This window comes from Mauremys mutica, chromosome 2, assembly GCF_020497125.1.
Source record: "Mauremys mutica isolate MM-2020 ecotype Southern chromosome 2, ASM2049712v1, whole genome shotgun sequence".
NCBI lineage: Eukaryota > Metazoa > Chordata > Testudines > Geoemydidae > Mauremys > Mauremys mutica.
This window is the reverse complement of record NC_059073.1, coordinates 122629328-123693780: the sequence shown is the minus strand read 5'-3', so window position 1 is coordinate 123693780 and position 1064453 is coordinate 122629328. Positions and strand designations below refer to the sequence as shown.

General features: G+C 41.6%; 5 protein-coding genes, 3 long non-coding RNA genes and 1 other non-coding gene across 9 annotated transcripts; 3 read left to right on the top strand and 6 right to left on the bottom strand.

Annotated features, from left to right (window-relative positions):
• The first annotated feature begins 65718 nt into the window (after window positions 1-65718).
• On the top strand, window positions 65719-96997 carry MYLK4 (myosin light chain kinase family member 4). Its single transcript, XM_045007528.1, has 12 exons — window positions 65719-66381; window positions 81696-81786; window positions 82310-82790; window positions 83624-83925; window positions 86149-86254; window positions 87556-87649; window positions 88454-88563; window positions 90323-90464; window positions 92819-92889; window positions 93947-94075; window positions 96263-96415; window positions 96784-96997. The coding sequence occupies exons 1-12, from the start codon at window positions 65719-65721 to the stop codon at window positions 96995-96997; spliced, it is 2556 nt and encodes an 851-aa protein (XP_044863463.1).
• Window positions 96998-130709: 33712 nt separating this feature from the next.
• LOC123365506 lies at window positions 130710-130872 on the top strand. The gene has a single exon (XR_006577637.1). It is a non-coding gene; the product is annotated as a U1 spliceosomal RNA (small nuclear RNA).
• Window positions 130873-201488: 70616 nt separating this feature from the next.
• LOC123363831 lies at window positions 201489-203467 on the bottom strand. Its single transcript, XR_006576912.1, has 4 exons — window positions 203403-203467; window positions 203162-203307; window positions 201850-201969; window positions 201489-201649 (listed from the first exon to the last, which is right to left on the bottom strand). It is a non-coding gene; the product is annotated as an uncharacterized LOC123363831 (long non-coding RNA).
• Window positions 203468-246372: 42905 nt separating this feature from the next.
• LOC123363832 lies at window positions 246373-249765 on the bottom strand. The gene is made up of 3 exons (XR_006576913.1): window positions 249534-249765; window positions 246713-246902; window positions 246373-246493 (listed from the first exon to the last, which is right to left on the bottom strand). It is a non-coding gene; the product is annotated as an uncharacterized LOC123363832 (long non-coding RNA).
• Window positions 249766-313198: 63433 nt separating this feature from the next.
• On the top strand, window positions 313199-862007 carry GMDS (GDP-mannose 4,6-dehydratase). The gene is made up of 11 exons (XM_045005274.1): window positions 313199-313860; window positions 406174-406218; window positions 414845-414932; window positions 427007-427116; window positions 541715-541907; window positions 542698-542802; window positions 581381-581508; window positions 751758-751876; window positions 760869-760965; window positions 860795-860863; window positions 861560-862007. The coding sequence occupies exons 1-11, from the start codon at window positions 313762-313764 to the stop codon at window positions 861620-861622; spliced, it is 1116 nt and encodes a 371-aa protein (XP_044861209.1). The 5' UTR covers window positions 313199-313761; the 3' UTR covers window positions 861623-862007.
• LOC123363830 lies at window positions 389501-409469 on the bottom strand. Its single transcript, XR_006576911.1, has 4 exons — window positions 409217-409469; window positions 407267-407952; window positions 403847-403915; window positions 389501-389677 (listed from the first exon to the last, which is right to left on the bottom strand). It is a non-coding gene; the product is annotated as an uncharacterized LOC123363830 (long non-coding RNA).
• Window positions 862008-875373: 13366 nt separating the features above from the next.
• Window positions 875374-878326, bottom strand: FOXC1 (forkhead box C1). Its single transcript, XM_045005273.1, has one exon. The coding sequence runs from the start codon at window positions 877807-877809 to the stop codon at window positions 876211-876213; it is 1599 nt and encodes a 532-aa protein (XP_044861208.1). The 5' UTR covers window positions 877810-878326; the 3' UTR covers window positions 875374-876210.
• A 110758-nt stretch (window positions 878327-989084) lies between these two features.
• FOXF2 (forkhead box F2) lies at window positions 989085-994275 on the bottom strand. Its single transcript, XM_045006253.1, has 2 exons — window positions 993294-994275; window positions 989085-989353 (listed from the first exon to the last, which is right to left on the bottom strand). Exons 1-2 carry the CDS (start codon window positions 994273-994275, stop codon window positions 989187-989189), a joined length of 1149 nt encoding a protein of 382 aa, XP_044862188.1. The 3' UTR covers window positions 989085-989186.
• Window positions 994276-1036194: 41919 nt separating this feature from the next.
• On the bottom strand, window positions 1036195-1039666 carry FOXQ1 (forkhead box Q1). The gene is made up of 2 exons (XM_045004081.1): window positions 1039115-1039666; window positions 1036195-1036206 (listed from the first exon to the last, which is right to left on the bottom strand). The coding sequence occupies exons 1-2, from the start codon at window positions 1039664-1039666 to the stop codon at window positions 1036195-1036197; spliced, it is 564 nt and encodes a 187-aa protein (XP_044860016.1).
• Between the last annotated feature and the right edge of the window lie 24787 nt (window positions 1039667-1064453).

The window sequence follows — 1064453 nt, the reverse complement described above, 5'->3', positions numbered from 1 at the left end:
GGAGGGTTAGCTTCGCGTCGCTTCTTTCTTGCTCTAAAGGAGACGCCGAAAGTTGTAACCAACGTTTTCCTCTCTCCCCCGATTTATTTAGACCTGCTCCCTAGCAAACTTACTGTATGGAGGGCCTCGTCTCTGCAGGGGCGTGGTAACAATTTGTATAATGGGGGTGCTGAGAGCCATTGAACCAAACTGTAAACCCTGGATCTGATGGAAATAGGGTGATGACCAGCTGTCCCGATTTTTGAGTCTTTTTCTTATATAGGCTCCTATTACCCCCCCCCCCCCCCAGTCCCTGTCCCGATTTTTCACACTTGCTGTCTGGTCACCCTAGATCAGGGGTCGGCAACCGGTGGCTCGCGGCTCACCAGGGTAAGCACCCTGGCGGGCCGGCCCGGTTTGTTTATCTGCCGCGTCGGCAAGTTCGGCCGATCATGGCTCCCACTGGCCGCGGTTCGCGGTCCCAGGCCAATGCGGGAGGCAGGAAGCGGCGCGAGCCGAGGGATGTTCTGGCCCCGGCTTCCTGCCTCCCGCATTGGCCTGGGACCGCGAACCGCGGCCAGTGGGAGCCGCGATCGGCCGAACTTGCCGACGCGGCAGATAAACAAACCGGGCCGGCCCGCCAGGGTGCTTACCCTGGCGAGCCGCGAGCCACCGGTTGCCAACCCCTGCCCTAGATGGAAACCACTTCAAGCTAATGGGGGTGCGGCAGCATCCCTAGTTCCAGCACCTATGGTTCTCTATGTGTCCTGTCACATATCTGCTGGTGAAAGAGACTGGCTTTCTAGCTGCACAGAGCTCTTAGTCTTTAGGGCTGGGCAATGGGTCAGCGGTGTCCCGGGTACAACACAGGTGGCTTCCCCCAAGGGAATATGTCCCAGAGTGTTATAATGAGGATAGGGGGTTTTGCTGGGTCTTAAGAATTGTTGGGTTGCATCTGAAAATGCATATTATTTGAATGTATTCAAACATATTTTTATTCCGGATTATTTTGTTTGGGGTTACTTCTGGTGCCCGTCCCTAATGTTACTCTATAGTATTTTGAAAAATTAGTAAGCAGACTCCTTAAAAAATTCTTTTGTTCCTTTTTTAAAGAGCTCAGTCTTTTAAACTGTCACATTGAAATATTTCTAGTAATAATGTGTCTCAGATTTAGGCCCTGATCTGTATAAGTGCACATGCTTAACTTTGCACATGCAAGTGGTCTCACTTTTCTTTTTTTATCTCCACTCTTTCTTTTATTATGCTCTGCACTTCTGAGCAATAACCATTGTTACCACTAATACCTGTACCAATAAAACTCACTATCACACCTCAACTTCAAACAGTGAAAAATCATGAACTTTATTAAACATCCCTGAGATGTATAATATCATCACTGAAATTTACCAAAAGCTTGAGTTCCGGCTGCACACTTCAGACATTTTAAAAATAAATCCTGACTCCTGCAGGCAAATCCTGAAGTGTAACTTCATAGAGTTTCTCTGATTTCACACTGGTGTAAGTGAAATCAGAACTGGGCCCTGTGTGTTTGCTTTTTTTAGATTCCCAGGCCATTTATCAAAATACCTGGACGTTTGTTTTTTTCCCCACCCCCGAGAAGAGTCAGATATGTTGTTAGTTTTTTTAAAAAGTCTTCCCATTATCCTAAATTGTACAAAACATAGCATGGGTTTTACTAGATAGGAAAGTATAATAACTAGTACAGTTAGCATCATAGTTCATCACCTAAAGTTGACCTAATGGTAAACCTTTCCAGGTTATATTGTTTTTTCCTCCTATTATACATTTAGTTTTAATTATTCATTATTATATAACTGTTCCTGTCCTGTAAATTTCCAGGTCAGTCTAATATTAAAGATGTACTGTGCTGGGGTACTGAAATGTAAACAAGTGTGGCTACTATGTAATAGTACCTGTCTTCTGAGTTAAATCTTGAAAGTGTCTGGCAAAATACTAGTATGTAGAAAAGGTAACAGATGAAGTTTTGGTTTGAACACATGATGAAGGCTTATAGGTTATTATTAATACAGTGCCCAAAAGTTTCCAAGGCACATTACAGAATATGGAGTAAAGCAAGTCCTAGTTTAAGAGCTTACAATCTAAAGAAACAGACTGAGAAAGAAAAAGGATATACATTTTCTTAGCGGTGCCTGTATATTATATTCATGCCCAGCTCTAAACTACCTTATTTCACTTGGGTTATGGATATGTTGCTATTATTGCAAATGATAGAGATAACATTATACATGCCCCTTTCTCACATAATCATGTGAGTTTCTGTGGCTCTGTGCAGGTGAAAATATCTGTAGCCTTTAGGCCTCTGTATGCCCAAGAAGACAGCAAAAGATATCCTGGCCAAAGAGGAATGCTGGCCTACTGAAGAAGACTGAAAGGAAAAGCCCCTCAGGAATGAGTTGGAGAGCCATGCTCCACAACACTTAATTCTAGGTCCATCTTCTCCCTTCTCACCAGCACAGCCACAGAGTTACAAGGTAGATTTAGGGCAGATTAATCCTGTTTCTGTGGTAACAGATGGCTCTAGGCCCAGTCTCACAGGTTTCTGCTTCGTCAGATTACCAAAGAGTGCTGGGAGTGCTATGCTGTCTATTTTATCAGTGTTGTAATGGTGGTCACTCACTGCTGTTGAATTCCATAATTGTTTGAACCCTGGAAGCCTTCCCTTGTTTACCATGTTGTTTTAGGAAGGCGTTAAGATAATAATGGAGAGGAGTGAAGTAAGATGTGGGCAGTAGCCCCCCCCCCTTCTTTTATTTCCTTGCTACCTGCCTCTCTGTACCAGGAAATATAGTGGAGCAAATGAAGCTATCAATTTGCAAACATCTAGAAGAAAATGAGGTGATATATAACAGTCCTGATAGCTTTCTTTGAGGGGGTAATAAGCCTTGTGGATAGGGGGAAGCAGTATATTTTTAAGAACAGGTTAGACAAATACCTGTCAGGAATGATCTAGATAATACTTAGTCCTGGCATGCATGGAGGGGACTGGACTAGATGACCTCTCAAGGTCCCGTCTAGTCCTATGATTCTAAAACACAGCCATGAGCCAGGAGGATCACAGCATCTTTAGGCTTGTCACCCCTTTAACATTTTCCTCAGCTAATTGAACATCAGTCAGCTAGGGATAAATGTGCCCTTTTCATTAGGACATGTCACTCTCATTAGACAAAAAGAACAGTAGTACTTATGGCACCTTAGAGACTAACAAATTTATTTGAGCATAAGCTTTCGTGGGCTACAGCCCACTTCTTCGGATGCATGGAGTGGAACATATAGTGAGGAGATCTATATACACATACAGAGAGCATGAAAAGGTGGGAGTTGCCCTACCAACTCATTAGACAGATTGCCACACTTGGTGATCATGAGCTGGGGAAGGACTGGTCTTTAAGTGATTACAGAGAGCCTACTTAGGCTTTCTATTGCCATTGGGGGTACTTCTCTCTCACAGTAGGAAGCACTCTTTGCAGCTGTATAGTCCAAAAGCATTTCAGAATCTCTGAGTAATGGGAACCATAGGATTATTTTTACCTGGATTATAGCCTGTTGTTTGTCTAACAGCTTTTAAATATTTTCCTCCACACACTTGCTTAAAGCAATCTTCAAAATATATCGTGGGCTAAATTCAGTCCTGGAATCCCTCTGTTCGCCTTTTTATAACAATCAAGGCCCACCTGGAACAAAGCACTCCCAATTCACACTTCTCAAACAATCAAGCACACGGTCAAACTGACAACCTTCCTGCAACAGACACTCAAATACTCACCAACACAGCCCCCTTAATGCAGCACTTAACGTACCTCCTCTCCAGGGCCGTTCTTACCCATACACGAAGTACAGAGCTGCGTAGGGCACCAGGAAACTTGAGGCACCAAATTTCCTGGTGCCCTGCGCAGCTGCGTGCTGCTCCAGCTCCTGCTCTGGCTCTTCCACATGGCCCTCACCTCTGCTCCGCCCCAGTCCCGCCTCTTCCCACCCCAGCCATGCCCCCACTGCACCCCTTCACCAAAGCCCCTGCTCCAGCCCTGCCTCTTCCCACCCCAGCTCCACCCCAGCCCCAGCCCCACTCCCCTGAGGGGTGCAGCAGGGCCGGGCCTGCACTCACTGGTGGCAGGAAGTGCAGGGACCCAGCCCCAGCTGTGCCACTGGTGAGTGCTGGGGGGTGGTTCCCTCCTGCCCCCCAAGCCAGCCCCCCCACAGCAGAGGCCTGGGGCCAGCCCCCTTCACCCCTCACAGAGACCTGGGGCCCCACACACACATCCCAAAGGGGAGCTGTGTAGGACCCCAGCATAGCTAGGGGTCCTGATCCTCTTGGATGGATCCCAGTCAAACTCCATCTGTTAGCCTCGCTGCTGTTTGCGGAGGAAAAAGGCTCCAAGAATCTCTTTCCTGCACTGGGGAGTCACAACACAGCAACCAGGTACTGTTCCAGGAATAGGTGGGGCAAGGTCAACTGGAAGATATGCTGACCTAACACAGCCTAGTTTAAGTGATGACAAATAATTTTTCTATTTAAAGGGAAAGTGTCCAGATGAAAATCACATATTTAATTACTTAGTAATCCTATATTATACAAAATCACTTATCTATGTTACTAATAACAGTGAAAGAATAATTAAATTCTAATTTACGTTGTATAATTTATGGTGTTTGTCCTGGTGGAGCAAAATGTGAGCAATAAACAATGCGACTGGATTGGTCTGTTTCAGCTTTCCTGTGCTCGTGAGCTAGCACGATGCTGTTGTATTTGGATTTACATCACTGCTAGACAAGGCTTACAAAAATAATTCAAACATTTTATTCACTTTAGATTTTAGGTCTAAAGTAAATTGAGAGTCCCTTTCCTTTACTACTGAAGTGTTAGATTCCATTGCTCCCCATCAAAATCTGTGGTATGAGGAGACATTTTTTCAATGTGTGAGTGCAACACATTTTTATATAGATGTGAAAATGGAATTTACGGCTTGTCTACACAGGGAAGTTGACCGACATAGCTCCCTGTGTGGACATTATTCTAGAATAAAAGTCACTTTATTCCAGAATAATTAGTGTGCTTTGGAATAGCTATTGCAGAATAGTTTAATCTGCAAAGCTATTCTAGTCAATTTCCCTGTGAAATCAAGCCTTTAGGTTCCTAAAGTCACTAAAAAACTGGTAATGATATCTAAGGCCTGGGCTACACTAGCGGGGGGTGGAGGGGTTCGAACTAAGATAAGTGACTTCAGCTATGCAAATAGGGTAGCTGAAGTTGCTTAAGTAACTAAGGCCTGGTCTACACTAAGGGGGGGGGGTCGAACTAAGGTACGCGACTTCAGCTACGCGAATAGCGTAGCTGAAGTCGAAGTACCTTAGTTCGGGCTACTCACCCGTCCAGACACCGCGGGAATGAAGTCCGCGGCTCCCCCGTCGACTCCGCCACCGCCACTCACTCCGGTGGAGTTCCGGAGTCGACGGGAGCGCGTCCGGAGTTCGAACTATCGCGTCTAGATTAGATGTGATAGTTCGAACTCCGAGAAGTCGAACGCCGCCCGTCGACCCGGCAGGTAAGTGTAGACCTACCCTTAGTTCGACTTACCTGGCTGTCCTCATGGCGGCGAGTCGACCACCGCGGCTCCCCAGTTGACTCCACTTACTCCTCCTGCCGAGGTGGAGTATGGGCGTCGATTCCGGGATCGATTTATTGCGTCTAGACAAGACGCAATAAATCGATCCCCGTTACATCGGACATTCCGGCAGGTAGTATAGACGTACCCTAAGACAGGCAAAAGTTACTAATGTTAGCAATATGTTTCTTTTTTGAGCCTAGCTAGTTATAGCTACAAAAAATACCCCCACAGATTTTAAGAGGAAAAAAGTATAACATTTGTATTGCACAGTTGACTTGTTTCTAAACTAAAAATGCATGTTAATGGTTCATTTGTTTCTCCTCATTACAGACAAGAAAAGGAAGATGTCAAACATCGTGAGTATTCACTGATTTATGAAACCAAGCTGGAGAGAGATCAAGATGGTAACCTTATTGGGTACAACACAAAGCTATTTAAGATTAACAGGATGGAAGAAATCAATACACAGTACAGCAGTACCAAACTGGGCAAAGTGGCTTTTTTTCAGAGTTTGGAAAAGATGGAGAGGGTGAGAAGCTTTTGGGAAGAAAGAATCAGTGAACCAGAGCCTGGCACAGAAGATAAAGAGGTAACTAACTACAGAGATATTACACTCCCTCCTGTGCTTCCCACATATGTATAGCTTAGTACAGTGAAATTTCACTTTCCATGCTATTTTTCATATTTTCTATTAAAATACAATGCCGTTACTGTAGTTTTGAAAGATTTTTGAACTTGGGTGCCTAAAGTTAGGTAATTAAATCTGTATTTTGGCACATTGCCTGATTTTCAGAAGACTCATGGGAGTTGTGAGAATTCAGCACCTCTGAAAAAGCAGGCTGCTTATTTAAATGTGGATTTAGTTGCCCCTCAAGTTTAGCAGGTTCCCAAGTTAGAAAATTCTGGAATAATTTTTTGAAAAATATGTACATCTTTCCATGCCACCTAGTTAAAAACTCAACAAATGTATTAACATCATAGGTGGTGATCCTGCATGATTGAAGTTGGTGGGAGCTTATTGACTTCCACAGGAGCAGAAGCAGGCCCATAGCATACAGGTTTGGTGCAGAAAGATGGTTCCATGTTCAGCTAAATTCTCCTTTTAGGTGGTTTGAAAGAATAAAACATTTCCTGACATCAATACATTTTACTAAAGGGAAAAGCCAGAGAAGCTACTGACTCTACTGATCTGTAATTCAGACAATGGTTAGGGAGCAGTACTTAGAACCAGTGCAGTGAGAAATTATTTGTTTGCACACCAGTTTGTGAAAAATTACATACATTTTAGTTTTTAATCTGTGGGAGTAGAGTTCAGGGAAATGTAAATATTCAAAAGTTATAGACATTTGGATAATTTTAAAGTTTTTCTGAGATATTTTGCTTTTATGTTCAAAACCCAAGAAATTTAAAGTTTTTTTTCATCATGATATATTTGGGGGAAATAATTATTTTACTACACCTCTACCTTGATATAACGCTGTCCTTGGGAGCCAAAAAATCTTACCGTGTTATATCAAACTTGATTTAATCTGCTGGAGTGTGCAGCCCTGCCCCTCTAAACACTGCTTTACCGCGTTATATCCGAATTCGTGTTATATTGGGTGATGTTATAACGGGGTAGAGGTGTATTAAGTGTGCTGCTACTGTTGTTAGTCATTTAAAAAAAGAAAGTAATCTATGTATTACCAAAAAAAACCCTGTCATATGTGTAAAATGCATTTCCAGTCAATTTCAAGGTAAAATCAAGACTCTTCTGACACATTTCTGGGTCTCTACATAGGATTCAAACGTTATATTAAAACAGCATTGTCAAAGCTACTAGTCCCCATGACTAAAAGGTTATTTTCTGGGTGGTGGGTTGTTGTTTTTTTCTTTAGTTTTTTTTTGGGGGGGGGGGAGAGAAGGGGAATCTACTAACTCCCCAAAATTAGGGTTGTGTCAGTATTAAAGTCACAATTATTGGGCTGGAGTGCGGAAACAGAAACCAGTATTGTTGACATGCACCCCACCCCGTCCGTTCTTTCTGCCTGCTGCAACATTCTTATCTGCAGGGATTTGGAATGAAGAGATTTCCTGTTGTTATGATGATTTTCATTCATTTCAATCCACAGCCATGTAACAAAAAGTGTAGCGGGCAGGATGAACTGCTAGCCAGTACTACAGTAAACCCAACATGTCTAGTATCCTCAGTTTATTGCAAGCAGGTTATCCATTCTAAATTGGCATTTTAAGTTTGTTGCTGGTGATATACATATTTTACAAATTGCCCAGGCAATACAAGTGAAATATTGCTCGAGGGTAAAACTAGTTGCCAAGATTGTTATAATAACTTGAAACTAAAGAACTTGCTTTATTTAACTGGATGGCCACTGTCACTGCTAAGCACTCTTTCCTTCCTAGTGGCCTGTGAGTGTGAGTGTCAAAAAAGGAATCAAAACCAAATCTTCTCCTTAGCAATGCAGAGCTTTAGAGTTTCTGTGCCTTCTTGCATATAGCAGGTAGTAGTCTGGGTGATTGCAAGCTTGTTTCCCATTTCTTGGGCGGGGGTTGGGGGGGAACCTCCATTAATCATTGATTCCAACTTCATCACCTTTGATATGTTTCAAGAGTTAGTGCTTTGTTAGAAGTGTTGCTGGAACCTGTGCAAAAAACTTTTGAGGTTCATACGAAGAGGTGTGACTGAGGAAAAGGAGTAAGTGCAGAAGCAAGGTTGTGTCCTCCTACTCTAGCCCAACAGTCTAGTTAAAAGAACAATCTTGCTCAAGCTAAAAGGTAGTATAATTCAGTTCTAATGACATTCTACCATCTTTCTTGAGCCAAGAATTCCAAATACATAAACTTGAATGATGTTTTTCCTAATACTAGTCCCAAATTAACTCACATAAAAGTCATTGGCAACACGCCCAGATTCTAGTTCAGCACCTCATGTAGGCATGTGGTTAAATTTAATGCCTGAAAGTTTTGCTGAACTGATTGGGCCTAAGCCAGGGTATAGGTATAGAAAAAAAGTAAGCCCTGTATATAAAAGCCTTTAGCTTTATCCCCTAGCCTGTTGAAGACTAACATAGTTTTATTATATTATACAATGAGAGGAGGAAGGAATAATTTTCTCTGCAGGAATGGGTGGGTGTGCAGGGAAAAGCAAGGAGTGGGAGTGTAGACTTAATTTCAGTAAGTGGGATCTCACTCAGGTTGGATTCAATGGCAAACCTCCTATTCATTTCAGTGGGAGTAGTACCAAGCCCAGAAAATATACCAGTGAGGTTATGGGGAAAATGTACAATATTCAGAATATTTATAAAAGAAGTGTTCATTTGAAAGATAAATGTTATCAGAGGCTAATTGGATATAATTATAGAAGAAAATACACTCTCTCCCCTTCCCCTTTCCCTTCTCCCCCAAGAAATAGCTGTCTTTCTAGAGATGTTACCTTTCTAAAAGAAATAAACACAAGGAGCTTATCTTATTTTCAATATTACTTATATTTTATAAAAACAAAACGCCTAATCTGAAGACAAACACCCAAGGAACCATTAGAACAATGGAAAACAAACAACTGTGCTGCAAGTTCAGTTATGTGTAATAACTCCAAGAAAATCACTGGGAGAGAGCTTTGGTGGATGGCACTCTTCTTCAGATCATGGGAGAGATGAAAAGTTACTAACTGAATACAAAAAGGGTTGTTATGGCAAATTAGATTTTCTTTCTCTGTTCTTTGTATATATTTTTTGTTCCCTCTGATCCAGTGTTCAGAACAGGCCCTTCCTATTATTTTTGGAACTATATGGGTTTAAATTAAAGACCATCGAGCTACCAAAGAAGGAAAGACCGAAAGCATGAGAGTTAACAAGAAGAAAAAAAGAGTAGTTTTGTGATCAGGGTTTTATATGCAGAATGTTCTGTTGCCCTCCATTTCTACCTATGGCTCAAATTCTGCCCTTGGATGTGTGCACAATAGCTCCCATTGACTTCAGTTAAAGCTGCGCAACTGCAGTCCGGCAGAATTTGGCCCTCCAAACTATTTCTCTATCTGAAGACCATCTAGAGCCTGGCAATTATTTATGCCACCAGAGTTCAAGAATTTTGGAGTTAACCGATAGCCTGATTACGTTAGTCAGTCACAGTCAAGTTCAACCCTGCCTGATTAACTTGGTTGACTTCAGACTGCTCCAATTACAAGATGACATGCTGGCCCATTGAATTTCACCCTCAGTCTCTGCCCCTGGCCCTCAGCTGGTAAAGTGTGGTTTGAGAGCAAATGGAGCTGAAATCCACATGTTTAAATTGGTTGCAGAGATTCAAAATGAGGGGAACCAAGCATAAAAACAGTGCACACTGTTTTAAATGATATGGGATTATTTTCTTTAGTTGTAAACATGTTCTTTAATCTCATTTCCATGATTCTGGTGCAAGTAATTTATTTATGATTTATTTGTTAATTTTATTGATCTTTGCAGTGCCCTCTGCTCTAGCTGCTAGGCACTTGTTTATAGAATTCATAAAACAATAAAACCACCCATGATGGGTGGTAGTAAAAGACCATTTCTTTAGGACTACAAAACCAAACAGCTAAACCCAATCTTAAACTCAAACTCTCTAAACTCTGCCAGACTACCCAGGGGAATACATTTTAAAGGCAGGGCCCCTCAACTTTAAGAGAGTGATGTAATTCACCCCCAGATCCTGAAAGCAGGTATCAATGCGGCAGCACTCTAGATGTTATGGTCTGGAGTGGTGGCCACTACTAATCCAGGCTTCAATGCAGGATTTCTGGGTTTTATGATCTTGGGCCTGGCCAACCACCTAATTTCCTTTTCCTACCAGCTTATTTAGGGTCAGTGCAGAGTTCATCTTTGCAGTACACTGACAGTGCAGAGACCCCTCTATGCAGGCACTCTGTCAGCAGTCCCCCACAGTCTCACTGTGGCATATCAGTGATGTGGAAGGCCTTGGGGTAGTCCTCCATCCTATGAGTCATGTTCACCCAGCTTGACTAATGCAGTCATGGGTCCTAGCGTTTGATAAACAATGCAACTATGTCATTTGCAACGGATTACTACATAAGCAATACCATAACTCATAACACCACTACTCTGGCCTTCTTTCCTCCAAAAACAGTGACAACAGGACCATGGTTGTTATATTCTGATTGTTATAACCCAGTACCTCTTAGCATTGCATTGGTAAAGGGACTAGGACAATAAAGGTCACAAGAGATCTTTCTGATGGCATTTAATGGATGGAGGCAACAGTTTCATGATAAACTCATTTTTATTCTTGAAAGATGATGTCAGAGTCCCCCTCTAAATGCCAAAGCAGCAGGTATATTTTTGTAGTCATGCAACATCCATCAACAAGGTTTGTTTGAATAGACAGTTGCCAGGGCAGTCCATCATGGAGTTAGTTGGAAAACGTATATTTTTTTTCCCCTGACAAGCAATCAAAATAAGTTTTCATTGATATTTTTTGTAGAGGATTTTGACTTTTCCATAAAAAAAACTGAACTTTGTAAAGTTTTTGGGGGGGTTGATCTGTTTTCCAACAAAAAAAATCAACATTTTTTTACAGAAAGCTAGCAGTCATCTAGTCCAGTCCCCTGCACTCAAGGCAGGAATAAGTATTAACTAGACCATCCCTGATGGGTGTTTGTCTAACCTGTTCTTAAAAACCTCCAATGATGGAGATTCCACAACCTCCCTGGGCAATTTGTTGCAGTGCTTAACTACCCTGACAGTTAGGACGTTTTCCTAATGCCTACCCTAAGCCTCCCTTGCTGCAGTTTAAACCCATTGAACCTATCCCCAGATGTTAACAAGAACAATTTTTCACCTTCCTCTTGTAACAATCTTTTATGTACTTGCAAACTGTAGGTAGAGAAGATAATTAAGCCCTTTGCCTGCCAACCTTTGGAGAAGTGTATATACCTAAGCACAGGGAGAATTACAGTATTCCACATTCACACTGCTCCACCCTGCCCAATTAATCCTCTTTCATGTTCTTTGTCCATTTTATTTATATGCACCTGCTATGCAGTTAAGGCTTTAGCTCCAGCCAACTGCACTGCAACTATTATCTAACTCTACATGACATCCTTTGTCCTCCAATTTTGGCTTCCCATCCCTGGAATCCAAACAGTTTCTGTGCTTTAATTAGAGGTAGATCTGTAGCATCATCTGTTGTTAAGGTTGCCTAACATTTCCCTTTATAAGGCCCTGTTTTTGGTTGCTTATAACTTTGCCAAACTTTAACTGCTTATGCCAAAAAAAATTCATCCCAGGTGTCTATCTCAAGCTGATTTTTGTTGTTGTTGAAAATTTCAGCTAAAATAGTTAGCTGTTTCTGAGAATGATATTACAAAATATGTTGTTTTGCTCATGTTAAAAAGAAAAATATACTACTGCTTTGCTGAGAAGCTCCAGCACCTCTGTGCTTTGGAGCAGGGACTTTAAACTGATCTGAATGGCGGATATTGGATAGCGGTAGAGAGCCAGGAGTCAGTGTGGGCAGGTGGATAGAAGGAAAGTAGGGACACATTGGGAGTACATGGGCAGAAGGGTCTATAACCACAAGAGAATACTCCTCTACATAGCCTGGAATGGAACCCAGGAATCATTGTTCTCTCTAGTCCTCTTCTGTCAGCAAATAGCGTTGAAAATCACAGGCAAAATATGTGTCTCCTTCCCCCTGGTGACTAGTCCACGTAGAAGATGATTACCACTTGAGCTACTGGTATCAATAGTAGGCTGAGATCTGTGCTGTGGCTCTAAAGATCTGAACCCTGCTGCTGGGGACTGGTACAGTGCAACAAAATATCATTTCTGTTTTTTCAGGTTTTTGAGGGCAGTTGTTGGTTTGGTTTTTAGTAGTAAATTACATCGAAAAAGTTATATTAGAAGAATGTTGAGTTTGCAAAGTCAAGCACTCAAAAATGAGGAAATGTCAGAAATAAGGTGGCTATATAGCCTTAATTCAGGCTTCTTCTACGTATGCATTACCATAGTCTTTAATTACACATACTATTTTTTCCCACAGTTTTACCATCGAAATGTTGCTCTTTGTGTATATTTTGTATCCCTTGCAAATTAAAAAGCAAATGACTGACAGCATAAACTGTTAACTATTATGGTTGGTGCTAATAGTTTTGGTTCATTTGAGAAGTGCTGGGATGTCAGAGTAAATTACCTTGCAAGCAATCTTGTCTGTAGGCCCCTCACACCTGTTTCTCTCTTGTCAGTAGGCCGTCACTCTTTTTTCCCTTATAGGTCCAGGGAATGTGTTGAATTGTGTGACAGGATCCAACCTACCCAGCAGCGTGCCCATCCCTTCCAGCTAGGTAGTGCTTACCGAGTTGGGGGCGATATTTGATTGTCCAGCAAATTACTTCTAATAAACCAAGAGACCAAAGTAAATCAGCTTTAAAAAATGGATCTACCCTTGAAGGGAAAAGATGTCTGGATTGCAGGTGGTTTCTGCGTCTTAGCTTCATTCCTTGGGCACATGTTATGGGCTGTGCTAACCCGTGGAAGAAACAGAGAGACCTCTGCAACTGAAGATACACAGGTAGTAGAAATACTTTTAAATTAGGTGGATTGATTTCACATATTAGCCTTGATAGTTTTAACCAGGCAAATGCTGCTTGTAAAGAGAGTTAGAATATATATTCTATTAATCTCCTTAATGTATGTTCCTTAAGGAAAAAAGACAGAGAGAAATAGAAGAGCATCTTTCCCTTGGACCACATTAATTTCTTTCACAATATGCAGTAAATCTTAGTAGTATTACTGTAATTTTTAAAAAAGCTACATCTCCCTTTTCATGCTACTTGTTAGTTCCTGTTGAAACATTGTTCTAATGACATCTGCTGGGTGAGACAAATAGGACCCCTTGTCTTCTTTGGCCACTGCCTGAATAAGCATGTCAGGCCTTCTACTAGCTGCAGTATTATTGTCACATGACCAATGCAGGAACCCACACAAGATCCTGAAAGAGGCTTGTGAGAGTTTCAACCCTTTGGGTTGACATCTATTATTTTCCCATTAGTAGGTGAAGATATCATCATCTTCTCAAAGATCCAGGAGCTGATTGATTGATTGTAGTAGATTACAGTATAATTATATTATTGGGGTTGTTGCAACCTAACCACTAAGTTAAACGTGATTTCACAATGAGGAAATGAGTACAGCACGTACCAGCTGGGATTTAGCTTGAGAATTTTTAAAAAGAACTTACAATAAAAAAATGTGGCTTAAATAAAAACAGGTGAATTTAGGTTTAGAAAGGCAAATATAAGGCTCTTCTCGAGTAGCTTCTATCATCCAGATTGTCAGGATGATTAGACTTTATTACATCACTACAAATTGCTGAATTCTATTCATGAATGCATCTGTGCAGTCTCAGAATTAATTTCCTGTGTATAGTTTCTGAATTCTGAAATATCACCAAACTCCAGTTTGGCATATTCTTCTTTCTTATTGTTATGAGCTGCAAGAGGCAATTATCTCATGCTTAATACCACAGAGTTTTACATTTTGGGCAAGAAGCTCAGAGGACAAGGATAAATAAAGGATAAGCAAAATTGTATATCGTCAAATCTCTTTATGTTGTATTTTTAATTTAAAAAACAGTAAAAAAATTGTTATAAACAGAAAGTAAAGCCAAAAAGTCAACTGAAATTGTTCCTAAAAGACTTTCAATTCTTTTGGTATTGCTATAATTATATAATTTCTGTGATAAGCTGAAATGACAACTCTGAGTTAGTGTCTTATTCATCCCACTTTCATAATATTGTATTAGTGACTCAGTGAATTTCATTAAAAAGAGAAAAGTAGTTCTTATGCTATGAAAGCTTTTGATACAATACATTAAAATAAGTTAAATAAGCATGATGCTTCCATTTACGCTACTTCTACTTCAAAGACAATTAGCAGGAGAAAAATGTATAAAGTTATACTTTCAGGGTAAAAATATTTAAAAATACTTCTTTATGCAGTGATTAATAGATCTGATTAAATACTATTTGTTGAATAATATATACTGTTTTTAATCAACTACCTTGTTTTATTATTTTGTGTGTGTGCATTATTTGACCAGCTTAATAGCTGATTGAAAAATAGCCTTTGAAAGACATATGAGGCAAATAAGATATTATTCATCACATATACCATCAGTTAATCCAGTGTTTGATTAGTTTTAATTACTACTTAAAATGTATTTACTTTTCAGGTTGTATTCTGTTTATCTCGTATTCAGTTTACACAATGAAAACAGATGATTTCACTTTGTTTATAGTTACATTCTAAACAGTTTGATTTTGCATTTCTCATGCACTAGCACAATGCTACAGTTTTTGAATGAAAATGCTACAGGAATATGTTAGAATCAAGAAAACATTTCAATTATTTATAGGTTTTGTATAATCATCTTTTTCCAAAATTGAAATTTTGGAAGAAATTTGATTTAATAATGTCTCTTAAAGAACGTCCCAATAATATGGTTTTAAAACATTTTGTATATTGTACTGTAGCATTTTCATCTATCTATGTTTACATTATACAGACTTACTTGGTGTAAAGATAAAATTGGAAATCTTTGTCCTGGAAATTTCAGAACAGTATGAAGAAATGTAAATTTTTTTTGGACTTTGAATTTATGTACTTGAGCAAATTTGGCACATATTGAGCAACAACTGACTGATGAACTTTGTATTGTGCATTCCATCAGTGTTGGGTATTATATCTGCAAATTATATGTGATACAATAACCACATTTGCTCACATACAGCTATTTTGAGAACTGTGAGTTAAGATTTCTAGCCCACACATTGGAGGACATGCAGAAACCTTCTGAGAACTTCTGCTTGTTTTCAAATAAGACTGCCTCAGTGAGACTTCTGTGTTTCTGCTTTCTGCCATATTTTCAATGGTCCTGCTCTGCTCTTTGTCACCTTCCCACTATCCACCCACACGTCAAACCTTTGATCATCTCAAAACCTGGCTTCTGCAGGATCATTGTCAAAAATAAATAAATAAATAAAACAGTCATGCCTGTGGGCATGATATACTCATGTCACTTCTGAGCGACACATCGGTTACTTTAGAGAGAGTTGAATTTGGAGGAAGGTCCAATTCTTTCCTCAAATACATTCATATAACTCTCATTGAAGTCAATGAAAATAGTACTAATGTATCTAAGGGCAGAATTAGGCCTTGGGTTTACAGAGAGAGAGAAGCCAAGAAACAACAGGGTTGTTTTATTGTGCTTGTCTGTGACTTTCATGCTTTTATTTGTTCACTGACTTTGGTTTAGTTTTCTTCAGACAAGCAAGACCTTTCCTCTCAGTTGGCATTTACCTCCAGATTACTGCTCCACTGTTATCAATGCTTGCCTGTCAGTGACAGCACTTGAGTACAGCCCTTAGCACTCATTGTGTTGCAAAGGAAATGAACCAGAAATGGAAGATTTAAGACTTTGTAGTACTACATTTTGGCATCTCCAAATGTGAGCTGGAGAAAAAACAAAAATGTATTTGGTTTTAAGATAGCCTGTTTTGTCCTTTAGTGTATATGGAAGTATATACACAATGACAAGTGGGCTGAAAGGAGTTTTCCGTTACATTGCAATTTAGCAAAGCTCCCACAAAAAGTGCTGTTAGCTGGATCCTGTGAGAGACAACTGTCCATCAAGACATCCCCTTGTGGCACAGTGTGGCCCTACAGATGCGCTGCTCTCTACTCCACCTACCTGGATTTTTGTAAAAAAAAAATCACTCCCAGGCCAGACTATGTTAAACTGAGATTCCCTGTGGGAGATGGGGTCTCATTTATTAAGTAATTTACAGCATATCAATTAGTCTGTAGCCCCTTAAGTTCAGCCCTTGTTCTCCCTGGATTCAGTGTTCCCACCACCTTCCGTCTGGGCTTGTGTGCTACTTTGGGTTGGTCCCCTCTGAGAGCTAGGAGTCACACAGCTCTCCTTCTGGGACCTGTGTATGATGGTTCCTACACACTTCCCCTGCTTAGGTCAGGAATCTCACAGCCCTCCTTTTTGGGCCTGTGTCAGTAACTCAGGCTAGCTGTAGCCCTGGCTCAGCTTTGCTGAGTTGGTCCCTTTTTAATTCTTCTTTTTCTCCCTAGGCAGGCCTCTTCCGAGCTATCTGCTCATACTCACTCCTCCTTTGGCTCTCTAGAACAGTGGTTCTTAAACTAGGGCCGCCGCTTGTTCAGGGAAAGCCCCTGGCGGGCCAGGCCGGTTTGTTTACTTGCCCCGTCTGCGGGTTCAGCCGATCACGGCTCTCGCTGGCCGTGGTTCGCCGTCCCAGGCCAATGGGGGCTACGGGAAGCAGCGCGGACTGGGACTGGGACTGGGACTGATTTAGCTACATGACCTACTTGTCGTGGCTATGAGAGAGGAAGCACAGGTGGGCTGGACCTATAGCCTCAGTGGATAAATACTTAAAGAGCCACTGGGCTGGAGACAGAGTAACAGAATTCTAACACCTGGTGGTCAGGACACCACCTGGGCAATCCACTGTGTAGTCCTCCTGCTCCAATGACTATTAATTATTTATATACAGTATAGCAGCTTCAGCAGGAGACATTGAGAGCTCTTAGTCTGATGTGGAGGGTTGGAGGGTGGACAATCTCCTAGCTCAGTGGCTAGACCACTCTCTGAGAGGTGTGAGAGATTCCTGTTCAAATCATTCCTTTTTCCTCAGGCAAAGGGGGAATTGAACCCAGGTCTCCTGTATCCTGGTGAGTGCTCTAATCACTGGATTAAAAGCTATAAGGTGGCCACCTCCTCCTGTGGCCTAATTTTTGAATGGGGTCTTATGCCATAGGCATGCTCAGAGCACACCAGTGGGATCAGGCCCCACAGGGAAGATAGGCAGATGAACACCTGTCTTCCTCCGGTTCTTGGATTGCACTGGCGCTTAGGTGGGAGACAGGTATCTGGATAACTAGAGGGAGACAGTAATGTGCATGCTCGGAGACAGAAACTTAGGCCTGGTCTACACTGGGGGGGGGGGTCGAAATAAGGTACGCGACTTCAGCTACGCGAATAGCGTAGCTGAAGTCGAACTACCTTAGTTCGAACTGCCTACCTGTCCAGATGCTGCGGGATTGAAGTCCGCAGCTCCCCCATCGACTCCGCCACCGCCGTTCGCGGTGGTGGAGTTCCAGAGTCGACGGGAGCGCGTTCGGAGTTCGAACGATCGCGTCTAGATTAGACGCGATCGTTCGAACTCCGAGAAGTCGAACTCTACGCGTCGACCCGGCTGGTAAGTATAGACCTACCCTTAGGCACCTAAGGATCTTTAGGTCCCAAGCAAGCTGAGGCACCAAAGGATTAGGCAAAAAGGGATTTTGTGGGTCACAGTGGAGCCTAAATTTGGAATGTAGGTGCCTATGTCTGGGGTTTAGGTGCCTAAGTACCTTTGTGAACCTGGGCCCCTGTGACAGATTGTATATTTTGCTGAAGATTTTGTGGAACTTGTAGCTAGGGGATGTTGTGAAGGCCAAAACTGTAATAGGGTTTTAAAAAGAACGAGATATGTTCATGGAGGATAGGTCCATCAATGGCTATTAGCCAAGATGGTCAGGGAGGCAGCCTTATGCTCTGGGTGTCCTAGCCTCTGATTATCAGAGTGGACAACAGGGGTGAATCACTTGATGGTTGCCTGTTCTGTTCATTGCCTCCTGACGTTGGCTACTGCTGGAAGACAGGGTATTGGGATAAGTGGATCATTGGTCTGACCCAGTATGGTCGTTCTTATGATATTTGGTTGGACTGCAGTAATTTTAAAGCTATTTGTTGACTGAATTGCACATAGTGAAAATTCATCACAGTACCATCGTTCAAACTACCGTGTGTTATGTGCTTTGAATCTCACCCTTACTGAATAAAAGTTTACCTTTTCTAGTCCAAAAATCCTATATGAAGTGCAAAGCACATCTAGAAATGCCAAGGTACCCAAACTCTCATAACAATCCAAGTTACGCTTAAAAAGTGTGTCTATACTCTCAACATGAGTAGGGGTGGGATGTAAACAGCTCTGAATGGTTTGCTTTACTTTTCTGTGCTCTGTAGAAAAAATTACTCTAGCCTTCTGAATGGGGGCTTGGCACAGCAATATCCTTTACTCATTATGGTCTTCCCCAAAGCAACATCAAACAAAGGAGCAACAGGAGAGCAAGTTAGACCTGTGCAAAGCAACTGTTAATTATCTCTCTTCTTTTTTTGCACATGGAACCACAGAAGATATTGGTAACAGTGTCTGATCATTCTCTTTGGGAGGACTCAGATTACTAGTGCAGAGGACCAATGACAAATGTAATATTTCACTCATTTGTGACGTGGATGTAATACTGACCTTGTGGTGACAATGCAACATACTGGTACTTGTGTGTATTGGTATGTATGCAATGCAACATACTGGTACTTGTGTGCATTGATATGTATGCAATGCAACATACTGGTACTTGTGTGCATTGGTATATATGCTTTGTGATGTGCAGCTAATTGAGTATACAGGCACTGTGTTCATGAAAGATTTCTCTGAATGGTTCAGATGTATGTTGTGGATATGACTCCTCCATTCATTTTACCATATAGATGATTTTTGTAACTGAATACAACCATGCACTGCATTTCCAATCCCATGTTGCTCAATGAGAGCACCTTTCCTGAGATGACAGGCACACACAGACTTGATATTGCATGTGCAGCACTGTTTGACATGATACAAAGCAGTGTAACATTGACTTTGAAGACATTACATTCCTTTCATTGGCTTTGAATTTGCCCATCTGTTCAGTGGGTATAGTTACCGGTATAATGAAGAGACTTTATTTTTTTATTGTTATTTGTATTACTGCAGTGTCTAGAGACCCCAATTGAAATTGTGCTAGGCACTGTACCAACTCATATTAGGAGACAATCCCTGTTCCCAAAGGCTTATAATATTAATAGACAACCTAGAAAGTGGAAGGGGAAACAGACACACAGATGGGTGAAGTGATTTCCCCAAGGCCATATAGCAGGTCAGTGGCAGAGACATATATACAATGAAATTGAGGTTGTTGACTCCCTGTCCAGTGTCTTGTCCCCTGGAGTATAATTAGGCCTGGGGAGGGACAGTTATGTGTTATCAGATTTCTCAGCCTATCAGATCTAAGCTTTTATCCAAGCCATTTTATAAATGTAAATGTATTTTGTGCGGGTCCTTCACATCAATTGTGCTAGATTATGTTGCATTTTCTTGGTTAGTGATATTAGATACAGCAAAAAGTGGAGAAAAAATATAGTTTCACAGATGCTTACCAACTTGATAGATCAAGAATGTTGATATGAATGTAAAGAAAGGTGAAATGCAGAGGATCATCCTTAGATGTATAGCCTAGTCAAGATTCCCCACCCCCCATAAAGAGGCTCACCAGCCAAACTGTAATATACACTGGGAGATATATGCAGACTGCCAACCATGACCTTTCCTTCTGGCATCTGTTATAGCTTTGTGATGTCTAACTGAACACGTTTAATGAGGACCATGGTGCAGTGAAAATTACATTCTAATGCTGAGTGAATGGTCAAGGATTCTGACGAAGGTCTTTTCACATTGGAGAGGTCACATTCTAGTCACATGAGACGGGATGAATCTTCCTCTTGCGTGATGAACAACATAAGAAGCTGATTCTCATTTTCCCCTTAAATAGTCAGTCCAATATACTTCTCCATGTTTTTTCCTACAGTTGCTTAAATTCCAACTTCCCCACTAGATCTCTCTCTTTCCAGTGCTTAATTTGTAATGAAAGAGGTGTCGCGGCTCAAGCAATTTTTTTACTTTCATAACTGACACGGCAAGCCCAGAGGTGCCGGGGCTATGAACTGCCAAGGCTAGAGGTGCTGGGGCTCAGCCCTGGCAAAAATTAAGCACTGTCTCTTTCACCCTCCAGTGGGCCAAATTCTGGTTTCAGATACTCATGCATGGTACCCAGCTGACTTGAGTGACAATTGTCCATATGTGTCTGTATATAAAGGATGAGTTTTTTCTTCATATATATGGAAGGATCAGGATCTCTGCTTTTCCAGAACAGATGGCGGAATATTGTGGGTAAGTCTCTGGCCATAGTGTGATCCTTGGTGGGAGTGTAGAAAACTGAAGTGGATAATTAAGCAATAAACCCCTCCTCTTTAAGTGCATGTCTACACTACAGTGCTACACTGGTGCAGCCGTGCCGCTGTAGCACCGCTGGTGAAGATGCGCTATGCCGACAAGAGAGTGCTCTTCCGTCAGCATAATTACTCCACCTCTTATGCCAACATAGTGCTGGTGTGGACAGCATGAAACTTGTGTCGCTCGGAGGTGGAGGGGTGTGCAGGCTTTTTCACACCTCATAGTGATGTAAGTTAAATGGACTTAAGCGATAGTGTAGACCTAATCCATCCTAGATATTCCCCATTAGCACAGTATGAATACCGCAGATACCTAAAATACTTAGTATTTCTCTAGCTCATCTTTAATCCAATGGAAAGCATGGACATATCTGATGAAGTGACGTTAATATAGCTCAGACTTTCAACTATTTTGTATTATTGGAGTTTACAAATGAAACCATTGGTATGGGGGACATGAATATAGAGTTGCATAGGACAGTGTTGTTCATGGTAGAGAAAGGCCAGGACTAGATTGTAATTCACATAAAGGGATTCTTTACTGAAGCTTTAGAACACAGAGCGAACCCAGTAGTTCTCCCTAGCTCTTTAGCTCCCCGGCTAACTAACCACAGCCCGTGTTGCCTAATGTCACCACACAAGGCCTCCCTACATCCAAACCAGAACTAAGCAGTCATTGAAAAGGCATGTGGATAGATTTAATTTCAACTGTCACCCCCATCTAATTATGAGCATATTTATTTGAGCTCGTATAGTAAATACTGACTGGAGTTGAGGATTATAGAAGAAAATTATGGCCTATTCATTTAATTAATGGCAGGGAGACCATAGAAGATACAGGCTGGTTTTCTATTGGCTTGTGATGGCGCTACGGCCTCTAACACCCTCATTATGCTTTTAGGGGGAATGCAAACCTAAAGATATTTTGGTTTTGCCAAAGCAAACTCTTCTCTTACCTGCCAAAATCTATGTGAGGCCCATGCTTGATATGTCTGAGCCTGGAGAAATTCGCTAAAACACATACAGATCCTGTCTATCCTAGGTGCACCATAAGGTCTCTCTGTTCTTTTACAGATTCCTTCCAGCAGTAGGTTCAGGTATTAACATAAGCTTATTACGATTTCCAGATATGCAGAGTCTTACTGTATGGGCAGTGTAGCATGCTTCTGAGTGTATCTGAAGTGATCTGGAAAGTGAAAACATGAAATTAATGGGTCCCCCTGATCAATCAAGGATGGCCCTCTATTTCATCTCATGTCTTGAAGGCAGTATCTATTGTATCTATTACAGAGCAGGATCTTTCTCCCATTCTGGACATCTTAGCACTAAGTCGTGAAAATTCATGCTCTGATGTACACCAGTTGCATTTTTGTAATTTTAAAAGTAATTTCCCTCATTTTAAAATGGGGGAAATATGCATGAAACCAATAGTTCACTGCAGAAGTGTGGATTTAGCTAAATACTCTCATTTCCCAAGTGGTTGTCTTCATTGTCATGCTTCCCAGCATGTTTGAGATGAGATGTGAGGATAATTAGTATATAACCATCTAGCTTGTAATCTTTTATTGGTTAACTACAGCATACACACAGTACTATCTCCCTATAAGTATAGTGACAATATACACACAGTATATCATTTGTACATAAAAACAAATCTGTACCACGAAGATGTCATAAATGCAAATCTGTCTTCAGAAGGTTTTAACTGGTCATCTAGCGCTTGATTCTCATTTACAGTAAGGCCTCTTTACAGTGTTCTACCAGGGCCTTTCGCGTGAATGAGAATCAGGTACAGGTCTGGTGGGTGGAAAAATCTCAAGGTAGAAAAGCAGAATAGACTGCAGTGACCTAAAACTTTGTATCCTGAAACTGAGTTGGATCAGTTTCCCCTCCTATTACTGATTTTCCCCCCACCCCATCATTAGTGAGAAGCTATTTTTTTTCTGGCCCAGAAGGCAGTCTTCTTCATTGTTTCCCACTTATGAATTGACTGTCAGGGTTTCTGAACAGCACTACCGTTAGCTCTCTTTCCTTAAAGAATTGCAGCATGGTTGCTGCTCTTTGTTTATCCTTAGTGCAGCTGCATGAGACTTGACCTTATCCAAAGCAGGACACATCCCAAGTTCTCTTCCAGACTTAGCTCTACTGCGCAGAGAGATGGCTAATTCACACATCATTGTTTATTAAAGGATATAGTGGTTTGGATTTATCAGGAGATTACGTGGGAGAGCAAATATCAAAATCTGCAGCTTGGAATTCACAGCCTTAGATCACAAGTCAAAATGCATTTAATCAGTGATCTTCTTACCCAAGTCCCTAGTGAAATATCTGCTTCACAAAAACAGTTTGGTTCAAATGGCAGTCTCTTCTTGAGGCCGCAGCTGGAATCAGGGGCGGCTCTACGTTTTTGGCCGCCCCAAGCAGTCATGCGCGGGAGGCGCCCCGGAGCCGCGGGAGCAGCGGACCTCCCGTGGGCATGACTGCAGAGGGACCGCTGGTCCCGCGTGGCTCGGCTGGACCTCCCGCGGCTGCGGACGGTTCGCGGGTCCGGCGGCTCCGCTTGAGCTGCCGCAGTCATGCCTGCGGGTGGTCCAGCCGAGCCGCGGGACGAGCGCCCCCTCCGCAGTCATGCCTGTGGCAGGTCCAGTCGTCCCGGGGCTCCGGTGGACCTCCCGCAGGCATGACTGCGGCAGGTCCGCCGGCCCAGCCTGCCGCCCCCCCCGGCCGCAGGGGACGCCCCCTAGATTTTGCCGCCCTAGGCACCAGCTTGTTTTGCTGGTGCCTAGAGCTGCCCCTGGCTGGAATAGTATGAAGAAGCTTGTATCGTGCCTCCCTCACTGTGATACTGGCAGACCAGGTGCCAGCTCCTGCCAAAGCCCATAAGCCTCACTGAACACTGATAAATGCATAGCTGGAAACCAGTCTGGCTCACCTGTGTGTTAGTATTGTTAAAATAGGTATTGAAGAGATGAGAATGTGTTTATACTTATGAAACGCTTGTAGGATGCTGCATGTATTAATCTTACTTATAGCATCTGTATCCCATGTTATAAGGTTATATTAAGTATTTGCATTGTAATCCTCTGTAATTGTGTAAGTGATCAAACAGGAAAGGAGCATTAATTAATACAGAAATGCCAGCTTCCTTCAGAAGTGTTATGTCCTTTCCACCAAGAAGGCACATTGAAACCAAATGAGCTATTGTGAAACATCAAAGGACAAAGACTTTGTTGATTGCTTCCCTCCCTGCACGCACTCTGTCCCAGAATCACGAAGAGGAGACATGCAAGTGGACTAGTCTCATCATCTTGAACTCAGGCAGGGGGAAAAGGGAATAAAAATCCATGACAAAAAGGAACTGTATCTCTATTGCTTGAACTCTCAGGGGGTCAAGATTTCTAAGCATAAGCAAGAGATCCTCAGGGCTTGGTTTGGGTTAGCCCTAAAGGACATATAGAGCTTCCATATTACAGCAGCTTCTATTTTCTTTCAGAACATAAGACTGTAACTTGTTTGTGTATGTATGGTTACCTGCTTTAACCTTGTAAATACACCTCCAGCTCGATATAACACAACCCAATATAACACGAATTCGGATATAACGTGGTAAAGCAGCGTTCGGGGAGGGGGGCTGCACACTCCGGTGGATCAAAGCAAGTTCAATATAACGCGGTTTCACTTATAACGCGGTAAGATTTTTTGGCTCCCGAGGACAGCGTTATATCGAGGTAGAGGTGTAACTCTTATTTCTTTTCTTAATTACTAAGCTGACTAAAGATTTATCATAGGATTGGCCACAAGTATTGTCTTTGGTGTGAGATCTAAGGTGCAGTTGACCTGGGATAATGACTGGTCCTTTGGGACTGAGAGTAACCTGAATATTGTTGTTGTCAGGGACCATCTTTCACAAAAACAAGCTTGCCTGAGTGGTAAGAGAGACTGGAGTAACTAAGGAGACTGACTGTGACCCTGTGTTAAGACTGTTACAATGCTTGAGGAGTTAACACTTGTTACTCGGTTGATGAAATCTAAGTATCAAGCTCACAACCAGTTTGGGTTTGTGCCCTGCTTCTTCACAGTCTGCTCTGAGGTTGGAACTCACGCTCCCGAGCCACTCTAGACAGCTTGACACTCACCTTCATGAACTGTAATTTCACACAAGTTAAGATAATAAATTTAGTGAGTTTGCTTCAAGAAGATGAATGAACTTCTAAAGATGGGCTAAATTCATCCCTGGTGAAATCTCACTAAATTTGTGTGTAAGTTTTCCTGTTCCTTTTACCCTCAGATTTAATAGCTCAGATTCTTCTGCAGCACAGAAGGTGCAGTCCAGGAGGAGAAAAACCAATGATGCCTTTACACTTCCCCTATTTTGGGCCAGTACAGCCCCTGGAATAGGCGAGTAGCCTTAAGGGCCTTACCAAGCTGCCTGTGGGCTGGTCTGCAGCTCAGAATTGCTGGAATGCAGAGCACTCCAGCCACTTCCCTTCTAATTCCTGAAATAATCCCTCCCACCTTTGGCACATCCTTACCCCAGGGGCTGTGGAGGGGCGGGGCAGGGAGCAGCATAAGGCCATGTACACCCTTACTCTGCTCCCCTTGCACTGGGGGGCCACTCTGCTCACTTTATGCTTCGGCAGCCCCATAAAAGGGCTGTAGCATGGGATGGAATGTGGCTGAATGTGTTGGGTTTTTTTTTTTTACAATTGAAATAATCTCAGAGAGAAGCACAAGAAAGTGGAGATAAACTATGTATTTATAACTTCAATAGTGCTAAGGCTGTAGGAGAGTTGTAATTCAGGCCTTTCCAAATGTCTTTGTCAATCAAAAAAAACAGTGAATCAGTTATCTTGGGTAGCTCCAAGATTGGCATCAGTCCCTGCTATGGGTTATCAACTTTTCTGCTGAAAAGATGTCATGATGTATGAGTTTCCTAATTAGTCCCATTAGACCTGAATTCTCATTTAGTATCACTTGATACTTTTATTACTTTTTTATCACTATGCAAGTTTGATTCTTATATAGTTACAGTCACATGCCCCTGAAACAGAGCTGACTGCAGATTGTGTGAAAAACAAGATCTCACACATAATTGGCAAATACTAGTTAATAATATCAAGGCTTTTATGTAATATGAGTCAGAGAATACAGTTGCAGATGAAAGAAACAGGTGTGATGTGTGAAACCTTTCATTGCAAAGGGGACACACTGTGGTGAGATAGACTGAAGCCAGGGGTGGCGCTAGACTAGCTGCCAGCAACTGGCGCCCTAGGCGAACCATCCAGTCGGTGCCCCCAAACCCTAAGGGAAGATCTAGGCTGAGTTTTTGGTAAAGTGGGAAACATTTTCCCCCTTTTTTCCTTTTAAGGTTTTTTAATCTTTTTTTTTTTAAACAGAGGCTTAATTGTTTGGTTTGTCCATCCATCCATCTGTCCAACTAATGTTTCTGAGATCAGATAAAATAAAGACACGAAATTTTCAGAATAGATTTGTACACGACAGCTAGATGATATTTCAGTCCGATTATCCTATTGATAACATATTAGAACCCCCTATACGTAAGTTGTGGTGTTGCTTGATGTAGTAAACTTTTTTTCCAGTTACAGCACCAATATTAAACAAATCATGAGCCTAAATATAAGATGTAGAAATTGTTACTTTGAATTATATATTTAAATTAAATAAATACATTATGAAATGAAATTGGAGAGAGTCCAGCGGAGGGCAACAAAAATGATTAGGGGGCTGAGGTCCATGACTTAGGAGGAGAGGCTGAGGGAACTGTTCTTAGTCTGCAGAAGAGAAGAATGAGGGGGAATTTGATAGCAGCTTTTAACTACTGGGGGGGGGGGGGGTTCCAAAGAGGATGGAGCTAGGCTGTTCTCAGTGGTGGCAGATGACAGAACAAGGAGCAATGGTCTCAAGTTGCAGTGGTGGTTGTCTAGTTTGGATATTAGGAAAAACTTTTTCACCAGGAGCGTACTGAAGCACTGGAATGGGTTACTTAGGGAGGTGGGGGAATCTCCATTCCTAGAGGTTTTTAAAGCCCATCTTGACAAAGCCCTGGCAGGGATGATTTAGTTGGGGTTGGTCCTGCTTTGAGCAAGGGGTTGGACTAGATGACCTCCTGAGGTCTTTTCCAACCCTAATTTTCTATGATTCTATGAAATTTAATAATAGTATATAATACATCTAAAGAAGCATAAAGTAAGAAAACACCTAAAGTATCAAGTATCACACATGAATCATGATTAGGTGATTAATCTGTTTTTAAAGTGTTTAATCTAAAGACAAGGAAAAAACTGATATACAAGATGTAACTAAATATGAACAACAAAGTTAAAATATACAAGAATAAAACAAGTATTTTAAAAGATTAAAAAAAACCCATAATATCTGAATGTGGAAGAGGTCCTAAAATGCAACTCTTTGGGATTTTTTTGCAGCAAAATCATCGGTTATATCTTCAAAGTTCAATGACCTGAGAAAATCTTGCTCAATAGCAAGAAGAGCAGGACCATTAAGTCTTTCTTGTCCGATTGTTGATTTTTGTATACTTTTGATTGGTTTCATTTTGCTAAAAGATCTTTCGGCTTCAGAAACAGTGACAAGCATGGTGTAGAATATCCGCAGAGCTACAGTGACATTAGGAAAAAGACATTCCAACTTAAGCTCATGAATTTTATTTAACAGCTCTAATGGTTTGGGAAGGTACACTTCCAAAGTTTGCCTTATATATTGCATTCAAGTGTTTCACCTTATCAATGATGTCCATGGATACATTGTTGTCATATTGCAAAAAGCAGAACATGCGTTTTCAATCTGAGTATCAATGAATTCCAAATATAACCACAGAAAGCTGAAATAATTATTATCTCTGGCCTTGACAAATCACTGTGTCAACCCCTGATTACACAGTCAACAAGCTTGTAAAAACATTCACTTTGAAAACTCTCTCTTTACCCTCCTCTCACAGTTGGACTTCTGGTGTTTCATTGTGAAACAGCTTTCTCTTTTTTGTGCATTTCTCAGGGATTTTAGTTTCGGTTGGCAGGTCTGTTGACACGGCTTCAGCTGCATGTTGACATGGCTTCAGCTGCATGTTTAGCGTCTGATAGAAGATTTTTCTGCTTACCACATAACTCTTTAAGCTCCTCAGTCAAGTTGTCAATGTTTTGTACTTCCACATCAAGAGTTGCCTTTCTTGATTGAAGAGCCTTATTGCATTGATCTATGGCAACCAATAGTTTGAGCCATATTGTTGCCATCAAAGAACATTTAAATGACTGTATGTAGTGTTGAATTCCCTTAGCTCTCTTTTACACTCAGAAGATAGATTTAGTTCCTCGCACTCAATAAATGCATGTTTTATTAGTGGCAAATGTTTTGCAATTGATTTAAAACTTTCCATGTGAGCTGATCATCTAGTCTGAGACAGATTAGGCAATGAACATCCAATCTTTGTTTGCAATATCTTCCACCATTTAGGGCTGTGAGCAAAAAAATTGTAGATTTTTTGGTACAATCCCCCAAAATGTGATTACATCATCACAGCACTCCGCTGCATTTAAGCCACAAAAATGTAAGCTATTAGCTTCACAATTAGAAAATTGGGCAAGAGGATTAATTTAAGTAAAAATGGCATGAGCACCATTATATTTGCCAGCCATATTCAAACCATTGTCATACTCCTGACCCCTGCAATCTTGCAATGGGATATTGTGTTTTTCCAGTGCAGATATAATGAGGTTAGCAATGTCTTGTCCAGTTTTTTTGTTGCAGTCAACAAACTCCAAAAATCGTTCTTTGATAGCAAAACCTGTATTGTTGTGAAAAACGTATTTTAGGATGATTGTAGTTTGCTCTGTGTGAGAAGGATCTGGGGTAGCATCAAAAAGCACAGCAAAATATTTAGATTGTCGTCTTTCCGATAATATTACTTGAACTTCTTTTGCGCTGCATACCTGGATAAACTCATTCTGACTGTCTGCAGAAAGATAATGAGCTTAAAGTCGTTCTCCGTTGTCTTGAGATTGCCTCACTTTACTTACATGATCCTGAAGAACAACAATTCCAAGAACATTACTGTTATGGCAGTCTCCAATTGTGTTTGAAGTTCCCTTGAAAGCAAGTCTTCTCTCACCCAGGAACAAAGTAATTGACAGAATTCGGTTAAGCAAATCCCTCCAGTACTTCGCTTTAACTTCTATTTCTTTGTCTAGCTGTGAATTTATATCAGTTCCTTGGGCAAGTCTTCTCTCTATATCTCGCCATTTCAGATAACTTTGCTTGTGATGATCACTGACTTCATGAGCAGGTAATTTATCATACAATTTGCACCATGATAATTCCTTTTCCCATCCATTGTCACTTGCCAAAACCAATTTGCAAGAAACGGTGTTTGAACTGAATAATCTACCAGGGAAACAAAAGAGCGATTCTGCACTTTCACTCCACACAAGTAAATCCCTGTCAGAAACCAATCTGGGTTTTTTTTGTTGCTTGATTTTAATATAGAATTCAGAAACTTTCTTTTTCTGTCTGTGTTTGGATGCCTAGGTGGCCCTTTTCAAACAACAGTTTTGATCAGAGTTGCAGATAGTGCACTATTTGCTAACAGTCCAGTATCAAATCCACACCTTTCAATATTACTTTCAGCAGTGCTTGTTTTTTCAGTCTCATTTGTATTGAGTGTTTCCTCCCATGCAAGAACACTAGTTTGGACTGTTTCTTTACTTATCACACATTTTAACAGGATCACCGGCTTGCTCTGAACTATTAGGCCCACTACTAGCTGTAGTGACTAGCGGTTCTGCCTGATCTTCTTTAGGTCTTACCCCACAATCAAATGACTACCCTTCCTACCTTTTTCAAGTTGGGCTTCATTTTCTTGTTTTTCTCTCCGTTTCTGAGCTCTGGACTTATGTTTGAACTCCATAATGACACTTTGCCAGTCACGCCAGCAGGGTGCAGCAGCGCTCTGGGAAACTATTGCTGTCCAAATGGGCTATTTTTAACCAACAGTTTAAGGATTTTTTTAGCAGTTGTGAGTGATTTGTGCTCTTCTGGGCTTGGCCCTTGCTGACCCTCCACTCCAAAATATATTGTCTGCCTGAGAAGTGCTGCACTTCCACCTTTCACCGACCAGAGGGCGCTGTGGCTTAGCAACAAATACAGCAGAGGGCAGTGTGTGTGGTGGATATGTGCACAGCAGGGGACAGGTCATTGGGGCGAGGAGCCACTGCCGCTGTGCATAGTACAGGGTGGGCTGGAGCCAGGTCCCACGCTGCTGCTGGCCCAGTGTAGTGTCACCACATGGGCGCGGAGCTGGACCACGTGCCTTCGCCACCACTGGTACCACCCTGTGCGTCTAGGAGCCCTGTGGCCTGCCCGGGTGATTTAAAAGGGCCCAGGACTCCTGGCTGCTACCCTTTTAAATCATCTGGGCCCTGGGAAATTACCCTCTGGCCTCGCCCCCTCCCCACCGTCAGTGGGCCTGGGGTTAGACAATAATTGTTTCACAATGGTACACATTGAGATTCAAAAAGATAAAGCTTTATAACTGTTAAAACACAAGTTGTCAACATAACATTTCAAAATATGCCAAGTAAATACAGTAGAACCTCAGAGTTTATGCTCAAATAAATGTGTTAGTCTCTAAGGTGCCACAAGTACTCCTCGTTCTTTTTTCTGAACAAAACGTTACGGTTGTTCTTTCAAAAGTAATCCCAGCTCTGAAGAATTTACAATTTAGATTATGACAAGATAGAACAGGTAGATGAAACAAATGGGAAATGTGGTGAGGTAACAATTAAGCAAATGAGTTATCATACAATATGTATCAGTCTCAACTCATCGGTGCCTACCCCTAGGAAGGTAGTTGTGCTTTACAGGCATCACATCAGAGGAAATCTTTGATTCACTCTATCGCGTTCGGCTGTGTTTAACATTTTGCTACAGTGACAAAAGCATTGACTGTGCAAACACCACTCTGCGCTGATCACAGATGATTCCTTGAAATAGGCTGCAATGAAAAGGAATAAAGAAGAAGCCACAATATAAAGCAGAGAATAGAAGGGATGTCTGCCACTTATTTTTCATGTTGACAGGGTTTCTGATTGCATCTCTCTACTAAAATGTTCAGATGAAAGAGTCCAAATCACGCTGGTCGTTTTGAATGCCCTGCAACAATTCAACTCCATAACAGGTGTCCCTGCATCTCAAGGATAGAATTGAAACCAAAATTGCACTGTCAGATGAATGAATCGATGATGTATGTTCTCCTATACAGAATGCTGGAGGCCATGACATTCTCACAATATTTTAAAATTCTGCATATTTTATTTGACAATAAATAAACGTGGAGGCTCCACCATGGCAGTGGGAAGCACAGGCCACTGGCTGCATAGAGGTGGGAGATCACCCTGCAGCCTCTCTCTCTCCTCCCCTTCCCCCGGGACGCAGACTTGGCAGTGAGGCTGCACCCAGCCCTGACGCAGTGCAAGGGCCAGGCCTGCCCCATAAATACCCTAGAGACCTGCCTCTCCATGCCACGTGCACCAAGACAGTAAGCGAGAGAGACAGAGTTTCACATGCCCACCCAGCCGTGGCCACTGATTCTAGATGCACAAGGGCTCGATGGGGGTGTTCCAGGTGCAGGGCGAATGAGACTCTGAAGGGGCATCCAGGTGAAGGTGGTTGGAGCTCAGCGGGGAGGGTCTGGGTCAGGGGGGCTCAGTGGGAGGGTTCAGGTGCTGGGGGAGTGGGGCTTGGTGGAAGGGAGATCCGGATGTAGGTGGTTGGGACTCAGTTGGGTGAGACCCCTCCCCCCGGCTGAGGAGCATTGGGGGCAGGAAGCAGTTAGGGGGGAGCTTCCTGCAGCTGGGGAGGTTTCTGGGGTGGGTCTGACCCAGCCCTGGCTTCTCCTTTCAGGGGAAGAGGAAGTCCCATCATCCCCACCCCCAGCCCAGCCTAGCCAGGACTAGCAACTGAGTCTGGCACAGGGTAGGAGCCACCAGCCATGGCATCTCCAGCCCTGCCCCATGCCTACAGTGATTCACCTCTCTTCTAGGCACCCAAAATGATGGACCTGCGCTGCCGGGGAGGGGTGCGTGACCACTCTTGTGGTTTTCCTTTGCTTCCCAATCATTTTCTGCAAGGAAGCAAAGAAATGTGTGGTGCAGAATTCCCACAGTAGTAAAGCCAGGATAGTGAAACAGTAACAGGAATACTGACACCGGCACTTACAATGGGATTCGCAAAATTCTTAAGTTCACTTGTGCTTCTCTGACTGCAGATTGAGTATAGTTTGGAGCTTGTTTGCCTCACTGGAAAATGGGGTGGCACTTTCTAGACAAATGCAGACTACATCTGCAGTGGAGATGTTTGGGAAACACTGGGCCAGTTCCTCAGCTAGTGTAAATCTGCAGTTTTGACTCCAGTAGAGATATGCCAATTTAGATCAGATCTGGTCCATTATGTTATATGCTGCAGAATATTAAGGAATAGGTATTATGATGCATTGTTTCCCACAAAGAGGAATTTCAGGGAAAAATGCACTTTTCAGCTGAAGTTATGAATACTCTGATGTTAACATCTGCCCTGAAAATTACAGAGCAGTCTTGATTTCAGCTTTTCCTTCTGCTCTGCACATCTGCAGGGCTCATATAATAAGCAAACAGAGAGCTGTTGGAAATCTAAAAAGCTGTTTCTCTATTTCTCAGAGTTTATAATCATTGATGTACATAGCAGTACATGTATTTTGCTATCTAATATAGTAGGATGAAAGTGGGTTAAAAGGCTGCCTCCCAAAAATGATTGCTGATGTAGAAAAAAGGAAAAGGAAATCGCTCATATTGTATCACACAGGATTTAGAACTTGAAGTTTATCTATCTTTTGAATCCTCTAATTCTTCTGCATTCAGTTTTTGAAAAGATGGGAAATCTTATGAGATGTCAAGGAAAACCTCTTCTCAGTTATGTGACCATCAGCTGCTAACTAGCTGGTGGTTAGATGCTTTTCTGGAAGGTCTGTTATGCATACAATAGGTATATAGGCAAATGCAGAATCATGGTTAACTTTGTGTCACCTGTTTACAGTAACCTGCCAGTTGCTTTGCTTAGAATGAGTTGGATCCAATGAAGATCCATCTCCTTAGCTATGGATATTTGAAAGATGACTGCAATAAGTGGTACTTCAGGTCCATTTTGTCCCTAGTTGTAGGCTTTTGGCTTTTATTGCACATCTGATTTCCTTATTACTGAGGAACAGCTAAGGAATAAGCAAAGTTTACAGAGACCTCCAGTGGTGAAAAACTTCTTTGGAAAAATGATGTAAGTAATATCACAGTAATATCTAAAAGCATGGAGCCGAGGGGTTGACATGGACACAAGTTTCATTCTCAGAAAGCAGTTTATATTCAGAGTTAAATTTTTTCTTCAGTATTTTGGGTTCTTTTAAATCTTGGATTTTCCTTCTTTTTCTCCCCTTCCCCTGCCAGCATCCTTTGGATCCTCTGTGCATACATTCCAAATAGTGACAGTAATATCATAGCACTGCTGCATATTTTCCTGCAGCACATACTTACCATTTGCTGATTGTATTGTGCTGGGTTAATGGTGCGGGATCATTTTTTTAAAATGTCTGTTTCCCTACTACATCTTTCATCTCCATCTACATTTCTGCTCTCATTTTTTATATTATTTTACTCTCCTCTAATCCTTTGTCCTTACCACTTCCTTCAGCTCCTCCCACTTTTCTGCACCTTCATTCAAGCTATGCCCTGTGTTTGAAAATGTTTCCCACTTTTTATCCACCGAGGACTGTCTCCTCTCTTCTTAAAACCTACTCTTCCAGGATTCTTCATAAGCTGGCCTGTAGTTCCCTCTACTCTCCTCTTTTCTATATATCCTGTATTAAGAGCTGCTCCTGCAAAGTCTTATTCATCTAAGTAATCCGTACCCACATGAGTATGCTCACTGCATTCATGAGTACATCCGAAGGATTTGGGCAGTAGAATATAAGCTTCTTTAGGCAGAGATTTTTATATGGTATGTAATGTGGCATGTACATTTACAGCACTTTATAAATGTTTATTAATAAGTATCTTGTTTATGCCACCTCTAACTTCTGTGGATAGGTAGCAACTAACCTGATTATTGTCAAAATAACTCTAGTGTTTATTTGACCCTCATTGTCTTCATTGTCCTTTCCCAATGCAAAGCTATCTGCAATCAATCATTAAAACAAATGAAAATGAAGCTGAACTATACAAGAAGCTGTATACAGTGTACTTTATTTGGAGCTCTTGATCTTTCATACTCTGGTTTCTTGGAGGATTTTATTCCAGATGGAGTTTTGCATGGCTATATGATACAGGAATCATTTGCCTTTCCCACATGATTTTCATTCTCTAACACTGCATGAACTAAATAAGTATGCATGTAGGATCTAAAATCATCAGACTTCAGCCAGCTGTCCTGAATATAAAACTGTGACTGCATAACACAGAAGGTTTATTTGTTCTCTGTAGCAAATGTACTATAATAGCGGACTCTCTTTTTGTTAGGAAATGAAGGCAGAGGAGCAAACAGCACAGAAACAATGAATTAGAGTTAGAATTTGTAGAAGAGGGGCTGCTGCTGAGTTTCTAAGATGAATATTGCTGATTGTTACAGGTTATAATTCTTGTGGAACCAAAAAGATGTTTTCATTGAGATCTGATTGGACGTTTTATTGTGCCTGAAACTGACATGGATTGAGTTCTGCAAGAAAAATAAATAACTAAATAAAACATCACAGTAGTCCCTGCCTGAAAGATGAATTAATAGTTTAAACATCAACCTTGAAATACCTGGACTTCTTGAAACAGAGGGTTCAAATCCTGGTAGAGATGACTGAGGCTACATCTTGCAAGATAGATACATTCAGTGCTGTGCATTTTATTGTGTAAGTCTTTATAAACCAATATCCTGACTGCTTTATGTGGGTATTAAAGATGCCATGGTCCTCTTTGTAAAAGTAGGGGGTTAGCAGTTTTCTTGACCAAACTTTCACTTCCCTCACTTTTGTCTTCAGTGGGATTTTTATTCTTGTGAGTGAGCCTTGAAAGGTCAAACTCCAAATGATATGAAGCTTTCAGTGTCAGATACGCATCTTATACCTGCTTAGTTTCCCAGTAGTCTCTCTTAAGGTTGCTCGTGGAAAACAGTACTGTCTCTTGGAAGTAAGGACATATTTTTGGTGTCTAATTAAATATATCTAAGAATAATTTGTTCTGTCAAATTTCAAGACAGACAAAAAGCAGGCCTTGTACTGGAGCCGCGATGTTAAGCTGGTAATAGACCTAGCTTTGGTCGCTTCTGAAGTGACAAACATGTGCTGCTCTCCCTGTAAGGTTTACACCAGTAATCTTTGTGTAGTGTAACACAGACATCAGGTTTCATGCCCATGTAAGAGATAATGGACAGTGTCAGGGTATCATGGAAATTTAGAAGTCTATAGTTGTCAGCAGAGCAGCAGGTGCTGATATAATGAAGGTTCAAACCAGCGATGTGACATATAGTGGTGTCATGCCCGTGTCTGGCTCCTCTGCTATGGCTCATAAGTCTCTTTACAAATAAACCAGTTGGAAAATGGCAGTATCTGCAGTAAATGATGCCAGTTCCTGCGTTAGGCAGATTTATAAACATGACGTACGGTGGCATGACTATCAACTGTAACAACTTCACTTGGCGCCTATTGTTTCATGTCCTTATATGGCTTAAGGTATGCTCTTCCATCTGTGCTAATAATAGATGGGATTTATAGATGGCCTATAGATGCCACCCTAAATACCAAGCACTATCAAAATATATTATAGCCTCACAACAGAAGTCTGGGTGCACTTTTCTTGAATGTAATGGTCTCTCACACCTATCCTGTACAGTGCTTAACAAAGTGCTTCCACGGGACTGTTTTGTGGCTCAAAAGCCTCAGACACTGATAGAGGGCATTGAGGATGGACTGTTCCTGAGGCATGTACAGTGGGCCTGATTCTGACATCACTTACACTGTCATAAATCTGGGTAACTCTATTGAAGTTGATGGGGTTAATTGAAATGTAAATGTGATTTGAATCAGAGCCTCTGACTTCAGGAGCACTGGAGAACAAATACAGTACTAGTCAGTGTTAGACTTGTTAGTGGGTGCTTTCCCCTGAGCCAGCCCAGTTAGGGTTCTGTCCAAGTCCTCTTTGGAGTTTCTAAAGCTTTCCTTCCTCTTGCTCATTCACTCAAGCTTTAACACAATTTAACCTAGAAAATCACTAACAGAAAGAAACACAGTATTCTATGGCTGCAGATCCCCTTACAGCCTAAGGAAGCCCCTGATCTGATCGAGACTATTGATGGCTCACCCCTATCCTCAGGACCCGTAACTCAAAAGTCAGTCCCTGTGGAAGTCTTTGTCCAGGAGCACAGGGAAGTATTGCAATTTGGGATGATACACTCTCTGCACTTTCCGCTGATCCTTGGGATCTCTTGGCTGGCCCTCCATGATCCCCTCATCTACTGGCGAAAACAGGAAATTAGCTTCCCTTCAGAAGAAGTTTGCCATTGACACTGCTGGGGACAAGATGACATTGATTCAAACTCCAACCCAAGAAAATCTCAGGAAAGGGCACACTCTCAAAACCCATGGCAGAACTCCTCCCCACCCCATAAATATCAAGAGTTCCCTGATGTGTTTGAAAAGAAACTTGCAGATATCCTGCGCCACACACCGAGCCTATGATTGCCCAATACATTTGCAACCAGGAGCACAGTTTCCACTTGGGCAAATCTATGGTATGACTATCTCCAAGAAAATCTAACTAAAGGCTTCATTTGTAAATCAACATTGTCAGCTGGAGGACCAGTTCTCTTTGTTATGAAGAAAGATGGCAGCTTCTGGCTCTGTGTCGATTACTGAGCTTCAAATCAAATTACAATCAGGAATTGATAGCCTCAGCCTCTGATTCCTGATATGTTGGATCATGTGGGGACTGCCTGAATATTTACCAAGCTAGACCTTCGCAGGGGGCTTACAATCTTGTGCATATTAGAACTAGTGATGAATAGAAAATCGCATTTAGGACCTGTTATGGCCTCTTTGAGGTACAGTAATGCCTTTTAGCCTAACGAACGCCCCAGCCACTGTCCAACATTTCCTCAATGATGTGTTACAGGATATATTAGACCAATATGTTGTAGTCTATCTTGATGATATACTTGTTTTTTCCAACAACTCAGAGTAGCACAGTTTCCACATCAGGACAGTCCTAGAGAAACTATGGCAACATTGCCTTTAGGCAAAATTAGAAAAATGTGCCTTTGATCAAACCACTATAGAGTTCCTGGGTTTTATCCTGTCTTCTGAAGTAATTAAGATGGATTCACACAAGTTATTCGCAATTGGGCTGCACCCCAAAATGTCCATGACCTGTAATGCTTCTTAGGCTTTGGCTACACTTACATTTCAAAGCGCTGCCGCGGCAGCGCTGCCGTGGCAGCGCTTTGAAGCGCTAAGTGTAGTCAAAGCGCCAGCGCTGGGAGAGAGCTCTCAGCGCTCCCAGCGCTGGGGCTTTGACCACACTGGCGCTTTGCAGCGCCGCAATTTGCAGCGCTGGAGAGGGTGTGTTTTCACACCCTGCTGCAGCACTGCAAATTTGTAAGTGTAGCCAAGCCCTTAGGCTTTTTCAACTTTCATTGTCTGTTTATCCTGAACTCAAAGCAGATCACACCTCTCACAACTCTTCTTGGAAAGAATGTTCAGTTCCATTGGTGACCTAAGGTCCAAACCACTTTCAAACAGTTAAAGTTTGAAAGTGCTCCTATATTGGCTCATCTAGGGTATGGCTACACTGGCAAGTTGCAGCGCTGGTAGTTTGCAGCGCTGGTCGTCCAGCTGTGCAGGGCCAGCGCTGCAGTGTGGCCACACTGACAGCTACCAGCGCTGCAGTGTGGCCACATTGGCAGCATTTCCAGCGCTGTACTGAGAGGTGCATTGTGGGCAGCTATCCCACAGAGCACCTCGTCCCGTTTTGGCGCCATTTTGGCGCTGAGTATTGTGGGAAGGGGAAGGAAGTGTGTGGGTCATTCCGCTTCCTGTTCCAACGCCCCGTGGTGCATCGCTTCACTTCCCAGCAGTCACAGTTTCGCCGTCCACGTTTCTTGCCATTGTGAGTGCAGCACGCTTTCAGTGTGTGAAATGGAGCCTGAGCTACTGAGGAATTTGCTGCTGACTGTCGCCAGCACATCACGTTTGGCAGTTGAGCTATTCCTTCAGCTCCAAAGTGACAGTGAGGAGTCCGATGATGATATGGATTTGCCTAAAGCGGGTGACATGAAATTGCTTGTGGCGGTAACGGAAATGCTCAGCACCGTGGAACGCTGCTTTTGGGCTCGTGAGACAAGCAGTGAGTGGTGGGATCACATTGTCATGGAAGTCTGGGATGACGAGCAGTGGCTCCAGAACTTTCGTATGAGAAAAGCCACTTTCATGGGACTGTGTGCTGAGCTCGCCCCCACCCTGTGGCGCAAGAACACAAGATTGAGAGCTGCCCTGACGGTGGAAAAGCGGGTGGCTATTGCAATCTGGAAGCTGGCAACTCCAGACAGCTACCGGTCGGTTGGGAACCAGTTTGGAGTGGGAAAGTCGACCGTTGGAATCGTGTTGATGCAAGTTTGCAGGGCCATTAATCGCATCCTGCTAAGGAGAACCGTGACTGTGGGGAACGTGCAGGACATTGTGGATGGCTTTGCAGAAATGGGTTTCCCTAACTGTGGAGGGGCAATAGATGGGACGCATATTCCTATTCTGGCACCACCCCACCTAGCCTACGAGTACATTAATCACAAGGGGTATTTCTCTATGGTTCTCCAGGTGCTTGTGGATCACCGTGGGCGTTTCATTGATATTTACACAGGCTGGCCTGGAAAAGTGCATGATGCACGCATCTTTCGGAACAGTGGCCTGTTCAGGAAGATGCAGGAAGGAAAATTTTTCCCAGACCGAAAGATCACAGTAGGGGACGTTGAAATGCCCATTGTGATCCTTGGGGACCCCGCTTACCCATTAATGCCTTGGCTCATGAAACCCTATACAGGGAAGCTGGACAGGAGCCAGGACCGTTTCAACTACAGGCTGAGCCGATGCCGAATGACTGTGGAGTGTGCTTTTGGCCGTTTAAAGGGGCGCTGGTGGACGCTTTATGGGAAGCTAGACTTGGGGGAAAGCAGCATCCCTGCGGTTGTATCCGCGTGCTGTACCCTCCATAATATTTGTGAAGGGAAGGGTGAAACATTCAGCCAGGCATGGAACAACGAGGTGCAAGTCCTGGAGGCTGAATTTGCACAGCCAGACAGCAGGGCTACTAGAGACGCCCACCACAGGGCAACAAGGATTAGGGATGCCGTGAGGGAGGAATTTGAGGCTGAAAGCCAACAGTAATGTTTTTTTGCCTTGACCAGGAGTGACGTGCACTGATTACAGTGCTTTTAAGTGCCTGTGTTTTCCTTGAAGTTTGTTACCTGTGTTTTCATTGGGGTTTGTTATCTTTCACTTTATGCAATAATAAAAACTGTTTCATAATCAAAGAAATCATTTATTTAAAAAAAAAGAAGTAAACGGGAAGGGTTGGTTGTTGAACTGTACATTCATAGTTTTTCATATGTACTGCCAGGAGTGCTGTGCACCTCAGGATTGTACTGTTGCATGGTGATGGGGGTTGAGTGCAGAGGGTAAGGGTCGTAGTTCTCTGGGCTCATAGGTGACCGTACAGGTGTCGGGGGCAGCTGGTGATGGTGTAGGTAAGAACCTGGATGCTCGGGAACGGGATTTGGAGCTGACATTGGTGCATAGGGGAAAGAGGTTTGGGAGGGTGGGGGTTTGGCACGGTAGTGCTCTGCCTGTATTGCTACCAGTGACTGCATACAGTCTGTTTGGCGCGCCATGAGGTTTATAAGCTGCCTCGTGGTTTTCTTCAGCATCAACGCCTTTCTCCTGCTTTCTGTTTCCCTCCAGTGCTGCATCTTTTCTCTCCATTCCTGCGCAGTTTTATTCTCTGTTGCACACTGGTTCATAACTGCCTTCACCAGATCTTCTTTGCTTTTGTTAGGTTTCCTTCTCAGGTTTTGAAGCTTTCTTTCAGTCACTGATAAGACTGGCCCAGGACTACTCAAGGACACTATAAAAATACAGCAAATGATACATTTTAAGAGAGCTTCCATTGTGTATAATCTGAAGTTAGTTTCAAGTCTCACACAGTAGCATTCCTCAGACATTTCAGCAACTGCTAGAGAATTCACAGCCTCCCAGAAATGGTAATGGTAATTAACCCTGGGGTTCCTGCCGCGGTATGCTTGGGCAGGGTGCTTCTTGCTTCATGGCTACACTGCCTGTTTTTGGGCTTTGTTAAAGGCAGCACTGCCATGTCCCTCAGGAATTAACCCTGGGGTTCCTGCCGCGGTATGCTTGGGCAGGATGCTTCTTGCTGCATGGCTACACTGCCTGTTTTTGGGCTTTGTTAAAGGCAGCACTGCCATGTCCCTCAGGAATTAACCCTGGGGTTCCTGCCGCGGTATGCTTGGGCAGGGTGCTTCTTGCTGCATGGCTACACTGCCTGTTTTTGGGCTTTGTTAAAGGCAGCACTGCCATGTCCCTCAGGAATTAACCCTGGGGTTCCTGCCGCGGTATGCTTGGGCAGGGTGCTTCTTGCTGCATGGCTACACTGCCTGTTTTTGGGCTTTGTTAAAGGCAGCACTGCCATGTCCCTCAGGAATTAACCCTGGGGTTCCTGCCGCGGTATGCTTGGGCAGGATGCTTCTTGCTGCATGGCTACACTGCCTGTTTTGGGGCTTTGTTAAAGGCAGCACTGCCATGTCCCTCAGGCATTAACCCTGGGGTTCCTGCCGCGGTATGCTTGGGCAGGGTGCTTCTTGCTGCATGGCTACACTGCCTGTTTTTGGGTTTTGTTAAAGGCAGCACTGCCATGTCCCTCAGGAATTAACCCTGGGGTTCCTGCCGCGGTATGCTTGGGCAGGATGCTTCTTGCTGCATGGCTACACTGCCTGTTTTGGGGCTTTGTTAAAGGCAGCACTGCCATGTCCCTCAGGCATTAACCCTGGGGTTCCTGCCGCGGTATGCAGTTGGGGAAACCAGCACTGAAACACTCCCTCCATTTCCCACAGGAGTTAATACTTGAAGATATCTGCCTGCTGCGGGTTACCAAAGAAGAAAGGGAGGGTCTCCTACAACAATGCGGATTCCGCCCTGGCCCTTATGCAGCTTGCCTCTGTGCAGGCATGGTTCCCCCATCCCTCCTGGAACAGTGGCGCGGACGCGTTAGCCTGACTGGGACAGGGACCACAATGGCTCTCCCTTTAAACTTGGTCACGCGAATTGCCTATGCTCTTGCAGAAACTTTTGAAGAGATTACAGAGGCAGATTACTGCAACGTGATAGGCCACATCAATGGGATATTCCATGTCTAGGCATGCAGGCATGCAGCCATACCATCCCCCCTCCTCTCCCAAAACCTTTGCATTGCAATAAAAGCTGCTTACCTGGGACCTGCTCCTGTGATTCTTCTGCACCAAGTTCCAGGGGCTGCGACTGGCTAGCTTCCTCCTGGCTTGAGAAGAGCTCCTGACTGCATGCCTCCTGGGACTCCGGGGTGTCTTCCCCCACCACAGTAGCCTCACTGTCTGCCTCCTCCTCCCCCTCCTCTACCGGCTCTGAACTGTCCATCGTGGTCCTTGGATTTACAGAGGGGTCACCCCCATAAATCGCATCCAGCTCCTTGTAAAACCGGCAGGTCGTGGGGGCACTGCCGGATCTGCGGTTCCCCTCACGTGCTTTGCAATAGGCACTCCGCAGCTCCTTTACTTTTACCCTGCACTGCAGCGCGTCACGCTCATGGCCCCTTTCCAGCATGGCTCTCGATACCTTGGCAAAGGTGGTATAATTCTTACGGCTAGAGCGCAGCTGTGCCTGCACAGATTCCTCCCCCCAAACACTGATGAGGTCCATCAGCTCGCCATTGCTCCATGCTGGGGCTCGTTTGCCACGTGGAGGCATGGTCACCTGTAAAGATTCACTGATTGCATTCCATACCTGGCTGAGCAAACAGGAAGGGGATTTTTAAAATTCCCGGGGCATTTAAAGGGCGGGTCACCTGAGGCCAGGGAAGTAGAGTCTGACCTGATGAGCAGAGTGGCTGAACAGGCATTCTGGGATACATCCTTATACCCTGGAGGCCAATCACAGCGCTGGTGTGTGGCCACACTTGATGACCAGCGCTGCAGCACCAGCGCTGGAATCCTTATTCCCCATGCCGAGTGAGGTGTACGGCCAGCGCTGCAGCCAGGGAGTTGCAGCGCTGGAAGTGCCTTGCAGGTGTGGCCACTTACTAATTGCAGCGCTGGTGGAGGCTTTCCAGCGCTGCAAATCGCCAGTGTAGCCATACCCCTAGACACCATACAGGCTTTTGTCATAGAAGCAGATGCCTCTTGTTGGAGCAGTACTCTCGCAAAGACATGGAACTGAACAGATTTTACATCCCCGTGCCTGTTTCTCCCAGAATCTCACGCCTGCTGAGCAGAAGTATGAAATCCTGGAGAAAGAACTTCTAGCCATCAAAACAGCCTTCAAGGAATGATCATTACTACGAGGGAGACCAGCATCTAGTCCAGATTTTTACTGACCATAAAAATTGAGAGTACCTGTGTAAGGCTAGAGCACTGAATCAGCGACAGCTTCAGTAGACCTTGTTCTTTTCGCAGTTCAAATTTGTCATTTTTTACTATCCTGGAATTAGAAATGGCAAAGTCAAAGGCAAAGCCCAGAACATAGACTATTATACCAATCAAAAGGGTCTGAGCCAGTAACCATCTCATATAGTTAAACCCCGTAATTTCCTGAATGCTGCTGTCTGACAGAATTCATTTTCTTTAATCCGTTCTTCTTCAGGAATACTTCCCAATGAGTTAGCTGCACTAAACAAAGAGCCACATGACACTCAGGAGAGAATCACATTTGTGAAGGGCTGTATCTATGTTCTCCTTGGACCCCCATGCACTATGCCATGATTTCCTGCTAGTCGGACATCTGGGGTGCTTCAAAACCCAATGTTTGGTATCCCATTTCGTCTACAACACAGTTGCTTGTTATTTCTTGTAATGTGTGTGCTTGGGCCAAGACATCACATAGTACACCCTTCAGCCTCCTTTAACCCCTGGAAATCCCACTTAGGCTTGGGCAACTTCACATGTAATTTTATTGTAGAACTGACAGAGTCCAATGGGTTTACAATGATCTGATAGTTGTAAACCACTCTCTGAAAATGGCCCATTTTATTCCCTGTGCCCACCTACCTACATCTGAAGAAGTACCCCAGTTGTGGATAACACATGTTGTCCTTCTCCAGGGTCTCCCAGATCACATTATCTCTGATCATGGCCTACAGTTCATCTCCTGTTTCTGGCAGGATGCACTGTGAATTCTGGGGGTCACCACACACCTCTCCTCTGTATACCATTCTCAGACCAGCAGACCAACAGAGAGAGTAAACCACATCTTGGCTCATCTATGCTGCTACACCAGCTACCATCAGGATGATTGGTCCTCATTATTACCCTATGCGGAATTCGCATACTACAGTGTAGATTATGCTTCCACAGGTCAAAGCCCTTTCTATGCAAAATATGGTTCCACCCACAGTTCCACTCAGTGCACTTCACCCACAGTTCCACTGCAGCCTCTTCCACCCAGCAGCATTGGATTGGGTTCAACACATCCATCAGACTTAGAGAGATGGAAGAGCCATTTTGAAAAATGCAAAACTGGATTATAAAATGCATGTAGACCAGCATTGTCAACCAGGTCCCCCTTGTTCAGTGGATGATAAGGTGTAGCTCTCAGCAGAACATCATCATATAGATAGACCTTCCTGCTACCTGGATCCCCAGTTCCTGGGTCCCTACTGAATCAGATGACAGATCATCCCGGTCACATTTGAGCTCCACCTCACTCAATCCCTCAGGATCCAGTCTGGGTTCCATATTTCCTTGCTAAAACCGTACACAGAAAACCATTTCCTTCATCTGGATCAGCTACCTCTTCTGCTGATGCATGTGCAAGGTCATGAGGAGTATGTTGTCCTAGATTCCAAGATGAAGCAGGGCAAACCAAATCAACTGTGAAGGGTGTGGCCAAGAGGTGCATACTTGGGAACTGTGAGAAAACGTTCACGCCCCTGCTGTACTCAAGGCATTCCACTAAAAGTACCCTCACAAACCAGGTCCAGCACTGCCCCGAGAACACCCCTCAGGGAGAAGGTGCTATCATGATGCCTCAGGATTGAGCCTGGGTCTGCAACATTCTCAGTCGACAGTCACCTCCCTGCTCCCATCCAGTAGCTCGCTACTAAACACATGAGTAGGAGAGACCATGAAACCTGAAGTTGCATCAGGGAAGGCTTCCCTGGGCCTATTGAAGGAAACACCATGACCTCTTATTGGTCAGAGATTCTTATTTAAACCCAAAGAGAGGCACAGGAACTTGTCCATACAAGTGGGCTCTACCTGCTGCTACACTGGACCCTTCCTTCTTGCCTGGATCCTGGTTCCTGCCTTCCTGACCTGTTCCTGGTTCCTACCTTGTTCCTGATCCTTGCCCCTGGACTCCAGATCTGGCTTGGACCCTTGTCTTGACTCCCAACTCCGACTCCTGCTCTAACCAGTAGACCAGCCACCTATGTCTTGTCCGTGACATTCTATTTCAATGAATTGACATTTTCCAATGGAAAAATGTGATGCTAATAATTTTTTTACCAGTTCTAGAAACAACCTTTTGTAATCTTGATGTCATGTGATTGAAGCAGCACATAAAGACCAGTCTCTTGCCATCACTCTGATACATCACACCTTTATTACATGGTTTCAGAAGAAAATCAAATCTTAGATAAAAATGCAGCAACTGAAGCCCCCTGAATCCATCTGTCTGCAAGGGAACCTGGCAGAGAAGAGGATGAAATGGCTGCAGGGCTTCTAAATTTTTTCAGATGCAAGTAGTATTGAAGGGAAACCAAAGAGTGTGAAATCTTCCATGCTGCTAACCTGGCAGGCCCAGAGGCACTGAATATCTCCAGACATTCCAGTGGGAGCATAAAGAAGACTGCAAGCTGTTAAAGAAAGACTTTCAAGAGTACTGATATTCATACAAGAGTGGTATTTAGAAAAGGCACATTTTCTTTACAAGAAATGAGCAGCCTCTTGAGACCACTGAACATCGTTACTCTGACTTCCATATTAACACTAAATCATCTATATTAAAGCTAATAATTAACAGACTAATCAGAAAAGAATTAGGTGTTATAGCTGATGACCATTTCAAAGCAAGAGTATTGTGCGAAATGGACTTGACTTTGCAAAAGAGTGGATTCTCGCAGGCTAGTGAAATGAAAATGAAAATTGTAACATTAGTTACAAGATTCATTTGATAGGGTAAAACCATTAATTACTCTGACTCCTCTCATGTGGCTGCTCCTTAGAATAACAGCCAATCTCTTATTAATCTGTCATACTCTTATACAAAATCTATTTCAACATGATTGTTGCTAGCACCATTTCCCTGTCCTGCATCAATGGGATTTTTTTTAAACATGTGCTAACAGAAATTGTGCCAAATACTATCCTTACTCCCATCCCTCAACAAATCTGTAGTCACACTGATTCAAGATTTAGAACCAAAATAAGTCTTGTTAAACCTGCCAGAATAGAAGAGCTAAATGGTGTTACAAAGTCCTGGCTCTCTCCCAAGTTTTACACTAGAGCCTGGTTTCAAAACCTACTAGCCTGGAAATGTGTTTTGGTATATAGTCCATATAGGGAAACAATTATGGGAAGATTAGGACAAATCTTAACACCAAAGTAAGTGATTTCCTGCATAATTGAAATGGAAAGTGCTGAAACTGAGAAGGATTAGGTCTTGTGGGTACATCCATTGCTTGCCATTTATTTCAGGTAATGTGAAAACCAAAGATCTCTCAAAAAATGTCAACTACACTCAATAATGATGGAATCGATGGAGATGGATTCTTTAATAGTACAACAATGTCATAAGCATATACACTGATTTTGTAGTCTTCTCTGTTTATTGTCACATCACAATGGTTGAGAGTTTGTGTATGTGCATTGCCCATGATTCAAGAGACAGATTAAAAAGGAGGGGTGACAGGGGATACCCCTCTCATGTCTTCTTTCTAGTTGAAATGCAGGAGAAAATATCCATTTGTTAATAGTGAAGCAAGGGGACAGTTGTATGATATATTGATCCAATTCAGGAATATTGGTTAAAATCCAATTTTTTTTAGGCTAGCCATCAGATAAGGGCATTCAACCCTATCAAAGGTCTTCTCTGCATCTAGATATAAGGCTGTGGAGGAAATATCTGACTTCTGAGGTTGCAGAATCAAGTGAGAGATTTTTCTTCTATTATCAGAAACCAATCCATCCTTTCATGAAACCAAACTGATCTGCATGCATTATTGATGGGATGATGCTGTTCAGTTGTGTCGCTAACATTTTTGCAATTATTTTACAATCTGTGCTCACTAGAGATATAAGGCAGAAGTTGCCAAAGTTGCAACCATCTTTGTTTTTCTTTAATATTAAAGTAATTAAAGCAGTTGTCATGTCATGAGACACAGTTCCTTTTTGGAATGTTTCAGTGAAGATCCTTGAAAGAATAGAAGATAACTGATTACAAAATATTTTGTAGCCATCTACTGGAAAGCTATCCATCCCAGGTGCTTTTCTACAATTCTTATTTATTATAATGGGCTCAATGTCTTGTGTTGAGAAATTGTTGTCCATGAATAACACTTGTTAGGCTAGGTAGGACTTCAGTGAAATTTGTTAAGGTCATATTGGTTGTCTGATTTATATAAAGCTGGATAGAATTGCTTAAATTGATTATTTATATCTATTGGTTCAAAGATACCACTCCCGTCTTCTTGTAAGGAAGAAATATGATTGCTGGCTAATTCCATCTTAAGCATCCTGGCAAGTTGTTTACCTGCTTTATATCCCCATTCATAATATCTTTGTTTGACCCTGTTGAGTGTAAATTAGATTTGGCTGGTTAAGCATTCAGTACATCTATATTTGGAGTTGATTAGAGAATGTAGGAAGTTTTCATCATTTGGGTCAGTCTTGTGTGTTCTCCCCAAATCATCTGTTTCCTTAGCCGGAGAGTGTTTAGTAACTTGTCTTTCTCTCTTCTTTTGGGGGGCACACTTTATGTATTCATCCCTTACAGTAGCTTTAAGGGCTTCCCAAAAGATGTATATTTTTTCTCCTATGAAGTTAGAGATGACTGAATCAAATGTGCAACAAAATTTTGCATCTTTTGGTAGCACAGTGTTCTGCGTCCACCTATATATTAAAACAAATTTCCAATGAAATACCCACACCCTTAAGAAAAAATCTAATATTTGCATCTACACGGGGCATACTGCAATGTATTAAGATTATTACAGCATCCAATTTTACTAATTCTCCTGATACCATCATGGGATAACCCATTCTCAGGCTCAAGGCCAACTCCATGCTTAAGACAATTTGGATAGAAAAAAGAATTAACAAAATTTAAAGAGATAATACAAAATGATAGACTGGCCTCCTTCAATTACATGTGTAATGAATACCAGCTACCGCCATTTCACAATTCCTTCTTTCAGTGACTACGCTCAAGGCTTCATGCCTGGATGGGGGACAACTGGTCTGTGTCAACTCTCTCTCCTCTAGAATAACACGTTAAGAAACATGGAAACAAAAGTCACTTTGTAGGAATTATTAATAGGGGCTTAGTGCTTTGCAGTACCCTCTCCATCTCACTCTGAAAGAAAAATGGGAGAAAAGAATTTAGCCTTACTGTCACAACAGAAGTCTGGGACGGTATCTGGCTTCACGTGAAAGATACTTCAAGTTCTTAATCCTTGCAGTTATTTCAGAGCAAGACATTAAACAGGTACTACTGGACTCCAGAGCATTTGTTTAAGGCTAGATTGGCAACATACTGAGTGTTGGAGAGGCAAACAGCCACATGCCAACCTTTCCCACATCCTCTGTACCTGTCAAAAATGTGTATGTTCTGGAACACGACATTCAGTGCTCTCTCCAAAACTGTAATGTCACTGTTTTCCCTTCTCTAAACTTGTGTATTTTAGGGGTGCTGGAATTACCAGTTAACATTAAGAAATGGATTGCAGTAACTATTCTAGTGGCCAAAAGAGAGATTTCTGAGAAAATGGAAATCTGCAATTCTTCCCTCATATGCAAACTGACTGATTGAGCTTTCTGCTACTGCATTAATGGAAAAAAATGACTCAGAGAAACGTGGAAAAAATAGGGGGATGTCTGGTCACACATTAAAACCTTTGCAATTTAGTATATGTTAATCCCCATTACTCACAGACTACGTGCTCATTTATTTATTTAGTCACTTTAATAATTAATGCCTTTTATTACCTTTACAGATTCAGTCCTGCCGCCCAAGTTTTGCAAATAATGACTGCTGAACTTTATTATTTATATACTCTTTCCACTTTGTGGAATATATATTATGTAATTATGTAAAATGCATAAATATATGTATTTATATAGGGTTGGTTTTGTTATATGCTTATATTTGATATAAAATAAAATAAAATAATCCTTCCGGTTTACCAAATTATGCTGGAACCCAATTTAATCATATCTGAATTTTAACCATGTTGAAGTCTTCAGTTAAAAACCCTGTGTAGCAGAGACTATAGCATGGGTCTGAACACATGACTTCTATAATCATTTTAGATACGGACACAAAATATTTTACAAACCTAATGGCTGATTCTCTTCCTGCTTACACCAGTTTTACACCCATGTAACTCTGCTCATTGTGGATAATTCTGTGAAAAGAACTGCTCAATGTGCTGCAGCAGTTAAAAAAAGCAAACAGTGTCAGGAACCATTAGGAAAGTGATAGAATATAAAACAGAAAATATCATAATGCCGCTATATAAATTCATGATACACCCACACCTTGAATACTGTGTGCAGTTCTGGTTGCCCCATCCCAAAAAAGATATATTAGAATTGGAAAAGGCACAGAGACGGGCAACAAGAATGATCAGAGGTACAGAACAGCCTCCATACAAACAGAGATTAAAAAGACTGAGACTGTTCAGTTTAGCAAAGAGATGACTAAGGGGTGGGGACATGAGTTCTATAAAATCATGAATGATGTAGAGAAAGTGAATAGGGAAGAGTTATTTACCCATTCACATAACATAAAGACTTGGGGGGGTCACCTGTCGAAATTTAATAGGCAGCAGATTTAAAACAAACATAAGGAAGTACTTCTTTACGCAGCACACAGTTAACCTGTGAAACTCATTACCATGGGATACTGGGAAGGCCAAAAAAGAGAACTAGGCAGTAGTGTCAGTGGGGCCTATCTCTCTGCTTCTTTTCCTCCCAAACAAGGACTTGTATCTGTGAACCCAAAGAGCTGTTACATTTTGCAAAGTGAAAAGACGTTACGACTCTTTCTCCAGAAGGGACTGTTATGGTCATCTATTCTGACCTTCTTTATTACACAGGCTATAGAATTTCACCCAGTGATTCCTGCACTGAGTCCAACAACTTGTGGTCGAATTAGACCAAGTAATATTATTTTAGTTCTACAAATAGAAGAAGAGAGCAGATGGGGATAGGTCAGGGAAGGGAGAAGAGGGCCTCTGAGGTAAGACGAGAGTCTGTTTCATAACAAAATGTTGCTCTTCTCATGTTTCCCAATCTCAAGAGTAGAGTCACTGGACACTCAGGCATCTAAAATTGGTCTTTCATTAACATCTATACAACAAACATTTAAAGCAACTTTAAGTTTACTCTTTTTGCTTCCTAAAAAAAATTAATAATTTAACACTGAGAAACATAAGGAAATGCAAAGAATCTGGATCCTGCAGTGATGTTAACCAGCCTACCCTGCACATTCAGAGTCTCTCTTATTCCTGCTAAAAGAACAGGAGTACTTGTGGCACCTTAGAGACTAACAAATTTATTTCAGCATAAGCTTTCGTGGGCTACAGCTTATTCCTGCTGTTTTTGAAATTGTAGCTTCATATTTTTGGGAAGGGTTAGGTGTATTCTACAAAAGAAACAGAACGTTCAGTTTTGTCAGATGTACGATGCTGCAGAAGCCTTAATCTTTTCTATTTCTTGTCTTAACTGTGCAAATATACGGATAGATTGTGGCTAGCCTTGTGCTGACGCACAGGGAGGGAGCAGGTGCAAGAAACCTACATGGGCTAATCATAATCACAGTCTTAACACTTCCCAAGTCAGAGGATTGATTGATGCAGGTGCCAGTAGCAGCACTAGTCCTCTTAGATGGGGCAAGGAGGAAAGGGGAGACAAGAGGATGAGGCCATAGACCCAGATCCCATCTGACTGGCCACAGAAGAGTGTGGGGCAGACCTCAGGCACACAAACTCCCCCCTTTCCAAGGGTGTGACGGGTGCCATTCTGCTCAAAGTCATGCAGCACTGCTAAATGCATTATGCCAGAGGTGTTAATGTATGCATTTGGATTCTGATCCAATGAACATAAGAACATATTATTTTTTCCCACAGTCTCTTATCAGTGCACAAGATGGGTGATGAATGAGACAGTCATGAAATTAATGAAGCTGTTGATTGTAGGACTCGTCTCCTCTATTGCTGAAGCTGGCAGATGTGTAGTGTGTGAGGTAGAGGCTTGCAGGAACAGAAAGAATGGTCTTGTAATTAAGGGATGTAATTGGAAATTGGGAGAGATGGTTCTCCTCCTGCTCAGCCACAGACTTCCTATATGATGCTAGGCAAATCAGTTGGGCCAACATGTCCAGAGGTGTCCACTAATGGTGTGTTCTTTATTTGCTGCATGTGTTTCAAGTTGGTCAGCCAGCTGTTGAGACACCCAGACTTAGAGGACACTCTTGAAAATTTCAGCCTTAATCTCTGTGCCTCAGTTTCCTATCAATAATAACACTTCCCTGCTCACAAAGAGACTACAGTGCTGAATACAAGAACTCCCATGGGGGGAGGGATAGCTCAGTGGTTTGAGCATTGGCCTGCTAAACCCAGGGTTGTGAGTTCAATCCTTGAGGGGGCCACTTAGGGATCTGGGGCAAAAATCAGTACTTAGTCCTGCTAGAGAAGGCAGGGGGCTGGACTTGATGACCTTTCAAGGTCCCTTCCAGTTCTAGGAGATAGGTATATCTCCAATTATTATTATTAAATTATTAAAAGTTAGGCCCATAGGCACGTTAGGCATTTATCTGCATTTTAAGTGTCCAAATACCTTTACAAAGCTGGTCCTAAATGACATAGGAGCCTAAATCTCATTGACTAGTCCCTTTTGAAAATGGGACTTAGACATTTAAGTCACTTTTGAAAACTTTATCCTATATCATAATTCAGATGCACTAGAGAGCAGAATTAAGCAACTTTTAATCTGAATTTTCCTGACTTGAATACTTGGCTTTGCAAACTTAACATTCTTTCCACGAAGATTTTTTTTGGTATGGAATACAAAATACAGCACCTTTTTCAGAGCATCTCAATCCACTTTACAAAGATGGGCAAGCATTCTTACTCCCCACTTTTTTTTACATAAATCAGGAACCAGAGGCACAGCCAGTTTAAGTAATTTGCCAAGGTAACTCATGTAGTCAGTGGCAGAGGTAGGGTAGTACCTGCCTCTCCTGAATGCCGGTGCCTGCTTTAAACACGAGACCACACTGTCTTCCTAATAGACTTGTCCTATTTGCTAGAGCATGTGGCTTTGGTCCTATATTATTGTATTGTATTATATTATATTATCTTTTATATTCATTTGGTCCTATTGTATGTGCCATTTTGAATTTCTATGGAAGAATGATGACCTCACATTATCTGAAAGAGAAAATTAAGTAGGCTCTTCCTTAGTTCCCTGGGATCAATAGCTGTTGGGTATAGGCAGCAATGTGGGACTAATAGGTAGTATTGTTTATAAGCAGTACCGTGGGATGGATAGGCAGTGTTCCTATGTAGGCAGTAGCATATCTCTAATAAGACAGTTCCTCTTATTAAATATTTCCACAATTAAAAAAAGGGGGAAGGAGAATATATGCAGATTTCCTCACTGCAACATGAAGGAATAAGCAAGCTCTGTTTTCCTTTTGCTTTGGATGAGTTGGATTCATTTAGCTTTGTTTGAGCCACAAATGTATCCAGGCTTATACTTCTATGAATTCTTTAAAAAGTAACTTCCAGCTGGGACAAACTTTCAGTTTCAGCTTGGCCAAAGGAAGGACCCTTTTTGCTGCTGCAAAAGGCTGTGTAGGTTACATCTTGGTATGTTTATGTGCATCCTGTATAGTAATGTATCAGAGAAACAATACCTCTGTTCTTGGGACTGTAATGAAGCGTTGTGTCCTTCAGGTCATTGGGCTCACTCTGTTCTCACATGCCAGCAACTGCCTCAGAGCACTATTAGGAAGTGGAATCACAACCCATTTTGCTCTTGACTGGGTACCTACATTGCTGCTTCACTCCTAACTCAGCATCCCTTCAGTTTAGATAGCGTTCAGGTTCATTAGTCTGCACAGTAAATTTCAGTTATCTTAAACAAATGCAAAAGACAGGACACAATAAAAAATAAAGAGTAAATAAAAAATACAAATAATTGTAAATAAATACATCTATTTGAACATGACTAAAAGCTCTGCTGGAGGAGGGGGTCCAAGACCTGCATTACAAAATACAGCAGATATTACCTACTGTATGGCACAGTTATCTCTCTCCAAAAGGCTATTTCCTAATGCCTTCTGATTCTGCCAGTGAAGGGTTTCATCATACTTCAAGGAAGGCCTATGTGGTGTCCCAGGTTTTTCTTCGATGTTAACCAGGGGCCACCACTCATACACTCCTATTTCTTTTTATGTACATATAACCGTTGCCATAGCTCAGTAAACTACTGTGCAGTGACATCATTGTTCTTGAGTAAAAATAATATTAATATAGTTAATTTCTTCCTGTTACTCTCCTAACTTCATTACGTTAAATTTCATATATACTGTTGCCCCCTCATACAAGTTTATCTTAACTGCTCTTCCGGTTGCAATGAATATCAATGCATGCTTTAATAAAAAGGGTTTATGTTGACTAGGTTTGATCTAAATAGGAAGTCGTAGATGCTTCATTTGAAAACTTATCTGGTTGATTGCCCTAAACACCATCTTGAGAAATTGTTTCAATACTACACAAATAGTAAAAGCTGCCTTCTTTCCATGCAGAACACAAATATAGAAATTAAATAATAAATGACACACAAAAAACTACATAAAAATGAACGATGCAAAGTCAAGCTCCCAAAAGTTAGGAAATGCCAGACCAAAGGTTGCCTATGCCAGAATTAAAATTGTCTGTGCAAACTTAATACACCTGTATATGCTTAGGAATTATGATACAATCTTTAATTTCATGATCACATACTATTTTGCCACAGGATCCTGCCTCATTCAGTGCACAGGATTGATGGTGCCCCCTGAATAAGCAGCTATTAAATCTATTGTTTATTTCCTCACTATTCACTGTGTGGCCCAATGCCTTGTTTACTGTACAGCACTCAAACCAATTCTTCAACCCTCTGCGTTCTAGGCAGGCTGCTTCCTCCTTTTCTTCCAGGCTGCCTCGGCACCATCAGAGAGCGCACAGAAGAAAAATTGTCTTCTGCTCTTAGTTTTTGTGCCTGGTGCCACAGCAGTCCCTGGCAGTTGGAAGGAGCAAATTGTGGGGAAAGTCCAGCCCAGCCCCTGTTGTCCTGTGATGGAACATGCTCTGCACAAATGAAATATTCAGAGAATGTAGTTGCCAAACTCTAACAAGTGTACTGAGCACATGGAAACAGATTTTCAGAGGCTCATAAATTGCCCAAACTTAGGTGATTTTTCTTATGGAAATGGCATAATGGTGACCCCGCCTCCCTTGCCAAATTTTAAGTTCTTGCTCCAAACCACAGAGATGCTAGAGCATCTCAGTGAAATCGTGGTAAGAATTTTTTTAACAATGTAGTTTTATCCAGGCTTTTTATCAGAAATGGTGGAGACTTTTTAGCTGAAACTTCAATCAGAGGCAGATAGCCAGTATGGGGACTTTCAGCCTGAACATTTAAAGTTCTGGTGACTGAAAAGAGGGTCACTATCTAAGATTTATACAGCAAGTACAATTCATATTGGACAGATTGGACACTGTTTCGCAGGCACAACATTGAATCTGTGGGATTTTCTGACTGAAAAATCTTGCTGCTCTATGGCTCTGAACCAGGAAAATAGGTATTTTACTATTAATTAAAATAAGGTGTATAGAATGTGGATGGTTATATTTTTCTTTCCATGCCTGAAAAAATGCTGCCATTGTAGTAAATAAGAGCTGAGTGCTCAACACCAATGAAAATCAGATTATTTTTATTTAGGAGTCTAAATATGAATTGAGTTGCCTAACTTGATGCACCGAAGTTTGAACATTGTGGCCTAAGATCTTTTAAAGGAAACAATGAAATTGCTACTCTGAAACTTGATTTAGCTTGGTGGGAAATTAGGCTTACGCTATACTTTACTCTAGGATGTGAGGAACGGAGTCCACTATTAGTTCCAAAGTACAAATTATTTGGTGAGAATAATCATGATATAATTTGGGAATTATGAATGTGTGATTATTTGGACACCAGCCCCTACTAGAGTACTTGAAGTTGAAAGTAATGTTGAAAGTTATTAGAAAGGTAGATTCCTTAAGATTTGCTATTGAGCCTTGCATTTCATGTATAACCTAGCAATCTCAGTAATTTGAGCATTGATCACCTGTTCCTCAAACTGGTTGTTATAAATAATTAGGCAGGCATAATGATTGTAAACCACGTGGGATTTTCAAAAACAACTTGCTCTCCTTAATCAGTTAGGTGCTTTTGAACATCTCACCAAACGTTTTTTGCTGTAACTCTTTTAACTAATGACTGCCAATTTTTTCCCTGTCTCTTCCCTGATTCCTCATTTCCTAGACATGTAGGCCACCCAGAATGAAACAGCAGGGGTGGTTCTACTAGGAATCTAATTAACGATGACCTACGGTGTACTAGCCACTTTCAATTGCATGGAGTAGCAACAGAACATGTTCCTCCCTTATGGAAGCCTCAGGTGAATTTAAGAATTAGAGTATCTTTCAAAGTTCTGGAACATAGCAGGTCTCCTCCTGGACCTCACAAGTTAGCTCAGAGTCTCCATTAGGAATTCAAGATACCGGTATGCCACTAGTTTTGGTTATTCTAAAGGAGGCTGTTGACATTGATAATTTCCCAAGTGTTTTTGAAGTGGGGTTCTTTGGTGTAGATACCATTTGCAGTCTTGTGGCCTGCCATCTTTAGCCATCATTTAGTTGGACCATGCAGTGGTTAAAGTAGATAAAAACAGGAGATGGGGGTTATGATGCGCCTCAAAGTCGTTAAGTAGCATCCGCTTGTGTTGATGGGATGCACCATGCGAAAGATAACAGGGGACCAAAGGAGAAATATATCTGAATGGAATTTCTGACCCCAAACACCAAGCCCAGAGCCAGCCAAGTAAGAATATATATGTGCATCTGTTGTGCATAGAGTTGAGGAGAAGGCTTTCTGGTGAGCCCTTACCTCACTCCCATAAATGCCATCATTTGGAATTGACCAGGACCAAGGGAACACGTTGAAATATTTAATGCAATTTCCTGCATTTGAGGACATTTTTATATAGCTCACACCCCTCCTCCTCCTGCTGAATAAATCTACTCCTCCAGAGGCAACTTATGTTTTATTAAAATGACAAATATAAATCAACCAAAAGCTTGTCTCTCCCCAGACTTGAAGAAGAGCTCTGTGGCTCGAAAGCATGTCTTTCTCACCAACAGAAGTTAGTCCAATAAAAGATATTACTTCACCCACTTGGTCTCTCTAATATTCTGGGGCTGACATAGCTACCACTACATTGCATACAAATATATACCAAAGCCACCAAAATTAGGCTACCCTTTTCCTATCTCTAAAAATAATGGACTCCTCTTCATCCACCACCTACACAATCATGTTCTCTGACATCTGTATTAAATATGAATGTGCCATTTATTGCAGTACTTTGGCACTAGACTTTCTACACAAAGAAGTGGTGAGTTATGGCAGTTAGAGCTTGCCTACACACAGTTTTTGCACTGATTTAACTAAATTGGTAGAAAAACTGATTTGCTTAAGTTGGTGCAACCCCCTACTATGGCTGCACTCACAATGGTATAAAGGTATTTGTATTGGAATAGGTTCTTTCAGTAAATTAACAATCCCGCAGTGCAGTTGCAGGATTAATGCATTCCCACTTTTGGTCCAACACACAAATTTTTAAATGCGGGTATATCGCTACAGTGCAGCTGGGGGCAATTCATCTCTTAAAAATATGTTATGAATACATAGGCAAACAGTCACTGTGGAGAACTAGTTTAATTAACACCTGATCACTGCTTTTTTTTAACTTCACCCTGCTTCCATATTCCCATAACCATGAGTTTTGCAACAAGCAGAGAAGGTTCTACCCAAAATGAAAAGAACTAATACAGCATTTACTAGAAGAGCACTAGTCCCCTCTAGTTGCATGACATCGTATTGCCACACAGATACCTCTGCTAGTCTAGGTATTCTATGTCTATAGTATTTTCACAGTTATAGAAGATACTGGAGAAGTTCTCAGTGAATGCAAAATTAACTGTTTGTTTTATAAAGCCAGCTGGACACACATTGATAGCCTGAAACAAATTGCGGTTCTGCCTAGCTCTGTATCTCCCTCACTTGTTAAGACTGCCTGTGGTGTAAAAGGTCATCACACAGTGTCCATAAATTCTGACCCGGGCTGCACAGTTATGGACTGTAGCGTGGAGTCATTCTGAAAATGAATTAAAAACTCAGTGTTGATATTCATCAATATATTTCTGTTGGAAGAGCTGTTTATGTTACTTTGTAAAAGTGCTACATTCCAAAAGGCGATGTGGCAGTTTTGGAACTCTTCTCCATGGCTGTTTTAAAGAAATTTTCATCGGTACAGTTTCCCTTCCCACTGAAATCACAATCACTGTGTTTTTAGGGCGTTTGGAGGGAGTGAATGAAGTTACTTACATCCCATTTTCCATATAACCACTTCTGATGACAGTCCCTTTTAAGTTTTTCAGGCTATCCATCCTGCATTAACTTTTTTTTTTTGGTAAGAAAAGGCCTTTCGTGGTTTATAAATTTTTAATACAGGATGCTAACTGCCAGAAAAGTTTTGGAAGGCAACCAAAGATTTTAACCAGTCTCCCTAGCAGATGAAATGAGGTACAACACGGGTGCACCTGGAGACAGTGCTGCTTTCATTCCTCCATTTCAGAACTATGACACCTCTGGCTTTAGCTTCAGAAAGTCAGGAATTTTCCTTTAAACTGGCTTCCTGGAAATAGAGTTCTGCTCTATTAATGGGTAATTTATCACAGTATATTCCTCAGCCTTGAGAAAATCTTTATTTTTTTAAATGGGTGAAAAAACAGGGACTAGTAAGCAGAGGTAAGAATCTTTAGATGGGGTCTGACATCTAAGGCGGCTGGGGACATCATTAGTGGAGGCTAACCAGCAATAAAGAAGTCACCGACTTTGACATTTATGCTTTAGTATCAGACATTAGATTATTTCTGTGCATAAGACTGCTGATTAAGGGCGTGATGTTACAATCCTTACTCAACCTTCGCAGCATTTCCTCACACAAAGAGTTCCATTTACTAGTCGCCTAGTGTGAGTGAATTCTACTTGAACTGAGTAAATATCACTTGGTGTGACTGCTGTGAAACTCACCTGAGTAAATGCTACTCAGTATGAGTTAGGTTTGTGGGATCAGGCCATACAAGATTACATTCTTAGGACATCTTCTTAGTCAGTGTCTTACATTATAGTCTTCTGGGAGCCAAGTATTTTCCAGAGTGAGGTATGCATTATGGCAAGCATCTTTTTGTAAAAAGTTATATTTTAAAAGCCTTTGGAGGGTTTCAGAAGCTACTTCATAACAAGTGCAGCCTTAAAGGAAGGTCCTATACGTGTCTTATAATGATGTGTCTTTGTATTTGCCTTTTCAGGGTAATTTGAGTTAATAAAGACACACAAGTTTGGAGAGGTTGAGGCAGTTGTGCTGAGAATGGTTACCAGACACTATTTCTTATTTATTGAGGCTGTATGACATGTAGGGACTTTTCAATAAAAAAAACCTCCTCCAGTCATTACGTGGTTTCTACAGATGATCACCTTTTAGTTTGTTTCAGGCACTTACTGTTGTGATTTATCACTAGGGGCATCTATAGGATACTTTGTTGCCAGAGAGATTGTGGAAAGAGAGGTCAGAATTCATAATTAACAGGTAATAAAGAAGTTGTATGCAGAGAGCCCTATGGGGCTGTAAATTCCCTAGTCATACCTCATGAAGCTCAGTGCCAAAATGTTCTTGCTATATGCTCCTAACTCGTGTGAAGCAGTTTCCTTTTCTAACCCTAAGTGGAGTTCCAGATGAGGTTTTTGGGTGGATCCCATGGGATCCATAAACATATGTCACTTATGATACAGTATGTCACTTACTTTTAGGCATATGATTATTTCAACCCCTTACACTGAGATACTCGATTTAACTATTGGCCTTTGAAATGAGTTGATGCAGATAAACCCCTTGATCCATGTTGATCTGTTTTTGTTGTTGTTTGATTTTTGGGGGGTGAGAGCATTGCTGAAATCTGTGAACTTTCAGTAAACAACATGACTTTCGGAATCTGCTTCACAGCTTTCATGCTTTCTTTCTAGTCTTTCAGTTTCTGTAAGTTTCTATTGTTCAGGGAGTCATTGCCATATATTAGAGCAGGAGCAGACATGCTTTAACCAAATCTATCTTTATGACACTACTGTATATAGTAGTCTCTCAGCTCCTGCTCCAGCATATACAAATTTATATTTTTGGATAGTGGATCTCTTGTGCCTAAAAGCTTGAATGCATTTTTCATTTGAGACCCTAGAGTTCTCTATAACAAATTCAGTAAAGCATATGAGGGGCTTTCTTTTGCATGAGGATAAAAGAAAACAGTTTTCTTTGTAAATTACCTATAAAATCTGTGACTGAGGAAAAAATGCCTGGGACATAAATGATACAAGTTACACTGATAAGGCCTTTAATGTTATAGATGTTAATATAATTTCTCTGCAAAAAACAACCACCACCACCCACCCAAAACCTGCAAAATGTATAGTACTCTCTCTATTAGAAGGTGATAAAGGTTAAAAAAAAAAAGACTACCTACTTCTATAAGGCTTTCTAATTACAATTTTTTAAATTATTTATAAAAGTTACTTATGTAGCCTGGTGAATTTGTACAGCACTTTATAAAGGTACATTAAGATATGTTCCCTGTCCTGAATAGTTTGTAACTGAGGCTTCACAAAATGGACAAACACAAGCCAAGACACAGGGTAAAAACCAGAGGGAAAGAGGTAGAAGGGATTGCTGAAATTATTGGATTTTAAAAAGAGAAGAGGAATACTCTTCCAGGTATATAGGGCAGCATGATAAAAGGCACAGAACTGACACTGGGACAATGAGACTAAAAGAGCAGTAAGATGGAAGATTTGGGAAGAGTATGAGGGCAGGATTATGAAGAGCGTAGTATGAATCCTTAAAAATATAAATCACATTTTCATTTTTGTCATTAAAAATTAATATTTGGAAAATTTTGACCTGCTCTAGCAAATAGTAATATGCGTATGTGCATATGTATCTAAATGCACACTCTATGTACTACAACCAACCAAAGCTATTATATGCGTTATACTAGTTCAGAAACTTTAGCTGCTGTGCTGTGTCTTTTTGCTCCTTAAAAGGTACATATTTTCCACTGGGGTTCTCCCTACTAATCTTGGTAGTAACTGTGAACTCTAAACCTGATCTCCTGCTACGGAAGTCAATGGGAGTAGGATCAGGCCCTATCTACCTACAGTGTGAGTTTCACAAAATAATGCCTGTCTACACACGTGAGGTTTTCTGCTGCTGCTACTTTCTGAGGTGTGGAAGGTGGAGGTCACAGTGGCCTGTGGCTGGTAAGCCAGAGCTACTTGATCTTGCGTTATTTTTCTTAATATACACCCCTCCAAAACTGATCCATGCCAGAACTTAGAAACAGAAATGTCATAAGGATTTGTGTTGCTTGCACAGATGACTAAGCAATGACTGGAATGTGCGGTGTGCACCATACACGTGCTACAAACTCATGAGTGGCAGTTGTTGGTGTTTTGTTTGGGGAGGGTGGGAAAAAATAAATCCTCTTTTAAAAAAAAAAAGGAAAGAGAACAGTAAGATATTGTGCTACATATGGAAACTTTGGAGACACATTGTGTAAAACAATTTGGTATTGATGACAAGGCATTTTGTTCTATATATGATAAAATATAGAGACACTAGTCTTTCATGAATTATAGTATAACCCAAAACTTGGCTTACAGCCAGAGAAAATTGGACTCAGATTCTATTACTCAAACATTTCCACTTGAGCTCTTGTTTATGATGTTTGGTGCCAGAAGCCATAAATTTATGTGCTGCTCTGTCTAGGCTTGTAATGAATAGGAAATATGAAATAACAAAACTGAAAGGACGTGGAGAGGGGGGAAAGAAGGAGGGGAACCCCCTTACGAATAGTTCCTTCAGAAGAAAATAAGATAATGCCAGGAAGTTGGCATCTTAGGGCTAGTCTACACTTACCGTCCGGGTCGACGCGGTGAGTTCGACTTCTCGGAGTTCGAACTATCGCGTCTGATCTAGACGCGATAGTTTGAACTCCGGAAGCGCCGCGGTCGACTCTGGTACTCCACCTCTGCAAAAGGCGGTGGCGGAGTCAACCTTGGAGCCGCGGACTTCGATCCCGCGGCGTCTGGACGGGTAAGTAGTTCGAACTAGGGTACTTCGAGTTCAGCTACGCTATTCACGTAGCTGAACTTGCGTACCCTAGTTCGACCCCCGCCCTTAGTGTAGACCTGCCCTTAGTAGCACCACCAAGGGGCTAGGCAATCACTGAAGATGAAGTGAATGGCTTGTTAAGAAAAAACTGTTCTCTAGCTTTCTACTTGCTGATAGATCTTCATACTAGAAATACAAAGAGTAGATATTTTTCCATTTTACTGACTGGTAACTCTTGTAGATTCTCAGGATTTACTGGGATAACAGTATTTTTCTAACTACTTTGAGCCTGATCAAAATCCCATTGAACTCAATAAAAAAGACTCCCATTGTGTTCAACTGGCTTTGGATCAGACCCCATCAGAGTTGGGATGAAGCATCTCTGAACCTGAGATTGAATGTTTAGAAGCAGATGGATACATCGATAACCAGACCTGTTGTGGCATATTGAATCATGTTGACTAATTTTTCCAAAATAATAGCCACAAAATTTCCATAGGAATGAACTGAGAACATAACTTTGACAGGAGTTTGAGTGAGTTCAAGGGCGCGAACAAAATCATAACTCTAGCTTTCTAACCAGAAAGTTACAAGTACTTTTGTACTGTAAAAAAAAGGAGGAGGGAAAACCCCCTTTACATTCCCAACTCCATATGAGTTTTTTATATTTCTTCTAAAATTTGTATGTGACTTTTCTACTCACCTGCAAAATTATATATGCAAGTTTAAAGCCAGTTTTGACCCCTTCGTAAAAGGTCCTTTGTGTCAGTGCAGAAACAAAGATGGGAGGAAATGCAGGGGTATCTTGGAGGTAAACTTCTAATACATAAAAGTCCTTGGAAAGAATGCAGCATCAGTAGACCACCAAATACAGATAAGAAATAAAAATATTTTCAGAGGACTGTTAAATAGTGTGAATGTTCACAGTTAATTAACACTAAGTTATTTAGCATAGGTGTTTCTATTATTCTGTGGAAAATCTCCCAATGTTCACTAGCCTTCATGCCAACACTGTCACCTGTATGGTGTGGTGGCTGAGTGTTAATATTCTGAGCTATAATATAAAACATATGGGAAATGGTGGCTTGCTCAAAACCTGCAGAAGGGTTTCTCTTTACATGATGTTCATATGGGTGAGTTTCTTTGTTTCAACATCCATAAAACACAACCACTGCCAAAGTTACCTATCTCATAGAGCTGGAAGGGACCCTGAAGGGTCATTGAGTCCAGCCCTGTACCTTCACTAGCAGGACCAAGTACTGATTTTGCCCCAGATCCCTAAGTGGCCCCTTCAAGGATTGAACATAGAACCCTGGGTTGAGTAGGCCAATGCTCAAACCACTGAGCTATCTCGCCCCTGAAGTTGAAACAGTTAATCTCTTATAGGCTGGTTAGAAACTTGTCTACTGAGCAAATGTATATGCTTTTTTTCACTGGATCACAGTATCACCTAGAGCTGATGAAAAGATGGCAAAAAGATTTGGTTTTGCCATTTTTTTCATCAACATGCAACATTTTATTGAAAATGTTTATTGAAATTTCACAATGCAGAAAATTTAAACATGTCATATCATTAAACCCGAGTTTATGAAATCGGAGAAAAAAAGGTGATCATGAGTCAAATTCTGCTCTTTGCTTGCAGTCTGGAAGACAACAGTTATTGGGGTTATTTTGGATGAAAACAGGTGTAAATAAGAGGAAAAAAATTGTCTCTTTTTTTAAAGCTAGTTTTTTTAACCAATATTTAATGGGAAGGAGAAATCCAAAAAGCAGCAATGCTGAAAGAGACTTAGGACTTATAGTGCAATGTGTTAGGGTAGCAACAAGGGCCTGGTCTACACTACGGGGTTAGGTCTAATTTAGCCACGTTAGGTTGATTTAAAAAAGATCACTACAATTTTGGGCTGCATCCATTGGTGCATTACTTCTCAGGACAGGGAGGCCCTTCTCTATATGACTCTGAAACATTGCATTCAGTTCTGGGCATCTCATTACCAGAAGGATATTGACAATTGGTTGCAGGTTAGGTAAGAGTGACCAAAATACCGGAGGATGGCGATGTGTTGATTGTAAGGATTGGTTTATGAGAACAGAATGAAAGAATTAAATGTGCATTGAATGGCTAAGCAAGACTCAGGGTGCAGGGTGAAACAAATACTGAAGGATGTAAACACCCAGGATGGAAATTCATTATGTATCGTAATAAAGTGAGGCATAGCTAGGAGTAATAGGATTATATTAAGAAAGAGCTTGTAAAGCACTTTGAGAGCTGCTGATGAAAAGTGCTATATAAGAGCTAGGTATTATTATTATTCTATTAATAGAATGCATTGATGGGAAAACCTTTCTAATTTTTGGTGATAGAATTACAATAATAATCCATATAATAGTGCTGTAAAGGAAAATAGTGTCCCTGTCCCCAGGAGCTTAAAATTTATAAAAGTTCATCATATAGGCTTATTAGTGTGTTTGTGCTGCTAAACTTTGAAACATACATACTAAGCTGATTTTATTACAGTACTCAGTAAATGACCGTTTTGATGTATTTCTCATGACATTTCCCTGGGTAAGTGTTATGAGAGATTTAAATGTTTAGTACGTGTGGCTTAGTGTATAGGTTAGACTTTAGAATTACTATCAGTGTAGCTGACCCCTCTTTTTATCATTTCCCTGCTCCCGCAAAAGAACATCCATTTTAAAGAAGAACCTCATGACTGACATGCTTTGACTGAGACATCCACCACAGTCGTCCTGGCTGGATGGGTGATGACATATAATGAACCATTGGTCTTTTGTGTGCAGAAGGAAAAAGCTCCAAAGTTAGAATTGTGAACCTCTGCACAGACATTTCAGCTGTGATGAATGGCTCTGCAAATCTGGCCATTTTGCAGATGGTGCAAACACCTCTGCTGGAATTTTGTAACTAGCAGGGGCTTCTGCAGATGTGTAACTGTCAAGAGAATTTAGTTTATGTTTCTAGCAGAGATGAATGGAAGAACACTAGGGGCCTTAAACATAACTGTTCTTTACTGGAATCTCCATGATGCTCTTTGTTTCAGTATTCTTTTTAGCGATGCCTGGTGTATTATTCTTTCCATGAAATAGGGATCCCTAAACACTCTCTTTTTCCATCCACTTGCCTGCTTTTAAATCAATGCAGAGGAGGTACTGTTAACCATAACATATGATTGCAATCTCTCAATATCATCTGCTGTGTAAAGAGGAGATCTTAATACAAGTTTCAGGGTCATGCCTGCTCACTTCAGGTTTCAGTCAGGGTGACAAGCTGCTGTCACGAGGGGGCTAATATAAAAACCCATGATAACCGGAAAACAAGTAAAAGCTCCTAAATCAGTTTTCAGTGCATTATCAACACTAAGTGTACATTCATTCTTAAATTAAAATAGGTTTCAGTGGAAAGCTTTTAAAAATCCATTTGTGAGTGGTTATGAGAGCGAGCTCATGCAATTAAAATGGAGAACATTTTAAACACTACAGGAAGAAAACAAAGTAAGTTTAAAATACTTAGCACTTTATATGTATAAAACTCTCTGCGCATGCTAACTAATTATTCCCCACCATCCCCATTTAACATATGTGGAAACTGAGGCAGGGAAAGGAAATGATTTACCCACATCACAAAATAAGGCTTAGATCCTGCAAGTTGATTGATGTGGACAGACCCCTTGCTGCCTCCAAAGTCCCTCTGACTTCACATTAGTAGTGTAGCTAAACTGGGAGTGGAACCCCAGTTCTGGGTTAATTCCTCTAGCCAATATGCATAGCTGAATTCCAGACTCCCAGTTATGGGATTCTTCCTCTAGAATCTAGACCCTACACTGACTTTAAGAAAAGTGAAAGCCCTCAGGAAAACATTTGTGATAGTAATATAATGACTGGTTTTAAGGGAGCCGTTTACAGGTAGGCAATAAAAAGAATGGAACTAGCAATCATTGCTAGTGAACGTCATTTTCTGAATTTTGTAGTCAGATCATTGTAAATAATAAGAGGCTTCATTAGTGTTAAATTTAACTACATTGGATAACACACAGGATTAAACTAAAGCTCTGGTTATGGGGAAAAAGACTCTTTAGACTTTGGATTGCCTGTGTCTGATTGGTTGTGATCATTGCCCAGTTTAAAGAAAAAGGCTGTGGCTTTCTATAGTGTATGCATACCAGTGTCTCTCTCACTTTCTCTTACGTATTATTTGTATATCACATCTCTCTCTCTCTCTCTTGCTCTTTAATGCTGCCTTTGATAAGAGGTTTCTCAGGCAACTGCAGGTTTGAATCCGAACAATTTACATTAAGCTGTAAAAATTTCAAGAGCCCAAATTTAGCTTCCCCTTAAAGGCCCCTATTCTCTTCAGGACAGAGATCACATTGCATACTAGATGCATGTTTCTGACAAGCAATAACATTACTGCTACAGTGTCTTTACCCATAGTGGCTTCTCAGATATCTTGTAGCCTTTACACTGTCAAATTCCATTTAAGTGCAAATAGTTCTCTCTCTCCTCCCCACAGGTTTACGTCACTGAGCAGAGTGCATTTAGGTTGCTCAGCAAATGTCTGTCTCTATATCCATTTCACTTTAAAACAAGTAAAAAAAAATGAATAGGAGTGTTTTCCTTTCTAAGTAAGTCAGCTGTCTCATTGCTTTGTGATAGTCAAATGTATTTGGATGGTTTTCAAATAGCTCGAGCCTGATTTGCCAAACCCAGGTTTTGTGTTTGAGAAGACTGGATGTGGAGCTTTCTGAGCAGATAATTGGCCTTAAATAGCTGACCATCAGAGTATTTTCTTCTCCTAACTAAACCAGCAAAATGACCACCTCCAGTAGGACGAATTCTGCTACATCCAGGGTAAACTCCTTGGTCAAAATATTTGATCCGAGTGCTTTACAAAACCAGGGGCTTGCTAATGAAGTGGAAACCACCCAAATTCTTTTTGCTGCAAGCAAACATGTCAGCTCCTCTGAAAGTTTTAACACCTTGGATGTGAAGTTTGCCTCCCTTGATCAGAAAATAGATAAGTTGTTGACTGTGCAGGAAAATGTCCTTCAGACACTAAACAGTGTTTCCCAGGAAATGTGTTGCATTGAAAAAGATATAGAGATGTTAAAGGCAAAAGCAACTGAACCTGGACCCACCACAGAAACAAGTGAAAAGCTAAATAAGTCTGAAATGAAGGGGCTGTGCATAGAAATGACCAATACCCTTTCTGACATGAACAAGAGTGCAGAGCAGCAAGCTAAAAGATTTGATGGAATGGAACAAATAGTGCTGGGGTTACAGGAGCTTATAGGGTATGTGGCTAAGAAGTTTAAAATGTGTAAAATCACTGATTTAATTCTCAAAAACAAAGCTCCTCCTAAGCTTGTCAAGGTTGGCAGTTACTTAAAGAAATATAAGGTTGGAAACAATTCCAGAGTGCAGACTTTCTCAGACAAAAGGGATACCGGCACGTCCAGCAACAGAAACGAAAAGGTGAGCCCAGGTTTGCTTTTCATTTTGCTGAGGACCATTAAATTGTATGGTTGTATTTTGCTTTGTGCTCAGTATTTTAATTCGTTTAACCTTAACACAACCAAACCTGTATGCTTTAATATTGAACTGTATTAGACCAAACTGAGCAACTTTTAATGAAAATGAGTCAGAAAATCTAGTCGATGGTAACTGCGGTCATTTTCTGTAATGCTCTATTTACAGCAGGGGTTCTCAAACTGGGGGTCGGGACCCCTCCGGGGGTCGGGAGGTTATTACATGGGGGGAGCCGTGAGCTGTCAGCCTTCACCCCAAATCCCACTTTGCATCCAGCATTTATAATGGTGTTAAATATATAAACAAGTTGTTTTTAATTTATAAGGCGGGGGGGGGGGGTCGCACTCAGAGGTTTGCTTTGTGAAAGGGATCATCAGTACAGAAGTTTGAGTACTACTGATTTACAGTTTCCTTGTGTTAGAAAACATACACCGCCACCTCAATATAACGCCACCTGATATAACACGAATTTGGATATAACGTGGTAAAGCAGTACTCGGGGGGGGGGCAAGGCAGGGCTGCGCTCTCTGGCGGATCAAAGCAAGTTCGATATAACGCGGTTTCACATATAACACGGTAAGATTTTTTGGCTCCCAAGGACAGCGTTATAGCGAGGTAGAGGTGTAGTTAGGGGCCCAATTCTGTTCCCGTTGAAGTCAGTACAAACTTGATATTGACTTCAGTGGGAGCAGGATCTGGCCATGGATTTTGCTATGATATTCTCAAATATAAGTATTTGGGAAAAGAAGTTCAGTGAAGATCTTATGTGGCCTGATTCAAAGTTCATTGAAGTTGATGGAAAAATTCTCACTTGCTTCAGTGGGCTTGGGATCAGTCCTATACAAGTCACTTCATTACATGTATTTTGGTGCAATACTTATACACTCCTGCTGACTTCTGGGGAGTTTTACCTGAGTAAGAATTCCAGGTCTTGGCCCTAAGAAGGTTAGGTTCACTGTAACTGGAACTTCAGTTTGCAAAAAATCCCCTGAAATAAAACTTTTTACTCCTCTTCACTAGAAAAGGAGCTTTGCTAGGTTTTCCATTAACCTGATCTAAAACCCGTTGGAATCTATGAAACAACTTCCATTAACAATAATGGGCTTTGGTTCACTCCTGTAAGCTTGTTTCATTGTGCTTAGATCTGGTAACACTGATATTTGCCTCTTAAGTTTAGATGATTTATAAAATTGTTTTGACAAGTTATTTTCAACATTAACATTAATTACAATGAATTAAAATGGGTGTTCCCAAATCCTTTGCTGCTTTATTTTTCATTTTGTTTAAAGGTGTAAACTTTTTAGGGTTTCATACATTAGAAGACCCATTCTTCAATATCACAAGCTTTTTAACAAAGGGAAAAAATGCGTGAAGTTATTAACAGGATGTGGTGCTACTTGTATTGAGAAGTACCCCATATTACTTCAGAATGTTCCCTGAGTAGCTAACCAGATGCCTAGCTATCTTTCAACAGCTCTACTTCCTAGTTAAATAAGTAGTGCTGGAGCCAATGTATGTAATTTAGTAGAGGCTAATGGAGTCTGAAGGGCAACAGAAACAGCTCATAAAGCTCTTTCTTCCAGTCAATTAGTCCAATTCTCCCCGGTGTCATTGTGCAAACTTGTTTTCAGAGAACATCCATAACTGGATGGAAAAACTACTGCTGTATAAAATAATGAAACGACAAATGATATTTTTACAGGCAGGATCTTTTTGACTGTCAGATTGGACTGGCCTCATTAAATAAATTCTAATAAACAAAAAAGGCTTTCACCTTGGTACTGTTACCTTCATTAATGAGATGTACACTGGTTGGGTGGAAAAAATGTTACTTATTTATAGTATCCAAGTTTTTATTTGTACTTTTTTTTAATGTGTAAAACACTGTGATACAAAGCTAGACACATGGGACCTGATTGTCCTCATACTGGTGTAAACCAAAAGTAAAACTGCATAGATGCCAATGGAATTACACACTTGTGTAACATTGTTGTAAGTAAGAACAGAATCAGCCCCATGATGCTAATGAAGTGTGGTAACACCCCTAGGGCCCAGTCAGAATCAGGGCCCCATGGTGCTGTAGAAATATAGAGTAAGACAAACGTTGAGAAAGTAGTAGCCTTTATTGATGAATTCAGGGAAGCATGCCAGGCATAAGGGAGAGTGTGGAAGATGACCCAGAAATGGGTGTGAGAGAAGATGACAAATGGGCAAGTGAGACTGGCATCCTTGGCAGGTTGAGCAAAATGAGACAGAAAGACACAAAGAGAGGAGGGAGGACACGTAGAGAGAGGAAGCGTTGCTAAAGGCCTGGAAGGGGTGGAAAAGAAGCTTGAATTGGATGCAGTAAGATGGGGGAGCCAGTAAAGGGATCGAATGAGCAGAGTAATGTGGTCAGAATGAGGACTAGGAAGATGTGCCAACAGCAGGGTTTCAGTGGAGTGGATGGGGCAAGGAGTGTGTTAGGGACAACAGAAAGGAGGAGGTTATGAGGGCCTGAATAAGAGCATTAGCTGTGTGGAGAGAGAGAGGAAAAAAGCTTGGGCTCTTAAAATGTTTTGGCAGAGGACTGGAGGTATTTGGACGCTGTCTGGGTGTGTGGGGCAAGAGAGAGGGAGGAGTCAAAGATAACCTCCCCGGCTAGAGGCCTGAGGAACAGGGCGGATGCGCAAGAAGCTTGGAAGGAAAGATAAGAGTTCTGTTTTGGCCATGCTAAGTTGAAGTTGCTGGTGAGACACTCAGAAGATGTCACAAGGACAGGCTGAAATTTGGAAATAAGTGGATGGATATTTTAGGAACATTGAAAATTCACAATAAACTAAGTCCTGGAGCCTTTACTCAGACTTTTGTCACACTCTCTCAGGCAGAGGTTTCTGTTTCACTTGCCCCACCATAACCAGAGGAAAGAGACTAGGGGGAGGCAGAGGGGTAAGACCACCCCACCATCACTATTTCACTTCCAAATATTTAAGAGAAGCCCCTGCTTGGAAGACATTCTAATCCTGCTCCAACAAAGCGTTCTCAATGAGCGTCATCCCCAGCTCACAGCTGCATTGTTTCCCCAATATCAGTCAGCAGCACTCCCCCTTGCCAGAAGGGGAAGGAGCAAAAAGTCAAATAACTTTTTGTCCCATCAGGCTCTCCCTGTTCACCAAGCACCACCTCCTTCCCTCGCTCCCACACTTAGTCTTCAGACTGACTCACTGACATTAATTGGCATCCATAAGGGTTTGTCTAGAGCAGGGGTCGGCAACCTCTGGCACGCAGCTCGCCAGGGTAAGCACCCTGATGGGCCGGGCCAGTTTGTTTACCTGCCGCATCGGCAGTTCGGCCGATCACGGCTCCCACTGGCCGCAGTTCGCCGCTCCAGGTCAATGGGGACAGCACATCCCTCAGCCTGCGTCACTTCCCGCTGCTCCCATTGGCCTGGAGCAGCGAACCACGGCCAGTGGGAGCCATAATTGGCCGAACCTGCTGACGTGGCAGGTAAACAAACTGGCCTGGCCCGCCAGGGTGCTTACCCTGACGAGCTGCGTGCCAGAGGTTGCCGACCCCTGGACTAGAGTAAGGACTGAGTAAGCACTTCTGGATTTGCCCTGATGATATTATTACATTTAATATTTTGGTTGTTTTATATATATATATATTGGCTTGTTGTTACCTTATTCTGTGCATGTGCATGATTTATTATAAAAGGACCATCATGTGAAATTATCAAACAACCCAGTGAACAGTAGCAGAATTTAATACACATATGTTCATCCCAGACTTTTAATTTAGCTCTCTGCTAAGTATAGTGGGACTTAGTAAAAGATCCTTCAGCTGGGTTTGTACATTTCTTCTGCTGAGCCTGTTGCTTTAGGGCTGCCAATTATTGATTTTGGGGGCAAATAGAATCTCCTCTTCCCTAGGGAGGGCAACAGTGTGTTTGCTGCAGGATGGATGCACAAGTTAGGTCTTAAAATGTTCTTGCAAAAACAAAGAGAAGATTTTCCAAAAAAGCGGGGTGGTGGGATGGGGGATTAGATAACTCCTTACACTCACACATGCCCACTGTTATGCCTTATAAAGATATCTGTGGTATAGCAGCAGAGATATTATATGCATTCCAAATGAAATTCAGCCCTTGGCAGATGGCTTGTGTACTGTAGAGACCCTGCAGTTTCCCCTAAATGAAGGACTAGTCAGAGCAGCCAGGTGAGTGGCAGTAATGAGGTGTCTCTTTAGCCTGGTCTTCATCAGCTCTGAATAGTCCAGATTAGGCAGGCTGTACTGGGAATTGGACCAAGAAAGGCAAATCTTATATGAACTAACAGGCCAGAAGCCACTCATTCTCAAACAGGCTGAACATTGTTTTACAAGGGCAATATATCATTTTTTCATGGTCCTCAGACCTTTTTCCTCTTCCAAAATGGCTGCTAAATTTACTTCTGCTCCCACTGAACCACCATGAACCGGAATGAACATTTAGAAACCCCTGGGAACCCAAACCACACTGGGGGCTGCAGTGACGTCCAAGTATTGAGACAACCAGGTTCATTTTGAATCCAGACTTTTATAACCTTCTACATGTGTGAGCCCAGTCTGATAGATGAAAGCAGAGAACTCACTGCAAAGTGAACTTTGGGCAGGGAACCCAAGGTTCTAGTTACCATGAATTTGTTAGGAAACATATTGGCTTGTGAAAAAATGAATGTAATGGTGAAAGTGAATTAATGGCTTTATAGTGGGGCTGCTGAGCTGTGCCACTGTGTTTGTCAATAGGGATAAGGCTGAAGCATATAAGAGGAGAAAAAAGTCAGCAGAACTCAGACATAATTAGATACATATTGTAGGACTGTAACAGGGTGCTGGCCTAAGATGCACTGAACCAGCCCCTGTTAGCTCAGAACCTGCTAGCGCAGCTCCCATCAAGGGGAAATGATTGGAGCTGGCCGGGTGTGGCTCATTGAAGGAGCCTGAGAGCAATCACCTGTGAGCCTGCTGGGGAGAAGGCCTATAAAGCTAGCAGGCAGGAAGGAAGTGGAAAGGAGGGGGACAGGAGGAGTAAGGAGTTACTGCTCCTAGCTAGCAACAGGAACTAGCTGTCCCCCGGGTGGCTACCTAACTCCTATTGAATTGTACAGAGTTGTATATTGATGGTGGCAGGAACGAACACAGGGAAATAAAAGGACACTGGGTTTTGCAAAGTAAGAGGTCTCCGGCTGATTTGTACCGTGAGCGACAAAGGGCTCGTCTACAAGAACTATTTCTAGTCTAGGTCTATGATTGTAAATGAAATGGAAAAGAAAAGAACTTGGATGTTGCACTGATGGGGCCATGTAGGAACCTAAAGAAACAGAGTGATAAAAATTATAGGAGAAAAATGAGCAAAGAAATATCACCAATGCTATGGGTTATGCTTTATTTTTCACAACATATCTAGATAAAAACACTTCTCTTGTCATTCATCATCTAATTTAAGTCATGTCCTGACTGGCTGAAATTATTTGTAGAAAAAATAGATATATCTCTCTACTCTTTGAGCAGAGGGGATGAATTATCTTGAACAGAACAAATGACTGACTCGAAGATCCTTGGACAGGAAAATAGACAACTTAGTTATAGACACAAGCAAGTTATTCCTTTGCATGGAAGCAGACTAGGGGAATGAAAACTCCATAAGGGGAACTTCTTGGAGTTTCCTCAAAACTCTTCCTTCAGGGTCGGAGACGACCCCTTTTTTCCACCACAAAAGTAAGAGGATACAAGCCACAAGTTTCAGATCTGGCTGTATCTCCACACCAGCTTCAAGGCCCCCGGTGACATTGCTGGACTCCATGTCCTGAGGCCATCCTCAGAATCCCCCCTTAAAGTCTTCTCAGCATAGAAAATGGCTCTGTGGGAAATTTAATACAGACCCAGGCTGTATTAATTTTTCTGCTGAATCTCTGCAGGTTGGTGGGAGGATAATGTGTGGCTCCTAACAGTTTCTCCATGCAACACACTGAGAATGAGTAAGCTGGTCTTTCATGTGAGAAGAAATAGATCATGAGCTAATTTCCCTAGGTTTTTGTGATGCATTGCTATGCAATAATTTACAGCATATTAAGAAAATGGACACCATTTTGGGGGTCCATTATGACTCTTCCTCAAGCCTAGAATGACCTTCTGAGATAAGAAGCAGCTGGGAACTGGTGATGAAAGGAGACAGGTTATGTCAGGAGTGTGGGCAGGTGGGAAAGAGAGGGGTCCTGGAAGTGAGGAGGTAGGGGCAGGATGGACTTGGGCTAGGCAAGAGTCCTGATCTGTTCCCCCCTCACAGGTGTGGGAAATCCTCCTTTAGCAGGCCACCAGCTTTTAGAAATTAACCAGTTCTCAGGTGACAGCCCACCTGGGAGAGAGCTAGTTATGTAAGTGTAACGTATAATACATTTGAATGTTTTGTTCAATATGCCCATCTTCCTTTGGATTGTCAATGCAATTTCACTTCATTGCCGGGTCTCTACCATGCTGGCTTTCAGTGACAAGAGTAGTTTCTTTGAGTTAAATTAATTTGCTGTCATTCTGGCAACATCCTTCGTCCTGCACAAACACACTACTGAGGAGCAAAGACTGGCTGTGCAGCAGCCCTAGTGGACCCTGGGGCCATTCCAAGCACATTCCATTCAGAGTTCTGTTGCCCCCATGGTGAAGTGCTGCCGGAAAAAGTGTGCCTACATAGGGAAAATAAAGAAATCCCAGATCTTTAAAAAGAAACAAACAAACAAAAAACCCTTTGCTTATAAAATAAAGTGTGTTATTAGGAAGCCAGCCTGTGTGTGGAAATCCAATTAAAAGGGAATCATCAAAGATGTAGGGGATGGTTTTGAAGTCTGTAACCATTTGGAAAAGTCCCTACAGCAAGCTTTCTCCTAAAACAGCCCATGAAGAAATCTGGACATACCTGCCATGCATGACAATGCATGCTTGATTCAGATGAATCAGTAAAGCTGAGGAATGTCTTCTAACAAGGCCAGCTGCTTAATTGCTCTTGTAGCAAAAGATTGCCTGAAGTGGTCTGACAGAGGAAACTCAGTGTTTTTTATACTATAGTAAGAAAATGGCCACTATTGCTTGGCTTTCAAGATGGATCTCTTCTCCTCCATCCTCTCCAACATAAGCTGTGACAAAGTTGCAGTCCACAGGGGGAAATAAGCCCTTTTGTAGAGAATTCTGGAGTACTGTACAGAGCAAGTATCAGAGGGGTAGCCGTGTTAGTCTGGATCTGTAAAAGCAGCAAAGAGTCTTGTGGCACCTTATAGACTAACAGACATTTTGGAGCATGAGCTTTCGTGGGTGAATACCCACTTTGTCGGATACATGTAGTGGAAATTTCCAGGGGCAGGTATATATAAGCAAGCAAGAAGCAGGCTAGAGATAACGAGGTTAGTTCAATCAGGGAGGATGAGGCCCTCTTCTAGCAGCTGAGGTGTGAAAACCAAGAGAGGAGAAACTGGTTTTGTAGTTGGTACAGAAACTGGTTTTGTAGTTGGTTTTGTAGTTGTACAGAGCAAGTTCTTCATGATGTGATTTAGGTGCACATGCAGCTGGTAGGCCCATGTAAATAGCGATATAGCAAGGTGTTTGTAATAAAGGTCTGACATGTAGAAATGATGGTAATAGATTGATTTTATTTCCTAGTCCCAGTCACCTGACATAGGCAAGGGTTACACATGGTTAATACTCTGGTCATAGCAAAGGTCAGTGGCTGGTTCCAGTGGCTGGTGTTTCTGTACTATTGCGTGCACTCCAGAGCCATTGGAAGTATCTTCATCAACTACTTTTAAAATCCACCTACAGATGACTGCTCTCTGAAATGATAGTGACTAGTGTTCTTGGTGAATATCACAATGTTTAAAAGCAGTTCCTCCTCATTATTATTATTACTACAAACAAGTTGTGTTGTGCTTCTTTTAATATATCAGAGTGCATGTTACAGACTACAGACTCAGACTGTGAGCCCGGATGCCTAAGAGGGCATAAAGAACCCCCTTACTCCCATATGCAGGCTACTCACTTTGCTAGAGATCCTCCCTAGTGGAGGAGGGAAGGGAAGCTAGAAGAGCAGTTGCCACTGGATCGCTCCTACCTCTCCCATACAGGTGGATGGGAAGTGGGCAGGCAGGAGCAGGAAGTGGACAGAGCCTTGGCTTCACTCATCACCCAATACAGCTGAGCCTGTGCATTGGCAGAGGTAAGCTGTGGAAGAAAAAGGCTGGTTCCGCTTTTTTCCAGTTGGAGCAAAGGGAAAGTCATGACTGAACCGTGACTCTCAGTCATAATTTGGCCCCAACCCTGCCCCTGGGGCAGTGTAGCTATCCACTGCCCTTTATGAGAGCTGTCTTGCAAAGTGCCAATTCCACCCTGCATGTTTCTAAATTAGATTTTCACAGTAAAATAGACATTACATACAGTATTTTAGAGCCAACTGTTAGCTTTGCATGTTGAAAAATTTACTAAGAGCCCTCATTTTCCTTTAGGCTGTCTTTGATCTCCCATCCTGAATGCTACCCTCCTTCTTGAGTTATTGGGGCTATATTTAGGCATGGTTCCAACTGTGGTTTTACTGTAACAGTATTAGAAGTGCACTGAACTGCTGAACTAATATCTTTAATAACAAGTGAGGATCATCATTTTAGTCTTGATGGACAGCAATATATTTGTTTACTCATATATATTTGATGTTTCTGTCCTCTTGATTTTTTGTTCTTTAAGCTTGAATACAGTGAAGTGCATTCAAAGATTTCCTGGTATGTGATGGGTGGCTTGATGCAAATTTCCTTGCAGCAATATCTGCCTAGTAAATTCTGTTAGTTATTGCCAAGTTATTTCAGGGCTGTTGGCCACATATGCATTCTCATGTATATCCTAGTATGGAATCATACTTTACATTCTTCGATGTGACTGAATAGATGTTATGACTTGAAATTAGCATATACAGAATAATTATTTATTTTAGAGTGCTGTCAGCACTGTAAAGAACGTGGAAGAGAGAAGATTTCTGCATCTAGGTGCTTACTGCCTCGGTAGACAAGTTATAAATAATTATTCAGTTACACTGAGTGCTATCAGACATGGAAGCAGATTCACCATATGACAGTGGAGTGTGGGTGTGTGTGTTTTGTTTCATGTATATAATAAGCATCAGAATTTCATTCACTGGTCATTTAACACTGCCTGTCTTTGCAGACAAAAAGTGCTTTGAGGAGGGAAATGGAAGTGGAGACAGTGGATTCCAGCTGTTCCAGGATAGGTAGAGAGTTATGGAGCCAAATATTTTCTCAGGAAAAGAAGGCATCACATATGTTCTGATTCCAAAAGTTAGTATATTGAGGATTCAGTCACATACAACAAGTTGTTACATATAGAATTATGTACATGTAGAGAGCCTACATACTGATGCTTATGTAGCAAAGTCCATGACATAACACTGGGTGATAACAACTTGCTCAAGTACTCAATGTCATCACGCAGATCAAGTAACTCAGTCATGTCTATTCATGGATAATGTTCAGCTCTTACATAAAAGCTGGATATCCAATCCTAATAAATCTATGTAAACTATCTTGGACGTCCCTAATACAGACACTAATGACGTCTATCCATTACTGTTATTAGGAAGTATCTCCAAAAGTTGGAGATGGGACACTATATGGGTAGAACTCTGAGTCACTATAGAGAATTCTTTCCATGGTGTCTGGCTGAGGTGTCTGGCTGATGGGTCTTGCCTGCATACTCAGGGTCTAACTGTTTGATCACCATATTTGGGGTTGAGAAGGAATTTTTCCCCAGATCAGATTGGCAGAGACCCTGAGGGGTTTCTCCTTCCTCTGCAGCATGGGACATGGGTCACTCGCTGCTCAGGCAGTACCCAGGGCCAGCCCCACCAGCTGCTGCTCAGATGGTCCCCAGCTAAGTTCCCTGTAAGCTGTGCAGCAGCCTATTTAGTGCCACACAGGTGCTCAGGGAACCTGCCTGGCCGGGACCTGCCATGACCAGGGGAGGGGCGCCCCTCCCCCGGCCCCAACTCAGCCCCAGGGGGAGTCCTCTCTCCCTGCTGTAGTCCCAGGGCAGCCTGCATCCGAAACCCCTCATCCCCGGCCCCTCTCCAGAGCCTGTACTCAGCAAGAGCCCTCCCCCCAGCCCCATCCCACATCCTAACCCACTGCCCCAGCCATGAGCTCGTCATCCCCCCAACCCCAGAGCCCGCATCTCCAGCTGGAGCCCTCACCCAACCCTCTGGCCCAGCCCTGAGCCCCTATCCCCAGAGCCCGCACCCCCAGCCAGAGCCGTCACACCCCTGCCAACCCTCTGCCCCAGCTCTGAGCCCCCTTCCACATTCTGAACCCCTCAGCCCCATCACCTCCATATTGTTGCACATAACAAAATTCATTCTGCACATGAGTGGGAAAAATTAGTGGGAACATTGGACCTTGGGCAGCTGGCCCTGGAACTGCCTGAGCAGCAGCCGGTGGGGTTGGCCCCGGGGACCAACGGAGAAGCAGTCCCTGGGGTGGCTGGAGCAGCCGCTGTCGCAGCCCCCAGCAGCGGTCCCCAGGCGGCTGGAGCAGCTGCTGCTTGGTGGCCCCCCGGCAGCTAGTGCTGCTGGCCCTGCCCCCGCCCCAGCCTCCCCTCCCCGCAGCAGCAGCCCCCCGGCTCCCCTCCAGCAACGGCTCCCAAAGATTTAGTCAGGGGGGTTTATAATATAAGTCATGGACAGGTCACGGCCATGAGTTTTTGTTTATTGCCTGTGACCTGTCTATAATTTTCACTAAAAATACCTGTGACTAAATCGTAGCCTGAGTAATGAGCCTACTACAGAAGTGAGTGGGTGAGGTTCTGTGGCCTGCAATATGCAAGAGGTCAGACTGGATGATCATGATCATCCCTTCTGACCTCAAAGTCTATAGGCCTATGAGTCAATGAATAGAAAATGTACTTTTGCTTATGCAAATTTCTATATATTGCAACCTGTTGAATGGGATCAAACTGAAGCAATGAAATAGTACCTTTTGGCATCAGAAAAAATGTGATGGAGTCACAAAGGAGATCTAACTAAAACCTTAGGGCTGCTTCATGAAGTCATTCATTATAAGGTTGCCTGCAGTGGGAAGAAAATCAAAGGGTTTTATTAGGTGAATAAAAAAAGTTGAAAGTTAGATAGAAAAACATTCCAAAGTTAGCCCTGGTGCAGTATAAAGAAAGAATTTAAGTACAGCACAGCTCATTAAAAAGGAGTCAGATGTTCATAAAAAGCATTACATTAATTTCTGACTGAATCTGAAATTGCTTTAAAATACATGATATTTATATATTTTATGATTGCTTAACGGCTAATTACTATGATTTTTTTCATCACAGAGTTTCTAAAGCAACTCTGAATAGTTTCTGAAAATAGTCTTATGCATCATTCCATACTGTAGGTTCATAAAGAGTCTTTATTCTGCTCCCATGTTATTCTGCTGCTGCTGCCATCACCTATGCTCTTACTCTGTCTTTGTTACATGGAGCCTGAACATGGTGGATGTTGGAAGCAAAAGTTTATGCCTGGAATTTTGTTTTTTGACTGCATAACCCCAACTTGTGTTCCTGCACACACCTTTTTGCTTGTGCATATTTTTAGGCACACAAAATATAACCTTTAATATTTCCCTTTGGGGCAATTCTGGATGAAGAATGAAAACAGCATTGGAAGCTTTGGCCTCCTGTAGATGGGGGGGAACAGGATATGCTGTAAACCTCGTTGTGCATCTGAAATACTTTTTTTTTTAATTGTGTGCATAATTTCCATGCCAGTCTGAGACGCTTTAGATTGTAGAAACCCAAGACTAAGAAAATTGTTTCCTATAATTTTAGAAATTGTGAGAGAAGAAATCACCCAAATGAAAGGCTAAAACCTCCCTATACAGGTTTGGATTAAAGGGATCCCTAGAAGCACCCTTAACAGCTCAGGAAACAGTATTTCATGGGGCAAATAGGATCCGTAGGTATCCACAGTACAGTAGCAATTACATTTTGGGTATTGCAGAGGAATTAGTTGTACCTTTAGGGTGACATTTTCAAAGGACACTAACAGAGTTAGATGTTCAGATCCTATTGCAATTCCCTCTCCTTTGAAAATCCGAGTGTTAAGGCATTGCTTTGCCTTGGGATGCAGAGGAGTTACACTCCCAATAGGAACTTGTGCCTCAGAAAAGTGCAGGGCCTCCTGCAGATCCCACAGAATACAGCCACTAGTCCTAGGGCTGCCAACTTTGTAATATTTAAAAACTGAGCACACCTGCTGGAGTCTCCCCTGCCCCGCCTCTTACCCCTGAGGCCCCACCCCACCCCACCTCTTTCCCCAAGGCCCTGTCTCTGCCCTGCCCCTTACCCCTGAGGTCCTGCCCCCCATTTGCTCCTCTTTCCCCCTCCCTCCATCACTCATTGCTTTTCGCCTCTCCCCCCGTTGCCTGCAAAGCCAGGATTGGGAGCTGCAGCCGTCTGATGCAGGTAGGAGCTGGCCCTGGCTGAGTAGTGGCTGGCACGGGGGATGACTTGGCGCCTCCCTGCCTCCTCTAGCTGCAGTAACCGGACTTTGGGTGTCCAGTCAGTAGATCTGACTGGACACTGTCAGGTCCCCTTTTCAACCAGACTTTCCAGTCAAAAACTGGACACCTGGACACCCTAACTGGTCCTCCCTTTTTGAAGGACACTCTGTCTAATCCCTCTGGTCCCAGCCAGCTCTACAGGAGCCAGGCACAATCTGGCCCTTTGAGAAAAAGCGATGACTGAAAGTTCATATTTTTACCCCTAAGCTAAGATTTGACAAGTCAAACAAGAGGCACAATTTACCTGTAATGGCAAAAACTGCAAGTGGACAGCCCAAGTTCCCATATATACTATGGGTACTCTCTGTCATCCTTCCAGTCTTGGCATTAATTGTACTTCATCTAGTGGCCTTACCATGTGCCACTTATTGGTCATAAACAACCGATACTTACTGAGTCTGAAGGATGCAAGTAAATGCTTCAACCCATTTCATTTTGTACCAGCTGGATTAGCTTTTTCATTTAAATGAGCATGAGCACCTCAACCCCTGCTAAAATATAGGCGTTCAAAAACTATGTTTGAATAAATACTGTAGTGATTTATGGAGCTGTCAAGCAGTTGCAGATACTCGGCATCATCCAAATCTCTACCAGGCAGATTTTATGGAGCTGTCAAGCAGTTGCAGATACTCGGCATCATCCAAATCTCTACCAGGCAGATTTTCAAAAGCTGTCTTCCATTTTTCACACCTGCAGACTGCAAAAATATTTAGTGAGAAAGCACTGTATACCTGCAATTATTTTTGGATGCAGAAATGAATTTTGGCTCCATGTATAAAAAGTCCTTGGAGTCCACTTGCATGGTTATTTGCTCAGCTGACTATTTTATTATAGTCAGTGTCCTCATTAACATTGCCAGGAGGGCATACTTAGGAATGGAATCAGAGTGCATTAGTAATTGCATTAACTTCTTGATATAAGGTTTTGCCCTGCCTCTTTTAGCTCTTTTCACTGCAGAGCGGAAAACCAAAGCAAGCAATGACCAATTCTTTATGATCAGTTCAGAATTTAGATTCATGGAGCATTCTTAGATTTAGGTTCATTTTGCATCTTAGCTGACGAGGCTCCAGCTTGTTTTTTGAGGGTAGTTATGTGCTCATATTTAAGCCCTCTTCATGTTATAGCTTGAATCCTGCTAGGAACAACTGTATTCACAGTTGTCAGTCACAGTTCTTACATCACAGATTCCCTGTCTGTTATGGATAGGAATTTTTTGTAATAGCCAGGCTAGCTGTAGATGCAAACTGCGTATCTCACATTTCCAACTCCTTTCATACAATTTCTTTTTTTTTAATTTCTCTTTATTTCCTGTCGAATTCAGTATGCTTTGGATACAGTAGCTTTAGAGAGTACATATAGTTTTCATTTGGTTCCTGTTATCTGCATAGTTCTATTTAGTTTTGTATATAAAAAAAAATCCTATAAAGAGGCTGCCAGGGAGTGTATATAGTTCTGGTATCAAGTCATGCTCATTTTACTCCCATGAGCAAACAGTAGGATTACTTGCATGAATAAGGCAAGCAAGTTTAGGTGCCTGTTCCAGTATACTCAGCAGAAATAGGTATCAAGCTATTTTAGTGGGTGATTCAAAGAGAGAGTCAGAGTAACACCTAATCTGGAAGAAATCCTTCTGAAAGTATCTAATTGTTTACACCCTTTTGGACCCATTTCTATGATTAACAATATATATGTTTCATTTTTACTATGAAGAGGTTAGGAGGGAGCTAGAGGAAAATGAAATATTGATGAATCATTTATGTCACAGATTGTGATGTTACCATTTTACTAGTACATTAAGAATGTTTAAAGAAAAAGACAATGAACAAATTCCATAAATATATTATTAAATAGCTATAAATGTAACAATAATAGTTACGTTTTATGGGAAGACTATTCAGTACAAAAGTCCTCTAGATGTCAGTATAGCATTGTAGAATATAGACATAGTAGGCTACAAAGCTAAGATTATGGTTTTATATCCTTTGATTCCTGGTAACTGTTTTATCAGCTTGCAATAAATTATTAAAAATGCTGTTACCAGATGTTGTATGCAGTGTAGTTATAGCCATGTTAGTCCGAGGATACTAGCGAGACAAGGTGGGTGTGGTAATATCTTTTATTGGGCCAACTTCTGTTGGTGAGAGACAAGCTTTCGAGCCACACAGAGCTCTTCTTCGGATGTGCTGAAGAAGAGTTCTGTGTGGCTTGGAAGCTTGTGTCTCTCATCTACAGAAGTTACCAGATATTGTAAGACTATTACTGAATATTTTACCAGAACAATAAATATTAACTTTGTTTTAGACTAACCAACCTAATTTTTAAAAGCTGGTAAATTATTTTTCTTGTGGATTATTTGTCAGCTCATGGGGCTTGATTCTGATTTTTTCTATGCTAGTTTTACATTAGTGTAACTCCATTGATTTCAATCCAGGGAGTTACTCCTTATTTACATTGGTACAAACAGAATCAGGTCGATGGCACCTAAAACTGAATACATCATGAGTACTGTCAATAACATTTAAAGATGGATTTTGAATCAAATCATGCAAAATGTTTGGTTTTGTTCAAAAGAGAGAATGCAGTTTTGCAAATAACAGTGCAATGTGAATGCTGTGCACCGTGACTAATGTATTGCTTGCATTCCTACAGGCCATCAGGGATCATAAAGAAAAGGAGAAGTCATGTTTAAGTGCGAAGGGAACAAAGTCTATAAAAAAGAAGAAACCACCCGATTCCACAGGTTAGAGCTTTCACTCTGCATAGTGTCTAAGGGCCCAGTTGTGGAACCCTTACTTACTCATATGAGTAGTCGGGCTGAAATCATCGAGGCTAATCTTGTGAACAAGTGCTCACCAACATGAGTAAGGGTTGCCCAATCGGCACCTAGATATTGACGGTTCTATTACCTTTAGTGCATTATGTGTTGCCTTGTCTTTGTACATGGTCATAAACTTTCCAAGAAAGTGCTTTTGCTTGAATATTTTATTAAACTAGACTTAGTTCACCATGAGTTTAAGTAAGAAAAATATCTGAAAGGGCTACATCTGAAGGCCAAGAATCTGTAGGTGCTTTATATAATGGGCTTTTTTAAAAAAACTATACTTTGCTTGAAAGCTCATGACCATTACTATTGCTTAGAAAACATTTCCATTGACCTTGGAAAGTGGAGGAGAAAAGCAGGTGCCTACTCAGTAAGTAATGGAAATCATGGTAATTACACAAGTCCTTAGTTAATATGCTTGGTATTCTCTGATTGTTTCCAGAGGGAGCCAACCAAGAAAACCAGTCCTGCCCTTACAAAGAAACGGTCCATATGCTCAATAAGGAAAATACTAAAAAGGCAAGTGCTTTTTTGGTTCAAAGGAGTTCTCCCAAATCTCAAGGGCCAAAGGACAAGGGAGAGGATTTAGCTTTGAAAAGCCAGAAGGAACACACAAAGAGCTCTGTTCAAACATCCTTTAGTGCAAGAAAGAGCCAAGGAGCAGAGGTTGCTGTTGATGACAATAGCCAAAGGATAACAGAGCAAGATGAAAAGAAGGAAAGTGAGTCCCTGGAAGGTGTGAAGAGGGCTGGTGGACAGCAAGTGCCTGAAGAAGAAAGGCAAGAGGAGGAAGAAGAAGAGGATGATGCTGGTCACTGTGGAGAAGAGGAGGAAGAATCAGCAACTGCATCCCAAAATGAACATGAGGCAGAGGATGATGAGCGTCCAGCAGAAAGCCAGGGACAAGATGCACGGCTTCAAAGGTAAGATTTAAAACCCAAAGCGTACATTAGCCTATTCTTAAAGACCCATATTCCAGAAAGCCATTTATTTCAAGCATTAAATAAAGTAAGTATATTATCAATATTTATTTGGGAGCTATGCCATAAATCCAGCCCAATATCCAAATGAAAGTGGGTTTAACAGACTGGCTCTGTCTCCAAATTGATAACCTGCCACACGTGGCAAAACCAGTACTGTCTTACATGTTTGCCATTTGCTCAGAGAGAAGGTCTAGAACAAAGAAAGGGCAGCTGGATATTCAACAGTTCTTCATCTCTAAGAAGCATCCTCCCCTTCTGTGTCATGTTTATGTTCCATACCATGTAACTTGTGAGCAAAGTAAAGTTAAAATAGAGAGTGTACTGGTTTGGAATTGCACTGCAATATCTAATAATACAAGTGGTAACATAAAACTGTGACACCTGCCCAGGGAACTAAATTGTTAAGCTTGTTTACTGTAATTCTTCTGTGCTGCATTATTTATAGACCTTCAGAGATAAGTGGTTCAAGATTTCAAGGACCTTTATAAGCAGAGAGTTCTCCCACTACTTTAAAGATGTGGTTGATAGTCAAATATGAAATCAGCAGAATTCAGGCCATTGTTTCAGAAATAGGAAATTTGCCGCTGTCAGGTTTATTTTATTCTACAAAAGGAAGCTTACCCTAGTTAGTTACCATTATTACTTTACACAATAAAGCAAAAAATAAATAAATGTTATTTAAATGCAGCCTGCCCCTGGAATTTCTCACCTTTAGTTCTAAGTTCATTCTGCTTTAAGTTTATACCAATGTAATGCAATGCTTTGTCTTGCAGGTGTAAAGGCAGTGAAAAAGGCACAGGAAGCAAACCATCAGGGACGTTCTCCCAGAATGCTGAGCAGACCTGCCAGCTTGAGCATAGAGGCAGCAGTAAGCGTCGAGTGAATGATGAAGGTCTAATCAAAGCTGACAACAAAAAGAGCAGGGTAGACGCAGAGAGTGCTGGTGACAAATGTAAACGTAAAGAGGCCATTAAACCAAATACTCCACAAGACAAACCAAAGGCAGCTGATTCCACTGGTACAGAGAGTGATAATCAAGCAGAGGCATCTATAGAAGATTTGGTGACTGTAATTGGTAGGAAATAGCTTTTGCTTAAAAAAAAAAGGCATTTGTATCGTAACTATGAGCAAAACCATTTGTTCATGGGGACCAGAGCTCTAGTTGATGAAAATCAGTGTCATTCCATTTACTTCAGTAGAGTTATGTTAATTTTTTTTATCTGCTGAGGATCTGATCTGACCTTTGTTTTTAGAATATTCTGTTCTGAGAGTTGGAAAGTATAAAGTATCTTGGGAAAATCTGGCTGAAAGCAGTTGATATCGCAAGTCAGACTAGAGGCTCGTACTGGTCCTTTCAGGCCTTAACACTTACGAAGTTAACAGTTTTTAGCCCAGAAATGGTCATGTTTTGGGAATCTTTCAATCTCTCTTGGAAACCTGTTTTCTTATGTTGTTCTAAATTATACACTGGGAGTTTGCAGCTCTTCAGGGTCAAATCCTTGCTCAAGAGGAAGAGAACTTCTTTGCATGTTATAGGCCCCAGTAACATGCAAAGGCCCCTGTTTAAAGTCTGCAATTCAGCTCCTGCAGAATCCAAAGTACGTGGCAAAATTCCAGGAGCCCTAGCTTTCTGCAGTTCCTTGACCATGAACTAACTCACTGGCCATGTAAGTTATTAACACATTAAAAAAATCTGGGTACATAGTTGGTGTCCTGGAAAAATGGACATGCCCTGTGAATAAGGACAATCCAGTCTTACATTAATGACCAGAGGATTCCTGCCAACTATATGCTGTCATGGGATTTCTTTTTTATCATTTTCACTGAAGTAATGAATGGTTTTAAAATTGCTCAAAAAGTTCCACACGCAAGACAGCTAGCATTCCAATCCAAAGAGATCATATAGAAACATTACCATTCTAGCCCTTCTTTCCCTTGGTAGAAATGTTTGTCACCTTGGTCAGCCAAAGGTCATTCCGAGGAATATAAATCAATTGACAAACAATGTGGGTATAAAACGAAAAACTTATCACCCCACAAAAATCTAAACACAAATTTAGGGGTTTAAGGGCTTGTCTACAATAGGGATTTTTGCATCTGTCAGGCTGCATGGTGCAGTAGATAGAGCACTAGAATGCAACTCAGGTGACCTGGTTTTATGACCTACAGCAAGTGATTTCACCTTTTGCCTCTCTTTCACCTTTCAGCCTTCTGTCTGCCTTCTCTATTTAGACTGTAAGCTCTTCAGGGCAGGAACTTATGATGTGTATGTACAGTGCCTACCACTGAACTGTTGGAACCTCTAGATGCCACAGGGTAGCTTTGCATCTACGTAGCTATGCCAGTGCAAACTCCCTAATGTAGATAAGCCCTAAACCTGGCCTTTAGGAACAATAGCCATGCAAGGGAGAATGAAAAGCTGTATTGTTGAAGTGATAGAGGCTAGAGGCATTCTGCATTGGGTATGGCAGAGGTAGACAAATCGCCTAGGTGGGGCTAGAAGAGAGCACACTGAACAATGGCTCTTACTACCCCTTTAAAAAGTTGCAGCAGGTACTATATTGGTAACCTCTAGGCACTAGTAAGTGTGTGAGAGAAAACATGGTGATGTCCCCAGTCTACTTGTTCATGCCCCATTGTGGGTATGAAGTAATTCTGGACAGCTATATGCCCTCACCTGGCTTCCGCACCCAGTGTGCTTACACATGAATTCTTGGTGTCTCCTGGATGGGGTGTCTTCAGTGGGGTGGCACAAATATAGTTGGTGCAGAATTTGGCAGTACATTAGCAGAATGAATGATGCCTTGCTAAAGAGGAAATTCTCCTAGGCAGAAACGGGTGTAGGACAGAGGCCGCAAAGGCCACAGAACCACTGTAGGAAGGTGCAACCTGTGGACTGCATGTCTCCACAGTGGCCTTTTCAGTAGGCTCATAGAAGAATGACTTTGGGGTGGAACGCCATCAGGATAGCCACCAGGTCCAATTCTACGAGGATCCACTGGCCAAAACCTAGGTACTGCAGTCTCACTGATGAATACTCTGTGCCATAGCGGTAAGGGTGGACTCATTTTCTTCTTGTCCCTTGGATAATTCCCTTACAAACATCACATTTACTCAGGCTATGCTCAGGGAATAAGATTTGTCCCTAAGTCCTAAAGAGACGCCCCCATGAGTAAAACTTGCCGCCTGGTCATTAAATCCATAGATCATTTTATTTATTAAGAAACAGGATTTAATGTAAGTAATAAATGGTGCATGTTGGTACTAACATGGCAGCTCTCTGGTTTGTCTTTTGTAGACGATTGCCCTGTTCCTCCAGCGCCATTTGATCACCGGATTGTCTCAGCCAAAAAGGGAGTGGTCAACAGTTATTATGAAGTCAACCGGAACGAAGTTCTGGGAGGGTAAGTGGAGCTAATGCTGTCAACACAAAAATGAGTGTTCTTCAGCCACCAGGAAAATATAGCAAATAGCCTTGTAATGAAGGGTTATGTTACAGTTGAATGGAAGCAGCATGCCTTGCTAAAGCCTAGCTCACAAAAGTGCTGTCTAATTGTAAATTGGAGATGGACTAAAATCAGCAGGCTGCTATTTTTGTGGGTTTTTGCGGAGGTTTTGGTGGCTTCATGCTTCGGTTTATATTTGGTATGTAAACAATTTCCTGAGGCTGCCGCATCAGTGCCAGATGGGAATTATAGTGCATTCCAACACAGAGTTTTATCCTAGGCATTCCCAGGCAGGCCACCACTTGCAAGAACACTGTGGAAGACCATGATACCAGTGGCAGTTCAGGTAGGGCTCTTGAGCCCTCTCCTTCCTTGTTTGTAAGAAGCTTTAAAAATTACTGTTATTTCCTTTAGTCCCAGAACTACAAGACCCAAGCCTCATTCCATTTTTCTTGGAAGAAGGTGGCAGGGGAGGCAGGGAAGGGACACAGTTGTGAAATTTTGCAAAATATTTTGGTTTTATGACATTTTGTGGAAACAAAATTATAGCTTTGATAGTGCCCAAATGACAGCTTAGTAGGCTCCGTACTCTGGACTGCTGTTTTGTAGTTACACTGAAAAAATGCTCTCGTATCCTTTAGCAGTGGTTCAGATCGCTACAGCCTACCATAATGACAATGTGGTGTTTGTGACTATTCACCATATTCTTTTAGAAAAGCAGGTGCTGGACTTGAACAGTAGTTTATTCTGCCCATCTAGGTTGCCTTCCAATAAGAGGAAGTATCTGAAGATGATGTAACAGGAACATGTTTCACATTTTGTTAAGAGAATTTTCAAAAGGAAAAAACTAAGAATGTATTAAACGGATTGGTTATAGTGTAGTTAGGGCAAGATTGTGACCCTCTTACTCACACCACAAATAGTCCCATTGGCTTCACTGGGAGTACTCATGTGACTAAGCAGGTCATAAACTGGCTTTCATTAATCAGTGAATATTAGTGAATTAAATAATGGATAGAGTAATAGCAATCAAAACTGAGTGTGATTTTGATGTACCTAAATGTATGGTAATAGGTGTTATTTGTGGGATAGAATAGCATTCCAAAGACTCAAATGCAGCATGATATGTACATCAGGATTTGCCAATGCTGGACGGAGAATAATCTGAAGTGTCTAAAATCCAGACTCCATGCTAGATTCCTATCTCATTTTTAACACCATATGGTGACTGGGGGGTTCTTTTTTTCTTTCACCCTTAGAGGGCGATTTGGTCAGGTGCACAAATGTGAAGAAAAAGCAACAGGTCTCAAGTTAGCAGCAAAAATTATAAAAGCCAGAGGTGCTAAAGAAAAGGTAAGCATTGGCTGCATGGCCCCCACGCCATCAATACTGCATGACCAGTTGGATAATAGCTGGTTTGTAGATTCTTTTCCCTTCTCCTCCAGGACTGCAACCAGCTCATCAACCTCCTTTCAGTTTTTTCATCTTTTTATTGTTTAATTTTCACTTTTCCAGCTTTTTCTCACGTCTTTTCATTTCTTCCCTTTTTTCTCCTTTGTTAATTTTCTTTACATTTTCTTAGTGAAAATGTTTGTCAACTTTTGACTTTGCATGTGTTCTCTGGCATGCACTGCACACTCTGCTGCAATTAATTGCTTTCATCTTGTTGGACTTGGTAGCAAGGATGTTCTGGACTTCAGTCACCAATGCATAAGAGTGGAGAGGGATTTGTCTGGCCATTCTGCAAACCTCAGGGCACTTCCCCCACTTTCATTTAATGAGGAAAATCAAATAGGCATTATTGTGTGGTAGATGTGTCATTACTAGTGCCTGCCTTTCTTAATTTTCCTCATCAGTCCGACCTCGCTGCCACCAAGGCCAAGAGCTCTCTCTCCTCACTGCTTCTCATTATCACTGAATGTCACATCACCGTATATAGCCTGTGCTATTCAGGAGGTCAGACCAAATGATCTAATGGTCCCTTCTGACCTTAAACATGTCTGAATATTCCTGTCGCCACAACAGCCATCAAAGAAGAATCCTGGGGTTGGTGGGCACAGGTGAGCATGTGGGAATGATGTATTTGCCCATGCCCCCCAATTTGTTAGGTGTCGGCTATAAAAGCCTCAAGTATAATATTCCTTACTCTTTTCACAGGAAGAAGTAAAGAATGAAATCAATGTCATGAACCAGTTGAACCACACAAACCTTATCCAGCTGTATGATGCCTTTGAATCCAAAAATGACATTGTTCTGGTCATGGAATAGTACGTATATCTCTCGCCTTCCCTTGTTTGCTCTTCCCTCTTTTCCTGAGGTTGCAGCATTCCATGTCCATTTCTCCTGAAACTAGAGGTGGAGCTTCTCAGGGGTGAAAAAAGCATATGAAAAAGTTTGAGTCACAGGAACCATATTGAAAGAAAGAGTTTTCCTGAGTAGTCATTCATAAACCTTGTTCAACACTGTCATGATGATTTAAGGCACCGTAGTTGTTACACCATCACTCAAACTCCACAGAGAGAGAGAGAGAGAGAGAGAGAGAGCTTTAGATGAGAGAGCCACAGGATGTAGTTCTCTGTAATTTCCATTAGTTGGTATTGTTTGTCATCCATGAAAACAGGCCTGGTAAATTTCCATTTATGTGAGGGGAATGCACGGCCTTACCAGAGGAGAAGAAATACATGCTGGCTCTATGCCACTGAGGATTACCCTTACATTGAGCTGATCCTCCTGGGGCTGGTTAAATTATCTTGAGGTCCAGATTAAATTGGTGGTGAAGCACAAAACAGTTGCACAGCACTGTAGAATCAGGTAGAGGTTGTCTAGGCTCTAGAGGAAGTAAAAACTGGTGTATCATGCACATGGAGAGGGGTGGTAAAAGGTGCAAGTTATATTGACTTGGACTCTTCAGAACTTTCTTAGACTTAGGGCTTGTCTACACTATAGACATGGGCAGCTCATGCACCCCCCCATTCAGGGAGGATAGCCCCCTGCTCTGCCTTTTCTGCCCAAGGCCCCGCCCTGCTCCGCCCCTTCTGACTCCCCCCCACATGCTGCCTGACCTACCGGTGCAGCCCTGAACCCCTGCCGGCGCCTGGAGCAGCCCTGAACCCCAGCCGGCCTGCTGGTTCCCAGAGCAGTCTGGAGGCCTCCGGGACTGGGGCTGCAAAAGGGAGCATTAGCGGAGGTTTGGGGAGGCAACTATGCTGACTGGCAAAAAGACTTTTCCTACCTGCATAGCTACACCAGCTCCCACAACAACAGTAGCTAGGCTGACAAAAGCACTCTTCTGTCAGCATAGTTGCATCTGTACTGGGGGATTTGCTGGGGGTGGGGAGGGGTTGATTTTTTTCACACTGCTAACCATCATATCTATGGCGGCAAAACTTTGTAGTGTAGACTAAGCCTTTGATTTGCTTCTCAGTTTGGCATGCATACTTCAGAAATGGCAAAAGCTATAATTCTGTAAAAAATATAGTGTTAAACTGAGGGTGTTCTAGAATTCTGGAAGAAATTTTAAAAATCTCCATTGTTAGTTCATATGGGCTCACACTGAAATCTTGAATCCCAAATCCATCAAAGTCTGGGGTGGTTTGGATCTAGATCCAGGAGCCTGATTCTCAACTGCATTGCCTCAGCTTTATCCTGATATGACTTGGCTGATTTCACTGGCACAAAAAACATGTTAACACAGCAGAGAATTGAGCTCAGGTCCAAACTTTTAGATTTGGATTCATCTCAGATAGTTGGATCCAGACTGGTAGACTGAATCCAGGCATCCTCAAACATGGGGAAATTCAGGTCAGGATGGATCTGAACCAGTTTGTATGAGCCAACCCTGCTGGAAACTTTAGGGAAATTCAGATCAGCATACAAACTTCATATTTTGGGTCCGTCTCACTGTGCTCAGCTGTGAAAGCATCTCAGGAAAATGGTATTTTGGACCAGTCTCCAGTATATCTTCTGCATTAATTTCAAGGCATGAATTTGAACTCAATGACTATTCTACCATTTTTCTCTCTGCAGTGTGGATGGAGGAGAATTATTTGACCGAATTATTGATGATAACTACAGTTTAACAGAGATGGATACCATCTTGTTCACAAAACAGATCTGTCAAGGGATTCAATACATGCATCAGATGTACATTCTTCATTTAGACCTGAAGGTACAGAACAAGATGCATGCTTTATGCAATAGCAACTTGGCCTCTACCATAGAAATTAATTTCCCTAAGCAAAGGTGCCTAAGGTTCTGTAGATTCCCATGGTATATCATGGTCTCTGTTAAATCAGTGTAATTCAGTGTAAATTTACTTTAACCACATTGACTTCCATTAAATCACTCTGGATTTTTACCACTGTAAATGAGATCAGAATCTTGAGAAGATCTCATCAAGCCCCATGGCTTGAGCTTTCTGAGGATGATTTTCCAGCAAGTCAGCTGCTGACTACAATATTTTGCACTTCTGTGTCATCTTTCATCCATGCATCTCAAGGCACCATGCAAACATTAATTAATTCAACCTGAGAGTGTCTCTGTGACAAAGGTAAACATGATTATTGCCATTTTATCAGTGAGGAAAATGAAACACAAAGGGATTAAGTGGCTTGCCCAAAGTCATAAGATATGTCAGAGACAATGAAAACCCAGTATCATATTCTAATGTCTAGACTGCACTGCCACTCATGAGCGTGAACAGCATCAAAGGAAGCTGTGGTTAGTGACAATTTTTTTTAAAAAATGAGGTAAAAATTAAATGAAATTAAAAAGTATTGGTGATATATTGCCTTTGACCAATTTAAAACAAGCTCCTACTAGTGTGTGTGTGTTTTAAAAAAAAAAAGCAGATGCTGCAAATTTTGGTGTAGCAGTATATATGCAGAGACCAGTTAATTTTTAATGGGTTAATTGGCAAGTATAAAACATCAGTACTTGTATAGGTGTCTAGTGAGGACACACATTTGCAGCAGATCTTTATCCCTCTCCATGGTGAAGTTTTTTGCTGAATAATAAACTTGTCAGTTATCTCTGTTGAGAGCAGGAATAAGAGAGAGATGCTTAAATGCCCTTAGTTTTATGAATAGCTATAAAACTTCCTAATGATCTGCCAGGTTTACAACAAAGAAGAAGGAAACATGTTTGGAAGTTTGTTTTTCTTGGTTTGTAATTTGCTTAAATAACTGGAAGTTAATATACTGTACCTTCAATAAAAGCGGCAAAGAGTTCTGTGGCACCTTATAGACTAACAAACATATTGGAGCATGAGCTTTTGTGGGTGAATACCCACTTCGTCAGATGCATGACCCCTCTGATACTTGTATCTTCAATGTTTTTAAAGCACAATATTGCATATTTGGATCTCACAGACACTTGTGTAAGTCAGTTGCAATTCCAGAGCAAGTCCCTTTTTCTTTGTAAATATTCATAGCCTGGAAACCTATAAGCAATAAATCTGCTCTCTTAATTGAGATTAATTTCTTGGAGTTGGCACAGTTTTGGTGTGAACTCAAAATGCAGAAAAGGAGGCATGCTTACATCCAGGGAGTTCTCAACAGAAACTCTTCCAGGCACATAATGACCATCAATGGTGATTCTATCCAGTTCTCCTTGCTCACAGATTACTTTGTGATATGAAGGTGTTAAAATGGAAGAATTAATGAGACTTATCAGGGCCAGTGTCTGGGACACAGAAATTCCATTATGAGAAATATGCTTTAAAAAATGTTAAATGCAAAGTGAATTAGTAATGGTGACAATGGATAACTAATGTCTTAAGTGTTTAGAGCTGTTTTATTTCAAAGAGGACATCATCAGCAACAAGACCAGGGTAGCTATAAAACTGCTGGCAGTGAACATAAGACTGCATTGTAGACATTTGTACTTCAAAGACAATGGGCCAGATTCTGCTCTCATTTCATCTGGTATAAATCTGGAGTAATTCCGTTGATGCTAATGGATTTATGCCAGTAAAACAGAGAGCAGAATTTGGCCCTATGAAAATCCAGAAGGATTTTACCCTATGAATCCCACCTCTAAATATCTGAGAAGAGTGTAAAGCTGATTTGATTAGTATAATGTATTATCAGGCAATTGCTGCCAGAACAGCAGTGAACTCAGAAATCTGGGGCACAAAGATAAACTTCAAAGCACTGCAAAATCATTTTTTAAATGTTCTGATGTCAGCTCATTAAGGGCTGTAAAATCACAATGCCAAGATCCTGAAGCCTGTTTGGAAGCTCCCTCCCCCTCCCACTAATGAGTCCTTTCTCTGAACTGCTGCATTATATCAAACTGAGACGCCATGGAGAAGAAAAAGCAGTACTGGCACAGAGTCCAAAACCTCAAATGCCACATGATTGCTGGAGGAAATACCCACAAAGTGAAACCTGCCCAAAGATTAAAGCACTGAGATGCTTATTTTATGCTTTGCAGTGTTTTTAGTTTTGATTCCACTACAATTCACTACAAATCCAGTTTGTCATTTCTCTTAAAAGTGTGTTTTCTCTTTCCTCCTGGCAGCCCGAGAATATCCTGTGTGTGAATCGAACTGCTTATCAAATAAAAATTATTGATTTTGGATTGGCAAGAAGGTATGTACGTGTAATCATGCTAATCATAACACATGAATTAGGAGACAATCTCAAAAGTGCTATGCCTTTGGAAGGATAAAGCTGATGCATAATAGCTTCCTACCACCTTTGGAACAAGCTTAAGGTGGCTCTTTTAGTGAGGAGCATCCTTAAATTAAGCAATGGATAGCAGTAAGGTATATTCACACAAGAACGTAGAGTAAAAAATGTTAGTTTAAAACCTATTTTCAGCTGGTATGTCTAAAGGGGCTTGGCCATAACAGACCAGACCAATGGTCCATCTAGTCCAGTATACTGTCTCCAAAGTTGTCTCCAGTACAAGCTGCTTCAAAGAAAGGTGCAGGAAACCTGCAGTACACAGTTATGGAATAATTGGACTGAAGTCCTTATACTAAGACTGGATGTCTTTCTAAGAGACAAGCTGAAGCTGAAGCTCTAGACAAGCTCATCCTCACCATGGGCTTGATGCAGGAATTACGGTAGAAATTCTCTGGCCTGTCATGTGCAGAAGATCACATTATATTATCATACTGGCCCTTATGCCTACATCTACTTTAGACACCACTGGTGGTGTGTGTAGTGTAGGTGTAACTACACACCTCAGTAAAAAGCGCACTGTGTCCACACTGTGGTGTGTAGCTACGTGTGTCAGTGAAAGGCTCTGGCAGCTCCCTGCTGCTGGAGTCATGCACTGCAGTGAGGAAAGGCTCTGGCAGGGGCTTTCCTGCAGCAGGGGAAGGCTCCAGTAGCAGGACATTACTCTGCTAAAAAATAGGAGGGAGACGGGGAGGCACGACTTGGCATGTCTGTACTCTACTCGCCTACCCCGGGCCTCTCTGGCTACACTGCTGTTTTTATCTGCACTAGCTATGAAGCATGAAGATTTATCTCTCTTACAAAAACTTATTTTCATCCTTACTGTTGTACCTCTGATTGTTCTGGTTTTCCATATAAGAACTCTGGTCCTTTTCTGAATCCTACAACATTCTAAGCACCAATGTTAGAAGTTGTATTAGACGTGAAATGGGTATTGACTGTCCTTGTTTCCATCATCCAGATATAAACCCAGAGAAAAACTTAAAGTGAACTTTGGCACTCCGGAATTCCTCGCTCCTGAAGTTGTGAACTATGACTTTGTCTCCTTTCCCACGGACATGTGGAGTGTAGGAGTCATTGCCTACATGCTGTAAGTAGGACTTGTATCTGTACTGTGCACACTCTAATTTATACTGACTTTCTGAAGCTTGCTATTAAAATGGAATATTGACAAAAGCTGTATCTGGGTTGCAAATTCATTTGCCCTTCTGCAGTCTTTATTCGGGGAAAGCTCCTGTTGATTTCAATTCTCTCCTGTCACATTGTAAACATTTTTCACTCATTCTGTACATGCACTTTCCATTGACGTCAGTAGGAATTACACATGTGAAATGAGTGCAGAATATGCATAGGGATCCACAATTAGAGAAGAGAACTGCTGTGCAGATCATAGAGTAACATTTTGCCCTTCAAATGTGCATGGTAATTTTTACTTGTTTTATTCAACCCCAACAAAGTTATAATGAGCCTAATCCTGCAAAGTGCTGAGTGCCCTACATTGCCATTGACTTCTGAATGTGCTCAGCACTCAGTAACTCTCAAGACCAGGTCTTAATGGTCAACAACTTACTGCGAGGGGTTAGGAGCACAACCGTGAACAATGAAACAATCCCAGAAAGAATATGACAAATCAAGAGTAGGAAGGAGGAACCACAGAAGAATTAACATAAGTAGACACTGGTAGTGAAGATGTGGGTTATGCTATGGTGATAGTTAAGCACTGGAAAAGGTTAGACCAGGGGTCGGCAACCGGTGGCTCCCGGCTCGCCAGGGTAAGCACCCTGGCGGGCCGGCCCGGTTTGTTTATCTGCCGCGTCGGCAAGTTCGGCCGATCGCGGCTCCCACTGGCCGCAGTTCGCGGTCCCAGGCCAATGCGGGAGGCAGGAAGCCGCGGCCAGAACATCCCTCGGCTCGCGCCGCTTCCTGCCTCCCGCATTGGCCTGGGACCGCGAACCGCGGCCAGTGGGAGCCGCGATCGGCCGAACTTGCCGACGCGGCAGATAAACAAACCGGGCCGGCCCGCCAGGGTGCTTACCCTGGCGAGCCGGGAGCCACCGGTTGCCGACCCCTGGGTTAGACAAAGAGATTATGGAATCCCCATCATTGGTGGTTTTGAAGAACAGGTTACACGAACGTCTGTTAGGCCTGGTCTTGGTTTACAGTAACTCCTCACTTAAAGTCGTCCCGGTTAACATTGTTTCGTTGTTATGTTGCTAATCAATTAGGGAACATGCTCGTTTAAAGTTGTGCAATGATCCCTTCTAACGTTGTTTGGCAGCCACCTGCTTCATCCACTGCTTGCAGGAAGAGCAGCCCATTGCAGCTAGCTGGTGGGGGCTTGGAACCAGGGTGGACCGGCAGCCCCCCTATCAGCTCCCCACTCCCCTAAATTCCCTGTGCTGCAGCCACCCAGCAGGCTATCAAGGCAGTTCAGCTGTCCCTCCCCCCACTGCCATGTGCTGCTCCTGCCCCCTGCCTTGGAGCTGTTCCCAGAGACTCCTGTTTACTGTGGGGGGGTGGGATGGCTAATGTCAGGGTGTCCTCCTCCCCCTGCTCCTGCACCCCACTTACCCCTTCTCCATATAGAACAGATGGATGGAGAGAGACAGAGAACTTGGGGAAGCAGCTGCTGTCTCAACTTCCTGATCCACTTAAGAAGACAATGCACTTAAGAGTGGGTCAGCTTACTTAAAGGGGCAGTGTGCATCTCTCTCTCTCTCCCACACACAAGGTGTGTGTCTGTCTCTGTCTGCTATGCTGTCTCCCCTCCCTCATGTTCCTGCTGCCTTGTGTGAGAGGCTACATTAACAATGTGTTAACACTTGAGGGCTCAGCCAAGTGCTAGTTCATCATTTAGCAGCAAGGCATTCCCTGGGAAATATCCCTCCCTCTTCCACCCTCTAACTTCACCACCTCAACCAAGCTTCACAATCATCGTAGCTGTGAACAGTATTAAATTGTTTGTTTAAAACGTATGCTGTGTGTACATCTGTATAATACATAGTTTTTTGTCTGGTGAAAAAAATTTCCCTGGAACCTAACCCCCCCTATTTACATTATTCTTATGGGGAAATTGGATTCACTTAACATCATTTCGCTTAAAGTCGCATTTTTCAGGAACAGAACTACAATGTTAAGCGAGGAGTTACTGTATATAATCCCACCACAGTGTGTGTGTGGGGGGGGGAAGGGATGGACTCAATGACCTCTTTAGCTCCCTTCCAACCATATATTATTATGATTCTGTGTTTTTCATATGCTATATAATACTCTTTAGGCTCAGTGGATTGTCTCCTTTTCTGGGTGATGATGACAATGAGACTCTCAACAATATCCTGGCTTGTAGCTGGGATTTCGAAAATGAGGAATTTCAAGATGTTTCTGAAGAAGCCAAAGATTTCCTCTCAAAGCTTCTAATCAAGGAAAAAAGGTATTCAGATTCCCACCATTCCATACCTTTGAAATGTACATTTGCTGTTATCACATTACAGAACACCAAAAATGCTCTGTCACTTGTACTGCTACACTTGATGATTACAGTAGCCATTGTGATTTTGTTATGCCTATGTAAGGTATTGTTAAATTCCACACAGTGTCCTGAGATTACATGAATGCATCTTCACAGGAGTTAACACTTCCAGTTGCCATTGTTCAGCTGCCATCTGGCACAAAGCATCTTGCAAACTGAGCATCATGCAATACCAAAAGGATGGACAGCACACATCACTAGCTAGGGCATAACTGTTGAATCCCAAGATCCCGTATGTATCACTTACTAGTGTTCTGTTTTCCCTTTAGCTGGAGAATGAGTGCAACTTCAGCCTTAAAACATCCTTGGTTATCAGACCACAAACTCCATTGCGGACTACACAAGCAGGTCTCCAAGTTTAAATATTCTTGTTCTTTGCAGATCTGCCAGTGCATTTTTGTTCTCGTTACCTCAATATTTGTTCTGAGATTCTCTTATTCTGTACTTGAGTCTGTCCTGCTGCTGAATTGTGTGTCATTGTGATATATATACATTTGTTTGCTTTTGTTTATTTTTTAAGGCTGGCATGTTTCTGTGTGTGTTCCCTGGCTCTTGCATGTCTGTGGGAAGAAGTACTCATGATGTTGGTTATTGTACATTGTTGAATGAATTGATTTGTTAGCAAAATAACAGACAGTTTATAGCAAAGCATTAAACATTGCAAACTTTCTTTCAGTTTCCAAACAAACATGGGCAGGTTTGGCTTTTAAAATCCCTTCTGGTTCACTTGGGGTCCTGCATGAAATCTTTTTAAAGGTCAATCCTGTCCTTTCCCACCTGACACCTTCCCACCTCCTAACAGAACCTGGAATTCCTGCCAGGACACATCATTTACCTTAAACAGCCTTCTGGGGACCATCATACCCAGAGGCGGCTCCAGGCACCAGCACGCCAAGCGCGTGCCTGGGGCGGCAAGCCACGGGGGTGCGCTCTGCCGGTCGCCGCAAGGGCGGCAGGCAGGCTGCCTTCGGCGGCATGCCTGCGGAGGGTCCGCTGGTCCCGCGGCTTCGGCGGACCTCCCGCAGGCGTGCCACTGAATCCGCGGGACCCGGGACCTTCCGCAGGCAAGCTGCCAAAGGCCGCCTTCTTGCCGTGCTTGGGGTGGCAAAATACCTAGCGCCGCCCCTGATCAGACCATCTCCAACTTCAGTGTGTTTGGGGCTGGCCAGCTCAGTGCTAATCTCAATAGGAGCATCCCTTACTTTGCTCTAAACACTCCATTTGGCTGAAACAGGGTCATGTGGTTTAAAGTAGTTTTTGATTATTACTCACTTAACTAGTCAGTAGGTTTTGGAGGTTGAAAGCTGTTGACAGTCTCATCACTGGGTGAGGCCGATCCATGTGGTTTCATAACCCAAAAGAGAAAAGCCTCTGAAGAGGATACCTGAGGCTGCCATACATTCAGAATTCAAAAGTTTGAGCCTTTAAAATGGATTCCTACATTTATGCAGCATTTGGAGCACAATACATCTTTGTTCTGCCTTTCTTTCGGCTTGTTATCTGCATGTAAGCAACAAAAGTCATTAAAAGGCGAAGAAAACAAAGCAGAAAAATGAAGTAAATAAAATTACTGTAATGTACTGAGTCTAGCGTATAGGTGTCAGTGGTTCCTTCTATTGAACAGAATCAGACCTGTTCAAAATCAGAACTGTCATTAGTAGGTCAGGGTCTCTTCCTTGAGCTCAACTGGTAGAGCCCTGTGCTTTTAAAGCAGGAGGATCCGAGTTCTTTTCCTGCTGCTGACGTTCCCATTGTGACAACTAGAGCTGGTCAGAAAAAGGAAAAAATTCACAAACATTTTCTTTGTCATTTTTTCATTTGCATGGACATTTTCTGAGCTGCTCTAGAGACAAATGTGCAGTCTCAGGTGTTCATGAGCTTATTCCAATACTTAGAAATATCCACAGATGCACTGGAAGGTGTCAAACACATTCTGATGGAAAACAAAATTTTAATGTAAATACGAAGGGATAGAGGGAAAGTCAAAATTAAGCACATTACACTTTTAGGTACACCTCTAGAGGTATATCAGGGTCAGTTGTGCCCCTATTGATATGGCTGCAGTGAAGCCATGGATATGGAGAGGAAGCGGTCATAGTGTAGAGCTTCATGAAGCCTGGACCTCTTCATGAATGGCTGGATCCTATTGCCCCTTCTATGTTGGGTAAAGCCCTTTCCCCAGTGGAGAACTTATAGAGATTTCCTCCATTCTGACCTCCCTCCTATAGTTTCTCTGTGCATACTTGTACTTGTTTAAAAAGTAGCTGTATTAAATAGGCAGGTGTTGCAGTGTTTTGCTATTATATTCAGCACAGGTAAGAAGTGATGGAGCTCAACTAACTCTTCCAATAATGTTTGTCTCCTTTTTTCTAGAGGAAGGCTAAGTGCCACTCAAAGTCTCAAGCACCCATGGCTCAATGACCTTTCCAAGAAAGCTGCCAAATGGAAGGTTTGTCTCAAGTCCCCTTGTTTCTCTTCAGAAATAAATGGTGCAACATCTATGGAAGGTATCAGTGGAATACCAGAAACAGCCACAGTTAATATTGCTGGAGGATTTACTCACCAGCACCATCTGCACAACTGTTTGACAAGCAGTGTGTCACCAAAGCACCAAAACTATAGGCTTGCTCCATTGATTATGACCATCACAACAGTGTGAAAGGGAGGAACAGTGAGAAAAAAATCATAGTTTATATATGAAACTGCACATAGAGCAAACTCAGTGGGTGAAATCCTAGCTCCATTGAAGTCAATGGTAAAACTCCCATTGACTGTAATAGAGCTAGGTTTTCACCCAATAAATGTTCAGTGCTGGAAGCTTTTGGTTTCTTACATAATGGTTGTAAGTCTGGCTTTAAAAGGGATAGAGATATGCTTGTATAGTAATTTCTTAACAAAAGGCTATGGGCCATCTCCTCAACTGGTGTAATCGGTGTAGCGCCATTGACTTCAATAGGATCCAGCCTTAAATGAAGTTGTCCTGTGCTGTTGAGGAATCTGTATCAAACAGCAAAGTTGAGACAAGACATTTCTGTCTCTGTCCTTTTTCCTGGATCACTGTCTTTGCCCTTCCATTGACAAACACTTCATTACTAGTTCTTAGACTGGGGAGGTTGCTCCCCTAAGGGGGCCAGGACGACACAAGTCTGCTCTAATTTTCTGTCTCTGGTCTTTGGCTGAAGCATATTCACTCAACCACTTTCTCAGATGGCAGAACACTCCATACACCACTGCACCGATTCCCACAGCATCTCTTATGAACTACCACAGGACTGGTGCTTCCTCTGAAGCACGGTGGGAACCCAGTGCAAATGATTTGGGGACATATCTGAGGATGACTGGTTGTGGGTCATGGTACGAAGAAAGCTGATATAACCCATGCATCGTAATAACCACGTCCTTTTAGCATTGCACCATGAATAATGACTGAGACACCAAAATAAAAATGGTACCACTTTTCATTGTGTGTGCTAATTGTTAAGGGTATTACCATCCATTTGTTAAGAGACAGTCTGTAACTGATGTTTGCTTTTGTTTCCAATGTGTTTTGTAAAAAAAAATAAAAAAAAATCACTGTTCAGAGGGGCGGAAAAATTCTTAGTCTATTATGATTCACTGTCACTTGCTTTTGATATCTCCTTTCCTGAGCTGCCAAAGCCACATGGTTTCTTAGCATGCTAATGCAGTCACACCAAATATTGGGGAGGGACATGTTGGACCCTCTTTGTACTGATCCTCACGTCACTGGAACAATGCCAATTTACATCAGCTGAGGTTCTGCAACAGCCACACATTGAAAAATATTTTTATTTTTTTATATTACAAGAAAGCAATTATCTGTCTGAAGAAAAAATCAAGTTTGAGATAACTTTGATTATTGACGGCCAGTCCAGTGAAAAAGAAAATAAAATGTTCAAATACACTTTTTAAAGCTTTGTAAATAGTAGCTAACTTATAGTCTACCTTACAGGAGGAGATAGTTTTAAAAAAATGAGTTTTTCAATTTACTCCAGAAGTGGACTCAGTCATTACTGTGTTTTGTTTTTAGAACAAAACCATTGGGATTGCCCTATTTAATCCATGATAATATATTCATGTGACATAAGAACATAAGAAAGGCCGTACCGGGTCAGACCAAAGGTCCATCTAGCCCAGTATCTGTCTACCGACAGTGGCCAATGCCAGGTGCCCCAGAGGGAGTGAACCTAACAGGCAATGATCAATTGATCTCTCTCCTGCCATCCATCTCCATCCTCTGCCGAACAGAGGCTAGGGACACCATTCTTTACCCATCCTGGCTAATAGCCATTTATGGACTTAGCCACCATGAATTTATTCAGTTCCCTTTTAAACATTGTTATAGTCCTATGTTTAAGTGACAATTGATTTAAACATGGTATGGTAAATGTTTGATGTGATTGTACAAGCAAATGGAGAAAATCATATACTCCCATCCCATATGACAGTAGTGACAAAATGACAGCATTGTTGCATTTGATGAGATACCTCCTGAATTTTTTTCAATAAATAAAGAGACCTAGTCCTTTTTATGTTGTAAATAGCATTAAATGATCTTTCACAATCTGAGATGGGGGGTGCGGGAGGGACTCTTTGTAAGCAGTCAGATTCTGCATTGCTTTCTCTCTCACACACAAAGAAACCACCCTGTGATTTTTCTAGGAAATTAAACCAAATAATTATATTAAAAATATATTGCTGAATTAACTAGATTCTTGGTTTGTTTATTTGCAGAAAAGCTGCTGTGTTGTTACTGCTGGTAAGAGATTTGGAGATATCAGCAGTTCTGGTGCTTTGACCTTGTGATGACTTGAGGCTTTTACTAAGTGGACCAACACCACTTTAGCTGCAGGAAAAGTCCCAGCATTATTGAGCTACTTTTTCTTGCTTCAGCTTTCAAAAGAGGAAAACAACTGCTGCAGTTCACAGGAAGGTGTCTCTGCCAGAACACCATGTAATTTTTGTCTGAGATTGCTATGCTAGTTTGAGTTCAGAATATTATCTGTCTTGTCTTTGCTTTCTTGATTTAGCAAGTGAGAGATCTTTGGGGTTTAAATAGCATTGGCTCTTTCTCATCTCAGCCCAGCAAGCAGAAGATCTCTGCATTACAACAGTACTTGGAGTTCTAGTTGAGATTGAAACCTCAAATTGCTTTTAAAAAACAGCTGGCTGCACATTTAAAACTGATTATTCTCTGACAGTGGCATCAACAAGGACTAACCCCACTAAAGTTAAAGAAGCTACACCAGTGTGTTAACAGTCTCACAGACAAGCTCTCAGTGTACATAGGATGCCTTTAGACTAGAGTATGCTGCATACAGGACTGCCTTTGGTGTTTCCTAGCATATCACATTGGTACTGTTTTAAATTCAGTTGGGTTAATAACATACAAGAGGATATTTTGTTATTAGGATACCCAGATTCTCATCTCTAGTGTAAATGCAGAATTAAGCCCTTGACTTCAGTAGAGAACAACTTCAAATCGGTTACTTTGGATTTATGCCAATGTAACTGGCTAACTCCATTGTTGGCACTGAAATTATGCTTATGCAAAACTAGTTTGTGAAAGTAGAATCGGCCCCCTAATCCTCACAATCCAGAGTGTCCTGTTTGCTTCTAGGAAATAGCTTATTTAAAAGCTCGCAAAAAAAAAAAATATATATATTCTATTGCTTCTCCAGATTCCAAGCTGTTCTGATACATGGCTATAAGAGGGGACTGGGAGTCAGGCTACCTGTACTCTATTCCCAACACTGTATGACCATGGGCTAGTCACCTAAACAGTCTGAGCCTCAGTTGTCCCATCTGTAAAATGGAGATAATGACACTTACTTTTGTATAGTGCTTTTTGTATTAAAGACTAGATAAATCCAAAGTGTCATTATTATTTTACTTTACTATGCTGACATATTGTTGTGGCTTTGGATTTTTTTTTATTTTGACTAATCAGTTTCTAATTAAGCAACATGTCAACACAGCCCAGTATATTTTTCTTGAAATAATGGCATATCTTGTTACAAGGCAGAAGGGTAAAGGCCAACTCAATTTAACATTAGAATGGCAATAATTCCCACATCATGACTGTCATATCTTTGCCCTTATGAAGTGATGTTTGTATATCAAATTTCAAGGAAAGAGTCAGATGAATACATTTATTGGACAGCATGCATGTGACATCCTTGACAGACAATTACAGAAATCCAATTTTGTCCAGAGTTCAAAAGGTGTTTAATAGATAGATAAATAGATGCTCTTAATGAAAGCTAGTGTATACATGCATACATATAGCAACATTACTACCACAGTACACTAAAGGAAGAACCAAGAAAGCATAGAAAGCACTGTCCCATTTTGACTGCTCCTACCTCCTGTTTAAAGTTTTAGGGCCAAATCTTTAGGCCCAATTAAAGGATTAGAAAGCATACCTTATACTTACAGTGATAGTGTCTAGAGCTCAATCTGTTTAGCTTAAAAAGGTTAGTGGGTCACTTGATTACAGTCTGTAAGTATCTATATAGGGAACAAATATTTAACAATGGGCTCTTCAGACTAGCAGAAAAGGTATAACACAACCCAGTGGCTGGAAGTTGAAGCTAGAAAAATTCAGACGGGAAATAAGGCATAATTTTTTAACAATTTCCCAAGGGACATGCAATCCATCGCTGACCATCTTAAAATCACAATTGGATGCTTTTCTAAATGATCTGCTCTAGGAATTATTTTGGGGATATTCTGTGGCCTATGCTATATAGGAGGTCAGACTAGATGATCAGAACTGCTCCTTCTGGACTTGGAATCTGTGAATCAATCATCATACCTAGTCCTAACTCAAATAAACTCCCACTGGCATCAATGGGAGTTTGTCTGTGAAAGTACTGAATAAAATCTAAGCAAGAGAAATCAGGATTTGGCCTGTCAGCTGCTTATTGTCAGTCACTGTTCTCCTTTGTCTATGCAAAATAAGTGTGAACGCTACTAGAAAACCTTTTGATAAAGCTAGAATTCATATGATGTGTTGCTGTTCCGACTACACACGAGATCCTCGATACTGCTAGCACTTTGTATGAGAAACAATTCAGTGACCAGACTAAAAGCAGCAGGCTAAAACTGCAATGATGAGATTTCACTTACACAGTTCAGGGCCAGTATTTTGTTGTTTTTTCCTTAGTGGTTTTTATGTAACTTGCATGTAATTTTGAATCTTGATAATTATACTAAAATAACTGTGTGACTATAGTCTTATAACCACTACCTGCTTTAATATGAAATTCAGCTGATGGCATTTGGTGTTTCTGGGGAATAAAGATGCATACACTTCAGTAATAATTAAGAGCTAGATAGTTCCTTAAAGAAATAGACCCGTATTAGCAGGGTGTAGAGGGATTGCACTGAGTTGGAGTCAGCCACGATTCCTCCAGTGATGGTAGGGAACTGTGGTCTCTGCTGTGCTCTTTTACAGGGAACAGAGTTCACTACCACCACCTCCTCTTTTGGGCATGCACACATAGACACATGAAAGCTATGGGACCCCAACATTCTTCACCCTCTTTGGGAGGCTAGTACCACTGTCAACATCAGTCTAAAACATTTTTGGAGCTGCATGGTTGGCTTGGCTCTAAACCAGGGGTTCTTAAACTTCAGTGCACCACAACCCTGTCCTGACAACAAAATTATTACATGATCCTGAGTGGGGGGAGAGCAGGTGGAGCCTGAGGGTCCCAGCCGTGGGTCCCAGCCAGTCTAATGCTGGCCCCGGAGATCCCATTAAACTGTCCCGACCCACAGTTTGAGAACTGCTGCTCTAAACCATTTAAGGGTGCAGGGTAGGGGAGAGGAGCACTTTTTGTTCTCTCCTTCATTTGTGCACGTATGCAGGGCCAGATCCAGCATGGCCCCTAATATTGTAAATATACTCCAGGGACTTGACTTTCACTCAGATGCTAAAATACAAGGTGAAGGCCAGATTCTAAAGTCTTGGCTACGATAGTGTTTATTTTTAAATTTCCGACTGTCGCACTGTCAGCAGTGCACCTCCGTCAGTTGTGGCAGTGGTGCAAGCTGTGATGTAATCAGGCTGTTAACATCTGATGGGGTTTTAACCAAAGATCATCTAGATCTGCTGTCAGTGCAATTAGATGATATGTATTTTATTTGATTTACATTAGTACTCCTAGTGCTGATGAAGCTGCACCAGCAACAGAGCACCAATGTGAAATATGAAGGAAAATGGTAGTGTAGCCTAAATCACTGATCTGCTGTTATGTTCATGTGTGCAAATGGAGTAATGGATTTATTTATTTATACTTAGTGTATCTTGCAATGAGCACCATATATTGCAGGTTAGGATCCAACCCAAAGCATGATTGCAGATTCACCTTCAAAGACCATAACTTCTACTGTCATGAATTCAACAAGAAATTCAAGAGATCAAGTTATCCTTTATTCATAAAACTGTTAGGGGGCACTCTTCAGACAAATTAGGACATATTTGCTCTGCCCCTAGTTGTTTATAGTCTCATTTGCACATGACAGTTTGTACTGATTTAATTATCAGCCCATAGGCATTGAACAAAAATGTATTTTGTAACAGCTCTGCTTTTTGCAGACTGTTAAATTTACATCAACAAGTTATGTACAGCTGTGGGGGAGCAGGACCCAAACAGCTGTATTTTTTTAAAAAAACCTACTCTCAGGGTATGTCTACTCTACCCGCCAGACCAGCAGAGAGTGATCGATCAAGCGGGGGTCAATTTATCACGTCTAGTCTAGACGCGATAAATCGACCCGAGCACTCTCCCGTCGACTCCTGTACTCCACCGCCGTGAGAGGCACAGGCAGAGTCAACGGGGGAGCGGCAGCAGTTGACTCACCACAGTGAAGACACGGTGAGTATGTCTAAGTACATCATCTTCAGCTACGTTATTCACATAGCTGAAGTTGCGTAACTTAGATCAACCACCACCACCACCACTGTAGACCAGGCCTCAGATGTGAGTGTTTAGCTCCCTTTAATGCCATGTATGTGCAGCTAAAGGTACAATTTGGTCCTCAAAATCACAAGCATGGTATAGCGTGGGGAAAGTAACAGCACTGTTGTCAATGTTGTAACATTGATAAAATAGATTTTATTTCTGCAGTTGAATATGAGGCAATGAGGAAAAATGCCCCCTGTACATAGCTTTCACTATGCTTAACAACAAATGGCTTAAATAGCTATTAATAATCATTAGTGCTAATAGAAGTGTGTCTTATAAAATGTTGTTTGAGATATTCAGTTGTTTTCTGGCTGTTGAAATTTTAGTAAAATAATACTGACACAAGTTCTTTAATAGAGTTTTCGAAAGGATAATTCTGTCTCATTGCACTTTGAACAGCATGCCGTCTTGTTTTCTTTTTAATTCTGGTTTGTTGGTTTCTTTTCTACATAATAAATACACCTATTGATTGCCATATTAAATTATTCTTTTGTTTAAACACAATTTTTTATTTTATACTAGCTTAAGAAAATGGATTTAAAATAACTATGTGAGTGTCTGTGTGTTTGCTTATTGATGTTTTTGTTGTATATTGCTTTTTGAGATTTCATTTGGAAACTGTGAATTCCTGTCATTTGCACAAGTTTGGGTGCAAAGGGTACTTTACTAGCTGGGGTTATTACATTCAGCTGTATATTCACAGATGGGCAGAGATGGCTGTAGCTACTGCAGTTGTAACCAGGGAACAGAGTGGAGTAGAAGCAATGGTATGAAGGAAAAAGGTGTCAAGATGCAGTATCCAGTTATGTATGCTCCCACATTGTCCCAAAACAGCAACACCTTTTCTAGGTGAATAAATTTAAGGGCCAGATTATGGGAACTACATTGATTTAAATCATCTGAGGATCTGGCCCTAAACTTGATTGTAGAGAGGAAAACAACATCCATCAGTGGCTCTTCAGAATGCTCAGTAATAGTATCTGAAAGGGTTGGGACAATACGGTTCTTTACATGTTCAAGTACTGTATGACAAATGTTCTCTAGTTAAGCCAGTGCCAATATGAGTTAGAAATTATTATTTCCATTTGACAGATGAGGCAGATAAATAAAGTGACTTGCCCAAGGTGGAAGGCAACTAGTGGTAGAGTTGGGATTAGAATTAAATGCATCCTGGTTATCAACCCCAGACTCAGTTCTTTTAGGCAAGATACTGGTAGCTTCTCAACTTGTTACCCGTGGTGAATACCATGGAAGTTATGAGTGAGGAAAATCTATATTGATTCATGAGTTTTAGTAAAAAAAACAAAACAAAAAAGACTGAACATAATATTATATTTAAAAAGAACCTGTGGCCATTTGTTTACCACAGCATCTTAACAGTGCTCGGTAACCATGTGATAATCTGAATATTGCAAACAGAAGGTGAAGTTTTTTATTAAAATTAGCACTTTTCAGATGCTTTTTGGTAGCAGCTTCTGTATGTTACTGAGCTAAGACCCTGAGTTAAATTCTGCTTTCGGTTGGACCCATACAATAATATCAATGCAGTTTCACAGATCTAAATGAGATCAGTATTTGGTCCACCTTTTATAACACTACCAGTATAGAAGCAGTCTCACAAATAGTAAAACCAGTTGCTGCCAGGCTTGAGTACAGGTTTAATGGTCAGAAAAAAAGCAGCTTTATAGTTTAATATTGCAAAAAACTCATTTGAATGATTAACTAGAACATATATTTTTGCAGTAGTTAAGCCAGTAAGAGAACTGGCTAGAAACTCCCTCTCTCGTTTGCAGCTCTTGTTGCTTGCATCCAGGGGTGAAAGTAACTTAAGGGTCTTACCACTACACAGGGCTGGGGTTTTGAGCAAGGGCCGGGGGCACTCAGGCAGAAGTGGCAGGGCTTTAGGTGAAAGCTGCAGGGCCTTTAAATCCCTGGGCCCTTTAAATCACCGCCACTACCCCAGGGCTCTACTCCATACCAGACCGTACTGGCTTACTTTCACCCCTGCTTGCATCACAAATTAATGATGGGCTTCCTCAGCAAAATGATGCATGCAACCTCCCACCCCAAGCGCTTTTCAACTGCTAGTGATCTGATAACATTATGGGGTGATGTAAATGCTTCTCACACTGTAAACTTGCAGTACAGGATAGTGAGCAAAATGAGTGCAGTTTTCCTTTAACATCAAAAGCCACAGCAGTGATAAACTCATACTAATGTTCCAAACTCTGTTAAAAACTATTGTTTCCCCCTGAAAGGATGCTGCATCTTTTACACATCATTTTGCATCATCATCATCAATATATAGCTGTGATTATGTCTAGTGTAAATGAGACTTACATTGCATGAATCCATTTAGCAACATTAGACTGTCAATATCACCTTCCATGAAGGCTTATAGTTCAACAACTACCTACCTATTTAAAATACTAGATGAAAACTGCATCAAGGTATCTCTTTGTAAATATGTTGGTTTAGCTACATTGTTAAAGTCACTAAACTCCCGTGTGATCACACTTAGATGCAGTAGCGCACATGTTTGTGTCCCATAAAGCAACATTTTCTTAAAGCTCGACAGTGGGTGTAATAGAGCTAGGACTAGAAAATGTGTGGATGCTTATGTAACACAATTTTATTTTTGGAATATGGTTTTGGAGATTAGCACTTGTATCTGGGGGATGTGTTCCCTTGTGAATAATATATAGCAACAATGTACACAAATTATACATTTTAGAATAAATACTGATTTTGTTTACTCTGACGTTCTTTGGTTGGCTGTATTAAATTTAATGTGTCTGTTCATTTTTAAGCATCAGAAAAAAAATATGTGCTCTTTTTCATATGCAAGCTACAAGGTAAATAAAGAGTAACCTGCAGCTGAGGCAAGCTTAGCTAACTGCCTAAACAGAAGATCAATTTTTGGCTTTTCTGATAGTCTCACCTCCTTCAGCAAGTACAGCTGGGGCTTAATTTAAAGTTTATTCATTGGGCTTCAGAGCTGGTTTCCGCTGATGGGGGAGGGGAATCCCTTTATTGTTTAAATACTCTAGTTACTTGAGCTGAACTAATAACTGGGTTTTTTTGGTTCAGTGGCTGAACCAAAACATCCAGGGGAAAAAATGTTTCATTTCACAAACTGCACCTGTTTTTTTTGTTTTTTCTCACCAAAATAAAAATCCTAAAAAACATTCATTCGATAGAATGAAACCTTTCAAATGTCATTTTGAAACAACATTTTGAAATGAAGGTTTGTTTAACGGATCGTTTATAAAGTGCCAAACTATATCACCTTTTCTTTAAAAAACAATCCTCATTTTTTTTTATTCCTCTGAAAGTAGCTGCTGAATTCAACTCAAATTAGCAGTGTCACAGGGTAGCTGCTCTCTGTGGATAGACTGAGCCCAGTGCCCATAGACTGGAGCAGGTGAGCCCAATCCAGTGCTTTACAGAGGGCTCAGCTACACCTGGGTCTATAAAGAGCTACTAATAGAGAGATGTAAGGATGGTGATAGGCTGAGCCCTGGGGAAGATGATATCACAGTGAAGGGAAGGTAGCTTCTGTGGTGGGTCCCAAGAGCTAGGGGACAGGAGCTCAGGAAAGCAGCCCTGTGGCATCTGCTCCAATGTGGGGGAGCAGAGCTGATGGAGGGTGGGAGGCTGACAGGCTAGAGTGCCAGAGATCCCTGAGTGAGGTGGCCTGAAGCCTGTAGCTAAAGATTGAGTTAAGACTGTATTTGTTAACCCCTGTTATGAAAATAGTCTTTCTTGACTAAGAGTGGGTGTGGCAGCACATGTTTTGGAGCTGGGAGAGAAGCGACAACTCCGGTGAGTCACCTCCTCCTCCCTGCCCCCCCAACTGCATTTTTTTTCAGTGAAGTAACTATTTGACTAAAAAATGTTCCACTCTGCTAGTGCCTGGGCACCATACATGTCAGTCTGTTACACTCTTCTCCATAAATTCTACTTTATAGTAACCAAAAAGTCTAGTTATTATTTGAGCATCAGATTTTTAACCTTAATTAGGCAGGGAGCTTACCTCATGTAAATCAGAAGAAAGACATCCATTAAGAGTTGGATCAACCCTAAACTTGGGTGACTGGACCAATAACAGAAATAAAAGAGAAAAACCAAACATGGACACTGAGGGGGGAGGGGAGAAGCCACAAGTATAGAAATGATTGGGGTTGGCCTCTCCACACAGGGTATCCCAGAGTGCTCTAGCCTATGAAGGTCTAACTATTACTTTTTATGCACAGCTCATTCATAATACTGATCACAACTGTTGACATTTACTAAGCAAAGGACTCAGTGCTGCTTTCCTCACACTAGAAACCTCCTATTTGAAGTCAGTGGGAGTTTTGGCAGAGCACTGCAGGACCAGCCCAACTGAACAATATGAGCCCCTCAAATTAATTTGTAAACCAAATAATATCACAATTTTTAACTTGTGATCTCAGCACTTTTTAAAAACAGTTAATGAAGCTAGAGTCACCAGGCACTATGGCAGTAGAGTTTGGAAGTTGAAGGCAGTGTGGAGGTGAAATCTTCTAACTCAGGATCAAGGTGTAGGATACATGGGCTGGAATAGCAGCTACTGCCCCTCTGTATCAGTTACACAGGCTGCTGAAACCAGCATTCAGATCAACAAAGCTACCCTGATATACACAAGTATGGATCTGGCCAAAGTGGTTTGTCGAACTCCACAGAGAAAGTCACCAGGAGAACTTGAAGCAGAAATCTGGAGACCTTTCTCAAAGTTCCATGAATAATCACCAGATGCATGCCCTCCCACATAGGCTTTAAAAGCCTAGGAAACAAGTATTTCTTCCTCCACCATGAAAATTACTACTAGACTATTCTTTAGTAATGGTCCCAAACACAAGTGATTATAATGACATGAGCATTTGGGGGTATTAGAGTCCTAAACCCTGATTATGCACTGGAACAAACAAGTGTGGTGGATCTGTGTGTCCATGTGGAGTCTCACTGAAGTCAATAGGACCCTGCATAGGTGCAGGTGTCCATGCTAGTGTTATTCAGGGTCTTATATTTTTGCCATTTTTTTACATAAAGACTGTTGCTATGTCTCAGCTTTGGTTGCCTTCAACCTGCCCCAATGGGTTTCTTTTTGAAATATTAGTACCTTTGCACTGCCTAGGTGGTGGTGATGGTTGACAAGGAAGACATTTTCTGTAAGAACATAACAGCCATACTGGGTCAGACAAAAGGTCCATCTATCCCAGTATCCTGTTGTCAGACAATGCCAGGTGCCTCAGAGGGAATGAACAGAACAGGTAATCATCAAGTGATCCATCCCCTGTCCCCCATTCCCAGTTTCTGACAAACAGAGATTAGGGACACCATCCTGGCTAACTGTAGTACTCAGTCAGCAGGCCCTTCACATACTCTCGGGGTGTGTGTGTGTGTATATATATATATATATATATATATGCATGCCTCTGGCAAAAATAAAATACACATATAAAATAACAGCTCCCTGCATGTGTCTGCAAAGCAATCACAAATTTTTTAAAATGTGTTCACTTAGATGCATGTGATTAAAAATGTTGTTGGGGAGGGGGGAGTTCAACAGGGGACATTCATAATTCTTCATTAATTGATTTGATAGCCAAACCTTTCTCTTCCCCAATTATTTCAAAGAGCCTGTTCACATTAAATTTCCTTTGAAATTGTTTAATGCTACTTCAATATTACCCAGAGCTTGGAAACACACTGGGCTTCACTTTACTTTTAATTATTTACAAATTAATTATTTTCTGAATCTTTTCAACCTGTCCATTTGTTCAATAAAAGAGAATTTAAATTTTTAAAGGCCTCCCAAAACTTCCAGAGACTGCTTTATGGGCTGCTTTTAATGAAAGGCTTTGGAAGGGGACTAGAGATTTCCACAGTCCTCTTTAGCCAAAATAAGAAAAAGAAATCACTTCATCAGCTGTGACTCACTCCCTTCTCCTACGTATAACAGGTATTAACTTGGGAGCTAAGCCACCTTGTTCTTGGACTGCAGAACAGAACTGTATACAGACACTATGAGCCAGCTCATGTTAGGTGCTCAGCACCCTCAATTCTATTGATTTAATTGGGAGTTAAGTGTGCTCATCACCTGGCAGGATTGGGGCACAAGGGGCTCTATCCTTGCACCATTTAAGGACTTCAGTGGGCTTTGGGTCAGGCCCTAAGTCAATGAAAGTTTTGGCACTGACTTCAGAGAGTGCAGTAGGTGGCCCAAAGTGATAGAATTATAAAATAAGGAGGGTTTATTCGGTGGCTCACAACTTCTAGGTGTTATTGTTACATCTAGTAACTTCTTTCTCAGCACAGATTTTGTTGTACCAAACTGGGAATGTTACTACTTGCCCTGAGCGTGTGGCAATGCTGGAGTGGTGGGAAGGAAAGCTTCAGATTTGTTAAGGTTACAAGCATATTTTGTTATTCCTTAAAGCTTTGTAGCCTGTTGCATAAGGAAATAAAAATGAGAGACTAATAACACTGGGATGATGCAGGTAAGGTATAGATAGACGTTATGCAGTTCTTCCCCAACCAATGCTTCTATGCACCTCCACTATCCTAATACTGCCATATCGTCATTTATACACAACACACACAGCTTGCTAGTACATTTATATGGGATTTGAGGCCTTGGATATCTAGCAGAGGAAGCAAAACATCTGTAATAAGAAAGCAACAAACAAATTCACTACCTTTGATAGATCAAAGAAGAAACTGGATGCAGAATATCTGGAAGGTTATAGAGCAATTGCATCCACCCTTGCCTGCAAAGAGACAATGCCACATTTTACCATGCACTGCCATAAATGTAGAGGCTTTGACCTAATTAGATGTGATGCCTGACAACTGAAGACAGGTGATGGTGAAATCTTCAGGGTGTTCTTGCTCCTTTAATACTTCCACAGAGGAATGATACAAAGATTCCTCTATGTGAGCTAGACAAAATTGCTTGAAAACTAATCACCCCCATTTTAATGACATTCCAGTTGTCTGGCTAAGGGATAGATGATGAGGCATAGGATGAGGAAAGTTCTCAACCCAGACAAAGCTACATCTGTTTTATATGGTATCTCTGTGTTATACTGTGCAAAATGTTACCTACCAAAGCATTATGTCAGCAGTTTCTCTGGTTACTTTGTAACCAGTTTGATTGTTCATCTATCTAGCTCTCTTCATGGGGAGCATCTCAAAACCACCAGACTGCTGAAAGGAGCTTATTTAAATGGCACCAAAACTTTGCTGGGTTTTTATTTTTGTTATATTTCAGCTGTGAGACCTTAAAAAAAACTGATGTGAGAAGCAGTTTAGAGATGCTCAGCCACTTCATTCTTATGCCAGATTTCTGTGAAAGAAACATTTCTGTGGCAGGGGGTATTTTTTTGGATGGCAGCTGTCTAGAAGTTTAGGAGCTTGGAATGTTAGAAATAGTCCCGGGGGGGGATGGGTTAGCAGACAGAGTGCAGGTGAGAGATCAAAGGTGCCTGATAAATGTCACTTGTCACATGAAGCTGCAGTTTATCCCATAGATAGCACTACCACATACAAATGCACCAGAGATAGTTTCAATTAGTCTCCAGTACATTTATGTACTCCCTTCACTGTCTCTCTGAAATTTTACAAAGTGTTGTCATTATTTGTGTGTGATGTTTGCCCATTGCAAGCATGTTCAGCTGCACAGTTCTTAGTTCTCTCATACTTGCTGTCAATCAAGTAGCTTATGAGATCTCTACATAATATGAGAGAGAAAGAGGTAGGGAATATAAAACATGGCTTCTTCAGTCACTTTTCAAAGGTCCATATTATCCCAACACTAGAATGCTCCTTTGCAGATCATTCTAAAAACTCCTCCCTCTACCACACCCTCTGCTCTCACCCAGTACTTCAGATAGTACCCGGTTCTCATTGCAAGCAGGGGATGGATTTCCTAAACCATTAAAGAGACAGCAACAGAATTAGTTTATCCATTTTATCCAATTTATAATGGTGTAGAGGCCAAAGCAGGCAACCTCTTTTGAGCTATCTCATCAGCTGTCAACTACAGTAACTCCTCACTTAACATTGTAGTTATGTTCCTGAAAAATGTGACTTTAAGCAAAATGGTGTTAAACAAATCCAATTTCCTCATAAGAATTCATATAAATGAGAGATTTAGGTTCCAGTGAATTTTTTTTCACCAGACAAAATATATCACACACAATATAAGTTTTAAACAAACAATTTAATACTGGTACATAGTGATGATGATTGTGGAGCTTGGTTGAGGTGGAGGAGTCAGAGGGTGGGATATTTCTCAAGGAATGCCTTACTGCTAAATGATGAACTAGGAATTAGCTGAGCCCTCAAAGGTTAACACTCACACTCTACAAGACAGCAGGAATGGAGGGACGGGAGACAGCATCACAGACATAGACAGAGACACACACCATGTGCATGAGAGAGACATGCACATTTCCCCTTTAAGTACACTGCCTTGTTAATTAGATCAGCTTGCTGAGACTGCAGCAGCTGCTGCCAGCAAGCTCCCTCCGTCCTGAGCCATGTCGTGTGTCCCCCCTGCTCTATGGAAGGTGGGGTAAGCAGGGGGCAGGGGCAGGGGAGAGGGGGACACCCTGACAGCCCCCCTCTTCTGCCCCTCCCCCCCACAGCAAGCAGGAGTCTCGGGGAGCAGCTCCAAGCAGGGCCGGCTCCAGGTGCCAGCGAAGGAAGCAGGTGCCTGAGGCAGCCAACAGAAAGGGGAGGCAGTCCGTCCATTGTTGGGGCGGCACGTCCGGGTCTGCAGCAGCACTTTGGTGGCCGCTTAGTCGCCCCACTTCAGTCCTCGGCGGCACTTTGGCAGCGGGTCCTTCAATCTGGTTTTTCTTTTTTCTTTTGTTGCCGCTTGGGGCAGCAAAAAAGCTGGAGCCAGCCCTGGCTCTGAGTCAGAGGGCAGGAGCAGCACATGGCAGTGGGGGGAGGGACAGCTCCAATTGCTAGCCTATTGCAGGGCCGCCCAGAGGGGGGGCAAGAGGGGCAATTTGCCCCGGGTCCCACCGGGGCCCCCATGAGAGTTTTTCAGGGCCACTGGAGTAGGGCCCTTCACCCGCTCTGGGGGGCCCCGGAAAACTCTCGCGGGGCTGGGCCCCTGGAGCATCTTCCGCTCTTGGTCTTCGCCGGTGGGGGGTCCTTCCGCTCTGGGGCGGAAGGACCCCCCGCCGGCGAATTACCGCTGAAGTGGGACCCGCCACTGAAATGCAGCCAGGTCTTCGGCGGTAATTCGGCAGTGGGGGGCCCTTCCGTTCCGGGACCCTCCGCCAAAGTGCCCCGAAGACCCGTGGCGGGGGCCCCCCGCCGCCGAATTACCACCGAAGACCCAGCTGCACTTCGGCGGCGGGTCCTGCTTCGGCGGCGGGGGGCCCCCGCCGCGGGTCTTCAAGGTACTTCGGCGGCAGGTCCCGGAATGGAAGGCCCCCCCACCACTGAATTGCCGCCGAAGACCCCAGGCCCCCGGAATCCTCTGGGCGGCCCTGGCCTATTGGGTAGCTGCTGCACAGGGAACTTAGAGGAGTGGGGAGCTGGTAGGGGGAGCTGATGGGGGGCTGCTGGTCCATCCCGGTTCCAAGCCCCCACCAGCTAGCTGCAACGGGCTGCTCTTCCTGCAAGCAGTGGACAAAGCAGGCGGCTGCCAAACAACATTAGAAGGGAGCATTGCACAACTTAAACAAGCATGTTCCCTAATTAATCAGCAACGTTAACAATGAAACAAGATTAATCGGGATGACTTTAAGTGAGGAGTTACTGTATTAACTTCTCTCAGATGTTCATTAAACATTACTGTCATTCAACAGGTAGGGATAAAACACCTTATTTGAGAGTATAACCAGGCTTGTAGCACCATTACTGTGTCAAGGCTGCAGATGGACAAGCTACCAAATATATTTGCAACAAGCTATATTGCTTTGCTGAAAACAGAATACCAACTCACCTGGACAATGTTTCACAACCAAAGGTATCTAAGTGAATTCATCTCTATCAAGCATGCAAACATAACTGTATTTTGTGCTTTTTAACCATTTCCTCTTTCTCCAGCTTTTGATGGTTTGTTACCTTGACTAAGCCTGCTTGCCACAACTCCTGTACAAACGGGTGGAGATCACTTGAGCCTTGTGTGATTGTGATTTAAAAGTTCCAAAAGATGAAATAAACAAGAAGCTCATGACTGTCAGGAGCACATAACCCTCATCTGTTTTCAAAGATTGCTCTTCCATTGATCTCTAGTTCTTAGGTTACATTGTTTACCCCTCTTGTCATTGACTGCGACAGAAAACTTCATAGGTCACATTATTTCCCTTGCCTATCTTAGTTACAATTTAAGTAACACTAGCCAAGATTGCCCAGTGAGATTCTTTCTTTTCACCATCCTTAGTAATGGACCTCTTCATGGCATGTCTATAATTTCTTATATACAAAGGTAAGTTATGTGAATTTCCATAGTTACACAGTATATCAATGGCAGAGTTGGGACTACAACCCAAGAATCCTGTTCTATTTACTAAATACAGTATTAGTGATAAAAGTGTATCAGAGCCATTTACACTTCCTGGAGGCCTACAGTACTATCAATATAAAGTAATTATAATACTTGCATTATGGGATATCTTTAAGATACAAAGATCACTAATAGAGCAAGTTTTCTTCCTCTTTACTGAATACAGATTTCAGGTGAGGGCTTTTTAAAAAGCCAGATAGCATAGATAGGTCAAACTAGATGATCACAATAGTTCCGTCTGGCCTTGGAATCTATGAATAGTTCATTCCTATTAACAGTTCACTTCCTGCAGCTGTGAAGGGATGTACAGTTTATGTATTTCTAGGATAGATCACCTTTCATCATGGTGCAAGGCATACCATACAATATCCTTTCGCTCTTTGCCCTTTCATGCTGGGAATTAATCAGTCTCCCACCAGTGTACGGTTTTGATTCAGGAGATCACTTCACTTCATTCTATGCAGGATGGCACTTAAGCTGGTGCTTCACTTTCAGAAGAGGTTTAAATCCCATTGAAGTAAATGGGATTTAAGTAACATCCTGAATATGTATGCTCTCCTGGGCCCCAGTAGCAGTAATTCTGTTGAAATCAATGAAATTACATTGTTGTAAAACTGGTGCAAGAGGATTCAGGCCCTATTATGTATATCTCAAGATTAGTGATGCAGATTGAGTTAATAATTTGACTCCTTCCCAAGACTTTCTCCCCAGTCGGGGGGGGGGGGAATGCAATGATAAAGAGAGTGAGTCTTAGCTTTGCTGTTAAATGACAGACTCCTACATTTTATTAAGCAGAGACTAGGTGTTGAAGCAGACTGTTGTATTTTCTTGTATGTGGCTACAATGGTCACTAGAGGGCAGTGTTGTTGTTTTCTCATTTAATGGAATGTTCTTCAATTTGTTTATCAAGTAACTGGAAAGTCAAATTCTTTGCAGAATTATCGTAAGCATTTATTTGTATTTCTGTTTGCGCAGATTGAGGGTCAGATTTGGGAAAAGGAGAATAATGGAGGTTCTATGCTCAAGCTACACACACTGTCTCAGGCTCTACCGGTAAGCCCGTAATAGATGGATATTATGATTAGTGATGTGGTTATAGATTCATAAAGTATGAAGCCAGAAGGGACCACTTCGGTCATGTAGTCTAACCTCTATAACACAGGGCATAGTCCCTACCTGAATTAATTCCTGTTTCAATTAGAGCATTCGTTTGTTTGTTTGTTTGTTTTGTTAGGAAAAAAAAATCCAGTCTTGATTTCTACAAATTGCCAGTGATGAATAATCCATCATGCCCCTCAAAAAATTGTTCTAATGGTTAATGATCCTCGCTTTAAAAAATTTTCACCTTATTTCTAGTCTGAATTTGTCTAGTTTCAACTTCCAGCCATTGGAAGTTGTTATACCTTTCTCTGTTAGATTGAAAATCCCCCTATTATCAAATTTCTGTTTCCCCAAGTGGATACTTATAGACAATGATCCAAGTCTTCTTTTAAAGTAAAGGAATTGAGGTCCTTGAGCCTTTCACTATGGCATGTTTTGCAATCCCTTTATCATTCTTCTGGCTCTTCTCTGAACCCTCTCCAATTTGAGTTAGGAACACCAGAACTGATTACATTATTCCAGCAGTGGTCACATCAGTGCCAAGTGTAGAGATAATAGAACCTCTGAATTCCTGTGCAAGATTCCTCTCGTTATGCATCCAAGGATTGCAATAGTCCTTTTGGCCACAGCATCATACTGGGAGTTCATGGTCACCTGATGATCCCACATCTTTTTCAGAGTCATTTCTTCCCAGGGTAATATCCTCCATCCTGTATTTATGGCCTGCATTCTGTAACATTCCATTAACGATGGTGGAATTGAAATTGTAATTATTAGACTCCAGACATTGAGGTGAGGGCCGAGTTTACACTTATGAATTATTGTTTTAGTCCATCTGAAGATTCACTGAAGACAGTGATGCATTAGGCCAGCCAGAAGGTTCTAATCCAGCCACTAAGGGCTAGAAATGTGTGTTTTTCAATCAAAGCTTAAATGCTGGAGGAACTGATAAGGCCAGCAGGGAACTGTTGGTTTGGAAATGCAATGGCCCAATCTGATCTCTGTAAACCAAGAAGAATTCTGTATGCAGTTCAAGAAGAGGAACATAAACAGCCAGCGTGCGGGCAAAACAGGCAGTAACCCTGTCTTATAAAACTGCCATGAAACTGCCTTTACTATAAAGATGGTGACAATGAAAAAAAACCCTAATAATACTCGATTTTCCTGTGAAACACATGACTTCCCTTAGGTTAGTGGAATGAATTAAAATGAGAATGAAGAACTGAGAAAAATGAATCTGTTACTCCTACTTGTATTACAATAAGTGCCTAGAGGCTCCAACCAGAACTGGAGTCCCATTGTGCTAGGCACTGTACAAACACACATTAAAAGACAATTCCTTCCCCGAAGAGCTTACTGTGTAAACAGAAGAGAGAGAGAGAGAAGGGAAATAGTGGTGTGGCGTGAAAGTCACACAGTAGGTCAGTGGCAAAGCTGGGACTAAAACCCAAATCTATCGACTCCCAGTCAATTGGCCTAGCCACTAGACCCCACTGCCTGCCCAATGATGGCACTCTAGTACTGCATAGATCAGAAGATGTGTCGAACATTTTAAAAAGTTAGTTGATGAGAACATGAATCTGAGAACAATTCCCTCATGTATGTAGTCAAGCAACAACACATTTCTGGGATGACAGGAGGATAAAACTGTCATCAGCAAAAATTACAGAAGGACATAGTAAAAGCAAAGCAGGTGACACAAAGGTTGTAATTAAAGATTCATTGGAGCAGGGGGACTGGGCCATAGGTGTCCTATCTCAGTGCCCTAACCACCGGGCTATAGAGTCAATCTTACTCTTCTTCTTTGTCCCAGTGGCTCTTTAATTATACCCAATTAAACAGCTTCAACAGGATAGATTGGAAGACCACACCCCCTATCGGAATATCTCATAGCTCAGTGTTTTAGTGTTCTTAGGAGATCTTCAAAACCATTCTTCCCTGTCAGCCACAGTGAGGAATTGAACATGGGCCTCAGATATCCCTCTCACCTCTGGGATAAAAGGTATAAAGTGGACACCAAACCCACTCCCATTTTATGTAAAGTGAGGTGGGCACCTAACTTATTCTCTCAAGAAATGGCTTGGGTGCCTAAGCCTCCTGATTGCACAAACAGGAACCTCTCTCTTTGATTGCTAGCAGTGATAGGCACTTCTATAGCCCTTGTTGGCCTGCTTAGGAGGCTCCCTGTCTAGCATGCTGGCTTCTGTGAATTGCATTCTTTGGTGCCTCTCTCTCCCCATTTATCCTATATGGAGCCTTGTTGCCTAACTCAGGCTTTGTGGATCACATTGTTGTTCCTGTGATTTTTCTAGGTATCTAAGTTCCTTTGTGGATCCTGGCCTAATGGACCGTTGGCTTGATTAGCCTGTTGACTGCATTCACACAGCTCCCACTGAATAATTGCCCCCATGGTGTGCAGTGGATAGTATACCCTGCTTCCACACAGGTAAGTGAGATTTCATGGATGTCAGGCTAGCAAGGCCCTGTGGAACTGGTACTCAGTCTCAGTAGACAAGGGAGAGGTATTATGAGGCACTCCTCTAGTAGTCAGGCTATAGTAACTTTTTTGGGAGGGGTTTACCTAAGCAGAGACAGTAAGGAATGGAATGAAATAGGAAACAAAGAAGATAGATGTTATTCATTTGTTAAGCACAACAGTGTGCTTGGTGCTGTACAGAACACACAGTGTTGCCGTTCCTAAGCAGGCCCTCAAATGCTGAGTGGCTTAAAAATCATGAGATGTTTAAAATAATAATAAATGTTGGGTTCCTTTTCTTTGCCTTCTGGTTTCTGCTGCACTTGCTTTTCTCTGAAGCCATAAGGGCTGGAAACTTGCTTTTTGTTCTGAATAAATGCCAAGTGTCTCATGCAAGCTCCTGATTCCTGCTTCTGGGGATTAAAGAGAAGCCCCAAGCATCACAAGACTCGCAACTAAATGATGACAAGTGGCAACACTGCAAATACAAAAGCAATCTGTGCTCCCCAAGAACAAACGTCCAAACGTTCTACTCAGACCAATTCTGATTCCTGCTCTCTTTTCATGAGTATCAGGGAGAGCTTTCTTGGCATGTACCATATCCTGGTTAGTCAGAAAAGCCCATGCTCAGATGCCTGAGTCTGCAGAAAGTGAGGTTTGGGCAAATAGCAATGGTGTTAGCAGGGCAAAATGGACATTATGGGATTAAAAATCATAGGGGCAAACATAGGAGAGAGGTTGAAATGGTTCCATTTCTTATTGGAAGTAATAGACAAAAGAAGATAGGTGGGAGGGAAGCAGTTGTGGGCTATACACTGGAAAGCATTTGCCACTGAAAGATATTAATGATCTGAGAGTGGATTACAAATCCACAAGGGAAATTAGAACTGAAAATGGAAAAGACAGAAAGCTAGTCCAGGGGATTTGTGTCAGGTTAAGTTGTCAACATTTAGAGATGGATGGACACTGTGGCTCAAGTTAGGAGGAATAAAAAAACAACAAAGAAACATGAAAAGCTATATGGTACAATAGTGCAGTGACTCCCGCTGTGCAGTAGTTAACATTGTGTCAGTATTTCTATTGTAGCCCCTATTTTTATTGTTATGCAACTTGGCCTTGAATATGCGCCAGGATGTGGTGGGGCAGATTGTTTTGTTTTACAAGCTTTCAGAGAATGTTTTCAGCTATTTTGAAGTTATCAGAAGACAACTCTTGTGATTTACATGACTTAATTTTTACTGAGATGAACCTGGCCCTAAAAGGCAGTACTTTCTGAAGGTAGCTCAAAGGCTTTTCTAAAACGAATTGGCGGCTGAGCAAGTTAAGCAGTGGGGTAAGGAGGGGGTCATACTGTAAAACTTGGGGGGTGGGGGAGTTTAGAGCACCAAGTCTGGATCAGATTGATCTGGTTTGGTCCTGCCTCCACTTCCCATCGGGGATGTATTATGAAATGTAATTGGTGGAAAAGAGCACCTATTTTTTCCATAAAGCAGAAAGTCCATCCTTAAGCAGAAGAAAACCAAATAGGCATGTTCCATGTGAACTCTGCAACTCACAGGCTGGTTCTCTCTCTATTATGTTTAAAAAAAAAAAATTAAAACCTCCACCTCTTCTTATCAATATACCTCCTTATTCTGTCTTCTAGCTGTATTTGCTTATTTTACAGGCCAAAACAAGTTAGTTGCTAGCAATGCAGAGCCAATACTGCCCTTAACTTCTGACAATAACTTGGGCAAGTAAAAAGGCCACTAATTTTGGGATCTTCTGTTTTTGAATGCTCAGTATGTGACAACTAAATGAGGACCCAAAAGCTGAAGCATTCAGAATTTGGAGCCAAATCCCTGCTCCTACTGAATCAGTGGAAGATTTTTCCATTGACTTCAGTAGAAATATGTGAATTTTTGGATGCTCACTAATAATCATCCAGAAATTAACGTTTATCCAGATTTACCCAAACAGATTTGGAAATTGGTCCAGAAACTCATGAGAATGAGATTTCCTGTGAGTTCTTCAGCATTTTTTATTTCAGCTGTATGGGAAGCACAGATCCACTAGGACTGTCTTTTTGTCTGGTTCAGAATTTCTTCCAGTTCTGAAAGCATGATATGCTGAAGTGTATGAAAAAGGCTTAAAATAAATGTGCCAAACAAATACAGCATAGGTCAGGAGTAATCAAATCATTACAAGCTAAAGGCTGTTTGATATTGTACATGAAATAAGTGGAGGGTTTATACCATTTTCCCACAGGCAGGTGTCTACATCACTAGAACTAACTTTATATATAGCACTACAGGTGGTCTCAGCAGAGAGACAGCCATGGATGGAATGGGAATGAATGGCAAATGAATTCCTTCTAGAACAAGGTGGGGTAATGTGTGGCAAGTGTCTTGTTGCTGTGTCTCAAAATGCCACCTTTCATGGGCCAAAAAAGTCACTTAAAAAAATAAGCTACCAAAGAGGATAATTTGAGTTCACTTACCTCCATCTTCCCAGTCAGCTGATCACAGTTAGCCTGACAGCCTGTGAGAGAATGAGATGGGAACCAGAGAACTGAGTGGGGGAAGGATAATTGGAGAGAGCCTTCAAAATACATTTTGAGCAAGAGATCCAAATACAGATGACCTACCCAGGTAAGCGGGGGAGAAGTTCACAAGGCAGGCTGTCAGCCCCACTTGCATGGTGATGAGTAGTTACTCAGCCATGTAGTTAATAGACTGCCTCATGTGAGTAGCTCTTTCCCAGTGTGAGTGAGGGCTTCGCAGTCAAGTACTGCATTAATTCTTAGGAACGCTCTTTCAAGAAAGAGAACCCGACCCAACCAACAACCCACGCTGAAATGTTTCTAGCACATCTAAACTCTTTTTTACAGAATATCTGGAACCTATTTTCAGCAAAAATTGCAAAGGTTTCACAAAACTCAGCTTTGTCTAGACTCTCCCATCCTCAGTGCAGGGAAACAGGGTAAATGGCTGGGGTCTGATATAGCTGCTTTTTTTTGTTTGTTTGTTTGTTTTGGATTTCAGGAAATGAACAAGATAAGCTGTGAATGGCCCTTTCCTGCTCTTGCCTATATATTTTTTTAATTAGCCCCAATAAGAAATGCTTGGAAAAAAGCAAAATCCAGCAGATCTAAAAATGAGAGATGGCACCAAAGCAAACCCTAGAATCCAAGCACCTGGAATGTATGGTAAATCTGAAGCAAGATCTGAATTTTGCAAAAGGGGCCTATCTTTTTTTTTTTCCCAATTCTAGTTAGAGGGTTAGGGTGCAACACAAATATTGAGTATCTGATGGAATTAGAATATTAGTGATTTACAAACAAATCAAGCACTAATCATTATAATTAGGTTAGGAAAAAGACCCTAGGAGATCACTGCATTCATCCCCCTGAAAGTGCACACCAGTCTGAAACATCAGAACATAGGACCTTCTAGACCACATCAGATCAGTCATCCCCCTTGTCTCTGAGGCCAGCACAAACTGCATCTGAGGAAGGTGCAAGAAACACCAGGCTGGACAATTATGAAATAATGTGCCCCTGGGGGAATCTTCCTTCCAAAGTGCTGTCAGCTAATTGGTTTATGGCCTGAAACATGATGTCTTATTCCCCTTATAAAGGTAATTGTGGGTATTGTCTTTATCCACATCAATATCTGATCCTAATATACAAAATGGCTTGAAGGTTCATAATTTCAAGTGCTGATTTTTTAGCATCCAAATAACAGTGTTAGTGTCATATTAAGATGCCTATATCCAAAATTGGTTTCTGTAAGTTTCCTCTGTATTGTCACATTTTACGGTGGCTTATTCAAATGGAGGAGAGAGGCAGAACAGGTTTCTGGACAACGTGGATAGTCTATCTTTTTCTCCCTCTCCTCCCTCCAGCTTCCTGGACCCTGCACCAAAAATAAATATTTGCTAATACTGCTCTGCAGGAAGCAATAGTTTTAATCCTTGATAAGACAAATCTCTGGGCACCTGTATGTGCATGTTGGAAGCTGAGGAGATAAATTCTGACCCTCTGCTGGAACAAGCTGGCCTTTCTCTCCTCTTGTTTGTTTGTATGAGCTGAACTAATTTCACAGTTGAAATCTATACCACCTAAAAATTTCCTAGAATTTGTTTTTAAAGGAGCTTTCTGTGCTAACTTCATCAGAAGTGCTGGGTGTGTGAGGGTCAATTTGGTGTGACAGTGATACATTCATAGGGAGAAGTTGTCACTTCACTATCTCTCCAGGCACCTCTGTGCCTCAGTTTCTCTGTCTGTAAAAAGGAAATAATCTATTTCACAGGGATGTTGTGAGGTTTAATTGATGTTTTTAAAGTGTTCAGAGATCTTCAGATGAGAGGGACTGTTAAGTAAATAGTATCAGTATCCCATTAGTACCAATTAATGTCAACCGTGGTGGGTTTGTGTGTGTGTGTATGATGTTGTCACCTAGCCACGAGAATGTGAATTGAGATCATCAATACATTCACATAGGACTATGGAATAGTCATCAGATATTACTACTCTCTACCAGTCTGGCCCATCACCAAATTAGTGACTTAGGGTCAAAAGGTTGCATAGCCTGCGATCAATTCCTCTCTCCATGTGTTTTAAATGGAAATAATTTTCTTTTGCCATTCATTTTGTTACTACTTTTCCTATTGTCTTCTCACTGTTTTTGTTTCAGTCATTTATTTGTCTTTCTAATGAGATGAGAGGACGGGCTATTACAAGGGGTCCTCAAGCAATCTAGTTTTAGGATAGACAAATGAGTGATCTGTTATTTTTTTTGCTGCTATTTATTTGTATTATGGTAGCTCCTAGGAGCCCCAATCATAGACCAGGATGTCACTGTGCCAGGTGATGTATAAACCCAGAACAAAGAAGATGGTCCCTGTATCAAAGCGCTTACAAGTGAAGAGTCAAATGAAGGCAATGCCAGTCCAGTTATTCACCCAGATGCACATTTTTGTATATTTTGTCCTGCTTAATCGTTGATAGTATATTTAGGGCAAATTTTCTTAAGCTCGGAGCCCAGAGTTGACATTAATGAGAACTGTGAGCATTCAGCACCTCTGAAAAGCAGGTTTATTATAGATTTAGGTGCCCACCTGCACGTCCACCAATGTAATATACGCCATCATATGCCAGCAATGCCCCTCTGCTATGTACATCGGCCAAACTGGACAGTCTCTACGGAAAAGGATAAATAGACACAAATCAGATATTAGGAATGGCAATATACAAAAACCTGTAGGAGAACACTTCAACCTCCCTGGCCACACCATAGCAGATCTTAAGGTGGTCATCCTGCAGCAAAAAAACTTCAGGACCAGACTTCAAAGAGAAACTGCTGAGCTTCAGTTCATCTGCAAATTTGACACCATCAGCTCAGGATTAAACAAAGACTGTGAATGGCTTGCCAACTACAGATACAGTTTTTCCTCCCTTGGTTTTCACACCTCAGCTGCTAGAAGAGGGCCTCATCCTCCCTGATTGAACTAACCTCGTTATCTCTAGCCTGCTTCTTGCTTGCTTATATATACCTGCCCCTGGAGATTTCCACTGCTTGCATCCGACGAAGTTGGTATTCACCCACGAAAGCTCATGCTCCAAAATGTCTGTTAGTCTATAAGGTGCCACAGGACTCTTTGCTGCTTTTACAGATCCAGACTAACACGGCTACCCCTCTGATACTTAGGTGCCCAAGTTTCAGTACCTACGCTCAAAGAATTTGGCTATGGTATCCATTGCACAGTGTCTTGTACCTGGTCCTACATGCCTAGAGTGACTACTTCATGCATATCTAAAGTACTGTTGATAACAGAATGCTTTTCAATTTGTGGAAGGCATTTAGACAGAAAACTTCCATCCATCACCCATATTCCACTACTTATGAACATAATACTTCAATGCATGGAGAGGAGATATCAGCAATGTACTGTGTGTGAATCCAAAGGTTGAGTTCCTTGACAGATTAAACAGCTTTCGTCTATGACAACTGATTACATTTCTGCTGCATGAAGGGTGCACAATGATGTTAATAGCTGGGAAAGAACACTGCCTGAGAAAGTCCCTTCCCAGCCTCACTTCCTCAGGATGTCATTTGGATTTAGAAATGTCTGTGGGCTGTAAAGCATCCACCCACGTTTCTAACTCCAATCTTTCCTGGTTGCTCAAGTTCCCTTAGGACCAACCTACCATTATTTTTTTTTAAGTTTGCCCTTTGGATCAGCAATGCCCTCTGGAAGAACCCTTTCTTTTGCTGGCAGCAATCAGAACACACATGCTGTTCAGAACTGCAGGATCAGCAGAACAAGGAGCATTGCTCTTTAATGGCAGTTGTGGTTGTCTAATCTTAAAATGCCTCTCAGTATAATGACAATCAATGGCTCTACCTCCCTCTTCCTCCTGCAGAAAGCTTGCCCAGACCTGGCACTACACAAGTGCTCATTTTACCAATCTGTCAGATGAGAGATCATTAAAAGTTTCTTCATCCTCTGTAATTTCCGGCGGGACAATACTTCACCTAGCTCTGTAACAAAAGGTTTGTCCTAGGGAAAGAAAAAAAGTATAAAATGTATTAAGGGAATAGAACAAATCCTATTTCTATATGGCAGAGGAGTTTAGAGGGAAGCCCATAACCTAGGGCCTGAGTCACTGCTGCTTTGAGATCTGAGACAGTCCTACCAATCACCATGGTGTAAATAGCCAAAGCGAATGCTGTGCTTTCTGGCTAACGCTCTACTGGAAATGTGTCGCTTGATGGGACGGAGTAACAATAAGAGGGGATGCATGATTTTGAGCATTTTGGCAGTGCATTTCTACCTTGAAAAGTGACTCTAAGCGTATATCTGCACTGAACTGGAGGTGTGATTGCAGGACAGGTTGGCATACCTAAGTTTGTTTGTTTTTTGGCGAAATTGCAGTGAAGACATGGTGGTATAGGCTTCAGCAGAGGCTGTGAAAGCACACCCGGGACCCTGGGTATGTACTCAGGTTGCTAGCCCATGCTGAAGCCCCCACCACTGTGTCTTCACTTCTATTTTCAGCCATGCTAGCTAGATTAAAGCTAACAGCTACACCAGTCCACGCTGCAATCACAGTGTAGACATACCAATTAAATGGGTTTGTGGGATTCCATGTCAATTGTGTCTCAGTTAAACACTATCAAATCTGCTCCATTTATGATTTGCAAGATGTTTTGTTCTAACTTCCAGCCTTAGGCACTCAATCCAGGAGCTGAAAATCAGCTTCCCCCCCCACCCCACCCCCCCACACACACTTTGTGAATCATTGCAAGTAATAAAGGTTCTGCAGGCCAAATTCGATGCTCAGTTCCACATGCTTTAACCCTGGTGAAGACAATGGGGGATACATGGGTGTAACTGAGGACACAATTTGGCCCTGCTGTTGGAATTTATTTGGCAGTTCTGTTGATGGTGATGACCCAGAATAGAATCCAGCCCATTCTTTCAGGGCTGTGTTGTCTTTGCAGTGCTAACAGGAGTAAAAAGTAGTAACAACTTTTATTTTTTTGGTTTCTCTAATGCAATGTGCCCATTTTACTCTGTGTCAAAGCAGAATCACTTTAAATCAAGTTAGAAAAAGACCATTACTATCCCTACAGAGTCTAACTTGACAGAAAATCAGCGGAACTGCCCTGGCAACACTAAGAAGTGGGATGATATTTTGTATACGATGGGCACCAGCTTTCACCTTAAGAATCACAGCGAAGGGCTGTTGGCCTCCTTTGCCCTTTTTCTTCCTTTCAAACAGGTCAGTTTTCACCATTATCCACTGGCCAGCTCTCCTCCCATTCTAAACTCACCCCCTTGATAGAAAGCAACTAGACCTTAACTTTCAAAGGCACGTGGGTCAGGTGCTTTTCAACCAAAAAACAGGGTCAATTGTTCCTTTAAGAATCAGGTGTGTGTGTGTGTGTGTGTGTGTGAGAGAGAGAGAGAGAGAGAGAGAGAGAAGGGTTGGGGGAGAGCTCCTTCCTAGAGCTCTCTGGGAGGAAGTGTACATCCCAAACTCCAGCTACTTGAGGGAAGCATGCCCATACTGCACCCCTTAAAAGGGTGGAGTGTATGCTACCCTCTGTGACTGGCAGCTTCTTCTTGTTCATATGGAGGCTAGGAGGAGGATATAACCATGCCTCCTTTCAGCTCTGCCCCCATAAGAGGGCTAGGTTCCTTGTGCTTTGCCCTTCTCTCGTGCACCTGTGCAAAGCCCTATGGAAGAGGTAATAACATCTGGAGAAAATTTCCTAGTAGATAAAACTATTTCTTGCTACTCAAGGGTCAAATCCAGAGGCCGTTCTTCAGTGTGTGCCCAATCCTTGGTCACTGAGGTCAGCCTCTGGAGCTGTGCTCCAGTGAGACATGGGGAAAAGTCAATCCCCTTGAAGTTTGCCTAGCAGGGACTGAATAATGGCTGAGTAAAAACTGAGGTCCTGACTCTCCTCTCATTTATAATCTGTAACTACATTGAAGCCACCAAAGCTACTAGGATGGAATGAAGAGGCACATTAGGCCCCGAGTGAGATGATCAGACTATGGCCCCCAAAGGATCATTAGCCTAGGGGCACCATAAAGCCCTCCTGTATGTGTAAAGATACCATATGGAGTGAATGTGCAGAATGGCTCGTTAGGAGCAGTATTTGTTGTGAAAAGATGAGTGCGTGGCTTGCAGTTTTGAGAAATTCACACTTTATGCCCTTTTCCCCGAATTGGGATGCAGCTGTCATGCTGCATTAAGCTGTGAAATATGGTATTTTAAAAAAATACCCTAAAATTTAAATTCTAGGGAGATTGAAATCCATCCTCCAGCCACCCTCCGAAAATGAAAAGTGACGTGGCCCCTACTATAGTCCCTTCAGTGCTGAGATGTCTCATGGCACATACTGCACAGTGGGGAAACCTCCATTTGCAGGGAGACAAACATATTTGAGGAATTTACACACATACACACAGGCAGAAAGACAAAAATCAAAATAATCCTCATTGCTGGACACTAGGCTTGATTATGGGGTTCTTGCCACACCTCTCAGCTGGATGACTCTATAACTGTACTTTTGCCAGGCTCTCATACTAGTCAACAGTATGTTTGGAGCTAAATCGTAGCTACATGGGTGGCAATACAGGAGGTCAAGTATCAGAGGGGTAGTTGTGTTAGTCTGGATCTGTAAAAAGTGACAAAGAGTCCTGTGGCACCTTATAGACTAACAGATGTATTGGAGCATGCTCCAGTATAGGAGGGGTGAGTGAAGGATCCTCCCTGCCCCCCTCCACACACACCCTGCTGGTGATGTGCTACCTTGAGTTCCTGGTAGTCAAGAACCAGGGAAGTCTAATGATGACTGGGACACCAGACTCAAAAGAAGAGGACATGGGTGGGAGAGATGAAATGGGGCATAGCTCGGCCCTTCCTCTGCACCATACAGCAGAACTGGGGTGCCTTAGGGCCCAAGCATACCCAAAGGCATTGGGCCTACCTCACACATCATCCCTGTCAGGGCTGATGCCGATGTGCAGCCTCCGTTCCCCATATCTCATCAGCTCCCATGCTTGTATTGGCTGAAAACCAAAATTTTTCTCTCAGGATTCCTTCAGAAATGAAACCTTTGGAGAAGTTAACTCCATGCCTGCTGCAAAAGCTGCAGCATTTGGAATTTCGATGGGGATCTATGTCAGTTATGTGATGCAGCACAGCACTTTACCTGGCAGGTTATACATCAGGGCAGCAGTGGATTAGTTCGCTCCTCTGCTATATAAACAGATGTGCATAGTGAGTCAGACTGAATGAAGAAAGAGGAAACAGAGAGATTCTTTGTGCTTCTGGGCTTTTGTGTAGCACTTGGTTAGGATTGCATTAAGGTGCTATAGGCCCCCAATTATCCAAGTCATATGACGATGCAGAATATGAGCTTTTGTTTAAAAATGTTGAGCCACAATAATGGTGATGAAAACACTGAAAATGGGGCTCAGCTTGTACCCGATGCAATGATGTCTATTTGAGTTTGCAGAGAGCCTGAAACAATAACTCTGAGTGGTGTGCACTGTGCCATTCATCTTAGCAGTGTGTTAACCCCAAAGTCTGCTGCACTGGCAAGCCCCAATAACATTATCCCAGAAGTAGGCTCTGTGTTGTGGGCTGAGGAGAAAAGTACAATGGGACAAACCCATTTACTTACCTGAGCAGATACACCCTGAGCCCTGGTTAAGTATGGGAGATGGGTCCCTGTTGCCACTGGTGACTCTCTGATAGAGAAGCGGAGCCCCCCTGTTGCTGCTCTTGCTACTCCCAAGGGGAAGAAAGCCCTCTGTCATTTCTTGGGAGAGGACATCTTATGCCACTGCCCCTGCCTTCATGGAAGGGGAAAGGGCTGCCCTGCCTCCATCACTCCAAATGAGGGGTGGGGCTGCAGGGAGGCACATATCACAGTATGCCTAGGCCCCTGAATTGCCTTACTTTGGCCCTGACTCCAGTAAAAGTCATTATATAAAATGATAGATAACTATCTAACGTGTCGATGAGATGGTGAGCGCATGAGAGTACGTGGTAGGGAACAGCTCTAAAACTTGAAGGGATGTTTTTTCACCGAGCTGGAGAAAAGGAGCCTCCCATTGCTGGAGGCCTGTCAGGAACAAAACCTAAATACTGAGCATGTTGCTTTCCAGGGGAGTTTGGTGACTGCGCTGCATCGCCTGTTTTGTGTCTGACAGGCTGTGGTGCATGTGAGGAGCTGAAAAGGAATATTTATTTAACATCTACTGGTTTGCGAATCTCCAAAGAACAGGGTTAATGTGTGAAAAACAGCAGAGTCGAATCGATGAGTCGTATGATAATGCTGCCAACGTCACTGTGGCGTAGTGACTTTCGGAGCCACAGCAGTGATTCAAGCAAAGTTATAAATGGAGCTTTGCCCTTACTGTCTATAGAGGACTGAACTGGATGGGGACAACTTAACTGTACCAAGTATGGAAATGTTATTCTTTCTGAGTCAAATCCTGAGAGCCTTTGTCAGCTTTTATTTAGAGTTGGATTGGGACTCAGTCTCTGCCAGGCTAATCATGTGAGTAACCGCTCAGGAGATACCATTATCACCATGGTGGTTTTCCCAGGGTGAGGTTCATCCATTGCACTCCGGGTGTGCTGACCCCTGCATTTTCCCTCAAATGCAGGAAACTCGACTGCATAATTTGTGGTAGTGGGGGATTGTGTTTGTGCTTTCCCTTGGGGGAAAAATATGTGAGTAAGGGTTACAAAAATTAGCCCTTAGTGTTTACCCAGTTCTTATTACAGTAAGTTCCCATTGAAATCAATGGAAGGCTGTGCCTAAGTAAGGATTGAATAAGGACTGAGTAAACACTGAGTAAATTCCTCAGCCTTTTTGAGCCTGTTTCTTCTTTACATTAAGGTCCCCTCACAGTTCTATGGTATTGTAACAGAGCTTTAAAGTGGAACTAAATGAAATTTACATCCACCTTATGTGTAAAGGAAACTTAGTGTAAATAAGAATCAGGTTCTTTGTGTTTTCCACAGATGTTTAGTTTACCTGGAGTTAAGGGTGGGAAAAATCTATTACTTTCTTCAGAAAAATTCCCTAAAGAGAACATTGCAGCTTTCTCAAAAAACCTCACAAATGTTTGTTAGTTTGGAAATTCAAAATTAAAACAGAGAGAAAAATGAAACACTGAAATGTGTAGAAAGCCAATTTAGACAAAGATGCCATGTAAGGCTACAATGGCATAAATTTTTTATGTTTGAAAATCTGTGGTGGTGTGAATGGACACAAACATTGCTCAGTCAGCCAGGCATCAGAAGGTTTTTATTTAGGCCTTGAAGGGGCCGAAGGGAGGGGAACAGAGTGTGGGTGTAGAGACAGAAATTGGGCTGAGCTGCCAAGTCCTCAACCTCACTGTTACCAGGGGACAGGATTAGCAACTGGCAAAGTCTCTGAAATTAGCTCACCCATCTCTCCTCCTGTTAGTCCCCCAACCCAGCTCTTACACGAACTCCAGAAGCAGATGTCTTATGGGCCAGCCTGCAAGAAAGCAGCCACCTGCCCAAGGGAGTAGCAGACAGTGGCTGTGGCCTCTTCTGCCAGTCATCATGGCATGAGTGGGCATGTACACAGGACAAAAGGGTAAGTAGAGGAGATGAGCCACTAGTGAGGAGGAAGGAGGCAGAGCATATGGGTTGGGAGGGGGTGGTGAGGAAAGGAACAAATCCACTATCAGGGTTTTAGGAGTGGATAGAGTAAGGGCCAAGATGATACATCAGAGACTAGGATGGGTAAAGGAACAGTGACATGGATTAGAAATTATATTTTGGGTGGTAGAAAAAAGGGTAAATTGTGTGGGTGGGATTCTATGTTGAGTTTGTGCTTGGGCGGGAGGGGCCAGCCTACCCAGCCACTGTTCCTGGAACTGCCTTATCTTGCATTTTTTGTAATGCAGAACACCAACTTCTTTTGTGTCTCTTGCAGCATTTTATACATATTTTTAATAACTCTTCCCTGCTCAGGATTTAGGCTGACAGACCATTTTAAATGGCTTCTCTTGACGATGATCTATTAGTTGGAGTAATGGCTTCATATGCAAAATAGGCACTTCTCTTGTTCAAATCCCTTCTCAGGAGTCATTTCTGCTGTGAAACCTATAAGAAATTAGCCAGCAAATAATTAAATAGGAGGACAGTTAAGGATAGTTTATGCAACCTCCCCCCACCATCAAGCTGTGGAACTACCTATATATGCGCCAACAACTCACCTGACCACTCTGCTTGTAGGTTGCATTCCCTTTCCACACCTCTCATCAATTTTGGTTTTTACTGTAAGCTTTTGGGGGCACAGACTGTGTCATATTTTACCTGGCAAGCACCTACCACTTTGTGGGTGCTCCCACACACCAAGGAATAACACTAATAGCAACAACACTGGGCCAAATTCTCCTCTCTGTTACTGCAGTGTGGCTCCGTTCAAGTCATGGTGGTGGCATCCATGTCACTGAGAGGAGATTTATCCTGCGATACCTAAGGAAGGAAAAAATCTACAGTAGAAAAAAGGTAGCCATTTCAATGGACAAGTTAAACAAGATGCAGCTAGCATGAATTTGGTTCTCTTCTCCTATGGGTTTATGAACCTTGAAGGAAAGAAAACTGCCCACACTTGTATCTTATTTGATTTGATCATTTAAAGACTTTTCTAACCTGAAATGGACGCTGGCTGTGCTCTGTCAAGAAACCCATCACATGGCTGTAGAGTCTTGCTAATGCCACTAATGGTTCTAGTACCATGCACTACAGTAACTCCTCATTTAATGTCGTCACGCTTAACGTTGTTTCAATGTTACGTCCCTGCTCAATTAGGGAACATGCTCATTTAAAGTTGTGCAATGCTCCCTTATAATGTCATTTGGCTGCCTGCTTGTAAGATTCTGTGGAAGAGTAGCAACTTTACAAGGGAGCATTGCACAAGTTCCACTTCTCCGCCTCCTCCCTCTCCCTCCCAGTGCTTCCTCCACCGCAGTGTGAGGAGCAGGGAAGTGCCACAGCTGTTTGGCAGCGCTTAGGACTGTCTGGGAGAGAGAGGCAGGAGCGGGGAAGCCCTGTATCCCTGCTCCTCCCCATCCCTCCTAGAAAGTCTTAAGCACCGCCAAACAGCTGTTTAGCAGCACTTAGGATTTTCTGGGAGAGAGGGGGACAAGTGGAGACGCGGGGCTTCTCCACTCCACCTCTTCCCTCCCAGCACTTTGTGCTTAGGACTTTCTGGGAGAGAGAGGGGGCAGGAACGGGGAAGCGCTGCGTCTCTGCTCCTCCCCCTCTCTCCCAGAAAGTCCTAAGAGCCACCCAACAGCTGTTTGGCGGCGCTTAGGACTTTGGGGGGGGGATGTGGCATGCTCCAGAGAGGAAGTGGAGTGGAGGTGGGAAGAGGTGGGCCTGAAGTGGAGCGGGGACAGGAAGAGGTGGGCCTGGAGCATTCCCGGCAAAGTCTGAGCCTGTTCTTCTCCAGGGAAACTGCTGCTGCTGCTGCTGCAAAGGTGCTTCCTAGTGTCCTTGCCTGCAGTGGGGTGATGCCTGTGTGGGGTAAGCCAGGAGCACTTCCCAACCACAGTACAGTATTGTACAGTATATAATGCCTTTTGTCTGCCCCCAAAAAATTTCCTTGGAACCTAACCCCCCGCATTTACATTAAATCTTATGGGAAAATTGGATTCATTTAACATTGTTTAACATAAAGTTGCATTTTTCAGGAACATAACTACGTTAAGTGAGGAGTTACTGTACCTCAGTGGGACTCGCTACTTGCTTAGGAATCTTTCTGTGCACAATACACAGGTTAACTTGTATGTGGTAAGGTGAGAAAGAGTGAGAGACTATATCCAATACTGAATCAAATTGTCCAACATTTCTAAAGGCAAATGCCATAAAGGGCTCATGGAACTGGGCAAAAAAGATGGCAAAAGATGATAGTAGGTATTTATTTTTCCATATATATATTTTAAATTGACACACAGTTATTCCTACTGATTATTAGCCTCAAACTTGAACGAAATGATTCCAGTTAGAAATTCCAGATTCTGTTACCCTTGCTTGAACTGAATAGTACCTTACTCTGCAAAATAATCCAACTTATTTCAGTGGTACTATTCATGAAATAAAGTACACCACCATAGGGTGGTAGAATCTGATCTTAAATGGTTGTATTTATGAGAAATCGCTTCAAACAGATCAAATTGTGAATTCAGCTAAATTAATCCCTGGTATAAATTGGTGCCCACTATGCCCACTTCAGTGGAATTGTACCTACTTTAGCCAAACTCTTTCCATATAGTGTGTCTATTTTCTATGAATATGGAAATTCCATAAATATTGCTAGAATACTTCATTTAAATATTCAAAAATATATACAGAACAATTAAGAAATTGGGTTAATAATTACCATTTAGGCCTAACTGCTTGTAGCACTTTTGAAGCAGAAAAGTCTGAAAGTCCTTGAAGAGAGAGAGAGTGTGTGTGTGTGTGTGTGTGTGTGTGTGTGTGTGTGTGTAAAATGTTACACATACATACCCACCAAAATGTAGCCACCTCTCTTGCTCTGCAAAGCAATATTACACAATGATTTGGGTAGGAAATGAAGAAGAAAACTGTATGCAGGGTATTTATTAAAACTAAAAACTCAAAAGTATCTTGGAGTGGCATCTCTTTGATAGAGCTGGTAGAATGTCTCTCATCCTTTCATTTTCATACCCAAAATTGTGAGATGCCCATTGATGTTAATGGGAGTCACATGGCTGTGGTGCTTTGAAAATGTGCTCTATAAGTTGCTGAGTGCACCTATCGTCCTCCTTAGCCTACTATAGACGGGATGTGGAGGAGGTGACCAAATAGAAGTTATGAAAAATGAATCTATTTTGTCATATCAGGTCTACATCACCTGCTTTATCTTCCCTGCAGGGATTATAAGACCCCTAAGAAGATTATGTGTCATTACAGCTGGTTTCTCCCTCATGCCCTCTTTCCCCTCAAGGAAGCGGTTGTGAAGTTAAAATTTAGAAAGTGGTTCTAAAAAATGTGTGGTTTTATCCTAACCGTAAAATATCTCAAATCATTGGGATTAGCCCTTTTCTCCTTTCCTGTGTGCCTTCAATTAGCTGCATAAAAGCAAACCCATGGCTTTAGAACCAAAAATAGCTGGAGCGAAGTGACGCAGATTTCACCCAAGATGAAAGAGTGGATTCCAGAAGCCTAATTAAAAGCAACTGAGAAACCAGTATTTGATACAGAGTTTTCTCACCTGAAAAAATAAACCAAGAACTGTAGCGAGGCTTTAGTGCAGCGTTGTGGGAAAGAGGCTGGAGGGTTTCACGCAGGTCACAGGAAGGCCCAGCTCTGCTAGAACACAAAATCTTTCTGTTTCTTCATGCTCAGAGTCAGGGGGAGGTCAGCCAGTGAGGTGAGGCCACCACCATTCCAAGCACTATTTCACACTATATTCAGTAAAAAGATAACAGAATCTACCATAGTGGTAACCCCCTTTTTATTTTCCTTTTAATTTCTCTCTCACCACAAGACAGGTTACCCGATTAGTTACACTGAAGATGAATGTTATGGTTTCAGATCACAGAGCCTGCTTTATTCTTCTTCATACCTCCCATTCTCCATTTCTCTATTTCTCCTTCCCCCACCCTGCATGGAAATATCCTACAGAGTTTAACAGAGAATGGAAACCTTTCTCTGGGTTTTCTGTATCCTCCTATAGAATTGAGTTAATAGAAAATTATATCCCTGCTATAGGAGTCTATTTAATCATACCCCTCATTTTTAAAAAGCCCATAGAAAGGATCTCATGCTCTATTACATTCTACTGGGTTTTAGATAAATTTATGTAGAACTTCCCATATTTCTATAGAACTCCCCATATTTCTATTCATCCCAGTCAGATTTAAATTCTACTGGCCTTTCCGTCAGACCCTACTCCCTTAAATCACATAAATTCAGAATTAGAGCTGAGTGAATACTATAAAACATTTTCTTTAAATGTTCACTCTTTTTTTTAAATGACTTTTCTTCAGCCATGTTCGTAGTCTGTGGAGTTTCATACAACTATGATTTTCTGGCACAAATATTTGCAAAAAGAGAATTTCAAGGATGTATATGTACAGTATTTACCAAAAAAATAAGTTTTAAATGCATTCTCCTGGTTTGTATGCTGACTCAATCAGGGAACAAAATCTGTATGCATGGCTTATCTGACCAATTATAGGTAACAATGCAACCTGCATAACAGATATGAAATACTCACAGAGAACAGTTCATGATCAGTATACATAGAATTAAAATATTTTCAAAAAAATTCATAGTATACTTTCAAACAAGTAATACATCGGAACAAACTACATCCATATTCAGTGAGCAGAAAATAAGGTTAAATTCATCAGATAACTTACTGCAAATTATTCAGTCAGTTCTATTTACAATAGTGATTGGTTCAATAAAAAATTCATAGTATACTTTCAAACAAGTAATACATCGGAACAAACTACATCCATATTCAGTGAGCAGAAAATAAGGTTAAATTCATCAGATAACTTACTGCAAATTATTCAGTCAGTTCTATTTACAATAGTGATTGGTTCAATAAAAAATTCATAGTATACTTTCAAACAAGTAATACATCGGAACAAACTACATCCATATTCAGTGAGCAGAAAATAAAGTTAAATTCATCAGATAACTTACTGCAAATTATTCAGTCAGTTCTATTTACAATAGAGATTGGTTCAATAACAAAAGTTACCCAGGCTTCTTTCTACAAGGATAAGTTGACACCAGGATGGGGTATTTGAGCTAAATCTCAGTCAAGAGGAGGAAGCAAGGAAACCTTTTCTTTCAATTTTCATGTGAATCTCTTTCCATGACTTTCAGTCCAGTCACAGATGAATTGCTTGTATCAAAACACATGAATTACTTGATGAAAACAGATAAATTGCTTGTATCTAATACATAGAATTAAGTCTCATTTCAAATAACAAATTCAGATTCAATCTAAATTTAGCAATTTCACATTCAGAAAAGTATTCACAAATTCAAAAATGTTTTTCAATCATCAAGTTATAGAACTGGCATGGGTGTGTTCATTAAAGATTTAGTGCTAAATTCCTCTCAAATTTTCACCACTTCAATTCTTGCTGAAATCAATAGGGACCGCATCCTGCAAACATTTATGCATGGCTTGAACTTCATGCACTTAATTTGATTCAGTCTCATGTGTATAAAGTTACAGAAGCATGCAAGTGTTCACAGAATAAAGGTGTAGAATAGCAACAGGTGTAACGGGGTGTAGAATTTGAATTTGGTTTTGGTTTAGATTTTGAATTTGGCATGATGATGGTTGAATCAGAGGCAAAATGAAAACACTTAAAATTTTATCTGAAATGAAATTTTCTTTGCTCACCCTTCGAAATAGCAGTTGGACTTGGTCTGATGTGTTCATATTTGTTAATAAATTTCTCTGGGCTTGGGAGATAGGTAAAAATGTGGAAGGCTCATTCTTCCTGCAGTGCACATATGTATGCAATACAGGTAAGACAGCTTGGGATACAGGAAGTTGGCAAGAAACTCCATTTAAATGTGGTAGCGTTCACAGAGAACAGTCAGAATACTTGTGCCATACATGATATGGGTCTGATCCAAACCCGCTGAAGTTAATGGAAAGAATTCAGGGGTCTGTGGCTGCTTAGGCCCTTATATCAGGGTTTGCTAATCTGTTCAAACGGGATGTCATATTCAGTGCTGAGATTTCTTATATAGCTGGGTGAAAATACAAATTTGTTATGTTGCAAAGATAGACTGAATAACTTTGACAAGCACTGATATAAAAAGGACAATAGGAAACAGGAAATTGTACAATAGGCACCAACTATATTGTTCCCTGTTAACAGTTGAGATATCTTATAAATTAAAAATTCCTTATTGGAATCCTACTATAGATATTCATGTCTTCTGTGGGCATAGTCTGATATATGGCTGGAGTGTATATTCTGCTGGCGCTGTGACTACAAAGTATAAGAGAAACAGGAAATCTTTTTTTTAAAAATCCAAAAACTAAACAGAAAAGATGTGGTTAGGTTCAGGCAAGAAATTGCAGAAAAAAACCAAGAACTCAGCAATAATAGTCATAATCAAACATTTGACTGAGAAGCTAAAAGAAACAAGTAATTAATTCACACTGAAGAAAACATAGGCATATGGAAGCAAAGCGTAACAAAAAAAATTGCTATATTTTGCAAGTTTGTATGAGGAATGCTTTCTCTTAGAAATCTTTAGAGTAACATATTCCATTTCCTAAAGTGAAACTTTATCCTAAAAGCTGTTTACTTATGTTCAAGCACATGGAATTCTCAAGGACAAACCTTCCAACTTCTTTTAAAAACATTTAAAAAGTGTTTCAGAGGCCCTCCTACATCTAGTACAGATCCCAACACATTCAAGTGCTAGACCTATTAGGGCAAAAATCTCCCCTGATGTTATTCCGAAGAATTAAAACAGGGGTGAATTTGACCTATTATCTTTAAATGGTAACATGCAACAAGAAGCAAGCTCAAGCTAGAACTATGAAATCTGAAGTTCAGCACACAGTACTAGCCTTTCAAATCTGAAATTTTTACTTGTACGTTTATGGCAATTGATTTGAGAAGTACAGCCCAGACATACTTTACAGCCAAAGTTCAATAGGATCAATAATATTGTCAAACCGAATTATAAAAGAACCTCATGCAGATTTTCTGGAGAGAATTATTTTTGCTCTCAGCCAAAAATCAAAAACAAAACATTTGATCTAACCATTGAAATGTTTCACTGTGAATTAACCAGCTTCTCAAAAAACATATTCTAGAAAATAATAGTAGTATCAGTTAAAATATGGAATTGGAGGGGAACATGGAGGGCTTTATTTTTAAAACTGCTAAAAGACTTCCTTACATTATCCCTTCTTCCCTGTTAGGCCAGGGATAATAAAACTGGAAAAGCTGCCTTTAGACTGCACATTGGGGTCTCAGGATTAATCAGGGATTTTCTCTAGCCTACTCCTAATACTCTCACGCCAGGGCAGCTCAGCCACATTTGAGAGGTGTAGCTATAATCCCAGCAGAGGCCAGACTTTGTGGCCTGTGAATCCTTTAGCTATGCCGCTGCTGCTCATACAAACCTTAATTTTGGGATCTTAAAATTGTCAAGGCTAGTATCAGTATTAAAGGAAAAGTAAATCTCTAGCCCTTTTACCAGAGAGATGGCCTTGAACATGTAAATGAGGGGTGGAAAGTTTGCTGTGGTGATTTTTGCTGAAAATCAAAGATTATTCACAGCTCACCTACAGTTGCCCAGGGCTTGGCCGTAGGAGCCAGTGAAACCCACAGCAGTGGGTCCCTAGGCCAATTTGAGATTGGGGGTTGCTACTCAGGCTTCTGCCAATGGATTGCTACAGGCTTCCTCTTGACCAATGCCTGAAATTGAATCAGCTCTCTGTTGAGCAGCTGCTGTGCCCAGCATCCATAAGGAAGGGTCTGCTCAATTGTGAGAGAAGCTACTGTACTGAACATCAGACTGAAAACTAGGAACACCTGCATTCTAGTCCTAGGCTAACTCCAATTGTCTCCGAGGCTTTGGTCAAGTCACTTAACCATCCTACCTTGGTTTCCCTATTTGTTTTATTCTCTTTTCCATCTGGCAAACATTAATCCCCCCCAACCCTTTGTTTGTAAAATTGACCTGGCTTTTCTTTTTCTTTTTTTTAAATCTACTTCCTTGTTTGTTTCCTTCCAGCAGCATAAAAATGTCAAAGGTCAGCACAGGTCTGGTGGAACAGCATTTATTAGTTTACTCATATTCCCTCTACTAGCTATGAAACTGCAGCAGGCCTGCTGTTTTTGCATCATTTTTACCTGTGGCTCTGCAGCACTGAACAATTCGTCTGTCTTTTTACTTTCAGTGGGCCTCAAACACAATTTTTGTCTTTCAATACTACTAATTTTGGGGGGAAGAGGAATTTTAGATTGAAATAATTGAATGACAGCAGCAAAAAGTGAAATAATTACTCTTAAAATCATAACCAAGAATCAACAAACTGTACCATAATCTCAGTGTATGTGTGTGTGTGTGAGAGAGAGAGAGAGAGAGAGCGATCCTGACATTCCTGTAGCCACAAGATGCAACAAGCAACTTTTACTTTTTATTCACAGACAAGATCTTTGGGAAGTGTAAGTCACTTAACTTTCAGTGTAATGGTAAAAGTTATCTACCCACTTGCAATGGACATTATAAAATGAGTGTATGTGTGAGAGCATTTTTGTTAAATCTTTGTGTTCCCCAGTTAGGAAACTCTTTCTGTTCTTGCACTGAGGAAACTGGTCTGTAGGGAATAAAAGGCATCTCTTTCAAACTATGCAAAGTTTAGTGCACACTGCAAGGAAGAGCAGTTCTTCCAAAAACCACTTCATACATTCCCATTACTGTCTGCTGGAATGACTACAGCATATGCCAATTGGCAACTATTAACATGCATTTTTGATTCAGTCAGGAGTGAAACAAAGAAAACATTTTTGTAAGGCTGTTTCAAAATTATATGCAAGGGAAACAATTTTTAAAAATGTGCAGCCATTTTCTTGATGGTGCAGAAATGTCACATCCAATTCAAATGGGCCAATTTTCTCCAACTAGATTTATGTAGCAAGAGCTGCCAGTCAGGCAGACAACTAAATAGCAAAGTGTTTCATTTTAATATAACTTTAATTTAATAATCATGCCAAAAATATCCAGACAGGTTTATAAAGCACAAGTTATACTATTCCACTTTCTCTTCCATTCCCAAGTAGATAAGTACATTCTTGTACACCACCTTAAACGAGCTGATAACTAGGTATCGGGTTGGATCTGGTTTGGATTTAAAGTCTTCCAGACTTCATTAGGATTCAACTTTTCAACCATAACCCTTGTACATCACCCCTCTGTGTACAGTTGTGCTCTCTTGTCACAAATTTTATATTTAATTAATGTATGTATTTAAACAAATCTGCCCCACAGCACTGTTTTGGTGCAGTTTTGTTTCTTCTGGGTTTTTGTAAGACTTCACTGCTATTTCACTGCATATTGCATTATGGAATATTGGCTTCTCCAAAAAGCAAAAGCACTTTGCTGTCATAAAGAGGATCAGAAAACATTTTCATTTTCAGCATGGATCAATGGAGAGGAGAGGTATCAGCCCTGGAACTCTGATTGCTATCCTGTGCGCTGGGGCCCTGATCCCGCCAGAACTTAAAGCATGTGCTTAACTTTACCTATTGAAGTCAAATGGGACTGTTCACTTGATTAAAGTTAAGCATGTATTTATGTGCATTGTGGGGTCAGTGGCTAAATATGCCTCAGGTTACATCCCAGGGAAGAGAAGAGCCTGTATCACTAGATTTTCACATTCTTTGATTCTTTCACTCAATCTTACTACCGCAATATGCATTTTCAAAACACGGTTCAAAAGATTTGCTGTTTCCTCTGGCTTTATAAGGTATTTTATAACATGGAGCAAAGCACTGGTACAGATGAGTACAACACAACATGTTTTCCAAAAGTTGCTTGATAGCCACTAGTCCAGTGGTTCAACCAGGGGTACGCATATCCTTGGGGGTACACAGAGGTCTTCCGGGGGTACATCAACTCATCTAGACATTTGCTTCATTTTACAACAGGCTACATAAAAAGCACTAGTGAAGGCAGTACAAACTAACATTTCATATAGACAACAACTCGTTTATACAACTCTATGTACTATACACTGAAATGTAAGTACAATATTTATATTCCAAATGTTTCAGTAATAGTGTGCTGTGACACATTTGTATTTTTCTGTCTGATTTTGTAAGCAAGTAGTTTTTAAGTGAGGTGAAACTTGAGGGTACACAAAACAAATCAGGCTCCTGAAAGGGGGACAGTAGTCTGGAAAGATTAAGAAACACTGCACTAGTCGGTTATGGCCTCACTAAGCTTCAAGTTACAGGCCCGTGCAGTCCCTGACTGCCCTGCAGTGAGAGAGGAAGCTCAGAAGAGTCTTTAACCTGGTGGGCTGATCCAACCTGGCTAATAACTACTTTTCAGGGCCTTCAGCTGATGCTGATGATAGGCCAAGTCAATCCAGAAAGTAGCACTGAATTCAGACTCTTTTCGACAATTTTGAATGCTTTATAAAGTAGCAGCATTTACTTCTGACAAAAATTAGGAGTAGATGAAGCTCCAGGGCTTTGTTACTTTTTTGACCTTATCGAGACAGGAATTTTTTCCCAATTATAAGCTGAGATAAGAAATTTAACTAATATCGTTATCCCAGTGTTACCCTCCATGTCCATAATCTTCTTCTGATATGTCCCTGGGGAAGGGGGTTAAACTAAACCAAAAAAGTCACTCTCATACCAAAATAAGAATCTCCATATGAGGAGTCCTATGGTCTATGATATGCAGGAGGTCAGAGAAGATGGTCCCAATGATCCCTTGAAGCCTTAAAATCTATTAATCTATATTGGTTTAATTGTGCAGTGTAGACAAGGCCATTGTCTGGATAGGCATGTAAATGTCTGGATGTTCCTTCAGAGTGTTTCTGAAATAGCCAACTCCCTTGGGTATGTGAAGAAAAGCTTTCTCACTAGTTATCCCGTACCATGTGATTCAAAGCAGTCCACAAGGAAAACTTTGTGTGTGGTGCTTATGCTTATAGCCCCAGAGACAGCCTGGAAGCTGAAAGTGAAGAGATGAACAGAAAGGAGTAGTTATTTATTTTTAGGTCAATCATACACTTTCAAGCCACAAAGAAGGCTGGGTTCAAGTTTGGGGTGAAGGTTCAAGGACTGATTCTTATTTTAGTCAACCCAATTCACCCATCCCTTGAGCATATTCCATGTTGAGAGTTTCTCTTGACACAGGTCCACCTTGAAGTGAAAGACTGGCTTTGTGGACAAAACACACATGTGGGGTCAGGACATCTGGGCTCTATTCCAACTTGGGCAAGAGACTTTTTATGTTACTCTAGGCAAATCACTTAACCTCTCAAATGGGAATAATTAACTCACAGAAGTCTAATTTATTAGGCTTAATTTATTGCTGTCTAAAGCACTTTGAGATTGGGGAAGAAGGGGGATGCAACAGCGTAAAGTACTGTGAACAGTATATGGATATTTTTTGTGTGGTCCCACCTATGGACAGAGAAAAACAGCTCCTGTTAGGCCTGATCCACAGCTCAATAACTTAATGGAGAGACTCTCATTGACTTTAATGGGATTTGAATCAGGCCCATAATGCATAGCTAGACTTGTAAAGAAGAGAAAAGCCAGAACAATTTAGCATACAGAAAAAGTAAGCTGTTCTTCTGACTTTCTACCTTCTCTTTTTCTTTCCTTTCTGGTGTCTTCAGATGGTTGACCTTGCAATGGAATTTTTCCCGTGGAGATATTTTCATTTGAAGTTGTTTTTTTTCATTTGGAAATATTAAATTACCCTTTTACCCCTTAGCTACAGAGACAGAGTTAGGGTGAATAAAAAAAGACAGATTTCATGTTCAGGATATGAATTTCCAGCATTTTGCCCCTAGGTACTTTGTTCCTGAAATACACTAGTGTTTTCTGAAATTCACATTTCACCTCTATATATGGCACGGGTCCGTAGTCAAGAAAGCACTTAAGCATTTGCTTAACATTAAAGATACATTTAAAACATAAAGATGAGTAAAACACAAGTCAATTTATGGAAAAATAATCCATTGACATTAAAGCTAGGCACATGCCTAAGTGCTTTCCTGAATAGGGATGATTTCCAGAATCAGGGCCATACATATGATTTAATATTATACTACTACCTGTATGGATCTTGTTGGAGTGTATTTGATGGATAATAATAAACACGTTTGCCCCACTCTGATCTTCTTTCCTGCTGCCTGCCATTTTCATTTCCTTTCTGTGGTTTGAAAAGTAGATACTTGTTGTTTATTTATTAATTTTTATTTAGTTTGGTAAGTCCATTATATTAGTAATTATTAATTAGAATGTCAGATAGTTATCCTTTGAAATGACAAATGATAGGAGTCTAATAATACCAGATTCTGTACAGAACAAAAAAAGCTGGGTTAACAGACAAACATCTCTAATTATCTTTTTACAATTACAAGACTTTATCAATCACCAGCTATTTTGTTTGACTCATTCACTTTTTGAAATGTTTCTTTTAAAGCTTTTACAAACTTGCGGCTTCTCTAGGTTTTCTGTGGCTGTGACCCCTTACAATTCCAATTTTTTAATCTGATTTTTTTCTTGATACCTTGAATATTTTGATTATATTGTTAGACTGTGGCTGGGCTAAACATATATGAGGAAAAGAAAGCTAAGGAAGAGGTATTACGAAAATTATTCAGCATGGGAAGATATGTTACTGAAGGAGCAAAGATTTATTATGGCAGTGGTTCCCAAACTTTAACAGCCCGTGAACCCCTTTCACTAAATTGTGAAATCTTATGAACCTCCTCCTAAATATGAATATTTCCATGGATTTAAGTTTAAATTTCCTCAGTGTGATGGATGCACTTGCTTTGCTCTGTATAGCTCTTGGAAGTCTGGAACCACTGCTGATGGGGGCAGGGCTTGGGCTGCCAGCCCAAACTGCCTGTCCCTGCCCTCTCTGGGGCTCGGGCTGCCAGCCCCGTGTGGAGTGCTGGGGTTTGGGCTGCCGACTCCCCCTCTGACGGGCAGGGCTCAGGCTGCCAGCCCCAACTGCCCGGCCCCACTCTTCCTGGGCCTCGGGCTGTCTGCCCTGCAACCAGGTCCTACTTGCTGCCTCCAGTGCCCGGGGTCTTCTGGCCGCCATTAGTGAATTTTTTCTGGTGAACCCACTGTAACGTTCTGTGAACCCCCAGGGGTTCGCAAACCCCACTTTGGGAACCACTCTGTGAGGAACCTTTAAAATGGGTTCTGATTTTTAGTATTAAGCAGAGACAATAGAAAGAACATAGCATTAAAGTAATAATATCTAGCTTTTATACCCCACTTTACAAAGGAGAGGTATATATCGTTATCCTCATTTTACATATGAGGAAACTGAGGCACAGATAGGTGATGTAACTTGCCAAAGGTCACCTAGTAGACCAGTGAATGAACTGGAAATAGAGACCTATTCTACTGCACTCTATTATCTACTAATCAACACTGCCTCCCTATTTTGTTTTCTTTGAATTTTGTGTGTGTTTGTGTGAATTTTAGTGCTTTTGAGAAGCACCCGACAGCCATGCTGAAGTTGTATCTTTAGCTGCAAATCAGGTACAGAAGCAGGGACACACCTTGTTCTGCCGATATGCCTATTGCCCAATATACTGCACAGGGTGAGAGGGTAGTTTAGCTTCCATGGCTTATTCTTTCGTTGTCCCCTCAGCAAAGAGTGCTGAGAAGTGTGGGGATTAGCATCAGATATACTTACAGCTGTTGTGTTGTGAACTCCTGCCACTGGGAGCTTGACTGTGACCTCCACCCCAATTGACATAAATTTACTGATTGCTATTCAAAGGGTAACTTTTTGTCTCTATTAACCTTGGCTGTATTTGAGACAGTGACCTACAGGGAGAAGTCTCTAAATCTCTTTAGCAATCCCTTATTCCATCCATTTTGTAAAGATCATCTGGAAAAAAGAAAAAAAAAGAGACAGCAGCAATGTTGAGAGTAATTTTATGGTGAACTTGTGGTGAGCTGCTTGTCTCCTTGATGTACTGCTCTTGAAACCACTTTGTCAACTTTGTAGCTGTTCCTGTCATTTTGCAAAGGGGAAATGTTATGTGCGGGGCAGAGGGCAGACCCAATACAGAGCCACAGCTGGATTGGCTGAGAAAGGCCAGCAGGGGGCAGCATCCCCATGGTAGAAATTAAATAGATTCTGTTTTTCAGCTCTTGCTATTCTTTTCTACAAGGCACAGCCTAGAGCTGGAACCAGAAGGATGTGAGAGTGCACCTGCAAAGTGAGCATAGAGGGTCAAAATTGGCTAAGGCCGGGAAGGGACATCATGGATTCAGGATTTGAGAAGGCAGCAGTACAGGTTTGGTAATCAGGTTGGGCATGAGTGCTCAGGAAGACAACAGCAGCAGAAATCTGTGATAGGATCAGCTACCTGATCAGATTTCTGCAACCCAATCATGAAGGGTGTGATTCTGACACCTTTACTCATGGTGAGCAGAGCCTTACTCCAAATGGACTACTAACATGAATAAAGGTGCCTGAATCAGGCCCTGAGTATTCCACACATTCATGTGGATTTGGTCTGTATTTCAGAGAGGGAGACTCGTTGTTCCTGCTAATTAAGCTTCTAAATTAAAATGAGTGGGAGGAAATTCACACCCTTTGTAGTGCTCTGGGTTCGATCCCTCTGGCTGCAGATGCATGACAACAGCCTTGATGAGGTAAATGAATGCACAGTTAACGTCCGTTTTTGTTCATTTTTGAATGAACGGTACATCCAGCAGAAATTAACAAAACTCCATCTGAAAGCCCTTATTCTACGATTCTAAATGAACAGGGTCAGCAGCCCTGTCAATGGCACTGGAATAGTCAAAATATTAGCCTCCATACATGCCAAAACATTTAAACAAGACATCTTGCAATATTACATTTCCCTAGTTGAGGATTTCCCCAGTGTGAGCGACTCCCCAGAAGGCATAAAGCTGGCACAGCCAGCTACTGCATACCCTTTTCCATGTAGGTCCTGGTAGAGGAGACATGTTATGGCCATGGAGGAATGGAGAAGGCACAATCAGAGCACACTGTGCTCTGGCAATTCCCAGAAGGCCCCTCAAGAGTCACTACCAGATACTCTAAAGTAGTAAAGTGGCCTAGAATCAGGAACCTGCGACTGGCTCTTTTGTGGGCTCCCCTGGGTGCAGCTGCAAATGTTGAGATCAGCTGGGATAGTCATGGAGCAGTCCTTAGATTTAAACAGGGTAGGGCATGTTCAGTGGAGAATCCTCGATGGTGGAATTCATTTCTCCTCTTGGGTCAACCTCTCCAGACATACTCACAGCCTCTCTGTTGATACAAAGCTCAGTCATGCATTTAGGCACTGGCCCACACTGTGTGGGGCAAAGAGCCATACACCCTGTAGGAATTCAGGAGGAACTTACCAGGACAGGGAACATGCCTTCATTTGTGGTTGTACAGCACCTAGCAAAAGGTGGGCAATAATAAATAGTAGTAATCTTGCTAAAAGGAAGCAGAATCTCCCCTCAGAACTCTGGTACCTTGGTGGAATGTGCTCACGATACACTTCTTTAGAGATGCACCTACCTCCAAAAAGCACAGGGATTGCATTTGTTTACCTGCTGCCCAGGGGCAGAGTGGCCACTTGTGCCCTCTTCTCTGTGTGTACCAGCCAGCAAAGCACCCAGACGCTATCTATTTCTTATGCTTTTGCTGGGAGAGTGAATTAAGGAGAGGAAATTAGTACAGCTGATCAATTTTTTTTTCAATTTTTTAAATTTAATCAGAAATATTTCAAATTATGCAAAAAAAATCCAGGGGAAATATCAGTGAAACTTTCCCCTTGTTTTTCAAATCAACTGTACAACTGCTTCAAATTTTTCAAACTTTTTAATTTTGAAAAGAAGGCAGGGCAATTCAAAGCATTTTTCAAAAAAAGATTTTCCCCTTTATTTTTTCAACCAGTTCTAGGTTAGAGACTGCTTTTAATGTAATTTTTAAAGTATTATATTAACTTGGATGATTATTCTGCTCTATGTGTTAATTTTTGTATCGTATGTGCACCGAGAGTAGAGTATGGTAACTGGCACAAAATATACATCAAATACAGTTAATCCATTAATTTAACACATTGATTTAGCTACTCGCAATGGGAAGCATAAGCCAAGCCACTGCAAGTAGAAATACAAAATAAATCAACATAAAAAGAAACAAAAAAGAAAGAAAAAAAACAACCAAATGCTAAATCAAATTAAAATATCTTGCATTCCCCCCTGAAAGTTGCCGAACCTGAGAGTAAATAAATGATAGAAAAATAATCATATAGTACATTTTTATGCTGCCTTCTGTCTGAAAGAATCCAAAAGCACTTTACATGTTTCATATGCACAGAAATCACCACTGAAATACTGGCATTTTATGGGAAATAAAAAGTATGGTCAGAATGAAGTTGATTAGAGATGTTGCCAAACTTCATTCGGTGTCCGAAGCCTATTAAATCCTTCCTCTTCTAAGCTTCAGCCCAAGCTAGATTTACATATAAGTTGCAAAGGAAAACAGTTGTACGCAGGTGACAATATATTACAACAGGAAATAGTATCTGAAATTGTTTATAACAATGTGATATTTCAGACTTTATGGTATCTAAAGAGTTACCCACCAAAGCCCCAATCCTATAAATGGATCCCCACAAACAGACTCTTGTGGCTAAACCAACCTCTGCTGAAATCAACGGTGCTTGGCGTGGGCAGAGCCATGTGCAAATCTGATTGCAGGATGAGGACCCCAGTCTCTATAACCCAGTTATGGCTATGATGAGAGATGGGGGCATTTTTATTATTGGTGTACACAGATCTGGAAATGATGGCATGCCCTTGCACAACAAAATCCCTCACTTTCCCTGCTCTTTTCACCTTATATAGTATCTCACATTGTCCTTTCCTAAACTGCCTTATGGATACTAACACATATCACCCACACCCACAGCGTCCCCTTGCCTGCTTATGATGCCCATGAATAAGGGAGCTTAGAACCGGCAGCCCCTCTGTAACTAATTTACAGGGGCACAGGAAGATATGCGACAGGAGGGGTCGATAAGAGTTCACCCCTCGTTTACATCAGAACACATGCAGAGAAATATCTGATTGCACTAATAGCTTTTATTATTTTTAACATGTACTCACTTAGCCAAACAGGTGAAAGTGATTTGTGCCAGGTTTTTACGAGCCCAAGGGCCAAGCGAGCAAAACGGGTTTTGTGTGACAGGGCCTGGCTTCTCCTGGTTCTCCTCCCAGTTTGAAATTTGTGAGAAAATTCAATTTGAGCAAAGCACCCTTTTCAACTCTGAGACAAGCTCGCGGCCACCTGAATCAAAACCAGATGTACTTATCAGGCCTAAAGATAACAAATAGCGGCTTGAGATCCTGTCAGCAGAGGACCACCAGAGCAAGGGCTACAAAACTCGCTTGGCTCATGAAATTCTAGCATGATGCATATTAATGCTCACCAGATCTGGAGTCAGGCCTCTTCAATTTTTTTCTTTAATAAATTCTTCAGAACATCACTGCATTGTAAACTGGTTATTTGAGACTGTTTAAGTAAACCAAAAGCCCCCCCCACATCCCGCTAATTCCCCCCACCTCTCTGATCCCACTTTCCCCAGGCTTACAAAGACAGGTCTTTTAAAGTATGCCCATAGCAGGAGATGGTTTGTTTTGGCAAGAGAGCAGGTGCCTTCCCAAGTTCTGAGATCTGGCGTGTCAGCAATGACCCGAGGCCTTGGGTGGCCGGCTTCACGCTTACACTTCCCTGTGTCAGCTGATATACCTACCACCCACACTCTGAAAGATTCCAGCAAATTCAGAAACTCTTAAAAAAGGGAGCTGACCTTTCTCTTTCCTCCTCCCTTTCTCACCAGCCCTTTCCCTCCTGTCCCTTGGAACAGCCAGGGCATATTATGAATTTCAGGCTTTATTTCTTATAAACAGCAAGGTAGGGGATCATTTGAAAACTGGGGCCGTGTAACATTAGCTTCTTGCGGATGATTACAATATGACCGTATAAACAAATGATGCCTTAAATCTCTAAAATATGCTTCTCTGCCCTTGTCTAAAGAGGAAAAAAAAGATGGGGGGAGGAGGTTTATTTGGTTATTTTTCAGGCTAATTTTATTTGGTGCCCCCAAACAGAGGGTGTCCATTTCAACACTATAGTCGGCTATTCTCCCATTACCTTTTAATTATTCTCTTCTTTCTGCATCAGCCAAACAAAACCATTAGGCTACATAGTGTCTAATAAACTTCAAATGTAATCTCTATCCAAAAAAAACCTTAAAAATCTACTCCTCAGAGCTTTGTGTTTTTCAAAACTGGTATAAACACAGCACACCCAGCAAATTGCCCAGTTTCTAAACTCTTCTTTTTATTTCATCTTTGCTTAAAAAAGAAGAAGAGCGAGCCCATACTGAAGTTTTATAGGGCACTAGTGATGCAGTGTTAGAGTGGGAAATCCCGTATCTTTCATGTGGCCCAGTTCTGACTTGAGATCCATTTGGTCCGATTCTCAGCTAAGGTCCCTGTAAGCCACTCTGGCAGCATAAAAGAGGTTGAAAGGGAGTGGAAATGGCCTTCCTGCACTCAGGGCCTCCCTGGTGAGCACAGAGTTAGCGCGAAGGCTCTTTCCTGGCTCTCTACCAGCCATTGGTACATGGGGCACGTTGGGGCAGAGTGGGGGTGTCTAAAGTGCTCTGCATTACAGAAATTCTGTGCTTCCCAAGGCCCAACAGGAACCATGGGAAATAGAGTGAGAGTTACAGTGGCCCTGAAGCTGCTCTGACTTACACTGGGAACCAAAGAGGGCCCTGGAAAGCCCCAGCCCTCCCTCCCCCCACCACGTTCCTACCCCAAGCAAAGGAAGGGATTAACTGAGAAGCACATTGATTTCAACTGCTAATTAGGAATAGCTAATTCAAGCATTTGATAGTACCAGTCATTGCACTAGAAATAGAAAATGTCATTTGATAAGGTTACATAATTATCACTCCTGGCATGTGTGATTCTGAATTGGAATTAACACATTTTCATTTTGTTTCATAACCCTATTTTCTCATCATTTTATATAGACAAAATAAGTCCCCTGACAATAAATCCCAAGAAATGATAAACGTGTCCCTCACATTTCACCACTAACGATGGCCTCTGGCAGTCTTTAGATAGTGCATGCCAGTTACTATGCCAACCTCTCACACTCCATATGGTTGTAGGGGTACAACTGAGAAGCAGATTATGGCCCAGTCAGCTTTGCTATAAATGCCTTGGGTAGTGGGTCACTAGGAGAAACACATAAATATGCCAGTCTGTCAAGAAAGGTTGCTATATGCCTGTGTAAGGGAAATTAAGCAAGCAGTATGAGACTGGTGTGATTCAGCAATTTCTTTAACCAGCTACTTGGCTTCCAACTTGACACTATTTCTGTGGTTACCGGAGACAGGGAGTGAAGTTCTCATGATTAGAATCATGGTAAATAAGCCACTTCCTCTTCTAAGCTCTAGTCAACGTTTTTCTTTTGCCTTCCTAAGTTATTCTTTGGAGTTAACCTGCACTGAGATCTGCCTGTCTATTGCTCACTGTAGCTGCTGAAATCAGTTTCTTCTACTCTTGCTGAAATGGCGACTCTGTTATCATTGAGCATTAACTAATCTGTAATCTTTCAGAAGTTTCATTAGCAGTAAGATAGAGTTATAACTGCTTAGACCACCATGGGATTTATGGAGACGCGATGTGGTAACAATAGGTTTTTTAAGGCTGTGGTTTCTACTAGAGGAAGAAGGGCCTGATACAAAGTTCATTGAAGCCAATTGAAATATTCCCACAGACTTTAAAGGGCTTTAGAATAGGTTCTAGAATAACTAGGGAGGATTATGGAGATCCTATGTGTCCAGTTGGCTGAATAAAGATTAAACGTTGGCATTATTCTGACTGGGAGAGAAGTAGACTTGTATCTTGAGCCTGACATTTTCCCCAAAGTTGGAGGGCTGAGCATTCAAATAACAAATCTCAGCCTGCCAGCACAGTAATTTTATTTAAAACACTTTAAGTATCACTAAAATAAACATAAAATGAGTACTTTTCCATTTTTTAAAATTGTAATAACTAACGTGGCTCTCCTCTGTATGTCCCCTGCAGAATAAGATTAAGTCATTTTCTATGAACTTTTTCCAGTTTTTTTAGGCATCAGAATTAGTTGATGGTTGATTGCAACTCCTATTTATATGAGCAATTTATATTTTTTGCCTGATGTGACATTTGATATATTTTGCTTGGTGATAACAATGTAGAAATTAGAGGTGTGGTGGGAACTTCAAACGCTCCACAATTTTCTGGCCTTCTGTTCTTTTTCCAACAAGATCTGGTCTAAAGAATTTAACAGAAAATTGCTTTGGTGGGGGTGGGGACCATATTGAGCAGTACAATCCAGCTGCTTTGCGTTGCCACCCAGTGCAAAAAAACTGGACGGTGTTGATTACAATGGCCCTTTGTACCTTACTAACTGATGCCATCTATAAAGTTATCCTATAATAATAATAAAAAGTATATTCTGCAACATAATCTTAGAGTGTGTTGTAACAGTTTGCTAATTTGTCCAAATCACAGAGCTGACTCCTGAAGTCCTCCCTCAGTTTTCTCTGACAAGACCACATTGAAGTTGGTGGCAATTTTGTGCTAGGTCATGTTCTCTGTGGGTAAAACTTGCTGGAGGGAGCCCATGGGAGGAACACACCATTAGATTTTCCCCACAGTGTTTCCTCAGGAAGGAGCAGAGTTTCTACCTCAAAAAAGGAGAGAAAGCAATGGGTCTGCCCATCAAACCCTAGGATCTCTTGAGATCTGTCAATGGCCAAAGCCATCTGCATGTGGCTCTTCTGCACTCCCTGACAAATCTTCTGCCAGGGCTTTTTTAGCCAATAACTGCTACTGAAGGGGAGGGAGCAAGGGGCACTGAAGAGGTGACTTAGCCTCCGGTTGATGGAACGCATAATGGAAAGGAATGTTAGAATTGTTAGTATGGGAACAGATTTTATAAAGAGTTAATGGTTATGGGGAAAACTATACCTGTATTGGGGCAAAGGTTTTCAAACTGTGGAGTGTGCCCCTCTAGAGGGGCATGGAAGAACGTTTGCAGGGGAGGGTAAGCAAAGCCAGGCAACTTGTGCCAGCCCCACATGGCGGGGTCCAGGTCAGCTCCCCACTGGGGGCGGGTGGGGAGGGCGTGCTATCTCCACCCCCTGACTCACCTCAGTGGGCCACCCAGCTCGTGGGTCAGTGTCAATATCCGCTGCAGCTGCAGCAATTTCTACTTCCAGCAACCTCCATGCCCAGCGCTGGCTCTGCTCCCCATGACTGTCACAAGCACCTTCCCCCACCCTGAAAAGCCGATGCAGGAGGGGAAGGTATTGGCCCTGCCCTAGCAGTGCAGCCGGGCTGCAAGGTAGAAGCAGCCTGCTGCTGAGGAAGCCTTGGCTGTGCCACTGGTAAGTATCTGTGTATTTGATACTTACAGGTGCAGGTCATTTCGTTAAGGTCTCTGTTAGGTTTATGAGTAGGCTATCACGCATACCTTTGCATGTGTCTATTTTTGGCTTGGTTGGGGGGTGCAATCAAAAATTGTAATTCAAAGGGGGGTGCTCGGCTCAGAAAGTTTAAAAAAACCACTGTATTAGGGTGAGTACCAGTGTTGCTTATTAATCCAGGTCCGGTCAGGGGTGTGCATTTGAAACAATAGGTTTTTTGCCCTGATTGTTCTTTAGAGGTGGCTAAAGCTTTGCCTCCGAAGGAAAATAATTGCCTGAGCTCAGAACACAGCTAATCGCAAGGAAAAAATGAAGATGATGTCATCCTTAAATAAATCTTTCCCACAAGTCCAAGAAATGGAAAGAGAAGGAATTAAGGTGACAGTCACTTACATAAGTTGTGGGAAGAAATGAGTGAAATAATAAGCAGCCCAAATTCATTAACCATTATAAAAACCAGACCTACTCATTCCTAATTTCAGCTTTACATTACCTTTTAATTGTAGTGGGACATTAAAATCTTGGGCTGTGACACTGTGATCGGTTGACCTGGCAATATGCCCAGAGAAATCTTTTTGTCCTTGGATGAATACCAAGGAGCCAAATTCTGCATTCTGATCCATAAGTTGCAAAAAAAGGGGGAGTTTGATAATGAATGCCACTCTCATCCAGTAAGATCTTGTTCCTAGCGGCCAACTTGTCTGACTCAGGACTGAATAATATTGATATGGAAAGGTCTGATGGTCCTGCTCTTCCAAATAAGAGCTGGATAGCCAAACAAGCAGCAGTTCATTCTAAGAATATAAGGCAGTGACTCAAAGACAAATGGCCTGATGAAAGAGCCCTGAGACAGATTGTTGAATTACCTAATTGTGAATAAGTAGAAGTAGACGTCATCCGCATGCCAGTTTTTACTAAATTTAGGATGACTGGCCAAGGAAAGGAAAATAGCTTTCAAGAAAATATAGGATACTGGCCAACAGGTTAGGAGATGGGGGGTAAAAATCAAGCATCATCAAGAGATCTTACATTTTACAGTATAAGTTGTAAGGTCGATTTGTTACCTTCCTGATTTGCAACACAATAATCAAACACAATCTTTATATGTGCTTCCAAAATTTAGGGATTTATGAGATTGGACCAAAAAGTTTTTGAAAACTCAAATAAGATCTATTCACATGTGCATATACTCTGAGAAAATTAGGTGAGATAAAATAAAGAAAATCAGGTATAATTTGGGGAAACCAATCAATTACTAACTGCTAGAGAAAGTAATTGGGATGCTGGGAGATTCATAATGCTTCCTTTAGAACTATAGGAATATCCTTGATCAAAGTGAAGACAAACAGAGATTAACAATACCGTTGGTCTGAACCAACCACCTCTCCTGCACATCAAACACCCCAAAGAATGTTTTTGGGGCGATATGGAGGACTCAGAACAGATCCACATTTTGTAGTTTGCTGCATTTTTCTTTCCTTTGAACTGAATCAAAAAGCCAGATTTGAACACCTTTAAATTTAGGGGGTTCAAAATCTATATCTAAATTTTGCTGATCAGGCCCATCCTTAATCATGACCATGTTGACTAAACAGAGGTGAGTCAAAAACCAAGAAACTTTGATACCCAAAAAGAATAAGTTTAAAAAAAAATCTCAGTATTGAGAATAAATAACACCAAAGCCTCTCTGAGCTGTGAACTTTTTGCATCTTCTCATTTCTCTCTTAACAAGTAAATAATTTAATTATAGTTAGAAGGCAGGATAGTTCTATAATCTCTGTGTTCCTCTATATCCAGAAATAGGGGAAACTTTTTACAAACTGTGGTCATTGTCCTGTGCTGAGAAAAACCATTCAGGTAGATTCCTGAATCTGCACAGTTGTCTGCACAAAACCAAGGCCTATGATTATTTTCAAATGGATAGAAGAAGAGAAAATGGAGAGTAAAGGCTTTCTGGTCACGATATGGCATTGATATTCTTAACTTTAGCAGTGGGTGTTATGTGCACCAGTGCAAAGAGTGGGGGAGGAGGGGAGTGCTGGAAAATAAAAGGCGGGAAGAGAAATCAAATTAAAGAACAGCATAAAAAAGAAACTGAGAATTAAACTGCCAAGCAAATTTAAGTTGCATTTAGCCACTAGCTTATTGCTGAAATATTAAACTGCAATTTAAATAGCAACATACATATATTCCACAGTCTGCTTTTCACCAAACTGCCCTATTTAAAAAAAAATAAAATAAAAAAAAGTGAGACAGTGGTGACTATGATTACTGCAATAAATTATAATGGGCTAAAAAATTACATTGGATTCTGAATGCTGTAAAATTTATAGTAACTCTGCGGTTTCAATTCCAGTAATTAATTCTTATTATACTACAGAATAACTATTCTTTGTTCAGAGACTGAAAGCAGAAATTAAAAAATATGGCTTGTATATATTAAAAATGTTTTACATCTAATAAGGGCATATTATGCTATGAAACTGTTTAATCCAAAATATTCAACTAAGTCCTTATTTCAGAGTATAATATGAGGCACGATGAAGCAAGCAAGGTGCCCATATGTTGCACCAAAAGAAATAAAATACTGTCCCTTTTGTTTCAAACATGTTGCTAACCATTTTCCAGTCTGTATCATTACAATAATCACAGGCCCTTACATTTGCCAGCTAAGTCAAATACACAGTGTCAATTTTGTGAGCACATCAGACCCATGAGCACCTGCATTGCTCAGAGCTCCAATATGAAACTGGAGAAAAGTCTGTTGAGAGTCTTTGGGTTAAGTTTAGAGGCAACAGCAACAAGGGTGATGTCGTGGTGGGCATCTGCTATAAACCACCAGACCAGGAGGATGAGGTAGATGAGGCTTTCTTCAGACAACTAACAGAAATTTCCAGATCAAAGGCCCTGGTTTTCATGGGGGACTTCAATCACTCTGACATCTCCTGAGAGAGCAATACAGCAGTGCACAGACAACCCAGGAAGTTTTTGGGGAGTGTTGGGGACAATTTCTTGGTGCCAAGTGCAGGAGGAACCAACAAGGGGCCGTGCTCCTCTTGACCTGCTGCTCACAAACAGGGAAAAATTAGTAGGGAAGCAGAAGTAGGTGGCAACCTGGGCAGCAGTGACCATGAGATGGTCAAGTTCAGGATCCTGACTAAAGGAAGAAAGGAGAGTAGCAGAATACGGACCGTGGACTTCAGAAAAGCAGACGTTGACTCCCTCAGGGAAGTGATGGGCAGGATCCCCTGGGAGGCTAATATGAGGGGGGAAAGAAGTCCAGGAGAGCTGGCTGAAGAAGCCTTATTGACAGTGCAGGAACAAACCATCCCAACGTGCAGAAAGAATAGCAAACATGGCAGGGGACCAGTTAGGATTAACAGAGAACTCTTCCAGTGATCTTAAACGCAAAAAGGAAGCTTACAAGAAGTGGAATCTTGGACAGATGACTAAGGAGGAGTATAAAAATATTTCTTGAGCATGCTGGGGTGTAATCAGGAAGGCCAACGCACAATTGGAGTTGCAGCTAGCAAGGGATGTGAAGGGTAATAAGAAAGGTTTCTACAGGTATGTTAGCAACAAGAAGGTGGTCAGGGAAAGTGTGGGACCCTTACTGAATAGGGGAGGCAACCTAGTGACAGATGATGTGGAAAAAGCTGAAGTACTCAATGTGTTTTTTGCCTCGGTCTTCTCAGACAAAGCCCTGGCTGAGATGATTTCATTTGGGTTGGACTAGATGACCTCCTGAGGTCTCTTCCAACTCTAATCTTCTATGATTCTATGATTTATTTCTGAGAACTCTCTATTGCAACATATTCATTTGACTTACCTTACATTGCAATGATAATATACCATCCAGTCCAAGCTTCTGCACCTGGGTTGTGCTCCACTGCACTTCCTCAGTGAGTAGTCCCATTGACTTGAATGTGACCTTGATGTTCAAGTGGATCCTTACTTCAAGTGGTCGCCATGCCATCTGTGCTCAAATACTATGGTGATGGGCAACCCTATATTCATTTAGGTAGAACCTTACAGAAACTGACTTGGCTATAATTATCTCCATGATTCTGTGCCTTTTAAATTGGATTAGTGTACAGGGTACAAAGTGAGACCACTTGGAAACTGAAGTTAGCATAGAATGTGGCTGGGTGCTTCCTAAGCAGTACACCATACTGGGAGCCTGTAACACCTGTGTTCTCTGGTCTTCATTGACTGCCAGTGGTTTCTGGGTGGAGTTCAGATGGTTGGCAACCTAGTTATCTGAAAAATTACTTCTAACTTCCAGCAACACTGCTGCAATTGAGAGCAGCAGAACACTTTAGCTGGAGCTCCCTCATTAAATGGGAGACAGCTGATAGCACTATATTATCGGTTCTCAAATTTGCTTCCCCTGATTAGCGAGGCCCTGGATTGTTAATCTTTTGGGCCTGCTGAAAATGCATTCTTTCCCAGGAATCCGGGGAGGCAGTGTGTTGATGAGCTGGAGAAAAGGGGCAATTTTACAATTATTCATGGGGTTATGATACTATTGAAATGCCATTTTAATAGTGTAAGAGGGTGGCTTTATCTTAGTGTCATTACAATTTGTGATGTGTCTAGCATTCTAGAGGTTTAGTTCACATTTAATTAAAGTAAATAGAGCAGAATAGGATATGGCTTCTTCTTTCTCAGCTGTAGCAATTCTGGAGGACTAACGGCTAAAAACTTGTCAATCAGTGAACTATGCTGGTATGAGATCGAAAAAACACAAATACTACCTAGTCTATGCACATTCATTGGGTCTCTGCTGAGATCCGAGGATCTGTGATCCACTGGACCTTGGATCTAGTGGATCTAGTTGATAGATCTAAGCCTAAATCAGATCATGGTAGAGCACAATCCTCTTACTTAGTCTGTCCACTGGGGTGTACCATCATCCCAATTAAGAGAAAAGGCCAGGGGTTACGAAAAACAACCACCATGTTCAATGAAATACTAGGAAGATCTGGGGATAAGTTTTTAGATATGGGTCCATATCAAATCCACAGACCCAAACACCCTAAAACTATATCATATCTCTACTATTCTTCCTTACTCTCCTGGACAAGGAAAGTAAGTAGTAGTAACAATGGCTGCCTTCTCCCTGTTTAAAGTCTGAATTCCCACTCATCTGACTCCCATTCAAATAGAAAAAGCCAAGCAAAAGTATTCTTGTGATAACCAGATTTATAGAACGAGTGCCCTGCTATGAATATGATGGTTGAGCTCTTTCTGCTTTGGACTAACGGTCTCAAACAACCTCCTTGAAAACTGTTCAAGTAGTTAAAGAATGTTTTAGTTTCCACAATGGACATGAGGTGGTGGTTCTTGCAATGTTCAGCATGTTAGTTTATTTTAAAATGCTTCATTAGAAGAAAAACATACAAACAACTACAGAAGCCTATAAAGGGCTCAGTCCTGTAAGAATCAGCATTGATAGTATAAGGATATCTTGTTTGAAGGTTTGTAGAATGGGTCCCATAGTTAATATTAGTTCTATAAACAACATGCTAATTAAATTATTCATTGTTATTTCCAATGCCTATTATGACTACTCTGGGAGTTTGCTTCCAAACTTTCCTTAGCTAAGGAAAGGCTAGGTTTGTAATGATAGCCAGCTAAGACAATTATAACTACCCAGTTCCCATAGACTGAGGAGGACCCTATGCAGAAAAATGGAAAACATGAATCGTACTACAGACTGGGAGCCAACAGATATGGGAATTGGACAAGATGTGAAAAATAGTTTTTTTTTTTAATTGTTTGTTTTCTGTCAAGAATTTGCAACTGCAAAGATCAAACTTATGTCAAGGAAAATTGATAAGCAAAGGAACATCAGAAACTTCAAATATTAACCCTTAGTAAAATACCCAGAGTCAGTTGGTAAATCAACACAATTCTGACTTGAGCGGAACTATATTCCTTTACACCTCCTGAGGATCTGGCCCTGTCTGTCACTTGTGGTAAATGGTAATCTTTTACCACATAGGATGCCATCTTCTACTACTTCCACAATGAAAAAACCCAGTGAAGTCAAAGCATAGAGGACTACGCCCAGAAGTAAATCAGCTTCATTCTTTGATGTTGATGTTCTGAGCAACTGCACTCTGAGACAGTTTACTACCTTTGCTGTCCCTTGGTGTGAGGAACACGAGATTAGCACTTTTATTTCTAATCTTGGCTCCTATGGGCTCATTTACACAGCGAGCAGCAGCCCACGCAGGGACTCTGGAGCCAGGTCAACAGGCTTGGGTGTGCAGAGCTTGCACTACAAAGCCAAAAATAACTGTGTAGATGCTGTAGTTCAGGCAGAGACAGAGTAAGAGTTTGTGGGGCCCTGGGCCAGAGAAAGTGGGGGCCTCTCCCCACCCCTTCTGCCTGCAGTCCCCCTCTCTGCCCAGTGCTCCTGCTGGCGAGTGGGGTCAGTGCTTCGGGGCTTCCCCTGCCTCCCAGCAGGAGCGCCGGGCAGGCAGAGCAGGTCGGGATGCAGGGGCGCTCATTCTTCTGGGGCACCCCAATTGGCTGGGTCCCCTGGGCACAGGTCCCATTGGCCCAGTGGCTAATCTGTCACTGAGCTCAGGCTGGAACTTGGGCTCTGAAGCCTACCCCGCTCTCTAGGCTTCACGCCCCAAGCTCCAGCCTGAGCCGCAACATCTACACAGCTATTTTTAACATCATAGCATGATCCTCATGAGCCAAGCCTGTTGACCTGGCCTCTGAGACTTGCCGTCATTCTGCATAGATGTACCCTTACAGAGAAAGTGTGAAATCACGGCTCCATGGAAGTCAAGGGCAAAACTCCCATTGATTTCAATGAAGCCAGGATTTCACTCCAAGGATATGGGGCGATATTTCCCATCAGTCACAGCAAGTGGGTTTTCACTTCTATATAAATATTTTAAAAGGCACTTTATACATCCTATAAAAAGATAGACCTTTCAAAAGTGTTCAGAGCTGCTTAGTAGTTGAATTACCAAAATCAACCAACTAATGAAGGGTAAGATGGGGGCAGTTAAGCAGCTAATAGTTTTATGCATAGATTATCTAATGGGACTTAAAGTTAAACAGGTGCTCAAATGCTTTCCTAAATCAGGGCCTCAGAGCCTCCCAAATTGTTACAAACCAAAGTATACCCCTATCAACTTTGGGCAACACTTAGTATGGAAAATAAATACAGGTGTTTCCATTTACAGGTTGGCAGTTTTATAAGTATTTTAAAAAGAGAGTTCAATGGTGGCTGTCTGGTTTTGTTTTCTCATCCAATCCCTTGAGAAGGGAACACCAGCACATGGAAGGAGGAGATATTGCTATGAAAAACTTGGATAGTTGAGATATATGGTAAATGCAGACTAGCAGTAATATTCTCCCATGATAATTTTCATCTACCATATTTTTTCCCAATGCAGTATCTTTAGAGAGTTAAAGTAGAAAGTACTCAGAGAAGCCTAGGTTCCTGTTCTGTAACCAAATATTACTCACACTTGACAGACCTAGCAACATCACTTTATGTAATTTAGATTTTAAAAAAGTTTCCCCCCAAAGTAAGGAACATAAGTTATATATTTGGCAACCCCCAACAACTGCTACCCTGACTGGATGGCAGAAGGGGGAATAACAGCCAGGTGACTATTGTCACGGGGATGACTAATTGTCAGGACAACTGGACAGTGAGATGTATGAGGATTGGTCAAATGATACTGAAAAAGTAATAGACAGAGGCCCAGGACCCAACAGCTACTTTATTTCAAGTAAGAACTTTATTAAGGTGGGCTTTTATTGGAGACATGAGGAGAATAACCCACTTGCTCCTATTAAGATAATACAGGGTAGAAGAGGAGGAGTGAAGAGAAGAATTCCCCATATTAAATATTTAGTGTTAAATCCCAGTGTGACAGCACATCCCATAAGGCTCTATGGAAATATGCTTAGGATGTGCTTTATGCTACATATGCCATGTAACATATATCCGTAAAGGTTATGATCTACTGAATGTATTAATCCCATTTGTATGCATGTATCATTTTTGTATTCGAAGTTATGAATGTTGGCTGCGTACTGGCTTGATTTCTAAATAACCTTAGTAGAGCATTTGGTGAGTTCCTGGAGAAAGGAATCTTGAAATTAAGTACCTAATCAAGAAACATTTAAAGGACAACGGATCTTGGAATGCTCCAATCCACATAAGAAGTCTACTTGAGGATGTTCAAGGTAGCATGTAAACAATGGATGCTACCTGTAAAAACTGTGAATCATGCATGGACATGTGACTTGCCCAGGTGACTCCAAAACTCCATCTTGGAGCTGGACTTTGCATAGGAGTGAGGAGGGGGTCTCCACCCACAAGAGAGAGTCTATTTAAGCCCCTGGGAGATCCCTCCATTTTGTCTTCAGCTGGCTAAAGAGAGAGCCTCTCCACCCCCCAGGATACTTGGAAGAAACTGGAACAAAGGGCAGTGACTGCAAGGGGTGTGAGTGATTGCTGGACCCAGGTTAAAGGAGATTAGTCTGTAAAAAGAAGCATTCTGGAACTGGTGAGGATCTTATCTGTATTCAGTTTGATTAGACATAGATTTGTGCATTTTATTTTGCTTGGTGATTTACTTTGTTCTGTCTGTTACTACTTGGAACCACTTAGATCCTACTTTATGTATTTAATAAAATCGCTTTTTACTTATTAATTAACTCAGAGTATGTATTAATACCTGGGGGAGCAAACAACTGTGATTATCGCTCTATCAGTGTTACAAAGGGCGAACAATTTGAGTTTACCCTGTATAAACTTTATACAGGTTAAAACGGATTTATTGGGGGTTAGACCCCATTGGGAGTTGGGCATCTGAGTGTTAAACACAAGAACACTTCTGTTAGCTGCTTTCAGGTAAACCTGCTGCTCTGGGGCAAGTAATTCAGACTCTGAGTCTTTGTTGGAGCAGACAGGAGTGTCTGGCCCAGCAAGACAGGGTGCTGAAGTCCTGAGCTAGCAGGAAAGCAGGGGTAAAAGTAGTCTTGGCACATAAGGTGGCAGCTCCCAGGGGGTTTCTGTGATCCAACCAGTCACACCCAGTTTATATCAAATGAGTTGCAAAGGTGCTTTTCATTGAAGAAGTTTCCCATATAGTGTGTCTATATGCAAAGAGGTGTGTGTTTTCATTTATTTAATTTCTTTAAACTTCAAGTAATGTTGATTTTAAAAAAATGCACTCACGTCTTAAAAGGAGTGTTTGGGAGGTAAAAGGCAGTCAACATAGTTGCAAATAAACACACAATAAAATTGCCCTAGGTTAAATCCCAAATAAGCTTTAAGACAAATAGAGCTTTAATTTGAAACACTGAAAAGACTAATTTCCACACACACCCCCCACACACTTATTTAGATCTGAGACACTAAACTCAAGATCCGTCTGTGAATTGTTCTGGAAACCAGGCTGCCCGCCTCCAATAAATACATATTTTCATCCTTATTTTCTAGTATGTTTAAAATCTTAAGGCCCAACTCTTTCAATTAGGCATGGGCCACACAGGATTGGCTCCATGTAGGTATCTGTAAATGCAGATACGTTCAGAGACCAGCCTGTAAATCAAGTAGTCACTATGGGTGGGTGTGAACTAAGAGGGGTTCACATTCAGGTTCTGAACGCTAATTTATCTTTCAAACTACAAACTCTTTGGGGACAGGGATTGTCATTGGGCTTTGCCATGTTTGAGACCTCTAGATACTACTGCATTATAAAGGTTTCATAATGAACAATTATGGAGAACATGTGTCCTGGGGGCACGTTCCTAGAGTATAATGAACTACCCCATTTGCCCTGAGTCATCTCCCATTGACTTGAAGGGGGTCAGGATTTTACCCTTATTTTTTAAATTTACATGAAAGCTGGGATTCTCCTTTACAGCACTCAAAGGATATTTCTGTTAGCGTGGGGTTGTGATATTCCTCAAACTCATCAGTGTTGCTTCCTTAAAAATCAGCTTCTGAGGAATCAAGCTGTTTGTAAAACACACGGAATTCTTTACTAATGTCCTTGGATTTAGTGGCTATTTTACCTTTGCTATCTTGGGCTATATATATGGATATTATTCCTGCTCTCCATTTTTTAATGTATGTGTTAAAAGCTTGCCATCCTTTTATGCTGAGTTATTTCATCCAAAAGAGAACATGTTCTGATGTAATTAAATTCAAATTTACTTTTGATTAATTCCTGCTCAGTGGTTCTTCATTTTAACATTTCTCTTGCAAAATAGTTCCTGGGTTCTTTCAAATGGTGGTTCCAGTTTTTACTTATAGATACACTGAAGGCAAGGAGGATGTCAAAGCCAACAAGACCTTTATTTGTACAGCAACCAGTATAATGGGGTCCCAATCCTGACAGGATTGTCAGGTCAATAGTAAGGACTAGATATTAAATAATAATCTGTGTGATTCAGTACAACAGTAGTATAATATCACAATAATGGTCAGTAGAGTCACAAGACAGGAATAGCTAAAATAAAAATGATATATCTATATCGCTAATAAACCAGTCATATAAAGGCTACAAGACCTGATGTTTGAGCAGTTTGGGAAGTGAATGTGATACCACTATAGATAGGATATACATTACCTTTTAACTTCTGACATATCTGGAAAATAACGTATAGACATGGGTTTGTTTGGATACAGCTATTTTAGAATGAGAATCAAATCCAGAATCAAGCTAATTTTATAACAAGACCTGGGAGGGAACTTTGAGTTAATTACCATCTTCTTGGTGGCATTGCTTGTTAACTCCTCACTATAGTGCATGTATGATTTATAGTTGTGTAATAAACCGACGAGCTTATCTGATGTCAAAATATACCTGACTAGCCAAGTTCTACTCTGACTTATACCAGCAAAATCCTGTGTATCAGGTTGGTCTATAGCTGTATGTGTCTTTATATTTCTACAGGTTCTGAAATAATTTTTCTTAATTGACTATTAAGTTCCAAAAAATTAGCAGTGGAAGTATGGGGGCTTCATATTTCTCTGTTTCCTCTGTCTGTGATCTACTTGGAGAAGGGATGAATATATACTTTGACCTAAAGTATTTACTCTCGTATGTCTGTCTTTGTGTTTGATCTTTTCAGGTAATAGCTATTTGTTTCTTTTCTGCTAACTTGGATATGTCATAGATGGGTCATAATCGGATAAATCTTGCCCAATATAGCAATGTTAATAATAGAATACTGATATTTTTTTCAAGCTATTGATTATGCTTGTCTCTTTCACACCAGCTGTAAGCCACTATTTTCTTTTAGTTTGTTCTTGTTACTCCTGAGTGACACTGCTGTCAGTGAGATTCTAGCTTTTATGTGGCCTTAGGCAATTCTCTTGGGTATAGATTTTCAAAGGTGCCACTAATTTTGGTGCCTCAATTTTTTAATGTCCATTTTGAGACACCTACAGCTTCTTTCTCCATGACTTTGCACTTTGTGCAGTCACCTCCACTTGTACAAAATGAACAGGAATAGAGTATAAAATGCTATCAATCAGACTTCTCCATTCCTAGGCACGGCAGCATTCTACAGCTGCTTTGCACTCCCTATGCACAAATGTAAAATGAGTGCGTAAGAAACAAGGTGCCAGGGCTTTGATTTTCAGAAATATTCAGTGTTCAGAACTCCTGTTGATGTCAATGGGTGTAGAATCAGACCCTAAATGAGAAACAAATTAATGTTGAGATGTTCAGAACAGCCCTTTGAAAATCGCAGTCTTAAAGTCTCCATAAGAGACAGTGCAGTGTGATTCCTGTAACATTCTCCCTCCTGAACTAACAACTCTCCACAGGAAGCTGCCTTACATGCACGGCCCATTCAGGCAGAGTCCTGCCTACATTTTAAAGGTGCAGAAAATAGAATCATAACTGGTGTATTGAGGATTGCGTTGGAATTGCAAGCTATCACTTTAAGAACCTACCTCTACAGTGTGGCAGTGCACATTAGAAGGGGATGATTTCTAAAATGCACCAACAGGTTGTGCACTAACTGGCATATGTCGAAACCTGCTGGTACAAACTAAAAGTTCCCTGATGTGCTTTAACGTAGCACACAACACTATGTTAATGCAAACTAGAGAACTTTTAGTTCACACCAGCAGGATCTACCCAGGTTAGGTGGTGTTCATTAGGAATCACCCCCTCTAGTGTGCATTGCTGCACTGTGCACCCAAGCCCAAACTGTGTGTATGGAGGGGGTGGGAAGGGGTTACTGGTCCTCCTTGTGGGCTAGGGAGCTGTACAAAGATGGATGTGATCACAAGCAGTCAGCAAATAGCCATCCTAGACTAAGGTGGGGTGAGCTGTCTCTCTGTTTTAGAGAGCAGCTTGCTTTGTGTGTCTGTTTTTGGGATCTCTTGTCTTATCGTTCTGAATTCTAAGAAATAAAGTTGTGTATGTTGCAACCTTCCAGCAAGAGTATTAAAGATGAAATGAACTCTTAAGTGTTAGATATAACAAGTTGATAACATAGCTGAGTATTGCAGTTAATCTTGTATGCCACTCCCAGACCGGCACTGTTATCTACATTCTTTGTACATGTATTTGAAAACACAGTGGCCTTGATTCTGAGTCTCACTACAGCATCTTTGTGCCACTTTGGCATTGCAAAGGGGCCCTAAAATGAGTATATCTGTAACGTGATTTGCAGTGCAAAGTGGCATTGGTGTAAATGAGAATCACACCCACCATGTCTTATAATGGCATGAATTCACATGCACCCATTTTGCATTAATTTTCTTTTATTAACTATTCCATTATCAGAGAAGACAGCGAAACATATGTTAATATAGTATCATATTTTTCAGTATTCCGGAGCCTGACATTTCCCATACAATCAAGAAATGCCAGAGTGGGAAGTGGTGGGTATTTGATATCAAAATCAATGTCCTATTAAAAATTTGCCAGGGATCAACTGCACTTAGATTCCACAACATTTTTGTCCCATTATACACTGTTGTTCAGACAGCCAATCTGGGTGTTTCTAATCTTGCTGTCACTAGTGATTGGGCTTCAGTCTGGCAGCTTTTTGGCTGGAAACTCAAAACTTCTGACAATCTTCATAAAGACAAGAATTTGGCCAAGAAACTCTATTCTGCAATTGCCATCAGGGACCTTCTTGGGCTGACCAACTTCAATTTTCTGTCTGATTTTTGTAGCATTTGGAGTACAAATTCCAATTATTCCAATTAAAGCCCCCTAAATACTGAAATGAACTCTGGGTCAGAGCCCCAGCTTGGGCAGATTGTCACAGCTCAATGGACCCTGGGAGAGGATCTGCCTCTCTGGGTCAAGTTTCTATTCTGAGAGAAATAAAATATTTGAAAGAGGATTTCTCCTCATTTTTACTACTACTGAGGGCATTTGTGTTGTCACCAACTTAGATAGTAAGGTCTTTTGGGTAGGGTGTGTGTGTGCGCACGCGCGCGCACATGCGTGTTCAGCACCTAGCACAATGGGATCCTGGCTTATTACTGGGGTTCCGAAGTGCTACCATATTACAAATAATTAAATGTGAAAGGTAGAGCAGTTTTGTCTTAAGTACACTGCAGTCTGCATTCTTCCTGTTCCATGACAATTCCTCTTGGCCAGTACTTAACATGGTGGCTGGGACAGCAGAGAATGTTCTGAAACTTTGTTCACATGTATTTGTTCTGTAGAAAATGTTGGACTCCCCTCTTTCACTAATAATAAAAGTACCAGGTAATAGAATCAATCATATTTTCAGACATGATTTAAGTGCTGCCATCCGAAAGTGAGGACTTGCTTTATTTTCATTCATCCAGAGAGGGTGCATTATAATGCCATACAGAATAACTGAGAGGCAATTTGGAATGACAGCTACAAATTCACTTAGGAGGTCAGGTGATTTATGATGTCAGGAGAACCCAAGATATAATTATAGATTTCTTCAAAATTCTCCAATTTTTTATTTCATTTCATGATACATGAATTTCACTATAAACACAAATCTACAAGGACTGGCAAAGACCCAGACATCTGAAGTTTAAAAAAGAAAAAAACACTTTGTTTAATAAAATGATCTGTGTAAAGATTAATGTTCTTGTTCGGTATTTAGTATTGTGCCTTAAAACGGGAATGAAACCATAAGGCCTCATTTGAAATAAGATAGTTTGCTTGCATTGCAGCTTTTGCCCTATCTCTGTATCTTCTTGCAATATTCTGCTTTGAACCTTCAACCAGCAAAACTTTTCTTACTGAAAAGTAATTACAAATACATTCCAGCAACTCCCATAGCTACAGCACAGACCGGGGGCTGCTTTATGGTGGAAGTACCCTCTTGTCAAAAGGATATGCTATATTAGGGCCTAAAGTCTTGAATCTCTTTTCAAGGGTAGCAATACTGGGAGAGTTCTTAAAGTGAAGATATGCCATAAAGATAGTACCACAGCAAATGCATTAAAATATTTGGGGTGCACTCATCTGTCCTCAAGATGGAGTTCATCTGTCGGGCAGATTGCCTAAGATCAGAGTTCAGACAAGAAACCCCATACAATTTTCTTTCTTGGTAGCAGGGAAGTGGAGGCCGTCTGTCCTCCTGGACCTGTTGTGATCCCAGGGATCCAGGCATGGGAAGTGGATGGACTAGCAGTGGAATCAGATGACACTCATCGTCCTCCACCAACCATATAGGGAATTTTAAAAGTTAAGCAGTCTCCACGTTATGTAACTGGCTCTAGAAATCTTCCGGAGTTTTGTCTGAGCACACACTGTAGGCTCAGGCAAGTAGTGAGTGAGACTTTGGGCCTGATTCTTCATTGTCCTCTACGTGGTTTTGTCATTTACCCTGTGCAAAGAGAGTGCATCTTGGGTGTAAAATGCTACCAAATCTGAATCAAGCCCCTAAGGTTCAAGCCACAAGACTCACCACACTTTCAGGTAAACATACTTACAGTTTATTTAAATAGACGTAATTACTGAAGTAATTACAGCTATTTGTGGTTGTGTATGTGTGGAGATGTATGCAGACCTACATCGGTATGAATTCCAGGTAAGTGCAGGCTTCTATATCTGGAGCCCCACTAGTATGTTTAAAATGTCCTGTACATGCGCAACATCTGACTTTTTTTCAAATGTGTGTAACTTTAATTTTCAAACCCTTTTCTTTTCAAATGCCAGACCATTGTCAGGACTGAAAGTTGGGGGTCGTTCTCTAAGACCCCAGTTCAGCAAAGCCCTTCCGCAGATGCTTGACTTTAAGCAACTTCCATTGATTTCAGTTGAACTACAGCTTGTGCTTCAGTGCTTTTCTGAATAACAGTCTAAGTGCCTGGAAGTTAGAAGTTTTAGAACTAGACTCGCTTGGAATGAAAAGCTAAAAATAAAAATTTCATGATCAGATAATTCATAAATGGCCAAATGGAGTTCTATTAAACCATCTCCCAAAACTTCCCTTTGTGTTTCAAAACTAAGTAAAAGAAACTTCAACACAAAGATTAAAGTATTAGAATTGTCCTAAGCTCACAGTTGCTTGCTCAATTGTAACTTACCACTAGCACAACATATTAGTTCGTGGGCTTCCAGGACTATTTTAAATCACCTGAGTTGTCACTGGCAAGAAGAAGAGACACTATCGACACAGCATCACTGGCAAAAGCATCCTGCAGGGCACAACTATCCATTGCTTCCATTCTCTTTCCTTCTCTCCTAGGCACTATTCCGTTTGCTAAAAGCATTCTTTTTAGACAATGCAAAGATAGACATTGCCATTAGTGGCAATGCTCCCTCACTCTACATGCTCACTAGAATACTTAGAATACCTTTTGTTCCACTGTACTAACATTACTAAGTAGCAGGACCGGCTCTACAGTTTTCGCTTCCCCAAGCAGCGCACTGAATTGCTGCCGTGGACGGCGGGGGCAGTCCATGTGCCCTTCGGGTGGCAGGCACGTTTCCACGGCGGCAGCAATTCGGTGGCAGCTTCTATGTTTAGCTGAAGCCGCCACGGACAGCTAAACATAGAAGCTGCTGCCGAATTGCCGCCACAGCGGAAACGCACGTGCCGCCCCTAAGGGCACACAGACTGCCCCCGCCATCCGCGGCGGCAATTCGGTGCACTGCTGGGGGCAAAACAACAGGAACTGCCGCCCCTTGCAGATTGCCGCCCCAAGCACCAGCTTGGAATGCTGGTGCCTGGAGCCGGCCCTGCTTAGTAGGGACCCTAGTAGATGAAATGGCTATCTTCAGAAGAGCGGTGGTATTTACTTTGGAGTGCATGTACCGTCTCAGAAAGTGATAAACACTTTCAGTTCTCTTTAAAGACTTCTTAGGGTAATTTGGCAATGATCATAACTTGTAAAATTATATATTTTTTTACTTTCATTAGGTAAACCATGGATGAAAAGGATGCTGACATAATCTCGTAGTCCCCTGGAATATATTAATCAGCATGATGGGAGGGAAGGAGCACAGGAGCCACTGTATCATTTGGGTTATATATGCTAAGAGGAATCCATGGTAAAACACAAAACTGACATGCTGGTATAGGCAGTGTGTGTGTTTGGTTTTTTTAGAAAGGGTTCATTAGTGTTTCCTGCTTTTGGATCAAAACACATGGGGGTGAAATCCTGCCCCTATTCTAGTCAATAGGAATCTTGCCATTGATTTCAGAGGGACTAAGATTTCACCCCATGCCAAATTCTGTTCTCAATTTAAACCCCGTTGGAATCAAATATGAGTATAACTGAAAACAGAACTTGACCACTTCAGATGCGTGGCCTGTGTTTAAAGGATGGGAATCACTGTTATCAGAAAAAAGAACAGGAGTACTTGTGGCTTCTTAGAGATTAACAAATGTATTTGTGCATAACTTTCATGGGCTACAGCAGGGGTAGGCAACCTATGGCACACATGCCGAAGGCGGCATGCAAGCTGATTTTCAGTGGCAATCACACTGCCCGGGTCCTGGCCGCCAGTCTGGGGGGCTCTGCATTTTAATTTAATTTTAAATGGAGCTTCTTAAACATTTTGAAAACCTTATTTACTTTACATACAACAATAGTTTAGTTATATATTATAGACTTATAGAAAGAGACCTTCTAAAAACATTAAAATGTATTACTGGCACGTGGAACCTTAAATTAGAGTGAATAAATGAAAACTCGGCACACCACTTCTGAAAGGTTGCCAACCCCTGGGCTACAGCCTACTTCATCAGATGCATAGAAGGGAACATATAGTAAGAATTATACTCAATTATACCACTATTACAAGACAAACCAGAAACCAAATAAGAAGCTCCATACCCAACAGACTTCTCTACACAAGTGCACAGTACCACTAAACAACCTACCGGAGCTGTATGATGCACTACTTTGTTGAGAGTTACCTGAGAAATGCCAGCTATGCCCAGTTTGGTATAGACCCATTGAAAAGCATTTGGACTTCTTCCTCTTTTTGTGTTAAATTGGTTCACATACAGAGAACACGAAAAGATGGAAGTTGCCATACCAACTCCAAGAGATTAATTAATTTAGATGAGCAATTATCAGCAGGAGGAAAAAAAAACTTTTGTAGTGATAATCAAGATGGCCCATTTCAGGCAGTTGACAAGAAGGTGTGAGGATACTTAACATGGGGAAATAGATTCAATTTGTGTAATGACCCAGCCACTCCCAGTCTCTATTGAAACCCAAGTTAATGGTATCTAGTTTGCAAATTAATTCCAGTTCAGCAGTTTCTCGTTGGAGTCTGTTTTTGAAGCTTTTCTGTTGCAAAATTGCCACCTTTAAAGTTCACTGCAAGGAGACATTGTCTAAATATTTAGTGGCATAGGGTGAAATCCTGGCCCCATTGAAGTCAAGGGCAACATTCACATTGACTTCAATGGGCTCAGGATTTCACCCATAGAGCATATTGACTTTCATCTACATGTGACTCCCATAAATTCAATGAAAGTTATATGCACAGATGCAGAGCAGTATGTTATCTTTCTATCTTAGCATACTAAAACACAGTCTGCAATAAAACTATGGGAACAGGGTGCTTCCATTAATGCCAAAGAATAGCAATAGAATTTTCTTGTGACCTAAGAGACTATGGCCTCAGATTCTCAGCTGGTGTAAATTGCTGATGCATAGAGTTACACTGATTCATACTATCTGAAGATATGAGGCCAAATTCCTTCTACAGAGATCTCTGTTCACCATGCTAGCCATAGGGCTGCTTAAGTATCTACCAAAGAGATGCTACTTTAAAGAATGCTGCAGTCCATAGCTGTCTTTCACAAATGCCCCTTTTACATCTACAAAGAATGCCCACTATATTCCTTTACCATTTCTAGATCTCTGAAGAGGTCTCACATGCAGGATTTCTGTAAGTTAGGGCTCGAGGGCAGTGTTGGAGGTAGTATTGGAAAACTTGTTTCTATATACATATAAGGAACTGGTTCAGACGAGTGTGGCTTACATTAAAATAAGTAATAAATGCTTTAAATTTAGTTGTAAAAGACGTACTGTCTGAGGTGCTTTGGAGGTTGTACTTCATTTAGACTTCTCCTGAGTCTGTTTAAACTTATTTGCTGCTCCAAAATCCTTTGAAACTATTACCTTATATTAAATGTAAAGCCAATAAATTCTTTCCTAATGACAGAATCATTCAAAATAGATAGTTTAAAAGACTATAGCTAGCCTTACGCCAGGGATATTTTATAGTGAAACTAGACCTGAGCAATACCTTCCTTAAGTGTACCTTTCAATCACCATAACTAGAGTTGTCTTAGAGCCCAATGAGAGAGAAAATTACACAGGAGAAAGGTAATGATTTTCTTCTCTCCCACTGCCCAGGAATATTTATAATATCCTCAAGCTGAGTGTCTTGCCTTTGAATAGAAGAGGTTTAAGACCAGACTTTGCTGAAAACAGCAAACCGTGTTCAAACAGTTGTTTGCGTTCTGAGGGGTTGTTCCATCCAGCCACATTTGTGCCCATTTTATTTGCTAATCACAAAAGTTTGTGTGAAAGGGTTTTATTTGTGCAAATATTTGAGGAATGGCAATGGGTCTCATGAATATCTGTATTCACATGCAAACAGTGTTAGTGTGCAAAGAAGACTATTTAGTCTTCATTATTTGCTATCTGTTCATTGTTTTTCATTATTCTCCTGTTTAAAAATGTTCAGTCATCCAGTCACGGAAGAGAAACAATATCATGTGACCCAAGTGACAAATCACACATCATGAACACTGAATAGCAAATAATCAAAGTAATCCCTTTGTGACCAACCCAGAGGGCAGAAAATTATTGGTCCAAACTGTTTGGTGGATACCTACCAATGACAAATGTATTTGCAAAAAATCAGGATTGTTTCATTAATCTAATAATTTATATTTGCAATGAATAATACAGACAAACCTGTTTGACCATTTACAGATGGGGAAACTAAAGTACAGAGAAGTTAAATGACTTGCCCAAGGTCATTTAATTAGTCAATAGCAGGGTCTCGGAGTAAAATTTGGGTCAACTGAATGCACCCTAATACCTTATCTTCCACATGAGAAGTTTTTAACATGGGGCCATGAACAGGTGTCAGGGCATTGTGTAGCCTTTCCTATGTTGTTAATTAAAGGGGAATGATAACTAGATAGGAAGGGATCCAGGGATAGTCCTGCCATGGAAAAGGGCTCATGGTATGGAAAAATTGAAAACCACTGCTCTCCATCATATTGCCCCCTCAACGATAGAGAAAATGCTACAGTAATGAGCAGCCTTGGAGCCCTCAAACAAAACTGGTAAATTAAACCCAACTGTGGGCAAGACTCTCTGTGCACACCAACTGAAACTCCATTGAAGTTAATATACACCAACTAAGGATCTGCCCTTCCATTTTGTATTTGGGAATATCCACTCCAAATGCACACTCCTCTCCCTCCTGCATGAGACTAAGCCCTGAAAGGGTTACTTGGTTGGCCATCCAAGATTTTGTCAAATGTCTCTATTGATGGAAGTTGTTGGAGTTACTTCATTTGCATAAAAAGAAATATAAAGTTGTCCAGAAGCCAAATAAAATATACTTTGGCTAACAAAAGCACCTTGAACATAAATGCCATAATAGTTCAAAGTTTATTAGTGTACATTTACTGAGCAAGGTTTGGCACTCAGATTTGTTTTCCATTGGCATTAGGAGAGTTAAAGCAAGTAGCTGCCAGACACAATTTTAACAAACCTGAATATAATCAGAATGTTTAGCAAATAATCGCTATATCTGGGGAGATCTTTCTCTAACACTCAGCAGCTTCAGATGCTGGCATAGAAGCAGATATGAGAACAGACATGTGGAAGGGAAGACTAGGGACACAATTTTATACATTATAAAGCTCAGATGCCAATTTCCAGGCTCTGGAAGGAGGGTGAGCCTTTTAAGCTGTGAGAAGCATGACATTGTGCCTCATGTTGCGTTTTATATGACACCCTTTAATATTCAAAGCAATTCAAGATACAGAATTAGTTACAAGTAATGCAGTAACTACATGGGCAAATGCTGCAGGCATCATGCACTCAGCCAGATCTCTCACATAACCTCAGACATGCAAATGTATTTTTACTGAAAGAGGGAATTCTGGCCAGGACATTGAGATTAATATTCTATACTGTTTTCAGAAATTGCCATACAATCTTTGACTTCCACTTGAACAGCCACTACAGATGAGGGAAAAGATGCGTGTTCCGTCTCACCCAACAAATATCTAAATGTAGAATCATATAAGCCGAAATTTTCAAACTTGGTGCATCTCAATTTATAATTAGGTACTTTAATAAGAGGCCTGATTGCCAGAGATGCTGAGCACCCAAAACTCCCACTTATGTCCATGCAGGTGCTCTGCCCCAAAGAATATCAGGCTTCTTATCGAAGTGCCGAACTATTGATATAGACTCCTAACTTTGGGCATGTAACAAGGCTGTAGACTGTGTATAGTCCAATCTCTAAGCGTGATGGCTATTTATGGGGCAAATCCTAGGTCCTTTCTAAGTGGCAGTCAGGCACATGGAAACCCTTTCAGAGGCCAGCTTCAGGCTGGCTCATTTGATCCTGAGGTTGGCTGATTTAAGTATAGAGGTAGGCACACACATGCTTTGATGCCTAATCTCCTGTCTAGACACACACAGTTTTCTTTTAGTTCTTTTTATTATGGGAAGAAGGCACAGGGAGATCATGCAGATGAAATTCCCACTTCTCTGATGGACCATCCTGGTCTTCTTGGCCCAAGAACAGCTGTCAGATTACTCTAGCCCTGGAGCATCCATAACCTCTGAAAATGCCATGTAGGCAGAAAATTGGAATCTAGAGCAATGTGTCCTATGCTGTAAGTAACCCAGCAAAATACACCTTTTAGTAGAAAGTGGGAGGTCGTGCGTGTGCAGAAAGGGAAAGGCTCTTTGACCAACCTCTTCCCCCTGCAAACGGCTTCAGACCTGCCATTCCAGACTGTGTTCATGCCTTTTCTACTTTAAGTTCCCCCTGTATCAGCCAGAGTGAATTCCGTGCACCCCAGCCAAGGTGTAGTTTTGGCAGGGATTACTTGATGCAATCTACAACAGAAGATAGCTCCGTCTGTGTCTAGGGGGGGAAGTGGGTGACCCTGGAAGCTTTATGCGACACTTACTGTCCATGCATGTGAGAGGATGCTCTGGATGCATTGGCCTGGGCACAGGTAGTCACAGTACAGCGTCTCAGAGGACAGTACAGCTCTGGGTGGGCTCAGAACAGTGGGTACTACAGGGGCAGGATTTGACCCTATGTTATCAAACTCTTCACTTTCAAGTCATCTTGAACTCTGAAGCAGTTCCAAGGTTTGTTTTCTTTTCATTATTCATTTTGCTATAAACTGCATAACCTGATGGGATGACTTGGCAGTAAAGCCTGACAGTCACAGTCAACAAGGTCTTTCCTTTAATAACTAGCATTTATAACAAGAAACTGAAGCAAAAGGGAGTAAACCTAAAACTACCCATCTTGGGCCCTGATTCTGCACTACTTCTGAGCTGCCCTTGAATGTAGTTTCAGCTCCCTGAAACTTGTCTACCTGGCCCTCGTTGAAGTTAGAGCAGTAGGAGGATCGTTCTAACATCTACCACTGTCACCAACTCTTTCTCAGTGCTAAAGCCAGCATAGCTTCATGTGTAATGGAACTCTGCTCCACTGTGCCTCCTCTCTCCCCTGGGATGCCCGCTCCTCCCCCTCACATGAGCTGGGGACATCTGTCATAGGTGCAAAGCAAACATGAGGGACCAAAGAATCCAGCCTTTGAAGTTCAATATGGTCTTATGACTCTGGGCATAAAACTTTGCCTTCCCAAAGACATGTTGCCTGCTTGTCTCCACATAACCACTGTATAGTCTATCTTGTGAGGACCTCTACAGGGGGGAAAACAGAAAAGCTGGAGTTACCCCTTTTTACCACTGCAACCTATTAGTCATTCGATCAGCATTGTTATTTTTCCCAAGGAATTTGTTTTTTCTGTCAGAAGAGAACAGACAGCCGTGCATGCTTCTCTCTGCAAAAGATAGATAGATCACTCTGATTAAGTAGTGTTGTTTCTCTTGCTCATAATAATGAATCATGCTGTTCTTTCCCTCCTTCCATGCCTTCTATCCACTGCATTTGAATGATGGAACAATTTTAATTGGCGCATTTCTGCTATATCTCATGACGAGAATTCCCAAAGCTCCGGCATTTAAACAACTGGAGTCAAGAAAGATGAGTTCTGTCTTCTGTATCATTGGTTTAAATGTATAGCATATTGGTTCTCTTTGCTTGGTTTCATGCTTTGGTAATCTTACACAATGATACTTGATAGTTTACAATTGCACTAGGTTCTTTACTTACTTTCTTATGAGTTATGTAAAAGGCAGTGTTTTAAAGAATGCTAAGTGCCCGCATGTGTGTGACACAAACCAACAAAAGCTAGATTCCAAGTTAAAATGACACTCCATCGTGTTGTCAAATGAGTTAAGTTGCATGAATTAATGGGAAAGGATTTCTCTCACAGGCTTTCCATATCCTTGTGGTTCACTTTATTAATTCTTACAAAATCATGTTTTCTCTCCCTCTCTCAGTGAACTTAGGATCCAACTTGTGAAGAAATATTGCTAGTTAGACCCAAGTATAGTTAAGCAGACTGCATGCAACTTTTCCCCATCAGCCTTGACCATCCATCCTGATTCACAGCATCCTTTGCTCTTCCAGTCTTGGGCCTCTGCTAAACAGATTGCAATTTTTTTATAATGAAGGGCCAATGCTCATTAGCCACCAGATTCAGAGGCCACCATGCTCATTTATAGGTCTAGAGAAATAGCCAAACCTCTTATTATCCCAGTCAAATTATGTACTGGTCTTGAAATAACTTGTCTATTCTGCCAAAAAAAAACAAAAACCCACAGCAGCAAGTCTCAGAGACCAGGTCAACTGACTCAGGCTTGTGCTACAGCACTAAAAATAATAGTGTAGGTGTTCCCACTTGGACTCAGACTCTGAGACCCCTCCCCGTCACTGGGTTCCAAAGCACCCTCCAGCCTGAATGGGGAATGTCTACACGGCTATCTTGAGCCCTGTAGCGTGAGCCCCACAAGCCTGAATCTGTTGACTCGGGCTCTGAGACTCACTGCTGTGGGTTTTTTTGTTGTTTGTTTTGCAATGCACATATACCCATAGTGATCACTAGTAAGACAATCACAAGCAGCAAAGTATGCCAGTGCCAAGCACTGGTTTTGCGTGTCATGGTAATTTAATTTATTGGCTCAGTGGGTTCAGAATTGCTCTAATTCTCTTCCCAACACAGACAATTATGAGAGGGAGGATGGTCTGTTGGTTAAAGACTTGAACAGAGATTCTGGAGATAATGGGTTCTGTTTCCGGCTCTGCCAGATACTTCCAGTATGGCTTTCAACAAGTCACGAATCCTTCTGTGCCTGAAGTCACAGTCAGTAAAATGGAGCTAATATGGCTTGCTGACCTCCACAGGAGATTTGTGAGTGTTAATTCATTAATTAAGGCATTCAGAGAGCATGGAAATGAACAGAATAGAAAACCTTTAAATAAACAATATGTTTAATCTTCAGAGAGCCCTGTCTGCTAGATTTATCTAACAAAGGAGAGACCTCATCTTCCCACGGAAGTTAAAGGGATTTTTACTGTTCAGTTCAACAGAAATAGGCCCTGGGCTCCTACTGCTAATTGTCAGTATGGTTAACCGAAGCTTATGCTCGTTACTTCCTGGAGGAACACATTGGTGGTGGCACAACAGATGTTCAAGTGGGGAAGAAATATAGCCTCCCACACAGTCATTCCTCGTATTGTGAACCATTTGAAAAGCTTTTCCATAAGATGGGACAGCAGAACTGAGGGGGCTAGAGTTTCTTCAGATCCAGCTAATGTCTCCTCACTCTCCTCTCCACCAACACACACTGTTGACTGAATGCCTGTTAACTTCATTGAGATCCTAGGCTTCCAAGATGATCTCAGGGACTGTTTAAAGCTGCCTGAGTCTCCTCTGGAGATCAGAGAGGAGATGGGCTTTTTAGTCTTTTCACACAGCGTGGTGCCATCAGCCGGGTCTTCCTGCTGGCGACGGCATGATAGATGGTGACGCGTCTCATGTTTGCAGCAAAGACTGCCTTGGCCTGTGTCTGTCCAACTAGCAAAATAGAAGAAGCTGCCAAGAAAAACAGTCCGAGGTATGAAGTTAACAGTTAGTAATAACTGCGGTGTGAAACATTCCCATGAAGTCCAGACATCAAGGATGCTGCTTGGAATAGCTTGAATGTCGTGCATTCTTTTCCAGTGAAAACAGGGGAGTACAACAGCAGTGTGGGAGACAGCAGCCGAGGAGGAATACATGAGCCCTGGAGAACAGGCCATCAATTTTCTTTCTGTGGCTGGCTGAGGGGAAACTGGAATGTATATTACAGTGACTTCTGACGCCAGCCGCTGTTATGCATTCGGCACTTGAAGCTCAAAATAAGTTACCCTAAAAAAAATTTTTTTTAAATCCCAACTATTAATAGACCTGTATAAAAAGGTCCTTTGTAGTTTTTAATCATCTTCATCTGTGATGGGGAAACCAACCATAAAACATCAGCATGACTATTACATGGGTCACTGAAATGGGTTTATATTAGCTAATATGCTGAAATAGTAGATGAGGGAGAAGATAGTTTATAGCCTTTAGTTCATTTGTTGACATGAAGAATCAGGAGAAGATTTGTTTTATGCTTGATCCACCACTGAACAAATAGCCAGGGAGTAATGATTAAGAACTGGGTAGCAGCTAGTTTGAGATAATAAGTTGATTGGATATTGGAACATTCTGTGGGTGCATATGATCCTCATGGAAGTGAGGAGCTAACGGGAACTCAGAGGATATCATACCAGATCAGACAAGTCCATCTATAATGCTATACCCAGCTTCTGGAAGTGGACAATTACCTGACTTCGTGGGAGGACAAAATACAGATTTTAAAAAAATACCATGCCAGTTGTGCAGCCCTGTATACAAGAAGGAAAGACACTTTTCTAGACCCACAGGAGACTAGCTTGCTTCTTGAGGAATGAAGTTTTACCACATCTATCATCATCTCAGCATGCATACTGGTATTCCAAATGGTCATAAAAGTGGCTAGTCCTTTCCTAAATGCAGCCATTATATTTCATAGGATGACTTACTGTGTCACTGACTTGCATATGTTGTCTATTCATCATGATCCCTGACTCAGTGCTGGCCTGCTGCTCCTGTTCCAGTGTCTCTCCCTGGGCAATCCGGGGCTTTATGGGCCTGGGACAGGAACTTTTTGAACACTTAAGTTAATTATTTCTACCAGGTCTCCTTAACCCAATGTTTAATTACCAATTTGTGAGAGTCAAGCCTATTAAGGAAACCCCAGTGATTTGATGTTGTAAAGATATTCTTGTCATACTGCACTTTCAGTAAATGCTGTCAATGATGATAACTTTGTTCAACTTCTCTGGACCCAAATCAAAGCTCACAGGGCAGACTGAAAGTCTCCCTTCATAGTGGGCTAGGCTATGTCACTTACAATCTGGCCCACATTGGAATGGTGCAGAGAGAGTGAGCACGTATACTGTCCCTTCGGATGATACAGCCTATTCGCCATGTCTTTGAGACAGGAGTTATGTACTACATTTTTGTACAATGCCTTCAAACAATGAGAGCCAACCTGGTTGCGTTCTCTAAGTGCTACTGCAATGAACATGTTCAACGACAATAATCTCAATAAATTCTACAGAATTAGCCACTTTAATAGAGGGCATTGAGACTTTTCTAATTCTTGTAGAACATCCTGATGTGTCTTAATATTCTGTATTTATTGTGGCAGGTTGTTTTAGCGGCATTGTTTTCTTGTGAAATGCCTGGAATACTGCTGCAGAAACACCAACTGAAGTGGGGTTTACTGATCCAGTTCAGAGGTTGGCAGGGAAGGAGTTAATACAATCCTTCTAGCTAGAGTCAACGGTCCTGAGAATGGGGATTTGCCCAAGATTGAGACAGCTGTGGGGAATTGCTTTCCACCAGCATACTATAAAAGGGACGTACTGTGGAGAACTGAAGACTGAGTTGGGCAGTAAATCAGGGAAGAAGGGTGTCTCTAGGGAAATGAAATGAGTGGTGATGAGAAGCAAGCCATGGGGTGGGGCAATTATGTTACTGTTCATATCTTAGCTACATTTTTAAGTGTTGATGCAGCTGTTCTGATGGAAGAATGCTTGTTTCTGTCGACATAGCTACGGTTCTTGGGGAAGTGGTGTTCCTACAGCAATGGAGAAACCCCTTCCATGAGCTGCTTTATCTGCACTAAGGGGTTATGCCAACCTCACTATGTTGACATAGGTATGTTGGTATAGTCTCAGGCTTTGTCTACACTGCACTTTTGTCGGTAAAACTTTTGCCATTCAGGGATGGTGTGGAAAAAAACACACACACAGCCCGAATGACAAAAGTTTTACTGACAGAAATTGCCAATGTGGACAGTGCTTTGTAGGCGGGATGCCGACAAAGCTATTACCTCTCTTTGGGGGTGGATTTATTTTGTCAGCGGGAGAGCTCTCTCCTGCCGACGGACTGGCTACACTGCACACCTTTTAGCGGCACAGCTGTGTTGCTAAAAGATGCGCGGTGCAGACATAGCCTGTGTAATGTAAACATACAACAGGGGTTGCCAGAGAGCATTTGTTTTTGACCATTAGAGGCATGCCTTTCTTTACTTACTCTTGTGTTTTACAATAAAACACACATAAAAGTGTTTAAACTCCACCTATCTGGGCAGGATCCTTTTCTGGTCCGGCCAGCCTGTCTCAGCACCATTTAAGAAATAAAATGCAGTGTGGTTAGAATAGTGTCTAAGGTGTGGAGGTTGGATCTAGATTTGAATCCCAAACTTTTTCACAAACTGGGAGTTGGTAGGATGTGGGGTCCTCCTGGTCCGTTATAAAGGAACTCTTAGAAAAGCTTGAGCTATGACGTTCAAACTAGGATCCAAACTTCTCCAAAGTTGGTGTGGGAGGTGGGTTCAGAACTAATGTTCCTGGCATTATTTCAAAAAACAAAACCCCCACCCCTAAACACATGAAAGTCAAATTGTTTGTAGAAACTTTGCCTCTAGTCCACCCTGTGCTATTTCGCAAACGTCCTTTCATGTATGCCCCAGAGACCTTATATTTACCTCTTCTTCTAAATTTCCCATATGAGCCTCATATCTCACTATACCATTCAATGCTACATATTAATGAACCATCCATCCATTACATAAGATTCATCTGCACAGTCAGATCTTACTTAAACTCCAGTTTGACCTAAGCAAGTATTGACTGCATTCACAAGGCAGCTAAAATGGCATATTCCTAAAGATTTTTTGCCAGGGGACAAATCATACCAGCTGTTGTTTTGGCAATAAAGACCCAGGAAAGGAGAGAGTATATAATGGCCCACATTAAAAAAAGTCTCTATTTCACACATCAGAAAATGCACCAGAAAATGATCAATTTGGGAGAAGTAGTCTTAATGATCTTCAGACTTAAATTCTCTGTCCTCGCTGTTGTCTAATACAACATGCATATCAGTGATCTGAGAACCCAAAGAAAACCTGGAATGTTATGGCATGTACCTTGCTGTCATCATAAATATAGACATAAAGCTCCAGGCTGACATCCTGGGCACTTTTCTACACTTGAATTTGTTGCAGGCCATCACTGTGTGAATCATGTCATATGCTTCTTAAGCGTTATGGAATATGTGTGTACAGACTCTCTGGGCTTGGTGGTCTCTTTGCGTATATCGTAAACAGTGTTGGTTTTTTTGATAATGTTGAGTGGCTTAGAAAATCGGTCCTAGGCCAATACAATACCAAATGAAAATGAAATGAGAGAGAAAATTCCCTATTTACAAAAGCGATTGTTCTTGGTGAACAAACAGGTTTTGGTTGAAGAAAGAGAGAACCACCCAATAGAACTGCACCTTTCTTTGCTTCTGTTCATGTTGGCAGTAGAATCTCTGTCCAAAAAGAACTTACCCTACCACCTTGAAGGAATAATACTACTTGAGAAGTTAGCATTGTAGGTGGATGCAGATGGAGGATGGTAGCATGGTAGGTGGTCTTTTCTTTCGGTTTCTAGGAGGTCAATGCCACTTTTAATTGTATTAATTAAAGTCTTTGGTTAATTCTCAGATTTAGCATTACTTTTAACAAACCAGAAGCAATGGTAATCCCAGGGCATTGGTAAAGCTCACACATACCTGATGACTTTCCATTCAAATTGGTCAATCTCTTAATCCCTTCCTGTCTGAGCAAACATTTTCAGTGCGATGTACTTGTCCTAATCACTAAAAGATTGGTTTAAATGGTTTCCCCTTCCAGTCCCTTTTCTAGTAGGATCATTCTAATTAAAATGATTATTTTAACTCGCAGCCTGTATTGGAGGTGTTACTTTTAGTTCTGCATTAAGAATTAGTATGATCTGTTCTTTTTTTATGTAGAAAGAGGAAAAGTCATGTGTAATCCTTGACATGCTACAGAGTCCAGGAAGGTTGCTGCTCATTCTCATGCTTTAAACCTATAATAGAGTACTATATGTCAGCTGAGATTTTTGAGGCAGGGGGATGGGGTGGGATAAATGCAGTCTGATAAACTCTGTATGTCTGTATATTGAAAAGAGAATGGCTTTCCACGGGGCAAAGAATTTCCCTTTATAATCTGTATATTTCATGGAAACATAAGTTACATTCTCTGTGTGATGTGGTGGTCCAGGCCTGAAAATTAAGTGTGATGTCCTGGTTCCATTGAAATCAATGGCAAAACTCTCATTGACTTCAGGGGGGCAAGATTTCACCCCATATTTGGAAGTGGAAGGGAAACAATGACGATATCCCTGTGCACTCAGTCCAAGAGTACATCAACCTCTTAGCCAGATGATCCCAACTCAACATTCCAAGACTGGAAAATGAGAGACTAGAAGCTGATGACATTGGAAAGTGGGTAAGCAGAGCTAAACTATAAATTTAAACTCAAAAGCCAGATAAAAGGGTAAATATAACATCTGATTCAAACAGTGTAGGTAATGCATGTACCACATGGACCCTTTGCAGACAGAAATGGAACTGAGCTGCAACATTTGAATATGAGTTAGGCCTAATTAAAACCCAGTCTCTAGTTACAAAATAGTACAACCCTACACACACACATTACAAATGTGCACAGCACAAGAGCAAGTGGAAAAGGGGATTGTGAGAGGGATGTTGTTAGGTTCACAGATGTTTTTCTCAAGGTATACTGGTGCATTTGTTTTATAGTTGGGTGGTTTTACTAGCTGCTTTCTGTTTATCCAGGTAGAGCGTCTGTGCCTAAGAGTCTATGAAAAAGAAAAAGAGAACCAAGTCTGTAAGGTACATTCTTACAATGGGTAAGCATTGTAGTAGGTGTATAAGTGGAGTAAGAACCTGTCTGGGCGTTAGAATATCAGGGTTGGAAGGGACCTCAGGAGATCATCTAGTCCAACCCTCTGCTCAAAGCAGGACAAATCCCCGGATAGTTGTTTTTTTTACCCCAGTTCCCTAAATGGCCTCCTCAAGGATTTGAACTCACAACCATGGATTTAGCAGGCCAATGCTCAAACCAATGAGCTATCCCACCTTGTTAGATGGATAGCTCATCCGCCTAATCAATGTTTCCTTTTTTATTGAGGAATCCTAGGGTTGGAGGTACTTCAAGTTTTCTTAACTAGTTCTACTTCTCTGGTTCTTCCCCGTCCCCCGGCATTCCCTCTAGGGTTAGACAACAGTACAAATTTTACATGCTATGAGCTTTGCCTTCTGACCCACTCTGTGGAGACATTTGTGATCAAGTCAAAGTTGCTGAATAGGAATTTTTTCTTAAGTCTATAGTGCTGGAGTATGCTAAGTCTGAGTCCCCATAGTTCATGACAGCTAACAGGTCTTTTATGATAGAAAGACAGACTGAAGAAAGCCATTCTTTTTAAGAAAAAGAGCCAGTACCTGATATGGTGGGAAGTCACACAATGAAAACACCTCCACTCCTTATTCCTCCCTGTTATTTAGCTGGGTTCTCACAATCTCAATAGTACAGCATGTGCCTCTGCAGGAACTATGTCTGAGGCTTTTATTAGTCTACTACTGTTGGCCTTTCAAATCAGCGGTGTTCTATTATCTTTAATAGACAAGGAATTGTTAAGTGTGTTTCCCTGGAAAAGATCACTTGGAAATAAATGTGATTTCTCACAACTATTTATTAATGTAGGTTTTCACTGTCCAATAGCTACTATCCACCTCACTTTATAACAGAGGAGGAACCCCATGCTCATGGTTCCCTCTCCATCTTAAAAAGATCTTGAACATTTTGTAGCGTGTTGCCAAGACACCATCTTTATATTGGAATCTTTTGCTTGAAAGTAATACTAATGAAAATGAAGGAATCTGCACTGACTGAAGCCAGACAGCATCAGCAGGGACTGTGCCAGCCTCCCACACACAGCTCTGCTAATGCAACTCAGTCCTGGCCTGCAACAACCCTGTTATTCCAGCTCTGGGACTTTGCTAAGCACTAACTTCCAAATATGCCAAACTGTGTGGTAATTTTTTGTGATGCAGACAGATTCCCACTAGGGACTAGGTCTAGACCACCCCTCTCATTTTTCCTCTTGACCAAAGCCAGGATTTGAACTCAGGTCTCCAGAGGTGAAAAATCTCTGCCAAGACTTTGACTATCATAATATGTGTACTGCACCACATTGCAGACTGTAGGCACTAGAAATGGGTTCAGATAAAATAAAAATCAACAAGAACCTTAACTCATAAATTGACTTGAATCCAAACTGAAACTCTTTTGAGGTTCAGAAAAGTCTGTTTGACTTTTGTTTCATTTTCTTGTGCCTCTCCACTGCCTAGTTCCATGAAGGGTCAGAGGCAGCAGTACCAACATGCCATGAGAGCAACTATTCTTTTTACTTCCGAATATTGATTTATAAGGCAGTATAAAAAAAAGCCTATCCCAGGCTCTAGTTGCCTTTTAACACTTTTTTTAAAACACAAATCATGTCATCTGATAAGACTGGCAAAATCTTCCTATATTTCTCACCTAATTGGTGTCAGAAATCTTGCCTGAAAGCCTACTTTGACTTGATGTAGAGCCTGGTTTCTGGATCAAAAAGAGCTTTGGCTAGGTATTCTAGCCTTTTAATATTTATCCAACACTGAATTAATGAATTTTTGAGGTTCATCACTAGTAGCTGCAACACTTTGTTGCTTTCCTGAATGTGTTGTATGCATTTTATAGATGTTGTTGTTTTTGTTTTGTCATAAGTTATTTATTTCTAGTTGACATTGTCAGAGGAAAGCATCAGTTCTGTGTCTGTACAGCACAGTAGGGTCCTAGTCCATGACTCCAGCTCATAGGCGCTATTGCAATACAAATAACACATCTGATCACAGAAAATGATGTTATACTATTGGACATAAACTGAAATATCAATATAGCATCGCTGCCTTCCCATTCTTGAATGCTTTCCTGCAAACTGAGTGTGAGAGCTCTAAACAAAATGTCTGTAAAAGCCACAAAAAAGAACATACTTTGGATAAGCAAGAGCCAATGATCAAATATAACTAATTTGTATGCATAATATTTGTAGTTACACAGTCGGTTTCAATTTGAAGGATATCTTGCAGACCTCACTACTACTTACCATTGAGACTAACTTTTGTTTTTAATTATTGAACCTTAAGAATCCTTGCTGTAATTTGAGGTTAACGTTTAACTCTTGGGAGGGTGGGAGGGAATAAGCACAGTTTATAAATCCTTCTCTATTCTAGCACATCCAACAATAGCCTCTTGGGGTCCAATCTACCAGCAATTAACTCTCTAATTTTTTCTGCTTTAAAAAGCTAAGCCTATGGCAAATATGGCACTGGGCAACTATGGAGTAAATGGAAACTACTTGGCATGGAGCCTTAACTAAATCAAGTGTATATGCAAAATGTATTAAAAGTTAATGGGCAGTGAGTGAAAAACTGCATCTCTGTTTAGCAGAGCTTCTGCTTTAGATGTCAATACATTTGATACAGCTCAGCGGTGGGGGAGGCATCCAGAATTTTTGTCAATTTATTTTCTAACTTGACTCTTCCTTAAATAGCTGTATTTTATTATTTATTATTATTTGGAAGGCTGAGGGCCAATTTTATCAGTTTACAATTCTAACAAGTGGGGCTGCTCATTTTCTTCTGAGATTTCACATATCCAGCTAACGTTCATGGCAGCGGTGGTCTCCTGTTTAAGGTTCTCTCCTGTGGAATCAGCTGTCTTCATTTGTACTGAAACTAACAGACACCCATAGTTTGCAAAAGAGTTTCCACACTGCTGAGTAGACTGTGCCTGGATCTATCACGGTTTCTGTGCTTCTGTGATTCCATTATGTCACCATGATTTTATTGTTTACAAAGCAGAAGAAAAAGTCACTATGTCTGTTCTTTGAGGCCCTCCAGTCATTCACAGTGTCTGGTTATACCTGTAACAATAAAAATACAATATCCACGTTAGGGGCTTGCTCAGGAAACTTTCTAATGATTGACATTGAGAATCTCTGCAATTATTGTCCTATCTGTAATCTCTCTCTCTTCCCTTATATCCCACCAGCAAAGGGGAAGACTATTGAGCAGGTGGACGTGAAGCAGCTTTGGCGATATCTAGGGTCTTTAGATGCTCTTGACTCTTAAGTCTGTATGTGGTATGGAGATTACATTGGTCCTGTTAGTCCAATGTTCTACTCCTGACTATGGCAAATCAAGTGTCTGGTGATTCTTTTACTATTCAGTACCCCTTTGAGAAAATATATTCATTTTTTTCTTTTTAATGACTGTTTGTAGTTATAGAAACTTGAAACTTCAGTAGATACTTTGGTGCAGGGCAAAATAGGTGCAACACAAAAGGCATTAAAGTAAATGCAAACTATGACATTAAAGCTGAGGTGTTAAAATGTTGTGCATTTTGGTTGTTTATCTCAGGATTGCTTTCTACCTGTCTGACTGCAAACATTACAGTAAGTCTCTCTCGTTAAAATTCACTACCACAGTATTGAGTTTCTGTATGCCAGGCACTAGTCACCCCTTCGGTAATGTCCTAAATACCTTGATTGTGAAACATTACCCTCTTTGGAGCTCTGGAAGGAAGGATGGGATTTGCAGAAGAGTCTAGGGGATTTTAAAAGAACAAACCAAAACCAAGTGCTATCAGAAATGTCATAGTAATTAGATTTTTTTTTCCTACTTGAAATGAGGAGCCTGAAATGAGGAGTTCTTTTTGGTCTGGTTTTAAACCTGAGCCTGGCTTTTCCCTTAAATTAAAGAGTCTTAACCACCCAGAGGTATTCATAGGCAGTGATATAGCTACTTCTGCTTCTGACTGGTTGGTACAAATAAGTGGTGATATTTGTAGTCACAGGGTAAAGAGACAGCTTTTCGTATCCTAGCTGAAGGATCATGCCTCTTTCATTGAGATGATATATTTACCAAGGAGACCCATTTACACAAAGCTCATCACAACATTCTCCTGTCTGAACTCCATGCCTGAAGTGATGTGTCTATCCATGAGGCACAGTGTTGAGAATACCAGGAAATTTAGGGGAGCCATGGAGGACACTTTGCTCAAAATACATGTGGGAGGCTAGAATTCCCTGTAAGGGGAAGACATACATCCCTCTCCAATGTGCATATGGGAGCAAGAACTCAAGCAGGGGATATGAGGGGCTGATTGATTCCTACGGCGTACATGGACATCCCCAGACAAAAGGAAAACAGAGCCTGTATGACAGTAGTTTTAAGAATATGCCTTATTCAATGGAAGCTCAGTAAGTCCTACTGCTCTGTTGGTGAATACGTTATCTGATCGGATGGACAATAACCACACAGGTCACTTGTTCTTCCTCCCCTTTGGGTTTTCAATTCTTTATGGTTATTTTGAAGTGATCCATAAATGTTTGTCTTTTTCCTGGGGGTGAGGGAGAGGGCAGAAATGGGGGGTGTCTCTAAGCAAGGTTGTTTTGTTTTAAGTGTTGAGCTTTCTCATTCCTATATTGCCTATCTCTGGCATCTCTGCATCAACAGCTGTGGGCAGGCAGGGCTAGTTTTACAACATGCAAAAGTGGGACATTAATTGCCAAAGTGAGGAGCAGAAAGTCAAACAGTGGATTTCTCTCACCTCTCATTTTTGCCCCAGAGGGAGATCTGATCCAGCTATAGGTTTCCTTTTCTGGAGAGGAAGATTGGGCTAGCCCAGGTCTTGTTCAGACAGCTATAGACCACAGGATCTCCAATAGTCTGGGTCCCCAGGTGGTCATTTGTGCTTTCTTCTCTGTGTAAATGGATTAAAAGTGACCTAATTTTAGCTGCTATTAAGAGACAGATCATTTAGGCTTTTCGCATTTAGACTTTAAAAATGGGCTAAAATAGATAAACAACATTTACATTCTCTTGGAAATATCAAAAGCCGGTGAGGAAAAAGCCCTGTCTGCATTTAATTGTTGTTTTGTTTTTCTTCTTGGTGAGTGGTAATTGGACAGTGCAGAGGAAGAACCCCAGCTCTTTCTCAGGACGTGTGCATAGAAATATTGTTTCCAGGCTTGCCTGTCATTTTTTTTTTTTTTTTGCACTGGTCATATTTGCAGTCTCTCCAACTGGCACTCAATATCCAGTGGTCAGGAGGGGGTCCTCCTTTGAAGAATTGACATCAGATGTGGGGAACTTCCCACTCTCTGGCCCAGGGCAGCAAACACCAACTTAATCTGACAGGACCCCAGGATCATTAATTAGAAACTGGTAAAACTAGAACATCTGGACACCTTATCAGAGGCTTATCAAGATTACTGGTATGATCCATACAAAGCTTTAATGGAAATCAGCTGTCAAACAAGTGAAGTAATTTAGACAAAGATTATTTTTATCACTACAATATGATACAAGCTTTGTTTTGAGATACCGTTGTACCTGAACAGGTTCATAACCAACATTATGCTCTGTGTTAAAGATCCTAAATCAAAAAGAATCTGAGCCAAGATCATAAGGTGGGTGAAATTCTAAAACAGTAGTGCAGTTTCACTCACCTATACAAGTTCTGAATCTGGCCCTCTGTTAGTCCTACTTCTTTTTCCTTATGGTAAAATGTGCTCCATTTTAGTTCCAATTTTAAGGCAATTTTGAAGCTGCTTCCCACCTCATCACACAGCCAGCCAATACATATTTTAGCAGTCCACCAGGGAGAAAAGTAAGCAGAAAGAACTGGCCTAAACATGTGGAGCCAATTCTTCAGGGGGTGTAAATCAGTATAGCACTGATAGTTTCACCAGTTCTCATCAGCTGAGCCTCTGGTCTGTGGAATTAAATTATCTTTTTAGAGCAATTGAAGGTGGCCCATTACATTTGGATATGCCGACTTAATTGTGCACTCAAGCATTATTGGGTTTGTAGGTGCTTATTTACTGTGCAGTTCTCGTCTATTCTCATGCCTGGATTAGAGCAGTGTTTCTCAATGACTGGTCTGTGGCCAGTACCTGAGATCTCCCTAGCACAGTTTAGGAAGGGAGTAAACAGTAAAAAGCTTGAGAGACACTAGATTAGAGCACATGTCATAGGCTAGCACCTGAGGCTCTTGAAGTCACAGGATGAGATCAGAATATTATCTTTCATTTCAAAGAAAATGATATTTCCAGCCTTCATGGATGCAAAGATGTAGGAAAACATGAGCCAAGTACACCTATCTGACCCTAGTCTGCATACAGCCTGAAACTACACCTCAAGGATGTATGAGCTGTCCCTTTATGTTAGCTCTAAAACCTGCTGGCAAGACCATGGCATGGCAGCAGAAATTACAGTATGGGGACAGGGCTATGAGGCCCCATGTGGGACATGGATTGCCTTGATTTGTCCTTGCTGGGCCTGCATTTTGATTAAGCCACAAATATCCACACAAAACAAACTAGATCAGTGCTTCTCAAAGCCGGTCCACCGCTTGTTCAGGGAAAGCCCCTGGTGGTCCGGGTCAGTTTGTTTACCTGCTGTGTCCACAGGTTCGGCCGATCGCGGCTCTGACTGGCCGCAGTTCACCGCTCCAGGCCAATGAGGGTGGTGGGAAGCGGCAGCCAGCACATCCCACGGCCCACGGCACTTCCCACAGCCCCCATTGGCCCGGGACAGCGAACTGCGGCCAGTCGGAGCTGCGATCGGCCGAACCTGCGGACACAGCAGGTAAACAAACCGACCCGGCATGCCAGGGGCTTTCCCTGAACAAGCGGCGGACCTGCTTTGAGAAGCCCTGAACTAGATTATTTCAGAGATACAGGGCAAATTCTTTCTTTTGATAGGCACACTAATTTGCAAGATGATATAATGAATTTTCATGATCATTAAATATGTATATCTGAGGGCAAAAATGAGCCCTTAGCTTATAAAATGTTAGTGTTACTTTGTTATGGGATGAATCCAGTATTGTCCCTGTGGGCTAATTTTACTTTTCTTAGATTACATTTTTCCCCAAGTGAATGTATGGAACATAGCAGTAAGTTTTGTTGTTTCCAAGAAACCGATTCAAATTAGGATTTATTGCAGTTCCCTTGTGGGTGGGAGGTAAAACAAAAAAAGGACCCAAGTCATTTACTGAATTTAGCTATGGGCACAAGAGAGGCTTTTGGAAAGATAGGAATCATCATTCTACTTTAGAAATGCAACATTCCAGACAAACCCTTGGGGGGTTTTAGTGCTCAGAATGTTCTGTTTTGGCAGCTCACCTCTTCCAAGAATTGTAATCCATATAGAATCGGTGTTTTAAAATGGGGACATAGGGAGGGAGGCATTGGGAACATTTTGATGGGAGGATGGCTAGCTTCCACACAATCACATGGGTTTTTTTCATATTGCCAATGTACTTTATGTTGGTATTTTGTGTTACATTTTTCTATACACAGACAACACCATATGCTTCCACTCTGAATCACCTCTATTTTATATTAAGACATGAATAGAATAAAAGAGAGAATAAATGTATGGTCTCCACAAAAGGGCACACGTTGTATTGTGGGCCTTGAAGGTCAGTTATGCTATAAGGCCCTCCTATGCCTTCTCTGGCAGTGTAAAGAGGCCTTAGGATGTCTACACTGCAGCTGGGAGCAAGTTTCCCAGCCTGGGTAGACTGACTCATGCTAGCAGAGCTCAAGTTAGTGCTCTTAAAATAGCAACGTGGTTATTCCAGCTCAGGCTCTGAAGTCTAGGAGTTAAATGGCTTGAGACCATGAACTCCAGCCTAAGCCATGACGTCTACAGCGCTATTTTCAGTGTGCCAGTTTGAGCCCCACTAGCATTGGTGGGTCTGTGTATGGGGGCTGGGAGACTCACTCCCAAGTTCATTGCAGACATAGATAAGGTGGATGGACTATGAGCATACCCCCTGTGTACAGGGTTCCCTGGTTGGTATAGTGCTGGCAGAAGAGCTCCACTCTAGCTCTCAGCCCCCGGAGTAGGGTCATGTGCGGGATGCCAGACTGTACATAACTGGTAATTCTCTGCTTCCTGGAGCCAAAAGGGGCCATAGGAAACAAGTGTAAATTAGAGCAGCACTGAGGCTGAATGAAGTTCCTGGCTGCCTCAGAATACCAGGAGTACCTAGTCCCCTTCTCTCCTGCTCCAAGCAGACTGAAAATCAGGCTCGGTCTGTATTTCCTCAGAAGCAAGCTGCATTCTGAACCCCATGTGGCAACTGCTTCTGCAGTGGGAAGAGGGACTTCTCCCCACTTAAAGATGCAGTGCACAGAAAACAAGTCATAACGGAGAGAAGCTATATAAACAACATTTTGTGGCTATTCACTTTTATTGCGTAAACTAAATTTACAAAGTACTACAGATAAACAGGACATACTAATATTTCCCTACTCATCCCTTGGTCCCTCGTCCAATTTTAGAATGGGTCACAATCCAAATTCAAAACAGACAATATCAAAGGAAGCCTAAAATGTGATGTGTCCCAGGACCCATCTGGAAACTTTTACTTTTTGGAATTCATCCTTTTTGCTTTATTCCAAACTGGTCATTTGCTGCTGCAAAATGATATTTGAAAATGAACATGTGTGACTTTGGGTGAGTTCTTATTCAACAAACATGGGCTATAACAGGATAAAAATGTGGCTTGTTTAACAGTATAATGCAGGGCCTTGTGATTCATCAAAAGTCTGTGGTGCCTCATAGTTACCATATTGTTACATTCTGTTAGTTGATATTCCATAGCTACTTTACTGAATTAATGCTGTGACCAGATTAGAGTTGAATGCTCACATTGGGTGAACTTTCTCCTTGGATTTGAAGAGCTCTCTATCTAATATAATAAGGTGACTAATGTCACCGAAATTGACACAACACTGGGCGCCAGCTGGAATGTTCAATCAATCAAAGATTCCGGACTTTGTAAATGTTTCATTATTGGACTCTCTGGGGGGAAATAGGTTTTGCTGTCCCTGTGGTTTCTTGGTTCTTGTGATGAATATAATATTTTGCACTTAGGATGTTCAGTAGGGTTTATTCTAGCAAGAAAAACATCTGCCCTAGCAATCGTAATCAGGACTCTCAAGTGTTTAAATTTTGTTTGCTGCTCTGTTTTTACTAAAAAAATCCATTAATCTAACACATGGTAGATGCCGATTTCAAAGCCCATACCCTCTGTCTAAGTTAGAACTCAGCTTCAGCTACCAAGACATTCACTGAATTTCAGTTTCTGTATTAAAGGGGTCAATTTGGTAGGAAGCACAAGGTCCTGGAATACTAGATTACTGACTCCTCTAAACTGCTTCTTCCACAGCACTGATATTTATCAAAGTGCCTATCTACCCATTTCACATATGGGCTTGGGTATCAGGATTAGGGAATACCAGCAAATAAAAACACTAATAAATGTTTTAAAAGGGTGCTGATGATGCTGATTAAGAGCAGACATGAACCTGTTCTGATTGTGAGCCAGTGAACATTACCCTTGAGATCACTCAGGCAAGTCCCTCTCCCCACATGGTTGAGAGCTTCAGCGGAGACTGGAAATGACTGTGAGAGACATGCACTTTCTGTTGACTCTTGGGAGTTGTCAGGTAACTTCAGAAAATCCAGAAGCACACAGATTTCCTGAGGGCTGGTGAAGGTAGGGACTCAGAGTGCAAGTTTTCATGATCAGGAGAGAGATGTTACAAGAATGCTGTATGTCTGTGCATATGTAAATACCAGCAAATGATGCTCAGGAATATGAAGCATAGTTCTTGGATTTTGTAGGGCCAAAAAAAATTGTTATTGTGCATGTCAAATGGCTTCCCTGACAGCTCTTAATACCTTCTGGGCTTTTTTTGTAGGTGAAGCAGCTCCTTCCTACCTCTATACTTTTTTCACAATTTTTGTTTCTCTTACTTTTTACCTGCCTTTTACTTAGCAATTTCTGGTTTTACCTTAACTTTCTTCCACTCATATCTAAAACTGGTGTAACTACTGTATTTCTGAATGTAGCATTCTGATCCACCTCACTGCTTTGGAAGTACTTTAGGAGTGCCAACGCCTGACAAGCAGTCTGAAAGAAGGCTCCTCTGACTTCACAGTGCACCTTATCATTGTTTTGTTTTTTTATTGGTTTGTGCAATTGTTCCTAAACTTTGAATTGGGCACAAATTGAGAAGACTTTCAATTTAAAATGTATAGCATGCGTCTTATTGTAGCACATAGTCCCTGATGCTGGGATTAGAATTACGATCAACTGATGTATTAATGCCTTCTTTTTAGCAAGCTAATATATGTTGCTTTGATTTTATTCTGTAAACTGTATATTGTGAACTCAGTGGAGACTTCTTGTATTTCCCTTCTCTCGTTTCGTTGGCTTTCATCCCAGACTTCAACTGGGTTATCAAATAGAGGAAGTGATGGTGGCCGCATATTATGTCTCCAATATGTCTATCAATTTAGGCACTTATGGCATCACCATAATATACAAGTGTCACATACAGCCTGTGTATTCTGCTGCATGTTTTTTAACCACTCAAGATGGTTTGGTTCTGACATGGATTTTGCATCTTCAAAATATGTCTCATGGTTTATCATCCTCCCACTCTGTCTAGTTGTTGCTGATCCCATTTAAAGCTCCCAAGTATGGCCAGAAGCAGCTGAGTCAAGAATCTTATCAGTTTGAACATTGAGATTTGTTCAGGGGAAGACCCATAAAATGATGTACAATAAGAAACTTGTTGGGGGCAGAAAGCTGTGCCAAAATTAGGAGACCAGATAAGTGAACCATGCTGACTATAGTCCATATTAATGGTAGAGTAATCAAATGTCTTAACTGTAATATCTCTTGTTGCCTGCACTAGCTGAATGACCCCATCAGTTTCCTCAAATAAGCCTGCAATATACGGTACACAGTAGACAGCATTACATTATTCACAGTTTGGGCCTGATTGCACCACTGTTTATGAGCATCTGGGTCTGAGCTAAACTGCTCAAGGGGCTTGGGGGGGAAGAGCTTCAGGACTAACTGCATCAAAGATCTCGCTTCCTCCCAGAACTCCATGAATGCAGAGGGAATATACCCACTGCTACACCCCTTTGGAAGGTGCACCATATGCCTTTTGACCATGGTCCCATCCTCCTCCTGTTGGCCTTCTCATGGATTGAGCATCAATACTGCTGGAGTTTCCCATAGGAAGCTCAATTTTCCTGCTCTGGGGACCCTTTTTTATACTGTGATTCTGTCTATACCTACATTCTTCACATGTATATGAAAGTGTCAGTCCTCTCTTTCTTATTGGTGTGTGTCCTGTAGAACCACAAGGGACCCTGAATTCTATAGGCTTTGTAGGTTCCCATTAACATTGACGTACCACCTTTATCTTGTGATTAAAGCTCATGTTGGAGACAATATTTGTTGTTACAGCACTTATAATCTAAATTGAATCTTCCCAGCTATACTTTCGCAATATTACCAGTTGGTATCTCTTTTCCCATAACCCCTCTTTCGGGTTATTTCTCAGTCATTGACTTACGCCATCATTTCTTGTCTCTCAGGCCTAAAATAGCTAAGCTAAAGTCTTGCAGACCTCAGCCCACAGTTTCTTGCGTTTCACCTTGTCTCATTTATATCTACTACATAGTTCCTCTGAATACTGATCAATCTTATACTTTTATACACATTACCTCTGATTAACATACAATGAATATATATGGTATAACCTATTGATTAATCATAACATCACATAATCAATGGATACTAAACTAAAATAACTGGCTACACAGGAGATAGAAACAGTCATGTATAACATTCTACCACTCAGATCTGAAAGGGGCTGCAATTCCCAAATATATATAGTCCTATCGCAACAAACAAGTCCAGCTACTGTTAAGACCTCTGAGATTCATATGGTCTGAGAAAGTGCATGATTTTTATTTTCTTGGCTCTGTCAGAAGCTATTCAGATAGCAGTTTGGGGGGGAAATCTTGATCATAAAGAGTTTTACATTCTTTGGAATGACATCATAATAAAACACACACAGTAGACTAATTACAATTTCATCTTTAATTATACTCCAAGTCAGCTGAAACTTATGCCATTATCATTATTTTTTCAAATAAATGGCCACATTCCAATCTCTTACTTATGTTCATCTATATTAATGCGTTTTCTTCAAACAGCTGGGTAATCTGTTATAATTAGTATGATCTCTGGTGGCTGGACTTCGTCATCCTGTTGGAAGAAATTATCAAAGTAAATGTCTTTTCCCTTTAATGGACAGTGGAGGGTGCTGTTGCATTTGATGTTTACAAAAACCAGGCATCCTTCTGAGCTAACACTTCTGTTCTCTCCATGCATCTCATAAATTATGAGCAAACAGATTGCAGCTATGGAAATAATGATCAAATCAAGATGCTCCATCGTTAAATCAGCTAGTTGTAAGACTGGGTGAGTCAATGATATGTTGATGTGAATGTCTGGATTGTGGGGGGAGCAGGGGAATTGATTTTTAATTCCTACCCTAAAATTTGTCAATATACTGAGCATTTACTCCTTTCACAGAATATGGTCTGTCATGTAGGGTGCTGAGCATCTCCTTCGAGGTGCTGAGCAGATGAGTTAAGTACTCATCTTCATGTACCATAGGCCCAATTTTCAAACTACAAGTTCGTAACACAGTTAAGCTTGACTGAATTCATTTTTTAAAATAACGTTGATAGGAAAAAAATTATCTTTAAATTTTCTGTTGTGTGAAATTATAGGTGCCTCAAACAATGGGGGTTGGTATCAGGCTATAATTATTTAATGACTGTAGATGTTGAGATTCAAAATGTTAAAGCTTTATAACCTTTAAAGCACAAATTGTCAACATCACATGTTAAAATACATAGAGAACGTAAGGGTATTTACTCTAATACATTCTCAAGCAGCATTTCTTACTTTGCCTATCTGTAAATTTTGGTGGTTATCATTGGAAATATTTGTCGCATGTTTGTATGTGCTTGGTGAAATCGAAGTTTATTGACATTTACTGATAAAATCTAATCCTGCCAAGCAAACCGTAGTCTATATGAATTTGGAATATATCTGATAGTAAATTGATGATTTTAAACATTAGCTTTAATAAAAGTTTTTAAATCAAGTTTACACAAGTTAAGAAGGAAGATACTGTACATGTGAGGTCAGGCTTGAGTTATGAGAGATTACAAGTATCAGTTACAAGGTTCACAAGATACATACCTAGTACCATAGGCGCTGACTTCCTCTCTGCCTGGTGGGCAATCGACCCCCGCCCCTCCACCTCTGGCCCTGCCCCTGCACCGCCCTCACCCCACCCCCATTCCACCCCTTCCCCAAAGGCCCCACCCCATTCCGCCCCCAAGTCCCTGCCCTGCCCTGCCTCTTCTCCACCTCCTCCCCTGAGCATGCCATGTACCCACTCCTCCCCCTCCCTCCTGGAAAGTCTTAAGCGCTGCCAATAAGCTGTTAGGCAGCGGGCAGGAAGCGCTGGGAGGGATGGAGAGGAGCAGGGATGCAGCGCACTTGCGGGGAAGAAGAAGGAGGGAGCTTGGCTGCCATTGGGTGCAGCCCCGGAACACCCATGGAGTCGGCACCTATGCATAGCGCTTAACCAGCGCTAGTGTTGATTGGAGTGTGGGAGTGTGGGAGTTTTTAAAGCGTCAGTGAATAAGTGATCTTGGGTATGACACCCATATAAAATTTTTATTAAAGTTAATGTTTAAAATTAAATATACACAAGTTAAGATGGAAGGTACTGTACATCTGGGGTCAGGCTTGAGTTATGAGGGATTACAGATATTGCTTACAAGGATCACGAGATACATATGTATCACATAACAAGCATAGACCCAGATTGGGGTGCGGGAGTTTTTAAAGCGTCAGTGGATAAGTGGGCTTGGGTACGTCACCCAGGAAATGTATTAAGAGTCCAAGTCAGTATCAGTGTAGCAAATAGATACATGGGTAGGGTACGGAACTACACTTGACCCTAACCAAAAGGCCAAGAACTAAAGGAATACATACCTAATACTCTGTGTGGTGAGATTATACACACTTCTAAAAAGTAAGCAGTGAAATACAGCTAACAAAAACAACTTTACTTGAAGCCTCTTTGGAGCTGCAGTGCAACTAGCCTGAATAATGGCAGTAACTTTTTGTCCTTCTGTAGTGCCTTTCAGACAAGGATCTCATGTAAAAAGGTTAATTCAGTGTCACTGCTAGAGGTGTAGGAGTATTACTCAGCTGTTTCACAGATGAAGAAATTGAAGAACAAAGAGGTTAAAAGATTTGCCCACGATCACACAGTGAGACAGTGGCTGAGCAAGGAACAAAACTCAGAACTTAACCTTTCCAAAAGGGAAGAACGGAGGCAAAGCTATGAAGCCAATCCTTCCTCACATATCCTCCAGAGCTGGATAGCCAAGGAGGGGTATTTCTGCATCCTACAGTGACAGCAGTGCCCAGGAGCACTGGGAGACAAAGCCACTTGGGTAATGTCTGTGTGCCAGCCCCTATCTCTTCCTTAATGGCACAACCTGGCCCTTAACATTGCTTTAAAGGTGCAAAGCACTGTATTATCAATGTTAGATATTGGTGTCAGGTGTAGTTTTCATCCCCAGCCTCTAAATGAGCATATTTAGTGTTAGAAATGTATTTTGTTGCTTTCTTGGTCACTGATCAGCAAAGAAAAAAAGTTTTCTCCCCTAAAAGCAAATCTTCTAATGTGGTATTTTTTTTCACGCAGTCCTGAATGAACTGAGAATTTGAACAGTCTTTTTTTTTTAAGCTTGTCCCTTCCTTTAATGCCCATGACCTGAATTTAGTGGATGAATCACAGATCAGATATGAGAACACCTGTGGATCAACAAGGCAGTTCTATAAACAAAGTTCCTCCGGTCTAGTTTGCTGAGCACTAATTCTGCTTATGGGAAATGTTCCTACCTGTCCTGTACTCAGTTTAATTTCATTTACTCTTAACTAGAATTAGTAAAGGAGACTGTTTATATCTGTCTATAGATTATAAACATAGGTATATTCATTCCTGACAGATGTACATATACTTTATCTTAGAAGTTTGTTTCCCCTTCTCCACCCTTGTTACAGTGTCACTGTATTAGACCTCTGGTTTTCATTATGCAAAAAGTAAAAAATGGACCATTGTAAATCTCTCTTCCCTTCCTTACTTGCTGTTCTGTAGCCAGTCTTCCATTCCTTGCCTAACAGCGTCAACTACCCCAGTGCACTATTCCTGAGGCTTTGGGGGAATAAGAGGGAGAACTGGGGAGTGGGGGGAAAAGAGGTTTGCTTGCCCAAGGCTTGTTAACCTGAGCACACGCTCTTTCTCAAATTTGTTTTCTCAGCTGGTGGCACAGTGCATTGCCCCAGCACCATCAGTCCAGCAGAGAACAGCTTCATATAAGATCTGAAGGTAGATGTTAAAGAAGTGGTTGGGACAGGAGGGGAGGGGAGTTTAATAACCGCTTAAAGCCTGAAACTCTGTTTTCTTAGTATATTGAAATATGAACTGTGTAAACACACTGCATTCCACCTGCTCAGGCATCTGCCAAAGAGCTAACAAATGTTCTTTGCTCTTTTTACATCCTCCCAGTTTGCTAGCCCCTCTGCTGGCTTCCTACACCAACCTGCTGTCCCTGTCCCCGTCCAACCTCAACAAACAAACACACACACTTTCCACTGGAAATACGCTTTTCCCAGATCTCCGTACATCTGCAGTTGTGTACTTTCTGATTCTCCTCTTTCCTAAACTGTGGGCTTTTTGTGGTGTTGGAAAACTGTTCTGTTGGTCTGTATTATTACACATATTAATGAGGTAACTATCACCGTAGCATCTGGGCACCTATAATACAACTTAGAACAAGAGAATACTTAACTTTCCCCAAAGAGGAAGTATAAACTTTGCACCCCCATGCACTGCAGCTTGAACTACTTGGCACATTTCTCAAGGGAATTTCCGCCTGAGAGGCAAACTAGCAAGGGGCTTTACACTCCTACACTTAGTAAAAAGTCTGAACAAAAGTGCATTTTTCCACATGCTTTAGAAGAGGCCAAGCTCTGCAGGGTTTCCTGTGAGAGCAAATTCTAAAGCTGGGGCCCACCACTTGGAATGCCCTGCCACTAACATCCATGAGAGGGGAACTGATGGTATTTCTTGTTTGCTATGACACCCGCATTCTCTGGGAGGAGAGGTGACTCTAGATGATAGATAATTAGTTAGTTAATCTCCATGAATGTTCTTCCAGCACTTAGAACATTTTAAATGTTACAAAAGTATTTGATCATTAAGAACTTTGCAGAGTAAATTAATGGTAGCTTAGGTACAAGTGGTCATGACTTGATCAATTAATAATGTGCAAGCAGAGTAAAGTCCATACCAATAATATATATACTTGGTGCTTTAATAGGACCAATTCCACAAAGCTGAAGACAATTATTAACCATATCAGTTGGGAGGAATAATTTAATCAGAAAAATGTGAATGATAATTAAGAATCATTTAAGAACACCTTACTAGAAGTCCCAGAAAGCCACAGTTGAGGAAGAGGGCCATACTGGTTAGAAACTGACTTGGTTTAGAGGGCAAGCTGTACAAAATTATAATATGTATAAAACAAATGGAAGAAAGGGGAAGTTGATAGTAATGGATATAAATCAGAAGGTAGGAATTGTAGAAAATGAATAAGGGAAGCAAAGGGACACAAGGAGAAATCTATAGCCAGAAGAGTTAAGGGCAATGTGGAGGAGTTTTTAAGTATATTGGGAACAAAAAAGAATCCAGACAATGGACCATTGGTCCATTATAGATGGAAATGGTAGAACTAACGATAATAATGGAGAAAAGACCGACGTGTTCAATAAATGTTCTGTATTTGGAGGAAAAACAAATGATATAGTCTCGTATGGTGATAACCAATGCTCCCTCTAATTTTTCCCATGCATGTACGGAATGAATTTTATGCACACCAATATGGAGGTGGTGTGTCACATGTCGCCTCCATATTGGTGCACATAACAAAATTATGTGGCGGGGATGGGGCTGAGGGGTTTGGCATGTGGGAGGGGTTGAGGGGGCTGAGGGCTCCGGATGGGGTTCAGGCTCTGGGATGGGGCTAGGGATGAGAAGTTTGGGGTGAAGGCTGTTCCAGGGCTATGGTGGGGGGAGAGGACTCCTGCAGCTCTCTCTCCCTGCAGCAGCACCTGGGCTGGGGAGGGAGAGGTGCCTCTCCCCCGGCCGCAGCAACTCCGGGGCTGGGACCGCGGGATGGGTGCCTCTTCTCAAACTGCGGCAGGTTTGGGGCTGCAGGGGAGAGATCTCTCCCCGCTGAAGCCCTGAGAGCCTGCATGGCGCTTAATAGGCTGCTGCACGGCCACACAGCTTAGAGGGAACTTAGGTGATAACACTCTTTCCATTCTACTAATATCTCTGGAGGACCTTAAACAAAAACTACTTAAGTCAGACTTTTTTTTTAAATCAGCAGATCCAAATAACTTACATCCAAGAATTCTAAAAACTGTCTGAGGGGCTTGCAGGACCATCAGTTCTAACTTTCAATAAATCCTGGAGCACTGGGGAAGTTCCAGGAGGCTGAAAGAAAGCTAATGTGCCAATATTTTAAAAGGGTAAATGAAAGGACCTGGGTAATTGCCTGACTGCCTGACATTGATCCTAAGAGAGATTATAGAGGGGCAGGACTCAATTAATAAAGAATTAAAGGAGTGTAATATAATTAATGCAAATCAAATGAGTTTATGGAAAATAGATTCTGTCAAACTAACTTGATATCTTTATGAACCAGACTTGTGGTCTCAGCAAAAAAAGGTAATAGAATTGACATAATATACTTAGACTCGGTACCCAATGACATTTTGATTAAAAAAAAGTACAATGATATAAAATTAATATGGCGTGCATTATATGGATTAAAAGATGGCTGACTGATGGGTCTCAAAGCGTAACTGTAAAGGGAGAATTATCATTGAACAGCTGGTGTTTCCAGTGGGGTCCCACAGGAATTGGTTCTTGGTCCAATGTTATTTAACGTTTTTTCTTTTTTTTTTAAATCAGTGACCTGGAAGAAAACATAAAATCATCACTGATTAAATTTGCAAATGACACAAAATGTGGTAAATGGAGTGGTAAATAATGAAGAGTACAGTTACTGACTCAATTATATGGATTGCTGGTAAAGTAGATGCAAGTAAACACTTATGCATTTTTAATACAGGTAAGTGTATACATCTAGGAACAAAGAATATAGGCCATACTTACCGGATGGAGGACTACATTCTGGGAAGCAGGGACTCTGAAAAAGATTTGGGGGTTGAGGTGGATAGTCAGCTGAATGTGAACTCCTAGGGTGCCTCTGTGATCAAAAGAGCTAATGAGATCCTGGAATGCATAAACAGATGAATCTTGGGTAGGAGTAGAGAGGTTATTTAACACTGGTGTGACTGCTGCTGTGTCCATTTCTGGTGCCCACACTTCAAGAAGGATGTTGATAAATTGGAGAGGGTCCAGAGAAGATCCAGGAGAATGATTAAAGGATTAGAAAACACTTTATAGTGATCGACTCAAGGAGCTCAATCTATTTAGCTTAAAAAGGGTAAAAGGGTAATTTGATTAGTCTTTAAGTACTGATATGGGGAACAAATATTTAATATATCTCTGCTCTTCTATGTAGCAGAGAAAGCCAATGAACTAGAGTGATTAGGGCTGGTTTATCCTAGGGCATATGATTATTACTGCTAATGTAATGCAGGTGGGTGGGCCTCAGGGTGGAAATTTTGTGATCTCTTTTCTGCTTGGTGGGTCAAAGTGGGACAGCACTGTCCTAAAATTGGGTGGGGAGGGCTAGTCAGGTCAGTACAACCATTACACTCAAGAGATGTGCTTTATTCAGCATATTTCCCAGACAGCTGAGATCCACTAATTTTACACTGCCTCCCCCAGAGATTAATTCTCTCACAATGAAGCATGGCTGCAAACTGCAATCCTTGCACTAGCAGGGGGGAACCAAGCCCTTTGCATGTATACATGCTAAAATCTGCCAAGATGGCTAGTCTTGGCCACTCCCAAACCAAGCCCCATAGAAGCTCAGTTAAGATTTCTGTGGAGCTGCAGGGTGGCCTGTACATCAGTAAGACTCCCACCGTAACTTTATTTTGTGTTTTTTTTAATTGTGATAGCAGCAGGAGTGCTATGCAGACCCTTTCCAGAATAGATTATTTAAATAATTAGTCACAAGCTCCTGTCCTTGAAATAAGGGGGGGCGGGAAGGGAATAAAAATGTGACAAAATTATGTCAAGAGTGGTTGGGGGCAGGGATAGGCAATTTTTCACTAACTGTCCTGAAGAAAGTTTCCAGAAATACTCCATATAATTTTAATGGACAATTTCCAGTTGTCTCAATAGCAAGGATCCACAGTGTATTACTACTAGAACATAAAAGTGGTGCCAGGGACAACTTGATGGCAGAGTGGCAGTGCTTCAAAGTGTACAGGGGCTGCCATGCAGAAGACCCAAAGTTAGGGGTAACCCTCCCCAGGTTCCCAGTTCTCAACAGCAGATGGTAGAGACTCACCATTTCTTGGGAGAGGAAGGATGCTCCAGTGGTTAGAGTGCCAGCCTAGGATTTGGGAGACTTTGGTTCAATTTCTTCCTTACCCATAGACTTCCCGTGTGACCATTCACAAGTCACTTAGTTTCTCTCTGCCTCGGTTTCCCCATCTGTAAAATAGGGATAATAGCACTTCTCAATCTCACAAAGGTGTTGTGAAGATAAATACATTAAAGATTGTGAGGCACCACCTTACCACTCCTACCATTTCAAAATGAACATCTTAACACAAGGTCATGTGACATCTTGGTGTAGAATCGCTGCACTTCCATTGAATCTAGGGTTACCAGAGTAACTCGTGTTCCAGAAGTCTGCTGTACACACACACACACACACACACTCTGTCTTAGAGCCATTCCATTTGTTCTTTCATATTTTGTTGCTTTTTCCTTACTCTAAAAGTAAATTCAGGCTGAAAGTATGATTGTTCTATGTGGGTAGAAACAAATGACAGTTTTCATTATAAAACAATAACATTTGCTTCTACATCTGTGCCTCAAACTTCCATTGAAAGCTTTTAGCCCATCTTGCAATTTGTTTCTGTACATCCACCTGACACCTGAATCATGCAAAATATTTGAGTTTCTTTTCAAACCCTGACTTTTGAAACAACTCTTTCCCTCTTCTCACAGCAGAGTGATCCATACAGCCGTACTAACAACAGAGGGGAAGAAGAGGAAATCACCTGCCCTACCCTTTCAGACAGAAGTAGGGATGTCTAGCTAAAGCAAACAGTCTGATGGAAGGAGGGCAGGTTTAAAAAAATCATGGATAAAATGACCCCCTAAAATAAGGATGAAGTGGTGGGTGTAACCCACACACAGACACCAGAGGCATTTGACATCAGAAAACAAGAAGGAAAAAAAAACATGATTAAACTCATGTCATTATGAGATGAGTTCTAATCCCTTAAGGAGGTTATTTGTTCTTGGAAGGTGTTTTAATCAATTTTTTGTTCTGTTCTACAGTTGTCAGAATTCATCTCAATGAAGAATAAAAACTTTAACAGAACATAAAACAGACACTGCACTAACTATATTATATCTCCTGATGATTTTTGGAAAATGTGGACTGGTGGGAGCAAATTGTGCAGATATGCGTGTGTTTGTGTGCGCACATTCCATGAAAGTAGGCAGGGTCACTAAACTGGAACATCTAGTGTGCTTTTGAAAGTATTGTATTTCATCAGAAGGAGCCAGAAATAAGAGATCATTTGTTAACATTGTTAATCCATTAAATATACATTGGGCAACTGAAGTATTTGTAACTCCCTGCAATATCTCTTATACCAAGGAAACAATGTTCCACTGAGTTTAGGTGTGGTGTGTTCTAAAACCACATAAAACTTTCAGCAGCTTTGTATAAAGCTGATTTTTATTTTAGGTAACAACACATATTGAATCATTTGGGGAAAGAAAACCCCCTACCAGAAATACATTAGTAGTAAATTGTCTGGAATTTCAAATGATCCATGGATATTTTTATCATATTATCCTGGTATTTATGGGGTTTTATGTGGGTTTTTTCCCTCCAAAATTGTAATTTGTCATTCCATGTTCAGTCTTTCTAACTGATATGAGTCATTCTTGCTTTTTCTTATAAATTGGATATAGTTAGAAAGGCATTCTGAATGGCTGACATAAACAATTTCACCTTGTATATTTTATGGACACTACTTCCACACAGCTTTGAGCAAATTAGTTGCTGCATTCTTCCTCATTTTAATAAATTAATGAGCAGATACAAAACAGCATGTGAAAAAATTATCCTCTTTTGTTGTTAATTGAAAACAAGAACTTTATGGTCCTGTTGAATCTTACTAGCAAAAGTATAGTGTGATGAACCTTTTAATCTAAGGTATTGCTGGGTCCCTGATATAGCTCTGAAATTAATGTAGTCTTCACAATGGTATTGACCTTTGAAGAGGAAAATTGCATTTTAAGGAAACTAGCTTTTCTTTTCCTTTTCAATTTTAAAAGGTGGTATTATTACAGCATTTTGTCTTCCTTTTTCCTCTATGCATAAAGGCGGCAAGTTGACACTGATTTAGTGCTTTTATATTAGAGGTGATATGTTAGTGCATAAAATATAAGGTTGGCATGTTAATGACTAAAGAGAAATATCCTGAAAAGCCAAAAACTACAATATGAGCTAATAGCAAGCGTGTCTCCTTCAGTACATTCTCCCTTCTAAGAAAATGTTGCCAGAGGGATAATATCATTGCATGGCCAACATTTTCAATCTTGATTGCCTCAAGTTAAGTTCCTAAATCTATGGTTAGACACTTAAATTAGTGGTCAGCTGATTAGAGGACTGATAACTTCCATTGAAGTCAATAGGAGCTGTAGGTACTCAGCACCTTTCAAAATCAGGCAACTTATTTAAGTTCTTAGCTTTAGGCATCCGTGTTTGAATATTTTGGCAATATCCTATCTGCCTCAATTTCCACATCTGAGAAATGGGGATATTAATAGTTATCCACCCCTCTGGGGTGTCGTGTGGATGAGACAGAGGACTCAGTTAACCTCTTCTGGAACAGGGGCCTGCACATTGCAGCCTCCTACCCCAGTGGAGAATTTGCCTTTAAGGACAGCAGGCATTATTTATATCCCTGAGCTCTCTCAGAGGTTCAGTCGGAGGGAGGTAGCCTTAACCTGTGAGGTTGCTCAAGGGATGCATTGAATGCCCCAGTCAGCACTGTTCACTTTTAAGCCTATCCTGGTTGGCTTCATTTGGCATTAGGGGTGCTCTCTAACAACCCAGAGTACATCAGCAGAAGATTATTCAACTGCAATGTGTACCAAGTGTTTGGAGTGTGAAAAGAGAAATGATGTGTATGGTTTAAAATGATTTTTAACACCCCTTTGCCTCATCAAGAGAGAAGAGAGATCATGAGTCAGACCCCAAAAGATCATGCGATGGGTCCAAAAAGGAGACTTATAAAAAAATTATATTTTGAGCTGTCTTTTTTGATTTGTGAAATCTCCCTCTCCACTCCCAGTACGTGTGAGGCAATCAGTGTTGCCCGCTCTCCCAAATGTTTTGGGTAAAGTGATTTTTGGCTCCCATGGCAGGAGCTCACTCCTACATCTGCCTGCCTCTTGCACCAAAATTAATTTTGCATCCCAGTCCTCACATCAGTTCAGCATCACCTCTGCTCCTCCTGGGGCTCTTCATTCTCACTTTCCTAGGCCTGGGAGCAGGGGCTGCAGTGGGGTCCTTCTCCCCCTGATAGAAGGGGGGGAGTAGCAGCTTCAGGGTCTCTTCACCACCACCACCACCCCCGCCCCTCAGGTTGGGCGCTGCAGGAAGCATAGCAGGGAGGGGCAGAGGTGCTGTCCCATCTCCATTGCTCACAGTGGGAGGGAGCAAAACCATCCTGGGCTCTTTCTGCTCCCTACTCCCCACCTGTGAGAATGGGAGGGGAAGCAGAGGAGAGAGCTCTTCCCACAGCAGGCAGGCACATGTGGCAGTGTGCCAGTCAGAGGGCATTCCTCCCCACCTCACCCTCAGGATAGGGCTTAAATTCACTGAAGCTCTGGAGCTTCTTGTAACACCCTGAGTCTGACACCAGCCAATCCCCCTCCCCCTGTCATCACTTGTGGAAAAAATTATGAGAGTTGGCAATACTGCCTTCCATCTGTGAAATGTGGGCCACAGTCCTTCATTGAAATCAGCTACAAAGGACCGCTGCACCTGCCCAGAGTCCAGTGCAAATCAACACAGGTTAGCAGCTCCCTTTGCAGGACTGGGCACTGTGCCTCTGGTGCCATGTATTTAGAGTGTTCATGAGAAATGTACCCACATTTGCACGTAGGAAAAAAGGCTGCCTGACTTAAACTGAGATATTACTTAGGCCTTGTGAGGCAGCACTTATGGCTGGTGATATGTCTCTCAGAATAAGAACTCATTTTGAAGCCAAGAGCAGATTCTGTGGGAGGGTTTTGGACAGAACATAATTCTGTCTGTTTTAGAACATCAATAAAAGCAACTGAATAAGCTGGTGGATAAGAATTTGAGGAAAGGATGAAAAAGAAGGGTGAAAAGGATGAAAAAGAAAAGAACACATAGGGTATAGCTACACAGCCACAAAAACAAAAAAGAAACCCACAACAGAGTCTCAGAGCCCAGGCCAACTGACTTGGGCTTGCACTATGGGGTAAAAAATAACTGTCAACATTCCCATTTGGGCTGGAGCCCGGGCTCCAAGACCCTCCACCCTGACTGGGCTTCGGAGCTCAGGCTTCAATCCAAATGGGAATGTCTACACTGCTGTGTTTAACCCTGTAGTGCAAGCCCAAGTCAGTTGAGCTGGGCTCTGAGATTCGCTGCCGGTATGGTATTCTGTTTTTTCGCAATGTATATAAACCCAAAGAAAGGATGGGCATTCGCCGCTGTGTCTGCCCTGAAGTGAATTAACTAATCTTTTTCACTATGAACTTCTGACACATTTTAAGTATTATTGTTGTGATCTTGTAACGGATCACAAGCTACTCAATGTTGCTCATTGCAAGTATCATGGTGGTAGGATAGTTCCTTAGCATCAGTTTTCAGAACATAAGCTGCAAGTCCTAGTCAAAGAAAAAAACACAACTTCAGAAACCTAAATAAACTAGATTTGATTCTGATTTCTAAATTGTGTTTTAGTAAAATAAGTGAATTAGATATGTGTATTATACCTTTGCCTATTAAACAGAATGACTTCCATTGTTTAACTTCTCAACTGTATGACCTTTAGTTCTGAATCAAAATCTGATTGCAGAAAGACAAGAGAGGAGCGTGCCACCAGCTAAGATAAGAAGTTTGTTTTTCATTGCAAAATAGTTTTGCCTTCAGGAAAAAAGAAAGCACTTAAACACACATTTATCTTGAATTCAATGGGACTTAAGCACATGCTTAAAATTAAGCAAGCATTTAGATGCTTTCCTGAGTGAGGGCTTATATGAATCAGTGTTACTGAATGAGCAGGAGAGAGCTAGGCCTACAAGAGCATTATTTTTAACAATTAGCAGTGACTGTTCTGTGGGGACTTTGTGCACAGGTGCCCACAATTATTGGTTAGAGCCAAGATCTTGGGGGAAAGGAGGAAGAGGGGAATACAAAAGCAACAGCATTTGAAATATGATCTCGGCTATATGGCCTTTTTGTGTGTAGAAACAAAGTGTTGTCTGGCATTTTTATGTACAAAGCCATGTACAGCACATTAAAAGATTATTTTAAAGGTTGTATACAAATTAACAATGTTAACGTTCCAGCTTAGCAGTTATTCTTATTAGGTGACTGGACAATCTATCATCATAATAAAAAAGGGTTTTTTTTATGCTAACATACTTCTGAGTATTCAACCAAAATGGAGAAAGGTGGGGGGAAACACATAACATATCTCAGAAGCAGTAATGTCCTGTTATTGTTAAAAACTGCTGGGACCTCATTAGTGACTATGAAAACATCATCTGTGAGTACTGTGAGGCAATAAATCTGCAGCGTCCAAGGAAGAGAGAGAGGGGGTGGGGGAATAGAGCAAGATCAATGTTTGTACTTGCCATTTTTCTTACCCAGCTGTGAGTTAGTAATTTCCATATCGGCTTGCCAAACAGCTTCCAGAAACTATTACTGATTCAGTGAATTCAATAGTCTGCTAATGAACGATAAGATAATGGGGCTGTGTTCACGAATGCAGGAAACAAATAGCTATTTACATGTAGGACTGCCCTTTTCAATTTTTTTTAATTTTCTATGCCAGACTCTCAGCTGCTGTAAATCAGCGTAGCTCCAGTGATGCTCACAGAGCTGTGCTGATTTACAGCAGCTGACGCTCTGTCCCAAATGTCACAAAACTGCTACCAGATGACTGTATCTATACTTATTTCTCCAGTATGTATTCCACAGACCTTAGATGAACTTTTTCTGTAGCTTTGGATGAAACAATGCTTTTCTGAACAAACAAAAATAAAAAAAATTAAAACAGTAATTGGGATGAAAGAAAGGTAGATCGTTTCTTTAAAAATATTCAAATAACTCCATAAATGTATGTAGTACTTTACAAGACTTAGTCTAAGACCTTTGAATAGTTTTTATCTCACACCCATCAACTGTAGTTACATTAATGATATTTATAGTCCTTTTCATCCCATAGGTATATGGGACTACTGCAGCAATGGTGCAAGCAGGCATAAATCCATCAGCGGCAGAATGAATGCCCTATGCCAGGGGTCGGCAGCCTTTCAGAAGTGGTGTACCGAGTCTTCATTTATTAACTCTAATTTAAGGTTTCACGTGCCAGTAATACATTTTAACATTTTTAGAAGGTCTCTTTCTATAAGTCTATAATATATACCTAAACTATTGTTGTATGTAAAGTAAATAAGGTTTTCAAAGTGTTTAAGAAGCTTCATTTAAAATTAAATTAAAATGCAGAGCCCCCGGGAGTGGTGGCCAGGACCCGGGCAGTGTGAGTGCCACTGAAAATCAGCTCACGTACTGCCTTCGGCACACGTGCCATAGGTTGCCTACCCCTGCCCTATGCTATCGCTGAATTTGACTCTGGATATGCACCTGCCATTATAATGTGGACCGTTCTTGGGTGGAAAATCAGTTGTCAGTAACTCTATTTTGAGCAGGGGAAGTGAAGAATAATTCAGCCAAGGAATTTAGGTAGAAAGAGTGCATAGTAATTACTTAAGAGGACTACCCACTCAACCGTTTGTGAGAAGTGCCATGGAGCCTGTAATGACCACAAGTGGAAAGCAGACTGAACAAGTGGGGACAATTTGCTGATGTGAAAATTATAGATTGGCTTTACATGTAACTCCAGGTTTTTTTGCACTAACAGATCCATTTGCTCTAGGCCCTTTCCCTCCTTTTGGCATTGTGGCACCTTCATGGCTGAGTGAGGCTACTGGCTTTGTGTTTATTTGCACTATCTACTCCACACCATAGAAAACAGTAGGTCTTCACTGAAATCTGTGTCACTTCTTGAATTGTGCAGACAGTGTGCAGTTGTCCCAATGACTGTAAAAGAAAAATGCACATTTCTTCCTAGAGACAGAAGGAACCTCACGAAGAGGGCAGCTGCAGAAGCATCAGGTTCACCGTAGGAGCATCCTCCTTACAACACAGTTGTGGCTCATGCAGATCACAGTATGCATCTTGACAACTCATACCTACATGGACTTCAGGGAAATGAATACCTAGTTCTTTGCACCTTTCATCAGTAGCTCTCAAAGCTGTGGTACAGAGAGGTGAAGTGACTCACCTAAGGTCAGCACAGCCAGGAATAGAATGTAGGTCTCTTGAGTCCCAGTCCTGTGCTCTAGCCATTAGGCAACACTGCTTTGCTCAGAAGGAAAGAAATGAATTGGGAATGATTCGCCTCCCAGGATATTAGTTGGCCTCTATATGATAAAATAACCTCACAGATACACTGTAAGGATTCAGTCAGATAGTCACTAAACATGCTCACAGTCCCTATGCACAATATTAAAATTAAGGCTATACATTTTATTTACACTTTTGATATTTGCTTTTGTAAATTTCAGCTTGTATGGAACATCCCAACATTGTCAGACTCTTCAGTATGAAATAACATGGGAACCAATGGCTGCCAAACACTCATGCTAACTTCACGCTCTGAGGTGTGTGTCACTGGGAAATGTGTTGCCACAGGTTAAAAAAATAATCAAAGGATGGCTTGTGATTAAGCACAAATCATCTTTCTCCTGTTAAATTAGACACACTAAAGACATGGACATTTTGTTTTTAAGAGTCCTGTGTTTAATGTGACTAAGGTCACATTACTCATTAATAAGGGAAACTTAGGCCTTACTATCAGTTACAACAATCTCAGTCAACCAATATGACACCAGAAATATCTATCCAAGTCTTATCATAACCCATAATTTGCCCAACCTGAACTCCTTGAACATACTGATATTACTTATTACATTCATATACAAAAGCATTTCTAGAGTCAGTGGCTCTGACCTGTCAACCCAGTCCCAGGTAGGGTTGCTAACACCTAATGCAACCTCCAGGAATATGTCCACCTAGAGTTGGCAACCTCCCTGATACTGAATCTCATAACTCATCAAACCCTGTTTTACAAGACTTTGCTTTGAAATTGTGTCTAATGGTCAGCCAGTAACGCTGAATCTGATTAAACATCTTCAGTCCAATCACAAACTCTGCTGTCAATTCCATTGGGGGTAATTCCGTTGTCTTCAAAGAGTTATTCTGGATTTAAACAATTTTACTGAGATCAGAATCTAGTCCCAGGTGAGAACAGCAAATTCCAGGTCCTACAGTAGAACTTCATTTTAGGAGGTGCTGAGCACCTCAATTCTAAATGAAATCAATTAAAGTTGGGGGGTGCTCAGCACCTTGCAATTTAGGGCCTCAAACTGGGCACCCAAAAGAATGGCTGTTTGAACATGTTGATCTAGCTTTCTTTTTTTCTTTGGGACGTCCCAGCTCCTGTTCCACCTGCACCACTTCAGACAAAAACACCTTTACTGTATCCTTTCTCTCTTCCTTGCCCAGTGGCTGTAATCCAAAACCTGTTAGTTCCCTGCTGAAAGAGCAGAGAGGATAGCCTTCTTCAGAAGCTAGTAGCAGTTCTGGTCCATAATGCAGGCAGAGCTGACAATAGCAAAAATGAAATATGACCATATCCAATCAAAGGTCATCTCCAGCTGCATATCCCATTAGTCAGGAGGCAAAGATGGTCAATTATGATTTACAGTAATCTGAAATAAAGCTCTAGTGCTTGCCTTGGAAGGGATGCCAAGTTTAGTAATGGATCTAACAGAATTACATGCTAACTTGGTCTATATTTGTTTCATAAATGCAAAAAAAGTCAACAGGAAAGCAATGAGCCCCTGATGAGCTGTACCTTTCAGAAGAAAAATGACATTTTATTGGACTGGGCCTTTGTTCTTTTCTCTATTAACTGAGATCACACAGTTTGACATTCATTCCCAAGGGTCGGTAGCATCTTCCTTCTACTGGATTGTGTGCGCCCACACATACAACCACAAATAGTTAATTAACCTATACAGTGTATACATAAAGGAGTGTTTAACAAGCAGATATAACAGTTACCCATCTGGACAAAGGGTTGGAGCAGTAGGACAAGTGTACACATGAGCAATCTTACTGCTTTGCAGGAATGAGGAGTATTCATGCCAAAAACTCCTGCTCTCTGCATCATGTATTTTATTAGAAAGAGGAAAGTTAGGTGCATGCCTTTTTGAAACCAGTGACACAAAACACCTTGCTTTTTTTACACTCTGTCCAGAAGTCTAAAGTATCCTGTTTAGCTTTTAACTTCAGATCAAAACAAGTACAGTAAAGTGGTGTTTTGATAGAGATGTCAGTCCATCTGATAAATAGCAAGAAGAGAAACAATTGGAGAAAAAATAGTAATATATGCCATATTTCCACATATGCATTTGATTAGCACAGCTCTAGTATGGCTTTAACTATATCACTGGACTGCCTAGTATTGGTGTTTTCTGAGGTGGGGACAGAAATGGTTTTATGTTTACGTGCTGTTTTGGCTTTTGGGCTTTTTTTTAATCTAGTATCTTAAATAACAGTCCATCAAATGTGGCAAGAAAAATAAATTACTGTTTATGACTGTGTGATACTGTGATTACTTACTGTCTGGGTATATGCAGTATGCCAAAAGATTAACCACTGTGACTGGCTAAGAAGGTCAATACTGAAGCTGAGATTTGCAAAGCCACTTAATAAATTAATGGGAATTGGGCATTCATATTTCTTAGACAGTTTGGAAAATCTCAGCATAGATGTTTATTATCCCCCAGATTAACCACTAGCAGGCACAACTATTAAGAGACCTTTATTCTCATTCCTCCATGCTAAATTAGATCACCAGACTGAAACTTGCTTTTTTTTTTCTTAATCTCTTTTCTGTACAGCCAGATATTTCCAGCCTTAACATTTTCCTGCTACTCTATTGGTTTAATCTCCTCCTTGTTCAGAGAAGATGACTAACCCAAGGGCTAGTGTTCACATCTTCTAGCTGTGAATTGCCATTTCAGCTAATTCATTCATTCAAGAATTAAGTAATTAATAGAAACACACATCTCGATTTTGGAGGAAATTAATCTACAACGATGAAAAGTTTCCCGAAATCTGTATAAAAAGCCATCTGACTAGAGCTGGAAAATCAGCCCAAATATGAAAGCTATTAATTGGACCCTTATTCCAGTTAGTAACACTCTTGTCAATTAAAGTTATTGAAGCAAATGAACACTCAGGAACTGCCGGGGTTTTTAGTCCACCCCCTTGGTCATGTGTGAGTGCTGATAAATTACCAGACCCATGATTCTGCCATTTTGGCCTCTGATTCAATTACTTTAAAATGTTTCTGGCAGGTCAGTTGTTGGTGTTTTAGGCTGTTGGCAATACCAGTAATATGTGCCTGATTCTGACTTCACACCTGTGCAAATCAAGAATAGTTCCATTGAAGTCAATGGAGTTAGACCAGTGTAAAACCAGTGTAGGTAAGTTTAGAATCAGGCCTGCTCTCATTAGTGGCAGCCCAAAATTCTACTGCTTATCAAAACAAGGGTGGCATGGATGACATCAAAAGCTGTCCATGTTCCCAGGCAGACTGTCACCGTGGGAACAAAAGAGATGCCCCATAAGGACTATGTAATCTTTAGGTGAACTTTTCCAATACTGCACAATATCTCATGAAAGAACAGATTAGACATAAGCCATTACTTCTATAGGATGGAAACAATACTTCATGGTCCCAGTCATTTGAATTGGCATTAGTATCACATTTGTATTTTGGGTTATAGATATGTATCTACGTCTGTATTACAAAACTTGTGCTATGCTTCTGGGTGACACCCCGGACAGTTTGGACATCAGCTCTGCCTAGCCTGCTTGATGGCCCATTAAGGATCATCAGCTATGCAACTGACCCATTGAAAGAAGTTAGAGGATACACCATATGACTCAGCAATGCATGCAAGGGCATGCCTATGGATAGAAAAGGCTTTCAAGCCATGTGCTGGGCAGTTTGTGTCTGAAACAAAGGAAGCACAAGACTATAAAAGGCAGCTGCATCTTCTCCATTTTGTTTTCAATCCTGCTTCTTACATCTGGAGGAACTTTGCTACAAACTGACATAGGTGCCAACTTTTCCCAGCGCCGGTGGGTGCCCGACACCCCCCCTCCCCGGGCCAGACTCACCCCTGCCCTGCCCCTGCCCTGCCCCCATTCCATCCCCTTCCCTAAATCCCCACCCCAGCCCCGCCTCTTCCCCAAGCTCGCTGTGTTCCCACTCCTTCCCCCTCCCTTCCAGTGCTTGCTGTGCAAAACAGCTGTTTTGCGGCAGAAAGTGCTTGGAGTGAGGGGAAGAAGCAGGGACGCGGCGCGCTCGGGGGAGGAGGCAGAGCAGAGGCGGAGGTGAGCTGGGACAGGGCGAGGAGCTGCCAGTGGGTGCAGACCCACCAATTTTTCCCTGTGGGAGTCCAGCCCTGGAGCACCCACAGAGTCAGCGCCTATGCAAACTGAAGCTCTGAACAAAGGACTGAATGACCCATCCAAGCTGTGGATGTATTCCAGAGGGACTTTCAAGCCAGCAAACTCACCAGTACTGCTAGGAACCCGATATATGGACTTTGAAGTCTTTGTATGTATGTGACTGCTTTGCCATTTAACATCTGTCTTCTTGTTCTTTCTTTTCTCTTTATAATAAACCTTCCATTTCAGACACGAAAGGATTGGCTGGCAGCGTGGTATTTTGGGTAAGATCCAAATCTATTCTGACCTGGTAATGTGGCTGACCCTTCTGTGTCAGAAGAACATTTTGTATTTGTGAGCAGAGTTTAAAATAACTTCTCACTGTACTGGACCTAGGTGCTGATTGGGAGCCAGAGATTGGAATGCAATAAAGGGGGTTGTGTGAATTTTTGCTTCTTGATAACCAGCGTGGGGGATCAGAAGCACAGTTTGTGACTGGTTGGGAGGTTTAACTTCAGTGTTACCCACCAGTCTTGGGGGTATCTGCTCTCCCTTTGCATCCTACCCTGACCTTGGCATTACCAGCGAGGCCTGCACTGGGCACCCCAGGTCACAACTACTATTACTTTAAAATGTACTTCCCTGGAATTATATGAGGATTCCATGTTGCGGGTACTTGGAGCATAACTGCAAGTAGACAGTGTTTATTGATGACTAAGGCCCCATGCTGCAAGCTGCTCTGTGCAGGCAAACCCCTAAACCTTCAATGAATCCTAATGAAGTCAATGGTGTCATATGGACACAGGGGTCTGCCCACACAGAATTGTTTGCAGGATTGGGGATCCAGTTTCCACAAGCTTTTAATGCCATTTGTGTTTGGGAGTGGGAATGTCCACATGGTTATTTTTAGTGATATATCATGAGTCTGAGTCTGTAGACCTGGGTTCTGAGACTCACCGACACAGGCTCTGAGGCTCTTTTTGCAGGGTAGATGGTACCCTGTGGGGCAAGACAGGAAAGGGCTATCCCATTCCAAACATGGCACGGGGGGAGGGGGAATCACTCAACAAAATGAAAATCACATAAATCCATTATTAGGGAAAAATGTTATAGTGTGTAAATGACACCATTTTTTTGCTTCAGTAATTTTTAGGCATTATTATAATTTCAGCATAATTAAATAGCATAATTATACCATATCCTTCAGCTTCAAAATATATTTTAAAACAAAAGTTTTTATTTTAGTTTCATTCTTTTATTTCTGTTTTTATATAAACTTAAAAACGGAGGGTGATGTAAATGAGATAATGAGACTCAGAGATGAGCTCTTCTTTCCTCTATCCTGGTTTTAGAAAGAGAGAGAGAAGTGGTCAGAGCACAACAAATATGTGTAACACTTCACCTTCCGGTTACACTTTATTGTATATGCAGGAACTAATATAGCTAGAGCAGAACCCAAAGCTCAGTCACTTCTCTCCATTATGAGTCCCAAAGTCTCTTCATTTTGAAAGGATTATTCATATTGAAGTTTGGAATGTTAAGCAGCACTGGGCAGATACTGCAAATAATCTTCATGAACATCCATACAAATAAAAACTAGGCATTTGATGTAATGATCAGTGTTGACCCCCCTTTTCACTTGCCTTTCACAAACATTTGTGGGATATGTGTCTCTTTCAGAAGAAAGTCAGCAGAAAGAAAGTCTCTCCAATATCTATGTGAATATGTATTTACAAGACTATACACACCAGAGGTGTTCATGTGCACATCTTGCAAAATCTGTATAAATTTAGGAGTAGAGCTGGACAGTTTTCATCCAAAACTTTTTTCAGCCAAAAAAATGCATTCTTGGCAACAAAGAAATGATTTGCAAATTTGCATCAGTTTTACCAAATTGTTCATGTCCCCTCCCCACCTCCGAAAATTCTAAATAATTTTTTACATTGTTTTGATTTTTTTAGTTCATTTTGTTCTGAAATTTCCTTTTTTTTTGTTTTTAAAAATTCAAAACCATTAAATACTCAGCATAGAAATTAAATATTTTGTTTTGAGTCAAATGAAATGTTCTGTTCCACTCAAAATTAAAGTGTTAACTTTCTGATTCCTCCAAAACTTGTTTTTGGTGTGACCCAAAGCAATTTTGTGTTAGTATTATCTTTGAAATTAGCACTGTACTGCAAAATCTGTTATTCACACAGCTTTCTGTAGGAGTCAGTCAATCAATGGGGACAGAAATAATACCGTGTGACTTAGGTAGCCAGTCACACAATACAAATAGCAATCAGTGCTTTGTAATTCATCGTGAATAATTTGATAGCAATAAGGCTGAAATAAATGGCCTATATAAATATGTCAAATAATTTCTAACAAACAACAAATGTTGAGTGAATGTTGTATATAATAAAATAGGGTAATGAGAAAAGCAGTAAATGTAAGTAAGGTGTAAATTAGATAGTGTGCACTGAATGGGACCGCAATCCACTCACTGAACAGATAGGACACCAACAAGTTAATGCTGAAAGTACCATGTGCCGATTTCCTCTTCTGTTCTAATACGTTGTTGCAAATAAATATTTCACACCTGTCTCATTCACTTAATAGTATCCAGACTGAACACTGCAGAAGGCAGGGATCCTGCATGTGTAATAGTATATGGTCACATAATTAAACACTGCATCTTAGGCCCCAATCCAGCAAGGTTGGGACTTTCAAAGGGAGTTACAGGAGTTAGGTGCTCAATTTCCATTGGGGTTTTTTTTTATGGGATTTAGGAACCTAGCTCCCTTAGGCCCCTTTGAAAATCCCACCCAAAGCATTTAAGCACGTTTAAATTTAAGCAGGTATGTGGTTCCACTGAAATCAATAGAACTACTCACATGCTTAAAATAAAGCACATGCTTAAGTGCACTGCTGGATTGGGGCTTCTGGAGGTGTATGTGTGGCTACATTGATAGACAATTTCAAGGTATTTTTTTAAAGCATCTGTCCATTGCTTTAGGCAACTTTCCAAACTCTACTGTGTTTATCCACCATGATAATGATCCCACCTGTGACCAACCTCTAGCTCTCAACCTATCCCAAATGCTTGAGAAAAATGATGTGCGTTGCAGAGTTCCTGGACACTAGTCTGCCAGAGCTTGGGTGTGTTAAAACAAGGTGGGAGTGAAAGTGCCCAAGCAGCAGGCCCATTCTCTTTTAAACCAGGGGACTTCTTGCTCTGGTGTCAATGCTAATCGCAACAGTAGCAGTAGCACACCCAGAGAGACTATATTTAAGGTAAACAGAGTGAAAGAGAATAGATGAGGTAATATCTTTTATTGGACCAACTTTTGCTGATAAAAGGTACAAGCTTTCAAGCTACACAGAGCTCTTTGGGTCTGGAGAAAGAAATCAGAGTGTCTCTTATCCTGGGACCAACACAGCTACAACACTGCAAATGATAGAGAGACCATCTAAGATAAAAAGGTGCCAAACCATTTAGGGCTGCTTAAATAAACTCTATCTTATCTCTTATCTCTCAGAATTTTATTCTGGTGCCCATCCTCCTAGTATCAGTGTCCTCAATGTGAAATCAATAGCAACAGTGAAATCCCTAGTGGACAGAGGTGAAAGTAAGCGGGTACAGGCCGGTACGGAGGACCGGTAAGAAAAGGAGACTGACTGAGGGAGAGAGAGAGAAGCCTGCTCCCTGCATAAGAATAGTTTAAACTCAGCTGTTCCCTGATGGTTCAGCCCCCAGGGCTAGGTTTCTGGCATCCTTGTTAATTTCATTCACAGTAGCTGGGGGGAGGGGGTCGAGGGAAGGGTGTGTTTGACCATGGCAGGGGCAGTCCTTTTCTGCCCCTGGGGATGAGGGGATCTCTCCAATACTAATATACACAACAAATACAAGCATTTGGCTGCACAGCTTAAATCCAGAGCTAATAAAAGCAGGTGGAAGGGGAAAACTCACTGTCACATTGGTTTCTCATCTCCTCCCTCCCCCTCCTCCAGCCAGGCTGCAGACAAGGCTCTGCATTCCTCCCCATTCCCCCCCCCCCACACACCTTGCAGCAGAGGTTTTCCTCTAGGCTCTAGCTTGCAGTAGGGAGACTGGCTGAGATGCCTGCTGCTGCTGCCTGCAAAAGAACAGTTTAAACTCAGCTGTTCCCTGTGCAGTTCAGTGCCCCGAGTTAGGAGCCGTTTCTGGCATCCTTGGTAATTTCACTCCCAGTTGTTGTTGGGTGTGTGTGACTATGGCATGGGCAGTTCTTTTCTGCCCCTGGGATGAGGGGATCTCCTAAACACAATCAAAATCAGGAACCTGTTGTGTATTTGGTTGTCATGGTTTTGTTGCTATGGCAACTGAGTTAGATTATTATGGGTTAGCTCAACCGGTTTCAACCGGCTGTGGAGCTCTCTGTATATATGTAAATAAAATGGAGGTTTTGGTTAGCTGCCTGCTCTCTGGCCTCAAGTGATTGCTTCCTACACCGGCTGCCCCAAGGATATAACAGAACCATTTCCAAGTTCAAATCTATCCCATTCCCTCCGCAGCAGAGGATCATGGTTGTGATGTCCAAACTGCTTGCAGATCCTCTTTGAAATGTTACTGTTTAAAAAAAAACACAAAAAACATGGAGAACATGGTGGAAAGATGTGTCATGATGATTGGGGTTTATTTTGGGCAAAGCAATTTTGCTAGAGCAGCTAAAGATTCACAGGGAAAGCAAATAGCCTCCATAGACAAAACCACAAAGGGATTGGAGGGGAAAACTGAATATTCAGGGAAATTATTGTGCCTCCTTTGAAAGAAACAGTAGTTTTCATTCCAATCCACCCTCTTTATATATTGATTTAAACACCTGAAATGTCCTTAGGACATTGGGTGCAATCTCAGATCTCTTTTTGTTTTGTCCTGCCTGCACAGTGCAGAGGCTGAAATTGACAAAACTTTCTCTAAATATCTTGTATATTTCATGAAGGCTATTCCAGTTGTCCTTCATTCACCCTTGACTTCCCCTCCTCCCCCCCCCCAGCTGGCTGTGGTTTTTGCCTTGGTTACTTACTCCTTGGCAGACCCAGCCCAGCGGCACCTACTGGCTCTCTGCAGGCAGCAGCCCACAGGGGCCGGTTGCTGGTCGGTGGCAGGCTGCAGCTGCATTGTTTGTGACAGATTCACATACATACAGTCAGAGGTGAAAGTAAGCCGATCCGGTACGGCGTACCGGCAAGAGCCAGTACGCTGTGTTGGACCGCATCGACTTCCACGGTGGGGATTGAAAGGGCTCTGGGCTGCCCGTGGCTGCGGGCAGCCCTGAGCCCTTTAAATCCCAGCCGTGGCTAAGATTTAAAGGGCTCAGAGCTCCCTGCTGCTGCAGGCAGCCCAGAGCCCTTTAAATCCTGGCCGCAGCTGAGATTTAAAGGGCTCAGAGCTCCTGCCGCTGCGGGCAGCCCAGAGCCCTTTGAATCCTGGCCACGGCTCTGGCGGCCGGGCTGGGGCCAAGATTTAAAGGGCTCCAGGCTTCCCTCAGTGGCAGGAGCTCTGGGCCCTTTAAATCCCTGCCCCAGCCCCGCAAAGCATGGGGTTCACCCTGGCGGCCAGAGCCCCGGGCCCTTTAATTTGCCCCTGAGCTCTGGGGGCCTCCCAGCTACCTCTTCAGCTGGGAGACCCTGGTTGATTTAAAGGCTCTGGGTCTCCCAGCCACAGCTGGTTCCCCAGGGCCTTTAAATCTTGAGAGGCCCCGCCTCTTCCAGATGAGGCCACGCCCCCTCGGGACTCCGGCAGTACCGGTAAGTCCTGTAAGTTACTTTCACCCCTGCTAGTGGACTTCCTGGAGTCTCTGACTTTGCTCCCTTTTCACTACTCTGCTTGGAGTAGTGGCTTGATTAATGTTTTAGATTATTATTATTTTCCCTTTTTTTCTTTTTAGTTGGTAGGTGTTTCTTGGGTAGAAGGAGGGGTGTCAGAGTTGGGAGTGTCATTCTTATTGTGGAAAGGCCACTAACCCTGCAAACCCCACCTTAAGTCTAATGGGCAGCCAGTGCAGATGACAGAGCCCTTGAATAATGTGCTGTCTGTGTTAAGCACCACTTCAGAAGGCAGGCAGCTGTGTTCTAGTTTCAACTTTCAAACAGTTACAGGGTGTAGTCTGCATGATAATGGTGTTACTCCTTTTCACCCAAGCAGTTAATCAAATTCTGTTGTGAGTTGTTCCAGTAAGGAGGAGAAATTGTTGACAGAGGCAGGTATTTTATGCAGTTTTGTTTTATTTACAAAGATTATACATCAAGTCCAGTTTCCCAGAACACAGTAGTAATCAAGCAATAGGAATCAATTCCTCTGCTCATTGTTCTAAGCCTACCTTGCCAGCCAGAGCTCTATGCTAAAAATCTTTCTCTCAGGACCACATTACCAGCACAACTGTTACTGTCTGCTTGGCTTTCTGGCTGCTTCTACCTGTGTCCTGCTACTCTCTTTCCCCCCACCCACGGAGTCCCTGCTAACATACTTTGAATTCCTGAGCAGACTCATATATCCCTGTTTTGGGTGGTGACATGCTTAACTCTCTCTCTAACTTATCTATCTAGGTACTTATGTGGTCCTCACCACAGTATCCAAGGGCTTCTCATCTCTAGGTTGGGTCCCTTCAGGGTAGGGTTTAGGCACACTGATGGGGAGAATGGCACTGTCCATGCTCTCCACCTGGTCAGTGGAGAGAGGACTTTATTCTCCAAGGCTATCAATCTAGCAGCTCGGAAGAGCAACAAGTTCTCTTTCACTCTCACATTCACAAATATGTTTCAGCCAAAAGAATCTGTAAAGTGGATATGTAAACTGATCGCCCCAATTCTTTTTATTTTTAATCTCCTTTCCAAGGCTATTGCTAGTCAGCATTACCATGAACCCATCAGAATATTTTCAGTAATAAGCTCTGTCTTGAAAAGCTGAATTTAAAATAAGGGGAGAAAAAAGTATCTTCAAACCAGATGCCACAACTGCTCACAAGGCAGCCTATAATTCAAACCTGGACACCCTCAAGCATGCTATGCATACATTTATATTTTAAGGATAATGGTCCCACAATAAAAATAGTGTGAGTGGTTTTGCCTGAAGGATCCTGTACAATTTATACACAACACACAAGGTTCTGTCACTTGTAAGTAGGGGTCAGGAACCTGCCTGGGTGGAGGAGGCAGAGCCAGTGCTTTCCTGAAATCCTTCCTTGTGCCAGGAAATGTCACCACACCCACAGCTTCCAGATTTGAGCCAAGGTGTTCCAGGGGCACAGTCTGTCATACAAGGCATGCCTGTGGAAAATAGTTTTATAAAGTATATCCCGTTTCTTTCATCTTTCATTCCTTATTGCTGAAAAAAAAATCAAGGTAGTTCGTTATGAGGGGAAAAATAGAGTTTTTGTTCAGTGTCCAAAACTGAAAAAGCCAAAAGCAAACTTTTGATTTTTCACATATTGCAGACTGGTCAAGGCAGGGTTTATTTCCACTGGGTTAACCAGCAGATAATTAAAATTTGACCCTGTTGGCATAAATCAATCCTCTTGATACAGTGACATGAAAGAGAAAGAAAGAGGAAAAAAATAGGCAGAGGATTCCAGCTCAAGTATTACCTGCAAAAATATTCAACCGCTGTTTGTTTCTGGTACATATGTTAATTTGTGTTTGATTAAGTAATCACCCCCACCATACTTGCTTATAAACTCTGGTATTTTGTAAGTAGAAATTAAATCTGTTTGAACCTACCAGTGTACTGTAAAATAACTAATCACATTTTATTACCTCATTTCAAGTATAATTGTATCTCCGGCCAAAAAAATCAGGCTCAGAAAAATGAAAACTTTATTTTAAAAGAATTAAAATGAAAACATTGTAGGATTGTTTTGGTTTGCGATCATGTTACTGATTATTGTATTGGGGATGAAGATCCAAGCTAGTTGTTCCTTTTCAATAAGCAATCATATCATCTGTCTCATATCGGCTCCCCCCAGAAAGTGTCCAGATTCATTTGATTTTACAGTCTATAAATTCTGTAAAGCTCTTGAATATCTTCTTGTTTTCCTCAGACGTATTTTGAAACTGTACGTTCAATGGCTTTCTCATACAGGCTGGGGCACCATATTTCTCGTTTTCAGTGGAGGTTGGAGACATCTGAGAAGTTAGTATGCATAACTGATACATACAGGTACCCTCGGAGATAATGTGCAGCAGTGGGTAAAAAATTATATCTCTAGTATATGACTGACTAGAAATGCACAGGAAAATCTATGTGCTGCGGACAGAAGCCATGATTATTTTATTAATCAAACGCAGGCGCGGGCACATATGCAAAATGGAGCTGGGATTAGAACTCCTGTCCTTGAGCACTAAAACACACAAGACTTCCTTTAATTCAAATGATATAAATCCAGGTAGTCATTAATAGTAGCAGCAGATCTCTTATCCTTTGCGTCCTAGCCATAGAGGTAGGGCTACCACCTTTGAAATGCAAAAAACCCAGCAACTCCCTGTCCCCCCAACAAGGCAAACTTGCTGCAACCTTACCGAACCCCCAACACAAAGCAACTCCACAACAACCCCTTTCCCCCCCGCTTCCCCGCTTAACAGCTACTTATAGTATCTCTAGAGAGATGTAGTCAGTTTCGTTTAGCCAGCTGTCATTACATGTGCAGCTTCTGACACAAGCTTTCCCCCCCACCCCCAGAGGTAGTAGGATCACTTGCACCATCACCCATATTTTCCATTATTTAATACGCCTTGCACATCTCCTTACTCTCACATGACTCAAATCCTCTCTTGCATACAAACGTGGCACACTTGCATGTTGGTGGGCAGACAGCTGCTGTATTTTCAACAGTTTTGATCTGTTATCGCTTTAACTGTGGAAGTGGGAAGGCTGCTTCTGCATCTTTAGCTGGACACAGAAACTTTTAACATTAGATATCGCAGTGTATTGTGATGACGATGATGCAAATCTTTCGACCCACGTAAAAAAAAAAAAAACAACATATTATTTTTCTGGCAACTGGCAAATCCATAAAAAACTCTGGCCAGGCTGGTCAAATACTGGCCAGGTGGTAACCATACATAGCGGGAGACATCACTGAATCTCTCATACATACAAAGTTAGTAAACTGGATACTTCCCCTAGTTAGACAAAGCTCAGCTAGCATATCCTAGCTTCACAAGACTACACATCCTATGTTTAGATGCCACCAGTAAAAATCTATGGACTGAAAACTATGTTCTATAGACCATGGATCTGTGGTCATCAACACTAGATTTGAACTCCCGTGAATATTTCACAGAAAGATACACAAGGAGCTGAGACTAGAAGCCTGGTGAACTTCAGAAGCTCAGGATTAGCTTTGTCTAACTTGGTGGGGAGGTAAGTATGTATTTAGGGTGAGGTCTTCACTGCTGCTCTGGCCCCTTTATGGCTGAGCAAAAGGGATGGAATGGCTAAAGAGGGCTATAAAAGTCCTGGTTCCAGCTAGGAGAAAATTCCCCTGGTGTAGGCACTGTGGAAGATAATTGTAAAAGCCCCCTGGGCATGCAGCAGGAGATGGATGGGAAGAGGCAATGCTGCATCCCTTGGGGTGGGGGGGGGGATGCTGTTACTTAGGCCCCCATGGCTCTCCAAGTTACACTGCTTCAGTCCATGAATCTGGCATGTGTAAATTCCTCCTTCCTGAACTTCAAGTTATTTGTTGTGCCTCTTAGAGTAAGATTCTGTCCTATACCTCTTAGTGCACTAGTTTTTCCATTTATTAGTAAGTGATGTTGCTCTCTAGTGGCTTTCCCACAGAGAGGATATGAGATCTAACAATTGCAAGAGGTCTCCTTTAGTTCAAGTGGTAGAAGTCTGGTTTTGGAGCTGATAAGCTCAGAAGAGTTCCATTTCACATTTGTGTCTGTAAACTTTGTAATTTCATGTCTGCTGTTTTGCAGTACATTGATTCATTGCAGTTTCTCATGCTTGGCTTCAGACTTTGGATTGCTGCACATAAATAGTTGCTTCTTCTAATTGTTTTAATTTCGAGTGTTATACACATACAGCTGTTTTTAACTATAATGGAGACAAACATAGTATGAATTATTGTCTAGAAGCCTGACCTATGCAACATACCAAGCAGCTCTACTGACTTTGATTGGAAGTTAGGCCTGGTCTACACTAGGACTTTAATTCGAATTTAGCAGCGTTAATTCGAACTAACCGCTCAACCGTCCACACCAGGAAGCCATTTAATTCGAACTAGAGGGCTCTTTAGTTCGAATTTGGTACTCCACCCCGGCAGGTGGAGTAACGCTAAATTCGACATGGCTAGTTCGAATTAGGCTAGGTGTGGATGGAAATCGAACTTAGTAGCTCCGGGAGCTATCCCACACTGCACCACTCTGTTGACGCTCTGGACAGCAGCCCGAGCTTGGATTCTCTGCCCAGCCACACAGGAAATGACCCGCGAAAATTTGAATTCATTTTCCTGTCTGGGCGGTTTGAATCTGACGTTCTGGTTGCACATCGGGGCGAGCTCCGCAGCACCGGCAGCAATGCAGAGCTCTCCAGCAGAGGAGTTCATGTAATCTCTGAATAGAAAGAGGGACCCGGCATAGACTGACCGGGAACTCTTCGATCTGATTGGTGTGTGGGGCGAGGAGTCTGTGCTTTCGGAGCTGCGCTCCAACGAACGGAATGCAAAGACCTACGAGAAGGTCTCCAAAGCCATGATACAGACAGAGGATACAGCCGTCATGCAACGCAGCGCCGCGTGAAAATCAAGGACCCCAGACAAGGCTACCAAAAAATCAAAGCGGCCAACGGACGCTACGGAGCCTGCCACCACTGCCCCACCAGTGACCATGGACAGTGTCGACGGACAGTTCCTCGACGATGTTCACGGACGGGGAAGATGAGGAAGGGTTTGTGGAGGACGAGGCAGGCGATAGCGCTTACAACGCTGGTTTCCCCGACAGCCAGGATCTCTTCATCACCGTCACGGAGATCCCCTACCAACCCTCCCCGGCCAGGAACCCGGATCCTGAATCAGGGGTAGGAGCAGTCGGTAAGTGCTTTAACCATGTTAACTTTTATTCTTAATATAACAGGAATCTGAAGTGTGTGAAAAGGAGGTCTCTGTATATATGGTGATAGAACAGAAATCCTCCTGGGAGAACGCCACGAAGCTCTCCTGCCGTTAATCGATAAGCATCAGCAGGAGGTTCCTGGGGAGAGCTGCCTTATTGGGTGCTCCGTGATAGCACACTTTTCCGCGCGAGGCTTTCATGCGGTATTCAGGGAGCACTGCCTCCCAGAGCACAGCTGCATAGGTCCGTGGTTCGTGCTAGATTTCACGCAGCATGCGCTCTCTATCTCCTTCAGTGCCTGTCCTCACAGTGATCTCGCTCGGAGACTCCTGCATCTAAGTAGGGGAAGAAATGTTACGTTACGCCTGGTCCAAAGTATTTTTAATAAATAAATGGACAGACGGCATAGCACAGACTCAGCACGCAGCTGCGTGACGAGCGTAACGGAAAGCCAAAGAATCAAATGGACGCTCATGGAGGGAGTGGGGAACGAGGACGCAAGGTATCCCACAGTTCCTGCTGTCTCCGAAAAGCATTTGCATTCTTGGCTGATCTCCAAATGCTTCTAGGGTCAAACACAGTGTCCGCGGTGGGTCGGGGCATAGCTCGGCAATTTACGCACCCCCCCGACCCCCAGAAGTTAAAGGGAAAACAATCCTCTGTTGACTCTTTTACATGTCACCGTATCTGTACTGAATGCTGCAGATAGACGCGATGGTGCAGCACTCAACACCAACATCCTTGCTCCCCCCACGCTATGGATGGCTGATGGTACAAAACGATGGAAATCCATCCTCATCATCAGCCTATTGGCACATGGGGCAGTGCAAAAGGGCTGGTAACCATGACAACCGTACCAACTTGCTTGGGACCGGTCGGTCAAGGCCGCCTGTTGCTAATTTTTCATGGTAGATGGTGCAGTATGGCTGGTAACCGTCCTCATCATTGCAACAGGGGGCTGAGATCCATCAGCCCCCACCCTTCATTGTAAAGAAAAGATTCAATTGCCCCTGGACTAGCAGAGGGATGAGTGGCTCCCTCCTCCACACCCCTTAATGTCATCTCTGGACTATCATTGCAGCTGGAGGCTTCCTTCCACTCATTTCTCACAAACGACTACCTGTGTCTTATTCATGCATTCTATATTACTTCATCACACAAGTGGGGGGACAATGGTATTGGAACCCAGGAAGGCTGGGGGAAGAACGGAATGAACAGCTGGGGTTGTTTCAGGAGCACACCCTGTGAATAGCGTTCAGCTCAAAATTTATGCAGGATTGGACAGAGAGCAGCTGTGGTCTCTGGTTGTATGATACAGTGGTTCTCTAGTACACTTGCACATAATCTAGGCAGGACTGATTCTATTTTTAGATACCCAAAAAGGAGGGATTGACTCGGGGAGTCATTCCCAAATTTTGCTTTTGCGCCCCTGGCTGATCGACCAGGGGCACTTATGACAGCACCAAATGGCGCAGTGCAAAAGGACAGGTAACCATGACCATCTTATTACCGTCTTCTTACCAGTTCATGGTATGGTAGACGGTGCAGTATGCCTGGTAACCATCGCTGCTGTCATGCAAAAGCATAAGCATGCTGCTGTGTAGCGCTGCTGGTCCGCCTCTGTCAGCGGCATACAGTACACATACGGTGACATACACAAAAGGCAAAATAGGGTCCATTGTTGCCACGCTATGGCGTGTGCCAGGGCATTTCATGGAAAATGTGATCGAAATGATTGTCTGCCCTTGCTTTCCCGGAGGAAGGAATGACTGGCGACATTTACCCAGAATCCACCGCGCAAATGATTTGTGCAACAGCAGGCACAGGGGTCTCAACAAAAAATTCACAGAGACAGCCTAGACTCAGTTAATTGTTCGCAAAAAAGTATCATTGCAAGGAATTAACTAACTGTTTCCCATCTCACAGCTTCCACTGTCTCCAGACCTTCCACAGCATCCCCCTCGCAGAGGCTGGCGAAGATTAGGCGGCGAAAGAAAAAGACAAGGGACACGATTTTCGATGAATGTGTGGGCTGCTACCTAGCCGAGGCGGACCAGCAGAGGCAGTGGAGGGAGAAAGTCTCTCTGTACCAGCGCTCACACAGCGAATGGGAGGAGAGGTGGCGTGAGGAACACAAGCAGGCGAGTCAAGCAATGCTTGTACTACTGAGGGAGCAAAAGGACACGCTCCGGCGACTTGTGTATGTTCTGCAGGACCGCTGCAGGACAGAGCCCCCGGCAGTATCTCTGCAACCGCCCTCCCCCGCCACAAAGTCACATACCCCCCTCACCCTAAATAACCAGGAGGATGCCCGCCCTGGGCCGAGAATACTGTCACTGCACCCCAGCAGAGTGCTCAAGTAACCAAAAGCTCTCATACCCTACGTTTGCATAAGTCCTTCCCTTCTGGACTCAAACAAGTCCCAATCCCAGTCCCATCCCATAACTGTGTACTTAAGTAATAAAAATACTTTGCTGTTAAGTACTGTTTCCGTCATGTTTCCTCACTGAAGACTGTGTTTGAATGGGGTGCGTGGGGAAGTGCGTTGCTAATTGCATAGGACAGGCACCTTTCGCAGGGTACAGACACGGGGGCCGGATCAGCTGCGGGTAACACACACAGTGCAGTCAGCAGGCACCGTGGTCGGTATGGGAGGTGGTTTCCAGGTTCTGTGTGGGCGGTGGGGATGTGACTTTTTAGCGGGGGAGGGCGGGTACAGATCTTATACAGCGGTCCTTGTTGTGGACCGCTGAGTCACGCAGCAGAGGAATCTGTATCCGTCCTCCTCCGCCACAAGGCCACATAGCCCCCCGCACACAGAATCCCAAAAAGGAGGGATGGCAGGCTCCGTTGAAACAAGCAGTCCGGCAATGCGGACCGCTGTAGGAGCAGGAGCCTGTCATTCCTTGAGTTTAGAGGCGGTCTTTACATCAGCGCACACCCTACCCACCGCAGTCTGCGTTCCAGTTTCGACCCTTTAACGAAAAGTCATGAATAAAGAAACCTCTCCTCAGTAACAGTGTGACATGTATTTTATTTTTACACGTGTCTTGGAAGTGGAGGAAACGGGGAGAACGGGGTATTTAACCGAAGAGGAGAGTCAACAGTAACTGGGTAAAGAAACAGGGGCAGGTTCAGCTTCTCTGTAAAGAAACTGAACAGTCACAGGTCACGCTGCTCGCTGCTCGCTGGTATTTAAAGAGTTCCTTGTCGCTGTCCCAGGCGCCTGTATAGGGCTTCATGAGCAAGTGCATTAGCGGGCAGGCTGGGTCACCGAGGATCACTATAGGCAAATGCACATCCACAACAGTTATTTCGTGGTACGGGAAGAAACTACCTTCCAGCAGGCGTCTGAGCAGCCCACAGTTCCTGAGAACACACGCATCAGGAACCTTGCCCGGCCATACGACGTTCATGTTGGTAAAAAGGCCCCTATGGTCCCCCAGTGCTTGCAGAACCATTGAAAAGTAGCCCAATTTCTCAGCAGCTGAATGTGGAAGAGGTGAACGATAAAGTGCGAGGAGGAGAAAACGGCGAGGATCGCAGCGGGCTCCATGCTTGCAGTGCTGTGGCGTCCACGCTGTCACTGACCAGAAAAGTGCATGAACAGATTGCCCGCAGGCGCTTTCAGGGAGGGAGGGAGTGAGGGCGTGATTGACGGTTCAATGACGACAGTTACCCAAAACCACCCTCGACACATTTTTTCCCCCAGCATGCATTGGGGGGAAATCCCAGAATTCAAATGGGCAGCGGGGACTGCGGGAACTGTGGGATAGCTTCCCACAGTGCACCGCTTCGAACGTCGACGCCGGCCCCGTGAATGTGGACTCAGAAGTTCGAATTAGTGTATTTAGTATGGATACACAAATTCGACTTCATAAGGTCGAATCCACAAATTCGAATTAAGTAGATTCGAAATAGTCCTGTAGTGTAGACAAGGCCTTAGTTAGCATCATGCAGGATAAAGTCATTACAGATTTGATTCCTGACTGTATGGCAGTCTTGCTTGGAAAGCCACCTAAATTTTATATGTACCTCAGTTTTCCTTTGTAAAATGGGGGCATAAATGAGATATTTTGAGGATATATTAACTCATGTTTTTAAAACACATCAAGATCCCTAAATGATAGGTGCTATAAAAGTGCCAAGTGTCATTATTTATTTTATATTCATGATATTTCTGTATTTTATTCTCAATTCTGATTGGTTGAAACAACATCTTGTAACTAACTTGGGTTTGTTTGGGTTTTTTTTTTTTTTTGTTCTTTTGGCTGGAAAATCACTCTAGTGTATTTAAAAGAAAAAAAGCTGGCAATATACCCAGAATTCATATATTCTTACCACTATTCTCACTATATATATATATATAAGAATAATAAGATAAATAGTTTTAAACAGCTGGAAATTGTTGTCCTTTGGAGAGAGAAAACCTTAATCGTGAAATAATTCCCAAAGCTGGATATTATCATTTTAAGTAATACATCTGTCCCTTGGGCAATATATAGTATTATTGAATTATATAGTTATTATTGAATAATTGCAGTTATATCAGTTGTTTACAGCAATACTATCAATTGTCAAACACATATACAGAGTCTGATCTGAAACCCATTGAAATCAATAGGAACATATTCATTGACTTCAGTGGGCACTGAATCAGGCTCAAGAAATCTGCAGTTTAACACATACAATAGGCAGGACACTTTGAACGTTGTCTGTGTTATATAATGGAGGGCAATAGCTTTAAACAACTGTTCTGAAAGCATTTTCCAGTCATTGTTTGACAATAGCTATCACCATTTCTTCATTAGGCTTTTTGTGTGTGTGAATAAAAGTGCTGGGGACATGTTACATTGCCAGCATATTGTCAACAGAAAGATCATGTGGCTTTATTTTAGTCAGTACTAAAATTAGTGGGTGAGGTAGTGTTTATGTCCTTGGTTGGAAGACACAGTCCACTTCACATGTCATGTGAAGTAACTAATTTGACACTCTTGCTCCCTTGGATGATCAATAGTTTTTTTAAAACTAATAATTGGCAACCAGCTGGCTGGGGAAAACCCATAAAGAAGCCTTATGACAGGATAACTCTGACAGCATAGTACGTTTAGGGCCACACTTTCAAAGGAGCTCAGCTCTTATTCAGGCACCTAAATAAGCGATCAGATTTTCAAAAAGCATTCAGCATGGTGGGTATTGAGCTCATTTGAAAATCTAGCCACAAGTGGCCCAATGAGTGCTGCAGAGTGCTGAATTTTTTTGAAAATCTGGTGCCTATTCTGGATACTAAGAACTTGAAAAACCAGGCCATGAGCTCTTTTTAAAACGTGGCTCTCCTTGACCCTGATTCTGCCAGATCCTAAGTGTGGATTCTATGACGTGCTGAGCACATCAGCTCCCACTGAATCTAATGGGAGTCACTCAGCACTTCACAGAAGAGACACATCGCCCTGCAAGCTGGGGCCCTGAGAGTTAAAAAGAAACTGAAAAAATGCTGGCTTTGAAACACTGGATTAAATTCTCCTCTGAGTTGCACCTGTTCAACCCTGTTGACTCTACTGGTGTCCCTGAGAGCAAAACTTGACCTACTTAAACTTGTTCCACATTTTGGGCTAAATCCTTGCAACAGTTCTACAGGGTGGATCTCATCTCAGTGGCAGAAATGAAGGCTTATTTTGGCAGCAGTGCAAAAGGACTGGATGTTTCCATACTTCAAATAATGTTTTGCATCAGCTGCATATTACGTCCCCATTGGGGCAAACTGATCTCCAAAAGGGCAGTGTTTTGGCCATTACAAGGGTGTTTCTAGCCAAATCACCCCTACAGTACTTTAGATTCTATTGTCCTAACACTGGCTGAAATTAAAGCCATATGAGATGCAAAAGTTACTCCACCCCTTAGGTGGAAAAATTATCCTCAACACCCTCTTGAACTCTGGAGCGACTAGGGAGAGGAATGGACATACAGTTTGTGCTGTGTATCCCCCACATGCTCCAGCTTTGCCAGTGTAAAGTTCTGAATGAAAACATTTGCGTTCCAGCTCACAGCATGGATTTCGGACAATCCCATATCAATTAAAAATTGTTTGGCAGTTATCACTTTGCTCCCACATTTCATGAAATGTGAAGGAAATTCATGTTTTCTTTGCCCAGGTCAGCACTCTGAAATCAAAAGATTAGAGATGCTTCTTGTCAGGAATAGAATCAAAACCATAGATAAATAATATATGGGATGACCAGGTTTCTTTTCCCTTCTTTTGAATACCCTGTGGGAACACATCATGCAGGAAACTGTTCGCCACAACATAAGAAGGTCATCAGCCCTTTGTGATCTGTTGGAGTTATGACAATTACATGATGGACATATCAGACAACTGCTTTTTTACTGCTGAGCACCACTATCTGCCAGATCAGAATTGTCTTACCACAGCCAGAAAGTAGGTGTGTGATATGCAAGTAATTTTGCTGAACATATGCAAAGTGCTCAAGAATTATACAGACTCTGTTGCCTTTCTTGATTTTGAAACCAACTTCTTCACCCAAATCCTTAGCCAAAGTAGTTGGCGTGGGCAGTGAGTGCTATGGCAGGTGGATACTGCAACAAGGAATCTTGCCGCCAGGCCATGGAGTTGCTGAGGTAGTGGCTGTGGCCCTAAATCACAATTCAACAAAGTGCTTAAGCACATGATTAACTTTAAACATGTACTTAAGTCCATCCCTGTTCAGCAAGGCACTTAAGCATCTGCTGAAGCATAAGTGTGTGAGCTAGTCCCATTGAAATTGATGGGATTTAGGCAAGTGATTACAGTTCAGCATGTGCTTAAGTGCTTTGTGAATTGGGACCCTAATGTGTCCTCTCCACAGGGGGTAGGTGAATGGGAAGATTCAAGTAGCAACGTGTCATTAAAGAGTGAGATTCCTATTGTCATGTTACAATGCAATGCCATCTTATCTTCTGCTTTAAAAAGGCTATGTCATTGCAGCCCTGTAATGTAACCGCTTGACATCACAGCTGTAAAAGTCATTTTTGCACATTGTAGGTGCTACTAAAAACTGGATGTTTCTTACGTATGTGGTTTAGTATACTGGACTATCTGCATTGTTTTCTGTATAAAGTAGATAGAATATGCAAATTTCCCAGTAAGAGTAAAAAGGGGAAGACTTTCTAAAGTACAAATGGCAGTTACATGCCAAATTCCCGTGGGCTTTAGAAAATCTCCTGCAGTGGCACAGGAGGCAGGAAACAGAGCTGGAACCGTGAGTTTGAGTGGAGGTCTGTTGGAGGAGAAGGGAGGGGACAAGCCACTGTTCCTAGGGACAGTGCATAAGTTCTTGAGTGTTTCCTTGCTTGCTTTCTGGGTCTGATGTTTTGGGCTTTTTTAGTTGGCAGGGCTGGTTGGAGGCAGTGTGCTGTAAGAGAGGCAGAGCCTTACAGCAGAACCCTGATTAGGGATGGGCTTCCCCAGTTAGGGGGCCTATAAAGGCAGCCAGGCAGCGGCACAGGAGCCAGCAAACAGAGCTGGAAATGGGGGAGTCTGAGTGGGAGCTTGTGGAAGGAGGAGGTGTGGTGTTCTGGTTTTGGGGTGTGGGTGGGGTGTGTTCTAATTTTTTCTCCTTAACAGGAGTTTAGGTGGAAAAGCTATGACAGCTACAGAGACAGCTGTGGTAGTGACCCAAGGAATGGAAGAGAGAATGAAGATGACCAGCAGCGGAAGCTCTGGCTTGTGTGTTATCCTGGAACAAGTATTGGAAAAGTGCTTCATTTGTATGAAGTGCTGCCTGTTAAAGCTGATGAAAGAGAAGATCGGAGGCTTGGAGATGCGGGTAGAAACTATGGTTGAGTTTTGAAGGGGATTTGAGCAGATGATGGAGGGAAGGTTGGAAGAGATTGAAGAGAAAACTCAAGGCTCACAGATGCAAGCTATACTGGAGAACTGTAAGGGTAGATGGCTGGATGAGGAAAGTGGCCAGTGGAAGCATGTGACTAGGAGAACCAGGCAGAGGAAAAGACGGGCTAGTGAAGGAGAAACAGAGCTCAGGAACAGAAGGTGGGAGGGCAAGGAAGAAGTGGAAAGTGCAAAGGTAAAACAAAGTTATGATGACCAACAGGTGACTTAGGCAGTGGTGCTATAAGGAGAGGCTTGGGATGTTCGACCAATAGGTGGTCTTCATGGACAGAGAATTATTCTCATGCGATGGACTCCACTAAATAAGGAGGGAAATATACTTCTGGGATGGAAGTTGGCACAATTGATTAAAAGAGCTTTAAACTAGGAATCTAGGGGAGATAATTGGGAGATGCTCATGTAATCTCCATGCCTGATTCAAGTATTGATTGGGAGGAAAATCAAGTAAGAGAGAATACAGCAATGGGGAAAGGAACAACAGAGAGTATGCAAATAGACATTAAGAGGAAAGATAGTGCCAATACCTATTAAACTAACAGTCAGGTAGGTGATACAGGCAGTAGAATGACTGTACCTAATTGGGGAAGGAATCTGGATGAAGCCAAACAGAAACAGCCAAGAAGTTTGTACACCAATGCAAGAAGCCTGGATAGCAAAATGAAGGAACTAGAACTACTGGCATAGGAAGTGAAACCAGATATCATAGGGATAACAAACGTGGTAGATTAGTAGTCATGACTGGAGTACAAGTATTGAAGGGTATGTGCTGTTCAGAAAAGACAGAAAAAAGGTAAAGGTGGTGGGAGTAACACTGTATATTAATGATGAGGTACACTGGTCTGTTTGGGTGAAAATCACCTTGGGGAAGAAAGATAATAGAGGCCCTACTGGGACAGTGTTTGGGGTCTGCTACAGACTCCCAAGATCTGATTTGGATATGGATAGAGACCTCTTTAATGTTTTTAATTAAATAAATACTACTCCGAATTGTGTGATTATGGAGGACTTTTTCATTTACCAGATACAAATCAGAGAGCAAATGGTACTAATGATAGGGCCCAGGTATTCCTGGGATTTGATAGCTGACAGATTTCTTCGCTAAATAGTCAAACAAACAAGAGGTGATGCCATTTTAGATTTAGTACTGATAAGTAGCAAGTACTTCATAGAAGAAATGGTTGTAGAGGACAGCCTTGGTTCGAGTGATCACGAGCTAATACAATTTAAAGTAAATGGAAGGATAAACAAAAATAGATCTGCAACTAAGGTCCTTGATTTCAAAGGGGTTAACTTAAAAAAATTAAGGAAATTAGTTAGGGAAGTGGACAGGACTGAAGAACTCAAGGATCTGAATGTGGAGGTGGTTTGGAATTACTTTCAGTCAAAGTTGCAGAAGCTATCTGAAGCCTGCATCCAAGGCAAGGGGAAAAAAATCATAGGGAAGGGTTGCAGACCAAACTACATGAGAAAGCATCTCAGGCAGGCTTTGAAGAGAGAGTAGAAAACCTACAAGGAATGGAAGATGGGATGGAAGATGGGATGCAAGGAAAGGTGCATCTTGGAGATCAGAAGGTGTAGGGATAAAGTGAGAACTGCCAAAAGCCAAGTAGCGTTGGACCTTCAAAAGGAAATTAAAACCAAAAGAAAAAGGTTCTATAGCCCTATAAATGAAAAGAAAACAAGGAAAGAAGTGGTACCACTAAGCACTAGGATGGGGTGGATATTAAAGATAATCTAGGAATGGCCCAATACCTAAACAAATGTTGTGACTCAGTTTTTAATAAGGGTAATGAGGATCTTAGGAGTAACAGCGGGCTGGCTAATGGAAATCAGGATATAGAAGTAGACATCCAATGTGAAAATCAAACTCAAACAACTTAATGGGACCAAATTGGGCAGTCTGGATAATCTCCATCCAAGAATATTAAAGGAACTGGCACATGAAATTGCAAGCCCAATAACAAAGATTTGTAATGAATCTGTAAACTCGGGAGTCATAATGTGACTGGAGATTTGCTAATACAGTTTTTTTAAGAAAGGGAGGGAAAAAGTGATCTGGGAAACTACAGGCCTGTTAGTCTGAGCTCAATTGTATACAAGGTCTGGGACATATTTTGAAAGAAAAAGTAGTTAAGGCTACAGAGGTGAATGGTAATTGGGATAAAATACAACATGGTTTTACAAAAGGTATATCATGGCAGATTAATCTCTTTGAGAAGTCTGACAAAGAAAATTCTCTAGCTCTAATCTACCTGGATTTCAATAAGGCATTTGACACGGTTCCACATGGGAAATAATTATTTAAATTGGAGAAGATGGGGATTAATATGAAAATTAAAAGTTGGATAAGGAACTGGTTAAATGGGAGACTACAATGGGACATACTGAAAGGTGAACTGTCAGGCTGGAGGGAGGTTACTAGAGGAGTTCCTCAAGGATCGATTCTGGGATCGATCTTATTTAACATTTTCATCCATGACCTTGGCACAAACAGTGAGAGTGTGCTAATAAAATTTGTGGATGACACAAAGTTGGGAGGTATTGCCAATACAGAGGAGGACCAGAGTATCATACAAGAAGATCTAGAGGACCTTGAAAACTGGAGTAATAGAAATGGGATGAAATTTAATAGTGTAAAGTGCTATGTCATGCATTTAGGAACTAACAATGATCATTTTTGCTAAAAGCTGGGGACATATCAGTTGGAAGCAACAGAGAAGGAGAAAAACCTGGATGTATGGTTGATTACGGGATGACTATGAACCACCAATGTGAAGCATCTGTGAAAAGGGCTAATGCAATGCTAGGATGCATCAGGCCAGGTATTTCTATTAGATATAGTGAAGTGTTATGGCCATTATACAAGGCACTAGCATGACCTCATCTGGAATACTGTGTGCAGTTCTGGTCTCCCATGTTTAAGAAAAATGAATTCAAACTGGAACAGGTGCAGAAAAGGGCTAGTAGAATGATCCAAGGAATGGAAAACCTACATTATGAGAGGAGACTCAAGGAGCTTGGTTTGTTTAGCCCTAACCAAAAGCGGCTGAGGGGAGATATGATTGCTCTCTCTAAATACATCAAAGGGATAAATACCAGGGAGGGAGAGGAGTTATTTAAATTAAGCACCAATGCTGACACAAGAATAAATGGATATAAACTGGCCATCAACAAGTTAAGGCTTGAAATTAGGCAAAGGTTTCTAACCATCAGAGGAGTGAAGTTCTAGAACAGTCTTCGAAGGGGAGCAGTGAGGGCAAAAAATTTAACTGGTTTCAAGACTGAGCTTGATAAGTTTATGGAGGGGGTGTTATGATGAGATTGTCTACAATGGCATGTGGTCCATCTGCAACTGCTAGTAGCAAATATCCCACACAGCCAGAGATGGGACACTAGATGGGGGAGGGCTCTGAGTTACTACAGAGGATTCTTTCCCAGGTGTCTGGCTGGTATGTCTTGCCAACATGCTCAGGGTTCAACTTGTTGCCATATTTGGGGTCAGGAAGGAATTTTCCCTCAAGTCAGATTTGTTAGAAACCCTGGGTTTTTTTGCCTTCCTCTGCAGCATGGGTCATGTGTCTCTTGCTGGTTTGAACTAGAGTAAATGGTGGATTCTCTGTAACTTGAAGTCTTTAAATCATGATTTGAGACTTCAGTAACTCAGCCACAGGTTATGGGTCTATTCGAGAAGGGTGTGGGTGAGATTCTGTGGCTTGCAATGTAGAGGAGGTCAGACTGGATGATCATGATGATCCCATCTGGCCTTAAAGTTTATGAGTCTATAAATACTGCAGTATTGTAGATGTTCATTTTTAAATAAATGGAGATATACCTATCTCATAGAACTGGAAGGGACCCCAAAATGTCACAGAGTCCAGTCCCCTGCCTTCACTAGCAGGTCCAAGTACTGATTTTGCCCCAGATCCCTAAGTGGTCCCCTCAAGGATTGAACTCACAATCTTTAGCAGGCTAATGCTCAAACCACTGAGCTATCCCTCTTTTTAAAAGAACACATTCTATATCCTTTCAGATAAGAGCATAATTTGGATAACTGAGAATGATCTTTATAAAATACACTGGATGTAATGGAATATTATACAGTTTCATTGTCATAAGTCTGGAATGTCAAAATTTCTCCTAATTTAGTGACTCGTGCTAGCCTTCCCAAACAAGTGATGCATGATAAAAGGAAATGATTTACAGAAAATGTACTATTTAGCCACTGGTACTCATCTTAAGCTAGATTTAGGCACACCACCCCACCCCACGGGAAACGCTGAATCAGTTCTCTGGAACATGCACACTACTATACCTATTTAAGGGGTGCAGCATACATCCTCCTGAGAAACAAGACAGCTCAGAAGAGCAGTGGGCATGGCAGGGAGGCAAAAATAAAGAATCTCAAGGTAATGGAGTTCATGTACCAGGTTGCACCTGGAGGAAGAGCCAGGCTTAAATGAGGATGAAGCCCAGCTGGGGAGGGACCAGGGGAGGACTATAAAACAGGAAGTTGAGAGCAAAAGGGGGATGCAAGGAGACAGTCTGTTGTCACTTTCTGGGACTACAGAAAGGAGCAACAGGAGGGTCAAGCAGAAGGCCCAGGGAGGAGAGTTGTCCCTGGGATCCTCTCCTATGTGGAGAAAGGTGGCAGGAAGCCAGGGGAGAGGCTAAGCAACCACAGGGAGTAGAGCTGACTGCACTGGCAAATGCGGTGTGGTGGCATGTGGGTGGAGAAGGGGACAAAAGTGACAGAAAGCCCTGAGAAGAGGACTCCCACAGCTGGTGCCGAAGACCTGATACAAGGTCTTGGACTTTGTTTTGTTGGCCTTTCTGTTACCCCAGAATGGGTGGACTTAGCGACCTGGACAGAGGACTGAGTCACAGGAAGGGGCAGATCTTTGCAGGACTAGAGCAGCTCTCCACATGGGGTGCCAGATGAGGAGAGAACCACTATGCCAGGGGTAGGCAACCTATGGCACGCGAGCTGACACTGCCCAGGTCCTGGCCACCAGTCCAGGGAGCTCTGCATTTTAATTTAATTTTACATGAAGCTTCTTACACATTTTAAAAACCTCATTTACTTTACATACAACAATAGTTTAGTTATATATTATAGACTTATAGAAAGAGACCTTCTAAAAATGTTAAAATGTATTACTGGCATGTGAAACCTTAAATTAGAGTGAATAAATGAAGACTCGGCACAGCACTTCTGAAAGGTTGCCGACCCCTGCGCTATGCTATGTCTCACTGTGAGGAGGTGCTCCAGTGTTGAGACCACCACTTTACACATAAAAATTTAAGGCTGCCCCATGCTGAAGTATGACCAAGTATACCTAGACCATCCCTGGCAGCTATTTGTCTCACCTATTCTTAAAATCGTCCAGTGATGGGAATTCCACTGGCTTCCCTCAATAACCTGTTCTGGTGCTTAACTATCCTTACAGTTAGAAAGTTTTTCCTAATATCTAACCTACATGTCCTATGCCACAAATTAAGCCAATTACTTTTTCTTCTAGCCTCTACAGACATAAAGAACAATGGATCATTATCCTCTTTATAGTAACCTTTTAGATATATGAAAATTGTTATGTTCCCCCTGGAAGGCAGCTAACAGGAGAGTTCTGGAGGGTGTAGCTATGAACTCTATGCTTGGAGGTAGCGGGATTTGGAGAGTGATGTATTTGACCCATATGTGGGTTGTTTGACTCTTTGTTAGTTCTTTGTGCACAGACAGTGTGGCTGGGCTGTGTCCCCCTGAGTAAGCAGCTGTGACAGGTCTGTTTGTAGGTGTCTTGGTAAGGACCACAAGGCTCTGCTTCCTGGAGCTTTGATCATCCCTGCTGTTTGAAGTCTATGAATAATTAATCACTCCCTGGTGGTGAGAGGTGATGCTGAGCTGAGCTAAGCAGGGAAACCTGGTATAAAAAGTCACATGGTAGGCAAAAACTAGAGAACCATGAACAGAGGCAGAGGAGAGTTTGGAGAGGGTGTGTGAATGTTATTGCTGATTGTTGTAGCAGCTGCTGCTGCTGCATGGCTAGTTGCTGTTGGCTCTGTCAGCCATTTCAGCAGCCTGTCTAAATCCATCTTTCTTAGACACTCCATGAGAATAAATGATTCCTTCTCCCCTGCACCTCACCCCAGTTCCCTTTATGTCAGGGGTGATCTAATGCCTGTGTTCTCCACCATCTGTCACAGCTCTCAGACTGCTGATGGATGCCTTCTACTGGACAGGACAGGCACTGAAAAATCCTTAGGGTGCCCCCATCTGCCTAAGTAGGAGTCCCCCTGACACACATTGTGATTGGCATCTTTGGATTGATGGGGATGGGGATCTTGGCTCCCACTCCCCAAGTCCCTTTTGTCCATTCTCAGATTCTCTAACCCTGAAAGGGGTAGAGGCACCAACTGCCTAATTTGTTTGCCTTAGGACTTGCCAAACTGTCTTATCTGGCCAATAACCCAAAGTTGCTGTCTCCTTGTAAGCATGGAAGAGGGGGATGGTAAATGGCCTCCCTTGAAGGATTCCAGGAGTCTCCTTTGGGAGTTGTAAAGCCACTATCTGGTCTCTCCCTGCAACTGGTGGGAAATTCCTCTTTTTAAGCCCTTATTCCACTCTTAACATGATTCACAGAACAGGGTAGGGCCAGCTTTGCCCACAGCAGTTCTTTAACCCCTTCAACACCCATCACAGTCCTGTATTATACACCCCATCATAGTCCTGTATTGTATAGGAGGTCAGATTAGATGATCACAATGGACCATTCTGGCCTTGGAATATATGACTGTCTGCCTTCTTGTCTCTAGACTAAATATGCCCAGTTCTTTTAACATTTCCTCACAGGTCATGTTTTCTAAACATCCTATCATTTTTGCTGCTCTCCTCAGCATTCTCTTCAATCTGTCCATATCTTAGTGTGGTCCCCAAAACTGGACACAGTAGTCCAGCTGAAGCCTCATCATTGCTGTGCAGAGCAGAACAGTTACCTCTTGTGTCTTTCTTATGACTCTCCTATTAATACATCCCAGAATGACACTTGCCTTTTCTGCCACAACATCATATTGTTGACTCATACTTAATTTGTGATCCACTATAACTCCCCAGATCCTTTTCTACAATAGTGCTGCCTAGCCAGTTATTTCCTATTTTGTATTTGTGCATTTGATTTTTCCTTCCCAAGTATAGTACTTTGCACTTGTCTTTACTGAATTTCATCTTATTGATTTCAGACCCATCCTCTAATTTATCAAAAGTCCTCCTGAATTCTAATCCTGTCCTCCAAAGTGTTTGCAAGCCCTTCTACCTTAGTGTTATCCACATATTTTATAGATATACTCTCTAGTCCATCATCCAAATTGTTAATGAAAATATTGAATAGTATTGGACCCAAGACAGACCCCGGGGACCCCACTTGATACGTCCTCCCAGTCTGATAGCGAACCATTGATAACTACTCTTTGAGTATTATTTTTCAACCAGTTGTGCACCTACCTTATAGTAATTCCTCTATGCCTCTCTCTGCTCTGCGCCACCTTTGAGGTCTCATGCAGCTATGGGGAAGTAATAAGGATGCAACCCATATACTCTTGTGCACAGAAACTGCAGATCTCTCCAGGCTTAACATGGCCTGCATATGATGTTGTCTCCTTAGTGCTTTCCCCAACTGTGTATTGGAACAAGGGCCTGATGAATTCGAACCCTGCATCACAATGAACAAAAGAAAGTAAAACATTTTACTTCAGACCCTTTCTACTTAAAACACTCCTATTCTGGCATGAATTTTGTTATGTTCCAAACATTCTGAATGATGGTCTTATACTAATTCTTTCTGAATAAAACAATTTCTTTCTATTGCCCTAGTGTGGTTTAAACCTACAAGTAAAAAGCAATGATTTATGCAGCTATATTTCTGAATTACATCTTTTCTGATGAAAATGTCATCTCATTTACTTCTGAGGGTCAGTGTAAACTAGTGTTAAGGATAGGAGACAGAGTTTGGCTACACGCTGCATCCTTGGATAACTCTATCATAGGTATTTTTAAAGAGAGGTTCTGTTGTGAAGAGTGAGTTCACTTTCGTATTCAGCAACCTGCTCCCCAAGTGTATTTAGGGGCTGCCCTGCATAGCTAACACAATTGAGAGTGAGCTGGATTCTATTACTTCCACTGTATCATCAGCTGAGTGGCTTACTAAGTTGCACACCTGTGTCTGGCTCAGTGAGACTTGCTTAATTAAATTTACTAGTGCACTTTCAGATTCGTGGATTAAGATGTCATTTATGTGCAATATGTAATTATAATACTATTTTATTTATTTGTATTGTGTTAGTACCTAAGAGTCCCAGTAATGGGCCCCACTGTGCTAGACAATGTACAAACAGAGAACAAAAAGTTGATCTAAATATATTTTTACCATCTACATTTGCAATCTAAATAAATTTATTGGGCCAGAACCTGGTGTAAAGGAAATTAAATGGACTTACTCTGATGTACACCACCTGAGGATCTGGTCCATTAGTTCATTAATGGAAGTTCTGGAACCAGTTACCAGGGGCGGCTCCAAGCACCAGTACTCCAAGCATGTGCCTGGGGCGGCAAGCCACAGGGGGTGCCCTGCTGTTCCCTGCAAGGGCAGCAGTCAGGCAGCCTTTGGCAGCATGCCTGCGGGACGTCCGCCGGTCCCGCAGATTTGGCGGCAATTTGGTGGCAGGTAAGCCAAAGCTGCGGGACTGGCAGACCTCCCACAGGCAAACCGCCAAAGGCAGCCTGCCTGCCATGCTTGGGGTGGCAAAAAAGCTAGAGCCGTCCCTGCCAGTTACCATCATTTTATTGTTCTTGTACCTAAAATGCGTATGAGATATTTTTCTTATCTGTACAGATCTGACCTTACATACTTCTAATAGCCCCTGTTACCAAAGTATCTTTGCACCTCACATTGAGTGCAACACCCCTAGGAGGCGCAGACTGTGCTGTGTTCCCCATTTTATAGATAGGGAACTGATGCACAGTGACCAGCCCAAGGTCATACAGGTTGTCTTTGGGGAAGCAGGGAATTGAAGCCAGGTCTCCTGGGTCCTATGCTAGCACCCTGGCCACTGGCTCATCCTTCCTCTCCAGAGGAAATGCTTTCCCACAGTCTATTTATTTCTATTTTACAATGCTGCATGGCAGCGCTTACTATGTATTAAAGTATTTTTAAGTTAAAATTGAGTGTTGAAGATAAAACATGTGCTACTCAACCACTACGAGTTACTTAACCAGCTACAAAATTTTGCAAGCCCAATTATTTTCTTTGTCAGAGAATCTGCAGTTTGGTTTCCAAAGGATGAGAGTTGGCAGAGATCCTCTGAGTTCAGCAAATAGTTTGATCTTAGAGTTTAAAATTAATTACTACAGATTCAGTTCTATCTGTCCCTCACCCAAATGATTGCTTATTTATGACTGACATCTTAATATGAGCCAATCATTTTACTGCTTCTTTAACTGTGGGTGTTGGGGATAGCTAAACCAGTTCAAAGGGGAGTCGGAGAGGAGGAGGGGAAGAGAATCAGAACCAGCCACATCAGTGGCCTAGCCTACATACTGAACTTGATCTCTTTTTTAGGCTCCCGCCTACCCATCACTCTAGTAACACCACCACTGTTTTCCAGTTTCCAAGCTGCTATAGTAGTATAACAGTTTACCTGCTAGAACAGGGGTGGGCAAACTTTTTGGCCTGAGGGCCGCATTGGGTTTTGTAAATTGTATGGAGGGCCTGTTAGGGGAGGGGGTCGTGGCCCGGCCCCCACCTCCTATCTGCCCCCACCTGGCACTCCTGCCCCATCCAACCCCGCCCCGTTCCCTGGTGGCTGCCCTGGAACCCCTGCCCCATCCACACAGCCCTACTCTCTGTCCCCTGACCACCCCCAGGCCCCCGCCGCCCCATCCAACTCCTCCTCTCATTCCTGACGGCCCCCCCAGAACCCCTGCCCCATACATACACACCCTTCTTCCTGTCCCCTGACGGCCCCCCCTGGAACTCCTGCCCCATCCACACACCCCCACTCCCTGTCCCCTGACTGCCCCCAGAATCCCTGCCTGCCTCTGGAACCCCTGCCCCCTGCCACCCCATCCAGCCACCCCTCCTTCCTGACTGCCCCTCCCCGGGACCCCTACCCCCATTCAACCCCCTGTCCCCCCGACCCCTATCCACACCCACACCCCCTGACTATCCCCCTGAACGCCCCTGCCCTCTATCCAACCCCCCCACACCCTACTCCGTGCCCCCTTACTGCGCTGCCTGGAGCTACCACCACCACCATGCAGCACAGAGCACTGGGTCAGGCCGGGCTCTGCAGCTGCGCTGCCCCAGGAGCTCACAGCCCTGCCGTCCAGAGCATTGCACCGGCGGTGGGGCGAGCGGAGGCTGCGGGGGAGGGGGAACAGTAGGGGAGGGGCCAGGGTGAGCCTCCTGGGCCAGGAGCTCGGGAGCTGGGAAGGGCGGTCCCACAGGCTGGATGTGGCCCATGGGCCGTAGTTTGCCCACCTCTGTGCTAGAAGGTGAGACTGCTCATTTTTTCCAAGCCATTTTATAACCATATTCATAGAATATTAGAAGTGCATATTCTCTTTCCCCAAAAGAAGGGGGGAAAACATTCACAAGGATCACCAGTGTTAAAATGATCAGTGATCATTTATATCAGGCTTCAATACTCTTTTTTACTAGTTTTACACCTCTGTGCATGATAGCGTAATACTGATGCATGAATCTAGATTTAAATCCTATTGCATTTGTCTAGAAATTAAAATTTCAGTCAGACTAATGGACCTTAGCACTGCTATAGTGTTATGTGTCAAGAAATAGAAGGAAAAAGCTTTAAGAACTAGACAGGGATTGCAAACCTTCAACTGACACCTTGTTCTCATTATACTGTATTTGTGCAATATATGATAGGAGACAGCATTCTGGCATTGGGACATTGCAGGAGGAAAAGAGAGAATTCATACTACAAAATAAATACTTGTAGGAGCTGATTTTCCAGCTCTCCTTTTAACATAATGCAGGTTTTATACGTTCTGCTCCCTATAGCCCATACAGCAAATAACGACATCAGAGTATCATTATCAGTTGTAAATAACTGAGAGGCACATCCAAGTATTGAATGAAGTACATGCAAAATATTCAGCCCTTGAACCATTCTGAGCTTATCAGATGAGACGAGTACTAGACCACATCCTCAATTTAATTTTTGTTCGTTCTGTGGATCAGTATTCTGCTTCTTGTAACAGACTGATAGATCTGTTTTCATCTGCATGGGGTTTGGCGAGCCTTAAGACACAGCAGTGAAAGCCATGTACTCAACCTCTTCTTTACCTTTGGTGAACTTTTTTGGCAGGTATCTCCTTCCAATAGAACTTAGGGTCCAATGACAGGAAGTGTTTTAGTTAACCTGTAGAGAGAAATACTGGGCTAAATCCTCAGTTGTGCCAAGTCTACACCTGGTGCAACTAAGAAGAGTAGGGCAGGGACACCACCTTTCTGTTCCCACAATAGCAGGCTGACCAAGGACTATTTCACCCCAGGAGTTACTAGCAGCATTAAAACCCCAAGACTTGGAGCATCCTCAAGTGCTGCTCTAAACTACCCCAACTGCAGCCAGATGCTGCCCCAATATCTGGCAGACTGCTGGGAACTCCACCCTCTACATGCTCCTGCCTGAGTATGCCTCCACCTCAGAATTCTCCAAGCCAAAAATGTCCCTTGAGATAGGGGTGAGGATGGAGGCAAGACTAGTTTTGCCCACTCTGCTCAAGCTGTGGATTCCCTGGATTGGGAGAATCCTCAGTTGCCCCTTTAGGGCAACCAGAGGAAGGGGCAGGGAGCCCAGTGGGAATAGACTCCCACTGCAAATTTCACCTCCAGATGTGAATTGTGAATATCCCAATGCTTTTTGTGGGGGGGTTGGACTGGCATTTGGGTTCAGCTCATTATCGGGATGCTGTAAAATCCATTTTCAGAATGAGACCTGGATTTGGATTGCAAACACCACCTCCGTGGTGGACAACTCTCCCCCTGCAGAATCTGATAACTCCCACTGGCCTCAATGGGGGATAATCTGGATCCTGCAGAGAGAGAATCAATGGCCCAGAGAGATGGTTCAAGCCCCTCTTTCTCAAATTAAGATTAACCGAGAATGTTACTGAGTCTACACCATTAATTGGGAGGGCCGGGGAGAGAAGGAATCTGCCCTCTCAGATTAGACCAATAAGTTAATATCATTGGTTCATGAAATCTAAGATGAAAATCTTTTTCATATAACAAATTCATGTACGTTCCCCAAAACATCTATTTTGATGACACCTCCCCGCCTCAACAGAGAGAGAAAGAGAAAGAAATATAAATTTCTTGGCTAATAAAATAGTCCTTTCAGATATTTCCATTGTTTGCCAATTTATATTTACCTTGTTTTGCTGCAGCACATGATTGCATGGTTTTGTGAATACCTATTGTTGGGTTTTTTGTCAGTGCCCTCTTGTGAAAGTTGCTGAGTTATTTGTCTCTGACGTTTAGTTGGTAAGATATTGTGAATAAACAAACATACAAATGGACAGTCCTGTAGTTACTTGCTTCCAAGTTTACTATTTTAACTTTTTTTTAATGACTTCTTAACTGTTATATGGGTGGGTGGACAGATGTTTGCAATTATGTCCATATATGTGGTCCACAGGTATGCCAGAGCTGAGGAATTTGCCTTTTTCTTAAATATTTTCAAGTAACCAGTTGCCACGTTGCTCCATGCAGCCAAACCACACAAATGGAAACATACTAAAAGAGATGGGTAAAGTGAAATACTTCTTTAAAAACAGAAAAATGAGTCATGCTCATAAAATATAATTACTGTAGTAATTCTTTAAATATACTGACCAATGATGGGTAGGAAAATCTCAATTGACTATTCATTAGAGTGATTTTTTTCCCCTCTGTCCATAATTGCTATGGCCTACAAACAAGCAAGGATTGGAAGGAAAGACTGAAAGGACCTACCCAACTCTGACTGACAAGAATACTTCCTGTAACTGTGTGCTAAAAATACTGCAACATCACCCAGTCCACAAGTCTGCAGTCATCTGTGAAGATTGGATAGTTTTGGGTTTTCTTTTCTTTTTTTTTCTGTCTTCTGAAACCAAATCCATTCTAATAACTTGTGATGTTTAATACTGAAGTCATGTGACATCTGAAAAACAAACATTTTATGAAAGAAGGAAGAAGGAAAGAGAAATTTCCAAATTTTAAAAATATCCACCAGGTGTACACTGGTGGCATAATGACATAGCTTCTGTTTTTCTGGCATTTCAGAGGGCCATGCAATTTTTTCCTCTCAGCATCTTGCAATGGGAGATATTTCCATGAGCCACTGTTTCTGTGGAAAACAATCCTGAGAGGATATGGGACCATACAACTAGACACTTTACTGTAGTTCTGTTGTTTCACCCAATTAATGCAACTTTCACACACACACCCACTCTCTGGGCATGATTCCTCATTGCACTTGTACCTTGTCTCGTCATGTATTATTCGAGTGCAAAGTGAGTGGAAAAAGTGACCGATCAGAATGGGTAGCATTATACACTCACTCTGCACTGGTGTAAAAGTGAACAAAGGTGCATATAGGGATTCAGACATTTTCATGTAATCTTTGCTCTGTGTGGGTAGGCGGAGGATATATGTCTATACTGCACACCACTGGCATAAGCATGTCGGGTGTGCACAGCTACATGCCTCTGTGGAAATCTGGCTGCTTCCACACTGTACCATGTAGCTACACACAACAGTGAAAGGCTCCGGCAGGGAAGAAAGGCTCCAGTGGCACAGAGTAGCTGGATCCTTTCCCCACTGCAGGGAAAGATTCAGCCAGTGAGGAAAGGCTCCAGCAGTGAGGAGCAGCTGGAACCTTTCCCTGTTGTCTTCCCCATTGCCAGAGCTTTTCTCTGCTGACAGAATCTTTCCCTGTAGCAGGGAAATGCTAAAACAGCAGGGAGGCAGCAAGTTATTATGCTGCTAAAAATAGCAGCATCGATGGGGGAGGTACTGCTTGAGCATGTAGACAGCTATATAGAGTATATAGCCTAAGGTTCTGGCATGTTTACTCACCTAAGCAGTGCCTCGTCATCTACTCTGCTCTTTATACCCGTGCTAGGTGGGCATGCAGTGTATGTACTCTATATGCTCCTGCAGGGAGTGTGCAGTGTTAACCTTACTCTACACACAGGCTATGGCTTTCACAAAAGCACAGCACCCAGATCATCACATTCTGCCCCAGAGGGTTGTGTGCATGTATATGGTTGTGCTGGAGAAAGAGACAGACAGAGTGGGAGGGTGTCTTCTATTTCTTGTTATGAGAAGTTGTATTTTTAGAGCATTGTCCCTTTATTAAATAGCTCAGCAGCCAAAAGGGAACTTGACAGTCTCTGGATGAAATGTCTCCTTTTTTACTTTTCAAAATACCTGGGAACAGGGTTGGTGGGAAAAGTATGTTCTTCCTGTTCCGTCACAGCAATATAAAGAATTTTATATCAAGGTAAGACAACTGAGAAAATATTAGTGATTGATGGTCACAGAAGAGAGAGACCAGAGCTTTGTTTTTTGGTTCCCTCTGCCAGGCCTACTGAAGACCAAAAAGGGGAATGATAGACCAAATGGCTCAGTCTGGAGGTTCATTGGAGGTGCACAACTAGTTGAAGCAGGAGCCAGTGATATTTCCGCCCTCTCCCCCATCCCATCCCTGATCTTCTTTATAGGTGTTCAAATGCTCAGAGCTGAGAGGAATTTCTCTAGTGGAACTGGATTTACACTCGACTCCCATTCTCCAGTCTAGCTGTCAGGTTTTGGGTAGGAGCCTTGTAATTTTTTGTTACAAACAGTGTCATTCTTATCAGTTCAAGTGAGTTCTGGGGCTTGGCCCTACACCACTGCAGTCAATAAGCATTTTTCACATTGACTTCCATGGCAAGAGGATCAAGTCCATTCTGAGCAAGTAAATGTCACATTTTGGCTTTTTTTTTTTTAAATATGAATTTTCTTTATGCTAATGGTACAGAGGCCTATTTTTTACTCCCTTAGTAGAACACCTATCTCTACATAAATATGAAAAGGAGCCTAAAGAAGAACACTGATAATCTCAAGGCTTACTTTAATTTCTTCAGGTAAATTCTGTAATAACCACTGCAGTCTGTTGGGGGGAGTGGCTTCTCCTCCTCCAAGTCTGTGGGTGGCCAGTCTGCCCCACTAAGTCTCCGGGGGGGGGGTCACCTGACGTGGGGAATCAGCGGGGTGACAGGAGATGTGGGCTCCTGTGATCAGGGCCAAACAACAAACACAATTACGGAGCCCCAGCCCCTGGTCAGGACAGGGCAGCAAAGAGTCTCACAATCAGGCCTGCGCTCAGGCCGAGTAGCAAACAGCCAGTTAGCCCAGTCTCTGGTTCAGAGCGGGGTGGTAAACAGTCACTCAGCTCCAACCTGCACTCAGGTGGGGCAGCACGCAGTTAATGAGCCCAGGCCATGGTTCAGAGCGGGGCGGGGAACAGTCACTCAGCCGCCTGCAACCAAAGTCAGTTAACTCAGGCTTTCCTTCAGCTAGCCTGAGTGAGAGGGGAGACTGGCACCCACTGCTTGGGTGGCAGGGGGGATGCAGGCCCTCCCACTCCACTGCGTCCCGGCCCAGGGCCCTTAGGGTGTCGGAGAGGTCTGCCTCCACATCAGCGGGGATCCACACCACAACACGCTGACTCACCCTCTGCCAGCATTGCAGCCAGACAGGGATCTACTATCCCTGGGTCACTTCCACACTCCCCCTCCCAGGGTACCTGCTGGTCCGGTGAGGTAAGGTGATCGGCAGGGGCCTCAGTTGTCAGCAGAAGCTCTGTTGGGGTTGGGGCAGCTGGCAGTCCGGGCCAGTCGTCTGTCTGTCGTTCAAGGGTCCAGGTGGTCCAGACTAGTTGTCTGCATCCCCCAGGGTCAGGTCCATCCAGGGGGTCCGGGCCAGTCGTCTACACTCTGCGGCCCTGCTGCCGTGTCCCAGAATGAGAGCTCAGAGGATGCATCTGTCCCCTCCAGTGGCTGGGCCCCAACAGAGCTTTCCATGTCCTGCCTTTATACTTCTGGCCCTGCCCCTTGGCTTCCAGGGTGAAGCTAGGGGTAGTGGAGCCACCCTCTCCCTCTGTGTCTGGGGAGGGCCAGTCCACCTCACTACAGCCATATACTCTGTAGAGATATATGGTTTAAAGTGACTAATGAGCTTGGGTCCCCACTTTGACACACCTAAATGAGTATTTAGGATTTTCAAAGAATGGTTTTTCTAAAAACCAAGCCCCTTTAGAGGGGTCAGGTTTGACACTCAGTCACTACTTACTTTTGAACATTTAAACCAAATACATTTTAAATAGAAACAAACTCACAGAATGAAATAGTCTTAAAGAAAAAGCTGTAGGGGAACTTTTGGAAGCAAACTGTAATAATTAATGGATTCATATCATTACATGATGCAGTCGAAAGATGAATGCATGTGGTGGTATAATAACATAGCTTGAATAAATCCTGCTTACTTTCATTTAGACTTCAGGAAAATCCAAACTCTTCTTTGGAATACGCCAGAATTCAAAGAAACTATACATGGTGTAAACAGGGCTTGAGAGGAAATGAAACAATAATAAAGTGATAAACAGCACACCCATACTATTATACGATAATAAAGTGATTTGACACTGTATGCAGATGGAGTTGACATTTTGTGGCCAAAAGGAACAACCTTATCTGGCACCTTGTTTGTTTGTTTGTTTGAAAGTGTAGCTGTGTGGGAAGTTCCTTTTAGTTCCAACTTTTTAACCAAAGTAACTTTAATAAATAGAGCAGAACTGGGTAAATACCATAATCCTTCAAACTTGCCTGGAGACATGAGCATCAAGGCCCTCCCCTAAGTTTTGTTGCAGAAATTTTGTGGAGCATATTGCCTGAGTATTTATAAAATTACAGACACTCCATTGCCCTGCTTGCAGGAACAGAAAGTTCTCGGCAGTTTTGTGCCATGCAGAGTTCTGTCCCCCGGCCCCAACCTGCTGCCCAAGTGCACCTCCCCTGGAGCATCCTTACCTGGGCAGCAGGCGGCTGCCCTACCGCTCCATGCTGCGCTCCCTCACCCACCGTTGCTGCAGCCAGCTACAAAAGGGAGCAGCGCCAGCGGCAGGCTGAGGGGGTGGCTCAGCTGCTGCCTGTGGAGGGAGGAGGTGCACACCTGTTGGCAGCCCTTGCACCCACCACAGAGGAGGCAAGGGGGCTTCCTGGACCTGAGAGGGGCCCAACCCCTAGGAGCACGTGCAGTGATGGTGCCAGGTGAGTGTGCTGCTGGGGAGAAGAGGGGGGTCTTCTCCCCCGGAGCTCTCTGCTGCCTGTGCGGAGAGGACTGGGGGGAGTGTGGAGTCCTCCTTTAGGGCTCCAGCCCTGGGGCAGCCTGCCTGCACCCCAAACTCTTCATCCCCAGCCCTGCCCTATCCCAGAGCCCACACCCCCATCCAAAGCCCACACTCCCCCACACCTCAATCCTCTGCCCCAGCCCTGAGCCCCCTCCTGCACCGTGAACCGCTCATCCCTGGCCACACCCCACAGCCCTTCACCCCCATACCCCAACCCTCTGCCTGAGCCCTGCCCACATCCCAACCCTCTCATCCCCAGCCCCAGCCAGAGCCCTCATCCCCCCCACACCCCAACCCTCTGCCGCAGCCCTGGGCCCCCTCCCACTCTCCCAACCCCTCAGCCCCACCCCATTAACTTTATTTGCACCAACATGGAGGTGATTTGTCACACGTCACCTCCACATTGGTGCATATAACAAGATTTATTACGCACATGAGTGGAGAAAAATTAGAGGGAACACTGCTGTATACTGTATGAGTGTCTGAGGGAAAAAACATGCAACTTAAATTCGGCGGTCAGTTTGGGGTACGATCGTGTTTAGCACAATACTTGATTATTTTATTCTCTTTAAAGTATATAATTGGTTGAAGAACATCACAAAAGAAGGGGCTACATTTTATTTTAATTTTGGAAAGTATTTGCTTTTGAGGGTTATTGATCCAGGAGTGCTTGGTTGTTTCTGTATTCAAAAGAGTATTAATAAAGTTGATATTCTTAGTTAAATACTTTTTTCTTACAATAGTGATATTGTGCAATATAGGGAAACTGTTAAACGCCTACTCTTTCCAGTCCATTTTTACATTATTTTAAAATATATATATCAGCTTACAAGGCAGTTGTGGCGGGGGCGGCACTTGGACCTGTTCTGGGCACCACCAAAAATTATACAAATCTGCCGCCCCTGTTTCATCTATGCACTATGCCAGAAGGTGAGAGATCCTGATTCAAGTTGTTGTTTTTTTATCCTGGTTACTCTACAAAGGACTTTTGCTTCACAGTTTAGTTGGGGCAGTGTTCATAATGGTGCCACTTACTGCCCCTTTCTCAAATAGCTGGGTGTTTCTAAAGCAGCAGTCTCAGAAGATGCTACTTTGCCACAATTACCATGCTGCTGGCAATGCAATCACAGCTGCTGCTATGACAAAGAGACAAAGGAGGCTGGAAGAGAGATTTAGATAGGAAAAATTAGAAGCATAAAAGAAAGGAGTGAACAAAAGCCCAAGGACTCCATGTTGGACCAGCTAGCTTTGCACTCCAGTCACTGCCTTTGGGAACTGCAGGCCCTTTTGGCATACATGTCCTTGGCCTGGGTCAACTGGGTGAGGAAAAACATAGGCTGAGATCTCTCTGCAGAAAGAACGAGGGAGGGGAGAAAAAACTTTGGACGGCTTTTTGGAAAACTATAAAATCAAATGCAGTTCATAACACATGCTGTTTGATCAAGCAGAGCTTCCCCTCGCCTGCCAGAACTCTGCCCGGGGACTGAAAGATCTTTTAAAAACTGCCTGTAATATTCTGTTTGCTTTCATGTACCATAGAATAAATTATTCCATTCTGTGTGGAAACAGAACCCAAAATATGCATGGATGTTAATGGATCACATCCCTGATTTTTATTTACAGTAAAGATGTATATTTTGTAAGACAACCTCTTTCATCAGATCCTTTAATTCCTCTGCTTATCAATAACCTGTTTCCTCAACACAAACATGATGCTTGAAAATCTCAGATGATTACATTTTCCTGGCCTCCTACAATAAAGCTGTCTGCCAATGTAGTAATTAATTAACCTTCAATGACCAGCCGTGTCCTTTTAAAGTTTTTTGCCATTTGAAAACAATATATATCATTATTCTGTGCCAACTGGAAATATGCATTGTTGCCTGTCTCAGTAAGAGGACTATAAAGCAATGCAATAAAACAAATCTATGGTCAGATCTAAACAAATCAGTCTCATGTCTGCCAGGTAGTTAGTATCTGGAGGGTCAGTTGGATAACTAATTGAGGCCTTTTCCACAAGAAGCACTTCCCCTGGTAGAACATCCTGTCCAGACAGCAAATACAATGGGAAAACAAGACCACTGTAAAGGATGCAGTGAGACTCAGGAAAACCAGAGTCTAATATGTCCATGAACAAACACAGATGACCTGTACTGCCCTGTCAAAAAAGTGTTGTGAGTTATATATATAGCGGGCTGTGCTCCAGAGGTCCACCAGGTTTTATCATTCAGTCTGATCTATGACTGTTTACAATACAAGTGAACCTGCTTATTTGGGTGACTGGCCTTGGAAGGCAGCCCACCGTGACAGTCAGGATTTAGGATTTCAAGATTTAGGAGATTATTAAAGCCTTTTACACCTTGGCCAGTTTGACAAATGAGGCCTGGCCAGCACCTGTGAGCATGAAACTTAACACATCCTGTCTAAAAATAATTCCTCTGTGTTTGTTTGTTTGTTTGTTTGTTTGTTTTTTTGTTTGTTTGAAAACTGATGGATATCCTTGTTGGATTCAAAGACTAAACAATTTCATATTCCTGAGTTGCAGTGACTAACGGCTAATCCCTTTTATTTCATTTAGACTCTGTAAAATACTGTAAGAAATCCAAGCTGCTCTCCTTTACCTTTGGACTAATTAAAAAGAAATAATTTTAAACTTGATTTTTTTTTCTTTTTCAAATTGTCTTCACCCTTCACACTTCCAGGGAAAGTTATTCCCAAAAGTTTTATTTCTAGAATCCATATGTAGCAAGACAGTGAGTCAGAGTCAGTGACACCATGAAGAATATGAAAAAAAATTGAATGTTTTTAAAAATTCTGGTCATCTAACCAGAGACCACAAGTACAATCAATGAATCAATCATAACTGTATGGTTATTGCATAGAGTCATTGACGGGTACTTTACTGTGTATTTCCAGACCTTAATGTTTGGATTTCTTTTTACTCTCATTGGCCTGGGTTTATAAAGCTGTTCTGAGGGATAATAATACCTCTGTAATCTTTAAAGTAATTTTTGTCTGGAAATATATTTAATTTACAGTAATTGCCTTTTTTCAAAGTACTGAGTTAAAAGCTTGTGACTGGGTAGGAAAACACAACAATCTCTCAGCATGCAGCAATACTTCACACAAAGTGTTGACCAGTTTTCTTGAATATGAGAATATTGGCCAGGAAGTTTCTGCCCCCTTCTCCTTCCCTCCCTTTCACCTGACCCATCACAAAAGACGAGCCAAAGGTATCAGACCTTAACGAAGCACCCAAGGTTAGATTGACAAAATAAGCCATACTGTAGTGTCTGTACAAGAAATGAAGGCAAGTTCTGGTTAAGACATTCAAATCCATGGGGACTTTCTGGTTCAGAAGTGAAAGTGCTAGCAAATGAATTATATTGACAACATGGCTGATTCTTCATCATTTGCCTGGAAAATAAATCTAAGTTTGGAATCAATCTTGCTCTGATAAATCTTGTATGTATAAACATTTCCAAACAGTATTTTATTAATACAGCTGGACAACTGGCTAATAAAATAACATCTTACCTTTAAGACAAGGTACCTTTCATCCTGAAGCATTGCAAACAATATGCTGATTCTGCAACCTCTCTGCTCCTGGAACTATCATTGGAGTCAATAGAAAGTGCTTTGTGGGGCTTCAGGATCAAAGCCAAAATATATACAGCCACCAACCTCTGAAATGCAGTTACCCACCAGAACAGTATGGGTAAGGGAAATTTTGGCCAAGAAGATGGCTAAAAACTCCCAATAAAACGGAATGAGATCTTTAATGTTCACATGGATCAGATGAGGCTACGGTTTGCGGTGGTGGCAATCGTTTTAATGAGTACTCTCACTGGGTCTTGAACATAATTCCATCCAAATAATAATTCAAAGGCAGTAAGCAAAGATAATAAAGATCACATATGGTACCATATTAAACAAGAAATACTTGCTTTAGAAGGAATATGCCATAAGATCACTATAGGAAGAGGGAACCTGAGTCTCCTCACCTGAATCAGTGGAAATCAGGAATAAAATCATTATAACTGAGAAAGAAAATATATTTAGGATTTTGGCATGTTGGACTTAATCCTCTGAGGTGCTAAGCATTCCCTGCAAGAAGGCAGTGGCCTCAGGTCCCATTTCAGTCAGTGGGAGATACAGGGCCAGCCTTACGGAAAATGGCACCCTAGGTGAACTTTATTTGGTGCCCTTTAAGTACTGCTCTCCGTGCAGCAGGTGGAGCAGCAGCAGCAGCATTGCAGCAGTCATGCTGCCAGCAGGGTGGAAAGGGGATGCACCCGCCCCGCAGCCCCCTTTGTGCCCTCTCCCTGCCTCGTGGGTGGGCACAGCCCTTATGTGGTTTCTTGACCACAGTACCCTAGCAGTCTCCCGCCCATAAGGCTGGCCCTGGGGAGGTACAGTTACTAAATACCAAGGAGATGGAATTCAACACCTTGTAGGATTCAGCCCATAAAAATAAACCCTGGGACATGTTTGCTGCCTATCAGTTCAATCAGAAAGGGAAAAGAATCAACAAATATTATTGATACATAAAAAACAAAGTGATCATCAGTGTGGACAACACAGTGTTTAAGATCTCATCAGCAGAAGGATAGAGAGCATGTGAGAATGCTGACCAGGCATTCCAAAAGAGCTAGATCAACATCTATGCCTGCACTGTGCTGCAGTGCACTCTATGGGGGTGTGAATTGCACCACATGACTAAAACATGGTTGGTTTCAACCACCTGATATTAAAGCCTATGTTAAACACAAAGGTTTGCTTCTTCACTGTAAGGTCTAATGGTTAGGGCACCAGTCTGGGCAAAAAAGATTTGGGTTCTGTCCCTAGTTTCGTTGCTGATTGCTGTGTGATCTTGGGCAACTCATTTCAGTGCTGCTGTAATGTGAAAACTAATAGAGAATCATTTAAAGTTACTATTAAATTAAATAGTTGAGAGGTTGTTAAAATAGAATGTCTTATTTTAATTTCTGAAAATAATTAATCTCTCAAGAGCTACAACCATGAACATAGATAAAGTAGTTTGAGTTAAAATGTTACTGTTACCTTATGAAAGAAGTAGCTCAATATTTTTCTTGGCTTTCATACCACAAGGGAAGTGATTCCAAACATAAGCATTACTGTATGCAAAAACAAGAACAGTGCATAAGAAGAAACGTGGGCGGTATTATGCGTACATGGTGATTACATGACAAGATTTCTGCTAAACTGAACTTCTCTGTAAGGGTTACACACTCTCTTACAATTGGTGCTATTAGTGCTACTATAAATGTACAAGTGCACTTAATGAGCTACCCTGATGTAATATGAGCAAATCTTTCCTTACTTAGTGCTGGGGTGTTGAGCAAAAATGAAGTCAGTGGGACTACTCATCTGAGTGAACTGAAGTAAATGAGATTACATGAGGACCAGAGAAAGTCTATCACCTTTACTCAGGCTGTGTAGTGCTTCACTTTGCCTTTGGAATGAATGGGCCTGCTTCTGAAATAAGGTACTACACAGAATGGCAGAATCTTGCCCTCAGAATGTTCTTTTCTACCCCGCAGCAAGAATACTGCACTGTAAGTTTTACATGATTTTTGTAATATGTTTACTGCAGGTTACACTGGGATACCTCTTGCTTGGGAGTGTGAGAAACAGCTTCCCACTACAATTTATAAGTCTCCCAACAACGTAGCAACAATGCAAAATCAAATTAATGTTTATCTCATATGAATACATATCTCATCTGGTCAAAGGCTAATACTAAACCCTTTATTCCAAATCACAAAGAAGAAGAAGAACAGAAAAGGAATGTCTTTCATGCTGATCACAACAATGAGATCTCTTACCTTGTTTGCAGTGGATGTTAAAATGGGATTGTCTTTATTACAGTTTAATTTTGACAAAAAGAGCCAGAAATTACTGCATTATTTTGAGTAGGTTAGTAGTCTTGTGACATCAATGGTTTTGAAGTAGGTATTGGATTTGTAAAATTCACCTTCCCCCACCCCATAGCCCAATTAAATGGGCAATGTGCAGAGAATGAAGGGGTGGCTGAAGTGGAAATGGAATCAACACCCCAGCACTAGGCTAGGTCTCAGGACTACAGTGCATCCTCTCTGCAGTGGCTACTCAGCATCCACTAGTCCTCCACATCCTCTGCTTGGAGAGGTCTCAGGCACTGGTTCCTGGGCGCCTGACTATAAGGGCTCCTTTCCATGTGGATCAGTTCTCCCCCCTCGCCTCCCCACTCCCAGCACCCTATGCAGCCAGCATAAAGCCCAACTCCCTGGTGTGGGGGAGGTGCACAGCTCTACTCATGGCCTCTATTGTGCAGTTACCTCAGTAGTTCAATAGCAAAGAGGGCCTTCAACAAGTCAGTGCTGAACAGTGAAATTCACCTGTGTGTATACTTTTTACAGTATCCCATGGGAACTCTTCCTAAGCCTCGCACACTAATAAAGAAAGGAGTAATAAGTCTTTTATAATGGAGGATGTCTGTCATTTACAGTGATATTGGTAAACTCTGGAAGGTTTGTGACTTACCATACTGAACATACTGTGAATTAATGAGAAAGCAGGAGAAGATTTGGACATACTATTAATGGATTAATAGTATGTTGAACCTATCATGCAAGGCAGATATGTGCCAAAGAAAAAGTAATACCAGTCAGTGAAAAAAGTAGCACATGTCCGTGAACTTATATTCCTTTTAGTATATTTCAAGTGTAATATATTTCATTAGTGTCTGCAAATTATGTACTTATTTTGAAACTGTGCATTTTCAAATGTTATGTTTATTGGTGGGGGAGGAGTTGTTTGTGATGCAGAATTTTATGGAACCTATCCTGGAAAATAGAAAATGCAATTAAAAAAAAAGCTTTTCTAAATGAGACCAGTAGGTGGGAGTGTTGACTTTATCCCAGAACCTTCACAAACCCTAACATGAACTTTTCATTGCTATAAAAGGGTAATTCCCAAGAAATGAGCAAATTAATCTTATCTGTGCTTTGAGACTTTCAAAGATATCCTTCATATCAAATACCAACATGAACTCTTTCTCAGAAGTACGGCATTGTCTATCTATTGCTTTTGGCGCCATATCTTATTCAAGAGATAAAGGAGAATTCTCTGATTTGTCAGGTTTAAGTTAAACAAGTATCTGAGTTGGGTTATCAGTCTCATAGGTAGGAGGGGATTACTGTTCATCCCGTTGAATACGTGATTTTTAGAGGAAATCTGAGGGGCTGCAAGAAAAAACATGAAAACACCCATGTTTATGCAGAGAGAACAGGAAAAAGCATCCGAGCAACTTTAAACTAACACTCCCATACTTACTTTCAGAACAAAGAGAGAGAGATTTTAGAAAACCTTGTCTACATTTAAAATGAGGTAATTAAATGGAGGGATGAGGAGGAATGAAAGGCGTGTTATTCAGAAGCAGGGCTTCGGAGCTGTGCTCCAGCTCTGCTCCAGCTCCAGGCAAAAACCTGCAGCTCCACTGCTCTGGGGCTGCTCCACGCTCCAGCTCCAGGCTCTGCTCCAAAGTCCTGTTCAGAGAGAGAGCAGGACTGAGGGAGTCAGTAGCCTTCTCTGGATTCTGTTCCCAGCTCTGCAACTGAGTCACAGTATGATTATGGGCAAGTCACTTAGCGCCAGATTTTCAAAAGTGACCATTAATGTTGAATATCTCAGTTTTCAGGTGCCCAACTTCAGACACCTGTGACCTTGTTTTCAGAGATGATGAGCACCTGCTGCTCTCTTGACTTTAATGGTGCTATGTGAAAGTTGAATCTGGCCTATTGTAATTATATGTGCTGGAATATGGCCATTATACTCCTGCCACAAAAAATGTCATGCCCACAAGAACCTCAGTTTTATATCTCAGGAAGAAGATAGCACCTCCAGAAGCACAGGTTTCCCCTTACTCTATGCTGGGGCTATGGTTCAGCAACTCAGCTGAAACCATACCTGCCAGTGGACCACCAACACAGCCTTGCTTTGTTTTGCCTATGGCAGCTCCATTGTGTCCATGTCAGGCATAATGCCAGCCAAAGCACAGGAGCAGTGTACATACCAGCAGCTGGTGTTATGGCCTTTAACCCTGTGGGCCAGGTCAGCTTGGCTGGCACCAAAAAGAGATTGTAGCCCAACTTTCACCTGTTTGCTTCCTGCTTTTCTGGTGTAATCAGCACTAAAATGCCCAGTCATTGTGCCACCAAAGCCAGATTCTCTCTCAGTTACATGGATATATAAAAGCCAAATTTGTCCGTGGGAGCAAAACACAAAGCCCAAGATTGTATCTAGTCTCTTCAAAAGGGGAAAACTTGGAGGACTAGGAATAGTCTAGCCCAAACAGCCCAAATGGGAAAATATATCTGGTAAAAACAAATCGTTACAACAGTATATGGGTTGAACAACGCATCATTTAAAAATAATTTTTAAACTGTCAAAAGTATCAGCCCTACATACCTGCACTTATGGAGTAACTTCATGACCAAATTTAGGTGTTTTTAATTTGTGTTTATTATTCATTTTAATGTATACTATAATAAAAGGGGCACCTGTCCAAGGCTCTCAGAGTCTCTACCACAAGTTAAAAGAACAAAAATAAAATAAAACAGCAGCTTACCCTCTGCCAGCCAGCAGAACTCAGCCCCCAACAAAACCACACTCTTTCCCACATGCAGGTCTAACACCCATCGAACCCAACCCTTCGCAGCAGCCTGCACAAAGAGATGCACCTGGTAGTAAGCCCTGAAGTTCAACATGGGATGTTTCAGACTGGGAAGCTTGTTGCAGAGTTGAGGGTCCCACAAGGAGGGTCCCACACTGCCAGCCCCTTATTTTTATATCAACAAGCTGTGGCAGTGCAGTACAAGGAGTGATGCAGTCTTTTCAGTAGGAAGGTGCCAAGCTATATAGGTGTACCCCATTCTAGTGGCTGGGCCAGGTAAAGGTGTTTACGAGTCTAACTTCCTCCAAATGAAGGACCTAGCCTTTAGCTTGGAGGCAGTCACAGACTCATAAACCTCTTTATGTGGTTCAGCACTTGAGTGGGACAAAGACACACTTGCCCAGTGTCTTACATGGGGCTTTACTATCATTTTGGCTGCTTGATACAATATCCACAAAGATGTAGACAAGAGTAGCAATATGGCGAGCTTTGAAAGTGAAGATGAAGAATTTGAAAGGGGCCAGAGCCAGGGGACAGATTCAAACAAGGGAATAACATGATCAAAATGGTGGAAGGAAGATTAATTTGGCTGAAGCATGTTGTATGGATTGTAGAGGGGAAAGATTGGAGGAATGTGAGGTTCAAGAGGAGAAAGGTGAATGTCCTGCCTTTTCTGCAACTAAAATCTCGTCCTTGACATTGTACTAATGTCAATTTACTGCATGAAATTTCCTTTTTTTTAAAAAGTAAAGGTATGAAAAATAAATAGAAAGATAAATAAATATGAAAATTCATAGGTGGAAAGTGGGGGAGTACAAGGAGAACTGTCTGAGTCAGTTCCAGAAACAATGGACTAATGGTTACAGCCATGTATGCAAAAGATAGGAATCTTCAGTGGACTCTTTTTCTCCCTGGAAGTCTCCCATCCAAGTGCTAACTAGGGACAATCCAGTTTATTTTAGGAGCTCTAACACCACGTGAACATGCAGGGTATGGCCATTAGGTTAACAATTCCTTACTGTTATAGACTGTGATTTACAAAGGAGTCTAAGAGTTAGCTGCGCAATTCCTATTGAAATTCAAAGGGAGTTGAGTGCCTAACAGCTTCAAACCTCTTCGAAGATCTCAGCCGTACTCACTAAAACCCTGGGAAGTGAGGTAACAGGGTCAGAATTCAAACTCAAGTCTTTTGCAGAATACTGTAGCACAAAAACAACAAACCAGATTTTCTGAGGTGCCACTCTTCCCACTCTAATACCAGGCCCAAATCTGCTTAGTTCTTAAAATAAGACATGGGGTACATTTTCAAAAGCACCTAAAAGACTTAGAAGCATAAGTCTTATTTTCAAAAGTGACTTACATACTGTAGAATCATAGACATGTAGGGCTGGAAGGAACCCTAGGCCCATCAAGTCTAGCCTCTTGACTGAGTAAACCTAAGTAAACCTAAACCATCCCTCATGTTTGTTCAACAAATGATAGAAATGTAGGGCTTGAAGGGACCTAGGGAAGTCAGCAAGTCAAATCCAGGGCTTGGGTGGAAACCTTCAAGGTCAGAATGCCTGTCTGGCAGGGGTCCCAACAGATGCAGGCAAAGAAAGAGCTAGTAGCGCTGTTGTGAACACACCATTTTCTTCCCATTGTGGATCTTCCTTGTAGAGTACCTGCAAATTAAGGGGCAAAAACCCTACCTCCCTGCCTTCCTCCACTGGTGAACTCCCTTATCTCCCATCTGCCTTAATTTCACCAGCCACATGTCCTAAATCCTGTTGACTTTCAATGAGTCTTAGGCTGCTAAGAGACTAAGGCCTTGTCTACACTACAAGACTATTTCGAATCTACTTAAGTCGAATTTGTGGATTCGACCTTATGAAGTCGAATTTGTGTATCCACAGTAAATACACTAATTCGAATTTCCGAGTCCACATTAACAGGGCCGGCATCGACTTTCGAAGCGGTGCACTGTGGGAAGCTATCCCACAGTTCCCGCAGTCCCCGCTGCCCATTGGAATGCTGGGTAGAGCTCCCAATGCCTGCTGGGGGAAAAAATGTGTCGAGGGTGGTTTTGGGTAACTGTCGTCATCGAACCGTCAATCACGCCCTCCCTCCATGAAAGCGCCGGCGGGAAATCTGTTCGCGCACTTTTCTGGTCGGTTACAGCGCGGACGCCACAGCACTGCGAGCATGGAGCCCGCTGCGATCATCGCTGCACTTATGGCCGTTGTCAACTCCTCGCACCTTATCGTCCACCTCTTCCACAGTCAGCTGCTGAGAAATCGGGCGAGGAGGCTCCGGCAGCGCGGTGAGGACAGGAATTCACAGAGTGGTGCAGACCTCTCAGAAAGCAGGGTACGCCGCGCAGTGGAGATCATGGTGGCAATGGGTCAAGTTCATGGTGTGGAACGGCGATTCTGGGCCCGGGAAACAAGCACGGACTGGTGGGACCACATAGTGCTGCAGGTCTGGGATGAATCACAGTGGCTGCGAAACTTCAGGATGCGTAAGGGCACTTTCCTTGAACTCTGTGACTTGCTGGCCCCTGCCCTGAAGCGCCAGGACACACGGATGCGAGCAGCCCTGAGTGTGCAGAAGCGAGTGGCCATAGCCCTCTGGAAACTTGCAACGCCAGACAGCTACCGGTCAGTAGCGAACCACTTTGGCGTGGGCAAATCTACCGTGGGGGTTGCTGTGATTCAAGTAGCCCACGCAATCGTTGAGCAACTGCTCTCAAAGGTAGTGACTCTGGGAAACGTCCAGGTCGTCATAGATGGCTTCGCCGCGATGGGATTCCCAAACTGCGGTGGGGCTATAGATGGGACTCACATCCCTATCCTGGCACCAGCCCACCAGGCCAGCCAGTATATTAACCGAAAGGGCTACTTTTCAATGGTGCTGCAAGCACTGGTGGACCATAGGGGACGTTTTACCAACATCTTCGTCGGGTGGGCAGGCAAGGTTCATGACGTGCGTGTGTTCAGGAACTCTGGTCTGTTAAGACGCCTCCAGGCAGAAACTTTCTTCCCGGACCACAAAATAATGGTTGGGGATGTGCAGATGCCTACAGTGATCCTCGGGGACCCAGCCTACCCGCTAATGCCCTGGCTCATGAAGCCCTATACAGGCGCCTTGGACAGTGAGAAGGAACTCTTCAACTACCGGCTGAGCAAGTGCAGAATGGTGGTGGAGTGTGCTTTCGGACGTCTTAAGGGGAGGTGGCGGAGCTTACTGACTCGCTCGGACATCAGCGAAAGAATATCCCCGTAGTTATTGGTGCTTGCTGTGTGCTCCACAATGTCTGTGAGAGCAAGGGCGAGACCTTTTTGGCTGGATGGGAGGTTGAGGCAAATCGCCTGGCTGCTGTTTACGCTCAGCCAGACACCCGTGCCGAAAGAATATCCCAGTGGGAAGCGCTGTGTATCCGGGAGGCTTTGAAAGCAAGTTTCCTCAGAGAGCAGGGTAACCTATGACTCTCCACTTGATTTTAAGAGAAGCTGATCCTGGGCCTGTGTCTCTATGTGTTGAGTGAGATCTGCGGTTACATACCCCCCCTTCTCCAAGTTTCCCCCACTTCCAAAACACGTTTTAAAACAAATTAAACGGAACAGTTATTGCTAATAAATCTTTCTTTTACTTTGCATTTCTGTTCAGGGTTTGAAACATGGACGCATACTGTGCTGGGTACGGTGTGCACTGATGTACAGACCGCTTGTACAATACAGGACGGACAGCCTCCTGCTCCTACATAGGTCTCTGGGGTGGGGGACGGTTTCAAGTGGTTGTGCATGTAGTGGTGGTTTTGCAGGAAGGGGCGAGTGGTGCCGTCTTTTGATAGGGATTTGGATGCAGGCTCTGGGCTGTGGGTTTGGGCGTAGGAAGGGGTGAGGGGTGTGGGGGAAGGGTGAGTATCTGTCCGTGGATGAGGGCTCTTGTTGGGGCTCAGGGCAGCGGAGAGGATCGCGCCTACGGTGGAAGTGCATGGTAAGGGCAGCATGCCTTAACATTAGGGGGTGGCAGGCGCTAGGACCGTGGACAAGCGTACACATCACAGAATGACCCGGGGCAGCATACACCACACAGAGTGACCCTGGTGACTACTGACTGCAGTCTGTGTGTGCCCTGCAGTTGATCCTGCCCCCGATAGTCTGTACCCTGCTAATGTAGGCTATCCCGTGCAATTATAAATCCCCTGCCCGCCCCCCCACATACACAGTCTTCTGACATGAAAGACGTGACGGAAAGAGTGAACAACAGCAAACAGCTTTTATTAATCTACTACATAGTGGGGTGATGAAACTTGGATTTGGGACTGGGTGATCCTGTAAGGGAAGCGCTTCTACACAGTTATAGCGTCAGAGGTGTGTGGTACATTAGCGCTCAGCTGTGGTGCAGTGACAGTTCTCACGGCCCCTACCGCCCCTCCGTCTTGTAATTTTCGGTGAGGGGGGGACAGGACTTCTTGGCGTTGGAGGGTGGTTGCAGATACAGTGCAGGGGGGCTCTCTCCTCCTGCCTGCGGTCCTGCAGAACATCAACAAGGCGCCGGAGCGTGTCCGTTTGCTCCCTCATTAGCCCAAGCAGCGTTTGAGTCGCCTGCTGGTCTTCCTGCCGCCACCTGTCCTCCCGTTCGCTGTGTGAGCGCTGCTGCTGAGAGAGGGTCTCCCTCCACTGGCTCTGCTGGGCTCTGGAGCAGGCCATCAGTTCCGCGAACATCTCGTCCCGAGTCTTTTTCTTTCGCCGCCTAATCTGAGCCAGCCTCTGCGAGGGGGATGCCGGGGCAGTCCGGGAAAGAGCAGAAGCTGTGTGATGGGAAACAGTAAGTGATTTCCTTGAACAGATACATGTTTGCGAACAGTGAACACAGTCTAGTCAGTTTCTCTGAACAAGACCATACAGGGCACCAAGTTCCACGAGATCTCAGGACAAGTTCGAGATTTCGGAATACGCTCTCATTGGCGGCGCCATTGCACAGGAGAGCGGACAAGCGGGGAGAGACAGCTGAATCCGTCTTGCAGACAGTCCTGGTAAGCCTTAAAGTAGATAATGCTTATCAGTTAGTGGATAGCTGTGCTCTCCTGCTAAAGGCAATCTGGAAAGCAGAAAGGCTGAGCCTTTTCCAGCCCCTCCCGCCAGTGCACGGGAAAGATCAATGTATGCTTGTTCTCTGTGGCCTCCAGCACGAGGCTGTTAAGCGAGGGTCGTTGTTATGCAACCTAATTTTAAACCATTAACAATAGTAACAATACACTAATTGCCCTACTTAGATGCAGCCTGTCCAGAATGACATCACCCTGAGGCGGGTCACTCGGAGTCAGAGAGAGCGGATGCTAAGGGAAGCCCTGCACAGACCAGGACCATATGCAGCAATGCTGGTGGAGGTGATGATTCCTCTCTACATTAGGATGTCCTGGCGCAGAAGAGTGTGCTTCCACGGAGCACCCAATAAGGCACCTCTCCCCAGGAACCTCCTGCGGAGGCTTTTTGAGCAGCTCTCTGAGAGCTTTGTTGAACTGTCCCAAGAGGATTATTGTTCAATCCCTATATGTGTGGACCTACTATTTATATAGTTTGACATTTAAAATTTTTATATAGTATTTCTATTTTTTCTATACCTGTTTTTTAAAAAATAAATGTTTCCATGTTTATAGCACTTACCGCCTGATCCTTCCCCTGATTCTGAGTCCGGGTTAACGGGCGGGGAGGGTTGGTAGGGGATCTCTGTGAGGGTGATAAAGAGATCCTGGCTGTCAGGGCAAGCGGTATTGTGTTCGCTGTCGCCTGCGCCGTCCTCCACAAACCCTTCCTCATCTTCCCCATCGGCGAACATCACCGAGGAACTGTCCAGGTACACTATGCCATCCTCAGAGTCCACGGTCACTGGTGGGGCAGTGGTGGCAGACCCACCGAGAATGGCATGCAGTGCCTCGTAGAAGCGGCATGTCTGGGGCTGTGCTCCGGAGCATCCGTTTGCCGCTCTGACTTTTTGGTAACCTTGTCTCAGGTCCTTGACTTTCACGCGGCACTGCATCGCATCCCGGCTGTATCCTTTGTCTATCATGGCTTTGGAGACCTTCTCGAAGGTCTTTGCATTCCGCTTGTTGGAGCGCAGCTCCGAGAGCACAGACTCCTCGCCCCACACAGTGATCAGATCCATGACTTCCCGGTCAGTCCATGCTGGGGACCTCTTTCTATTCTTGGATTGCCCGGACTCCTCTGCTGGAGAGCTCTGCATCGTTGCAGGTGCTGCGGAGCTCGCCCCGATGTCCAACCAGGACGTCAGATTCAAAGTGCCCAGACAGGAAAAGGAATTCAAATTTTCCCGGGTCGTTTCCTGTGTGGCTGGTCAGAGCATCCAAGCTCGGACTGCTGTCCAGAGCATCAACAGAGTGGTGCAGTGTGGGATAGCTCCCGGAGCTACTAAGTTCGATTAGCATCCACACCTAGCCTAATTCGAGCTAGCCATGTCGAATTTAGCGCTACTCCACCTGTCGGGGTGGAGTACCAAATTCAAACTAAAGAGCCCTCTAGTTCGAATTAAATGGCTTCCTGGTGTGGACGGTTGAGCCGTTAGTTCGAATTAACGCTGCTAAATTCGACTTAAAGTCCTAGTGTAGACCAGGCCTAAGGGCTTGTGTAAATGAACAGTTAATGTGCAGCAAGCTGGGGTGGAAATCTACGTCACAATAGTATGCTGCACATTATCTATATGGACCCTCCTGCTCTTCTCTAGGGCACATTGACCTACTCCTTTTTAGTTTGTGGTAGCAGAGTGCATATGGACAGTTAGGGTGCAGCAGACTAGAGAGTGGTAGATTTACACCCCAGCTTGCCATGTATTAACTGTTCATCTATAAAAGCCCTAAGTCACTTTTGAAAATGGGATTTAGACTGCTAAGTCACTTGCATACTTTTGAAAATTTTACCAAGATCTTTCTTCCCTCTGTGGGGATTTGTAGTAGTGTCCATCACCCTAGTGTTTGAGTACCTCCTACTTAATTAGATTAGCAAAGTGAGGTCCCTAGATTCTCCAGATGAGGGTCACCTATTCATAGCAGATGAGCCATCTGTTTTATGCATCTATCAACTGCTCCTTCCTCCATGACTTTCTGTGACTCCTAAAAAATGATTAATCCCAAGATTCACTACTACATCTGTAATATCATTATATGAGTTTGCTGTACCATTCACCTCCATGCTTTTACAAACTGTTTGTAAATGACAAATGGGAAAAATTATGGAGGGTTAATGTTGCTGTTACTGAGCTATCCACATCCAAAGGAAAAGGATCAGCACACACAGAGTTTCTTAAAGCTTGGCACATGATGCTTATAAAAATTGCCTCATCAACTTCTGATTGAGCTGGAATCTTTCCTCTTGGATATATTCACAAGTGTGAGCAATTGGTGCATTGAGCACTGGCATATGTTTTTGAACTTAAGAATATAACACTGTGTATGCATCAGTGGCTATTTTAGCAGTCTCTAACAGCATTTTAAATCCAAATTTCTTTCAACATGCCCAGAGCACTATGGAGGGATTCACAAAGGTATTTAGGCACCTAGCTCCTAGTACCCTTCTGAAGCCCACCCCTAGTCTTTATTAAGGATTGAGTTTATGGCAAGAGTGAGTTTTTAAAACAAGCCCATTTACAATACTTTCAATTTATGAAAGTTGTTGCCCTATTTAGCAGGTGTCTATCCTGTGCTCAGAGTGCCCATATAACTAACATCAACAATTGTTATCCTACCATTATCCAATGTGACAAGTGATAGACTGCTCATTCCAGACATAGATCAGTAGCCAACATACCTCAGTGCTCCTAACAGTAAGTAAACTACCCTCTCAAACTCCCCAAGGCCTTGACCCAAACCCACTGAAATTAATGGAAAGTCTCTAATTTATTACACTGGGCTTTGGATAAGCCCTTCCCCCCCATGTGCCTCAGAGAAAAGATAAACCTTACAACATGTCTGGAAGACTAACAGATCCAGGTTCTTGTAGATAAATGAGACATGCAAGCTCCAGAGGAGAAGATCCTTCACAAAGGATGCTAGTGTCATTCTCCTGTTTATGACCAGGGAGCTCCAGCTTCTGTACCTCCACTTCTGTACACTCCACTAAGGCCTGGTCTACACTGGGGGGGGGGTCGAACTAAGGTACGCGACTTCAGCTACGTGAATAGCGTAGCTGAAGTCGAACTACCTTAGTTCGACTGACTTACCCGTCCAGACACCGCGGGGTCGAAGTCCGCGGCTCCCCCGTCGACTCCGCCACCGCCGTTCACGGTGGTGGAGTTCCGGAGTCGACAGGAGCACGTCCGGAGTTCGAACTATCGCGTCTAGATTAGACACGATAGTTCGAACTCCGAGAAGTCAAACTCTCCGCGTCAACCTGGCCGGTAAGTATGGACCTACCCTTAGGCAGCATGGCATGACCAGAAAGGTGATCTTGCAGGTAATCAGGTAACAAGCCTTTCAGGACTATGAAAATTAAAACCAACACCTTGAATTCCACATGTCGCTCAAAATGCAGGGAGACATTTTGGGGTTATCTAAGCATCAGGGCCGGCTTCAGGGTTTTTGCCGCCCCAAGCAGCAAAAAAAAAAAAAAAAAAAAAGCAGCAATTGTGATCTGCAGCTCTACCGCCGCCGCTTCATTCTTCAGCGGCAATTCGGCGGCTGGTCCTTCACTCTGAGAGGGACTGAGGGACCCGCCGCCAAATTGCCACCGGAGACCTGGACAAACCACCCCTCACCGTTGGTCTCCCCAAGCAGCTGCTTGCTGGGCTGGTGCCTGGAGCCGGCCCGGCTAAGCATGCACACAGAAAAAAAATCTGAAACTGTTCTTGCCAAGAAAATGTATGCAGTGGTGTTGTAGCTATGTGAGTCCCAGGATATTGGAGAGATGAGGTGGGTCACCCACCTTGTCTCTCTAACCACGAATAGTCCAGATTCTCCTCTCTGATTCTGTGAGCAGAAGGGAGCCAAACCTGGTGGAACCTACAGGGGAGAAAAGGTCAATAGAAGGGTAATCACTGGCTCCTTTGCATACTCCTGCATCCTCTCCCACTGGGGAGTCCCTTAGCTGGATGCCCAAGACTATGGAAATCTGATAATGACGATGAGTCCAGGAGTGGGCAGAGCAGGGAGAAGCTACAGGCTGCAGCATGCTCACCTGCAGTCTCCACTGAAAACTGATTAGGAGTCAATGCTGCTCCAAGCAGCATCACCACCCAGTGAGCCCACCCTATGGTTTGCATAATTACAGAGGAGTCTGCAATCAGGAGGCGGGGGGCTGCACTTGTCCTGAGATTTAGATGGATCCTTGATCATTACTGGTTTCTGGGAAGGAACCTAACCAACTGTCCATTCCATAATGGAGAATGCCCTACTTCAATCATTAATGGCATAATGAGGGAAATCTGCAAATTGAAATTTACAGAATTTTTTGCCAACTCTGGGCCTAGTTCAAAGCCTGTGTGAAGTAATGGAAGGATTCTCACTGACTTCAAAGGGCTTTGGATCAGGGTCTTAGTGGATTAGAAAATGCCTAGTAATAGAATTTGCTTTACAGTGTAGCACCTTTGAAAATCATGTGCCTTCTTATCCATTTTCCATTTTCAGTTTCTATCATCATACTGGACTTTTTGCTGGAATTTACCAATTAAATAACTGCCCTCAATTAGAGACACCAGCTTGACTCAGAGAGATACTGTAACAAGACCAGGTATGGCTACACACTCTTTTTGAACATTCATATTTTAATATTCATGCTGCCATATGTAACATCTGCTATATTTGCTTAGGTATCCAACATATTCCCATTATTCTTTGCAACTCTTTTTTGAAGGTTGCCATATCTTGACAGTTTCCCCAGTTTAGGAACAGGCACCTCTTCTTCAATAACAGTACAGGAAAGCCTGTTTTAACCACCAATGTGACCACCAAATATCAGTATCTTCATGCAGGTGAAGTACTACTGAAGGTGGAGCAGAATGGTACTCAGATATGGAGATGTTTTCTGTGATTGCCTCAAAATTGTCTAATAAGGTTGTGTCATAAGTAGGCCTCTGTTACAGGTTTTGTATGTTTTTCCCTAATTCATGCATCCAAGAGAAAAGAAGCAAACAGTAGATATGGGGTTTACTGTTTGATTCACAGGACCCACTCTTGTAAGTTCTAGTAAGTAAGTTCTATTGATTGCATTTTTCCTGAGTATGTACTTGAGAATAGATTTCACCATGTAGCCCACAGCAAATGAACTGTTCTGAGTGTGATTTCTAGTAATATGGTACAGCTATCAATATTGTACTGATAGGAGTATTGTATAGGGGAAAATATAGCAAGTTGAGTGACTCATTTGGTTACTTATGTATTGGCTAATTATGTGGAATTGAAATAAATTAACTGCTGTACCACATTTGCTATTGGTTGGAGCCTACTCCAAAGTCCACAGAAGTCAATGAGAAGACGCTCATGGATTTCCACTGGATTTTGCATCAAGCCCATTTTAAACAATTTTGCTTTGACTCAGGCTAAGCATGTATAGCAAGTGTTGAATATAAAAGATATGTTATAGCATTGAACAATGTACCGGTGTTTGGAAATAAAACACTAAGAACTTGTCTACACTACAAGACTATTTCGAATCAACTTAGTTCGAATTTGTGGATTCGACCTTATGAAGTCGAATTTGTGTATCCATACTAAATACACTAATTCGAATTTCTGAGTCCACATTCACGGGGCCAGCGTCGACTTTGGAAGCGGTGCACTGTGGGAAGCTATCCCACAGTTCCCGCAGTCCCCGCTGCCCATTGGAATGCTGGGTAGAGCCCCCAATGCCTGCTGGGGGGAGAAATGTGTCGAGGGTGGTTTTGGGTAAGTGTCGTCATTGAACCGTCAATCACAACCTCCCTCCCTCCCTCCTTGAAAGCGCCTGCGGGCAATCTGTTCGTGCACTTTTCTGGTCAGTGACAGCGCGGACGCCACAGCACTGCAAGCATGGAGCCCGCTGCGATCATCGCCGTTTTCTCCTCCTCGCACTTTATCGTCCACCTCTTCCACAGTCAGCTGATGAGAAATTGGGCTACTTTTCAATGGTGCTGCAAGCACTGGGGGACCATAGGGGACGTTTTGCAAACATCAACGTTGGGTGGCCGGGCAAGGTTCATGATGCGTGTGTTTTCAGGAACTGTGGGCTGCTCAGACGCCTGCAGGAAGGTAGTTTCTTCCCGGACCACGAAATAACTGTTGTGGATGAGCAGATTCCTAAAGTCATCCTCGGGGACTCAGCCTGCCCGCTAATGCACTTGCTCATGAAGCCCTATACAGGCGCCTGGGACAGCGACAAGGAACTCTTCAAATACCAGCGAGCAGCGTGACCTGTGACTGTTCATTTTCTTTACAGAGAAGCTGAACCTGCCCCTGTTTCTTTAACCACTGACTGTTGACTCTCCTCTTCGGTTACATACCCCGTTCACCCCGTTTCCCCCACTTCCAACACACGTGTAAAAATAAAATACATGTCCCATTGTTACTGAAGAAAGGTTTCTTTATTCATGACTTTGCGTTAAAGGGTTGAAACTGGGAGGCAGACTGTGCTGGGTAGGGTGTGCGGTGATGTAAAGACCGCCTCTAAACTCAACGAATGACAGGCTCCTGCTCCTAGAGCGGTCCGCAGTGCCGGAATGCTTCTTTCAACGGAGCCTGCCATCCCTCTTTTTCGAATTCTGTGTGCGGGGGGATATGTGACCTTGTGGCGGAGGAGTACGGATACAGATTCCTCTGCTGCGTGACTCAGCGGTCCAGGACAAGGACCGCTGTATAAGATCTGTAACCGCCCTCCCCCGCTACAAAGTCACATCCCCCCCACCCACACAGAACCTGGAAACCACCTCCCATACTGACCATGGTGCCTACTGACTGCACTGTGTGTGTGACCCGCTGCTGATCCTGCCCCCGTGTCTGTACCCTGGGAAAGGTGACTGTCCTATGCAATTAACAACCCCCTTCCCCACGCCCCCCATTCAAACACAGTCTTCTTTGAAAAAACATGACGGAAACAGTAATTAACAGCAAAGTATTTTTATTACTTAAGTAGACACTTAGGGGATGGAACTGGGATTGGGACTTGTGTGAGTCTGGAAGGGAACGACTTCTGCAAATGTAGGCTATGAGAGCTTTTGGGTACTTGAGCACTCTGCTGGGGTGCAGTGACAGTTTACACGGCCTCTGGCGCCCCTCCTTCTGGTTATTTTGGGTGAGGGGGGTATGGGACTTTGTGGCGGGGGAGGGCGGTTGCAGATACACTGCAGGGGGGCTCTGTCCTCCTGCGGTCCTGCAGAACATCCACAAGGCGCCTGAGCGTGTCCGTTTGCTCCCTCACTAGTCCAAACATTGTTTGAGTCGCCTGCTTGTCTTCCTCACGCCACCTCTCCTCCCGTTCGCTGTGTGAGCGCTGGTACAGAGAGACGGTCTCCCTCCACTGGCTCTGCTGGTCCGCCTCGGCTAGGTAGCAGCCCATACGTTCATCGAACATCTTGTCCCTTGTCTTTTTCTTTCTCTGCCTAATCTTTGCCAGCCTCTGCGAGGGGGATGCTGTGGCAGGTCTGGAGACAGTGGAAGCTGTGAGATGGGAAACAGGGAGTGAATTCCTTGCAAAGATACATTTTTGCGAACAATTAACTGAGTCTAGGCTGTCTCTGTGAATTCTGGGTTGAGACCCCTGTGCCTGCTGGGGCACAAATAATTTTCGCGGTGGATTCTGGGTAAATGTTGCCAGTCATTCCTTCCTCCGGGAAAGCAACGGCAGACAATCATTTCAAGCCTGTTTTCCCAGAATTGCCCTGGCATACGCCATAGTGTGGCAACCATGGACACTGTTTTGCCTTTTGTGTATGTCACCGTATGTGTACTAGATGCCGCTGACAGAGGCGGTCCAGCAGCGCTACACAGCAGCATGCTTTTGCTTTTGCATGACAGCAGAGATGGTTACCAGCCATATTGTACCATCTACCATACCATAAATTGGTAATAAGATGGTAATAAGATGGGCATGGTTATCTGTCCTTTTGCACTGCACCATTTGGTGCTGTCATAAGTGCCCCTGGCCGAGCAGCCAGGGGCGCAAAAGCAAAAATTGGGAATGACTCCCTGAGTCAATCCCTCCTTTTTGGTATCTAAAAATAGAATCAGTCCTGCCTAGATTATGGGCAAGTGTACTAGAGAACCACTGTATCATAGAATCAGATAGCACAGCTGCTCTGTGTCCGATCCTGCATAAATTTGGAGCTGTATGCTATTCACAGGGGGTGCTCCTGCAACAACACCACCTGTTCATTCCGGCCTTCCCACAGTCTTCCTGGGCTACCATACCATTGTCCCCCCACTTGTGTGATGAAGTAATAAAGAATGCAGGAATAAGACACAGTGACTTGTTTGTGAGAAATGAGTGGAAGGAAGCCTCCAGCTGCAATGATAGTCCAGGCAGGACATTAATTACTGTGGATGAAGGAGCCCAGCATCCCTCTGCTAGTCCAGGGGCAATTCAATCTTTTCTTTACACAGGAAGGGTGGGGGCTGATGGAGCTCAGCCCCCTGTTGCAATGATGAGGACGGTTACCAGCCATACTGCACCATCTACCATGAAAAATTAGGGCCAGGCGCCCTTGATCGACCTCACAGATGCTAGTACGCATGGTTACCAGTCCTTTTGCACTGCCCCATGTGCCAATAGGCTGATGATGAGGACGGATACCAGCCATATTGCACCATCAGCCATCCATAGCGTGGGGGGAGCAAGGATGTTGGTGTTGAGTGCTGCACCATCGCGTCTATCTGCAGCATTCAGTAAAGATAGGGTGACATGTAAAAGAGTCAAGAGAGGATTGTTTTCCCTTTCACTTCTGGTGGTGGGTGGGGTGTGTGCGCAAATTGCCGAACTATGCCCTGACCCACCGCAGACACTGTGTTTGACCCTAGAAGCATTTGGAGATCAGCCAAGAATGCAAATACTTTTCGGAGACAGCAGGAACTGTGGGATACCTTGCGTCCTCATTCCCCCCTCCCTCCATGAGCGTCCATTATAGTCTTTGGCTTTCCGTTACGCTCGTCACGCAGCTGCGTGCTGAGTATGTGCTATGCCGTCTGTCCGTGGATTTATTAAAAATACTTTGGACCAGGCGCACCATAACAGTAATTCCACTACTTAGATGCATGAGTCTCGTAGCGAGATCACCGTGAGGACGGGCACTGAAGGAGATAGAGAGCGCATGCTGCGTGAAATCTATCACGAACCACGGACCGATGCAGCCGTGCTCGGGGAGGCAATGCTCCCTGAATACCGCATGAAAGCCTCGCGCGGAAAAGGGTGCTATCACGGAGCACCCAATAAGGCAGCTCTCCCCAGGAACCTCCTGCTGATGCTTATCGATTAATGGAAGGAGAGCTTCGTGGAGATCTCCCAGGAGGATTTCTGTTCTATCACCATATATAGAGAGACCTCCTTCTCACACACTTCAGATTCCTGTTATATTAAGAATAAAAGTTAACATGGTTAAAGCACTTACCGACTGCTCCTTCCCCTGATTCAGGATCCGGGTTCATGGCCGGGGAGGGTTGGTAGGGGATCTCCGTGACGGTGATGAATAGATCCTGGCTGTCGGGGAAACCAGCGTTGTAAGCGCTCTCGCCTGCCTCGTCCTCCACAAACACTTCCTCATCTTCCCCGTCCGTGAACATCGCCGAGGAACTGTCCGTCGACACTGTCCCATCATCAGAGTCCATGGTCACTGGTGGGGCAGTGGTGGCAGGCTCCGTAGCGTCCGTTTGCCGCTTTGATTTTTTGGTAGCCTTGTCTGGGGTCCTTGGTTTTCACGCGGCGATGCGTTGCATGACGGCTGTATCCTCTGTCTGGATCATGGCTTTGGAGACCTTCTCGTAGGTCTTTGCATTCCGTTTGTTGGCGCGCAGCTCTGAAAGCACAGACTCCTCGCCCCACACACCGATCAGATCCAAGAGTTCCCGGTCAGTCTATGCCGGGACCCTCTTTCTATTCAGAGATTACATGAACTCCTCTGCTGGAGAGCTCTGCATCGCTGCCGGTGCTGCTGAGCTCGCCCCGCTGTCCAACCACGAAATGAGATTCTAACTGTCCAGAAAGGAAAAGGAATTCAAATTTTCCCGGGTCGTTTCCTGTGTGGCTGCTCAGAGCATCGAAGCTCGGACTGCTGTCCAGAGCGTCAACAGAGTGGTGCACTGTGGGATAGCTCCCGGAGCTACTAAGTTCGATTTGCATCCACACCTAGCCTAATTCAAGCTAGCCATGTCGAATTTAGCGTTACTCCACCTGTCGGGGTGGAGTACCAAATTCGAACTAAAGAGCCCTCTAGTTCGAATTAAATGGCTTCCTGGTGTGGACGGTTGAGCGGTTAGTTAACGCTGCTAAATTCGATTTAAAGTCCTAGTGTAGACCAGGCCTAAGAGGTGAGTAAACTTCAGTAAGAAGCTGAGTTTTGATGCAAAAGATGGCTAATTAAGAAGCCAAGGTCAATACCGTCGGAATTTCTCCAGGGTCAGCCTGGGATCTATGTTCTGAAGACTGACCTAACAGTGTGTGTATTTCAATATGCACTTTGATCAGGTGTCATGCTCCACTCTATGGCAGTCTTCTTTGAAATGTTTCTCAGATCTTACTGCTGAGTCAGAGAGTGAATTTTACAAGCTGCAAATAAGCAATGAAGCAAAATCAGAGCAAACTGGAGACAAGCAGTTACTTGAAAATAACTATTAACTATCCTGACTGGAGTTACTGGGTCAGAGTAACATTCAAAAGAATTTTTGGATGCAACCCTAAGTCTTCTTAAATACTGTGCACGTTCTTTGGCAAATGGCATAACAGCAGAGCCAGGAGTTCTATAAATTGACTACCGGGTGTGGGGGTTTTTTCTGCAGTGCTGCAGTACTAAAAGTAGAACCTAATTCTGGGCCCAGTTTGTATTTGGACTAGGATTGTTGATTAATCGCAGTTAACTCACGCGATTAACTCAAAAAAATTAATCATGATTAATCACAGTTTTAATCGCACTGTTAAACAATAGAATACCAATTGAAATGTATTAACTATTTTTGGATGTTTTTCTTTATTTTCAAGTATATTGATTTCCATTACAGCACAAAATACAAATGTGTACAGTGTTCACTTTATATTATTATTTTATTAAGAATATTTGCACTGTAAAATGATAACAAATAGTATTTTTCAATTCACCTCATACAAGTACCATAATGCAATCTTTTTATCATGAAAGTGCAACTTACAAATGTAGATTTTCTGTTGTTACAAAGGGAACTCAAAAACAAAACAATGTAAAACTTTAGAGCCTACAAGTCCATTCAGTCCTACTTCTTAGTCTGCCAATTGCTAAGACAAACAAGTTTGTTTACATTTACGGGACTGTAGCGAGGCGGCCTGGCTCCCAGCCGCACCTGAGAGGGTTGAGCCAGAACGGATGCCGAAGTGGGCGGAGCCACCGCCACCTGTTTCCCCCCCCTGCCCCCAGAAGTCAAGGGGTGGGACAGGAAGTATAAAAGCCCAGCCCCAGCGCTCAGTTGACCGCTGGCCACCGGAGAAGCCAGACGCTGGTGCCCGAGCTCCCGCTGGTCCAAGCCTGCCCCATGCTCACTACCCTGGGGAGGGCTGGCCGAGCCTGCCCTGTGCTCGCTACCCTGAGGAGGACTGGCCAGGCCTTCCCCGTGCCCGGTACCCAGAGGAGCTGCCTGAGCTTCCCCTCGCCCAGTATCCTGAGGAGCAGCCCGGCTTACCCAGCGCTCAGTACCCTGAGGAGCCCATGGTGTGGGACACTGCGGAAGACGCTGGGGATGCACCGGTACCAATGGAGGGGGAGATTGGAAGTGGCCCGGGGGTAGCCGACCCTAGTCTGGCTGCAGCAGACCCCGAGCCAATGTCAGTGTGTTGCGGCCAGGATCCCCACTGACACAGCAGCAGACTGACTGCCGTTGTTAGGGCCCCGGGCTGGGACGCAGTGGAGTGGGTGGGCCTGTGTCTCCCCTGCCACCCCCACTCACGGGTGGCAGTCTCCCCCTCACCACCAACACTCAGGCATAGGAGCCTGGACTTACTTCAGTGTCTGCTCAGCCCCTGCCTAAGGGCCTGAGCCCTGAACTGCTTGCTGCCCACCCTGCCCAAGGGCCTGGGCTTATATACTAACTGTTTGTTTGCTCAGCCCCTGCCTGAGAACTGGAACTCTGCCTGAAAGTAGTTTGCTGCCCTGCCCGGACTGAGGGCCTGGGGTTAGATACTGGACTGATTATTTGCTCAGCCCCTACCTGAGGGTCTGAGCCTGGAACTGTAAGGCTGTCGCCCGCCCTGAGTTAGGGCCCGGGCTAATTAGATTGTTTGTTCGCTCAGCCCCGGCCTGCGGGCCTGAGCCCTACCTTACCATTGGTGCCCTGCCCGGAGCTAGGGCCCGGGCTAAAGAGACTGATTTCCGGCTCAGCCCGCCTGAGGGCCTGAGCCCCCCCTGACTGTTCTTTGCCCTCTCAGACTACACCGCCGATAGCAGACACGTGTAGCGAGACGGCCTGGCTCCCAGCCGCTCCTGAGAGGGTCGAGCCCCAACACCGTACGCTTACCGGGACATAATGCTGTCAGCTTCTTCTTTACAATGTCACCTAAAAGTGAGAACAGGCATTCGCATGGCACTTCTGTAGACGGCATTGCAAGGTATTTACATGCCACATATGCTAAACATTTGTATGCCCCTTCATTTGTATGCCCCTTCTGCCACCATTCCAGAGGACATGCTTCCATGCTGATGATGCTCATTAAAAAAATAATGTGTTAATTAAATTTTGACTGAACTCATTGGGGGAGAATAGTATGTCTCTTGCTCTGTTTTACCTGCATTCTGCCATATATTTCATATTATAGCAGTCTTGGATGATGACCCAGCACCTGCTGTTCATTTTAAGAACACTTTCACTGCAGATTTGACAAAACTTAAAGAAGTTACCAATGTGAGATTTCTAAAGATAGCTACAGCACTCGAGCCCAGGTTTAAGAATCAGAAGTGCCTTCCAGAATTTGAAAGGGATGAGATGTGGAGCATGCTTTCAGAAGTCTTAAAAGAGCAACACCCCGATGCGGAAACCACAGAACCCGAACCATCAAAAAAGAAAATCCACCTTCTGCTGCTGGCATCTGACTCAGATGATAAAAGTGAACATGCGTCAGTCTGCACTGCTTTGGATAGTTATTGAGCAACCTGTCATCAGCATGGACACATGCCCTCTGGAATGGTGTTTGAAAATGAAGGGACATATGAATCTTTAATACATCTGGCACATAAATACCTTGCAACTCAGTCTACAACAGTGCCATGCAAAGTCTGTTATCACTTTCAGGTGACATTGTAAACAAGAAGTGGACAGCATTATCTCCTCGAATGTAAACAAGCTTGCTTGTATGAAAGAATGGCTGAAGAAGAAGTAGGACTGAGTGGACTTGTGGGCTCTAAAGTTTTAAATTGTTTTATTTTTGAATGCAGTTATTTTTTGTACATAATTCTACATTTGTAAGTTCAACTTTCATGATAAAGAGATTGCACTACAGTACTTGTATGAGATGACTTGAAAAATACTATTTCTTTTGTTTTTTACAGTGCAAATATTTGTAATAAAAATATAGTGAGCACTGTACACTTTGTATTCTCTGTTGTAATTTAAATCAATATATTTGAAAATGTAGAAAACATCCAAAAATATTTAAATAAATGGTATTCTATTAACAGTGCGATTAATCGCGATTAATTTTTTTAATTGCTTGACAGCCCTAATTTGGACCAAATATACAACCACTCTGAAATCAAAGCCAAAAGCAATGCTGGAGGGCAATCTTATGCCTAACCAAAACCAAAAAGCAAGGCTTAAGCCAAATAGGTCTCTCCAGTCTTACCAGTCTTCTAATGAAGAAAAATATAGAGGACTTAGATTCTATGATAAAAAAGCAAAAACTGCATTATTTTTGCTTCTATAGTTTCATGCATGTGTTTTATACATGTATGTTATTTTAAAGTATCCAAAGGCTAGACTGTGACTTGCACTATGTGCCTGCACAAGATAATAAGGGAGAGAAGGAGCTTTATTCTGACACATCCCATTTTTGTCCATCCTGCAACTGCAATAACAGAGGTGGCTGGCTGGGGATGGGAGGAAGAGTGGTGATTTGCTGGGAGAAGGGATGGAAGGGACTACACTGTATGCACCAATTCTGATTCATCATTGACACACACATTCAGTGTTCAAGTTTTTCATTGAAAAAATCTGCCCTCATTATTAATTCCCCAATTTACACAAATGCTTCGGCTGTGTAATGTTTTCCGAACCATAGTTGAAAGGCCCATGTAATTTACATAGCTATATAAATCACTGCCCTCTCAGCAAGTAAAGATGTGACTAGTGTTAATGTAAGGTATAAAATTAACAAATTGAAAGCCTGAATCATTTACATACATTATGTAATCTGATTTAAAATCTTGGTTTGCCATAAAACCAAGCATGCATTGATTCATGATTGAGTTTCAAATAAATAGTAATTGTGCATATATGTATACTATGTACTTTTCACTTTCATGCAGTGCAGTTGATCATTTCATTCAGAGCCTGGTGCTTACCTCCTTAAGGCTCCTTTGAAATTTCCAGCTGTAATTATTTGTAATATCACCTTGCCACTGGCATGTGAGGAGAATGCTGGATTTTATTTTGTTTTTAAAATGTTACTAATATACAATATAGCATATCTACATGCAAGATGTGGAAAAGTATTGCAGAATAATCACCATGGAGCAGTCTTAGGGCTGCAGTTAAGAGTAATGATCATACTTACACTCTATATAACATAGTTTTACTTTATACTGTCTTTAAAACTCCACTTTTACCTTGAAATTAATGGAAGTCTTTCCATTGACTTCAAAAGGCTTTGCCTCAGACTCTCTATTAATATAACTATTGGTGGGTTCATTGTTTAAGTGAGGGTAGGTTTACACTTACCTTCCGGGTCGACGTGGTGAGTTCGACTTCTCGGAGTTCGAACTATCGCGTCTGATCTAGACGCAATAGTTCGAACTCCGAAAGCGCTGCGGTCGACTCCGGTACTCCACCACTGCAAACGGCGGTGGCGGAGTTGACGGGGGAGCCGCGGAGTTCGACCCCGCCGCGTCTGGACGGGTGAGTAGGTTGAACTAGGGTACTTCGAATTCAGCTACGCTATTCACGTAGCTGAATTTGCGTACCCTAGTTCGACCCCCCTTCTTAGTGTAGACCAGGCCTGAGTGTCTTGAAAATCTGGTTGATGAAGTTAGCTGAACATGTTATTTATTCTTCCCCTTTCCGCTTGGCAGATTATTCATTTTGCTTAGTGTAGTTTTTGACAGAGAGCCAATCAATGCCCGCTGACATTAATGGACTTCAATTCAGCATTAGATCAGGCCCATCAGGCTTGTTATATCAGATGATACAGGATCCAACCCTGTAACCCTTTCTCACATGAGTAGTCTGTACACATGCTAGTAACCCAATGTAAAGACTGATCATGTGAATAAGGCTTGCAGGATTGGGCTTTTTTGTGTCTAGAGATTAAACTTTAAGAACTTTAAATTTTAAACATTAAGAAAAGATGTGAGTATTAACCCCCTACATAAAAGAACACAGAATACACACTCTGTATGTAGCTTGCAATCTAGTGCCTGATTTTCAAACTGGTTTTCAAACTCCATTTCTGTGGACAGAATTTTGCACCTGCCAGGAAAAAGCATGAACGACTTGTGAGTGCAAATTCTGCTCACAAAAGTGGAGACCCATGAAACCTAGATATCTGTTTATATACAGGGCCATTCCTGCATACTTTCCACCCCCAGAAATCCCAGTGAAGTTGGTCTGCTGTTCTGGCTGTGTATAGAGTTCAGGATCAGGGCCTTACTAGAAGAATAATGTGGATTGATAATATACCTCAGACAACTCAGAAGAATAACAATCTTTCCTACGTTGTTTAAAAATTCCATGAGTCTCCTGCAGACTTTTCAAACCTTTGCGGTTTCTGTTTAAAATTACAGCAGATTTTTTCCAGTGGAGCATAGCAGCCCAATACGCTAGCTCCCTGTTGCAGAGTGGGAGGTTTCTCACATTTCCACCTTACAGTTAAACAGTTTCTTGGCAGCAATAAGTGCTAATTTAACAAATTTCTTTCCAGCATTTTTTTGCCAGCAGGGATCCAGAAACACTCCCAGGTATTCAGAAGAGGTGATGTTGGGAATGGAAAATGGCAAACTTAATCCCAAGAAGCCAAGTCAGTTCCACAGACTCTGTACTGGGACCCCCTCCTGCTTGATTTTATACAAAGCCAGCATCTGATCTTACACAGCTAAATACTTAAGTGGACTGATGTTCAGCTGCCATTAAGAAGAATGAAGCCTATGTACCAGTACCATTTTAAATGGGATCCCCTTGTGTGTGACATATAAATGGCAGGTTTGAACAGCAAATGTCTGTTTGATCTGTTTCGCCTCCTCTTTTTAATTTTTGTTTTCCCAGTGACCACAAGAGTGATCATTCCAAAACCGGGGTAGGAATTTGTGCGTGTGTGTGTGTGTGTGTGTGTTGGAGGGGGGGGGGGGGAATTTACAGGAAATCTTTCAGAGTTTGACTCAATGAGACCAGTATTCTAGTTTAAAAGGCAGGCTATAATTAAAAAGCATAAACTCAACTTAATTCTCAAGGATTCGTGTGCAAAATGATGCTTGCTACTAACGTGGTCAGGGGAGAGAGCACTTTGAAGCAATTACCAAAGTAAAGGAGAACAGACTTTAACATGGATTGGGTGGAATTCCAAAAGGGATTAACCACCAGAACTAAAAGGATGCTTCTGTTAGCAATCTGGCTTGGACTGGGGGATAATCTGTTCCAGAAGTGGTAGAAACTACCTGATTATTACAGCCATTTAGCCAGTGACAGTATCTTACAAAGAGCATCAGTAATTATAGTCTCTGGAATTGTCACACTCTTCTGTAAAATCAGCGGATTTAGCTAATGCTATCACTTCCTGTGATGTAGAAAAATTGGAGGAAGTCCAGAGTCCAGCAACAAAAATCATTAAAGGTTTAGAAAATATGACCTGTCAGGAAAGATTGAAAAAAAATGGGTTTGTTTAGTCTGGAGAAGTGTGACAGAGTGCAGGGAGTGAGTAGGTGAGCCTGCACTCTGATCACTTGGAGGCTAATTGGTTCCCCAGGAGAAGCTGACTGGTGTAATGATCCAATCAGGCTACTGGCCTAGATGGGGTAAACATTCAATAGGCCCCATCAGCCAAGGGCTGATAAAAAGAGGCACAAGAAGGGAGGAAGTGTAGGGAGAGGGAGAACAGGGCTAGCAAAGTCTAGTCAACAGAGGCCTCAAAGTAGGGAGATCTCACTTTCCCCTCAGGTCCTGCTGAGAGGGCGTAAAGCTTGGCAAAGATTGTAAATAGGTGTGAGCACAGGGGACTGTGGTGATATTGGTGAAGGAAAATAGAAATAAAGTGTCACTGAGAGCAAACCTGATGGAGTCTGTGCAGTTTCTGCAGGGAAGACGATGGGGGGGGGGGGGCAGTTACAAGGAGAGATGACTAAGGAGGGACATGATAACAGTTTTCAAGTACATAAAAGGTTGTTACAAGGAGGGGGAAGACGAATTGTTGTTAACCTCTGAGGATAGGACAAGAAGCAATGGGTTTAAATTGCAGCAAGGAAGGTTTAGGTTGGACGTTAGGAAAAACTTCCTCTCAGGGTAGTTAAGCACCAGAACAAATTGCCAAGGAAGGTTGTGGAATCCCCATCATAGGTTTTTAAGAACAGGTTAGACAGGCACTTGTCAGGAATGGTCTAGTTATTACTTAGTCCTGCGTGAGTGCGAGACTGGACTAGATGACCTCTCGAGGTCCCTTCCAGTCCTACACGTCTATTATTCTATTCCTAACACATATGGGCCAAGTGTGCCACCAAGATTCTGGCCAAACGCTTCAGCATAATGGCAGGAAAGATGCCAAAGAGACCTTCCCCTTGCAATAAACTGAGAAAAAAGTAGTTTATGGGGAGGTGGGTAGGGATGAATGGTAGATCAACAGAGACAACAAAACACCAGATTCATTGTGAGCCTAGTCTTTCAGGACAGGAGACTGCAGCAGTGCAAAGTGGAAACAATCTCAATACAGCAGGAGAGGATATAGCCAGGCAGAGCAACCCAAAATATAGGAGATTCTGGCCAGGAAGGGAGATGTGGCCAGCAGAGCTGGCCTTAAGAGCCCGCAGAGACATTTACTCAGCCCTGCTGAATTTTAGACAACAAGAAAAAGCAACACTAATCTGAGCTCTTATATTAAGCAATCTTTTAAACCATTTCCTTATGGGGATGGATCTGAAAATGTGAATTGATAAGATCAATCACTACAGTTGAAAGTGTGTCACAGTTGATTTTTCCTGAAGAATATGAATTATTCATGCTTCCTCTTACAGTTGAGCAGGGTGATCCTTTGGGAAACATGAAACCCACATTACAGATCTCTTGAGTTAGGGGAATGCAGATGAATTTGCTTCTTGGAGGCTATGACATTTAGGCTGCAGCTGCTTGCCATATGACTGTCACATGTATCCTCCCAGCTGTCAGTCAGCTGCCTATAAATTAACTGGTTCCTTTGCTGAAAAGCCAAAGCAGCCTATGGCCACAAGGAAGAGGTAGATGAATACAATGAGAGGCAGCATCAGCTAAGGGGTTTAGCATAGAAATGAGAGCATGAGTCTCCTATATTCTAATTCTGGCTTTACTTCTGCTGCCCTTTGTGGCTTTAGAGAAACCCTGGGAAGGGAAATAGTGGTACCACCACTTGTCATTGGAATACAGATTCCACCTCAGGCGGCAGGAGGTTTTACTTATGTGAGGAGGTGTAATTTATAACTCCCTGACCTTTGGCACGTGGCCGGTCAGGGAAATCAGTTCGTAGGCCAGGATGGTTTGTTTACCTGCAGTGTCCACAGGTTCAGCCAATCGCAGCTCACACTGGCTGCGGTTCGCCGTTCCAGGCCAATGGGGGCTGTGGGAAGCAGCACGGGCCACGAGATGTGCTGGCGGCAGCTTCCTACAGCCCCCATTGGCCTGGAACGGCGAACTGCGGCCAGTGGGAGCTGTGATTGGCCAAACCTGCGGACGCTGCAGGTAAACAAACTGTCCCAGCCTGCCAGCGGATTTCCCTGTTGGGCCACGTGCCAAAGTTTGCTGATCCCTGATCGAGGGTGAAATTGTGGCCTTATTGAAGCCAAAGGGAGTTTTGCCATTGATTTTAATGGGGCCAGGATTTCAGCCCTACTGTTTTATATCCAAACCAAAAGATGGGCTATTTAGGGCAGTGGCTTGTCTTCCTGTGTGAGTTAATAGCATCTGGCAGCCTGTAGTGTTATTGTAATACAAATAATGAGGAATACAAATTATTATTTCTTATTTATTGACTCATCCATTTTGTTTTGACCACTGTTAGTCATGGATTGTTTTGTCCCAGACACATAAGATTGTGAGAGACCCCTTACAAAAAATATGTGTAAAAGCTATACAAAATGAATTCATACTATATAGCTACATATAATCTTAAAACAATATATAAATAGCATGCTGAGACTAGTATGCAACCCTTCTTACACTGAATACTGCAATTTCAGCAATATTCAAAGTTGGTTAGCCTTCCTCCATTGAAATTATTAGAACTACCTTAATTCCCTCCTCTTTGCATTCATAAACCTACACAAGTGAGCTCTGAATTGGGTCATGAGGAACATATTAGCCCTAATTATGTTTTGTTTAATTTGCTCGTTTGAACAGATGAGCTAACCCTTTCTTAATGTGGATTTTTTTAATTTGTTTATTTATTTTTTCCCCGACATCACACCTTCATATGGCTGAATTGTTCTTTTTGCTAGCTGGCCTTTTTTCAATGTGTGAAGTTTTCCTGATGTCCAGCATATGGTACAATATTTTTGTAAGGTTAAATTTGGCAGAAGAGAAAAGGATAAAGCAACTTACGTGCTATATTTCAATAGCTAACTAGAGAAGCATCCTCTGATATTCTCATTCTCATTAGTAAATGGACTAGATATGTCTCTGATGTAAGCTCAACTGAAATCGGTGGCGTTGCATTAAGGATGAATATGTACAACTACATTTTAGACGATTTGAGAGGCAATTTTAATTTTAGAAAAACAACACAATTACTTACCAGAACATTAAAACTGTAGGAATGAAACATGGTACATAGAGTTTTCAAAGTCTAAACACCTACTCGGTTCATACTTAGGAGCATGATTGTTTATTTTTGAGGAGCAGAAATATACCTCAGGCATTGTACTATTGCTTTTATATCTTTTGCTCCTATATATTTCTTATTTCTTTCTTCCTAAGAACTTCAGAGAAAGAGAAACTTTCTTGCACAATCAACTTGTTCATAAAGAAAATTTCAACAAAATGGGTTGTCTTGACATACAAGATTACTGTGCTATATTTCAGGGCCATATACAGAATTATACAAGTATATTTGTTTACACATAAGGGAGTGTAAATCATACTTTTTGTGAAAAAATTGACTTTCCAATAGTAACTCTGCCTTTTCCTTCTTTAAACTGAGTGGCAAGTCTTGTCACATAGTACTTTTATGCTGACTCTCTAGTATCCTTTCCTGTAACTCTCTAGTATCCTTTCCTTTAGCCATACACTTTTTCATATCTGCATTACTAGGTTCCAGACAAGTCCTGTTAGATTTTATTCATTGAATTTTGAAAGCCTTTGTCTAGTGACATATATCTTTGTAGCATCATATTTATGCTAGAACTGGGCCCAACCCAAATTTTAGATCCAAGCACCGTGAACTCCAAGGATGTTTGGGTCCAGATTCTAATTTTACAGGTTGGTCCCTTTTATAATCTGCATCAATTCTACTTAAAAATTTCAATATTATGTGTAGTTTTCTAAACTCTCACATTTGGGTTTCCTTTTAATAAGCCGCCTAGATGTCCTGAAGAAGCACAGTGATTCTGTACACATATTGTAATGAGTATGGAAACGTTAACTGACAGTCAGTTCTGTACAGAGAAATCACCCAAAATTCCCCTGTTTTCAAAAATCATTCTCTTAGAAACTAAGGACCTTCCTTCTATCACGTGAACCATTTTTACACCAGTGTAACTCCTTTGACTCCAGTGGAATTACTCCTGATTTATAATGGTATTAAGAAGAATCAAGCTGCATGTGTCCTAACACATTAGAGGGCCTGTTTCTCATTTACACCATTTTTGGAGTGAAAGAGCATTTTTTTCTGTTCGTACAGCACCTAGCATAATGTTCAAGACTGGTATGCTTAGGTGCTACTACAATACTAATAAATAACAACAATAATGAATTAATGTCTATTCACTTTAAGCAGCATGAAGAGGCCTTGGTGCAAATGAGAATCAGGTGCCAATATATTTCTGACATTGTTTCACCTGGAGAGTGCCAAAAAAAGGTATTAGAATGTCAAAATAACAGGACCACTCCTGTTAATGAAAAAAATACTTTTCTAATGAGCTGGGTCAGAGCTTGGCATTGAGATGTTGGTTGCTTTTCTTCAGCTTTCTAAGTGCATTTGATGTTTTAAAAGTAGTTTTGCAATTTTAAGGTGTTGTAATGTATATTCTGTATGAAGATATACAAAGGATTCCAGCAGTTCTAGGCTAACTAGAAACAACTGCAGGAGCACAGCTAGAGCATTTAAAAGAAAAACTTCTGTAGTTTTCGCTTGTGCAGTGGATTACAATATATCACTAAACCACATATATTCCATATGTAGCCCTATATTGTATTCATTATAGATATTTTGGGTTTGATTCTGTACTGCCTTGCACTTTGTGTGTATTTTACCCAGTGCAAAGTGTAAGTAAAAACTCCACTCCTCTGAGTTGGTAGCAATTTACCATCACTTTGCACCATTATGAGTGCTACATTAGCTGCCAGGCAGGGAAGAGTCAAGCCCTGTATTTTTTAAAATATGACAACACCCTTTCTTTACATCCAATAAAACAACAAAAATCCCCTATGCTGGCTGCAATGCATCTTCTCTTTTAACTAGGACCTGACACAAAGTCCACTGAAGTCAATAGGAGTTCCATTGATTTTAGTAGGCATGGTATCAGGCCCTGTGACAGAGTGTGAGTAGCCTTAGGCTGATTCACCACTCTGAGCACTTGGTAAAATGTCCCCACATGGGGCAAATTAGGGAGATAATCTGTTAAGGACTGAATGATTAACCAATTAACAGGGTGGCTCAGCTCATCAGCTGAAGCCAGCAAAAAGAGAGGCAGGAAGAGGAGAAAAGGATAGGCTGGAAGGAAGGGTGGGCTAGAGATGCCTGGGATCTCAGATAGGTAAGTGCTTTTCCCCTCTGCCTAGGGAGAATTTAAAATGTTCAGTAGTGCAAAATGTGCTCTGTTATAATCATGCTGTAAATAAAGCACTGAGTGTTGAACTTGTCACAAGTGTGTGAGGATTGTATGTTGTAGGGAATCCAGGGGAACCCCGCCCTCAGAGGGACCCTTATATTGCCTTGTGTTTGTATTAATTATGTAGTATAACTATAGCACAGATCAATATTTATTTTGTTTTCAACAGATGTGGTCCCTATTCTTTTGACAAATGTTGTTTCACATGCATGTAACCATTATCATACATGGCATAAATAGGCTTTGCAGAATTTGTCATTTTGATGGATAATCATTATTTAAAGCATTTTTTTTACTTTCACAGTTATGGGAAACTTAATGGGGGTGAAAAGAACAGGAGTACTTGTGGCACCTTAAAGACTAACAAATTTATTTTAGCATGAGCTAAGGGGGTGGTAAACAAGAGGGGAGGTCAGACAATTATTTAATGAAGGAGATGCTGAGATTCAAAGAGCTAAAGCTTTATCGCCATTAATACACAAATTGTTGACATCCTGTGTCAAAATATGCAAAGAAAATATCCTTAAATCAAACGAATAAGTTCCCTTAACACTTTCCCTATTTTGCTGATTAGCGGAAAATATTTTTCCATGTGTACAGTGAAATTTGATGATTTCTGATCATTCCAAGTCTAGGTATATGTGACATCAAAATGTCTTTTGCAAAAAGAAACTCTTAGACATGCTCTGAGCTACAGAATTCAGTATTTTCTGTCTTTTATTCTCAATTGTTTCTTATATTGATCAGGTTTTTTAAGAGAAAAATATATCTTGGTGGTTGGTTCTTCCTCTATATTTTGTCCTTTGACTTACTACTATTAATGTCAACTGTATCTTATCTCGATGATCCAGGAAAAGGAGGCGTTTAGACAAATCTCCTTGTGCTGTTTTTTTACAATCTGTAAAAATATTGACTGCATTGTTATCGCTTTCACGCATCTCTTGTAAAATGTTTCGTAATCCGTTGATCATTTTACAAGCCTGAGAAACAGTGATGCCTTTTGCTTGTAGGGATTTATTCACTCTGTCAATATGAGTTAGGATATTGTGCCATATGGATAACATGTACAAAAATTCATTTTTTTTTTTAAGAAGGCTGTTAGCTGTTGATACTGCTTCTGGACATTTTGATGCAACAGTGACTTTTTTTGTTTTTAGAGCCTTGGTCACTTCTGTAATCTGCAAATTTAAGGCTTCAATTGCATTAGCTCTTGATGGCCATCTAGTATCAGCATGACCTTTTAGTGATACTTTTAACATACCCATTAAAATATCCCAGCGACTGGTTGAATGAGGAAAAAATGTGTAACTTTTGTACAGTGGCAAAGAATGAAACTATAATAGAATTTATGGAAGCCGCATGTACTCCAACTAAATTTAGACAGTGGGCTGAACATGGTACAAAATTGCTAATCTGTTTTTTTTATGCAAAATGCCAGCTTTGATGCCTTTGTACACACTTGACATATTTGTGCCTTATCATAGCCTTGGCCTCTCACGTTTTGAAGATCAGGCCCATCATTTTCGAGCTTCTTTATTATTTCTTTCACTAATCCACTTCCGATTTTTTTTTTTCCTTTGGTTTCAATGAAGTCTATACAACTTTTTTCTATAGATATAGGTCTGTTATCGATTCTCGCGTATCTCACAGTCTTGGACATTTAAAAGCCCCTGTGTTCTGGGTGACCCGGGGGGGGCTCCCAGAATTGTGGCCATGGGGGCAGTGATGTGCTGTGCAGAGCCACCTGCACGCCCCCTGCACCAAACTGCCCCAGGTAAGTGCTCTGCCCCAGGTAAGTGCTCTGCCCCAGGTAAGTGCTCTGCACCTCCTGCCTGTCCCAGCCCTGAGTCTCCTCCTGCACCCCCACCCTGACAGCCTTCCCACACCTTAACTCCCTCCCAGACCTGCACTCCACCCTGAGCCCCCTCCCGCACCCTAACCCAGACCTTCGAATCGCTGTATCACAGAGTTAAATCAAGATTTTCAGAAATAATGAAGCATATTCAATCACATTGCTCTCTAAAAAATAATACATTTTTTGTGAGAACAAAAAGGTTTTTTGTACCATTAATAAATAAAATACAATACAAATCTTTTAAAAATATTTTTCATCTTTATCTCAACCTTTTTTATAATGTATATAATATGTTAGTATAGAAGTACATGTATATAATTTTTTACTGATAGGGGTACGCAATCAAAAATTTGGAGACCACTGCTCTAAGTGGTAAATTGGTTTTTGGCACAAAACATCACGGCATCAAGAATTATTTTTAGGATTTGTCTCCATTTTTGTTTATCACTTTCAATAGCTTTTTGTAGTGCATTGACACATTCTCTGCTTAGTAATCTCTTTTGTAAGGATTTCCATTTACAGAAATTTTCACCGATGGTTGGTCGAATTTTCATGTTCATGGTTTTTTAATTTTTCCAATCATTAAATCCTACTTTCTGATTTGCAATATCAGGTTTGGTAGAGCGCTGATTGAATAATGTGCATTGGGGGTGGGGGGGGGGATGGACTTACTGGTTTCTGAGTAAATAAGCCAATTACGCTCTACGGTTTCACCATTAAAAAGCTTTCTAAAAAACCAGTCTCCTGAAAATTTTCTTCCATCTTCCGATGTTGATTCATGGAAATCTGCAGATTTTCCCTGGTCAGGTCCATGTTCAATAAGGTGACATCTTAATTTATCGTTTATACAGGGCTAAGATGGTGGATCATTAAAATTGATTTCAATGATTTGCCTTGAGGCGGAATTATGTTGCTGATTGCGGCCGTTCACATTAGTTTTAGTCATGATATTGAAGGTGTCCAGTGTCTCATCATTGTCAGTAATCGATACCGAAGGTGAAGTTGTAATCTCACGATCCAGTTGCTGGTTGATAGCAACAATAATTTCTGAAGTTGTATAATTCTCATTGTTACTATTAGATAGCAGTGCCAAACATATGATGTCAGATGTCAGCTATTGGCGTATTCCCATCATTTGATGTATTTTTCACTAGTCTTTTCCCCATTGTCATTTTTTCATTTTCTACTGTAGCGTGTTTTCATCGTTTACGGTACTCGGATGTTTAGAATTCCTACTATTCATAATGCAGGGTCTTATTCAATAGACTGGAATACATTTATATATTTTTAATTTTTATTACATTTGTCTAAACATTAAACAAAATTAATGTTATAGAGATTGCAGATTCCCGATCTTTGATCTCCATAAGAAATAAGGAATGATAAACAAAGGCACTTACCATTTGGTGGGTCTTAAGCGGATCCAAGAAGTCCTAATATATAATAATCATGTGCTCACTGGGAATATTAGAACTGGATTACTCGAATGATGGTTGTTGTGTCTGCAGACAAACACACTGATGTCGTCTTTTTTTTTTTCTGCGCTCCTCAGATTTGCATGCCCGAGGCAAGTGCCTCACTTGCCTCGCCCTTGTTACGGTCCTGCATGTTGGTAGAGGGCTTTCTTGACTAAGCTAGGGTTCTCATATATACAAAATTCTTTCTCTACTCTTTTTGTTTCATGGCTTCCATTCTGTTCACAGCTATCTGACTCAGGAAGCCCTTTTGAAACTTTTTTTTTATTTTTCACATACTGTGGAGTTAATATTGTTGCTCTCTTCTTTACCGCCCTACCCTCCTGCCTGCGTCCGGGGCCGGACTCACTCACCCCACGCTCCCCTGCATCCCCCAGGCCTCCCTCCAGTGCTTGATCCCCATACAGCTGATCGGCGGTGCAAGCCTGGGAGGGAGGAGGAATGCAGGGATTTGGGGAGAGATCCAATGGGGGAAGGAGAGGGCGCAAGCCCTTCCGGGCTCCACCTGTGCACGAGAGTGGAGGGCAAAATTGCTTGTTTGTCCAGTGTCCCAACTGATGTTCGGTTGGGACATGGGACAAACAAGCAAATATCGGGACAGTCCTGATAAAATGGGGACGTCTGGTCACCCTAGTGGGAGATGCTGATGAGAGGGGTGTATCCTAAGCCCTCTCAGAGAGAGAGAGGTTCCTAAATCTAGGCTGTAGGGAGGCACCTGTCTCTGCTAGTGTCTCACAAACAGAAACTGCTCTCCTGGAGTCAGTTGACTAGATTCCCAAGCTGCTGCTCGTGAGAATGAGTTAGGCAGGCACCTAGCTCCACACACACTGGCTGTGGGACCCACCTTATAACTTTTAGCCCACTGATTAGAACATTCCCCTGGGATGTAAGGGACCAAGGTTAAGGTCCCCCCTCTGCCTGAGAGAGAATTTGCATAGGGGGGTCTCCCACCTCTCAGAGTGCTGTAACCACTGAGTAATGGGATATTCTGATGTGGGGGTTCCTCAATCTCTCTTCTGTTGACATTGTTGCCCTGTATATAAATAAGGAGTCATGGGGCAGAGGGACAGGACCCTCGGTCTCCCACCTCCCAAGTAGGTGCCCTAACCACTAGGCTACCAAATTGTTCTCTCTCTGGCCCAGTGAAGCGGTTCTGCTGTAGCACAATGAGGGCCTGGGATGTAGGTGCCAAAGTCCCTTTGTGAATCTGGGCCAATATCCCCACACATGCAGCTGGGCTCCAGGTCTGCCACAGAAGATGTGGGGGGCAGAGACCTTCGTACATCCCATACTTTGCTGCATATTGGGCTACCCGCATTTGTCATCCTTGCCTGTCAACTGCCCTTCTCTCCAAATCTTCCCATTTCATGTTGAGGTGCTTGATGTAATTCAGAACTGTTCATTTCCATGTCGTTCGTGGTCTTCCGCTCTTTCTTCTTGCATTTTCTGGCTTCCGTTCAAGGGTGGTATTTGGTAAGCATTCTTTTTCCATTCTCAGCACATGTCCCAGCCACTGATCTCCTCTTTTGTGGATAATTTGTGAGAGGGTGCTTTGACTAGTAATTTTTCTGACTTCTTCATTTATCTTCCTATCTCTCTGTTATTCACAATAGTCTTCTCAGATGAAATGCATCCAGATTTTGTGTATCTTTCTTGGTAAGTTGCTCTGCTATATGTCTCACTGCTATATGTTGTGATGGTGATAACAATTGCTACCCCTTCTCCCCAAAAAGGGCGGCAGGGAGGGGCAGAGAAGATACCTAAAAATCTCCTAATTTTAACCCTTCATATGCATCCACTCACTTATATAAAAGTAGTCTTAAATTTGAGGTATATCCCAATGAATCATTGTATTAATCCTCGGGCTGGCCCTGTGTATAGTGGTGTGTTTATGATGGACAGGAATTAGCTATATTGGGAAAGGGGCAATAAAAACCACAGGTGTGCCCCAAAATGCTACAGATATACCTGCCACAACCTTTTGCTAGAGGTGCAATTGATTGACTGTGTACTCAGTATCAAATGGAGAGCCATTAAACTCTCTTCAAAGATGCAGTTCTGGTGAATTTAATATAGATTGTGATTTCAGCTGGCCAAAACGTAGACGTTGATGTATTCTGTGTGGTTTAAAAAAAAAAAAAAATCACTGGTGCTGCACAAATCTGATTAGAGGAGGAAAGAATAGCTAATTTGAGTGTAACTTTGTGTGCTAATTCTCAGAATTATAAAAAATAACCATTGAACTGATTACTAATGGAAGGATGCACTGGAATTGGGGAAGTATATTCAATTTATATATAATTTCATCCCCTAATGCTTTACAAGCCAGATACAACAGTGCACACAATTCCTGTATTAATTTAGATGGAATATATGGGCCCAATGAGTCAAAGGAGTTAACATGACCCTTTCACTAGCCAACATTAAACAGTGTTAAACAAGGATCAGGGTTCGGTATACAGAGACCTCAGCCTGCTTTACACCATGGCAAATGCACCATTAAAAATCTTTTTAACCTTTTATTAAAAATGCAGAAAAGAGAAAAAGTTAGAACATTTGAAACGTAACATATTAAATAAGGCTTTCATTTTATCAACATCCCTTCTTCCCTTTAGCTGTAGAGAGCTAAGTTCCCTCTAAGCTGCGTGGCTGCCTGTTAAGCCCAGTGCAGGAGCTCAGGGCCATGGCAGGGAGAGGTGCCCCTCCCTGACAGCCCCAGTGTGGACCTGCTGTGGCAGGGAGAAGCGCCCCTCCCCTAGCACCAAACTGCTGCAGCCCTGGGGCAGCCTGTACCCCAAACTCCTCATCCCTGGCCCACCCCACCTTCTGCCACAGCCCCAAACCCCTCATCCACATACCCAGCCAGAGCCCACGCCCAACCCTCTGCCCCAGCCCTGAGCCCCCTCCAACCCACCAAAATCATCGGCCCCACCCCCGTTACATGAATTTTGTTGTGTGCACCAATATGAAGGTGCACATTAAAAAAATCATTCCGCACATAGATGTAAAAAAATTAGAGGGAACACTGGTAGAGAGTTGGGGGGGGGTTCCCTTAAAGACTGAAAAGCCCTTTTATTTGACACTATTTTAGATGGTAATAACCTTCCTTTTTGGGTTAAAATGTATGAATCTATGAAAGTTTGTTGAGATGGGCTGGATCTGTTGAAGTCTGATCCCATTTTTCTAAAAGACAAGACAAAGAGGGGAGAGAAAAGAACAGTAAAGATAGCAAATGCAGCTTCTGTTTCTGGTATTGACTTTCTCTAGATATCTCACTTCTGGAAAAAACACAGGCACAGTACACTGTCATATCAGACACTGTGAGAACTGGCAAACTTTTCACCATTGTTGGGTGGTTTAGGGCATTGCTTTTAGTTGCTTCTCTGGTCACAGGCTTAGAGCAGTGCTGCAAAATACATAGTCTTGATTGGCTAAGCCCAGGGGCAGCTCCAGGCACCAGCGCAGCAAGCGCGTGCCTGGAGTGGCAAGCCGCAGGGGGCTGCATGCCGGTCACCGTAAAGGGCGGCAGTCAGGCAGCCTTCAGTGGCATGCCTGCGGGAGGCGGCTTCGGCAGCAATTTGGCGGCGGGTATGCCAAAGGCGTGGGACCGGCAGATCACCTGCAGAAATGCCGCCGAATCCGTGTGACCAGCTGTGCTTGGGGTGGCAAAAAACATAGAGCCGCCCCTGGCTAATCCAGACTCTTATTAGATAGCAGGCAAAAGGAGCGGCATAGGAAATAGAAGAAATAAGGTGGGGAAGGAAATGGACACATGGGGTGAATGTGAGACAGTTTCACATACCTGGTGGTGTTGGGGATTCAGCCAGAGCTGATGGAGACATCATCTGGATTCTTCTCTTGGCCTGGTTTGGTCAGAACATCTCCCAGGACCAGGACACTGAAGGCCCAACAGTATTAAGGTAGATCCCGCAGTCCCAGGAAATCGTGAAGGTGACAGCCATGATGGTAAAACTCAATGCAGCAGTGGTTGGAAGATAGCTGCTTGTGGTGCGGCTTTGCCACGGTTCGTCCCTCAGCGGGGCTGTGGGGTATCCCACCGCCTCGCTACGGTTCACCAGCCGTTGACTCTGCAGCTGTGGGGGATAACGCACACTCGGTTAGGGGCTCAGGCCCTTGGAGCAGGGGCTGAGTCAGTAGTTCAATATCAGGCAGTCCTAGCCTCTCCAGGCCAGGGAAAAGGGTACCTGAGTCATGGTAGTGTCGCCGGCAGTCTCAAACACCATCGGTTCCTCTGGGTAAGTAGCGGATGGCAGGCCCGGCTCTTCCTCAGGGTAGCGGGCAAGAGGCAGGCCCGGCTCCTCCTCGGGGTAGCTGGAGCGGGCTAGGCTCGGCCAGTCCTCCTCAGGGTAACGAGCGAGGGGTAGGCTCGGCCAGCCCGGTGCGACCGCAGGCCAGCTGCGGCCTTCTGCTGTCTCCCCCGAGGGAGCTCGGCCACAGACGTCTGGTCTCGGCGGCGGCTCGGGCTCAACTGAGCTCTGCCGGTGAGCTTTTATACTTCTAGGTCTGCGCCATGACCTCTGAGGGGCGTCAGCGGAGGTTCGTCCCTCAGCGGGGCTGTGGGGTATCCCACCACCTCGCTACACTGCTTCTTCTGCTAGTTTGCCTCTAAATGTATTTTACCTTTAAGAACCCCAAAAGGGAGTGAAAGGTGAAATAGACCTAATTGGTGAACAAAATAATGAGGGGATAGGCTAATTTCCAACACACCAACTTTGGTTCATTGATTTCCAGTCCTACATTTTTCTTGTTTACGAGGCATGATCGTAACATAGTCCTTGAGTTATAGCTACCATAAGCCGTTTTGTTTTGTTTGGACTAACTCAGTCTGTCTTCCTTTTGCACCTTTTTCCATCAACATTGTTATAGGTTATTGTGACACTTTATGAACTTTCACTCACTCCTGACAGTTGAGGTCATAATTAGGGTAAATTCATAGGCCCAATTGTCACAACAGTTCCTAGTATTGCGATGGTGTGTGGCAACTGAGTAAGAGTGTAAAGCAATGGTACACAGTAGCCCACAATGGAAAGGAAAGAAGAACATTGTATCCAATGGAAAACTACAGGGGGAGAGAGGATGACTTTAAGCACTTTTGCAAATCTTCCCCCTAAAACATGAGCCAATCTATAGAATTTTAGAGCACAAGTCCTACTGAAAGGGAGTGGGCTCTTAAATCCATTAAGTACTCTTGCAGATCTGCCCTGTCATAGGTCTCACCCCCACTTAGAGCTGTTGGGTTCCAAAATGGGGACCTGCATTGGTTTCCCTCTAAACTAAAATCCTAGTTTAGATCTGGTAAAAGCTGCAACCACCCAATAAGGTACGTGTATTGGGACACAGTCCTTCCCCAAAATCCTTGGGGATCCCAAGAGCCCCAAATCCATGGAGTTCTTACACCCAGGAGAAATAAACCATTCCCCCTGCTTCCTCCCCCCTCCCTTTTCCTAGGAGAGATACCGGGATCCACTACAGAGGGATGCTTCCCTCCTCCCCTTTCCCTGAGAATCCACCCAAGGAAAGATCAACCAAGTCCTTTACAGAAAAGATTTATTAAAGAATAAAAAGAAAGTCACTGTCTCTGTAACCAAGATGGAACAATACACAGGGTCTAAACTTATCAATCTCTGGAGAGAATTCCCCCTCCCCTTCTTTCTCAGTAAAAGCAATAAAAGAAAAAAAAGCAATTAAAGAAATTCTATAGCAAAACACAGAATTGCAAATACAGAAATAAAAGTATAAGAATACTAGTTCCTTGCTAATACTCACTAGCTTGAATAGAAGAATTTATTGCAGAAACCTGGGAGGACTTGATTAAGATGTCTGGACTCTCTCAATTCCCAAGAGAGACTCTCTAAAAACACAAAGAACAGAAAAAAAAAAAAAACTTCCCTCCACAGGGATTTGAAATTATCTTGTCCCTGATTGGTCCTCTGGTCAGGTGTCCGCAGGTACTGCTTGTTAACCCTTTACAGGTCGAAAACAAAACCTTAACCCTTAACTAACTGTTTGACGTGCCCCTTAACATATTATGGGATTCTAACCACCATCTGTGAGTATACTGCATATTCAGCATAACACTGAACAGTAATAATAGCTCTTCCCCTGTCAACTATCCCATTGTCTGGGTGAATGGGAGACCCACATTCTTAACAACAAGCACTGTCATAAGTATTGCAAATTCTAATTCAGGCAACACCTTACAGTGGTAAAGAATCACTATCGACCAGAAGTAGGCAAGATCGTGCGGTGTTTTTTGTTTGTTTTTTTTTTTTTGCTGGGGGTGCCACCTAAATGCCCCAATGCCATGCTGGGGAAATGGTTTATTACAGTACCCATTCTTTCATGGATGCCTCTAAACCAGTGGTTCTCAATCAGGGGTTTGTGTACTCCTGGAGATACGCAGAGGTCTTCCAGGGTGTGTCTCAACTCATCTAGATCAGTGTTTCTCAAACTGGGGGTTGCAACCCCCCCCCCCAGGGGGCATGGTATGGATTTAGGGGGGTTGTAAGTGCAGGGCTGATATTAGGAGGTGGCAAGCAGAGCAAATGCCTGGAGCTCCCTGCAACAGGGGCTCCCATGAAGCTAAGTTACATGCTTCAGCCCTGGGTGGTGGGGCTCGGGCTTCAGGGGTGCAGTAGTCTGGAAAAGTTGAGAACCACTGCTCTAAACCATTTGTAAAAACATGTGCATAACTTGCACAGTGTATTGATCTTGGACTACACCTAGATGTCTGTCAATGGCTGTGGCAAAGAACCCCCCCCTTTTTTTTTCTTCCCTCCCCCCACTCCCTATTTGCACCTGGAGAAAAGAGTGACTTCTTTTCAATGAGGACCTTGCCAAAATTACCCAATAAGATTTATATTTTTTGTGTAATGTGCTATGCGTGGGGTTACACTTCAGGACCATATAGAAATTGAAACTAATAAGTGAATTGCATGTTTGGATCACATTATGCCACTGCCCTGGGGTTTGAACTAGCTCCAGTAAGTTTCTGGGTGGTATTCAAGAGGCTGGAGTTTTAACCTGTAAACCCCTAATACATTTCTGCTAACTGGACAAAGGCTAAAGATCTAAGTATAGACTGGGTGTGTTTTTTGTTTGGTTTTTTCTTTTGGCTGTGTCACAGACTGGTTGTGTGGCCAAGTCACTTAATCTCTGGTTCACATTTCAATAATTATAATCAGTGTTGCCAACCACCAGCATTCAAAAATTACAAGTCTGGATTAAAAATCATAATTTTTATTTGGGGTTATTTTTTATTTGCCTTTTGGTTTCTGGACCATTAGGTTGTGAGTTAAAACTTTTTTTCCACAACTATGAGGGCTAGAAATTTAAACAAAACCAACTGCAATTCTCATGCAATTTCTTGATTCCAGCAACTGGGGCTTAAAAAAAACCCCACAGCTCGTTATGAGACTCATAACGAAATTGTATGTTTAAGGCTAACAGCTGATGGTCTGACCCACAGTCTGCACTCAGTCTTTGTCCATAAAATTAAAACGTAAAAAGATGTTTGACAGATCCACTGCATTTGGACTTGTTCAGAATCAACAAAAATTTAAATACATTTTGTCCAGAATGGGTTTGAGGCATTGGCACAGGTGAAAGAATAACCCCAACGAATTCTGGAATAACAGAAAAACTATTATGCTTAAAACTGCCAAAGCACACATTCCAAAAAGTAAGTGGTGGACCACATCATGGTTAACTGAGAAGGTGTTTGAGCTGGCACAAAAATGACACTGAGTGAAAGAGATTAGCTTGGAGATGGAAGAATGTAGGGAACTGAACAGACCGATTCAAAAGCAGACTAGACCAGATGAGTGACTATATAAAGGCAAAATGTATGGAACTTGAGAATTGTGAAGACAATAATAATACAAAAGGTCTGCTCACAGTGGTCAGACTTACCAAAAGGCTTTCCCTGTGATCAAACATAATAAAAGATCACTGAGGGTGATTAATTTTAAACATGGGTGGAGAGATTACTGTGCCAATCTGTATTGTCTCATCAAAGCCACTTGTAATACAGGATCACAGGAAAGAAAGTACAGAGCTAGAGCCATCAATCCTGTGAGAGGAAGTGGTGTATACTTTTATGAAAATGAAGCCTGGAAAAGCACAGGAATAGATAACTTGTCTGCAATTGTTAAAAGCAAATGGCAAATATGGTACTGATCTTGCGTCAAATTTGTACTGATGACTAGAAATTAACCAGAAGACTGGATGAAGGGAATTTTTCTTTCCTTACCAAAGAATGGAGACTTATCACAGTGTAGTTACTATTGTACCATCTCCCTTATACCACATGTGAGCAAAATTCTGCTCTACGGAACCTAGGATAGCAGCAATTACCACTGTAGCAAGCTGGTTTCAGAGAAGTCCAAGGCATGTGTGACCAAAGTGTGACCATCCATTACATCACTGAAAAACCCAGAGAGTACAGTTACCCATTGATCATTGTGATGCTATCAGACCAGATGCCTGCTCATGTCAATGTCCGTAGGCCTCACTGAACACTGGCAAATGCAAAACTGGAAACCACTTTGGCTTCCCTGTGTGTTAACATTGTTAAAATAGATGTTAAGTTGATAAATATACATTTAGCATTTAGACTTGATGAAATGCTTGTAGGATGCTGCATGTATTGATCTCACTTATAACATTTGTAGCCCATGGTACAAAGTTATATTGAGCCTTTGTATTGCAAATCTCTGTAAATATGTAACTCACAAACAGGAAAGAAGCATTAATTACTATAAAGTGCTGGTCCTACACAGAAGAAGACCTTTAAAAAAATCAAATGAGCCATTGTGAAACATCAAAGAACAAAGACTTTGTTTGCCTTCCCCATACCCACGAACAGGAGATAAGCACCAATACTTGTTCCATCACTTTGAACTCGGGGGGGAAGGGAATACAAATCCCTGACCAGAAGGAACTGCATCACTATGTTGTTTGGAATTTGGAGAGGGTAATCGTTCTAAGCATAAGCAAGGGATCCCTAAACTGCTGAGCTTGGGTTAACTATAAAGGACATAGAAACTGCTGTGATGTGCAAGCTTTCTATTACTTTTTGAAACCTAAGACTGTAACTCATGTGTGTGCATATGTTTACCTGCTTTAATGTTGTAAAGAACTCTCATTTCCTTTACTTAATTCATAAATTTTAGTTTATTATAATATTGGCTACAAGTGTTGTCTGGTGAGAGATCTAAGGTACAATTGACCTGGGGTAAGAGACTGGTCCTTTAGGACTGGGAGTAACCAGAATAATGATGATTACTTTGGTGTAGGGAACCATCTATCACCAAGGCAAGTTTGCCTAGGTGGCAAGATAGACTGAGTACCCCAGGGGACTGTCTGTGACTCCATGTTAAACCTGTCATAGTGCTTAAGGGGTTAGATTTCATCAACAAAGTATAGAACATACCACCAGTCTGCGGTTTGTGTCCTGTTTAAGCCTGCTTTGAGGTTGGCATTCTCCATCATGAGCCACTCTAGATCGCTTGACAATTATAAGCTTAATTGATTACTCAAAAGCGTTTGATACTATCTGACATGACTGTCTTTGGAGGATACTGGTAAACATGGGAATTCCAAAGCATCTCATTGAATTCCTCACAAATCTCTGACCAACAGATCATGGTGTTGATGATAAAACAAACATAATAGCCACTTTTACACCCTAATGATCCAGTGTGGCTAACTCATGCCATTTTATTGGAAGTTGTGTGAGTATCTGGTGTCTTTTTAAAGCTCCTAGACTAGGTGAAGATTATGACCAAGGTCCTGGGATGGGCCACACTGAGAATGCCACACTCAGGGCAGACAATTCTCCTCCTCCCTCTCTCTCCCCCTCCCCCATGGTGCTTTATTCTATAATTTAGATTCACCAAAGCCAAACATGTCCCTTTTAGGCATTACAGCCTTTGACTCCCAGCCAGGCATCCTAATCTAATATAGTGAGAGAATATTGAAAACCCATTTAATCATATGTTAGGTTCTTTCTAATCCCAAAGGATCAGATACATACTTCCAGGTCAATCTGAATCTTGGATCTTACCCAAATATCACAGTCAGCCAATCCTTAATAAACTAACTAAAAGTTTACTGATAAAGTTATAAATGGCTAATAGATCGTATAAGGACTTGGTAATCATTTGTATGTATGTCAGGTTTGTAGCAGTGATGGACTAGACTACTGTCTTGTAAAGTCTCTCTGGTAGCTTTCAAAAGATTGGACGGTCCTCAGTCCATAGTTCAAGATGCTTTTTTTTATTGTAAGCCGACAGTCCAGGGAATTAGAGCAGGAAAGAGGCAAAATGGAGGTGTCTCAGAGGTCATTTATACCCTCTATGTGCCTTGGAAATGTACTGTCCCTAAATGAACCCCACAGCCCCCGTATGTGTAAAGTTACTGGCCCAAAATGGGGTCCAGGGTCACATGAGCATATCACATGCCCCCAGTGATGAGCTGCCAAATTTTTAACAACGGGTTCCCTCCTTCCCCCCCCCCCTCTGGGGGGGGGGTGTCGTGCCCCATCCAACCCCTCATGTTCCTTGACACACACACTCCGAGACCCCTGACCCATCCCCCCCCTTCCCTGTCCCCTGACTGCCCCTTGCCGCCCCACCCAACCCCTCCTCTCATTCTCAATGGCCCCCCAGAACCCCTACCCCATACAACTACCCCTTCTCTCTGTCCCTGAGTGCCCCCACCACCTCATCCAACCCTGCTCTTTCCTGACTGCTCCCCCGGACCTTTGCCCCCATTCAATCCCCCTGTTCCCTGCCCTCTGACCCCCCCCACCCCCAAACTCCCCTACCCTCTCTCCAACACCCCCTCCCTGCCCCCTTACCGCGCTGCCTGGATGTGGCTGGGCCGGGACAGGAGTCGCGCGGCTGGAGGATGCGGCGGGAGACCAGCGGCCCGAGCCAGGTGGCTGGCCGGGTGGAGCCAGGGAGGGCTGCGGCCAGAGCTGGAGCCGGGCAGCCGGGGCCGCCGCCACGCCCAGACCCCGCGCTGCCGGAGCCCGGCCCCCTGGCAAAACAGCAGGGGCGACTGGAGCCAGGGGGCCAGGCCGGGCTGGAGGTGGGGGGCCGTGTCCAGAGCCGAGCATCCCGGTAGGTGGGGGCACGGCAGGGCCGGGGGGGGGGTGCGGCCGGAGCCGGGCGGCCGGGGAGGGGTTCGGGGGGGGGGTCGGGGACGCGGGGCCGTGCCGCAGCCGGTGAGGGTCGGGCGGGGACCCGGGGACGGGGGGGGGGGGCCGCGAACGCAGGGCCGGGAACGCGGGGCCGGGAACGCGGCCAGGGAGGGACGGGGGGGGGCCGGGTGGCCGGGCAGGGTCCCGGCTGGGAACGCGGGGGGGGGAACGGACGTGGCCAGAGAGGGTCGGGCGGGGACCCGGGGACGGGGGGGGGGGCCGGGCAGGGCCGCGGGGGGGGGGGGATGCAGCCAGGGAGGGTCGGGCGGGGACCCGGGGGGGGCTGGGCAGGGCCGTGGGGGGGGGGGATGCGGCCAGGGAGGGTCGGGCGGGGACCCGGGGACGTGGGGGGGGCCGGGTGGCCGGGCAGGGTCCCGGCCGGGAACGCGGGGGGGGGGGGGACGCGGCCAGGGAGGGTCGGGCGGGGACCCGGGGACGGGCAGGGCCGCGAACGTGGGCGGGGGACGCGGCCAGGGAGGGTCGGGCGGGGACCTGGGGGCGGGTAGCCAGGCAGGGTCGCGGCCGGGAACGCGGGGGGGGGGACGCGGCCCGGGAGGCCGGTGAGGGTCGGGCGGGGACCCGGGGCGGGCGGGGGCCGGGAACGCGGGGCCAGGAACGCGGGGCCAGGAACGCGGGGGGGGGGGGGGACGCCGCCAGGGAGGGTCGGGCGGGGACCCGGGGACGGTAGGTGGGGGCACGGCAGGGCCGGGGGGGGGGGGGCGGCCGGAGCCGGGCGGCCGGGGAGGGGTTCGGGGGGAGTCGGGGACGCGGGGCAGGGTCGCGGCCGGGGAGGCGGGGACGGGCCGCGGCCAGGGACCGGCCGGGGCACACGCCCCCCCGCCCCCAGTTTCCTACCTCAGCGTTGTCTTCCTGGGCCGGGGAAGCCTGCTTGCTTCTCAGCCCTCCCAGGCTTCCCGCGCGAACAGCTGATTCGCAGGAAGCCGTGGGGGAGGAGAAGCAAGGAGGAGCTTCATGGCAGGAGGTGGAGGTAGAATTCGCAACGGTTCGCGCCAACCGTTTGCTAAAATTAGACACCGGACAGAGAACTTTAGCATCGGGTTCTCTGTCCGGCGTCTAATTTTAGCAAACGGTTCGCGTGAACCGTTGCGAACCGTCTGCAGCTCACCCCTGCATGCCCCTATATGTTTTGCCAAATCACAGGGGTTTGCCATTAGCTCTTCCTGAGGATGCCTCAGACAGCAAGGAGCCATCTGGAGGGGATGAATTTCTTCAAAGGCCCATTGTTAGAGTGGAGTGTCCTTGATTGGGCCATCAACATGTAGCTGTCTAGCCCTGATGCAAATCTATCTGAGGGGGTATTACCGAGGAATATGACCCATGTTTTAGATACAAGTGTATAACTGATATTCATACTTTGGATACAAAGATGATGCACAGAATTAATCAGGGTAATCCTACTTAGCAAATCATAACTTTTCCATTGATACCTTACATAACACATAGCTTCCATAAGTCTTGTTCAGAATACAAGAGTGATATAAAAGGTCTTTAATCATACAGTAAGATAAGGGATTTATCTTTTTTAAATAATAACACAAGGAAATTTCTAACTCCTGTGGTTGTAGTGAAAAACCTGAAAATTGAGCCAAGGGTACCTTAAAGGCAAATAAAAAAACCCTCTCTCCTCAGGGCCTCCAACACCTCTAAGCCCCTGTATTACCCCTCAGTCTTAGCAAGAGTGAGCTTTGCAAATTAGGCTGTGCGTCTGCTCCCTGCCACACCAATCTGTCAATTTCAACTCCAAACTCCTCAAAACTCTGCCAGTCTTAATCGTGATTTGCAGGTAAACATCAGTGTAGTGTCCAGTCCCTCTCACTGTATGCTCACAGAAATTAAGTTTGCTGTTTCCAAAGAGACCGATAACACATCAGCCTGTTTAGCTGAAGACTCACACTTTACTTCAATCTAACAGCACTGAGGTGGTTTGCCATAAAAATAACTTTATTGTTAACAAAGAGTGGATATTTAAGTGATATTAATCAAGAGAAAGAGACAAGTGTGGTTATAACCAAACAAAGCACACTTTCTAGTGCCGAAAATTTAATTTTAGCAAGGTATAATCATTGCCTAAGCAGTTTTCTCACTTACATCGAGTGATCAGCAGCTCTAACCCTCTGCCCTGGAATCCAACTTTCACAGGAATCAGAAATCCCTGTCCCCTTTTGTTTAAGTGACAGATAACTAGAAAAATGTTTTTGCTCCCCCTTATATTTTCCAAAGGCCATTGTATTTAATCTTCCTGGCTCCTAAGATAGACTCATAGACTTTACGACCAAAAGGGACCATTGTGATAATCTAGTCTGACCTCATGCACATTGCAGGCCACTAATCTTGCCTACTGGCATAGACCCATGACCTCTGGTTGACTTACTGAAGTCCTCAGATCATGATTTAAAGACTTCAGGAGAATCCACCATTTATTTTACTTTAAACCAGTAAGTGCCCCATCAGTGGTTTCCCCAGGAATTGAAATTAGGGAGGGTGTTCGAATTTACAGGGGGGATGTCAGGACCAAAGAGATATATAAAAGAGATGAATAAAGTAAATGTTTTGTTAGGATTATGCAAATTTAACATAAGAATAATGCAAGTTACACCAAAACACATAACAGGTCTAGATTTCTAAAAAAATATACATTTTAAAAAAATATTTAATTTGACTTTTGAAAAGTAAGCCATCATGGGGTAAGAGGAAAGTCCTCTCATGGAGCCCGTGCTGCCCAGACCGGCAGGAGCCCCCGCCGCGCGCCGCCCGGACCCCGGACCGGCGGCAGGAGCGCGGAGCGGCAGGAGCTGAGCTGAGCCAGGCCGCGCCGCGGAGCCGCACTTCCCCTCCCCAGCTTGCCTGCCTGCCTGCTGCTTGTTCAGGCTTCCCACGAACAGCTGATTCGCGGGAAGTAGGGCAGGGGGAGGAGAAAGGGGGCGGAGCAGGAGAGCTTGGGCCGGAGCTTTTGTGAAATTTAGCAGCCCTTATAGAACTGGTTGTCCTGAAACAACCGGTTCTAAAATGGCTGCTAAATTTAACAACCGGATTGCGCGAACCGGCTCAAGCTCACCACTGGTCTGACCCAGTATGACCATTCTTATGTAAAAATTAATTATAATAAAAATGTTTAGTACAGAAACTCCCCAACATAATGACCTCCCAAGATAGCAACAATGTGGGATAACAACCTTGGCAAATACTGCATTTTAAAAATCTTGGCCTACTGGGAAACATATTTATATAAGTTTCCATTCCCAGTCACAAATCTAGCATTCTGGAGCAAAGTGACTAAAATATAGTCCAACAAACAAATGTTTATTTAACATGCCCCTCACTTTTCCCTCCACCGCACTCCACTCACCAGTGTTGTCCTTGGTCAGTGGAGACTCAGAGTTCAGAGGTGCTTTCACGTGAGTATACCTTCCAGGTGGGGGACAAAAAGGCACAGTTCGCTCTGGCCACGGCTGTTCGTTGTGCCACCGTTCACTCCACTGCTCTGTTGCCAATGGCCCTGCACAGTCACCTTCTGCTGTCACCTACCACTGTGACCTCCTGTGAGTTGGTCTCTTGAAGTTCCACCAGCTCTCAGTGATTTCAGCTAAGCTCTCAGTGCGGGAACCTCGCTGCTAGTGCAGTCTGGGCTGTCTCTTACACAAAAACACTGTACCCACAGGAACACTGTCCCCACAACAGGACTAAGCACTTGGACCTGATTGTCAGTGATTTCAGCTGCAGTGGTCACTTAACAGAACAAAAGACTATCTATGGAGCCTAATCAGCTCTGTCTTTAAACAGTGGAGAGGGACAGGTCCCCACCTTCTCTCTTGATGCCTTCAAATCATCACAGACTAAGTACAGTTCTACTGCCCTTTACTCATACAATAAGAACATTTCATCCCCCCCTTCCCCCCACATTCAAGTGGTTTGTAACCCAACCCCAGCCAAAATCTATCACTTGGACAACACAGCTCTGTTTGCTGGATACCTAGGTAGATTAGGTGTGAATGTAAATATAATCTGGCCCTGAAGCCTTAGCCACCAGCTCATCACTAGCTGTCAGGGAGAACTCGTTTAGACTTTGCTTACAAATCATCATTTGAAATTATTAGGTTGGCCAACATCACCAAAATGAATGCACTGACATCATAAAAAACAGCTGTATAAGGAAGCAAGGAAGCTAGTCTATGTTCATACTTTTCAAATCTATTATACTTTTTCAGATACACATACTTTATCATACACTGTATAAGCTTTTAAAGTGTGTATTAATGTTTCAGTTTAAATTCAGATTTCCAAACAGTCACTAAATTGGTATGTAACTAGCTCACAAAACTGGGGGGGTGTAGGGAAATCACTGTGCCCTATGCTCACAGGTGAAAGTAACTTAAAGGACTTACCGGTACTCCAGAGTCCTGAGCAGGGGGCGTGGCCTCAACCAGAAGAGGCAGGGCCCTGGGCTCTGGCTGCAGTAGTGGCAGCTGGGAGCCCCGGGCTATTTAAATCACTATCAGAGCTACCAGCTGTAGAGGCAACTGGGAGCCCTGGGGCCATTTATAGGGCCTAGTGCTCCGGCTGCCACTACCACAGCAGAGTCCCAGGCCCTTTAAACTGCTGACAGAGCTCCGGGGGTCCCTGCTGCCGCCACTGCAGCAGGGCTTTAGCATCAATTAAAAGGGCACAGGGCTCCGGCCACTGTTACTGCCCCGGGTCCTTTAAGTCTCTGCCAGCTCCAGCAGTGGGGCTCTGGCGGCAATCTAAAGGGCCCAAGGTGGTAGTGGTGGCCGGAGCTGTGTGAGCCCTGCTGCTGGAGCTGGCAGAGATTTAAAGGGCCTGGGGTGGTAGCGGTGACTGAAGCCCCGTTGCCACTACTCCAGGGCTCTGGCAGCGGGGCTTGGGCGGCAATTTAAAGGGCCCGGGGCTCCGCCGCTGCTATCACCCTGGGCCCTTTAAATCACCGCCTGAGACCCGGTGCTGGAGCCCTGGGATAGTGGCAGCGGGGCTCTTGTGGTGATTTGAAGGGCCAGGGGCTCCCAGCCGCTGCTACTGCAGCAGAGCCCCAGGCCCTTAATTGCCACTGGATCCCCAGGGATCCCGGCCACCTCTGCTACCAGGCACCTGCACAGCAAGCAGGTGCTTGGGGTGGCCAAGGGGAAGGGGCGGCACGTCGGGCTCTTCGGCGGCAATTCGGCAGAGGGTCCTTCAAAGGGCCTGCCACCGAAGAAGAAAGCGGCGCCATGGAGCTGCTGTCAAAGTGCTGCCGACCACAATCGTGGTGCTTTCCCCCCTCTCTTCCCCCCCCCCGCCGCTTGGGGCGGCAAAAACCCTGGAGGCAGTCCTGTACCCAGGGGCGCCAGTACCGGGGTTCTGGCAGCAATTTAAAGGACCCTTTAAATTGCTGCCTGAGGAAGCCGGTCCAGTATGGCGTACTAGCTCTTGCCAGTACACCAAACCGGCTTGCTTTCACCTCTGTCTGTGCTGCAGAAGAAGGTGAAATACCCCCAGGCCTTCTGCCAATCTGACCTGAGGGAAATTTCCTTCCTAACTCCAAATAGGACAATCACTCTGAACATGTTGGCAAGCCAGCCAGACACCTGCAGAAGAGTGTACTGTAGTAACTGGGAACACTCCCCAGTTAGTGCCCCATCTCCAACCATGCAGGATATTTGCTGCTAGCAGTTGCAGGTGGGCCATATGTCACTGTAGGCAGTCTCATTAGAGCATCCTCCCCATAAATTTATCAAGTTCAGTCTTGAAGCCAGTTAGGTTTTTTCCCTCTTATTGCTCCCCTTGGAAGGCTGTTCCAGAATTTCACTTCTCTCTCCCCCCCCCGCACCCCCTTTCCCCCAGGATGCACAGCCCCACTCCAGATCTGGCCACAGCTGCAGGATGGGTGCATAGCCCCTGCCAAGCCCTGGCTGCGGGTGGAGGAGCGCACAGTCCTGGGAATGAGGAGTGTGCACAGTTCCCGCCAAGCTCAGGACTGGGGTGCACAGGCCCTGTTACAGCCCTGCACCCCCAAGCTTGGGACGCTGCAGGTCTGGGTTGCATAGCCCAGCTGTAGCCCCTGGCAGAATGTGGCTCTCCCTGCAGACCCTGCCAAGCCCTGGATGCCGCGGGGCTAAGGCGCACACAGCCCCGGCAGCTGCCTCCACTCCTCTAAACCTGGGAGCCTAAGTTGCACTGCCCCGGCTGCAGTCCCTGATGGAAGGTGGCCCTGGCTGCAACCCCCATCAAACCCAGGCCCCCAGGACTGGGGCGCACGGCCCCTGCTGCAGCCCTACACCCAGCCACACTCGGGATGCTGCGCAGCTGGGGCTGCAGAAGCCGCCGGGCAGGGGCTGCAGCATCCTCCTGGTTCCAGCTCCAGCAAGGGTGCACAGTCCCCCTCCACCTCCTTAAGTCTTAGACGTCACAGAATCCGTGACTCTAGTGACTAAATCGTAGCCTTCCTTAATTGTGACACTGGGTGTGTGAGCTAGCAGTGAGTGTGTCAGGCAGGCCTGCTATGACTTAGGGCTTGGCTACACTTACAAGTTGCAGCGCTGGTGGAGGCTTTCCAGCGCTGCAACAACACCCCGTCCACACTTGCAGGGCACAACCAGCGCTGCAACTCCCTGGTTGCAGCGCTGGCTGAAAACCCATCCCGGCAGGGGTATAAGGAGTGCAGCGCTGGTGATCCAGCGCTGCCCAGCAGGTGTGGACACTCACCAGCGCTTTACCTGTCCTCCAGGGAATAAGGAGGTATCCCAGAATTCCTGTTCAGCCACTCTGCACATCAGTTTGCACTCTACTGCTCTTGGCTCAGGTGACCCGCCCTGTAAATGCCCCGGGAAATTTAAAAATCTCCTTCCTGTTTGCTGCAGCCAGGTGTGGAGTGCAATCAGTTTTAATCAGTTACAGGTGACCATGCCTCCACGCGGCAAACGAGCCCCAGCATGGAGCACTGGTGAATTGCAGGACCTCATCAGTGTTTGGGGTGAGGCATCTGTTCAGGCACAGCTGCGCTCCGGCCGTAGGAATTACGATATCTTTGAGCAGATATCAAGGGCCATGCTGGATCGGGGCCATGATCGGGACGCAGTACAATGCAGGGTGAAAATTAAAGAGCTGCGGAGTGCCTATTACAAAGCCCGAGAGGGGAATCGACGATCCGGAGCTGCTCCCACGACCTGCCGTTTTTACAGGGAGATGGATGAGATACTTGGGGGTGACCCCACTGCCAATCCCAGGATAACGATGGACACTTCTGAGCAGGCTGGGGGACAGGAGGAGGAGGCGGAGGCGGAGGCGTGTGGGGGGGAGGAAACCGCGAGTGAAGCTCCTGGCATGGGGGAAGAAACCGCAGATTCCCTGGAGGCATGCAGCCAGGAGCTCTTCTCAAGCCAGGAGGAAAGCACCCAATCGCAGCAGCCAGCAGTTGCAGAAGGACAAGCAGAGGAGCGTGTTACCGGTAAGCGGCTTTTATTTTCTGGGTGAAATGTTTCTGGAGAGGAAGGGGGGTTAAGGCTGCATGCATGCCAGCCTCTAGATGTGGAATAGCCCGTTGATGTGGTCTATCACGTCGCGGTAATCTGCCTCAGTTATCTCAGCAAAAGCTTCATCCAGAGCGTGGGCAATATGCCTGCGCAGGTTTATAGGCAGAGCCACTGTGTCCCTTGTCCCAGTGACGGTGACGCGTCCGCGCCACTCTTCTGCCAGTGGTGGGGGGACCATTTCTGAACACAGGCAAGCCGCATAGGGTCCCGGGCGGAATCCACATTGCTCTAAAAGAGCCCCCCGCTGTTCCCTAGTGACTCGCAGTAGGGAAACATCTTCCAGGATTAAGTCCTGTGAAAAATGTTGGGAGACTCTTTAGTGAAGAGATAGGGAGATAAGATCACCCCTGCATCTGCATTTCACTCAACCCCTCTAGCACTCCAGATTACCCGAAGCAACCAGCTCCCCTCTTACACCCAAGCCCCACTTCTCCCCATATAAGCACTGCTCACTCACCATGTCGTGGCTTCTGTAGTGTTATGCGTGTGGGTAAAAGAATGCTTAAATAAGAACTCACTCCCTCAGTGTAACAATTCATGTCTGGAGATAGTGGATACAATGCTGCCCGTGTTAAATGTTGTCATTTCTGTTTCTACAGTGACCTTGACTACTGGACTGCCCAGATGTTCAACATCACAGAGGCTTCAAAATTTGAGAAAAAATCCCCGAAAGAGCAAAGAAGACATGCTGAAAACTGTTCTTAATCAGTCTGCTCGAGAGAGTAAGGACTTGAAGGATTGGCGAGAGAAAGAAAGCAGGACACGCAAGAGAAATGCAGTGGCCAAGAGGAAAACCACGGAGCGGCTGCTAAGCATCCTGGAGCGCCAAGCGGAGTCTATAGAGTCACTCGTTGCCATGCAAGCAGAGCACTACCGTGCTACTCCCCCACCCGCCCCGTCCTTTGTGCCTTGTGCCCCAATGTCAGCTCAAACCACCTTTCCCCAGCATCCAGGTTCTTACCACCACCAGCTGCCTCCAACACCTGTATGTTCCCCAACCAGCCCTGATACCTACCACCACCCTTACCCTCTGCATTCAACCCCCATCACCATGCAGTATATGAACCCTGAAGTGCAGGATTCATTAAACAGCAATCCAGACAGGGCATATGCAAACTTGTGACTGTACAGTTCACCAACCCACACCCCTGCCCTCTTGTGTTCATGAAATGTTGTGTGTCTGTCTGTCTGTCAAGGAAGTTTTTTTCTTTTCAATAAAACAATTCTTGGCTTTGAAAACAGTCTTTATTATAGCAGATAGTGAAAGATACCTTAGCCCAGTAAAGAAAGAGGCACTACAAATCATATTATTATTATGGATAATAGAATAACAGTGTAAGCAGTGCAATTCACTCCCATGCAAGGCAGCAAACATTATTGTTGGCTTTCAGCCTCAAATTCTTCCCTCAAGGCATCCCTAATCCTTGTAGCCCTGTGCTGGGCCTCTCTATTAGCCCTGCTCTCTGGCTGTGCATATTCAGCCTCCAGGACTTGAACCTCGGTGGTCCATGCCTCACTGAATGTTTCACCCTTCCCTTCACAAATATTATGGAGGGTACAGCAAGCGCATATAACCGCGGGGATGCTGCTTTCCCCCAAGTCTAGCTTCCCATACAAGCAACGCCAGCGGGCTTTTAAACGCCCAAAAGCACACTCCACAGTCATTCTGCACCGGCTCAGCCTGTAGTTGAACCGGTCCTTGCTCCTGTCAAGCTTCCCTGTATAGGGTTTCATGAGCCAAGGCAGTAACGGGTACGCGGGGTCTCCAAGGATCACAGTGGGCATTTCGACATCCCCTACTGTGATCTTCCTGTCTGGGAAAAAAGTCCCTGCCTGCATCTTCCTGAACAGGCCACTGTTCCGAAAGATGCGTGCATCATGCACCTTTCCAGGCCAGCCTGTGTAAATGTCAATGAAACGCCCGCGGTGATCCACAAGCGCCTGGAGAACCATAGAGAAATACCCCTTCCGATTAACGTACTCTGATGCCAGGTGGGGGGGGGCCAGAATAGGAATATGCGTCCCATCTATCGCCCCTCCACAGTTAGGGAAACCCATGTGTGCAAAGCCATCCACAATGTCCTGCACGCTCCCCAGAGTCACGGTCTTTCTTAGCAGGATGCGATTAATTGCCTTGCAAACTTGCATCAAAACGATTCCCACGGTCGACTTTCCCACACCAAACTGGTTCCCGACCGACCGGTAGCTGTCTGGAGTTGCCAGCTTCCAGATTGCAATAGCCACTCGCTTTTCCACCGTCAGGGCAGCTCTCAATCTTGTGTCCTTGCGCCGCAGAGTGGGGGCGAGCTCAGCACACAGTCCCATGAAAGTGGCTTTTCTCATACGAAAGTTCTGCAGCCACTGCTCGTCATCCCAGACTTCCATGACGATGTGATCCCACCACTCAGTGCTTGTTTCCCGAGCCCAAAAGCGGCGTTCAACGGTGCTGAGCATTTCCGTAAATGCCGCAAGCACTTTAGTGTCACACGCGGCAGGCAAATCCATATTGATATCATCGTCGGAATCCTCACTGTCACTTTGGAGCTGAAGGAATAGCTGGACTGCCAAACGTGTTGTGCTGGTGACACTCATCAGCAGAGTCCTCAGCAGATCGGGCTCCATTTGCCACAGAAATCGCGATTCACACAGAGAGTAACAGAAAGACACTCACAATGGCGCCAAACGCTGCTGGAAAGAGTGAATGCTGGGATGTGAAGCGATGCACCACGGGGCGCTGGCAAACAGGAAGCGGAATGACCCGCACACTTCCTTCCCCTTCCCACAATACTCAGCGCCAAAACGGCGCCAAAACGGGACGAGGTGCTCTGTGGGATAGCTGCCCACAATGCACCTCTCAATACAGCGCTGGAAAGTGCTGCAAGTGTGGCCACACTGCAGCGCTGGTAGCTGTCAGTGTGGCCACACTCCAGCGCTGGCCCTTCCACAGCTGCATGACCAGCGCTGTAACTCCCAGCGCTGCAACTTGTAAGTGTAGCCAAGCCCTTAGACTAGAGGGGGCCCTTTGTCAGTGAGCAGGGAGGGGCTCTTAGGGTCACACTTCCTGTGGCTGTAGCGAAAAGCTTGAAAATGCAAACTCAGGGCACTTTAAAGGTAAATAAAGAGGGTCTGATCATCTTTGTCGTAAAACAAGCAGTGTTGCTAGATGGACTCCTGAGTTTTGAATCTGTAGCAGGCACAGCGCAGCCCTCTTTTCTCCAGCAGCCTCCGGGGCGGGGGGGGGGGGGGGTCCCAGCGCACCACAGGCACCAGGGGCTTTGCCCTGGGCCAGGGTCCCCACGTCCCTCTCCTGGGCAGTGGCGCTGCCCGCTCAGAGCTGACTGGAAGGGCCGCTCCGCAATACTCCCGCCTTCCCCTGCCCTTGCTCCGCCCCTTGCCTCCGCTAGTTCCCCCCGCGGCGCGGCGCGGCGCGGCCCCGCACGGGGGCGGGCTCGGGAACAGGGGCTCTGCCCCCGCAGGCTGATCAGAGCGGGGAGCGGTGCCGCCCCGGGCGGGGGCGGCTACGGGCGGCTCGCTCCTCCACGCTGCAGGGGGCGCGGTGGGCTCCAGGCGCAGCCGTTCGGCTGGGCCGAGGTCGCTCTTTGCATTTGCCGCCTCGGTGCTGCATCAGGAAGTCGGGTCTCGCTTTTGGCGGCGGCGCCGGCGGCTGCTGCTGCTGCCGGAGCCGGCTTGAGACCTGAGGCAGCCCCGCCCCCACCGTACCCCATTATCCAATCAGCGGCCCCACCACCCGACACTGCCGGGTTCTGTGCCCGGGCTCTTGTCTCATTAAGGAAGCAACGCTGCTCCTGATTGGGTGGCGGAGGCCGCCGCGGCTGCTTTTCAAGCCGGGGAGCGAGGGAGCGCGCGCCTGAAATCCCAGCGCGAGCGAGCGAGCCTGGGGCTGCTGCTGCTGCCGGGAGCGGCGCGCGGGGCTGCACCTCAAGGGAGGAGCCGCCGCCGCTCAGGGGACGCGGAAATGCACCAGCGTCCGGCAGTAGCAGGAGCCTGGGCAGGCCCCGCCCCCTTGCAGTAGCTCAGTTGCCAACTCTTCATCTTTGGTCCAGGCAGCGCCCCCCCCCCCCCCCGCAGCCCATGCCCTTGCCAGCCCCAGCAGCCCACGTCACCGCATCCAACACCTTGACCGCCCCGCTCCTCCCACAAGCGGCTGCAGCGCAGCTCCTTCCCTTATCATCTTTACTCCCTGCTCCACCACTTGCACTTTGGTCACGGTCTCCTCCCAACTCCTGCTAAACCGCAGTGCCAGGAACTGGGCCCCTCCCCTCCAGGCTTATGGCACAGGACGCCTGCCCCAGCTCTGCACTCACTGTAGGGGACTGTGCAGACATGAATCCCAAGAAGGTGGCTCTCATCACGGGCATCACTGGCCAAGTAAGTGTTTTGGGGGGGCGGAGTGGAGCAGAGTACAAATGTAATTCCTTCTTTCTTCTAGCCCAGTCGTTAGGCAGGGCCAAGGGTTAGTGACACGTGGGTTGCCTCTATCTACATGTGTCTCTGCTTGATTTGTGAGCTAAGTACAACAGTAAGCTGTCTATTGCCACACTGATCAGCATGTATCAGCTCCCTGCTGTGCATCAGTATGTATTGCATTGATACCCTGCTAAAAATAAGAATACATCGGTATGTATTGCATTGATACCCTACTAGAAATAAGGACTGCTATTACTTACCAAACCATATTTGGCCCAACTTCATCCTTAACTGTTATTGACCGAAGAGAGGAAAGAAACATTTGCAACTGGTATGTTAAGTATAGTGTCTCATCTCCTGTTTTCTACAGTTTTACAACTTTTAGTGTAGCCCATCCTGTGCTGTTTACATGCAAAAATGAGGTCACTTGGATCTTAATATACAGTTTATCTGTGAGCACTTGATTTACAAGACACAATTCTTGGGAGATGAATGAAGAGAAACATTAAAGGCTGCTCCAATAGGAATACGTTTTTTGGCTTGACAGGCAGAGGATTGCTTTTCCATACAAGAATGAGGAAACATTGTTTTCTTAACTTGGTGGCCAGGTGTAGCTTTGCAGGTATAATGTAATCACTTCCCCATTGAAACAAACTTCCTTGCAGTTGAAATTTGACACAGTGCTTCTTTATGGCCGCTAATTATTGGATCTAAATTGAGGTGCCTAGAGCTAGATTTCTCTCTCTCTCTCTCTTCCCTCCCCACCCCAGATGTTGAATGCCTATGACTCCAGTTGAAATAGTGAGAGCTGTGAGTGCTCAGCATTTTGGAATGTCCGTCTCAAGTTGAACACCAAAACTAGCAGGAGCTTTTGCAAAAATTGGCTTAGGTGGTTTGTCCAAACCCATATAATAGTCTAATGATAGAGTTGGCAATATAACCCTAATCCATAGTCCCTTGTTCTGTGCACTAGATATTGCTGCCTTGTAGAAGGAAGAGACTATTGCAGAGTTGCAGCAAAAACTATAATCCTTAGAAATCTTTTAATACAAATATGTGTGTCTGAGTCTTTGTTTACAGAAGCCCTTATACCAGAAAGTGTGAGCCCTATTCTGAGACTAGAGCTGGACAGAACAAAAATGTTGCAGAATTCCTTTCACTGTGCCTTGGCCTCCTTTTTGGAATTGTTGCAGAATAGGTATATTCACCTGGTAGCATGATAACTTCCTGGCAGGCTCTTTTGGTGGGAGACATTCTTCCAAACTACCCTTAATGTAGTATGTAGTAGTGTAAGAAACGCACATTGAGAGAGTCAGGGGGCTTGCAGCTTCTCTGAGAGCTCAAAAATAAGAACAAATGCTGGTCTTGATACTTAGTCTAAATAGCATGACCTTGCCCATATCATCTCACTTTCATAAGCTTGCATCTGACAACATTGTTGCCATAAAGGTGGGCTAATAAATGTACATGTTAGGTAGCAGGGCTCAGATAATCCAACCTGGTATTGTTATTTACAAGAAACGCTTTCCTTTATCCAGTGTTTCCCAAACTTGGGACGCCACTTGTGTAGGGAAAGCCCCTGGCAGGCCGGGCCAGTTTGTTTACCTGCCGCGTCTGCAGGTCCGGCCGATCGTGGCTCCCACTGGCCACGGTTCGCCACTCCAGGCCAATGGTAGCTGCTGGAAGCGGCGGCCAGTACGTCCCTCGGCCCGCGCTGCTTCCAGCAGCTCCCATTGGCCCGGAGCAGTGAACCACGGCCAGTGGGAGCCGCGATCGGCCGGACCTGCAGACGCGGCAGGTAAACAAACCGGCCCGGCCTGCCAGGGGCTTTCCCTACACAAGCGGCATCCCAAGTTTGGGAAACACTGCTTTACCCTAAATGCGTTTACTCAGTTTAAATAATTGCCCCCAAACCAACAAACTGTTAATTTCCAGTAGGGGACAATCAGTGACACATGGTACAGGTAACATTTCCACTTCTTTGTGAATACATTCTTGTCATCTTTGTAAACAGGATGTGTAGAGGACACAAATTGGAAACGGCAGTGGATTGCCAGTGATTTATAAGGTGTCAGTTAACCTTGTGAAGAGCAAAGAGAATAAAGGACTTGCCCAGGACTTGAAAGCAAGCCTCGGCCTTGTCATGTTTAACACTAGTGGGGGATGATTTGGGAGGGTGAATGACTGCCAAAGCACGCAACCACAAAACATACCTAGATATTTCTAGTATTTCTGAAACTGCATGGAGGAGCAGCAGCAGCCTCTTCCCTTTCTTCTCACATCCAACCCCCAAAAGAGGGAAAAATCCTGCCTATTTCCTTTGGCTGGTTGCACTGTTCCTTTGTATTTGATCTTCCTCTTTGGTTGTCTCTCCCAAGCCTCTCTAGTCCTTTTTACTTGTGGAATTTAGAAACTGGGTAGCTTCCCTATCCTTCTGCATAATTAGGTGGCTCAAACCAATTGATGCCAAGCAGATTTTGGCACTAAATGCTAATCAGCCAGACTGATTAAGGGAAACTTCTAACTAGCTACAGCGACTCCTCAAAAGAGGTGTTTGGAGCAGTCGCAGCACTGAAATTATCCTGTGTGCCCCTCCTGTTGCCCAGGCCCTTCTTCCTCCAAGGAGCAGCGTTCCATTGGCCTCAACTACCCCAGCGTGGGCATAGTGGGAATTCCATACCTCTGTGAGAGACTCAGTAACACAAGAATCACAGTAATGGAGCTAGGAGCCCTCTTCCACTCTTTCCCCTCCCTCGTGCCCCACCCCCAAACCAAACAAAAAGCTGTAGCATCTTCAGGCACCTTTTGAGCCCAGGATAGATGAAATGTTCTTCCTCTAAGTCAAACTCAGGTTTACTTCAGAAGGTTGCGGTTCCCCGGGCCTGAAGGGCAACGGCAACATGAAAGCAAATCAGCAGTCCACTTTCCAGATTGTTCCCCTTCCACGAATGCAACTTAGTGGTAAGACCAAACTTCCTTGGACTCTGCAACAGACATGGGTGTCTCCCTCTGCAAAACTGTTAGGTAGGCTTCCTTTTGTGCTGTGTGCTGCAAGGTCACATTTGAGTTTTATATATTTCACATCAGCTCTTTTGCTCACTTGTTCTGTCTCTGCAGAACAGAGTGAAGTGGCTGTGGAGATAGTAGTAGGGTGTTGGCGATGGGAGGATGGGGGGAAAAAGAGGATGTTTTTTCAAATAAAATGGGTTAGAGCAGGTAGGATTTAGAGCCCCTCTTTGTAAAGGTACTCAAACATCCCAGCTATTGTAGCTCTAAATTTTCAGATAGTATAGCATAAATCTGAGTTGGGAGCATAGCATAAGTATATTGCCCTGTGTCTCTCAGAATCTGGGTTTCTTTTTCTCATTGCTCCTTAGACAAATAAATAAAAAATTGAAGATTTTTCTTCATTAATCCAGTTGCCCCCACTTCTTCACACAGCCTATTACTTTTTCCAGCAACTTTCTGACTCCTCCTCTATACTGGACTCCTATATACTGGTTGCGATGCTCTTATTTCTGCCTGTCTAGGCCTTCAAACAATTAGGCAAAGATGTTGGAGGTAGAGGAGAAAGTAGTGGTATCAAAGCCTGCCTCCTTTTGGTCCTATTTCTGAAAAGCAACCACAGGCTGTAGTGACGTGAGGTTGGGGGAGGTGGAACAGGAGACATAAGCATAGTCCTTACAAAAGCTTTGTTTATTATATGTTAAAATCCTTTGCTAAAATTACTAGGCGCAGATTGCTGCAACTCTATTAAATGCTGTTCGATTTCTTTTGCCATTCCTGCTTGCTACATGCATTGTTGAGCAGGCACATTTTGTCCCACACAGATTGATTATTGCAGCAATTTTTACGTGCATGCTAGAACTTGTATTTGCTGCACCTGCTCTGTAGATGGAGGACTTCCTTCTCTGGGAGTGCCCACCTGGCGTCTTTTGCTGGTGCTAAAGTCTTAAATGAAAACAAAGAAAAATGAAAATATACAGTCTGTCATAAACAAAAAAAACCCCATAAAATCATAAATCAAAAATAGTAAACACAATAAGTTTTAAAGACAAGTTGGTTTTTCTGAGATTGGGGTCTAGTTTAGTTGTAGGTTGATTTGAACATTAGTTAGCCTTTTATTCTTAACTAGATTTAAGGTTGTTGTAGAATAATGGTATAACTTGTAGGTCTGGATTAGTTGCATAATTGAATTGGAACATCCGTATTAAAGAGACTGACACAGTATATGGACAACGAATATAACAGGTACATAAGCAAATTCTCTGATCCAGCTGATTTGTCAGCTACAGGAATGTACTTCCTTTGGGCAAAGGATGGTGCAGGTCTTGGCTTTTTTCCTAGTGAGGTTACTAAAGTAGTTGAGAGTAGATAAACTTGTTTGTCATGTAGAAGTGTGGTGGTTGTAGTATATTTGAACAGTGGGCTGGGAGGGGGAAAAAGACCTTTGTAGTTTTACTGTATACAGTAGGTAATGGAAAATATTTCAGAATTTTTTTTGCAAGTTTTGCACTTAAATGAGTAGGCCAGATCGTAACTGTTTCCCTTGAAATGCCATGTAGCAAAGAGTTTTCACTGGCTGCAGTGAAATCTAGTGTAGAGGAAAGAGCTCTTTCTCAGAAGCTCCTCTGTCCCTAAAAGTGCCCAGATACAAGCTTATGCTATGGAGAAAGTCAATGGGAAAAAATTGTGGTTCTAACTACTTCACACACTTCATCTCCCTCCATTACGGATAATAAGTATCCAGCTTTATGTTGTCTTCTGGCATTTCCTCTCTATCTTGAAGAGATGGCATGTCTTCACACATTCAGCTGTCCTGGGTGGGCATGCACTACTTTCTCATGCTAACAAGTTGGTCCTGCCAGAATAGGGTTGAGGCACATGATTAACAGATGTTGTGCTGTCGGTTTCAGTTCTCTACCTGTTCTGGCACTTCTCATGAGTGTTAGTCACTTCTTTTTTGAAGCACTGCATCCACCTATGACACTATAAATAATAATAAATTAAAAGTTGAAGGAGATCCTGTGCATCAATCCATAACTTGCAATGACTGAGTCTGTTATTCCTCGTAACGCTTCCCAACTTTTTTCATGTTCTGCTTCATGAAATGAGTGAACCTCTCTAGGGGCATGAAAATGTAAGATTGGTATGCATAGAAGCAAATACATGCCCCCTGGACTTCCTACCACCTGTCCTTTCCTCCTTGTCTCACATTCACATGCTCTTGCCAGTACGGAAACCAGAACTGCAAGACTCCTGCAACGCTAGTCTTGGGCCTCCACGTCTGAAGGTTAAACTATCAGTGGTCATACTGCAGTGGTTCTGTGTTGCTACCGAATTAAACTTTCATTTGACTTGCATATGATTCTGAATCTTTTTTTTTTTTTTTGGTATTTGTATTAGATTGCCAAGGGATATTTGTTAGTGATGCGGGTGCCGGAATGCGCGATTTTCTTCCTGCTGTTACTTCCCTCTGTGCTTCCTATCAGAAGAAGTGATGCAGAATTGCCTTCTTGCATTTGGTGTATTACAGGAAAGCCTAACAATTCTTTTCCTTCATGCCCCACTAATACAAAAGCTGTATTTGTAATGTTTTTGCATTTCAGGTAGAAATGTATAGTACTAGTGGGGCTGGCACAGTCTTTCCCTTAGTGTCTTATACAGCACTGAGCACATTGTCAGCACTAAACAGACTCTTTTCTCCAAAAGCTGTATTAAACTTGCATTATTTACTTAAAGTTATATCAAATGCAGCAAGCATTTGTTAATACAATATTAGGCCTGTGATTTTAATTATATCAAAGTCAGGATACTTGTATATGCAGTACAGTTGTCTTTCAGTATGTTCATACCTAACCTTTGTGTGCAAAAATACAGAATCCCATGCTGTCTCACCTCTGTGAATGAATTAGGTCTAGCTCCCTGTGCCTGAACAGGGGCTCCTACTTTGGCCAGTGAAGAGAACAGTCCAGCACCTGGGGACTATAAAGGACCAGGAATCTGAGGGGGTGTGGGGGAAGCCTTGGTGAGAGTCAGTTGGGAAAAGTCTGGAGGAGGTGTCTGGGGAAAGCTGCAGAGAGCAGAAAGCTTTGCAGGTTCTCCCTGGGAAGAGAGAGGAATGAACAGGAAGCAGTGGAAGGGATAGCTAGCTGTTCTTTCTGAGCCAGAGAGAGCCAACACCAGAGAAGAGTGGACAGGGCTGACATCTAAGACCAGCGGAGGGTGATGGCTCTCAGAACCAGAGAGCTTAAGCCAGGGGGCCAAAGAGGGCAGTGCTGGAGAGTCTGGTTGCGGTGAAGGACGCTAGGGCTGTATTTGGTGGATTGCAGTGTTTGGAATCATTATATGCACCGGGCTTTATTTTGCAATAAATTAAGCCAACAAGGGCTGTTTGCACATAGAAAGACTCTTTGGACTATTTCTGGGGACTTAGGAGGAGGGAAACTGAGGCAGGGGTGCATATCTTGCTGGGGCCTGCAGGTAGAGGGTGCTGTAGGTGGGGATGCTATGTGTCACATGCGTATAGAAAAGATACATTTTACTTCAGAAGTATTTACAAAATATTATGCCCTATTACACTTTTCTCATATGGGATTGTCTGTACTAACAATTTTTGGATGTGTCCTGCTATTTGTGTGACCACTGGTTGAAACACTTACTTACTAGACAGAGTTTGGGTGTCTTTACTATGCTTGTCTAGATCTGCTCTGATTAAGGAAGGTCAACTTTTTTTTTTTTTAATTGCCTGGTCTCTAGAGGTTGAGAGTTTCATTGCTGCCTGTAGGATTCTTCAGTATGTGCAGTGAAACTGAACAGAGTATTGTAAATTTTGGACTACTGTTTGGGTAACTTCTTAGTAGCAGGAAAGGCACAGGAGCTGTGGCTATGCAGACTCATGAGAATGTTGCTTCCATTTGTTTGCACTTGGTTCATAGTTCTAAGGTTCTATTTCACAGCTGCAAATACTAAAATCCCTTATATAAATGTGAGCTTAATTCTCTAGAAATTTATGGCATGGGCCCCCCACAAACTGAATAAGCTGCTGAGACTGTTCTGTTTGTTGGTGCCTTGGTAAAGGCCATGAGGCTAGAACCAACTCTTGGAGCCTTGATAAGCTCCTGTTATTTCAGCTCTCTTAGTGAGTAATTGCTCCCTGGTGGTGAGGGGCTGAGCTGGGAGCAATCAGGGAGATTTGGTGTAAAAAGTAATTTGCTAGGTGAACTCTAGAGCTGTGAACAAAGGCAGCTAACCAAAATGTTTCAGAGAGTTAAGAGGGACTGGGTCGTTCAGATCTACATGCAATTTCGAGATGGCCAAGGATGGAACAATAGTAGTGACTTGCAACAGATGTGCCATGTTTTTCCTGCCTGAAGCCAGAAGGGATGTCCTGTTCATAAATTTTGTGGTCTTGGTATTACTGATACCTGGTGTCAGTTCCCTGACTGGAATGTTAAAATCAATGGTTATAACTTATTTCAGAAAAATTGAGTGGGCAAAAAGGGAGGGCGAATGGCACACAATCTAAAATGGCATTTCCTGTTTCCAAGTTACTGACGACTGAGAAAATGCTCTGATCCATAAGCATTCAGATGTCCTAACAGGTAAAGCACAAAATGGGGTATTAGTTGGTGTCTGCTACAGACCACCAAATCACACTAGCAAACTGGATGACTGCCTCATTATGCACCTGTCTGCAATGTGTAGGGGAGAAAAAAGCTGTGAGATCATGATGGACTTCAATTTGAGTGACATATGCTGGAGGTCTTATGCTGCTGGCACATCAGGGTAATAAGGGTTTATGGAATTTAGATCCTGTCAAACTAACTTAATATCTTTTAATTTTTTTTTACAAGTTTGAGAAAGGTAATATTTTTGATGTAATAACTTTAGACTTCTGTAAGGCATTTGAGTTGGTACCACATAACATTTTTCTTGAACTAGAATGATATGAAATTAACACTGCACACATTAAATGGATTGAAAACAGGATAACTGATAGGTCTCAATATGTAATTGTAAATGGGAAATTCTCATTGAGTGGATGTGTTGTGGTGTTTTTTTGTTTAAATGAGATTCTGGAGGGATAGATTCTTGGCCCTATGCTATTTAACCTTTTTGTCAATGACCTGGAAGAAGACATAAACTCATCTCTGATAAAGTTTGCAAATGACACAGTGTGGTAAATAATGAAGAGTACAGGCCACTGATATAGAGCTATCTGGATCACTTGGTAAGCTGGGCAAAAGCAAACAGTATGCGTTTTAACATGGCTAAATGTATGCACCTAGGAGCAAAGGATGTAGGCCATACTTGCAGGATGAGGGACCATATCCTGGTAAGCAGTGACTCTGAAAAAGATTCGGGTACCATAGTGGATAATCAGCTGAACATGAGCTCCCAGTGTGACTCTGGCCAAAAGAGCTAATGAGATCCTTGGATGCATAAACGGGAATCTTGAGGAGGAGAAGCGATGTGATTTAACCTCTGTTTTTAGCACTAGTGTGACCGCTGCTGGAATACTGTGTCCAGTTCTGGTACCCACAATTCAAGAATGATGGTGATAAATTACAGTGGGTTCAGAGAAGAGCCATGAGAATAATTAAAGGATTTGAAAACTTGCCTTAGATTGAGCTCCTTGAGTCTATCACAATATCTAGCTTAACAAAGAATATTAAGGGGTGGCTTGATTAGTCTTAAAAATACCTGTATGGGAAACAAATATTTAATAATGGGCTCCTCATTCTAGCAGAGAACATGATTCAATATCTGGAAGTTGAAGTTTAACAAATTCAGACTGGGAAATAAGGCATACCCTTTTAACAGTGAGAATAATTAATCACTGGAATAATTTACTGGGGTTGTGGTGTATTTTTTGTCACTGACAATTTTTAGCAAATTTAAATGTGAATTTTTTTCCAAAAGAAATGCTCTAGGAATTAGGGAAGTTTTATTGCCTCTGTTATATAGGAAGTCTGAATAATGAGTGGTCTTTTCTGGTCTTGGAATCTGACACTATGAATTTTTAAGAAAAGCTTCATACTTACCCATGGGAGTTTTCAATGTCTTTATGATCACAGTGTGGTATCTGCTCATAAATGCTTACTCTTTGTAATCACTAACATACAGTGATTGCCATTAACCTGCAGTTTCCATGCTATTTTTATATTATTGCAACCACTATACAATGCAACTACTTCCTTCAAATTTTGCAGAGCTAAAATATTTTGAATTTAGAACAAGAATGAGAAGTTAAAGGTAAACTTTGAAGAAATTCACAAGGTACTGATAAGAGTTTAAGAATGGAATAACCATTTTAAGATTAACTGTGTCTCTAATACACCCATGTCTATAATACTATGTGTGCAAGTAAAATTTTTGTACTCTAGCATTAATAGTGCATCATGTTCTGAAGAAGAGCTCTGTGTAAGCTTGAAAGCTTGTCTCTCTCTCCAACAGAAGTTGGTGCAATAAAAAGGTACACCTCTACCCCCATATAACACCACCCGATATAACATTAATTCGGATATAACACGGTAAAGCAGGGCTCCGGGGGGGGGGGGAGCGGGATGCGCACTCCAGCGGATCAAATCAAGTTTGATCTAATGTGGTTTCACCTATAACACGGTAAGATTTTTTGGCTCCCGAGGACAGCATTATATCGAGGTAGAGGTATATTACATTACCCCAGGACAAGCATGGTGTTATAAATATATATTTTTTTAAAAATTGTGAAATGCAGGTGGAATTCCAAATAACTTGTTTGATTCTTTTCCAAATTAGTTTGGAGGGATATTTTTGAAACCCAGCTTTTCAAACCAGAAATTAACATTTCAGTCACTTAAGGAGTTAGCAGAGACTTTTTAAAATAACAAAATCCAGATGTGCCACACAAAATCATGTGTGTGTTAGTATTACTTACCTTTATCACATCTAGTTGGCTTTTTAATCAATTAAATTACAGTGAAATGTAACACAGGTTCTGCAAATTGAAAACAACCAGTATCTATAGACATTAAAATTCCCTAAACAATAATGCTGTACTTGCATAATTGAATTAGCTATAGTTCAGAAGGAATGGTTTAAATTATTACCAATTTATAAACATTTTAGTTAATATTTAAATGTTTAAACTGGAAAATCTGATAGGGAAGCTGTATATTTGGAATGCCTGTGTGCTCAATCACTTGCTATCATGTTGGCACTTGGTGTCATGTACACACACCACTTTCATTTAAAACTGATTATCCAGACAAAGCGTACAGATTCTGTATTTACAATAGGAATACTTCAAGGAATTTCAGAATCTGCTAGCAAAATGCTCAGGGCATCATTCTTGGGATTGATTTTGTCACCTTTGCTTAGGTTGAGTAGTACTTTACAAATAGTCCCTATAAAATCAATCAAGCTACTCATGGAGAACCATGAAAAGTGACTGAATCTGACTGGTACTTGTATTACATGAAATTCTTGATTCCTTTATATTATATAGCCTATTGGAATTATTACATTTCCCATTTCTTTCTTCATTATCAGTATAATAGTGGTGGTTATACCTGGCAAAGTACATATGCCTGCAGTTAAATTTAATTTTGTCGAGGGTACGGATCATATTTTTATAGGGCTTATTTTAAAGTTAGTAATAAAATTTGCATACATATCAACAAAATAGTGATTCAGGAAACATTACTATGTGGTATAGTAATAATTCTTCTCTATTCTACGTTTATATTAAAATATAAACAAACAGTTGCTAACTTTTTATAAAGATTATTTTTCTGAGATTACTATATTTATTGTGGCATACTGTACTATATTAAATAGGCCCATACAGCAGCAACTGGAATTCTCCCCCCCACCATCTTGTACCATTGAAGTCTGTGGCAAGCTGTTGACTTAGATGGAACTATGATTGGGGTTCGCATCCTTTACTGCTGTACCAGATAGTAACATTAAATATTTATTATCTTCATTAGTATTGGTCTTATATTGTAAACAACAAGGGATAGTAAATTACAGATAATCATGTATAAAGCCGTATATACATAGAGCCTGGATTACCCTCTACTTTGCCTAATTTAGGCCTGGAAATTCTGTAGAGGCAGTGAACAAACAAAATCAGAATGTCTTAAAATCCATAATTCCTAAATACAATTGAGATAATGCTTTCTTACATTAGTAGTGCTTAATCCTCTTATTTAAAAGGACACTATCAAAGTATTAACTGTTTGAATTGCCTTTAACTTAAGTGTAATAGGAAATGCCTTATGAGTTTTAAATATCTAGTTTTTGGTTGTGACTGCCAGTTGGATTGTGAAAATAAGCACCCCTTTCCCCACCTTCTTGCCATAGAGCCTCCCATTATTGTATGTTGGCAAAGAGGAAAAACAACCTACTACTCCTTTTTTTCCTGTGGGATGCTGATATGTTAAATATCAGCGGAAGAATATTAACTTTTGCTTGACAAGTAGTGGAAGAGGACTAAATCTAGTCCCTCTCATAATAGTAGGAACAAAAAATTGTCCCTTACTTTATTCCTGACTCAAAACCCAAATGTTTCCTTCTTTTTCACTAAGTTCTTGCGTTAAAGGAATGAGAAGTTCAGGTCCACCCTCCTTGACTGTCTGTGTTGGGCTTCCATCTCACCTAGCCCCACTACAATGTGCATCACGATGCTCTGACACTTGCGGACGCTATACCTTGGACGTTAAACATTCTCATTTCTCTACTTAGTTTTCCAAGACTTTGTTGGTTCTCTTTCTCCCACTTGGGTGTGCCCTTTAGTTTACCATTTCCATGCTGATGCCTGGCGTGCTCTACTTTCATGTTCTTCGTGAACCATTTCTTTCATCCCACTGTACTTGGCTCCACATGAACTTTCAGAAGTAACTTCTAGATGAACAGTTAAGTGGCCCTTGTTTTCCCCTTTTATAGAAATATGTTCATGAAGGGTTTTCATGGATACTGCTCAGGAAAATAAGGGGTCTGAATCTTGCATTTCTGACTGGCTAATTCCATTTAAAAGTGCCATGTTGTGAGAAGAAAAATAGCCCAGTACTTTTACAGCAAGAACTTAAACATTTTCAGTCCCATGAAAATCTCTCTTGAAAGCTCACACTCTCTGTTTCCTCTGTTGGCTCAGGGAGGCTACGGCATTTCAGTGGGAGTTGAAGACTGTCCATATTTCTCTCATAAAAAGTCCTTATAATTACTTTCAAATGTTGACTTCATTGTATATGGCCTGTTTGTGTGTGAAGGGCAGGATGGAGGCCAGATTGTAGCCGCAGATGACTGGAAAAGGGAATGGGTGGCCAAAAAAAAAAGTAACGAGAATGTTCTGGTGACACAAATGGAAACCCACACTTTTAATGAAGGTTTGAAGTCTTGAGAGGTGCAATGCGCTAGCAAACTACAGTGTATCAAATTCAGTTCTGACCACAATTTTAAAGAATCGCAGTCTTGGGGTTTTTAATTGTTTCTATCTGATTCATGCTAAGAAGCAGTTTGTGTTTAAAGGAACACCAACTGCTCTAGTCTGAATTTACCTATTTTTACAAGAAGCAGTAAAGATTACTGTACTTGAGGGAGTGTTTTCCAGCTCTATTTGTGCATTTAACAGTATATAACACTTTTTTAAAGATAGGAATGTTATTTATTGACAATTTGTCAGGCATGCTAGAGATGAGGAGCCATGCCTGAAAATACTTGACTTAAAGGAACACATTCAACCTGAAATCTCATCAAATATCTTAATGCATTTATTTTTACTTTCATTGTGGATCCAGGGATGGGAGCGGTAGGGGGCAGTAGAGTGTCGAACTGTTCTAAAACATACAAGTGTGCTGTAGTGCCTTGCATCCATGTCATGACTTTACTCATGTGGAGGAAAAAAAAATCCAGAATTGACACAACTCCCAAACATATACACATTTTAAAAAAACCCAAAACACCCACATTTAAATTACACCAGCACGTTGCCAAACTCTACAGAAATTATCCTCGGATGTATGCTTTCAGAGGTAATCTATTCACAATCCAAATTCATTGAGATACATGTCTTTAAACTTAAGCTTGTTTTTCATTTTAATGACTAGCCTACTGTAATTTTTTTGATGTGATCTGTTCACCATTGTCTCTAGTGTATGATGTTTTATGATGACCTCTGTCAGTATTAAGATCACTATTGTTAAAAAGGGTGATATTTTAAATTGGTGCAGTGTCCTAATATACTATACACATTAGGAGAAAGCTATTCTGCATTCCAGTTACATGCCCTTGGTAGTTTGGCTTTATCCTTTTTAAAAAAAAATTACTTTATATTGCAGGATCTCCCAACCTAAGTTCCCTGTAAGATGCACGTCCATGCAGCAGCCTATTAAGTGCCATGCAGGCGCTCAGGACTGCGGTGGGGAGAGATGCTTCTCCCCCAGCCCCGGACATGTCGTGGGCTGCGGAGTGGTACCCCTCCCCCAGTCCCAGCCCAGCCCCAGGCCGGACCTTTTGCAGCCGAGGAAGAGGTGCCTCTCCTGCCCAGCCTGGGTGCTGCTGCAGAGAGAGCAAGCTGGTGGGAGTCCCCTCTCTCTCTCTCCCTGCCGTAGCACTGGGGCAGCCTGCACCCCAAACCCCTCATCCTCAGCCCCACAGAGCCCTCAGCCTCCGCACCCCAGCCCTCTGCTCCAGTCCTCCTGAGCCCCTCATCTCTGACCCCACCCCAGAGCCTGCACCCCCAGCCGAGCCCTCACCCCTCTGCACCCCAGCCCCGAACCCCCTCCCATACTCTGAACCCCTCGTCTCCACGCCTGCAACATGAATTTTGTTATATGCAGCAATACGGAGGTGATGTGTCAATATAACAAAATTCATTCGCACGGGCATGGGAAAAATTAGAGGGAACACTGCTCCCAACAGTATATTCCTGATGTGTGTTTGATTCAAGTGTTGAATTTCTCCCCTTTTTCTGGGATCATTGCTGTCCCAAGATCAGTTTAAAGAGTGCTGCGTCTATTTTCATATATACTTGTGGCTAGTTATTCATTGACGTTTGATTGCATTGTATAAAAGTGTACATCTGCTTAATTGAAGAACTACAGGTGACTTAATATCAAATATTCACTAGGGAAAATGTCTTCAAATCTGCTGATGATGTTTGGTGTTTGAGCACACAGTAGCCAAGTTTAGAATATCTAAAGCGTTTGACTGCATATAAACAGCATTTTCAACTCCTAAAGCTAACATGGTCTTTACGTACGGATCTATTTACTTAAACAATACATTTTAGAATAAAATAATGGTATGTAATTTGTTCTCAGAATACCTGTAGCCTGTTAAGCCCCATTTCTGCAGTAATTACCTAATCTTTTTTTAAAAGCAAAGTCCTGTTTGAGGTATTGAGTCATATCCGAAGAATGGATTTTATTTTCCATTCATAAATTATATCAAATATAGTTGACTTTTTTATTTATATTGGGTAAAACAACAAAAGTGCTCCCTATGGTTATAGGCCTAATATACCTGGTTCTAACTGAAAGCAGTTTTTACAGATGAGTGTTACTTTTCTGAAAGTAGAACAGAACTGCAGATATAGCCTTAATCATAGTGCTAAAACCAGCACTTCTGTATTATTGAATGACTGTTTTACTTGTACTATTAAGAAATGGTGTCTTACAGGTATTTGCAGTAAATCTGTGAGACAACCCTTGTAAGTTTCTAAACCATCATATAAATTCTCATAATAACCTTCAGATAGGCCAGTGGTTTTCAATCGTTTTTTCATTTGTGGACCCCTAAAAATTTCAAATGGAGGTGCAGACCCCGTTAGAAACCTTAGACATACTCTGTTGAGCCCCAGGGGTCTGCGGACGATAGGTTGTAAACCACTGAAAACTCTTTTCTTGTAGGTCTTTAGACATTAACCAAATTCCATATTTCTGAAATTATCATTTCTTTTAATTATCAAGGCAAACAACGGGCTGTGATGAGGAAAGGTAGAAGAAGAAACTAGCTTCCTGTTATGACCAGGACTGATATGGTTTGTTTTTAAATTTAGTCTCCTTGAAAATAGGTATTTCTCTCCTTGTTGCAGTTTTTCACCATGTGTGCTCAGCTGCCAGGATTTCCGAGGTGGCAGCAGCAGTGATCCTATCTTAAGTAAATGCTTGAAGTGGTATTTGAAGTAGAGACTTAACTAACTTTTCCTGTTTCTCACCCCCAACATCAACATGAACTTTGAACATGCCCAGCTATAGGAACTTCTTGGAATACATGTAAGTTCATGTTGATATTGTATAGCTACACCTATCATCTGTTCTGTTAAAGCATATAAAACCAGCATTTGATTGAAATATGCTGCCCTTTGCTTCCGCAGAGTCCCAGTTTAGGCACCAGCATTAGGAAATCAATGAAATAATTTGGTGCATAGTGTCAGGTCTGGAGTAATTTAGTTAATGTTTCTCTAAGCTCTCTGAGGTGTGACCCACCCTCTTCTGTTATAATGAGAACCAAAAACTCAGTATTCGCTTCTGTGATTACTATTTCTAACCCTATTAAAGTAGTTGGAGGTTGATACATTGCCTCTCTTGTGTACAGTAGGATTAACGCTCCAGTGCGTAGAGCTATCCTGCCTATTAGAGAAGTTAATTTGAGAGCAACTGGAGTTTGGGGTTGACAGATTCCATAGCCCTACTTCTAGGAATGGCTTTTTAAATTGAAAACAGGAAGGAAAAGAAACAAACTTTTTATCTTGGCTCAGATTGAAAACTCTCTTTTGGACTGTTGTTGAAATATGAATTGTGCAAACAGAGGTAGTCAAGAATTGTTACATAAAGTATTTGGTTTTTACAGCTGATACTTGCTGATGTTCAGAAAATGTGTGCGTATGAGGGAGACTCATTATAGTATTATTACTTATATAGATTTTTAGGGTATATCAAATGTAGTATGCACATGTGTGTAGCTATATATCTGTCCATTACAATTTATTATACAATAAAGTACTTTATTTGGATATGGTTAATATATTTTGAAACAGTTGATCCCTTTTTTATTTATTTATATGTATTTAGAAACACTTAATCCCCTTGAAAATGATACAGGAGACGGAAAAACAGGAATTGGGTGAAGCTGAAGCTTCTGGTCCTAATGTTGTTGCTGTTATCTAGCCCAACTAATTCCAATGGGCCTCCATCCTTGCTACAGCAAAAGCTATATTGTAAAGACTGGCTAAAACACAGCGTCCCCCTACCCTGTTTTGAATGCTGTTGGCTGGCTGGTGACTGGGGGATTAATGTTCAAAGCTAGTTTAATATTTGACTTCCAGAAGAATGCCTGTTAAAAAACCCTGTCCTCTAATTTATTTAACACTAGATGATTAGATTTAACTTACTTTGCAGGATAACTGTTACCAGTCTGTAAAGCGATAATCTATTCTGATATCTCACTTCCGCTGCTTTTAATTCATGTGTTTTTAATTAATAAATTAATAGTGTCAAACTTCTGATATGAAGTAGTAGATTGTCTGCTTCACCGCAAGGCCTCTAAGCCTGCCTACCCTTTACCTGCAATTGTGACCCCCATGGATTAAATTATTAAAGTAGTTTTTTCTTTTGGCAAAATATGGAGTGGTTTGAAATGCCAGCATGTTGCATACTGTAGCAGACAGGATTAAAGATAGATAAAATTCAGTTCTGTATAGGGGACACATGAAAGACACTTGTTAAGAGTTTAAGTTGGGTATAGTGCCTTACGTGGGCCTTCTACACAGAAACGAATTTCACCCAGATATGGTATAATTCTTCTGGAGAAAGCTTACTACACAATTTAAGCTCTGTTCTATATAGATGTGGTAGTAATTGTTGACAAGTTTGGTGTTAGTGTTTAGTCTTTTGAGGAATTGGGTGCATGCCATTAATTAGCCATCAGTTTGATTTAATTTTTTAGGGCTATTTCATTATTCCTTGACTGTAGCATCAAGTTCTTGATTTTTATCTATAAATATGTAATTTTTTCACCTTATTGCTTATTCACAAATTATAATTCTGTGATTGTGTAAAGACAACACAATTCAGTAAATCCTGTTTTCCCCTTAATATTAGGGTTTTCCTTCATCTTTTTAGAACTTTTTTCATTTCTGAAATTTAAAAAAATTGCAATTTGCTCCTGAAACTGTTCATTATCCTGAGGCGCAATTCATTCAATGTAGGGGTCCTACCTGGTTTTCCTGGTTGTGCTGCTTAATAGTAGCATTCTGCTATAGTAAAGCTGTCCACCTAGAGGTAAAAGTCAAATGGTGCCATGTACAGGATAGAATTACAGGCAAGTCTTATCTTACGCTGGGGTTATGTTCCGCTGTCAGCGCGTAAAGTGAAAATTGCATATAGTCAAAATTACATTGAATGTAATGACGGGCGGAATCACCCGCACTACAGGTACAGTATTAAAATTGTTATTTTTCTCTTTTTTTGTTTTGTTTTTGTTTTTGCCGACCGCGCAAAGCTGAATTTGCACATGTTAAACGTGCGTAAGATGAGACTCTCCTGTAATATAAAAGGCAAACTCAATTCATACCAAGGAAAATGGTAGTAAATGAAGTCTGTTTTTCTTATGGAAGAAAATATTTGTAGCCAGAGGCTTTCATTACATAGCATTGATGTACCAAATAAAAGCATAATACATCAGTTTTGGGGTCTCTTTGCTCACAATAATATGTATATGTGAAAATTCTCCATCTTCCTGTAGGCTTAAAAATAAAAAGTGAATTAGCCTGTATAATATCACTTCCAGGTGTGTGTGCACACTGATTTGAAAATAGAAGACTTTAAATGAATAAACTTTCTAAAATAGCAATTGCCCACATTACTTTGGCTTACAACAATATATTATGAAGCACTTTTTTCCTCGGTGCATTTGAACACCCACAGCTTATACTCTGAGAAGGAAATGAATCAGACATAAACCTTGATTACCAATTTATTATTACTGGTGGTAAGTGCTATATGTGTACAAGGTAACGCAGCCATAAAAGGCTTTGTGTGCCCAGTATATTTAATTAGCAGATCTTACGCCATCTCTTTCTTAGTCCTATTCTTTTACCAAGTGTTCTATACTCTTGTTTAGTCACAGTATAGCAGTTCAGCTCTGTGCCATCCACTTCCCCTGGATACCTGGCGAGAATCCCAGCCACTGATTTTTGTCAGGAAAAATCTTGTCAGTAGAGTCATTGTCGTCAGCTGCTGCTCGTTACCAACTTTGAGGCTAGGCTGATGGCTAACTTTAGCGCTGACATCATTTTTTTAGTTTCTCAATTTGAGTGGGAAGGGAAAAAACTCTTCAGTGAGCAGTTGTCCAGACGCCCATATGGAATTATGAAGTATGTGTCTTTCTAAACACTATCTCACTGTGTCACAGCTGGACTGCTCCACTGTGATGCAGCTAGATCATAAAACAGTACTTCAGGATATATCTATCTATCTTACCCTGGGAGTTGGAAGAGTTGCCAGTTTATTCCCAAAGTCAAGCTTTTCTCATGCTTGAAAAAAGCCACTGAGTTGGCCAACATATTTTTTTTTTTACTATTTAAAGATTGTCTTGTCTAGATGTGCAGAAATGTACATACTTAATTCCTTTTTATATTGAGGAATTATGGAATTATTGCATTAAAGAATAATTTTAGGAGGTGCTGGAATTGACCAGAAAGTAATACTTTTCTTTTGATTTCCTCTGGGGAATTTTTAGAAATTACTCACTCTAAGTGTTTTCAGTGTAGTAATTTTTGCATTGGACACTTGAGTAAGAAAATATTTTTATATTGCAAAAATACCTTCAGGAGTTTGTTGCTCTGCTTTAATGTCAACCTTTCACACATCCCACCCCCTGAATCTGCAGTCCTTCCTCACATCCATGTTACTTATGGTTGCACAATTGAGTTCTTCGTTTTAAAAATGGATGGATTTGATGCTTGTGGAGAATGGACGCGACCAGGGGTCGGCAACCTTTCAGAAGTGGTGTGCCGAGTCTTCATTTATTCACTCTAATTTAAGGTTTCGCGTGCCATTAATACATTTTAACATTTTTAGAAGGTCTCTTTCTATAAGTCTATAATATAGAACTAAATTATTGTTGTTTAAAAAGCTTCATTTAAAATTAAATTAAAATGCCGAGCCCCCTGGACTGGTGGCCAGGACCCGGGCAGCGTGAGTGCCACTGAAAATCAGCTTGCGTGCCGCCATCGGCATGTGTGCCATAGGTTGCCTACCCCTGGACCAGACAGAACCCAGGCATATTTGTGTAAACTTCCCTCCCCCTGACTGTATTCCTGCCAATGCACCTTAGTCTATACCTGCAATAATCCTAAATTGCCGTTCTTCTATGATGGGTCTCTGAGTAGAGCCTTCCAATTGTGCTGAATGGGCCAGATTGCATGATGGTTTCTGATGTGGACCAAAGTTCCTGGCCCAAAGTGACAGAAAACGTATAATATGAAGGAATCTTTTCTACCTAATTCAAAATGTCAGTTCACTTTTAATAGGAGTAGAAAGAAGCCTATATATTTTGAATATATTGCATCCTGGGATATATTTGAGGGTGGTTAAGAGACAGGATTTGTCCAGGGATGTATCAGGCATGGGCACAAGGGCTTGTGGTCTGTAGAGAGCACTCCTCTCCAGATCTTTGAATGCAACCCTACATTCCTGTACTGTCAGCAAATATATGTGAAACCCACTGGGAAAGTTTGTATGTCATTCTCCTCTAGTGCTAGAGGATGGCAACCTAATGTTTTATCAGTTAGTCCATTATCTTAAGTGGCAGAAATCTGGGACATAATTAAGGTTATCCAGGCAACCTTAATTTTTGCAGTTTCTAACTTTTGAGTACTTGACTTTGCAAGCTTAATATTTTTCTTTTAATGTAGTTTGTGTGTAATTTCTTAAGTTTTTTTTGTCATTTTGCTTTTTCAAAAATCTAAGAAATTACACAATGTTCTTTAAATGCAGTTTAAGCTTGCAAAGTCAAGCACTCAAAAGTTAGGAACTGAAAGAATTAAGATTAACCTCAATTAGGCCCCGATGCATTATGATGCTCTTCAATTTCATGATCCCATACTGTCTTTCTTAATATGTTACCTCATTAATTCTCATAATAGAAAGTGCTCACTGAATTTTTCTCATTGTTCAGTCTTTGGCCCCATGTCACTTGTTACTCAAACCCTGATCTGAAGACAGAATTGATTTCCTCATGTGCTTTTGTGTGCTGTGTTGCTCGTCACTATAGTATCAGGGTACTTCATGAATATTAATGCATTTGTTGTGTCAGCATCCCATGAGAAGTGTATTTATCTCTACTTTCCAAATGGGGAGTTGAGACAGACATTAAGGTCAAAAGTTACCTGTAATTTTGCGTGCCCAATGTGGGAAACCTAGGACCTGACTATTTTAGATGTATGTAGCTTTAGATAGCACTTCATATGTTCAAAGCACAGCTCCTGTTGGCATCAGTTGCAGCTGTGCGTGCTCAGTACTTCTACAATTCAGACTCATCTACTAGAGTCTATTAGGTTAACCTAGCTCTCGGAGATTTGTTGATTGCCTGATGATAGCTTGTGGAAAGTTTTATGGATAATCTGTTTTAAAAATAAAAGAAATGAGTTAAGGACATTGTTTCAGTTTCATAAATTGCCACTGAAAAATGAAACAGATGTTGTTTGTCACATAATTAAAGTAAATTAACCCTGATTTGTATTCCAAAATCACTGCTTCCTGCAATGTACAGTGCTTAAATCATAGCATATTCAGTCAAATACAATGCTGCTACTTCAGTATAATGATAGCTAGGCTTGGAAGAATTAGGTTTTTATTAGTAAATGTTGGTAAAAGTCAACTTCACCAAGAACGCCCACAAATCATGAGAAAATATTTCCATCAATTAAAATTGGCATTTACAGATAAGCAAAGAAAGAAGAACATTGCTTGAGAACTTAGTTTGATTTAAGGATATATACTTTGTACTGTATAGTTATAGCTGTAAGAAGAGACCTCAAAATTAATCTTAATAATTTAAAATTTAAAATTAAGGGTTAGCTCACAGAAGAGTTCTAGTGTAATACAGAAGAGTTAAAGGCCTATTTATATTACAGGTTTCTCTTTTGATCACAATGCAAGATTGACTTTTAAGCAAAGCCAAGATTCTGTTTGTTCATCATTACACATCATCTTAATAGACAGAAACAGTGATTCAAACAGTTGCACCACTAGTAAGATTTTCACGTAATTTCATCTAGAAGTATTCTTAAAGCAAGTCTTTTATATATTGTAAGCCCGTTTTCCCCCCCCCATACATACACTCTGCTAGATACACAGCTATATATTTATGTAGACATTGGTAACAGTATTTTTAATACATTTTTTATGCTTTTCCTTTCCAAAGAGTAAGGAACTGATGTAAGTGCAGTTGAGAGTGTAGAAACTGACTTTCAGGGATTGGGCAGTTGGGGGCTTGAAGTATTGAAGAGATCAGTTGTTTAAGGATTTATGAAAAGTCTCTGTTCTGGTGCATTTAGTATTACTGTTTTATTAAAAATGTCTAATCTATCAAAAACAGCCAAACTGTTTTAAGTCAGTACAGTAATTTACACCAGACTGTTCATGCACTAAACACTAGAAAGACTGAATACTAGGAAGACTGGCTAAAGAACTGTATTTAATATAACTGAATACTGGAAGGCATGTGTAGGAACAATTAAACAGTTCTGCTTAAGAAAAAAAAAAGTTACTGCCCTTCCCTGGTGGACTTGTCTGCCAGCTATTATTTAAACTCATGTGCCACTTCCTTATGAGGTTGAGCAGTTGAGACTACTGTACTAGCCAGAAACCAGGGCATTTATGATTGAGTTCCTGTTATTGGCTTACTCTAAAGAAAAATGCCAAGTTGTACTAGACATAGTACAGTAGGCCCTCTGTGTGACTCTTGTGTGATGCTGTTTTGGTATTTTAGACTGTGATTTTTGTTTTCTATTTCAAGGCTGGCTGACTTTGGGTTTTTCCCCCCCCAAAACTCTTAAGTTTGTTCTGTAGATAATTAGAAAAATGGTTGAGCTTAACAAAATGCATGTAACTTTTAGCAGTATCCTAGTAACATGGATAGAGGAAGACATTTGTGAATATGTTGTGGACGCAAATTCATTTCCTTATAAACTTGGGTCTTTTTTTGTATGCCAGTTGAATGTCAATTGGTTTTTGTCTCGATGTACAATATGCCAGTATTTCACAATAAGATTTTAAAAAGATAATCTATAATCCAAAGCATTTTAAAAGTGCTCAGTTCGGCTGCTGACATTTGTGAAAAGAAATGAAATGCCACAGATAGCTTTATAGGCACTTTTAAAAATTATGCATTAATGAGGTAAAACGTATTTCTAAGATTAAGCTGGAAATATTTTACTTAAATTTTCCTCGCTTACCTCATCTTCCATAGAGCAGGGGGGACACACCAGGGTTCAGGACAGAGAGAGCTTGCAGCTAGCTGGTCTAATTAACAAGGCAGTGTACTTAAAAGGGAAATGCACATATCTCCCACCATTCCTGCTGCCTTGTAGTGTGAGAGAGTTTAACCCTTGAGGGCTCAGCCAATTGCTAGTTCATCATTTAGCAGTAAGGGAAATATCCCACCCTCTGACTCCTCCACCTCAAACAAGCTTCACAATCATCATCACTGTGTACCAGTATTAAATTGTTTAAAACTTCTACTCTGTGTATGTTTGTGTTTGTGTTTTATCTTTTATCTGGTGGAAAAAAAATTCCCTGGAACCTAACCTCCTCATTTACATTAATTCTTATGGGGAAATTGGATTCGCTTATCATTGTTTTGCTTAAAGTTGCATTTTTCAGGAACATAACTACAACGTTAAGTGAGGAGTTACTGTACATTACTTACAGATTAAAAATGGACCACTCTGTCTTTACCTTAAAGAGATCCCAGATCATTAGCAGGCCCATGTGTAGACTTGAAAATTACAACTATATTTATGAGGCGTACATGTGTCACCTGAGAGACTAACAAATTTACTTGGGCATAAGCTTTTGTGGGCTAAAACCCACTTCATCGGATGCATGCAGTGGAAAATACAGTAGGAAGATATAGCTATAGATACACACACACCATGAAAAAATGGGTGTTGCCATCTGATTAGTCTCGTTATAGTTGGTATGGCAACACCCATTTTTTCATGGTGTGTGTGTGTGTGATCTATAGCTATATCTTCCTACTGTATTTTCTACTGCATGCATCCGATGAAGTGGGTTTTAGCGCACGAAAGCTTATGCCCAAATAAATTTTAGTCTCTAAGGTGCTGTATCTTTTTGCTGATGCAGACTAAGGGTAGGTCTACACTTACCTGCCGGGGCGGCGTTCGACTTCTCGGAGTTCGAACTATCGCGTCTAATCTAGACGCGATAGTTCGAACTCCGGACGCGCTCCCGTCGACTCCGGAACTCCACCGGAGCGAGTGGCGATGGCGGAGTCGACGGGGGAGCCGCAGACTTCGATCCCGCGGCGTCTGGACGGGTGAGTAGCCCGAACTAAGGTACTTCGACTAAGTCGCATACCTTAGTTCGACCCCCCCCTCCTTAGTGTAGACCAGGCCTAACACAGCTACCACTCTGATCGATTTCTCTTTGTGTGTGTGTACACATTATATATGAGGATCATTGACTCAGTTTTTAATAACTTGATTTCAGTCTTGGAGCACTGGATCAAATTACTTACTGATTACTCTTTGCTTGTATTACAGTAGTGCCTAGGATTGTTTCTTTCATTGTGCCATATAGTAAGGTACAGACCCCTTCCTTTAAGTGCTTACAATCCAAGGCTCTGGTCCTGAAATCCAGCCGATGTAGATGGGCCATTGAGCTCAGGCAGAACCCTATTTTCTTCTGATTGCCAAACAGAGGCCTTAGTTAAGATGTAACACAACTGAGTGTAGTATTGGGAAATTGAGAGGGTAAGAGTAATGCCTGGTTACATAGACTAGCTTGGTGTTGCAAACTCATGATATTTGTCCCTGCTGCTGAAATCAGTTGATTACATGAGCAGCTCAGATTTTATTTAAAAAGAAAAAGTTTGCTAGCAATCATGAAAGAAAACTACCGGTAGCTTGAAAACATGAAGCATGTGTACCCTAAAGGTCCAACTAGAATCCAAGTGTATTTTTATAACAATTTTAAGCTTAAATTCAAGATTTAAAAAAAGTTTTGGCTTGGAAATACTACTAGCTATGGACACATGTGATGGTCTCCATCTTTGCTGATACCGTGGGGACTAAACTTTGAACCTCTAGATTTAGAAGCGTGAGTGACTCTTATCTCAAGTTGAGGGGAGAGACTGTGGACAGGTACTATTGCATACTTCCATCCTTTGTGGATTGGACATGGGGGAGATTGGGCACAGGGGGGAGAGATGTTACACAAAGTTAGCATCTTTCAAATCAAAATAAATGTAGCAAATGTCCACTGTGGCAAACTACTTGCCTCATTTGATAGTGTTTGGAAATACATGCCTGCCAGCCTGAGCCACAGTGTCCATCCACACTGCTGTTAGTGGGCTAGCTCAAGCCCCCTTAGCAAGTCTGTCTTCCTGGCTCCAGTCTGGGGGTATGCCCTAACAACAGCCTCATTCATTTCACAACCCTGATTTATACATGAACATGGTCCGTGAAGGTGCTAGAGCTTCTCAACAAAACTGCTGTAAAGGATTTTTTTTTTTAACATGGTAAAAAACAAAACACATATTTTCTCCTAACTTAATTCTTGGAAACAGCTGAACCACTTTTACTGAAATCTCCATCTCCTTCTTACCTCCCCCATCCCTCCAAATCCGTCCCAAAGTCAAACGTTGTGTAGAAAATCTCAGCCTTAATGGTTAAGGTTTGTCAAAGTTCTAAGCAACTGAAAACGGAGTCTTTATAATGGAAGATGGCAGGAAACCTTAACTACTGGTGGAACTACCTTCCCCACCTATACTGAAAGAAAATCCAAATTTATATTTGGAAGCTAATTACAGAGATTCAAGCTCCTGTACATTGCTTTGGGAGGCAATGAAATGAGTTCTGAGGGATACACAATTTTGTATCCAATACATATGAAAAAGAAAAGATCATCGCAACAAAATGACTTAGGCCTGGTCTACACTACGAGTTTAGGTTGAATTTAGTAGCATTAAATCGAATTAACCCTGTACCCATCCATACAACGAAGCCATTTACTTCGACATCAAGGGCTCTTAAAATCGATTTCTGTACTCCTGCCCGATGAGGGGAGTAGCACTGAAATTGACATTGCCGGTTCGAATTAGGGTTAGTGTGGATGCAATTCGATGGATCTGGTCTCCAGGAGCTATCCCACAGTGCACCATTGTGACCACTTTGGACAGCAATCTGAACTTGGATGCACTGGCCAGGTAGACAGGAAAACCCCCGCGAACTTTTGAATTTCATTTCCTGTTTGCCCAGCGTGGAGCGCTTATCAGCATAGGTGACCATGCAGAGCTCATGCAGTCCGAGAATCAAAAAAGAGCTCCATCATGGACCGTACGGGAGGTACTGGATCTGATCGCTGTATGGGGAGAAGATTCTGTGCTAGCAGATCTACGTTCCAAAAGACGAAATGCCAAAACATTTGAAAAAAAAATCTCCAAGGGCATGGTGGAAAGAGACTACAACAGGGACTCACTACAGCGCTGCGTGAAAGTTAAGGAGCTCAGACGAGCGTACCAGAAAGCCAAAGCAGCAAACGGACGCTCCGGGGCAGAGCCGCAGACATGCCGCTTCTACGCTGAGCTGCATGCAATTCTAGGGGGGGTCCGCCACCACTACCCTACCTCTGACCGTGGATTCCGAGGAGGGGGTACTCTCAGCCATGCCTGAGGATTTTGTGGACTGGGAAGATGAGAAGGACGACGAGCTTGCAGAGAGCACACAGCACACTGTTCTCCCCAACAGCCAAGATCTGTTCCTCAGCCTGACTGAAATAGCCTCCCAACTCTCCCAAGGTGGATCCTGGACCATGAAGCTGGAGAAGGGACCTCTGGTGAGTGTACCTTTGTAAATATAAAACATGGTTAAAAGCAAGCGTTTTTTTAATGATTAATTTGCCCTGAGGACTTGGTATGCATTCGCGGCCAGTACAGCTACTGGAAAAGTCTGTTACTGTGTCTCGAGATGGAGTGGAAATCCTCCAGGGACATCTCCATGAAGCTCTCCTGGAGGTACTCCAAAAGCCTTTGCAGAAGGTTTCTGGGGAGGGCAGCCTTATTCCGTCCTCCCATGGTAGGACACTTTACCACGCCGTGCTAGTAGCAAGTAATTTGGTATCATTGCATGACAAACGCCTGGCAGTATATGGTCCCGGTGTTTGCTGGCATTCAAGCAACATCCATTCTTTATCTCGCTGTGTTATCCTCAGGAGAGTGATATCGTTCATGGTAACCTGGTTGAAATATGGGAATTTAATTAAAGAGACATTCAGAGGTGGCCGTTCCTACTAGTCTGTTTGCCTGTGGCTGAAAAGAAATCCTCCCCACAGTTAGCCAAGCGGTGGTGGTGGTGGGGGCATTGGCGCTGAGCTGTTCGCGTTTGGCTAGCAGGGATCTTCCCTGATACCAGTCACATGGGTGAGGGGAGGGGTAAAGCGATCATCCCAGAGAATTGGATCGGGGGTGGGGGCGGTTAGCTTGGTTTCTGCTGCTGCATGTTAACATGAAAACCGCAGCACTCAACAGGCTTTGCTTGGTATGGGAAAGGAGGGCACTGCTTTTATGAAGGTTGCAGAAGCCGAAAGACAATGGCTTACCATGGCCGCATGCAAGCCGAAGTCTGTTGCCCGGACCTGTGTCTGTGATCTCTAACACCAAAGCCCCAGACACTCAATATTAAGATGCAAAATGCGGCCTTGTCCCGAAATCACATGTGCTATGTAATGTGAATAGTGTTGTTCACCGTGAAAGAGTATACATTTTACAGAACAATGGGTATCTTCTCTCCCTTTTTTCCCTCCCGCAGCTGCAAATTTTTCAAGCCTCCCTCCTCCGTCCCGAAGGCTATCTCAGATAAGGCGGCGAAAAAAATGCACGCGAGATGAAATGTTCACTGAGATCATGCAGTCGACCCGCAATGAAAGAGCTCATCTGAGTGAGTGGAATGACACAGTATCACAGTACAGGAAAGCGGCCAACAAACATGAGGACAGGAGGGATGAGTGTGAGGACAGGAGGGATACTCGAGATGAGAGATGGCAGCAGGAAGATCAGAGGAGGCAGGATGCAACACTGGGGCTACTGCGGTATCAAACAGACATGCTCCAGCATCTGGTGGAGCTTCAGGAAGCAGCAGGATCACAGAGTGCTGCTGCAGCCCCTGTTTAACTGCCCTCCCCAAGTTCCATGGCCTCCTCACCCAGACGCCCAAGAACGGGGGGGGAGGGAGGGGAAGGGAGGCTCCGTGCACCCTGCCACTCCACCCCGGTGGACAGCCCAAGCAACAGAAGGCTGTCATTCAACAAGTTTTGAAGTGGCCTTTTCCTTCCCTCCTCCCACACCCCACCCGGGCTTCCTTGTCAGTTCTCTTCCTATTTTTATAATCAATTAATAAAGAATACATGGTTTTTAAACAATAGTGACTTTATTTCAAGCAAGCTGTGATCGAAGGGGAAGGGTGGGTTGCTTACAGGGAATGAGTCAACCAAAGGGGCGGGTTTTCATCAAGGAGAAACAAACAGAACTGTCACACCATAGCCTGGCCAGTCATGAAACTGGTTTTCAAAGCTTCTCTGATTTGCAGTATTTCCTGGTGTGCTCTTCTGAACTCCTTGGTGTCTGGCTGTGCGTAATCAGCGGCCAGGCGTTTTGCCTCAACCTCCCACCCCGCCATAAATGTCCCCCCCTTACTATCTCAGAGATTGTGGAGCACACAGCAAGCAGCAATAACAATGGGAATATTGGTTTGGCTCAGGTCTGAGCGAGTCAGTAAAGTGCGCCAGTGACCCTTTAAATGTCCAAATGCACATTCTACCACCATTCTGCACTTGCTCAGCCTATAGTTGAACAGCTCCTGACTACTGTCCAGGCTGCCTGTGTATGGCTTCATGAGCCATGGCATAAAGGGATAGGCTGGGTCCCCAAGGGTAACTACAGGCATGTCAACATCCCCAACAGTTATTTTCTGGTCTGAGAAGTAAATCCCTTGCTGCAGCCGTTTAAACAGAACCCTTCCCGGCCATCCCACGTTGATGTTGGTGAAACATCCCTTGTGATCCACCAGTGCTTGAAGCACCATTGAAAAGTACCCCTTGTGGTTTATGTACTAGCTGCCCTGGTGGTCTAGTGCCAAGATAGGCATATGGGTTCCATCTATCGCCCCACCACAGTTAGTGAATCCCATTGCAGCAAAGCCATCCACTATGACCTGCACATTTCTCAGAGTCACTACCTTTGGTAGCAGCAGCTCAGTGATTGCTTTGGCTACTTGCATCACAGCAGCCCCCACAGTAGGTTTGCCCACTCCAAATTGATTCCCACTGACCGGTAGCTGTCTGGCGTTGCAAGCTTCCAGAGGGCTATCGCCACTCGCTTCTCAATTGTGAGGGCTGCTCTCATCTTGGTATTCTGGCGCATCAGGGCAGGGGAAAGCAAGTCACAAAGTTCCATTAAAGTGCCCTTACGCATGCGAAAGTTTCGCAGCCACTGGGAATCGTCCCACACCTGCAACACTATGCGGTCCCACCAGTCTGTGCTTGTTTCCTGGGCCCAGAATCGGCATTCCACGGCATGAACCTGCCCCATTAACACCATGATCTCCGGCCCGCGGTTTGAGAGAATTCTGTGTCCTCATCACTCTCACCGCTGCATTGCCATCGCCACCTCCTCTCCTGGTTTTGCAGGTTCTGGTTCAGCATAAACCGCATGATAATTCGCGAGGTGTTTACAGTGTTCATGACTGCTGCGTTGAGCTGAGCGGGCTCCATGTTTGCCATGGTATGGCGTCTGCACTGAAAAAAGGTGCGAAATGATTGTCTGCCGTTGCTCTGCTGGAGAGAGGGGCGGCTGACGACATGGCTTACAGGGAATTAAAATCCACAAAGGCAGCGGCGGCGGCTTTGCATCAAGGAGAAACACAAACAACTGTCACACAGAATGGCCCCCTCAAGGATTGTACTCAAAAGCCTGGATTTAGCAGGCTGTTGATTTCACGGAGGGAGGAGGGAGCAAATGAATACAAAACAAATCTGGTCTATTTCTTGTTTTGATCCACTCCATCTATCTTTTACATTTTAGGCTTGTAGCAGACAATGCAGTATGACTGCTAGCCATCGTCATCTCCTGGGTGCTTGGCAGAAGATGAGAAATGACCTGGCTGAGCCACTCCCATCTCTGTATGATGACGATGGCTTTCAGTCCTAATGCACCGTCTGCTGACGAAAGGCAATGAACTGCTGCTGTATGCAATGCAGTCCCAGGTGCGCCAGCACACAGGAGACTTACGGTGACGGTCAGCTGTGCGGGCTCCATGCCTGCCGTGGTATGGCATCTGCACAGTTCACCCAGGAAAAAAGGTGCAAAACGGTTGTCTGTTGTTGCTTTCAGGGAGGGAGGGAGGGAGGAGCCTGACGACAGGTACCCAGAACCACCCATGACAATGTTTTTTGCCATCAGGCATTGGGATCTCAACCCAGAATTCCAATGGGCGGGGGAGACTGCAGGAACTATGGGATAGCTGTGGGGATAGCTACCCACAGTGCAACACTCGGGAAGTCAACGCTAGCCTCGGTACTATAGACACACACTGCCGAATTAATGTGCTTAGTGTGGCCGCATGCACTTGACTTTATACAATCTGTTGCCAAAAATCAAATTCTGTGAAATCGGAGTAATCCTGTAGTGTAGATATACCCAAAGTGAGTTTTTTGCTTTTGTCTTAATGCAGCCTTCATAATGCATGTGGATAAGTATTTTGCTTCTGAAAAGGATTATTGCTTTAACATGTTTTACAGAATGCCAAATAGCCCTACCTGTATATTTAGGAGTTGCATGTGTATATGGGTGGGCAAAACCAGCTCTGGCGTTTGAAACCTGACTGCTAAAGTAAAGTTTTGGGAATTGGCCAGTGTTTCAGGGTTATTTTGGTATTTTGTGTGTTTGTTTTTTTTAAGTACACCCTTTTTCCTTCTTGTGTTCCCTGCCTCTTCTTACCTCACTCCATTAAGTGATTTCATATTAATGTTCCATAAATTAGCTGAAGGGCACAAGCATTTTCTGAGGCTAGGAAGTGACCAAAAGTTTTATGTTCCAGAGTTCTAGTGCTACATTTCTTAGTACACCTAAAATTTCAATCAGTACCCATTGAGTTTTGGGTTTGGAACAAGTGCAGGATCTACCCCTTTCTATTACATTGTAATATTGCAAGTATTTTTAATAGATTATCTATCACATCTTCAAAAGTACACTTCACATTTGGTTCCTTGGATTTCGTTTTATATGGTAGGTTGTTGCCCAGTTGTATCATAAATGCAAGCATCTTACATATCTTTTAAAAATAACTTAGATTTAGAATCCTTGAAAACTGGTGAGGTAGGCAGTGAACTGCAATATCATAAGGATGTATATGGGCACATTGCAACTTTGCAAAACATGGAAGTTGAAACAATTTAGAAACTTAAAAAATAAATATGTAATTAGTTTGCATAAAGTATGCTTTGATCTAGGATCATTGACATGCAGATTATCTTATTTAATTTTTTAATTAAACTTGAAATGACTGCAATAAAATTAACTACAGCCTTTACCCAGAAGCCCTATAAGTTCTTAGTGACAGTGCAATAGAATGCAGCAGACAGCAATCCGAGATTGTTACAATTTATTATTCATATTATTTTTCATGTTTTACATCTCCGTAGTGCCTTTCATTTTGAGCAGTCTCAAAAGAAGTCATATACTTAACTTCAGTTGTTTTGCTCCCCACCTCATCTGTCCCCAACGTGACTACTTTGATAAATTTGTTCTTAAGGTGCAAATCAGTCATTCACAAGCAAGTTCATACAGGACATTTTTCTCACTTTACTATTGTAACATGCTTCTGATTTTCAAGATCTTTCTGCTTAGTTTACATACAGTATGACTGCTTATGCTTGATATAGTAAAGATAATGAAGTTTCTGTTTAAATAAAATTATTAATCAAAACTGCATAGATTTGATGGCTCTTATTGAAAGGAAGGATGAATACATAGTGGTATGTAAGCCAAGAGGGACTGCATCAGTCACTGAATGTGTGAATGACAAAGATCATAGTAATGTAGTGTCTATACCCTTACATAACTCCATGCTGGGTACTTTTAAAAAAAAATTTCTTTAGTCTTGAAACTCTCAGCATTCCCATCAGCCTGGTTCGTTTCTTCAGTCAAAATTTTTCATTCACTGGCTTTCCTTATACTCCAGCGTTCTGACTCGTACAGCAAAACATGAAAGTTGAAGCAATTTAGAAACTTAAAAAATAAGTTTTTTTTTAATGCAGCAATATCAGCATGACAGTTAAAAGCAACAAAGAGTCCTGTGGCACCTTATAGACTAACAAATGTATTGGAGCATAAGCTTTCGTGGGTGAATACCCACTTCGTGTCTGACGAAGTGGGTATTCACTCACGAAAGCTTATGCTTCAATACATCCTTTAGTCTATAAGGTGCCACAGGACTCTTAGTCTAGATCTGTAAAAAGCAACAAACACAGCTACCCCTCTGAAGCATGACAGTTGTCTCACATGTGCTGATTTTGTAGTAATGTCCTTAGCCTTGCAGAGTTTTCTAAATGCAGTCGCAGTTAGTCTGTTTCTTGCTTTTATGTCATCTTTACGATTCCCATTCTTTTGTACTAGTCCTCCAAAGGTACACAAATGTTTCCACTTGTTCTAATTCATTGTCTCTAAGTTTGATGTTTGCCTCTTTCTTCTGTCTTCCAATTGCCGTAATTTTTGTCTTCTCTGTGCTGATCTTCAATCTGAATTTTCTGCTTTCCTGGTCTATCTTTTCAATTATTCTCTGTAAATCTTCCTTGGTCAATGCTATAATGTCAATATAGTCTGCAAATGTAAGGTTATGCAGTATTCTACCAGATAACATGACTCCTCCTGTTTCATCACTCAGTGCTACGGCCGTTACTGCTTCCAGTAGCAAATTGAGCAAATCTGGTGATAGTATGCAATCCTTGTCGCACTCCTATGATCATCCTGACCCATACTGTTAGCTTCTGGTCTACTCTCCACACTCAATGACTTTCTGTAGAAGTTTTCTTTCAGACCAATCAATTTTTCAGGGATGCTATACTTTCCCATCACTTTCTGTAATCCTTTCTGCCAAATGCTATCAAAAGTTTGTTTGAAGTCTATAAAGCTGTTGTAACAACTTCAGTTATATTGGAGAAGCACACAAAACACTTGTCCCAATCTTAATCTGACCTGTTTCTCTGCAAGTGCCACTTCTTCTTCTTTATATTGCTCACTTATCCAGCTGTTTCTCTTTTCACTTTGTCTAAGAGCTGAATACTATACACTGAACGGAGAGAAATCAGAAAGCAGAGTGTGTGCATTGTGACAAAGTTCCTCTTCTACCTTGGTGGGTCCTGCACTTATTTGGCAGATTTGCTCACCTCAGTGATCTTCCCCACAGTCTGGGTCAACTTCTCCTGTGTCTGATCAGGAGTTGGGAGGTTTGGGGGGAACCCGGGCCCACCCTCTACTCCGGGTTCCAGCCCAGGACCCAGTGGATTGCAGCTGTCTATAGTGCCTCCTGTAACAGCTGCATGACAGCTACAACTCCCTGGGCTACTTCCCCAGGGCCTCCACCAAACACCTTTTTTATCCTCACCACAGGACCTTCCTCCTGGTGTCTGATAATGCTTGTACTCCTTAGTCCTCCAGCAGCACACCCTCTCACTCTCAGCTCCTTGTGCCTCTTGCTCCCAGCTCCTCACACACACTTCCTCTCCTCTGGCTCCCCCTCCCTGACTGGAGTGAGCTCCTTTTTAAACCCAGGTGCCCTGATTCGCCTGCCTTGATTGGCTGCAGGTGTTCTAATCAGCCTGTCTGCCTTAATTGGCTCTATCAGGTTCCTGATTACTCTAGTGCAGCTCCTGCTCTGGTCACTCAGGGAACAGAAAACTACTCATCCAGTGACCAGTATATTTGCCCTCTACCAGACTCCTGTATCCCACTGTCCTGGGTCTGTCACAGCATATATACCCACACATACATAATGTGGGATACATCACGTGTAATGCTATGCAAATATCTAGAAAACCTCTAAGTAAGCTTGTAGTAGCCTTCATAACTGCCAGCTTTCCTGGCAAGAGCGGCCCAACTATTGGAGGGGCAAGGAGAGAAAACTACACTTGTACCAGAGGTGATCTATTTAGGTCATGATTGAGATGCACTGGTGAGGGGAAGTTTATGATGTTACTGTCCACACTGCACCCACTTTGTGGGGAAACAGACGTCAGGCTCCAGTACAGTCTACCTCTTCACAAGTAATAAAACAATTTTTTTTAAAGGGGGAACTTAAATCTCTGCAATAAACCATTCCAGAACAATCTTTAGGACCAAGATGTATGGTTTTTAAAGATGCCTGAAAGTCCATGACTTTTTTTTATTACATATTCAGTAATTACCAGAGAAATTAAGAATTACTTTTTTGCATGGGTTGTAATTTTAGGGAAGAATTTATCTGAATTTATTTTTCTGTTTAGGTGACATTTCTAGGGTGAGTCAACATAAATGTTATTGACCTAAAGAGACCCTATCTGTACAAACTGGAGAATGTAGCAGGGAGAAAAAAATGATGTTCATGTTCTATTAGTTGTCCTAGAACTGTCACACACATAGTGAATGGAGTCAAATGCTTAATACAAAGGAGTCTTAGGTTGACCCTGTAGCTTTCGATAGTATCTTTCTGTGCTGCAACCCATATTCAACAGCAGTAGGTTTTTCTTACTAAGTTAAATGTTGCTTTATGACCACATTATTGCTAAATATTACTATGTGTGAATTCTGTTGGGTTTTGGCACCTAGAAGTGCATGGAACAGGTAAAGCAGAGTACTATGTGGGGTCAGTTCAAAGATGTAGACATAATACTGGTGTTTAGCACTGCAATAAAGCAAACATGCCACCAGGTGGCTCAAGAAACTAGCTCCTAAGACATTTTTAAAGCTATCTATGACTTGCATTACATCACAGCAATGCATTACACTTTAGCACTAATATTGTATTAGAGTACTTGTTCGGTATAAAATGCTGTCTCTCTTACTATGCTAAGTTTGGAGAAAAATATTTTCTTGAATGCATTATGTGCATTTTACATTAATTGTATGGTGGGGATAACAATGTGTTCTCCCAACTAATTTACAGTGTGGTATTTCTTTCAGATTTATCTTTCTTTATTATAGTTTTTGAAGGAGATGGTGTGAAAATAACATTTAACCGACCAGTGGCAACACTTTCAGAAGTGCTTAAGAAGCCTATGCCAATTTTAACCTAGGTCTTTTAAACCAAGGGTTTCTTGCCCCATCTGGTTGGGGGAGGACAAAAGATGGGAGTACTATAATTTTTAGGATATTGGGCATCTTAGAAAATATTTCCAAAAAAATAAAAAATAAAACTGAAATTTGTGCAGCTGACTAAAAACATGGTTTGGGTTTTCATGCAAATATGTCTGGGATAAAAAAAGTGACTGAAAAGCAATCACTCTGTTCTTCATCAGACTTTTTCAGTTAAAAACAAGATTCTCCCTCTCCAAATTAGCCTGATATCAGAACACACATTTTAATTTTCATTCTGTCTTGGATGTGCTCAATAAGTGTCTTAAAAGCGGAATTCAGTTGGCAAGTCTACTAATGGTGACTGAGCCAAAGTAGGTTGTAGTGCTGCTAGTAGTAAAAGATTTGGTTTTCTCACTATGGAAGACACAAGGGAAGTAGACGTGTACAATAACAAGATGCACATCTTACAGATCCTGTCTTGATCACAGTGTCCCCATAAGCAGATAACTACATGATGGCCAAAAAGTGTCACAAACTGTCAATCTCTTTGAAGCTGAAACACCGACCAGAACAAGCTGTGCTAAAAATGATTGAGGTCACACTATTACCCCCTAAAGCTTGAAGCATTTTGGCTTGCAGCTGTCTGCTTACTCTTTGTGATTAGTAAGATAGAATAATCAGAACTGCCGCTCTGCTTTCTGCAGCAAGGCAAAATTATCAGATTGTGTAGTATTATTACTGTTACCTTATTAACTTAAACACAGATCATGAAGGGAGAAACAAGATAGATAAAACAAATGCATCTTGCAGTGGGCCCTGGAAAATGCTAGATTTGTGCTTTGATAGACAGCCAAATTTCAGTTAAAGCCCCGCTACCAGAGGTGGCATGTTCAAACATAGGGTGCAACACCAAGTGCTTCCTAGTTAGTTTTAACTGCTGGTACTGGGTATGCATCTAATACTTTTTGCTAGTCACAGACTGTGAAAAGTACTCTGTCATCAATGATATCCAGAAGCCAAGAAGCAACGATGGGTCCAATAGGATCCTAAAACTGGAAACCACTTCCTATAACTGGAAATTCATGATAGCCTAATAATTGGTGAGGTTCTTTAATATACAGCGTTTCTTGAGGAAGAAACCACTGCTTGTTTATGCATAGCCCTTAACAGTGCAGACATTAACAGTGCTCATCAATATGTGCCTAAATAGCCTCCAGTGTAGGACCTAGATCTCTCTCTAGTGTCTAGTTGCAACTTTTTAAGCCCAACCAGAATTTCAGAAAGTTGTTTTCAGCAAGTTTCAATTCTGCACAGATTCCATGCTCTATGGTTACTGTCCCTTTCTAGCTACACCCCTGTACTGTAGCATCTCCTCTCCCTGTCAGACTTACACCTGGTGCTAAACATTTCTGCTGCAATCAGCACCAACTACTAGGGAAGAGGGAATGTCATGTCCAGACTAAACCACAGCTCTTCCTCCTCCAGTTTGGATAGTTCTTAACTGCTTCTTCACTGTGTACATGCATACATCCCAAGGCCAGAAGGGACTATTGTGACTTCCTGTATAACACAGGCCATAGAACTTTCCCAAAACATACCCTAGTGCATGTCTTTTAGTATAACATGCAATCTTCATTTAAAAATTCTCAGTGATGGAGAATCAATTAGTAAAAAATTAGTTAACCTCACTGTTAAAAATTTATGCCTTATTTCCAGTCGGAATTTGACTAGCTCCAGCTTCCAGCCATTGGAGGGAATGGTGGAACTAACTTAGTGGAAGATATCTCAAAGTGATCACTCCAAAGACGGGCGAAGGGAAGCTGAGTTCCACGCCCTCATATTCACACATCTGTCCCAGAGATAATGGGGCCCTGCATTACATGCTCAACTAGAAGCAGAATATAAATTGTGCCCCCCCCCCACCATTTACTTCTTCAACATAAATGTATTTAAGAATTTGGCAAGAAAATGCGAGTAGAACATGTGAAAGGTAAATGGATTTAAGTGTGTCTGATACACTTAGAAGTTTTTCCCAGAGTGAAAGTCCCTCTTCAGTTTAGTATTACTTGGCAATGTCTATCGTTAAGCATCTAAGGAAGCCACAAATTGCTGGGTTTTTTTCTCCATAATAATAAAACACATAAGAGAGCAATTTAAAATGTGCCTTTATTCCATGCAAATTGAAATAAAATGTCAAAACAAACAAACAAAACCTTTTTAACTTGGCTAAAAGCTGCTGTGGCCTTAGTATGCATGACCTTTGAATAGACTACAGCTATGATTACTTGAAACTGAGTGCAATATTAAATGAAAACATTGTTGGCAGCATATCACCCATTTTTCTGTTCATTCAGTTTTAAAATACTTCAGTATACCTCCTTCATCATCATTGGGAGACTTTGGATTCAGAAAGGACTGTCCTTTTTTGCATTGCTTTCTGAGAAAAGGTGAAACAGTCAAAACTGAAGAGTCAGAACAATGAATAGTTCTTACTAAGATGCCTACATTTTAGATAAACCGAAATATTATGCTACAGGGCATCAACACTCTTAAGGCAAAGGGCAATGCTGTTTTTTCCTTTCAGGGTGTATACAAGAACCTACTTCTCGTATTGCAGATAAATGTCCTAGAATTGCAGTTTGACAGAAGCACTCTTTTTAATTTGCGTTTTTGAACAGAAAACAAATAATATTCTATAGAACAGATTTAAGAAGTGTGAGTGGAGGGTGGGGTGGGGAGGTTTGCAGGAGAGTAAAGGGGTTTTCATACGAATTATGGAGAAAAAAAAATCCTGTACTCACTGATCCAGGACCTCTCCTTTTGGTGCCTATTATTTATTAACGTTTGTATTTAGTGTATTGTGTTTTAATGCAAGTAAACACATGGTATTGAAACCTAATTTTAAAACAAGATATCTACTTTTTATAGATACATTATTGTATCTAGTTTTGTGTGTGTCTGTGGATATATACACCCCTCTCTCTGTTCTATTGATTTAGTTTTAATTGTTTAAAACCAAAAATAAAAATCCTCTTATGGGCCAAAGTGGTGGTCTTGTTTATAAATTTTGCTCAGCTCATATGCAAGCTCCTGAAACTAGAGAGGAAATGTTTGAAGTCTTCTGGCAAAGTTATTTTAAAATGATTCCAGCTTTTTCTTAACCACAGAGCCTCATACATCTATTCCATGTTACAATGGAGTAACTTGCTTTTTGCTTTAAAGTTTTTTAAAGGAGAGGACACTCCCCCACATGTACATAGCAGGATAATAATGTTTTCTTACCTTGTCATGAACACCAAAATCTCTTGCCACAAATCGTGGCATTTCTTTGACTTCCATAGTTTGGGAATTTCGTGCCATGTTTCTTAGATTTACGACTGAGAAAAGAAGGGGTTGGGGGGGAGATCTACAAAGCCTACCTTTCTGTCGATTTTCCCCCACTATTTATCACCTAAACTTACAGGATCTAAACTGAACTGCTTTTTGCATCTGTTTACCATAATTTTAGTTTACTCTGCTTTATGTTTACTTCATAAATATTTATTTTTCCATGGTCACAAAACAGATTTGACATGTTCAGAGCTGAAATAATTGTGGCATGGTGCAGTCTGTGAGATTTAGTGGGTAGAGTTGGAAAGAATATATATTATCGTGTTTACTCTGCGTCAACCGCCAAAGGATCAAAGTTAGGAACTGTTGTGGCTTAGAGAACAAAATGAAAACCAACATCTAGGAGTATGTCTACACTGCATGCTTTTTTTCTGTGGTGGTTAGAGTACATCTCCGCATAGCCCCCCTAGCACAGGTATAAATAGCGCTGGTGAGGCATGGCTTAGGCAAGTAGAGTACAGACGTGAGTACACACCCTCCATGCTATGTACTTACCCTCACCATGCCTTCTGATCTATGTAGTGTCTCACTGTCTCTCTGCTTCTGGAGCCTTTCCCCACCGCAGGAAAAGACTTCCCCATCAGGGAAAGGCTGAGGTAGGGGGGAAAGGCTTTGCCAGCTCCCTGCTGCTGGAGCCCTTCGTGCCACAAGGAAGGCTCTAGCTGTGGAGAAAAGCTTTCCCAGCTCCCTGCTGCTTTCTGGTGTGTGGGGGAGGCAGCGGAGAAGGCTTCAGTAAGGAAGAAGCTTTCTCCTCTGTCAGAGCCTTTTGTTGACAGGTGTAGTTACAGGCAGCAGTGTAGATGCAGTCTGCTTTTCTACTGCGGGCTGTGGCTATATGTACCTGACACGACCCCGCCACCAGTGATGTGTAGCTGGAGCCTAAAAGTAAGACAATATTAAGGTTATGGGAATAGAAAGGGAGTTGTAAGAATACGAGGGATGGGAGGATTTTTGAAGGAAAACCTTTACTGCTTACTACTAAAAATGTGGGGGTTTTTTTGGCCATGCTACATGCTGGAGGAGCAGGTACACTAAAAATAGAATGGTATAATTTTAAAAGAAAAACACAAACACCTCAGAAGTAAATTCCATCTATTGTGTGGTACTACTTTGCATAATCAGTTGTGATTCATAGAAGGCCAGAAGAGACCACTGTGAACATATAGTCTGATCTCTTGTATAACACAGGCCATAGAACTTCTTCACCAAAATAATTTCTACAGCAGATCTCTTAGAAAAACATCCAGTCTTTATTTGAAATTAGTATGTGGTGGAGAATCCACCACAGCCTTTGTAAATTGTTCCAGTGGTTAATTACTCTTGTTAAAAATTTACACCTTATTTCCAATCTGAATTTGTCTAGCTTCAACTTCCAGCCACGAGATCATGTTATACCTTTCTCTGCTAAATTGAAGAGCCAGTTATTAAATATTCCCAATGTGTTGGTACTTTACTTGCCCTTAACCTTCTCTTTTTTTAAGCTAACTAGATTAAATTATTTGGGTCTGTCACTACATTTTCTGATTCTTTAATCATTCTTGTGGCTCTTCTCTGAATCCTCTCCAATTTATCAGCATCCTTCTGAACTGTGAGCAGCAGAGCTGGATACGATAATCCAGCATCGGTTGCACCAGTGCCAAGTACAGAGATGAAATAACCTCTCTACTCAAGGTTGCCCTGTTTATGCATCCCAGGATCTTATTTGCTTTTTTGGCCAGCATTGCACTGGGAGCTCATCATGTTCAGCTGATTATCCACCAAGACCTCAATCTTATTCAGAGTCCCTGCTTCCCCCACCTTCTGTTAGTAAGACTTTCTTTGATCCAGATTTACATTTAGCTGTATTAAAACACATAGTTTGCTTGCACTGAATTTACCAAGTGATCTAGATCACTCTGAATCAGTGACCTCTTTATTATTTACCACTCACCCAACTTTTGTCATCTGTAAAGTTTATTGGTCATGATGTTATGTTTTCTTCCAGGTCACCGATAGAGATGTTAAATAGCATAGGGCCAAGAATCTGTCCCTGCGGAACCCTACTGGAAACAGACCTGCTTGAAGACATTTTCCTATTTTCAGTTACATTCTGAGATCTATGGATTAGCTATTTTTTAATGCCTATAATGTGCCATGTTAATTTTATATCATTTTAGTTTTTTAATCAAAATGTGTAATATTAAGTCAAATATAATATACTTAGCCTGACAGAAGTATAAGTATATTACATGAAGACTATTACCTTTAACAACCAATCTTGTAATCTGATTTAAAAAAAATGTTAATTTGACAGGGTCTATCTTCCATAAACCCGCATTGATTTGTATTAATTACATTATCTTTCTTTAGTTCTTTGAGTCCCATATCAGCCACAATGTTATCTTGCTTGGGAATGATGTCAGGCGACAGGTTTATAATTACCTGGGTCATCCCGTTTTTACCGTTTTTAAAAATAGGCACAACATTGGCTTTCTTCCAGTCTTCTGAAACTTCCTCAGTAATCCAAGACTTACTTAAAATCAACATTAACAATCCAGTGAGCTCCTTAGCAAGCTCTTTAAAAAAAATCCCAGATGCAAATTATCTAGACCTGCTGATTTTAAAATGCCTAATTTTAGGCTAGTATAGACTAATATGTAACACGGTAGGTTACCTTTTTTTCTTTAAAGAGGGGTGAGGAGAAGAGGGTTCCCAAAAAGCAAAAATAAGTCTCAGTGTAATATCACATGCAGTGTGAACTCAGTGCCTAGAGAACTTTTTGTTTCTGATATTGGGATTAAAATATTCTTAATTCCAATGATTTATGAATTATTTCTTTGTATAACTGAGATTGATAATTAGTCTATTTATGTACAGTTCATAGCTAAACCTCTAGTTGAATTCCTAATTAGGCCCCAGTATTGCAAACAGTTTTAGGAACATACTTGGCTTCACTCATGTGAGTAGTCCCATTGTAGCCAATGGACATGCAAAAGGTAAGCATGTACTTACCTGTTTGCAGGATCAAGGCCTACATTAACAAGAAAGTTCGTAGGTTTTTAATACCTTTCCATTTTGCTTTTGTCTTTACAGGTTACATGTCTTTACATGTCTCTTTCCGGCTCATGGTGGCAATAGATATTTATTAACTTGCTGTCAGAGGGGTTTCATTGCTCCTAGGTATTAGGGAAAGATTGTATTTTAAAGGTGTATGGTAAATTATATTTAAGTACAGTTTTCTGCGCCAAATAATGTGAGTAACCAGACTGTGTGGAACAGTATACATAGAGAGACATTTCAATGAAGTCTTCAAAATAAACAACCTCTCTTATTTCCTTGTAAAGGGCATGATCCAAAGCTCACTGAAGTTAGTGGATTTTCAATCAGGCCAAAAAACTAGATATCCTTGAAAGTGACATTTTTTGACCTTGCATACCATTTGATCAAGTTTCCTAATAAGTTGCTATGGTTGGTTTTACACATCTTTTTACTTTAAAAATTTTCATCTAGCTTTTATATTGGGATGGCCTTTTGCCAACATGAAAACGTTTCAGATATCAGATGTTCATTCTGATATTTCTACTCAAAATGTTCTGGGTATTGTGGGAAATTACCTTACGCATTTCAGAAAAATACACCGTTTTCATAATGGTGTAGTATGTATGGTGGTGGCCCTTAAAGGCTTAAGTAAAATAGCTTGTTCAAAGTGCTAGTTTAATATGACAACACATTGTGAGCATTAATAAGTACTCTTTGTGGTTTAATTTAAATCCTACTCTCTGATTAGTCAGATCTTGATAAGTGAAACTTTATAGATGGTTGTGAGGCTTTTGGTGGCTCTTTGACAGAATGGCTTTTTTTTTTTTTTTTTCAAGGCTCTCAGTGTTCTTCATTAAAAATGCTTACAGGCAACTGGAAGGAAGAACAAATAACTACCTACATTGTTTACTACTTTAAAAAAGTACTTCTCCTATGCTTTTTATTTATTATACAGCAAGAGTTTTTATTTATTACGCACAATTTGTTATGCAACACTGAATATTTCTATTGAAGTGACAGTTCATGCTAGTCACATAAGTGGCAAATTTAAAAAGTGATGTTCTTGTTAGTGTTAATAGGAATTTAAAAAGTAGATAGAGGATGCAACTTCAGAAGTCTTTTGCAAATAAGTTAAACATGGAAAATATGGGAACTTTAATGCCTAACCTGCTGTTCAAGGAAGCTTCTGATTGAGAAACAGATGTATCCTAGTTGTGTGTGGTGTTTATGTATTGGCTAAAAATCTTTTGAAAATCTAAGTTTAGGATGTATTGTTGACACCAATAATAATAAATTCACTTATGTGGACTGCCCTTTAGCAAAATTTTTCAGTGAGAGAAATATATCAGAATTATCAAAATCATCTGCCCCAAAGCCAATGGGAACAAGGCTAGCCTGATAATATCCACACTCCTTAACTGTGACATAGCTATAGACCGCTTACACTTTTGCTACTGCATATTAATTAAATCAGCATAATGTTTTAATAAGTTAGTGGTCATGTAAATATCAGACCTATACTCCTATATACTTAAATGCCTTATCAGGAGAACAGTATAGCACAGCCAGCAGCACTACAAGCTTCCTACTGCACAGGGAAGGAGAAATCATGCTCTAAGTAGCGGCACAGTTCCAGGAGTTTGTTTTACTTAGGGCAGTTTTTTATTAACTTTAAAACCAAGATTCAAAACAGAGCAAACACTTTTCATCCTTCAGGGTGTTTTAGACCTTCATTCTAGGGCCTCACAATCCTTTATAAACCTTTTTTCAGGGCATTACAGTTAAGGCCTCCCCAGCTGAGGTTTTCCCCCTACTAGCTTCTACTTTCAGGTCTCCCTTTGAGTCCGTGTATTTGAGCGAGTGGCAAGTACCCTCGAAGGTCGTTCCCTGATCCTGGGTTTCTTTCTGCTGAGAGTAGGCTGCATGTGTTTATATCAGGTACTGCTTGCAGCCTGCGGTCATGTGACCCTTCTCTTGTGTTCCATTAATTTAGCGCACTGTGAAATTAGGTCGATTTTAATAGAAGTCGATTTTTTAGAAATCGATTTGATACAGTCGAGTGTGTGTGTCCCCACTAAGCGCATTAAGTCGGCGGTGTGCATCCACAGTACCGAGGCTAGCATCAACTTTCGGAGCATTGCACTGTGGTAGCTATCCCACAGTTCCCGCAGTCTCCTCCGCCCATTGGAATTCTGGGTTGAGCTCCCAATGCCTGATGGGGCAAAAACATTGTTGTGGGTGGTTCTGGGTACATGTCATCAAGCCCCCCTCCCTCCCTGAAAGCAATGGCAAAAAAATCTCGCCTTTTTTCCTGGGTTACCCATGCAGACGACATACCATGGCAAGCATGGAGCCTGCTCAGCTCACTGTCACCGTATGTCTCCTGGGTGCTGCTGGCAGATGCGGTACTCTAGTGCTACACAGCAGCATCCCCTTGCCTTGCCTTCGGACAGCAGATGGTACAATACAACTGCTAGCCATCGTCATCGTCCCGTGGGTGCTCCTGACCAACCTTGGTTAGGTTGGTTGGGGGTGCCTAGGCAGACATGGATGCTCCTGGCCGGCCTCGGTGAAGTCAGTCAGCGGTTCCTGAACAAAAATGGGAATGACTCCAGGTCATTCTCTTCTTTAAGTTTTGTCTAATGGAGATTTAGTCCTGCCTGGAATATCATGCCAGCTTGAGGCTTCTGCCTCAGGCTGCTCTACCAGTCGGCAGCACCGTGCGGTCGCACCTACCCCAGCCTACCCCTTGCTCCCATGGCTAATGAAGCCTGGACAGTAGTAAGGAGAAGTTCAACTATAGGCTGAGCAAGTGCATAGCGGTGGTAGAATGTGCCTTTGGACGTTTAAAAGCTCGCTGGTGCAGTTTACTGACTCAGTTAGACCTCAGCGAAACCAATATTCCCATTGTTATTACTGCTTGCTGTGTGCTCCGCAATATCTATGAGAGTAAGGGGGAGACGTTTATGGCGAGGTGGGAGGTTGAGGCAGATCGCCTGGCCACTGATTATGCACAGCCAGACACCAGGGCAGTGAGAAGAGCACAGCAGGGCACGATGTGCAGCAGAGAAGCTTTGAAAACCAGTTTCATGACTGGCCAGGCTATGGTGTGAAAGTTCTGTTTGTTTCTCCTTGATGAAAACCCACCCCCTTGGTTGACTCTACTTCCCTGTAAGCCAACCGCCCTGCCCTACCCCCCCCCTTTGATCTCCGCTTGCAGAGGCAATAAAGTCATTGTTGTTTCAAATTCATGCATTCTTTATTAATTCGTCACACAAATGGGATAACTGCCAAGGTAGCCCGGGAGGGGTGGGGAAGGAGGGAAACACAGGGGAGGGGTAGTTGTAAGGGCACCCCCTAGAATGGCATGCAGCTCATCATAGAAGTGGCATGTCTGGGGCTATGACCCGGAGCGGCTGTTTGCCTCTGTGGTTCTTTGGTAGGCTTCATGCGGCACTGCTGCAGGTCCCTGTTACAACCTCTGTCCTTCATGCCCTTGGAGATTTTTTTTCAAATATTCTGGCATTTCATCTTTTAGAACCGAGTTCGGATAGCATGGATTCATTTCCCCATACAGTGATCAGATGCAGTACCTCCTGTTCGGTCCATGCTGGAGCTCTTTTGTGATTCTGGGACCCCATGGTCACCTGCGCTGATGAGCTCTGCATGGTCACCTGTACCGATCAGCTCGCTATGCTGGCCAAACAGGAAATGAAATTCAAAACTTCGCAGGGCTTTTCCTGTCTACCTGAGTTGAGAGCGCTGTCCAGAGCGGTCACAATGGAGCACACTGGGATAGCTCCCGGAGGCCAGTACCATCGATTTGCGTCCACACTATCCCAAATTTGACTCAGCAGGGTCGATTTCAGCGCTAATCCCCTTGTCAGGGAGGAATACAGAAATCAGTTTTAAGAGCCTTTTAAGTCGACAAAAATGGCTTCGTTGTGTGGATGGGTGCAGGGTTAAATCAATCTAATGCTGCTAAATTGGACCTAAACTCGTAGTGTAGACCAGGGCTAAGTCTTACAGAGCTTGGATCAGGGTATTGGGGGTGGGTGATGTGTGTCCTCAAGGAACAGCACTCTGTTACAATTGTGGTGCTGTTTTAACTTGCCCTTGATATGGAAGGAACAGCTACATGAGTAAAGTATTTAGCCAAAGGCTATTGTGAGTATTACAAAAAATTATCGGTGACCAGCCCATCAGTCCACTGGGTATCTTAACCATTTTTTGTGATGTGGACATTGTTACGCTACATACTGGACAGAGACTGACAGCTTATTTCACAGAGGTCATGGAATTGTTTTTATATGGTAATAACTTTGTTACTATCAATCTAGATTAGACATATAGCTAATATTCCATTACACAATCTCCTGAGCTATCAAGTTTCCTATAAATATTTTGTATATTACTATTTCTTAGAATCTGTGAGAAGATATACAACTTAATAGTGTTGTGGCTACTAACCACTGAAAATCAGGCTCGCTCTCTGTTTTGGTACTTAACTTTTGTTTTCATTGCCCTTCGCTGGACTCTCTCCAATTTGTCCACATCCTTTCTGTAGTGGGGGCCCAAAACTGGACGCAGTACTCCAGGTGTGGCCTCACCAGTGCCGAATAGAGGGGAATAATCACTTCCCTTGATCTGCTGGCAATGCTTCTACTAATGCAGATCACGGGATGATTACCTGTTCTTTCCCTCTGGGGCACCTGGCATTGCCCACTGTCGGAAGACAGGTTACTGGGCTAGATGGACTTTTGGTGACCCAGTATGGCTGTTCTTATATCTGTTAAGAATTACTGACAGTGTTTCATCTTGGCTGCTACATATGGTATAGCCAACTTTTGTAGCCCCAAAAGTGCTATTAGAGAGAATACTGATGTAATGTAAAGTGTTAGAACAATAGCTCAGATAATATTGTCCCCTGAAGATTATGCTATTAAACTTGAACCTTTTTTATTTTGCTTGATTAGATGAGTGTGCCTACTTATCTGTAGTATCTCCAATTAAGTGAGAATTTAATGGGTGGCGTTTATCTTGGGCATTCATCAAGCTTTGTAATCAGTGGTCTCAAATTTTTTTTTCCTTCCAAAACTTGCCTTTTTGTACTATGTGTAAATCGCAAAAGTTACATGTTTAAGTGGTAATTTTCAGTTTACTTATTATAGTGACTTAATATCTCTTTTCTACTGCTTGTGTGGATGGAATTCCCTGCATGCCTGTATATGACTTATCCTCTGTTGCTGTGTTTGTATCAAGGACTTGTACTCAATCTGCTGGAAGACACGTACATGTGTGTGTGTCTGTTCTGTGCGGACTATGATTTGTATATTCCCAATGCACATCTTTAAAGCATTGTGAGAGTTCTGTTAAGCTGTAACAAGATAAACCAGTGGCTCAAGAGGTTAAAAATTATGCAAGTGTCAAGTTTCCTCTATACAAACAATGGTTACTGTCTTCATTTTTCCCCTTTTACTACTGGTTCCAGTGGGAATTTTGGCTTCGTAATATGAATGGAACATTTTGCTGTGATGTCTTGCTTTCTTATAAATAGCAACTTGGAAGTAATTTGTAAGCTTATGTTCTGAAAGAATGCAATAGCAAACTTCTTGGAACAAAAAATTTCTTCCCTTCCCTTCACCCCCATTTCGTGAGTGCCTGGCCTGCTTCAGTTAGAGGGGAGTAATATTTCAAAGTTTTTATAGAGGATTTATTAAATGGCAACATCTCTTTGCTTTGTTAATTAAGTTTTGAAAGTGATTACAAAGTTAAAAAAAAATTATATTAAAATTAGGGGTAAGAAATCAATCGCAGCTCCTGGCACCTGGGGGGCCTATCTTAAAATTTTATTGCCAGTAAATTGTGCGTTATGATAAGAAATCAAACTGCTTCGATCTCATTACTTTCCAGGACCAAGGAAAATCTTCTTTTTAGATGCCGCCTCTCCCTCCCCTCCCCGGACAAAACCAACCAGAAAATCATGCAGTTTTCCATAAAGCAATCTTCTGCCTCACCAGCCATGTAGTGGTGAGTCATTCAGCGTGAGTAGCTGCATAGTTGACCCAAAGGCTGCCCTCTCCCCCACCAAAAAAAAATACCCTCTCTATAGCATACTTGAAGAGACAGTTACAAAAATAGATGCCTTTCAAAATTTATGCTGCCTACTTAGTGGCTAGACTTGGTTCAGCAGAGAACAAATGCATTTTCTTTTCTTATCCAGATCTGGATGCTGGGCCAATAAAATGTATCTTTCTAGTGAAAAATAGAACTATGCCTCAGGAAAGAAGCAGCACATGACCTGTAATCCTACCAAGGGAATGGTCCCTTGTGCATCCACTCAGGGCCAGCCACAATCTGGCACAGAGATTCTACCACAAAACTCCTGAGAGGATACAAGAGGGAACAAGTCTGAGAAAATTCAGAATGTGGTGACCTAGGCAGACTTCGGATCTGTAATTAGGCCAGCACAACTTACACAAGGTGAGGCAAATAAACATGTTTTTGCCCTAGAAAAATAGAGATTTCCCCCCTACTGCTCTGTCAACAGTTTGAAGCAGCAGAAAGCTGTCTCTTAGAATATTAGCTCTTCAATTATCTTTTAGATTATTACTCAAAACAAATTTTCAGCTACTTTTGATTCACTACTTTTTTGTCTGATCTTTTTTCTTGCTGGTTAATTACATTTTGTTCACTTGTTTAACTTAATGACAGAAGGAATTATAAATGAAGTTAAGATTAGTGAGGTCATTTAAATTTTCTGCCCTTGAACTTTGATACACTGAAAATATAAATAAATATAATATTGCCTTTTTCTCTAGGGGTCTTAAGTGCTGGGGCATAGTATAGTTAATTCCAAGTGTACCAGTTTGATGTTAATTTTACCTATCAGGTATGGTAAACAACTTTTAATATATTTGGAGGTGACATTGCTTGAACAACCACAACCTATTAAGGTTAAAAAACAACAACAACAAAAAAACCACTGGGTGGGATTGAAGGATTTTTCGAAGTTAACTGGGAGCCAGGAGATTTATAGATTACTCCATACAATTATTTTGCTTTCCATTGGACAATCACTTTATTGAAAAGCTGCAGTTTGGTTTTCCTTGTAGTTTTTCATAAGACATTCCAGGATTTAAACTCTGTCTCATCAGAAGTGACTTCCAGTTATAGAATGGTAGTATTCATGGTTGTAAGTATTATGTCAGGGCATAACCCGGTGAAACACTACCAAACAGGACAATTTACTAAATGTTACAATTTTCCTTTACGTTGTAACTGAATAATAGAATCATAAGACTGGACCATGAGAGGTCATCTAGTCCAGTCCTTTGCACTCAGGAAGGACTAAATACACCTCCACCTCGATATAACGCGACCTGATATAACACGAATTTGGATATAATGCAGTAAAGCAGTGCTCCAGGGGAGGGGACGGGACTGCGCACTCCGGTGGATCAAAGCAAGTTCGATATAACGCGGTTTCACCTATAACACGGTAAGATTTTTTGGCTCCCAAGGACAGCATTATATCGAGGTAGAGGTGTATTATTATCCCTGACAAGTGTTTGTCTAACTTGCTCTTAAAAATCTGCAATAATGGAGATTTCACAACCTACCTAGGCAATTTATTCCAGTGCTTAACCACCCTGACAGGAAGGTTTTCCTAATGTCCAACCTAAATTCCCCTTGCTGCAATTTAACTGTATTGCTTCTTGTCCTATCCCCAGAGGTTAACCAGAACAATTTTTCTCCCTTCTCCTTGTAACAACCTTTTATGTATTTGAAAATTGTTATGTCCCTCTGTCTTCTCTTCTCCAGACTAAACAAACCCCAGTTTTTTCATTTTTCTCGCATAGGTCATGTTTTGTAGACCTTTAATCACTTTTGTTGCTCTTTTCTGGATTTTCTCCAGTTTTTCCACATCTTTCCTGAAATGTGGCTCCCAGAACTGGACACAATACTCCAGTTGAGGCCTGATCAGCACGGAGTAGAGCAGAAGAATTACTTTGTGTTTTGGTTACAGCACTCACGCTAATACAGACCAGAATGATGTTTGCTTTTTTTGCAACTGTGTTAAGCTGTTCTCTCATGTTTAACTTTTGATCCACTATGACCCCCAGATCCCTTTCTGCAGTACTCCTTCCTAGACAGTCATTTCCTATTTTTGTATGTGTGCAACTGATTGTTCCTTTCTAAGTGGAGTACTTTGCATTAGTCCTTATTGAATTTCATCCTATTTACTTCAGACCGTTTCTCCAGTTGGTTCAGGTCATTTTGAATTTTAATCCTATCCTACAAAGTACTTGCAACCCTTCCCAGCTTGGTATCGTCCACAAACTTTATAAGTGTACTCTCTATGCCATTATCTAAATCATTAATGAAGATATTGAACAGAACCGGACCCAGAGCTGATCCCTGTGGGACCCCACTCGATATGCCCTTCCAGTTTGACTGTGAACCATTGATAACTACTGTCTGAAGATAATATTCATTAGATTTAAGTTATTGTTTGTTTATCTGCAGCTGTTGAGTTAGAAGAGGGAGAAAAACCATTGTGGTAGTGTATCCAGAATGGTGGTTAAATATGACTTACTTAGTTTTGTGTTTTTTCCTCAGACTTCCTCTATGACACTGAAGAGCAGATTTTACTTTACTTTATTTTTGTTGTTCAATTTTAATAGAGCTCTAAATACCAGTCTCAGGCTTCAGAATATGGTATTAAAAGAAAATCAAATACTGAAATATTTAATTTAGAACAAGTAGCACACTCACAAGGTTTGAAGATTTGTGTGTTGTGTTTGAATAGTCTCTTGAATTATTTATATATTTATTTATTTTTAGAGAAGATGAATTTGTTCAGGCAAAAGTAAAGACTCATAATTGAGTAAGAATTTCAAGTAAAGAACACTTAATCACGCCTCCACATGTTCATCAAGAATCTTCTTTTTATGTGGTTTAATATGGGATAGAACTGTCTGCCACTCTTACTACTGTAAACATTAAAAGTTTGCTTTATGCTCTTAAGAACATAAGAATGGCCATCCTGGGTCTGACCAATGGTCCATCTAACTCAGTATCCTGTCTTCTGACAGTGGTCAATGCCAGATGCTTCAAAGAGCAATTTTATGGAGTGATCTATGCCTTGTTGGTCCATTCCCACCTTCTGGTAGTCAGGGGTTTAGGGACACCTGGCACATGGGATTGCATCCCTGACCATCTTGACCATCTTGATGGACCTATTCTCTGGGAACTTATGAAATTCTTTCTGAACCCAGTAATACTTTTGGTCTTCACAACATCCCCTGGCAATAAATTCCACAAGTTTACTGTGTGGTGTGTGAAGAAGTGCTTCCTTATGTTTGTTTGACCCCTTGTTCTTGTATTATGTGAATGGGGTAACCAGATTACAAGTATGAAAAATCAGGACACGTTTTTTCCCCCCAGTGGGTGGGTGGGTGTGATATAGCTGCGTATATAAGACAAAGCTCCTAATATTGGGATAGTCCCAATAATATCGGGACATCTGGTCACCCTGTATGTAAAGCAGTAAATGACTCTTCCATATTTACTTTCTCCACATGATTCATGATTTTATAGACCTCTATCATATCCCCCCTTAGCAGTCTCTCTTCAAAGCTGAATAGTCCCAATCTTTTAAATCTTTCCTCATTTGGAAGATGTTCCATTCCCCTAATCATTTTTGTTGCCTTTTTCTGTACTTTTTCCAAATCTAGTATTTTGCTGACCAGAATTGCAGCCAGTCTTCAAGGTGTGGGCGTGCCATAGATTTATACAGTGACATTATGATATTTTCTGTCTTATTACCTATCCCTTTCCTAATGATTCCTAACCTTCTGCTAGCTTTTTTTGTTTGCCTCTGCACACTGAGCAGATGTTTTCAGAGAATTATCCACAATGATTCCAAGATCTTTCTTTTAGATGCTGTCATTTTGTATATGTAGTTGGGATTGTTTCCCAGTGTGCATTACTTTGCATTTATAAACATTGAATTTCATCAGCCTTTTTTCCCCCTCAGTCACCCAGTTTAGTGAGATCACTTTGTAGCTCTTTGCAGTCAGCTTTGGACTTAACTATCTTGAGTAATTTTGTATCATCTGCAAACTTTGCCATCTCACTGTTTTTACCCAGATCATTTATGAATATGTTGAACTGCACTGGCCCTTCTACAGATCCTTGGCCCTACTACAGATCCTTACTGTTCTCCATTGTGACAACTGGGCATTTATTCTGACCCTTGGTTTTCTGTGTTTTAACTCCGGTAGTTATTGATCCATGAGAGGACCTTCTCTCTTATCCCATAACTTGTTACTTCGCTTAAGAACATTAGATGAGGGACCTCGTCAAAGGCTTTCTGAATGTCCAAGTACACTACAACCACTGGATCAGCCTTCTCTACATGTTTGACCTCCTCAAAGAATTTTAATAGTTTGGTGAAGCATGATTTCTTTTTACAAAAACTGTGTTGACTCTTCCCCAATGTATCGTGTTCATCTACATGTTTGATAATTCTGTTCTTTACTATAGTTTCAACCAATTTGCCCAGTACTGAAGTTAGGCACACTGGCCTTTAATAGCCAGGAACTTCTCTGGAGTCTTTTTTTTTCAGAATTGGGGTTAGGTTAATTGTCCTCCAGTCAGCTGCTACGGAGGCTGATTTTAAGTGATGGCTTTCATACCATTTAGTAGTTTTGCAATTTCATATTTTAGTTCCTTCATATCTCTTGGGCGAATACCCTGGTGACTTATTACTGTTTAATTTATCAGTTTATTCCAAAACTTTGTCTGACACTACAATCTGGAACAGTTCCTCAGATTTGTCATCTAAAAGAATGGCTCAGTGTATGAATCTCCCTCACATCCTCTGCAGTGTAGACCGATGCAAGGAATTAATTTAGCTTCTCTGCAATGCCCTTGTCTTCATTGTTTTGTGTTTCATGAAGTAATGCATGTCGCACTAAATGCAGCCCAAACAACTTTTGTACTAGGACAAATTCTTTCCTGTCGGCCTTGGAAACTAAGTTCAGCTCAGAGAATAAAAACTTGTATCTCTGAAATAACAATTTATGCTACTCTCTGGCTAGTTTCAAAGTCTGTCCAGATTTTTCACCTCGTGATCCATGATTATTAAGGTGCCACCCTTTTTCACTGTCCTCTCATTGGGGATTTTCTAGCATCTCTTGACAAAAAAATGTGTTTGCGAGCCGATGCAACAATGTTAGTCATAAAGGTAACTGTGTCCTCACTTTCTAGTCTGGCAGGAAAGATGAGAAGTTATGTTCTTGGCTTTCAACTTAGCCTCTACAATTTCCAGTCTTCTTTCAATGCACTAAATATTTTTAACCATAGCCTTTTGTAAAGCTTTTAGTTCTTGCACTGCCTTATCTCCTCTTGGCAAATGTCTCATGCTTTTTCACCCTCTGCTCAAAATCTTTTTGTTCAGGCTGTCTTACCTAATGGAGTCTGATTTCTCAACAAGTGCAGTAAGAGAGGTCTGAAGTTATAAATTTCCAGACACAAAGGGTCTAAGTGTGCTCTTGGGGTAAGTCTATACGGTCAGCAGCTGGAAGTTGTGATTTCCTGTTTGTGTAGACATACACGCGCTAGCTGAGCTTTGAGCTAGCATGCTAAAAAGGGCAGTTTGGCCACAGCAGCATGGATGGTGGCTTGGGATAGCTGCCTGAGTACAGTATCGCCTGAACCTCTGTGTACATACGTGGGTGGTGCCTCTTGTGGTTCTGCAGCCAAGCTGCTATTTTTAGCATACTAGCTTGAGCAGAGCTAGCATGTGCATGTCTGTGCGAATTGGGAATTGCACCTTCCAACTGCTGTGTAGACATATGTCCTTGGTGCTGGTTCATGCTGGTTTGCACCGGATAGGGGGCAAAGGAGAAAAGAGGCTAATAGTGGAGTAAGCATTCTCTTGTGGCCTCTTTAATTTATAAAAGTTGCTTTTCTGATCTTTATTTGAGATTTTGATACCAAAGATTACAGACGTCACTGACCCCTCTGGAAATAGATTCTGTCATTTAAATTTTTTTAAAAAAAAAAAAGCAGGTTAGAAACTGCCCTCAAACTGTGCAGGAGCACTTGCTTCTCAGAAGTGAATGTCTACCTCTTATCTCTGCATCAGATTCCTTCTCCTAAATATTCTAATTACTTACAATCTCTGACTTACCCTTTTTGTTACATTATGTATTTAAATATTGTTAAATATATTTAAGAACAATATTTAAGTACATAAAGTTATGAACTCTAAAAATCTTGATGATCCTTTAATTGTATTGCCGATTTAAATTTTCTCTGGTATAGTTAGGATATTTCTGAACTATGTTTTTTATTATTAATGTGTCATGATATAGCATAAAGCTGAACATAAAGGTAAACAGGATCATTTTCTTACAATATGCTGCAGAAACTGGAAGTGCTGTGAAAATGCAGGATCTTTGAGTATTAAGAGAAAGTCTTGACAACACTGTAGTTCAAGTACAACTATGTACTGGGTCAGTTTCATCCCAGGCACCACTCCATTGACTCCAGCAGTGTGAAACCAGAGTTGAATTTGACCCAGTTGCTGGTTTTAAATAAATAAATCTGCTTTTGTTTCCATAAATTTAAATCAGCCAAGCAGATGAGATCGCCAAAGCACATTGTGCCTGGTTCTGCCCTATTTAAGTAAATAGGAGCTTTACCATTGACTTCAGCGGGAGCAGGATCAAGCCTGTTAAATTAAAACATAATTCTCCTAAATAATTTAACTTGCTTTAGTCCTGGAAGCATTAGAGTGTGTTGGGAAAAACTGCATACCTAGGAACAGAAAGAAAAAGGAGATGTCCAGTTTCAGAGTAGAGATAGCTGTAGCCAAAACCACTTTGGGGCAGTTATGATTAAATCTGAATGTTTCTTCTGTTGACATTAATACATTTTTAGTTGGTTATTTTAATGGCTTCTTAACCTGTTCAAGCAGATCATAAGCAATTGGCAATGTTTTTAGAATTTTTAAAGCATCTCTTACAATCAGCTTCTTACATAGCTGAATAGTTTGTTGTTCGTTTGCAGTTTGCTAAATCTTGTTTTTCAACGTAATATTAAAGCTGGCCAAGGGCAGATTTGTAAATGATATTACTGGTTTAATCTTCAGGAGGATTTGTGTAGTGAGTTAGGAATAATTGCTACACCAGAACCTTATGTGTACTATGTCACTGTTTGGATTACATAGTGCAATAAATGGTTTTGTTCATAATTTTTAGAAATCACACAAACAAAATTGCCCAACTGTTGAAAACTTGAGTATAGATTTTTAACTCGAGGTTCTCAAACTGGGATTCGGAACCCCTCAGGGAGTCGTGAGCTGTCAGCCTCCACCCCAAACCCCACTTTGCTTCCAGCATTTATATAAATATATAAAAAGGGTTTTTAATGTATAAGTTGCACTCAGAGGCTTGCTATGTGAAAGGGGTCACCAGTACAAAAGTTTGAGAACTGTTTTAACCGAATCTTTAGTTTGCCTTTTTATAACAAAACACCGTGCTTTTACAAGCAGTCCTACAATAGTCTTTTGTTTGTTAATAATATGCTAATATCTAGGATTAAATAAATTCACAGCTTGTTGGCATGAACTCTAGAATGTTTGCATTAAACTTTATTCATAATGTAGTTTTCTCCATGAGCTCCATTCATTCTTCTTTTCCTCCAGTGATTGCTGCTATTCATGCAACTTGACACTAAATCAGTGTGCTTTTTTCCTTTCCTTTGCTAACATATTTTTGTTGCAACATGTATTTGTAGGATTCTGGTACACCATAGTAATTCTAATTTACCTCCCTGCCCCTCCCCCTTTGAGAACTTCTTCGTCTTTGAAGAAAGAAATGCTCACTTATGAAATATTAAGTATAAATTATGGCATGTCTAGGGCAGAGTCTGCTGCTAAAGATAATACAGGAAGGGCCAAGGTCCAATAATGGCTGTTTCATGCAATTGCAGGAAACTTGCATTGCGTTACAACCACGTGAGCCTAATCAATAATCCCTGTTAAATGCGTCATAGAGACAATCTGGCATCCTCCAAATCCCTCCGCCCCAATGTCAACGTGCTTTAGGGAAATATTCTTTTCTGACACTATTTTGGCAATCAGTTGAACCCTTTGCACGTTAACACCTAACTAAATTTCTACCTTAAGATACTACTGGTGTCCCAACAATTTAAATTTTATCAGTTATCCTGGGATAATTGCCAGAGAATTCCAAATGATTACCTCTTGGATGAAAAAACATACTTCACAATGCATGTAAGGTGCTACAGTATTTCAAATCCATAAAGGGGGTTTGAAAAATCCATTTGCCTAGTCACCATTGGTGAGTAGGAAACTTCCACTGATGAGCCTGGGAGCCTAAACCATCAATTTACTATTTTTATAAATTAAAGTTTAAAATTAAATGGTTTCTTATTCTAATGGATGTGATGGCAACCTTCCAAAATGTAAATGTTTTCTTCCTAGGGCTACAAACCAAGAGCTTTAGTGCCTCTGCTACTTTCATTTAACTTTCCAAAGCTACCTGAAACTGACAAAGCCAGTAAGTTTCATGGCAGGCATTTAGAACCCTCAGTGTAGTGCTGACACTGACAAGAATCATATTAATTTTGCTGTTGTGGAGCTATTCATCTGGGGAGGAGGATCCCAAAAAGAGGGGGACACATGGAGTTTGGGAACCCTGTCACTTTCTTTGCAGCAGCCTGGGGATAGTTAGAGTATCAAAAATCCCTTCTTCCCTCTGGGTGCAGGGGAAAAGAGGAATAAAGTTTTGTTTTTCTAGAGCTTGTGAGATGTATCAAGCTGGCCTTCAGATTTATCAGACACCTAACACCTGCAGACTATTGATTAAAGAGGGACTCCAGTGAGCAGGGTTCATGGATATCACCTTAGCAGAAATACCAGTTGCTGGGTCTGTCATGGGAAGAGGCCAGTAAACTTCTCACTAGGATTTTGCTCCTAGGCCTTGCTGCTTGGGCCCTGTTCAACTTCACTATAGTTTATGGGCTAGGAGCAATGTAGTTCTTGTTTGATAATGTTTACAACTTTCTTAAAACTTTTCAAGTTGAAAGGGATTCAGATGCTATCTATCAAAGTCAGCAAGCCTTTTTTCAAACTCTGTCCCTACATGAGTTTAATGCCCTCCTATCCTTCCATCTCCCCGCAGAGCTGGAGCTTCTGTTCCTCAGAGTTCTCTCCCCCCGAGCCCCAGGAGAGAGCCCCGTGTCATTTGTATAGAGTTGTAGGTTTGTGTATTTGTAAGTCACCATATAGATACTTATTATTTGTGTGTTCCCCTCTTGATGACAAAATGGTGTGTGGGGGTTAGACATAGTTTTCATGACTACATATCTGTTAGGTGAAATGTTTTGTGTTTTTTGGTACTATGAAAAAAACAGTCAAGAGAGTCTGTGCAAGGAAAGCAATGGAAAAGCTACTGTGGGAGTAGAACATAAAAGGCTTCATGAGTAAAGAGGGTAATAATGTGGTTTTGGGGCCATGGTTTGATTTGCTGTAGTTAACATCTTCGATACAATAGTGAAAAACAGCTGAATTGAGGCGGGCAGGTTTTAACATGGGCACACAGAAATGTTTCTTTTAGACAGGGGCAGGTCCAGGCACCAGCATGCCAAGCACGTGCCTGGGGCGGCAAGCCACGGGGGGGCGCTCTGCCGGTCGCCGCGAGGGTGGCAGGCAGGTTGCCTTCGGCGGCATGCCTGCGGCGGATCCGCTGGTCCCGCGGCTTCGGCGGACCTCCCACAGGCGTGCTGCCGAATCCGTGGGACCGGGGACCTTCCGCAGGCAAGCCGCCGAAGAAAGCCTGCCTGCCGTGCTTGGGGTGGCAAAATACCTAGAGCCGCCCCTGCTTTTAGATACATTGGTGTAGGAGGCTAGGGAACCACGGAAGATTTTGTTACGGCCTAGCTTATTTAGTTCCGCTTTCTCAGCCTCCGGTTATTGTAGGACACAGCACGCTAGTTTTAACCTGCCGTAACCGGCTGGAATTGCTGCGTGGCAAGCCCCTAGGCTGTTGGCCAAGGGGGCGGCCCCGGAGGGTGGAGAGTTCCTATTGCATTATGTATGAGCTGGTTCGCTGCTGTTTGTATAAATATGAGCATGCTTTGTGTTTGCTTTTGGACTCCGAACCAGGCCGCTGGGTTCCCCGCCTCAGTGACAGCAACGCTTGGAGTCCCCGTTGCGGACTCCATTTTACCTTCATTAAAGCCAATAACTCACAGTGTGTGTGGGCCTTGTTCTTACAGAGCACCCTGGGAGGGCCGGGGCCTCCCTGGAACGTAACAATTGGGAAAGTCTCTGAAATAGGCTGTGTTTGTTATGCTTCTTAATTTACTATTGTAGGATGGGAAGGCCCTGCAGAACTGTCCCAGCTGTCACTCAAGAGTTGAAGAATATAAGTGTATTTGGCAACAGATGTGAAATTGGATTTTTCTCCTGTGGTCTGCACTTTCTTAAAACATTATCTACATAAAAAAATAGTGAAACAGTATTGCAAGTGTCCCATATTCTGTTCTTTACACATGCCCATATGATGTAAGAGCCTGATCCAAAGTCACTTGAAATCAAAGGGACTATCTCCATTGATTTCAGTGGTCTTTTGTAAACTCTAATAGCGATCTTAGCAGTGTTAAAACAAAATTACGTTACAGATTACATCTGTTAATGTAATCGATAAGCACATGAAATCACTGTAAAAGTTTTGTGTAAGGGCGTGAGTTGGAGCTACGTGACAGATACCCAAAAGTAATAGAGACAGAAGAGAGAAACTTCTGGAGTGTTGGAGTAGCGTGTTGTAGGCAATATGAAGGTAAAAAGGAATGCACAAGTCTTTTGTCTGCATGTCAGGTTTTGGGTGGATGGGGTATACTCTGCTGCAACACTGTCAGTAATTTAGCTTTTGTTTGCTAATAGGTACACGTTTCTCTTAAAAACAAAACAAAAAAACCCCACCACTCTCAAACTGGAAGTGATTCAGATACTATCCACCAAAGTCAACAAGCTAGCTTCCATTTTACTGTTATGTCCCCTGTTAATCAACACAAAATAACACAACACTAGTATTGTGTTCGCTGAGAAAATATCCAGTGTCGTCTTCATCCTTTCCCTATATTCTTTGCTGACTGCTTTTTTAATAAAAAGCAAACAAATCACACTAAAAATGAATATATCTTGGTGAGTATAAAGAAGAGCAAAACCATATTAGTTGTAAATATTTAGGTTTTGTTCTATATATATTGTTTCCATTTGAGCAAATATAATATTGGCATATCAGAAACAGGCTTTTATTGCATGTTAGCCTGATGAGACAGGGTTTTAAAGATTGGTATTCCCAAATTCTAAATCTTTCTTTGCCTCTCTTCTTTCAGAGAAGAGTTGTAAGTACAGTTGGTAGGCACGCAGAGTTGATAAATGAAAGATAAAGCTTGGGGAAAACATGCATCAAGTTTTTGGTATCCATTGAGTTCATGTCTTTTGCCCACCACAATGGTGATATGCCACTAGGATTCTAGTAGTTAGAGATGGAAAAGACTTTTTAGATCAAGTCTGTATAGCCCTTCTGAAAGTGCAGGATATGGTCTCATCATAGGCTACATCAGATGTTAAACTGACCTCTTGAACTTCGCCTAAGCTTTGTTTCTTCAAGTTATCTTTGTATAATAATTTTTAAATACTGTGCAGAATTCCTGCAATTTGCATTCAGGGCCGGCTCCAGACCCCAGCGCGCCAAGTGAGCGCTTGGGGCAGCATGCCTTGGGGGGCGCTCTGCCGGTCGCAGGGAGGGCGGCAGACGGCTCCAGTGGACCTCCCGCAGGGGTGCCTGCAGAGGGTCCGCTGGTCCCGCAGCGCCGGTTGACCTCCCGCAGGCATGCCTGCGGATGCTCCACCGGAGCCGCGGGACCAGCGGACCCTCCGCAGGCACGTCTGCAGGAGGTCCGCGAGACCGGCGACCGCCAGAGCGCCCCTCCGCGGCGTGCCGCCATGCTTGGGGCGGCGAAATTCCTAGAGCCGCCCCTGTTTGCATTAATACTTTTTGTGCATTTTACTCAGTGGCAAGTTGGCTGAGGTTTTCCTAGCTCCTGGCAGTGTGAAATCTGAAAAGGTAGTAGCTGGTAATAGGCTTACTATCTGCCTATCTTATAGTTTGGTATAGGCACCCATCATCGATGTGTTAGCTTCCATGTAAGACTGGAAAAGTGAAGTTCCTAGTGGAGTTCATGAAATCTTTGGCTCTGTTCCCTTCTCTGTGAATGGGAGCCCACTCTCAAAGGGCTGGAAGGGAAGAGCTGTTTGCTGTAAGTGTCACTCTGGGTATGGTGAGAGAGCTTTATAAAAGAGAGATCTTATGGGATGATTTGGGATTTGTCTGATTTTCTTCTGGAAGTTTGCCTCATATCTGGCTCTCATACCCTTTGTTGTGGTATTTTGATGTACATTGTAAAACCCTTGGATTGTTTTATGCAGCAGTGTATTTTTTTTTAAGTTGTATATTTTGAATATTTCAAAAAAATTTAGATTGTTTACCTGGCAGAGTTTAAAAAGAAAAGGTAGATGTGACATAAATTTGTTGTATACTCTTAAACTATAGATATTTAGTCATAAATATTCCTATGGGTCTAACCCGATCAACCATAACTCTAAAGTGGACTACAGCTTCTCTTTACATTGTAATTGAGTCAAAAATATGTTCAGTTTGGTCAGTGGAGCCTTTTCAGGATGTTTCCTCCTACTACTGGTGTAATCTGCAAGATGGATGTACTGTACTCCATTTCATGGTCCCTTAGTTCATATATGCAAAACATCCCCCTTCCCCTCGACTTGGCTTTGAAGATTTTGTCAGGGCCAGTACATGTATATTACTTAGGTGTTTCAGGAATTATTATTTAAACATAACACAGCATGTTTGAGATGAGAAGTCAGTAAGTGTTGAGTCTATGTGCATATACACTTTGTAATTGCCAAAGTTGAAAATAGCAGGAAAAGGATACAGTTTTGTCTGAGCCCATCTCCCTACCCTGTCCCCCATGTGAGTCAGGATGCTTAGATGACACATCAGAAACTCTCCAGCATTGGGGAGGAGTGACGCGAACACCCACTTATCTGAATGGAGCAGTTCATGTGTCTCAGTGCTATTGATTTAGGCTATGTTCATGGGTATTCTTTCAGTTGAGAACATCTCATGAGATGAATGGGAAACTGAACACCTCTTTGAGTCTTCAGTGCTGCTGATGGATGTTCAGAACCTCTTGCCTCCATTCAACCTCTAATTTCATACAATATACATCAGTCTTTCATATGCTTAAAGTCACTGTAACAACCATGTCATAAAACTGTCAAAGTTTTGGTACATAGACCATAGATGAGATTTCTCACCAGCTCTGTTAGCAACTATACATTGCAAACATTTCAAACCATGACTGTTATCCATATTCTACTATAACAAAATATACAGGAGTGGGGAGGAAAACTGTGTGGCTTAGTGGAAAGACTACTTGTCTGGGAGTATTCCTAGCTCTGCCACTGGCCTGCTGGGTGACTTTGGGCAAGTCATTTAACCTCTTTGTGCCTCAGTTTCCTATCTGTAAAATGGGAATAATGATGTAATGTTCTTTGACATCTACTGATGAAACACACGATATAAAACCTAGGTCTTTTGACTGTTATCCAGCCACACTAGCATATCAATTCCAAACACAGGTGAGAACTACAACTCTCTAAATAACTATTAACTTCTATTAACAAATATTTCTATTTCTAATTTAAAGAGAAAAACCCTAGGGGATTAAATGCAAAAGATTTAGTTAACACTGGGTTAAGGTTTCTGGGTGATAGCTTGTGCCCTTCCAGAACACTGAGTTCAGCAAAACTCAAATTTCTGAAAATCAAGAAATAGAGAGTTAATAAATGTTCACATAACCTTAACTCTGCTCTTTTTGAATGATATCCCAAAATCCTCTCTGTCGGTGTGTGTGTCTCTCTCTCTCACGCATGCGCGCACGTTTACACACTCACTCACTCTCCCAGTCTGCCTCTTCATGACAGAATATCACACTTATAAAATTTAAAAATCTCTTCATACCCTTTTAGAACCCCTTAACACTTGCGCACAGGATGCCACCTAAACCTATGCTTCCCCCATCCATCATTAAATTCGCAGATTGCTCTCCTATCTCACCTCACTACTGAGAATACCCAAGGCAAGAAGACTCCAGTGCCCTGCTACCGATGCAGCCTACACAATTCAGACTGGAACCTCAAGATAAACAGGCACCTCTTTCCTTTGATAACACACATCGGGGGACTCAGTCCCAGGTCTCCTCATATCACAATCATAGCTCAATGACATTTCTCAAACTAATCCCCAGATCTCCTCAATCACAGTTCTTCCAAGCTGCTCTAACTTATTCCTCCATCATTCAGTACAGCTACACCTACCACAATTTGGAGCTGGGGTGCATGCAGATAATTCTCAGTAGTTATTGCCAGCTCAGGGAAGGGTGGTGTTGGGCAGAATTAGAGTTGCATAGTTGTTTACCTTAAGTCTGTATTTACTGGTTTGCAGAAGTTTGAGTTTTTCTGAACTCAACTTCTGGAAGTCCATGAGCTATCACAAAGCAACCTTAACTCTAAATTAACCAAGTATTTGCCGTTTAATTTGCAACACAATAGATTTCTCACTAGTGCCTTTATTTCTGATGGATTTGTGTTTATTACGTTTGAATCACAAATTAGGTGGAGTTTGGAAGATTTAATTTCTTTTTTGTCTTTACTTATATTTATTTATTTTTAATCCTCAATTAGAAATTTAAAGATCTGAATCAGAGGACTGTAGCATGCAAAATGATTCCGGTCCTGGTGACAGAAAAGGACAACACCAGTTATTTAGATAATCTGAACCTTCAGATTACCTAAATTAAATTAGCTTAATTTTTTTTGTCTATGGGACTCTTTTTATTAAATCTTGGATCGAAGACTTTTGGGAGCTTTTGAAAACATATTCTGCTAGTAAATGCCAATGATGACAACTTGAGGAAATTTTTGTTTCCTTCTATACCTTGTGTTGTGGAAGGGGAATAGTTCGTGAACCATGCCTAAGGTTACAGATTTTATTTAAGAGGGAGGAAAAATAGAAGTTTTGATGCAAGTGTGCTTGATTACATTTATGCAAACAATTTGATTATTAAAGTTTTTATAAAAATCATACTCAAGGGGAATTTTGTAGTTATCAGTGCTGAAAATAATTTAGCTCTTTCAAGGTTAGAAGGAGGACTGTTATGACACACCATCCATTAACACTTCATTTTTTTTTAAGGATGGATTGTCCCATAGATGTTTCATTACTTGAAAAATGAGTAGAATTGTAGTGGGGGTTTTAATAACAAACAGCACACTATCACTTTCTGCTATGTGGGACACACCAATCTACTGTCTGTCTGGACACAGGTAAATTGAAAGTCAAACAGTCATCCACTGGAATTGAGGAAATAAGATGCTTCCTTTTAAATGGTGAGGGAATTGTTAATGAGGGGTGTCCAAAATGAGTTGTAAACTGCTGGTCATGAGGTTTTGTAACACAGGACATCCACCCAACTTTTAATTACCTTCAACTACAAATTGTGGAAGTTCAGCTCTCTTTTGGAACCTATCCAGCATTTTTAGGCTCCTTTATCAATTGCCAAATTAGTGCAAACCTTTTCACTAAACTGCAATTCCTCAGCTCCTTCAGTCTTCCTGTCCCTTAATGTAATCAGAGGGAAACAGCAAAGACTTTTCACAAATGTATGATAAGAGAGAACAAGTTTTGTAATGTGTAGGTGAATATTGTATTTCTCTAAATAAATTTGTTCAATTTTGCATGCCTGCGTGAAAGAATCATTATCCTTCAATGAAATGAGTGCATGTAACTTGTGCTGTATAAATTTAGCATTTCAATAAAAAAACCTGCATAGTCACCTTTTTGGAATAGCTGTTGTGTGTTTTATATCTGCAAATGTGAGAAGCTACAAAAAAGTAGCTTGGGTGGTGTGATTATTTATTTTTAAATGTGTTTTTTAATAAAGTGAGCAAAAGCTTACAACTAAATTTTGACTTACATAGGTTCAAGCAATTATTGAGAAAGTGTTTTACAGTATAGCTCTAAAACTGAAGGTGTGACATCAAGTAGTTGCCAGATTTTTTCTTTTCCATGGACACACCAAGAAATGGTTATTGTGTCTCAAGGTGTAATAATATATTTTGCAGTCTCTGCTCTACCACAGATGAAAGAAAGCCATAAAAAAAACTACAAAAACACAGTGACTAAACAAATTAAAAGGTTGAAAATGCCAAATGTAGAACAGTGTGTAGATGACTTATGGTAAGTCAGGGCTCAAGGGAAGCCTCTGTGACTTCAGATTGGAGCAGCACTGCGTTCAGACACATCTTTTTATGAAATGAGAGAGCATTTAGTTAGCAAAAGTTAGTTAGCATTTAGTTATCTGAAGATATGATTTGGTGTCCATTTGTGAGTGGAGCCAATGCCAGATGGATTATGTGGAAGTGAATTAATTCCCTGTCCTCTGTCCAAAACATGAATAGATTTGAGAAAAGATGAACCACTGTAGATGATTTTCTGAAACTTTTTGAAACAAGATCCTAGAACAGGTATTATACAGGTCATAACCTTTGTATTGTGATCTATATATAATTCTGAAAATCTAAGCAGGATTTATCTAGGTCAGTATTTTTTTGTAATCTACCTAGACAACTGGAATGGGGGGAATTCACTTTGTGTCTTGAAACTGAGTGCACTGTTTGGATATCCTTGGCTGGACTGTTCTCTAAAAGGGCAAAGTTCTGTATTCATATTATTTAATGTTGCTATAGATGATTAAACAGAGGCTGGTGTTAACAGTAAAGGTTACTGCATTTCTGTGGTTATTCCTGTGTAGTTAGTGATTATTTTATACTGCTTCGGAATGAAAGACTCTTTTATGAGAGATTATTTTTAGGGATCTCGTGCCCATAATGAATATGAAGGGTAATTGTCTACTCTGAGCCTGGGGGGTTTCTGAAATTTGGGAAAGGAGTGAAATTATCTTTCTCAGATTTATGCTGAAAATCACCTATATGACAGTAATTTAAAAGCTACAAAGGAGCAATGTCCCTCATTAAGCTTCATGTTCAGATTGCTGAAAATAACGCCCACTGGAAAAGCAAGGCCATAGAACCGGCCAGCGTGTCTAAACTATTCTTAGTCTGAAACCAAATTCACGTATTTCTGAGGAAAATTACAAAATGAATATGCCTTGGGTAGTTGTTGTGCTCAAATAAGGAACTTCTCTGTAGCAGGAGTGATACTAATACATCAGACACACGACTAGGAGTAAAAGAGATTGGTGGTTGTGATTGTAACTCTGGAATCCTCTACACGTCAGCAATTTATATTCTTGGGATGCGTAATTACCGTAAACCTTGCCTTGCTCCATTTTCTTGGGAAGGGAAAGGGATGTACAATGGGGAGAGTCATCTCCACAACGTGCTCCTCCATTACTCCTTGGTTCTTGCAAAAAGTTCTGTGGAGTCTGGTTTCTGGAAATCCTGGGGATTAGGCCATCTGCCTAGAAATGGGTGGAGCTGAGGAATAGTGGCTCTATGGCATGATCTCTTCTGGCTCCTCTGGATAGCTGAGCAGGAGTTAGAGTTGGATAAAAAACAGCACTGACTGCTGCTGGATTGCCTCAATAGCTGCTATGGTACTGCCCTGGGAAAGGTACCTATGACCAGATGTCCTGATTTTATAGGGACAGTCCTGATTTTTGGGTCTTTTTCTTATATAGACTCCTATTACCGCCCACCCCCATCCCAATTTTTTACACTTGCTGTCTGGTCATCTTAAAGGTACCCAATGTTAGCATAGGTCTTATAGAGTTGGGGAGGGTACATATTGAGAAGGTCAGAGAAACTAGAGAGCAGTGCAGAAAAGGGGGATAGTTCCTCAAATTCCAGGGCTCTGTGGGTTTGCAGACTCTGAACCTTCTTGCCATGCAGTCCCCTAAATTCCAGCACTCTGCTGGGGAATGTAGGGAGAGCTTGGACTTTGTTGTAATCACCATAAAAAGGGATTATTTACTGAGGCTAATAGAGGTCGTCTGACATCTGTAATCTTCCTAGGGTATGTCTACACTGCAGTAAAAAAAACCCAAAACCTTGGCATCAGGTCTCAGAGTCCGAGTCAGTTGACTTGGGCTCATGGGGCTCAGGCTGTGGGACTAAAAATTGCAGTGTAGACATTGGGGCTCGGGCTGGAGCCCGGGCTCTGAGACCCTCCCCTCTTGTGGTGTCTTAGAGCCTGGGCTCCAGCCTGAGCCCAAACATCTACGCTGCAGTTTTTAATCCCACAAGCCTGGGCCAGCCGTGGCCTTACTGCAGGTCTTTCATCGCTGCATTCTGGCACCTAGGCTGTGTTCAGTCAGTCTGTGTTGCCATCAGTCATGGGCTCCCCAAGTCTTATCCTGCGTTCAGTCATTATGGAAAAGATCATACATGGAACATGCATAGGAGACTCCAGAATGTGAACATAGTTATTTGTCTTTTGTCTGCAGATTTCTATCCTTTGTCTCGGTTGAGCAAAATGATGATCTGAATAAGATACTCACTAGAACAGGGATCGTCAGCCTTTCAGAAGTGCTGTGCCAAGTCTTCATTTATTCATTCTAATTTAAGGTTTTGTGTGCCAGTAATGCATTTTAACGTTTTTAGAAGGTCTCTTTCTATAAGTCTATAATATGTAACTAAACTATTGTTGTATGTAAAGTAAATAAGATTTTTAAAATGTTTAAGAAGCTTCAGTTAAAATTAAATTAAAATGCAGAGCTCCCCGGACCAGTGGCCAGGACCTGGGCAGTGTGAGTGCCACTGAAAATCAGCTTGCGTGCCGCCTTTGGCACGTGTGCCATAGGTTGCCTACTCCTGCACTAGAAGAATGACCATAATCGTTCTGTCTTTGATAGGATCCAGGACATGAATGTAATAACAAAACATTACTGGATCTGAGAATTTACAATGAATAAGTTCTATACACTAGCTAGAGTTTCAATGTTTATTCTCTTGGAAGATTCGGGGACTTTCTTTACTATTTATCTTCTGAACAAAATGTCTAGATCTTATCTTAAAGTGGTTACACACATTTAGAGTTATATTCTGATGATGTAATTATTAAAGGGGTGTGGGGTAAGGACTGTATCCCATTCCTTTCCCCCCATCACTCACATCATCTGTCATATGTGAAATTTAAACAAAACATAGTAAGAGCCTATTTTGTTCTGTGATATTGTATAATAAAGATAATAGAATTGTTATACAGATAATTTAATTGAAATAGTCAGTGTTGCACCATTCATTTAAAAATATTAATGATGTATTCTTCCCTTGATCTCAGTAGAAAACTTTCACCCATGTCTGTAAACTATAGATCTTCAATTCTCACTTAAAGTTATAATAGCTAATTCTCTGAATTTGTGAGGGGGGAAGAACATTTTCTATAAAGCTTTTTCAATACATATAATATCCATTTTGTGATGAAATAGTGAGTTAATAGAGGAGAAAGCATGCCACATTACTCATGCTTCTGAAAGTCCTTCAGGTGTAAAAACTGTAAAATGTAAGTTATAGCCTGAAAGTTAATTAGCTCCAGCTGACTCCCAAGTGATTCTAATCAACTATTAGAATTTACATATTTTTAATTATGCTATTTCATGAGTTGTGACTTGACAACTATTTCCTTTGCATATGATTGAACTGTTTGGGGTTGTATTTGCACGATTTTTATATGTCTTTAGTTGATGTCTGAGCAGATTTATGTAATTATCTGATTATTTGCTAAATTGCATGTACAAGTCATATTCCTGGTGGAATAATTTGTACTCGTATGTAGTTTCTTTCCTCTTTGTGATACATTATTAGGGTATTTTGGAACTTTTTGTAGTTCCACATTTTCATCTCTCAATCAAACCTTAGAGAATAAACAAACTGGGATATTGCTAATAAATTCATTGTTACAGTATAACATAAATGTCTCTTTCCTATACTCTCTAGTATATACTGTCTGGTTTCCCTGTTCATGTAGATGAGTAAATCTAAACAGTTTTGGTACAAAGATCTATGTACACCATCCCATATATTTATTGAATAGGGAGCCAAGCTACCTCCAACTTCTGCAAAAACTCATAAAACTGCACACATTCCATACTGCATATCACTTAGTTGTCAATAGTTTGACAATTTTGTTTTTGACCATACTGTACTCATGCCTTTATACTCTAAATTCTTTGGGGATGAGACTCTTACTCATTCAATTCAAGGAATCTTATATTCCATGCCATATATAATAATAGTAAATCTAGCCTTTGTAGTACTTCCCATCAACAGATCTGAAAGTGCTTTACAAAGGAGTTTAGTCTTATTAGCTCCATTATGTATGCCAGGGGTTGGCAACCTTTCAGAAGTGGTGTGCCGAGTCTTCATTTATTCACTCTAATTTAAGGTTTTGCGTGCCAGTAATACATTTTTAGAAGGTCTCTTTCTATAAGTCTATGATATATAACTAAACTATTGTTGTATGTAAAGTAAATAAGGATTTTAAAATGTTTAAGAAGCTTCATTTAAAATTAAATTAAAATGCAGCGCCCCCTGGCCACGACCTGAGCAGTGTGAGTGCCACTGAAAATCAGCTCGCGTGCCGCCTTCGGCACGTGTGCCATAGGTTGCCTACCCCTGATGTACGCTAATGACAATGGGGATATGTAATTTAATGCATCTTAAAAGATGGAACCATGATTAGCTGCATCGTACCGCGTGTTTAAAAACAGAGTAATTTATATTTTTAAAACAGTGAAATTTTGAAAATGGAAGACTCTTAAAAATGAATATGAAAGCAACTAACTAAAAATGTTCTGATGGAAAATCTATAGGAATAGGAATTCCCATCACAAATTGCATAATTTATCTATCTGGAATTCAGTCTTTTACAACACTGAGTTTTACTGGGTAAGGAGGACAGATTTAGCAGGTTCTTAGACTTTTAGAGTGTGTCTACACAACTTTTTGGACTGGGTGGGAACGAGCCTCCCAGCTCGGGTCGACAGATTTAGGATAGCAGGACTTGTGCTAGTGCTCTCAGTATAGATACGTAGGCAGTGCTTTTGTCTACAGTTATTTTTAGAATACTAGCACGAGCCCTGCTAGCCCAAGTCTGACTTGGCCTGGGAGGCTCGCTCCTGCTCTTTCCAAAATGCTGTATAGACCTATCCTTATTGTGCTGCTGGGAATAATTGCTATCAGCTAATTAAATTAACAAGCGGCAGGGAGTAGTGAGGAGACCTGTAATGTTTCTTACCAACTGTTCTACAACGCATCACTTGATCAATGGTTGACAGAGGTGAAGAAAGTTCCTGCTGGTCCTCTCAATTGATTATCTCTGCTCCCTGACTCGATTACCCAATTATCTACCTTTTTGTTTTCAGACACTACCTGCAAAGGTGGTTAGTGATTGTAAAACTATGCAGTAATTCTGTGAATTCATAAAGAAGCTTCTATTTAATGTTCTTAAGGGCCATTCATCTCTCAATACCCCAGAGCAGGCCATGGAGGATTCTCTGGTGCCTGGTAAGATTCATGTTACCGTAATGAAAATAATAGCAGTTGATAACTATGGGTTGAAAAGCATCCTCAAGACCGTACTTCCATATAAAAAAGAAACCGTGTTGCCAAGCCCTCTCGCTTATTCCAACAAAGCTGCACTAGTTGAAATTACTTGAGTACATCTTTCTAACACCAATTAATTAGTTCTTTCTCCAAATAAAACCAATTCTGGGTTTCCCAGACGTTGATTCCTCTGCACTTAATAAATTCTGACTCTTACCACCCCCGCCCTCCTTCAAGTCAATTAATTCTGGGCTCCTTTCTCCACTGAATACATTAATTCTGGGCCCCTTATTTCTTTACTTTGCTCTTGCATGTGCAGCAGAGAGCCATGCTGTTCCTTCCTCTCCTCTTCTCAGAGGAAAGTAGCAGGGTCCAGCTTTTCTCTTCTCTGATAGGCGAAATGGCATCTATGCTGCTCTTTGTACCTGCCTCTGTCCTCCCCTTCCGCAAAAGAGCAGTGGTTCTATACTATACTTTCTGCCTACCCTTCCTTTCCTGCCTGTTAAAGAAGTAGTGGTATTTGAGCTGCTTGCTGCTGTCTTTCTTCCTTCTTAATCAGCAATGAGTCACTTGCTCCCCAGCCCAATTTAGTCCTCTTGCCTGGGCAAAGTTTCTACTTGTTTTGGACTAGTGAGTTTTTTCAAGCCCTCTTGCTACTCTGTGATAGAAAGGCGTGGGTTATTTTGGACAGCCAGTGAAACCCTTTAGAGCCTCACTGTACTTCCTTTACTGCATCTTATTTTTAAAATATCATGCATGATATAGCTGAATGATTCTGGCTGCAAGAGAGATACTGGTCTAAAAGGCAGTAAGGATCTATTCATTCACAGCAGTGGTTTGGCAGTAGCGATTCCATTGAAGTATCTGTTTGGAGTCGTAATCTGATACGACTGATATTTGTATAAATTTAGTGATGCTTTTTATGGTGAGACTCCAGATATTAAGAGCATAGAAACCATAAAATCAACAGCTTTTCTTAGACTAAATTGATAAATGGCAGATAGTTTCCACGTGGCTCTGAGATAATGATGGTAGTTAAAGATTATAATTTGGAGTGCTTTGCCCAAACTTTGCGACTTTACATTAATGATCCTTCCCTGAGAGGATACTCCATAACACATTTGCAGTTGGCTGGAGTTATTGGTCCACACAAGTTGAAATGGGTCTTGCTTAACCAGCTGGTCCAAAGCGCAAGATAAATTGACCTGTTTCTGGCAAACACCTTCATTTGCTTACAAGCTCATCAATTTAAATGGCACTCCTCATGTGCCTAAAGTTAAGCATTTGTAGGATCAGGCAGGGCCTAAATTCTTATGTGGTAAACAGCATTGTGGTATCTCTATGCCTCCACATATTAATAAAGTTGCCCTCACACCACTGAGGTTAAGTGTCATTCCCAGGGTCAAACAGGAAATCTGTGGCACAATCAAATAACTGAGCCCATTTAAGACTGTCCTTCCTCTGCATATTTTGTGCTGAGAAACCTACAGGGGAGATAATAGGCTATAACTATTCTTCGTTCTTAGGAGCTGAGACTCAGGTGGAGCAGGGCATGGTGTCTGGTCCAAATTCTTGAATTGTTTTAAGAGTTAAACTCTGAGAATTGGCACTATGACACGCATGTAAGCATCTCCAGAACTTCTCAGTATGGAAGTGTTGGAATAAGGTATCAGAGCTGTGAAAAAATGCATGTTACATTGCTGAACTTTAACTTTAACTAACTATATGGAATCAGCACTAGTATACAGTTTATTTCTCTTTATGCGTAATATATAAAAAGGGCTTTGTATATTAAAACAAAATTAAATCTAGTAGCCTCTTGTATTTTGAACAGTTGTACTGTACTGTAGTTACAAGCTGGATCTTTGGCCCAAATTCTGAAAATACCACAGCTATTGGATGGAACAAATTAGTTACCATCTTAATACAGTATATGAGCATCATTAATTTTTTGTGGTGATTGACTCTTCGTACTATTCTTTCTAGTGAGAATATGAATGCTTTGAGAGGCTGGATATCACTGTGGAACAAACATACAAGGCACACAGATTTGTATTTGACAAATGGCTCAGCTAATCACTATTTCTTTCCTGTTACTGACCACATCTCACAAAGGTCATTATGATCACTGGGTCGTGAAATGTTAAATTTCATTGAATGTGTTTGCTTCACAGAAAACTAGAATCAATTTTAAAATGTTCTAGTTAAGAAATTAAAGAATTTAAAACTAGTTTCTATAAAACATTAATTTTACTGAAAAATGCAGTGATTGTTTTTACAGTATAGATTTAATAACCTTTAATATAGATATAAAATACAGTTTCAATAGCATTGATATTCAGTCCTTATTCAAGGAGATTGCCATTAGCTTGAATGGGAGTTTGCCTGAGTAAGAATTGAGTGACCATTGAGTAAGAGTACAAGGAGTTTTGGCTCTGTGCATGATGGACATACATGATTGACTGCTCTTGGAGCTAAGTGGAGTTGCATATGGGGATTTCTTGAGTATCAGTAAGTGCACAAAATCATCTTTTTCAGCATAATGTATTTCTGTTGTATATTAATAGGTAAATTGAGTGCCTTCTTTAGAATAGAAGTGTCCTAATTAGTGAGAGTGTGGTACAGATTAGGAAGTGAAGATGTGTGTGAAACACGTAAATACTGAAAAATACAATAATTCTTGCTCTAAAATTATTCTAACGATCTCTTGTTGCAATGGAAGTTATGGGGCATGCTATAAGTGCTTAGCATGTAATTACACTTGACTTTAGTAAGCTTGATGTAAGATGGCCACTTTGGCTCTGCTCTTGTGCATTTGAGGGGAGAATGAGAAATAAGTGTTGACAGATGAAATAAAAAGTATAGTTTCAGATTTATGGGTATTTGGAAGTAGGAGTAGTCTGTAGTTTAGATAATTGCCTGCATTTATGAACATGCTTCATACAGTAGATTGGAAAGCAATATTCTCAATTGCAGTATTTTGTTCACTATTCTAAATGAATGAATGACCTGGAAAATGATTTCTTTTACCCATGTCTGAAAGCGGGTCACCACTGCAGAGCTCTTCTCTAGGTGATGCTATATAAATAGCTTCCGGTTTTTAAAAAAATAGAAAAAAAATAATTGATGCTAATTTGCATATCAGATAACAGTTTGGTGGCAGGGAAGAGAATGGGGTTGTGGTGATATCCTTAACTTGCTGAAATACTTCCATATGCTTTGAGTTCATTCCAATCACATTTAACTTGCAACACACACATGTATTTTCAGATTTACAAAACATATGACTAAGAGCTACTCCAGGAAACACGGATGTACAAGAGTAGTTTCACATATCTGAATAGTCCTGTTTAGTATTGTTAGACTGGGAAGGTTGGCTTAGGGACTGGGGGCATTTGACTGAGACAGGAGATTTAGGTGCAATTCCCATGTCAGCCACAGACTTCCTGTGTGAATTTAAGCAAGTAATTTAATCTGCTCAGTGCCTCCGCTCCACATCTGTAACATAGAGATAATACTTCACTACCTCACAGAGGTGTTGTGGGGATAAAATCCATTAATGATCATGAGGGGTTCAGATGCATTGATGATGATGGCCATGTGAGTGGTTGTTTAAAATGTAGTTTTCACATTATTATACCCTGCTGGTTAATTTATTTATTTTTGCAATGGTATTTAAAATAAAGCTGTCTTCTTTCTGTTCTCTTACAGTTTACGTCAATATGTATGTGTGAACATTTGAATGTTTAAGAGGCAAGGTGTGACAATTCTGTTTTGTTTTTAAAATATATATTGCTCTTGTGCATTGGAGCTATTAGTTCAATCTTGGCATAAACAGATATTGCTTCAGGGGGTATTGTGCCTGCTTTGGCCTATTGTATTTAAACGAAGTAGAAGCATTTGGTACTAGTCATTCCAGACATTTGTTTTACTGTTTCATCAAGCTGCAGCCCAAAAAAAAGAAGCGCGTGCACACATTTTCTTGGTTTACGAACTTCTTACACTAATGTGCTTGGTTTCCAGAGGTGTTGAGCACCAGAGTTTCTAAGTCAATGGCCATTGTTAATGTTCTTGCACCTCTAAAAATTAGGCCTACTGTACTTTGCTGTTGTCATGATATTTACAATTTAATGAAAGGTTTTGTTCCTGAATGTTGCTATATGTTCAGTGTAACAGCATAGCAGTGTTAGCCAAAAGAGTCTCATTTATCTTGTTAAAGTGATTAAGTGGTGTTTTGCAAAAATTAATGGTAAACATTTCCTATATGCTTAGCTTTAACAAACTACTGTACTCTCTGGTTAAGGATTTTTTCCCTTGAAAATCAAAGTAAAGTATTTGTTTAAACCAGTTTCACTGTATACTGTGGTGTTTGGCTTCTGTACTTTGTTATTAACCTAATCAGAAATAAATTTCAGAGAGCAGCCTGCAAAGTAAATTAGACAGGGAGGTTTCCTTAGTATTTCCTGCAGTTTCCGGGATGCAAGGCAATTCAAAATAACTGCTAAAAAAAAACCTTGCGATTTGAGGAAATTACTGTGAATACAGACAAAAATGGCTAAAATTTGCCCCATGTACTCAATCTCACCACAGCTTGTAAAATCAGTTAAATTTAGCCAGTTTCAGGTCCTGTGGAACAGCAAATAAGAAAAGTTCAAAGCAAGAGATGTTTGTGAAAAACTCTTTAAAGTAATTTGTTTTGACATTTCTTAAAGGCTTCTTTGTGAAAGGACTTTAAATAGTTCTTCTGTTTTCATAGATTGATGTAAGATTATAAAATAACACTGCATTTAAAGAGAACTGGTGTGGGAATATTTTAAGCTATAATATTGCATTTGCTTCAACACGGCCACCTTCAACAACTTATTTTCTTATGATCCTAACAAAGTTTCTCATAAGGCAACCTGAATTTGTGGACTCAAATAACTGTTGTGCCTGTGCCTTGTATGTGTGGTGTTATAACTCAATTCATAAATAGGATTTGTACTGTATTCTGAATAAAAGGAAGATATACAGACATCCCAGTGACTTTCCAGCAGGATTGCCTATCCCTAAGCGTGTTTCTGACAGATACGATAAACAAGCAGACTTCATTGCTCACTTCTTTGTCTGGTCGGCATTTGGACAAGAACCTTGGCAGTTAATGAAACTGATTTTTCTAAAATGACAAAGGATAACCACCAAGTTTGGTACACAAGGTATTGTGTGATATCTGCAAATTATAAGAGAGACATTCTTCAACGTTCTCTGAAAAAACATAGACTGCAAATGAATTAAATCTCCTAGATTTTTCCCATCCTGCTTGGCTTCTAGCCAGTGGGAATGTCAGTACATGTGCAATCTAAACATTTGATATTTACAAAAGAGGTATCCATGTGCCATAGGAATATCAGGTTTAAGGGCTAATGTTAACCAATCTATATTTATTTAATCTAATAAAATATCTTAAACATAGATTTTTCTATAGAGAATTAACCTTCATTCATAAATGTCATTGTTTGTTGTCCTTTTTTTCTTGTGTATGTACTGTCTGAATTGCTGAATACTTTTACTAACCAGAGGTTTTGACACACCAAATCAGGATTTACCTCAGATAGTCCAGTCTAGGTATTTCATTTAGTTTGGATTGCACTATACAGCAGATACTTTAAAGTTTCTAGACTGTTTAAAAAGGGTTTTGAAGGATATTTGTACTGTTACTCAAAAAAATCTGACAAAATATGAAGGTACTTGCAGGCACAATAAAAATGCGTTGCATACATGGAATTATGGTGAGTGGCGATTTTTGAAAAACACGTCATTCAGTCCTCTCACAAAGGGAGCGACACAGCAGAACAGTCTTCCTAACTATCTGTGTCCTGCTCTTTCTTGGTTGTTGATTCTTGAGTCCATCATAAGCATATTAAAGGCTTGGTTTCGGCTGTCCTGACCAGTAGAAATTACAGTTGCGGGGAGGGATTGTCAGTGAAGACCTATCTCAGAACTTGAAGTGCTAAGGACAGAGGGTGATGATGGTCCCCATTGGCTGCAGAGCATGTCATTAATGGCAACGTCCCTGTCCCAGTACTCTTTAGTACCGTACATAAACATCCATAACCCACATTTGGGCTGTCCCCCTCCACCAAAGCAAATTCTATGGAATATAAAATTGAAATATAGAAGGGCTGTAAAGTTCAAACCAAGTGCATTCCTTATTTTATACCAAAATTTCCATGCATGCAAAACATCATAAAAATTAGAGTAAATTTACTGTGTTGCTTCTCCAACACAAACAGACCAAGAATTTTCCTACATTTTGACTATAAATTTTTCCATAAATAAGGCCCCTTTCAAATGATTTTCTGTATGTGATTTTAGAGCAATTAGGTCTGTATAGAAAGAACAAAACAATTAAGCTGAAATACTTGATCTTTTCCATGTTACACCTCAGATCTCCCCTGTAGACTTTGGTCCTGTGCAAATTCAGTTATGAGAGCAGTGATCTTTTGTTGGCATGGTGTGAATAATTGCTCTGACGGTCAGCTTGGAAAATATAAATGTTTTGGACTAGATTTAGAAAGTGGCATATTCTAGGCACTGAGCGTCAGTGTTGGAAAGCTCACTTAATTCTGGGGACGAATCTGCAGTATTGAAAGTGACTATAGTATCTTCTCTATGCTAGGCACCTGTGGGAGCAGTGTTACTGCTTTGCTTTCCTCTGTAATTTTCTGTGGGGCATAAGAGGCCAGGCTGCTGCAGGCAGATATCCTTTATGTTTCCCTGTCCCAGGATTGGTGAATCCTTTACGTGTTAAAAATAACACGACAAACATTTTCTTCAGCACAATTTTTATTTTTTATGGTTTTTTTCCCATTGGTATTCCAAAGGAGGAGTCACTGAAATCTGTCTGTCTTGTCTCTATGTGGGTTTTGTGTTGATCTCCATCCAAGGTAAATTTTCTTTCAAACTGTGGCTGGTGTCCAAAGCAAAAATTGAAATATGTGTCTGCCTCCTGGTCTGTTTGGCTGGTTTTCTAATATTTCATGGTGGTGTTCCTGTTTCTTCTTGAGGTTTCCATTGCTAAATAAATACAAATTAAAACAAAAGAGTCTACTGCTTATAATGGTAATAGCTTATTTGTTCATTTAAATATTGGAAAATACTCAATAGGGTGAGTATTTTGTTGTTGGCATACAGACTTGTCACATCTTTTTCTGATGCATATCTGTGATCCAGTTTGGTAGTCACTGAAAATGGCATGAGCTGGTATATGGCGGTTTGCAGGGGGATGTTCAAAATTACTTGGTGGTGTTAGCCCATATACTAGTGGGCGGCCACATCCTAAAAACTACAGCTCATGCTATTTTGTGTGTGTGTGTGTGTGTGTTTATATATGTTTATATATATATAATCTGTCCATGCTGTACTTACTGTGTGGGTGAATAGAGGACTTAACTTTCTAATACTATCACTCTAGCACCTCGCACAAACACAAATTCTGTCTTTAAAATGGGGCCGGTTTTCTTGTTTTTGGTTCGTATTGTATATTTGGCATGAGCTGTGTATTCTGTTTGGTGGTTAACAATGGGCACTTGTCTCTGAAAACAGGAGATAAGTTTTTGAGTTGAACAGAACAATTATGCTGTTATAGTAAGGATCTCATGGTATTCATATTACAAGTACCAAGATGAGTTTTCTTTATTTTTCTGCGTGTGGGATTTTTCTGTTTGTGTCTTTGTGTGAATGCCTTCACATCCAGAAAAGTGCTCTAAATGTTTTACCTCCTTTCCCTTCCCATCAATTTTCAATGCCCCCATTTTGTGGTCATTATTATTATTTATTATTTATTAGCATTTTAGCGACAGAGGGTTGAAAACGAGTGTAGACCCATCATTGCTGCTACTTATTTATTAACATAGGCTGCTACCAAGGAGCATGAAGCTCTCCCACCATCAGCTTTGTTGGTGCTCCCAGCCCCTGTTTTGCCAATGGAGAGAGACCGCTCTGGGCAGAAAATAACCACTGGTCTCCTGCATGGCAGAGGAAATTACTGCTAAGTCATTGCATAAACCCCAGCTGTGAAGAGTTCATCATTTGTTTTAATTGACCTTGATCTTGGATTAAATTCTTAATCCAGAAGAAATCTTGTATTTGGTGTTCGTCTGATAAAAATCAGAGAACCTTTAAAAACCATTTAAGTCTTCCAAGTCCTCATTTTTGCTAAGAAACTTTTCCTTGATATTTCTTTACACTGGACTTACATTTTCATTAGTACTCTACTATTGTCTACCTAAATTTTTGAGTGCACAACTTAACTTGGGACCTTATTTTCCCCCCCAAGCTATTGAGCACCAGTAACTTGGTTTCACTTTAGTAGGAGGAACATAAAATCATAGAAGGACCCTCGAGAGATTATCTAGTCCAGTCGCCTGCACTCAAGGTAGGAGTAAGTATCATCTAGACCATCCCTAACAGGTGTTTGTCTAACCTGCTCTTAAAAATCTCCAATGATCGAGATTCCACAACCTCCCTAGGCAATTTATTCCAGTGCTTACTCACCTTGACAGGTAGGAAGCTTTTCCTAATGTCCAACCTAAACCCCTTTCTTCCCCTCCTTCCCCCCCCCCCCCAGCTTCAATTTAAGCCCATGTGCTCATAATGCTTGGAAATCACATGCTGGAATTTGGCACTCAAAATCAGCAAATGGTTTTTGCAAATGTAGGTCTTAACATTTATTGCTTGTTGATTGTAATGAGATCAGTGGTATGGGGGCGATCCTCAGATTTTAAGAGTTGCTAATGTTCATGAGGTTTATATCTGTTTTGAGAGGTTTACAGCTTTATATACAGTATTCCATTTATTTTACTGGGACTTACTTGCAAAGTAAATATTGGTGCACAGTCAGCCCCAGTACAATATGAATGGAAATGTTAGGAACAACATGTAAATTAAGTATGGGAAAGATCCTGGCAAATGAATTAATGTGCCAAAGCATAATGAAAATAGTATGCCATGTCCCAGTGAAAAAAATGCAGAACTATTAGTTCTCCTAGTCAGAGCAACAATTCAGCTGGAAGGCTTCAACTGATATTCATGAATTGAGTATGATCAAAGAGAAGATGTTTTAAAAAATAAATAAATAGAAGAACATTGCACTAAAATGCTGTATTGTTGTTAGTTTAAGTTAAACCCACAAAGCAGGAAAAGTCAGAGCTGAGGCTGCTATTCCAGTCTTTTATTCCTTCAGGCTTTTATTCACAGCTGCATGGTAACATTGCACAAGTACTAACATGAGGATATTAGATGAATAGTGTATAGTACATGAGGATAATGGATGAATGAAATCTGAAGTACTAATTTCTGTATTAAAGTACCAGAGGGAAAACAGGCAGCTTATCGGGATGCAGACTGAGCTGCATGAAGGATGAACTGTTATGGGCCAAACACCTGTACCCAGTCTCTGAGATTTCACTTAGGAGGAAAAAAATGGCATTTGTACCTGCAGTTCAGTGAACTGTATCTAGCTACCTGATTCATGTGCATAAACATGGGTTTTTGACATAAAATTGGGTTGCTTACTCAGGGTATGTCTACACTACAAGAGTAGTTCGAATCAACTTAAGTCGAATTTGTGGAATCGACCTTACAAAGTCGAATTTGTGTATCCACACTAAGGACACTAATTCGACTTTGTGAGTCCACACTAACGGGGCAAGCGTCGACTTTGGAAGCGGTGCACTGTGGGAAGCTATCCCACAGTTCCCGCAGTCCCCGCTGCCCATTGGAATGCTGGGTAGAGCCCACAATGCCTGCTGGGGGAAAAAATGTGTCGAGGGTTGTTTTGGGTAACTGTCATCATTGAACCGTCAATCACGCCCTCCCTCCCTGAAAGCGCCTGCGGGCAATCTGTTTGTGCACTTTTCTGGTCAGTGACAGCGCGGACGCCACAGCACTGCGAGCATGGAGCCCGCTGCAGTTATGTCCGTTTTCACCTCCTCGCACCTTATCGTCCACTTCTTCCACAGTCAGCTGCTGAGAAATTGGGCTACTTTTCAATGGTGCTGCAAGCACTGGTGGACCATAGGGGACGTTTTACCAACATCAACGTCGGGTGGCCAGGCAAGGTTCATGACGCGCGTGTTTTCAGGAACTGTGGTCTGTTTAGACACCTGCAGGAAGGTAGTTTCTTCCCGGACCACAAAATAACTGTTGGGGATGTGCAGATGCCTATAGTGATCCTCAGGGACCCAGCCTACCCGCTAATGCCCTGGCTCATGAAGCCCTATACAGGCGCCTTGGACAGCGACAAGGAACTCTTCAAGTACCTGCGAGCAGCGTGACCTGTGACTGTTCAGTTTCTTTACAGAGAAGCTGAACCTGCCCCTGTTTCTTTACCCAGTTACTGTTGACTATCCTCTGCAGTTACATACCCCATTCACCCCGTTTCCCCCACTTCCAACACACGTGTAAAAATAAGTAACAATGGAACATGTATTTTAACAAAGGTTTCTTTATTAAGGACTTTGCGTTAAAAGGTTGAAACTGGGACGCAGACTGTGCTGCGTAGGGTGTGCAGTGATGTAAAGACCGCCTCTAAACTCGAGGAATGACAGGCTCCTGCTCCTAAAGCAGTCCGCAGTGCCGGACTGGTTGTTTCAACGGAGCCTGCCATCCCTCCTTTTTGGGATTCTGTGTGCGGGGGCTATGTGACCTTGGCGGAGGAGGACGGGTACAGATTCCTCTGCTGTGTGACTCTGCGGTCCAGGACAAGGACCGCTGCATAAGATCTGTAACCGCCCTCCCCCACTACAAAGTCACGTACCCCCCCACTCACACAGAACCTGGAAACCACCTCCCATACCGACCAGGGTGCCTACTGACTGCACTGTGTGTGTGACCTGCTGCTGATCCTGCCCCCGTGTCTGTACCCTGGTAAAGGTGACCGTCCTATGCAATTACCAACCCCCTTCCCTACCCTGCCCTTCAAACACAGTCTTCTGTAAAAAAACATGACGGAAACAGTAATTAACAGCAAAGTATTTTTAATAATTAACTAGACAGTTAGGGGATGAAACTGGGATTGGGGCTTGGGTGAGTCAGGAAGGGAAGGACTTCTCAAAATTTAGGGTATGAGAGCTTTTGGGTACTTGAGCACTCTGCTGAGGTGCAGTGACAGTTTTCACGGCCCCTGGCGCCCCTCCTTCTGGTTATTTTGGGTGAGGGGGGTATGGGACTTTGTGGCGGGGGAGGGCGGTTGCAGATACACTGCAGGGGGGCTCTGTCCTCCTGCCTGCGGTCCTGCAGAACATGCACAAGGTGCCGGAGCGTGTCCGTTTGCTCCCTCATTAGTCCAAGCAGCGTTTGAGTCGCCTGCTTGTCTTCCTCACGCCACCTCTCCTCCCGTTCGCTGTGTGAGCGCTGGTACAGAGAGATGGTCTCCCTCCACTGGCTCTGCTGGTCTGCCTCGTCTCGGGAGCAGCCCATAAGTTCAGCGAACATCTCGTCCCGTGTCTTTTTCTTTCGCCGCCTAATCTTTGCCAGCTTCTGTGAGGGGGATGCTGTGGCAGGTCTGGAGACAGTCGAAGCTGTGTGATGGGAAAAAGGGAGTGAATTCCTTGCAAAGATACATTTTTGCGAACAATGAACACAGTCTAGTCTGTGTCTGTGAACAAGAGCATGCACAGCACCTATCTCGTGCGCACTCCTGCTGCAGGCAATCCGGAAAGCATAAACTCTGCCCCTGTCCCACCCCATCGCAGTGTCCCCCGACCCTTTGAATTCTGGGTTGAGATCCCAGTGTCTGATGGGGCAAATTTCATTGTCGCGGGTGGTTCTGGGTAAATGTAGTCACTCATTCCTTCCTCCGGAAAAGCAACAGCAGACAATCATTTCGAGCCCGTTTTCCCTGGATTACCCTGGCAGACGCCATAGCGTGGCAACCATGGAGCCTGTTTTGCCTTTTGTCACTGTCACCGTATGTGTACTAGATGCCACGGACAGAGGCGATTCAGCAGCGCTACACAGCAGCATTCATTTGCTTTTGCATGACAGCAGAGATGGTTATCAGCCATACTGTACCATCTGCCATGCCATTGTAAATTGGCAATGTGATGACGGTTACCAGTCGTATTGCATTATACCTTCTGCTGCTGTCATAGGTGCCCCTGGCTGAGATCAGCCGGGGGCGCAAAAGACAAAACTGGGAATGACTCCCCGAGTCAATTCCTCCTTTATGGTATGTAAAAATAGAATAATTCCTGCATAGAATATGGGGCAAGTGTAGTAGAGATCCAGTGTATCAGAGAACCAGAGAGCACAGCTGCTCCGTGTCAGATTATGCAGGAATGATGAGCTGCATGGCATTCACAGGGGGTGCTCCTGCAACAACCCCACCTGTTGCTTCCCTCCTCCCCCAGCCTTCCCGGGCTACCGTTGCAGTGTCCCCTGATTTGTGTGCTGAAGTAATAAAGAATGCAGGAATAAGAAACAGTGACTTGTTAGTGAAATGAAATGAGGGGAAGGCAGCCTCCAGCTGCTATGATTGTCCAGACAGGACATTAAGCAGTGTGGGGGAGAGGAGAACAGCATCCTGCTGCTATGACAGTCCAGGCAGTACAGAATCTTTTCTTTACACATGAAGGGCGGGGGCTGATGGAGCTCAGCCCCCTGTTGCTATGATGAAGACGGTTAGCAGGCCGTCTACTTATGGGCTGATGACGAGGACGGGTACCAGTCGTATTGCACTACACCATCTACCGCAAGGCTGATGATGACGACGGATATCAGTCATATTGCACCGTCAGCCACCCATGAGGCGGGGGGAGGAGGATGCTACAGTTCAGCGCCGCAGCATCGCGTCTACCAGCAGCATTCAGTACACATAGTGTGACATTTAAAAGAGTCAAGAGACGATTTTTTTTCCTTTTCCTTCTGGGGGTGGGGGAGGGGGGTACATTGACGAGCTATGCCCTGAACCGCCGCGGACAATGTGTTTGACCGTACAGGTATTGGGAGCTCAGCCAAGAATGCAAATGCTTTTCGGAGAGTGCAGGAACTGTGGGATAGCTTGTGTCCTCAGTCCCCCCTCCCTCCATGAGCGTCCATTTGATACTTTGGCTTTCCGTTACGCTTGTCACGCAGCAGCGTGCTGAGTCTCTGCTACGCCGTCTGTCTGGAGATTTTTTAAAAATACTTTGGACCAGGCGTAAGATTACAGTAATTCCCCTAATTAGATGCAGGAGTCTCTGAGCGAGATCACCCTGAGGACGGTCACTGAAGGAGATAGAGAGCGCATGCTGCGTGAAAGCCAGCACAAACCAGGGGCCTATGCAGCCATGCTCGGGGAGGCAATGCTCCCTGAGTACCTCATGAAAGCCTGGCGCGGAAAAGTGTGCTACCACGGAGCACCCAATAAGGCAGCTCTCCCCAGGAACCTCCTGCGGAGGCTTTTCGATTACCTCCAGGAGAGCTTCGTGGAGATCTCCCAGGAGGATTTCTGTTCTATCCCCATATATATAGACCTCCTTTTCACATAGTTCAGATTCCTGTTCCATTAATAATAAAAGTTTACATGTTTAAAGCACTTACCGACTGATCCTTCCCCTGAATCAGGGTCCGGGTTAACGGCCGGGGAGGATTGGTAGGGGATCTCCGTGAGGGTGATGAAGAGATCCTGGCTGTCGGGGAAACCAGCATTGTAAGCGCTGTCGCCTGCCTCGTCCTCCACAAACCCTTCCTCATCTTCCCCGTCCGCGAACATCACCAAGGAACTGGCCGTCGACACTATCCCATCGTCAGAGTCCACGGTCACTGGTGGGGCAGTGGTGGCAGGCTCCAGAGCGTCCGTTTGCCGCTTTGGTCTTGTGGTAGCCTTGTCTCAGGTCCTTGATTTTCACGTGGCACTGCATTGCATCCCGGCTGTATCCTCTGTCTCTCATGGCTTTGGAGACCTTCTCGTAGGTCTTTGCATTCCGTTTTTTGGAGTGCAGCTCCGAAAGCACAGACTCCTCGCCCCACACACCGATCAGATCCAAGACTTCCCGGTCAGTCCATGCTGGGGCCCTCTTTCTATTCAGAGATTGCATGAACTCCTCTGCTGGAGAGCTCTGCATCGTTGCCGGTGCTGCTGAGCTCGCCCCGATGTCCAACCAGGAAATGGGATTCAAACTGGCCAGGCAGGAAAAGGAATTCAAATTTTCCCGGGGCTTTTCCTGTGTGCCTGATCAGAACATCCAAGCTCGGACTGCTGTCCTGAGCGTCAACAGAGTGGTGCAGTGTGGGATAGCTCCCGGAGCTACTAAGGTCGATTTCCGTCCACACCTAGCCTAATTCGAGATGGCCATGTCAAATTTAGTGCTACTCCCCTCGTCAGAGAGGAGTACAGAAGTCGAACTAAAGAGCTCTCTATGTCGAATTAAATAGCTTCGTGGTGTGGACGGGTGCACGGTTAATTCGAATTAACGCTGCTAAATTCGAATTAAAGTCCTTGTGTGGACCAGGCCTCAGTTTAACATCAGTACCTTTAGGATGGTATAGTAGTTTCTTGTAGAAATTGTGCCTATGATTTGGAGTTTGTTAATTGTAAATACAGTTGAACCCTGTTATGTCGCCGGCCTAGGGGTTTGCCAAAAATAGTCCAGATAACCGATGATCGAGATAAACCCCTATCCACCCCCCCCCCGAACTCCCCTGCCCTCTCTCCAACACCCCCTCCCTGCCCCCTTACCGCGGTGCCTGCACGTGGCTGGATCCGGCGAAGCAGGACGGGGACCCGGAGCCGGGCAGCCAAAGAAGCGGGACCCGGTAAGCGGGGCCGGGCGGCAGGCGAAGCGGGGACCGGGTAAGCGGGGCGGGCGGGCGGGCGGCAGGCGACGCGGGGACCGGGTAAGCGGGGCCGGGCGGGCGGGGACGGGCAGGGACTGGGTATGCGGGGCCGGGCGGGCGGGGACGGGCAGGGACCGGGTATGCGGGGCCGGGCGGGCGGGGACGGGCAGGGACCGGGTATGCGGGGGCGGGCGGGGATGGGCAGGGACACGGTATGCGGGGCCGGGCGGCCGGGCGGGGACGGGCAGGGACCGGGTATGTGGGGCCGGGCGGCGGGGACGGGCAGGGACCAGGTATGCGGGGCCGGGCGGGCGGGCGGGGACGGGCAGGGACCGGGTATGCGGGGCCGGGCGGCGGGGATGGGCAGGGACCGGGTATGCGGGGCCGGGCGGGCGGCGAAGCGGGGACCGGCGAAGCGGAGCCGGGCGGGGGGGCGGCAGGCGAAGCGGGGACCAGGTATGCGGGGCCGGGCGGGCGGGCGGGCGGGGCCGGGCAGGGACCGGGTATGCGGTGCCGGGCGGCTGGGGACACGGTGGGTCGGGGATGCGGGGAGCCAGGCGGCTGGGGACGCGGGGAGCGGGCGGCTGGGGAACCGCGCGGCTGGAGAGCCGGGGAGCGGGCGGCTGGGGACACGGTGGGTCAGGGACGCGGGGAGCCGGGCTCGAGATATTAGGGTTCGGGGAATCGACATAAGGGATGAGAAACTCATAAGACAAAGAGGGAGTTTGGCGGTTCCACTTGTAAAACCTCGACTTAATAGGGTTGGCAAGTTAACCGAGGTCGAGATAAATGGGTTCGACTGTAATCGAATACTTCAGTATAAAGGTTAAAAATCTCTAATATTTAGATAATAGTGGACAGCATAAAGATATATAAAGAAGATGAGGAAGAGAAAAGGACCACCTTTAGGGGCTAAAGCAAAGGAGAAAAAACTTCTTATAACTTAAGAATTCACTTTACTGCTTAAATGTCTAACACTATATTTTAGCAGCAGAACAGTTCTACATTCTAATGTTGCACACATTAGGAAATGCCATGGTAATTTTGTTTTTCATACAGATACTTGATTTGCAAAAGAGCAAGATCTGAAGTAGAATTAAAATGTGTTGGTTTTTTTTTTGGCAGTTATAATTTTCCTTCCTGTTAATACTTACACAATACTGCAGTTAACCTGTTACAGAAACTTGCAAGAAAGTGAAGAACATTTTTTGAATAAGACATTGGTTTACATTTATATACGTTCATTGCCTTTTTTTTTTTTTGGTCTGTATAGACAAAAGGACACTTGTTTTCCTAGTCTTACTTGGCTAGAATACAAATCATCATAATAAAAATAACTACTGTACTTATAGGGTGGGAGCTTTAACAAATCAGGTAAATAAGAGTTCGCAAGTCTTTTTTTTCCGTATGAAGTCCTTTTTTCGAATATTTTAAAGTTTTCCCTTAAATATTGCCTTGAAGACTGTAGGCAAAGTACAGTACTGTTCTGTTTATAGTAGCTATAAAAAATACCTGTTTCCTCCATAAGTCATCAGACATTATTGGAAGTATGTATTTTTCAGCAGAAATAACATTATACTGTATTCCTTTGTCAGACTTTTTTGAAAGAGGGTTATTTTGGTAACTTACAGATATGAGCTATTATTATTATTATTAATATTAATAAAATTGTTTATATAGTACTGTAAATTTAGATGGTGCCTTTCAGAGTGAAACATGTTCTCTCCTCCTCCCCGCCCCAAATTCTCTCATTAGCATAATAAGTTGCTGAAATAAATTTATTTCTAATTAAATCTGTGATTTGTTTTAAATCTAAAATTCTGTGACGGAATTGTTGTTGAGTAAATATGATTGTTAATGACGCTTTCCTCCAGATTCTGTTTCTTTATCATAAGAGTGAATGTGAAGTGCCTTTCTAAATTAGGCTATATGAAAACAATGCTGGTGTACTATTTGGGCTTCTACAAAATGATCTATTTAAGAATGCTATATACAAATATTATCTCCCTCACCACCACCCCCAATCTACTGTCTGTGTCACGTTAATGAAATCGGACTATCAAAATTAACTTTGACTAAAGGCCACCCCCTGTTGTTTGAAAAGATTTGTCAATATCACTGACAAAAGCTATGCTAACTTAGACCATCCATGCTTTGAAAGTCACACTGCACCCACCTTCTGAAATTCACTTGTAATGATAGACTTCAAAAATTTCATTAGAATAATTAAAAAACAATATGAATTCTGATAAATTTTATATAAATAAAATATAATATAGAAATTATTCATCTACATGAAACTGTGCTGCTGAAGAGTGGAGGGACAGATGGACTAATTAACATTATTAATATAGTTAGTGACAGAGATTTCCTCACAAATATTCTTCACTTTTAATCTTTTAAAGATTTTCGGTGGTTATAAATAATGCATTTAAAGATTTTATTCCCAGTTCTAAATTTTTCTGTTTTATCTTCACCATTGGGCAAATGAGAATGTCTTATAAATCAATCAAGTGTTGAACATAGGATCATAGAATCATAGGCCTAGAAGGGACCTCAAGAGGTCATCTAGTCCAGTCCCCTGCACTCATGGCCGGACTATTATCGAGACCATCCCTGACAGGTGTTTGTCTAACCTGCTCTTAAAAATCTCCAACGATGGAGATTCCACAACCTCCCTAGGCAATTTATTCCAGTGCTCAACCACCTTGACAGGAAGTTTTTCCTAATGTCCAGCTTAAACCTCCCTTGCTGCAATTTAAGCCCATTGCTTCTTGTCCTATTCTCAGAGGTTAAGAACAGTTTTTATCCCTCCTCCTTATAACAACCTTTTACATATTTGAAAACTGTTATGTTCTCTCTCAGTCTTCTCTTTTCCAGACTAATCAAACCCCATTTTTTCAATCTTCCCGCATATGTCATGTTTTCTAGACCTTTAATCACTTTTGTTGCTCTTCTCTGGACTTTCTCCAATTTGTCCACATCTTTCCTGAAATGTGGCACCTAGAACTGGACTCCAGTTGAGGCCTGATCAGAGTAGAGCAGAAGAATTACTTCTTGTGTCTTGCTTACAACACTCCTGCTAATACATCTCAGAATGATGCTCGCTTTTTTCGCAACAGCATTACACTGTTGGCTCATATTTAGCTTGTGGTCCACTATGATCCCCAGATCCCTTTCCACATAACTCCTTCCTAGGCAGTCGTTTCCCATTTTGTATGTGTGCAGCTGATTGTTCCTTCTTAAGTGGAGTACTTTGTATTTGTCCTTATTGAATTTCATCCTATTTACTTGAGGCTATTTCTCCAGTTTGTCCAGATCATTTTGAATTTTAATCCTATCCTCCAAAGCACTTGGAACCCCTTCCAGCTTGTTATCATCCATAAACTTTATAAGTGTACTTTCTATGCCATTATCTAAATCATTGATGAAGATATTGTACAGAACTGGACCCAGAACTGATTCCTGCGGGACCCCACTCATTATGCCCTTTTGGCATGACTTTGAACCACTGATCATTACTTTCTGGGATCGATTTTCCAACCTGTTATGCAGCTACGTTATAGTAGCTCCATCTAGGTTGCATTTCCCTAGTTTGTTGTCGAGATATACCACGTCTATCGCTTCCCCCTATCCGCAAGGCTTGTTACCCTGTCAAATAAAGCTATCAGGTTGGTTTGACACGATTTGTTCTTGACAAATCCATGCTGACTGTTACTTATCACCTTATTTATCTTCTAGAGGTTTGCAAACGGATTTCTTTATTATTTGCTCCATTATCTTTCCAGGAGATAGACCCTCTTCTCATCCCTGTGTTATGTTAATATTGTTGGATGTCTGCGTGTATCTCAAGATAGACAGTGTAATCTGGGACAGGGCTGGAAGTCAGGACTTTGGGGTTCTTTTCTGTGGTTCTGTTGGTGAGGTACCTTGCACAGTTCACTCTGTGCCCATTTATAAAATGGATATAATGGTACCATCCATAATCTTGGACCCATTGTATCAGTGGCATCCAGGGCTGTCATGCATTGAGGATCTTTTACTCCTTCCTCCTCCTGTGTTACTAGTGCAACAGCAGAAAAAGCTTGACCTCCAACAGGGGGGAAAGAAATAGGGGACTGAGGAGGATAGAAATCACAGTGTCTAGGGCAGGCAGAGATGGGGCAATAGGGGATCACAATAGTGATGTGGGAATAGATTGGAAGATGAGTTCTAGGGTAAAATCCTGTCCCCATTAAAATCAATAGGACGCTTGCCATAGACTTATGCGGAGCCAGGATTTTACCCATATAATTTATGCTTTTCAGGGCAGGGAATTGTCTAAGTGTTTTGGAAAGGACTGTGTGTACAGCTGTAGGGTTAAAGAAGTAATAGTAATGAAAGCAGTTTTGTAGTGGATGGGATTCAAAGATTTTTTTTTTTTTTTTTGCAAGGCAGTTATGAAAGGGCTGCCTACTTTTTCAGGAACTTCAGAAACATTGAGCTAGCTGGCTGGCTTGTTGGCAGACAGCTTCTCTGGGGGCTTTTAATGGCAAGGAAAAGGATTTCTTGTCATTCTTTTTTATGCTTTGGGAATCCCTAGAACTATAGTTCCTGGAGGGAATGGATGAGAGTGCCATTTCCACTGCAAGACTGAGGATGTTTTTCTTTAATTCTGTATTCCTTTTCCTTCAGCGAGGGAATAATTTCTTTAGTTTGTGTGTATGAGTATGTGATTAAAAATGCAGCATACACTTTCACTAATTCTTCCCAGGAGCCAAAAAGAAATCATCTCATCTCCCCAGCCTAGATGATAAACATTTGATCAGGGATGATAGGTAAGGTCCTGACAAGGAAACACTTGAAGGATTTTATATTAAGTAAAGGTAGCAGAGGAAGAGGAGACAGTCGTGTTAAGGTCTTAAAGCCTAGTTCTGATCTTGCATGCACCATGTAAGTCCACTGAAGTTAATTATCACTTTGCAACTTCCTTGACTCTTTTGGTTCATTAAAGTTCTGTTGAAATACTATATTATAATATATTGCATGTGAACATTGTCTCACTATAGTTTAATGGAATATATACTCCTAAATTTTCCTCCTTGGAATATTTTAGAAATATGCTTTACCTTGATTTAGCTGTAAGGAAATCTGCTGTTGTATATTGGAAGCAAACTGTGAAGTGTCACTTTTAGAGGGAGAGTAATTTCAAATTACTGTATTTGGCTGAAGGTAATTATGTTACAGTATGCAGATAAGGCATCGCCTACTAAGCCAAAGCAGTTTGTTAAACAGTTTCTATTAAACTTGGTTTTGACCACATCAGGCTAAAGCTAATCTTCATGCGGCTTGTCCAGGGCCAAACCTTGTTATAACCTTATTAAGAGCAATTCTTCATCCCAGCCTGTGCTATTAAAATGGTTGCTCTGCCAATGGACATGGGGCTTCATACTTCCTGTCTTGATATGGTTCAACAAAATATCAAAATGGATCATACTATTAGTTTGCTTTACATTTAAAAATACAGTAATTAAATCAGAGAACTTAACAGTGTCTCTAAAACAAATAAAAGAACACATCACCCAGCAGAATGAACAAAATGGCCCATGCTCAGGGTGGAAATCACCATAAAACATTTTTTTTCACATTTGGGATACTTTCCAAGTAAAGTGAAGCTGGCTTTTTGTGGGTGGCTTTTAAGTGCGATAAGTGCTCATGAATATTGCTACAGAAAGATTCACACTGGAAATGAAAGTCCTCTCTATCTGCAAGAGACATTGGCAAAACAAGCTTTCCAACACTTGATACTGTGCATCCTCTTCTGAACTTTAATGCCCTCCTTTATGAGTATGGTCTTGGGGCTTTTTGGCTTAAAATACCTAAATCTGGTGTCAGTTACAAGGTGGCCAGAAGTCCACTAGGACAAAAGTGCAGTGATCTGACAGCAAAGACAGACATCAATAACTTTTGTTCAATCTTCACCTGGATTTCGGTTTGAACAGATGATCTAGACTAAATGCTCTGTATCTGATTTCCATTTACCAGAATTGGCTAGTCCCCACATTTGGGGATTAGGAATTAGGATCAGGATTGCCCTATAAATAATAGTTTAAATTTGGGGAAAAAAACCCAGACCTTACTCAGTTTCTTGCACTGAGTCATCATCTTTGTATTGTTCCACACCACTTCTAGTCTAATGCATGGTAAGAATGGATGTGGTTGAGGGGCATGTGACTCAAATAAAGCAAAAGCTGAAAACAGTCAGAAAAACCAAGCATGTATAGTTAAACATTTATTTCCTTAAATATTCCCTCCAGTTTTTTCAGTAAATAGAGCTCCCAATTTTTAGTAATTGTTTGTGGACTGGAAGGTATCCACTTTTGTTCGGCCATTTAATATCCTTTGCTCCTCAATCTCATTAGGAAAAAGATTGAAACTTTACTGTACCTAGCAAGTTGTAAACTTTTGACAGTTTAATCACTGTTCTGATTACAGCATTCATTGACAGCTACCACACTGAAAAAAAAAAGGGGGGGGGGCAAGAGGGAAGGGAAATGAGAAACTTTAGGACTAACTGTGATACTGTATCTCAGAGCAGGACCACATCAATCTGCATTGTGTGAGATTACCAGACAGTAAATCAGCTGTGCTGTGTTAAAGCCAGAAACCAGTAGCATTCGCACTTGCTGCCTGTTTCCCACTCATTGTAAAACCATGCCCTATCACTCGATAGACCTGGAAAGGAAGTGCAAAGGAAGTGAATGCCACTGCTGGTTCAGAATGTTCCAGTGTGGTTGGAAAGTTTGAGAAATGGCCTGGGTGAGAAGAACAAGACCTTATTGACAGGGTTCAATCCTGGTCAGGTCTGTTTCACATCAACTTTCTAAATAATCACAGCACTCCCTTTCTCCTCCCATCCTCCCTCCAAGCCCCTAGGCTCACGCTCTCTCTCTGGGTCTCTAGTACTTTCACCTCTGCTTTTTTAACAGGTTATGCAGCCAAGGCAGAATACTGAGCACTTTTTTTATTTTTTCATCTTGGGAAATTATAAAATGTGTAAATTACAGGTCTGCTTGCTTCTAAAAAACCCCTCATACTTTTCAGGGCTTTTCTACTGTAAATTTTGTATTGCAAATGCTTTTTCTGTGGAGTCTTATTCTTGTCCTTTGATTTATGGAACCACAAATTATTCCAACATTTCCGTTGGTGGCATGGCAGGCCTGGCTTGTTATGTTCCAAATTAACCAGCATCATAATCTGATTTTTGTCTGATTGGGCATTTAAAAGCTGAATGCATGTATATCATGTGTGTAGTAGAAGAAATATGTATATGCCAAGAGTCTTTTTATTTTTTCCTGTCTCTCCACATTGGTCTATAAAAGCCTATAAAACAGAATATTTAGGTCACAGAGTCATAAGAAAAGCTGCTGGAGTTTTAAATGAACCACAAAATGTGTCCCTTGTATACCACACCCTGTCATTTTGCATGGATTTATGCACAACTTCAGCATCAATATAGTAAACACTCTCCACTGGCAACCCTGTCATTTTAGAGCCTCCTAGTGCATCTCAAGTTCCAAATTCAGCAACAAGGCTTACTTTACAATTTTTCACCCTCCCCCAGGCTGTCATTAAATAAAAGATCAAGTAGCACAATTTGCTGGACTGAAAATGTCTTTAAAAATGGGACTAAATGAATGTATGTGTTCACTTTACTGTGGATAGTGTCTTTGACCTTACCCTGCAAAGACATTGTAAAACTTATGTGTGTGAGTAGTCCCACTGACTTTATGGAATCACTACAGTAGGTTAATTGACTTCAGTAGAACAATTTGTATATGTAAAGTTCAGTACCTGCATTTTTTTTTGCATGATCGGGGTGTGATTGATTGTCTTTAAACAAATAATGCATGTGGAAAAAACAATGGGAAGAAGGGAAATTCGCAGGGAATGGATGTCTAGTTAATTTTCTATATGAGGCTTGTGGCTTTTTATGTTGTATATGGAGACAGTTTTCTATCATTGCAATAATGCCAGGTTTAATACATTGATAGGTTTAATACATTGATAAGTGTAATACAATGATTTATAGTTAGTGGTAATTCTGTCTGTGATGATGAACAAGATGAAATGATTTCCCTCTCTTCCCCTCCCTCAAAAAAAAAAGCAAAATCAGAAAAACCCAGCAATACGCACACCACAAATATGGTTTTTACATTCATGTTTGTACATTGGAATACAGGTCATGATAGGTGCATTTGAAGAAACCAAACTAATGAAGTAAATAGAATTAAAATAAAAGGCCTAGTCCATGTTCTGTCACAGACATGGAAGCATTAATATTATATGGAATGATCAGTGGTGCTTAAGATAGAGGCCCATTGGTAAAAAAACATGCAGCGTCTGCAGTCAGTATACTCTCTGATGGCCCCACTGCTTTTTAATTTTCTTCCTCCTCCTGATCTCTGAAATAGCCGAAATCTGATGTACATAGCAAAACATCTTCCTCTCCTCAAGGCATTAAAAAATTGGAGTTGGGTGGAAGGCTTCAAGGAGAGGAGGGACAAAAGTTTCTAAGTTACTGCTGGTGGGTTATCTTAAACTACTGCTGGTTAAACTTAAAAATTGGGTGTCCTTTAATTTGTTGTTTTAAATGAAATATATGCTTTTATCCAGTTGATTCAGATTCAAAATATTTTAAAGATCATAGTGAGTGTAAATCTTCCAGGCCCAGTCACTGTTTCTAACGTTTTCCTATCTCTTTCTTTTCCCAGGATGGCTCGTACTTGGCTGAGTTCCTGCTGGAAAAGGGCTATGAGGTGAGTGACTCAATGACCGACTGCAGGCTGCTGGAAACACTTGGATATAGCAACCTCTAGCTTCCTTTGCTGCTGTCCTCCTTTGCGTATGTTTTCCACTCAGCCCTAGATAACAAATCAAAACTCTAGTAAAGAATGTGCAGCATAGCCTGTAATCATGCCAGCTTATTGTACTATTTATCATCTAGTGTCCACTGGTGGATTCTCTCTGCTCCTCTGGGTATATCTGCTTTGCATGCTTCCCGCTAACTTAGATAAGAAGCAACCTGTGCAAGCCAAAAGAATTAGGGAATAATTTATGATGTAATGCACCACATTTAAAAAAAAAAAGAACAAAAGAACTACTCACAATGAAATAACTTTTAATTTTGAAATTGCACTAAGCAATAAAAACCTTGCTAATCCATGGCAGGCTCATACTGAAAATTTAAACCTGGAGATTGCTTTCTAATAGGCATTCTGGGTTCTTTATGGAGGTTTAGACTGGAGTGTAGTATTGTGCAGGGTTTTGTTTTACTTTCTCAGATTTATGACTTCTGTGCTAAGAATTTGAGCCTTGTTTACTAACTTTGATGCAACCAAATGTGTGAGACTTGTCATTTTGCATCTTTTGTCCTTGAGTTTGGACTGTAATGTAAGCTGTGAAGTGACTTGGACTTTGACAGGCTTAAGTATAAGGAAAATAAATATTTAATATCTTTCTTTTTGTCACATGCCTATCCCAGGGACTAAATAGCAGTAATGTTCTTTCTGATGTCAGCAATACAAAGGTCATACAGTTATCGTATGCTACAATACACAGTTATTTGGTACTGTTGTGGCTATATAGCCACAGGTGTTTGCCTGCTCAGTAGTAAAAGGCTGTCCCATAGTCTTAATCGTACAACAGAGAGAGAAAAAGAACCCTTATTAACTTGTAGCCCACCCTCTAATAATACAGTATTGTTTTATTTTCTCTTTTTTGATTCAGTCTAATGTTAAGTGTCTAAAGAGACTGGGCTTCCACTACTTCCCTTTGGAAATTCTTGCACAGCTTAGTAGAACTCACCATAAGAAAACTTTTCTTGATGTCCATCCTACATATTTTTTTTTTCATTTCCTCTTGTCACTCCTAGTTAATTCTACCATCTTGGTCATTCTTCGCCTGTCCTTCTGAGTGTTTATGCATCTTTCACAGTACTCAGTTCTTTCTGTCCCTTCTTTTTTGGAGCAACATCTGCTAGGAATAATTCAAATTCAGGGACAAGGAGATCTGTGTAATTGTTTTCTCTGCTCACTTCCCTTTCCCAAACGGAAAGGGGACTCTATGCCTTTGTAGTGCTGGCAGCATTGGCATTCCGTCCGACATTTCATACAGATAAAATCGTGCACTCTGGCCCTGTTCACACTGGCACCAAAACTGTGCAGGCTATAACTACATTTAAACATGATTGTTTCCATCAGGTTTTTAGCACACTTCTCTGAGTAGTGTAGAAAGTGTTTTTGGTGAGACCCATTCTAACTTCTTTTTTGAGTGCTGGTCCCTATGTGTATTCCACATGTGGGTACGCATGCGCACTATGCGCCTGAGTACAGAAATTCTCACAAACGGTGCCCGTTAGCCTCTATATGTGCCATAGGTCTCCTTGTGCTCCTGACTGAGGGTATGGCTGACGCCTCTCCAGTTCCTTCTTATGGCTGCATGGCCTAAGTCAGAATCCTGTGTCTCCTCTTCCTTCAGCTTCTTTGTAGAACCTGTCAATGTAATTGTAAATAGTTTTTATTCTGCTTAGTTCATGTATCTTTGTTGCTGGCTTCCTTACACCCACTTCTAGTCTAAGGCCTTGCTTGTCAATCCCCCATGTATGGAGTACAGGTAGAGACCAGCACTTGAAGAAATGGAGATTACTTACTGTGACTTGAAATTCTTCAAGATGTGTGGCCCCCATCTGTATTCCACTTCCATTGACAGTAAATATCCTTCACTTAACTGCATAGGTACTTCATCACAGTATTTCCGTGCCACAGTATCTGTGCTGAAAACTAGCCCTCCTCGGTGGTTCATAGTATAGTATTATAACACCATTCTTGGATGTAAACATCTCTAGCCACATTTATCACAGCAACTGTTAAATTAAAGCTTGTAGGTGGCATGGTTCTGATCATCCTATTGTGGGCATGGCTCTTTCTGTATTCTGCAGCGTGATTACAAAGGCAAACTAATTTCCAACACAATTTAATAAATACACTAGTATTAAATACCCATTGAAAGATGCTATTGCTGTCTTTGCTAGGGATGTTATTAACAAATTAGAGAGAAGGTTTTTATTTTTATTTTTTTAATCCCATAGTGTATAAATAGAATTGTAGATGCCATATGAGGAAGAAATATCTCCTGGTAGGACTGAAGTCTTTATCGTCCTGTAGGTCTTAAAAAAACTGGTGAAAATATATCTTTTCTTTCTAGCCCTTAGTAACTTCAGATTGGTCAAACTAATTTTTTAATGTGTCAGAAAAATTAACTTACTATTTATAAGGGGATTTGAAACTGCAACATACCATGTAAATGGCAATTGTTAATATTCTATCATTGGCTAAAATTTGGTATGCTATATCTATAGTTTTAAATTTTCTAACATTTATTATAACTATTTGGATAATAGTTGATGTCACCTGACCTATGGTGTCAAAAACAGTGTCACTTCATACACATTCAGACAGATAAACAAGCTGATATTTGGTTGTAATGGAAATGAGTTCCCTTCAGGCACATGAATAAGGAAATTTACTTTGTTTGATGATCCAATCTTAGTTCATGTTGTTGAAATTGGAAGGGTGGGGAGAAGTACAATAGCATGAGCTGAGATTAAGAATGGTAGCATTCTTAATTACAGTATAAAGTCCTTTAAAAATGTATGCGTTACTGATTCAGGATCTAATAAGCACTCGGCATGTGCATACCTTTCAACACATGAATAGTGACATTGACGTCAATGGGATTGATTACTTGTATACTTACAGTTACGCAAGTGCTTCGTTGGATCTTGGCCTTAATGGCAGTGCCATATATGGCTATGTGGGACACCTGGGCATGGTTCCTGGTGCCAGTCTATTGTCAAAGGCTTAGAATGCTATGCAAGCTTGTGCTCTCTGCTCCTTTATGACAGGAAGTAACTAGAATGTCTGAACTATGATCACTCTGGCCAATTAAGAAATAGGCATAGATACGTGTAAGGGGGAGTTCCATCCAGTTACTGTCTGTGAAGGGGATATTAGCGGAGATGCAGGGCTTCAAGGATAGGCGTATAATGCATGGGGGGAGGCCCTTTGCTTCAGTACATAGAAAATAAAATCAAATGCAGGGTTTCTATGGGAGATGATGGTAGATAATGCTTTAGCATTGTACCAGTGCTTTTTGAAAATACAGATCGGGAGTTCACACATAGCTGATCTCAGACATTTCTAACTTTTACAAGCCTAATGTTCTCAACACTGATTTAAGTATGCCATTTTTTGTATGCACACCTGTTTTTATTTTTGGAGTGGTGCTTGCTTGTTTCTAGCCTTGTACCATAATCTCTCCATTCAGATTAATGTGTCAAGTGTGTGCGCTTGCCACATGCACTGGTGCTGGAAGATTTTTCCCCAATGGTATCCATAGGGGGCTGTCTCTAGTGCCCTCTGGAGTTGCGGATGTATGCGCCAGTATAAGGGGCGCTGCCACTGCCCCTGCCTCCTTCAGTTCCTTCTTACCACCAGTGATGGTGGTGGAACATCCTCTTGCCTTGACAAGTGGTTATACCAATGGTTATTTCTTAGTCAACTTTACAATCCATCCTGGAATACTTGGAATGCATCTAAAGCACCAAGGGCTGGCATTCTCATCTATCAAGGTGGCACCTAGCAGCTATTTCAGCCTTCCATCCTCACATCCAGGGCAGATCAGTTTTCTCACATGCAATGATCAGATTTCTTAAGGGTCTGGAAAGGCTCTTGTCACAGGTCCATGATCTGGTTCCCCAATGGGACCTCAACCTAGTTCTGTCTACGCTCACTGGTCCTCCCTTTGAGCCTCTGGCTTTCTGCTCTCTTCCCAAAGCTGCACAGTTCCAACAAGGAGTGGCATCTCCACACTTTGGATGTCAGATGTGCTCTGGCTTTCTACCTTGAGAGAACCAAGCCCATCCGCAGGTCTACTCAACTTTTCATTGCGGTGGCTGACAGTATGAAGGGTCTCCTGGTGACATCTCAGAGAATTTTATCCAGGATCACCACCTACATTCGTTCCTGCTATAAGCAGGCAAAGGCTACACCTCCACTGTTAGTGACAGCTCATTCAACGAGAGCGCAGGCATCATCAGCAGTTTTTCTGACACGTTCCAATCCAGGACATCTACAGGGTCGCAACGTGGGCGTCTGTTCATACCTTTGCAACCCACTATGCTATCGCCCAGGAGGCCTGAGATGATGCTGGCTTTGGCAGAGCAGTGTTTAAAATAGACACGTCTATGAACTTCTGCCTGCTTTCAGAGGCACTGCTTGTGAGTCATCTGACATGGAATGGACATGAGCAAGAAGTCGAAGAAAAAACTGTTAACTACTTCTTGTAACTGATGTTTTTTTCAGTTGTGTTGCACATGTCCATTCCATTACCCGCCCTCCTTCCCCTCTGTCAGAGTTGCGGCAAGAAGGAACTGAAGTGGTGGTGGTAGTGGTGGCTGGCAGCACCCCTTATACCAGCGCATATGCGCACGACTCCAGAGGGCACTAGAGCTGGCCCTATGGATACCACTGGGGGAAAAACTTCCGGCACTGGTGCATGTGGTGAGCACACAGACCTGACATGGAATGGACATGAACAACACATTTAGAAGAACAAGTTATGCGAGGAAGGTAACCATTTTTTATGCAGATCAGATACAGGGAGATGAAGCTGGTGTGAGCGGACAGCAACTTGTCTGTCCCTGTTCCTTTAATGTAACTTCATCAAATCCCTGTATAAGAAATGGTGCTGGGCTTCCAAGTAGGGAATCTTAGTATTGTCTTGTATGAAATCACTAATCTGTATTGGTAATTAGGAATTTCAATTCCAGTGGGGGATGAGTGGTGTTTTGCTACAAACTGTTGCATTGTTTTTTATTCATTTTGTTTTCATATAATTATAGAGATTTAGCCTCTGTACCGTCTCTCATCATCAGAGACTAATAATTATTTTGTAAGAACTATTAATATACACAGTATTGTACAAAATATAAATGATGACACAATTCTTGTCCCAAGGATCTTACAATCTAAATATTGTTATCCATTGTAATTAATTAGGAACATAAGATTCAGCTCAGATTAGTGATTTGTAGCATTCCCTGTCAACCAACTAGCTTCATTCTCTTTCCAGACTTTTCAGGCCTCTAATTGTTTTAGCCTCTGAGCCCTTTCTATTTATGGTATATCCTTTTTGAGATAGTAACCAGAACTGAATGCAATATCCCAGGTGATCATTCAACATTGATTTATATAACAGAATTATACTAGTCCCAGTATTACTTCCTGACTTATTCTATTTGCATTTTGTTTGCTTTTTGACTGTTGCTATTCTTTAAGAAATAGTTTTAACTGAGCTTTCAGCAATGATTGTCAGCTCTCTTCTATGATGGTTGCAGTTAATTAAGAATCCAGTAATTCCAGTAATGGACAAGCATGGGGTCAGATAATTCCTTCCAGTATGTGTTACCTTGCATTTCTCAACACATAATTTCTTCTGCTTTGATGCCCATTCACCTGTCTTTGTTAGGAGCCTCAGAAATTGCTCAGTCTTGTGTAATCTTGACTAATTTAAATAATTTTGCATTATCAGCAAAAAAATTCAGAACACTCCAGAGAATTGATTTAATACCCCCAGTCCTAGTGAAGAATCTTAGGTCACAATCCTCTTGCTATGGTTTGGAAGGTGACCACTTATTCCCACTTTTATATTCATTTATTTTTATTTGTCCATTAGCTAGTTTCTAATTCATAACATCACCTCTTCCCTGTGACTACTTAATTTCCTTAATGTGAGGAACTTTGCTGAAGACTTTTCGAAAGTCTTTATTTTGTTGAAATATTCAAAGAATTCTAATTAAATACATTTTCCTTTACAAAAATCATATTAGTGTGTATCAAATCAAGTTCAACTAGGTATTTTTAAATTCTGTTTTCAAAGGTTACTTCAACCAGTTTACCTGTGCATTTATAGTATCTTCTGATTGGGGATTTCTGTAGAACCAGCTTCTTTCAGGAAAAATTATATTCCTTTTCAGTAAAATGGAAAGTGAATGTGCTTTTTCTAAACACATGAAATCCAACAATTTACTCAGCTTGATTGTTATTTATAAAAGTCTCTTTCAGTCTAACAGTAAAATCAGCCACAACACTTTTTTAAATTTGAGCTTATTTAAAAAATCAGTCCCTATTGAGAGAAATCCACTAAACTTCATTCTTAACTAGATAATCCAGTTTGCACACATTTTAGCTTTGTCACAAAGTTTGCATTTCACCTGTCTCACAAGCAGACAGAAACACCTTTCATCAGTTCTTACACTAATATTTGCTGTCATGGATTAAGCATTTTTCTTTCTCTCGTGTACACGTACAAAAAAAAGGGGGAGGGGAGGGGAAAGATAAAAGTGGGGTTTGTATTTGTCACTGGGTGCAAGACACTCTTGATCTGTTTATTTGTTGGAACTTCATCAAGTTCTGTGATGTTTGCACTTAACACATCTCCATGGTCAGCTGTTGGCATCATAGCCATTCAGCTGGCACATAAAACTTCTGCAAATACAGTCTCTCCTCAAGCTTTGAGCTGGCAGTGCTTAACTACTGGTCTATGGTTTATGTAAACTTGAACTTCAGAGTAGCTTAATTCAGATTCAGATAATCAAGATATAACAACGTCAATCAGGACTTGAAGTCAGAATATTTTATTTTCCAGAAATAATTGTAGAATGCTTCAATTTACTTAAAAAAAAATGACAAGCTTTCTGCTGGTAGAATGCAAAGGTTGTTGATGTGCCGGTAAACAAAACATTTTGAGTAAGTAAATACAAAGTTTCTGGCATTTTGTGCAACCTTGTAAAAACAAAATCTTAATGTCATTATGCCTGTGTAATTTTTATGCATTTTACTAAAATCGTATTGTTTTTACAAAAATAACTTCTTCAAACAAGTTCTGCAAAGAAACAGCAGAACGTGGATTCTTAGAACATTCTTGGAACATTTTCTTTATAGTAGTACAGAATGTGTGATATAATGGAAAAAAATAAACCTCAAGGGTCAGATTTTCAGAGGCCTTCAATCTGGCCTTTAAAACTGTTGGCACCATATTTCCATATCAGATTTTTAATACTTAAAAAAAAAAAATTGAGCACAAGTGACATTGTGTAGGCAAATTAGGTAAGATGGATGGCAAACTGATCTGCATGTGCAAACTACGTGTCTTTGGCATGAACAAACTTTAAATGTGACAATATATGGCTACAAAAATTAGCTTGTGAATTTAGGTAGATTAAATCATTTTAAAACTCTGAAAGTTAGTTGTTTAGCTAGGTTATACAGTCCAGTTCTTAGGGTGTATCGTTTAGTCAATTTTTGCATACTTTAGACAGAACAAAATATGAGGCTTTTGCATGTATAACCAGCCGTCACCATCCAGAAATTGTGTCCAGGTTGTTGAATGCTCTTGGCCACAAATTAATCTGTGGCGGGGAGGTGATCCAACGCAAGCAAGCAAGTTGAATCAAATTGTGATGGGAAAGCTTCAGAAATATCTGGAAAAAGTCAGGTGTTAAAGTTGAAGCTTCCACTTGAGTGAGGAGCAGTTGGTGACCTAAACTGACACAAACCTTGGCAGCAACGAGGGAGGCCAGCTTTACATTTCTCTAGTGTGTTAGACACAAACAGGCTTTGTCAGGCAGGCATGTATTCTTGTTACTGCTAATCAGTTTTTTCAGACATATTTATCGTGGCCAGTTCAGGGAAGTTACCTTTCTCCATTTTAGTCTAAGCTTCCCAGTTTTCTCATCCTCTACCTCAGAACACTGAGTCAGGAGTTTGGAACAAGGTCCTGTTCCATCTGTCTGTCTTCTGCACTTTCAACACACTGATGCTCTTGAGTAATTGAAAGTGGTTATCAAACATCTGCACAATGTAGTTGTGATGTGCACTGGAATTAACAGGAGAGGATATGAAACATTTAGGATATCGGACCAAAGGAGGCAGCATCCAAGAGCTCAACACAAAGTACTTTGGGCTAAGACACTGAGAAATTGATGCTGCTACATGCTTTCTGTCTTCGATTTAGGAATAAAGAGAGATGCCTGTCAATGGTACCGGATACAAGATTTTCCGCTTGTGTGTTTTGGATAGGGATGGGGTGAATGGTGGACAGAGCTAGAGCTATCTTACAATTTCCTCTTAATTAGCCAATTATTTATGCGAAAAAATCCAAATCAAAGTTAACTAATAGTATCCGATCATTTTACCAGATAGGTGGTTAATGCCAGCATTTTTCATGGAAAAAAGTTCTAAAAGAGCTGTTTTAAATGATATATCAAGGTATCACAGAAAGCCCATTTCTTTTTCAATCCTTCTGTTCCCATTTAAACTACAGGTGCATGGAATTGTTCGCCGATCTAGTTCTTTCAACACTGGCCGAATTGAGCATCTCTACAAGAATCCACAGGCTCACACTGAAGGAAGTAAGGTTTTGTCTGTATAGTTATTTCTCATTCTACATTTCTTCATGCAGTAAATTGTTTCATAGTATATCTTCTCCTATCGATGTACAAATCATCTTTATTTAAAGCATACCAGCCTATAATCACTGTAAAGTTGTCTCTTCCCAGTGGAGATGTGGGATCTGTTGTAAAGTTTGTCATTCAGCAGCCAGCCATTCCTCTTGTCTGTCTTTCTATCAGAAGCTCTATCTCCATAAGAAGTGAAAGCAGTTTTCAGATCCAATTTGATATAAAATTTTATACTTATGAATTGGCTGGAAAAAATATATAAAAATATTTAAAGTAATTCATTGAGAGGGGAATGGGGAGGCATCTTGTACTCAGTACAAATTTTGATGATGCAGTTTTCTTACACCAAGATGATCAATAAAGATGTAAGTGCATGGCTAGACCTGCAAAAAGCTGCGTGAGGTTGAGAGAGCTATAGGAGGCTGGAAATGTGAAGCAGCACTGAAGTAAAACAAGTTTTGAGGGTAATTATCTTTTTAGTTACATAAAATGGAGGATCATCTTATATGCAACTTTGTATGGAATATTGCTCTAGCACTGAAATAGTTTTACTTTCACATTGCCTTTAAGGTGTGTTTTGTTTTTTTTTAAGCAAGCCAACAAGTCCCAGCTACACCATAGCTTGGTCATAGTAGCAGATAAAAATATAGTAACACCAAGTTACACAGTAGATCAAGATTTAATGAAGTAAGAGTATTGCAGTTGGTGCCTTGGGGTAGATTCTTTTGACTATGAGAATAGGCACAGGTCTGGTCCAAAAAAGTTTGCTGCATGTGGATTGTGCTCTTTCACTTTTTTGATCCTCCTTTTTAATGACTATTGAAAGCTGTTAAGGAAGAGTGAGATGTTTTAAGATGTATTATCCATATATTGGTGAGGCTCAAATCTGGATTCCAGTGTCTCATGACAAAAATAGAGGTCTGGATGAAAGCCAGTTATCTGTGACTCACCATGAATAACATTATCACACACACACACAGATAACACATGCAGCCCTGTTAGGGCTCCTCCTTGCTGGACACATACCAGACTGTAGTGGTTTTGGGGCCACTTCATGTGCTTTAAGCCTCCAGAGTCTTAACTGAGTCCAGGCATTGCTCCTGCCTGGGGTCTGTAGGCATACTCTCCTGGTGCTAGTCCTCTGTCTAGCACCCCTTTCTGAGAACTGAGACCCCCCCAGACCCTCCTGCCCCCCCAGTCCAACTGCTTAGCCCTTGTGTCCATTGCTGACCCTCAGGCTCCTCCATAGCATAAGTAAACCCTTTCTCCAAGCTCCATCTTGAGGGTATTCTGGCTTTACACTTAACGCTTCAGGGGTATACCATAGCAAAAGCAAACAAAAAAACTTACACTTTTCACAGGACTCTAGACACAAAAACTATTTACTTAGCATAAGAAATATACAATTTAGACAAAGCAATAAACATACCTGTATGCATTCCCCTGCCTCCTTTTCATCACCACTTTGGAGAGTTCATTGGGCTTAGAGCTGAGTCCTTGAAGCAGTCCAGGTTCCCCCTCCTGCACATGACTTCTCTTCTTAATCATGGACACTCTTCCCCCTCTGACCTTTGCTGTCAGTGCCCTTCTGCTCTTCTGCCCAGTTTCCTCCTCTTCTGCTCTTTTCTCAAAATGGTGACCGAGACCTTCTCTTTTATAACCTCCAGTCCCTTTTGTTAGGTGATCCTCTGTTCACCTTCGCAGGTGATCCATTGCATGTCTTCACTGCAGGGTGCTACAGCAGCATAGCTATGGTACCCCGTAGTGTAGATGCAGACTACAGCGGCGGAAGGTTTTTTTGTCAGTACAGGAACTCCATTTCCCCAAATGACGGTAACTGGGATAATGGAAACATTCTTCTGTTGACCTAGTTGCGTCTACATTATAGGTTAGGTCACTTAACATTAGCACTAGCTAGTCATGGTTTACACTAAGGTAAATGAGATCACAATCAGATCCATCACATCTGGCAGGAGAACTTTTTCATTTGAGGGCCTTTGTCTTTGAAATTTGCTCCCTTGGATGGTTTAACAGAGCCCAAGTCTATCAAGCCTCAGAACGTAATGTAAGATGTATTTTTATTTGGTTTGATTTTTGCTTGGTTTTATCTTTTAAAATTTGAAAGAAGACCAGTGGTGGTCAAAGCTACCCATTATGGGAGGCTTGTCATTTGTATTTTAAACTTGAAAATAATCATCTAGTTCATAGAATCATAGAATTCAAGATCAGAAGGGACCATTATGATCATCTAGTCTGACCTCCTGCAAGATGCAGGCCACATAAGCCGATCCATCCACTCCTTAAGCAAGTGACCCCTGCCCCATGCTTCGGAGGAAGGCGAAAAACCTCCAGGGCCACTGCCAATCTACCCTGGAGGAAAATTCCTTCCCGACCCCAAATATGGCGGTCAGCTGAACCCCGAGCATGCGGGCAAGACTCTCCAACCATACCCTCTGGAAAAAGGCTAACAATATCCTATCATTGACCCATTGTACTAATTACCAGTGTGGCACTTAATTGACCTATTGACTAAGCCCGTTATCCTATCATACCATCTCCTCCATAAACTTATCTAGCTTAATCTTAAAGTCATGGAGGTCCTTCGCCCCCACTGTTTCCTTCGGTAGGCTGTTCCAGAATTGCACTCCTCTGATGGTTAGAAACCTTCGTCTAATTTCAAGCCTAAATTTCCTGACTGACAATTTATATCCATTTGTCCTCGTGTCCACATTAGCACTGAGCTGAAATAATTCCTCTTCTTCCCTGGTATTTATCCCTCTGATATATTTAAAGAGTGCAATCATATCTCCTCTTATCCTTCTTTTGGTTAAGGAAAACAAACCGAGCTCCTCAAGTCTCCTTTCATACGACAGGCTTTCCATTCCTCGGATCATTCTAGTGGCCCTTCTTTGTACCCGTTCCAGTTTAAATTCATCCTTCTTAAACATGGGAGACCAAAACTGCACACAATACTCCAAATGAGGTCTTACCAACGCCTTATATAACGGGACTAGCACCTCCTTATCCCTACTAGAAATACCTTGCCTAATGCATCCCAAGACCGCATTAGCTTTTTTAACGGCCACATCACATTGCCTACTCATAGTCATCCTACAATCAACCAGGACTCCTAGGTCCTTCTCCTCCTCCGTTACTTCCAACTGGTGCGTCCCCAGCTTATAACTAAAGTTCTTGTTAGTCATCCCTAAATGCATAACCTTACACTTCTCACTATTGAATTTCATCCTGTTACTAATACTCCAGTTTACAAGGTCATCCAAATCTCCCTGGAGGATATCCCGATCCTTTACCGAATTTGCAATACCTCCCAACTTGGTGTCATCCGCAAACTTTATCAGCCCACTCCTACTCTTGGTTCCCAGGTCAGCAATAAATAGATTGAATAAAATTGGACCCAAAACCGAACCTTGAGGAACTCCACTGGTAACCCCCCTCCAACCCGACAGTTCCCCCTTCAATACGACCCTCTGCAGTCTCCCCTTTAACCAGCTCCTTATCCACCTCTGGATTTTCATTTCGATCCCCATCTTTTCCAATTTAACCAGTAATTCCTCGTGCGGTACCGTATCAAACGCCTTACTGAAATCAAGATATATTAAATCCACCGCATTTCCCTTATCTAAAAAATCTGTTACTTTCTCAAAGAAGGAGATCAGGTTGGTTTGGCACGATCTACCTTTCGTAAATCCATGCTATAATTTGTCCCAGGTGCCATCGGCCTCAAGCTCCGTAACCACACTCTCCTTTAAAAAATTTTCCATGACTTTGCATACTACAGATGTTAAACTAACAGGCCTGTAGTTACCCGGGTTACTTTTTTTCCCCTTCTTGAATATAGGAACTATATTAGCTAATCTCCAGTCAAACGGTACAACCCCCGAGTTTAGATATTTATTAAAAATCATCGCTAACGGGCTTGCAATTTCACTAGCCAATTCCCTTAATATTCTAGGATGAAGATTATCCGGGCCCCCCGATTTACTTCCATTTAGCTGTTCAAGTCTGGCTTCTACCTCAGATACTGTAATGTCTACCCCCATATCTTCATTCCCATCAGTCCCTCTATCACTATTCCTTAGCCCTTCATTAGCCTCATTAAAGACCGAGGCAAAATATTCGTTCAGATATTGTGCCATTCCAAGATAATCCCTAATCTCCACTCCGTTTAAAGTTTTAAGCGGTCCCACTTCTTCCTTCTTGGTTTTCTTCCTGTTTATATGGCTAAAAACCCTTTTGCTATTGGTTTTAATCCCCTTCGCTAGGTCCATCTCCACCCGGCTCTTTGCCTTTCTCACTGCTTCCCTACACCCTCTGACCTCAATAAGGTAGGTTTCTTTGCTGATCCCTCCCATTTTCCGCTCCTTGTACGCTTTCTGTTTTTTCTTAATCACCCCTCTAAGACGCTTGCTCATCCAGCTCGGTCTAAAACTGCTACCTACGAGCCGTTTTCCCTTTCTCGGGATACATGCCTCTGGCAACTCCTGCAACTTCAACCTGAAGTAACCCCAGGCATCATCTGCCTTTAGATCCCTAAATGTGTTAGTCCAATCCACTTCCCTAACTAGTCACCTTAATTTAGTAAAGTTAGCCCTTTTGAAATTGTATACCTTAGTCTCAGATGCAATTTTGATTATCCTCCCATTTATTTTGAAACGAATTAGCTCATGATCACTCGAGCCAAGGTTGTCCCCTACAACTATTTCCTCAACAAGGTCCTCGTTACTCACCAAAATCAGATCTAAAATGGCATCCCCCCTCGTCGGTTCAGCAACTACTTGATGAAGGAATTCATCAGCTATCACGTCTAGGAAAAGCTGAGCCCTATTATTATTACTAGCATTAGTTTCCCAATCTATATCCGGGAAGTTAAAATCCCCCATGATCAAACAGTTCCTATTAGTATTTACCTCCTTAAAAACATTAAAGAGCTCTCTATCCATATCCAGGCTAGATCCCGGCGGTCTATAGCACACCCCAATCACTATCCCAGGGGAGGCTCTAGTAGTTTTCTTCCCCAATGTGACCATTGCCCAAACAGACTCCGTATTATCCATTGCATTGCTAGTTATTTCGTTACATTTCACCTCGTTATTGATATACAATGCTACTCCCCCACCTTTACCTTTGCATCGGTCTTTCCTAAACAGCACATACCCTTCCATACCTGTACTCCAGTCATGGCTACCGTTCCACCATGTTTCGGTTATTCCTACGATATCCGGTTTCAATTCCCGGACCAGGAGCTCCAGTTCCTCCATTTTGTTACCTAAGATTCTCGCATTGGTGAACAAACATCCTAATTTTTGCTGTTTGGCTCCTCTCACCCTTTTCACCCAACTTGGTAGGGACACAGTACTACCAGTATGATCTGTCGATCTAGTATCTGTCCCCCCCCTCTTCCTTACACCTAACCGTCCCCCTCTGGCTATATCTGTTGTTATCCTGTTGTTCTCACTCCCAATGTATAAATTTGGCATGGAGAGCACCTGGACCTCTCCCAACCGTCTCCCCCCAGTGTCTAGTTTAAAGCTCTTTTAATCAGATGAGCCAGCCTCCCTCCTAGAAGTCTATTTCCTTCCCTACTTAGGTGGAGCCCATCCCGTGAGAACAGTTGTCTGTCCCCAAAAGCCTCCCAGTGCCCATACATCCCAAAGCCCTCCTTGTAACACCACTCCCTCAGCCAACTATTAATCGTCACGATCCTGTCACCCCTTTGGCGCCCTTCCCTAGGGACAGATAGGATCCCACTGAAGATCACCTGAGCCTCAATTTCCTTGAGCGTCTTACCCAAACTGGCATAGTCTCCCTTGATTCTCTCTAGTGAGAATCTAGCCGTGTCATTTGTTCCTACATGAAGGATGATCAAAGGGTTCTTACCTGCTCCTCTTAGGATCCTTTTCAACCTCAGGTCCACATCCTGTATTTTAGCGCCTGGTAGACAGCACATCCTTCTGTTCTCTGGATCGGCCCTGGTCACAGGCCTGTCCAACCTTCTCAGTATGGAATCCCCAATCACGTAGACCTGCCTTTGCCTGGGGACAGTGCGGTCCTCTAACCTATCCTCCATCCCCCCTGGTTGCAAGCTCCTTTCATTCCTATCATTCCTTTTGGTTCCCGTTAAGCCATCCTGTATCCTCCCTTGGCCCACACTTGGTGCTGCCTCCATAGACTCCTCCCCTCTTTCTGTCGGACTAGCCGCTCTTCTCTTTTTCCTTGGCCTCCCACCGTCAGCTACCATCTGCTTTACCCCTTCCTCATTCTCCAGACCTTCGAACCTGTTCCTTAGCTCTATTTCTCCCTCACTGGCTCTCCTTTTTCTCGGCCTGCTTCTCACGGTCACATGCTTCCACCGCCCATCTTCCTCATCCGGCGGTCCCCCCTCACTGGCCTTAGCTCCTGCTTCCCCCTGTACCCCTGGGCATTCCCCTTCGGTCACTGCTTGCCATTGCTCCATCAGCTGCTCGAACCCCCTTCTATGCTCTACCAGGGTTTCTACCTGCAGCTCTAGGCCTTGGATCTTTTCCTCCAGCAGCTCTATTAGGCGGCACTTCATGCATACATAGTACTGTTCTGGGTCCCCCGCTAGAACCATGTACATACTGCAGCTGCTGCATGCTCTCATCCTCGGTGTATCCTCTGCTGCTTGGCTCATGGCTGCTGCTGTCTCAGCCTCGCTCGGCGTGCTTACCTGGGGAACACGGGGGACACGGCGCCGCCCCCTTCCACCTCCCCCTGTAAACTCCCACTCAAACTCCCCTGTTGGCCGGCTCCTGGGCCGCTGCGATCAGCTGTGCCGCTGCCTGGCTGGGCGGCCGCTTTTATAGGCCCCCTCCTCCGCCTAGCTCCGCCCCCTAATCAGGGCTCAGCAGTCTGCCCCGACAGAGAGAGACACAAGCACCCCAAAGACAAAAGATCTTCTGATCTATAGCAAAAGATCATCTGAAGAGCAATAAAATAAATTAGTTTCCAGCCAAGACAGTATTAGAGATCCGTCTACTGCAGTTTAAAACGCCATGGCTCATGTGGTAAACTGAAGCACAAGAAAATAAAGAAAGAGCTACAGTATTCTTTTTCGGATACCTCTCCTGAGCTTGTGAAAGGAAACTGAAAAAAGTATAGAACACAGAAAAAGAAAGCAAACACTAGTAATTTTTGACATTCTTTCTCAATCATTTTCCTCTAATAGAGGAATGATAACGATCTGAATCTGATGTGGAAGAATCAGGCTTGGAATCTCAGGGAAGTCTGTTCCATGGCAACTATGTCTCTAAGCAGTACTTGAGGAAATAAAGAAGCAATCAAGTAGTTTTAGTCTCATTAGCTTCTAAAAGCTGTGTGTATTCCCTGTGCATTCTTCACAGGAGCAACTGATTTCAGTTTGAATAAAAGCACACTGCAACGGGTGTGTGTCTCAGGAAGCAAGTAGTGAAATTTTATAAAATTCTGCGAAGCAAGCAAGATTGTGACTATATGCCCAAAATAGATTCCATATCTATTGCTTTCTAAAGGAGACTTCTAGGTCAGACACAAAGAAATTTTAAATGACTGTGTCCAAAGTTCTATGCACGTTGCCTATTTTGTAAAACTGTACAGAACAAATAAACCCTGTCCCAGATACAGGTCTCCCCTTTTAAACTGTTATCCATAAAACTTCTCCTTTCCACAAATAAAATCTTCCCACTTTTATCCCGAAAAGTCCATTCAGCATAGCTGAATAAATTGATGCCCTATTGTAAAGAGGAATAAGGTGGTCATGAGGGTAGTCTGGACCCAAACTACTGTGAGATTTACACTTCCTGTCTGGAATTCCACTCAGTAAGCAGACCACTGCATTCTTTCTAATAGCTTGAAATTTCTGAGTAGTCTTCAGGCATAGCTTATGTAGACTGTGTTACAGTGATGCAGGTGACCCAAGGCATGGATAACTGTAGTAAAGTCTGCGTATAGAAAAACCTTCTTGACAACTGCAAAAAAAAAAAAAAAAAAAAAAAGAGAGAGAGAGAGAGGAAAAAAGTGCAACCTTATCCTCTAGGATCTGGAACCTCAGGGGCAGCTACTGATCAAACATTATGCTCCCGCCTCACACCCACCTCACTTGCAAACCTCATTAATAAACAGTGGTCACCCAACTTCCATGGAAGAAACTCATATACTCTCTGCATTTCTTACTCCTGAGGGAATTCTGTGACAAAAAAAAGCTTCTGTGCACAATATTTTAAAATTCTGCAAATTTTATTTGCAAGAAATAAATATGAAGGCTCCAGCCTGGCAATGGGGAGCACAAGCCACTGGCTGCACAGAGGTCACAGATCACCCTGAAGGCCCCCCTCAACCCCACCCCACCCCACCATGCCCGGGACACAAACTCTGCGGTGAGGCTGCACCCAACCCTGACACAGTGCAAGTGCTGGGCCTGACCCAGAAACACCCAGGGCCCAGCCCCTCCGTGCCAGGCCACACCAGTTTTGGTTAGGCAGGCTCAGCCTGACAGGAGCCAAGTGTAGGGGGAATCCAGGTGTGGGGTAAGAGGTTTGTGTGGAGCAGTCTGAGTGCGGGGGAGATCTGGATACACAGGGGCTCGTTGGGGAGGGTTCTGGGTGAACGGGCAATGGGACTCTGTATGGGGGTTCCAGGAGAAGGTGCTTGGGGCTCAGAGTGGGGTCTGGGTGTGGAGGGATGTGGCTCATGGGGGGTGGTGTCTGGGTTTGGAGGGCTCAGTGGGGGGATCTGGGTGTCACTGGTTTGGGCTCAGTGGGATGGGGGATGTGGCTCATGGGGGGGTCTGGGTGTCACTGGTTTGGGCTCAGTGGGGTGGTCCAGGTGGGGCTCAGCAGGGTGGGGGTTCAGGTATGGGGGGGCTTGGTGGGGAGTTCGAGTACAGGGGGTGAGGCTCAGAAGGAGGGGTTGGGGGGGCCTGGATGCATGGGGCTTTGAGCGATGGGGGAGCAGCTCCCTGCACAGCAACCCCTCCCCCTGCAGCTGAGGAGTGATGGGGGCAGGAAAAGGGGTGCGGGGTGTGGAGCCACGGGAGGTTTCTGAGGGTGGATCTGACCCGGACCTGACCGCTCTGTGCAGGGGAGGAGGAAGTGCGCTCCTCGCTCAGCCCAGCCCAGCGGGGACTAGCAGCTGAGCCTGGCGCAAGGTAGGAGCCACTGGCCAGGGTGTCCCCAGCCTCATCCCACCCCACCCCGTCAAAGTGATTTACCTCTCCGCTCACTGCTCCGGGTGCCGGAAACAATGTGGCTGCACTTCTGAGGAGGGGCGTGTGACCGCTCCCTTTGCTTTCCCATCAGTCATTTTTCTCCCGGGAAGCAAAAAATCTACGGGGGCAGGAATTCTGTGCACACACAGTGGTACAGAATTTCCCTAGGAGTAATTTCTTCTGGTTGCTGCTCTGAATCCAAAAGAATTATCTCCTTCTTGTCTGCCTGAATCTCAGCCAACTAGTTCTCATTTAGAGAACCCTTGGCTAGACACTGAGTCTCTTATCTCACTGGTTGATTCTAAAGACAGAGACACACAGTTTGAGTGTTGTCCACATACTGAACACCCTGCGCCCCATACCATCTCACTATCTCCTATAGCAGTCTCATATTCACATTGAACAGGAGGAATGACAAAATTAGATCCCTGTGGGACCTAACAGGAGAGATTATTCATCTTGCCTGAAGGATCTCCCAGTATTCTTCTGTGTGACCTCTCAGAAGCAAAGGAATGGAGCCATTCAGTTTCCAGTCCCCTTTAACACACTCTGGAGACCAAAAGCATCAGCAAATAATCTATGTTAATGCAATGTCCAGGGTCTTGCTTTAGCAGATTAAAAACAACAAATCAGTCAATGATTATTTTTAACAAAATAGCTTTCTTTAAAAATGGAGGTACTTCATAAGCTATTCATGTACATTATTTTTTGTACTAGAAATGTTAAAACATATTTACCAGGATGAATAAGTTGCATTTTGAGATAAATTCTCTACGGGTTGTAGTTTGAGGACAAGGACAAAGTTGATAAATTACATGGTGTCTTTGTTTTGACAGGAGTTGGCTCACGCTGATAACTCCTTTTTCACGTATCAGTTAGAAACTAACCAAATCAGGAAAGAATAAATAACAGCTGCATGACCAATGTATCTAACCACAATTGAGATTTTGTCAGTAATGTCATTAAACATGTTGCATTGCCTGTTATGAAGTTTTTCTTTTTCTTTTCTAAATTACTCTTTCCTCAGTGGTACTTTATTTTTAGAACCTAAAGCTTTCAGGTCGGAAGTGCTGAGTCTTACTGTATTGTCATCTACACTTTCATCCTATGACAAGTTTAGTGATGTTAGCATTCCTTCTCTGCAGGTGTTTGAGAATCATCTTTATCTGCTTAATACACAAGGAAGCAAACTGACTTGATCACAAAATCTTGTATTACATAGTTTTGTTGGTTAAAAACACTTTGTGTGACTCAATTGTATATTTAATGTTAGTTGTCACTGTGAAATATATTGCAGAGGGGAAATTGGCATAGCTACCATTGAACATTAGAATATTTTATGTACTATGTTTTCAAAAAATAATAGTTTTTCAAGGCTTGGCTTCTACTATCAAATAAAGAGCTGTCAGTTATGAATGGCTTTGACTGGCTTTCTTGTCAGCTGACCATGAACAGAATATAGCAGAATATTTATGACCTATATCCTTCCTACAAATTAGTAATGGATGAAAAAGTTGGTATGTTTTTTTTTTCTTACCCTGGCATAAGACATTGTCACGAGTACCCATGCAGAGTGAAGGATAGACATCGGTAGAGGGCATATGGTACTCCTCTTTAATTGCATTCCAAGAAGACATTGTGATTATAAAATTGTAGATATACATAACGCTGGGATGTATGTGAAATGTCTGGGGATAGGTGAAAATATAATTGTCATAAATAGCCGAGAGAGTGGTGTGCTCTAGTGGCCTGAGCTGAGTAGTTGGTACTTGGTACAGGAACCCGTGAATTCTAATCACAGCTTGACTTTGGCTTTATGGTCTTGGTGAAATCGCTTAATTTCTCAGCCCCAGTTTCTCCACCTTCACTGGGGGAGGTGTGAGGAAATGAATTAATGTAGTTAACTTTTTATACAAATATGTTGAAGGTGCAAAACAATATGCAAGCATTTGGTAACTGCAAAAGTAGTAATAAGAAGATACTTTGGAAAGAAGGCATAAAAATGTAAATATTTTCAAGGGATATGGTCAAGTAATTTAGCCTTCAAATTTAGACTTTGTCGAAAATCTACAGCAGTCAGCATTAAAAAAGATACTCAGCAGTAGTTACCCGACAGTGGTATGTGATATACTGCACTTATTTCCTGCTATAAATACAGGCAAAATGTTTAGTTACTTAGGTTTGTTAACAGAAGACAAATTGTATCTAAGATTTTCAAAAGTTATTAATGATTTGAACTGGCTGTCAGTAATAGAGGCCTGATTTTTCCACAAAGCTCCGAGTACACTCTCCATGAAGAACAGGCTCCTCAAAGATGTCACGAGCTGGGCATTCAAAACAAGGATCCAGATTCACTAGTTGCTTTTGAAAATTTTAGCCACTGATGTTTTAATGGTGATGGCTAAAAGCTGAATGTGACAATTTTGATTTAAAAAAAAATCAGTAAAAAGTATTGTTAAATGTTCCCCGTAAGTATTGCAAACCCAGACTAAACAGTTTTGTGCTAATGGGTGAGAATAAGTGAAGCTGTCCAGTTGAGTTTAAATATCCTTGTTGAATGAAGAGCAACAGATTAAGCAAGTAACATAAATGTTGTCGTTTTAATTTAAGGTGGTGCTTACAAATCTGGTAAGGAAGATTATATTTTTTTAAATAATGATGATTATCTAGACAATTTTCTTTTAATTTCTTATCTGAATAGTGTGTGTATTTTTAAATAAGACCTTGGCTAAGAACACATATTGTTTTGAGAATTTAGTATATTACTTTTATTAGTCTAACTGTATATTCTTGAAATCTGAAGACATGAAGCTGCACTATGGTGATCTCACAGACAGTACTTGCCTGGTGAAGATAATTAATGAAGTGAAGCCCACTGAAATCTACAACTTGGGAGCTCAGAGCCATGTCAAAGTAAGTAACTTTCATCATTGAGAATTTTGAATGGTTAGTGAGTGTGTGCACTGTATATCTATTCATAATTTTAGTCCACAGCCCTACAGCATTTCAATTACTAGTTATAACATGTGAGCATTGCTTTAAATCCTAGCAAATACTACTAACTTGGTGCTGAATACTGTCCCAGTTTCCGTACTGAATATAAAATTAAACCTCAAGTGGTAGTATGAGGTTAAATTGGCATTGCCAAGATTATCCCCAATTTTTGAGGCTTAGTGTCTCTACCGTTTGAAATAACATTGGGTTCAAAATGTCCTGAAAAGAAACCCTAATAGAAGACTAGCATACTGTTGGTTTGTGTCTGAACCAAAACATTGTTTTAAAGTAATATTTTATTTTTAGCTGATATATGTGATGACGTGTACGAACTTGACTAAAAAATTCCAAATAGCTGAGTGCTGGTCTCAATTCTGATCAGAAGCCTTTCTGGTGAAATATTTAGTTCCATAATATTCCTCACCCCAAGACTCCAACTAGCAGTCTTTGACTTGCTCCTCCTTCTCTGTCCACCAGTAGTCTGCCCTTTGATCCTGCTGGTGTCTGTTTTGGAATGCTTTGGAGTAGCCCTTCGTTATTTTATTTTTATATATTTTTATTTCCCAGGTATTTGCAACTTTTAGTGCAGGGGTTCTCAAACTGGGGGTTGTGACCCCTCAGGGTCAGTTTGTGGTTACCTGGGGGTCACAAACTGTAAGCTCTGTGGGGCTGACAGCCCTGAGTCCCCATTAAATTAAATTATCCCCCCCATTTTTAATTTATAAGGGGTGTCACACTCAGAGGCTAGCTGTGTGAAAGGGGTCACCAATACAGAAAGTTTGAAAACCACTGTTTTTTAGTGTTTATGAGTTGCATCTGTTGTTACTACTAGTCTGTTAAATTTATAGTGGATACCATAATAAAACATTTACAGTGTCCTGTATGGTACCTACAGAAAGTCTTTTTATGAGTGAAAGAGACTAACCTCATTTAATCCTTTACTAATATGGAAAAGATTACCCAGAAATGAGCATTTCAAGGTCATTGCTGGCCCTGCTGATTTTTCTCCAAAGAAGAATTTAACCTTTTCTCTCATTGATGCTTTTTCTTTTTCTTTTTCTGTTTCTTTTTTTCTTTTTCTTTTCTCCTGGATACACTACTGATCTTCAGGTGTTAATTGACAGAACATTGGCTGTAACAGAACCACAATACAATAGCCACCATTTTCACAGCTTCTTTTATTAAAATCGGTTTATTCTTGCCATAGAAATAATTGGAGTTTCTGGCACCCTACTTAACAGAGAATGCTTCAAATTAGTTTTGTACCCAGTCTGATTGATGTTTATTCATTTGCAATTTGTGTATTTGTTCATGAAAAGTAACATCTCCACTTTTTTATAATTCTCCAAGCATCTGTATAAGAATGTATCACTACCAGTGAAAGGTTCTGCCTGTGCCAGGTTTGAGGTAGACGGTGTGACATGTAAATGGAAAGAGAGTGCCATATACTTTTTCTGAATGGGAAATGGAAAATTTTAAAACTGTGTCAAAGGGTTGAACTTACAGCTAGAGACAAATCTGTAATTTTACCTTGAAATGCCAATCTGCTGTGAGTTCAGGAAAGTGATGTGAGTAAAAAGGTGAATTTTCTGTTGTTAATAGGATGGGCAGCTGCCTAATGTGCATGTAACTTTACATCTACAAAACAGAAATAAAAACTGCACCTTATTGTAGTCATAGAATTCTCTTTAAACACATGTAGTTTCATTTACCGTGGGGAATCATCATTTGCATTTCCTACTTCAGTTCTGTCTTATAAATTAGAATCCACAGACTACTCTTAAGTATTTGGTAGCAAATTGTGATTAGAAAACAATGGTAAATCAGCCACATGCACCTTCTGCCTCCTTCCTCTTCTAAGGCCAGGAGTGGGAGTGGGTACATAATTGCTTTCAAACTCTTGGGTCGAAGCCAGCAAAAGCAAATCGTGCCTAAAGACAGCAACTAATGACTGGTCTGATCATAGATATAAAAATTAAATGGAAGTATGTTAGCTTTTTAAGTTCTAAAAATAATATTTTGGTATTATCAAGATGATTTAGAACTGGTTCAGCAATGCCAAACGTTCTAAGACAGCTGCTGACACTAACTGAGTTGGGAAAGTACCTGTTCCTTTATAATAAGCTTTTGCAAACTGGTGAACATCCTCATTAGCACATGATTTTAAGCAAAGCTTGCTTTAATCATAGCCTATGTAAATTAACCACGTGTGTGTGTGTGGTGCTTTCAGAGAAAAAGTTCTAATCTTAGCTTACTTTACATTCTGGTCACTTTGAATCAATGACGTCTACAGTGTTTTTTGGTGGTGTTTATGTTGGCTTGTGTTTATGTAGAATAAAGTTTTCTATCACACTCCCTTCCAGTTAATTTTATGTGAGCCATGCTGAAAGTAAGGAAAATAAAATAATAGGAAGTTGGTCTGGTTTCCTGTAGGAAACCAATGAAGATGAAATTGGTTCTTGGAATGAACCCACAGAAGTCTGGGAAATACTGACAGAGAAGACCATTTTTCTCAATCGTAAACAGTGAGGATTATGACTCACGAGTAGGTCATTGAGAGGCTGATTTAATCTTATGCTGGAGAAAGTGAGAGATGAATGACTGAAATTTGCTCGTTATTAGAAACAGTAAACTTAACATGATATCATCATCAGAGTAGGAACAAATTATCCAGTGTGTAATCCTGCCTGTTTTCATGAAGAATGGGGTTTACAACGTCTACGGAGGGTGTTCAGTAACAGTAGCACATTCACTTCAGAGATGTTACACTTGTAGTTTAATCTTAAATTCGGTCTGTTCTTTAGACACTGCTGTATCATGAATCATTACTACTAACCACGCAACTATTTTTTTTCATTTGGGTAGAATTGATGGTGGTAATGGGTTACTGTGAATTGACTCAAAATGCCAAGCACAGAATAGGTTGTTTTATGTACATGCTTGATTAACTGAAACTGGTTATCCAAAACTCCCTGCTATAGTCCTGACATATGCCATGTCAACACTACCACTTCTGTTGGGAAAAATGTCACTCAGGGGTTTCGCCTTTGTAAGTTTTGCTGGTATGAGTAGTGGTGTGCACCGTGCTACATCAGCGGGAGAGTTTCTCCTGCTGACGTAGCTACCACCACTCATTGGAGGGGGTTTAATTATGTTGCTGGTAGAGCTCTCACTTCAGCATAAAGTGGCTACATGTGAGATCTTACAGCTGTGCCACTGTAAGGTCTTTAAAGTGGGGCCGTAGACTCGTATACTTTAAAGTGTATTAACTACATTCAAAATTCCTTCAAATATCCAAAACCTAACTTGACTGAATTTGTTTAGTGCCATTCCCTCATACCATTTGGCTAATTGAGGAGGTATTGCATATTCACCTGTGTGTGTATATAGAACAGTGCACAGCATCTTATAACTATTTTAGGCAAACATAATGAACAGTATTAATTGCATATGGCATCACAGTGCAGTATTAACTGTAGGTTTTTTACTGTTGCCATCTTAAATTAATCAAGCAGGTGATAGAAATGTTTAAAGCAAAGGGCACCATAACACTGATATAGAGAATTCTGTCTCATATTAAACAGCTTAGAGTTAAATTCAGATGTGGTACAAAGGGATGCAACTGATTTGTTTATAATGGAGTTAGTTTTGCCCAGTTACTCTAAGTCTGAATGTGTTCCTTTTAGTGTACTTGCTGTAATCAGTAGGAGATGACATATGGGCTGTTGGCAGTGATTATTGGTTTCTGTTGCCAAAACTGTTGTCATAAAATATATGAGATGTGAAAAAAATGGGTTGATGTATTGCAACTAGGGTGCCTAATGTTTGCAACACAGACACATTGGCAATGTGCCAGCGGCCCTAGTGTTAGTTTATATGCAAATAAGGTCTAACATCTAAAAATCCAAATATTGGTACTTTTTTCTACTTTGCAAGATAAATACAAATAGCTTTATTGTTTTTGTTCAACAATGATAAAACCCTGAAGTTGATCAGGTTTTCTTAAACTGCAGTTGCTGAGAGAGGGTGGATCAGGGCTGCGTTTTATTATTACTTGATCTGCATTTGGCATGTGCTTGGAGATTGGCACTCTACTATATGATACCAAAATATCAATCAATAATAATATGCATCACTCATAAAGCACTTTTCATTTAGAGAACTCAGAGTAATTTAGGAGTCTTGTCCCTATTTTGCAATGAGGAAACTGAAACGCTAGGAAAGGTTAAACAACTTCCTGTATGTGTAGAATCCTGGTTTTCTGACTCTTCGGCCTGCCCTCTGTGCACTGAACCACACTGCCTCCCAAATGTAAGGTGGGAAGAATTAATATGTGACTAAACAAGAGGAATACTTCAAACAACCAGTTGTCCTCTGGTAGCAGATTTTATTCCATCTGCGGCAGCATCTCTGTTTTGGCTCAGATTTACTAATGCATTGCTAGTTTGAATATTTTGATACAGGGCCAGTGTTTGCTTCTAATCCGAATATAAAGGGACCCCCAAAATGTTGTTTAGCTGAAATATTTTATGCACTAGAAAAAGAATTCACAGTATATTGAGGAATTTCAACATTATGGCCTGATTCTAGAGTAACTGTTGAAATCAATTTATGTTACATTGGTGTAAAGCTTGTGTAAATAAGAACAGAATCAGGCCCATTGCTTTAAGCTTGTTACTTTAGAATAAATTTCCGTGGGTTTATTTCTGCTTATGTAGTTCAAAAATGCTGACTGTTAATATGAGGTACTTTTTTGTAGTTGGCAGAATTTTTCACTCAGAATTTAACACAGCATCGTATTAAATATTGTGCAGAATTGCACATAATACAGAAGTACTTATATGCTTTGATTTTCTTTTAATGTAAATTGGATTAATTTTTATTCCTTGGGTGCCTAAACACCAATATTAGTTTCTATGAGTGGAAATGTATACTTGGTTCATAGGCTCATGCTGATGTTTACTATCTATGTCAGCATTGGAATTAGCACCACCTGAGTAATTTTTAATGTTAACTAACAATGAAACATGATAATTCAAGATGTAAATTCAGAATATCTGGCAATAAAATAACATTGGTCCATGTTTGTTTGGAAAAAAAAAACATGCTACCAAGCTAAAACACTTCCCTTTAAATTTACAATATCAGAGGAATATATTTCTGCAATACATAGGAAGTACCAGTATTTGAAAACTGGTTTATTTTCCTAAAACATATAGGTACTAGAATAAGCTTTTGTATATTCTACTCATGATAGTGGAAGGGTTGGTATTTGTACAGTTCAGTAATCAGCTGGATTAATTTACAGTCCTTTTAAACTAATCTTCTGGTTAAGGCCCTGATCCTGCAAACACTTACTCAAGGGCTTAGTTTTAAGCATGTGAGTAATCCCATCGAAGTAGTAGAATTTATATGATACGATTGTTTCTAATACCTATGTGTTTTCTTAAAACAAACCAGTTTTAAAAATACTTCCTCTGTATTGAGAATATGTGTTACTCTCACCGTGTAAATTTAAAAGGCCGTATTTTTATCTTGGTAGCATCTGGATTTTTTCCAAACAAACATTAATCAACAACTTTAATGCTATTACTCATGTATTTAAAAATAAATGTGGGAAAAATGATTGTAGGATTGGAATTGAGAGACTTATTAATGACATTTATATAATTTTGTATCTATTCAGTTTTGGCCCTGATCCTGAAATCCTTATTTAGGTAACCCTCATTGACTTGAGTTCAGTTTTGCTTGAGTAAGACTTGCAGGCTAAATCCTTTGTTAGGAAATTTTAAAGCATTCCCCGTCCTTGTGCACTATCAAAAATAATCAGAACTATACACTACTTATAAACTATAAATCACATAGTTTTATCCAGTATGCAGAAGTAATAATATGTTTCTGATCATTTGGTTTACACATTTTTTGTGCTTTCTTGTTGTATTATATTAAGTTTCCATATAATTAGCTATAAGCATTGCAAAAGCCTAAGTGGGTTGCTTATATTACGTCTACATTTGGTGTTGTAAAAGCAGCAAGTTTGACCACTGAAGAGTGAAAAACACACTGTAACAAAATCTAGTTCAGCTAATGGACAAGAATAATGGCACCACTGTGCTAAGGGTAAGGATGCAGTACACACGATATATAAACAAAAATAATCCAATAAATCTTAACTTTATAGAATTTAAGAATTTCAGTTAGGTTTTATAGAATATTTTACTGTATCACAAGTTGGTATCATATCTTTAATTTAGAGGGTGTGGGAGTTCATTTGATCAGCTAAGTAGAGCCCACTCCTGGCTTTTGCAGCAATAGAAACCTGAATGTAGATTGCTTTGCTGTAGGGATCCTGCTTACGAGGATAGGATTCCATAGAGTTGGCTAGGGCACCATGGTATGGGGCATGCTTTGCTGTATCTCTCTGCCAAACCACTGTGCTCAGCTACCATCTGTTAGCTAGCCTAGCACTGACTTTTCACAGCAGTTTGTGCTTCTAGTTTCCAGACCACAACCTCTTGCGGAAGTGGTATGTGAGCCATTTCATTATTCAAGACCCTCTCTTAACACACTTGTGTGCTCTGAGGAAGGATCCTGCACTACTGCTTCACAAGAGGAAGATGATCCTTGCATTACCTTCTCGTCAACCTCACCTTTCTGCACCAGTGGGCGGCTTAATCCTTTAAAGTACTGAATATTCTAGTCCTAATCCAGCAAAGCACTTAAGCATGAAATTGGTGGGATTATTCAGGTGCTTAAAATTAAGCATTTGCTTAAGTACTTTGCTGGACTGGGGCCATAATGTTGGGCTCTCGAAGATCAGAGCCTCAATGAGGCTGAGGGCAGGGTAGGGCTCTTAGTGTTCCTTTTTGAAAGTTTAAATGTGTAATTTTGCCTATGTCTAGCTTTAAAACTCTCTCATTGCATTTCTGAGCAATCTAATTCAAATGCAAAGACATTTAAAAATTCCTTTATACGCACATAATATTTTACTTGGGGGTAGGGTTGGGGAACACTATGAAAATCCTATTATACCTGTTCAAACAGATTGTTTTCTTTTATTAAGTGTAGGAGGAATTGTAATAGGTGGTGATGTTTGAAATTTCTCATAATTAGTAGACCACACAAAAATATGTTTATTTGCATTTTACACCATCAGTCCAATCATAATAGCTGCATGCATCGGCTAGCCTAAACTAAACTAAATCTAAAACCAAAAATATTTTTAGTAACGCAAATATTACATGTTGTGTCTGCTAATATTGTAAATACATGCAAATGACTAATGGGATTATATGATGAGTTGCAGTAGTATGTACTAAGAAGAATACATTGATTTCTGTTTCTTTAGCAAATAGTGTTTCAGATCACAAGGTGAAGAATTTGGTAACAAGTACTTTTCAGGCCAAGCACAATGGGAGCCAAATTGAGGCAGAATTTTTATGGACACAAATGGACATGTTTGAGTGGTGCAAAAACCTGTAAAATGACCTAACTCTTTGTGCCTTCTCCCCTCCCTCCCACCGCCTACCCCACCTAAAACCACCAAATCAAACCCTCTCCTCACCCTCTCCCCCAACACCTCACTGTAGCGATTTTTTTCTTGGTATGGAAAAAAATGCTAGAGATTGTATGCTTTTTGGATCATACTGATTTCCTTTGTATTGCACATAATTATAATTTGTTAGGTTTTTGCTTTTTCAGTCTCTGATCTTGTTGTTTTTCATGTGTCATTGTTGTGATAAACACTAAGCAGATTACCACCAATAAGTTATTTTAAAGTATCAGGAAAGCAATCAGGTGAAAAATGAAGCTTGATAATTTATTGAATGCTTATCAGTGGTGTGAAAAAGACAAAACAAAGCCCTGAAGTGTAAGTATTGTGAACAGCTAGCTGAAAAGATTATAGACTACATTGTCCGTCAAGTATCAGAGGGGTAGCCGTGTTAGTCTGGTTCTGTAGAAGCAGCAAAGAATCCTGTGGCACCTTATAGACTAACAGACGTTTTGCAGCATGAGCTTTCGTGGGTGAATACCCACTTCTTCGGATCACGTCTGTTAGTCTATAAGGTGCCACAGGATTCTTTGCTGCTTCTACATTGTCCGTCGGTTATTTGTAAATTCAACAGTTGTTGTCGTCTTCTTTTTTGCAAGATATTTTATAAATGCAAAAAGTAAAGTACTTTTTTTCTTTAATTCCCCTCTTGTGCAATACAGTATATAAAGAGGACTACATACTTTGATGGATGAAGTGGTCCTTATCTATATGATCTTGATGATTGATAAACCATATTCTTAATCTTTGTGCGTTATTGGTATTTTAACATCCTGGGATGAATTCTGAACTCAGTTATGTTGTTGTAAATGTAGAGTAACAACAGATGCAGTAGAATTACATTGACTGTAGTGGCATAGAAGCAGGTTTTCATCAGTATGACTGAAATCAAAATCTGGGCCCTTATTAAATCTATATAAATGCGGATGGATAATATTCTAGCATAATTAAAAACCCCAAATTTTGAAAGCATTACCATGTATGTTTTTAAAATGGATGATGAGTTATGTATACATTCTCTAAGATCTCAATTGGAAAGCATAGTTAAATTTGGAGTGCCTTTAAAAGTAAAGATTTTTATTATGTACATTTGTTTTATTTTAAATAGCCCAACTTCTGTTTTAAATTCATTTAAATTTAGAGGGAGGAAAAATGCAAGTTCTGTAAAGGTTTCTGTATTTTCTTGGGAAGTAAGCAAATGTCCCTTAGTACTTTTCCTTCTGACAGCTGGTTCAGTGGAAGATAAATTTGATGGAACGAGAAGGAAAATAGTTATGGTGTTTCTGGCATATTTCTTCTGTCAAATAGATGGCAGCAGAGTGTTATAGACAATGGAGCAGTCCAGTCCTGTAGTTGTAGTGAAAGAATGGTGACATTGCAAGCTGACTTCTATCAACTGCAGCCTGGAATAACTTGTAGTTAAACATAAAATATGAAAGAAAGCTACCATTGATAATGCAGGAGCATAGAGGATGAAGAAGGGTATGAGATGCTATAAAGTTCTGAATTCTGGAATAGTCCCAGGTGGGAAAACTTAATCTTTTAAGGTATGTCGTCCTCTCATGCAACATGACTGAAATCAGCTAAAATAATATGCATGTCAAAATAAAATGACAGAAAAAGAAAAGTATTCACAAGTTGCAACTGAAAGTAATGAACTGCTGCCTTGGGGTACTCTAGAACTTGGCCTGCATGCCTATTTTTTAGTTAAGCAAGTTAGAGAGAGGAAATGTCAGTCCTCAAATCAGGCAAGCGTTCTTTGGGAACGTTTGCTCAAATGTAAGCATTTTACAGAAACAGATCTGCAGTCTGTTATGCCCCAATCGCAAAATTAGATTTGCCATTAAAAGGGTTCAAGTATTAAATGCGTCTTCAGGATAAGTGGTTAATTAATTAAAGTGGTGCCATGTTTTAATTAGCATTCACTAGCTGCAAAATTAATGGGTGTATAAGGGGTGTAGTAATCAAATACTATATTTGATGTATTCAATATTTTGTCTGTATCTGGAGCTTTTAGTAGGATTACCTTCAAAACAGAGGATGAAATCCTGGCTATGTTGAGATTAACGGTAGTTTTGCAATTAACTTCAATGGGGCCAGGATTTTTCACCTACAGTGAGGAAATTTTGGAGGCTGTCAGTCAATTTCAGCCCAAAATTGTTTCTGTACTTTTACAATTATATCATAAGACAACAATCTGAGATATGAGTGTTTAGCTTCAAGATTATTATGGCTTCATTGTACTTCAAGGTTTGGAAAAAATGAACACAGGACAATCTTAGTGCTACCAAATCTAGAAAGGACTTTATTGCCGATAACACTGTATTAATACTACTGTTCAGGGTAAACATATGGCACACCATTTGTTTTCCTGCTGTACCTTACATGGTTTAGTTTCCATAAACAGAGCTCATTGTTACAAAATTGCTTTCAGAAGTGTCTGGCAAGTCTTTGTTTTGACAGAAACTTATTCCTCACATGTTTTTCTTCCTAAATCTGATATCCTAAGAATCCCTACCCCTATTCGACAAGTTAACCCTCCCCCCAATTTAATTTAATTTCTCATAGGTAATAAAGGCATTTTCATTCTGAAGTGTGTTGCAACTCACTCTAGCTGTTACAACTAAGTGAGACTAGAAGGGAGTGTAGTTTCCAACTGTGTAATGTAACAGTGCAAAAATTAATAATCCTGGCTGTTGATGTTTCAGCTTTGATTAAACTGCTGTTGGTGACACAGTATGAGTGGGCCTGTGTGACTTTTTTTTTTAAATGCTTTTATAAAATGAGGTGTTTTGACAGTTTTAATAAAAGTGCTACAGTATCATATGTACTGTATGTAATTCATGTTATGTCAACATTGCTAAAACATGGATGGTATGTGGACTTACATATATACAGTACTTTAGCTATGTAATAAAATGATAGTATTCTGTCTCTTTCTTTTAACTTTCTGTATTTAGTATCAGATTCATAAAGCATGTCATGTTTTTACAAAGAAATCTTCTGTTTTTTGCTTTCAAACACACTTCTGAAGACATTCCAAATTAACAATAGTGTTTCTAAACATACCATGTTTGTTTTAATGACTTTTATGCTAAAAAGCATAACAATGCTGTTCTAATCACTCTAAAAGGAAACCTGAGTAAGAAAAAGCATGCACTGAACACTCACAAATCAGTTAATAGAACAAAAAATAAGAAATTCTTAAGATACATTAAATACATTAAGAAATTTCTTTCTGATGGTATTTTACCTGACAACCTTTTGTATCTTCAGACTAAAATGTTGCAGGGCCCTACTTAGGCAAAATCTCATTGAGGTTAGTGCTATTTTTCTGAACAAGTACTTTATCTTGAAAGGCATTATTTAATTTGCTAAAATCTGAAATACTACTTCTATATCACACTTTTTTTTTTTAAGTATCAGCATATTTTTTCTCCTTACAATACTTCTTCCCCTCCCTCCTTGTGCTGATTAATACTAGGTTCATTTTCTGTGTTCTTAGTATGGTCAGATATGTATGGTTTGTTTATCTTTTTTGAAGCATATGTTTTCACCCCTTTTATTTTCCTGATCAATGGAAGAATTACAGTATAACTTTTTAAAATGAATCTGTGTAGACTTTTAATGCACATGGAATAGTTGAAATGAAATATTTTACCTACTAAAACGGGTTTTGCAGATTTGTAATACTATGAGATAACAATAAGGTTACTGAAAAAAATCCATTTTTGTAGTCCAAACTATCACACTATGGGACACATTCAAGACTCGAACCTGTAATTATGAAATGTCATAGGTTCAGTAGTGAGAGCACAACTATTTTATAAGGAGTAATTACAGTGTTCTAATAGTGAACTGGCAATAGTTTCATACTTTTTATTTTCTAATAATATTTTAGAAAGTGAAAATTAAAATCTGGCAGTTTTATATCAGGAATTGCAAACTAATATTGCAATGGTGATTTTTATAGTTTCATTACATTTTTTTTAAACATTAAAGGTAGACATAGGCTGTACAACTTACCCATATTGTTAAAAACAATTTAGAAATGAGACAAATATAATTATTCCTTCCTTCCACGATCTTTGAACTTCAGTGTTAACTTTGTATTGCCTTTTTATTCTGTAGCAGTGATCTTGAATTGATACTTGTAGAACATTGTTTTTAACCATGTTTACAAGTTTGAAATGCAAATTAATGTTACAAATTATTTAAATCCATAAACAGTTTAACTTTTGAGTAATGTTTATCCATAAAACGGTCTGAATCAAGAATTAGTAGATCATTTGAATATAAAACTCCTAAGATCTAAAAAGAAACAATTTATAATTATTTTCAGTGATTTTATACTGTACCACTATGAAATTCAGCATACAGGAAGAAATAAGGAATCAATAGGAGTATTGTCAAATACTTTATGAAAGGGTAAGGGATTAGATCCCATGAGTAACTGAGTGCCATCAGCTCCCATTGAAGAATTAGGCTAGGAAAGGGAAAAATATCTATCAGTGTGTATACTGTGATATACTCTTTGATTTGAACATGTTATGTAATAAGTTGACTGAAAAAATCATTTGTTAATGCAGCTCAGTCAGCTGTTGTCTGAGAAACTCCATGCTCCCCAAATCTCCCTGCATTTTGTCCTTCTTATGTTTCACATCCTTGTGACATAGAAAAGGAGTTGTATCAAATATCTCTGACCATATCCATTGACTTCAAAGAGAGTTTAGCCAGAGTAAAGACTTCAGGATTGGACCTCTACTATATTTTCTTCCTGGCTTTATTTTTATCAGTAAGAATGACTAACAGCATTCTCCTGTGTTTCCATATATTTTAATTAAGTATTTAATGGATATATTGGAGTGAATATTTTCATTGCAAATGTGTTTGCTGAGCTGCATTTTTCTTACAACTATGTGACACTAAGTAGTGGCATTTCCATTTTAGATAGGAATTCTTGCATGATGTTGCTTCTTGGTGATGCAATTTAATTGGCAAAATATCAAAACAAAGGATAAACCAGAAAACATGTTATAAAAATAAATTAAAGGATGCTAAAAATTCAAACTATTGCTTCCAAGATTTAATACTTAATATTTTTGGTTTTGTTGTTAAAGTTGTTTTTTGTATGGGACAAATGAGTTTGAGGTGCTTTCCCAATTTTATACTTTGGTGCAATATTTTGTTTTCCCTTGATGTATACCTCTAAAAATTCACAGTGGCAAATTGAATCCCCTGTAAATAATTACATTGCCTATGCTTCATAATTAACATATATAATTATTCACTTAACTGGGTAGTAAACTTTAATTGGAGAGCCCTAACAAGCGTTCCTGAAAATATTACGTATTTTCAACCTACCTGAGAGTGGTGCTAGTAAAAGAATAATATCTCTTCTGTAATTTGTGTCACTATTCAACTACCTTAAATTCTAATCCATTTAAAAAAAAGGTTTTGTGCCATGATTGAGGAAAACTATGATTTATTTCTTCTTTTATCTGCTCTAAATCTTACCTTCCATATTTTAAATGTGATTTACAGTAGCAGTCATCACATACATTTTATCTGAGATAGAACAATATAAAATTGTGGATTTCAAAAATTATAACTTAATTTAGTTAGGAACTGTATCTTCTGGAAATAGCAGATAAAAAGTATTCTTTTTAGATAAACTGTAAATATCCTCTTTTCTTTTAAAAAAAATACTTGATTTTCCTGAGCCTAGTTGTAGTAATTCTAATGAGAGATAATAAGGACTGACTTTCTTGTATAAGGGTCAGATCCAAAGCCTATTGAAGTCACTAAAAATGACTTTGTACCAGGTCTTTAGTGTTTATAATATTATGTTAGATTTAAGATGAGATATCATGTACACGTCTTTCTTGCATGACATGCACTTTTATGCTGGTAACACAATCAGATGCATAGTTCTGTGTTTCGCAACCTATAGTCAGTAATATTACAAGTTCCACTGACTGCTTCCTCTGTATTTAGTTTTTATTATTAAAGGTTTTAAAAATACCTTATGCTAATGGGATATATGCTTTAAAAGTTGAACTCTAAATATCAGATCCTAATTAAGATTTAAAAGACCATGAGATAGGTCAACTAAAACTGCCAAAGGAGTTTTAACATTCCAAAGGAACACATACTTTTAAACTCTGTTTAAATTGTGCAAGTATTTTATTGCTTGTAATTCATTGCCTTACATTAGTGGTCAAAATATTAAGGCAAAATTCCCTTATAAATATTAGTATAGGGTATTCCTTATTTATGCTAAATAAATCAAAGCAAATGACTTGCGCTCTCTCTTCAGTGGTTCAGTGTAAAGTAAATCTCAGGAAATCTGATATTTAGTACCCAGTAATGCTGAACTCAGAACTTCATGATGATGATATTGAACTGATCAATATAAATTTATGATACTGTCAGTAAAGTCTTAGTAATCCAAGAATGGCAATATTATTGCAATTTAATGCTTGAAAGTAAATGTAATGGTATCTAATGTGAAAACCTACCCATTGTTCAAAAGGGCAGCCTTTTTATTGATTCTCGTAGGTCATGGTTTTCATATAAAACTTGAAATCCTTAGTCCTAGAATATGCAACAGGGATAAAACAAGATTATCTGCTACACATTATCCTTTCTGTCAACAAGTGTAGATTAAAGTTGATTCTGCTTCTGTAAGCAAATGTTCACTTTTTTTTTATAGGAGAGGTATCTTTCTTAATGACATGTTACATGTGGATATTTACTGTAAGATGTTAACACATTCACAAATTGCATTAACACAATGAAACATGACTTTCCAACACCAGCAAGTGAAAACAGTTCTGAAGTCTTAAAGGTGATGGTAAAAATAGAAAATATGTTTACTTTTTAATACAAACAGTTGCTCCTTAATTGAAATGTAGCCTTAATTTTTGATTTATGGCTTGTTGTTTGATATTTAAACAAAAAAAAAAGTCTCGCAGGTTCATCCTTTCACATCCCACATAAAATAGAAAATGTATGCATTTTGTATGAGTGTTTGGGTTATGTTTTATAAGAGGAACTAATTATTTAATATTTAAGTTTAATACAGTGACATTTAATAACCCTTACAAAGTATTTCCTAACTTTTGAAGTGGTTTTTATTAAATATATACTAAAAATGTAAAAAGAAAATATCCCAAAAGGATGATATGTTGACAGCAGATCTTCATGTAGATGTTATCAAACTCTGCTTTATTATTAATAATAATTAAATTAAACTTAATATATTGTATTTGCTATAGAGAAGGAATAGATTATAAACTCTTCTGGGAATGCATCATGTCTTCATATATTTCTGTGTAAGGCATGTCACTATGGTCAGGCACAGAAGTCATGGTTATGACCTCTAGTCATAACTGCAGTAATATACTGTTAAGATACAATTTGCTTCAGCTGTATTTTGTAAGTGGGAATGTATACTTAATATAAATGTTTTAATGAAGCTACTTGTATTTGTTGCAACACAAACAGTAATGTAAATCTCTCATTCTGGAATACTAACTGATGACTAAGGCTAACCTTTTCAAAAGGCTTATTGAATTAGAAACTTCTTAATTCCGAATAAATGTTGATCCTTGATCGTTATACTTTCTTTAACTTTCAACCTAATAATGACATTCTTGTACAAATCAGTTTAAAGATTCTCAAATAGAAATCAGAGTGGATACACTTTCAGTTCTCTATTTGACTGTTAACATCATAATTCATTATTAAGATTTCATGTTTCATTACTATGCTGTAAAACTGTAGTTAAGAAATTCCTTTTTGTAAGAGCGTTTAATGATTGTCCATGTAAATCCAGCTGGATGCATTCTGAAATGAAATACTGATAAGATGACTATTTATAGTAGTATACTATAAATAAATACATTTGCAATGGCTTATTTAAAGTAGATTTTTATTCCGGTAACAGACTAGCCTGATATGGCCACACTGAATATGTTAGTAATGGAAACAGTATTAGTAAATGCAGCTGTCTGTAAACTTAATATTTAAAATAAAAGGCACTGAAGATACCATATAAAACTTTTGTTTTACATTTGCTAAAATCATTAAGAATAAAGTCAATATGTAATGTATCATGCTGCACAGACAGTCTCATATTGCTATATCCTATGTGATTCAAGAAGGGATAACAATATACATTTTTTATGCCACTGACTGTAATTTTATGACAGGTCATTTTTTGTAACATAGAAGTTTCCCTGCAGGGTTCTAATAACTATATTTTCCATAATCTCTAGACATAACTGAAATTTTAATGTTGTGCTTTTTAAGAGTTTTTTCTTACAATAAGGAGAAAAAAGTTACCATACAATGAAACTTAGATCCTTATTTCAATGCTATTTTCATAGTAATATGTTGTCTAACTTTTACAGTTGGGTTGCTTTCTATTTTTTCTAGAAGTGTAAGGAAGGCTATTATACAGTACTTATAGTAGTAAAAAGAGCTCAGTTATTTACTAAATTCTTCTTTTTCCTCTTAATTATTACACCGTATGCATGTAGAATGATCTTATAATACATTCAATTGCTTTGTTATGGCATGGATGAATTACTTGGAATCCCATCAAAGCTTTTCCTGCTTATTAATAATGCTAAAGGTTTCAAGTATTTGTCACGTCGCACTGGTAAATGTAATGATAATAGTACAATACTGTAGTAGATTTAATAGTAATAAAACACTGAAACTCCTGAAGAAAAGTACAAAAGCCAGACTGAATAAATTAGTCTGTTTCATCTCTTTTTTTCCTCCTGTCACCTTGTGATTTAAACTTTTTTTGGTTTTTTAGATGGGTGGTAAGCATGGGGAATATGTGAAAATGTTACACTTTGGAACTGAATTAAAGGAATTTGACTAGAACCATCTGTTCCCACCTCCTAATCTTCAAGCTACTCTCGAAAAATAGGCCAAACCTTATCCCAGGGGGCTAGTGGATACAACTGGTTAGAACAATAATAAGTAAAACTGCAACATATATAGATACCAAAATCTCAGTGATCTGTAATAGCCTGCCTGCTCATTGCTTCTGGATACATTTACAAACATTTCTTCCTTTAAAATAAATAAATCAATCAAACTTCTAGGTTTCACAAACTTAAAACACACCCAACCTCACCCTCTTTATCTGCATGTTAGGATAGCATGACACCAATAAGATGAAATATATAAAATAACTTCATATCACCTCCTTGTCCTCAACATACACAAATTCCTGCTTTGATGAGGTGAGCCTACCACCAATACTCAATTATGTAATAGGCCAATGCTACAAACTAGGGCTGTCAAGTGATTAAAAAAATTAATCACGATTAATCATGCTGTTAAACAATAATAGAATAACATTTATTTAAATGTTTTTGAATGTTTTCTACATTTTCAAATATGTAGATTTCAATTACAACACAGAATACAAAGTATATAGTGCTCACTTTATATTTATTTTTTATTACAAATATTTGCACTGTAAAAAACAAAAGAAATATTTTACAGTTCACCTACTACAACTACTGTAGTGCAATCTCTTTATTATGAAAGTTGAACTTACAAATGTAGAATTATGTACAAAAAAACCCTGCATTCAAAAATAAAACAATGCATAACTTGAGAGCCTACAAGTCCACTCAGTCCTACTTCAGCCAATCGCTCAGACAAACAAGTTTGGTTACAATTTCAGGAGACAATGCTGCCCGCTTCTTGCTTACAATGTCACCTGAAAGTGAGACCAGGCGTTCACATGGCACTGTTGTAGCTGGCGTCACAAGACATTTACGTGTCAGATATGCTAAAGATTCATATGTCCCTTCATGCTTCAGCCACCATTACAGAGGACATGCATCCATGCTGATGATGGGTTCTTCTCGATAACGATCCAAAGCAGAACGGACCGATGCATGTTCATTTTCATCATTTGAGTCAGATGCCGCCAGTGGAAGATTGATTTTCTCTTTTGGTGGTTTGGGTTCTGTAGTTTCCACATCTGAGTGTTGCTCTTTTAAGACATCTGAAAGCATGCTCCACACCTCATCCCTCTCAGATTTTGGACGGCACTTCAGATTCTTAAACCTTTGGTTGAATGCTGTTTTTAGAAATCTCACATTGGTATCTTCTTTGCGTTTTGTCAAATCTGCTGTGAAAGCATTCTTAAAACAAATGTGCTGGATCATCATCTGAGACTGCTATAACATGAAATATATGGCAGAATGCAGGTAAAACAGAACAGGAGACATACAATTCTCCCCCAAGGAGTTCAGTCACAAATTTAATTAATGCATTATTTTTTTTAATGAGCATCATCAGCATGGAAGCATGTCCTCTGGAATGGTGGCCGAAGCATGAAGGGGCATACGAATGTTTAGCATATCTGGAATGTAAATACCTTGCAATGCCGGTTATAAAACTCCTATGCTAACGCCTGCAGGCAGCAGTATCTCCCGTAAATGTAAACAGACAAGAAGTTTGCTGAATAAGAAGTAGGACTGAGTGGACTTGTAGGCTCTAAAGTTTTATATTGTTTTTGAGTGCAGTTATGTAACAAAAATAATCTACATTTGTAAGTTCAACTTTCATGATAAAGAGATTGCACTACAGTAGCTGTATTAGGTGAACTGAAAAATATTTTTGTTTTTACAGTGCAAATATTTGTAATAAAAAATAATATAAAGTGAGTACTGTACACTTTGTATTCTGTGCTGCAATAGAAATCAATATACTTGAAAATGTAGAAAAACATCCACAAATATTAAATACATTTCAATTGGTATTCTATTGTATAACAGTGCGATTAATTTTCACCAGACCCACTAAACTGACACCGCTGCATCGATCTCAGCAATGCTAATTTAGCTGGTAGTGTAGACGTGGCCCTGTATAGGTGCTGCCTTTGTCAGCTTTATAGGTGAGCAGATGGACATATTTATTTAGATAGGAGTTGTGCTACACAGGAGTTGCTCAGAAGGGACAGGTGTTGATTGTGCAGAGGTTAAGTCCCACAGGAGTGGAGTCCCAGATAGCAGTTTCCTCTTCTAAAAGCTCCTCTTTGCTTCAACCCCTCTGCTCCTTCTGGCACTGCCCGTCCCTGCTCTCTCAGCTGCCCACAGAGAGCGAAGAAGATTCCCTCCTGTGGAGCAGTGCAGGAATAGTATTTATTTACTACTCTCTGAATAAGGTCTTGATCATAATGCCTTGATTCTTCACAAAAGTAAAAATGCAGCCGGGTGCAGATCGTTTGTCTTTATGGCTTTTTTTTCTCATATTACTATATAATCTCTATACATAGGAGTATGGATTAAGGCACAAAGATGAGAATGGGAAAAGGTTACAAAGGGAGCTAGGCATCCAGTTTCAGCCTCTCAGTATGCTGGGTAACAGGTGTGCAGGATGTGTGGGTGGGGGTATGCGTGTGTTTGTACACATCCATAGCAATGGGTGGTATTATAATGTAAGCAATAAAATAGGAAGCATAGTCCTTGCCACAAGGAGCTTAGTCAATACAAAAAATACATTTAAGATACATTTTATCTTCTGGCCATTCATTGCTTTGTGTATCACAGCAGCTTAACTTGTCTTGCTTTTTAATAAGGAAACTGTTTCCTGTGTGACAGATTAATGATATATTATTTTATTTCCTTTTTATATAGATAGGCTATATTATTTTTATAATTATTATTATAGCCTATCACTAAACAACCGTGGGCCAGCATACAAAGTAGCTAAAACTGGATGACTAGTGCCTTTTTTGTATCCTTTCCCTGCTCTTGTCTGTATGACTTAATCCGTGCTGCCCTTTGTGACTGGAACACACTCCCTATCTTGATTGAACAGAATTTATCTTCTCCTTACTCTCACATGCTTAGAAAGCTTATCAGCATTAATCTGCCACAGTAAGAAAGATTTTTATTTCCTTATTAAAAAGCAGCAAAGTTAAATACCCTGAGCTGCTCCGTGATATGTTTTATCTTCTGATCATCCAGTGCTTCCTGTGTCTAAATTGTATTTGCTGTGTGGACTGTAAGCTCCTTGTAGCAGGGACCATCTCTCCTGTTTTATTACCAGGGCCCCTGAGTGCATTTCACAAGGGTCATGTTGGGTTCATTAACATTCCAAATAAAAGGAACAAAACGTGCTCCCTTATGGCCTCCAGTTTTAAGACTTAGCAGAGTAATTCCCAAAGGGCCCAAACATGAGCCCAGGACTTCGTAGGGTGCCCTTGCACTAGAAAAATGTTTACCTGTATTCCAGCAATGATGCAGTTGTCCTGGCAGTAAGTGCTGATTTAGGCAGGGCTTGGGCATGTTTTACCCCAGCATCCTTCAAACTTACTCTGAGCAGACTTCATGAAATGGTGGTATATCTGAGTCCTGCCTCCATTAACATGTACACGTTTTCTAGAACCAATGCAGCTGCACAGTTGCTGACTGTACCTGTATTCCAGCTCTAGTGTCTTTGTACAAATTAAGCCATCACTGAATCCACAGGAAAATTCTGGATAAAAGAGATTCAAGTACATGTTTAAGATAATTTATGCAGAGAGGGAATTCTGAAAGTACAGGCTGGCTACTAAGCTACTGAAATTCAGCTCCCCTGACTACCATCAATTTGTATGTAGCCAAATGCACACGTTGCATTCAACTAAAAAAAAGGTACTTGAATCACTGTATTAGTCACTAATCTCATATTTATACTTTTGAAAAACTGCCTAGAAAAATGTTCACTTTAGCTTTTCATGTGATTTCAAAATAACTACTTGACACATTAGGTTAGATCAGTGGTCACTTTAGTTGGGTATTGAACAGTGGTCAGGGCCAGATGCTTCAGAGGAGGATGTAAAGGAATTTCAAGGGTATTGATTTATGTGAACTGAGTGGAAAAGAGACTCATTACTGTTGTACTGCTCTGTATGTGAATGGTAACCGTTAACTCAGAGTAAAGATACATGGGATACGTTGTGATCAGAAGTTTTAAATCTCAAATCCAAATCCAGATCCAATTGTATACTGGACGTGGAAATGTTAATCATATAGTGTAATCACGGGCCTACTTACCTCTAACACAGTGCCAGCTGATATATTTGTTGTACCTTGAAATAGTATACTGACTAATGTGCTATTAAGTAAACCATTGTTGTGAACCAGTAGCTCTTTACTATGTAACTTTTAGCGATTTATAGATGAATCAGTCTAAGCCTTTCAATGCTGTGGCTAATGTTTTCTAGTTCATTGTTACTGTGCAACAACACTGTAAGCAGGCTTTATCAGTAACATGAATAGAAGTTCAGGGCATATTGGCTGTCTTACTGAGTTTTGTTCAGAGGCAGGGAACATTTAAAAAACTGAACTTATCACAAATAATATTGGTTTCAGCCTCTTCAGCACAATCCAACTGGTGACAGGAAAGGGAATTATAAAAAAACAAAAACACCCCCCCCCCCCGAAACAAAGAGAAACCCCTGAAAGCCAGTCAAACAAACAAAAAAACCATGTTAATTATAGTTGTAGTTAAAAATAATTTCTTTTCATATGTCAAGAAGCAAAAGGTACTTCCAACTCTATCTTAATGAAATCCAGTGAGGAAAAACTGATCTTTTGGGGAATGTTATAGGAAAATCCTACTAGGCTCTTTATAGCTTTGCATTATTCTGGTGCAAGATGATGACTCTGATAGAAGGCAAAATTTGATGCCCACTGAGTTATTTCAGAGAATATAGCCAATCAGTAAGGCCAGCTGTTTGATCATATAAAATTGTCTCATGTTAGATACCCTCAAAAGTAATCTAATGAGCTACACTGACGCTTAACCTTTTTATTGTAACAGTTCATAAAAACATAACTTTTTTTCTTGGAGAAATGTATGGACGTATTCTACAGTCTACAATGGAAGTTTTAGTCTAGATGGTAACCCTAGCCGTATGTAAATTAGGTGTCTCGCTTTCTATGTGTCTAATTGTGATCCCTTGCTGTTAAAGCCAACTCCTGCCCAACTTATTCATGCAAGTAGAGCCGTTGATTCATGGGAATAAAGGGGCTGGATTTGGACCGTGGCTTCTATCTTGTAGAACATGTTCAAAGCATGAATCTAGAAGAAATATGGGAAATAATTTATTTACCATAATTACCAATATTCTATCCAACAATGTTTGGTTCGTCATAATCCCAGGGTTATGCTGTTTTTTGTTTTTCAAAAAACACAAACGAATATTTTTCCTCTGTGTGGTAGACATATATAAACAATGAGGATGTGACAATATAGAGAATTATCAAACACAGGGTGAATAGAATTTTTTTCCAGTTCAAGTAATGTTAGGTATTACTTGAAAACCGTAGGTTAAAAATGCAGACAGAAGAGCGATGTTTAAATTGACAATGATCCTCTTAAAATCAGTAGAGTATGTACCAATAAAAAAACATAAATGTTGATTTTTTACTATGGGAATTTTAAGCATTTTTTGTATGAAATAGTTTTTAGATATCAGGCATGCATAAAATTCCTAACCTATAATAAATTCATTGTTTTTGGACAGCATGATGCCTTGATAATCTGCCAGTATCTTACTTCTGGGGATATTTTGGACTTTGGGTTATTCCATCAGTGCACATGAAAAGTAAGCAATAGAAGCTAAACATTTTCTTGGACTTTCCTACAATAAACTAGGAAACAATTTAATTGGCAACACTAGTCCAAGATGTCCTTGAAGAAAGGCAGATTTTGGTTAAGAATTCCCTCAAGGCTTCTTGTGATGCCTCCGATATGGGCTGCATGACTAAAGAATATTAGTCTCTTGCATCCGACGAAGTGGGCATTCACCCACGAAAGCTCATGCTGCAAAACGTCTGTTAGTCTATAAGGTGCCACAGGATTCTTTGCTGCTTTTACAGAACCAGACTAACACGGCTACCTCTCTGATAAAGAATTTTAGGTTATCTCAAAATCTCAATGAAAGCTGATTGCCATCTGATGGCATGCAATATGAAAGTGAAATATACAGAGGCAGTCCAGTTTTACACCCTAAAGGGAAGAAGCGCTGACACTGTACATAAAACACTTCTTTATGAAGTGCTGGAATTTTAAAATATTTATTATAGCAGTTCATTATGGTTGAATTACATGGACAAAAATGTGTTGTCATTTGCTTCTTTCTCTACTTTTGGTATATCCGATAATTCAGTCTTAAATGAAATCCCGGTTTGATTCTTAGTAACATTATAGTACTGTTGATAGTATTTTTGAAGTAACTGATGCCACTGAAAAATACAAGAAAAAGGACCAAAAATGTTTGATGGGCTGGGACATGATCTAGAAGTTAGGATAGAGGACTAGTAGTTGGGAGACCAACCCTTGGCAAGTCATTTATTCACTCATCATCTCATGCTAATTAGGGGTGCTCATACCTCAAAGAGTGGTATGGTTCTGAATTATTTTTGAAAAATTCTTTGAGATCATTTGGTTTAGAGATGGTATGCAAATTGATATTTTTAATCTTTTACATGATTGACTTAACTGAGAAAAAGCAGAGTATCATTGAAACAACACACAGACTTCACAATAATAAAACATGCATGAAATGGAAGGATAACTACAGGTCTTGGCATATAAACAAATTCACTGGAAACTATTTAAAATTGGCTCTTTCATTTCCTTAAAATGTACTGTGCGTGTAGTTGTCATTGGTTGTCTTATTAGAAAGCTTATACAGTTTTACCACCAATACCAATATTGGTTTGTTTTAATGGTTTCTGTTTTCATTTTGAACTGTTTTAGGGAAATTTCTGATTTTTCTCCTTTTTCCTTTCTAGTAGTGATTGTGTTACAATAGCCCATAAGCTATTGGCAAAATTGCAAATAAAGCATTTAGTGGAACAGATACAGGCGGCTTCAGTTTGTTAGACACCATATATTGTGTTGATCAAAACAGAAGTGTTCAAGATGTATACAAAACCTTAAAGAATGTTGAAGATAAGCCAATTATTAGTAGAGAATGGCAACCCTTGCTTCCTTTATTAAAGTGACATACTCGGTGTCTGGGGAAAGTGGTTCAACTATAAAGACTCGAATAGGAATATATCAGAGGAATTAGGTGGTGTCTGCAGAACAGGGAGAGGAGAACAGAAATGGGCCTTGTGTACATAAATCAGTGCAACTTTTTCTTTGACTAAATCAGTTTTAAAACAATTTATGTAGTGCCTGTGTGGACACTAAGTGTCTTACTTCAGTCTATTTTAAACTGATAGCAAATTAGGGTAAAGAGAAATATCTTGTCACCAGTTTAACTATATTGGTTTAAAATTAATTAATCCAGTGTAACTCTCTTATATAGTCTAGGTCAGAGGTTCTCAACCAGGGGTCTGGGGCACCCTGGCGGCCTGTGAGCAGGTTTCAGGGGGTTGGTCCTCCAAGCATTGTCAGCATAGACTTGCTGGGGCCTAGGGCAGAAAGCCGAAGCATCACTGCATGGGGCTGAAGCCTGGGGCCCTGAGCCCTGCCACCTGGGGCTGAAGCCAAAATCTGAACAATTTAACTTCGTGGGGGCCCCTGTGGCATGGGGCTCCAGGCAATTGCCCTGCTTGCTACCCCCTAATGCTGGCTCTGGCTTTCATATACAGAAAACCTGTTGGAGCACAGGTGGGATGTGGAGTTTTTATAGGATGGTGGGGGGTGGGGCTCAGGAAGAAAAAGGTTGAGAACCGCTGGTCTAGATCATAGTAATCTGATTTCCTCCATCCCCCTCCTCCCCGGTATATATAAAGTACTTGGGATCATATATTCTGACCTGTATCTGTGAAACTTGTGTGGAGGCTACCAAACATTTGCTGTATATTTGTATTTACTTGGTTATTTTTTCCAAGTACAATTTTTTGTCAGTAAATGGCTGTTTTTAACTGATAAATGGTGGTGTCTAATTTATATATTCAAGAGCAGTACCTATCAGGTGTCTGCCAACATCACACTATTTGCAAGTCATCGGATGGCAAGGAAAAAGAGTATTTTACTGGAGTGCTGCTTTGAAACTAAGACACTTGCCTCCAGGACGACCATTTTCTAGGAAGTGGAAAAAGTTTAACTGCATTTCAATATCTGAGACATTGGTGTCACACCCTGCTCCCCAAGCCAATCCTGAAGATTTAAGGAAGGGATTCTAACCTACAAGTGGCTACAAGTGGCTAGGTGTTCTTCCACTGGAAAAAGTAGAGCGGGGGAGGGGACAGGATTTTTTTTTACTACAGAATTATTGTACATTTGGGCTTGGCAGAATTAGATTTTTTTATATAGATATTTGTCAAGGATAATGTGTATTCTTTTTTTTATTATTGATTTAAATGTTCACAGCTGGAGGAAATGGGACAGTCAGACAATGGGTGCTCAGACAATTATTTAATGACAGTAGACTTTGAGATTCAAAAAGTTAAAGCTTTATAAGAATTAAAATGTAAATTGTCAACATCATGTCAAAGTATACAAAGTAAATATCCTTAAGTCAAACTCTAATAAGCAATCAAGCAACAGCTTTCTTATTTTGCCTATCTGTAAATTTTGATGATTATTGATGGAAATAAGCTTGTTGGTTTTGTATACAGTGAAATTGATGTTTACTGACATTTACCGATAAAAATTTAAGCCTTAGCGTATTGTAAGTAGATCCTTTTAAATAGACTCCAAGTATCAGCCCAGTCTAGTGCATTTTTATTTTAAACTGAATCTTTACAATACTTCACTCTTGTGATTGTAATCACCTTGTCAAAACTTCCTCTGAATCCCTATAAGCAATTCATGTTTCTTGGTAACTTTGCTTTGGATGAACAATGTGACACTGGTGCCTTAGTTGAAGTAGAAAAGCCTTTAAGAGATTGTGACACTCTGATCCTCATAAATCATAGATGTGGTGGTAATTCAGTCTTCAGAGGCACCGTTCAATAATGTTAATAATTTATCTGGAACATTATAGGATTTTCCAAGTAATTTATTTGATGGAAATTCATGATTTTTATAAAGGACACAGACATATTTCAGTACACTCACTTTTCCCCCCCTCTCTAAACAATAGCAAACACATGGCAACAATAACACACCAAAAAAGAAAAATATAATTAGTCTAGACAGTCTTCATCAGCCTTCCCCCCTCACATCCCTTTCCATAATCCTGACCATAAAGGGCTTGAAAATACAGGAAACCACCTCTTCTTTTTGTTAATCTCTGCCATTGAAGACGCAATAGGGAAATAAAACAAAGTTGATTTATGCTTAGAGAAAAAAATCACCATCAGTGACTTCCTGCTGTTTCCCATAAAAGAACAAGAAATTCAGAAGAAAACTGAGGGGCTGTAATATTTCACCTCTTTGTGCTCCATAAAAGCATGACCAGCATCAAGAAATCTTTTTTTTTTTTTTTTTTTAATTTCAGTTACTATTTTAGTTTAGGGACCAGCTCATTTCAAAGCTCTTTCTAATATTTTTTTGTTTTATTTATGTTTATTCTGATTTATACATAGTATTAAATGTGTCACGCTGGAGTTCAAAGCCTCTTCAAGCCATATTTATGAAATAATTTTGAAACAAAATCAGCAGACTCTTCCTGCTCCCAAAACCAATAGTTTCTACCTAGATGACAAAAGTCAAAGCTAAAGTACTGCTTGCCCTACCTTAATGGCTGTCACTACACCTCCTTCACTAGATGCCCATGTGGCCAGGAGGTTGACAAATTCTGGACTTTGAAGCTGAGGGAGGAGATAATTCCAAAGGAGAGTTCTTCAGAGTATATGCCCTGTTAGAATCCCTCTGTCATTTAAACCAAGGAGAGACTCCAACTTGATTTCAATTACAGCAGCTTATTATGGGAGTGATGAGTTGATTCGCCTACAGAGCTCAGTAGGAGTGAATAAAGCTGCTCTTGGGCAGCACAGTTCCTTTCCTGCTGAGGGTTTATGGAGGGTAGTTGGGGCAATAGCTATTCCTTCTTGAAAACAACCAGGTTGGGTTCCATTTTGTTTCCCCCTCTTGTTCAATAAGAAAATTAGTGCAGAAACCTATGCTATGTTATGGTGCCCTCCTGCATAGTGGTCAACTGCCTTATTGGGTGAGACTGGAGCACAGATGAGAACGAACTTGCTGAGGTTGAATCTGTTAGTCTGAAGTCAAAGGAGATGTAGTTAGGTGCTCCCCGTGTTTCTGGCACCTCAGTCTGTTTTCTCACCAGCTCCCCCTATGTCTTTATGTACATGTTGAATAAGATAAAGGAAGAAGGAGAGGGCCTAGTTTGATGCTGCAGGATGCAGGTTCTGAGGGTAGAGGAAATGCTGGCCATTGTGACCTGGTGAGAGGAAGGACTCTGGTCATTTCAGACTTGTCCTCAAAACATGCCACTCATCTGGTCCAAGCTACCAGAGGGACTGCCTCACTGTCTGTGATCTCAATCTTCTTTGCATCTGTGGTCTACTGGAACAGTGAAAGTGCTGGTCTCAAGAACGAGACCTTTGAATGCAGGACCCAGAACATTCTATTGTGGAATTCTCTGCCAGACTGGATTTAATGTGTTTGTAAACACTTTGTCAGCTGCCCCCAAACTCTAGTATTGTGTGTACACACCAAACAGAGGGCCTTTGAAAATTTTGCCTGGGATCTCTGCTGGCAGAGCAATCAGCTGGTATCTGGCAATTCTGTGATGGATTGACAGACTTGAGTTGCATGGTGTTGATACCTGTTCCTATTAATAGTAATGCGAATATTAACAACATCCGATTAATAGCAACAGTTTGCTGGGAACCAATCCCATCCCTTTGACTTTGATGACAATATCCAAATGCCATTAACAAGGGTGTCCTGCTTATTAAGCACACTTTTTGGAAGAAAGGCCCTAGCTACAGGCAGGTTTGTGGGGTTGCAGCCAGGAAAGGAAGTGCTGGGATGTGCCTTCTGTTGCTGCAGCCCCACAAACCTTCCCGCACATAGGGACTCTACAGGCAGTAAGGGCTGGTAGGGGACGCTGTGGGCTGGGTGGTAATGGGAAGAGGGGACTGCAGCCTGGATTCTGGAGCTGCATGGTACCTCTCCCTGTGCTCTGTAGTCTGTGCCCTGTCGTGGGGCTGCAGCCAGGGAAAGAAGCACTTGGACATGCTGAGCCCTAACCCCACGAGAGCACAGTGAGAGGCACCATTCAGCTCCTTAGGTCTCCAGTGTCCCCTCTCCCTGTAGAAAGCCCGAGCATCCAGGCGGCAGCACTCCTCCCCTCTGCTTTTGTGGGGCTGCAGCCAGAGACGGCCCATCCCAGTGCATTGTAACCTGATGGCAGCCTCGCAAATCTGCCTTCCGCTTATTGGCAACTGCTGGATAATGGCAACTTTTTGCTGGCAACTGAGGGGTTGCTAATGAGCAGAATCTACTGTACTGTGATAAAATATTAGGTACATTTGGTTTAGCTAGTACACAGCCAGCAAAGGAAGTGCACTGGCCAGTTATGGCTGGGCCTCATTAGTCCTATACTAATTTTTTTCCAAGGAAATTCTAATGGCTAATAGTGAACAGCAAAACTTTTCATACAAGTCAAGCTTGTTCTAGTTCCAATGAAGTCAGCTATTAAATTGGAAACGTACAGAAACGAATTTGGCAGTATCACATGTATCTAGCTTTTCATCTACTGTAGAAGATAAGAAAACATCTAATACTGTGCTAAGTGTTGCACCAAAATAATTTTCCTAAAGGAGGTTTGGTATTTCTTAACCTTCATAAATGCTTAGGACATCAGTTTTACAGCTCATGTGAGAGACTACATTTCCATGTACACTGTGCCCTCTGGCACCATGCTAAGGCGTTGATTTAGTACAGACTCAGAGCAAACAGCATCGTCTACTCCTGTCCCAGGCATCATTTCTTGAAGAGACAGCCATTCTTCAGAGCTGTCTCATTGAGCCTGATAGTACTTAATTTCTGGAGCACATGTAGCATGGCATATCAAACTATAAAATATGCAGAGAGTTGGTTTAAAAACTTCTACTGAAACATTTTTCTGAGGGAAAAAAATGAAAAATTTTCTCTAGAGTTTTTCTTGTTTTGTGATTTTTTGGTTTTTGTGTTTGATCAACTGTAACTATGCATCACAATAACTTAAAGGCATAGGTCAGGTCTACACTTACAAACTTTTGTTGGTATAGTCTATTAGGGGTTTAATTTTTTATACCAGTATATGCCCTATTGTACATGCAGTTATCCCACAAAAAAGGGTAAGGAATAGACTAAGATGTATATTTTCTTCTACATGGAAGAGGAGTTTGTATCAACATTAATTTTTGCAACACGTTTGCATTTTTCACCTATGCAATTATGGGGTATACATTTTTCTCTCAACATGAGTGTTAAACTGTCATACTACTCATCTGATCAACAATTTTTTTTTAACTGGATTGGTACATAAAACAACAAAAAGGGATACGGGGGAATAAAATAAAATCATATATGGGAGAAGGGAGTAAAGAATACTCTTTTGTGTGGTGGGGGGGAAGCAGAAAGTCGGAGAAGAGTTTAAAACAAAACAAGACAAAATCTTTAGCCAGGTTCTTTGAATATTAACTTCATCCTGCATAAGTAATTAGTTTTATGTGCAGTGTAGTGTGTTAACGTTTTATTGTAGCTTTGCCATAATAAAAAGTTATCACAATCAAAAACCACACTTGTGGGGGTGGGAATCTTTATTAAAAAACCACATCCTGAAAGGTACTGGTAACTTCAGACAGACAGACAGACACACACACACACACACAGAAAAACTTTTAACTTGACTAGCCCTTGTTTTGGATTATGGTAGGAAAAGCGTAACAACATGTAAACTTCCTTTTAAGGGGATGTAACAATTCTGAGACAACCACCAAAATCAATCAAATCACTCCTCTAACCTTCAGAGGAGTTTCAGAGGGGTAGCTGTGTTAGTCTCTGTTAAGGTTTCGTCCCCACTCTGAACTTTAGGGTACAGATGTGAGGACCTGCATGAGAACCTCTAAGCTTAATTACCAGCTTAGATTTGGTTTTGCTGCCACCACCCAAATTATTTAAGAGTTATTTGGGAAACTTTGCTTATCTCCCCCCCCCCAAATATTTTCCTCCCAAGTACTATAACCCTTCCCTGGGTAGCCTTGAGAGACTTCTCCACCAATTTTCTGGACATGTACCTATATCTCCCGTTCTATAGCAGCTTGGGTGTGAGGAGACACCCAGTAGGGTGTGGCTCTAATTGGGTGAGCATTACCTGTGTCAATGGAGTGGTATGCCCGTTCAGTCCGTTCTGGGGTGGCTGAGAACATTGGCGCGAAGCTAGTGCACAGCTCCTTGATCTGTTGTCGCTGCATACGTTCCAGGGTCGTGAAAAGATTTACTAATGAGGCCAATTCAATTAGGGTAGATGTGGCCCATTCCCAACAGTTGACAAGAAGGGGTGAATATCAACAGAGGGAAAATTACATTTTGTAGTGACCCAGCCACTCCCTGTCTTTATTCAGGCCTGGGTCACTACAAAAAATAATTTTCCCTCTGTTGATGCTCACACCTTCTTGTCAACTGTTGGGAATGGGCCACATCCACCATGACCGAATTGGCCTCGGTAGCACTGACCCCCTACTTGATAAGGCAACTCCCATCTTTTCATTGCTGTATATTTATACCTGCTTACTGTATTTTTCACTCCATGCATCTGATGAAGTGGGTTATAGCCTACGAAAGCTTATGCGCAAATAAATGAGTTAGTCTCTAAGGTGCCACAAGGACTGTTCAGAGGAGTTAAGTTCTGGAACAAACTTCCAAAGAGAGCAATGGGGGCAAAAAACCTAACTGGCTTTAAGACTGAGCTTGCTAAGTTTATGGTGGGGATAGTATGATGGAACTGCCTACAACAGCATGTGGCTGATCTGACTGCTAGCAGCAAATGTTCCCAATGGCTGGTGATGAGACACCAGATGGAGAGGGCTCTGAGTTACTACAGAAAAGTCCCTCCCGGGTAGCTGGCTGTTGGGTTTTGCCAAAATGTTTGGGGTCTAACTGACCACAGTATTTGGGATCTGGAAGGAATTTTCCCCTGCGTCAGAATGTCAGACACCATTCGGGCTTTTCCCTTCCTCTGCAGTATGGGGTCACTTGCAGGTTTAAAGTTGTGAAGTCTTTAAATCATGATTTGAGGATTTCAGTAATTATGGTTCTATTATATAAGTGGGTAGGTGAGGTTCTGTGGTCTGCAATATGCAGAAGGTTAGACTAGATGATCACAATGTTCCTTTCTGGCCTTAGAGTCTTAGTCTCATTGCTCTCTTTAGAGAGAACTGCCTTTTACTGTAATGCCTGCAGGATGGAACATGGTATTAAAATGCCTTTACTTGTTCATTGTGCAAAGTTATGGTTATATATTTAAATACAAAACAGTCAGGCACTGCAAAAGGGCTATGTAGTAACATTGGTAATGTAGTAACATTAGCTCTTCCATATGGCTTATTATTGCTTCTCAATGCTGCTAGTGAGCTTTTGGGTACGCAGAAATATATAAAAACGTTACATCAATTTAATGTCCTAACCTTATACTTTGAACTATAATGTTGTGCAGTGTGAGTGAGCCAGTTTTGCATTTCCTGTCTCTTTTGTGCTTAAGTATGGCACATTACATTAATGTAAAGTTTTTGCCTTTAAATTTGTTTGGATTTCTGTAGAAAAGGAAAAGAAGCAAAAACAAAACAAAAACAAACTGCGCATTCAACATAACATTTGAATGGTCCTAGCCAGAAGTCCAGATCTCTTTGAGATGAATAAGCGTATGTATAAAGGAGTTCATATTTCCCTTGTGAAGAAGTAGTGTAGGGGAAGAGTAAGTTCACATCTTGACGTCTGCAGCTGAATGAAGACATTTCAGTGCCTGGTTAAGACCACAATAGAGCATCTGTGAAAGGAACACACAAAGGCATTAGCCGACAAACTCGGGGCTCTCTTGTGGTGGTTTCGACAACCATATGGTAAGGACATAGAGGTTTTACTGCATAACCATCGGTTGCAGAAGGCATTCTGCCTACATATTGCTGAGGCAAGCAGATTGCCTCTGGAGGTACGAGGTTCAAATGCACTTTGAAGTGGCTCTTTCTTCCTTTGAGAGGTACGGCATCTATTGCCCTGGAACAGGTCTCAGACTTCCAGCCAGTGTGCGTGGTGGATGGGGATTTAGCCAGTTTTCACTGACTAAATGCAAGTGAAGCCCCTTAGTGTGCAGCAACTCTGGTTGTGCTAAGTTTCCCCACCCTCAACACACTTGTGCTCAGACAGTGCAACCACCAGCATTCTAGGGGCAGGTGTACACTTAAAATGCTGGATTGGTGCATCTGCAGCACTTTAATGAAAACACTCTACACTGACAGTAGAGAGCTCTCCCATCGGCATAGTTAATCCACCTCTGAGTGAGGTGGTAGTTACGTCGGCGGTGGATTTTTCACACCCCTGAGCGACATAGTGATACCGAATTAAATCTGTATTGTAGACCTGACCTAGCTGTCCAAATGCAACAGTGTCTGTGACAGAAGGAGCCCTGTGCTCCCTCTCATATATACCTGCAGGGGCAGCTAAACTCAGGTCAAATTTTCAAACTTTTCTCTGCAACCGTGAGGGTTAGAAACTTCTTTAAAAAAGGAGGGCTGAATTTGTCACTTAATCACATGACTCCAGGAGCTGGAATTTTAAGAAAAAAGGCCAAATAATATGGAATTCAGGATAAAATCATGAGAGCTGACAACAAAGAAACTGGAATCAAATAATCACAAATCAGGAGAGAGGTCCTGTTATCAAACACCAGTCATGAGTGAACTCACAGAAAAATGTATCCTTTTTATGTCCTGAGTTTATTCTGTGTACGTATTTCCAATGTGTACATAGTTGAAGTATATATTGGCACTATACTGGTCTGCTCAACCAAGAAAGCACAGAGACCAAATGTAATTGGATATGTTTGAAAAGAGGCCTCCTGAAAAATCCAGAGCTATTCCAGAGGTGCTCTTGTGAATCCAGCATGCATGTGGCATGTGCATAAATTAACATGAGTGGCTGCAGGTGGAAGTTATATTAATTTTCTCTGTGCACTGACTGGCTAATCTAAACATTCCAATGTAGAAATCAAAACCCTTAGTTAATACTTCAAGGTAAGAGGATCAGTGAGCCTCTCTGATAGTCATAAGAATGAAAAAAGAGCCAAGCAGATTTTGAGAAGGGCTGATACAGAATATTATAAACAAAAGTAAGGGACAGTTCAAATACTCATTTAGCTTGAGGTATCCAGGCACGTTTCCTTATTTATTTACTTTTTAAAGAAAGTAATCTTTCAGTGGGGGGAAGGTTCAAATTGGTGGCAAGAGAAGAGCAAAGTGAAAATTCTGCTTTTTCAGCAACTTTTACAGATACTTCAATCTGTTTTCATTTGCAAAATCCTGATGGTATGATCTTGAAAGAATTATGCCTGTTGTTCTTGGCGTTTAATGATCTTACTCCATGCAGCGTGAAGGACCTGCTGCTTGTCTCAAAAATTATGAAATCGAATGAAGATTGATATTGGATGTTTTCCAGTATCATTCTTTAAATCTTATGTTCTCTGAGCCTGCCTTATCCCCTCCTTTTTTTTCAGTTAAAGAACTATGGGTGAAATCATGACCCCATTGAAGTCAATGATAAAATTCCTCTTGATTCAGTGGGGTCAGGATTTTGCTCTGTATCTCTTGTCATTTTGGACTAAAAGCCTCAGATAAACCCATTCAAACAGTAATATGTATCCCATGCATATAGTTCTGTTTAGAAAGATACCTTCTTATCAACCTATCTGCCTCCTGGATTATTCGAAGTTCTGAAACACTTAGATGTATTTTAACAGAGCGATATTGTCCAGCTTTCACAACTCTGAGGATTTCTTTTTTACTATAATAAAGGCTTCTTGTGCTTCTAGTGGTAGTGTATGTTTGAGTGGAAAGAACGAGGGCACAAATAAACATAATATGGTTTATAATTAATTAATTAAAAGATTCATTAACCCCAGGTGGATATGTCTTATGTTAGGAGTTTCTTTTCACTTCATGTATGGGTGCCAGCACTACTCAACTTTACTTTATGGTGAACTCACCCATGCCACAAATGAATTTTATGAAGGGTACCCTGCCCATGGATATGAATGAGTTTCTGTACTATTCTGTGTCAGTCTTCTAAATCTTTTCTGTTTTCTTCTTTCGTGAAGTAAGTGCTGTGACCTTCCCAGCAAGGGGAATGATGATCTCATTCATTCCCAACACCTTTTTTCTAATTTAGTGATATCACTTTCTTGCTACTGACCGTTTTTTATTATTATTTTTTAACACAAAAATGTCTACTGCTAAGTAGTTGTTGATATTGTAGGATCTAAGGAGTTTTATTGCTCTAGTGACAAAGTTCTTTACTAATTCATAGGGGGAAAAAGGTGAAATGGTAGCTGAAAGCAGCTTGAATAGCTGTTTTGTTCCTGTCTCTGAATGTAGCAGTTCTGACATGAATCCTTTTCACAGGAGAAGTTGTCATTTACTCAGGTATTTGTTGCATGGTTGTTTCTAGAGACATTCCTCCAGCTTCTAACATTTTTGAAAATATTCTAGGCAAAACATCAAAAAAAAAAATTAAAGGATTTATTTAGTTGCATAGCAGTGTTACTGGGGTCACCATTCTCTAATGCATTATGTACCCATCATAGCATTATGAATTGTCTTTTATGCTGTTCACCTTTCTGTTGGAGCTTCTTTGACAATCGGTCTAAACGTCACCTGGTCATTTTGTACATTGATTTGCCTTATTAACTTTAGGCGGGTAAATGTTGAAGTACTTTCTTACTACAGTCTCTCTTCTTGTTTAGGACTCTGTTTGTGACTGCATTTTTTTTCTTCGTCCTTACCCACCTAACACGGGAGAATGAATTAGTTCTTAACATTGCTTGATATTGATTAGTTCTCCGCTTTCTGTCCTGCACAATGAAACTGTTCAAAGCTGATTTAACTGGGTGTTTTTGCACACTCTTAGAGTTCCACAAATCTGAAAAGTGAATCTTGTGGTTGCTTTTGAATCTGGCTCCGTGTATTAAAAGCCATCCAAAGGTGGCTGGAGCAGCAGTAACAAACACTGTCCTGGGATCCTTTTAGCAGTTCTGCATGGAGGAAAATTGCTAGCAGAACAATCTGGATTCATGGGTTCTGTTCTGGTCTGATGCTGGTTTGTCTTGTGACCCTGTAAAAATCACAAGTCTCCTCTCTGTGCCTTACTTTACTCCTGTGTGAATGTCTATATAATAGTACTAAGGATGTGTGTCTGTAATGGCCATGACTTCCATGAAGAAAATGACTTTTGGGATTTTTCCATTAAAGGTCATTACTGTATTATCCTAGCTACCCTGCCACATGGACTCCATGAATATTTACATATTTGGTGCTCTATGGGCGAGTGCTGTGCCTCTTGCAGACTAGGTGTATGAGAGGTTAAAGTGGCCGCTCCAGGGTTTGGTGAGAGACCTGATATAATTTGGACACCCCTGATGACCTCTCTAAATTATGGCGATCCTATGGGCCACAGTGCTGCCTGAAAACTATGAAGTGTTGCATGCTGTGGCCCCACCTCCAGGATGCCTCCCTCAACACCAATGCCAGGTTTAGTAAGGGAGACCTTGAAAATCAGCTTTACTGTTGTCCTGCACAGCCCTGTGGCAGGGAATCCTCCCCCACCTGAAAATAGTACTTTAAGTGAGTCTCCTAGTGCAGGTAGACAGACTTGCACTAGTGAGGCTTGAACTAGCATGCAAAAATGGCGGTGTGGATGTTGTGGGTACGGCAGAGACTTGGGCTTGGACCCAGGGGAGCTACTGCCCAAGCTACAATGTCTGCGCTGCTATTTTTAGTGTGCTAGCTTGAGACCTGCTAGTGCACATCTGTCTATGGGGGTTAGGGGCCTTGCCCCCAGCTTCAGCGTAGACCCAAAGAGCACCTTGTAGGCCCTTTCAGTCCCTGTAGTCAGGTAAAGGAGCCAAAGCAAGGGCAAGAAACTCATTCTTTATGTTCAGATAAGTTAAAATATTAAACGTTTTAAAATATTTTATTGTAAGTTAAAGTATATTTGTGATTTTTCTCATTTTCCTATGACAAACCAATTAATATTTTTTGTAAACTAAAATGATGGTTCTTATATTTTACCATGACAAACAGCAAGCATTTAAGAGTAGCTTGCCTCACGTGTGTGCTGAGGCTTAAAATTAATATCAGTAAGGGGGCTTTGAGATTCACGGATGAAAATGTAAAGTATTACCATCTGTCTACACATTCCCACATTCTACTTCAGGTTTTCCTTCTCCCCCCCAAACAAGTATAGCTGTGGATGCACTGGAATACAGTGAATATTGTATGTACTGTGGGCTGTAGCTAGTCGTGGCAGAAATTTTTAAACCACACAATGACAGATTACCTATTTAAGCACCTCATCTTATATAGAGACAATATAAACTGTTCTGTGAGTGCTCAGCCAAGAAAAGTTCTACATTTACATTTAAAATAAAGAATAAGAATGGCCATACTGGGTCAGACCAATGATCCATCTAGCCCACTATCCTGTTTTCTGACAGGGGCCAATGCCAGATGCTTCAACAGGAATGAACAGAACAGGGCAATTATCGAGTGATCCGTCCCCAGGCCCAGCATGTGGGAATAGAATGGATTTTTCTTCAAATCATTCAGCTTATTTTAGGAGTTCATATTATCCAACCCAAGAAATGAAATAGTGTTAAATAGTTATGAAAGTTACATCCCCCCCCTCTGTTTGTAGGCGAAATATAATGCGATGCATAGTGAATTTCAATGAGAAAACATGAGGTATTAACTTCCAAACATTTATTTTTGGGTCCACTTTATAAATTGCAGATCATTTTTTAAGTTGTGCGATATGTTCCGTACTTCATGTCATCTATTATGTAGCCTTGATATCTAAATTTATACACTAATTGTGTGTTTGTAACTATATTTGTACCATCTGTTTAACTAAAATTCTATTTTTGAGCATAAACAAAGGTGGTAAGAATGATTGTTATTTATTGGTTGTTTTTTTTAACCTCTCAGAACTCTCCTTACTCTCCAAAAGCTTTTTCCCTCTCTTTTGCTCAGAGCGCATTTGACACACAAACAAAAGTGACTTTTGTCTTGTAATGGAAATATGCCAAGCTGTTTGACATAATGACAGGTGGGATATTATTTAGTGCTTCTGAAATTTGGGTTGTATGGGTGCTTTGTTCCTCCTAGATTGTGTTTTGACTTGCGTGTTTCTGACTGCCATTGTAGCATTAACCTCCTTTATTGGACTTGGAACATGCCTGCAAGAGTTAGCCTTATAAATGACAGAGTTTTTTCCTATATTAACATGTTTCTGAAACAAATTGTACAACAGTAGTTAGTTTTTCTTTTGCATATTTTTCCACTAGTGAATTACCCATTATATTTAGATGTACTTGCTTTTATGGTCATAAATAAATATTTCACAGGTAAACTGCTCATAAACATCTAAATTCCATTTACTTAAGCAAAAAAATGAGGAGTCCTTGATGAAGTGGGTTCTAGCCCACGAAAACTTATGCCCAAATAAATTTGTTAGTCTCTAAGGTGCAACAAGGAGTCCTCATTTTTTTTGCTGATACAGACTAACCTGGCTACCACTGAAACCATTTACTTAAGCAACATTTATAAAATTATAAGTTCCATGTATGCTCTAATCAGAGTGATAGAAGCATGCAGTAAACACACAACTTACTTTTTAAATTTAGAGGGCTTTTTGGTCCTGCAAATTCTACACTCGCTGTCTGTCTGCTAAGACAGCCCATCAGGCACCATGCTGTGATATCATGGTTACAACAGACAATACTGGAATGTAGCTCTGTCTTGCAGCAGTTCAGGCAAATTCTGATTTTATTTTCATGTACTGGGTTTTTTCAGACTTTCTTTGTATTGTTGATTTTATATCTGATTCTCAGTGGTATATGATTGAAAAGACATATCAAAAGCAGTACAATGCACCAACAGGAGAGGAGTTCTGTGAAACTGAAAATAAAATACCAGGGGGGGCTCAAGTTGATCTCCTCGTTCCCTGGGTGATGGAATCACTTTTTCCCTATTCTAGCCCACTAACATGTGATACTTTACTGAACATAATGACACAGATTACATATTCACTAAGAGGCATACAGCTAAGAAGATAAATTCCCTGTCCTACTTTCTTTATTCACCTCCAACTTTCATTGGAAAGACTGTCTTCCACTGAGTGGAGGAACATAGGAATTGCTATTCAGAAGCAGAACCAAGATCGAATTTGTCCAGTGTCCTGTCTCTGGCAACGGTTAGCATGATATGCTTCAGAGAAGGTACAAGAGCCCAACATAGGTATATGTGGAGTAATCTCTCCCCTCCGCCCCCCATCCCTCCACCCTTCCCAACTGTGGTCCGGGTTTAGTATACTTTGCAGTAAGCTAGACCTAAATTCTATGCTGAAGTCCCTGGACTCCATGACATTATGGTGAGGTGGACTAGAAATTCTGCAACAGCTTCATTTAAATGAAACTGAAGTTTATAATGTATTAAATTTATAAACAATGCAGTCCCTTGTTTATTTTGACATTTTATTCAAAACTGTCCCATGCTTTGTTTTCAGTAACTTTAATTTTTTGTATTCTTCTGGCGTGTGGCTTCTGATGGTACAAACAAGGCATTAGATTTTGGGTAAGTGATGTAGTCACTCTATCACAGAAACATCATCCAGAGTCTTCATGTGCATCCCTATGCCGTCAAGATGATAAAGACGGCAGTCAGTAACCAGATGGCATGCTGTTTGGTCTTCAGTTTTGCTTGGGCGGGACTGAGCAGCTCAAAAAGCCCCAGTAGTAAAGATGCGAGTTAAACCGCCTGTGACTCCCATAAATTCTGTTGTAATGAAGAAGGATCTTTCGGTTCATATAGTTCTTCCAAGGGGCACGTGAGAGCTGATCTGGAGAGACTAGGGTGATGCAGATCTGAGTTGTCTACCTGCCAAGAAATGTGCCATCGATCCAAAATATTGTCCCAAACCACTTCTTGCTGCTGTTCCTTAGAAAGGTTGTGTCTGAGGTACTGCCTCAGAGGCACAGGTGTTTCAGAAAAGGGATGTCTTGGCTTTAACCAGCATTTTTGATGGGGCTTTGAGATGACATTGTGATGTAAGGTGTCTGGATAGTTGGCTGCACTCGGTAGTACAGTTAGGGCCCTGCCCTCATGCCTCATCATGGACGGTGCAATGCCAGACAGGACCGGAAAGTTGGAGACTGGAGTCATCTTGGTTGCACCAGTGATGATATGAACGCAGAGTTGATCGTTGAGTCCAGGTTGCCCCAATTACAACTGGAGGCCTGTGCTGCTGCGCAGTTTTCAGCAGGTACAATAATTAAGGCCTGGGTAAATGTCCATAAGGTTGCAGTGCTAGTCCTCCATGAGTTGCAGGCAATTATAGGAAGGAGTGTAACTCTTGACTGGCTTTTAAATGTGTGTCTTCTAAATGTGTTGTGATGTGATGTCTTTTTGGTATTGATAAGGCATCAATGCACGGTGGAGGCTGTTAAGGGCAAGCTGAGAGTTTTGGCTGCTGAGTAAGCTGTGGACCTTTGGGGCACTGTGGAGGTAGGAGAGACTATTTGGGATGGTGGGATAAGAAAATTAGTTGGTTGTTGCTGTTAAAATGATTCTTTATAAAATAGTTCAATGTTCATCCATTGTCATGTAGGTTTATTTAATGATTGAGATGAATGGGACAGTTTATTGCACTCAGGGCTATAGTTTTAGGGTGTCGAAAGAGTCAGGGTGCACTAGTTATTACTCATTGCAACAGTTTATACTCAGTTCATGTTTTTAAAGTTACCTTCACAGCTATGACAGCTATATATTTTTTTGTTTTATTTTTAAAGAGAACTGACATTCTGGGGCAGAACTTGTAGCAAGAGTTGTATTCTGTGTCTAATTCCGTGGCTGAAGAAAAATAGAAGTGAGGATGCCACCACGTGGGGTGCACAAGGCCACCTTGTCCCCCCGTACTTGGTTGTGCAGTTGGCTCTGAAACCAATAACACAGTGTCCTCACTTGCATTGTTAGAGTGCAGCCACATAAGCTGCCATTCGTACCTACAGCTGCAGTGTAGACATACCCCTAGTTACACATCCTTTTCCCCCACCTTCCTTGACCTTTTTTCTTTGAATACTAACATAACTGATAAAGAAATGATACTTTACGAACTCAGTTTTGAGATAAGCCTTTAAAATAAAAGGGCTGACTTGTATTTTTGGCATCCTAATAATCGTATTTGTTTTGCTGTTTCTCTTCTGAACTGTGCTCTACATATGGTGATGCTGTTAGGAGTTACTATTCTGTAAAATCCATTGTGGCAATGAGACTGACTGTGTGAGTAGTTCAGCAAAATAAATGGCTGAATTCCTGGTCCCATTGAAGACAATGGCAAGGCTGTTACTAACTTTAATGGGGTCAGGATTTCATCCAGTTTGTCTGCTTTAACCAGTTTAGTGATACTCTTAATTAAACCCAGTAATAGTGATAACTGTATGCAGCAAAGAATTAACATCTATACAGTACAAAACACAAATTAAAATAGCTTTTGAATTTCCCATGAAATTCTCCCAACCTTATAGTTAGACAACCAGCAGAAAACTGCCCAACAATTGTTAAATAGAATTGCTACACGGGGGGTGTAGGGACTTTTAAAATTAGGCCGTGATCCTTAGAGGTGCTTACATTGTTGCAGGATCAGGACCTTTCATAGTGTGCCACTTATGTTTTTTGTGGATACACATTTTCATCCTACTCCTATGTGTATCCAACTTTCACACTTTCATCCACCACTTCTGTTTTATAGGATGAGCTTAGACCAGCTGTTAATATCTGTCTCTGTGTAACTGAGTTTGGTGGATATAGTGAGACAGAGTCCCATCCTGATTAGGAAGGGTTTAAAGAGCTCCTCTGGGCACAGTCAGCTGCAGTCCAGCCCACCTGTGAAACCTGTTGCACCTGGAAGAGGGATGGCTTCTTAGAAGGGAGGATTCAAGCCCAGTAGAGGGTGGCATTCAGCAGGAAGCAGAGCTACAGAAAGTGGTTCTTAGCCCCACAAAGCAGGGGCTGCTTACTCAGATAGCTGCTGAAGAGCCTCTGCTGCCTAGATCCTCTGGAGAGGTGGGTGGACCTGCTTTGCTTTGCTTCTCATGAGAGCCTAGGGCCTCTCAGACATTCAGGGGGTTAGGATCCCAGCCCCCTTCAGAGAGACTATTTGCCTTTTAACTGGTGAGGAACAGCAGGGTGAGCCAGAACTATTTTGTGGGCTCCAGGATTTTGTTTGCATTTTCCTTTGTTTTGTGGTCGGTCGTGCCCAGAAACCTACAGCCAAGAGATCACACCCTGTGCTCCAAGCCTGTGCTACAGTGACGCTGACAGCCAAAGAGACACATCTGGGACAAGAGTAGCACCCAACCTCACCCCAAGGGGGAGCCCTAGAGGTACAGCCTATGGCAGTAGGTCTGGATGATGTCCATACAGAGGTGCCACATAGATATAATCCAATACATAACATCATTTATGCCCCCATGTGAGATAGATCTTAGATTCCTCAGTATGGGTGGAGACTTTATATTTGGACATTCTTTCAGTATTGAGAGAATTTAAACCTATTAGCAACTATTTATAAATAAGCTGAGTTCAAAATGCCATTATTTTACTCTCAGCCTGAAGATTATTTTTGTTATTTACATGGCTGAACAACAGTCCTATAATTTTATTTTATACATTTGATCAATTTGATGACAAAAAAACAAGCTCAACGAATATCAGAGGGCTAGCCGTGTTAGTCTGGATCTGTAAAAACCAAGCTCAATGAATGTTGTTGAATGGACACAATGCAGTAATTTACAAGATAAATTCCTTGACCTTAGGGTTTTGGGGAGGGGATGGAAGGCAGGGTTGTTGTGCCAACTATCTGCTGTATCATTTGAATTTCATTGTATTGTTTCTTCAAATGAATTTTTCCGTAGAATAGACGTACATCTAGTAGACAGAGGCAACTCCTTACTCTTATCCTTGCATTTACAGTTTGTAGGGCTTTGGGAAAAAGTAAATAGATTAATCTAGCTTTAGTGGTCCTATCCAACTTTTAGTGATGTTAGTAAGTCTTCAAGCTGACCGAGACATAAGACCTAGAAAAGAGTCTTAAAAAATATGCATTAAATGTGTTTTAAAACTCTTTACCTTCACTATAATTTGGAAATTGTGTAAAGATTCTGACTTTTCCTATTGTACATATTATGTCTGATTAACCTTTGTGTTTCTCCAATCTTTAGCTTGTGACTGTGCTGAAGTCACAGTGATGAATCAGTGCCAAAAGCATCAGGTCATCAAATTTGCTTAGGTTTTCCTGCATCTTTCTTGGCTATATTGTCATATTTTCAATTTCTATTGTATTTCATTTGATAGTACAGTAGTAGCATTAAATGGAATATCAAATTATTCTAGGAAATTTCATATTTTGTTTTATAATTAAATGTAGTCATGAAATGATAATCATTCCCCATGCATATGTTTTAAAATGTTTTCTTAAATAATTCTCTACCCTTTGATTTATTCTTTTCTAGATGACATGCCCTTGACGTTAAATTGTTACTTTTGAGATTAAACATTTGGAGAAATACAAGTATTTCTTTTCTTAGGAGAGCCTGAACATAAGACAAGCTAATCAGAAAAAATTAAAATCAAATAGTGGTCTATTGTTCCTGGGGATAAATGTACCCTGCAAATTATTCCCAGTAGAAACTGAGGAAAACATTACAGAAATTGACTGAAAACACATTTTATGTATTTTAAGTCATCTAGTAGTCAGTAAAGCTGGTCTTGTAACTTGGAAGATCAGTACTGAAACACCTGTACTGAAATGAACCAAAGGTACCTTTCAACAGCTTGAGCAACTGGCCTGGCTCTGCATCTCTGACAGGGAGTATAACTAAAAGACATGATGTCATCACTCTCTTATGATGATGCAGGGCTTAAAATGTTCTTCCTTAGAGAAAAATGGAGGGGGGGAGAGAGGGATGGGAAGGAGGAAAAGGAAAAAAAAAACCTCTCATCCTTGAGGTAGGCTTTTGAACAGTGCAAATACCAGAGTCGTCATACCCAGACATGACAGCATGCAGCAAGATTGTTACATGAAATCAGACACACAATGCACAGTGAACCGAGTGACAATAAGGGAATTGTTATAAACTGAGAAATTGAGAAATGGACTGCTTACACTTAAAACCTACAAACATTCCTTGTGAAAGAGACATGCATAAAGGCTACATTATGTGCTAGAGATTATAGGTTATTACGCCACAAGTGCTGTGAAATTTCTGTTTGTCAACATGCCAGAATGGAGGTTTATTACTCTCATTTCAATCTCTTCAGCACTGTATGTGACTCGAATTCCACTGTTTACTCATTCTGATCTCCTTATTTCTGACTAAAAGTGAAATCTTAGTTTTGCACGCTGTGACACCTAAAGCCTGTACACTGGAATCCCTTCTCTGACAAATGTGCAATCCGTGTTTGAAAATAGGCTGCATAGGTTTGAGTTAGAGAAATCTTGTCTATTTTTTTATAAAAACTGTGTCTGCTATTCTATTAATTCTATTCAGATTTGTGTGTCAACTATCGATTAATTATTGGATGTTAATGTTACTCATGATATTAGGAATATAACACAATGAAATGCACTGCCTTCTGTCTGTTTTTTTGTTTTTCCCCAAATTATTTGGTGTGCAACTGTGGATTATTTGGTTCAGTTCCTTCAAGATTTTCATTTGGCGATCATACAACAATATATCTAAACTTTATACTATCATGTTAAAATATAGTTTGAAGTCACTTGTGAAAAGTGAGTTCATTCAGTTGTTCTCTGTGTGTAAACCACACGTACATATGCTCCAGATATACATTACAAGTGTACAGAAGTTGTATAATACCCTATTGACTAAATTAATTGTTTAAATGTATCCAAACTCCAGTAGGGTGTTACACTATGTAGAAGCAATAGTATCAAGAATGATTGTTCAGTATTCACAACGTAACAGTCAATTAAATGGTTTAAAGTAGGGTGTTTAATAATTCTGAAAATGTTTTTAACATAATTAATGGAGGAGAAAAGATCAAGGGTTAAGTACATATTCAAATAGAATCTGCATTTAATAATTTATATTGCATAAATAAGATATCTTATGACCTAAATGAAAGTCAGTCTTTGTGTTTGTTCAATAGTTATGGCCTTCATAATATCATATAACATCACTTGGGCTCTGTCACAAAGGCCATGGCTAACTTGTGAGAATAAATTTAGTACTTTGGGTCAGGCTAGGTGTTCTGTGTGTGTGTGTGTGTGTGTGTGTGTATACGTAGGATCAGATTCTGATCTCAGTATACACCAGTATAACTCCAGAGTTATCTAATTTAAGCTGATTGACTCTGGAATTACACTGGTGTAACTGTTTTCAAATGTTATGATGGATACTCTTTCCTAAACGTATGTCATTAAAAGCATTTGAAATATTTCTTGTCCATGTCTACACTGTACACCTAAAAATGTTTTGTGCAAAGGACTTTTCTTTTTCACTACAGAACATTAAGGGTTGGGAAAACTGAGTGTAAACTTCTTAACTAACATTTTCCACTCTGATTAAACAAATCAACTAGAATTTATCTAATAAATTATATCTTTAATATTTTTTTGAAAATGCAGTAAATGCTGCTACAATATGGAAGCCTATTTAAAGTTGCTAAATGTCAAACAAACGTAACTGCAAATAAAACAAGTCACTCCCAGATTTAAATTGACCCGCAGAAAAAAAAAACTTTTTTTATTTTTGCACTGTTCCACTTTTTAAAAAAAGCTTCATTGAGCCATTGGGCATGGCAGCATGGATGTTTAATCAGATCACTTCCCTCTTAATTTTACCTGGACTTTAAATTCTGGAGATATTTTTAAATTCAGTTTTGTGACTCAGAATTATTTCCACCTTATACAGAAGTTACTCTCCTTTGTGGCTGAGAAATCTGATACATGCCTGATATTCCAAGTGTCTTTGTTTGTTTGTTTGTGTTGTAAAAATATAGCTGGACTCCTGCCAAGGGGAAAATTCCCCATCAATTGATGGCTTTATATCCTTGATCTCCTTGTTTATTTGTTTTGACCTGCATTTGGCATTTGTCCCTTTAAATGTTTTGCCGGCTGACTGCCATGGCTGCTTTTTTTTATCAGCTGGGTAAAACCATAAATATCACAAGTCCTGTGTCAGTAACATATGTTCAAATCTCCTACGCTGGCTTCTCTCTCCCCGATCTTCTCCACACTAAAGATGTGGAGAGAAGATCTCTAAGGGATTCCGCCATGTGCCGTTCAAACCTGCAGGTGTTACTTATTCAGAATGTTGGGCTCTTAAATTACGTTTAGGCTCCCTAAGGAAGCTTACAAAACCTGTTTTGGTCCAAGGAGCCACACATGAGGAAAACTTTCTTTCCAATAAAAGGAATAGCTCACATTTTAGTTTGGTGTGTTTTTTTTTTTTGGAAGATTGATAAAATTATGGAACGTTGCCCTTGATGTACAGTATATCTAACAAGTCATGTTGTTTTCTTGTTCTACCGGAATGCGAGTGGTCTTTACTTTTTCAGTGTAACATAGAGAGGTTTTGAAAACAATAGATGCACAGACTAGTCTGAATTAATGGTTTCTAGCTATATGTGCTACTGTACACAGAAGAGAAACATCTTGTGTAAAATTTTCCATAAATCCTATAAGCTGAAATACAAGAGGGTAATTCATATGATGGACTGAACACATTGTTGGCAGTTCTTTCTTTCTTGTCATGTTGCAGAACTATATTTAAAGCAACAGGACTGACATCTTGCAAACTTCTCCCTTTGCCACAAAAAAACAACAACAAAAAACCAAAAAAAAACCCCAAACCAAACAAACAAAAAAACCGGCCTAAGAGACATAATCCCAAAATCCCACACATTCATATTGGCATGAATTGTGTGCTTCTGTTTTTGGAAATAGTTAGCTCTTAAATTTGAAGAATATAATAGGTGAGCACATGCATAGGCTGTAGAGGAACTGGCTCTGCTGTTGTACTGTCATAGGTTTAACTAGAAAGATTTGTGATCCAAATCTCTTTCCTTATTAAAAAAAATACAATAAAAAACTGTGAATAGTAGGTGTGATATAAAAGCTGAATCATAATGTCACTGGCAGAAATCTGGTATTCTTGTTGCTGCAAAGGATGGAAAGGTACTCATTTTCTTTATATTTTTAAGATACGTTTTACTAGTATATAAGCAGACTTGCAATAAATTTATACTTGTGGAAGGATGGCAGTGAAGATATGCTTTGACTTCACACAGACCTGTTCCCACTCTAGCATGAAGAGGATTGCTCTGGTTACCAAACAAAAAGTTAGTATTCAGAATGAATAAAGCAAATGTTAAAGAATGATGCCGGAAGATGTGTGTTGTTTTTTTAATGGATTCCAGCCAATGTCAATTGCATAAATGACTTAAGTATCAGTTTTGTTACATATTCAGACTGCTTCTGATTTTTTTAAATACTTGGAATTTGTCCAAACATAATAAAAACAAATAATTAATACTATATGCAGTATGTGTTGCCAGTAACTCCTGTATTTGAATAAAAAGACTGGTAAAAGCCTTAATATGCTTCTTAAAATGGATTTGGTGAAAGTGGGGGTTTTCCCCAGGAAGAGGAACGGATGACATCCTGAGGATCCATGCCAATATTTCCTGAAAAAAAACTGATCCCTTCAGTTACTATTGGTAAAGGGGGGGGTCCCTTTAGGTCCCTAAATTGGCCACAGATTAGGAGGATAATATAGAGTGTCAGTTTATCTTTATTATACCGGTATGTAGCAAGATACTTTCTCTGCAGGGCTGAAAATTAAACTTTGAAGTTGGATCTTACCCATTTGCATATTGTTCCCATCAAGCAGCCCAGATGATTACTCAGCTAATCATGAAGGATTTTAATTAACATATAGCATTTAAGGATAATTTGCCTTTTCATTCTAGAACCTGTCTTCAGTCATTCATTACTTTGTGAAAAGTGTTCTTTTTGAGCCAAATTTTTTTCTTGGCTTCCATTCAGTGTAAAGTTGAATATTTTTGGAAGTTTATATACATATTACATACAAAACAAGTCAACAGTAAAACATTAGTGTCGCAAAGTCAAGCAAGCCTAGGAAATGCCAGAATTAAGACTGCCTGTGCAACTGTCATTCAGCCCAGTTGTGCATATTCACTTTGGCAGTGTCGGATCTCCTGGATTCCGATCCAGTACCTTAATCACAAGAGAACATCCTTTCTCTTCATGTAACGCTCTGCCTAATTCACTCTCATCCTATGCACTGAAAAAGGCCAGGGCCTTATAGACCAGTGGTGTCCAACCTTCATAATCTGAAGGTCCCTTTTTGACTTGGCGTTCTGGTCGAAAACTGGATACCTGGCAACCCAATGCCAGCTGCTGCCATGGCCAGTGCTAGCCAGGCAGCAGTCACGGTAGAGCAGCTGCAGTGCTCTGTCAACTTCAGAAAGCGTTTCATGGTTTCTATTTATTTATTTTCACAAACCTGTTCATTTGCATGTTTGTATAATAGAGTAGGTTACTTGTGTAGTGCACTTCAGGAGTTTTCCCAGAGATAACAAAAGGATTATTTGTTATTTTTCAATGTCACCTCATGATGGATAACAAATGTATATGGAGGAGCCTGGTTCTCCATTCTTATGCCTTGTGCAGTCATTTACACCTGTGCAAAGTGGGTGCAAAACACTACCGTTCTGATTTGGTAGCATTCTTTGTCCACTTTGTACTCGCTTTGTACAACAGAAGATACAAGGCACTGGATAATAGGCCCACACCATTAGTGTCTTAAAAGAATGACAGTACTAAAAATATTTACTGGCCTGTCTCACGGGACAAAGAACTTGATGTTCATCACACTACACAATTGTATTGACCACATTGGGGTTGATCTGATGTAACTGAAAGAAGAATCAGTAATGTGTTTCCCTTATACAGGACCCTTCAAAATTTCTAATCTATTTTTTTTTGTAATGACTTATGAAACTTTTGCAATACTTGGTCCGAAAGATACAAAATAAGCAGATACTGAAGCGCTGAGTTTTTATATACATATCAGTGTACATGAAATATAAATGAGCATAACTGAGGGTAGAATTTATCCCATGGTATTAAAATTACAATAAGAAATAGTGATGGATACAAGCCATGGGCCCACTCAAAATAAGGTGCTAAGATGAATAATAAGATGAGCTTGGAGTTAGGAGGCCTAGGTTCCTTTTGATACCTACAAGACAGAAACATGACAATATATTTTTAAAAAGTAGGATATTTAGTATAAAAGTGTATCAGCACTTAAAATTTGGTCAGAAGTAGTTCTGAGGTAAGGAATTAATACATTAGTTTAAAGATAGTAATTTATGTATAGTAGTGACACTTCTGTAGTTGTCATGTACAACATAGACAGTACATCTGGAACTTAGCAGACAGTAAGACAAAGGTACTCACATTTAAGTATATTTTTATCTTGTGAGTATGGACTAAATATGCTTTGCAATTCTTTTTGGCACTTTCCTTTTTCCACACACACCCCTCCCCATAAGATAAGGAGAGCTTCCAAATATACAAGAGGTACACAGCAATTACTTTGTGAGAAAAGGCTTAAAGAGATTTCTTAGAATTCCTGATCTGCAAATATAAGCCTGATCCTGATGGGTATAAAGCATCTGTGATTCCCATTTACTTCACAATGGTTTCACATTATTGAAATTTCATGTCATATGCAATTTTATATAAAAATATTTTTACATGCATCAAGGTTTCTCTAATTTTGTGGATGCCCATTCAGCTTTCTTCAACCCTTAACTCTGACATCTTGCAGAAGGTCTTGAGACTTGTTAGGCTTAAATAAATCACCTGGAGTACATTGAAAGTAGCTCCATGTGGGAGGGTCTTGTATAGTTCTTACGTTTGTGTACTCCACGTGTGCAGTGTCTCTAGAGAATGGTTCTCTGCATCCCCTTATGGATGTGTATAAACCATAATATAGTGTTGTGCACCAAAAGAAGTCCAATATTTTGCAAACCGAAGCCTAAAGTGCACTTTTCAGGTCCAAGCATAATACTGTCATCCACGAAATCTTTGTTGTAAGCTTGAAAACTGGCAGCTGAAAGATGTACACTTTGAAATGTCAGAATCCAATAGAACAACATGAACCTTTTAATGCATGTATCCCTTGCATTTCTGTAATACAAAGTAGGCTGAGGAATCTATAGAAACAGATTTTATCAGAAGTATGTTCTTACTCTTAAATGTCTGAAGGATTTTTTTCCAGGGGTTATTCAATATTTAGAGGAAAAAAAATCTTAGTTCTTTCAGAGCTGTTTTCCTCTTAATATGACCCCATGTAATTTCCATTCATGTTTCTGGGAGTTAGCCACATACATTAAGAAGAGGTTAGGTATCTTAGATGTGCAATTTTTATTTTTGTTTCTGCTTTGTTGCAGAAGCAGCATTTAGCAAGAGATAAATCATCTTCCAGATAAACTCTGTTCCATGGTTTGAACTTTAGTTTGAGGATTTGTATTTGTTGTTCAGTGAAGAGCATGCGTATCTCACCCAAGCCAGCCTCCTTTTTAAGCACAGTTGAATCAGTTTGAGTACTAGATATACCCAACCTGGCTCTACAAGAAAGTTGCCTAGAAAACAAAACATATAGCGGAGTCTAGCAATCTGTGGTCCAGATGTTACCACTCTTGTTTGCACTGCAAGCATGCCCTTTTAAATCAATGCAAGTACTCATGAAATAAGATCCTGCTCAGCATGGATAAGTGTGGCAGAATCTGGCACATAAAATAGTAACTTGGAGCCAGATTTTTAAAGGTATTTAGGTGCCTAGCAGAATTTTCAAGAGCACCTAGTAGGATTTTCAAAAAAAATGATCAATGGGAATTAGATGCTTAGGCAGTTCTGAACATCACACTAGTTGCTTATTAGGCATCTAAATACTTTTAAAAGTCTGGCCCTTATTCCACAGGTGCTTAACTTGATGTAATGTGACTAATAGATGAGACTAAGTGCATGCCTAAGTTTTTGTAGGAGTGGGGCCTTATGCTTTAATCTGCTCAATGCAGGCAATGTGTCCTCATTCACGTTTAGATAGCCCCTACCAGAATGGGGCCCCAATCCTGATTTTTGGCTCTTGGCACTAGCATAATGCAGATAAGGAACACATAAGATAATAATAATAATAGGAGATATACCAATCTCCTAGAACTGGAAGGGACCTTGAAAGGTCATCAAGTCCAGCCCCCTGCCTTCACTAGCAGGACCAATTTTTGCCCCAGATCCCTAAGTGGCCCCCTCAAGGATTGAACTCACAACCCTGGGTTTAGCAGGCCAGTGCTCAAACCACTGAGCTATCTCTCCTCCCCAATATGTTGATAAGTCAACATATTGCATGTTTGCGTAGAAGAAATAAATGAAAATGATTTCATTCCACTTTTAGTTCCACAATTACTTTATTGTACGGTACTCTTGGTGTAAGTCTCATATTTGATTACTGAAAGTTGTAATTTTGTGACTTTTAAACACACACCCACCCCCACACACACCCCCCACAATCCCAGAAGCATAGTTATGCTGGCAGGTATAGATTTGTTGCAGTTTACTCCCTCCACAGAGCAGCAGGGAAAGTATGAAGGTGGTTGTTTTTTACGTGAGGCACAGTCTCCTGCCCAACCTTCTCCAGGAGCAGTGTAACCATCCGATGCCCCTTATGATGGCCTCTAGTGCTGTCAATGTGACCTTTGTTTGCATGCATGTATATATTGTGGTAATGCCCAGAAGCCCCCATATAATTGAGGTCGCTTTGTAAGAAGCTCTATACAAAGACACAGTAAGACACAGCTCTTGGCTCACAGCTTACAACTGGATTTGAAACAAGTGACCACCAATGCATGGCAAGAAGCTAGAGAGGATGGCTGCATGGCCTAAGTGTCAGAATTGAAATGGTGATAATGTTCTATTGAAACACAGTGCTTTTCATCCAAGGATATTAGCACTTTATAACGCAGGCACACAAAGGATCATTAGCCACATATTAGATAGGCAAACGGTGGTACTGAAAGAATAACTGATTTGCCCAGGGCTACCCAGAAATACCTAAACTCCCTGAAAACACATTTCCAAATCCCAGCCTGGTTGCATTTAACGTTTTTCTACTGTTTTGAGAGAGACTACCAGATTTAGTAGTAGTATCCCCATTTTAAGTAGAGAGAAAATGTGAGTGTCTCACCCCCACTTGAGCCCCTTTATGGCATGTAAAAAGAAACAGTGAGAAAGGAGCCTAAAACCCCAAGATTTGGCTGGGGGAGAACACCCCCCCCATACATATACTGTAGAGACAGCAGGAGAACGCCTTTCAAATCCTATGTAGGGGGAATGCTGGGGGCAGAACTGGGGTGGGCTTCAGCACCTGACGTAGTCTTGGGGGCCTGTCTGTTATGCTCAGTGCTTCTTCAGCACCCAGAGCAGCTGAGTCTTGGAAGGGTGCGAAGGTGGGTTAAAGCCACCTTAGTTTCCCTGTTCCCTAGGCTGAGAGTTTTGTACTGCGCCTCTTAGAAGCATATACAGATTCTCACCCAGTATCTCTCAAATGGAACAAAAAAAATCATAAGTGGGATCATTGTACTCCATATCATACCATTCTGAGTAATTTATTGATGTCTAAGGCTTTCAGACTGTCCGTGTGTTCTGTCTTATGAAAGGAGGGCCACAGCCAATCTGGCTATGAAACACTGCAAAGACTTTGGGTGAGCTAAACTTCATTAGACAGGAAAGTATCTTAGTAATTAAGTTGAGGCCTTAGGAAGCATGTTATTTTATTTTACATGTAACTTTTTTGTTTCCATACTTTGATTTGCTACTTCTTGTACCTCTATACTTGTTTTCACTATAAACATATGTAAGTGCTGTGTGTTAAATGGAGTGGTGATCAGAAAGGAAATGGGTAAGCTGCTGTGTACAGCTTCTTTGGGAACAGTGAATCTGTGAGTACTGTGAGTGTCCAGAGCATTCCCCTGGCAGGCACAGACAAGGTGTCGTCATGCTAAGGGCAGGTGGTAGCGAGGTATACCTCACAGCCCTGGGTAACCTCTGGGAAGTGTCACAATAGCACTCAGCTGTGTTTTGGATTTGAACAGTTCCTAAATAATTAAATTAAAACCACATGAACAGTAGGTGCACTCAGTTCTTAGCAGTTTGAAAAGTTTTGCTGGGTCTACCAGTATTCCCCAATTGGTGGTATTTTCAAATTGGTAGAAAGATTGTAAGTTATTTCTTCTGAAGGACCTAAATACAGTAGTTGTGTATTGATTTTTTTAGTTTGGTTAAAGGCAAACAGAAGCAGCACATATCTGATGAAGTTAGTGCAATAGTGCATTGAAGTATGGGAAACAAACATCTTGTACTTTTATGAGAATTTTGAGAAAACTATAAATTATTATTTCTAAAACTTTCTAGCTGACTTCACATTAAAACGTTATTTCTTTTGTAGACTGGTCAACATTTAACCGGAAAATTTAACTTAAAAAGATTGTATTGACTAAAACTTTGAAGCTTTGAAGTCTTCTATCTTGCCAACATGCCTGACTCCATTGTGAAACTAATGTGTGTATGGACATAAAACCACCTATTTTATTGTATGCTGTTCTTCAGAATTATCTGGGCAAGTAACAGCCACTTTGATTCTTCCACGTCCAATTCCTGTTGGCTGCAATAGAAGTGCCAGAGCCAACTGCAGGATGAAGACTTTATTATCAATGAAATATTAAAAATGGACCAGCATATTTTCCTAGTGAGATAAACTTTCAGCATACTGTGAAGGAAATATTTCCAACACCTTCTACCAATTGCACTGTATTGAAATTTGACCTCATTCCATTTGTGGAATGGTAATCTTTATTTATAATCTGCTTTTCAAATGATTTAAATACATGGCATGGTAAGACACAAACATTTTTATACTAGTGGCCTTTAAACATATATATATATCACTTGGGGACAAACTCCTAGAGTTTAATATTTGTTAAAATATTAATAGCTTTTTTGGAAATGTCTAAATGACATGTGCACTTAATTAATGAATTTATTTCTAAAGCTGCTCTGGTGATACTCAAAAATTAATCACAAAGAATCTTTTTACTCTGAATTACTTTTTGTTAATAAACAGGCAAAAATTTATGCCCATATGTTGCTGGCTTGTGGTTGAGCCAGACAAGCATATTTCAGTGGAGAGAGATTTTTTTAAACACTGCCTTGCTGGTAACATTTTGGATGAGGAAAATGCTTTTTATAAAAGGTTATACTAAAGGAATTTTTTTAGCAGAGTTTTATATTTTTATTTCCCATATGCACAGGATATTGCTTTGACATATCAAAGAATTGGTTTTGCTGCAAGCAGACAAAAAAACGATCATACACCAAAAATGAATAAGGGGGTAAAATAACAACTGAGGAGCACTAGGCAAAAGGTTCAGGCTGCTTCTACCAAACAAGTCATACATTCATTCCTAAGCGGCTCAGTCCTGGCTCTGTTGCTAGTTTTCACCAGTATGGCCTGCTTATCAAAGCACTTTATCAGTGGGGAAGGGATGTGGGTTAACCACTTCACTCAGCTTTAACTTCCCAGCTAGCAGTCTGTCACCAAACAGCTGTTTTTTAATATGTACACTATGCACTGCAGAGCTGATTCAGTGCTCCCGACAAGAACAGCATTGTATTATGGGGCTTGTTCAAATTTGATATTGGTTTCCTTTAACCTTCAAGGGAAAAGAACCTAAGCACAACTTGAAGCTTTTTTTATTTTTAAGGAGTGCTTTCACCATCATATATATAATATAGTTCAAAGATAAACTAACCATATATACTTTTGAAGAGAGAGAGAGAATGCCTACTGTACTATTTACTGTGTTTATGAATACTAAAATGCCCATCAATGTAAATCACTAATTTCATTCATAGTATCTCTGCCGGGCAGGCTTTAGTGATTATTACAGCTATGCAGCCCAGAATCCTTACCAACTAAACAGGCTGTCGCCTTAATGGAATCTATTTTATATTGTTATCTAATACTTCAGTCATATGCCTCACACTGCATCATAATGACATAATTATCAAACTGTTTCGTATTGTTTTTATTATAACTTAAAGATAGTATTCTGCTGGTCCCGATCGATGGGTCTGGTCAAAAGTGCCCTGGGCTGACAAGCAGAATAATCAACAGAGGAGAGGAATTCCGGGTGCAACTTCAGTATTCTCTGAATTAGCTATTTCTTCTCCTCCAGCATTTTTCATTTCATTCTGTGGGGAAGCTAGCCACTCCTTTGTGAATTCCATGAAAAGTAAAGGACATAAATGCCCATTATAGTTAGGTACTCCCTGGGGTAGTCAGGGCTTAAAAATTCCAATGGCAAGTATGGAGGGAAAAGTTCACTGACAAATGTGGAGGCCCCACGTCCCAATTTCTACAGCTTTGACGTTTTTATTAAAAATGTCTAGTCCTCATGACTGTAAAGATAAGCTGATGTAGTGCTGTCTTTAGTGAAGTAGCAGCGAAATAGACATGATCAGTTTCACTGCTACTATTCATAATTATGTGGGTAACTGTGAAACTAACAGTTATGCTAGTTTTGTTGTGAGGTTGCTCAGGAAAGCTTTCAGAGTAGCAGCTGTGTTAGTCTGTATCCACAAAAAGAACAGGAGTACTTGTGGCACCTTAGAGACTAACAAATTTATTTGAGCATAAGCTTTCGTGTTAAGTATTCTCACACCTCTTGTCAAACTGTCTGTAATGGGCTATCTTGATTATCACTACAAACGTTTTTTCTCTTAATTAGCCTCTTAGAGTTGGTAGGACAACTCCCACCTTTTCATGTTCTCTGTATGTGTATATATATCTCCTTACTATATGTTCCATTCTATGCATCCAATAAAGTGGGCTGTGACCCACGAAAGCTTATGTTCAAATAAATTTGTTAGTCTCTAAGGTGCCACAATTACTCCTGTTCTTTTTTTAGGAAAGCTGTGAGCAACATTTTTAGGCAGGCAACTGAGCTATTCACAGAACTAGATTCAGGGGTGAAAGTAAGATACAATACTTACCAGTACGGGCTCCTGGCTCCGAGCCCCCAGAAGGGAAGGGGCCTCGGGTGGAAGGGGTGGAGCTGGGGGGGTCAGCCTGGGGCTCCAGCGGCGATTCGCGGTAGCAGCAGCCACGACTGGGAGCCTCAGGCCCTTTTAAATCGTGTCCCTGGGGCAGTTGCCCCTTTTGCCCTCCCCCACCCCCCGTCAGTGGCCCTGCGGATGGGGGTGCAAAAGGGGCAGAAACCTTAAAGTGCTGCCGCAGCAGTGCTTTAACGTGGGCTGCGTACAGGCCGGTACCGGCGGCCACTTCTTACCAGTAGGCCGTGCCAGCCCATACCGGCCCACTTTCACCTCTGGCTAGATAATCCTAAAAACGGAGACTGAGTGAGGGGGTAAATTAACAGCTGGCAGAGAGGGGGTAGGGGGAATAAAAGACCACCCAATAGTCAAGAGATTCTGGAGTGGGAAGGGAAAGAGAGAGAAAACAAGCTCCATTTGGGAAAGGGGGATTCATGAATATTAACACTGATACAAAAGTGTTAGCCCCTGACTAGTGTCAAGGTAACTGGCTGGAAAATCCCAGTACCCTCTCCATTCTTAACAAATGGCCAACGGGCCTGTGATTTTTCACCAGCTAGTGCACCCATCTCCCTGCTGCTCTTCTCCTCACCCTGTCTACTTGTCTTTGATGCTGGCCTCTGGCTGGTAGGTGTGCTGTAAAATTTTAAAGTTCTGCCAGTCTTCCTGAAATACATAATCAGAGATGGACATTGGTTGGAATGGAATGCCATTCTGCCAGCACAAATCTCAGCCGGGCAGTGAAGAGGCCTGCTTTGGCATTGACATCTGTAAAACTTGGCAGTTTTTTAAAACTCTGAGTTGAGTACAGTTGCTGAAACTGCTGCTTTTTGGCAAGCTACAGTATTCTGCTTCACCTTGCCCACCACAGGGATCCCTAGAGAAGATGAGTGCTATACTGCCACAAACATTTTCTACATCATGATTCTTCTGTCATCGAAACGCTTTCCTTGTCTTCTCGATGGTACGGTTAGTCTCATGCTGTGATACCACTTTCTGAAACTTTTTATGGGAGAAATTTTTCTTATAAGAATGTTTGAATATAATAAAATATTGAACAAAAACACTAACATTTGTGTTGGACACGTGGATGAAGTCTTGATACAATTTATTTATGCTCCTTTAAAAAAAAGTATCTCAAAACCTATTTATGAGTTACAAATTCATCTTTGAACTTATGTAGGTAAATTCGATATCTAAGCTAAAATCTTCTTCCCTCTTCATATTTGTCCTTCGTAACAAACTAGTAAGAAACATGCAAAAGGGAGAGATCTTTGGTTTTACTGTGTTTTTTTATTCTCTCCCTTATAATAAATAGTATTCTTTTGGCACCTTTTATCCAGAAGAATCCCAAACTTTACAAATTTAAAAATTTCATATGCAGGCTACATATTAAGAATGCATTAGACTCATTTTATCTATCCCTTGTACATGTTTTACACCACGTTGTGTGGAATTATACACTAATAGCCACACAACAGATTAGAACACAGAGTGAAGAAACCTACAGTCTAGTAAAACCAAAGGGTGAGTTAAGATGGACAATATGGAAATACACACACGGAATTTGGCCAGGATGCTGGATTTTAATATATCTCGTACAAAAACGTGCCTTGAGATCTCTACTGGCCATAAGTGGTTATGACCTCAGTGATATCACACTCGAACAATGGCACCATCAGCACATCCTGAAACATTGGTTTAGTAGAGTTTCAGAGTGAGTTTTCAATACCAGTTCCTGTAGTATTTGAGAGCTGGCCTACGGAAGTCCCCCATTCAGTTACTGTGCTGTCTTGACCCTTGTAGTATATGAGATTTAACACCACTTATGGAAAAGTTACCTTCCTGGGGAATTTTTATTTTTCTACTAAAGTCTCATAGTTTGTTTAAAGGACTTCAAGAAAAGTTATTAGAGAGACAAGGTGGGTGAGGTAGTATATTTTATTGGACCAACCTCTGTTGGTGGGAGAGACCAGAAAGGTCTCAATTATAATAATGTCTTTAGTGCCTTTTAAGTGTATATAGAATCTTTTGGTTTAATCCCTTTTAAACTGTATAGGACTTTCCTGTAAGGAAAAAACTTCCCCTTCACTGCCCATGAAGGAATGTCTGCAGTTTCCATCATTTTGTAAACACAGATTGGGTAGAGAGCCGGTATTGTATGGTAATCAGACTTTGGATTTCTGTAGTACCTTCCCTCTGAGAATTTCATATAACTTTACAAACATTTATTAATAACATCTCAAGGAGATAGGTAAATATCTACAGTTTTGACAAACCAATGTGCTGGTGATTTTTTTCCAATGGTCTGATGACTAGAACGAAGATTCTTTAACTTTCCAATTGTGTGCCTTTTAACCTTAGGCAGTGTGGTTACCTCTCTATTGTATTTAGTGTTTCTTTATGACCACTGCACTGTTGAACATTAACATACACAGTTATACTTTTTAGCGATCAGTATAATGTTTGATTAGTTTGTCAGGTGGTCATACAGGTAGCACTTGGATCTAGAAGATTAGTGATCTTCACCAAAAATAAATATAGACATATGGCATTTCCATTAAATGAAGATTTCCCTTACATTGAAGAATATGTCCTGAACTTTGAAAGGGAACCATTTAAAGGAAGATAATCCAGAAAGATTAGATTTGAGGGCCACTTTTAAAATACTGGCTATTTAGTAGTCTAGGTCTGTTATTCTAAACCTGGAAATTCGCTGCTGAATTCCTACACTTCTGTATGGTAATCATACTTAGCTTCATAGATTATCTATTGAACAAACATTTTAAGATAGCTTTCTCTGAATTATTTCTAATACACCTCTACCTCGATATAACGTGACACGATATAACACGAATTCGGATATAATGTGGTAAAGCAGTGCTCTGGGGGGGTGGGGCTCGCACTCTGGCAGATCAAAGCAAGTTCACTATAACACAGTTTCACCTATAGCACAGTAAGATTTTTTTTGGCTCCCGAGGACAGCGTTATATTGGGGTAGGGATGTATCATATTAATGTTCATTGAAATGATTGTCTATAATAGTGGATATTTTGTAAAACTGGTGTATTGCTGAATGACTGCTTTTGAAAGACATTCTTGGTATTACATAGACAAATTCAGTGTAGATCTTTATCTAGGAAATACTGATTTCATTAACACCTTGGTATCATCAAGACTCTCCACAGAAGGAGCATAAATCTTTCAGAAAGCAGCTTTATTTCATCACTTAATTGAGTCTTGCTGATTTCCTTTGTTGGCTACATGTGGGAGGCTGGGCTTAAGTTGATTTTCCTCATGCATGAGACTGCGTCTGTTAAATTAAAATGTGTTGTTAAAAGCTCATTGAAATAAAACAGTATCATCTTTCTCTTAGCAGCACAATCCTTTGGAGACCAGTGACAATTCCCAAAGTGTAATTGGTTTAAAATATACTGAAAGTGTGAGAGATGTTACGTGAGAAAACACTGCTTCCCCTTAAAAATGATCATAGTTTCTTTATATTTGTTGTAGTAAATAGAGGCAAGATTCTGTTTTAATGTAAAAGCAGCAAAGAATCCTGTGGCACCTTATAGACTAACAGATGTTTTGGAGCATGAGCTTTCGTGGGTGAATACCCACTTTGTCGGATGCAAGTGTTTTAATGTACTTTTTCATATTATTGAATGGCAGAGATTAGGTTTCAATTTTGTTCCTGGAACTCAGGATTGATTATAGAATTTCCTTTGCATCTGAAGGAATGAACAAGTGAAGATTTATCGGGTCATATTGTTTCAGTGATTATCATTAACTTGCAGACCAACGGTAGCTATGTACCTGTCGAAGAATCATGTGCACTTTGTCATCCCTGCAAAATATGAAAGAAATTCTTTATTCAACAGGAACTCCTTTTAAAAAGAAATGCACGTTAATGATGCAGACTTTGCCACCTTCCCTTTAGGAAGTGCTCTCCAAACAGTCTAAGGGAAACAGAACATTCTGCTGCTGTGACTAAATAAAGGTCTTGTTCAAATGTTTGGCCCGCTTTAGTATAAATCTTTTTTTTCCCAGAAAGACTGTAAAGATTTACCTGGGCCACAGGACAAAAATAACAAAGAATCCACTGCCAACTACTATAGGGTTGTTTTTGTTTTTGTTTTTTCTTTAACCGCCTTACGTTGATTAGTCTTGCAGTTGCCCCCTTTCAAGTTGAGCTCTGGGACGTTATCATGTGTACCCTTTTCCTGTAGCCTTCCCTTGTAGGGCTTTTTCATGTTTTTCCTTGTGGTCATTGTTCGATTATCTTCTTAAATTTAACTGCTGACTGTTTCTTTCTGTCAGCCCCAGAACTAGTATTCTGTAGCCCTGTCAGATTTCATTTTGGATGTGTATCTTTCATGATATACCTAGAATATAGCGTGCCTACAGGGAGAAAAAAACAAAAAAAATCCTCCAAGTCCACCTCCGCTGTTCTATAAATAACAGAAATAAATTAATATACATTAAATAGAAACCTCCTGACATTTAAAACCAAAATAAATATAGTATATTTAGTGTTGGGCTATTTAAAAACATTTTAGTTAGATTTTAATGTACATTTTTAGCTTATTTCAGTTAGCTATTGATACTATGCCTCACAGCGTCCCAGCACTGCAAAGATCCACCCAATGTAGAACCTTGATTCCTGAAATGTGGGACTTTTTATCTCTTGCCTGTCTTCCTTTTAGTGTCATTTTCTCTCTCCCTTCATTCATTCCCTTCTGTCTTGCCATTGGTTCCTTTCCCTTTGGTATTTTGTTCCTTCCTCCTCATGGTACTTTCTGTGCTCCTCTCCTGCCCATCTTTGGGCTTGTCTACTCTACAAAATTAGGTCGAATTTATTAATGTTGACCTGTAGCCTCCAATTTTACAAAATCGATGGTGTATGTCCCCACTATGCATATTTTGTCAGCGGAGCACATCCCCATTACCACGGGTAGCATCGACTCACGGAGCCATGGCAGCTATCGCACAGTTCCTGCTGCCGATTGGAATTCTGGGTTAGGCTCCCAATGCCTTATGGGACAAAAACATTTTTGTGAGGTGTTTTGGGTACATATCGTCAGTCCCCCATGATGCACTTGGCTTCTTCTTCCCTCCCTGAAAGCAATGACAAACTGCTTGTGATCCGAGTATCCAGGGCAATCAATTCACTTCTGCTAAGAAGGGTCGTGACTCTGGGAAATGTGCAGGACATAGTGGATGGCTTTGCTGTAATGGGGTTCCCTAACTGTGGTGGGGTGATAAACAGAACTCACATCCCTATCTTGGCACCAGACCACCTTGCCAAAGAGTACATAAACCAGAAGGGGTACTTCTTAATGGTGTTGCAAGCGCTAGTGGATCACAGGGGGCGTTTCACCGACATCAACATAGGGTGATCGGGAAAGGTACATGACATGCGCATCTTTAGGATCTGGTCTCTTCAGAAAGCTGCAAGAAGGAACTTTCTTCCCAGACCGGAAAATTACTGTTGGTGATGTTGAAATGCCAATAGTTATCCTTGGAGACCCAGCCTACCCCTTGCTCCAGTGGCTCATGAAGCCATACACAGGCAGCCTGGACAGCAATAAGGAGCAGTTCAACCATAGGCTGAGCAAGTGCAGAATGGTGGTAGAATGTGCCTTTGGACATCTAAAGGGGCGCTGGCGCGGTTTACTCACTAGGTTAGACCTCAGCGAAAGCAGTATTCCTGTTGTTGTTGCTGCTTGCTGTATTCTACATACTATCTGTGAAAGTAAGGGGGAAATGTTTCTGCCGGGGTGGGGGGTTAAGGCAGATCCCCTGGCTGCCAATTATGAGCAGCCAGACACCAGAGCAATAAGAAGAGCACATAGAGGCGCACTGCATCTCCGAGAGGCTTTGAAAACCAGTTTCATGAATGATCCAACACTGATGGATCCAACAAGTTCTGTGTTGTTCCTTACCAACCTGCCCCCTTTTTTGCATGTACTGCCCCGTAAACTAAACCCCCACCAACCACAGTGTGCGCAGTGAATAAAGAGCCTCTTGTCCTCAATTCATGCATTTTTATTATGCTAACAAACACTGAACAGAGACAGCAATGAATAGTAATGGTAACCAGGTGAGGGCCTGATAACACAGGGAGGGAGGGGCAAGGACACATAGCTTATTACAATTTCACTGTCTAGCAGTCACAGCTGTGGGAATGAGAGCTTTCTGCTCCATGAACCATCCCCTGGAGCTGAGTTCAAGGAATAACGGAACTCCCCCTATACCCCAGCATTCTAGGACATCTGGGAGAAGAGGATATAGAACTTGGTGAGGAGGGCAGCTGGTTCATCATTGGGTGCAGCGGGACTCTAAGGTCTAGCTGCCCTTCCTGCACCTCAGCAAAACACTTCAGCATGTCTGCTCCCCCATAAGCCACAACATCTCCTCTTGAGTGATACGCTCTGATAGTGTGAGCCTCCATGCACTCAGCTGGGCCCTGTCAGCCTCGGCGGAATGCATCAAATCACAGAACATGCCTTCCCTTGTCCGCTTTTTTCGCCTTCTAATCTGGGACAGCCTTTGTGCTGGAGTGGAGGAAGCACCCAGAGAAAATGTTGCAGCTGCAAGGAAAAGCATACATTGTTGAAAACAAAAGGTTAACTGTTGCAATGAATGAAACAATTCACAGCAGTAAATATATTCCCCGAGGTACTCGGCCTAATTTTGTTTTAAAAGAAGAGCCTGCCAGTGAGGTACAACACATGGCAGAGCGCTGGGCAGCAGATTTCGGTTTGCAAGCAGGCATGGTAAGTACACACAAAAGGGTAGGCGGTGTGAGGGCACCCGGGACATTCTTTAGTGTGGAAACTCTTGGCACATAAACAGGCTTTTCCGGGGAGCACCCTTTGCCTGGCTGCACTGCCTGCCACTGTATCCTGATTGTCTACCTCAAATTAAACAGTAACCACAATTGCATTTAACCCCTATAGTGTCATTACAAGTGTGCACTCACCAGAGGTGCCTTCTCCACCATCACAGTCCTGCACCAGTGGTTCCTTGGCTCCAGAGTTAGGAAAAGGTCCTGGCTGTTCAGGAGAATGGATCCTCCGCTTGCCTGCTGTGCATTCTACTCCTCTTCCTCATCAACAATGTCCTCCTCGTTGTTGCCCGTGGCAGCCTGGGGCCCCTGGGAGGTATCCACATAGAGTGTTGGGGTACTGGTGGGGTCCCTGCGTAGAATCACATGCAGCTGCTCATAGAAGCAGCATGTCTGTGGGTCAGCACCAGAGCGACTATTTGCCTCTCTTGTCTTCTGGTACACTTGCCGGAGCTCCTTTATTTTCACATGACGCTGCTGTGTGTCCCTGGTGTCCCTTTTCCCCCAATGCCTTGTGCAATTTTGGCATAGATGTCAGCATTTCTTCTGCTGGTTTGGAACTCTGCCTGCACAGACTCTTCTCCCCACACAGCAATCAGATCCAGTGTCTCTTGTATGCTCCACGCTGGAGCGCGTTTGCATACCGGGGCAGCTATGGTCAGCTGTGGTGGTGAGCTGTCCACGCTGATCAAACAGGAAATGAAATTCAAAGTTCCCGGGGCTTTTCCTGTTTACCTGGCTGAAGTACAGTCGAGTTGAAAGTGCTGTCCAGAGCGGACACATTGGAGCACTCTGGGACACCTCCCAGAGGCCAAACAAGTCAAAATAAACTGTGCTGTGGCTACACTACCTTAATTTGACCCATGAAGGTCGAATCTAGCACTACCCCTCTCATTGAGATGGAGTACAGGCGTCGATTTTAAAAGCCCTTTAGGTTGGCAGGAAGGGCTCTTAGTGTAGACACGCACATTGTAAATTCGACCTAATGCTGGGAATGTCAATTTAATGACTTAGTGTAGACCAGCCTTTTGTGTCTTATTTCTCTTCCACCCACCACAGCATGGGAGCACTGTTCATGATTTTTCCGTCAGTAGGTTCTTTTTCTTTCAGTGAATGCTTCCCTCCTAGCTTTGCTCACATGCTTCAGGCAAAGCAGAGCGGAAAGTGATAGTATTAGAGGAGATCAGACAGCGTAAAATCAACATTAGCTAAGTTCAGAAGCATGCTGGGACATGGTTAGGAGAATGCCTTAAAACAGGATGTCCCATGAAATGCAGTTCACTTGAAGAATGTGACAGCATTTAGAACCCTGAAGGGTTGTAACATCTATAGTTGTTTTTGTATCCACAATTTGCAGTAGTTTTGACTATAAGAACATAAGGATTGAAACGGAGTTGGCAGTTCAGGTAGTTTTGTAAAAAGTGGCCATTAAAAGAACCGTTATCTTTAAAATTTTCTTGGTTTTGTTTTTAGTTACTTGAAAACTTCTTTTCCTTACAGAGGCACCTCATCAGTTTCAGAGATCCCTGTAAATGTGTGTGTGTTGAAAGTCATCTTCTTAGTTCATCTTTCAGTTGATTTTTAAGTGCATTATTTGCTTAGTCAAACATATATTTTGCTTCCATAAACGTATTATTTGCCTGATAAATCCTATTGGTTTATTTGGATCCTTTACAGCCTGTAAGGCAAACACAGATTTTGGCATGTATTGTGGTTTAGAAAACATGTATTATTTACCCATCAGAAAGTAATGGGGCCATTATGGTCCTGCTTGTTAAATCCTTCTCAGTTGTTGTTGTTATTATTGAGCCAATAGACAGTAACAACTCTTGGGAGCTGTTGTGGTCTATTCATATTCATTTGGTAGTCATGCGTGTGCATAAAGTCTGCTTGCTGAAAATACTTTTAAATGTTTGGCTGAAAAAAAGTGTTAAGCTATGTTTGTAAATGAAATTGCTTGGCCAGTTTTAATTTCTTTCTTGCTCTCCACCTGAAAGAGTTTTATCCCAGTGACTTTTTAAAAGGCGTATGTAACTTAACACTAACTTTTTAGAGAATTTAAAAAAATGTTTTTACACTGAGATTTGTATGCCAAATTTCAGACTAAAAGCAAATTTGTACAGCTGAATTATAAAACAGGAGTTCATAATGGAAATGTTGACACATCCACAACTTTAGAGGTGCACGTAGTTTTGCTACAACAACACTTTTGTATTTTGGAATTAGATGTTTATATAATTTTAGTCAAATAATTTAAAAAAAAAACAAAAAACCTTTCACATAACATTTGAGTCAGTGTAGATTAGGCTAAAAAGTTGTTGTCACCAGTGGTATTAACACTTGGCACCAGCAACAAAATTTCCCACAACCACGAGCAAAAAAAGCACATGGATGTTGTTACCAGTGGTGGAAATGCACCGACTCTGAACAATATACATTGTATCGTCCCATCTTGTGCTCTATCATTGTGGACAGGAACATGTAAAGATTACAGCTGCTTTGATGCACCAGGTCCTTCCAGATCCATGCCACAATGATTTGACCTGCGCTTTAGTAACTGCTCTGTGTGGTGGGTAAAAATTCATGCCTGTTTACAGGACCAGCAGAAGGTCCAATGAAGTCACACTCAAGGCCTCAAATTAGGGTTTAAATTGTGATATAAGAGGAATATAGCCCTTGTTCTGACCTGCTGCAAAGAGGTGAATTTCACTCTGTATACAAGGTTTGCTGACATACCTTCTTTTAGCAGTCTCAGCAGTTGTTACAGTGCTTACTGTGCTCTGCTCACCACCTCTCAAAACTGCTCGATCACAGAATCATAGGGCCCAATCCTACATGCAACCAGTAATGCAAGAGTCATTCGACACTGAGTTAGCAAGTCTAGAATTTAGATATAAAATCAGTTTTAAACCAGACGCTGTGGTCTCCTTAAAGTTCCTAGAAAAATCATTTGATCCAAAATAAACACATTTTATAAGTAGTTATAATATAAACATAGAAGAGAAGGTTGGATCTTGGGATTGCAAAAGGGCAGGGTTAAACTAGTTTTTGGGTAACTTAAACTGTGAATTTTCATTCTTTCAGGTGTTTGGGTTTCTTGTGAGGGTTGTCCTCTCTATCTTAACAAAGTTATTTGACTGGGATTATACCTGATGTATGTATACACATTAACCTCAGTCTAATTACGTTTAATCATGGGGGAAACTGAAAGTTTAGGAATAAAATGAGACTATGACAAAGCAGTCAGTGGTTTTTATTTTTATTTAACTTTTACTATCAGTTATTAAATGAACACTTCCATGGTGCATTGCAGAATCCTTTTTTTTACTACAGTTATGAACGAAGTCTAAAGAATGTAACAGCGAATAACAATAAATCAATAATTTAGTGACATTTATCAAGCTTGAATAGATTAGTGTTGTATTCTCAGATGACCTTACATACAATCTAGTAGTTTTGAATAAGGAGTCTAGCTTGCTCAAGAACACTTGAAGCATTTTAACCAACCTCTTTGGCACCCCAAACCACTACCTGTCATTCTTTGGCCTTCATATAAGATTATTAGTCAGTAATTATAGCTCTTGTCTGTGAAATATTGTAATCAGTATTTGCTAACCTCCATTATGCAAACATAAATCAGTCAAGAAAAATGGTAGAGGACATTTATTTGCAGTAGGTTTATTTTAGAAGTTCTTCACAGGTAGTCCACAAGAAGGCTTCATTTGCCAAAGCTAAAGCAGTCTACTGCTCTTTTCTGTAGACTTTGCTTATCATTAATAGAAAGCAGCATGTGTACATCCTGCAAACTCATTTCCTTATTTAAAGTGGGCATCCTTCCGTTACTGAGATATGCTTCCTCTTTTAATACAGGAGTGAGGACCAAGCCTTTGTAAGCTCTTAAAGGCACATCCCTTCCAAATGACCTTTTGTCCTGTGCTACTAAGTTGCATTGTTTAGTCCACGACTCTGTGTTCATTATAGTTACATGAGATGTCCTAGGAAAAGAAAAGAAAAAGTTTTTTGGTAATTAAATTTGGAAATGTGTCACATTTTCCTAGTATAAAGCGTAAATGAAAGCTCAGTAGAATGCCTGGTTCCTTTTTGTATAGTATTGGATGAAATGAGTTCCAAGGAATAATATATTTAACAAGGTTCTTGTTGTTGAGTCTCAGAGAATCTCTGCTCAGGCAAATTTAAAAAAAAACACACAAAATTTTGTTTAAATCTTTTAAAATCTGTCATGCAAATACAATATTTTACTCCTTTATTTCCTCTTGGTTTAGAATTAATAAAAGGCACCCAAACACAACCTATGCAAGTTATGCGAAATAACAAAATGCAATATAGTCAACATGTGCCTCCTATCGGACAGCAGCAATACATAATCAAATACCATTACCCTGACAACACCCTGATCTATATCACAGTCTCTCTCTCTCTCTCTCTTCAGAGACCAGCTGAAATCAATGGATCCTATAGTGTACCCATACTGTTCTTTTTAGTATCTTTGATTTTTTACTGATTAAAGAGCTGTGTTTAAAGAGAACTTTTTTTTTACCTTTTATGTTAAAAACTCCTCTTCCTTGATTTACGTAGCAATGCCACAAACAGTTGACTTCACACTTCATTCCTGTGACTGTGGCATTATTGGATGAATAGACAGGAGAAGGTAGGTGATTATAAAGGAGGTCGTTCCTATTTACTGTACCTTAGTAGTCGGCAGTGAAGGAAAAGGAAATATAGAAAAAGTTCATGAGGCTTTGACAGTGTCTTGAAGCCAAATTCTGCCCTTGGATACTTGTGTAAGCTGTAACTGCATAATGAGTTAGTTAATTTTTCTATTTTTATCCTGGCACCAGATATTTCAGAGGGGAATGCTAACCCTCCTCTGAGGTACTTCATGTGAACTCCTTTGTCTCAAGAACCAGAATTTTTTTTTTCAATATATAACCAGGAAAAGTCAGTTACAACAATACTTTTCGTTTGGAACTGTAGGCAATTCATGGGCTTTCTTGTTTTGAAATGAATAGTTATGTGCTTCAAAGAAACTTGAATATTGGTACTTGAACACTCTAGACCTGTTTTCATCCACAGGTATAATGTCTTTCAATCCTTTTCAAGAATTAGCCATTGATGGCAGGAACTCTGTTTTTAATCTTTTTATTATCACTGTATAGTTTATTTCTGAACAATTTGTGAATCCTTTCGTGTTCAAAGGTCCTACCCTGAATTGGGGATCTGCTAATGCAGACCTCCCCACTCATGTGGGTTCCATTGACTTAACTAAGATGGATGAATGGCCTGCACAGGGGATCCTAGTGCAATAGTTTACCTAGTGCGTATCTTTACATACTGCAAGTGATCCCAACTTCTATGGGACTCCCCGTGTGCATAAGTCATTGCAGGTTCAGAAACTTAGTTGCAAAAAGTATTTTATTGTGAAACAGAGGTGCCTGTGTGCAGTGTACAATAACTCATACTACAGCATCATTTATTTAGGACCACACAGGGTAATCAGCAGAAAAATATGGCTAGTTCTAGCTTGTGAAACAGTAAACCTAATGAGTCCGCAGTAGGCCACTTGCAACAGAGCAACACACTTATCCTTTAAACTTAATGGAAGGGATGCTCTCGTGGTGAAGGCACTGGACTGAGACTCCAGAGATCTGGGTTCAGTTGCTAGCTCTGCCACAGGCTTCCTGTGTGATTGTTATTATTTATTGATATTGAGATTGCACCTAGCGGCCTCAACCAGGTTGGAGCTCCGTTGTCCTAGGCAATGTACATGCATATAATAATTGACAGTCTCTGCCCCAAAGAACTTAGTTTTTGGCAAGCCACTTAATCTCTCATGCCTCAGTTTTCCATCTGTAAAAGGGATATGATAATACTCCCTTTCTCCCACCTTTTGTCTGTCTTGGCAATTGGCTTGGCTATTTAGATTGTAAGCATAGTTCTTACTATGTTTAGTGTATGGCACAATACAGTGAGGCGCTGATCTTGATTGGAGCCTTCAGGCACTACAGTAGTAAAAATCATAAGCAATAATCAATTACCTCAAGGCTCCAGTTCATGTATATATGATCTGGGGTCAATTTATGGCTTAATCAGAGAAAAAACATTAATAATAAAAGAATCCTCAAATAGACTGATATCTTATAAACCAGTGTTTCTCAAACTGGGGCCGCTGCTTGTGTAGGGAAAGCCCCTGGCGGGCCGGGCCGGTTTGTTTACCGGCCCCGTCCGCAGGTCCGGCTGATCGCGGCTCCCACTGGCCGTGGTTTGCTGCTCCAGGTCAATGGGAGCTGCTGGAAGCGGTGGCCAGTATGTCCCTCGGCCTGTGCCGGGCAGCCAGAGGCTTTCCCTACACAAGCAGTTGCCCCAGTTTGAGAAATACTGTTATATTGTTTCTCCAAGTAAATGTGTCTGTCGAACTAAAATACAATTATAAATGAATGACTTGATGGAAAATTAAAACTTGCCATTTATTCTGAGTTTAGAATTGTTTGGCTCAGGATACATTGCAGAACAGGTCTTTGCATGACTTTGAATTTGAGTGATTACTGAGAATCTTTAGCTTTCAGTTCATTAAATCCGCAGTTTCTCTTGCAAAAGCAACTTGTCATATTTACTGCGCTGAAGGTACCTACACTGTGGCTGGGAAAGTGATACCAGCGGTCTGAGGAAAAGAAAAGTGGCCATTACAGCCTGCTGACTGTTAGCGGAGTTTGGAAACAAAAGGCATTCACCTCAGACCTCTTGGTGTGCATGCGCAGATGTAGCAGCAGCTATGGAGGAGCTGTGTGTCCACTCACACCAAGAAGTCTGAAGGACAGATCACGTGGTTGCTCTTTTACCTTTGTTAGCGACTGATAGCTCAGTCTTTGAGGGACAGCTTTAATTTGTGCTGTCAATTTGGCTAAGCACCTTTTAGCGACACAGCTGTGCCATTAAAGGCGTGCAGTATAGCCGCTGTTTGTCGGCAGGAGCGAGCTCTCCCGCCAACACAAATCTTCCACCCCCAACGAGCGGTGGTAGCTTTGTCGGCAAGAGAGTTCCAGTGTAGACACAGCCTTACTGTAAATTGATCTGACAGATTTCTTCAGTTTTGTTTAAAACCAAGTAATATGTATATCATGAATAAAACTGTATAAATTTTGTACACAAAAACTTAAATGTTAGCTGTTTTATTATATATTATTTTTATTACAGTAGGGTCCCAGTCCTGTTTGGGACCCATCATGCAAGTCAGTGTAGTATGCACTGTCAATGGAATTTTTGCCTCTGCGTTCAGAGGGGCCCAGATAGCTCCCAAAATGAATTGCCCAAAGTCACACAGGAAGTCAGTGGCAGAGCTGGGAACTGAATTCAGTTCCCTGTGTCCCAGCCCCTGCTTAATAAATGAATTCTTTAAAAACTCCCCAAGCTGAACTCATTAAGAACTTTCAGTATACCTGTTGCACCTCCAGTGCAGGTTTGAAGATTCGAAAGTTCAGTATATCAGGTTTCTGTGTCATGTGCAAATACATCATACTTGCATAGGTGATAGTCTGAAGTAAGGTATTCACTAAAGTTGCTCTTACCACCCAGCCATAAAGAATGGCCATCTCCTGCTTGCTCAAGTTCCAAAGACGCATTATGACCTGGTGGTTAGCTTTATAAATTGTGGGTGAAATCCTGACCCTACTGAAGTCAGTGAAGGATTTTGTGCTATTAACTGCAGTGTGGGTGTGTTTTTTATGAAGTGTGAGTGGGTATTTGTTCAGGGGTTAAAATTAAGGTACTGGCAGTAAAGGAAACTGGTTTACCCTCCCTCATTCTCATCTCTCAAAATAAGATACTGTTCAGGCAGCTATGTTGTTAGATCTTGCTTGCTTTGTGTGTGTGCGCGTGTGCGCAAAAGCCAGCTGGTTAATGACCTTAACACTCTTGGAGTGGTCTGCTCTAGTAGAGTGGGGGGAAGGAGGAAAAGGGGGAGGGCAAGACATTCTCACTGCTTGGGTGTTCAGTCTCCTAAGCAAATGGACATGAGAACACATGCCAGAAGAACCTGTATGTCTACAGCTCTTATTAGAAAAATAAGAATATTTATATTTTTAATTAAACAAGTTCCAATGGTTTCCGTCTGCAGCTGTATATGAATATTTTCACCTTAAACATTTACTGAAGGTATAAAAGGTTTTTTCATTTTTTTTCATTTTTATTTTTTATTTTTTTGTAATATGAAGAAGGAAAAAGGCAGATCATCTGCAAATTATATGAATAACGACCATCTAAATTGCCTTCATGTGTTATCTACTATTGGGCAATTTGTGTAGTATGGGATAAACTGGGTGCGTGAATTTATGTAGTATTTGGATCGGCTGTTTTGTACATGTATGAAAGTAATACTAAGGCACTAATGCTGCAAACACTAGTGTATGTGCTTAGCCATAAGTGTGTGCATAGTTCCATTGGCTTCAATGAGACTATTCATGAGCTTAAAGATAAGCATACAGCTAAGTGTTCACAGCATTGGGGTCAATTGGGCTTGTATAGTGAAGCCTATATCAGAACTTATAGAATAAACTTCCGTTTTTAGCAGCTTATATATGCATCCGGAAAATACGTTGCTTGGTATTTTTAGTACATTTTATGTTTAACAAATCAGAAAATGTAAGAACCTTTTGTTTCTAATTTAGAGCAGATTTTTAAAATGTTTTTAAAATTAGGTTTGTGGATCTAATTATACCACATCTGAAACTTCTTTGACATTAATGGTGTTCCACGTATGTGTCTGAGACCAGGACATGCACAATTGTATCCTGGCTGCTAGTTTTAAGAGCAACCTGCCTACTCTTCTAACCAATCTGGTGGCATAGCCAATCAGGCAAACTACTACAGCTGTGCTCATTAGGCTGAAAGGAAATAAAATGATGCCCACGATGGAACCTTTAGCTTAAGTTTTTGTGCTCTTTTAATATCAAATAGGTGGTTACGGATTTTTCGCAGCGTTGTTGCTCTATGCTATTATTTTAAAGGATCGTTAGGTTACTCAGAGACTGGCTGAGTTGAAGTCCTGGTTTCTGTCAGCCATGTACAGTACCAAGTTTGAATTTGAGCATGATCATAAAAATGAGTTTTCCTACTTTAAAAAAAAAGCCTTAAGAATCATTATGAACTATTACCTTGATGCTCTGGGATATAAGGATACAGTCTGCTGTCTGGGCTCAAAGAAACCAATTTAAAAAAAAACTTGGTACATTAAGAGAGGAATGTATATAGCAAGTAGCTTGTGCTGACCCTGGAAATTACATTCATTCTGCTCCCCATCAGTGCATATTTTAATAGTGTACTTAATCATGTGGGGTGGGGGAAGGGGTTAAGGGAATACCTATCTGATCTGTTGGATAAATTATCCATCTATTAAAAAACCTGGCTTAACATACTCTTTTTTTTTTCTTTTTAAGCTAGCAAAGAAAATTCACAGAGAAAAAAGAATTATAAACAAGAATTATAAAGTTTTAGTAAAAGTAGTAAAATCAAGCTGAATCAAAATATTAAGACTATCCATTTTAATCATATGCCACATTGTCATGGTAAAAAGAAATGCAAATTAACAAAATCTTTTATATTTCAACCTCTGTGAAAATGCTAGGAAAGAAAAGCTTTTCACTTGCAACTAAGAGTCCATGTCATTCTATATTTGTGTAGATTTTTGTAAAAATGCCAAAACACCAGCACACCCTACCAAGCATACTTGACACATTTTTAAATTGAACAGTGGTGTAATTATTCTTGGTTTTTGATATATATGACAGATCAAGAGGAATTTTTCAAATTAAGAGCATTTTACATTTAAGATATATTTTGTTTGCCAAATCACTGAAAATGAAGTGTACCCTTCGAAAGAAAAGAGTAAATGTTACTCTTTAAAAATTAATGAAAAATAATTTGATTTATTAATGTGAGATAAATAAATCTAACTTTAAATAATGTTAATACTGTAGCAAAAACAAACAAAACCTCAAGGAAATTCAAAATTAATTCAGTATTTATTCATTACATCTTTTAATTGGGCTAAATCTTGCAAGCCTCACTCGGGATTGACCTCAGTGGGACTTTTGCCTAACCCAAGACTACACAGTTCAGCCTATTATGAAAATGAAATTCTCCTATATATGGATTTTTCTCACCTAAGCAATGAAAAATAAACTAATGATATTACAGTACAGAATTATTGGTCTCTAAAATTCTTTGAAATTGCCCATTTTCAATGTATGCAGAAATTTTTTTGTCACAGGTGTCTCAAGTTGGAGTTGTTTGAGTAGGAGGGTTTTTTTTACACTGGTAATCATAACGAGTCCCTGTAGCAACATTAGATTTGTGATGTACTTGCAGAGAGACCATTACAAGTTTATAAACCCAGCAGTAAAGATAGTAAAGTAGCAAAACATTCTTTTTTTAAGTAGTTGTTATATGTTTTGGATTCCTATAATGAGCCATTGATTATCTTTGTTTTTCTCTTCTGATTTATTTTACACTCACCTCTTGTAATGTCAGGTTTCTCATCCCCACATACTTGCCATAAGCATGGTCTAGTAGTTAAAGCACTGTGAGTCAGAAGACCCGGGCTTGTGTTTCCGTCTCTTGCAACTGATTTTCGGGGTAACTTTATGCAATTCATTAACAATATTTAAAAAAAAAATCTGTGCCTCGGTTTCCTCCTGTGTAAAATGGGGATAATACTTCAGTTTTGAAAAAAAAAATTGAGCTCCTCCAGTATAAAAGTCTAATAGTAAGTAAAGTAAAAGTATATTGTTGATTTTTATGTACCACGTGTGGTACACAGGAAGACTTGTGTACCCTTTTCCTGTTTATCTTCATGACGGATTGGTGCCCTTGTGGTGTGGACATGAAGGATGTAAAAGCATGACTGTCAGATCCCAAGTGGAGTTTGCAAGGGTGGTATTTAAAAAAAAAAAGAGTCCATGTTTTGACTTTTTAAACTGAAATAATTTGAAATGGAGGTTACAGAGAAAATAAATATGGTATCCCAAGATGGCACCTTTTTCTTAGGTTTTTGTTCTCTTTTAATAAGTGAATAAAGATTTTTCACCGTGTAGTTGCTTTGTGCCATTATTTTAACAAGACTGTTAACTTGTAGGTCCTGAAGATGAAGAGGATCTGCATTCTGGTCTTCAGAGTGGAAGTTAAAAATAGACTTGAAAATAGCAACAAGCTGGGTCTGCTGCTTCTCTAATAGCCTTTTCAACTAGTTTAAAGCAAATGATTCATCAAATAAAGAACACTAAAAGAAGAAATCTGCCAATTTGTAGAATTTGACTCCTCCTAATCAGAACAAGGCAACAGGATGTTGAGTTCCTGCTCTGCACCTGATTAAAGCCAAATGCACTAGAAACAGCTGGGAATAAGAGGAAGCGCCAAGTTCTTCTCAGTTGGGGGTAGCACAGCAAAAGAATGTTTTGTTTTGTTTTTTAAATCCCTTCTACCTTTGTTGTTTTGTTTTCCTGACTCTTTGACAGATAAGCACTTATTTCCTCTGGTATTTTGGACCCGTTAGAAACCACGTGCAATGTACAGAACCTAAGATGAAGCTAGATGTGTATATAGTCTAGAAAAAATCATTTTTGTCACAGTATTTTAGGACATTCCTGGTCAGCATAGTTTAGCCAGATTGGTAACTTTACACACTGTGTACATGCAGGTGCCAAATTCTCAGAGTTCTGCCCACCCACTGTTAAAAAGTCAAAAACTATACAAGAATAGAAAGCAGACTGAGATGTATTTTCCATCTGGATCTTTGTGAGAGTTTTCATGCTGTACCCTACAACAATTCCTTGAATTGAATTAGAGAAATGTAAGGGTGAAAGGGACTTCAAAAAATAAATTGAAACTTGTTTTTATTTAAAAAAAAAAAAGGTGGAAATGCATCCAAATTCAAAACCTTTCTTAGTGTTTTTTCTGTGGTCTAGAAACTCTACACACAACTCTTAAAGTTAAAAAAAGTATGTGAATGCCCTAAAATGAATAAGTATATGATCATTCTTTTCATGAACTGATTCCAAAACACATAGAACAAAATCAAGCACAAAAAGTATCTTGCAGACTATACTGCAGATATAGTAATAGTTTGTTTTGCTGTTTAAAATATGTTCATTATTGTGGCATCAAAGTTCTCTTAAGACCTTTAAACAAAAGCATATTAGGAAGTGACTTCTAATGTGGCTATTCCGATGATGCCGGCTCTCAGCACAGGCATCATAATGCTCTTTTGTACATTGCAGCTTTCTCTGTGCTGCCAGTGTTAACACAAGCTGTTGTTGCATGTCCTTTGCTTTTCATGACTCTGATCCAAAGATTGTTGAAGCCAGTAGAAATACTCTGTTGACTTCAGTGAGCTTTGGATCAGGCCCCATGATTTTACAGTAATACTCAGCACTATTACCACACATCTCGTCCGTCTCTCTCTGTGAACTCTGCTGGAAGAGCAGAGTAAATAGTCTTACTAATTACTGTGGTGTTCTGAAAAGGGGGTGATGAGTTCCATCCTCAGGCAAGCTTTGTTTTCAAATGGAAACTTCTCTTTGAATTTTCCCTCAACCCTTTTTCTAGCAATAAAGACCAATGGGACTGAACCATCTATATGCTGTTTTCTCTTCTCTCAACTGAAGCTGGACAAGATGACCCATCTCTATCTCCTCATTGCAGCGTGCATCCCCTTTTCTTTTCTATCTATAGTCTATTTGTCTCTGGTATTTCTGTGAACTTTCTTGTTCCATGAAACTGCCCTTTTATGAGCCTCATTGTTATCAGTGCACTGGCCATAATAGTTTTGGAAGCACTACTAATTTACTTTAGCACCATGAGAAGCAGGGTGGATTTGATTTAAATCAAATTGATTTAAATCATGATTTAAATCACTAAATCAGGAAGACTTGATTTAATCATGGATTTCTACGTGTTGGTTGTTATAACCTTAATACATATTCTTCACAACTCAGAGATAGATGTAGGTTTCATTGTTAGAAAGTACACGCTATACATTTTTAAAGTGATTCATTTTGAAAACTTTTCAGATTAGTTTTACAGCTGTATCAGAAAATGAATGATTGTTTGGTTATTTCATTTACCAAAGGTAATTGAAGCAGATATTTATGAAGTCATTGGGAGGTGAACTATCTCCAGTTCAACAGGTTAATTTAATATTTGGAGGATTTTCTTGCCACGCTGCATCAGGAGGAGAACATCACCAGACAGACATTAAAATTGTTTTATTTAATTAAAACAACAACGTTATGTATTCTAGATTTTTTTCTTCAACAGCAAACATACAATATTTTAACAAAACAAGAATGTTTAAATTCAAAAATTCATATGCAAGTTTTTTAAAATCAGGTTTGTTGCAGTTAAAATTGTTTTTAACTAAAATAGTTAAATGAAATATAAATAAATATATCAACTACGACAGCCAGGTCAGCATGAAATACTTAAAATATTGGCTTCTGCAGCTAATTCAGTCGTCTTCACCTTCATTTTCCTGTTTGTTCATAATCTGGAAAAGAAAAACAAGCTTTCCTGCCTTTTCGGGTCCCAAACAATTTCTCAATCCGGAATGAATTAGTCCAAAGGAAGAAAAATATTCTTTCTACAGCGGCAGAAGAAGCTACTGCTGTTAAAAGTGAGATGATCACTTCTACAGTCACTGGTGTGACTTTCTTTAAAACATCATCAGCAAACATATATTTCATGAATGGTGCACCCTTAGCTCTGAAGTTTATTATAGTTGGCATTATGGAGGGACGATTGCTAGATGTCCATGTCATAGCCAACTCCTCTTCTTCAGCAGTTAAGGTTTGACCCTCGAGTACTGAGAATATTTGCAAGAAAATGAGCTGGAGATAGTGCTTGTTCGTTTGTTTTTTTTAATGTTTGTAATTTAACTCTGCCGTTGCTTATTTTTCTTTTAAGATCTCACTCAGTTCCTTCCAAATTTCAATAGCGTCAGCAATAAAACAGCTATTTCCTTGCTTTTAGTTCAAGGCTACAGAAATAGGCTTCAGGGTACTCAGCATGTTTTCAACATTTCTCTTAAGCCCAATGTTGAGAACTTTGGTTGTGACAGTGCCATCTATTTTTTCACAATTTTGTTCACAAACTGTCATCAGATTAGGCCAGTTCTTGATATAGTGCTCAAAGCAGTCCACTACTGAGTTCCATCGCATGTCTTGTGGGAGAGTTAGCTTGGTTCCTCGCACTTTTTTCAGAGCAGCTGCTGCAAAGTGGTTGTTACAGAAGTATTTTGCAACTTCAACACCATTGGCCTTTATTTCTGGAACATTGATGCACCTCCTAGCCAAAGATTTCAAATGAGCACTGCAACCGTATGTTATTAGCTTGGGACTCTCTTCTAAATAATTCTAAATAATTTCTTCTCATCTTGCATACATTTGCAGCATTGTCTGTGACCAAGCTGCATACTAGACATTTTAATTTTTTTTCACAGTTTGTTATAGCTTTTACTGCTACTTCTTGTAAGTATTCTGCTGTGTGTGCATTTTCTGACATATCAATTGTTTCTGTAAGGAAGACATTCCCTTCTTCTGTTGTCACATAAGCACATACAACAGGATCATTGTGGACATTGCTCCATCCATCAAGACTCAGGTTAACAATTTCACCCTTTAGACCAGTGTTTCTCAAACTGGGGCCGCTGCTTGTGTAGGGAAAGCCCCTGGCGGGCTGGGCTTGTTTGTTTACCTGCCCCGTCCACAGGTCCAGCCGATCATGGCTCCCACTGGCCATAGTTCGCTGCTCCAGGCCAATGGGAGCTGCTGGAAGCGGCAGCCAGTGCGGCCCTCAGCCTGCGCCATTTGCAGCACCCCCATTGGCTTGGAGCAGTGAACCGTGGTCAGTGGGAGCCGCAATCGGCCGGACCTGTGGACGGGGCAGGTAAACAAACCAGCCTGGCCCTCCAGGGGCTTTCCCTAAACAAGTGGTGGACCGAGTTTGAGAAACACTGGTCTAGACCTTTTGCACACTGCTCAATTTCTCTTTCATACACTTTATCCAGCAATTTGCCTGCGACATCTGCTCTGTTGGGTGGACTGTATCCTGGTCTTAATGACTGAACCATGTTAATGAAGTGTGGGTTCTCGATCATACAGAAAGGAGAGTTTGTTGCATAAACAAACCAAGCAATTTTTTCATCAATTACCTCTTTTTGTAATCTGCTGGTTCTTATCACAAACTTATCTGTGGTTGTTTCTGGATGATGGAGATTTTTTTTTCTTTTTGCTACAGGTGATATACTGTGGCTATATGACATACATGATGTGACTGAAACACTATCGTTGGCAGATAACTCTGAAACTATAGAAAATGATGGTGATCTTGAAGGTGGATAGTCTTCAGAATCCTGTATGTTGAGGATGGATTCTCCTAAACAAAATAAGCCAATGCAGTTATTTAATTATTATTACCATACTGCTCATTTAGTATTACTCGTTGCATTCACTGACACTCAAAGGCGAAATGGTAAGAGGAAGATCTGCCTATTTCAGCTATTTATCTTTTTATCACAACTGCATCTAAAATGATAGTACCGTAGAGTAACAACTATATTTTTGCTCAAACATGAGAATTCAAGAATAGTCCAGAAGGAAGACAGGCAGTCCTTAAGAAAGAACTATGAAATAAAAAAGTTTACCAACTTGAAGAGCCTGCATGTTCAGACATGTTCCTTTCATCATCTTCATCGCAGCTTACTCCTGAGAAGGAACACTTCTCATGATGTTGTTTCACTCAGGCAACCAGGCCTTTCATTTCTTTGTTGCTCTGTCTGCATTTTGCATGTATGCCTGTCTTACTTACAGGTAGAGGAACTTAATTAAAATATTCCCAAACTGGGTCTCTTTTACGGCCTGCTGCCATTATAGGTTTTCCCTCCTAGTGAGAGAATGGTATGGTAGATCTCAAATCAATGAAGGCTATGCTCAGAAAGACCTCAAGAGTTCTGGAATATGCTGCTCAAACAGTTTCACTTGTGTTTCTACTGCCTGTCCCTCCCTTCTCACATTTATCTCCAGACTTCTTCTCCTTGTCCAGATCTAGTCCACCCCCAACAATCTTCTATTGAACTTTTTGAAACTTTGCACTTTTAGAGAGAGGTAAGGGATTGACTCTGTGTACACAATTTTTCAGAGGGACAATAGGGTTGAGGTCTGTTATTTCTCAGCTCTATATAGTTTGTTTATTTCTTTAAAACCATTTTTGCTGTTAACAAGCATGTTATCTCTGGAGACACAAATCCACAGTTTGAGTATTGCAAAACTAAGCATCTCTGATAGTATCTTCTAGACTGAGTCCTGAGTCCCATTGGGTAGATAGAAAGATTAACCTAAATAATCTATACAGAAGCCCATGGAACCCCATAAAATTGTCTCCCTAATCCATGAACAATTGGAACATATTTACAAAACTTTTCTTAAACATTACATGAATATATTGTCTCATACTATAGAATTAGAATTTATAATCCCTATTCCATGATACGTTATAGCTCAAAGATATCTATCTTAATTAAATCTAGTTTTGGATAGGTTTTTCCCTCAAAAAGCATTTTATCAAAAAAATCCGATTTAAATAAAAAAAATCTGTTTTTTATTTATTTTTTAAATCATTGATTTTTATCCATTCTGATGAGACAAGAGACAGCCAAAATGTTATGGCCCCCAAAAATGTGTATTTAAGATTTTAGTCTGTCAACCAAAACAGAATGTCTTTTTAACCAGCAAAGGGACTTTTACTTGTAACCATTGAAAAGCCAAAATAATATATGCCCATTGAGAGAAAAGGACACTTTAATAAACTTGCTTTGTAAATATTAAATGCCAGGTACACTAACTCCTCGCTTAACGTTGTAGTTATGTTCCTGAAAAATGTGACTTTAAGCGAATCCAATACCCCCATAAGAATGAATGTAAATAGGCGGGGTTCGGTTCTAGGGGAAAAAATTTTCACCAGACAAAAGGCTATATATATATACACACATACAGTATAAGTTTTAAACAAACAATTTAATACTGGTACACAGTGATGATGATTGTGAAGCTTGGTTGAGGTGGTGAAGTCAGAGGGTAGAATATTTCCCAGGGAATGCATTACTGCTAAATGATGAACAAGCAATTGGCTGAGCCCTCAAGGGTTAACACACTGTTGTTAATGTAGCCTCACACTCTACAAGGCAGCACAAATGGAGAGAGGGGAGACAGCATGGCAGACAGAGACACACACCGAGTGTGTGAGAGAGTACGCTGACCCCACTCTAAGTACATGGCCTTCTTAAGTAGATCAGCAAGCTGAGACGGCAGCTGCTGCCAGGAAGCTCCCTCCATCCTGAGCCCTGTCGTGTGTCCCCCCCCTGCTCTATGGAAGTTGGGGTAAGCGGGGTGCAGGAGCAGGGGGGAGGGGGACACTCTGACAGGAGCCCCCGTCTAAGCAAGCAGGAGGCTCCAGGGAGCAGCTCCAAGGCAGAGGGCAGGAGGAGCACATGGCAGTGGGGGGAGGGGCAGCTGAACTACCCGCAACTGATAGCCTGCTGGGCAGCTGCAGCACAGGGAACTTAGGTGAACGGGGAGCTGATAGGGGGCTGCCAGTCCACCCTGGTTCCAAGCCCCCACCAGCTAGCTGCGGTGGGCTGCTCTTCCTGCAAGCAGTGGACAAAGCAGGCAGCTGCCAAACAACATTATAAGAGAGCATTGCGCAACTTTAAACAAGCATGTTCCCTAATTGATCAGCAACTTGACAATGAAACAACGTTAACTGGGACAACTTTAAGTGAGGAGTTACTGTATTTCTGCTCCTCTTATGGCTCATTTTGGGATTCAGGAAAGTTATTCACTTCAGGTTCTGCAGAAAACTTGTAAAGCAGACATTTCAGCTCACATATTTGTTTTGGCTCGTTCCTGTACTTTTGAAGTCAATAGGAGTTTTGCTATTTACTTTTAATGGGAGCAATATCAGGCCCTTTGTGAGCAAACACCATTACTTTACAGAACAGTCATGCTTCTGTGATTAGCAAGTATCATTCTGTTACTATGGCTATTAGCACCTGTTAGGCAGCAACAAGTTACACTTTCCTCCTTTTCTACTATATAGTCTAGGACACTTATTGATTGGTAATGTATTTGCTTAGTATAGCATTGGAAACCAGCTATAAATTATTGTGCATTGTCTATACAACAGTGTGACAAGTTTGTTAGATTAAGTTAAAACAGCAGAGCAATAAACTTAATCTAACTTAATTAATTGCTTAATGTGTTTTTCCTGTCTTGTTTTGCCAGAAAAGGTGTTTGAAAATATGAAGAGATGCACTAATTTTTCTCTGACTTAATGGAACTTGCCTGCTATTTTGGAGCACACATTGATTAAGTATTCTGAAATGTGTCTATTTAAACCCAGAGCAGATGTTTGGTATTGAGACAGCTTGTGGAAACTCGTAGGTCAAGTATGCTCATTTGTATTTTATTGCTGCAAAACAGAAAAAAAAGTGTTCTGTCAGAGAATTCATTGCCTTTTTTTATTTGAATGGAAACATCTATGGTACTTTTGAATACGCATGTTACAGTTTTCCATTAACTGACTCATCTTAGATGGTTCTGAAAGTATGCAGTGTTGCAGCCTTGTTTGGTCCCACCATATTAGAGTGACAAGGTGGGTGAGGTAATATCTTTTATTGGACCAACTTCTGTTGGCGAAAGAGAGACTAAAGAAGAGCTCTGTGTAGCTCGAAAGCTTGTCTCTATCACCAACAGAAATTGGTCCAGTAAAAGATATTTTACCTCTCCGACCTTGTTCCTATGATTCTGAAAGGCATTTTTGCTGTGTATAATGCATATTGTAAATTGAATAAGGTCACTGCGTAGCTGCTACTAATTAAATTGTTTTCATTAAAAATATTTTCCTATTTAGCTTAGGAGATGGAGGCTTTGAAGGAGAACTTTTTATCAGCTTTGATTTCAGAAAAAAAACATTTTAGTAAATACAATACGTCATTATTATTTGTAACACCTACAGTTTGTAAGTTTTTTTAATTGATTAAAAAAAGGGTCAAAAAGTTAGAATACATAGCTGCTGTTAAATGTATATCCATTCTGGACTTGCTGTTGCTCCATAGAAATTTTTAAAAAATGCCATTGTCTTCAGTGTATCAGGATCAGGCCTTTCATGTGCACACACAATATCTATAGAAGTGATAAACTTTCAATCATCTTTGGAGCATGCTTCAAACATTTCATCTTGTACAGTGACATTCTTTTATTTCATTTGCATTCTCCAGGTCTGCCTACACCAGAGAGAGAAGTCCCCTACAACAGTGGTTCTCAAACTAGGGCTGCCGCTTGTTCAGGGAAGGCCCCTGGCAGGCCAGGCCGGTTTGTTTACCTGCCGCACCTGCAGGTTTGGCTGATCGTGGCTGTCACTGGCTGCAGTTCGCCACTCCATGCCCATGGGGGTTGCAGGAAGCGGTGCAGGTTGAGGGACGTGGGAGCCGCGATTGGCTGAACCTGTGGACGCAGCAGGTAAACAAACCGGCCCGGCCCACTAGGGGCTTTCCCTGAACAAGCGGTGGCCCTACTTTGAGAACCACTGCCCTACAAGAGGACCAATACAAGAAGAAAAAAAAACTCTTGTGGTTTTGGTCCTTCTGTACAAGCTGGTCTCAAAGGGGAGGCTGACTGGCCCTTATCACTGGTTTTCCTTTCCCCAGAAAGCAGAGGCTAACTCTTTTTTGGCTAACTTACTGGCTTGAGGTGGGGACTGATTTTCTTATTTATACTGGAATATATCAAGAGTGCTGTCAATGAAATCAACAGAGGCTCACTGAAATAAAATGAGTGTAGTGAAAGGTTTATTCCCTAAACCTTTCTTTCTTATAACTATGTAGTTACTTTTCTATTAAGGTGTTTTTGTAGTAAAGATGATTATTTTTTCGACTGACATTTGCTTGAGTACTACATAGAGAGGTTCCCCCCGATAGAAGTGTATCCAGACTCCTCTTATTGTCAGAAACTGCTCTGTTAATGGGATTACAGTCGTCCCGGTCGAACAGTCCTGGAGCAGCACAGTTCTCATCTCCATGAAGCAGGCTCAAAGGCACACTTGCGATATTTTGTAGTTCCAAAGGCACGTGATGAGTTTCACCATTTCATGGATTTAAAGAATTCAAACTCTGTTCTCTGAGTGCATTTTTTCTGGATGCAAACCTTTCATTACGTGATCCATGATCTATGTGCCATGAAGCTGAGGGATACTTATCTGCTCCATTTGTACAGCCCATAAGAGATTTATTCTGTTTTTCATTTTGGATTACAGTAGTACTAGTTGTTCAAGGGCCTACTGTTCCATATAACTGCTGCATAGTTACAGACTGGGTGTACCTTCATGGAGGCAGATGAATTTGACCACTGCTCTGCAGAGCAAGAAGCTTTTTATCTGCCTTTACACAGGTGATTGATTAGTGCCAGTGAAGTCACAAAGGAAGGTTACTCTGGTGGTGAAGAAAGTGCCATCTTTTCTGGAGTTTCAGTACTAGTCAAGTTTCTTTTTGTGAGCCTCCGAAAAGGCTTAACAGCTTAAGACTTCAGTGTTTCAAGGCTCACAGTATTAAGGAAGCACAGGAACAAATCTACGCAGACACACAGCTAGTGCCCCAACCAGGGGTATTCTATCTGCTACCCAAGATCCATAAACCTGGGAATCCTGGATGCCCGATTCTCAGGCATTGGCACCCTGACAGCAGGATTGTCTGGTTATGTGCACTCCTCAGGCCCTACACTCCCAGCTATTTTCGAGACACCGCTGACTTCCCGAGGAAACTACAATCCATTGGTGTGATCTTCCAGAAAACACCATCCTAACCACTATGGATTAGAAGCTCACTACACCAACATTCCACATGAGGATGGACTACAAGTGGTCAGGAACAGTATCCCCGATAATGTCACGGCAAACCTGGTGGCTGAGCTTTGTGACTTTGTCCTTACCCACAACTATTTCAGATTTGGGGATGATTTATACCTTCAAGTCAGCGGCACTGCTGTGGGTACCCCCATGGCCCCACAGTATGCCAACATTTTTATGGCTGACCTAGAACAAAGCTTCCTCAGCTCTCATCCCCTCGCGCCCCCTACTCTACTTGCGCTACATTGAAGACCTCTTCATCATCTGGACCCATGGGAAGGAGGCCCTTGAGGAATTCCACCAGGAATTCAACAATTTCCACCCCACCACTACTGTGGAAATAAGTGATGGTCCCATAAACACCACCCTATACCAGATACTTACCGCTATACTTACCTACATACCTCCAGCTTTCATCCAGACCACATCACACAATCCATTGTCTACAGCCAAACCCTAAGATACAACCGCATTTGCTCCAATCCCTCAGACAGAGACAGACACCTACAGGATCTCAAACAAGCATCTTTAAAACTACAATACCCACCGGCTGAAATGAAGAAACAGATTGACAGAGCCAGAAGGGTACCCAGAAGTCACCTACTACAGGACAGGCCCAACAAAGAAAGTAAGAGAATGCCATTAGCTGTCACCTACAGCCCCAAACTAAAACCTCTCCAGTGTATCATCAAGGATCTACAGCCTATCCTGAAGGACGATCCCTCATTTTCACAGACCTTGGGAGACAGGCCAGTCCTCACTTACAGACAGCCCCCCAACCTGAAGCAAATACTCACCAGCAACTACACACCACACAACAGGAACACTAACCTAGGAACCAATCCCTGCAACAAACCTCATTGCCACCTCTGTATGCATATCTACTCAAGGGATGCCATCATGGGACCTAACCACATCAGCCACACCATCCGGGGCTTGTTCACCTGCACATCTACCAATGTGATATATGCCATTATGTGCCAGCAATGCCCCTCTGCCATGTACATTGGACAAGCCGGCCAGTCTCTATGCAAAAGAATAAATGAACGATCCCTCATCCTTCAGACACCAAGAATTGTAATATTCAAAAACCAGTAAGAAAGCACTTCAGTCTCCCTGGACACTCAATAACAGACTTAAAAGTGGCTATTCATCAACAAAAAAACCTTCAAAAACAGACTTCAATGAGAAACTGCAGAAATGGAATTAATTTGCAAACTTGACACCATCAAATTAGGCCTGAATAAAGACTGGGAGTGGCTAGGTCCCTATATAAAAAAAAATTCCCTCTGATACTCACCTCTTCTTGTTAACTGTTGGGAATGGGCCACATGCACCCTAATTGAATTGGCCTCATTATCACTGACCCCCCCCCACTCGGGAAGGCAACTCCCATCTTTTCATGTGCTGTGTATTTATACCTACCTACTGTGTTCTCCACTCCATGCATCTCATGAAGTGGGTTATAGTCCACAAAAGCTCATGCCCAAATAAATTTGTTAGTCTCTAAGGTGCCATATGTACTTCTTATTGTATTAAGGAAGCTTGTACTCCCTCTGGTCTTGAGCCTTTTTGTTTTGTGCTAGGACCCATTCCACAAAGGTTGGGCTTCTCATCTGCAACTGTGTAAGGTGGAGCTTCTAAGTTGAATTTACCCAGGGTCTTGGGTCTGGGATGAACAAGGGGCTAGTGCAAAACTTGCCTTTGATATTATATAGTTACCATGTTGGAAAAATAAATTCTATAAATCAGCTCTGTACGTAAATTTAAGACATTTTTTCCAGCATGCCAACCAATGTAAAAACCAATCATTCTCCAAAGAACATTATTATTTTTTAACGAAACAAACAAAAATTAAAGACAAAAAGCTGAATAATCCCGGGGAATCTTCAGCTGACTGGTTATAGCCTCTTTGTGCCATCGGAACAACACTATTTCTCTTTAGGAGGTTTCAGAAAATTTGAGTAAATATCTTGTGACATAAATGAGCTGGAATTTTCATAGGGCATTGAGATTGTTTGTTTCTTCACTGTCTAATTCTTCTCAATAGTAAGTGATGACACATTTTACCTTTTTAAAATAAATACATTACTTAGTAGGGTGACCAGATAGTAACTGTGGAAAAAAAACAGGACGGGGGTAGAGGGTAATAGTTGCCTATATAAGAAAAAGTCCCAAAAAACAGAACTGTCTCTTTAAAAACGGGACATCTGGTCACCCTATTACTTAGCCTTTATGCGTATGTATACACATAACTGTCAGGCTCCACTTTCTCTACTTACCTGACTGGAATCTTTGTCAGAGCATCTTGCCTGATTGCAGCTTTTGGCTCAATCAACAAAGAATTAAAGGATGGAAATAAAATTAATCACAATCTGCATAGTTTTATAGGTCTTGTCAAATGAGCTTAATATCCTTTTTTGACTAGATTACGAATTTGAGTCATAAAGGTGTTGATGTAATATATAGTACTTAGACTTCTGTAAGGCATTTAACTTAGTACTGCATGACATCCTACTTCTAAAAAAAAAATTAGTACCATACAAAGTCAACATGGCACCTGTTAAAAAGACTAAAAGATGACTACTTAAGATCTCAAAATGTAGTTGTTAATGGAGAATCATCAATGAGTACTACAGATGCTACTAGTAGAGTTCCAGAGGGGTCAGTTCTTGCCCCAGTGTTATCCTATATTTTTATCAATGATCTGGAAAAAAGTATAAAATCTCTCCTTATAAAGTTTTCAGATGACGCACTGATTGATGGACTAGCCATCTGGATCACTTAGTAATATGAGGCCAGTCAAACAATGTGCATTTTCATGAAGCCAAATGTAACGGCATACATCTAGAAATAAGGAGTGCGGGCATTTCTGCAGGATAGAATCATAGATGGAGGACTGTGTCCTGGAAAGAAAGTGTCATGATAAATAATGAACTGAACATAAGCTCTCAGTTTGATGCTGTGGCAAAAAAAGGATTAACACAATCCTTGGGTGTATAAATGAGAGTATTTTGTAGGAATAAAGGGTAATATTATCTCTGTAAGTAGCACTGGTAAAACCATTAGAGGGGTACAGCATCTGGTACTAGCGTCCATGCTGAAAAATTGGAGAGGGTAAGTAGAAGAGGTACAAGAATGATTTAAGGTATGGAAAACCTGCTGTGCAGTGAGAGACTTAAGATTAATCTCGTTAGTTTATTGAAGAGGGCGTGATGATGATCTAAAAGTACCTACACTGGGAAAGGATATTTGATAGGCAGTAATTCTGAGATCCAGTGCTTAATTATGAGGCTTAATAAATTCAAACTGGAAGAAAGGGGTGAATTTTTAACCTGAGGGCAATTTAAATATTGGAACTAATTTGCTTCGGATGTAGAGGAACCACAAGTTGAGCTTGATACAGAACTCGCCAAGTGAAAATATTGAAATTGTTTCATTTTTATATATATTATAGAAGGGAAAGATATCCATGGCTCTGTTACTAATAACTTCAACAAATTTACTCTGAATTCAGAGTTTTGTCTTCTTTCCTGGCAATGTCTGAGCAGATTGTCCTTTCCTGATTTTTATGTCATTCAGAAGCACTTGAACATTTTTTTTCTCATCTGTGAACTGAAACTGACTCTCTGGAATGAACACAAGCAATTCAGTATATGAATTAAATATTTGATATACATATTGGTTAATTGCAATTTGATCATATGCTATTGTCTTGTCTGTGTTTGGATGAGCATAACCCTGCAATCAAGACAAGGGTTTGAAGCCACCATTAGACTTCAGATCTCTTAGGGAAAGGTAACTGGAACAAGGAAACTTAAGAATTCAGTCAAATCTTTTCATTTCTGGTCAACACAGACCTTGCCCAAGGCATCATTCAGGAGGGGTGACAAGCTACATTAAGATTTATTGGCTGGGTTTCAATTGTAATTTTCTCTTCACGTTTACACAGTTAAATGCCTGTGCATTCATGCTCCTAGTTAGATGCTTGTCTCACTCCTTTAATCGCTTTTTTATGAGGGGCTTTGTATGAAGTCTTTTCCTCTGCTGGGCCAAGCAGTGTCCCATCTCATATACATTTCTAGAGTGATTAATGGAATATACTTGTTAGTAGTGTTTGGGATACAACAACCTATGATGATAACACTTTAGATTATCCAAACGGAACAAATTTTAAATACACCTCTACCCCGCTATAACGCGGTTGTGGGGAGCCAAAAATCCCTACCACATTATAGCTGAAACCCCATTATATTGGGGTAGGGGCAGCAGGGCTCCGGCAGTGATTTAAAGAGCTCTGGGCTCCAGCCACTGCGGGGAGCCCCAGGCCCTTTAAATCGCCAGTGGAGCCCCGCTGCCGCAGCCCCGGGGTAGCAGTAGCAGGGCTCCAGCGGTAATTTAAAGGGCCCGGGGCTCCCCACAGTAGCCAGAGCCCCGGACCCTTTAAAGCGCCGCTGAAGCCCCGCTGCTACCGCGCTATACGCGAACCCGTGTTATATCGGGTCGCGTTATAGCGGGGTAGAGGTGTACTTGTTGAGTTGGGCTAAACTGCCATTGGCTCATTGAAGTCAATGGTTCTCTGACAGTTTACATCAACTCCCTTATTTGTTTTTCACCTTTAATGCCAATTACGTTCTGTATTTCGCTCATTATTTCACTGACACTATTTCTTTATGGTCAGTTTTTAGCAACTTTCACTTTCTGACTCATGCACTAACTCAGTGGTGCAACATTTAGGATGCAAACACTGAAGTGTAATATTTAAATTTAAATCCTCTCTTCTTTGGGAACATTTCTATTCTGTGTTTCATAAAACCAGTTGTTTACAAAACCTAAATTTTGAGTCTAATCAATTGATCAGTGTTGTTGTTTGTTGCTTATATAATGCCCTGATGTGTCATGCTATACAAACTCACACACAAATACAAAGTAAGAGACCCATAGCTCAAAGTGCTTTCAATCTTAAAAGACAACATACAGACTATGGAACAGGAGAGATGATCTTGCACTCTATTTTTATTGTTTATAGGGAATTAGAGATTCTGTTACCTGTGTTACAGAATTTAAAACCCCACATAGGTCTCAGAGGTTTTTAAATATATTTCTAATAACTCCAGAATTATCAAACCAAACTTACCAAACCACCTAACAAACTTTCCAAAAGAGTCAGATTCCCAGTCCCTATTGTGCACAGCGGAATTAACCAGATCTGGACTTTTTAGGACAAACTGTTGTTAAGATACGGTGTTCCCAAAAACATTGGCTCATGTTGCAAAACGTTTGTAGGTTTCCCCCATCCCCACCGCACCCCACCCATACTTTCACTCCTGTTGACTTCCTTTCATCCCCCTGTTTTCCTGGGGAAAAATCTTTGGCAAGGACTATATTTCTAAACCAATGTTGAATTTTTGTTTGATTTTGTTTTGGCAAGCTTTGGCGACAAGGGATATGGATTTAAATCAGCTACTATAGCAATGGCTACAACAAGAGAACCTAGCAGATACCTTACTTAGATTAGATAGAAATCAGGCTTATAACAGAAAGAATATAGTCACTACCCTTGCTAGGGAGACAGATTGCTACCTCTCTACACCCTTGGTTCCCTTTTTGAGATTACGTTAGAGGAGCTAATGAATGTAGTAAAGGTTGGGGGCAAATATCTGACAGTTCAATGAGATGAAAAAATTGAGAAGAGAATATTTCAGCACCAGATTTATCAGGCTGAGACTGTTTGTGAGGACTATAAAGCAGGCATGTTGTTGGATAGATGATCTGAACCAGCGCCTGCTCCAGTCAGCCAAACACTCTTCAGTTAATTCATCACAACTCTAAAGCACTTCAATTCTGCATGCTTAAAAGGTTAAAGCAGTAAATAGTTTATTGCCACTGAGGCCTGTTGCACATTGATCATTGTTGAATTCTCTGTTTAGATGTAAGATCTTTTGAAATATACTCTGAAGGTTTAGTCTGAGAGTAGGATAATTGCCTGGAGGGTTTAAAATTTGAAAGCAGACGTTTCTCCAGCCAAAATGTAATAGGCTGCCCAGACAGACTAGTGTGAAACAATAGTTATATTTTTGTAGATACTGTATGAAGCAATATGAACATTTGAGTCGAGGACGGGTTAAATCATTATGGAGCTTCCCTTTTTATGCCCATTAACTTTTTCTTAGAGTTTTATTATCAACTTTTTGCAGCGTATGCTGTAATTTTGAGGAGTTCGCTCCTGTCCTAGGCTTTGTGTTGGAGAGTTATTAGTTTATTAATCAACAATGTAATTAAGCTTCCTCAGTACATGCAACTGAAACACTGTAGTTACATAAATTTCAGAACAAAATCCCACTGTTTGTAGTCTAATGCCATTTCAAAAGCGCACTTATTTGATGTATATAGGTTTTCTTATTTTTCATAGAAGCACTGAATGCAGCATTTTTGAGACTTTTTGTTGGTATTTTTTTGTCCATACATAGTACTGATTTTGTGCCCAACCAATATTATCTGCCAGATGTGGCTTAATGGCTCCTGGCTTCACTAACTTGTACTATTTTAAAAAAAGTTACATAAACATATAAACTATCTCAAACTGAGTATACACTAGTACCCTTTCTTATTACCATGTCACTGTTTTTTAATTGCTATTTTCAAAATACATTCCTTGGTTCTCTTTAAAAATAATTAAATCCTACAAATTTAGGCTGTGGTCCTTTAGTGGGGCTCTGCACAGGTGCAGAAATCCAACTATGAGGAGCAACTTGCAGAATGATGGATTAGTTATGAAAATTTATGCTTGTAAAGTTCAGATCAAAATTAAAGAACACACTGCTAATTTGTTTGGCTTCTAAACATTTAGCGAGTTTCACTGTTTTAAAAAAAGGTCAATTGTTAACAAAGCACATTAACAGAGATACCTCAATCATTTATTATCCTGACCATACCGAATAATTAGGATATCTTTTATATACCATATTCAGAGGTGAAAGTAAGCTGATGCGGTCTGGTACGGTGTACTGGCAAGAGCCGGTACGCCGTGCTGGACTGGACCGGCTTCTCCACCAGTGATTTAAAGGGCCCAGGGCTCCAGCCGCTGCGGGGAGCCCCGGGCCCTTTACATCACCGCTGGAGTCCTGCCGCCGCTACCCCAGCCCTAGCCTAAGCCCTGCCGCCCTAGGGTAGTGGTGGCAGGGCTCCTGCGGTGATTTAAAGGGCCCGGAGCTCCGCAGCAGCCGGAGCCCTGGGCCCTTTCATTCAGCCCTGAGCCCTGGGGCTCCCAGTCGCCTCTGTAGCTGGTAGCTCTGGGGTGATTTAAAGGCCCTGGGGCTCCCAGCCACAGCCGGAGCCTCAGGGCCTTTAAATCTTGAAAGGACCCACCTCTTCCCATTGAGGCCCCACCTCTTCCCATTGAGGCCATGCCTTGCTTGGGACTCCGACATACCGATAAGTCCTTTAAACTACTTTCACCCCTGACCATATTGTGGTAAATGTTGACTTTTAAAGTGGGTTTGTGTTGTGAACAGTGACACTTTAAAAACGCAGCTTCTTATTCAACATATATGCTTCCTGTGTGTTTTCAAAGATGCATCTGCTGACTTCAGTGACACAAAATAAAAATGTTTATTTCTGCTAGCCCTGCATAGCTCAGAGAGAGGGAGCTGAAGTCGATTTCTTCTTATGGCTCATCAACAGAATTTTTTTTACTATATCCAGTTAATTACTCCTGTGCAATTCCATTGAAAACATTGTGGTTGCAAAGGTGTCAGGTCAAATACTTTAATACTGTTTTAAACAAAAGGCAGGTGTTTAAAAATCAGTTCTTCCTCTTTGTATCTTCCAAGATTTGAGTTCAGGATTCTGTTATGCTGAACATCACACCCTTAAAAAAAGGGGGGGGGCAATTTCTCCCTATATTGCTTTACTTACTGATGTAGTAGAAAACCATATCCCAGACTTGGCAAGTATAAACCTTTCAGCTCATCTTTAAATTTGTGGAAGACGCCTCATTATTCTCTGTTAGAGGTGTGAACAGATGAGCTATGAACTCTAGTTTGATTGTCGTATAAATGAATTTTTAATTTTAAAACTTCAGTCCCTACTTGATCAGATACGCAATGCAGAAGCACTTTCATTCTGTAACAATGGAAGAAATATTATTTGTCATAGTTCAGCTGCAGTAACAGACAGACTTGGTTCAGGTGTATGGAATAACAGTGAGGGAAATGCAAGAACAATTGCATTATAGCCAAAGTATAGCTGTGGATTGCGTGATAGCTCAAGTGTAGCTCCCATTGAGTTAATGGCAAATCTTTCATTGACTCAATAGGAATTAGGAGTCAGAGCAAGACCTAAAATAGGATTAGGAAAGCTCTATAGAATCTTCTTGTTTAAGGCCAGGGCAGAATTTCCACTGCAACAGTATAGTTTTAAGTAGCTCAGAAACTTTACTATAAAAATATAGATCGGAAAACTGTGTAATATATCAAATAAAATGTACACTCCTGAGTGAAGTTTATGCCTGTTTTCTTTAATTACTTTTGTTTCATCATTCTTAACTGATCAAAATAAAACAGATGTCTTCTGACTTTTGGGGGTGGGGATGGGTAGACATGTTGCCTCTTGGGATATTTTGCTATACTTTTTCAGAAGATGGCAAATATTAAAATGCTGAGTGGTATACTAATATATTATTATTAAAAATGTTTCTAGTACTCACAACTTTGTTTAAAAATTACAACTTTTTACAAAGATATTACAACTTGTTGATGCGAACCAGTGGCTTGGGTTCTTTTTTCGAGAAAAATTAGGATATTGAGTTATGGTTGCTGTATCATTTTGGCCTGTTATTTTATTAGAACTCATGGCTGGATATATCATCATTCACTTGTGGTCCTAAAACATTGTATAATTTTGTCATGTGCTTGTAAAGAGCTGAAATGTTTTCCCACAGTGTTGTGAAATAAGTTCTCTCTCTATATATAATCTGGGTAACTAAGAGAAAAATTATAAAGTGTTTTGGCATCCTTCAGGATGAAAGGTGCCATATATGTATGATCGGTGGGTGTGTAGCATGTTGTTAGACTGATGTATATTATATACTTTTACATCTGCCGTCAATTTTTGTATATAAACTTTACAAGCATTTAGCATGCAGAAAAATAGGGTATCTCCACTTGTCTCCTTGGCTATAATTTTGTGCACTCACCATTAACATGAATGGGATTTATGCAGCTAAACTCATATGCATGCAAATGAGAATTGTGCATGGATAACTGCTGGATGAACAGCTGGCATGTATCAGAATCTTATCACTATTTAATCAGTTATTTTAGTGTAACACTTTGTAGTATTATCCACTCAACTTTTAGGAGGAGCATAGACATTTTAAAAGGAGTACAGACGGCTTTAAGTAAAAAGCCAGAAAACTACAGGGCTCTCAAGAACACTTTCTTTGAAAGATGTGAGGAAATGTGAGGCAGGGAATTGGGTCATGACAGCCTTCGAGGATAACACAGTTCACCTGAAGTTGCTGTGTTGCTTAACAGGATGATATTTAGTGGAATTTAATATGTTACTTTCTATTAATCCTTATTAATTCCTTACAGGAAAACTTGATTTCTTAGGTATTTAAATGGTTTGCTTTTTGACTGATCTGTCTCACTGGATGCTATTTATCTTTAATTATTTCTATTATCATACTGACAAGATTCTTGATTTGCTTCTAGTTTATATAGCTTGTTAGAATAAAAAGAGCAATCTAACCATTTGAAAAAAGACATGTTCTGGGCTAAGAGACAGGGAACCTTATTTGGTTGAGTTAACAAGAGGAAACATACACTGTTCAGTAATGTAAACTATCAAGCTCATGTTTTTCTTACTGTCAGAAACACACCTCTTATTTCCAACCAGATAGTAAAATGGCGCTCTAAAGGGTGTGGTTATCCTTGCATCCCTGAGAGATCTGAGATCTTCTGATGAATTTCATACCTCTTATGTGTCCATGCATGAGTTTTATTCACACAAGGGATCCTCCCACAGATCTTACTTTATTTCTTAAATCAGTCTGTGTGTTAAGGGGTTATTTACTATTTCTCTAATATTCCAAAGAGTACAAGCAGTACTTTTCCATTCAACTTCCTCCCTTTCTTTCTCCTCCTTCTTTAAAAAGAAAAATTGGCAAGACAAATTGGCAATTATCTAATGGCACATTTGGTATTTTAATGCAGAGAGAGTGTACATTACCATAAAACCTCTCACCCTCTTTGTACTTTGGAGAAAATGCTGGATGGTCCCTTAGCCTACTTTGCCACTATGAAATTTTTAAATCCGTTCAGTTTTGGGAAAGTGATTACTGTCCTAAATATAACAAATATTTTGTTTGCAATTGCAGATATAATGTACATTAGTTTAAATCTGTATAAACTGAGGCCATTCTTAGTACATTACTGATGCTGAAATCCATAGAAATGGAACTTTAAACAGTTACTTACTGAGTTTGTGGGACACTAATGTTTTATAATGTAGTCATTTATTGTAATCTTCATTAAAATCCCATCTTTACATTTTGAACTCTATGAGGCTTCTGCAGTTCAGTTCCTGCAAAACCTACCGCTGATACAGGATCAAAAGATAACAGGCATTGCAAAATCAAACCCCAAGATTTGGCAGCTTCACCTCTTCTCCCTACTAATTCAGAGGAAAATTCACTTCTCTCCACATTCCTGCATCTGGATTGTGGCTCACACTGATGAAACTTGCTGTATGTCAGATGAGCCTGGACATAGCATTGTGTGGCCTGTTCAGAAGCTGACTGCCAACATTATTACAACAGCATTTCTGGACTGGGAAAAATAACCCACATTTTTCTTTATACCCCGCTGCTAATCAGCAGATATACCTTATGTACAATTACCTGTCACAAGGACATTTGCGGTAGGAGTCTTTCTCTTGCAGTGCAAATGCGTAAACTCTTTGGTAGTTTCCCTAGCCTCTTCTATGCATTTGCTGGCTATTTAGGATGATCTCTTGGTTTATTTGATGGATTCAAACTTAGCATGACAAATGCACAACTTGTGCCTTGGGCTCAGTATTTGTCTCTTAATAGGCGGTGTCTGGAAACTCTAGCCTTGGTGAACTTCTTGTGAACATTGATTGGTTGGAAGGACACAGAAGCTTAGTATACTATGATCTATGGGCTCGCAAGCATTTGCGGAAAGATGGAAAAATTAGGAGGCAAAAGTGTATGAAAACATGCCATCCTGTCTCCTTCAGTGACATAAGAATGCTATTGGCATGTGCTCTTGGTTTTAATGTTGCTTGACTCATATGTTCATTGCCTCATTAAAAAAAGAAAAGCATGATTGAAAAGAAGTACTAATTAAAATAAATACTTGTACGCAGTAGGAGCAGGATAGTATGAGCCCAAGCTATACAGGCTTTTAAAGATGTTTTTATACAGAACTTCAAAAGTGTATGCGTCTTGCTTATGAAAGATGCCATCCGTCCTGATTGTCATGGAGAATGAATTCATACACCACACTGGCAACTCAAGCTTGACTACAATGCCCCCCACACCCTGCCTCATTCCTAATTTGCAACTCAAGAGGAGATAGGGAACTCTTCTATGTCCAGTCAGTCTTTAGTGAAGTGTGCTGCAACTCCCATCGGTGGGGGAAAGGAAAGGGGCTAATGGGGCAATTAATGCCGTTATGTTTATATTTTATGCTATGTACCACCTTATCTATTAGGAATATGACCTCATTTTTCATATGCTGTCAATAAAGTCTTTTCTCACTGTCATCCTCAGCCAATGACGGGGAGGTGAAAGGCTGTACCTCCTTAGAGCCAGCCAATTCTTTAGAGTTCAGTCTTGACAGATTTATAAAATTTAAAAAAAGTATAGAAACATTGCATGGATATAAAGTGGAGTTTTGTGTAACCCAGTAATTGTTTATCTCCCAGCTCAACGATATAGTAATTCTTTCATCTCTTGAATCCATGAAACTAGAGGGAAATAACCCCCCAAAATATTATGGTCTTTTATTACTATTCTGAAAGCTACATAAGTGGCGTACCATTTCTACCTCCAACTGTTTCCCGAATTCTGTATCTTAATGTTCAAATGAAAGGTAGCTATTATTCCTGTTTGCTTAATGTTTGTTAGAACATGGTGATGGATGAAAAAGGGACCCAGGGGATGAAACTGGTTGAAGTACACACATCCCTTGTAATGTTCTTCTGTTATTTCAGCTTACACCTCACAAGTGTCAAAGTTGAAACACAGCTTTTTAAATGAGTGCCTATCTTGTGAATTGTGGTGGAGTGACTTAAATTTTCAAAATAATAATTTAAAAAATTCCTATTAAAGGCAAATCAGATGCCAGCTGCAGATCTGACATTTTTTGATTTATTTTACGAGACTGGTGTCCTCCTTGTTCAGTTAAAAAAATATATTAAACAAAAGTGTTTAACAAATGGGTCTTGTCCCTGAAAACTGTCCTCCTCCCTCACCCCCATACCTATCAAGCCCACATGGATTATCTGGTTCATCCCACAGATTTCTGGTTACTGACCCACATCCCTCTGAGTCAGATAATTTCATTAAAATGGAGAATTTTGTGAGGGGGTTGCTATTGAGTTCACAGAGGTGCTCGCTTTCACATAGAAAGAACAGCAGTCATCTTCCAGAAAGTATACAGCTGGAGAAAATGTAAGCATTTTGCATTTAAGCATAATCACATTGAAACTGCAGCGACAGCAATGATGGTTGTAAGAGTGCATGCACTTTGTTAATGTCTTCCATAGCAAATATCTTCTGTGGCATCCTACATGCAGTAATGAATGAAGCCTTGCCCTTTAAGGCATGTAATGATTATTATCTCCATTTTACAGATGTGGAAATCAAGTCACAGAGACATTAAATAAGTTTGTTTCCTTTGCTAAAACACCGAAAGCCTCTTTCGTAGGCTTACTATTCCACTCCAACGAAGCAGTTGCTACATTAAAGGATGCTAAAAATATTTTAAGCTTAAAATTAGTCATTAACCTGTCAAATATAAGAATACTGTGTCTGTCTGTGTGCATTATAGGTGGGGCTGGTAGCACTGCATGTTGTTAAAGTTGCCCAGCACTTACAAGATCATGTTCTCAGTTGCTTTGCCAAATTTTAAAAGCTCAGGGTGAAACTTCTGCCTGTCTCAAGCTAAATTTTTTAAAAATTTAAAAAAATTTAAAAATTTTAAATTTTTTTTTTAAATTTCAGCCAAAATAGTTCAGCTGTTTCTGAGAACAACATCGGGGTGGAGGGGGCGGGGAATGAAGAGACATGTTTTTGCCCATGTTAATAAATTCTGGTGACCTTTTCCTTGTGTAATGCTCTAGCACCCCCGTGTGTTGGAACAGGGATCTGAAATTGGACAGCGAGTTGGCCTTCGTTTGCAAACTAGTGGAGCAAGGGAAAAAGATGGATAGAAGGGAAAATAGATCTGAAAAGGAGTCACAGTGTGGTGGGGAGGAATGGAGTTTGGACTAGCTGTTCAAAAAGATTGGTCAAGGAGTCAAGTTCGGGGATGACACTGAGACTGAATGAAGAGCCTGGGACTAGGAGCCAGTGGGGTTGCTGAAGGTGTGTAGTTGTGATTGGAAGATGGGGATGGGAGGGAGGGACAGATTGGATGGGGAGCTGAGATGAAGAAAATGAGAATGGCTGGGCAAAGAGATTCGCACTGGGAATGTGTGAGGAAACAGAGGCAATGATGGAGTATCCAGAGGGGAAGGCTAGGACTGGTTGGGCAAGGAGACTGTGCCTGAGATGAGAGGCCTGAAGAGTGGTGACTGGGACTGGGGAGAAGGTGACTGGGATGAGGACTCAGAGATGGGACAGAAGCAAACCTGGGAAAGGGATAGGTTGAGGGGGAAGGAGCAGAAGAGGTCAAGCTTGAGGAAGTGGGCAGAATCTGTGCCCACTAGAGCACACTCCCCTCCAGAGCGTGGAATGGAATCCAAGATTCCAGTCTCACCATTGCTTGGCCATGAAACCCCCATTGCTATTGTTCCACCTCAAGGATTTCAGCCTGTACTGCTGTATGCAGTGTAGTTGTAGCGACGCTGGTCCCAGGATATTAGCGAGAGAAGGTGGATGAGGTAATATCTTTAATTGGCCCAACTTCTGTTGGTGAGAGAAAAAGGACTCTGTGTGGCTCAAAAGCTTCTCTCTCACCCAGCCCCCTGTATTGCTGATATTTATTCCATTAGCTCAAGTTGCAGAGATCTGTGTGGTAGATATAAAGGTTCCAAACCTTCTGGGGACCCATATGCCAATATGGTGCCACATTATGGACGTTTTGTTTTTTCAATTTGCTTCTTGAAAAGCCTTAGAAATTATTTTTTTAAATACATGAAAAGGGCAATATTTAGATTGCAAAGTCTAGCACTCAGAAGTTAGGAAATGTCAGAATTAAGATTGCCTCATTCCATGCACAGAATGGGTCTGCTCTAAGGAGGAATTGGTCTGCAGTGAAGGAGAATGTTGTCTGCAGGACTCCTGTCTCATCCATTTCAGAAGTTGGGAGGTGTGTAGTGAATACGTCAGGGAATGCCAGGAAAAGAGCAGGTCTCGGTGCCCTGGAGAACTGGATTCTAGCATTGCTGCTGCCACAGAGTTTCTGGGCAAGTCACTTAGACCAAACTTTTTAGAGGTGGTAACTTATTGTGTGTTCTTCATTTTCTCGATGCCTGACTTGAGACCCTGGGGTCTGATTTACAGAAGTGCTGAGCATTCACAGGTGCACATGAAGTCAACGAGAGCTGTGCCTGAATATACAAAATGCTTTATAATGCTACACTACATCCACTCCCTAGCATGGGTATAAATACCAGTGTAGATGGAGAGGCATTGCTTAGGTGCATAAAGACATGCCTTACTCTTGAGGGTACATCTACACAGGGATAAAAGACCTGGCCCGAGTCAGCTGACTTGGGCTTGTGAGACTTGGACTGCGGGGCTAAAAATTGCAGGGCAGACGTTTGGGCTCAGGCTGGATTCTGAGCGTTAGGGCCTTTCACCCTCTTAGGGTCCCAGAGTTTGAGCTGTAGCCTGAGCCCAAATGTCTATACCAGTTTTTCAGCCTTGGTGCCCTTGACCCAGGCCAGCCATGAGCTTTTTATACCAATGTAGACATACCCATACAGTATGTACCCTACACAGCTTTCTTCATGCCCAAGCAATGCCCCCACCCCCATGTACTCTGCTATTGTAAGGCTGCAGATTGAATTAATAGAGGATCTGCTTTTTGTTCATAGTTTTTTGAGGGTAAGCAACAATCTGGTAAACAACAGATTCATAATTTCTAGAAACTCCTTTTTTCTTTCCTTTCTCCCCTCTGGGAGGTCTTCAAGGCCCAGCCATTCTTAATCTTTAAAATTTAATGATTGGCTCAAGTGTACTTAGGGTGTGACTGTCTATCAAAGCTGCTTATGTGTCCCCTGTTTCTATAGTATATGAAAACCTCATGATCCTTAACGTATTTATCCTCACAACACCCCTATGAGGTAGGGAAGCACTATCATCCCCATTTTAGAGACAGGCAAGTGAGGCACAGAAGGATTAATTCTTTTAGGAGACATTTGTTTTTGTTTTGAAATTGTAATGGCTGATGCACAGTGAGGGGTGCAAGGGGTAACTTTACTTCAGGGCACATAAAAAGACTCCCCATTTCAAAGTTCGCCCAGTTCACCCTCCTCTCATTTCTGTTCATTCAGTAGAAAACATCTGGAAGGTTTCAGAGCATCACACTTCAGTGTAGGTTTACAAAACTGAGGACGCATTGAAATTGGGGGGAGGGGAACACTGCCAGTTATCTTCCAGTTTTAATATCTGTCATTTTTTTAGAATCTCAACTGCTGTACAGATTTATTGTTTTTTTAAAAATGACAAAACAATAGGTCATTTGGAGAGCTAGTCAGAACATTTTAGTCAATGGAATTTCGCCCAGAAATGAGGAGGAAAAATCACACAAAAAGTGTTGTTGAAAATGGTTTCCAGTTTTCATCAAGTTCTATTAATTTGTAAATGCCAGTATTGGAGATGTTCGTTGATTTCTATTTGAGAGATGACCTGGTCTAGAAATTCTGCACCTGTTCAGTACATTTTATTTATTTCTGAACCAAATGTCTTCATCCACAACAAGGGCAAGAGTCTATATTCAAGGCTACATACAAGCAAAATATGGAATTTTATTTGTTTTTAAAGCCATTTTTCACTGGAGGAAATACTTTTTTCACATTTGTTGTGTAACTGAGAAACAGTTGGATAGACTCTCTTTTTTGAGCTTTCCAAAACAAGGTCAATAAGCATGAGAAATTGCAGCCCAAAAGGTAATTTTCTTAAGTGTTCAGTGACAAAAAAAAATGTAATTTTGCTTTAAATAGATCACTGATTAAAAAAGAACTTCTGGCAGTACCTGCAAACTTGGCCTGGAAAAAGGTATGTGTGCAGAGGATGTCTGGAGGGGCCATGCAGTAACTGCACTCTCTGGAGAAATTTTAGCTTCCAGACAGCATAGCTGTTGTACTGTCCTTTAAGAGGATGCAGCATATACTGCAAGTCTGGCAATTTTGTTGGAGAGAGGGAGGGAGGCAGGGATGAGTCGTATGCTTGTCTTCCCCAGTCTCCTCCTTGTCCCCTTTCAGGGGTGGTGGTTCATGGAGGGGATCTTGAGCAAGCAGGAACTACACTTCCAACTGGGATCCTGGCCAGCTCCTGTGCAGGAGCACAAAGGGAATAGGGATTTCTCCTGGCACTTTTGCCACCTTTGCACATCCTCAGAGAGGCCGACCAGAATCTAACCTCTTGTTTGGAGCATTTATGGACAAACACTGGCGTAGGACTATTAAAGTAAAGAGAGTTTCATTTCACTTCACATTCTCTGTCTCACCCTTGTTTCCCCAGCCCAGTGAGCCATGCTTTATATCTGGGGGGTGGACTGACAAGCTGGGGGGTGGACTGGGGGGTGGACTGACAAGCTATGACTGTGGCATCAGTCAGCATTTTCAAACATAATTTCAACACTGCTAACAGGCTGAATCAGCAAATGATCCTGCCAACCCATTGCAATGCAAATGTCTTCCATATACATTAAAATAGGACAGCAAAGAAACTGTTCTGCCTGAGTAACTTACAGAAAACACAATCAGCAATCTGCTTTGCTGTATTTACCCCCATATTAAACCCCTTATTGTGAATTTTGGACCATTAAACTATTATCACACTAGACTAATCAGTTGATTACAGTGTAAAAATATTCTTGAAAAGATGATGTTATGGCTTTTAAATCTCCCAGTAAACAGAAGAGATTAACCTCTTTTTGAAGTTTATGAATAAACTGAGTCAAGCACGTTGGAAGCATTTTTATTAGGTTCTTCTTCGAGTGATTGCTCATATGCATTCCAGTTAGGTGTGCGCGCGCCGCGTGCACGTTCGTCGGAAGATTTTTACTCTAGCAACACTCAGTCGGTCGGCTGGGCGCCCCCTGGAGTGGCACCGCTATGGCGCCGGATATATACCCCTGCCGACCCATCCGCCCCTCAGTTCCTTCTTACCACCCGTGTCGGTCGTTGGAACAGTGGAGTGCGGCTTAGCTGACCTCCACTTCTCTAGCTACTCGTAGTTTCTCTCGTTCATTCTGTATATATAGTTCAGATTTATATAGTTGTAGTTAACTTTATTCGTTTGTAGTATAGTTAGTGTATAGTTCACAGGGGTTTGGGGATTATCCCCTTCCCCGCACCCTGTGCCGGGTACTATGCCCGGTTCACAGGGTTTCAATCCGTGCTCAGCCGGCCATAAGCCAATGCCGACAAGAGATCCTCTCCTAAGTGCCTCGAGGAATCTCACCTAACAGATAAGTGCTGCATTTGTAAGGCCTTTAAGCCGAGAACAATAGGGGAGCGAGACTTTCGTCTCAAGCAGCTCCTGAGGAAGGCAGCTCTTACTCTTCCGCTCTCGGCTACCGAGCGCTGGTCAGTCTTCAAGAAGCGCTCCCTCGGCACCGGATCGCCGGTACCGCCAAGGCCTCTCGGCACCGGCTGTTGCCGGCACCGACATCCGCTCAACATGGATCCCTCTCCTGGAGGATGAGGAGGCACAAGACTCCTGCTGTGTCCAAGCCGCCTGCTCCGCAGCCCGAGCGCTATACTAAGTCGGACCGCCGGCTCCGATACCTGCCGCGGCACCGACAATATCGGCACCGTCGCCTCCGGCCATGCAAGAGCCGTCGAGTCCGGTGCCTGAAAGCTCCCCGGTACGAGCCGTGGTTGAGCTCACTATTAAGCTGCGTCAGAGCCGCCTGCTCCGCAGCCCGAGTGCTATACTAAGTCGGACCGGCCGGCTCCGATACCTGCTGCGGAACACCGACAATATCGGCACCATCGACTCCAGCCACACGAGCCGTCGAGTCTGGTGCCTGAACGCTCCCCGGTGCGAACCGTGGTTGAGCTCACTATTCCCTCCACACCAGAGACATTTTCCACGGTGAGGGAGTTGATTGCAATGACAGCGCCTGCGCTGCTTCAACCCCCGGCACTGCCGGTGTGGGTTATATAGTCGATCGGCAAGCCTGCCTTGATCAGACCACCCTGCGTTGGCACCGCAGAGCGGTACCATTCACGATCGCGGTCCCGCAGATGTTCTCGGTCCCATCGCCAATCCAGGTGCCGACACCGCTCACAGTCCCGGCACCATTCTTCACTTCGGTACCGGTCTTATTCGCGGCACCAATCAGCGTCCCGTTCGCCGGCCCGGTACACTCGGCGCTGATCCAGCTCCCGTCGAGCCTCGAGATCTCGGTCGACTTCCCGGCACCGCTCCGGTCGCAGGTCCTGTTCTCGCTCCCGGTACCGGTATGCCTCCCGGTACCGATTCCCGGTGCCACGTCAAGCGACGTCAGCTGGAGAGGGAGACTCTGCCAGGGCTTTTCAGCTCCTCCATGGCCATCCAAACATGCATCAGTGTCGTCCCGCGCGGGCAGTTCATACGCGCAGGACTGTGATTCGGATGTGCACACCAGAGTCTTCCAGGTGCCCCAGCCCCAGGACCCTGACCCCCATCAGTGGTCACCCTGTACATCTTGGGCGTGCCATCAGGCCAAAGGCGTCCCTGTGATCCCATCACGCTCTGTTCCATCAGAGCACTGGGTGCCAGAGGCAACAGTTAGTCGTCCCCCTCCGACCAGTACGGAGGAAGCCCCGGTTCAGCCACAGGACTCCCAGATCTAGTGTTGCCCCCCACTAGAGTGGCCCTACCGTTCATTCTGCGGTCAAGGCCAATCCGGATAGCATCTGGCAGCTCACTATTCCCTCCACACCAGAGCCATTTTCCACGGCGAGGGAGTTGATTGCAATGACAGCGCCTGGCAGTCTCCAGCCACTATCCCGCCCGCGGGCAGGGCAGTCGAACGCATGTACATGGTATCCTCCAGGGGCTACAGGTACCTATATGTATATCGTCCCCCCTGCTCCCTTGTCATCCAGTCCGTCAATGAGACAGAACGCCATGGCCCGCTGGCACCAGCCCCTAAATCCAAGGAGGCTAGGTGAATGGTCTTACTGGGCCGTAAGATGTACTTGGCAGGGGCCCTGCAACTTCGCGTAGCAAACCAGCAAGCCCTGCTTAGCCGCTACTATGGGCGGCGGTGGGCAAATTTACAGAGTCGATTCCTCAGAACTCCCGTCAAGAGTTCGATGCCCTCCTGGAAGAAAGGAAGAAGCTGGCGAGAGCTTCCCTCCAGGCCTCGTTGGATGCAGCTGACTCCGCTGCCATGACTCTGGCCTCGGGTGTTGCCACGAGGCGCATTTCATGGCTCCAGTTATCAAGCCTTCCCTCGCAGCTGCTGCACACTATACAGGACTTGCCCTTCAATGGCAAAGGCCTGTTCTCCGAAAAAACTGGCCCTAGGCTGCAAAGCCTAAAGGGCAGCAGGGTCACTTTGCGCTCTCTCTCGGCATGCACACGCCGGTGCTTCAGTGCCGACCTTTCCGTCCCCAGCCTCACCACTCTTACCCTGAGCCTAGACAAAGACAGGGCTTTGCCAGCGGGTGTGGCTTAGGCAGTCATAGGCGTCAATCAGGACCCCAAAGGAGCCAAAATCAGGGTCCTTCTAACCACCAATGGGGCAAAAGCCTATCCATCCTCGTCACTCTTAGGGACCCCTCTCACGAGCGATTCCTCTTGCAAGAAGCAAGATTCCTCTATCGGAGCTATAGAGGAGGTACCTACGGACGAAAGGGGCAAAGGGTTCTACTCCCACTAATTCCTAATCCCCTAGGCGAAGGGAGGTCTCAGACCTATCCTAGACCTGTGGGAACTCAACAAGTTCATGATACAGCTGAAGTTCCGCATGGTATCCATGGGGACCGTCATCCCATCCTTGGATCCCGGAGACTGGTATGCCGCCCTCGATATGAAGGGCGCGTATTTTCACGTCGCCATTTCTCCTCCACACAGACGGTACCCCTGGGTTGTGGCCAACCATCATTATTTCCAGTTTACGGTCCTCCCGGTTGGCCTGTATACAGCCCAAGTGTATTCAAAGTGCATGGCTGTAGTCGCCGCCTCTCTCCGCCACCGTCGGATACACGTTCTCCGTATCTAGATGATTGGCTCATTCGAGGGACCACCGGGGCCCAAGTTACCAGTCATGTGGGCATCGACACGGACCTATTCCTGCGTCTAGGCCTGATGATCAATATAGAAAAATCCACTCTGATTCCCACACAGGGAATAGAATTCCTTGGGGCCATCCTGGACTCCAGTCTCGCCAGAGCCTGCTTACCTCAGCCTCAGTTTCAGGCGATGGTAACAATTATACAAGGTCTACGGACCTTCCCGACAATTTTGGCTCGCACTTGCCTAGGTTTCCTGAGTCACATGGCTGCCTGCACGTTTGTAACCAAACACGCCAGGCTTCGCCTCCGTCCACTTCAATCATGGCTCACCTCGGTGTACCACCCGGGCAGAGATAGCATACTCATGGTCGTCTCGTTCCCCCCGAGCATCCTAGGCTCCCTTGACTGGGAGTCGACGCCCTCCCTGGTGTATCCAGGGATGCTGTTCCCCTCACCCCTCGGGGTCCCTCATGACGGACACCCCATCTCTTGGCTGGGGTGCTCACCTGGATCAGTTTCGCACTCGCGGCCTTCGGTCAGCTCAAGAGCTGGCGTTGCACATCAATGTCCGAGAGCTGAGAGCAGTCTGCCTTGTGTACCAGGCCTTGCAGGTGCTGCTGAAACGCCGTTGTGTCTCGGTGTTCACGGACAACACAACGGCCATGTATTACCTATACAAGTACGGAGGAGCACGGTCCTCCCCTCTTTGCAGAGAGCTATCCAGCTCCGGGACTCCAGCACAGCCCACTCGATAGACCTGGTAGCGTCCTTTCTCCCAGGGGTCCAGAACATTCTGGCGGATCGCCTCAGCAGATCCTTCCTGTCTCACAAGTGGTCGATTCCTCCGGACGTTATCCATTCCGTTTTTCGGAAGTGGGGCTTTCCCCGCATAGCCCTCTTCGGTCTCGCGAGAACAGAAAGAGAGAGAAGTTCTCCTCATTCCAAGGCCTCTCCCCGGGCTCGATCTTGGATGCTTTTCTGATGCCGTGGATGAGCCATCTGCTGTACGCTTTTCCACCGTTCCCGCTGGTTCACAGGGTCCTGCTAAAACTCCGCAGGGACAGAGCGCACCTGATTGAGATCGCTCCAGCATGACCCAGCAGCACTGGTACACCAGGTTGCTACACCTGTCGGTAGCCAACCCGATTCCCCTGCCTCTTTGCCCAGAGCTTATAACGCAGGATCACGGCAAGCTTCACTACCCAGACCTGCAATCCCTGCACCTCACAGCATGGCTGCTGCGTGGCTAAACCGATCCGAGTTACGTTGTTCTGCCTCGGTTCTACAGAATTCTCCTGGGTGGTAGGAAACCCTCCACTTGGTTAACGTATCTGGCCAAGTGGAAGCGTTTCTCCTGCTGCTACAAAACGCACAATGTTTCTCCCACCGAGGTCCTGATCCATTCCATCTTGGACTACCTCTGGTCTCTCAAACAGCAGTGCCTGGCGCGGTCATCATTAAGGGTACACTTGGCAGCCATCTCTACCTTCCACCCAGCGGAGAGTGGCCGCTCTGTATTCTTACACCTTGTGGTTTCTAGGTTCCTCAAGGGCTTGGAGCGTTTATACCCCCCAGTTGGCCCCCACCAAAACCTGGGTCTTCAACCTGGTTCTAACCAGTTTTATGACTGCCCCATTCGAGCCACTGACAACATGCTCGCTGATATACCTGTCCTGGAAGACAGTTTTTCCTTGTAGCCTTTCCATCGGCCCGACGAGTCTCCGAGCTTCAGGCTCTCACGATGGACCCACGGTATACTGTGTTTCTCAAGGACAAGGGCAGTTGTGACCACGTCTGGCCTTCCTCCCTAAGGTGCTGTCGGCCTTTCATATCAACCAGGATATCTTCCTTCCGGTTTTTTTCCGAAGCCACACTCATTGCGAAGGGAGCAACAATTGCCCTCCCTAGACGTCCGTAGGGCATCTGCAATCTATATCGAGCGGACAAAGCCCTTTCGTAATGCCCCCAAATCTTCGTCGTACTGGCATACCGGACGAAGGGCCTACCTGTCTCCTCCTGGAGGATTTCATCTTGGATGATGTCGTTCATCCGCACCTCCTGTGATTTGGCCCATGTTCCATCGAGCCACCTTACTGCACATTCCACCAGGGCTCAGGCTTCTCGGCTGCCTTCCTGGCTCACATACCCTTCCAGGGGATATGTCGTGCAACTACCTGGTCCTCGGTCCACACCTTTGCCTCATTGGTCCAAGAGTCCAGAGATGATGCAGCCTTTGGCTCAGCAGTTTTGCATTCTGCAACATCTCACTCCGTCCCCACCGCCTACGTAAGGCTTGGGAATCACCTAACTGGAATGCATATGAGCAATCACTCGAAGAAGAAAAGACGGTTACTCACCGTTGTAACTGTTCTTCGAGATGTGTTGCTCATATCCATTCCAGACCCGCCCTCCTTCCCCACTGTCGGAGTAGCCGGCAAGAAGGAACTGAGGAACTGTTGGGTCGGCAGGGGTATATATACGGATGGGTCGGCAGGGGTATATATCCGGCGCCATAGTGGCGCCACTCCAGGGGGCGCCCAGCCGACCCACCGAGTGCTGCTAGGGTAAAAATCTTCCGACGAACGTGCACGCGGCGCGCACACACCTAACTGGAATGGATATGAGCAACACATCTCGAAGAACAACAGTTACAACGGTGAGTAACCGTCTTTTATTTCATAATAGGTGGATTAAAGGGGTGATTGTTTAGAGAGGAATAGAATTGGTAACCTGTGTCCTTCAGTTGAATTAAAAGCAACAATCCAACTTGCCTTCAATAGAAGGGCTCCAAAAAAAATGGTGTAGTAAACTTTTTTGTTTTCTGCATTTTGATAGCGTTTTCATGATTTCATGTATAAAAACATTCTTGCTTCATGTTTTGAAAGCATCCAGGGTCACAGGAGAGATTGTGGAAGAATGTCATACCGTACTAGGTAGAAAAATATATTATAATAATGATGCCTGGTTCTAACTTTAATGAGCATTTTTAAATCAATTTCTTTATCCATGGAGATGTGTGTTGTTTTTTTAAAAAACATTGAAGGAAAATTTCCAAAGTGACTCTTTCCCTCTCACATTTTATTCATGGTCCTTTATTCCCCTGGCACATATAAAGTAAAATGAATTGGCTATCTTTTTACATCTTCCTTTCTAATGTTCTCTAGTGACTCTGCAAGTCGCCCCTTTAGCCTTTTTTGAATAGTGTTTAAAGCTTCTGGCACAGCTGGATTTCACTATGTAAGAAAACTTTCAGAGTATTATAGTGTCACTAATCATTGAATTTACAACATTTCAAAACCCTTCCTGGCTTTGCTACATGCTTATTGTGTTTTAGCAGTGTAAGGTAAACATAGATATGCTCTAAATATCCAGTTAGAAAATGGTTTAAAAACTCCCCCCAAAACATTTTTTTCCTAAGTTTTAAAAAAACCTTTCTGTAATTTGAAACTCAAGCTTCTTTGAACACTTGGTTGGAGATTGTTCTACAAGATAAATTCCTTGCATCACATAACCCTGTCGACTTCCAATTCCATCAAATTAATAAGGAATGGATGGGAAGATAAGCAAAACTAATGGGGAGGTTACATTTTTGTGACAAAGGTTTATGGTCATTCTGAATCTCATGTTCTAAGATATCCCTCCTCCTTTTCCTCCTCCTCTTCAGCATTTTATTGCTATCAGATCTGAACATTCCATTATATGAAGCTCTTCTGAGGAGGAGAGAGATGATGAATGGCAAAGGTAGGTGGGACCTGAGCCTGTGAAAAGATGTGTGCCTCCAAATTGGTGCTGAGCATCTCTCAATTCCCTCTGTGACAATTAGCTCACAGGATCAGGCCTTAGCTTGCAATCTCAGTGACTAGTATCTACTATTTCCTATTCAAATAATGCCGCGTGTTTAAACTTAAACATTATAAAAAGCTGACAGTCACAACTTACTGCTTTTCTTAAAAAAAATATTCTGAGATGACTCAGATATTTTATAGAGCCAATGAAGCCTTTGTTTAAAATAATTCTGAGAGGCAACTAATACTCTAGTGAAGGAGAGTGATGTTGAAACTTGAAAATAACTGGCAGTCAGTGGCTTTTCTAGACAGCACATTTTTTCAACTGTCAGATGTCTGCCAATAGATTGCTTCAAAGACACCAGTGAAGGGGGCGGGTGGTGAACCAGGCTCCTAAATATACCTGCAGTAATACAGGGGGCTCTCTTAGAGAACCTCTATTATTAAAGTTGCCCGACAGTTCCAGTTATAATCCCCTGTTTTCAGTTTGCTTTTTTAACTGTCAGACTTTAACTTCTCAGGCTAAATTTTTCCGTGCTTACTCTGCCTCAGGTTGAATTTTTGTCTGCTAAAGATTTAACAAAAAGAGTGCCCTCAAAGAGGCAAGGGGAAAATAGATAGTTTTAACAATACTAACCTGTTTTTCTTGCTGTTTCTTTGAAGACCTCTATCACCTCAGAGGTTTGGAGCAAGATCTTGAAATTTGTCGAGGGGATAGTCTTGGAGTCAGAGAGGTGCCTTGTACTGTCTCCATGAAAATTTGGCTAGATTGGCCAAGTTATAAACCATGAAAAAAATCACCATTTGAACATACACAGAGGAGCATACTGCTAAAAATCTCTGAACATTTCATCTGCACTGAGCATGCTGCAGACACCCATACCTTCAAAAGCCACCTTAGGCTGCTCTAAATTATGTCAAGACTATTTCAACTACCAGCCAACCAACAGGGGCGGCTCTACAAATTTGGCCGCCCCAAGCAGTCATGTCCGGGAGGCGCCCCCGAGCCGCGGGAGCGGGTCCGCTGGTCGCGCGGCTCGGCTGGACCTCCCGCAGCTGCGGGCGGTTCGCTGGTCCGGCGGCTCCGGTTGAGCTGCCGCAGGCGTGCCTGCGGGAGGTCCAGCCGAGCCGCGGGACCAGCGAACCGTCCGCAGTCATGCCTGCGGGAGGTCCACTGGAGCCGCCGGCCGAGCGTCCCCTCCGCAGTCATGCCTGCGGCAGGTCCGCTGCTCCCGGGGCTCCGGTGGACCTCCCGCAGGCATGACTGCGGCAGGTCCGCCGGCCCAGCCTGCCACCCCCCCGGGAAAGGGCCGCCCCAGGCGGGTGCTTGCCCCGCTGGGCTCTGGAGCCGGCCCTGCCAACCAAATTACTGAGCGTAGAAAGGAGCCACCACACCTTCATCACTTTTCCTTCATCACTTTTCATCTGGACTACAGCAATGCAATACACTTGGACATAAAACCTTCAGCGCTTAGGATACTGCAGCTCATACAGGGCACTGCAACATATCTCCTCAGCAACATGGGGTACCGTGAGCACATCAATTCTGTCCTCCACTCCCTATACTGCGCTCCATAGAATACTGAAACACATGGTCCTTATTGTCAAGGTGCTCAATGGACTGGGTCCAGGGTATGTAAAAAATCGACTAAAGCTTTGGGATGAAGATCTTAGTCAACAGTTTTGCTCCTATGGGACAATGGAACTTTCTACCATTGGGGTAAAGCTCATCTGTGTGGGATTTCTCTGGGACTGTTCTGAGACTATGGAATTAATTCCCACAGGAACTAAGGACCATTGCAAACCTCACCACCTTTCACTACAAGTGCCAGGCATGTTTCTTTGACCTTGCCATCTCTAATATCCGCATGCCACGCATGCTCACACCTCTAATCAACAAAACGTTCTGCTACACATACAGTTTTCTGGGGAGAGCATGAGAGGGAGAACAAACTACATGTAACCAGTATTAGTCACATTGCTTAATGCATTACTGGAAGGATGTTTAGAAACTAGGGTGATGAGGGTGCTATAAGAACCTATATAGAAAAGAGTAGAACTCAGGCCCCAACTGCACTGAACCTAAACTTGGCTCAGCTGAGGTTTGAACCCTCTCTTTTTACTAACCCTCCAATTCAACCTACAAAGATTGGTTTGTTGCCAACCCCTTAGACTAGAATCTTGCATGATTCATATGTTCTTAGGGGAAAATTCTACCAGGAAATTACTCTTCTTTTTTTAAAAATAAAAACAACCCCTCACAGTTTTTTTGCCACTGGCAGATTAACCCTGAGAAGTTGAGGGGAGATAAAGGTTAAATGTGTCCCAGAAGAACAAACACTGAGAGTGTGGGTAGCAGAAATGGGTCTTTAAACAAAAAACTGATGTAGGGCCCTAATACTGTTTGTGTATTTGGAGGATGAGGATGGAGGGGAGTTGGATGCTTATTTTTTCTGCTTGTCATTTTCTTCAGATTAAGAAATGCATTTCTGCCATAAAACACCTTGTTTTCTGCAACAGTGAGTGGCAGCCTGATCAGCATATGATTGGAGATAGGAAGCCATAAGTCAACTAAACTTGGTTTACTAACTAATTTGCACTTGTGTTTTTAAAAAAATAAAAATGAATATGGTTAAATTTAAGTATCTCCTCATATGATTAGTGTAAGCCTGTTCCGGATTAGTTGTGCTGCTGCTTCTCACATAGGGGTGAACTGAGCCCTAAAGTAATGTTTATAGTAGTTTATAATAGGTTATTATTTTTATAGAGTAGTAATTGTACTTTGCACTTAAGATCACCAAACAGCAGATAGCTTAGACTGTGATCTTCTCAGTTCGGGCCTGAGGGTGAAAGCCTGACACCTCTGAAGTCAGTGGCAAAACTCCCATTGACTTCTGCGGGGTCAGGATTTCGCTTATAGTCTGCAGCCCTTACTCATTTTAAAACAGTGTGGAGTCCTTGTGGCACCTTAGAAACTAACAAATTTGGGCATAAGCTTTTGTGGGCTAAAACCCAATTTTATGCCCAAATAAATTTATTAGTCTCTAAGGTGCCGCAAGGATTCCTTGTTCTTTTTGCTGATACAGACTAACACAGCTACCACTCTGAAACTTGTACTCATGTTAAGTGTCACGTTGACTTTAATGGGACTATTTGTGCCAGTGAGGTCTACTCACTGAGAGTGTGGGTAGCAGAAATGGGACTTAATTATTCAAATTCCTTGTTCCCTTGCTGGGCAAATTACATTTTCATCTGATTCTGCCACATTTATTGATGGTGAGAAATACCTTACTCGTGATATCAAAATGTCTGCTTCAGGAATAAGATACTATTCAGCTTGAGTGAGGGTGGTGTAACTCTTTTTTAATCAGAAAAAAGTGACATGATTGATACAAATGTTTGTTTATCAGCTCTCTTGTTATTGATTCCCATCTCTAGTTCTCTTACTGGAACAATATTCTGAATTTCTCTTGTGTTAGTTGTGACTATTAGGAGGACAAAATGGCTGTCCACTGTCTTTTCATTTATGATTTTTCTAGTACTGTATTGTACTTTTCTTTGCAATCTTCCATCCTACTGCTTTTTATTGTGTGGGGCATGCTGGTGAGAAAAACTTTTAAAATTTGCAATCACCTTCTGAATGGTTCAGAACTTGAGAGGAAACTGGTCATGTTCTCTCATAACGTCCCTTGAAGGCTTTCTAGAGAGGTAGATATTTTTCTCCCTGATTTGTGAAAAATCTTTCCATTTGTTGAAATCCTTATAATTTTGCTTTTTTCAGTGTATTAAGTCTTTATAGGAATGTTTGACTCATATTCTGTGTTACATTTAGCAGCTGGAATGTTATGCTTAAATGCCTATTCCTAAGGAGTTGAACAGTTTTTGTTTATTAAGATGGTATAAGTGATCCTAGTGCTTTTATTGGCAATGGAAAGCACACTTGATTATTCAAAGCAAACTAGTGATTTGAAGAAACACACACAAAAAGTAACTACTGTGGCGCCCTTTTGAACCTTGAAACATTTACCGGCAATCTTCCTTTCCTTTCCTTATGATTTGCTTCTCAGGTAAACCTTTCTGGAAGCTTTGTGACACCGAGAGAAATATTTCTTACTCTGGTAAAATTGAATAAAGTACTATAAACTCTTCAAGAGTGTAGTGCTTTTCAACTCAGTATTTCTAATAGCATTATATTTCACTTCAGTAATGAGAGATGCATCATTTAAACTTAACTTATCCTGTTTTCCCCCTTTGTTTTACATTTCCATCTTTTAATAAACCATTAAGCATTTACCATATTCATGTATTCTGATAAATAAATATATTTTATTAAGAAACAATTGTGAAAACAGATTAAACTTCAGAACATTATTTGTGTTCCACGAGTAGTTTCAGAATGTTACCATTCTAACCTGTTGTTTTTGTTCAAATGCTAAACGTTGTTATGCTTCTAGTCCATCCTTTTGATTGTTCTTAATGACAGAGCAGAAATGAAGTATCTTACAAAGTTAAACCTATCTAAGTGTGCAAAGTTGGCATATATTTTCATAAATGACCATCACTGACGACACAGTGGTCAGAAGCAAGTACCAGTAAGTCTGTATGCCTGTGTACAGTACTCACGGATATGATAGGAATGTGTTCTTTTGGAGGGTAAAAGTCCCATATGTTTTCATTTAGATAGCTTTCAGTAAGCATTTAAATCTTATTAAAGGCCTTGCTATGCTTGGTTTTGAACTATTAATTGGGAAACATCATATTTGAAATATTGCCCTGTAATATACAGATCTTTTGTAAAGATTGAAGCTGGCAATTACAATAAAAATTACACATTCAAAATGTAGCAAACTACTATAAAAAACTGATTATCTGTATTAAGTTGGATATAAAAGAGGGTCATCATGTGACTTGCCATGGTTATTTTGTGCCTTTCGATCACATGACATCAGAAGTGTTCCAGCTAATGCATCTATGCAACTTGATTTTAGGAAACATTTTATTATAATATGGATAAATCTTGTACCATTTTATATTTGAAAATTTGGAACTGTCATCAGATTACTAATACTTGCTGGAACCTGACAGCTGTCTCCTGTGATCATCTGAGCTCTCACATTGAAATCAGTGGGAGCTGAAGGCACTCAGAACCTGGCAGGATTGAATCATTTGCACATAAAAAGGAATAAGAGTTCTTAAATTTTTCTGGAACCAAACCTGCAAGGTGCTGAACACCATGGCAGCTGAGCGTGCTCAGCACTCTGTAAGATTTGGCCCTAAGGTTTTTCTATTGGGAATTGTAGATCTCAGTGTTGGTTCTAGCCTTCTGCCAATGATTGAGGAGTTCTCTCACTTCATCTTCCAGGACCTTTTGGGATGGGGTAGCTCTTAATCCTTCTATTTTCTCCTCTTTATTTTGATTGCAGTCTTAGCAGCCAAATTTTGTTAGGAAGGCAGGTTCAGTATGTTTTTGCAAATCATTGTCCTTTTCGCTTCATGAATGGGGTAAATGGGTGTATACTAAGACCCACCAATCTAGATGCACTTTAAATGTTGACCAGTCACTGTAGATTCTTTTCTTTAAAAGCTCTTACTTGGAGAGGGCTTAGATTTTTTTTTATCTGTAATCTTTATTTGGCTTCGTAGAACCAGTATGTATAGAGGAAAGGTAGATAATTTGATATTGGACAAATCCTGAATTTTCTGTGGTCTGATTCATTTACAAATCTGTCTATATAATCAATTTCTCTTTTATAAAGCTCTGTCTTCTATAGTGCCAGAATGAAGTCACAAAAAATATGTCCCATATTAAGAAGTTATCCAGTTATTTACATGCAAGCCATTACTGCCCCTGTACTGTGTAAAGTGTCTTAGGATACATTATTGGAGTTGGAATGTTTAGCCGATAAAGCACACATTTTTCACTTTCACAGCTGCCATTCTAGTATAACCTGCAGTCCTAATTGAAATGAGTTTAGTGGTTTGAGCCCAGTCCCTAGTGAACAATAGCCCACGTTACAAGAACACCAAATGCACACAAAGCTGTCAGTTTCTGCTCAAGAGACACTCTGGACTGGGCAAACATGGAGGCAGAATTACCTCACACCCTCAAGAGTGATTTTTTCAGGTGAAGATTGAGGTCATTCTCAAGGAATAGGGAAAAGCTTGCATTGTGCATTTGGTCTGTGCATAAACCAGTGAGATCAGTTTTTTAGTATTGCTACTATAGGCTCAGTGTTCACTTTGGACAGAGAATTTGTAATTTGGGATATTTTTTAGAAAAGATTTGTTCTCATCTGAGCTCACCTGAGGTACACTTACAATTGACATGTACGATAGTCTGCTATGACTTGCATATGAGCAAGAATTATCATCTGGGAATACAGTAGAAATAATATGTATTATGCAGGAAATTCTGGCCCCATTGCAGTCAAGGGGTGTTTTGTAATTTATTTCATATATACACCTTATATATTTGAAGATGGTATCCATGTGATAAATTGGAGAGACATGATAAATATATTTATTTATGCTACTTACATTCCTTTACCTTTCAAAGCCCTGAAAAGTTTCAAGCAGCTGCTATGTTTTAAAATCAATTTGTCACAAAATTGTTTATTTGCTCTCCATAATTTGTGTTGTTAAAAATTAGGCTTGCACCAAAGTAATTAGAGATGTTGCTTACATTTGACTTGGTTACTTTAGTTCCAGTTGCTATGCAGACAAGCCCTAAATCTCTAGTTCTTATGATTGCAGGAAAAAAACCACTTAAAAGTGTGAAATGAATGAAGATTTTTTTTCTGCCTGAATCTGCAGAGAGCCTGAAACAATATATCTGAAAAGTGTGAACTACCTTGTTTTTCAATAGACTAATAGTTCAGATACCCAGTAATAGTAATTTAAATGTCATCACTGTTTGTTTGTCAAAACATGGACTAAAGGAGAAGGAAGGATCACAAATCTGCACCATTTGCTGGGAATAGTGGGAATAATCTAGGGATGGGAATGCCCTTTGGTAGCAGATTACCAGTCTCCTAGACTTTTTTGCTTCTTTTTGCTTTTTAGTTTTGTAGTCAAATTGCAGAAGTCTGTTTTTGATTATCAGTGTATTTTTAAAAATCATTTTGGATATTTTTGTAAATTAAAATTTTAAATCAGCCTGAACCTATATAGCTGGTTCTATTGCTAGCAAGGTATAAATGTGAATCAGTTGTGTATACTTGTTGCATTTGTGGTTGCCTTTAGTAAATCTCTGTCATTGTTTTACTTCCTCTTTCCCTCGCCAAGATTTCTTTTGACCTAGCAGAATATACTGCTGATGTTGATGGAGTTGGCACTTTACGGCTTCTTGATGCTGTTAAGACCTGTGGCCTTATCAACTCTGTGAAGTTCTACCAAGCCTCAACCAGCGAACTTTATGGGAAAGTTCAAGAAATACCGCAGAAGGAGACTACCCCTTTTTATCCCAGATCTCCATATGGTGAGTGTTCGTGTGTGTGCGCCTGCGCCCACTCTGTTCCTCATGTCTCAGGGCTGAAGTCATTTGGGTATGAGATTAAAATAAAGATAGAACAAAAGTGACTAGACATGTTCAGAAGCATACCTTTATAAATTACTAAATAAAAAAGTATTTGCTGCCATTGCCTGAGGGTTGGAAATTACTATCTCACTTCACAAAACCTTGTTCATTCAGATCTGGAGCGGAGAACTCTTTAAACGGGTGAGAGGGAGGGGTGATTCCTTCTTAGTGAAGAGATGTAAGATAGCACTGAAGTGATAAGGTTTCATATTTTTTGTTGCCTAAATGAAAATTTCCCAAGAGCTCGCTCATGAACTAACTTGAAACATTTATTAAAGCAATGTGCATAGAAGACTATAGTGATAAAGTTTCAAATCAATTTAAGTGTTAAGGCACCAGATTTTCTTTTATTCTCCCAAAGTAACTTTTTTTATTAGCAGAGGTCACCATCATGGCATATTTCACACGCTCTGACTGTGTTAATTATATTGTAAAAGAAAAAGTGCTATGCTTGAGTGTGCATAGGAAAACAAGTGAAAGGTGCCTTAACACTTCCTAGCCAGGACTATGGCTTTACAGAAAGGAGTGTTTTCTCATTCAGTTGCTGTTTATTGGGCTGGCTTTATTTTTTTATGGTGAAATATGACACACTGAGAGAATTAATCAAACTCTAGTTCATCTTTCTGTACAGAAATGCATTTCTCTCACTGTGTGTGTGATTGTATATGTAATATTTAAATTATTTTTGTAGGAGCAGCCAAACTGTATGCCTACTGGATTGTGGTGAACTTCAGGGAGGCCTACAATCTCTTTGCTGTGAATGGCATTCTCTTCAATCATGAGAGTCCCAGGAGAGGTTAGAAAATCCTTGAAAAACTCTGTTGCCACCCTATTGTACATCTGACCTGGAAAAATGGAGCAGTATATCCACAGTTTTAATTTAAATTTACCAGCGTTCTGAAGCAGGGATGTCAAACTTTTTGCCTGCTTGATGTGTTTAGTTGGCCCCTGTGATAGATTGAGTCTGCACAGTGCAAGTTTTCATTTTCAAACTTAAATTTCCATTTCTAGCCCTTTTGGTATAGGAGGTAGTGCTCTTCATATGAACCAATGTAACAGTGTCCTACACAGACTGAAACAACATCTGTAAACTTTCTTATTCATCCGGATGGGTATGGAAACTGTAACATACATATAACAGCGTTTAAAAGGAAACTGGATAAATTCATGGCGGTTAAGTCCATTAATGGCTATTAGCCAGGATGGGTAAGGAATGGTGTCCCTAGCCTCTGTTTGTCAGAGGGTGGAGATGGATGGCAGAAGAGAGATCACTTGATCATTACCTGTTAGGTTCACTCCCTCTGGGGCACCTGGCATTGGCCACTGTCGGTAGACAGGATACTGGGCTGGATGGACCTTTGGTCTGACTCAGTATGGCTGTTCTTATGTTCTTATGTTAAAGACTAAAACAGACATTTTAAGGGGAAGGTTTTCTTTAGGGTAGGCAATTGCACTTAACAGTTTCAGGCAGTTGGGCATTGCATTTGCACACAAATACTACAAGGGGTAGGAATAGTAGTATTTCTAAATTCATAAGATATATTTATGCTGGTGTGCATGGCAATATATAGATTGTAAACCAGCTGCAATATTTTCTGTGAAGGTCCTCACACATAGCTTTAAAATGCCTTTCCATTTGTTTCCAGTTAGCCTTGATAGCAATGCCAGGGAACAGAATACAAATGATCTTATGTTCCATTTAATACACCCTTTCCCGTGCATCATAAACAATTAATATTTGTTTTAAAGGTAAGTTATAAACCACAATTAGTTTAATTCCCTCTCATCTTATACTGATGAATTTCCACTAATAGTAAACTAGTAGAGCTTTAACTATGCACTGTAAATGAAAGCTGAATTAGCACATGAAAGTAGCTTCTCACTTCAGAAACCTTTTCTTGCAGCATGCTTATAATGAAAAATAAATTCAAATTATTCTTTCAGTGGTTTCAGACGAGCATTTCACTTACGTGTGTGTGCGCCCAGCGCACTAAAGCTGGGGAACTTTTCCTAGCAGTATCCATGGTGCCTGTAGACCTAGCCCCTTCCCTGGCTATCTAAGGGTGCCTTATCGCCTATGGCTAGGGTTAGTTCATTCTGTGTGGTGTTTTACCTCACACTTTCAGTCTCAGTGTTCTGAGATTTCTGGTTGTATATAGTGGTCAGTTTGTTAGTGTGGTTAAATAGTACCTTTTTGTTTAGTTTTAGTTTTTAGTTAGGTAGTTAGCTCCTCTAAAAGTGGTGCCCTTGCCAAGATTTAAGCATTGTTCAACGTGTGGGGTGGCTCTTTCCAACAGTGATTCCCACCTGAGGTATTTGCTGTATCTGGGAGAAGGGCACATTAAAGAAAGGTGCTTCCTCTACAAGTCATTCAAGAGAAGAATGCAGGTGGTGAGGGGCTTGTGCCTGAAAGCAGCACCTCTTGGAGCAGGTCATTAAGCTCACTTTGGCACTGGGGGACTCCGCTGGTTGACCAGCCCCACAATCTCCTTTGGTGTCTTCAAATGACGTTGCTCTGGGTTCGAGGACGGTGCCTCCTCTAAGAGGAGGAAGGGTCATTTGCCTTTCCCTGATCCTCTGAGAAAGAGAGCCCAGAAGATGAACTGAGACCATTCCAGGATTCAAGGAAATTCCTCTTTGTCTCCTAAGAGGATTGCTGATGGCACTGTGGTTCTGCTGGCATGTGGGATGCAGCTGGTCCATCTAACCGCTCCTTGGTACTGCATCTTGACCAGTGGGTGACTCTACTATCAACTCTGATACTGGCTGTGGGGCATCCCTTGAGTCTAGTAACAGCGACATTGGTTTCAGCACTAACTGTCGTATAAGGACTTCCAGGGTTCCTTGGGATCTGGTTTAGGGGCATCTTCCTCCAGTCCCTCCCTCCCCTTTTGAAAGCATTTTAGACTGTCTCTGGAGCGCTATTGGTACCCAACAAGCACTGCTCCCATAGTAGGGAAAGGAGGTGCTAGCTCAGTACTGACAGGGAATTTATCTGTATTCCCAGTGGCCTCCTTGAAGCTCTTTGGATATCCCTCAATCCATGAAATCTCACCCTTCAACGCAGTCCAGGGTAAGCTCACTGGTCCTGGTTGCCTCCATTTCAGAGGCTGATGTCATCCCTCCTGAGCTGGTTCAGCTTGATCCTTTTGTACAAGAGCTGGTTCCCCTGTAAGAGTCTCCATTAGTACCACATCCTGCTTCTTCATCATCACCAGAGTATGGGACTCTGCTTCTCCTGTGCCTGAAGATTTTAAGGCATATCAAGACCTTCTGAAGTTTATGGCCTCCGCCTTGAGCATCCCCACTGAGTTTGTACAGGAGAACACGGGTACGTTTTGGATATTCTGCTGTCATCAGCTCCCCTGATAAATGAAGATCCCTTTGAGCCTGTGAAGTCCCTATGGAACACTCCAGCTTCATTGCTTCCCACTGTGAATCATTCGGAGAAATGTTATGTTCCCATCGGAGGCTTTGAGTGCTTCTATTCCCACTCAGCTCCTTAATCTCTCATAGTAACTGCAAAAAATGACAGATCACAGCAGAGGAGGTATATGTCCACATCTAAGGACAAGAAATCAAAGAGGCTAGATTTGGTGGGGAGAAAAATTCATGACACTTCATCTTTACAGATGCGCATTGTGAACAAGTAGGTACTGCTATACATATATGACTTTTGTCAAATGGGACACTGTATCCAAATTCATGGATAAGCTGCCAGAAACCTCCAGGGAAGAATTTAAGGCGTTCATTTTGGAGGGTTGTATTGTTGCCAAAACTTTGTTGCAGTCAGCTTTGGACATGGCAGATACTTTTTGGCCAGAGTTATGGCTTCAGCTGTGTCCCTGAGGAGGGCTTCATGGTTACAGAATTCTGATATAGCTCTGGATGTGCAGCAAACTACAGAGGACTTACTTTTTCGTGGTTGGTTTTTGTTCTCAGACAAAACTGATGAGATCCTGCATTCGTTTAAAGACTCCCAGGCTTTATGGTCGTTAGGAGTTTATATCCTGGCTACAAAGAGGTGCCACTAAGGCACTCAGCAGCAATATTGCTCACAGTGTTTCTTCCGACAGCCCTCCTTCCCTGAGAAAGCAGGACTTCCCCAGGAAATCTCATGTCCCAGAGAGGAACATCTTGTGGCTCTAATTTTAGCCACTCAGCTCATCATAAACCAGCACTGAGCAAGCAGCCATTTTGACTTTTGACTTTCTTCTGGGATGGTGTGTGAAAGGAACTCTTCGTTAAAAAATACTCAGGTAATCAGGTGGATTAATTTTAAATCAGAGATTTAAAACATCAATTTTAATTGTGTATTGAATTTGTACTTTAGTTATTTTCCTAAAGAAAAGGTTGATTCTTATCAGTTTGTAACCAGTGTTAATTTACAACTAAATATAGTCTGAACATTAAATTTGGTACTTCTTTTTGCTAACCAGAAGGATACACTATATTTTTATATATTTATTTAAGCAGTTATGTAGTTTAACTTACATTTATTCAGATCCTTAAATTTTCCCTTTTTTTATGATGTTAAAAATGCCAAATGACACATTTATTAGATACTAGATGGTTCATTTTTATTTCCAATTTGTGTCAAGCTCTGTTTGGATGAAAATTCAAATTCAATTAAAAATTCACAAACACAGGATTTTTTTCTATTAAATAAAACTACAGTAAGTGTGCTGTATAACTAAGAAAAAATGTTTATCAAAACAGGTTTTGCATTTAAAAACAAAGTGAATTATTAAATAGTTAAATTATAAATATTATATAAATATTATTACTCCACCTAGGGCATCATTTTCTAAATCATTCATTAGGGAAACATGTTTCTCTGACATCAGTCCAGGCGAAGCAGTTGTCATCATACAATTGTTGTATAGCCAGAGGGAAAGGATATAACTGTTCTTTTCTGTGACATCTCTCAGCCATGAAGGAAACTGCTCGGTATTAGATTGCAGGCTGCATTTGTCAAAGTAGTCAGATTAAAAGAAAAAGAGGAAAAGAAAAGAGATCATGAAATTGAAAAGAGTGGGGGTAATCTTAGCTGTTGTATTCACTTTTATTTATTTTATTTGTGATTTGTTTCGTATATTTGACATACTGTAATGCTTACTTTGGATGTCTTTGTACTACTGGTTTTGATTACCTTCTCCATGCCTCTTTGCCTGTGTATCCTAAGAGGGCAGTAGTAGTATGCTGATATCTAATAGGAAGCCCTACAACATGGCAGCTGCCACTATTGAGGCTCCCATAAGAAGAGCTGGCCATTTTCTTTAACATTTCCCCTTTCTGTTTGTTTCTCCAACTGGGGAGACAAACTGGAAGGCTCCCTCCTGTCTTCTGCAGAAGTGGAGCCAGTCAGTGTTTGGTTTTACTAAGCAGTCAGTTTTTATCTGCCCCATGAGTGTTTGCTTTAACTAGGTTTCAGCGTGTAATGTATATGTTTCAACGAAGGTAGGCCAGTGAGAGGTGTTCGTTCAAGCCTATGGGTAGCAAACATCAAGGAAGTAGTTTTGTTACTCATTTCTAAATGGCTCCTTGGTGCACAGGGAGGAGAAGGCGAGTTGGGTCATAATAGTATTGAATGGTGAGCCACTATAGCCAGTGTAATAGTAGTTGCTTCAGACAGTTGTGTGTCATGTAGTAGCCAAGACGACTTTATGTATTTTTAGTTTGCATGTTTCAGCAGAGAGAGCATACAGTGGCCTGAAGATATAAATTCTTACTGGCTCATTCTCCTTATTATGGGCCTGATCCTGAGAAGTGATCTGTGGAAGTACATTCTTAGAATAGCAGAGAATCAAACTTCAATAAGACTAAATGTGAGCATAAGGGTCTGACTGCACAGACTGCTTTGTAGGAACAGTGACTATATTAGAAGATTATCAGACACTGTCTATCTACCTACCTGTCTAGGTGCATGTGTGGGCCCTAACAAGGTAGTATCTGAATCAAATATTTAAAAAAACATGAATCTGGTTAGTTTTACTGCTCAAGAAGCTGTTACTGGCTAGAACAAATCATAATATGCGCAGTTGCTGTTCAGATTCTTGTGAGGGATCACAGGCCCCAAACCCAGGTCCCACAGGCCCTAGGCAGCACTCAGGCTACGACTGCCATCCAGCAGCTCACCTGAGGAACTAGGGAAGGGTCCAGGAAAGGGCTAACTTGCAGAGGGCTCTGACCTGAAAGCTCCCAATTCTGGAAACATCCATCCCCTGATTGGCTAAGTACTATATGAACCAGGAAGTAACAAGAGGAAGTTGTCCGAGCATCTAGCAAAATCCTTAGCTGCGACTATAGACCCTTCCTGCTTTCCTGACACCTGAGCCCTGCATTCCTAACTGCTCTTGGTTGCTGCTTCCCCGGCTGCTTCTGGTTCCTGTCTTCCTATCCCAGACCCCCGTCTACTCCCAGTTCATGCTGTCCTGCCCTACTCCAGGTTCCCGACGCTGTCTCTGATGCCTGGCCCGGTACCTGACATTATCCCCAACTCCTGACTCCATTTCTGACTCTGACCTTTGCCTTGGTACCTGATCCAGTGTTTGGTTTTGACTCCCTGCTCTGACCACTAGCCCACACCCATGTCATTGCGCTTTTCTGTTCATCTTAATCTTAACTTTTATCGTCTTTGCTTTTCTAGTACTGGGCCTCTACTGGACAAGGATACTGTGATGTGTCATTCGATATTCTTTATGAAAATATGCTTATGATATGAATGACATAACTGAGATATACTTTATGCAAGATGGCTCATGTGAGAGATCATTGGAAAGGTTATGATTTAGTGAATGCGATTATCCTATTTGTATGAATGTATCATTTCTGTATCTGAAATTAGGAATATTGACTATGTATCTGTATTTCAACTACGCTACTTTGGCTGATGCCCACTGCCAACACTTCAGATACAACAATTTCAAAGCCAGACTGGGTGGATAGCCCATCAACAAGGACAATGGACTATAAAAAAGCTTAATCTTCCTGTGAGCGTGTGGGTCAGCATGTGAAGAATGACTACAAGGGCTCTACGGAGTCAGGTGGTCTTGTCACCTGACATTAAAACTTTACCTGGGACTTCTTGTAACTTTCCCCTATGAGGGAAGGGGGGGGTCAAACTAGGAAACAAAGGGCTCCCACCTTATGCAAATCCTATTTAAGGGTAGGGCGTGAGGTAATCCCGGTCATCAGTTCTCCCCTGCGACCTTTCCCAAGATGACAGCTGGAAACAACTAAGACTGAACGGGGAAAAGAACTCGGCCCAGGTTGAAAGGGGGTCTGGCCTGTGAAGGAGATTATTTGAACCACATTTAGGGTGAGAACTTGCATGTAACCAGTTTCTTTAGTGCATTAAGCTTAATTTGTGTGCTGTGTTTTATTTTCTTAGTAATCTGCCTTGTTCTATCTGCTACCTCCTTAACTACTTAAAATACATCTGTTACAGTTCATAACTTTATTTCTGGTTTATAATACAACCCAGCTGATGTGATTTCTAACTGGGTGGTCGAGAGTGCATACCCTCTTCCACATTGAGGGAAGAGGCGAATATACTATATCTTTGGGTTTGTACTCCAAGGGAGGTGGACATCTGAGTGCTGGAGCAAGTCCCTCAAGCTGAGTCTTCTCAGAGCTGATCTGCAGCTGGATGTGGCCCTGGCTGTGTGTGTGTGCTAGAGGAGGTTTTAAGAGCCTGGCTCAGCAAGACAGGTAAAAGGGGGGGCTATGCTGGCAGAACAGGTAGACTCAGTGGTATCTCAGCACATCGGGTGACTTCCCAAGGGGTCCAACCCATCACAGATACACAGTCATGTCTATGTATGGGTTGGTTTTATTAGGGGAGAAAAAATGTTACAAGTAACTACAGTAACTGAAACTTCCAAACTAAAGGCCTGATCCTGAAAACACTTATAGGTGTGCTTAAGTTTACGCATGTGAGTATTCCCATTGACTTCAGTGGAACTACTCATATATTCAAAATTAGGAACACATGTAAATGTTTGCAAGGTCTGAATCTAGTTTTGCCTATAACCTATCCTGAATTGGATCCCAGGTCTTAAAAGAAGAAAGGCCTGTGTGTTGAATGGTTCCAGATAAAATCACATATTTGCGATAATAATTTATGGGAATGTGTTCATCATCTGAAGATTCTCTAGCTCATATTCTTTGCTTATATACTTTAGGTATTTCTAAGGGGTCTCTCACTATTTTATCTAACTGCTTATGGATAGAATTATTGCAAAAAAAAATCAGCAATTTCTTGCCTGTGGGTTTAGATTTTTGGAACAGCTGTGCTTACAATCCAGATCTCTCCTTGAGCAAACTGTTATCTTATTAGAGGCATCTTCATGTCATTAAATCATGCATTCCCTGTGTCTCATTCAGCATTGACAAGAATTAATGGATTATAGTTTCTACTATTTCCTCTTATTGATTTAGATTTTTTTCCCTATGCAACTTAAGATAGGAATGATGAACTGCAACACAATCTGCAAAATATTAGATAATCTGTTAGCAAAGCCTTCTATTGTTGTTCTTAACATTTCCAGGAGTATATTATGATAGTCTTGTGATATTTTTGAAACATATAATAATCAGACTATGAACTACTCACTGAAATTTGAAACCAAAACATTATTTTAAAGTTTTGTGAAAGACTAAGACTTTGAAAAACATAGAATATCACATTCCATTTTTATGGCATCAGTGATGCCCGATGCAGTCACAGTACATATGTAATCTGCAGCAATCTTTTTGCTTCATTAGTACATTGAATCATAACAAAGTTTCTAGAAATGTCAGTAATCTCTGAGGCCTCATACTCTACTGTCTTGCATCTTGTGCAGTCATTTATACCTCTGTAAACAGTATGTAAAATGCAACCATTATGATTTAGTGGCATTTTACACTTGTTTTGCACACATGGAAATAACTACGTAAAGTCGGGGGTGGAAACACAAACAAACGTGGTGGTATTATTAAGAAACAACTTGATCACATTGTCATCAGCAGATGGTGGAAAAGATCACTGCGGGTTATGTTGTTTATTACAAGTGCTGATGTATAGCGTAACTGTTATCTTGTCATCAGAACAGTTAGTAAACAACTAAAAAGACAAATCAATAAGAAAAGAGAGATGGTATTTGATGTGAAGAAATTGTCTGACCTGGGAATCAGTGGGGTTTTTTAAAATCCAGCTCTCAAAGGATTTTAAAAAATGGTGCATAATAAATGATGATATAGAATGTGCTTGTTAGAGATGATTGTTAGAAGGCTGGCACAAATTCACTTGGATCAATATGATTAAGGAAAAAGGTGAATATGTCCATTCACATGGAAATCGATTGAGGAAAGAAAAAAGGCAAACATGAGTGACAGGACAAGAAGGACAATGCAATTTCAACAGGGTATGTAGAGAAAGACAGAGGTAAAGAAGTTACATCGGAAAGATAAGAGAATGATTTGACAAGAGTGAGAGAAGCTGAAGAAGCATCACTGAGTGGTGACTCCAAGAAACTGTCATAATGGTTCAGTCACAGCGGTATTGTAAAAACAAAAGATGGAAGATTGTTGACAATGGCAGCATAAAAAAACAACAATGGGAAGAACATTTTAATGAAGTACTCCATCAAACAGAGCTAACAACTCCAGTTAAAGGATGCAAAGAAGGTGAAGAATTAAATATTTCATTGCTAGAAATTTCAAAAGCAGAAATGGAGAAAACAATTAAGTGGCTAATATCTTGTATTGGACCAACTTCTGTTGGTGAGGGAGACAAACTTTTGAGCTACACAGAGTTCTTCCTCGGGTCTGGGAAAGGAGTTTCCATTTCAAATGGCAAAATTCAATATCTTCCATTGTGGTATGCAGTGGTATTGTAGCCTTGTCAGTCCCAGGACATGGCTACAACAACACTGTGTACAACAGTGGAAGATATCAGATTTTTCTGTTTGAAATGAAAATTCCTTTCCCAGAACTGAGGAAGAACTCTGTGTAGCTTGAAAGCATGTCTCCCTCACCAACAGAAGTTGTTCCAATAAAAGATATTACCTCACCCACCTTGTCTCTCTAGTATCCTGGGACTGACATGGCTACAACAACATTTCATAAACTTTGATATAGTTTGGGAGAAATGCTTTTCTTCCAATTCTAACTGGTGTGTGATATCTGGCAAAGAATAGCACCACTTTCTGTACCCAGGAAAGTGTTCTATAGTGTTGAACTGATGAAAAACTGTGTACTGAGCAAGAAGACTTTAGACTGAAAAGATTGTGTGTAGATCACATCTTCACCCTGAGACAATGGATTGAGAAAGGGCTTGCTTACCAGAGAGGGACTAGTCTTGAATTTCATAGATTCACCAAAGGTTTCAACTGCATTCATAGGAAGATCTTGCGAGCGTATGGGCTTCCTAGAAAAACAGTGTCACTGGTCAAGATGCTGTATGAAGTTTCAAAATGCTGTGAAGGACAGAAAGTGGAGAGACTGGTTGTCACTGGAATGTGGCAGGACTGAATCTTACCGCCCTCCTTTTCTGCATTGTGATAGATTATGGAATGCGAAAAGCAACATCAAAGGAAGGTAGAAGAGTTAAGTGGAGTAGAGAGAAATTTAAAGATCTCAGCTTTGCAACTGATGTTTTAACATTGTTCTATTGGATCCAGATGACAATGCATGAAAAAGACCACTATCTATGTCAAAGATGAGGCTGCCAAAGTAGGATTAAGAATCAACCAAAAGAAAATGAAAGTCATGATCATTGAAAGAGGTGTGAGCAGCCATGGTGTGAATGCAATGAATACAGCATGGTTAATGAGTTTGCATATCTTGAAACAACAAGAAATGCTGATAGCCAACTCCATAACAAGATGGAAGCAAGAATTGGGAAGGCAAGTAGAGCTTTTTCAAGACTGGTAAATATGTGGAAAAATAAGGAAATTCACGTAAGAACCAAGGTAAAATTATGCAATGTCATTGTGATTACCACATTGCTATATGCTTCTGAAGCTTGGCAAATGCTATTCCACAACAGGAAGCTTAACACATTCCATCAGAGATGCTTGTGAAGAATACTCAGTGTCCACTGGTGGGACAAAGTAGCCAATGTTGAGATGTGAGAGAGGATTGATCAACAGACTAGAAAAAGAGGGCTGAATTATTTTGGACATATTGTATGGATATTAAAAAAAAAAAGGTATTCCTAGACAAGCTCTTCACCGGATACCACCTGGTGGAAGATGGAAAGTGGAGGATAACATATGACACATAAAAAAAACAACTTTGACAAAATGTCACTGTCATGGAAACAGACTAGTGGAGTAAGAAAAGTGGCATTAGACAGATGGAGGTGGAAATACTGGGTTGCCTCGTGTCGCAAGGCATGAAATCACCTAATAAATACAGTAATAGTAAAAGTAAGGGTAGAGTATTAGGTCATATCTCTGCCTCCCTCTAACAAAACAATTTAGTAACATTGTCAAATTTGTTATAATATCCCACAGAATTAGTAATAAAATGAGGTAGTCACTGTACTGAAGGGTTTTCCAGTTTTAGCATACTTTCCCTTTTTTGACTTTCTGTTGTATAAAATGCAATAGATACATTTTAATATTAGAGTGTATACTTGAATTTAAAAAGAAATAAATAACCAACACCGGAAAAATGCTTCTAGGCACAAAATTGTTTTGTTGAACACTCCTCAGAAGGAGGAACCTTTTTTTTAAGTAGATATTTAAAAATATATATATTTGAACTGTTATAAGTGGGAGAATGTTTTGTTTTAGCCACTTGACATCCTGAGTTGGGATTTTCTGATCTTAAGTGCTAATACTAAATAATACCAAAAATGGACATGCTGTCAACTACTTTCACTTTTTGTAATCTTTAATTGTTTTAGCCCCTCACCATTGTTTGTAATGCCCTTCCAAAGCTTGAAAATGTAAATAATTAATTTACTAATTTTGCCCTTTTCAGTTAGACAGTCAGTGACTTTTCTTTTTTTATTTTTCCCTTATGTTTAAATAGTTTTTATTTTTTTTATAAATAGAAATATAAAGAAGAAAGTGGGGAGGGACAAGGAAGCACAAGCACACACAGTGAAGGTTACCTGATAGAGAGAAAAATAGGGGTTAGTATATTTCATAAATTAATCTACTTTAAAATGTTAATTTACCATAAATGGCAAATATTCAGTGACATCTTACTCATTTTCATTACAGTAGTTATCTGCTGGCCTCCAGGTGACAAGGAAAGACTCCAGCTTGCTAGGACATTTGTATATTTCAATGGGGCACAGGAACTGTATTGTTGCTTTGTCATCTTCCTTGTATGTGCCTCAATGTAAATTAAGCAAAACGGCAAACAGAATCATTAAGAAAGGGATAGATAATAAGACAGAAAATATGTTGCCTCTACATCAATCCATGGTACGCCCACATCTTGAATACTGTGTGCAGTTGTGGTCACTACATCTCAAAAAATATATTGGAAGTGGAAAAGGTTCAGAAAAGGGCAACAGAAATTATTAGAGGTATGGAATGGCTTCTGTATGAGGAGCGATTAATAAGACTGGGACTTTTCAGCTTGGAAAAGAGACAACTAAGGGGGCATATGATAGAGGTCTATAAAATCATGACTGGTGTGGAGAAAGTAAATAAGGAAGTTATTTACTCCTTATAACACAAGAACTAGGGGTCACCAAATGAAATTAATAAGCAGCAGGTTTAAAACAAAATGAAGTATTTTTTCACACAACGCACAGAGGATGTTGTGAAGGCCAAGACTATAACAGGGTTCAAAAAAGAACTAGATAAATTCATGGAGGATAGGTCCATCAATGGCTATTAGCCAGGATGGGCAGGGATGGTGGGACAAATGGGAATGAGCGACAGGGGATGGATTACTTGATGATTGCCTGTTCTGTTCATTCCCTCTGGGGCACCTGGCATTGGCCACTAGGGGAAGACAGGATACTGGGCTAGATGGACCTTTGGTCTGACCCAAGATGGACACTCTTATGTTGATGCAGCTCTGGGAATATGAAATAATAACAATTAGTAATTGCATAGTACATTTCATCTTCATGGTACTAATTGTTACTGAAGTACAGGAGCACAAAATTTTGTGGGCTTGATCCTCAGTTATGCTACATTTTTTCACTGCTCTGCCCCCCTTCCCCTCCTCCCCCCTGAGGGTATCCCCTGTGTGGGGAGCATCCTTGGCCATTATAAAGCTGATATAAAGTCTCTACACAAGCCTCTACTCACAGTTCCTGGCATGGGGGCCAGGCTGGAGTGCACATCTATTCTCCTCTTATCAGGGCCTTAAGAACTTCTGGCAACTCTGGCAGTATTGCAGGAGTTGGGATTTCTCAGATAGGACCCTCAGACATTTCCAGAATTTAACACCTTTCAGCCTTGTCTCAACCTCTCATCAGCCCAAGGAGTGAGCAACTGAATTCCCCCATAGCCATCCTATTCCTAGGACACAACTTTGTTCCTATACCTTTTCAGTCATTTTAATGTGGCCATCAAAGGGCCACAGCTACTGTGGCTAGATATCCAATAAAAGTGACTTCATCTGCAACAGCAACCAGCCACCAATAACAGGTCATCCCGTTATCCCATTAACCTCCCAAATAATTTCACTCTGTCATACTCTCTAAAACAAGACAACTAATCCTCCCAAAGTTTATCACAATCTCCACAAATACCTATTTTAACTAACCAGAAAGCTGAGTAGACTTGCAAATTAAAAAAAAAAAAGAGAGAGAGAAAATGGAAATACCTATTTGGCAATGCAGTACAATACAAATCCGTTACCTCAGTGTTCATATTACGGCTTTCTTGGCTGCAAACGTTACACAGTAGTCACTATTAAATACTCAGCATTTACCAAGAGATATTATACAGTCCACTACAGTTATCACATATTCTAAGTCTAAAGGGAATTATGGTATCTCTGGTACCATTATGTGTTAAATATTGACAAATGTCAACTCTTTCTGTTTTAAAAAAAAAATAGGTAAGATACAAAGTTCCATTGTAATTCCATTCTCTCTCATTCCTATGTTTCCGAAATAACTAACTCTCTACTGGAACTGAAATTTTCTGTGGTTGGTCTCAGCCCAGAAGTGATTTGAATGTGAATGCATGAGAGAGAGAAAGAGGCTGAAGGAAAATGCATTGAACTATTTGAATTACGGGGAGATGGAAAAAAATAAGGCTTTTTGATTCACTGTTATCTTGAAAACAGCTGTAGAAGAAAACTTCAAACAGAGCATGAAACTGTTCCTCCATGAAAAATAATCTCTCGTTTGAGGTTGAAGGATTAATTTAAAAAATTGAGAAGTTTGAAGTAATCAAATGTCACTTCTGAACATGCTCAATAGCATATGGTCAGATTTTACAAGAGCCTAGTAAAGTGCTGCCCTCAGTGTATCACATGTGTACATGAAGGAAATTTGAAGTATCTCATTGAGAAAACAGTTGGGCTCCAAGGAAACCCCCAGATCCTAGCATCTCCAAATTTTGGGGAAGTTCCAAACTCTGCAGCTGGCACCTATATCTCCTTTATTCATTTTTGATTATATGTAGTGCCGCTGTTCTCAGTCAGGATTAGTGCCCCATTGTGCTAGGCATCATACAAACACATAGTAAGACACAGTCCATGCCACAACCTGCTTTCAGTCTAAATAAACAAGAAAAAACAAAGGTTGGGAGGAAAACAGAGGCACAGAGGGGCGAAGTGACTTGTCCAAGGTCATACAACCAGTCGGGCCAGAGCTGGAAAGAGAACCCAGGGGGCAGATCCTCTGCTTGATGTTTGGAAATGGAAAATTTTCTATCTTGTGTTGAGCTAAATCACTAAAAATTCCTATCAGACTGTAGTAAGAAAACACAATTCTAGTCTAAAATCAGATGGTTGTGACCCTTTCTGTATATAGACTGATGCATGTAATTTTTTTGGTGAAAAGACTATATTTAGGCAAAAACCCTATCCCATCTTGAAATGTCTGAAAATCTAAACAATGGGACAGACTATCAATTTGTGGCAGTCTCGTACTCTTAATTATGGGTGTATTTTAAGCATTTTGTAACCTCTTTGTTACCACAACATATTTTATTTTAAAGTACATACTGTACATTAAACCTATTTTTCCCACACTGCCACCTGTGAATACATTGCCAACTGTACTAAAAATGTTTCTGCCTCACCAATCATATTTCATGGATGCTTACAAAGGACTGAAATTCAACCAAATGTTCTCTTGCATTCTTAGGTTCTGACTGGCTGCTGATAGTGATGTCCGCAACATGACAAAATACACAGAAGTTTAAAATTACAACTCAGTGAAATAAAAATTAAACTCTTGTGATCTTCAGATATAACTGAAGATCAGTACTTGACAGGTTACTGGTTTAGATGTGAAGGAGCTACTTGCATTCATTATTCAGCATTTGAATCTGGAATAAGATTCTAACCTTGGACTAATAGAGCCAGTGCGTGTAATGCATCTCTTCCCAGGCTTTTGAGATGAGAGAGGTCCAGAAAGGTAGGCGCTCTTTAGGAGCAAGTGTTCTTAGTCCAGGTGATATTGATAATCTTGTTGGGTTAGGTTATTACTAGATTAAAGTAGAATCTACTCTTTATTGTTTGCTTGAATTATTTTTGCAAGTGGCAGGGGATTACATTTGAACTTATTTTCCTGTGTTTATACTTAGAACAGAGGAAGGTGCATTTTAACAATCTGAATACATAAGTGAGGAAAGGCAAGGGCAAGTATTCCACTTCTAAGGAAGTTAAACTCACTTTATTTATCCTGTGTTAGTCTTGCCCTAATAGGTGAAAAACACCCATTTTTAAAGAATGAATGTGCTTAAGTAGTTCCAGTAAAGAAAGGACTACTCACGTGCTTAATTTTAAGCACATACATCAGTGTTTTGCTAAATCAGGACCATGGTCAGCTATTCATCTAATTAACCATTTGTACGTACAGATACCCATTTTTCTTCATAATCATGGTATTTGTATGCACAAATTATATGTGCACAATTACATGCACCCACCATTGAGAGCCTGGCCAACTGTTAGATGTAACTTGAGTCATGTGTGTTCATCAAGAGCATGATCTCCACCTCCATCCCCTTCTCTGTGTTAAATCTTTGTGAGTTCTGGGATGCTGAAGGGGGTAAGAGAGTACAGAGATTCCCCTTCCACCAAAAGGCAGGAGAGCAGGATGGATCCATGGTACCAGGGGACACTTCTACCCTGTGTGTTCGGTGCACCGTAGCCTCAAGTGGCCATGGTCAGCCATTTAGAGGGATGGACAAGTCCCCAGTGCACTGTGGAAAGAACTGGCAGGAGGAAGCATATGCTGCTGTTTTTCACAGCAGCAGTAAGATGCACTATCTCCCTACACAATTTTATCCTGCCCTTGTTGGAGGGCTCTGGAACCTCAGTGTGGAGGCTGGCATCATTCTATCTCTCTCTCCTACTGTGGCTCAGGTAAGGAAGGACAGGATTTTATTATCTTAAACTAAGATAAAGGCATCTTTTCCTTCCTTTTCCTTTAGCTTCTTCAGGACTCTGATCATATTGGGTGGGATTTTCAAAAGGGCCTAAAGCAGATTTTAGAACTACCAAGGCCAGAAGAGGGACCATTGTGATCATCTAATCTTACCTCCTGTATTACACAGGCCAGAGAACTTCCCAAAAATAATCCCTAGAGCAGATCTTTTACAAAGTCCCAATGACTTCCAATAAAAATCTTAGCCATCGGGCATATGAGACAAAAAATGACTCCATTGCCGCTCTTTGTACCTGACATGGCCTCAGTTAAATGCAGGGGCGCCCAGGAGCTGCGGCGCTTGTACTCACCCGGCGATGGTCCGGGTCTTCAGCAGCATTTCGGCAGTGGGGGGCCCTTCAGTCGCTCCGCGTCTTCAGCAGCACTGAAGGGTCCCCCACTGCCAAAATGCCACCAAAGACCCAGAGCGACTGAAGGCCCCCCCCCCTCTGAAATGCTGCCAAAGACCAGGACTGCCGCCGGGCCAGGGCTCGCGAGGCATTTAGGCAGCAAGGGGCCCTTCAGTCGCTCCGCATCTTCAGCAGCACTGAAGGGCCCCCCGCCGCCGAAATGCCGAAGACCCGGACCACCGCCGGGCCAGGACTTGTGGGGCCCGGGGCCTGGGGCAAATTGCTCCACTTGCTCCCCCCTCCCCCAAGCGGCCCTGGTTAAATGCCAGCATCCTAACTTTAAAAGAATGTAATTTCACTGAGCACATGCCTGCTTCGTTGTTCTTACTACAGTCTAATTCATGAGTTGCATAACAGTACCTTTTGTGTTCCAATATTGCATTTTTCTGAGATAATTTGTGTCTTCATCATCTTGTATTCTTTTTTGCATGCCTGTTTAAGAAAAAAAAACTATTAATTAGTTGACTTATTCATAAAACGATGCTATTGAATATGCTCGTCAATTGGGAAATGAGTCTACAATACAAATAATATATATTTTTCTTTAAACTGTTAGTTTCATGTTAAAAAATTGCAGCATATAATATTACAGTTCATCTTCATGTTAGCCAGCTTAGTGGCAAGATTCTCCCCACAGGCCAGGCAATTTTTGATAAAAATGTTTAGAACTAGATCGGTGTAATAGTAACTTGCAAAACTGTGAAATAGAAAGCTTGATTTCAGCTATTGGTAACAGTGGGCAGATGCTACCTTTCCTTTTCAATCCCGTTAGTGGCCATGCCAATGCTACTGAAGAACTGGCAACAGTTTTGATCTTGCTAGTGAATCCAAGTAATGCAGCCAAAAGATTGTCAAGAAACTAGCAAACCAATAACTAAATAAAATAACGAGCTGTTAGCCTTCTCTTATAGTGATGTCTCGTCATTTCAAGAAGAACATCACAGTTGCACTTAAAGGAAAATTAAACTGTATGTTGTGAAACTGTGGGATGAAGTAATTCTGGGTTTGAGTTCATTAGTGTGCTGCAGTTATTGCACAACATTTTACTTGCAAGTATGTGCAGTGTCTGCCTTGGGAGCAGTCAGGATTTAGATACCCTTTTTGGGTTTAGTATTACAGTGACATCATCTGGTTTACCAGCACATTTGTAGACTATGATAACTCCATGATGGAACACCACAAAGTAGTGTGGCCTAGTTATTCACTCTTTAAAATAGAGAGCGGGGAGGGGAGAGAGAGTGAGTGTCTGGGTGTAACTGCTCTTATTTGAAAAGCTGTAAAAAGAGCTAGTAAGTTCAGTGAAAGTTGCTGTAAATATTGAATGAATCAAGATTGATTGATTTATTGTTACTAAAGTCAGTCATGTATTTCAAGGTTCATTAAAACTTGGTATCCACCTTATAAGTTGAAGTCAGGGTTCTTTTTTTTATATTTTTATGAGGGATACACATTAGTCTTTATTCAAAAAGTTCCACTATTGCAAGAGGCCCCGAAAGACTTCCTTATCATGCTTTTAAATACATTTTTTCCTTTAGATTCCTATGGGGAGAACTCAATAGCATTAATATCCAGCTGGATATTATTTATTTAACTTGCTTGTTGGTGCAGAGACAAAATAATTTTGGCTCTGAAAATTTTGGGTGTTTTTTAAATGTTGCTTTTATCATGTTTGTTGACCCTGTTGTCTGACACAGCTTTTATCTTAATAGTTTCTATGTTGCTTAATTAAAGGAGAAGACGGTGAGAAAAGTTCCCCTTCAGTATCTAATTCATAGAGTCATAGATTCTAGGACTGAAAGGGACCTCGAGAGGTCATCGAGTCCAGTCTCCTGCCCTCATGGCAGGACCAAATACTGTCTAAACCATCGCTGATAGACATTTATCTAACCTACTCTTAAATATCTCCAGAGATGGAGATTCCACAACCTCCCTAGGCAATTTATTCCAGTGTTTAACCACCCTGACAGTTAGGAACTTTTTCCTTATGTCCAACCTAAACCTCACTTGCTGCAGTTTAAGCCCATTGCTTCTTGTTCTATCCTTAGAGGCTAAGGGAACAAGTTTTCTCCCTTCTCCTGATGACACCCTTTTAGATACCTGAAAACTGCTATCATGTCCCCTCTCAGTCTTCTCATTTCCAAACTAAACAAACCCAATTCTTTCAGCCTTCCTTCATAGGTCATGTTCTCTAGACCTTTAATCATTCTTGTTGCTCTTCTCTGGACCCTCTCCAATTTCTCCACATCTTTCTTGAAATGCAGTGCCCAGAACTGGACACAATACTCCAGTTGAGGCCTAACCAGCGCAGAGTAGAGCGGAAGAATGACTTCTCGTGTCTTGCTCACAACACACCTGTTAATGCATCCCAGAATCACGTTTGCTTTTTTTGCAACAGCATCACACTGTTGACTCATATTTAGCTTGTGGTCCACTATAACCCCTAGATCCCTTTCTGCCATACTCCTTCCTAGACAGTCTCCTCCCATTCTGTATGTGTGAAACTGATTGTTCCTTCCTAAGTGGAGCACTTTGCATTTGTCTTTGTTAAACTTCATCCCGTTTACCTCAGACCATTTCTCCAATTTGTCCAGGTCATTTTGAATTATGACCCTGTCCTCCAAAGCAGTTGCAATCCCTTCCAGTTTGGTATCATCTGCAAACTTAATAAGCGTACTTTCTATGCCAATATCTAAGTCGTTGATGGAGATATTGAACAGAGCCGGTCCCAAAACAGACCCCTGCGGAACCCCACTTGTTATACCTTTCCAGCAGGATTGGGAACCATTAATAACTACTCTCTAAGTACGGTTATCCAGCCAGTTATGCACCCACCTTATAGTAGCCCTATCTAAATTGTATTTGCCTAGTTTATCAATAAGAATATCATGCGAGACCGTATCAAATACCTTACTAAAGTATAGGTATACCACATCCACCGCTTCTCCCTTATCCACAAGACTCATTATCCTATCAAAGACACTTGGAGTTGCAGGTAGCCGGAGATGTTAGGAGTAACAAGAAGGGTTTCTTTAGGTATGTTAGCAACAGGAAGAAAATCAAGGAAAGTGTGGGCCCCTTGCTGAATGAGGGAGGGAACCTAGTGATGGAGGATGTGGAGAAAGCTAGTGTACTCAATGCTTTTTTTGCCTCTGTCTTCACAGACAAGGTCAGCTCCCAGACAGCTGCACTCCGCAGCACGGTATGGGGAGGAGAGGTGACCAGCTCTCTGTGGAGAAAGAAGTAGTTCAGGACTATTTAGGAAAGCTGGACGAGCACAAGTCCATGGGGCCGGATGCGCTGCATCCGAGGGTGCTAAAGGAGTTGGCCGATGAGATTGCAGAGCCATTGGCCATTATCTTTGAAAAATCATGGCGATCGGGGGAGGTCCCGGACGACTGGAAAAAAGCTAATATAGTGCCCATCTTTAAAAAAGGGAAGAAGGAAGATCCAGGGAACTACAGGCCAGTCAGTCTCACCTCAGTCCCTGGAAAAATCATGGAACAGGTCCTCAAGGAATCAATCCTGAACCACTTAAAGGAGGGGAAAGTGATCAGGAACAGTCAGCATGGATTCACCAAGGGCAAGTCATGCCTGACTAACCTAATTGCCTTCTATGATGAGATAGCCGGCTCTGTGGATGAGGGGAAAGCAGTGGATGTGCTATTTCTGGACTTTAGCAAAGCTTTTGATACAGTCTCCCACAGTATTCTTGCCAGCAAGTTAAAGAAGTCTGGGCTGGATGAATGGATGGTAAGGTGGATAGAAAACTGGCTAGATGGTCGGGCTCAATGGGTAGTGATCGATGGTTCCATGTCTAGTTGGCAGCCGTATCAAATGGAGTGCCCCAAGGGTCGGTGCTGGGGCCGGTTTTATTCAATATCTTCATTAACGATCTGGAGGATGGTGTGGACTGCACCCTTAGCAAGTTTGCAGATGACACTAAACTGGGAGGAGTGGTTGATACGCTGGAGGGTAGGGATAGGATACAGAGGGACCTAGACAAATTAGAGGATTGGCCCAAAAGAAATATGATGAGGTTCAACAAGGACAAGTGCAGAGTCCTGCACTTAGGACGGAAGAATCCCATGCACTGTTACAGACTAGGGACCGAATGGCTGGGCAGCAGTTCTGCAGAAAAGGACCTAGGGGTTACGGTGGACGAAAAGCTGAATATGAGTCAACAGTGTGCCCTTGTTGCCAAGAAGGCTAATGGCATTTTGGGTTGTATAAGTAGGGGCATTTCCAGCAGATCGAGGGATGTGATCATTCCCCTCTACTCAGCACTGGTGAGGCCTCATTTGGAGTACTGTGTCCAGTTTTGGGCCCCACACTACAAGAAGGATGTGGATAAATTGGAGAGAGTCCAGCGGAGGGCAACAAAAATGATTAGGGGGCTGGAGCACATGACTTATGAGGAGAGGCTGAGGGAACTGGGATTGTTTAGTCTGCAGAAGAGAAGAATGAGGGGGGATTTGATAGCTGCTTTCAACTACCTGAAAGGGGGTTCCAAAGAGGATGGATCTAGACTGTTCTCAGTGGTAGAAGATGACAGAACAAGGAGTAATGGTCTCAAGTTGCAGAGGGGGAGGTTTAGGTTGGACATTAGGAAAAACTTTTTCACTAGTAGGGTGGTGAAGAACTGGAATGGGTTACCTAGGGAGGTAGTGGAATCTCCTTCCTTAGAGGTTTTTAAGGTCAGGCTTGACAAAGCCCTGGCTGGGATGATTTAGTTGGGTTTGGTCCTGCTTTGAGCAGGGGGTTGGACTAGATGACCTCCTGAGGTCCCTTCCAACCCTGAGAGTCTATGAGTCTAAAGCTATCAGATTGGTTTGACACGATTTGTTCTTTACAAATCCATGCTGGCTATTCCCTATCACCTTACCACCTGCCAAGTGATTGCAGATTATTTCCTTAATTACTTGCTCCATTATCTTCCCTGGCACAGAAGTTAAACTACCGTATTTATCGGCGTATAACACGCACAGGCGTATAACACGCACCTTCATTTTAAGGGGGAAATTTCAGGAAAAAAACTTAAATTTCAAATAAAGGACTTTGAAGCAAAATAAGGGTAGCTCAGAACTTGTTTTATTAATATTATTACCACTTATAAGGTAAATAAGGTTCGCGGTGAGGGGGGCTCGGGCCGGGCCGCTCGGGAGGGGGACGGGGGCTCGGGCCGGGTCGGGCCACGCCGCTCGGGAGGGGGGCAGGGGCTAGGGCCGCTCGGGGGGGGACGGGGACGGGGTCTCGGGCCGCTCGGGAGGGGGTCGGGGACTAAGGCCGCTCGGGGGCTCGGGCCGGGCCGCGCCGCTCGGGAGGGGGGCGGGGGCTAGGGCGGTGCTCCGCGGGTTAGGGCCGCTCGGGGGGGGGGGACGGGGACGGGGTCTCGGGCCACTCGGGAGGGGGGCAGGGGCTAAGGCGGCTCTGGCCGGGCCGCTCGGGAGGGGGGCGGGGGCTGGGGCCAGGGGCACTCGGGGGAGGGAGGGAGGACGGGGTCTCGGGCCGCTCTGGAGGGGCGCGGGGGCTAAGGCAGCTCGGGCCGGGCCGCTCGGGAGGGGGCTAGGGCCGGGCCGCGCCGCTCGGGAGGTGGGGGCTCGCGCAGGCCGGGGCTCGGGGCTCAGGCCCCGCCGCTGGGGGGGGGAGAGGGCGGGGGCTCGGGCCGCTGGGGGGGGGGGGGGCTAGGGCCGCGCGGCTCGGGAGTGGGGCCGGGGCGAGGGCGCCGCGCCGCGCCGCTGGGGGGGGGGGGCGGCGCTTTTCTTTTCTGCCTGGGGCGGCAGAAATCCTAGAGCCGGCCCTGTTAAGGTTATATCGGCGTATAACACGCACACATCATTTGCCCCCTATTTTCAGGGGGAAAAAGTGCGTGTTATACGCCGATAAATACGGTAACTGGTCTGTAGTTTCCTGGGTTGTTTTTATTTCCCTTTTTATTGATGGGCACTATATTTTCCCTTTTCCAGTCTTCTGGAATCTCTTCCATCTCCCATGATTTTCCAAAGATAATAGCTAGAGGCTCAGATACCTCCTCTATTAGCTCCTTGAGTATTCTAGGATGCATTTCATCAGGCCCTGGTGACTTGCAGACATCTAACTTTTCTAAGTGATTTTTAACTAAGTATGAACAAAATCTGTTTAAAAGAAATGCTCCTCACTAGACAGACAGGCAATGTAAATCTGGTTCTAAAACCATGTAACAAGCAATGCCATTGAAGAAGAAATCCATCTAAATGCAACACTTTGTGAAATATTAAAAAAAAACAAAAAAAAAAACCAACAACCTTTTCAACATTATTTCAAACACTTATCAAGGATATTATTTACTTATTCTACACACTTTACAATTTCACTATTTTCTAATATAATGCTCTTCTTTCCTTTTTCCTAATCAGAGTGCACGCTGATTGTGGAATTATTTAAGATCATATGCAATGACAATTTTAGTAATCTGGTTTCACTGGATTTTATTGTATGTCTTTTCATATCTGGACCATTAATATGGAAATTGTTCTCAGACATATGTTGTTTAACAGCAGATGCTGGATTTACAGTTGTAGATCACATTTATGTTTTGTTCTCATTTCCATGAGGTTTCCTGCCATATACTTTTTTCCCAGCAAAAAAAAAAAAAAAATCATGAACATCTGCTGACTTATCCAGAGAACCGGATCTTTAATATCTAAATTCACCCCTTAGGGGGGGGCTTTTTGTTTTGTTTTTCACATACAAACTAGGCTTTTAACTTGTATTATTTAGTTTGTTTTAACTTGGATTATTTTTAACTAGAAGCAAAGTCACATATATACAGTGTGCAAATTTTTTCTGGTACACTTGCCCCTCCCAACCACTAGAATCCAGACTTTCTCCTTTGGCACACTTGACAACCACAGTGGTTCAGATAGGATCCTGAGAATTCATCACCCTTTCATGAGACCACCATATCCCCCCATGTCCTCCTATCTTCTCCCCCCCCCCTTTCGATAGGGCCATGAATATTGTTCTCATTCTCTGTCTGAAGGGGTTGAGGCAAATGGCCTTTTCTGAGGTTAAATGCCATTTGTTGTTCTACAGAGCATCCAAAAGGAATGTTTATGCAGCCACCAGCTGCAAAGAGTTTCTCTTGAACCCTTCAGGGTTTTTTAAACCTTCTCTGCTATTGGGAAGCTTTATTTTCTACATAATCTGAGCTCTTCTCTTTCATGAACACCATGGGGGAGGGGAGAGGTTAGGAAATAAAATCCTAATTCTGGAAACCGTTATACACATAAGTGGTCCCATTGAATTCAATGTTTTGTAGGATCTGGGCCTAACTTTGTATGCATGCATTAATTCTAAGCTTTTCTGGTGATCAGTGAGAGGTAAATGATAGTTCAGTTAGGAGGTCACATTGGTAATTTCCACATTTACTATTTAATATGAATAACATCACTTACATAGTACTCATTCATAGTACTCATTTTCAAAGCACTGTGAATACCTCTGTGCCTAAATGCCATGCTGATTGATGCATTACAGAATTCTTTAGATAAACAGAACACAGTAAGAGTATAAGGTTAAGAAACCATCTCCGAAAATTCACAATCCTGTGATTCCTTACTTCTTAAAGCAGAATTCATCGCATATCTAATGTGACCAAGTTCAAATAAATAGAAAGTATGGATTTAGCTTCCTTATACTTTTACTCCACAATACTTATTTATGGGAAAGGCCACAGTTGAATTAAGTCATTCATTTGAAAAAAAATTCCTATGTTATGAGTAACACCATGGATTTCAATACTTGAAATATTTGAAAAAAACTAATGGACTTTTCACCATTCATGCTTTCTATTTACATTTTACACTTATATTTTGCTTGGATGAGTCAGAATTACTTTTGTACCTAGTCTGTTTCACTTTTTGGCTCTCATGCATGAATACAACACTACAGTGTTGGTGTTGCAAATAATGTCAGAATATTTTGATCCAAACAAAAAGCTGTTTTCACTGAAACTGAAATACATTATTGGAATTATTTCTGTTGATCTGACATTTTGTTAAATATGCTTGGACAAAACATAAATTTGCGCCAAAATCAACATGACAGTTTCAACTTGATTGGGGAAATATGGTGAGTAAAAAACAAACAAAATCCCCACAAAACAAACACCCCTCAAAACATGAAATCAGATTGTTGCACCAGTATTTGTTTGTATTACCTACTTATCATAGGAACCGGGAAAATACAGCATTTTATATCATGAATAATATATTATTTAATTACTCTAATAACATCCAATGAATGTGCTCATGGATATAAGTAGGTAATGGGACTCCTGAGAATCACCGTTTTGCTTTTGCTTGATACATATATACCTATACTACTGACTGTCTTCAAATCCCTCTGCAAACTTACTGTCTGTGCTTTGGTTTATTATTTGTAAATAAGTTTGCTGGCATATTCTTACCTCCCTCCCCCAACACCTCATTTATGAATTGGAAGGTGAGATGTTATGAGAGCTGGTTTGTGCAACAGTCTAAAATGTATCTTTAGTGAAAAGTAATTTCTTATTCAAACCTAATTAAAAATCTATATTCTTTGCTCCACATATATTTGCAAAATGTTAGTCTTTCTGGCTGTCTTTCTTATGCTGTTCTGTAAATTGCAAAATGAATTCATTGGGGCTTCACACAGGCACAGGTCCAATGCTATGCAACACCTAGCAGGCTCGGGGCATTGCAATGCAACAGTGCTCAAATGTATTCCGAGTCACTCGTATATCCACTGTGCTGAACAAACACATCAGAATAAAAGGTTTCTTCCCCTAAACACTTCCAGTCTAAGGCTTGGCCTGTATTTAAAGCTAGATGGATAAAGCTATGTCAGTCAGAGGTGTGAAAACACTACTCCCCTGACTGAAATACTCTCCTGACTCAGCCCCCATGAGACACAGCTATGCTGATAGAAGAATGCTTCTGTCAACGGAGGTAACTTTGTTCTAGAAGGTGGCGTTCCTACGCCAATGGAAAAACCCCTTCCATTGATGTAGGCTGCGTCTATATTACAGGGCAATGCTGGCAAAGCTACACTGACATAGCTAAGTGGGTACAGTCTCTGTGGTGTAGACGTAGGCTTAGGCTTTGATCCTGCAAAGAATTACACAGGTACTTCGCTGATTTCATTGAGATTACCCATTGGCTTGGTCCTACCAGGCGTTAAAGCACTCAAGCCTGATCCCAGTAAAGTATTTAAACACATTTTTAAGTTTAAGCCCAAGAGCAGTCCCATTGAAATCAATGGGCTTGTTTGTGTGTTTAAAGTTAACTATAAATTAATAAGAATAAGCCCTAAAACCTCAATCCTGCAATGAAACCAGCTAGCACAGACTGCATTGCCCATGCATAAGCCCATTAACTTCATTGGGATGAAAATTGTCTACACTAGCAGATCCAGTTGCAGGATTGATGTTATAAAGGCAAATCAGAGAACAGGTGATGTGGGCGATGAGATAAAATGTATAAACTAAGCAAACATGATAAAATTAGGCACATGACTAGTTACACAGTCATGCTGGTACAAAAACAACAAGGAGTCCGGTGGCACCTTCAGATGCATCTGAAGAAGTGGGGTTTTTTACCCATTAAAGCTTATGCCCAAATAAACCTGTTAGTTTTTAAGGTGCCACTGGACTCCTTGTTGTTTTTGTGGATACAGACTAACACGGCTACCCCCTGAATAGTCTCTGTCTATTTAACTCTGCCTGCTCCATTGCTTACAAATATTTTTAATCCTAGTCTTTTTTATTTATATCCTTTTTCTGTTTTTAAATTTGCATTTCACCCGGCCTATAAGACAGGAGTGTGTGTGTGTGTGTGTGTGCGCACGCACGTGCATGCATACATACGTTTATGTAAAAAAAAATTTGCTATGGGTGTAAATTCTTCCTTCTCTTATTTTAAATATATCTCCCTTGTATTTAAACCTTGGAAATCCATATTTTTGGCTGCAGCATTACCCCTTTCCCACTCCATAACCCCCGGTTCCAGCCCCATGCCCATCATCCTAATTTCTCTCCTAAAATTGGGGATGATAAGCATCATGTACTTTGGAGAGGGGAAATGTTGATATCCCAGGCCACTGGGATGTGTGGAGGTCAGTGGTTGTTCCCCATGGAGGGGATGGGGAAGAGGGGCTTTCAAGCCATGCCCCTCCCCAACTCTGGAACCACCTCTTTTTTTAGAGGGTAGAGACATTTTGAAGTTCCCTTTTGAGAGAAGGGAAGTTCCTGGTGCTCCTGTGGCTCCGTAGAGTGAGGAACTGGGTTTGGTTGTCCAGTGCTGCCTCCTGTGTAAGACCATAGAGCTCACATGCCTACTAGCCCTGACCTGTGAGGAAAAAGTGGGGAACAGATGAACTTCTCTGTGCTTGGAGGACTGCACCCATGTGGAAGCAGCAAGGACGCAGCAGGCTGGGAGCAGCTGGAGGGACATAAACTCACCACTGGCCATGGAGTTGCCATGCAAAAAGATAACACAGAACTGAGCCATGTTACCTTTTCTCTGCCCCCTCTTCCTACCCAAGGATGGTTCCTCAAGCAGCTGTAGCCAGAAGATGCCCTTGTATCTGAGTTCCAATAGAAGCAAATTGCCAGAGACCAAAGGACTGCCATTGTCCCCAAAGCTAGTGCACGGTCCTTTCCTCCTGTGGACTGGAACCTGTAGCTCATTATTCAGGGAGAACTGATGCCTCCTGGAGGGATTTGGGAAAAATTTCAAGAGGATTTTCCAAAGAAGGGAGTGGTGAAAGGCTATGATTATTTTCATTGATAGCTTTTCATGAAACACTCCAGCTGCTTAAACGTGAATTGAAAATAGGTGTAAGAAAGGTGAAGAATCCGTGTGGGATGCAAGCAACATATGAATCAAGAAACTCATAAATAAATACAGAGCCAAACTCATAATAGATGTTTTCCATATCATAACAATTGCCACAGTGTTTACTCACAGGCACAAAATACTTAGATGCTCTCCTTAATCTTTAATTATTATTGCCCTCTGAGCTCGACCTCTCTTGAAGTGTTTTATAAACAATTTAAAGAATAAATGAAGTATTAGAAACAGTTATTATAGGGGAAGCAAAGTTATTTGCTTTCCTTGGGTGAAAAGATATCATTTATAAAGGCCTGATTACACTCATCTGTTTTCTGGGTAGCCGGTAAGTTTACTTTACCACGGCAAGAGAGAATAACAGAGAAATTGTGTCATGGGAGCCAAGTAAGATATTGTAGCGGTAGGAAATCCAATTGCCTTGTTTTACAGCCATTTGTCTTGTCCACAGTCTCTGTCGAATGACAGTTTGGATCAAAAGCCTTTAAAAGGTTTTCCTGCTTCACAGTAATGAGAACAACAGAGACTTTTATATTGTAGGAGGTTCTTACTGGGCCTTTCCTGCTTTAACATGGCTACCTGCCAGTGCATTTTTTATTAAAAGCTGCTTCGCATAATAAATTATATGAAGTGGCTCTGCCTGGCTGCTTGACTGTCACTAAAGTTATGAGTCAAAAAAGGGGGCTGTTAGAGAAGGTCCTATTCAAAGAAGCTTAACTAAAAAAGCTGTCAAAAAGAACAATAACAGCCAGCTTTGTATTTCAAACCTATTCTTGTAAGGATGCATGTCTATACCGAAAATAAAATACTGCGGAATGTGGGATTTCTATATTTTTTTTACTTAATAATTTTAACAAATGGGCCAGTCTCTCCTTTTGTTTACACTGGTATAAACCAGGAGTGACTCCATTGTAATTGATGGGATACACGGGTGTAAAACCCACATACCCAAGTCAGTATCAGGGCTATTGTTTCTTAGGCTGTGGCTACACTTAGCACTTCAAAGCGCTGCCGCGGTAGCGCTGCCGCGGTAGTGCTTTGAAGCGCTAAGTGTAGTCAAAGCGCCGGCGCTGGGAGAGAGCTCTCCCAGCGCTGTCCATACTCCACCTCCCTGTGGGGAATAACGTACAGCGCTGGGAGCCGCGCTCCCAGCGCTGGGGCTTTGACCACACTGGCGCTTTGCAGCACCGCAATTTGCAGCGCTGGAGAGGGTGTGTTTTCACACCCTGCTGCAGCGCTGCAAATTTGTAAGTGTAGCCAAGCCCTAATTCTAGTAAAGAGGAGTGATTTCCAGGAGGGAAAGGCCTAAGCATTTTAGAAGTCCCCATGTGATGCTGAGGGCCTTGCAATATTCTCACCTCCACTTTGTGTTTCTGGCAGGCAGAGAGGAAATAAGACTAAATGGGGCCAGGAATCATCAAAACAGGGCCTGTTGGCTCCAAAGCAGCTGGGGTTGTGGGGGAGATGTCTGCTCCTGCTCTCTCATGTAGCCTTTTCTGTCTTCCTTCCTAACTCCCAGCCAGGCAGACAGAGTGGAGCAACAGGGAAGGGGAAAGAATGGCAGCAGCTGCCTGTTAAGAGCAGCAGCACTCCCAGTGATCTTTAGTGATTGGAATAGCACGTAGTCACACCAAACACTCACCAACCACAGGTCTGAAGCTCCTGCGGCAGCATGTCCCACTGTAGCGTGTTTGACTGTTCCCCAGAACAGAGATAAGGGAGAGTCACAGCCGTTTTCATAATCAGTGCTTGACTGCTGTATCTTCACTTCCTACTGCTGCTGGGTGAAATAAGTGAAGGTGAGGGTGGGAATGTAACGGCATATCATTACTTTTAGGAAGATGTATAATATAATTTGTTTTTCCAGTTCTAACACAGTTCTTAAATAGTGCTAAATTTTTACATTCATCTGTTTGGAATGTACAGTGCACTCTGTATGTAGACGTGCTGTGCAGTACCCCTGAAAGTGTTAAGAACTAAGTATGAGACAAAGTGTGGGTCAGAAACTCAAAACAGAAGGACACAAGGAAAATGATACTGTAGGGACTTTAAAATGATCTTTCCTGAATCAGAATTTCTGGGAGCAGATTCTCCAACCATTTTGTTTAGAATTGGAGGTGCCTGTGAAGAGAGGTAGATTTGACTCTGGCACAAGGGAGGTCTCTTGTCATGAGATGATATATAAGGGTTATGCATGTAAGTTCCAAGCTCTCATACTTCCATACTGTGCAACATTTCAGAGCCTGGAGAAAAACAGAGTGTAGCTGTTTTACAATAACAACTGTGGATTTTCTCTGTTTATCTCCTTTCAGTGGGATGGCTATTAAGTCCTTTTTGTTTATTCTTTAATAAACCCTGGGTCTTCTCTGGACTTGTCTGTCCTTTAACTCCAAATCAGGTGCAACTGTGAATAATATCTGAAAGAAAATGTATTCAATGGTGGGCAGAGTGAACTTTTTTTAAAGACTCGCTGATGAATAATTGCCAAAAGGTGGTAGCTACAGTATCCCCAACAAATGCATATTATGAATGGTCCTCTTTTAAGCCTAAAATTCCTTTAAACTTGCCTGTTGGGTTTTGAGTACCTGCAGTTAACTAGTGTTGCTTTTGGCAGGGCTTGCTGAGCAAACGAGGCATAATCTCTCTGATCTCAGTAGTCTGGTCAGTGAGCCATGACATTCTCAGTGTCTTTTCTTTCTACACCCTGTCTGAACAGAGCCATAGCCCAGGCAGCTCTCAGTGGGGTTGCCAAAGATTACCACGTGCAGTGGAGCAGTAGATGGCAGGAGAGTGGAAAATATTCAGCCTCCAAGGGTTGGGTTCATGTGGGGTTCAGGGTTAAATTTGAATGATTTTTCTCCCCCTCCAAACTGCCCATTGAGAACATTTGACTCTTTACTGCAATTTGGAAGCCCTGTAAAATGCAGGAGTCTGGTTTAGGGAGTGGAGTTGGTTCTAGATTAGGACTGGAATACGTTGTTTATATGCTCAGTGAGCACAAAAGTAGTTGCTTTTTCTTTAATCCTAATTCAGCAGTGTCTAAAAGAGAATGTAAATGTAAAATACATGAAAAGAACATTTAAGGGGGCAAAGTCAAGCACTCAAACGTTAGGAAATTAAGGTTGTCTGAGCAACCTGAGTTCAGCCCACTTGTGTGTATGTATTATTATATAATCTTTAATTACACAATAATATACTATTTTTCAACAGGACCCATCCCTCATTTAGTGCACAGGATGGTGCTCAGTATTTGTTTTTTTTTATCCTTATTGTGTGGCCCCAGGCCTTATTTACTGCACGGTATTCAAACCCTGCTCTGAAAACAGGATTATTAATTTCTTCATGGACTTTTTCCATGCTGTTCATCACTGTAGTATCTGTGTGCATCACAGATGTTAATGAATTTATTTTCACAACACCTCTGTAAGATGACGGGGTATTATCTCCATTTTACAGATGGGGAACTGAGACCCAGAGAATAAATTCAAAAGTGTACACTAGTTGTGGATGCCCAATTTAAGATACCTGGGACCTGATTTTTCAGAGTACTAAGCATTATATAGCACTTTATATGCTCAAAGCACAGCTCTCATTGACTTCAGTTGGAGCTGTGAGTGCTCAGCCTTTCTACAGATCAGACCCCAGGGTCTGAAGTCCAGCACCCAGAAAAAGAGAAACACAAAAATAGTGAAAATTTTGTTTAAGTGACTTACCCAGCATCACATAGGAACTCTGTGGCAGAGGCAGAGAGAAATGCTGCTCTGGAGAACTGGGTTCTAACTATTTTAACCAAATTCGTCTTGCTCTTCCTGCAATCCTCTGCCTCCTTCACTATGTACCTTCCAGCTTCTTAACAAAATAAATCAAGGGTCCTGCAGACAATAGCCTCCTTCACTACACTACCCTGATTCATCGACAAAGCAAGTCCATCCTGTGCACTGATGAGACATGAGTCCTGTGGGAAAAAATAGTTTGCGATTAAAGACTAGACCTGCTCTGGGGATGTATCGTAAAAGTATATCATAATACATATAAACAAAGGGACTGGATTAAGGTTAATTCTGGCACTTCCTAATTATTGCATGCTTGACTTTGCACGCTTAATAATGTTGTTAATATAATATATAGATATACACACACACATATATAATATTTTAATTAAAAATTATTTAAGGATCTGACTTAATAGGACAAAGCCAAACTGCATTTCCTGGCTAACTTTCTGTCCTTAGTTCACTCCATTGTGCTTAAGTTTTGTAGTGGTCTCAAAACAGTGGGTGATCTTGACTGCCTCTTCTGTCCCTACAGGATATGTAGCCTGACTTAAATGAGAAACATCACAAAAACAGGATAATGCTGTAGTTCTGGAGTCCACAAGGAAAGAAGCTTTCTGAAGAATACTGACTATACAGCAGTAGTTAGGCACAACAGTTTGAATTATGGACCAAATGGAAATTTCCCTCAGATGCTTTTTCTTTGCCATTTAATCAAATTCTTTTTATTTTTGTTCAACTGATTTGTATTCTTTCTCACTTTCTTATTCAAAGTGATAATGTCAATGGAACTTTTTTATATCAGTTGTGTAACTCATTCACTTTGACCTAATGGGCCAGATTCTCTGCTGATATAAATTGACAGCAGTGGCTCCAATTTATGTCTGCAGAGAACTGGGTCCTGTACATTTATCAAGTCACATTTAAAAGGACATTCATGCACAAGCTCATATACAATAAGTGCAGCAAGACATGTTTCCGGTTACATCATAGTAGTTCAACAGGTCATTTGAACCTGATATAATTTCAGAGGAAATTTTACAGTACTGTAGAAACTCCCACTGAAAAAAAAGTACTTTTCAATAAAATGCTGCAGTTTTAATCTGTGTTAAAACATTCATCCAAGTCAGTGGTTTTCAACCTTTTTTCACTTGTGACCCCCTAAAAAATTTTGAGTGGATGTGCGGAGCCCTTTGGAAATCTTAGACGTAGTCTGCAGCCTCCATGGGTCCACAGACCCCTGGCTGAAAATTGCTGTTCTAAGGAACAAGGATAGGTTACGCACAGTGTTCGTTCATTTTCTGCTTTAAAATGAAGACAATAGCTATAGTTACCAACTGATACTGAGAATTAAGGTTCTAAATGGTTAAACCAATTTTTAGCTAGAGCCTGACAAAAGCACTGGAAACCAGCACACACATTTTTAACTGCTCTGTCACTGAAAAATCTGTTTCATTGAATTTGATTTTGAGGACAACTTGTATACTGAATGTGATAGTTCTAAACAATTTAAAACACATGCACTAAATTCTTGGAACTAACAATGTTACTTTGCACATATCTTTTAGGCCAGTAACTTAAATGATTATTAATTGACAGCGTACGGGCCAGGTGGGAATGGAGTTGCAGGGCGTCTCACCCAATGCTGTTTCAATGCCCTTCACAAGTGCCAGGGACAGTCATGGTGCATTGCATTTGAGGAAGCTCAGGGATTTCTCCCCCACATTGCTCTCTTAAGAAGGAGGTGGGATCATGCTTCTACTCCACAGCAGTCCACAGAATCAAAAGGACAGTCCAGCCTACTTGTTCAGTCTGGATGCTGGGACCTCAAAAGGGACAATCTGTACTTGTGCAGCTGATGGCAGCTTCATACCACCTTCAGTGCAGGGCAGTGCCTAAATGACAGCCCTTTGGATGGGAGAGTGCACACGGGTGTGGTGGTTCTTCAGAATTTGCCCCCCCCTCTGGGCGGCCCTGGGTCCTGGATCCTCCATGATCCCTCTCTTACCCTGTGACAGTGCCATTCTTATGAAGCCATCCTGCCATGGCCTCTCTTGCCTGCAGCTTCTCCGAGAACCCCATAAACAGAGGGTGGTCCATGAAAACTGCAATGCAGGTTCCAAACTATAATACTGAGCTTTTTAAGGCTTTCCAGGCATGTTGTGAGCTCAGGGACACCTCTACCAAGGAACTCTACAGAGCCAATAGCACTATTAGATACCAACCAAAAAAGGTCCAAATAACAAAGCTCAAATGGGTGACTTTAATCAAACCTGCCTATGATCTCCTAAAAGTCTGTATCAGAGTAAAGGAAGGGACAAAGTTGCAAGCAGATTATCCTGCTCAAACCAGTTCATTCATCTCTCACTTTTGTTTTTATAAGAAAGTCTTAAATGGGTGAAATACGTATCAGTATGATTGTTTTTAAAGCTAATTTTCTACCACTATTTCCTATGATTAGTGAATTAAAACCTTCCTTTTCCCCCCGATATGTTTTAAGTAAGTTATGCATATGTAAGGCGATCCAAGTACTGACGGCTGGCATTGAATTGCATAGGCAGAGAGGTATGGGAAATTCATACAAAATCTGATTGCACAGGCTAGTGTCATTACACTAAATCCCGATCCCACAGAAACTGATATCAAACCTTCTTTCCCTTTATTTTTTTTTAGTAGGTTACATTTAACACCAGACTGTACTGTATTTGCGGGGGAAGGGGGGCGTTGTTTGTTTGTTTGCTGCTGCCTGGTTGCATACTTCCAGCTCCAAATGAGGTGTGCAGTTGACTAGTCAGTTCGTAACGCTGGTGTTTGTAACTTTGAGGTTCTGACTGTAGTTCTGAACTTTTGTTGCCTGAAGGGCCAGATTCAGCAAAGCATGTGCTTAACTTAGTAGTTTAAATGTGGTTAAGCAATGTATGAGACTACTCATCATATGCTTGCAGTTAAGCATGAGAGTGTTTTGTTGGGTCATGGCCTAACTTAGCTGTTTGCTTCAACATCAATAATATCATTTTAAAGAAAAATTAGGGTTTAAAAAAGTGTTTGATCAACTCACCTATAGAACATGAAATGAAGTTTGTTTTAAAAAATCAGTAGTTTGGTGGAAAAGCAGAGAAACACTGCTCTGTTTATCTAAGTGCTGTTAACAGCATACAATAAACTTGGAACAGAAGTAACACTTTTACATTTTAATGATGAAAACAATGTTCCATTTTTTTTTCTTCTAAAAGAATTCTTTGATGTCTGCCATGTCCCTGTCCAGGACATATTTCCTGAGAGAAGAAAATATTTTAATTAGTGAAGAAAAATTATATAGAGAACATGTACTGAAATAACATTTTTGTTGCCAGTGATGATTATTGGTGTATTTCTGTGTCCTTTTAATAAATCTGTATGCTAGGATTTAACTTTTGTGCCCATCACAGAATACTGTAAATCCTACCTTTGGAAAATATAATAGTTTTGTATTCATTACAAACAGTCCTTCAGATTGTTCGCTGATTAGATGGAACTTTTCACAGTGATTTACACAGCGCTGCTATTCTGTAGGGATAGAAAATATTCTGTCATTGTTTTCCTTGGAGTTAGATCCTTTGGTCATTTTGAATGCAAACCAGGCTTTAAATACAGCTTAACTCTTAGAACACTGAGACAAATATCCATGTCTGTTGTGAACTGAGGGAGGGTCACAACTGGATTGTGAACTGAGGGAGGAGGAACTTTTTTTTCCTTAAAAATTCTCACCAGTGCTACCATCAAAGCAGCTCCACTGTTGAAGATAATGGCAGAAGTATTAGTATAGAAAAGATTGTCAGCCAATGGCATTTTAGCTGCTCCGTCATCTACATATCTCAGAGCCAATTTGGACGATGGAGTGGTTAAAATCCCACCAGCTACCTTGTGCTCTGTCTATACTTATGCTCCTACTGTTTCTCTTACCAGTGAGGCAGCTCTGGTAATAGCAATGGTGAGAAACTTTAAGGGGGAAAAGCTAATACAGATACAACCTTAGAGAGTCCTGAAGACCTCCTAAGGAAGAAAGACGCTACTAACCATTTCTGTGCCTCACAGCCCTTTTTTTATTTTTAGCTATGTAAAGATATCTATAGAGCTACATATAAATCTATAGATAGAATCACTCCTAAGCAGCAAGACATAATGTCTGTCAAGTTTCAGGCCAAAGCAAATTTATATAGCCAAATTATAAACCCTAGAAATAGGGCTTTATAGTGGAATTGCTGTCATAAGGTTAACTACTGTGTGTGGCTGTAGTGGGCGTCAGTTTAAGTTCTAGTTTTGATGTGCAGTTAATGGCATGAACTCAATCATGAAGTATAGTAGGATATTTTAAGATATTACATTTGAAGAGAATTGGTATTTAAACATTATCTGTGAACCACGTCATGCCTCTGAAACATCATTCAGTCCTTGGTACAGAATCGCATGAAAAAATTCCTGATCACATTTCTCAAAATGAACAGTAGCTTAGGTTTCATTAACTGCTTTATGTGATATTTAGAGTAAGAGAACTGAACTGTTTCTGCTGAACATTTAGCAGAATAGTCCTGTAAAATAGCATTTCCGATTTTTTTTTTAATCTTGATCCTCTCTAATCCTTCATTTCTGCCTTTGGGGGTATATTCTGCTTGTGTTTAGAAGAAATTTTTGAACATAATTCTTTCTGTAGCAAGAAAAGTAGTAAATACTTTTTGTCTTGTTGCACCTAACCACTAATGATTGATTTTAGTGGTTCCCAGTGATACCTCTCCCATTTCCCAGATAGTATTGATTGTACTTGAATACTATGTTAACTTGATTGCTCAGAACAATTTTTCCCCAAAACATTTGTTTTTTTATGTTCCCTCAGGAGATGATAATTCCAAAACTGAAGCTGTCATTCTTTAGCCACCTAGTTCAACACAGTAAAGCTTGCTGCAATACAGATGATGATTATTACTCTCACTGCTGATACAGAGAATGGGAATGTGGTGCTGAAAGCTGCTAGTTTAACTCCCTTGCAGTTTGAAACCTAAGACTGGATACTTTAACTCTGTCCTTGGAAAAAGACTTTAGTGCTGAAAGTGCCTCTTGTGTTCATGGAGGAAGTATAACCTACTTTCAATGCAAAATGTTAAACCTTAAAGTAGTGCTTAATAGTTCTGGCTAGTAGTTAAAATAAATTCCACTTTTACAAATAACAAGAATACATGTGAAGATCTCAAAGCACTTTACTACCATTAAATAAGACGCAGAATACACTGGGTGAAATCCTGGCCCCATCCACGTTGGTGGGAGTTTTGCCATCAACATTAGTGAAGTGAAATTTGTTAGTCTCTAAGGTGCTCCTCGTTCTTTTTATTAGTGAAGTGCATCACCCATACTAATTTTGCAGATAACAAGCCAATGCACAAAGGAGTTACAGTACATAGCTTTTTCAAGCCTGCAGTAATATTCCAAACTTATCAGAGGACTTGTTCCTGCAATGAGCTACATATAGGTGTTTGTCTGCATGGAGCTTATAACAGTATTGGGCCTAAGAGCAGAATTAGACCCAAAGTGTCCTAATCAGGATTCCTTGCTTTATGTTCTAGACCACATTGCCATCAAAAGGAAGGAAGTTTCATTTTCTGTAATTCCATGTGCTTAGATTTAGTTTCTGAATTTTTTAATTGCAGCTAATGTGTAACATTTCGATTTATTAACAAATTTTAATTAGAGTGAATTGTTCTGTTGATTATTACTGATTTGTATCATTCTGATGCACCCAGAACAGCAATCCTAAAACTCAAGGAAATTGAAGCAAGATCCCATGTAGGTGGTCATCAAAACATGTAATAACCGTGAACCAGTTAGTCAGCAACAGTGTGAACAAAACATAACAGTCCATATGGCAGGCACTGAGTAACTGCACACACCCAGCACTATGTGTGTACACACACGCGCACGCACACACAAACTGGAACACTGAGTTCAGGGAGCAGGAAACGAGCATGAACAGGAAGTAATAAGCAAGAAGGCAGCACTCACACATCAGTCATCACATGGACTTTTATGTATTAAAAAATATCACTTCAGGACTAGATTTTTCCAAAGTGCATTTGCACTTGGGTGCATTGCCCAAACCTTCCAATGTGCATGCATACCCACACTCGTTTGCTTATGCACGTAAGCATGTTTGTGTTCACACATCAGAGTTTGCGCACGAACAGGTGGGGGCACACATTTTGTGTGCACATTCTTTTGAAAATCTGACCCTGTCAAACTGTGCAGTGGTCTATTACATATATGAGTCACTTTTCCAGAGAATATAAAAACTGTAATCACAGAAGATTCCCTAAAATTTTAAAATAACCAGTAAACTAGAATGTCATTTAGTCTTTAACATTTGACAAACAAAAGCAAAATATCTCTGAATCCTTTTGATAAATCTGATCTGAGGGACTTTAATTTTTCAATTCTTGTGATGCTCATGGTACAGAAGAAATAATCCCATTTTTTACTTTGTGGGACAGTCAAACAGCACACAAGCAGTATCTATGGTTTTCTTATTTTGTGTGACAAGAAGGTTTTAGTTTGGAATATGCAATATATATCATGCAGTAAGTCCAAAGAAAGACCATTTCTAAGACAAACTATAGAAAATGTACGGGTAGATCTCATAAGAGCTGTTTTGTATCATGAATATGTCTAATTGTAGACACACTGATTTCCTTCCAATCTTTTAGTTATGAGCAACCAATAATCACTTTAGAAAGAGAAATGATTATGCTCATAGTATTAATGCTGCTGTTTCGCTTTGAATAAAGTAACCCATGTCATTAGTTAGTCATTTTCTTTGGCACAGTAAATGCCATGTCATTTTAATTCTAGTAGTGCATTAGGGTACTAATATCATTGAGCTTGTTTAGCCTGATTCTCAGTCCCCAGTACTGGTTCAGTTAACTTCCTTTTTTGGAGCAAACAGTTGATCAGTGTTTTTTTTGTTAGTATAGAAGTCATAGTCTTAGTATTAAGGTATCTAAAGAACTATGTTGTGATGAAAAGATATGAAAAGCCAAATGTAATTTGAAACAACTCTACAAGGAGAAGGCACAGGCATGCAAATTTTGCAGTCAAATATGTAGAACCAAGCTATTTGTGGTATGGAATAGCTGTGTGCAATTCCCAAATGGTAGAGTTTATTATCACTGTGTCAATGTCTTACTCAAATGTGGAGATAGAGAATCCCAAATTAGTTAATGAATTTATTCTTCCTTTCTAGTTAACCAGTAAAACCTTTTGAAGTTTAAATTTTGAATGGTCTCACCAGCAGCTTTACAAAGAGACAAAAAGTATATATTTGTATGTGTGTGGTTTGTTTTTGTTTTTTTAAATATGAGGATGGTCTTAGATGCCTGTCTTCCATTCTTTATGTAACCTTTTGCATTTTGTGTTTAGAAACTGACATTCCAATTGATTTTCATTGGCCTTCTGCCTGGGTTGAATACTGAGGCAGCAAATTAGGAATGCTTCAGAAGTCCCACAAACAAAGACGTTTGCTGTGAAAGTGGAGATAATGTGACACTTATATTTTGAACTTCTTAGCTTACTCAAATGATAAATGATGGCATGGTTTAGGTAGTGTGAGTGTGTTGGGGGGGGTGGTTACAGACTGAAAGAAGTTGCTGTGAGCTGAGCGTTGGGATTCGACTAGGAGACAGTTGTTATCCATCATTTGACTATGCTGATAATATCTTTTTTATCTTTGTTTCAGGGGCTAACTTTGTAACTCGAAAAATTAGCCGATCAGTAGCTAAGATTCACCTCGGACAGATGCAATATTTCAGTTTGGGCAATCTGGATGCTAAAAGAGACTGGGGCCATGCCAAAGACTACGTTGAGGTAGGTTATTGGCCATGTGCCCTTTTTGAAACAGTGCCATTGATCTGTTTAATGCAATAACTTCAGTGAAAATGCATGAAGGGTATCTCATGATTTTTTACCCACAGAGGCCTGTTAACTTAGTGTTGCTCTCAGTTTCAGACTAGGGAGTTCAGTAACATAGTGGGCTACCCCAGCCATGACCTGAACAGAAAAATAAATCTTCAGGTTTACATTCCTTTACTGAATTCCTCTGGGAGGGGTCTATAAACTGGAACTATTTTAAAGAGTTTTTCTCCAATTGTTTCTGCGAACTTTTATGTCCAACATTAAGATCATAGCAAGATGCAGTGAAACCTGACTTTAAAGACCTCACTGCAGGCTGGCGGCCTTTTACTGTGACGGGGCAAAAACACCATTAATGCTGACAATCAAAGGTCTGGTTGGTTCTGCTTCAGAATGAAGCTTCACATTAATATTATGATGTCAAGTACTGTGTCACGTATGTGTCTATAGCTATTTACTTTATTTCAGATGTTTTTTTGTTAGTCAAAATTGTTTAATTCTATTCTATGCATATACTTTTGTTTAAAAAAAATCTGCATTGTATTAAAAGAGACATGAATGACCACGTCAGAAATATTGTTGTTTTCCCAGGAGAACGTTGTCCCCATTTTGCCTCTCAAAGATTTCCTGTGGTCATTGGGCAATTTCTGGCTTTTAATAATTTCTCTCTGGGAAACCAGAGCTGGCTTCCATATTCATTGCTGTGATTCAAAAAGAAGATCGTTGTTTGTGTTTCTTAAATTACCAAGTTAATACCAAAATAGCACCCTTAATTCTTTGGTTTTTAATTAATTTTTGAGCTCTTTGACCTTGACTTAAGCAATTAAAAGAAGCCACCAGTAAGACTAAAATATATTACTAATTTAAATATTGTCTTGTGAGGAAATCATGATACCTTACCAACCCTCTTGATGATGACTATAAAAATGGGAAAAAATATTATATCTGCATCCAAGCCATTACCTCAGGTGAGTGGAGAAGTAGAATTTGGCCAACTGGGCTGCAAAGTTGGACCCCAGTTCTGCAGTGCATATGCCTGCTAGGAGTCCTTGATGTTGGTATGATATTTCCTGGGAGTAAGGGTCCACCTGCTTGGATATCATTTTCTGGAACCTTAGCATGGTTAATTAACCCAGGAAATCTTCCTGATGTATTTTCCAGATATAATTTAAAATCATTTTTATACACATTTTATAGCAGGTAGAAAATTATTAACAAAATCTATGGGACAAAGCATCTCAGCTCTGTTATTTATAAGTAAAACATAACCTTCCACAATTAATAAGCTTTTCATTTTTAAAAATAAAAATGGCATAAAACAGAAATTAGCATCAGAACATTAAAATAGTTATTAGAGTAAAATATCCAAAGAAAATATATAAATTGAGTTTCAGTATGAATATTCAGGACTGAATTCCACTCTCTTCTATACTGGTATAAATCCAGAGGAATTCTGTTGTACTCAGTAGGCCAAATCCTGGTCCTGCTGAAATCAATAGCAAGACTCTGTGTGTTTAATGGAGCAAGGTTGGATGCAGTGACTCAGTGTTTTCTCTAAGGGCACAGGTTGGTCTACATTCATCAGATTCTACCTAGGATGACCTGTGTGCAAACCTTAAAAAAACAAAAAGCAAAAAAAAAAAAAAAAAAGCCTCATCTTATTCAGCAAAACCACCCGATAGAAAGTTCTCAGCTGGAGTCTCCATCAAGGACACACGGTGGTAATGTAAGCAGCATTCCAGATCTTTCATTCATATGTTTTTGGGGCTTTTCCAAAATCTTCTGGAAAGAATTTCTCACTAGGATAGAGTTCATCTTGAGTATCTCATTAGCGGGATCCCTTTGCCTAATGGGAGACTTATTAGTTCTTCTCTAAATATATTTAAAATGTGATTACTTCCATTCTTATAATGGCTAAAAAAGAGAATAACTTTAAAATAGAAATAAACTATTCCAGGCTTTAATGGACTAGGTTGGACTTAGATATTTAACATCATTAGAATAAATACGCTGTATAATGTTAGAATGATCATATTTATAAGCATTTTGTGAGATTCCTTAAATGTACAATTGAATACATTCAGATCGATAGTATCCTCTCTATATTTAATTTTAAATCCCATTGATGCTAATATGAGTAACATATGCCTGTAGGGTAGACCCCATGCTGTCTTTTCTTTCTCTTTACTTCTTGATTAGGAATAATAATAAAACGATAAATACATTCATACTTGTTTTATAAAATATTATGGGTTAAATCCTGGTCCACTTCAATGGGGACAGATTTCATCCTATATTTACTGGTGTGGGTATTGGTACGAAGTGTTGTCTAGTAATCAGAGGCTAGGATTAGGAGTCAGGACTCTTGAGTTCTAATTGCAGGTATGCTACTGATCTTACATTATGATCTTGTGTAAGTTACTTCCCAATTCAGTAAAGTATTTAAGCACACGCCTAAATTGAAACATGTAGCTGTCCCGTTGCTTAAAAATTAGGCACAAGGTGAAATACCTTGTCGAATCAGAGCTTAACTTGTAACATTTTTAAAAAGGTTTAAAAAACCTAATGTTGGGGGGAGGGGTGTTTGTTTCTAATTTCACCAGAATTGGTTGGTACTTAAACTTCCACCTGCAGTGATTGCAAGTCAGAAATTGGAGCATTGTGCTATGGATGAAAACCTGAAAATGTAATTTGTTCAAAAAAAGAGTGTAACTCCTTTATCTAGTTTTATTGTCCAAACAGAGCAAAACATAAGTAAGCAAATAGTAAAAAGTAAATGTGTTTTTTTTTAAAATGTCAGTTTTCAACTAAAATATTAGTGATTGAACAAAATATTTTAAAACATCTGATTTTTAACTTGTAATTGACCCTTTTAATTACAATGAAGTTAATATCTGTCTGAATGTAAATTGGTGGGAGGAGTTTCCGATTATATTACGAATAGCAATCAGTACCACCAAGTGGGGGAAGGAGGGGAAGTAATATGTCAACACTGTTGATGTATGAATCTTCTGTGTGCTGTTTTGTTTTGCGAGGTTAATTTATACCTTTTATTTTATGCAGAACGTTACAATAAACCATCTGCTAGATATTTTCAAACACTAGTACAATAGTAAGCACTTAACAGTCTATGACTCATTCCTATATCATGTGAAAAACACAAGGCATTATACAAATTTCCTCTCACCGCCACCCCAAGAGAGTCTTAATTTAAATCAATTCAGGTTCTCACAAACATTTAACTTAGAGCGCTGAGAAAGTACCCATCAATCCATTGCTAACTTTTTATTTCCCAGCCGCCAAATACTGTTAACGCTAAAATCATGAAGGGATATATGCAAGTGAAACCTTAAAGAATTCTCATTGTATGAGAAGTGAGAGACATGTTTATTTGTAAAGTTGCAATAGGATATTCTGCAAATAGAACACAACCTTGCTGTAAAGCTGCCCTAGAGAGAAAGTGAGTTTGTCTTTTCCAAGAAGTTCTACAATGGAGCTTTCCCCTCCTCTCTTATAACCCCTTTAGCATAATGTTCTGGGGCTGGGCAGTTCAGCACAAAGTTAAATGTTGCGCAGGTAGGAGAGGTGCAGAGAAGAAAATCGGACAGAGCTAACTACCCAACTCCACTGCCACCGACCTAGTTGCATTCCCCCAGTTGGACTCTCTCTAGACTTCTATGAATGGATCCAAATGCTGAATCCCACATACCCTTTACTTCCAGGGTCTGTGCAGAGTTTAGCTATGGTTCCTGGCTTTGCGTCTCTAGACATGTACTCTAGATGTAGACCTCATGTCTGATGCTCGTTTTAGCAATGGGGACTCCCACAGTCCAATTGCTTAGGCTCTGAAACTAGCACTATGCCTCCTCAGCACACGTATGTTTTCCCCAGAATCCGATCAAAGGCTTACAATTTACCTCTTCACAGGGGCGTGTGATAGTGAAAGTAAACAGATTTTGCAAAGGATTCTGTAACACCATTGCTCTATCCTTAGGTAGCATGAGAAATACACAGTCCAATATAAAATAATGATCACACCTATACGCATTGCTCTGCCTCAGGTCCACTCTGGAGAGTTCCTTGAGTTGGGCAGAGTCTTCTGGAGTGTCCAGGATCCTTCCCCTGCAACATATGACTTCTCTTTAGAATGTGGACTCTTTCTTGCTCCACTAGCTTTCTCTGACCTTGGCTGGTCCCTCAGTTAAACCTGGCCCCCACTGCTACTAAAGCATACCCATTTCTTCTCCTCTCCTGCCCAAATCTTCCTGTCCCTTGAAAAGCCTTCATTCTTTGATCCTCCTGTGAATTCTTTTTTAAACTCCGGCACCGTCTCTTTGCCCTGCTTGGGAATTTCCCATTCTCTCTGCTTCCCTATCCCTGTTAACAAGGAGAGACTAGCTTTAGCCAAGCTCCGTTGCATAGCCATTGTTCGGTCCCCACTGCAGTTGTAGCCTGGTCTGGGAGGTATGCGCTTCATCTCCTGTCAGCAAACAATGGATTCCACATCCAAGTGGCAGCATTCCCTGATGCAACAATTTTATAACTTCATAACATCGACCAGAATTCAGAAGTTTTACATATAGATTTCACAAATTACCATCACATCTTAATGCTGTCTGCCCCCACAGCTCCGCATCAACACCCCAGCTACTGAGCTGTGTATGGGCATAATAATACTTCCCTGCTTCATAGGGGCATTGTACAGACAAATGTGTTCATGTTTATGAAATGCTTAGATACAAAATAGGTGATTGCAATAGAAAGCCTAGAAATAAATAAGTATTAGACAAAAGTCACATTTCAAACCAGGGTAAAGTTTTAATGACCTGTAATTTACAACCTGTTTAGATTTTCTACAGTGTCTGCAAACGTGAAGAAACATTCTCCTTTGCCTTCTGTATAAATCCGTCAATGTTTGAGGGCAGGGAAGATGCTAATATTGGCTACAGTCAACAAAGCATTTAGGTATAAGACTATTCAGATGCTTATAACTAAGTTTCTGAATTGGGGGCAGCTTTATGCTGGAAGCTGGTGGCCACATTTTTATATTGATTTTAGTAAAACAATAGAAAAAGTAAAACAAAACCGGAACATTTCATAAACATGCAATAGAATAGATTACAGCTGGTCCACAGTACCATCAGACATACTAAGAAACCATGAAAATAGAACCATCAGAGCTTAGTAATGTGATATTGATGACTGTGATTTAAAGTCAATGGGAAATACACTTGGCCATTTATCAAAGTTACTTTTTTTAGTCCATTTTAAGTATTTTAAAATAGCAAAATCTAGGTATTCATACTAAGGTGTCTTTTTTCACAGCAATGGTGTTAACTGGACTTTTGTGCATGGTTCCTCTATATGCCATTCTATCCACTAGAATGTATTCTTAGTGTAGACAGCTGCCTCCTAGTATGTTTGGGTATATATATATTTAAACAATATAGAAATATCTTACTTTTAGTTTTTCTTGTATTTTGTGCACAGTACTGTCTTGTAAAAGACTCCCTAGCACTACTTTCACTGCAGGAAGTAATATAGTGAAATTGAACTTTCGTCCAACCAAACTGTTGGCCAAGACGCTGCTGATTCTGCATCGTTGCTTTCAAGGAATGTTAATGATCCGAGTTGTCTTCTGTGGTACATTTTGCCACAATCTGCTTTTCTCAGCATTCTTTTTTGTGACAAATCCTGCAGTCCTTACCCAGGCACAGCAAAAGTCAGTGGGTGTTTCACCAGAGTAAGGACTGCAGGAATTGTTCTTAAGTAATAAAAGGAATGTCAATTATATCTACCTGTAGAATATGATATATGAGATCCCTCACCAGCTGACACACGTCTTCTGTCATCAAGGGGTATTCTACCGTCTTCTGTTGTTTGCCCCAATTTTAAATGATTCTTTTCCCTTCTACACTCTTAGTTAAATTCTTGCCTTCCTCCTCCTCATAGATCACTTGAAACAACTGTTATGGACAGAAGTTAAAGGGCCATTCTTAATTTCCAGGTGTTGGGATTTCTATTTGTTGAACAGGAGGATAAATATTGTTGACCCTTCCAAGTATTCAAGAGTATTTATATATATGAAGTTTGTAACTTTTTTTTCTGTCAGCTCTCTTGAGCCAGGATAATTGATTGCTCTATTAAGTCAATTTGATCTTGAAATCAGATCCTGTCTGCCCTGATTGATGTGGTGATCCACTGAACTGATTATCTTATCACTGCCATCTAGGTGCAGTAATTGTGAGACTAGGGCTTGCATGAACCTTCAGGAGAAAGGTTTGATAGATTGTGGTCTTTTGTCTGGAACAGATACTGCACATTCATAAAATTCTTGATGCTTGCTTGCTGGAGAAGTATCTTGTTTACATGTGCATGTACTAGTGGCCATACCCCTTTTGACTTAGTTTCTCTCTCACAGTTTAAAGACCTGTTGGCCTTAGTAAAATGTAGATGTGAGCCTCACCCTGAAGCAGTTTTATTTTAAAAAATAACAATTTCCAAAGAAAATACATGTTTGTTTATGCTAGAATATCCCTTTGTTCCCCAGTTCAAATATTTGAAATACCTTGGAACAAACAAAGATATGTTGCATCCAAGTTTAAGGAATTCATATAGGCCCTTTCAGATGGTGTTTATTCACATGGTGAATAAAATATAACCATCCAAATTATGACTAAAGTGACATGGCAGTAATAATTAGTTATCATATTAAAGAAACTGTAAATCCCAACGTACTCTATCCATTGAAACTGAGATTACTCACCTTCTACTCAAATGCAGCCACCTCTTGGCAGAAACTTGGCTTCTTTTCAGCTGTGCAACAGCTTCATTGTACAACAGTTCGAAGAGGAATTGAAGAAGAATGCCTTCTACAGTTAATCTATATAGAAAAATAGGTCGATGGAAAGCAGTTACACAGCTTGGACACCTGAGTTAATATCATTGCACTTTAAATGCTGCGAGATCGCTGTAATGATCACAAGACCTGCCATGCTGAGTCAGACCTAAGGTCAGTCTAGCCCAATATCCTGTCTCCAAAAATGGCCAATACCAGAGCTTCAAGGGGAACATGAGAACAGGGCAGTTTTGGAGAGGTACACCTGTCTTCCCCTCCTGGCTTCTAATAGTCAGAGATTTAGGATTGTCCTGAGCATGGGATTATGTCCCTGACCCCCTTGGCTATCATCCATTGATCCATTTGAAGCCAGTTATACTTTTGGCTATCACAACATCCCATGGCAATGACTCCCACAGGTTAATTGCATTGTGTGAAAAAGTATTTCTTCTTGTTTCTGTTAAACCTGATGCCTATTAATGTCATTGGGTAATCCCTGGTTTCACATCATTCATGATTTTATAGATCTCTATCACATCCCCACTTAATCATCTCTTGTCTAAGATGAACAGTCCCAGTCTTTATAGTCTCTCCTCGTATGGAAGCTGTTCCATATCCTTGATCATCTCTGTTGCCCTTCTCTGAATGTTTGCCAGTTCCATTATATCCTTTTTGAAATGGGGCGACCCGAACTCAAAACACTATTCAAGGTGCGGCCTCCCCATGGATTAATATAATGGTGTTATAGTTTTCTGTCTTATTTTCAGTTCCTTTCCTAACAGTTTCGAACACTCTGTTAGCCTTTTTGACCGCTGCTGCATACTGAGGTGAAGTTTTTAGAGGACTATGCACTGTGACTCCAAAATCTCTTTCTTGCATAGTAACAGCTAATGGACCCCAGTACCGATCCTTGGGGGACCCTGCTATTTACCTCTTTCCATTATGAAAACTGACCATTTATTCTACCCTTGGTTTTCTATCTTTTAACCAGTTACTGATCCTTGAGGGGAACTTCCCTCTTATCCCATGACTTTGTTTCCTTAAGAGTCTTTGGTGAGGACCTTCAAAGGCTTTCTGAAAATCCGAGTACAATATATTGACTGGATCACACTGACCTACCTGCTTGTTGACACCCTCAAAGAATTCTAATAGATTTGTGAGGCATGATTTCCATTTACAAAAGCCTTGTTGACTCTTCCCCAACATACCATTTTCATCTGTTTCTGATAATTCTGCACTTTACTATAGTTTCAACCAGTTTGCCTAGTAGTGAAGTTAGGCTAACCTATGTGTAATTGCCAGGATCATCACTGGAGCCCGTTTTAAATATCTTCATTACATTAGCTACCTTCCAGTTATCTGGTGTAGAGGCTTGTTTCAGCAATAGGTTACATACTACAGTCAATAATTCTGCAGTTTCATATTTGAGTTCTTTCAGCACTCTTGGGTGATCACTATCTGGCCCTGGTGACTTCATACTGTTTAATTTGTCAATTTGTTCTAAAAGCCCTTCTGTTGACACATCAGTGAGGGACAGGTGGTCAAGAGCTTGGTTTTATATTTCATCTGAACTAAGTGACCTCCTGTGTGTGTTTGTTGACTGAAGAGGGCCACTTAAACAATCATAGAAATTTAGTGCTGGAAGGGACCTCAAGACACCTAATCCAGACCCCTACACGTATAGAACAGAATAGAGCAGTGGGGAAATAGACTATAGGCTTATTGTGATTTTTTTGGTTATTAACTCCTGGGAGGTGCTCAGATGCTACAGTGATGGGTACTATTATAATAGCCTAGATAGATTGATTGATCTCAAACTATTGTCTAGGGAGGAATTCTTCCGAGATTTTTCCAACACAGTGAGGAAGCATCAGTCTGATTTAAAGCAGTAATGCTTTGTGACCATAGTAATCCTGTCCAGAATACTCTTAGACTTGTACAGGCTTTTTTCAACCAACTGAGCTCCAAAAAAATCAAGCACATCACACTATCCTGTGCTTTTGTTTCATGATTTGTAGCTTTAGGTTTTTTATTGTGGGGACATTAGTTTAGTCATGATCAAATAATACTAACAACATCAAAATTGGAGGGACAGGATGCCTAGAGGACAGAACCAAATTGCAAAGTGACTCAGAAAAATAAGAACAATGAGGGGATATTTGGAATAAATGCAAAGCTGCACAGCTAGGGAGCAGAAATGAACAGTAGAGATGGGGAGGATGTAATTAAGCAATCACATCCCATCACATTACAAAGTGTTTGTTTTCCATCTTGCTACCTTAATCCTATCTTAATGTTACTTTTTCTTGTGACTTAGCACTATAGTTGTTGCAGGGAAGGTGTGGAATCAAGGTTGGAAGAGGTTAGTGTCTTAAGAAGTGGTTCACTTACATTTGAGAATCACTTGAATAGACTGTCCACTTTAACACCTGATAATTAGAGATGCACTTGAAAGGAAAAGTAACTTAGAAAAGTTCTCCATACAGAATTCTTGCTCTTCTAATCTTGACATCATCATTCACCACCACATTGCATCTTTGAGCCATGCAAATAAACAGTTGGCTAACTGTGCTAGAGCCCAGTTTGTTCTTGCAGAAGGTTAGTTTGCCATCTTTCATGTTAATTGCCAGACGAAACCTCAGACACACATAAGCACTTCTGCTGCCCACCAAATGGAAAGTAGATCTTCCCCCCATCAATGATGTATTTTGTTTTGTTTTTAAAAGTGAGAAAAGAAAAACTAATTTCCAAATCTTTCATCTTTTTTTTTTAAATTATGATGGGTGACTCCATAATTAAAAAACCCAATCCCATTAAAAACAAGAAAAAGGAAAGGAAAAACAAGAAATGTTTGGTTAGAAGAAAACATGTGTGGAGGCCCAGTGGTACAGTAAAATCCAAATGTGTTCTAAGACATGTCCTCAACTTTATTAACAGAAGAATCAATGTACTTGATTATTTGTTTTCCCGTTATGTTTAAACTTAATTTCTCCTCTTAACATGTTGTTGTTAATTTCTTAATTAAAAAGGCTGCCCTTTCCAGCTCCCTCTTCTGATCCCCAAACTGGGTAACAGGGAAACCTATATTTCAACCAGGAGAGAGCAATACATCAGTACATCCACCATCTGAAATTGCTTGGTTGCTTTAATTGTATGAAGCACATTAAGAATTCTGAGAAATCAAATCCTACATTTAGGATTATGGGGCATGTCACATAGCCACCAATCTGTCCTTCCCAAACCCTCTCTTTGGACCATATTCAGTTCTGGAACATAGGTAGGTGCAACTCCCTATTTACATCCATAGGCATCGTGCTTGCTTTCACTATAGCTATAGCTGGACTTCTGTGTCTGAGTGTGCCTCTAACTGCTCTACCTGCTTGCTGTAAATTGAGCAAATAGTCAAATGTTTTACTTTCATGCCATCCCACTCCCTTTCTGAAAACATAGGTTGGGTTTTGTTGACATTTTGGGTACACCTGTTTTCATTATTTCAACATATACTATAATATAATATCATAATGTTTGGTTAGTTTGAGAAATTATATAGCCCTAGTTGGTAACCCAAATTTGGTGGGGCGGGGAAGAAGAAACCACTCTTAAGGATCTGTCTGCAGAAGTATGTTCACAGCTCCCATTTCAATCAATAGGAGCTGTACATTCATCTAAGGACAGAATGTGGCATTTAATATTTAGTTTAGGAAGACCATGGACCAGGAATATACTGCTCCAGGTTTTAGTTATCTGCTGCAGTCTTTCTGAAGCTCAGTCCCAAACCTTTGCTTAGAGAGACTGTTTTTAATACAGTATGTTAAACACTGGACTGACAAGTGCTCGCCTTTCAGTTAAATTGGATCATCCAGTTCTGATAAGAACATAAGAACGGCCATACTGGGTCAAACAAAAGGTCCATCAAGCCCAATATCCTGTCTTCTGACAGTGGCCAATGCCAGGTGTTTCAGAGGGAATGAACAGACAGGTTATCATCAAATGATCCATGCCCTGTCACCCAATCCCAGCTTCTGGCAAACAGAGGCTAGGGACATCATCCCTGCCCATCCTGGCTAATAGCCATTGATGGACCTATATTCCATGAATCTGTCTAACTCCCTTTTGAACCCCATTATAGTATTGTCCTTCACCTGTTATAGTATGTAAAACCTTGTGATAATCAATTAATCCTTCTAATTAATTAAACTCATTTTGTTAAATTTTTGATTGTCCTAATGTATAATAAGCTCATTAAGTGATCATCTGTTTCACCTTGCTAAATAGATTTTGCATAGCACTAGGTGGTAAACAGGTTCTCATATAACAAAAAAATTTAGAGATTTAAATTGGAAAATTCCTGCTCAGCGCTAGTTGGACAGAGATTAGCCTTATTATACATTTGTTATTGGTTGTGTTGTTATTTATTAGTATTTGTACTGCAGTAGTGCCAAAAGGTCCAAGTCAGGACCCCATTGTGCTGGGTTTTTTAAAAACACACACCTGTCCAAGAGAGCAAACAATCGGATTAAAAACCGCAGCAGTTGAGCATAACCATAAGAGGGAAGGGGAGAGGAAGGACTAAGGCAACAGTAATAGACTAACAACGTGTAGCTGTCTGTCTGTCTGTCCCCCTCTACATGAGACAGTCTCCCCATGGCATATCTGCTGCACGCTTGTGAGACTGGAAGGATACTGGGGCCAAAGTCTTCTGCTCTCTCTACTGCTGTCTCGGGGAAGGGATCAGGGGCGGCTCCAGGCACCAGCACGCCAAGTGCGAGCCTGGGGCGGCAAGCCACGGGGGCCCTCGCAGGTTGCCTTCAGCGGCATGCTTGCGGAGGGTCCGCTGGTCCCGTGGCTTTGGCGGACCTCCCGCAGGCGTGCCGCCGAAGGCAGCCTGCCTGCCGTGCTTGGGGCGGCAAAATACCTAGAGCCGCCCCTGGAAGGGAAAAGTCCCTGGAGGTATCAAAATCCATTGATCATTTGTGGAGCATATGGTCTGGTGTCCCTGTGAACTGGGGCTGAAGTGCTATTCCCATTATTTAACCCCTTTTCCACACTTTCCCCACTTAATTTTCAATCTCCTACCCCCACACAACAATTAACAAAGGCTGGACCTAGTGACATTTGGGCTTCTGAGGTTGTAAAGGGCACTGATCTACTCTGTTGCTGGGAGGGGAGGGCATACTTCCCCCAAAATCCTCACTACATAAGCAGCATGGTGAGTAGGGAGACCACCCTGTGCTGTTGAAAGTGGCTTCTACTGGTGCCAAGTCTCTCCCTGTGGGTGGATGCTAAGGCCTTATTAAATACTTGGACAGCTATAAGCATTTTATTCAGTTACACTCAAATCACACTGATAGAAGATCCTCAAGGTCATAATACCTAGCACATTATTAAATACCTGGCTTCCACTGTACTCTGGGACAGATTGGGGAGGGGAAAATGGTGGTAGGTACTCTTCTAAACTCCACCTGCAAAATAAGCTCCACCCCCATGGGATGCTAATCACAGTAGGTTGCACAGATTTTTAGAATATGATCACACATGTTCTCTTGATTCTTTTGGCTTGGCTCCCTTAATGATTATCCCAGATACACATATGAGCTCTGCTGGCCTACTCATGCATAGCTTCCCCTGGGTGAGGCTTCTATGTCCTACTTGTTTTCTTGAGCTTTGCGGGAGCAGGGGGCTTAGATGCCCTATTAGGTTCTGCTAGGCTACTCGGGTTTGGCTACTTCTTGAATGGGGTATGGTGAAAAAAATGAGGCCAAGTCTGCTCACTTGTGGGGCCAAAGTGAGTTGTCACTCCCAATAGATTCTTCAGATCTGCACAGTATGATCCTTCTCCTTTCTTACATGCTGTAATGGAGCAGAGAAATGTCAACATTGTTATCACTGGGTATCTGAATTAGGACACTCAGAGATGAATGGGGCAGTTCATGCATCCAGAGTTCTTATTTCAGATTCTGCAAAGACAGGCCACATGTCACTTATCTTCAATACGTGTTATTCAGGCCATTTCATAATAATTAGAGATTTAAGTACCTGAATACCTTTGAGAATCTGGGTCTTAAAAGAAAAAAAAAAAGCAGCTCATATTATGGAGAATAAGAAAGCAGCATGAAATAGGTTCTCTATGGGGTACCGGCATGGCATACTGGCTGAATCGGAGCCCTAAATCCTTCCCTCATGCAGATGACCACGGCCCCCAACATAGTGACATGCTGTCTTCTGGATTTAACTCGAGTATGGCACACTCAGTTACTGAAAAGATTGCATGGTTTTTGGCTATAAGCCCCCTGTAATGAAGAAAATGTTTTTAAATATGATTGTAGGCCACTTCTGAAGTGTGGAATACAAATGGAATTAAGAAGCTATGCATTCAGAATTTTTTCCTGGCAATGGGAAGAACCTAAAGTTGCTTCTATTAGCTGCTTTCTTACATTTTGGGAAGGCGGGGGGCTGCGATGATTGATTGGTAATAAGAAGTGGAAGAAGGAAGAACTTAGGCCATAGTTACTTTAGACATGAATGGGCTCTGTATTTTAAAGCACATAAATGAGGCAAGAAAAGGGTTTTAATGATATTATGTAGGTGCTCTGTCTAATACAAATCATATGGCATTAATTTTCAAAGCTCTGCAGCAGGGCCTACTGTAAGTGTTGCTAATATATTTTTCTTTAAGAAAACGATACCGATCTATTTCATAACTACTGTACCATGCTCCCCTTCCTTTGTTTTCCTACAGCCATTTTTTTAAGTGGATGGGAATATAATACAGAAAACAAGTTTATTTCTTATTTACATAAATATCCCATTTAGCTTTCCATTTCACCATATCTGCATTTTTGTGTTTGACCTATTAGATTTTTTTGTTTTATAAAGCAACAGAAGTGCTTTCCTCAGCAAAACCATCTGGTTTAGTTTCCTGTGCCTCAACAACTATATGTGTATTATTATCAAGGCCACCCCTGTGGTTTTCTAAGTGGTCTTGTTACACCGGTGGTCTTAAAATTCAGCTGGAGTGATGGAGAGGTTAGACTAAAGGCTTCTTTCAAGTATAAAATTTCAAGTTTGAGAAATTGTCATATTTTTTAGACTAACCTATTATTTCATTATTAACTAGAATGTAATATCTTTTAAAATGTGAATACAGTAGTCTTTTAACATATTTGATTTTCAGCAGTGCTCAGAGATTTGGAATAGAACAAATAAAAATGCAATTTTGGGTCCCTGATCAGGAATTATTCATATATTCACTACAGGAGTTAGGAGAAAATATGAGAAATATCAGAACAGAGTATTTTGTAAAATATGATTGTATAATATGATGATTTAGTCATCTTCAGTGCTTTGTCCTTTTCAACATAGATTGAATATGTGCTGTAGGGCTATGTTTACTCATTAGCAATGGATAATATTTCACAGGAGTGAAAACAAGCCAAACTTCTTAACGTGAGTTTTAGTCAAGTTCCTAGAGCTTTGTATTGCACCCAGATTCTCCAAACAAGTGCTCCCTTCTACTGGAGGTGTAGGGAGGCATTGATATTGGATAAGGGAGGGATATTGGGACTGGGAGCCAAATGGGACATGGAATGTGGGCTGCCGGAGGCCAGAGTGGGGGACAGAAACAGATTGGCTGATGAGCGAGGAGGGAACTGCGACTGGCTGGGCACCACAGTCCAAATCAGCCCAGAGCTGCAATTGCAATGAAAGCCTTAGTCAGCCCTAGGCTGGAGCATGCTCAGTGAGAACAGAATCTTCTGGGAATTACGCTGTGAAGCATTGGCAAGTGTCTACTGAACATGTACAAACTGCAAATGTTCGAAGGTTTATAACAATAATTTGGGAATTTTCATGGCAACATACCTGACCCAAAGGCTACTCTGGAGCCCCCAAATTTCAAGTACCTGTTCCTGATCCATGGACAAACTACAGCTTTTCTAATAAGAACTCACCAACAATTTTTAACATGGGTAAAACGACGTCTTTTGCACTAGCCTCAGTCTCGAAAACAGCCAAACCATTTTAGCTGAAATTCAAAAATCAAAATAAAACAGACTGCAGCAGACACCAGGAATGGAAAATTTCAGTCCCAATATTTAAAGTTTGGAAAGTTTATAAGCAACTGAAAACTACATTTCAGAATGGGAAGTGGCAGGCAACCTTAATAATAGGTGGTGCTACCAGCCTCATCTAAAATAATGTAGTCATTTTCCCTTTATTATCTAAACTCTGATTTGCAGATTTTCATGAATCTTAGAATAATTCACCATGCTCTGTGAAGGCCGTGTAGCATACTCATTTTTAATTTTAACAGGAAAAAAAATACTTTAAAACAGATCATTAAAATTTAATGAGGACCTTTAAAAAAACAAACCAGAATGGTTCAATTTACATCGGAAGCCAAAACAGTGACTGGTATTATTATGTTTTGGTGGTAACATCCTCACTGTACTATAACTCTTTTCATTTGAAAAGAAGTCAGTAAAACATTGTGGGCAGTTCGTTCCCAGAATTTAGGTTTTCAGCTCTTCAGTGATTTCAGTTCATTCCACTGAGAGAACAAATATTTCAGGGGGTAAGTTTAAAGTGTCAGGGCCCTTTTGTATTGTACTGTAGCTGCTGGTATTGTGTATATTATTATGGAGAAAATAAGTTCTCATCAAAGTATGTGTTCTTTGCTGTCTGCACATGGAAAAAATGTGACATATATATAGATATATATATAGATATATATATATATTTTTGTAGTGGGGAACATTCCCCAAATCCACAGGGTGTACTCAATGTGCCAGTTTCAATTCTAGAAGAAATACTTCAATGTTCAGTTGTAGGTGTTTTGGATGTAGTCTGACCCAACAACCAACATTAATGGCCCAAAGATAGAGCATCTGAACTTTCCAGCTGGCCGCCTTTGGCTAACATTTAACTATCTCTTGGGATAGCTAGGTCTGGTTACCAGGTTAAATATGTGGAGAATGCTTATTGGTGTCAAGCACTTTACTGCAGTATTGTCCTCTCTCTTTCCCCTCCTAAAAACCACATTTTCTTTCTACAACAAAAACAATTGTTTGTTTCCTTGGAATTGTAGACAGGCAACTTTACAATCTTTTCCATTGGGCTCAGATCTGCAGCTGTCAGGAAGAAAAGATTTCCTGGAGACGACATGTACCCCCAGCTTGTGTGTGGGGGAGCTGGATAAGGCTGTGATATTGATTCCACTGCTTTCAAACTCTCCCTACAACTACACCTCCATGCACACCCACATTTGTCACTGCCTTGAAGACCCAAAGGCCAGCCTGCCAGGAGGCTGTTTACACATAGGAACCCAAATCCTGGTCCCAATGAAGTTAATGGGAATTATGCCATAGGAACCAAGATTTTGATGTGTTAGGGTGACCAGACAGGAAGTGTGAAAAATTGGGACAGGGGGTGGGGGGTAATAGGCTTCTCTATAAGAAAAAGCCTCAAATATCGGGACTGTCCCTATAAAATTGGGATGTCTGGTCACCCTATGATGTGTACACTTAGGCAATTGGTCTCTATGGTATCTATGTCTGGTGAAACACAGTGGGATTTAGGAATCTTTCATATTGGATTAGGGGAGAGGAGATTATGACAACTCCTAATCCCTAAAAATTAATTTTCCTGAACTATCTGCTTTCAGGGATTAGTTGTTATTTTCAAATAAAATTGTAGACAATCTAGGAAGTTTTTCCTAAATCAGTGATTCTCAACCTTCTACACACTGGGACAACTTTATTATGTACCTGCCCCCTCCCAGTTAGCAATGTGAGAAAAGTAGGGTGATCACAATCCTCTGCAGGTCATGACCCCCGCTCCCTCCCTCCTACCCCCCCGTTCAGAACCCCATCCTAAATCAATGTGTTGCTTTTTTTGTTGTTGTGTCCACACAATTATTAAAACTGGTAAACTAAATTCAGTAGTTTTTAACTAGTGCGTTATATTCAGTAATAAATGTTCCTATAAAAAGAACAGGTACAGTTATAAAGTTTACAAAGTTCACTCTGCAGGTTTGAATTTCATAAAAGGTTTTATACCTTCGGTAAATTATTATTTACTAGCATAAATGTGATTGTCCCTCAGATTTCTTCATCTAAAAATAGGACTGATATTCATGAAATCAAATAAGTTTTTCTTTCTGCAAAATGCACCGACACAGATTTCTTTCCAATATGGTGAATTGTATAAGTGGAGCATTAACTCAAATTTGTGTCTTAACCTTTTACATGTGGGATGTTACTCTGCAAGTATTCTTTAACCACAGTTGTTTATCATGGCAACCACTACTATATATCATTTGACACACTTGTTACTTTTGATATAATGAACACCTGTTTAAAAACTATGGTTCCTTATTGCACGTGATATAGCATAAAATTATTTTTGTTGTTTTGCATTGATAAAAGAGAATACAAAACATTCTCTCTTTTATAAGGAAGGCATCTTTTTGTTGTTGTTCATTTATTTTTCTCCACATGTCTATAAACAGATCATATTTTTTGGAGTAACAGTGTTTACCCTATTGGCAACATCTCCCTTACTTTGACTTGTTTAAAAAAAAATCTCATGACGTATATATCCTATTGATTTTCAGGAGGAAAATGATTGACAGGGAAAAAGTAAAAATTCCGTGTGCATTTTATTGCTAATAGCTTTATTACCATCCTATACTGATATATAGTAAATGTATTGCCACTTTAGAAATTTTTCACATCACTGACTACTAATGACAATGTAATACTTTCTACAGATATCCTAGGTTTTCTCTCTGCTGCACAGCAAAGTATGAAAGTGTTGGCCTGGGTCTGTAAATGTTGCACTCCTGCATCTGCGGTAAACATGCATATCTAGCTTTACAAGAGGATGCAGCTTTATAACTACAGCAAGAAGTGAAATAGATGTAATGGGATATCTATGGATAGGGCAGATATCGCATTGATTCAGATTACCCCTAATTTCTTCATTAGGAGTTGGGGAAACTCAGCACCTTCCATGAATCATTCAGTGCCTCAAAGATTCATACTGTATCTATGGAGTTGCCATTGCTGCTCCATTTATACATGTGCACAGCACACACCCAATGTTTCACAAACCCTTACAAATTACTTATACTCTACATTCATTTTGCTCACTACTGAAATTTAGCTTTCTGCCTTTGGTTACAATGATGATTATTCATTCGTATTGCAGTAGCACCAGTCATCGTCCAGAACCCCGTAGCACTAAGCACTGTACAAACATAGAACAAAAAGTCTCTGTCCAAAAGAGCTTGCAGTCAAAGCAGTATTTGAAGGTCCAGGCTTGTACATATTTTCATCTTAAGGAGAATATATTGCCTCTTGAAAATATAATTTAGGAAAACGATGAAGATGCGTTACAGTATTTAAAAAAAAACAACAACCCAAGAAATAAAACGTCCTTTCTTTTGTCCTGTCTAGGGGTAAATAACCCAAGCACAGATATTCAGTTTCTAATGTATTGTCTTTAAGTACAGACTACATTATTTGACCTGAACTTTACCAATTAAGGGCCAGATATTGATTTTTTTTTTCAAGGACTTGCCTGCCTTTGAGGAGCTATACTACCCTAGAGGGTTTTAACTGCAGGAAGCACAGTCCCTCCCAAAGCTTCCTACCATGCTGGGGGAGTGAGCACACTGCAAACCCACTCCATATCACAAGAGCTGATCTTGGATGAAATCCTGCCCCTATTGCAGTTATTGGGACTCTTGGCCTTAATGAGGCCAAGATTTCACCCATTGTATCTTGCCCTTACAAAGGGAGGATGGGTAGGAGAGAAAGAGGCTCTTTGCACACACAGCTTACTCACGCACCCACAATTGGGCCCGCCACAGTTTGGCCCGAAATGTGCCATTGAAAGAACGCAGTTAGAAGCTATAAGACCTGTTTCCATTTGGCACAATATCCATTTGAAAATAGAACTGGAATAAAGAGGCTTCACCTGACCCGGTCTCTGCCAACTTTCAGCAGCAAGCGTGACAGAATGATGAAATTGATGTGTGACTGATCTCTCCTTGTAATTAAGTAAATTATACTTTTCTCAAAGAAGGTTTTTGTGCTGATTATTGTAACATCTAAGGAAGGCAAGCACAAAACCAACAGGCACATATGTGAAACTGTAACTGGCAGAAGAACAAATTTTAATAAGTCTGTCCAAAACCAAAATAAATCAATCACTCATTGCATCAAAATTAATGCAGTAACTAGATAATATAGTCTGGAATAATTACAGGACTAAGCAGTTACTTAAGATATTGGTAGTCAAATGCCCAAATTGTGTATATATTCTTTTATATTAGTTTTTCAATTAACTATACAAGGAAATTATTCACTGATTTTAAGCATATTTGTACTGATTTATAGAAGATTAATCATTTATATGTACAATATTTCAAGATGGGGGGAAAAGTTACATTTTTACAATTTCTGATTTTTAGTTTTTCAATTTTGAGTAATTATAGCTCCTTTATAGTGTACTATAATTACTTGTAAAATAGCAAACTTTTATCTAAGTTGATAGGTTTATAATTAGCATATAGAAGAATTACCTTTTTGAAGATGATTCTTTAGAGCTATGTTGGTTCATTTAAAAAACTTTTTCCAAATGTAAGCAACTAACTGGTCTCTCAATTTGCCATTTTGTTCTCTCAATTTTGGTCTCCCAAAATACCAATCTGTGTTGGTATTAGAAAGTATTGCTGCAGCTTATAGTTTCACTACACTTTCTTAAAGGGAACAAATAGATTTTATTTTTCACTAGAGGTGTTCCAATTACATTGGTGTATGTTATAGGTAAAGTACACCTAAAATAAAATGAAAAACCTCTGGATACTAGTATAATGCACTACTAGATCACTTCTATAAAGGGGAAAACAAAATCTGCTGTCAGATAGGTCCCTTAAAGGGACACTGTTAGAACTGTGTTGTACCCCTTCCCCCATTCACAGGTTTTATGTAGTCTAATAGTAATAGAAATGATTTTATGAATTTTCATAGAGTTCAGCAAAAACTGTTTTTGATTTCAAGTTAAACATTTGTCTGCAGTGTTTACCGGAGCTTACAGCAGTGTGCTAATTACAGTATGAAACCTACAAAATGAAATGGACTAAAAACAAAAGTAAAATTCCAGTGTCCAGGTAAAAGACAGAAGTTAGACTCTGGAATCTTGCCCAGCACCAGGCAATGGATCAGCCAATGAAGATTCATATCAGGGAGTGACTCCTAATCAGAGGAAGCAAGGCTGTGGCATCCTCTGGTCACCTCGCCATTGTCAAGAGGATGATGCTGTGGCCCTATCCTCTACTCCCGATTACCCTGGGACAAAGTGACCCACCACGCCCCTGTCTCCCTTCCTGCTGCTTCATTCCAACCTGCAGTGGGGGTAGGCCAAATCATCCAAACTGAGTGTAGCTTGAAATGTAAACAAGCAGCATAAATAGTAGAGATGCTGGTTCTTAATTTGCTTAATAAAACATCTTGCCCAAGAGAATCCATTTAAAATGCAAACGATGTGGCTTCTACTATTGAAACTAAAGTGGTCTAGTTCCCTCACAGTCCATTTATTAGAATATGAATATATTGCAGTTAAACTAGGGATTTTTGCACTCCTCTAAAATCACTGCTCACGGACAGCCAGCCTTGGGGAATGAAGTCCTCCATGTATCCAGAGATGAGGGACAGCACCGGCAGTGTCCACGAAAGCTTCCTCATGTTATCTACTAATATGCTCCCATACTGAATTAGAAGGAATTCCTCTGGGAGAATAACAAAATAGTTCAGTCTCCATGGCCCTTCTTACCGAAATTCACACAAGCCACTGAGCAGCCACTGGATGGTAACAACTTCCAATGGCTATCATTCTAAAACAGATTTGAAACAACAACCTAAAAGTGAAAGTCTCAGTATTGCATTACCAATCCCCTTAGCTGCCTACTGCCTGGTTTTATTTTTTAAGGGTGACCCATAAAAGATTTCTTTTAAAGCCAGGTTTGTGCTTTTTTTTTGTTTGTGTTTTGTTTATGATTTATGTAGAAGGTCTTAAAGTTGGGGGGGGGTTGTTTTGTTTTATTTTTATGGGTTTTTTCCCCCATGGTGGGTTTTGTGTGTGGTCTTTTTGCTTTTGTTTTGTGTTTTTTGTTTCTTTTTTTACACTTTAGAAATATCAGGAATGTGAAATATGATGTTCCCTTTTGTTGCTGGAGAACTTTTGAGGGGTGGCTCCAAAGAAGTTTTTGAGATCTTAATAGAAGAGGATGTTGAATGTTTAACAAAAAATATCTTTTCTGTCAATTGTTCACTCTAGGCACTGGAGTTTAATAGATGTCCACAAATAAAAAGTGCCAAATTGTTCATATTAAAAATCTTTTACTTTTTCAATTGCATCACTTTCACTCTTTTCTGTAGTGAGATTATACTGCCACTAATACTCCAGTTTCCATGTATCTTTCTGGCTAGACAAGACCTGAATTTCAAATATTAAAAAGTGTGTGGAGGGAAGCGTCGGTGGTGGCATAGATTATATATTATCTATCTATATGACTTTTCAAGCACAAGAGAACACAAATCTATTTTTCCCCTTTGTAATTTGAACACTAGAGCTTTGTTCGACTGTGCATATAGCTGTAGATGATCAGAGAAAACTGATCTAAAGTGGTATATGAAAAAATTGCAAAGTTACCTGTCCAAGACCATATTTGAATTAAACAAAACGAAAGTGAAAAAGGACACACTGCCAGTGTTTGAAGAGAGTAAGCAATAAAACAAAAGTAAGAAGTAAAAGAGTAAGAAACAAAAAGCCTTTATATTTCAGCAGATCAGATTTGTTGTTTAGTGGCTCAGATTATTGTTTGTTGCTTTATTTAGATGAATAGTTTGACTCTTGTTGCCTTGCTCTCTGTGCACAGCAGACTTGGCACATCGCAGACGTTTCAAGGTACCGTCAAAGTGGGAAGACCTGTTAAAGGACATTCACCCAAGATGGATTGGCAGACAATAGGAGAACATCCTTTTCACAGAAAGCAGCTCATCAGGAAAGCATCAGCCCAGCTTCTCTGTAGTTAGCTGAATGCAGATGAGAGCCATGATTAACTCTGATGAGTGACTAGGGATTTATTGTTTGCTTAGAGATAAGACATGGGCTTCCTTCGTTGGCACTTTCAGTCAAATAGTACAGTCTTAGTTTGCTAAACTTCTTTTTTTTTAAGTGATTTTTTTTACCAAAGCCTTAATGCTACTTAGGTGCTTTTTGTTGTTGTTGTTTCAAATTGTCTGAGCCCTTTGTCATTTGGGCCACAGAAATCTGGACGTTCTTTACTTGCATCACATGTTCTGCATCCAACAGTGCTTTTTCTGTTCGACGCTTGCCCTCCTCCCCAAAGCTGAAATAAATCAAAGTTGGTTGAGACTCAGTCGCAATAAATCAAGACCTGTCCAAAACTGGAGCCTGCCCAGTCAAAATGTCATAGCTTGGCTTTCACTGAGGATTAATTAAAGGCCTGATATAAAGCCCAGATGTGCTTCAGGAGAGTAGCAAAATGCCTGGTGGTGACTATACTAAAAATCAAGTCTCCCCATGAATCTGCCCACCCAAGAACATGGAGGAGGATAAGGCTGGGAGGGAGAGAAGGAGTAAACTGAATCAAGCATGTTCTCTGTGATTTTACAACATCTAGCTTGTTGGAAAACAAGACGAGCTTTATGTTATAGCACCTTTGGAAAAAAATAATAAAGGTGCATATAATAATTCTAACAGCAGCAGTGAACACAATTGTTAAAATTAATCAGGGAGTGAGAGAAAACTAACACAGTAAATCAACTTTTTCACTTTTATGGTATTAAAAAAAAAACAGATCCAATGATTGAATTTGTTTGGTGCCTGTTTTGCATTAAATTCCTGCAAGTCTTTGTGACTAAAGTAATTTAGCTGAAGATTCCTGAGACTCTGATAGGGATGGATATGAAGAAAAAATTGAATTAAATGCTGACTGCTTTCAATGTGATCCTCAGAGGATTCCAACTTTAGTTCCAGATAAGCGACTATCCAACTGAACAGTGTACATGAAAGAGACACCATTTCAGCTCTTAAAATGAACTACATTGAAAAGAATGCTTTGACTTGATGTATAATGTATGGCTGTACTCACTTTATTTCCCAGTCACTGGGACCTGAAGCATTCCTGAAGTGAATAAAGTACTAGTGAGCATAATAAAAAAGTAATTTAAAAAGGGTATTGCTTGCAAACTGAGTGCTTCTAACAGCTTGCGTGAATATGATTATCCCAAAAGCTCCATTGTCTTAATGCTTCAAGCTTGACGTTCCTGAATGATGAATGCTCATTTGATGAAATGTGATGTGAAAATTGCTGAATAGAACTGAATAGATACCATGGTGATGGTCATGATAAGAGAAACGGAACTGTACTGCACCACTGAAAGCTGTGTTGTGGGCCTGTGCATTCCAGTTGTTCGTGGGTGTGGCTGTTTTGTTAGTGTTAGCCAACCCTTCTTATCTCTCTCCACCACTGGGTAAATGAATGCTTTGAAGCGCTAAGTGTAGTCAAAGCGCCAGCGCTGGGAGACAGCTCTCCCAGCGCTGTCCGTACTCCACCTCCCTGTGGGGAATAACGTACAGTGCTGGGAGCCGCGCTCCCAGCGCTGGGGCTTTGACCACATTGGCGCTTTGCAGCGCCGCAATTTGCAGCGCTGGAGAGGGTGTGTTTTCACACCCTGCTGCAGCGCTGCAAATTTGCAAGTGTAGCCAAGGCCTCAGAAAGAGGGCTGGAGGCATAGCGGGGTTTTAAACACAGGTATCTACAAAATGAGAGTCAAGGGTACAGCAATTCTTTATTAAGGGCAAAACAACAGGGCTTGCTACAAGGCTGGGTGTGAATGGTTAAGTTCAATGGCAGACTTCACAATCCTGCTGTATTTGTTTTGTTCCTATGTCATATGTTTGATAAGTGTGTCCCTGTGCCGGTTTGGGAAGATGGAATATAATTGATCCTAAATGTAATATGTGTGTCATGTGGCTGGAGAGAAATAGGTACGTACAAAAGGCAAAATCCTTTGCTGGGCAGCACAGTGAAGGTGAAGCCAGTGATTGTGATAGATGTACTGTATCCTCTATTCCAGAAATCCTTCCTGCTAGTTCAGGCTTGGGCAGCATGTGACAGGATGCACATGTCTGGCTTTAAAAGGAGCGTTTTACATTATCATGGCTAGCGCATGCTGCTGACTGTAGTGCATTCCTCCGTCTCCATCTGTCTCCAGCCACCCTCTTGCTGATCTTGTCCCTAGCCTCTTGCCATGAAACCATACTGCTTCCTCTGTCTCTTCCTCTGTCTTACGTTACATTGGGAATGTTATCCCAAATTCCCCCTCACTCACCTCCTTACACCCCACTTCTTCCTGTTACCTTTCTTTTCTCTTCCTCTGCAGCAATCTCTCCCCATTCTCCCAGGGAACTATCCTTCCACTCTTTGTGTGCATATTTTACCTCTCTCTCTTAGATGGTAAACCCTTTGGGTGCAGGAAGGATGGCTACCATGTGTTTGTAAAGTACTGTAGAAATATATAGTTGGTTGTTATTATTACAACCCCTTTTTAGTGGTGGTAGAGGATTAAGAGGCTGCAGTGTGCAAGTGGGAACATTAGCTTGGGATTGCCTTCTAACCCTCTGATGAGCCCTGAGGAGAATTCATGCCTTGTTGCTTGTGAATGTGGGAAGCAAAGAAGCTCCCCCACAGGGCACCTGTGCAGTGAAGGGAAGGAACTAGTCCCCAAGTTTGTTTGCTTTAGCAAAATAATAATAATAATAAAATTCAATTACAAAAAAAACCCCTGTGGTTTAAGTCAAGGGAAGCATTTACCGTAATTAACACCAAATTACAAAGTTTCTGTGTCCCAGAATATTGGGCAATGGAGAGTCACTCCCATGCATGCTTTCTCTCTGGAGAAACAGAATTATAGCAGCCTTGCATCACAGCAGCTTAACTCACCTCTTAGAACAATGGGTGGCTTTGAGGTAACTGGCATTGTAGAAGTGTTTTGCCTCACCTCCTATTTTTAGGTGGTGTTAGGTGAACAATGTCTGAGGAAAAGCCTAGAAAAGTGAGGATTACAGCAGAGAATCTGTATGTACTGTCTGAACAGTAACCGGTGTAACGTACAACACCTGTTGTTATGTATGTGATACTTCTGAGTTCCATAACATAGCAATGTGCAGTAGCACCATTATGATTAGGGGTCCCTCTCTACTATTAAGTTATATTCAGTCCATAACTTAACCATACAGTTTTACTGTGGCTTTAAATTTAGCAATGGACATCAAAGCCTGGGAGCATTTTAAAATTTTGGTTTTTAACATTTTCTAAGCAAGTTCTTTAAGTTGGGATTTCAAAACACAGGGGTGATTTTGTGCTAAAGTTAAAAGCCTGCTCTAGTTCTAAAAGCTTTTGCAGCCAAGTCCTTAATATGTGTGTGGGAGTGGGGGTGAGGAGTGGAGGTGGAGAAATAGATATGAAACAGTTAAGTGGTTAAAATTTGACAATTAGCTACTGTACATGCTCAGGTGCTTCCCCTCCCCCTCCCACAACCCCCAATGTTTTCTTTTTCTCCTGGGTGGTCTTCAGCATCCCTGTTGGTTTTCCCAACATTCCACCTCCCCCATTTTCTCTATCTTTACTCGCCCTGTGTCGGAGGCCCTCCCTTCACAGCCATCATCCTTCCTGCTGAAGAAGACAGGTGAAGACTCCTTTTGGAGTGAGGCAATGATGTTTTTTATTGTGTGTGCATAGAACCAAAGAGGGATGGGTTATACAGAAGATATGAGGAGAAATTTAGGGTAGGAAATAATGCTGAATCTTGAATTTCCCAAGGCTGGGCCCAATAAAGATGTCCTGTCTATTAGGATATGGAAAGGTTTGTAAGATGCTTCCCTAACCACTTGTCCTTGAACCTGCCTTATGGATAAGATATTGTCCAGCTAAGACAGGTCATTCTGCGTCTTTCTCCCATGTAGGTCGTGGTTGTGGGGAAGGTGTCAATGGGATAGTTGTCTGGATATTACTGTCGGGGAACTCCTAAGTAGCACTGGAAACAGTGTACCCCATTCAGAAAAAGGGAGTTACGCTCATTTATGCCAGCTGAGGAATTGCCCAGGGTATGGTTTAGTTATATGGGGCCACGTGTGTTATAGTTATGGATGAGCTTTTTGTGGGTGTCATTTGGGGGTTGTATGATGCTTGTTTTGGAAAGTGTATATGTGTGTGTGTGTGAGAGAGAGAAGTATATACACAATACAGTAGGCTCATATTGATGGTGGCTCTTTGAAATCAATGGGAACTTTGACTTAGGCCTTGTCTACACTAGAAAGTTGTATTTCTCTAACCATACCAATATAGTTAAAGCAGTGCAGCCCCCGGGGTGTGGAAGCAGTTATTAGTAGAATGGTGGTTTATACCAGAATAGCTATTCCTGAATGGGAAGGGGAATAGCTGTACTGGTAAAAGGCAACTTTATGTTGGTGTAATTGTGTCCATGCTAGAGCTTTTCCAGGTACAGTAAAACCTCAGAGTTATGAACTGACCAGTCAACCACAGATCTCATTTGGAACTGGAAGTATGTAATCAGGCAGCAGCAGAGACCAAAAAAAGCAAATATAGTATAGTACTGTGTTAAACATAAACTACTAAAAAAAGGGGAAAGTTTAAAAAAAATTGACAAGTTAAGGAAACTGTTTGTGCTTTAACCATAATAATTTAAATGAAATAAAGCAGCATTTTTCTTCTGCATAGTAAAGTTTCAAAGCTGCATTAAGTCAATGTTGATCTGTAAACTTTGGAAAGAACAACCATAATGTTTTGTTCGGAGTTATGAGCATTTCAGAGTTACGAACAGCCTCCATTCCTGAGGTGTCCATAACTCTCAGGTTCTACTGTATAACCATTCCAGTTTAAAAACAAACAAACAAACAAAAAAAACCACCACCACCACTTCTAACCGAAATAGTTATATCTGTAAACCATTTAAACACAGACCGTAGTTTCTGAAGACACGTTATAGACTGAAGGCTTTAGTCTGTAATGATATGGGTAAGTGAAACGTCCAGAATTTCACAGGAAATCTTTAACAAAGTTGGAAACAGAAACTACATCTCCTCAGTCCCAGTCCTGTGTCTTGACCACATATCGCCCAGGAAGATGCATGCTTGCAGTTCCCATTGACTTCATGTATTTCAGGATAGAATCCACCCCACTTGTTTCAGTTACCCATCAATAAAATAGGTACAATAATAATGGTCTGCATTGTAGTGATTTTGAAGGTCCTAGATAATTCATATGTTATGGAACTTCATCCTTATCTTAGCCCATCCTCGCTTTGAAACATTTTCAAACTTAAGCCCCTCAATTTGTTTGGAGTTTTTAGAGGGTATTTTTTATTATGTTTTACAGTGTTTCAAAAGGTTGTTGTATAAATCTCTAGCATGTCATAGCATCTCAGCAGGGTTGGGATGTGCTTTGCAAATTAGAAAACATTATTAATATTTAAAGAAGTTGGATTTAAATTGAAAGTCTGTGGAAACAGTATAACCCAGAATTTGCTTATCAAAACAAAATGACTTACCATAGAATATAGTGATATTAGGTGTACCTCACAGAGTTTTCATAACTTTAGTAATTAAGGAATTAATGCCTTGAAAGGACTTCAGTGTATTGTGATCAAACAATCACTTAGCCTGTGATGCCTCTGAACTTTTCACCATGTAACACTTTATACTGTATTTGTTTAATATAATTATGGAATAATCCTCAGTCCAGTTTCCTGGAACGATACAAGCAGTCTTTCTTCTCCCCATGTGTTCCTGGTTTACAGCCTGACTTAGAAGGGAGCTATGTTTGTGAACCTTTGTTTCTCTGCACTGCAAGGGCCAATTCCAACATATTTCTGATTTGATTTTTTTTAAATGTGTCAGTCTAATGTGCATTTTTGCTGAAATCTCGTCCTACAGTTTTACATAACTGGATACAAACTGAAGTAACAAATAAGATATATATTTCATTAATATAAAAATAATAATAGTGCAGGTTGTTTGTTTCTACAGTTTTGTTTTCATCTCTTCAACCAAGTAGAAAATTTCGCTTTATTTTCAGACTCAGGTTACTTATCTTTTTGTTGGAGCTGGGTCAACACAAAAGTCCTGCATCTGAACAGCATCAAACTTAGAAGCACTTCAAATCTGGATCAGACCTATCTCTGTTAAGGAGTCAGAATATTACCACTCCATAACTTCAGATCTTTCTGAAGCTGCTTTTGAACCAGACAAAGGTTAAAAGGAAAGGTTATTTTAAGCATTTTAAAATGTTTTATACTGGGGGAGGAAGACTCAGAAAAAGACACCTTTTAACTTAAATATATTTAAGGTTTTGATTTTAGCGGAGTATTAGTTTTATACAAACACAAGGATCCTACTAATATATTTATGGGATGGAAATATTTGAAAAGAGAAAACAGTTGGAAAATGTTGGCTCTGCTGTTGCCATCCTCTCCCTCCTCTAAAAAATGTTCATGGTTCCCTACACACACTCTAAGTGATCCATCGATATATCACTACTTACCACAGTACTTCATTCATGTAGGTGTTGTTTTTTGTGTGAATGTGCAAAAGATCAAATCTTTTAGAACTTAATTTCTGATTGCCTGAATTTTTGAACAAGACTTTTCTTTGAAATTGGTATATATATTATTTATATAATAATTCATCGTTAAGGTAATGAGGGGGAAAGCATTCTAGCTGTAGACCAAGTTTTCTAGGATCTTTTGGTTGATTGCTTATATCTATAATATCACAGTGTTATCATGTGGATGATATTGTCTATACCATTGAAAGTGAGAACACACAACAGTCCCCAAACAGAACTGCATTGGATGAATTCTTGTTACGTGAGATCTCCATTATTGGAGGTTTTTAACCATGCTAGCCCATTCTATACAATCCTCTGTTAATCTCTTTGTGGATGGATAGTCCTTTTGATCCATGCAGGATACCACATCATCCATCCAAGATCTTCTTTATCTGCCTTGTGTTCTTCTGCCATCAACTTTCCCTTCTAGTGCCCATAAACGTGCAGTGCCTGCTGAATCCCGTAAAATGTGCTCTGCAAATCAAATCATCTTTTCCATAAGATTGCTGACTAGTGTTTGCTGAATTCCGGTCATCTTCAGTGTGAATGAATTACAGAGCATTAAATGGTAATGGGAAATTATTAGAAAAAGAGTTAAAAAAAATGTAGTCATTAAATTATTTTAGTTCTATATGTCATAGTTTCAAAAGTTACTATAAGCTTGAAGTTAGTTCTTGGAATTGTTTAAGCTAATTCTTTACAAATCCCTTTAAAATGTGCACTCGACTTAGAACATATTTTTAGGGCCAAAGAGCATCTGTGTAAAACTACAAAAACAATATCTTTAAGTCTGTTCTCTTGGCTTCTGGGAGCTGAGTGGGTGGTGAGGAGTCCCTTCCTTTTAATAATGTTTTTGCAAATAGAAGTCTTGCAACAGTATGAGGAAGGTAAGTTAAATGGGAAGGAAAAAAGAGGAGTGCTTTCATGCACTTTATTCAATTGTAATTTTTGTAGAAACTGAGATCTTATTCAGTACACTGAATAAATAATGAAATGTATCAGGATGAAATAATGAAATGTGTATGGGTTAACAAAATACATAAGTAGATCTGTTAACTTCATATAGATTTAGTAACCTGGCTTTCAAAATGTGTTTTAGAAATCTTAACACAGTGCTGCCTGTTTGTGTCAATATAATTAAGGGTCTCTGAGTATTTCCATTACAAGAGTCTATTTTCTTGGGTTTATAACCCAGCTGTTTAAAAAAAACAACAGAATTGCCCTGGGCTTCAGTATGACATACAAGGTCTGAGAAATTTTTTATACTAAATTGAATTTAAGTTGATTTGTTGTATACAGTTTGTACGGCTCTCTGGGATTTTTGAGGATAAACGGGCACACCGTATGTAAATTTTTATTATCAGTAATTAAGTTCTAGGAGTGCCATATGACAAAATAAGGTAGAAGACTTGTCTGAGAAAATAACCTTTCCTTTTAACCTTTGTCTGGTTCAAAAGCAGCTTTGTTTGTTAAACATTGGAGTTAAAAAATTAAATCCTACATTAAAATTTAAAAAAAGAAAATCAGGGAAATTTTGCAGGCTGCATTGAGGATTACTATTTTAAGGGAACTTAACAACATTTAAAGCTTTTGTCTGTGATCCTGGGCTGTTTCCATGCTGTGGTCAGTGCAGCTCACTAAGAGGAGAGAGCAAAAATGCCTGGAGGGAGCAGGCTGAGGACTGTGCCTCAGCCTCAGGGCTGCTGTATCTTATACCCAGTTGCCTGTGGCTCTAATGGGTCATTCTGATAGCTGGAGAATGTGGAGATATACTCTCCTTATATCAGGAGACATGGGGGTGGCATAGATGACGCTCAGACAGCTCTATGCCACCTGGGGATTCCTTCACACTGGGGGAAAATATTGCCCAGGTCAATTAAAGCCAGCATTTCTGGCTTGTTTACACTGCCATAGCAAGGACCAGGACTTGGCCTTATGTATTTGCTATTGTTAGTAACTAATTTTTTATAAACTGATAGAGTATTTTGCATTAAATATCCTATCTGGAACTGGCATAATAAATCTGACAGTCAGTAATGTCAATATATTGTCAGATAACCATTTTCCTTATCAGAAAACCTTATTTTAATAGACCAGATTGTTCTCATTTGAAAAGTGTTGCAGATCTTTCCAAAAAACCAACATGCAAACAGAGTTGAAAGTTTCTGCAATGTGTTATATGGCCTGCTATGTTATAGTCACAATTCGGGATTTCTTCTGCCTTTAAGATGCCTCCTTGAATAGTAAGCTATATTCAAAGGAGGGAATTAAAAATTTTCAAGGTAAAAACATTTAAAAACTTAAACTATGCTCAGTTCAACCAAGATTTTAAAACACTTTGTGCTGATTTAGTCCCCAGTCCTGCAAAGGATCAGTCTCAGCAGCATTCATTGATTTCAGTTGCACAACTATAAGCAGCTGCCTTAGAGGATCACTTTGAGAGTTGGGCCTAAGGGTCCTTGTACAATGAACTTGCTCAAGGCTGCACACCATTTAAGACCCATATTAAGGGCTTATAAGGGACTTCGAGAGGCATAAGGTCTTGTGCAAGCATTCTGCACTAGGGTGAATTTCCTTCTGTAGCTGATTTAAGCTGTGTTCAAGGAGGCATTTTAAATCTCAACCAAAACTTTTAAAGCTTCACATCTGGCTGAATCAGGAATGGGCTGATAGTGTGAGGCATCAAGGCTCTGGAATTCGTTTCCTTTCTCACTTCACCAGAGTCCAAATTCTGTCACCTTTGGGACACTGCAAAACTCACCTATTCTCTTAGGCTCTCCCAGGTGGTGTGGACTTAATAATAAATTAGGGAGAATTTATGCTAGAGGCCACAATAAAGACACCATTGCTTGTTGGGAACTATTCATTGTTTAAAAAGTTTGTCTGAAGGTTTAGTTAACTGAATTCTGACAAAAAAAAATGAAGATGTTTAGTGAGATTTGTTTCCAGATGGGCCTAACTAATTAATTAATTTAGTAACTATAAGTAGCCACAGGAGATTTTTCTCCTCAATGGAGTGAGGTCAAGATGGCGGCCCAAATGATTATTCATGACTTTGCAGGATGTATTGTGCAAGATATCACAGGACCTCATGAGTCTTCAAGACTTTTAAAGTGAAGAAAGTATAGTTTGAGTAGACTGCTGTGTGACTGACCCGCAGATTATAGTAAAGTCACCTACAAGTCCATTGAGAAAAATTTTTTACCACCTTTTATTTAAAAAAAAAAAAAAAAAAAAGGACTTAGCACTTAGGGCTCTGACATGCTCCCAGGGAAGTAAGGAAACTGATAATGAAGTTTGTCTTTAAGTTTCACAATCATGATTTGAAATGTTCTTTAAGTATTTATTACAAGTCACTTTGTTTAATTAGATAATGATTCCATTTCAGTTTAAGTAAATATTTATAGATTCAATATTTGTTTATATAAACATTTTAGGGTCTAATTTCCACCCATTTGCCTCCACTTGGACACACACAAATGCACATACATGCACCTGCATGTGAAAAATCTGCATGTATACATGAATAATTCTAAAAGTCACATACAAGTGTTAGAATACCTATTTCTCCTCATTTGTTTTGTAGGTGCAAATTCTAAATCTGCTCACAAATTATTAAAATGCCCAATGCAGATGTGCACAAGTGGAAGCCTTGTAAAGTCCCAGTTAAAACTTTGTGCCTGAATATTAATCAAGGTGGAGGAGTTGTCGTTATATTGTTTGATTTGGATATTTAAATCTTTGATTTATATTATCTTTTTTATTCATTTTTTGGATTTTTCCTTCATGATGTCTGCAGAGTCCACTCTATCTGTAAAGATAATGTATCTGAATGGTAAAATGTGAAGGTTATACTACTGAACGATCATCTGTTCACCTTGCAACAGCTATAAACTTTCCGTGCCCTCTTTGTAGACTCTTCATTTGAACTCAGGGCAGGTCAAATTCCCGCAGTCAGCTAAATGGGTGTGTTCATGGATAATAAATAATGGGTTATATTCTTTTGGAAGACATCATAGTTAGACTCTGATGCTGAGAGAAGTCAGTTCTTTGGGAGTTACAGATACACTATGTCGCTCCAGATCAGGCCCTTAAGGAAACAAATTTGCGTTTCCTTGTCTCTGTCTCTTTCAGTAACCAGAACAGAGTCACCTAGACACTGAATGACACACAGAGTGCTCTCCCATTCTGCCTGGCTTTGGAGGAAGTGAGTCTCCTTGGGCTGAAGTTGAGGTGGATTGGTGGAAAATCTGATTTCTCTCATCACCAAGTTCCTAATATCATGAGTCATATTGTTTGGAGGTGGTGGTGAAAAGAAAGGTAGGCACTGTTTGGCAAGCAGAGAGGAGGGACAGATAAACCAGTCACTCCACCCTAGAAAGCTCCCACATACACTCACACTTGGTGGTGGGGTGGGGGTGGAATGGCAGAGTGCCTGTGTAGCTGGAAGTTTGCCATAACAAATGTGTTTTAAAGTCTTTGATGCCTGAAGAGATTTGTAGTATACAGGTTTATTTTGAAGGTTCCAGAGATGTAAAAGAAGTACTGTAGATAAGTTAAAGATGTATATGAGGAGGATTTTGTTACTTACAATTCTTTTTGCTGCTGCCTTAGTAATTGCAATTACTTCAGTAAGGCTTTACTTGGAATGAAAGGGTTTGATGGTTCTGTGTGTCACATGTTCTGTTTGCCACTGACTTCCCATGAGACCCTGGGTTAATGAGTTAAGCTCTCTACTCATCAGTTTCCTCATCGGTAAAATGAACATAAATGGGTGTGCTTCACATGAGTGAAGATAAAGTCATTGATAATTGCAGATCCTCTGGAAGTCATTAGATCAGTACAAACTATTATTAGAGATATTCTGGTAGTTTAGAGGATTAAACATAGCTATCTATAGAATATGAATAGAAGAATTTACCTTTATTGCACATCGATATAAAATTAGAACATATACTGGTTGTGAGATACAGGGGAAACTTCTTACAAGCAGGTGGCCTCTGAAGTAGATTAACTACAATAATGATCTGGCTCCAGTCTTTCTGGAGCTCTGCTATGGGGAAATAGATATCTATATTGCCTCCAGTTCCACAATCAGCCATTAAAAGGTGCTATGTATAGCCATAGAGTGTTTCCTTCATTGAAGCAACACTGAGATCAGATTAGGGAGTGTGTGAATAAAATATTATTGTTATGAATTATGGTATTAGAGTTTTTAAAGTTAATCGATAATCTTTCCAAAACAGGATAGGCCATGATTTCTTTTGATTTCAGGGAGAGAGTTTCGACAGCGGGGATAAAAAGGCATGTTTATTTTTTCTTTAAGTATCTGCTGATTAGTTAATTAAATATTTTCATCAGTCAGTGTGACCTCTGTATTTGGGCTGCATATTGTCTTACGCTGGATTTGCCATAATGGTGTCTTTGTGCAGGGCTGATTTTGGTTAACAGAAACAAAATTTACCTTGTTCACATTAAATTTGAATTCTTATCAAGTTTGGTAGTATTCACCCTCCAGAACCTGTGCCTTTGGCAGGGAATGAAACTGAAGCTAAATTGGTCCTGTTAGCCCAAAGGTCCCTGCTTTGTTAAAAGGTTCATAGCAGGTCAGGTATTTTTTAGTATATTTTTAAAGGTTTGGTTGAGCTAATTTAATTTCTGTTCATTAATTCCTCTCCCCCAACCCTCCCTACAAAATAAACGAATCCAATTTAGCTTCAATATACCTTATTCACGCTGCTTTTTATTGCAAGCTGCAGTTTAGCCAGCTGTAAGATTGCCCAGCTGCCTCAGGTTTCCCAATTTAGCACTGGAAATGATTTCAGCATGGCTAAAACTTTTCACTGGCCAATTTGGAAACAGGATTCAATTTGTGAAAATGCCCCAAAATGGCCACTGAAAACAAAACAAAAACAAACAAACAAAAAATTGGTGGTGGGAGAGGTAAGCATTGTCATTTTTTGTTCTTGGGAAGGGGTCTGTGGATAGATTATAGAGCAGGAGAAGTTGAAAATCAATTTTTAGTCTTGCACTTTTGCCACTCTCTGAGGGACTTCTCTTCTTGGCCTGGGCTTAATTGCAGCACTGACATAAACAAGGGGTTTAGTGTGAAACTCTGTACAGGCAGCTGGAGGTGAACTGGCAGCAAAGACCAGGATTGAGTTTACCACTGAGGCAAAATAGCATGGTTTTATCTGGGAGGAATAGTAGGAAGGAAAAAAGGTTTGCAGCTGTGTGGTGAGAATGCATGTCTAATCAAAGAAGTCCGCAGCATTAAATGTTCATATTTACATGGCCACGGGTAAAAAATAGTAACACTTCCATGTCTCAAACACCATTGAACTTGAAGCTGCTTCATTTTATACAGAGGGTCCAGCCATTGGATCTCAGTTGTATTTTACAGTGTCCATGTGTGTGCAGCTCAACAAAGGGTTGATTATGGATTTATTGTTGCACTTTTATAGAAAACCTCAGTGTGTCTTGAAGTTTATAGAGACAGACATGTTAATGAAAGCCCATTGGCAAACCTAGAATTCCAAAATAGGCAACAGTCAAATAGTCTGATCTTGCGGCTATGTGAAAAAATATGCATATACTGTGTGATTATCTAAATACACTGTGACTGTTCTCTATATAAATTGCAGTAATCAGAGAGAAGGTTGCAAGACTTATTTGTTAAACCTTTTCTTGTACCCTGGACCATTTTAATACCTTAGGGATAAGGATCATTTCTTATTGTTCACAAGTGGGATTCTTTTTACTTTTTTAAATTATTTATGTTTTGTAACTGCTTCATTTAATTGTTTTAAATTGCCAGGATGGAGTGCACCATTATAACCCTATAAATATTTGTCTGTCTAATTCAGAGGTTCTCAAACTTCATTGCACCGTGACCTCCTTCTGACAACAAAAATTACTACACAACCCAAAGAGGGGGGCTGAAGCCTGAGCCCGCCCAAGTCCCACTGCCGTGTGTGGAGGAGCCAAAGCCCGAGGCCCACTGCTCTGGGCGGGGAAGAGGTCAAAAGCCCCCAAAGTCTTCAGCCCCAGCCAGGGGGCCTGTAACCTGAGCACTGCCTCCCAGGGCTGAATCCCTCGGGCTTCGGCTTCAGCCCTGAGCCCTGCAAGTCTAAGCCAGCCCTGGCGACCCACTTTGGGCTCCCGACCCACAGTTTGAGAGCCACTGGTGTAGTTAAAGAGAGAGTGGGTGTAACTGAAAGCCATCTCCAAATATATATACATCTAAATTTTACTTTTAACTCTTGGTGAACAGCATACATTACTGATACTGTAGTTTTTGGTTTTCTCTGTATAGGTATTTGTCTATACAATCAGCAGCACCACTTTTGCAAAGAACCTCTGTGATGATGAAAAATGCCCATTCAATAGATCATCTTATTGTTGTATCCAAAAATTGCTGAAATTCCAATAGACTTTGCATGCAGAGCTCTATCACACGAGTATCACCTTTAAAGTGTTCTGTCCTTCATGTTGTAGAAATCTTTGGTCAACCTTGAAAAACTCAGGTTTCCCAACAGGTATGCTTATACCTAATCTGTACACAGGAAAAGAAGAACTTTAGAGGCTAAAAACTCAACTGGCATTTTCACAGTGGTACTAATCTAAGCTAATTCCAAAATGTGGTCCTGTTCCGAAGAGCGACTCTATGAATATGGGCTTCTATGTTTATTATTTCTCAATGATTTTCTGATCAAATATGTCCACTTTATACAAATTAAAAAATGGCTCTTCTAACAGACCAGCACACTCAACCAGGGATCTAAAAATCTGGCCATTCTGGCACAAGCATCAACACTAGTAATAAAGGTTCTGCTATTAGAATTTAGCTGACAATTTTACTGATGTTTTTACAGAATAGCACTTCGCTGACTTTCTCATAGTTGTGCTTGCCTTACTGCGGGTATAAAAAAGGAGTGAAAATGTATTTTTGTCAGTCAAATAAGTAGATTTGACTCTGAAAACACACAGTGAGCAGATCTATTGACTAAGAACATAAATTTTCATAGTCACTTTTCTGACTATAACAGCACATTAAAAATAAGAAAAAAAATTGACAAAATAAGCAGAATTTCAATTCCCAGCAAAGTTGTTTTTATAATCGGAAGCAACTGTTTGTAAATTGTATCCATAGGCCTGAATTTTACCTGAAGAATAGGATAAAAAGTTTTAACATGTAAAAAATTACAATTAATTATAGAAATTCTCTCATTTGATTATAATTGTTTATCTCAGCGTTCACTTAAGTCGTATATTTTTCTTCATAACAGACTTCAAAGAATGTGATCAGAAGAAAGAAGCACTGTTTTTGCATATTAGATTTCACAAATATGCATATTGCAGTTTATTGACACTGGTAGAAGTTGAATGCAAATATCTGAGAGTAGAATCCATTGAACTTTCTAGATGAGTGTCATCTGGATTCCAAAGGATGGGCAAGATGCACAAAATTCTTGCAACCTGACCCCAATAATTTAACCAACATTCTGGTATTTTTAATTCTATATGTAATATGACCTAGTCCCACACCCCTCTCTCTCTCTCTCTCTCTCTCTCTCTCTCAGATGCACACACCCAAAGATAGGGCTTTATCTATGTAGCAGGCCCTAACAGCACAAACCTAAATAGGTAAAATGTTGTGACAATAACATGACAGCACAAAAAAATAGTTATCTGTGTATTATGTTGCTATTTATGGTCCTAATGCAGCAACATAATTAAGTATTTACTAACTTTAAGAACATGAGTAATCCCATTAAATTTAATGGGGCTACTCATGTGTTTAAAGTTAGGCATGTACTTAGGGAACTAGCTGAATCAGGTCCTAAGTCTCCATATTTGTCATGGCCATTACTTTCATTGCAGAAATGATTATTTTTTGCCTTTTTGTAAATAAGTCACGATATCATGGTCTTTGTAACCCTGGGCAGTCCACTACTGTGGAGAAATCTGCAGTTTTACTGATATGGCTCCAGTTATGTACATTGAACCATGGGAGAAGTGGAGGTTTAATTGTTTTACACAAAGTAATTTAGGACTGCACAACATGCTTTCAAAACAAGACAGTCTTAACAAGTCATATTTATTATCTTCGATGATGTTGATGATGTTAATCATGTTTATTTCAGTAGTGCCTAAAGGCCAATCAAGAATGGGACCCCGCTATACAAACACAGAGTAATAGATGGTCCCTGCCCTGAAGAACTTACAGTCAAAATAAAATAGGCATGGGGTGAAGGAAAGGTTCTAACACACAAGCAGAGTGAACAATGCAATGGGAGCAGACATCATGTTAGTTCCACTATTATTTATTTACTTATTTGTGGGTTTACTTAGGAGGGGATCTGATAAACTGAAAGAAAAGGGAAAAGAGAGGGAACAGGGCAAAGGGGAAGAGGGGAAGGAAGTAGGTGTGGAGTGAAGCTGAGGTGAAGACCGTGGGGGGGAGGGGAAGGGAGACAGTTGAGGCAAACAGCCAATCATCTCAGGGCAAAGAAAGTCCAGTAGAAAGTTCTCTGAATGTTCATTGGTCCTTGCTTTGGCTACTTCTGCCCCTACCAGCTAGAGTCTTGTGTTTTGCTCTGTTGATAGGTGCACTCCAGTGAAAGCACTGTCTGGGTTTCTTTAAAAATTGAGTTCAGTGATTTTGTATTCTGGAATGATGTGTGTCATGCAAGTTAAAATTTTCAGATATAGGCACCTAAGTTTCACCCTCAATCTCAGCACGCTTAGTGCCTAATACTGGAAGGTGCAGGAGATGTGTGTGACTTAGACTCCAGAGGGACTTAGCAGCTTGGAAGATCAGGGTTTGAAGAGGTATATGCAAACTTAGGTTTTCAGTTGTCCCTTTCTGTTGACAATTTAGATACTCCCCTGAAAAGTTAGCCTATAAAGTGACACTGTGGGAATAGATTTACAGTAACTCCTCACTTAACGTCCTCCCGGTTCACGTTTTTTCAAAGTTACGTCACTGCTCAGTTAGGGAACATGCTCATTTAAAGTTGTGAAATGCTCCCTTATACGTCATTTGGCTGCCTGCTCTGTCCATTGCTTGTAAGATTCTGTGGAAGAGCAGCAACTTTACAAGGGAGCATTGCACAAGTTCCGCTTCTCCACCTCCTCCCCCTCCCTCCCAGCGCTTCCCCTACCACCAAACAGCTGTTTGGCGGCTTAGGACTTTCTGGGAGGGAGGGAGGAGAGAGGAAGTGTGGTGTCTCCACTCCTCCCCGTCCCTCCCAGAAAGTCCTAAGTGCGAAGCGCTGGGAGGGAGGGGGAGGAGCAGGGAAGTGCCATGTCTCCATTCCTCCCCCTCTCTCCCTCCCTCCCAGATAGTCGTAAGCGCCACCAAACAGCTGTTGGGGGTGGGGGAAGGAGCGGGGATGTGGTGTGCTCCGGAGAGGAGGTGGAGTGGGGGTGGGAAGAGGTGGACCTGGAGTGGAGCAAGGACAGGAAGAGGCAGGCCTGGAGCATCCCCTGGCAAAGTCTGAGCCTGTTCTTCTCCAGGGAAGTTGCTACTGCTGCAAAGGTGCTTCCTAGCGTCCTTGCCTGCAGCGGGCTGTGCCTGCGTGAGGTAAGCCAGGGGCACTTCCCAACCACAGTATATAATGCCTTTTGTCTGCCCCCAGAAAATTTCCTTGGAACCTAACCCCCCGCATTTACATTAAATCTTATGGGAAAATTGGATTCGTTTAATATCATTTCACTTAAAGTTGCATTTTTCAGGAACATAACTACAACATTAAGTGAGGAGTTACTGTATTTTAAAATATTTGAAGATAATCTGCACTTGGGAGAGTCGGCGGGGAAAGTTCTGAGGACATGTTTTCAAAAGTGTTCATCACCCAAACTAGGGGTTTGTTCCAAAGAGCATATCACCCAGCAGCTCACAATGGATTCTCAATGGGAGCCATCTGGTTCTGAGCACTTCTGAAAATATGGCCACTTGATTTAAACGTCTATATGGGAGTTGAGCTCTTTTGAAAATAGCATCCTGAATTTTTAAGGGGTGTTTTTGAAACTGTACAGCTTAGATCGGGGGGTTGTTTTGTTTTGATGATAAACAAATGTAATATGTGTCAATGCATATTCTGCAAAGAATTGTGTAATTTTTTTAAGTGACTGCATTCAGGAAGCAATTTCTGATTGTGAAAACATTTCATACCTCTTCTCAGCCTTTTAGAGAATGAATTAGATACTATTATTTGTTGTATTACAGTAGTGCCTACAGACTCCAACCAAAATTGGGGCCCCATTGCGCTTGGCATTGTACAAACACAGAATATGTGAAATTGCTGCCCCAAAGAGCTTACAATCTCAATAAACAGGAACAGGGTAAGGGAAATAACACACAGGCAGAGAAAATGTGATGTGATGGTTTGCTTGTTAGTTCTATGTCTCTCTCTCTTCCTTCCCCTCTCCCCCTCATCCCCTGTGGAGATTAGCTAAATATAGAGGAGGGGGACATTTTCAGGAGGGGGTAAGGAAAAAGAAGTGGAGGGAAGAAGGGAAGCTTGGAAAGCATGTGGAGTGAAGCTGAAGTGGAGAGACTGGGTACATCTACACTACCCCCTGGATTGGCGGGTAGCGATCGATCTATCGGGGATCGATTTTATCACGTCTAGTGTAGAGATGCAATAAAATCGATCCCCGATCGCTCTGCCGTCGACTCCGGAACTCCACCGTGGCGAGAGGCAGAAGCGGAGTCGACGGGGGAGCGGCAGCGGTCAACTCGCCACCGTCCTCACAGCCAGGTAAATTGACCTAAGATACGCCGACTTCAGCTATTCGCGTAGCTGAAGTTGCGTATCTTAGATCAACACCCCCTTCTAGTGTAGACCTAGTGAGGAGGCAGGAAAGGTTGGAGGAAGCAGCTAATCTGCACACGGGAGAGAATGGGTATAGTTAGAGATACAAAAATGAACTGGATGCTCATGATGTCATCATTTGTCCCAAGGTCCCTGTTGCAGCTCCTTGTCACTGCTTCTGCCAACTGAGTTTGTCCGTCTTCCCTAAACTCACGTGGCTGGGGTAACGGTGGAGCCACATCAGCCCTGATGGTCCCAGAGTGGGGTTTTCTTAGTACACTTCTGGGTCTAGGGGCCATTGGGTGCCATTTCATTAGCTGCTGGTGACATTTAAGTCCAGAAACTAGAAATAAACTGAGGGGAGGGGGTGAAGGAAAGATATAATATATTACAAAACACCTTAAGAGCATCACAGTTAGTGTCTTGGAAAAAAATAACTAGGAGACTCATTGTTAAATGCAAACATACTGAGCTTTTAAAAAAACTAGCGATAACAAGATGACTCCTTACTGATTTCCTAAGGAATTGTTACTGAACATAGGTGTTACAATATGTCTGATAGTATATGATATGTTTTTAAATGCTAGCTTCCTGGCTTTCTATAGTTTTTCCACAGCCTTGATTCTCTTTCAATGCTATTTAAGTTCTGTGAATAAATATCACTAATAACAATGCCCATATAGCTTTGATTACTATCATATCCTATAAGTAACTGCCAGTGAGAAAGGGCTCTGGCTATGTGTATATTTCAGAATTTCTATGCAGGAATTTGTTTTGCTTTTTTGAGGGTTGGACTTGAGCTGCAGACTTTGGATCCAGATCTGAACTTCCCCAAAGAGTTCATGGGATTTTGAATCTAATGTTCCAGTTAGGGCTCACATCTGTCTTCCCTCCCCAGAACTGACATTTTGTTACTTCAGTTGTGATGACTGAATAGGAAGTGCATATAAGACAGTGAAGTGCTCTAGCTGGCTTACACTTAGTAGCAAGCATACTTTCCTTTGTGTCTTAAACTGACATTAAAACAGCTCTATACATTTGTATTGATTTCTCTTCTTGTGTGCATGCACACGCTCACACACACTCACTCTTATTTGCCTTAAATAAATAAACAAAAACAACCCCTGAGAAACATAGTTGCATTTATACCAGAAATGTTTTGGATACAGGCTTGAAACTAAGAAGAAACTATAAATGCAAGACACTAATCTATATATAAAATGTATACAGTAGTTTTAATTTCCTATGAGTTAAATAAACCATGTAGTTGCATATGTAGATTAGGCAGACAGCAGTGACAAAAGGAGTGCAGGCATAATTTATGGGAATCTGATAATATGCTCAGTTTTATGACAGAAGATATAATAATTTGCTGGAGAAATAGGGATGTTGTGCAAATAATCATTTATTACAATTAAAGTCTGGTTAGGCTGCCATAATTAAGTTTACTTAGACTATTTAGGCATTCAAGTCTAATCTCTCATTACAGTAACCAGACAGTATTACCTTTTATATAAGAATTCTGTTCCATACTTTTTCAGTTACTGATGTTGATATCAGTACTAAAATAAATAATGGGGTTTTTTTTGTGGGGGGGAGTGGACTTTGATTAAACACACTGTGATTAATTAAACAGAGGTGGATAAGGGAGTGGGGGAGCGTTTTGTTAGATCCCAGAAACTCTAGGCCTAAACTGAAGATACTTTGATGTAAATCTAGTGCTCCAGAGAGCATCTGTTTCTGAACTTTCATTTTCTTTCTTAAGACATTATTTGTGAAGTGTGAGTATTAGAGTTGCCTTTTTAAAATAAATCTTTTTTTTTCCATAACTGCTCTCTTGAAACCACTGAACTTCCCATGGCAAAAGTTATTTATGTCTGCACCTTCAGTCATCATTCCATGTAGATAGTGCCATCTGAAGGAATTATCTGATTTACAAGATTAAAGGTCTTGATCCTGCACTCCTTACTCAGGCAAAATGCTCATTGAAGTCAACTCAAATTTTGCCTGAGTGAAGAGTGCAGCAATGGGCCCAGAACCTATAACTTCTATTCACAGCCCATGTCCATTTTTTCATTTAACAGAAACTTAAATAAAAGTTTGCAATTTTACAGATCCAAAAAGATAACATTCAAGGGGTTTCCAGGCAGTGCAGAGATAACAAAAAAGTGTCCATCTCACATCTCAGACAAATAACAAAAAGTAGTCATAAAGAGTTGCATTTTCTTTTTAAAATCCAAATACAACAGTAGCTATTAAAATGTCATCATGTGCCAGCTATGGACACACACTTATTACAGGTTGCCTCACTTTGGAACGATGTTTCTGACTTCCTCATTTATAACAAAAGCAACGCTCAAAAGTAATTTGCTAATTCCCAGTGATTTTTGAATACTGGCTCATTCCAGCAACAACAGGGAAAGGATTTTCTGCTGTCCTTGATTGATGCACTTTTTATTATTAGGATCTGTCCGACAAATTTCCCTCTTGTTTCTTGGCCAAAATGTTGTGAGTAACCTAATGATCTTTCCTTGGCTCTCTATTGGCCACACAGGGACTCCACAGAAACCTGTCCCAATGCCACAACGAGAGCAAAATGTTCCTGGATTAATTTGATTTCAAAAGGAATAGGAGATATCTTTGGAAATGGTTGGCAAATGTTGACATTTAATGACGTCTGTTATAAAGAGGTTGATAGTTGGAATGTGTTTGGCAACTGCTATTGACATGTAATACTGATATTAGTATTTTATTGCCTACATTGTTAAAAGTGACTAGTGATTCTGGGTGCCTCTGGCATCCAACTTGATGCATCTTTACAAAATTTGATTTTCAAGAGGCCCTTTTTTAAAAGTGTTTCAAGCTGGGCACCAAAAAATCAAGGTGTCCAGAGTTGCTAGTCACTTTTGAAAATGTAGGCCAAATTGTGGTTTTTTAATCTATCTATAGTAATAGCTAAAGCCCTCTATCGGAGGCATGTACATGGTTTTCAGAAAACAATGGAATCTCTTTCAACGGACAGTCCTACTTCATTGGCTTAATTGTTGGCTTTGGAATGCACTCCTGGTGTTTTCTTCTGTTCTGGTGCCTTATTGAAGAAATGAGACTTGCAGCATGATCTGAAGCTGGCGAAATTGTGCTTTCCTGATTTATGAGAATGTTTCACCTTAGTCCTGTTATTGAGAAGGCTGTTCCTCCAGCTCCTTCAGGATTCTATATGGGCTCAGTTAGTCAACTGTATCTGATGAAGCAATTTCTGGAAGGAGGGGTGATGCATGTGACTGCAAGAAAGAAAGATTGGTAAGAAATCTACCTTGAACAAAGAGTGTAGCTTGTTAAATTGGGTCTGAGTCATTAGAAAGTGTTTTTACTTTTATTTGCTTTTAACCATTTTCATCTTTATTGCTTGTACTAGAACTTACTTAAAAACTTTTTGATTCTCTTTCTGATTAAATAAACTTGTTTTACTTTTAATCAAAACCAGACCCATACTGTGTTTAAATTGAAGTGATTGTTAGCTCTAGTTTAAGGTCACTCTGTAAGTAGTAACCAAGGCTGGTGGAGACGTTGGTGGGGTGGTTGTGTTGTAGGCAAGCTGTTGGGGTCAAAGTGCTGGACTGAATAGTACATGGGCAGTCAGGGAACGGCATGTTTGTCCGCTGACTAAGTGAGTCTGGTCTGTGAGCCTCAGCAGTAGAGCATTTAAGGCATCCAGTGCTATGGGGAGACACAACCTCTTACTGGTCTTTGCTGAACCCCAAAACATCACTACTCTGACTGCTTGAGGATGTATTAGGAGGCACCTTTGCTGCCCCATGCCACTTCAGGTTGGGAGTTGGGACCTTGCAGTTCCCAAAAGGGAAGATGTCCCTTCTGCTGCTCATGGCCTAGCGGGAGATGATGAGCCTGTGCTGCTGCCTCAGCCTCTCAAGGAAGGGAGGAGTCCCTAGACCACTGCCATTACAAGTGGGCGGTGCACCTGGAAGATGGAGCTACAGGAGGCTTTCTGTCATGGTAAGTTTAGGGCACTGGAGTGCCTTAATCCAGCCTTGATCTCTAGCAGATGCTGAAGTGATCTCCTGAATAAATGAAAATCCCATGCTTAAAGTTAAGCACATGCTTGAGTGCCCTTCTGAACAGGGATGCTGTCCTGAATCGGAGCCTAAGATGCTCTGCCTATCAAAGCTCCTAAAGTGGGGAGGAGCTTCGAGTTTGTCTTTCATCTGAGGCTCTCAGAAGGTTTTACATATCTTAGCTAAGGAAGCTTGTGACCCTGTTTCTGGGGTATTATATTAGTATAATGATTTCATTCCATAGCCAGTGGCACTCACAGTTATCAAAACTTATTGTAGATTAATGAAGCTAAGGTAGAAACAGCATATTGTGCTATGTGGGTTCTGAATAAACCTTTGAACTTCTGGTCTCCAGACTGTGGGCCACCTGGTGTGTCGTTGCAGTGATACAGCTGGGTCTTTAGGAGGTAAGATAGACAGTTGTGTGAATACCCTGTGTGCAGCAGACTGATGAAGTAGCATTAGCAGTGACTGGATAAAGGAGTAAAATAAAGTCAGTTGCAAATGTAAAAGGGTGGTAGACAGTAGTGGCCTCAGTAGCATAGCCACCTGTCCCTATCCAGATCAAAATTTCAGCAACCTTTAGGAGTGTTCTGACATCTGCAGGCCCTAGTAAAATAGAGGGCAGAAACCAGATCTCTAAAAATGAGGTAGGTTTTATGTAAGGCTATATCCATTTTTAATTCATTCATTGTCTTTTTCACAACTTCCTAATAATGCTGACAGAATCAGAGTTTTGCAAAATCCAGGTAATTTTCTAATCTTCCCTCTCCTTAAATCTGATTGAATACAGGTTCAAATTAAAAGTTTTAGCTCTTCACTAATTGCAAACTCATTAAACTGATAAATATGCTAGATAAACATGCAGTTAGAAGTGAGGAAGAAGTCCAGTTGTCCCTGAGTAACTTTTTCTAATTTGTCTTTAAAATGTGAAGTAATTGCTCTTATCTCTACAGCACAGAATTATCTCCATCACTATTTAGTTTTTATCTAATAAACTACAGATCCATATGATTTTCAGGACATAAATGCCCAATATATAGGTCAAATGACTTGAGGTCTCTGATCTTGGTCTCTTTAAATTTTATTGCATCCCATTTTATCCATAAACTATTCAACGCATCCTTTTAACTTCTCAAAGGAGAGGTGTCAGATTGTTCAAGTTTTATGTTTTATCAAGCAGTTATATTAATTTTTCATTTGTTTCAATGTAGTTTCCCCAGGCTTTGCAGTTAAATCAGTGTTTTGAAAGTTAACTTGTAGTAGGGAGTTTATAGATAAATGATAAAACTTTGTAGCCTGAATAGATAAATCTTGAATAGCTGCCAGTAGGTAAATGACTAACTTCAATTCAAGCAATTTAGTAGCAATCAGCTTTGAGGTCAAGTAACTCTGGACAGTGTCACTTAATATATTACTTTTTTACGAGTAAATCATTGCTGACTTCTACTCTCATAATTTAATTTTTTTATACATTTCCCATAGACTGCTCCCTTCAGAAGTCAAATAAGGTATTGTCAGGGCTGTAGGTGACTGGGAACATTGACAAATGGACACGACGCTGATGTGAACCAATGGATTATTTGCATTCCAGTGCTTAAGTTATCACTTAATAGTTATAGGCTCTGATGGCAAGACTGTGGACTGTGTTATGTTAGACTCAAGAACAAATGCAAATATCTTCGATGTTTGCAAATTCCCCACCATATTTGGTAAATTGTGCTAGTATAAACCCATGAAGGCTGCCAAGAGTCTCCTTGGCAAAAATGCCATTTTGGTGAAGACATAATTTCAACCACGAGCTTTACTTGTAAGCTACCCTTATTTAAAGCGCTATCCTCTCACTTTATTGGGACTCAGGTTTGGTTTGGTTTTATTTTTTTTTTAAACTAAATATGTTCATCTGGGGTTAGCATAAATCGCCCCCACCTATGACATAATTTTCTGATTTAATGTTTTCATCTTTAAAGTCCCTTCTGTGATTAAACAAATGTAGTTAATCTGCTTGGCAAATTTTCTGAGAAGTTGTACTGATCCTTCTGATCTGCGTATGTGTACACAAGAAATTTTTTTAAAAACAAGTTGCCAGGCCTTGCTGAGTATGTGCTGAGTTGTTGCAGCAGGTCTGACCTGCTGAGGCACAAAATGAATTCTTATATATTTAAATTTAGGAACCTAGGCACTCCCATAACAAACCACACCAGTGGTCCATCTAGTCCAATATCCTATCTCTGACAGTGGCCAATAACAGGTAATTCAGAAGAAGGAGCAAGAAATCCTAAATGGGAAGTTATAGAAATTTCTTTCTAATTTCCTCAGTTAGAGATTGGATACTGCCCTGGAATATCAGAGTTTCATATCCTTTCCAAACTTCTGTGGATTTTTTTTTTTTAGTTGTCTGTGGGTTTTTTAAAATCCAATCTACTTAAAGCTAGTGGCGATCACAAGTTCTAAGGAAAATTATCTGTTATTTATTTACACATGAACCATATACAGATAATTAAATTTAAAAGATCTAGGTTTAAATAATGTTATTGTGATAGATAAAAGGATGTTTGGTTATTTTAAAAATCAGAAAAACTTGTGAAAGGGTGGACTAGGCCCTGAACCACCATCACATTCCCACCCACTCCAACCCCCCGCTGGAGGCCTCGTGGCCCTGCCACACCCCACCCCAGGAAAGGGCAGTGGAGAGAGTTCTGCAGGCTGCCTAAAGCAGTGGCCTGGGACACAGCCAATCAGAGAGGGGTTGCAGGGAGCAGCCAATCCGGGCCCAGAAGACCTATATAAAAGGAGCTGCAGTGTAGAGCAGAGTTCAGTTCCTTGCTGGAACTGGAGGAGAGTGAATGGAGTTCCTGACTGGCTGAGGGAGCTACAGGACCTCGGACAGAGCAGTGCTGGCAGAGACCAGTGGAAGCAAGAAGGAGCTCCAGGCTGGCGGCTGGGACTCAACCAGGACAAGGCCCTGAGGTAAGGGTGAAGAACATGCTGGTGCCACGGGGAAGTGGCCCATGGAATCATAGCAGCCATGCAGCTTAGTTAAAGGGACATGGTGGATGGCTGCTATCTTTAGGGTCCCTGGGCTGGGACCCGGAGTAGAGGGTATGCCCAGATCCCCCCTATCAGCCACTGATGAAGTGACCTGGATTTTGATGCACCCCCAGAAGGATAGCTGAACTGGTTAGTGGCCCAGCTGGAGCCAGAAAAGCCCAACAAGGTGAAGAGTCTCCAGGGAGGGGGTCCTGGGAGACGTGGCCCCCCATGAGGGCTGGAACTGATTGAAGAGCAGGGACAATTGTATAGCGCCAGAACGGGCTGAGAGACAGTCTGAACCAGGGTACTGGTATAGGCCCTGCTGGGCAGAATGAGGATTCAGCCTAGGGAGAGGGCTGCTCATAAAGAGACCTTACAGAGGGAACTGAGAGAGGCCCCCTGTTGTACTTGTACCCCAGAAGGGGTTTGATTTTTATCTCACAGACAGATGGTGTGTGACTCAGCCAGAGGACCGAGTTGCTGAAGACTCCACCGCATTCAGAGAGAAAGTGCAGGCACACGCACTCAGACAAGGGGACGCTCACGAGAAGTGAGTGCCGCCCCATTACTTATATATAAAAGGATAAATAAAAACAAACCTTTTTGTTGTAAATGAAGGCCCTGATCCTGTTTGCGCATGTGTGAAGATGGAACCCTGTGTTGCCCCCAGTGTTGCTCTGTGTAGGTGCAGAGGTTTACATGTAGTTGCAGGCTTGGAACCCGATGTATTATCTGTTTAAGAGATGTACAACAAACATCCAATATCCTATTTTATCTTGTGTTTTTATCTAATATTGTTGGAAAGGAGGCACTTTTAACTCTACGAGTTTATTTTTTATTAAAGGACCAGTCTACAGCAACAGTGTGCAAAATATGGCTGAAATTTCCAGCCACTGTCATAAGGGGCCCTTCAAGAATATCTCAGCCCTCATAATGTAAAAATATCGCTGGCTGTTGTCATGTGCCCTTCCTGAAGAGCATTCGTCCATTTGCCGACACCAGGAGCCAGAGTTTGACCAGTCCCTTACAACTCAAACTGTACAAGGTAGCTTCCTTTTGCCCCCTTGAAGGACAGAGTTGGGCTCGTCTACCCTTCTTCCCAACCAAGGCTCCATCTACACAAGAAGAAGATTCTAAAATGTTTCCTCTGTTGCTAATATTACACAACTCACTGATCAGTGCATGTCCTCTTCTGTACCATATCCACAGAGAATAACCAAAAATGTGCATTTATCTCAAGCTATAGAAACCTTTATTGTAGGTGTGGGAATCCCTGGTTCAGTCCCTGGGGTCAGCCAACATAGTGGTCATCACATAAGTGAGAGCTCATCCAGGATTCTAACTGCTGTAGGCATCAGACATTCAAAACAGGCTTCCTCTCTCTAAAGTTAAATGTGTCTAAGTTTGATTGCACAGATGTTAGCAAAGTTTAAAGCCCTGCTGTAGACACAACTCGTGTGACTGGAGCTGCTTTCCCACTATTACCTGCTTGTAGCAAGCTTAACTGACAAGGTGTTGAAAATAGCTCTGGGCACTGTAGGTTTGCCTGTACTAGAGCTCCCAGCTCATCTAACACTAGTGCTCTCTAGCTCCCTCGATAACTTTCCAATGTGGTATGTGGGGTGCATACCAGAAGAGTTGGTTGAGCAAGGGAGAGGTACCTGAATGTCGTACAGTAGTGCAGTGAGCAATACGACTACCAATCTGTACGTTTGTTCTCTCATCCTCTCCCCACAGTCAAAAGCATGTGCAGTGAAGTGTCTTGGGTTTTTTATTATATTTTAAATATACATTTGCTTTGTATGTCTTTGTGTCAGAGAAAACAAGGTCACAGAAATGCACCTTGCACTTGGAATGGAAAATGGTGAGGTTTGTGTTGGGCCTTAGTTCCTATCCACAGTCTAGGACGGCCCCCAAGAAACTTCTGTCTCCGGCACAGATTAACTTTATTTTTATTGTAGATAGTTCCATTTTGTGTCAGAGGAGAGTAGTTGTCCTGTCCTAAAGATTACCCCTGTGCCCCATAGCCGCCCCTCTCTCACCTCCCAAAGAATAATCCTGTCAGATAGACAGAATACCACTGAACTTCCCCTGGATAGTAAGCGCTGAGGCAAAAATTCAGGTAAATGAATTAAACAAATACTAACAATTTCCATGGTCCTAGTGCAATAGCAGTACAAATATGTCGAGAGAGAAGAGATTGACCTTGGAAAGAATGGTTCCTTTGATTGCATACATAGAAAGCTGAAGGATGCTGTCCATGTTCAGACAACACAGTTCAATATGTGAAACTGCTTTTTTACTGCTATTGCCCCTGAACTAGTCAGTGGACTAAATCCTGGTTTCTGTACTTAGATGCTACTTTTATTTTATTTTCAAATTTGTCCAGTTCTAGAGTTCTTAATCAGGCAAACTCCCTTTGAAATGTGTGGAAATTATCTTGAGTAAAAATTGAGTAAAGAACTCAGGATTAGGCCCAAGGTTGGTGTGATAAGAGATTTGGCACTCTCTATATACATACAGAATGTGTGCGCTTACATGCTGGAATCCTTTTATAATGAAGTCATAATTTTCACAGAGCAGTTTCACATGAAACAGTTTCATTATAACTGGATTTGCAATTTTTTGCACTTTGCAAGGCTCTCTAAGAATCTGAGCTTCACTATGTTAATATTTACTGTAAACTGACTCCAGTGTGTGTGTGTGTGTATATATATATGATATTCCTGAATTACTATCCAGCCCCATCTAGTTTGATTTTTTCTCTCTCCCTGGAACATTGAGGGCTGAGATATAATGTGTTTATATACACACACATAATGCAGATGCTCTTTGGGGTTTGGGTTTTTTTTTGTTTTGTTTTGTTTTTCTTTTTAAACAAAACTTGCTGATTCTGCTCTGTCTACTTTCCCACTAGAATGCTGGCTGTGCAACACTGGCTGCTGATTCATTTGTTAAATCTTGAATGATGACTCTTGCCTCATCCCTGCTGTGTCTGAGATGAAAGCAGATGCTCTTGATCATACAGTGTAATCTGAATCTTCAGATTTCAGTTTGACCTGGCAGGATTTATGAGAAGATAGTCTGTAGCACTCATAGCATTACACAGAACTGTAAAAAGAACAACACTGAGGTTTTGTGTGTGGCTTATAAAAATAGTTTCTGTTAGTAATTTAGTGTGTTATGACTTCTTTAGACTTTAATTGTTCTAGCTAGAATGCCTGATTTGATTCCCATCCCATCTGCCAGTTGCATATCATAGCAGTGTTCAAAACCTCCATGCATTTGTTCATCAAGTCTTTGATGATGCTCAGGGTTGTGCAGAAGGGTGGGGGTTTGCCTCGGGCCTCCAGTTGAGAGGGCCCCTGCCATTGTGACCTGGCTTAGAGGGGGTCACAAAGCCACTCAGATTTGGCTTGGTGGCCCTTCCATCACTCAGGGTGAACCTGAGGTCACCACTCCTGGAGTGGGGAACCAGGCCCAGCTCCGTGGGACAGGAGCTGCCATAATGGGGAGATGCAGTATGAGCTTGATCTCCAAACGCTGTCCCTCCCCAGTCTCCCCTCGGTTATTTTGTTTGGAAGGATTGGGGGAGGGGCTCAGTTTCAGATTCATGTGTGTGGTCCTAATGATGCTTCAAGTTTTGTCTACCAAACCCGCTTAGCTGTGTGCAACATTTCATTTCAGCAAAGACTTCTGTGTGGGATTTCACTTTCAGGTGACTGACCGTTGCATTCATGTAGTGTAGAAACATTTTCCTAACATGACCAATGGCTGCAAGAAATACACTTGTTTCAACTTCTGCAAATTTCATTGTCTTAGTTTGGTAACCTAAAATATTGGACCCTTTATAAGCATGAATAGGAGGGATAAGTTTTTCTTACTGTGGCAAACTGGCCTTGAGACAATTAGAAGGATGCAGTGGGGGAGCCATATTTGCTGAGGGAGAGAAAGGAAACCAGCATTTTATGAGCAGGCCTAGAGGCTAGCTGGCCTAACAAACATGAGCTAGCAGACGAACCAGAGACCCTGTCTGGTTTCAACCCTTTCAGCTTTGTGTGTTAGACAGACTGGCTAACCGGTGCAAACATTGTCCCACTGATTGATTGAAACACTTGGTCAGTCACAGCTATAGAAGGAACACTGTGTTCTAAGAACTCCTTCAAAATTATTTTAATTAATGCTATGGGTATTTAACAACTTTTAGCAATGTTTTCCACATCTTGCCTCTCACCCTTCTCCCTTCCCTTCTTCCAGGGTGCATTACTATATCCTGTGTGCACTTAACATCCTAGCGTGTCACAGATACGCACTCAAGGTGACTGCACATGTCAGTCTGGTAATGTGAGATGAACATACAAAGGCTAAGAAATGGCTTCGCATAGAAGAGACATCAATAAGCACTAGATAAAGTTGTCACATTTCAGGAGAGGGTGGAGTGGGAAACATCTACAGGTTTTACCAAATGATGAGGACTTCATTTGGTCAGAATAACAAGTAATTGGGCTGGAGAAGGAATATGTGTAATTACTGTTGCTAACATTTATGAGGGGAGGGACTCAGGGGAGGCATTGCTTTAGACATATACAAAAGTGGTGGGATAAAGGGAAACAAAAAAGAAAAATAATCCCACAAGCAAATTATTTACTTTTTAAAAAAAGTTTGGTCAGCCAACAATAAATAAATAAAGATGCAACAAGACATAGGAAGTGAAATCTAAGTACCTTCAAATAACAATATTAATTAATAATATAAGGGAAAGAAGTGATAGGAAAGTATGTGACTCACGATGAGCTGCTCCTTGCAAAAGGAGCCATTGGGTAGGCACTTATACCCACACGCTGTCCCATTGAGTGTATTAAATGAGATTCCACAGGGAGATAATGGTGTGAGTGGGTGGATCCCTTTGCAGGACTGGAGCCTTATTCCATTCTTGTCCACTTCAGTTAGTAGAGGAGATAGTGAATTGTGACATCATAATATTTGGGACATATGTTTGGAATCATAACAAGTAGCTGTCAGTGGTAAGACTGAAACAACGTCACAGGATTTGTCTACACGGTGTGTTAGTCCGCACTAAATTCTCATGCCCACCAGCATGTTGTGCACTAAATATCCATTTGTGTTTCCTAGTGTGCATTAATGTAATACTGTTTGAAACAGGACTACAACAGTGCGCACTAAGGAACTCTTAGAGTGTGCCAGCAAGGTCTACACAGACAGTTAGTGTGTTCTCGAATTTACACCCCAGCTGGTCTAGCACGTCATGTAGACAAGGCCGCACTCCACTGGTATCCAGAGTCCACACTCCAGTGGTTTCAATTAAAAATGGGACAGGTTTTTTTGTGAAAAATTTCCCAATTTTTCAACCACCTCTACTATAGACACTTCTGTGTCCCCTTTTAGAGGGTGCGGGGTCACACAACTGCCTGTCTCCATTTCCTGTGCAGGGCATGGTATGTTCTGCTGGAGGGAGGTACCTTCTAATACCCAGAAATAAGGCTCTACCCACTACAAGTAGTGTCACGGAAAACAGTCTAGCCCACCTGAGACTATAGCCAGTCCTAGTCCATGAGGCTTGGAGTTTAAAGAAGAATAGGCTGGATATCTGCAATTAAAATTTTAAGACTCTGATTGTTACTGAACAGGTATTTTAGCCGTCATACTTTTTCTCAGGTAAACTACTGGGAAAGGATTGCAAAATGAGACCTTGGTGGTGGTAGGTTTTTTTCCCCCCGATCATTGTGTGATCTGATCCCAAGGAAGTTATGGTCATTGACGCTCGGTCTACACATAAAAAGTTAAGTCAACTTAGCTGTGTTGGTCAGGGGTGTTTTTTCTCCCCGCACAGAATGCAGCCATTGATGTGGCTGCCTGTTTGAGGAGGTAGTGTTCCTACAATGAGAGAAAAACCCCTTCCATTGGTATATGTAGACTATGTCTACACTACAGGGTTATGCTGCCATAGCTACAGCAACGTAGCTATACCAGGATCATCTCCAAATGCACACACAAGAAGGAACTCGTGCAATTTATAAGTGTTAGTGAAAAGTGACATCCTAATGAAAGACGATTACAGTGGCTGTTGCCTATAAAGAACCTACATTATTATTTTGATATATCATACGGTATTGTCAACCCCAAGCATTCAAAAATCATGATGCAGGCCTCAGAAACCAGGAGAGTGTCTTTAAAAAACAAACAAAAAAATGAGATTTTAAAAAAGTATAAATTCTTTCTTTGCCTTTTTATTTTTGAACCTTCAAGATAACCTCTAGTCATGTTCTCAACCCTCTTCTTCGCAACCATGAGGGCTAAAAACAATTTTTTTAAATGAAAGCTGAGCTTCTCTTGTAATCCCATGACTTCAGGAGGCAGGACTTTTAAGGAAAAACTCCCAGTATCTTAAAACTCGCATACAGATCGTGAGGGTTGGCAACACTGTGTTTACCCTTCAGAATATGGAATTTGTACTCTGCCACTCATGACTGTGTGTCAGACAGCTGAACTGGTAAATAGCTTGCTTCATTGTTTCTCTTTTAGAGAAACTCTCTTTCCTCCTCCTCCTCCTTATTTCCTCCAACCCCTCCCCCTGCAGAATGGATGCTGGAGCCAGGTCCATCTCCATCACCCTTTTCCCCCCTTGTCACCCCACAAAATGTGGCTTCTCTAGAAATATTTTTTCTTCGGAGTATGAAGTTTTTTCATAAGCTAGAGTAACAGCACAAGTCATTCACGGATATACAAAATGTGACAGATGGATAATTACATTAATGCAGTAAAATGATCTCTGGTACAGTGTTCAGATAGCTGTACTTTGTAACTTCTGGGCTCAGCAGCATAATCTTAATGCATGGGAACAAAGGCAAGACATGACAAAGATGTAGTGATACCAAAAGAAAAGGGGTGAAGAACAAGATGAGAGAAGACTGATGAAATATTATGATGTAGTTAAGCTTCTATAATGTTTAGCAAGAGACCTCTAGAATGTGCAGATTATCACAGGCCTCTGATCTCTGTGTGTAGCTTTTCCCCACCCAACTAACTGGAAAGTATCCATAAAACAATTTTGGAGAATGCATAGAGATGTGTAACTATTTAAAAGCTATTTCTACCATTTGGACCCACTATCTTAAAGTAGTCACAGTATCCAAAATCAGATGTGGAAATATTTGTTCCATCTGAAAAGTGTCTCCCATTTTTTACTCTTACATCGTCCCTGTAACAAAAATTTATTTTGTACTGAAAAGAATTTAAATGTTTTTTTCCTGCTTTAATTTTAGCAAGCACAGGGTATGAAACTGAGTTGTTGTTTTCATTGAAAAACTGATGCTCTAACAAATGCACAAGTTAAATCTCTTGGGTGAAGTCACCGTGCAATAAATGATAGTGGTTAACACTCCTCCATGCAGGTACTTTTCCCTCAAGCTATCTGGAATCAGAGTTCCTGTAATACAGCTGTGGCTGTTGTGGAATGCAGAAGCACAATCAATGGATTGTTTCATTTTAATAAAATGTGTGTGTGGTGTAAAGAGAACTTTAATTAGTTCTGCTACATGTCTGTAACATGGGCGAGGGTGTGGGTAGATGGTTTGGACTGATCACTGTGAACATGAGCCTGACACCTGCCTTCCCTGACCCCCTTTCCCCTCTCCCTCCCCCCCCCCCAGATAGTGTGGTCATAGCCAAATGAGGTAGGGTGTTGTGTTTTCGCGCTGTCACCAGCTCATTCCCATTGATTAATCTTGTCTTTCACCAAGCATAACTATGTGCTGTTTCTATAACCACAGACAAAATAGTCAGGCTCTTTGTGGCTTGTGAAATAAGCTGCAATAGTTTAGTAAACTGGAAGTTTCATCGGCTGTCTTCTTACCCCTTTTTTATCTGTTGGCATTTCTAGACAATGATTATTTTATCCCTTCTTTACATTCCTTCCCCTACTCCTCCTCCTTCCCTCTCCTTCACTCTTTCCCACCTTGAGCACCCGCTAAATATCACTGGATTTGCACATCTTGTCATCAGGCTTCTCTTAATTTCTACAGCCTCTATTTGCCACTTCTCCAATTAAATTGATAGCCCTTGGGCAGGCTTGAACCACCACTGCTGCACAGATCACTTGCTTCTGTTTAACAATGCAGGAGATGCTTTGATTGAGCACCACAGGGTGTGGCAGAGAGGATGAGGACAGAAAATGGTTAATTTTGCAATCCAAGTAAACACTTCCTTAGTTACCAATAGTGAGATATAGAGGGAAGGGGAAAATGTGTATTATTGACAAAAGCACAAATGGTATAATGAAGATGGGGAAAAAAGTTCAAAATACAGAATATAAAGGAGGGAGATGAAACAGAGATGTACAGAGATGAAAAAAAATGTCAAAAGGCTTAGGATAGGTATTACATTCTAGTCATTCAGTAGCCTCGGGGTCAACAGCATGGAGTTGGAAAGTCCTCCTGAAAGACCAGCACAAGAGAAGCAACTATTCAATAGGTGTGCAGCGTCCTCAACTGCATCACAGTTACACAGAGGGTTGTTCCTGAGTCCCCAGGTGTGGTCATTTACCACAAACCTCCTCTCCCTTGTCTGAAACAGTTGAGCGTGCACCAGAGAGAAAGTGGCAGATCAAAGCCAGGCAGTGTCTCATCAGGTTGAGGGATGAGGAAGGAGTTTCTTAACAGGAATATCTCATTCTCTAAAGATGGTCAGTAACATAGTCCAAGTTGGTCTTCTGATGGGTCGGGAGTGAGGTGCTTTCCATATTTCTTTGAAAAGTGGCAGTTGTGGTATCTCCTGGATTTTGTCAGAGGTTCTTAGCTGCAATATAATGCCTGATGTTAGGAGGCATGATGTTAGAGAGGTAGCCACTCAGTGTTTGTTGATCTCAGAGCCCCGGTTGTTCTCATCATTTGATTCACTTGTACATCAGGTAGCTTTGTGTGGGAAGAGTCTAACCACAGAGGTGCACAGCATTCTTCCACTGTGTAGCAGAGAGCTAGCACCAAGCTGCACAGGACTTGTTCATTTGCTTCCCAAGCTTATTTAGGAAGCCATGTCTGCTCTTAATTGTCTGAGCTACTGTGATGAGATGGTCGTTGTAGGTAAGCATGCAAACTAGTTACTTCTAAATATACTGGCTTTGGGTCATATACTAGACCAGGGGTAAGCAACCTATGGCACATGTGCTGAAGGCGGCACACAAGCTGATTTTCAGTGGCACTCACACTGCCCGGGTCCTGGCCACTGATCTGGGGGGCTCTGCATTTTAATTTAATTTTAAATGAAGCTTCTTAAACATTTTAAAAACCTTATTTACTTTACATACAACAATAGTGTAGTTATATATTATAGACTTCTAAAAATGTTAAAATGTATTACTGGCAGGCGAAACCTTAGATCAGAGTGAATAAATGAAGACTCAACACACCACTTCTGAAAGGTTGCCAACCTCTGTACTAGATGTTCTCCATTCAAGATGTTGAGCTCTCATGACGCATTAGAATGGCTGAGAGGAAAGCATGATGACACTGTTTTTACCAGACTGGGCTGAAACATCCACTTTTTGCAATAGCCACTCATAGCAGCCTTGGAGGAGGAGGAGAGGTGGAGAAACACAAAATAGCCTCTGATTTCCATAATTAATAATGGAAGATCATATTCTAAACTGTAGTATTTCTTAATTAAAAATTGGACTGAGCCACTAGATTCAGATCCAGACTTTCCCAAAACTTGAGCCTATTCAGATTCATTCATTTATTCAGCTCATTATTAAGAATGTTGCCAGTACTGGATCCCAACTTTCATAAGGTTCAGAAATTTTCTGATTAAGGGTTTTGGTTCAGGCCCCTCTTTAGCTCTAATATTTCTCTTCTCCTACTTCACAATCCATGCAAACTTACAAAATTCCAGTAATTTCAAATGTTCATAGAAGTTCACTCATGATACAGACTTGAACTCCTTTTGTCCAGTGTCAAGGTAATGTACTACATAGTTTTCATCATTTACAGCAGCTTGTAACTTGTAAGGGAGAAATACAAACTGCAAACACGTAAACAGCTGTTGGTGGGGGGGGAGTTTGTGTAACAGAATAGGCTGCCAAATTCATCGCTGCCATGTGTGCTGTGTAATACTTGTCATCTCAAGTGAGTCATTAAAAGGTTTCTCCTAATGGTGCTTTGAAGTGCTGTGACAGCTTGAGAGCATCTATAAATTGCCACAAACAGCCCTCATACTGAGTTAGCTAATTGCTTGCTCTTTGACTTATTAGGAGTCACTGAGTTAGATAATTTGTCACATGTGTGGCTCATAATAAATAATGTGACTAGCCCATTTGTGAGCTGTTTTTGTGATATATAGTGCCCCTTTTGGATGTTGTCACACACAGCTAACAAATAAGTTCATTTTGACCCTAGGATTGTTAGAAACTTGTAAAAATAATGAGGCCTGACAGAGCAGCAGGTAAGAAAAAAAACGATAACTAAAAAGGGTGTTTAAGAAGAAATTAAGTTTGCAATAAAGCGTTATATAATTGAATCCTTTTATACTGGTTATTGGGAACACACACAATAGTAGAGCAAAAAGAACCTCTTTCTTTTAAGTTACATAGTTGCAGTCACTGTCTAGAAAAACTAGTTGAAAAATCCTGTGAATAGTTTTTAAAATATGGTAATGAGAAACTGATCACTTTTTACCATTTTATCAAGATGTGGGGCAAACTTTCAGTGGACCTCAGTCTGACTTCTAATTCTGTGCATGCAAGTATTTGGGAGTACAGCTGGACACACTCATATGCAAACTAGTTGAGAGCTCAACTACCTGATTTACAAAAACAAATGTGGTGATTGCAGGTTCAAGCAATTTTGTGCATGTGAAATTAAAGGATACTTTTAAAGAATGGGTAAAACAATGATATAACATTTCAGTTATGTGTTTACAGCTTCCTCAATTAAATGGGAGAAGAGTCCCAATTGTTTTTCAGTAATGCAAATGGCAACGTTCCTATTTGGTTTTTGTGGTGGCTTAAGAGTGAGCTACATTTGTGATCTCTCTCCCTCCCCTCTGCCCCACCCCCCTCATTTCTAACATGATAGACCCAACAGCAATTGGTACCTGCAAAGACTCTCCTCTTTGAATGCCTGGTACCAGTGGCTGATTAAAGAGATTCAAAACTAGAGCTAGTTGGAAATTTTCTGATGAAATTGCCCATTTGCCAAACCTGAAATATTTTGTGAAATCATTTTGGGTTTGACAATTTTTCCATGAATCTCAGGTAGGGTCAGCTTCACCACTGCTATTCATTGGTGGGCAGCCATGAAACAGACATGAATCATATCAGTTTCACTTAGCTACTGGGGATCTGGAGCCCCTTTAAACATTCCAGCTGTGAATGGCCATGATGTACAGTGTCATGCCCACTAGTGAGTAGTATAGGATGTGAACAGGAGTGGCAGGATCACTGCCATTTGATGCAAACACATGCTGAATTGATTGCACAAAGTCTATATATTTTTGAAATAAAATATCATTTAAAATAATTAACGCTGCTTCTTCCAACTCAGTTTTGCAACAAACATGGCAGTCAGACTTAAACAAATAGTAGGTAATATTCTTTAATGTTAATTTGTGGTGGTGTTTAGCTCAGGTCAATCAATAAAGCTCAGGTCAATCTGGTAAATTAATAAGTCTGCTAGATGGTGATTTACAAAACTGCTGCCAAGAAAGGACATTCTCTTACTATATGTTTAAAGAGGCTTTATTCCTTAAGGCATGACTCTTGTGTCTAATTCCTGATGTCCAGAAAACCCGTGGAATTCATATTACAGAGTATGAGCAACTATGGCACAGAAAAGCAGGGTCTCATGTCAAGGTGCTAGGCCCAAATCCTCAAAGGTATTTAGGGGCCTAATTCTCATTGTAATTAATGGGAATTAGGCCTCTACATACCTTTAAGGGTCTGGGCCTTAATGCATACACTGCTTGATCCAGCTGTTTGAAGTTTCATACTTCTATGCCAGGCAGTGATATACTGCATGGAGCCATGTGCGACCATGTACAGGCTTAGAATACTGCTATTTTTCTAGGGTTAACTATGCACCCATTTTCATAGAAACTGGTATGGGGCATGAATTTAGCTCATAGACAGCATATTACATCATGTGTGAAATCAGGTTGGTTCACTCCTATTGAATTACTAAAAAGAAATCAAAGTGCAGTTTTGTTCCTCCTCATCAATTCTCATATGTAGCCATTATCATCCTTGTGACAAAACTTTTGCCACCTGCCAGAAAATTCAGGGAAACTGTATTTTACCCTATGCAAGAGGGAGGAGACAAAACAGAGATACAGGAATGGCAAATCATTCAGAAGTTCTACTATTACTGTATTTGGATTAAAAATGGGCCAAAACAGCCCAAACAGATGTAACCCCTCACCCCATCATAGCCCCTGAATTTAAGGGACAATTTGGCCGCAGATCCCAATCTAAATTTCCCAAATCAGGCCCTTTTCTAATTTTAATGACTTGCTTCCCCTCTAATGTCCAGATCTTATCTTCAGCTGTATGTAGTTTGAGTATTCAGTTAGTAGAGTGTACAAAGAGGCATGTGTCAAGCCCACATTCATTATGTCTTAACACAGGGTACATGGCTGGTAGCCAGGCAGTTTATTCACAGAGTCAGTAAGCCATCTTTAAGTGCAGAAAGCTCTTTAATGGAACATGCAGTTCAAAGCAGAAGAGTTATCTATTAAGCTTTAATCAAATACCTCAAGAATCCTTTGCCTATAAGACAAACTAACAACCTTTAATAATAAAGGATGAAACAATGAATCATAGCATAAAAGGACATTAAAAAAATCAAACCCACGCTCAATGACACAAGCAAAAGCAATCTTCAGGTCCCAGAGGTCAGGAAAGGGCTAACCTAGCTACACTGAGCTAACAAATATGACAGCACAAATTAAACCAAATACAGTTCTGTGGATTAATAGGTACATTCCTCTTCTCAACCCCAGGCAAATGTTTCATCCTCTTGCTGCATCCGAGGCCAATAACACTGAATTAGGTGGCACTGTAAGGTTTAAACAGCGAGAGTACTTTCTCCACACCGAAAAGGTTATTTGAACAGTAATGTATCTGTATAAATGTGTAAACTGTTGTGAGCTAAGCCGTGGTCTTAAGGGTAAAAAAACAAACATAAAAAATAAAATTACCACGAACAAGTCTGTAACATTCAGCGGGAGCTGTTTATACCTCTTAGCTTTAGACTTTCTGTCACTTATGTTGCCAGTTGTCCCAGTGATAATATGCAAGCCTAGAGATATGTTAAACTGAAAGAGGAAAAAATGGGGGCCACACAGAAATTGGGAGACACATCATTAATTTTCTAACAAAGCAAAAAGTTCTAAAACCAAGTTTCGTAAATAAGCTAATTTTCAGATTTAAAGTGTAATGGGAAGTTTGGGATTGCCAAGACTGCATGAAAAAACTATGAACCAGGCACTGAAAAATCATGATTTTAAAAAAATCGATTTTTGGTTGTTTTTATTTGCCTTCTGTTTTTTTGAGCCTTTGGGGTTTATTTTCAAGCTTCTCTCTATAAACATGAGGTGTAGAAACATTTTCATTTTTATTTTTGAAAGTGACAGCTAAGATTACCATGAAATTATTTGACTCTAGCAGCTGGGGCTTTTAAAAAAACCCACCAAATTGTGTGAGACCTGTGATTAAAATCATGAGTTGGCGGTGCTGAAGATTGGTTAAAATGTATATTCTGACACTGAAATGTTACAATAGAGATCATATAAAATTCTGTGAAGTGAGAGGGTCTGGATCAAGCTATATTCAGAGAAACAGAAATCTTAGTTTACAAGGGTATATTGGTTAAAACATCCATAATGGTTATATTTGTTCATTTATTATTATAGAATACCTTTTAGAATACCTAGTCTTTTAGTTATGAAAATCTTGAACTGTTGCCAATAGAGGTGTACAAATCACACACAGAATGAAATGCTACCCTCATTGAAGTCAATGGCAAAGCTCTCATTGATTTCAGTAGGGCCAAGATTTCACCAATAGGGTCTTGCTGTCACTGAACTGTGGGGAATGAGAGAGAGACCTGTATTCTTTTGTATTAATATTGTATGTACTTCAGTTTACCTGCTTGATATATTCTGACTGCATAGAGTTAAATCAAAGGAGGCAGTTGTGGAGAGTAAGCAGGAAACGAAACAATGGAAGAGATACAATTATGTCTAGGGGAATACCAAGGGTCTTTAAGAGAAACAATGGGTGAGCTAATCATTGGGAAATCCTTACCTGCCTGTCTGAGGCAAGGGGCTGGAGCCCATGGATGTGCCTAGCACCCGGCTGGCTAGATACATTGTGTTGCTGTGTTTCACCAAGTTTTTATAAGCTCTGGGACTTTTTGAATCCTATGATCTCCTGAAAGTGGTGCACCTTGCCCAGTTTATCTTTATAGTAGCGCTGGGGTCTGCCTTTTTTATGGTTTTGTTTCAAAAGCCATTTTCTTCTGGAAAAACTGTGACCAAGAGCCAGTGGATCAAAATAGTTAAACATGCTCTTGTTGCCTGTTTCATTTCACTTTTGTGGGTTTTTTGGTCTCGCTCTTTGTGGACCTCTCAGGACACTGTTGCTGTTTGAGCACAGTGATGATGTTGTATCACTGCTTAGTATATTGTTCACAAGTTCAGGAGGAGGACCAGCAAAGATAAGAGGTGCTGCATTTTTCATCATTGCTGTGATCTGCTTATTTCTTTTTGATAATAATGATCTCATGGCTAAAATTGCAGAACATCCTGAGGGACATCATGACAGTGCTCTTACCCATGTTCTTCATACAATCATTGCTTTCCTAACAGTTGCAGATCACAAGGGTGGAGTGCTGTTGCTGGCACCTGCATTGTGTTGCAAGATTGTTTTTATATGACTTCCCAAAAGCTCTCTGTAGACCAGAAGGATAATGGGCCTATTTTTCCAAGGCCAGAGCCTAAGATCAAAAGATCACTAAACCATTAAAAACCCACAGCCTAAAGGAGAAGGTAGGGGAATGGGTAGCTGCTTCTTGGGGAGAGACACTGATCTAGGCAGAGAAAGAAGTAGTGCTTTAGAACTAAGGCAGGGGAATTCATCTAACCATTGAAAGAGATGACAACCCCCAGGTTTGCAGGCCTGTTTTGGGTTTAACTCTTTTCCCTGTGTACTTTTGGGTGAATGGACAATATATCTGCTTGGAAGGAGGAGGTGTACGCTGTATGAAATCTGGAATTTCCAATTTGCATTACATTTTCAATTTCTGAATTTGCTTTTGATCTGATTCAGCCCCAACCCAGATTTTTCAAAATGTTCCAGGAATTGAGGATTCTGAAAATTTTTGGTTCAGAAACACTGAAACATCGTATTTCTAAAATGAAAGGATAGTTAGGTTCAAAACTTCCATTGAAAGTCAATGGAATTTGGAAACCTAATTTCCTTAGGCTTTTTTGAAAATTCTAACTCAGGTTCTTAAAGTAGTTACCATTGTAGCCTCATGGATAAACAGGGCATATTAAACTGGATACTTAAGGTAAACATGTGCCACTCTCACCGTGAAAATATTCATCTATCTAGATATCCTACCCAGGACACAGCTAAAAGCAAACAGTCTATTTGTAAATAATTTGTTTGCTTTTACATTTGTCCAGGGTGGTACACAAGTAAGAAGGGAAAACAATTTTTTGAGAGGCAGGGAAACAAGATTTTCAGAGATGTTGTTTTGCTGTGTATTGTGATGTATATTACGTAATTGTGTATGGCATTTCAGTTATGTATATTATTACTCCTAGGGGAATTCTGTTCCATTGCACGTGTGCAGAATTCATGTCCCCCACTTTTTTTTTTTTTTTTTTTTTTTGCTTCCCCGCAGAAAAATGACTTTCTGACAGGGAAGCAAAGGGAAGCTGCAAGAGCAGTCACGCACCACTCCCTAGCAGCACAGGTACATCATTTCAGGAACCCAGAGCAGCTGGCATAGAGGTAAATCACTGCGGGGCTGGGACACCCCAGCCAGTGGCTCCTACCCTGAGCTGGGATCAGCTGCTAGTCCCGGCTAGGCTGGAGGCAGGAGAGGACAGAACTTCTTCTTCCCCTGCAAGGAGTGGCTGGGGCTGTCAGACCCACCCCCCAGAAACCTCCCCAGCTGCAGGAAGCTCAGCATCCTCCCCTGCTTCCTGTTCCCATCACACCTCAGCTTTCACTGTATGGGGGACTGCTCCCCCATCCACTCAACCCCCATGCATCTGGACCACCATACCCAGGTACACCCCCACCAAGCCTCACCCCGTGCACCCAGAACCCCCCTGCCCCTCCATACCCAAACCTCACCCCACTGAACCTCAGCCCCTGTACCTGTAGCCTCCTTGCACCCAGACCCGTTGCCTCCAGACCCCCCTACACCTAGACCACCCCCTACTATGCTCCCTGCACTCAAACCCCCACCCTAAGTCCCACCCCACCCCACACCACCCTGAGCCCCCACATCCAGACCCTCACCCCACTAAACCCCACTGCACCAGCACCCAGACTTCCCCACTGAGACCCCCACCCACAGACCCCTCCACTGAGCCCCAACCACCTTCACCTGGAAGCCCCTGAAGAGCCCCTGAAGAGTCTTCACCTGGAACTGCCTCCACCCCCCAGTTCTGTGCATCCAGATTCCTCCACACCTAGACCCCCTCCCCCACTCAGCTGCCTACACCCAGATTGTCCCACACACAAACTTCTCACCCACACCTGGATCCCCCCACACTGAGCCCCTTCACACTTGGATCCTGCCTGGTTGAGCCTGCCTGCCCCACACCTGGTGTGCCTGGCGCAGAGGGGCAGGGCCCCAGAATGTTTCTGGGCCAGGGCCAGGCCTTGTGTTCTGTCAGAGTCGGGTGCAGCCTCACCACTGAGTCTGTTTCCTGGAGTGGGGGTGCTGCAGGGTGATCTCCCACCTTCGTTCAGCCAGTGGCCTGTGCTCCCCACAGCCATGCTTGAGCCTCTGCATTTATTTATTGACAAATAAAACTTTTAGAATTTTGCAGAATTTTTAAATTTTGCACACAGAATTTTTAATTTTTTGGTGCAGAATGCCCTCAAGAATAGTATGTGTTTGCTTTTTGAAAACTTTTTACATATAAAGGACTATGGGACTACTCACACCCGATACATTTTATTACAGACTTAACAACTCTTAATCATATGAACTTCGACACACATGGTGACTGTTAAACTTGTTGCAAACTAGTGATGAACCATAGCCAGTTCCACAACCAATCAGAATTATGGGTTATACAAATAACCCATCAGAATACACAACCAATCAGAATTATGGGTTATACAAATAACCCATCAGAATACACAACCAATCAGAATTATGGGTTATACAAATAACCCATCAGAATACACAACCAATCAGAATTATGGGTTATACAAATAACCCATCAGAATACACAACCAATCAGAATTATGGGTTATACAAATAAATAGTGACCTGCTGTTATCCTAAATTCAGTAAGTCTTCCTAGTGACCTCCTAGGAACATTTTTCTTAAAATATGTCTATAATGTAATTTAAATGTGACATAGTTTAGACCTTTATAACATGTGAGTTTCAGAGCTGTAAGCAGGCTAATACAGTAAAATCTTTGTTCCTTATAGTGTTTGTGTAAGTGTGTGTGTACAGCATATATTTATCTGGTCTGGAATAAGCATTAATCTTTAATTACTGTATAAACATTTTAAACAGGTGTGGAATAACTTCACTTTCAAAAATGCAATGTTTATCTACTAACTCAGTGGATATGCTGGCTCTGAGGTTTGAAGGGTTTCACCTTGCCGTGCCCAAGGTTTGGGGGGGAAACGGGGGGGCGGGGCAGAAAAATGCCCCAAATCCCACATAAATCAGAAATTTCCCGTTATAACCCAGTTATAAATTATGCACCATCATAACATCCTTTACCGCAGTTTGTGAGCCTGGAGTTTTGGGTAGTTTATAGCGGAAAATTGATTTTTCAATGGATAGTACACCCTCGGCCTACTTCTCCTCCAAGGTCTTAGGCACTGGGCCTGTGGTGTGAGGAGATATAAAGCAGCATTTTTCTAAACTGCCTTTGAAAACAATGAGAGCTCTGTTACCAGAAGCCCAAACTTATGCAGCCCCTGCCTCAGAAGGTTGGAATGACTGGTTAAACCCAGGTTCAAAGCTCTTGGCCTCCAAGTGCTTTAATTTAGCACTATTTTTGCTTCTCTAACCTCTGTTTTTTCTACTTAAACCATCTAAGGTCTCCTTGTTTTGCAGGGAACTAAGCAGCTCCTTTTTATAATTAGATTAAAGATAATCAAATGAAGACTTGGATATTTTTTAATATCATTTAATCTTTGTGTTTTTTTTCCCTTTTCCAAAATTGATTTTTATCATCATTGCTTAGTTGTTGTTTTTTTGTAAATTTACATCCAGTTTGTTGCTCAGCAATATTTCAAGCTTCTGGCTTTTTGATTTAAAAAAAAAATAAAAACAGTTTGACAGATTTTTTTTTCATTTTTGTTTGATGCCATAAAATAAACCTCAACCGGGTGTTTTTAGGCATGATTCACAACACGCTCATTCTTTCATTATCTGTTTGGTGTGAAATTAACAGAGGAGCTATGCAAAAATGTACAAAGAAGCACAAAGAAAGAGGAGAGATATGAGATGTAGAAGTGAGGAGCTGCACCTAACTGCAGCAAATAGATATTCCTACAACTTTATTAAATATGATAATTAGTAAGTGTTGACAACATATGGTTAGTTTTGTTTTATTATTTTAAAACCAAATCCAGTTTGGAACTATTCACATAACAATCACGACAATAAAGAATTTTCTGAAAAAGCGGCATAGAATTATAGTCATACAAAAAGTATAACTATTGGTTCCAACCCTCAGCACAATTTTTTAAAACGTCTTCTCTTTTTTTCTTATTTCAAATCTTACTTTCCAGTTACTGCATAATACAAAATCAATACGAATGTCTTTGAAATAAGATCTCAAAATATTATCTAGTATAAAAGATTTAGATTACACTTAACATTTTAAGCCAAAAGAACTTTAAAAAAAAAAAAAAACCCTAACTTTACAGTGTATAGAATATCACAGTGCTCTTTGTCTAGCCAAAAACATCAAGCTGGAAAAGACAACAGGAGATTCACCACTCGGGTCTTGACAAGCTTATCGTTTACTCTGCAGACATATTTAGGGAGGCCAAGGTAGAGATCAAGTTTCCAATTTGTTAGATTAGCGGGTACAGGGGGTATTGGGTTGATAAGTCTGGTTTTCATTTTAAAGGTGGTGCTAAAGAGGTCAAGGTTCACATTTTCCTTTTTTTATAATAAGGTCATTGCCAGTTTTTGTATTAGTCTTTACTTAACTCTTTTGTTAGTGTTCAGGTTGTATTGCTTTTTTAAAAATGTGATCAAATATCTAGAGGTTAGTTTGGCTTTAAGTTTTTTCCTTCGGCCATATATATACACTAACCTTATATATTTTTGCTATATTTACGTGGCCAAGTGGAGTTTTAGAAAGAGTTAGATTAAGATTCAAGAAATTGCTGTTATAAAAATATCAAGCTGAGGAGGGTAAACTGCTCTTAATATAAAAACAGTAATCAGATTTATTTAATACTATAAGGGTGCAATACTGCAACTTTCATTTACATGAGTAATTCTTTTGCACACAAGTAATTCTTTTGCACATGAGCAGTCCCATTATGCGTGTGTAAATATGACTAAATCACCAGTAAGGATTTGCTGGATCTGGTCCTATAAATGTAGATTATTTATTCAAATTGCAAAATAAAAGTAATAAAAAACATAAGATTTAAACATTGTAACAGATTTGGTTTTGCTATTCCGTCGTGTAATCTTTTATGTGCTCTCTGAACAATACAAGTAATCAAGGGTCAAATTTTGCCCTCACCTACACACATGCGTTCCCCCTCCTGTTTCAGTGGCAGTTTCTTTCTGTGTTTGTGAGGGGCAGAATGTGGTCCTTTAAATTAGTGTTTAAAAAAAAAAAAACATCTTTCACCCCATAGTATTTGTCATGTGATTTTTTTTCTTGATTTTACAATGTTGTGAAAGATGCTCTGAGTGCTACTGTATAAACCATGAATATTTTGCTCTCATTTTTAATTTATTCTTTAGTAATAATATTGGAGAAAATGTAAAATATTCAAGACAATATTGCAACATCATTCATCACTGTTTCTTGAGTTCCTTAAACATCCTAGAACACGTGGCTTGTCTCCAGGGAATTTTATTTTTCTTGTTTAAAAAGAGTTAAAATAGCTTTTCAGTGAGGACCCGTCAAACTTGATTTTTTTTTCATTCAAAAATCTAAATATTTCTTTTTGACAGTATCATTACTGGCTAATGCCAGTTTTGTGACAGAAAGGAAGAGGTGTTACATTATGACAATAGGGGTTGACCTTTCTGTGGTGTTAAACTTGCATGCTATCAGCTTAAAAATGTAACATAATGTGATGTGATTTTAAAAAAACTGATTGGGTAAGCAAGCAATAATTTATTTATTAAGTGATTGGGGAAAGAATCCCTCCAGATTGTTCAAAGAAGAAGGCTGTGGTAAATAAAATGTCATAATAAGGATGTGAATAGGAGTTCAAGGTGATTAACACCTTGCAGAAGATGAGATTCCAATACCTCCTGGGGGTGATAAATACGACTATGTAATTGCAGGACATTAATATTTATTAATTTATTTACATTTAGCAAATTATGTTTTCTACTGTTAAGCATATAGAAGATGGGATGAATTACTGAATATTTTAGAGTGAGTAATTTCCGTGACTTTCTCTCCACAAATGTAAAATGGTAAGTAACTATAGAGGTGCATTTTTTAATGGGTTTTGTTGATTAACATCATATGGTTCAGTGAACTAGTGAGGAAAAATGTTTGTCTTGGTCACAATCTGAGAGATTATATTTTAGGTAAGCATCTTGTGACTCAAGATAACTATAACAATTCAAATTAATGTTTTTAACCTCTTGTTTATTAACCATTCCAAAGTACCCACATATTTGTGTTTTGAGAAAAATGTCTTAAATGTAGGTTATATAGTCTTAATTTCTGAGATCGCAAAGAATTTTTACCCAACTGGAGTCTTCAGGTCACTCAATTATTGTAAGTAAAAATATAGATGACTAATGAAATTAATAGTTGTCTGCATATTAATTTCTCATTTGTAGATAAAGAAGGTCTTATTTTTTGGGAGGGACTATTCATATTTTATGTCAATGTTAAAATTCATACTAGATTTATTTCCCTCCCACTCCATCCTTCTCTATGAAATAGATGAAATGTAACTTACCATAGCAAATGTCTGAAACATTTAATTTTACCTTGTCAGTTTTTCATTTCCCCTGTTAGAGTAAACACTATACATTTCTTGGGGCGAGTTTTCTTGTGACGGTTAGAGTAAACAAAAGTGTAATTTATCATTCAGAGACAAAAAATGACTAATTGACCTCCCTAATCCATTTACTAGATCCTAGGTGTACTTAGTTGAAAGCCATAGAGTAACAAAGGTTATCAAGACAAAGATAAGAAGCAGAAGCTGTTAAATTTAGTGTCTAAAATCAGAATTTCCTCATTTTTCTTTTTACTATGTAAAGCAGATTCATAGTGCAGAATTAATACTGTGCTGGGACTTGTCTTGGTTCAGAGAAGAGTTATTCCTTTTAATAAACTTAGCTAATTTTAGAGTATTTTCTCTCATTGTTTTCAATATAGATACTGAAACCTCATGTCTCTACTATTTTGCAGAATTGTTCCTGGATCTCTTCATTATAAATGTGTTGGTGATAGTTTAGATCTCATTTTGAATGTTATGTTTCCCTTGGCTTTCTAGCACATCTTTTTTCTTCCCAAGAACATTCAGATTAGGAGTAGTGTAAAACATCTGAAAAACCATTAAAGCCACTGTGTTTCACCCACAGACAAATGTTATCTGAATCAAACCTAATTTAATAGTACCTTTCATTTTGAAACATTTATGTCTCAAGTAAAGGAATTGTGGCAGATTCCTTTCTCCTTATTTATTTGACAGGGGCTATTGTTATACAGGTAGAGGCAATTAGTGAAATGTGTTAATCATAAAATATACTACATGTATGAAGAGTCACTGAGAATGACAGGTGTGTTAAAATAGAAATCCTGTTCCAATTAGATGTAAGGAAGGCTTCCTGGCAAAGTGATATCACTTTTTCTCTAGTTGATTATTTGAAAGGGTTTACTTACTGGTAATGAAAATACATGGCTCTTGTTGTAAATGTTCCTGGTATGTTGTTTTACTAAGGTAAATACAGTAGGAATTGCGTTAGGGCCTAATCCTGTTTCCACTGTAGTCAGAGACAAAAGTCTCATTGACTTCAGTGGTGGATTGACTTAGGGATTGGAGCCCTTAAAAAAGCACCATGTGCATCTGGAATGTATATTAAATGGTTTATCTAATCTTTTCCCATTGCCTTTTGTTGAAGATGATTTTATATAGAGAGGGAACCATTGAAATAAAGTGATTTTGTTTTACGTACTACACTGTAACAATCTCAAGTGCTATTGGATCAACCACAGTCTGTTAAATGAACGAATGTGCTTTCAGTTGTCAAATGGAATATTATTTTCAGTACTCTTGATTTATAGAGAATGAATAGTTCTTGGGGAAAATACCGCTGTGCTGCCTCATCATCATTGCCCTTTTCCTGTTCAGTTATTTTGTAAGGTCCTGATCCAACTCCTGCTGAAGTCAGAGATTTTCTGCTGCATTTAGTTGCAGCTGGATCATGCCTTAAGTCTAATTGGTTGAATACTGTAATGCTTACAAATGCAACTAAAATTTAACACTGTAGGGGAAAATTCACTGAGCAGGTGGGCTGGGGAAATGGTTTAAGGAACCAAATCCCTTCTTACTGAAATCAACAGGGTGGCTTCTCTCCCTGGTGCTCAAGTACACTAGGTGGGCTAGCTAAAGCATCAGGGGATATACAGGAAAGTGTGCCTGTCATTTGCCATCTTACCCTAAAACTGCCGACAGTTCTTGTGCTGCTAGCACTGCGCTGCGCCCCCTCTTGTGTACCTCCCTTAGGCCTGGTCTACACTGGGGGGGGGATCGAACTAAGGTACGCAGCTTCAGCTACGCGAATAGCGTAGCTGAAGTCGAACTACCTTAGTTCGAACTACTTACCCGTCCTCACAGCGCGGGATCGAAGTCCGCGGCTCCCCCGTCGACTCCGCCACCGCCGTTCGCGGTGGTGGAGTTCCGGAGTCGACGGGAGTGCGTTCGGAGTTCGATATATCGCGTCTAGATGAGACGCGATATATCGAACTCCGAGAAGTCGATTGCTACCCGCCGACCCGGCGGGTAGTATGGACGTACCCTTAGATAAGGGCAGTATTTCCTCTTCCTGGTGGCCTAATTTCAAGTAAAGCCGATAAAAGATTGTATGCTCTTCAGAGGAAACCAGTGCGGTTCTTGCATAAATGTCTGTCAGTAACTTCTGATTTCACTTTGATTTCTGATGGTTGTAAATACCAACTTCTATAAAAGAGGTGGCATACATTTGTCTGAGGAAGTATGTGCCACAGATAGGCTGAATCGAAAAAGATTACATTTGCATATTTGAACACACACACACACACATACTCTTACACTTTTTTCATTGAAACCAATTCATTTCTGCAAAACATTTTGGTTTCAGTGAAACAGCATTTTTCAACAGAAAAAAAGCATCATTGGCTAATTTTCAGCCAGCTCTACCCATAGCCTTATATTATTTTCAAAAAAGTAAAGGCTGCAAATAGACAAAGCTCTTTTGTCTGCAGAAATAAATTGTATTTTTCCTATAGTTTTAAGTAGCTCAATAAATGGGCATAAAAGGTTTAATTTTCAGAGGTGCTGAGCTCTCAGAAACCCAGTTTAAGTCGATGGCAGGAGTAGATGCTCTGCATCTCTGAAAATCAGCATCAATGTTATCTAGTGCCAGTGGTACACTTAATATTATATTGGATACATGCGCACACATTTATAAACCAAACAAAAAAAAAATACAGTCCCTGCTGTAAGAAGCTCAAAAGTCTCAAAATATTGCACTTCATAGGCTGTCTGTTCTAGCACCATTTTTTAGTTAGCTAAGATACGTGTTTGATACCAATGTTACTAAAATATTCTTTGTTTGCGGAGCACTGACAAAGTGCTCATTCTTCAGTCAGTGTTCAGCGATAGCATGAACTATTGACTGGAGGCCCATATAGCTAGACTGACACAAATATTTTCTGTACTAGAAGCAGAGATAATGGGCCTGATCCTCTTCTTTCACTTTCACTGGTGTAACTCTATTGACTTCAGAGAAATTACTCTGGATACATACCATCATGAGGAGAGTCAGGCCTCCTTGGCTTCTAATACTAGTATGTTGCTCTGCCTCTGAGCTTCGCAGTAGCTCTTCCTAATGTTTGTTTTCATGTAGGTGAGCGTGAAATAGTTTAACTTTTTTTTATTATTATTCCTTCCTTTCTTCAAATGTCATGGTATAAAATTGTTGCTTAGTTGATGGGCTGCTCTGAGTGATTTGACGCTACCAGCGTGTTCACTCCATTGCTCGCAGTAAACTGGAAAATATTTGATCAGCAAAGGAATAGGACATATTATTGACCTCATAGCAAAGATCTAGGGAATTACTTCTAAAACAAATATGTATGTATTATAGGAAAATTTTATAGACTTCCAATCCAATCAAGTTAAAACACTAATATATTTAAACTAGCCTTTAAAAAAAAAACATCTGGTTTTCATTAGGGTTCTTCTTGGAAACAGGCATCTATTTCTCTACAGTGAAACAGCTACAGTATAGCAAAATAAACTATTTGTTCTGTGCTTTAGCTGGCAATATAGAAATTGAACAATGATCTAATAAATACCTTTTTTAATTTAAATAGAAGCTGGCTGAATGTGTTTATTTTTGTGGTTTAAAGATGGTATTGCGAGATTCAGAAATGTGTCCCATGAATTTTATGCAAACAGAAACAAATATATAATACTTGTATTTTGTTCCTTGAAAAGAATTAAGGTTTCTTACCATACTGGGAAGATATTTTCCATTTGCTACACTTCTGATAGCAGTCGTTGTGCTAATTTGTATTTAATGTAGCTACTGCTTTTATGAAGAACCTGATTTCTGTAAAGATGTTTCAGCCTGATACAACTTTGCCCCAGTGCTCCACCTTTATTTTAATTATTTATCTTCAAGCTCAAAACATTTAAGTATTTACTTAATAAATAGTCATTTGCCCTTGTTGGGGTTTCTAGAGAAGCCATTTCTGGAAACAGATCTTAAAATAGCCCTAAAGAATTGGAGCAATTAAGTTTTTTGTGATGCAGTATCAATATCCTCTTGCAATCTCCTAGGTGAGTGCTGTGTCTGGATGTCAAAATGGATCATGTGCAAGTTTGTTGGTCAATTAATCACTGCCAATGAGCCATAGCATGCAAAAGCTCCATTTCATACTGGCTTCCTTGTTAAGTTTACAAAATCCAAATCAACAGGACAGATCTCCTCCTTTCAGACCTGCAATATTGACCTTAGTAACTTTGGCTTTCTTTTAGTCATCTCTATGGCAAAATGCATTTGAAATTTTGCAGGCTTCTAGATTCAACCCTTAAAAGAAAAAGTGCATACATATTTTTAAAAGTAATTTAATTTAATTGGAAGATTCCCAGGTATCTTGTTCAGTAGATCAGATGATGCTGAATACAGATATTGGTAACTGTATTGAGAGAATACTAACATAAACATTGAAAACATTGAGTGAATTTTCGATGTAGCTTAATTCAAAATTGCCAGGAATATGACCTTTGATTAATAATAGCAGTGACTCATTTTAGGCAGAGAGAATCATTCACATTTAATTTTGCTTTTTCCTCTCTTACCTGTTTCTCAGTCCTAGTCTTACCACACACCCATAGAGTAAGAGGAGTAAGGAAACACAGAACTGAATACTAGTTTAACATACTAGAAAAATTAAATGAAATTCTTGTGACAAGTAAAGCATTGTTGTTGCAAGTGGGGAGGGAAGCCTCTTCTGCTTTGCTGGCCCATTGAGGAAGTTTGGTCACTGGTCTGAAGCCATACAGCTGCACACAATATAAAGTAAGTTTAACAGCATATTTGGTGAGTTTATAACTTCCCCAGGGCATTTTAACATTAAAAATAGTGATTGTTAACCTGGTCCATCTGAACTTAAATATGAGCTTACTTTGCAAGAAATGAGGGGTAACGTCTCAAGTACTTTTCTTTATGTTTTGTTATTGCTTAAGGGCTTCCACTGCTTTATAGCTGCGTTTTGTCTGGTTTCGCATTTTGCACTCAACTTGCAGAGATATTCGGACCTGTGGTCTAAATGAGGATGGCAGTCTCTCTAATGGATTTTATATATTATATATAGTTTAGAAACCCTTTTTGTAGCATTCTGTGTTAAAGACTATGTGGCATCGATCGCTCATTGTCATGACTTTTTACTAAAGAAGGCCTAAAAGACCTTGATTCTGTCGTCCACACTACTTCTGTAGAGCCTTTGCTTGTTTTTTGGATTAGAGCACTTTCCATGCATGCACACTATAGGTGAAATTCACATCCCTGTGTAAAGCCTAACTAAACTGGTTTTGTGCAGGGCACCAGTGTGGAGGTTGGAAGGAAACAGAACACCCACCTAGAGGTGGAGTTTAGGGATTCCACAGCTGTTGCTATTGTCCATGCTTGTAGTTGCAATCATGGCCTACTATACCTCCATTGTTCCACCCAGTGTATCTGTACAGTTTGCAGAGTCACCGACCTAGTTTTTGCTACTACCAAAGCTCACTTCAAAGGCCTCCTCAACACACTCAAGCAATGTGACAGGGTCTTGAGAGACCCCTGTCCAACCTTTTCATGTCTTGCCCGGCATATGTGGCACAACTTTTAGAATATTGGGAAAGAATTTAATTCTAAAACCTGTAGCTTGCACTGGCTTCCAGTTAGCGTCCATGTGGAGTTTAGTGTAGGTTTTGATTTTAAACCACTAAATGACTTGATCCTGGCAGATTTAACAGCCACCTGGATTAATTTGGGGGGGGGAGTCTGCTTGAGGTGGCCTTGCAGTTTGGAATTCATTTCCCATCCCCCACTTGGTCTAACACAGCCTAATTTTGTGGACTATAAGGGCATGCTTCAACGGGTAGGATGGCAGATATTGAGTGATCGAATGAATATATTTTATTGTGTCAATTTCACAAGTTGAGGTCAGTTTGGAATGGGCAGTTGATACAAAACTAAGGACTATTTGGCATTTTTCTTTTTTCAATAGCTGTTACAAGTACCCAGTGTTGGGGTAGCAGCTTTTCTCAAAGATGACAACAAATAAAGAATAAATGAAAAAAATACATATGCCAAAAATATCATTCCACAGGATTGGTTTAATAAACTACTGCATGTATCTGGTAGATGAAGGCAATGGGATCTTTGCCGTTGACTTCAGTGAGTGCAGGAGCAAGCCTGAGATGTCTTGGTATGTCTTATCGTTTGTTTTCAATGTGTACTCCTGTAGCCCTACACACACAATAAATAATAGCTTCACTTATCCCCAGAATACCTAATGATGCTGCCCACAATGTGGATTTATCATGTCCATTTTGAAAAAAAACCAAATAACTTCTTATTTTCAAATAACAATTATTTTTCTAATTATATAAAGCATCAAAAAATGTGCTGTTTCTTGCGGGGTATTTTAATTTCCTGTAAATGAAAAGTACACTACTAAATACCCACATATTAATCTGCTCTTACAGCACATGTACAATTTTACTATTGTGAGTACTTTCACTGAAATAATTGAGGCTACTCATGGTAGTAAAAATTAAGCACGTGCATAAGTGTTTGCAGAAACTCTATAATTTCATACTCTATAATTTCATCTAAATTTTCAAATAGTGAGGTGAGAGGAGGACAGAACCAAAATCAAATGATTCAGGGGCCTTTATATTTCCAAACAAAATGAAACAAAAATACCACAATGGCAGCAATCCAAAACTGATCAGGAACCCTATACTAATTAACCAGTGGGCACATGTGAAGGAGGAAATTAAAGAATCTGATAAGCAAATAAATTTGAATTTCAAGCTTTATTGTAAAAAAGGCAGGGGATTTGTCACAAGGGTCTTTGAATCTGGGACTTTCTTTTAGTTTTTAGTGTCAAGACAAGCTAGGCTTCAGCCGTCTCTGGTGTGAGAAAATCCAACTTCTGTGTAGGCTATGCAAAACGGTGCTCATAAGTTGTTCCCTGATTTAAGAGGTGGGCGAAGTGAGGATGACCAACATAACTGTATCCTTTGCTATCTAATGTCAAGGAGCACTGTATTGACCATCCCCACCAAAAAGTGTGGTCTGAACAGCAACTGTACCCAGAGCTGCTTCACGCAGATCTGTGGCTCCTTATGAAGCCATTTGACTGTATATCTTGCCCACAGCTGCAAAGTCCATGTATGGTGTGTGTAGTCTTGCTACCTTCTGCCTCACACTCATATATTATTGCCAGCTGCAGAGGGGAATTCAACATTTTGGAGGAGGCAATAGCTAAGGTGTCCAGGACTGGTGTGTGCATTTGGATGGATGGAGATGGAATAATGGATGGACATTTACTGTTACATGGGAAGAGGAAGCTATCATGTGCTCTAGCCAGGGTTATAGATTAATAAAGGGATAGAATGACAATCACAGTTCTCCATCAGCATGTAGCAGTATGTGCTCCACCACATGTAGCACTAGAGCATGATCAGGAAAAGTCAGAACAGCATTTTTATATCTGTTCCTTGTGGGCCAAAACACCCATGAACACCCTGCAATGCATTTTTGGCATCATTGGCTGGAGCAGGTTCTTGATGCTGGACACAAGCTCTCACAGGGGTATTTCAGTGACATAAATTCCATTTAATCTTACCCACTGCTGTTTCCCGTTATGCGCATAAAAAAGCAGCATAAAAATGTTGAGATCTCAAAAATAAGTGGTAGGGGTAGAGGGGAAGGCTGTATAATGGGAACGCCTTGATCAAACGAGCTTACATTGGCACCACAAACTGCTCCGTCCCCTGATCGGATATACCAATTTTCAAACCAGTCTATGTATGTGGATTTTAGAGAAGGAGCAAACTTCAGCTTTTAACTGAAAACATGTTGCAACCTTAATTATGGTGCAGACATAGGTACCCACAATAAATATATGCACATCGTATATATATGTGTGTACATATAAGTTTTTTTAAACAGTTTTGCTAAAAGAATGTGTCCCATGACTGGAACTGTGTGTGCCAAGTTTCAGATGGGAGTGATTTTTTTATAGCAGAGTTATTGACCTCTGAAACAGGGTTTTATAATGGAAATGCTGACATAACCTTTAACTATAGAGCCACGAACAGCATCATTCTATTACTTGCTCTTTGCTTATGTCCATGCTGTGGAAACAGTGGTGGTATTGTCTGCTACTAATAGTGCTAAAGGTCAGAGAGAGTTGGCACTGATATCAGAGGGGGGAAAACAGCTTAAAATTAAAAATTCAGCTTACATGAGTCACACAAACTCAGAGGATTTTAAAATGAATGAATTTAGTTTGTGCACAAAACTCTAGACCTTTCTGTAAAATACAGATAAATTAAATTGATAAATAAATGATATTTACTACATATATTATACATATTGTAAATCTCCTCACATTTATAAATCTTCAACTGGGTAATCAAATCCTTTTATTATTAATTATTATTATTCATTTTTATTTTCCCCAAGTTTTCAGTGTAAAGAGAAATCAAACCATCACGTTGTTGCCAACTCTCATAATATCTGGCATTTTCCTAAAGTCTCAGCTCCTGGAGTTAGATGACTAGGTAAGGATTTTGTCTCTTTCTCACACCTGCGGTTGCAGAAAAAAGCTTGAAAATGGAACCCCAAGTGCTCAAGGCAAATAAAAAGAACCCAACATTCATTATTTTTTAAATCTCATTTTTAAGCCAATCTCAAGACTGGCTGACTCATGATTTTTAAATGTTTGGGGTTGATCCTACTGAGAATATAATCACTTTGAATATGTGTTTGGAATGCATGTTGCCATCTATGCTGTAATTACAATAGTGTTTCTTAGAGATATATCCAAATCAAAGTCCCAGACCCAGACACTGTTGAACTTAGAAGTTCATATCTAGATCTGTATCCTTATCAGGATTTGTTGGTTCTTGTCTAAATGGGCCAGCCTAAAAGCCCAGATGAGAACACTGCTGAATCTTTGGGGAAGTTCAGATCTTGAGCCAAACTTTTTGGTTGGTTAACCAATTACAAATAACATTTCAGTGCAAACTCTAAAATCTCATACTACAGAAAAATGTAGAAGTGGTCACAGTTTTACAATGTGGTTACTTTTGTTTGGCTTTGTTTAAAAATTTATTTTGTGTAATTGGAAGACCCACAAAACAGCACTGTGCTCCTTTGCTGTAGATAAAGTAACAGTCATTAATACTGCAATCTGTTGTATAAATGGAGACAAAATGTGCTGATTCATAGATATGTAACACTCTATATTAAAGGCTTCTCTTGAGAAGCCTGTCACTATTTTTCTTCTTGGAGGTGCTAATTTCCGGAGATAAAGAGATGATTGCTCTTAGTGAGAAATGCAAAGGCTGCAAAAGCTATTAACTGTGGGAAACTAACAAACATGTGAAGCAAATGGTTGAATATACAAGTTTCAGTCAATTAACTTTTTCTACAAACTAAACCTTCAGTAGTTCTCCCGTCTTCCAGCTGCTCTGTTTTCAGTGTGAAACTTTGTGTTACTTTAGTTTTGGGGAAGCGGAGATCAGAGCGAACTTTCCAACATTTGGAACGGTTGTCTTTTCATGACTGATTAGCCCATTTTTTTATATCTTCATTAAAACATTTTTCTTAATTCATGGGTGATGTTGAAAGCATTGATTAAACCAGGAGTCCAGCTGAGCGCCACATTGTGTTGTGAAAAGTTATCAAAGGCCACACCTAATTCACACAAAATGGAGTAGATTGCAACCCATCTCATCTTTTAACATGGAGTGGTACCTTTATAGAGACTCCATGTAACACTGCTCTGTTTTGATCCCAGTGATCCTATGAAGGATCATATTCTGAGATGAAGTCTTCATGAACGGCATTTCCATATAAAAGATGGGGTGGGGGGGGAGGAGAGGGAGCCTAGATTATATGATCATATTGTAGAACTCACACTTGGCCCAAGAGCTGCTTTGGCCACTCCTGAGTTAGAGGCATATATTGTCTTTTTAGGAATGCAAGACAGGCAAAAGCAGAAGCCATTATTAATCTGTAACTTCATTTACTTTTTCAAAAAACTTGATAAAGAAAAACCATTTGCTGATGCCTAATACCCAGCATTCCATATATTCCATGTATTTCAAAGTTCTTGTTTTTCTCTCCATACAGCACCATTGTAGTACATTTCTGAAGCCTTGCATACCTTCATCACTATGTAAGATGAAATATTTCAGGATGTCAACAGCCACCCTCTGAAAAAGATTTGCTGTCATAAATGTTCCCTTATTATCTTGCATTATAAATACATCAATCATAATTAAATTAAATTTTAAGAAGACAGAATTAAATACAGCAAACCATCTGACCTTTTTTCCTTTAGTGCAAAGAAAACACACAAAGCTTAAAGTTTTCTAATATGTGTCTTCTATACTGTATTTCTGTTATCTTTTTTTTCTTAAGATTCTCTAATTTGTAAGAATGAGACTTTGATTGAGTGAAAACCCCTAGTAAATCTCTCCAAGTCCTTAACCACTTACTGCTTGCTTGATATAGCATTTGCTGTTGTTTATAGTCTGCTATCCATGGGATTGGTTTTCTGTGTAATAAAGTACTAAAAATCGCATAGAGTCAGATCAACTTGGGTGTTCTGCAGTTAGCATGGTGGTTGTTATGCCTAATTCCCACAGCAGAGAGGGGAAATTAGGAGGAGCATCATAAAGAACAAAAGTTAGTGGATTGCCAGCTGAGTAAAGCCCTCACTGTGAACAGGTTTGGGTAATAGCAATATTTCTAAAGGGGAGGGTAATGACACTTAAGTGAGGTGGGTCTTATAAGCAGTTGCAGGTCTGGATCCAATAATGTATCATTTACTGCGTCTGGAATAGATCGCTTGGATAAATTAAGTGAACTCTTACCCTGCTGTGAGCTTTTTTGCTGTATGCTCTGTACTTATTAGCCTCCTAGCCCCTAGTTTGACCCTGTTCCTTTCTTAAATTAATGCATCTCCAATTCCCTAATCTAGACCTTTTTTTTTTTAATCTCATGTTTCTTTGTTTCCACCCAATTTGAGGAAATAGCTGAGGAGTTTTCAACTGTTTACCCAGAGGCAAAATTAACAGGTGCATTCAGGGTTATTGTCAGACTCATCAAATGCACTGAGGGCTTGGCCCAGCTCCAGTTTAGATAAACAAAACAGTATTGTAAATTAATTGAAAACTGACAAATAAAGCCTTTATTTAATGCTTAAGTATGGTTTTTACAGTATGTGGGCACAGGAAAGTGCATTGCAGTATGGATGAATCTTATCACCTCTGGCCAGATGGAAAGCAGTAATGAACAGTTTTCAGGCTCGGTGGAAGTGGAAACATTAAAAAAGACAGAGCATTGAGTGTTGTATTTTGTGGCATTTGGAGCTGGTGTTAGCTAAATACAGTGGGGCACTTAAAGAGAACATTCCAGTGTTAGACGTTTTAAAGATATTCCCTATATTTAAAATGGGGACTACTAAAGAAATGGTAATATCGTTAATTTTGCATTCAACTTAATACAAATATTCAGCACGTTGAGTATACTTGCTGTTGATTCATGGCTTTTATTTGGAAGGAATTAGCAAGAGTTTTGAGTATGGAAAGGGAGGAAGGGTTAAGAAGAAACCCATTATAATATTCTGTATTAGGACATTCAGGGATCATTTACTTGCAGACTTCAGAAAATGCTGTTTTATATTCAAGGACAACATAACAGGTACAAAAGGCCTTTAAGATTCAACTTCCTCATTGTGAAAATTGAGCCTTCTTTTTTGCAAACAGCAGACTCTCCTTCTAAGCACTTCTAGTACTAAGAAAAAAAATTGCTTTGAAAAGTTCTTTGTTAGAAGAAGTTTTGCAATCACTCCTCTTTCACAGTATCTGATATTCTATTTTATAAAATGTCATGAAATTTCAAGATGAGCTATTGAGTCCCCTTGCATAATAGCTTTGTTGTTATAGTAGAATTCTGTAGAATAACAACATTATAATAAAATCTAGACTTGTCAAATTCAGGAGAGAACTGGAAAGAATTCCTGGTTTGTTTGAGTTATTTTTGCAGATATGCCATTTATTACAAAAATCAAGAACACTGCTGGTTTTTCCTTAGGTTGTCTCTCAAAAGCTGGCCCTGGCAATAGAGTAGACCACAGTTAATGTTTAATTGTGCTACCAGTCCAATAGTTTTCTACCCCTCCCCCATTATTTTAATTAGTTTTTTTGGCAGTAGATAATATCAAGGGACTCTCACACAGAGAGAGAGTGTCCTACTGGTGAGTGTGTGTGCATTTATGAGGTACGGGAATTACTGACAGCCTGAGGCACAGACTTGGAATATTAGGCCTGTCCATCTGAAGATGCTCTAGGTTTTCCACTTACTGCTGCAACCTGACCCCTTTCTAATATTTTTTCCCCAATGTGCAGCTGGGTAAGAAGTCATCCATACTGGTCAAGAAAAACAGAGTGTTGAGCCATATCTTAGACAATTGCAATGCTGTGGGTTTTAATAATATTTTGCCTATATAGACAGTGGGGCCTGGATCTCAGAGCAGTGTAAGTACTCTCACAGTAGAATTACATAAATTATTTATTCTTTACACTACACTAGCACTTAAAGGCCTCGATAAGGATTGAAGTGCTGGGAACACTGCAAACACATAGCGAGAGACAGTCGATACCCCAAAGAGTTTATAGTTTAATTTGAGACAAGATGTAACAATCAAACAATTTGACAAACAAACTGAGAGAAGAGAGTAGGGAACATTAGGGAAATAAAAGCAAGATCATCCAATTACATAGGTAGCTAATACCCAACTTGTTGATTCCTGATGATATCTTTATATTTAATGTTTAAAAAAATAATCAGCTATCTCAGACACACAGCTGAATCAGTATTGATTGGCTGATTATTATTTTTTTGCAGGCATCATAGCAGAGGTTGGCCTTGAAGGAAGGGTTTGAAAGAAGACAGAATAGTGATTGTACAGATTAATTGAGGGTGGATGTTGTGTCTGAAAGGAAGAGAAGGTGCAGAGGTGGTTACTGCATAAGCTGATAAATGGGTGAGCATCACTGGAGGAATGCGGGAAGTGAGGTGGCAACAGAATGAGACCAGATGAATTGTGAGGGGCCTTGAAGGACAGATCAAGAATCTTGCTCTTGATGTGGTGAAGCTGGGGGAGCCATTAGAGGGATTCAGAGAGGGAAGCAGTGTGATTTACACTATTAGTTGGGAGACCCATTGAGACTTACTGAATTTTGCAAGTTACTAGATGAATGAACAACTAAAAACAAAACGGATAATGCAACTCACAGAAGTACTTCATTTATTTTGTCCGTTGTAGTGTAGTTTGATTTTTTTAAACTATACTTTAATAAATGTATTGTATTGTATTAAGTTGTGATAACATGCATCGTCTCTACATCATGTGCTGTTAAATCTTTGATCAACAAGGAGAGGGATCTCTTTTTTTAGCACACATCAGTCTGTAAGGATCATCTGTCTGTTTGTCTGGTATTCAACAGGTGTAAATCAGTGTAGTTCTATTGACTTCAGTGAAGTTGCACCAATTTATATCAGCTGAATATATGGCCTATAGGCCTGATTCTCCACTTCCTTACACCTTGTGTAGTTATTTACACCTGTGCAAAATGGAATAAAGCACGAAGAAATCAGAATGATGCCTCATACGGTGTGTGAGGGTTGTGGGGTGGTAATGATAGCCATTTGATAAATTGCTGAACCAGGTGATCAATTCTATTTAATATACACCTTTAATCCCATTGCCTGCACTCTGGCCACAAATCCATCTCCTCCAGGATGTCGTTCACCGTTCCAAACTTGTGAGCAGCTTTGTGTCTTAATAGCCACTGGAATAAGTCGATACTGACTCCTGTCTTTTTTAACCCTGACATGTGTCAGGTGACTTAGGTCAGGTAAAAAACTCTTTTCAGCTTTCCCAAGTGATACGCTGTGAATACATGATGTGAGATTAAACCATTTTTGACAAAAATGAAGCAAATGAAGCCACCTGCATCCCTCAGTCTGAAAGGGAACCTGGGACAGAACTGGAAGAGTTGGCTTCAGCACTAATTTTTCTACAAGGAAGTGATATCAAAGAGAAATCAAACTGGTGAAATCCTTCACACTCCTGTGTGTGGCAGGCCCATGGGCATAGGAGATGTACAGTATGTTCCATTAGACGCTTGAAGGGGGCTGAAAACTGCTAGAAAGTCTCTTGGAATTTTCAGAAGTATTTTAATCCTTACAAGAATGTCACTTGGTCAAAGGTTTAAAGGACCTACCTCCAGGATTGCCTCAGCACCTTGAGGGTGCCAGTGGATTTGGATAGGATGGAAATAATTGCAGCTGATGTGCTGATTTGGAAGTGAAAATGATCAACAATATAATGAGAGAGATTGTGTAATGTTCTGCGACATGCCAAAGGGGAGGACCTTAAATTGAACAGGAAGAAATGCTTGGGTGTGCTGAGATTGGTTATGTAGATTTATGTTTTCAGTGACAAAGGAGTTTGACTGGAGGTATTTGCATAAACAGAAAGATCCCAAAACAATGTGCCTTCACAGAGCAGGATGGTTCCATGCTTCTAATGCTGCCGACTTCAGATTCCATATTGAAATGTCACTCACTGTAGTCTGCAGATGTTCAAAATACACTCATACATGCTTCACTGGGTTCCTAGGTCTTGGATTCCTCTTAATGAGGTTTGGATAAACCCGGGAGCGTTGCTTAATTCCTGGGCTAGGCTTCCCTTTGCTGGGACTGAGATGCCAGGACTCTGTTGGACTCCTTAAGGTTGACTTTTTCGGGGGGCGGAGGGAGCGGTGTCAGTATCTCCCAATCACAAACATCACTGAACCAGTTCAAATTATTAGCAGTTTGACGTGCCTATAGTGTAGGGCAGGGGTGGGGAACCTTTTTTCTATCAGGGGCTAAAGACCCACAGAAAGAATCAGTTGCGGGCCACACACAGCCCTGCCGGGGGGGGGGGCAAGTGGGGCGGAGGCTCAGGGCTTCCCCTGGGCTCCAGGGTGGGGCCAGAAATGAAGGGTTCAGGGTGCAGGAATGGGCTCCAGGCTGGGGCGGGGGTTGGGATGTGGGAGAAGGTGCAGGTTCTGGGGTGGGGCTGGTGATGAGGGCTTTGGGGTGTAGGAGGGAGCTGAGGATCGGGCCCAAGGATGGGGCAGGGGGTTGGGGTGCAGGAGGATGTTCAGGGTGCAGGGTCCAGGAGGGAGTTTTGGTGCAGGACGGGGTTCCAACCTGGGGCGGGGGTGGGGGTTGGGTGCGTGCTCCAGCGGGGTGGTGCTTCCCTCAGTCAGTTCCCGGTTGGTGGTATAGTTGGGCTAAGGCAGGCTCCCTGCTGCTCCCAGAAGCGATCGCCATATCTAGCCGCTAGGCGGAGGGGCCAGGGGGCTCTGTGCACTGCGTGCTGCTCGCACCCACAGGCATCACCCCCGCAGCTCCCATTGGCCAATGGGATCTGTAGAGCCATCAGTAGGCGTGGGGTTAGCCTGCAGAGTTTCCCTGATCGCCCCTGCTCCTTGGGGCTTCAGGGACATGCCAGTCACTTCCGGAAGCAGCCGACCAGACTTCTGGCAACCCGGTGAGCCGTGCTCTCGGCTCCAGCCCTGTGGGGCAGGAGGGCGCCAAAGTTCAGGGCTTCCAGCCCATGACACGGAGACTTGCCGGGGGCCGGATGAAATGAAGCAGCAGGCCGTAGGTTCCCCACCCGTGGTGTAGGGGTTTGCACTGGTGTAGCTCCGCCAGTGGCTGGTCACTGATGACTGAATTCAGGACAAATCCATAGTATCTGCAAGACTTAGGTGCTCTTCTCAGGTAGCTTCTTAAGGACAATGCAGAATGGCACCAAGACAAAAGGTTTTGTGAATTAAACAATCACAGAAGCACCAGTACGGACATTTTTTGAGATTAACGAAGAGTCTATCATTTCAGTCAATGAAAGTTCAAAATGGGCTGGGATCTTTCCTTCAGCAAGATGAATATCAGTGGCTTATACTTGCAGAATACCAAACAAAACATAATAGATGCTGTGCTGGAAATTGTTTCTGATTGTGAATATGTTTATGGGCAGGACTCTATTGAGGTAGAAATGGACCATGAATCATTGAAAGCCGTATTTCAGAACCCATTGTCTGAAGCACCTGTTAGAATTCCAAAAAACATCATGAAAGTTTAAACTTTTCTTTTTCAGTGTGAAATACAGACCTAGTCAGAAAATTCTTATAGCTGACATGCATTCAAGAGCACCAATAAATAATGAAAGCATGTTGCAGCAGGAAGAGAAGTAAATAGGACAAGGAAGGCAACATGGGTAAAAGTGGTCATGAAATTATAGGATTTTAAGATGCTAAGAAAAGTAAGGAGTGAGAGCAGCAGAATAAGGACAATGGCCTTTATAAAAACAGAATTTGACAAATGCAGAGAACTAGTAGGTAAGGTCCCATGGGAAGAACCTCTAATGGAAAAGAAGCTGGAAGTTTCTGAAAGACAGTATTTAAGGCACAATAGCAAACTATCACAAAATGCAAAGGAAAAATAGGAAGAACAGAAGGAGGCCAATATGGTTCTGTCAGGAGCTCTTTAATTATCCGAACCTCAGAAAGGTTCCCCTTACAAAAAGGGGAAGCCTTGACGAATTACTACAGATGAGTACAGAAGAATAGCTCAAACATATGGGGACAAAATCAGAAAGGCACAACATGAGTTAGATCTAAAAAAGGATATAAAAGGCCATCAAAGGAGTTTCTATAAATACATTAGGAGGAAGAAAAAGACAAAGAAAAGTATATGTCCACTACCTAGTGGGGAAGGAGAGCTAACAACAGACAACACGAAGAGGGCTGAAATGTTTAATGTCTATTTTGTTTAGTCTTCACTAAAAAAGTTAATCGTGACCCAGATGCGTAACACTAGGGAGAAAGAAAGAAAGCCAGAATCGGGGCAGAACAGGTGAAAGACTAGTTAGATAAATTAAAAGTCAGCAGAGCAAAATACAACAGAATATGAAGTATTTCCCATTCTACATTTAGGGAAGATGGCAAATACCACAGTAAATGTAACTGCTGCTCAATGGTAAACAGACATTTCAAAAATGTTGCACGTGTGTGTGTGTGCGCGCACATGTGCATGTTTGTGAGAGTATCTGCACACATAGTACTTCATCATGCAAAGACTCATGCTTGACTTTACACACTGACTGTTTCGCTTCAAGGGAAGTGCTCATAGTGCATAAATTAAGCACATGCATCAGACTTAGAAGCAGGATCACAGCCATAGGCATACACACAAGATTACTTGTACATATTTGGCAGAGATATTAGCCTCAGAATAGTTCTTTAATATTCCTGTTAAATCAACAAGAGGGCTTAAAATAAAATATAATTAACAAAAGTTATCAAAAAACAAGAACAAGCCACAACCCCCAAAGGATACATCAACAAAGCATCTGAATTAGACAACTTCATAAAAAGAAATCAGCAAGTAATTAGCACAGAAGTGACTCAATCACTTGATATACTACACTGAAAGAAGGTAGCATGGTTTATATATTACATTTTAAAAATAATACATACAGTTCGTAAGACAAGATGATTGATATGCTGATTTAATAGCTCATCTGCCCTCTTCAGTTTTCAGTCAGCTCTAGCTTCAATCCACACCATATTTTCACATACTAAACAGAGCCATTGGCATGCCGCACTGTTAAACTGTGCCAATATGTGGATCCTTTCTGAGGTGTTATGAAGTATCATCTTGGACCTGATCCTGCAACGCTTGCTTACAGTTAAGCATGCACCATTGATCTCATATGTAAAGTTAAGAACATGCATAAGTGTTCACAAGATCCCTTCCTATATTTATACCACAGACTTACCCGGTAATATAAATGCTAGAATGAGTCTCATTTTGAAAGCTAGAGGGCCCAGGATCAAATCCTGTACAAGCCCTTGCAAAGGTTGAGAAAATTACTATATTTTTAAATTCCTCAGATAATTCCTTTAATTCAACCAGACGTTGCTGTACTTGATGTGAATTACTGGGTGAAATTATGTGGCCTCTTTTATGCAGAAGATCAGATTAGATGATGATAATGATCCCTTTAGCCCTAAAAATCTGTTAATTCATAGCATTAGTAAATACAGTAATGAGAGAAAGTTGGTGTACATGTAGAGTGAGAAAATGTAAAACAATGACTACTATAATTTTTTTTATATCCAAAGAGTGTATGATTTGATCCAAAGCCTATTGACATCAATAGGAAGAATCCCATTGACTTCAGTGGTCCGCTAAAGCAGTGCAGCCTTCCTTGAGTGAAGGCATTTTCCCACCCGAACCCTACCCCCAACACAGAAGAACTTCATTGTAAAACAAGGTTCATTATAACTAAAACTGCACTGTGCTCTTTGGAACACTCTGGCCCTTCTTTTTAATTTTCAGTCTTCTTCACTAAAGTTTCATTGTATGAAAAGTCACTGTATATATTGGTTTCAGAGTAGCAGCCGTGTTAGTCTGTATCCGCAAAAAAAACAGGAGTACTTGTGGCACCTTAAAGACTAACAAATTTATTTTAGCATGAGCTTTCGTGAGCTAATGCATCCGAAGAAGTGAGCTTTAGCTCACGAAAGCTCATGCTAAAATAAATTTGTTAGTCTTTAAGGTGCCACAAGTACTCCTGTTTATTTTGTATATATTGGGAATGTCACTGTATATATTTATGGGGAAATGATTTTTATGTTTCATCTTAAATAAATTAAACTGTGAGCTATAAGATTAGCAAACTTATTTCCCTTTTACACTCCTGTGACTCAAACCAAGAACATGATCTATATCTATATATATATATATATATATATATATATATATTTTTTTAGCATGAGCTAGAAAAAAAATTAAAAACAATTCATGCTGAGATTGGGTGTGCCAGATTTCAATGCATATCGAATGTTTATTGCCAAGTTATAAAGCCTTGGAAAAGATAAGGGGAAAAAAGGCTTATATTAGAGACCCTTTACGTCAGAATTGCTAGCAGATATGAATATAATAGAGATTACCGCAGAAGAAACCTCAGAACTGAGAAGCATAACTAAAATTAATAAATATCACAATTTTTCTATACTGAAAAGGAAATTTCAATTCTTAGACAAGCCTCGGCATGTTACTAAAAAGCAAACTACAATCCTAATTAAATTCGTATTTTATTTTGAATGAATGGCAAAACCATGAGTGAGCTACTCAGGTCATCCTAAATGAGCTCTGGTAAAATATTAGTGCCATACACTACATCACTGCCATACACTATGGATGTGCAACATATTCCACAGAAGGCATCACTCCAGTCCCCAACAGTTGTATTTTAGAAAGTTTTTTAAAAATGCGAATGGGAATATTTAGAGTATCTCTCCTCTTGTAAAATAGGGTGCCATGATTACCAAGAGCGAAATCCTGGCTCAATGAAGTCTACGGGAGGTTTCCCCTCCAACTGGAACTCTGTGGAAGACAAAAATTAAAACTGATACATTTTAAAAAACAATTATATATAAAAATAACCTCAAAGTTACATTTTTTAAAGCCTGACCTCTCCAAAGCGAGTGCTGCATCACCCGTTGAAAAGTTAGAAGCCTATTTCCAATGGTATAAAACTCTCCTTTTTATACCTGCAGGGCCACTAGATGTCAAAGTTTAACCCTGATGCTGGTGTGTCTTGCTTCCAAAATGGGTAGTACCCATCACAGAATCATAGAAATGCAGGTCAGGGAGGGACCTCAAGGGGATTATCTCGTTCAGCCCCGTGCTGAAGCAGGACCAAGTATACCTAGACCATCCCTCACAGGTGTTTTTCTAACCTGTTCTTAAAAACCTCCAATGACCAGGATTCCATTCAACTCCCCACCTTGATAACCTATTCCAGTATTCAACTATTATTATAATTAGAAGATTTTTCTTAATGCCTAACTTAAAGCTCCCTTCCTGTATATTAAGCCAATTACTTGTCTTACCTTCAGTGGACATGGAGAACAATTGATCACAGTCCTCTTTCTAGCAGCCCTTAACATATTTAAAGATTGTTATCAGGTCCTCCCTCAATATTCTTTTCTCAGGACTAAACATACCCAGTTTATTTAACCTTTCCACATAGGTAAGACTTTATAAACCTTTTGTCATTTTTGTTACTCCCCTTTGGACTGTCTTCATATGGTCCACGACTTCTTTAAAGTGGACATAATAAGCCAGCTGAGGCCTCCACCAGTGCTGGGTAGAGAAGAACCATTACCTCCCATGTCTCATATATGATACACCAGTTAAAACACCAAGAATAATACTCTTTTTGGCGGTAGCATTACATTGTTGACTCAGTTTGTGATTCACTATAACTCCCCAGATCCTTTCAGCTGTACTCGTGCATTTGATTTTTTCCTACCTAAGGGTAATACTTTGCATTTGTAGTTATTGAATTCCATTTTGTTAATTTCAGAGCAATTATCCAGTTTGTCAAGGTCTTTTTGAATTCTATTCCTGTCCTCCAAATACTTGCAACCTCTCCCACCTTGGTGTCATCCACAAATGTTATAAGCATGCGCTCCTCTCCGGTATCCAATTTGTTAATGATTATATCGAATAGTACTGGGTAAGAGACAGAACCCTGTGAGACCTGCTAGATATATCTACCCAGTTGGACCACTGATAACCACTCTGAGTAAGGTCATTAAGCCAGTTGTGCATCCATCTTATAGTAATTCCATCTACACCACATTTCCCTTGTTTGCTTATGTGACTGTTTTGTAGAACAGTATAAAAAACTGTACTAATATTAAGATATATATCATCTACTGCTTTCCTCATCCACTAGGCCAGTAACTCTATAAAAGAAGGAAATTAGGTTGGTTTGGAATGATTTGTTCTTGATTAATCCATGCTGGCTATTATTTCTCACCCATTATCCTCTAGGTGCTTACAAATTGATTGTTTAATAATTTGTTCTTTCCAGGTATCGAAGTTAGGCTGACTGGTTGATAATTCCCAGGGTCCTCTTTGTTCTCCTTTTAAAGACAGATAGTGTGTTTGCCCTTCTCCAGTCCTCTGAGACCTCACACATCCTCCATAAGTTCTCAAAGAGAAATTGGTAATGGTTCAGAGATTGCTTCATTTAGTTCAGTAAGCACTCTAGGCTGAATTTCATCAGGTTCTGCTGACTTCCATTTTCCCATGGAAAAACCCTGGAAGGAGGACAGAAGGCACAGGAAATTCCACAAGATTTACTCTAGGGAGTGCTCTTCTCATGCTCCTCTTTTACAGTGGACAAGTATTGCTGGCCATGGAAAAACTCTAGGTACCTGCTAGGAACTCTGGTCCCAAACTCAGTCTCTGCAAGGGGAGCCTACATCTCTAGCATGATCTGCATAATCCCTTCATGCTCCCACACTTTGTAGGATGCTTGCTAAGGAGCTGGGATGCCATTGGCTGCCTCCTCCCTACATGCTGCAAAGGGGACTCTGAAGGTATTTAATACTGCATAGAGAAGCATTAACTTCCATTATGTTATTGATGTTCTTTGAAAAGTGGCTGCTTCCTGGTTCTGTCCACTCCTCACCTGTGGAAACCTGACCTCATGGAGGGGCTTGTGTGGGCTCTGTGTCATGAATTGAGCATGCCAGAGAGGAGTTCCTTCTCTCACACTTCTTATTAGAGAGGAACATTGGGCCCATAATCAGTAACAGAAATCTCATTTGGTACTCTTGTTAATAAACACTACTCACAACCCAGTTTATTATCCCTTTGATACAAGTTATCTTCTGACATGCTTCAATTGCCGTTAACAGATGCTTGCTATATTACATAATTAAGTAAATTTGCATTTTTTTTTATTTTTAGAATGGAAATTAAACATAATTTCATAGGGGAGGGAAGGATGTGGCTGATTTGGAATGACTGGGTAGTAACTCATGGGTGGAATGATGGATCTGAGATATACTTGAAGGGATAATTGTACACAACCAGTTTAAAAGCTGGTAAATATTTAAAGGTCAGGGGTTAAATGTCAAAGCCACAGTACTTGGGCTCAGCTCCATAAAGTATCAAGAATGACTGGTAATTAAATCCAGGGTATATTTCACCAAAGGGAAATAAATTTGACAGCTAACAACCAATACTGGATTACCACCTTTCAGAGGTTAGGGATCATGCTAGTAATTGTAGGTGGTTTACAGTTGTTAACATAATAGTAATAGGTAGAATGATTACTCACTCAGAGATCACAATACCAAAAAAAAAACCCCAAAAACCGATTCTGTGCTTTAAAAAAAAAAAAAAGAAACAAAGAAAACCATCAGAACACTGATTGCCACTATATACATATATTTTAGAACTTTCAGCATTTTACTGTTTAAAATAAACATCCGTAGGCTGTACTTACTTGATTCGCCTAAGTAAATGTAATCATGAGATATTGTCCAACTTTTTTTGTGAGCCTAACTATTTTCACTGTGATTAATAACTACCACTATTATGACCAACTGTGAAATAAGCTTAATAAGATTCAGGACTATTTCAACAAACTTCAGTTAGGAAATTTTAAGGTCAAAATATGAAAATGGCTTTGTACTATTGCAATTTTTGTCTGTTATGTATAGAAACAATAAAATATGTTACAGGACTATTACCATGTCCAGTGACTTTTGCTAAATTTTCTAATTTTTAGTGTCTGTTTTTACATGATATTGAGACTTTAACAAATGTGTAGTGCGCTATTGAATAAGCTTCCCTTGGAATACCGCTAATAACATACATTCATAGAGCACATTTCAGTCAAAAATCTGTGTTTAAAAAGATGGGTCAGAATTATCACCATCATTTTACAGACTAGAAAATAAAGTACTAAGTAGCTTACAGCCAAATTAACAAAAAAGAATCGTGACCTCTTATTTTGAGTGCCTCGATTTTCAGTGCTCAACTCTGGATACCAAGGGACTGATTCTCTCTGCCTCTGCCCCTCTAGAGGTGTTGAGCACTTGCAGCTCCCATTTGCTTCATTTGCAATTGTGGGCACTCAGCACCTCTGAAAATCAAACTCTGGGGTCAAATTCAGAGTTGAAGTGTTAGGGCAGGTTATGCAAGTTACTCCCCCCTCAAACTGTTGACTTCCTTAATCCAGGTGAGACTTCCTTACCCTACTTATGCCTTCATTACTGGTATGTAAGGTAGTCTGAGTTAGTGTCATGTACATACTGCATATCTGAAATAAGATGTAAGGTAAGGCTTGTGTGGACTACTGTAATTTATACGTTTCACACCTTTGAGCTCCTTGATACATTAGTTACCAACTCAGACTCATTTAAGTTATGTAGATTAGAACAGTGGTTCTCAATCAGAGGTCTTCCAGGGGGTACATCAACTTATCCAGATATTTGCCTGCTTTTACAGCAAGCCACATAAAAAGCACTAGTGAAGGCAGTACAAACTAACATTTCATATAGACAATGACTTGTTTATACTGCTCTATATACTATACACTGAAATGTAAGTACAATATTTATATTTCAGTTGATTTATTTTATAATTACATGGTAATGATGAGAAAGCAAGGAATTTTTAAATAATAGTGTACTGTGACACCTTTGTATTTTTGTCTGATTTTGTAAGCAAGTAGTTTTTAAGTGAGGGAAAACTTGGGGGTATGCAAGACAGATCAGACTCCTGAAAGGGAAGGTTGAAAGCCACTGAGTTAGAACATACAGAGCTAAATGGGCAGTGTTGGCCACTGGCTGATACAAGCAAGATCGTAGGCTGGTCAGGTGGTACACCAGCGCACAAAAGCTGGGACACCCAGTCATCAAAGCAAGCTACCTACTATATGTTAAGGTTCCAGCCCTATAGGGAGCTCAGTACTTTGGACCTCTGTACTTGCAGAGCCCAGTTGACTTCAGTTCTGGTGGTATTTTAGTTCATTGAAGATTTTTCAGAAATAGGCTTCTTTACATGGGATAATGATTATTGTAGGAAGGCATTCTGTACCGAATATCTAAGCTTACATTTACCAAAAGCATGCCACAATAAACTTTGGTCTTGGGAGGCACTGAAGTTGACTAAGCCATCAAAGTTTTCATTGTGCTACTCTTCACTGCAGTATTAGCTAGAGGTATAACACGTGTGTTGCCCCTAATCCAACTCCCATCCATGCACAAAAATTTCTAGCTCGAGTTAAATGATGCCTTAAGTGTAAGCTAGGAGGCCCAGGCTGTCAGGGATTTGATGCTCAAGCTAGTAAGGCAGTAGAGAGGCAGTTTCTCTGTGCTGCTAATCCAGACACTGTGCAGCTCAAGAGCTTTGTTTGTGACTGCACTAACTTGAGAGGAGTTAGCTTGAGTTAATATTGCAGTGAAGACAAGCCTATTGTACTTGTTAAAATGTTTGACCAAAACCCTCCTTTGGTACAGATCTCTGTAATGTTTATTAAAATATTGTTGTACACAGTGCAGAAATGGGTTGGAGTGTTCAATGCAGTGGCTTATATTTTCAGGTCTCGTTTACAGATAAATTGAGGCACAGCTCTCTTAGAATAATTACTTTGGTTCAAATATGTAAGATGAGATGGTGCATAAATACATGAGGGAAGTTTTTGGTGGATTATTATTATTAATTATTATTATTATTATTATATGTATTTATTATTTTATTATTCCTTTCCTGTACCTATAGGCTTCCTGCTGGAACAGAACATTCCCTTAGATTAAAGACAAGGGAAGTTTTGTATGAATAGCATCACTTTGTTGACCTCAGCATAGCTCTAGCTACCTCCTCCCCCGCTCGCCATAAAGGCTTTTAGAGCTCACTCTGGGCACTCATAATGTGTGGTACAGCTTTGGGTTTGTCTCCCAGGTCCTCCTGTTTCCTTCTCCTGAGGCCCATAGTTTCCAATGTCTGCAGTAGATTCAGGTCTTCCTTTCAGAGAGGCAAAAGTTGATCGGGAGATCCTGTCCAGACCTGTGGGAAAGTGCAGCAAAGCAATAGCTATTAATACTGTTCCTTTCCCACTCACTCTGAAAGGAACTCCCAACAGGAAGGTTTCGGCAGTCTGCAGAACTTAGCTGCTTGGCTTTAACTCTTTGGCTCCTACAGCATTAAGCCACTTGAACAGTCTACCTTTCCAAAATGCAGGTTTTTTTCTTGACACAATCACAGACAGAATTTTGCCTTTGAGAATTTTTATAACTGTGGTTTCCCACTACCCCTTAGGGAGAGGTTAATAGTGCCTGATTCAGGCATTATTGATGTGGACTTCAATATCTGGAACATGTCTGACTATCATCAACATTAACAAATGCTTTAGAGACTAGTGTCAGCAAGTTAGAGTTTGGCTTGTTGGTAAATGGTCACAATGTATCAAGTAGTTTGTATCCTGGATAAAGCTTAATTTCTTCAGACTGCGGCTTGTTTTTGTTCCTTTGGGGTCTGCTCTCCCCTCAGTGTACCTAGTTAACTCCTAATGAGATATTATGTGTGCATGGCAAGAGAAGAAGAAATATTCCTGCTGTGTTATAGTAGTACCTATCAGCGCATATCTTTTCTGACATACAACCCATTATCTAGGTACTTATATGGCCTGCATTTCTTCAGTAATAAATTACCACTATATGTTATATCTATCTATCTATCTATCTATCTATCTATCTATCTATAGATATATAATTTGTGCTGTTTATTTACCATTGTAAATTTGAAAGGGGCTGTATCAGGTTATAAATACATATACGTATATATGTATACATGTGTATATATCTTAGAAAAACTAATTATCTGTGATACAAACAAAAATACCACATTGGAATATTAAAGCAAAATTTCTTTTTAAAGGAGTTTCATTGTTTGTTATGTTCATTTTTTTAAAAAAATGTTCTCTCCACTTGGAAATGAAAGTAGTTGAGTCAGTTTTGATTTTGTTTCTAATCAATATCACACTGGTTCTTATGCACTGGGGCCCTGTTGTGATGTTTGCACTGCAAAAATTGCAGAGAAATGTTTAATCTGCTAAAACCTAAATTCTGGGCAAGGTTTGTCCTCTATGTCCTCTTTTAAACTCACCCTGCCTCATTTTCCAGATCTGTTTAAAACAAACACACACACAATATTATGTTTTAGTTGCATAACCACCGGGATCTACTGAGGCATAATTTTAAAGTGTTATTGACTAACATCTTCTCAGTGGCTGTTTCATTAAGAGTTAAAAATAATAATCATCATAAACAACAGTTAATTTACACAGTTCTGTCAGTCTGACTCAGAAGGAATTAAATGAGTGTTTTATGAGTGAGGATTGCAGGCTCAGTGCTTATGTGCTCTTTGAGATCATCCAACTATGAATGTGACGTGCACTATGAATATTTCTTAATTCTCATGGAGTCCTAATGCTACTTCCATAATACTTTCCTTTAAATCTCCCAGCAAAGAAAAAGTCTTCCTAAAACTCTTCTTTAAAAAACACAACTTAGTGTTATCTCTTCTTTTATTTTTTTAAAGAATGTACATAAATAAGCATTCTTTTAGAAAACCTCAATTACGTAACAAAATAAATGCTATTCAAGAGGAAATCTAACCGATGAAGTATAAAGAGTTTTACTTCCTGTATTTGGATTTTTAACCTTTCCCAAACTTTCTCTATTGTAAAGTTAAAACAAAGTCTTATCAGCAAGTAACATATAGTAGCAGCTGGATATCATTAGAGCCCTCTGTGTGAGCTATTCTTCTTCATTACCTTTTTCATGACAGCTTTTACTTTGCACAGAAAATGTTACTTTGTGTTGGAGATTTATGTAATTCAGGTGTCTTCCATTCTGAATTAATGCATGGCTGCAGTGGGAATGAGTGGTTTACAAGTGGAGCCAATAGAAATTTATAGGAGAAGAAGGTAAAATTTACAAAGATCAGTGAAAAAACATGAGTTTATAAACTAGTTTAATGACTCCCTCCCCAAGTCTCCCTCCTCCCCAAGTGTATATTCCTTCATGGGCATGTCATGTAATACCAGGGTGAGGTATTTTGTTTGTGTTTAAAAGGTGGAAGGGGTTTGGTGGCAAATTTTGTTTATAGTTTCTGTATGCATCTAAACTCTCCAATAGGTCTGTTCCTGATAGAATGAAAAGGGCACACACTTCTGTTTATTACTTGATAAACTGATTAGCATAAGTGGTTAATTTCTAACTTTAAATGTTTATTTCCAAATCTCGTTCGTATTTAAATAGTCACTCAAATTCAGAGGTGGCTGAGCTGTCCTTTATTAGTACAGCACTGTACCATACAGGGATCAGGTTAGTGTCTTGGACCTTGTCCTTTCCGACTTCCATACAGGTCATGAGGATACTATGGCACCACTGTGCATAGGTCCTGGGGGAGGAGGCATTGCTTTACGTTGCACTTTCCAGTGACCCCTTACCTGTTCTAGGAGTGGCATTGACAGAATAAATGGACTCAGTTGAGGCCCCATTGGCCAGAAAACAGTGTTGGTGATCAATAATCTATAAAGATGGGAAAAGGCGTAACATTTTATATGGGAGGATATATATGTAGAGGAACCTCTTCAAACTCCCTTCTGTTTTCCTACAGCTCTGTTTGCAGATTAGGGACGCCGAGTGAAAACTGTTCTTGGTCTTTCTCATTTGATTGTTTTTGTTTGAAGAGAATTTCCACAAAGTTGCTACCCTGCATACCTCACTGCAGTATCTCTTTAGGATGTGGATCTGTGCAAAAGGCTCTTGGGGACATGTCAGAATTGTCATATGTGCCACTCCTTTGCTTATCTCTCATGATATAACTTAGCCGTAATAAACTTGTTGAAGAAAGGGGTTATTAGGTGAAAGCCTTCTACTGAAAATGTTCTGCCATTTAAACCCCAGGCTTGTGCTAGAGAATGCTTCTCAGATCTCTATTAAGTTTCTTTAGGAACAATATCCTGAAAGTTAGAAAAGAACAATCTGAATCAAGGAGATATACTGTACATTTTTTTTAAAAGAACGTTTTGTTTTATATATTTAAAAACTAGTTATAAAACTGTCTACTGCCTTCTGCCAATTGAAGCCAAATCTTGAAGTCTTTATTTAGTTTCAAATCAGGCCTTCCTCAAACATAACTTCCATTAGCTTCAGTGAGAATGTTTTCCTGAAAATGACCTGAATCAAAACAGAGTAAAGACTTTAGGAGTTGCATCTGGGTGTATGGAATTCACCCCCAACCAATTTTGGGCTGTAAGACAACAGAGGCAAAACTACCAAAAGTACAGAATTCTCCACTGAATCAAGACTGTTAAGACTTATAAGCCTGAAATCAAAAGCCAGGTCTTTACATTTTACCCTGCTTCCCCTACTGGGTCAAGGGTCACATAAAATGTCAATTTGAAAAGGTAAGAAGGTTATTACTAAAAGCATTTAATTGTGCCAGCAGCTAACAAGCTCTGAGAGGGAAACTGAGAATGGAGTTGGCAGTGGGGTAAGAGAACAAAAATTTAATTTAAACAAAGTTTGATCTGAATAGGAGGTATGAACAAGAAAGAACTATTGTTTTCAAAGATGGTTATTGAGATTCCAAGGCAGTTCTGTGGGAATGAAGATCATAAGGGCTACAAATGTACACAGTGCAAACTGCTTCGTGTTCCACAGGAAACAGTACAGAGACATGAACAGTAATTGTCAGTGAAGACCACAAAAGAAGCCAAACTAAATAGATACCAAAAGAATGGTCATGAGACAGGTTATATGATAGGTTGAGATTTCAGATGGGATGGAGATGTTAAATGAAGAAAGAAAGAGAAATGTGATATCAAGGAGAAGTAGAAGCTGTAGGAAGAGTAGAAGGGAATCATGTAGCTCAGGGTTTCTCAAACAGGGGTCGCCGCTTGTGTAGGGAAAGCCCCTGGTGGGCCGGGCCAGTGTGTTTACCTGCCCCGTCTGCAGGTCTGGCCGATCACGGCTCCCACTGGCCGCAGTTCACTGCTCCAGGCCAATGGGAGCTGCTGGAAGTTGCGGACAGTAAGTCCCTCGGCCGCGCCGCTTCCAGCAGTTCCCATTGGCCCAGAGCAGCGATCCGTGGCCAGTGGGAGCCTCAGTCAGCTGGACCTGCGGATGGGGAAGGTAAACAAACTGGCCCAGCCCACCAGGGGCTTTCCCTACACAAGCGGCGACCCCTGTTTGAGAAACCCTGATGTAGCTAGTTATTCAGCCTTAAAACCCACAAAAGTTGTTCTGCCCTGTGCGGGGTAGAGGAGCCTAAGGAGACCAGTGATCAGAAGGCAAGAAACGTACTAAAAATAAAGAAGAAGCAAGTTATCCTGATGCACAAACAGAATTTTGGAGCTTGCCTGAAAAAGATGAGAATAAATAGTATTAAAGAACTAAATGTTGGCTTGGGGGAAAAAAAGAGAGAAATAATGAAGTGATGAGCCCCCCTAAATATCTGGACATTTTTTTTAGTACTAATATGGATTTAGATGCCTAATGCAGGACATCTAAGTCTGAAAATTTTGGCCTAAATATTTATAAGCATTGATAAACAGGAGGTATGTCTAAAGAGCACAAACTCCAAAGGCAAGATTCTGTCTCTTTTATGTGAATGTGCGGTTGGGGAAAAACGTGTGTGTGAGTTATCTGTTACATCCATACAATAGTAGGGCAGAAAACAGATATGGTAACCCTTTAAGTATTCTGAGGGGGATCTGGCTAACGTGCCTATGAGCCTAAGGCCCAAAGGAGATGTGGATGGTTTTCCTGGAAGCATGGACAACACTGTAGAACAGTGATTCTCAACAACCAGTCCACAGACTGGTGCCGCTCCCTGACATGGTTTAGGAAGGCAGCACGCCAGTCCCTGGTATCAAAAAAGTTGAGAAACACTTCTGTAGAACATGTTAACCTCTCACCCTCTTGAACCTTTCTGTCTTGTCGTACCATATGATGTCTCGGTTCTACCCTCCCCTCCCACCACGGCTTCCTTCAGTATGCCTTATAATTGGAAAGGTAGAATTTTGACCCAAGAAAGAGAGACTATTTAGATGCTTTTCTGAATAGTGGGGAGAAATTAGGAGAAAACAGGTTTAAAATCGGGACAGTCTTCCTATCAGTGAGATGTTTCTAGCTGCCACAGGGTTTCCAAAGAGAATTGCAGAACATTTTAAGCTTGTGATTTTCATAAGTGAGTTAGGTGCACAGTCACTCAGACTCATTTGAAAAATCCCACCATAAGACTACACTGGACAGTATAGGGAATAATCCTGCTTTAGCAAAGAGAGGAGTGGACAAGCTCATCTGCTGTAGTGGGCTTTTTAGCTCTCTCTGTTTCCTGTATTTATCTGAGGCCAGAAATTAACTGTTTCACTCTATCACTTGAGGTGGTGTGTGGTTTTATAATATTTACAATCGGACATTTTGTACTGATTATTGCTAATTGACCCTTCATAAAATTACTTAATTTCTGAATGAATAGAAATGTTACCATGTGCATGGTAGCTTTATTAATAGAGGACAGTAATTTGAGGAGACTCTGTATATTTGTCACACATTTTTAAAAAGTGGGGGGGAGAGATCCCAATTTGAATAGACTATCATGGTGCTCTGATATTAAATATTATCCCCGCATCCCACTCTAGAATCCTCAGCATAGTTACTAAGGGGAATATTACGCTATGGGTCTGTTTCTGTTCTGCAGAATGGAATTAAAAGACGTAAATAATGTAACTTGTTTTATTTTGTGGTTGTGAAAGCTTTGAAATATTGGGGAGAAAAGAATTGGTAGACTATTCCTAAAGCAATTCAAGAGTTCTATTGGAGAAATTACAATTTACTGATGTCATTTAAATCTTTAATATCATTATTGGTTCATCAAACATTATTAGCCTTATATTTATATATTTCTGCTCTTATCAATTCAATTTGTATGATTCTTTGAGTAAAGAATCTTTTCATCATTAATATCTTCCAAAACTTTGCACCAGATCATATAATGAAATTTGATTTTTTAAGACTTTATTTTTTAAAGAATTAATAAATTAGCCTAATTGTTTTATGAATTAATAAAACACATTTTTATGAGAACATATTTTAGAGATTTTTTTTCCAGGAAATATCCAGCAGATGAAAGCACATTGATTTACTTCCTTAATATATTTAGTTTCTTCAGTTTAGTAATAAGTTCATCTCCTTCCCACAAATGTGTGTGTTCTTTAATAATTAAGATGTCCATAATATTTTTGCAGCATGTGTTTCATTTTTTAATATTAGACCTTTGCTGAAGAAAACAGGTCAATAAGTGTGTGTGTGTGCTTCATAAAGTGTTTTATTTTTCATGAACATAAGCATATGTCTCTTTTTATTTTAAGTAATTTACAGTTTAATTACAACATGCTCTGCTCCCTCAGGAGAAAAAAGGAGAAAAGACAAAAAAGGCTTTGTAACCTTGTGCTGCATTCAGGGTTTAGATCTCACCTTGTAAAAGTTTTTATTGCAGCCTCCTCCTCCACTTGTGCCATGAAATAGTGAATCACTCCTTGTTGTCTCTAAGTACAACTGCAGTTCTCATGTATTATCCTGACACCTCCTAGATGAGCTTTCCATACCCAAGGAAGAGAGGACATATGATGCTTCTAATATTATTCTGACGCCTCCCCTTCTCAGAGGAGTCAACCTCACTAGCAGCATTGGCCGTGAAATCCAGCATGAGACTGCATTCGTCCTCTTGCCCTGGTGATTAATGTATGTTTAGGCTCAAGCCACCCTATCCCTTCTTCCAGTGTGTTCATTCTTATGGCATAACGTTTTGTGTGTTCAGCTGTAGGATGACCTGGACAGAGGCCCAGTGGCACTGGCAATTTTCCTTCCTTTGTATCAAGTATCCAGAGAGACTAGTCCAAAGGAGCTGATAGTAGCCTCACTCACGGCTGCTAACAATCTTCAATAGCTGAAGATGACCTTCCTTGTTTCGCTGTAGCATGTTACTGGATCACCATATGTTGAATGGTATCAATCACGATTAAAAGCGATAAAACAATTTTTTTAACATGTAATTTTTTTTAATATAAAAGTTTTTCTCTGAGGCCTGTCAAGTAGATATATTGCAGAGGCAGCTCACTTAGTAAATCTAACATTAACCTTTGCCTCCAGGGCCTTAAGTGTTTGGGTTTTCCTAAATACAGAGACCTAACTTAGCACACACACAATTTCTCTCACTAATATACACATATGAGCCAATAAATACAACTAAAATGCTATCTTTAATAGTCTGGTCATTTTAGGACCAAAATCTGGTCATCTTACTTGCAATGAATAGTGCCTTAATTTCAATGGGGCTGTTTCTGGAATAAGGTACTAGTAAATCTGAGTAATAGAGACATAATCTTGTCCATAAGGATTAGATGTATTAAAGAGGTGCATTAACTTGATACTTTTACAGATTGTTTATTAAAGTTACTTTCATAACTGGGTATTGTAAAAATAACATATTATGATGCCATGATCTACACACGCAGCTGGATAGGAATAACTGGCCAATGTTTGAGTGACACAGGTATGTGTTGAAAATGTAGGAAGGGGCGGGAAAAGTGCTTGTTATATAACACAAGTGCATCTTTGGGGCACCACCCCTGTTTCCATTCCTGTTGGTACAAAAATTACAGTTGCAAATGGTAACTCTTGGATATCCAACTACCTAATATGTGCATGCAAGTCTAAAGGTTGGTGCTGGAAATCTGGCCCTTAGAGAGCCACAATAAAAATCATTTCTAATTAATTTTGGAATTAAGTGTGATTCAGCATATTCCTTCATATAGATATGCAATATATCATATAATCAGCAGGCGCTTGAAAACTGACTCCTTGACTTTAGGCCGATGGAAGCTCCTTGAGTTCCTTTGACTGCACAGTTGTAGACATTATGTATCCTGGGGAAATTTACTACCTTGCTAGCAGCCACAGAATGTCCACGCTAAATGCTCTGCCAGTACCTGGTACGTATTGCCCACTACCCTATGTGTGATTTCACCCAGTGCAGTCACCACATAAAGCTTTAAAGTTCATGAGATGACTACCCCGGCCTCCTGAGTTACTCCATAACTTGTTTTGGATGAACTGCTCTAGATTTTCTGTTTTTCATCCATATGGCACCCTTCTCTTACCTGTATAAAATTGGACTTCTCTGGAGTATCCAGCTTCAGAGGTCACCAATATGTTTTTTCTCCCCTTCTATCCAGATCCCTAGATGATAGGAATGGAAAGGAGAAATAAGGATCAGTTACTGCTTGAAACACACCTTGATTGAAGGACCTTGTTGAAATGTATTGCTGCTTTCCCAGATATTCATTCATGGGTATGTTAGGTTCAGTACTTAAAGTTCAAAATTCCCCAAACTTTTCTAGATGATGTGTGCTTGTCTTAAAACATGATGTTTATGCTGAATATTCCCAGGGAGGCAAAGAATTTCTGTATTTCTAATTCCCAAAAACATACTTGCCCTATCTATAATCCGTGGTGCAGGTTGTCCGAGAGAGATCCAGGCATGGAAGAAGTGATTTATTTAGAACCAGATTCTGCAACCCTTAATCAAGCAAATAGTCCTTTTAATTTCACTGTGACTACTTATGTAAGTAACAGTTTGCATGATCAGGCCCAAAGAGTAACCATTATTTAAGGAATAAAAGAAATTATGCTATAAAATATGCCCTGCTGTTATTTATTGCTTATGTTTCTTCTTGCCTTTCTAGATAGGAAATAATATTTCTATGAAAACTAGTTTAACTGAATAAAAAGTGTATTTATTAGAATAAAAAAGAATTTGCTCTTCCTGAATAAGAGGAACAATATTAGGGTCTAGGCAGGCCCTCACTGCTGTCATTAGGAGTTTTGCCATTGTCTTCAATAGGATCAGAACTGAGTCCTTAGCAGGTCTTTTTTAAAAGATACCCAATTTATATTGCATGTATATCTGTCCAAGAATGATGTGAGTAACCTAACTGGTAAATGTTCCCCCTTGACATGATTTAGACACTGGTAAGGTATCAGTCTGAAAAGCTAGAAGATGTGAATGTGACTTTCTCAGCTATTAAACTTTCTTTATACTCCAATGACATGTTCAAACAAGGTTCCTACACGTTTTCATGGGTCGTGTAAACATTGTACTTTAGCGAAGATCTTTTGTGTTGACAGGTCTGCATTTATACCAATGAAAACACTAGGCAACGCGTATCAGAGGGGTAGCCGTGTTAGTCTGGATCTGTAAAAGCAGCAAAGAGTTCTGTGGCACCTTATAGACCAACAGACGTTTTGGAGCATGAGCTTTCGTGGGTGAATACCCACTTCTTCGGATGCCGGCAACACGTACATTTAGTGTAGAAACAATGACAGACAAACATCTGAATCCATACTGAGGATTTGGAAATCAAAAAGACCGCTGTTCTGCTTCATGAGTCCAGTCCTGCTTTAATTTAAATATATGACAAAACATCCATTACGTTCAGTGGGTCCCATAGCTTGTGTTGAATGTTGGGCAAAATCCCCTGATAGTTTCTCCGAACTTGGCAGATACTAGTTGTCAAGCTTGTAAATTCAAACAAAGAAAGGATTTTAAAAAAAATAGTTTTGTAAAAGAAGAAATGTATCATTTCAAAATGTCCTATGAAAGCCTGTTGATTTGTAATCTTTTTTTTTAAAAAAAAGTAGACAACAATTGGTAGAAGAGCAAGACTTCTGTGGACAGAAGAAAATCCATGTAAAAGAAATAGCCCTGAGGTGAGGCTGCTCTATATCAATGCAGCTAAAGTGAAAGACATTTCCAGATATATTTCTTTATTTTCCAGATGAGTTAGTGATTCTGATGATGTAAGGCTGATTATACTGTGCCTTTGTGGCCATCAGCATCACCGAAATTAAATTCAGTTTAATGAGCAATTATTTTTAGAAACGCATGAATAAAGTTTTTGTCTGTAAGTTATGGAATTTCCACCAAAGGAAATAAGCATGTACAGTACTTACTTCTGTACTTTTTATGCTCTGTGCATTGAGGCCCTGAACCTGCAAACACTTATGTAAATAGTCCCATTGATGTCGATGGGACTACTCATGCACAGGAAGCATAAGTGCTTGCAGGATCAGGGCCTAGGCTTACATTCATTGCAATCTTAATGTTCTCTTCTATATTGTATCTTTGTTCTATAAACCTATTTTTGCTATTAGTGTGTTAAAAATATATTTCACTTTCATAGCAGAGGTTTCCTTTAAAGGATTTATATAAGCAAAATCTGTGAAGATTTTTGTTCTTTGTGTTTTCATTTGGTGCTGTATTTTTTTCAAATTCCACATATTGGGCTGAATTCTCAGCCTGTGTAAATCAATGTTAATTGTAAATTGAAGCCAATGGATCTATGTCAGTTTACTCCAGTTATAGATTTTGTTCATTTTTAATGTTTTACTTCTGTCTTCCTATAGTTTCAATATCATAATATCATGTAAGTGCAGTGTTACCAGAGCTTAGTGTAGATGTTTCCTTAGTTAACTTTTAAAATGTTCCTCTTTATGATTTTACTGGTTTAAAGTTCAAAGAATAACTTTAAAGTCTTATCAGTTATGAAAATAAGTACAAAAGAAATATATAGCTGCATGCGAATATAAATTATGGATAGCTAAAGGTGCATATGGTTATGAAACACACAACCCTTGGCAATTTCATGGTTGCCATAAATATAAAGATAGAATTAGTTTGTTTCAGTTTCCACAAGCCATCCTCTTGTAAAGCTTCCTTGCTTTGGGAATTTTAAATGAATGATGTAAGGAGTTTTACACTGATGATAAATATTTCTCTGATAAATAAAATGTGGCTTAAGTTAGAATATTTGGTTTTCCATAGGCCTAATTCCCATTGCTTATTGTATCACTTCATTAAGAAGAATGAGTGAGCAAGAGGCAGGTTTTCAGAGCTGTGTATTTCATGGTAGTTTACACAGCAGAAACAGAAATCTGAGAACAGGACTTGAAAGAAAACAAAGAGCTTTACAGTATTTTTTTTTCTTTTCAGGAAAACACACAGAAGCTAATTTTAGCTTCTTGATCAAATTGACCCAGTCTTTAACCCTGGCAAACGTTACCACAACACACTTCCAATAGACAATAGTTTGCATACCAACATCACACTGGAAACAGATGTGCATGCTGAACTGGCTTTTTTGGGAGTCTCTCTGAGAATTCCGCTGCAGTGAAAGCCTGAAAGAGCTTTCTTCCTAATTGGGGTATAAACTGGGTCTTCTTTCAAATCAGACTGTGAGCTTTACGGAGTCTCTCTCTCTTTTAAAAATGTATTATGTCACAGCTATGTTTTGACCAGTGTTTCAAAATATCATTTGCTTAGAAAAACGTTACTTGGCATGAAGCTTGATTATTATCTTGAAAAAAAAATTGTTAACAGCTGGGCTATTCATGGGTGATGGTTGCACAGTTTATATATCAAAATGTTTGGAATGTGAACAATTACCTCTTTTACTTTCTCACAAAGTCTCCTATAGTTTATATAAACTTCTTTTGTGATACCAAAAATATGTAGTTCTCCCCGTGCTGCCTCTTCTCCATCGCCTCATTGTCTCTCTCCGCCCCCCTCCCGATCACCACATTCTCTTTCATTTTTCCCCCCAGGCCTGCTGGGGTCCGAGGTCACAGTATGTGGAAGGCTTGGCCATGCCAATGACCATGTAATATTGGTGGTCTTTTCGCAATGTGCATTGTTAAGAGGCAGGGTTGTGTGCAGAATGGACCCTCCCACCCAGAGTGCAGTTTGGAAAGGAATGAGCAAAGCTTTTTAAGCTTCCAAGTATTTAATATGGATTCCTCTTATGCACCCTAGAGAGTTGTTACAGTCTGTGAAACACTGATGAGGTCTAAGCCATGTTTTCGGGGAACAGAGCAATAACTTACCGTGAACGATGATAAAATATAATTCCAGTCTCATTCAGTTTTACAGCCTATGTGTCTCATCCTGTACAAGAAGATAACTTTACTCATATGAATATTCCCATCCCTGGGCCTACTCTGTAGCTTTTGTTTTGTTGTTGTTTATTCATTTGTATTGTGGTAGTTTCTGGGAATCCCAGTCATGGGCCAGGACCCAGTTGTACTAGGTGCTGTACAAATACAACAAAAAGTTGTTCTCTGCCCCACAAAAATATAAGTACTGTAGAACCTCAGAGTTATAAGTATCAGATTTACAAACTGGCTGGTCAACCACACACCTCCTTTGGAGCCTGAAGTATGCAACCAGGCAGCAGCAGAATGGAAAATAAAAGTAAATACAGTGTTAAATGTAAAAAAAGAAAGCTTAAAAAAAGATTTGCAAGGTAAGGAAACTATTTCTGTGCTTGTTTCATTTAAATTAAGATGGTTAAAAGCAGCATTTTTCTTCTGCATAGTAAAGTTTCAAGGCTGTATTAAGCTGATGTTCAGTTGTAAACTTTTGAAAGAACAGCCATAAACAGCCACAAAACTCTGTTTTTATTCAGAGTTATGAACAATCTCCATTCCCAAGGTGTTAGTAATTCTGAGGTTCTGCTGTATAAGGCAAGAGGTAACAAGGGAATACAAGAAGACAGGGAGCAAAGGAAACAATGAGACGATGTTGGTCAGCATGAAAAGCAGTTAGGCCAGCTACATAGGCAGTTAGGCATCGTGGCAAAGGAGAGTTTTAAAGATGGATATGAAGGAAGCGCTTTGCAGATATTTATATGGACCTACTTCCAAGCATGAGGAGCAACCTGGGGGAAGCATGAAAGTGCATTTGAAAATGTCACTAGTGGGCAATGAAAGTTGGCATCATGAGCCAATATGAGGTGGGAGTCAACATCACAATAGTGACCCCTCACGTCAGGCTGCACCTCAGAGCACTGGGGCCATGGCTCAAATCAGTCTATTCTCCTCCGTTTCACCATCTGGACAAGCTGGTATGCATCCCAGACAGGGTGTCATCCTTGCTGGACTGGTGGATGAGCCGGGACAATGTGGGCAGGGGAGTTCCCTTTTCTCCCTCTCTCATCCAGGGCACCCTCAGCCATGGGGTAGGGAGTGCCTCTTGGTAACCTTTAGGCTCAGAGTTGTGGACTGCTCATAAGGCCAGGCTTCATAAATATACTTGAATTGTGAACGATATTTCATGCATGTCATCAGTTCCTGTCTCACATTCAGGGCAAGACTGTCCAGATACTCACTGACAACACCAGTACAGTGTTTTATGTGAACGAGCAAGCTAGGTCAGACAGTTCTGTAGGGAGGCAGTCACGTTGTGGAATTGGTGCATTCAAAGCTCAGATACTCTCAAGGCCTCTTACTTGCCAGAGGTTCAAGATGTCTTGGCAGACGATCTGCTTAGATCTTTCAATTTAGATCATGAATGATTTGTCAATAAAAACATTCTCTCTTGAGTATTCCGCATAGGAGCTTTTGCATCTGTGAATCTATTCATGAGTGGGCAGAACAGAAAGGGTTCCTGATTCTATTCCAGGGCCAATCAAAGCCTTGCATCAATATCAGATGCTTTCCTGTTTCTGTGGGACAAGAACCTGCCCTGTGCATACCTTTCAGTACCCCTGATACCTGGGTCGTTCTCAAGCTCAAGCAAGATCATGGAAGAATGATCCTTATAGCTACAGCCTGGCCCAGACAGGCTCCGTATTCAAATCTCCACACACTGTCCACTTGGGAACCTTTGTCACTACAATAACCAGAGGCCTTGTAAAGCAGAGCCATGGGTGCTGCACCCACATCCTTACGTGCTGAATCTCACAGCATGGATCATCAGTGGTTGAATGCAGAAGAAGCACATTGCTCAGCGACAGTCCAGAATGTTGTCCTTAACAGCAGGAAACCTTCCACAAAAGCACCTTACCTGAGTGGAAGTGTTTCTCCATCTGGATGGCCTTCCATAATGTATCCTTGACTCAGACTAAGATCCAAAGAATTCTGGACTATCTCTTGCACCTTAAAAAGTCAGGTCTAACCCTCATCTCCATTAAGGCTAATCTGGCTGACACCTTGGCATTTTTACCCTTGCATAAAAAATAAAACTGTTTTCACTTACCCTAGCCAATCACTTTCCTGAGAGATCTTAATAGATTGTTTCCACCTATCAAGGACCTTCTTGGGATTTTAATTTTGTTTTGTCTTCTCTTATAGACCATCCTTTCGAGCCTTTAGCTTTATGCTCACTTCTATACCTGTCATTGAAGGTAACTTTCTTAGTTGCCATCACCTCTGCTAGGAGGGTGGGAGAACCGAATGCACTGGTCATTGAGCCATCTTACACAGTTTTCAACAAGAACAAGTTTCAGCATAGACCACATCTTAAGTTTCTCTCAAAGGTGGTATCTGACTTCCACCTAAATCAGTCTATGTACCTGACCGTTTTCTTCCAAAAGCTATATACTCACAAGGACAAGTGAAGACTCCAAACCCTCAATGTTTAAGTGTTGGGTTCATACCTGGATAAGACAAAAACCCTTCATGTTTCTTCACAGTTCAGTACAGAACTGTCCACTTTTTCTTTTTCCTTGGGGATAACTCAAAAAGGGACTGTACTTTCAAACTTCTCGCCTGAGACCCAAAACTGTGAGCACCTATGCATGGGAACACAAGAGTAAAGTTCCTCGTGCACATAAGGGTTGGCAGAACTGGGGCCTTAGCATATGAGTTGTATCTGAAGAGACAATCATGTTTGATTGAGCTTTAAAAATAATTTAGTATTACAACATCTGCTGCTTCTGCATACAGAGGGTGTGATGATCCTGTAGATTCCAACTCTGGAAACAGGAATGGGGACTGCCACCTTTGCAGCAACATTCCCCAAGGCCTCATTTAAGCCCTTCTAAGGGGTCTGTGCAGTTCAGGGGAGACAGTAGGCAGGTCTGGGGAGAATAGGCCCCTCTGTGGCATTAACAGACACAAGTACCCTATGGTAGTTTCTTTGGTAAGTTAGTGCTGATAATGTTGCAAGATCCATGAGTATGTTCTGGGGCATTTTGAAGGGCTGGAGTATTCCCAAAGGATTTCAGATCCTTTGCAATATCCACACATAAATGTCCCCCTCATGAGCCATCCTGCAAGCAGTCTTCCCCTCCATTCCTGAACCAAGTTCATTCCATTTAGAGCAGCCTTGAAGTTTTCTAAGAGGGAGTGGTAGCATCACCATTAATTTATTCCGGGAAACTCCAGTGAGTGATGCTTTGGAAAGTATTTCTGCACTGTCATCACATCCCTTTTCTTATCTATGCCTCCTTTATGACAAGAACAACCCCAGCAGCCATGAAATTCCAGTCCCACGGGTGGTTTTCTAGGGCTTTGAGCAAATGTTCTTTTCTTCTGACAAGTTTTGGCCCAATGAAATTTCGTTCATCTCTCCCATTAAAAAGATCTGATGGGATGAGATGACCCTAAATGAGTAAAAGTATGAGGTTCAGGTAAATAAAAATAAATATTTTTGGTTCTCCCTCTTTGTCTTTAAAACAAAAAAAAGGAAATGAAATGCAAATATGTACATTAATGGAGTGTTAATGTTGCTTTCACAAGCCAAGAGATCTAAACCTTAAGGCTGAATATGCAACTTTAACACCTTGCACACATGCATTACCAGGGCTTGAAAAATCTGCTCTACCAGTGACCCTTTCTGCTGACGATAGCTCATCTCAATTGATTAGACTCTGCCTGTTGGTATGCATACTTCCACCTTTTCATGTTCTCTGTATGTATAAATATCCCCTGTCTGTGTGTTCCATTCTATGCATCCGAAGAAGTGAGCTGCAGCTCACGAAAGCTCATGCTAAAATAAATTTGTTAGTCTTTAAGGTGCCACAAGTACTCCTGTCCTTTTTAAAGGGTTAATTTTATAGATGAGATGCATTTTAATTTCTGTCCCATTTAGTTCTGCATCTAATTCTGCAAAGCATCTTGGATACAGATTGTACATGCTACCCAAAATAAACTTGTATAGTATCCCATAAACAAATGTCCAAAGCGGTATCATAGCTGTTAATCGACAGGTGTCTTGTAATCTTGAGACCCTCTTGGGACTGATCCAAAGCCCATGGAAGCATGTTCTGCTGCTTTCACGTATCTGTTAATTCAGTCTCTTCCCCTATGAAATTGCCACTTTGTTCAGCTTTACACTGTGCTGTGATGAGGAATGAGAGAGACTAGAAGTGGTTGCTTAATCGAATGGTGGTGGTTAGCATTAAAAACAAAAACTTGTTTCACAACTGTTTGCTTACAAAATAGGGATCTTATTCAAAAACTCTTATTCAAATGAAGAGTACATAACCAAAACTGTGTTACAGTCACTGAACAAAGAACACTTTGCTGGCATTGAAAGCATTCAAAAATGTTTCATCTAGATACAATATTTATGCTGTTTACAAATGTGCCATCACTTACCTCTTCAGGGAGTGGCTGTGATTTATCATTGAACTTTACTCGCAAGTTAGTACCTGTATTTCTTTTTGTTGAAAACTCTGTAATTTGGCTTTGAAAAGAAGTGGAGTTGCCCATAAGATTGGTTTGTTTTTGTTTTTCCCCAGAACTTCCCACACAAAAATTAGATTTGGGTTTGAATCACAAAGCGTGGCTATTGACTTTGCCAAAGATGGGGAGTGTTCAGTTCCAGGGTTTTGATTCAGCCAATTATAGAAATAGTAACCAGCGTGAAGTTAAGAATTTATTCTGATGCGTACTTCCTGAAAGACCGGGGGAGTTGGGATCTCTGGTTTTCTTTCAGGCTCACCTCTAACATATTTTTTTTTTGTTTTGCCTTCTTATATATATATCTATAAGAAGCGAATGTGTCTTCTGATCTGTGCGTTCATCATAACATACTTTCAGTGTATGGTTGTAGTACAGTCGTCTAGTTATAAGTCTGTGCCAGAATCCAGCCCCGGTTCTGTTACATAAGATTGGAGCCATCCACTGAACTATAACATAATGCCCTTCAGAACCCAAAGCTGACAGATACAGCTGAATATTAATGTTCAGTGCATTTACCAGCAGGGATATTGGTGCCACTTACAAGCATTGGATCATGAGGAATTTACCCTCAAATGGGCAGAGAATGTTAAATTGTTTGTTCTGCTACGAAGTGAATGCCCTGCAGTGAACTTCCGTTTGTAATTTTCATATGTTTTTCTGGATAATGTTTTCAATTACCCATGTTAGAGTAAACCATAACTCCTTTCATAGGCATGTTACTGTAGTGAGGCTGGCAAAACTGTGGGCCTCTTGAAATATTTCACTACTTGGAAATGGAACAAGAAAAATGATTGCTTCATGGACATTTTACTGAGGAATTCATTTTTTTCATCTCTAACAAGTCGGTTTGCTGCCCCGCTTACATGACTGTTGAATAACATGTTATTATAGTTGGGAGAAGAGTAGTTCTTTTGTCAGTTGTGTTGCATTTTGTGGTAAAATGGGAGAAAACAAATCATTAAGAGGCTATTTTGGTTCAAGACATTACACATTGTGAAGAATCTGGTTTTGAACCTCTCTCAACTCCAAATAAATTTGGCCCTATTTGTATTGAGCAGGAAAATGTACTGAGCCCAATCATCCATTAAGCTGACCGTGCCATTTCCTGTTGCTCACTTATTTACATCTGTTAATTCTTGTCAAAAACACATGAAAGGAGAATGCTCACACTCCTAATGGGTACTGATACATAAGCCATGTCTTCCTAAAGAGAACATCATAATTGTTACATGATGTGATGGGGTGTCCAGCCTGCACAGGACTGACCCGGGGAGGAGGAGGAGCCAGGTAGCAGAGAACTAAGTGATTGCAAGCAGACCTACCTGTGCAGGAACAGGTGGGATCTAAAAGCCAGGTAGAGGGCTACAGACTGGAGCAGCAGAGCAAGGCTGCAGGAAGGCAAGTAGGAGTCGCTCCCTGGGAAGAGGGAGGAGGAGGGTTCTTGGAGCTGGTACACCCAGAGAGAGAAGGGGAACCAGAGTAGTAGGAAGCAGTCCAGGGAAGGAGTAGTGAGGGCAGAGAGAGGAAAATCCAGAACTATTGAGCTGAGGGTCCCTGGACTGGAACCCAGAGAAGAGGATGGGCCTGAGTTCCCCTACCAGCCACTGAAGAAGTGGCTCTGGGGCTGTGAATGGGAAGACTACCTAGGACTGTTGATGGACTGAACCCCAGAACGGGGAACTCTGAGTGACCTAGCTGAAGGGCTAAGTCACAAAGAGGATGCTGCTGGTCCTGGAGCAAGAGGAGCTGCAGACCAGAGTTAGCGTGACAGCGTGCAAACCGCAGATGGGGGCATTGGCCTCGAGAGCTAATCACTGGAGTGACCAGCAGGAGGTGAAAACCCAGAGATGAGTGGAGCACCCCATGATAATGTGGTGGAGAATGCTGGCAACACTGTTGCCCCAATACAAGGGGAGGTGGAGAGACTGTAAGGCTGTTGAACCCTGCTGAAAAAGGATCGTATTTGAGAAGGGACCCCATGGGGAGTGAAGATAGAGATGCCTATTGTACAGGTGTTTCATGCTGACGGAAGTTATCCCCTCTCAGAGCTGATGCCGGAGTTGTCACTCCCACAGAAGGGAGCTGAGAAGCAACAGGGGCACATCCATGCCTCATAGGGACAGATCACTGAAAACCAGCAGAGACTGTGGGAAGCCCTGGTGTACTTCCAGAACTATTTGTTGAGGGTAGCTGGTCAACAGCAGTGTTTGTGCAGGATTCTACATGCGGGAAGTGGAAGAAGGCAGCAGGGCCAGGAATGGAATAGGCGCTCCAGAGCTGGGAGGCCAGAGGCCCAACCCCACAGGTGTTACAGTTGTGGGAACAAGAGGCACCTGAAGAGGGATGTCCCTATGTAAATGGAAGAAGGAGGTAAGGACTGAGGCAAGGGCCCAGGGAGCCCGACCCAATAAGTGGTTGGGTATGAGAAAACACCTGTTTGGGCGTGAGAAGAAGGGCCATATAAAGAGGCATTGCCCACACAGAGAAAGAAAAGAAGAAAGGGGCCTGTAAGAAGCCCAGAGATGTCGGGGGAGAAAGCCATGAATCAGGCACAGGGAGAAGGTGAGGTGAAACTGGGGGGAGGAAGCTGGAGCATGTAGAAATAAACATTGAGAAGAATCATAAGATGGTGGGGACTCAGACTCTGAGAGTGAGGGTGCAGGAGGACTGATTGGAGGAGGTGGAGCAGCTGCTGGGGAGGCTGGTAGCTGCAGAGCAGGCCTTGCAGGAGGCTGTGCAAAACCTGGAATCAGAGCAGGAAAAACTGAAAGATACCATGGAGGAGAAGGGGAAATTCTTCTCATGGTGGGTGATACAAAGCAGGAAAGGGTTGTCCTGTGAGCCCAACTGTGTGAGAAGCAGAGGAGGTGATACTTGTGCTACCCCCCAAATAGGAGTTTTGAGCAGGAGGCTTATGTGATGAGGTGTCCACCCCACACAGGTCTGACCAGGGTTAAGGTGGCTGGGTAGGCCAATCAACTGCCCAGGTTGCACCTGGAGGAGGAGCAAGGGAGCAGAGAACTCAGTGATTGCAAGCAGGTGCATCTGTGCAGGAACAGATGGGTCCTATAAAGCCAGGTAGATGGCTACAGTCTGGGACTGTGGAACAAGGCTGCAGGAAGGCAGGCAGCAGTCACTCCCTGGAAAGAGGGTGGAGGAGGAGGAGGATTCTTGGAGCTGGAGAGAGAAGGGAAACCAGAGTAGTAGGAAGCAGTCCAGGGAAGGAGTATTGAAGGCAGAGAGGAAAGCCCAGAATTGCTGAACTGAGGGTCCCTGGACTGAAACCTGGTAAAATGGGCAGGTCCGGGTTCCCCTACCAGCCACTGAGGGGAACCCCTACTAGGGACTGGAGCAATGAATGGGAAGACTAGGACTGTTGATGGACTGAACTGAGTGACCTAGTCTGAGGGCTAAAGCACAAAGAGATGCTGTGGAACCTGGAGTGAGAAGAGCTCCAGACCAGAGTCAGTGTGATGGCGTGCAAACTGCGGACAGGGGCATTGGCCTCAAGAGCTAATCTCCAGAGTCCCATAGAAGGTGCCAGATTGGCAGTGAATGGAGCACCCTGTGACCCATGGGAAATGAGAATAATTCTTGCAAGTGATGGCTGCAGTAATTGTTTAGACCAGGGGTGGCCAACCTATGTCTCCAGAGCCACATGCGGCTCTTCAGAGGTTATATGTGGCTCCTTGTATAGGCACCAACTCTTGGGCTGGAGCTACAGGCTCCAACTTTCCAATGTGCCAGGGGGTGCTCACTGCTCAACCCCTGGCTCTGCCGCAGGCCCTGCCCACACTCCACCCCTTCCCACCCCCTCCCCTGAGCAGCCGTGCCCTCGCTCCTGCATGCCATGAAACAGCTGATCGGGAGGTGCGGGGAGGGAGGGAACTGCCAATGAGTGGGAGGCGCTGGGAGCGGGGGCTGAGGGGGCAGCTGATGTGGGGCTGCTGACATATTACTGTGGCTCTTTGGCAATGTACATTGGTAAATTCTGGCTCCTTCTTAGGCTCAAGTTGGCCACCCCTGATTTAGACTAGAGAGACTATACAGTCTGTACCCATTGCACCATATTAATAAACCTTTAAGTTCTGATGTTGGTCTTTGGACCATCATTCATCTGATCTACTCAAGCTTGGCCAATTGGTTAGGCTCTCATTCAGGAAAACATCCCTGTTCAGGAAAGCACTTAACGTTAAACATGTGCTTAAGTGCTTTCCTGAGTTGGAGCCTTAAATTGTCATGCAGGAGGACTTTCTCAGCAGTAGTCCTATTGAGGTTGAATTCAACCGCCCACCAATGCACTGAAGTCAAGCGAGCTACTCACATGAGTAAATGCAGAATCCGGCTTTCAAAATGCACAGAGTAATTCCAAATTTGAACAGAATTATATTACTCTCACATAATTAATTGCAAATAATCTACCGATTGGGCTAGACAGACTTATTTTTGTTCCAGTTTGTCACATCAGTTTCTATTTAAGTGTACACAAACTTTTTTGATCTTACATTACAAAAATAAATAAAATACTTGTTACTGAGCTTACACAGCGGTAAATTTCCATCATTTTGTATCATAATTATTTAAACATTTTCCCTTCAGAATGCCAAAAGGACTTATAATGCATTAGGAGTTAAATGCTTACCCAATTTTACTTGAAAAAAAAATTGTTTTTGTTGATATATGGGTATTGAGTCAAGTTTTACTGTTGCAAAATAAAAGCAATGTGTTCAAAATTAGCAATATTTGTGGCAACCTTTTATCCATACAAATAAGAAATGAAAAAACATGTTTTCAAATATAAAAATCCACTCCAAGTTAAGACCTAATATGCCACATTTAATAAGAGTTATTATTTCTACTCAACTTATAAACCACAGAAAAAAGAATTCCGATGGTAAATTATTTTACGTAAGTAATGTAAATATGGCAACTGTTTAATTAAAGGACACTTTGGGGCTCTGATCCTTCATACATTGAGGTCAAAGGGTATGATGACTCCTGCACAATGAATGACATTATACACATTTGAAAAATTACTCACTTATAAAAGTAGTGTGATGTGTTTGAAGTATTGAACCATTTTAATGATTATTCAAGGGCTGATCAGCTTGTAACAGGGAAAATCTTTGTGAGCGATATTTTGAGGGGAAACTTGAAACAAAGGGAGTAAAAAGCAATTATATTTGATGAGTCTACCAATGAGTTCTTCTTGTTAAGCTTTCTGTTTCTAAAAAGATACCAGAGTAATTTTAAGGGATGGATTCTGATATAAGCTTATTCATACTGAGTTGCACCTTGCTCCATAAGTGGTCCCATTGGGTTCAGTGGGATAAAGAACTATCACCATGAGTAAGAGTATTAGAATCTGGTATTCTATCATTTGAATGTCTCAATTCTACATTCAGCCCATTGCATGAGTGGAATTATGAGGTGATTTCTGTTAATTTTGAATGGACGAATATGACTAAGTACCTGATCCTGCTTCTACTGAAGTCAGTCACAAAACTCTCATCGTACTTAGACGGGAGCATGAGCAGGTCCTTGATTTAGTAAGAGTCAAAGTTTTTGGCTCTGATTCCCCACTTTGACTGAGAATGATGGTTACAGGGAGCCAGTTGCAACTGTCTGATCCTCAGCTTCCCAGCCTCCCTTCACAAGTTAGTGCAGCAACGCACCCTCCCCAACTTTCACCACTGGCAACAGTGGAGCTCTGTGTACCAGGTCCCCTCCCTTCCCTCACACTGGGGATGATGGGTCAGCAGCTAGAGGGAGGCATAGAGATGCCTCTGCCAGCAAGGAATTCTCCACTAGCTATCTCTAGCCACTTTGCCCCGGCCCTTCATTTTCTTGCTGTGTGTACACAGTGAACGAGCACGTTTTAAATAATGCTAAATACATAAAAGCAGATTCTAGTTCAATCCATCTTTTTAAACATTTTCTCAGCGGCCCCATTTCTGCTGAGTGATGAATATTAATGTTCCACTAAACGTACATCCAAACAGCTTGAACAACACTAGACATTCCCACATCATTACTTCAAGCTGTAGGAAAGTAGAAAAACTAATGAACAGGGCTACTTTGGAGACAAAGTTTCATTCCATAGCAGGCTTTTTAAGAATTTGGGTTTAGAAGTCGGCTCGTTCTCCTTTATTTCTTCCCATGCTGTGAACTCTCATGTCAAAGCATTTTTGAGAAAGAAGTCTGGTCAAGGACACAGAGATCTGATAGCTGTGCACATGGCAGTGATCAATTAAACAGTTAACCATCATCTTCCAAAACTATCATCCAGCCTCTTAATGCCTTTACTGCTTTTTTATGTCAGTAAAGATAGCTGGAAGTCTGTCTTATGATTGTGTCAGTATGCCAAGCCCTTGAACTTGTGAGTAGACCTGTTGACTGCAACATGCCTACTCATATGTTTTGTTGCTCTGACTATAAATGAGGGCAGAATTTGCCACTCAGCTTACTACCTTTAAACCTATTTAACTCATCCAGCCTCCTGGCCTTGTTTAAAGTAGAGCTAATTTGAAGAGCTAGTGTATGGTCAGAAAAGGATTTCCTCAAGATATCTATGGCAGCGTCATGCCATGTCACAGAGACGTGTTTGGCACCACTCTTCACATCTGATATATTTAGTTGCACTCTGATATTTTCCCCATTTACTCATTCTCCTAGCCTGAAACAGAGGTGCTCTGCTGCTTCCTTCAAAGAGGAAAATGTCAATTTCTTTGGTCGGAAAAATTTCATTTGCTGGAATAATAGGTCCTCTCATTCTTTTTGTTATTTATCAGCTGTCTGTTTCTCTACTGCATAGGCCCTGGCTAAGTGAAAGTGATGACAAGGCCAGCTGGCAGTAAGCCTTAGTTGCAGTTTAGCCCATATGGCCATAGTGCTTAAAGAAGAATTTGGCTTGCAAAATTCATTGCTGGTGGTAAGGCGTTCTAATTTCGCTTTGGTCTGGTTAGTCAGTTTCGGAATTCAGATAATTGTCTGGTTATTGAACTGTTCTTTTCTCCATCATAACAAAAATTGCCAGAAAGAAAATTAATGTGCATGACAGGAAATGTGTGGCCCATCTAGAAAGCCAAAGTTGTTGGCTGCATCTCTGAAACTGTGACAAGCAGCCATTAGCTGAAGTTGGATCCAGCTCTCTTCCTGCAGACAAGCACATTAGGCCATGAATCTGAGGAACCTCAAATGGAGAAGAATCCCTCTCAACCACAGGCCACAAATGTCCCTTAGGGGCTTGCTTCAATCATCATACAGATGCACTTACCCATTTTTTTCAGGCTACTACTTGCTTTCTCAGACCAGATGTATTCAAATACCAAAATGAATTGTGAACTCCTGACTTGATTTTTGCAGATATTTTCAGATACAGTTCTTCCTCCAAGGAACTCCAGAAAGTAAATATTTGACTATAAAAGGAATGAGGGAGACTGAACGCACAGGAGTTGCTTGTTCTCAGTCCCTCCTTTACCACAGAAGAAGAAATTCATTTAAATATAAATGGAAATATCATTGCTCTTCTTTAGAAGAGGTAAAATCAGAGAAATGTAAGGCTGGATGAGACTTGAAGAGGTCATCTAGTCCAGAATCCTGCACTAAGGTAGGACCAAGTATTCCTATACCATCCATGACAGATGTGTGTCAAATCGGTTCTTAAAAACCTCCAATGACAGGGATTCCACAACCTCCCTTGAAAGCCTGTTCCTGTGCTTAACTACAGTAGAACCTCAGAGTTACGGACACCTCATGGGAATGGAGGTTATCTGTAACTTCGAAATGTTCGTATCTGTGAACAAAACGCAGCTCCGGTTCCAGCAGTTCACACTCCAGGCCAGGTTCCAGAGGCAGCTAGGCAGCCAGGGGTGGCTCTAGGCACCAGCAAAACAAGCTGCTGCCTAGGGCGGCAAAATATAGGGGGCGGCAAAAGGCTGGGGCTGGGGCCCCAGCTCATCCTGCCGCTGCGAGCCGAGGAGCGGCCCGTCCCCTGCAGCCGGGCAGGGCCGCGCTACCGGCTCCGCTTGGGGGAGAGGGGGGGCCCCTTACCGGTAGCGCGGCCCCGCCTGGCTGCAGAAGACGGGCCGCTCCTCCTCCGCTTGTTCCCCGGGTCCTAAACAGCCCGGCAGCAGCTTGGCGGGGGGGGGGGGGGGGGAGCCCCGCCCCGCTCAGAGCCGCGTGGTCAGGGGGCGGGGCTACAAGCTCCGGGCCGAGGGGAGGCAGCTGAGGTCAGCCTGGAGCTTGCGGCCCCGCCCCCTCCCCACGTGGCTCTGAGCGGGGAAGAGCTCAGCCCCCTCCGGAGCCGCGCGGTGAGCCGGGGGTAAGCAGCCTGGGGTAAGCAGCCGGGGCGGGGGGGGGTGGCTAAGGGGCAGGGAGGGGGCACAGGTTCTGTGGGGGGGGCGGTCAGGGGCCAGGGAAGGGGGGTTGGATTGGGGGGGTCTCAGGGAGGTGTTTGTCAGGCACCCCCCGACCCCATTACCCCCCAGGCCCAGCCCTGACCCCCAGCTCCAAGCCCAGCCCCTAGGACCTGGGCACCCCCACAGCCCCATCCCCCTCACAGCCCTGACCCCCAGCTCTGAGCCCAGCCCCTCTGATCCAGACACCCCCCTCACCCCATTCCCCCCACAGCCCTGACCCCCAGCTCTGAGCCCAGCCCCTCTGATCCAGACACCCCCCTCACCCCATTCCCCCCACAGCCCTGACTCCCAGCTCCGAGCCCAGCCCCTCTGATCCGGACACCCCCCTGACCCCATTCCCCCCACAGCCCTGACCCCGAGCTCCGAGCCCAGCCCTTCTGATCCGGACATCCCCGACCCCATCCCCCACTGCCCTGACCCCCAGCTCTGAGCCCAGCCCCTCTGAGCTGGGCACCCCCCTGACCCCATTCCCCCCACAGCCCTGACCCCCAGCTCCGAGCCCAGCCCCTCTGATCCGGACACCCCCCTGACCCCATTCCCCCCACAGCCCTGATCCCCAGCTCCAAGCCCAGCCCCTCTGATCCGGACACCCCCGACCCCATCCCCCACTGCCCTGATCCCCAGCTCTGAGCCCAGCCCCTCTAATCCAGACACCCCCCGACCCCATTCCCCCCACTGCCCTGACCCCCAGCTCTGAGCCCAGCTGTTCTGAGGTGGGCACCCTCCGACCCCATCCCCCCACCCCAGACCCCCAGCTCTGAGGCGAGTCCCTCTGAGCCAGACAACCTCCGACCCCATCTCCTCACAGTCCTGAGCCCAGCCCCTGTGAGCCGGGCACCCCCCAGAGCCCAGCTCCCCACCCAGCCCTGGGCAACAGCAGCACCACCTCCAGGCAGTGACAGCCCATTGGCACCAACCATCACCATCACCCAGCAACAGCCCATTTTGTAATTGCAAATGTATACAGACCAGTAAAGCATTTAATGTTTTTAAATAATGTATTTGGTGTATTTTCAAATTATTACAAATTAATTTTCACTAGTTATTTTTTACATTTCCAAATACATGTTACTATAGTATTGCAACTTTTTTTTATGGAAGGGGCCCCCAAAATTGCTTTGCCCTGAATCCTCTGGGTGGCCCTACCCAGTGTGTGTGAGGAGCCGGGGAGGGAGGGAAACGGGGTCCCCTGGAGCCGAGCCCGGGCTGCGATGGTGGCGAGGGGCTCCTGGAGTGTGTGAGGAGGTGAGCGGCCGACTGGGTTCGTCAGTGCTGAGCAGGTAGCCCCGCAGCCGGAGATCCTCGCCTTCCCTCCTGCCAGGGCTGGGCCAGGGCACCGTGAGGCTGAAGAGCAGCAGGTCCAGGGGGCTCTCCAGGTCTTTGGCCGCCAGCATGTCGAGGGTGAGGGCGGTGAGCGTGAACTGATCCACCTTGGCCACCAGCAGTGCTGCGAAGCCCAGGGAGGGGGCGTGTTCTTTGCGCCACCCCGTAGCCGTGCCGCCACCTGGAAGTACTCCCGCTCCGTGCTGCAGAGGATAAATGCAGAGGATAAAAAAGGAGAGAGACAAAAATGGGACAGAGTAAGTGAGGTGGTAGGGGGAAGAAGATGGAGAAAGAAGAGTGGGGAAGAGTAGACATAGCAGTGGTCATAAAGGCAGATTGAGAGTGGTAGATACTCGTAAGTTTATACTCTGACCAACGTAATTGAAAATGGAATGGTTTTCTCCACAGAATGAGTCTTATATCTCTGGCCTAAACTTTCTCCTGAGATTACCACCAAAAGCTCTGTACTTGATGACGAAGAAACAATTGTCAGGAAGCTAATGGTAGACCCAGCAATCCTCTTAGAGAGTAACATGACTTCAGTTATGCAGCAATCAAGGGACAGCGAGCATTCCAACTTATGTCAGGGAGCAGAATGGATACTACCACGGCTAGGAAGAAAAAAACAAGCTAATAAATGCAATTTGTATTTGCATACAAAGGAAACCATACCACCAAATTGATTGGTTGAGCAGCCAGACCTTACTCCCGGGATAATGGAAACTTAACCAACAGATGTTTATTCAAATAACAAATGTGGAATCTTCCGGTGACTGATTTATTCAAATCCAGGTGGCTAGGAGCCAGGAATATTAAAGAGAGACAGGTCAAAAATCATATTTATAGCTACTTATGGCCCAACAGACTATGCTTTTCACAAACGAAGGAGATGTCAATCAACAAACTCTGGAAGGTACTGATATTCCAGGACTCATTGAGGCAGACCCCTGCTTATTTATCCAGATGTGAAAAAAATAAATGGTTAAATCTTCAATCTGCTAGATACTACCAGAATTTTATCAATAATCTTTTAAAATCTTGGAAAGATTCTGCATATATAGGAGTCAGATGCTATCCTCAGACACATATATGCTACTCCCTTGGATTTCAGTGGAATCATGGCATGTATGTGAGGGTAGAAAAATGGCCCAGGTTGTACAAAGACATTTGGAATTTTGTTTTTCTTTTCATGGAATAAATCTCATGCTGCAAATCATCTGATGGATCCTACATCAACTAAGACATTTTTCTTCATATCCGGATATAAAAGATGACCAATTATACTAGCTTGTTAAGAATTAAGATTTCTGCTCTAGGGGCATGACTCCAGATGAGAATAGGTAATTTAGTTCCCATTCCACATACTTCTCATTTCTTAGGGCAATGTCTGCTTTGTTTGTTTGAGTTTTTTCATATTGTGGCTCTGTGTGAGATCCCCAATCATAGATTAGGACTCCCCTATACTATGTGCTGTACAAATACATAATAAAATGATCGTCTTTGCCCTGGGGAACTTACAGTCAAGTATAAGACAAGAGGCAAGAGATGGATACAACAATAGACAGAGAGCGCAGGGTAATAATGAAACAAAACTGATCAGCCTGAAAAGCAAATTTCACACACTCTGACCACTTCCATGGTTTTGGGGTGGGGTGGGGGAACAGAATCCTACCCTAATTCTAAATGCCCTTGTAAAGCTTATTTTTGAATCTTGAAATAACTAAGATCTATTGTACAGTCAGTTTAATATCTGATGTCCTCTTTTAGGAGACTGTATCTTGCTTTTACTGTATAATTGGCATTGTGGTTGAGCCTAGAGGACCCAAAGGAGACTGAGACCCCATTGTGAATGATATGTATGAAAACATCTTACAGTTATATAGTGTCTCAATGATTCCCCAAATTTCTTACTAGTTGTATGCATCCAGATATCACCTCAGCAATGAAATATGTAGGTACCTTATTTATGGGGTGGAGGGTGGCTCAGTGGACAACTACTGCAAAGCATGTTGCACAGGGTTGAGAAAGGGGAAGTATTTGGCTAGAGGCACCCTAGGTCAAGCCTTAACATCAGCAAAGAGTGTCCGTTACTGTTTATGTAGAGCAGACAAAGTCTTTCTTTTTAAGGTCTTCTGAGAGAGGCATGGGAAGTCAATTTAGCTGCTATCATGGGGACCCTTGCAATTCGTTAGGTAAAGTCAATGTGAAATGGCCAATGAGAACCAAATGCAGGTTTGGCTCTCTACTGCAGGTGGCTGATCAGCTTTTTCAAGGATCTGAGCTCCTCCACTCAATTCACTAATTCCTCCACTAAATTCCCATTGAGTTTAATGGGGTCATGATATCATCCTTGGAATTTAAAGTTTCTTTGCTGCTCCCACGAAGCACGTAGCGTCTAGCAGGGCCAAGCCCTCTGTAACGTGGTGGAATAGCTGAGCTGTATTTTTTTGGATTCGGGGATGTGTGTCTCGGAGAACTAAATATACAGATAAAGAAAAATATCACCTCTCTTTAATTTCCTCATGGTAGGGGACGGAACTGCAATTAGTTAGTATTGCATTTGTATTTGGCATTTATACAGTGCTGTGCTGGTTCAAGGTGCTGTATTATATTTTAATTTAGCATTTAAACCTATGGTATAAAGCATTCATATGTATTTATACAATTGTTTTGGTTTAATTTTTTAAAAAAAGAAAAGATTTGATTAATTTTCTGGGAATATTGTCTAAAGAAATTTTTCTTCCCTGTGCTCCAATAAAATCACTGTGGAGTTGCCAGAAGTCATCTAGGAAAATAAATAGAAAATCATTTGATTTTGGCTCATCCAAATGAAATGGATATTGTAAAATGCTTTTCAGGATTAATTAATCTTACTTTTAGACATTAAAGTCTCTTGAAATGGATTAGAATTTCAGTTATTTTAATGTACCACGAGTGACAGTTAACTTATCTATCTTCGATAGAAAGTTCTATTAGTGGTTTTTCCATCACTATAAACCTCTTTTTGCTGCAGTTAATTCTTATCTGTATATCTTTATGATTTCAGTATTGTTTCACACAGTCCCACGCTTTGCCCTAACGCTTAATTTACACATTTGCCTTGGCTGGGTCCCCTCACCCTGCCTACAAATTTATCCCATGTCATCTCCTTATAGCAATTTATAACCTCTATAAAATGTCATGTAGAGTCACTTTTTATGTTTCTGAGTAATGGTTAGAAAGAATTGCACAGGGAATCAAAAATCTAATGAGTTGTACATTATTTTACTATTTATAACCAGAGAGCGGTCATTGACAATGTTTGGCAATTTTACAGCTAAGAGCCCGGACTATTGTGCTTTTGAATGTAATTTATTAAGCAAATAAAACTCTTATTGGTAATGGGTCCTGTTAAACCGGGGCACCACATGAGTTCCAGGCCCATGCAGCTGTGGAAGTTTCATAGTAACTGCATACATCTTGCATGTCTGGACACTAATATTTTACACTTACTTCATAGTTTTATTTATTCAATTGCTTTTATGCTCTTGATTGGGTTGTAACCAGCCATTTATATTGAAAACCTTAGGTGAGGGGTGGAGCAGAGAGAGAAATAAAATGCATTTATTCTGAGAAGACTTAAATCTTTGTTTTATGAGGCATGCCATATAGTAAAGCTAGGCAGAGGAGAAAATGGCAGAAATGTTAATGGCTTACACAGGTAAAAAAAAAAATCTTGATTAAAAAAAGAAGATAGGGAAAGGGTAAAAAATTACTCTGAGCGCAGTGTTCCTGAGATTAGATGTCATGAATCAAATATTGTTCTTGAACTAGTCATTTATTTTTAAATTTTATTTTTTATTTTTGTCTTACTCATTTGTGTTGTTAAATTAGTGGAATGCAATATTAGAAGTGTTTGCCTTAGAACACCAAAGAGAAGGAATGTGATGTCATTGTATAAGTGTGTATAAATGTAAATGTGTGTCATCTTCTTTCACAGCCATTTGTCTTAAGGCAAAAATATTTTAAATGTAATATATATATATATATTTTTTTTTTTTACAATTGTAATCTGTGATTATCTTCTCATTTTAACTAGTGAGACCACTGAAGTCAGTGGAATTATACCAATGTAAAACAGTTGCAAACAAGAGGTGAACCAGGCTCACAGGATCATCATTGGAAAAGACCAAAGATTGTCCAATCGGTTTTCCAGCTCACTTGTGTTTGTCACTGATTTCATCTTGCCATTTATGTATTAGGTCTATGCAAGAAGTACAAACGGTTTATTGGGGGGGAATGTAGTGGGCCAAAATCTGATCTCAGAGTTGCGTAAATCCAGAGTAATTTAACAAAAATCCGTGGATCATTACAAATTCAGAATAACTGACTGCATTTAAATATATGCAGATACATTTTGGGTTGGTTTATAGCATTAATTTTTTATTTATTAGAGATTGTCCTGTTTTTTGTAGAGGAAAGGTTATGGTTTCAGTTTTTGGGTTTTTTTTAATACTATATTTATAGAATAGTAAATGGTATAGGAGAGTAGTCACCAGATTTTTAATGGGTGTTTTTTAAAGTTAAAAGAAATTCTGTACTGATTTAGGCCAAGATTTTCAGAAGTGATAGTTACTGTGGATGCCTTAATTTTTGGGTGCTTAATTTTAAGACACCTTAGAAAGATCTGACTTTAAGATGCCTCATCTTGGGCACCCAAAATCACAAGGTGCTTTTAAAAATCTTGCTCTTACTGGCTTAATAGTTAAAAGTATAATTCCTTCAGTAGGCACTTGGCAGTTAGCTTAATCTACAGTCTCTGGGACCATTGAAGAGACCTGGATTTTGGAAGCTAAAATTTCAGAACATCTGTATATCTTGAGCCCCTGCAGATCTCTGTGTGTTATAAACATGGTCCAGTTTATTGTTGAGAGTACATCTTTAGTTGCATTCTCCCTCCTTCTGTGGTTGCTTTGCTCTCAAGAGGACTTCTTTAATTTTTTTCTGGCTGCAAAGAAAAAGGAAGCTGTGTCTTAAATTAGTTCAAATGGCACCAGTAGAATGAAAGGTTTGTGAAAATCAGCAAACCTCCTTTCCCCATTAGCATTAACCAGGATATCCTGTGCCTTGGTCATTGCCTTGAGGATGAGGGACTTTTTTTTTTTTAATGTACAGTATCCCTTAGTTTGTAGCTAAGAAAAGAAGAGACTCCATCCATTCTAAGAATCTAAAGGAGGTGGCCACGGGGGGAAAAACGTTAATAGAAAACAGATTTAGAAAAATATTATATCTATCCTTCTGGGTGAATAAATCAGTAAATAAAACAGCTTGATAGCCATAACCATAACCTACTATGCAGCAAAGACATAAATATTCCCTTTAGGTCAGTGGCTACATACCACATCATATCTGTGCAGTTGGCAACAACTTCTTATTAACATACAGTAAACAGTTGTGAATGAGTACATGGGGATTTGAGTTTGGGGTGAGTTTTTTTTAAACTTAAAACAATTGGAAAAATATCATATCTGGACATTAGTAACACATGACTTAGATTTCACTACACTTTGTCTACAATACATCTGGGACTTAATTTAATCATCTGTACAAACACATCGTTAAACCCATACCTGAAAGATCAGGCAGCCCTGTTTTTTCAGTAGCTTGAGTCATTTCAGATTTAGGGCCACATTCTCTCTTCTGTTCTATTGATTTTAGAGCAGTTGCCCCACTGTCAATCAGAGAATTTAGCCCATCTAATATATGCCCTACATGATGTTGTTCAGAAGTAATCAAATTCAGACTCCACCACCTTAGTTATCCACACATCTCAGGGAAGCATTTTAAAATTGATTTTAAAACTCTACAAACCTTTTGAGTTTCTTTGATTGAGGTAGTTGTTGGCACATGTAGATCTTTTGTACAGACTTGCAATGCAGAGCGTCTATAGGGTGGGTTTTTTTCATGTGCACCAAGCTGGTTTGTTTCTTCGTTAACCTCCTCCCCACCCCCATTTCCCCTAATGTGTAACCAAATACTAGCTGCAACTGGAGTACTGAGCAACCTTGTTAACTTAACGTTTTCATTCAGATTTCCTGACATAGCAGAGTTAGACAGGGCAAGTGTTGATCAACACCTCTGTAGTGTTTCTCTAATTATTGAACTGGTATCTCTAGGGTCTAGTAAAGCTTTGCACTCTTAGTAATAAAGCAACTGAACTTTTTTTGGTGGGGTACCTTCTGCCCTTCCTTAAGAGAGCCCTTGCCTACTGTAGTAAATTGTAGCTGTAGCCTTGATAATACAGTGCTTGGACAATAAGGTCTCAAGGGGTGCTTACTGAAAGAGATTAAACTGTAATTAAACTGCCCTGTGAGTAAGGAGGAAGGGGAAAAAAAAGATTTGTGGTTTTCATAAAGCAGAAAAAAAAATACATTGACTGGTGTTTACCGCCCAGAGACTTTTTTGCCGTCTTGACTACAAAACAGTCTTATTTTTAGCAGGCCAGGGTTTTGCAATAGTGCCATATCAATCCCACAATCCTGTTCTTTGAAATAATTGTACTGAGCTAGTCCCAAATCAGCAGTAACTGACTGAAAAGCAGGAAAGAAGCATTTAACACACACACATAGAAGTGGATGAAATTTACCATGAATGTATGTAAGCAGTCTGCAGTTCTATGTATTATTTTAATGGGGCCTTAATTGAACACTCAGCTATATAATATCCTTTTGTTTAGGCTCAAAAGTAGTGTTGGGATTTTTTTAACCCCTCCTATCTGCTCAGCTATTAAATATTGTGGCTTTCCAGCTATCAGTCTCCGATCAGCACAGTTAGTGCATTTTACCTTCCAAGGAAGTGCACTTTGAGCCAGCTGGAGCACGAAAAATGTAGGAGCTGGAGAAAGTCATAATTGAAACAGGCGACTGCTCCAGTACAGACAGGAAATAAAAGGAAGACTGGGCCCTTCAATGGATTAAATTAGATGTTTCAAATTCAGACAGTATCAGGAAAAAGAAGACTTATGTTAGCAAAAAAAAAAAAGGTAACAGTAAGTTCATTCAGTTCAACACCCATCCCTCCCCTCCTCCCTCCCTGCCCCCTCCACCCCCACCCCATAACATATGTTTTTGCTGGAATCTCACTGTGATGCACTGTAGGGTAGAAATTGCACAGGCTGCTCTCCTTGCCAAACAACAGAGTAGCAGGTTCCTGTGCTAATGTTATACTACCTTCCACCTCCACCCCCACCCCCAGAAGGTCTTTTGGTATTCTCTTTCCATAAATTAGGCATGAAATTATGTTGGGGTAAGGATACATGATTTCAGCTGTTCTATAGTTAGAAAGAAAAATATATTATACCTAAAGCAAAAACATAAAATATATATACTTCCTGCATGTTAGTTTGAGATATGCCTGTTAGGCCTGTCTCTCTGTGTGTATTTATACATATATAATGTAAATATTTTTTTCATTCAAACTAGTTTCTGCTTGCTTTATGGAAACTGGCAGTGCCTGAGAGGTTGCAAAGTTTTCCCTTTCTGTGTGTGTGTGTGTGTGTGTGTTTAATACTTGATGATGTAATATGATTTTTATTGGCATGAATTTAAGATGGCCACATTACTTATGAGTGGCAAAGCCATGTGAGAAGTATGCAGGTCATTCCAAGCAAGTGCTGATAAAACTTTTATACCACACTGTACGTAATCATGGGCTTAATTTGCAGCAAGGGGTATTTAAGTTAGATATTAGGAAAACCTTTCTAACTACAAGAATAAATAAGCTCTGGAATGGGATTCCAAGGGTGGTTGTGGAATTCCCATCATTGGAGGTTTTCAAGAACAGGTTAGACAAACACCTCCTGGGAATAGTCTAGGTTTACTTGATCCTGTGTCAGTGCAGGGGCTGGACTGGATGACTTCTTGAGGTCCCTTCCAGCCCTATATTTCTGATTCCATGTAGTCTGTAACACATGTGGCATACATAGAAAAAATATTTCTCAAATATTTTAAAGGTTTTAAAAACAAATTATTGAGACTATATTTGTACGCATCCATCAGTAGAAACAGGTGCTTTCATTCCATGGATCCAATGTTTCAGAACTTGGAGACAGCTATAAAGACCTTGAAAAATGACTTAAAATTGGAACTGGTAGCGTGTTCAAAGTTTATTCACCAAAATGGAAATTTCTGTGGAAGAAGACTGGTTTTCAATTAAATTTGTCAGGATTTCATTAGAAAAGCTGTTTGGTTTGTTTGTTTCCAGCAACCAAAAACATTCAGCTGAAAAATGATTTTCAGATTTTCAGTTGAAGAAAAATTTCAACAAAAATGAAAAATACTTAAACCACGTTTCCATATCTCAAGATCCATTGTCTTGGGACCTTCCAGGGCTAGAAATGAGTGCTTTGTATCCAGCTGGGAATCTCCACTTTATTTTAAAACAAAGGGGCAAAAGGGCTTTGTATACCCCGCCACTAAAATGGTCTGTAGTTCATTAAACAGTCTGACCAATCAGATGTGTCTTCCAGTGAGCCTTCACGCTTGCTAAACTTGGCACTTCAGAAAAATGAAAACTTTGATTCAGAACAGTTAGGTTTTACAAAGTGTATAAATTACAGCAGGAATGTCTCTAATCACTCCTTTACCTTCTAAAATGCCCCCAGGGTTTTGGATTAGAAAGATTACGCAGATTAGGAGGCGATACCCCATAGAGGCAAATGGATAATAGAAATACAGTAGTTTCTTTTTTTGAGCTTCACGGAAGAACAGCTTTTAGATATATGGTACCTATGAGGAAAGGGCTGTTTTGGACTTACAAAGAGTAAAACACACATAGGAACCATGCTGAGGAAACTGGAGTGGTAGAAGGCAAAGCCTGGGTGGACCCTCATTTGTTGTAAATTGTCATAGTTTCATTGTGTTTCTATATGTATTTCTACATATCAGTTTGCCTCTGTGAGATAGTGCCTTCTGATTTGTATAACGATTCACTCTCTGATTCAAAAATCCTTTTGAGTTTGATGCCAAAGCTGCCCAGGTTTGCCTGTTTCAAGAAAAAACATTTAAGTTTTTCCTGGTTTTCACCGGATGTCATAATTTGGCCTAGGTTTGCAGAAAGGTTCACAAACAGTGAACCTTTTGGTGAAGTTGTAATGAAACTTAAATCAGGTGAATCTTCTAGGTTTCACTGCAAAAATTTCTTGCATCTCTATAGGCGTGTTAGCTTCAGCAGATGCCAGTTGCATTACTCTACTGTTTAGCCTCTTATGCACAGAAGTTTTCTGAGCCAGTAGGGGGAGATTTTCAAAAGCACAAATGGGAGTGAGACACCTACCTCCCATTAAAATTCAGTGTGAATTGGGCATCTAATTGCCTTTTCACCTTAACTCCTCCCGCTCTCCCCGCACCACCACCGCCAATAAATTCTAAGTAATGGTTGAGCTTTGTAGCAGAAGCTAGTTAGAGGGAGAGGATTTGGAGGAGGGCACAAAGGAAATGATGAAGGGGAAAACATACACTCTAGGTTTTCTTGACACCAAAGCAAGGAGAAAAGTTGAGAGAGATGGGGTAGCGAGAAAATGAGGTTTTTAGATGGCATTACCATACTCTGAAACATACTCTTTCAAGTTTAGCTGTTGTAAACTAGGATTGTAGTTGGAAACCTCCATGGAAAAAGTGGATGCTGCAGTAAGTAGTGTTGGTGATTAAGCAGGTGGCACTGTTTTTTTTCTAAGTCAGTACTGAATCAGAGACCCAGCACTGTGTTGGGAGCACAGTGCTCTGAGAGTTGCCATAGTTTGGATAATATGTTAAATCTTATTTCTTAAGCACTCATGATTTCATGGCAGGTTTTAAAGTATCTGAGGTATTGGTCTGGGTATCCTGACCAGATTTCAGTGTGCATATTTACTAACAAAATTTCTCCTGCAATTTCAAAGGATCTATCATTTTTCAACTCCTACCATAAACTGTAGTGCAGTATTTCTGTGTGCTATTAAACTCTTGCTGCATTTTGTCCCCAGAAGTGGCTGCATTTCACTAGTGTGTAGGTTAGTTCCTAGGTATTTCAGTTTATAAAACACTTTGGGATGAAAATTCTCAAACTTTTAATTATTAAAAAATGTGGAGGAAGACACATGAGATTGTGGCAATTGTGTATTTTCAAGAGTAATATAAATAAAAAACCATAAAACTACAGGTTGATATTGAGATAATGTGCAATTTTTTTTCATGGATGTTTGTTGGTGAATCAGGCTGACTTATGAAAAACTAAATAATAGGATTCTCTGTATGCAGGAGTTTAAATTATTACCACACTCTTTGTTATGCAGAGAGATTCTCTAGGGTCATATTACAGTCCGCTCAAGCTATGTTTAAATCAAAGTGCTATTTAGATTCATGGAGCAGATTCTCCTCTATACTGATGAAAATCCAAAGTAACCTAAAATTTACATCAGTGTAAACCAATGACTTCTATCGAGTTATTTTGGATTTACATCAGTTTAAGTGAGAACAGAATGTGGCTCAGTGTTTGCAATAAAAATATTTTATTGAAGCTAATGTGAGTGAACTAACATCATGATAAGCACATCTATTTATATTAGTATCCATTAAAACAAAATACACACTTTACCTCAAAATGTTTTATGTCAATGGAATACCGTGACATTGCTGAGCCTTTTATCACATTTTACAGTGCTGTCTCTCATGTTATGAGTGGCAAACAGAAAACTAACACAATATCCCTCCTGATTCTGCAACTCTTATTCACACATAAATAAGAACTACTCAGGACCTGCAACACTGTCTTCTTTACTGTGATAAATTTTGCACTGAAGGCCAAATGCAGCTGCTCATACTCACATACACATAGACCGTTAATTTCTTATAATTATTTAGCAAGATATTAGCATACTTTGCTTAAATAATAATGATGGAATTATTTGCAGAAGTAACACGATCAGAGTTTGAGCTCTCTTATTACCTCGAAAGGTTTTACTTTATTAGAGTTGCACCAGAGCTAAATTTAAACCTGTATTGCCAATATTTAATTTTGTCTAAGAAGTCCCTGAAGTGCTACATGGTACTGCAAAATAATAATTTTTCAATATGCTATAGATTATTAGTTATGTTTCTTCAGTTTGGTTTCATTACTGTGGTACGGTGGTGCATTTTTTGTGAGGGGAAGAAAAGCAGAGTATTTGATAGAAATTCTAGCACATGATCTTGGGCTTTGTCATTAGCAAAGGTAAAATTTCAAAAGGTTCAACTCAGTTTGTATAAGCATCCAGAATGTCAGGTACTTGCTTAAACCTTAGCCAGACCTATAGCAGTCTCTCCAAACTTCCACTAAGCCTTTATGACCTCTCTTCCTCCCACCAGACCTACGTGGTATTTTCACCTAACCCCTGAGTCACTCACTGTGTGGACCCTCTTCCTTTTTCTCATTCTTTCTTTATTCTAATATTTTCTCCATTCCAAACTTTTCAAGCAGGGGACCTAAGAATATGTCTGGGAGTTGTGATTCCCAGTGCGGGTGGACAGACTCGCATTAGCTCAGCTCGAGCTAGCATGCTAAAAATAGCAGTGTGGACGTTGCGGCACTGGTGGTGGTTGGACTCAGCCCAAACCACCACCCGTGCTGCAACATCCACACTGCTCGTTTTAGCATGCTAACTCAAGCTGAGCTGGTGTGATTCTGTCTACCCATGCTGCGAATCATTGCCACTTGCAGCACAAACATACCCTAGCAGGTCTCTTAGCATCCCTACTGTGTCTCAGTGAATTTACTCACTGTAAATTTGCTAGGTCTTTGTTTCATCCTTGTTATAGTGCCCTGGTTTCCAGCCTCTGCGGGGAAAGTTCCAAAGCCTGCAATCTCACATGCTCCCAGGGCTTCTTGATCTTTTTATGCAACTCTGAACAAAATCTGAATTTCACCACCACTGCCCTGCCTTCCCAACTTGGCCTCAGTTTCAATCCCCAGTCCAACATGCAATGCTGCTCCTTCTTCTGTGCCTTTGTCAGACCCTAAAGCTCTGGTGGTCTTTTTCCAAGGCCACAGTACTGATTTGCTAGCTCACTAAGTAGTCTGGGATGCTAGTAACAGCCAAGATCCAGACAGCTAGCAGATCTTCAGTCAGTACTGTACTGGGGCCTTGGAGGAGGAGGAGGATTGGGGATTGAAACTGATGGCAAGATGGATGGGCAAGTGGTGGTGTAGTTCAGATTTATCTAGAGAAATGTGAACTTGGAGTGGTGTCCATTTTGTGTTCAGACTTGTACAGAAGACCAAGGCTGGTTATTTTGACTGATTGGTTCACCCTTTCCTGTTTGATTACATCAGTAGCCAGCTTGGGTCATGATAAATCCACCAGATAAATTTTCATTTGTGACCATAATGTAGGTCTCCAGAGGTGAAAGACCACTGTAGTAACCCACTGTACCAAGTTGACCCATTCCCTCCCAACTAGTTACATATAAAATGTCCTATAATTTGAAATGTCTGCCATTTGTATTCGTATTTTTAAACATTTACACTGTAATGGTTTTATAGATTTTGCTTTTTAGAGAGTGATTTTTGGCACAGTGATATTGAATGTAGTTTCTACTTGTGTGTCTGTAGGTCTCCAGAGGACAGGTTACAGGCTGTGAGAGTAGAAATTAAGTTTTCTTAAGAGACATTGTAAAGAGATTAAAAATCTGCAAGTGAAAAAACACATTTTACCACTGTAATATGCAGTGCTGTTTGTATATCTGTCTTTCTCCTGAAAGTGAGGGGTTTTTTATTCTGTGCCATTCTTCTGATTTAAAAATACTATATAGTGCATGATATTTGTGTCAAAATATGATCTTATGACCAAAAGAAGACTTTTCACAAAAAGTCATTTCCATCAATATTTTTCAATTAAATGAAATATTTTAAATGAAACAAAATTTTTGAACAAGGAATTTATATTTTTTCCCCCAAAATCTTCATTGCAAAATGGTAGGGAAATATCCCACTTTCTTTCATTTTCTTTAACTCCCTCCTCCCTTTTTTCCCCCCTGTGGAAAAGAGGGACAAAAAGTAAAGCCAGAAATGGGGGTGGGGAAGAGGAAGAGAGGAGAAGGATAATCGGAGAAGTCAATCTTTTCATATTTAAAAGCTGAGTTTGAAGATTGTTGTGTAGTCAAGATCCAGTATCAGGGCCGGATTTCCAATTAGGCACAGTAGGCACGTGCCTAGGGGTGCCGGCTGTCTAGGGGTGCCTTACCTCTCCAAAACTGTGTGAAACACGAAGGTCAGCTGTAGGTGGGGGGAGGGCTGAAGATGCTGTGCCTAGGGTCGTGTAAGGTGTAAATCTGGCCCTGTCCAGTATACCTCTTAATCATATGTTTGATTTCAGATTGGCTTAGCCATGCAGTTTACATGCAGAATCAAACCTGTACACAGGGAAAAGCGCCTTGGCGGCTGTTCTTCCCTCAGTGTAGACATAATTCCCAGTAAGGTAAATGGAAATTGGGGCCATGTACTGGCAGGAGAATAGAAGCCCTTGTTTTCTGAGATGGACTTATCACATGGTTAGCAGCTGGAATTTATGTGGAGTCTTATTAAATAAAACAGCAGTAGCCAGCCACCTCCTGCTGCAATATACTTGAAAGTACAGTACCTGAATTTTTCCAAAAGCACTTTGCCTTTTCAACTACTTTTTGCATCTCTGTATTTTGTCTTGCTTGTGCTTGACAGTTTTTGACCTCCGTAATTTTATTATTATTTTTATTACAATTTAGGATCATAATAATGTAGGGTTTGATTTATATGGTTACAGGTTAGTAAAGAGAAGATTGACATAACCAGAGCGCATGCAATAAATGTAAAAGTCCTTAACATTTGCTTTTATTTTATTAAGTTGTGAACTTTTTTGGCTTAAAAAAAATTCACAAGATGGGGGGTGGAACATCTGGAATAATTGTGCAGAATAGGAGTGTGTCGGGAAACAATACAGTACTTACATAGTAGCACTGGGTATTTTATTAAAACAATCCCACCATATATATAGTTGGTAAATTACATTTAAAGAACATTTCACCACATGGGAACATTAACTCCTTTCAAATATTGTATTATTTTAATTGTCTCATTTGGTGGAGAGATTATAATTTTGAGAGCAGTGGACCACAGTGCACTGAGCTGCTGCATAGGTAATGGAGAAACCCACAGATTATTAATGGATCCCTTGGTAATGGTAATTTTGATATTTTATATGCTCTATTAGCCTTGAAGAGGAGGTGTAAAGTCTATGCTGTTGTCACAACAGAGAAGTGGAGGAGAGAGCTCCATCGAATAGCTTACGTTGCCCACTGAGTAACCCCATTGCAGTGGATCTTGCTGCATGGCCACTGGATTTTTAAATCCACACATCTCAGACAGAAATCCATGATTTATTTTCAGTCTTGTAAAAAAAATGTCTTGGCAACTGTACTTTGGCTTAACCAGATTAACATCCATGATTTAGTCGTGTTTGTCCAGAGAACAGGTACAGCAGGGGCAGTGGTACTGCAAGCTTTTCCACACTGTCCTGCCAATGATTTAACATGGTCAGCTTCTCTTCTGGTCTCCTAACAAGAGTGCCGATTGTAGAGGTTTTTTTTGTGATCTGGACATAGCTCCAAAGGGAACCGATGTGACACCACAAAGCTCATTTCTCGGGGTCAACTCTCACTTGTTAATAAACTAGTTGGTAGAGTTAACATTTTAAGAGTAGAGTATCAGGGTTGGAAGGGACCTCAGGAGATCATCTAGTCCAACCCCCTGCTCAAAGCAGGACAAATCCCCAGACAGATTTTTGCCCCAAATCCCTAAATGGCCCCCTCAAGGATTGAACTCACAACCCTGGGTTTAACAGGCTGATGCTCAAACCACTGAGCTATCCCTCCCACCAGAGCATGGACTCAAAAGTCATGAGCATATAAAAAATCCATATAATGTCATTTGCTCATGTGGAACTTGCCTGCCACACATTTGCTTTCCTGATTGCAGTGCAAGGCACTACCACTAGGCCAATCTGCCACATTTTTCTTGTTACCGCTAATTAGCAGACACATGCCATACCATTTTGATATATAAATAGCTAATTAGGACAGATTTGTGACTGTGGGTAGAGCGGGAGATGAGCTAAGAAGAATGAATAAGAAAAACAGCTTTTATATGAGCATTGGCCTGCTAAACCCAGGGTTGTGAGTTCAATCCTTGAGGGGGCCATTTAGGGAACTGGGGTAAAAATCTGTCTGAGGATTGGTCCTGCTTTGAGCGGAGTTGGACTAGATGACCTTCTGAGGTCCCTTCCAACCCTAATCTTCTATGATTCATTTAAAATGAGCATTTGAGTAAAGCTGATTCACCTGCTTATATATTCAGTGGGACTACTCATGGTGATGAAGCTAGTCAGTGGGGAGGCGGAAATACATTATAGCTGAGCTTATGACAAAACTGGCAGGAATAAAAGCAGAAAATATTAGTTCCTTATTTTTATATTTTGGTTGGTTTTATCTGAGTGTAGAATGCTTACACACACACACCAGTGAGGGAATTGATTAAAAGTCCATTGTAAATGTATATCATACTATAGTAGAAGGTTAATGAATTCCTAGACAAGATGCTTTACCCACTTCCTAGATTTTACTGTAGAGGTGGCAATTGATAGCCTCATGATCTTTTCTCTCCCTCTTTTTTAATTCGGCTCATGTGAGAGTAGGCAAGGTCTCCACCGACTCAGCTGCAGAGAAGGGAGAGAAGAATTCAGAAACAAAAGTTGTTCTCTGCATTATTTTTTATTTATTTATTTTTAGCCCTTCAGGTTTATACAAATCTGTTGCTTATTTCCTAGACTAAGTCACCAGCAGGCAGCTACGATAAGCAGAGCCTGCCCCCAAAGAGAATGTTATCTTAATAGCAATTTTTAATACAAATTTCCTTTGTAAATAAGGAAAGAAATCGGTATTGACCTGCTGAAATAAATGAGTATTGTTAAAATAATTTTTTTTCCCAAAGAAAACTAATCTGTCAGACAGCAAACTGATGTTCAATGGTTTTCCCATCAGGGGAAAACCACTGAACATCAGTTTGCTGTCTGGCAGATTAAATTTTGCATGAATTCTTAAGAGTTAGTATGGCACTAACTACCACTGGGTCTGTTCTCCCTTGATGTGCCTGTGTCATTAATATGGTATGCTGCACTGTCGGGTAACTTGTACCTTCTGTTTTCAAATTTCCTGTCTATTTCAGATTTTTCAGCAGGGACCAGGCAATATCCACTTCTTCTTGTGCCACAGTCTTTTATTTATTTCAGAAAGCATTATTGTTACTAATGTAAAAAACCAACAGCTGTTAGTGGGTCTCAGTGAAAATCCAAATGCACATTTGAGAAGTCTTTTCTGTTGCTGTTAGTGCTCTTTGAATTCTGCTTATTTGTTTCAAATCCTAGATCCTTTTTCAACATTTTACCTAGCATGTAAGAAGGAGAACAGTCGCTTCTTTTTATCCAGTGTATGAATTCCAAACTATTGGAGAGTAGCTCAAGCAGGCTCTCTTATGGGAAAGATGAGTTCATTATTACCTGAATTTAAAAGGCTTTACATCCCCAGTGCTCACTTTAATATTCTGTGAAGTCCTGAGCTAATGAATGTTTCTCCATCCAAGCCTCCCTTTGACCACACTATAGTTGGAGTTTCTAACTTAGTTCATTTTTGTTCTTTCTGTGAAATATCTTAAACCTTCCCTTCCCTCTTCCCATCCTCTCGCAAACAAACAACCCCCAAACCCCTAACACACACACAAACTAACAAATCTCTCTTACTGTAGGCTTTCCCTGCTCTGACACATTGCATTCAAGCTTCTTGTCCTCACCTTTTAAGACCCTTCACAATTCAGCCTTTCCTTTCCTATCCACTCTTATCCACTCCAGATCCTTGGTTCATGTAGGGTCACAGCAAAGAAGGAAGAGATTGGGAGAGAGGCTTAATGGATACATAGATGTAGGGAAATATGTTCGAGGAGCTGAATAGGATGGTGAATGTGTCATGTCAGACAAGCCAAGGGCCAGCCCTGTAATGGTATGGTAAGCTGCAATGTTAAAGTTTAGCTGGAAATGGGGTTGGCATTTTAACTCCCTCTTTTTAGCCATTTATATTTTTCTCAAGAAGTTAACTTTGAGCTATCTGTCTAAGATCTTACACTGTCTATTAAACAGTGTCCAAGCATTCTTGAGCTTGGCCCCAGCCCAGCATAAAGCTGATTGTGTTTTTGTGTGACTTGGCTAGTCCTTTGAGTTATGCATCTTCCTCTGTCTTTTACAAAGATTATGTTCATTATTTTTTGCATAAAATATAATTTTTGCAGGCAAAAAATCACAAAGGAATAAAAAAAATAGCTCAGAACACTGGCCACATGCCCAAAAATCACTCAGAATGACATTTTTGCTTCACCACTTTTGTATTTTTAATAAATCTAACATCTGGGGATTTTTTAGGATTTGGGTTGTAAGTTTTTGATAACCCAGTCTTCTGCAGATATGCTTCAAACCACATAAGCTGTGGAGCTCCAGCAGTATTCTCAATAATTCTACCAAGTATTAGAAAGTTATGCTGTTAAGGAGAAGATCAGTTAAAAACAAATTCTACTAAAAATGCTTATATTTTTTTCATTAATAATCTATTTCCCTCAGTTTCTGTAGCTTTTGACCAGCTCCTACCTTCCATTTGTTCTTTCTTCTTCCAGTAAATTAACTCGTGAGTTTTCCAGGTGCATGAAGTACTTTTCAGGATCAGGCTCTTAGTGTCCCAAACTATTCTTACATTTCATTTTTATTTATTTAGATTTAATAATACAAAGATGCCTAAAGTTCTAGGTGCCCTGAATCATAATTAATATTTTAACTAAACCCCAGCAGCATTAAAATAATTGTAAAGGGACTCTGCCAGTCTGCCAGCTACAAAAACGCTCCTTTCCACCCTCTCTTCACTCTGGGAAGCATACCTTCAGCCTTCTTATTTACAGCATGCCTGGGAGGTCTATTTCAGGTTAAAACTTAAATGGGCTTCTTCCTCGCAAGTGTTCTCCAGAACTCTGCCAGGTACAGAGTAGCAGCATCAACTTCTTCACTGATAAAGATCTGTTTGATTGGATGTATTTCCTTCCTCCTGTGCTGCGTAAGTGAGCTGAAGTCGGGGGGATGGGGGGGAATTAACAATTTGTTTCCGCTATGCACAATATCTCCTTTTTTTTTGTTCCTGCTGGCTTTCAGCACTTTCTCTTTCTCAGTTATACTGGCCATTACCTCTGATGTGGTTTCTGCTCTGACTCTTTCCCAAGTCACTCTTGTGCAAGGAATTTTCTGATATCATTCTATATACAGAGATCCCTCTTTTATCCCTAATTGATGGCAGATATTTCTCCATGAAAACCCCAAGATATCAGTTGCTTCCTTGTCCATCCAGATGCCCCCAAACCTAAGGTTTCTAGTCTCCACTTGGTTCTCCATCATCTCACATTTACTTTCCATACTCTTATGGGCCTTTGCCACACAATCTGCAAAACTTTCCTTTCAAAACTCCTTCATTCTTCTTATGTAATTTTAACAATAAATAATTTACAGCCATCTTTAGCTATCAAGCTTTTTACCTTGCCTACCAGAGACACCATGCAGCTCTTCATGGCATTCATATTGCGGTGCATGAGATCCAAGGAGAGCCTCTCACCCATGTGCTGAGGGCTCCCTGAGATTGGTATGGGGCAACTCTTTTATAGGTCTGTTGTCTGCAGGTAGGCAAAGAGGCTCAGCATTACTCTATTCTCCCCGTGCATCATCTTTGCTGGCATAAAGGAACCATAAAGCAGGCCTAAAGCCCTTGCAGTGAATACCTCCCACATGGGGCCTCTCTCAGAGTTCAGAACTGGCCCTGACACACTTTCTGCAGAAGCCCTCAGTACAGAGTACTCAGTACTTCCCTCGCTTCATCTTAGCACTGGGAGCTAAGCCAGACTCCAGCAGTTCCAGAATCAAGAAGGAACATGCCATCCTTCCTGTTGTTCAGCTGGCTGGTTTAGAGTTCACACTATCTGCATCTACCATTGCTAGGGTTAGGGTCCACCACAGTCCTGAAAAAGGAAAAAAGTTAGACATCAAACTTATAAAAATGCCAAATTCAGTAGTATTGGGTGCTACACTTGTCCCTGAGTCTCTCCCCACCCCCAGATTCTTGTGGTTTTTCAAGCCACCCACAAACCTCATTTCTCCAAGGGAGTGGTCTTTTCAGAAAAGACCACAAGGTGGATAGGACCAGTTGGAAAGGGGTTGTGGTCAATACATTCTCTTGGTGCATTGATTGAGAGCATCACCAAGCAGCCTCTGCTGGAGTTTAAAATTTCTGTCCTTGGAGAAATCCCTGGGGTGGAGGTACCAGCGCTGTTCTCCTCTGGGGGCAAATGGAACTGCCTCCATTGGTGGAGAGAGACCCAGTTTGCATCTTTTGCATCTACAGTGGTGTATCCGTTCCACTGTGTTTTATATTTGTTTACCCATGGCATTTATTTAAATGTACAGGTCTAATACTAATTATAACTCCTCCATGTTCTAAGATTTGGCTTCATCCAGTAGTCATTAAAAAAAATGAGTTCTTGTATACATATTTATATGGTGCCATCAACCTAAGAACAAGAACACTTAATGAGATTTTACATGGTTCTGTAGACCTAAGCTAAGTGGTACTTTCCTGAGAACTTGCACAGTTTTATGGTGTTAACTAATTCCTATCATTCACAAGAATTTACCCCAATATCAAACTGTTAGCACAGTGTGTTCACATTGAAATATCTGATATGTGGCATACCTAAACAAGCTTTCTCTCACACATACTTCTCAGCCTGCCAACGCCCAAATGCAGGACACAGTGTGTGACAGACACAAGTGATGAAAAAAAAGTGTGGAATTTAAAATGCTGTGGGTTTGATGCCTTTAGATTAAACCACTTTATAACCTAACAATTTGTTGTTTCCAATATAAATAATTTTTAATGATAAAAGTCCAGGGACACCACATTTGTGTGGAATATCATTAGCTTTGAGACTAAAATGAGAGATACTTCTTGAAATGTGAGGGAGAATATCTTTCAAAAGTCTCAGATACTGGATGCAGTGGCAGAAAAAATACATCTCATTTGGAATAAGAGCTATTTAACTGGAGGAAAACTTGAGAATTCCTTAAGCATCAAAGACTGAAGTGAATTTTAGAAATCTCTCATCATTGCAGGATGGATTCTTGTCACACACTAATATCAAGAGGGCTTTGGCAGCCGAGAGGGGAAAGGCAAGGAAAAAGATGCCCTCTTTTTCTTGGCTTGTGCAGTGATTCATCTTGGTTGAGAGAAAGGAAAACCAAAGCACTAGGGTTCTAGTCAGTAATTAGTTACTGTGAGACAGTGTCCAACTAGTGCCCCAGGTTATTTCCATTTTTTTTCTTACACAAGTCGTGACTCACTCTCTTCCCTTATTGTTCTGACCACGGTTGTTTCTGATGGGACAAACTGTCTCTCTTTTTTTTTAAATTATTTTTTGAACTTGTATCTCTACATTTAAAGTGGGTCTCATTATGGATTGTCTGTACCACAGTGGTCTGTACCAGAGTGGCTTTTCATATGGCTACTGATATCACAGAACAGCAGGGCTATATTCCTACTGAAGCAGCTGGAGAGGAAAACCAACCCAAAGCATCTGAACTGGGTCTAGTCATTAAGACATTAATTAGATCTCTTTTCCCAAGCCACATGGTCTAAAAAAGGAACTGAAATGCTGTGATGTATCAATTTAAAAATTGTAGGGAGTAGCTTTGTTAAATTCCATATTGATTATTCATTTATAAGGGATGGGGTGTCACATGTGGCTTTGTCCCTGGTGTGTGGTCCCATTTGTTCGCTCTGAAAAAGTTCTGTAACTTTGTGCTGCTGTGGTATATTGCATTATGGTCAGATGAGCCTGTGCTATAGAGTATATGAAAAGTGTATTAGGTGTATGTTCCTCCAATGGTCATGACTAACTAATAAAGAATTAATAGTACTGTATTTTCCCCTCAATGAAAATATAAATGTACATCTCTGGGGGAGTGGGATAGCAATTAGACTCCAGTGAGCTATGGGCCAAATTCACCCCTGCAAGCGCCTTTCACCTACCATCGTCTGCCTCCATGTTCAACCAGTATGGAGGCTAAGTCTACATTATAAACTCACATTGGTATAACTGTATCGCTCAGAGGTGTGAACAATCCATTCCCCTGAGCAACACGGTTATACTGACCTAGCCGCCGGTGTAGACAACGCTATGTATGCGGGAGGGCTTCTCCCATCGACATAGCTGCTGGCTCTCATGGAGGTGGATTAACTACACTAACGGAAGAAGCTCTCCCATCAGCGTACGTAGTGTCTTCACTGAAGTGCTATGGTAGCACTGCTGCAACATTTTAAGTGTAGACCTGTCCTGAGGCAGTTTTCATTTTTGTTGTGAGCTTGATACGATCTCTGGTGGTGAGGACTGCACAGAAATACAGTTGGATCTCACAGTTGACTTGAGAATGCCTCCTTCCCTGACAGTCCTGCCTACTTGTGGTACCTATCGATTCCCTCGTTGAATGGGGAGGTTGTGGGCTTCCTGATCTACCACAACATTCTCCCAGCAGACTTCTAACTACCAGGAACTATCTGTGAGAGTCTGTATAAGGTCTGTGAGTGATGATAGCTCTGTGTATGCCAAAAACTCACAGTTTTGAAGTATTCTATTTATAATTGTTACACTGGGAGAATTTTAGGGTATTCCTTGCATCTGCCCATTGAGAAATCTTACCACAAAATTGACTGACTTGTGAGTGGGAGGTGTTAGGTAAATTAATATTACGGTCCAATGTCCTAGTGATCAAAATAGTCAGCGTTAGAAGTCACATGGAGAGGAACCCTATTTAAATACATATGTTCGGTGATTTAATGTAGGTACAGTAACCGGCACACTGGATAAATAAAATCACCATGTTCCCTAGGGGCTGTAGAACACCAGCAGGCACATTACTCTGCAAGAGAGCGCTGGCATAGATTCCTGTGCAGCTGCTTCATCGCCGTTAGGGTGGGGAAAGGCTCCCAGCATCCTTATCATCACACCGTGGTGCACCCGCACAACACAGGGCACGATGTTGCAAATCAAACCCTTGTTCCTTTCTGCTCCATAACACTGCAGCACATTCATTCATGAGTGTCAGTATTCATCCCAAGAATGCCCACCTTGAGTGGAAGTATGCTGCTGTGTTTCAAAGTTGGTGTCCTTTGGTTCTTTGACCCCACAAGAAGAGTAGATCTTTGAAATGGTATTTGAGAAAGCTTTGCATTAAAGAGCTGTTTTTCTCAAGTGTCTGGATATTAGCTGGCTGTGTACTGTAATACTCTTCTAAGGAAAACAATCTCCAGGTGTGTGGCTTTTTTAAGGACTAGTAGATATTGGTGTGTGTCCTCCTAGCGAAGAACACAAAGAAAAGATTTTCCTAAATAGAAAGGAATGTGGGGACTGGCGACCTACCCCTGGCCTGATTGTAAACATAAGGGGAGGTCAGTTCTGTGTTTCTCTTTAAAATACCATTTTCTTTTTCCCACACCTCCCACATGGTGTAGAAGACTCTCTCTGTTCTGAGTGCCTTCTGGGCACAGGACATGGGAAGAAAACCAACACAAATCAGTGACAGGGCAAGGCATTTCAGAGATCTCTCTCCCAGGCTAGTGACCACACCAAGGAAGATGACAGTTACAGCTGGGCTAACAGAGAGAATGAAAAATAATAGCTGATTTGTAAATTCCCAGCAATCGTGGGACACCTATGCTGTAGGGGGTTGAATGTGGATCCAAGCAGTGTGGCTGAGTTTTGAAATGTGAACGTCAGTGATGACTTTCTTTTTTGCATGTAGTAAAGCAGGAAATTTCACTCGAGAGACAAAAGAATGAGTCTTGAACATGAGGCACAGACCTGGGCTATAATGGAAATTCATTGGGTAGCATGTTAAATAATATTACTTTAATCCTGCAGTTGAGCTGTATTTCTGTTTTATGGCATGTTTTACAAACTAATGTATTTTAAATCTTGGAAACTTTTAGGTAGTTCAGGCTTTAGTAGTTCAGCTCCGGAAATACGCTTCTTCGCTCTCAAATGGAGCAGTCTGTACTGTGCATTATTCACCCTGGCACAGTGCATACAGACAGTTGTCCTTGTTTGCTATCTCTGCTGAACCTTTCACATCAGCTCATTTATCTTTCAGGTGTTATAATAATTGACCCTCAATCAGTATTCCATTATCCTAAACAGGCAATTATCCACATTGTCACTTTTGCATTTGCTCTTTTGACCCAGAGGTCATGGAGGCCTAGTGTAACTGAATCCAACAAAATTATTCCCTTACCTGTCATATAAATAGTCATCCTAGCAAAATGAGACCCATGGGGGCTTTTGCTGAGGTGTTGAGAAGGCCAGTCTAACTCGATCCTTTATTCGGCTCTTTAAGGAATGCAGTACTGTTTTGGCACACTATCAAAATAAAACAAAGTCCCATTTTTAGTCTTTTTTTTTTTTTTTAAGTGAGCACCCCTGTGCTTACAAATGTTTCTTTGTGGCCTACTTTATTGAAATTTCCATTCAGCTCTTCCATCTGTTCGCTATGTTTACCACTATTCCTAGGGAAAGAATTCTGCATTTCACCTTCATTTGGGGGTGTAAGGTCATAAAACTGTCTAGATTATTTCAGCTATATTTATACCTAAGTTAATATTACTTCTTTAACAGGGGTAAAGCTTTTAATTCCCAGTTCATTATTCATGGTGAGTGAACAGAGTTTGTGTTTTATAAAAGACAAAAGCAGTTTTGCATTCAAAAAGCATTCTGCAAACGGGAATTTCATCCAAAATATTCCGATTAAGCTTATTTCACACTCTTCCCCCCTCCACTTGGGGCCACTAAATGCCACATTATTATTTTTTTTAATTTAGCCAATTCGCATGGATAATTCATGCAGATGCACACACAAAATTATTCTTATACATATTAATGCTATTCCCATCTTGCAAAACTAAGTGCATAGAAACTGATAAATTGTGAATATGAGTTGTGTACAAAAAGGTGCAAATGGTAAAACTATCTGTTGTATTTATATAGCCCCCATAACCATAGTACCTGGGCACCTCACAGTTTTTGTGTTTGGTCTTAAAATACCATTTTGAAGGAGAGATTATTCCCATTTTACAGATGGAGAACAGGGAGGCCCAAACTTACTCAGGAAGTCTGTAGAGGAATAGGGCATTAAACTGAGGTGTCCCCGAGTCCCAAGCTAGCCCCCTAACCGCTACACCACCCTCTGCAATTTGGTTAGAAGAAGGATGGTCAGCACTTTCAAAAACAGACTTGGAGCTATACAAATAAACTGGGAGCTAAAGGAAGAGCTCAACATGACTAGAGGTTTTCACTCTTTTCCCAATGGCAGCACAACTTCAATGACTGAAATCATTGTATGGGGAAAAATGATTGCTGGGAACAGATTCCCCACAAGCATGTTTTGCATTCAAGCTACCAGGGCAGTTCCACTAGCTGAAGCCAGCAGACAGCTGTAGAATTTTATCTTTCAAGTTATCACAAAATACAGACAAGGATATTTTGGGGATTCCACTTCCATTTGATTATATAACCAATTATTGTTGTACCCATTAGTTTGCTGCTTAGCTTTTCCACCCCTTCACTTATTCAGACTCAAGTTTATCTTATAGACACATAGACTTTAAGGCCAGAAGGAACCATCAAGATCTAGTCCAGGGATCTCAAACTCAAATGACCACGAGGGCCACATGAGGACTAGTACATTGGCCCGAGGGCTGCATTACTGACACCTCCCCCCACTCTGCCCTCGGCCCTGCCCCCACTCCACCCCTTCCATGAGGCCCCACCTCTTCCCAACCCTTTTCTGCCCCCATTCCAACCCCTTCCCCGAAATCCCCACCACATCTTCGTCCCCTCCCTGCCCCCAGGGGGTGCAGCAGGGGTGTGGGGTGTGGCAGGGGCTCAGGGCAGGGGGTTGGGGTGTGGGGTGCAGGAGGGATGAGGGGTATGGCAGGGGGTCGGGGCAGGGGATTGGGGTGCAGGAGGGTTACGGCAGGGGGCTCAGGGCAGGGAGTTGGGGTGTGGGGTGCAGGAGGGGTGAGGGTGCGGCAGGGGGTCAGGGCAGGATATTGGAGTGCAGGAGGGGTGCGGCAGGGGGCTCAGGGAAGTGGGTTGGGGGGAAGGAGGGGTGCGGGGTGTGGCAGGGGGTTCAGGGCAGGGTGTAGCAGGCGGCTCAGGGAAGGGGGTTGGGGTGCAGAAGGGGTGTGGGGGTCCAGCAGGGGGCTTGGCAGGGGGTCAGGGTGCAGGGTACGGCAGGGGGTCAGGGTGTGGCAGGAGGCTCAGGGCAGTGGTTTGGGGTGCAGGAGGGGTGTGGCAAGGGGCTCAGGGCAGGGGGGTTGACTTCAGGAGGGGTTTGTGGGGCGGGCTCTGGCCCGGCACACAGTGGGGGCAGGACAGGCTGCCTGCCTGCCTGCCCTGCCCCTGCTCCTGCTCCTGCTCCTGCTCCTGCTCCTGCTCCAAGAAGCGTCTGGAACATGGGGAAGCAAGGGCACGGGGTGTATGTTGCTGTTGCTTCAGGCACCGCCCCCAGCATCTCCCATTGCCTGGGAATTGGCAACTGCGGCCAATGGGAGCTGCTGGGGGCGGTGCCTGAAGCAACAGCAACACACACCCCTGCGCCTCTCTTCCCCCACGTTCTTTCCACTTCCCAGAGTGGCGCAGGGGCAGGGCAGGCAGGGAGCCTGCCCTGCCCCTGGTGCACGCCAGGCCAGAGCCACTCTAGGTAAACACTGCGGGGGGGCCGCGAGGAGCTCACGGGCCGCAGAAAATAACCTCGCGGGCCGCGTGTTTGAGACCCCTGGTCTAGTCTGACTTCACAGGCCACAGAACCTCGCCCATCTTCTCCTGTAATGGACCCCTAACGTCTGGCTGAGTTACTGAAGTTCTCAAATCATGATTTAAAGACTTGAAGTTACAGAGAATCCACCATTTACACTAGTTTAAACCTGCATGTGACCCATGCCCTATGTTGCAGAGGAAGGTAAAAAACTCCCTGGGTCTCTGCCAACCTGACCTGGGGGGAAAATTCCTTCCTGACACCAAATATGATGATCAGTTAAATCCTGAGCATGTCAGCAAGACCCAACAGCCAGCACCCAGGAAAAGAATTCTCTATAGTAATTCAGAGCCTTCCCCATCCCGTGTCCCATCACTAGCCATTGGGGATATTTGCAACTAGCAGTCACAAATTAGCTACATATCATTGTAGGCAGTTACATCATACCTTCCTCTCCATAAACTTATCAAGGGCAGTCTTGAAGCCAGTTAGGATTTTTGCCCCCACTATTTCCCTTGGAAGGCTGCTCCTGAATTTCACTCTGATAGTTAGAAACCTTCATCTAATTTCAAGCCTAAATTTGTTGGTGGCCAGTTTATATCCATTTGTTCTTGTGTCCACATTGGCACTTAACTTTAATAACTCCTCTCCCTCGCTGGTATTTATCCCTCTGATGTATTTATAGAGAGCAATCATATCTCCCCATAGCCTTCTTTTGGTTAGGCTAAACAAGCCATGCTCTTTGAGTCTCCTTTCATAAAGTAGGTTTTGCATTCCTCAGATCATCCTAGTAGCCCTTGTCGGCACCTCTTCCAGCTTGAATTCATTTTTCTTAAACATGGGAGACCAGAATTGCATGCAGTATTCCAGATGAGGTCTCACCAGTACCTGGTAGAATGGTACTAACACTTCCATGTCTCTACTGGAAATACCTCGCCTGATGCATCCTAAAACTGCATTAGCCTTTTTCACAGCCACATCACATTGGCAGCTTATAGTCATCCTATGATCAGCCACTACACCCAGGTTCTTTCTCCTCCTCTGTTGCTCCCAACTGATACATCCCTAGTTTATAGCCAAAAATTCTTACAGAGTTCAATGTGAGGATGACACAGAATTTCTATTTGTACAATATTTCTTCAGTCATAATCTTTGCACCCTACACTGTCGTCATGCTAATATGTTACCCAAAGAGGAACTTGACCACAACACAGTTAACATACTTATTCTTGTCAAAAGTGTCATGGGTTCTTTGATGGCTACAAATAATCAGGTTTAGGCCACATCCAAAACACTGCATCCCTAAAAAGACATGGTTTCAATACTGACTGTTGAAGAAAAATGTCACCTTGTAAACTGCCAATCAACTTCCTGTAATGCCGATAGTAGATGTTACATGGAACATTCATGTTTCGTGTCTCCCATCCAAATAGTTGTCTCAGGGAAAACTACCAGCACATCACTACAAAAGGTGTTATGGCTGATATAAAATTTTTCCATTTGTAAGCTCATTCTTTAGATTTTCAATGTTTTTCATGCACTTTGTATTCATTAAATACCTATAGGCATTGTACTTTGTCTATTGCCTACGTATATAAATTTATCTTAGAAGTATGTTTTAATAGTGTGATTTGGTGTAATGTCAGCAATTAATTTTGAGCAGATACCATCTCTCATAAAGAAAGGAAGAAATGAGATTTTTTTTTATTCTTTGAACCAGCTGGTTACTTTTAATAGTGAAGACTGAAAGCGGTATGTGTGATCTCTTTTTCCCCTTGCATCGTCTTACTCAGAAACATATCCCAATTTAAACATTAGCAAATCAAACATTAACACAGGAGTTAATGTTTTAAAATAATGACCTCCTGCCGGAAGCCTGTTGATCCTGACACACTGCCAACTGCAAAATCTAAATGAAGTTAGAAGCTAGGGGAAAATAAACTGTGTTGAGTCTGTTTTCATTCTCCACTAACAATTTTTCTACTACCTGAAAACGCAATCAATTTATTTTATGGTACTGAAGTCTTCTTTCAATAAATGATGATGCCACATTCCTACTCAGCAATGTAGGCTGCTTAGTTTTTGTTGTTTGGTTTAGTTTCCTGATTGAGTGATTTCATCAGTTCATCAGAGTTTGTAATTGCCATTCTCTCAAATAATAGCAAAGGAAATTAAGATCACTGAAAGATTAACTTTAGACAGATGATAGGTATTATTTATCAGTGTACAAGAAAAGCTAGCAATAAAACATCTATGGTATTTGCATATGCCTGTAAAAACTGTACACTATGTTGTTCAAATGATCCACAATATATGGCTGAAAGGGCATGCTGCTGGAAATCCAGGAGCCACCCCTAATTTTCATGATGTGCCATGGATTGTAGTCTCTGTCACCTTTAATATAGAGGTGTGTCTCATGCAGACTAGAGGACCCATCATAGAATAGTGCTTAGATTAAGTTGGAGCAGTTCATTCCAAGTAATCTCCAGAGGTTGGACCTCCACACAGAAGCTAATGATGACTTTCAGCAAAATTTAAGAACTTTAAGAATAATATTTGGCTTTAGGATTAGAACGTGGACATGGTGCTACAGATCAGTGTAATACAAAATATAGTAACCATGGTTTGTGTTTTATTTTTCTCTCAGAAATGATGTCAGAGACAATATTGAGGATTATGAACAGGATTGGGAGCCAGAAACTGCTCTGAGTTCTCATTCTGTTTTTGCTATTTGCTGCCTGTGCTACCTTGAGAAAGTAATTTCACTTATTTGTCTGTTTCCCTGTATGTAAAATGGGGAAATATTTACCCACCTATCTTATTCACACCATTATTGTGAGGATGAAATAGCTAAGGCATGCAGAGCACTTTGAAAATAGAAAGTATTCTTGTTTATTATATAGGGTTACCAGATAGCAACTGTGAAAAAACAGGATGGGGATGGGGGGGCAATCGGCGCCTATATAAGAAAAAGTCCCAAAAAACGGGACTGTCTTTTTAAAAACAGGACGGATGGTCACCCTATTATTTTAATAATGATAATCCTTAGCATTCATTCCACTGAGATTTAACACAAATTAAATGTCTTATTTCAAATAATTGTACCAGTGAATCACTTAAGTATGTGCTTAAGTCCAGTTAAAGTCAATAAGATTTAAGCACTCTTCTTAAAGATAAACATGCACTTCAGAGCTTTGCTGAATTGGGATGGAGGTAAGCATGTGTTTACAGTTAAGCATTTGCCTGAATACTTTGCTGAATTGAGTCTCTGATGCAGAGAGTCATACCTAGTATTGAAAATTCATACAGTAAGAAGTATTTCCTAATTGTTTTGTATTTATTACACCACTCACTAAAATGAGAAATGGAACAAACACAAAAACTTTCTTAATAAGAGACAAAGAAGACTGTGCACTTCAGAAGAGTCTGCAATAAGAATACAAGTATCAGAGGGGTATACAGACTTCAGACTGAATAGGAAAAAAACATCTTAAGAAAAATCATTGTTCTGTATCTATGTAAGGATGGTGGTGTAATATTTTTATTGGCTCAATATAATTTATATTAACTTTTCTATTGGATGAACAAATCATCAATCCACTGTATCTACTTTTCTATACAGCTACACACACAGACATTCTATAATATGCATTGAGTGGTAGAACAGACTACAATAGCCAGCTTTAGAGATATTGTAAAGGTATATGACAGAAATCACAATGAAGGTGCTTGCAAGATATTTAAACTTCACAGCACACCCCAGGACACTGGAAACATCATCAAATGTTTCTGCGCCATAATTTAATTTCTGGCAGTGTGGCCAATAGTGAAGCAAGGACTTCTATTGTGCTTTGTATTCTTCGATGTCATACCATGACTGAAGAAGAATTTATGAAAGAGAATGTTAACATTACATGAGGGAAAGAATGCTTTCCATAGGAGACCTACATATGTGGACATTGTTACTTCAACAAAGAGATTACATAGCTTGGAATATGTACTAGAAAGAATTTATGTGAATTCCAGTCATGTAGCGATGCCTGCTGGTGAGATGAGAGCCGACAAAAGACAAGCTTTTGATGACAATTTATTCAAGACTTTGGCAGATTTTTATGTTCTTCTAGCTGCTGAAGAATTTGATACACTATTTTTTTGTCCCTCCACATAGCAGAAGTCAGAGCCATAATTTGAGACCACTAGAATATGTTGCTTGTCACCAAGGGCTTCTTGCATAGCTGTCTCCAGATGGGGAATGAACTAGGAAGCATTGTTCCTCTGAACCTATTCCATTTGGAAACAAGGAAAGGGATGGAAGAGAGATGGAGTTCTATAGGTAATGCATAAAGCAATGCAAAACAATTAAATTGGCTACGTTTGTGCTTTTCATTTTCTTGTGAATATTATCAAACTAATTTTAGTTACAGTCTAACGCGAAATATAAGTTTGCAATCTCCCTTGAGTAAGAGGCAGTATGCAGCTGCTCTTCCTCATGAGAGGAATAGGAAATAAACTGTGACTTTTAAAAAAAAAAATCAAAGTTGGTTCCCTCATTTCTCCCATGCTCCCAAGAAGGAGGTAGTTTGCTACTGGTAGAGACTTCCAGGGTAAGCAGATCAGCTTCCCTTTTTGGGTCAAATGTGCTGGCTGACGGTGCTGAAGGTAGCAAGTTGAAGACTCTCCCCACTTCCTGTTCTTGCCTGTCTAGGCCCTAACCAGCTATACGGGAGGAGAAGCAGCAGCTCCCCAAGATAGGTAACCCACACAGGAAGGTTGCCCAGACATGTAGGCTGAGCCTCAATCTCATCCTTTCTAGTTATTACAAGCCAATAGTTAAAGTGCTGACAATGCTTAAAAATCCCAATGTTTTACTATGTATCATATCACTCTATATAGCTATGGAGTGTGAGACTTTATGAAGACCAGATCTGGTGAGATGTTTCCATTATGCACATGAAATTTGAGAAAAAACAATCTTCCACTGAAGAATTGCTTGATTAAGGAGTAGAATCACCCTGTGAAAATATTCCAAAAACCTCATTTTAAAAAAAAGTTTACAGCAGTGTACATAGATACAAGGTTGTAGTTACCTGTCATTTTTTAAACTTAAATGCATAAAAGTAATTAAGTGAATAAATAAATCTTTATAAATCTTATGCAGCCCATAATAAACACATTATTACTTTTACCAAATATTAAATAAATTATTTTGACCACTACAGCCTTAACTCTGACCCAGGAATTGTTTTTGGTTTGGTTTTGGAGGGGCAGAAATAGGTGTTATTTTATTATTTTCAGTAGCTATATTCGGTATTTGCTTTTAAGAGACATGGTGGAATGGGAAATGCTGTCTGTTACTATGTTTACCAATTGGCAATAGAATGTTTGGTAAAAAGTATTTATAACAGTTGAGATTTATATTGTACATGTAATAATAAGAATTATAAAATTATTGACTTCTTATAAAACTGTTCAGCAGCAAAACAAGTCTGTACACAACAACGTGTGTCATTAATGTGTACATACATAATATTTAAGTTACTTTTTCAATAATTTGGAGTTAAATTTATATTTTATTTTACTGATGAAAGGATGTATTATGGTTCAGAGTTTTGCTGTGTTTCCTTATCATTGCTAAGAATGATGGTCCTGATTCTGCTCTGTTACACTAGTATAAACCTGGAGTAAAATAATTGACATCAGCTGCTGACAGTGTAACTCAGCAGAATTTGATCGAATATGTTTATTATGTAAGTGGCATTAGATTGATGGAGGCCTTAACTATTAGTTTCCATGCTTCTAAGTGCTTTGGGTTTATAAATGATGGGGTAGCTAACTACATTGTTTTCACTTTAACAATTGCTTTTTGAAACCAAATGTCTTGTTCTGGGGATTCCCCAAGGGGTTTTTTTGTTTTGTTTTTTGTTTTCTTGTGTAAGTAAATTAAATACAGTTTTAAATGTGGGTTGGATACCTGCTACCTACTATGTGTGCAAGTATTTGCAGAATCAAGGCCTACCTTTGGAACGTTGGGGGACTCTTCTGGCATCCTGGATTTCCAGGAGTAAGAAAGCAAATTGAAGCATCCGTCTTTGATCCACTCAGTCTTAGGCCCAGATCCCACATACACTTAAACTCATGCTTAATTTTACGCACAAGTATGAGACTGCATCCATGCCTAAAGTTAAATCCATCTGTAAGTGCTTGCAGGATCAGAGCAGTATCAATTACTCTGTTTTCTTGACATTCTCATAGCCTCGCACTTACCGAAAAAAAGAGATCAGCTTTTTGTTGGGTTTTGTACACCTGTCTTCTCCCAAAAAGAGGTGGAATGAGCCATTATTGAATTTCACTGGGCAGCCTGACTCGCTGCCTTTCAAAAGTGTCTGCTTCTTATATTTACTGTGGAAATATTATTAGAAAATCAACATTTTACTATTGTTTTTATTGTTGAACTTTGCAAACGTGAAACTAAACTAAAGCTGATAAACTGCAAAACCTTCACAAGTCTAAAAGACCTAGTAATATAAATATACCAAAAGGATAAGTATTTCTACAGGTTGACATAATACACAAACCACCCCTACCCCTTGATAGAGCAACTATTCATATGGTTTTTCATATGGATTATTAGAAACACTAGCCTGGTGTTTTCTATCCATTGTAATATCAGACTGAGTTTTGCTATGTTTAAAGGCCTCTCTTGCTCTTCCATGCGTATAATTTTGGGGCAGAGGGTGTCGAAAGAAAAGGATGGAGAAAACTGGCTTAGGGGCTTCTTCCAAGGATAGATACTGCAATCCATCGGTAATGTTTCTCCTGCTGAGTTGGCAGCTGCTGCTGTAGGTTCAGAGAGGTCATTGTGGTTTCTTTCCTGTTGCTCCTGCAGGCGTTGAATTGCTGGAGGAGCTGGAAATAAGGCACCTCCCTTTCTTGTTCTGCAACAAAAACGTTACTCACTATATATGTCTATTCTGGTTATAGTTAAGGTACAAAAGCTCTGGTAATGATAAGAATGATTTACATTTATATTGCACCTTTATCCAGAAATCGCCTAAAGTACATTACAAACTGATTTACAGTTACGTGTGTGTGAGAGAGATGTAAATATGGACATGTGTATATATAGTGTGCATATATCTCTTTCTCCATGTAAGTAATACTGCATGTACTGGAATCTCTTCACCATGAAATGCTGCTTTTGCATGTGGTGAAACACAGCATTTGCTTAAGAGGCCACAGCAATTCTACAGAACAGTTTAGGGCAGGAAGTGCAGACCACTATGTCCATTTGAAATTACAGGGGGAATTTAAGTAGGCAGAATGTAAAGTAACATTAATGATCTGACTTAAGATCCAAAAAAAAGCCAGGGAAATTCAATGTTCAGACTGAAAACTCTAGGCTAAAATTCCATCTTCTACTCCCTTTGCTATATGGGCTCGTGGCGCCTGTGCTCCAGCAATATTCAGGGCCCACAGGCCCCCAGGTCCACCAATGTTCAGGGCCGGGACTCTCCCCCAACCCCGCCTGCCACCCCCGAGCGCATTCCCTAAGTGTCCCTGCCTGCGCCCTGGGCAGCAGGCAGCTGCCCCCTTCAGCTCCGCTCTGCCGGCTCCCAGCGTCAACTGCCACCACAGGGTCCTAACACCCCCACAGTAGTGCCAGGGCAGGCTGACCCTGCCCTTCCGCCTCGGAAGGACGGACCCTTCCCTTTTTTGGCGGGACTCTCCACCAGCACAGGGGCTCCCCCCGGCCCGCAGTCACCACTCCTGCCCCACGTTAGGCAAGAGGCAGCCCCAATCCCCCATCCCCAATGAGGCTACAGTGAGGAGCAGCAACGGGGAGGAGGCACTCGTGATGGCAGCCCCCCCCAACACCCACCACAGGGGAGGCAAGGGAGCTTCCTGAGAGGAGCCCTAGGAGCACGTGCAGTGCCTGGTGCGAGGTGAGTGTGCTGCTGGGGGCGGGGGGGAGGGGGCCCTTCCCCTGGAGCTCGCTGTTGACGGTGGGGAGGGGGCAGGGGGAAGTCCTCCTCTCTGGCCCCAGTCGGGGGCAGCCTGCCTGCACCCTAAACTCTTCATTCCAGGCCCCACCCCTCTTCAGAGGCCGCACCCTCAGCCAGAGCCCTCAACCCGCTGCCCCAGCCCTGAGCCTCCTCCTGCACTGTGAACCCCACCCCACCCCTCAGCCCCCGCACCCCAACCCTCTCCTCGAGCCCCTCCCACACCCCAAACGCCTCATCCCCAGCCCCACCCCAGAGCCCTCACATTTTCACATGATTTTAAAATATATATATATATATATATATTGGCTTACAAGGCAGGTGTGGGGGCGGAGGGCGGGATCTGGACTCGTTCTGGGCACTACTAAAAATTATACAATCCTATCACCCCTGTACATATGGACGCTGTAGGTGGAATTCTCTCCCCAGTGAAGTCAATAACAGAGCTTCCATTGTCTTCAGTATCAGAGGGGTAGCTGTGTTAGTCTGGATCTGTAAAAGCAGCAAAGAAGCCTGTGGCACCTTATAGACTAACAGACTTTTTGGAGCATGAGCTTTTGTGGGTGAAAACCCACTTCGTTGGATGCATACATGCATCCGACAAAGTGGGTATTCACCCACGAAAGCTCATGCTCCAAAAAGTCTGTTAATCTATAAGGTGCCACAGGATTCTTTGCTGCTTTTATTGTCTTCAGTGAGGCCAGGATTTCGTCCCAGATGTCTGAGGCTGTGTGTGATTGTGTGAGGCCAGTTTAAGGGACGGGGGAGAACTGGTGAGCACTCACCATGCAGAAGCTCTAAATATTGTTTTCCATGCATTGCCCCCTCCTGCTGCAAATGTAATACCGCTCCATGTCACAATAATATGCTGTCTCTGTCCCCCTTCCAAAGGAGGATGGAGTAGGAACTCACATACGAGGAAGCTGATCCTTCTTCTATTGAAGTCTGTCAAAATTTCCATTGACTTCAGTTGTGCAGGATCAAACCCTAGGGGGCCAAAGACGACGACAGCCATCTGTGTGGCGCGGAGGTCTACGTCAACACACAGAGGGGCTGATATACCATGTGGATGCCCTTAGATCTGTGGGCTTGGAACCAAGCTTGCCCTCTGTGCAGTTAGGAGGCCATACTAATGCTTCTCTCTGGAGGGGAGAATGCATTAGGTTGTCCCTGTGGTGAACTGCATGAACTTTTGTACTTACATTTTCTCATCTACATGCTTTTTCACAGAAAGGAATCATTTGTCCCATAATACCAAAGGGGGCATTAAATCCACATTAGCATTCAGGAGCCCACAAACATCATTTCATTTAAAATAATATAGTTTGAGCACAGCAATGAGCAAAACTAGTACATGTTTCACTGCCCTCAAATCACAGTATACTACGGAGTCCAAATTTGTAACTACTGGAAAAATTTCGGACCTCTTGAACTGTGCATTTCTGGGTCTTAAAACCCAACTGTGCCACCGGGGCAAAAAAATTAGCTACAGCTTCAAGGATACCTTTTTATGCCATTTCTGTGTCTCTTGAAGCGATCATAGCCTCTGTCACAGTGAAAAGTTTCTACTTCATTTTTAATCCTGTTTATAAAGAGAGAGAACATGTATTTGAAGGTGGTCAGCATAATATTTTTCTGTTACGATTTTTCTCATTAGTGGAAGACTGAGATGGGAGCAACAGTGGCTTTTGTTTAGACATCCTGGCTTGAACAAAACTGCATCTCACACTGGACATGTGACTTCTTAGAATTGCGCCATGGCAATGGGCAGAGGGGATATCAGCACTCTCTTTCCTAGGTTATAAGATGTGATTTATTCTCCACTGATTGATAGGACATAAACGTGTGCATACATAAGTATAAACTGTGTATGTGTGTGTTTGGAGGTTTACAGTGTTTGTGTTCCTAATGAATACTAAATCTGTGCATGTATATGTATGAAGTGTAATATTCCTGCATATTAGAGTTCATGTTTCCTGATTAAAGAGCTCATATAAAGACTGAAGTACTTCAATGTTTATCTTTTGCCATTGGATCTCTGTGCTCCGCATAGTAACACATAAACAGGCTGAGAAGCTACTAATCAAACCCTTTAAAGCCGCCAAACCCACTTTTTGTCTTTATTATGAAACTAAGATTTGGTCAACTGAGGTCAAGTTGTGCACTTAACACAGCTTCCATTATAGTCAGTGAACTCTGTAACAGAGAGTAAAGTCAAAATATAAACACAGAACATTTCTGCAGCAGCTCAGGGCTGGGATTAACTTGGATCACCTAGTCTTCTGCTTTTAATGAAATTCTCTCCCCTGTATTTTCTTGTTTGGAAGAGAGTCCAAAGTTATCTCATGCTAATTTAGTTAGGCAGTGCCCTCCAGGGATGTCACATGCCTCCATGACCCCTCCAGAGATACTCAGCAAAGGGATGAGGAGAATTAAACATTCCTGAGAAATTGCAAAGCAGCAGCCCCCAGAGATTTTGCATAGAAACTAGCTCCAGACTAGCTGCCAGAGACCCAAGTCACCTTTTCAGCACATCCTTGACATCTCTCCACCAATCCCATCTGGCTTGACTCAGGGGGTCAGCGTGGGTACTGGGAAGAGGTGGCAGCTCGAAAGAGCAGAATTCAAGGGAGGTCTGACTCTATTTTCAGCTTTCATAGGTTTCTGTGGGATACACAGATAAATAAAAAGAGCAGTAGAAGAAAATAATATAGCTAATCTCACTCTAATGCCTTCTTCTGAGGGGGAAAAACTTTAACACTTTCTGTTAAAGGTACTGAATATGTAGTTTCAGTATTTTCAGTAACAGTATGACCATTTTATGTACATTTTTGGTTGTAACTGGGCTTCTATCGCAAAGGCCTTTAAAAGCATGCTTATGGGGCCTGATCCTGCAAATGCTTACTACCACGAAGGGCCCTGCGCTGACTTCATTGGGGCTACTCATAGTAGTAAGCATTATGGGCCTTATGCTCCCCTCACTTACACCAGTGTAAACCTAGAGTAAGGCTGTTGAAGTCAATGGAGTTGTACTGATGTCAGCAAGGTCAGAGTCAGACCCCAGGCCTGTCTGCAGGATGAAGTCCTTTATTTATACATTTTTAAAAAACAGATTTGGGGAATCATTTTCTGGATTTCTCCCCACATTTCCGAGCAAAGGGCAGAACTGGAATTTCCTTAGTGTACGTGTGTGGATGTAACAGAGAGACCATCCATACTCTGATAATTTTTTTATTTTTTTTAAATTTGGGGGGGATTGGGAGCTAGCTATCTGATTGTAAACACTCCCTCACAGACCGTCATGTGAGAAACCCAATGTCTGGTCAATGTGTAATTCAACAACCTTTAGGAAATGCCTTTGAAAAATAGTTATTGGGCAAGTGCAGTGCAATGGAGCCTCAGAGTTACAGGAACCTCAGGAATGCACATTGTTAATAACTCTGAAATGTTCGTAACTCTGAACGAAGCGTTATGGTTGTTCTTTCAAAAGCTTACAACTGAACATTGACTTAATACAGCTTTGAAACTTTACTATTCAGAAGAAAAATTCCCTTTATTTTTTAGTAGTTTATATTGAACACAGTACTCTATTGTAGTGTGTGTGTGTGTGTTGCTGATTCCATACTTCCAATTCCAAATGAGGTGTGTGGTTGACTGGTGTTCATAACTCTGAGGTCCTACTCTCCTCTCTCTCTTTTTTCTTTTTTTCTTTTTTTTTTTTTTAAGATTAGATTTCTTTGCTATTTTTTTTGTTTAATTATACCAAAGAACCTAGTCAATATTATGGAATAATACCTATTTTAAAAATACCCATTTTTTTTCATTGTAAGAGTGTAGATCAAAGCACCGAAAAACACTTAAATCTCACATAGTTCATTTAATCTTGAAATGCCTTTACAGACATTAAAATTCTGACAACACTCCAGTCATGTAAATATCATAGTTCCCATTTTACAGATGGAGGAGCAGGAGAACTGAGGTTAAATGTCTTGCTCAAGGCCACAGGGAGAGTCGTCACCACAGCTGAAATTAGAACCCTGCAGATTCTGGCTCTTCATCATTTGCTTAGACCAAGCTGAAACGAATAAATAAGCTAATAAAAACCCAACAATCAGAATGTGGTTGAAGATAAAATTGATGGCAATATTCACGTCACAGCTAAGATATTATAACTGAATTCAAGCCTAAAATATATTTAAACAATTGAGTTATAAAACTCCGGAAAAAAGGATTGACATTACAGAAATGAGGGCAGTCATCAACCGAATGGATGATCATTACACAGTAGTGATAAATCTCTTATGGCCTGTTATGATTCCTGGGTGTGCCACCAGGGCCGGCTTTAGGCCTATTCCACCAATTCCCCCGAATCGGGCCCCGCGCCTAAGAGGGACCCTGCACCCAGTGAGAATCCCTTCCCTGGCTAGAGGCGCCTTTTTAATTTTTACTCACCTGGTAGCACTTTAGGTCTTCAGCAGCACTTCGGTGGCGGGTCCTTCAGTGCCACAGAAGACTTGGAGCGAGTGAAGGACCCACCGCTGAAGTGCCGCCGAAGACTCAGAGCACCGCCCGGTGAGTACAAGCCCCACGTGGTGTTTTACATGTGTGGGTTTTTTGTGTTTTTTTAAAAAGTCATCCCTGCCGGGGCCCCGTTGAAACTGTTCGAATTGGGGCCCGCACTTCCTAAAGCCGGCCCTGTGTGCCACCATTGTTCTCTAGCAGGTAAAATGTCAGATCTAGCCAAGCATGTATGTGGGAATATCACTCTCTAGTGGCTGGCATAAAGAAGAGACAAGCTTTAATACTTTTATAATATAGCTATTGACATTTCTCTTTTAGCTCAGGTGGTAAAGGCCTGTGTCTGAGGTGCTGAAATTCCGAGTTCTATCCCTGATGATGTCTGGGTGGTAGAGCTGATGATTCTTGTCCGTGTATATGCAGTGTGCAGATTTATTACAAGTGTTAAGTTGTAGTGTGGTAATGTTGCTGGGGTTATTCTGTGATAACGTGGTAAAACACTTGTCACCACTTCATCTAGGCATGTGAAAATATATTGTATGTGTTATACAGAGACAGATACCAAAATGAATACACTTAGAACTTCATATGGTTTGCATTTTTAGTAACCGCTCTCCTGTCTCTAATAGAAGACACATTTTAATTTAGTTTTGGGTAAGTGGATGTGTTTACAGTCTCACACCCACAAGTCCATGGTTTTAAATATAAATGCTTCTATAGTGTATAAAAGAACACACGCTGTTTCGTTAAGGGTTTATCAGAAATGCCAGGACTATATTAGTTGCTGGGAACAAACTGAATAAAACTTTATATTCCACTGTGCCTGCTGCTGATTAAAAGTAGCTCTATCTCCAGTTTATTGACACAATTGGAAAGCTCTGCTTTGGGCTCTGCTGTAATTAATAATTGTTGTTATTAGTGCTAATAGAGTTGTAAGTACATTCAGTGTTTTTGAAAAATGGCTGAGTGACCGCCAGAGATGTAATGCACAGAATAAGAACAGCAAGGGGAGTGGCAATGCAGGTTTCCTTGGGCAGCCTACATAGGGCACGTTAAACGTGGCCTGGAGAGAACTGCATATTAGTTTGTTGATAAGCTGTTATCCATTTATGTTTGAGCTCTATAGGCTAACATACATAATTCCGTTTCTATGATCACTTAACGCTTGACATTTGCTGGCTGAAATTCACCTCTGTGTTGAGCTCTTTTTTTAAGGGCTTAAGTGGTACATAGGTTTTGTGGTGGTGTTCTGCACTGAGATGAATTTTACTCTTCTGTGACTGGCAGCAGTGGTGCCAATTAATACCAATAGCACTAGTGAATTTGTGAGGTGGACACTTGTCTCCTAGCAGTTGGACTAAGACCACCAAACCCCTTGTACATAGGCCACTGAATCAGATGGTGTCAACTTTGGTTTCTATTGACCTGGATTTGAACTTGTGACATAAAGTAAAGATGCTGTATCCCATTACCAATTCCCAGAGCTGTCCAGGCTGCTCCCTGACTTGCTCCCCAGCAAATGACATTTTGGAATTATATTTCAAACCTATCTCCTGAAATGATCTCGTATACAAAAAAATAAAAATTCCACTGATCCAAAAATAAGGCTGCTTTTGCATCTTGCCACCTAATGAAGTACATTTTGTTGAATTCTAGCTGTTGGTTTAAAAATGCTGCTAGATTTGTGTTTGTTCCCAGTGCTTCACAGCCAGGGAGGAAGAGATGAAAACGTACCTTTTCTCTTTTGAACTTTAGATGCAGAGAACTGAAAACTGGAATAAATTAGAAGGTAAAGTTTCACTGATATTGCCAAATGGAGCACACTGTGGTTTAGACAGATGGATTATACATACCAGTTTATTTTTGTAAGAATGGAACACATAGTAAACCTCTTCCTCAGGATGAGTAAATTAACATTTTCTGTCAGCTGTTTAGATTATTATTCAGCAGTCCGAGATCACTTTAAAGCCTTTAACACTTTTGAAAATAACTGAAAGTCATATAGTGTACCGATGCTAGAAGCGGGAGAATTTTTAATACTTGAGGGAAAAGTGAATTTAAATGCAGAAGTCAGATATTCTGTTTTAGCATTATTAACTCATCCAGTCTATCTCCCTGACAATGCAAAATGGTTTCATACATTACATACATTCTAGGGTTTTTTCCATTATGGCTTTAAATGGCCATAGTATTTTGACGACCTCCAATGCCTTTGACCTAGATTGCGCAACAGCCTAATAGATCTCACTGTCCCCAAGTTGTTCCTGATATTCAGTCTAAATTTTCCCATTCTTAATTTTATACCATTATTCCTACTATAGCAATTCTTCTCCCTCCTTTATATGTATTCCCTTCAAATACCTGTCAACTTTTATCACCTCCTTCAGTTACTTATCTCTTAGCCAGTGTGTATGTGCTTAGAGCTCTAACAGTGTGATCTTGCAAGGTGCTGAGCACTGTGGTGCCGTTATTACTTTATAGAGGCTCAATCTGAGATCAGGGCTCCTTTGTGATGGGCACTGTACAAAACACATAATGACCGGCAGTCCCTAGCTTGAGGGAGTTACAGTCCCAATTACAAAGTGTGGGAAGAGAAACAGATGCAGAGAGAAGAGAGGTTTGCCCAAGGTCGTGCAGCAGATCAGTGGCAGAGCCATGAATAGAACCTGGGTATTTTGACCCATGGACTGTGCTGCCTCTTGGGCCCTGAGCAGAGCATGTGAAAAATTTTAAGCATGCAATTAGTCCCATTGACTTCAGAAACACAGAAGCATTATAAATGGAAACCAGAATCTTTTTCCAGCCAAATGTTGCATCATAAACTTTTTGCAGTCAATACCTGCATTGTGATTATTATTTTGGAGCTGATCAAGTTGTTATAGAAACAAGCCAACACTTGACTTGAAAGTCTAGTCTGGTTTCTTGTGGTAAGATCATGGCCTTGACTAGCCCTTCTTGGCATTGATCCCTAAGACTGCTCTACCCAGACCGCAACCTAGGTGCAACCCTTTTCTTTCGTGGTGAGTAATCCTGTCAAATGGAGTCTGCTTCTTTATGAAATGGTATTTTGTCTTTCATTCATGTAAAAATAGCAAGGAAAATTTAATTCTGAAAGGGAAAAAAAGGGAAACTGTCAAATATCTTCTTTTAGAACGATCTACTAGGTGTGGAGCCTGGGAAATTTAGACTTGCTTTATGATTTTCTATAGCTAAGATAAACATGAGTGATGGAAAATAATGGAGTGCTTTCTGTAATTGGTGCATGAAGGAATAATTTAATAAGGAGTATTACCTTTGGGCTTATCCACTACAGATGGTCCCTCATCTGCCTCAGGACACTGTGAAATTTCTGTATAATAGTTTGGATTTTAGTTTTTTAAATATACCAGGATTTAAAACACTTTTTTATTAATGTTCATGATCTCAGAAAGAAAAATGAAAGAAACTGAATTTATTTGCATCTTCTCTGTACATTTTCATTGATATTACTTTCATGTCATACACATCACTTTCAATTTCACCACTTAAAAGGTAAATAATTCATTGTGGACTTTGCCAAAAAAATTGAACAGATTTTTTTTTTAGAAAAAAATTAAATACATTAAATTCTTTCTTAATTTTCATTGTCAGTGAGATTTTCCAACAAGCAACTTCACCTTATTTTGCCTCTGGCTGTCATCTAAAGATCAGTAATAAAGCTTTATACAAATACTTTCATGTATTAAAAGAACAATATTTTGACACTCATTGACACAAGCAAAAAAAATCAAACACGAAATCAAACACCAATCAACCATACTAATTTAGTGTTTGACAACACAATAGGAGCATTGTGCATTCACCTAAAATGAATGTGAAAAGTGTTGTGTTGCAGTGACAAGGAAGGTTACTCAGAACTTGACCTTTCAAGTTTATCTGGATTATGATGCTTGTGGTTTTTATTAATAATACTGCCTTATTAATGTCTCATGAGTCCTTACTGAGAGTTGTAAAACAATTGAACTATCTGCTTACAAGAGAAGAGTTATACAGTGTTCCTAGTATTTCCCACTGGTGTGAGGGCTTTTGTTTCATTAGACATTGATATTGTTTTCATTTAAGATGTTCCACAAAGATTATCAAATATTTTATTAGTTTAGCGACTTTAGAATTGTTAGATTATTATCTCTAAATGTCTCACCTATCCTCTTGAAACTTTAAAAAAAATAGAAAAGGACCTGAACCAAAACTGTTTATCTGAACATCATTGAACTTTGAGAAAGTTCACATCTGGATCCCAACTTTATGGCTTGGGTACAGCACTGAAAAATGTTTTAAAATGCTTCTGTGACAATTTGTTGGTTGCAACTTTGTGAGCCTCTGAAAAAGCTGGTCAGAACCTATTAAAATTATGTTAGATGTTATTTTGTATTTCACCATCCATTATTCTATCAAGTACTGTGTCTTTTCTCAATAGAAATTTTTCTCATCTTGATTGTTTCCTTTTTTTTAAAAAAAAGTTTCTGGTTAGTGATACCAAAATCCATAGTTTGTAACATCACTGTTGTGCACAGTGGAAGTAATTGTGATACAAGCACTAAATGGTAATCATTGAATACAATATACAGTGAAAATGGGGGAACTTGTATTCAGACATGGGTATCTTTATATTCAGAATTAAATTAATTGGAAAGAAACACAGACAACAATAGTTCTGACTGAGCTAAATATATTTCAACTATTTACGTTTGGTAGAGAGACTTAAATAAAATCCATGAAAACTTCTAGAGAATTTAGTGCTTATGAAAAGTGCTGCATTAATAGAGCTAGGAACTGCTTTGTCTACAGAATAGCCTAAATTTTCAGGAATTGCTGGTGATTTTACGTGCTCAGGTTGAGCCACCATAGAGGGACTTAATCTTCAGAGTGTGGGGTGCTCAGCACTTTCTGAAAATTAGTTGCCTCATGTTAGGGACCCAAAATACATTGTTTGGTCCTGACGTAGAGTGCCTCCCTTTGGGGTTATACATTGTTCTGTACTTCCAGCATAGTTAGTATATTCTTCAAGAACAAACTATCACTATTTCTAGCAAACTGCTGGTTAATTTGGGCATGTTGCCCTCCTTCTTGATTATGGTTACACAAAGCTATTTTTGTTTCAATGGGAAAACAAATAACTAGATCAGTTACACATACTCAAATGGCCCTGGTTTTTTTTTGCTTTTTTTTTTTGGTCAGATCCCCTTGTTAAAATACTGTCAATACGTCACTGCTGTTTTCTTCGATAAAACATAGTAGGCAGAATACACTTGTAGTTTGGAGGCTTGCTGCTGTATAAGTCTTCTCCAAATAACATTGTCAGTGACAAGAATTAATAGTAGGCCAAGTGCTACTATCCTTACTTAGTCAGAACTCCCATTGTGGTAAGGACTGCAGGATCACACCCAGTGGTTTTATATTGGCATTAGGATAGAATCAGCTTATATGACTCACAAGGCATTTTCTACTGTAATTGAGCTTCATTGATGTTTTTCAGCCTTTTGTGTTTCAGTATGTATTGTGTACAGTATCTACATATTAAGCTATTCACTCTAGCATACAGAAAGAGTATGTATCACTGCCTCTCTTTATCCCGTGTGCTTTCATGCATACTGTTTGTATACTTAGTACACACCTATACTTTTTACAGTGTGGTGTAAGCAGTTAGTCAAATTTCTGTGACTCAGACCAGTAACACCTCCTTTTACCCTCTCTGAAGTAAATAAATTAAGGGGATGCTATCATTGCAATTTAGGTCCAAAACTGAAGTTATCAGAGAACCCAAGAAGCAAATATTAGCCATCATTCCCAATTTCGCATTTTAAGTTTCCTTCTAATAAGCAATCATTGATATTCATTTATCTAGTAGTTTCAGAAACCACAACTGCTAGTCTGGGTTACTTCATAAAAGGCCCAATTATGCCATTTAACACTAGATTTAGAAGACAGTGAGTGGTAAGGAGCCACTTCACATTATGGGTAGCTCAGACAGGGGTTGAGTCAGAGGAGGGCATAATACCTTCCCAAGCAGCTAGGGTACAGGGGATAGGGAAGCTGGCTGTTTCCCCCCAAGGCACCTGACCTGCTCCATGGGACAGTACAGACCACAGAGGGAGGTGGATCAATTGTGGCACAAGAGAAATAGCCCCTCACTGTCAGTGCAGGAACTGCAATTGTGCCAGACCCTTAACTGGCCTCGCTGGGGAAACAGGATATTTGACTTCCCATCCCACCATACGACCCCTGTAACATCTTCTCACACTTGAGGCTAGAATGTTCAGTTATGCTACTCAGTGATGACCCCAGCAAAGTAGCTAGACTTTGAATCACCATAGTGCCTTGTTCAACCTACTGAATTCCTCTGTCCACTTCTAGACAGTGGAGTATGAAAGATTATAAAAACAGAATTGCTATAAATAACACCAGTGTACTCTTGAGTCTCTCTGACTGGTGATGTTTTTTGCCTGAGTCACAAATTACTCTCTAATTTTTGGCAGACTTGAGGTAACCTGTGCCCTCCACGCACAAAAAATAAATAGAACTAGACAGCCACCAGTCAGTGTGTCTGTCTCTGTCCCGTTAGGGTGATGTGTTCTGCATCAGACCCATGCTATCTGCTAAGTCTCCTGTAGTAAGTACATTTGATTTGTGGTTAGAACATGTTTTTCATTTTATTGCAGGACTGTATAAGGTACATAGAAATGTGACTTCATGTGATGCATATGTTCTGTAGTGGTGGAGTACAAAAATTAAATCTACCAGAATCACTGGTAGCTATATTTTCTAAGTAACACACATCAATCTGTCTGACTGTGTTTGGACATCTTGTTAGAATTTAGGACTTGCCACCACATAATTCACAAAAAAGGCTTTGTTAATTCTGTGGACAAATCAGCAATTAGCATTTTATTTCTGCAATAGAAATCATCAATCGTTATTTAAACCATAGTCACTATTTGAGGTTTAGATTTGTTTTTTCTTCTTAACAGACAGGTCCCTAATTAAGCTGATTTCTAACAATGTACTGTGCTCACCAGTAGAGGAGTGGATGATTTAAAGAAAGGAATCAAATAAATATAGTTAAACATAACCTTGATTAACAAGTCTTGTTATTCATGGATGACAGCACAGTTAATAAGTGTTTTCTCGCTGGGATGCTGGACTGGAATTTAATGGTGAGGCACAAGTGCAACAGACTGCAGATTCTGAAGACAAACACACACATCACAATCACAGTACGAGAGGCATGTACGGAATTTGTATGTATTGGCTGTGCTAGTCCAGTTCAGGTTTTCCCCTTCACTGATCCAGGTGTGAACATAAACAACACTGTGAGGAAGAGACTTCTAAATGGGTGTTGGCCTCGAAGAAAACTGGCTCCAGTTTAGAAATGTTGCTTGAAATTAGAGTTCCTCACCTGGAGGGAATTTTTTTTTATATTGTCTTAAAAAAAATAATAATAAAGAAGTGTTGGCAGCAGTTGTAGTTAAGACTTGCAGAACAGATATCCAGCTCACGTAATCTCAAAAGTGCATCCGCATGTTAAACTTGCTATGTATTCTTCTACAGTGAATTTTCTGTCTTTAAATTTAAATGACATAGTATTGCCTTTCGACTTTGTGAGTTACTAGAGCGGAGACAAAAAGAGTTCAAGTATGAAAAATATGTTTTGTACATTTGCCATTAAAGGAACAATGTGATTTGAAGAGAGCTAGAGCCTGGATAGTTTCTGTAATAGTTTTCTCCTCCTCTTCAGCCTTAACCACATTTTCGTAACCAAATCCATCTAAAGAGTAAGGAAAGAGTTAGAGATATGTATTGTGATAAGTGACTTTCTGTTGGCCCATTAGGGATATAAAAAAAAAATACCTACAGAGAAAATTAGGAAAAACTATGCCCCTCTTTCCACTCCACAAAAATTCCTAAAATATGTGACCTCATGATGGTTAAAAGATAGCCAAGAGCTGGAGCTGTGCAATGATTTTATCATAGATTGCAGCCCAGGCATGTCATGGGTCATGTGGTTCAGCATGTGAACAGGAAGGTGAGAATTGGTGAACTTTTGCCTCAGTTGTGCAGTCCATCAGAGAATAAATGGACCAAATCACTGGGCAGCTGTATAAGGAGGTGAACGGCTGAATACTTTTCACACAGAGGCCTTTGTGTCCTGGACATGATCTAGCATTATGATGGGGCGCGATAGGCTGCGGCTTTGTAGCAATTACTAAGCCATTATCACGCTAGAACACCAGATCATTTATCTTCTAATTCAGAGTGTCACCTGTTCTTCATTTACCAGTCAATAACCATTAATTATGCTCAGTGGAAATTTAAACAAAGCTGTTCCTCTCTGTTAAAACCAGTAAACCATTCAGTAATGACAATTAAATCTGGAGCTGCGTATCCCTTCTCCCTCCTTACTCTTGTTCTCTGCCTGGAGTGTGGTACAATATGATCTCTTACGGGAAATGTCTAGAAATTGATAGATCAAGGGCCTCTGATAATATGATGAAAAAAAGAGCACATTCCTGGCACATTCTGTAGGGAAAGTGTGTAGCTACTACTTATACACAGATTTCTTTTTGGCTACGTAATATGTAACAGCAGAAATGAACATTTTTGATGCTGAGTTTGTTGAAGTATTTTCTGCCCACTGGCTTGCCTTTGTCTTTATTGTACAAAAACCACATGCAGACATGTTCAAATGAACAACTCTTTACCTCCTTGTTAAAATAATCAATTATTTTTTTCATAATTATTAGAATGTTACTTTTCACTGGTTTGATTTGGCTAATTATAAGATGGACTGAATGCCAAAAGAAAATAGAAGGACAAACCGTGATAAATTTTCAAGTAATCATTATTCCAAGCACCACTTTTACTAGCAGAAATTCAGGGAGAAGTTCCTTTTAGTTTAACAGCATCTGTGTTGTTTGATCATTACAAGCCTGACCCTGTAAAAATGTACCACAATGTATGCTCCAAGATTTGCTTGCTCTTTGAAATGGTAGAAAAGCATGACAAAGCAAATCCAAAAAAGCTGGTAGGAAGTTTTAAAAATATATTTATAGAGAGAGAGAGAGAGCATTCATGTTGCCAAACTAAAAACCAAAAAACCCAGTCAAAGTAGCATCAGATATTTATGTGGTTACTGTTTTTTTGTGGGTGAAATATATATATTTCTGTAGCTAAAATGCAGTTAAGCATCACACAAAAATAACAGTGACTACATAAATACCTGATGCTGTATTGACTGTGTTTTTTGGTTTTTAATTTGGCAACGTGAATACTCTGCCACACTAAATATGTGCAAAAATTAAAATATTTGTGTTATTAAATCATAGAAAATTGCTTTAAACTCCTCAAATACCATAGGCCGTATTCTGATGTAACTACTCCTGTAAAAGTCCCATTTATGGCAATAGGATGAATTTTGTCCTTATGAATTTTGATTGATTGAATAAGGACTGAGAGTCTGATCCTACAGTCCCTTATTCACTCAGATAGTGCCTACTCCTTTGAGCAATCCTATTGGTTTCAGTAGATCTACTTAGGTAAATAAATGTTTGTGGGATCAGGGATTGAGATAGGACTTCAGGATTTAGCCCCATGTTTAAAATATTCATTTGTGCTCCGTTGAAGGTTGGTGTGGCTGTGAACCCTACAAGTCTAGTCAGACGTGAAAGAAAGGGTGTCAGTGATTTACTGTAACCCTATGAATCAAAACAAAAACCCGAATGTTCCAAGAAAGATAGTATCAAAGATAGCAATTAAGACATCTCTTGCCAGCAGAAGGAATTTCATCAGTCCATCGTATATTGCTGCGTCATTGGCTAGAGAGCTCAACCCTGGGGAGGAAAAATAAAGCTGCTGCCATTGTCCCACCCAGCATGCCACATCCCTAAAGCACAATTAATGTCAAGGACATACACGGGAGTTGCCCAAAATCCCACCTTCCGTGCACATTCAAGAGGCAAAAGGAGCGTGTTAATAAAATCTCGCAGAAATATTAAAGATACAAAAAAAACAACAGGAAGCAAAATGACTTGCAAATAGAATAATTTGAAGGGAGTATATCTTCTTGCTTTGCCTGACACTGATTTACTAAAAGGGGTGGCGGGTTCGGGGGAGAGAAGAATTGAACTTTTCAGGTGGTATTTACTGAGAGAAACGGAGCTGTCCCAAAGCTTTTATTAATCTGATTTGCAGAGTATCCACTAGCATCTGGGGACCTACTAAAGTTTTCTTTAAATCTGATGTGAAGAGGTCAATGCAAATAGCATTGTGGATTACACTACAAGAAGATGGGAATTCCTTTTACCCTATGGAGAAAGAGGATGAATTATTTTGCTTTTGTGTACTGATTATTTATTAAAAGAAGGCTCTGATGTGCATCGATTGCTCCCTGTTTCTAACCTAAGGAAATAAAGTGTTTCCATCACTTTGACCTAGAGTGATAGTTTTATTTTTTCCATCTATAGTTTCTGAGTGGCAGAAACTCATGGATAGGGCACTGGATTGGGTGTAAGAAGATCTGGGTTCTATTACTGACATTGACTGGCTGTGTGACTTTAGGCAAATTACTTTGCCTCAGAGTGCTTCTGTTTTCCCTCCCACCCTTTGTCTGACTTTTCTGTTTAGACTGGAAACTGTTTGGGGCAGCCATTCTCTCTCATTATGTGTTTGAACAGTGCTAAGTACAATGAAGCCACAAAATCTCCTCTGGGGCCTCTAGGCATAAATGTAACACAAATAACAATATTAGTAAACTGTGAAGTTGTGATTTAGAAATAGTTCTGATTTTGGTCACTATTCTGATCTTTGCACAGCCTGCACTCTTTGAAAGAGAATCTTAAGTGTTTGCCTAACTTCTCCATTAGTATTTCCGTACATTGAAAAGGGGAATCTTGTTTGCCACACCTTCAAATGCATCTCCAGGGGTGTGCAGGAGGAATAGCTGAATTTGAAATAATGCACTATGAAAATACTGGTCCTCTCTGTCCTGTCTGTCCTGTATTTTATTTGGGTTAAATCTAGTTTAAAATAGTCAACAATGTATTTAACCAAAGTTAGGTAGTTCTATGTTTTTGCCCTACTGACAACATCTCTTAAATTGGAGAGGGGTATATAATATTTTGCTTTCCATTACATGTGAATAAATGTAAGGTTTATAATAAATGGGTTCTTACTCCTAAGAGTTACTGTCTACTTTTGAACACTGAGTCTTGATTTAAAATATCCCCCACAGAAATCCCTGGTGTGAAACAAAGAGAAAATCAGGTATATTACACAATTTTCTGTAATGTAAAATAATTCCAATTAGTCACTTGTAAGAGTTGTGCTGAACTAGCTAACAGCCTCATGTTAAAAAGTGCTAATTTCCCTAGTTGCATGCATACATGTGTCTTATTATCTGCAAATCAAAATGTGGTAATATAATATGTACAAAAGGGCCCACTTACAGGTGCACTTAATCTGGATTTGTTTATCTTTCTGCAGGCTATGTGGCTGATGTTGCAAACGGATGAGCCAGAGGACTTTGTCATAGCTACTGGGGAGGTCCACAGTGTCCGTGAATTTGTGGAGAAGTCATTTAAACACATTGGGAAAACCATTGTGTAAGTATGAATAGGAGCTAGCAGCAATGGGTTTCTGTATCCTGTCAACTATTGACATGTGGCTTTGATTTTGCCATTACATAGCAGTATTTCTTTTGTATTCTTTTTCACTTTCATGTGTCTTATGTTTGTAACATAAGGCCTCTGGATGTGAATCACTGACTCTCGCTCAGCCTATCCAACCACAGGGTATTGCTCCAGCACCCTCCCCTCCACCAAAAACAGATCTAGCAGAATTTCATCCACTCCAGGTGAGGTAGGTTGTAGATATCTCACCTCGGCATTCTTATAGGCTGCTGCTTCTTTTCCATTGTAAATCCCATCTCCCTGCCCTCAGTTCCCCAACACCGTTGCCCTCCGTACTCCGGGAGGGCTGACCACCTCAGCTGAGATTACAGTGCTATACCATTCTATACTGGCTCATCGGGAATGGATGTTTGAGACACATTTTATTGTTGGTGCACTTTTGTCCTCATCACCAGCCCCGAAACAGAAACTGCCACTTCAGCCACATTCCCAGACTTAGCCAGTTTAAGATGTGACACCTGTAAACTCGATTCCTTTCCATGTGGCAGCATGTTGGCCACACTGCTGGGACTATACAGCAGCATCGCTCTGCATTCTTCTTAGTTCTTGTCCTACTGAGCCATAAAAATGTTGAGCTGTGGGTGCAGAATGTTTACAGTGCATATTCTGCATAGTTTGACTGAAAATACAAAATTCCTTCTCAAGGCCAGATAATAAAATCAGGCTGGCTTTGTGAATGCTTTCTGTAATTTATATTTTTATTGTTTATTATTTTTTCAATTTCCCTCCTTCTGTATCTTCTCTGGGCCCCATGCATCAACATACCAATCTCAGCTGGAAGAGGGAGAGGAAAGCCACAGGCTCTTCCATGACGCTAGCACCAGGGCTCTTCCTCAGGCCATCAAAGACACTGGTGCAGCTGGTGAACTTTTGACAGGGCCAGTAAGTTTTACTTGGGAGCAAAAACTTGACACATTCAATAAATATGCAGAAGTGCACAGATATATACAATATTATTTGAACAGTCAGTGGGTGGTTGGGTAGATGATAACATTTTCCCTTGATGAATGTTAGTCTGGTTTCAATTTTTGGCATTTACTTTCAGAAAAAATTCAGAGGGGCAGTATAGTAATGAACTTCCAGCCCCAAAGCTTGATTTTTAGGATATTTTTCTTCAAATATTTAGTATCTTTCTTGATTTGCTTGCCCATCTTCTCTACCTCTACACAATTAATAGTGTGAACTTTAACCACAGTGACATTTTTCAGGGGCACTAGGAATTGTTTTCTCTCTTTTTTTTCTGTATTTACTATGTTTCTTTTTTTATGACTGACTTTCACTGGTAAGTATTGTTTTAAATTGAAAGCAGGTGAAACTTTAGTGTTTACTGTGGAAACTGTTGTTCTGTACAGATGCATAATCTTATGATATCTGGAACCCTTTCTTCTGTCTCCTGTTGGATGTTTCTCTGCATTAAGAAGACGACTTGGTGGTCAGAATTTTTAAACATGGATGTCTAAAGTCAGGAGCAAAATTCATGTTTAGAAGTGCTGGGCATCCATTGATTTCAAGTCTACTCACCTATTTAAAATTAAACACCCCACTTAAGAGTTTTGCTGGACTGGTCTAGTGTACTCAGCACTTCCAGGATCAAGAGCTAAATGATATATTCTTGTAAGCAAAAGAAAAAATAAACTCTGAACTCCTCTGCCCCGCAAAGGAAAGGAAAGCAAAAGGAAATAATTTTGCAAATAGCTACTATTATAAATAATGAGGAAAACCCTATTTTGAAAAGTCACTTAGGTACTAAGGCCTCTACCTTCCATTGAGTGTCAATGAGATGTAGGGATTTAGGCTCCTAAATCACTTAGGCATTTTTGCCCTTTTTGATAGAATTTATTAACTACTCCCTTAAGCAATATCTGGCCATACTAATATATTCACTTCTGGATCTAGTAAGGTAATGTGTTCATATAGTTTTTGCCATTTGGGTGCATAAAAAAGATGTATATTATTTAGGTGCTAATTACTTTTGCTTTGAGAACAGCACAGTTGTGATAATTTTAATGTAGTTTCCCCAAATAATCTCAGCTAAATGGGGTTGATAATCGGGATAGACAAACATGCTTCGTTTAATGTAAAAACCCACCTCCACATCCCAAAACCATTGCTCTTCTCTTAAACTGAACTAAATCTAAAACTTTTTTGAGGTTTGGGAAAGATTTTTGTTAGGAACCTTCCTGATTTTCTAGGTCCCAACATGACCTCTATGCCTTCCCAAAACACACACTCTCTCTCTCCCCTTACTACTGCTGTCTTCTTGGCTCAATGGCTAGCAATCTTTTACCTCTTTGGGGAACCCTTGAGGGCCTGTTACCTTGAAATTGGAAGAGGTGGGGTATTGTCTTTGGGAATTAACCAGGCAGTCCCCTTCTCCACTCTAGTAGGTCTTGTTGATCTACCGCTTTAAAATTAATGATGCACCAAAGACGTGATGCTCCAGTATGCACTGTGTGATCATTAAATCAACTCCTGCAAGAAAAAGCTGATTCCTCCCTCCCTCCTTGCAAGATCAGTTTTTCATGGGAGTTATGAAATTTCAGGATCTCAAATGGCACTCTTGGGAATAAGCTGCTGGCTGCCTTTTACATTTTTAAAATGACAACAAATCTTCTCACTACTGCCCCACAGTGCACCAGTGGTCTTTCAAAATCCACAGCTTCTGTAAGCTGTGTCTGGGAACTGTGGGATAAGTATCCAGAATGCAATGTCTTGAAACAGTTCATCACAGAGCAAGCCTGCAGTGGTTCTTTAACCCCTTCAGCTGGGCTTGTTTGTGTTTGTCAGTGTAGGAACAAATGTCTGTCCTCCGGTGCAGACACAGCCATCATATCTTTGGTTGCTTGATATTGCAGTATATGGTATCCAGGAAAACAGTTTTGAATGCTCCATCACCACAGTTAAACTTCTCTCATCATTTGTACAGTCATTTTTCTTTCTAATACATATTAATTTGTGCAGCTAAACACACAGTACAGGCTAATAAACCTTTCAATGAAGTTACATCATACTCTCTTAGTCAAAGATTACAACATTTTATTTTGCCATATTATCTAGTCTAAAACATGAAAAAAGGAAAATGTTAGTACGTCATGTAAATAATTAGATACATAGCTACAACAAGACTATGAAATGTAGTATAAAATGAACACAGGTTTATTTTTACAGGTTTGTTTTGTGTGGATTTTTCTCTTAACACTTTTTTTACCAGGAAGAAATTTGAAATGATATTTATAGAATGGCTCAGAGTCATTCTAATTCAGGCCTTTGCACTGACAGGAAAGCCTCTGAGCTACAAATATTTTTCCCCTGTAAGCATTACACTTTTTTTCTTTTTACTTTCCCTTCTACTTATTACTAATTAAGTAATACTAGGGGAAAACACTTCCCTCCTATAATTTGAACTACAGCAGGGTTAAACCAAACAGGCAAACGCTTGTCTTGACTAATTTTCTGTCATTAATCTTATTAAATTAGAACAGGATTGCAAGATAGCCTGAAACCACTACAGCACTCAGAATTCTTTTCAGACTGCTGTCTGCAAATGGAAAAAAAAATCTATTCAGGCAATGGAAAGATTTGTTGTATTTTTTTTTTTTGGTTACTATAAAACTCCAGGTACATTTGCAACAGAAATATGCATTGCTTCAAGGGCCAGAATTAATGCAGGAAGATGAACATTTTACCACACTCATGGTGGCTTCATGTTTTATTCTTTGTGATAGTTAACTTGCCACCTAGTCTGTAATGATCACCCCACAAATGGGATTCCCCATAATAATAATAATGTCTGGTGAGGTGAGCCTCTGGAAGCCCAGGAGTGTTTCTCTCTCGGTGATGTGGATCAGCAAATGGGAGGTGGAACTGAGAGAGTGACTTTTTTATTTTAAAATGCTTTGGCAGCCCCATCTGATCCCCGATGAACAAAGAGTTAATTTCAGTTGATTTTTTCCCCCTCCCATTGTACAGATGCTCATGGAAGGGAAAACTGAGCTGAAGTTAAGTGTTTTCACCAGTGACCAGGCAATGACCATTCTCCCTGTCATTCATCCAAACATTTTGGGTAATTATCTGATCTAAACCTTCAGACCTTTTGAGATTCACAATTGTTAAATGAAAACATTTGCTCCTGAACACAAGTGTTCCTAATAGGATGCAGACTTGCCAACTCTTGCAATTTTATCCTGAGTCTCATGATATTTGGTTGTTTTCTTAAAGCCCTGGCTCTTGTTGTCAAGTGATTTTTTGAGAATCTCAGGTTTCATTTTTTAAAAAGTAAATTTCTAGCCCTCACAAAAGCTTGAGCAGGTGAACCTTAAAGGTTGAAAAATCAGAAGGCAACTAAAAAGCTAACCATAATATATTATTTTAACAGTCTAATTTTTAAGACAATTTCATGAGTTTTTGGACCTGCCTCATGATTTCTGAACACTTGCAGTTGGCAATATTGGGAATGTACAACTCGGTTACTCTACTGTGGCCAGTCAAATTATAGATATGTGGGTCCAATTAATCAAACCACTTGAAAACACGCTTAAGTTCATCCCTATTCAGCAAAATACTTAAGCATGTACTGAAGTTCATCCCAATTTAAATTAAACAAATTAGGTTAAGTTGAATTAGGGTTTGTAGAGTCAAATTTAAAATCTAATCACATGCAATAATTTTGTGACATGAGAGGGTGGGGTCCCACTCCCGTCTCTTTTCAAGCAACAAACCACTCAGAGACCATCTTCTCGTCAAACCACCTCATGGGTTAATTCACCGTGTTCCCACCACCACCTGTACAAACTCATGCAGCTCTGTCTTTATAATTTCATACAATCCTTAGTTTGATCAATGGTGGAGTGGGGAGACAGAAGATATCATCTTCCTGAAATATCTATCCTGGCTCTGACTCTGAAAAGCCTATGGATCTGTCTCTCCCTCCCTTTGCCTTTTCTGCCTCTTGGGTAATGAGCTAATTAGCCTTTGGGCTCTGCTCAACCCATCCCAATTCACCAATTAGGCACAGCTCTTCCTAGTCAGGACTACTCCAGCACACTACTTGTAGTTGCAGTGACCAGAGTGCTGCACCAGTTGCTGTTTCCCAGCACTCTGTCACAAACATGCATTAATATTCTGTGTTACACATACTGGGATACTGTTTATAATACACCAGACCAGATCCAACGGAGTGTGCAACCTAAAGGAATATTGGTGGTAAATTCAATAATCTGAAAAGTCTGTGCAAGTTATATCTCCTGACAGCTGTAAGTGATGAGTGGGATTTTCCTGAAGTTTTGATTTTTCCGGCTCTTGTGAGAGGTTTTATTTTTAATCAACTTCTCAGGCACCCCAGAAATAAATGGAGTAAAACGCATGTACCATTGCAATTACAGCACATTTCAGTGTCACAGCTTGTATGTGGGATGCACAAGCACTCATGTTTTGGAGAGAAGGAAGGTTGTTTGGTTTTATTTGCATAATATCTTGCTGCTGATTAGGATGGTGGTATAAAAAATGCAGGGGAAATACTAATCTTCAGGACTAAAGAGGAAAAATAATGTTTTACAATCCTAACAAGGATAATAGTAACCTTTTAAAATAAAATTTTACCCCTTTTACTGAGTCCAATAGTATGAATGTTCATGAGGTGAGAATCCTTTTACACGCTGAACCCACATTTGAAACTTGATCGATTTCTTTTTTTTTTTATTTACATGGAAATTTCGGAGGCCTTTTCATAGGTAGTGTCCACTGTGCTTAAAAGTGACTTCATGTAAAATAAGTATTATAAGACACCCACCAGAGGTGTCTAGGTGCCATGCGGGGATAGCCTGGAAGCAATGGCTATCAAATCCAGGTTATCAGTGAGTGCAGAAAACAAGATAATTGTGCTCTTCCATCATCCACGTCTTTTTTTCGAGGTGTGTAGAGTTCTAGAATGCAGCTGAAGTTATTATCTATTATGAAGGACAATTCACCATGACAGATCCTTCCCCTTCCCCAAACATCCTCCTCTTGGTTTGGAGGATGTGGTGATCAAATCATTGTGGTGGTGTGGTCTAAGCGTGTACACGTGTGTCTGCCTCTAAGTGTGTCATGTACGCATAGGGCCAGAGATTGTAAGGTCATGGTTTTGACTCTAGAATTGTGGGAGTTCACTTTCCAGCCTACTTTAATTTAGGCAAACCCTGTTTAACCTAACTTTCGTTAACTGAAACTCTGGGTTAATCTAGAGTCTTCCCCAAATTTCATGAGTACGTTTTATTGCATTGTCAGGCTTCAGCCTTGTGAAGCAAAATCTTAGGGGGTCACTAGGACTGAAGTGCCTAGCTATCTAAAACCACGATGGTATGAAGGTTTTTGATGTCTCTTTTCTCTGACCACCAGACCTTGGGTTAACTTGACTTTACCTTTTCTAGATTATTAACTGTTCTGAACAGAACATCACTGTGTATTAAAAGATTTTTTTCTTGTGATTTTAAAAACGTATATAGCAGGTTAGATTAACGTGCTTTTCATATCTAGTCTGTATCAGATGTAATGTCTCTTTTCAGCAAGGTGGTCTCTACTGCTGTAATGCCGGTGTCAGTGATCCCCATTGGAATTAAAAGTTCCATTTGCAGTTGCATCTCCCCTTTTGTTCATACTGAGAAATTCTTTCCTCATGAACTTTTCACATTACTGAGCAAAGTGGGTGGAGTTTTCCCTTAAGTTATTTCTATTGTTGTAAAGCTTTGATGATGGTAATAGTGAGTGAGTTTCTGTTGGCTCTGAAGAGCCTTTTGTAGACTGTTGGGTGTTAAATGGGGCTCAGTGACCTCCAACAGCAACTGACGTCTCCTGAGCCGAGCACTTCCTGTTGTTTTACTGGTGATCGTTGGTTTTCTATTAAGCTCATTTGAGTCCTACTTACTTTTAGCCTTTGCCCTTTAAAGGGAGGGGCTAATGTTAGTTTTGGCTTCTGAATGAAAATGTTTCTTACAGGCTTCAAGCAGAACAACTGCAAAAAAACCAAAAACAAAAGTTAAATCACAAATCATATTTAGCATCCCAGTGTTACTCATTACAATGCTGTAGGCATTATAGCACTGCTGCAAACATCAGTGCAGTTAATGTCTACAGTTTACAAAAGTTAAATGTTTCCAGTCCCAAGCATGCAAAAGCTGTGAGTCAGTCCTCCCCTTCTCCCATCCCCCCCCCCCAAAAAAATCATGTGATTGGCTTAAAAATCATGAGATTTAAAAAAATGATTTGTTTTTATTTGCCTGCTGGATTCTGAACCTTTAGGGTGCACTAAGGTCACATTTTCAGGTTTTCTCCAGAACCACGTAGACTAGAAATTTACTTCTTTATTTGTTAATGAAAGCTGAGATTCTTATGAAATTAAATGATTCCAGGAGCTGAAGCTTCAGTAAAAATACCATATATTGTATGATAAAAATCACAAGAGTTAGCAACTATGAATATATTTCAGGTAAAGGGAGGTAAAGGGCACTTCTCTCCTATTGCAGATTATTGAAACTCAATAATCTAAATCTAAATCACAAGTGCTGCTTTTCAGAGATTTTTAGCTTAACCCCTCAAAAGCATGGAATTTCACCACCCCCACCCTTTAGTGCTGAAGTATTGCAACACACCCACTGTTCAAAGCTCCCATGCTTAGGCACAAGCTTAAAGGAATAAAGATAGTTTCAGTCTTAACTCTGAATTTTGTAGGTTTCATGAGTCAGATCTTAATATTTTTTGATAATTTCTTTTGAAACAGGCCAAATCCACAAACTTCCGATCTGGACTTTCAGAGTCCCCAAAGTTAAGGACACGGTGGCTCTAGTGATCCATGAAGTCATTTGTATTATTCTTCAGATCTTGCCAGTTTGGACTGTGCAAACCGTGTTGAAAGGATAAAGTGGGAAGCACAGACACACAATGTTTCGGTACACCCAACTAGCTCCTACAAATTACATTAATATTAGAGTATCAAAAGAGGTAGGAAACTAATTTAGGCCCCAGTTCAGTTAGACACATGCCTAATTTTAAGCATGTGAGTAGTCCCATTCACATTGGGCATGTGCTTAATTACGTGGCTGAATTGGGGCTTAAAACTGAAGAGCCTTTTCTTAGCCTATGTCTACACTTAAAAAGCTAGTGTGGCACAGATGCGGTGCTGCAGCTGCACCATTGTAGCACTTCAGTTTAGCCACTCACTACAGACATGAGCGGGGTTCTCCTGTCGTAGTTAATCCACCTTCCCGGGAGGCTGTAGCTAGGGCAACAGAAGAATTCTTTTATTGACCTAGCGCTGTCTGCACCAGCGGTTAGGTTGGCTTACCTACATTGCTCTGGGGTGTGGATTTTTCACACCCCTGAGCAACGTAGATGGGTCAGTTTAACCTTTTAGTGTAGACCTGGCCTTATACTGAGCATGAATTAAAATATGGCAGGATGGAATAATAGTGCTCTCAAACAGAGCTCAGCTTTGGTAAATTAAGAGGCAGATACTTGGTTTCCTGTGAGTTTGCCTTAGTTGTAAAAACAAAAAATATTTTTAAAAATAACATTTTTATCGACTTCATACCGAGCAATGAATAAAAAGCACATGGGCATATCTTTTAGAAGATAATAAGACATTGGAAATACCAATAAGGTGCTAATTTTATTTTATTTTAAATTTTTTTTCAGTCTTGTGTGTTTAACTTGGAAGTCCCATGTTTTAGGACTTATAAAGCCCATGGACTTCAAAAGCCATTGTTGCGCCATTCTGGTCAAACTGCTGCCTTTGTTCCTGGAGTTAATGAGTTTATACAGTCCTGCAGAGAGAATTGACACCAGCCTCAAATAAATGAAAACAAGCCAAATGCTACTTAGATCAGAGCACTAAAGTAATTATGGGTTGATTAAATGTTTATCTTCTTTACAGGTGGGAAGGAAAGAATGAAAACGAGGTAGGCCGATGCAAGGAGACCGGCAAGGTTCATGTGACAGTCGATCACAAATACTACAGGCCAACTGAAGTGGTAAGAAAATGTCTTCTCTCAGCTTTGCAAATGAATAATCCAATCATTCAGCCAATAAATTGCTGCATTTGGCCAGCTGTCTGTGGAAATGGTTCTAATTGCACACCTGCTGCTAGCTTTCAAATGCTCTAAATTAGGCTGCTCATCAGCCCCTCTTCCTCCTCTTCCCTCCCCCGCCCTTACCCCCGCCCCCAGCAAGTTATCCAAAAACAAACAAACAAACATAACAACAATTTCTGGAAAAAATCTGGAGGGCCACATTTGCAAGGCAATAATTGACACAACTGCAGTGTTTAAGCTACTGTCCTTGCACAGGACAGAAAGAGCATGTATGAAACTTCACCATGTAGGAAACAAAAAGAAAAGTCAAATCAAAATGTTGTCTCTTTTTATTTAAAATGTGGTATTTGATCATCTCTCTCTGGTTAGGAAAAAATGAAGAGAGGTGCATTGATAAATTTGAATTTTAAAATATTTCCTCAATATATTAAAAAGAAAAATAGCTTGTAGCTTAATCTATAAACTCCCTCCATTGAATATCCTGGGTAAAAATTCCATTTTTGTGACCTTTGGTAGTATAATAGTTATGAAATACTCTTTTAAAAAAATATGTATAGGGTCCTACTTAGCAAACTCTTACTCTTATAAGTAACTTTTATTCACTTGAGTACCCCCATTGAAGTAAAAAAGGATACCGTAAGTGTGGTCTGCTGGATGGGGCCAATAATGTGTTTGTTCTAATTGAATAGAGAACTTGTGACAAAAAAATTAGTGAATGATTTGTATGCAGCCAGGTGGGGTAATGACAATATGTGGTGCTGGCATGGGGCGCAGCCCAGGTTTTTAGACCCAGAGAACAATTATTCACTGTGTTAGTGGAGAGTGGGTGTGCCCAAGGAAGGATGTGTTCGGTCTCCTGAGGAGGACACTACCAGCCCTGCTGGCTGCTGACACAGCATCAGCTGTCAGTGGGTCCATTCAGAAGTGCTGGCATTAACTTCCTGATATGAGTGAGATGCTACAAGAGCACATTTGTCTTGACACAGATTGCGGCGGGGAAGGAAGGGGGGTGGCATGTTCCAAGCTGAAAATTCAAAGAGCAATAGAAACTTTGTTGTAAATAACTATTCAAAATGGCTGGACTCTTATACCTGAACCATTTCAAAAGCTAAGAAGTCATTAAGAATTGCCTGTCATTCTATACTTGGGCAAGGTGTCGGAGTGATAAGAGGGAAATAAAGACAAAAGGACTTGCTGAACAGGAAAAGGACACTTCACCCAAGAAGTCTGTGCTGTATAAGACACCACTTTCCTGCTTTGTCATCATACCCCCAATACTTTTCTCTTTCCTTGCAAATACATATTCACTCCCCTAACTCATTGGAATTATGTATCTGCTTCAATGACGTTACTCTAGTTCTACTTTACTCCATCTGTTTGCTGCTTTCTGCTTGAAATGGTTCTGTCCAGGATCTCCCCTCTCTGCCTTACCTGTCCCCTTTTTTAGAACACAATTTCTGGAGTTCAAAACCGTCTGCACTGTGAATAGATTGTTCTGTGGCTGTGGTATTGCTCTAACACAGTGGTCCCCAACCTTTTCGTCTGGCGGGCGCCAGACGAAGGACTGTGGCGGCGGTGGAGCATCCGCTGAAATGCCGCCGAATTTCTGTGGCATTTCGGCGGCGACGCCTCTCGATGACGTCACTTGTCGGCGGCAAGCAGCGTCATCGAGAGGCGTCGCCGCCGAAATGCCGCAGAAATTCGGCAGCATTTCGGCAGATGTTCCACCGCCGGCCAGGACGTGGGCGCATTTAGATGCCCCCGCGGGCGCCATGGCACCTGCGGGCACTGTGTTGGGGACCCCTGCTCTAACAGGTAAGCATAGATTCTTCTCAGGACTACTCATGCAACCACTGATTTGTGCACCTGCCTGGGTATATGTGCTTATAAATAAGGGCTTGCAAGTGCACTTTGGTGTTGGTGTGCATGCAAAGTCCACAGACCTTTGAAAATACAGTCCTATTTAGCTAACATAAAGACTTCTCTTGAACCACGAGAATATTAAAAAAAAAATTTTAGTGTCTCCTAAAAACAATAAATATATTTGAATTTTGGAACCCACCTAACTGCCATAGCTATACTACCTCTGAGGTCATAGTGTTCTTACTAATGAAACTGGAGCTGAATGCACTATTGCAGAGGAGCTCTCACAAGGGTGTGGTGCAAAAATAAATATCAGTGGATGAACCTCCAAAAAAAAAAAATCATTGTGCATAAGCCCAATGAAACAAAGCAAACCACTAATGTGGAATGCTCGTGCTGTTGAACACAGAGGCAGGTGTGTGTGTGTGTGTGTGTGTGAGAACGAGAGAGAGAGAGTGCTGTGCAGAGAGCCCAAGGAGGAAGGTGCGGCCTGATGTCAGGGTTTCCCTCTCCCTCTGCCTCAGGACTGTTTGCTTCCTGCCGCTGTCTGAACTTACAAAATAGCATGCTGACACTCTGTCCCCCAAAATACACTTTCTCTCTCCCCCCCTCCATACACACACTCACACACTTCAGTTGAAAAGCAGCTGGCAATGTAGTAGGATGCCCATGGAACAATGGGATTGGGAAACCTGCATCATTTGACGCTGTGCCTGCCCCATGAGGCATTGCAAACCCTTCCCAAAGCACCCTGCAGTCAGTTGCACAGTGGGCTAGCTACCACAATGCACTGCTCTCTTTGCCGTTGCAAGAGCTGCTCATGTGGATGCGCTTCAGCATCACGAGAAGCACAGTGTGGACACACAACAGCAGTTTAATTCCAGTGTTTTAATAAAAGTGGTATAACTTGTGGCGCAGAAACTTGCCAGTGTTAGACATACCCTAAAGCTCAGACACTAAACTTTAATGCAGAGAAGCTTTTTTCTTTTTTAAGGTTAAAGTAATATTCTGAAATGTATCAGTGTCCATTAGTTTGTACTACATACAGATCTGACTGCATGGATGAGTTCATTTTTTAAATGTATTTATTCCAATCAGTTAGCGCTCCCTCTGCTTCAATGCTGAATTGAAAAGCTTAGCATCTTTAAGCATCCACCCAGCACTGAAGAAGAAACCTTGAAATGTGAGACTATCTTCTGGTTGAACTAAGTAAACTTTGTGAATGCCTTGCCTCTAAATCTGTTGGCTGTCTTTGGATATTGAAACCTTTGACTGCTTTGGGGCCCCTTGCTACTCAGTGGCCTTGGGAATTTTCCCCTTCTGACCCTTCCCCCCTCCCCTTGCTGATCACAGACCTAACAATACCATTTCTTTCTATTTATATTCTATCCCTCTCTGTATCCAGTCTGACTTTTTTTTTAAATGTATAGACAGTATAGGTGGCTGGCTACAAGGATTTTTGTACGATAACCTTTATAGCCTCACAGTCAATAGGTTTCATGAGTGCTGTGTCACAATCCCAAATACACTCTCTATGGGTTTGTTGCCTTTGTGTTCTGTGATTATGTTTTCAAACAGTGTGCTGGTTTTTTAAGCACATGGCTCCTTTGCTAAGAGGTGCATGACTAAAACTCCATGTGTACCGCTTGGACAATATAGTGATAACCTCCCATTACTGTTTCATTTACCTACAGAATTCAAATCCCTGTTATTTTGGTCTCTTTAGCCCTCACTCTTTACTATGGGCAAAATGTTTAAATGTGGATGCTTGAAATAAGGCAGCTTAATCCACTTTTAGGCACCAAAATAAGGGATTGAGTTACCTAGAGCACAGCATGTCTGAAAAATCATGCCTTTTACTGAGGTACTTAAATACAAATGTAGCCACCTAGCTTTCAGTGCCCATTAGAAAAATGTTGGCAGTATCTCCCATTTATTGATCTTTCAGCAAATGTGGTTTATAATTAATTTGCTATCTTCTCATGTACCTAATATTAGAAGCAAGGAATGGCCCAAAACTAAAAGACATCCTAGTAATATCTGAAGAAATTCAATAAGCTAGCTCTAAGCAGAGACCTCCCTCCAAGACTAACGCAATGCTGTTTATAATCAAATTATGCTTCTTGAGGTGATTTAGCAAAACTGTTTCTAATATTTCTCCACAAGTCCCTGTTAAGATAACTGTTCTATAAATGCTCCCTCCCATGGCCCTCTGTTGTAACAATGATGTTTAACACTTCCCAGACCTCAGGAATCTGATCTGTCATCGGAGAACTTAAAAAAATACCAGTTAGGATTTCACTAATTTCAATCTTCATTTCTTCAAGGAAAGGAAAGAATCTCTTTCACCTTGTGGAAATATTATATGTAATCTAAATCTAGCGCTCTGTATATCATAAGTGGGATCCTTTTTCCCACACAGTTCCATTGGCATCTTAGGGTTTGTCTAAGATGGGAAAATTTACACCCTGGATTAAGTTGCATTTATACATTGTATCTACATTAGGGGTTTGCACTGCTGTAACTACTGCTTATATCAATGCAAATTTCCCAAATGTAGAGATGTCCTAACACTTCTCTCTTAGCAGAAGACATATCATTGGTCTTGAAGCAGTTGTCCATCTTCTTCCGTAAAGAACAAAGGCACACTAACCTGTTCCTTTGTTATATCCCCTACTTCCAATTCTGAACAATTTAGGGGAAGACCATTTCTTCCTCTTTTGCCTTTCTAGTGTAGCTATACTTGACAAAAATTGTTAGCTGGAATGGTCCTGACAGAAGTAATTCTTTGTCTTCCTGTAATTATCTGTTTAACCTGCTCTTGCTTGATTTTAATAGATGTCTCAATCCTCCTTGCCAGCTTGTTTATATTGGGAAAGGATTGTTATATATATATATATATTTAAAGTCTTCTATTTATTGCTTACACTAATCTTTACATCCCTGCTTAACCAGGATAGCTTTAAATTTCACTCTCTTTAAATGTTTTTCAAACATTCAGCTCTATGTTTCCCATACTTCGTAGCATTCCAGTAAAAATTCTTGGGGCATATCACATTCCCCCAAATTCAGATCTCCTAGAGTCAAAAACGTTGGTGATGCTTCCTTTAAGTTTTCTTGTCCTAAAGAGTATTTAAAATCTAATGAAACTAAACACAGAATGAGACGTGCTACTGGACCAATTTCTACTGTTAGGTCCAGAATTGTGTCTGACCCTGTACACTGTTCAAATGTCTGTATAAGGAAACCCATTATTCCCTTCCTTAAGGGTCTGTTTTGTCACCAGTAATTTGTAATTATGCATATGTAATTTGCATTAACAATCATGAGAGTTAGATGCTAGCTTTGAAGGAAGAATAACAGACCTCTCTTATCTATTTTAAAAGAAAATCTTGATCTGCTTTCTTTTCTTGTCCTGGAAGTCTGTGTCTCATCCGATAATCACTACCTTGGCATATGGTTACCCTTCCTTGTCCTTAACTCTTCTCCAAACTGACTCTGCTGCTGTGTCAGCCAATATATTTTTATCATCACTTAGTTCAGACTCAGTATTATCCCTCAGTTCCATTGCCACCTACCCCTCTTCTTCATTTTGCCTTTCTGTCTGGTAAACTCTGTCTTCTGGTATTAAAAACCCTGCAGACATTTTTCTATTTCAGTCCATGTGTCTCTTATGTCAGATGCTTCAGAGTTACCACTGAAAACTTAGATTTCTGATTCAGTTATATAAGGATAATGTGTTCCTGTGCTGTGCCTTTCTTAAGGAACTCAGCACTTGACAAACATTGAATATTTAAGCATCTTAAGCATGTGGAATAGATAAGAGGCACTGCTGCCTCCCTATTTCACTAGTGAGTAAATCGAAGGACAAAAAAAGCTAAGCAACTTGCCTACGGTCATGAGTCAGTGGTAATGCCAGGAATAGACCTGAATAGCAATGTGCTCTAACCATGTGCTTAAGTGCTTTGCCAAACCTTTATATGAAGTGAAGCAGTTCAGCTCAAATAAGAATTGACCCAATTAAGAACAGAAGAACGGCCACGCTGAGTCAGACCAAAGGTCCATCTAGCCCAGTATTCTGTCTTCCAATGGTGGCCAATGTCAGGTGCCCCAGAGGGAATGAACAGAACGGGTAATTGTCAAGTGATCCATCCCTGTCATCCATTCCCAGCTTCTGGCAACTGATCTAATTGATCCAAATATTTGTGGAGATTCAAAAAATGTCAATTGGGGTTTTTTTTCTTTTTCATTTCCATGCACCTCTCTAGTGAGGAGTGGACATGCTGAAATACTCCAAGAGAGCCTGCTCTCACCATTCCATATGTATATGTCTGGGTATATATGAAGTTGTTTTGCTTTCTTTTCTTGTCCCTCCTTTGCTTTTCCTTCTCCTATATTCCTTCAAATTCTTTTTTTCCTTGAATATCACTGTGTTCGTAGGTGAAGATCATTTTTGTTATCAGATTGTCTTTTGTGCAAGGTGTCTTCCACCCTGTCTATCTTCAGCGGGTTCATGCACAATTCTGCTTGCTGTCTTATTAATCCTCTTAATAAATACCCTTGTCCTTTCCTTCTGCTGTAAGACTACTACCCTGGCATTCATCCCTTTGTATAGGAGCGCTATCCACAATGCATGCTTCAGATACTCTTCTGCTTGTTGTTGTTTCACAATTTGCTCATTACATCATACTTGACAGTCCCATCTTTTAAATCCACCTCAGTGACATTCAATACTGGAATCCTGCTGAGCACTACCATTAGAATCATCCCATGCTATGCTTCTCAGTTAACCAGTTGCTGCCCTTTATGTCGTCCCATTTCTCCTCTGCTGTGCCTCCAACGTACTCCTCTGGCAGCTTTCACAGCTGGTCCTGCTCCTCCTCATGCCCTGCTGTCATTCCTGAGGTTTAAAATGAGCTATGTGTCATCTGTGAACTTCCCGTATTCATTGATCTTCCTGAGAACATCTCTCTCATTCTGCCATTTGATCCCTTAGTACTGCAACGAACTGACAACCCTTAACAAAAGGAAAGTGTTCCCTTAACTCCTCTGATCTAAGTCAAAACTGTTTTGCGCTCTGAACGTTGCACCGTACTTGTTATAAGATTCATGGCCTTTTTTTTTTTTTTTAATGGTGAAAGTGGATGAAGAAAATTGACTGACTTTAGGTAAAAAGTTTCTGCTGTGGCTGGGTGAAAAGATGTCAAATCCTTTGAAAGATTAGTTTGGAGACGGAACTGTCACCCAGGCAAATGGCCGCTGCTCCCTACCCCGCCCCACTTGATCATTCCTCTAAATTAGGCTGACAAGTGGTAATTACAGAAATGCAGAAGACCTAGGCCCAACTCTTGGAAACCATTTTAAATCAAGCCTGAGAGAATGGAGGATTGGAATTGAGGAAGAGGAGAATGAGAATCGAAGGTTAATTAGCTTCCTAATTAGCATTTAAGCATGTGCCTAACTTTACTTATGTGAGTCATTGATGGGATGTCTCACATACATAAAGTTAAGCATGTGTTTAAGTGCTAAACCTTCAGATGAAGTGAAGCCCTTCGTCTCAAATAAGAACTGACCCAATCAATCCAAATATTTGTGGCGATTCAAATAACGTCAATTGATTTTTTTTTCTATGTCCCTGTACCTCTGTATTCAGCCTGTCCACTCCTGAAGTATCCCAAGACAGCCTGCTCTCCCCAGATTCCCAGCACAGGTTTGCAGATCTGAAGGGACTGGATTAAATTCACATAGCTTTTTATTTTTAATCAACTGTTTCTCTGGCTGTGCTTCCTGTCTCTGATTGACAAGAAGTTCTGTCCCTATCAGGCTAGAGATTATCTCAATCACTCCTCTCCTGCTTTATCATAGAATCATAGAATATCAGGATTGGAAGGGACCTCAGGAGGTCATCTAGTCCAACCCCCTGCTCAAAGGGGGACTAATCCCCAGTCAGATTTTTGCCCCAGATCCCTGAATGGCCCTGTCAAGGATTGAACTCACAACCCTGGGTTTAGCAGGCCAATGTTCCAACCACTGAGCTATCCCTCCCCTTCTCTTCTTTGCTTTTGTTGCCCCCTCTTTGGGTTTTCCCCCATATATGTATTTATTTGTACTTATTTATATTTTACATCTCTTCTTAGTTCACCAGTTACCCCCTTGTCTCCTCTTTCCCTCAGCTCCCCCCCCTCCCCAATTTGGCCCTCTTCCCTCCTTCATTATCTCGATCTGATTTCTCACCCTCTTCCCCCACGCTTTTGTTTTCTTATCTCTGCCTGTAGGCAGGCTCCCTGTGCTAAAGCAGCTGTGTTGGAAGAAGCACAGTCTCACCCGAGAAGAAACTGAGAAGGGGGAGAGACTGGAGCATATAAAATACATAAGAGCTCTTGCTTTAGACAGCTCCAGCCCTAGTACATCCTTGCCACCTATCTAGTTTTGTCACCCACTGATCTTTTCCTGCCTGAGTATTGCCCATTAGCCCGCTCCCTTTTCCATTCACCCACATGGGGTGAGATTTTCAAGAGAGACCAGGACCAGATTTTCAAGTGCTCAGCACCCAGCAGCACCCATTGTAACACGGTCATATTTTCAGAAGAGCTCAACATCTGATTTGTTGGGTTCTTTTAAAAGTCAGGTCACTTACTTTGGTTCCTAAATGGGAGCTGAGCTCTTTTTTTGAAAATCGGGACCCTTTGTAGAAGCTTTTCAAAAAAGGTTTGAAATTTTTTTATGAAAAACGGGGGCAAATAATAAAGTCACAATTTTTCCACAGCTGTAGCCCTACATTTTTCAGGTATACATTTACCCGCCATTGCTCTCAGTCCAGATGGTGTTCTCCCAGGGTGTTTTGTGCATGTAGAATGCATTAAAAGCATGAACCGTGTGGAAAAGAAAAATGCCACTTCTGGGCTTTGGCTGCAGGGGAGAGAAAGAGTATGGGGTCAGATTTCCTCCATCAATCTTGGAATAAAGTACTGGAGTGCTAGAACTCCGTCCACTTTCTCTGTCTACTTCTGTTGTATGTGTGTGGGTGTAGAGAGGTAAGTGACAATCACAAAATACTAGCATGTAATATGTGAAGCTTCATGCTGTAATATTGGTGTTAAAAATACCTTCTGCTAAACTTGCATTGAAAATTAGCCTACTTTAGTATTTAAGTCTTCCAAACAGGGCTATTCAATCATAGGTGTAGCTGTATATGCCATGGTGCACAATTTTTTCATATTTTAGGAACAATATTCATTTTTATGTAAAACCCCATCTCTCTCATCACTTCCCCTGATCTCTCTGGTCTTTACTCGTACAGGCAGTAAAAAAATCTGACAAATTACACATTTGAAAATAAATAAAAAAACAAGTCTCTGTAAAAACGAGACATTGATTTCCCGTAAAACAGTGAATGTTTCTGCAACAGGATGTGGATTTGGAGAGTTTTCAAGGGTGGAGATGCCATGCAGAGAAGCTGGTGTGCCAGCTCGGCCTCCTGACAGATGACTGTATTCTTGGTTTCCAAACAATCACCTTTTACAGTGATATCAGGGAAATTCCAGTTTGTGATCACCCTGTCAGCAAGATAACCTTACCTTTTAATTACCAAGATTTTTGTTCTGTTTCTTTCCTGTCAGCTTTTTTTAAAGAGCCATATAAAGGTAGCCATTCTTTTTTATCCTGGTAATGGACTCAGAAGGTGTCCGTTTTCTGAAGTGCACAGAATAATCCTCTCAGGTGCGTGCAGCAGTCTAATTCCCTACAACAGCAACATATTTCCTGAAAGGGTGAACATAGTCAGACAAGTTGGATAAGTGCCAGATTGTGTCTCTCTAGCACTCCTGCAAGGGCAAGCAAGTGTCCACAAGACATCTTTTAGCCCCCTGCACCAGCTGCCCACATTGCAGGTAACAGCACAGTGGGGAAAGCAGCCTCAGCAGAGCTGCTATTCCTCCTCCCTCCTTGGGGGTGGCAAATGAGCCCCCCAATGCACCAGGCAGTGCAGTTATGCTGATGCTCTGAGGGATGTACCAGGTATAGAGCTGCATCTGTTTCAAAACAAGGAGAAACTAGCATTGCAATAATAAACATGGGGCTTGTGGTAAAGCCACAGGTTAGCCTAAGGTGGTTCTCTGCGTAACTGACAACTAAATCGTACTGATTTTGACACTTGCAATTCCCGTTTCAATCTCTGAAAATCAGACCATTAATGTGAAGGGTGTGAAGGCGAGAAGAAAATGCCAGATTTGGTTACCAAAGGAATAGATCAAAGAAGGGAAACATTTAACTTGTTTATATACAAGTTTGAGAGAGGATACTCTTGTGGTTAAAATGCTAGTCTAAGACTCAGAAGATCTGAGTTCATTTCCTGGGTCTGCCACTATCTCCCTTTGTGATTGTGGGCAGATCTGTTTGGCCTGGACATAGCAAAACTCTTAAGCATATGCTTATCTTTAAGCAGGGTACTAAAGTGCTTTGCTGAATCAGGATCTTGATCCCTTGTGTCTTGTTTTGTAAAATCTGTACAATGAGGATACTGCTCTTCCTCAGAGTGAGAGTAAATTCATCAATGTTTGCAAGGTACACCGAGGTTACTGCTATGAAGACAATAGAGGTAGATAAATTTGTAAAGAAACCAGGGTGGATAAAATTCAGTGATGTCTAATTAAAAAAATAGACTTTTACATAAATTGAATTTTTAATTAAAATTAAATACAGGTATATTTTAAAAAATAAACGTATGTAAAATTAAATTTGAAATTGGCAGTTTATGTTGGGACCTAAACTACTTATAATCTAGTCAAATAATTTAAATTAAATACCAAAAAAATAAAGACAAATAAGCAGTACATATGTGCTGCCAAGTTGTAAAGAGAGTCAAACCACCGACTAAGCACTTGGACCCAGAGTTTGCTGAAAAGTGCTAACGTTTTGATAGCAGTAACCTCTTTGGCAGGTACAGAGAGAGAATTTTTGTCATTTCAGTTTATTCAACTAGTTTAGTTCAATAACTATTTCATTCAGGGTTGAGAAACCAATTGGAAGCTGAAAAATCAGGAAAGCTTGTGTTCCTCTTCCAATCTATGAATAAAAACTAGGTGTGAGAGGATTAGCTCTCTGAGTTCTAAAATCTTGAAGGACGTAGTGCCCAGAAACGAGTTCAGTTCACTAACTACAGATAAATAGTTTAGATCGATAGGTAAACTGTTTTAATACTTCAATTATCTTTAAATGCAAAATTTGTTTGATAAACTTTTTTCTTCCGTATGCAGCACATTTAAGAGTTTTATTTAATAATAATAAAAAATAAAATAAAATCCTGTTTTTGTGAATTTTCAGTTGAATTTGAATTGCAAGTAACAATAATCATCTGGTAGATAAGAAATGCATCATTCACCATTTTCTAACATAAAAGAATAAAAATTAAGAATCTGAATAAGAGTACAAATTTAGCTGTATAACTGCTTAACTAAATGTGTATAGGTATAGTGTATACTCCTGGTTAGCAAAAAGAAGCACCAAATTTAGTATAAAGGCTATATTTAGTTGCAAATCAATATTTTTGATGGTTACCAACCAATAAGAATCAACCTTTCTGTAGCAAAATAACTAAAAAGTACAAATGCAAAACATGATTAAAATCAATTCTTTAAAGCAAAGTTTCCTGCTTGCTGATTTAAATCATGATTAAAATTGGTGATTTAAATAGCCTTGATTTAAATCAGTCCACCCTGAAAGACATCCATAACCTGTGTGTGTTTTTTTCTGTTGACTTTTTGACTTTTCATTGGAAAAACCAAAAGCTGAAATACATTCGGCAAAAAAAACCCAAAAAAACCACATTCTTCTTCGAGTGCTTGCTCATATCGATTCCAATTAGTTGTGCGTGCGCCGCGTGCACGTTCATCGGAAGATTTTTACCCTAGCAACACTCGATGGGTCAGCTGGGTCGCACCCTAGAGTGGCGCCGCCATGGCGCCAAATATATACCCCTGCCAACCCAACGGCCCTTCAGTTCCTTCTTACCACCCGTGTCGGTCGTTGGAACAGTGGAGCGCGGCTTAGCTGATCTCCACTTCCCTAGCTACTCGTAGTTCTCTCGTTATTTCTTGTGTATATAGTTGAAATTTCTATAGCTGTAGTTAGTTTTATTTGTTCTATAACATAGTTAGTGTATATAGTTAAGAGGGGTTCGGGGATTAGCCCCTTCCCCGTACCCGGTGCCGGGGCCCATGCCCAGTTCACTGGGTTTCAAACCGTACTTGGCCTGTCACAAGCCGATGCCAACAGGAGATCTCCACGACTCCTGTCTTAAGTGCCTCGGGGAATCCCATCTCGCCGATAAGTGCCGGATCTGCAAGGCCTTTAAGCCGAGGACGAAAAAGGAGCGGGACTTTCGTCTCAAACAGCTCCTGATGGAGGCAGCTCTTACTCCTCCGCCCTCGGCACCGAGCACTGGACAGTCTGCAGGCAGAAGCGCTTCTTCGGCACTGGATCGCACCGGTACTGCTAAGGCCTCTCGGCACCGACCGTCGCCGGCACCGATGTCTGTTCAGCACCATTCCCTCTCCCCGCGGGTGAAGAGGCATAAGACTCCTGCTGCTTCCATGCCACCTGCACCACAGCCAGAGCACCCGACTAAGTTGGACCACCCGGCACCGACACCTGCCGCGGCACCGACAACATCGGCACTGTCGATTCCGGTCCCGTCGAGTCCGGTGCCTGAAAGCTCCCCGGCGCAAGTCGTGGTTGAGCTCACTATTCCCTCCACACCGGAGACATTTGCACAGCGAGGGAGCTGATCGCGATGACAGAGTATGCGCTGCCTCAATCCCCGGCACCGCCGGTGCGGGTCATACAATCTATAGGCAAGCCTGCCCTGAAGAGACCACCCTCTGTCAGCACTGCAGAGCGGCACCATTCACGATCGCGGTCCCACCGGTGTTCTCGGTCCCGTCGCCAATCCCGGTCCCGACGCCGCTTGCAGTCCCGGCACTGCTCCCCTTCTCAGTACCGGTCGCACTCGCAGCACCGATCAGCGTCCCGTTCGCCGGCCCGGTACACTCGGCACCGATCCAGCTCCCAGCACTGCTCCAGGCACTGTGACTCTCCAGACGTCGAGCTTCGAGATCCCAGTCGACCTCCCGGCACCGCTCCGGTCGCAGGTCCTGATCTCGTTCCCGGTACCGGTATGGCTCCCGGTACCGATCCCCGGTGCCACGCAGAGCAAGATCAATTAGAGAAGGAGACTCTTCCCAGGGCTTTTCAGCCCCTCCTTGGCCATCTCGACACACATCGGTGTCGTCTCATGCGGACAGTACCTGTGCACAGGACCGTGACTCTGATGTGCCCATCAGAGTCTTCCAGGTGACCCAGGCCCAAGATCAAGGCCCCCATCAGTGGTCATTCTGGACGCCTTGGGCGTATCACCAGGCCCAAGGTGTACCTCCTTTTTCTTCCCTGCGTGGTCCCAACTAACCTTGGATCGTTGGGTCCTACGCACGGTGGAACTGGGGTACCACCTCCAGTTTATTTTGCCCCCACCTCCCCTCCTCGTCCCTCTTCAGGGACCCCTCTCACGAGCAATTCCTCTTGCAAGAGGTACAGACGCTCCTTGCCATGGGAGCTATAGAGGAGGTACCAAAGGACGAAAGGGGCAAGGGGTTCTACTCCCGCTATTTCCTAATCCCCAAGGCGAAGGGAGGTCTCAGACCTATCCTAGACCTGCGAGAACTCAACAAGTTCATGATAAAGTTGAAGTTCCGCATGGTATCCCTGGGGACCATCATCCCATCCTTGGATCCCGGAGACTGGTATGCCGCCCTCGATATGAAGGACGCGTATTTTCACATCGCCATTTATCCTCCACACAGACGGTACCTCCGGTTTGTGGCCAACCATCAACATTTCCAGTTTACGGTCCTTCCGTTTGGCCTTTCTACAGTCCCAAGAGTATTCACAAAATGCATGGCTGTAGTCGCCGCCTCGCTCCGCCGCCGTCGGATACACGTTTTTCCGTATCTCGACGATTGGCTCATTCGAGGGACCTCCGAGACACAGGTCACCCATCATGTGGGCATCGTCAAAGACCTATTCATGCGTCTAGGTCTGATGATCAATATAGAGAAATCCACTCTGATTTCCATACAGAGAATAGACTTCATTGGAGCCATCCTGGACTCCAATCTCGCCAGAGCCTGCTTACCACAGCCTTGGTTTCACGCGATGGTAACAATTATCCAAGGCCTGCAGAACTTCCCGACAACTTCGGCTCGCACTTGTCTCGGTCTCCTGGGTCACATGGCTGCCTGCACGTTCATGACCAAACACGCCAGGCTATGCCTCCGTCCCCTCCAATCTTGGCTCACCTCGGTATACCACCCAGGCAGAAACAGCATAGATATGATCGTCACAATCCCCCCGAGCATTCTAGGCTCCCTCAGCTGGTGGTTGACGCCGTCCCTGGTGAGTGCAGGGATGCCGTTCCATCCACCTCAGCCTTCTATGTCCCTGACAATGGACGCGTCATCTCTCGGCTGGGGTGCTCACCTCGGTCATCTTCGCACTCAAGGCCTTTGGTCAGCTCAGGAGCTGGCCTTGCACATCAATGTCCGAGAGCTGAGAGCAGTCCGCCTTGCGTGCCAGGCATTTCAACAGCATTTACAAGGCCGTTGTGTCTCAGTATTCACAGACAACACAACGGCCATTTATTACATAAACAAACAGGGAGGGGCACGGTCCTCCCCCCTTTGTCAGGAAGCCATCCTGCTCTGGGACTTCTGCATAGCCCACTCGATAGACCTGGTAGCATCCTTTCTCCCAGGAGTTCGGAACACTCTGGCGGATCGCCTCAGCAGATCCTTCCTGTCTCACGAGTGGTCAATTCGTCCAGATGTTATCCATTTTGTTTTCCGGAAGTGGGGCTTTCCCCGCATAGACCTCTTCACTTCCCGCGAGACCAGGAAATGCCAGACGTTCTGCTCCTTCCAAGGCCTCTCCCCGGGCTCGATCTCGGACGCTTTTCTGATGCCGTGGACGAGCCAACTGCTTTAAGCCTTTCCACCCTTCCCGCTGGTTCACAGGGTCCTACTAAAGCTCCGCAGGGACAGAGCCCACTTGATCATGATCGCTCCAGCGTGGCCCAGGCAGCACTGGTACACCATGTTGCTCAACCTGTCGATAGCCAACCCAGTTCCCCTGCCTCTTCGCCCAGACCTCATAACTCAGGACCACGGCAGACTTCACCACCCAGACCTGCAGTCCCTTCACCTCACAGCATGGCTGCTGCGTGGTTAAGCCAGTCCGAGTTACGTTGCTCTGCCTCGGTACAACAAGTACTCCTAAGTAGTAGGAAACCTTCCACTCGATTAACATATCTGGCCAAGTGGAAGCGTTTCTCTTGCTGGTGCGAAAAGCATAGTGTTACTCCCACCGAGGTCTCGATCCCTACCATCTTGGACTACCTCTGGTCTTGCAAACAGCAGGGCCTCACGGTATCTTCATTGAGGGTGCACTTGGCGGCCATCTCTACCTTCCAGCCAGGGGAGAGTGGCCACTCCGTGTTCTCGCACCCTATGGTTTCTAGGTTCCTCAAGGGCTTGGAGCGCTTATACCCCCAAGTACGCCGCCCTGCCCCAACCTGGGACCTCAACCTGGTTCTAACCAGACTTATGACTGCCCCATTCAAGCCACTAGCAACCTGCTCACTGCTATACCTGTCCTGGAAGACAGCTTTCCTCGTAGCCATTACATCGGACAGACGAGTCTCCGAGCTTCGGGCTCTCACGGTGGACCCACTATATACTGTGTTCACAAGGACAAGGTGCAGTTGCGACCACATCCGGCCTTCCTCCCTAAAGTGGTATCGGCCTTTCATATCAACCAGGATATCTTCCTTCCAGTCTTCCTCCCAAAGCCACACTCATCACGATGGGAGCAACAATTGCACTCCCTGGACGTCCGTAGAGTGCTCGCATTTTATATCGATCGGACAAAGCCCTTTCGTAAAATGCCCCAATTCTTCATTGCGGTGGCAGACCGAATGAAGGGCCTACCTGTCTCCTCCCAGAGGATTTCATCTTGGGTGACGTCGTGCATCCGTACCTGCTATGACTTGACTCATGTTCCATCGAGCCACCTCACCGCACATTCTACGAGGGCTCAGGCTTCATCTGCTGCCTTCCTGGCTCATGTACCCATCCAGGAGATATGGATGGGTGCAGCTACCTGGTCCTCGGTCCACACCTTTGCCTCACATTACGCACTGGTTCAACAGTCCAGAGATGATGCAGCCTTTGGCTCAGCAGTTTTGCATTCTGCAACATCTCACTCCGACCCCACCGCCTAGGTAAGGCTTGGGAATCACCTAATTGGAATCAATATGAGCAAGCACTCGAAGAAGAAAAGACGGTTACTCACCTTTGTAACTGTTGTTCTTCGAGATGTGTTGCTCATATTCATTCCAAACCCGCCCTCCTTCCCCTCTGTCGGAGTAGCTGGCAAGAAGGAACTGAAGGGCCGTTGGGTCGGCAGGGGTATATATTCGGCGCCATGGCGGCGCCACTCTAGGGGGCGACCCAGCCGACCCACCGAGTGTTGCTAGGGTAAAAATCTTCCGACGAACATGCACGTGGCGCGCGCACACCTAATTGGAATGGATATGAGCAACACATCTCGAAGAACAACCGTTACAAAGGTGAGTAACCGTCTTTTTTCAGATATTCAGTTTTCCAACAAAAATTAATAATTTTGGGGAAAAGCAGACATTTACACGACAGTTTTCGTTTGGTCAAAACCCCAATTTTCTGTTATGATCAGTCTGTTTTACCCCCAGCATCTCCATCCTTTTCACTTTAACTTTTCTCTCTTGCTTCATTTTGGGCAAATGGTTGATGGGGGTGGAGGATTTGAAATGTTTGTTTTAAAAACTTACAAATCCACCCCTTTTTGTCGCCATTACCAAATTGGCAAAATTGGGAGGGAGACATCAGGATGTAGGGCATGGTTCCAGTGGTGCTGCCCAGATACAGTAGAGATTGCTGCTTGAGCAATACCGTGGATAGATGTTATCTTTGGATCACATTATTTCTCATCCCTGCATGACACCAGAATAGCCTGTGACAGTGAGGCTGCCTGTGACAAAACGTGAGCAATTTTGAACAACATTGCTAATTGGTTTTAGCCTCATGCCACATTCCTGGTGTTTACTAGTGTTCAAGAAGTATTTGCATGTGTGTGGGGGTTGCAGGCATGCATTATCTGTCCAAACATTTTTAATTGGTTAAAACCCCAGAAGTGATTTGCGTGTTGTAATAGCTACAGTACTCTCCCTGAACCAGGGAATGGATCTTAATGCCAGTCTTGGATGATCCCCAAATTGTCTGGTCTCCCAACTGGATAGGTGAAAGGGGACACGGTAGCTCTCAGCAAGGCAGGAAGGACTCTCAAACAAACAAAGAGCATTATGCTTACGATTAACTTGTGGTCATGGCCAATGTTCAGGCATAGTATCTGACAAGCTGACCAAAGCAGACTGTATGAAAAATATTACCAAGCTTCAAAAAGATTTAGTAATAGATTAAAAGTGAATGCCTGCCTTGACAGATTTTTTTTTTCATCCAGAAAGGATTAAGGCTGACAAGGTGAAGTTGTTTTCATAATTCACAGACAATAATACATCTATCTGTCACTTGACAGAGATAGTGTTTAAGATGTTAACATTGTCTGGCATAACATAAAACAGGATCAGTCAGTCACCTCTTGGAAACACCTAACCTGGCCTCATTTAAATGTCTTCTTTCCAGCTTTGCCAGTATATTTTTATAGCTTTGGTAGAGCTCTCAGATGACTAGTGACTTTAGAATTTTATCTATTGTATTGTGGTTATGAATGGAGTAAACTAAAACTCCTCGTCAGCCCTTCTGCAAATGTAGTAACACTTACTACAGTACTATGGACAGTCATTGAAATTCAAAGCAAACCACCTGATTGCCTACCAAAAATATCTTTTAAATCAGGTTTCCTTTTTGCAACCTTTTTATATTTTTTGCAGGCTTTCTTTTTGCCAGAGTGCTGAACTGTACTGCATTTCAGTCATGCTTAATATTGAATAGCTACATGCAGAAAAGATGGATTAATAATAATGAACACAAAAAATGTATTTTGAAGTGGGACGGCTGCCTATTTTCTTATACAGTAATCTGTGACAAATACATGTTTGTAATTCACTACATCTGTTACCGAGTCAGTGCTTTCCAGATCTTAGTTTAATAGATTTCCGTGTGGGGTGAGTGGGAAAGGAATTGTTTTTGTTTTGTTTTGTCTGATTAACCCAGAAAACACACAGTTTCCCCATTCTGATCCTTAAGAAAATATCTATCTATATATATATATAAAAAAATCTTTTCTAAAATAACAAGGACCATCCTGTGACCAAAGCGATTGACTCCTACTATAGTTTTTTGCTAGATACCAGTTGTAAATCCCCAAACCGCTAATCTCTGGCACTGTTTCCCTCTTGATCCTAGGCTCTATTTCAATGCATTGGGGGAATTAGAAAGTTGGTTATGATGATGGAATTGTAAACAGAGGAAATGTGAGGTATTAGGAAAAGCTCAGGTTAGTGATATGACCAGGTTTGCTCTGTGTGCTGTAATGGTAACTAAGCAACAAAGCCTACCAAGCCCTCTTTTTATATCACTTTGTGTCACCACTGACTGTGTGTTGTGACATTTACTCCTCACTCCAAACAGTTCTTCTGTACTACTAATCCCATAAGGTTAGCACAGCCTTTTATCCTGGGCATAGTTAGATTAAAGAGGCTGCAGAAGAGTTTCCTAAATTGTATTCAGGCCCCCTCCCCACTCCACGCCCCCCCCCAAAGAAATGATTTATGGGTATTATCTTTGCATGTGACATATTTGTCGGGTGTCTATTTCCAGAGCAAAGCAACAAAAGTCAAAATCCAGAGTGTTACAATCAATCGAAAGAACCAACTAGCTCAAATATTGCATATAGTGAAACAGAACTCAGGAAGTCAGGAAAGGAGGAAAGCAAATAGCCCTAGAGATAAGCAACCTACCTACAAAGAGGTCAGTATTCACATGGTGCAAAGGATGGGGGGGGGAAGATGACCACAACAGCAAAAAGAAACAAACAAGGGAGGGAATCTGCAAAATGGTCACGGAAGGGTTAATCCCAACATAGAAGATTTATGCATTTCGAAATGCAGCCAGTAGGGGTTTGTGACAGATGGCCTCTGAAGGGAGTTTCACTCCTCAGACACTTGGCAAAGAAAGTCCTACACTTTTTTCCAGTGTTAAGACCAAAAGCAGATCGACCCTGCCCTGACTGTTATTGCTGGGCAGATTCAAAAATCAAGATGTGATCACTCACTTAGGTAGCTAAATCCTATATTGTGAAGGAGTTCATATTTAGTACTAACACCTTGAACTGCATTCTTTGACGTCCTGGTAGTCAGTGTAGCTTGTGACAGATACAAGTAACCTGTCCCTATTTTAAGAAGCAAGCAGCTGCCTCCTGCAACTGCCTCAGTCAATGATCAGTTTCAGAGTATGCCCAGTTAGGCAGCACATTATAATAGTCTAACCAAGAGGTCACAAAGTCATGGCTGACTGTGGTGAAGTTCATGTCTGAAAGAAAGTAGCAGATTTTCTGTATAAAGTGGAGAGGATTGTCATCACATGTGCTGTAGTTATTGTAGAACAGGGATCGGCAACCTTTCAGAGGTGGTGTGCCGAATCTTCATTTATTCACTCTAATTTAAGGTTTCGCGTGCCAGTAATACATTTTAACATTTTTTGAAGGTCTCTTTCTATAAGTCTATAATATATAACTAAACTATTGTTGTATGTAAAGTAAATAAGGCTTTTAAAATGTTTAAGAAGCTTCATTTAAAATTAAATTAAAATGCAGAGCCCCCCGGACTGGTGGCCAGGACCCAGGCAGTGTGAGTGCCACTGAAAATCAGCTCGTGTGCCGCCTTCGGCACCCGTGCCAGAGATTGCCTACCCCTGTTGTAAAACAATTACCAAGATATGCATACGCCAAATGTAATTGAATGGGTTTTTGTAGGCCAATTTAAGAGTTTTTGAAAAGTGTCCCATTGACTGAGATCCTCTATTTATCTACAGTGCTGGTACTGATGCAAGTTTCTGCACACTATTTTACCAGCTGACCACAATCATGATCTGGAGGGATCACCTTGAGGTGAAAGAAAATCAGTTAGGTCTCTATGATATTTGCAGAGACTGGCAACAAATGTACCAGTGATGGGGGGAGAGTGTTGTTTGTTTGTTTGTTTGTTTGTTTTTATGTGGGCACCTGTCCACTAGTCAAAGGAATGTGATCAACAACTAATTTCACGGAGGTTACCAAATACTAGTTACTATTAGGAATGGACACGCTAATTTAGTTAATAAACAATCCATCCCATCCCTGTTCACCAGAATTTTCTGCTTCTCTCCAAATGAACTTTTGCTGAATCTTGGGAAAGGTGGGTTCACCACAAATGCCTCCTATCTCACCATTAGATGACAGAAATTCAACCTGCTGCTGTCTGGGCTTTCCTGCTGATGAAGCCTCAGTGGGCACAGCACTTTTATAAAAGACCCAAATCTGGGGTGAATTGAAGGCTTCTGAAGAATACTGTGTAGTCTATGGTATTTCTGTCAAGGAAGCCTCAGAAATACCTTATTCAGAGAGGACAGCAGCAGACCCCAGAACCACAGCCTGATGTGATGATGTGGAGAGCCTGGGAGGAATGTCATACTCCTTACTTCCCTTTAATACATCCCAGACCCAGTGACCCACAAAAAGATAATTGAGGCAGAGGAAAGAAAATTGTTATCAATTTTCACACAACAAAGGGAGAGAGCAGGAAGAAACTCAGAAAGTTTGTTAAACTAAGTAAAGATCTGAAATTAACAGAAATTCAGGATTTTTTGAGGTTTGCGCATCACTAATCACTGACAATATGTCTGAGGTTTGAACTGGTGACCAAGGTGAAAAAAAATTCAATTACTAGTAACCTCAGCCATCCCAATGTATCATATCTAGGTCAGGTATTTAAAGTGAACTGTACAGGTTTATACATTGAGAAGCTATAGGCAGGGCCAGCTCTACAGTTTTCGCCGCCCCAAGCAGCGCACTGAATTGCTGCCGGGGGGGGGGGGGGCGCGGAGAGAGTCCGTGTGCCCTTCGGGTGGCAGGCACGTTTCCGCCGGCGGCAATTCCGTGGCAGCTTCTATGTTTAGCTGAAGCCGCCGCGGACAGCTAAACATAGAAGCTGCTGCCAAATTGCCGCCACCGCGGAAACGCGCCTGCCGCCCTGGGGCACACAGACTGCCCCCCCCCGCCCGCGGCAGCAATTCGGCACACTGCTGGGGGCAAAACAACAGGGACTGCCGCCCCTTGCAGATTGCCGCCCCAAGCACCAGCTTGGAATGCTGGTGCCTGGAGCCGGCCCGCTGTAGGTGGTATCTTAGGCCTGTCTCAAGGCAGCCAGTAACCCATTTTACTGACACAGATGTTTATTTTAAATCTGGATTCTATATGTGTGTATTAGAGAGGGAAAACTGAGGTTTTGCCTTTCCCGTAAAGAGGGCTCCAGCATGTGAGTGGACAAAGATGAGTTGACATTACGTCAGTGGAGGTAAATAACCTCATTTCTGTGGAAAGGGTGCTGACAAGCAGTAATTCTTGGGAAGCCTCCAGCTAGAGTCCAGACACTGATTTTAGGGATTTAGGCAATATAAAAGTGGTTATTAAAAAAGAAGACGAAAAGATATGTACAGAACTGTGCCTGTAGTGTTTCTTAATAAACTTTTTTCTATTAAACATTTCCAGAAACACTTTTACAGTTAAGCCGAGTACTGTGAAAGGGGCTAGTATTCGGTTTTGGATACACTGTTCCACATTTATGTTTTTTGAGTCAAGCTGAGTGTGTTTCAGCTGCATGTCTAGCCTGCTTGAAAATACACACACACACACACACACACACACAGCCTGAGTCTGGTGGACCTCATATAAACTTGGGCTGAAAATATTGCATTTCAAATAACTCTTCAGGGCAGGAGCCTTGCTTTCCTACTTTTTCTGAAAGGCTCCTTAGGGGTCATTGATGCTACATATAAATTAAATAAGTAAAATTAGGTCCTATTCCTTCAAATCAGAGTTCTAAATATTCAGCTATCTCCCTTACCCAATAACCCAGGCCTAGTTGCTTGGGCAGCATTCCTCCTTCCACACCACTCCACTCTTTAGTTATTATAATATCAAACCTCATCCTAATCCCTTGTCCTAGATATCGAGACCTGTCACCCCAATAACCAGACTTTGATCCGTGGATAATGCCCCATACCCAAGTCCTAGAAATTTAAAAGGCACCTCCACCCCAAAACCAAATGTTGGACTTCCAGGAGGCGCCTCTCACCAAGGGACCTGAATTCTGGCTATCCAAACACATATGAGAAAGTCATATTAATTTGCAAAGAGTGATTTCTTTTCTATGGGTTTTTCTAACCTTAGAATTCTGTAGCAAGGACATAACATTCTGTAGGGTGGATAGAAAAACCCATAGAAAGGAAATCACTGTTAAAAACTGTAGGTTTTTACAGTAACTTTTATGGAAACCTATTGGTTTTATCTCTTAAAAACCCTGACCCATGAGTGCAAGCTCCCATCTGTATGCAAAATCAAAGGGAATATAAGACCCTGAGTTCACTGGCTAGGCAACAAGACAGCTTTTCAGTGCCTTCAGTCTCAAGGATCTCATCCTCTTACTGGAAACTTTGTATGTCATCTTAAAATGTTTGACTGTATTTCTATACATAGTTTCCAGCCTTACGTGGATCAATAGGAAGCCTGTTCTGAAAGCCAAACCCTTCTTTCTTTGCATGAGTAGGGTGTGTAAGCTTCAAATTAATGATCCGAAACTGTAAACTTACATCCTCAGTGACTGATATATATTTAACATATAAACTACTCGTGTATCTATGCAGCTAAAGTAGGGTGGAATATCCACATGCAGTGAGGAGATCTGCAATATGACAATGAGCACTGCTAACAATTCAGTAACCAAAATTCATATTCTAATGTACAGGGAGAAAAGAAGTGCCAATGTTATAACAGAGTGGGTTGTTGTTACTGTAATACACAGGTGTTAGATTGATACTGTGTTAGTGTAAATGTGACATCAACACATTTTTAACAACTATGAGGAACCTTCACAAACATTCCTGCAGCATAATTTTAGAAGGATGTATATTATAAACATAGAAATCAAATAATTTTAAAGATGTAAATGTGGTCTCATCTTATTCCTTACTTACTGGGGAAATACAGTACAAACTATTTCAAAAAGATCCTGTCATTATGTAATAGGCTCAAAATGTGGTCTATCATACAGTAGGGAAAGAAAGACCTTCTAGATTTTGATTATCTTGCCTTATGAGATGTAGTGGCTTCTGGGAGAATGAGCACAAGATTAACGCAGTTGTGAGTTCTAATCCTGTGGCTATGACCTTAGGCATGTTACTTCATCTTTCCGACCATGTCCCCCTCTGTAATCAAGTGAAATTGTGCTAGGATAATAATACTTATTAGACCTGCTTCACAGGGATGTAGTGAGGAATAAGTAATATCTTCACTCCGGTTTGAATTTGTAAAGTGTCATAAGTGCTAAGTATTATTATTTATTTTATTTTAGGAAGGTGGTTTTTTTAAATCTACCACACTGGGATATTAAAAGTAACAAAATGCCACTTGTTTTGTAGACCCTACAACAACTCACTGACTTGCTTAGCATCAGTTGACTAACAAACATTGTTTCCATCACTATGTTGATATTCAAGACTAGTCTGGTAGTGCACAACTGTGTTTGCTTAGAAAAGAAGAGTAAAGGCTGAAGTTGTTAAATGCAGCCATAATAATTCCAGCTCCATTTAAAACACAGGGAACAATTAAGTTTGCTAAGTGAAAAAAGAAAAAATTGGTAGAACAAAAAAAAATCATTTGCTTCTAAGGGAGCATTTCAAACAGTAGCAAGAAAAGAACAAATTTCAAACAACTCTTGTAAGAATTTTCCTGACAGTACCATTTTTTGATTAATTTTATCATTTTAACATCAGAAAGATTTGAGTGTATTTTAAAGGGGTTTTTTAATGGGAGTAAATTATATTTACACTTACTTGAAGGCATCTTTCCACTGCTAAAAGAACAGGAGTACTTGTGGCACCTTAGAGACTAACAAATTTGAGTATAAGCTTTCGTGGGCTACAGCCCACTTCATCGGATGCATAGAATGGAACATATAGAGAGGAGATATATATACATACAGAGAACATGAAAAGGTGGGAGTTGCCCAACCAACTCTATGAGACTAATTAATTAAAATGAACTGTTGTCAGCAGGAGAAAAAAAACTTTTGTAATGATAATCAAGATAGCCCATTTAAGACAGTTTGACAAGAAGCTGTGAGGGCACTTAACATGGGGGAAATAGAGTCAATGTGTGTAATGGGCTCAGCCATTCCTAGTCTCTGTTTAAGCCTAAATTGATAGTATCTAGTTTGCATATCAATTCAAGTTCAGCAGTTTCTCGTTGGAGTCTGTTTCTGAAGCTTTTCTGTTGCAAAATTGCCACCTTTAAATCTGTTACTGAATGACCAGAGAGGTTGAAGTGTTCTCCTACTGGTTTTTTAATGTTATGATTCCTGATGTTAGATTTGTGTCCATTTATTCTTTTGCATAGAGACTGTCTGGTTTGGCCAATGTACATGGCAAAGGGGCATTGTTTCCACTGCTAGCACAATGTAAAATGGCCTTAGTGTAAATGAAAATCAAGCTCTTTAGAGTTTAAGGAATTCACAAAGACTTAGGCACAAACTTAACTTGATTACTCCTGTGTATAAAATTAAGCAGGCGTATAAGTTATTGAAGGAGTGGGGCCTAATTGACCGCTATGTGTCCCTAGTTTCTGCTTCTACTCATTGAGTGTTTGTACACTGAGTCACTGTATCTAACTACTGAGATAAATTTTTTTGTTTGATTTTTCCGCCCTAGCTTCACACATTAGATGAATTGTGTGAGTCAGCTAATAACCTGTGTTCCTTCACTCCCTCAGATATTGTGAATTTTATTTCCCTCCTTCTTCCCCACAGTTTTCTATTATCACTAAATACCTTCATTTTATTTCACACTCTTCCTTCCAAATCAAAGGGAACGGAAGTTGACTCAGTATTAATCTTCCTCTTGCTACTTCTCTCTCTCTCTCTCTCTCTCTCGATCACTACTCTTTTTTAAACAATACTCGTGGCTGTTGAAACTTGTAATCCACACATAATTCTATCCTGGGCTAGCCACCAGGTAGAAAGACAGTCCTTCAGAATACTTTGCAACCAGTCAAAGAGTTGGAGACTCATAAAACAGATGAGATAGGAGCTATATGAGGGAAACAAAGTTCAGTAGAACACAGGCAATAATTTTTTTAACATATTTTTCTTACAGCCTATGAGGCCTACAAAGTCTTTGACTGGTGCAATTTCTACACTTAGCCAGGGAGAGTATTATGGAGCAGAAAAAGGCAGAAACTTCACATCCATTCCTTTTTCAATTTCCGTTTGACAAGGAATTTCACAGAACTTCAAATTAAATTTAAGGCACCTGCAAAAACCTGCTCTATAGGGGAGAAAAACATCAAAATTGTGGACGAAAGTAACAAGTCTTTTACTTTTTTGTGAATCTAGAATAAACATGATATTTTTTTCTTTCTGCCAGGAACACCAACAGTGTGAATATTTTTATACAGCTCTTTACATCTGATTTGTGATTCTAGGAATTTTCCCACTGCTAAGGTCATGCTTATAGGTCTTTAGTTACCTGCCTGGGGCTTATTTGCAGAAATTTATCTTCACATGCACAATTATTTTAAACAATTTTTTACTTTCTTTTATTAAAATGGGTAATACGCTAAGATATATTTATAGTTAGATTGTTTTAGAGCTATATGTTAATAACCCCTTCCAACAGTGGCCAATTCCAAGTGCTTCAGAGGGAATGAACAGAACAGGGCAATTATCATGTAATCCATCCCCTGTTGTCCATTCCCAGCTTTTGGCAGTCAGTGGCTAGGGACACCCAGAGCATGGGGTTGCATCCCTGACCATCTTGGCTAATAGCCATTGATGGACCTATCCTGCAGGAACTTACCTAATTCTTTTTTGGACCCAGTTACCGTTTTGGCCTTCACAACATCCCCTGGCAACAAGTTCCACAGGTTGACTGTGCGTTGCATGAAGAAGAACTTCCTTCTCTTTGTTTTACACCAGGTGCCTATTAATTTCATTGGATGACTCCTGGTTCTTGTGTTATGTGAAGGAGTAAAGAACACTTCCTTATTCACTTTCTCAACACAGGTCATAATTTTATAGACCTCTTTCATATCCCCCCCTTAATCCTCTCTTTTCCGAGATGAGAAGTCCCAGTTTTTTTAATCTCTCCTCATATGGAAGCTGTCCCATTCCCCTAATAATTTTTGTTACTCTTTTCCAATTCCAATTCTAATATTAATAGTGAGTACTCTTAAAAATTTAAGTACCATTCTTTATAGGACTATATTTTAATTAAATGTCAAATATTCTACTTAATGAGCCAAACAGTGACCACCTTAGCAAATCAAATGGTAAATGATAACCCATTATTAAAATGATGACTGCACGTGTGTATTTAATTATTATTATGGCTGATAGTGGTTCCTATTTGTTATGCTTTAGTTGATGTATTTATCTAATGTATCAAAGTAGCTGCTCTGATTTGTAGTAATACAGATATAGGAAGAGTTTTATGACACTACAAGTTACTACCTGAGTGTGAGAATGTTTTGGACTTCAACCTCCAGGAATTCAATACATCCCTGTACTTCACATTTCTGCTTGCAGCCATTTGCCAGGTCCACACGTTAAAAGGCTGATCAAGGTGGGATCTCTCAAATAGTTACAAGAATGAGAAAGTATAGAGTTATTTATAGCATAAATCATCTTTTTGGGAGAATATATTTAATTTATTTAGTTGTAGGTTGGAGTATATAGTACAAAATAAATGTATCTGTGCAGTCATGTTCTTGAGATTTATGTATTTATTATTGTAACTATTATTGATATAGCACCCAAAATGTGTGATATACTTTACAGACATATATCCCTGGCCAGAAAATCTTGCAATCTAAGAGCCAAGTCCTGCAAACAAATAATACCAGTTATAGAGTAAAATCTTGGCCCGACTGAGTTCAAATGGGACTTTTGCCGTTGACTTCAATGAAGCCAAGATATTTCACTCTTTCTTAGTCCACTTCAATGGCAGTAAACACTAGATAGCACTGGCAGGGATTCCCCACAGTAATAAGCATTAATACGCATTATTCATTATTAAGTTATCTTAATAGACCACATGCAATTGAGTGGAGTTAGGGGTGAGGGAAAGGAATGGAAATGCAGCACATCATCTCGGGGGGGGGGGCGAAATGGAACTGCAGTGCATGGTATTTGCATGTTACTTTCAGAACAAGTCCTACACAGTGCAGTGCAATAAAACATTGTCACCATCGGCATTTTTCTAATGAAAGGTTTTAACTGAAATCTCTATGAGGAGTAACGTACAGCTGGTACTGGCTGCTCTGAAGTGGTAATTTAAAGAATGACTTTACAAAACTTGCCCCCTTTTGGCTAGAATATCGTTCATAATGTTACAACAAATCTCTGATGCCATTACACTGATTTTACTAATCACCTCAGGCACATTTGAAACCAGCTTTCAGAGGTGCTGTTCTGTACCGTCTAAAACTATTTTAGCCCCAAAAGCTCAGTCATTCACTGATATCTGATAATCATGCTAATGTTAGATTAGATTGTGCCTGAACCTAATGCCACCACTCAGCAGAGTAAGACCTCACAGCTGCATCAGTGCTGCTCCTGGACCTTGGGTCCTGATGCAAGAGGGAGAGTAGTAGCTGCACACACCCTTTGAGCAGGTGGGCAAGGGAAGCAATGCTGGAGCCTTGGGTCTGACCCCCCAGCAGATCTGAGGCAATGGGGAAAAGGGAGAAGGCTGTAACAAATGACTCCCGTCACCCAGAGCAAGAGAAGAGCAGAGGCATTGAGCAAAGGCTCAGTCTAACTCCAATTCTTATCCTTCTAAAAAAAACAGGAGTACTTGTGGCACCTTAAAGACTAACAAATTTATTTTAGCATGAGCTTTCGTGAGCTAAAGCTCACTTCTTCGGATGCATACAGCCTTCTTCCTGAATCAGTCTGGATGTGCCACATCCCCGTTACAAGCTCATAATCTGCACATATCAAATCAGTCGAATGGTAACGAACTGGCATCAGAGACAGATTTTATGGGAAGGCTGCTTGTTTACCACAAGCAATGTTGCATAAGCATGAATGTCTTTAGCACAGACATATGTGGCATCCAAGTAGAGGGTTCTGTCGAGTTCCTCATTCAGTTTCCTTCTTTTTAATAAAATAGTGGAATTTTACTGAAAGTGGCTGTGAGACTAACAATTCTTGCATATCCCAGATGGAAAGGTACAACCACCAAACCATACAAATGTTCAGCAACAATCTGGACACTGAAATGGAGAAACGTGACTACATACAGAACAACCAGAATAGACCCTGGATTTATTGCTGATTACAGCTATTGTAAATTTTAAAAGCATTATTGATTGACTGAAGCTTTTCATTGCCTCCATCAACTGCATATTTTCTCAAAAGTAAAAATGCTGCCTGGAAAAGTGAAACAAATAATTATAACTCTGGAAAAATTTTATATTGAGAAAGCTTTGAGAGGACATTAAAAATATTGTGAATATGGTCCTAATATGTGTGTTCTGGGTCTGAGTTTGGTATTACAGGATGAATGAACACAAAATCAAAGAAAGTGAAACTGTGCACGTCTGCTAAGATTAAAGCAGTGGCACCAGAACTTATATTATCCCATATATTATGCTTTGCTTTTTAAACAGGTTTATATTTTTACATTACTGTGCACTTTACAGCAGCATAAGCTTTCATTCTTACTTTAAATTTGTGATTTCACAGATCTCTCTGTGTGCACGTAAATACTGTCGATAAAGTAAACACATACAATGTGCGTCTGCAGTTAAGAAAGGAGTTGGTTTCCTCAGTGGAAATATGTGTACTGGATGTAGAAAGAGCTACAATTCAGCACACGCATCTCATTTAACACTTCAAACTGTCTTTTGCATATATAGGCTAGAATCCAATAACGTTAGGAAAGCCTCAGTGGATAGTAATCTGGGGCACCATAACCAAAAGTCGTAATTCAACATAACTGATAGTCTCTACTTACAGCAGTCTTGGGGCTAAATTATGATGGAGACTAAATTAACTGTCTTTCACTGAGAGGGTGGTTCCTTCCAGATCAAGGTTAAGGTCGTTGGTGGGGCAGCGTGGCTATGTGGTTATGTGCAACCTACTTTACTTGTTCAAAAAGGAGTTCAGCTGTAGTGCTGTCAGCCTTGACACATGCAGAATCATACATCCAGAAACATTAAAGTCTATCAACCGACCACATTTGCCACCAGACAGTACTAGTTTAGACCTGCAAACACAAGTATTTTTCCCCTCTTGCTATCTCTTTTTTTTCCCCTTTCTGTGAAGCAAATAGCTTTGATTTCCCTCTGCTTCTCTCCCTGAGCAAAGTAGTACAATAAAACAGGGAACTGTTTTTAGACTTGTTGATGGCGTAGGAGAGAAATCATTTACAAACCTTAATCCAGGTAATTTGGTGTTGGAAAAACCAGCTGTTTAGTATCTCGTACTGAATTCCCTCTTTACCTTGAGAGTATTTTATTATGAATTTCCCTGGGACTGCAAGCTGACCTCAAGTTAGAGGCCCCGTTACTGCAGAAAAAGCTCTAATTGATACTATGTATTCAAAACAAAACATGTACAAGGTAAAAATTGCTTATTAATCTGGACAAAAGCTAATTGAAAATGTAATTTTTTTTTGCTGAGAAAACAGGTTTTCTTGGCAAAGTCACTTATTGATGGGTTTTAGCAGAATCTTCTGCCTTTTGATATCTAGTTTGTTTAGGAAGGAGTAGTATTGGTTTTCCAGTCCAGTTCAGGATCTGACAATGCCCAAGGGAAGGGATGCGTCAGTTTTAAGGAATCCCTCACACCCCATGAATCTTGGAAGGCTTACATTTATAACATCGTGTCTGCTTTTGAGATGCAAAATGTTGTTCTCAAAATCGGCTTTTAGCCTTTTTTCGGTATGGTTTTCTCTTTTCAGATGAGCAGGTTTGACTCAAAAATTAGATTGGCTGCTGTTACATGTCAGTCATCAATATTAAATTGAACAGCAATAACTAAATGGCAGTATGTGAACAGGTGTACCTGAAAAGTGAGTGCAGTGTTTTGAAGAGAACTGGGCCAGATCCTGGGTGTAAATTGGTGTAGCTCCATTGACTTTCCTTTTTCTTCTTTGTTAAGGTTTTAAAGGCACTGTCCATTTTTCCTAGAGGGTACATGCAAATGAGGCAAAGCTTGTGCACCGTATTATGCTCCCTTTCTCCATCCATTCTCATGAGAGAGGGATTTGGTGTAATTTACGCTCATCTTGCGAGAACTTAGGTGTCAACTGCTTTTTTTAATATTTTTTCCCAACTGTGTGCTGCACACCAGTTAAAAGAACTAGCACCCATATGTTTTATTTTAGCCAGTTTCCAGAGGTTGCCACCAGATCACTGGGGGTTCGTTGCCAGGAAGGAGAAAGAGATCTGGCACACTGAGGAGACATGGCAGATCCTGACTGCTGCATAGAATTCATCTTGACCCTCCTGTCTTCTGGGAATTTTCCTTGCATTCCTGGCCTATGAGTCCATTCTGACCACCTTCCTCCTGCCACAAGTTCTTGACTCCTTCTGGGGCTGGGGACCACCAGGGAAGAAGTCTTTCAATGCTGGTGGGAGGGCTGATGGCAGGAGTGTTTAAGGGAAAGAGAGCAGGAATGGAAAGAGAGGAGTGGGGTTTGTGCGGATGTAAGAGGAAGAGAAGGACTAGAGTAGTCTTGGCCCCTTTCCCATCCTCACAAAAGATAACTTGGGGTGAATATGTAGCTATTTTATGGTTTTAAAAGCTAAAAGTGTTTTAGAGAGGTAACATTCCTACTTAACCCTGGAGGAACATATTCTCAGTACCCTTAGATGTATAACATTTATTGACAAATCTCAACAGATAAATATTTTCCTGCACAAAAATTGGGATTTGGAATTGGTTTTCAAATTGTACAGCTCAGGAGAAATTAAAGCATGGGAATGTCACTAATCCATTTCATGAGGTGCCCATCTCTGCCGTGCCAAGAGAAGGGCTGCTGTAGTTAACAAAGAAACAGCCCTAATGCGTATAAGACAACAGCCAAACAGAACTGGTGGCCCAAGTCATTAGTGTAGCTAATCTCTATTCCTTGCACCCACTCTCTCCCTGCTATCTGTGGGGGCACAGAGCTCATTTTAAAACAGAACGTTGTCTTTCAGATTCTTTTGTTGCACACACCAAGGGGACAACCTAAACCGCCTTTCAAGTTTTCTGCATTGTTACAAAGATTTATGAAAAGGATCAATTATTCCCACTCCCGATCTTTGATTCCCTGCTGCCCTTTTCCAGAGAAGTCCCTAAATCCAATAATACTCTTGGATGCCCAGTACTGAGGCTCAAATAGATTACATAAGCTGGAGCCGTTTATGTGAACTGGTGCTACTTGGAGGGTATCCATATTAATAGATTGCAGGGAAATGCTTCCTAATGGGCAATTTGGACCCAAGTTAATATTTGCAGAGAAAAGAAAGTATTTATTAGTGAAATGATGTGCTGATAAGTTAAGGTTTGATTTAGGCAGTTCATTCTTCTGGCTGGTTGTCTTAAATATGCACCGTGTGAAGTACAAGGCCGCCATGTACCCAACAAGCACACACTTGCCCCAGGTCATCCTCCTCCTCTGAGTACTGTTCTTGCAGGTCAATGGCTTATTAATATCTGCAATTCATCTCTCCTGTCTTTTGTAGGAATTTTAAATATGATACAGTATCCCTCCTATGCAGCCTCTGACCTTGCTTTGTCATTTGAATGACTTGGGGGCCTAAAAATCTTGAAGTTGCTCATTCAATGAGAACTTTTCCTCTGAGATAATGTCAAGGCTGGCTAATGGCTACAGGCCTAATCCTATAGCTCTTTTTAAATGAGTAACCCTAGATCAGGTGAGTAGCCTCACTGAGTTCAGTAGGTCTGCTCACATCAGAGAGGGCAAGCCATAAGTGTGAAGGTCATCACACACAATGCAGGACTATAGAAATAGCTCAGGTTCTTATGACATCACACCTACTTATCCACTCCATTCCACAGTATTTCCCATTTGTGTCCTTCCCTATCTTTTCTGAGTCCAATATAGGGTTTCCTCTCTCTCTCTAGTCTGTTTAGCCCTTATACCTTGCCCATCACCATTGTATCTGAGCACTTCATGTTAATCCCTTCATCCTATCCCATAAAGCAGTGTGGTATGCGTACCCCGGTGGCATGTGAAAGGGTTTCAAGGGGTACGCGGCCCGTTCACCCAGGCTGGCAGTGGGCTGAGCCGGGCCGGCAGCCAGGACTCCGGGTGACAAGGGGACAGAAGCAGGCTGAGCGGGGCCAGCAGCCGGGACCCCAGACCCACGGCAGGCTGAGCGTCTCAGCCCGCTTCCAGTCTGGGGTTTGTCCGCCAACTCCTGCCAACCAGAGTCCCAACCTCCGGCCCCGCTCAGCCCGCCACCAGCTGGGGGTCCTGTTCACACAGGTCAGCAGTGGGCTGAGCCGGGCCAGTGGCCGGGACCCCGACTGGCAGCAGCGTGCGAGTAAAAATCGGCTCACCTGCCGACACAAAACACACATGCGCGTTACTGCGGCTCTGGCAATACACCTGCCTTTGCGGCATGCGCAGAAGTCATACTGACGGATAAAAGATAAAAGTGAATAAGTACTCACAGTAATCTAAAGATCGTAGCAAGTACATACTTGGTGTGTATTAATATACATAATTTCTCTCTTTGTTTTCATTAAACCCATTTGCAATGGATCACTGGCTAAAAACAGGAAGTTTGAAATGTACAAAAGAAAATTATGAAGAAAATACGAATGTTAGTGATAATTATGCTGAAAAATGCAGTGATATGACTACATCAGACAACTGTGACGACAAAATTAGTGAACCGCGTGACCCATCTGTAAGTTTATTGAACATATCAGCTGCAAAGAAAACGAAAAAAGCCCGCAAATATGTTGAAGAATATCTTAAACTGGGATTTTCGTGGACTGGCGATGAGGTGGAGCCTGTTCCACTATGTGTGATTTGTTACAAGACTCTCACAAATGAAAGTATGAAACCATCCAACCTAAAACGCCATTTCGATAGCAAACATAAAGAATACGAGGGAAAACCTGCAGAATTCTTCGAAAATAGGCGCAAAGATCTCCAAAAGTCCCAGAAAACAATTCATAATGTGACGGGAGGTGAAAATATGAAAGCTTTGGAAGCTTCATATAGTGTGGCGTACTTAATTGCAAAGTCCAGAGCTGCTGAAGTGATTGGCGAGACATTAACCTGCAGCCAAAGTAATGGTGCAAGTGATGATTGGAGACAAGGCTAGCAAAGCTATAGATCATGTCCCCCTCTCAAAGAACACTGTTCATCGTAGAATCAGAGATATGGCCGAAAACGTAAAGCAGCAATTATTGTCAAGAGTACAAAAGAGTCGCCACTATGCACTGCAAGTGGATGAATTCACTGACGTTGTGAATTTAGCTAATCTTTTGTTGTTTGTCAAATACGAGCTGAATAATGAAGTCCATGATGATATTTTGTTCTGCCAACCTATGCCAACACATACAACTGGAGAAGCTATTTTTAAAGTTATTGATGACTTTATCAGAAACAGTGACTTGGATTGGGGTCATTGTGTTGGAATAAGCACGGATGGCGCCAGAGTCATGATTGGTTCAAAGAAAGGAGTTGTTGCACATATTCAAGCTGTTGCACCAGAAGCAAAATCGACTCGTTGCATTCACAGGGAAGCACTCGCCACCCAGAACATGCCGGCAGATCTAAAGCAAGTACTGGATGAAGCTGTGAAAATAATCAATTTTGTGAAAGGCCACCCTCTGAACAACTGGCTGTTTTCTCAGGTTTGTGATGAGATAGGCAGTGATTACACACAACTCCTATTTCACACTGAAGTGCGTTGGCTTTCACATGGAAAAGTTCTGAATCGCCTGTTTGAGCTGCGAGAAGAACTGCACGTTTTTTTAGATTAAACCTTTAACCTGTGAGACCGTATACATGACTGGAAATGGCTGTGCAAACTAGCATATATTGCAGCTATCTTTTCTCATTTAAACAACCTCAATATATCCTTGTAAGGGAAACTCGTATCCATATTCCATGTTCAAGACAAAGTGAGCACCATGGTCCCAAAATTCAAACTGTGGCATCTCTTCATGACTTAGTAATAAACTCGACTAACGAACTTGATAGTGATGTGTTGCAAACCATGAAGCAGCATTTGGAAAGCTTGCAGAAAGATCTTCATCAGTATTTCCCTGAACTGGACGGCACCTTTAAATGGATAAGGAACCCTTTTATCATCGATGTTCAAACATTGTCAAATAACCTCTCTGCTTCAGAAGAAGAACAGCTCTTGGAGCTGGCTTCAGATAGCTTTCTGAAAACAAAATTTGAGCAAAATACACTCACGTCATTTTGTTTGGGCATTACCTCTGAATATCCAGCTCTATTGGACAAAGCTGTCAAGTATCTTCTCCCTTTTCCCACCTCGTATTTGTGTGAGATTGGATTCTCTGCACTGGTTGGCATCAAAACAAAAAAATGAAATGGTCTTATTGACAGGGAGCCCCATCTTTGTCTTAAGATCACAGACATCGAGCCAGATATCCCTGCGATAGTGTCTGGTCAAAAGCAGTTCCATCCCTCGCACTGAATAGTTTTTCAATACTGAAATAGTAAGTATTAAAACTAGTGCTTTCTTCACTAATCTAACCAAACTAGCGTATTTTAATTTCAGAATTATACGAATTCACCATATATTCACTGTTGATTTGCTTCTATTATTTTAATTATTTCTAGTACTATTTCTATATGTAACTATTATTTCTATTAAAAGTTTTGTTTCAACTGCATGTAATATAATTTTGTATTTATTTCTAATAAACATTTAATCCAGAATGAAATGAATTGGGAGTGTGTTATAAAAATGTGGCTACCACCCTCCCCCGCAAAATTATCTTCACTGGAGAAGGGGTATGCCGGTAAGACAAATGTCTCAAAAGGGGTACACAAGTGTTGTAAGTTTGGGAAACTGCCATAAAGGCAGGGGTGGCTCTAGACATTTCGCCGCCCCAAGCACGGCGGCATGCCGCGGGGGGCGCTCTGCCGGTCGCCGGGAGGACGGCAGGTGGCTCCGGTGGACCTCCTGCAGGCGTGCCTGCGGAGGGTCCACTGGTTCCGCGGTCCGCTGGTCCCGCGGCTTTGGTGGACCTCCCGCAGGAATGCCTGCGGGAGGTCCACCGGAGCTGCCTGCCGCCCTCCCGGCGACCGGCAGAGCGCCCCCCGCGGCATGCCACCCCAAGCACGCGCTTGGCGTGCTGGGGCCTGGAGCTGCCCCTGCATAAAGGTCCACTTTCAGCACTGCTATCTCCTGGCCCTGCCTCCTCAGCCAACTTTCAAAATCAGGGTTCTCTCTGATTCCTCCCTCCATGTTTCCATCCCCATATGTGCCCATGGCTTGTGTTGTCTCTTTCTCTCTGTTCCTTTCACTTCAGTCCTTCCCATTCATTCTTATATTTTTATTTATTTTATTTATATAAAATCTAGAGCTACATAAATGTACTTATTTATGTAGCTCTAGATTTTAACAGCACTTACATGCATGCAGCCTTCTATGTCTTTTTGTTGCCAAAAACTGAATCTGGAATAGTAAGTACTGACAATTTTAGCTTTTTCACTGTGTGAAAGGTTTCGGGTTTTGTTTTGTTTGTAAAACAGTATATTGTAGGCACAGACACACATACTGTAAACACCACGGAACATATTCACAGTTAAAGGTGAAATTATGTTTATTGTGGTAACCCATTTTGTTTGGACATTACAGACCTGAAGTGTTGTCCTTTTTGTCACTATGTGATTATGAGTTACAGTTTGTAACTATATAAAATATATGCACAGTACATGCAGTCTTCATCCTAATAAGGTTTCCTTTGCCAATGTTAAGCAATTGGCACATGCTATTCCTTTCTGTCAATAGGGCTACTCTGAATTTACACAAAGGTAATTGAGAGCCATATGTGGCCCAGTAAATGCAAATTCAGTTGATCACATACCATCAAAATGTTTGTTGTATAATCTACAAAATACTTCCAATTCCTGTATGACGTTTAAAATTGGTACATCTAAAATAAAGAAAATTGAAAGGTGGGTCATTTTAGAGTGATCCACATTCAACCAGCTTGACCATCCCACAAGATAAAATTGTACATGTAGCCCAAGAATTGTAGTCTTCATAGGACTGAAGAAATACTGAACAAAACAATTGCTAGGTAAGGACACCTATATAGTCTGTTATATCTATCCAGCTGATGCTGACCATTGGACCCCACTGTTCTATTGCTTTGCTACTTTGACTCCCTGGCTTTCGGACTATGGCCATCTTTGTTCTGGTATTTGCTTTCTGCTATGAGGCAGAAGAACCCACTGAACCGTCAGGAATGGTGAGGATCAGTCAGGTAGGATTTGGGTTATACCCTGGATTTTCTGGGGGAGAATGCCGGAGATTTCTCAGACATGTATTTCTTGTGTACAATTTGCCATAGAGGAGTGCTGGGCAATTAGTGCAAAGTCAAACTTAAAATCTAGATAGACTCCAACTAACTAGGATTTTCCCACCCAGGGACAGCTTCTTCTCCAAGAATATTTCTTTACATATCATATATATATATATAAACACTGTGTATATCTGTGGATACATTTATAAATATATGTGTGTGTGTGCTTATATATGTAAATATATATATGTATAATACACACAAAAGTAAAGTATACATTACCCAAGATAAGCTGTGTTTGCCAATGCTTTAATCTCGGTGGGAGACTGTTTTTACTGGAGTCAGACTCTTGAGCACCAGCTGAGGATAGGAAACTAGATTCTGGCATTCAGGGTGTGGGAGGAATCTCTTTGTCTACTCCCTTTTTTTCCCCCCAAATACATACACAAATAAAATTCACATGTGGCCTTGAATGATGTCATGTGTGCAACTGACTCCAAAAGAAGCTTTTATTGTGAGTGTGTAGCCTCTTCAGAGCCTCTGTCATTTTATGGAACAGCAAGCAATGCAATGTCATGCTGCAAGATAACTTGCCATATTTCAGAAAGCTTTTTTCCCCCATGCAAGGAGTTAAAAAACAAAAGAACAACTTACAAACAAATGTTGATGCAACAAAAAGCCTCGTGCTTTGCATATATGTATTTTTTTCTGCTTTTAGTACATCTAATCTTCACTTAGAGCCCCATGACCCTGCAGCACATAGATTTCTGTTTCTGTGTCTTGAATAGGAGAATTTTTCTGAGTTCTTGTAGATTCTCCATCCGCTGATATTTCTGTCTGTAGCTGCAGTGTTCCCAGTGCACTATACATATCTGTCATGTTCACAATCCAAAGAGGGAGGGAAGTTATGGAGAAGATCCTCAGCAGGCATAAATCAGCATAGATTCACCTTACGGATTTCCTAATGAAAAGGGTTTGGGAAGGTAATGTTTCCACTGACTACTAAAATGAAATATTTTGGAGGTAAAACTAGCTGAACCATCGATGCAGTGGGTGCAAAGTGGATTAATGAAAAAGTGGCAATTCCTACAGGGCCCAAGTAAAACAGGGAAACCTGTGTTTGGAAAATAGCCACAAAACCTTGTAGGATCTGCTATGGCAAGAATATTCTTTATGAAACGTCATATAAGCTCTGTTCTCGCTGACCAAGGAAATGGTGAATCTGAATCTGCTTTTATACCAGTGAAAGGACCACTGAGAGTTGGATTAGGTCATATATCAGGAATAACTCCACTGATGTCAGTGTAGTTACGCCAGTGTAAAACTAGTGTAAGTGAAATTAGAATCAGACCCAGCGTGAGTGCCTTCCTAACAAAAAATGTTTTAACACCCATGGAAGGTGCTAACACAGTATCCCTGGCCACAGGGCTGCCCAGAGGGGGGTGGGGGCAAGTGGGGCAATTTGCCCCAGACCCTGGGCCCCACAGGGGCCCCTACAAGAATATAGTATTCTATAGTATTGTAACTTTTTTTATGGAAGGGGCCCCCGAAATTGCTTTGCCCTGCCTGGCCACCATAGATAGGACCAGAAAAATTGGCTTCTCTAAATCAATCACAAATTGTTGGTTTGAAATTGCACGTTGATTATGATTTATTACCACTGTTTATTTAAGTACTGGCCAGGGATAAGTACTGACCAAACTCAAATAATAATTGTCCTTATCCTGTAGAGCTTGTGATATAAAAGACAGACGCACAGAACATAAGACACATTGAAAGATCTAGAGGAGGTACTCAATTCAAACATAAACTATTTCCCTTTATTGTAAAATGACACCTTATGTGAATAAATTCTCTTTGGCCAGTGGATTAATTTCAGAATAGATTTTAATAATCAAATGTAATAATATAGTCTAATTATTTTGACATACATAATTAATATTTAAGGAGAGTAAATGCCTTGGAATGGGGCTAAGTGTCAGGAGCATGGAATGTTGTCGTAGCTGTCTCGGACCCAGGATTTTAGAGACGCAAGAGATGATGAAATGCTAAGGGAAATTAGAGAGGCTATCAAAATTAAGAACCCAATAATAGTGGGGGATTTCAATTATCCCCATATTGACTGGGAACATTTCACTTCAGGAAGAAATGCAGAGATAAAATTTCTCGATACTTTAAATGACTGCTTCATGGAGCAGCTGGTACGGGAACCCACAAGGGGAGAGGCGACTCTAGATTTAATCCTGAGTGGAGCGCAGGAGCTGGTCCAAGAGGTAACTATAGCAGGACCGCTTGGAAATAGTGACCATAATACAATAGCATTCAACATCCCTGTGGTGGGAAGAACATCTCAGCTGCCCAACACTGTGGCCTTTAATTTCAAAAGGGGAAACTATACAAAAATGAGGGGGTTAGTTAGACAAAAGTTAAAAGGTACAGTGACTGAAGTGAAATCCCTGCAAGTCGCGTGGGCCCTTTTTAAAGACACCATAATAGAGGCCCAACTTCAATGTATACCCCAAATTAAGAAAAACAGTAAAAGAACTAAAAAAGAGCCACCGTGGCTTAACAGCCATGTAAAAGAAGCAGTGAGAGATAAAAAGACTTCCTTTAAAAAGTGGAAGTCAAATCCTAGTGAGGCAAATAGAAAGGAGCACAAACACTGCCAACTTAAGTGCAAGAGTGTAATAAGAAAAGCCAAAGAGGAGTTTGAAGAACAGCTAGCCAAAAACTCCAAAGGTAATAACAAAATGTTTTTTAAGTACATCAGAAGCAGGAAGCCTGCTAAACAACCAGTGGGGCCCCTTGACGATGAAAATACAAAAGGAGCGCTTAAAGATGATAAAGTCATTGCGGAGAAACTAAATGGATTCTTTGCTTCAGTCTTCACGGCTGAGGATGTTAGGGAGATTCCCAAACCTGAGCTGGCTTTTGTAGGTGACAAATCTGAGGAACTGTCACAGATTGAAGTATCACTAGAGGAGGTTTTGGAATTAATTGATAAACTCAACATTAACAAGTCACCGGGACCAGATGGCATTCACCCAAGAGTTCTGAAAGAACTCAAATGTGAAGTTGCGGAACTATTAACTAAGGTTTGTAACCTGTCCTTTAAATCGGCTTCGGTACCCAATGACTGGAAGTTAGCTAATGTAACGCCAATATTTAAAAAGGGCTCTAGGGGTGATCCCGGCAATTACAGACCGGTAAGTCTAACGTCGGTACCGGGCAAATTAGTTGAAACAATAGTAAAGAATAAAATTGTCAGACACATAGAAAAACATAAACTCTTGAGCAATAGTCAACATGGTTTCTGTAAAGGGAAATCGTGTCTTACTAATCTATTAGAGTTCTTTGAAGGGGTCAACAAACATGTGGACAAGGGGGATCCGGTGGACATAGTGTACTTAGATTTCCAGAAAGCCTTTGACAAGGTCCCTCACCAAAGGCTCTTACGTAAATTAAGCTGTCATGGGATAAAAGGGAAGGTCCTTTCATGGATTGAGAACTGGTTAAAGGACAGGGAACAAAGGGTAGGAATTAATGGTAAATTCTCAGAATGGAGAGGGGTAACTAGTGGTGTTCCCCAAGGGTCAGTCCTAGGACCAATCCTATTCAATTTATTCATAAATGATCTGGAGAAAGGGGTAAACAGTGAGGTGGCAAAGTTTGCAGATGATACTAAACTACTCAAGATAGTTCAGACCAAAGCAGATTGTGAAGAACTTCAAAAAGATCTCACAAAACTAAGTGATTGGGCAACAAAATGGCAAATGAAATTTAATGTGGATAAATGTAAAGTAATGCACGTTGGAAAAAATAACCCCAACTATACATACAACATGATGGGGGCTAATTTAGCTACAACGAGTCAGGAAAAAGATCTTGGAGTTATCGTGGATAGTTCTCTGAAGATGTCCACGCAGTGTGCAGAGGCGGTCAAAAAAGCAAACAGGATGTTAGGAATCATTAAAAAGGGGATAGAGAATAAGACTGAGAATATATTATTGCCCTTATATAAATCCATGGTACGCCCACATCTCGAATACTGTGTACAGATGTGGTCTCCTCACCTCAAAAAAGATATTCTAGCACTAGAAAAGGTTCAGAAAAGAGCAACTAAAATGATTAGGGGTTTAGAGAGGGTCCCATAGGAGGAAAGATTAAAGAGGCTAGGACTCTTCAGTTTGGAAAAGAGAAGACTAAGGGGGGACATGATAGAGGTATATAAAATCATGAGTGATGTTGAGAAAGTGGATAAGGAAAAGTTATTTACTTATTCCCATAATACAAGAACTAGGGGTCACCAAATGAAATTAATAGGCAGCAGGTTTAAAACAAATAAAAGGATGTTCTTCTTCACGCAGCGCACAGTCAACTTGTGGAACTCCTTACCTGAGGAGGTTGTGAAGGCTAGGACTATAACAATGTTTAAAAGGGGATTGGATAAATTCATGGTGGCTAAGTCCATAAATGGCTATTAGCCAGGATGGGTAAGAATGGTGTCCCTAGCCTCTGTTCGTCAGAGGATGGAGATGGATGGCAGGAGAGAGATCACTTGATCATTGCCTGTTAGGTTCACTCCCTCAGGGGCACCTGGCATTGGCCACTGTCGGTAGACAGATACTGGGCTAGATGGACCTTTGGTCTGACCCGGTACGGCCTTTCTTATGTTCTTAAGGTGGGTGAGGTAATTAATATCTTTTATTGGACCAACTTCTACTGGTGAGAGAGACAAGCTTTTGAGTTTACACAGAGCTCTTCTTCAGGTATCAGAAAAAAAATAATCAGGAGTCCTTGTGGCACCTTAGAGACTAACACATTTATTTGGGCATGAGCTTTCGTGGGCTTCATCAGATGCATGGAGTGAAAAATACAGTAAGAAGAATATATATTATAGCACATGAAAAGATGGGAGTTGCCTTACCAAGTGGGGGATCAGTGCTAATGAGACAATCCAATTAAGGTGGAAGGGCACCCCTCCAGTCATAGGAGGGAAAAGAAAGGGGGAAGGCAGCTGAGGGAGAAGGAGTTGTTAGTGAGCTATAGATTGTTGTAGTAAGTAAGGCTGCATGTCCGTCATGAAGGTCACAGAAGTCATGGATTCTGTCACTTTCCGTGACTTCTGCAGCAGTTTGGGTGTGTGGGAGAGGGCTCAGAGCTGGGGCAGGGGATTAAGATGCCGGGCGGCACTTACTTTGGGGTGGGGTGCTCCCCAGCTCCCACCAGCATATCCCTGCAGCTCCTAGGCGGAGGGGCCAGGGGGCTCTGCGCACTACCCGCACCCGCAGGCCCCGCTCCCACAGCTCCCATTGGCTGCGGTTCCCGATCAATGGCAGCTGTGGAGCTGGCGATTGTGGCGGGAGAAGCACGCGGAGAGCCCCTGACCACCCCTCCCCATAGGAGCTGCAGGGACACGCAGAGCCAGGTAAGGAGCCTGCCAGCCCCGCCAACCCCCCCTCCCAAGCACTAGCGGGGGTCCCAGGCCACATGCCGCCCCCCAGCACCAGTAAAATATAAATATCTGAGAATCCATCTTAATAAATAAATTAAAGACACAATAAAAACGTTTTCATGGAAAACTTATGTCAGAACATTCAGATCACATTGACAATGCACCTTCCCCAGCACCCACAGCGCCCCTTGCCTCCCCCTAGCACCAGGTCAGGGGTATCCAGTAAAAGTCATGGACAGGTCACGGGCCATGAATTTTTGTTTACTGCCCATGACCTGTCCATGACTTTTACTAAAAATACCCATGACTAAAATGTAGCCTTAGTAATAAGCCATAGATCCAGTGTCCATGATTGAGTCCATGATTTTTAGTGTCTAGCAAATTTACGAACTTAAGCTCCCAGGCTTGTCTTTTGAAAGCGTTGTGCAGGTTTCCTTCGATGAGGAGGACTGAGAAGCTAGAAAGCTTGTCTCTGGGTAGCTAGAAAGCTTGTCTCTTTCACCAACAGAAGATATTACCTAACCCACCTTGTCTCAGGAGTATGGAAAGGAGACCCCTGAGAACTCTGCCTCGTGTCCTCACAAACAACAAAAAAGTTCCCCTCATGGGTTGTTGTTTCCCCCCACACACTTATTAGATTTCAATCGAAGGACAAGCCTTCATTGATTTTCATTTATTTAAAATGAATTTAAAAACCACTGGAAATCATAGGTCCCTGAGGTCCCTACAGCTTGCAGCCAGCCAACAGTATAAGTTTGAACTTGGCTTCTCTCCTCTCCCTCTCCCCCACCCGCTCCCCCCCGGTCTCTTGCAACTTAATCTTTTTAACTGGTGCAAGTGGAGTTAGACCTCCCCTCCAGGAGCAACCGGTTTTATTTTTCAACCTGGAGTTGAGTTTTAAAATCAAAATGAAGCTTTGAAGACCTCCGCTAGTGTCCACTGAAGTCAGTGCAGTCCTTCCATTGCCTTCATTGCCCATTGGATCAGGCCCTGCTTTAATGGATATTTTTAGTTTTGAGCATGGTTTTCTTGCTGAAGGACAGATTTAAACCTAACCAGTTTCACTGTACCTGTGATGAGAGTGTAGTAAATTTGCCAGGTGGAGGAGGAGGTGGGATAAGAAAGGCTCTACAAGGCACAATCTCATTGTATTCCTCTCTCCTGCTGCAGCGCTGCAAATTTGTAAGTGTAGCCAAGCCCTCAGAAGAACGAGCATGTGTGGTGCTTGTGCCTGCTAAAACTTGGCCAGCAGCCAATTCCAGGTTAATCCTCTTGATGGGCACACCCAGCTGTATCAGTTGTTTCTATCTATAGGACAGAAAGAGCCATCAGGCTCTATCTTTTGTATCATCCTTAACTTTGCTTGCATCCTGCATTGGAATGTTCCCCATTCCGAACATATAAATATGTCTTTTTGCCATTAGCTAGCTTGTGGTTGAATAGCTAGCATTATGACTCATTTGACTAGGTAAGGCTTTATGTTGGGGGAAGATTTGCAGAAGAAATTATATTGTCATAAAATCCATTTATCTGCTGAAACATATAAGTAGTGCTGTATATTTCCATTGCACTTTCCAAACAAAGATAAGACATGTTCCTGCCCCAAGGAGCTTGCAATTACATGGAACAGAATCTGCCAGATTATGAAAGCTGGCTAACTGAGCTACTGCTTTGCATCTATGACTTATTTATGAAGAAGCACACTGTCAGGGAAACATATTGACGTGAGCACAGGCAGACAATAGACCATCGCATAGTTTGTAATGATCAGATTTCCAAAAGGGTTTAGGCATATATTTTTTTCAAAAGTGCCTAAAAATATTAGGCACCTAACTCCCATTAAAATTAATGGGAGTTAGGCACCTACCCTGCTTAGGGGCTTTTGAAAACCCACTAGGTTCCTATCTGCATTGCTACATGCATAAATACCTTTTAAAATTAGGTCCTAAACAGCTGTGCCTGGATGGTGAAGACAATATTCCCAGCAAGGGCAAAGAGTTACTTTTGAATGTTACATACCCATGATTGTGGGCATGTGCTATTGTTAATCAGGTCTGCTGAAGTAACTTAATGAAAGCTTCCACGGTCATATTAAGATGGTATTTTAGTCTTTTAAAAGCAAAGAAAGGGATTAGGTTTTGTGAGACGCTGAAAAGAGTCATTTGAAAGCTTAAGCAGGACTTAATTGGTTCACAGGCATCATTCTGGCCCTCTGCATAGAGGTGAATTTAATAAAATCCATATATAATTTTATCCTATTAGTAAGATGATATTAATACCACAGCGTTACTTGTTTTCCTGTATCTGATTCAGAGGATATGAAGAGATATTAATTATTTGGTGATTTTGCTAGACATGCAGACTTATACAATTCATATGTTCATAAGCTGCTTAGCCTTTCACATGTTTTGGGAAGAATCAAATTAACACTTCCTGGTTTATGAAGAATTTTTTATATAGCCTAGCTGTATATTCAGTAATTGAGATATTACTAGGACTTAAGATGTAAGATATATATAAGTTTATCTAATCAGAAATGCTATCACATAAACAAGCAGTCTAGCTTGGAAAACAAAAATTGACCACCCAAACATGATAATCTATAGGCCAATTAAGGTAAGCCAGTTATTCCCCCATCTCCACCCTCCAAGAATGATAGAATGTGAATTAAGAAGCACAAAGCTCTTAGGCACTTAAGATTAAAGTTAAAAACATGGTAATGATACCTTGATGACTGAATGATGTCTGCCAAACTTCCTCAGGGACTTCAATAATATGAGGATAATATATCATTAGGAGTGTTGAACACTGTGTCTGACATGTTTAAATTTATGTATCACATTCCTCTGAAATAATAACAAGTAAAAAGTTATTAGCTTTGGAAATATGTTGGAGATGTATGCAAAACCACAGCATAGGTGATAGGTTGAACTGGTGGCATCTAATTAAGGTGTTTAAGATTAATTGTTAGTGGATTTAAAAATGAAAAGAAGAGGCCATAACATAGTATTGTTAAGATTTTGTTTCTTTTGAGTTTCTTTTTATAACACACTCAAAATGTGGAGACATTTGATGGTATAATTAAGTGCTTAGCGCTAAAATGCATACATATTACTAGCATTGGTTGCTAATAATGTAATAATTCATCATTAGCTGCAGTTGTTGAAGAAACAGAAAAGAATCAAAGTGAAGGCTGGTCATTTCCAAACAATATGTCTAATAAAAAGAATTGACTGGCTACCTAGAGTAGTCATCCTCAATTTATGGCTTTACAGCTGTTTGCAGAAGTTTGTGGCAATACATACAGCTCTAATGGAATCCATGAGTTTGACTGGAGTTGTTGTAAGTAGTCAGGAGTGGGGAGCAGAGTTTATGTCAAGTGACATCACAGAGAGAGAACTATAAAATAATCAAGTTGCTACGTATGTTAATTAATTTCATTTTGTGTTAACTACTTAAAAGAGCAACTGTTCCAGGCTGTTGGCACCCTTGACAGACTTTAAAACTACTTACATACAATTCAGACATAGTACACTCAATAAGTGACTGACCAAGAGCATGACCCCAGCAGCCATCTGCATATAACAAAAATGTAATAATAATTCCCACCAACAAAACCAGCCCCAAAGGCCCAACCAAATCACATTTTAGTGTTCATATCCTAGCATTGTGTCCATCCACTGTGATGATGATATAACAATTCAGAGTCACAATTCAGACAATTCAATACAGTGTCAAGGTGTGTCTCTGAGGAAACTGGGTAATAGGTGGGTTAATACTAAGGGGAATCTAGTCTGGATCCAGTCTGGCCAAAGGAGCCACCCCCAATTCCCTGCCCCCCCAAAAAACTAATTGAATCCCCTCTCTCCTACTTGTGCCCTGCCCTGACAATGCTCGCGAGATTAGCTGGAGCATTTCTGCATCTGGAACTGTGAGTAGGGTGACCAGATGAGATGAAGAAAATATCGGGACATGGGGGGGGGGATGGTCCGCCAGTGGAGAAAAAAAAAAAGGCCGAGTGCTGCCAGTGGAGCAAATAAAAGGTCTGGTCACCCTAACTGTGAGGGAGTGGCCTAGGACCATTCCACCAGCCCTATGCCACTGAGGAATCCTCCTTGTGCTGAGGATGTTCCCCAGTGGAGATGCACATGCTTTGCAGCCCCTGTTCACTGGCAAAGCCAGAACAGAGGGACCTCTGAGAATCCCAGAATTATGGCCCTTGTGTTTATATCCCTGGTGCTCCTCATGGAGGATATGAATGGCAATTTACCCAGCACCCAGGCTTGCACTGCAGTTACATATTCAGCTTGGATTCTGTTCATGGGTGCCGGAACTAGGAGTGGTACCACACCCCCTGGCTTGAAGTGGTTTCCATTACATACAGGGTTTATAGTTTGGTTCAATGGCTCTCAGCACCCCCACTATAAAAATTGTTCCAGCGCTACTGATTCAGTTCAGCTCTTCTTCTTCATAAAGGCCCTGAAACTAGATAGAAATTATTTCTACATTAGTAGGCATGAGCAGTACCATGTAGCCCTCTAACAAGTACAGTCGCAGTTACCACCAGAACAGACTCCTATTGTAATAGTCTCTTAGTGTCAGGATTGAAAGTGCCAATTTACAGCATCCACTTTCAGTGTTCAGCGACAAACAGCTTGCCATCCTTTCTGAAACTTGCGACACAAGCTCAGTGTGCTCATGAGCAGCAAGCTCTCCAATACATGGCACTGCTGGAAACAGTCATATGACCTCCTTATGGCGCATAAACTTAAACTTAATGAGGATGATTATATCCTCCCTTTGTGTAGTGAGGGTGAAGTGTGGTTGCAGATATGTCACATTACATGCACTTACTACTGTCCAACTGCTTTAAGTACACCCTTTAAAATCTTTGTGTAAGTGAGTTAAAGTTAAGGGTCAGAGATTACTTTGAACAGTACAAGCAGCAAAGAGTCCTGTGGGACCTTATAGACTAACAGACGTATTGGAGTATGAGCTTTCGTGGGTGAATACCCACTTCGTCGGATGCATGTCACCCACGAAAGCTCATGCTCCTATACGTCTGTTAGTCTATAAGGTGCTACAGGACTCTTTGCTGCTTTTACAGATCCAGACTAACATGGCTACCCCTCTGATACTTTGAACAGTACAACAGCATACGGTACAACTGACCAAATGATCAGTTTTCAGAATGGAGAGAGGGAAATAGTGGTGTCCCCCAGGGGTCTGTTCTGGGACCAGTTCTATTCAATGTATTTATAAATGATCTGGAAAAAAGGGTAAGCAGTGAGATGGCAAAATGTGCAGATGATACAAAACTAATCAAGATAGTTAAGTCCCAAGCAGACTACAAAGAGCTTCAAAAGGATCTCACAAAACTGGTTGACTGGCAACAAAATGGCAGATGAAATTCAGTGTTGATAAATGCAAAGTAATGCACATTGGAAAACATAATTCCAGCTATACATATAAACTGATGAGGTCTAAATTAGCTGTTACTACTTAAGAAAGAGATCTTGGAGTCATTGTGGATAGTTCTCTGAAAACATCCGCTCAATGTGCAGCGGCAGTCAAAAAAGCGAACAGAACATTAAGAAAGGGATAGATAATAGGACAGAAAATATCATATTGCCTCTATTTAAATCCCTGGTGCACCCACATCTTGAATACTGTGCAGATCGCCTTATCTCAAAAAAAATATTGGAAATGTAAAGGTTCAGAAAATATTAGGGGTATGGAACGGCTTCCATATGAGTAGTGATTAATAAGACTGGGACTTTTCAGCTTGGAAAAGAGACGACTAAGAGGGGATATGATAGAGGTCTATAAAATCATGATTTATGTGGAGAAAGTAAATAAGGAAGTGTTACTTACTCCTTCTCAGAACACAAGAACTAGGGGTCACCAAATGAAATGTCAGGGACAGTCCTTGGTCCTGCTAGTGAAGGCAGGGGACTGGACTCAATGACCTTTCAAGGTCCCTTCCAGTTCTATGAGATAGGTATATCTCCATATATTAATATATATAATTAATAGGCAGCAGGTTTAAAACAAACAAAAGGAAGTATTTTTTTCACACAACACACAGTCAACTTGTGGGACTCTTTGCCAGAGGATGTTGTGAAGGCCAAGACTGTAACAAGGTTCAAAAAAGAACTAGATAAGTTCATGGAGGATAGGTCCATCAATGGCTATTAGCCAGGATGGCCAGGGTTGGTGGCCCTAGCCTCTGTTTGCCAGAAGCTGGGAATGGGATGGGGATGGATCACTTGATGATTACCTGTTCTATTCATTCCCTCTGGGGCACCTGGCACTGGCCACTGTCAGAAAACAGGATACTGGGCTAGATGGACCTTTGGACTGATCCAGTATGGCCATTCTTATGTTCTTACGTTCTTATACAATTTATCAACACACAACAAAGTGTTACAAGATGCAGATAGGATAGAGAAAGAGATTGCTGTATGGAGTTTGATCAGTGACTCCTGTGCAGGTTGAAATGGAAAAAAACTATGGAGTATAGGAAGAGAAAGGATTAAGATATGGGAGGGGAAAAGCAGAAGTTCCAGTAGTACAATATAAAGCCCTGCGGTTATTTGACTTAGTGATGCTTTCGCCATTAACTTCAATGGGAGCCGAACTGGGCCCTTAAGAATTAATTAGAGCATAATCTTCTTGTTCTCAGGCAAATTTCCATTGTCTCACCATTGATATTAATGGGATTTTCACCTGAGTAAAGACTGTAAGACTTGACAATTATGGTTTAAATCCCTTCTTCTGATCTTTCATAATTATGCACTGATTCCCTGTCCCATCCGCACATTGCTCTTCTGCACATCAGGGTCTGTGTACCGGTGTTGGCAGTAAAAAGATCACCTGAAATATGCAAAAAGGCACTTCCATCTGGGTGTGGTTTGGTGCCTGCATACTTCAGGATAGATATTTGGCAGGATTTTCCCCTTCTTGAACCAGACAAGTCATAACACCAACTTTGAACAGTGTTAAGCAACAAAGATGCAGCTTATTCCAGTGCTTCTGTGAATCTACAATATCTGGGTGGCTTAACAGTATGGCACAGACCTCAAAGAAGTATAGACATCTTTTGTTGATTGGCAAAGACTTTCCAGAGCTTCACGTGTTAAAAGGTGGAAATTTTGTTTCAATATCTAAAATATGGAACTACTGCTGCTTCAGAAAAATCAGTAAACACATTTCCTCCTTTACGGGTGGCAGTAAAGCCAGGCATGGCAAGTAGAAACATAAATGGAGATAATGCTTTTCCTTACATTTTCACAATCTTTTTTAAAAAAGATTGATTCTAGGATAATATACGATACGTGACATAAATAAATAACAAATTCTGATGCTGAAGAAAAGACTAACTGTACCTGATATGATGGAACAATTATTCATGAAAAAGCTCATCCTTGAGATGGTATTACTTACATGATGTTCGCAAGGACAGTGACTCCTAGGGTTATCTACAGCATAAGTTAAAGCTGTCCAGAGACAACTTTGCGACTGAATCCTGTTCACCTTCCTCACACGAGAAGTTCATTGCAGTCAAAAGGACTACTCACGTGAGCAACCAGATCAGGTCTTTCTCTATAAGTGAAAGCACTAGTGCCATGTTTGTGAATCACTGGGGCATTTTTGTTCACACATGACTTCACATTTTACTCCATTTGTGTATCCAAAAATCTAGGTGTCCTACAATGATACCATATCAGTTAAGTTAGGAGAGCCATGTCCCATCATTTTTTCTCATTTATCAAGACGAAAATCAGTTACACAATGATTGTAGGAATCCATCAGCAAGAGCATTAGCAAGCAGCAAAGATATAAAGTCATTCCAGTTTCTAGATGCAATAAGTGACACACAGCAACCTCTTTAGATGTGGAATTATTAGGTGGGTGCATATATTTTTACATATAAGATGGGACATTCAAGAGTGCTCAGCATTAGCTTAACTATCTTCTTCCATTGAAGTCACTGGGAGCTTTATAATTGACTTCAATAGGAGCAGAATTATGGAAACATGGGTTGCTTTTGAAATTCCTGTTGATACAGTTGATATCTTCTGATTTACAGGTATCACTGCAAACTTTAACACTCAGGAACACTGTATGGATTTGAAATATGCACTGTGGGATTTCAGTTAATTAAAAATATTATTTTGTTATCTAGCGTGGGGTAGAATTCTGTTTCTGCGTGTTTCACGATTAAAGAGAAATTGTGCAAGCATTTTCTTCCAACCAGCTCTCTCATGTTTCAGTGAAAATTAAATTGGTGTCCTATTTTGATGCCATGTGTGAGAGAGTAGAATAGAATGGAATTTGTTGATCGAGAATGTGGGAAAGATTGCAGTATATGTGATCTGCATGGTACTGAATTAAAGCTATGCACTGTAGCACTAGAAGCAGTATGGCATAACCTAAATGGCATGCTGCAAATGAAAAACAAATATGTGGCATGCTTTTTACTTTACTCTTGTGCTAGCTACATGCCACTAAATATTACAACCCCATCTCTTTTCTTCATGGCAGTAATAGTGACTTCATGGAATGTCCAGATGAGAAGTTATCTGATCTTTGGCCTATTCATGGTATCTGATATTTTTACAAAATATCCAGGATAATTCATTGTAAAAAAAAATTTGGATTAATTCTTGTGACAGATTTTTGTTACTCCTAGCACTGTTAAGAGATAAGCAGTATACTTTCAGGTAAGGTGTTTTGGAGATCTGTCCTCTGTCTCAAAGCCAAAACCAGGTATCCCCAGTGAACGAAATATGATTAAATATAGCCATGATTAAATATAACTTCTGGATGTTTCAGAAGTTCAGATTTGCAGAACTCTGCCATGGTTCCATCTATGCAGTGGGAACACAACTTCCTTTATATAAGGAAGAATCTGGTGAATATCATGCAGCCCTGAACACACCAGGAGTAAAATTCCCTGATGTACACAGGATCAGCATAAGGCCTGCTGACTGCTTAAATCCCACTGAAGCTCTCAATATTGATAAGAAGGCCTGAGGCTGACCCTCTGCACACTGCGTGACTTTCACTCCCAGACAGTAGAATTTCCTCCTCCTCAGTTCTAGTAAAAGGGTACAAATCTACAGTCAGCACCAAATATATTTTGAATTTACGACACCCAATGCAATGTGTGAAATTAAATCCTGATTGAAACTAATTATCAGGTTGGCAGGTATTTACGTAATACCAACTGTGATTTGTCCATTGAGCAACATCAAAGAACAATACAATCCATTGTCAATCTTTTTTTCCCCCATAAGACCAATTAATTGTTCAAAGGTAAAATATGAAGGGTATTTTAAGAATGTTTGCATTGGCATACTCTCTGCCCAATTATGGTCTGGCTAACAATAGAATTTACATTTGTTTTGTTATGGCAATTCCAAACTAAACTGAAATTCCTTCGAAACTGCTATGTTTTACCATAAGTGGATCTCAGGCTCTCATCTGACTACTGTAAAACACTCCTTTTACATTGTCGGAATATGGGACCTAATTCACCACTGCATAACTCCAATTTCATACTGAAGTAATTCCGTTTATTCAGTTACTCTGGCATAAACCTGGAACAATGCAGTGGTGAATCAAGCCCACAGGTTCAAATACAGGAGTTGTCCTGTTGACTTCAAGGAGGCCACGCAGCATGTAAAGATTACCCATATGAATAAGGAATTGCAGGATTAAGTCCTATGTTCTTTGCTGAACTGTAGCCACTTTCAAACTGAGACCCAACGAAACAGTATTCTACAGGTATGAAGTGTACATATACACAGGATCATAGTAACTAAAGATGGGAAATATTTCCTATAAGTCCATTTCCCACCTTTTAAATGTACAATATAGTTCTTAGATCAAGGACAAGATCAGACATTACTCTGATACTGTACTTGGTCTTAGCCAGTGTGCAGTCTATACTGCACCTACATGTATATATGGCTTATTTGCTGTGTGTTACAAAATATATGGGGCCACGGAGGGCAGGGATGGAGAAAACATCTAAGTTTGAATACCAATTTAGGGTCAGATACTGAAATGAGAGTGTGAGGGTGGGTGCAAAGGTAATTACCTCTCATGCCCCATGCCTGGCCCATCTAAGGACCAGGCAGATTTGCAGCCCTGCCCTGAAGCAGGCAGAGACTACTCCATCCCTATTCCCCAGGAGCTCATAGAGCCTCAAAAGGGACTGGTGTAATGTCATGGCCCATGTCCTCCACCATAGTTCATGGATCAGGGGTTGAAAGAGGATCACTGTGAAGGAGATTAGTAATTGGCAACAGGGGCGGCTCCAGGCCCCAGCACGCCAAGCGCGTGCCTGGGGCGGCAAGCCACTGGGGGCGCTCTGCCTGCCTGCGGAGGGTCTGCTGGTCCTGCGGCTTTGGCGGACCTCCCGCAGGCTTGCCTGCGGAGGGTCCGCGGGACCAGCAGACCCTCTGCAGGCAAGCCGCCGAAGGCAGCCTGCCTGCCGTGCTTGGGGCGGCAAATGCCTAGAGCCGACCATGATTGGCAAGCCAACCCTGCATGTCAAGAAACTTCAGGAGTTATTCTGCCTGCCAGTGGTCTTTCTGAGGTGGTACAACTCCATGCCACCCTTACTCCAGGCAAGATCTAGTCTCTTAGCAAGTTAGAGAAGACCTGCAGTACTGACATCCCTGATTTGATTTCAGTTAAACTAACCCGTATGTTAGTCTTAGAAGAGATCTAGCTCTTCTGCCACTGGTAAATGACCATATAAATTTACTGACCTAAATTAACAACAAAGTTTATTGCCTGTGTATTTAATTATTGTCCTTTTCTGTGTATGTTAAAAACCAAATATAAAAACTGTTTCATCCACTCCCATTGGCTGTAACAATCAATATTCTGCATGTAAAATGGGTGTGTTGGATTGTTCGCATAAGTTTTGACCTAGGGCCAAAATTAAGCTTCAGAAAAGATTATTATTGCTTTTTTGAGATATAACCCTACCTTTGTGCACCAGCTCAAAAATATTTGATAACCACTGTCTGCATTTGGCATGAGGACACCCACTCAAACAGGAGCTTTGTATGTTTCACTCCTTTTTGGTAAATTCATGTTTTAACATGAAAGTTCTTTCATTTAACCACCATTCACGAATGGGTGCACTAATAACAATTATTATTATTATTATTATTGCTATTATACACTTGTTGTGCATTAGGAGATGACAGACTCTGTGGTAGTGCTAATTAACACTTAGGCAGAAGGCAAAGCAGAGCATCTTCTAACAAATTATCACACAATCTGCCATCTTACTTTCAGTGAATGCCATAGGCCTGATTCTCATCCTCTTTACACCATAATAAGGCCCCAATCCAGCACTAACATCCGTGTTAACAAACTTCTAACTCGGAAGTGATTCCATTGAAGTCAATGGAGTGACACCACAGAAAGCCTGTTTAGAATTAGGACCAAAATGGTTTTTTGTTTTGTTTTTTAATTTAAAAAATAAATTTCTAAGTAGTATACATATGCCTCAGTAAGTGCTACTTAGAGATTTTGTATTGTCTTTTTTAATTGTAAAATGAAAATTTTAAAGGCATTTTTAACCTGATTTTACACTCTCGTCCTCCTTTTCTGCTTATGACCCCTCCCTAGGCAAAATCACAGGTTCCCTTCCTTCCTGCTGCAACCCCAATATGTCAGTTTTATTATGTATAGACAAATTAAATTAGAATCATAGAAACATAGGGCTGGAAGGGACCTTGAGAAGTCATCAAGTTCAGCCCTCTGGACTGCGGCAAGACCAAACAAACCTAGGCCATCCTTGACAGGAGTTTGTCCAGTCTGTTTTTAAAAACTTCCTATGATGGGGATTCCACAGCTTCCCTTGGAAGCCTATTTCAGAACTTAACTACTCTTATTGTTAGAAAGTTTTTCCTAATATCTAACCTAAATATCCCTTGCTGCAGATTAAGTCAATTACTTCTTGTCCTACCCTCAGTGAACATGGAGAACAAGTGATCAGGGTCCTCTTTATAACAGCCTTTAATATATTTGAAGACTAGCAGGTCCCCTTCCTCCTTCCCCCCCAACCCCGTACACTTTTCTCAAGACTAAGCATGTCCAGTTTTTTTTAACTTTTCCTCACAGGGCACATTTTCTAAACCTTTTGTTATTTTTGTTGCTCTTCTTTGGACTCTCTCTCCAGTTTGTCCTCATCTTTCCTGAAGAGTGGTACCCAGAATTGAACACAGTACTCCAGCTGAGGCCTCAGACGTGCTGAGTAGAGTGGGGCAATTACCTTCCACGTCTTACATGTGACACTCCTGTTAATACACCTCAGAATGATACTTGCCTTTTTCTCAAATACATCGCATTGTTGACTCATATTCAGCTTGTGATTCACTATATCCCCCACATCCTTTTCAGCAGTACCACTGCCTAACCAGTTAATCTCCATTTTGTAGTTGGGCATTTGATTTTTTCCTTCCTAACTGAAGCGCTTTGCACTTGTCTTTATTGAATTTCATCTTGTTGAATTCAAACTAATTCTCCAATTTGTCAAGATCATTTGAATTCTTGTCCTATCGTCCAAAGTGCTTGCAACCCCTCCCCACTTGCTGTCATCCACAAATTTTATAAGCCTACTCTCCACTCCATTATCCAAGACATTAATGAAAATATTTGATAGTACCGGGAGCAAGATTGACCCCTGCAGGATTTCACTAGATAAGCATTTTGATAGCGACCAGTTGTGCACCCACCTTATAGTAATTTCATCTAGACCACTAGACCACGTGGGACTGTGTTGAAAGCCTTACTAAAATCAAGATACAGTAAACTGGCTGCTACTTAATCCTTGCACTTGGATTTTTTTAATGCAAGCTTAGAATAAATAGAAATTGTCATTGAAAGATGACAAAAGATAAAATATATCCGAATATACACTGTCATATATTTACTGTATATACGTCATCAATATAGATAAACGCACACACTTGTATTACTTTTTGGTCTGGTGATAGTGTCATTCCATTTGCTGTGTACATGGTACAAATAACTTCCATGATGAAAATCCTGCTTCTGCATGAGTAGTAGCTGTGTTTGAAAATTTGCAGTGCTGCCACTAGACCTAGTTCTGTGAGGTGCTCAGTGCCTTCAATCCCCATTGCCTTCAGTAGCGATTGAGGACAGTCAATACCTTATAGCAAGTGCTCTGCTCCTCTCAGAAGAAGGCCCTACTGTTAGAAAAATGTCTCCTCCATCACTAAATTCAGCTGTTTTCAATAAGCTAATACCAGATTCTTCACTTTTCAGCCACTAGCTGCCAGCAAGAGAGTGTGAAGAAACATGGCCCCAGTGGAAGGTCTTGGAAGAATTGGGCCACGTTCTTTGATGCCCTATGATTCCTTGGTGCCAATTAGACTGGTACAAAGGGGCCATAGGGCAGGCATAAGGCCCCCAGAGAGCATTCTCCAGGTCAGAGGAAGGAAGGATCAGTTTCGGAGCAGAAGAGGACATGGCTGTGGCATTCTTAGACCTGGGCAATTCTGCATCCCTGCAATACCTATAGGGGCTACTGCAACAGGAGCACTACTTAGGACAGCCTTCAGATATTCACTGGAGGCCGAATGAGACCTCAACACCTCCTGTCCCAGAAACTGCATCAGCACAGGGATTAATCTGGCCTATTGTGACTCAGTCAGGCACAATGCCTCCCATAGTCCACCTTTTTAAAAGGGTTCATCCTGCACAATATAACTCTTAACATTGAATTTGTTTCTATAGGAGAAAAGTCGTGTGAGAGACTAATATTGTGCAATTCATTTTGAGGGGAAGAGGAGGATGACACTTGCTTTATTTTTTACCCCTGAACCTGTTTTGTCTGTACATTTATAAAATAAGATAAGCCTGCCACCAAGCTGAAAAGGCTAACACTTCTAGAGGTCATAGGTTGCTTAGAAGGATAAGCTGTGGTCTGCTGATTGACTCATGAGAGTGGGGGTTTGTAGTGCATCAGTTATTGCGATTTGCAAGGAAGCTGTTGTCAGTTACCCAGGCTGAATCAATGGACTGAAATCATTTTGAGGGCTGTGTGTTTGTTGGGAGTGAGCTATGTGGAAATGAGCCTCCTTGTCTAGAATTTCCAAAAGCCCTACAGCTGTGCAATGACAGTCAATCCCTGAGCAAAAGTCAATTTTGGTGAGTGGGAGAAGAAGAGCAGGAAGTGGGGGGTGGGGCAGTTCAGATAAAGGCTGTTCATGGTAATCCATCCTGCCCAGGTTGTGCGTAGTTAGTATGAAGAAACATTTTTTAAAAAAAAATTTAGGGAACACCTCAGGCCATAGTGTGACCTGCCAATGACTTTTGCCTTTGCAGCGGTGGAATGCAGAATAAAGCAAAGAAATGTAGCAGTAGGGGGGAAAAGACGTGGGTAAAATGATCATCTTTGACTACTTTAACCATCTTTTAGGGAGACTTTTATTATCTCTAAATATTGTCTTATTTAAAACGAAGGTCTTGATGCTTTTATATGACATAGGATTTCTTTTTTTTCTAATCTGTCTAGAAGCACCATGCCAGTATGTTTACATATAGTGAACGTGTATTTAGACTGTAAGCTCTTCAGGGCAGAAACTCTCTTTTCATTGTACAGCGCCCAGCACAGCAGGACTCTGATCCTAATGGGGACTGGTGGCTACCACTAATACAAATATTAATAATGGTAATAATTTAGAGGCATGTTTTCAGTGGAGATGCTTTTCATCTACTTTTTTCTCTTATCCAATCAACTGGGGTCAGGTCCTTGTGCAAACATCAGCCATCTTTGTCTGTCTGAAATGGCACTAAGGTCCTTCTGCTTACCATCTTCTTTGCTTCCTCCCCATTCCTTGGGGTCCCTTTCCTACCACCATCTCCTGCCATGCTATTTTCACCAGGTCCCCTTCATTCACCATCAGCATCTGTCCAAATCAGCAAAGTCATGCTTCCTAGATTTTGTCAGACACATCATGGACTTGGACTTTCATCCTCATACTTTCATTCTGAAATATTTTTCTTCTTGTAACTTCTCTTATAGTGTGAAGACATCTCATCTCAGACACCTGTAGCCACTGAAACTGTCAGCTCTTTATCACCCATGTTTCTGCACCATACAACATTGTGGGGCACACCGTTGTTCTATATGATTGGGCTTTCAGACATTCACTACTCCTGGAGTTGCTTTTGCAGCTGCAATTTGCGCTCTCATATTTACTCCTACAGATATTAATTTCAGGAATAAATCTAGGTAGCTGCACCTCTGAGTATTTGCACTTGAAATCAGGTAGTTAAAGTTTCAGTTGCCCAGTTAGCCACAAATCAATTGAAGGTGCGCAAATGTTCTGGGTGAAAATTGCCCCTGCAAAAGGAAAGTGGTCCAGATGAAAATACATCCACTGAGTATCAACCTGTGATCAAGAACATCATTTCTGGGTGCTGCATCTTTCCCTTGGTTTAATGCAGTGCCTTCTGGAACTCTTGCTAGCACAGTGTGTCCCTAGCATGGATAATTATCTTCATGACATTAGCTTACAGAAAAAGGTTTTACCTCATGCTTGTCCTTTTCCCTGACAAGTAGAGAGAACTAGAGAAGGGCTTAAGCCAAAATATGAGATCTGAGTACATCTGAATGTTGGTGAGCTTTAGATCTCTTCTGATTATAGCTGGTCGTTATCTCTTAATGGGCAAATCATTTTTTGCAAACTTGGTTAAGTCACTGAAGCAACTACTAAAACAAGCCTGACACTGAGCTGACAGGGTGTTCCAACTTTAAACCAAGCAGGTATGATCCATCTTACTGGAGGGATGGAAAGACAGTTTGTGGGAAAGAAATGGGACACTCTGTTAATGATAAGAGAATTGGAGTCCCAGGCTATACAACTCTGCTCAGATATCCCACAATTACAAAAAGTATATAATAAAAAATAAATGGAAAAGGGCATCAAAGTAACTGCCTGGAAATGAGAGAGAATTAGAAAATACAGAGGCTTTATTTTTTTCCACTGAAAATATCTGTCCTCAAATTTTGGTCATCCCGATTAGAAAATGTGAAGTATGAGCATAACCACACTTTAAACAGCTGTTCCCTTTCACCTGAGGAGTTGTATTTCTGTACTGGTTGAACCCATCTCTTCATGGTATATCTAGTTAAGGTTTTTTTAAGTGCTTTGGGATCTACTACATGAAAACCACCCTATAAATTTAAGATATTGTATCATTAAGAACAGCATTATCAGATGTTAACACTGATCCTATTGTGATAGTGTTCATAGACATAGAGGGATTATATTCTGCTTAAGATGTATTTATGTGACTCCTATCAATGCAAACAGAAAACACACACAAGAAGCAGCTGTAATGTTTTTAATTTTATCTTGTGTCTACATCTTAGAGGGCCCGATCCAAATAGAAAGACTCCCTTTGACTTCAGTGGTCTGTGGATCAGGCCCTAAAGTTTAAAGAATGCTGAAAACAGTCTGTCTGTCTGTGTCTCTCTCCATATTACAATGAGCTGGTGAGGTAGGGTGGAATGCGGAGGGGTATTAGGAGCAAACCATTGAGATCTAAATCTAGGACACGTTAACAAAGAAAATGACATTGTGTCTTGTCAAACTTAAGCTTCCAATTGGTGGCTTAATAAATAGCAGTAAAAGCAAAGTGAAATGGAGAGACTTAACGCTTAGCAATCGAGGGAAGCGGACAACAGGGGATGGTACAATTGAGCATCACTCAACTCACACAAAAAATTGGTTGAGAAAGAGCTCACCAAAACCTTATTTCCCGGAACAGATATTTATAGACTAAGGGTCTGTTCTGTCTCTCCCTATTCCTGTAGGGAAAAATGAACAGAGATGCTTTCAATCAGGCAGGCTATTTGACCAAGTTTTCTTTAAATGTTGGTTTTAGTTTTCATCATTTTAATGTGTATTTCACTAACCAGCAAAAAGGACTCCACTTTAATTTGAATCACAACACTGCTCAGTTTCAAATCCTAGCGTATTTATTTCTTCTGGATTATGTGCAGTTATGCACCAGATATTTCTTTCCTTACATTTTCTTCCCGTATACTGGCATTTGTTTAGTTTAATGAAAATCAGATGACATTGCTGCTAGGAGTAACTGAGGTAATGTGTCAGGTAATTTAACTCTTACACAATATTCTCTTTCTTTAATTACTTAATAGTTGTGGGAGGTTTTTGGTTGATGGTTAGTTTTGTACAGTTACATACATGCATCGCCTTGCTGCTTCAGATTTGTAAAGAGTGAATCAAGTTAGCTTTTTAATTTGTTATGAAGTGAACTAAGACACGGTTTGCATAAATATCAGTGGACTGAAGTTGTTCAATCTCGTTTAATTCACTTCCTTGCTGCAATATTGGCAGTAATTTTGAATGACTCATCTGCTATAATATATTAACCAAAGAGAACACAATTCTTCCATTTCAAAATGCCTGGCTATTGGTGAATTTGATGTTTGATTGTTGTTGTTTTGTTATTTATTTATTTATTTATTTATTTATTCTTTCATGTGTTTTCTAATTAAGGGCCAACGGTTTGCTCCTGCATAGCACTCCCACTAAAATTGTTGGGACTAGTCACTTATTTGCATGTGCTTTGCTGGATCGGGGCCAGAGTACTCAGCACCTGGCAGGATTGAGACCCAGGTGCTGAGTTCACTTGTCTCCTTCATTACTAGCATTTTGTCAGTCTACACAGTATAAAAATGGTATTTTATCATTCCGCACGTAGGAACAGAAAATAATAAATCTAGATGGTCTAGATAATACTTAATCTTGTCTCAGTGCAGGGGACTGGACTAGATGACCTATCGAGGTCCCTTCCAGTCCTGTGTTTCTACGATTCTGTCCTTGGATTGTGTTTATTTCATGATCGGTCCCTACTTCTTTGGAACTATTGTGAATAAGTGCATAACAGGATGGGGTTTCAGTTTAGCATATCTTATTGTTAACCATGTGGTAGGGTACACGTGCTGCTATATTTGCTGGGGTTAATCAAGATATCCTGAAGGTGAAAGAGCCCAAGATTTATTAGAACTTACCCTTACTCTAAACTGGAATGATAAAGAGACTATAGAGTCCCTATAGGGAATACAGGTTAATCTAGGATATATAGCTTTAGTGTTTTTTTTTAAAATGGCTTTTTATTGTGTTGGAGGGGGTTTCAATCAGTCTTTAGGAGCAACAGTTTGAGACGAACACAAATCTGTCACATTAAAAAAAAATTGTAACCTAGTTCCAAGTTCTTCTTGTGCTGACATTCTACAACCTGATTTTCAGAAAGGACTGTCACCATCAATTTTTCTGTTTTAAAGGACCTTAATTCTTTCAGCATGTTCATATGGTTTTATAAAGCCCCAGATACATGGCAAATCCCCTTGGTGTTGTAAGACAAGATTGCTGTTAAAAAATGTTTAGGCTTAGTCAGCTTCTTCTCACCACTGAACTCATGAGGGACTCTAGGAAATGGTGTTTATACTAAGCTTAAATTGATAGGGCAAGTTTAATGCAATCAGGTCAAAGGTACAACTGCTTAGCTAGTCTCATCAACCACTCAGGTTTCAGCATCAGTTTCTAAGTAAAGGCCTGTAATGATAACATCTGGCTGTAGCGCATGGGCTGCATTTTGTGTGCTGTGATTGAATGTAATTTAATGGTAGGGAGGAGCAACTTTAGGGGCAGCTTCATTCCTGAATTATGATTCCAGATAGATAAACTAGGACTGACAGACTTTGATCAAAATCTCGGTTGTGTTATCAATTCATTTGATGAAGAGCCTTTCTTCAGCACACCCCAGGACCGAGATGTCCTTGCAGAGTGGAAGAGTACAGTCAGTTACAAGGGCTTTGTGGGAGCAAAGCCAGATCTACGCTAAGATTTGTCCTCATTCAAGGTTCTCTTTTTAGTTTTTATTGTTCAAACTGAGTTTCATAGGTATTGGTTCAGGCATTATACTCAGTATGCACCAGGCAACCAGGGCTAATATGAGGAAATATGCTAGACTAGGGTGATCAGATGTCCCGATTTTATAGGGACAGTCCCGATTTTGGGGGTCTTTTTCTTATATAGGCTCCTATTACCCCCCATCCCTGTGCCGATTTTTTTCACACTTGCTGTCTGGTCACCCTATGCTAGACTGAGCAGTTTGTTAGGCTCCTGTCCTAATATAACAGGAGTCAGCAACCTTTCAGAAGTGCCATGCCGAGTCTTCATTTGTTCACTCTAATTTAAGGTTTCGAGTGCCACGAATACATTTTAACATTTTTAGAAGGTCTCTTTCTATAAGTCTATAATATATAACTAAACTATTGTTGTATGTAAAGTAAATAAGGGTTTTCAAATGTTTAAGAAGCTTCATTTAAAAGTAAATTAAAATGCAGAGACCCCCCGGACCAGTGGCCAGGACCCGGGCAGTGTGAGTGCCACTGAAAATCAGCTCACATGCCGCCTTCGGCACGTGTGCCATAGGTTGCCTATCCCTGTAATATAAGGATGCATAAAGACTGATAAGATAGCTCCTGTCTCCTAATGCCATGCAAGTTTGTTTATCCCAACCCAAAGTTAAAGGGATTCTGCCAAACAGTGTAGGCCCCAAAATATAACTTTCTTAAGAGAAGGTAAATTTCTGACAGGTCTTAGAATTTTTTATTTTAGATGGGGCTGGTTGTGCTTCCTATTACTAAGGTTGCCCAACACTTTCCATTATATAACCCTATTTTCAGTTGCTTATAATTTTGCATGAGCTGAAATTTTCTATGCTGAGTATACACCCACGCTGAAGTATTTTGGAAAATTTCAGCCAAAACACTTCAGCCATTTCTGAGAATGAGGCTAAATAAAAAAATGTTATTTTGACCATATTCAAAATTTCGGGCAACTTTTTCTTTGAACATCTCTACGACTGCCTCACTTTAAAACAGGGAATTGAAATTTGGCAAGAGCTGGCCTTTGTGTCAGAGCTGTGTGTTTCACCGTTCCTGAGACAATCCATCCAAATTTGGCCAAGTTGTAAGCTTTTGAAAAATCACAGTTTGCACTTGATCAGTAGAGACTTCTTCGATTGTAACAACTAAAATCTCAGAAGATTCCATCCTGACTGAGCATGTCCCAGCCTTTCACATTTCCTAAGTGCTGACTAGATTGCTCATGCACCACCCCCACAGAGCAACTGAGGATGATCCATCCACTCGTAGTGCCTCCCTGTGAGTGGAGCGTGCATGCCTCATCCCCAGAGAACACTTCAGTGTGGTCTAGCCCAGGGCTAAAGGGATGAAGCTGAATTTTCCCTATAATTAATGCTGCAGGCTGTGGTGGAATCAGGCACTTGGAACTCAGAGCAGGGAACCTCTCTCTCCTGTGCTATCAATGACCCGCATCTGAGGACAAAAATGGATTGGGGAGAGTGAAACAAATAGATTGGAAAAAGGAATTTGGTGCAACTGTAGGACTGGAGAGGGGGCAGAGAAACTGGGACTGGCCGGGTAGGAAGACTGGGACTAGGAACTAATGTGGTGGAAATGAGAGTGAAGCGGGAGGGGACACAGATCTGACCAGGAGCTATCTGAGTGGCAGAACTGGAACTAGCTGGGCAAAGAGCATGGGACAAGGAGCCAGGTCAGGAGGACTGAGGCAAGAAGCCAGGGAGAGAGTGGGAAGAGACTGAGATTGGATGAGGAGTCCAGGATAAGAGACTAGGGCAAGGAACCAGAGGATGGAGAAGGACAGACCAAATGAGGTGCTTGGAGGAGAAAACTGGGACTGGCTTGGCAAGGAGATTGGGTGTGGGAAAGGAAAGAGTCTGGGAGGTGATGGATGATTGGGACTCAGGCAATGAGACTAGGACTGGCTGGGCAAGGAGACCGGGATGAGAAGCCTGAGAAGTGGAGACTGGGTCTGGGTTGAAAAGGAGAATGGTACTGGGACCAGAAGCCAGGGGTGGGGAGAAAACAGAACTGGGACTGGATGAGATGTTAGGGATGAGGCAGAAGGGGTCAGGCTTCAGGGAAGCAGGCAGAAGAGTCTCTGTCCACTAGAGCACACACCGCTTCATAGCGTGAAATGAAACCCAAGATTCCTGAGTCTCACCATTCTTCTGCCATCAGCAAATCTCATCCCTCTTGAGTGATGTTCCACATAGCAGTAATAGGCTGTCATTTCCTATCAGTTATTCCACTCACTCAAGTGGCAGAGGACTGTGCAGTGGATCTAAAGGTTTCAGCCATGCCACTGACCCATTGGGTTGTCAATATGATGCCACATCACAGCATTTCTGTTTTTTCAGTGTCCTTTTTTTAATATAAAAAATTAACTTAATTCTGACATTTCCTCTCTTGTGAGTACTTGACTTCGCAATCTTAATGTTCTTTTAAATGTGAGTGGTTTGTTTGGGGGTAGGGGGGGTTAAGTGTAGTACACACACACTTTTCAAGCAGCTACAAATTGACATGTAGGCGCAGTGTCTTTCTGAACTTCAGTCATAGTTCAGCACATTCATATGCTCCCCTTATTCTGTGTGTGCAACTCTCTCACATACAACAGACTTTTGCCGCAGATTGAAGGCACTTGTTTTGGTTGTTAAAGTCAAGAGATCTGTATCTACCATCTAAGATCCTTTTCTGTGCTTGACAGTGTCCAGGGCAGATGGGGTTCCTCATTAGCATATATGCTAAAAAGGAAACGGCTTATTTCAGGGCTCTTCCAGGTTATGCCTTGAACATCCAAGGTGACTATAAAACAGGCATTTTTAGCTGACTGGTATATTTTCATTGACATATGGGTAGTGATGAAGGTAGATGACAATTTCGTATCCAGCCACTTGGAGAGAGTGAAAGGAATAGATTGGGACAAGGAATTTGGTGAAACTGTGGGACTGGAGAGGGTGGAGAGAAACTGGGACTAGGAACTAGTGGCTAAGCTGGAGGTCAGTCTACTCTATGGGATCAAATGGTCCCTTCTGGCCATAAAAAAAAATCTTTTAAATAGAATATGTTGCATATGTGACTATTTTAAAGAACCCTTACAGAACAGTGTTTGTTTCACTTTAAAATTTAAAATCAAGTCAGCATTAACACATTATACTGGGATTGTGGTGTTATACTCTTTTTAAAAATGATCAGGAAATTCCAGGGATAAGTATGGATTTACTCTTCTATAGTCATTTTCACAAACTTCCTGTATATGGTAAGACATGCTGTTCTTTGTGGCTGGATGAACTGCTAGGTACAATAGGTCTAGGGTCAGATGCACATTGGGCCTGGAAAGCACAAGAAGCATCTTGCCTCCAGTGAGGCAGTCTGGTTCTCAAGGGGCTACTGAATCGGACTGGCACCACCTGCCCACCACAGCCAAGATCTGTGCACTACCCTAGACCCAGTGCCGCTGCTGCTGTTCCTGCAGGGCAAAGGGAAGAGGGGATCCTGGCTCACAGCAAGGGTGACCAGATGTCCCAATTTTATAGGGACAGTCCCAATTTTGGGGTTTTTCTCTTATATAGGCTCCTATTACCCCCACCCCCCCGTCCCGATTTTTCACACTTGCTGGCTGGTCACCCTACTCATAGCTGTCACTGCCACTACCTAAAAAGAGGGCTCTGAACATCACCCCTCAAAGGTGGGTGAGGACATTAGGAGATAGAACTGAAAGGGCTCTGTGTAGCCACATATTGAACATATTTAGGGCACTGAGTTGCCGTAATTCAACCTTGATGCTCTTGAAATCTTGAGAGACACAAGGTTTATCTCTGTGTGTGTATTTGTGTGTCTTGCCCTCTGTCTGTCCAGTAGCATTTGCATGTGGATTGTTCTCATATTTGTTTGAGGGTGCTAAGTATGGGATGTTTCCATTGCAATTTTATTAATCAGCGTATATGGATGAGGGAGGGTCTGTGAAAATAGTCAAATATTTGGTACTTTTCATCTGAGGATCTCAGTGTGCTTTTCAAACATTCATTAAGTAAACTTCACAATATGCCTGTTATGTCAATACAGTTATATCACTATTTTACAGAAGGGAAAAGCAAGGGTCAGAGAAGTTAGACAACTTGCCCAACGTCACGTGCAAGTCAGTGGTAGAAGCAGACTCCTACTCCTTTGCTCCAGTCATTAGGCTACTCTCCCCCACTTCTTGTTTGTGATTTACATCCTAGTGTAAGACTAACTATCATTCATGATCTGGGATAGAATTTCCACCTCTGCTATTTTTGTAAGCTTGAAATATAGTTTTTTTATGTTTGTAATTACAGATCTTCTAATAAAATACTTACTAATTGCATAGTAAATGGTCAGCCAAGGGTTGGCTCACATTTTTTCCTCTTCTTTTGGATTGCCTCGATTGTTTTTCAGTGCCAAGATTAGCCCATTTATGTTCTTTCTCTTGCAAATGGGATGGGACCCTTTTAAAGCAATAATGATTATACATCATACTGCTAGAAGTATAAACTGCCTTTGAACATATTAGCAAAAGCTAAACTACCAACTGTTAATTCAATGAATCATACTCTGCACAGGAGTGTTTTATATATATATGAAAATCCAACTGTATATGTATGGAGAGGGCGTATATTTATACACCACATGTGTAAGATATAAATGATCCCGATGAATACTGCTGAAGTAAATTATGTTAATACCCTAGTTAGAACTATTTTAACATTAGTTTCTAAATGTTTTTGTTATACTGTAGATTGGATGTCGGTAAGATAAAGGAACCTGGACTCTTAACTGCAACCTCGGCACTACAATGCACTCTGTGGGGATGTTCAAAATTAAACATTTGGTTTAACCATTAAACATTAAAGTTTTCCTTTTAATTCCAAGGCCTGTGTTAAAGCAGAATGGGAAATGGTTTACAGTATCTCCCAGTGGGGGCTTCCACACTGATATTGTCAGAAATTACATAATTTTCATTTCTTTTTGTAAGATTATCACCAACAATAGAAGGCTTAAAAATTCCAAGTGTAATTACAAAAATATATTTTCAAGTAGGCTTATAGTGTGTTCCTGGTAATAGGTGCACCTTACCTTTAACACATAGATTTATGGGGGGCTTTGCCTTTAAGAGTAGGGAACTTTTTTTAATGAGTGATTTACCCAGTGGAAGCTGCCACTGCCATCACTCATTCATACTAGACATGATAGATATCAAAAGACCTATCTCCAAAGGATGTTATTGCCTCCTCATTCACCTGCATTGCTCAGCCAGAGTTGCTAGCAGCTTTACGGCAGACGGTCTACAATGTGCACCAGGCTACTGGCACTCTGTAGGTGAGAACCTATTCCTCTGGTCTCCCTGCTAGCTCCTTTACTACTTTCCACACTCTGAGTGTCTCTTGCCATACATTGGAACAAGAAGAGGAGACAGACCCATACCTGATCTGCCCCCAACAATAGTTGGCCCCATCCTCATGACTTTAATACTTTGGTATGTTGGGGAAAGGTAGTCAACCTGACTGGATCCTTGTATGTAGAGGCGGTGTGACGAGACTCCTAGAGGGAAGCGTGGGGAGGGAAAGAAACCATATAGCAGACGAGAGAAAGGGAAATTCCAAGATGAGAGGGAGGGTGGAAAACACCCCAGTGAATGAAAAAGGGAGGTGACTCTGAAGGGAAAAGAAAGTCAGTGCACCCCAGTGGAAGGAAGAGAATAGAGAAGGAAGAGATTGTGAATAGAGCAAACACCAGGGGTGGGAAAGACGGAGAGAGGTAGGTAAAAAAGCAAAGAGGGAGAGATTTAGATGAGGAAGGTGCAGAAGGAAAAGAGCCAGTTATACAAAGAAGGAAAGAAAAAAGCTGAACGAAGATAAGGAGAGATCAGGCTTTAAGAAAAGAAAGAAGTAGTAAGTAACGTTTTAATTTTTTGTAGGATTTAGTGAAAAGTCTGGAACTGGAGTGAAATGTAATCTAATGTAAAAAAAACCCACACAGCATGTTTGATTTTATACAGTAAATTATGTGGCATGGTTCTAAAGAACAAAATGGAATTTGGGAGACCTGGCTCAACATGTGGGATGGCTATAGGAGACCATATAAGAGATAGAAGATAACTTGTTCTGGTTTAATATGATGTTTACCATATGGATTCTAGCTTATATTGACCTATAGATAGAATGGCCAAAATCCTCTGCTGTGGGTGGGAGTGTACCCCACAACTGGCGGGGAGGAGTGCAAAGGTGAATTTAAACCATCTTCACATTCCCCTGACTCTGAGATAGCTGTGTGCCTGAAGGCTGCTATAACTTATGCACAGCTTCCAAGGGCCCCAGGGACCATGATGGCAGGTGGAATGCAGGAGAGTTCTGGGAACACTTCTCCATGTGCCAGATCCCCTCTGCTGGCTCTGCCGCACTGGTGGATCCACTTTCATTGGGGTGATTCTCCCATGGCCAGCAACATTAGCTTTGTGTACCCTGAACCTTGGGCAGATCTGGGCTGGTGTTTTTATATATCTCTGTATGTACTATAGGAAATATGGAAAGATATTTGGGACCCTGTTGGTTTGGGTGCAGTCTTACTGAATGATATTTATAAACCAACCATGCTTTACTAATGGCAAATTATTCTCACGTATTCTAGTTTTAATAAACAAGTCATGTGAGTAAAGTTATTCGTGTGCAAAAGTGTTCACAGGATTCAGTCCAAAGTCAGTAGTGCCTCCAACGCACTGAACATGACACTGGAAATGTACTGTTTATCACCTCATTTTGGCAGCATACTAATTTCCAGGCCAACTAGTTGTGGTGTCGCAGAGGGTTATGACTTTGCATATAAAATAAGCAACAGGAGATGAACTTGTCAGAACCTTGGTATTGCCAAACCAGATCAGACAAGTTCTCCAGCTAGTTCAGTGCAAGAAATCCAATAGTGAGCGATCCTTTTTTTCAGGGTTGGGCCCATTTATCAATAGCTGAACTCTAACCAGTCATGCAAAATGCTAAACCCCAAATTGTGTTTTATTTTTATAAATATTTATACTTGTGGAAAGATGTTGATGTTGTGAGCCAGGAGCACCCAAAATGTGTTCAATCCTTACTATAAAAAAAAAAACCAACTACAGAATTCAACACCAGTAGTCCTTTAGAATACTAAAACTTACATTAGGGAAACTGCAGTATTTTGAGTGATTACTGTAGAATATTGTAGTAGTAGTATCTTAATAAGGGAGTTGCGGATTGCTTTGACAGCTTAACAGGAGCCTGAGGGCAACTGCACCTAATTTGCATTAAATGGAACACATTGCAGCCATCCTCCTTCTTAATACAAAGGTGTGTCCCGTAGAAACTACAGGTGCCAACATGCAATGATCTAGTTTAATCCAAACAGACAGGTCAGGAACTGTGTAATCTTTGCAGTCTGCACCTCCCAGTCCCTGTTAAAGATGAGGCTGACTGCAAGCCTACTGCAGTTGTACTCCACTAAACAAGCAGTTTAAAAAAAATGTGCAGCCAATATAGTTAAGTTTTCTCTCAGACAGGTTCAAAAGGAGAAGTCTCTCATTGTCACTCTCCTTTCATAGTTGATGCTCTAGACCAGTTCAGTCATTGATGTTTAATATGACAAATAAAAGGGGAAAATGACTGTCATAGCAGCATATTGACCTCTAGGGGTTATTTTATGTGCTAAGATGTTGAAATTGCTACCCATCATCGTCAAACAAGACTATGTTAAATAGACATTAAAAACTCATAGCAACCTTTTTCATGTAGCAAATGAGCAAGTAATTTAACACTACTATTTAATTATGAGCAGATACGTGTGTATATGTATATACAGCTGTGTTTTCAAAGTTTGATTTATGATGTATTCAAGAAATCAAATTAAGGAGTAAAAAGAATGACTCTTGAGAAAATTGTCTTTGTTTCATATACGCTTGTTTTTCACTCCGCTGATCATAAATAGATGAGGTTTCAACTCTGTATAGAGCTACTTGTAAAAAGCAGTATTTGTAATTTTAAACTATTGGAACTTCAGCTCAGGAACATTAATCTCCTCTTGGTACAAATTACTGTGTAAATATTCCCTGAAATCATGTAGCATTGTAATACTAAGGCTTTTGAATTGTTGATACCCTGAGAAAGATATACATCTAACACTTAAAAGTACTTTAAAATTTAAATCACTTCAGCATAATTCATTAGCTAATGAACATTGAATACAGGCTATTCATTTTCATTATATATGCAGCTTATGTTCAGCCAACCTGAAAAGTGAAATAGAAATATGTTAAAACATGCTTGTATCATTTTACTACCTTGATTACATTTATTTGTATGATTGTACCCTCATAACAGAGGGGGTAACTTGCCTTCACTCTTCTTATTAATGTAGAACATGCAGTTGGGGGGTTAGAATTTTTCATTCCAGTGAAAGTATAAAAGCTACAGTAAACTTTTTTAAGTCCAACAATAATGGAATAAGTGCAAGCATTGCTTTTTACAGAGAACTTTATGAAAATCAAACTTTTCACAAATTGTCTTTTAATATAATTTTAAGATGACCTTTTTGGGGGGAAGAGGATACAGAAGGGTGACTTTTAGAGCTTATAAAACTATGGAACTAATAAGACTGGCTACTATATATCAAGGCATTTTGAAGTCCCTTGCATGCTTCTCTGTAAAATTCAGTCAGTGTCTTTTAATTGAACCATACTTCTTCACTCTGGTTCTTTAATTTAACATGGATGTCAAACATGCCTGATTTTGGTAATTGTGACAAACATCCACTGATAAGGCAAAATTCACTACATTCATATTCACCTTTTCATTGGACAAAGATTTCAACCCACTAACCAGGCCCTGCTGCCTTTCATATTTGTTTTAACTTGGAAGTTAGAGATGTTAGTAAACTAAATTAAGTCCTTACATTCTTAACAGATCAATTTTAAAAAACTTGCCGTAGCAAATATACAGGCAGTTACTTTTATTAGGGTACTGATAGTGTGTGATGAAATGAAACATTTATTCCATATCATAATGACTTGTGTCACACCTTGCTGGGGCAGATTACTGTGCCATTCAAAGTATTTGGGGTTTAACATAATAAAATTGCCAAAATTTAACAGGAAATGTTTATTTTCCTGTTCATATATAATAATTCATACTACAGTAGTAGTTCTCTGTAAGAAGAATCTGGCAAACTGAAGGTATATTCATTTTGCACCAGAATATAACCACATTTTGATAGTAGATAAATGCAGTTGTATTTAAGTGATATACCATAGCTTTCAAATTTAATTTATATTTTAGACATATATCTGATAGTATTTTAGCATATTATACAAGCGGCTATAACTATCTAAAACAATTGAAGATATACTACTGCCAATTGGCATCATAGGATACATCCACACTGCAATAACAACAAAAAGTGTTTTCTTAACTCAGGTTTGCTAACCCACATTGGCTAACTCGAGTTAAAATGGCAATTCAGCTTTTTACTCAGGCTAGCAGCTCAAGTTCAACCCCAGGCTGCCCTCTGGGTTTCAACTCGAGCTGACTGATAGGCACTTTTGCAAGTAAAATATGTGTTTAAGATGGTAGGCCAAATTCCACCCTGATTGAAGCCCATTGGCTTGATTCTGCAGATGGCCAAATGTAACCATTTATAAAAAGAAGTTTGGAGATGGGAAGCATTTGGAATTGGATATGGAAAACTCTGAGTTAGGATGAGATCTGAAAACATTGGCTCAGTGAAATCATGATATTTAAAATACTTGACTAGATTCACTCCTCAGTTTATGCCAGTTTCAGAGGATGCAGATCTGGCGAAGGACCATAGCAGTAGAAAATCTATCAGAGAAAGAAGTTGCAGCACAAGAAAGTAGCCACAATCTCCCTTGCGGGGAGGGGGGGGACTGTATAATTCCTGCATAGCCCATAAGTGAGCAGTGCTGACTTAGGAAGGGGAAATGACCGTCACCCGAGCGACTGGGAAGTGCACAGATTTAGCTCTGGCCTCCCCTCAAGAGATTCCGCCCTCAGAACTCCCATGCACCTCTTTGAGGAACTGAAGCTGCTTTCCCATACACACACTCTGAGGTGAGGTGACAGTGCTAATACCATCTGCCCTTCCTTAGGCTGAATACCTGAAAGGGCTTTGCTGGCATAGGGAGGTTTAATGTACACCTCCCTCCACCAGCTTCAGTTAATCTGACTCACTCTTTACTCCTCATTAAAAATAGGTTTCTTTAGAGGTTTTTTGTTTTGTTTGTTCAGTTCAGTATTATAATGATGCAATGGTATTAGACACCCTAAGGTGTGATTATACTGTGAGAGGTTATTTCAAGGCCAGCAACACGCCCTACATGCAACACTATCTTGTGGTATCATCACATATTACTGTTCCTATTGCTTAAATATTTTGAGATGTACATCATGCTTTGGCAATGCATGTCTTAGTCTTTTGAGACATAAGAATAAAAATTGCTAGGGCTAAACTGGATAATACAGAGCTTTACATCCCAATGGAACCAAAAATCCTTTATTCATCACGCTGAAATGCAGCCACCTCGGGGGGTGGAACACAGCAGCCATATAACAACATATACTGACATTTCACAAGTGTTTAGAAAAGAAAGTTAATATGTTGTGACCTGATTTCCCGCAGATAATTTGTATATCTTCAAACTAAGTTTTAGGAAGAATGGCATGACTGCACACATTGGGACAGATCCTGTCTTTACACTGATGCCAATAGGGATGCAAATAGAATTATACCTGCACCAAATCAGAATCAGGCCCCTACTGCTGGTAACACTCAAAGTAGGAAGATAGAGTTGATTCATTCTGTTTTATTATTTGACATTTCTTAGCAGGGAAGGAGAGCTCATAAAGGACAACACCACGAAGGCTGAGGTGTTCAATGCCTATTATGCGCCAGTCTTCACTAAAAAGGTTAAATGTGAGCAGATGCTTAACACAATTTATATTAACAACAAGGAGGAAGGATCACAAGCCAGAACAGGTTTAAGAATATTTAGATAAGTTAGATGTGTTCAAGTTGGCATGGCCTGACAAAATTCACCCTTGGGTACTTAAGGAACTAGCTGAAGCAATATCGGAACCATTAGCAAAGATCTTCAGGAACTCGTGGAGGATGGGTAAGGTCCCAGAGGACTGGAGAAGGATAGACATGATATCTCTCTTTAAAAGGGGAACAAAGAGCACCTAGAAAATTATAGTCCAGTCAGTCTAACTTTGATACCAGGAAAATAAACAAATTATTTAAACAGTCTAGTTGTAAGCACATGGATGATCATAAGATGATAAGTAATGGCCAGCGTGGGTTGGCTGAGAACAAATCTTGCCAAACCAAACTAATTTCCTTCTTTGACAGGGAGTGAAAGAATATGTTGGGGAGAAAAGTGTACTACCCCTTTAAGGGCCAGGCTGGAGCCTACAGCCTGGGGATAATCAAGGAGACCCTGCCCCAGTCTGAGCTATTTAAACAAAGGAAGAGGCAGATGAGAAGAGTTAGAAACCCAGCAGGCTGCAGTCGTTGATGGTTTCTCTCTTAGGCACCAGGAGACAAGCCTAACCTGACTCTCAGACTTGAGTTTGTGGACTTTTTGGGAGCTCTTACCAGGGTCCTGATAAATGGTCTTATAATGAATGATTCCTGTCCTGAAACCTTATTGAAAGGGAACATGCTATTTAGCTAATGCATGGTAGCTTCTCTTGCCCTGGGTGGTTAAAGTAAATCTATTCCTGCTCCACTTGAGGAAATTCAGGTGGAGAATGCCTGCAGCACCACTTCAGGTCACAAGGAGGGAGTTTACTAGCATAATGGATAGGAAAAAGCAGTAGAAGTCATATATCTTGAAGTCATATATCTTTTAGTAAGGCTTTTGACACAATTCCACATGATATTCTCATAAGCAAACTAGTGAAGTGTGGTCTAGATGAAATTTACTATAAGGTGGGTGCACAACTAGTTGAAAGAACATACTCAAAGAGTAATTATCAGTGGTTTGCTGTCAAACTGGGAGGCTGAATCCCATGTTCCGCATGGGTCAGTCCTGGGCCCAGAACTATTCAGTGATTTCATTAATGACTTGGATAATAGGGTGAGGAGTACACTTATAAAATGTGGGTGACACCAAGCTTGGAGGAGTTGCAAGCACTTTGGAGGACAGGATTAGAATTCAAAAAGACCTTGCTAAATTGGAGAATTGGTCTGAAATCAACAAGATGGAATTCAATAACAACAAATACTGTAGGAAAAATCAAATCCACAACTACAAAATGGGGATTAACTGGCTAGGCAGTAGTGTTGCTGAAAAGGATGTGGACATCATAGGGGATCACAAATTGAACATGAACCAGCAATATGATGCAGTTGTGAAAAAGGCTAATATTCTGGGATGTACTAATAGGAGTGTTGTATGTAAGAAATGAGAGGTGATTTTTCTGCACCACTTGGCACTAGTGAGGCCTCAGCTATAATACTGTGTCCAGTTTGGACACAGAAAAGATGTGGACAAATTGGAGAGAGTCCAGAGGAGAGCAACAAAAATTATAAAAGATTTAGGAAACTTTACTTTAGAGGAAAGGTTAAAAAAACTGGATATGTGTAGTCTTCAGAAAATAAGATCCAGGGGAGCAGGAGGGGGCTTTGAACAATCTTCAACTATGTTAAGGGCTGTAATAAGGGGCTGTGATCAATTTTTTTTCCATGTCCACTGATGGCAGGACAAGAAGTAATCGACTTAACCTGCAGGATGAGAGATTTAGGTTAGATATGAGGAAAAGCTTTCTAATTATAAGGGTAATAAGTTTACCAAGGGAGGTTGTGAAATCCCTGTCATTGGAGGTTTTTAAGAACAGGTTAGACAAACACCTGTCGGGGATGGTGTAGGTATGCTTGCTCCTGCCTGAGTGTGGGAGGACAGATTAGATGACCTCTCAAGGTTCCTTCCAGCTCTACATGTCTTTGATTCCATTATTCCCACTAGTTGGCAGCCCTGTTTAAGAGTCTTTATTCTGCGTTATTTGGAGAGTAACGTTCTGTTTTTTCAAGGACTGCTCTGTGTGTATGATCCCTTATTATATTCTTAATTTATAGTTCTCCCATGAGCTATAACATATGCAGTGTTAGAATAGCAGTTAAAGGTATAATACAATTTGGTAGCTGTATCATGTCAAATTGGGGGGAGAGGGGAGAATGACAGTGTGATCCCATAATTACCACCAAAAGTGATGATATGCTTCAGTTTATTTGAATTTTTTTCTGAATCCCCCCTCTCACATTTCAGATTTTGCCATCTTTTCAGCCGGCAGCAATGAGAAGTGGAGAAAAGCCATAATTACCTAGCTCTCCTAAATCTCCCTTTTGAATCATTGGAAGTGTTTTAAGCACTTCGAATATCAGTGGACAGAAGTCTGTGAATGCTAACATCCCGATAATTAGCGGAAACAACTGACTCGATATGACCAAAAACATGTTTTAGGTCAAGGCCTAAAAAGATATGTAGCTAAATTGTCAAAATATGTATTGGTGATTTAGCATCATGAATAATGGCAATGACCGACCAACCTCTGAAACACTGGGAGTTACTGATACCACTGCCTAGAACAAGTACATGAGTATGTGCAGTGAGTTTATTGAAAATTTCAAACTCTCTTTCATGGAGTTGTCACCAGTCATGTCACTACTTTTCATTACTATGTAGAAATCTAAATTACAATATATTTTATATCTATATCTATATAATGAGATTTCAGCAACAAAGAGAATTAAATTATAACTGTGGGGAAATCTTAAAGGTACATCTACACTGCACCCTTCTTTAAGTGGATCTGTACTCTACATGCTGTTGAGCCCACCTAGCATGGGTATAAACAGCAGTGTTGCCGATGAGGCATGACTAAGGCAAGTAAAGACACACCTGAAGGGTATGAGTACGTACCCTGCATACTCTCTACTTGCCCAAGCCATGCTACCCCATCTATGCTGCTGTTTTTAGCCAGGGCCGCCCAGAGGATTCAAGGGGCCTGGGGTCTTCGGCGGCGGGGGGGTCCCTGCTTTGGCAGTAATTCGGCGGCAGAGGGTCCTTCCACTCTGGGACCCTCCGGCAAAGTGCCCCGAAGACCCACAATGGGGGCCCCCCGCCACCGAATTACCGCCGAAGACCCAGCACTTTGGCGGCGGATAATTCAGCAGCAGACCCCCTGCCGCCGAAGACCCAGAGTGGAAGAAGCTCCAGGGGCCCGGGCCCCGCGAGAGTTTTCCGGGGCCCCCGGAGCGAGTGAAGGACCCTGCTCCAGGGGCCCTGAAAAACTCTCGTGGGGGCCCCTGCGGGGCCCAGGGCCTGGGGCAAATTGCCCCACTTCCCCCCTCCCCCTCTGGGCGGCCCTGTTTTTAGCAGTGCAATGTCCCGCTGCCTCCATGCTGTTGGAGTCTTTCTCCTCTGCAGGAAAGACTCCCCTAGCAGGGAAAGGCTGGGCGGGGGGGTGGGGAGCCTTTCCCTACTGTCTGCTACAGCCTTTCCTCACCACAATGAAAGGCTCCAGCAGCAAGGAGCTGCTGAAGCTTTTCCCCCAGCTGTCTTCCCCCTGCCAGAGCCTTTCACTGGCACATGTAGCTACTGCAGTGTGGACACAGCAGGCTTTTCACAGTGGCATGTAGCTACACAAACTCTTCACACCACAACCAGTGGTGTGTCGTGTAGAAACTGTAGATGTAGCCTCAGGAACCACCCCCCCCATCCCCATAGGAATGGATTGATTCTAAGATTCAGGGTAACTGCTGAGTCATACTGGCAGATGGGTCCAGTTAGCTCCGAGCAGGATACAAGGAGAACATTGGGCTTGTTTGGGCGGAGGCATCTCTGGGTAAGAGTAGAGGCCTCCACGGAGAAAGTGTAGGAGCAAGCTAACTGCAGTAGCTAGCTTATCGTGTTATTTAAGTTAAAAATGTAAATCCAAGGTAGGGAGAAAATTTTGGACACTGGGTGGGAGAGGGAGGTGCTGTGTTGAGAGGGTGGGGTGCAACTCTCCCCATTTGCCCATACACAAGTAAAAACACGAAGTGTCTTGATTAAAACAAGATACAAATGTGTGTCATTGTATATACTATTTTCTTGGGGTACACCAGATTGTTGCCGAAGCTTTTGCCATCACTGCACTTGAAGATATAAGCAGATCAAAGGGGGGTAAAGGAGTTTTATTAGAGTTCTTGTGTGTGCTGTAGAATTGGCATCCAAATGCTAATTAAAATGTTCTTAAAGCATGATAGGAGGTTCTCAGGTTTGTAAGCTCTCCAGAGCCAAGGACTCTATCTTCCTGTGTGTAAGGACAGTGCCTTGCCATATTGTGGGCGCTACGGGAATAATAATGATAGTGAAGAAAAACTAAGTTGTCTGGAAATTTTCGCTGAAGGTTGTTACTTCAGTGTCAGACATCTGAAATCATTAGCCAGTGGACGTTTTTCTTTCCTTGTTCTTGTAAATATATGCCTGCTTTCATAGATTAAAGTTAAAAATAACAGTTCAGCATATGAAATTTGAAATGAAATAATTCCTTAGACTGGAAATAACAATGGCACAGCTAGATAATAAAATAAAAATAATGCAGGCAATATGAGGACTTTAAGGATGGAGTATCTGCACATGTACACATTTTTACTTTTTTCTGTGGACACAATTAGGGAATTAGTTGTTGTTGCTATCTCCCAAATTTCAGTTATGCCTTTTAACTTAATTATGACGACTTTAGTTCAGTCAAAAAATTGAAGTAACATAATAAGTGAAGGGAGAGGGTGTCATGTTTATTAACTATATCCAGCCCCATTTAATTCTCCAATTCATTCTCTAGCCTTAACCCTAGCCAAACTGGCTTCCACGTGACAAGTACTCTATTACACCCAGAATGTTCCAGACCTTAAAGGTGCTGCATCTGTACACAATCACCATGGCTGGTAGAGCTCCCTACACCACAGTTATAATACTTTAAAGCCTATAGAATCTTCCATGATTATGGCAATCCAGTGGCTTAGAGGGAGACCCTACATTTCATAGGTACAGTCCACTTCTTGTCCTCTCCAGTTTCTTTCCCTCTTGATTTCTCCCTGAGATCTCTGGCCAGTTAAGAGACAAGGGGAGGACAAGATTGGGTCAGTCACTTGGTTTACATTTTTGGCCATCTTCTCAGAAGGCTCGCAGTGGCCAAAATCTGGTATTTGTGCAAATGTACCGTGGCATTCAATATAGTACCTCAATAGTTCATGTTTTACCAGGTAAATTAAGACAGTTGTAGTTCAGAGGGGTATATGCTGGCTTGGCATCATCCTGGCAATCAGGCATACCTGTTCTGGAGGCATTTTTTTTATTAATTATAATTATATAACATTGGGGAGTTTGGCATTGACTGAGAAGGTGTGTACCAGCTCACTAGAATGTTGGAAAGACATTGTCTGTAAAGAACATGGATTACCCTGTCAGCCTTGAAAAGAGAAGGATTAGAGATGCAGGTTGCACAATGCATCTCTGATGCCACTTAGGGGAAGGGTGAGGTTTGGGGTGAAGAGTTCGTCAGAGCATCCATGTAGACAATAGTGGAGGACTTCATTGTAAACGGAGAGACTGGGAGTCTGTTCTTACTCTGTTCTGACATTGTGGGAGCTTGACAGCACCTGCTGATTTGAGTCTGCAAAACCGTTTTATTTACACCCTTTGCCCTCCAAATCTTGCACATCTGCACACTTGGGGGTTTCTGTAACACTTGTCTTTTGGGATGAAATTTTCTACGCTTGGTCTCTGTCCAAACACAAATGTAATTACCAAGCTGAAGCAGAATCCCTTCTGTTATTGACTCTTTTTCCATTTTAAAATAGTCCAGGCATACCGTTTAGACAAAGCTAAAGAAAAAGTGGCTACAGATTGGAACTTGATATGGACATAAGTCTTCACTGAAGCCTGGCTTTGTTTTGTTTTGTGGGGAGGAGGAATTGGTTTTGAACCATTTGGGAAATACATTTTGATCATGTGTAGTAGAAATAGCCTTATCTGGGACAATGCAGATTTGCAAATTAAGAACAAATCTATAATTTGGAGGAACTGGCTGAGCATGGTATCATGGATTTCCCAATTAGTTCATCATGAGGACTTTGTCCCTTTTCTAATACTAAAGGAACATTACGAACTGCCATCCTTAGTGGAGTGGCAGTATTTACAAATATGACACTTGCTAACTTATCAGTTTGGGCCAGATGCTCTAGGACTGCCAGAGGCCTCAGAAATGCTTCATGAACTCCCCAGGCCCATGTCCATAGGTGCTGGCTTCCTCATTTCCCCAGGGGTGCTCAATCCCCACTCTGCCCCAGGCCCCGCCTCCACCCCACCCCTTCCCCCAAGGCCCCACCCTGCCCTGTCTCCCACCCCGCCTCTTCCCACCCCTGCTCTGCCCCTGCTCCACCTCTTTACCCGCCCCTTCCCACCCCCTTCCCCAGGTGTGCCCCACTCTTGCTCCAGCCCCTCCTCTCAGCACCTCCTGCACACCATGGAACAGCTGATCTGTGACAGGCGGGAGGCACTGGGAAGGAGGATGAGGAGCTGATCAGTGGGGCCATGGGCAGGCAGGAGATGCTAGAGGGAAGGGGAGGAGCTGATCCATGGGGCCACCAGTGGGTACTGAGCACCCACTGGAGCACCCACAGAGTTGACACCTATGCCAGTGTCCACCATGTACACTTTACTAATGAAAAGAAACTCCATTGGTCTGGAATTCCTTGTGAAAGCTTCTGTTGGAAGTTAGCTAATGTAACGCCAATATTTAAAAAGGGCTCTAGGGGTGATCCCGGCAATTACAGACCAGTAAGTCTAACGTCGGTACCGGGCAAATTAGTTGAAACAATAGTAAAGAATAAAATTGTCAGACACGTAGAAAAACATAAACTCTTGAGCAATAGTCAACATGGTTTCTGTAAAGGGAAATCGTGTCTTACTAATCTATTAGAGTTCTTTGAAGGGGTCAACAAACATGTGGACAAGGGGGATCCGGTGGACATAGTGTACTTGGATTTCCAGAAAGCCTTTGACAAGGTCCCTCACCAAAGGCTCTTACGTAAATTAAGCTGTCATGGGATAAAAGGGAAGGTCCTTTCATGGATTGAGAATTGGTTAAAGGACAGGGAACAAAGGGTAGGAATTAATGGTAAATTCTCAGAATGGAGAGGGGTAACTAGTGGTGTTCCCCAAGGGTCAGTCCTAGGACCAATCCTATTCAATTTATTCATAAATGATCTGGAGAAAGGGGTAAACAGTGAGGTGGCCAAGTTTGCAGATGATACTAAACTTCTCAAGATAGTTAAGACCAAAGCAGATTGTGAAGAACTTCAAAAAGATCTCACAAAACTAAGTGATTGGGCAATAAAATGGCAAATGAAATTTAATGTGGATAAATGTAAAGTAATGCACATTGGAAAAAATAACCCCCACTATACATACAACATGATGGGGGCTAATTTAGCTACAACGAGTCAGGAAAAAGATCTTGGCGTCATCGTGGATAGTTCTCTGAAGATGTCCACGCAGTGTGCAGAGGCGGTCAAAAAAGCAAACAGGATGTTAGGTATCATTAAAAAGGGGATAGAGAATAAGACTAAGAATATATTATTGCCCTTATATAAATCCATGGTACGCCCACATCTTGAATACTGTGTACAAATGTGGTCTCCTCACCTCAAAAAAGATATTCTAGCACTAGAAAAGGTTCAGAAAAGGGCAACTAAAATGATTAGGAGTTTAGAGAGGGTCCCATACGAGGAAAGATTAAAGAGGCTAGGACTCTTCAGCTTGGAAAAGAGAAGACTAAGGGGGGATATGATAGAGGTATATAAAATCATGAGTGATGTTGAGAAAGTGGATAAGGAAAAGTTATTTACTTATTCCCATAATACAAGAACTAGGGGTCACCAAATGAAATTAATAGGCAGCAGGTTTAAAACAAATAAAAGGAAGTTCTTCTTCACGCAGCGCACAGTCAACTTGTGGAACTCCTTACCTGAGGAGGTTGTGAAGGCTAGGACTATAACAATGTTTAAAAGGGGACTGGATAAATTCATGGTGGCTAAGTCCATAAATGGCTATTAGCCAGAATGGGTAAGAATGGTGTCCCTAGCCTCTGTTCGTCAGAGGATGGAGATGGATGGCAGGAGAGAGATCACTTGATCATTGCCTGTTAGGTTCACTCCCTCTGGGGCACCTGGCATTGGCCACTGTCGGTAGACAGATACTGGGCTAGATGGACCTTTGGTCTGACCCGGTACAGCCTTTCTTATGTTCTTATGATCTCAGGCTGCACTTGATACAACAAAAGATTTTATTGAAAATGTATTGGGTGCCACCAAGATTTCACAGGCTAAAGCCCTTATCCTCAGATATTCGTTGGCACTGTCCCAAACAAAGGAATCCTGATGCATATGCTGTGGGACTGTCCCACAGTCAAGCAGCTGTGGAAAGAGGTGAAAATAGCACTCGACTTGAGCAACCAAACCTCAGACAAAAATTATATCCTAGGTGATATACCTGCTAAGCTGGGTTTAATTCCACCATAAAGACTTTGGGCTACAATGATCACTGAGCGCATGATTTTACAAAAATGGAAGAGTAGGCTTATGTCCAGAATAGAGCAGTGGTACCCTGTTTCTAGATACATTTGGATAAAAAATGTTGAGATGGCTCAAATAATGCCAGATCTCCATTCCACCTAACCTTTTCCACTTTTTCTCTCCCTCTCTCCTTGCCCCACTGGTCCCCTCCTTCCCTCTTTTGTCCGCTCTTGTATGTCTTCTCCTTTTATGTTACTGTTACCCCCACCCAAACGTGTCATGTCTGTGTAAGTACTTGTCTTGCAGCTTTGACAAGTTGTAAAATTGCACAGTTGCATAACTCTGTTGATGATCCTGTGAAATGTGTGGTATTTGGAAACATACAGAAGATATACGTTATTTACCCTTTTATACTTTTCATTGGCTGTTTCTTTATTAAAATAAATAAGAAATTAATCACACAAAAAAGAAATAGCCTTAAGCCCCAGCTCACTGCAACACACAAACACTGCATCTCTGTGCACAATTTATGTCAATGGGAGTCTGTTGATTTCAGCGTGCTTTTAATCAGCCCCCTAGTTAGGAACACACTTGTCGAGTCAAAGAAATTACAAGCTCTGCTGGCAAAGCTGGGTACATTGGTTACCTCTAGTCTCCACTGTTGGGGTTTCCTTCTGTGTCGCAGAATTTTTGCCACGTTAGTGTTTTACCAAAATGTATAATAATCTTTGAGGAGAATCCATTATAATAATTGCTTTCAGTAGCACGTTTTCCAGTGATGCTGAAGTTCTGTAAAACTCATATTTCCACTGCATATTCTAGTGGCCAGACCTTGAGTTTTACTCCCAGGTCTGACGCTGGCTTACTATACATTTCGGAAGAGTCAATTAACCTTTCTCTGTGTCCGTGTTGCTTGGAAATTATCTGATGAAAGATACTATGTAAATGCAAGGAATTATAGTATTAATATTATTATTTATTATTAGAACTTGTATTTTATATTCTTGAATTGATTGTTGTGGACGAGCTTTTATCATAAAAGGAAATAGGATAGTATGTTTGTCTGAAGGGGGAAGGGTAATGAGTCAGAAATTAAGTGGTTATCATATACCCTTTCCTGTCAATTACAAATAGAACTATTTGTTTACATTACAGTGGTGGTGTTTTAGTAATCTTCCTGGTGATAGAATTGAATCAGTGATCCTGGTATCATTCCTCACACTTACCACTGCTACTAATAATTATTGCATAAATAACTATTTATAAATACTCCAGATCTGTTTAAACCCACAACTAACATCAGTATCCTGCTTGAAAGCATTCCAAACTTAGCCAGTGTCATAAAACAATAGAGAACATTGACATTTTTATTGTGAACGCAAGTTACAATTGAGCAGTAATCTGGTGGATCATCTGGTTTTTATGATCCATGATGAGAAATGTAGCTGTCATATAAAGAATAGATTTCCCATCATAAAACCTCCGTATCTAATTTCAGCACCAGACTGAGCGCTGCCTCGGTTGCTCATTCTACTAGTAAACACTGTTGGAGAAATGAGTTTCCCTTCTGCTTCCCCTCCCTCCATTCATCTACGCATTTTGGCAACAAGTGTTTTAATGGAGCCTACCTTCCTCAGGCAACTGTTGTTATCAGCAGTCCCCACTGGGTAGCTGGTGCTGCTGAAGATTGCCCAGGAAGAAGTCACTCTAAAATAGTGGAGTAGGATATTATTTCTGTCAATATTCTGTGAAACAGTTTCTCTTCAGGGAGTTAAGTCCACTAAGTATCATCCACAGTGGAGCAAACAGAATCAGGTGGCTAGTGCCATCAAAGGATCCCCTGTCAAGCTGCAAGCCTCTCAGTTTGAGCTGAACTCGTAGTGTTCTATTTAGATACAAGTTTCCTTCATGTGAGAAAACTGTATGCATGTTGTGTGTTAGGATCAAAACACAAGGTTACTATAAACTGGAACAGCTCATTCATGATCTTTGAGATTTTTGGTATAAATTTCATTGGTGCAAATAGGAAATGAAATTAAACATGAAACCTGATGATTGAGGAAAGGCACAAATTCTGCTTTCAGAGTCACACTGCAGATCTATATTTGGAATAGGCTGCACGGTCTGCAGTGCTGACGGACACTGCTAGCCGTAATGTTTGATTTGCCATTGTTCTGCTGTCCTTCAAAGGTTGTGGCTCTTGGGTCCACATGTCTTTGGTATTTATGATAGTGAATCAGAAGGGGAGCTGTTTAAGCTAAACATGGGTGATTTTCACAAAAAGAATAAATTATTCCTTTGCTACTGTCTGAAAAGGGCAGATCTGGAGCCAATTTAGTGAGCATAAGTTACAATTGACTTTGGAAGCAATAACTTCTGCACTAGAGCTTTCTCAGATGGATAGCCAAGGAACTGTCTGGCTGCATGTGTTTTTACACATCTTTCAGCTAAATCAGAAATCCAAGTGCAAAATCTAGTACTTAGAGACATCTTGTAGATTTGTGACCCTCCCAGAAGGATTTGGGACCCATCAACCAGTGAATGGTTCACACTGATAAATATAGTATACATAGATTTTTCATCTGTGGCAAATACAGTAGCCTTCATTTTAATATTTACTGATCTTAAATAATAAATCCAAATATAATTTACCCCAATCCTTGTAAGTGAGGAACTATTCCCACTGGCAAACTGATTAATAGAAGAAGCCAAGTTAATGATACACCTGCTGCACATTCAGATAAATGACCCAGGATTCAGGATTGATATTTGTGTGTATCATGGTTAGAAGATGCTTACAGATTCATGAAAAAGTAGGATCAGAAACTGGAATAGATTGGGAAATTGAAGGTAAGGTAGTTGGAGGAGAGGAGCAAAATCCATCTGGGACTCAGGGAAAAATGCAACAAAGAATGATCACGATGGATCACCAGTAGAAAGAGGGAAAGTCATGAACAGAATGCCCTGGGGAATGAACAAGAGCAGCCAATGTAGAGGGGGTAAAAGGTTGGGAAGGAGCTTCTTGTCTGCTGTTGATACCCACAAAACAGACCCTCTCATCCAAAGTCCACTGAAGACAGTCAAAAAATTCCCATGTACTTCAATGAGCTTTGCATCAAGCTCAGATAAAGGAAGAATAAATAAAGGCGATAGAAAGAGCAGGAAATGAGACAGACACAGGGTAAAAATATAGACTTTATTTATATTGTAACATTTCAGGAGTTTAGCCTGATGGGATGCTAATAATAATGGACAATGTTAAGGATGAATATTAAAAAGCTCATGTTTATTTAATATCCAAAAGCTGCTATGTCCTTAGTCATTTGTTTACTCAGTCCTTACTTGGCCACATTCCTGTTTATTTCAGTGGGAGTTTGCCTGCATAGTGAATCAGGATGTGGCCATATATATGAGAACACAAAAGAATAGCAATTACTTAGACATATTGGAGAGTTTTATTGAACTGCTGGAGTTTACTTAGTTTGTGATTCTAACAGTTACGATTACACAATATGGTTACAACTTTCAACTTTGGGTATGTAAAATTAGGTGCCTAAATCTATATTTGGACAGCTGGAAAAAGATTTATTTTCAAAGGTGCTGAAAACCCACAGCTCCTGCAGACCTATGAAAATACCTGAACTTTTCATTAGGTATCTAAATATGAATTTAGGTGCCTAGCTCTAGGCACCCAATTTGCAAATGTTAGTCTATGTGAATTGGGTAATCCTTATATATGCTGCTTTATCTTGTCATATATTAATTGGATATGTTTTACAGCACATTGTCATTTCTGATTAATATATACTCATAATAGGGGGCTAGATTTTCATAATTCTGTGCATGCATTTATGAACATGTATGTTCACTGCATTGTACCTTGTCTAGTCCAAAGCATATGCAAAATGAGTGTAAAACACTTACCTAATTAGGCTTGTAACATCTCACACCAACTTTACTCAGGTGTATAAATGACTATCTAAGATACAAGGTAGTGGAGAATCAGGGCCTATGTGCCTTATTTTTGCATGCAAGTAACCATGATTGATCATACAGATCACACACAACAGTAATTGCATGTGCAAATAGCCAGTTAGTTGTATAACTGGTCATTTTAATATCCAATTGGCCAGCAAATAGGCCAGCCATGGATACACAGTGTTATGAAAATCTGGCCCAAAATATCAATCACTGTTGCTATTCTGTTCTACATTATGTCCAACCAAGAGGTGAGTCGGAAATAATTCTCACATTAGTCAGACAGAGCAAAACACATAAGTCGACACAAAGATGGGAAAGCAGAGATATCTATATTGACTGTATTTATTTAAACATTGACCATATTTAGTAGAAGTGCAAATCAACCTAGTGTACAAACCTACTGAACAGAAAGAGCAAAATATGATCTAAGGTACATTGTCCTGGTCTCACACACACGCACGTCTTTCTTCTCTGGGGGTCTCTTGTAGTCACATTAGATTGCTATTTTAATCCAGAACTACTTTGGTTTATCAGTAATAGTTCTACTTTGAGCCTTGCTCAAATTACTAGCAGAATAAAACTACCAAGATATTTATCTAGCCCATTACTTCAGCTGCTTTTTAGTTTCTCCACAGATACATGACAATTCTGTCATTCATTGTTTTCTGTGTTGGGTAATATTGCCCCCTGACTTTAGAAATAGATAAAATCAAATAAGCTAAATGGTAGGAATTATAAGTGACCTACCCAGGAGAGAAGGTATGAGATTTAGAAGTATTCTGCTTGCATTTTTCAGGAGTACATTTGATTCACAGCTTTTTGAAGTAGGGACTGTCATTTATTGTGTGTGTTGGGAATGTACAATGGAACCTCTGCCTGCCCTCTATGTGCTACCACCATGTAAATGAAAATTAAAAGAATGTGGGGGACAGTTGACTATCAGGGGAGGATGAGGCCATCTATAGCCTGGTTGAAGAACAATTCAGCTTGAAACTTGGCAATAGGTTACTGTTTGAATGTCTAAGGGACAGTTTAATCACAGGATAAGTAAGTAGTGGATGCATCTTGCATTTCAAATATCACACAGGTGATGGCTTAGGGAGATTCCAACCCAGTGCCCACTGCTGCATATGAAGCTCCACAGAAAATTGCTCTGGGCTTCTTTTTTTCTTGGACTTAAAAGAGGTTTGGTAATTAAGGAAGGATCACTAGACAATGTTAACTTTCCCTTTTTTCCCCACTACATGCATCCGATGAAGTGAGCTGTAGCTGACAAAAGCTTATGCTCAAATAAATTTGTTAGTCTCTAAGGTGTCACAAGTACTCCTGGTTTTTTTGCAGATGACAGACTAATATGGCTGCTACTCTGAAACCTTTCCCCTTTCTGTAATGCCTTTTCATATACAACTGCTACAGAGTGAAATAATCAAGATTTTTTTGGTAGCAGATCAAAAAGTCCTTTCTTGATTTAATTGAAGGTAGTTAAGCTAAGAAGCTTATGACTAAGAAGGTCATAGAAAGAACAGATTTAAAGCAGCGCTCTTTTCATTTGGCAATGCTGTGAAAAGGAGTGGTGCATATTATGCATATGTTTAATGTATATATGGTGAGTGCATTGCCAAATTTATGGAAGCCTCACTCCTAGGCAACTTCTGTGAACAGTAATAGTGGTATATGTCTGCTTTTGTTACTCTAGGTGAGAAGATGCACCTTAGACTTCAGTGAATCTTGTGTGCTTTTTTTCATTTGCTTCCAGATGCTACAGTAGTTTTAGCCCTATCAGCTCATCTGCATTGTGTGGATGGCATTGCAATTTCTCTCTCACCCTCTGCAACATATTAATCAAAATTCAGAGGCTGATGAGATTTGCTTTGCAGTTTCTTCATATCATTGACCCAGAAAAGTCCCTGGGAGGACAAGTTAAACAGAAATGAGGTTGGGGGAATAGTGAGAGAAGACCAGAGCAGAAGAAGTTGGAGATAGAAAATACCTATGGAGAAAAATAACATGAGAATGAAGCATGCAAAATCAGTGTCGAAGAAAAGAGGAGAAAGGACCGGTAGGGGCATCTCACTACGAGGTGACTGGAGAGCATGAGGAAGAAAAATGGAGGGAACCTAAGGTATGGGAAATGTGGGAAGGAAATAGTGCTAAACGGAGAAATGTGAGAGAGATTGAGTTAGAGAGAAAGGGAGAGAAACATCAAATGAGAAAAGAAAAAATGGCTAGAAAAAGAGAGGAACTAGGTTTAACAAGGGGGGAAAACCTAAAACATTTCCTAGAAGTGAAAAAAAAAGAGAAAATGAGCCAAATTCAGACTTGATGTAAGCAAGTGCGACTCCCCAGAAGTCTGTGGAGAATGAAACCTCTTACCCCATGCTTAATTTGGCCCAAGTAGTCTGTGGGAAAGTACAGACACTGAAAAATGACTGAAGAAAGAATGCGTGAAAATGAAGAAGCCGCATAAAAGGAAGAGAAAAAGGAGAAGATGGAAGAAACAAAGGAGGAAATGTTTGTCTTATTTTATAGAAAGATAATTTTATTAGCTTTATTGAATTTGTGGTTAGATGGTGGTTTGTTGTGTTTTTGTCTTTGTTTTTTCCTTTTAAAAGAGAGGGGGGGAGGGAAGCATTCTGAAAATTTTCCTCAACCTTTCCTGCTTAGAGACCTTCCCTGGATCCAGCATCCTTTGTGCATAGTATTCCTATTTTCATTCTCAAAAGTTGACTAGTAACATAAGAATTTGCTTTTATTACCAATCTCTGAAAACACAAAACAATAACTAAGTTTGTTTTTTCACATCACATCAGCAAGACTTGGGCATTGACCAGTAAGAGTTCTAAGGCCAGATTCTAAGGCACTTTGCTCAGTGAGCTGAATTTATTGTTGCAATCCAAGAACATTACATAAATGCTGGCCAGTTCGCTCAAAAGACAATGAGAGTTTTAAATATGTTGTTCACTTAAAATATGTGCATGGTCATATATTATGTTCTAGAATATCTAATTTTTAAATCAAAGAAATTCACTCATTTGATTTATTTTGTAAATGCAAGATTATTTGATTTTTCAGTCATGTTTTACTTCTTGAATTAATGTTAATTGGAGATTTAGAATAACATTATGATAAATCCATGTGTATTTTCACTGGGCCAGAAAAATCACCCATTTAGAATACACAGAATGCCTTGAGTCGTGGATAGACAGACAGACAGACCTCTCTCTCATCTTTGTAAAGTATTTTTGGATCCTCGGATGAAATGTACAGCTTGCATGCAGTGTGTAAGTAATGGTGGGTGGAGGGCTTCCTTGTGCCCAGATTAGGATTTTAATTTTTGTGATTGCATTTAACAAATGATGTTGGTAGAACACTTCAACCAACCTTGAGGATGATCCACAACTAACTTGGAGATATTCCCTTGTGTTCCATCTATAGCCTGATGTGACTCTGCGGCCTGATTTTCAGAGGTGTTGAGCACCCACAACTCCTACTGAACTCAACAAGCTGCAGGTGCTTGGTGCTGAAAATCAGGCCATGTAACGTATAAGTGAGCCTTTTTTGATGGATTAGATTGTGAGCCCAGCTCCTGGGGCTATTTGAGCATGCTCAGCTCAGAAACCAAAAGGGGAGGGAGGCAATGGTGTCTTTATACCAAATGTCCACCCCCAATGGCCATTCCAGTAGCTGAGGATCATGAAAGCTGTGCTCAGACTACAACCCTGAGGCACCTGCACCAGGACTTTGAGGGTGAGGGGAGCATAAGACCATCTAAAATCCCCTCTGAACTGCTGGAGGGATCTTCCTATGCAAAGGGGGTCCTCAGTTGGCCACTTAGGCCACTCTTAAAGCTGCTTTCTATCACCAGAGTGGTGCACAGCAGACTTCACGTTGGCCAGGATCTGACCCTTTGTCTTCAACCGTCTGATTTGGTGGCATACCTATACAATATAAAAATAAACTTATTTATGAGCAGGAAATGCGGCAGCCTCCTATTGGGCAAAACATGAGTCTGAGGTGTTAGCTATGGTAAGTACCTGCAAAGGGTTACTATTTGTAGCTTCCTACTTGGACTTGTATTCTAAAGCTTTCATCAAAGTAAATCTGATTATTTTGCACATGGTTTTCCTGAAAGGATGTTATGATTTTCTAGATGTTTGGTGGCTGGTGATAAATTAGGCTTTTATGATGTCATGTGAAAGGCCACTGCTTGGATTTCCTTCTCTATCGAGCATGCTGAAGAATACATTCAGGACATGCTCAGAATGTAAAATTATCCTACCGTGTTTTACTTTAACCCTTTCATGGATCATTTGTTTTGTAATGAGAAATGTTTGAGGGGAAATAAAGCGACCTATGTGCCAGCTTCATGGAGGGCCCATAGCACCCCCTTCCGCTCCCCCCACCCACCCACCCCCTGTTGTTTTACTCTTTGCACATTTAAATGGCTCTCTTTAAATACAAGTAATTTTTGTGGCTGTTAGGCATGTAAGGTAAACATAACTCTTGAACTTTTAAACATTAAAATCCTACATTATCTCCAGTTATCCTCTATTGATATCTGCTTCTGACAATTGTCATTGATTGATTGAGATGGAGGTAGAAAAAGTGCTTATAGACAATGAATCAAGTATGACTGGTAATGAAGACATTTAGAGCTAGATTGTGTCTCTAGGACACAACCAATAACAAGGGGCAGCATATACCAGTAGTTGTTTTGTGCTAGGAAACGAATTGTGACTCTGGGATATATATTGGCCTGTAACAGCAGCAAATTATTAACCCCTCTCTCATGCTGACTCCACATGAGTGGGTGGAGACAAGAATCCATTCATTCCCCACCTCTTCCCTCTCCTCCTGCTTCCTGCCCACCTGCTCCTGGGTAGAAAGTAAGTGAATGCAAGGTCCGAATAGCCAAGGTAGCAGTGTAAAAGGGGTTTTTACTTTTCTGTCCAGGCCTATAGTCCAAGTCACAACTTAGCCTTTAACGGTTTGAGGTTATTAGCTAAACATATATCCAAGAAAGGGAAATAATATATGATGGTCACAGCTGTTGAAATGTTTCCATCAAAATGTTTTTAAGACCGAAAATGGCTTTTTGATTAAACTCAAATTTTTGTGGGGGGAAAAAACTTTTCATTTTTTAAAAAATCAGGTTTTTGTTTAATAAAAAGTTAATTATATTCTCCTTCATCAGATATTACTTTTACATCATAACAAAGTAGTGATGGTAGAACAATGATAGGAATGTACCTTTAGACATCCCTATTATAGAATTAAAATATATTAGTTTGGGGTTTTTTGTCAAGCAGTCATGATATACGTGAGAGTCTATAAAGGGAAATATTGGAGGTGACATGTCCAAAGACAAAATGAAACTCAGATTTCATTATCCATTTTGGAGGGGAGGGAGGTTGTTTTTTAGTGAAATGCTTTATCCCTAGTTTTGTATCAAAATAATCTCCTGAGATTTCTTAGCAGAAATGGTCATGCTCAAAGAAATGAAGAGTTAATCTTTCATGTGTTAGCAGCCGCTAGCCTACTGATAATCTGTAATTGGAATAAGAAAAATAGCCCAGAACTAGAGAAATGGTTCCCAAAAATATAGGAGGTTGTTATGGAAAAATTAACACATCAATAATGTACTCAGCAAAATAGACAGAGGACAGATAGATACTTTGGTTACCATTTAATCAAAATTCAAATATCTAACACTGTGCATCGACCTTGGGGATGGGGGTGAGGTGGGGGCACACCTGTCCAATTTTTTAAATTTTTTTTATAGAAATGCCTGGTTTGCTAAATATGAGTAGAGACGGTAGTTTCACTCAAATTAATGAAATCCCCAGAAATCACATGGCTTGGATGTTGTAAAGAGGTTCACTCTGTAATATGGTAACACCCTGTTAAATAGAGACTTGATTATTCTATTACTTTATAACATTTCTCTAAACCAGTGGTTCTCAACCTGCGGCTCGTGGGCCACTTGCAGCCCAATCAACACACAACTGTGGCCCATGTGACATCCTCAGGGCCATAAAGGTAGTATTGGATATGGCCCACAATAGTAAATAGGTTGACCAAAAAAAAAAAAAAAACCTCACTGTTGTGATTATCATTTTCATTTCTGATACTTACGTAGCAATGATTGGCAAACTATTAACACTTCTTAAATGAATAAATAGTTTTTAAAAGTGATGCACTGTATTTCTGTGGCAGAGTTAAAATTTAGCAACATAGCAGGAGGCCAGTTTTCATTTTCACCCTGCTGAGCAGATCAGTGAACATATCAAAAGTTTTTAAGCGTGGGTCAGCAGCTTGCCACATAAGCTTTGAATACCTGATTCCACTGCCTTCATTCACATTTCTTACTACATAATTAATCCTCTTGAAACAACTTTAACAATATAGTTAAAAAAAACATGAAAAGCATGACAGGAAGGGGAAATCATGAGGAAAATAATCTTCAGATGTAATTAAAAATTATCTATGGCAATTACATTTAAAGAGCCTCTCACTTGCAATAATAAGCTCTCTGCCTGGTAACAAGTGCTTGTAGGATCAGAATGTGATTACCCAATTCTTCATTCCTTACTCAGGCAAAAGTCCCATTCACTTCCACAAGAGTTTTCAAAAGATCAGGGCATAATGGAACACAAGATACAACATAATACAGTTCAGTAATTAACAAACAAAAAAATTGATTTCCTAATGAAAAGATGGGCTAATAGCTAGAATGGTATCCTTCTATGATGCCACAATTTTGCCTTCTCATTTTGCCTCCTGTACTGCCTTCTAAGAGGATCCCACTATTAGTAAAGCTCACTCATTTCTCTAGAAGATTTGAACAACTCAGTTTTGTTTGTAATAAAATGTGGTTTCAAGTTATTTACTTAGATTTTTTTTTGCAAGTTAACCCAAAGGTTTTTAGCTCTGTGCACATGTGTGGGCCTGGCTGGCTGGATACACAATATCAGAGGGAAAGAATGTGTATTTACATGTGCATCTTTAAGGTCTGGTCTACCATTAGGAGTTTTACTGGTACTGTGTAACTATTTCAGTTAGGCGTATAAAGGTGGTATAAAGGTGATTTGTAATTATTCCCCTTCCATACGGGAATAGCTACACCAGTATAAAGTACCTTTATACCACTATAACTGCATCCACACCAGGGGGGTTGTATCACTTTAACTATACCAGTGTAACTAAAGCAGCACAACTTTTTAATATAGACAAAGCCTGCTTGAATAAGTTTTCTGTGTTGCAGTGGGGGGCAGCAAAATCAATGCATTGTAATTAAGATTTCAGTCTTCAGCTGCAATGTGGCCACTCATTTAAACAGTGTGTGTGTGTTTTAAATTTGAATATATGCACGTACACACACAAAATAGTATATTGTCCCATGTTTTAAGTTTCTTTTTTTCACCATACTCAGGATTTATATAATAAATGGTATGCGCAAGTGTAGTTGATTTAATCTAATTCATCTTCCCTGGAATTCTCACCGTTCTTATCATAGGCACCTGTTATACTTCAGAAGATCTCATTAAGTGGAAGCCTTCATTGGTGTCTGCAGTGTCCCAAATTGGGATTATCATTGTGTTTCTAGAATCATAGAAGCCGGAGTTGGCTCATCCAGTTTATCTCCCTGCAAATGCAGGATTGTGACCTACGGTACATTTCTAGGGTGAAATCCTGGCCCCATTGATGTCAATTATAGTTTTGCCATTGCCTTCAGTAGGGCCAGAATTCCATCTCTAGTGTCCAGTCTAGTTTTCAAAAGCCTGAGTTGTGGGGCTTCCTGCACTCTCCTTGTGAGACTATTCCACATGTATGGACAGTGACATATGTAAACATGAATCTCATGTTCCTGAGGAGTATCTGGGCTCAAACTGGTTACACTGTAACAGTAGCTGGCCTGTAAAAATCTACCGTAAAGAACACTTGTGTTGAGCAACTGAAGGCCTGATCCAAAGCCCTTTAAAGTCAGTGGTCTTCTCATCAGGCGCAAACTCAGGAGGAATTTTATCTGGACCAAAGAATAATTTTTGCCAAGACATTTTCTCAGGCTTCATCTGGCAAATTAAAAGACTGACTAAAACTTGACCATATTAGGCATGTAACTCAGTTGACTTTTGCACAAAGATAATAACTGTAGTAACCTAATGTCTGCATATGCACTCCTAAGAGGTACACATGCATTATGCTCTTGTGTTGATTAACTTGTGCACTGCCTCCATCAAAGTGATAACGCTCTGGCGACGAGAAGCATACCACGCAGAGGGCCAGCTCCCTCTGTTTTGCTCCATTTGCCATTTTATCTTCAATGTCAGTGTGCTTGTCAGAGCCAGTGCTGACTGACTCAATTTCCCTGAAGTTGAGCTGAAGCATTGTTTTAGCACTGACGGCATTCTGTTGGCCTCCCTGATGGACAATGCCATTGATTCCCAACTTCCTGAGCAGACCAGACAGTTTGCTGTTTTCTTCGCGTCTCTTATCACCCCCTGTCATTAAAAGAGAGGTCTGGCTTCAGCTTCAATTTGTGCTGATACGTAGCAATAAAGTGGGAAAGTGGGGGCGGGGTGAGGGAAAGAGAGGAGAGAGAATATTTATGACTAATTATCACCCTTCTGTTTATTACTGCTGTGAGTTCTCATGCCTGCCTCTTTGGAGACTGATCAAATTGAAGATTATCAAACAGATCAATTAAAGACACTGCTGTAATGTGTCTGGTTTGTGGTAGAGGAAAGGCTGATCTCATTTGATTTATGTTTTGTTGATATTAGCACCTACAATGGAACCCTTTGATTGGGCCTTATCCTGAAGGTACTGAGCACCCGTAGCCCACTGAAGTCAATCACAAGTGCAAGTGCTCAGCACCTCTCAAAATCAGCCCCATGCTGAAGTCGTTCTATTCCACAGAAATGTTTGGATTATATGTGAAGTTTCCTAAGCAAACAATTTTTGCATATTAAAATACACTTAGGAAAAAGGTCAGGATTTATATTGCCAATGGAGTTTCACAATATCCAAGTTCATTTAGAGGGTTTCCACCATATAGGCATTTGCCCTTGTCTTTCTCTGGGGCTCTTTGTGAAAAGTACTTATATTTCGGGGGAGAGAAATCACTGACATGAGAGTGAAAATTAGCCTGCTCATGCCACCTTAAAACAAATTTAGATAGGGAACTAAATTCACTGGCATTCTTTTATTCCCTTGATATGTTAACTGTTCCACAACTTTGCTTTTCTAAGAACAGTGTGGAAAATGAAAACGGAATGCCACTCCATAACTGCCCTTCTTAAATTCCTCAAGATGTTTTCTCTGTTTGTGTGTAGATTTGGGGCTTTCCTTATTGACACACTTCATCTTAACACTCCCTTCTTCTTTACAGTGCTTACAGGAGTCCATCGTTTTATTATATATTTATAGTTTGTATGGCACTTTACAGACAAATTAAGACAACGTCCCCTGCCTTGAAAATCTCAGAGTATAAGGGCTCAATCCTGCAAGCACCTACTACCAGACTATTATGACTAGCTCCATGTACTTCTTCGTTTGAGCTCAGTAATGTGTGTTTTGAGGCTCTTTGGCTCCAATCCTGCAGATTTACACACGTGATTAACTTTACACAGTGAATATTTCCATTTAAGTCAATGGGACCGTTCACGCACCTAAGTCTTTGCAGGAACAGGGCCGTAGTTAAGGCACACAGTATAACACAGCCTGGTGACAAGTAATGAGAGTGTTAGGGGAATAGAAGATAAGGGCGACAGCAATTGAATTACGCAGTTGCTGCAGTTAGCGATGCATACATCTTGAGTATCATGGGTTGTCTGATTGATCAATCTCCTCCCTAACTAACCGATTTCAGGAAATGATTTAACAAAGTCTGCTATGTTTTAACAGTGAAGTGTAGCAGACACCCAAACATGCTATTGGGCTGACCTGTCAATGAGCTGTGTTACATGATCTCTTATTAAAACTACATTTGAAAACTGCTCCAAAAAGTACCTGAAGAGAGAAGGATATTCTGTGTAATAAAATACATATGGGGAAGATCAGATGGTCTCAGCATATGCCCCAAAAATTAAAGAAATGGAGAAATTATACAATATTACAGACTACTTAAATGGTTGATTTTTTCATGGCATGAGTCAAAGATGAGAGGGCTGCCTCAAGAAGGAAATACATCGGATAGAGGAGAAAAATGAGCATTCAAATTACTACATTCTTGAAAACATTGTAACCTAGAAGCCCAATTCTGACAACCTTTCTCAGGCAAAGAATTGCAGGAACAGACACTTAGTTTAGTGACTTCTCAGAGCTTCATCTAACCCCTTTATCAGTTTATAAGAGATCTGTGACATAAGAAGTCACCTTCCAGAAAAACCTTTTGCATCATCTTGTGAATGTGACCACCACAACTTTCCGACTGCAGAACTATTACAATTCAGGTCAACTGTCTATTTTAGGGATGAAATCCTATCCTCATTGAAGTCAATGGGAGTTTTGTCATTGACTTCCGTGGGGTCAGTATTTCACCATAGGTGTTTTATAGCACCCATAACCTAATTCGTTTTGTTCTGGATTTACACTGGTGTAACTGGGGGCAGAATCTGACCCTAAATGTTGAGTTAAATGAATTAATCTAAATGTGATTAGATCCACTTACAGTACTTTTAAGCAATCTGTACACTTCCCCCCCTCATGTTGTCTTCAGGCTTTTCAAATTTTCAGTTAAATTTAATTGATTTACACAGTAATAAATTGCACAGTGAAACCAGATCATTCACCTAATGAGTCAAAATAAAAGTAGTGATGACACTCAGAACCAGGGCTCAGGAAATGTGATATTTACACAAAAATATTTTATATTTTTTTAATCTGGGTTTTAGAACTCTTCTTAAAAAATGCCAGCCCACACTACACAGCAAGTTTCTCTGTACTCGTGTGTGCACCTTTTTGTTTGTTTGTTTGAGCTTGGTTTGGACTATAAAACCGAATCTCCATAAAATCAGGTTTAATAAAATTTAGAGGTGGTTTTGGGGGGTTGTGGGGTTTTGTTGTTGTTGTTGTTTTGCACATTTAAGCTTTAAGCTATAATTATAAACAGAGGGGGAGAGGGCTAGACAAACAGAAAAGATCATATCAGACTCATTCTTTTCCCTGGCCTAGAGAGAAGATCCTATCACAGCTAAGTGAAGTTAAATCTGTCAGAGATTTTTACAATAGTGTTAAATGGCAACAGACAATTTGGCTGTTGCCGTTTTCCCCCTTTAGCTACTTCACTGAATGCTCAGCTTTCCATATTCAAGAACAAGTTGTAACTCACATGTAAAACTTGCCATTTATATGCTTCATTTTCTTTTTCATGGAAAATAAGAGTCTGATGGCACTTCCCCCTAAAATGGATACGTAAACACTTCACTGTTTTATTTGCAAAGTCCAAGTACTGTAAAATAACACAAAACAATGACCATTTTGAGCTTTGGTAAAAACAAAACCAAACCTCTTAGTTGCCTATCTATTCCCTTGAATTCTACATGAAATCAAGGAACTTTCTTTTTATACATTGTGTGCGTAAAACACGATACAAAAAATCTTGCAGAAATATTACTATGCTATAAGAAACAGGAATATTGGCTGGTCTGTATTCAGCAGCAGCTGTCTTTCAAGAACCACAAAGATCCATTTTTCCTCGTGGGCCTCACCTCATCCTCTTCCGTCATAAACTTTTTTGGTCTGGTTGTGCCTCCAGAAAGAAAGGCCCTGGGACTGAAATGCTGTAAGCCCCTGGAGTGGTAAAGTAGGGCTTTAGAAGGACTAAATTTGAAAGTTAAATAGGTGCAGCTCTAGTTTCAATGAAAGACTTTAATTACATAAACAAGCAGTGATTCAGTTCCAAGAGTTTTTTCAAATATTCTTATTGAATTGTAATTACTTTATTGTTTTCATATTATGAGCTACTTGTAGAAAAATACAGGAAACATGACTGCAATACAATCCTTTAATCAGTAATAGCTTTTTCCAGTCATCGTGAAGAACATTTCCATTCTGTGTTTCATGGTTTCAGTAACAATGCATTCAATCCTTGAATGTAGGTGTAATGTTATGATGATTGGTTTAAACTATAATATTGTTTTTCGTATCCATGTTCTCTTCTATCTACTAACTTCTATAGCTGAACAGCTTAAAACATCCATAGGAAGAAATTCTGGTTATATAATGCTATTTGTAACTAAATCTTATTGTAAAATAGGGTTTCAAGAAAGTATATAAACTTATTTAGGAAAGTCATTTAAAATGTTTTAACCTGTATCAGATGGGGAAAATTGTATCATCATATGTAGTAAATCTTTTTACAAACTAAGCACCGTAATACTTTTACTATTTTATTGTTAAAGTATGTGAACTTTTTAAAGGTTTCTCTCTTGTTTTTTATCTTACATTCTTAAGTTGATTTCATATACTAGCTTCTGTGTTATCTTATATACACCATACAGCTGTAATCACTGCAACTTTAGAACTTTTATTGATCTGAAAAACAAATCTTATTTTTTGCTTATCAACAATTGAGCACTTACGTTTTTGAATGGAGGGTTTGAATTGAAAAACACATTTTGGGGATGAATGGTTGTAAAGGAGAACATGTTTGTTAGAAAGTTTAAAGACTGCTCCCAAACCTTTTAAAGCAGCATATATATAGTTTTCCTGTAAACTTATTTGCTGTGCAATGAGATAATGACATCCCTTGTCTCTTGACCTTTTTCCACAATGAATAAAAAAAAAAAATTACCCTAGATTTGACAGGGTTTTGAAAGAATCTGTTTTTGAAATAAAGATTGTGGGTGTAAAATTATTACTTTATACAATGTTTATAAAAATGAAACTCTGGTTTCATTATACACCTTTTCATTAAGACTTTTAAAATTAGATTATATTAAAAATACTAAATTACTAGCTAATGGTTTAAATGTTTAAAACAGCTTGCATTGGTATTGATTGAAAGGAAACTGTTTTTTGTACATAAACGTGTATTTTAAGAGGGTTTTTCTTACTTCTAGAGGTATATAATGCATGTTAAAGTAAAATGAGAGAGAGGGCATGCATTAAATACTTCCGTTTGGATTTAGAACCTGATTCAAAGTCCATCAAAGTCAATGAGAGTCTTTCCTATTTCAGGGCCAGATTTTGCAATGCTATGCTCACCTGGGTATTCCTTACTCAGAGAAATAATCTGATTACTCAAATTGGGAAGGGTTTTACTGAATTTGGCCCCAAATGTCTACGGCAATTTCCAAACGCCCTGATAGAATTGCAATAGGAAATGTTTAGGATAACTTAGGAAAACAAAATGATTTTGCTTGTCATTTTATTTTGTTTTGATCTGGCTGTTTAGTCTTTTCTGGAGGAAGCCAACATTATTTTTAGCATACAGACTGAATTATTAAAAATGCTGCCTGGAACATTCTCAGCAGACCTGTTTGTTCCACATCCCCATCTGCAGTACAGTACCTGAGGTGATTTTCCTCTGCTCCTGGAAGGGAACTCTAGTTTTATGTAGCACACTTATGAAGAAGAATTTCCTACGTTTGGCACAGGCCGAGGCAATTTTTGGAAGTTAACATGATCACAGGCGTGCAGTAAGATGGTATCTGGAACATTGTGTGTGCAGCAGTACTTCTTTTGGAGAGTTGATGCCACAAAATGCTCATTAGCTCCACCACTGGTCAGAAAGGATGAAGGAAGGAGGGGGGAAAAAACCACATTTTTCCAGTTTTAGAGACACCAAAACTGCTGTGTTACATCACTGAAGTCAAATATGAAGGCAGACTTTATCCCAAACATTCCTCCCCCCCCCCAAGGGGAAAGACAATTTGCTATGGAATTATACAGCTATCCTTTCACATACAGAAAGCTTTTAATTGTGTTTTAGGTGAGCTCTGTATATAAATTCAAGCAAAGGGGGATATGTGTATAACTAATGTTTAATCTAGAAATAATGAATAATCAAATATATTTCAGTTTCATTAGAGATGCAGCATGTGTGTGTTTGTGGCACTTTAAATAGGCTTGGATCATAAAGATGTGGTTGACTAACAGTGTCTGGGTTCCTGTAATACTATTTCAGGGTAGTTTCTCTATATCTAGTTGTTATATATCCAGTTACTTTTATTTCCACATGCATGTTCAAGTTACTTCTTGTGAAAAATAGTGTGCCAAAAGCTTTCACTCTCCACGTTATCTGCTGGACATGCCATTACTGCCCTATTAACAATGCAGTAACAGGGGTTCTAACAGTTATCCAGCACTGTCTTTCCATGATCACATGTTTTTTATTTTAGAGAGAACATTTCAGTTGTCATGTTTGCTTTGTGATTTACTTCTGTTTAACCAAAAGGGAAAAAATGCAATAATTTGAAACAGCTCTCTTAGTAGCATGATCGGGACACATGACAACTTAATGTAAAGGGTTCACCATTAAAGAGTCAATAGGGTTTGATGTAAAGAAGAATTACTCCTTAGGTTTTAAATAGCCTGTGCTAGGTTTCTTAAATGTGCATCCTGGTGATTTATAGGCATCTGAGCTTCAACTGAAATTGCACAATCAAAAATAAATGATTTTTGTCAGCGTGTCTAAGTGTGTCCTGTAAAGATGCTGATCTAGCCAAGGACTTACAGGGACATGCGTGTGGACAGAAGACCCTCTTATATAAGTGGTGCTAGACAATAGCTGTCAGCAGTTTTGTGTGGCCCTTGCCTTACCTTTCCACCTCAACTGCAACCTGTTAAGGGAGCCAGGCCAATGGTTTCGTTAGCCTGAAGGGTTTTGGTCTAGCTTCAGTCTTTTAAAGACAAGCTGCTGGGGGCCTCAAGATGCTTTAGATAAGGAGCAAGCAGTGCAGTGGCAAACGTTACACACTGCAACAAGGAACACAAAGAGGTCATGCAATGGTTTTTCTTTTCCTTTTCCCAGGATTTTCTTCAAGGAGATCGTACCAAAGCAGAACAAAAACTGAATTGGAAACCCAGAGTCACTTTTGATGTAAGTTCTCTTACTGGACTGTTTTATTCCTGCCGTGTTTGTGTAGCTTTGTGGAAAGAGGGGAGCTCTTAACTGGTGAACAAAAAGAGAAATTGCAGTTTCAATAATGATTACATGAAGGCTATTTAAAAATCCAGCTGCTCCTATTGAAGGATTGAATGCTTTAATATTCTTTGGACTGAATATTGTGGTGCTGGACATTTTGGAAAATGGTTAGCTTTAATTAGAGTCCCAGCTTTAAAAGCCAAGCCCTGGTGGAATAAAACTGTAGAAAAGAAGCACAGCACTCAACTTAAAGCATGGAAATACACAAATAAAACAAACCAAGGTTTCTATTAATAAGGCATTTAAATTTCATGTCACTGCTATTTTAATAGTGGATCCTTCAGGAGGGTATTTCTCATAAATTGTGGTATTTTTAAAATTACTGCTCAATTGTCTCTGGATTTGACAGCCCCCCGGGATTTGCTTTCCTGGACTTCTGTTTGCTGCCCTTAACATCAAAGTTAACTTTTCCCTAAAAGTAAAATAATAATTGAAATGATACATAAAATGAGGGGTCGGAGGGGTGGGGTTTGTTTTGGTTTTAGTGCCTTGAGTTTCACACAATGGATTGGCAATTAAACTTTAAAAAAACCAGGTGTTTCAGTCTTCCAAAAGACCAGAATAACCACCACATGCTGTTCCTTCTTGCAGGAGTTGGTGAAAGAGATGGTGGAAGCTGATGTGGAACTCATGAAGAATAACCCCAATGCCTGAGCCTGTTCTTTGCCTCCAAATGAGCTTTTCCTCTCCCCTAGAAAAATCACCCTGACGGTTGCTGGAGGCTGCCGTCTGCATCTTAGCTGGACATAATTGATTGGAGGAGAATCATGATCGGTGTAAAATGTTGGGGGGGGCTTTTTAATTAATTGTATTGTTTGTACTTGTGTAAAAGATACTTGCAAATTAAAGGTCTGGAAATTAAATGTAGGAGAAGATCTCAAACACCATTGCTACTGCTCCTGTTTAACTTTCTTAAATTTGAAGTTTAACCCCACGGTTGTTTCCCCGCATCATGTACCTGAGATATATTGGCTGGGATTTGACCGGTGAACTTTCCAGTTAATTTCCTTTTGATATTAAAAATCATCTTTCTACAGAAGACCTGAAGTGCATATTATTGCTTTCTCCAGCTAAAAATGAAAGAAAATCAAAACAAAAAAAACCCTTTGCCACTAACATTCCTCCGGTTCTTTTCCTCGAGTCTTCCTTTTCTGTCCACTCCTTGTTTTTATTTCCTGCTGCTTACCTCCACCTCAATGTACCATTTCCACCGCTTGAACGCTTTAAAGTCTGGGTAACTGATGTAACTTACAGTGAAATTGACTGTAGTCCATGACGAATTAATTCCTAATTGCTCAAATATCTTTCAAACTAGTCAGGGGGGATTGTAAAGCTTTTTTTTTGAAAACGCCAGTTTGTGTGTGAGAGACAGAAGAAATACAATAAGCTTCTCTATCCAGCACCTTTAAGATCCAATTCCTGCAGAACTGAGCCATTCACATTTCTGCTGACTATAATTAGAGCTCACCCAGGAGCTCCAACCATCTCGAAAGATGCCTTAAGAAATAAAAACTAAATAAAATAGCAACTTCAAGGTAAGTAAATATTGTTGAAAGATTTCGTGCCAAGGTACCCAGGTTATCCAGAGGTCGTGGAGCCCATACATTTCCCTTTGGTTGAAGATCTACCACCCAGCAATTAACTCTTCTCTTAACTTTATGCCTGGGAAATTAGCTGGGCTTCTGTCTTAGGCAGCATAATTTAGAAACATAAAAATTAGATCCTTTAGACAAATACAGAACACTCAGGCAAAATAATTGTAACGCTGATGTTACCTCTCTCTCGCTGTCGTGTGTGTGGTTTTAAAAATCTGAATAAACTCAATACTGTCCTATAAGGATTAGGGGAAGCGGGGGGAGTCTCAGCCTATAAAAGGAAAGGTGGGGGCACAAGGCGATTTCAGCACCGATATTTGAACACGATAGTGTGTGTATTAGCCCCAGAAACGTTCCTGAATGTATTCAAGAGCCGTTTCATGATGTCTGGGTATGTGTGATGGCTTGATCGAGCTTTTCACAGTTGGTAAGGAACTGGGCTGCAGGAGAGAGAAGGCTCTTTGTGTGCCTGTGTGAAAGGCAGGCAGTTGCCAGAGGTGTAATGGAAAAAGCGTGTGCTGCATGAGAAGGTGGTTTCAGTGTGATACAGAGCAAACTTGGGGCCGGGCTGTTCTGAACGGAGCGGGTGCTCAAAGGGCACCTCCTCGCCCGGGAACAGTGTGCGTCTCAAGCAAGAGCTGGGGGACTGCTAATTGGAAACAGATGCTTCCTTTAAGGCTGACCCCGCAGGACGGAGTCTAAGCACAATAGATATGTATATATACACACACACATATCCCATCGGCTTGCGTTACTCCATACAGGTGCATAGCGCGCACTTCATCTCCAGGCTCTGAAAGCGAGGGGGTCTCTTTTCTTTGCAGTTTAAAAGGCCAGGACACTGTTGCATTTGCAAAGTACCCCCCTTTCATTCTGAAACAGCCAGCATCGTTGGGCTATTTAAAACAATCCCAGAGTGGTAGAAATGTCTGCTCGAGGCTTCCCTGGCACAGGCAGAAATAAGGAGCGGATATTTAATACACCTAGAGTTTGACATGGCTTTTTTAAAATAGAGTAGCCGGTAAGATGGACTAGCATGTGTTAAAGAAAAAGTGTCGGGCAAGTATTTTTGTCCCTTTCTGTGTGTGCTGCTAAATATTGGTGATGTCGTGTGGGTCTCTGTTTCACTGCCTTCAGAGCCTTAAACCCTCCCCCGAGTTATCCCGGAGGATGCTTCCCCTCCCCCCATTATTTTTCATATATTTTCCTTGTACGGGGACTAATGCTGTGAAACAGGTATGACTGTTCCTATCTGGGATTTTTTAAATTTAAAACTCCAAGTCTCTGTGAGTTAGTCTCTCTACAAACTATGGCTAAGCGTTGTTTTAAAACAATTGTTAGTGTATGTCAGGCTGGTTAATTTTTATCGTGTGTAATTAGCACACGAATGGAGCTGTGTGTACCTATACTCCTTTTCATGAGTCCCTCTGAACACACACAATTACAGACAAAACACACACCAATAAGATGAAGTACATATTAGGCGAGAGCCCCTGGTTTTGCATTGTAATTCCAACTAATAGGCGAGCATCCCAAGAGATTTCCTACCCGTTAGGGAAGCTGTAACTTTCCCCCGTGTCATTTCAGAATGTGCACAGAGATTGCCTTGCACCGGTGAAAACGACATGAGTATTTCATGGATAGGGCAAACATTACATGTAAAACTCTTCATTTCCAGCGGCTCTTGCTAGCTAAGGGATCGGTCCTGAATGGAGATCGCTGAGAGTTTTGCCTGAGAAGGGAGTCCAGGATCGAGCTCTTTTCTGACGAACTACACCGCCGACTTTTCCCTTTTAAAGAGCTCTGCCCAACATCACTAAACGTTTTGCAGCTCGTTGGTGGCACATATAATTAAAGGCACGAAAACAAGGAGCGTTCGTTGTAACAAGGTGCTTTTGTATCACAAAGGACAATTGACTGGGTGGGGGGTAGAAATCTGTAATTCTGGTATGTTTTGATATACATATAAATATAAACGCTGCGTTTGAATATTGGTTAACATACCTATAAAAACGAACTGGACTATTTTGCACAAGCTGCTAAGCTTTCTTTCCTCCTTCCCTCCCCCTCGTACCCCCCATCTTATTTTTTCTTCAGCAACATGAACAGTGGCACATTCGACAGTAAAATCTTTATAACCAGTTTTTAGCCTGTACAGTTTTGGGACGCTGGTCCTACGATGGATGCCCTTGTTGTACAGTGTCATTATTGTAAAATTGAGGAACACGAGAAACCGAAGTGTTCCCATCATTTACTTTTTTATTTTTAGGAAGAACCACATCTGTATTTCAGAAGTAGCCTCAGGCTTCTAAATTTTGTAAGGGTTCAAACTGTTGTTAATTTGAGACTGCATTACCTGTGATTGTAATTTACTGCATCGTCCTCCTGCTAATCAACTGCTCACTAAACTGTATTACTGAATCACTCGTTTTGTAGAGCTATTTAAGATAGCAAGATATTATCCAGGTGCCAATTAGACAATGAAGTTTTGTACAGGAGTTTGACATGTTGTACATTCGATGTACACAAACACACTTTACCCTGTAAGAATGTGTGTATACATCGCTGCATGGTTTTGTCCCATTGGCGTTGTACATATAAATTGTAAAAAATAAAAAAATCCTCTTTAATTAAAAAAGGGCAACGGTCATTGCAGATGTTAATTCATCACACTTATGAACCTGCCCGTGCAGTCTGTGTTCAGCCAAGGCTTCAATGATTGGGTGGTCACGAGTAGCAGAAATAAAAAGCAAACCGAGTTTAGAAACGGAAACTACCCCAAACCTTCATCCCAGCCTCTGTCCTTTGCAAACCGATAAGCAGTGACAAGGGAACTCCTGCTGCAGTGCGGGCCCGATTCTGTATTCCCCACTAGAAGGCCATGCCCTGTGGAGCCTACGGGAGTTTGCCTGAATAAGGGATGCAAGACCTGACCTTCAAATAGGACCAGCCGCTCTGTTTCTAAAAAGATCCGCAAGTGGGTCGAAATCTCACCGCTAGAAGGACAAATTGCGTTCAGTTGCCTAATTCCGAGATACAGAGGCAAGGTGCAGTCAAACGCTTAGGGCATCTGCTCCTCGCTTCACTGTAACTTCGTCACAGTATGTCGGTGGACACAAATTACTATATTGCTACACTACACCAAAATATAGGATCTCAAGGCTTCCTAGGTTTTCCAATTGACTTGGGCGCATCATTACAAAAATATGGGGGCTGCAATTAAAAAAAAGTGACATACTTTATGACACTTTCTTCGGGTCAGAAAAGTCTCACTCTCTCTGGCATCCCTCCCCCATTAATAGTAGGTTGGGGGCGTGGGGGGTTGGATCAGAAATGCAAGAAAATCAGAGTGTAATGAAAGCATTAGCTGGAACAAGGCTCTGCCGCTTTGTTCTGTTGTCTACGGTTGTACTTGTTAAAGTCTAGTGCATAAAAACAAGAGTTATTACCAGCTAGTGTATCTCTAGGCCATTCTCCGCTCCTCTCTTCACAACTTGTCAGCGCAAGAGACTGCGGCTGAGGGTGGAAGTCTTGCAGCAATAACTCAACCCCCTGGCTGCACGCGTGAAAATGCGTGTGTCTTAATTAGTGAGCCTCACTACAGGCTCTGTGTATTGCGCTGGGCAGAAGGACTAAAGTGCAGTTTCAAAGTTGCTGCTGCTGCTGCTCCTCTCCACTCGTTGAGCGCCTCTCCTTCCCCTCTTTCGAAAGTTTCTCTTTATCACTATAAAAAAAATCTTTCAGGGCGCGTTACTCTTGGGGCGATCCCTACCACAGCCAAGGTACAGACAGTAGCTAATAAGACCTAACTGTGAGATGAAAATTAGAATATAACAATGCCCAGCTGGACCTTTTTTGGCGACATGTAAACATTTGCATCTGATAAAGCAGGAGAGCTCAGCACAAGCCCCTTTCATCTCTGGAAAAGGCCTAGTCCTGATCTCTGATTGCCGGCTGTGTGTGTAAGGTCAGAATCTGGGCCCAGCAGTGACCATAACACACAAGCGTCTCTCAAAATTCCTTTTCTTGGTACTGTTGTCCAGGGAAAAAAAAGTTAGTGTTATAAGGTTAGAGGAGCCAAAGCCGAGTTCTGCTGAGCTTGCCTTTAAAAAAATAAATAAATTCTTCCCTGCGTTGCAACCCAGAGAGCTCGCTCTGTAGAGGATTTACCCTATCAGCTAAAGGATATGTGATACTCCGGTGGGCACACACACACAACTGCCGCCCAACCCCCCCGCGAAACTAATAGGTGATTAGAAACGATGCTGAAGGCAGCCATGACTGAAGGGTGAGACGGATCGATTTTTTAAAGTGTGAGATTTAAAAAAAAAAATCAACCTTAGAGACTGGAGTCCCCTCGTCGTGTTCCCGTGAAAATAAAGAAGACGCTTTTCTGGTGGAGACAGGAGCAGGTTCTGGCTCAGCCTTTTGGCTTGTCACTGCGTCTGCGGGGCCTAGAAAACGGGCGAGTCCCCACCACCCACCTCTGGGTGCCATAGGCTTAAGGCAGTGAAGGAAAGATCTCCAACAGTCCCTGGCCCTCGGCACGTTTACTACAGCCCTTCGGCAGCATCACAACTACTGGCCCGCTAGGTGAAGGGCTGAGCTTACTGCCTCCATGTGACCCCCCTTCACCTCTGACATTTCATTGGCGGAGCATTGTCTCCAGACACAACAAACCCAGAAAGGATCATTACAGCAGGCAACGCTCCAACGTTTTGTCCTCTAAGAAAAACATCAACAGCTACCTCCCAATTATTTGAGGGGGGGGAGCGTGGAGAGAAGGAAAGAAAGCTAGAGGGGACGGAGAGGCAGCCTACTGCTTGCAAGCTTTCTAATTAAAATAGTGTCACTTCCCTCCACTGGTTACTTGGGAGGTAGGTGGCCCTTGGGAGAAAGTTGTATATTTTTGAAATTTGAAAAAAATATCATTTCCATTATAGGGACAATGTTTTAGAATTGTTGGTGGCGAGTATTTTAATAATTATATGTTACAAGGAAAACTGTGGTCAGTGCTTTACTAAAAAATAATAGGGCGCTTGCTTTTTTCTATCCCGGTGGCTGTTATCCTGCACTACAGTCCTATATTACTAATGTTTCCATTTCATAAACTAACAACACTATTCAGAAGAAGGGGGAGGGGGAATGTCCCTCCACTATCCTGCAGCTGCAGCCCTATTTCATCTACTCAGAAAAAGCTCTAGCAGAACTTACATCAAAACCTCAGTACTAGGCAATCTTGCAGGCACCGACATTATTTAAACAATTATCTTCTGCTTTGGATGATATCAGTATTTTTACATTATCGTGCTATGAAAAAAACATTCTTTCCTTATTTCAAATATTTATTTTTTAAAAATACACTGTGTCTTAGAGATGTTCTGGCAACTAAATAAATTCCAAGAAGCCTGGGGAGGTGGGGGGATTGCGTTGGTATTTGTTTGAAATCGAATGCCTGTGTTTTTACAGACATGCATTTTTAGTGATATGCCCTGTATGTTCATATATAATACGTGTAATAATATCCTGGACACAATCATGAGTGCAATAATTTGAATTTCTTTTATACTCCAGGAAATGCAGCTATTTTCAGAGTTAATGGCTCTAAATGTGTTGGTTTTCCTGCTTTCTTTCCCCAGAGGTAAAGGGGGAAGGGATTCTGTCTTTTTTTTTTAAATTTGTTGCTGAAATCAGTCTAAAGAAAGTTGAGCTGAACTCAGGGTAATATATTGAGCAGCCCCTTGACAGCTAAAGGTCAGGTGAAAGTCTCCAGCAGGTAAGTCTCGGGCCAACTGCCTGCCCAGAGCTCGCTCCCTGGCTCACAAATTGTTCCCTTCTGCCCACCCAAGTCGATTCAAGCTGTGTTTATTTAGGGGGCAAAAAAATTGCCGACCACCCAATTCCCATCCAGCCGGCGACCTACAAGCTGTGGCCTTTGCAGGCAGAAGTGGCTGAAACATGCATTTGTTCTTTTGCACAAAACTAAAGACGACAAATTGCAAAATAAAGATTCCTACATGTCTGATTTGGGAAGACGACAGAGAGTAAACACGCACCATTTTCTTCCTGCTCTCCCCACTACTCTCCGGGAAAAACACTAGTCAGGATGTAGGAAAATCCAGAGAGGGCCGCTGCACAAGGAGAACCCCGCAGCGATGAGCAGGAGTTCAGAGACAGGGCTACGCATTGAGCGTGTGCCCGGGCCCTTTCTCCGCAACATTGCAGACTAGCTGCAACTCTAGGAAGCTTCAAACAGGCCTGCGGGCCGCCCACGGAACAGGGGAACGCGGGTCTTGTCTCAGCAGCAATAAGTGTGTTGGACATAGTTAACCCGCTTTCAGTCCAGAGGAAAGTGAGCTGGAGATCTCGCCTTTCTGGCGGAGACAAACTAATTGTTGTAGTCATTGTTACAGTTAATAAAGCAGGCACTGGAACGAGACTCCCTGGGTTGGAATGGCAGTGTCTCACTCCCAACACGCTGGGCTGGAGCTGTGGGAGACACATACCCAGAGCCTGGACTTATGTGCCTGGGCATCGGTGCGGAAGCACTCACCCGAGCACGCTATGCAGGCGTTTAGAATTCCAGTTGCCCTCAGTCTGCCATAATATGCTCAATATGCCAGCAAATTTCAAGTCAGTCAGAGGAAATAGTCAAGTAAACACATTATATATAATATATATAATACAGAACAGAAGGTCTCCGCCTAGCAACTAACAGAATGTCTGGAAATAAATGTAACAAAAGAAAGAATGCTTCGTGCACGGCTTTTTGTTTCAGTGAGGCGGGTCTGGTCCATTTTCTTCAATTTTACACTCATCGCTTTGCTAACGTTTGTCGTTTCAATCTTTCTTTAAAACAAAACAAACAAAAGACCCCAATCAACCCACAAATGGACCGTCAGCTCGTTTGTTCGTCCTCTACGGATTTTTCATAGACTGAGTGTCCTGAACTCGGTGACGCCTGCACTACGGGCTGTGCAGTATATACCCTTAAACCTCTCCCTCAACTAGCCCCCCCCCCCTTATTTCTAATCGGTTGCGCCGAATTCTGCTTTCCGTTTACACCGGCATGACACTGAACGAAAACTCGGCCCAGCAGCTCAAACAGCCTTTGTCAAATGGATCAAGCAAATATAAAATCGGACCTAGCACAACTCACCCATGCTAAAACCAGGACAGCTCATCCAAAATTATGTTAATAGCTAAAGGAAAGCAATGGTGGGAGGGAGTGGAGGTTTTGTTTTGTTTTAAAGAAAACAAAAACGGAGCAGTGTCTCCACCAGCAAGCCAAGAAATCTTAACATTCACATGATGATTTGTGTAGGGTTTTGTTTTGTCCAGTGGGCCATTTTAAAACAAATTATAACATGATTTTTCTCCTTTATATCAATCACTGAACTGTTCTTCACGATCCCTGATAAGCCCCCATCCAGTTTTCTGACCCCACAAATCATCACGCTTTGGCTCATTAAGACTTATTTTCCCCAGGAACATGCGATTAATACACTTTTAACACAGCCAGACTTTCTTATACTAGAGAGTTGCAAGCTCTTACAATACGTTCCTCACCCTTTTAGCCCCCACTGAATAAAGGACCCACCCGAGTAAAGATGGGTAAGAGTGGGCTCAGAGGTGCTAATACCCAAAGAGCTGGGATTTAAAACTCGCAGGCCTAGTCTTCCACCCCTCCCCCACTCATCTAGCGATTGTTTGATTAAATTAGACTCCACTTGATAAAAACAATAGCTCATTAACTCTTCCCTCCTCCGGTGTGTTGTGAAATGGTGACATCCTCTCCCTTGACCTCCGTCTCCCTTTCTGTCTTTCCATCCCCCTGAAAAATGATGCCGCAGCTCTGATTTAATTTTATTCCTTCCTGGCCTGGCCGGCTTTTATGGCACGAGACACCATCAATCGCGACCTAACGCGACGTTTGTTTATGACTTTGGAAAGAAGAGAATGGCTTTATGAGCCTGATCAGAATTAAAGCTGGAGGGACACAATTCATTCCACCACCACGCTACCTGCGTGCGTATTTGCCAGCGCATTAAAACACTCCTGAGCTCGAGCCTCTGCAAACACACAGACAGCTGGTGTAAGCGGCAAGAGAGAGAGAGAGGCTATTTGGAATAGCGACAGATAAGTGATGGAGGAAGATTCTGGGACAGCACAGAAAATGGTCCTATTCCACTACATCTGTTACTCCAGCCAGGAAAAAGGTGAGCGGTCGCATTATGCCTTTTCATATATACAAAGCTAAGCTCTTGGTTAGCAGGTTTCTCGCGCCCGCCCTGATAAAGCCATATCCTAGTTCCATCTCTGTGTCACTCACACACACACAAACATATGCTTCAAGCACCTACCAAGAATCGCAACATTTATTTGGCCCACTTATTTTATTAATGAACTCGGCTTAAAAATAAGAAGTTAAAAACCGGGCAATGGACTGAACAGTAACGAATGAACCTTAAAGAGAACAAAAATGAACCAACTAAAACAATGGGGAAATTTTAAATGAGAAGTTCCTCCTTCTAAAAAAAAAATCAATGAAATCTGGATAAACCTGGAGGGCACGCTACGACTCAATACACTGCCATGGGAGCAAGTATTTCTAACAGTCATATAAACACGCTCTCACTCACACCTACATATGACACATATGCTGTCTTATTCAATGCATAACTAGCGTCCAGGTGTTATCCGGAACAATACACTGTTTCCTATATCCTAATGCTAAGTACCTGGTTACATTAAAAATATTAGCCACAAAATATGGGCCCATGTTAGAACGTGTAACTTGAAACACACGAAATAACTGAAGTCTTGAGGTGGCTTTCTATAAACAGAATGTTCGCTTAATTCCGCGTTAGCATTTTTTTGGAGGGGTGGGGGGGAGGAAGGGAAGAGAGAACAAAAGAAAAGAGAGATTGTTGTTGGAACTAAAAAAGGATTTGAATAAGATGTAAACCACAAGGGTTACTAATAACACGCGAAGATTATGACGTTGAAGTCCACATATGGAAAAAAATATTCTCAAACTTCCTTTGAAAGGTTTTTCTGCACTTCGTGAGTATTCAGTAAAGCTTTGAGATAATGTTAACAAATATATTGCATCCTGAACAAAGATATACCCTCCAGTTTAGTTTTATTCTTATCTGGCATGTGTGGGTAAATAAATGTAAATATGTGCAACAAGGCTTTTAAATTATTTAAATACGCCATTTCTCTGTGAGAAAAATATACAAACTTTTTTTTAAAGATAAGAGAGGGAAATTATCTAGGAAAGGAGCATTTTCCCTTTCTATTTAATGGAATTTAAAATTAATTTTGGGTTCGTTTAACTGATGGATTAGGAAATAATCATATTTAATCAGCTAAAATACAAAATTATCTAGGGTCAAAAAACAAGAACAATTTTTCCCCGAGAGAAAAGCAAGCAGTTAACAGTGGTTTCAATTTTAGTTTTAACTTAAAAATACTGACACAAACATTGAACTAACCATTTTCAGTGGTGTTGAGTAGGTAGTTAATGCAAATACCCGGGATGTATGTCAGTGCAGAATATGGCCCACTCTGTTTGAAGGATAACACCACAGATGCAAGGGGTTCATAGATGCATCTTTCATCTGCTTCATTGGATCCAGTTCCTCGCAAATTCATTACAGGGTTTGATACTCATCTCTACTCGAGCTTGTGTCAGACCGATCGCTACTGGGTGGTTATCGTGTATAATAAGAATGTATGGTTTGCTTTTCCTATTTCTCACGGGGGGGGGAAATAATCTATTATTGGTTGAATGAACGTCAAGGGTGATCGCTTGTTCTGAGCTGGGCTCCCTCTCTGAACTGCTGGAAGTTTATGTCCTAAAGGCAAGATGTTTGCCTACAAGGAGGGAAACGCAGCAAACTGCAAAGAAGAACCTCTGTCAACATTTGCCAGAATCCAGAAACTTTCCTAACAAAGACTCCCAATCGTCTCCGAGCCTTTTAGCCTTTACCAGCAGCAACGTAGCACAGGCCAAAAGCAACTGTTTACTTCCCTGCCTCCCTCCCTTCGTTATTCTAAATGTTAGGTTGAAAGTTGTATCAGAACAGCTGATCAACAGTAGGAGAGCACCTAATTATATTACCTAGCTGTCTATGGAGGCAACCTTTGCCAATTTGCTCTGAGTCACTGTCTACCACGGAGACTCTAAGCACTCACTAATATTATTTACATCCTCATTTTCTGCGCTTTACAAAAAGTGTGTGGCTAGCAAATGCACCTCTTCCTTCCTAAACGAAATGAGGGAGAGCCATTTGCCTTAGCGTTGTAGCAACACCACCAGCGCCTTGTATTTATTACAACTGCGCGCGGGCACACACAAATCAATGGAAATACCCGATAACTGACTGAGATGTTTTCATTTGCTACCATCTAATGCACAATCAGGTCACACAGCCCAAAGAAGCAGCACAGAATAAACGTCTGAAACATCAGCTCTTGTTTTTGTTTTTGTTTTTTTCCTGTTTAAACGAAGGGGGGGGGGGGGCTGCTAGGAACGCCAGGCAAAGTCCAACTATCTGTGAGGCGTGAAGAATGAAATGTCTCTGATCTCTCTACTTGTGGCTGTGCTCCTCAGCCCACGTGTGTCTTCACAACAAAAGAAGGCGGCAATTGATGAGTAAATGGTTAATAACAACAGCCCGGATCAGGCAGGCTCAGCTCACAGAAGTCAGCAACGCCAATTTTCAGAGAGACGGTGAGAGACAGAGCATAGCCCTGTTCACCAGGCGTTGGTGCTTAGCCACTCATTGGCCAAGCGGGTCGTCTCTGTTAGAGCCCCTGGGCTGCTTTGACAGTAGGAATAATTATCCTACGCTTGTTCAGACTCCCCCTCCGATTAACCCCGCTCACAATCCACCGGGTGATTAAACAATCAAAGCTAACACTGGTTTGCTGTGCTATGTATTCCCCCCTCAACATTTTATTTTTGCAGACCGCTGAGACAACAACTCAAGACTTTGGAACTTAGTTGTAACCAACTAAAACAATAGCAATCACAAGCAACAGAGTCTAACAGACAAATGGCACGGGCAATTATCTCGCTACAGTCTGTAATTAACTTAATTAAATGGAAAAAGTCAAAGAAATTACCATACAGACAGCTCCATGGTAAACACAGTTTTGCTGCTGCCGCCATGCTTCTGATCTGCTTTTAAAACAGAAAGAGCTGAAAAGCTAGAGTAGAACTATCCCTCCGTTTCTAAGTAAGTCAAAGAATCTCTTCCTCCAGGGACTGATCTCATTCTGGTCAGCCCAGGCTACAAATATAAAAATATTTATGTCACGAAATAATCGGCACCTGTTTAAAGCCTTGGGGGTGCTTAAACATCAAGCTACTCCCATCTAAAAATTAGTAAGCGTCACTTTCTCAGTATTAAAGTTAACAAGCCTAGGAATTTTGCTGTGCAACATTTTGTATCGCTTCTGATGGGGAAAAATAAATGGCAAACAGATTAGATTGTTGCTGTGCTTTACAACAAACAAAATCTTTTTATCTCAATTTCATCTTTATCGACTAAACTATATTGGGTAAATATATACACAATAGCTGTTTAGAGCCAGTAAAGGATGGGGGGCAGGATAAGCGTGTAGGAGGCTGTATTAAATTATTCCAAACCACTTTTATGCGAAAAAAAATTGAGCCGTTTATCCGAGCTTTATATAACATTTTCTGAATTTTAGATTATTGCTTTGGAGAGGCGACCCAGAAGCCACATAAAAAGATTTTACTGAAATTGCCTTGTATTTATTTACAGTGTAATCTTTAACAATGCAACAGCAATTACTGCTAAGTGTTGCCTTTAGATAAGAACGGCTGATAGGAAACTGTATTATCTAAAGCAAACTTTAGGCCCTAAATATCTGTAATCAAGTAATCGTCTTCCAAAGTCTGACTGACAGGGCGGCTCATTCTAAGCTAATGAATTTATTACATTTTCTTAGTTATTTACAAAGGGAGAAGGTGATCCTGATTGCCCCTAAGATCTAATTGTAAATTGTCCAGAAGGCGAGATTCCTTATCTGACAAGGCATCACCCTCTGGAATAGTCATCTACCCTGGTATTTTCTTCTGAGTTAAGAAAGAAAGAAATGGTGGGTCGGAAAGAAAAAAATAAGTAAGAACAAATCTCCCATATAAAGTCCTCCTAACATAATTTTATTCAGAAGAACAGCTAGTTATTTCCAACAAAGCTGCAACGTTCTTTATATAAAAAAAAGAAAAAAAAGGCATAGCTTTGGCCTGAGGTTGGCAGGGAAGGGAAGATACTGATTTTTTTTTAAATAACAGCTTAATTTTATACAACAAAGGATTAAAAATGTACTTTTAAAATGTATATTACATAACCTGTTTAGTGTGTGTATATATATTTATTAATTCTATAGAGCACAGATCTTTTATATTATTTCATTACATTTAGAGATCTATTATAGAATGTCTCTATAAAATCTGTACTATGTCGATTAGCTACAAGTGTGTGTGTGTGTGTATATATATACATATATGTGTGTGTGTATATGTATATATATATATACATATACACACACACACTTGTAGCTATAGAATATTGTAATAGAATAGAATTAATAAATATATATACACACAGACAGACAGACAGACACACACACTACCCAGAAGGAAAACTGCATATATAGGAGACAGTATTTAAGATATCCCTATAAGCAATAGAGGCATATATTAAATATAGAATATTGTAATACTGTTATGTATGGACAAATATTTCCCAGGTCCTGTCTAATCATTGCTAAGAAAACGTGTTCGTTTATTTGCCAAGTTACATCTGCCATGGGAAAGTATTTTTTTTCCCTAGCGGATAAAGCAAGCTGACTAAGTGGAACATATTGCAGAAGAGAATGAAAAAGGCCGAGCTGGCAGTTTCTAAGCGGTCGCTGGGATTTGTGCGGAGGGGAACGAGTTGTTCCATCGCCAACGTTAGCCATGAAGTCTTTGATTTGAAAAAAATGTATGAAAGTATCCAGACGTGTCAGGTATTCCAATTGAATGGTAATTTATTAATAAACAAACAATGCAATACCTCAGAATATTTTCAAGAAAAAAAATCGATAGAATAAGATTAATACAGTTTCCCTTTTTATATGTAATGAAAAAAAATATCAACGTTTCAGGCAATTGTAATGTCCGTTTTCGGGGGGAAAACACTTTCTGGCGTTTGGTCCACAACATCCAACTACAAATTAAAAATAAATTACTATGTCGCAATTTACATTTTCAAACAAGTCCTTCGGGGGCGGGGGGGGGAGGAGCTTGTAATCTATACTGCATATTTTTATCCTCTTTTAAACACAGGGCACAATAATACCTTATGAGATGGGGAGGGGGGGGGAGAGCATTTCTCAAAAGCCATAAAAAACTTACGTGTTATTTGGAGTAACACTGTCCTTTTACCAAACCAAGGCATGACTTAGTTTTTAGTTATATTTTTGGGGGGTGGGGGACTGTCTCTGTCCAAACTAGGTGAGAGTTCGCTCGGGGGCTCGCGGCTTGCAGGAGGCGGCTTGGTTTGTTAAAGAAACGCTCGAGTCCTTGCTTGACGGCTGGCCTGGTTGCTGGGGGCCGCTGGGTCAGAACTTGCTGCAGTCATACACGAAGGCCCCCGAGGCGCGGTAGAGAGACTGGCCGGAGGGAAAGGCCATCTGACAGCTGCTGCTATTGCCGTTCACCGGCGAGTTATTCAAGCCCAGCCGCTGGGACTCGAACATCTCCCGCACCGCGTGGAAGTTCTGCTGCTGGCCGGGGTAGCCGGCGGCGCTGGCCAAGTGGCCCAGGTCTCCCGCCGCCGTGGCTTGGTTCAGGTACCAGGAGGCCAGGCGCCCCTGGTGCGCGGCGTGGTGCCCCTCCTGGTGGCCGGCCGCCGCGCTCAGGCTGCCGTGGCTCAGCGAGGAGGCGCTGCTGCTGCCGGGCAGGGTGTAGTCGGGCAGGGGGTCTTCCACCGGGCTGGCCGCGCTGCTGCCCAGGTGGCCGCCCCGCTCGCCTCCCCCGGCGGCGGCGGCCGCGGCGTACAGGCTCATGGCTTGCATGTTGCAGTGGTAGGTGCCCCCGGCCGCGGCCCCGCTGCCCGGGTTGGCGCCCTGGCTGCAGGGCGAGCTGTAGAGGGAGCCCTGGCCCGGGGAGTAGCTGCCGAGGGCCACCGCGGGGGGGATGCCGGTGCGGGCCGAGGTGGCCGCGGAGGAGGCGGAGGAGGCGGCGAGGAGGCTGGAGCCGAGCTCGCTGGCGCCCTGGGGCGAGCCCCGCAGCGAGGTCATGATGTTGTCCACGCTGAAGCCTTGGCTGTGGTGCGGCTGGTGCTGCGGGTCGGGCGCCTCCAGGCTGAGCGAGCGGCTGGAGGGGAGGCTGCTGCGGGGGCTGCTGCCGCTGGACAGGCTGCTGCTGCTGTCCGGGCTCTCGATCTTGGGCACGGCGCTGCTGAGGGCGGCCGCTCCCCCGCCGGGAGGCGAGCCGGCCTGCGGGGGCGACGCGGTGCCGTTCTCGGTCTTAATGTCCTGGATGCGGACCGGCGGCGGCTGCTGCGGGCCGGCCCCGCTCCCCGCCGCGCCCAGCCCGCCGGCCCCGCCGCCCTCCTGCTCGGCCTGCGGGTGCTGCCGGGGCTGGGGCTGCTCCTTGAGGTGCAGCCGGTCCTTCTCCTCCTTGTCCTTGACGGCGTCTTTCTTCTTGAAGCGCCGCCTCCGCCGCAGGAAGCTGCCGTTCTCGAACATGTTGTAGGAGTCCGGGTCCAGCGTCCAGTAGCTGCCCTTGCCCGGCTTCTTGTCGTCCCGGGGCACCTTGACGAAGCACTCGTTGAGCGAGAGGTTGTGGCGGATGCTGTTCTGCCAGCCCTGCTTGTTGTCCCGGTAGAAGGGGAAGCGCTCCATGATGAACTGGTAGATCCCGTTCAGGGTGATCTTCTTGTCCGGCGCGTTCTGGATGGCCATGGTGATGAGGGCGATGTAGCTGTAGGGGGGCTTCACCATATCCTTGGGCTGCGGCTGCGGGGTGTAAGGGCCGTAGGCTCTGGCCATGCCGGCCGGGTACTGCTCGTGGGCCGGGTGCGAGTACATGCTCATAGGGGCCGGCATGGCGGTGTAGCCCCCTCCGGCAGCGGCCCGGTAGTAGCTCTGCTCCCCGCCGAGGTAAGGCACGACTCCCAGGGAGTTGGGACTGGACACCGAGTAGCGAGCCTGCATGTCCTCCCGTCAGTTTCCCCCACCCTCCCCGCCGGACCCAACAACTTTCCCTACCCCCCTCCCTCCCTCCCCCCCCAGCCCCTCCAGACCGAGGTCCAGCCGGCGATCAGTCACCCCCCCGGCCTCGCACAAAAGCGGAGGGGGGAAAAAAAAGCCGCCTCTTCTCCGGCCGGTAAAAGGCACCAGCAAAAGCCCCGCACTCCACACCAGTACTCGCCGCGGAGAAAGCCACTTCCAAATGCCAAAACAAACGCCCTGGGCCGAGCGGCTCCCAGCGCCTGGCTCCACCGCGATCGGCAACAAGTTGTCTCTGCCCAGGAGGGGACAACAGCGGTTGTTTCTTTCTGGGGGGAATTTACAAATATCCACCTTCCCGGTCCACCGATGTCAACTTGGGTTTGGGTGGGTGGTTTTTTTTTCAGTCTCTTTTTCGGTCGCGGGCAGCTTTGGGAAGCATTGGAAAAACTTCTGAACTTTTGAGCATCCGTCACCAAGGCGAGGACTTTTTTACGCACTTACTGTTTTTTTTCTCCTCCGGCTGCGGAGCTCCGCCCCGCCGAGGCCGGGCGGCCAATGAGAAGGGAGAGCCGGGTCGTGAATGAGGAAAGGGGGGGACACCCTGGAGCAGCAGCAGCAGCAGCCCCAAGGGTTCCAGCTTTGGGACTGGCCACACACACTCGCCCACACGCGCAAGTACCGATCGCTCTCCACGCATGGCCCAGCCTTTCTCCCTCTCTCACACACAGCGTAGAGATCACGTAACTATCCACCTACACCGGCCTGCAAATGCACACATTAAACACACACACACACACACACATTCCTATACAGGTCGTGCATTCATACCTATGTATTTCTCTCAACGCATTTGCCTAGTCCAGTGGTTCTCAAACTTTTGTACTGGTGACCCCTTTCACATCGTAAGCCTCTGAGTGCGACCCCCCCCCATATCAATTAAAAACACTTTTAAATATATTTAATGCCATTATAAATGCTGGAGGCAAAGCAGGGTTTGGGGTGGAGGCTGACAGCTCACCCCCCACCATGTAATACCCTCACGATCCCCTGAGGGGTCTCGCCCCCCAGTTTGAGAACCCTTGGCCTAGTCCTCTGTGCAGATGTACTGTCTCCGAGGACACAACTTTTCACATGCACCCAGATATAGATGATTCGTCTGCCCGCACTCTCAACAGCCTCTGCTCAGATATACAGATATATGTTCTTCGCCTCTCAAACACCCTCCTCCCCTTCTTATACATTTACCTTCTTCAGAGCGATCTAGACATAGATAACTTCCACACGTATATACGCGCTCAGAGCTCACTTGCGGCTCCATGGCAAAGGAAGATCGGTGTTACCCACCCACTCCCAGCTTCACACCAGGCAGGATAAAGGGGAGAAGGGGGAGGGAGAAAGGGGATGGGGGAAGAGAGAGAGACCCACTCCTCACCACCACCAACCTCCTTACAGGCAGCTGCCTGACCAAACGTTTCTGAAGGGATTCCATTCTTCCATTTGACAAGCTTTTGACGAGTCCTGCAAAGCTCCTTTTTATTAATCAGCCACGAAGGGCTTTCCTCTGCCAGTTTGCAAAGAAAGCGCCTGCTGCCCGTGCTGTTTATAAACACAGACAGATGTCTTTGTACTTGCCTGTAACCGGCTTGTTCAGGTAATCTTTTACAGACCTGCTAGGTGTGAGAGGTTAAGCCCCCCCCCCCTTTTCTGAGAGAGCGAGCTTGAGCGAGCATACGTTTATATGAAAGCTATTTCAGACCGCGGAATCGGCGGCATAACAGGTGTGTTGTTGACAAGAGAAAAATAAATGCATTCAAAATTGTTTAACGGTTCGACTATAAGGACTTAATTTCTTCTAAGACCAACTCTTTTTAAATGGCTAAAATAATATTTGTGCTGTAAAACAATATTTGTGTTTGGATTAACATTTGAAGTGGATTTAAGAACGAGGAGGAGAATTTTTCTTACTTTTGAAAATTGTTAATGGAAATGGTTAATTTCTTGCGCGTTGAACAATGACGGCTGTTAAAGATACTAATTGGACTGAAATCCAATCCTACACCCCCTTTTCTTAGCCTGCCGCTTTTTACCTCTACAATCTCGTGGCAGTGAATAGTGTGTCAGCTGATAGGAACAAGCTGAAGTGCAGACGTTTGGGAACTTGTTAAGGAAAAAATGGTATTGAGTACGTGTGTTTTGTGAGAGATGAGTTTCACACTCCCCTGGGTTTGTGACAAACTTTCACTCTGAAGATGAGTCACAAGACCCTTTTGGCTCCATTGATTTCTTCACTTTTTACAGTGATTGATTGCTCTCGAAACCACAACAGGTAGAAGAGACGTGAAGGTGTTAAGGGAACGTGATTTGCTTGGTAGTATTTTAAGTCAAACCTTTTCTCTCGAATAATTAATCAACTGGTAATTAAAACAAGTGATGGAAAAGGGAAAAAAAGTTGATATGTTCTTACCTTTCCTCCATTTCATACTCGGATGTAACTGTTCTACTTTTGTAATAAACATAAATCCTTTAATGTTGGCTATATTATTCAGTTTTGCCTGTTGTGTTTGATCTTCTGGAATCCTTTCACCTGCTCGTGTCCAATTCTACATTTCCCCCAATACTGACGAATTAATCGTCTCAGTGGCACTGTCCTATTCATTAGTATCGATGTAGTTTCGACATTTTGTGTCTTCAAAATCTCTCACTTGCTTGACTAGAAAGAATAGCATTTTAACGCATATACATAGAACCCAGGTCATCCAGCGTTTCCCACGATTTTACCTGCAGTTAAAACGATTTCCACGTATTTCACATTCATTTTCACTAACCATTGTACTGTTGTGTTAAAAAAGCCTATCTTTCGGTGATTTATACATGTAACCGGACACTGTACATTTAATGCTCACGGTTCTGAAGTGAGTTGATTCTTATTTACTTTATTGGGATTATTTAATCCCGAATGTATTGCATCTAATATGTTTTGCAATAGCTACGCGCTTACATTACTGTGAAGTGATGCAATAACTAATGTGTGTTAAATTACACATCTGAGAGCAGCAGCACTGTGGTTCTCTACTTTAGGTACAAAAATTGCCATTGTGAAACTAGTAACTGGCACGCGCAAATAGTTTTAGGAAAAACAGTTTTATAGAAGCAGAAAGATCAGTTTTCTGACTGGTTTAATTTTGGATACAATCCAGGAAAAGTAATTTGTGTTTGTGTTTTACATACTCAAGTGCAGGACAGAAATGAATTTCAGATGACTTGTTTATTTGTTATTTATTGTCGTACCCACCATGGCCTCTAGATGAAAGAGTAACATTTTGGGGTATGCTTTTGGTTTGTGGGACAGAAACGAAATCGTTTGAGGAAGGTTAACAATCGTGTATATTGTGGCACCAAAATCCCTCTCGGAATTAACTATTCAGCGTCCTTTTAAAAGCTGTGCAAAGGGCAGTCAAGCCATTCTGGGGGCGTTTGTTGCATTTGCTCTTAACCTTATTTATTTAGATGATGGAAAGATAATATCACAGCAACCCGGTGAAGGAATAACATTTAAAGTGGTTAAAGCCAACAGGTGGATCCAAACAATTTGCTGAAGGGGTTCCTCTTCGCTCAAAGACCTAGAGGTGAAATGTTTTTCAGCCTGAGGCGATGTATGTTTATACCTACTCAGAGCTTCACTTCTCTCTCTCTCTCTCTCTCTCTTGGTTTTAACATCACGTCAGTATCTCTGCAATTCACACCTCTATCTCCCTATCCAATCCCGGTTCCTTGAATCTCAGGATAAGGATTTCCACCATGTTTCTCAAACGGTAGTGCAGTTCATTTGGGTGAAAATATACTGTGGTTCAGCAGCTGAAAACCTATTGTCCCAATTAAACATGCTCAAAGCGATCTATGTTGCTGCTAAGAATAGGTAATTTCCTATAATTACAAATACATTATTTCTCATCTTTGCACACAAAATTAACGCACGAGAACTCCAGAGAAAGTCTGTTTTAACGGCAAAGTAATCAAATTTAATGAGCGTTAGCTAATTTGATTATTTTATTGCTCATTGTAAGTGTGTAGCTAGATAGTCTTTGAATCCAGGGAAAACTTTTTAGTTTATCATCTGAATTAAATAATAATGAAAAACCTCTTGCATCATTTGGCTTTCTATTCCAGTTGAAGAAAAAGTGAATTTTCATTTTAGCTTGATGACAGTAATTGGTGACTTATTTCACAAACGGAATAACTTGTATTTTAAATCTACAACGTATATACAATTAATAATCTACAAAGAAAAATCAAGACCCTACATTGTTTTGCAAACGGTGCTTCCCATTTTTCCACAATAGTTGTCTTGGCAAAATATTACTTTGTTTTCTATAACAATACTGTTCTCTGAAGAATAGTTTGAGACTGAATAATGACATGAATAGATCATTAAAACACATAAAATGCCTATGGGATCCAGGATTTTTAATTTTTTATTTAATTATTTATTTAGCTATTAAAATGCAAGTCTAATAACTTAAAATATGCAAGTTCCTAGGGGAAATAATAACCCAGTGAGTTTTCTAACCCTTGGCATCTGCAAAGTGCTAATATCTGGGGGAAGATGAGAAATTACGTCTCTCCTAAAAAGATGAGAAATATCCAGGGCTGAATTTATCTCCTATTTCTCTTCAAGGTCCATCTCCTGTCTCTTTTGTATTCCCTTTCCTTCCTTGCTAACTTCCTTTCTCTGTCTCTCAAAAGCTCTAGGGAGAGGCAGAAAAGGTGGAGGGGGACGAATCCATTGGGTTCTCCGGCATCTCGTAACTGAACATACACATTGACAAGTAACACTGAGCCATTGGGCGGTTGCTGCTCTCCTCCCCCTATTGCGGGCAGGGGGTGGGGAAGGGAGAGACTTATTTGTTTCCAGTTGTTTATTTACGTGAGAATGAAGCGACAGTTCCCCGCTGGCGATGGCTGGGAGTGATAGGCGTTTAGCAAGTCAGTGGATAACAGGCAGGCAGTTCAGTGGTAGGCTACCAAAGAAAGCTTGCAGTCAGTCTCTGGTTATGTTAGTCAATAGTCAGTGGGTTTACACACACACACACACCAGTTTGGAAACGAATACTGGCTGATTTGTTTTAAAGCACCCCTGCTTCAGTCAGTCAAGCCAAAGCAGGCGGGTCTCTCTCAGAGTTATTTGCTGGGGAAGTTGGACGCTCCTCACAGGCATTTGCAAATTCACAACCTGCGGAAGGGATGCTGCCAAGTGCCACTCCTAGAGGATTAGTCACAGAGACCAGAGTCTCGGAAAGTAAGCCGAGATGGAAGCAGTAAGTTCAGATGTTATCGCCTGGCAGAGCGATACACTGAGTCTCTACGCTGGGTGTTCCTTTCCTGTGGCTACTCCAAGCAGCTCCTACATATTCCCCCCTCAGGATCCATCTGCTTTTTTACACGAGTCCAGTTCCCATTACTGAGCTGATTACAGTCCCATCTCTTACGCCTTTCACCAGAGGCGTCCAGGGCACACATCCTGTCGCTACTGTTACCTCCCACCCTCCCTTGGGCGATGATGTCCCGTTTCCTGCACGTGGCTTGGGGCTGGACTTGTTGCATATGCAGCCGCCCAGCGGGCTGGGAGCCTCTGGGTCTCCAGTGCGCTCGCTCTGCCCTTTTTTTCCCCCAGCTGGCGACCACCTGTGCGGTTGGGTCAGGCGCTTCTTGTGGCTGGAGCGCCTCCTGATGGGCCAGGTCAGACACATGCCTCGAGTCCATGGGCACCGCCGTCTTCCCTCCATCTCCACCCACAGGATCCGCTGTCCCCCCAGCCCCGTGTTTGCCGCATTCCTCGCTCCAGGAGGAGCAGCAAGTGGCAGTAAAGCCAGGATCTAAGCAATGTCGCAGAGCAGGCGCCTCAATGAGCTATGCGATCCCAGCCCGCTCCAGGCTCTGTCTGACCGGCCTTGGGCTCGCAGCTGGCCATTCCTCCCTACTCCTTTGCAGCGGCGCTGGTGCCAGGAGATGAGAGAGACAAGGTAAGCGAGGTAATGAGTAATATCTTGTATTGGACCAACTTCTGTTGGTGAGAGAGGGAAGCTTTGAGCTCCACAGACCCGAAGAAGAGCTCATTGTAAAGCCAACACTTGCCTCTCTCACCAACAGAAGTTGGTCCAATAAAAGATATTGCTTCCTGCACCTTGTCTCTCTCATTCTTCCCTAGGACACTCAGTGCTCTCTGCACCCAACACATATTCACACACCTCCTGCCAACACCCCAACAACCCACACTAGCCTACATTCCCTTCCCACCCTGGAAAATGCCCCGAGAAACACACACTCCCAACCAACATAACCAACACACACTCCCAACCCACTGACACAAAATATATATCAGCTACTCAGCCAAAACACACCATCCTGCCTAGCCACGTCCAAATCCCCCTGCACAATTTTCATCCTCCAACACTGGCAAGGAATCCCCAGCCCAACTGCCTTACACCAACCAAATACCCCACCAGCCAATTGCTCCCCCACCTCAGCATCCTCCAGTCAGACCCAAACCCAGTAAACAGCAGACAACCCAGCCTCAACATCCATCAACTAATTACAGCACTTGCCCTCCAATGACACCCACTCCCTTCTCCCCACCCCAAAGAGGAAAAAGAATCCTTAGGCCAGTCTCTTTTTTTGTTGCGAACTGTGAATTTTAGCCAAAAGGCACAGACTTCCTGAAACAACTCTATTTATTAAAAGTGAACACTACAGGAAAGCAGTGCCACTTTTGCTAGACCATTATTTTCTAGGCAATGCCAAGGAATGCTTTCACTGGTGGCCAGGTTTGCCAATAAAAGTTGCAAAGGAAACGTGCCGGTTTCCAGGAAAATGTACTTCTGTGTTTTAACCTCCCCCTTTTCTTCCTAATGACTAAACACTGAACCTCCAAAAAACAGGCTTCAGAAAACTAAGCACTAATGAAGAGCTAAATTCTTCTGGCAACTACAGGGGGTGGTAACACATACATTTACATATAGGGAGGCATTTATACACACCCACACACTTTGGACACATACACATATTTTCCAGCTCAGAGATTTAATAACATTTATGCACAGACATAGATTCATGCAGATATTTGCCCACACATAGTTACACAGAAACACAAATAGCGATTTAGCATAGGTATTTGCATACAAGTAGACCGAATACACATATAGATGTCTATGCACAGAAAAATGGCTAGCTACACTAAGACTGTTTAATTTGTAAAGGAAAAGAGAGAAGAATTTAAAATAATGAATGGTATTGCGAAAGTTGATTGAACCTTCCTATTTACCATTTCCCATTAAACTGGAGCAAGAGGACACGGAATTAAAAGGCAACAAGCACAGAAAATATGAGGATTTTTAAAGTGCAACATATAATTAATGCATGGAACTTTCTGCTGGAGGATAAGACTAGCATCTGTAGTTATGCTAGGCTAGGATTAAATTATAGGGCTATCTTACTTTTAGGCCATAAACATATTAACAATTAAGGTAAGAAGAAGTCATCCACCTCCCACACTACTTTGTCACTTTCTCCTCACTTTTTCCAACTCTCCTCTCCCTGCATCCTTAAGGATATGTATACCAGTTCTTTAAATCTGTAGCAGGAAGTCAGACAGAAGCTTGGCACTAAAGCAGAGGGAGAGAAGCTTTAGAGATATTGCTGTTCTCTTGTTTCTAACTGATCTTTTTGTTCAGTCTTAGGAAGAGAGCGACTCTTGCTGTGATTCTTTACCATTGGCCCATGATTTTTAGCTCCTTTTTTTTTTCAACCAGCAGTTGACAGAAGTGTTGATTTGTCGTTCCACTTATACCTGCCAAGTTCAAGCCCTGCTGAGAATGGTTGCCCAGCTGTGGTAGGGGAAGATGCTTTATCTTCAGGTACAAGTAAGGTGAGAGGGCACTTGAGCCCGAGTTACCTTACTTCTGTTGCTTTGCACAGAGGAACAGGTTGCAAACCCAATTCTAATAATCAGATTATCAACTTGGAAACATTTCATTTTGTATCTACAAACGCAGATTTGTCTTTTACTGAATCATATGAAAAATCGGTCAGTTTTTTTTAAAGGAGTTATTTTTAAGTGTCTAGTTTGGTAGCCCTTAAAGCAGACTCTTAGCATCTCAGCTAATGTATACATTTGAAATCAGGTTTTATACATATAAGTGTGGGATGTATCCATGGGTGGATGGATAAATATATAGTAAATGTTATGGCCATAAGTTACACATGAGAATTTGCTAAATTGGGACATCCTGGGGTGTGTCCTTTTGCCCTAATGAAACAGAATAGTTAATAGAAAACATCATTTCAGTATTAACAAAGCTTTCTGGTAGGTCACAGTGAGTTCCTGACTGAGGTAGTAGGCGGTACCATATGTACTGGGATAGAGAATTAATCTGTTGCTACAGTCCCAGTGGCAGGTAGTTTGCTCGTTGAACACCTATTAACAGCCAGTTCTGCCTGTTAGAGAGACAAGGTGGGTGAGGTAATATCTTTTTTGGACCAACTTCTGTTGGCGAGCGAGACAAGCTGTAGAGCTTGTTCAGAGCTCTTCTCAGTTTTGCCTGTGTCATTACTAAGGAAGAACTGAAAATGTTTTAAAAGGAGCAGACAGACGAGGCCATTTTGAGACACAAAAAGCCCCCAAGCAGTATTAAGAACCACTAAATCACACTGAAAGATCCCAATTAAGTGGAATTACCATTCCCATCAAGATGAAGTGATTGCTAGTAAGTATCATTGATCTTCAGTTCAGATATCCCAATTAGTTACATTTCCTGACTAGGCATGTCTAAACCCTAAGTAGAGTGAATTGCCTGTGGTGATATGTGTGTCTGTTTATGTAAATAACTACCTTTTTCAAAAGTGACTAGTGAGTTTAGGTGCCCAACCTGAGAAACCTTAAAGATGGATGGGGTATTTTCCGGGAGGCTCACTCTGCTCTGTTTGAAAAGCAGTCCATTTTCAGGTGTCTCAAATTGGGCACCCCAAAACTGAGGTACTTAAAATCACTAGCCACTTTTGAAAAACATGTGTATGTGTGTGTGTGTACACACACACACACACACACACAGAGAGTTCCTTTGGATGTTTTGAAAATAAGCTGTGCTTGGGATCTCCTAAGGCCTCAGCCAGCTCAGAGCCCCGTTGTTTTCAGATGCAAAGATTTCTGTAAGATGTAATGTGCCATATGTTCAGGTGGAAAGTTGGGCACATAGCGTCTTACATCAGTGCCTCCTTCTTTACCTAGTTGTTTATGTTCAAGCTTGAAGTCTAAAGCTTGAGTTCAGCAGAAACAGAATACTAAGAGCACCATGGAGAAGGCCTTCTAAGTAGGCTTGTTGCAGTGGCCCTGAGCTGGGCTTGCCAAATGAGTTTGCAAAGACGGGGAGAAGGATCTAGGACTAAACCCAATCATCTTGCCCTCTTTAATATTTGCTGTCTACATCATTATATCTGCAATTAAATCTTCCAGTCAGGAGGGTTTTCTAGGCTGGATTGGAGGAGGGGGTTTTCCTGGCAATTGGCAGTGCTTTGTCTGTCCATTCACATACTTCCCTCCCAGAGTTCAGTTTGCACTTCATCCATGTGCTGAATGAAGAAAACACTCCACCACACTCATGGCTTCCAACATTTGCCAAAAGTCTATTTGTCTATTGTGTCTTTTTAGCTTGTAATTTCTACAGGGTAGGGGCTGTATCTGATTATATATGTGTACTGTGCCTAGTACATTGGAGTCCTGATTCTTACGGGGTCCTTTGTGTGGCTATTTCACAGCAGAGACCCATAGATTGCATGCCCTTCTAACACACACAGCACAGCTAGGGAAGTACGCAGGTAAATCAGCGCTGAGAATTGTGATTTAGTTTCATTTTTTTTATTCTCCTGTTTGCTTTCCACTTTTCCTTAAAAAATGGGGCCAGATCCTCAAATCACTAAACTGAATTACATCAGCAGTAGAGCTGGCTCAGGGAAATTACAAAGTAAACACCTGTTCCAGCTCAGTGCTGAGGCTGAGCAATTAATCATATAGGAGTCAAGATACTCGTACATTACCATACTTACAATATGGGCAACTCTGCCATACTGCACATATGTATTTTGCAACTAGCTGCCTTTGATCACCACAGGGAAAAATCTGCTGCTGCCTAGCCACAGGATTAGGAATTGACCTCTCTCTACCTCAGGGTAAAGACCCTCCTTTAGTAATTGCAAAATGAAATAGTGGCCAGTCATAGCTTTTTGCAGTACAAAAATTTACGAAATAATCCTTCAAGATTGTTAATGTTATAGGGCCTAATTCAACTGCTGTTGAAGTCAATGGAAAGACTCCCATTGACTTTAATGAGAACTGAATCTGGCCTGTGTGAAGTTTATAATCTTTTATCACTTCCACTTTTTTAAAAACTTTATCAAGCATTTTCAGTAGGAATCTGTGAGTGTTGCCTAGCTCACTTTGCCCAGGGAAAAGTAGAACTATAAACTGAAACATGATGCTGAAAACCAAGCTGAGTAGAAAGTGTTTAGTCTAGTGCTGGATGAATACTGAAAGCATGTATTTGCAAATAATGTCTTTGACAATCAATGGAAAAGAAAAATTATTGAATTACTTCTTTGCTAATTAGTCTTTGATTGTCTCTAGAGTTGATATAAATATTGCAAAAACAAATTTCTAATATGTATTCAACAATAAAAAAACAGCGTTGTCAGACTAGCTCTGAGTTAGTCTAATTTTCCAGTGCCCTGATGAATGGAGAGAAAAGGACAGTATTGTAGTAATTTTTGCATTTGTGGTATATATGTATCTAATCTGTCGGTTACATTCTACTGAAAATTGCAATTATACCATGATCCTGCAAACACTTATGCACATGCTTAATGTTATGCACATGAGTAGCCTCACTGAGGCTTTAAAAATGTGTGCAAGATCACAGAATGCACTCGCTGTCCTTAATGACACACGTCCGTCCCCAACTCCTGCTAAGTACCATATGCAATATTGTACTGTGTACTATGTACCAGGCTTGGTTCGAAGAAGATATCCCTGTAAAATCTAAGGCATATTTTATTGGAATAGCTGCAATCTCCATATGTGATGATGCAAACTACAGTTTATTAGCTGAATTGTTGCACAGATGCTGTTTATTAATTTTTTGTGCGAGAGGGAATACTGAGTTGTCTTTATTAGCTTGACCTGGCAGGTGTATGGAGGTGTTTTGCTTGGGGACAAAATTTACAGTTTGCATTGCAATTTAATAAGCTCAGAATCTTTCCCCACATTTCCTCCTACACCACTTCCCTCCCCTTACACTCCACCCAAGCTTCTTGCCTGCCACTCCCTGTGTCTCTTTCGCCCACTACCACCATCATGCCGCCTTCTGTGCCACTGCACACACTTAGAACAACTTCCTAATTAACATTTTCCAGGCTCTCTCTGCCTGGCACCTCCTTCATAAGAAGTCTTGAAAACTTGCCTCTCCAGTGAAGGATTGATGCCACAAGACAATCCATGTTCATTCTGAATTGCTCCTCTGAGCCAAAGCCTATGGGAATGATTGTCTTTCCAGTGTTATTGATGTCAGTGGGCTTTGGATCAGACCCGTAGATTGTGAGTTCTTGGGGGCAGGAAAGATTAGAATGGCTTGATTTCCAAAGAAGTGCTGAGTACCCACAAATCCCACTGAAGTCAAAGGGAGCTGCAGACACGTTTCTTAATCAGACTTGGTTGGTGCACTTAACCTGTTGCAGAGTGCTGCACTGCTATAGAAATACAGAGTCATTACCACTGCTTGTGCATCTCAGGAGAGAATTTTTCGCTGTTTGATTTAAGCTCTTTGATTTGATTTAATCCCATTCCATTGTAATTATATATTTGATTTGTTTCCATAGGGAGCAGCCCTCCTAGTGTACATCTCGCTGGAAGGGTGTGAGAGAGAGGCAGGCTTTAAAGAAAGGCTTTAATAGACAACATATCTCCATCCTGCATCCTGGGGATCCTCCAAGGCAAGTATCATCTGCTCATCAGTCCCTGCAAAAGCCCTGCCGCCAGGGCTGCCCCAACTGGCAGCTATTCCAGGAAGCACCCTTCAAGGGAGGAAAGGGGTGGAGCAGGCTGAAACTTACTCTGTTCCATGAGCATAGGGGTAATGCACTATGCTCAGCCTACCTCCTGCCCTATCCACTCCCTATCTGTGGAATGGGGACCACCGAGCCCCTGTGGGTTCGGGGCTCACGCCTGCTGCAGAGCAAGCAAATGCAGGGGAGGCCTCAGTTTTTAACCAGTTCTTTCTTTGGGAAACATCCCAATACATTTCAGGGAGTTTTGCATGATTAAGGACTAGTTCTGTTATTGGTGCCCAGGGATGCACTGAAGTAAGTTAAGTACTTTGCTGTGGATCAAATTCTGAAGTGATTGCTCAGGGTTATGTCCTCAATCAAGGCCAAAGTTCAACACAGCTGAGGTGGGGAGCAAAGCAGACTTTAAGCCAGCTGGCCATTGGTATAATCGGAGCAGCAGCCTCCAGAGTTGGACAGGCATATCCTGCTGCTACCGACTCTTCAATTGCCTATGCTGGAATCGAGGGAGTGCAGGGACACTTGTGCCCTGCCCTGTGTTCTTTACCCTGGCCACACTCCTTAGGCTGGGGAACTGGGATCAGATCTCCTACCACAGCCTGAGAGCACTAATGGATTCTGCAATGCATTAGCTGGTTAAGCCAGACTTAAGGCTGCTTTGTGCTGCTGGAACAGCACAAAGCAGCCTTAAAAATGCCAAAGATATGGCCCTTTGGTTTTCCTTTGTCCTTATTCAAGCAGAACCCCCTACTGAAGACCTTGGGTAAGGGCTGAACGAAATCCGAGTAGGGACTTCAGGGTTTGGTGCTGTAATATTGATCTTTTGCTGTTTGTGTTAATTTATTTCCCCCCCTCGGTGCATTATTTAAGGGATCAGCCGTGCAAGATGCTGAGCCTTCTGAGCTCCTGTTGAAGGCATAAGGAGTGGAGGGCAACCAGCATCTTGCAGGAATAAGCTCAAAAACTGGAAGGACCTAGCATGGCTAAAGCTCAATTCCAGTTCACCAGTTGATTTAGCACGTTTTGGCACATTTGTTCACTCACAGAAAGGACCAAGCACCCATTTTGCTTGCAAATGACCTGTTTTTTCCATTTATAAATATGGAAAAGCAACTCATCCTTTTCCCTTTGCAATAGTATTACATATTCATAATAACTGCAATCCTCAGCACTTGTATCTATGCTTTTAATCTCCAAGGCACTTAATGAGCACTAGCTACCTATTATGATGCAGCAGAGTAATGTGGCACCCTGTGTGGGCAGAGAATCATGTAAGAGTGCTCCAGTGCACACATGCATGAAGGGCACAGGGAGTGTGGGCCTCTGACTGCACCAGTTGCCCCATCCTGCAGATCTAGGGGGATCTGCATGGAGTACCTGCTCCTCTGTATAATTTGCAAGCTGGTATCTCAGCATTGCTGGCATAATTGGCCCATTACTTTTTCTGCTACTGGTCTGTTTGCCATGCTGTCTGGTTCTTGACCCCTAGGAGGCTGTTGAAAGGCATAGAACCAAAGTGGATGCTGTCCTGAGTGGATTTTTCAGCTGGGTTACACAGGAGATATGGGTTGGTAGCTGCTCTCCAGTTCCAACCCCTTTCTGGTTGAGCAGGACTGCGAGGTTTTCTGCGGAGTCTTAACAACATCTTTCCCATGACACAAGACCCTGAGGAAACAGGAGCACACAGCATTGCCACTTCTTCCCTGCTTTGGTGAAGTCTTGGTCATAGATATTCTGTCTGCTTCTTTGGCCATCCAAGCTACAGAAGGGAGCATCTGTCATGGTGAATTTGGGGAAAAAAGAAATATTCTAAAGTATGATTTTACAGGAGGGTCAAATTTTCAAAGGGCCTCATCTTTGTCTCCATTTGTTTAAAAAATGGATATTTAAATATATGGAAAGTAGCTCTCATTTTTCTCCTCTTTATCACTTATGCATCCAGCTGCACATGTATAAACCTATTTGCTCTTTATGCTTATAAAATGTGCGTGCGAAGTCTATCATCTGAATGCAGAAGTGATAGTGTACAGAGCTGCATGCATTAGCGTTTCCATGTACAAAGTAACACATGACAAATTAAGGTTATGTATTGAACATTTGACCCAGACTGCTTAGGTAATTTCAGGAGGCTTATCTATGTCACAATTTCATTAAAAGAAAACCCCAGACCCTATCACTGCAACCTCCATTTCCCAGAGAAACACGCTGTTCTCTGGGAATATTTGTAGTTGCTGTTGTTTGTGAGAAAAATAAATGTAGTATAGATCAATGCACAGAGTTACTATTTTTCTAAACAAACTAGTTTTAGCTTTGCTTTTATTTTATGGTAAGGTGTTTTTTTGGAGATGAGGGTTGTGTTGGTCCTAGTGGGAGGTAAGCATGGACAGTCTGTCTACACTGCCATTCTGTTGCTTATCCTATTTGTAGGGCTGAGAAAATGTGGTTTCATAAAATAAGGGCGTATGATGGTAGCGTCTCTGTTCATGTGATCAGTGAGGCATATGAGATTAGCTCTTGCCAGATCATGTGACTTTTATTGTGAATCTTGCTATACAGTACTTTTTTCTTTTCTTAAAGCCTCAGCTCCTGAAATCAGTTGATAGGTAAGAATCTCAGCTTTCAGTTTAAAAAAGCAAAAATATTTCTAGCCCTCACAGCTGCAGAGAAAAGCTGCCTGAAAATGTGAACCTGGGTGTGCTCTAATGGGAGGCAAATAAGAATCTGAAGTTTATTATTTTAAAAATCTCATGATTTTGAAGCCGATCTTACGCTTTGTGGGGGCCTATCTCCTGGTGCTTTTTGAATGCTTGGGGTTAGCAATACTGTGAAAGGGTTAATTTCTAAAAGCCAGCTGCTTCCAAAAAGCCAGTGTGCCCTGCCATCTGGGTCATCCTGCGGGTGAAGAAGCCAATAGGAGTTTGTTTGGAGGATTTAAGCCTGATAACAAAATGTCCTGCTGCTGAGGTTGTGGGGATGGAGTTTCTGTGGGACCAGAAAAAGCTGGACCGCTCCCTCTTGCTCATGCAGTTCCAATTAAGCTCAATCAATTAACCTTTTGCTCTTAATAAAGTCATTTGTTATCTTTTCTTTCTAATTCACCCCTAGGCTCTTTAATAATTGTTTGGTCAGACACAGCAACCAGCTTTTGTGAAAACAGAATAGGGTTTGCCTATGCTGCAGCTGGGAACAAGCCCTTAGGCTTGAGAGCCCAAGCTCGAGCCTGAGCCAGAACATCCACCCGGCTATCTTCAGCGCGCTCGATGGAGCTGAGCTAGCAGGAGTCTGTCTACCTGAGTTGGGAGGCTTGCTTCTAGCTGCAGTACAGACATACCCCAAGTGTCTCCTTTGGCTGATTTCTGCCATCACATTATGCCCCTCATGCTTCCAAAATCCTGATCGCCTACAACGAGTGTTTGGGGAGTCAATGTTTTTGTTTCCAACTGAAATGGAATATACACCCTAATCTGAAACCAAAATGTATTGGGGGAGAAAAACTTGGTCACCCAGTTATTAGTGCTGAGTCAGACTGTTTAACCAAAACAAAGGTTTGAAAAGAGAGGTGAAATGCATGGCTGTCTTACTTACCCTGAGACTCCGCTGGGCAGAAGGAGGAGTTGAAGAAGCTTGAATAAATGTGTCCTTCATGCAAGCCTACTTGAGAAGAATAAAGGGGTCTGCAAGCTTATGGGTGTTGCATTAAATTGTATGTGTATTGCTGAGTGGTAGTGAAGGTGAGAGAGAGGCCTCGTCTACATACAAAATTTGTACCACTTTAATTGTACTGGTATTCTCATATGGCAGGGGAATAAGCTATACTGACATAAGGCACCTTTGTATTGGTATGACTGGGTACACATTAGGGGTTGGATCAATATAACTATATCAGTTAAAAATCACTCCCCTACCTGACATAGTTACACTAGTACAGAAGCTGTGGCAAGAGTCTGGAAGGAAGACTGGATAGGTTCAGAATGATGGAAGAGATTAGCTCAAGCAGGCAACCGCAGCTACAAAGGCCTGACTGGAAGAGTTCAGCATGACCTGAGCAGGAAGAATAGATTTGCAGGGAGCTAAAAAGCCCTGACAATGCAGTCCTTACTCAGCTTGCACACAGGTTGATTTCAATGGGACATCTCCCTTTGTAAAGATTGTAAAATCAGGCCCACCGAGTAGAGTGGCCCGTAGTGCGTAAAGCAGAAGGGAAATTTCAGAGAGGTGAAGTTACTTCACTCTAGGAACATTTAAGTCTGTTCAGTACTTCAGTGTTTTACCTTTATAACTGTGTTGGTTGGGGTGCAATGCTTTTACTGAAATTGTTATATTGGTACAAGCCCTAATGAAGTTGCAGTTATTATCCGTATGAAGGCAATTTATATCAGTATAGCATACTCCACTTCCTAAACCAGAATAAGCTATACCAGGGGTCGGCAACTGGTGGCTCGCGGCTCGCCAGGGTAAGCACCCTGGCGGGCTGGCCCGGTTTGTTTATCTGCCGCGTCGGCAAGTTCGGCCAATCGCGGCTCCCACTGGCCGCGGTTCGCGGTCCCAGGCCAATGCGGGAGGCAGGAAGCCGCGGCCAGAACATCCCTCGGCTCGCGCCGCTTCCTGCCTCCCGCATTGGCCTGGGACCGCGAACTGCGGCCAGTGGGAGCCACGATCGGCCGAACTTGCCAACGCGGCAGATAAACAAAGCGGGCCGGCCCGCCAGGGTGCTTACCCTGGCGAGCCGCGAGCCACCGGTTGCCGACCCCTGAGCTATACGAATATAAGCATTTTATATGGGTATAACTGCATCCACACTGAAAGTGTGTGTCGTCTGGTTTAACTATACCACTATAGTTAAAGTGGCAAAACTTTCCAGTGGAGACGAGCCCTGAGTCTGAAAATCAGGGAAAACTTCCCCCCGTGAGATCTATTTTGGTGGTGTAATAGTCTCCCAAGGGAAGTGGTAGAAACCAAACCACCTAAGGCATTTAAAACTAGATTGGCTAAAATGCAGGAGAATGTGCTAATAATCTGCTCTGACAGAGGAAGGTTCTAGATTAGCCAATTGGTCATTTCCTCCTCTGCTTTCTATGATTCTGTGATAACTGTACGTGGAGGTGGTATGGGGGGTGGGGAGACAAAAGACCACTCAGAGCTATAATACAGGGGCTTTAAGCCACATTTGCTCGTCCCCAATGCTGGGCTGGCAGTACTCCAGGCTAGATCCCCAGCATATACTGGCTGAAAGCTGCTCTAATTACTGTGGCTGCTGATGGTGCCAAGCGGCCATTGTGGCAGTTGGGAATCACTGGGCACAGGGATGTTTCAGCAATGCCTCCTTTACCCAGGTCAGCCCCTTAGCCTGGCTGGAGGAAGTGGGGAGCTGCTATGTTGGTTGTAAGCTAATAGAAGGGATCCTTCCTTGGTCAGCTATCCTGGCTTTTGAGTTACTTGTACTGGTGGAGTGGTGCAAAGCAGCCCTACTGCAAGGGAGGATTGGGCCCCTGCTGTTATTTCACATAAATTATTTTAAATAATCTATTTGTCTGCCACATTATTTAGATAGTTCTTATTTGAATAGTCTTGCATCAGACATGCTAATCATGAGGGTGAGAGTCTAGACGAGATTAGCTGGGTTCAGCCTGGCTTTAATCCTCCTATGTTACCATTTCTCTTCCATCCCTCTCTTCAGGACTACCCCACGTTGTGCTCCACATGTTGGCCTCTCAGGCTGAGGTGCATGGAGGTCCCTGGGATTAGACTGAACGAACTCTGAGTAGCTCACGCAGACCCAGAGTAGGGATGAAGGAAGAGAAGGCAGGGCAGTGACTGTCTGTGAGTTGTTCATCTGGTTCTCCTGGGACAAAAGGTGCTGGACTTGCAAACTATAGAAGGACTTTATCACTTGAACTTGCCTTGTGGCAAACTCTTCTGTGAAGAGCTGCTATAGGAGAGACTTCATTTGGGGAACAACAGAAGAAGGTCTAGAATTACCTCATGCTAAATGGGCTAATGCCAGAATGTGGAACCTAAGAGTCAGGAGAGCATAAACAGAACAAAAAAGCATTTGTTATTGTAAAGATAAGCTAAGAAAACCTGTTATTGCTTCAGCTTCTTCCCACTCCCTAAAAAGTTCATTATAAAAGTCTAATTATTCATAAAGGGCTGGTGTTATGGCATGCTTGGCAAAACCATCTCTCTCTCCTTCGAAAGGCATGTTCCAGATTTTGTGCCTCCTTGTCACAAGCTTGTTGTTATGATTTAATTATAAACTGATATTGATAGACGTTTCCTCTGACACACTATTCACTAGAACTGAATAGTTGCTTTGTAAAACAGGACTGGAGCTTTTGGTTTATCATTTTTCAGCCCCAAAGGAAAGAGTTTACAATGTTCAAGTCCAGGCCACAAGCCCTAGTGGAGCTGGCCGCTGAAAAGGCTGAGATGGAGCACTGGTTCCATCTAGTGGTAAGAAGGAAGTAAGACACCTTGCTGGAGCTGGGGAAAATCATAGCGCTTCCTGAAAGCCACATAACAAAAGCACAAGACATTTTGTGGAATGGTACGTTCTGCTCTAACAGGCATCGGTAGAGTATTTTGGCCTGGTAGTCCGTTTGTCAATTGACTTAGTTTAGTATTAGTCTATACAACCTGAGAGCCCAAAAAGAGAATACACATGTGACTGTGGCTTGCAAAATAAAGCTGTAAAAGAACAAAATGTTGTGCTCCTGAAAATAAAATGGTAAAAGTCCAACAAAAGCTGGAAGAAATTAGTATATTTGAATGTGAGGAGACTATGCAATTATAAAATGCTTTGAATCCAAGGTTGTCACAAATGTGGGTATTTTCATTCTTAATTTGCTGGTGGGAAAAGTTGTACAGAGCGGGAGAGGCCCACAATTTTGGTAAATAGCCTCTAATTCTGAGCACACCAGTTTTTTGCTACTCAGTCTGAGACATGTGGGGCCTGGTTTTCAGAGATGCTAAGAAGTGTCAACTCGAAATGGCACAAAATGAATTTAGATCGTAAGCTCCTGGGAGCCCGGACTGTCTTGTTCTGTGTTTGTACAGCACCTAGCACAATGGGGTCCTGGTCCATGACTAGGGCCCCTCAGTGCTAGGGTTATACCTATAATAAATAATAATGGGTCCAAAGTGTCTCTAGTTGGGCACCGAAAACTGAGGCACCCACAATTAAGCAGATATTTGAAAATATGAAGCCTAAATGTCTTTAAGCCTGAGGCAGAGCTGGGAATAGACCTCAGGGGTCAAATCCTGTTCCCATTTAGTCAATGGCAAAAAAGCCCATTAACTTGAAGGGAGACTGGTCCTGGCTTTGCTCTCTCCCAGTCTCCCACTCTAATATCCAGGTTATGCTGCCTCCTTTAAACAACCAGATGCTGCAGATGAGGGACGTGTTGTTCCATGCAGCCTGTCTTCTGAAAGGGGATGGGGATTGGGGGGGTGGGGGAGGCGGTTATGCACACAACCCTGGTTTCTGTTAAGGGAAGTTCTGAGTTCAAAAGTGAAATTCTTGCTACAAGATCAGAATGAGAGCAACTGAGGTGATTCTTCAGTGAATGGGAATGACTGACACTTCTGGGCTGATTAGACAGCCAGGCATGACATGAGGTGTGTTTAAGTTATTTTAAGATGCTCTGGGTTGCCTCAGGTATTATGAAGCTCTGACACACAGCCAAGTAGATCTGATTCCCCAGGGGCGTGATGATCTCACGGTAGCCACACCCTCAGGATTGGCTGCCTGAATGCAATTATATAAAACATCTTTTTATTAACAGGGAAAAGTGAATAATTCATAGCCGAGGAACACACAGATCATTGTTCTTCCTCACCTGTGTGACTCAGCCAGATCAAGCTGTCTGTTTAGAATATCAACTAACATACCGTACTGGGAAAGCTAAGTACTACATGAGAGAGAGAAAACGCGCGCGCACACACACACACACACACACACACACACACACACACACACACACACACACACACACACAATTGTTGGTGATGATATGAGATTTTTTCAGATCTTTTAAGCCTGTTCCTTTTGTCCAGTTATTGATCATTATTCTTTAATGAAATAATAAATTTTTCTCTGTCCCTAGATTGCACCTTCCACCTCAGTGTCTCAAAGTGCTTTACAAATATTAATGGACGAAGCCTCACAACATCCCAGCGAGGTAAGCAAGATTGATCCCTAACAAATGTAACCCATTATCATTGTATAACATCTGAATACAGCCTTACTGCCCAGATCCTGGAGCATGGCATCTCACTGCTCAAGCCACTGATGGTCACTGGGGATCTCTCTGGGGCAGGGAGGAACCATCTTACACTCCGTATCCCCTTCCTCCCCCAAAGTGGCTACCGAGTGTTCTACAATTGCCATAACAACTCCACTGCTTTAGGATCTGTGGGTCCTGCATGAGTGTAAAGATAGCTGGAATCCACGTAGCTGCATATTCACCAGTTTCATTTCCAACCTCCTCCTCCACCCTGCTGCATAACCAGACCCTTCCAGCATGGCAGAGAGCCTGCAGGAGCACCATTCTGGCAGCACCCCCCACCCTGAGGCAGCCTGCCTAAATCCTGTCCCTTTTTGCACAGCAGAGCTGCACCAGATCCACTGTGTCTGGCAAGCCCTCTGTCCACAGAAGGAGGCCGGGTTTCATTCCTAAAAGCAGTAACATTTCTCGCCTCTTTTCCTCTTTGTTTTCAAGTTGACAGACCATTAACTTGTAAGTTCTTTGGGATGAAATATTAACGAGAGTCAGGCTAATATCTGAATAAATATGAAACCCAGTTAGAAAAAGGATTTCAGAGAATGCACTATCCCAATGCTGCTTAGGTAGTGGAAGCAGCTGCAGGAAAACTAATAGCAGGGTTGAAACCAGACTTGCCAGCAATTTCATTCTTGGCCAGACAGTCAATTTTTTCATGCTTTTGTCTGGCTGTCTCTCTTTAGGGCTGCAGAAAGGAGAGCAGTTTGATTTTATTTAGTTATTATATGTACATTTTTCTGCTGAATTCAGCTCTGAATGGCATAATAATTTTCCAAGGATGGTTGAGGGACTGAATAATGAAGATGAATCAGGATTATTTTTTTTTCTGAAATCTTCCTTTCCATGCAGCCCAAACCTAAGAATCTGCTTTTAAAGTCCTTACAAAATAAAAGCGAGCCATTCGTTTGTCCCTCCTTATTTTTCCATACATACAGTGAAAAGGATTTTATGTGTGGCTTTTCTGTCACCCTCCTGGGTACCCTCCGCAAAACAATCTGTGCCGGTGATACTCCAGGAAATGCACAAGAGCAATGATTTTTTTTTAAATAGGAACTCATTTAACATACCTGCGAGTTGGTTTGCAGCAGAGGACACACTCTGTACTTCAGTTCACCTAGGATAGTCCTCTTGACAAAGGTGATGGGTCTAAAGCGTCTTTGGCTTGGCAAGAGCATTCATTAAAATACCACACGTTCAGACAATGCCGGTTCCGAGGAGTGCACAGCGCATTACAGTGTGGGAGTAGTTGTGCAGAGTTTCCAGTAAAATGAAGTGATTTAGAAAAGTCTCTTCTTCAGCCTTGTGTATCCCAAAGAGCTTATTTTGTGTCTGGGTTTTTGGTGAGGCTCACTATGTAAAATGTGTGCGTGTGTGCCATTCCCACAGAAAATCTTGTGAATCATTTAACTCCTAACAAACACACAGGGCAGCGTTCAAAATGTCCCAAGAATATTCTTTTGTGTCCAATAAAAGGAAAATGTTCTGCTTTGGACTTGGAGCATTGCACATATTGGGCCAAAGCTCTACCTGCTGTAAATCAGCATAGTTCTATAGAAGTGAGTGGAGCCAATGTACACCAGCTGAGGTTCTGGTGCTAAATATTCCTGATACTCTGCCTGGAAAAGTTGGACATCTCAGACAAAAGGTCCAGAGTTGCAAAATAATCCCCACTGTAACAGCCTGCCATTGCATTGTGATGTCTGTGTTGTCTTGTTGCGCACGGTTTCATCACGTATTCATGCAATGCTGTGATGTCAGCATTACAATTCAATGCCAGGACAAAGTATTTTGTAGCCCTCTGAGACTCCCTCTGCACTAGAGTTTTATTTTCTTCTCAGCCCTCTTTGGGGGCAGAGAAGAAAGAGCTGTGATGCAATATGTAGCAAGTAGGCTGGCAGGGTGAGTGTAGCTAACATCTATCATCTACGTTGCTGGTGTAAGGTGGCTTAAACGGAGCTTAGCCACCAGCCAAAGATCTAGCCCAACATTTTTCCAAAATGAAGTAAACCCCTGAGACTGGATTTTATGGCTGAACATATTCACTGTTTGCTCCATCTTTTGTCATGTTCTAACTCACTGGTAACCTGACTGCCAGTTTGAAATATGTATCAAATCTGCGTTGGGACAAAAAGGAAAGTAATTTGAACTTCACACTTTAAAGCCTAATGGAATGATTTCCCCCACTAACTTTATAACCATTGTAAATCATTCTTTTAAACACACCAGTGGAGGGCCAGACCCAGTGTAAGTCAGCACAGCTTCAGTGAGGTCAGTGGAGCTCTGCTGATCTACGCCAGCTGACGTTCTCACCCAGTGGGCCTGCCTCCCTTTCTGGGTAGGCTATGAGGTTTTATTTTTGACCTTGACTCTCCAAATTGTTTGGGATTTGACTACCTGAGAAACCATATCTCATCTGTTGTGACAAAGGATTCTGGTTACAGGACAGCTTCCTTGATTGATACTGTATTCTGAATACAATCACCGCCCCCAAATGCATCCAAGTCCTAAAGAGGAAGGATGGGAATCAGCAGATCTGGGTTCTCTACCTAGCTCTGCAACAGACTTCCTGCATGGCCTTAGGCAAGTCACATGATCTGTCTGTGCCTCAGTTCCCCATGTGTAAAATGGGGATACTACTTCCCTATCTCACAGGGATGATGTGAGGATATAGTCCATTCATGTTTGTGAGTTTTTCAGATTCTAGTGACATACTATAAATAGCTGGAGAGAGGGAGTCCAAAACTGTTCGTCTTCAGGGCACACTGCAAGGCTCATGTATTTTCCTGGGCTTTTGCTGGAGGTGTTGGGTTGAAGTGGCAAGATGACAGAGTTTGCTATTGGGTGGGTTAATTTATATATCATGGGCTGGATTTTTTAGCATAGGCTGATGAACCTATTTTGGATTTTTAGTGCTTTGAGAGTCACAGGGCAGGTCCTCAGCTGGTGTGGTGTCACCGCCCCATTAAAGTCAGTGATGTGATGAAAATTTACATGTTCCATTTCTCCTAGAGCTTTGTGTAACCCCTTTGGGGTTTAGAGAGCATGGCCCCTTTAAATCTTTTTCCTGGGGCGGGGGGGAGTGCTGATTGTTCAAGAAGGAGGAAATACTGTTGGTAGGGTTGCTAGCTTTCTACTTGCACAAAACCAAACACCCTTACCCCACCTCTGCCCTGCCTCTTCTCTGAGGCCATGTCCCCACTCACTCCAGCCCCCGTCCCTCGGTCGCTCCCTCTCCCCCACCCTCACTACTTTCACTGGGCTGGAGCAGGGTGTTGGAGGGGGTGAGGGCTCCAGCTGGGAGTGCAGGCTCTGGGGTGGGGCCAGAAATGAGGGGTTAAGGGTGCAGGAGGGGGCTCAGAGCTGGAGTAGGTGGTTGGGGGGTGCAAGAGGGGGGGTGTAGAATGTGGGCTCCGGGAGGGAGTTTGGGTGTGGGAGGGAGCGCAGGAGGGTGTTCAGGGTGCACGCTATGGTAGGGGGCTCAGGGCTGGGGTAAGGTGTTGGGGTGAGGAAGTTGGGGTATGGGCTCCAGGCTCCAGGAGGGAGTTTGGGTGCAGGAGGGGGTTGTGACCTGGGGCAGAAGGGGGTTCAAACTCCAGCCGGGCAGCGCTTACCTCAGGCAGCTCTCGGTCGGTGGCACAGTGAGGATAAGGCAGACTCCCTGTCTGCTCTGGCTCTGTGCTGCTCCCGGAAGCAGATGGCATGTCCAGCCCCTAGGCAGAGGCATGGCCAGGTGGCTCTGCACGGTGTGTGCTACGTGCCCACAGGTGCTGCCCCCACACCTCCCATTGGCCGCAGTTCCCAGCCAATTGGAGCTGCGGAGCTGATGCTGGGGGCGGGGGCACCATGCTGAGATTTCCTGATCACCCTGCGCCTAGTGGCCACAGGGACATGCTGGCCACTTCTGGGAGCCTGCCTTAGTCCTGCTGCACCACCTACTGGACTTTGAATGGCTTGGTCAGTGGTGCTGGCCGGAGCTGCCAGGGTCCCTTTTCAACTGAGCATTCTGGTCAAAAACCAGATGCCTGGTAACCCTAGCTGTTGGGGGAAGACAGCAGAGACGGAAGGAAGAGCAACAGGGTGTGTGTCTGAAGCTCAAAACAGAAGGGCTGCAGCAAGCAGGCCCTCAGACAGTGAAGGAGCCAAGAACCTGCCTGAAGCCTAGGAGGGACAGAGTGGCCAACCGGGGACACCCCAGGACAGGAGCCAGGAGGAACAGCATGTCAGAGAGCAATCTCCTAAGAAGGACAACCCGGAGCTGGACCCAGTATCACTGCTGCCCAGAGCTGCACAGGGCCATGAGTACTGGGGTGGGTGACTTTGCATTGGAAACAAGGAGGGAGGCTGTACCTAGTTAAGTGGGGACGTGGTTGCTCTGTGTGGCTTTGCAGAGAGCGGCAGAAGAGGGCACCGGAGGGTTTGTTGGGGAAAGTTTACTCGTGCTGAAGACAACCAGGAGCACTCAAGGCTCACCACTGGAACTTTGCCTAGGACTCCTGTACTCTGTGTGCAGACACATTGCTCAGTATCTGCCCTTTCAGACTGTGATACCATTGGGCCGGTGGGGCCTGGTGTTGAATGCAACTCTGTTTCATTGGTTCCCCTACATTTCCCCCTGTTGTTTTTCTCCTCTCATCCCGCTGTAAATAAATATTTCCCTTTCTATATTCATTGTACTTTTCCGGTGTGTGTGTGTGTTCACGCAGGGGGGTTTGGAACAGGTGTTCCTGGGGTGGAAGGGACTCTCTCTGCTGTGTTCCTGCGTGTGCCTTCTCTTGGCCAGAGCTGTCTGCAGAGCAGACTCCATCTTGGCCATGAGGGTGCTAAAGTTACACTTGGAACAGGTGGTTTTAAAGAGAGATGAATAAAGTTTTAAAAGTGTGAGTTCTATAGGAACTTGGCCTTCAGGTAAAGAGCGATTGTGTGTGCCTCTTCTGTGGTGAAAAATGTAGGGCCTGATCCTTTTGTTCCACCTCCCATTGAAGCCCATGGGAGTTTCAATAGTGCCCAAGTGACTTAGGAGCACCAATTCCCATTGGGACTCGTGCTCCTTAGTCACTTAAGCACTTCGGCCTGAGTCAACAATGCAGGATGGACCCCTTTGCAATGTGCTTACTTACCAATCCACTTGCCAACAATAACAAAAAAACCCAAAATAAAATCCTTTCAGCCTGATCCATAACTTCAATGATTGTGACACGTTGTTAACCATCCACAGCAGGGCTTTCAAATATAGGACTTTCTTGTCTCTGACTCTCATTCAAATAGCTAGTCCTTTTCCAACACCCGGAAACACAATATAACTTCAGTAGGCTGCCACTGCAGTGATTACTATAGCATTTAAATATTATCTCCTTGTCACTTAATCGTTGTCTATTAAAAACCAAGAACTAATGTTACATCCAGGTCTACTATCTGGCATCAACACAGCCCAATGCGCATTTGCTCTGAAGATTTACATGCAGAGAAGAAATCTGATATGACAAGTTTTATATTTTCGTGTTGGCAATTGAAACAAGGCATGAACATTTTATTACATGCTCAGTACTTGAGTCCATAAGCCAGTGATCTGCAGGCAGCTGTAGAAGAACTATTTAAGGCAGACACAATTCCGGGCCTGATTTGCCTCTTATTTACACTGGTTTTAGGCTGCTGTAACTCTGTTGATGTCGCTGGAATTACTCCTAATATACTATGGAGTGAGAGGTGTGACACTTTCTCTGGGTGCCCAGGACAGTGAGTCACCGTATTACAACTAGGGTGACCAGACAGCAAGTGTGAAAAATCGGGACAGGGGGTGGGGGGTAATAGGAGCCTATATAGGAAAAAGCCCCAAATATCGGGACTGTCCCTATAAAATCGGGACATCTGGTCACCCTAATTACAACCCGGCCTTCAGTGAGAGGGAGTCTTTCTTGTGGTAGCTGGGTGGACGGTAGGCATAAGCAGACTAAGCAATTGCTTAGGGCCCTGATCAGCTCAAGGAGGCCCCCCCTATTCAGAGTGTGTGTGCCCCCAGTCCTCAAGTTCCCCTGCAGCACTAGGCATTCATAGAAATTATGGGGTAAGCTGTGCTCAAAGAGACAATACACACACACACATATGCTTGTTTGATTCAACTGAATATCAGCTCCAATATAACAACGCAGCATTGTAATCTAATTATATTGAAAACAAATATGTTTATTAACAAAGGTCAAGATTTAAGAGCTAGTGAGCAAGGGTAAAAAGAACAACAGGTGACACAACAAAAGGTAGAACGTGCTTCTTATAGTCTAAACTTAACTTTAACAGGCTAAAGCCCTTCTCTAAAGAAGTCTGTCTCACCCAGATGCTCTTTACAGTGTTTTCAATCAAACCCTGGTTGAGATCCCGTTTTCATAAATTTAATTGCACTAACCAATTACTCCTTAGGTGCAGGATAAAATGGTGTCCTCTTGCTTTCCTCTTATATCCCAAAGTTCACTGGCTTTGCATTCTAGACAGGACATCCCCCAGTGGTTTAGTTACAGATGTCTTCCCATGTTGACATCACTGTCTTCACGTGCAATGCAAATGTAGAGAGTGGGGCGTGGGGCAGAGCTGGGGGTTGAGTACCCCCAGGGCCCAGAGGATGCTGGCGCCTGTGCTTCCAGGCTTAATTTAAATCAGAGACAGGTATAGGTGAATAGACATACTTTGTCTGGCAGACAAACCTGTTTGTCAACTCTGCCTGGTGACATAGGTTAAAACATATTTGTTAGTAGGTACGCATAACTCCTTACACACTGTTCGTACACACATCTTGCAGTACTTATGATGACCAGCATGTCACTGGCTTACATTTGATACCTTACAAGACACTATTTATGGATAAATACTATGGCAGCAATGTGTTGGGTGTAGTGAGTTTGTCAAGGCCTCTTAGGAGTTGCTGACACAGAGTAGTAGTGAATCCTTTGCAAGCTGTCACAAGTGGGTCTCAGGCCCTCCATTTTTACCTGCCACACATTTTTATAATGTATGGAGCCTTCTGTGTGGAGATTAAGATGAACTCTTTTGTTCTCAAAACATTAGTCTAAACTTGCATACTAAAGATTGTGATAAGGATGAAGTGGCTTTGGGGGTAATTTGCCAAATCACATTGTAAATACAACTGGGCGTACTGATAGTTATTTGTTGGTGAACATTCTGAAGGAGTAGGCTAATCAGAGACCCATACACCTCAGCTGCAATCCTGATGCCAAAGGAGTCATTTAATGTACTGAAGAAAAAGTCACAGAGTATGTAAGTATGTATACATGCCTCTCACTTCAGCCTCCCTGATTAGGTAAATGTGGGATCTATGATCCCACCAGGGGCTTGGAAGAAAGTTTCATTGTTTATTCATCCAAATGATTAATGCAGTGTTTTTTTTATGTCCAGCCTCAATTTTCAGTCTTCCATTCCATTACTTTGTCTAATTATTATTTTTAGGTACCCTTAATCATATTCCTTTCTTTAATGCTGGGGCCCTTCAGATCTTTGGAGATGGTTGGTTACACCAAATCTTAATTTTCATACATTACTTTGAACATGTAAAGTACTGCATGTGTAAGAATGATTCATGACCTATTAATTATGTTAGCTTCATTCTTCTAGCTAAACTATACATTCAGTTTGTCCTTTTAGCCTTTCATCCCTGATCATTTATTTCAGGCTCTCAATCATCTTTGCTGTCCATACTTTTCTTCTACTGGGATGTCCATGTCCACAACCACATGCACTGTTTCAAATGTGGTCACACCATTCTGTATAAAGGGATGATTAACTCTCTGGTCCATGATATTTTGATTTTTCTATATATAAAACCCAAGGTTATTTGGCTACCATACCAGATTGTGTAAAATCATATTTATTGTGCTATCTACTGCCACACCTACCTTTCTTGGCATTATTATTTTTTAAGCATCTCACTTTCCCATTATATTCTGTGCTTTGGTTTTCCCACAAATATAAATGTTACATTTTCCTGTATTGAATTCCATTTGGTTAATTCCAGTCTAATTCGCAAATCCATCTAAATTTATTTGCATTTTCACGTTGTGCTTCCTCTTTTCCCTTTACCTCCTCTGCTCCCCCCCACAGCCTCAGCTTGGTATTAACTGTGATTATAATTGATATTCTTCTTCACTTCTGCTTCCAAATAACTGCTGAAAATGTTCAACTAAACAGGACTCTGGTAGGACCCTGCTGGACACTTCAGCCAAACGTATCCTGCAGATATGATACAAAGATCGGTAGGATTTACTTTCAGAGGCGACAATACATTTGTATTCATTGTAACCAGTGTTAATGGTGTAGAAAGCATTGTGGTCTAACTTGGACGGACTATTAAATACAGCTATGCTATGCTAAGAGACATATGAGAAATGGAAAGAGTCATGGACAATTTGCATTGACAACTGGATTTATTTCATGCTATTTACAAATTACTGGGTAATAGGCCTTACGTACTGGAAAATTGTGGAGATTCTCTTGCCATTATCCATTTATTGGTGTGAGGCTAGAAAATATTTTGCCAAATTGTCATCTTTGTTTGGTTGTTAGGTACATTTACAAGAAGAAAGGGAGTGAAAAATTGGAAGTGGTTTTTGACTTTATTTCGCGGTTGCTTTTGCAAACATCTTCCACAGGCATATTTTCCACTGCTTTAAAATAATAAGGATAATAAAAGGAATACTTAGGACAGGCCTGCACAACATACGGCCCGTGGGCTGCATGCGGCCCGCGGAGGCTCACTGTGTGGCACACAGCCGGGATTCAAAAGGCTCTGCCAGCAGCGGCGGGGAGCCCAGAGCTCTTTAAATCTCAGCCGCCGCTGCCTGCAGAGATTCCCCGCCATGGCTGAGATTTAAAGGGCTCAGGGCTCCCCACCGCCATGGGCAGCCCAGAGCCCTTTGAATCCCATCGGTGGCTGAGATTTAAAGGGCTCAGGGCTCCCCACGGCTGCAGGCAGCCCAGAGCCCTTTGAATCCCGGCCACAGCTCTGGCGGCCAGGCTGGGGCTGGGATTTAAAGGGCTCGGGCTCCCCTCAGTGGCAGGAGCTCTGGGCCCTTTAAATCCCTGCCCCAGCCCCGCGAAGCTCCGGGTTCCCCCAGCCGCCGGAGCCCCGGGCCCTTTAATTTGCCCCTGAGGGCTCCCAGCCACCTCTTCAGCTGGGAGCCCCCGGCTGATTTAAAATCAAGTATCACCTCCCTACCCCCAACCTTCCTTTTTGGCCCACAGCTGTTTTGGTGGGGCGGCGCTGGGGAAGGAGGGTTTGTTTCTGCAGGGCTGGGCGGTGTTGGGGCGGGGTGTTTCCGTGGGGACGAGTGGTCCTGGGGGGGGGGGTGTTTCCGCGGGTCCGAGGGGTTTCGGCCCTCAGCTGTTTTCTTTGGAGTAATGTGGCCCTCGCCGCTTTACGAGTTGTGCAGGCCTGACTTAGGACAATAGTTAGGATAATAAAATATATTAAGCAAAGTAAAGCACTGCCTACATGCTGTCTTCACCTCCATGTTCAAGGGTACTGCTGAGATTGAGAGTCACAGTGAATGCAGATCATTTGGCAGTGAAATCTGTCCAGAAGAACTTTGTCTCTGCAAGCACTACAGCTTTGGGCCTTACATGCCTTCTCCGTGTGAGTCCGTCTCCCTCCAGCCTGCTTTCAGACAAATTCCCTTATTTTGCTCCTTTGCTTTGTTCCTTGATTCTTCTCTAATGCTGTCCTTTGTTTGGGGCCTGATACAGAGCCCTTTAAAGCCAATGGAAACGCTCCCACTACCTTCCATGGGTCTTGGATCAGACGCTTTGATGAGAAAGATCTGGCAAGTACGCTGTGGGGAGCTGCATAATGGCTGATGCATGTTCTCTTCAAGCTTAATGCACTGACGTGGAGTGTTGCAAGCATAAGGTAAAAAGTGCTGAGCGGGACAGGGAGGGCCAAGGAACCTGACCCTGCGTGAAGGAGAGTGCAGCTGAATGAGCCTTGGGCATAGTCTTGCCTAGTGGTGGGAGGCTCAAAGGGGAACACTCAGCCGCATGCCCCATCAGCACTCACACTTCAACCCCCGTCTCTTCAGACATGCCTATTGTGAGTGAATGAGTGAGCATGCAGGGCTATTGAGATTTAATACTACTTAGTGCAAAGGATCAACTCTGGGGCTTGTCCTCACTTGCACCCACACGTTGTCTCTGCTAGAACGTGCGCAGTGGTACACCGACACTGGACTGCACACTGTGTGGACTTGACCTTGCACAGAAAAATTGGGTATTGGCAGGGCTAGCAAAAATTGCGCTTCCCAACTAAAAGTGAGAGCAGGCAGGGAAAGTAAGGCAGCCCCAAAGCAGAAAGAGAGAACAGTGGTACAGAGTCAAGTGTAACGTGAAAAATTAAAACACAGTCCCAGCAGCAATGAGAGACAAATTAAAAGCTGAAGTCGCTTGGATAGGAAAATTAAACATTATTGAGTGAATTCAGAGTGAGTGGGTAAAGACTATGGCCACTGTTATAAGACAACATAATTTTGTATAGATCCAAAAGATATGAATAAGGCTGTTAAATGTGAGGATTAGCCCATGGGAACAGAGAAGGCAGTCACAGCTAGACTTTAAGATGACGTTAACATCAAGTAAAGGGATGCGTTGTAACATTTTGCAGCTCTGCAAAGAAGGTGAAGGTGATGCAGGAAGAGAACAGGGAGAGAGACAGATCTCCGCACTAGACGTGCTTACAGAACAGCCAATTTCTGAGGCTGCAGGGCCTCCTCCTTTCTCACAATCTCCCAGGTAAGAGCAGCTTAATGGAAAGAATAACCAGAAGCTCAATGGTGGGTTCAGGAGCAAATGTGAGAAATCTGACCACTCTGAAGAGCACGGAACTTGGCTGAAAGAAAAGTTAGCTTATGGGCTGGATCCAAACTGGCGTTTCCCAGCAAAGATTTTGGTCCCATTCTGGGTTTAAAAAAGTTCAATTGGAGATCTCGCAGACTGCTCTTGTGTAAGGCAGGAAGAATGAACTTCCTTTCCTTAGACTCAGGGCTCACCCGTTCTGAGCCCCAGAGTGTAATGAAAGCTATAGAAATACCATTGACATAGCTGATGATGTAGAAGAGGACGATCAAGCTGGCTAAAAAACTTCATTGTGAATTAGCCTCATGGGGGGGAATCTTAAGCTCGGGAAAGAAAGTCAAACAAATGAAGAAAAGGAGAAGGCAAAAAGTGAAGTCTAAAGACAAAGAGAGGGAGGAAAAGTGCAAGGATAAAGTCAAAGAGAATTAAAAAGAATTAAGAGCCAGAGAAGAAAGAAGCACAGTGCTTCACTAGAGGACCAACTTAACAGGAGACAGCATAGTCCGTTCAGTGGGCTCCTACATTCAACAAGTCTCATCTCTAGTTAAAACAGATCTAGTCCTCTAGTTAAAGTTTATCATTAGACCATTTGGGGCTTTTCAATATTCATCTATCTGAGAAGCTGAGATTATGAAAGGCCCCCCTCACTCCCTGCTCTGTCTTATTGATTTCATTTGCCTTCTATGCCTTCTTTAAGGGACATTTTTATACGTGGTCAATAGGGCAACAGTTTCATGGCATGTGTATGTGCTGGGGAGGAAGAGGAGAAAGTGCAGCATTTCCCAAACTGGGGGTCATGACCCTCCTGCTTAGGGGGTCATGGCTGAGGATTTAAAAAAAAAGTTTTAATTTCCTTTCTTTCTAGGACTGGTGTTTCAGTGAAAATGCAACAACCCTGCAAGCTACTGGCTACTCCCCCTTTCCCATCTTCAGCCAGGAGTTATTTTGTACTCAGCACAGAAATGGAAACTGCTTGTGTAGATGGCTGATTACATTTCGAGTGGGATGGGGGGGAGGTGGCATTCCTACTGATGCCACAGTTTCCAGGATAAAATAACAGGCAGTTCATTCTTGCCATGGATTCACTGGCTGCTGCTGCCTCCTTCCCCAGCAGCCAAATGCTGGTACGTTTGAAAAAACCACCTACTGCTTACAACACAGACATCAGCTATATCATGCATATGTGCAACCTGTGGAACAGAACTCATCAAGACCTTCTGCTCCAAAACCAAACAGCCCTGCTACCCAAGCTAATGGAGACTGTCTGATAGCTATGGTAGTTATTGTAGAAGGGGTATATGCTCTATGGGCCATTCATTTGCTCAAGGGAGCCAGTCTCTCTCACGCTCCCTCACACACGCACGCACATGAGCAGCTCTGACCAATAGGGGGTAGTAGTGACACACGATCTAGTCTGAATAAAGTGTAGCTATGTAGAATCTCGGAAATGAGGGCAACTCAGGTGACGATTTGGGAGGTTGAGCACTTGTATTGCTTTTGAATCTGCCCAATCTGGTTTTATTGCCTTATACCTGGCACCCTGGAGAAGTCCAACACAGAGATTAGAGCTTGGAAAAAGTATATTGCCATTTGCTCTTTTTAAAAATAATCACAGAAGGAAATATGCTCCCTTCAGAAATATGCATGCACGTTCCAGGCAAGCCAGTGAGGTTGTGTACGTGTATCGGTGGGAAAGGATTTAGACATGAGTACTAAGGCTAAGATTTTCCAAATACAGTCTAGCCCACTTAATATCAATTTGCCGAAGAGACAACCACACTGTTTTCCATTCACCAAACCATTTTGCACCAGTTCAGTACCTGCCTGTTTACTATTGATGTATTTTAAACACTAGCTTGTTTAATAGCAATTGAAAACCACTGATTACTGGATCCAAACAGCTCATTGTGTCACTTATTGCCCCACAGCATAAACATTCCTCCCTCTCCCGACCAATTAATTACACTATGGAAAACAACTGTGTAGAACAATGCTATGGACTGACTGGGATGATGATTTCACTTTTTTGTTTTATAGATCCCATCTGATGCACACTGGTGTCAGTGGGAGTTCTTCCACTGGCTTAGGTAAATATTCAGCTCAGACATTATTGCTCTCAGGTGAGTTCACACAAAACAGCTGGGGAGAGGATGACACCCACACCAGTTATAAGTTTTATCCCAGTGGTTAGGTGAGTCACCCAGGATATGGGAGACCTCCCTCCCCTGTTTAATTCCCCCTCCACCTCAAGGGAAGAAGGCATTTGAAAAGGGATCTGGTACCTTTCAGGTGAGTGCCTGGGTAACCACTAGACTCTGGAATATTCTGATGTGAGGCTCCCTCAGTCTCTCCTATTGATGTTGTTCCACTTTAATTAAATAATTGAATCAGTAATTATGAATTGGGCCCCTGAAACAGTTAGAATGCCCTAGATGCCTACCCGTCTGAGAAGGGTCTGGCTTAGCACAAGCACATAGACCTCTGGTTATTGGCTAGCTAAGGCAGCTCCCTGACTTTGCAAATCTAAGGAGCCTACTTCTCCCCATTCATTGTACAGAAGCCGAAGTGCCTCCCTCGGCTTTGTGGATCACAGTGGTGTTCCTGTGATTTTTCTAGGCACCTAAAAGTTAGGTGCCGCAACAATATGCATAAGTCCCATCATGGATCTGGGCCTTAGTGATTTCAGCTGTAGTTTGAGAACACATCACCAGGCTCACGGACAGGGCTGGGCAAAGGGGGCAATTTCCCAGGGAGCCGAGTGATTTAAAAGGGCCTGGGGGCTCCTGGCCACTGCCAGCAGTGCAGAGGGGCTGAGGCAGACTCCACAGCTCCCATTGGCTGGGAACTGCGGCCAATGGGATCTGCGGGGGTGGTGCCTGTGGGCAGCGGTGCGTGGAGACCCCCTGGACCTCCCGCCAAGGAGCTGCTGCTAGAGAGGTGTGCCGGTCACTTTCGGGAGCTGCCTGAGGTAAGCACTGACCCATTGACCACCTCCTGCACCCCAACCCCTGCCCCAGCCCAGAGCCCACACCCAAACTCCCTCCCAGAGCCCACAGCCCCTCCTGCACCCAAACACCCTCCCAGAGCTGGCAGCCCACACCCCATCTGCACCCCAACCCCCTGCCCCAGCCTGGTGAAAGTGATTGAGGGTGACGCAGAGCGAGTGATGGAGGGAGGGGGGGTGGAGTGAGCAGGGGGCGGGGCCTCAGAGAAGGGGCAGTACAAGGGTGTGGCCTCATGGAAGGGGTGGGGTAGGGAGCAGGGCAAGGGTTTTTGGGTTTGTGCAATTAGACAGCTGGCAACCCTACTGCGCAGGCATGAGGAGGCCCTGGCCATGCCAGAAGAGCGTGCCCAGCAGTGCAGCTGGCAGCTCACTGGGCACCAGCCAGTGAAGGCACACCACCAGCCAGGTGGACAGCATCCATGTGGGCGCAGCTTGTGCGTGCATGGGGGCCCATTGGCTGTTCTGCCCCAGCCTGGAATTGCTGTCGGCGGGCCTGCATGTCACCTACTAGAAAATCCCAGATAATGTCAAAAACTGTGGCAGAGAGAATTGACATTTCTGAATCTTGACTAACTGTGGCCTTGTGTGTGTGTGTGTGTGTGTGTGTGTACAAGAATGCTGCACAGTTTAGCCTAACTCAGTTATTAATTTAGATTTACGTAAACCCGTGCAACCCCTTGTCTGGACTCCTTTATTTTGGTTAAAAAGTGGTGTAGTTTGTTTTAGCTTAAATTGGTGCCTAACTGACTTAAGTTAAACTGAAACAATGCTGGTTTAAACTGAACCATGGGCATTTGTACAGTCTTTTGCACTGGTTTAACTGAATCGATTTAAATTCACATCTTAAGTTTAAACCAGTGCAACTTTCTCATGTAGACTTAATAGATGCATACACAGCCATTATTGGTGCCGCTCCAGAAGTGCTTTTATCACTTTTGTTTTGTTTATATTTAGTTTTAAAATGTAATTAAAATATGCCCTAATTTAAAAAAATCAAAAATAAAATAAAACAGAAGTCTTCAGAGCATAATGGGATGTAAAACATCCAATGAGGGTGTTTAACATTCATTATCTATATTTCTTTAAATAAAAAATGATGATGGAAAAATACAATACTGTGTCAAAAATTTGAATAGGAACTGCACAAAATTGTGATCTGGGGTGTTTTTGTTTGGTGGTGATGTCTCAGAAATTTCTCATGGCTCTTAAGTGGCTCCCAGCAGGAAAAAGTTTGAGAGAGACACTGAACCTTATTAGATTGTTATTGGTTTCTCCTATCATGTCTCATGGGTAATATCAAGAATACAATATGGCTTTATTCCCCTTTGTCAAACAATTATACTAATGTTTAAAATTGTGTAGAATAATAGGCTTCTAAGCACTCGAATTTGCATATTCCTCTGTTGTATTACATAATACGCACAAGAAAACCCATTTTTAAAAAAATAAAATTATTCTTCTGGGTTCTGATAATTTCTGGATGATTCTATTAGCTGTTAATAGGTGTTCACAGTGGTGTGTTGTAATAGGAAGTCAGGTTGGAGTTAATGGTTTCCATAAGGCAGAGCAGTTTTAGAAACAGTCATCTTGTTTAGCTCAGCCATACAATCAGGGCTCTGTCTTTTATAACTTAGCTTGGTATATTTGAAGCGGCAGGACCCTGCTTTCTGATGGTAGTTTGATTACTTTTCCTCTACTGCTCAGTTAATTTGAATAGTTATGGCTATATGAGACTGTGCAAGCAGAGATTTAACTAGATTTAAGATTCTTCATATTGGTTAATTTGCCTGTCTCAAGACAGCTCTGTAAATGGCTTCTTCTAAGCAATAGATTTAAATATTTTCTTCACTTTCATAGGTTGTAGTTAAGGTTGCTTACTTTACCAACTATAAATTGGCTGGCTATTTATTAATAACCAGCAGATCCACCTGCACTGAAACAAAGTTATTTTGCTCATCTGTAAACATTCTTAGTTATCTATAGCTATACTGAAGAATGGATTCACAATAATTTGGGGAAACAATATACTTTGGTCTTAGCTTATCAAGAGGAAATCACACCTCAGAGGTGTTTGCTCTCAGGGTTCTAATCTTTACTAAAAGCTCTCCACAGAAAGTCAGTACAGAAGAGTTTGTAACCAATGTGTTTGGTTGTTTGTGATTTGCTTTTCCTGTCCTTAATAATAAAAATACTATGACTAATAATTGTAACTATTTTGCTTAGTCTTGATCAGTGTCCCCTAAGATACGTAAATGGACTGATTGGCAGTAAAATATACTGTTAGGAAGAGCTGGCCAACTATTTCTTGTTTCGCTAAACTAATTTTTTTCTGGTAACTTTTAAAACAATTACTTGGTGTTCAACAATTTAAAACTATTCCTTCCAACCCGACAGTGACTTGCCCAAGGTCACCCAGCAGCTCAGGAATAGAACCTAGGTCTCTTACGTCACCATTTACTGCTCTAGCCCCTAGATCACACTGCCTCTTACTTGAAAGTCAGTTGACTACTCATAAGCAAAGATTGGAGGATTAGGCCTCTGAGGGTTGCCTGCATTTCACAACATAAGCACGTCTAGTTATGTTATTAGCTAAATTTAGCATATGTCTACACTGCACATTAAATCTGGACTATGACTCAGGTTTGAGCCCAAATCCCCCGTCTGTCCACACACAAATCATCCTGACTTGGGTCAGCAAGAACTCAAGTCCTAGGATGCTGCTTGTGGGTAGGTAGGAGCCCAAGTCCTGCTGTGACTCAGCTCTCAGCCCTGTAATTTTGCAGGATGGACGCAGGTCAAGCTGAAGACCCGAGTTAGAAGGTCTCTGTAGTGCAGTATGGGTGTGTTAGCGTGGCTGTGAGACCTGGGTCCAGTCATTGTAATCCCAGTGTGGCTGCTCAAGTGAAGGGTTGGAAATACTGAGACCGTAGACCCAGGCTTAGTGTGCAGTGCAGAATGACATAGGCTATTTCTCCAATGCAAAAAAAAAGAGCTGTGGTAGTGAGTCTCGGAGCCCAGGTCAATTGAATCATGCTTGCAGGGCTAAGAATAGCACTGTAGACACTGGGGCTTGGGCTGGAGCCCAGGTTCTGAAACCCAGCAAGGGGAGTGGGTCTAGCAGCTTGGCTCCAGCCTGAGCCTGAATGTCTACACCACTGTTTTTAGCCCTGCAGTGCAAGCCTGAGTCAGCTGACCTAGGCTCTACTGTGGTGGGTCCTTTTTTTATTGCACAGTGGATATACCCTTAGGAGACAGTGACTTAGGTATTTTTTTTTTAAATTTTACCCATTACTCCATTCAGGAATAGACTTGATAGTATCTGACATTTGTACTATGCTTTCCTCATGGCCAAAAAGTTGTTAATGCAGAAAGAGACCAGGGGTAGACTGAGTAACACACCAGCACGGAGCTCTCAATCAGATGAGAGGGAAGCCAGAGGGGTTGAATGGACATGGAGCAAAGAGATTTAAGCTGCCTCCGAGAAAGCATGGAGCTGAACAATAAAGCTCGACTGCCTGTCAAAAGGGAGGAGCAGAAAGAGGAGGGACTGAGTGGAGCATTGACTAGGTTGCCAATCAGCGGTTAGGTGGTATAGGGAGGTAGGGCTGAACAGGGCAAGGGAGTGGAACCTGCCAGTCAGAAGGGAGGGGGAATGAGTCTCATTGATGTCATCCACATAGGGTGACCTGATGTCCCGATTTTATAGGGACAGTCCCGATATTTGGGCCTTTTTTCTTATATGGGTGCCTATTACACCCCACCCCTGTCCTAATTTTTCACACTTTCTATCTGATCACCCTACAGCCACACAAGTAATGCCTTGGGATTAGGGGTAGGGGGCTACTGAGCATGCCTGAGGCTAAGCCTCTGTTTGAAAGTGTGGTTTATGAATGCTCTGAGCAGAGGTTTGTGAGAATTTGGGTGGGAAGAGACTGGGTTTGGGTTTGTCAACTAGAGTCATGTAGTTCAAAGTAACGATCATTGCTAAAAAGGCAAACGACAATGTAATGTTCAAGCCAAGCCAGAGTAGAAGTTCTAGAGCCTTGCAAAATTAGCAACAGTTGCAGCCGCTGCTGCAAGACAGTTTGGTTTGAGAGAGAGAGGCTCTAGGCTGCAGTTAAATTATTGAAAGGCAGTTATTTTTGCTAGCCAGGAAAGTGATACACCTCTGCCCTGATATACCATGACCCAATATAACACGAATTCGGATATAACACTGTAAAGCAGCGCTCCAGGGGTGTGGGGCTGCACACCCCGGATCAAAGCAAGTTCAAAGTAACGTGGTTTCACCTATAATGTGGTAAGATTTTTTGGCTCCTGAGGACAGCGTTATATCAGGGTAGAGGTGTAGTTTAATTTGCTAAGGAAGCCAGTGTAGATTTTGTATTAAGACAAACTGCAATTGGATTATTTGCTTCAGCTGCAAACACGATTTGATTTTTAGAAGGGTGATGGCCTCTCTCTAATAGTCTATTACACCCTTTTGTTATTGCAAATTTAGCTGCTACTTCCAGAGCCAGGCAGTTTAATTTGCAAATCTTTCCTTAGATGCTATTTTGAACATATTTCTATAAAAGCTACATGGCTACAGCTGCTGTTGATTTTTATAAAAAGAAAGGAAAATGTCTAGAATACACACAACTACCCTGGGTTTTGTTGTTTTTTGGTAAGGTGAGGTGAGTTTAAATGTCCTCCCACCCCCCAAGAAACAGCCACTTCACTCGGTAAACAATTATACAGAGGGGGAAAGCACATGATGTAGAAGAGTATGTTAAGGAATCTTGAGAAACATAAGTGTCGATACATTTTCAAGAATTAATTAAAAGATAAATATCCATGGGTTTCATGTCAGGGAAATGAAATGGCTTGCAGAAATCATGAGAAGCTCTCTGTGAGGAATAGTCCTCTAGTAAATGGGTGTAAGTCATTTAGAACTGACTACTTGCATATGCATTACAGATGACTGAAATGCATAGAAATAACAAATGTATTGCTTTGTCTGCTGGATGCTCTTATTTCTGGATAGCTTCCTTAACATTCCACACGAGGAGATCCAAGCACTTGCCATCTAGTTTAACTGCACTTGTACAGTCACTAAACATGATTTCAATTTTAAATGTTTTTAGATACCCTGCAATCTGGAGGCCAAAACTGGCCTTGATCAGACTATATTAACATCCACTGAGCGAGAGATTTTTATAAAGGTAGCTGCAAAGTTTCTTGGGAAATTCAAAAGTGCATACAAAAAGCTAGGTTTATTACTGTGCTTGTTGATGGAATCACAGGTAGGTCTGTAGTTGAGTGAGTTTGTATATGCCAGCTTCTTCAAGAATGATATTGAAAAATTGGAGAGGGCTCAGACAAGAGCCAGGACAAAAATGAAAGATTAGAAAGCATGCCTTATAGTGACAGAGTCAAGGAGATCAATCTAATCAGTTTATCAAAGACAGTTAAGGGGTGATTTGATCACAGTCCATAAGTACCTACAAGGGGAACAGAAATTTGATAATTGAGGGCTCTTCAATCTAGCAGACAAAGGTATAAGAAGATCCAACAACTGGAATTTGAAGTGAGACAAATTTGGACTAGAAATTAGGCACACATTTTTAACAGTGAGGGTAATTCATCATTGGAACACTTACCAACGGTTATGGTGGATTCTCCATCACAGGGAATTTCTAAATCAAGATTGGGTGTTATTCTGAAAAATATGCTCCAGTTGAATCACAGCTTGAAGCGGGAATTAATTCAGGGAAGTTCTATGGCCTGTGTTATACAGGACATCAGAGTGGATGATCACAGTGGTCTCTTCTGGCCTTAATGTCTATAAATCTATACATTTGTACAGCTCTGGGAAATTTTGTACTCGCCTTGGAATCTGGGACCGCTGATAGTGTCACAGAAGGAATAAACAAGATTGAGGCATTTTGGGGATCAAGGCAGAAAAGCGCAAGTCAAAACTGGTTGCCTTGAATTTAGAGGGTGCAGCAGTGAATATGTGCTGTTCAAATGATGGGCAGGTCAAACTTAGACAAGATACTCCTGATGGTGGTGTGGAACACAGGGTCAATCACAACCTTGAGCTTGCCATTTTGGATCTCAGAAAAAGACAATCCCTGTCTTCAAGAGTGAGTTTAGTTGGAAAAACATTTTTGATGTTTGTTATTTAAGTTCCAAAATATGAAGGCAATTTCCAGTTTTTTTGCTGCTGGCTTGGAAGCAATTGAGGTGTTCGGGAGTTATGTACTATGTACACTGACTTGCTAGTCAAGCCATTACATTGAAGGTAGTGACTGGAGGCGGGAAAAAAAGCATTTGGTTGTCACTCATTTGGAACACACTTCAGAAACTAAGTCAGGGCTGAGGTAGCCTTTGTTAGGAGTATTCCTGAGGAAACCAAGAGAGGCAAATTTTTTGAGCACATTGTGTTCTGTGATTGAAATATCACTTTTCAAGGAGATCTCTTGTGTTTTGGAGGCATTGCAAAAGTGCTATGGTGGGACTCCCATCAGTCAAAAGATGTCTTGGCACTTTTGTCCAAACATATATCCCTAAAGATGTCAAATTTGAAAAGGTAAAAGTTTCTGTGTCTCTAGTGGCAAAGCTTCAGAAAAATCCATGTCTATATGCTTGGATTTGCCATTGGACATACACATGTCAGAGCCACAAGGCTACCACACCCACTATTCACCATGGCTTAAGTGCTTTAACTCATCATAGTGGCCTAGTGACTAAAAAAAGGCCCCTCACCCATTATGGCATTGTACAAACTGATAATCAGCCATTTCGCTTTACCCAGGTATTGAAAAAAGAGGAGGAGAGTGCCCAGGTTGGTATTATCTTTAAGATGACACTTGAATCCCATCAGATCCAAAACAGTTGACAGTGCACATGCATGTTCATCAAAGCTCTTAACCATCAGGTGACCTGTCTTTCAGACTACATTGTTTTTGGTGGAAAATACTGTTTTCACTGTGCTGTAGCAGAACAGGGGTTTTCCACAATGACCTTAATCAAGCAAAGCCTATATGCCTATATATTTAGAGAGAGAGAAAAAGCAAAAAGTACTCCAGGGTTTGGTGAAGACGCTAGTGAGTGGTCCAAGTGTTGATGATTTCTGGCCTCATTGCGCTATCCCCCACTGAAATCAAATTCTCAAAGATACAGGAAGTTCTAGAACAGTGGTTTTCAACCTCTTTTTCATTTACAGATCCCTGAAACATTTTGAATGGAGGTGCAGACCCCTTTGGAAATCTTGGACATAGTTTGCAGACCCTCAGAGGGTCCACAGACCACAGGGTGAAAACCACTGTTTTATGGTAACAACAACCTTTCATGGACCCCTGAGACATAGTCTGCAAACCCCAGGGGTCCATGGATCCCAGGTTGGAAACCAATGTTCTAGAACAACATTAAATAGACCGTGGCCTGTCTTAATGAATTCTATAGCACATTTATATCTTGGGGTTTGAATTCGGGGTCAGACAGCTGGAAAAGGAACTGAAGCAAAAATAGTCCAATCAAATTAATTTTGCTCCTGAGGATCTTAAAAGCACTATAAGAGCTAGGTATTAATATTATAATCATTTAATAAATCAAAGAGCAACTTCCTCTCACTGGAAACTCAATTTCCAGCAGATGGCAGGTGGGGAGCCAAGTGGATTGAATCTGATTTTTAAAAGATCAAAATTGAATGATATGAAGAGATGCATCTTGCACTTCAGTGAATCTCTCCTCTGTATGAAATTTATATGTGAGATTTAAAATGTCCTTAGTGTGAGAAGATTAGATCAGAGAGGTCCTTTGAGAATTACATTGGCAATGCAGGAGGAAAAGCCTAATTCCTGCTCTGTGAGGTAGGCAAGAGTTGAGAAATAGAATATAAATGCAGGAATCCACAGGTTTTTATATAAGTGAGTACAGCTGTATACAAAGATGAGACCCTGCACAAACAGAAAATGTAGAGAGCTACAATACAATCATGATCATAATCTTTTGGGGATTAGGGCACTGAACTGGGCCTTAGGAAATATGGGCTCAGTTCCTGCCTCTGCTACAGATTTCCTTGGGAAAGTCACGTGTCTTCCTTTCCCAGCTGTAAATTAGGGATAATATTTCCTTTGTCTGTCTTGTCTATTTAGATTGTAAGCATTTTAGGACAGGGACTGTTTGCTATTGAGTTTATATAGTACCTAGTGCACTGGTTTTCAAATCTTGTTTGGGTCCTCTAGGTGCTCCCCTAGTACAAATATTAAATGACAACAAAGAGGGGAGGGAGGAGACAGTGACTGAAAGAAGAGCTGGGTTTTAAAGAGGTCCCCTGGCACATGTGAAGAGGGAGGCTGTGTTCCAGGAGTAGCAAGCAGTGTGGAGAAAGGCACATATTGGAGATTGGGGTGAGACAGGTGGGGCACTCAGGAAAATGGATTATATTGAGCACTGAGTCTTATCATCAGCTCATTAATTATGAGGGAGATTACGAGGGAATAAAAATCAGCACTGCAGATGAGCCTTGGCAATATCGAATGCACCAGAATTAGCATGTGACTAAAGTAATTATTTGATATAGTGATGATAAGGGTTGGATCAGAATATATATTTTAAAGGATACTAGGCTAAACTTTGCTATTTAGGCATAGCCCGGTATTCTTCCCTGAACTCACTGGGGCACAGGGGGAATGTGCTGGCTGGGCTGTCCTTCAGGGACATACATCCTACTCCCTACAGTGTGTCTGTCCATCTCTGCCTCCTTCATAGCATTACCCCCTTTTGGAATCAGAGGGAGCAGTCCCTGTGCTCCTATGAGCACTGGACCTCCGATGTTCCAGGTGAGGCTCTTATCTGAGGTGTACAGGGTGGGTGGGAAGACTTCTTGTACCCACCCAAAGGCCAGAGACAATCCACTGGTGGCCAGACTGCTTGCATAGTTTTAAAATTATTCTTAATCTATGTCTTTGTAGAGTTGGCAACATCAAAATGTAGTTAAGTGATACACCTGTGTGGAAGAGGCAGCTGTGGAGGGATGGAAAGGAGGAAAGCTAGCAGTAGAATTGTTTCCAGAGTGTCTGAACTACTATTCTGATCAGCACCATCATCTCTTGATAGACACTCTCTCAACTGGGAGTGGGGGGTGAAGGAGGTCTGAGATTTTCATATCAGACCCATGGTGCTATAAAGTGAGCTACAGTGTCCCACCTAGGTTTTTTTATCTAGAACCACTGCAATGTATGTTATACTCTTGTGACTTTATCAGCTTTCATTGGCTTTTGTCTAATGCTTTAACTAGGCCCGTGAACCACTGGGAGGATTTTGTGACTGTGGTTTCTGATTTTCTAAAAATGTGAGTAGCAACAGTTCTTCCAGAGAGTAACTTGGAAAGGAAACATACTTTTTCCCTGAGCAAAAACTTCTCTTAAAAATTAAAGAAAAATCTATTACTTGTGCTATTCCAGAAGTAATTTTTTTTTCTCTGAGAAACTTGCCTATGTATGGGCTTGAGAATCTAAGAGCTTGTCTACAGAGAGAAATTTACTGGAATAATTATATACTTATAATTGTATTGTGGATTCATTGTCTCTGAATGCGTACCTAGTGAGGAGTTTTATTGACCATGCTTGACAGCTGTGGGCTCATTGCCTAAGTCTTTTGACTGAGTTCCCTCATTTCAAAGCAGGTAGTGGTTAAATACTCAAAGTCTGCATTAGACTCAAAAAGGTATTGAAATAATCAGCTTTTGCTGAAGTAACTAGCAGTTTCTTATGAATGGTATTGATTAGTATCCTGGTCACCACTGTCTTTTACGCAAAGCATCAGATCTACTCGAAGTGAGTATTCACCACGAAAGCTTATGCTCCAATACGTCTTTAGTCTATAAGGTGCCACAGGACTCTCTGTCGCTTTTTACAGATCCAGACTAACACGGCTACCCCTCTGATACTCAAATGTGTATGTGAGTGCATCTCCCTTTTTAGCTGGTGTACTAATGCTGTTATAATTAGCAGAGAGTTTCCTATAGTTGAAGCACTAAGAATTTGTGTGTTTGGAGCAGAAGAACCTGAATGTTCATGTTGCATGTGTGCACAGTGTAGTTATTACTGTAGTATCTGAGTTGTATCTAGCACATGGATTTGTTTTGTAAACAATATGCATATTCATTTACCAGTTTTGGATACCTTTAATAAGTCTTCCCTTTCAGTGTAATTATAAAATCATTGAAGTTAGTGATAGAGAAGACTTCTGTGGCCAGATTTTTAGAATTACATGCACAAAATTGCACAGCTATATTGCTCATTTTTGTAATGACTGTGCACAAAAAGTTGCAGACTTCCACATATAGGTGGCCAGTTAGATGAGAAAGTGGCCATCTATAAACCCAAATACCCAATCTATGTATGTAGTCACTGAAACTAGGTGTCCACATCATGTGAGCATGGATTTTTGCATCCCCAGTCCCAGCCCATCAGGTCTTGTTTCCATCTCCTTGCCAATGAAGAATTGTCCTGAGACTCTGTTGTGGTTGAGGTGTGTGTGTGTGTTGCGTGTGTTTTAACAAGGATTATCAATTTGGAAGGCTATATTTGAATTGTAAATTGTTTAGTTTATTAAAGATTGGCCTGAACCAACCTCCCAGATCTGAACAGCCTTGCACTTTGGAGATCTAGATCTAAATTTTGCATTTCGATCCCTTTTTATTACTATTATTTTTATTACTATAGTACCTAGAAGTCCTAGTCATGGATCAGAATCCTATTGTGCTAGGTGCTGTACAAACACTGGTTCTCTCCTTCAAGTGACCTTTATGGCAGCAGACGTCTGTATGTTTTTTAGTTTTGAACCACATAGACTACAAGTAGTGCTGAAAAGTGTAACGGTGTTGCTCATTTTCCAGTGCCCACGCTAAAATCAGAAGTCCTTCGAGAGCACAGTTCATTACTGCTTATTACAAGTTGACTTGGGAAATGTGCTTCTAAACATATCCTCCTGAGTGGCACATGCCATTTTTCTGGTGCTAATTCTGAAAATAAATCCCTCAGATAGTGTGTTCTCCTTTTTAGTTCTTTTCATGCACACATGGGGGGAAGAGGAGGCAGAATGTACTACATTTCAGCTGTCATACACGGATATAGACTTTATCCTTTAAAAAAAAACATTGCCGTATGTGTATGCACAATTCAATACATAAATGGGATTGACACGTTTATGTATTTCTGTTGTGGAAGTACTCAATGGGTTCCAACTGGGGATTGGGACCCACAGAGCTTACAAATGTTCCAAGGAGCATATGGTCCAAATAGAAGAAGAGAGACAGCAGGCAGATATAACAAACAGCTGGAGGAGTACAAGGTAACAGTGAGATAATAAGGTCTAGTGTAATAAGCAGTGGTTGCAGCATGCCAACTGCCTACTGATTGTTGAGTGGTTTGTGTGCATTGCAGCAGTGTGAGTTTTGAAGTATTGCTCAAGTATTTTATTCTTACTGGGGAAAAGGAATGGAGTTGGAGACCTGCTGCTCTTCAAAGCCTGCTCCTGGCGGAGATTCAGGTGGTTATTGTAAGGAAGCTGTTGCACATGTGCAGGTATCTGTCCGTTTCTTAAATTATTTGCATCACATTTATATCTTCCTCGTTTATATTTTGTAAATTTAAATTAATAGTTTTTTTACCCTAAATTCTTTCAAATTTGATAGTAGAATGTAAGAGATTCAATTGTGTAACAAAATTTGCCCATAAACAGGGGCTGCTCTAGCAATTTCGCCGCCCCAAGCACGGCGGCATGCTGCGGGGGGCGCTCTGCCGGTCGCCGGTCCCGCGGCTCCGCTGGACCTCCTGCAGATGTGCTTGCTGAGGGTCCGCTGGTCCCGCGGCTCCGGTGGAGCATCCACAGGCATGCCTGCGGGAGGTCCACTGGAGCCGCGGGACCAGCAGACCCTCCGCAGGCACGTCTGCGGGAGGTCCACGGGAGCCGCCTGCCGCCCTCCCGGCGACAGGCAGAGTGCCCCCCGCAGCATGCTGCCCCAAGCACGCGCTTGGCGCGCTGGGGTCTGGAGCCGGCCCTGCCCATAAATTAGAATCACCTTTCCAGATCAAACAAATACCATTACTTTACTATTCATTATTTGTATTATGGTATTGGCTAACAGCCCCAACGGATATGAGCATCTTATTGTGCTAGGCATTATACAAACATAGAGTGAGGGAAAGCCTCACAGATTAAATAGTTTACAGTTTAAATATCACATCAACAAATCTCATCAGCATATTGCAATCCTAAATATATATCCTCTTAAGGTCCTTTAATGTATATACTGATCCTTCTTCAAATAAACCCATGAATAGATTTACAGGTTTGCACACACTGGAGCCTTATTTGTAGCAATAGCTCTTAATTGTAAATAAGTGTCTGAAATAAAAAATAATTCTAATATGATATGCACAGTAATATTCAAATACTATCTGAGAGCATTTACACTATGGGATATAGATGTACATAAGCCCCCTGCATCAAGGGAGCATAGATCCAGCTTAATCTTTAATACTCAAAGTTCTGATTTCAGAAATGAATTCCGTTGGGTCTTTTACACAATGGCAATGCATAAACCAATGACTGTGAATAAAAATCTCTATAGTTTGACAATGCTTATGTCAATGAACCAATACCAAAAACTTCTGGATATCCAGGAAGTTAGAAATATGTGAATATTATGTAACATGAAAAACAAGATGAAATGGATGATCCTGTATTAATAATGTTTTCATTTCTATATCAATCATTTTTAACCCCATTTCAATAATGTTATGCATTTGCTTTTCCTAGTGAAATGTGGGGGTCATAATAAACCACCTGTAACAATTTATATCTGTTAATTCAAGTTACTTCAAAGCTATAATTGCTTTACTCTGATCAGCTGACTCAATAATAATTTGATTATCCCTTGATAATTGTACCTGTCCTGAGAGCTGAAGCAGTAGAAATGTCGTTACTTGTAAATTTCTGGAAAAATGACACACGACATAATGTCAAATGTAGTATATATTTTGTTGTCATTTTCAGTGTACAACTTGGCTATATTTTTGATCTTTTACTGCTAGTTTGGAGCAGACACAGTTGCTCACAGGACATTTGAACCCTGATTTTTGTTTCTGTAATTAGATTCTTTGGTTTCTGTAGTGCTTATCCTCCTTTTACGTAACTTTGCACTGCAGCCAGTGTGTCACATAATTTTCCTTATGGGTCTCCTGGAGTCCTGGGGGTCAGCCTGCAAAGTGAAAAATGCAGAGATATAGGAATGGCTCAGCCAGCTGAAAGTTACGGGAAGGGAAAAGCTCCAGTTTCACTCAAGGAGGGAAAGAAAAAAAAAAAAAAGAAAGAAAGAAAGGAGCCATTCAATACAGACAGAGGCAATCTGGCTGAGAGTCAGCGAGGTTTAAAAATCCAAGAGGTCCAATAACTGAAAATCTGTACACATTCAAAGCAATATTTTAAATACCGCACAAGTGCAGATAAAAAAAAAAGTGTGATGGTTTTTCCATCTTGCTGGTGCATCTGGCCAGCCACGTTCCAAAACCATGTAATATTTCTTTCTCAAAAACTCTGAGAGCGTGTGGTAAGTCCAGCCCATGTCGTCAAAGGATGTGGGTGAAGGCCTCCTATTGGAATGACTCCTTTGGTCACTTTTCAGTAGGATGATGGCTGGCTGCTTCCACGAAAAAATGAATTACTTTTGTTATCCCATTAAAACATGAACACTGCCCTTGTTACTGTAAAACCTGCGCTAAGCTAAGGTTCCAGCAATCCTACAGTCATTAGCCTCTGAAACAGAATTACTTTCTGCTGACAAGGTTCTAGTTTATAGTGTTCATTTTGTGCTGAATAAAATGCCATGAAAAATAAGAGTCCTGGGATTTGAAGCACCTGGTTGTGAGTTTATACCAGAACTTTCACACTCCCTCCTTCTTTAGCGCCCTCCCTAGCGCTCTCTTTCTCTGTCTCTCTCTCCATCTGCGTGTCTCTCTCTCTCTTTCTTTTTAATCTCCTTATTCATTGTTCCAGATTCTTCCCATAGTCCCAGACAGGCTCTGAAGCCATATATGAAAATGTAGGCAAAGGGCAAGAGATCAGTGAATAAAGCACTGAGTACTTACCTCTTAGAGCCCGTTATACTGTCAGCTCAGAGTTAAAGTGTAATAAATCTGGTGGTCTCACGTCAGTCCCTGGTGTATTGCAGTCCACCTCATAAAACTACTACATAATTAAGTACAGTTCAGTACAATTGGCAGTCTCTGCTCAGCAAAGGCCTAGGACTGAATGCATTAACTTGCTCCCGGTCCCTGTAGGTTGAGGTCTGAGCGGGGGAGTGAGAGCGGCAGTTGCCAGCACAATCCTTTTACCTGCTTGTGAGTAAAGAGAGAACTTCTTTGGTTTCCAGCATTCCTGGTGGCACCAAGGAAAGATGAGACTGGACCGCTCAGGTGACCCCTGATAAGGAATGGTAGTGGCTTAATGGAGAGGTTGGCTTTGATCTCAGACAGGCTGGTAGTACCACCAAAACTTGTGACTGTCCACTTTTTGTTGGCCAGCACGGAGTGACTTGCTGGTCTCAGTTTGGTTCTCAGTGACACGGTGTAATGGCACCTTTGCTGTCAATCTCAGTGGAGTGTCCAAGGCCATAAAGATTGAACTGTCCTCTCCTAGCTAAAGGCGATTAGTCCTCCATGTCAGTGTTGAGTTACACTGTCACTTTGTATAAATACAGGGCTTTGGTCTCCAGGGAGCAAAGCCAGCACCTGCCACAAATATAGAATCTACTTCTTCAGAAAGGCACAAACTGGCAAAAGAAGCGGCATGTTTTTGCCATTTATTTCTATTTATGTAAATATTTCTCTCCTCCCTTATCCCTGATGTCTAATCAGAGTTCTATAAACATTTACTTCAACTTCTCTGCTCAATAAACTGTTAGACTCTCCTGTCTGTTTAAAAGGATGAAGTAGTCCAAAAGGTCCTGTGTTCATTCTTTAGTGTCTCATGCCTATAACTCCTTCAGGCTATTTGGGAGCTGCAAATAGTATGCTCCGTTGGACACCTACCACACACTTTGGCCTTTAATAGAAGTACTGCAGTGAATGCTCTCCACTGGGCATATGGTCTTTTGGAAATTAGTCAAATCTCTCTCTCTTTTTTTTTTTTTTTAAATATTTTTTCTTTAGTCACTGTTAGTGTTTTAAGTGACTTTTAGCTCACGGTTAATGGTATTGAGAATGATGGATTCTGCAGCCGGAGAACTGGTCATATCATAGCGGTGCCCCCTAGTGTGACTAGAAGGTTCTTGCAGTCAGCTTTTCCACCGGGCAGTAAATGCAGGCTGGCTGTAAATGTTCAGTCTGGGCTGTGAATCTTTGCTCACAAAATGTCTTAATGAAGGGAATTAATTTGCATTTTGAAAAATAAAATATCCATTTTGAGCTGTGGATGTGAAAAATAAATCAGATGGTCTAAACCAAAGCCAGATCCAAACAGTCCCCACTTTTTTGACTGGTATTAATATATTTTTAGCAAATTCACAACTCTTTTTGGGGTGAGATTCAGTCCTGTGCAGAGGTTCTCAATGAATTTAACCTTTTATTCTTACTAATATTATGCTAGCATCTAGAAGTGCCAACCAAGATCAAGGTCCATTATGCTAAGCTCTTAACATACACTTAGGACAGGTCTACACTAAGGGCAGGGGTCGAACTAGGGTACGCAAGTTCAGCTACGTGAATAGCGTAGCTGAACTCGAAGTACCCTAGTTCGAACTACTTACCCGTCCAGACACCGCGGGATCGAAGTCCGTGGCTCCAAGGTCGACTCCGCCACCGCCGTTTGCAGTGGTGGAGTACCGGAGTCGACCGGAGCGCGCGGGGAGTTCGAACTATCCTGTCTAGATTAGACGCGATAGTTCGAACTCCGAGAAGTCGAACTCACCGCGTCGACCCGGCAGGTAAGTGTAGACTAGCCCTTAGTAAGACGCTCTTTGGGCAGGGATGCTTTTACATCTAACTAGGCAAGATAGACAAAGGAGGTATTGGTTTTGATTTTTTTTTAGAGATAAAGCACTAAGGACATGGAGGGGAAAATCCTGGCCCCTTTGAAGTCAACGGTAAAACTCCTATTGACTTTAATGGACAGGGGTTTCGCCCACAGAGATTGAGCGACTTGACAAAGAAATTTGTGGCAGCACTAGGAAACAAACCCAGAGCTCCTGAGTTGTAGTCTAGTGCCTTAGTCATATGACTGGCATTCTACTTTAACTGTTCCAACACTCTATGATGGTAACTAAGCATTATTATCCCCATTTTACAGATGGGGAAACTGTAATCCAGAGAGACTGAGCGATTTATCCAAGCACACAATGAATGAATGGCTGAAATAGGAATAAAACCCAGGTCACTTTACTGTCAGTCTGAACCACATGAAGCCAGGTCTCCTGGACCATGGTTCCTCCCTTTGGAATCCAAATTCGGAGCTAGATTTGAATTTCATGGCTGGTCCCTATCTCTGTCTTGAGCTGAAACAAAACCCTAGAGAAAAACACCCTGAATGCTGAGGCATCCAAGATCTGGATTCAGAGCCAGATACAAATTTTGGGAATCGGATATTTTCTCTTAAAACAAAATAGTGAAGTCAGGGTTTTGGATCTCTCATCACTTTTTTTTTTTTTTTAAAAAGAAGGTCTGGGATTTTTTTTAAAAAGAGGAAACCAAAGTTTATAACTTGTTTTTCCATAAGGCAAACTTCTGGTCAAAGTCATTTGGGGGGGGAATATATATATTTTTAAATGACTGGCTTACAACTATGCAACTTAATGGAGTAAACTCTGCCTGAGTCCAAGTTGCTTGCACAGGTGTAAGTGAGGGCAGGCTTTGTCTCACTGACCATGCAGTCTCCACCATACTTCTGGAGGATTGCTGTATTGTCATCATTAGAGTAGCGTGAAACAAAGTTTTGCCCTTTTTCATAAACCTTTCTAAGAACCTGAGGCCATGGCCCTTGGTCTAACTGAGCTGTGCTTGGTGCAAAACCACAATGGTCCCCAGCATAGTTTTGAGTGACTCTAACTTATGCCCGTAGAGGGACAGTCTGGCAGTTGGGGATTGATGAAATGTAGAGATTCCCTAATCAGGTCCTCTTTCCCCGGACCTCCTTCCTTTTGCCATGGGTCAGTGGTTAGGATAGGAACCCCTATGGCAGCTCTGTGGCACAGAATGATTCCTCAGTACAGGGGAAATGCTCACGGGCTTGGTTAAACCAACTGTGTGTGCTTTGCACCAGCAGAATGTCACAGAGCAGCACGAAGGATCCGGTTCCTACCCTGAATTGTGAATGAACTTGGACTGATGTTTTGGATGCCGAAGTTGGTGGCTTTGGCTGTCTCAGGTGCAATCCATGTGGATTTGCACCAACTGAAAAAAGGGTTTGCATAAAGTCCTGCAAACTCACACTGAGGCTTTTGTAAGCTCTGTCTCTATGGTATCATGCCGTTATGTGTTTTAACTGAATGACTGCACATGAGGCCTATGTGCTCATAGGGAGAGCTGCCCTCTTAGTGGAAAACAGAATGGTAGAGGCCTCTGCCACAGAGAGAATTTCACCCTAATTGCAAAACTCCCACTAACTTCATTGGGAGGGGGATCAGATGTATTGACAATGACGGATAAGAGGATGGAGACTGGGCACGCCATATTTCTCCTTTTGGAACGGGGTTTGAAAGCTGAGACTTTATCTGCCCCAATTAATGAAAGCCTCTTAAATTCTGCATCAAAACTTTTACAGCCGGGAAGTTAGAAGACAAACTCCTCTACTAGCTCTTGTTTTAAAAGTTGATTTGTTTAATAACTATTTGAAGTCTTTTTTATTTATCCCAGTTTCATAAGCTTCTTAATTACTTTTTCAGACTTGCATTGGATGGGAAATTCAGAGGGAGAGTTCAGAGGAAAAAAGAGTGACTACATGCAGAGTCTTTTCCAAAAGGAAGTTTTAGCATTAAGGGCAAATTCTGCCCTCAGTTACACCATGTCCTACCATCATAGAGTGGGAAGGAGTATGGAGACAGAATCACTTTGCCCTGCTCCCAATAATAATGAAGCTACTGTGCTCTTTCTGGGGAATCCGCCTCTGAGCTCTTACGACAGGTTTATTGCAATAGTCTATGTCACAGATGCATACTATATAGTTACTTGGTCAAAGCCCATAAATCTGGTGACTTTGCAAAGACACTATAAGCAGCCTGTGACCCGGGATAACATCTGGTCTTCTCAAGTCAGCTCCTGATGGACCACAGTTAGACACTAAGCCCCTGAAGCACCTGCTCATCAGAAATGTGGGTGGTCAAGAAAATAGCTGAAGCCACCAGCATAATTTTTAATTTTGGGCCCGATCCTTGGTCCCACTGTGGCAGCTTTGTACCCCTTTGGCACAACCATGCTCGGAATTCCACAAGAAGATTGCCCATGTATAGGTGACTCCTTTGGCGGGATCAGGTCACTCTAGTACCACATATGTCACCCCTTTCTGTCATATGGCATAGAGGGTGTTGCTGGGAGAAAGGGAGTATGGCAGGGGATGCCAGAACAGTCCTTTGAGGCTGGGGGCAGCAGGCTGTCCTGTATTACACCAGAAGACTTGTCTGGCACCCATCACAAAGTCACATTTTCATCTCTGGTACCAGAGGAGCGTTGGATGCACAAAGACTGACTGGAGAATCTGGCAGCATTTAGTCACTAGTTTCTGCAGCAGCATTCCTTGCAGGGCTGGGCACAACTGGAGTCGGGAGCAGCCTCTAATACCCTGTATAAATCAGAAATAGGGTAGGATGGGGAGGGATGTCTTCTAACCGACTTAGAGATGCTGGAGTGAGTGGAGTTTAGACCCACTTAGACCTGGGCCTACTGAGGCATAAGGAGTACATCTGACCCTGTGCCAGAGCTCTGATTCCTAACGGCTCCTAATGGCAAACTCTAAGATTGTTTCAGTCCTGCTTTGCACAATCAAACTGGGGCCTTGTTGGAAAGTATAATTAAAATGGTGGCTCTGACTGAGGGAGAAAAGAGACCCATTCACTCATGAAACAGAGACAAGTATTTCTTAAAAGTGTTTTGCAGATTCCATTTTTAAATCATTCCTATTTGATAGCTGTTTATTTAGCTATCAAATGTATCGGAACCAGTCACCACAGTTCTCCCTTAACGAAGGGGCTACTCATTTGGTGTTAGCCAAGGGGTGAGCATGACAAGTCGGTGGTCACTGACAGGGTACCTTTCCACATGCAGGTAGTAGAGCCTCACACCTCCAAAGTCATAAAAGTAAGGCTTTTTAATCCACAGCTGAGGATTAAAAACTCCAGAAGTCAGGCCCAGTGGGACAGCGCCTTGATGTTGCCATGCTGGGTACTGGAGTTTTTAATGCCTAACTGCGAATTTCCTACCTCATTTTTTGTGGGGCACTCTCACTATTTTAACATTCTTGTCATACGGTCTTTGTTGTGTGAGTACTGCCACACTGTCAGCTTGAAGCTGAAATGCCATAAATCTAGTGGTCTCATGTCAGTCCCCTATGTATTGCAGTTCACCTCATAAAACTACTACTTAATTAAGTACAGTTCGGTACAATTGGCAGTCTCTGCTCAGCAGCAAAGGCCAAGGACTAAGCACATAAATGTACTGCTGTCGTGTTTATGCCATGAGGAACAGTAAAGGGCCTTGCACTGCTGAAGTGTGTGTGTATATGTGGGGGAATTTAAGCAGAGCTGACAAAGAGATCCCTTTAGAACAACATTTATAAATCACTTTAAACCGTACTCTTTTAATCAGAGAGCAGCTTTTCTATTCCTGAGGGGAGTGCTTTCTTTTTTTCATATACATAAGTACCTCATCCATTCCGAAAAGTTTAAAAATAAACTAACAAATTAGAAGGAAGTGTATGAACATTTGTGAATTGTTAGCATGTCCTGGTTTTTAGGGTTACCCAAATGCATTGCTTCAGGCTGTCTCACTCTAAGAATAAGCAAGAGATTATAATAATGAATATTTAACTCTTGGCACCTCTAAATCCAAGATGTCCAAGAACTTTACAGACATTAGTGCATTGAGCCTCCTAGTGCTCTTAGTAGAGGGGTAAATATTATTACTCCCTCTATACAAATGGGGAACCTGAGGGTCGGGGAAGTTAAGTGACTGTCGGTTGCGCAGCAATTCAGTGGTGGAGGCAGAAATAGACTTGCAACCTCCTGACTCACAAACTGTGCTCTAACCTCTAGTAAGATGGTCTTGTTATTGACTGGTATTTGTTCCAATTAAAAGAATTGTTTTTGTCCAATTAATAGGCATCTGAGCAGCCATAATGACTTCTTCTTTGGTGACTGGATAAGTCCTACAGGCTTCTCTTCAAGTCCTTAAGTCTTCTATCTAATTAATAATATAGTCCGAGCATTTACATGGTGCCCCTCGTGGTGCCTGTGAGTTCTCATTGCCTAAATTAGGGAATAGCAAGAATGGATGGTGTTGACAGCTGGGAGATCCAAATTGAAACAGGTTGGAGAATTCCGTATATTGACCCAGCAAGCCCTGGATATATCATAGTAGAGGCTACATGGCACCGTGCCTTGACATCATTTCACACCCTACCTCTTTCCATTCCCTAAAGTCTGTTAGAATCCATGGCAATTTTGCATTAAAAGTAATAACAGGCTGTTGACCTGAATTCCCCAGCATGAAAAGTATTTAGTCCTCAGAACTAGGGACAACCCTATAATTTGTAAGCAATGATTTTCCTCTGCCCTGTATTGAGATCCAGGGTCAGGTGGGGTGATGGGTTTCCTCCCCCTTCTGCTCTTGCTGCCAGAGGGAAAGATCAGGGTTGGGCAGTTAGTTTCCTTTCCCTCTTGTCCCATTGCAACACATACCAGGAGTTCTTGAATTAGCACAAGTGTTTGTGTTCAATGCTTGTCACTGCTCAGTACTGTCAGTTACCCGAACAGTGGAAGTACAAAAAATATACAACATGGAGTCAGTTGTAGGCATTTGAAAAGCTGAATGAAAAAGAATGTGATTTTTTTTTTCATATGCCCTGAAAATCTTTTGCAATCTCCATTAATATATGCATTATAAATCTCTGTAGCAAGGAGAGAAAAACAAGGCCAGCAAGATTTTTTCTCCTAAGGATAGAAAACATGGAAGATTAATGGAAAAAAACTGCACAACGTGATGCACATCTCTCATGTATTGCAACATAACAGTACAAAACTCTGTGCATCTGAAAGCTAGCTCTGTTATGCCTTTCTTACAGATCTCAGGAGAAAGAAATGGAGAAAAATAGCAAATCTCCCCACATTACCATAGCAAACAAAATGGCAATCTGATACCAGGACAGAGCATGTCTTCAGAATACTTCTTACTAATATAGTCATGTGCTACGGAGCATGAAAATGAGAGCAAGCTAGCTGAAAATGGAGGTGGGGCAATACAGCAATCTGGATGCAGGGTCTCATTGAAAAAAACGTAAGGAAAATATATTTGTTAGGATTTTATTTGATTTTCCACTAGAAAGGAAAAAAGAAACTTAAAGGGGGTTTCATCCTAAATATACTTGTGAGTATAAATATCACAAAATGGCACACTTGCTTAGATCAGAGGCTATGATAAAACACTGTATACATGTGAGGTATTTATTATTACAATTATTTAGATTAATTAATTTATTTAGATTAATATAATCATCAACTCTTTTACATCATGATCCCACATGCAGCCACTTGAAACTTGTCCCAGAATCCTTTGCATAGATTTCCTCCACACTTCTAAGAAGGTTCTGGTTCCCTTGGTGATCTGAAGCAAGTGCTGAGAACACTGGTTTCTGGTTATGGCAGGGGTGGCTGAACTTACTGACCCTCCAAGCCACATATGACAATCTTCAGAAGTTGGAGAGCCAGGGTGCACCTGCCGGGGGTCAGGGCTTCAGCCCCACTCTTGCAGAAGCTCCAAGCACTGGCAGGTACGTATTGCAGGGGGAAAGCCCTGAGATGCCCCCTCCCCGCTGGGCAGAAGACCCTACCACTCCACCCTGCTGCAAGGCAGAGGTCCCAAGCTTCCTGCCCCCGCAAGTATGGTAGGTGGAGAATGGGGGGCCGGAGGGCGGGCTCCACAAGCAGCACTTTAATGGTAAAAGAACCACATGTGGCTTGTGAGCCACAGTTTGGCCACCCCTGGGCTATGGTATCTGAATGGGAACAACTGAAAATGAACAAATTTGCCTCAACAAACGGTTGGACTCAGTATAAGGGAGCAGGCTGACTGGATTCCTCCAGACAAATGCTGGTGACCCTGTGAGGGTCATGACGTACAAAGAGAACTGCTGTATTAGCCTGTCTGCTGAAAATTAGCTGTTTGAATACTGAGAAGTGACTGAATGAAATGACTAGTCATCCTTCACTGGGAACAACTCTCTGAGATGTGAACTCCCACGTGAATTCTTTCCTATGTAAACAAGAATTCTGCTACTCCAAAACATCATTCCTACATAGCAAATTGAATAGCAGATTATTTGTAAGAATTCTGGTGTGATAATACTTGCTCACATTTGTGATTCTACTACAGTAGTGCCTAGAGGCCCCCTGCAAATTCAAGGCCCCATTGTGCTAGGTTCTCAGCCAACATAAAGCTAGACATGCTCCCTGCCTCAAATTGCTTACAGCAACTGTGGTATATACTCGCTTGGTGCTAAATCCCACAATCTTCTTTACTTGGAATAATTCAGTTGGGCTTAGGCCTTCTTGCTCACTCACATGACACTCCCATTGAAGTGGAAGTACAAGTGCGGCAAGCAAAATTTGACTGGTTTCATTGGGAATTTGGAGTAGATGCACTTCAGGACTGGGCCCCTGGGGAATCCAGTCAGATATAAGCTATGACAAATATATTCCTGAGAATGATTCTTGAACAAGCCTGTATTAGCCAGGTTAAAGCTCAGTGGTGCTTCACAGATGTACATGTTGTTCCCTAAGGTAATTTTTAATTGTGGAGAAACTATATGAAAGGAAGGCAACTGTTCTTTTTAAGGTTGCATAGTAAAAAGAAATTATGGACTAGATCCTCAGCTGGTGTAAACTGGCCTAGCTCCATTGGTCCTAAATTACTATATGGTCCAAATATCTGAAATGTGCAACATGGAGGCTTTCTGCTAAATGGAAAATGTAGATGTCAGTGGCAGAAGTTTTGTAACACAAAAAACCCCCAACCCCCTCCCGAACAAATCCCAAAACACATGTTCCAATTTACAACTCAGTTGATATCCTCTCCTGAGGCTGCCGTAATTTCTAGTTTGGACATGTCAATAGATCAGTGCCACAATTCACCAGTGAGGCAATACCCAGTAAAGTAGCTGCCATTTGAAAGTCACACTGTGAATCTGAAAACATGGAGCCAAAAATCTCTCAATACACTTTCCTAGTTCATTAGTTTTTGCTTTACACACACACACACACACACACACACACACACACACACACACACACACTCTTTTTTTTTTTCTTCAGTGAGTAATCATGTCTGCCTTAAGACAGATAGGTCTACAGGCTGTGCTTGTTAAATGAAGAACAGGAAATTGATTACAGCATGGCAGTAATGTGAGGTCATTCTGAATGATGATTCCGCCCCCCCACTGAATATACATTTCTCTATGTAAGCATAGGCTCGTCTCTTATTATACATAGACACACAGATGCTATAAATAAAGGTGCACCTTTACAGAAGAAAAGCCATTGTGAGTCTTTTGTGCTCATGCATCTCATGAGATTCCATAGCTGATGTATTTTTTTTTTAACGACTGTTATAGTCAGAGAGTTGTGACACAGACATAACTGTGTGTCCAGAGCTGACTTCTTCACAGGCCTCATTTTCTGCTGCCTTGTGCCATGCGAAGTTCTATTCACCTCGGCAAGGTGTGTGTAAAATGCTAAGACGAATGGCACAGTTTTATCACCCTCTCTGTTCTTATTTTGCGCAGATGTAAAGGACTACACAATTTGCAAAGCAGTGGAGAATCAGGCCCTTCTGTAGAAATAAGGGATAGGGTTAAGAGCTCTATTGCCTTGAAAATGAAATCTAGTTTCTTGCTTCTGGGAAATGAAGCCACCTATTAGTGAAGTCAAAGAGATTGTCATGTAACTAAATGCATCCATCTCTCTAGTCTTCAAAAGATGATTCCCAACACACACACTACTGAAAAGATCCTTTTGGATGACAAAACAGTAACTTCTGAGCACTGAAATGGAGAAGGCCAGGAATGGTGGGGGTTATTATGATGCATTGACTACTAAAAAAGTGTTACATTACATACTTAATGCAGAAGTTAAACTAACAAAGCATACAAATCTAGAATACTTATAATAAAAGAGGTAGTTTTTTCCCCTCTCCGTGAAAATATATTGCTTCTGTGGACCAGACTATGACACCTGGAAACCTTTACAAGTTTTGGAAGAATTCAACTGTGCTTGCAGTGGTATCAGAAGATAAGTTAAGCACTCCAAGGGAACATTTATGGGAGCCACAATTTATTTCTGCATTAATACTACCTATAAAATAGGTTTTTAGACATTTATGATGTAGAAAACAGTAAGTGAAATACTGAGATGAAAACCAGCAAATGAGAAATTTATGACCAAATTGAAGACAACTTAAGAGAGTTTTAGTTCTAACCCTAACTGCAGTTTAACAAATACCATGCATCATTAAAAACAAATTTGTATTCTTAATGGTAATGTCTCTAATATCTTCAGATGACAGCTCATAGTCAGAACACTTGATCTCTTCCCGATGACAAGAAAATGATGAAAACAGAAGAGAAATGCAAATTCCACACTTCAAATATTTTGTCACTGGATTATAGGGACTGGTTCTCTGCTGCCTTGCAGTCTGGGCAAGGTAGGTGCAAAACCTTACAGCCAGTGTTTGTTAGTGGAGAATTATGATTTGATAGCTCAGACGTAAATGACTGCCCAAGGTGTGAGATAGGGCCTGATTCTCTACTATCTCCCTTTGCTGAAGTTAAGATCAGCCAAGTTGCCTTTGCTCTCAAATGTGAGAGTCCATCTCAGGACAGAGGGCACTGGCATGGATATCTAGGGGAGGAAGGCTGACTCAGTGGCTAGGATGCTAGCCTGGGACTCTAGAGCAGGGGTTCTCAAACTTCATTGCACTGCAACCCCCTTCTAACAATAAAAATGAGTACATGACCCCATGAGGGGGGACCAAATCCTGAGCCTGCCCAAGACCCATTCCTGCGGGGAGGGAGGCAAAGCCCAAGGGCTTTAGTCTGGGCGGGGGTCCTGTAACCTGAGCCCTGCCACCCATGGCCAAAGTCTCCGGTAGCCCTCGGGCTTCAGCGTCAGGCCTGCCTGGTGGGGCTCAGACTTTGTCTTCAGCCCCGGGCCCCCGCAGGTGTAACACCAGCCCTGCAACCCCATTAAAATGGGGTCCTGACCCACAGGTTAAGAACCGCTATTCTAGAGAGTCCCTGTTCTGCCACAGTCTTCCTATGTGTCCTCAGGCAAGTCACTTAGGCCCAAATCATCCAGGGTATTTAGGCAGCTATCTCTAACTGAAATCAGTGGGTGTTAGGCACCTGAACACCTTTGAGGATCTGGGCCTTAGTTTTTTTGGGCCTTAGTTGCTTCCCTATCTCAGAGGCTGCTATGTGAGTAAATACATTAAAAGGCTGGGACATGCTCAGCTACTTCACTGATGGGGCCATATAACTACCTAAGATAGCTAATACATCTAATACCTGCAGTGCAGCATTAGTCTCTATTACATATATTGCTAGTAGTTTTGTATTTTAGTTACACGTAGGGTGAAATTTAGTTCCCACATTGAAGTGGTCCCTATCAACCTGTATGTTGCATACTGCACACATGATATGAAAAAGGAGATTTTGAAAAAGTTTTTTATACTATTGTTAATTATTATGAAGAGGTTTAAAATAACCTTAACTGTAAAATAAAGGTGCATTACTCTGAAGAGGCCATTGAGCTGTCATATGGCTAAACTTTTATCATTCAGTTGTAGATTCACAGACATTTGAGCACTTTCAACTACTCAAGAGTAAAATCCTAAATGAAAATTCCTTTATTTCATACACTGACCTAAAGTCTGCTGATCGCAAATGCAGACAACAAAAAGGTTCTCTGCCCTAATTAATTAGTACATTGGTTTACTCCTGGGCCCCTTGTGACCTGAAAGTTCATGTACTAGGCTGTATCTTTGTCATGGCCATGACTTCCAAGGCAAAACCCTGTGATCTGGAAGTTAGTCTTTGTCAGTCTGGCCCACCTGCTACTGAGCGGGAATATCTACACTACAGCTTTATGTATATCCAGTGTAGTAGAGTATGAGATGTTAAAATGGTTTTAAACCATTAGTGAAATATTACCAAAATGATTTTAAAACAATTTGAACTGTAAAATAAAGGAGAATTATTTGACTTTGTCATAATTTGCTATTGCAACTAATACTGATTTAAAATATTCTTTGCCAGGATTTTTCTTTCTTTCTTAAACTAAAGGCATTTTTTTGCCATGACTAACATCCCTCTTTAACTCTAATTTATACATGTGCTTCATAAACAGATTTCCCATTAGCCACCTTGTCCAACACTGCTGACTTGTCAGTCTGCAAAACAAATATCTGCCTAGGCACTAGACAAATGCCTCAGTTGTTAGCCCACCTCCAGCTCACTACAAATAATAGCAGGGTAGTAGGAGTGTGCTTTTGGGGCTAGTGGGGGAAAAAAAGACAATATATTATCTTCCTCTTTATTCAGCAGCCTACATTCTTTCTTGACCAGTGAATTCTTTCTTGCTCTAGCCAATTGTAAGAACTTGTTTTTAGAGATATCAGAATCTGATTTTTCTTGCTACAGTGCCATGCACTTCATGGCTCAGAGGGAATGTATGTTTGTCTTTCAACATTGGAAGTACAAACACATTTTTACATTTTGGAAACTGTGTAATAGAGCTAATTGGATAACTTGTTCTAGCGCTGTCTGTTGTACATGGATCAAGTCTAAACGTCTTTTTAAAACCCTGAAACCAAGATTAAAAAATGAAGGCCTGATTCTTCTCTTACTTGCACCAGTGTAAATCAGGAGTAATTCAGTTGAAGTCAGTTCAGTTACATGCATGTCAGTGAGATCAGACCAGTGTTTTCTGTTTTGAACAAAGGATATTTTTAATTATAATTGTCACCTATATTTTCATAGACTGAGTTAATAATTTGGGAGATACATGGTGGGCCAAACTTATGCTGGTGTGTGGATTGGTGCAAATCCCACTTGTACGAGATTTCATGCAAAACTTGGTAACTGTTCACACGTGTACCCATTGCCCTCTTCTTCATATATAGCATACCAGGATATTGTCTCTGAAAATATCAACATTGGTTATATGCTTTCCATGGTGAGAGTGTACTATATTACACAATGACTAAGTTAACACATAGGCATGTATATATCTGTACTCAGACTTCTAGTGTAAAAAAAAAAAAAAGCCAAAACAACACTCAGACAACGAGGATGGAGTTTTGTTCAAAGACACTACACCTGGAGCCCTTCAAAAGAACGGAGCATTGTGGGTAAAGGTCTGGCGGATTCAGGAAGTTCTGTGTACGTGATATTGTTTGTGCTCGTGTGTGTCTGACTTATTTCCAACAAGACAAATAACAAGGAAATTACGGCATTTTTTATACCCATTACAGTAGCAAAAATATTTAAATACCCTTTTATTTCAACATCAAAGTATGCAGAAAAGAATAGCCTGTTCCTGGGGAAATTACGAGACAGAAAGCCAGGATACTTTGCTATCTTTTAAAGCAAATTGTTTGTCTCGCCAGGGACCTCAGGAAAATAGGTCATTTCAAAAAGTCAACCCTATGCCTTTTGGGCTGTTATCAAACTAATAAATTTACTGTGAGGCAGAGTCAAAGAATTATTACTGAAAAAGACAACATACAGACGAATTGTGTAGAGTTACACTGAAATGAGCTAATGCTATTCAGCATTACCAATGACAACAAATTGTCCTTTAGTTATTCACTTGAAAGTGTAGTGGGATATCAGATTCAATGAGAAATGATCAGTCATTCAAAGAATATACCATATCAGTCTAAGGGGCTGCTGAATTCCATTTCCTTAGTGGCAGCCTGATCCAAAGCCTACTGAAGTCAATGGAAAGACTCTAGGGATGTCATCTGGACTTAGATCAGGTTATATGACCCTGTCAGGTGCTGGATGCTTTCAACTTTCCCTGGGGTGGGTTACTGCTAAGCACCTCCCAGTGCTGTGCACCTCTCAGAAGGGCTAGAAACTTTCATTTTTTTTTTTAAATGAAAGCTGAGATTTCTCCCTGAGGGGTTAAAGCCTGGTTATCTGAAATAGGGCTTGCACAAGCCCTCTTCAGCTCATCACTGTAACTTGTTGAGCCCTTTTGGGTTTTTGTGTCATCCGTGACCTCTCCCGCCCTGCTCCCATGAAACACAGTCTGAACAATATGTGTTAATCTGACTAGGAAAATTTTGACAGCCCATCACTTTCAAAATTCAACCTCAGAAGATGCAAATTACACTAGAAGGGTATGTGGTTGTTCTCACTTTTTGGTTAGGAGTTTAGAGCTAGAGGGTTGAACCAAAAAGATGTTAGGAGTGGGGCCCTTGAAGTCACACTTGGCGGGTATTTAATTGCTCTGACTCATTGAAGTGGTGTTGGAGGAGAGAAAGCAACTATCCCTTAGACATATGGAATAGCTTAATCCAAGATTGGACCTCCTGGCCTCCTCACTGCTTCAGGGAAGGGGTATACTGTGACAAGTCTATTCGTGGGCAGTACATGCTCCCCGATGCACGGCACAGCTACCTCACTGGGACTGTTAGGGGAGGGAGCCATGGCTACACCCATTCCACACCTTTTCTCATCCACCTGTGCCCAGAGCCTGCAGCCACACCTGGGATGTGGGTAGCTGGTATAGGAGCACAAGGAAGCATCTTGGGTTCTATTAGGCCGCTGTATAGCCCAAGCCACAATCTGGCCTCTAATCACAGTTGTCTATTGGGTCCTCAGGAACTGGATGTGATGTTATTAAGTCAAAGTATTATTAAACTGTTTTAAGTTGCTGAATTGGAAATTGAAAAATGCCTATTATTAGGTGGTCTACAAGTCTGTGATTTACCAAAGAGGTTTGATTTTTAAGATTAAATTTTTCATGTGAACATTTGACAGCGGGATTAATACACATACACAGTGGGGGAGAATATATAGCATAATAGTAATATAAGGGGCTAAAGCGAAAGATAAAAGAAACTGAAATGTCAGTACAAAAGTAAAGGATTTCAGAAAGCCCTTCATGAAAGTATGGGGATTTAGTGGTTATAGAGGGAATTAAGAAATAGAAGTGAATTTTGCTATTCTACTTGCTTTAAAAACCACAAAAAAATAGTTTTTCCATTTTGCTTTTGGTTTGGAACCCTTATGGGCAAATTAAATTTAAACAGATGTGCACCAGCTATTTGGTTTCAAATGCTCAAAGAAAGACCATGTCTGCATTTCCACCAATATAAAGTGACACACAAGCACCATAAAATGAAAGTCATTGTATGATAGAGCTATTTATCTTGTTCGTTTAAGATAGAGAAACATTTTAAATGAAAATGTAAACAGACCATTAAACCTCACTATAGGGGGATGCCAAAAATGTTACTTTTAAAACATATGCTAGAAATTAGAAAATTGAAAATGAAAAATGAAACATTGTAACCATTAGACCAAGGAGGGAAAACAGGAAGAAGTGTGTGTGTTTGTAAGGGGGGCAGGATGGGACCGGACGGGTGGGAGACACAACAGCATGTGAGGAGAGTCTTGCATCCAGTAGTTATTTTAAATCCTATTTGCTAATTAGAATTTATATTACTGGGATTGTTGGGGGAGGAGAGGGAAACATTTTGCTAATGCAGCACTTGGTTTGTTTCTCTGTGTGGCTCTCGGCTGTTGATTCTTCTCACAGAAAACAAATATGCACCGTTCCCCTCAAAGTCAGGAAATGTAGAGTTGGCGCCTCAGCTGGTGCAAATCAAATTACCACCAATCAGTGGAGCTATGCCGATTTAGCCCAGTTGTTCCCAGTTGATGTAGGCCTGGCCCATATTCCTCAGTCAAATGGGAGGTGATAACATCCATTTTGTTTTTCTTTCTGATGGTTTTGCTTTTCCAGCCCTTAACAGGGTGCCTGGGTAAACTTCACCGTCTCATCAGACACAGCCTCTGCCACAGAGCAGGTTTTGAGAAGCTCCTGTTCCTGTGCTGACTTTCTCCTTTTGCATATATCTTTTCTTCCCCCAGCTCTTCTCTGTCCTTTGCTAAATTCTTCTAATCCTGCTAATTTCCGCCCCTCTTATCCCCCACATTAATACTTCCCATTTTTGCCACTCTCCTTAAAGCTTCTATTTAAGGCTTTGCAGATATTGTTAAATGTCAGAAGTGCCATTAATCAGCAGAAATGTTCCCTCCCTCTCACATCTGGGCTGGCACTAAATCAGGCTATTTTCTCTCTGTATCACCAGAATTAACAATCTCCTCACTATCCCCACTGCCAAAACTCTAATCCAGCCTGTAGCAATTTCTTGCCTCAACTACTGTAACATCCTGGTCTCTGGCCTTCCCCCATGTCACCTTTCTAACTTTCAGTCTGTCCAAAATGCCACTGCCAAGCTCATTCTCCTCCTCCCATTCATACCATTCTCCTTGAAGCTGTGCTGGCTTGCCCTCTTCTCTTGGCTGCAGTTCAATCACCTCTTCTTTCAAAAACACTCCACGTTTCATTCTCTGCCTGCTAGAGTGCCCTTATTTCTCTTATGTTATGTCCTGCTCCTGCTAATCTGCTGTGACTGCCCTCTTTTGTCTCTTTTTCCCGCTCCCAGGTTTGTGCCTTCCTCTGTGCCAGTGGCTCTCAACCTTTCCAGACCTGCTGTCCCTCTTTCAGGAGTCTGATTTGTCCTGGGTACCCCCAAGTTTCACCTCACTTAAAACTGACTTGCTTACAAAATACAAAAGTTATCATTTTACCATATAATTATAAAATAAATCAACTGGAATATAAACATTGTATTTACATGTCAGTGTATAGTATATAGAGCAGCATAAACAAGTCATTGTATGAAATTTTAGTCTGCACTGACTTTGCTGGTGCTTTTCATGTAGCCTGTTGTAAAACTAGACAAATATCTAGATGAGTTGATGTACCCCCTGGAAGACCTCTGCATACCCCAGGGGTACACGTACCCCTGGCTGAGACCCACTGCTCTATACTGCCACCTGATTAATGTGTGTCAGTGCCCTCTATTTCCTTCTCCAAATCACTTCTTGACAGTCCAGCTGGTCCATAAAGCTCACCAAGGATAACATCTCTGTGCTACTTTTTGGCCCCGATTCTGCTCTCCTTTACAAAGTGTAACTCAGGAGGCCCTCCATCACACTCAGTCGAGTTAAAACCAGTGCAAAACCAATCTAAGCAAAAGATGGAATTCTAGCCATTTCCTTGGCACTTTGGGTAGCCCTTTACGCCTGGGCACCGTATAGAGAACGTTCTTTGTTTGTAAAGTCTATGGCTCTGATTCTCAGCTGTGCCAGAGATAGCCTTAGAGCAGTTGAGGAATGGGGGACAAAAGATGGCTCTCAGTTACCTTTGGGCTTCCCTAATTCTGCCAACAACCAGAGTGGCCCTTGTTGCAAGTTAGAGCAGCCTCTGCTCTAACCTATGTTGGCTTGTAAAAATCCCCCATAAGCCATTACACCTGCTGGGGATTGCTGGAATGTGTCACTCTCTGGACACATTCTTCCCCTAATTTGTCCTCTTCCACTCTAGCCATGTCTCCTTAGAGGTGGTGGTGTAGTGCTATATAAACAGGCTCTGTGCTAATTGGGTATTTCCTGTGGTGTGGGGGAATTTCCAGGTGTCAAGTTAGGGCAGCCTTGGAACAGTGTAAAACAACCTTATTGGAGGCATGTCTGGCCCTATCAATATGGGTCACTGAATATTGTGAGACAGGGCTCTTGTATTTTGTTCAGTATCTTTTACTTGTTACAAAGCACCATGTACTAGTTTTGGTACTTCCCAAGTAATAACTATAGTAATCCAGTAATAATAATGCTTTCTGCATGGATATTTTTTATGAGTGTAATTATATTGCATATGTTTAATAATTTTAATTTCAAGATATCTTTGCAAATTTCCTCAAATTAAATTGCAATTATCCCCTTTCCTATGCAGTAGATTACAAGTGTATGATGGATCTATTCTTACTTTTTCTCTCTAGTCTAGCCAAGCCCTCATGCAATATTTCACCTATATTAAAGCTGTGTCTCATTGATATTACGTGCGTTTCAACCTAGCTGCATTTGGGTCTATTTATTTTGGCTGTTGTATCATCACATATTTAAACGAGAGGAAATAGCTATGTGCCTTCTAAATTACTAACACTAAGGGGAGCACTTAATCTTTAGGCTATTTTAACTGTAAATCCAATATCAACACGTGTGTCAGAAAACACATGAATTCTTTGTGCCTAAATATTCAGGGATCATGATTAATACTTAATGCAAAACACTCATATTAGGTGCATGAAAATGGAATGCCAGTTGCATTAAGCCTCATTAAAAAGGTTTAAAGTCGACATGTAATTATATATATTTTTAAAAGTCATATCTCCTGAACCAGTCCTGTTTCTTTGCCATTTCGTCATTGCAGTTCTTCTGGTAATAGCTCTTCTTTCTGAGTATCTGACTTTATGGCCAGATGCCCCATACAGACGCACATACATGGCATGGAGATAGTGATTGAGAGTGAGTAGGAGGGAGAAACCATACCTTCCCTGAGATCCCTGCATGAGGGCAGGCCTACCCCAGCTGACTCAGCCAAGAAAATGTTGAGGGGCCTGACCAGCTCTACCTCCCAGTAAGACAAGGTGGCCCCTGGACTGGAAGATCCCTTTCACCCACAGACCAAGGGAGGACAGCAATGATTCCCCCTGAGTCACAACTGCACCCCACTTTATATATGGGGGCTCTGATTGAGCTCCCTTTCCCAGGGCTCTTCTTCTTGCTCCCACAGGTCATTTTGGGAGAGGTGTTGCTCACTGCCTCCTTCTGGAACTCCCCAAGATCTGACAACAGAGTGACTGGCAGTTTCTCTATTGGTCTGACAGTGCTGGTCTCAGAATTGGTCAGAGCAGCGAGTGGCGCACCTCTGCACAAGTAAGAACATGTCTCATGGACTTCAATGGGAACAGTTATATGAGTAAATGGACAAGGAGTGTATCCAAGGAGTGTTATAATTCACAAATACAGGCAGAAAGGCTTCTCTGGGGCTTTGACGCTGCACTTTTATGGACTCAGTGAGACCACTCCTCATGACACCTTTTGTGGATGATGGTGCTGAAAGACATATGGGGAGTTAGCCACATCTGATTGCCTGATACTGATGTGTGCATCTGCATATTGTATGCATTTAGAAGTATTTTATACTATCTTTTAAAGTGTGTTGTATACACACTGTAATGTTCTGTGGGTTTCACTTTAAGCAGTAGCTCTGCACTCAAGGAGCAATTCTAGTCAGAGAGAATCAGGCAGTGAACAAACTTTACTGGGAACGAGCAACAGTTTCTAAACAGAGCTGTCTCACTACAATGATAATACTACTGCAATTCTCCAAGATCTAACTACCTACAGATTCAGTAAAACAGCATCTATGAGAATCTTTATAATAGTGCCATCTAGTGACCCTCTGGCAAACATATCTTTTAACTTATAAACACCTCTATCTTTTAAGTGATTTTAAAATGTCTGGTATTGTGAGGATAAATTCAGTAATGTTTGTGAGGTGCTCAGGTACTCAGTGTTGTTCATCATAAAGTCTATAAATAAAATGTGTCTAGCTGATAGCACACATATCCGTTTGATTTATGCATTGTGTACAGTGTGATGCTCTCTTTGCAAAGCGTGCACAGTTCCCATGGGAGCTTTGCAGTGTGTACATGGTCCAGATGCAGGCTGAGGATGATGATGAGTGGCCAACAGAGACTCAGGTGAGGTATCAATGGATCTAAAATGCTCAGAGTGTGAGAAACACATATTCTGTTTGGAGCAGGGACCAGAGGTTTTGTTAGTAGGGTGCTTAGCAAAATGGGGCACTGCTCCTGACTGGAGCCTCTAGATGCTACAGAATACTTACATTTAATAATAATAATAAATAGAGACAAGGATTGGAGGAATGAGAAGGAATCAGCAATATTTGAAGGTGGGAGAGAGTCGGGGGACCATCACATGGGTTTGGGAAGATGGAGAGTAAGGTGTTAATGTTTTCCTGGAGACTAATAAGATGAACCTGTATAACAGATGGATAAAGTTGTCTCAGGGTTTCTAGTTGTTCTGTGACTGCCATTGTAACACAGTGGGCTCAGTCCTACAATAGGGAGGTGAGGAGGCTATCTGGCACTCTGAAGTTGAAACTGAAAAGGAAACTCAGGGAACCCCAAACCATGCAAATGAAAGCCAGTGGGTGTTTCATGGCCCTAGTTCTATAGTTCTAAGATTACAGCTGTGGAGAATGAGGGAGATACCATATTATTTTGTATAAGTATTATATGTGCCTCAGTTTACCTGCTTGATACTATTCTGGCTGACTGCATGGTGTTAAATTTAAAGAAGGCTGTTAGGGAAAGCAAGCAGGAAATGAAACAATGACAGAGTCAAGGTATGTCTAGGAAGGATGCCAAGGGTCCTTAAGAGAAGCAATGGATGAGCTAGAAATCCTCACTTGCCTATCAACAAAAGGCCAGACACTAAAATCAAAAGATCATGAAGCAGTTAAAACCCCCAGCCTAGAGGAAAAGAAGGGGAAACAGGCAGCCACTTCTTCAGGAGAGACACTGAGATAGGCAGAATGCAGCAGGGCTATGGAACTAAGGCAGGGGCTCTGCAGGATGTGCCAGACACAGCTGGATTCATTTAAGCTTTGAGAGAGGTGATGAGCTGCAGGATAGACCCAGGTGTGCAGGCCACCATTTCTCTCTGCTTGCTGTGCACTTTTGGATGAATGGATGATACATCTGTTTGGAAGGAGCTGTTATGAATCAGCTGCTGGTCTCAGATACATCACACAGAGCATCTCGCAGGTACCAAGTGCAGTGGGGTTAGTATGATTCACTTTGGGATTCAGCCATAGGCTGTGGCTACACTTAGCACTTCAAAGCGCTGCCGCGGTAGCGCTGCCACGGCAGCGCTTTGAAGCGCTAAGTGTAGTCAAAGCGCCAGCGCTGGGAGAGAGCTCTCCCAGCGCTGTCCGTACTCCACCTCCCTGTGGGGAATAACAGACAGCGCTGGGGCTTTGACCACACTGGCGCTTTGCAGCACCGCAATTTGCAGCGCTGGAGAGGGTGTGTTTTCACACCCTGCTGCAGCGCTGCAAATTTGTAAGTGTAGCCAAGCCCTATAAGTGGTAGGATCCAGTGCGAGGATAAAGTAGCAAAACTTGAGGGAGTGCAAGAGGGGCTAAGGCACTGCTTTCCCTGTAACTGTGGCAGGAGGCTGGAAATGGGAGGAGGGTGTAGCCTGGTGATACAGTCTGAAGTGGGGTGAGCTGCAGAGTTCTATTCTGAAGAGTGCAGGCCTGCCACTTAGAGGCAGTACCCATGGTAAGATCACAGGTGTAGCTTGCACCTGAGCCATCAAACCAGCTTTACCTTTATAGCAAGGGGATTTCATCCCAAGTACATAATACAGGCATGACTGCATACTGTAGCCAGGATGTAACATTACCTTGAAAATCTATGCCACGTTTAGATAGATCTTGCTCTCTGGAAGATTCTTGTATGTGTGTGAAATATAAGCATGTCTCTGTTTGGACCCTGGCAGGCAAATCTTCCTGCGTTTTGTCTTAGAAGTCTGTGGATCTGTGCTTAACGCTCAAACTGGGTGTGTATGTGGGGGAAGGATGTACTTTTCCTCCTATAGCTGTATTTTTTTTTTCAATCTGGTTTATTGGTCTAAACCCATACCTCTCCATGTGTCTGTAGTTATACATTATTGTGTCTATCCTGAGCCTTGTTTTATATTAGTCATATCTGGGGCAGGTTTCTGGACACAATATAGACCTGTGTGGTCACTGTGTTTAGGTTAGCTGAAAAACAGAAAAACAAACAACAAAAAAAACAAAAGAAAAATCATGGTCCCAACAAAGTATGTAGTAAGAATTTCTCCCCATTCTTGTTTCCTGGTACTGGTAACTTAATCACAGAACTGGCACAGCAGCAGGATAGTATTTTACAGGTGGGATTGCAACCCTTCATGTCATGTGGAGTATTATTCAATAATGTAATTTATATGCTGCACTCTCACCTTTTAGCTGTGGTGTCTCAGGCCATGGTAGCTGCCCAGGATCTGATCATTCTGGAGTCTATGCTGTCTATATGGGAATGGGTATGCCTTAGTTACTGTTGAAATGTTCAGCGGACAGTGCCACTCTCAACAAACAGTCATGTTGTTTAGGTCCCGTTATGCACCAGCCTCTTCCATTTCTGATTCCACAAAGTCTCTGTATAAGAGCATGCTTCTGTGTGTTTTATCATGATGTAATCTCATTTGAGACACCTTTTTCCAGTGGTCCTTAGGTTAAATTGAACTGCAGCACCTTGGAAATTTTTTTTTTAAAGAGCTGCTTTCAAAATCCAACAGCTGTGTATAAAGAAAGCATCAAAGCTGTCACACGTTATTTGAAGTCATACCAGTAAATATACTTGATGACAGGATCTTTCTAGCCCAAATAGCAGAGCTCTGTCAAGTGAACTAGATGAGGGACTGTGCCAGCTAGTATTTAATTTAGTCATTAAGAACTAGTCATACTGTGAATGCTTACTCTCTTTTGGGCAATTCCAAAGTGGTTTACAATATATTATTATTAGAAGGCATCTCCAGGTGGCTTTCTTACCCAGCATTCCTAGTTCTTTTTCTTAATGTGTGAGCAAATGTTAAGTCTTAGCAAGATATACTGTGGTGTTTGTAGCTTTTGCTCTGAAAGATTCTGTGTAGAGCCAGTGGTCCAGAGTGAGCTGGGTGAGCAGCAAGAGAGTATGCTGTGTGCCTTAGTCTTGGCTTATAATTAATCCTTAAGGCATAGTTGTGCCATTGGAACCAGAAATTGGTGGTGTGCTCAGATTCCTGACAGAAGAGATTACCTGCATGATGTTTGACCCCTTCTGTTCCAGGACTGGTATATATATTTGTAAATAAAACAAGTTATACTCAGGCTATGTCTGCATTTGGAGCTGGGGATGCGATTCCCTGCTCACGTAGATGTACCTGTGCTAACTGTGCTTGAGCTATTGCAATAAAAATAGCAGGGGGAGCAGGGGCAGTGGCTCCGGCTAGTCACACATTTATGCAGCTCCAAGTAGTGTAGCCTTAGTCTATACCTAGACTCCACATCACTGATTTCTCTATTCCACTTGGCAGCCACTAATAACTCAATTCTTCTGCCATTCAATGTCAGCATGGGGCTGTTAGAAGAAGAGGAATAATTTATTTGCTCCTTAGTGAAATTACTCTGGATTCGTATTGGTGTATCTTAGAGCAGAATCTGGCCAATATGACTGATTTATCATTCCCCTGTCGTTTTGAGTTCTCAGAACATTCAGGCCTTGTCTACACTGGCTAATTTTTGATGTGCTAACCACCACTTACGCTCCTTCACCTGCCTGTAATATACCACATATCGCACACAAAGGTACTCTCAACAATGCATGGGTAAGGCTAAGATTTTGTCATGCACAGTTTTTAGTAAAGGCCATAGACAGGACGTGGGCAATAAATCATGGAAGCCTGAGCCTCATGGCCCAGGGCTGAAGTCACAGAGGTCACATAACATCACAGACTCAGTGACCAACTCGTAGCCTCATCCATGAGCCATCGCAAGTGCAGTCCAAATGGCACTGTTCTAAGCAAAGGTAATATTATGTCCTCTCCTATCACTGTGTCAGTATCCACCAGTACAGTGGCCGGGTAGGCAGCTGATACAGCAGCTGTCATCTGTCAAAATGGCTGCCTACAGGCCTCTGCCATTGCCTACTCTGTTGGGTCCCTTCTTTCTGTGCCGGCCCAAGAGCAGCTGAGATGGTACTTAGCTGTTTTTGTTTCTGCTTGGCCCTGCAACCTTGAACTCAGACCCATGTCACAAAAATATAATAGAAAATACTACTCAGGACTATTTTTATTGTGATTATTTTGCTCTCTCTTTTTTTTTTTTTTTGGTCCCTTGTCTCAAAAAACAGAGATGACAAATCAATGGTTAGTTAGCAGATGCACAGGCAGGCTCCCCCTCCCGCCAGTACACTACTCTGGAGGTTGCCATGGGTGTGTGGGTGTTGTTTTAGCAGTGCCTCCCTCACTCCTGGGAGGAGGTCATTAGTTAACTGATACACAGCAAGACTATTCCTCCCCTTGCTGCCCAGGCCTCCAATAAAGTCACTAACCACTGCAAAGTGCCCCAGTACCCACTCAGTCTCCTCAGTCCTCCAGGAGGTGGAAAAATCGGTGGGTGCTCAGCACCCACCGGCAGCTCACCTCCACCTCCTCCCCCGAGCGTGCCACCCCCCAGCTAGCTTGCGCCACGAAACAGCTGTTTCATGTGCTGGGAGGGCGTGGGGAGGAGGGGGAACATGGCACGCTCGGGGAAAAGGCGGGGCCTGGGTGGGGATTTGGGGAAGGGGTTCAATAGGGGAAGGTACGGGGTGGAGTTGGGGCGGGGACTTTGGGGAAGGGGTTGGAATGGGGGCAGAGCAGGGGCGGGGAAAGGGTGGAGTTGGGGCACGGCCAGGGCCAGGGGCGTGACCATCCACCGGTGACAGGGAAAGTTGGCACCTATGGGTAGGAAAAGTGTAATGGAGGGAACTTTACATGGTCCCAGAGCTTGGGCTGGAGCCGGAGCCTGAATGTCTACACAGCAATTTTTCAACCCTGGAGCCCAAGCCACACGAGCCTGAGTCAGCTGACCAGGACCAGCCACGGCCGTGCTTGTAAACGTACCCTGTGTGAACCCACACAGGATCCCTAGTGTAGATGGTGTGCAGCGTTGCAGCTTATACTGGTACAAATTGCGATGGTGCAACAATCTAATGCAGAAGCAGCTGAAAGCAATTTGAAAGTGGCTTCAGCTGATTACATGGAACAGAAACAAAGACATTATATGCCAGATTCAACTTCAGTGGAAAGATTCCCAGGGACATAGATCAGGACCTAACTGAATATCACTGCACAAATTGCCAAAATTTAAAAAACATAGCCCCATGGATGATTTCCAAGTTGACCCTATTACAGGGTTTGTTATGTGCAGCTATGTGTTTGCAGGTCACATAGTATAATGCATATGGTATAATAGTGAATGTAACAAGCTAGCCATGTATTAGAATGATTCTGCAAAACTCTTTGGTAACCATGTACTCAGTAAAGCTATTTATTTAATGCCTTTAGAAGAGCAGCTTTTGTAGCAGGGGTGGCCAAACTTGCTGACCCTCTGAGCCACATACGTCAATCTTCAGAAGTTCAAGAGCCGGGGCGCACCTGCCGGTGCTCAGGGCTTCAGTCCTGTAGGGAGTGGGGGTCTCAGGACTTGAGCCCCAGGGGAGGTGCATGCCCAGGCGCAGGGCTTCAGCCCCACTCCTGCTGAAGTGCCAAGCCCCAGCAGGTGCACCTTGCAGGGCTGAAGCCCTGAGACCCCCTCCTCACTGGGCAGAAGCCAGAGGCAATGCGTGGGCAACACATGGGGTCACGTGCCCCCCTCCCCCTGATTTTTGCCAGGATTTGCTGGTCCCGCTCAGTCATATGGTGCCACCAGACCTCCTCCCTGAATGGCAGCTGCTGGAGCTGGCGAGCTGGGAGCTGTGGGGAGAGGCAGCAGCAAACAGCTGAGAGCTGCAGGGAGAGCCCCTGCTTTTGCTGCTACCTCTCCCCATGGAGCTAAAGCAGCGGGCCCTCCCTGCTGTTCCCAGCTGTTTGCAGCTGTCTCTTCATGCAGAGCTAACACTTGGGAGCTACAGGGAGGGGCCCCTGAGGGTAGGAAGGGGGCACCTGGGGGGCATGACTCAAGCTGTTGGGGGTGCAAACCTTTAAATTGTGCCCCCCCCCACTCTCAGCAGGCACCAGTTGTTTCTGGCAGAAGCCCCTAGCCCCACCACCTTACCACAGGGAAGAAGCCCTGAACTCTCCTCCCACTCCACCCAGTCTGGTAGGTGGAGAATTGGGGGTGGGTGGGGGGAAGGAGACCTGCGGGGCTCCGCGAGTTGCACTTCAACTGTAAAAGAGCCACATGCAGCTCATGAGCCACAGTTTGGCCACTCCTGTTTTATAGACTTGTCACCTTTTTTTTATTTTAGTGGGGGGCCTCTCTCTCTTTTTCTTTTTCTGATGCCCTTGATACTAATCAAATGCTGATGCCTATGGCATAAGGAAAATATTTGTTCCATATTTTGAAGATTAATTTGCACTAGTATTTGCCAACTTCCTTGTTTCTTTATTTCTGCCTCAACATACAAAACTAACTCTCCCAATCCATCCACTTGAGCAAGGCATCTGGGTTTTCCTTGGCTATTGCTTTGTTTTGCCACCAGCCTAGACACTGTCATAGTTGCTCATGGTCAGCCTAAACAGACGCTCTGGGTTTAGAGTTGCATTTGTGCAAGTCCTAAAGCATCATTGTTCTCTTCAAAACAAAATAAAATAAGCCCCTCTCCCACAAACACACCACCACATAGCAGGGACAGCTTACAAGAAAACAGGAAAACGAAAAGCAGCAGGGGAGCTCAGTGGTAAATTGAAAGATGGTCTAGAATCTGAGCAGAATTTCACATGATCTTATCCACGTGCAACAATTTTCCTAATTTTCTTTAAGCCAGATTTGGACAAATGCATGCAGAGGGTGAAATGTTCTCTCAATTAATTCCATATAAACAGCAGAAGATTTGAGGAAAACATACCGTATTTTTCCGTGTATAAGACGCCCCCATGTATAAGATGACCCCCACTTTTCTAACCCAAAATTCAGAAATCAATATTTTAAACATAAAACAGAACACATTTTTATTTAGTAATTAGGCAACATTTACATACCAGTACTATGATATTATGCATCACACTTAGCTTGATTGGAAGAAGCCTGTTTGCAGAGACAAGGTATGGGCAGTTTCGCAACCGCGCGCAGGGCCGGCTCCAGGCACCAGCCGAGCAAGTTGGTGCTTGGGGCGGCAGATTCCAAGGGGCGGCATTCCGCCCAATCCTTTTATTTTATTTATTTTAATTTTTTTGCACTTCGCCGCTTACCGCCGCCAGGTTTTTTTCTTTTTGGTTTGCTGCTCCTGCTGCCCTGTAGGGGGTGGCAGCGCGGAAGAGGGGAGCTGCTGGGAGTGGTGCCAGGTCTGCAGCAAGCCCAGCACGGCAGCCCGCCCACCCGAGCTGCACGGAGCCCTCCTAGCAGGCGGCACGGCGGGAGGGGCCGCAGGGTGAGCGCCCCCTTAAGGAAGCCCTGGCCGCCCCCCTTCTGCCCCCCCCCCGCCCCGGTAGCCGGGGCGAGCACTCCGCTGCCCGGGGTCTGCAGGGCTGGGAGTCCCCCTGCACCCGCCACCCTGCAGGTATTTTTTTATTTGTTTGTTTTTTCTTCCCTTCGCTGCTCCGGCCGGCCGGGCGGTTTGTTTCACGCCCCCCCCCCCCGGTCGCTCCGACTGACCAGCAGGTTTCACGCCCCCCCCTTCACTGCTCTGGCTGGCCAGTTTGTTTCGCGCTCTCCCTTCGCCGCTCTGGCCAGCCGGGGGGTTTGTTTCACGCCCCCTCCCCGTTTTTGCTGCTCCGGCCGGCAAGTTTGTTTCACGCGCCCTCCTCCTCCCCTCATCACTCCAACCGGTGGGCAGGTTTCACGCCCCCCCCCCCTTCGCTGCTCCAGCTGGCAGGTTTGTTCCCCCTTGCCCCTTCCCTGCTCCGGCCAAGCGGCAGGTTTGTTCCCCCCCCATCCTTTGCTGCTCTGGCCCCCGCGCAGGTTTTTTGTTTTTTTTTTTCCCTTGGGGCGGCAAAAAAGCCAGAGCCGGCCCTGACCGCGTGGTTCTCTCCTCTGCTTACTTCCGTGTATAAGACGACCCTCAATTTTTAGTCTAACGATTTTAGGAAAAAGTAGTGTCTTATACACGGAAAAATACAGTAGTTGTAATTTCATACCATCGTCATTTTAAAATTTGGAAATCTGGTCAAACTGAATTGGGAATATACTTTCTTCCCCCCCACCCCCAAAAGGATCCAAACCAGAAACCTCAGAGTTGAACACCCATGTATATTAGCAGGGTACCAAATCCAGCCCTCAGTTTTTGGCACTAGATCATCTCTAATTTTTCCATAGATTTTTTTTTCATGTACTTTCTGGATTTTTTTACTTTGTCTATGTATATGATTTATAATATGATATTATTTATAACAGTAGTGCCTAGAGACCAACCAGGAATGGGGTCTTACTGTACAAATGTAGAAGTAGACAGGCCCTGCCTTAAAAAGCTTACAGTCTAAATAGACCAGACACAAGGTGGGGAGAGGGGTCTAACACATAAGCAAAGTGAACAACGTGATAGCAGCAAACGTCATATTAGTTCCATGATTTTGAGGGGGTTTTAGTTAGGAGGGCATTAGCTAAGTGGAAAGACAAAGGAGAGGAGGAGGAGATGTGATGGGGTACAGAGCATGTGAGATGAGAGAGGGGAGAAAGACATGAGGACAGGAGTTGAGTGAGGCTGAGGTGAAGAGAATGTGAGACGTGATGGGGGCAGGGTTGGGATTGGAGCAAACAGTCAATTTCTCGGTCCATGCAGTCTGCTTCACTTTGATAGAGAGGGGTTTCCCAAGTATAATCCCATCAGACAGTTGGGTAATGATGTGAGGGATGCCACGTCAACAACCTGGATGGATGGATAGTTGAGTGCTAATGGAAATTCTTTGTGCAAGTCCCATATGCATAAAGAGGAAGCTAGTTCCCTGTGTATTTTAAACTACAGATCTTTTTTTTTTTTAAAGAGAATTCATTCAAACCTTGTCTAGCCTCAAAAATATTAATTTGTTAACCTGGTTCCTGTCCAAACTACTGAAGACTTTTAAAAACACTGTTTCAGATGAAATAGTATGCTGGGTTTTGCCTGCAATGCAAAAATTTTCATTGCATATTATAGTGAAAATACTCTGAGGTTTACCATGGTCTTATACAAGCTATGTCCATAAGATGGAGCTCTTGTGCTATGAAAGGAATTACTGAGTACTTTCTCATCATTTGCTTTGGTTGAAAAGTGGCTTTTCATTGAACAAATGATGATGAGTATTTAACATTTCTATTGCAGTAGCAGTTAGAGGCCAATTGGCTGGGGCCCCGTTGTGCTAGGTGCTGTACAACCATTAAATCGTAATTGAGAAATGCACTATCAAACATGAAAATGAAAGCTACTGTTTTATCTATTTAAACAGTAGATTTCACAAAATGTTTCATAGTATTATCAAAGTATAATAAATTTACCTACCTCTCCAATATCTAAGAAATTCTATCTAGATATCAATTATGGATTAGATAGATTACAGTCAACATGGATTCACCAAGGGTAAGTCATGCCCGACCAACCTGATTGCCTTCTATCAATATCTGATAAGATAACTGGCTCTGTGGATATGGGGAAAGTGGTGGACGTGATATACCTTGACTTTAGCAAAGCTTTCAATACAGTCTTCCACAGTATTCTTGCCAGCAAGTTAAAAAAGTATGGATTGGATTAATGGACTATAAGGTGGATAGAAAGCTGGCTAGATCATTCGACTCAACGGGGAGTGATCAATGTCTAGCTGGCAGCCGGTATCAAGTGGAGTGCCGCAGAGGTCGGTCCTGGGGCCGGTTTTGTTCAACATCTTTATTAATGATCTGGATGATGGGATGGATTCGGGGCCGGCTCTGGCTTTTTTGCTGCCCCAAGCAAAAAAAAAAAAAAAGGGGGTGGGGGAGCGGAGCGGCAAAGCAGGAGGGGAAAAAAACAAAACAAAAAACCCTGCGGCGCAGCCGGAGCAGCGGCAGAGAGGGACCTGCAGCGCGGCCGGAGCGGCAAAGCAGGGAAAGAAAACAAAACAAAACAAAAAGCCTGGGGCATGGCTGGAGCGGCAAAGCAGGAGGGGGAAAAAACAAAACAAAAGAAAAACCTGTGGCGCGGCCGGAGCAGCAAAGCGGGGGCGGGGAGGAACCTGCAGCACAGCCGGAGTGGCAAAGCAGGGAAAGAAAACAAAACAAAAAACCTGGGGCATGGCCGGAGCGGCAAAGCAGGGGGAAAAACAACAAAAAAAACCCTGCCAGGCAGCCAGAGGCAGGGTGCAGGGGGATTCCCTGTGCTGCAGACGTGCAGCGGAGTGAGCACCCAGTCTAGCGGGGAGGATGGGGAGGGAGCAGAGGAGAGAGAGAGCAGGGGGGCGGCCAGGGCTTCAGCGGGGCGCTTGTCCCGCGGTCCCGACCACTGCGCCGCCTGCCGGGAGGGCTCCACGCCGCTCCAGTTGGTGGAGAGGGAAGAACAGGGGCTGCCCTGCCCAGTTTGCTGCAGGGCGCTCCCCTCCTCCGCACTGCCGCCCCCTACAGGGCGGCCGGAGCAGCAAACCAAAAAAACCCCAAACAAACGGCCGTGCTGCCCTAGGATTGGGCGGAATGCCGGCCCTGGATGGATTGCACCTTCAGCAAGTTCGCAGATGACACTAAGCTGCCAGGAGAGGTAGATATGCTGGAGGGTAGGGATAGGGTCCAGAGTGACCTAGACAAGTTGGAGGACTGGGCCAAAAGAAATCAGATGAGTTTCAACAAGTGCAGAGTCCTGGACTTAGTAAGGAAAAATCCCATGCACCTCTACAGGCTGGGGACCTACTGGCTAAGCAGCAGTTCTGCAGAAAATGAGTCAGCAGTGTGCCCTTGTTACCAAGAAGGCTAATGGCATATTGGGCTGCATTAGTAGGAGCATTGCCAGCAGATCAAGGGAAATGATTATTCCCCTCTATTCGGCACTGGTGAGGCCGCATCTGGAGTATTGTGTCCAGTTTTTGGCCCCACACTACAGAAAAGATGTGGACAAATGGGAGAGAATCCAGCAGAGGGCAATGAAAATGATCAAGGAGCTGGGGCACATGACTTACGAGGAGAGGCTGAGGGAACTGGACTTGCTTAATCTGCAGAAGAGAAGAGTGATGGGGGATTTGATAGCAGCCTTCAATTACCTGAAGGGGGCTTCCAAAGAAGATGGAGCTCGGCTGTTCTCAGTGATGGCAGATGACAGAACAAGGAGCAATGGTCTCAAGTTGCAGTGGGGGAGGTCTAGGTTGGATATTAGGAAAAACTATTTCACTCGGAGGGTGGTGAAGCACTGGAATGGGTTACCGAGGGAGGTGGTGGAATCTCCATCCTTAGAGGTTTTTAAGGCCTGGCTTGACAAAGCCCTGTTTGGGATGATTTAGTTGGTGTTGGTCCTGCTTTAAGCAGGTGGTTGGATTAGGTGACCTCCTGAAGTCTCTTCCAACCCTAATCTTTTGATTCTATGATTACACAGACAAACAATACAGCCTTGATTATCCAAATCACAGTTATCCCCAAACTCCCTGTTTTCCATAACATGATCTTATTGCCTATTTGTTAATTACATTGAAATTTCCCTTTAATACCCAACAGCTTGATTATTCATATCATACTTTTTATTTGAATGAATTGATTATACTTGTAAGTGTGCAATTCATGAGAGAGGATGGTATTAACTGCAATTATAATTAATAGTTAAATTTACAATATAAGTGGAAAACTACAGTTATTGCAATAAAATAAATTATGTATTTGGAAAGTTATTTGGCTGATTGTTAAAAATATATATAGAAAGCAGTAGAGAGTCATAGGGTAAATAAAACAGCTAGACAAGATAAGATAATTTTTTTCCCTAAAAGGATATAAAATATTCTCAAATGAAGTGATAACTCCTTTTAGTTTCTCTAATGTGCTTTGCATATTTAGACATAAGCATTTTAACTTTTTGATAACATGGGAACATAGGGTCTGATCCTGGTCTCACAGAAGTCAAAATGCAAACCCCCTGTTGATTTCAATGGGGCAGGATCAAAGCGATATAGATCAGTGTTGACATGTATAATGCTCTCAGAGAGTGATTTGAAATCTTCAATTAAATACATTATTTTCCCCAGGATTCTTTTCTGATTTTTTTTTCCTCTTAGACATGTTTGTCTTTTCAGTATAACTAGAAATCCCAACAGGGTTGCACTGAACATTCTGGGGGGAAAAGTGTGATAATTATTGCACAATGGTTTTGTTTTTATTAAAAACATAAGCTGGTTAAAAATGTTTTTTTGCCTCTTACTATTAGATAACTAGGTGAAATAATAGACTAGCTGCTGTGACACATGCCTTGCTGCATAAGTCTTACAGAGAAATACGTTGTTCTTAATGACCAGGAGTAGTTCCTGGGCCTACTTCATTAATGGAATAAGGCTCCCCCCACCCCCAAATCTATCAAATAAATAACATTCCAAATTTTGTTACTTAATTTTACTTTTGAATTTTCCTTTATTGAGCAAAACTCTAATTTGTCTGTGGAATGGCTGCCATTTAGTCAGATGCCCTGGCATTTGAACGAGCGACCTCCAGAGCTAAAAAGCAATAGCTGTTACGACTTGAACTAAAAAATCAAGGGTGTTCAGCTATGGCTGTAACAGACTCTTATCTTCCGTGGATTGGCACTGGGGATAACCTATAACACACACACACAACAGTGGACTACATATATAGTTAATAGTCACATTCTAGTAGATAACGTTAGTGGCCTTCATAGCCTGTGACTCGGGAGACCTACGTTCAATTCCCACCTCAGCCACAGACCTCCTGTGTGACCTTGAGCAAGTCATTTGAGCTATGTTTTACCTCAGTTCCCCTCTGTAAAATGGGGCAAATACCTTCCTGCCTCCTAGGTGTGTGTTAGAAGATAAAATCTGCTAATGGCTGTGAGGCACCCTGATATTAGACAGATGAGGGCCATACAAGCAGATAGATTCCTTTTGCATTGTAGGTAGTACAAGATACAAATAATAAATAATCCTTATCAAATGTAGTCAAGTATCTAGACTCACCTAAAGGCAATGTTTGCAGGGTGTCTGCTTATATACAAGTCAGTTATGGGAACTGGTGTCATCCCTACTTAGGGACTATATCATTGGGGAGGAAAAAGAGAGAGGCTGCTTGTTTGGCCAGTGGTAGCCCATCCTCCTGTTATAACAAGTTTACTGGTGGCTCTTATAAGAGATGTTTTCAGGGCACCTCTCACTTCCTAAACCTGGTAAGAGTTTGGGAACCTGCATTCTGACCCAGGACTCACTGCTTTTGTTTTCTTATTTTCATTCCAAGGAATGGTTTCCCTGGATACGACCTCCTAGTTGACATGCAGTGTAGCTGTAGCTGTGTTGGGCCCAGGATATTAGAGAGACAAGATGGGTGAGGTAATATCTTTCATTGGATCAGTCTCTCGCACCAACAGAATTTGGTCCAATAAAAGATATTACCTCACCCACTTTATCCCCCCAGTTGACAGACAGAGCACATGATTCTGATCTCACTGTGGCTTAAATCGGGATTTACTGAAGTCAGTGGAGTTACAAAGATGTAAACCTGGTACGAGTGAGATCAGAATTGGGTCCAGAGAGAGCAAGAGGGGCAGTTTTTATAAGTTAGAAGATGGGGAAGTCAAGAGGGTGACATACGCTGGTTGGTACATAGGTGAGTATATACAAGGTATTATTTAGAGGTTGTCCATTTTCATTTAAAAACATATAGAAATCTTATACTTAATTTAATATTTATTAAATAACATAATTAAAAGAGCTGCAGCAGGGCAAACCAACTGAACGGTAACCCCCCAACATTTCAGCACTCATCTCTGTTGGGGGATAACAACTCTTCTGTTCCTCCTTTGATTTTATATATGTCTAGTCAACTGTTTCCTCAGATGCTGACTTCAGCTTGTTTATGCCAGGCCACCTCAGAGAGCTCAGTTTTTTCTCTTTTAAAATTTCCTCATTTAGGGACTGGTCTTGGGAAGCCTTCCTGTAGATTTTCATGGGTGTTGAGAGACCATCACTGGACTGGGGCTCTTCAGTGTCTTCCATGATTTTACAGATTTTTGCCAAACCATTGCATTTTGTTGTTAAAAGTATGTTCTGCACGGTAAGTTCTGAATGGTAATGTCACAGCAATGGGATATTTCTTATTTCATTTACAGTTCTACAGCCAGCCCCTCAGCTAGTGTCAACTGGAGCCAATGGAGTTGCACCAGCTGAGGAGCTGACCCCTTAATACATCAGCATAAATTTATTTTGCTAGCATTTGTGACTGCTGAATATAATCAATAAATTAAAAATCTCCAATTGGACTGTCACTAATATAATCCTTTCATCTCCTATAATCTATAACAGATGTGTGGGCCTACTCTGGCAAGGAATTGAGTGCTGCTATCCAGGCACGGATGTTTTAGCCAGCTGGGGTTGAGAGTGTTCAGCATGGCACTTGGCAAGACATCTTCTGGAACATAAATTCATAAGTTGCCACCCCTGTAATGCAGCTGTACCAGTATAAAGAAAGGAGTTAACATACATAGAAATCCAGTAAAGAGCTGTTGGAAGGCTCTGTGTTTCATCCAGTTTCCATCTGTCTCTATGGAACTAGTTTGAATTCAGCCCGGACTGTAGCAGCCCTTGCCATCTGACAGCTGTTCAATGGCCTTTGAGAATAGATTGCTGCCCTTGAGAATCTCGTTCCAAGTCTCATTGGACTGGTGCACACACCACAACTAATGCCAACACAATTGACCCTATTGGGCACCAGCACTAAACACACTGACATTTCTTCTAAAGTAAACCCATGTGAAAATAGTCCATAAAAATAGGCTTCCTAGAACTCCTTCTTTGGAACAAATCCTGCAGTCTTTCCTCAGTTTTAATTTAAACCTTTTCTCAGGCAAACCTTGCGCTTAACATTAATGGATGCTTCACCTGTGTAAGGACTGAGTAAAAATTGAGGAAAAGTTTCTGGTTTTGCCCTGAGTGAGGCTGGATAGAGTTATTACCCAGGAACAGAGGGCTCATCCCCTCTGCCTTGAATTTTCCTTATTCCTTGTCATCAGGAGCTAAAATGCTGGCACATTCTGTCTTTGCCTGCCTGCAATTGAAAATTGTTTGCTTTTACAAATATAAATGTCCAACTTTTCAACTGGATTTTGGTCCGGAGTAGTGCAGCTTTGAATGTGAAAAGAATACAGCTTTTTCAAGCTGAACTCTCACCCATGCCTTCTGGTTTGCACCTAGTGAGGAAAAGAGACTTTCTTGTTTCATAATTTCTTAAGTTGAATTGGTTAAAATATAATGAAATTAACACTTTCTAGGAAATGATCAAATCCATCAATTCACATTTCAAAATACACAGATAATGTCATTTCTTTGGCAAAATTCAGTGGGTCTGATTGTTTTTACATATGCCAGGGTTATTTCCCCTAATTGAGAGAAGTGGAAAGGTGACTTAAACCATCTTGCCCTCCCCACACACAGACTTGATGCAGCTGAGGATTCACCCCAATTCCTTGAAATAATATGAAGTTATATTTTAATATATCCTTAAGGTGTGTTTCTATGCTGACTAGGCAGGTTTTTCCAGTGGGTAGAGTATGGCACCGGGACTCTAGCACCCTAGGTCTATTCCTGGCTCTACTGACCTGCCGTCCGACCTTGAGCAAGTCACTTCCCTGCTTGGTGACTCTGCTTCCCCTTTTACTCTTTTATCTTCTCTACTTGGATTAGGAACTCTATGATGCAGGGACTGACTTTTACTGAAGTCAACGGTAGTGGTGCCATCTTCAATGAGTACAGGATGAGACCTGCTATGTTCATACACTGCCTGACACAACTGGATACATCTGGAGCCTCTAGATGCTACTGTAAGAATAAATATGAAAAGTGGCTATTAAAAAGGCATCAGAGTTTGACATTTATTTTCAATGACCCCTCCACCCCCAGCCCCCATATTGTACTTGCTCACAGTACAAGTTTAAAAAGGGTTTATGTAGCTGCTAGCTTTCAGACTGAGCCTGGGACTGAATGTCAAGCCATGTTCTTTCTGGCTAGTGGATCATTCCAATTAGTAAAGATTTTTGACATTGGAAATTAGCTTCACTCCAAAAAGTGACTTTAAAATGGCACCTTCTTACGCATCAGGTTTGTTCCCAGTGTGTATTCGGAATGCTGTCCACTGACTGCAGTGCCAACAATACACAGGTGCTGCTCTTTATCCCTGTGTTTAATGCTGCTGAACCAGCAAGGCTAGAGAGTGGCCTGGAGTCCACTGCTCCTTGTGCATCATCAACAGAATTGTTTATTTAGCTCCAGTCAGCTACACCTGTGCAGACTTGGTGCAGGCAATGGGATTGCACAAGTGGAAGAGAGGGCCTAATATGGCTAGTAGAACCTTTTTCCATGATGACAGAAGCAGAAGCTAGTCAAATGCAGACTAGAAATAAAGCACAGGGGTTTTCTTAACAGTGAGGGTAATTGGCTGTTGCAACAAAGTACCCAGGTGATGGAGAATCTACTGCATCCATTGAAGTCTTTAAATCCAGACTGTCTAAAAGACATGCTCAACCAGAAGTCATTGGCTTGGTGCAGGAATCGCTTGGTGAAATTCTATGGCCTGTGCTGTGCTGGAGGTCAGGTTAGATGATCATAGTGGTCCCTTGTGGCCTTAAATCTATGAATGTGAGAACTCAGCTTGACCCTTGGAGCCCAGTCTGAGTTTGAAGCACTACTAGTCAGCAAAACACATTTTTACTTGTGCACGGAGGAAATGTCATGTGAAAAATCACTGTCACCCAACAAACATGGCACTCACAATATAGTTTTCACAGGGTAGAACCACACGTTGGCACTTCTGTCGCTGGTGCATACAGCCAGGGGCGGCTCTAGGCACCAGCAAAACAAGCTGGTGCCTAGGGCGGCAAAATGTAGGGGACGTTCCCTGCCGCCGGGGGGGGGGCGGCAGGCTGGGCCGGCGGACCTGCCGCAGTCATGCCTGCGGGAGGTCCACCGGAGCCCCGGGAGGACCGGACCTGCCGCAGGCATGACTGCGGAGGGGGCGCTCGTCCCGCGGCTCGGCTGGACCTCCCGCAGGCATGACTGCGGACGGTTCGCTGGTCCCGCGGCTCGGCTGGACCTCCCGCAGGCATGACTGCGGACGGTTCGCTGGTCCCGCGGCTCGGCTGGACCTCCCGCAGGCATGCCTGCGGCAGCTCAACCGGAGCCGCCGGACCAGCGAACCGCCCGCAGCTGCGGGAGGTCCAGCCGAGCCGCGCGACCAGCGGACCCTCCGCAGTCATGCCCACGGGAGGTCCGCTGCTCCCGCGGCTCCGGGGCGCCTCCCGCGCATGACTGCTTGGGGCGGCCAAAAACGTAGAGCCGCCCCTGCATACAGCAGAACTGGAGTCCATCTTCCAGAGCTCTGTTAGCCCTGCAGCATTAATAGGAGTAAAAAGTAGTGACAATTTATTTGAGTCAGTAAAGTTAGGGGCTGTAACTCTGAATTTAGGGAGCATTTCTGTTGATTAAGGCCCTGATTCAGTGAGGCATTTAAGCATGTTGGAGTAAACGTGACTTAAGCCCATGCTTAAAGTTCAGCACGTGCTTATGTTCTTTCCTGAACTGGGGCCTAAAAAGGCAAGATTTTTATATAGTCACGCTCTTAACTATAATTGCACTTTCAAGTAAGTGAAAAGGTGTTTCCAGAAAGTTCTATTTTAAAATGTAACCAAAAAAAGAAAAAAGCTGTAACAATGAAATTCATTTATATGAGATCTCCACATATCTTTGGGTGTTGAGCACACGGGACTTTTGTCTGTGTGCCTCTAGATAAGGTGTATGGTGCTTGGTGTAGTCTATGATACTCTGGGAGCTCTGGACTTCTGGGAATCTCACAGCTTATTTAGGGACGCAAATCCGAGTTAGGAACCTAGCTTTAGTTACTAATTCTTTTTATGAAATATAAACAGTACTATTGACAGTACGAGTTATTCAGACCAAATAGGTGCTTAGCTTTAGGCAGCCAAGGTTGAAAATATTGACCTAAGTGACTTGTCTAAGGTCATACAGTGTGACAGTGGCACTGCAGACCTTAGCTCTATTTCAGGCTGACGCTCAGTCCACGCTACCTCCTCTATACAGCAACTGCATTTCTTAAGGTATATTATTGCTTATACATTTATCTTTTGGAACATGCGAAAAAGACTTAAAATACACAAGACAAATTATCTGATTTATTTCTCTGGAAAAATGTTGTGTATCTTAAATGCAGCCAAAATACAGAGTGCCTGCCAGCTGTAACAATAATCACTCGTTTTCTGTTTTGAGCTCATTGTGAAATTACAGAGCCCGGAAGGAACAATTTTAACATAAGCCTCTTTGTCATTTTCAGAGATTTTTCTTCTCACTTTTGTTTTTGGAAGCAGTATGTACTGTTTGAGGAGTTTTTCCATTTGATCATATTTTGCCCTCCCTGCCACAGAGATCTAATCTAAACTAAACTGGGCATATACCACATGCATCCCCATAATTCCTGAGCTGCTTTCTGAGCCATTCACAGAGGAGCAGATAATGGCATTTATAGGGTTAAACACAAGAAAATTAGCTGAATTGCAGAATTCCTCACTGTTTGCCAGTCAAGTGTATGGGACAGAAGACATTCATAGGCTGATTTGTTTTTGAACTGTGACCTGTAGACTTGGACTATATTAGTACATAGAGCTCGATTGACACTGAAACATCCATTTGATAAATATTAACTTTTTTTTCTTTTTCTCAAGTGTGTTCATTCATTGTGCTCAGATCCAATGTCTGTCCTCTCTGCCTTAGCAGGCTAGTGTTTGAAAAGTATTTTGCACATATGGCAAGCCCAGAAAACATACCTGCCAATGGGATGATACATTGCTTTTTCTTTAATGTGAATGCAATTTTTGTTGTTGTAGAGTGCATTTCTTCGTATTCAGTTTAGAATCTGGAAAGACCTCATTAAATTGTGTGTATTACTAGTAGTCCAGTTAGCTGGACTGTGCAGCCACTGTGCAGTTATTACTATAGTGAACTGAGGTCCAAAACCTGCTCATTACCCTGTAATCACTTCAGATAAATTGGTGCACTTTTGTCCTTTCATCAATTCATTTGGAAAAGACTGTTAGCATGTGGTGATGATGATGATAAGGAAGATAAGAAAAATCCTTGACATGCATAAAAAAATCTGGTTATGGCATTGTGCAGTGGTGAGATCAGCATACAAAGCCCTAAAGGCCAAATGCCCTCAGGTCTACATGCACAGGTCTCATCTAAGTTACCTGGACTGTATCGATGTGTGTGTTTGTGTGTGTGTGGCTTTGGCTACACTTACACTTCAAAGTGCTGCCGTGGCAGCGCTTTGAAGCGCTAAGTGTAGTCAAAGCGCCAGCGCTGGGAGAGAGCTCTCCCAGCGCTGTCCGTACTCCACCTCCCTGTGGGGAATAACGGACAGCGCTGGGAGCCGCGCTCCCAGCGCTGGGGCTTTGACCACACTGGCGCTTTCAGCGCCGCAATTTGCAGTGCTGGAGAGGGTGTGTTTTCACACCCTGCTGCAGCGCTGCAAATTTGTAAGTGTAGCCAAGCCCTGTGTGTGCAGAATTTGACTTAGGTCTACACTAAGACATTAGGTTGGCATAACTAGATTGCTCAGGGTTGCGATGCAGTTAAACTGACCTAGCCCTCCTCAGTGTAGACAGTGTTAAGTTGATGGGAGAAGTCTCCTGTTAACATCACTACCTCCTCTCGGGGGATGGCTGGGGGGTGATTACCTGTGCCAGCGGGAGAAGCACTCTTGTTGGCGTAGGTAGAAACTGCACTGCAGCCGCATAGCAGCAGCATTTTTAAGTGTAGACCTACCCTTATTCTCCTTGAAATAGTGTTTGTAACTCACTGTTCTTTGAAACAAGCTTGCTTCTGAAAATGAGAGGTGGGCACACTTCTTTCAACGTATAATGCAATGTCTTTAGCACTCTTTCCTGCTCGTGAAATATTTTAGTGTAATTTCCTCTAATTTATTCATTTTATATATAATATTTTACTCTGTGCATTGATTATGGATATTCAAAATTTGAGCTGTGTTGATTCGTTATGTGTGGTCAGATAATTTTGGTATTTTATTTGTTTCCTAATGGCACAAGCATTTCTGGCATGAATATTGGCATATGCAAATTTAAAATTCAGTTTCTTTGCATATAACTTTGTTTATTTTCCACAAACATTTTTGCCAGGAAAACTCCATTGTTTGAATATTCACAGAAAATGACGTCAAGAACATCCGTAAGAGGGTTAATTAAACAATTTAAATGAATATTCATTGGGCTCTGGATCAGGACCAAAAATTGTAAAAATGATATTGGTGCCCATTCAGTTGAACTGGGTAAATACTGACATTTTTCCTGAAGTCAATGGGAGTCTTTCTAATGATTTTAATGGGGTTTGGCTCAGGCCCATAAATCATGGCTCCTGTGTCATTGACTTATTTTTACATCTTACAAAGATCCAAATGTTGTGGTCTAAAATGTGAATGTTTGTTTGTGATGGAAATTGCTGTTCTTATGTGTGAATTTGTCTCCCAGAGGGTATTTCTTCTGATCCTTGCTTTCTTATCAGAGTTATTTTCCTCTACTCCTAATCATTCATTCATTCTAGCCATGCCACAAAAGTGTATTCCAGTGAGAAACAGACTATGCAGCACTTTCAGATCTCGTGGGAATAAGCAAGAGATGTCTTCTTTCATGTTGTTGTACAAGAACAACCAGGATTGCTTTGTAGCGTCCTTGCAATAAATGGATTTGGTGATTGATTAAATTCCTCAGCTTTGGCATTTAATCAGTCTCAGTAGCTATTTACTGCTTCATATACTACAAAGCAATTGAGATTATGTCTTAATTATATGATCTTAATCCTAAAAAGCTATGTTCATCCATTGTGGTCACTAACATTTAAACCTATTAAAAACATGTGTCTAACTCCCAAAGCTTAGAATGTGTTTGTGATTATTGAGGGAGTTAGGCATTTTCTATAATCAAACTAAATTGGCATATTGGTTAGAAAGAATGACAAGTTCCATCTGACTTTCCTGAGTTAAACATCTCTTTGGGAAGACTTGAACTAGACAAGGGTTTCCCGTAATTCCAGGGAAGATACCCATGATAAGACTAGACTCACGTGTGTGTGTGTGCGCACACACACACAGTATTTCACTCTGCACAAATTGCTGTGCATGTGCACAGACTCCAATTCTGCACTCAGAGGAAATACAGCAGACATTTAAATATCTCCAAACCAAACAAGACATCCTGAAGGATTCTCTTCCTGTGGCCTCACTATCTGTTTCTGTCTGTGTTTTAAAATATCAAAAGACATGCAGAAATAGGCAGGGTAGCTCTAGAGAGAAATACAAAGGAAGATTGGGGGAAAAAAAATTTAACTGTCACCTTAAGATCAGACCCCCTCCTTATCTTAAAGGCATGATCTTTCAAAACTGGAAACGTCTTAAGAATAAAGCATCATTCTTTTAAGATACACCAGTTTCTAAAAAAAAATACATCTTCTGAATGCACTATGAGATCTGCCAGAACTCCTCTAAAGGAGATGGGGAGATTTGATCCTTTTCTAGAATTTAGGGAACAAATTCTCCCTAAAATCAGACTTTTGAGTTTGCTTTATAATAGGAATGTTCTGTGAATTGATTCCTCTCCCCTCACCTAAATAACAGAGACCTAGAAGCATACAAGTTTGATGTGATGAGCAAATTGTTGACATGGCTAGTAGTGTTTCAAACAAGACCCTTTTCAATAGGTGCCAAATGACATATGATTCCTATCCAAACCCAATGAGAACCTTCCAAAGGGTGTTCCCTACCTCATGTCCCTTACCGTGCCCTGTTCTTGTCTCTAGCCTACTCTGGGGTTTCCTTTTAGTCCCAGGCATCTTTAAACCAAATACATGGAAGGTTGTGCCCTGCATTATCTGGTGGTCTCATTAATATAACTAGATGCACAAGTAACATTTTAAAAACCCAAATAGTTTTAAAAAGACAGAAGGAACTGCAATAGGGACTGAGCATTGTGGGCTAATTGCCTGCAAACATTTACTTTTGGAAAATGAAACCAAACTCCTCATTGATTTCATAAGTCAGAGACATGATGTGGCCATTTTACTGAGTGGAGCAAACTGCATTCTCCCTGAGAAATATGAACAGCCCCAGATAAAATGTGCCTTGCTTACGCAAAGTATCTCTAGTATTCCTCTAGGGGAGCATGGCCACAACCCTGAGCAGAGAAGTTGCAGATTCAAAGACACAGTCTAGCTCACAGCATCAGATCCAGGAGGAGTCAGAGTCGGGGCCATGCTGTGTGGGGAAAACCGGCTGACAGCTCATCTGCACCACCACTGCCATATGCAAACAGTTGCTGACTGAGCCTGTAGAGCAGTGCCCATGTTTCTGCTCACCTCCCTTGTACCACAGGGGAGTGCTGCGTTGTGGCAGGGAACAAAAGGGGAAAGACACAGGACAGAGAATGGATGTGATTAAGGGAATGAAAGCAAGGCTGAAAGAATGAGGGGGAGATGAGGCTGAGAATGAGGGAAGGAAGAGGAAAGGAGAAGAACACTGACGTAAGGGGGAGGCGAAAGGAGAAAAAAGACAGGACCCTGAGAAATATAAGATCATCTCTGTGGTTCTTCACCAAACCAAACCATGTCCTGGGAATCTTCTCCCACAGAATAAGTGCTCCATTGTTTTTATCTTGAAAATCTGGTCACCCAGTAAATAAACTATTTTTATTTTTAAACGTAAGCAGCATCTTAGACTCTGAAACTCTTATAAATATTTGCAACAACTCAAACTCAAGTAGCTCAGAGTTCCACGGGGACCTTCATGATACGTTCTGTGTACAGAATAATGTACTGGGCTGTCATAAATTGGACTATTTGACAGGCATGTTCTGTTGAGACCATTGCAAATCCTGAGGACCAGATTCTGCATTGTCACCCTCACTGCAATGAACAGCACTGTTGCGGAGATGACTGCCTCCACAGAAGCCCCCAGAGCAGGGAACATTCCTAGGTAAGCATAAGGCCTGTCCCAGTAGACCAGGGGAGGGCTGTGCATGGGAGAATTGTGCAGAGAGAATAGTGTTACACCCCAAGAATTGCCCACTGTTACAAGCCCCATATGGGTGATGGCAACTAGTGGCCCAAGGGCTGCTCTAGCATGTGCTTGGGAGCTGAACCCAAGTCTGAAAATACTGGTCTACATGAATTGATAAAGACCACGTAGCGAGTCAGCCTCAGAGCTGGGACTGGCCCCTGGCTTAGTCTGCTAAACCATGCTCCTCCCACTTTTGAACTGTCTCCCCTGCTTGTGGCCGGAAGCCATCCTGGCTATTCTGAACAAGGGTTGGCTCAGCTATAGACAGCCAAAACTGAGCAAAGGTCTTTGTAAAAATCAAGAGTGCTCTAGCTATAGTTATTCTGGACCTGGGTGGCTGATGACAAATAACCTGCAATTTTTAGGCAAAATGAATGATAAACTTCCAACCGTACTGATTGCTTTGCCTGAACACACATCAGTTGACATTGTTAGGTTACGTTTGCAGTGACAAAGGCTTCCTCATTTTTTAAAAGAAAGCTGAGATTCTCCGTTATGGGAGATTTATAATGGCCGGCTCTGACTGACTACTTGCTTCTGCTGATACCATCAGCTACTGTGACCACTCTATTGTATATAATAGTGATGTTTCACATCTGAGTCACTTCCTGTAGCTGTGGGCAATCTGCTGGGTGCTGGATCTCTAGGTCAGTGAGTGAGGAGCTTTTACAGCATTCAGCTAAAATTGCCTCTTTCTTATGTAGGACAACCACCTTCATAAATCCACCAGTTGTTGGTCATGTTGTAAACCTGCATGGGGATTTGTTAGGATAAGAAGTTATGCTGCTGATCTTCCTGATTTCAAGTAATTTTTGGAGCATCTTTTTCCCTGGTGCTTTTTTTTTTTTTTTTTACTCCAAAGTGGTCAACTGAGATCTTTTGTTTTTTAAAAATCCAGGAAGCCACTGATGTTACCTTACTTGATAAAGAGCTTGGATGCAAAGCTTTCCAAGAAATGAATAGTACTTCTCTAAGGAGCATTTGAACAATGCAATATTATTTGTTTACTTCAGCTCTTTTGTAATAATTTGGCCACCCAGTCCACTTGTGAGGTTCCAGCGGTCTTTGATTTTTTTTTTAACCTCAGAACACAGGATGTGCTTATTTAAGTGATAAGAAAGAAACAACATTTTGTAGAGGAGGGAATCTTTATTCCTTCCGGATGACCCTTTCTTTTCAGGCAGATTCCAGGTATAAGGGAAACAGGACATGAAGCACCAGGAATGGCTAAGTTTCATGTAACCTACAGTTCACGTTTGCAGGCATATTTTAAAGGTTTCACATATACAAGTTAAACTTTTATTCATATGGCAGCTTAAAAGTACAAAGCTCAAAACTACAAAACTAAGTTTTGTAGCCATATTTGCACTCAGGAGTCTAGTCTCCTCTCCACGTCGACACAGAATGCCTGCTAGTTTCAGTAGAAATCCTACAGCTATGTAGTAACGTTTAGTTAACTTAGCAAAAAAATATCATAAAGGTCATAAAAGGAGGATAAAAGTTGCACCCAGGTAGCAGGGACGGCTCCAGGCCCCAGCACGCCAAGCACGTGCTTGGGGCGGCATGCCGCAGGGGGCTCTCTGCCGGTCGCTGGGAGGGCAGCAGGCAGGCAGCCTTCGGCGGCGTGCCTGCGGGAGGTCCACAGGAGCCGCAGGACCGGCGACCGGCAGAGCGCCCCCACATGGCATGCCGTCGTGCTTGGGGCAGCGAAATGTCTAGAGCCGCCCCTGCCAGGTAGATAAAGAGCAAAGAAAGTGCCTTGGATAAATTAAGAAATAGTTTCAATCATCATCCTAAACTCAGATGAGACCATAAAACAAACAATTTTTGAGGCTCAGCTTTCTTAGTTCTTCCACTCCTTGCCAACCTTACATTTTCATGAACTTATGCACTTCCATGTTTTGGCTGGGTCTGGAAGGGGTCATACCAAATACCTCAGGAAAAGACTTGTTCTCGTGATATTTCTGACCTACCCAGTACCAGGCAGGAAGAACTATATATCTTACATGACACCAGTTCCACCATGTCATTGGGAGATGTCCAGCTAATCTCCATGCTGGAATTTAACATTGAGAGGGAAGAAAACAAAGTAAGAGAGGATACAGCCATGGGCAGAAGAATGGACATAAGGAGGAAGGGTAGCGTAGATACCAGTCTAATAGGTGATACTGGTGGCAGAATGTCTGTGCCTAACCAGATAAAGAATGTCAGTGAAGCCAAACGGCAAAAATTAAGATGTCTGTACACTAATGCGAGGAGCCTAGGTAACAAAATGGAGGAACTAGAGCTATTGGTGCAGGAAGTGAAACTGGATGTTATAGGGATAACAGAAACATGGTGGAATAGTAGTCATGACTGGAGTACAGGTATTGAAGGCTATGTGCTTTTTAAGAAAGACAGAAATAAAGGCAAAGGTGGTGGAGTAGCATTGCATATCAATGATGAGGTTAACTGTAAAGAAATAAGAAGTGATGGAATGGATAAGACAGAGTCTGTCTGGGCAAAAATCACATTGGGAAAGAAAGCTAATAGAGCCTCCCCTGAGATAGTGCTTAGGGTGTGCTACAGACTGCCAGGATCTGATTTGGATATGGATAGAGACCTCTCTAATGTTTTTAATGAAGTAAACACTAATGGGAATTGTGTGATCATGGGAGACTTTAACTTCCCAGATATAGACTGGAGGACAAGTGCTAGTAATAATAATAGGGCTCTGATTTTTCTGGATATGATAGCTGATGGATTTCTTCACCAAGTAGTTGAAGAACCAACAAGAGGGGATGCCATTTTAGATTTGGTTTTGGTGAGTAGTGAGGACCTCATAGAAGAAATGGTTGTAGGGGAGAACTTTGGTTCGAGTGATCATGAGCTAATTCAGTTCAAACTAGATGGAAGGATAAACAAAAATAGATCTGGGACTAGGGTTTTTGATTTCAAAAGGGCTAACTTTAAAGAATTAAGGAAATTAGTTAGGGAAGTGGATTGGACTGAAGAACTTGTGGATCTAAAGGCAGAGGAGGCCTGGAATTACTTCAAGTCAAAGTTGCAGAAACTATCAGAAGCCTGCATCCCAAGAAAGGGGGAAAAAATCATAGGCAGGAGTTGTAGACCAAGCTGGATGAGCAAGCATCTCAGAGAGGTGATTAAGAAAAAGCAGAAAGCCTACAAGGAGTGGAAGATGGGCGGGATTAGCAAGGAAAGCTACCTTATTGAGGTCAGAACATGTAGGCAGGGGCGACTCTAGGAATTTCGCCGCCCCAAGCATGGCGGCACGCTGCGGGAGGTGCTCTGGCAGTCGCCGGTCCCGCCGGGCCTGCGGGAAGTCCACCGGAGCCGCGGGACCAGCGGACCCTCCACAGGCACGCCTGCGGGAGGTCCACTGGAGCCGCCTGCCGCCCTCCCAGCGACAGGCAGAGCACCCCCTGCGGCATGCCGCCCCAAGCACGCGCTTGGCGCGCTGGGGTCTGGAGCCGGCCCTGCATGTAGGGATGAAGTGAGAAAGGCTAAAAGCCATGTAGAGTTGGACCTTGCAAAGGGAATTAAAACCAATAGTAAAAGGTTCTATAGCCATACAAATAAGAAGAAAACAAAGAAAGAAGAAGTGGGACCGCTAAACACGGAGGATGGAATGGAGGCTAAAGATAATCTAGGCATGGCCCAATATCTAAATAAATACTTTGCCTCAGTCTTTAATAAGGCTAATGAGGAGCTTAGGGATGATGGAAGGATGACAAATGGGAGTGAGGATATGGAGGTAGATATTACCACATCCGAGGTAGAAGCCAAACTCAAACAGCTTAATGGGACAAAATCAGAGGGCCCAGATAATCTTCATTCAAGAATATTAAAGGAACTGGCACATGAAATTGCAAGCCCATTAGCAAGAATTTTTAATGAATCGGTAAACTCAGGGGTTGTACCGTACGACTGGAGAATTGCTAACATAGTTTCTATTTTTAAGAAAGGGAAAAAAAGTGATCCGAGTAACTATAGGCCTGTTAGTTTGACATCTGTAGTATGTAAGGTCTTGGAAAAAATTTTGAAGGAGAAAGTAGTTAAGGACATTGAGGTCAATGGTAATTGGGACAAAATACAACATGGTTTTACAGAAGCTAGATCGTGCCAAACCAACCTGATCTCCTTCTTTGAGAAGGTAACAGATTTTTTAGACAAAGGAAATGCAGTGGATCTAATTTACCTCAATTTCAGTAAGGCATTTGACACGGTTCCACATGCGGAATTATTAGTTAAATTGGAAAAGATGGGGATCAATATGAAAATTGAAAGATGGATAAGGAACTGGTTAAAGGGGAGATTACAATGGGTCGTACTGAAAGGTGAACTGTCAGGCTGGAAGGAGGTTACTAGTGGAGTTCCTCAGGGATCAGTTTTGGGACCAATCTTATTTAACCTTTTTATTACTGACCTTGGCACAAAAAGCGGGAATGTGCTAATAAAGTTTGCGGATGACAAAAGCTGGGAGGTATTGCTAACACAGAGAAGGACCGGGATATCGTACAGGAAGATCTGGATGACCTTGTAAACTGGAGTAATAGTAATAGGATGAAATTTAATAGTGAAAAGTGCAAGGTCATGCATTTAGGGATTAATAACAAGAATTTTAGTTATAAATTGGGGATGCATCAGTTGGAAGTAACGGAGGAGAAGAAGGACCTCAGAGTATTGGTTGATCACAGGATGACTATGAGCCGCCAATGTGATATGGCCGTTAAAAAAGCTAATGCGGTTTTAGGATGCATCAGGCAAGGTATTTCCAGTAAAGATAAGGAGGTGTTAGTACCATTATACAAGGCACTGGTGATACCTCATCTGGAATACTGTGTGCAGTTCTGGTCTCCCACGTTTAAGAAGGATGAATTCAGACTGGAACAAGTTCAGAGATGGGCTACTAGGATGATCCGAGGAATGGAAAACCTGTCTTATGAAAGGACACTCAAAGATCTTGGCTTGTTTAGCCTAACCAAAAGAAGATTGAGGGGGGATCTGATTGCTCTTGATAAATATATCAGAGGAATTAATATTAGGGAGGGAGAGGAATTATTTAAGCTTAGTACCAATGTGGACACAAGAACAAATGGATATAAACTGGACACTAGGAAGTTTAGACTTGAAATTAGACGAAGGTTTCTAACCATTAGAGGAGTGAAGTTCTGGAACAGCCTTCCAAAGGGAGTAGTGGGGGCAAAAGACATCTGGCTTCAAGACTAAGCTTGATAAGTTTATGGAGGGGATGGTATGATGGGATAGCCTAATTTTGGCAATTAATCTTTGATTATCAGCAGGTAAGTATGCCCAGTGGTCTGTGATGGGATGTTAGATGGGTTGGGATCCGAGTTACTACAGGGAATTCTTTCCTGGGTGCTGGCTGGTGAGTCTTGCCCACATGCCCAGGGTTTAACTGATCGCCATATTTGGGGTCGGGAAGGAATTTTCCTCCAGGGCAGATTGGCAGAGCCCCTGGAGGTTTTTTGCCTTCCTCTGCAGCATGGGGCATGGGTCAATTGCTGGGGGATTCTCTGCAGCTTGAGGTCTTCAAACCACAATTTGAGGACTTCAATAACTCAGGCATAGGTTAGGGGTTTGTTAAAGAAGTGGATGGGTGAGATTCTGTGGCCTGCATTGTGCAGGAGGTCAGACTAGATGATCATAATGGTCCCTTCTGACCTTAAAGTCTATGAGTCTGAGTCTGTCATCCTCCTTCCCCCGCCTCAACAAATCCCTAACTGGCATCTTTTTCTTTATCAAGTTCAGTCTCCTCTTCCTTACCTTCTTGCTTGCTGCAAATGCACCCCACCCAAAGTTCTTTCTTCAGGCTCTCCCCCTTGCTTCTGTGAGTCTTCCAAACCATCTTACCTTATCCAAACCAAACCTAACTGCTTATTTTATCTTCTTCTCATGCTTGGCTTCACACCTGATTCTGTGCCATGTCCCTATGCATGGAACAGCGTCCCAATTACCATATGCCAAGGATCTTCTCTTTTCTTCTTTGGGTTCCCCTGTAAACCACACTTCTTTTGCATGAAGCCTTCATAGGTTGGCTTCTGTCTGACAATTTCTCCATGCCCTCTTGCATTTGAATTGTTATCCTAGACATTCCATATCTGAGGCCTCTTTGGGCCTCATCTTGGTGGTTATTTGCATTCAAAACTCACCTATTATTTAAGGATCCGAATGTCCTGCTTTATGTCATCAGACAATTGTCCTTTTGCTCTAGTGGGCTGTAAAGTGTGGAACTCACTTCCCCCTGAAAATCCCTCTCAGTCCTTCCCCTCCCCCCCCTTTACAAAAAGAACCTACCATCTTTTTATGCTTGAAGTGTGTTTTTTAGAATGCCCCTTGTTGGCCCTGTCTTGGATCAGGGCATGCTATGCCTTGTACCTCTCCACGGTCTCTCATGAGTGTGCCCTTCCCAGTCATAGTCCCAGGGCCTCCACTTTACTCAAGGGGGAGTCCTACGGTGCTGCCACTCTCAGACTGGGTCCCTCAGCTTCAGCAGCCCCGTTTCCCAACATGGCTCTTTTAGCATGGCCAATTTGGCTTGGCTCACTGCAGGAATCTCTTTTTTGGAAGTTTTGTAGCCAAAAAATATATGCAGTGACACAGTTCTGCCTTTTCAAAACAAAGTATTTAATAGTCAACAGGAACATGGTAATCAGAGAAATGGGATAAAATAACAAAGTAGGCCTTCATGCATGAATCTTATTTAAACTTCATTCTTTCCTTGCAAGTTTTGGGTGAGTTCCATTCAGCCAGGATACCCTGGGCCTTTTTGTCAGACACCTCTCACTGCCAATCACTCTTCTTCCTTTCTGGGCTAGCCAGTTTGCAGGGTAATGCCCAGTTAATAACTTCCCCTTTGTTCTGTTGAGGACTCTTGGTATTCTCTCTGGAAGTATCTTATCCCTGTCACTGTCTTGGTTCCTGCTGGTTTTCCCCTAACAACCTCCTTTGATTTACCTGATGCAGAATAATATCTAGCAGGTAAACTGAGATGCATATAATATTCACAGAAATAATACAGAAATCGTCCATGCTTTCCACAGGCCCTATATATATTGTTTTTCCTTCTTGTGGCTTTTCTCTCTCTCTTTTTGTATTGGACCCTCTTGTTCACTAGTATTGGCATGATTTTTAACAGGTTCATTTAATGATGATAATATTGTTTATATAAATACATACTGTACAGTGCCCTCAGCTCATTTAGTGGAGGAGTGTGCTTTATAAATAAATCATTATCACTGATAATCTATTCTTATTATACCATAATTATCTGATTAGATTGTATGCTTCATAAAACAGGTATACCATTTTCTGTTTTTTCCATTATACCAAATTAAAATAAGGATAACTCAGCCTAAACTAATGGAATTGCTCCAGGTTTTCACTGGTATAACTAAGAGCAGAATTTGGCCCATTGTCTTTTTATGTTTAGAAAGTACTACGTGTGTGATGGGAACTAATCTAATATGAAATTTCCCAGCCTCATTTCTGTACCAAAGAGCATGAAATAATCATTTGAACTTAAGCATCCAACCTTTTCAGAATCACTCACCATTAAAGGCCTTTAACAAGATCCCTCTCCTTCGCAAGAGACTACTTAAAAAACTAAATGGTCATGAAGTAAGAAACAAGTATTGTCTTGGAAGAAAAACTGGCTGAGAGTTACGAGTCAAAGAGTAGGAATAAATGGCCTATTTTCATCATAGCAGAAGGTTACCAGCGGGATGCCACAAAGTTCCATAAATATAGTTATTAACAGTCTGGAAAGGGGCCTGAGGAGTGAGGAATTGCTTGGGCTAGTCAATCCTAGAGAAGGCTGAGGGACCTCAGAGGGACTTAACTAATCCAGATGAATGGGTAACATGATGGCAGGCAGATGAAGTTCAATGTTGATAAATGAAAAATAATGGAACTGGAAGGGGAAAAAATAAATTGCTTATATACCTTAAAGGTGTCTAAATCAATTGTATCAAGACAGGAAAAGGAGCTGTCAGTTTCTGTAAACAGCTAAGTGAAGACCACTGCTCAATGTGCAGCTGTGGTCAATAAACACGCCATGTTAGCATGCATAAGGAATGGCTGGGGATGAATAAGAGGGGACATAACGGTATATAAAATAATGAATGGCATAGAGAAGGTAGATTCTGTTTTCCCTACCTTGTAATACAAGAGCAAGGGACCATTCAATGAAATTAACAGAAGCAACTGACAAAAGGAAATAGTTTTTCACACAGAATGTAATTAGAATGTGGAGCTTGTTGGCAAAGGATGTCATTAAGGCTAAGAACTTAGCAAAATTCAAAGAGGGCTTGGACATTTATATGGATAGCAAGAATATCTAGAGTTATGATGCTAACAGAAAGCATATTGGAGGGAGATAAACCCAACGTTTCAGGGTTTAAACCAATCTCCAAGTATTAGGGATGAGGATGAGTGCACATCTGCCTACTGTAGGTTTTTTTTGCACCTTCTTCTGAAGCATCTAGTGTGGGCCACTGGGCTAGCTGGACCTCTAATCTGATAGAGTATGGCAACTCCTATGTTTCTAAATTACACATTGTATTCCCATGCACAGACTGACCCATCAGGCAAACAGAATTGGGGATCACATTTACCTCAGCATTGCACCTGAATTCCAGTTCCAGATGAGTATCAAGTATACAGATGTTTGAACCTTTGCTGGAAACTGAAATTTGGGTACATTCTGGAAGTGAAAATTGAATTGAGCAGAGTCTCAAGCTCTCTCTCATTTCACAGCATCAGTATCTTGGATTTGATCAGATGAGGCAGTGAATCATATCTACAGAATCCTCTGGATGTCACCGCTGTGCAATTCTTCCCCAGGAAAAGGAAAAATACTCATTGGGATGGAGCAGGTTGCTCCTTCTGGAGTGCCAGCCCTAATGAAAACTGAATGGGGAGAGATCCCCATCCTTTTTTGGGGGGAGCAAGCATTGGGTACTAGGGATCACAGGAACTAACATTGAGAGTGGCCCCTGCACAGCCATGTAAGAGGGACACGGGAACTCGCTGTCAACCTCTGATACCTGAATACCAGTTAGCACTCATGTCAGTGCGTGCAAGCTCCATTCTATGCGTGTTATCATTAAGACACACCATCTAAACACCTGAAGAAGAGCTCTGTGTAAGCTCAAATGCTTGTCTCTCTCATCAGTAGAAGTTGGTCCAGTACAAGATATTACCTCACCCACCTTGTCTCTCTAATATCCTGGACCAACACAGTGCATATACCATCCAAATAGCAAGTCCTATATCATATTGCTCCTCCGTCTATCCTGCATGTACCTGAGATCCCCAAGGAGCAATGACTCCGTTCTGAGATCAGTACCTTCATTGGTTCCATGTGCAGAGTAGTCCTTTTTCACTCTGCTTTCAGAGAGCAGAATAGTGAATAAATCTCTGGCTTCTGTATCAGCTACGCTTGTCCACCTTTTCTACAGAGCACACAAAAGAAGTGAAGGCCATGTGATTTACATTATTGTCCTCCTTGCTCATGATGGGAGCATAGAGTTGCATATTTTTCTGTGTAACTAAGACCTTGTCTATACTCTGCATTTGGCCCCTATTTAGCCACCAGTGTAGGGTAGGAAACCAGAGACCCACAGGAGTGAACAGTCTGAATAATTCCCAGAAACTCCAAATTTCCCTTTCTCCAGAGATGCCCCTGAGCAGTGTCTGTTTGATTTGCACTTCTGATTTCTGCCTTCCAGCCTTGGAGTTTTTTTGGTTGAGTTTTGCTCCTGATATGTCCCAGAGATGACCTCAATCCAGGATAGCAAAAAAAGCTAACTACAGACAGGCAAAAATTCCTCATAGCATGTAATGCCTGTTCATAACATTCAATTGCCTTCTTTCAAGAAGCTGCCAGTATGCAGTGAGGTAATTATATAAGTTTAAAAGAGTTGCACAGTGCTACTGATGTAAGTGACCACTCAGGACTGACAAAAACTGGTTGCTCGATGAAGATGGTTTTCTAATCCAGGTGTATTCACTATGTTTGGGGATGATGTGTCCTCTCTTAAGATGGGAGCCCTCCTAGTGCAAGCCCCACTCCTGCGCAGTGTAATATGAACATGTTTTAACCACCTCCAAGCCCGTGCAGTGTAAGGGAAGAGTTATGAAGGAGCTGGATCAGGTTAAGAGTTATGAAGGAGCTGGATCATATTTTTCTGTGTAACTAAGACCTTGTCTATACTCTGGATTTGGCCCCTATTTAGCCACCAGTGTAGGGTGCTAGCCATCAAATACTCTGCCCTACCACCATGTGCTGTAGTTATTAGTCCCACCTCCTTCCCACACTTCCTTTCCTCTTTCCCGTTGTCCCTATGTTGCTGTGTTACTGTGAACCTGCCCCTGCCTCTCCCAGAGGTGCTTCCTTTTGACCCATTACCTCAGGAACACAGCTGGGGATTTCCTGATCTTCTCTTCTGCCGGTGGGAAAAGAGAAGACAGGCAAATAGCAATAGGGGGAAAACTATCAATAATCTTGACTTTTCTTTCTCCACAATACACGGTTTGAACATAAGCAAGTGCCTGGTAATTAATAAACACTTTAAATATTGACAAGGTTGTACTACAGGGCTGTGGTGCCAGTCACTGTTCTTCAGTAAAGGAAGAGGTTGACGTGAGGAGAAGTATAGATGAAATGTCATAGGGTTAAGTGTGTGTGTTGTATTTGCTAGGGGACAGTACTGGACAGTAAATGATTACAGGCTCCGTCTAGCTCCCACTGATTTCAATGACAAAACTCTCATTGTCTATAATGGTGCAGGAGCAAGTCCTTTATCCTTGAGTACAAAGGAAACTAACCTTGCTGAAGAAGAAATACTGGCCAATCAAGAGGCATGGAAGGATGGAAGGAGACAGTGAGGAAGGGCAGGGCTGGAAGTATCAGAAGTCCACCACTGCCACTTTGTCATGAGCATAATGAGGGAAAGGAGATAGAGGTGTCTTCAGCAAAGGGATTTGGGCGTGTGTAAGAGACTTGATATAGATTCGGTGGAATTTCAAATTATAACAGAGCAGAATTTTCCCAGTATACCAGTATAGCCCCACGGATGTTGCAGTTACAGGGCTTGCTGCATACCCCTCTGATCTCATTCTCCATGCTGCCTTCTGGGAATTTGTCATCCTTGCAGCCTTCCCTTCCTGTTGGTTTGTCCTCGCGTCTGTCTCCAGGGACACCCGTGTACCCTGCAAGAGAACTGGGACCCTTCTCTAGGTCCTGGTCTGGGGCTGGTACCCCATTCTGCCTCTGGTCTTCGTACAGCAAAGGCACCAGCTCTGACTTTTTAAGCATTTTAGAGTTTAGCTTGCTTTATTTCTTTGCACAGCTCCACTAGCTGATCTTGATTTTTCATAACTAATTTTTCCTGCCTGGATTTTTTTTTTTGCGCTCTTCCCAAAAAGAACATAGGACATCTTTCTCGTGCTTTTTCCTTCCACAATATTTGTTTTTTACTTCTGTTGTCACTAATGGGAATTTCACCATTGTTACCATCCAAAATATGCTGCCGCCAATATACCAGGGTTACAGAGATAGCTGTACCTTTGGGTCATTTCTTGGTCTTTTAGAGTGCACTCCTTCAGGTGTCAGGCCTCATACCTTTCCGTCTTCTGGAACAGAATTCCACAATTCTTTCAATCTTAGGCCAGGCCTGGGGCTATAGTATCCTCTGTATCAACCCTGTAGATCTGTTTAGGTTCTGAAGCTGTGGTTCTGCCTTTTTGGTGTCTGTAACCAGTGGTATTCAGTGACAAAACAGCTTTCTTAAAACCAAAGTATTGTTTAATTTTAACAGCAGGAATAGAGCATTTAGAGGAAAAAAGATTTTAAAATAATAGTCTACATGCATGTCTATCTTACCTAATGGCTTAACATCTCTTGAGAGTAACCTAGTCAGGTCTGACTTCTTTAGAGACCCCAGCAGGAGCCTGGGTCAGTCTGGTTTCCTGGAATAGCATCCTAACAATTACCTCCTCTCTTCAGAGAGAATCCTTTATAAGCCAAGGTTCCGTCATTCTTGTCAGTTCCCAGGCCTTGACCCTGCTTGTGCAAACCAGTTGGTAGCCTCAGCAGGAAGTCCAGCTAGATTTCTCAGAGCTAAGGGTTCTGCCATTGTCCCATAACAACCATCAATTGTTTACTTTGAGGTGGCTTATGTTGGTCCATTGTTTCCTTCCAGTTTGCTTTTCATTACAGCCTCCTATTAAACTAAACATATATTTATACAGTAAGTATCTCAATAACTAGGTCAACATACAGTATTAATAACTTACTACAGAGCAGCTCCACTTCCAGCACAGACGTAAGTAGGGCAGCACCAGTGTAAGTGAAAGCAGGGTTTAGTCTATTAGGTTTGAAATAGAACTGGGATGCTGTGGGTAGGGGCCTAATTCTGCTTTTCAGCTACACCATGTAACTTCCATTGTCTTCAGTGAGTTACACCTGTGTTTTGAGTGTGGATCTGAGCCCTAAAGACTTTTATTTGCATTTGTGTTTAATAACTGCCCTCCAATACAGCTACAGACCATCTACACCTCTTCTGTCATATCTGTTTGTATTAAGACACTGAAAAGTCACTTCATATTAAACCAGGTGTTCTCAAATGTTTTCACAGTGCACTGTCTGGTGGAGACCTTTTCTCCCATTCATAACTGTGCAAACCATCTTTCATCCCATTGACAATAACATAACATCCCTGTGGCAGTCTAGCAATTGCTGGAAATAGTCATTTACTTAACTGCCTTGAACATGATAAATTTTGTATTCCTGTTGGAAAAGAGTTCACCGCACTGTCTATTCTGATCTTTGTTGAATCTCCCCCTGCCATCTGGTCTCATTCTCTCAGCTGGAAAGAAGGAGAGCCAGCATCTTGTAACCAGATAGCTTTCCCTGAGCCACCAACAAATGCTCTGCAGGCCACCAGTGGTCAACAAACCACAGCTGGGGAAACCTCTGTTTTAAAACAAAAGCAAACGGGGGGAAAAAAAAGTACATGGGTTAATTATCAAGTCACTGCCTTGATTCCTCAATTAAAGTTGTAAAAGAGTTTCCAGTATGAACACACATTGGAGCTAACATCTACTTTGGGCTCTCTACATGACAAAGTTAAATCAGTTTAATTTAAGGCTTGTTTCCACAGAGTGGTTGCATTGTTTTAACTTAAATTGGTTTAGTTAAACTATGGCACTTCAGAGAGTGGACAGTCTTTTTTATATCAATTTAGATTTAGCCGGCATCTGTAAATGTACAGGCACTACCTTAACCTACACAAGCCGGGCTTAAACTGATAAACACACAAAAGTTGTATTGTTTTAATTAAATTGATATTAAACCACACATTTAGTTATTAATCCTGTGGCACCTTATAGACTAACAGACATTTTGGAGCATGAGCTTTTGTGGGTGAATACCCACTTTGACCCTCTGATACTTGACACCTTTAGTTATGGAAGTACAGCTTTGACTGTAGACCAGCTTTAAGAAGTGATTGGTTAAATCAGCAGCAAAAGGCTGTGTGGGTGCCCTCATTTCACTTTAAACTTATTTTGACTTTAGATTACATTGATTAGGAGCAGGTTTAAACCATTCCTAAACAAACCACTCTGAAAGTGAGATAAGCATATCTACACAATGGTTGTCACCATTTCAGCTAAATCAGCTTAAAAACTGTATTACTGTATAAAAACTTATAAACTGGAGCAGCTTTCTTGCATAAATAAGTCATTTTTAAAAAAGCTGCTTTCTGCATAAAATAGTTCATATGTATCCTCTCGATAGAGGTTAACATTTATTGGAAACATTTAGGTTAATCAGATCAAACTCCTCTGAAGTTTAGATCCTGAAGATATCATGATTTTTTAAAAATAAGAAATAGTCCTAACTGTTGTACTGTACTGATTTTGGTATGCATATTTATGTATTTGAGTCAGATCCTCAGTTAGTCAATGAAGCAACACATAACTATGCCTACTGAGGATCTGGTCCTAGGAAACTAAGCTTTGTAAGGACTCAAAAAATGACAGTCTACAAATTTCAACCTGATTTTTAACTTTATAAAATTGGTGGAACATGCAACGATGGGCAAATCCAACTGTGTTCAGTACAGTATTGCAAACTCCTTTTGTAAAAGTTCAAATAAACTCTGATTCAATTAATAGGAAGTGCAATTCTTTCCAATATTATATTTAAAAGAATAGTGATTCAATTAAAATTTAAATCTAATCTTAAAATACCTCTAGTTCCAGTTGTAGTTTGATAGTGATGAAAAGTCCCTTTGCATTTTAGGACCCTCTCACCACAACGTATTTCTTTTATAAATGACCAGTGGAGAAATAAATATTTCCATAAATCATCTTTGGATTAAAAACAAGCATAAAAAGGAGGCTTGAAATTGTTTAATATTACAGATGTTTTGGAGTTCTATTCAGTAGTTGGCAAATCACACCAGGCTGCTCTGAATTCTTTATAATCTAGACACAAAGATCATTGCACTCTAAAAGAACCTCTGGGCTCTTATTCAGAAATATCTTGGCTTCTATTTACCTCTTTCCTCATTTGTATCTATCAAATGGCTAAATGTATAAATAAAGTCCGGGTGTTCTTATTAGCCAAGGCAGTATTTCATGCTGATTAATGCCGCAGATTTAGTAAAACGTATTTCTCTTTAAAGTTAGAGTATGTTTTGAATTAATTTCCTTGCTGTGTATGAATCAGGTATAGTCTATTCTATGCCTGTTGTTTCACACTGCTCATTAGAATCACATCTGAGCATTGTCTATAGTGCGTTAAGATCCTGATTCAGCAAAACAATCTATTCAGCCAAGCACTTAATTTTAAAAACGCGCTTAATCCCATCAATTTTAACGGGACTATTCACAGGCTTAAAATTGGAATGAAAAGATGAATCAGGGCCTGCTTGACAATGCCGCACTTTATTGAGCACAATTATTTAAATCTCAGCTCACATATCAGGGACATATCTTTCAGCGTTCAATAAAATCAGGTTTACTCCCACTGAACAAAAATCTTGAACCTTCCTTCACCCTGAAAGTTGGCTAAAATGTATCTGGATTCTGCAGACAATGAACAAGAAAATGAAGTGCATTGTCAATCTGGATTGAAATACAGTACGAAATCAGTCTTCTGACATTTTAATAAAATAAGCTGTGGGTGAATTTTGTTAAATAAATACACTGGATGTTTTCGGGAATATGTTGATCAACCAGCTGCTACAGCTTCAACATCTCACACAAGATAGATCCACACTTGGCTAATTTTGTACATGTTAAACGGCTTTGCCAGAACTCTCCTGTCTTCTGAGTGGCTGAGGTTTTTCTGGTGTAACCTACACTACCAAGCAATTCCCCATGTTGGTGCTTCAGGCTGTGAAGAAATCAGCAGATGGAGAGAAAAATGTAGATTAGATTAGATGCATTCCAACTTTTGGTCGACTGTAGTGTTCGTGGGCAAGATTTCATTCCTGTGCTACAGAACCTCGCTTTAATGTGATGCAATTATGGAAATGTTTGTGTTTAGTCCACATTGAATCCAATTACCCCAAACTCTCCCAGCAAGTGCGAACTATATTGCTCAGCTAACATGGATGAGTTTAGCTGTGATTGCGGATCAGTGGGTGTCGACTTCCTCACACTGTGACCGCCATATTAGAACAGAAGGTAATTTGGAGGTCTCCTTACGTTGAGCCATAAAGAAAGGGGGGGATGACCACACCACCCTGAACTCTGGTTGTGACCCTTAGCTTCAGAACCTATGACGTAGATCATATTTTCACACCCAGTCGGTGCAGCTGTGTGACTGGGGTTAAACCACCGTCAAAGGAAGGAAGCTAGAGCCTCGATACTAGGGTGAGGTGCAGACAGAAACTAAGGCAGAAAGTATCAGAGGGGTAGTCGTGTTAGTCTGGATCTGTAAAAGCAGCAAAGAGTCCTGTGGCACCTTATAGTCTAACAGACTATTGGAGCATGAGCTTTCGTGGGTGAATGCCCACTTGGTCGGATGCATGTAAGGCAGAAAGAAACATGTCAGCGGACATGGGGTGCAAAAGGGATGAAAGAAGTAGAGCTAGGAAATAGGGCATGATCACTGAAAATTCTGATAATTAATCACGGTGCTTCTTGAGCAGGTGGCTGACTGAGAGACTTGCCCGACAGCATTTTATAGCAGCTGATGTCCGTTTCAGTGAATCAACTGTAGGTTTCCCTAAAGGGTGACCCGCAAAGGGTTTTTTTTCCCCTCCCTAATTGGGGTCGTGCCCCTTCTGCTTGGTTAGGATGTAAGTGGAAGCCCGGAAAGGGATTTTTCAGAATAAATAAATACAATTCTGGTTTTTAAACTTCAGAAATATCAAGATGTGAACTCTAGTCTCCTCTCGTTTTGCTGGAGCCTCCTGGGTGCTTCCGATATAGGTACTGTGAAAGTTAACACGTCAATTAAAACGCTGGAGAAGTTGGATCTCTAACGAAGGCCTCCAGAATGTTAGGTAACCATTGATGATCCACAAAGCAAATAAAACCCTAGGACATTTTCAGTTGTCCGATTAAAAGTCCCTTCTGCAGCTGCACAGCTTTCTGGCTTTTAACCCTTGTGATTTCAGTAGCCCTGGAGGTTACTGGAGTCTTGCAGGCTAGACAAGCACTGAATGCCTACGGTAGCAAACACTAAAAATTAAAATGGGGCTAATTTGTTTTTATTTCATTGTATTTTTCCCCTTTGCAAGTCACTTAAATTTGAAAGAATTATTGGGTGAAGATTAGGAATCCATTTCACTGCCATTCCCCTGCTCCCGATGATAGTTAAATAGTTCCGTTTCTGAAGCGTTCTCTGTATGTCAGTCTAAAAGCGTGGAAAAGAAAACGTAAATTTACCGTCCAGAAATACAGAAGCAAAGGCAAGCTCAAAACTGCAATATTTCCTAGTATTGCATTCTTGTTATGAAGGGCTGAGAGAGAGAGAATATTGCCCGGAATGGAATCACCTCCAGAAACAGAAAGAACAAAAATATATCGAATTTGAAGCACTACAAATGCTTTTGATATTTCGGTCTTAATGTTCAATGACGCGGTGGGTCCATTAGGGGGCACTGGAACCATGGTCTATTCAATCTGTTAGGCAAATTCAGTTTTTTTGTCTTTGAGGTCCTGTCATTCTCTGTATAAACAAGTTACGTTCAAGTGTTTAGGATATAAATTACGACCATGCAGGCTTGCCTTGGAAAGAATGTAAACACAGCACTGTGGTCGGAGCAAACTCTGAAACTGACTTTATAATTTATTGCAGGCCCCTGAGAAGCTCAGGGGAAAAAGGGCATGTTTGAGTATAAATATAAAAATGGAGATTAAAAAAAAAAATCATTCGGATCAAATTCACTCCCTACTTAGTGTTTAAAGGCGCCAGGGTGATATGGATGCTACACTTTAAATAGGAGTTTGTTTCCTTCCTTTTAATATGGACTGGAGCTGCACTGAATTGTATTATGCCCGAGGATATGATTGCTGTCTAAGGGGGAACAGATCTTTTAGCACTGAATTGGCCAAGACTGTGCCACAGTTTCTTTCACGTAAGAAAGTGTGATGTGAGGGAAAACATACATCAGCTCGATTCTATCTAATCTACCGAGGAAGCAGAACAACAACATCCTTCATATTTAATTCGCCACATGGTTTATGGAATGGAATGGCATCGGGGGGTGGGGGGTGGGGTGAATTTCTGAGGCAACAATCCTTGCACGTACAGTTTCATTTTGCTTCCATTGGGGGATGCACATGAAAACTTGAAAAGCTTGAGATGGTCCCTTAAGAAATCCAGCCAATACAGTAAGGAGAAGAGACTTCAAGAGACATTAGTGCATCTGACCCCCTTGTGTGGAAGTCTCTTTTAAGGCTCCATACAGAGGTCCCACGGTGTGATCAAAGGGTTGTAGCTTATAAACGTGACTTCACTGCTTTACGTAAGCAGAAAGGTGTATCGCTCGTGAACTCCAATGGATTTAAGGGATGAATTGACTTTATGAGCTGAGCTTGAGTAAATGTTCAGCTCCATGAAATCTTAGATCTATCCCTGGGGTTCCTTGCCGCTGCCCCACTGACTCTCAGACATGTGTTTTCAGTATCTTGACATCAAAACTACTACGTGACTACCTGAATGGGCAATTAAGAAGCCACGATTTTAGTTAAGGAACAGGAGGATGCTTTTCTGAGTTACAAAAAGCCAGCCCCACAATCAGAAGTGACAAGGCACTATTTATATGTAGCTTGATCCTGCGTTCCTAGCGCACCCCAAACTCCTATTGAGTTCATTGTTTCGATAAGGACAAGGACAGCAGAATTTGGGCCAAGGCATTAATACAAGGAAAGAGCAAAAACAGGAACAATTCTGAAAAAGAAATCAATATCATGGTCAATTGGATGATCTAAATAAACATTGTTCCGTGCAGTGGAAGCTTTACATATAACTGAAAGACCGTTTGGATTTCTAACATCTTGATTATTTGTTTTTATCAGAGGGGTAGCCGTGTTAGTCTGGATCTGTAAAAGCAGCAAAGAGTCCTGTGGCACCTTATAGACTAACAGACGTTTTTATGTTAACATACTACTGCAAATCCTCCATAAGTAGCCGGGGAAAATAAAGAGTAGAAAACGAGAGACAGAGAGACTCCAGACCTAAGGGTTGCTCAGGACACAGATCCCTCTGCAGGTCAATTACTCTCACCCTCCCTTCAATAGTACCTGCAGGGTCTAGGGTGCCTTATTATTCTTACTACGCTTGCGTTTAAAGGGACAATTACAAGAAGGGTTAGAGTGAAACTAAATGCCTGTCCAGTGCATAATCGTTTATACACATTTTATTGAAAAAGAATTTATACATCAAAATATTTTTGGCAAACTGTAAAAAGTATACATAAGTGCAAATATATTCTCCTTTTAAAGCAGTTAAGTGTGCGAGTATACACAAGATGTATTTAAAATATTTCTTTTTAAAAATACTGTGGTAGAAAACAACTTTGTAAAAATAAAAACAAAAGACTGTATTGTTGCAATACTGGAAAAAGAACTTTCTTAAACTCTATACACGTAACTTCTAAACAATATATTTTTAATAATATTGATTGGTGCTGGGGTCCGTAGAAAGTGTTTTGAAAAAAGTTAACTTTATTTAACGCTCGAACCACTTAGAAGTGGAATTTTTCGATGGTGTTGGTTTGAGGCAGATTTTTCCCAGTCAAAGGAAACTTGTTTCTATTTTTTTTTAAATGATTGAACTGACCACTTTTGCAGACACTAATTTTTAGGACAATGGAGATCACAGAAATGCATTTTATTATTAACTTGGATAGACTTCCTATAAAAGAGCCCCTTCCCCCGCCCTCCCAAGCACATACACACACAAAAGAAAACCTTTCAAAAAAGCTTTGGAGCTTACATCAACTTTTTCTGTCCTTCAAGGTGTGGCAGGGGACAAAATGGTAAACAGTGCTTCCTTATGTAATTTTGCTAAGTGACTTGTGTACTATTCAATGCTATCAGGAGTGCACATTACATTTTATCTGCGTGAGTCCGTCTATACCTCAAATCTGTTAAACAGCCACCTTACTGTCTTTATTTGATAGTGCTAAGTTCACATCACACAGGGTTTGATATCTTGACAGACGCTTTGATGATGATGGTGATGATAGTAAGATCCACTAGCAGAAGGGTGAAAAGAAGAAATGCCATTAAAATTGAGAACAAAATCTTTCCTGTCACACACTGGGGAAGAGTGATGCTGGTAGCGAGGCAATCCCACTGCAAGAGAAGAAAATAACAAGAGCTTCTCAGAAATTAGCTCGACTCTGTCTGAAAGAGGGGTTCTGTCTGACATACATCGTACTTATGGCGAATATAAATTCAGATATGTGGGGAAATTAAATGTCACAGTTATGACGTAGCCTTCTGGACCATTTAAGAAGGCCTCCACAAAATGTTAATTTCCTTGAAGACAGTTTAAAAAGACAGTCTAAAGGCTATTGAAATTTACACGATATAGTAGTCTTGTCCCATTTCTCAAAAAAAAGAAAGTAAAAATATTGTGCACACCTACATACTTAAATAGTTTTGTGTGTATTTGTGTGAGTGTATGTGTGTATACAAATAATATGCTTTCAGTGTGGGTGTAGAGATATAGATTGTATGTATGATCCATTTATCTATATAATATATACCCACAACATGCAAACCCTCATATACATGCTATGTGTATATGGTGTGTGTGCAGGTGTGTTAGCTGGAGTTGCACACACATCTCTGTACTGTGTGTGTGGAGATGTAGTGTGTGCAACTATACGAACACACCTGCACTTTTTTTTCTGTATGCAGTGTAGATAATGATCCTGATCCTACCCTATTCAAATTAATGGGAGGTTTGTTATTGACTTCAGTGGGTAGAGGATCAATGAGAAGTAATTTTGTTAATTATAGAATGTGAGTGTGAGTGTACTGTATCTCGCTATATTTGGACACGTGTATTCATATACTTAAGATACAGAGGAATGATGCCCTACACTTAAACAAAGAAAGTACAATACCTCCCCCATACCGTATCACCAGTATATACATCACATATCAGCCTCACTCAGACATTTCAAACCCCACAGCCGCAGGCCAGTGTGCCCGGTTCCTGATGGGCTGTACTCGTTTGGGAGCAATGCTATACAACTGTGGTCCTGAGGTCCTCATCCAGACTTTATTTTCCCCGTGGGAGCTCTGCTTGAGAAAGGACTGCAGGATCTAACCTCCCAGCGCAACCTGTTCAGATCTGAAATGGAATGTTCAGTGGGTTCAGATTTTTCCTCCGGCCTGTTAGACCTTTTCAAATCTGATTGGAAAAGAAGCTTATTCGAGGTTCTTCAGTAGCTTATCACAGAGTCCCGCAGAGACTGGAAGCAAATCTCCGACAGCACCGAACATCAGCGTCTAAATTTGTAAAGTGGATAAAACTTTATAGATTCCAAGGCAAACGCGTCTGCAGCTTCTGTGCCCGGAGGCGAGGCAGCCTCCTTACAGTGAGGCGCGTACTGTACTCTTTGCAGCATGCCTATCTCTTCCTGAGCTGCTGTCATTGTCCCGTCCCTCACCCCACAGTGCTCACTGTGTAAAGGTGATTATTTCGCTGGATTTCCTTGGTCTTTCTAATAACCCGGCTGGTATGCTCACAATAAACCATTGCACTTTATTACAACCCTGATTCAATCAGTGAGCATGGTTTAATAGTGTGCGAAAAAATGTCTCCCTCAAGCCTTCAGGAGAACAAGGCTCTGTTTCCAATCTTTTCTTTTCTTATTCTTGGGTCAGATGCAAATCCAAGGCTTAAACTCTACACCATCACTAACTTAAATGGGTAGTGATTTGATATAGGTTTATTGACCGATAAAAACATTTTGGAACCAAATCTGCGTCGCATTAAGCTAAAAAAAAGCAGCCACAGAAACACTTTGTGCACTTGTTATTGCCTGTGCGTTGTAGATTAATGAGAAATAATTGCTCTTATTCATTTACTGTTAAGAATTCATACAAACCCAGGAACTATTTTTTACCATATAATGCAGCATATACAGAAGTATATATATTCACAGACAAAACCTTTTTAGCTACCTAGGGTATGACGATCTGAGCTGCTTTTACTAAAGGCCTGGGCCCAAATCATGGCATTCGTTTTTAAACAAAAAAAGCTATTTATTGAAATCAATTGGAAATTCCGTTACAAAACTGATTGCACGATTTGCCCTCTCGTCTAGCACATCTGACATAAATATGAATTTGTCCCTTTGGCACAAATGATCTTAGATAGATAAGCTAGATCTATATTTACAGTAGCGAGCTAGCTATGGGATCTGTACTACTTTTACGTTTTAAAAGGATGAAACTGGATTTAAATAACTCAAATATTTCTAAGAATGTGATTTTCACGGTAGAACAAAATCCTTTGTTTGAAAAAACAAAACAAAACCGTTCTTGGATTGTCTCCATGTCCCTTTCAAAATTAAAATGTTGCACTCTGACAACAAACGTCACTTCTAAGATCCTGTTGATTCCATTCCCACTGAAGTTGCTTACTACATTTTTGGGAGAAGCTTTCTATTTGTAAACCTCAAAGCATTTCTAAAAGCAGGCCGAAGGTTATGAAAGTGTTTCTCGAGGGGTTGGCGAGAATATGCGATTGCGAACGCGCGTGTCTGTTCTGAAAACGGATAAGGAAGATTATTGTTCTGATCTTAAAACCAAGGTGAATAATTAATCTAATCTGTAGAACGGGATTTACAATTAGACGAGGCTATAATCTGGCATTTCGAAAGTGCAGATTCCGCCTGGGCAGATGGAAACTCTTTACGGAGGTAGGGTTCGCGTACTGTTTTCTGGACCAAGGTCCATTTCCCAGGAGCTGCTGTAAAGTACTGAATTCCTGTAGCTGCTGCTGCTGCTGCTGCTGCTTTACAAATCAGCCTCTGAGTTTATTTTCAAGATTTTAACACTGTGCGGTTTTGTTTAGTCTGCTTCACTGCTGAGATAAATTTAGCCAATGCAAACTTTAAACCTTCCTTTCCTAAAGAACATCCAGAACCGTTTGCATTGTTAAGAAGTTGCTTCTCTGCGAGCGAAGCAGCCAACAAAGGTTAAACATTGCTTTCCAAAGTGAAGGCTGGGTTTTTTAGATCGAAAGCTACAGTGCAATTCTCTGAGATGAACTGAGGAATGATTGACAGCCCTTCAAGAAGGGAGGGGGGAACCCAACGAAGAGGTTCGTCTGTATTTGTTACTTGTTGAAATTCCCATAAAATTGAACAAGACCCTGCTCTCATATGGGTTAAGTCAGGCTAAAATCCTCTTCGGTGTGGTCCAGCCCAGACTGTCTTTGTTTGGTTAACCTCCGAGACCCACATTTAAAAGGGCTATTTGGAAAATTCCCCCCTAAGAACTTAACATCTTTTACCCATTTTTGTGCCTTGTTTTCTCCACTAATGTCCCCTTTGCAGTTTTTCTAAGAATACATTTTCTATAATCACTAGAGCAGGCAGGGAGGGGAGAAATCCAGACATTTTCCCCTTTGGTGGTAGAAATAAATTGGATCTGCTTTAATCTCCTCTGCATTTTTAAAGATTAGCGGGTTTTTTTCCCCCACCGCAGCCTGCAAGACTTTGAAGGTAATATTAAACACTTTTAAAAGTCACTCCTCTTATAAATCTCCCTGGGTTTTTGTATTTAATGACGGATCTGTAATTCTTTATGGGTTTCCTAGTATTTCTGGCTAAGAAATCAAGCAAACGTATAAGACGGGTTGAAACTGACAATACCATAAAGATAAGGATCTGGGTTTTAGCCTCTAAACGAGTAATAACAACACTAACGGTCATGTTCATATTAAGATCCAAACCCAGAGCAAGGCAGTAGGGGATGGCAGTTTTTGTCCTCCCTCTACTTAGCCAGAACCAGAGCAAATATGTTCCCGAACAATAGCTCTATTTGTCCTTCTCGGACCGGGTTTTGTTTTCTCTTGTCAAGCTCTGTTTTCAGAGAAAACACAAAGCAGCCCCAGCCTCGCCCTTGTTCCTGGGCTCTTATCTGACAGCTTCAGTAAACCAGAGTCAACCGCCAGATTGGCCAAGCTAAGGCAGCAACCGGAGAGCCTCCTCTAATCCTAGCAAGAGCCCAGCCCCGGCTGTTAAGGAAGGAAAGTTGAAGGGGGTATTACCTGGCAGGTCCTCCCTGGCGTTTTGGTGCAGATAGCTTTGCTCCAAAGAGTAGCTGGACATGCTGGAGTGGATGCCCGCTGAGGCTGGGTTACTGGGTGGCAGGGCCTGCTGCTTTATATACGGAGATGCCCCCGATGCTGTCCAGTGAGCGGGCGGGCTCGTGTAGGGGGAATGGCATTCAATTGCGCTAGCCAGGGCGGGTGAAGACGGCACGGGGCTGCTGCTGCTGTCGGGGCCGTAGTCCCCATTGGAAGTCACAGGGCAGCTGGCCATGTAGGTAGAGCCCGGGTTGGGGGACATGTGAGGGGCGTGATGCCCCCCGCTCAGCGCCTCGTAGCCCCCGGCCATGGAGTTAGTCATCATGTCCAGGTTGTAGCCGTTGGCGTGGCACGCTAGGGAGGCAGAGGGCGCCTGGAAGTCAAAGCCCTGGGGCAGGATGGAGGCGCTGAAGCCGATGCTGTTCATCATGCGGTACATGGGCTTGAGCGCCTGGCACTTTCTTCGGAAGCCCCGGGGCCGGCGGCGGAAGGAGCCTTCCTCGAACATGAACTCGCTGGCCGGGTCGATGGTCCAGTAGTGGCCTTTGCCGGGTCTGCCCAGCCCCTTGGGCAGCTTGATGAAGCACTCGTTGAGCGAGAGGTTGTGGCGCACCGAGTTCTTCCAGCCCTGGTAGGAGCCGCGGAAGAAGGGGAAGCGGCTCTGCAGGAACTGGTAGATCTCGCTCAGGGTGAGCCGCTTGGTGGGCGAGCTCTGGATGGCCATCACGATGAGGGCGATGTAGGAGTACGGGGGCTTCTCGGGCCGCCGCAGCCCCGAGCTCGCCTTCTTGTTCTTGCTGGAGGAGGAGGAGGAGGAGGAGGTCTCCAGGGCGGAGGGGGGCGGCTGGCTCATCAAGGCGGACTGGAGAGCTCCGGGAGCCGGGCTGCAGGAGCGGAGAGGGGCCGGGGGCTCCAGCTGCTGCTGGCCGCTCTCGGTGGTCATCTGGCGGAGGGAGGGAATGGAGGGGTGGGGTGAGACTGGAGCGGGGTGGCGGAGGGCGGGTGGGCGCCCTGATGGGCTTGTGGGGAGGGGGCGAGCTGCTACTCCCGGGGCACCTCCTAGTGCTGCTGCTGGAGGCGGCGGCTGTGGACTGCAGGCAGCGCCCTGTGCATCACTCCCCCAGCAGCGCCCGCCAGGCCCCTTGCGCAATGGCTCCCCTCCTTTCCGCCGCGGCGAGCGAGGCACTTGGCAGGACGGATTAGGCTGCGCTCCGGCTCGCCCCCTGCCCCCTCACTGCACTGCCTTGGGGAGGGCTCAGCTCAGGGCTTCTGACATTCCAGCGGGGCCCCCCCACCCGGCGGCCATCCCTCGCTGCCTGATCCTTCGAGAGGAGGAAGCACGAGAGCCCCTCGAGTTTGGCGTCGAGGCTGAGCAGCCAAACAAAACCCGGCCACCTATCAGTTCCTTAAATCTTGCTCTTGTTCTTCAGACCCCCCCTGAATCCCTCCGAGAACTCAGCCCAGCAGCAGCGAGACAGAGAGAGAGAGAGGGACCACCCCCTTTCCAGCTGGCCCCTGTCCACTCGTCATCTGGGCAGGAGGCGCTGCAGCACCAGATCGCTCTAGCTGCCCTCCCTAACACACGCAATTACACCATTCATCAGCCTCACTTAGACATTTCAATCCCCACAGTCACACGCCAGTGTGCCAGACTCCAAAGGTAACGTGCCGAGCTCTCTCTTTCCTGGCATGACAATTGCATGCTCTCTTGTGGCTTGAAGGAATGCCCCCCCCCCCTTGGGATGGAGGGAGTTTCCCACAGAGCAGCAGTTCGGGGGGAGCCTGGAGATCGCAAGGGGGAGGAGGAGCATCTGAACGTACCCACCTGTGCGTGGACTTTGCCAGGGCACCAGCCCCAGGTTCACTTTCCGCCCCACGCAACAAAACGAATGTTGAGCAAGGAGCAGAATAGTGTGTGTGTGTGTGTGTGTGTGTGTGTGTGTCTGTGTCTGCATGGAACCCGAGACAGCAATATTGCCGCTGACAGCCTGCCAGAGTTTTATATCAAGAACCAGCTCGCTAGACATTGCCAAAAAATGATGTGCCCCTGGTGAAATCATTTCCAATGAACCCCCCGGTTCCGTTATAGGGTTACACGTGCTTGGAAACAGGGTCTGATTAAGGGGAGAAGGCGGGGTGGGGGGAGAAAGAGAGACAAAAGGTAGGTAGGTAGGTAGGTGTGTGTGTGTGTGTGTGTGTGTGAGATCTCTAAATCCGTAGGGCCGGGAGATGGATGTAAGTGAAGGAGAAGGGGATGCTGGAGCAAAAAGAAAGGAAAGGTTTGGGACCGAGCAGGACGCCATATCAATGTGCCTGAAGCACTGTGTCTGTCTGTCTCCAGTGCAGCTCCTTGCAGTGCTTGCTGGTGGGTATACGCAGGGAGGGGGTTGGGGCTGGGGCTGGTCTCAGATAGTGACCTGCAGTTGAGTGGAAGCAGGCTTTTTCCATCAAACTCTGCCTGGATACCACACACAGAGCCCAAGTGTCAGTTTACTGCCCTGAGCCCGGCTCCTTTTCCCTAAGCTCCACAGTAATTAGACAAAGAAAACCTAAATTAACTGAACAGGCGTCGACAGCTTCCTCCAACTCACCACTGCTACATACATGGGAATGTGTCCGAAAATGGCTTGATTGTACCTGAGAATCAGCTAAGAAAACACTACAAAGCTCCACACTATTTACCACACATTTTAATAGGACCCCGCCCCCCACAATCGCTTTGCCAATATTGTTTACCTTTCGTAAGACATTGGTATAAGTTGTTCCCATACTGTATTTGGAGGCGCGATTTCTGAGCTTGTTGGAATTACTTCCTCAGAGAATAAAAAATTATCTTCTTTTTGCATTTAAAATCCTTCCCTGAGCCTGATCAGCGAGAGCAATTCTCTTTCTCCTAAGCTCTGAGACATCTGTTTAAATGTCCAGGTCATTCCGCTATCAGAGAACTGTAAAATCTTCAAGTCCCTATTTCAATACACTCCTATAAGTTCTCTCTATTAAATATAAGGGGGATAACTTTATGTGAAATAACTCCAACCCGATACATTTCAGATCATTAGGTTTAAACAATATTATGTCGGAGGGGGGAATTCCCTCAAAGTAACTTTCAGGAGAAATCTCTGCTCGCGGTGTAAGAAAATGCAATTGCATCATCTCTTTATTACAAAGCAAATTAGAAAGAACTTTCACAAGTAAACCAAAATAGCCCCAATTGGGCAGAGAAGCACCTCATATTTACCATCAGTATTCTGCATTAATCTCCACTTTATAGGTGAAAAGGGGTAACAAATTGCGTCAGATTCCTTATTCCTGACAGGAATTTACTCTGCCTAGCAGACGATTACTTTAAACAAATCATTAAGAAGCCAGGCGTGCTATTTACAATGAATTCAAATGATCGTCGAGCACTAGCCGCGCCAGTGGTGGTCTCTGCGTCTGAGTTTTACTGTCTTCTTTATTTTTAGCCACACGAATCCTGCGTCCGAGACAAGGTACTGAATGTTTCCACGACTTTTTGCTGTTGGTATCGGCTTGAGGTTCCCATGATTAAACAAAAGTACATTTGCTGGTTGGTGAAGATGTTTATTTTGGTTGGTGTATCGATTTCTGTGCTTAACCCAGCTTTGGAGCACAAACGCTCTGCTTTTGCCATAGTATACGGACATTACACTTTTGGCAGATATGGTTAGTCAGATGGTGTTCTATAATCATCGTTTTTACTCTAGGAAATCTCTTCATTATCGCGGTTTCAGTTTCATGTCCGTGCCCCTCTGCTTCTTGGGATAAATGAAATAGCTTAAACCAGTTAAGAAAATGGGAGACAAATAGGAAAGATAAATGTTTACTGCTATCTCAGAAACCTCCCTTCTTAACTGCAGGCTCCCTCCCCCTCCCTCTCTCCCTGTTCTGAGGTCCGGCATATGAGAAACATTTTTTCAATTAAATCCGAGACTGAAACTTAAACAAATCCCTCCAGTATTGTAAAAGTACGTTTCCTTAAGCCCTGGAGGATTTTCTCTCCACTGTCAGTTTCAGGGTGTCTGAATTTATCGAGATCTGCATAGATCTAGACAGGCTGAGGCTGAGCTAGACAGATACATTTCAGCATTAGGGATATGACTGCATTTTGCGCTAGCTGAAAATGCTGATCAACCAAAGCGATCATCCATAGATTATTATGGTTGAAAGGGACCTCAGGAGATCATCTAGTCCAACTCCGTGCTCAAAGCAGGACCAATCCTCAAATGGCCCTCTCAAGGATTGAACTCACAACCCTGAGTTTAGTAGCCCAATGCTCAAACCACTGAGCTATCCCTTCCCCATCCAATAGACTCTCTCAGCAAAACCTAAAGAAAAATCCAAAGAGGAGACAAGTCCCTTCAAAGCGAGTTGACTGAGCAAGGAAGGAGGGGAAGGGCAGGAATGGGGGGAAGGATTTAGTACCAATCCCAGACTCCGCTGCCCTTTCTTTGTCCCGAGCCCCCAGACCTCTTGGCTTCTATTGGGCCTTTGGCACCAGGCCTGCAATCCCAATGTTTATTTGGATGGATTTTCCGTTTTGCAAACGCACATGTCGCAGACAGGACGCTTTTTATAGCCATCTTCCTCAGAACTGCACACTCCCCTGTGTCCTCCTTCAATGATTTGATGCCTCTTTTGGCTACGGGTGTGTGTGGGGGGGCGGGGGAGGGGACTTTGACATTTGAAAATCTTTGTAACAGATTAACCACCTAACTGCTTTTCCGATAGGGACTGTGTGTGTCCATAAAGCAATCAGTGCTCTCTTCGGATCAGCCTGTGTCTAAAGGATAGAAAAGGAAATACTCTACAAAACATAAAGGCCTACCTTACTTGCAGTAAAAAAAAAACAAGTCAGCAGCACTTTAGGCAACTAACTTTTAAAGGCAGCGTACCTTGAATAGTTTGTTATGAACCCAGCCGAGAATCCTAAATTGCAGTAAGAATAGGATGTTTTAAATGAAAGGATTTCTACCGGTTTCCAAAGTGTGCTGAATCTCGCAAGACTTGGCGAGAAATAAGAGCAGACGGTAGTAAATACATTTTCCATTTTAGGACGGAATGCTTTCCCATGTCTTTTTGGATATCGAGGACGAGCCCTTTTAGGTTATTCTCTGCTGCAGGAAAATTTCCTTGGTCTGAGAAGTTGTACACTTCTCCCATCAGTGGGAATTGTATGGAATACCCTGGGGTAGGAGACACTAAGAGGAGAGAAATGGAGTTCGTTGGTTATGTACAAAGGCAGAGAGACACAAAAACTATATACAATAGCAAAGTATTCTTAAAATGAAATCAGTTGAGCAGAGGGAGAATGGGGAGTAAGAGAAAAGAGACACCCGAAAACAATGTAACAGGGTCCCCATTATTATGCCTCACTCAAGCAAAACTCCCATTGATTTCGATTTACCCTTGATTTCAGTGGGATTTTTGCCTGAGGAGGAAGTGCAGGATCTGTGCGCTTGGAATTCTTCAAGTGGAAACTAATGTGCAGGAATGTTCTACACAGGGCCAGCTAGCATCAGTGACATGGAAAGTGTGAAAGTTAGTTGCTCGGATCTCGCAGCCTTTTGCTATTTTCTCTTGGAGCCTTTCTGTTTCCCAGGCACTGGTCTATTCAGCACGCTGAGATGGGTTTTTCAGCTTTCCGGAAAGCCACTCTGTAACCTAAGATTTGTTGTTGCTGCTGTTCCGAGTCTGCCTATACCATGCATTGTTCGAACTGTGTGAGTCTAAAATACCCTCTCTTCCTCTTCACGGCTTGAGAGAGGAGAGCTCCAGGGGAAAAAAGCCACGGCTAAAGTCCCTGGAAAGTCTCCTCCTAGAATGCAGCAATGCGTGCTTTCTAGATGGTAGATAAATTGTGAAGCAGCAACAGAAATGGATTGGGGAGAGAGTGGGCTGATGACCCCTTTAGCTCTCCCAGATGTGAGTCTGCTGCCGGGCACCACCTTCAGACTCACAGGCAGGCTACAGGCTCGCAGCAGAAAGACTGACACAGACTTTTGCAAGGCAGCCTTCTGTACAGCAGCCCGGCTCAGGTATGCGAGGTAGCTAGAGCTAATTGTTCTACTGGTCCAAACTGCTGTGGTGGAAAGGTGCCTTTCTCCGCGGTCCTGTAATTGTCCCGTTTGCTGTGAGCTGGCGAGCTAAACAGTGAAATCCTACAGACGCCCTCACTTCATTATTGGAGTGTAGAGATCACACTGCACGTGGGCATAGACTCAGCTGTACCTACGGACTCAGAATTCGCCTCTGTAGTTGCAATAGCTCATACTAATGTAATGTGTGTGTATATAATGAATATGTCGTCTGACCTCCAGGCATTTATCATAGGAACTCCATACATATTACACACACCTACTGATAGGAATCTGTATATCCTTTGTCTACTTCATAAGTGCCATCCTACGGTAATTTAGAACATGGCTCTTTGCCTATTGTTTTAGGTAGATCTTGCTTTTCCTCCACCAGAGCACAATGTATAGCATTCCCCCCACCCCCTCAAGTCAGCGATCTGCAGAATTCTATATGAACTTCCCGGAGTATCAAAATAGCCCCCCTACTGCGGTCAGGATATAGGTCACCTCTTTAAAGGAAACACGACCCTTCCAAAAATATATAACGTCTCTGACGTAAAAAAAAACCTTTTGTCTCCGGGCATCCTTTGTCGGGGTAAATAAAACGTGACCGGCGCTGAGTACAATAATAATAATAATAATAAATGTATTTTTAAAAAAGCAGAGAAAATACAAATTCTACGTCTAGTCTGGTTTTCCGTCACAGCTCAGGCTAGGACAGTGGAGTAGCAGCACACTTGGCTTAGAAAGGGGTGAGCCTTTTAGGCAGGGATGCAGGGATCTCTTGTGAGTCCAACATATCACGCTGATGATAAGGGACAACTCTGCTGTGGCAGAATCTTCCAGCGTAGGATGCGAAGCGAGATCCGTCGGAACGGGAGAAAGACGTGTATTGGTAGTAAAGGGCAATCTCAATTTCTAGTGCACATTTGAACACCAGCCTTATAATGAAAGTTATTTTGGCTTCGTAATACCTCTACTTAAAATAAAAATCCGAATCCGGCTCTCCACACGCCATTGAGAGCAATGAACAAGGCCAGCAAAATTTGCCCGGAGATCTAAACACGCAATACCATTTATTGTTTTGCTTTTAACTCTCCCAGGTTTACATTCCAATCAAATGAGATTGCTGCTCGAACAGCTTTTATACATTGTCAATGATTTTCATGCGAGGCTTCGACCTTCACTATCTTCCCCGGTAACTAGGTGAGTGAGGGAAAGTGTCAGATCTGATTCCAGTCTAGTTATTTAAAAAATACTCTCCCCCCCCCCCCGTTTAGAGCTGTAGAATTCTTCTGCGTTGCGGTGGTCACTGAAGGCTGCTCGATTCTGACCCTCTTATTTATCTTAACTGGAACCTTACTCCGGTGACTTGTGGAACTGCTGACAGAGTAGGGTGGTGTTTGGCCCGGAGTGGGTAAATTCTGTAAAGAAACACATGCGAATCTGGGTTTCACATTGCAATGGGGAGTGGGGTTTCTAGCTAAATATTAAAGGCAGGGCATGATCCTGCTGCCAGTGACGTCCAGGCAAAACTCCCATTATCTTCACTGATGCAGGATCAAGGCTGTGGTCTCTAATTGGGACGGTGAAAGGACAAGTTGTTGGATCCCGTGGAGAGAAAATGACTCGGTCCGATTTTTTTCAAGGTTGTCTTGTTGGTGTGGGAAGCAGAGAGCAGCTCGCCTTAGCCTTGCGATGTTAACGGGCAGGGAGGAAAGTGCTGTGGATTGATGTGACATAACACGCAGTGTAACATGAATCTGACCTACGCTGTTTACGTTGGAAAGATGGGGATTCAAAGATTCGTTTCTGCCCGTGCCGCGTATATTGAATGAGCTCATAGGAAAAGAACATTACGCGTCTCCCATCCTTTGCCGAGAGCCCAACTGGACGTCTGGGGAACGTGCTAATCAGGAGCAGGTTTCATGCCCCAGTTCGTGAGAGGTTTTCATTAATTTCTGAGTAAAGCCCATAAAATATAACGATCCACTCAAAGGTAGGGCCGAGTGACGGAGTGCCGGATTATTAAATGATTTACGAACATAGTTTGGAAAAAAGTAATAATCCAAGAAGCACCTAAGAGCGCGGCTGCCAATTCTTGAGCGAGCTCTGCGCTCCCCTGTCCACCCCCTCGGACATTCAGGGAGACCCTGGCGGTGACTAGGGCAGGAAGCAATAAAAGCCACTTTACATCATTTTTATGGGCTGTGATTCGGAAGAACGTGCGTTGTGACCTGCGTCTCCGCCGCTGGAGCGTCTCCCAGGGAAATGGGTGGCTCAAAGGGAAGAAGAAATGATGCGCTCCTGGAACTAGGGGTGCTGGGGGTGCTGCCCCGCCCCCTGGCTTGCAGTGGTTTCCATCATACACAGGGTTTACAGTCTGGTTCATGGCTCTCAGCTCCCCACTGCACAAACTGTCCCAGCTCCCCTGTGCGCTCCCCTACTCCAGGTGGCCTTCTCTGAGCGCCTGCGCTGGAAGGGCTCCCCTGAGCTCACCTCTGCCCCTGCATCTCCATCCCTGAGGCTGGGTTGATCAGCTGGCTTTCAGAGCCGGGCTGGCACAAAACGTCTCTGACGGGGTTAAACCACTCATCAGCCACCACTGTTTTAGGGAGACGTTTCCTCCTTTTCCAAATACAATCCTCACACACCTCGCCAGAGCGGGAGGGGAGGGAGCCTACTTTGTATAGGGGGGGTGCTGAGAGCCATTGAACCAAACAGTAAACCCTGTATCTGATGGAAACCACTGCAAGGGGGGGGGGCAGCATCCCTAGTTCCAGCACCTATGGGTGGGTCAGATTCCAGCTGTTGTTTGATACCTGGGGTGGCTGCTGCTGTCCCCAATCTCCCCCAGCCGCTTCCATTAACTCTGCTATCCCCGCTCACAAAGGGCCCACGCCCCCGTCCTTTCTCCCGGCTCCCCAGAAGGAGCCCCGCGCCCCCCGTCCCTTTCTCCTGGTTTGTCCTTTCCGCTGGGTGGCGCTAGGCTCTTGTGAATGGGGGCTCGGGCGGCAGTCCCAGCACTTTCACCACCTGCCGGGCGAACGAGTCCCAGGAAGCCAGCTGCTCTCCGGAGAGCGCCGACACTTCCCAAGTGACCGATGGGGGGCACAGCACAGCAGCGCTGCAGGGCAGCACGCGTCCGCCGCTGAAACTGACGAGCCAGGAAATAGCTTGCTCCGCTTTGCGCCTACTGGGATCACGTTATGCCGGGGGCCCGTGCCTGTCTCTGTTGTTAAAGCCACGTGCCACCTCCTAACCATTCTCCCTGTGCTCAGCTCGGCAGCCAGGCTTCAAGGCGAAATCAATGTTAGTGGATGGTCGTTACATTTTTTTTTAAAAGGGGTAGGATCTAGGAATGCCAAACGTGCTGGAAGTATTTTGACGGGTTTATTCCCAACCCAGTGACTTAAGTGATTATTTGCTATTTATTTTACTTGAGATCCAAACAAAAGTTTGTCTTTGGTGTTCGCACTACAACGGCAGAACGGTGTGTTTTTAAAATGGGTCACCGCAAATCTGCATTTTTACCCGCGAAAAATAGCCCATGAGCACGGAGTGTTACCTACTCTCCAGGGCAAAAATGGCTCCGAATCACCTCCGTTAATCGCTCCCAAAGAATCTTTGTAAGATCCGGTGGGGCCTGGAACACAGGTTGTTGTGGGGTGACTTCTTGCTTGACATTTTTTACTCTGATGAGTACGTAAAGACAGATATCTCTAGATGTACAAACATCCATTTTCTAAACTCAGGGTTATTGGTCCGAGGCTGTCTGAAAACACGCTAGCCTCAATGTAGTCTATTGACTATTGGGGTGGGGTGGAGAAGGGGTTGGAGTGTCAGCACGTTTTCTCCTGAACTCGGTGTTTCCTTGCTTTTGTGGCTTTAAATCGGACTCTTATTTATGATACACTTTCCCACTTGCTTCCTTTGTGCGTAGATAAGTGACTTTAAACCGAGTTAAAAGCACTGTACTTTCGGTTACCCAATTTCCTCATTCGGTCTGGTAAGCTGCATATTGTGTGGGTTTTTTTTTAACTGAGTGTTTTGAGAAAGCTGTTTCCGAGACTCCCAGTTCATACGAAATAATTCATCAATCCAGCTCTACAATCCAGTTTCCTTTACATTTGAGGAGCGGGGGAATGGTTTAAGATTTATACATCGATATAATTTGACTGGTATGACAAGCCCATGCCTTTTATTGAAACTGTTCTAATTATTTTTCGTTAGGCTGAAATGTACACACATCTTAAAACAGTTTACAGCTTTGAGGATCTGGCCAATTTTAAAGGGAGTTTTCCCCAGATGAATTATGTCATGGACTGGGGGAAAGGACTTTTTCAAAGAACCCATTTGTTTGTCTTTTATGTCACGTTTACTGATAACAACATTCACCCCCCGTTTCTTACTACGCAAATAAATTCCCCCGCAGACTTTCTCAGGCAGAATTGTCCGTTCTTACCTATGTGTGTTAGAGCTGTGAGAAACTACATGGTAATTTACAAGCGATTACAGTTCATCTGATGATGCTAAACACATTGTGTATGTTGAACAATAACATACAACGGTGGCAAGGAGTTAGCAATATGTCAGTGCATTTGAGTGCACTAGGAAAATCAACAGTAGTTTCTGAACATGAATTCCTAAGGCAGGTTAGTTTAAACATCCATCATCTATCCAGCTTCTAATGCTCTCGCATCACATTTGTCCCAAGGCAATGTCAGAAAGACCATTTTAAACAGAAGGTTGACACCACACTTCAGCTATGTGTTCACATTGATTAGAACTTCGAGTAGAGTTTTATTGTTTGGATTGCAGGGAAAGGAAGGGTGAGATCTGTTAAGCGATTGAGGTCACGTTGTTATGGTGCTTGGCATGAACAGGAGCTGTGTGAGAGAGGGGTCTGCTTGCGCCCAAAGCGAAAGGGAAAATCTCGGTGCAAATAATCGAAGGCAGACATCCCTGGAGGAAATACGCAGGAGCATGGAATTTTGAGTCTCTTCTTGTTTTTGTTAGCTCCTGCGGAGGAGTCTCTTGCAAAGCAAGGACCAGGTATTGATTGATCCAGGTTTGGTTAAATACAAAGAGGGTTGGGAAGCGGAGAAACGAGAGTGTGATCTTTTTGAACGGCCTTCTACGGATTGAGAGAAAACAAAAACAAAGGGCTAATTCCATGGAGTGGCTAATTCTTGTTGAATCATCCAATACATCCTATGCAAACGAAGGCAAAGAGTAGTAGTGTTGTCATCTACCAACATACCTAAGGAAAGTCATTAACTGAGAGATGGGTAAATAAGTACATCAAATACTAAGCTTAGGAGAATCGAGCTGTTTTTTATCTGACAACAAGACGGGGGTCCAGGTTATTTCCCCAGACTTGCAATACTCTATTTGGGGGTGGATCGGAGGGAAGATGTTAGTATATTTGTTGCTGGGTGGAAATTAAGAGAAATCCTTGCAAAGGCAGCAAACATCATATCGCTATTCGCATAGGATGCTACAAGTGGCAAGAGACGCCGCGTTTTCAAGCGCTATCAGGAAAGCAAGGCAAAGAAGCTACAAAACAAGACACCCTGGAAAGCGGTTTACATTTCCTCCTTTGCGAACACGACTCATTTAATCCTGTAATTTAAATGAACAATGATAAAGCTGTTCACCTGTTAGAGACAAGTATACTTAACGCTCTGCAATGGCTGCATTTTCTTGCATTTCACAGCAACACAAATAGTAGTTAAATTAGATAAATTTAATTTTAAATTATAATAAATTCTTTCTTTCTTTCTTTCTGTCGCTTTTGGCTGTGCATAGAATAATAGTATTACTTCTTTGACTCTTGACTACGTTGCAATATTTGGATATTATATGTGTAGGATTGTAAATTATTTCCTATGGAGCTTTTGATTGATTTGTTGGGATATTCTTATTCTTTATTGCTGTAAATAGCAACGCTCATTATTGCTTATGAATTATGAGGTAGGCTGCAAGAAGAATTCCTGGGATCCGATCCTGCTCCCAATGAAGTCAATAGCAAAACTCCCATTGATTTAAGGATCGGTAAGTAGGTTCCCTGTGTTCACCGTGTGGGGAAAATCGCGCTGCATATTGGCTGAGTACTAAGATCGCTAGATAGTTATCAGGAATCTGCGATGTTAAAAGGAATAATATATCTGAAAAGATCAAATGAGCACTAAATGAAAGGGGTGTGATTACAGGAGTGAGTATGTACTTTCGAATGATTTTTAGCTGCATCGTGTATATGTCAGTTAGGGAGGTAAGCTCAAGGTCCAATGGAAAGTTTCTTTTTGAATACTATCATATAGCATGCTCCTTTCTCCAGTTTTCTTTCTTTTTCTTATTATTGAGGCATGATTGAAGCTGAGAACTGGCTCTTCTGATGAAATGACGTGAAAATAGTTGCATCAAGGTAAAATATGATTCAGAAGATAATATAATTGGTATGGAGTCTATAGAGAAAAATGGCACTTTTGGGACCTGGTAAACAATGCTAATAATACTTAATAAAATTAGGAAAGTGTCATAAGCAATGAGCTGAAAAGAATGGAATAGGATACAAAATTCTGCACCTATCAGATGGAACCAATGCATTTCTCCCCAACATAGTGCTCTGAGACAATGATGTATGATGCAGGCTATTACCAACGACTGTCACAGGTTCAAAAGTTACACTTACACATGAGAACAACCCAACTCGTTGAGTTTTGGACACAAAGCTCTCTGGAGACATTCACAAATTCACTTGACTTCATAAGGGCAGGATTACTTTCTGGGCGGGAGGGAATATTTTTTTTATCATGCATGTATACAGAGCCTAGGACAATGAGGCCCTGGCTCCTTGACTGAGATCTCTGGACACTACCCCAGTACAGAAAACACTTTTACGTTTGGAGCTCTGATATGTGAAAATACTGCTATAACTAACCAGCATCTTAACAGCTGCAAAGCTGGGGATGCTCAAATTGCCTAGCTTATTTCTTCTAAAATACATAGTGACTGAGACTCATTAAGGGTCATATGCTGCTCTCTGGTAAGACACTGGCAAAAATGTGTGTTACATCCCCATCTATTAGCTGACACAAGATAACAGGTTACCACTGCTACTTAGGAATGAATATTTTCTGTAAATCGGCTCTCTGAGCTAAGAGGTGAAAACATTATCTAAGAGCTGAGGGTTCACAGCCTCAATCCCTGCTGATGGGCAATGCTGGGCTGTTGCATAAATTACTGCCTTTATCACCAAAAGACCTCAGGTCTGCCTTTTCCAGAGGAAAACAAAACTATAGAAACTGGTCACCAAGGAGGAAAATGGAGAGTGAGAGAGAGAGTCCTTCTACAAAGCTTTCTGGGGATCTGCATAGCTAAGGCCAGGATTCCCTAGAGATTCCCAACTTTGGCTACGTGATCAGGCCACATCTTCTGCCTACACTGCCCTGTCGACCTCATCTGGTGGAGGGGCTACTGTGTCAGAAATGCAGTTGTCGCAAATCTGCTCTGATTTTAGTTATGCTTCCTCCCGCCCATCCCAAATTCCTGGTCACATGAATAGAGAGAATAGGTACCTTGGACATTTACAGAGAAATAACTTGTGTGTTTAACAGAAAACAACTTCTTTCCCCCCATCCATCATGTCTTCTTTTATAAACCCACCCTCACAAATGCAGAAGACAAGCGGATCTGTCCATTTCTGAAGGATAGCAGAATGCTGGTGGAGCAAATGTTTGGGAAAGGAGACTTGCTGCCAAAGCTATCCTGAAAATAACTGATTTATTCCCAGATGGAGAACTCATTCCAACTCCTGAGATCAGCAGTGTGGATCCAAGAGAAAAATTGGCTCAGAGGGGCTTATTCACTCCCTAATCTACACACACAAATCTGTCTTGTCTTAAATGAAGAACGTATGATCTTTCGGGCAGGCAAAATGTCTTCTTCTCTATGTTTGTAGAACCCATAGAATACTGGGGTCTTGATCTTATTGGGATAGCTGGGTATAGTAATAATAGGAATTATTGAGAATATGTTCCAATTATGTCTTTCACTTTTGATCCAAATATATCTCTGTTCCATATGTTTATGTTATTTTTCACCAAATACTGCACCCAGGATCAGGCCTATTGTAATTAATTGATATCTTGCATGGGAAAATGTGAAAATGATTACATAGAAAATAGAATAATTGGATAGTTAGACACTTGTTAAATTAATTCCACATACAATGACATTCCCTGGCCTGTTATTTTCCTGATGTACCTCATTTAAGGTCTGACCCAGTGCCAGTGGAAGTCAATGGGAGGCTTTGCTTTGACATCACTGGGAATTGTGCTGCATTCTGTGCATCTAGTAGGCTATTTGGGTCTTGGCAGGCTAAGAGCTGTGAGGTGAAACCTCAGCTCATCTGTTTTGAAAATGGTGGTTAGATGTGGGGAAAGTTTACTCTAACTATATTTATATTATAAGTGGTGGAAATAACAGGGTATGTGATGGATTTAGTTGAATATTGTGTTATATACAGAATATACATCAGGGATGGATGTGGTATGCTAATTTTATCCACACTGGTGAACCAGAGAACATAGAGATCTGTGAGGTCAGAGGGACCTAAGAGATTGATTGAGTTGTGTGGTCACTCATCTCACCAATGGGCAGAGCGGGCCTTTGGGACTTGTTAAATGCATAATGATGGTGTAGTGGTATACCCAAATTTGAAAAACAATCCCTGGCTTGACATTTGCATGTGGGATAAGTTGTTGTCTGAGTGCATCACTAAGTACTCTGAATATTTGATGAGTAACCTACTAACTCTGTCCAGATTTGGGAACCGGGGAGGAAGCATACAGAGCAAAAGGAAGGCAGGAGAGAGTGAAGAGGTTGTGGAGAGGATGGAGTGATGGAGGTGGTTGTCTGTGGGGGAAGGGGCTATGAAATAAAAAGGAATTAAAAATAAGTAAGGAAATAAGGAAATATAAACTGATGTGATAGGAGGAGTTTAACCCCCTATACCCTAAAGCAAACCTTGCTGGTAAGGATAAAGGGACTTGGCCTTGATTTTCTTCTCACATACACTGGTATAAACAAGTAATAACTCAGTTAAAGTCAACGGGGTCACACTAGTGTAAGTCTGGAATATGTGAGAGAAGAATTCCGCTTCTTGAAGTCAGGGGAAGGTTTTCTGTTTACGTCAGCTGAAGCAGGATTGGCCCTCAACGTACCATTTGACTTTCATCCATTTTGTACACTGTTTACATGACAGTATTAATCAGAAGTGATATCTGTAATGTTTTAACAATGCATAAAAAATTGAAAACGTGGAAACACTTCAGTTGTTTTTGGTCCCTTGCCATTGGGCGCAGTCCATTTCTGTGGCCATGAGTTGGTTACCTAAGAAACCACAATGGGATGGAGTTTGACTGGCTATGCTGTTAGGATTTTGGATAGATTTGGAGTAGCCGAGGTGCATATCATACACACATATATACATTGATATTTTTACATTAGTGAAAATAAATACAAATGGAATGCTTGACACATGAGCTCAGTTAGAACAGGAACATAATTTGGCTTGCTGCAAGGAGGAATATTTTTTAAAGTGATTCAGAAGGAGATGTCGGTATTGGTTAGTTATACCAACAACTTTGCAAAGAGTACGTTTACGTGTTTATGTGATGAAGTTATTTCCAACTACTGCAGTACAAATGACAAATAACACCTGGCTTGCATGAAGGATGGAACAGTTACTGAGGCAGCAATTTATAATGCTCAAGACTGAGGCGCAAAAGATCACACAATCATTGAATGAAACCGCACACACTCTATTTTATTACATTTTTCTGTTTTTCTGTAAATTGGTGTAAACGTCCTTTGTGTGGGCTGCAGTGGTGATTTTCTTTAAAAGCCTGATAGGCCTGGTCCTGACTCATCCAAATCAACAGTCATGCCATTGAGTTAAGTGGAAGCAGGAAGGGGCCTCACCAGTCTGAGTATGTGAAGTTGACATTTTTTCAGTGAAAAATGGTATTTTGGCCAAAATGATTTTTCTGATGTGGAAAATATTAATTAAAACTGAAATTTTCAATGAAACATTTTCAGTGGTTGAAAACATTTTTGTTTTGTTTTTTCTTTCCTTCCTTTTTCTGGGCGACAAATGGGGGAGAATGTGAAAAGCATTTTTTCCCTCAATTCTTGCTTTACTCAAAAAACCAAAAAATTCCAGCTAAATGAAAATGGATAAAAATGCTTGGAAAATATATGGCATTGTCTGATCAGCTCTATAGTGTGGTGACCAATCTCCTGATCCCTCTCTCATTGCAGACAATGGCAAAAACTTCAACAGGAGCTGGAGCAGATCACTGCTGCCAGCTTTTCACAAGCAATAGCCCAATAGTACAACACGGTGTAATTTAACATGATAGTGTTACTTAACTTACACACACAGACACACACATATAAAACAAGCAATGTGGGAAGATGTTTACTTATGCAATATGATTTTTCAGTTTGCACAGAACCCTTTAAAAGATCTGTTCAATAGCTGACATGAATATGTGAGTAGAATGATTGCACTTAAACTTTTGAAACTATATTTCAGCAACAATTTCCTTGTCTACAACTTTACAAGGCTGTAAATAGCCCCTGTGTGCATAATGAATTCTGACATCATAGGCCAGGCCACTTATACACAGCAGGTTTGCCAGAATTTTTATTAGCAAGTATACCTTGAGGCTAAACAAACCCCCCCAATTTCTATTATAAATGTTACAATAAAATGTTCCTTTGAGTTTTCCTTGTGTTCCATATTCCTTCTTTCTTCCCGTTCCAAGTAATTCTTTCTGCAGAGTGTAGGAATTTGATACAGTCAGATTACACAGAAAATATGTTTTGTTGCAGACATATTGGATATTAACTATTGTTACAAGGTGGCTTTCATGGTTAGACTTGCAGGGTCAATGGAAGAGGGTGGCAAAGAATAAAACCAAGATTTTTTTACTCTCATAATACTGCACTGGTGATCACAGTAATTCCTATATGGTCTAAGATTTATATGCTTTGCCTTTATTTACCCAAATGGTGAATCTAGTGAAACTTAAATATGTTACTACATGGGCAAAAAAAGTGGACAGAAAGGATTAAAAATGAAAAAAGAGAATGCAGGGGGGAAATTATATACCTTTTAGTGGAATTATTTTGTAATGAAATTATTTCTCCTACCTGGTCTATATTCTTATTTGCCTATCCATCAGTGATGTTCTAGGTTCTTATATAAAACACAATAAAAACAAATGCAAATATAATACTGCTTTTTTTTTATGTTAGCATGTGTATTTTCCACACAGTGCCTTACAGAAAACCTACACCCTGACACCAGGGCTGGATTTCCAATTGGACACAGTAGGCATGTGCCTAGGGGTGCCAGCATTCTAGGGGCACCTTACCTCTCCAGAATTGTGTGCAACATGAAGATCAGCTGCAGGGTGTGTGTGTGAGAAGATGCTGTGCCTAGGGGTATGTAAGGTGTAAATCTGGCCCTGCCTGACACTTACAACTAGGTGTAGCACTTACTTTAAGTCGACCCATCTTGTTCAATGACACTGTTCCTGGAAGTAAGAAATAGCCATGATTCAGGAAAACAAGGAGGCCTGTGTTCTATTCCAGACTCAAGATTGCTGGGTAAGTCACTGAAGAAAAGCTCTATATAAGAGGCAGGTATTATTATTTTATTATTCAGAAAGCATTTGCTTTAGTCCCATTGACTAGTTAAGTTAAGCACCTGTTTGTTCCCCTAAAATGAGGCCTATGTCTAGTTGAAAATGCTATCTAAGTGCGATCTGTCCTTTTGTACTATAGCATAACACTGCAGTGCTTACCATGCGTTATTCCTGCTGACTCCCCAAGCTTTTTGGATATTTTTATGATGAGCTGAATACTAGATAGAGAACTCATCCGTAGCCACTCAAATAATGCCTTCCACTATTTTTATTTCATTATCTCTCTGTTTTCAAGGACCTTTCATATATGCTCCTATGTTCCTGGATCTCGAAACACTGAAATCACAAGTTCTGCGTATGCTCTAGATTTACAAACTCCATGCCCATGTCTTTTTAATCAAGTTAAACAGATGTGAAGCTACATTCTTTTTCAATTAGATTTGGTCTGGGTTTTTTTTTTTAAACACCATAATATGTAGATGAGAATTTTAAGATTAAAGTAGCCAATATCTAAGTTATGACAGCATCTTGACTCCTATGATGCAGCAAAGCCCAGCTGTGACTCTGAGAAAATTTTTGCTTCACTAATGGTCTCTCTGACCAGAACTGATTTTCTTTTCCTTTTATGAACTCATCGAGTGAACACGAAAAGTGACAGGAGAGTTTTGTTTGGCCCAGTTCCTATGGCAGAAAAGCATCTTACTAGCTTGTTTTTTCCCCTCAGCATATTGTAAGTTTCATTGTTATTGAATAGGTTATCAAGAGGTCAGTGGGCTAACTGGTTGTTTGGATTTCCTAAAATTGTGCCCCTCCCTAAACGTGGCTAAAAAGATTGTTTACAGATTGCTCTGTGAACCTGGACTGCACACTAAAAATTGCACACAATGCTACTGCTATTTTGGTTTCCCCTCTCCACCCTCCCAGTCAACCTAGGTATTTCATAACTACGTGGGGTTCATTAAGATTCTTAAAAAAACAGAAGACAAACTTCAGAAACTCACTACAGATTCCTCAGTTCATCCTTATGAGATTTGCAATAAAGAAGTGCAGTGCAGAATGAGAGATCTTTAAACAAAGGCTTAGTTGTTTATAATTGGCCTTTAAAATGGCATGGTATTGTGGTGAAGGAATTAGACTGGAGCTGTGTTCACTTCCTCTGACACTGACTTCTTATGTGACCTTGGGTGAGTCACTTAGTCTCTTTGGGCCTCAGTTTCCCACCTGTGAAATGGGGGTGGTAGCACTTCCTTTCTCCCGCTGTTTGTCTGTCTTGTCTATTTAGATGGTAAGTTTTTCTGGACAGGGACTGTCTCTTACTATATGTTCATACATCATCTAACACATTTGTCACTAGCACCTGCTGCAACTGTGGTGCAGCAGCATAGAATACTGTCCTGAGGAGAGAGACAGCCAATGAAAGGGTAGCTTAAACTGGGGCGACGTCTTGGAATCTGCCCAAAGGGGGTGGCTGAAAGATGGTTAGAGAGGAAGGAGGTGAAAAGGGACTGCCCTGGGGGCAGGGGAAGCGGATTTGCTGAGAAAGCTGTATTAGAGGAAGCTGGACCCTGAAGGGCAGTGTGCAGGGAGCCTTGTCACAAGGGGCATGGACTGCAAGGCAGGTAAGGTTGACACTGACAGAAGGAATACAGTTTGGGCACCTGGGGAAAGGGTGTGGCTCGCCAGGTGAGGAGCCGTTGTTCCTTGGAAAGAGGTGTGGTCACCACAGTGTCAGAGCAAAGGAGCATTGTAAGCCAAAGAGAGGAGATCCTGGGTAGGATGGGTGCAGCTGGACTTTGCAGGCAGGGAGAGGAGGATTTGATTCCCTCTTGGAGTGACACAGTGAGGTGTTGAAAAGACTTCTTCTCTTGTGATGAATAATTTACAGCTTATTATTTTCCTAAGCAAGTATTTAATGTCACTTTATATCATATGATTATTTCGTTATCAGCGTTCATGCCCAATTTCTGGGTTTTCCTTTTATAAAGTTTAAAAGTTAAGGTTATCTGCATTGTATTGGGTTGCCTCTGAGTCTCCTCACAGTAGGCATACCTAGCTGAGGGCTGGGTCACAGCACACTTATTCTTGGTCCAGGTCACTAGATGCTATCGCAATACAATCAATCAATCAATACTACTACTACTACTACTACTACTACTAATGCTGGCCCAATTCTGTTACCACTAAAATTGATGATTTTTGTCATTGATTTCAGTGGGAGCAGGAGCAGGGCCTACATTTGCAATCACTTCCATGATGTCCAATCTGTACTTCTTGTAATTGTAGTTAGAGAGGCTATTCCATGGGGAAGGGTTACTCAGGTGGATATTCTATATTACTACAGGACTATACAAACCTTCAGGAAAGGTACTGAGCAATAGCTTATAGGTATGCTGCTGAGTGAAGTACACAGCACTTTCCAGGTCTGATTCAACACTTCTTAACACCACTTTGTGCCAGTGTCATGCCACTGAAATCACCTAGTTAGGGTTCTTGACCACATAATGGCTTTTACTTTGTACGTTTTCTCAGTAAAAATGTGCATTTAATAATATGGCCCATTTAAGTTTCCCGAGTTGAATGTGCCTTGGATGTTGGATCAGGCATTGAGAGCTGAGTGTAGAAAGAAGAACCTAGTCAGTAGAACTATTTTTTAGCTTTAAAATTGAAAAAAAACCATCAAAAAAAAACTATTACCAAAGAGTGACTTTTCTTACTTTGCACTCTTCTTGAACTTGAAGTATATAGAATAATTCATGCCAACAAGTATCACTTAAAATCAATCTTAACTCTGGCTCCTTTTCCCTTGAAAAATACAGAATAACAGCCTGAATATGTAATATTCCTGATGTGTTTGGTCTCACCCATTTGCACCATCAGGATAACATTAGAAAGTCCATGTTGCTGTCAGATTTACAGTTTGCTGCTAAAACCTTTTGCTTAGGAAGGAATATGGGAAATAGATATCTTATAGTAATTAATACCAATGCCTTTTAACTGTATAGGTATGGGCAGGAGCGCTGGCAGCCTTTTTGGCAAAAAATGGCACCCCCGACAGAGGCAGCGGAAGGTCATGCCCCCAAAATACCGACGACGACTGCGGCGGCCAGATGTTCGGCCGCCGCGGTCGCCGCGCCCCAAATGTCAGTGCCCTAGGCAACCGCCTAGGTTGCCTAATGGGTTGCGCCTGCCCTGGGTATGGGGAGTTTTCCAAGGGGGGGGTAGCAGTTTGAGAGCACTGCATGGAAACTGAGCACTCAGTTTTAGATGCTCTGGAAATCACAGAGGTTTTCAAAGGTGAGGGTGAGTGGTGCTGGAAATGATAGAATTATGTGCTTGCTTCAGGTGTGCAAAATGTCAGGGCTTTCTACCTGGATGCTTAACAACTGGAGCAGCGAGAAGTCAGCTGTCACATGAGGTTATTGGACACCACCTCTGCAGACATGCCAAACCTGCAAAAAATAAAAAAATGCAGAAATTAGGCTTGTTTTTGGCTTAATTGGCTTTTGAGTTGCTTGTTGCCTAGTGTTTCGCTTGTAGCTTCTTGCTTGTTTGGCGTGTAGCTTGTTGCATTCTTTTTTTTTGACCAGCTCCCAGCAAGTGGGGGCAAGGGCGGGCAAGGGTGCAAGAGGCAAGCAGAGGCAAGGGGTGAGAATCAGGGGTGCACAGTGGGTCCACCACAATCCCAGATTGCACACCGGGGGGAGGGGGGCGGAATGTAGTCACATAGAGCATTGGGGTTCTTAGGGATTGGCTTGTTTTGGCCTTGTTATGAAATGGGATTAGCTTGATTTTTGGTTTATTGTGAAAGTCGGGGTGCTTATTTACTACGTGACAGTTGGCAACTGTGCACCTCTGCTGTGCCCATTTTTTACCAACTGTCACAGTGTCTCTTTCCTTCCGTGGATCTCAAATATTATGCAGGAAGTTATTCAGGGGCTACCTGGTGATCATTAAGCAAAAGGAATTTGGTCAAGCATTGGCAAACATTGCCATTGCCCTACGATGGACACCACAAGGGAGAAGGAGGAGAGGTAGACCATTGGGGACGTGGTGAAGGACCATTGAAGAGGAAATGAAAGGTATGGGAATGAAGTGGGATGAAATCTGCTGTCTCGCTCAAGAACAAAATGAATGGAGGAGAGTGGTTGGCGCCTTATGCTCCACAGGGAGTAAAGAAGAAGAAGAAGAAGAAGAAGAATTGGCAAACAATCACATCACTTCTATCAGACGACCTCACGAAGGGTGCAGAAGAACTGTTGAAAAATGGAATTGGCACCAAATAAGGTGCATACTATCATCTCCAAATTATACACTTTGTATAAAAATGGAAGACCCCATCGGGAACTATAATTTGCTTGCCACCCAGAAGTGGACAGAACACCTCAGTGACCCGCACTGTTGGAAAATTGTGATCTGTAATTGGAACATAGCATTAGAAGGGAGACAGTCGAGGATGATTTCTGGGTAATGGGCTTGCTCCAGGGTTGGGGCACATAGTGGGTGTGGTCAGATGAGGGCTAGGCCAGAGCATTGCTGAGTTCCAGCAATCCCCAACTAGTATAATGTCTGTCATGGTTATAGTCAGCTGAGGTACTTTGGAGCATATAACTAGCGTTAGTTAAAAGTTTTCCCTGAAAACATATTTTGAAGGAAAATTGGGGTTTTGATTGTTTAAAAATGTTTGTGGAATGTGTCTCCTTTCCTTGAAAATTTTCATTAGGACATCGAAAACCTGAACACCAACATTTTTTGTCCCCAAACTAATTTTTCTCCCTCTATTTTTTGGCAGCCACAATTATTATTTATTTATTATATTTGGCAGTTTATAGATTAACTTTTTTTTTTAATGACAAGTCAAAATAGCCCACAAAAAACACCACTTCCTCAGTTTTCCAACCAGCTGTTTATAGAACTAACCCCAGCATTGGGGAGCCTCCAATGACTAATTTGCATCTCCCTCCCCCTGCAATTCCCACCAATCCCCCTGAAAGTTCATATGCTATAACCCTTCCCAGAAAAATTATCTTGGAAAGAAAAAGGGATTTATGAAGCCTGATTTTCCACTGCTTGACATGTTACATGGCACTTTATAGTCATTTATACCTGTGCCGTGTAACATGTAACATGCCACTGTTTTCGTGTGGCACCATTTTGCTCTCACTTTGCCCTGGTAAGGGCAGGGCAGTGGAGAATCGGACCCATGGTGTTTGAGAAGTTCCTAGTCATTGTCTTTTTGAGTACTTTCCTATTTTGGAACCATCATTCTACTGCCAAATGGGCTGCAAATGCCAAATGTATTTTGTTGTCCTTGCCGAGGAGAAGTGCTGTGTTTAGTGGGGTTATTTTGGGGGCGGGTGTTAGCGGGGGAAATCGGAGATCCATGACAGAGTGTGGAGTCGGTTGGCAGGCTTTGCCAAAGGGTGCACAGTAAGGGGCCCAAAATAGGGGAGGGGAACAAAGATGTGTGCGTGGCCCCTTTATGCCCTCAATCCTAAAACAGGTTGTGGCTAAAGGGTTGTTCCCGAAGCATAAGGGTGCAACAGAAATCAATCCTCCCACTTCTATCATAAGAACAGTATCATGCTCCAGTGGCACATCACATAACTCTGATATATAACAGTGTGTGCTGGGACTATATTCCCTTCATCACTGTTACTTTGGGTAGATATAGACAGATACAGAAAGAAAAAGTGGGTCCCAGCCATGGCTCAAGGAACCTATGCCATAAACTACAAAACCATATACAACTAAATAGCCAGCAGAACACAAAACTCTCTTCCCATTCCTCACCCTTATTTAAAACCATTGGGGGGAGAGGGAAGAAGGCACGTAGCTAGCTAATAGAGCTAGTCAGAAAATGGAATTTCATTGCATGCAAAAGTGGGATATCTTGACATTTGTTTTCATTCAGAATAGGAACAAAACATCAACATTTCCCTCTGAATGTAAAAACTGGAAAATTTCTACAACACAAACTAAACATTTTATTTTGATAGTGTACATAATTCAGTTTTGATAATGTTTACACAATGTAATAGCTAAAATAACTATAGTAGATAACTAAAATATCAATATTCAGTATTAATATTAAAATTAATATAAAAGTCAGAATGAAATATTTCAAATGATCAAGTCAAAACGAAATGTCTTTCCTTTATTGAACAAAAATGTTTCAACACTATCAAAACATTGAAGTAGACACATTACCACAGAATGTTTAAATATTGACGAAACTGCATTATCTAATGTAAACTGTTCCTTCAAGAATGCTTCTACCAGGTCCAATAGACAGACGGATGAGAGAACAAGAATTGATTCTCTAATGGTAATGAGGTATTAGATTCAAAGGGTCTGTCTAATAACTGAGGTAATGAGACCTGATCCTTGTTTACACTAGTCCTGTTTATGCCACTTTGACAGTGTAAAGGGACTTGAAAGTGGAAGTAAATTATATTTACTGTAAATTTACATTCATGTTAATGCCTCTCTGCACTGCCAAAGTGGCATAAAGAGCCATAGTGCAAATGAAAATCTGGCTCAAAGTCTTCAGTTACTCCAAACAGAAGTGTTCATTTTTGCTTGTCCTTCTTAGACAAATATGGTTTATTAATTGCAGAGAATATTGTCCTCTCATTAGGGATATCAGTTCTTCACATTTGATCTTATTGTCATGTGCACTGCTTTTTTCCCTGAGAGTCTTTTTTTCCTGCCAACTCTCCTGGTTGTATGTACAGACGTTCATTGAGAGAAATAATCATAAATTTCATTACTTGCCTGCTTGAATCATTGCTGTTAAAATTCCTCTCATAACATTTTAAAAACCATTGTAAAAACTAAATTAAAATGAAACAATTTATTTTTCATTATTAAAAATGGTATAATATTTTACTCACACCAACAAATCCTGCCATTTCTTGGAGATAAATGGTCCACACTATGAGGTTTTTCAAATGACTGTATGACTTCCATTGTCTTTTATTAAAGGTTGAGAGCAGGCTGAAGGCTGTCCAAGAATATCCAGGTGTATTGCTGTTATCTTAAAAGGCACCTGAAGGCTGCAGTGTTGCCTTGATTATCTACACACCTATAGAAAATACCTGCTTGATTTTTATGGGTGTGCTGAGCACAGAATCATAAAAGAGACAATAAAGGCAGTCTCTGTGTGAGTTTCCCAGACCAGAAGACGAGCTCTGCGTGGCTCGAAAGTTTGTCTCTTTCAGTAACAGAAGTTGGTCCAATAAGAGATATTACCACACCCATGTGGTCTCTCTAATATCCTGGGAATGACACAGCTGTGACCCCACTCATAGAGACTGTAAAGGGCAGATGTGGGAAAAGAAAATTACTGAACTGAGGATGGAAGCAAAGAAGCCATAGCTTGCTTACACAGTGTGATTCAAGAGAATGGAGGAAAATGATACACCAGTCTGAAGATATTGTCGGGGGAAGTGTGCACAATGTTCACAAATTATGTGTTTCTAACCAGAAAGAGATCCATCTTCTGGCAAGGATATTCAAGGAACTGATGCCAAAATCTTTGGCCATTATTATCTCAGAAGATGATTATAATATTTCAGAAACGTATGTGCTGTCTGTACTACTACACGCTTTATGGGAAAAGAGATGGAAGGCCAAATGAGGTCTTACATGGGAATGGACCACACGATTTTCTATGCATCCTGCTGGAGCGGGAAGGAAGGAAAGGAGGGCAAGGGCAGACTTTATCTCCCCATCCTGTGGAGTAAACAGGGAGCATGCCCAGAAAAAACCTTTGTAACACTACCAGGAACATAGGGTGCTCCTGGGGAGCCAGTGGCAAGCCTACCCATCTGCTATGGTTGGAGAGCAAGGAAAGAAATGGGAGGCTGCTTCTTGGGTCTCCTGATCTCCCATGACAGTGTGACTCTGCTCAGCCTGTACCCGGCTCAAAAGAGACCTGTTGGGGTGTAGGAGAGCTGAACCTTATAGTGGGGGATTACATATAGGATAATGTTGGCAAAGCCACAAGAAGAAGGATGCTGGATTTTCTCACAGGCCTGCAGGGTGATGATGCCACATAGATTGGCAATTCCTCAACCATACCCCATCCGCCTTGCCCAGCTATATTTCACTGCCCCAGATGTGCAGAGGACACTTTAGAATCAGAGGATGCTGCTGCTGTCTAAGTTCCTTGCCCTCAATTGCCACACAAAATGTGTCCCATTTGTGCATTTATTTAACTCTCTCCACACTATTCAGAGTTTTTTTTTCTGATGGGCAATGATCAGGCTCACAGAGACATTAGTATTTCCATGACAGATTTCACCACCTTGAACTAAAATTTTGGAAATAAATGACTGTTTTTTTCAAAAAAGTTAACAGACACATATCTTCACCCATTGATCATGATTTGGAGGATCTGCCAGTATCACTTATGAATTCCGTGTGAGATTCTGAACTCTCTGTATTGTGGCATATTTCTGTTATGCCACTATTATGATAGGTCCTGCGCTTTCTCCTCTTGTGGGGGGTTCAGGACACCATTTCTCAGCCCTGAACTGGGGTATCAACTGTCCCACTAGTGTCCTAGAAAAGGGGAGTGGAGAGGGAGGGACCCAGGCCCACCCTCTACTCCGGGTCCCAGCCCAGGGGCCCTAAGGATAGCAGTAAACCACTTGAACTAGGGATTCCTTCCCCTAGGCTACTTCCCTTTCTGGCCCTTCAGCTTGTGGGGCTTCCTGCCCTCTCTCCACTTGGGCCAAGTTTCTCCCAACCCCTTGTCTCTGTGGAGTCCCTCTGCTCTGCACAAGCCGGGTTTCCCTTTACCTAGGGTCTTGGTCTTCTGGCCCACCACAGCACTTCTCCAAACTGCTTTCCTTCAAACTGCTCTCTGCTCCAACACCAAACCACTCTGCTTCAACTCCTCCAACTGTCTGATTGGCACAGTTTGTTTTTTTTATCAGGTGATTGGCTTCATGTGCTCTAATTGGTTTAATTGGTTTCAGGTGCTCTAATTAATCTGCAGCAGCCTCTCTTCCCTCGACAGGAATAAGGCTCTCATCATTCTGGGACTTACATATCTCCCATCGATCACTCTCCTGTTGCCCTCTGGCTGTGCTATATCACAGTATGTACCTTCACTCAACTGCAATCTCCATTTTGAATGTGGGAGCTAGTTACCTTTTCTGTGGTTTCTTTTCCCCAATCTTGGGCTGAAGCCTGGTGTAGCTATACTGAAAATATAGCTTGACATAGCTAAATTGCTCAGGATGAGTGACATAGCTATGGCAACCAAACTCCAGATCAATGGAAGAATGCTTATGTCATCCTAGCTACTGCCGCTCTGGGAGGTGGACTACCTACTGTCACAGAAAATCTTCTTCTGTCACTGTAGGAAGCATCTACATTATGGTGTTACTATAGTGGCATAGTGACAGCATCATAGCTGTGCTGCTGTAGCACCTGTAGTGTTGATGTGGCCTCAGATTCCAAGGTTTAGTGACACAGGGCTGACAATAGCTGCTTGTTAAGGACTATAAACACCTGAATGGGCCTCACTTAGGGAGAACAAAAGAAAAATCTACCTCGTAGGGGAAACCAATTCTCTCCAAATCCCTTCAACAGGGGGCCTGGAGAGTGGAAATTCCCCAAGCAGGATGAAGAAACAGGTGACCAAACCAGGTTATAAAAGGGCTCATGGGGGGAGACTCACAGAAAATGTGGGCAGCAGCTGATCCATTTGGGATCTTTAGTCATTTTTACCAGCTCCAGAAGAGGGAAGCTGCTATAGGAGCCTGATGAGGTAGGGATGAGCCCTTCCTATGTGGACACAGATGGCTTCCAAGGGAAGGGTGAGTTGGTGGGGGGAACATTGTGTTCTGGAAGTTTGTCGTTTTCTGTATGATCTGTACTCTGTGTATTTCTCGTGCGTAAGTAAAGAGCAATAGTGTGTTATAATCTTGTGCAAAATAGCTGTGTTTTTCATGTATCACACCAACCACATGCCTCTTGAGGTAAACCAGAAAGCTCACACCTTTAAGTGGAGTTCTGGGATAGGGTGTGTTTAAGCCACAGGGAGAGTCTGAGGAGTTAGCACTGGTTCAGGGGCTGGGCAGCTCTCAGGAGGGAGTACTAGAGAGAGGATCTATGCACCAAGAGTTTGCCCAAGACAGGGACAGTGCCTGGGCTCTGTTCAGACTTTGAAGGCTTAAAATACCTGGGATTCAGAAGCTGGGTCCCCTCACAACAATCTGGTGAGTGGCCAAGAGGGGGGATGTTCAACAGGACTCGTCACACCATTTCCATTCGAGTGCTTTGAGATGCTACCTGGAAGTCCTTCGAGAGCTGGTGAAATAGGCCAGGATATTGCAACTTGGATGCTGAAAAGTACCTATGTCCATATCTGGGCATCTACAGTTTCAAGCACCTGATTTTCAGAGGGTGCTGAGCATCTTCAACGCAGGAGTTGTGGGTTCTCAACACCTTTGGAAGTCATGCCACGTATTTATTTATTTCCTTTTGTGTTATTCACCCAGCTCTAGTCCTTTGGTTCCATGAAAATATTTTCATCTTAAAAAAACGAAGGCCCAATCCAAAGGCTATTAAAATCAATGGAAAGATCTTTCCATTAACTTTAGTAGGCTTTGGATCAGACCCTAAATAAACAAACTCCTGGATTGCCACCTATGGTGATAATGGCTCTTTGTTCTGCCCTTTAATGAGTAATGATTATGTTATGAAAAGCCTTATGCAACTTTTGGCATAGTTAGACATCGTATACTAGGCCTACTAGAGATGTAGAATCTTAGGAACACTTAGCTGGTTTCTTGGGTTGTGTAACAAATAATTATGGAATCTTGCTGAGCCTTGCTTTATTATTACAGGGCTTCAGGCTCTTACCCCCAGTAGCTCTGCATGTTTGTTAATATTTAAACTATTTTATAGTTTGGGTAAGTAATAAGGATTTTTTTTCTTTAATTTTAGCTTCAGTAACAAAGATTACTGGGTTGGGGTTGGGGGAAGAGTGCAGTAGATGCTAAATATTTTTGATGGCATATTTTAATTCTTTTTTGCTGATATATATATATCTATATATATCCTATCCTCCATGAATTTGTCTAGATTTTATATATATTTATATATATAAAAACAGACAAATTCATGGAGGATAGGTCCATCAATGGCTATAAGGCAGGATGGGCAGGGATGGTGTCCCAGCCTCTGTTTGCCAAGAGCTGGGAATGGATGACAGGGATGGATCACTTGATGATTGCCTGTTCTGTTCATTCCCTCTGAGGCACCTGGCATTGACCACTCTCAGAAGACAGGATACTGGGCTAGATGGACCTTTGGTCTGACCCAATATGGCCGTTCTTATGCTCTTATGTTCTTAATGTGAAACAAAGGTCTTCCAAAGCCTCTAGTATTCTTATTTCCTAAGGAAGCAAATGATAAATCATTTGGAAAGACCTTGCTTTTTTAATAAGGCAGCTTACGCAGCAGAAGAAGATAGTTTACCCGACTAAAACTTTTCATACATATAGACGGGCAACTTTCAAATGCCAGTCTTGACTGATTAAAACTCTATATTAAGAGCCTGAGCCAAAGCCCATCTAAGTCAGTGGAAAGACAATCACTGACATCAATGGTTCAGGCCCTAAAAGTACATCTACAAAGCATTTTGGACCGAGCAGGAGCAAGCCTCCCAGTTTGGGTTGATAGACTTGGACTAGTGGGGCTCGCATTAACACTCTAAAAATAGCTGTACAGACAGCACTTTGAAGTTACAGGTCAGAAGCCCACCCCCTTCCCTAGGCTTCAGAGCTCGAGCTCCAGCACGAGCCACAACTTCAAAGTACTATCTACACTGCTCTTTGTAGAGGTCAAACATGAGCCCTGTCAGCCAGGCCTGGGATAATAATTGGAGATATACTAATCTCCTAGAACTGGAAGGGACCTTGAAAGGTCATCTAGTCCAGCCCCTGCCTTCACTAGCAGGACCAATTTTTGCCCCAGATCCCTAAGTGGTCTCCTCAAGGATTGAACTCACAACCCTGGGTTTAGCAGGCCAATGCTGATGCTCATTCCCACTTGTTCCAAAATGCTATGAGACACACCCTTATTTTTCAGGTAGAGAATATCTGCACTATAGACCAGTGGGTAAAACAGCACTTGCTTCTGATGCCTCTGCTCTGTCCTGTTACACCTTAGAATCTCTTACCATACCTGGCCTAATTACAAGACACATCTTTCAGTTATTTCATTTAGACTTCTGAGAGCCTGTTACCTCTCTTCAGAACCGGACAAACAAATCTGTGTTGTCTCCCCTAGCATATCTCAATCAAAACTCCAATTTGATGGTCATTTAAAAACCCTTCTGTATGTCTCCAGAGCAGCCAAGGTACTGCCCAAGCATGGAATTTCTGGTGAGTGAGGCTAGGAGGCTGCTGTGCTCAGAATTCAAAATGGCCCAGATATGGCACGTGGAAGGCTCTATGGATGGGACTTTCAAAATGGATCAATGTTAGCCTCTCAGGGGCCAGCCTGCAGTACAGGGGGTCTCCTGGTAACCTAATGAGCACAGCTGGTCTGATAGCAGCTGTCTGATTGACTGAGTCACCTGAGTGGCTGCAGGAGTCAGCAGGCTGATACTTAAGCACAGAAGCAGCAGCATGCTCCTTGCCTGTGGCTGTGCTTGTTCCTGTCCAAGCTGTCTCTGCCCCTGCTCTATCCTGTACCTGTTCCTGGCCCAGCATCCAGCTCTGTCCTGCCTTCTGACTTATGTCTCTGATCGTTGGCTATGTCTCCTGACTATGACTCTGCTTAACTCTTCAGCTTTGGCTTCTGACTCTTGGCTCTGATGCTTGGCTTTGCTCCAGGAGCCCCTGCTTGGATTCAGCTCTAACAGGTATAAATGTTAATCTAGGCATTAGGACAGACTGCCTATTACTTGGTTGCTGACATATCCTAACTCTGCTTCCATTACAATCATTACATTCCATTAAAATTCCCATTGACTTCAATGAGACTGGAGTTCAGGCACTGTTGAGTGCTTCTGACAACTCTAACCTATGTCTAATTGAAGGCAATGGGAAGATGCCCCAGATCTAAAGGTCACATATAGCTTCCAAGTACCCTATGAAAGCCCAGGTATACCTGGCTTTTGAAATGTGTAGCAAAGATCTTAAATCAGGGGCATAGCTAGATGAGACTAGCAGAAGTGGAAGTTTGAGAATTAATTGTGATGGTTCCTCTCAAGTTACTCAGGATTGTAAGTCACCTCAATACCCTTTGCTTGCTTCCATCACTGGGCAGTCTTGCTTGTGCTTAGCTGGGTGTTAGCTCCCTGGCACCATCAAACTGTTAGCCCACAGGATAGTGCTTGAATGGCTATGTCAGCTCTTCCTTTTCCTGGCAGTTTAACAATAGGTGCACCCCACTCCTCAAATCCCCTTGATGCTGGCTCTTCACAGAATTATCAAGCCAGCTTGTATGATTCAATTCAGGATCAGCACTTCGCTTAATATCATAGCACTCAATTATATTTATAGTGAAAACAAGAATAAATTTGTTATCAAAGATTCAAGTGATAGTGACTAGGAATATTGGAAACAAATCGTTATATATAAAATAGAACCATAACTCGCTTTTCTAGAATGTATTGTGTTTACTCCTAGACTGAATAATCAACCCTTGGCTTGTTTTAACCCCGTGTGCTGCTTCCCTGTTGACTTCACATCTCTTTGGTAAGATTTGACTTAATATGTAAATAGGCATCCATTGTGTTGATTTACAAAGGTTAATTTACATCCTGACACAAAGAAAGGTGAATAAACATCTGACAGAAAACCTGTTTTTCACCTTTGCTGGTGACTAATACTTTGATACATATCTAAGAACATATTTTCAGTATGTATACATAACTCCTTACTTAGTATCCGTACATACATTTCACAATTATATTAATAACTAGCATGACACTGGCTTTCATTTGAGAACTCAGACATTCTTTGGTGAACCAGAATGTACATACCAGACTCAGAGTTGTAAGTTAAGCATATGCTTATGTGCTTTGCTGAATCAGGGCTAAAGTAAAGGGTTGCTGAAAGACAGGAGGGGCAGATGGGTGTTATTCAGAGTGGTTACATGGTCAATTTCACCCTCTGCACACCCACCACTGCTCAAGAAAGCAAAATTAGGAGAGCCTCTCACTTGTTCTCTTATTTCAATACACAGTACTTCTTGCCATTTTAAACCACTGGTGCCCTTCTTTGCTTTAAGACCAGAAATCGAGCCCTGCAAACCCTTCTTATGCAGTAGCCCTCATTCAAATATAATAGACTTTAAGGGTACTCCTTAGGTTAATAAAAATACTTGTATGAGTAAGACTTTGCAGGATTGGGCCCTGTGTTTGCAGTTCAATCATGTTAACACTATAACCTAGATTTCCTTGTTATCATAATATAAAGTTTCTTACTATAGGAGGTTTATTTTTTTTATTGAAGACCTCTATTACTTACACTTTTCCTGACTATGTAAGTTCAGACTTTTTGGCACATGCTGTATGATGACATGCCAATAAAGAGCCACAGGATTTTAATTTGCAACTAAAATAATATAAATGTATTGATCAAATTTCTTGTAATTAGATAAAATAGCTCAAAGATTGCAACTTTATTTTAACAATGTTTCTACCTGGCTGCCATTTAGAAAATATTTAATTCCCTAATATTTGTTTTATTATTTTTCAGGAAGAAGATAGAAACTATAGAGGAAACTGATCATTGGATGCAAGAGCAAAACCACAAGGAATTCAGTGGCACTGCATAATAATCTTGATTTTGATATTTTGTATAGGTGGACAGAATAAAATAAAATTACAGATGTTGAATCAAATAAAAATAAGATGAAAAATAGTATTTGATGTTATTAGGACCATATTTTGTACTCTTTACATGAGAACATTCTTTAAGGAGGCACTTTCAAATGAAGGCATGTATCTACTATTTAAATATAATCAAATATCTCCTGTATGTACAAACTGTTGTACAAGTCCAGTAATCACAACAAGAGGCTTCTTAAACTGGGTTACCAATCAACCTTCTTTTGTTAGTGTATATGCATAACGTCTAAGGGCTCAGCTCTGTCCTCCAATGATCATCACCATGTTATAGCTATCTGTGTAACCCGAACAATAGCCGGACTTACATGATCAGTGGAAATGATACATATGAATTCATTTGAAGGTTGAAATTGAACCCTTAGGGCTATATTTTCAAAGCTTTGTGCAATGATTGGAATGTTTAAGTTGGACCTTTTAAAATCTTTTCACTGGAGACTGATATTCAGTCAGAGGGGGAAGAACACACTTGGGTGTTGGCCAGGCTCATAGACACCCCTCTTTGTCATACAGGAGAGGGATGACTTTCGTCTCTGATGCAGGATAATTATAAGCTTCTGCCATTGCAAAAAACCAAATCCTACAAGACAGACCATGCCTATGGGCATGATTCTCCACTGCCCTTCACCTTGTGCAGCTATTTAAATCTATGCAAAGGGAGTACAAAGTGGGTGTAATACGCTACCGAATTGCATTGGTAGCATTTTACATCCATTTAGCACAGATGGAAATGTCTACACAAGGTGCAAAGCAGAGGCCAATCAATCCCACAAGGGCTAGTCTAGTATAAGAGGAGCAGAATTTAACCACTCAGCATCAGAGATTTTTATAGTATTCAGCCCTTTGAAGCAGTAAGATGTTATCCAGTTTAATACAGCAATAGGAAGATTTCTGAAGAGGGTCCTATTTACTAAGTATGGGCCATATTTTCACTTTATTTCTAGAATGGAACTTGTATTGACATCTAAGGGAATGCTTTACAGAGACTGATGGGAGCATTTGACCCTTATGTTCTTGAGAGACATTCTAGTGAATATTGTTGGCTATTTATTCTTGCTGTACATGGGATAGACACTGGGGTTCACTTTTTTAAAAAACAGTATGAGGCAACTTAAAAAAAAAAGGACAAATTCTAATTAAGGTTTTCCTGCAAAGAAAAGTCCACGCTGCATTTCTAATAACTTTACACACACACAAAAAAGGTTTGAAGACCTTGAACTTATGCACTTCCACAGCTAGCTTCTAGTTTCCTCACAGTTGCAAAGGACCACTCTGAGCTTGAAACCATATTTTTTACAAAAGTTTTGCCTGTGTTTTAAATAACACTTTGAATTATTATATCTGAATGTTTTGCAAATTGAATGTTATTTTTGTGTTTCTTTGTGCAACAAAAATAGAACAGTTTGTTTTTCACCCTCTAGTCAGTTTCACATTGCTCTCTTGCAATGAGATAATGTTTTGGTTGCAAGTACTATAGTGGAATGTTTAAAAGCAAATTAAAAATGGTTTTCTTTTAATAGAAATGTTCATCACTGTATTTTATTAATATTAGATTCTAAATCTTGACAATATGGCCCCAAAGTAGCAAAGACTTAAACACACATGTAATTTCAAGCAAGTGAATAGCTGCCCCGATCCTGCAAAGATTTATGCACATTCCTAACTTTACACATGATAAATAGTCCCATTGACTTCAGTGAAATTACTCATGATGCATAAAGATAAACATGTGCTTAAGTTTTTGCAGGATCAAGGTCTCAAAGATACGCATGTTTTTAAATCGTGTGTTGTACTGAGGCCAGTTTGACTTTGCAGGGCACCAGTAACTTCCTGTACCTTGCTCAGGGCTCTCATCACCCATTGCACTCAAAGGATTCACTGTGCCTACAGTAAAAGATAAAATATCTACACCTCAGTATCTGAAAGTATGAATCCATCAATATACCTTTCATAGAGTACTGTATATGGCAACACAAGGCTGGTTAGTTTCACACATGCAGTTATATAATAAATATGGTCTCATTTAAATATGGTAACTGAATTGAATTGTTCTTGGATTGCTTATCCAGTTCTTTTATGAGCCATACCACTCTGATCTAATTCATGCCAATGGAAATTGCATGTTTGGACTTAGGTAAGTATATGCCACTTTATTAGTCACCAACTACACAGAATATGGAGAAGATGACTATTAATTGGTTTATGCATATAAAATTCTCCTGGGAGTGTCATAAAGCCATATGCTGTCCCAAATGTGGTATTTTGCATAATCTCTAATTTAATCTGAAATACATATAAAATCTCATATGGAAGGGTGCTCCAATCCGACCTTGACTCTGAGGAGCTATATGTGTTTAGCTCAGGGGTAGGCAACCTATGGCACGGGTGCCGAAGGCAGCATGCGAGCTGATTTTCAGTGGCACTCACACTGCCTGGGTCCTGGCCACCAGTCCAGGGGGGCTTTGCATTTTAATTTAATTTTAAATGAAGCTTCTTAAGCATTTTTAAAACCTTATTTACTTTACATACAACAATAGTTTAGTTATATATTATAGACTTATAGAAAGACCTTCTAAAAATGTTAAAATGTATTACTGGCACGCGAAACCTTAAATTAGAGTGAATAAATGAAGACTCGGCACACCACTTCTGAAAGGTTGCCGACCCCTGGTTTAGCTTATTCATGCAGGGTCTGGAATAAGTTTGAACTCAAGAAATGTTATATAATATGCTTCTTTCAGACAATTAAATGTGAATGAAAGGGAGGTTATGGGTAAACTGTTGGTCAAACCATGCTTCATTTTTTGGAATCTTTAAACACTAGCATGTTAGACGTGTATCTATCCTGATATACTTTTGGAATGCAGGCAGAATTATGACAAAGCAGTTTGTCAAAGAGATGGCTCCCAAATGCACAGAATGTTATATCAGTGGGACAGAATCAAGCCTTGGTAGGTTTTAAATCTCCTAAACCTTATTTCTGAAAAGGTTCCAGGAGGGTTAACTTGATATCACAATTCAATCTTAATTTCAGTGTTCATGAGATTAGAACAGATATTGGTAGCTAATCATTCATGAACAGGGCTCCCAGTAGAGTTTACTTTTATTTGAAATCCCCTTTTATTTTTTTTTAAACATGTGGTTCAAATTAAATACAGACAATTATTTTGCTCCTGACATATTTGCTGAAGAGACACTTTAAACTTTAAATAGTGTTGCTATTAGGACAGGTTAGAATCCAGATATCTAAGGTGGCATTCAACTGTCTAAACCACCCTTTCTCTTCCTGCATTCCCATGCCTCATGCACTATGAACATTGCAACTTCTGCAACAAATGAAGCAGGGGTCCTAGCAGACAACAGTGTCATTAGCTACAAAATCCCAATTCATTTCCTGAGCAGGTCCATCCTGTGCACTGAATAAGCCAGGGTCCCTTGGAAAAATAATGTGATCATGTAATTAACGACTGTATCCTAATATATATGCTCAAGGGGGCTGGATTAAGATTTCACAGAAACCTAGATTCTGGCATTTTCCAACTTTCGAGTGCTTAACTGTGCAACTTTATGTTCTTTTAAATTAACATATTATGAGAATATGTAAAATGTAGCCAACTATTACTGAAGCCATCATGTGATCTTGTATTTAAGACAACTGGATGCAACTTTTATTAATTAGCACAGAACAAACATTAGCTCAATGGTTACGCAGCCCAAACCTTGTCCCTGTAGGCCAATATGATTCAGTCAGACCAAAAGTCTATCGGCACCAAACCAGTGCCAAGCGAATCCTGAGCAAATCAACCCACAAATTGCTCAGTCTGCTATTCCCATTTGAAGAATCAGGCCCAACTATTAGGAGAATCGCAAATGTGTACATGAGTGCAAAGTCATTTCCCCCATGTTTACATTAAAGCATAAAAGTTGATATCCCTCATTTCTCATTTTAAGCCTATAATTCCAGGGTCTTCAAGAAACAATCACTAAGTATTCCAGGTGGGCAAGGAGAAAACATAAGTGCTAATCAAGAGTAACTCAATTGATGTTGCAGGAGTTACCCTGGTATAAAAATGCTTGTGAGATCAAAATCAGACCTTTATTTTTTAACTGGCACTGTAATGTCACTAGACCTGAATCGTTCCCATAAATTTGAATCCATTATTTCTATCCCCACAGATAACCTCTGAAGGATGATTGGAGGAGTCTTGCTCTCAGTCCACTGAAAAGTACAAAACTGGGAAACTTGTCACTCCCAAAGAAGAAGGTAAATAATCAACTCCACCCAAGGGATCCAATCCAATTCCCAGGAATTGGCAGGATTCAAATCTAACAATTCCTGGGAGCATCTGTCATATTTCTCTCCCATCCATTTACCTGGCTGCAAAAGATTTGGAGATTGTCTCTAGTCTCATGGGTTGTTGTAATAACATGGAGGCACACATTTGCCTTGGTTTGATCATAGCCTTAATAGTGACTTTTATCTCAATAAGATTGTGAATCAAGCTAAAATAAGGATTATAATGTAAAAGATCTTTAGTGTATATGTTTCTGCATCTTTATCTCATATTTCAGAGGCTGAAATATCTGAAGCTGTCTGAGCCATTCTTAACAGAGCTGGAGAAAGGAGGTCTTTATCCTTTTCTTGGTAAAGCATGCTGGGAAAGGGGAGGAGTCATGGGCCTATATAATTCAGGCTTTTCTCCCTCTCAGATAGTGTTTGAGAGGACACTATTAAGAAAGGATATAGTACTGCTTTATTAAGAAGAGCCTCTGAAAAAAATACAGGTAGGAACTGGAGCTATTTCTTCTACTTGATCAAGACTTTTATTAATGTGTTGTTCTGAAGGGACTATCGGGAGGTATGTTGCTAAGCACTTTTGAGTATGTGTCTATGTGTGATCTGTTGTCAGATCATAACCTCTCCATCTCTGTTCTCATTTAACCTATTTGTCCTTCTGTGGTGGGGAAGAGAGGCAGGTAGCCTGGTATGATGATGTTGGTTATTTATAAAATGCCAAGCATCTATTGTGCTTTATTACCAGACAGTTATAGATAAACTGGACAGAGTTCAGAGAAGAATACTAATGACTCGAGAGCTTCTTGGACTGACTTAAGAGGAAGAGCTACTATATATATGTGCAGTTTTGCTAGGTGACTAACAGAGAATCTGATGATAACCTACAAATATTTGTTGGAGAGAGAAGAATAATTGTTGGAGAGAGAAGAATAATTTTTTAGCATGGTACAATGGGGTATAACTATATTGTAATGGGTGCACGTTAGTAAGGTGATGTTGGCTATGTAAGTACCTAGAAAGATAGTAACTGTTTAAAATTAAGATAGAATATTTTTTTAGGGTGAATCTCAAGCAATATTTCTTGAAAATGAACTCTGTTAGGCTGTGGTGTGGTAACTATACTTTGGAATATTTAAAACTAGGCTAGATAATGTCTTGCATAGTTTCTACAGTCATGTACTATCCTGCACTGGAAGGAGGATGGATTAGATGATTCTGTAGACCTTTCTTGTCTCTAATTTCTGACTTTTATTGAAAATCTAGAGGCAATTACTTTCACAATGAGATACCACAACTTTCAGCTGCAAATATTGTAGAAGGAATTAAAGTAAATACTTCCCTGTCAAAGGCCTATTCCAAGAGGCCATAGGGTACATCTGAGACCTTTTTGAAAATCGAGGTAAAACTACCTTTCCAACAACACATGGTAAAAATCTCTAACTCTTGTATAATAACTGGCATCTCACAGCTCATAATATACATTGATACAAATACAAAGGAAATTATAATGTATTAATCAATGTTTGGCTGAAAGTTTAGGCTCTTTAAACAGATAACTATAAACCATTTTACACAACAGGATTTTGTCTAATTAAAACATCTAAAACTTTTCCATCTAGTGATGTAGTTTAGGATTGATTATTGGGACTTGAGCTCCAGCATTGTACTGACAATCTGACTTGGATTTGGTATGATAGCTAATGCTAAAACAAAAATTAAGAAAAATTGGTCACACCTTATGTTAAGGGTACACTTAATTTACAAAGGATTAATATATGGCTGAAAGATATAACACATCTTAGTAGGTATTATAGCTAGTTAAGTAATTAGTAGGAGTTGAAAGCAATTTATTAAACTCTTAAATAATCAATTAACATTTATTAAAAACACTTCTTACCCTTCATGAACTACTCAAATGTACACTTAATATAAAGTGTGAGTAAGAAATTGTTATGACAGAAAATGCACAAGAGCAGTTTAACACAATATATGAAAAGGTTCTACTACAGCAAAAAAATAAAGATGAAGGCAAAACTTTTCAAAGGCACCCAATTGCTATAAGATCACAGGGTGGAATGAGGGATTGTGCTTTTCTAGATGCATGTGCATCCCACTGACACTAATGGTTGTGATATTATATATTGACCCTTTGTTCCTAAAATGAAGTTTTTAGATGCATAAAGATTAAGACTGGTATCTAGCAGGATCCGCCAAAGCTCCTAAGAACCTCTCTCATGGAACACTTATGAGAGTTAGAACCCTACTGGAATTGTCTAAAGCACCTATCTGTGTCTTTAGCTGTCTAAATATCTTTACAAATCTGGTTCAAAGTGCAGAGTGTATAGATTACAGTAGGCCAGAGCCCACTGCTCCTCATTCGTATATGTCACAACAAGAAACCAATATCTTGGTGCTGCAGTGCAAAAGTCATGACTCTGTGCATTCTCATGAATCTCATTTTTAGGCATACTTTAGCTTAGAAGAAGAACAAAGGCCCACCACATCCAGATACACCAAGGTGGAGCATCATAAAATCAATAATACCTAATGAAAATGGAACAGAATGCCTACCTTGTGGAGTAAGCAGACCTGCAAACTGCATAATGAAGTACCACTTGCAGTCCTTTTGGAAGGGACACAGCAGCAGCTCATGAGCTCAATGACAGACTAATCTGACAACAAGTCCTCAGCTCAGGTTGTCAAATTCATAAAGTAATCATGGATAGGTGCCCCTGGAATGCATAGTTTGAGACACTGGAGAGTATTATCCAAAATGGCCCTTTTTCTTCAGAACATGAAAGAGATGGATCCAAATTCAGCCCTGGTATAAGAGGGTATAACTGTTGAAATCAACGAAGTTGCAGCAGGGCTATAATTAACCCCTTTAAACTAAAAGCTGTGACTACCTCATGGAATTGGCATGAAGGTTTATCTTTTTACTATGATTTTTATGGTCACTGTGTGAGCAAGATAGGGCTTTAGGTGGCTTTAACAGCAAACTCAACAATGCTATACACCTTTGCTTCAGTGAACAAACTTGACCCTTAAAATATATCCTGTTTTGTTACTCCCATTGAGTTCAATTGTGCATGATTTGTCTCTCTTCTTACTGGGGTGAAACTTCTCCTGGTGCAGAGGCCCTACACAAAGCTGTGTGGCCACTTAAGCTTCCCATTAAGGACTGAGTCCAGCTGCACTTGGGGTTCCTTGGAGGAAGAACTGGTGAAGCTCCTTTTTTCTGGGGGCAGAGATGGGGTGATTGAGGGTTGCATAAGGCAGCATTTCCCAAACTGTGTTCCATGGAACACTGGTGTTCTGCACGATGTGAATATGTGTTCCGTGAAAGACTCTTGCACTTGATTTTTGTACTACTTTACACGAGCTTTCCAGTTAGAAATTGTTAGTTCAAGTTATTTTAAATTTGTATTTTTGCTTTGTTTTATAAAATAAAATATATTGGAGCATAAATAATGCAATTTTTTACTTGAAAACCAAATGACTACAAAATAATATTATAAGTGTTCCGTAATGGGCTAAAAAGTGTTCCGTGGCCAAAAAAGTTTGGGAAACGCTGGCATAAGGAATGAAGATTCCCGGTGTGGTGTGGAGCTTTGGTCCAAACCACCCCTTTCTCAGGCCAGGACATGGGGAAGAAGTAGCAGGAATGACAGGGCAGAGGGAGAAAGAGAGGGAATCTCTGTCAGGACACTATATAAGGTGAGCTGAAGTAGCATTCTTGGAATGGCTCAGCTGCCTGGTGGAGGATTACATCCTCTTCTACACCTCTCCAGTATATTTATGTGAAATCCAGCTATTGCTGCTGACTGGAAGACTGGATTTTAGCTTAAGGGGTTAGCTGACACTTACATGCTGAATTGAATCTTGTTAGAATCTCTGCACTGAGCTCAGTCTCGCCTTTGAATAGGGTGACTGACTTCAGTGGGGACTTTCAACTGGGATACTTAAGTGAGTAAGGGGTGACTCGGGTCCTAAATGTACAAAGATTATTTAGCTCAGCATACAGTGCAATGAAGAAAATTTTTCCCCAGCTTAATTTATTATGCCATCAACAAATGTCTTGTATAAAATGGGATCAAATAACTAGAGGAAAATAAGACAGTCAAACTATCTTGGTGAGATCTATCTACAAAGGTTATGAACAAAATGATTTGCCTCCACTTAAAATAGGAGTATTTAGTTTAGCTGTATTGTACCCTGCTAGGGCTCAGGTTTCTCAGTATTGTTCAGGTTCTAGAAACCAATATGCTGCTGACATCCATGGACACTTCTGAGGCATGTGTTTCCTCCTCCTGGTTGAGACATGAACAAATACCTGAAATAGATTTCCCCTTAACCCCAGGAGTCATAACTCACAAAAAAGAATAACCTGTGAAGCAGGATGTGCAACTGTATTGATCAATGAAACTAGAAAGCTGTAGTTTAATCCTAAAGACCTGAGGAGGCACTCAAGATTCTTGCAGGTCATTGTGTGCCAAGGGGAAGGTGTGTGTGTGCGCTCCATGCTCAGGCAAAATTCTCATTGCCGCTGAAGTCATTGGGAGCTTCCTCTGAGCATGGAGGGCAACTGATCTCTAGGAGCCCTGAACTCCACCCACACTCAACAGAGCCACTCAGATAACTTGGACAATGTGAACTCATACCTATAGGGCTAAAAACAGAAAGGGGGGGGGAGTATTGGCTCACTGTTGGTGTTTCAAATATCAAAAGGAAAATGCATTTGTCTCAGTTCTGTCATCCTGATTTATTAGGAGCTCAGAATGACATAGAGCGCAGAACTAAAAAAGCTTGCTGTTTTGGGAAGGGCTCAGAAAACGTTAATTTGCTTGTTCCACACAAAAATGTAAAGTATCGGTTCTCTGATTACCTGCTTCTGGAAAGTGTTTGGACAGGTGCTGTGTTTCAGTAGTCATCTTTCACAGCCGACAGGCTTGATTTACAGTTGTAGACCATAGATTTCCCTTCTCAGCTCTGGTCCCAATGCTGTGTCTGCCATGGTTTGTCAGAAGTGCACTGCAGGCAGGAAAGGCTGCATCTCGTTTGAGGAGTAGCTACACTACCTGGATGAGATTCTAGCATAGAGGATCGAATTGGAAAGGGGTCTTTAAAGATCTACAGGCTCCTCCTTGAGGACACAAGACTGCTTCTGTTTTGGGTATTGGAGTGACCTAGTCAAACTCTAGTCACATTAGTAGTAGTCTTGTTAGTCCCATTGAGTTTAATGTGATTCTTTCAGATAATAAATGGAGCACAATTTGGCTCACTACATCTCAGGTCGAGTTTATTTTGCTTGGGACCACTAAATCCTCTTATAAAATCACTTTCCTCTAGTAACTAATAAGCAATCAATCTAATCAGTTACTTAAGCCACACACACAACCTTTAAGAAGTGTTTATTGTGGGGAAAAATATTTCCACTTAACTGAAACTACCGGTAACTAAAATTCTTAAGTGGCTTTTTCCATTTCTGAAGCAGAAAGATGAAATAATGTAAATACGGGGAGAGACATTGCTCTGAAAAGGGCCCGATCCTGCAGTCCTTACTAAGCAAAACTTCCACTGTTATTAGGGAGCAGGATCAGGCCCAGAGACTTTTTAAATTAGTAAATATCAGAATGTTAATCCCATATTGTACTAGGTTTAAAATATCTTGTGGGAATCTCTTTTGAGTCTCCCATGCTGTTCATGCATTCTAATTTGGCGCTTGCAAATTGCCACCTGGATTTTCAGCTAAAATTACCTGGGGCCCTGGCAGAACCCTAGTATTCCTGGAAAAAACTCTGAACAGGCGAGCATTTGATGGGGAAAAGTAAACTAAACCTGCCAGGACTGGTGAGGCCAAATATAATAACTATTATCCACAATCCTGAAATGCACAAAGAGGCAAATCTGAAAAGTTGGTATTCATCTAAAAGATTGAAATATTTAAAAGCGCTTTTGTAAGTCTTTAAAATGATATCCTTTTATATTTCATTCTTTCTTTAAAAATTGTGATCTTTTTACAAAACAGGATTTTAAAAAGTGTTCCATATGGTTTGATTTTAAAAATACTTTAATATTTTTGTTTAAATTTAACCATAGTCATTTCAAAGTACAACTAGTATACTCTGAAATCATCCCTAAGGGTAGGCAAAACAAGATGTTAGCCGTGGTCTAGAGACAACTAAATTCTCGATTTATTTATTTTTTTAAAGGGAAACAAAAAACACAAGCTCTAGCAAAAGGTAGATTATGGAAAGGCAAATTAGTATTTGTATAGGGCTTTGAGGATAAAATGGTATTTAAATGTAAACAATTTTATGGAAACCAATTCCTTTAATGGTTGATTACTCTATACATTAGACACTGATGATCTCTAGCGGTGCTCTTATGGATGTTACGGTTTGAGCTAAAACGCATGAAATCTACATGGACTTTATTGAAATAAGTAAGCGTTTTCGGTTTGAGATTGTTTAAGGCAACTAATAGAAGGCTTCCTTTTCTGCACGCATTTTTAACTATTCTGCAAATTGCTCTGAAGAAAAATGTAACGAATAGTAAATGGAGTGAGGGAGATAAGAAAATCCAGAGTCAAAATATAAATAAAATACACTCCAGATTTCAGTTTATTCACCTTCCGTAAATACGAGAAGTTGTAAACGGATGGGGCGGGAGGGGAATACCACTTTCCAGTTGTTAATGCATTCAGATTAGAACTTTTAAACTGAGTTTCGCAATGCTGTTAAATTCATAATTAATTTAAAAAAATTGCACCTCTTGCTTTTCTTTTCTTAGGGCTTTCCTGACAAGCCTTGTATTTAAAGGGAGTGTGTGTGCGCGCGCGATTTTATCAGTAACCGAAAACACATCAGGAGAAAAATGTAAGGAGGGAAACTTTGCTTCTACCAGAAGCAGTTAGAATAAAGTTGAACTAACAACCTTCCTGAAACTGCTTTCGTTTGTGTAAGGAGATGAGACAATAGGATTAAGTTTCATCTCTGTCCTCTGAAAAAGGTACCGCGCGGAACTTTTTTTTTAAACGAAGTAAATGTTTAGCTGGCCCTTATTTCCAAAAGATTATCTTTCAAGGGCCAGTCCTTCTGAAGGAATGAACATCAGCACTCGAACACTGTTTGACACGAGGAATTAAAGAGTTATTTCAACTCTGTAGCTAGCTGTTTTTTCTGGGCTGGGAAGCATACTCCTTTCAAAAGGAAGAGAAATCCGCCTGACCCAAGTCTCAGTCAACAGGAACGCTAATGAATTTCTGTACATCACCCATCTAAACGCTAATAGGCACCAGGGAGGGGGGCTGACAACAACCAAAGTCTCTCCCAAAAATGCAGTTGAGCCAAGTGCTCTCCTTCAAGGTGAGGGCTTACCTCCCTCTGCAACCTGCTCGCTTTCATTCCGTCCACACAACTTTTCTCTAGCACGTTTACAGGCTTTCCATGAAGTCGGTATCCATCCCCTCGCCGCCCCCCTGTCTTACACAGAGACATCACGCTATTCCTCGGGGAGTTCTTTTGCAACTTTTATTGAAAAATAACCATGGCGCCTGAGGGTTTTTTTTCCATAAAATAGTCACGCACAAATATACAGAGAAAAAAAAATCGATCCTGGCTTGCCCGTGGTCTTATCTCCAAAAACACAACTCAGAAAACAGACGGAGCACAGAAAGAGACCACGGCTGACATTTCATTGAACCCAACATAACGATATATATATATATATATTTTAAAAAGCTGCGACCTGTCGTGTTAAAACATTTGTTTTAGTTTAAAACGTATAAATAAGTCCCCCCCCGCCCCCACGAAATGCTAGGTGCTGTATAGGGGGTTTATTTTGGCACAGTGATGCATTGGTTTGGAGCAGAGAAATGACCCAGCAACCTCTGGCACCTTTTCACTCGCCCAGCCCTCACCCTTGGGTGCACAACGCACCCCAAACCCGTAGTGGGACTCAGCCTGACGGAACTGGTTCCCTGGAAAATGACACATGGCTTTGCGCAGAGAGGAAACCAGCCCGAGAGCAGATCAGGCACCTGCCTTAAGCCACGTACTTTCAACAATGACTAAGAAGCACTTTGGCCCCTTGCGAAGTCCAAATACAAAGCGCCCCACTTTGGTTTGGTTAAAACCCCGCTTCCCCCCCCCCCTCCCCAAGGCACAGTCACTTGTCTCGGGATAGAAAGTGCAGAAGCCCCAGCCTCGGCCTCCTCCCCGCTCCACGTGCTCCCCACCTCCCCCGCTTTGCCCCCTCGGAGGGGGGGGAGGAGGGGGGCTTTATTAAGGCAGGAGGCTCTCGAGGGGGCAGGGCGGGTAGGAGGCCGGGCGCCCCGCGGCTGTGTGCAACGGGCCGGGCAGCCGGAGGGGGCAATAGAGCGGGGAGCGGAGCAGCGCCTCGCCAGGGGAGGGGAAGAGCTGGGGAGGCTCCGGCGGGAGGGGGGCGCTGCCGGCCGCCAGCGCCTCCCTCCTGCGCTCCAGCGGCGGGGGCCCGTAGGCGTAGAGCGGCAGGAGGCCGCCGGCGAAGAGGGAGGCCGGCGGGTGCGGGTAGGAGCCCAGCGGGTAGGGGGCGGGCGGCGCGGGCCAGAGCGCCCGGCCCGGGGCGGGGGCGGGGGCGGGGGCGCGCTGGCAGGGCCGGCTCAGGATGCTCTCGATGGCGAAGGAGCTGGAGAACTTGGAGCCCGGCCTGGCCGCGGCGGCGGCGGCGCCCGCTCGCCCTTCCTCGGCGGGGCCCGCGGCGCAGCTGCAGGGGGCGGAGGAGGAGCAGCGGCAGCAGGGGGCGGCCGGTGCCGGGCGCGCGGGGGGAGGCGGCGGCGGCGGCGGCGGCGGGGCGCGGCTGAGGCGCTTGCGGCGGCGGCGGAAGACCCCGTCGGCGAAGGTGTACTCGCTGCTGGGGTTGAGCATCCAGTAGTTGTCCTTGCCCCAGGGCCGCGCCGGGTCGCGCAGCACCTTGACGAAGCAGTCGTTGAGCGACAGGTTGTGCCGCACCGAGTTGCGCCAGCCCGTGTAGGCGCCGCGGAAGAAGGGGAAGCGGCCCATCAGGTAGTCGTTGATCTCGGCCAGCGTGAGGCGGCCGCCGGCCGAGTCCCGGATGGCCATGGCGATGAGCGCGATGTAGGAGTAGGGCGGCTTGGGCCGCCGCGTGTACGGCTTCCCCTTGCCGCCCTCCGCGCCCGCCGGCCCCGCGCCCGCCGCCCGCTCGCTGCCCGGGCTGTGGGCGGCGCAGTCCCCGTCCGAGCCCAGCTCGCTGTCGCCCGGCGCGGGGGACGGGGCCCCGCTGCCCTCCTGGTCGCTGCCGCCCAGCTTGTCCTCGTAGCGCGGGGCGAAGACCTCCAGCTTCATGGCGCGGCTGCTGCCTCACCCTGCCCCGGCCTCTTCTCCCCCCGCCGCCAGGCTGGGGCTGGGGCTGGGGGCGGCTCTAGGGCAGCCCTGGGAGCTGGGCTGGCTGTTTTGGGGGGGCTCCTTCCCCGTCGGGAACAGTGTGTGTGGGGGGCGCTTGTTTCTCTCCCTGGACAGCGCCAACGGTTTCCTTCTTGGCGAGCAGCGCAGGCTAGGGGTTGCCTCCCCCTTCAGCCCTAGCAAGGAGCAAAGAACAGGGGCCGGGGGGGTTTGCTTGGAAGTGAGGAGGGCTCTTCCCACTTGGACAGGTCCCTGGAGAACAGGATACCCCCCCCCCTTAGCCGCCTGGAGAGTAGGTTACTTAGGGGCAGGGAGGTCTCTCTCTTTCTTCCACCCCTCTGAGATTCCTTTCTCAGGGAGATGCACCGTGTCCTTCCTCACGGCTTTCACTCTGGTTGCTCCACGTGGGAAAACAGGTTGTTGAAAGAAAAGCAACTAACCCCAAGTCAGTCGGTCTGGGATGGGTAGTTCTGCAAAGTCAGATCCTCTCAAAGTTTGATCTTGTCCCTTCTTCGGGAGAGGTTCCTCATGTTACTGTCCACAGTTCATCAGCGCAATAAAAATGGAATACATTATCTCTAGTGATGTCGCAGTTGCTCCTCTCTCTGTCGGGTAGTTGCTGGTGCTCCTGTGTCAAGGGACCTGGTTTCTCCAGTCTTGAGATTCTGAGCTGACTTCTTGCTATAGCAGTGGCAGCAGCCAAGTTGGTATTGTTATTAGTATTATTGTCCAGTCATTATCTCTCTCTCTCTCTCTGTCTCTCTGCACCACTTTCAGACCAGCCCATTATAATACTTAGGCAGCCGAGAAGAGGCGGAGCTAAAACCAGGATCTGAAAGGCTGGTGGGCGGGGAAGCAAGGTAGCAAAGGTGGGCATCCACTAATAAGCAAGATCAGAGTCATAATTATCTCCCTGTCATCTCAGATCTTGTTGGAAAGTTTATTTCATGCAACATGTTTGTTTTGTTTTTGTGTTTTCCTCTGCCAGGTTCCACCCCTTCTCGCCCTCTCAGCCCTGGGTGTTTTGAATGAAGGAAGCCAGCAGGGACAGTGTGTGTAGGTTTGCATAGCAGGTTCCTCCTGCCAGGTGTAAAGTTCAGGATGACTTGTAGGTGGCAGAGCAACACCAGCTACACATTTATTATTTTTACATAATACTTTGTTTAGTAGCAAGTTGTAATATAACAGCTAAACACCCTATTATAAAATAATACAATGCTTCACTGGGAAGCTGTATAAACTTTGTTGTGAATTCCTCATGACTTATGTCGCTTGATAGTCATTTAATCCTCACCCCTCTCCTCCCAGTCTAGAATGAAAAGTGAATGGGTAGGCCCTTCTACATGCTCTGATGGAAACACTTCAACAAAACTCTGATCTTGATTTTATGTATATGTAATGAACAGGGACACTAAACAAATCAGTGTAGCTGACTTCTTTCAGAACCTGTCTTTGTATCTCCCTCTGTATAACTCTCTATTAGATTGTTACTCTGTAAATAAAACCTTTTTGAACATTAAAAAGCTGCTTTACTTGAGTGTTTGGTTTTTTTTGCATGCCCCTAAACAGTAAAATTCAAATACAGGACCAAAATGTATATAATGAATTAAGACTTAGAGTTCATTTGTTTTACCCATTTCTTTCCAGAAAAATCTAACATGAAATATTTTTAATATGTATTTCACAATTGCCATGGTCTGGTCTTCATTGAGGTGACTAGTCCTATTCACTTCAATGTGCTTGTATTCAGTAGGACTGTTTGCTAAAGGGAGCAAGGACATGGACTGATAACCAGTGGAACCTCTTATTTCTCTGAAAATTGCTGTCTATATTGGGTTTTACAAAAAATCAGTTGACCTAAAATGGGAGTAGGCTCTAACCTATTAAAATTCTGCACTGCCTCATTTGTCAGCATGTGGAAGACTTTCTAGGATATAACCTTGCCAGAAACCAGTACAAAGATATGTCCCATCTTTATAGATAATATACCTGAATTCTGTGTTCCAAGAAAGACCTGAATAGCTTGTTAGGTGGGTGCACAAATTGCTTAATAATAATAAAAGAAACATACTGAGTGCCACCCTAGACTTTTTGGAATGAGTGCTGATCGTGCGTAAGGTTTATAAAGGTACATCACAATTCTATTTGAGATGCTCAGCTAATACCATTGTCAATTTAACCTTGAAGTTTGCATTGCCCTTTATCTTTTTTGCAGCTGTGCAGTGGTGGAGAGAAATGTGAAAGAATGCAGATTTAGAAGTGCATTGAAAGAGACACAAATAGTGTCACTTTCTCTTTTGATGGGATTACTTTCACCCATGCACCTGCAGAAAGCCTCAGAAAATTTGCCAATTTTTAATTCTGCATGTGTTTTGAATAGTCAACAATGAACAGACTCATCATTCTCTTATCTGTCCTTTCCTGTTGTATTCACTTAACTTTATTAAAGGGTGGGTGTCTTCTTCCTCAAGTTACCACTTGGCCCATCTTTTAAAAAAGCCAAAAAATAAGAGGGAGGCCACATTTTGAGGTTTTTTCCCCTCAGTTTTTCCCCTTCAAATAACATGAGATGAAAATTTTTAACAAATAGTTGATAACAAAAAAAGTGAAGTGCCAATGTTTGTGCTAAGGGTATGGGAAAAAACGCTCCCATTGCTTCCAAAACTTGTATTTTTCTAACATGATGCCAATGGTGAGGGTAAGTTTCTTCCTCTTCCTGCCTTTGTTGTAAATGGCAATGGAGAAGCCATGATTTGGTAAACTACTTTTTGATGTTTATTTTATTACCTTTCCACCATTTGTGTGGAAAATGTACACATTGTCTCTTATCCTTATTCAAAGAACTTAAAAGTCATTCAAATGTTGTAGGTAAACATGTCAGACAAAACAGAGGCTTTTTCACGGCCATGTTTCAAGACTAGGAATGAATGGCAAAGCTGGAGTTTTCTCTGAGTCTAAGAGTTTCAGCTCAGAGGTTAATATAAATTTCCCACAGTTATCAAGGTACCTTTATAGTGTGATCTGCATCTGATTCTACTTTTATTTGTCCAAGCCCCCATGCTGTGAACAGTTAAGCACATGCGTAACTTGAGTGTAATGGGAGAGTGCCATTGAAGTCTATAGGGCTACTTACCTGAGTAAAGTTATGCACATGTGTAACTGTTTGCAGGATAGGGCTTAAATCCAGAGTTTCTGGTGTAAATGAGAACATAACTCTCTTGGGCTGCTATTGAAGCAATGTTCCACGAATAGGGAAATATATTACTAAGTATCATAACTTACCATAGAGAGCACATGTAACCTGCATAGGTCAGTGCCACAAGTCTCTTCCTGCTAAAGTTTAAAAAGGTACGATATTGCCTTTAGATTTATGAAGATTAATACAATCATCAGGGGGAAAAAGTGGATTCCATTAAATAAACTCACATCAAAAGCACTTTGATGTGCTATATTAGAGCAAGTTTAAAAAACAAAACAAAAATCCCTTTTGTAAAGCAAATATAAATGAAGAGGCAAATATTACTTTGTTCTAAAATGAAAATTGCTCTAGCTCTTAAGAGTATCAGATTTTTATTTATTTTGACAGGATGAAATTCACAAAAGCAGCACCTACATAAAAAGAAGGGAGGGGAAGTGAAATACTATCTGCAAATCATGGTCCTGATTCTCCTATCTTCATTCTTGTGGAATACTACTACTTTACTCCAAAGTAATTACTCTGACATCAGTAAGGAGTAAGTTATTATTTATTGCAAGTAAATTTGGAAGAATCAGAGCCTATATTTCCCCTGTGGGATGATTAAATCATAAATAGGATTTTTTTTTTAAAAATTACTATTAGATGGAGATAATGGTTCTATTTTCTAATTAATTTTTTGATCCAGTCATGCTGTCTCCACACTAGTTACACATTGGTTGTACACATCAGAATGCAATTTACAAAAGAAGTGTGCCACTCTTTAAAACAATGGTAAGAGCACAAATACCTCTCCTCCCCATTCTGCTCCAGTCTTGTTGAGCTGTCATCAGTTATGCTGCAGTTCTTTTCTGTTGTGCCCAGACAATTCACTAGACAAAGTAATTTCATCCAGCCTAACAGTTGTTGCTAACCAGAACAGAGAAGACCTGTTGATGGTATCATAGGTGTCAGTGATGACCTCTCTGGTTGGCAGTAGAGAGGCTTATTTCTAGACATGAGATGCTTAGCACTTCAACCGGACAGAGCACTTGATCCTCCCCCACCCCCACTAGAGCTTCAGGTGTGACTTGCCAGGAATGATGAAATTGGATAACACAATACACTGGTAAGTGGTAACAATGGACCAGTTCAAAGAGCTGTCTTTGGATGAGCTGCCCACAATACAAGACAACTAGTGTATACAAACGAACCCAGAGAGGCTTGAAAGTTAGCATATTGCAGTATAATGTTTTTAATAGTTCAAGGAAACCCAGCTAGAGCCTAAACTATAGAAAACCAGACTGGTACAAGTGAATAAAGAAGAGGAATTTGACCAGTGGAGTAGAATGTGTCTCTATGAATCCCCACACCATGAAGTCTAGGGCTTCAGATGCTTTCTATAATAAAACAAAATAGCCATTCTATTTAGGAAGTGTTTTTAGTTTGGCTTTGGCAGGTACCAAAAACTGAATGTAAAGCCAGGACTTTCATTTCAATCCTGTTTTCACACATTAATATGTTTCTTAAGAGTTCCTCTTGGGCTAAAACTTTCCATGCCCTTCATATATTTAAAAAGAAAGTCAGAGCAAAATCTCTATTGGTTTGTGACAGAGTGGTAAAAATATCTTCTTGCTCTGAAAAAAAGACTTTTTTATTAATAAACCCTTATGGTCCAATAATAATACCTAGCTTTTATATAGCACTTTTCAGTAGTAGAGCTCAAAAGACTTTACAAATGAGGGCAGTATTATTATTAATATTTTAGAGAAACACAGGTGCAGTGTCTTGCCTAAATACACCCAGCAGAACACTGGCAGGGCTGGGACTAGAATACAGGTTTCCTGAATCCCAGTCTAGTGTTTTAGCTGCTAGGGCCATACAACAGAGGCCTCAGTCAGTGGTGGTGCCCACTGGACAAAGGGCTGTCCGAACGTAAGATGCTGCCTTCTGTGCCCAAAGAATTTACAGCCTAGTGTCCCAAACCTGTAATTCTACCTATGCTGAGCCTTGTGGACTTGAATGGGGCTCCAGGCAGAAATAGAGGTTAGCCTGTGTGGAGCATCTTGCAGGCTCAGTGCTTAAGAAAAGTGACATGAAGATTCAGGACAGGTACAGTCAAAACATTTTTGCAAAAAAGTGTTGTGTTAATAATTGCCCACATATGCCCTACCATATAACTACGTAATTAGATGATTTCTAATAGCTACCATAACAGAGGTAAAATCCAAATGGGGAGAGAGGTGGTGGTTTTATGGATTAGTTTGAGGAGGGATTTCCATTCAGAATGGAAGGCAAAGGGGGTTTTTGTGGGAAAGTGACAGGGGGAGGGGAGGGAATGAAGCCTTTCTGAATGCTCTAACTCAATCAGAAGTTATGGGTTTGAGACACAGGGACTACTTGGTGAAATTCTATGGCCTGTGCTATGAAGGAGGACAAACTAGATGGTCATAATGGTCCCTTTCATCCTTAAAATCTATGAATTGGCAGAGCAGACAGGCCAACATAAAAGAAGAGCAGACAAGTAGAAAAGGGCTGTGAGATGAAGGGTTTTAGATATATAGCCAAAAGCAACTGAACTTTTCTGGTGCTAGTCCTTGCAGTGAAATACTTTCTAAGCCAATGTAAAAATAAAAGAATGGATTTATAAGCAGTTGTGAAACCATGCATAATATGACATACATTTCCACTAAATTTAGTTACAATACTGTTTTTGGGACTGTGAAATAACAAATGCATCATACAGTAATTACTCAGGCGTGGTCTTGAACTACTATTTCACAGTAGAGTTCCAAAATTGCGTAAGTTTGGGGCTATGCAAATATTGAAGTAAATGCTGATGTCAGTTAAGATGTTTTGATTGATTCTTTCTTCTGAAATAAAGCAAAATAAGGACCTTTTAAAAAATAAGGTTGCAATTCTAAACATGCAGGAGGAAACTTATTTCGATGGGACTCTCAAGACTATGCACCATTTAATTTCTGTAGTAGAGCTGTGCTGGAGGAGGTATGTGTGTGTGGGCTTCTAAAGCTATAGTGGGGGGTGGCAGTACTGCACAAAGATTGCATGTCATTAGTCTGCACAATAGAGTTATATCAAATGTCAAAGGTTCCTGTTCTTCCTGTTCCATGGCAGTTCTCCCTTTGAACATTTCCGGCAAACTGGTGGAGACCTTGGAGCCTGAACAGTTTTGAAAGTGCCAGAGATGCGAAGTTATGTGAAGAACTAAGGAGACACTAAAAATAACCTGAAAAGAGTGCTTCTCTGGCAAAGTCGTATTGGCATTCAGCTGGGATCAGGTTTAAACAGAACTGGCCAAACTAAGGCAACTTAAGGATCTAGACATATGCAACACAGAGGATTGGGGGAAGAACAGGGTGGTAGTGGTGCTCTGACCTCATCCCCCTTCTGGGGTCCCATCCCCAGCTTGGGATGGTTCTGCCAGTGACTGTCTGCAGAAAAGCAGGGTTTGGTGTGTGGGGTCTGCTGGTGCCTTCCTTGTCTTCAGGCAGGTTTAAACAGGAAGGATTTAATCCCCACACAAACCAAACAGAATATTCTGAGTGTGGTGTTGGTTGTTCTAAGAAGTCTTGATGGCATGGGGGTAGCCAGGACCTCTATGTGCAGGAACCCCTACTCAAAAAGCATGCAAATGGCAAGCAACATTTCTTCTAATTTTTTGGGGATGTCTGGAACGAATGTTACTCAAGATGAAGTTTAAAATCTGTGAGTGCAACCATTCCCACTCTTTCCCCTTTTATTCTGACCCCTCCATTCCATCCACCCCTTTACTTTTTCTCTCTCCTTCCCTCCTGGTTCGTTATTGCCCCATCTCCATCACTCTCTGGTTTTTATTTTTCCAGAGATTTTAACCTTGATCTCTATATGTCATTTGTCCCACACAAAGAAAGAGAGAAGGGGCTGGGGTGGGGGGGCGGAGAGAGAGAATAGATCCTGGAACTTTTCTTATCCTCCTTCCCTCTGGCCAGTTCTGGAGTATCAACAGTAACTTTGAAAAACTCTCCATGCAGATACTTGCTTGCTCCTTGACAACCATCATCATTTATGAGTAGTGGGGTCATCCGAAACCCATGCTGGTAAAATCTTTACATTGGCTCCTGAAATCAAGTGACTTTGCACTGTATTGAGGTGATGAACAAAAATACACCATAAGCTTGGAGGGCCAGATCCTCAGCTGGTGTAAATCAGAATAGCTCTGATGGAGTCAATAAAGTTACATGGATTTATATCATCTGAGAATCTGGCCTCAAGTTTTTTGATGAGTTTTAATGGCATTGATTGGCTGAGTTTGAATCTCTGATATATACAAATAAACCAATTAACTTCACATTTTTGTGTCCTCTTTCTTCTATGCATCTCAAGGCACTTTACAAGGGTGGTGGTACTAGCTCTATTTCGCAAATGGAGAAATGAAGGCTCACAGCCGTTAAGCATTTTGCCCAAGTTTACATAGCAAGTCAGTGACAGAGTTAGGAACAGAACCCAGGTTTCTAGACTACTAGACCACTGCTCTAACTACTAGACCCATTGACTCAATATACTATTGTATGTAGCTGCATGCTTTAATAATTAACCTTCTAGTGGGGACATTTTGAAGCCAATGTAAAATCAAACACTAGTCTTGGTTTTTAGTCAGATTTGCATAAAGGGTGTGTTCTGGATTAAAAGAGGCAGGTAGATAAAATCAATGTACCCAACATACAGAATTTGAATCTACAGAAGTTGGTGCTTTTGTATCACTCACAGCACCTGCGAGGAGAAAACAAATAGTTTTATTTCTCTAGAGTGGCTTCTTCACATGTGCAAATCAACGGGACAACAAAGTGCTTCCAGCTGGCCTGAATGATACAATCCATTTGAGTTTTATACCACATCCAACTAGGTATTGGAAAACATCCCTGTGGGATAGGACTAGAGATGCTGCTAGGATGATGCACAGAGTGAAAAAAAGATTATGATCAGACTATATTTATGTTCAGACAGATACATGCAATTCTGAAGAATCATTAAATAACTATTAACCACACCTGCATAGAGCCTCTGGCAATGCTGGCTTATACAAAATCTCGAGAACTGCCATATGCCTTACATCATGCTTTTGCTAAGGAGAAAGAAAAGTCTTGGGTGTTAGCCCAAGACTGGAAAGTAAAACATTACTCATAGATTAAAGTCAATGTACTGTCCTGTGACCTGGCCCACTCAATATTACCTTTAGTATAAATCTATCAGCAGTGCTACTTTTTTTAAAACAAAGGCTATGACTACACTGTCCTGCAGTTTGGACTATGGGGTGTTAATAGCAGTGTGCACCTACGTTCTATGGTGTATGGACACTGGGGGCACAAACTAAAAGATTCTTAGTTCTCATTAGTGTAATCCTGTTTGAAGAGGATTTCACTAATGTGAACCGGGAACCTTTTGGTTCGCACACAGAGAGTCCACATGGGGAGTTACAGCGCAGCACTTTGGTATGCACTGCTACTCATGCCCCCAAGGTCCGGAAAGAGTTGTTACTGCAACAGCTAGCTAATTGTGAGTTTGATGGGGCTGTCACTTCCTGTATGTTTGTACAATGTCGAGAACAATGGTGCCCGGACCTATTGCTGGCCTCTAGGTGCCACCGTAATATAAACAGAACCGGTTGAACTTTTTTGCATGAAACATTTGCCCATGAAAAAATACATTTTTGTAAAAAGTGTAATATTTTTACAGGGAAAACATCAATTGAGAACATTTCAGTTTTATCATCACGGGGAAATTCTGAATATTTTTGTTTCAAATGGATTTTTGTTTCAAATGGACTTATGGTCCTCCACATTTTAATTCTCATACCACTCCTATAAGGTAGGAAAATACTATTATCCCCATTTTACACATGGGGAACTGAGGCACAGACAGACCCAGATCCTCAAAAGTATTTAGGTGCCTAAATATCTTTGAAGATCTTGCATAAGTCATTTTAAGCTCAGAAGTCTTTTTGGTAGAACAGGTACTTGAACCTAGGTCTCTAAGTCCTAGAGTAGTGCTCTAATCTCTGGACCTGCCTTCTTCTCTTGTAGAGCAACTTTACTTTAGTATGTCCTGAACTCAAGTCACCCTGATCCCACTTCATCCTTGTCTGACCGTTGCCTTGTTATCCATCCCCTGTACTCCTCACCCGCATCCAGTCCGTAGGCGCTGTCTCCTATCAGCTCCTTTGCAGCTTCATCAGAAATAAGGGTTTAGATTGTCTTAAACTCTTTATGCAACCTCAAGACTGCAGACCACTAAAAACTTCTTTACAAAATTAGCGACCCCTCTGCTCCCCAATTTGCGGAGACAAGAGGAATAGAAAACTGACTAGAGCAGGCAGCGCTTACGCTGCTTTAAATATATATTGCACATGTTTAGGAGTATATACGGGCCCCCTTATGGAAATAAATACTTATTCTGCGGTACTACTAAATGCTAATCAGCCTTTGACCAGCTGTTGCCTGTCAAGTATACAAGTACACAGTTTACTAATCCAGTTGGCCTTTGCTGCCTTTACTGTCTGGTGGTGGTTGGAGAACAGGTTTCTCTGTTTCCAGAGTCAAATGTCAGGAAATGCAGAAGTTAAGACTGGACACACAGATGTAACTCTGCCACCTTCTTGATATCCATTCAGGGCTTGGGTTGGCTGGTATGCAGCAGAATGGGGTACTGGTGGCATCTCTCTCAAGCTGCTGTCTTGTTCCACAGAATCTCAGCTTACTTTTTCTTTCTTTTGTAATGAAAATCTCTAGCTATTATGATTACAAAGAAATCCTTAAAAATGTGAATTGAGTGTAACTAGTGCAAACGTGCACCTGCAGAGAGCCTGGAAAAATAGCTCTGAGGTGTGAACCACCCCATTTGGTTCAGTGAGGCTGTTGTTCACTCAGATACCCACCACTGATAATTTAGGGTACATCTATCAAAGGGATAAAAGACCTACAGCACAGCTGCGGCTGGCCCAGGTCAGCTGACTTGGCCTCACAGGGCTGAAAATTACTGTGTAGATGGTTGAGGTTGGGCTGGAACTAGAGCTCTGGGACTCTCCACCCCCACAGGGTCCTAGAGCTCTGGCTCCAGCCCAAGCCTAAATATCTACACAGCAATTTTTCAGACCCAAAGCCTGAGCCCTGCAAGTTCAACTCAACTGGCCTGGGCCAACCATGGGTTTCTTATTGTGGTGTAGACATACCCTTTAAAAGTCAGCACGGTTAGCTATTTGGTTCTCATTTGAGAAAGGGGAGGGAGCTTTGCTCTGCACAATTTACCATGAGTGATATCTTGTTTTGGTGCCATAAGTGAGTTTGGAAGAAAGCCCCACTTCATTGCTCTACCTGGCCAAGGAGGAGCCACGCCCAAGACATCTAGCAGAACTATATGCATATAGAAGTCTGCCAAGGGAAAACCAAACCTCAAGGAGCCCAGGTAGCTCAGTGAGCATGTACCATTGCGTTTTGAATATCTGCACCCCGTAAAAGACGTCTCATTTTGGTGACTCAGATGGATGTAGTTTATTTTGTGGGCACAGCTTGGAGGGAAGGAGTGGTGGTACTCTTACCCCCACAATTTGCCTACTCTATGGATTACAATTACAGGTGGACTGCAACCAGATGCTCTAATCTAATTGTGCTAGGAAACCCTCAGATTCAGAACCAACCTTTGCAGTTGGGACTTTCACTATAGTGGCCCTGAATTGAAATCTCCAAAACTTCAGGAAAGTTTAGATTTGGCTCTTCATTGATCAGGGTCATAACTAATTACTGTTCAATCTTCAAGAAGGTGATCTCTGATAAACATGTCATATTTAAGTGTGTGGAAACACTGTAGAATATTGTTGTTTTGCCAGAGAACTAATACGTGAGCACATCATTAAAGACACAGCTAAATGAGTAATCTCAAATAAATAAAGTATTTTAGTAATTATTTGTTATAGATTTGGATTAAGTCTGAGAAGGATCCCTGTGTGTTAATGATATGTGAATCCTTTTCACAAAGTGAAAGTTTAAGTTTAATAAAAGTAATGGGTTGATGTATAGACATGCAGTGTCTTCTTGAGTCATGGGCTTCAGAATACATGTATTTTATGTTAATTGCTAGTGTAACCTTTTTAAGTAAGAGCATTTCTGAGTAGACTGTATTTAATTGCTGGGTACAAGTTGACTGATACTGTAATGCCCCTTCCTGCAAACACTTACACATCTATACCTTTATGCACAAGTAAACCCACTGAATTCAATAGAATTACTCTTGTGCATAAACTTATTCACCTGTGCAAGTGTTTGAAAGCTCAGGATCAAAGTACTAAGCAGGCATAATCTTCATTTTCTATTGAAAACATACAGTCTTTATTCAAATGTTCATACTCAGGTTACAGCTTAATTAACTTGATATGATAAGCATGTTCTCCTTATGCAGTCCTTAATTTGCAAGAAATTGTAATACAATCATTCATTTCGGCAAATGAGAAGAGAGATTCTTTGGGATGTGTTGGTCAGCTTTTTGTTGGAGCTAGAACAACTTTGCCTAAGAGCACTTGCAGGAAGGTTTTTCCTCAATTCATTGTGAATTGAACGTACAGAAATAGTGTCAGGGTCTCAACCTTGAGGATCTCTTTCAAAAATGCCATTTCATGCTGTGATGAGGGAACTGCAGAAGTGGGCTACTATAGTAAAAGAAGGAAAGCCCTTTGAAAGCTCTGGAGTTCAAAAGAAAACGAATGAGTGACTTGACCTGAGTGAAGGATAGGGAACAAAGTTCCATGTACGAGAAGAAAATAAAATGAAAGATCTGAAATCTCCATTTGAGGCTCCCATTTAATAGTGGGTTCCACCTGAAAATCACTGTGTCTAAAACCACAACTTCAATGGAAATGTTTGGGGCCTGCAGATATGCAGCATAGGGGGTCTCAGGTTGGTCAACTGGAAATTGAGGCACCCCCGATTATTGGATGGTCTTGAAAATTTGGACTTAAATAAACAGAGAAACTACATAAATTAAGGTAATTTTTTATGGAAAGAAAGACCATTATTAGAGTCTAAAATTTGAAACCCAGGTTCAATTATTCAGAGTGGCTAATGGAAACTTTGCTTGGGAAAGGTGTGGAGGATTGGCTTTCAGTCTTGTTTTAGTCAAGGGAGTTGCATTCTACCTCAAGCATTGATCACTGTTGTCTGCTTCCTTTTCTCTTTCCTTGTTTGACTGTCACTCAGAAGTATTTCTTCATTTTTTTTATTGTGTGACTCACACAGGAGGGCATCAGATGGTTTTGCAAGATCCTTCCATGAAATGGAAGGAGTCCAGTGCTTGTTCCAGGAAAAGATGTGCACTTCTAGTTGCCTTGCCTAATAAATAATGAGGTTGTATTTGGTTTCCATTGAAGACGTGACCGAAGTGTTAACTAGATTGGACCATTCAGAGCTTCCATCATTGCCAATACTGGGGATTTCAACATTGCCAATAGACTTAAATGAAGCATGCCCCCATTTATACTCTAAAACTTTTGCATTGGTTGTGATGCATTGGTTAGCTCTTTCTATTAATTTTGCACCTAGAGGTCAAGAAAGGTATATAAGGCCAGATCATCAGCTGGTGTAGACTTGCAAAGCTTCATTAACTTCAGTGGTGCCATGCTGAGTTATGTCAGCAGAGGACCCAGCCCATAATCTAGCAGTTTTTCATATTTCAGAATATTTTTGGCCAAATTAACTGACTTTATATGTGGTTTTGGTGCTATTTGTATCTATTTATGACACTGAGATATTTAGCTTCTGGTATCAATATGACTGGTAATTATTTAATTATAAATGAAGATCACAGTATTTTATATGTGGCAGGCTTTTATTATATTGAAAGCCAGATCACTCTGGCTTTTCACTGAAGAATGCTAACCAAGTATCACAGATGGAAAGCTAGCCTGTGGTTAGAGCTAAGTGAATGCTTAACAGTGAATAATTTCTTCAGCTAATTTCTCTCCCTCTTTGCAAATTGTTTGTGAACAGTCACATTCTCAGATTTACCTATTATTCACAAATTTCTTCCAAAATAACTACAAAGCAGATTATTTGCAAACAATTTGTTGCTAATATTTGTAATTAGCCGTTTGCTCTGTGTTGGTCAGTTATTTAAGCCCTGTAGTATTGTTTCTCTTTTCTGATCGGATGACATGAAACAAATCAACCCAACACATATTACAAATTTCAAATTTACCAACTAAATGTACAATTCTAAATTTGTTTCCAGTGTATATATTTGACCATTACATCTTAACACTTATCTTTTGCATGTATTTGCACTAGTAAATCTTAACACTTAATAAAACTCAAGTGGTCAAATGTCTGTAAAAATCAAACCAGAGAGGGTCACCAAAGCTTTTGAAGTGACATTGTCTTTCAAATTTGAATGACTGTACAGAGAGCTTTCCCCCCACTGTTTATTCAGTTCTATTTGTGCCATACTTTTCATTTCATTGAGAGGTGTGTGAAACATGGCACAACATTGTGTAATTCTAGCAGCAATATGTTGCAATATACATTAGCCAAGAATATATTATTTCTGGGCTGTGTATAATTTGTGATTGCAATAGTCAGAGGTAGGATATAAGAAATTGGGGAAAAATTTATATGCACTATATATCTTGCTTATTCATATTTTAGATATGTTACTTTGACTCAGCAGTTTCACCTGCATATTAATTATTTCTCACATAAGCCCAGTTCAGCAAGATACCTAAGGTGAATAATTTAAAGTAGATTATAGATCTTAAATAACCTGCTGAATTGGGCCCATAGCACTAAGTCTGTATACTACTCTGTGTCCAGTAACAAAACAAGTGGGGAGCAGTGTTGTGAGAAATGTTTATAATAAAACTGGAAACCAGTCAGAGTTCATCAGGTTTCAGGACAGATTTGAACTGCACCATGTTCATTATATGATTTGTCCATACTTCCAAATTCTTCTCATGAACTCAGGCTCAGTTTAATGTACACCAAAATATTGTTTGTAATTTTTAGTAATTGAGATTTGGGCTAGTTGAGATTTTGTTTCAGAATTATGTGACGTTTGCTGATTGGTATGGTATAGTAAAACCAGATAAAACTCAGTCAAAACTATTGATTGAGTCTCACAATAAGATTTTGGGTTTGCACCCAAAATTAAAATGGAAACTTGAGAGTGGCTGGATGAACCAATCCAGGTAGAACACTGGTGAAGTGACCCCCATCAAGTATTGCACAGTGGATAGGTGAAGCGAGGAAGATGATAGATTGAAACTTAGGTCCAGATCCTGCATTGAGAATTGTGTGGACAGACCTCTATGCCTGCATGGAGCCCCATTGACTTCATCTGGGCTCTGTGTGTGTTCTGGGCTCCACCCATGAAGTAGTCAATGCAGAATCAATATTATATATATTTTCAGCATTATCAAAACAAAATGTTTCAATAGTGCTAAATCAGAAGTTTTAGGAATTTTCATTCTGTGGGAAATTTTGACTTTTCCCCCCGAGATTTGAAATGAAAACAAATTTTGGAATATCATAACATCAAATCAGATACCAATTCTATTTCTATTGCTATGGAGAAAAGCTTGAAAATGTGACCTGCATGTAACCTAAAAGCTCAAAAACTAGAAGGCAAGTAAAGAGAATCACCAGTTTATTATTTTTTAAAATTTCATGATGATTTTTAAGGCAATCTCATGATCTTTTGGCAGTCTGACTCATGAATTTTGAATGTTTGGAAATGGCAACACTATAAGTTAGATGGCAGATTCTGTGGGGCTGGAGCTCTGACTTCCATTATACTGTGCCCAGAAACATTTGGGCACTGTGTAAGTCATACATAAAAATAAAATATCAATACTGATAATACTGCTTATTAACAATTAACACCAATAAATACTGATGATTGTGTACACTGGGGCTTGAATAAAGCCCTGGTCATATTTGGCACAAACACTGATATTAAAACCCCATCCACAAATATCTGCTGTAACAGCAGTACTTAGTGTAACAGATTCTGCCCTCAGAGTGCAAAGATACATCTTGTTCTTCCAGTTATTCTCTTTTCTCAAACAGAAATCAGATTTATGGCCTGCAGTGCAATTGTACACAAAGATCTCTGAGAGTTACATACACAGAAAGATGGCAAGATCAGGCCATATATTTGTGTGCATATGTATATCATGTTTCATGTGTATTTTTAGCCAATATCTTTAAGCTAATAACCATAAACCATGTACTATAATGCAATAATTGCTCAAACACAATAATATTATAGGCAGGGAAGAAATTATTTCTATATAGGGATTCTCATTCCCATTACTCTATCTTAATTCATTAAAATATATACCCATCCACCAAATGTGCGTGTGTGTACACACACACACTTTCTCTTTGAGTTTCCCTGACTCTTCCCCTCCACCCTCCAAGCCAGGAGATGAGGATTATAATTTTCTTCTCTCAAGCCGTATTTGTTTCTTTCAATATTTTCATCCCCCATTACAAGTTGCCTTTCCTTTTCTCCCTAGGAAGGGATGAGTGATGGAGAAGGTAGCAGGGGCTGCTTGTCTGGGAACATAGCTCAGTGGTTTGAGCATTGACCTGCTAAACCCAGAGTTGTGAGTTCAATCCTTGAGGGGGCCATTTGGGGATTGGTCCTGCTTTGAGCAGGGGGTTGGACTAGATGATCTTCTGAGGTCCCTTCCAACCCTAATAATCTATGATTTCTTTCCAGAGAGGGGAACAAGACCAATAAAAGTAGGGGTTTCTGATTTTTCCTGTCCTCCACCCATGAAATATGTGTGGGGACGGGGGGGCATATTTTCCATCAAGAAGTGTCTTTCTCCTCTCCCCCCCCTCCACCAGGGGAGGGAATTTCTTCTGAGGGAGCAATTTTCTTCCCATACCCTCAAATCAAAGGAGCGAGAGGCCTGTTAGAGGTGGGCATGTTGAAAAGCCAATGTGGTATAATTGAGTTGTCCAGAAGGGAGGGAAGGGGGTTGGAAATGGACCCAACAATGGGAAGAAAAGGGGAGGAGCAGAATCCAGAATAAAGGCCAGTTTTGTTGGGAGGATTGCAGACTTTCTAAGGCCTGCAGCTCTTTGTTCATGTTAGCTGGTGAGCAGCCCAATTAGCATTTGCTGACCTGGCCATCTGTTAGAACTGCCCCTGGGCTCTGCAGACAATCAGTGGGATTGAATGGGGTGTACACTGGGGTAGAATTTGGCCTGTGAAGTCATCTTACCTGGAAGAATTGAGTCTTAAGAGTACATGGTGTTTTACTTTGAGGATCTATTATATCTTCAGAGGAAGGGTTTCTGATGATTTGACCTTACACTCCTGCTTAGCAAACATGTTGATTCAATATTTAAGGGTTCATGTTTCTTTGTGGTGATACAAGTACTTATTGCAATATTTGTGGTATGCTGATGACATTCTTATAATGATCAAAAAGATTAAGCTGTATATTTCTTTGATTATGTGTTAAACCAGTTCTGTCAAAATAGAACTAGTAAGTACTGGTGATTGTTTAGATAGTTGAAAAGGAAAAAAAAAAGTACAGTTATTGAGAATGTTACAGGGTAATGTTTTGTCTACGTGATTCCAGAGGCCTGCGCATACCATGAAGTTTTTTAAATGGAGTGCTCATTTTGCATAAGGATAGAGCTCGTTACCAGCTCTGTATATTAAACGGAAGGATGTCAGTTTAATACGGCCTGGTTGTATCTAAACAATCTCATTAAATGGACTAGACTACTTTAGCAATAGCACAGTCAGTGGGACACCGTCCATAGCTGGCACCTTGATGACTGCAGGATGTTTTATAGTTAATAGGTAATAGGATTACATTAAAAGACCTGAGCAATAAACATTGGTATATTGTTTACACCACAGTATGTCAAGTCCCGTGCATTTTGACACCTGCAGACCAGTTACCATGGATTAAATTGCAAAGAAGCCTTGAGTAAAATTCCAATCTGAGCTGCCCAGCACACCAGGGGAGCATGTCTGCTGGTCCACCCCTTCATAGGCTGCTGGTCCTGCTATGTGGGCCAATGCAGAGGGGGCTGGGGCACTGGCTACCCCATCTCCATTGCTCCTCACCCATTTTGCGGTGTGCTGCTGTCCTTGTGCCCCACCAGCAGATTGTAATTATGCTGAGCCTTACCTGAGCCACTCCACGGCAAAGGAAGGTTCCTTATCCTCTCTTCCCCCTGCACAATACCAGCCACAACCTGGCTCTCTGTATTTTCCCCATTGTTTACTGAACAAGTTAATTATTCAAACTCATAGGGGTGGCTTCAATTGCCGTTGACCCTATATTATATGGCTCTAGGATCAAAGTAATAGAAATGTGCATTCACTGAATACCTTATGGAGTCAGGTAGAATGAAAAGGATGAAATATGCTAACTGTAGTGGCTAGTGGAGGGAGGGGTGAGTGAAATGAGCATGTATTGCTTATTTGCTTTCCAGTGGGATGAATGTAGAAAGGGAAATTGTTTAGAGGCCATTAATTTAAGATTCAAAGAATCCAATAAAAGGATTCAATAATGTATGATAATACATCACTTTATTCCTCTTAATATACATTAATTTCTTCATAGATGACATATTCTAGACTTTATGGAACCCATTATTTATAATTGGGCTAATGTCAACAAGCAGCAAAGACCAGACTATCTGCCATTAGTGACAGTTGGCTTAACTTAGTAATAATACTTAGCGGTTATGTAGTGCTTTAAATTTTCAAATCACCATTCAAACATTAGCTAATTAATCATCACAGCAATTGCTTTAAGTATTATTATCTCTTCTATAGAGATGAGTAAATATGTGTTAGCCTCATTTTAGAGATGGGAAAATTGAGCACAGGTGATCAAGTTATGTCCAGATGGATCCCTCTATTATAGGTATTTATAAGTAGAGCTGTGTGAATAACAGATTTTTTTGCTGTGCTGGCCATTTAGAAAATTTGGAGGAAAAAAAAGTTTTGTTCAATCCAAAATGAAACCTTTTGTTTTGTGTTTGAGCTTTTAAAAATGCATTTGTATTTTTAATTACATTGAAGCAAATTTTGAAAAGAAAAGTTGCTTTGAACTGAAAAATCAAATCAAGATTTTTTCAGATTTTTTTTTGATCAAAACACTTCAGTGAATTTTATACAAAGACATACAATTATTAGGTCAACCTGATTTTTTTTTCTGGTGGGGGAGAGGGAGGGAAGAGTTTCAGACAAAAATTTTTACCCGGTTCTATTTCTAAGGTGTCTATCATCTTGATACTTAAGGAACTGAGGCAAAGTCTATTAAAGTCAATGGGAGGCTTTCCAAAGACCTTAATAGACTCTGCATCAGTCACTATGGGCCAGATATTTAAAGGTATCTCGGTGCCTAAAGGTAGGCCCTTAGTGGGATTTCCATTGGTGTTAAGCACCTAGGAGCTTTTGAAAATCCCAGTAGGGGCCTATTTGCATCTTTAAGTGCCTAGATGCCTTAAAAAATTTGGCCCATAGTGTGAAGTGAAATCCATGGATAAAATTGAGCACAGAAAAGTTCAGTAGTGACTTGACTAAAGAGACTCAGTGAGACAGTGGCACAGCCACTAAGTATAGGTTCTATCCTTTTTAGTGTTTGAAATTTTTTAGAATATACACTATGAATGGATTACGACTAGGCTGACCAGATAGCAAGTGTGAAAAATAGGGACAGCGGGTGGGCAGTAATAGGTACCGATATAAGACAAAGCCCCAAATATCGGGACTGTCCCTATAAAATTGGGACATCTGGTCACCCTAATCATGACCACCATCTATGCAAAAAGTGATATACAACTTCCTAGTTTAGCTTGTGCATGGACAGCTCATTCTATTACATATTCAAAATTTGAGGTGTTCTGATTGCGCACACAGTCTCATAGTGTGGTTCTGTTCCTGGGCTGGTGAAAGTAGCTTGTCCTAGATTCATGTTGCTGGTGCAAAACAGTATGAACTCAAAATGCTTTCGGTGAGCAGTCTCCATCGTTTTGCTTAAAACTTCCATTCATAAGCTCATTGGCTAAAATATTCCTGGCAAGCAAATGCAAGAGGAGTAAAAAATTACACTTATTAAAATTGAGAATGAATAGTCATGATTTTTTCCCCTCCCAATTACAAATGCAGCTTTTCCCAAACTCAGGAAAGTGAAACAATCACATCCCCCCTCAGTAGCTTCACCATGTGCTGTTATAGGCCTCCACATTGTAATTGACACATCTTTTATGAACCAGTTAGTCCTTCGTGTCCCTCCCAGAGGTAAATGCTGCACACTTTAGGACAAGCTGTAGTAACAAGAATGTTACTGTATACAAAAGAGTCATCTATCTGGAGCAGCTACTCTCAGTGATACTAATTTTGGAAAACAAGTAGCAAAGTTGCATAATAACAGGAACTAAAAGGTAGGGCACCTTCTGTGCACTCATACATATAATAGTCGCACAGCAAAATGACTGACCAAGTATTCTACAATTGGTTAATAACATAGTAAAATCATCCTGATTGGTTAATAATTCAATTATAGTGTTTTAATATCACACTGATATTAAAGAGCCACAGAAAACACATCAAAGAACCACTTGCGGCTCCCTATCTCAGTCTGAGGCTCACTGATCTAAGAGAAAGGTGTGGTCTGAACTCAAGATTGGAAACTGGGATCTTCTATTTTTTTAACCTGGCACAAACTTCCTTCTGTAGCCCTAGGCAAATTGTTTAATATCTCTGCCTCAGTTTCACAATCTGTACATTGGGAATAATAATACTTATCTATTTCACAGGGAGATTCATATTTGTTAGGAACTTTTATGAACGTGCTTAATAATAATAATATAGTGTGTGTGTGTGTATATATATATATATATATATATATATACACACACACACACATTATATATATAATGTCCTTGGACCTAGTTTTGATCTCCTTATGGAGTTTTAAACTGGTGTAACTCTACTCAAGTTCTTGGGGTTACTCCTGATTTACAATAATTTGAGATCAAAATCAGGTCCTCAGCACCTTATGGTAGGTATGCTTGTATGATTCAGATTGAGATTCTGATGCACACTGAGCTCTGAATATCCAATGACTTTCAGCTCCCCATCTAGCATCACAAATAATTTGGTGCATTTCAAAATAAACGTGTGTGAGGGGGAGGAGCGAGGCTTTGTCACTCAAAATTGTTCCAAAATTTTGCAAAATTTTGTTAGTTAAAATTGCTGTTTTCCCAGATCTTGCAAAAACAGTGAACAGGCTACATCCTGTGAGTTGGTATGAAATGTTCTACCCCACTTTGAAATGGGAGTAGATTAAAGCACACTAGGGAACTTCTACTGTGTGGCAACAGGGTCCACACAGAGAGTTAGTGCACAGAAGACTAGTGTAGGGTAGATTTACATCGCAGTTTGCTGTGAATTAAATGTCCTTGTAGCCAGGCTCTTTATTTCCTAACAATGATCTAAGTCTCTGAGCCTGTCTTGAGCAAAAATCCTATTGATTTTATTGGGAATTTTGCCTAATTAAGGACTGCTGGATTGAAGTCATCCTATGCCTCTCTGAAACTGGTCCTTTAGTTCCTTGCCTCGCAATACCAAAAATCATACTTAAGTCTTACAAATGCATTTCCGGAATGCATGAGATCACTGCTTTTTGTACAAAAGATTTGAGTCTCTAAAAGAATTAAGAAAACAGCCTAGATCCGGTTTGTGTAAATTAGTGTAGCTCTATTAATGTCAATGGAGATCTGCTAATGTACTTCAACAGAGCTACACTAATTTACACCAGCTAAGACTCTGGCTCTTATTGTGCTAATTCCATAATCTGTTTATCACTTTTAAATATGGTAGCCAGTTTGATTGCTAAACTCTCTATTGGCTGTGCTTACAGGCTTACAACAGTTATTATTTCATCAAAGGCCTTTCATTTCCATAAATGCATGTTTCAGATTTGCATAATAGGACTAGATAATGACCAAGGAGCAAATTATGTACAGTAGAACCTCAGAGTTATGAACACCAGAGTTACGAACTGACCATCTACACACCTCATTTGGAGCTGGAAGTACACAATCAGGCAGCAGCAGAGAAAAAAAAGTAAATACAGTACAGTACTGTGTTAAACATAAACTATTAAAAAAGGGGGGGAGTTTAAAAGATTTGCAAGGTAAAGAAACTGTTTCTATGTTTGTTTCATTTAAATTAAGATGGTTAAAATTTTTGCAGCATTTTTCTTCTGAATAGTAAAGTTTCAAAGCTGTATTAAGTCAATGTTCAGTTGTAAACTTTTTGAAAGAACAATGATAATGTTTTGTTCAGAGTTAAACATTTCAGAGTTACGAACAACCTCCATTCTCGAGATGCTTGTAAGTCTGAGGTTCTACTGTAGAGATTATTGCATGTACCTACCTGTGTGTTTACGTTTTTGTAATTCAGAATGGAGCTTGTTTGGGTGGCAATGCTGGAGAGGTGGAGCACAAGAATTGCTAAAGAGCACCAGCTCCTGCAATCCTGCCCCAAGACATAACGATGAAGATGTGCCATTTAAGCATGAAGGTGGTAGACAGCATTCTGAAATTCCAAACAACTTATTGCATTCTGAGAACTCATTTGTGATCTGTATTTAAATCTTTACTTAGAACATCCCTCCTCTTTGAGCAATTTCAGGTATCAGCACACTAGCATTCAGAATTTGGAATGGTATCATTCGGTAGAATTTCCAAAACTCTGATCCCTTCTCAGTGCCTAAGGAACATTTCAATTATAAGACTAGCGGCACATTGCTTTTCATACACTTTAGGACAATATGTTTGCTCACGGTCACTTACTGTGCATTAAGATCAATTCTAGTCCATCTGGTGCTCATGGAAGGTGCCAGAAATCTTCAGTCTACAGAACAGCTACAGCATGGGTGGTGGCTGTGTGGATGATGTACCTAAATGCTGACTTAAGGGGAACACCTCACCTCATGTCCCCAGTGCCCACCCAAAACCATGAACATATACATAATTATATGGATTTCATAAGCAAATCTAAGACAAAAGGTAGGTCACACTTCAGGATCATCAATTTTAACAGTAGCTCTGTTAAAGATGTCTGGGAAGCAGCTGACTGTAGCTCTAATAACTTTGAAAATGACCTCAATCTTCATAACTGCTTGTTAGAGGATTTTCTAAATTGAGCAGCAACTCCTGGAGGCTCATTTATCACTGTCTCTGCCCACTGGCGGTCCCGCCTACACACTAACGAATGACTTCTAGACTAATATTCATGCAGTAAACTGTCTGAAATATATAAAAGAAACCCATCTATAGGGCTGATAGAGATTAAGGAACTCTTTAGAGATTAAGGAACTCTTCGGTGTGGAGTTTTGGTGACTGGTTTATTTGATTAATTTTTGCTGCTTTGTAAACATGGAAGATTTTTTAGGTTTCATGCCTTATTTATTGATTGATTGATTGGTCTGGTAGCCCACCTGACATAGGCAGACTGTCTAAAATTAAATAGGCCCTGCTCCTGAAAACAGGGCTTGCACTTTTTTCATCCTGACTTTATATCAGTGTTTCCTGAGGCAGAATACATTGTGTTCCCTTGCCTTCTAAATCCATGGAGCAGTCCAGAGAGAGAGTAGAAATATGATATAACAGAGGAACAAGGCCAGCACTAGAAACAAAGCTACAGGCAGAATTAGAAGCCTGAAGATGATTTAATGATCAGGAGCCTGATCCAGGGGACTGTCTCCAGTCAATGACTTTCATTAAGTCAGTGAGCCCCAGAAACGTGACTCATGAATGACAGAGAAGCCTATAGAGGATTGGCTTTCATACTTTTTTAATTTTATGTAGACTATGGTGCATTACCCACCCAATCTCCTAGCTCTCCTTCTTTCATGTCTTTTTCAGTGCCTCTGTAGATAATAATTCAGAAGTCACCACTGCATTGGTCATATATGCAGACAAAAGAATATCTAAAAAGATGAATAGATGGTCAGCCCACATTTGATCCTAAAGAGAGAGAATCCATGGAGGAGGTAGACAGAAGAATCCCATAAATAAGACCAGGCTGATCCATAGCCCAGACTGACTGAGGGTACGTCTACACTACAAGACTGTTTCGAATCTACTTAACTCGAATTTGTGGAATCGACCTTATGAAGTCGAATTTGTGTATCCACACTAAGTACACTAATTCGACTGTCTGAGTCCACAGTAACGGGGCCAGCGTCGACTTTGGAAGCGGTGCACTGTGGGAAGCTATCCCACAGTTCCCGCAGTCCCCGCTGCCCATTGGAATGCTGGGTAGAGCCCCCAATGCCTGCTGGGGGAAAAATGTGTCGAGGGTGGTTTTGGGTAACTGTCATCATTGAACCGTCAATCACGCCCTCCCTCCCTGAAAGCACTGGCGGGAAATCTGTTCGCGCCCTTCTCTGGTCGGTTACAGCTCGGATGCCACAGCACTGCGAGCATGGAGCCCGCTGCGATCATTGCTGCACTTATGGCCGTTGTCAACTCCTCGCACCTTATCGTCCACCTCTTCCACAGTCAGCTGCTGAGAAATCGGGCGAGGAGGCTCCGTCAGCACGGTGAGGACAGGAAGTCACAGAGAGGCGCAGACCTCTCACAAAGCAGGGTACGCCGCGCAGTGGAGATCATGGTGGCAATGGGTCAAGTTCATGGTGTGGAATGGCGATTCTGGGCCCGGGAAACAAGCACGGACTGGTGGGACCGCATAGTGCTGCAGGTCTGGGATGAATCACAGTGGCTGCGAACCATCAGGATGCGTAAGGGCACTTTCCTTGAACTCTGTGACTTGCTGTCCCCTGCCCTGAAGCGCCAGGACACCCGGATGCGAGCAGCCCTGACTGTGCAGAAGTGAGTGGCCATAGCCCTCTGGAAACTTGCAACGCCAGACAGCTACCGGTCAGTAGCGAACCACTTTGGCGTGGGCAAATCTACCGTAGGGCTTGCTGTGATTCAAGTAGCCCACGCAATCGTTGAGCAACTGCTCTCAAAGGTAGTGACCCTGGGAAACGTCCAGGTCGTCATAGATGGCTTCGGCGCGATGGGATTCCCAAACTGCGGTGGGGCTATAGATGGGACTCACAGCCCTATCCTGGGACCGGCCCACCAGGCCAGCGAGTACATTAACCGAAAGGGCTACTTTTCTATGGTGCTGCAAGCACTAGTGGACCATAGGGGACGTTTTACCAACATCTACGTCGGGTGGCCGGGCAAGGTTCATGATGCGCGTGTGTTCAGGAACTCTGGTCTGTTTAAACGCCTCCAGGCAGGTAGTTTCTTCCCGGACCACAAAATAACGGTTGGGGATGTGCAGATGCCTACAGTGATCCTCGGGGACCCAGCCTACCCGCTAATGCCCTGGCTCATGAAGCCCTATACAGGCGCCTTGGACAGTGAGAAGGAACTCTTCAACTACCGGCTGAGCAAGTGCAGAATGGTGGTGGAGTGTGCTTTCGGACGTCTCAAGGGGAGATGGCGGAGC

Coding starts and splice junctions, on each gene's coding strand:
- MYLK4 (XM_045007528.1), top strand. CDS start 65,719: ATGACCACCTCCAGTAGGACGAATTCTGCTACATCCAGGGTAAACTCC. Junction 66,382..81,695: donor CCAGCAACAGAAACGAAAAG/GTGAGCCCAGGT, acceptor GCATTCCTACAG/GCCATCAGGGATCATAAAGA. Junction 86,255..87,555: donor CGGAACGAAGTTCTGGGAGG/GTAAGTGGAGCT, acceptor TTTCACCCTTAG/AGGGCGATTTGGTCAGGTGC.
- GMDS (XM_045005274.1), top strand. CDS start 313,762: ATGGCACAGGACGCCTGCCCCAGCTCTGCACTCACTGTAGGGGACTGT. Junction 313,861..406,173: donor TCACGGGCATCACTGGCCAA/GTAAGTGTTTTG, acceptor TTCTTTTCCCAG/GATGGCTCGTACTTGGCTGA. Junction 406,219..414,844: donor TGCTGGAAAAGGGCTATGAG/GTGAGTGACTCA, acceptor TTTAAACTACAG/GTGCATGGAATTGTTCGCCG.
- FOXC1 (XM_045005273.1), bottom strand. CDS start 877,809: ATGCAGGCTCGCTACTCGGTGTCCAGTCCCAACTCCCTGGGAGTCGTG.
- FOXF2 (XM_045006253.1), bottom strand. CDS start 994,275: ATGACCACCGAGAGCGGCCAGCAGCAGCTGGAGCCCCCGGCCCCTCTC. Junction 989,354..993,293: donor CGCCAGGGAGGACCTGCCAG/GTAATACCCCCT, acceptor CTTCTCTTGCAG/TGGGATTGCCTCGCTACCAG.
- FOXQ1 (XM_045004081.1), bottom strand. CDS start 1,039,666: ATGAAGCTGGAGGTCTTCGCCCCGCGCTACGAGGACAAGCTGGGCGGC.